The sequence below is a fragment of the Pteronotus mesoamericanus genome, unplaced genomic scaffold (genome assembly GCF_021234165.1).
Source record: "Pteronotus mesoamericanus isolate MK-2021 breed Mesoamerican mustached bat unplaced genomic scaffold, CSHL_Meso_final contig_27, whole genome shotgun sequence".
Classification (NCBI taxonomy): Eukaryota; Metazoa; Chordata; class Mammalia; order Chiroptera; family Mormoopidae; genus Pteronotus; species Pteronotus mesoamericanus.
The window spans coordinates 88,054-1,050,596 of NW_026555115.1; the positions used below are offsets into that span (position 1 = coordinate 88,054).

Here is a 962,543-nt window from a genome sequence, read left to right on the forward strand (position 1 = left end):
CTAGCAAGATTTATTTTCCCTGGTGGGTGGAGCTGATATATTTTGTCAAGGCAAACCCCCACACAACCAAGGAATAAATGCACAGGGTGGAATGATTTGCATAAAATAAGTGTGCTCCACCAATAAACCTCATTTATTTTGTTATATGAGCATGACCTTTTTCACTTCAGTTTGCACTGGACTGCATAGCCTCACCAGCAGCCAATCTACTCTGAGATCAAGGTCATGATTTCACACCTAGGAGCTTTTGACCCCAACCAGACTCACAGGGATAAGGAGACCCCCATTACTGGCACAGTCCAATCAACTGTTAGCATGAGCTTTCTGCTTGCTAATTGGTTCTTAGCCTAGAGTTGACAGACGGGGTGGTTTAAGGAAACCATAAATAAAGGTGGGTTTAAATTTAATCTTGGCTCTGCCAATTTCTTGCTGTGACAATGTGAGCAAAAGCTTTAATGCACCTGAGCCTCAGTTTATGAATCTGTAAAATGAAGAAAAACCATTGACCTCATGGCATTTTGTGAGGATTAATAGAGGCACTATAAGTCATGTCCAGCATAACACTTACTGCAAAGCAGGTGCCTAGTCAAGTGTTTTCTACTTTGTTTTTCTCCTTTCCTTCCTCCTTTCCCCCTCCCTTCTTTTTTCCTCTCCTTCTTCTTTCCTCTTTCTTCGTCACATGTAATCTTCAGTTTGCCTGGGGTTTCTCATCCACATGAGTTACTGATTCTGCAGGATATTGCCACTTTCAGGGTCTGTGATTCGGCTTCTGAAGCCTGAACATCAATGGAAGCCTCTCTGTCAGCCTTCGGCCTCCCTTCTAGTTGTGGGACACTCCCTAGCAGAAATCAAATCATTAGCCCCAGGTTCTTGGGTGTCATCTTTCTACAAAACTTGATCAGATTAGTTCACCCTGAGACTACTTTTGTCATCTTTTGGGTAATTGCCAACAAGCAGAGAAGTTAAGCTTTTACAGTAGCTGCCCAGTAAATACTTGTTAAATTGGGTGCACAATGGCTAAGTTCTAGGAGTTCATGGAGCATGAAATACAGATTCTTAACACCAGGTATTTTGGGAACCATGTTAATCAAATATATCAACAAGCCTGACATCTGGAGAGTCAGCTAGGTGCTGGGTTTAGAGCTTGGGCTCTAAAATCATATAGGCTCTGTGTCTGTCTTGTAACAAATTTCTTTATCTCTCTAAGCTTGAATTTTCCCATCTGTTTATGGGTAAAAGTAAGGTGGTTTTGGAGTAAATGAGAAATATCCTCTGAGGCACTTAGTATGGAGTTGGTCATATAGTAAGAGGAACGAAACAATGGCTAGTTTTGAGATGATCTGGAAAACTCCTATTATAGGCTGAATTATGCCTACCACCCCACAGTTCATGTATTGAAGTCCTAACTCCTTGTACCTCAGAATGTGACTGTATTAAGGTATAGAGTCTTTAAAGAGGTAATTATGGTAAAACAAGGTCATTGGGGTGAGCCCTAGTGCAATATGACTTGTGTCAATAAGAATAAGAGATTAGGACACAAACATGTACAAAAGAGAGACCATGTGAGGACACAGGGAAAAGACAGTTATCTGCAAGCCCGAGAGGGGCCTTGGAAGAAATCAACCCTGCTTAAATCTTCATCTTGGACATCTAGCCTCCAGAATTGTGGGAAAATGAATTTCTGTTGCTTAAGCCACTTAGTCTGAGTACTTTGTTATGGCTGTCCTCGCCGCCAGACTGTTTCCCACCCAACCTGGGATCCTGAGGAGAACCCTGCACTCAGCCTGGGCTCCATTAGTGAGAGTCTGATTGACTTGAACAGATCAAAATTTTTGCTTTGGGCCCCTTATCAACATCTTTAAGCATGTTTGACTGTTTTCTCAGTGATTTGACCGTCTGTCTCGTGGGAGTCTTCTGGCTTGCTGGAAATGGGGACCTCGTTGTTCCATCTGTGTTCTTGCATTCTGACCTAGTGCCTTGCTGACTGAGGTTTGTCACCTGAGCCCTGAGTACTTTTCAGGCTTTGATGGCCCTAGTGCTTCTATGAGGAGTGTGCAGTTCCAACATTTATCTCCCATGATGGGTATAGTTAGTATAGTCGTGCCATGTTACCCATTGGCTAATGAGGAAGCTGAGGCCTGGTCAGGGTCAGTTCCTGAAAAGGGGCACATTAGCCATTCGGTTTGTCTCTCTTTAACACCAAGATCTTCCCATTCTTACACAGAGCCTTCCTGGATCTGACCCTTGATTTTGCTCTGACCTCTGGAACTTACCAGATCATTCTGTTAGATGGCGCTGCATTCCCAGGCTGTAGTTTCTTGCTTTGTGATCATGACCCACCATACGCCCCCACATGGCCCCATATTGATCAGCTATTGTCTAAGGAGTCTCTGTACTATTGAAGCCTATACCTCACTGTGTGGATAAAGGACAGCATAAGCTGACAAGCTCTGTCAGGAAGTTAAAAGAGGATCATAGTGCTATTCCCTTGGACACTGTGAGCTTCTTAAACCTGCCTCTTCCATATAGTCAGATTGCCAGGATATATGCTGAAGCTTTATAAGTGGCAGAGAGGAATTTGCGTCATGAGTTCTAAGAGTTCCTCGGTGGTCTTGATGACTATGCCATGTGTCTTGTATAAGATTGCATTTCCTTATAGACAAAGCATAGTCAGTGTTGTGCATACAAGTGGCTCAGAAGAATAAGGCAAGGAGGTAGGACTTGGGCACTTGAAATAAATCTGGAGGTACAAGAACAGAATAGAGCCAGAGAAATATCTAGGAGTCAGTAGGCAAGTCAGAATGGGGGACCACTTGGGCAGTCCAACATAGGAACAGTGTACCAAAAAGTAGTGTGTGGCCTGGACACATTGTTTTATTGACTGCTGGGAAGTCATTAATTGTTTCTTGCCTCAGTTTTCCTTTTTAAAAAATAATAGTTGGACCAGCTGATCTCTAAATTCTATTCTGTTTCTGTTTTTTCCAGAATGCTAACGTGTTTAATTTAAGTACCGGTGTCAGAGCATGGTAGCAGTTCAGCTCACGAATGTAAGATATCAGCAACATTAAGTATTTGTCATATGAAACCAACTTCTTTTCTAGAAGAAAAACCCTCTTGTGTATGATTTCTGGTATGGCTAGAGCAGATCAAGGCCCAGGTGTAAGGGCTGGTTTTGGAGAACACCTTTGGGAACACAGGTGACTCATGGATACTCATTTCATAGCATTCTAGTTAAACTTGTGAGCTATTGGAACTCACAGTAGGGGGTCAGCAGAGCCTTTCAAACTTTGGCCCTGGATTTAACTTTGTCAAACCATGAATCAAGGCTCTAGGATAATTTTACTGTAGATTATGGTTACACATGGAGCTTTCTGGCACAGAATGACGCAGTGGGGACTGACTATATAAGAAAAAAATTTTTCTGAAGTAGTAACATGAAGTGTGGTCATACAATAAACAATGAGCCACTGGCTTAGGGCAGACCAGTGAGAACCTCCCGGATAATTCTCACTGCCCGTGTTTGCTAGGGAGAGTCTTGTTCTTAAACCACCCTCCTCAATCTCTCAGTGGCTCCAAAATCTAAGGTAGAATGTTAGGCAAAACACAAGCAGGGTGCCACCCAGACCCTCAGCATGGTCTTCCCAGCAGTTTTCAATTTCAACTATGTATTGAATCAGATAGAGTTATGCTGTCTCTCGCAGGACCAGCTATATAATTTGCCAAGCCCAAAGCAAAATGAAAATGTCAGGCCCCTGGTTCAAAAGTGACAAATTTTAAGATTGTGTCAGCATAGCGTTAATTCAGATCCCCTCTGAGCAGGGGCTTTGGGTAGCCATACAGGTTGTGTGTCCATGAACAGGCCCTCATCCTTTCTCCCAATATTCCCCTCTGCCTTCCTGCAGACAAAGCCTATTCACTTAGGATGCTGGTTTTAGTCTCTGAGCTGTTCGACAAATCTGCCCAAGCGACTTGCATACACCATTCTTTCTCTTGTACTATCTTGTTATGAACTACAGGAGATTTTACTGAGGTGAAGAAAACGCCTCAGAATAAATTTGACAATGCTGTCTAGCTCATATATTCCATCGAGAGGCACCCTCAGGATGTCAAGATCCTCCTAGATATTCTGATTCTAAACCAGAGGTTCTTAACGAGGTGTGAAAATCAGGATTACTTGAGATGTTTTTCAATATATATGTTTTAGGGATTCTAAATCTGTAAACTAGTTTACATATGCTTTTGAAAGGTCTTCTCAGCAAAATATTGGTAAAGAACAACTTGAAAGTAATTCCATTTATTTGTTATTTAATATACCTTATCATCATTTTATTTTTGAGACACATATGCATGTATATGTGTTTATGCACCTCCTCCCCCCCGCCCCCACCCCGCATTGAAGCTAGAATCTGTTTAAACTGACATTTGTTTCAGAATGTTTTAAATTGCAGTTTGGCTTGCAAATTTTTTTGTGGTGATGATTATCTATTTTTGACTTGGGGTGAATTTATTTGTGAGTGGATCTAGTGGAGGCCACAAACTAATTATTGCAATCAACCAAGAAAAATAAGGGGAATGAGGAAATGCCACAAGTATTGACAATATTTATTGTAGCATATGGCTAATGTATAAAGAGGTAATAGAACGATGTTTCTCAGGGGATCATTCAAAAGCAAAATTACTGAAATTAACTTTTCAGGCTAACCAAATTATGCATTATAGCCCCTCCTGTAATGCTATACAAAGTCAATGTTTATGAAGAGTAGCATTGGGCACTATAAATCAAGTCTTTCATAAGAACTGTTGTATCTGCAGGGATTTTTTTCCCTTTGTATTTTTGCATTTTAGATGAAGAATTTTCTCAGCAAATTATTAATTACTCCTGCTTGCCTATAGCGTTGAGTTCACTGTAGTTATGTAGGAGTCAATGGTATTCAAACTGCAGCATTTGATGAAGTAATTGGCTGCTTCTGGGGCCTCTTTCAGCTGCCCTGGGCGTGCTTCACATGTAAACGACTGCCAAATGGATTCTTTCGACATTCCAGCCAATTAAAATACATTTAAAGTGCAGCTGGTGGAGAGGCAAGCGGGGCGGTTGTGCGGAGAACTTCAGGGCAGAGAGACAAAAAACAAACTTTGTGGAACCCAGTTCAGGCAGCCCAGCCAGGCCTTTCAGGGGCAATGGAGAAAGTCACAAGAAGCTATCGTTAGCTGCTGTCAAAATCAAAGATGACACTCTGAGCAACACCTTAAAAGACACAAAAGAGGAAAGCGTGTTTGTTAGGGTGTCAGTTTTCTCCCCTTGCCTCTTGAAACTCTGTGTGTTGGCCGGTTGCCCAAAGTGGTGCTGCATACAAATATTGACAGAACACAGCGGTGTTTGTTAAACCCGGCCTGGGGAAGCCAGTGATTAAAACTCTTGAAGGAAGATCTGAAAACCCAGGAATTCTCCTCAGTAGATTAGAACATTGACCGAATGAAAGAGAAAGCACTGAGTGGGCTAAAGTGAAACGCTCACCGTCCCTGTCTGCTATGCCTTTTCGGTAAGGACAGAATTTTCTTTTCTCTTCCTTTTTTTCTTGAATGTTTGTTGGTGTGGAGGAAAGAGTGTCCAACGTGCTAAGCGTTCTGCTCCTGAGCTCTGATGTGCAGAGCTCAGGATTTGCCTGCAATTTTTCTGGAGGATGTGAGGGGATTGCACTGTGTAAGTAGACACAAGCATTACCTAGCACGTGGAGTCTGCCAATGCTTTTCCAGAATTCAGAACAATCCATTTTTAAATGTTTACCTCTGCTGATCTGTCCTGAAGTTTGCTGTCTCTGTCCAGGTGTCCCGAGATTGATAGCAAATAGATTCAGCTTTTGAACCCATAGTAATAATGTAGTACATGCATCTTTAATTTTTATTTTCATTTTAAATGTTATCTGGTTCATTCTGCTGCCAGTCCCACACCTATGCATGGGAAAAGTTTTCCTTCCTCCTAGGTTAATATTCAACCAAACACAAGGATTCTGTTTTACTAAAGCACATCCAAAATGTTTGAAAGTGTCTTGCTCTATCTTGACCTTCATTGGAGAAGTTGCTAAGCGGGGAATTTGTTCTGAATCACTCTTTTCTTATATTTTAAGGAGGCAGCTGCAGTGGTACTATCTCTGTGGTTCTGCAAGCTCAATAAACACCCATCTCTGTGGGTCCTACTCAAATGCCTCTCTGAGAAAGTTCCTGAGAAAGTTGAGTAAGAGTATGGCTGAGCAGAGGCATTGATTTCTACCCATCAGTTTATCGACGAAGACACACAGAATTCCTGATTGTTTCCTATCTTAGCTTGCCATGGTAGGCCCTTTTTGGCTTCAATTTGTTTATTGCAAACAAAGAATCCTGCACATTTCACAGTGAAGGATCACATTGCAGTGTCCTGAGCTCAGTTAAATGCACTTTATTAATCTTTAATGTGCCAGTAGCTCTGAGGCTATGCCAAGCTGAGACTTTCCAAAACTCTTCAAGCTACCTGCTGCCAAGATAAACAGTGGTGGGCCCAGAAGGGATATTTTAAGGAAACTTGCAACAGCAAAGTTTTATCCATTAAGTTTGTCATGAGTCAATGAAAGAAATCTTAAATAAAAAAGATTTCAGAAAGAACTGCTTCAGCTCTATACCCTCTGTGTGAGAGACCTACTGGTGGGAGTCCATCTCCTTACACACACAGAGGTTTATGCTCCGTGTAGGGAAGAGAATAAGGCTTTCTACTGTATGGGTGTTGGGCTGTGTTTATGAAATGGGTGCTGTGTGAATGGAGACATGTGTGAATGCAGAAAGCTTTCCTGCCTGTGGCAGTGTCTGAGCCCAGAGAAAAACAAGGCTACACATGTGGTGGGCTGCTTGTCCAATACAACCATTTCAGGCATTCCAAAAGAGCCAGAGATGGGCGATGGTCACAGAAGTCCATTTGGAGAGAAATATAACTTTGTATAGAAGAAAAATGGGGTGGTGTACCTCAGAACATTGGTCACTGGTGTTGACTTAATGACTTGGAGGATAATGTGGACCTATGTTTGATAGAGCAGATCCTGAAGCATGTAAGGCTGTGACCTCTCAGATTGCTCATCAGACTAACTGAGTGTAAATGGTGTCATGAGCATTCCTTGGGAATGCAGATAGTAGGCAAAAGGACCCTGCCTTAAACACAAGTCCTGTAAACAGAGATTTCATCTGTCGGGGTTGCTATGAGGAGGGCACCGAATTGGAGCTGGGAGGAGCTCCAAGGTCCTTTCTAATTAGAGTCAATGATGCAAAGACTTGGCAAATCCATGCAGGCAATGATGAGAAAGGACCAAGAATGAGGGATAGCCTCAGTTAATTAGGTAGTTTCATTACTTTTAGAGTCAAGCCACTGTCCATCCTGTGGCCTAGAACAAGGGTTGACAACCTATGCAGCACAGGTTAAAATCTGCTCAGTGCATGTTTTTATAAGTGAAGTTTTATTGGAACACATTATTTACATATTGTCTATACCCATTTCTGTGCTACCACAGCAGGTTTGAGTAGTTGCAGCACAGGCCCTATAGCCCCACAAAGCCTGAAGCTTTTACTATCTGGCCCTTTACAGAAAAAACTTGATAAGGAGAACAATATATCTCAAACTCTCTGTGGTGAAGGGGCAGTTTTGTTTTTGGTTTTATTTATTTATTTTTTATGTATGCCTTTATTTATTTATATTTTAGTTTTAATTTTTTATCCTCACCCAAGGACATTTTTTCAGTATTTTTAGAAGGAGAGGAAGAGAGAGAGAAACAGTGACGTGAGAAAGAAACATTGATTGGTTGCATCCTGTATGCGCCTGTATTGAGGATAGAACTCACAACTTAGGTATGTGCCCTGACTAGGAATTGAACCTACAGCCCTTCAGTTATGGGATAATGCTCCAATCAACTTAGCCACACTGGATAGGGCTTGTTTTCGGTTTTTAAAAAAAATGCCCTGTTTTTTATGGACTGATAGTTTTATTAAATATGATAAAAATGTTGTGTGACTGTTGTAGTGATATTAAATTGCCACAAGATTTCTAAGCATTTGCTCTTAAATTTTGTATTTATCTCATCATGGATCCTCCATAAATGGCAAACTCCTGTCAGTCCATGGGCCACACTTTGAGCAGTTGTAGCTCCTGGTTAGTTTTCTAGCCTCATTTTGTGCCATTTGCCCCAGATCTCCAATTATGCTGCTGTTCTTTCTGAGGACTGAGTACAATAAACTTTTTTTCCAAATTTGGGCATGCAACTCATGTTTGCCTGACCTGGAAATCTCTTACTCTAAATCTTTCCCTAGCTCCTCTTTTCCTTTAGGTCTCTGCTTCAATTCACTTTGTCAAAGAGACTTTTTGACCATGCCATCTAGAAAATCTTCCCTCGTCTTACATCACTTTTTCTTTATAGCACTTATTACTGTCAGTACTCATCTTGTTTATTTGTCTATCTTCCTATTTATTATTTGTTTCCCTGTATTGGTATGAATTTAATAAAAGATAATGTAATTTATTTCAGATTGTTTAAGCAGAAAGTGTTTTCACACTGGTTTTGGGTGGCATTATACAATGTTGAAGAAGTAGGGAAGCAGGCAGAATTTCTGAGAAAGTAATCAGAACAAAACAACAGATTACCGCTATACCTCTGTCATTATACAAAGCGAGGATCAGGAAGCTGATACTCCCACTTCTCACTAGCTCCATGATCACACTGCCTCTGTTGTCATTTCCTTGATTGATCAAAATGAGCATCTGTTTTGTGAAATGCATGAGGCTAGAAATGGGATACTGGGAAGACTACCTATAGGTGATAATCTCATTTTTGAAACATACATTGCTTTTCCAAATTGAAACATATATGTAGCTTAAGTTAGCTCAGAGATAAGAGATTATTGGTTACCACCTAATATTATGATTTACTGAGGATTTATTATGAGCCATACACTACATTAATGGCTATATATGCATTAGCTCATTTAATCTGCAAAATATCCCAATGAAGTATGCATTATTTCCATTTATAGAGAGGAAGCAGAGGCTTTGAGTAACAAAGTGACTTCTCCATGTCACAGAGCTGGTAAATGTTGGATCCAGATTCAATCTCATAAATTTCTGAAATCTGTTTGTACCCTTAATCCCTACTTTTAATCATGCATATAATTTATCTTTCTGGCGGTTGTGTTTTCACCTAAGTCTTTCCTCTTTTGTTTTCATCCTAGTGGATGGTTAATCTACTGCATTATCCATTATACTTTGTGCCTTAGCAAGGTGAAATCTAGTCATCAGGTCTGATATAACAGTACAGGTTCCTGGACATCATTGCTGAACAATTGTTCAATAGCATCAAAGAATTTGTGGTCTGTTGATGAGAGTATAGAAGGGCTAGGAGAGAACTATATCTACACTGATTAAGGGTATCAAAAAATTCTTTCAGGATAAAAATCCTAGAGGACAGAATATTTGTTTTATAATGAAAAGATCCTCCAACCTCATGCTATATGTCTGATTAAAAATTTTAAGTTTTTATGTTCCGTTTGCTTGAAATTCCACTTCACATTATCTTTATTAAACACAGCAATGCATGGTAATAATTGTGACATCATTTTATAAGATAAATAAAATAAGTTGAACATTATTTTTACATTAGAAATTTTAAAGAACTCGAAGAAACTTCTGAAGAAAGAAATCCTGGCAAGGCATGGGTTCCCAACAACTGTTACTTAACAGTAATGTATGTGATTATATAAACCACTTCGAGTCCTCATTCTGGTCCCCATAAAAGTGCTAAAGGGGCAGAGAAGAACTTCTGGATGGTGAAGTAAAGACCTTTGGAAATCTCCTCTTCCATAAAACTAGGATAACACTGATGAAAAATAGCTGAAATCAACATTTAAAAAAATTGGATAATTAAGCAAAGCCTTAGAATAATCTAAGGAACATTTTTTCAGGAAAAAACCTGAATATCATAAGAACAATGAGCTTTTTCTTCATTCAACCTCTCCTTTTTCCATTCCACTTTCTGCAACTCTAAGGAAGCATTAAAAACCAACAGTCTTGCCATCATGGTAACTGTAAAAACCAGTAGCCTAGCAACCACTGGAGGGGGCAAAGCCTGTTTGGAGCTCAACAGAGAGCCTCATCTCCCAAGAACTGTCATGATTTGACTTTTCTGGTAGCTTCCTGGTAACTCCCGCATGCAGGTTTCATCTTTACTTGACCCTGTTCAGAACTTACTCAGTGCAAAGAACTTTTCTCCTGGCACTTCTCAAAAACAATCACAGCAATCAACATTGCAGCTGACTGAGGCAGCAATAAAAGATGGGGAAAATAGGATGCTAATCAAAATTAAATTAAAACTGGGAAATGAATTGTCCATTGGGCCTTTGAAAAGCTCATATATTTGTGGAAATGTGCATGGAAAAAGTCATGCATGTGGGCAGAGGTGTGCACGTTCTTAGGAAAGACCTGAGAAGATGGTAATCTTTCACCTGTGGCTGACTTTGAAGCTCTACACTAGCAAGAAATGAAGGTTAAGGAGGAGTAGTAAGCAGCTGGCAAATTGGAGGTGTACCCCATTGTGTACAGAAATCCACTCAGCAAAGGCTGGAATACTTATTGGTTAAAGGCATTTAAAAAAAAAATCTGCCCAGCCATTAGCTGACCACTTAGCTAACCACACATGACAAAAAATATAAATTCTATAGAATAGGATCAAGAAAGTCACTAAACAAATAGCAACAACAATAACAACAAACAAATAATAAACCATGGTAGGGGAGATCTAATTTCCAGACTTAGTGCATTATATTATTTTAAATGTCCATTTTTTTTTTTTGGTCAAGTTATGAGATAGGCCAAGAAGAAAAACATGCCATACACAGGAAAACAAAACATCAGCCAAAAGAAATTAACCTTGAGGAAGCCTAGACATTAGATTTACTAGACAAAGACTTTAAATCAATGCCATAAATATGTTCAAAGAACTAAAGAAAATCATTTTAAAAGGAGTAAAGGAAAGTATGAAAACAATATCTCATCAAAACAAAAATATCAATAAAGAGATAGAAATGTAAAACAAATAGAAATTTTGGACCTGAAAAGTACAATAACAAAAATGAAAAGTTCACTGGTAAGTTTGAATAAGCAGAAGAAAGAATCAGAAAAATTTGAGATAGATCAAATGAAATTATGTAGTCTGAAACAGAAAGAAAAACAGAATGAAGAAAATTAGCAGAACCTCAGAGACTTGTGAGACACCATTAAGTGTATAAATATACATATAGTGAGAGTCTGAGAAAGAGAAGAAAGACAAAGGAGCATACAGAATATTTTTAAAAATATAATGGCTGAAAAATTCACATATTCAATGAAAACCATGAATTTACATATCAAAGAAGCTTAGTGAATTTCAAGTCAGATAAACTCAAAGAGATTTACTCTGAGGCATGTTAAAATCAAATTGTCAAAATAATCAGAGAGAATCTTGAAAGTAGCAAGAGACATGTGCCTTGCTATAATAAAGAAGTCTCACTAATATTAACAGCCAATTTCTAATCAGAAACTATGGAGGCCAAAAATCAGCGAGATGACATATTCAAAGTACTTAAAGAAAAAGACTGTCAAACAAAAATTCTATATCCAGCAAAACTATTCTTTAAAAATGAAGGGAAATTAGGACATTGCCAGGTAAACAAAAGCAGAGAATTCACCACTAACAGACCTTTACTTCCTTAATTTACTAAAGGGAATCCTTCAGGATGTAATAAAAGGGAACTAGACAATAACTTGAATCCACACAAAGAAATAAAGAGCACTGTTTAAAATGTAAAACAGTATATACATATCTTTTGTTTATAACCCCATTTTCCCCTCCTTCCTGATTTAAAAATAAATCTGTAAGACAAAGCCATAAATATAAAACTGTTGATAAATTTGTAATGCATAAAAATATACTGTACATAACCTTCAGAGGACAAAGTAAAGTAGCTATATAGGAGTATATTCATACTATTGAAATAAAGTATGTATTAGTTCAAGTAGATTGTCTAGATGAAATAGACAAATTCTTAGATACAAAATACTGAAAAACTGACTAAAAAACATGGAAAATCTGAATGAACTTATAACAAGTAAGAAGATTGAGTTAGTAATCAACAAACTTATGACAAAGAAAAGCCCAGGCCAGATAGCTACCTGGTGAATTTTATCAAACATTACAAGAAGAATTACCACTAATCCTTCATAAAAACTTCCAAAAATCAAAAGAGAAGGGAGCACTTCCCAACTCAGCTAAATGTGAGACCTAAAACTGTGGCTCAGTGTGAGAGCTAAAACTATAAAACTCCTATAAGAAAACATAGGAGTAAATATTCATGATTTTGGATTAGGTAAAGTTTTCTTAGATGTGACACTGAAAGCACAAGAGAAAAATTAGGTAAATGGGACTTCATTAAAATTAAAAGCTTTTTTGCTTCATAGGACACCATCAAGAGAGTGAAAGACAGCCTGCATAGTGGGAGAATATGAGAAGGCCAGTATTATTGTGATACCAAAACCAGAGAAAGAAACAGAAAAACTACAGACCAATATGTCATATAAATATAGACACTGGTATCCTTAACAAAATACTAGCAAACCAAATTCAATAACACATAAAAAGAAATATTCACCATGACTAAGTGAGGTTTATCCCAGTAATGCAAGACTGGTTATGCATATGAAAAACAATTAATGTATAACAACATGTTAATAGAATAAAAAGTAGACATAATGTGATCATCTGAATGGAGGCATAAAAAGCATTTGACAATATCCAACACATTTTCATGATTAAAAGAAAAAACTCTTGACAAACTAGGAATAGAAGATAACTGCCTCAACCTGATAAAGGGCATCTATTAAAAGTCACAGCTAATTCTCGCCAGAACAATTAAGCAATAAAAAGAAAAAAAGGTACCCAGATTAGAAGAAGAAGTAAAATTATCTTTGTTTGCTGATGACATGATTTTGTATATAGAAAATTCTAAGGAATGCTTTATAAAACATAATTAATAAACTCAGCAAAGTCACAGGACACAAGATTAATATGCAAGAACCAGTTGTATGTCTATGCAATACCACTGAACAATTAAAAATCAAATTAAGAAAAACAATTCAACTTATGATAGCATCAAAAATAATAAAATATTTAGGAAGAAATTTAACAACAGAAGTGCCAAAGTTGTATGCTGAAACTATTAAGTATTGATGAATGAAATTAAAGAAGATATAGCTAAATGGAAAAATATGTACTGGAAGGCTTAATATTGGTAAGATGTTAATATTCCCAAAACTGATCTAGAGATTCAACACAATTGTTATGCAAACAAAAGATGCCTTTTTTCAGGAACTGACAAACTGATACTAAGGTGTATATGGAAATGAAAGTGACCCAGAATAGTCAAAACATTCTTGATAAATAGGGAGGAAATTCTTAACTCACAATTCTTGATTTCCAAACTTACTATAAAGCAAAAATACTACAAACAGTGTGTTACTTGCATAAGACTAGACATATGGATCAATGGAATTAAACTGAGAGTTCAGAAATAAATCCTTCAATTTTTGGTCAATTGATTTTTGACCAGTATGCCAAGACAATTTAATGGGGAGAAAGAATACTTTTCAATAAATGGTGCTGGGACAGGTGAATATCCATATGTAAAGGAATAAAGTTGGAACCCTAACTCACATCTAATGCAGACATTAACTCAAAATGGATCAGAGACCTAAATGTGAGGGCTAAAACTATAAAACTCTTAGAAGAAAACATAGGAGTAAATCTTCATGATTTTGGATTAGGTAAAGATTTCTCAGATATGACACCAAAAGCACAAGAGAAAAATTAGGTAAATGGGACTTCATCAAAATGAAAAGCTTTTGTGCTTCATAAGACACCATAAAGAGAGTCAAAAGACAGCCCACATAATGGAAGAAAAATATTTGCAAATCATGTGTCTAGTAAGGAACTTGTATTCCATACAGTGGAGTAGTGTTCAACCAAAATGTATGAAAAACTCTTACCACTCAACCATAAGACAAACAACTTATTTTAAAAAACGGGCAAAGGATTCAAAGTCATTTCTTCTAATGAGATATACAGAAACACCACTTTGTACCTAGTAGGATGGCTATAATGAAAAAGAGAGCAATAACAAATGTTAACAAGAATGTGGAGAAATTAGGACCCTGATATATTGCTGGTTGGAATGTAAAATGATACAGCCATTTTAGGAAAGATTTGGCTATTCCTCAAAATGTTAAACATAGAGTTCACATATGGCCCAGCAATTCTTCTAGGAATATACCCAAGAAAATCATAAACATGTGTACATACAAAAAACATGTACATGAATGTTCTTAGTAGCATTATGCATAATTATCATGAAGTAGGAAAAAAACAATGTTCTTAAACTGATAAATTAATAAACAAAATACAGTATGTCCATACAATTCAATATTTCAAGTCATATAAAGGAATTAAGTACTGGTGTGCACTATAATATGGATGAACCTTGAAGGCATTACACTAAATGAAAGAAGACAGATACAAAGGGCCACATATGATATCATTCCATTTATGTGAAATGTCCGGAAAAGGCAAATATACAGAGACAGAAAGATAAGTGGTTGCTTGGAAGCTAGGAAAAAAGGAGATTGGAGAGTGACTGGTAATTGATGTGGTGTTTCTTTTTGGATTAATGAAATGTTCTGCAATTAGATAGTTGTGATGATTGTAGAATTCTGAAGATACCAAAAACTACTAAATTGTACTTTTTGAAAAAGATAATTTTATTGTATGTGAATTATACATCAATAAATCTGTTACTTTGAAAATGATAAGGGGAGAAACCAGAGTTATTGGGAACCTCAGAGTTAAGTTAACCTTACCAATTTTTGAATGTGAGGCAAGAGTGCAAACAGAGGTCTGTCTACCACCAGTCAAATATGTTAAATTTGTAAATCAAGCAAACACAGTCTTCAATATGTTCTACTCTCCTGCTTTGACATATATACCTTTGTTTAGGAACAACTTTGTACTACTGGCTATGGGAGGTCAGCAAGGGCTTTAGAAGAACAGTGATATGATCATATTATCATGTGTTAAAGAGCCTGTTAGCAGCCTAGTCAAGGTGTGAGTTGAAGAGAGTCAGAGGGTTGCAGTTAGTAAGCTCTGATGACAGTACTGCCAGGAATTATGGAGGACCCAGACCAGTGTCATGGGTCTGGAGAGCATGTGACAGATACAGCAGACCTTCTAAAAGCTGGATCAGCAGAGGTGGATGTGAAAGGGGAAGGAGGTGAGAAAAGGCAAAGTGACCATCTGACCTTTAGAGCTTTGGTGAATCAGGCTGGTGACATCATTACCTATGAGACAAAAGCAGAAGCAGTTCAATGGGAGTGGAGGAATTGTGAGAGCTGGGGTTTGGATATGTGGGGCTGGGCTGCATGTGGACATCTACTGTGAGTGGTCAGCTAGCATTTAGAAGCACATGCTTGGAGCATAAAATGATTTAGAAGTCATGAGATACATCAGAATCCCAGAGAGTGGAAGATTTCACAAGGGACAAATAAAGACTAAGAACCAAATGGAAAAGAGACACCACGGAGCGGTACCATTAATAATTAGACTAGGAAGTGTTCCTATTAAAAACAAATGACAAGTATAATACCATTTACAAGAAGTTTTCATATTGTCTACTAGAGTCTGAATCACATGGCAAACTTGATGCAATAGGTTAGAAGATGGTAATTAGAATATGGTCCATAACCAATAATAATTGGGAAGAGCAACTAAAATCAGCTCAATCATAGTGGAAAAGCATGTAATTGAACTTTTAATTTACTTATAAATTATACCTTATGTATAAAAATCTGTATAACTAAAAAAATATACCACCAGGGTAGCTTTGCTTGTTAAGATTCCTTTTGTGGGATACCTGTGTTTAAGAGAAGAAACTCAGCCTGTTAATTTTTAATTGCCTTACCTGGATGATGATGTTATTTGCTGTTGCTATAGAATTTCACACCTTGAAAGTACTTCAGAACCATTAATTAGATATTCCTTATCAGCTTTCTGCATTAGACATTCTCAGCATATTTGCATTCTCACTACTCTGATTTGAATTCACTGGGAAAGCACTTACAGCTAACTTGCTCTGTTTTGGTTATGGAAATAGCATTGATTTGAGCTTGGTCTTGCAAGGTTTCTTGTTTGTTTATTTACTGAATGAGGAGAATTTGCAATTTTTCACTGGCTTAAGCTTTAGTCTGAAACACCGTTGTGTACTTTGATTGGCAAACACCAGGGCCATTGCTATTTCCTGTCACGAGGCCTCGTTTCCACAGTCACTGCTCTCACATCATCACCAGAAAGTGGCCCAGCATTTAGGCCTTGTTCTTGTTTCTTGGATTTCACTGAAGTTAGCATTTCTAAGAGACCCAGATACCAGAATAGGTATTTGCACAATAAATGATCGTACTTGGTGGTATATGGGAAGTTGAATGCGTTAAGCAGGTTTTTAATCTTCAGTTTACAGCAGTCGCATATTTTCAGTGAACTATGAAGAAGCTAGGTTTGGACCAAATTTTAAAGGGGATAAAGAATGTTTGCCTCCCCTTTTCAGTTCTACCAAATGTTCTGATCCTCCTCCTTTTTTCCTGGCTCCTAGAGATCCATAGCGGGGTTGACTGTTGCCACCCTCTGTGACTGACATGCCATGCTCTTTAATGTCTTTTCCTGCACTCTGCTGTGATACTCTAAGGTCGGCTATCTCATAATTTGAAGGTGGAAGTACAAATTGGTGTGGCTTTTATGGAAAGCATTTAAGCAATATGTATTAGAGCATTTTAATCTATTCTAATTTAATCTATTTAATAGAAATAATATGTGATATGTACAAATGTCTACTTATAAGACTATTACTATTTTATTTGGTAATGCTAAAATTTGGAAAACAGCAATACATCAATAGAAGAATTGTCAAATAAATTATGCACTAGAGAAAGCTCTTATAAATCAACAAGAAAAAGATTACTATCCCAATAGAAAATGGCTAAAGGAAATGAAATGCAATTTACTAGGAAGAAATATAAATGGACAAGAAGCATTTGAACATATGTTTAATCTCATTAGGAATTAAAAAGATACAAATGAAAATAATGAGTTATTTTACCTTTTCAACAATGATTAAACTATTTCCATTGATGAAGAGGTGGAAGTGAGATAATCTCATTTATTCTTGGTGGGAGTGTAATTGGGACAAATTTGTAGTACGGAGGCAATTTGGGTGAAAAAGAGCGTAATTTTGACTTGACAATGCACTTTTAAGAGTATATCTTAAGAAGTAATTACACGTTTATAAAGAATATGCATAAGATATTTATCACAGTAACACTTATCCTAGTGAAAGCTGAAAGTAATCTAAAGTCCATTGGTAGGTGGTTGTTAAATAAATTACAGTGCGTCTGCACAATGAAAATCCATGTAGTCATTAAAAAATGACACAGGTCGAGTTGCTAGAAATGACAGAGAGTAAGTGGAAAATGTAGTGAAAAATGAGTTTGTTATCCATTAAGTGTTAATAGTGCTTATCTACAATAAACACCTACAACAAGAATTACACTTATAACTCAATTATTTGTAATAAAAACTATTACTTCCGTAACAGGGTACAGCTAGGCCCCCCAAAGGGGATTTGTAATGGGGTCCAGAACTTGGGGTATCTAAGAAAAATATAGAATATTCTCCCCAACCCCCTACTTCCCCGGCGCCCCAAGGCAGGCTGCCATGGGGGATGGGAGATTGGGAGCAGGGCCACTGAGAGTTGCTTTGAATATCAATAAAAGGCCAGCTTCATACCTGACAAGGAGCAGGGCCACGGAGAGTCATTTTGCATGTCAATAACAGCAGGATAGCTTCAAACCTCATATGCAAAGATAGTTATTTTGCATATCAACAAGACTACCAAGGAAGATTTCCTTTACTTTAGTCCAAGCGGTAACTGGGAGGCAGCTCCCTCAGGGAGTCAGAAGTGGGGTTACAGGGGAAGATGAATGCCAGGATTTTTTAAACCCAGGCGCAGTAGCCATACTAGAGGCTTTTGACCATGTAGTTTTGGGAGCGAAGTGGGGGCTCCCTTGACTATGTGGCTTAGGAAGCAGGAAAGCGAGATGTAGCAGCCATGCAGAGCAGTTCCCCTGGTTACAGCACGCGTGCATGAGAGCTCAGAAATGGTTTGCTCCACGCTGCTAGGGAACAATGAGAAGACCGTGTGGGAAGGAAAGGGGAGAAAGGGCTCTTGCTAGTGGGCCATGAGAATGTGCCACGTGGTTCTGAACTGATAACTGGAGGTGGCCGCGATACAGCGGATGGTGCTGGGAACTATGAGAGAGCTGCCTAACTGAGCTCTGGACTTCTGTTCTTTTTCTTCTTAAGGACGGTACCCTGTCTGGCCTGACTGGCCTCACTGGGCAGAGGGGGAGGGAAGGTAGGACTGTATGTGTTGGTGGATGTTTTAAAGGGATTTTCAGATTTAACACTGACATTTAACCATTATTCAAAACCTGTATAACTTGAATAGATAGTTCCTTTCCTTTTCACCAAACTGCCATTGACAGCCATAACTTTAAGGGCGGTGGGCAAAGAACCTAGAACAGAGGGACACCAGGGAAGGGGGGAGCGTTGTTCTGGTAACAGTATCTGGGCCCCCTCCAATGGGTCCTCATTTGGTAACACTTCTACATTCAGAAATATACTAAAAACTAATTTTTAAATAGTTTTAAATACATGTATATTGTGACCAATTCTTCATACTTTTAGAGGTGCCACAGGTCAGGCTGCCACAGTTATACCTACTAATATAAAATTTTTAAAAAAGTATATGTTGTACATACCAGATATATGTTATAAGCCAATTAAAATTTTTTTTGTATGTGGAAACTTCTGTATGAGTGGTCACTGTAGACACTGGTGGGCAGATTTTTAGTTAATTGGGTCTTCTGGAGAGTTAGAGAGACAAGTCATATACACATTTATGAAAATACTTCTGCATATTTAGAAAACAATCTGCAGATGGGTAAACGATAAAAAAAAAAGAGAAACCACTTTATTATACTGTTTGCTTTTACAAAGAGAATTTTTAAAATTTGGTAAGGTATATTTTTTGCCAGTTTATCCAAAGTAATTGAATAAATTAGTACCCCCTGCCCAAGAAAAGTTTACCTTAAGTTGATTTAGTCCTATAAATTAAGTTACCTTCTTAGAATATTGTCTTTGGTTTTACAGTTCTGTGAAGTGTGCAGGGTAAGTGTTTACATTTCACAGATAAAGAGCTTCCAAGAGATTAAATACATTGCTCAAGATCTCAAACTAAAAAATCAAGGAGCTGGTGTCTGAACCAACATTTTTCTGACAATTCAAGTTAGTTCTGGTTATTGCTAGGACTTAAATCTGTGTGTACTAGCTCCCAAACCAGTTGTTTTTCTATACTGTACTATTTTGTTCTTCTCCCAGAAGCTTAACATGCCTAGAATGGAAGCTGATCTGTTTTCTAATAAGGCACCAGTGGGCCTAAAGGAAAGGAGAATTCTAGATAAAGAAATAACTATGGTAAGGCATATGCCAGGGACAGGGGCTGGGAGTGGGAGGAAGGTGGGTAAGGTCTTAAACCCAAATGTCTGCAAAGGCCATACAGGCTACCTAAATAATGGCATCCTGCCAGGAGTGAGAAAAGCAAAACTGACTGCATGGTAAGAAATGGAGCTGTCACAGGCTCGCATTGTGTTAGAGACAGCAGGGTTCGCGAGGATGTGGGTGAAATGGAGCATGGGTTCTGCTGAATGCCTGACGGATGCAGCTGTTATTCAGCACCAGCAATTGTTGCCAAAAAGGAGCTAGTTCTGTGTTTTTATTTTTAAAATTATTTCAAAGAAGCTCTAAATCTGATTTTTTTTTAGGTATAATCTCTCTATTTTAAACGCTAGCACTAATTTAAAAATAATATTTTGTAGGCTAACTAAAATATATCCGAAGGCCATTAAAAACCCTCAAGTTGCTGGTTTGTGATTCCTGAAACATATTTTGTCTAAGGGTTTATTAGGCGTCTGGCAGAGCAGATTCAGTTTCTGATCCCTTGATGTCTTTATCATACCACTGTGATTTTTATGCATTTAGGAAAACATTTTGTTTTCATCTTCTTCACACCTAAAGCAGTTGCACCTACCCTGGTTCTTCCTCACATTTCATCTGAGAGACTGGGAGGAAAGGTTGTGCCTGAGAGGCTATCCCTGAGTGTGCCCCCTGAGCAGTCCGTGTCAATAAACACTGCTGTATGTGAGCACTAAGGAATGGCCGTCCAGGCTTGGGAAGGATGTGCTCTGATTAAGTTCCCTTTCTGACTTTAATTACTGTCTAGACTAGAATTTTTGCAAGACAGTAAATGTATGGGTAGGGGCCTCGTGATACAAATCTCTCAAGTTTTCCTTGTTTAGGAAGAATCCAAACAGAAGGTGCCAAGGAAAGCTCAAAAGATGTATGAGCGAAGGTACAAATCAGCATGTTAAATCTGTAAACTGGATTAAACATTTGACTACTACATTGACCTGAGTGGCAGAGATAGATGTCCTCTTAATTCCACAGGAAGCATCACAGCAAAGGCAAGATGTACCCCTTTCCCCTGCTACACAACACTGTTTAGTCCAGTGAATATTCTGATATACCTTTGGGGGCATCTTGACTTTGGAGATAATTCTCTTTATAATCCATCTTGGGGCTAATTTGTAATATTTAATTATGTAATGTTTTTCTAGCTATAGCACGTTTTTAATCTTTAATGATTTTTTATAGAACATTTAAAAAACACAAAGTATATGGCAGAGGACAAAAAATTATATATATATCAACATCTAGAGACACTGTTTTCTTTTTCTTTTTCTTTTATACTTTTTTATTTTGAAATAATTGTAGAATCATAGAAGATTGCATCAAAGTAGCGATCTTATGTACTCTTCACCCAGTTTATCACTGCGATAACATCTTACAGAGTTATATTGTGCCATATCAAAATCAGGAAATTGACATTGGCACAATCCATAGACCTTGTTCAGATTTCATCAGTTTTACATCCACTCATTTCCATGTGTGTATGTTTCTATTCAATTTAATCATGTGTTAACTTGCATAACTACCACCACGACTCAGAAACAGCAATGTTCCATCAGTACAAAGATATTCCTTGTGTTACCTACTGCGTTATAGGTGTTATAGTCACATCCCATCTCTACACCCTTCCTAACTACTTCCTAACCTCTGGCAATCACTAGTCTATTCCCCAGCTCTGTAATTTTGTTATTTTGAGAATGTTCTGTAAGTGGAATCAGACAGTATGTCATCTTCTGAGATTGTCTTTCTTTTACACAGCATAATGTCTTTGCGATCCATCAAAAGTGTTACCTATATGGATAATATGGATATTGGGGTTCCTCTTAATTGTTGAGGGGTATTACATGGTATGGATGTATCACAGTTTAACCATTCTCCAGTTGAAGGACAGTGGGGCCATTTCCAGTTTTGGGCTATGAATAAACCTGCTATAAACATTTGTGTACAGGTCTTTGAATGTAATTTTTTCTTCCTTTGGGATAAATTCAGTCATTAAAACCTGTAGTAAGCACATGTTTAGTTTTTTAATAAACTGCCATATTCTTTATCTAGAGTGACTGTACTATTTTATGTTCCTACCAGTAAAATGTGAGTGATCCATTTTCTCTTCATCCTCACCAGTATTTGGTGTTATAAATTTTTGGCTTTAATTTAATTTAATTTTTTAATTTTTATTTTTTTAATTTTAAATCCTATTTATTCTATTACAGTTGTCTCATTTTTTTCCCCCTTTGACCTCCTCCACCCATCCCACTACGGCCCCTTCTCCCAGAGTCATTTCCCACTCTGTTGTCCATGTCCATAGGTCACTCATACATGTTCTTTGTTTAGTCTCTTCTCCTCCTTTCCACCACTGTCTTCCTTCCCTATCCTCTCTGGTCACTTTCAGTCTGCTCCATGTTTCCATGCCTGTGGTTCATTTTGTTCATTAGTTTACTTTGTTGAATAGATTCCACTTATAGGTGAGATCATATGGTATTTGTCTTTTACCAAATGGTTTATTTCACTTAGCATAATATTCTTCAGTTCCATCCATGTTGTCGCAAAAGGTAAGAGTTCCTTCTTTCTTTCTTTTATTGTAAAATGCAGATTGATTTCATTTATTTATTTTTTAAATGTCAAAATCCATTATAAAATATTAAAAAATTTAAATCCATTATAAAGTCTTAACAATTAAAACAAAATGACACCAGCACAGAAATAATCAAGTAGATTAATGGAATAAAATGAGCATTCTAGAATCAAACGTATATATCTAACAATGTAATATATGATTAAATTGATATTTCAAATCAATGGGGAAAATAAGTCTTATTCAACAAATAAGGTGCATGGACCACTATTACTTGAGATAAAACAAATATAGAGCCCTATTTCACACATTATACTAAAAATATTCAGGTGAGTTAAACATCAATGTGTAAAATCTAAGGAGTTTTAGGAGAAAATACAAAATAATATTTTTCTTACCTTGAACTATCATATTCAAACCCAGAAGCTATAATGTAAAATATTGATAATATGACTATATTAAACATTTAAGACTATGCAGTAATATTCCTGTGAAAAAAGTTAAAGGACAAGTAATAGAATAGGAAAGTATTTGCAAGACATCTATAAATAGAGTTAATAGTTTTGTTTTTTTTCCTCAGGGAAAAAATTCTACAAACACTTAGTCAAAAAATGGATAAAGAACACCAAAAGGTCATTTAAAGCTGTTTAGAAATAATAGAAATAGGCAAGAAGTATAAAAAATAGGTTTAGTTTCAACAAATAATAAAGTAACAATTAACACCTTATTGTCACCATCAGATTAATAAATATTAAAAATATTGGTAATATCAAGTATTGGTGACTGTGAAAGGAATTGAGTATTCATAGACTCTTCTTCGTCTTCTTAAAACAGTCCCTTTAGTGTATCTTGCAATGCTGATTTGGTGGAAATGTATTCTTTTAGCCTTCTTTTGTCTGGGAAACTCCTTATTTCACCTTCCATTTGAATAGAGAGCCTTGTTGGGTAGAGCAGTCCTGGTTGTAGGCCTTTGCTTTTCATTGCTTGGAGTATTTCTTGTCATTCCCCTCTGGCTTGTAGTGTTTCTGTTGAGAAGTCAGCTGCTAGTCATACTGGGGCTCCCTTATATGTTACTACCTGTTCCTCTTGTGCTGCCTTTAGGATTCTCTCTTTGTCTTTGATATTTGCCATTTTAATTATGATGTGTCTTGGAGTGGGACCCATTGGGTTCCTCTTGAATGGGACCCTCTGTGCTTCCTACTTGTGTGCCTTTTTTTCTCTCCTCCATTTAGGGAAATTTTCCATCATTACTTTTTCAAACAAGTTCTCTATCTCTTCCTCCTCTTCTTCTTCTTCTTCTTCTGGTATCCCTAGTATATGGATATTATTATGTTTCAGGTTGTCCTGCATTTCCCTGAACACCTCTTCATTCTTTTTGAATCTTTTTTCATTTTCTCTCTCTTTCTGGGAGCTTTTCTCTACCTTGTCCTCCAGCTCACTATATTGATCTTCTGTTTCATCTAGCCTGATTTTGATTCCTTCTACTGTGTTTTTCCATTCAGAAACTATATTCTTCATTTCCTCTTGCCTCTTATTAATAGTTTCTATATCCTTTTTCATGCTGATACTTTTTCAGTAAGTTCCTTGTAGTTTCCCTGTAGGTTTTTGTAATTCTAGCTGAGCTCACTGAGCTCATTGAACTTCCTTAGAACCATTGTTTTGAACTCAATATCTGATAGTTGACTTGCCTCTATTTCATTTAGTTTTCTTTCTGGGGATTCCTCCTTTCCCTTTGACTGAGGGATATTTCTTTTTCTTCCCATTATTTGTGAGACTCTTCTTTTTTGCTTCTGCTTCTTAAATTGATCTGTCTTGTTTTCCTGACTTTGTGGTGTAAACCTCTATGGTAGGAGACTGCCCTTTTTTCTTTCTGGATCTGCCTCTGATCATGTTAGTTGTTGGCCCTGTCTGACCTTAGACAGTCTGTTTGAGGCTTCCAGGAATCTACTGTCTGTGGCTGTCTTCTTCAGCTGTTAATCTAGTCACTCAGCAGGCCGTTTAGACACCACAGGGCAGGGCAGAGTCCCTCCTGGGGGCAGGGTTATTGGGCCCTGTCACGCTGCTGGTGCTCATTGGAGTGGTCTGCCTGAGCCAGATGGCTGCTGCTGTGTGGGGAAGGAGTCAGCACCCAGATCTTGCCAGCTACTCTCTCCATTCTCACCCCACAGTCTGTGTCTCCAGTCTCTCCTCTAGTGTCTCTAGACCACTCTGTGCCCCCTTTAACCAGGGGTCTACTATCTGTGGCTGCCACTCTGCACTCAGCAGGCCGGCTTAGAGACACCACAGGGCGAGGCTGAGGCCCTCCTTGGGGCAGAGCTATTGGGTCATCTCACTTTGTTGCCACACAGCAGAGTGGTCTGCCTAAGCAAGATGGCCGCTGCCGCATGGGGGATGAGTCAGCACCAAGATCCCACCGGCTACTCTCTCAGTTCCCTCTCCAAAACCTCCTTTCCCACTCTCTCCTCAGGTGTCTCTAGCCCACTCTGCGCCCGCCTTTGCCGGAGACCAGGGTAAGTGGCTGCAAATAAAAATTTATGTGTTGGCACTTTAAATGGCTCTTTGCATCTCTAGTAGCCAATCTCTTGCAGAAAGAAACACTGCCATTTTTCACAGCTGACTGTTGTCTTATGTGCTTTTTGGGCTCTGATACTGTAGGGTGGAGATCCCCGCTTATGTTTTATACCTCGCTCCTCTCAGGGGGATCCAATTGGCCATTTCAATATCCACCTGGTTCTGCTGCCTGTGGGTGCCCCACCTGCCTTCTCAAGTCTCCACCACACTCCTTACCAGTTAGGTTGTGCTAAAGCTGATTCTTTTGTCTGAGGTTATAAGGCACCTCTCTTGCTATTGTTCTATTTTTTGTTCCAGGTGAATTCTCCACACTGTAGTCATAATTCCAGATTGGTCCTTGGAGGAGGTCAGTGTGACTTCCAGTCACTCCTCCGCCATCTTGATTCTCCTAGAGACACTGTTTTAATGCTAGCCTTTACTCTTCTAATCTTTTTTCTATGTTTTTGTGAAAAACAAAGAGATGAACAACAACAACAAAAAAAAACCCCAAAACAAAGTCTTGAGTTTATACAAAGAATTTGAATATCAATAATTAAATTATCATTATTTTTTAAAGATTTTAATTATTTATTTTTAGAGAGAGGAGAAGTGAGGGAGAGAAATATCAGTGTGTGGTTACCTCTGGAGCATCCCCTACCAAGGACCTGGCCCTCAACCCAGGCATGTGCCCTGACTGGGAATTGAACTGGTGACCCTTTGGTTCACAGGCTGGCACTCAATTCGCTAAGTCACTCAAGCCAGGGGAAGAATAAATTATTTTTGGTAAATTCATTCTATATTAAGTAAATAATGAAAAAACCTGCTGAGAGGTGAGGCCATCCAAAAGTCAGAATTCAGCTTCTAAGAAGAAGAGTTAGCATTTCCTCAACAACATTTTAAATGCATTTTTACTGAAGGGATAATGTCCAAGGAGGACAAAACCATTAGATAGATTGATGACAAGTGAGACACATGTGAACACAACTTACAGCTCTTGTGAGAAATATAGAGGGTTCTTATAAAAGAATGTATCAGGCCAATAGTTTTGGATTGAGAGGAATTCTTGTACTGATCCGGCCTGAAGCACCTTCCATTAATCATTAATCTTCAGTACTTTCTGCCTAATCAGTCAGTCATGATAAATAAAAGCAAGAAAATGTAAAAGATTTTGAGCTGTTACTAAATGCATGTTTTATGCAATGTTCAGATGTATACATTTTATGTATGTACACTATTATTTATACACTCGTTTAATTTTTAGTAACTTTATTGAGATTGTCATTCATATACCATTTGAGATATATAATCCATTGGTTCCTAGTGTATTCACACATTGGCTATCATCACCATGGTATAATTTTAAAACATTTTTTTCATCTTTTCATTTTTTTGCACTGAAAAGAAACCTTCTATCAGTAGTCATTTTCATTCTCCCCAAACATTCCCTGTTTGTTCTGGTATGGAACCTTATCAGATACATGATTTGTAAATGAATTCTCCCATTCTGTGGCTTGTATTTTAACTTTTTGATGGTGTTCTTTGACCCACTAAAGTATTTAATTTTGATTAAGTCCAATTTTACTAGCCCTTCTGGATCAGGGACCCAAACCAAGGTCCTTTGGCCCAGTGTCGTTCATGCCAATAGGATGAGACTGAATTTGGTAAAGTAAAGCTGAAACTTTCTTTTTTGGTCAAAGAATGGAGAGCTCATGTTCTAACAGCACCTTCTTCCTCACTGGGAAAGGAGCCTTATAGGTTATGACATCGAGGGATTAAATTCTTTTAGGCCCATATAGTTATTCTTCTGTTGAACTTGGCCTTTTTGCACATGGTCCTCTTTGTACATCATGGCCCATCAACAGCTTGATTTTTTCACTCAGCACCTTGGTCTTTGGGTTTGTGATGGGGAATCCTCTTCAGTTCCTGTAAGCAAGCATAGCTTATGACATGGTGTGGGTATTGAGTAACATTAGGTTCTTTGGGATGATATTCAGTGACATAATCCATCTATTTTGTCGTTGTTATTGTAGTTGCCTGTGCTTTTTAAAAATCATCTTAAATTTGTTGCTTAACTGAAGGTCATTAAGGTCTACTTCTATGTACTTTCTATGAGTTTTATAGTTACAGCTCTTAAATTTAGGTCTGTAATCTAATTTGAGGTAATCTCTGTATATGGTGTGAGGTAGGTGGGGGTCAACTTTGTTCTTTTACAAGTGGATATCCAGTTGTTTCAGCACTGTTTGTTGAAAAGACTGTTATTTTCCAATTTAGTGTCTGATTTAATTTGCACAAGAGGGAATTATTATCCCTCTTTGCAAGTGAGGAAACTGAGGCTTAAGGAGGTTAAGTGACTTGCCCTAGGCTATGAGGAATTCCAAGGAAGAAGTAGAATTTAATTGGGTTCTAGAGACAGGCAGTGTTCTTTCAATAATACCAAAATGGGTGTTTACTACATGCCAGGTATTGGTAAAACTAACACGCACAAGAGTCCTCATGATTTGATGCCTTTAAATTTCTTTCAACTGAATATACCCTTCTCAAGGAGCTACAGTGTTGAGAGTTTCTGGGCTAGGAAAGATGAATAGTACAGTTTGTATTTTTATTTTCTTAAATCTATTTTTAATTATAGTTGATGTACAATATTAATTTCAGGTGTACAACATAGGGATTAGACATTTATATACCTTATGAAATGATCACCCTGATAAATCTAGTGCCCCTATGACACCACAAATAATTACGTATTACAATTAATGACTACTTCCCCAGGACTATATTTGTAACTGACAATTTGTACTTCTTGATCCCTTCCCCCTTTTCACTCATCCCCCCAAACCCCTTCCATTTGGCAACCATCAATTTGTTCTCAGTATCTATGTTTATTTCTATTTTGTTTATTTTGTTTTTTATATTCTACATACAAGCAAAATGTTTTGGTAGTTGTTTTTCACTGTCTGAGTTATTTTATTTAGCATAGGTTCATCTACGTTGTCACAAAAGGTACGATTTTATTATTTTTTATGGCTGAATAATGTTCTATTGTAGGTATGAACCACGTCTTCTTTATTCGTCTATTGATGGACACTTAGGTTGCTTCCATGTCTTGGCTATTGTAAATGATGCTGCAGTGAACTTGAGGGTGCATTTATCTTTTTAAATTAGTGTTTTAGATTTCTTCAGATAAATACCCAGAAGTCTGACTTGCTGGTTCATACAGTTCTTATTTTTAAAAAACTAATAATTAGTAGAAACAGTAGAATTTCCTAAAAGTAGAATGGCCATAGAAGTCAATATTTTTGGTCAAAGAAACAGAAACCAGATTAAGGACCTGAAGTCAGATGATCAGAGAGTCAGCAGGAGAGTGGAGCACCAGCCAACAGCGTGGAACTAAGGCCATATTGTCCCTGAGTCTTTGCATTGGTAGTTTTAGATGCAGAAACAGGGGAGAACATCTGGCTGGTGAGCTGAGCCTGAGTTGTGTGCCCAGTGCTGTGTGGGCAGGGGGCTGAGGGGCTTTGCATCCAACCATATCACACTTAGCGAGGAATCCTCAAAGATAACAGGGTTATCTTTGGAAATAAAGTGGATGTTAGAAATGCCCACTTCTGGGACAGTACAGAAACCACTCTTCCCTCTGCTATTCTAATTGCTTTCTGTGGGTCAACAAGCCACCAACCAAAACTGTCTCCATCTTATTTTTAGCCCTCTTACTATTTCACATGACTCAATTTCCTGATGAGGTTATAATCTCCTTGTGGTTAGGAACTGTATTTTACATACCACTTGTTGATGATTCCTAGGAAACCCCAATCAATTTCCCCCTAGGGAGCACAATCAATGCTTCATAAACCATGTGTGGGTTCTTTCTAGCCAATTTATAATTTTAAATCTGATTTTCCTTCCAGCCTAAAATGATCCTAAGGACTCTACCCCTACCCTTGGATGCACAGAGAGTGTGTTTATCCCCTTCAACATCAGGCTAATTCAGACGAGGGGCTGAGGGTGGTAGGAGACTGGCTCCTTCTTTCAGGGGAGGAGGCTGGGCCAAGTTCTAGCTTTAGCTTAGACCATGCACTTCTATTAATATTGCCTTTATTTTGAACTTTCCAATGCCTTAAGGCTGTTCTTTTTAAGGCTTCTTCATCCATCAAAGTTCTGTGGAGTTTTGGGGTTTTTTTCTTTTGTTTATCATCAGGGGCCAGAACTGGCTGTCTCTTCTGCTTTACTAAGCCCCAGGGAGATGAGTGGAATCCCCCAGATAGCTGAGCTCTGACTCAGACCTTTGAGGGCCCTCTCCCCTGCCTCTCCCAGCTCCCTTCATCACTTTCCATAGTTTACAAAGCCTTCAGGTCGTGGGACCCATTCACAATAAAAGTATCTGTGGCTGATTTTCAAAGTAACATCAGATTCTTATTTTAATCATATGTGTTCAGGGCGAAGTCTGCTAGGCATGGTAAAAAGCATTAATTTGTTGCTGTGTCATGTCCTACTATAGCTTTTCCTGACCTTGGCTGAAGTGTCTCTTGAATTTCCTGAGAAAGTAGATGTCCACCGTTCATCTTTGGAAGTAACATGCAGTTTTCCTAACAGCCAGGAGACAAGGAGGTCAAGGTGAGGAAAGATGGATAAATGCAGTCATTAATTTGTAAAGCGTTTGCAAAGTTTGCATGTTTAAAGATTATATTTCTCTCAAGCTGCCCTCATTTATCCTGATTGAGTAAAAAAATATATTATATGGGTTTCAGTGGCTTGGACTACCAGTGTTGTTCTGCAGTGGCTGGCTAACATGAATAACATGTTCTTTAGTGGCTGGCTAACAATCCTGCCGTCAGCATTGTTCCTAGTGACTGAGGGGCATTGAGAGGGTGGGGGAGGGGAAGCTAACTGATCAGGGCACACAATGAGCTGTGTCCTAGCGAGACAAAGTTATTTTGTGATGATGGTGGTGGTGATGGGAGAATTGGGTGGGCAAAAACTCTCTCGTTTATTAGGATTTGACTCCAAGGATAAAAAGACATCTCCAATTGTGAAACTTTAAGAAAAATGTGTTTTGTTTTTTGTATTTAGAGTCTAGACTGATGGTGAGGATACCATACTAGATACCTTTTATTTTAGTTTGGACTTTGATTGTTGATCATTCTTTACTCCTTTAAGACAGAGCCTTTCCAATGCCATCTCTGTCCAGAAAGAGACAGAACTCTGAAGCAGGGTAAAGTGTGCAGGGAGGGGTGAGGGTAGAAGTTTATCTTTATGATTCCTCATGACCATGTTAGACTTCTATCCCCTCTGTTGGAAGCTACATTCTAGACACCATGAACCAAGTAACTGTCCTCTGTCCCATTTTTCAAATCTCCTGTGTAAATCCTGATGATAGGATTCAGTTAATACTCACTGAGCACCTGCTATGTGCCACGCACTATTCTGACAACAAATTATAACAATAGCTACTGTAGTAGTGTTTACCATGTGTCAGGTGCTTTGTGTGTCTTACCTCAACAAGAGATGGCTATTTTACAGCTGGGGAATTGAGGCTCAGTGAAGTTGAATTACTTCTCTAAGTTCAATTAACAACAGGTGGTCAAGTCAGGATTTGAATTTAAGATTTGAACTGAGGATTTGAACTCTACAACACATGTGCATTTTATTGACTCCCTTTTAATATGCTCCCCTGTCCTTCTGTTTTTAAGGTGTATGTTGCATTTGAATAGGGAAAGGGGGATACATTAAAACTTTTGAAAATTTATGAGAATAAATATCTAACAGTAAATCTGACAGAGTGGACACAATTCAGCGGCTGAGCAACCCCTTGGGAATGCTGTAATCTCAGAGCCTAGATGAATACCTTTGGTTATGGAGCTCCGGTCTCTATGGCCCCTTCTTTCTGTCCTTGAATGCACAGGCAGAGCCTCTCCAAGCTCTTCTGGCTTCATGTAATGTTCAGAGCCCCATCTGCTCAACTGGGCATCAGAATCATGTTGTCTCCCAAATGCAATCTCTAAATTCCTGCAGCCAACATCCATTGCTACTAAGTTGCAGCAGCTGCTCTTAATTTCAGTTGCTGCACTTCACCCTGTTAGCACATTAAGGATGGGATGCATCTAAGGCCCTTTCTCAGACATTTTGAAATTACCAGGTTCCTTGCTGGTTTTCAGAACAGAGGACAACGTAGGGAAGGCTATACCCTGAGAATCTGTGTCAGTGAGATTCCCACTTAGACGAACTCCCAAATCTATCTCACACCTATGCTGGATGTCAGTGTTTACCTAAGGTAAAGCTGATGGACAGTGATCAGTGGTTGGGTAGAAAGTTCAACCTCTCCTAACTTTACAGGGCTCTGCTTTCTCTTGACGTCCGCATTGCACCCTGGTTCCAGACTAATGATTTCATTTTAACATAAGGCCATATTAGAAAAGAAAAACTAAACCACGAATGAATCTCATTATGGGCATGGTGGCTTGTATCCATTTAATATAATTTTACCTCTAGAAAAAAATACGTACCTGTGTATACCTTGATTAACTACAGTGGGACATTAAAACTAGTTATTTGTGTAGAAACCTGCAAACTAGGAGAATTGAAGGCTGCTCATCTGGATAGCCAAGCCCTTTCATGGTAGAGTGAAATCATGTGGCAGTTTTGAGGATGGTGCTCCATTTGGGAGAATATTTCTTCATAAGGTTGTCATGATCTCACTAGCTCTGGGAGTAAATAATTTCCTTATTTAGAAATGTGAGAGTTCAGCTCAAAAGAGCTGAATGATGAGTGAATGGTTGTCTGTGGCTGCCTGCAGTTGAAGTTGTCAGCTGAAGGAAGCTTTGATTGAACTGGAATGTTAACTCAGTTGAATAGCCAAGCCTCATACTTCTGCTAGGTGACACCTGAGTCTGCTCTAAGACCTCAGTGGAAGGTTATGGCACGTTCAGGATATCAAAAGGAACCTAATTAGGAAACTTGGGTGGTTAGGAAGCTGGAAAATATGGCAGTTGCTTCCTTCACCAGCTTAACTAATGAAACTACTCCTACGACAATTCAGCACCATTGAGGCAGTCCTCACTCATTCCAAAACTATAGAGTACCTAGGTTGTGCCTGGTATCATACTAATCACTGGAATGGTTTTGTCAATATGAAACGGTGACTGTATTCAAAAAATTATAATCAGTGGGACATTAGGAAAAGGCAAGACGTGAGCACATCAGCCCAGAATATACAGAAAGAGGGAGCCTTTTGTGGCATAGGCAGGAAATCCCTGTTCCTGATTGAAGACTGGGAAGAGGTTGGGAATAGGTGCTACTGTTTACCTAAGTCATCTCAGTAATCCTGAGTCTAGCAATTTGAGCGGTTTATTAAACTTGCACATGACAGATCAAAAAGAGTACTAGACTCAGAGGTCAGAAAGCTGCAGGTCTGGTCACCACCAGAACCCATGCCTTACCACCTCCCCGCCTCCCCGCAACATTCAGCTCAGAAAAATGATTAAAATAGTCTGGGCCTTAGTTGCTTGGTCAGTAAAATGGTAGTAATAATAACATTATACTTCCCTGAAGGTGGAGGGCGGTACCACCCAGTCTTCTTAATTTTCTACCAGTGCTCAAGTCTATGATCTTATGATTTCTGCTTTTCTGTGTAGCTGAAAACAACACAAAGACTGATTTATATAGAAGTGTGTTATTTGCTAGACTAACCACAGCATCAGCCCCAGGACATCTGGACAACAAAATCTGGTCCTAGATGTTGCTGAGTTCATTTGAATCAAGTCTTTAAAATGTTATGTAGCTTTAAGAAAAAGATTATTTATAGAAATTTCTGCCCACTAGTTAACCATCGGAATTTGTCGATGAATTAAAGGTGATTTGTAAAAGAATTATCTTTAAAGGACACTTAAAATATATTTAATAAATGAGAGATTCATGTTTATTTTTGAAAAATTTTCTGGTTTGTTTCATAAAAGTGATTGTGGGTTAACAAGTATCTATTGAGTGTCCACTACATATGGAGAAATAAACTGGGCTTTATTGTAGGGGAGCAAGAAGTAGAAAGCATTCTTTTTATTTTTAAGAACCTCAGCATTTATTTGAAATGAGGCATGCATCTGAGAATAATTATAGAGCAGCTTGGTGCAATGTATTGTTTAATATGCTTTGAATTGAATGAACACGTTTCAGTTGTTGTCAGAGTAAAAGGAGAGAATAGAGAAGGAAGGATTATATTTTGAGTCTTGAAGGAGATGATAAAATACTTTTCCAAGGCAGTCTCTAATATTAAAACTTATTTTAAAATCTTAAAACCAGAATTAGACAACTTGCAGCCTGAGGACAGGCTAAAATTGGGAACAGAGATTATATAAGAGAAAGAGAAGAGAAGAACCTTTCCCTCCAAAGCCTAATGTGAACCAGGTACTTTACAGTAATTACTGTGACAATTCCACATGATCAAGTTACATATCAGGAGACTGAGGTTCAGAGAGGCAAGGTAAAATCTTTTCCTACCTAATAAGGGCCAGGGTCAGACATAACCTTAGGTCTTTCTGGATAAACAAATCTCAGTGTGAGTAGTGACAAATGACACAGAGAATTGAATTCAAGTCACTAGTTCATCCTCATACAGCCAACTAAACTGAATGATAAAGTAATAATTAGCTGAGATCACTATATTGTCCTGGGAGCAACAGAAATTCAGATAGGAACCACTCAGGCAGTGGATTCCAAGCCTGGGAGACAACCTGTCTATGATTCTTTTTCCCCCAACAGTTTTTATGAAGTTCTTTTGCCAGAGAAAAATGGCAGAGAAGCTTGAAAGCTATATAAAGCAAATGTGTGATGGTGTTGGCAATGCTCTGAAAGGAGCTACCAAGAATGCATACTACAGGGAGGACTGAAGAACCAATTTCTGGGCGGAATCCATTGCAAATGGAAAGCTTTTAATGGATAAAGTCTGCATCAATAGGTTGCTGCTTTCCATTTAATTGTCATTGTTCACTATTTTATGCATATATCTTCCTGCAAGTGTGTATGTGACTATATTGGGAGGCAATGGAAATTTATGTTTTTGAACTATGTTCTCTTAAGGAGTGAATAGCTATCTGACTAAACACTCAGCACCCTCATCTCTTGCTTTGTGATTATCTTTTGTTATATTTAATACATAACATGGCTCTTTCTTTTAAAATTTGAGAACTTGGTTTTCTCCAGTCTGTCTGTCTTAATTAGGAATTACATGGGTGAATCACAGCCCTATTTTTGTATGTAAAAATAGAACCGAGCTTTTTGTGCTTATCAGGTACCTTTCATAGCTTTTGTAAAAGGGTGAATCACTAAGCCATTCCTGAGTAATCTTGCTGACTTGTCAGATCAAGAGACCATCTCCTTCAGGCTATGTACTTGCATTCAGATTTCTCGTTCTCCTGAATTCTGAAGAGGTCTCCGACAGTTGTTCCTGCCTCTCGGCCATGAACTCTAGGAGTGCGAGTTGCAGAGTTATGGTGAAGGGTGTGTAAATTCATGTGAATCCCAAAGAACTTTACGTGTCCTACTAAGATAGATAGAGAGTAGACTGACAGCTCTTGGGGGTGAGGGAAGATGAGGGAGAAAGAAAAAGGACTTATGGGCACGGACAATAGTGCGCTGACTGCAGGGGCATGGTGCAGGTGGGTGGAGGTGGAAGAGGGCGTAAGGGGGGTAAATGGTAATGGAAAAAATACCATAAAAAAGTATAGAGAAGTATGTAATATATATGTATATGTATGTAAATACATATGTATCTAGTATAATGAATTAGTATATTATATATAATGACCTTTTTAAATGGTCATTATATATAATGGTCACTAAGCGTATACTGAGATTTTTAATTTTTATTTATTTTTTTACCATAACCTGTTGTCTGAATCAGGAAATGCTAAAAACAAAAAATTATCATGTGAAAGGTTATAAAAGTTTTTGAAGTTAAAAAACAACTTTTAGCCCTGGCTGGTGTGGCTCAGTGGATGGCTTGCCAGCCTCTGGTTCTATTCCTAGTCAGAGCTTGTGCCTGGGCTGTGGGCCAGGTCCCTGGTTGGAGGTGTGTGAGAGGCAGCCTATCACACATCAGTGTTTTTCTCCCTCTTTTTCTCTTTCCTTTCCTCTCTCTCTAAAAATATATAAATAAAATATTTTTCTAAAAAAGAATTTTTAGAACCAAAAACGGGATGGTTTTATGCTCTACTTCAATGCAAATCTGTTTAAAGCTCTTATACCATTCATGACCTTACCCAATAAATATGAGTTGACTAAACTTGATTAACTTACATTCCTTTGCCTTCCAAAGCAAAGTAATAAAGGTCTGAAAAAATTAATTTTCCTCAAATGTTTATATATCTCCTTTTTGCCTGTTCTCATTATATCAACTATTAAGAAATATTTTGTAGATCTATTCTCATATTGCCCTCATGCAAAGAAGAATGATTGCTTGTGTTTTATTATTTACTATGTTTGGCTCTTAGTTTTGGATAGAACTTCTTTATCATATTATGGAAAAGCATTCTTCTGTTCTGGCTCACTTTAAATTAGCAGACATTAGAAATAGAATTTGAATTTACAAACATCTTTTTAGTGCATATATATATATATATATGTGCTAAATATATATATATAATATATAAATATATATATTTGAACTTACTGCTTGATTTAGTGTTGTACTAGATTAAATCCTAGCAAACCATTCTTATTCATGATACACTCTTCCTTTTGAAATTGCAAGTCTTGATTTGTTACTCTTTTAAGATTTCATAAGTGAGTTTGCCTGGTAGTTTTCTTTTTTTATTATTTACTAGCTTCATGAAGTTTTGCTATCAGGTTTATGCAAGCTTCACACAATTAATTTGGAAGATGTTCACCTTTTTCTTTGTTTTAGGAACTGTTTCTACAGACAAGGCAGTAAAGACAGTCATTGAGCCCATGGGCTTTGGGAGTATACACAGGCCTTGGTTCAGACCCTGGGTTGTTCACTTGCTGGTCTTATAACCTTAGGTGAGTTATTTAACTTGTCTAAGCATCAGTTTTATCACCTATGAATTTTAACACAAGCACCTATCATACACAGTGCTTGTGAGATTGAAAGAGAACATAGAAACAAAGCCCCTATCACAGCGCTTGGATCATTGTATGCATTAAAGAAACGTGGCTGTTGTTGAAAGAATGATGATACAGATGGCGACGATGGGAGGACATTGCCATCATTGCATGGAGGTTATTTTTTTTTGAAATTAGTTCTGTATAATAATGGAATGGCTTTACAAATTTTGGGGGGGTATTTTTATTAAGTTTTTAAATTTGTCTAGTTTTCCTCTTTTTATTCAGTTTATTTTTTTTCAAAATATATTGTCTCTAGATTATTGAGATCTTCAAAATGATTAGGCCAGGTGTAAGTTATGCATACTTTGTCAGGCATCTATTTCTCTCTCTCTCTCCCCCCTTATATACACACACACACACACATATGTATGTATGTATATATGTTGTACTTGTGTATATATTACATATATAATATAAACATATATGTATTAACATTTTAAGCTTATTTTCAAATTGTTTACATTTCCTGTTTTTAATTTTTTTTACTTCCTATGCTTTTTTTAAGTTTATATTTCTTTTATTCATTATCATTTATTATTCTTTTTCGAATAATGAAATGATTTAAAGATGTTGATATACCTCTGAGTGCAGTTTTTTCACACAGTGTTTCCACTGTCAATCATCATTTTAAATTATTCTGTAATTTTAGTTTTGATATTTTCTTTGATCTAAGAGCTGTTTAAGAGAATAATTATAACTTCTTGAGTTTTTGTTTTGTTTGCTACTATATCATAATTTACTTTCAGTTTTCTCTTAAATGTCAGAGAAAAATGCCTATCTTTTGCTTTGGCACTTGTAATCTTTATTTTGATTTAGTAAATGATCAATTTTGGTAAATATTCCATGAGTGATGGGGAAGGATGTATATATTTTTTGTAGATCATGGAATTTGTAGAATATACAAAAATGCATACACATACACACACACAACAAAAACATATATAATCAGGCATTGCAATTTATATCCCATTAGCATTTTTAAGTCATCTTTTTGCTTCAAGATCAAAAAGAAATATGGTAAAACCTCCTTGTCCTCCTCTTATTTTGATTCTGTAAATGCTTCCTTGTATTTCCAATATTTTCCTTTATATACTTTGATGCTATGTTACCTGCAGTATGAATATCAATGACTATCATATCTTATTAATACTACTATACTATTCAAATACTGAAAAAAGAAACCGCAAAATTTTGAGCATGTACCATGCGGCAGGTATTGAGCTAGGTGTTTTTAGATTAATTTTCTTAATACTTGTAACAACTCTGTAAGACAGATAGGTATATTTATGACTATCCGTAAGGATTCTAGTAGATTGCATTCTTGATTAATAGACACAAAAGTAAAACAATTTTTGTGTTTTACATAATGCTTCTTGCCTTTAGCACTGCTTTTTTTAATGTTAGTATTGTGACTCATGCTTCCTTTTTGTTTCCATTTGCTTTGTATATCTGTCTTTCAATATTTAACCTTTATGTCACTTATCATGGTGTGAACATAAAGTAGATATCCTACAAAAATGTTTGTGGGATGGACAGGCCTTTTAGACTCACTTTGTTTAATGTATATTTATTCTAAGAGGGGTATAATTGGATTTTGTTTTTGATGAGTGTGAGATGCTTATTAGCAGAGTTTAACCTATTTTTAGTTATTGTGCTACTGATAAGTCTGATTTACTTCTGACATTTAGTGTTTTGTGTTTTTTTATGCTTCCCTTAATTTTCTTTTGCTTTTACTGTTGCCATATGGACTGTGAGCTCTTTGATTGAATATACATACAAATTGGTTTGGAGAGTGTACATCTTGTTTTTACCCCACTTTTGATTGACATCTGGCTTGTCCTACAGCTGAGTGCATTCATACTGTTGGCATGATAATTGGAGTTTCCATTGCAGCTGCTTCTTCCCAAGGCTTTCCATTCATATGCCAAATGACAGTAAATTATGTTTGTGGTCATGAATTTCTCATTTTATTTATGATCTCATTTGAAATAACTTATTCTTCTGAAAATCAAACACATTTGTTACATTGCATATTCTTTTCTTCATCTATTGGTTTTGTCCTAACCATGTAATTGTTAAATGATGTTAATGTTATAATGTTAAGTGGTATGGATTGATTATACGTTAAGCACACGCTGCAGAATTATGCAAATTTGGAGGAGAAAGAAGAGGAATACAAAGTAATACCTTGTCCTTATTTTCAAGTTGCTTAAAGTTTATTGGCAGGGGAACTAGATGTATAACCATAAAAAATAAATAACTCAAAAGTTAAAATATAAATAATGTCACTAGCACTACGTATAAATGAAAGTCAAATGAAAAACATATGCAAAATGTGCCAGTATTCAGAGGTCAAAAATATTGCCTAGGGTTGAAACGTTCAGAGCAATCTTCCCTGAGGAGGAAGAAAACCATCTCAAGGTGAGTGAACAGTGTGGACAAAGGTGCGGAGATGGGCATGAACATGGCATGTTCATGAGTTGGCAAGAAAATGACCGTGGTCATATCAGAGATTTTATGGCATCAGAAATTCTTATTAGGGTAAAGGTTTCATTCTACAAATATGTTAAGCACTTAGTACCCAGAAAGCACACAGAGGTCACTTAACCAAAGCTTAGGGGAAGGGGATGGCAGAGAAAGTTTGCATGTAGAAGTGATACCACAGTTGAACCCTAAGAGACAGATAGGAGTTCAACAGGTAAAGGTTTCAGGCAGAGTTGGAGACATTGGGAAGAAGTGTTTTCTAGGTAGAGGGAGCCAAAGATATGAAGACTTACAGGGAGAGAGAGCATGGTGCTTGTAAGAACTTCAACTATTTCCCTGTGTTTGGTACATCGAATATGAATGAGAGAATCAAGTGAAAAGGTTGGAGGGAGAAAAGCTGACCCAGGTCATGATGGCTTTAGGTACCACATGGAGACTTTTGGACTTTATCTATAAGTCTGGGGAGCCTCAGTGATTTTTGAATAGGACAGTGGAGTTCAATGGCAAGTCCATTGTAGATGGGGAGATTGAAGACAGGGAGATTGACTGGGAGATTTTTGGATCGTACACACTTGTTGATGACACAAACTTTTATTTAACTACCAATCCCATAAATGGCCAAATAATTAACAATGATAAAGTTTGTTTCAGTAACAAAACCTCCAAAAGAGAGGGAGACTTGGATGCTTTTCAACAAAATAAATTCCTTAATTCTCAGATGACATGTAAACTGATGTCATTTCTCATTCCATAAAGAAAAAAAAAGGAAAGATGAAACTTGCTATGGTTTGCAGTATTCCAATGGTGACATTCTTCCTCAAAGTAATCTAAAAAAAGGCATTGTGAACAAACTTGTACTTCCTCTGCCAGAAATGCATGCCTGGCCATAATGCAAGCCTTTCATATTTAGCCATTTAGATCATGCTTTCTTCATGAACTTTCATAACATTTATTTACTGTTATAAATGAATGGACCAACCACTGTTGGAAGCCAGGAATCTAGTTCCTGAGCAGTGAGATTTTTCACTATATTATCTCAAATGTATAAAGGTTGTGCTGAAAAAGTATTTCCTGTCAATATTTCAGGGCAATGTGAGAAATGTCACTGGTATCTCAGTTTTGAATTTTTACAGTTTGCCTGCTTTCAAAATATCTTAGCTTCACTCTGCAAAAACTGTGCTCTAGTTATAAATATTTTAACTCCCAAACCCCCACTTTTTAGGGTATGGCAACAACATTTTCCTTCCCCTTCCCTCTGGCTGACTGACTCACACTCTTCTGTGAATTGTTGCAGCAGAAACAACAGGCAGAGACTGCCTAACTCTGAAGACAAGGCTTTCTATCTGTTTATCTGGGCAAAATGGTGAAATATGACTTGGACTTATCTACTAATGAGCGCTAACCAGGAGAGATGTATTGACTGTTAAATGGAGAATGACATTGTGCTACCATAGGTTTTCCATGGACATGGCAGAGCTGATGGATGGTGAGCCTACTCTGGAAGAGTTTGAACTCAAGGTAGCTCTGCTAAGCAGACTGATTTGTTGAAGTCTTGCCACCCCCTCTAGTTTCTACAAGCTGAGGCACAGGGTTCCCTCAGGTTGAGCTGGTTATACTGGACAAACCACAGCCTCCCAGAGCAGGCTCTCGGGCCATGGCCTGAGGGCTGGCTCCTGCCCTGGCAGGAAGCTGTTGTGCTCACGTGCTTGCCCTCCCCATCTCCCACTCAGTTAGTGCCAGGCACAGCGGCAGGAGCAAGAGATAGCCATGAACAGGGCAGTTGCTGGCTGACTCTGGACTTCTCCAGAAACCCTATTTACAGAGTCTCACCAGCCCTTGGCAGACTTTCTGCAATGGGCTAGGATTATAGACTAAATTTGAGGAACACCGCTTTTGGTGGACAGAAAATGCAGAACGAGATGCAGCCGTGAAGGAAGCTACTAGATGATTGAGAAAGGTAAAAATTATATCTCTCTTAAAACAAAATTAGAACTGTATGTATTCTCTCATAAAAGGGCCTTATTGCTTGAAGGGGGAAAAAGAACTTTAATTAGACAGTAGAAGGAAAGAGAATAATTGGAACCTTTTACTATAGAAAGCAGAGAAATATCTTGTTCCTAACATTTGCTGTTCTTACAACTAAAAACAAATCTGTGATTCCATATAAACAGAGATGCATATAATCACAACAGACCTCAAAATACCAGGGAGCCCTCCAAAGAGCAACTATTTGACTTTATAATTTAACTGTGACTTTTAGCTACCTATATCTATGCCTTTTTGCTGAATGGGAATAAAGAGAGAACATGAGAAAAATCCATGTTTCCAAATAGGGCATAGGAGAATGGGGGAGTCATTTCCATAAGAGGTAATAAAAGTATGGTACAGGTTTGGCATGGATTCTTAGCCTAGTCTAGTGCTTGTCTTGTCGTTGTTATTTATTCATAGTTGTGCTTTGACTGCAATTAACATGAGTTTGAGCCATTTAAACACAGACTGATTCTTTAAGAGATGTTTATTTTATTCATTCATTTACTGGAAAAATACTCATGGTCAGAGCTACCATATCAGACCAGAAGTATACACAATGAATATCAGTACAATTCTAGCCTAAAATTTGATATTTGCATAGGGAATCTAGAAAGTAGCATTGTGTGTAGGTATTGTTTGGTATATTAAAAGAGGGGTAAAATGAGTATTTGCTGTGCAGACGTTTGTCTGATTAATTAAAAGAAAGCTACTGTATAGTTCATCTCCCTAGGCCAAGGAAGACATGTTTTTATTTCTAGTTACCTCAGAGCTGTAGACGACTTCAGAACATTCTGGAGGATGTCTCCCTTCCTACCGAACCCCATAGGGGAGGCCTCCTAGGGGCTGTACATCTCCCTAACCTAAAAGAAACTGTTCTCAACCCCTGTGAATTTCCTCCTTTACAAGAATGATATGAACTAACTCTGCTTCCTACCCTCATATGCATTCATTTAAAATATTTATTTAAAAATATTTAAAATAAGGAAGTATATAGAAGAAGAAAGTAAAGACCTCTGTATCACCACTTGGCTCAACAAATAAAACATTACCAATAAAGCTGATGCTCCTGTGTACCCATCCCTACTCTCATTTCACTTCCTCCCAACAGTCAATGATGCAACCACTATATTGAATTTAGATTTGGTAATTTTCATTTCCATATCATTCTTTGTAATAGTACTAAATACTAAATATGTATGCATGCCTAATCCCTATGTCATATTGTTTCCCACATTTTTTTAACATTGTGTAAGTGGTATTATACGGTATGTATTCTTCTGTAACTTGTTTCTCCTTATTTTCCTTCATTATTGTTTTGGTGAGATTCATCCATGATGCGGTTTTCCAGTGTAAGAAATTCCACAATTTACTATATACTTCCCCATTGATGGAGACTTAGTTTGCAACTTTTGTGTCAAGGGTTCATGGCAAGTATTAGCATTATTGCTGGGTGCAAACAGGACTCACAGGCAGGACAGTGGTCAGAGGGGGTCTCTCAGTGTCTTTCCCCGAGGTGTGCTTGAGCTCGAGTGCATTTGAATGCACTGTTGGACAGGTCTTCTGCAGAGAGATTCTACCAGTGAGATGCTCCTACTCTGTTGTTCTCCCTTTATGTGAGTTGACCAGAAGAGCCTCATAGGTCTTGGGGACGGTGAGACTGCTTTGGTATCATACAGTCTGAAGGCAAATTGTGTGCTATTTGCAATTCTTGGGGACAAAACTGCTCACCACCTGGACATTTGGGGGACTGTGGGAAATGAAACCCCGAATCCAGTTAGTTTCTTACCCAGAAATTTAGCGAAAGCTCTTCTTTGATTGTCATTTGTCACTATAAACTAAATTTTTCTTGTTTTTAATAATGTTGCCATGGTCACGTCTCCTTGTATACATGTGCAAGAGCTTTTAAGAGTATGTACCTCAGAGTTGCTGAATTGTAGGAATTATGCATTGTCAGATTTACTGGAGGTTGCCATTTGTTCTTCAAGTAATTGAACCAATTATACTCTAACCAGTAATACATAAGAGTTCTCATTGCTCTACATCCTCTCCAACAAATGATATTGTTCACATTTATTAATTTTTGCTTATTTGTTAGGTGGTATGAGATTGAACCTCAGAGAGGTGTTTTGATTATGATTAAGATTGAGCAGTGTCTTTATGTTTCTTCTTTTGCTTTTTCCTGTCTTTTTCCCATACTTTTTTTCTGTGAATTGCTTATTGTTTTCTTTTTGACTTGTAAATGTCTCATGTTCTGGACATTTACTCTATATGTATCTATATGTTTCAAATAGTTCTACTCTGTGACTGTTTTGTTTGTTATATTTTAAAAAAAGTTGTAATGGTGGCATGACTAATGGACATTTAACATTTGGATGTAATGACATCTATAATTATTTAGACTACTTTCAAAAAGCTTTTTTATTCTTAAGTACTGTGAGTTTTGTTTTAATTAATTTTTACTTTTTTTTTTTAAAGACCATTTTGGTTCTTTAACTAGTTACTCTTCAAGTTCCAAATGCAGGCTAAAGGTAATCCAATAGCTTTCTTCCCTGATGGAAAAAGAAATCTCTTGTAAACTCTTTACTGTACAATATTTTACTTCCATCATGTTTTTGTACTTCCCTAATTTGACACTATTATGTTATCTTTTACTGCTTGATTAGATTTACCTATATATTTAACTATTCCTTTCCTCAACATTCTTTTCAGACATTCTATAGTTATTCCTTTAGTGAAAATCTGTTCATGGAAGCTCGAAAATTTTTGTCAGAAAATATATTTCCTATATCTTCATTCTAGAGTGGGATTTTAATAGGTATGAAGGTGTATGTTGAAGTTAATTTCTTAAGGCCTCTGAGAGATTTGCTATCATTCTAACTTTAATTTGTGAGGGTATTTCTAATAAATAAATGTAGTTTTGAAGTGCTGTTGCTTTGGCTGCTTTTAAGGTCATGTTTGCCTTTTTGTCATTTAGTATTGCTATGGTATATCTAGGTGTGGATTAAAAGATTTTTTTAATTAGAGAGGGACAAGATGGCGGAGGAGTGAATGGAAGTCACACTGACCTCCTCCTAGGACCACTGTGGAATTACAGCTAAATTGTGGAGAAATCACCAGGAACAAACAACTGAACAATAGTGAGAGAGAAGCCTTATTACCTCAGATAGACAGAAGAATCAGCTTTCGCACAACCTGATTGGTAAGGAGTGTGGTGGAGACTGGAGAAGGCTGCCTGGGCATCCACGGGCAAGAGTGCTAGAGGGATATTTAAATGGCCAGTTGGATCCCCCTGAGAAGAGCAGAGTCTGAACCATAAGTGGGGATCCCCAGGCTAGAGCACCAGAGCCCAAAAAATACACAGATAACAGCCAGCTGTGAAAAACATGTGGGTTGCTCTCTCCCAAGATGGGCTGTTGGGGATGCAAAGAGCCATTTAAAGGGCCAATGCATAAATTTTTATTTGCAGCTACTTACCCTGGTCTCTGGCAGAGGTGGGGGCAGAGTAGCCTAGAGATGCTGGAGGAGAGATTGGGGAAGGAGGCTTTGGGGAGAGAATGGAGGGAATAGCTGGTGGGATCCAGGTGCTGACTCATCCCCCATATGGCAGCAGCCATCTTGCTCAAGCAGACCACTCCCCCGAGTGGCATCAGCATGAGAGGACACAATAGCCCTGCCCCCAGGAGGGACTCGGCCCTGGCCCAGTAGTGCTAAAGCCTGACTGCTGAGTGTAGAGTGACTAGATTAACAACTGAACGAGACAGCCACAGACAGTAGTAGATTCCTTTCCTGGAACTCTCGAACAGACTGCCTAAGGTCAGATGGGGTCAACGTCTGGCATGATCAGAGGCAGATCCAGAAAGAAAAAACAGTGGTCAATACTAGAGGCTACTGAGATGAAATCCACTGTGGTCTTTTCCATGATTGGTGATATTTTCTTTACTACATAGCTCTTTAATGTCCATTTTGGGTCCATCGATTTTGTGCAAATTAAGTCATTAGATTTTATACTAATAGTTTATCTCTCTCCTTTCTTATAATAGTATTAATCTCTTTATAGCCTTATTAATACTAGTTCATTTACTGTTGATAGTAGAATTGCAGGGGGGAGTTATTTTTGCTGATGTGGGTTTGATTCCTGGGCTTTGTGGTTTTGTTCTGGCAGCACCTTCACAAAAACAAACAAGACATAGTGAGCAGAGTGACCCTCAGTCAACCAGCTGTAGGGTAGGACTCACCAAAGAATGACCAAGCAACAATCAAAACCCAATAACTTCCAGAGACCCAACATGACATCACAAACATCCAAAGACCAACAAGTTCAGGAGATCAAGAAGACTGCACCACTAGATCTCACAGGTCTCCTATCATAGAAGTTCATACCACAAATTCAGAAAGTCAAGACAGTTCCATGTAAGAAGCAGAAGCAAAAAAGTTCTCACAAATAATAGAAAGACAAAGAAACACCTCCCCCCACCCCAGTCTGAGGGAAAGGAGGAATCCTTAGAAAGAGAAATAAATGAAATAGAGGCCAGTAAACTATCAGATATTGAGTTCAAAACAACAGTTCTAAGGAAGCTCAATGAGTTCAGTGAGCTCGGAGAGAATTACAAAAACCTACAGGGAAACTATGAGGAACATACTGCAAACTATATCAGCATGAAAAAGGACATAGAAACTATCAACAAGAGGCAAGAAGAAATGAAGAATACAATTTCTGAGGAACACAGTAGAAGGAATCAAAAGCAGACTAGATGAAACAGAGGATTGAATCAGTGAGCTGGAGGACAAGGTAGAATAAAACTCCTAGAAAGGGCGAGAAAATGAAAAAAGACACAAAAAGAATGAAGAAGCATTTAGGGAAATGCAAGATAACCTGAAACGTGATGATATCCATATAATAGGGATACCAGAAGGAGGAGGAAAATAGGAGCAAGGGATAGAAAACCTGTTTGAAAGAATAATGATAGAAAACCTCCCTTATTCATAGAGAGAAAAAGTCACACAAGTCCAGGTAGCACAGAGGGTCCCATTCAAGAGGAACCCGATGAGGTCCACTCCAAGACACATCATCATTAAAATAGCAAATATCAAAGACAAACAGAGAATCCTAAAGGCAGCAAGGGAGAAAGAGGTAGTAACATACAAGGGCACCCTAATACGGCTAGCAACTCACTTCTCAACAGAAACACTATAAGCCAGAGGGGAATGGCAAGAAACATTCCAAGGATTAATAAGCAAAGGCCTGCAACCAAGACTGCTCTACCCAGCAAGGCTTTCCATTAACATGGAAGGTGAAATAAGGAGTTTCCCAGACAAAAGAAGGCTAATAGAATACATCTCCACCAAACCAGCACTGCAAGATATGCTAAAGGGACTGTTTTAAGAAGATGAGGAAAAAGGGTGAGAAAGAGAGGAACACAGGTACAAAGGGAAAAAAATGAATAAGTACCTATCTGTAATAACTCTAAATGTAAATGGATTAAACACTTCATCAAAAGAAATAGGGTAGCTGAACAGATTAGAAAACATGACTTGTACTAATGCTGCCTACAACAGACCCACCTCAGAACAGGACCTATATAGACCGAAAGTAAAGGGATGGAAAAAAAAATATTCCAAGCAAATAGACATGAAAAAGAAAAGCCAGGGTAGCAACAGTTATATCTGACAAAATAGATTTCAAAACCGAGGCTATTAAAAGAGTTGTAGAAGGATACTTCAAAATACTCAAAGGAAGAATTCATCAAAAAGACATAAACATCATAAATCTATATGCACCCAAAATAGGTACACCTGAATATATAAGGAAAATCGTGGAGAACTTCAACAAAGATATATACAGGAACACGTTGATGTTAGGCCATTTTAACACTCCACTGTCAACAATAGATAGATCTTCCAAACAAAATATCAACAAATATATTGTGGCACTAAACAACATATTAGGTCAAATGACTTAACTGACATATATAGAACATTTCATCCCAAAGGAGCAAGACATATTCTTTTCAAATTCACATGGAACATTTTCAAAGATAGACCACACGATAGGACACAAAACAAACCTCAATAAATTCAAGAAAATTGAAATCATAACAAGCATTTTCTCAGACCACAAGCCTTGAAACTAGAAACCAACCTCAAGGAAAAAACTCAAAAACATTCAAACTCATGGAGACTGAATAGAATGCTATTAAACAATGAATGGGTCAATAATGAGATCAAAGAAATAAAAAAGTTTCTGGAAACAAATGAAAATGAACACAAAACAGTTCAAAACCTATGAGACACAGCCACCACGGTCCTGAGAGGGAAGTTCGTAGCAATACAGGACTACCTAAACAAGACAGAAACATTTCAAACCAACAACCTAACCCTACATCTTCAAGAACTGGAGAAACAACAATAACTCAGCCCAGAGTGAGTAGAAGGGAGGAAATAATATCAGAGCATAACTGAATGACACAGAGACTAAAAGAACCATTTAAAGGATCAATAAATCAAAGAACTGGTTCTTTGAAAAGGTAAAATCGACAAGTCTTTAAGCATACTCATCAAGAAAAAATGGGAGAGGATCCAAATAATATCAGAAATGAAAACGGAGAAATTATAGCTGATACAATAGAAATTAGTATGAATAATTATATGCCAAGAAATTTGAAAACCTGGGTGAAATGGACAAATTTATAGAAAAATATAACCTTCCAACACTGAATGAAAAAGAAGCAGAAAGCCTGAACAGACCAATAATAGCTGGTGAAATTGAAGCAGTATTCAAAAAAACTCTCAACACACAAAAGCCCTGGACTGGACAATTTCACAGGAGAATTTTACAAAACTCTTAAGAAAGAGCTAACCCCTGTCCTTCTAGACTTTTCCAAAAAATCCAAGAAGAGGGAAGACTCCCAAACTCTTTTTATGAGGCCAACATCATTCTAAATCCAAAACCAGAGAAAGACACAAGTAGCAAAACTACAGGACAATATCGCTGAAGATCATAGATGCTAATCCTTAACAAAATATTGACAAACCACATCCAGCAATACATTAAAAAGATTATCCACCATGATCAAGTGGGATTCATCCCAGGGATGCAGGGATGGTGGAATATTTGCAAATCAATAAACGTAATACATCACATAAACAAAAGGAAAGACAAACATCACACGATCGTATCATTAGATGCTGAAAAAGCATTTGATAAGGTACAACACCCATTTATGATAAAAACACTCAGCAAAGTGGGAGTAAAGGGAGCATATTTCAACATAATAAATGCCATATATGGAAAACCGACAGCTAACATCATACTCAACAGGCAAAAACTAAAAGCTCTCCCAGTGAGATCAGGAACAAGACAAGGTTGTCCGCTTTCACCATTTCTATTCAACATAGTATTGGAAGTCCTAGCCGCAGTGAGCAGATAAGAAAAAGAAGTAAAAGGAATCCAAATTGGGAAGGAGGAAGTAAAACTATCATTGTTTGCAGATGACATAATAGTGTACATAGAAAACCTTATAGACTCCACCAAGAAACTACTCGATCTAATACATGAATTTGGCAAAACAGCGGGATACAAAGTCAATATTCAGAAATCAAAGGCATTTTTGTAGTATACGAACAATGAAATATCAGAATCAGAAGTCAGGAAAAAAATCCCATTTGCTATAGCAACAAGGAAAATAAAGTACCTAGGAATAAACTTAACAAGGAGGTAAAAGACCTCTATTCAGAAAACTGCACAATCCTGGAGAAAGAAATTAAGGAAAACTCAAGTAAATGGAAATATATATCGTGTTCATGGATTGGAAGAATTAACATCATCAAAATGTCCATACTACCCAAAGCAATTTATAGATTCCACCCAATCTCTATTAAAATGCCAATGATGTATTTCACAGATATAGAATAAACATTTCAAAAATTCGTATGGAACCATAAATGACCCCAAAGAGCCGCAGCAATTTCGAGAAAGAATAAAGTAGGAGGGATCACAATACCTGACATCAAACTGTACTACAAGGCCACTGTAATCAAAACAGTCTGGCACTGGCGTAAGAACAGACATGTAGATTAGTGGAACAGAATGGAGACCTCAGAAAGAAACTCAAGTCTCTATGGTTAATTTAATATTTGACAAAGGGGGCAGAAGCATAAAATAGAGTAAAAATAGCCTCTTCAACAAATGGTGTTGGTAGAGCTGGACAGCTACATGCAAAAAATTGAAGTTTGACTACCAACTTACACCATACACAAAAATAAACTCAAGATGGATAAAAGACTAAATTTAAGTCATGACACCATAAAAACTCTAGAGGAGAACATAGGCAGGGAACTCTCAGATATTGCATGCAGCAATTTTTTCACCAATATGTCCCCTAGTGCAAGGGACATAACAAAAAGAATAAAAAAATGGGACTCCATCAAAATAAAAAGCTTCTGCATGACTGAAGAAAACATCAGCAAAATAAAAAGGAAACCAAGCGTATGGGAAAATACATTTTCCAATGATACCTTGGACAAGAGTTTGATCTCTAAAATATGTAAAGAACTCTCATGACTCCACTCCAGGAAGACAAACAATCCAATTAAAAAATGAGCAAAGGACCTGATCAGACACTTCTCCAAGGAGGACATTCAGAGGGCCTAGAGACATATGAAAGGATACTCAGAAGCACAAGCCATCAGAGAGATGCAAATTAAAACCACAATGAGATACCATTTCACACAGGTCAGTATGTCCATCATAAAACAAGTGAACAAACAACAAGTGCTGTTGAGATTGTGGAGAAAAAAGAACCCTAGTACACTGTTGGTGGGAATGCAGACTGGTGCATCCACTGTGGAAAACAGTTTGGAATTTCCTCAAAAAGCTAAAAATGGAACTTCCTTTTGACCCAGCCATTCCACTGCTGGGATTATACCATTAGGATTGCAAAACACCAGTTCAAAAGAACATATGCACCCCGATGTTCATAGCCAAGTGCTGGAAGTGGATCTAAAAACCATGATACATTGCACAATGGAATACTACGCAGCAGAAAGAAGGAAAGAGCTACTACCCTTCATGACAGCATGGATGGAACTGGAGAGCATTAGGCTAAGCAAAATAAGCCAGGGGGTGAAAGACAAATACCATGTGATCTCATCTATGATTGGAACCTAATCAACAAAACAAACAAGCAAGGAAAATATTACCAGCAACATTGGAAAAAAACCCCAAACCAACAGTAAGGGAGAAGGAAGGAGGGGCAATGGGGAGGGAAAAGAAGGCAGAAGGTCAAACCAAGGAACACATATAAAGGACCCATGGACAAAGCCAAAGTGGGGAAGGATTGAGGGTGGGAGATGGGGGTGGATGGGACAAGGGAAAGTGGTGGCAGGAAAATGGAGACAAATGTATTTGAACAACAAAAAAAACTTAAAAAAAGTAAAAGATTTTCTTAATTAAAAAAAAATTCTTTTAAATTTTTGTCCTTCCTGAAACTGAGGGTCATGGTTTTTATCGAGGACTTCTTTTGGTGTAAATATTTTTAAATATTATCTCCTGAAACTCCAATCAGATGCATGCTAACTCTTACTTTATTTACATTTTTTAATAAAACTTCTTATTTTCATCTCATTAGATTCTATTTGTTACAGTGTATAAACTTTTCAAAATGTATCTTCTAGATTATTGATTCTCTTCCATATTCTGTCCAATTTGCTTTTTATTTCATTTATTTTTATTTTTTAACTAAAATTTTTGTTCAAATACATTTGTCTTCACCTTCCCACCTCCACGTTCCCCTGTCCCCCTCCAAGCTCCTTTTTAAACCACCCAATGAATTTTTAATTTCAATAATTATATTTCAATGATTATATTTTAATGTTTGTAAGTTCAATTTGGTTCTCTTTCAAGATTATTTATGTTTTGTTATCCTTTGTAAGTTATGATATATTAAGTCTTAGGGATCTCTTTTTATGTTTTTTATTTCTACTAGCTTCTTTCCTTGTTGTTCTGTTTCCTTATTTTTTTTTCTGCTGTGTATAATGCGCACTGGCATTTTTTGCACATTATAGACGGGATTATTATACCCTTTATTATACCCATGGTATATAATCATTATACTCATGTACACTGCACATACGTATTTTTCCCTTAAAAATTTGAGCAAAAAGTACACATTTTACACGGCAAAATACTGTAATTTTGAGTTGAGTACTTATACTGATTGCTCTTTATCTGTGGGAATCCTGAGAGCTCTGGGTGGGTGTTGATTCCTTTGCATTTGCTTCTGGGAGCTACCAAATGAGGACAATGTTGAGTTAGTCTTTCGGTCTGGTTTTACAATCTCTGTTGTTTGTATAATTTTGAGCCCCAATCTCATATGAAATTGGGCTGTATTGAAAAATTCTTGGTTGTTAGGGAGGGAGGGTATGGTTCATTTAATAGATTGAGGAAATAAAAATATAGGATACCAGCTAAACTTTAAAAAAATAAATAAAATTTTTTTTTAGTATTAAGTATGTCCCATGAAATATTTGTTCTAGATTTTTTCTGGCTAATAGCTAGGGGATGGGGAGGTTTTATTTTCCTAACAAGAGCTAAAGCTGATACAATAAATTTTCATATTATCTTGTTAGTAGGTTTTTTTCCTCCTAACCCACCATTTCATGGAGCATCTCATCTTTCAGAGATCTTGGGTTTTGTGGGCAGCTGAGTTCCAGCTCCCCACCTTGTGGAGACTTTGTGTCCCGTTCCCCCAGTCGTTCTAGATCCCTAGAATGAGAAAATTCCACCAGCATAGTCATTGATTCAGTATTTGCTTTTCTCTCTCGTTTTCTGCTTCCCTTTTTTGTTTGTATGATTGGTTGTCATTTTGTTTTTGTTTTTTATCTCCTAGGAATTTTCCCTCCCTTTCAAGTGAGATGTGCACTTAAAAGGGCTGCTGTGCTGTATCAATTATATTGCTGGGAACAGAAATGCTCCCATACATTCTTTTACCAAATCCTTGCCCCTACCAAGGGTCTAAAATTGCTGTCTGAATATTCTGCCCAGGATGCTTTCTTGCTAAATCCAACTGCCTCTTTTTGGGAGTTGCCTGCTCGGAAGCTCTCATTTCTTGGCACATGTCTTTCGCTCACTGACTTCTGTGACTCCAGTTTCTTCTTATTGTCCTACGTTATGACTGGCCATTGTCAGTCCTCTTTAATGGCTCTCTTTTCTGTTGCTGCTTCTTTGGCATAAACATGACTCTTGGACAGACACATTTTCCTAAGCTAATGTCCTGATCTCCAAACTCTGTAGGCTAGCTTTCATATTGTTTTCTATGTTAATATTTCTTAAACCAGATCTTGTAATCATTCTTGCCCTTGAACATCGTTGATAATTTTTATTGCTAAAATATGTAATCTTAGCATTAAAATTCCTTTATAATATGACTCTTAGCTACCTCTCCAGTTTTCTCAGCTTCTGAACTCTCCACTCACTATGCTACTCTGTACTTCTTGGACCATCATGCTGCCTCACTTCTCTGTCTTTGTTTAAAACACTGGAATATCTGCTGTTCACTGCCTGTATCTTGAAATCATACCCTTCCTTCAAGGGTTAGCTCACATTTCCCCTTGGTAAAGGGTTGGCTCATTCCCACCTCCAGCTGGCTGCTCACTTAGTACTTTATTCATGCTTTTCAGGCAACACATGTGTTTTGTGCTGTCTATCATAGTTATTTTTGTCTCTCTCATTGTATTTCTTGTGTGCAAACTACCTTTTATTACCTTCATTCTGAGCATAATACTGTGCATTTAGTAGACTTCAATGAATGTATTGATTATTTAATTAAGATACTTATCTTCAGTGATCATGAGGACATATTAGATAGGACCTAGAGTACCACACCAGGTTTTATTAAAAAAATGAAGATCAACCTAGAAAAATTGTTAGAGCTGCATAAACAGTGTGTACCTTCATTTTCAATTGGGAAGAATATTTCTCTTAAGCTCCCATATTATTCAGGAATTTCCATTTCTATGTTAGATCTCCTGGCAGACTGATGGTCATATGACTTGGGATTTCTGGATGTCCTCCCAGAAAAAAATCCAGTAACCCCAAATCCCTTTTCCCATCTACTTAAAAATCATCACAGTGCATAAAGCAGCTTATGCCTATTTAGAGCATTTGTTTTAATAGATTGCACTGCTATGTCAACCTCTAAGTATTTGCAATACCTGTGAATCTTGTCCTTCTTTTTTTCTCTCTACATAGGGTTGTCAGATTTGTAAATCAAAGTATAGATCATCAGTTGAATTTGAACTACAAAATACACAATGGTTAATTTTAGTATATGTCCCAATATTGCATGGGGCATTCTTACACTGAAAAAAATCATTATTTATCTGAAATTCAAATTTAACTGGGCATCCTATATTTTGTCTGACAATCCTACATCTGTACAACTTCCAGCTTCTTTCTCCTTATTATCATAATAATCTAAAAAGTATACAGAGGGTTTCTATACTCAGAAATGAAGATTCCAGAGATGTGATTTTCCCTGGAAAACTATCAAACACAGATTTCCTAGCTTACACATGTTCAGTGTGGAGAGGAATGTAACATGGCATCAGGATAATTAATTCTAGAGTGGGGTGGTAAAAAAATAGTAATACTGTGAAACACTGGTCTCAGCTATGGGAGTTTACTAGCATAAATACATTTCTGGTTATTTTTCCAGTACAACTAATCTATTGTGGCAGGCACATCTGGGTGACACATATGCTGTAACTCAGTAAAAATGCCTGGGAGAAAGCATGGGTGTGTGTATGTGTTGAGTTAAGCAGCCCTTTGTTATGAAGGAGTGGAAAGTGGCCATGAACATTGTGTCAAAATGCACATTAATTGATGGACAGTATAATCACTACCTCAGTTAGCACTCGAGGACTCTTTTCATACTAGCAAGCTGTAAATTTAGATGGAAACCCAAGAGATAGAATACAGCCTATAGCTCTGTGTTCCATTACTTCATGTGTGAAGTATTCAGCAAGGAAGAGAGAAGCCTAACAGATAATAGCTGGAGAGGAGCTGCACAGTGATTAAGGTGAGACTTAAGTGGCTGGTAAAAATCTCCACCTAACCACATAAGGAGATAAGAGTTTTTCTTTGAAGGATTAACTATTCTTTGCTCAGTATGAGGCAAGACACTTCTGTGTGTTGAACAACCCTGTGATGTGTCATCTTTAGCCCTAGCCCTAGACAGTGCAGTCTTTTTGTGATTATGTGATTTGGGGCAAAATAGATTTATTTGTGAGCCCAATTAATCATGGTATGTTTATCTTTTAGATGCCTGCTATTCAGTGTCATTGAAAGTAGGTGAGTTTTCTCATCAGACTTACCTGGGTTCAAATCCTGCTCAACTCTGCTTGTTGAATTGTGACATAAACTTTCTGAACCTAAGTTTATTCATCAATAAAATGAAGTTGACACTATCCATCTCTCAGGGTTGGGATATTGGTTAATTGGGTATGTGAGATGCACATTGTTAGGCTCTTGGTGTTTCCTGAAAGGTAGCCTTATCCCTCTCTGTGTGAATGCTTTCTTACATTCTTCTTTTTTGTCTGGGTCTGATATTGGGTATGCTGCCCATCTTTCTGCAATCATATACTTCTTCCTGCTTGCTTTTCTGACTCTTGAGACATCTTAATTTGACGGTACATTGCAGATGAGGAAGAATGCTTGTCTTAGGCTGGGCATGGCAGAACCCTGTCCTTTTCCATGTCAACTCCAGTCTGTTGGCACTGGCTGCCTTTAGTAATGTGTTCAGAAAAGCCGTGATTCAGCCCTGAGTTTGGAGAGAGGCAGTGCCCTGGTTGACTGATGAAGGCTGCCATTTACACAGCAAAGGGAAGCAGTGGTATCTGTGCTGTGCCCTTGATAACTTTCTCCTTGGTCAAGTTATGAAGCAGGCAGTTTTCAGGAGCTTGACTTCTCCTGTCTGTACCCTTTCCTCTGCTTTTTGTGTCACCTTCACCAGGTTCACTAGTATTTACATACTGGCTTTGTGACAAAGAAAATGAAAGATGGACTCATTAGTTTTTGTTAGGATTCAAGGACTTACCAGTCACTTCCTTTTGCAGAGGGTTCTGAAGAAAAAAGGCAAGGTGCTCTGGGCAGGCTTTAGGCTGCCAGGCTTTCCAGATGCAACCTGTGGTCAGTCACTGTATGTTGCTGCTACATAGAAGCCCTAGGCAGGGGGGTACTGGAGGAAAGCAGGTTCTCCTCCAAGCCACCCATCAAGCCCTCTGAACGCTTAACATCCAAAAAAAAAAAAAAAAAAAAAAAGTTCAAAGAATCTGGCTTTAAATAGACGACGTGTAAAAAGAAAAATCTATTCTATCTGGGGGCTGTGTGGATGAAATGATTTCTTAGTTTCCAGGAAAGGCCAAACAACCCAAAATACCTTCCTTGTTTTTTGACTATTACACTCCCACTGATTATAGTGCATTGCTTTAACTTAGACCTCTATTAAAATGTAAGCTTTCTTGGTAATGCCTAGGGGTGGCAGCATGGAACAGTGTAAATGAAAGAGATTATAGAAATGAGTAAAAGAAATGATATCACTGTGAATACAACACAGAGTTTCCAGGGGGAGATGGACAATCTCTGAAATAGCCAGGATAGGACAGAAGAGCTCTGTGGAACTTCAACCTTTCAGACTTCTATACATTATGCTACAGGAAGGCCATTTGCTAAATTTTAAAAAGCTACAATTTATTCTGATTATTATGGTATAAATTTTTTAAAATGGTAGAAAGTATAAAAAAGAAAGGAAAAATTTCTAATAATCCTATAGGAAGCATTGACCCAGTTAGTTCACATTTTGGTGCATGTCCTTCTGGTTTTCCTATCCAGCACAGACATTTACATATTTGCATGTAAACTATTAAGCCAGGCAGCCCTTGTTTGCCCAAGGCTACAAAGTAAAGTCACCTTTTAGTTTTCTTTAAGCTTTGTTTTTAATGTCTAATTATGCTAGCTTGAGTTCTAACAATGTGGTTGCCAGAAAGTGTTCCTCAGCAGCTCTGAGAGTTTTTCAGAAGCTTGGTCTCATATATGCTCAGAAACAGGCTGTCATCTCCTCTGGCCTCCACTTTGTATGCTAATGCTGCATCTGCTGCTTGCTGCCCATTGGCACGAGTGGTTCAGTGATTCCTCTCCTGGTCCTCCCTTGGTGATCCCCCCTCCACCCTTCAGGACAAGACACTGCTTATACCTTGGCCTTTCACTCTAATTCTTAGGACAGCCCTTCCCTAATTTCCCAGTGCAGACCAGAGAACAGGCTATGTTTTTTTTCAGAAGAATTTACTGAAGTTTAGGGGATATAGAAGAGAATATATAATAACACAGAAAATAAAACTGCTTTTAGAAATGCTCATCTGTAAAGCCTAACTGGCCCTAAACTTAAAGGATATGGAATGCACCCCCTACACACACTCCAGTAGGACCCAAGAGTTGCCTCTCTCAGTTTTCATTGACTGCCCCAGTGTTAACCCCTTTTACAGAGTGATTAAAACTAGGAACTTTCATTCCCCTTACAGATTGGAAGGCCCCACCCCACCCAGGGATGGTCTACCTGGCCATGGGGACTGATGATTCCCTCATACTAGTCTTAGAGAACATTTCTCAAAGTCTTAGGTTATTGTTGCATTAAGCCCAACATGGACCTTGATTTCCAGATCTTTTCCCATGTCACTTGGAGAGAAGGTCAAACCTCTCCATCTGTGAGGGGCACCCTCTGCAAAAAAGAAGGCCTGCTCGTAGACACAGCACATCTTTGTAAGAACAGGCAATGATTTGAATATATATGGCCATCTAAGTCCAGGTTTAGAGAAGAAACATCCTCTAAAGGAACTGATCTTTAGAGATGTAATTTTAAAATGCCGGGTTTTGTTTTTTTTAACATTTATTAAACAGAACGTATCAGTCAGCACCTTCTGCATGCAGATTGCTTCAACATATTTACATGTTCATTCTTGCTTTGCACTGCATAATTTCAAGAGACCACACAGGAGCAAGGGAGAGTCTCCCCAAGGATAAAGTGAGATAACACTTGTTAAAACAGCAGCTTTTAAAATAAGTCTTCAGGTCAAATCTCTATCTGTGATACAACACATGCACATTTGTATATTTGAAAATAATACTTTTCATATAATTCTATATTCTGCTTTCTTAATTTAAATTTCCATTGTAAACATTTAAAAAATATCATTAAAATTTCACATCATTGATAAAATTATCAGTGATAAAATATCATTATATTTTGCAAACATGGTTTCTAATGACTTTATCATCTTCAAGTCTGCAGCTGTTATTATGATTAACCATTTTTTCTTCTTGGGCTTTTAGATTGCTTCTGGTTTATTCAAATAAATGTATTAAAGTGAAGATCTTTGGACATATACAGTTGTCCATTTTTCTGGTTACCTCCAGTAATTCAGCTTTTATTAAGGAACCACTTCTAACTTAATGGCTTAAATTAACAAACATTTATTATTTTTCATAATTCTGTGGGTTGACAGAGATTCTGCTTGTCTGGTCTATCTGTGCTCGTCTCATAAATGCTCAGAACAAACTCTTACCTGCTCCGGCCTCCACTGGGTACAAACATGCTGCTGTCCACCAATGTGACCCATTCTATGATTCCTCCCTTGCGGTGGCCAGGTGTTGTAAGATAACACAACGCATGTGTCTGGGACAACTGGGGCAACTGGGATGACTGGGCCTCTCCCCACCTGGTCTCTCATTCTCCAAGAGTCTAGCCCGGGATGATTCACGGTAGCAGAAGGGTCTCTAACAGCAGAAAGGGGAAAGCCCCATCCACAAGTACTCTTTTTCTTTAGTCATATCACATTTTCTCAATCCAGCTGGACAAAGCATGTACCAAGACCAAAGCTTCCAAGGATATTTTCAAAGGGTGGGAAAATGAACCCCACCGCCTGATAAGAGGAGAGGTAAAGTCTCCTGAGCAGGGGCCTGAGTCTTGGGAGGAAGATGGCAGCTGCAACCATTTCTGCACTCAATCTACTGTACCTCCTTTGATTTTCTAGAAGTAGAATGGCTTCCTCAGAAAGTATGAACTTTAAAAGAAAGTTTCTTAGTGTGTATCACCAATTACCCTATAGAAAATTTGTATTGATTTGCATTTTCAACAGCAATCTGTTTTAGTGCCTGTATAAAAATATTCAAGCCAGCATTAAATATTATACATTTTAAAATATGTGAATTATAAATTCTATTTTAATTTGTATTTCTTTGGTCACTCATGGATATTATTTTGAGAAGTGTATTAGCTATTTCTGTTTTCTGTTTTGTGAATTTTTTAATATGCATTTTCCTTGAGTTCCTTGTGTTTTTGTTATTGATTTTTATAAAGGAATAACAATAACCATAAATTTGTGTATAAATATTTTTCCAGCCTTTTGTTTTTAAAGATATCAGATTTTCAAAAGTTTCAAATTTTTATGTAGTCAATATATTTTCCTTTGTGATTTATTTTATTGCTTTTAAGGTAGAAAATTTATTACTATCAAGACAAAAATATTTAATCATCTATGTAGTCTTTGTGTTTTGTTTGATACCCTTTATAAACATTTAACTATTTAACTCATCTGTAATTTATTTTGGCATATGATATTATATAAAGTGATTTTTTCCCAAATAGCTACTTCTCTTCAACTTCATTTAAAATATCTATACCTTTTTTAAAAACTTACTCTGAAAAATTTCAAATATAATCAAAATTAGAGTAAAAATTATCAACTAATTCCAAATCTTATTTATTCTACTTCCCTACTAGTTCCATATTATTTAGAGATGAATCCCAGATATTCTGTTACTTCAATACCTAGCTCTGAAAGAAAAAGATACTTTTTAAAAAAGATTTATTTATTTTTAGAGAAGAGCAGGGAGGGAGAAAGAGAGGGAGAGAAACATTAATGTGTGGTTGCATCTTGCATTCCCCCGGCTGGGGTCCTGGACTGCAACCCAGGCATGTGCCCTACACTGGGAATTGAACTGGCGACCTTTGCTTCACAGGCTGGTGCTCAGTCCACTGAGCCACACCAGCTAGGGCAGATAAAAACACTTTTAACAATAATTTCATTTTCATACTCCAAATATTAATAATTTTTAATACAGACTTTTCACAATAGTGTCATAATTTCTTTATACTTTCAATGGAATCCAAGTAAAGAATTAAACTGCGATTGTTTCTCAATTCTCAGACTGCTAAGTTTCTCCCTCTTTTATTTTCCTTGAAATGTGTTTGTTGAAGAAACTGAATTGTCCTATAAAGTTTTTGATATTCTAGATTTTGCAGATTGAATCCTTCAGTATCGTTTAACAAGTTTGTCTACTCTTGTATTTACTTTAACTTAATAGTTCCATCTAGAAGCTTGATCATATTCAGATTTTACCTCTGAGCAAGACTATTTCCTAGGTGACATTATTATCTATTTCCTTCAGTATACACGTATTATCAGGTGATCTCCCTTTGGAGGACAATAATCATGAATGATTATTGCCTACATCCATTTATTAATTCATTATGGACTTGGGAGTTATATTCTAATTTGATCCTTTCATGCTCATATACTCATAGAATAGTTTCATAAAAAAGGAACTTTCTCACATCTGCTGTCTACCTGTGGTATAATTTATAAAGGAAAATCTTGATTCTTTGCTTTTAACAGTTTTCAAAATGAAGAGTTAGTTCTTTAGCATCTACCAGTGATGACCAATTCGATTCCCCCTTTTTTAGTATTATTATGCACTTGAGTATTTGAACATATTTAAAGTGTTTAATCCATTGTGGTCTTTAATGTTAATGATGCACAAATGCTCAAATTTTTCTCATGTTGGTCAGTAAGAGCTTCACGTTGGTTACCAAATTCTTTTGGCTGGACTTAGAGGTTTTTGGCAACTTCCTTGCTCTCTGGCATGACAGCAGGTTTGACCTTCCATAAATATCTCCTGCCTCACACTGAGGTCATTTTTATCTTAGGAACCCTGGTTCCTTCTGGTAGAAATTGGTATTCGGAAAGCCCGATTTTAGTTCTGGGGGGCTCATTGCTAGTGGGTTGGTCATTGTTTCTAGGCCTTTTTCATTATTCAGAGCTAAGAAATATGTATATTATCTTTAAGATAAAATGTATCATGGATTTAAATAGGTTCTTCAAATTTATATTCAGATCTACCCATATTGATTTTATCCCTGTATTTCTCTTCATAATGCTAAAAATCAATTTGCAGTGATTTTTATACCAATATGCATGCCAATATGCATGCAATAGCTTCTGAATAACCACCAAACTTACCCCGACAGTTGATTACTTCAGAGTTTCAGATTTTTTTAATTGTTTAGTTTAGGGGTGTGTGTGCATGCATGTGTCCGTTCTACTGAGGATGTTCAGTGAAAGTCATTGAGATGTTCCTCCATAATCAATGTATAGATGATGCCACCAACTCAGACACAGCTTACTTTGTTTCATTTGCTTTCAGTTTTTAGGGTTTGCCAATTTTTGGTCAATTTGTGAGGTTTTTTTTTGTTTGTTTGTTTCTAATCTAAAACTCTACTCTTACAGCTGTATCTCATAGTTGGAACATTAAAACGAAAGTGTCACTAAGAGTATAATGTGGCATCTAAAATCATCACATGTGTCCTGAAACATGCCAGAGTTCTGAAGCTTGAATTTATGAAGAGACTTTTAGGGCAGGAAATGGTTCTACTCAAATAGCATCATAATGCTGCAGGGGGACCAAATGAATACTCCGATGACTGTGAGTACTTTTATATGCATGGGAGACATCGTGTAGCAATTGTGTCATAATTATTGCCAACTTGTTTACTGTCGTTTTGAGCTTTTTAATCCTTTCAACTATGTTGCCAAAATTCTAGTGTATGAAATTATTCCCTAAACAAAGCAGAGGGAGAAAGGGATGGGCATTGAGCATTGCTAGTCTGTGGTGGTCTTAGTTGAGGTCTGAAGCTCTGTGGCACATCCCTACTGAGGGTGTACTTGTAGGAGGGACTGAGAAATTCATGGGTAGAAATTCTTCCTATGGGGCACACTCTGGGTCAAAAGTTGGATTATTAACAATCGATCATGGGAGAGGGCTGCTTCAGAAGATTCTTTGACTGCTTTTTCCAAGGATTCATGCAAGACTTGTGAGAAAGAAGAATATGAAACTAAAAGTGGTGTTTTTGTCAAGTTTCTGTTAACACTCCTAAGAACATAGCCAACTCCTGCTTTATAGCTCATGTATAACCACATGCTTTTCTAGATTGCTAAGAGCTCCTGTCCCTTCAGTGAGGGGACTGCTGGGCCATCCTAAAACAGGGAAGAAAATGGAGAGGGAGGCCTCAGAATGGAGCCAGCCCCACGTGGACCAGCAGCAGATATAGAGGATATTTCTCAGTAAACTTTAAGTAATAGCATAGACTCCACTGGAATAGGAAGATGACCTGTATCTAGTGCTATATCACAGTCAAAGGATTGTGTTAGAATAAGTCTCCAATTCTGTTTCATATCCTAGATTGTTCTATTTTCAAGCTAAGTTGAGACACTTCATGTATTGTTTTGAATAATTAAATAGGAGTTAATTATTTTTTTGATGAGAGGTAGAGCAAGGTAAGTACTATTTATCTACTGTTACTGCAACTTTAACTTTAGTCCTGGCTTGGGATGGGCAGAGGGTATACAGTATTCGTGAAGAAAATCCTTCTCAGTAATCATAGTAGTGGACAGCTGTTTCAATCTTTTCCATCACAAAATATTTATGCATTCATTGAATGTTAGAGCCGTAGAAAGCTCTCATGTTGTGAGCTTTCAACCAGGAAAATAATTCTATCAAGGGACAGAGATGTTGCTGGGGGAATGTTTCCTTTGATGGAGGCTCTGACTCTACCATTTTATGATTTCTTTCTATGATTCTGAGGAATTAAGGAGGAAGTTCCTTTAGGAGACTTTGTCTGAATATCTAAGTTTAACTTTTCTTCTGCTCTGAGGATGTTCTACCTTGCCTTTATAAATTGGTTATTCTCACTATTTGCTTTCTTAACACTGTCTATTCTTTAGCATCTATTCTGACATCACTTCTTAGTGCCTGCTACCTCCCAATGCTGCATGCTACGTACTCAATTCAAGTTAAACTGACTGACTGATTGAAAGTAAAACCCTCTTAAGAACAGCATTGTGGAAGGCTGTGCACCCATTTAATCTTTCTTTCTTTTTTTCTTTTTTTAAAATCCTCACCCGAGGATATGTTTATTGAGGATATGCTTATTGATTTTAGAGAGAGAGGAAGGGGTGAAGGGAGGAGGGGGAGAGAGAGAAGATAAACATCGATCAGTTGCATCCTGTACGTGCCCAGCTGGGTATGGAACCCACAACCCAGGTATGTGCCCTGACTGGGAATCAAATCCACATCTTGATTTGTGGGATAACACTCCAACTAATTGAGCCTCCTGGCCAGGGCCATTCAGTCTTTCTTAAAGTTCAGGTAGATAGAGCTAAACTAATTCTTGGCATTCATTTAATCCATTTCCCCCTCCTTTCCACACTACTGTGGCAAGTGTAGGAATGTAACATTTACATCTGTATTTTTCTTAGCAGTTCTTAGTACCAGCATATTAACAAGGAGACAAGGAAGAATGGAGTTCTCCACAGAGAATCTTTATATTGATCATAAAAAGAGCTTAAATCCATAAAAAATAAAATGCCCACTTAATGGCCATTATGTCTTACATTGGTTTATCATTTTGCAGTGTAAAAAGTAGTTTGGTATATATTATTTGGGAGACTAAAAGGATTGATTGATTATGTAATGAAGTATCATGTTTTGAATGTTCTAGTAAAAAAAATACTTAATGTACTCAAGACTGAAGATCATGTAGGGATAAAGAAAGATGTACCCTTCAACCCAGATGCTCTTAGTGGAGTCAGGTTTTTCTTTTTCCTGTGGGAATAAGTCAATTGTGTCATTTGTTGTGAGGCTGAATACAGATATTTTATCCAGTGCTTACCTCTCTTTGTCTTTATACAATAAGATCTTATTTCCATAATTAAGCTTGGGGTGTCTCTCTAGAAGACTTTTTGACATTTTCTGGTTTCAAATTTTCATCTTATCTTCCATATGAATACCAAGGTCATCATTGGTGTTGTTGGCGTTCTCAAAAATATTAAAGTCTATTACATTCTACTAGTGGAAGTCTTCTAAGTATAAGCTATCCATGAAGATAAATTTTACTCTCTTGTCCTTTTGTTTGTGAACAAAATTAATAATGTGTACATGCGATGTAGCAGAACGTTGACATACCTCTCCTGATGTCTAAGAATTTTGGCTGACTTGTCAAAGCTGATATGGATGGGTGGTAGGGGTACCCACATTCTATAGGGTGCAGCCAGACACCTCCACATAGGATGTGCTGCTATAAGTGAACAAGTTAGATCAAAGCCACCATCTTGCTTATTAGTCTCTAAAACAGAAGTTTAGAAATTTAAAAACAAGGATTATTTGAAGGTGTTAATAAAGGAGAGGATGTTTTAGCTTCACTTTAGAGAGAGGTGAGGGGTCTCTAACTGCCTGCAGAAGCCTATATGGTCAGCCTTTTAGTTACCACAGTGCCCTCCCCCTACATTTTCATCTTTGGTAGAATATTTTAAGGAAAATTTCAGACATCATGTCGATTAAGTAGGGGGGTAAGAAGTCTTGCTATATTGTTGAAGATTATGGGGCAGATAAAAAAAATAACAAGAACACTTTAGAAGGGAGAATTCCTTTTGGTCTCTGATTAACAGCCAAGCAAACAAGTGAAAACATAGACCCTCTGGATAATTGGGGGGCCCATGAACCGACCTTCCTAACACACAGTGTAAAAGAAAGCAATAAAGTGAAAGGGTGAATTTCCCCCAAATGATGACCTGCCTGTGCTTGCCTGTGCTTGCCTGTGCTCTGGGTGCCACCTTGAAAGACTCTGGTTGCAGTAACCTGGAGGACAGAGGAAAGGGACAAGAAATGCTTTTGGCAGCTGGCAGAGGTAGAGGGATTCCACAACTCATTTCTGGCAAGTGATCTGATGGATGCATCATGTGTCAACAAAGAACAGAGGGACACTTCACCTCCTGTTCTTGAATGCAATGCCCCTTTTCAGGCGCTTAGATTGTGCTAGTATTTCAAATTTAAATCCAAGGTCATTTCTCTGGGCAGGAGGTCACTCTCACATTTCTAAGAAGAGAAAAGAAAATATACAAAAGGCCCAAAAAGCCCCGAAAACAAAGACTCTGTATTCTCCCCTTCCTATTGAAGCACCTTGTTAACCCCATGGTCTCCTCTGGCCAATACAGATGTATTTTCATGGAAATCTTTTTCAGTGGGAAAGAATTGCTAGAAAAAGAAGCCTTGTTAATATTATTTTTTATTTGAAAATTAATACAAGTCTACTATAGAAAATATAGAAAAGTGAAAAGGAGAAAGATAATCTAAAGTGTCCTGTCACTGGAGAACAACCACAATAAACATCTTTTAATATTTTCTTTAGGTCTATTTTTAAAAGCTGTGGTCCCGGCAGGGTGGCTCAGTTGGTTGGCATGTCATTCTGTATGCTTAAAGGGTGCAGACTTGGTTCCTGGTCAGGGCAAATACCTGGGTTGTGTGTTCGATCCCTGATCAGGGCACATATAGGAGGCAACCAATCGATATTTCTCTCTCTCTCTCTCTCTCTCTCTGCCTCTCTGTCTCTCTGTCTCTGTCTCTCTCTCTCTCTCTCCCCACCCCCATACCTCCCTCCCTGTCCCTCTTCCTTTCCTTCTCCCTTCCTATTTATCTAAAATCAATAATAGAAATATCCTTGAGTGAGGATAATTTTTTTTAATTAAAAACAAAGCTTTGGGGTGTGTTTGTGCACATGTGCACATGTACTTACTAACTTTTAACCACTGGAATAAGCCAGACTGGGGGCCTTCATTTTTTTACTTGAAGAAGAGACTTTCCACTTGAAGAAAAGACTTACTCAGGATATTGAGTTGCCTGGATCTTTTCTCACCCTTCCTGCCCCCTAAGTTTAGCATGACACACTGAGAGGGAAGACAGGGAACTTTCTCTCCTCTGGGCACAGATTGTTATGTTCAGTGGCACGGTGGAGATCAGAGAGGCCTGGACAATAATTGTGAGGGGCTCTTAGAACAATGGTCCTTTAACCTAGAGTTGAGAAATTATCTTCTACAGTCTCCCTCTTCCTCACCTTTTCAGTATATATTCCTAAGACACACACTGCCACCATACAAATACATCTCCAATTCCTCTTCATCTGAATCCAGGTTATTACCTCCTTTGTCTCTTTCATCAGCCCTTTGGACTATTGGATACTTGTAGGATTAACTATAGAAGAAATATGCCTCTTGTAGCCATCAGGCCACAATTATGCACAGAAATAACCCCATTGTGTCTCTCCACATCACATCACGGAGGGAAAAGATAATCTAAGAGCAAGAACCTATATTCAGCATGAGTTCCAGGTAGAAAATTGATGCTACCTATAGCAATGAAGAAGGAGACCCAAGAAAGCTGGGAGGGACAGGAATTTCTCTTAGGATCATTTGCCTCCTATTGAGATTAAATAAGTTTCTGAAGGTTAAAAATTATTTCTCCAGAATGAAGCTCACCCAGGAATTTAAATTAAAATTGCTAAAGGACTGCTCTATTTGGGTGGTACCCTCTTTTCTACTAATGGCGTTATTTATTATTGCTGTTTGTTATGAGTCACTCTTGACACACCCTCTCCAAATATTTGAACTTTATTATTCTGGAGAAATATTTTAAAAATTTGTAATGGAGGTTTATTATGTTTTTACAATGTCATTATTCATTTTCTTGGCAAGGTTTGAGGTGTAAAACCCAGTTCTGGTGGGCCCATGTGATGGAGACGGCCAAACCATCAGAAGGAGGTTACCCTGGACATGAAGTTACAACCCTAGTTGTTCTGAGGGAGGCCAAATCAGGAAGATTGGCCAGAGTCTCATCTTTGCTGACATCCATGGTCCCCAGATAATAGTGGGGGTGGGGAGGACGAGGGAAGAATTGGTTGAGAGAGTGGTTTCTCTAGTTGGTAGTTAATAAGATCCAAAGCCTTCCTGTATGTCACATGTAACTACTCATTTCTTGGAGAAAAAAGTGGCAGAAATTGCTCTTCACCCATTCTGAGCTCATGAGGTACCCTTAAGCTTGTGTGATTGCCTTAATAACAAGACCATGAGAATTTCAAGATGAATAGGGCACAGTTTATTCATTAAACATTTGTCAAGTGCTTTGTATATATACTATCATGGAGATACAGAGATGAATAGCAAATAATTTCTTTCCTCAAAGAGCATCCAATCTAGTGGTAAACACCAATCTAGTGGTAAGGTAATAATAAAAGGGTAATATTTTATTATTAAAATAATGTAAATCCCATGAAGCAGGCTGAAATTAGTGCTATGGTACATAAGGTACCATTGTAGGGAAAATAACATTGTATAATTCTGATGCCTGACACATAAATATCACTTTCTGATAATTGAATGAATGAATGACATAGAGAATATATCTTTAAGGGAATCTTACATTTGGACTGAGTGTTGAAGAGGAGCAGGATTTTTTCAGGAACTGACTGGATAGTTTGTGTGAAAACCCAGGTATGTAAGTACATGAAATGTTAAAAAAGTGCCAATATATTTGATGTGGTTGGTCTGGAAATACAAAGAGGTAGCAGGAGAAGCACATTCCATGAAGGATTTTGAATATGTAAAGAGTCTGAACTTTATTTTCCAGATAGTGGGCTTGGAACAAGAAAGTTACATGATTGAACCTGGGTTTTAGGAAGATAATTCTGAGGGCATTTCAGGAAAAAGAGAAAAGGTGAGGCTGGCAATATTCCATGATCGTACATTTTATGCACCTCTGCGTCTAATTATTGACTCTCACAGGAAGCCTTTGAGGCAGTCTGGTTTGGATATTTATCTCCATTTTACCTAGAAGAGAAGGCACTTGGAGAGGCAGTCAGGCTTGTCCAAGGCAGTGCTCAGGGCAATGCAGGGTTCTCCACGAAGCCTGGGCCCTTAGTGCTAGTCCTGAGGCTGCCAGGGCTCTTTCCTTTCTTTAGCAAGAAAGGGGCTGCAATTCCAGGATCTCTCCCTTATGATTGTGTAAGATATGGGATCTTGATTCAAAATTACTAACACTAAAGAAGTACCAGGATTATAGGGCATTACGTTTTTGATCAAAGGAGCAGTGTTACTACTGCTATTACTATTTTACTTTCATGGATAAAATTTGTTACTGTTGTAGACTCTTCTGCCCTTTAACGTCACTAAACATGCATGTGTTTCTTCTATCCTTGGTAACCAGCCATTTGAACATCTCTCAGCTAGAATTTACTTGTTAATAAAATGTCTTATAGTAAGAGCTATTAATTAATTTGGTGATTAGTCCAATGTACGCTTTAAATAATGAATAGATAGTTAATATATTGATTCCATACACTCCTATAAACCCTTCTTCCCACATAGTAGATGAAGAATATTTGAAAATAGCTGAAGCACATCTTTAGAGAGCAAAGCTGTTTGATCATTAGAAAAGACATGTTGGAGAAATGGGGGGCTATTAATGAGAGCTTCAATAAGAAGAATGATAGAGGTATAGCTTTATTTCAGTAAGTTGTTTCATGTGAATAAAAGCCACTTTTTATGAGTTTCATCAAATATAATAAATAACTTCATCTTACAATAAAATTTTAAATCACATTCACATTAGGTATGCATTGGAGCCACATATTAAAAAAAAAAAAAACTTCCCAAATCACTGAAAGTTGTTATAGAAGCAGGAATTTTCTAACAAGATATGAGTTAATATCCATAAGTGGTTATTGGGTTTCATCAGTATTGAACTGTGATGTTAAAAACTGAAGCCTGTAATTATGAGAGTCATTCAAATGAGTCTCAGACTCACCCAAGAAAATACACATGGTTTCTTTGTGGCTACTTGGGTGAAATAGGAATGTCAGCAGCAATGAGGATTTGGATTGTGCTTTTCTGAGATATCTGCTCTTTCTACACAAGTGCTTAGAAATTTCATTATTTCCTTTAGTAAATGTAAGGTTGAACTTTTAAAATTATGGATGCTTTTCTCCCTGTCATGTTTAAGCTTTGGAAATATTAAAATATCCTAAGGCATCTTCAACTGAATTTTATAATGTACAGTATGATACTCACAGGTGGGCTTCTTCAAAGAGTCTCTATTCCTCAGTTCCTTTCCACCCCCTCTAACCTCCCAGTCTTAATGCAGTGTTATTTCAGCTTGTTTGATTTTCGCAAATAGATATAATTGATTCTTGAGTAAGAGACAACCCTGTCTAACACTGGGGGCGTGGGTGACTGGTTAGACTTTGTGAGGTGGCTGAGTAGTAGACTGGAGATGCGCAGTTTTATCCACCCAGGTGGATACATTCCAGCCATGTCCATTGAGGGGCTCCAATGACTGGCAGTGAGCGTGCGAAGGAAGTGGTGAGTTCACCTCTGTGATCCACAGGTAATTAATAATTTGATTAGATATTTTTCTGCTGAAAGGCTACCTGGAAACAGCTTTTTGGCATTTTTTTCTCAGGTCAGAATTATTAAAATGACAAAGAAGTTGGAAATAATGAGGGCATTGTGTATAATATGGATACTCAATCTAATAAGTTATAAAAGCTATGAAAAAGATTATATATTTCAGGCTCTGTTTTAGAAACAAAGAAAAGGATTAATGATGAACTCAGGTTTCTGGCCATCATTGTCAATCTCTCATAGCCACCTTTTTTATCACCTGATTTCAGTGGTTGAGTACCATTTAGGAAAGGGGACTTCTGGAGACAATCTGAGCTGTGCCTTATGGCTGCTTCCATTTTTTCTCTTTATTCATTACTGGTTATTACCAGGAACAAAACAAAAATTGTATCTCCAAGGTGGTGTCACTCTGGTAGCCTAAAGCTGGGTAGATGGTGAGTACTCTGCAAGCACTTGTGGATTCAGTGTTCTGACAAGCTCCAGGCCCTGCCCAAACCTCACCCTCTCCTGGCTCCTCTCCTCATCCGAACCTGGACTAGGGCAGCGGCTCTCTAGCTTGGTGTGCATCAGAATTACAGGGGCAGCTTGGTAACAACTCGGAGGTCCAGCCCTGTCCTACCTCTACAAGCCCGTGCACTGTACTTTAAATTACTTCTTCCAGGTGATTCTGATACATAGGAGAGTTGAGAACCATTGTTCTGGAGGCTTCCATAGAGACAGTCACCAATTCCACTCTGCATGTGGATCCAAGTCTCTTAGATGGAGGTGTCTATTCAGGAATCTTTCAGATGTACTTATCATTACTAGTTAGAAGGCTGCATGAGCTTCCTCCTTGAATTTACTGGCTAAATCCAAAAGGTGTTTTGAAGGAAAATTATTTCAGGGGCTTGTTTGTAAGTTCTGTGTGATAATTCCTATTTGAGTAAATTAAGAATGTCACTAATCTACAGTCTTCCTAGAACCTTTAATATGCTTATTCTCATTGTGAATTCCCAAGAGATGCTATAATATGGGTTATTTACCAGACTGATTTGGGCATGGGATTATTTTATTCATGGGGCATATTTTAGATTTATGATGTTGCACAGTTCCTTCTTTAGGAAACTGTACTATAAAGGTTTTTTGAAGCTACATTAGAATCTGATTCAAGTTATGTTTGTTCAATATTTGAAAGGCCAACAAGAGGGACTATAGCCTTTTCCATTGCTTATGTGAAAATCAGCATTGTTTGTTTGTTTGTTCTTTTCCTGTAGTTATCTGCTGATACAATGATGGTATATGCAAAGAGATAGTTTGCTTCAGTTTTACTGAGTTTATTCTTTGGTATTTTTAAACATTTTATGATGGTTCTTTGGCTCATGGATCCTCACAGGAGGCCTGGTACTATCTTTTTCTACTTGATTTATCCAGGTCATTGCAGTGCTATAAGATGTGTGCTAAAGTAGCTAGGAATAAAATTTTAAATATGCCCAAAGAGCCAAGATGCATTTGTAACACTTTGTTCTTTTGGGCTTTCTCAGAAATAAGATGTCCATAAAGGAAAAATTGAATCAACCAAAGAAAGCACGGAGCTAGGCAAAGCCCCCAATGCAAATTATTTATATAGAAATATCCTATGTATAACAAGCTTTTATAAATCGATGAGCATAGTTATTTCTTGTGACAGTTTATAAACAGGACTCTATGACTAATTCAGGGACCATAATTTCAGGCTATTCCACCAAAGGTATCACCAAATCCATCTATATCCCCTAGTCCTGCTCATTCTGCCCCTCTTCACCCCACCCCATGTCATCAGCCCTTCCACGAGTGACTCAGAAACTCGTCCAGGAGGTCAGAGACTTGCAAGCTTCAGCTCTCAGGCTGTGAGACTTATTTCAGGATTGAACCTGAGTTTAGTGCTCAGGCCACACAAATGTCTCTACCTCCTCCCCTAGCCTGAGGCTTGCAACCAAGGATTTTCACGCTTACGTGCACAAGGCAGAGGATAAACTCAATTTACAGGGACCAACCAACCTATTTGGGGAGAGCAAAGAGGCCGTTATATGAGATGAGGGGGCAGTGGCTGTGAGAACAGGGCTGAAATACCCAGAGTCCAGCTTCATTGGTTAAGAACACAGTGCTTGTGTGCTAAGAAGCTTAAGGTACCAGATAGAGATTAATACTGCAAACAGCCCTAGGATATAGATAAATCTGTGTTAATTAAAACTGGAAAATGTTCTCTACCTTCCTAGTTTCAGTCTTGAGAAGGAAAGTATTTTTCCCAGAAAGGCATGGAAACAGGGAAGGAGATGATATCTGGAGGTTGGCTCATTTGTTCTCGTCCCCTGACGCATGGTGAGAAAAGAGAAGGGGCCAGCTCTCAGTGTGACTGAGCAGAGCAGAGGGGCTCCTTAGACCTCTAACCACTTCCCCTTCATCTCTGTTGCATAGCTCCACGCAGAAGCGGGACAAAGAAATGCAGAGGTGAGGGCTGACATAGCTCATCCTTTACCAAGTCCGGGCTGAGCCCTGCATGTGTACTGACCGTTTAATGCCTTGTCACTCCTGTGCAGCAGTTCTTGTACTACTTACCCCTCTTACAGAAGGAGAAAACTGCAGGCTGGGGAGGTGGAGCAATGCAACCAAGAGAGCATGAATTCGAACCCAGTTGCTGTCTCTAGAGTCTGTATTTTTTTGTTGCTGCATTGTTGCCTCTCAGTGATAGCTAGTACAGAAAGACTAGGGAAATGAAAGAAAAAAAAATTCTTCCATGCATTCCAATGTTAATTATGTAACATTTGAAAGACTGGCTATCCTTACTTCTTGATAAGGTTTGATCATTTTTGTCATTATCTGTTTTGTGTGTTTGTATCCCTACGTGGACACATTTCACCTGCCTTACCTGCCTTTCCAGGTCACTGCCCTTCTCCCAGAAGGTATTCCCAGACACTGCAATAACCTGGACTGACTGTGGACCTTTAGTAGCTCTTGCCTTTCCCATGATTTATAGTAAAGGCTACACCATGTGGTCTTTCACGGCCTCTCAGAGTCTCTCGGTCAAGGTTACGTAGTTGGTACATGCTGAGGAAAAAGGTGCTACTCGATTGCTTGGGGATCAGAATAAGATGCGGAAAAAGCCAGGCAGTGGATTAAATCTCTTAATTCATCAAGGCCACCAGCCATTTCTATGGGAAAAACACCCCTGGGAGGCTGTGTCGTTCTCAAGTGCACCTCTTGCCTCTCTGATCATTCTTTCTCAGCTAACTCCATGGTTTGTATTTTTTGGCTGCCCAATAAATATAGATGCCCCTTCTCCTTCATTTTCTTCCCCCTGCCAAGGGAAGGAGGTGGTTCCTCTACTTATACAGCTTAAATCATCTCCCACGCATTGCTTGCTTTTCGTCTTAACTAATGAACAAAAGCTCTTCTGCCTGTTACTAGAAATTCTAGACTCAAATTCAACTCCCACCCCTCACCCACCTCCCCTGACAGTCTGCACAGTGCCTCTCAAATATGTGTCCTCCTTTCCATTCTGCCACTGATCTAACACACCCCTCTATGTCCTCTGCAAGGCTGGATAACTTCTCCCCCTTCCTCTAACCCAGGACTGGCACGTAATAGCCAGCAGCCCAAATCTGGCCTAAGGACCATTTTTGTAAGAAATGGTTGATTGGAACAGAGCCACACTCATTTATTTATGTATTTGTTTCTAGCAGCAAAGTTGAGTAGTTGCAAAAGAAAACCTACAGCCTGAAAAGCCTAAAATGGTCACTATCTGTCTCTTTATAGAAAAGTTTTGTAGACCTCTGCTGTAAGTACCTCTGGGAACTGTCCTCCACATGCTACCAGAGACATCTCTGCTCTTAACTTCCCTCCTGAACAGTGCCTGTCTTGCTCTTACCTGAAAAAATAAAAGAAACAAGTGCCCCAGCCTGGCATTCAGGCCCTCATGGGTACCCCTTGGCCATCACAACCTCAACTTCTTCAGCATCCCTATCTGTAGCCCAATCCCCAAACTCACCAGACAGACTCTTGTCATTCATTTCTTCTTTCCTGTGCCCAAATCTCCAAGGCTTGGCTCAAACATCCCCTTCTCTGTCATCTCCACTTGGAAATACCATTCCTAACATTCTCTTTTTGGCAACCTCATTAGCTTTTGTAAGGTACATCCTGACAGTCTATGTGGCATAGATAGTTGTACACACAGGTTCCTCACTGGTCTCCCCCCTTCGCTCTTGCTCCCTTGCAATCTGTTTTCCACAGAGCAGATATATTGATATTTTAAAAACATTATTCATATGACTTTATCCTCCTATTCATTGTTCTTAGAATAAAATCAAACCTACTCCGGGCTCTAGGGTCTGTGATCTGAGCTCTGCCTAGCCTCTTCCCCTCCCACTGGCTACTGCTTATCTCCATACAGGCTACACTTACCTTCTTTCTGTTCCCAAACATATTAAGCTTGTTCCTGTCTTTAGGACTTTTGTATTTGCAAAAAGCATTTTAAAAATCCTTCAAAGTAGGAATTTAAAAAACAAGCAAAACTTGTTTCTTGCTGTATTCCAAGTGCCTAGAACCATGCGCGGAACATTTTTGGTGCCTAATATGTTTGTTAAATGAATGATTGAGTAATTGGATGAGTCTTTCTGGTCCCCGAGCCTGGCAATTGTTGAATAAATACATTTCACAAATCATTCTTTCAAAAGCCAGTAGGTGAGGCCGAGTGGCTGCCTTTTATTTTAAAGGTCTGAGTTTCTTTCTACAAGTACATCTGTAAACCCCAGTCAGGTAGAGGCTGAGTGGTGGGAAGGAAAAATGAAATACATCATTCTCAGGAAGAAGAGCTGCAGTGATTGTTGGAAAGGTGGTATCCAGGTGAAAGGTGACATGGAACCTGATGGGAGAAAACAAGTTTGAAATCAGAGGTGAAAATCAGGAGTGCAACAGGATGCATATGCAGACCAGGTGTGAGAAATCAGCTCAAAATGTGCCTGTAGGAAGGGACTAGAAACTAGAGTCTACTTTCAACTTTGTGCTGCAGGACTGGGAGCCTGACGAAGAGCAAGGCAGCCCATGTGTGAACGAGGCACGCCTCAGTGACCCCTTCAGAATGGAGCCTCCTGTCGCTGTCCCACCGCAGCCTTGGGAGCGTGTGCAGAGCTCCGCTGGTCTGACTGCCGCTGTCGGGGGTTTGTCTGTCAGGAAGGATTCACTTGTAAAGGATTTTTTGTACTGCTTCCTTGGAATGGGGCCTTTTCTCAAATCAAGTGTCAAAGTGCCACACATCAAGAGGGAGGATTGCCAATGATGCCTCCTGTAAGGGGATTTATAACAAAACTTTATTTTCCACCAATTTGCAGACAACTCCTGGACTCCTTGCTTGTAACGTGGTCAGCTCTGCTTCAGTGGGCACGTGAGCACTTCTCAAAGGCGCCCCTATGGCTTATTGTTCAGGGTCTGGCCTTGGAACAAAAAAGGTTTTGTGTGCTTGCTGCAGTGTATGCCAGGACTCAAGTGTTTCTCTATTTCCCTATAGGCCGTTTCTCTCCTTCTCTGTCTCTGTCTCTGTCTCTGTCTCGTTCTCTCTCATTTTGAGCTCTTGTCTTGAGACACTAGAAGAAAAGATCTTCTATTAGGCAAATGCTCATGGACTCAAATCCATTCCATCAGAAGATTCAGGCCACTTGGATATGTAAGAGAACAATTGATTTCCTGAACCAAATTAAGTTTCTGTAAGGTGTGCTATTAAATTATGGAAAATAAAAAACATGCTTACTCTTTTTCAAGTTGGACTTTTGTGTGCTTGCTCAGTGATGTCTTTTGTGATGAGTTTATTCTCCTGAGAACCATGTTTCCAGAAGTAGCCTCAAATGGGTCCCCTAAGAAATCCCTACCTCTTTAGAGGTATGAATAAGCAGAAGGCCATTGTTTAGACTGGATGGTAGGTGAACCTGGGGAGGCTGCATTTCAGCCAGCCAGTGGGTCTGACAGAAGGCGGCTTCTACTCCAACTCTTCACAAAACCTTTTGGCATTTCCTCACCTCACCATGGGGCATGTGACTGATTGGCTTTAAAATCATTGGTAGACATGGATAAGCAGATTGAGTTCTTCCCTAAAGGCACTGGGAAAGCCCCTCTCCCCTCCATATTTCTGATTTCATGCCCTTTGGGGCAGTGGACAGGGTTTCCAGGCAGACACACGTGGAGATGCTGTTGACTCCCAGCGTGCCACCCATGGTCCCAGATGTGGAGGGCAAGAGGGGCCTCTTATGCTTCCCACATTCCCATAGCTACCATTGCCTGCCCTTCCTCTCTCTCCTAGTAGCTTCATCTCATTGTCAGTCATTGCAGTCAAGGCTGGGCCTGCCTGCGGGTCAGTAAAGTCTTGTTTTGTATGCTTCACCCAGTTATTCAATGTGCCTGGCACTCAGGAAGGGCTCTGTGCAATGCTTCTCTTCTGCTGAAAGTCAGTTGGCACTCTGGCTGTCAAGCTAAATTCTCAGATTCCCTACCTTGACGTTGCATTTGGGCATTTCACTCCCCGGTGCTTCCCCATTGTCTGCATCAGTGAGGCAAACACCTGGCAGGAGAGCATGGGAGCCCTCCCCGCTACACCCTGTAGTGGCAGGTGTCAGCAACTGATCCCCACGCTGGGCCTGTGACGGCCTCCAACTCTTCTGACACAGCCTGTCACACATGCCACTTTCAACAGCTTTGAGTCTGCACTTGATATGAAACATCTGCCATCTGTTGTGGCTTGAATTATATCTCCCCCCAAAACACATGTTGAAGTCCTAACCCCAGGTACCTGTGAATGTGACCTTATTTGGAAATAGTGTCTTTGCACATGTCATCGAGTTAAAATGAGGTCATACTGGATTAGTGTGACACTAAGTCAAATGACTGGCGACCTTATAAAGAGAAGGAAATCTGGAGACACACTAACACAGTGAGAGAAATTGGCAGAAAGAGGCAGAAATTGGAGGAATGCAGCTACATAAGCCTAGGAATGTCAAGAATTGCCAGCAAGCAGGAGAAGCTAGAGAGGGCCAAAGAAGGGTTGTTCTTGAAAGCCTTCAGAGGGAACATGGCCCTTCTGACACCTTGATTTTGCACTTCTAGCTTCCAGAACTGTGAGGGAATAAATTTCTGTTTTAAAGCATCCAATTTGTGGTAAGGTGCTGTAGTAGCCCTAGGAAGCTATCTGTGCTTCCTGCATTTCCACTCGAGTCAGAATCTAACACACCTGGCACCTATTTTGGTAGTCCTCACCTCATCCACACTGGGAGAGGCTGTGGGGAGACAGGGGAAATGAGACCCACACTGTGCAGCTTAAAGCAACAGGGCCTATGCTGTTGGGGAGAAAGCTCAATGGATTAATTTCCCGTCCCTCATTGGATTATTGGAGTTGTAAGAGCCATAGGGCTTAGGTCTGGCTGTGAGTCTTGGGGAAAGAGCCACTAGCACTGCTTCAAATTTTACCCTTTGAATTAGAGGAGAAGGAAAGGAACATTCTCAGAGAGGTGTGGTCTTGCCCAGTTCATCAATTTAGGGCACCATACAGGATTTTGGAGGAAAAGTCTTAAATTTTCCAGGAAGAAGATGAAATTTTCTGGGCAATTTAGGAGCATAATTGCCCCATAAAACTGCAGTGTGTTATGGGTTATGTGGCTGATTGAAGGTGGGGAATTTCTGGCATAAAAATAATAAATAATGCTCACATGACACTATGGACCAGACACTATTCAATGTGCTTTGCAAATAACTCATGTAATCCTCACAACATCTCGATAAACTAGGTACTCTAATTATCCTTGTTGCAGAGATGAGGAACCTAGGCACAGAGTTTAATAACTTGCCGGAGGATACCCAGCCTTGTAAATGATAGATATTTAACAAAGTCTGACTTGTGAGTTTGTGTTCTTAGACACAGCACACCTTAATGGCCTTATTTTCCCCAGTTTATCTAGACAGATATTCATACTAATGCTAGTTTTCATGTCATTGGGCCCAGATCTTCCTTGCCCACTGGAATTCTATGCAACTTCAGTGACGTGTGCATTGCTGAGTGGAAAATATAGTGGGCACAGGCTGAGAAGAAGAATAGATATTCATTCTAAAAAAAGAGCCTCCCGGCCTGTCCACTTGGCCATCTTAGAGTTGAAGGACTGACATCAACTGTTCATAATAAAGCAGAGCAGTGCAGATGGGATGAGGCAGGGGAAGGCGGAGATCGTGGCAAGGGCCCAGCTGTCCCCTCTTTCAGGCCAGTGGTTCTTGAACCTGAGTGTCCATCAGAATCGCCTAGAGGGAATGTTAAATCATAGATTGCCGGGTCTACCTGCAGTAGATCTAGGGGCCTGGGCCCAAGAATCTGCATTTTCTCAAGTTTCTGGGTGATGTTGACGCAGTTTTTCTGAGTACTATACTTTGGGAGGCATTATTTTTAACTAATTGCCATTCTCTGCTTTGATGGAAGCTGTGGTCAGCTCCCTAGATAATCATAGAGGCCCTACACTCAGATCTTTGACATAGTTTTTCCTGAGTGGACTATTGGCAACTTGTTTAGGAGAGCAAATTTCATGAAGATGGGGGAATTTAAATGCTTTACAGAGTTGTCTGTCCAAAAGCCTCCATTTCTCCTGCAGCAGAATGAGAGGAAACTGGCTTATGTGTTGCATGAAGGGTAAGTTACACCTCCTGCAGAGAAGGAGGAATTCTCACTTGTCTGAGATCATTTAGATCTAATTCTCTCTCTTCCTCTTTTTAAAAAGATTTCATTTATATTTAGAGAGAGTGGAAGGGAGGGAGAGAGAGAAGGAGAGAAGCATCAGTGTGAGAGAGAAACACTGATTGGTTGCCTCCTGCACTTTTTCTGATGGGGGATAGAATCTGGGTTGCAAAAACATAAACCTACTTTTGCCCTTCCCTGCATTCCCCACATTCAGCTATCATAATTTCCCCAGCCTGACTTTCCTCCCCTTTTCCATCCCAAGGATCAGTTTTACATCCCTGTCAAGCCTTACCTAGGCTGTTGCAGTTGCCCCCAAGTGGTGCCTCTGCCTTCAGTGATGCAATCTCAACTTCGGCCTCTGCACTGCTCTGGAATGATCCATCTAAAATGGGCTGACCAACTAAGGTCCCAGCCAAATCTGGCTGACCGCAGCTAGGAATGATTTGTACATTTTATCTATCTAGCTAGGTATTTATTTTGGGCAGTGGAAAATTTGTTATGCCGATGTTTACTATTTTATTTTTTATTTCTCAATTATTTCAATTAAAGTTGATACACAATATTATATTAATTTCAGATGTATTAGGTTGACCAAAAACTGTTTAGTTTTTCCCATAAAATGAAAGTCATTTTTCATTTTCAACAATAACTTTATTGATTTGAATATTTTGAGTATGTTGGCCATCTCCTGCTATTGGCTGCTAGTGGGTAGAGGCCAGGGGTACTGCTGAACATCTTCCAAAGCATAAGACAGCCCCAGAGCAACGAGTTATTTTGCCAAAATGTCAATAGTACCAAGAAACTTTGCAAACCACTTATGACACGTTCGATCAGTCACAGCACCTTCATATGCTGCATAAATCTTTTTTTTTTTTTTGCATTTCAGTTGTGTGTTTACCTTTCTTCCATCTTCAGTGTTGAAATGGCTGCATAAAGATTCACCATTTGGATAAGTTGGGTTTTTTTTTAATGCATGCTAATAAGACCCCTGTCACAATACCAATTAACCAAATTGTTTTGAATAAAGTTAAAGACAACTAAGCACTACTAGAACCATCATACAGGAAAAACTACACAAATTTTTTGGCCAACCCATTTCAACATACTGATTAAACATTTATGTACTTTACAAAATGATCATTCTGATAAGTCTCGTACTCATCTGTCGTTATATGTAGTTATTACAGTATGATTGACTATATTCCCCATGTTGTTATTTAATCCCTGTTAAAATTCTCTGTTCATTTATTTTGTTCTTTAGATTCCATATAAAAGTGAAATCATATGGTTTTTGTCTTCCTCTGTCTGACTTATTTCACTTAGCATAATACCTGCTAGGTCCTTCCATGCTGTCGCAAATGGCAAGGTATCATTCTTTTTATGGCTGAGTAATATTGCATTGTTTATGTACCAAATGTTCTTTATCCATTTGTCCATCATCGGATACTTGGGGTACTTCCATATCTTGGCTATTATAAATAATGCTGCAATGAACATAAAGGTGCATATATCTTTTCAAATAGTGTTTTGGATTTCTTCAGAAAAATACCCAGATGTGAAATTGCTGGGTCTGTTTTTAGTTCTATTTTTAATTTTTTGAGACTTCATACTGTTTTCCATAGTGGCTGTACCAATTTACACACCCAACAGTGCATGAGAGTTCCTTTTTCTCCATGTCCTTGCCAGCACTTGTTGTTTGTTGATTTATGACAGCCATTCTGACAGGTGTGAGGCGGTATTTCATTGTGTTTTTAATTTGCATTTTCCTGATGATTAGTGATGTTGAGCATTTTTTCGTGTATCTGTTGGGCATCTGTATGTGCTCTTTGTAGAAATATCTGTTCAGATCATCTGCCCATTTTTAAATGTATTTTTTTTTTGGTGTTAAGTTGTATGAATTCCTTGTATATATTTTTGATATTAACCCCTTATGGGATATATCATTGGCAAATATGTTCTCCCATTTAGTAGGATGTTTTTCATTTTGTTTATGGTTTCCTTTTCTGTGCAAAACCTTTTTAGTTTGATGTAGTGCCTTTTGTTTATTTTTTCTTTTGTTTCACTTGTGTAGGGGGACATCAAATAAAATTACTAAGTGTTGTATCAGAGAGTTTACTGTCTATCTTCTCTTCTAGGAGTTTTAAGGTTTCAAGTCTCACATTTAAGTCTTTAATCCATTTTGAGTTTATTTTTTGTACGTGATATAACAAAGTGGTCTAGTTTTATCTTTTCTTTTGCAGGTATCAATCTAGTTTTCCCATCACCACTTATTGAAGAGACTGTCTTTACCACACTTATATTCTTGCCTCCTTTGTCATAGATTAGTTAACCATATAGATGTGGGTTTATGTCTGGGCTTTCTATACTCTTCCATTGATCTATGTGTCAGTTTTTATGCCAGTACTATTGTATTTTGATTACTATAGCCTTGTATAATAGTATAGTTTTATATCAGGTAGTGTGACACTCTGACTTTGTTCTTTCTCAAGATCGATTTGGCTATTTGGAGTCTTTTGTGGATTTTTATAAATTTTAGGATTATTTCTTCCTGTTCTGTGAAAAATGTCATCGGCATTTTTGACAAGGATTGCATTGAATTTGTAGACTGTTTTGCTTAGTATGGACATTTTAACAATATTAATTGTTCTTACACATGAACATAGTATGTACCTCCATTTATTTGTATCTTCATTTTCTTCTTTCAATGTCTTACAGTTTTCCAAGTATAGGTCTTTTACCTCCTTGGTTAAATTTATTCCAAGGTGTTTTATTTTTTTTGATGCAATTATTAATGGAATTGTTTTTTTTAATTTGTTTTTCTGATAGTTCTGTATTGGTATATAAAAATGAAACCAATTTTGAATATTAATTTTGTATCCTGCTATTTTACTGAATTGATATAGTTCCAATTGTTCTTTTGTGGACTTTTAGGGTTCTCAATATATATTATCATGTTGTTTGCAAATAATGACAATTTGACTTACTCATTTCTAATTTGGATGCCTTTCATTTCTTTTTCTTTTCTGATTGCTGTGACTAGGAGTTCTAATGTTGTGTTTAATAAAAGTGGTGAAAGTGAAAGTGAACATCCTCATCTTGTTCCTGATCTTTAAAAAAGAATGCTTTTTGTCATCAACTATGATGTTAGCTTTGGATTTGTCATACGTTCTTTATTTTGTTGGATATGCTTCCTTGTCTTCACTTTGCTGAGAGTTTTTCTCATAAATGGATGTTGCATTTTGTCAAATGCCTTTTCCTGCATCTAATGATATGATCAGGTGATTTTTAGACTTCATTTTGTTTATGTGGTGTATCATGTTAATTGATTTGTTGATATTAACCCAAGTATGTCTCCTGGGAGTAAAGCTCACTTTATCATGGTGTATGACCATTTTAATGTATTGCTAATTTGGTGTGCTAATAGTTTGTATGCTGTGGAGGATTTCTGCATCAATGTTCACTATGGATGGTGGCCTGTAATTTCATCTTATTTTTTTTTTGTAGTGTTGTTTCTGGTTTTAGTGTCAAGATAATACTGGCCTTGTAAAATTAGTTTGGGAGCCTTCCCTCCCCTTCAATTTTTTGAAATCACTTCAGAGGATAGGTATTAATTGTTCTTTGAGGGTTTGATAAAATTCACCTGTGAAGCCATCTGGAGGGCTGTTGTGTTTTGGGCAATTTTTGATTACTATTTCAATTTCAGTAGTAGTTATGGGTTTGTTCATATTTTCTGCTTCTTCTTGATACAGTCTTGAAAGTTTATAAGTTTCCAGGAATTTATCCAGATTGTTCAATTTGTTGACATATAATTGTTTATCCCTTGTATTTCATTGGTGTCTGTTCTTATTTCTCTTCCATTTCTGATTTTATTTATTTGGGCCCTCCTTTTATTCTTGATGAATTTAGCTAAAGGCTTTTTGATTTTGTTTATCTTTTAAAAACTCTTGGTTTTATTGATTTTTTTCTATTGTTTTTGTCTGTTTCATTTAGTTCCACTCCGATCTTCATTATTTCCTTCCTTCTACTCATTTTATGTTTTGTTCTTTTCTTTCTAGTCTCTTTTGGCATGAAGTTGAGATTTTTCTTGTTTCTGGAGGTAGGCCTGTAGTACTCTGAATTTTTCTCTTAGAACTGCTTTGGCTGTTTCCCACAAATTTTTTTTTTTTTTTGGGCGGGGGTGGTCATTGTGTTTTTATTTTTATTTGTCTCAAGGTATCTTTTGATTTGCATCTTGAACTTTTTGTTAACTCATGTGTTGTATAGCAGCATATTACTTAACCCCCCACATGTTTGTGTTTTTCTGTATTCTTTTTGTAATTGATTTCTAGTTTCATATCACTGTGATCAGGGAATATATACTTGATATGATTTCAATCTTTTAAAATTTATGGAGATTTCTTTTGTGGGCTTACATGTGGTCTGTCCTGGAAAAATGTTATATGTACATTTGAAAAGAATGAATATTCTGCTACTTTGGGGTGAAACATTCTAAAAATTTTTATTAAGTCAATTGGGTCTAATGTGTCATTTAAGGACACTGTTTCTTTAATTTTCTGTCCATCAATGTCAACAGGACATTGAACTTCCTTACTATGAATATAATACTGTCAATCTCTCCTTTTATGTCTGTCAATATTTGCTTTATACATTTAGGTGCTCCTACATTGGGTGGGTAGATGTTTACCAGAGTTGTATCTTCTTCCTGGGAAGAGATTTATTGACCTCTTTATCGTTATATAATGTCCTTTTTCATCTCTTGTTACAGCCTTTGTTTAAAGCCTATTTTGTCTGATATGAATCTTGCTCCCCCAGCTTTTTTTGCTTTTATTTTCATGAAATATCTTTTTCCATATATTTATTTTCAGTCTGTGTCTTTGAATCTTAAGTGGATCTCTTTTAGGTAGCATGTGTGTGGGTCTTGTTTTTTTCATCCCTTAGAAACTCTGTCTTTTGATTGGACTCTTTAGTCAATTATATTTAAGATAATTTTTTAAAAAATTTTATTTATTTATTTTTAGAGAGAGGGGAAAGAAAGGAGAAAGAGAGGGAGAGAAACATGTGCAAGATATATTGGTTTCCTCTCACACACCTCCAACTGGGGAACTAGCCCACAACCTAGGCATGTGCCCTGACTGGGAATTGAACCTGTAACCTTACAGTTCACAGGCCAGTGCTCAATCCACTGAGCCACACCAACCAGGACTAAAGTAATTTTTGATAGGTATATAGTAATTGCCATTTTATTAATTGTTTTCTGATTGTTTTGTAGCCCTCAGTTTCTATCTTAATCATGTGCTCTCTTGTATATTGATGACTCTTTATAATGTTATGCTTTGATTTTTTCTTTTTATTTCTTATACATCTCTTATAGATTTTTGGGTTTTGGTTACCCTGTCCTTCACATATATCAAACTATGTTACAGCAGTCTATTTTAAGTCTATTTTAAGTTGATGATTGCTTAAGCTTGAAAACATTCTAAAATCACTTCAATTTTTACTCACCCCCTTCCAGTTTATGTTTTTGTCATTAACTTTTTACTTATTTTGTGTTTGTGTGTACCCTTCAAATTATCATTGTGATTACACATGATCTTCCTACTTTTGTCTTTGTAAATTTGTCCTAGATTTATAATTGTTTGATCCACTGCTTTTATTAATTGTCTTTCTTAGTGAGAATTTTTTCCTTTTTTTTCTTCTTAAAGAACTCTCTCTAATATTTCTTGTAACACTGGTGTAATGGTGATAAACTCTGTTAGCTTTTACTTATCTGGAAGACCTAACACCTTTCCTTCAATCCTAATTGATAACCTTGCTGTATAGAGTGATCTTGATTATATGATGTTGTCTTTCATCTCTTTGAATATATTGTGATATTCCCTCTGACCTGCAAAGTTTGTATTGAAGAATCAGATGACAGTCTTATGGAAGCTTCCTTGTAGGTAACTATGTACATTTTTTTCTTGTTACTTCTAAGATTCCCTCTTTGTTTTTTAACCGTTGACATTTAAATTATGATGTGTCTTAGTGTGGGCCTCTTTGGATTCCTCTTATTTGGGACTCGCTAATTTTCTGGACTTGCATCTTTATTTCCTTTGCTCGATTAGTGAAGTTTTCAGTCATTTTACCTTTAAATCTTCTTTTTCCATCACTCTCCTCCTTCTGGGACCCCTATGTACAAATGTTTGTATGCTTGGTGTTGTCTCAGAGGTACCTTAATGTATCCTCCTTAAAAAATTTCTTTTTCTTTTTGCTGTTCCAATTGGGTGTTTTCTGCTACCTTCTCTTTCAGATTGCTGATTCAGTCTTCAGCTTCAGCTTCATCTACATAGTTTTTGATTCCTTCTAGAATATCCTTCACTGGTTATTGTGTTCTTCATTTTTGATTGGTTCTTTTTTATGTTTTCTATGCCCTTTCTAATGTTTTCTCTTTCTTTGTCAAAGTTCTCTCTGAATTTATCTATTCTCCCAAGTTTATTGTGCATTCTTAAAATCAGTAGTTTGAACTATTTGATACATTGTCTGAACATTGCTTGTCTCCATTTTTTTTCCTTTTTCTGGAGTTTTGTCTTGTTCTTTTATTTGGGACATGTTTTCTTTGTTTTCATTTTGTCTCCTCCTTGCATTTGCTTCTATGTATTAGTTAGACATATGTCTCCCAGTTTTGACAGACTGGCCTTATGTAAGGTGTTTTGTGTGGCCCAGTGGCACAGTCTCCCTGGTCACTTTAGCCTGGTGCTCAAGGGGCATCCCTCATGTGGACTGTGTATACCCTCCTTTTGTCGGTGGTCCTTGATTTGTGCTGGCATGTTAGTGGGTCAGGTTGACCTTAATGGTGACTGGCTATGAGAACTTGCTGCTATAGCAGATGAGCTGTTGGACAGGGGCCAACCCCACAGAAAGGGAGCCAATTTAGGAGGGCTCTGGTGCCAGCTGAACCCATCCTTCAGATATATCTGTTGTGGAGCTAATTAGATGGGGTTCTGGTGCAGCTTGAAGCTGGCAACTTGGCAGGTTGTGTCTGGGGCTTCTTAGAAGGAGGTGTGGTACAGGCTAAGGTCAGCTGCCACTTGTCAAGCTTGGGACCACTTGGCATGAGCTACAGAGTGATCTGTGGTTGGTTGTTGTTTGTGCTGAGCTGAGGCATTTGGGAGAGGCTATGTTGTAAACCATGGTTGGCTGTTACCTGTGCCAGGCTTGGGAGCCTGGCGAGCACTACAATGGGTGTTGAGGCCAGATGCCACTTATACTGGGCTTGTGGCATCTTAACTGGAGCTGTGTCCCAAGCTAAGACTATCTGTTGCTTACGTTGTGCTTGGGACCACCTAATAGGAGTTAGACAACAGTATGGTGATTACCAGAAGGAAAGGGAGGTGGGGGGAGGTAGGATAAGACAAAGGTGGGATAAATGGTGATGGAAGGAGACTTGACTTGGGGTGATGAATACACAATACAATATACAGATGATGTATTATAGAATTGTGTACCTGAAATCTATATAATTTTTATTAACCAATGTCACCCTCAAAAATTCAATAAAAACAAAGCAAGTTGAGACTGTTTCCTGCTTGTTCTGGGCTTGGAGCTGCTTAGCAAGATCTACAAGGTATGTTGAGGCTAGTCACTGCTGTTTTAGGGTTTGTGGACCTTTGAGAGGTTTTGGGAAAGTCCACAGTCTTAACCAAGACAGGACACTCTGGTGGTGGAGCTGCCAAGAGGCTTATTCTGGGTGAGCCAGTTGGGTGGGATGGTTTCTCAGGGAAACTGCAGGGCAAAGTGAATAGTATTAGGCAGGTTAATGGAGGACAAAGATTTGGCACCCACCTTCATGGGGCTGGCTGTGTGGAAGGTTAGGCTCCACAAGGGAACAATGGCACCTGTCAGTGCTTTTCTTTCTAGGGGGAGTTGCTTCAACCCCTGCCCCTCCAGCCCTTGTCCTACGTTAATCAATTTATTTCCTCCCTGAGTGTCCATGATACTTTTCAAGCTTTTGCTCCTGTCCTGGAGGTCAGAGGAAGTAAGTTTGTGAGTGACTGATTTTGTGTGCCAGCTTTTGAAAAGCAGTTTGGCTCCATCTCCCACAGCCCTTTGTCTTTCTCAGGCACAACCCCCTCTGGTTTTTACAGCCAGAAGCTATGGGGGACTCTTCTTCCCAGCACTGGTGCCCCAGTTTGGGGAGCTTGTTGTGGGACTGCGATCCCTCCCTCCTTAGGGGGGACCTCTGCAACTGAGATATCCCTCCCATTTCTTAATCTCCACACCAGAGGTGTAGGATTTGTCCATTCCAGGTCTCTACCCCTCCTACTAATCTCAGTGTGGTTTCTTCTTTATATCCTTAATTACAGGATTCTTTTCAGCTAATTCTCAGGTGGTTCTTAATAATGATTGTTCTATAATTTAGTTGTAATTTTGGTGTGGATGTGAGAGAAGGTGAGTTCAGAGTTTATCCACTCTGCCATCTTAACTGGGAGTATATTTGGTTTGTACATTTTAAATGATTAAAAAAGAAAAGAATAATATTTTGTAATATGTGAAAATTATATGCAACTCAAATTTTACTATCAATAGGTTAAGTTTTAAAGGAACACAGTTACTCTCATGTGTTTACAGAGTGTCTGTGGCTGCAACAGAGACTGTATGGCTTACAAAGACTAAAATGTTTACTACCTAGCCCTTTACATAAAAGGTTTTGTGTCTCACAAAAGTCATTCCTGTGCCTGAAACCCTCTGAGGCACCTCAGAGGCCTCTGGGTAAAGCTCAGGTTCCTTAACATGGCCCATCAAGGCTTCTGTGATCCACCCTCTACCTGCATCTTCAGCCTCACCTCCTTTGATTCCTGGCTTTGCCAACTTAAATGTTATCAAGGACCAGGTTGACAATGTTAGAAACAAACAAGCAACAAGTAAGGCTAAGATAATGGAGTCATGCTGAGGCCAGCGGTGAACTGAAGCATGTGTGACATACTAAAAACATTCAGTAAAATAAAATAAAAGGAAACAATGTCAACCACAGGGCACCGGTTGGTTTGCACCATGACACTTCTTGCCTCTTTGTTTTTGACCTTGCTGCCAGCTAGAAGTGCCTTTCTTTTCAATTTTACTTGTTTGACTCCTGTTCTTTCTTGTGGTCATTTTGCATAGAAAGTTGTGTTAGGTGTCCCTCTGGCATCTGTGACATGTTTACCACAGTGTGAATTCCATTGTCTTGCAGGTATTTATTTACTCATTGGTCTTCATCATGAGAACCTTGGCTCTGTGAGGCCAGGGTTTTGCCTCATTCAACTTTTATGCTTAATGTGTGTTTACAAAATGAATGAGTGAATATGTAGATGAGGAAATGAATAACCTCAGTGACTTAAGCAGTATTCTATCATCCTCATATAATAATGGAGTGATACAACTTTTCTTCTTCATGTCTAAAATAATTATTTTTCATCCAGTTTAAGCTTTATCAGTGTTTCTTTTGAATTGGTCCAGTTTGTTTTGTCTTTACAACACCATGTGAGAAAAGCCTGGTGGGAAGAATTATTGCCACCTTGTAGATGACAAAATAGGGGTAGTGGAATATGCTTTGGGTGGTATCAGGGGAATCGGATAGCTAAAAGTTCATCCCATTTACACAGGACCATGCAGCTCTTTCAACTCATTTGCATCTCACCAAATATGTATTTAGTACCTACTTGATATCAGGTACTAACTATGCTAGTCTCTGAAGATCCAGAAATGAACAAGTTATGGTCTTAGACTCCAGGAGGTCACAGTTTTACTTGGGACACAAGCTTATCCATCCTCTCATGGCAGCAGGCCTGGGCTTTCTGAGAGACGAGATGAGAGGGACCTTGGCAAGCCTGAGTGTGTGAAGTAAAGTGGAGAAGAGGAAGAGAGGATGTGTCACTCAGGTGGGACATCTCTCTCCAGCCCTCAGAAGCCTAGAACCAGACCCTCCCTGTGATGAAGATGGCAATTCAGCACCTAACCATCCAGCAGTCGTGCCCAAGAGTACCACTAGGGAGATAAAAACCTCTCCCGAATTCTGTGCCCAACTGCCCACAGTTCATAGATAGTGTTGCAACTGAATTTTAATCACCCTCATTGGCTCATCAAAGAAGGGGTAGCTCCATATGAAGTGATTGTACTCAGCCCTGAGAGAAATTCTTGAGGAAGAAGAACATATTTACTAATCATGGATTGGAGAAAGTTTGGATGGGAAGAAAGTACAGCCTGTGTACTTCACATGGGTCCTGTCTCTTGGCTGGACTCTTAGGAGAGGTTGTGCTTAGTGTTTGCACACTTCACAGTGGCACAGGGGGAGGTAGCCCAACAATTCACCTAAGATAGTGCTGAGTGGCATCCCAGAGGGCAAACACCTCGAGGCACCCTCAATCCATTAAATGTCATTTACTCCTTAAAACATCTCTGTAAGAAAAGCCCTACCATCTTTATTTCACAGAAGAGAAAACTGAGGCTAGGAAGGATGAAGTAACGGAAAAGATGCAAAGCTGATGACTGTCAGACTGTGTACCAGGACACCCAAATGTGTGTCTGGTTTTCCCAGGTTCTGGCCAAAGGAGAATAATAAAAATAATTCAGGGAGTTCTTTTCAAATAAGTTTTAGCATTCACTTTAAAGGATTGAAATCCATTTTAAGATTTTTGAAATGCACTTTTTGGCATTAAAATAGTCTTGTGGGGGGAGGGCAGGAGGGACTAATGATAATAGAAGATACTATTGGTCCAAAGGTGTATGATGTTGTTTTTTTAAAGTTTTTTCATGAAATTCCACAGTGCAGGATCCTTTCATCTGTATTAAACAACCAACTAGAGTACCTTCTTCCTTTCTGTTTGTGATGATGGCCAGGAAAAGTATACTCACATTGTATACATACATATACACAGGTATATGTTTGTATACATATCTGTGGAATGATGTACAACATCAGTACATTTTAAAGAAGCAATTCTGGTCCTCACTTGTGATTCTGTTTCTGCTTTTTTGAGAGGTAATTTACTTAAAATTGTGGTAGTAATGGCTGTTAATCTTATAATAGAACCACAGTGAACTATTGAAACATCCTCTGGAAAGACAATTTGTGCCCAACTGCCTACAGTTCATAGATGGTGCTGGAGCTGAATTTTAATCAGACCAATTCAGCTGTTTTCTCTTTCAAAGATACTGTATATTTTTTTTGCCCTGGGGCCTGGACTGAGATTAAGGACAAGGCTTCACCCAAATAAGTCCCCATTCAGTCCCTGATGAAGCTGTGTATGCTCGTAAAACTACAACTTAAAATGTGCATTTGCATTTCAGACAAAATGGAAAAATGAACATTTTTCATCAAACCTGAACACATATCTTATACCCATTTCAAACAAATAAATAATTAAACAAAGTTTCCCATTTGTAAAAGATCATGAGAGACAAAGCATATCATGAAGGAAAACTGTAGATAGATGTCTTTTATTAAGTAAACAGATGTTAATCTATATATCCCTGTATTTGTGTATATATGAACACAAATTTTTCACAAACTTCTCAGTGAGAAGTTTGGCCTTTGTGATATCAGATTGTCGTGGTATTCTAATAAGTAGTTCCCAGTGTTATGAGAATGAAGACAAACTCAAAGGCATACATGAAGTCATGAAATTGTTTTCTAGTTTATTGCTAGCAGTTAAAGGGTTTAATAAGGGAATGGAGAAAGAGTCCAAGAGCATGGCAGCAAGAAAAGGATTCAGAAAGGAGAGAGTTGAGTTTGGTGTTGCCTAAACGAACACCTACACACATAAATAACTTCTATTTTGCCTGAGGTTGACCCAGAACTCTCATTTTCTGAGTAGAGCAATATTGTTTGTTACCAGGAAAACCTGCTATGTACAATTGAGAGATTTGCATTTGAAACCATCTAAACATTCATCAGCAAGTAACTTGTTAAATAAATTAGGGTAAATTGGTTCAAGAGAATTGTATGTAGCTCTGACCAGAGTGGTTCAGTTGTCTGGGCATTGCTCTGCAAAGTGAAAGGTAGTGAGTTCAATTCCCAGTCAAGGCACATGCCTGGGTTGTGGGTTTGGTTCCCATTCAGTGTGCTTGAGAGGGGCAACAGATTGATGTTTCTCTCTTACATTGATGTTTCTTTCCCTCTCTTTTTCCCTTCCTTTCCTTCTCTCTAAAAATAAATAAAATCTTAAAAAAAAGAGAATCATATGTAGATAGTATATACTGATAGAAAATTGTACAAGATATATTATCAAATGAAAAATATTTTATAATCACGTATGCATAAAATAATCTTATTTATAATTAGGAGATGAACATATTTATATGCAAATGATTGGCCCTTTTTGGAAGGACATACAAGACACTATGAGCAACAGATAATTATCTTAGAGGACTGATTCATCCTAGGAATTCTTTTTTTTTTCTTTTTGTTTTATCCTCCTCAGTACAGTATGGAAAAAAGGATTATCATAAGCATGCATTACTTTTATGATAAACATTATGGAAAAAATTGAAGACCTGGGCTTGAGTGTCATTTCTGAGACTGGTATGTGACACTGAATTTCTGAGCTTCAGTTTATTTTTCAGGATTGACTAGAGGAACACAGCTATCATGCATGTAAAAGTTCTCTGCAAAGTCTAAAGATGGACCCGGGTATTCATTTTTACCTCTCCTTTTTACAAAATTTTTATTTTTATTTTATTTTTTTAGTGTAGTCCAGGAACCTTCCATTTGAGTGTGATGGAACCAGTTGCCAAAAATCACAGTTGTCGCTAAAATTTTCTCCAAGCTGTTATAGAGGGCCAGAGTTTTCAGATGATACTTTCCCGCCTGCCTCTGACAACTGCCTGGCCTGCAGTGCTCTCCCCTTCTTTGCTGGAAACACGTGGGCCTGTGTTCCCAGTGCACTGGGGGATGCCGGCGTTATCTGGACAGGGCAGGCGAGAGCAGCAGCTCCTCTGGCAACAGATTGGGGCAGCTGTGTTCTGAGACATGTGACTTCATGCAACCTCGGTTGGCAAACACACTGCCTCATGAGGAAGGGAAACCCAGCAATCCAAATACTTTATGAGGCCCCAACTTAGCTTGCACTGTTTATTTGGGCTCTTAGTTCAGTGCTGATCATCGGAATCTAAATAATGATTCATTGCCCCACCTGACACGCAGCCCTACTTTATCTTCCAAGCAGGGTAGGAAGTTCTCTGCAAACTTCCTGTAGGTCCTGGCTTTATTACTGCTTGTCTGCAGGCTGGTCTCAACAAAGGAGTGACACAGATTCAGAGAGGGAGAGAAACTTACATACAGAGCACCCAAATATGTGTCAGGTTTTGCACACATGCACTTAAACATACATGCATACACACATGTTTGCCCACATACACTAAAACACACTACTTTCTACCACATACTGCACACTCATGTATACCTCTCACACTCATATGCACACCCATATACTTACACTGCTCACACAACACATTCACACGCAGCACATACAATTTGCATACAATTGCATGCACACTTCCACGCACTTCCACACATATGTCACTCAAATACAAAATTCACAATGCTAAAAAACATTTATACACATACCATGCACATATTCATGCATATATACCATTCACACACATTTATGCACACTCACCCATTCATATACAGCACGTGCTGTATTCACGACATTCATGACACACACACACACACAGCACACATTCACATGATGTATATGATGTTCATGGCATATGCATCATTAATAAACTCTCAGAAATATGGGAAGACATCGAGAAAACTACTTATTAAAACACTAGAGCCTTCTGCTTCCATGAGTCAAGGGCTTGGCAAAAAGAACATTTTTTCCTCTGGATATCTATGAGGAACGACTGTGAATGATAGTAATGCCTTAGGGGATGGTATTTAAAGACACATGACAACTCACCGAAATGAGAACTCACCAGTTACTCCTCCTTTAGGGTTGTTATTGTCCTTACATTGGGTTTCGTGATTTACTGTAGTTGTTAGGATCATTTTCTGTCTTCCCTACCCAAGCCAATCATGCCAATTTTTACTGTAGATGTTAGAAAGAGGATGCTCAGGATAGAGATGTGGGACAGCTGCCCTGTTAATCAGGTCCAATCAAGCATACACTCCCTGGGAGAATGTCCTGGAGTTGAGGGAGGTGAGGCAGGGCAAGGCTGAGGGATAGTCAACAAAGTAGGGAGGCAGGAAAGGGATCTAAGGTGGGCCACCTGCGGGATGAGTGGCAGCCCAGCCCACTACTGTTCTTCACTGTCCACAGTAAAGCCACTTGGCCCAGTTGCTTCCAGGTGTCAAGGAGAGACCTGATAAAATTTCTTGTACTTGTGAGAATAACATTAGTTTGAGTTATATATACGTCAGTCTTTTCTTTTCCTTCAAGGCCTGATGTTTTTGCATCTCCTTTTCTCTTTGAGGCTGTTAATGCCTGGCACCATTAGGCAGTCAATAGCTACTTATTGAGTGGAAGGATGGCAGTCTTCTTGAAGCAGTGGTCCAGATATTTCTGAACATATAAAGGGGCTTTGGCCATCTGGTGGGCATGACGAAGATTATAATGTGCCTGAGCATTACCTCACTGTCTGAATATCTTTTTCTTCTTTATTTATGTGCACTTCCTTGGTGATCTCATCTAGGCTTTAAATAGTAGTTACATACGGACAACTCCCAAATCTATATCTCCACCCTGAATCTCTCCCCTGAATCCCAGCCTCGTATATCCAGTGGCTTGCTGGACATCTCCAATTAGATGCTTCACAGGCATCCGACCTTAATGTGTTCAGAATGACTACCGATTTCCCCTAGCCACCTGGTTCTCCTGCAGGCTTTCCTTCCTCAGAAAAGGCAACCCCATCTTTCCAGTTCCTCAGGTAAAGTCCTTGGATTTATTCTTGCCTTTTTCATTCCTTTTACACTCCTATTTGCTTCATCAGTGTGTCAGATCTACATTTAAAGTGCACCTCAAATCTAAGCACACCCTCACATTTCTACTGCTGCCCTTCGGGCCAGAGCCATCCCCCAGGTCACTCCCTGGATCACAAAATCCTATCTTGTATCCTGGTGTCCTCCCTTCCTGTCTGCATTTCATCTTTCCCCAGAAGCCCTGGTGTTTTTCCAGAACCACAAGCAGGATCATGTCAGCCTCTGCTCCAAAACCAGTCATGGGTTAGCTTCTTGCTTCAAGTCCAAGCCAGACTTCTCACCTTGTCTATAATGGCTATATGGTCTCCACCCTACCATCCCATCTCATTGTCCCCATTCTTACCCTCATTCCCTCTTCCAAGTCATGCGGCCCCTTGCTTTTTCTCCCCGACACCAAGCGTATTATCATCTCGGGGCCTTTTTCCCACTGATCCCTTTGTCTGGAACATTGTCCCTAAATATTCTTATAGTTTGCTTCCTCACTCCTTTAAGTCTGCTTCAGTGCCCCTGTGCTATACATTTTCTGACCAACCACAAAATCTCCATTCTGCCGTTCCAACTTTTTTCTCTGTAACACCTATCTCTACTTGGCATATTTTGGTTTATATATTTTTTGTCCAATGACTCCTTCTAGAACATAAGCTCTCTGAGAGTAGGGACTTTATGGATTTTGTTCTTGTCTTTACCTCTAGTTCCTGGAACAGTACCTGGTTTTCAGTTGGCTCTCATAAATTTCTGATGGAAGGAAGGAAGGAAGGAAGGAAGGAAGGAAGGAAGGAAGGAAGGAAGGAAGGAAGGAAGGAAGGAAGGAAGGCAAGGAAGGAAGGAAGGAAAAACAAAGGAAAGAAGGGAGAAAAGGAGAAGGGAATCATGAGTTCAATTAGGTTGAACTCAAACACATCAGACTATAGGACTTTTCATTAGAGCAGTATTTCTTTTTAAGATACTGGTCTGGACTCACTAAACTGATTTAACCACCAAAAGGTTATGAGTCATGGTTTGAAAAGTACTGTACTGTACTAGAGAAACTGGAAAGTCTTGCTGGGGAGTAAAGCTTGAAGTGAAGATAAAGTGATCAGTCTGTACACTGTCCTGCAAATTTGTAAAATCAGACTGCTTTCTTTATAAAAGTTTGGCATTTTGGTTAGAATCAGGGAGGAGAAAACAGTTGTCTAGAATGGGTGCTTTGAAGGGTGAGAGGCATGAGTTGGATGCTGATGGCAGGGTGTTTTAAAATCAAGATAACAGGAAGGGAAGATGTAGAAGAGGCAGATGTAGGAAAGTCAGTTAGGGCTAAACTCTTTCCCTATGTTGTCCACATTTCATACTGGCACAAACCTAGTTTTAAACTCTGTCCATCTCTCCTCTGCCACCCTGAGGGCTTTTTCCATCCTTCCCTTCAGGTGAAGACTGTGTGTGCCAATTTCCCCACTCTTCCACCAACCACATCAACCACATGCCTCTCCCAGGATGATGTAATCAGTTCTAGATTTTTCCATTCCAATATACTCTGCAAAGCTGAGAGATGGCTATGTTATACTCAGGCCATCTTTTCAGAAGCAGACCTTTTGGTTGGCCACACGATGATTATTATTTGACATTTTGTCGTCATTATGTGTCAGGCATTGTTCTAACTAACTTATATGAACTCTATATAATGGTGGTGCCAGTTAGTCTCTACATTTTGCAGATGTGAGCATTATTAAGTCAGTTACCCCAGGTTACCTTGCTAGTAAATGGCAGAGGTGAGATTTGAACCCAGTCTGACTGCTGAGTTCTTATGCTTACCCATTCCTTGTTCTTGAAAAATATGATGGCTGAGATTGTAGTGAGATTGGTGCCAACATATTGCTTCCTGAAGGGAAATGAGGAACACTTTAGAGACACAGATGGTAGCCTGATAGAGTAGGGCCAGGGCATACCATTTACCATATATTTACCTGAATTCCAGTTTTGCTAGAAGTACAATTAGTCAAAGCTAAGAGATTGATTTTCCATTTCAAAGATTGTAAACTGGATTCAGACTTTTTTTTTTTTTTTTTTGCTCACTAACTATTTAAAAACTGTAGATCTTAATACCTTTTGCTGGCCATGCACTTTCCAGTTCATCACAGTTCCCCAATTCCCTACTGTATTTTCACTCTGCTCATCTTATGTTACCTGCCTAGTTCCTGAAGACAAGTTGCATGCACATGTGTGATAATCACTGTCTTGAAACAGGATCGAGTGCCAACTAACTTTACTCTAGATCTCTTACCATGATGACATAGCCATCATCTGCTCATATCACCACTCTGAGGATTAGAAGAAGGCAAACAGGACATAGACTAGATAGTAGAATTCATAGAAGAATTCTCATAGTGTTTCATATCTATATGGTTTCCATCTGTTGGAGGAGAACCCATGGGAGAACCAGACCTTGAGGAATAATCTGTTACCTCTTTTTCTGAAATTGACATCATAATATGTGATCCAATAATAAGTGAGTGTGACTGTTGAGGAAAGAAGTCAAAGTGATGGTAAATCACCCACATCCAGCATCAGGTCTGAAGAGTGAGTGAGGGCAAGGAGATAAGCCCCCCCAGCTAAGGACACAGAGGTTCAGGAACTGGCCAGGAATGGAAGTAGAAGGAAAGAAGGTGATTGATAATTCAGTGAGGGTATTAATGGCCCTCCAGTCTTGTAGCACTTGCTGGACATTTTTGAAACATAGGCATTTAAATACCTAGAGAATGTTTAACTTGAATTGGTCATTAATATGTGTTTAATATGGCCCTACTAAGGACCTGAGTTAATTGTAACTGAATGAACTTTTACTATTAAAAACCTCAGTTCTTAATGAACTCCATGCTAAAGATGTTGAGGAGAAAATGCTAGATCTGCTCATTAGCTCTAATATCTGTCCGTATTTAAACCAAGCTCTTACAGGGCCAACAGTGCTTGTTCTCACTTTTTAAAAAAAAGATCAGCGCCATGCCAAGATACTATTTATGCCAAAACACATAAACTTGATGCCAGGGTAAGAAATGGAAGGAACTGGATGAATCTTTTTTTTTTCTAGAAATATTTCAGAATGGAGAAATTAAGAGCACAGACTTTCTACTCTTAACAGATGGTTTGAATTTTGGCTTCAATACTTTCTACCTGTGTGTACAGGGCAGAGTCTTAAAACCTCAGAATCTCAGTTTCCTTATTTGTAAAGTAAGGTTAATAGTTCTTGTAATACATAGAGTTGTTGTCATAAGAATATTAAATCAAATAACATGTAAAATGATTAACACAGGCCTACTACATATTATGCATTCAATAATTCTTATTTTTATTATCATTGCTGCTTGAAATACTTGGAGGAAATCTAGATGGAAGTTGTTTATGACCTATGACAAAAAAATATTTTACATGTTTCTTGCAATAGAACAGTAAACAAAAGTAAGAAACCTGGCTTGCGTTCCTAACTTAGCCACATTGTGTCACACAATGTAAGCGATCAGAAGGAGTGGACAGTAGAATATACAAAACATGGGCTTTGCTTCAGAGAAGCGTGACCTTTATCTGTATTTATTGAGATTGGATAGTCTGGCTGGTGCTTATGGCCTTCTGTTTCCTCTCCTGTAAAATGGAGGTAATTTTTTTCCCCGAGGTTGGTTTAATGAAACACTGTGACCATTCCTAATACATCAGTGGTTTCTATTCAGTCATTTCCAATGCATATCTCTGTGTGTTGACATGACATGTGTATTGTGAATATATTGTGTGCTAACCCATCAATTTAAAAAAATGGAAACTTGCTGTTTATAAGATTTTGTATACTGCTATTTTCACTTTATTTTGTAATTATTATTTAATAACTTGTGCTCAAGAACCTACTTCAAAATGACTGCATTATAATCCATTTTATGGAAGAACTACAGTTTTATTTAATATATATTATTGAAATGTAGATTGTTCCTTTTTTCATTTTTAAAAATATTATTACAGAGAAATTTCTTATATAATAATCATTTTTACCTCCTCTGGACAACTTACCTTTGATTAATTCCAAGAAGTGTAATTACTAAGACAAATGATATGCCAAGTTGCTTCCCTGAAAGGCTGTACCAGTTTACAACTGCTGTTAGCATTGTATGAAAATACTTCTTTCACCATGGCCTCATTAACAGTGGGTCTCATACCAAATTCTGTTCTGCAAGATGAGTTTGTGAAAATTTTTTAGTAGCTAACTGTGGGCATCTTGAACAAATAACAGTATCTCTCTATTCCATCCTCTTACTTGTTAGAGGCTGAGTAAGCCTTAGAGAAGTGTCTTAGGATTTCAGATTTCATACTACGTTGACTGGACCAGGAGACTGGAAATATGCCATTCACTATAACAGAGGGTGAATACAGAGCTATTTCTATGTTGTCTTAATTGAAGGACCATTGGCAACATAGATTTCTATCATCTGTAAGATGAGGACATTTATGCCTGTCCCTTGGAGGGATTTTCAGTAGAGTTGAATGGTGTGTTGATACATCTAGATGTCCAGAGCTGCATACATTACACCAAATCAGCAGCTACTTACTACTATGTGTGTGGAGGTGCATAATTGTGTGGGAGCAGGGAAGTAGCTGGTAAGAACACCTTTGGGGAGAGAGTAGTAGCTGCATGAATTAGATCTAGCTGAAGTATGAGTATCATACTCATGATACTCATGAAGTATCATGAAGTATCATGAAATATGAGATCAAGAACACGCATGCAAGTCCCTCCAGAGCAAACCCCACACTCCTTCAGTTAGATCCTAGCAGGCCCTGCTTCACCAAGAATGGTAGTTCTCAAACTTTTCATGCATCGGAATCAACTCGGGTGGGCATTATTGAACCATTGTCGGGTCTCACCCACAGAGTTGCTGATTCAGTAGTTGGGTTTGGGCCTGCATCTCTGCATTTCTAATAGGCTCTCAGGTAACACTGTTATTGTGGTCCAGCAACCACACTTTAAAAACCAAAGGCCTATATAGGATCCCATTGCAGCATTTTAGTTATCATTAAATTAAACCATCACCTGCACTGGATTTGTGCTTTTATTCACTGGGAGGCCACTGGTACTTGCATATCAGCAACATTAAGCGTCACCAACCAAAAGAAAAAAGAAAAAACCAAAAAAACAAAACAAAACAGTCTTAATTATTTGTCCAGGACATAGTACTGTGTTATTGGAAAATGTAAACACATTGTGTACATCTTTCCTTGATCCATATCTTCATCTGATAAATACATGTAGCCAAATGTATATTTTATGGGCATGCCCAGTATCACAAGAAAGGAATATTTTTCTAGCCAGTGTTAGAATCAGTACTTGCTTTTCTAAATAGAGCTATCAAATTTAACAGTTATTTACAATGAAAAGTGAAATTTTAGCCCCATGTCAGGCAAATGCAGGATCTCACATTTCCAAGGGCATGTCTGTGATAACTCCAGGTTTAAGTGGCCTGGGAAAGATAAGGGGGCATTTCATGATTTCAGAGTGGGGCTCAGCTATGGTCAGTGAGCAGACAGCTATGCTTGGTTCAGCCTCGTTCCAGGAAAATGACTCCAACCTAAACACAATAGCAGTCCAGAAAGCAGGATTATTTAATCACCTGGAAGCTCAGCTTGCCACTACCTCTATTAGAGGAACCTGTCACAGTTGGTTTGCCAAGGACCCAGGGCCAGATGCCTGCCCTGGGAGAATGTATTCCCTCATTGATACCTGGGCCTTGAGACAGCCAATGAGATCCACCAAGCAGGACAGAGGGGCCTAAGTTAGCCAGTGTGTGCCAGCTAAAAGGGTTCACTCTCCACAGGAAGAATCCTGCACAATAGGAAGTGGAAAGGAGAGAGGTGCTGATGTCCAGTTAGATAACAATCTCCAGCCATGACTTCAAGCATGCAGCAGTTTGATGCTATCCACCAGGATCCCAGATGCATCAGAGACGTTTCCTTCCCGAGTTTATATTTTAAATGTTTTAAACTCACATTGAAGAGAGGGAAACAAATGTCCTCATTCAACATAGGTTTATTTTAGCAGCAATAGAGGATTAACCTGTGATGAGGTTTTTCTGTGTGAAACAGTTCTGAAAAAAAGTGTCAGGACTAATGTAGATATTAAGTTCTTCTTGACTTAAATTATGTAAGAAGGATGGGCGATAGGAAAGGGAAAAAGGAAGAAGGTTGGGAAAAAAGGGAAGAAATAGTTTGTTGGTTGAGCTTTTTAATAACAGATTGCAAAAGCTATTAAGTTTGGAGCTATTTATTTCCAAAAGTGTGTGTGTGTGTGTGTGTGTGTGTGTGTGTGTGTGTGTGTGTGTGTGAGAGAGAGAGAGAGAGAGAGAAAGAGAGAGAGAGAAAGGGAGAGAGGGAGACGGAGAGGGAGAAACAGAGAGAGAGAGAAACAGAGAGAAAGAGAAGCTTTATAGTAACTGCACATTCTGGGTGGGTTATGTATTCATATATTTGGACTTATGCCTGAGACATGGTCTCACAAAAGTAATAACTAGTATTTTTGATGGTGTGATTGTGTATTCAGGATGTCAGGATGGAAGTATCACATGCAAAACCAAAGTGCATACAGTGTTCCCTTACCTCTGAGGACCTGCACACTGAATGTTCTAAGGTACCAAGAGGTGATTAAAGCTTGTGGGGAAATGCTTAATCTATCTTAGGAATAAACCATGCTAATTTGTTCCAAGTGAGTAAGATGTTTCCCTGAGCTTTCAAGAGACAGCTGGTATTAGACACCATGATTTATGCTGCACTATAACTCTGTTATGCTGGCTAAGGTAGAGGCAGCAGCCCCCCCAAGTTATTAAAGCTGTTCATTTCTCCTTAGCACCTCATGGTGCACAGGGTTTCCATGGTAAAGGAGAAAATAGTGTTTTCCCTTCTATGCCTGGAAACTGGGGTTCAATTTCTACATCAATCTGAATAATACACCGGGCTCAGAGAAACAGAGGCACAGGAATTTAGATCCTGCCTGACCCAAAGACTTGGAGTTTAAATAATTTGCAGTGTTGGATTTTTAAAAATTTTATTTATCTTTATCTTTTTCCTATTTTCTCCTGCAGAGAAGCAGGAGATAGAATGTGGTTTACATATTCATCTCCCAGAAGCAGCAGTGATCTGGTTATACCCCCTTAGCTGTAACTCACGGGTGAGCAAACAGTTCACAGGGGAAGCCAGGAAACTTTGGCCCCCTGAGTATCAGGGAGGGAGTCCATGGTTTGCCCTGTGCCTTTTCATTGATGTGTTGGCAGTGGGCTCACTGGTCTGTCTAGCTTCTCTACAGCATCACAGTGGGATAAAAGGAAAAGAAAACAATTTCATCTCAATTGTTTGTGCTGACACATAGAGAAGCCAAAAATACTTACAGTGTTCTTTATCCTATTTGCTGGGAATTAAAGGAATTATGTTTTAACAGTAAAACCTTAATGACGGGGAGAGAAAGGTGCATATGTGACAAAGGGGCATTGACAAGGAGGTTTGAAATTGGACCGGGGTATATCTCAGTTTGACACAGGGGATTTCCTTGTCTAGGTAAAAAAGGAACGTTGTCAAAATGTTGATGTAGCTTATTGATGACGGAGGGTAATATTTATTGCCATGGGTGGGATGAAGGCATTAATCTTATCATTTGTTTCCCTTCACATCATATATAGTGGCAGTTTGGTAGGGACTTTGGAGCCAGTTCCTTAATTAAAATCCCAGCTCTGCCTACGCTGCAACTTTGAGCAAGTTACTCAACCTATTTGTGCCTCAGTTTCCTCACTGTAAAACAAAGATCATGGAAGGACCTAACAAAATTATGGTGAAGCTTAGCTGAGCTAAGACAGTTGAAGTGCTGTGAAAGGCATTTGTCACATCCTAAGTGCTATTTGAGTGTTTATTGTCATTTCAGTTAACTCATGTTACTATTTGACCTTCTGTAACTTAATTATCGAAGCTGCTACTCTGCTCTGCTTTTCTATTACCTGCTGGGTTGCCTCTGAACTGGAGCCTAACCTGTGGCTCTCTACATTGTGATTTCTCACCCGACTTAGTGTCCTAGGTACCCAAGAAAACAGATTTTACTGAGGACTCTGGGGAAGCCATACTTACCCTTTTTGTAGTTAAAGTTCTCAAGGTTTGTGGTTATGACGCAAGCTGGTTTCTCTAGAAGCAGAAACTGTATGGAGTCTGTACATTGACTGGGTTAGGATACTGTGAGATGTTGACTGGGGAGAGACACCTGCAGAGGGGAGAAGGTGAGTTGTGGACAGCACACAGGGAGAAGAACAGAGCCTCAGCCAACCCTACGGGCTGCTGTGGACTGCACATGGCCTAACAGAGTGACCTGAATCAACTCAGAATTTCCTGGCCTTTATGTTTCTACTTGGATATGGGCCACTTGGGAAAGGATGAACCCTGGGAGAGGCAAATCCTGGAGGTGCTGGCAGCTGCAGGCTCCATGCTGCTTGAAGAGGGATCTGTGTGGTGTGAGTCCGTGTCCCCCACAGGTCAAGTTCCAGACTAAATGATGAGGTCAGGAAGGCACATCGCAACACCTCTTTGTAAAGTCTTCACCACTTGTCCAGATGTTTTTTACAGGGATGGGTGGGGGAAGACAAGGAGGTTGCTGAAAGAAAGAAGGGTAGCATGGAAAATGAAAACAAAGGAATGGAACAGAGGTTTAGGTTACTGGAGTCAACAGGAAGTAGAAGAAGCCCAGCAGAATCTTCACATGGGCAGGGCCCTTGGAAACAGTTTGAAGGACTTAGAGGACTTGTATAGAAACACACTAATTGTGTGTGTGTGTGTGTGTGTGCGCGCTCGCGTGTGTGTGGTGGGTTTGCCTGGGCTGAGGGGTTTCCCACGATGCTTGACTTTCAGTGCTAAACCTGAGTCCTAGGTGGATTGATACGAAGTGTCTCCCAAGCCGCCTTCTGGAGTCACAGCCAAAGCCATGGAATAAGGGATGGGTGGCAGGTTGGGAAACTATGGGCAGATGTTTTTCTGTGTAGTTAAGAGTGATAGAGAACAGAGACATTATTGATAGTTCCTGCAGTGCTCCACATGTATGTGGCAGCTAATAAATATAGATCAAAAGGAAACTGAACATGAGGGCAATGAATTAGAAGGGGAAATTATTTGAAATAAACTGCTGAGGATGGAAAAAGAATGGTAAAATAGGCCATAAATCTAGGATGCAAACCAGAGCTAAATGCTATAACGCACTGAATATTTAGAATGCCATAGGGCTCAGGCAAGGTCCTGAGCCAGGGTCTTCAGTCCAGAGGTGCTCCTGCGACCCATGTGCCCTACAAAACAACCCTGGGGGCTTCTTTCTGCACATGCCCTCACCTTACCAATTCTGGAACATCCTTTCCTTCTTTCCATCCTTGCCTCTCACCAGGAGGATGATAAGTATTTCAAAGTTAGTGAGAATCACATCTTCATCCAAAACTGGCCCCTGGCATATACCCTGTCATTCTAGAGTGAATGAATCTCCCTGGGGACTGGACATAATTCAGTGCCTGGTATAGAAGTTTGGTGTGGGGGTGGGGAAGTTCCCTGCTTCTGGGAGTGCGTTACTAGAGGTTGTGTAATCCAAGTGGAAGGCCAAAGGGCTTGGTGGAAACTGGTCTTGTCTCTACATTGGAATGAGGGTAAGATCTGTTTACTCTGTTTTGAAAATATGGAATGTATCATGGGAAAGGCTCTGACCAGGTGAAACGTTTCACTAACAGCGACCTCTGGACTTTCTCACCTCATCATATAAGCCATAGTTCACACTCAGTCAACAATTACATTTCCATTGATAAACTGAGCCCCCTGCTAATAAATGAATTCATTTTATCCAAGAAGTTTGTGCATGAAATTAGAAGCACTTTATTGTCAGGTTGCCTTAGTTTTTCTGTTCTAACATGGAATCTCAGTTGCCACTTTTCACCCTTAGACTAATAGCTCCTACATTTTCACTTTATTTTTTATCAGGGGTGAAAATATACTTTTCACTGTATTTTTCCATTGCATTTCCCAATCAGTAGATGCCCAAAGAATATCCTATGAGTATTCATAGAGGCTCAGATTCTAAAATATGCATAGAGTCTGGAATACAGAAGGTGCTTAATGAGGATTTGTTGTTTAAGTTGTAAACTACTCCTTATAATGTTTGGTGGGTGACTCAGTGAATGCCTAAGCAAAATCAATAATAAAATGATAATGATTTAAAACATTAATGCATTGCTATAACCTTCAAGTTCACATAACATTTGTTAGACAATAATATATTATTTCCTCTGGACTCCCAACATATTTTTCACCATTTTTAAGTGATGCCAATTGCATCTTGGAGGAGTAGGCAGGTATGATAATCTACATCTGACATATGGCTTGGAAGAGGGGTGGCTGAAGAAGGAAAAGAAAGGAGAACAAAAGAAGAAAGGCAACCAAGTTTCCGTATCTTAGGCCCAGGTGCCGTGCCTCTCCCCGACCCCACTGCCCATTTAAGTCTGTGACCGGCATCCCAAGTGGGATTAGATCCACCTGTTCTTCCTTACCTTTTAGGCCTCCTGTAACTTTAAGTCTCCCTGTTAATTGGAATAAATTCTTGTTTAATTAAACAGCTTGTATATGCCTAGCACCATGTTGGCACAGAGGAACTACTAAAATATAGAATATGGTCTCTGTGTCAAGATGACTACAGGCTGCTTGGGAGGTAAGAGTTACCTACCAAAAGCAAACGTGAAGACACAAGTCTTTGTTGTGTATAACTAAGTGCTAAAGTGGGTGGTGCAGAAGGTATGGGTCAAAAGGGCTCAGAGGACAGGGGTCACTAAGGGGTGAAGTAGACAGGGAATGAATGATGTCATTTAGTTCAATTCATCTAGCCCTGAATATGACTGTATGTCCTTTCTCTGCTCTTTTTGGCAGGTAGGAAAGGGGTGGAGCGGGTAGTATAGAACCTCACCCACTGATACCACCCCTGAACTGTCTTATGTAATCAAATTCTACCTAAGACTTCATTTCAAAAGTATTCTGTTGCTTTAGTAAAGTAACTTTACTAAAGTAAAGTATAATAAATTAACTTATTATACTAACTATATTTTTCTTTTTATAAAGCAAGGAATTTACAATTTTTATGTTTATTCAAAAGGTATTTAGCCAGCCATATCACTGATTTCTACCTAATAGTTGCATCTCCTGAGATTTACCAATGGGACTCACCTTATTATAATCAGTCAAGATAATAAATTATAACTAATAAATTGAATCATGATTCTTTTTCGTTAATAGAAAGGCTGTATTTTAAAATAATTTCACCACCAGCAGAATCTTAGGTTTAAGTAAGTACAAGGTCTGTGCATAAGGTATCAGCAATGCAATATGAAAAATACAGACATTTATTGAAGAAGATACAAGATTCAAGGAACATTGTACACAGAACAACGATACTTCAGTCCCTTTCAAAGCAGGCACCTTGGGACCTCACACAGTTCTCCCAGTCACCATCAGCTGCCCCATCATATTTTCCTGAATCTCATCGACAGTCTGAAATCTCTTCCCTTTCAAAGGTGATTTTAGTTTTGGAAAAAGCCAGAAGTTGCAGGACACCAAATCTGGGCTGTTGGAGAGCTGAGTCAATTGGGTGATTTGATGTTTCACCAAAAAACTCTGCATGAGACGTGATGCATAAACAGGCATGTTGTCCTGATGAAGCTGCCAGTCACCAGTTTCCCATAGCTGCGGCCTTCTCAATCACCTGAATAGTTTCTGTTGAGGAATGTTCAAGCTTCACCCAAAATTTGATGCAGATTCGTTGCTCTACTTGCTCAGTCATTTTGAATGCAATGGCCACACAGTACACATGATCACTCAACAGGATTTATTGCCCCCACTGGCTAGTACAGCGAAGTCATCATTGTTCACGCATACACATTCTGGTCCACTCTCCTTGGCTGCCAGGTTACACTGATGTCATGCAAACCATTCTCGTTATATTAACAATGGCTGGACATTTTCTGGACAGACCTTGTAGATTATCGTACCTGGAAAAGGCTTAATCTGTCTTAAAGCAATTCTTCTGGATTTATTTAAGGCATAAAGTTTAAAATAGCAGTGACAATAGACTAAGGAGCTCTATTATCTCTAAAGGTCTAGTAGTCCACAGTTGGGTGCCTCAGGTGTTCTGAGTCCTCAGAAATCACAGAGGTTTCTAACACTGAGTTTTTCTGGACCAAGGACCATCTCCACACCATAGTGAGCTCTGCCTGGCAATGTGAGGAAGGTATGGGTGCTTTCTTTTCTCAGAGAAAGGCTTACTGTGTGTCACCCATGCCTTCATGGTGACTGTGAAAGAAGACCCTGGGGCAAAGCCCAAGCTACCAGTCTCCTGGAGCCTCAGCCTTGTTTCCATAGGTGCTCCTTGCAACTGAGCCACAGCTCTCACTCTGTCCTGCCCCTGTATTTCTGCCACTTCTGTCGACTTTCCTCTCTCTTTGATCTATAAGGAAGATTTTTCTGTAGGGCCCTTGAGGACTATATGCCACAAATATAACTAAGGCGTTTCTGTAAAGGCAATCAGAGGGAAAAAAATCTCATTTTGTGTGTGTGTGTGTGTGTGTATTGTGTTACATGCATGTGCACTTGCAAAGGGGGAAAACAGTTTCAACAGACCACTGATCTGCCTTCCCTAAGCATCCCCACTTTTGTCTTTTTAACTTAAGAATCTTTGTCAACATAAAAGTGGGATTGCTGGCGCTGCCTGAGTACTCCCAGGGAGCCCAGGGCTGTGCTGGCCATTTGGCCCAAAGCAGGCAGGCGTTTCAGAGCCTGGGAGTCTGTCTCCCGGGGACCCAGCCCTGATGCCCATTCTCCCCAACCCCCTACCCAGCACCCTAAGAATGTTATCAGCTTTTTTTTTTGTTGCATCCTAGGGGTGTTGTCAGGGCAAGTATGAGGCAGTTGGGAGCAGGGACTATTAAGTGCTGGAGCCCCAGTGTGTTTTAGGAACCCCAGAGAACTGACTGCCATGCCATTTAGGGCAGGCTTTATTGAAGGCCCTAATCACTGGACAATCTGGGTCTCACACACTGGGAAAGTCGGTGGCTATCCCAGTCTCCTTCCTCCCCTCAGTGGTATCACTGATTTTAATGGCCTCTTGGTATCTGGTGGAAATCGAACTCAGGGTCTTTTTATTTAGACAATCATTACAGGCCACAAAATGAGTTGCTTTCTCAGTTTACAGAGAGCCAAGTCCCTTGAGACCTCCCTCAGGCTCTGGTTTCAGGAGGACTCTGTTCTCAGGTTAAAAGGAATGCAACTTGCATCTTGTTTAATGAATTTACATAAATCTCTGAAGTAGCATTGTTGGACCCAGCTTGAAAACTGGACTTTAATGCTGTGCGTTGGAGTTGTGTAAAATCAAAGATAGGGGAAGAATATGGCTCCCCCACCCCTCCCCTTTTCCCACCTCCTCTTGCCCAACCCTTTTTATTTGGGGCAAGCAAAGTAGTTAAAAATGTCAAACTCACAGTATGCACTGTCAACAACACAATGAGGAGGCTGAAATAAAATCCTCCAGCTTCATGGCGATACTTTATACTTACATAGAGCCTTTCATCCAAAGCCTTCCACTGCCTTAGGAACATTAACTCTTGCTGTACCTCCCTGGGCTGGGCCTGGAGCCTGAGCTGGTTGACAAAGCAAATGTATGCGAACATAGTGCTCCATTTCTGGGACAGGTCCCAGGGAAATTTTCATAATCAATAGAATTTACATCTCTTCTTTCACCTCTTTAAACAGACAACTACCATCTCAGTCCCTGCTGCTACGGTTCCTGGTGTCCCAAAGTTGTCAATAACTCAGTAGATAGACTGTCTGCATGTGTGTTGAGAGCACCGGCAAGCAAGCCTCCCTCTCTAGCTTAGGAAAAAAGCATATGTAAGCTTGAAATTTGATATATCATGACATGCATCAAAGCAGCCATTATAGGAGTAATCTGAACTTTGTCAGAGTTCACACTTTATGGTTTACTCTTGTTTTTGTTTGATTTATGTATGGGACTACTGTAACATCTGTGGTGATGAAGGCCTATAAATGTCTTTATCCAACTATATGTTTGGGACCATCAGCGTCTGGGACCCATTTCACCTTTTCCAGGTTGCACTTTGTGCACCAACTTTATGTAAAATGTGGTCTATTGTAGGTAATGATTACCAGGGATTTTCTAATTGATCATGGTGTTTTTTTCTTAAGGAACCTGGACAAAGCTATATGAACTTTATTAATGTCTGGTTGAAGACAAGAGGGTCATATATTCACTTCTATGGTTATAACCAGTACGTCTTCAAATATATCTGCATACCATCTGCATGAGAAGATGTGGGCCACTTTCTAAACATGCAGAGTCTTGGACCCCCTAGAAACCCCACTCTTAAAGCCACGCTAATTTGTTTGAGGAATGCTGAGGTGTTCCTGTGTTACCCCTAAAATCTCTTCTGCTTCCTATTTTTGATCACATTAGCTCTTTCAGGGCAGACTAGCTGGCAACAGGCGTCTCTTTAACCCTAGTAGAACCATTAGCTCCACAAGAAAAAATAGATATCAGAGGAAAAGAATACAAGTCACTAAAGGCTCTCAATGTAAAGAGAAACAGGTGGTAATACTTTTAAATGCCTGCTTTCCAATATTTTCTCCCTCCTGCTATTGAATCTTGCCCATCTCCAAGGGCATGGAGAACTTACTCCACACTGTTCCTCTGAGACTAATTCCTGTGAAGCTGATTCTCGTGGTCTTTGCACCTGTCTTTGAGACGTACAGAACATCCCGTCTAAGAGCTAATCAGAGGGGCTACATTGCAGAAAGGAGCAGAAGTCACACTAGTTTGAGATTGAAGTCCAAAGGTCTGTTGAATACCCCATGCTATATGTCATATATAGGGATCAGAGCTGAGTACTTGAAAGATGTCTATATGCTTCTAATTCCAACTTTCCATTATTTATATTTATAATCCTCAGAGGAATTTAAGTCTCCCCAGGACACTGGAAGATCAGGCAGAACTGAAATGGTAGACCTTCGTCTTACCTGTATGATCACAGTCAAATTACTTACGGAACATAGCTCTCTGGGCCTCAATTTCCTCAGTAGTACAGGGGATGTGATAATAGTATCTAATTCACTGGGTCATTTTAAAGGTAGATTAGATGACATATTTAAAGCAAATAACACATATAAGTGCTTAATAAATGGTAGTAGTTATACTTATTTATCAGGGTAAGAGGGGGAGGTAGAGAAGAAATCAGATACTGGAGGTGGAAACTGTCCCCGTGATGATAGTCTTGATGATAGGTCCCTAGTTAGATCCAATGATCCAGCAAGCACCTGTAAGGAAAGACCTTTGGGCTGTGCTTCATACCTTGCAGATCTGGTCTCTGACTTTAGGGCTTTTCCAGTTTAAAACAGGAAACTCTTCAACACAAAGAATAGAACACAGGACGTTTTAAAAAAATGAACAGATAAATAGACATATATATGCATGTTACAACGCTTCCTGGCAGTCCTTCATTGGTGAGGCCGGCCACATGGTGAGAGGAAATTGCCTGAATGAAGGAGTAGAAGGCGCTGAAAGAGGTGGACCAAGCATCTCAGCAGGTGGCGGTAATTTTGGCTGCGGCATTAATGATCACCTGGTAGAGGTGGGAAAGACATCTCCACCCACCCCACCTCACCTTTCACTTACTTGTTTCTATAAGATGTTGCAAGTTAAATACTTATATTTAACTCTAACTAGGGAAAGTGTGACTTTATGATACCCAAGAGGCATCAAATATGCATTTAAACAGAATCTGGCCTCAGGTTCCTATAATATGTGGATCATAGCAATATAAAAACATGCAGGAGTTACTACACACTAGGAAGTAAGATGAGACCCCAGTATGTTTTCTCTAAAGGACTGAAAATAGTACTTTGAAAACCATATTTTACCTTTGTGGACATTTTCATTCTTTTTCTTGGACTTTTTATTTCCCTAAAAAAATGTAGTATCTTATGCATGGCTTCTAACTGCAAATTTCCACCTGTAGGTTAACTGTATGTAGGTATGTAGGGGAGACTGACCATTGTTTTGTACCATCATTCCAGGCCACTGACTTTCAAAGCCTCAGTTCCTCCTTAATAAAGCTCTGAACACTCTTTGGATTAGAGTTCCCTCCCCCCCCCCCCAGAGGAGTTCCTTAACATTAGACGAGCCATGACAAGGAGCTGACTTCCTGTCCAGTGCTTGCTAGCAACCAGAGAACTGAACCAAAGTGGTTCATGCTTGTCTTACCTTAAAACTCCACTTGTCAAACAGCAATTGCACAAAGGAAAGGTCAACAGTGTATGTTCTGAGCACTTAACTTTAATCATTTTCTAAGGCGGACAGAGCCTAAGAGGTTTTCAAATCAGTCCTCCAATGTAATGGCAAGGGGGTGAGTAGGGCATTCAATCGGAAATGAAAATTCAGTGCCTTGTTCATTCTCCCTCTTCTTTATATCATCTTATCCCCATGTACTGCTGTATCCTAGTGGAAACTCCACAGATATTCATTCAGTCAATAGATCTTTATTGAGCACCTACTACATGTCAGACATTTGTTGAAAGAATAGCTAGGATTCTCCTTGTGGGTTACTATGAAAAATTGTACAATCGTGTACTTTTATTATTATTTTTAATAAAATAAGTCAAACTACACAGAAATACACAGAGTTGAGAGTTCCCCCATTCTACTCCCCAAGGATAACCACTGTTAATAATTTGTGTAATTTCATCATATGCTACGTTCTGTACTGTAATTTGCTTTATTCATTCAACAAGCAACTACCTACTTCTTTGTGTCAGTATATGCAGTTACCTCAACTTTTTCAGCTCCTTCTAAGTTTTATGTAATATAATGTATCACAATTTGTGTAATTTACCTTTTCTCATATTGATGAATATTTAAGTTGTCTCTGTTCTATTGGCTTACAAATAATGCTGCAAGTAACGTTCTTGAGCTTATATCCTCAGGCTCTTTTGTGAGTATATTTGTGGGATCACTCTGGATTAGTGGAAGTTATGGGTCTAAGTGTTGGTACTTATAAAATATTTGGGTACTTCTAATTTGCTTTTCATAAATATTATATTGATTTAAGACCCATTTGTAACTCCAGATATGCACTCTTAACTGATTCCTCCATGAAAGTGGCAGATGTACAGGTCTTGATACTCTTCCAAATTAATAATCAATCACTGCTCTTGAGAAAATAATTTTGGGATAGGCAATGAACCTCCACTGTAGTAAGATGTGAGGTCATTGTTTTCCAAGGGCAGGGAGAGTGCATCTAAATATACACCTCATTCCATGGAATCCACTAACCTTGTTGCTGCCTCCACCCTCTGTGCTCTTCTCTCCACATTGCTGTTTAAGACTCACTATGGCAGGCGATTTGGGTATAAACAAATAACACAACATAATATTTGACCTCAAAGACCTTTCAAATTGAGTTGGGAGACAGACACAGATGGCTAAAAAACAAGATAAAAATACAAGTCAGTATATAAAAAGCAGCAAATATAAATAGTCAGCATCATTATAGAAGTTCAGAGGAAGGAGGAAAACAGTGGACTACAGTGCTGGAGCTTCAGGCAGAGACAGTGTAGATTTTGTGGATTTCTCTAGGTGGGAATTGGGGGTGCATGGGAGATACTATAAAATGCAAGAACCCTGGCCAGTGTGCTCGGTGGGTTGGGCATCATCCCTAAAACCGAATGGTCTTGGGTTCGATTCCTAGTCAGGACACATGCCTGGGCTGTGGGTTTGGTCCCCGTTGGGATGTGTATGAAAGGCAGTGAATCGATGTTTCTCTTTCACATGCATGTTTCTCTCCCTTTCTTTCTCTTTCCCTTCCCATCTCTCTAAAATCGATAAGTATGTCTTCCAGTGAGGATTTAAAAAATGCAAGAGTAAGCTGACAGAGGAAGAGAGATTCCATGAGAGAGTGGAAAATAGGGGCAAAAGTGCCCACTTATAACTTGCTAGTTGGATGTGGTGGGGTTTACAGTAACCCTTGAGATTATTAGATATTTGGCAGGGGTGGGTTTTTTTTTTTTTGTTTTGTTTTGTTTTTTGAGATGCGATGGGGCTGGTACAGGTAAGCCATTAAAATATTGAGAATCTGAAGAAAGCTTCCAGCACTTTTCTCAGGAAACTATCTACCTGCTAGCACATACACACGAAATGTTGTCTATGATTTCAAGGAGCCCTTCCTCCTACCCCAAAGTAAACTTTAGAGCATAACTAAACAGAGTTGTAACCCAGGACGACCCACCTAGAAAAAATGTGAGACAGGTATGTATATCCCCGTAAAAGTTGTTTGGCAACATAATATTTGTATGTGAATGAATCATCAAACTCTGAAGCCGACTGGAAACAGGTGGGTAAACAATGTGATAGGGCTGTGCTGGCATTTCAGATTTCAGACTTTCCCTCCATGTCTTGTTGTCTTCAGTTTATCCAGTGTAAATTACAGGAGGAGATTCAGTGTTGTTCAGGAGAAAGGGTCTAACCTGAGAGAAACCAAGCTCTTGAAAATTGGAATCAATGGAATTATTAATGCATGTACAAGAATCCACTCCAAGGTGCCGCTTTTTGCTGCAGAAAAGATACTCTTGCTCCCCACCCCCTCCTTTTTTTTTTTTTTTTTTTTGACAGTTAATAAAGACTCAACAATAAGCAGCTGCCAGTGATGTCATTTGGGACTTTGTCCACGGAGCTTGTATTTACAAGCTCGGAGCAACCACGGAGCTGCAGCGGAGGGAGCAAGTCTCCGCAAACTTGCTGTGAATTCTCTGCAGGACTTTGCTGCCGCTTTGGATATTCAGGAAAACTGAGTGTGTCCTCTTGGCACAACCTTTTAATGCTTCAAAAATAAACAGAGGATAAAGTCGGGAGGAAAGTTTTAGCTGGAGAGCGTTGTTGCAGTTCCTGTGTCTGTCTCCAGGACTGTGATATGTGTTGACTGAAGCGCTAACTGCAAGTAAGACTGTTGGGATTTTTTAAAAAACTCTTGTAACAGTTTTTGTTATTTATACAGCTTGCTTTCTTTTTAAAGTGAGATAATGATGTTTACGCATTTCTACAGGCTCTCTGGGCTGCCACCACAAATATGCATTTGTTCTGAGTAATTATAGTGCACTGAAGTTGCCTGTTAGGTGTAGAGGACTCCTTGTCTCTGAGAACAGGCACCGGGACAGAGATGATAAGAAGATAGTACTGAGTTCCTAATTATTTGCCTCTGCAAGGAGGTTGGAATTTTTTTTTTTTAAATAAAAAGCAACCAACCATACAAAAATCTATTAGGTTAACCTAAGAATTTTAATAGAAAACTATAAAGACTAATTTTTAATTAACTGTTGTGCTGGAGGGGAAACCCACTTTTTGTCTCTGATCCTTTCTGTGGTTTATAGATTAATATGTTATTCTTGTTTACAATATCTTGTTTCCTCCTGCCTACCCCTCCCCCAAACAGCACCCCGCCCCCGCCCCGCCCCAGCTCATTCATTTTGGGGGAATTTAAAGGATAGAAAAATGTTTTCAAATTTAAACCATTTCTGTATGGATTTTTTTTTCCCCCTTTGACTATCTGGAGAAATATTCACTGTTCTGACTTGTCTTCTGAGTTAGAAACCTGAAATAACATACTACTGAAAAAAGCCAAACTTTGACACATAGCGAGGTCCAGATTTGAGATCCACATCCTCTCTTTCACTTTCCTTCTGACTTTTTAAAACTCCTGAAATATTCTTTGTGGGGTAGGAAGAGTGTGCTCCGTGTGTGCCAGCCTAGATGTGGGCTCTCTCTTATCACGGCTGCACTGGGCCACCTGACCCTTGGGAAGTTCTGCTCAAGAGTCCTGTGAGTGTGTCTATTGCCTGCTTGAAGATATTGGGCTTGCTCTTCAGTGCCTGCAGTTCAGCCCAGTGCGGCCACTGGCAAATCGGGGCTGAGTCCTGCCTTCTAGAACTGTCAGCCACGCTGTGCAGATTGGCAAGAGGTAGCTATTAGCCTGCTGCCTCCTGCATGCGAACCTCATGGGTCACTCCTGGACACCTCGGCTACTCCTCACTTCAGCTGCTGTGTCACCAGCCCAGAAGAGCAGTGACAGCCCTCACTGCCATTCTCTTCTTCTCTGGTCTCAGAGAGTTGTAAGAACCCAGTACCAGAAATATCCAAAAATATATGACTGTTTTCCATGGGGTACTAAGTTGTGCGACTTCCTGTGTGTTTGTCAGCTCCGAATTTTTCCATCAGTACACACTCTGCTTGTGTATGTTTCATGGATTAAAGCTCTGTGCTTTCTGTGAATTTTCATTTAAAATAAGGGATTTGCTGCTAAAGCAGTTTTCAAAATATTACCCAGAGCTTATCCTTTTACAGAAGAAAACCTCAGGCACAAGGAGGGGAAATAATTTGTCCAAAGTCACCCGGCAAGAAGGTGGCAGAGCTACAGCTAGAAACTAAATCCTTATGCTCATGCCGCATGCATTCCATGTTTCAGTTCTCATGGATTATAAAAGAAATAGAGCCCACACGTGGTTCATAGACCTTGTAGGAACAGGGTGGTGTGAAGGTGTGTAGATGAAGGTGGTCTGGCAAAGACAGAACATTTCTGTTTTGTCTTTGGCTCAGAATATGCTTTTTTAACGTCTCTGTTGCTCATTATTTTCACTAGAGAACCGAAGAGAACTGTGATTATTTTACAGTTGGTGGATGAAAGGCAAGCGAGGTGATTCCGGATATTGAAAAGGACAGAGGTATTTTGTTATCAGATACAGGTGGATAGACCTCAGGTGGTTCCCCGCTCTGACATTTTCTGCTTCTGCTTTACTTCTGTATCAAGCTTCTTTTTATTGGTCTCCTTTTGTTTTTCTGACTCCTCTTTGGGGCCCCTCTTGTAGGTAGAACCTTCTTTTCACTTTCTCACTGATTCCTCCACCCCCTTCATTCTCTCACTGCAGCTCTAGACCTCAGAGTCTAACAGTCAACCAAGTCCCACTCACACCCTACATTCCTTTTCTCTGGAATCTGCCTTGCTCCTGATACCCATGTGTGTGGGATGCCCCTGGGGATTCTCCAGGTCTCAGTGATGATTTCTTTCATTGGATCCTCATGGCATCTTGTGCTGACTCTTGCTGTGGGACCTGGAGCTCTTTACCACATAGTTAAATCTCTCTTTCCATTGAAAACAAGGGCTATGTTTTAATAACTCCATATATTCCTGGCACCTGGTATAGAGTATTTGTTCAATGTATAATACGAAATAAACATATGAGTCAATTGTTAATCCTAAATATCCCTTTGCCTGCATCGAACACCCAGGCCTCTGCACTTCTGCTGACAAAAATATCACATAAGTATGCTGAGAGGCTTTAAGCTCTTCTTCGCACTGGTTGAAGGCCCTCCATGCCAGACTCCTCAGCATGCAAACAAGGCTATGCCTGATGCGATGCCTGCCAACTGAGCCTGGCTCATACCTCTCTTCTCCCCCAATTGTCCTTGTACATCTGTTCTGGAGTTTCCTGGTCTGACAGCTCAACAGGGTCTTCCTTGAGGGGTTGCAGGGCAGCATGGCGTAGTGATTGAGGATTTGGTCTAGAACCAGACAGCATTGGCTCGAGTCCTGCCTCCACCACTTGCTGGCTCTGTGATCTTGGTTAATTCACTTACCTGTTTCAAGTTTTCAGTTTTAAAGTGTGGATAATAAGAGTGCCCATTTTATGGGGACCTGATAGAGGATTAAATAAATTATTACAGCTAAAACACTTAGCCCAATACCAGGTATACATTAGTACTAATAAATATTGGCTACTGTCATTACTATTTACCTTGCAGATGCCCATGTCCCAACCCAGACTTAATGAATCAGCATCTACAGGGTGAGATTCAGGAATAGTTAAAAAATTCCACAGATCATTTTGATGGGAATTGCTGGCTTAGCTACCAGAGATGCTTTCTGTAACCTGAAGATGCTGGGCTTCTGTGTTCTTTAGCACAACTATACTTTTATACTCCTGCCTGTGGCATCTCTCTATCCACCCAATTTATCCTCCAGGCCCTTGCCAAATTTGTAATCTCATGCATGGCTCAGTGCCTGGCACAGAATGAGTTCCCAAGAAGTGATGAAAAAAATAGTATGAATGCATGCTTGATAGTCATTGTAAAAGAAAATTTAAACTTTTCTTCCCCTTAATCACTATTGAATGATTGTTGTGTATCAGGCACACTTCTAAGTTCTTTGCATGTAGAATCTCATGATACTCATTTTCCAGACAAAGATACTGAGGTTCAGCAAGGTGAAGTCATATTCAAAGGTCACATGGGTGGTAAGAGGCAGAGGCAAGATTTTAACCATGAGCCCATACTCATGACCTTTCACTGTACTGCTCTCTGGATATTAGAAGGTGATTTTTCTGATGAGCTATGCCCATGTTGGAACTCTGATTTTCTTGCCTTCCCCTGAATAGATTATACTGTCAGAGCAGCAAATCAGATGAACACTTCCAGGTGCCAGCCAGTTGAACTGATGATTCACATTTTTTTAGTCTTTCAGAATTGTCTAAAGCCCATGCCCAGTCCTTTGGTATTTTTGTTTTTCTTTTGATCTCAGATATGAATCCCCTTGCAGGCTAGCCCAAGTTTATGGTTGAACATCAAGATTATTTGCATTCTTGTTATGGGTGTTGGTAGGCTGAGTTCAGCTTGATCAGGAGCTTAACTCAGGGGATTTAAGTTTAAAAAAAAGGGAAATAATGTTGGCCATTTGATTGATCTCTGGAAAGGTTTACCAAGAAAAATGGTAGTATTTTGTGATAGTGGATTTAAATAGAACGGTTGAGGTTCAACACTGGCAAGTTATAGAACTAGATAAACACAGGGTATCCTACAGCCTTATTTTTCTCTACTTCTCTCATTCTACAAAGTTTTGTGCCTTTGGAATTTTGGATTCCAAGTTGTGCTTGCTTTATAGGTGAAATAATAAATCTCTTGGATACATAGAACATTGCCCACAACATTTACTATGCCTCAGTACGTACTTGTCTAATGAAGTGGGTCATGTTGGCTTGGAAGTCTCAATTACACAAGGAACTTCCCAGTAGTTACATAAATTAATCTTGGTATTTTCAGGACAAGAAAACAGGTCACTTCTCTTAGAAATACACTTTCTGGATTAGTGATGCCTTTGAGTAGAATTTTGATGCACTATGGAAACCCAATGGACTGAGTTCAAGAGGAAAGTCCCAGACCCATTTTGGAAAATAAGCTCAAATAATAATATGGCAGATAAATATTATGGTGTTGAAAGAAGGACTGTTAGTTCTGAAATGTGGGAACAAGTGTTACTGTTAAGATGCATGTCTGACAAGCGGCTCCATTAAAGCTTAGTGCTTTAATTGAATTCCAAATTGAATTTTAATTAAATTCCAATTGCATCTGGAAACAGAGCAGTGATCCCAGTCAGCCCGAAAGGTATGTCCCAAATGGTTTCCATCATCAGTGCTAACCTGTTTTTAGAAACTTTAAAAATCCAACAATACGTGTTCAAACTTTAGAAAACCGTATAGTACTAAATGTTTATATAAATATACAATTCTCTATATAAAAATAATTACATACATATATAGATTATTTAGTATACATACTGAATGATAGTACTGAATTTTTGTATATATGCATATATAAATATTGCATATATGTCTTGAAAGTTCAAGTCCCCTGAGCTACTCCTTCTTTCTCATTCCCCGTTCTTCAGGCACTTTTACTACTCTTTTAGCTGCTTTTTCTGTGATATTTCTAAATAATGTTTTATATCTATTTTTAATATCAATTTATTTGTTTGTTTTCTATTATGGTAGACTACAATATATATTTCTTAAACCTCCCACACCCTCCCTGTTCTCCAATGAATTATATCAACCCTGTTGATTAAATGTATTCTTAGTGTCTATTTTTATCATGACTGGAAATGTTTACTGTTGAGTTAAATCATTTATTGCTGATTATATTTTTATCCTGTTAAAAATTTTTTTTCTGAAATTATTTATTGTCTCATTAAAAAAATTTACCTAGCTTTTCAGGAAACTATAGTTAAATTTTCCCAGCCATTTCAATAGCCCTTGACAAATGTGTCAATGATAACTTATTTTTAAAAATATTCTTTTTATACTAATAATTAAATTCTCAAGTCACTATATACTGTTTTATTGTCAGTTGTCAAGCAGAAGAAGTTAATTATTAGTTGTGGTATAACAAAAGCAGCTTAAACGGCCTGCCTTTAATATTTCTTTATTCTGACTATAGTCAATTACTTATATGTGTATAAAGAGACAGAAATGATAAGGTTTATTGTAACTGGTAAATAACATTCATAACTTCGTTTTATGATTCCATGAATACTCAGTATATTTTAATGTAAGAAATATTCTTTGTTTCTGAGTACCTTTGACATCTAGAACAACTTAAAGGAAACCAAATGATATTTAATAAAATGTTATTTTATGAATAGGTAAGTGAATAGCCCATGCAAACTGAAACCTATTTCTTCCCTTTCTAATTTTATTCTCACTTATTCTTTCAGCCTAGATTTGTATAATCAGGAATGTGAGATAGCTTTAGTACTAGGAATAGTTAAAATAGTTTTATTTAATTTGAAAGAGACTGTATTTTTAGAGATTGCCAGTAGAGGGCCTTATTAAACTGAATAAACTCACATACAGACTGCAACAGTTAAGAAGCCATTGTTTGTAAGATACCTGATTAATAGCTGTAAAACTACCAAAGTAATTTTTTAAAGTGCATTGTATTTCTTTCTAGCTGGAGAAATTAGAAGTCTTAGCTTTTCATTTTCATTGTTTTCTTAGGGGAAAATTGGAGAATTCAGACAAATCATTAATAGCCCATCAACTAAACCAGAACTTTGAATACCAAGCCATAAAATCTATACATGACATTTCTTTTGGAGCTGGGCCACTGTCTCAGCCTTTTGGGAAACTAGCATTGGCTGTTGAATACATGAAAGAAAGAAATGTTGTTTCTCCTATCCTAGGAATAGTTTATATCTGCTTCTTTTGAGTGAGCCCTACTCTCAGCAGAAATGGGTTTTCTGTTCTCTGCACCTAGACCAGAATCTTCTCACTTTATGAGGTGCCATCGATTCAGAACCATCACATTCATTGTCCAGTAAAGGAAACAGAGTTGTGGGGAGTTAAGCTGACTTTTCTAAATTCATTCGGTGGCTTAGTGCAGAGCTGTTCTCTTACTACTCACTGGCCTGTTTTCCGCTCCTCCTACACACTAAAATCTCTCTTCCTTAGGAAGTCTCCCCTCCATGTCCCTCCATCCTCTTTGGGACAACTCTTGCTCAGCCTAAATGACCCTTTCTCGGGAAAGCTTTTCCTGCTTGTTATATATCATGTTAGCTTCAGGTACTTGTTTTATAGCACTTATCATTAGTGTGTTAAATATATGGTCATGCATTTGATCAGGAACATCTTCCCCAACTAGGCTATAAGTTCTATGAAGGCAGGGCCTGTGCATCTTGTTTAATATTGTAGCCTCAGCACCTAGAACACTGGCTGGCAGGCACCCAAAAGATATTTGGTAAACAGATGGATATAAGCAAGTTTTCTGACTGTAATTTTGTACTTTTCTCCTCTCCATTTTTACACTTATGAAAACATTCCTTTTAATAACTCAGCTGATGACATTCAATCTTACAACATTCAAAATGTCTGTGCATCAGGACATAAAGGCATGGCATTACTTTTTACCTAACTTTCAAGGAGTGAGTTAGTGCTTATTTATTTCCAGTCATGTATGCATCAATATTCATGGCATTTGTTAAATGAGGGCTCTGTAGGCATGAGAATAAATAAAGAAGAGAATGGAGAAAGATTTTTCTTCTCTTGTTGATAAGGACAAGGGAGTTGAAACAGAAAATCTTTTGTTAATGTGCCCCTTTGTGTTTCCCAGGTTGGGCTAGAGGTTTTCTGGATACCCTTTTCCTGAGAGGCTGCATTATGCACTCGAAAGACCAGAACCTTTGGATTCAGTTAACACAGAGGAACAGAAAACAAATAGCCACAGCTTGTACCCACATGGCCTTTACTGTTGGATTTACCTGGGTTTCCTTCTCTTTTCTGATCTCCATTGATTTTGGTTACTTAACTTCATTGAGCTTGGTTTACTTGTCCATAAAATGTAGTAACATCAAGAATTTCACCTGATGTTTATGAAGTGCTTACAATGTGTCTGGTCCTGCTGTGCTTTCTCTGTATATTATTTCATTTAATTCTTAACATAGCCCTCTGAGACAGACATTACTATTAACCCCATTTTGTAGATGAGAAAACAAAAGTACCAAGAGGTCAGTTAGTTCCAAATTGCACAGTAACACTTTGAACTAGATGTTTAGATTATATTACCTCTTTATAGGATCTTCGTAAGGATTAAATGAGATAAAGTACCTAGAGAGCCAGTACAACAATAGACCCCCATTACATGGTGATCATTACAACCATTATTGGCTTCTTATCCTTGAAGGCATAATGGGCCCTTATAAGTAGGTGATTTCTAAAGGGAGATGAGTGAGTTGGTGACAACACGATATGCCCTGGTCATTGGGATTTGTTTAATCCCCATGCCACATACCAAGAGCCCTATTTACTCAGTATTTTGGCTTATACAAGTGTTTGCAGCCCAAAAGAACTACCGAGGGGACTGCCCATCGCTAACTCCCTCCTGGACTGCGAATGCATTTATTCTGTTCTCACCATATGTGCACATTTTTCACTGCTCAACACATTGCATCTGTTTATGTGATGCCCCTGGCTTTATCATCTCTGCATTTTGTTTGGCAAAACTGCAAAATCCTGTAGTCTTTGGTATGTGTAGAACTGTTTATTTGAAGTACAGTGGAAGCCGGTTATGGAGTAGGGTGGGTATAAGGAATGTCCAGATCTTTTTGGTGGCACCTTCACTTGATATACTTTTTCTGTATCCTTGGACCATCCTCCCTAAGTCCTCCTGCTCACCTCCTCTTCCCCGTCTCTCTCATCCCACTATATTTCTCTTTCCTTATATTTTTCAATCTTCTCTCTCTCCATCTCTCCCTCTATTTTCTTATCCCTTATGCTCTTCTCCTTTACTTTCACTTACCTCCCTCTCATTTCCTCCCCAGGAAGGAGAGTAGAAGAGTGTAATGATGGTCAGTGTTTCTTAATGAAGAGGGTGGTAAAGAAGAAAGGAATCATTTCAGTTTTTCCACCTCTTCATAAATTTATAACGCTGATCCTGTTAAATAACACATCTAAATTATAGGACAAAGTAAGAGAGAAACTGAAGGAGCAAGCAGAATGGTAGAGTGGAGTGGAATCTGGATAGAGAATTGGAAAACCCTGCTTGTAAAATCGTGCCACAAGCCAACTGTAGCACATGGGATCAAGTGGCCCCATCTGCAAAGTGGAGGGGGAAGTCAGGTAGTCCCAAGGCCATTTCTGGCCCAATGGTCCTGTTATTCCTTAACACTGAGTGCCTGTGGTCTGACTTAAAACAAAAAGCAGTCCCACTCCCTCAGGACAGCGGGTGCAGGTCTGGGCTGCATGCATGGGGACTTTTGCAGTGTCTGTGATCTCCAGAAGTCCCGTTTTTCCAAAGTGCCGAAGTGATTCGTCACTGCACAATACTGTGTGTCCTCACAACAGATGTTAAAGAAACACCCTTGAAAGGGTAGTTCTCCAAAGCATTTAATTATAACCCCCACAGAAGATTAACAGATGTTATAATTGTCTTTACTCTTTGATTAAATACTTTCTGCATGAGTAGCTTTCTTAGATTTTCCTTCTCTGTTTCGTATGATCTTTATAAAGAACTGACATGTGTCTTCAATTTTCTAGAGATAGTTCCTCAATGGACTTGGTGAGAATCTTCACAGATTTATAATTTCATTCTCTCTCTTTTCTTTGTATCTATTTCTATCTCTATATACCTATTCCTGTATAAATATCTCTCTCTATATGTATGTAAAATTATATGTAGACACACACACACGCGCGCGCGCACACACACACACAAACCTGGGGTGTGATGGGCTGTGCTTGTATAGGCAGAAATATTGGTTACAAAGGTGGCTGCATGACAGGAATATGAATGTGGCCAAGAAGCTGGTCTCTGTTTTTACTCTTTGTTCATTGGGGTGACTGATGTCCATGAATATTCTAGGGGTGGGGTAGAGGAACTGTGTAAAGTGGGAAAGTAAAATTTAGCAAACTGTGCAGGAACCATGCATACCAGATACCAAGTGTGCAAGTGAATGTGCAAGCAGAGAGAAAAATAACATTAATTTATCCTGCAATATTTGCTCTGGAAAGATAAATTATCAGTCAGAAGCCTTATCAACATCAAAAGCATTATTTTCATTTTATTATTTAGAATGCAGAATTCTTTATTTTCATTGGAGATGTGGTTTGTGTTCTATTACTCATGTATTTCACCTTCTATTTAGCCCATCAGTAAGGATGATGCCATTAACTCTACATGAATAAAAATACTTCTTTCTCATTGTCTCATTGTCCACATTAGTATGTTTCTTCCTTGAGAAAATTATAAGGAAGGATTTTAGACCTTTGGTCAATTTATGGATGATGAAGACAAGAGGAACAGAAGTAAAGAATACTGAATCAGATCTTTTAGAGGGGTCTGCTTAATAAGTCTCCACCTCTCCATATGGAGGCATCTGAAAAGGGTCTATAAATCAGGGCAAAGGTCAGTCTTTAGATCAACTTGAGATTACAAGAGGAAAAGAAAATTTGGTTTCACTGGATAAATTAGCATTACAAATTTAATTATAAAATAAAAAAGGAAGAAAATACTTGGGTTGATTTATCAGAGGCCTCAGGTGAATTTGGTCTTTATCTGCACTTGCTGAGGAAAAGGAAGGGAGAAGAGTATTTCTGAGTTTACTCTGGACACTGTATACCTGGGCTTCTAGAGAATCAAAAGGAAAAATACCTGTCTTAGGGGGCTCACAACATATTGGAGGAAAGGACCCACATGGACATTTAAAAATACTGTGAACCAATCAATGTGATTAATTTCCAAATGAATGACCAGAGCTTTGCCAAATTAAAAGGTTTATAAGTAGATCTTGAACATTCTAGAACCTATATCTATGAGAAATGCCTGAAGAAATTTTATTTATTCTGTTTAGTTAGAGGAGGAAGTGGATTTTAAAACTTTTTTGAAATATAGTATAAATAAGTGCACATAAGCATACAACTTGATAAAATTTTACAACCTGCTCATACCCATATTACCAGCATGCAGCCCAAGAAACAGCAGCAGCACCCCAGAAGACTTCCTCAAGTGCCTTTCAGCCATATTGCCAAGGTCATCCTTATTCTGCCTTCTAGGAGCACAGATCAATCTTGCCCGGTTTTGTACTTTATAAAAACAGAAACACACAATATGTATAAGTTTCTATCATTCAAACTGGTTTAATCTGATTCACTCACATTTCTGTGTTTAGTTGTAGTGTTCATGATCATTTTATAGTAGTCCACTGTGTGACTATATCATAATATATTCTTTCTACTGTTGATAGGCATTTGGATATTTCCAGTTTGGGACCATTACAAATAGTGCTGCTACAAATATTCTAGTACATGACTCTTGGTGAACAAACATACATATATCTGTGGAGAATATGTGTATGTGACTGATGCATCACAGGATATCTAGGAAATACTGCCAAAGAGTTTTCCAAAGTGGTTGTACCAATTTATATTCTCATTAACAATATATGAAGTTAAGGTGGTGTTTTAATTTACTTGAGAGAACACTACTTAACTTTCACTACTACATAAGGATGTAAGTTAAAGAGAAGTAGTGTGTCCTATTATTAGGCAGAACTTATATCATTTGGAAATTCACCGAAAGAAGCTGGGACCCTATGAAATAGTTCCTTGTCCTTGGAAGTGGTCAGACAGTGATGATCTTCATTGGGAAGAAAGGTGAGCTGAAGGATTTCAAGGTCTCTTCCAAGAATAAGCGTCATAAATTTAAATTAACAATCTCTATAGAAACTGAAAGTGAAAGAGGATAAAAGAAGTCACTGCTGTGGACCAGATGGTCAGACAGTATGAGACAAGACATGAATAAACAGGAGTGATTACTCAGGCAATGCTGTCTCTGTGAGTGAGGGCAGAGGCTATTCAAGGAAGGGACACACATATCTGAGCCCGAAGAGGAAGTGGTAGAAGTGAATGTAATCATAAAAAGAGATAATATATTAGAAGATGGAACAAAGAAGGATTAGTTTGCATGCAACCACAAGTTCAGTTTAGAGTGCAAGTGGAACACGGATTGACATACTTCACTTTACTGAATGCTTAGAACCAATTATGAAAACCATAAAGCAAAGCAGAGACATTTGATCTGAACTGTCAGGAGATCAAGAACTGTAAGAAGCCCAGGAAGGTAGCTGCTCTGCAGGGAGATGGCCAGATGATACTCAACAATAAGACAACATTTCTGTGAGACTCTTTGGAGGGTATGTAGTACTTGAACTTATGCTCCTGTATCTTTCACACATATGATCCCTCTGATTTTCAACATAAGTTTATGTTTGCATTCAGTATTCTCACTTTTCCTGGAATACCTCATGGTGCCGCTTCCTGGTTAATATCTCTTATGGGTGCCCTAGTTACCAGTCCATGGTACCTGATATTGACCAAGCATCCCACTGTACACTGTTCCTGCCATTGCCAATTCCCCATGGCATGAGGTTGAGGATGATGGCAAACATATCCTCTACTTCACAGTTATTTGGGATCAAATTTCACTTAACTTTATCTTATTTCTTTTCCTTTATACTGATGTTATATCATTTTATGATTCCTTTGTAAAGACATGAGAAATATCTTGCATGAGCTGGTACTAGGAACTGATCAGAGAGTACTAAGAACTCTGAACATGTTTCCTTTTTATTTCAACTACCAGGAAGCTCAGACCCAAATTTACATCACTTTTTTCTGTTTTTAACTTTATTTATTTATTTTTCTTAAAAATCATGTTTATTATATTACAGTTGTCTTAATTTTTCCCCATTTTCCCTCCTCCACCCATCCCACCCCCACCGCCCGCTCCCACAGTCAATTCCCACTCTGCTGTCCATGTCCATGGGTCATTCATACATGTTCTTTGTCTAGTCCCTTCCCCTTCTTTCCACCATTGTCCTCCTTCCCCATCCCCTATGGTCACTTTCAGTCTGTTCCATGTTTCCTTGCTTGTGGTTTATTTTGTTGATTAGTTTATTTTGTTGAATAGATTACACTTATAGGTGTGATCATATGGTATTTGTCTTTCACCAAGTGGCTTATTTCACTTAGCATAATATTCTCCAGTTCCATCCATGTTGTCAGGAAAGATAGGAATTCCTTCCTTCTTTTTTTTTATAAATGCAGATTGGTTTTATTTATTTATATTTTTTAAATGTCAAAATCCATTATAAAATATTAAAAAAATTAAATCCAGTATAAAGTCTCAGCAATTAAAACAACATGACACCAGCACAGAAATAATAAAGTAGATCAATGAAATAAATTGAGCATTCTAGAATCCAATGTATATCTCGGTCTAACAACATAATATATGATTAAATTGATATTTCAGATCAATGGGGAAAATAAGTCTTATTCAACAAATAAGGTACATGGACCACTATTACTTGAAATAAAACAATATAGGGTCCTATTTCACACATTGTACAAAAAATATTCAGGTGAGCTAAAAATCAATATGTAAAATCAAAAGAGTTTTAGGAGAAAATACAAAATGATATTTTTCTTACCCTGAAGTAAAATCTTCAAACCCAGAAGCTATAAAGTAAAATATTGACAATATGACTATATTAAACATTTAAGACTATGCTGTAATATTCCTGTAAAAAAAGTTAAAGGACAAGTAATAGAATAGGAAAGTATTTGCAACATATCTATAAAAGGGTTAATAGTTTTGTTTGTTTTTAGGAAAATAATTCTGCAAACATTTGATCAAAAAATGGATAAAGAATACCAAAAAGTCATTTAAAGCTTTTTAAAATTAATAGAAATAGACAAGAAATATACAAAACCAGGTTTAGTTTCAACAAATAATCAAGTAACAATTAAAATAACACATCATTGTCACAATCAGATTAATAAGTATTAAAGATATTAGTAATATCAAGTATTGGTGACCGTGAAAGGAACTGGGTATTTATAGACTCTTTTTCTTCATCATCTTAAAGCAGTCCCTTTAGCATATTTTGCAGTACTGGTTTGGTGGAAGTGTATTCTTTCAGCCATCTTTTGTCTGGGAACCTCCTTATTTCACCTTCCATTTTAATTGAGAACCTTGCTGGGTAGAGCAGTCTTGGTTGCACGCCTTTGCTTTTCATTCCTTGGAATATCTCTTGCCATTCCCTTCTGGCTTGCAGTGTTTCTGTTGAGAAGTCAGCTGCTAGCCATACCAGGTCTCCCTTGTATTTTACTACCTGTTCCTCCCATGCTTCCTTTAGGGTTCTCTGTCTTTGATATTTGCCATTTTAATGATGATGTGTCTTGGAGTGGGCCTCATCGGGTTCCTCTTGAATGGGAACCCTCTGTGCTTCCTGGACTTGTGTGACTGTTTTCTCTCCTCAAATGAGGGAAGTTTTCCATCATTACTTTTTCAAACAGGTTTTCTATCCCTTGCTCCTCTTTTTCTCCTTCTGGTATCCCTGTTATATGGATATTATTATGTTTCAGGTTGTCCTGCATTTCCCTCAATGCCTCTTCATTCTTTCTGAGTCTTTTTTAATTTTCTCGCTCTTTCTGGGAGATTTTTTCTACCTTGTCCTCCAGCTCACAGATTTGATCCTCGGCTTCATCTAGCCTGCTTTTGATTCCTTCTCCGGTGTTCTTCAATTCAGCAACTGTGTTCTTCATTTGCTCTTGTCTCTTATTGATAGTTTCTATGTCCTTTTTCATGCTGATATAGTTTGTAGTAAGTTCCTCATAGTTTCCCTGTAGTTTTTGGTAATTCTCTCTGAGCTCACTGAGCTTCTTTAGAACTGTTGTTTTAAACTCAGTATCTGATAGTTTACTTGCCTCTATTTCATTTAGTTTTCTTTCTGGGGATTTTTCCTTTCCCTTCGATTAGGGGTGTTTCTTTGTGTTCCCATTATTTGTGAGACTCTTTTTTTTTGCTTCTGCTTTCTTAAATAGATCTGTGTTGAGTTCCTGACTTTGTGGTGTGTACCTTTATGGTAGGAGACCACTCTTTTTTTTTTTTTTTCTTTCTGGATCTGCCTCTGATGATGTCAGCTTGTTGACCCTGTCTGACCTTAGGCATTCTGTTTGAGACTTCCAGGACTCTACTGTTTGTGACTTTCTCCTTCAGCTGTTAATCTAGTCAGTCTGCTCTCAGCCGTCAGGCTTAGGCACCGCAGGGCAGGGCAGAATCCCTTGTTGGGGCAGGGTTATTGTGTCCCTTCACTGCTGCTGCTGCTGCTCATGGGAGTGGTCTGCCTGAGGAAGATGGGTGCTGCTGTATGGCAGTGGGGTTAGCACCAGGATCTCGCTGGCTACTCTCTCAGTTCCCTTCCCAAAGCCTCCATCTCCATACTCTCCTCAAGCACCTAGACCACTCTGTGCTCCCTTTAGCCAGGGATCTACTATCTGTGACTGCTGCTCTGTACTCAGCAGTTGGGGTTGCACACCACAGCTGTCTCTGCCCATTTCTTAATTGGATTTTTGATATTTTTGGCATTAAGATATATGAGTTCTTTGTAAATTTTTTATATTAACCCTTAATCTGATGCATCATTGGCAAACATCTTCTGTCTTTCAGTAGGTTGTCTTTTCATTTTGTTGATGGTTTCCTTTGCTGTGGAAAAACTTTTAGTTTGATGTAGTTTGTTTATTTTTTCTTTTATTTCTTTTGCCTGAAGAGATGTATCAGAAAAAACATTGCCATAAGAAATGTCCGAGATTTTATTGCCTATGTTTTCTTCTAGTAGTTTTATGGTTTTGAGTCTTACATTTAAGTCTTTAATCCATTTTAAATTTATTTTTGTATATGGTATAAGAAGGTGGTCTAATTTCATTGTTTTTTTTTTTTTTTTGCTTGTATGTGTCCTGTTTTCTCACCATCATTTATTTTATAGGCTCTCTTTACTCCATTGTATATTCTTGCCTACTGTGTTGTAGACTGATTGACCATATAGCTGTGGGTTTATTTCTGGGCTCTCCGTTTTATTCTATTGATCTGTGTATCTGTTTTTTATGCTAGTACTATTCTGTTTTGATTACTGTAGTCTCATAATATAGTTTGATATCAGGTAGTGTGATACCTCTGACTTTTTTCTTCTTTCTCAAAATTGCTTTGTCTACTCGGTCATTTGGGGTTCCATATACATTTTAGGATTTTTTTTTTTTTTTTTAGTTCTGGGAAAAATGCTGTTGCTATTTTCATAGAGATTGCATTTTATCTACAGATTGCTTTTGATAGTATGGACATTTTAATAATGTTATTTTTTTTCTATCCATGAACACGCTTTATGCTTTCATTTATTTTTATCTTCTATTTCTTTCTTCAATACCTTATATTTTTATGAATGCAGGTCTTTTACCTCCTTGTTTAAATTTATTCCTAGGTAATTTATTTTATTTTTTTACTGCAGTTGTAAATAGGATTGTTTAATTAATTTCTTTTCTGATAGTTCTGTATTGATGTATAAAATTGCAACTGATTTTTCTAAATATTAATTTTGTATCCTACTACTGCATTCATTTTTTAGTCCTTGTATTTCTTTGGTAGAATCTTTAGGGCTCTTTCTATGTAGTATTATAACATGTGCAAACAGTGACAGATTGACTTCTTCCTTTCCAATTTGAATGGCTTTATTTTATTTTTTTTCTTGTCTGATTGTTGCAGCTAGGAATTTCAATACTATGTTGAATAAAAGTGGTAAAAGTGGGCATCCTTGTCTTTTTTCTGATCTTGAAGAAGGAGCTTTCAGTTTTTTGTCATTGAATATGATGTTAGCTGTCAGTTTGTCATATATGGGGGTTATTATATTGAGATATGTTCCCTCTAGTTCTACTTTGCAGAGAGTTTTTATCATAAATGAATGCTGGGTTTTGTCAATGCTTTTTTTCTGCATCTACTAATATGATCATATGATTTTCATCTTTCATTTTGTTCATGTAATGTATCACGTTCATTTGTTTAAAGATACTGTACCAACATTGCATCCCAGGAATAAATCCACTTAATCATGGTGTAGAATCTTTTTAATGTATTGCTGAATTTGGTTTGCTGATATTTTATTGAGGATTTTTGCATCAATGTTCATCAGGGATATTGGCCTATATTTTTTTGTTTAATAGTGGGGTTTTTTTTTCCTGGTTTAGGAATCAAGGTGATGCTGGCCTTTTCAAATGAACCTGGGAGCCTTCCCTCCCCTTGAATTTTTTGAAATAGTTTGAGAAAGATAGTTGTTCATTGTTCTTTGAATGTTTGGTAAAATTTGCCTGTGAATCCATCCAGTCTAGAACTGTTGTCTATTTGGGAGTTATTTGATTACTGAATCAATTTCATTGGTAGTAATCTGTTCAGATTTTCTGTTTCTTCTTTATTCAGTCTTGGAAGACTGTATGTGTCTAGGAATTTATCCATTTCTTCCAGATTATTTAATTTGTTGACATATAATTGTATTATATTTTCTTATAATTCTTTGTATTTTTTGTGTCTCTTTCATTTCTGATTTTATTTATTTGGGTCCTGTCTCTTTTTTTTCTAGATGCATTTGATTAAAGCTTTATCAATATTTTTTATCTTTTCAAAGAACCAGTGCTTGGTTTCATTGATTTTTTTGGTACCTTTTTAGACTCTTATCTATTTCTACTCTGATCTTTTTTATTTCTTACATTATACTCATTTTGAACTGTTTATTATTTTTTTCTGGTTTCTTTATGTGTGAAGTTAGTAAACTGTTTACTTGAGGTTTTTCTTGTTGCTTGAGGTAGGCCTTTAATTCTATGAATTTCCCTCTTAGGACCACTTCCCCTGTGTCTCATATATTCTGGGTCATTCTGTTTTTATTTTCAACTTATCTCAGGGTAACTTTTTATTTCTCCCTTGATCTCATTATTAAGTTATTCATTATTTAGTAGCATGTTACTTATACTCTATGTGTTTTTCAGCTTTTTTTTTCTTGTAACTGATTTCTAATTTCACACCATTGTGGTTAAAAAAATGCTTAATATGATTTTAGTCTTCTCAAATTTATTGAGACACATTTCATGTACCAACACATCATCTATCTTGGGAAATGTTCCATGTGCACTTGGAAAGATGTATATTCTATTGCTTTGGGATGAAATACTCTGAAAATATCAATTAAATCTGATCTAGTGCGTTATTTAAGGCTACTGTTTTCTTGTTGATTTTCTGTCTGGGAGATCTATCCATTGATGCCAATAAGTTGTTAAAGTCTACTATTATTGCTATATTACTGTCAATTTTTCCTTTTATGTTTATCAGTATTTGTGTTATATATTTAGATGCTCCTATGTTGGATGCATAAATATTTAAAAGGGTTATATCCTTTTATTGGATTGATCGCTTTATCAAATATTCTTATTTATCTCTTATTATAGGTTTGTTTTAAAGTCTATATAGTCTGATATAAGTATTGCTTCCCCAGCTTTAAAAAAAAATTTAATTTGCATGAAATACCTTTTTGATCTGTATGTATGAGTCTTTCGATGGGTCTTATTTTCTTATTCATCCATCTACTTTTTATCTTTTGATTCAAACATTTAATCGATTTACCTTTAAAATGATTATTGATAGGAACAATGTTATTGCCATTTCATTATTCATATTTATGTTCTTTCTTTTTCTTAAACAAACCCCTTTCACATTTCTTGTAATACTGGTTTGGTGGTGGTGAACTCCTTTAACTTTTACTTGTCTGGGAAACTCTTTATTACTCCACAATTTTAAATAATAGCCCTATGGGGTAGATTAGTCTTGATTGTAGATTCTTGCTTTTCATCACTGAATATTTCATACCAATTTCTTCTGGCCTGCAGAGCTTCTGTTGAGAAACTAGCTAACTGTCTTATCATAGCTCCCTGGCAGGTAACTAACTGCCTTTCTTTTGCTGCTTTTATCTCTTTATCTTTAGCCTTTTCTATTTTAATTAGATGTGTCTTGGTGTGGACCTGTTTGGATTCATCTTGTTTTGGAACTCTATTGCTGTCTGGATTTTTATGTCTATTTTCTTTGCCAGTTAGGGAAGTTTTCAGTCATTATTTCACCAAATAGGTTCTCAATCGCTTGCTCTCTCTCTTCTTCTGATACCCCTATGATGCAAATATTGGTATAATTGATGATGTTCCAGAGGTCCTTTAACTACCCTTGTTTTTTTTCTTTTTCCTTTTTGTTGTTCCAATTGGGTGTTTTCTGCTACTTATCTTTTAAATTGCTGATTCAGTCCTGTGCTTCATGTAATCTGATACGATTCCTTCTAGTGTATTCTTTATTTCAGTTATTTTATTTATTTTTGACTTTTTTATTGTTTCAATATTCATTTTTATGCTTACTGTCTCTTTGTTGGAGTTCCTACTAAGTTTGTTGAGCATCTACAACCAATGTTTTGAACTCTGTATCTGGCCGATTGCTTGCTTCCATATCTTTCAGCTCTTTTTTCTGGAGTTTTATTCTATTCTTTTATTTGGGACATGTTTTTTTCTCTCCTCATTTTGGCTGCATCTCTATGATTGTTTTTATGTAGTAGGTATATCTGCTTTGTCTCCCAGTCTTTGCAAGGTGGACTTATATCATGTGTTTTGTGGCACCCTGTGGTACAATCTCCTTGATCACATGAGCCAGGTGCTTCAGGAATGTCTGTTGTATGGATTGTGTGTGTCCTCCTATTGTAGTTGAGTCTTGATTACTATTGGTGTATTAGTGGGTGGGATTAAACTTTAGGTTGAATGGCTGTGAGGATTGGCCCTGACCACAGTGTACAAGGTGCTATGCAGGGACTGACCCCTGGGAATGGAACTTGCCCCAGTGGTCTCTGGTACCTGCTGAGACCACCCTTTGTGTGTCTCTTTTCATAGAGCTAATCAGGTGGTGTTCTGTGTGGTCTGAAGCTAGTCACTGGGCTGGTTGCTTCTTGGATGTCTTTGGAAGGGCTCCAGGGCAGGCCAAGTTCTGCAACTGCTGTTAACTGGCCTGCAGATACCTGGTAGGAGCTACAAAGCAAATGGTGGTTGGTACCTATCTGTGTTGGAACTGGAGATGGGTGGGAGAGGCCTTGCTGCCAGCCACAGCCCGTTGCCTACAGTAGTGGCCCTAGGGCAAAATGCACAGGGCACCTCAAGGCCTGCCTCTGCTTTCCAGCTGCTCATAATACTCAGCTTCTGAAAGAAACTCAGGCAGTATGCAAATTGGGTGAGACATGGTCTCAGGGAGTTACTAACACAGGGGTGAGTGGGGTTTACCTGGTTAATACACATTCAGAGTTAGCACCAGTGCTGAGCTTGGGTCTATTTGTCAAAAGGCATAGGGCACATTTAGGTTAGCAGCTGCCCGTCTGGGGCCTGTGGACTTGAAAGAGTTTTTTCTTTTTTTTTAACAAAGGTTGCAGTAGGGGCCAAGGCTAGCTTTCTGTCTCCAGAATTGCCTCTGATGGTGTAAGAATTTGGTGGAGCTGTGTCTCAGGGAGTCATCAAGGTGGAGCAAGTGGAGTTCACTGGGCTAAGGCAGATTCAGATTGGACTGTGAGGGAGGAGGGCTCAGCACAGGGACAATGGCAGCTGTCCCAGCAGCCCTTGTCTTGAAGCCACAGAACTCAGTTTCTCCTTGTTTGTTTCTGGAGCCTCCTGAGCCACCTTTTTCCCACTGAGTCCAAGGTGAGTGCCTTTGTGAATCCTGTGTTGGACCTTTAAGAAAATTCCTGGGTTTTCAGCTGCTGGATTTTTGGAATCAGTTGGATGGCTGATTTGAACAACAAGATGTTGTGGGGCTCCCCTTCCCAGCATTGGTGCTCCAGGCTGGGAAGCCTGATATGGGGCTGGACCCGCTTGCTGCTCAGGGGGCACCTCTGCAGCTGAGATATCGGTCCTGATTCTTTACTGCATGTGGGTATGGGCCAGCCCGTTTCATGTGTCCACCTCTCCTGCCAATCTTGACTTGTCTTCTTTATATCCTTAGTTTTAGGACTTCTGTTCAGCCAGTCTCCAGGTGGTTCTCCAGGTGGATTGTTCTATAATGTAGTGTTAATTTTGAAGTGGTCATGGGAGAGGCACACACAGCATTAACCTCCTCTGCTATCTCAACTGGAACAGCTTATTTACAATTTTTCATTCTTTCATCTTTGTGCTTTGTGGAAGACAAGAATTATGTGATAGACTTGAAGATGCTAGCCCCCCGTTGTATATGCCCCTGGTATATAATTCCCTCCCTCTTGAGTGTGGGCAGGGCCTGAGAGTATGATGGATGTCTCTCTTGTGATTAGATAATATTATATAACAAAAGGGGGATTTTACAAGTGTAATTATGGTTCCTAATCAATTGACTTTGAGTTAATTAAAAAAGGAGATTGTCTTGGGTGGTCCTGACTTTATCAGGCAGGTCTCTTAAAAAGAGATTAGAGGTCAGGGAATTAAAGCTTCAGAGATTCTCCTGCTGACCTTGAAAAAGCAACTCACTATGAGTTTTACAGATGCAAGGAAATTTATGCCCCCAACAACCACGTGAGCTCAAAAGAAGACGCCATGATTTCAGCCTTAGGAGGTCCCAGCTAAGCTGTTATAAGATTCCTGACCCAAAGCAACTGTGATATAATAAATGTGAAATCATTTTATGCCACTCAACTTGTACTAATTTATTATACAGCAGTAGATAACTAATACATACATTTCTGCTCATCTCAATTTCAGTTTTATCCTTTTGTTATTATATAGTAGAGATGTAGCTCTTTATTTTTTTGTGATTTAATTAAAATGGAATGGACTAAGGAATATGTTAAATAGTGTCATAAGGCCCCTTACATTCCCTCCAGAGTGACTAGGGTTAGTGCAGTTCCCTCTATAGTATTAGGCTTCCTCCTACATCTGTGTTTTGACTTGCGCCTTCACATCCATTTGGAATGTCCTCTATCCTCATCTCTACCTATCAAAACTCCATGTAAACTTAGAGGCCCAGCTTGAGTTTCACATCCTTCAAAATTCTTGCACTCTGAGTTTTGGAATTTTTATTCCTCTCCACTTCTAAATTCTGACAGCTATGCTTTCCAGGATGAGGATCGACATCATCACAGTCCCTTCAGGAAGGTTTTTAAAAATGCAGATTCTCATCATTCCCTTCCTCTCTGCCTCCCCCAGGAATTCTAGTTCATTGCTGAATGTTTGAAAACCCTTTCAGCATCACTGGGCAGCTAGGTTTGGCAATGGTTTCCCTCTCATTCTTACACAAGTCAGCTCTGTATGTAGTGTTTGGTGCAATTTACTGCCTGTGCTTAAGGCTCTCAAAACTTTAAGCCAAATTTGTAGGTCATCTCTTGCCTGGACAGCATATTGTGCACTTCTTTATTTAATTTTAAACCTGGTTTTATTGCTTTCCTACTTGTATCTTCCCTTTGGCTTTACTTCCTCAATTATTTTATTATTTTGTCTTTGTGTATATTTTTGTAAGTAATCACCAATCTTTGGGGGAAATGAAGTTGGCAATAAATAAAGAGAAAAACAACATACTCTTTCCTAATACTTTAATGTACATGAATCTCATTTCCTTGGCAACAGTAAAACTTTCTAAACCATGGCTCTGACTTACACTTTTTTCATGCCCTTATCATAGCTTATACAATTTGAGCATATAGGAGCAGAGTTCAGAAAACTAAAGACTGTTGCTTGGATGGATAAGAAAAGGTTCTAGCTTTGTACAGTATTTCTTCCTCTTCTTCCCCCTCCCACCCCTCTTTTCCTTACTGGACTGACCTTCATCCCTATCTTTTGAAGCACTGAACAAAGAATTGCTCTTTTATCCTGGACTCAAGTATTAGAGGCTAGCACAATGCATAAATAAGGTTTTAGATCTATTAATAATTGAGATGACCAACTGCTTGATCACACAAGTTAATTAATAAATCTCCATTTTTGAAGTATAATCAATTACTAAGAATATTCTTCATGTCTTTCAGAATGTTTCATCTGCCTGAAATGCTTTTAACTGATGCGTGTGTTTTTTAAACCTCCTGGTTCTGTGAACAGGTGCATTCTAGATGCAGGGCTGGAGGGGACCCCTAAATCATCAGGCACTGCCCTTTCCCCTTCCAAAGCCCATTGAATGTGCTGTATTCAGGATGATAGTCATGCCCTTATGCCAAAGTACACATCTGTGATATCACTTGAAAAGTTATAATGCAAGCCATACTTGGTAAATGGAACATAATTGAGTGGGGCAGCAGGTTCATCATATAGAATTGAAGAATCCTCTAGGGAAGTGCTACAGAGGCAGTCATTGTGGAAAACCTGACAAATTGTACTCCTCTACATACTCCGTTAAGCCATTCTTCTGTTTTGAAATTATATAATCTGCTGGGCAATGAAGTCCCCTGATTCATGCTACTTATCCTTTCTGCAAATTATTTTTACTTAGATTCTTTTTTTTAAATTGTGCTGTTCTTTCTTTTTCCCCACTGTTTTTGTTTTGAATATATTTGTATATAAAGTTCCAGGTGGGCATGACAAGATGCGCTGTGTGTGTGTATGCACCCATATGTGAGTGTGAACATATGTGTATGAGTGCATGCATTTGAGTTGCAGGGCATCTGTTTCTGCTATTCAGTTAGACAAAAACAGATTAGTATTTTATGCACCCTCAGATTTACAAATTAATCAAACTTAGAAAGCACTCTATCAAATCAAAATAATTCCAGGGAGTTTTAATTAGTAGTACTAATCTTTTTTACTGAAGTTAAAAGTATTTTTTGCCTAATTGAGAGGTTTTTGTGCCAGTTTCTCTAATATCATTGGGGTTATACTTAAGCTATTATGAATCTTTTCTAAAGTAAGTATTTGAACAATTGAAGTCTGCTTTCCCTATTGCAGTTTCTAGAAGAATTGAAGTTTCTTCTTTCCCCATGCTTCATCCCATGTTTTCATAAAGCTATAAAATCTCACGTATGACTTGCAAAAGTTTCAGTTTTGTTCCCCAGGTGTGGTAGATGTTAATGAGTGTTAATAGAAGTACTTCACAATGTAGATTCTCAGAGCTGGCATCTAGCCATCACAGGGGTCAGTGCGGCAGCCACTGATGCCACTGGACTTAGAGGCCACCTGTGTGGGACAGCAGAGCCCTCAGACAGCCATGCAACCCACCAAATGCTTCACCGTGATGCTGATCAAGTGAAACAAGAATGTGTATTTTTAGAGTTCATATGTACCTCACAATTTCCATCACTGCCTTCATTTTTTGCCTTGGCCTCCAGCTTATCAAATCTGTGCTTACCATGGGAGGAAGGAAGTCGAGAACTCAGCTTCCTTGATAAAGCAGCCCTGGATGCAGAGCCCCACCCAGGGAACCACCTTACAAATTTGGCAACGTACCTCAATTATCTCTGCATCACCTGCCACACTGATTTCAGAAGATTTTGCCAAGAATAGCTGAAGCAAAAAGTTTAATATTCTGTAACAGATAATGAAGGAAATTGGATGAAGAAAGAGTTGATTGTAGCCTCAAATTCTCCACACCAGCTGCCTTTGGCATTTGGTTCCATGCCTCTCTATATCCTGTTGGGTGGACTCTTTCCCAAGACCTCATCAGGACTTCGCATGAGCCCCTGTTGCCCAGGGACCATAGGAGCTCTGCCTTGCTACGTATCCTTCATCAAACTGTCCAAACTATTGAGAATTGCTCTTAACATGAGATTGTGATTAGCAGATGGAATGAGGGCACAAAGTTCAGGGTTAATGACATAGAGTGACTTGAAAGTGAATTGTTTAGGCAGGGGATACTTTAAGTGAGATGTGAATTTGATTGTGAAGGCTAATTGTTACAACTCTGGGAACTTGTGGGCATTGTCAGTGATTTAGATGAGTAGAAATGTGGATGTTCAAACGTAGACGGGACCTTTAGCTATTTATCCTTAAAAACAGTTCATCTATGTGTGTGCAGCAGAATGCACATTGTGGCATACATTGCAATAGTGATAAATACTTGCATCTAAATGTCCGTCAGTAGAGGAAGAGTCAAAAAATAATGCTCTGTTCACACTATGGTGTCCATGTAGCCATCAAAAGAACAAAGAAGAGGTATTTTTACTCTCATATGGAAAAACCTCTTTCATAATGGGTTGGCCAAAAAGTCCACTTAGTTTTTTATCCATAAAATAAAAGACACATTTTTCATTTTTACCAATAGCTTTATTGATTTGGACATTTCGAGTATGTTGGCTATCTCCTGCATGGCATAATGTTGATTTTTCTCAGTTAGTATCTCAATTTGATTGTTATCAACTTCAACCGGTCTACCTTACCATGGAGCATCATCCAGCAAGAAATCTCTGGCATGAAAACTTTGCTAACTACTTTTGACATGTTTGATCAGTCACAGCACCTTCTCCATACACTGCACAATGTTTTCTTTTCTTTTGCATGTCAGCTGCATTTTTACCTTTCTTGAAATAATAAAGCATAATATGCCAAAAAATGTTGGGTATTTCCTCCCATCTTCAATATTAATATGACAACACAAAAATTCATCAATTTTGATAATTTTTTAAAATGTACTTTGATATGACAACTTTCATAATAAAATCTATATTTCAAATGAAGTTAAAGACATCTAAGCACTACTAGGGTCATATTATGGAAAAAAAACAAATGAAATTTTTGGGCAACACAGTTTGTTGTTAAGTAAAAAAAATATCAAGTTGTCAAAAATAACTCCTGGACATGGACAACAGTGTGGTGATTGCTGGGGACAAGGGAGAGTGGAGGAGGGTGTGGGGGGATAAACGGTGATGGATGGAGACTTGATTTGTGGTGAACACATAGTACAGTGTACAGGTTATGTATTGTGAAATTATGTACCTGAAACCTGTATAAGTTTGTTAACCAGTAACACCCCAATAAATTCAATAAAAAGGAAAAACATGTAGAATAGGGTACCATTTATGTTTCAAAAACCTCTTGTAGTTAAATATGTATATATGTATACAAGTGGCCAGGAAAAGTTCTAGAAATATAACCAATTATTAATAGTTTTTTCCTAGTTAGGAGGATATAATTGGAAGTGCATGAAGAGGAATCTTGTGCTGTTTCCCATATGGATTTCTATGTAATTTCAGCTTTTCACTTTGAGAATATATTCATGTATTATTTTTGAAAAAGATCTACATATGTGTATGTTTATATACATGTATAGTTATTTATGTATATTTTAATAAGAAGCAGATATTCTGAAGGAATATTTCCTGGGGTTATGAGAAAGGGATTTATTTTTTCAAAAAAGTAATCTGAGGTACCAAAGATAATATAAAAGAGGAACAGTGTTTCAGCTTTTCTCTATATGAATTGCCATTTCCAGTTGTGGTAATGTTTAATTTAAGATACCATCAAAGCTATTAAAATACAAATCACTGGTAATTTCTAAGTAGGTGTTAAGCAGTATAAGTTAGTTGCAAAGAAATCCATTGCACAGGATTTTAATTTCATTTCAAATAAGCATAGCTTGTCACAGATACTCAGCCCTGGGGTTAGGGATAACTAGGTGAGTGAACTGTGCCTTCTGTACTTGAGGGTAAACAATCTAGTGGGAAGGACAGGCAGGTAAGCACCTGTCATCATTCATGAGCCCACAGGACATTGGAAGACTGAATAAAGTACTTGGGAGGAGATAAGTCATGAACATACAAAGGAAAAGAAACAAATATTGATGTTTTCAAGGATAGAGTAAATATATTTTCATGAGGGACCATATGAAGCAGATATGGAAGTCTAAGAGAATACAGGAGAAATGAAAATGGGAAAGGGCTGATGTCCTTTTGAGTGTAACAACATTCAAAAGACTAGAGGTGTCAATGAAAGCTCATTTCTGGAAATTAGCAGTGATAATATTGTACTGAAATAATATTACATGTGAAACTTCCAGGGAGCTATAAAAAGGCAATTGTATATGGCTAATTTTAATAGCTAATGTTTGTTGAACACTTACTATGTGCTTGGTACTCTGGTAAGTAGTTCATGTGAGTTATTTAATCCTTATAGCAACCTTATAATATAAATAATATTGTGTTCCTATCTATGGTATCGTAGTGTTGTGATTTACATTTTATAAATAAGAAAAGTTGAGACTCAAATAAACTAACTTACTTATGCAATGTTACAACTCCAGACCTGAATAGCTCCCAAACCCCTAATTTTAATCACTATTCCAATACTGGACCCATAAGTAGACGCCCTTTAGGTTTTGCTTTAGATATACTTGGCAGTTACAGTTTTCAGAGGTTAAGCCCTTCCAGGAAATGACAAGGACATAACAAACAGACTGTAAAAACAGTGATGAGATGAAAATCACAGTGTAAAATATATCCAGGAAATGTGAAGGCTGGCTCCACTGCTAGTCACAGCAGTGTATGTGAGGGAAGAACCGTGAACTGGAGCTGCAGCTCCCAGACATGGTGGAATGTTCTGAAGCTTGTTACCTGAAGACAGTAGTACACAGGTGGCACAACGGGGTGGTGCGGAATGAAAGGGGAGTGGTGGAAGACATTTAACAGCATCTCTTAAAGTGACGACTTTACCTGAAGCAAATGATCCATGGGTGTTCACGAAGTTAAGCAAACATAATGAAAATTTGGAAACCACCTAAATGGTCAATAGTAAAGAATGGCCAAAACATATTATGGCAAATCCAGTCAATGAGATGTTGTGCAGTCCTCAAAAATGATACAGTGGAAGAATACTTAATGGCATTAAATTATGCTTACTAAATAGCTGTAGGTGGAGAATTACGTAGTGTGTATTCCTATTTTTGTAAGTAGTATGTTGTTGTAGACATTTGTCATGTCTGTGGCTGCTTGTCATCTTACAAACAGCTTTTCTATATTTGGGGACAGTCCTACATGATGACCACCTTCTCCCCAACATTGAAGCTAGAACTCAGATTTCCAGCCTCCCTTGCAACTGGGATGCAGGCATATGACTTGTGCTCTACCAACTAGATGTTACTATGTGAAAGAATTCACTGCTGATGTAAGTGAAGTGTGCAGACAAGTCCTGTGCAAAGCTTTCCATTTTATGACATGAGTGATGGCAGGGATATTGAATTTTTATTAGGGCCTGCAGGGGAGAAGCTGGGTTTTGGAGGCAGCAGAATCAGTTTCCTCATCAGCTCAAATCTGCAGTGTGGTTTTGGTGATTGCTCCTGACAGCTGAGCCCTGACCCTAGTTTCCAGTCCTCCCAATCATTTTGTGAGCCACCCAATACTTTTTATAAATAGTCTTCTTTACTTCTGAATCAGTCAGCATTGGTTACAACACATGTTGACACTAACCTTTTGTTACTGCTTTTTCTTATTTTTTACAAATATTCATTCAACAGAAAATCATCAACTACCTACTCTTTGTTGAGTAGTAAGTCAGGTACTAAAAGTAAAGATACTTATGATGCTTTCTTTATCTCTAGTCCACATATTATTTAGTAATGAATGTTTCTTTAAATAATTTTAGCAAGGATTTTTTTCAAGGATACGTAAGGATATTAAGAATTTGAAGGACCATGCTGTAATTAACATATCTTACATAAAGTTTATTTAACATTTTTATTATAAGCATCTTTGAAACAATTTATATTTTTAAGTTAGCTATTTTCTCTGTAACTATGGCTCCCGTATTTGTTCTCATTAAAGGCTATAAAAAATCATGCACTCTACTTCCAATACATATTTCAACGGTTTCTTAATGAGTGCTTGGGGAAGGTAAACATTTGTTAGTAAGTCTAAAAATGTGTAAATTTTGTTCTCATTCTTCAGTTACATTTTAGCTCAATTTGGAATTCTTGATTCACAGTGACTTACCTTCAAAACGTTGAAGACCTTGTTCTCTTGTGCTCAGGCATCTACTTTTCCACTGGCAGTCTAGCTAACTAATAGGCTCATTTGTATGTCTCTTGAAGACAGCTGTAATACATTTTAGGATTTTCTCTTTAGCTTGATTATTTCTATAGTTTTAACATTATAGATGGTGATATGGATTTATTTTATACCATACTTTCATAAAACATATGTTTAGTTTTAAAAATTTTTTAGCCATTATCTCTTAGGATATTTCATCTATGTTTCTCTTTTTTTGGGAATTTCTTAGATGCATTTTAGAGTTTTTAGTTGATATTTCTTATCTCCAATTTCTTTCTATGCTTTATTGATTAGTGCAATTTTTAATCCACTAGTTCCTTTTGTTTCATCTAAACTTTATCTTGGGTATGGCATTTTATTTCAGACCATGATTTTCTTTTCTAGATTTATAATAGATGCTTCTTCACATCCACTTTTTGTGCTGCTTATTTCCTGTTCTTGGATCTCAATTTCTCCTCCTTTTATGAATGCTGTTACATTTTTGTTTTCATTTTTGCTCATTCTTCCCCCCCCACCCCAGTTTTATTAAGTTGTACTTGACAAACAAAAAATGGCGTGTCTTTAAGGTGTAGAATGTGATGTTTTGATCTATGCAGACATTGTGAAATGAGTGTCACAATCAAGCTAGTTAACAAATACATCACCTCATATTGATATGTGTGTGTGTGTATGATGAGAACACTTGAGATAAACTGTCTTAACACATTTCAAATACACAATACAGTATTAACTATAGTCACCATGCTGTACATTAGATCTCCAAAATGTATTCCTCTTTTAACTGAACTTTTGTGCTCTTCAACCAAAGTGTCCCTATTTCACTCACCTCCTAGTCCCTGGGTACTACTATTCTACTCTTTGTTTCTGTGAGCTTGACTTTTTTAGATTCTACATCTAAATGAAATTATGAAATATTTGTCTTTTTGAGTCTAGCTCATTTCACTTTGCATAACCTTCCCTCCAGGTTTATGCCTTTTTTGCAACTGGTGGAATTTCCTTATTTGTTAAAGGCTGAATAATATTCCTCTGTATAGATACATACACACACATACACACACACACAACATTTTTGTTACCAGTTCATTCATCAACATATATGTGGGTTATTTTCATATCTTGGCCATTGCATATAATGCTGCAAGAACATGGAAGCGCAGATATTTTTTTGAGATACTGATTTTATTTTCTTTGCATACATACCCAGAAGTAGAATTGCTGGATCATATAGTTCTATTTTTAATTTTTTGAGGAACTTCCATACTGTTCCCATAATAACTGTACTAATTTATATTCCCACCAACTCAGCATAAAGGTAACCCTTTCTCCACATCCCTGTCAACGCTTACTTTTGTTGTTTTGATAATAGCTATTATAACATTTGTGGGGTGATATTTCAGTGTGGTTTTGATTTACATTTCCCTGATGATTAATCATGTTGAACACTTTTTCACATACCTTTTGGCCATTTGTATGTGTTATTTTGATGTCATTTTTTTGTTGCATTGTTTTTATTTTTCACAGTGAATTCTCTTCATTTTTTAAATTTTGGCTCTCTTTTTAGTATTATTTTTCATGTCCTTTAAATTTTCCATTTCTTCCTGCATGAGGATTTTTTCCCCTTTCTCTCCTCACATTCCTCTTCATTTAAGGGATTTGTGGATACCTCCAGCAAGCTTAGCAGACAGCCAGTCCAGTGACTTGATGCATCTATCCTATAATATAAAATTGGGAACATCTCAGATGAAACTGAGCTAGCCAATAACTTGGCTCAGTTCTGTCTTTGAGACTATCTTTCCTTCTATGGAAGAGATTAGCGTCCTAAACTATATATATAAACTGTAGCCTCAGGTTTAAATTCTGTCGTGGAGACTCCTTCTCTCAAGTAGATTAGTATTTTATATAAGCTGGAGCCTCATGCAGCCCTTAGTTTTCACCAACCTTTTTTCAAGATTGAGGGACACTGTTTCCTGACTATGTTTTCATGAAGAGAGCCTCCTGACTTTTGTCTTCAAACACTCATGGAAAGCTTTTAATACCGAATACCTATTAGGTTTCAAATTCCTTCCCAATTCTGTATGTCTCTAAAACCAGAACTGAGTAGGCCAAGAACCCTAGTACCCCTTCTTTCTCTGCATTCAGTTTCTGCTTCATAGAGATGTTTATCCTATATATCCCAGGGAATTTACATGTGACAGTTATACATTATTCTCAACTATTATTTAAGAGGAAGTTCTTACTGTGACGTCCATTTATCCACGAATGAACAGATTAATCATGGATCCTTAACTGTGCATAAAAATGTGGGTATGTTAAATGTTTGTATTTTTCCAGGTTGTTGAATATTTAACAACTTCTGATCCTCAAAGTTTCCAAGAGCCATTGACCTAATGTGACTCTTTCCATTTGAATGCATTTTATACTTGCCAGGAAAAAAACATAGTAGTGAGAATTTATCTTATTTCTGTTCCAAGACATATAATTACATTTTATACCATCAACATTAGCATAATTTTAAAGGTCAATGGTACACTGGCAGTTTTGGGATGGTTTGAATGCCGTCCCCTTAAAGTAAACTTGAAATTCAGGTTCCTGGTACAATTTTTTTTTTCTTTTGGCAGTCAAATGGAATGCTTCTTTTAATGGAAAAAGAATGCAAATATTTAATCAAAGCAACAGGCTTGAAACGATGAGGGTATTTATTTATCTTTTAGTCTTTTAACTGTTTTCCTGAGGTCATGGGAGTTAAATGCAGTTTGCTTGTTAGATAGGGATGAATGAATTTTCAACAAGTGTAAGCTACTAAGACAGTGCTAGTGTCGTGCATTTGGTAAATGTTCAGTGAGTGCTAGTAAAAGGTGATGGAAGTCTATTGCAATTTATTCTCAGTGATTTAATTGACTAGGTCAGGCATCCAGCTTAACTTCAAATTTTAATGTACTGTATACAACTCTTATGCATCTTTTTATGACTTAATAAAAATAAATTTTAAAGCTAAAACAAAAACATGTTACATAGGACTAAAAAAGAACACAATAAAATATACAGATGACATAATGTAGAATTTTACTATTAAAACCTTTATAATTTTCTTAACCAATGTCACCCCAATACAATCAATAAAAATTAAAAAACAAAAGAACTAAAGTAAAAATGAATTCATCATTTAGAGCAAATTACAAAAACAGTAGAACGAAGTGTGAGTTTTTCATCTTGAAGCTTAAAAAACATACAATGCGATGAACCATCCAAAACTGGAATTAAGAAGACAACACCTGAGAAGATATTTAGCAAATAAAGTGCAAGGCTCATACACCAAAAACTACCAAACATTGTTGAAAGATATTAAAGAAGATTTTAATAAATGGAAAGATACCCCATTTTTATGAGTTGGAAGACTTAGTATTGGTAGGGTAGCAATCCTCCCCAAACAGATCTACAGACTCAATGAAATCCCAGCTGACTTTTTGTAGAAATTATAAGCTGATCATAAAATTCATATGGAAATGAAAGATACTTTTATATGGAAAATAGACAAAACCATTTTGAAAGTGAGAAATGAAGTAAAACTCATACTCTCAATTTCAAAACCTACTACAAAGCTTTGTAATCAAGATAGTGTGGTACTGACATAAGGCCACATACACATAAACATCAAATTAATAAAATTGAGAGTGAAGAAATAAACTCTCACACTATGATCAGTTGACAAGGGTGCCAAGACAACTGTATGGGGGAAGGAATAGACTTTTCAATAAATAGTACTAAGGCAACAGGATACCCATGTGTAAAAGGACAGATATGGACCCCTACCTCACCTCATACACAAGAATTAACTCAAAATGAATCATAGACTTGAGTGTAATAACTAAAATTATAAAACCCCTATATAAGAATCAATCTTCTTTACTTTGGAATAGACAGTTATTTCTTAGATCTGACATGAAAAGCATGATCTACAACAACAAAAATAAATAACTTGGACTTATGTAAAATAAAAAAAAAATCTACATGAAAGGACACAATAATGAAAATGAAAAGATAACCCACAGAATGGGAGAAAATATTTGTAAATAGTAAATCTGGCAAAGGACTTGTGCCTAGAATATATAAAGAACTCTTACAACTGAACAATAAAAAGACAAATCACCAAGAAAAGAGGGGGCAAACATCTGAATAGATGTTTCTTTAAAGAAGATATATAAATAGCCAATAAGCACATGAAAAGATGTTCATTATTTCCATTAGGAAATTGAAGTCAAAATTACAACGAGACATCACTTCACATCTGCTAGCGTGGCTATGATAATACAGATGGACAAAAACAGATGTCGGTAAGGGTGTGGAAAAATTGGAATTCTAATTCATTACTAGTAAGAATGTAAAATGGTATAACTACTTTGGAAAACTGGGAGTTTCTCAAGCTGCTAAACTAAGAGTTTGCACTTGACCCCGCAATTCCATTTTAGGGGTATACCCAAGAGAAATGAAAGCATATGTCCTTATGAAAAATTGTACATGGTGTCCATAGTGAAAGCAATCCAAATGTCTAATAACTGTTAAATTGACAGATAAAATATTGTATTTCATACAATGGAATATTATTCGATTGTAAAAAGGAATGAAGTATTGATACATGCTATAGCATGGATGCTTCTAGAAAACATTTTGCTAAGAAAACAAGTCAGTCACAAAGACTACTCATCATTATTTCATTTATGTAAAATATCCAGAATAAATAATTTTATAGAGACAGACTGTAGAACAGTGGTTGCTTGCAGCTGGGTGGGGGCAGAGCTTGAGGAAGGGCCACTAATGTGCTTGGGGTTTCTTTTTGGAGTGTTGAAAGTGTTTTAAAATTACTGTATGTGGTGGTGATGGTTGTACAATCTTGTTAATTCACTAAAATCCACTGAACTTTAAATGAGTCCGTATTGATATGTGAATTATATCTCAAAAAAATCTATAAGTTAAAAATGACAATGGCTTTAAAACCAAATATTTTAATTCCTTTAACTTGTTTTGTAGTTTTATAGATCACAATATTTTAGGGCAAATAGACCTTAGGGATCAATTAGTTCATTTTCTTTATATGTGATATGAAAAAAGTGATGACTAAAAAAATATAATAATTTGTCTGAAAATACATAAGTAGTTAGTAAAAAACCAGGTATACAAACCTTCCATTTTTTAAATGTATCGAGATTTGTTAAGCCCCACAGAAACCATCTACACAGCTAAATGTGGAATGTAGATGTGGCTGTAATTCAGATTATTTATTAGTGGGAGCTATCAGAATATCCACATGTGCCATTAGTTACTTTTTGTGTGGATGAAACAGAAATACTAAAACTAACAAGGAAGTAAAAACATAAAGACAATCAAAGGTTACAGAAGTATATTCTCACATTCCTTGGAGAATCTATTAAATTAAAGACATACATAAAATTGTTCCTGAAGGAGAGACTTTTTTAAAATCTCTGTGCTTTCATGGCATTCATGAATACCTAAAAATTATTTAGTAATCTAAGTAATATTTTTATTTTAACTGAGAAGAATCTTTATTATTTCAGAATTTATTTTCTAACTTACAATAATTGCTTCTATATATTTGGATTCACATAAAAAAAGGAATAAATTATCTTTAAAAAGAAAGTTTGGATTCGGATTTTCTCTATTTGCCTAGGCATGTGATGGGATATTAAATCATCCCCTGCCATTGCTTTTCTTAGTTTTGAGGGTTAATATTTAAGACTACAGTCTTCTTGAAGTTTTACATTAATTCAAAATTTAAAAAATAATTATCAAACTTTAGAGGAAGAGAGGGATTTATAAGAACTCATGTAGTTAAAATTTGCACATTTGTTGCTAGTAGGTTGCATACTTCTCTGAGATGAATTTTATTTGGCTTCTGAAATGTATTTTTAAAATCTAACATCTTTAAAAATTGATTTTACATAGCTATCAGGATTTCTGCATTTTCTTGAAAAATGAAAGGGTTTGGTAAGATGAGTCTTCATTCCTGCATGGTGGTTTTGGTTGCAGTTGTGTGCCAGGTGCCCTTTGTGGACAGGATGTGTGCTCCCAGGTAGACACGGTTCCTCGGGGTAGCTTCTCTCTCACATCACCTTCCTGACATCTTAGCCCTTTGGGTTTGCAGTTGTGGACTTGGCTCAGTTATATTTTTCCCCCTACTTCCCACATAAAGCATTTCATCAAATGAGTGTGCACCTAGTGAGATAACTCAGAACTCATTATCACTATGACTCCTTCTTTGGTTAAAAGTTTCATAAACCTTGCTGACTATGTAAGAGACTCACCTTGAATTTCCCAAAAGAGAGAATTGAGAAACCTGAAAGTATTTTAAATCTTTAGATAGAAACAATCTTAATTGGTTTTTGAGACAGAAACCTTAGGAATCATAATGGTTTGTGGTTCTACAAAAGATTGCACTACTTAAGTAGTCACATAGTATCTGTGGTACTAGAATTTCATGGGATAAGTAAACAAATTAGGAAAAGAAATTAAAGGGTGCTGAGGGAGTGATACAAAATTTTAGAGTTGAAAAACACTGAAATAGGGGGATGACTAAGGACTTAAAAAGACTAATGCTTGGCTCAGTATTTTCCTGTCACTTGTGGTTCCTTCTGATGGGAAGAACCCTAAATATAAAAAAAGAAAGAAAGAAAGTAGTAATCAAGTCAAAGTAGAGATGCTGCCTTCAATCCAACTGTAGAAGACACTAACTAATCCACCTTAACCAAGCATACCCTTTCCTGTATCCACCAGCATTATTGAGATATAATTGACATGCCACATTTTGTAAGTTTAGGTTGTACAAAATGATTATTGGATACACATATATTTTATGAAATTATTACCCCAATATGGCTAGTTAACACCTCTATCACCTTACATATTTACCATTTTGTGTTTGTGTGATGAGAGCATTTAATATCTACTTTCTCACAACTTTCAACTATATAATGTTATTAACCATAGTCATCATACCATACATTAGATCCCCATAATTTATTGATTTTATAAGTGCAAATTTTAACCTTTGATCAACATCTTCCCATTTCCTCCATCCCCCAGACCACACAACTCTCTCTGTATGAATTCAAACTTTTTTAGATTTCACATATAAGGGGGCTCATAGAGTATTTGTCTTTCTCTGTTTGACTTATTTCACTCAGTATAATTCCCTCAAAGTCCATCCAAGTTGTTTCAAATGGCAAAATTTCTTTCTTTTATATGGCTGAATAATATTCCATTATATATCATCACACAATGAGCACTTAGGTTGTTTCCATGTCTTGGCTATTGTGAATCATGCTGCAATAAACATGGGAGTACAGATATCTCTTTGAGATAGTAATTTCATTATGTTTGGGTATATACCCAGAAGTGGGATTGCTAGATCACATGGTAGAAAAGCCAGCAAAAAACAGGGATTTTAACATTGCTGACATAGATATAAATTGCTACAGTATAACGATTTTGGGAGAGCAATTTGATGTTGCCCGATAAATGGAACATACGCATAACCTATGACCCAGTGAGATCTCTGTCTGAGAAACTTTTTACTGCCTTTATTCAGAAAGATGTATAAACAAGAATGTTCATAGCAGCATTGTATGCAATGTGAGTGGCAAAACATCATCAGAAACAACCAAATATCCATTTTTGGGGAATTGAGTAGATGAACCATCATAACTCTATTGAATAGCAGTCTTAAAATATTTAAAATGAATGAGAACTTATATCAACACAGATAAATCTTGATGCCTAATGTTAAGAGCGGAAAAATGCTGCAACTAAATACAAAAAAAAACCATGATACATACGTGAGCTTAAAAAAATGCACATTAAACAATACTGTCTATTGTTTTTGGTACATACATATATAGTAAAAATATAATTCATGTGTAGCCAGGATGCTTTGCCACTACAGTGGCTAAAGGAGTCATAACTGTGTATATAATGGTTACTTCTTAGACAGAAGAAAGGAGAGGAGGGAGGGAGGGAGGGAGGGAGGAAGAGAGGGAGGGAGGGAGGAAGGGAAAAAAGGAAGGAAGGAGAGAGGGAGGAAAGATTAAACCAAATATGGCAAAAGATTAACTTTGTTAAACATGGGCAGTGGGTACATGAATATTTGTTACTTTATGTACTTTTTCGTATGTTAAATTCTTAGATTAAAAATTCAAAATAACACATATTTTAAATGTTTTTAAAATTTTTTTTATTGTTCCAATATGTTTGTCTCCATTTACCCACCACCACTCTCCCCTGCCCCAACCACCCCCACATTCCCCCCTCAGTTGTTCCTCACCTTGGCTTTGTCCATGGGTCCTTCACACCTGTTCCTTGATCTGACCCTTCCCCTTCCTTTCCCTGCTACCCCACTCCCTCCTTCCCTCTGGTTTCTGTTGGTTTCTTTTTTCTTTCAGTGTTGCTGGTAATATTTTCCTTGCTTGTTTGTTTTGTTGATTAGGTTCCACTTAGAGGTGAGATCATATGGTGTTTCTCTTTCACCCCCTGGCTTATTTCACTTAGCATAATGCTCTCCAGTTCCATCCATGCTGTCACGAAGGGTAGTAGCTCTTTCTTTCTTTCTGCTGAGTAGTATTCCATTGTGTAAATGTACCATAGTTTTTTGATCCACTCATTTACTGATGGGCACTTAGGGTACTTCCAGCACTTGGCTGTTGTAAATTGTGCTGCTATGAACATTGGAGTGCATAGGTTCTTTTGAATTGGTGTTTTGGGATTCTAAGGGTATAATTCCAGCAGTGGAATCATTGGGTCAAAAGGCAGTTCCATTTCTAGCTTTTTGAGGAAATTCCACCCTGCTTTCCACAGTGGCTGCACCAGTCTGCATTCCCACCAACAGTGGGCTAGGGTTCCCTTTGCTCCACAACCTCACCAGCACCCATGGATTTTTGAATAGTGTATGATGGCCATGCTGACTGGTGTGAAGTGGTATCTCATTGTGGTTTTAATTTGCATTTCTCTGATGGCTAGTGATGATGAGCATCCTTTCATATGTCTCTGGGCCCTGTGTATGTCCTCCTTGGAGAAGTGTCTGTTCATATTCTTTGCCCATTTTTTAATTGGATTGTTTGTCTTCCTGGAGTGGAGACGTGTAAGTGCTTTATATATTTTGGAGATCAAACCCCTGTCTGAGGTATAGGGGACTAGGAAAGTATAGACATTTCCTCAATCTAGTAATTGGTATCTACAAACAAACAAAACAATGTTATACTCACTGATGAAAATATATAAGTAATTCCGCTGGAATAAGGAACAAAAGTTTCTACTATCAACTTGTTCTCTTGGCCAATGCATTATGATTAGAGAAAGAAATAAGAAACATAATGATTTTTTTAATTTTCAAAAATAAATTGTCACCACATTTAATTTTATTTTAATTTATTTTTAATTCCCTTTTTATTTTTTATTTTTTAAAATTTTATTTTTAAATCATGTTTATTCACTTAGTGTTGTCTCAATTTTTCCCCCTTTGCCCTCCTCCACCCATCCCTCCTACCACCCGCTCCTCACAGTCAATTCCCACTCTGTTGTCCATGTCCATGGGTCATTCATACATGTTCTTTGTTTAGTCCCTTCTCCTTATTTTCACCCTTGTCCTCCTTCCTTATCCCCTCTGGTCACTTTCAGTCTGCTCCATGTTTCCTTGCTTGTGGTTTTTTTGTTCATTAGTTTATTTTAATGAATAGATTCCACTTATAGGTGAGACCATATGGTATTTCTCTTTTACTGACTGGCTTATTTCCCAAAGCATAATATTCTCCAATTCCATCCATGATGTTGCAAAAGGTAGTTCTTTCTTTCTCTCTCTTTCTCTCTTCCTTCCTTCCTTCCTTTTTATAAATGCAGATTGATTTCATTTATTTATTTTTTAAATGTCAAAATCCATTATAAAATATTAAATAATTTAAATCCATTTTAAATTAAATTTCAGCAATTAAAATGACATGACACCAGCACAGAAATAATAAAGTAGATCAATGAAATAAAATGAGAATTCTAGAAGCAAACATGTATATCTAACAATGTAATATATGATTAAAGAGGGGAAACATATGATTAAATCAATGGGGAAAATAGGCTTATTCAACAAATAAGGTGTATGGACCACTATTACTTGAAATAAAACAAATTTAGAGCCCTATTTCTCACATTATACAAAAAATATTCAGATGAGTTAAAAATCAGTATGTAAAATAAATTTTCGGAGAAAATACAAAATAACATTTTCCTTACCATGAAGTAAAATCTTCAAACCCAGAAGCTGTAAAATAAAATATTGACAATATGACTATATTAGACATTTAAGACTATATAGTAATATACCTATTAAAAAAAGTTAAAGGATAAGTAATAGAATAGGAAAGTATTTGCAACACATCTAAAAATAGGTTAATAGTTTTTTTTCGTTTTTTTTCTGCTCAAAAATTCTACAAACATTTAATTAAAAAAATGGATAAAGAATACCAAAAAGTCATTTAAAGCTCTTAAAATTAATAGAAATAAGCAAGAGATATACAAAAACAGGGTTAGTTACAACAAATAATCAAGTAACAATTAAAATAACACATCACTGTCACAATCAGATTAGTAAGTATTAAAGATACTGGTAATATCAAGTATTGGTGACTGTGAAAGGAACTGGGTATTCATAGAATCTTTTTCTTCATCTTCTTAAAGCAGTCCCTTTAGCATATTTTGCACTGCTGGTTTGGTGGAAGTGTATTCTTTCAGCCATCTTTTGTCTGGGAACCTCCTTATATCACCTTCCATTTTAATTGAGAACCTTGCTGGGTAGAGCAGTCTTGGTTGCACGCCTTTGCTTTTCATTCCTTGGAATATCTCTTGCCATTCCCTTCTGGCTTGCAGTGTTTCTGTTGAGAAGTCAGCTGCTAGCCATACCAGGTCTCCCTTGTATTTTACTACCTGTTCCTCCCATGCTTCCTTTAGGGTTCTCTGTTTGTCTGTGATATTTGCCATTATAATGATGATGTGTCTTGGAGTGGGCCTCATCGGGTTCCTCTTGAATGGGAACCCTCTGTGCTTCCTGGACTTGTGTGACTGTTTTCTCTCCTCAAATGAGGGAAGTTTTCCATCATTACTTTTTCAAACAGGTTTTCTATCCCTTGCTCCTCTTTTTCTCCTTCTGGTATCCCTATTATATGGATATTATTATGTTTCAGGTTGTCCTGCATTTCCCTCAATGCCTCTTCATTCTTTCTGAGTCTTTTTTAATTTTCTCGCTCTTTCTGGGAGATTTTTTCTACCTTGTCCTCCAGCTCACAGATTTGATCCTCGGCTTCATCTAGCCTGCTTTTGATTCCTTCTCCGGTGTTCTTCAATTCAGCAACTGTGTTCTTCATTTGCTCTTGTCTCTTATTGATAGTTTCTATGTCCTTTTTCATGCTGATATAGTTTGTAGTAAGTTCCTCATAGTTTCCCTGTAGTTTTTGTAATTCTCTCTGAGCTCACTGAGCTCATTGAGCTTCCTTAGAACCATTGTTTTGAACTCAGTATCTTATAGTTTATTTGCCTCTATTTCATTTGGTTTTCTTTCTGGGGATTCCTCCTTTCCCTTGGACTGGGGGGTGTTTCCTTTTCTTCCCATTATTTGTGAGACTCTTTTTTTTGCTTCTGCTTCTTAAATTCATCTGTCTTGATTTCCTTTGTGGTGTGAACGTCTGTGGTAGGAGACTGCTGTTTTTTTCTTTCTGGATCTGCCTCTGATGTTGTCAGATATTGACCCAGCGTGACCTTAGGCAGTCTGTCTGAGACTTCTGGGACTCTACTGTTTGTGACTGTCTCCTTCAGCTGTTAATCTAGTCACTCTGCACTCAGTAGACCAGCTTAGAGACACCACAGGGCGGGGCTGAGGCCCTCCTGGGGGCGGGGCTATTGTGTCCTCCCTCCCTACTCCTGCTGAGGGGGAGTGGTCTCTGCCTGAGCAAGATGGCTGCTGCTGTTTGGGGAATGAATCAGCACGGGGATCTCACCGGCTACTTTTTTAATTCTGTCCCTAAAGCATCCTTCCCCAGTCTCTCCTCAGGCATCTCTTGGCCACTCTGCCCCACCTTTGCCGAAACCTGGGGCAAGTGGCTGAAAATAAAAATCTATGCATTGTCCCTTTTAACAGCTCTTTGCATCTCCAGCCGCCTGTCTCTGGCAGAGAGCAACCCTGCCACTTTTTGCAGCTGGCTGTTATCTCTGTACTTTTTCAGCTTTGGTGCTGTAGGCTGGAGATCCCCACTTATGGTTTAGACCCTGCTCTTCACAGGGGGATCCAACTGGCCGTTTCAATATCCATTTGGTTCTGCCATCCATGGGCTCCCTGCCCGCCTTCTGAAGTGTCTACCACACTCCTTACCAGTAAGGTTGCACTAAAGCTGATTCTTTTGTTTTTCTGAGGTTATACGGTTCCTCTCTTGCTATTGTTCTGTTGTTTGTTCCAGGTGATTTCTCCACAATTTAGGTCTAATTTGAGGTTGGTCTTGGGAGGAGGTCAGTGTGACTTCCACTCACTCCTCCGCCATCTTCATTCTCAAGAAATGTAGATGTTGGAAAGGAAAAGCAAAAATGTTGCTATTTCTATTTAGAAAATCCAATAGGATAAAATAAGTATATTTAGTACTAGCAAGAATACTCAGGAAAATGGCTAAATAAAAGTTTGAAGTTTATTAATCAGTAGTTTTTTCCTGCATTATATATAACCAAACAGAAAATGTAATTGAAAAAGTATTTAATCTCAAGAGCATAAAAAACATAAACATGTAGGATTTAAAGAAGATGAGCCCAAGCACTGTTTAATGCAAGTTACAACACTTTACTGAAGGACATGAACAGTGACCCAAATTAATGAAGGGATATTCTACTTAAAATATCTGTTGTCTCATAACAAACCACTTAAATACTTGGTTACTTAAAACAACAGTGACATTTTTTTCTCTTGAGTCTGTGAGTTGGAAATTTGTATAATTCTTCCTTTGGTCTCAGTGGAGATCACTCATATGGCTGTGGTCATTTGAAGGTTTGTGGTCAGCTGAAAGTTTCAAGGTGGCTTTACTCAGTTACCTGACAGTTTGTACAGCTGTTGACTAGGGCACCTTAGTCTTCCTCCTTCAATGAGCTAGACTGGGTTTCTTCACAGCATGCTAGTCTCAGGGTTCCAAGAGAGAAGACAGAAATTTCAAGTTGTCTTAAGGTCTAGCATCATATCTCAATATATCATTTTGCCACATTCTACTGGTCGAGAGAGTCATAAGTCATTACAGATTCAAGGAGTGGAGAAAGGGACAGCACCACTAGACTGGAAGAGCATCAAAGACAAATTTCTAAAGGGAGAGAGAGCATCCCGGGATGGGAGCAATTATAAGTCACATCACTGAACAGGAAGATTCAAGAATATAAAGATGTAAATTCTCTTCTAAATATCTATAAAGTTAAATCTAATGTTATAAAAATCTATATGGTATATTTTGTGGAACTTAATGAGTTGATCCTAAAGTTCATCTGGAAGACGAAACATCATCACAAATAGCCAAGAACAATCCCAAACAGAAAAAGAAGAAGGGGAATTTGACCTGTAAGATATTAAAATTTACTAAAGCTTCATAATTAAAGCAGGATGGTATTAGCACAAAGCTAGACAGATAGATCAGTTTATTTATTTATTTTTTTTTGTTTTTAAGAAAGAGCCAAGGGAAAAAAACCCATAAACATGTTGAACTTTGTTATTTGGGGACATTTCAAATCAGTGGAGGAAAATTTCAATCACAGAATTAATAAATATCCTCTTAAAAATCAAGTTAAATCTATGCTTTGCACAATCACAAAAGTATGTTCATATGGTGCCATAAAAATATTAAGAAAACATAATGGAAAAAGTTCTTTCAATTTATAAAGTATAAAGGAAAGAATTGATGGATTTACTATAAATAGACCAAAACATCCTGTAAAATGATGACCAAAGTGAAGAACCAAGAGATTGGTAGAAAATATTTGAAACAAATTATAACAAGGAATTAATATTTAAAAATGTATTAATGGTTTCCATAAGGCAATAAAAAAGCAACAGGAAAATGGAGAAATAATTTAAGCAGAGAAAAATATTTGAAATGAGCAACATAGATACAAAGATGCCCAACCTCACTAATCATGTAATGTATATCCAAGCAATAAGGTCTTTTTTCCCTTTTTTCATGAATTTGGAAAAGTTTTAATATTGATTCTACCCAGCAATTACTATGGAAAATAGGTAGTCTTATATACTGCCAATATACATTCTTAAAATATTTTGAAGATTATTAAACAACTTCTTTAAAATTAAAAAATATTGCATTGTAATTCTACCTTTAGAAACCTATACTTTACAGAGAAACTTAAGCAAGCAGAAGAGATGCACATACAGTGCTCATGGCAGCAGTGTCTCAAATCAGAAAACAGAAGCACCCATCTAAATGTTTACGTGTCACTTAATAAACAGTTCATTGCTAGCTCATTCTATAGAATAATATGAAGTTATAAAAAATGAATTAGGTCCATATGTATTGAATATTGGGTGAAAAAAATGTAGTCACGGAACAGCAGATGTTTATCCCATTTATATAGAAGGGAAAAATAAATATATATTTACATATTTCTGCATGTGAACAAATCAAAAAACTGTTAAAGTGATTACCTCTGGGGAGAGGAGTGAAAAGGGAGAGTGAAAGTATGCAATTTTCATATTATAATCTATATGAATTTCTACTACTTACATATTTGACAAAGAGAATAAATGCATATATTTTATGTACTTTTTAAAAAAGAATCAGAATAAAAAACATTATTATCTCGTAGATTTTCATCACGTTCTAGGAAGCTTCTTTGGCCATGAAAAGGAAGGTGAAGACTGTGGAAACTCACACCAGAGAAGAAAATATTAAAGAAACTGGGAATATTTAGCTTGAGGAAGATAAAACTTAATTTGCTCCAGGGAACAGAGCTATAGCCAGTGGGTGAGAATTCAAGACAAATTCAAACTTTCTAACAATTCAAGACTCAAATATGAAATGTCCTGCTGTGTAAGGCAATGTGAGCTTCTTTCACAGGTAAAATCAGGTGGGGACAGGGATGCCCCTTGTTGGGTTTATTTTAGAGGCAATGACTATTGGTGAGTAAGGGAAGACCAGTTCTGCAAGACACCATTTACATTTCAGATCTGGGCTTCCAAATGTCCTGAGTAGAGGCTAACATAAGAATTGTTGCTGCATGGCATATCTTGAGAGTTTCCTGCCTTTGTTCTCCTCTAGGACTCTTATGGTGTCATGACTTACTATTTAAGTCTTTTATCCATCTTGAGTTTATTTTTGTGTATGGTGTAAGTTGGTGGTTGAATTTCAATTTTTTGCAGGTAGCTGTCCAGCTCTCCCAACACCATTTGTTGAAGAAACTATTTTTAATCCATTTTATGCTTCTGTCCCCTTTGTCAAATATTAATTGACCAAAGAGACTTGGCTTTATTTTTTGGCTCTCTATTCTGTTCCATTCATCTATGTATCTGTTCTTATGCCAGTACCAGACTGTTTCAATTACTGTGGCCTTGTAAGATAGTTTGATGTCAGGTATTATGATCCCTCCTACTTTGTTATTCTTTCTCAATATTGCTGCAGCTATTTGGGGTCATTTATGTTTCCATATAAATTTTTGAAATGTTTGTTCTATATCTGTGAAATACATCATTGGTATTTTAATAGAGATTGGGCAGAATCTATAAATTGCTTTGGGTAGTATGGACATTTGATTATGTTAATTCTTCCAATCCATGAACTCAGTATATGTGTCCATATATTTGTGTCTTCCTTGATTTCTTTCTTTAGTGTTGTATAGTTTTCTGCAGACAGGTCTTTTACCTCCTTGGTTAAATTTATCCCTAGGTACTTTATTTTTCTTGTTGCTAGAGCAAATGGGTTTTTTCCCCTGATTTCTGCTTCTGATATTTCATTGTTGGTGTACAAAAATGCCTTCAATTTCTGAATATTGACTTAGGATCACACTATTTTGCCAAATTCACTTATTAGATCGAGTAGTTTTTTGGTGGAGCCTGTGGGATTTTCTATGTACACTATCATGTCATCTGCAAACAATGAAAGTTTTACTTCCTCCTTTTCAATTTGGATGGCTTTTATTTCCTTTTCTCCTCTGATCGCTGTGGCTAAGACTTCAAATACTATGTTGAATAGAAGTAATGAAAGTGAACAGCCTTATCTTTTTCCCAATCTTAATGGGAAAGCTTTTAGTTTTTGCCTGTTGAGTATGACGTTGGCTCTAGGTATTTCATATATGTCCTTTATTATATTGAGGTATGCCCCCTTTGATCCCACTTTGCTGAGTGTTTTTATCATAAATGGATGCTGTACCTTATCAACTGCTTTTTCCTCATCTATTGATATGATCATGTGGTTTTTGTCTTTTGTTTATGTGATGTATTACATTTATTGATTTGTGAATATTGAACCATCCTTGCATCCCTGGGATGAATCCCACTTGATCATGGTGGATGACCTTTTTAATATACTGCTGGATGCAGTTTGCCAATATTTTGTTGAGGATTTTAACCTCTATGTTTATCAGCAATATTGGCCATGTAGCAATATTTTCACCGATATGCTCCCTAGAGCAAGGGACATAAAGGAAAGAATATACAAATGGGACTTCATCAAAATAAGAAGCTTCCACATGGCTAAATAAAACATGCAAAATGAAAAGGGAACCAACCATATGGGAAAATATATTTGGCAATGATACCTCGGACAGGGATTTGATCTCCAAAATTTATAAAGAATTCACATGTCTCCACTCCAGGAAGACAAACAATCCAATTAAAAAATGAGCAAAGAATATGAACAGACACTTCTCCAAGGAGGACATACATAGGGCCCAGAGACATATGAAAGGATGCTCATCATCACTAGCCATCAGAGAAATGCAAATTAAAACCACAATGAGATACCACTTCACACCAGTCAGCATGGCCATCATACACTATTCAAAAATCCATGGGTGTGGACGAGGTTGTGGAGCAAAGGGAACCCTAGCCCACTGTTGGTGGGAATGCAGACTGGTGCAGCCACTGTGGAAAGCAGGGTGGAATTTCCTCAAAAAGCTAGAAATGGAACTGCCTTTTGACCCAATGATTCCACTGCTGGAATTATACCCTTAGAATCCCAAAACACCAATTCAAAAGAACCTATGCACTCCAATGTTCATAGCAGCACAATTTACAACAGCCAAGTGCTAGAAGTATCCTAAGTGCCCATCAGTAAAGGAGTGGATCAAAAAACTATGGTACATTTACACAATGGAATACTACTCAGCAGAAAGAAAGAAAGAGCTACTACCCTTCGTGACAGCATGGATGGACTGGAGAGCATTATGCTAAGTGAAATAAGCCAGGGGGTGAAAGAGAAATACCATATGATCTCACCTCTAAGTGGAACCTAATCAACAAAACAAACAAGCAAGGAAAATATCACCAGCAACACTGAAAAAAAACACTGACAGTAATGAGAGGGGAGGAGGGAGAGGGGTAATGAGGAAAAGAAGGGTAAGGTTCAAATCAAGGACTATGTATAAAGGACCCATGGACAAAGCCAAAGTGAGGAAGGGTTGAGAGTGGAGGGGTGGGAGGGGCAGGGGAAAGTGGTGGTGGGAAAGTGGAGACAAATGTATTTGAACAATAAAAACAATTAAAGTAAAAGAATTATTGCACATAATCTAAACTGTGGTTCATCAGTTATCTTAGATTATGTCAAGAGCTAAGTCATCCTAGTGTCCAGCTGGGTGAACAAAGCTTTATGAGAAAGTTCTTGGAATTTCACTCTTACATATAGACTGAGAAGTTCTCTATTTTAAGGTTCAGATCTTTACTATCACAGTACAATCCACAGACCAGAAGCACCCACTTATACAGAACTTCATATTTTATTGAAGACCTGCTGAATCAGAATCTGCACTTTAATGAGATCCTCAAATGATTCCTATTCTTTATTTTATTTTATTTTTTTGCTTACCATAATATTTTCAAGGTCTCTCCATGTTGTTCCAAATGTCAGCATTTCATCTTTTATTGTTGAGTAGCTTTCCATTATATGTTGATATATGTATCACATCTTTATCCAGTCATCTATCAAAGGACACTTTAGTTGTTTCCATGTCTTGGCATTGTGCATAATGCTGCAATGTACATAGGGTTATGTATATCTTTGCAGATAAATATTTCTTTCTTTCTTTTTTTGCATAGCTGACCAAAAGAGGGATTGCTGAGTCATATGGTAACTCTTTTAAATGATAGTTTTGATTGGTAATCTTTGCTGTAGTTTCTTGCGTTTCATAACCTTGAATATTTTGTGCCAATCCCTTGTAGTCTGAAAAGTCTCTGTTGAGGAATCAGCTAACAGTGTTTGGGAGCTCCCTTATAGGTAACTTACTGCCTTTCTCTTGCTGCTTTTAAGATTCTCTTTATCTTTAGCCTTTGTCATTTTAATTATTATGTGTCTTGGTGTGGGCCTCTTTGGGTTCATCTTGTTTGGAACTCTCTGTGCTTCCTGGACTTGTATATCTAGTTCCTTTACCAGTTCAGGAAGTTTTCCATCATTATTTTTTCAAATAGGTTTTCAGTTTCTTGCTGTCTCTTTTCTCCTTCCAGCTCCCCCATAATGCAAATGCTGTTATGCTTGAAGTTGTCCCTGAAGCTCCTTACACTCTCATGTTTTTGGATTCCCCCCCTTTTTTTTTTTCCTTTGGCTGTTCTGATTGGGTATTTTCTGTTTCTTTATATTCTGAGTTGCTGATTTGATTCTAGGCTTCATGTACTCTACTGTTGATTCCCCATAAATTATTCTTCATTTCAATTAGTGTATCCTTCATTTTTGACTGATTCTTTTTTATGGTTTACATGTCCATTTTTCTGATATTGAGGTTATTACTAACTTCTTTGAGCATCCTTATAACCATTGTTTTGAACTCTGTGTCTGGTAGTTTGCTTGCCTTCATTTCATTTAGTTCTTTTCTGGAGACTTCTCCTGTTATTTTATTTGGGACTTGTTTCTTTGTCTCCTCATTTTGGCTGCTTCCCTGTGTTTGTTTCTATGTATTAGGGAGAACTGTTACATCTTCCAGACTAGGTAGAGTGGCCTTGTGTAGTAGGTGTCCTGTAGTGCCCCGTGTTGCAGCCTCCCCATTTACCTAAGCTGACACTCCAAGTGCACTCCGTTTGGGCTGTATGCACTGTACTGTTGTAGTTGAGCCTTGATCACTGTCAGCACATCACATGGAGGGATTGACCCCCAGGCCACTTTGGGGTTATGAAGACTGGCTGCCATTACAGCAGAGGGAGTGCTATGCAGGGCAGGACTCACTTCAGTGGGGCTTTTGGTGCCCACCTAGTTTACCCCTTGAATGCATCACTTGTGGGGATGGTATGGTTGTAATCCAGCATGTCTGAAGCTGTCCGCCAGGTGTATTGGCTCTGGTGCTTCCTGAAAGGTGCAAGGTTAGCCACTGCTTGTGCCATGTACAGGATGACCCAGCATGAGCTACAAAGCAACCTGCAGATGGCTGCTACTTGTGCTGGGCTTGTAGGTGCCCAAGAGAGGCCAAGTTGTGAACCAAGGCCAACTCCTTCTAGTGCTGGGACTGCTTAGCAAGAGGTATGGTTTATGCAGAGGCCAGATGCTGCTTGTTTGAGAGATTTTAGGAAAGTCTGAAACATGAGCCAAAGAGGCCGCTTGTATGGAAAAGCCACTGAAAACAGCTTGGGTGGGCCTGCAAGCTGGGTAGGGCAGGGTCTCAGGGAATCACCAGGGCAGGGTGAACAGTGTCAGCTGTTGATAGAGAGTCAGATATTGGGTCCACCTGCTGGCTCGTGGGCGGAGGGCTCAGCAAAGGAACAATGGCCTCAGCCAGCAGTTTTGAAGCCAGACGATGAAGTTTTTCCCATTATGCCCCTGGCACCTTTCAAGCTGCTGCCCCAGTGCTGGAGCTCAGAGCAAATGAGTCCAAGTAAGTCTGTGCTTGGGCCCTTTAAGGGGAAAACCTGGGACTTGAGAAGCCTTCTGTCTCACTCAGCCACATTCCTTGCTGGTTTTTACAGCCAGAAGTTATGGAGATTTCTATTCCCAGCACTGGAACCCTTGGCTGGGAGTTCAGATGTGGGGCCGGAACCTGTCATCACCCCTCAGGAGGGACCTCTGGAGCTGAGATATCCCTCCTAATTTTTAACCACAACACATGGGTGTGTGACCAGCCTGTTTCACATCTCTGCCATTCCTACCAGTCTTGATGTGGATTCTTCTTTATATCCTTATTTATAGGACTTCTGTTTAGCTAGGTTTCAGGCAGTTCTGAATGATGGTTCTGTAGGTTCTGTAATTCTGATGTGGTTGTGGGAAGTATTGAGTACCATATTTACCAACACCATCATCTTGATCAGAACACCTATTTCACTTTTTAAAGTGATTTTAGCTAACCTCACTCCCCACAAGGGAATAGCACTTTCAGTTTAATTAAACACCTAAGAGAAGATAGCATCTTTGAGACTTTTCTTGTACATTTCATTTTGACAGCTGCTATTACCTAGGGCATGTTTAATATCATAATCTATATTTTATGGTTTATTAATAATTATTTCTGTTGTTTTTATCATATGTTAGTGGGTTTTTAAGGCTTAATCCCTTAATCTTTATTTACTAGGCTTTTGGCTTTTTTTTCTCCCCGTCAGGATTATTTGGAACAGGAGGGTTATGGGAGGAAGTGACTAAAAAGAAGAGTGAATAACCTCTTAAAGTGAAAAAAACTCCCAGGTAGCTGGAAATATTCTAATTATCAACTAAATCTTTAGCAAAAGTGTATTGGCTTTGGATTTATTTTACTGTATTCATTTCTGAATCATTTAGGTATTTTTACTGTGTGCAGAGGCATTTAATGGAAAATAATGAATTCAGCAATGCACAGGGACATTGCAGTTAAACCTTTTGCTAGATCTTCACAAAACATTGCTTTTCATAAACTGTTTTCCTAACAAGTCATGTTGCCTCTCACTGGGATTTGCAGAGTTTAGAGCATACGCTATCCAACTGGCCCCAGATGGAAAATACACTCTTGAAATTGGATGGTTTTTTAAGTGTAGCTCTCTACAGTCTTCTCAAAGGGAAAAAAAACAGCTTGAACAGAATTCATTTAGTAGCATGGCCTATAATTCCCTCTGCATCTCATGTATTTAGATGTTTTTGCTTTTGGCAGTGGAATTTTTCTAATTTAATTAACTCATTAGCGTAAGCAGATGACACAGTGTGAAAATTCTTTTCCCTAGTCACTTATACAAATATTCTTCCAAACCACTGGAGTTATGTGCACAACTTATTTATTTTTAAAAGTTATTTATCTGTTTCATTTCTATACTGACTTCCCTTAAGAGTTTATGGGCAACATGTAGACATTTCATGTAATGAACTAGAAACCTTTCTAAAGTGATAAATGAAGAAGAGGCAGAGGAGGGAACTAAACAGCAGGGAAAATCTTTACAAAGAAAAACTAGGAGAGAAAGAACAGATGGTTGGAGAGGAGCGACCATAGCTGAAATGCTTATCCTGGTCCAAACCCCTGCCATTCCATCTCTTAGTTTTTAGTTCATACGCTGTAAAAATGTAGCAATAATTTGTTTCTGAAAATCAGCTGGAAATACTTCTAATGACAATAAAGTTTACCAGGATTATCTAAATGGAAATTGAATCTCCTTTATGCTAAAATCATTCATTCATTCATTCATTCATTCACTCACTTTTGTTTTTACTTTTTACTATGAATATATAAATCATTAATTACTCTCAGACTTTAAACCTTCTTGAAATTTGAGGATATATATTTCACATCTTCTTTCTTTCATTCTTTCTTCCTTTTCTCTTTCTCCCCTCCTTCTTCTTCTTCCTCTTCTCTCCTCCTTCATTTCTCCTCTTCTCTCCCTTTTCCCTTCCCTTCTCCTCTTCTTCTTTAGAGCCTAACACTTGGTGTGGAACAAAATAAATACCGAATAAATATGACTGAATTCTGATTGAAAATAATTCTGTTGCTTGACATCTAACAGTCATTGAGAATCTACTTCATTATTTTTAAAACAGGCATCCTTTTTCTCCTCAGCAATTTTGTCAAGGCGATTGCTGTTATTATTATCTTAATTTTATCCATAAGGAAACTTAGGCCAAAAGTTAAATTGCTCAAGGTCACTAAAATTGCTCAAAGGTGACAAAACATTTCAGTTGAAGCATTTAATTTAGGATGTCCAGGATGCTGCTACCCAAAATCATAGTGACATGGAGTAGTCAGGCTTGATGGAGCTCAAGCAGCTTCTTTGTGCTATGCTAAGAGAGAAACACAACCCCCAGTTTCTGTAGCAAATAAGTAATTGAGTAAATAGAAAGGGCAGACACTAAGTTTTGCACTTTAAAAAGGTGAATTTTACAGTGTGTGAATTATACCTCAATTTTAAAAAGATTGAAAAGATAAGGGTTTGAAATTGCTGAATTTTGGACATTTTAGAGGTTCCAAGAATTTTCCCTGTCCTCCATTCCTAAGGAACATAGTTCAAACTAATACCAATTTTTTAACTGCTTCAGTTGACCGAAGCTGCATGTTGAACAATAGCCAAGATTTCCATACCCAGACTTTGCTGTATTCCCTAGTTCTCTGTATTGGAGGGGCTGTTTATCTGGAAGGGACCATGGGGCAGTGATTTTAAGGGGTGTGTCCAGCTTTTAAATCATCAATTCTAAGTTACTGCACAGCATCTAGGGTGAGAGGTTTAATACACATGAGCTCATGAAACCACTTTTTAAAACCAGTTTTCATCATTATGCAAAAATTTCCTCTACTTCAAAGAGAAGAGCTGTTGTCACATCCCTGAGACACTGTTCCCAGCCACGAATTTATCTAGCGAAGATGGACACTGCATTTGGGGAGTATGTCAGCATTCAGTCTCCTCAGTCAGTGTCAGGGTGTGGTTAGGATTTAAAAAAATATATTATGGTTGAAAAATCACATAATTTGGTATTTTTCATACTTGTGTCCAGAACGGAGATGGCGGTTTTCTGTTAACTCAGAGTGCATATGCATGTATGCAGGCATGCGCTCACACTCACACTCACACACACACGTGCGCATGTACACGCACATCTTCATCTATTTACCTCATGAATGTATGTATCAGTTACAGGTTATTGAGCCAATGCATCTTCCAAAAGGAAACTTGTGTGCATGTGTTTAGAGCGTAAGGCAAGCCCTCTGCTGTCCTCTATATTGGCGTAACAGGTGGGGATGAAAAGATTTTAATACAAGGCTAACAGGAGTTTCAAACATTCCATTTGGTAGCTATAAGCAAATCTTACAAATTCATAATTTCTATTTTGACCCTTCTGCTATTGACACTTTGAAATGAGAGCAAGGTGCTCACAATGAAGAACAGTGTGGAGAAAGGAGGGAGAGGGATTTGAAAGCATTTGAGTCACAATTTTCTGCCCCTCTCATCCTTGGTATTGGACATGCTTTCCCTCATTCTATAAGTAATGGCCTCATCCTGAGTTTCTAAGATATATGCACATTAATTTCAAATCTTGATTTGATAGTTCTCTTTATTCAACATTAGTTTCTGCACAAAGCAAAAGACCGGCAAGACTGTTAGTGAACCTGAGAGAATGGGGTGGGGGAGGTGCTGGTCCAAATTGTTTGTATCTAACATTTACCTTCTTTGGACTCAGAGTATGCAGATTAAGAACTGTTAATAGTAGCTAAAAAGATAATTGCTGCTGCCAACAGCTGCATTTATTTCCCTTAGCCCTTAAGAAAGGGAAGGAGATCAAGAAAAGGGGCATATTTTCCCCTCACACTGGTGCTCAGTTGGCTGCGTGTTGGAGTCATTCTGGGATCTTAAAGTAGTAACAACTGGGTCCCACTCCTAGTGACCATGACTTATTTGGTCTAGGCATGGGCCTCAGTGGCTCTCCAGGTGACTCTAATATGCAGCAAAGTTTGAGAACCACTGATCTAAGCAGTGGTGGCTAACCTGGACTGCCATCACCATGCTCTGGTGCCTGGGACCCGTCTCCTTAGAGATTACACTGTCTGCAATGGGACCTGCTTGTTGGTATATTAAACAAGCTTCCAGGGGCCTGGAAGGAGCAGCCAGTGTGGGGATCTGCTGAGCTGTCTTGTCAGGGACAGGAAACTCGCTGCCCTTTTGATTTGTCTTTGGCATGTTCAATTCTGAAGTTACTCTTTGTAGAGTTTGTAGATGCCAGCATGGTGGGTGCTGCAGGGGACATGCCAATGAGATTGACACAGGACTCTGCTCTCTGGATGCTACTGAGGCTACAAATGGTCCTATTTTACATTGTTTGTTGCTTAATGAAGCTGACTGAAAAATATGTTGACTCTAGATGTGGAAGGGCTTTTTCATACATGATCTCATTGGAATCTCACAATAACCTGCTGGGAAATGATTAGGAAATGTTGACTCACAGAAGTTAGGGAATGTGCTCAAATTCAAATTTACATGGTAAAGAGGGCCAGGAGCCAAATCTTCCAATGCATTTTGGCTCTACTATGTATCTCCATTTCCTCTGGCACTACTATTAAAATTTCAAAGCAGGGGTGGGAAGTGGGAGAAATGAAGAGGCAGAAATTGAGATTCAGAAAACTATTCCCACAATATGTGTCTGTGTGAGTGCATGTGTGTGTGTGTGAGAGAGAGAGTATGTGTCTGCATGTGTATGACTATTTCATGTGAGGAAATGTGCCTTTGATATTTTGTTTTATTTTTTTTGTAATGACTGTAGTAATCAGTTTATTACACAGATTAATCGTTCTTGAACATACAAGCTCCAGAGGAGCAACTGGGTCTTTAAATATACACAAGTATTTCCATCAAATGAATTTTCACCCTTTTCCAGAGAGACCTAAGCAGTTAAAAACATAAGAAAAATAAGAACTATTAGCTATATTAACTGAGACACCACATACAAACCAAAGAATATGGAAGAGAAAAAGAGGGGTTGAAAGGACAAGGATTAAAGGGTGGGGAGATGTAAGAGGTGGGACGAAGCCCATCACACTTTATGTACTAATAGCTTCAATCCAGTTAAACTTAGACCATAAAATGGTAGGTTTTAATCTGGTTGGTCATAACTTTCACCTAAGACGTAGGTCCTTCAGCATAAATGAATACAGAAACAGCTTCATGTTCTTCGCCTTGCTTTTCATATCTGTTTTGAGTTTAAAAGAATTTCACTTAAAAACCATCTCCTATAAGTCAGTGGAGCTTTTCTTCCCCATCCAAGCATACACCATACCCACCACCCCTCACCTTTCCGTTATCCAAATTTAAGTCAATAGGAAAGCTTTTAGTCTCACACCTAGGTTACGCCTGGAGAACTGCCTTGTCACACACACACTTCTCTGCTAGGAGGCAACGTTGGTACAGAAGTATAGTTATTTCTAGTTTGTTGTTCCAAGTATGTACAACACGCAGAACTGCTGTATCAGGTAAACGTGCACAGGGGAAGATGAGGTGTGGGCTCATAGAAAGCAGTCAAATGGAAATCAAAAGGACTTTCTCTTTCAGAGTTCCCCTATCTTTATTTGTAGATGTTATCCAATAATTTCTTTAATTACATCGCATACTTCTGAGTCCATTCCCGAACTATTCTGTTGTACTTTTCTCTATCTGTTTTTTAGATCCGAGCAATCTCAGGCACTAAGGGATCATCTGGATTAGGATCACACAACAGAGGGACAAGAGTGCTTTTGAAATAGTTAGTGCTGGAGACCACTGTGACTGTAGAATATCAAGACAAATGATGCCATTACTGTTAATATTTGGATGATAAATTCTTGTTGTAAATGCAACTTTAGGTGGTTTGAAGGGGTAATCTGTTGGGAAATAAATTGTCAAGAAAAATACTCCACCCTGATAGGGACTGTCGTTTGACCCCATTATTGTAGCTTGCCAATGGAACATACCGTCTCCAACAGGACCTGCTGAACACTGTGCTGGGGAGTCCCATGCCAGGTCATTCAATTCCTTGTGGATTCTCTTTAGAGCCATCGTGGAAGGCAGGTGGCGGCAGCACCCGGGGTGGGGACGGGGACTGGGAAGGGGTGAGGGGGCGCAAGGCAGCCTGGGTGATCACGGGTCTACCTGGAGAAGATGGAGAACTCGGATGCATGCGTCCGGCGGGATGTATTGAGGGCCGAGGCCCCCTGGGCTCCTGCACCTGCCGCAGCGGTCACCGCATCACCCAGTGGCGGCCCTTTTATGCGCTGCTGCCTTCTGAGCAGCTGCCGCGGCCGCGATAGGGGCCTCCCTGATATTTTATTGATAGGTGTTATTTGGCTATTGGAAATTATACAGTTTGTTAACAAAGCCTAACAAAAAAAATTACTGACATCTTTAGGAGTATTGAAGGATCTATCTACCACTGAAAGGCCATTACTATCTGTGAGGAAAATTAAAGAGAATTTATTAAGACGAGCTCAGATTTCTACAGATACCAAGAAATATTATTTTCATCAGCCAGAGAGAAATGTAAGTGAGGGGAAAGGGCAGATTGGTATCAATGAACGTCAGTCAAAAATAGATGCATAATATCCTGTCTTGCTTCAAGTCTTTGACCATTTTCTGCCCATGTGGGGAGGGAGAGGCTTTCAACCCATCACTCAGTGGCAGATGTGTGTTCTTTATAAACAGAATTGTGAGAAGCTACAGAAAAGACATGAACACAGTGGGTTATGGTACTTCGTAAGTGCAGGCATGGCCTAAGCAATAATTTTTAGGTTGATAATAGTTTTAAAATCATAATAAAATGTTTTCGGTGAGGCTTGGGTATGTCTGTGTTTTTGGCTAAAAAATTAACTTCAGTGTAATAAATGTGTAAGCATTTCTTCACTTTCGGAATGTTATATCACTACCCTGTTCTTTATGTATTCACAAAGACAGTTGTAAACATTCTTTCATTTATTCACTCATGCAAACAACAAATACTCATCCATTGTGTGCCATGTTGGTATGCGTAAGGTGTTATACTATTTAGGAGAACATGGGACATAAACTGTTGTTGCTGCTTTCCAGGAACTTAGCCTTGGAGAACTTTTAAATCCATGCTATTATTTCACAAGGCTCACAAGAAGGAAACCAGGAGTTGGACAAGGAGAGCTGGCTGCATGTCCAAAGGTATCTCTGTGGGGTGTGTATCAATCTTGTCAAGCCTGAAGAGAAAAACTACCCTACATAGTTCAGAGAGGGATTTAATGGATGAAAATTGTTGTGATGCTTTTAGAAGGGTTGAGGGAGCAAAAGGCATAAAGTGGTGGTACTCAAAGCTGAGGAAGCTGTGGCTGCCTTTTCTTTTGCTGAGCTGTTGGGGCATCAGGGAAGTCATTGGAGCCTGTAGTCACCTGCTGTTGATGCAGCTCATCTGCAGCTGGAAGCAGAGTGGCTTCTGCCTTCCTATTGCCTTCTGATCTCTCACTGCCTTGGCTTGACCATTTGACTAAGAAATTTAGATAGGTAGTTTGCACCTCTTGACCTGCAATACAGAGAAGAGTATGGTGGGGGTGGGAGTGGTAAAATCCAACAGTGAGATGACCAGGAGAGAGGGATAGGGTCTGGGAGTAGCCATTGACACCCAGAGTTTTCTCTCAGTAGTTTAGACACACAAATATGATTATTAGTACAGTGAGCTGTGATCACACTTTGAAATCTGACCAGAAGTAACTTTATGGACTGGAACAGATCCCCTGAAAGTCCATATGTTGAAACCCTAACCCACAATATGACTAAATATGGCAGTTGGGACTTCAATAAGGTAATTAAGGTTAAATAAAGTCTCAAGAGTGGGGTTCTCCTTCAGTAGGACTGGTGTCCTTACAAGAAGTGGAAGATACACCAGAGTCATGTATGCAAAGGAAAAGGCCATGTGAGGACACAGAGAGAAGGCAGCCAAGTACAAACTAAGGAGAGATGCCTCATCAGAAACCCTTCAGGCACCTTGATCTTCAATACCCAGCCTCCAGAACTGTGAGAAAATAAATTTCTATGGTTTAAGCCACTTAGTCTGTGGTATTGTATTATGACAGTACAAGCTGACTATTATACTAAGCAAATACCTAATGAATATAAAGAGTCAGATGCCAAATTGCAAATTTGTACTAAAAATGTAAATTTCCAAAAGATTTCCTACTTATATTTGCTGGTCAGCACATTCTTCTATGAGTAAACCTACATAGGAATCAAATAAATGAGAAGATTGCTTAATGACAGTGTTCTCTTAACAAGAGGGTTTGCTGGATGATAAAAATGGCCAGTGTAATACCAAAGTGTCATTGGGATGTGACCTACTCATTTCCACTCTAGACCTGCAGTCCTTGCTGGGTATATGTACATGTGGACATGCTTTTTCCCTGACAGCACTGAAGGTGGAATGCATCAACCTTTCTGACTTTCCCTTTGTGGATCCTTCCCCTTTTCATATCGATATATCCTGGTTCCCACTTTTTTTTTGATCAGGTGGGGGCTGTTGCTTTGATCCTTTTGTGTAACTTTAATCTTTTCCATGATTGTTTTATGATTTAATACACAAATTCTCGGAATGTACCTTTAGCCAGGGCACACTGCTACATTTATTCTGCCTGTTGTCACGGACCCTGTCCTTCTGATTGGTCAATACCTGTGTTGAATCACTTGCTAAATGTTTTGAATGTCAATCTCTGCCTCTATAACTCCACCATAGAGTATAAAAAAGAAATTGACCAGATTAAGCTGTGCAATCAGCCTTTCACATGGCAGAGCAGGCTATTTGAGAACAGCCAAAAGGATTCCTATTCCCAAAATGACAGCCTCATTAGCCTATTGTGGAGCATAAAATCCAGCCACCAGAGTTGCTTCTTAGAGACTTTCATCATATTTACCAGAAGGGGTAACCAACATATGTAATGTTTGAAGCTTGCCTACTATGTGTCAGGCATTGCTTTTTAAATGGACCATCTCATTAATTACCATAACAATCTTACTATGAAGATGGTCTTATTGCTGTCATTTACAGCTGAATCAACTGAAGCTTACTTGGAAATCTCAGTGCCCAAGTAGTCTCTCTAGTAAGCTTCAAATAATTTGTTTAAAGTTATCAGCTACTGAGGAGTAAAGTAGAAAAATCAAACCCTAAGATTAAACTTTGTGTTTAGAACAAACAAGTCTCTTTGACCTACAAGACCCTGTATGCATAGTTGTTGCTTACATCTTGGAACTTTTTCACACATTCTCTCCCTAACTTGTTCTGTTCCGAAGGAACTGGTCCCCTGTTTGGGGACACACAAAACTTTCCCAGCTCCTTCCCAGCAGAAAGACTGGGGTCTTTACCTGACATGCTCTTTACCCATATTTTATCTACATGGCTGGCTCCCACCACTACCACCCTATTTAAAATGTGGAAGGGAATACCTGTCCACATACTTGACACTATTACACCATCAACTGGGGATTATTTCCTCCAGAGCAAGTACCTATCACCATTTGGAGTTGTTTGTTTGTTTGCTTATATATTCTCTATATCCTCCCATTACAGTGTCAGTTTCATGAAGACTTTCTTATAAAAGGCATTGTCATCAGTATCTAAGTACTGAATCCTCCATAGTAGTCATGGAGTAAACACGTGCTATATGTCCAAAGATTATCTGTTGTGATTTATCAAACCCCGAGGCTCTTTGGAATAAGACTTAGGAGGCATGCTTTTTATGGAGGGGGAAATCTCAGTGCCCAAGTAGTCTCTCTAGTTGTATTATGGAGAGTGTTCCTAGCTACCAGTACATACAGTCACTGAAATAAGGAGAGGGCTGCAAAATGGGAGGGAACAGTTGAAAGTGGGAAAGATAAACTCCCAAACAAATTTCAGGTGATTAGTAGTTTTGTCTATAGTAATAGTACAGAGTTATTTTAATTCTGAAAAATGCTTCTGAGAGTTTTTTAATGATTACACTACACTAAAAAGCAAATAAGAACTTACTATATTTAAAGAACTATTCTAGGTGATGATGGTGAATAATAAGTTAAGTCCCCAATGACCTATATGAAACTTGGGAGAGAAAGATGCCAAATGGAGTGACTAGGAAGGCATTGTGAAGAAGATGGGACCTGAGCCAGGCACTGGAGCAAGGGGAGGAATAGAGCAGATGGAAGTGAGAGGTATGATCAAAAGCGTGGTCTCAGGAATGTGCCTAGTGTGTTTGGGATTGTAAAAGACTAGTTGAACATGATGTTGAAAAATGTGGATTTTATCCTGAATTCAGAATAGACTCCTAGGGGTTTCTGAGTGGACTAGTGATGAATTAAAATTAGTGTTTCTGAAAAATGAGAGATGTAGTGACTCAGATGGAGGAGGGAGCCTATGGCTGGAAAAGGGGTCCATCAGTTTCCTACAATTGACCATAATTTGCACAGACTCTGTCTGGGCCACAGCTGTCTCAACTCTCTCCCTGGTGGAGGAAACCAAGAGAAAGTGGCCACATGCTGTGTGTGGGCTGTAAAGTAGAACCTGTAGCATTCCTCTTCAGAGATGGAGCAATTGAGAGAGTTGTGAAAAATATATCTTTACAATTTTATTAAAAACTGATTGGTATGGCATTTTATTAAGTCCAGCTCTTCTAGATCAGCAATACATTGGTTATGTGTATTTTGGGGAGTGTGAGTGTTTCTGTATCTCAAAGGACCTCTGAATCATCAAAGACATTAAGTTATGTCCACTAGGATTTAAGGTTAACTGGTCTGTAATGTTATCTATGTGTAATATAACACATAGTTTATAATTCATTATCTTTAAACTATTTTTATATACATCATTTTGTTTCTGTTGATTGCAGCTGGGAAACAAATTTTAGAGAGGCTCAATGACTTATTCAAGGTCACTTAGCTAATGAGTAGGAAAATGTGGGCTTGAACCTATTTCTTTTACTTTGAGCCTTTTACATCTTGGTGAAAACTGGGAGCTAGTGCTTAATACATATGCTATATCCTTACTAACCAGAATACTTAATAATTTTAGAACAAGTAATCTCAGTGGAGTATAGGGGTTAATTATATCTCATATGGTAGAATGCAATGGGTGTTCAAATACTCATTGATAATAATGATGTCTGTCTTCCACCATTCTTTCTGAATTAACCTGTCCCAAAGGAAATGTATCTAATAATGTTCCTCCAATATGTTTAAATTAAATATCTTTAATTAAATATTGACAATATTGTTCATGCCTCCGTTTTCCCTCATTGGGTTTTGGGCTCAACAATTCTTGGTTACAGAGCATGATTTTGTCAGTTTGCTCTCATGGATTTGCAGACAGCATCTATGTGCACAATAACAGAATGATTCTGGCTGATAGAGGATGGGTGTGGAGCAAGTGTGGCATGAAATGGACTGTTTGCTTTTTTCCGCAGTCTGCTGATTCAACCTGCAAACTAATTTCCCAATACCATGAGCAAAACCTATAAAAACACAGGGGCCTCAAAAAGATGACTCTGACATTTGCAACCTGGAGAGGTTTTTGGAGTTGAGAGAGACCAGTTCCATACTTATTATTTAGGTCTGGGTATTTTTGGCTTCAACACTTGTTTCTGGTTATAAAGTTAAAAACAAGGGTCTAAACACTGTTCACTTGGATAGTGAAAACCATGTTCACTTTTTGCAGTGACCCTGAAAACAGAAGGGGAATTCTTATAAATCACAAAGGAAAATAAATAACTTCACCCATGGAGGGAAAGAGACAGCTTGAGAAAAGGGACTTTGGAAAAAGGCTCTCTCTAGACAGCAGTCTTGTGGTAAGTACTAAATATTCATTTACCACTCTATATGTTTTGGCTTAAAATGCATTATTCTTTGACTGTTATTTCCTGAACTCTGTGCTTTTGAAACCTCTATTCCAGTTACCCCATTAGCAATATCCCCTGGGATTTTGTTTCATTTATTTTTTACAGAATCAAAAGCCAGTAAATTATTGGAATGTTTGTATAGTGTCTTAATAGGCAAATGTCATAATCTGTCAACATTAAATATAATTACATTAATTCCAGCCGAAGTAGACTTTAACCTATACAAAAACACTACTGTACAGCTGATGCCAGATGCCAAGCCTATATATAGTTGTTCCATCACCCATTTATCTTAACTTTTGGGATAAGTTGAACAAGAATTCAACAGAGCTTCAATTATTTAAGAGCAAAGAAACTCTGAGATCTTCCTAGGTATGTATACTAGTTTAATTGTCCATAAGCTTTCTTCTAAATGTTTTAATGCTAATGAGCATCATTCTTAACCACTTGGTTGGTTTTGCTTTTGTGTATGAGAATCTGGTTAGTCCAAGGAAATAGACTAAATCACTGATTTCTGAAGGTTGGTCACTCTTTCATAGTCTCTGAGCTAAGAGGTTCAGGCCACCTCTTCTATTCTATAATGCCTATGAACAAAGCAACAAATCAAATCTAGCAAGTCACTCCTTTCCCTTTTGCTCATGCACTGAAATATAAATTAACTTGATTCCTTTGTTTGCATGTTGTATAGGGATTTGCTTTTTCACCTGTGTACTCTCAGCACCTGGCCCAGACTATGGATCAGAGTAAGGTGTCCAGTAATATATTTGTTGAATTGGTTTATCAATTGCGGTTTTCCAATTCTGCTGCTGTAGATCCTACTCGGACAATGTACAGATTAGCTGTTTACCCCATAAATGCTGAAGTTTCATATCACAAACTATTCACAGGTGCGAGTTTCTGGGGACTGAGAAAAGGATTGCATTAAACTTTTTGGTCAAGTTCTTCTCTTATTAGAAACAACTTGAGTGTCTCTGTAGGCTATGCACTGAGCAGCATTTCTACAGAGAATACTTTAATAGTATTTTAAGTTCCCAATGGTTATGTTCTCTTCTCATCTCTTATGTCTTTCCATCTCCAGGTAGAATGTGCTAAAAATGTATGTGTGTGTGTCTATTCCTTTTGCAACTTCTGAGGAGTCAGGATAAAAAGATGATTTCTCAGCCTTTCTTTTGACAAAGAAAATGCTTCTTACATATCAGCCTGCCATTGGGGTCTGTCTTATGCCCAGGCAGGGAACAGAGATGCCCATATAGCATGATATGAGCAACCCAGGAAAGGTTCTCTTAACCCCCAAATACCAGCCCCTAAAGCCAAAATTCTGCCTTCAGTCCCAAAGAATATACAAAGACCATATCAAAGCAAGCATGCTAACCTATTGTCTTTCAATAATTCATAGTAGCACTCATTAATAAAAGATCCTGGATCACTCCCAATGTCATCCAGATGAGCAGAGTTTTGTTGAGGAAATTGGTAAACAAAAGGACAAAGTACAGAGTGGTGGAATGCAGGGCTGGGTTGGGACTGGTAGGGAAGTGGGATGAGTATGAAGGCACTGGGCACCTGAAAATCAGAGAAAGAGGAAACAGTCTAAATGAAATCCTAGCCCACATTTATATTTTGCTTAGTGATACATTTGACTGTAAGCATAAATCAAAGCCTGTCATATTACTAGTGCTAGCTGGGAGCCCTAAACTAAGTTTGCATTCCCATTGGCATATGGCACTACCCTGAGTCATGTGGGGGCTATAACAATGTGTCTTGATTACAGCATAAAAGAACACTGTGAAACTGAGAACTTGTTGCTTGGCACCACATAAGAAACATAATCCTGTTAAATCTCCCTAAATGATGCTCAGGAGAGTCAATACACTGAAGAAATATCTTTCTTGTTTCCTAGAGGCAAATTAAGTGTTACATCTGCATGTGCATATGAGAGAAATCCTGAAAAAGTCTGTGCTCACCTATGACTATGTGGCCCAGTGTAAGTGGTGCTTATATGTTATTCAGCATCATACCATTAGGCCAGGAGATTATAATTTTTTCCTCTACTTTAGTATTATGTTCTTTCCTCATATAAGATACTGCTGTGACAATGACAGCAAGAGTACTCTTTTTGAGTTGGTTCTTTGAGCAAGAGACCCATTGAAAGTCCCTTGAATGAGGTTTGTTGTGACTATCAGGAAGAAATGAAGGAGGGGGATGAGATCAAAACTGACTGGTCTGTAAAGGATTTGAACCTAAGATGTGGCCCTCCTTTTGGCTCCATGCTGAAATTATACAAATAAATAAGCAAGGAGGACATGGGTAATTCCTCCTTGCTAGATAAGGGTTGCTGGGAAATACAATAAAAGAGATAAGAAACACCTGGTATCATATAACTCATTCTTTATTCCCAAGGCATGTTTATTTTATTTTACTTTGTTCTAGTATAGGTTACTTTTTAAAAATCATAGACTACTAAATTGGGAATGGTTTATCCCGTCCCCTCACTTTGCAGAAGTAGTTAATATTCAGTGAAGTTAGATGCTTTAACTGAGGTTGTATAACAAGGATACAACCAAGAGTAGAACCGAGGTTTCCTACCTGTCACTTTAGTTCTTTGTCTCTCGTTATATGTATAATACCCCTGTAAGAGTAGATGTCCTTTTGGAAAACAGACTAGAGGAAAAAGAAACATTAAAATCTTGTCTTGAAATGCCACTGCTGTAATCATTATGACCCATATTTTTGAGAGTGAGAAGACCCAGAGGTAATTTCCACTTTCAGACTTTACAGGAAATAATTCCTCATAATGGACTGCAAGAATAAGGTACTATTAACTTCATTACACTCCTTATTTTACATAATCAAATCATGAAGTGTCGAGTAGAAATTATAGCTTTCTTGCAACAGCTTTTAAATTTTTAGGCTGGAGGAACCACGGAATAAAGAAACTCATGTTCAGATATTTAAAAAACTTGCAATTGGGGGATGTGAGTTTCTAGTTCTACTCACCATTTTGCTTTCGGGACATGACACAGGGGAGAGTTTGAGTGAGCGAGTCTGAGTGTGTAAATGTATACATGTGTACACTGGTAATGCTGAAGTATTCTTTGATGTTGATGATTTTTTTCCTTGATAAATCACCCTTTTTAAGAAGAAAGTGACAGGTAAGTGAAACTGAAATGAAAAATATGTTTCAATGTGGGAGGTAAAGACCCTGAGAGAAAGACAAGCGACTGCAAGTGTGCCTCTGCCATTAGGAGTGTGCCGGGTAGCTGCATATTGATGGCAAGTGCAGTCTTCTCTCTGGTAACAATGAAAATCACCCCAGAAACTGAGGCCTCTTCTTGACCCAAAGCTGTTTAGCTCACCCCGGGATGCTGTTTGATCAGTGAAAGTGAGCATTACACACTGTGCTTTTTTTTATTTGCAAGAATCATTCCCAGGCTTTATGTTCAGCTATTTGACATGTGTAGCTATGATAGCATTTAACTGATGAGAAGGCTGGGGAGTGAGTTATCTTTTTTACCAGCTTACATTACAATTGCAAACATTTTATTTTAATTTTGGGGAAAATTACTTTTTGCTTTTAAGCACACATGTGAGTAGCAGTTTCTCTTATGAATGATGTATTCCTTTGTGGTATTACCTTTCCTTTGTCCCCACCAAAAGAAAGACAAACATTGGCCATGCTAGAACCTCTGCTATGATAACAGTGCAGTTTTGATGGACTTGTAGGAGCAGGAAAGGTCCCACAAAGGTCCTTCAGTTCATCCTTTACCCTCTTGGTGGTTTACATCCAAATCATTAGGGTAATTAGGCCTTCCATAGTCATGAATTAATTAAGCCAATCAACAAGCACTTTTGAAAATCTGCTTTATATTTAAGATGTTTTAGTAGCTGTGGGATGTGTTGGACAGTTGCCATTTTCTCCTCCAGAACCACGCCATCCTTCTGTACATGACTGCAATCCTGGAGGATGTAGCACATGGATCTTGTCAAAAGTATCTCTGGTTTCCTGGCCTCTGGTTGGATTTGGCCAAGGGGAGGACCTAGCAGGATATCAGAAGTTGGGAGGTGAAAGAAATCAAGGTCATTGTTTCCATGCTCTCTTCCTGCCTGGTCATGGATCACAGTGACTGGGCTCCTCTGCCTATGGCCACAGCCTTTGCTGGGCAACCTCTCACACAACCCTAGCTACGGTGAGAACCACAGCTCTCTCCCCGTGCCCCTTCCAGGCTTCTTGGTACTAATGACTCTTGGGTGTTGCCAACCTGTCTCGTGTCTGTTTGCTTTAGGTCTTCCAGCAGTTTATTGAGTAATTCCTTTACCAAGCTCTCTTCAATTTTTGAGTGAGCCATCGCTTTCCTGCAGGGTACCCCTGACTATTGCAAGGAAACACTCCTCCTCAAAGTATTTATAGTTGATTTGTGGAAGCTGACCTAATGTGCAGGCAAGATAATTTAACATGGAGGAGGTAAATGGTATGAGGCTGACAGTGATAAGACCTGGGATTATTGTGGGAGGTGCTCAGGAGGAACCGTGAAGGAACTGTAGTTAGAGCTGTGTTTTGAAACAATAGAGAGGATTTTGTAAATAAGAATTAGATGGAAGAGAAGAAAGATGAAACCCAAGAATATTTTTCCATATCCCTGGTGACAACTCATTTCATTGCTGAATTATTTTCTCTCCAGGAAAACTTCTTTCATATACCAAATTGTGATGGTTAGTTTTGTAGGTCAACTTGACTGGGTGGCCTAGGGATGCCCAGATAGCAGGTAGAATATTATATCCAGGTGTGTCTGTAAGGGTGTTTCCAGAAGAGAGTATCGTTTGATTGGTAGATTGAGGAATGAAGATGGCCCTCACCCATGTGGGTGGGCATCATCTTATCTGTTGAGGGCCTGAATATAATAGAAAGGCAGAGGATGGGTGAATTTGCTCTCTGCATGAGCTGGCACATCTATATTATCCTGCCCTCATACATTGGTTCTTCTGGTTCTTGGGCCTTTGGACTTGGACTAGGACTTGCACCTTGTTCTTAAAGGGCCTTCACATTTGGACCAGAAATATGCCACCAGCTTTCCGGGGCCTTCAGCTCTCAAGAAAATTATGGGACTTCTCAGCCTTTGTAATCACACAAGCCAGTCTCAAAGCAGGGGTCATCAAAGTCTGTAAAAGGCCAAAGAATAAATATTTTAGGCTTTGCAGGTCAAACGAGCAGACACAACTACTCTGTTGTTGTAGTAGGAAAGCAGCCACAGATAATACATGAATAAATAGGTGTAACTTATGTTCCAATAAAACTTAATTTACAAAGACAAGCAGCATGCTGGATTCTAACAGATACCTGCCCACCGTAGAGTAATGAGAAACTTGAAAGTGCTGGTTCACTTTTCTTGAGTGTTAACTTTCTGAGTAGTGAATTGTTTCCACTTTTAGGACATGCAATGCCCAAGCAGGCAAGGGAACAGGTTTAGGCTCTTAAGCAAAGATGCATGAACCCAAGTGCCAAGAGATTGAACATAGGGAAATAGTTTAGAAAGCTCAAAACTTGCTGAGATTTTTTTTCTAAACACAAAATGGGGGCATTGTGAGTATTGCTCAGTACAGCCAGTGGATTGTGAAAACTAAGAAAATTCTGTCATGCTTCAGGTATGCTTGTAGCCTTCTTTACTTTCTTGGTGCTGCACTTAGACCACCCCTCACTGCAGAGATGCTGTACAGAGCACACACGACCAGCTTGCTAGAGAAGGTTGCTAGCTATCAAATCCCAGCTGCCCTGGACCATTCTATTACATGAAGTCTGGTTTCCTGAGTGCCCCTGACCATTGGGCAAAGGCCAAGTTGTCTGGTGGAAAGTCAGACCTTTGTTGTATGGTATCAGGATTGTTTAAGGTTTCCCAAGTAAGCATCAAGAGGAGGAGGGTCAAGGAATGAGAGGGAGCTTTTTATTCCACATCTCCTTCTCTGCCCCTAACAGAGTTATTATCCCAGCCACTTCCTGATATCCTAAGAAGAACAGAGACCATGACCTAGAGCCAAATGTTGGGAGGTTTGTGGTGTTTGAGGATCAGTTAACGCATCTTTTGGAAAAAAAAAACACAAAAACAAAAAACAAGTGGAGAACAGATCACCTTTAGCCTAGGTGAGCAGCCTTTCCACAGTGGTATGCTGAATCTTTGTTCTCCCTTAAAAGTGGCAAGTGGGAGAGTTAGAAAAGTGTCATATTCTCAAGTGAATATTTACCTGGTGAATCTTCTCACCACCCTTACTAAGTTCATTATGGAAGATCAAGAACATGCTGGAGAAATGTTCTGTCTAGCTGCCTGCCCTCCAGCAGTACAGATCCCTGGGGACTGTGGGTAGATTTGGGGTGATGGGCTGGGAGAAGGCAGGGGAGGCTTGGCCACGTGGGTACAACCCACAATGCCGGGTTGCTAAGAGTCATAATGGGGCTCCAGACAAGTAGGAAGAGACCAGAACCCTACAAGAACAGTGCTGGGAGGGAGCTTGGAGATTTGAGCAACACTGCTGCTGAGGACAGAGTCTGGATGGAGGTCAGGACAGAGGACTAGAAGCAGAATATGTCCAAGCTGTAAGCATAGAATATGTCAACAGTGGGGGCTGGCAGAGTTCAGCATCAAAGCCATTTTAGCAGACAGCTCCGCATGTTCAGGCAGAGAATCAGGTATTGAGTTGAGACCAGAATGGCTTCCTTCCCTTAGTAATAATAGCTGAAATTTATTGAGGTTCTCGCTGTAAAATTTATTGAGGCACTCTGCTCAGTGCTTTAGATAGAAAATGTCACTTAATACTCATGACAACCCTTTAAGGTAGGAACTCGATTCCTATTTTAAAAATGAGAAATATGAAGCTTAACAAGTTAATTAACTTCCTCAAGGCTATAGAACTGGTGAGTGATAGAGTTGGGATTTCAACTCCAGTCTAACTTCAGACTATGTTGCCAATGGATATCTAGCAGCTTGGAGGCAGGAACCCTTTCTATTCCAGCAACAGGGAGCTCCTCACATGGGGCTTCCCCAGCCTCAACAGGGATAGAGGTTTACATGTGCATTATTAGCACAGCTGCCATGGTTCTGCCTGTTGATGAGAGAGGCCAGGCCTGACTTCACAAAGTAATTTCAAAGGAGGTGGGAGGCGGGTGTTTTACAAAGAAGAAAGAAGGTATTGGGTTGGCTAAAAAGTCTGTATGTTTTTTTTCATAAAATAAAAAGACAGTTTTCATTGTCACCAGTAAGTTTATTAATTTGGATATTTTGAGTATGTTAGCTATCTCCTGCATAGTATGATGCTGATCATTCTCAATTACTGTTTCAATATGATTGCTATCAACTTCAGCTAGTCTATCCGACCACAGAGCATTGTCCAGCGAGAAATCTCCGGAATGGAACTTCGCAAACCACTTTGACACATTAGATCAGTCACAGCACTTTGTCCGTGCACTGCACAAATCTTTTTTTGCATTGCAGTTGCATTTTTACCTTTCTTGAAAAAACAAAGTGTAATATGCCAAGAAATCTTATGTATTTTCTTTAATATTAAGATGGCTACATAAGACTGAACCAATTTTGATAATTTTTTTAAAATGCAAGCTGATGTGACAGCTGTGACAATACAATCTAACAAAATTGTTTTTGAATGAAGTTAGACAGCAAAACACTAGTAGAGCCATCTCTTGGGCAACCAAATGTACTTTTTAGCCGACACAATACATGTTGGAACTTGGTCTAGGCCTGAGTTGCGGTCTTGTGTTTTTTCTGATTAACCAGGTCTTGAAACCAACTTCTGTAGACATTCAAGTTTATAATTATAGTGTGTGTGTGTGTGTGTGTGTGTGTGTACACATATATAGTGTAATGTATATATATCACGTATCTATAATTTTATATTTTTATTTGCATGAGGACTGACTGTGGTGTGTATGTGTGCAAGGTGGGATTGTTGACCAGAGTGGGAGTAGAGAAGGAACTGACAAATGATGGGGCACATGCAAATTATAGCTAGATGTCCCCCAGCATGCAATGCAGTTTATAACTTGAGTGATGGTCCTACCAGATGACTGTGCATTCTTTTGGCTGGGCCACTGACTGATGGAGGTCAGTAAGCAGCCAACATCATTCCCCATGAGGAGATTCTCTTCAACTTGCCATCTGTTTGTTCACCACTTGCAACTGGTGCTCCGTCCTCTGACATTGCCCAAAGAAATGTCTGCCTTCATTATGGCGATGGCTTACCCTGAATAACTCTTCCCTTATTTTCTCCCTCTCATCACTGAAAACAAGGCAGAGTGCCGTCATAACTGAACTTCCTAGGTGTTCTTTCCTGAGCTGCCCTAATACGTCTGGTCTTTGTCACTGCACTTACCACTTTATCACATACCTGTCTACTCTAGAGCAGAGTTTATCAGTCAAGGCAATATTGATATTTTGGGCCCTACATTTGTAGGAGGACCGTCCTGTACATTGTAGGATGTTTAGCATCATCCCAGGCCTCTACCTACTGGATGCCGATAGCACCCTCCCCTAGTTGTAACAACCAGAACTGTCACCAGACATTGCCAGGTATGCTCTGAGAAGCAAAAATCAGTCCTGCCTGAACTGACCTGTAACCTCCTAGAGGACATGAGATATGTTATACTCATATTTGTGTTCCTAAAGTCCGACACATAGAAAACACTCAGTGAAATGAATGGACCAGTGAGTGAACTTATGAGTGAGTGAACTTACCAGTGAGTTCATGAGCTCAGTACATAGTAGCAGGTGATACTGGGTATTGAGTGTAGGAGAACTATCTGGAGAAGGCACTGAAGGCCCATTGGGAAGGTTAGAGAGGATAGATGACACCCTGCTTTTCAGTTTTGTCCAAAGATGATTCTAGTATGTATAAAGATTTTTATTTTAGATTATGATATAAAGGGTACTCTCCAAATTGTGCAAAGTACAGCAGGCATCATTAATATAGCATGTTATATGGTTCTCTAGATTATGTGAATAAATGTCTTATCTCCATAGTAAAGTAATAAACATCTCTAGAGCAGAAAGAAAAAGATTTTTATTTTACATCAGAAATTGTTAGCATGGTATGTGGAGTCCCTTAAGTCCCAAGGTGCTTGATAGGGCAAATTTATGAAAAAACTCCAGGGGTTTTGAATTCTCTGAAATAAATTGCATTAGATTTTGTGTGCATATGTGTGTTTTCCTGGGGAGTGAGTCCATAGGTATACTCAGATTCTCATAGGTATCTGTGACTGAAGAATGGTTAGGTAGCTTTACCTGCCCTTAGTCTAGCAAGTGTGGCCCACAGCACCTGCACACAGATGGCTTTCCTTGCCCAAGTCACAGACCAGGATCTCAGTGGCATTTGCTACAGTGACAGCTGTCAGCCTGCCTGAGATGTAGCTCTCTGCACACATGTGGTCTCACGGAATCAAAATAGGAATGAGACATTTCGAATGCCCTTTGCAAATGCTGTTATTGATCAATGATGAAATAATGATTCTATAGCAGAAATAAGTTCAAGTGAGAAGATATGTGCTTGGCATGTTCTATGTTTTCATAGGTCTCAGAGATCTGCTTGTCATTCTCCTGGTGTCTTACCATCATTCAACAATGGGATTCATCAGATCATATAAGTTTCCATGGCAACTGAGTTTCTTGCATCATCCTCTTGCAGTTAAGATGATCCCATGGCAGAATCTCTAGTGCTCTGTCCATAACAAGAAGTAGAGCTTTCACTGATTCCTTAGAAGTTGCTCCTCAAACCCTATAGGCACCTGGGTGTTCTCACTGATAATGTACCTTCTTTTCTTACTAGAGTTCCTAATTGATCAGTACAGGAATTGAGCACTTACAAGGTTTAAAACCTTGTGAAGTGTTAAGAATGAAGACCTAAGTGTGTGCCACGAAATGCAAAGCATGATTTCTGCTTTACAAAACTTCTAAAAATGTGTGGTTACATATTTACAAATCATAGTCCAATAGTACCAGGAGGAACAGAGTGGTGCAAACAACAATGATGGGATTTATAAAAAGGATGTTGCTCTTCTTGCTGTACTGATCAGGGAGGGCTTCCCCAAGGAGGAGAGCTTTCATATCCTTTCTAAGGATAAGTCTTGGGATTTTGGTCCAGACTTAACCTATGGTGTTCCCTGAGTTCCCTGAGGCAGGAATTTACTGAGAAAACCACAGTGTCTTAAAAGAATAGTGTGTTACTCCAAGGTGCCTAGTTTATATGAGGAATTGCTGAGACCCTAAGAAAGCTCCATTGGAACCCTGAATTAATTGCCTTAACTTTTCTCTTGTCCCTTGTAGTCATCCCTCCCTATACTTCTGTTAATACCCTTTTACCCATACTTCCTGGGGCATGGCAGAATTCATCACACAACTAAATCATTTGGGTTCCCTTTCTTCTCATTCAGTTATCAGTGTATGTTATATCAACTATATATATTAGCTATATTTCAGTAGCCTAACTGTCTCACACTAATTTACAAGCCTGTGTTATAGTTCATCATTGTCAATTAATATTTATTAAGCACCACAGGGTTTGTGGCTGTTGATTAGGCACTATTTTCATTACTTTCTGTTGAACTGCCACACGCTATTGCCTGGGCTCAGCTCAGCCAGTATTTAAGATCTTTCTGCTAGTTTTCTCCTTATGTTATAGCCTTCATATTCATCCCGACTTCAGTTAACATTTCACAAGCAAGTCCAGGGTCCATTGTATTAAAATGCTTAACCGAACACCAGATGCACTGCCTCCATTCTGTCCTTTTCATGTTCTAATTCTGTATGTCTCCCCTAACACAAAATCACTTGTCTCAGCTGCTCTCTACAAGACCAGACAGTGGTTCCTCCTGGTTCCTTCACATTCCAGGCAGTTCCAGATGTTTCCTCCTCATAAATTTTAGTTCCTTAACTAGGCTTAATGGGTCATAATTGTCCATTTCCGAAGATGCCTCTGAGGTTTGCCTGCCTTCTGTCTTTCAGCACCTTTCTCGTTCTTAGTTATAAGCAATTGTCTTCAGCTTGGTAGGTTTCCTAATACAATTAATTGATTGACTGCTCTCATGCACATAGATGTGCTAAGGAAATGAAATCATTTGGTTTGGTAAATTCTGGGCTCCATCTGTCAGAGCCAGCAGATAAGTAGGCTTAGGGACTGTTGCTCTTTTGGGAGGCGGAGCTGTTTTCAGAGGCCTGCCATCCCTTGACATGGGAAGGCCATGAAGGCTGGCCGTAATCCAGGGTAGATGGGTGCAAGGCTAAGCAGGAAGTCCTTGAAGGCATCAACTGTACGTGACTGGGACCTGGCTCATGCCATCCTTCCTGCCCTACCAAGTGCAGTCCCAGCTAGGTGGCTGTGGTAGGTAGCTGCTTGGAGGTCTGCTGGGATAACTTTGGAGCTCCACTGGTAGGTCCCTGAGGCAGACTGTCTGACATAATTCCTACTTGGAGTACTTACATAGCAAGGAGGAAAGGAAGGTAGGAGAGGGTCAGATCTACTGTAGTTAGCACGTCTTGCCCTCTAAGCAGGACCTGAATAACTTGCTATAGTTTTGCCTACAAAAGCTACATCAATCATATCATTTCCTTACTGCATCAGTCAAGGTCTTAGAAGAAAACAGATGGCATGCTCAAGCAGGTGATGGAGAAGAGCTTAATAAAGGGCCTCTTACAAGGGGGTGGCAGGATGTAAGGGACTCAGTGAGGTAATAGTGCAGCACCTGGAGGCTACAAGAAATGGGTGTTGTAACCACTTCTGTGCCTGAGGGCAAGGAGACACAGTGGCCACAGAAGCATATGACAATAGGAGAGAGCCATTTGGCAGGAAATGTCCTTCGGTGGAGGGATGCAATTAACCACTGTTGGCTCAGCAGGGAGGGAATAAGGACATAAAATCTCCCACTGTACTCTCTTCCCACTCTCCAAGGGCCCTATGGGCTCCTCGCACTCACCAAACCCAATAGGAAGCCAGAGAGAAAGGAGCCCAGATCAGGGAAGAGAAGGTTGCAGAGTGGATATGTGTGGGTCAACAGACAGTATCCAGCCCATTGATTCTATTACATAGATTCTATATTATACATACACTCTACCTAGCCCCTCTCTTCTCACATTTCTAGAATGAGAAGAAAACACAATCTTAAGTCAGACTGGTTTATTGTCTATATATTATTAGAAATGAGTTCCTATGTGTTTGATTGTTTTGACCAGAACAGTATGCTTCAGCACCTTCACAACACAAGTTCCATGTGGCCAAGGACATGGTGTTCTCTCTGGGGTCCTGACAAAAACACCTAGAGAGGGCTCTGTGTGGTGTGGTGTGGTGGCTGGAGTGTGCTATGGTGCATTGATCGCTACATTAGAACTCCAAGTGTGTAGATTTGAACTTGAGGTGAACCCTTTAGTAGATCTGTGGCCTTCACTGAATTGCTGTGCCCTCAGTAGTGGGGTTGCCATGAGGGTACAGTGAAATAAAGATCAGGAAGTTGTTTTAGACACTGTAGGACTCTATGTAAAGGAAGGGTACTGCTCTTATGGAAGTGACTCTATGTGCTAAGCTTCAACTTACCAGAAATATAGGCAACAGTGGCAACTCTAGGAAGAAACATAAACTCAGAGCCCACTATGCCCAACACACTTGTCTTAAAAGCTTCAGTGGAAATGGATTCCATGGAACATAGTAGAAAGGCCATGGGCTGGCAGGAGAATCAGCCTGAACCAGACTTGAATCCCAGCCTCCCAGTAATGCCTTGCCTGTGTGAGCATGGCCATGTTACTTTCCCTTCTCTGAGCCTCTTTGTTTTCATCTCCATGAAGAGGTGATAATGTCTTACTCCAATGGCTGCTAGGACTGTTAAGGGAAAGGATTCAATTAGCGCACACAGCATCGTGCCTGGCATGGAGTCTTCTCCTCTGCACTGAAAATATGTGGAGCCAGCTGACGTGGTGACTCCAGATGGCCGTTTTCTTTGTTTGCAGATGGAAGGAGACATTCAGAAAAAAAGGGTTTTTTTAGTATTTGGTTTGCAGATATTCGTATATAATGTTTAAAAACTGAATAGCATATCATGATGTTATCATCCAGAAATGTTCAGCAGGTGTTAACTACAGGTTGTATCTGACCAAACCTTTGGATTCCTTTCTTCTTAGTCCAGCTGCTGAGTAGTTGCCTATTAATGAGCTGTACTCCAGACCTTCTTATGTGGAGCGTTATATTTTTCTGGAACTTTGGGCCTACTGCTCTCACCCTTGAAGCCCAGCCAATGTCTATTTATAACAGATGGTTTTATTCCAAAGGCTTCCAGAAGTGCCCAGAGCCTTCCAAGCAAGTGCACAATGACTCCCTGTGCACAGGGCTTGCTGGGTCTCTGCCCCAGGCCCTGTGCCCCTGATAGAATCGGGCTGGAGACTGGGCTGTAGAGCCCTCCTTTGTTTGTCTTATGCCTTCAATTACTTTGAGCTGTGCCAACTTGGAGCAACAGGAGATGAGATTTGGGGAAGGGGCTGGGGATCACTTCCCATGTGACTCTCTCTTTTTTTCGATGGAGGAAAACAGACTCAGAGGGGTCGAAGCAGGAAAGATTTTCCACTACATAAAGAGAATGAAAGAGGAAACAGGGTCCCAGTGGCCTCTTGCCAGGCCCCAGGAATGCGCCAACCCTGGGAACTGGCCCCTGGCCAGACTCCTCAGAGGCTGCTGACTTGGGAAAACTGGCTCTCTGGCTGCTGCCAAGAATACAGACAATAGTCTTTTGGATATTTCACTTTTGAAAGTTAGTCTTTTGTTTTATTATCACCAAAGGTAACATTTATTGGGCACCTACGTATGCATGCCAAAAGATAAAATGCGTGATTGGAAGTCAGTGTAACCTAAACTGAGCAGAAACACCAGGGTCCTTATATAATATTTACAGACTGCCTGTAATTAGGGCCTAATCCTTTGCTTGGGTAAGTTGCTACCTTAGATGTGAGCACAAGTGGTGCTGAACTTCTAGAATTATAATTAGTTTGTGAGTGCTTAAGTAAGCTGTGTTATGTCACCTGAAAGGGCTGGCATAAATGGAACCAGCTTATCCAGTTGTCATTTGGTTGAAAAAGGAGTTAGAATGAAATACAGAGCTAGTATCTTCAGAGGAATGGAGTAGACCAAGATTCAGCCATTGGTTCAGGATGGAGTAGCCCTGATATATATAAACAGTGAATTCTGGAATGTGTCATTTAGTATGAAATGATGATGATGGTGATACTAATCAGTCAGATGTCCTTAAAATATTCCATGTGGTTTTCTTGTTCCCATTTGAATAAGTGCTATTGATGATGAGAATAATAATAATAGCCACTATTAATAATAGCTACTAACATCATAGAATATTTACTATATTCTTGGTGCTGGACTTAAATTTTTTATTTATATTAGCTCATTTAATTTTCATAGCAACTCTACAATGAGGTACTGTAACATTCCCTTTATATAAGGAAACTGAGGCTCAGAATTTAAATAGTTTGTCCAGAATCACATGACTAGCAAACACTGAGGTCTATCTTACCACAAAGCTCATGCTGTTAATGCCTACACCATCCTCATGGATCTTCAGCTCATTTCAAAGCTGAGAGAAGTGTGCCTCTCTGTTCTTTAATCAGTGAAGATTCTAGCTTCCCGTTCCCACTGAGATGGGATTGGTTACTCCTAGGATGCCATCTTCTGTAGAGTTCAGTGCCATGGTTTATCGCGGCTCTTCTCAAAGCAATTAGTTCCCCCTTAGCTTGGAGTCCTCTGTGATTCCCTCATGCACAGAAACCTTCCTTTGCTCTGTGATGAGAGGTCCTATAGGATTCTGAGCAGTGGGGGAATGGGGAAGGTCTCTCTGAAGGAGCACCAGGAAGCAGTGCAGGCCCTCAGCCCCTACAGTTGATGCTTCCATGCCTTGTTTTAAGAAAGTTCTATTTATGAATCCAGATTTATACAAAAGATGCATCGGGGGTTGCTGTCCCTCTTTCCAGAGAGATTCCTCACATGACAAAGGACATAACAAAAGATTTCTTTAAATAGGCTTGAATGCATTTTAAATTGAATTGAATTTTCAGTTCAATTGAGTTAAACATCCAACATCAGACCTTTTTTTTTTCAGTGATGGAAAACAGATCACAGATGATATTTTTTATTGTTGTTGAAGCACTTTCTGCAGGAGCACTGAAAGCCTGGAGGGCTGTCATGGGGAACGGGGAGGGGGAGAAGATTTCACTCAGGGGATGAAGATGAGAGCCACAGCCAGGACTCCCAGGCCTCGGCTCCTCCCTAGAGGTGTCTTCTTCCTATCTCACTATTTTTTTCAATTACAGTTAACATTCATTATTATTTTATATTAGTTTCAGGTATAAAACATAGTGGTTAGACAATTATATAATCTACAAAGTGATCTCCCAGTAATTCTAGTACCCACCTAGTGCCATACATATTTATCACAAACTGTCTTTATTCTCCATAGCTCTGATGAAGATGATCAACAGTGTGCTTTATAATAGAGGGGTATCCTACATGTAATCCAGAGTAACTCACACATCATAACCCTCCCATATATCTTTGAAGGACTTTTCTGGCATGTAAGTCCATAAAAGTTTCCTCATTGCAAATTATGTCCAGTAAACATTTATTTTTTACACATATGATATGTCCCAGTCTTCTGTCTAGAAGAAAAAGAGCAGAAAAGGGGGACATTTACTTAGGTATAGATTATTGGCCATTGGTGACATGCTAGGCACCACACAGATTTATTACATGTATTCTAAATTATCCTTTAGTCAACAAATATTTATTGTGCTTCGTTCTTCACAGAATTCTGTGGTGAAAAAGACAGCTGAGCTCTTTCTTTCATGAAGCTAACATTCAAATAATTCTCACAACAACCTGTGGTGCATGTATCATGATTCCCATTTTAGAGATGGGGAAACTGAGGCTCAGGAGAGTTAAATAACTTGCTCCAAGTCCTATAAGTTGGTAAGAGTTGGTACTGAGTCTCTGCATCAGAACAGTTTGACTAAAAGCCAGTTTCTTGGTTTTTCTATACACATACTATTTCTCACAGTGAATTAAAGATCAAATCTATATTTCTTTTGTCATTTAACATTGTCTGGAAATAAGAAAAAAATGTCTTAAGTGAGAAATTTATCTTTTTCTTAGTAAACTAGGAGCAGGAAGATAGTTCATCCTTTTTCCTGTGTGGTTCCCAGATTCCAATGGAAAATTAGAAAACTAAGAACAGTGATTATTAGTGAAAGCACAGCCATACAAGTCAAATATTTGTATTCAAAGTCCTTTGCCCTGAGAGATGCAGTGGGAGATTACTGCCCCTGTTGATAAGCATGTTGCTGTGGGGCTCCTTAGAAGGGAAATGAAACTGGCTGATAGAAATGTTGTATACTTCTTAGTGTATTAAATACATAAGACTCAGCTCTGCTACTGACTAGCAGTATACCCTCCTCAAATCCTTTGAGCCTCCATTTTCTTCTGGACTTATATAGGATCAAGTGACACAAGAGCAAAAAAAAAGAAAAAATAGAGAGAAAGTTAAAAAGTGTACCCCAGTAACAATGAAAGCTGTGATAATGAGAGTATTAGGATAAGGAATAGAACATGTATACTCCATTGCCTGGTGAAGGGAGGCACTTAACCATATTCCATGAATGGCTGGGTGAAAAAAAAAATAATAACAGTTACGCTATTGAAGTAAAAACCGGTGAAAGAAAAAAAATGAATTATAACAGTCATGCTATTGAAGTAAACACAGTGTTTGTTATTGCTGGTAGCACTGGCTTTGTTCCTTTCATGCATCCCTTTACCACTAACTAAAATTTATTCTAGTAAGTACTGTGAGTGATCCACACACATGCTCTTGATTAAATAAAAAGGTGGCTCTCCCCAGAGAGCTGGAGGTGTTTCTGCCCACTCTCAGTTGCCCAAGCAGCAGGCTTACTCTTCTGGATGGGATCTAAGAACATTACCGATGGCTGCCATTACAAAGACCAGAGGAAAGTGACCACTTTCATTTAAGGCCCTACCTCTGCAGGGAAGCTTAGTATTCATTCATTGCATAATCAAATATCATTGAGCACCTTATGTTCAAGGCACTGTGCTTCTATTAAAATCTCTAAAAATATAGCCCTGACTGGTGTGGTTCAGTGGATTGAGTGCCGGCCTGCAAATCAAAGGGTCACCAGTTTGATTCCCTGTCAGGACACATGCCTGGGTTGCAGGCCAGGTCCCCAGTAGAGGGCACACAAGACGCAACCACACATTGATGTTTCTCTCCCTCTCTTTCTCCCTCCTTTCCCCTCTCTCTAAAAATAAATAAAAAACAAAACTTTAACAAATAAATAAATAAAAACAGCTATTTTTAAAATTCAGTATTTTTTTTCTTTGAATTTTTGCCATGCTTCCTTCAGAGCTCTGGTTATAGCCCCTGTGGGAAGCCACGCAAATGCAAGTCAGAGAAGCCCAAAGCAGGTGTTTGAAGAGCTGCATTCATGAGTGAGTCCCTGTTTTGGCCCTAATTAATATCAAGAGCATAGTGTGGATGGATGGCATAAGGGAAGAGGGCAGAGTACCAAGTCATTCTTGAGACAGGCAGTGACTCTTTGGCCAAAGATAAAGTCTAGGAAAATAAGCAAACGACAATAACAACCAAACACACAAATACCACTACAACTGCACTTCAGTAAGTGGATTCAATTTCTTCTCTGCTTTCTCAGCCCTCAGAAATCAGCCAGCATTTATGTGATATCCCAGAGTGAAAAATGATGTGTAGATGAGGGTTAGTGTAAGGTCAATGAAATTATAGATTGCGACCTAAGCATTGTGTTTCCTGTCTATTTTCAAAACTGGATAAATCCAATACATTTGGGAAAAGGTACATATAAACCAGATGAAGTGATACAGGTGGACCAGATGGAGCCATTGTGGAGTTTTGATTGTTGGGGAAAACCAAAGACCAGGCACCAAAGCAGTAGATGATGCAGTTACCACAAGTATGTGAGGTGAATGGGTACTCAGAAATCTAGGGAGGGTTGATGCTTCCATGAGGCAAAAACTACGTGCAAAGACTTGACTGTTAATGCCACTTCCCTATCAAATTTTGTAGTTAATATTCTTCACACATTTTTCAGATATTCCCAGTAGGACTGGAAAATGATAAGGTGCCATGTGGTGGTATTTCTTAAAACTAATTATCTGAGAGAATTCATGGAAAATTGAATGGACTAAGGTTCACACTTGAATAAGATTCACCATCATCCATGACAATGTACAAATTGGTCTGTTAGAAAAGTTAATACCTTAGCTATTGTTAATAGTAACCAGTTAGATCTGAACATCAGAACTAATCAAGATTTCTGTGTCTATATTCTTTGTATATACACCTAATAAATTGACTAAATAAATGAATAAACACTTTAATCCTTAGCATATAATTAAAATGCTTGCGCTCTCTATTCTTAATCTATAAGTGAAGAAAAATTTCATTAATGAAGTTAAAATTAAATTTGCTGGAATCTCAGTTAAAAACCTGTCTATAGAATCTAAGTTCTAGTACTTGTTTTTAGGTGAACTCTTCTATGTAAATAATTTTTATATTTCAATTACTAAGTTTCTGAGATTGAATCAACAAAGGTTAATTAAGGATTCAACATCTGTAATTTTACTTAGGTAGGTAGTCATTGTAACTACTGTTTTTTGAGTCTGACCAACTCACTTTGATCTCAAGCTTCTATGGGAAAAAATCCTTATAGTCATCATTGCCATGTCCCCAAATATAATGTAGTGCCTAGCACACAGTAGGACTCAGGAAATGCTTGGGGAATGAATTTCTGAGTGCTGTGGGCTCCACAGTTCTGGTCCACACTTTGTCACTAACTGGCTGAGTCACTCTGGACAAATTCTCCTTTCTCTTCTGAGCTCGAGCTTCATCTTTTTGTCTTTGTGATCAGAGGACAGGGCCCAGTGATCGGCCATGTTCCTTGGAGCTCAATGATTTTATGATACCAAGTGCCTAGCAGAGGGTGAGGAATACCAGATAAAGAAAAAATAAGATTCCAGCTATAAATGTGCTCTCGGCGAAAGAGATGGAGTTTCAGTGGCAGAAAAAACAGCAGAACTCCCCTCTGTGCTGTATTTAAGTAAGTGGTAAAAGCGGAACTATCTAATGATAGAATTGCAGGTATCAGTGAGCAAGAAAGAGATCTTACAGGGAAAGAAATCTATGTTATAGGTGTGTCACCATCATAGGAAGCTTCTTACATTGATTCAATCCTGAGGAAAATATGTTAGATGATTTATACTATCTGACAATGAGTTATTTGTTTAGATTCCTTTCAAATGTCTCAAGATAGAGACATTTTTTAAGTCAGTTTGTAATCCCAGTTAAATGTTTGGACTTCCCCCTTTGTCCAAAGCTACCCTGCCAGCTTTACAATCGATTTAAGGATTTTGTTTTGCCAAGAGCCTTGTTGCCTCATTCAGATGTGGCCATTTCAGTTGACATTTTGATATTTGAGGTGAATTGTTGCTGTGTCTGATTTTCAGACCTCCCACTCAGATTGTCTCTCAGAACTCTTCTTTTCCAAAATTCTGCTACAGAAATGCATGTGTCAATGGAGCAGTGTCTCTGATCTGGTAAGAATGCTTGAATTGTAAATGATACTGAAAAGTCTTGTCAAAAGTCACACTGTGTGAACTTCAGAGGGGCTGAATAAATGGTAAAACTCACTGACTTGGAGGATTTGAAATAGATGACATGACTGAGTATTTTTTAAAGAACTGAAGCTCAAGCTTTCTCAGATTTACATTATAGTTGAATTAACAGTGAACATAACTTTTCTTCAGGCTGTTTTGAAAAATAAATAAGTCATCTATGATTGGTATTGCTTTGCAAATATAAAATCAGACATCCAAGATTTTAAAAGCAGTGTGTGTTTCATAAAATTCTGTGTTTTTATTGCGAGGTCACTTAGACTCAGCAGATTTTAGATTGAATAATCAGATATTTTCCAGGTGATCAAGTCCAAACTTACAAAGATTTACAATGTTCTAAAGCCCTGTGGATGATCAGAGAAACTGTTTGAAAAATAGATTTGGGTCAGAAACAAGTTGGGATCCCTTTTTTACCTCTGAAAATTGAGGAATCTGCAAAATAACATGGGTTTTTGTGTCACTTTTAGTTGGCAATAGTCACAGGCTAGTTTTGTGATGTGCCCTCTTATGAAGTGGCAGAAAGATGTGTCCACCTGGCATGTGTTTGATCACATTACCTTTTGAAAATGTGTTTAAGAAATTTCATTTAGCTTTTGCATTTTTAGAACACAGATAACTGAGACAGACAGACTTTGGTGTTTTTCCTTCTCTTGTGATAGCAATGGTTTAACTTGCAAATAAGCTTTACCAGTTAAATATGTATTTCATATCCAGATAATAAAAAACTTTCCTTCCTGACTAAAGGTTTATTCAGTTTACCAACCTGGTAGTGGGTCTCAAACCAGAAATCACTCCATAATCTTTTGGTATAAGCCTTTATGTGACTTTGGCCAATCTGCAAAAGTTACAAACAAAAATATAAAGTCTTTGACATCTGGCCACCCCAATCCAGTAATTGGAACATTACTGATAACTTTCCAGTTAGCCTTGCAGGACAACCTCCTCCCTACACAAAGAAAACAATCTTGGGTTGGCAACCTCTATTAGACTCAAATAATATCGTCAGCCAGAAAGTTCCTTGAATCAAGAGGCTGCCGACCTGGACGTGACTACTGGATTTTAGAAGAAGCTGTTATTCTTGGAGCCATAAAGCAGTTGTATCTGTGGAAGCCGAGGTAATGAACTATCAAAGCTTGTGAAATAATCATGTCAAGCTTCGGCTTATAAGTTGATCACCTCAGAGGAAGAGCACAAACTCCTTCACCTTCTCTAAACCTTGAGGTCAGCACAGCTGAATAAAAGACATATAGTGAAAATTACTTCTTTCTTCTCTTACAGAATGTCTTTGCAGCTTTTCCTTTTCTCTATTATCTTTACTTTTTAAACCACCTCTTACCTCTGTTTCCTTTATTCCTACTCTCAAACATACTCTGCTTAATTGCGTGTAAGTATCCTCTTAGAATCCATGAACTTGTGTGGATGGACCCCAATCAATCCCTGACTCAGAGGCTTGTTTAGCAATTTGTTTGCCACAAATCTGTCACTCTTACCTTACTTTCCAACATATAAAACTCTGAAAACTACCACTCCACAATGGAAGGCACAGCTCTCAAACATTAAGTGATTATAATAACAAGGCAAAATTTATAACATAGGTTGCTTATGGACTTTTTTTTTTTCTTGACAAAAACCTAAAACATTGCCATGAAATTTCAAAGGCTTAGTCCCTGTGAGAAGCTACAAGATCAAAGGAGTGGAGACTTTCAAAGCTAGAAGGAGTCTTAGATATCTGAATAGATATTACACATAAGGACAGCTCTGTGGTGGCATTTACTCATTTTGAACATTTTGGTTTGTGTTACCTGAGGTTCTGTGTATCTCTTTGAGGAATTAGAGATAAAATCCCCTCTGGTTACTTCTCTGTAATTTACTGGAGACAGAAGCCTGCATCTGAGCAGAGTTAGCTCTGCTGTGAACCTCTTGTTTGCCTTCTCACCTGTTGGTCACAGTCATATGTAAAATTTGGAAACACCCAAATTGCCCAAGGAACAAACAGACAAATCTTTTGGAAGCCTAAACAAGCTTCCACAGGGTGCCCCCAAGCTCTGAAACGGCTGCAGCCCTTTTCATGTGGAAAAAGTGTTCTATGCAACAAGGTGGTTAGTGAGCACCACAGAGCGGGTGCCTAGAAGAGTGAAGGCAGGCTGGGCCACTGCCAGCCCTGTGTTACCTTCTAGTAATCTCCCTGCCGGATGCTCTGGCAGGGGTTTGGGTAGGAAATGCTATTTGTGATCACCTTATTCAGCCCATTCATAGCTTCCTAATGCCTGAAATTTGGCATTCTGATCTCTCAGGCAGGAAGCCATAGCGACCCGTTTAATTTCAATGTTCAAAACAGCCTCCTTGTAATTAAGGCTGTATTAAGAAAACAGCCTCTGCCTCATTTTGGCCTGTGCTCAAAGATAATAGGCTGTGTTGTAGTAGAGCTTTTTCTTTTCTCTTAAATCAAATTTTGACAGTGCTTTATCCTTGAATATAGATGAGGCACATCTGATATTTGGAAAATAAATGGGTTGTGTCAAATTTTCAATGCTAATCTTTTAAAATTGGCAATTGCCTTACCTCAGTTATATGTTCTATAACCCTATCAGCCTGTGTAGTGTTCAGTTTCCATGGGAATAAGCTTTGCACATTTATTCAGCACAGAATCTGAATTAGTTCAGGAGGTTGCGGCTACCCCGATATTCAGTGCGAAACAATTCTCCTGATGATTAGAAATATCATCTGTGCTGTTCTGATAGACAAACATTTCCCCGTTTTATTTTTTGTTTTGTTTGTTTTTCAGATGTCTAATATTACTATGCCTATTTTCTGTAAGAAGTAGTTCTTTACAAAGAAAATTGCATTAACATCTTTGAATCCATCATAAGAACCTTGATTTTTCCCTGTTCTCATAAACTGGTCAAATTTTTCCAGACTTGTAATCCTAATAGACACAGACTTGTAATGCTAATACAGTAATTCTCCAGCTGGATACTACATCAAAATCATTTGGAATGCTCATTAAAACACGGATTCCTGGTCTCACCTCCAGAGTTTCTGATTGAACAGGTCTGCGAGGGGCCATGATTTGCATTTCTAACGATTCCCAGGTGATGTTGATGCTGATGGGCTGGGGCCCACACCTTGGAAAAACAAGACTTGTCAATGTAAAGTTGCCACGAAAGGGCCGCGAAATAGTTGCTATGTGCTCAGTGAGCACTGTCCTAAATTTTGTCACGTACGTTTCCTACTATCGTGATTATGTGTAAGTTAGATGCAACATCAACAGGAAAAGACAGTGAGTCCTATAAACAGTGAAGGAAAAAAGAGATGAACATGAGCTGGAGATCTCAAAGTGGACTCTGGATCCACTTTGAGACCAGGAAACATGCACAAAATGTGATTTTCATAAAGCAGGTTATTACAGTCAGAAATTAACAAGTAACCCAGACTAGGGCTCAAGAGATGCCCTCTGTGTCACCTGCAAGGTTTAACTGTTTCCCAGGTGAGCAAGATTTCCACTTCTACTTGGCTTCCTCTTGCTGTAATCAGTCGGGGATTCAACTGAGGTTTAACAAGGTCTGCTTCGTTAAACAGGTAATGTCTGATTGTCTAAACAAAATGTCAAAAAGTTGATCTTGTTTGCCAATATCATCTCCAAATGGATTTAATTAGATATATTTGACTGAAACACTGGTTAAAAATATTTTGTGGACTTGAATTTTGTTGGATTTTGTGCATGTTCCTGATTTAAATAACTCCTGAGTAAGCATATGATCTGTCAAAGCAAGTGTGTTAATTCAATTTAGCACTTGAGACATCTTGACATTATATGAGGCAGGCATAAAATTTGCCTGAGAGTAACCAGCAAGGAAATTTTTTACTGTTTGTTTATTTTAAATGTAATTTTTAGCTGGAAATTCCACCATGGTTTACTATTTTGAATATCCAGATAAGTTAGTGTGTTTATTTCTAGGTGTGACTAATTGAGCCCCTCACCTCCCTACTCCATCCATGCCCGTGCCTCTGGACTGAATCCTTCCACATCATCCTGTTATTCCATAGCTGGGAGGTCTTTCTTTGCACAAATGACTATAGCCCTTCAAAAACAGGCTGTCAAGAAACAGCAGGTGCAATAACTAAACAAGCTGTTTTGTCCTTGGATTTTATAAATCTTGGATGAGTCTGAGTCATAATTGTTCTTGGCAGGTAACAGCTGGTCATCAGCTTATTCTGAATATGTACATCTGTGCACATCTTGCTTGGTCAAGTCCCCACATCAAGTGCACTAAGGGGTGGTGTGTTTCTGGTCTGCACATATCTGGTCCATGAGAGTTAGAAGACCAGGTATCCTATGGCAGAAATCTGCCAAAGATTGTATTTTCATTTTCTCCTTTCAAATATAATAATTGAATATTTGTTCTTTCCTTCCCACAGAGCAGTAGTCTCATCTGGCCTATTTTCTACATACAGTAGGGCATATTTTCTATTCCTTCAGTCTCCCAAGTGACATTATCAGCAAAGTTGACTTTTTTAAATACTTAAGTGGCTACTTTCTGGCATCTGGGAAATCAGCAACCAAATTATTAGCAGGAAGGATGGAAGAACAGATCTGAGAGACAGTGATTAATTCATTTATTCATTTGGTCAGCAACCACAGTGAGCATTAACTGTGTGTTGAGAACTGTGTAGTGTGTGTCTTCTGTGTGTATATGTGCACATAAATGAAACACAGTCTTTAACCTCAGAGAGATATAAGTGAACACATAATTTTTAATTTAGTGTTATGGTTGCTATGGTATAAAGAGAAGGTCATAGGGAAACACAGAGGTGGGTGGTTTAGAGGGCTGCCTAATGGCATGAGGGAATCCTCTTAGAGGTTTAGACTGGATTTAAATCTCCAATAGGCTTAAAAAATAGAAAGAAAGCAGATGACAGATGAAAGGACATTTTGGACAGAACTGTGTAGGAAAAGGCACAGTAGTGGGAGCGAACAAGAGTGCTTTAGGGATGGCAAGAGCGTGGGTAGAGTTGAAAGGCCGCGTATCACCAGAAAAGAGGTTGGATGTGAGGCTGGAGAGGATGAAAGGAGCCAGACCATGAGGGGTCTTGTGTTCTGTGTGGAAGGAATTGGTTTTCTAATACCTTGGCTGGCATACAACCAGGCTTGCCTTTCAGAATCACATCTGAGATGAAGGTATAGAAAATGGACTGAAGGGGTACATGACTTGAGGCATAGAGACTGGTTAGAAAATATTTGTTAGTTTAGGGAAAACCCAAGAAGAAGTTGAACTAAGGCCATGCCAAGAAGATGGCTATTATGAGTGACAGAACTGAGAAATTTTAGTGTGTAAGAAATGAGAATAAGGGAAAAGCCCTAGGCATTGGGTTTTGAGCAAGGTGGAAGGTAGGCCGTAAAAACAAATTTGTTGGCAAGCCTGCCTGGCTTCTGGTCTGGTCAAGATGGACAGTTAATATGCAATGAAGAGCCAGTCTCAAGTTGCAGAGGCAAATGTGTGTCTCTCTAAATGTAAAAAGAAATAAAAAAAGGTCCCTCCATGGGCCTCTTAATCCCCATTCTGCTATGGTCTGCATTGTCTCTGAACAGGAAGTCCAGCCAAAGAATGCATATAGAATAAGCTAAAGGACTACCAACCTATTCTCATAAACCCATCTTTATCTGATGTTAGAATGAATTGTTGGGTAAGTAAGAACAATTTAACCTCTATTTCTTTGCAATATTGCTTCCCAGAAAGTGAGCAGTCTACAGGTGATGGAGCACAGGGGAGCTGGCTGAGTTTAGGTCCTCTCTTCTATCACTTTTCTACCTGACCTTGGTCATATCATCTATTCAGTCTACTCACTTTTCTTTATTTCATTGGCAATACACATTCTAATTTATTTGTCTTCTTTGTATTGTAAGCAAATGGAAAAGTTAGCTATATAAAATAATTTGTGGGAAGTTTTTAACTGTGGAAGTTTTCAACTGTGCGAGAGGATGATGACTAAACACAAACTGCTTTGTAACTACAATATAAAATGCCCTAGAATCCATCAGGAAACCCAAAACCACTATTCTCACTCATTCATTTTTTATTTGTTTGGTTTAATAGTTATTGAGCACCTACTATGTGCCAGGTACCCTTTTCAGTATTTGAGACCCATCTGTAAACAAAACAGATAAAATCCTTGCTCCCATGGCACCACAGGTTTAGTTTATGAAATATTTTAGTAGTGTCCATACTGTCACTGGAATTCATAAGCTTGCCAAAGTCATGGTGAAGATACTGTGATAGTCTTAAATGAGAAACATATGGAGATTGAGGGAGGGAGAGGAGGGAGGGAAAGTGGTGGGGGGAAGGTGGAGACAAATGTATTTGAAAAAATAAATTAATTAGGATAAACATGATTTAAAAATTAAAAAAAAGAAACAAATGAGTCGTAAATAAAAGTTACTTTAAAAAAAAAGAAACATATGGAGATATTTGGGCATTAGCTTATGGTAATTTTTACTTTCAGCTATTTTTTTCTTTTTCCTATCCCCAGTCTAGTTTCTTCCTGCGTTGGCATTCGTGGCTACCTCACTTTTTTAAGTGCTATACATCTGAATCTGTCCACAACACATGGAGGTATATCAGCAAAATGTAAATTTCATCAAGGTCAGAGTATCATTTAGAATTGCAAAATATTGCTGGACTTGTCTGTTAGGGCACAATGACTTTCCCTAGCTATACCCAACCTTGCACTGTCACTTGCTGAGATATTTATTTTACCACCACATCATTGTCTCAGGTAGAGGAACTTAAGCAGAAATTCATAGAAAGCAATTTGTCAGATTGGCCAGTACAGAGACATTAATGACCTTTGCCTTGAAAGGAAACTTATGGGATTCTGATAGTCATGAGCTGAGTCACTGTACCTTACACATTGTCATTCCCTTTGTGACTTCTGTTCTGGGCAGTGGCAAGGCAGCTTCTGATCACTTCTGCTCTTTCAATCCAGGAATTATGGATTTTTAAAGGAATTATGGATTAATGTAACTGGATTTTATATTAAATCAACAAGTGTTAAGAGTCACAGAATCAGAATTTTTAAAGCAGGGATGCTTTCTTTTTTAATGTGTTATCTCATGGATTATATCAATGAGGTTGATGTGAGTATTCCACTTTTATATATGAGGAAATTGAGGCTTAAAAGAGTTAAATGGTTTTTGTTCTTGGTCATATAACTAGTAAGGGACAGAACCTGGAAAGGAGTCTATTGCTGATATTCCAAACCCAGTGGAGTGCATTTTGGAGCATACTATGCTACCTTCAAAGACCATTAATAGGGAACCTATTGCATTATGGGCACTGTGGCATAGAACTGAAAATCAAAGGCATGAACTCCTTTCCACAAGAACTCACAGATCTGCTGGCAGCAACTCTGTGATGGAGTTTCTGAGCACTCCTTTATAATGTGCCCACTTTACAGCCTCACCATGAGGCAGGTTCCTGTGCCATCATCCCATTTTACTGTGGAGGTAGAGAAATTAGTTTACAGCTCCTGAGTGGTGGGCCTAGAATTAGAATTTGCATGTTTCCTGACTCCAACACCCATATTTTTGCCTTTGGCTTCTCCAGACATGATGTGGACATATACGAGATTCCACTCCCAGTAGCTAGTAGAGCAAATGTCATTTGGAGCAGGAGAGACAGAATGAAAGTTGAGTCAGAGAAGAGAGCAGACATTCTGGCCTGGAATAGCTGGGAAGGCTTTACAGAAATCCTTCAGAAAATGGGAGTTTCCAGGGAAAATAATGTAGAGAAGAAATGGAAAAAGAGCCCTCTACTATGAAAAATAAAAAAGCACAAGAAAGATTTATTGTGCTTTGCCATGTATAATACACACCCACATTTTTGGCCCAAACTTTCAGGAAAAAAAAAATCTTTCGTTTTAATTTTTAAATTTTATTTATTTATTTATTTATATTTAGATATGTAGGGTTTTTTTGTATTATAAAGGAATTTTAGCATTTATTTTTGAACATGTTATGGTACAAGAAATTTTATGTAATAAATAATTACAAAACACAAGAACAGATACAAGGTATTCTGGGTACTACCCATGTATAATGTACATTCTTATTTTTCCCTCAAAAATTTGGGCTAAAAAGTATGCATTATACATGGCAAAACACAGTAATCACATTTACAAAGAAACACATTAAATTTTGAAAAGTCCTTATGATCAGACGTAAAAAAATTGCAGACACATATGTGGCAAACAATATGCTCAATTCCTCACCTAACAGGCCCTGCTAGGGGAAGTGACTACATTGTCTTGTTTCCATCTTAGCCTGGCCCGCTTGGCTTTAGCCATATCAGTCACTTTGAGGCCTTGAACTGTGCTCTGATGTCAAAACTAAAGCCCATTAATTCTTCACATCTTGTTAAAACTCTGTCCCTCACTTTACGGAGACCTCTGCTCAATTGCCACTGTCCAAACAGCCTTCCCTGAGGCCTTATCTAAAACAGCTCATGGCAGGCACTCAGGAACCCCATTTCCTGCTATATTTTCATTAAGAGCACCTGACATTAATTGCATGTGTATTTAGGTGTGTATTATGCACCTCATGCCTGTTGGCAAACTTTGCAAGAGCAGCTTTTTAGAACTGTTTCTCTGGTGCTAGAAACAGAGCCTGGCCTATCATAAGTTTCCAATATTTGTTGAATGAACGCATTCATAATGAATATTGAACAAATAGGATAAGAAATCTTGGGTGTATATGAGATGAATTTGAGAATTTCTTATGTTTTCTGTCTCTCACTATCGAATTCTATTCTTTTCCCATTTGCCCAGTTTAATGTTTCCCTGGTTTCTTCTGGTTCTTTGGGAGAGCAAGCAGGCCTACTTTAGACCTCTCTTTGAGGAGCACTCGCTGTTCTTTAACAGGAACCATAAAACAAACTGTAAACTCAGCAAATACAAAGCAAACAGCCAGAACTTGAGTCCGCACAGAAGACTTGGCTAAAAAGAAACATTTCCTTGGAATCAAGCACCAGAAAAACTTGTGGCCAACTGTGTCAGTTCTGTTTTCTTGGGGCTAGCACCCTGCGTCTGACTGGTTTTGTCCAGCGGTATTAAAAATATTGCCTTAATGCTGGATGATGACACATAAGGTGTCTCCTCCCAGTGTCCTCACTTGACTTTCCTTCCGAGAAAACCCTAGTCTCTTTGTCTCCAGACCTTGTTTTCATTATGCTGATGGTGCAGAAAATTCTCGGTGCCATAGGGAGGCTGTTTTGAATTTTTGATGGGACATTTTCCATTTGCCATTCTTCCTCTTTTGCACCTGGCTGCATTTGCTCAGAGATGCTCATAGATTCAATCATAACCTTGGTGATCCTCTTAGACTTCTCTGCACACACCACTGCAGCCATGGGGCAGTTCTTAATTGCTTGCTGAGAAATCTAAAGACAGTGTTGATAAGGATTCATTTATGTTGCTTTCTGGACCCGCTTTGGAATCACCCTCAAGGCTCTAGAGAAACTAACATCACCATAAACTACTCTCCATGGCCCGTTCTTGACCGGGCTAGGGATCTGTGTCCTGGACAGACTCCACTTGGGAAATGGGAGTCAGGGCCACTGCAGCATCTGGGCTGGACCTAGCACCAGGCAGAGGGGGCTTTGTCACGAGTGCTTCTAATTTGGACATTAGGGAAATTGTATGTCAAAAAGGACAAGATTGCCAAGGGGAAGTCCTTGACTACAAGGCCTGACCCCCTATCTCAGACCCCCGGCTTCTATTCTGCCAGCATTCTGAGCCTATTTTTCCTACACTCCTCCACAACTGCCTTCACCTAGAACCCCCTAGAAATCTCCCCTTTGGAGCCTGGCTAGTTTTCTGTGTGAAATTGAAACCATACATTTAAAGAAGTGATCATTACAATTTTCTCCACTTAGATTGAATCTCTGGGTTTCTGGGTGTTACACTTTTCTTGGTAGGTCTTTAGAGGTACCTTTGCTGCCATGTATATTTAAAATTCATGGCTCCATTGTCCAGGGCCTTGGGCATTTGGACAGAATTACTCAGTGCCCAGCAAAAAAAACAAAAAACAAAAAAAACGGCACATGTGTATGGTTTCTTAGGGCTGAGATTTAGGTCATTTGGGATCTACTTTAAAATACAGACTAGTAATTACTTGGGCAAATACATTAAAGGGGTTCAACTAAAAGTTATATAAGATCTCTTGCTGCTTTAAAATTCTGTGAATCTATTTTGCTCTAAGAAAACATGTCAATGTGAGTTAGAAGTAAAAATTACTAGAAAATATAGTTTTATCCTGCTTTCATACAGGAGCTCTCATGAATCCTTCTGGCAGTAAGGTTGTCTATTTGCCCAGTTAGGCCAGGAAAGATCCCCTATGTAATCCATTTGTAAGTTTTATCTTCTAGAATATTAAATAGTTTCTAAGAGTGTTCGTCTCTCACTTAATATGATTTGTTCTTTGGGGGCCTTTTCAGATTATATAACCCCATGTCTACAGGAGAGGCTCACCTGAAAGCTAGGATCCTCACTTCAGATAAGTACATATGCCTGTAGTTTCCAATTATTGTTGGCTGATTTCTCAACATGGTTCAACTGTAGCAGAACCAGGGGAAACATTCTATCTTGTGAGATCACCCAAAGAAAGGGGTGCTATGTCTCTTTTCTTGATGATGGTGAGGTATAAGGGAAACACTTGGCATGTCTAGGCTGGATGTAAAAATTTGTACGTCTTGCTCCAGGGAACTTTAACTACACAACTGGAGTGCCATTTTTAAATATTTAGGTTCACTCACTAAAGTGGCGCACATGGGGGGCTTAAAGACTGCATTTTGCCTGCTTGATAGAGCTTTAATGAATGTGTTATTAGTTGCTACTTTACCATTCCTTGCTAGAATGATTGCTTTTTAAAAAATCAAGGATGATAGGGTGACTCAGGTGGTCAAAGGACCTGGAGGACAAACAAAAAACATTTCTCCATGCTAAGCAAGTAAAAACTCCATGAAAATAATGTTAACAAATAATAGTATATAACGTATGAGTGCTTATTCTGTGTCATATGCTTTAATAACTACCTTTCCTACTCAGAACTGTATTTCTGTCTCCATTTTGGGGAATTAAGAAAAGGCAGCAAAAAATATTACGACATTTCCAGGGGTAATGAATCTGGTACTCAGTGAAGTTGAGAATGCAGGTTTGTCTGACTCCAGTGCCTGCGCTCTTTGATCAGATACTCTCTGTTGTCTGGTCAGGGGCTGTGCATTCTGCCTTACTGACTTTTCAAGCCCTGGGAAGGGACTTTCATGTAGGTGCTGTAGAAGTCAGGAGGGAATTTTGTGTTTGTGAATCTCTGAGAATTGGCTGTCTGGCTGCTGCTTCTATAGCGGTGAGGGGTGAGAACAGCTCTCTCACTATCCCCTTAAGCAGCCCTCCTGGCTTTGGACAAATAGGTGCATGAAGCTGAATACACTTCAGTTTGCCTCATTCAAACCCATTCACGCCCTTCTACAGAGAACTGTAACTTCAATATTTGCAGGGCAAATCCAGTGTTCCTCTCAAATCGTCTCCTGTTCAATAGCCTGCATTCCATGTACATTCATGCAAGGTAACATTGTCAGAATTAGAGGGGAGTTTTAGAGACAGGCTTGCTGTGTTTTCTCCGCTGTCTTCCCATTTTATGAAAGAAGTCTGGAGAGGTTCAGGAGCATGCCCAAGACAGCATGGCTAATTAGCGTCAGAGTTAACAAAAATCTTAGAGTGCCCTTTTCTCGCCACCATATTGCCTCTTAGGGGCAACCTTTTCAAATCCTGTCCTTTCTTTCTTGCCTTCCTGCTTATTTTAAATTTCTCATTGTTTAAAAATATCTCCTCCCTATTCTTTCTAGTCCTCCTAAGTTTTCCTTGTTTTCCCCTTCATTGTGTCTATGATTCTTCCTGTGCTATTTTTGAAGGCACATTGATGTTGAATAATGTCCACTCCTATAGCCAATGCTAGTTTGTATTTTCTTTGTGGTGGGGAGGGAAGTATGAAAGAAATGCGGGCTATGAACAGCTGTTACTGAGTTCTCCAAACAGGAAAGTACTCGGGGCTATTTTTAAGCCATGATTTCAAAGATGCAGGACTGGGCCCTGCCTTTCACCCTGCAGCATGCTGGGCTCCGTTTTCCAGGGTATAGTTCAGAAAAACTGTGGCTATTGTTTCTGCAAGGGCTTACCTTCCCCAAAGAGGCTCCCAGCCAATGACTGCCCTTGTGAAACAGTGTGGAAAGACTGAATTACAGGAAGCAAAATGACTTATTGAATGAACTGGTGTCCATCAATGAGTCTAGTGAATAGATTACTAATGGTTCTTATCAGAACAAAAACAATAAGGAGCTCTTCATCATGCCTGACTCTGTTTAGCAAGATCAAAATCTTGGCTTTTTGCATAATTTCTGAGAGGAAGCAATATTTTTAAATGTTCACTACTCAACCAGTTATAAAATGTAAATTTCTGATAACCTGATGAGGTCAGTGCAGCTGACTGAGCCTGAGTCCTGTTATTCACACGTGAATAACAGCCTATCTATAATCTCTGATTTGGTTTCAGACTGTATGTTCAGGAACTCTTATACTTTAAATTTCAGATAAACATATGAGGATTGCCAATAATGTGCCTCAGATGACTGATGAACAATTGTCATTATTGTTGTGTGGCCACCTTCACATTGATAGTTTGAGTTTCAGTCCCCCCAAAATAATAAAAATAATGATGGTGATGCTACTGCTGATAACAGTCACAATAATGAAAGATTTCAAATGAAACTAAACCAAGAACTAAGGGGTCTTGTCCAAGATTTTTTTTCTTTAAAAATAAACAAGTAAACATGACATAACATTTACCTACTTTGACATCTAGTATAGTCGCCAGCAGCTCAGCTTCTGAGAAAGAATGCAAGGACTTTTATAGGATGATCAGAGACCAGCTATATATAGTCTCTTCTCTACTATACAACCTAGTCTATGTATTCTCTCCCACGTGATCTCTTGTTTTTGGACTTTGTCACTACCAGTGTCTACATAGCAGCCCTTTGATATAGACACAGATGTGTGGTCTGTGTGTGTGCATGTATGTACGTACATGCATGTGCCCACAAATGTATGCATCTTTGCCAATTAGCTACGTGATTTGGACATTTTCCTTTCTGAGATGTCTGGGTGATATCATATATCATCCCACCTGCTTCACAGAGTTGTTGGGTATAGCACAAATAATAACTGACTTCAAGACCTCTTAGAAAGTTACAATTGCTGCTCTAGTATAAAGTAATAGGTTGTTAATGGAGTTTATTAACACCTAATAATGAGCAAATAGGATACCACAGAAGATATTTTCTGTTACTGGTGATAAACTTGAAAGCTATTCATATACTGTTGTGTTGGGGTTCCTTTACAATCAACTCATGCTTGAGAGAAGAGCCAGTTTAATAGTTTATTTTGTGGCAATGACACACTTTTTCTAAGTGAGACTAATGGGCCTAAATTTATGACTAACGTTTTCAATAGTTCCTAGCCAAGTGATAACGCTGACATGGTGGTCACATCTCTTTAGTCTCTAAAGTTTGAAGACCCTGTTGATTTTCTCGGAAGGTTCATATGGTTCTGCAAGCAAATGTGGATGTTTCCTCATAAATATGATCATCCATAAGCTGACAAAATCTAAGAAGATTAATAAATGTAATGCTAATAGGTAAGTCAGTTCATTTGGAGAGCTTTTGGAACGTACCAGCCATCTGCCTTTCTACACTTCAGTGATTTAGAGGGCCAGGTGCACTGTCCTGAAAGACAGGGAGGAAAGATTCCAGCCTAAGTGCTTCCTTTAGATTAAGAAATTACAGGAAACACAATGGTCTGTCTTTTTTCCCTCTACAATAATCATATCAATGTAATTATATATTACTCTTTGTTCATTATTTTTCTTTTTTCCTTACGAGTTTATTTGTAGTCAGGGAGCATGTTTGTCTTATTCCCTATTTTTATGCAGCATGTAGCTCTTAAGTAGCACATTAAATGCCTCCACAAGTGAGTAAAGGAATGATGGAATGATAGACATATACAAATCAAGCCGGGAAAGGTTTGATTTCTTCAATTTGCAGGTGAAGAAGCTGAAACACAGAATATAACTGATTTTATACATCTTGTTAGTGGCCATGTTGGGACTACTATCTAGATTTCTTGACTCAGGTCTACAGTTCTTATGGCATCATGCCTTGTAGGATTATAATCTATCCTTTCACATTATTTTAACTGTAGCTTCTTGATTCTAGGGAATAAATTAGAAAAATGGAAAAAGGCATTTATTTTGTCCCTGCACTGATGATCACAACAGGTCGACCTGATATAGTACCAGTTGATTCTAAGGAAGAATTTACTCATTATCAGGATATTGAAAAACCAGCAGTGAACTCTCCCTACCTTGAATTTCCTAGAAGCAAGCACAACCACATGAAGACGTGGACTAAGCCAGATGGTCTTCAGGTCCTCTCCAGCTTTCTGACTTAATCCTGGTGATTCATCCCGGGTAGAAATATCTTCCCATCCTCCTCCTCGGCCTCCCTTTTAGAGATACATTTCTGGCAGAACAGCAAGTAGAACTACAGCAAGAAAGGGGCAGGAGACTGGTGGGCAAATCTGTCACTTCAAGGTCTTATTAAACTTTTTGAAGGGCTCTTCCAAAATGGAGGATTTGAACAAAATAATGACCAAATGAGTCTCCATTCAGACTTTTATTCCAACATATAAATCCAAAGGAAATTGCTATAATAAAGTTCTAATCATAGGCCCTAAAATTTTAAGTGCTAAAACAACATTTAATGTTCAGACTCTAGACTCTAGCCATGGTTTTTATATTTGGCTGAATATCAGAATAACCAGGGAAACTTTGTCCTACCTGCCAGAGATTCTGCTTCAATGGTTTGAGGGTGGGACTCAAGAATCTTCTTTTTCATTAACAGTGCTGTGGGTGAGTCTAGTGATGGACTATATTTGGAAACTACCCTTCTAGAAAATCTCCAGAAATATTCCAAATGGCAAGTTCTATTTTTGACCTCATAGTTCAAAAGTAAGCCCATTGTTCAAAAGCAAGCCCATTGTTCTGGATTCTATTTTAGGAGGTAACAAGCCCATTTCTTTGTAAAGTATTAACAAAGTTCTCAAAACTTATGTCTCTAGCAAAATGCTGGACTTTTCTTAGCATTATTTCCTTTATAAACCTGACAAAGTGTAAAACACATATGCATAATGAGGGTAGGGGGGATCTTGGTCTTACTTGCAAATTTCTCATTGAGTAGATTTTTATGATCTTGGCATTTGGTCAGCTAGACTTAGACTGCTCCTGTTGGAGAGAATGCTGAGAGCCAAGGAGTTTCACCTTTGTTTCAACAATTCTTTAGTTTATGTAAAACAACTTATGAGATAGACTCACACATCTGGAGAAATCATGATGGTAAGAGACACAACAGATTAAGAATTAACAAGCACCAGATGTACTATAATAATGTAAATTTTTTATTTGCACTTTTAGATGCAGCTTTTAGAAAAATGGCCACTTTTTAAAGCTATACTTATGTATTTGGAGCCACTCAGCCATTATAATGATAGATGATAGGTAGGGAGAAAGAAAGATGAGTGATAGATAGATAGATAGATAGATAGATAGATAGATAAAAGGATGACAGATATACCTGGACATAATATGATTCTAACCCATTTATTTGAAGTGACAATGGAAAGCTGTATAATTTAGTGGATAAACAGTATCTTGGGAAACCAAGGCATGTGAGTTTGAAACTTGCATCTGATTTTCAATTCCTTACCTGGAGAAAGGGAAAACAACTTTTATTTCCTTTCAAGGATTACTCAAGCACAGGAGTGGTCCTTATATGAGAAACAAACAAACAAACAAACAAAGTAATGATTTTAGGGAGGTGGTAGGTGAGTTAATAGAGAAGGTATAAAATCATAGGGATTCTTCATTTTAGATGCCCAGGCAGATATCAAGGAAATGCTAGGTTTTAGCACTTCATCATGCCCGGTGTGGGCTTTGGCAGAAACACCATGAATCACTGCCAGATTACTGTACAGCCCATCCATAATGCAAGTATTCTCAGAGTCATTTAATAACTGTCAGTGTTTCAGAATCTCTTGCCCTTTAGAGCAACAACCACACTGATCCTCAGAAAGATATTTATATTTGCATATGTGCAAACCTTCCCTTTTATTGTCCAGTGGTATACTATGGGTCCACTTGAAATAAAACTGTAAGTCAGTTAGAGTGGTAAGGACATAAATGGATTCTAGCTGATATTAGCGAAGCAATGAAGGCTTTAGAATAGTAGAAGATAGATCAGCATCAGGGTAAAAACTGAATAATCTTACATTGGGAAAGATGGGCAGAGGACAGTTTGGAAATCTCAGCATGAGGAACTGTCTTAACTTGGGCTTGCCCCAAGGCAGATGATAAATCAAGGACTTGGAAAAGACATTCATTTAGGAAATAATTTCAGGGAATGAGTGGAAGAAAAGCAAGAAAGAGTCAGAGAAGAAGGGAAATACCATTTAAAGGTACTTTATTGAAATGGCCACCACTGTGGGCAACTGGTGGTCAATGGTGGTGCTACACTGTCTGGTACCTTCTGAAGAGCAGAATTGTTTACCCAAGGGACTGGAGGGACACCACCAGTCATGGGATAAATACCTCTCACCTCTAGGCTCAGCGTGGCTCAGTGTGCCCTTGTGCAGATGCACTAGCTGCTGCATTAGGAAAGCTCCAGGACAGAATAATGGCAGGACAGTTCCCCACAGGAAAGAGAGCAAACAGGTGCTGTTACCAAAAGATGGAGGAATACTGAATCAAGCCATACCAACAGATGTTTCTTAGGTGAAGTCAGAGGGTGTTTGTTGAGGATGGGGGAGAGAGAGAGAACTTTATTAGGACCTGGCAACTTTCTCATGTTTACCCAGGTTTTCCTTCACACTGTTCCTTCTGCTTGTCTGTTTGTCCAAATCTTAACTTACACAAGGTCCACATCCTCTTCTAAGTCTTTCAGAGTAACTCATCCCTCACCCGTGTGTTCCTTTCTCTAAAGCCTTATCCCAGTGCACTCCCACCCAGCTTAATTTTCAGTTATTTTCTAGGTCTTCAAAGTTTGAGTCAGTTCCTTTCCATGGTGGAGAAACATGAGTTTTAACAATAGCCAGAATCAAGTTATAATTATTATTCCACCACCTATTGGTTGTGCCGTGCTCGCTTGGAAAATCACTCCTTATGCTTTGATTATTTTATCAGTAAAATGGCTGTAATAGTAATTACCTTATACGTTCATAAGGATTACATTCAAGTGAATTGCAAAGGCAACTGAATAAATGTTAGATAAACTTGATAATTATTAGTTCCTCTGCCTTATAAAAATTACCATGCCTTATACTTCTTTTGAATATTTTCCTAAAAACTTGGCTCAGAATTAGTTCTCACTAGGGCACAGGAATACTTGTTGATTATTCATACAAACCCAGCAGTTGAAAACTTTGAGTCGGAGGTGGCAAATTCACTGTGATCAATGGAGCACATTTTATTTATGATATATTTGACCAGTACACATTTATTTTAAGAACTGAATTAAAGTGCAACCACTTAACAACTAGGTATTTCACTTAAAAATGTAAATTGCTGCTTCTCTCGAAATGTTTGGCTCACCTTTCTTCATGGTACAATTAACCAGGCTTATCGCCAGCACCCTACTGTAGACAAGACTCGGGTCCTCCAGTTTGCCACAGTCCACAGCATGCCTTGACAAGATTTCATGCCGAGTCTTCTTTGTACATTTCTCGTACCTCCCCGAACCTTAGGCATTTGTATTTAAGACTCCAGCTTCTTCATAAAGATAAAAAATAAATAAAATAAAAACTTTTAAAAGCATCTTAATTGACTGCTGTAACGGTGATGACACCACTGTCCTGCCTGGTTTCTCTTAAATATTTGCTAGTTTATGTGTCAGCAGTATTTGTTGGGCATACTTGTAAGAGCATCTGCATGAGCCTTGGCGGTTTACAAAGTGCCCTAACAGACTATAATTTTTCTGATCTTCACTGACAGTTCTGCCTATTGAGGTGGCAGGTCAGGTGACATGATTTTCCTTATTTAATGATAAGAAATCAAGCCTCTGAGAGATTAATAGAAAGGCTTCAGATCCCAGTGCTAGGAAATGATAGAGTAACTGATTCCAAATCTAGGTTGTGCTTATATCTTTGAAGAAAATTTTAAAGAAAGAAAATGTCATCCTTAAGGAGTGTATTATTACATACTTTTTTTTTTTTTTTAGAAAAATGCAAGGAAACCTGTTAGGAATATGTATTGGGTATATAAGTAATAATGCAAAAGTAGCTACTGGTATGAGTAAAATGCAGGGGGTTTGCTGGCATGATCAAAGCCAGGTGAGATTCATGGTGATAGACTTGAAAAAGAAAGTTGAGTTTGAAGCCAGATTCTGAAGGTTCCCCCCTACACAGGTTTAAAATATTTTCTCTATATTTTTAAAGTTGTAATGTGAAACTGAATAATGGGAAAGTGTTTATGGAAAACACTGTCATGTGAAAGTTCTGTCAAATTCAGTAATTAAGTGGAAAACATGTAAAAGTTGTGCGTAGGACACTAAAAGCAGCTTAGTCTTCCTAGAGCAGATGGAGCAGAATGTCCAAGCTGAAATAAATCAGCCAAGAAGATTTTAAAAGCGAGAAGATAAGGCTCTCCAATTGCTTGCTAAGGGCAATGGTCATGTCCATTGACTTTCAAACTATTGCTGGAATAGCGGGCTAGTCAGGCTACTAGGCTGGGACACTAGGATGCAAGGCCAGTGCTTCCCTCTCCTTTTTCTCTACTAAGAAAGTAAAATTAGGGTCATATAGCTCAATCATTTTGGAAAAAGTATTTAATTTCTGTCCAGGATAGTTCAGACCAACCTTAAGTTTTCTCCATAAGGGAGAAACCATGAATAAAAATGTGCGCTGTGACAGAGTACTGAAACAATCCAACAAAAGAGGAAGTTCAGGAAGGAAAGGTTGCACAGAGCAAGACTGGGAAGATTCTGTTGTGCTGGCCTCGCAGTCTAAGGTGGCGGACCACGCCTGAATTCTAGCCTGACATCTAGCTCATGATGGGAAAGGGTTCAGAAAGAGGAGAGGTAATTAGAACAGCATCATCAGCAACTACCTTATTGATTTAGGCACTACATATGGGAAGATCCGGGAAATCAGATGTATTTTTATAAGGAAAATATTAATTCATAATATAAAAATCAATGTGCTATATATAAGAACACGAAGGATATTCAGTGCGAATGGGGAAGGCAAACTAAAGATGGATGGCCCTATTTAAACATTTTAAAATATAATTTTATCTGTTAATTTCTTTTTTTTATAATGATTAATATTATAGGATCTAGGAGACAAATGTATGAAGAGTAAATTAAAAGTGTGGTGATTAGCTCCTCTACCAAAACGTGAAGGTGCAAGAGTCAGTGTACAGGGCTATCACTTGCTGCTTGATGACTTATCCACCATTGATAAGGGCTCTGAACTGAAGAAAGTTGTCAGCAGAATCAAATCAGCAACTTTAATTACAGCAGCGTGAGCCTCTCCAATGCAAGTTCGCCCCAGTTAGAATTGATGGACCTTGGTTAATATAAAGCTTTACAGGTTATGAAGTTATATTTTATAAGTGAAGCAAATCACCATTATCTTAAAGTGTTTTTCCCCCATGCTTTAATGCTTAGTAAAAGATAAAAGGGAAACCTGCAACGAATTGTATTTATATTGAAAGAATGAATTGAAGAGGACCATTGACAGTACCTTTTTCTGATTAGAAAAGACCTTTAGGGCTTAAGAAACCTGGCTAAGTTCAATTTTAGCTTTATATTTGACAGCTTTCAAATCATAAATAGGCAAGGGGGCTGGACATCTCCAGGATTAAAAGAAAGTCATGGATAGAAGATAAAGAATTTTCTGGTTTGAGTTCTCTGTCAGGCACAGTACTGAATTTTTTTTTTTTTTTTTTTTTTTTTTGGATTAAGTAGGTGGGAGACAGCTGGCTCTTGGATTGATGCATAAATCTTGCCATTTCTAAATGCTGTGATTAATTGCATGCGTGTGAAAGATTACCTGGAGTTATGATAAGGAAATACTGATGCCTTTAGTCATTGTCATCAATCACACCCATCATTTCTGTCTTGAAAGACAGGCCAAGATAATGCTGCTTGATCCAAATACTTCCAGTGTTTATGTTAGATTACTTGGATCAACATTTTTCTGTACATCTGTTGAAAGCATGGCTGAAATCTAGATGTTTCACTGTGGGAAATCGAAATGGCACTGAGGAAGTCCAAACAAAGAGCAGTTATGACATGTGAGACAGAATACTGTACACCATGTCACGAAAGAAGAACTTACCTTCATTTGTTCATTCAGTCGACCTTCCTCCTTTCTCTCCTTCAACAAATATTTGTTGGGTGCATTACATTCAGAAATTAGAATAAAAGAATTTTACGACCTAGTTTTTGCTCTTGAACTCCCTTCTTGGTCGTGGGAGTAACACTTATGTAATTGAAATAAGTGCTTTGATATAAATTTTAACAAAGTGCCGTCAGAATAGAACAGTACTACTAAGCCTGTGTGTGTGTGTGTGTGTGTAGTATACACATGTGTATGCGCACTGTGTGTATGGTTGGGGGCAGTGCATCAGAAAAGCTGCACTGAGGAACCAATACTGGACTTAGATATGAGAAGATCAAGTTGAAAATTAATGGGCCTTGGGCTAAGTTTAGCCAGTATGTGGTTTCATGGTTAGGATTTTTTTTTTAATCTGTTACCAATATCTAAGAATCTGGAGATTTTGCTTAGATATCTGGAATTCTGGCTTAAAAAAAAAAATTAACAGTTGGCAGTAACCTCAGGAGGATAATAGACAGGAGCTGGGAGGGGCTGCTTCTTTGAACAGAACTCTCTTTATGTTGTCATTTTCTTGTCTTTTGCATTTTTACTACCTACTTTGTCTAGATGTACTTTTGAGTTTGTAACTTTGGACGTGAGGGCTATTGCAACAGCTGTATACAGTGAGGGGCAATTCTGAAAGCAGGCAGGAACTGAGCATAGTCGGCAGTTTCAGCATGGCAGGATAGTAGTTTTTATTGGGTAAGTTTTATACAGTAAATCTGAAAAGTAAACTGAGTCCATATGATAAAATGTGCACCATTAGAAACTTAAATATTGTCTTACAGACTGGTGGTTTCAGTGTAATTCCCAGAGGCTTAGTATCAGCATCACTTGGGAACCTGGTGGAAATGTCAATGGTCTGGCCTCACCATAGACCCACTGAATCAGGGACTCCGGATAAGGGGACCCAAAAAGCTCTGGTTTAACGAGCCCTCCAGCTGCTTCTGATGCATACTATAAGAAATAATAATAATTTTTAAAAAACTAGTAAAATGTTTAATTGTAGGAGATGTGTTTAAGATCACACTGTTGCAGTGGTGAGAAATTGTTACCATAGAAACCACTTTGCAAACAATTATCACTTAAGTAAAAGGTGATAAATGCCTGGATCGAAACAGTGACCCACATGGGAGCCAGTGAGAAAAGCAACCCAAGGTGTGAAAGAGATTTCTGAGGCAGCACTGAGGAGGTCTTGAGACCTATTGTATGTGGAGGAAAAAGAGAGAAGATTTCTAACATAATATAGTTGCTAACCTAGAGTATTGAATGGATGGGGTACCATTACTGAGAATGGCCACCGACAGTTTTTAGGAGAAGTTAGTGTTTAGTATGGGGGGAGATATTTGAAGGTTCATGGTATATTTTTACTGGGTTAAAAAATATATACCTAGGGTCCTAGAGAATATTTTGGAAAGTGAGGCCTTGATTATAAATGAGCTCACCTGGGGGAGAAGAGAAATATGGAAAGATTATTCATGAAACTCAAGAGAACCCCAAATATTATTCATGAAACTCAAGAGAACCCTAAATATTATTCATGAAACTCAAGAGAACCCCAACTATTAAAGGGTAGATGGTAGAAGAGGAGCTTATAAAAGGAATAGAGAAGGAACAATAATCAATCCTTACAGGATAACCAAAGTACTGAAAATCCATGTGCACAAAGATGTTCTTCACAGAATTTTTAATGTGAAAAATAAAAAGTCACAGTAATGTTTGATAGCAACATTATTGATTTAAAAATCTAAAGGAAAATTATACAGACATTAGAAATGATAGTTATAAACCCCATAATAAAACACAGAAAATGCTTGATAGCATTAAAAAAAGAAAAATTTAAAAGTATGCACTATTTCAATTAGAATATGATCACAGACATATAAAATTACATATAAAAGGCTAATTTGGTACATTAAAATGGTGGAAGTAAGAGGGTTAAGAATGTGAAATTGTGGATGACTTTGTCTTTGCTCTCAGAGTTTTATGTTGCTCTATTACAGTTACTTCTAGAAGTTTATTCACTCAATTAAATTTCTGCATCATGAACAGTAGGTTGAAGTAAGTAGGAAACAATAAATAAAATTTTTATTACCAACTACATTTCAAACTAAAGCATAACTTGTGGTCTTGAAAGTTTGAGGCTCAAAACAGTTAACTTTGAAGAGGACATAGACGAGGCTTGCACATCTGCTGACCGTGGCAATGAGAACCCTGATTAGCTGAGGGATAGCAGTTGGCTAGGGGAAAGGGAGGAGGAGGAGAAGGGGTATCTAATCAATAGTATGTTAGGTAAAAAGTTTACATACGAGGAGTTTAGAAAAAATTAGAGAAAGCCACGTTACCTTTATAACTGAAACAGCAGTGGTCCAGATTAAACACGGTCAGAAGTTCATCAAAGGTGGCATCTTTCTGAATGCTTATCCCCTAACAACCAGAGCTTGAGTCTCCCTCTGCCTAGAAACTTTCTGCCTCCATCCCAGGCTTTTTCTCCCCCTGATTTTAGAACCTGGTAATGGCCCTAGGACTGAGTTTCCTGCAATGGCAGACCAAATTGTAAATAACTGGATAACTAGAGAGAAATGCCATTTCTTCTTTCCAGGGATGAGAACTGGCAAGATATAAGGCTGGTTAAGTAGACAGGGGTGTTTTATGGAAGGCTTTTTGCTATCTCATACTTTTCAGGATGAGTCTGGCTAGGGAGCATGGAAAAGTTGGGGAACTTTAAGAAATGTGACTGTCCTAATAGTATGTAGAGTGCTTTGACAAAGGGGAATTGAAAGCCTGAGAATGTGACTGCTTCGAAAAGACCTTTCTGTTGAAAATAAGGCATAAAATAAAAAAAAATACTAATACATATTATTGGTTAGAGGGAATTATATGATTTTATAACTGGATTCTTAGGTAAAACTATGGTAAACTTGAATACACCTAAAAAAGAGATTCCTCAAAAACACTTTGTATTGTGTTGATAACTTTTGGAGGAGAGGATGGCAGATGAAGTGGTATATATGGCTGTTGTTGACAGAATTTCAAAATCAAGGTGATGATACAAGGATAAGTCCTGATACACTGAAATGTGACTGGAAGATGCCACGGGGGGCGGGGGGGTGGCTTTGAAGGTGCACTGAAGTCTACAGGGAAGACAGCCCAGGTGGGGGCCAAGCTTTGCCTGGTGGTTGCTGGCTGTCCAAGCAACTTGGTGAGGAAGGAAGAGCCAAGGTCTGGAGCCAGTGTACCTGAGTCTACATTCTGCGTTAGTCCCCCACATCTCGGTGAGTCTGTTTCTTCACCAATAAAATCATCATTATAATGCCTGCTATTGTAGTAAAGATGAAATGTAATATTGATGAAAAAGTAGTACGCAGAAGTTTATTCACATTTTTCAGTTATTTACCTTGGATTTAACATTAGTACATTTTATATAGATTCTCTTAGACCATTGCTTCTATATCCTTGCTCAGAATAACCTGTTTCTTGAACCTCAAGATATTCCCAGAAGCCCAAGAGGTCTCCTATAAATTGCCAGGTGAGCAGAACAAAGCCTGGTGTGGCCCAGAGCCCTTTGCTGGGGCATTGGGAACACGGGCTCAACAGTGTATTTGCAGTCACTCCACATGACGATGCTGGGCTGAAATCCCCACATGTGATCCAGTGGGATGCTCACTGAAATATATAGTTAACAGGAAGAAGAGATTGGATTATAAATCTTTGGAAGTAAGCCTTCTGAGATAATATCTGATGCAGGAACCTCAAGGGAAACTAAATTCTTTAATCGATTGAAAACCTGCCTCACAAAAGCTTTTAAACATTTAAACACCACCACATAAATCAAGTTAGAAATGTCCCACCAAGGAATAAAAGAGTTCTTGCTATGTAAAATATTAATTTATATTTTCAAGGCAGAACAAACACTTCATTGGGAAGGGCATAGGCAGGAGGTGCTGGAGAGAGTAGAAAAATATAGAATAAACTCATTGTGTTGATCTTCAGTGTCCACTTAAATATCTCAGGTCTTTGGGCATTTTCTCATGCTGAAAAGTGAGGGCCCTTCAATGCTGATAATTGGTATATTTTACTTAAAGTCGTTTTCATGCCTTTGATTCCAAACCTCAGTGTAACTGTTTTCAACTATTTATTGGAAAATGATCTGCAGTTGAACAATTGACTTTATCCTGGGATTTAATAGACCTGTTGGGATATGCCAAGGAATGTTTGAAGTAACACTGGATTTTAAAATGCAGTTGCTCTGCAAAAAAACCGGCTCTTACTGAATCACAAAAGGATAAACATCTACCACATGCCCATTGCTTCATTTGCTGCAATATAGATGCATCAGGAGTAACATTGAAGCCAGGCTGGAAGACTGCTAGAAAGGAAACTATATGATTAGCAAAGCTAAAACCTGATTTGCATCTAAAAAATGTTGTGTGTGCTCATTTATGTGCAAATGTAATGGAAAAAGGCTGTAGGTAAAGTGGCTAAAGCCTAAACAAAATAAACACTTAATTTTCTTTTATTGTACCCTGTGACTATTAATAATATTATGGTACCAAGTCAGAAACATTAAGCCAAGCAGGGGAGCAATAAATGTTCCTAGACCATGTACCGTTGTTGATATTAGGAACTAATCGCTCTAGAGTTCTCATAAAATGCAGATGGAAGTACAAAGGAGATATTCGATGAAGTCAGCAGTGGCATCGAACTGTTCACAGGTGAAACCAATAACTGGAGGGCTAACTCAGCAGGGGCAGGGCTGGGGAAGATATCAAGGAAAGAGTTTTGTAAATCATTGCTTTTTAGCCAGTGTGTACCTGTTGGCATATGGATGTTCTTAAGCTTGTAAGGTTTTTGGTCTTAACTCCAACTGGCAATAAATTTTGCTAATTTGCAAAGCTCCTTATCATTCGTTCATCATCATAACTCACTGAGATGGGGAGATAACTGTTGTTCTTCCCATTTTACAGATGAAGAAGAATTCTGAGTATGGTCACATAACAGAGAGACTCAGAATAAAACCCTAGGCCTGTGATCCCAGCTCTCATGTTCTTTAGATGATCTTCCTTAAATCATCATATACACATACACACACGCATATATACACACACACAAACACACATGGTTATATACATATATCTGTCATGTAAAATGGTATTTGGGACTTTCTGATACTATCTTAAAATGGAAATTCTAAACAATGTTCCTAGTAACAAAATTAAGATACTAAATGTAAATGTTAAAATGTAAAACAAAGTTCCATAGTTTTAAATATATTACAAAGCTGGAAAAAAAAGTAAGGAATTTGCAGAGGTCAAAAATCAAGCAACAACAAGAATTTAGGAGGAAAGTAGGCCCTTGACACTTGAGAGTGTCTGCCAATCCTTTACCTTCCACTCTCATGGCTTTGTGGTGTGATGTGACCTTCAGAGAAAGCCCAGGGCCCAACATGGTGAAACCAAAAAGGGCTGCCGTCTCAGAGCGGTGAAAGCTGGAGATACGTGCACTGCCCAGAAGAGGTCAACAAGAAAACTTACCAATGAGGACTAACGAGAACTTAAACAAATAATTTAGTTAAAAATTGTTTAGGATTGATAGGCAAAAGCAAATGCATTTCTTTCCTGGAAGAATGCAACTTCAACTTGGGCTTCAAAGCCTTACCAAAAATAATTTTCCATAGAACATGAGCTTACAATCAAGATTACAAAATACAAATGGAAATATGGCATGGGAAGTGAAAAACTGAAGAAAAAGTAGACAAAACAATCAGACATATAGAGATTTCGATATTGGCTACATTGGGCACGTTATATTAAATCTTTGTTTCATGTTGTGGTTGAGATGGCTAGCTATCCATAAAATTGATTTTCACCTTTTAAATTGATTTTTTAGGGGGGTACAGAGAGAGAGAGATTTTGTTGTACCACCTATTCATGCATTCATTGGTTGATTCATCTATGTGCCCTGACCAGGGATCGAACCTACAACCTTGGTGCATTGGGATGACACTCCAGCAAACAGCTACCTGGCCAGGGCATGTTTCCCAGTTTCTTTTGCAATCAGGCATGGCCATGCCATTAGATTCTCACAAATAGAATATGAACAGAAGTGATGTTTATTACTGCCCCTTCTTGCCCCTTCACATTTGGTGGGAGCCCAGATTGATGACAACTCAGCTTGAACCATGCACGTGTTGTCAGTGTCCTAGGGAATGGAGGAGCAATGGCTTGAATAGGACCTCGGTGTCTGAACCGCCACATAAAACCTGGGTCCAGGCTAATTTAGCTATTCATACTGAGATCAGGTGAAAGATGTAAGTCCCCTGGTCCTTTAAGTCTCTGTATTGTATTGTTGAAGCCCTAGCTTTACTCTTCCTAATATGTATCTGTTAAAAACAATAATAGAGAAGCTTGAAAATATAAGCAAACCTAAGAAAACTATTAAAAAACCAAGGATTTTGAAAAAATAAAATAGAACTTCTAGAAAAAAAATAATTTCCACTCAATTTTGACAATTCATAAAATACAAGAAATATACAGGGTCCAGCACAAATAATGCCCATTTTTTATTACAAAATATTTTATTATAAAATCTTAAGTATGTAATTCTGTAACACAACAATATCATGCTCAAGCACACCATATGACATTTTAGGTGAAACATTCAAATTACTGTCCATCTCTTGCGAGACATTCATGTACCCTGCCAAATACACTCAAGCAGGTGTTACTTCTGCCAGACCCTGTAGATAAATGGACAAGGTTATCCATATTTCCATCTTTCAAATATAAATAATGTTTATATTTGTAGGCTCTCCCTTCAAATGTGCACAGCATGAAGATTGCTAAAGAGCAAGACTCAAACTCCTGTTACACTCACTCATTGGTCCGCATCCCATCTCCATTTATCCATTTAGCTGCAGTGAAATTTAGTGCTTTGTGTTGCTTGGGCAGAAAGAACATCATTTAGATTTCCTATGGACCATGAGAAGAATCATGCCTCCTTCTTTAAAACTCAATTTGGAAAAACAGAAAATAGAAAAATTTTTACCATATCAAAAGAGGTAGCTTTGTTTTTTCCTAAGAACTACAAATAATGTATTTATTTAGCTTAAATATTGTGGTCTGTATTTTGACTTAATTTTGAAATTTTATTCAGATTAAATATCAGCTCCATTATCAAGGAGGTATTTAAAGTAGAAAATTTCTGTAAGAGATGAGTGTTTTTCCTAAGTGGAAATGCTGTTTTTCTCAAGAATAATATTTAGCTATTATTAATGTGTTTGGGACAGATCTCTGCTAGTAAAAGGAGAAAATAAAATTATATTGTTATAGTTTATGGTTTTTATGTGACAATTCTAGTTAAAAGCTAAATGACTTATTTCATGTTTTTATAATCATTATATCCATCTGCTCTTGTTGAGTGTTATTCTAGTAAATGAGCTATAATTACTCTATTCTAAATATTGTAAATTAAATTTTAATTGTTTATAAAGTTGTAATGTGAAGTATATTGGTGGATATTTCTGAACTCCTTTTGGTACTTAGTAGAATAATATATTTACAGCAAAACCAGTGTTAAAATATATTGCTAAAATAGGTAATACATATAAAATTAAAATATATTGGCTTTTCTCTTACGATTCATTCTGCCATTAGTCCTCAAATCAGGTAGCACTCAGTAGACCTCCAGTAATACAGTATCTTATTAATGGATCTATTTGAACCCTACATGTGATTCAGCGGAGTAACCGAGAGATTTAGAACTTTTGATGAATATCAATGCAGATAGATAGCGAGGAAGAGAACTGTATTGGGTGAGCTAATTTTCCTGTGAGTTTTGGAAAGTTTAAAGCAGAAAGATGTAGTTAGTGGGCTCTTATTTATACATCCAATGGGGACAGAGTACAATCTAAAATCATAAAACTAAGCATTAGACAAAAATGGAAAAATGAAGTGATGTGAGTTTTGTCTTTTCTCCAATTCTGTGTCTTTTTTTCATGTACTTATAAGTGTTTTAAATGAACAAATATATGCTTCTGAACTTGATTTTTGAAGGGAAAGAAATCTTCATTTTATATGGGCCTATGCATGTTTGAGTAGTATTTCATGTAAAAGTGCTTCTTAATGAAAGGGTAAGCTTCACATTCCTGACAATATGTTAGCCACTTATTATTATGTATTTGTATACTTCTCTAGGCCTTTGCGAGGTCAACAACAGGGGTCACCTGGGCCATTCCAGTTTTTGAGGATGCCAGTTTAATAAAGAATGTAGAAATGCCAACCAGTTAGGAAAACTGAAGCGTTTAAACATTTTCCATTGAACAGCTACCTTTAAACTGTTATGTGGTAGTTTTTCAATCCTCACAGTGTGTCTTGCCATCCACAGGTATAATTTTATTTAGTGAAACTATTGGTGAAGGGGAGGCCTGGGCTAAATGGCCATCATTTCCTGCTGTGATAGGCCCCAGAGGAAGCCTACACAAATGTTGTACTCACACAGAGGGACAGATTGTTAGTCCATGAAGCCTCGGGCTTTGCTTAGGCTCACTGCTGAATATGGGAGAAATGCACACATGTATATGGAGTGTGGCCTTGTGAGGAAGCGTTCTAAGAGAACCCAAAGTCAATCAGATACCAAGTGCTATAGCTGCTACTGACCAGGCCTTTTTGTTAGCTCTTCCCACGTGCTTAGCACTAGAGAGGAGAGAACACAGGGCTGCAGACAGTCCATAACAAACCAAAGATATCACCAGGCAGGAAGTGACTCAAGCCTTCCTTAGGGAAAGTTTGTGGTAGTCATAGGAAGCCATTTAAGGATTTTCTAATTTGACATCTATGTTGCAGATGAAACTCTCTGTAGGCCAACCGATAATGTCCTCATCGCAATTTAACAACTTTGATGAGGCGACTGTTTCAGTGGTTGTACGTGTGTTCTCCGATTCCGAGGTTGTTTTTATCAGCCTCCTCTTCAGCCCCTCAATCCCTCCCCTTGCAGTCCTTGTTGTACCCAGGAGTGATCTATCCATAAATTTTCTAAAGGAAAGCAAACAACAACAGCAAAACAGTAACAAAAAGATTGCATTTCCCTTGTTGTGGGCTTATTTTCTCCTGTGGTAGGTTTATGAGAGGTGACACTCAGAATCAGAAGGACTTGGTGTCATACTGTGGACTTGGTGTCACACTGTGGTGTGTGGATAAGGACCAACCAAACCCACCTCCCATTCCATACTTCATTGTGGGGTAGCTGTGATATTGCCACGGCCCCTCCGCTTCTCTGCCCTATCACCTGGTAGATTTTTGCTCCCCTAACAAATGTGACTCTAGCTAGTACCTGTCAGTACCTAGTCCAATGGTAATAATGGGCCCATTCTAAACTTCAAGTTCCTTTAACTCTATTTAGCTTAAACTGGACAAATTTTTGTTGACGCTCCTGAACTCAGAATTTTTAACATAGCCACCAGGCATGGCTGCACCTGTTAGTCAAGCTCATAATGGATTTATTGGCTGCAGTGAGGAGGGGGGAGCAGAGGCCTGATATCAAGGCTGAACCCAGGCAGTGGTGAAAAAGGGGTATGCATGCTCACACACTCATGTAAGCAAGAAAAATGGAGAAAATTCCGTATAATTTTTGTCCTAGCAGAATTATCAGAGATTTCAAGGAATATCATTTTCTTTTTATAACCAATTATTTTGTAGAGCATATAAAAACTGGCAAAAGGAATTTGGATTTACTCATGTACAATAAAAAAGGAAAAACAAGAGAGAAAGAAACTGCCCTTTTAAGAAAGGACTTTTGAATTTCCTTTTTCAAATTACACAAATGGATGCTATTAAGTGGACTTATTGAGTTGCCTTACACTTCTTCCCACTTGGCAACTCATGAATGTTACATTTGATGTGTATTATTGATTGTTCTGAATGAAAGAGTTTCCATAACATTTTGTTCCTTCAGGGTATCTAAAAATAATTACTCTAAAATTTATCCTCTCATCTTAAATATCTTACACTTGTCCTTGAGCCAGCTCTCGGATCCTTAAGAAGCATCCTGTTTTGAAATAAGAAGATTAAGGCAGCATTGCCTCCGCCTTGTACATGGCATAGTGTTTCTGTGAACATCTTTCCCTTCACATCCAATGGGAGAGAATTCTCCCTGGCAGCATTTGATATCTGACCAAGGGAAGGAGTGATTCTTGGAGGTCATATTTTAGCTTTGGCTCTAAAGGCTATAGAAGCCATTATCTTAAAATGATATAAATTCAGTTACAAAATGGAAAGATGATTACATGATTAATGGAGGTTAATAAATATCATTGAAATTTTAGCCTGGGTAAGGCCGTCAGAAACTATTTAATCCAATTTCCCCTGGCTCCAGGCAGGCCAAATGGGAACCACTTTGTAAGATGAAATCTCTCTCCTCCTTATAACTCTTGGAGGAAGTCAAGTCCCCTTTTGTATGAAATATGATGCATCTTTGTCCTGAGTAAGTATGCACTCTTACCTGGGGTTTCTTTGCTACCAGTGTTGCTCATTAGAGATTAATCTCATGGCTGTGGAATAGTTATGAAAGGAACTGGTTGGACAGGGCAGGAATTGAAATACAGTTCCTTGTTACACTAATGATATATCCAACTATTCCAGTTAATTTAGTAAGTATCTGTGTGTCTGCTGAAAGAAATGTGGTTAAATGTGTGGCATTGACACCTACGTTGGCTGGTAAATTTTCCTCTCCTTCAGTTCAAAATATCTAAAAAATATGTACTTCTGTTAAAAAAACAAAAAGGGCTGATCGGAAAAAAAAGGGTTTGCTGTTCTCGCTAATAGAAAAACAACTTACTGATTTTGTGCCAGCAGCCTTTTTCAAATTCACTAATAATAAGGCTATTACATTAATTAGGAATTGTGTACACCTATAAGTAAGAAATCTTAAATATGACTTAATTGTGAAAGGATTTATTCTTCTCCTACAAGACATGAGTTCTAGAAGAGACAATCCAGAGTTGATGTTGGTGACTCCTGGTTGTTATCAGAGACCTAAACTCCTTTTATCTTCTGACCCACTGTTCTAATCATATAGCTTCAATTTTCAAGGTCCTTCAAGGCCAACTCAGGTCACAGGATGGCTGATAGAAAGTCTAAGCAGGAAGGAGAGGACCAGGGGAGGACGCAAGGGCACCTACCAACTGAGTCACCTTTAAAGAATTTTCCTGAAGCCCTTGCATAGCAGCAGTGCTTTCAGCTTATGTCTCAATTGTTACCCCTGTCCTCAAGTGAACCCAGGAAATGTTGTTTTTTAGTCAGGTACATTGCTACTCTTGCAATATTGGGTTTTTGTTAGTGAAGCATAAAACATTAATATGAGATTTATGGTCTGTTATTCTGTAAGGAAAAAATTAATTTGGTTTCTCAAAGTGCAAGGACTTTTTCATTGAGGAAACTTTTTTCCCCCCACAGAGGAGAATGGTGGTAGAAGTGGTGGAAAGGGCATTTGGATATAAAGACATCTTATCTTCTGATCAGAATTTGAGCAAGCAGTCAACTCCATGTAAGAAGAAAATGGAGAAACTGTTTGTACATTGGACCAAATGGAGTTTTATTATCATATAGAATACTCTAGATACAGTAACTTTATTTGCTAGAACTTTCTGAGCAATAGATTACTATGTAGCACCCAATGGTGAAAGTGTAGAATAATGAAATTGGACTAATAATTAAGACATTGGAAAATTTGTCCCATGAAAATAACTAAAGCCACTTGTCAGTGATAAAGCCTAAAAAGAGGAAAGTCATAATTTTAATATTCATAAAGACCTATCAAACAATTGACCTTGAATTTTTTGAGGAATGAAATGGACATGAACTGTACTGGCATGTGTCATTTTAGACTTTACAAAAAATAATCTTAATTATCAAGACTTAAGATACTATAATTATTCCAAGAAAAAAATTATGGAGGCTTTGTCCTTGGACTGTTTCAGTAGAGAATACCCTGTTCTTTTTGGTATTGTTTGAAACAAATCCAGGATTGATTAAAATTTTGTGGCTAGTATTATAGAAAACATTGTTTCATCCAATATTTTAACAAATGATCTTGAGATATTTTTTGAAAACTGACACATAGAATTGGGTTAATTTGATCTGAAAAATGTCTTGATTGTCATATAACTACTGTTAACCCTTTGAGAGCACAATTGGTCTACAGAGCTGGGATTGTCCTCATGGCTCTAGGACCTTCTTTGATTTCTTTGAGTATAGTTGGTCTTCTGACCAGTGAAGTTCAATGGGTGCAAATATCTTGTTATTCATATTTCTCAGAGAAAATATGTTTATGCCTTTCTCTGAACTTGCTAAGAAAGTCCCTTTTGAAAGTTATTATTTGGCTTTTTTACCAGTTCCAAGTAGAAACTTTATTGTATTTACAATCTAAAGGAATCTTCTCTATTCCTGCATTTCAGTCTTGGCTTGTTGAACCAGCAAAGACATTTTGCTATATACTCCCAAGACTGGAAATCTTTTTCTTCATTGTTCTCTGAACTGTGTTGTGTTTAATAAATCTCTTACAGAAGTCTCTACCACAGACACTAAGTATTATATATGGTTAGCATATTGATTCTAAAAAACTAAGCTAGGACTTACAACTCTTTAAAATAATTTAAATGTAAAATTCAACAGTTAACCAGCAATCTGATATATTACAGTGTGCAGTTCGGCTATTGTATGAACAGCTAAGAATTACCCATTCTAGTGCCAAAGATCACTTGTTGCTAATTGTGTTCTCTACAGTTGATATAAAACTTTATGGTTGGGTATAGACTCAGTGCTCAGGGTCTTGTCTCTAGGAAGATTTTTTCCAGTTCAAATGTTTTGTCAGTTTAAAATAAAGAGAATTTTTTTAAAAAGTTTCAATCCATGCTACATGTTTGCTCAGTTCAGATCATTTGGGTAACAATATATGACCATTTGTCTGGGTGTTTTGTCTGTGTGATAGGTAACATCCCAATTGTTTCCATTTTTTATTGATTCCCAGAAGCAAAAGACTACGTTGTGTTGTATAAATAGTCTTCATAATTCTAGGTAAAAAGTTTCAACCTACTAAAAAAAAGTTAAAGAACAAAATCCCTGAGAGTATGTAGGCCCACATAACCAGTTTATCCAGCCTTGAAATTTTGAACCATCTATAGAATGTAGAAATGTTGATACTTAACTAAGTTTCATTGGCATGACAGGTATGATTATTTTCAAAATCTCAGCCCTATCAAAAGCTCTTCAGTTCCTTCAGAAGCTAAGATCTGAAATGCTGAACAGACTATTTTCTTGGGCAGAGAAGTCTTGAATTTGCAAGTATGTTGTTGGATCTGTGATGTTGATAGCCAATGCTGACACAAATGAATGTTCCATAAATATTGCATGGTTAGATATAAGTAATAATAAAACGTCTCTCTCAATGGAATTTAGAGCATTATTATAGGTTTCCAAAGTGTTTCTCCATTTTTTGAAGTCCTGTCCCTGATGACCTAATTCAGGTAATCAACTCTGTATTTATCAATATCTTTAGAATGTTGAGGTGTAATTCTTTATTAAATTCTGATTTCAAGGTAAGTCCGCAGTGGTCTATATATGCTAATCACATACAGGGTGGCTAGTACTATTTAAATTACTATATTATCCAGTGTGCCTACCCTGCCCCCAAAAGCCAAATTCTCTTTTGTTAATGCAGTTTTATAACAGAAATGTGAACATTACTCACTTAATTCTTAGTTTCTAGACATAGGTGTCTAGTAACTTAATTTCTAGTCATATTAAAAATGAACATGTACAGTCCCTATTACTGATTTGAAACTGTAGACTGACATAAAAGAAATTTAATTAATAGAAACTATTGCCATTTTAAGTAATTATTAAAGCAAATTAAAATATATATGAATTCTAATATCTAAGTGACAGGTTTGAAAATAATTACAGGTAGTTCTCAAATTCTACCTCTTTCTGCTATGTCACCTCCTTATTTTCTACTTTATTTTTTACAATTTATCATAAATATATTAATAAATATAAAAATTGTATTTTCTCATTATAAATATATCCATGAAAGTTCAAAGAAAGAAAACTCACCCAACGTTTTAGGTTCTCTGCCTGTTTTCATTCCTCCCTTCCTTCTGTCTGTCAATCTGTCCAATCATTCATTTATTAGATACCATATCACGTATATAATCTTTCATTTTCCTGTTTTCATGAACACTACTTATCCATAGTTTCCAATGGGATTATAAAATTTGGATAAATATTTTTACTGGCCACATTATATTCCATTGAATGAATAGATCTTACTTTTTCAATTTCCAATGGAATCCTCCCTCCCTTTCCTTCTCTACCTTCCCTTCCCTTCCCTTCCCCCCTTCCTTCCTTCCTTCTTGTTATTATAAAAGCAGTAAACATCTTATTCACAAGGATGTGTTCAGATCTGTTAATAATGTCCCTGGAAATTTTATAAGAAATAGAGTTATTTGATCAATGCTGTACAAAATATTTTCTTTACTTTCTTTAAATTAGATGAGTTCTTTTCCCCTATTGAGATTATTGAAGTTCAGTTTAAAACTATTGGTTGGTTTAAGGAAATAGAGGATTCCAGCATTCTTTATCCTGTAGTTCTATAAATATTTTAAAATAGATAGATGACAAATTTATTTTGATAATCTGTTTTCAAGATTTTCTAATTTTCATGATGTTTTCCTAAATGAGGTGATCTGATGACTAGGGAGAATCATCGTAATTAATATAACAGACTACTGTTCTACCTTTAGCGTTTGGTAATGAAGATAATAAAATACTTTAAGTTCTCTAGTTTTTCTATAAAATGGGAACTTTTATTTATTACTGGATAACATATTATGAGATTTTATATCCCTCCTGTTTTGTATGTAAATTAACTTATTCAAGAATGATTTTATTTATATAGCAATTCTAGAACCAGGAGGAAAAACATGAAGGAGAAAGGATTCCTTAAGGAGGTCAGTATCTAGTGACATAAAGAAATATATTCTACTAAACTGTGACGAATTGAAAAAGAGCAACTTCTAATATGAAGGAATGGCAACTCAGAGGGAAGGTACCACCTTTGGCTATTAAAGGTGTGCTTGGGGCTCAAACTCTACAGTTAAGAGCATGTAAAAATGTGCCTTGCTCTGATTACTTTTCTTGCATGTTTCCTATTCTAACTCCTGATACTTCAGTCTTGTTCTGAACAGGTTGATTTCACACTGCTTCCTCTGATAGCCTTTCTATCACATCAACACCCTATATTTTAGGAATTGTTAAATGGACCATTGGTGGCAAGGATTGTATCTAGGCAGGAAATGCATCAGTTGGCTCCCACTTTCTTCTCCCCACCTCTGTGCTACTTAGACACATGATTGTGAGTGAGATTTCCTAGAGAGGTTCGGTGACAAGTTCCTCATTTCATATTATCAGCCAAAGGTCTAATTTATAGCACATGTATTATACACCATCAATGGATTTCCTTCTTGGGCACATATTCCTTTGAGTCTGGGCTTCCCCTTCTCTCATATTCCCCTTCATGTGGACTGCCTACAGAACTCCTGGTTGTTTTCCTAGTCACTCAGTGTCTCCTGGTAGGTTGCATTTCATGCTATGGTTCTTCAAATGTGCCCTTGTCTTGATTGGGAACAGGGATGCCCTTTATGTTACCTGAAGTTGCACAAACAGGAAACAGTTTTTCTTAAGGAGAGGAGGTTGTGTGTGACATGTTGCTGTTTAAGCTCCGCATATCATTGTTTTTGGCCTGTTGCGCATTTTCTTCTCAGTCTTAGCAAATTGAAATATTAATGTAGTGCACTGAGCTGGATACCTGTTTCATTTGCTAGATCACCTGTCCTAAAGAATGCTAAATAGAATCTTTCTTTTCTGTGAAGTTTCCTCTCCTTTCTGTTAGCTCATGCAGTGCACATGTAGCCCCCATTGCTCAGTGGGTGTGTAATAGTGGTGTTTGAAGGCAGACCACCAACAGTTTTATTTTAGAAGGGAAATGTTTGAAGTTCCCAGCTCTCATTGGGGTGGAGGAAACTTGTCCTCAGTGGTACATATTAGTCAAGTACCAATTGGCAAAGTCATATAGGTGCTTTAGCACAGAGGAGTCAAAGTCATAGTTCATTTTCAGGCCCAGGTCTCTGAGATTGTCGGGTTACCTGGCATCAGTCATCACCAGAGATGCAGGTCATCTGGTTGATCGATGCTGGTATGGTCATTCTCTCTGCTCTGATGGAAAGGGAAGGCTTCACTCAAAAATCAATGTGTTCTATGTAAAGAACTCACATGACTCCACACCCAGAAGACAAACAATCCAATTAAAAATGGGCAAAGGACCTGAATAGACACTTCTCCAAGGAGAACATACAGAGGGCCCAGAGATATATGAAAGGATGCTCAGCATTACTAGCCATCAGGGATGTGCAAATTAAAACCACAGTGAGATACCACTCGAGACTGGTCATAATGATCATCATAAATAAGTCAACAAAAAACAAGTGTTGATAAAGATGTAGAGAAAAGGGAACCCTCGTACACCATTGGTGGGAATGCAGACTTGTGCAGCCACTGTGGAAAACAGTGTGGAATTTCCTCAAAAAACTAAAAGTGGAACTGCCTATTGACCCAGCAATTCCACTGCTGGAATTATACCCTAAGAATCCTAAAACACCAATTAAAAAGAACCTATGCAGCCCAATGTTCTTAACAGTATTATTTATAATAGCCAAGTGCTGGAACCAGTCTAAGTGCCCATCAGCAAATGAGTGGATCAAAAAACTGGTACATTTACACAATGGAATACTACACAGCAGAAAGAAAGAAGGAGCTTCTACCCATCATGATGGCATGGGTGGAACTGGAGAGCATTATGCTAAGTGAAATAAGCTAGGCAGGGAAAGACAAATACCATATGATCTTACCTATTAGTGGAACCTAACCAACAAAACAAACAGGTGAGCAAAATAGAACCAAAGACATGGAAATAAAGAAAAAAGTGCCAGTGACCAGAGGGGAGGGAGGAGGGGGATAATAGGGTTAAGAAGGGGAAGGGTTCAAGGAACAAGTATAAAGGACTCATGGACAAGGACAATGATGGGGATAATTCAGTGCAGGAGGGGGTGTGGGAGGGCAGTGGAGAGTGATGGGAAAATGGGGACAACTGTAATTGAAACAACAATAAAAATTTTGTTTAATTAAAAAATAAAAAAAATAATCAATGTGTTCTTAGTGAAGTGGATATGTTTCCTTGGTGGGGGAAAAAAGTGCTGTGCCTTTGAGTGATTATTACATGGCTGTGTGTGGCATCCCAGGACGAAGATCTATTACAAGACAGAGAAGGTATCATGACTCACTTTTCAGCAAAAATTACTTGGCTTTCACAGATGAAGTTGATTTCTGGAAAGGATAGTCATGTCCAACTGGTATATAAGCTTTCTGATATCTGTACATGAATAAGTCCTGGCCCAGTTCATTGAAATTTTGGCCTTTAGTTGTTTTGTAATATGAGATGTGGACAGGGTGAGGTACTGATGAAGAGGACATAATGAGACCCATGATCATAACATCAGAGTAAAGGATAGCCTCAGGGTCATCCTTAAGTATTCCTGACTAGGTTCTACAGACTGCAAGAGTTCCCACTTGCTTTGAGAGCACCCCCATGATATGACATGGTCTATGTAGAGCATATTCATACCGCAGGAAGATTTTATGGTAGAATATTCATATATCGTAGTTAAGGCTAGAATAACTCAAAAGACCAGGAATGAGGAAAGAAGCAAAAATATACAAATTTATACATTCCAGATTCTTCCTGGACATGAATTTTGGGGGAACACTTTTGAACCCAGTACACACAGGTCGAGTAATACAATAATAAATTTTTCTCTATCTTATTTTCTGGCAAAACATACTTTTGGGTTTGGCATGTGAAAACCTTTCTCAAGGTTTCTCATGTTTCCCTCATGGAAAAGACAGAGAAATGTTGTCTGGGTGTTAACACTATGTGATGGATTAGATCTGACTTGAATTATTGCCTCCAAAGGGAGGTGGATGTCAACCAGGTTTTTGTGGCATGCTATACACTTCTTTTTATGGGCCTGCGCTGTTCAAGTCTTTGGTCAATGGTGTGAATAAAGATAAGACTAACCATGCATATCCCATCTGAGGATAGCATGTGGTTGAACTTTTAAAAGTTTTAGCCAAAGGAAGATGTTAAGGATAAAGAAAGATGAAAAAAGGATATTTAATAGAAATAAATGTAAAGCTTGACATGGTTCCAAAATCAAGTGTACAGTTAGAGCATTGGAGAACTGTTGGCTCAGTAACAAGATGTATTTAAATAGTCAACAGGAGTCTCAATATGAAACGCTCCCAAAAAGGTAGTGTGTAAACCAGAGGGTGAATTAATGGAAGGAGAGAGGTTGTCATCTTCCTTTACTTTGGGCTGGCCGTATTATACTGAAAATAATTATGTTCAGTGGAGCTTACCAAATATTAAAAGAAACTTGGTAGACATTTTGGAATGTGCTCAGAGAATGGCCGGAGGAGTAAATGACTCAAGATGGCATTACTTGAGGGACGGATGGAACTTGAAACATTAACCTGAAGAACAGATGGAGAGGATCAGACTGAACAAATAAGCTTTATTTTAGATCTTCAAGGGTTGTTTGCATGTGTGTTTGGAAGAGGGGTTCAAATTCAGCCTGTATTGCCTATTACAAGAGGCCAAATTTGGACGAATCAATGGATGTTTCTGGGAAGTATGTCTTGATACATTCTAACATGCCTTCTTTGGGGAGATGCCTGAGAGATGGTGAGTTCTGAGAACTGTAGCTGTTCAAGCACAGGTGCACAGCCATTTGGCAGAGATATCATGGCAATTCAAACAGTCAGCAGCCTTTAAGTATCCTTATGGCTCTGACTTTTATAACTTCTTTTGAAAGAAAATGTTATAAAACTGTGAGATTTGGATGAGGCATAATGTTGTTAATTATATATTTTAACCTCCTATGGTTTAAATTGATATGGCATGTAAAAAAGGAAAGATGATAAAGTCAAGATGATACTATCTATGATCTAAACTTTGACATGAAATCCAGTTCAGATGGGCCTATAGATCTTGGAAAGGGTGCATTATGGAAGTTGAAGAGTCATACTATCCAAAGCAACTGCTGTGCCTGAGGGAAAACCACTATATTTCCTTCTTCAGAGAATTTTCAAGGTTGGAAAGAACATAAAAGTCCAGTTATTTCAAATTTTAGAAGTATCTGTGTTTAGTATTTCCATCGTCAGGAGAACATATGTTCTCTGTGTGATCTTTAAAATATCATTCACATATTTTGGTAATTTTCCATTTTTCTAACATATCATAAAAATTTTTTAAATATTCTGAATGTAAAATAGATTACTTCCAATCATTTTTGCCTAAGGCACAGTAGCATTGAATCTTGAGGCTAAAGTTGAAGAAAAACGAAATGAAATCCAGTGGCACAAATTTAGTTTCTAATACACATTAAGAGTTAACAGCAGTTTAGGGAACATTCATTGATCCTCTAAAGACTTATAGAGCAGCTACTCTGTGATAGGCAACAGGAGTGTAAAATGTACCAGAAACCCTCCTTGATCTTGCACTTTCATGCAGTAGGGAGTAATCATTTTATGTAGTATAATAAGTGCTCTTCCAGAGGAATATACAAAATGCATGGAAATGTCAAAGATCATCAAATCCACAATAGGGAAAAAAAGGCCCCTGGGAACAGCCTACACCTTTGTTCATGTCTGTATCTAGTGTATGTCTGTGTAAAGATAGCATGTTGTCTGCCTATGTTATTTTACAGAAAGGAGAAATGGCTAAGAAGCATATGGACTAAAAGGTAAAAATTGGCTACAGAAATTTGGGTTTCTCTCTTATCAATAGGCTCTTTCAAAAGGAGGGAAATTCTTTGAAAAAGCTGCCTGTTCAAACATGCACTTAACAAGCAGAGTTAAGTTTGCCACCTTTGGAGAAATCATGAAGCAAACCAAATCAAGTACTTACATGTGCTACTTTTGTTTTAGATTTAACAAGTTTTTCCTCTTGACTGCTCAGGATAAACAATTGGATTACTTGACATGACTCTATACAGAGAGGATTAGTTAAATTTGGGTTTGTTCTTCTCTCAAGTCAATGAAATGCATAAGCTTCTCCATGCCAGCATGGTTCAAAAGTTTGATTTGTGGCAGAGTTTCCAGAAACCTACAAATTGTGCCCCCCTTTCTTTTCCAGAATAAATATCAAACCTCTTATCAGTAAGAATGCTGGCACAAAAAAAAAAAATTTGTTTTCATTTCAGAAGTTAACATAATTGAGATACCATGGAGGAATAAATTAGAAGTTTAAATTTTAAGTATATTGACTTAAGACACGGATCTGCCAACCCATCTCTGCTTTAATCTATTGCTGTGTCTGTTGCTTTATTTTGGCCTATTTATATGTTCAGTAGGTGTTTGATTTAGTCTGATGTGTACTCTCAGCAGTGAGCTTAGGGCTGTATAAGCAAATGGGCCACACATGTGGAAAGACCATTGGCGTTACCATATGTGGAGCCCTGTCTCAGCTGGACACATACTGGCTACTCTTCAGGGCACCAAGATGAGGGCTACAGATAGAGGTTTGCAGTGACACTGCCTTGAGACTGTGACTTTTCCTCCATTTAAAATAAAGAAACAGACTTAAAAATTAGTTATTAAATTAACTTGGAATTTATTATTTTCATTAGACTTTTTACTGAAAAAGGAGTTCAGCAACCTTGTCATTTATCTCTGAATTCTACATGTATCTCAGCAAAAATGCAAATGGAGTTTTCTCTTAGAAGTTGAGCTTCTCTTGAATCTATGACGATATGCTTACAAGCCATTAATGTCATGGTTAAGGGCAGGGCAATGAAGGGACAATAGACAAAATTGGAGTTCGAAATTACACTGTGAGTGTGTCTGTGTTGCAGTTTCTCACCACGGAGCCATGAACTTTACCCACACCCCACGTAGCATCACCAGTTAGCTTTGACAATGACCCTTGCATCATTGCCTGCTTCCCTAACTGATCTTCCACATTTTATGTTATTGAGATTAAGCTTGAAACTCACCCAAGGGTCTTCCCTCATTGACTGCCCTCATTTAGTCTCTCTGTTTCCTCTTCTTTCTCACCCACTAAGTATCTTCATTTCTAAGTTGTGTTTTCTGCCTTCTCTCCTGTCTCTGCTTTTTCTTCCCCCTCATTCTGCATTTGGCCCCCTCCTCCCCTTCACTGTTCACTGCCTCTCCCTGCCCCTCGCCGATCTCCCTTGGTCATCTCACCCTCTCCCCAAGTCCAGCTGTCTTGAAGCCAGGCAGATGCTTCATAGCGATCAAGGGCATAGACTCCGGAGCCAGGATGCCTGGGTCCATCCTCTTCCTTCCTGCCTCTCTCACTTACTAACTGGGTGATCTCAGTGCAAGTTGTTTTAACTTTCTTTGCCTCAGTATCTTCATCATTAAAATAGGTATAATAATACTACCTAACTCAAACAGCTGTGGTGACAATGAAATGAGTTATTACACATAAAGAAAGGGCTTAGAGATGCAATGCCAACTCTTTTTATTTTCCTTCATCCTTCAAAATCCCCAGGCTCCTGAGAGCTTCCCTTCTTTAAAATCACATATATTTGTAATATCCATCGATCTTTAATTGCCCAGCTTGACTTACATAGGACTTACATTTTCTCTCCTTCAACCATCTATAAATTGTTAAACATTTTAGATTTTCCACTTATTATTCTTTTCAACTCTCTGCCTCCCCTCCCACTTATTTTTTTTTTTTTTTTTTTTTTTTTAGATAATCACTATATTAATTTCCTCCTGGCAGAGCTTCCCACCTTGTGTTCTGTAGTTGTGTGGTTCTCATCTCTTTGCAGGTCTGTCTTGCAATAAGACAAGGCTAGTTGCTCTGAAACACAGGCCTCATCATGCCATCTTCATTTGAAACCGCCACCACCACTCCGCTACAAATATTCACATACGAGACACTGAATGATGTGTAAATCCCTTAGCCTAGCAATAAGTTTCTGTACAAGCTATCTTTTTGACTTACTGCTCCTTTGTTGTTTTCTCTAGGGGCTTGATTGTAGCAAGCTGCTTCATTTGCTGTTCCCTAAAATTGTTTAGCGTCCTTTTACTTCTGTGCTTCTGATCACCTAGTTCCCTGTCCTCTTCCTAACTATCCCTTAATCACTCTTCCAGTGCTGTCAAAATCCCATCATCCTCTGGGACCAACAGAATGACAACCCACCCTATTATACCTTCTCAGGTCATTGCAGTAAGAAGTGATTGCTCCTTGGAAGAACCAAATAGCACCTTGGCTTTACTCTCTGAGGAACACTTACTTCTTGCAAACCAAAGGTCTGAGTATTATGTAGTGAAAAGGATTTGGGATTTAAAATCAGAAGATCTGGGATTCTAACTCCAAGGTCTGCCAAAATGATCCTCTATTTAATCATTTATAAAATGGCGATAACATTCATAAGTATATCACAGATTGTTATGAGAATTAAGTCAAATATATATATATATGTATTATATGTATTTTAAAACTAGAATTTCTTTTTAAAACTAGTTTCATTTAAAATCTAGTGGCTTTGCATTTTATTTTTAGTATCTTTGTATCTTCCACAACATGTCATATAATGTTGGCTTTTCAGAACTGGTGATGAATAATTACTTGTGAATTAATCCATAAATTCAGCTTGCAAAACATACTTACTATGAGTTTCTTCTCTTCAAAAACTCACTTCCCATATTAGTTGTGATCAACCTAGACTTGGGAGCTGTTTCAAGGCAGAGAAACGTGAGTGTGATCAAGCTAAATTATCTAACACTCTTGCAACTTTACCTTCTTGTGTAAGGAGAAAAACCTTTTAATAAATTATTTCCTTTTCCAAATTAATCACTCAGTCACAAGAAAATGCTTAGTGGCCTCATGTGAAATTAACAAAATAAGCTAAGAAATTATTTGTTATTGTCATATTGCATCTCTTTTGGCCTCTTGCATCTTTAAAGGTAAACACTGAGCTAAAACTTCTTCACCTGGAGTGCACCACCCATGGGAGAATCATAATGGGAGAAGGTCCAAGAAGTCACCGAGGGGGGAACATTTGGAGAACAGATGGGTGCAAAGGAGCAAGGAGGCCACCACCTGGCTAGGTGTCAGGCCTTGGCTTCAGAGGTGCTGGCAATCAACTCTGACACTCGTTTTGCTTGAGTCAGTAAAGTAGAAAAGCAAAGATCAGAGTGCAAGGAAGGCAAACACAGAACCCTGGCAAATCCCTACAGATAACACCCAGGGATATAGAGAGGCTTCTAATAATCTCCTGATTTTAGATTAGTGTCTTACATCTGTTATCTCACTTTATCCTTTTAACACCCAGCTGGGATAAGGAGGGCAGGGTTCATTGTCCTCTGGTTTGACCAGAAAGAGAGAATTGGACAATGGGTCTCAACTTCCTTCTCTGGTACACTGAGAAAGTATTTTCAAACAAGACCAGGAGAGGGATAATTCTAAAAAAAAACAAAACAAACCTCTGTTTTTGTCTTAAATAGTTATTTACAACTTGGCAAAGTTTATGGGGCCCTGATGCCCTTCTTTAGCAATTGCATGGTACTAAAACCACCCTAAAATGCTGTGACTGCTTCTCTAGAGCATATTACCAAAGCTGGAGTACACCAGTCCTTTGTTCTTCTGGGTCTTCTCTTTCCTCTTCTCAAGGATGGGCCAAAGTGTTAAGAGTCCTGGACATCTAACAGCTTTATTTAAAGGCTTCAAATAGATCAGTCACAAGAATGGGAACATTTGTGGGTTTTATTTTGTTCATTTATTTTTAAATTGAGATATAATTCACATATAACATTATGTTAGTTTCAGGTATACAACATGATTCAATATTTGCATATATTGCAAAATGATTGATTTTTTAATAATTTTTTTCTATTTAACATCTGTCATCATACAGTTATAACTTTTTTTGTTGTGGTGAGAACTTTTAAGATCTATTCTCTTAGTAACTTTCAAACACAATATGAACTATAGTCATCATGCATATCTCCAGGACTTATTTATTTTTATACCTGGAAGTTTGTGTCTTTTGACTCCCTTTACCCATTTTGTCCACTTTGTATCCCCTGCCTCTGGCAACCACCAATCTATTCTCTATCTAAAAGTTGTTTGTTTGTTTATTTGTTTTATTTTAGATTCCACATATAACTGAGAGCATACCATATTTGTCTTTGTCTGATTTATTTCACTTAGCATAATCCCCTCAAGATCCATCCAGGCTGTCCACGAATGGCAAGATTTCCTTTTTTACACATCTTCTTTATTCATTCATCCATCAATGGACATTCAGGTGTTTTCCACTTCTCTGCTATTGTGAATAATGCTTAATTCTCCCTGGTGGGTGCTGGTGGTGCATAAGAATGGGAACATATTGGGGAATGAAGTAGACTAAAAAAATGGTAGGTCGTTTTTAAAAACAATTTTAAACATTTAGAAAATATTTAACGTGAGTTCAAATGTCACAAAATCCTATACTTGCTAAGTTTTTGTGCATTGATCAATAATCTATGTGCAATTAGGAGCAGCCAATTGCCCTGAGCAGGAGTTTTAAAATCATACAAAACATATCAGTGAATTAGCTCACCAGAATCTTGGCTTCTAGCTTCAAAGTGAGCTGTCAATGTATAAGACAGAAAAGTGTCCTGGGGAGCGCCGCGGGGGGCACTCCTGAATTGGAGGGTTACTGTCTGGGGCCAGCGGAGGAGGGAGCAGGGCTCTGAATCCTGCAGAGCCCGTCCCAGGGTTGTCACGGATGGGGGTAATAAACAGAAGTTGTCACAAACACTTCTCTGTTTGCCAGGAGAGGGGACATGACTCTTCCCTCTAGTGAAGAAGGACCAGAGCCCCAGGTCCAAAGATTTTTATTGAGAACCATTAGCACAGGGGTATGGATGCAAAGCTCATCAATCAATGTCAAAGGCTATATTTACAGAAAACAGATAGAGATCATAGATAACAATTGGAGGAACACAAGAGATCTGCCTCGGGTCGCGATCTATGAATAATGTAAATCTCCTTCCCAATATGAGCCACTTATCATAGCTTTTGAGGGAAGAACAATGCACGCTTCGAGGAACTTACTTCTAGGCCTGACTGTCCCCCTGAACCGTCAGATCCAGTTTAGGGCTGTACCTGCCTCTAATATTGTTTCAAGCCTGAGCCAGTGGGCAGGGCAGAGCCACCAAAGGATTAGGAGACTTCTTTCAGATAGAATGAGTACTCCAGCCCTGTCCAAGCCGAGCCGAGGGGTGCAGAACTTTTTGTCCTTTTACCGTGTCCCCCAAGTCTTTGTCTGCTGCCCATACTGGCTGTGTCTGTCAGGTCATCCCTCCTCTTGAGAGATCTTACCCGTCTTTGACTAACTGACCATCACAGGGCCAAGCAAGGGCATGTGAGGGAGGCAGGGACTGCGCCCCTGCCAGGGGGACAGGTTTCGTCTCCTCATTGGCCTGTTTTCCCAAGGCCTCCTTGATTAGCTCCAGCCTTGGGGCCCTTGCGGCTGTTGGCGAGGCTACAGTCCCTGAAACCAGGCTGGATGGTTCCCAACAGAAAAGGTCGCCAGGAAAATGCAAATAGACTCAACAGGTCCATATCCTCATCCTTTCCTTTCCTCTTCTCTTCCAGCAGAGAAAACAGCTTTGAGGTCTGAAAAGGAAAAACAGTTTTGAAGTGAAATGGAAGCAGGAGACTCAGGTGTAAGCTGGGCAGCCACTGATGGGAGCTGCTTAAAGCTTGGGGATCAAAGGAAAGTGTGGCTGTCCAGGGATATGGCCTGGCAGCGGGGCAGCCACCTTGGGGCACATGCTCTGGGCTGTGAGGCAAAGTGGAAATGGCAGCAGCGTGCTTCATGCCAGAGAGGCTGCATCAGCTCAAAGGTCTCAGGACATTCCTTCAATCAGAGTCCAGAAGTGAGCTGTAGGAGACAGAGGGCACAAGGAAGAAGGGATAGTCCCATACAGGAGCATCAGGATACAACCAGAGGGCCCTTGGCAGGGATGAGCAGAATCTCAGTGCTTGGCCATGCCAGATAATCTGAGTGGGAGCTGGGGGATCCTGCAGACCAGCAGTGGCCCTCACTGGAGGAGTACAGTTGTTTGCTTTTGCTAAATTCTGGATCAGAAGAGAGACATCCAAAACAAAGGCCAGCAATGAACCAGGGGCAAGCAGGACCAGGCAGTGACTTGCTCTTCCCCACTTCTTTAAGAGCTTGTGAAGCTCACACTGACCTCAGCCAGGCAGGGCAGGGAGAATCAAAAGAGTATCTTAATGCTGACAGTGACAGTACTCTGAACTGGAATCCCTGAGGAAATTGTCTTAAGACTAGTTTAAGATTTCGTTTGTGCCATCAGACAGGATAGGTAGTGAAAGAAAAGCGGCATACTGACAAATGTGTTTGAAAGTATGCTATTCATATGACTTAAAAAAAAATAACATTTCAAGGCAGCCTCAAATATCTTTATCTTTATTGGAGATGAGTACTCAGAAATTGACATGCAGTTGATGGTAGGGATATTCTGGGAAGAAAACTTCGTGACTGCCTTTTTCTCAAGTGGAAATGCCTTCCAGCCTGCAGACTTTGCCATCGGAGCAGAGATCTGAGATGGACCAACCTGCGGCTGCCCAGCTCCTGGGCTGCACTGGCTGGGAATCGGCACTGCAACCATGCTTTGGCTAGTCTCAGAGAGGCACAAGTCTTCCCTTTCAGTAGTTCAAAAACACATGGCAAGCATGTACTATATGCCTAGCACTTCACTTGGTGCTGGTGGACTGATGGAGGATAATGCATGGTCACAGCACCAGGGAGCAGCTGACCCACAGCCGAGCAGGGCAGTCACTTTAGAATCATTCATTATGAAGCAATACAATAAGAGGCCCACACTCGGCGGGGGGTGGGGGGGCAGGCAGTATGGGGTGGGGGAAGACTTTGGAAGGCTTGATGGTGGAGCCGATGCCTGCTACACAACCTGGCGTAGTGATTTGTGCTTTTCCTGGATAGAAAAGATGGGCTGAGAAAGAGGGACAGTGAGAGAGAGAGAGGGCAAGACTATCCATGCTATATCTGCTCAGCAGAAACTTCAAAAAGCCCAAGTGCATCTGAAGTAACTTTCATGTGAAGGACCAGCAGAGACTCAGCAGATGGTGAGGCCAAAAGATCCATTTTTACAGGATTTGTAGAGCATTTGCCCTTATCTCTCTAAATTATTTTAAAGTTTAAAATCAGCATTTAAACTTTGAAATGCCCATTTTTAATGTTTCCTTTCACTGACTATGGGATGTTACGCTGCAGCCTAGCACTCACCTCTTCATTCCTAGCTGACTTATCTCCTGGCCTCTGTCACCTGAGCAGTGAACCCCTTGCCAGTTGTTCAGATGGGGATGATGCTTTTGTCATGCCATTTTGCGCCCCACAAGGTCTGGCAATAATGCTGCCAAGAGGTGACTTCCTCCAGCCCTGCGTCACAGGGAAACAAACACATCTGTCTTTCCTCTGCTCCCACACAGTTCTCCACATAGCCTACCTACTGTGTGCGAGGCACTCTGTCCAGAATGCTGGGTGATGACAAGAGCTATCAAGTGTGGTCCATGCTCTGAAGATACTTGTAGGCTGGGCAGAGAGACAAGACACACACCCAGGTAATAGAACTAACATTCAAAGCCATAAGGATTTTGAGTGCAGATAAAGTTTTCAGCCACAACGCTGTGGACAGCCTGTGCCGCGGGGTGTGCTGTGTGTTGTGGAATGTTTACTGACACCCCTGTTCTCTATCCATTACACACCAGTAGCATTCTCTCAGTTTTAATAACAAAAATGTTTTTAGAAATTGCCAAATGTCCCCTAGGGGGCAAAAATCATCCCCCATTGAGAAGCGCTGGTACAAACAGTAAGTACATCAGATGTCAGAGGGGGACTGCCAGGGGGTCTGCAATAGTTACAGGGGCAGCGGATCTCAGCGATGGCCCAAAGATGGGGAGGCCTTCGTCAGGACGACAGAGCAGGGGGAATCTTTCTAGGGGAGGGTTCATCCGGTCATAACCCACCCACTTTTTCCATTTGTATAACTCACTCTAGAGACATTAATTCAGCCCAATTACTGTAATTTTTTTTATTTTGTTTACCCTCTACCTCCTCTCTTCCTGCCTGCCTTGACTATTTATGGGACTCTTTTTCTCTCACTGATCAGAGCTCAGGTGTGAGACAATACCTGCCCTTTCAAAACACCAGAATAGGCTCCTTTGTGTCTGATTCCTCTCGCAAGAGCTCCGGTTTCCTTTGACATCTACCCGATGTTCCTGTGGAGAGAGTTATCTTACTCTCTGGTGATCTGCCTTCCTCCACACTCCACTTGGATTCGCCTATGAAATTGCATTTTTTTCTGTGTTCCTTCTGTAGGTCCTTTTTGTTGTTACAGTTCGTTTCATTCTGAAAGCAGTGAGGGCACAGTTCTTATTTTTCCCCAAGTTTGAAATGCATTTGAGTTATATTGGAAGGAAGAAAAAGAATGTTGCCAAGCAGAGTTTTTAAGGCACAGACTGAAAAACAAGATTGATACAGAGAAGACTCTATAAACATATAAATAAAAATCTTGGACATGGTATTAATTTCCCCTGAGTTTGTTTTGGAAATAGCTAAAGCAACGGGACTATCCTCTGAAGATTACACGTGAAAGGAACAGCGACTGGAGAGGGGAAGCAGGCAGGCTGCATCGTGAAGCTGTGTGGAGCGTGATTGGTAGAAGAGGTCCATCTCAAAGATTTTAAACACTAAATAGGTCCCAAATCCAGTTTATTATTTTAATTCATTGATCATCTTGAAGCTGAGCTCACTCTATCCTGTTCCTTTGAATCCCCAAACTATTTTGCCAACTGTAAATTCATTGAGAGGCAACTGTATGGGTAGTTCATACCTAGTCTGTCATGGTGGTGTTTTGTTTCCCAAACTGTGAAGACTTACAGCTGGTTCAGTAATGCACCTTGTGCTGACCTAGCCCAGGTGCTGGAAGAGTCTTAGTTTTTAGATGTTAATGAACTTCACTGGGCAATTTCTTGAAAGTCCAGTTCCATGCCAGACTCCAAGTTCAGGCCTCTCTCCTCAGCCATCTCTTTTGGACATGTCACGTATGGTTCTCCTATCCCTACCGTCTCTAGAGAACACTGCTATTCTGATAAACAATCTCGCAAACTCATATCAGGCTTGGCTTCAGCTCTCTCTTCCAGGTTCAGCTTCATAGCTGGTGATGGCATGTCATAAACTGACTGGGCTTTCAGACTGCAGGTAACAGATACACATGTTGTGACAGAAAAAGGAAAAAAGTTAAACCGAAGCAACTCAGGGAGCGGGGTGTGCAGGCGGTGGATGCTGTCTCAGTATGAATGTTATGTTCTCTTATGTGGGACTTAAAAAGCAAGAATGTATATATTTCCTTCACAGAGCTATAGATCCAGAGTTTTAAAAGACCTTTAAAATTAACCAAGTTCATATGTGTGTCTTAAGTAGGTTCATTGTTAATAAAACTAAAGCCAAATACCTGTCTGTGTCAGGTACTCATGTGTGTGTGTGTGTGTGTGTGTGTGTGTGTGTGTGTGTGTGTGTGTATCGCTCATTTATCTCTCACAATCTTGAGAGGGAAATGCCATTACTGTCCCTTTTTTATAGGTGAGGAAAATGAAGCACAGAGATATTAAGCAATTTGCCCAAATATCACAGCCAAAAGATTTAGAACTGGGTTTGAACTTAGAGAGTCTGTTGCTGGAGTCCATGCTCATAAGCACTACACTTTATTCCCTCTCATATTCTAAAACCTTTCTTATGCCAGTATTTCTTTGCAATAAGGGAATGAGTACAGATTGAGCTTCTACTACATGCACTGCACAGATATTATATAACATCATCACAATATGTATGTTATTCTGTATTATGCCCATTCTACAAATGTGGAAATTTACTCAGGCTCACACAGATGTCAAAAGTCAAAGCTAGAATGAAAATTCCAGAGTCTGTCTCCCAGACATGTACCTCCTCCTAATTGTGTACACACGCATATACCAGCTGCATTTCTAGAAGTACTAATCATGCTTCTACTATGTGTTTGTACTGTGTGAACACTGAAGAATAGGAGGGCTGGTCAGTTTGCCCTTGAACTTAAATCATCACTGTGCAGGTAATATACAAATAGAGATATGAGACAATTAGCAAAACATGTGACATTCTATTGGAATCAAATGCCGGTCTCTAACATATTGAAAAAAAAATACCCCCCGGAAAGTTTACAGAAGGAAGAGTTTTATAAAGGTGACAATTATAGGAACTCTACTCCTGGACAGTCCCAGTTTTGAAACATTTGGACTAATTGTGCTAATTTACTGATCAGATCTCATGTCACAATTATTAGTCCATAAAACATGCTTCTGTGGTTCTTAGTACCGCGGAAATACTTATGGAGGTAGATGGCTTTGAACCTGAGCCACAGTGGCTGGGAAGTGGGCGAGCAGGCTGAGGTGGGTGTGTGACAACCGGGCACTGCATCCACAAAGACAAGGATCGTGGCATACTTGCTAGATTGTCAGGAGAGGGGGCAGATCAGAATGGCATGTCTGGGTTACTGTTTGCAGCATTTGTACGTTTATTTTTCCTCCTTAGATAATTCTCAATATCACACAACTTTCCACTCAGTCCTTGAATTGGCCAAGAACAATGATCCTGCCTGCTCCAGGATCATATGAATTAATGGCATTGAAGTAGGGCTTTGTTCCTGTATATACCTAATACCTAGCCCTTTAAGTGTTGAAGTAGCACTGTTGCATCCTACATCTTTTTCTAGCTTTGTTAATCTTACTTGTCATTTTTTCAAAGAGCAATATATTCAAGTAAAATTATTAATTGAATATGATTCAATCTGGACCCATCTTTAATAAGAAACCATAGAAGGAAATTCAATTAGGCTCACCTTTTCCATTTGAAAAGATCAAGCCTTCCCCTTTCACAGTTAAAATTATGAAAGATTATCTTCTTAGTAGAAGGTTACAAGAAAATTTGGATTCCTGTCAAATATTTAGTGTAATATCACAGGATCGGGATTAATATAGCCTTTCAGCAGCTTGCTCTGAATGTCTGTCGATGCGATCTCTCTTTTGGAAGCTTTTGAATAAAAGGCATTCTATACTCTTGCATGACTCAAAGTACTCAACAGAAATGGCAACAAGATGAAACAGTTTTAGGACAAGTTATCATGCCAGCTGGTCATGAAAATGCAGACACCTCAATCTCACTTTCATAGCTTCGTGTTGGTCTTCTGACTCCTTAGAGAAAATTTAAATTATTGAAGCCAGATTTTAAGTCTATGTGGATATTTTGGGATTGATCTAAAATTGCAAACAGAAGCAGGAGTAAAAAAAAAGAAAAAAGAATAGAATAAAATATGACTAATCACCTTTATTTCATGTAATTATTTCAAATACCCCTAGAGAATATTATTAACAATTACTATTACTCGGAGGGTTAAGATTTACTGCATCTATCTTAAGTTTCAGGCACTTTAAGTGTTTTATTTTCTCAAATCTATGTCTGTTTGACTCCAGAGGCACGGGCTGTAACCCCTCGGCTGCAGTCCCCATACTGTGCAGCTTTTTCACCCCTCGTGGATGGACCTGTTTTGCCAAGGAGGAAATATCTCCTACTATACTTGATGCAGAGTTATCTACAGATCTGTTGGGAATTAGAGTTATGTGTAAATAAGTGGGATGATTTTGTCCTCCCAAGCTTTATGTCGCAGTCTGATGGTATGATTTGTTACAAGTATAATAATAAAAGCATGTATTTTTGCAAAGTTTTCCATGTTGTTTCAATGAGTTCTGCCTCAAAGCACTGTTCAAACAGAAACCCTAGTGTCCCAGGGTATTCCCACTAAAAAGGTAAATATTTGTAATAGGCATACTGAAGTCATATTCCCAACACTGGCAAGAGCATTCATTTCTTTTAATGCCATGATGCCAGCAGCTGGCACCCACCAACACCTGTGGCTCACACCGAAATTTGAGTCTTGGGTTGGTGTTTTCTTTTCCACTAACGGGTTCTAGTGAACAAGCAAGGTGTGGACTTCGGTCTCTGCATTGCAGAATAAAAATCAACACTGGCTCCTTTAGCAACTCAAGTTACAAAGATCCCAGGCGAGAAGTGGCTTGGAATCTCTGCAGTCACAGCATTCTAGACCAGTACATTCACAAAGTATTTTTAAATGCAGGCAAATCCTTTCTTCAAGTGAAATGTTATTGCTAAGTCCAGCGAGTAAAAAAGATAAAATAATGAAGACTACTGTTTATTCAGGGCTTTCTCTGTGACAGGCACCATGCTAAACTCCCTGCATACTTTTCCTCATTTAATTCTCAAAAGGACTATCTGAGGTAGGCAGATTAATGTTCTCCATTATAAAGCTAGCTTCAAGAGTTTAAATAATTTTGCAGAGTCACGTGTCCTTCTTGTGGAGGAACACAGTTCAATGCAGGTGGATGCTCTCACATCAGAGCTTGAATTCTTGGCTATGAAAATCAGACCTGCCCTCGTGAGAGAGGACAGACCCCAGAGGACACACAGAAGTACAAAAAGTGATATTAGGCTGAGAGAGGACTTCAGTTTACTCTCTAAAATCACATTTTAAAGGACTGGATAGGTACCTAATTGTTTCTTTGTTAAGTTTAAAAAAAATTAACCAGACATTTTTTTACCAGCTTTATTGAGATGTAAATTGTATATAAATTGTATGTATTTATGGTATACAATGTGGTGTCCTGATGTACGTATGCATTGTAAAAGATTACCACAATCAAGCTAATTAACTTACCCATCACCTCACATAGTTATCATTTTTGCATATGTAGTAAGGGCATATAAAATCTACTCTGTTATTAAATTTCAAATATACAATGTGTATTATTACCTATAGTCATCATGCTATACATTAGGCATCTAGTACTTATTCATTAATGCATAACTAAAATTTTTTACCCTTCGACCAACATTTCTCCATTTCCTCTACCTCCAGTCCCTGGCAACCACCATTCCACTCTCTGTTTCTGTGAGTTTGATTTTTTTTAAATTCCACACATAAGTGAGATCATGTAGTTAATATTTGTTTTTCTGTGTCTGGCTTATTTCACTTAGCATAATGTCCTCCAGTATCACCCATGATGTCACAAATAACAGGATTTCCTTCTTTTTTAAGGCTGAATTACATTCCATTGTATGTGTATAGATAGCACATTTTCTTATTCATCGATCGAGGGGCACTTAGGCTGATTCAATATCTTGGCTATTGTGAATAATGCTTCCATGATCATGGGAGTACAGATAATATCTTTAAGTTACAATTTTGCTTAATTTTTTTAGAAAAGAATTTCTTAAAGTTTGCTTCTGAAGATAAGATAGTTTACCAGTTACATACTTCATTCTTTCTTTCATTTTTTGAGCATATAAATGTGGACTAAGTTTTAAGAACTGCATTAGTCATTGAGATTACAGTAAAAAATGTGACTGTTTTTGGTCTCATCATATCTCAGGTGAAGTGACTATCAATTTATCATCCATGTCAGGATATCCTTGGAAATAAGAGGGGGGCACAATTAATAATTAAAAGGGGACAATAGGCCTAAGCCATGAGTGTCATGAGAGAACCAGCTCGTAGAAGAGTGGGGAGTCCTTATACTTTTGATGTTTTATAAATACACTATGGAGCTAGGCACAGGCTGTACCGCACACAGAGGAAGTGGTGCCTGAGCAAGTTAGGACAGAACAGATTTCTTAGAAAGTGATGCTGAAGCTGAGTCTTTAAGGATGTGTAGACATTTACCAGCTGAAGAGTTGGTATGGGCACATGGAGCACAGAAGAGGTCAAGAACGCAGGTATGAAATGGCAGGTTGCGGGTGGGGAGCCAGCAGTGGCTAAAGCAAAAGATGTGAGGAAGAGAGTGTCACAACATGCAGAAAGTCAGGAGAAGTGAAGGAATTTGGGTTTCAATTTCTAGATGATGGGCAGTCACTGAAAGAATTTAAGCACAGTGGAGTGGTGAACATTATGGAGAGAGCAGCCTGGTGCTTCTTCAAGGGTGGCCATAGAGGGCCAAAGCTAGAGCCAGGAAGCTGGGCAAGGGGAGTGATGCTCAAGTCTGATTGCATGAAAGTAACTTGGAGAGCTTTAAAAATACCAGTGCCTGGGCCCCACCCCAAGCTGAATAAAACCACATTTCTAGGAGTGGATTCAGGAACTGGTCACCTTTTCAACTCAGTGTGGCTGTAATGTGCAAGCAGAACTTAGGATCCCTGAGTTAGACGAATGCTGGTTGAAAAGAGAAAAGAGAGGGTGATTTTGGGGTATACAATGGTAGGGTGTAGGAGATGGATTTGAAAAAAATTGGAAGGTAAATATACCTACAGCAAGAATTGGAGGAGGGTGGAGGAATACAGGTGAGCTGTTGAGGATGTGGTAGTATGGGTAGTAAATTGTGCCTGCACCTAAAGTAACAAATTCTTGAAGAGTAGCTGTTTTACACAAGAATACAAAGAGTTAAATTTTGGTAATATAGAATTTGTGAGGTGTCTCAAAGACAGCCAAGGAAAGCATGCAAAGTCACAAGAGCAGGGGGCCAATATGGAACCCCTGTATAGCAGATGAGAGAAGAAGACACCTTGAAGCAGACAGAAAAAGAATACAGATGACAAAGTGACTCTCCCAGCCTTCACTGTCCAGTATGGTAGCCACTAGCTACCTGTCGATATTTAAAATAAAACTCATTCTTTGGCAGATTTGATTAATGGAAAAGGCCCTGCTTATTTCAGCTAAAATCTTTGTAGGCCAGTACCTTCTCTAACTTGATTATATTTGTTCATTTAATCACTCACTCATTCTCTCACTAGTACACTTACCCTCTCTCTTACCCCATTTCTGCCAAGGGGGAACCTGGTAATGCCACACCCAGAATAGGGTGAGCACTGCAGAGGCTGACTGTGCTCCAGCTTAGGAAAGCCAATCTGTCTCCATTTCAATGCTTTGAGATGTGTGTCTAGTCCTCTTTTATCTTGTGGTATCTGTGAAAAAAAAAACAAAAAACAAAAACGTTGCTCTCTTTTACCCTATAAATGAAAACTGCATTTTAGTGGTGAGTGATGTGACTACTAAATACATGGATTTAAAAAAAAAAAATTTAAATGACTCTGAGATTTTCCAGGATAAGAAGTGGTTACAGATATGTTGTTTCAGATGTCTTAGAAATTAAATAAGTCTAATCAGCTCTTGAGCATTTTTATTAGTAAATCTGTGTCATTTGAAAACCTTTCTCTGAAACTTTCCCAGCCACCCTCTAACCCCAACTTGAATAAAAAAGTAATTAGAGGTGAGCTCAGAATCTCCACTTCATCTGGACCCATCCCAGATGGTGTTATAGTCATGGCTCTATCACTATAGCATAGAAGGGCAGGCTGGGGCTATGCTAAGAAAATAGTACTTGTATTAATTCAGAGTCTTTTGGATTTCTGTTAAGACTCTTACTTGTCTTTTATCTAATACCATTTATTGCTCTCATTATTCATTCTGATGATACATACTGGTGCACATACAGTGCATCTTGGAATTGATTCTGAAAGTTGCCTCTCAGTTCTGTGTTAATTAAATTGTCATGCTTTGAAGATACAAGGAAATGCTGTCCTTTAAAGAAATCCTGGCAGAAAATCCTTTAGAGTCAACCATCCATTCAACAATTGTTTACTGATCACCTACTATGTGCTGAAGTGATGTTGGGTGCTGGATAATACAGTTATTTAAATTATATTTTTGGGATGTTCATAATCTCATGTAAGAAAATAAATGATGCTATAGCCAGGCACTGTTGTGGAATGTTTTTAGGTATTTAACTCAGTTCATCTTCACACCAACACTATGAGGTAGGTGCTGTTGTTATCAACCCCATTTTGCAGATGGAGAAACTGAGGAGTATGGAATTTAAGGACACGTCCCATATCATATACTCAATAAAGGCAGATTTGGGATTCAACCGATGCTATCTAACTCAGCCTGTGGTTTAACCACTGTGCTTACTTCCTTTCCCTTATTCAGCTTTGATCTCCATTGGGAGACAAAAAGAACATTCCCCTTGAAATTCCTGTATTTATAGAATGTGGTTTATCTGTGGTTGACATTTAACTCTTTGTATCTTAATGATTCTTGAAAAGGAATATTTTTAAGATACATACACTTTCTCTTCCTATCAAGCAGAGCCCAGCCAAATAGAAATGAAGGAAGAGGTAAATATTCAGTTCTCTGTGCATACCTTAGGCTAGCTTTGAGAATGTTTGACCTCTTAAATCCAAAATATTTTTATAGATATTCTTGGAATCTTTCATTCCAAATATTTAAGCAATCAGTATCTAGAACAATGAGAGAATGCTTTGTTTTAAGGTCATACAAATACTTACACAATAATACTATCCTTTGCTGGGCCACAAAAACCATATTCTACCTTGGGCCCTATTAGGAGTTTCCCGGATTGCCTGCCCATCCACAAATGTCCCTGCTACCCAAACCAAACATCTTTGAGCCCTAGGAACATAAAGAAGTTAAATAGACTAGAATCCCCAAAGCACTTACAGAGCAATTTTATTAAGACTTGGGTTTCTGGGATAGTTTTATTTTATCACTCAGCTATTACCTTGAATCTGCCATTCACTCAAAGGTTTTTGTTGGCCTGAATTCAATTCTCTACCTTCTGGGCTATGAGTGTTTTGTTGAGCACCTCTCCACTCAGACAGGTAACAGGATTTGGTGACAACTTTCAATCGTATTACTACTGAAACTTTTCTAAGTTTTGGATTTCTTTGTGTAGGCTAAGCCCTGACTATGACTTGTTTAGGCTGTTAGTTATGGCCCTACAGCTGGCCTGGCTCTGCAAAATAGCTCACTAATTTTTCCAGAGTGAAAACCTCTAGAGGTGTTCATCAACATCGACACACACATAAATAATCTAGATGACCTTCTGGGAGCTCCTGGTCTATCACAGAAATCCATTTAGTAAAGCTATTCCTTGGCCAATAGAAGTACAGGTATGCTCTGTTATTCAAAAGTAGAGCATTTCTGTGAAACATTTTCTAAGTCAAAATGGCATAAAGCAAAGAAGCAATTGCCATCGATTTACGTGTTTTATTTTGTTCACTATGACTGAAACAATTACATCCAGTTTTATCCTAAACATAATTCCCCTATGAGCCCCTAGGCATTTCTGGTACCTTAGAATGTATCTTGCTAAAGGATTCACAAAATAAATCGAGGTAAAGCCCAGATGCTCAGAGACACAGTTCAAATATGGTGCTCATTGTTGCTGAGATGCTGAGTGTGAATCCTGGGGAAGGAGCTTGGTGGGACCCTCTGGCTGCCGGGGTGCACATTGTGCTCTAATGGGGACCGCAAAACAAACGCTGAGTGCTATTTTCTCATCTTTTTCTGTAAAAGCAAGAGTCTTTGGATTTCTTTTCACTTAGCTGAAACAGGTGTGATGTAGGTCTTTCATAAAAGCAAAGTAGCGTAACATGAACTTCAGAAAAGCAGGGGAATACCCGCATCACCCAAACTCTAGCTTTCACAGCTCCTGTTAGCACTATTGAGAAAGTAAAAGGAATCAAACCAGCAAAGAAGTCATGGGACCAAAGATTCTTTAAGCACCTGAGAAAGGCTCCCATACACAGGGTGGTGGTGACCATGGCTGCTTACTCCTTGATAGATGCACAAAACAGAAAATACAAATAGCTAAATAAACAGAAAAATATTCGATTTGCCAAATTGATGACATTTAAATTACAACAAAATATTAGAGAGGATTCCATTCTACTTTAAGTTATTCACTCTTTAAAAACATTTTAATAGCTGATCTGCATGGGCAAGTGATGAAACGTTATTCCATATTTTACTTGTGATATTATGCATCTCTGGGGTATTTGGCACTATAATTTAATGTTCTCATTATTTAACCCATTAATTCTCCTTTTGGGAACTCAAAATATGGAGAAATCATGTGCATAAAGTTATTCATCACAACGTTTACAATTCTGTAATAGAAGTAACTTGAATGCCTAGCAATGTATGAATGGTTACAAAAATTATAGTAGCCCCATTTTACAGATGCATAAAGTGGAGAGACTTTCATTGTATGATCTATTTAACATAAATATTTGTTGTATTTTTATGTGCCAGACATCCTTCCAGGTTCTGGGGCTACACTGGTGATCAAAATAATTACCATCTGCTACGAAGGTCATAAAGCTTATAGTCAACAGGGGAGTTAGATACTAGTGAAATTAACATGCCAGCTTCCTGGGCAGGTGTTTAGGGGGCCAGGTTTTTTTTTTGTTTTGTTTTGTTTTAATTTTTATTTTTTTAAATTTATTTTTTCAAATACATTTGTCTCTGCCTAACCCCCACCACTTTCCCTTGCCCCCTCCCTCTCTCCTTCCCTCCCTCCCTCAACTCTTCCCCTTTGGTTTTGTCCATGAGTCCTTGCTATATGTTCCTTGACTTTCCCCTTCCCTTCCTTTTCCCCGCCCCCCCCCTCCCTTCTTCTCTCTTGTCTCTGTTGATTTCTTTTCCTTTCAGTGTTGCTGGTCTTATTTTCCTTGCATCTTTGTATTGTTGGTTAGGTTCCACTTATAGGTGAGATCATATGGTATTTGTCTTTCGCCTAGGGGGCCATTTTGACTGGTTAAACATTTGCCTTAAACCTGCTACTTGACAGACTTGTATATGGAACTGACTGAGTGGACAGAGTAGATTACTTTGATGATGTGTCTATCTGTGGCTAATAGCAATACTAAGCAATGGGAATATTCGAGCATCATGTAGGAAAGGAGGTGTGGAACTCTTAAAGCACTCAAGCATTCAGTGTTAGTAGGAGATCTGAAACCCTGTGTTTTAAAGCTGAGCTGAGTCTTCTGTTGACCTAACTAAATGTTTAGGGTAACAGTGTTTCTGCTGGTCTTGTGTATGTTTTTGTTTTTAATCCTGTGTACTAGAAACAGACTATGAATAATGAATGAGTAATTTTTATTGTATCCTGTGAAACTATAATGATGCTAAGCATGATACAGATAATGTGGTAGTATTAGTCATGCAATTTGACTGTAAATTGTGATGTTCCCTCTTTAAAATTTAATGAGCTCTAGCTGTGACAAAGGGCAGCATTAGGCACTTAAAGAAAATTCACTTTTCAACCTAATTTGCAGGTATTGAAGCAAAGCTTAACAAGTGATGTAATGATAGACTCGTGATTTGGGGATTTGTTTGGCAAATGTCTCTATTTCAGAGGGTAAAAAATTTTCATTTCTTCTAAACAGGATCCTCTCTCATATGGATGATTTTATAAAGTTACAAATCACTAACAACTCTTGGGTTCTTGGGTTGTGTTTTTCTAATTTTTATTTTTACATAAATGGATTTGATTCTTCTCATTTGTGTTACTTGTTTCTTGTTTTAGTGATAAAGGAAATTGGTATTTTCCCCCTCACTTTCTTCTTTATTAGCACCACCTTCACCCCTCTCCACTCCATTTGATATCACTGTCATGAAGAGAGAGCACTTGCTTCTGGGGTTTAGATATCATTGCTATGATATCTAAAATATATCTATATAAAATATATAAATTTTTATCATATAAAATAAAATAATTCTTTCATATATACCAACTTACAAACCTTGGTCTGGTATCAAAAAGCCCACTCACTAACCAGGTCACCTGGTTTTCCATGCCAGAGAGCTCAACTGATCTTTTAAACAACTTCAGGATGTTTTCCCCGAGAATAAGTCAGTGAGACAAAATGGCCACATCAAGCAGCAGCCTTGATAAAACACAAGTCAGTTTGTAGCTCCATACCAGGAGAGCACCCCTTTACCCCCGTCTGCTTGGAATACTCTATAATCTGTATGCTCTCCCCATAGTTCATCGGGCTCCATATTTTCCTTACCCCTTCCAAGTCTAGCTGCAAAGTTAAGTTTATGATTATGAAATAAAAATTAAACAACAAAAAGAAGCAGCTTTGAGGGTTTCCAAGCAGTGTACCTTGGAAATGGGAATGGATCTCTACCTCCTATTCTGGCTCTGAGAGGTTGAGGTGAGGACTGGGTGGGTGGAAATGTCACATCAACATACAGTGATTAATTCTATGCTGGAAGTAGGTGACACATCTGAAAACAAGTGGAAACCACCAGTTTAACCATAGGAAGCATGAGAGTGGGACTGACCAACTTGGCAAAAAAAAGCAAGGTTGATATTTACCTTCTGGGGAATTATTTCAATATTGTGAAGTTCTCCCGAATGCAGTACTAGTTTCATATGAGTCTTGTTGGAAGCACTTGGGCATTGAGGAAGAACAATTCCTACTCTCCCTCAAAATAAAAAAAAAGAGAGAAGAATTTTGACATTTTTATTTTAATTTTCTTTTCTGTTATTATATGGTATAAATAAACACTACTTTTTTATGTTTATCTTATTTTCAGTTGCCTTAATATAGTCTCTGATTTTTAAAAAGATTTTTTTATGATTCTTGAATGTTCTAAATATACATAATTCACTGTGTAAGTTTTTTTTATATATTATTTTCTAATATTTTTATCATGTATTTCATTTTCACATCTTATTACATCTGCTAATTACTCTAAAAAAGGTTGAAACGTAGAGCAATGATGGAGGACATCCTTATTTTATTGTCATATAAAGTCATATGACTTTAATATGAATGTTTTATATGGTTTCTGGTAAATACTTTTCATGCTTAGAAAGCTTCTTTTCTTTTCTTTTTTTTAATTTTTAATTTTTTAATTTATTTTTTTCAAATGCATTTGTCTCTGCCTACCCCCCACCACTTTCCCTTGCCCCCTCCCTCCTTCCCTCCCTCAGCTCTTCCCCTTTGGTTTTGTCCATGAGTCCTTGCTATATGTTCCTTGACTTTCCCCTTCCCTTCCTTTTCCCCCGCCCCCCCCCCCCCTTCTTCTCTCTTGTCTCTGTTGATTTCTTTTCCTTTCAGTGTTGCTGGTCTTATTTTCCTTGCATCTTTGTATTGTTGGTTAGGTTCCACATATAGGTGAGATCATATGATATTTGTCTTTCGCCCCCTGGAGAAAGCTTCTTTTGATGCTTATTTTACTTAAAGTCCAGAGTTCTTACAAAATGATAGTAAATTATTTTTGCACCTAATATAATCACATATTTTCTTTAATTTGTTAATATAAGTTAAACTGCAATATTGATTCGTCTGCAATATTGATTCACCCTTACATAACTAAAATAAATATACTTGGTTATAGTTTATTCTATTATGAGGTGGAATAAAATGTGCTAACATTCTATTTAAAATGTAATTTTATAAATGAATTAGAATTTCTTTTTCTATGCTAGGTTCATCAGACTTTAGTACTAGGTTATGTGGCTTACTAAAGTTAACTGTAAAACTTTTATTTTTCTTTTCTCTGGAACAATTTAAATTATATAAGAATTATCTATTACTTAAAATTTAGAAAAATTCAGCTGTAATACAATATTTACTAATTTTAAAACAATACATCTCTAGCAGTGATGCTTATTTTATTTTTTTTACTCTTATACTTCCTGTATTACTTTTAGTCATTTGTATTTTGCTTGAAAAGTACTCTGTTCCTAATGCAATGTCAGTGAGTTGCTCATTGTTTTTTCATTTTTCAAATTATTTTATTATTCATCCATGTTTTATTTCTTAGTTTTTGTGTTGTGTGCTTTTATCTTTTTTCTTAATCAGGGTGCTAGAGGCTGCTCATTTTGTCTTCTTAAATGACCAGCTTTCCATTTAATTCATGCTGTAAATAGAGGATGTAAACAGTTCCCAGTACTCCACATCCAGCTTCCACTGTGATAACATCTTAACATTAGTGTGATACATTAGTCATAATTAATGATACATTAGTTTGTTTGCTTGCCTTTTTGTTTTGCTGTTGTCCCTCCATCCAGAACATCTTCCCTGAGGTTTTCACAGGGCTTTCTCTTCTTCATTATGAAAATCTCAGCCCCAACGCCTAGGGAGAACTTTGCCGAGCTCTTTTCCCGACCACCCTCCCATCCCGGGCATCCTATTGCACCACTGTATTTTATGTTCTTTATAACTTGTATCACTATCTAAAATTATCCATTTATTTATTTTTGAATTTCAAGTGGACTTCATTTGCTAGAACAGTTTTAGATCTACAGGAAAAAGGAGACGATAGTACGGAGTTCTCATGTACTCCACAGCCAGCTTCCTCTGTGATGACATTTTAACATTAGTGTGATACATTAGTCATAATCAATGATACATTAGTATTCACTGAAGATCATACTTTGTTTAAATTTCTTAGTTTTACCTAATTAATGTTCTTTTCTCTTCCAAGATCACATCCAGAATGCCACATTTCCATTTAGTTTTTACGTCTCTTTAGGTTCCTCTTGGCCACCACAGTTTCTCAATCTTTCCTTATTTTTGATGACAGTTATGAGGGGTACTGGTCAGTTAATTTGTAAAATGCCCCTGTATTGACAGTTGTTTGATTTTTTTCCCTTCATGATTACACTGGGGTTATGGGTATTTGGGAGAAAGACCACCAAGGTAAAAGGTGCCATTTTTATCACATGATAACAAGGCTATGTCCCTGTTGATATTGGTCTTAATCACTTGTCTGTGGTACTGTTAGGTTTCTCCACAGCAGGTTACTATTTTCCCCTCTCTTTTGATATTGTACATGTACTTAAAGAGTAAGGAATTTTCTCCTTCCTTCTCCTTAAGCGTGGAATATCTACATAAATTACTTACGCATTAATTTTTTATTCATCTATTATTAGTTATCATTCACTGTTATATTCACTGAATATAGAAGAATAGCAAAAAATAAACAACAACAGAAAACAACTCCTGGTTGCTGTTCAATAAATGTTTATTGAATCAATTAATGCATAAATTGATTACAAGCTATTTATTTTAGTTTTTTATATCCTCTTTTCATATTTTTCCTAAGTTCTTTAATTTCTTCAAATATTTACTTCATTTATTTTACTTTTTTAAAAATAAAAATATTAAGGCTATATATTTTCTTCTGAGTTAAGCTGCATCCCAGTTTTGATATGAAATATTCTCAGTTGTACTTATTCTAAATAACTGGTACTTCGTAATTTTATTACATTTCTGATTTTTGGTTCAGTTAGAAGATGTCATTTAATATAAAGGCACTTAGATTTTTGTGGGGGATTTTTTTAAACATTTCTTCATTCACTTCAAGTATTTTTAGTGGTCACATACATTATCAGTTTCTGTAAATTTACATCCTATGGTCATTAAAAGAAGACTAATGTATTTTCTGTTCATAGCATAAAAATTATCCACTTATACATGCACAAATGCAAACTTTGTTTTCAATCTCCTTCTGACTCTCCATTGGAAATACGTTGAATATTAGTTACAAATTTGTATTTGCCATTGCAGTGTGCGTCTTCTGTTTCAGGAAAGAAAGCTCTTTAAGCTTTATATTATTGGAATTCACTATATAGTACTGTCAACCATTTACATTTTACTTTAACTTTTCTTCACTCTTTTTTTTTTTTTTGCCTTCTTTTTCCTTTTTGCTACAGGTTATTAGTTTCCACTACCCTCTAGTCCTGAAATGCTCTCTTCTATAAAACTGCTTTCCCCCTTATTATCTGGTACAGTCTGTATGCTGACAGTTTTCTAGATTATTTTACAAGGACGAATGAAATACATGCTGTTTTGTAACTTGCTTTGCCCCAGTCTATTGTATCCAAATACCAACTTCATCTCCACATAGGTCTCTATAAGACCCAGCAAATCTCTCGTTCTGAAGAAACTTGCTCTCCTGCCCACTGGTACTTCAGTTGTAAACCTAAAATTCAGGAGTCATCCCAGGCGTGATCCCCTGCTCAGCGGCTTGCTGGGGGTGGAGGGTGGTAACCGCCTTGGGCGCAGAAGGGATCCCGGCACTTTCATTCTGGCCCCGCCCTGTGAAGTGGATCGCTGCCTCCTGCAGGCTTCCTTGTAGGAAACCCTTTGAATCATTAGCCTTATTGACTGTGAAGTAAAAAATTCCCAAGGGCCTAGGAAGCAGAAATTACAATGCCTTTCATTTTTCTTGGACAAAATTCTTTGAACTGCAGGAATGTTTTTATTTGTATGACGCTATTAAGTGTTTTTATAGAGGTTTATTCCTTTTTACCCCAGGCTTAAATAAATTTTAAAACAGGCCTTATCAAACTGTCACATGCTTAGCACCAACAGAAATTTTCTAGAAATGCAAGTTCTGATTCAGCAGGTCAGTGGCGGGTCAGGTTTGAACATGTCTAACATGCTCCAGTGCTGTCAATATGCCTAGTCCTTTGGCCCACACATTGAGTAGCAAGGCTATAAAGTCCTAGATTATTTTTAAATTTTGTTTTTGGATTTAGTTTTTGAACCCCTCAAAAAAACAATCTCCACAGTCGATGGACACATTTTGTTTTTTGCAACAAAGTTTTCATCCATCTTGAAATGCATATTATTTAATAGGCCTGGCTACAAATGATGTTTATTTCAAAAATCAACTGAATTCTTAAGAATGAGAGTTTGTTGGCCTAGACAAGTGCAAAATAACTTATCATATAATATGAAGTCATTTCCCAAGATGTTCTAACATGATCTGAGTAATAGCAAGTTGCCTGACCAACCCATGGTCTGTCTGCCCAGGGCTATACTGGATTTAGCGTTGAAAGTCATTGTTCTTAGGACACCCCAGCTTGGGGCAAACTGGGACAGTTAGAAGCATTAGAAAGACTCTTCTGTGACCTTGGACATAGCCTTTGCTCCCAAAGTGACTGTTTTAAAAGGCACAGTACTCCTTGACACACATGAATGTACCTTCAACAACTAGTCACTTCTCCTTAATTACTTTTCATAACTGGTAGGTAGGACAGGCTCAGACCCTCACCCAGGAGAGAAGTGCCTTGCCACAGGTGACATGACATGGGCTGAGGCGTCAGTTTCGTTATCTATGCTCTTTCTTCGTGATGAATAGTACACAGTGCCACTTGCTTTCTAAAACAGAATATTTATTAACTTGGCTTTTGGGCAATTAGTTTTGCTTTGGAACTTCTGTTTAAGAGGACTTGTTTTAAAAAAAAAGTCAACTTGTGTTTTGAAAAGCTGGGTACACAAATGATAGATCAGGATATATTTTAAATATTCTATCTTTTGAAACTGAAGTTCTTTATAAAGAAGTTTACATCTGGAAATATTAATCACATTTGCTCATTATTTTCGATGGAATGTTGGTTATCTTACCACTCAGAACATTAATGATACTATTTGAAAAACTTTACCTCTCGTTTGCTAAAATTTACTAACATTGCTTTTAAAAACAAATGAGGGTCACATAGCATCTCTTCCTTCTAGCAGGATTGCAAGATAAATGACACAAATCCATTCTAATTGAATCCAGAAATCCCTGGGCATTTAGCAATTAGTGCTAACAATTGTTCCATTAATAATGTATAATATTCCTAATGCCAAATATGTTATGTGTTATTAAGCAAATGGTTCTGAAAAAGTCTGGATTTAAAAAAGAACAAGCTTGAGTGTGGTAAAACTTGAGTTCAGTTTTGTGATGACTCGACATGCAATGCAGATTTATTAAAGACTGAAATCGACCAGGCTTCCAGGATGTGCCAGAAGCGTTTGAAGCTGTGTTCTGCTTATGATCCCTGACTGACTAAAAAAAAAATCTTCAGTCACAATCAAGCAGTATTCATTAGATATCAGTCACCAGCTTCAGTTGGAATGGTGGCAGTGTCAGTATTTGTCAAAACTCTAAATACCTTACAGTAAAATATTGCAACAGACTGTAAGTTTTCCCCTTGGAAACACTGGGGGAGTGTCCATGTAACTGGAAAATTGCCTGAGAAACTGACTAATAGAGCTGCTTCCATGCAGAGATGCTCTGGAGCTTGTAACATATCCCAAATCAGATGTTCTGAGATCCCCAGTCTGTGTTTTGCAATTCAAATAATCCTGCACTTTCCTCCAAAGCCTCTTAGGCTCCCCTCTGGTGGGGGTTCTTTGAATGTTCTCAGGTAAATGGTGGACTTTGTTCTCTGTAGCACAAAGCTGAAGTAAGTTTTGGTAGACAAGGGATTGCATGGGTGTATTTCAGAGCCGTGCTTTGAAAAAATCCCAAGGTAAGTAGCTTCTGAGGCTTCTGATCACAGATGGAGTAAAAGACTACAGTTCAGTATCGCCCAGGGGCTCTGCAAGTCTGTTTATATTACTTAAAAGAGTCATCAGCTGTTCATTAAGTGTCAGGAAATCTCTTGATGATAAAGTCATGGAAAGATCAGAAGGGAAGATAGAAGATCCCTGATTACCTGTGGCCAAGCCATTTTTCCCCAGATTAATTCTTTTGATAGGGAGGAATGTTATTCTGTTACTTGAATTCTTCTTTCTCTGGTCTTGAAAATGGGTCCCAGTTAACTGTCTTTACTCACTAGATTTATCTGCTGTTTCAGAATCTGAGGACTCACCCCTGTTTGAAATGCCAGGAATTACAGGCTCCAGTCAGCTTTCCCTCTTGAGACAACTTTGTTTAAATATTCTGTCTGAGAAACAGCTAATGATACAACTCATCAAGGAAAAAAAAAAAAAAATGAGAGCCCTGAGTGGGTGGTGCAGTTAGTTGGAATGTTGACCCATGCATCAAAATGTTGCAGATTCAAACCTCAGTGGGGGCGCATGACGCGGGGTGGGGGGAGGGTGGGCGGGACCAATCAATGTTTCTCTCTCTCTCAAATCAATAAAAAAACGTATCCTTGGGTGAGGATCTCAAAAACAAGAGAGAGAAATGGCTGCCCTCTTTGGCTTAATAGTCTGTTCTTTGCCTGTGACCCTTATGTAAGCAATGCTGTAGAATGTAGAGCTCTCTGTGTTGAATCTAAGCTCATTGAGGACAGAGCCCATGTATTCATTTTTCTTGTGTCTTCCCAGACCTAGTTTGGCCCATTAGAGATGACTGTCATTACCTTTGGGAATTTCTTGTCCATTCACTCCATCTCTGGGCCACCGGCCTTGTATGGAAGACTTCCCTGCACGCTGGCTGTGCTCTAGCATCATAGCTCATACCACAGTGTCTGCCTCCTCCACTAGACTCAAGGGATCAGATTTTTCATTTCTATATCTCCAGTGCCAAATGCAGTACACATTCAACACATGTTGAAAGAAATGAATGAATGGAAGGCACTCAATAAAGGTTAGTTGAGTTGAATTGAATAGAGCAGGCACACCCTCCGGCTACCGATAGGGTGGGATTTAGTGCAGGTGATGTAATGTAACTTGACAGGGTAGTTAAATATTGACAGGCAGGAGGAAGCATACAGGCACTGTTCAGAAAGAGGAAAGGGAGGTCTGACTGTGGCTGTCAGATCAGAGAGCTGAGGCTGTAAGGGACCAACCTGAGTGGCTGCAGTGGTCCTGATGACCCAGCAAGGTCACTCGTTGGTTCACTTGGCTTCTGCTTCAGTAGAGATCAGGACTGGAGCCTGGCTGGGAAGATAATGGATTGTGATGTGAGTAAATGCAGACTCTGAGCCTGTGGCTTGGAGATGCCTGGCATCCCAGACACTCTCTGCTGGCTGCCCATTTATAAATAGCTTGGGCCGATCCTCATTTAAGACAAGGAGCGTGAGATCTATTTGAATCTGTCTCCTCTCTCCCCACCTTACTACTCTCTCAAAAGATTTGTGCTTTAATATAACCTCTTAAAGTGATTGGGGTTGGATTCTGGTGCATGCATTTTGAATGCTTACTTGAGAGATTTGTCCATATGATTCATTTATAAGTGCTCTGATGCTAACGATTAAAGACATGCATAGCAATAGAATTAGCATGCCATAAATATGTTCAATGCTACCTCGATACTGCTTTATATGTGCAGGGGTGGGGTGGGGAGGGAGCAGCACATTAGGCAATCTTTTTAGCTCTAATATTGAATGAAGGAGCAAGCAGAGGTGAGCTCAAGGAGAATATTGGGCAAGTGAGAAAGTGCCAACAGAGAGCAGACCGAGAAATGATTTAGCAGGTCTAGCTCTGCATTTGCAAAGGACACATGTCACCTTGAGAAACAAAAAGGCCCCGTTTGACTTTAGAAAGATTGTTTAATCATCTAGCATGTCTCAGGTTAGTTTTTAAGAAAGCTAGTGTGTTGCTCAAAATTCAGTAGTCACATGCAGCGATAATAAAAACAAGGCAAATAGTCTCAAGTTCCCTTACTTAAATTTTAGAGAAGGAGAAAATAATGGGTGACTGACGTGGGTTCAACTCTCAGCTTAGCAGTATCTAGTTAAGGAAGCCTGTAAGCCTCTATTTGTTCATCTGTGAAATGGGCAGAATGATACCCACTGGCATGTTGCTGTGAGGCTTGAATAAAATTACATATATACAAGGTTTGCCCGGAAAAAGTTCAGCCATTGTTTATATAACAAGAACAGTTTGCATGATATTGGTGTAACCTGGCAGCCAAGGAGAGTGGACTATAATGTGCATGCATAAACAATGATGACTTCGCTTTACTGGTCAGTGGGGTCAGTAGACACCGTTGAGTGAGCATGTGTACCATGTGGTTGTCGCATTCAAAATGACTGAGCGAGCAGACCAAAAAACCTGCATCAAATTTTGCATTAAACTTAAACATTTGCATTGAACTGAACATTCCTCTGCAGAAACTATTCAGATAATTCAGAAGGCCTCAACTATGGGCACCTTGTGATAGGCAGGTTCATCACGACAATGTGCCCACTCATGCATCATGTCTTCTGCAGAGTTTTTTGATGAAACATAAAATCACCCAGGTGACTCAGTCCCCCTACAGCTCAGATTTGGCACCCTGCGACTTCTGGCTTTTCCCCCAAAATAAAATCACCTTTTAAAGGGAAGAGATTTCAGAACATTGATGAGATTCAGGAAAATATGACAGGACAGCTGAAGACCACTGGGAGAACTGTGTGAGGTCCCAAGGTGCCTACTTTGAGGGTGACTGAGGCATCATTGTCCTATGTACAATGTTTATTGTATCTTTTTCAATTAATATCTCTATTTTTCATATTACATGGCTGGATACCTTCTGTATAGACTATATATATATTCATATATATGTTCATATTTATTCATATATATTCTCTCTGGAATCTGCCTGGCCAGAGAAGATCCCTCCAAGTAATTGTTCCCTTCTTCACAATTTCAAAAGGCTTATTCTGTTTTTTATCTCTTTAAACAAGATTTATTGAGATATAGTTCACAAATCATATCCACTCATTTAAAGTATACTATCTATTCATAGGGTTTTTTTTTTTTTTTTTTTTTGGATATTCATATAGTTGTACAACCATTACCACAATCAGTTTGGGAACATTTTCATTATCACAAAAATAAACCTCATACCCATTAATGGTGATACCCCATTTCTTCCCAATGACCCGAGTCCTAGGCAACACTGATCTGCTTTCTGTCTCTATGGATTTTGCCTAACCTGGATTTTTCATATAAATAGAATTATACAATATGTTATCTTTTTGACTGGCTTTTCACCATAATATTGTCAAGGTTCATGCATGCTGTAGTATATATCAATACTTCATATTTTAAAATTATCAAATAATGTTCTACTATATGAATATAAAACATTTTATTTATCCATTCATTAGTTAATTAAAATTTAGGTTGTTTCTACTTTTGGGCTGTTATGAAAAATACTACTGTAAAATTCACATACAAGTTTTTATGCAGTCAAACGTGTCCATCTTATTTTTTTTAATATAATTCTAAAACTAGATTCTTTTACCCTATATTTCTGAGAGTTATGAGAAATGACATTAGGAAATGGGGGAGGATTCACCTTTGACTCAGCAGAAATGGAAGAAAATGACAAAATGGTCAGCATTCTCTTTCAGAATATTGTGATACAACTGGTGGGTCTTTGGCAATGTGTAAAGCCTTATGCAAAAGTAGATAAAATAAGCTGAACTCCTGCAGTAGCTTATGTGAGTTCATGAATGTCTTGATTTTCATACACATTGTCACTGTAGGATTAAGTGTGTGCCATGCATGAATGTAAACATTTTATTTTTATTACTCTTTGCAGAAATAATCATGAATGGTTTTACTGATTAGGAAAATAGAAGTAGCATATGGCAGGGAAGGAATACAAAGTCAAAATCAAATAGCTCAGGAAAATGAGATAACTTGATGGAATGGATGGTTAAGTTAAGCAACTGTGCGAGCATGGTGATTCATTCTTAGTCTCCTATAGCCCATTGTCATGGAGACATTAGGGAATGACGATGACTATGGCAAACTAGAGAGTACAGTCGTGCTGCTTAATGACAGGGACGAGTTCTTAGAAACTCATTGTTAGGTAATTTTGTCATTGTACAAACATCATAGAGTACACTTAACACAAACCTAGATGGTATAGCCTACTACAAACCTAGGCTGTATGGTGTACCGCCATTGTATATGCAGTCCATTATTGAACAGATGTCATTTTGTGACCTTTGACAGTACATGTTCCATCTAAAAGGGGCAGAAAAATGCTGGAACTCCAGCTAACTGTAGCCATATAGGTACATGAACTCATCTGACAATGTCTTCTAATTTTTCAAGGCAATTAATTTTGATGTAAAAAATCCTCTTTGTGGGCCAAATGCAATCAAGTGGAGTATATCATATTACCTAATAAGCACAACATTTTGGGGCCAATTCCAGTGTTCCTGTACTAATTGTATTATTCTTAGTTTGTTCCTGTTTTTTGGACCCTCTATTTTCTCTTTGGAAAATAAGAGGGTTTGAATAAATGTGCTCAGTTGACCTTTTGCCTCTAATGTTCTAGACTTGCAGAAGGACTGCTCTGTTCAGGGTTCTGTCTCTCAAAGCAGTGAAATGAATGCATTATGGGCAGAAAGAAGCACAGTGTTCCAACTGATGACAACCTTAAAGGTCAAGGGGTGCGCTAAATGCTGTCCCCTGCCATGCCTCTCGTAATGCTTGTGACAAAAATCTCTGCTTTTGGCCGAAAATGTCCCTTGTCTTACCTTCATTTTGAAGAATATTTTCTCTGTAGATAGAATTCTAGGTGGGCAAGTGTTGTGTTTTCTTTCTTTCACTGTGACTAAATATTTCCTCAGCCTAAAGCCAATCTAGGGGTAAAAAAAATCTATTACTTTATTACTATGCTAAAACATATTTATTTATTTGTATATTTTTATGTATTTAAAACTTACCTATTATAGGTTCCCAAAGCAATGGAATTCCCTAGTTCTGATATGTGAAATACATTTGAAACGCTGCCCTGTGCCACCCAGTTGTGCCTGGTGTTGAGCTGCAGGCCTGGGAAAGGTGAGAATGAAGTAGCAGCCTAGAGGCCAGACTGAATTCTCGGTTTGTCCTTCTGATACTCCTTTTTTCTTACACAGAGGTTGTTATGGGAATAAGTCATTAAAACAATACTAAGAGGGCCATGTATTTTTCTATTTAAGAGTAGCCCTAAGGTCTGAACAGTCTAATTACTACATACTTGGGATCAGTGTGCTTTTCGTTGCTTTCATAATTTGTTCCTCTAAGCAATCCTGTGAGGTAGGGCAGCGCTATTGTCCCTGTAAGACAGTTAAGGAGATTAAGGTTCAGTGCTTGTTGGAATCTCAGAGTCGATTAGGAGCACAACGGAAATCAGGATGCTTATCACCCAAGATGCTTGTCAGTCACTTGGCCCCAAAGACAATAACGATTTCCACTAAGCAAGGTCTAAGAAACCTGCATAGCAACTTCTAATACTATCCTCCAAGAAAATGTCAGTGGTAAGAGCAGTTGGTAAAGGCCAAAATCCTGTTGTACATAATTATTTCAGTGGAATGGGCCTTAAAGTTTCTTCCTATCTATCCCCTGCATTCAGGGGATAATTCAGGGGATAATGGGAAATTTGTCTTAACTCTTGACAGAAAAATCTTAAAGAAATATATTCCCCCATCACCAATTTTAGTGTTTAGCAGCCCTCATTGTTTGATCATTTTTTCCTTTACAAATAAAAAAAAAAATTCTCACATTGCAGTTTACATTCGTTTCCTCCTACTCCTTTTCTTCTCACTCAAAATGTTGAACAGCTGGCCACACTCATGACATAATAGCGGCTCTACCCTTACGGCCCTCTAGATCCACTCCACCTCCAGCCTTCTCTTCTCCAGGCAAAATCATACCAGGGCCATTTAGCCTTTGCTCCCAGGTCCTATTTTAGCATCCTTTGATCTACATTGTGGTTTTCCTCCAAATCCTCCTCAGAAGCCCAGGGGGACAATAGCTCCATCTTGTAAAAACTGCACGGAGGCCTCTTGAATGAGAGGTCACAAGGCCTGGGGCTCCTATCCCACCCCTTGGGATCAGCATATTTCCCACATTGCATGCTGCCCTGCTAGCTCTCTGCTGGGAAAGACACCTGCCACCATTCAGCCGGTTTGCCCCTCATAAAATCAGCCTGGGAATATGAGTTAGAGGTTGGTTACATGCTGTGACATCTTTGGGAGTCCTGCAGGCTCACCTTGTGAGAGAGAAGTAAATGCCTTCAGGGGAAGGGCAATGATGGGGGGGGGGCGGGGGGTTAATGGGAAATTGCCATTTGGGGTCGCCACAAATCACGAGATGCTGGAGGAGCTGACTCTTCTGGATCCTCTGGGGCTGATCTGAGTAAAGTGCCAACTGTCGGGGGCCAATAATTGGAAAAACCAGATGAGCCCAATGAAAGAGAATGTGCTCCTCAAAGAAACCAAAACCAAAACCAAAAAAAAAAAAAAAAGGAAACCCAATATGTTCTTATTTAAAATATATTTTCTGGGGCAAAAAGAAAGATATTTTATTATTCATAATAAAACATAAGAAAAAAATGTTTTTTTTAATTTTAAGCAATGCTATTAAAGCAGGGTATCTGGAAACCTTTTACTGAAACTTTTATTTCTCACTCTAATTCTTAGCATTGCCCCACCCTTACGTAGATGCAAGTAAAACAAAATGTTTGGCAGGGAAAGGAGTTTTGTAAAATAAAAAGATGCTGCACTTGGATACCTCTTTTTCTTAAACTTGAGAAGTGCTTGTTGCTTTAGAACTACAGCTTTCTCCAGGATAAACTTATTTGATCCAGGGCACGTTTCTCACACCAAGCTTAGAATGGTGAGTCTGGGTCGACTCAAAATTCTCATGAGTGATCAAAACAGAAAATCAGCCTGTAGAAATCCTGTAGGATGTGGCTATTTCAATATAATACCAAACTAACTTTTTTTGGAGAATGCCAAAACAGATTACTTTCAATGACAAGTTGGGCATGAGCCCTTTTCCTGGAACTGCCGTCAGCAGTAGAGGGGAACCGACATCTCTCGGGCGGCTGGGGCGTTCTCAGGAAGTCTGTGGTTTCCATTTGCTAGGATGCTTCTGAGCGAGACAGCACAGAGGATGGCTTCTGTTCTCTTCTAAAGCTGCCAGATTTTCAGAAATCCTGAGGCTTTTCGCAAATGTGAAAATGTTGCAGAGCGTATGTTTTTTTCCTCTATAGTCTGATAAGTGATTTCTAATAACCAAATACAAAGGGCATCTCTACGAGCCTGTGTGGGAAATTTCTCATGTCTTAGAGTTTAAAAACAAAACACATACACTTGCTAAGAAAGGACGACTAGAATGGCATTTCTACGAGTTTCATTCTATGAAAGAAGGCACCTCATCTATCTTCTTCCCCACTGGACTCAGGGCCCCCAAAAGACCCTGGAGGATATTCTGCAGATATTTGTTTAATGCCTAATAACCTGCCACATTATGAAGAGGTAGGGGAGACCTGAGGTTTATCAACACTAAACAGAGACCTGAAATCTCTTAGTAGCAGAGAGAACTGGCACTAAATGACAAATAGAAATATTTTACTCAATGTGACTGCTGGTCTAACTCACTTGTTCTCAAAGTCAAACCAAGTTGCTTATAATTTATGACTCACAATGAAGTTTTACTTTTGCTCAGATAAACTCATCTTTGGGAATTAAAACCATATTGATCAATGTCTAGAACTATTTGATCAATACATAGCTGTATCTACATATCCATTCAGAATAATGCATAATTTCAAAAATGGAAAGAGAAAATAGTTGTTTTTTTTTCCAAAAGCCTCAGAAAGAGAGATTTTGTGTACAGAGAGAGGATGTGTGGTTGCTCAAAAATATTTGAATAACAAAAATACCATTTGGAGGTGGAGCTCTATTTTAGGCATTAGAATTTTATCTTAATTAAGGAAGCTGCAAATTATTTGCACGTTCTGCTGCCCAGTGGTCAATGGAACCCTGGTGACCAAACACACTTGTTCAAAGTAAGAGCCAAAGGCTCTTTGACCTTTCGATGCATTGTCTGAGGGAGTGATGGTCAGCTGGCTCCACAGTGAGCTGGGCCTGCAGCTGCTCCGCCAGCTGGCTGTCACACATATGCAGAAGAAAACTTGGAGGGACTCATGGCCTCACCAGATGCTTTATAGCAGAGTCCAGCTGATGCCCCACAGAGTGCAAACCAATTCCATGTTTCATATAAAATGTTTTCATTTGGATGTCATAGCCTACATTTTCAATCCAGCGCAGTAAGCACTTCACATTTATAATTTAGCGTTCCAAGTGCACAAGCTATGGTCAGATCAGCAGCCACAGGCAACAGACAAATCACAGACTGCAGGTATATTGTAAGGGATTTCAGGTATACAATCTCTTTGGCTGTGTGTGACATAGAGCAAATGGCAACATTAATAACCCACTTCTGTCACTAGGAACTGAGGCAGTATCAGCAGAGACTATAGGGTTGAATCAACCTCTATAACCAAACTAAATAAATCCAAGAACATAGGGGCAGAATCAGCTTGGACTGTGTATTTACTGATTTGGAAAATGGCTAAGCATAAAGGGAGCATATTGGGGGTCAAAGTTTAACACCAGGGAGGAATGAGAGAATCCTATGTGAATCCTTGACACAGCAGGCCACTGGAGGGACCATTAGCCAGGACCTACCTCTGCCCCTGAGTTATAAATGCACTTTAACTCTCCTGAGAAGTTAACTCATGTGTTAAAGAAAATATAAAAGAATCATGCCTTCTGCCTGTTGTTAGTTTGAGTGCTGTAATATTCCACCCCTAAGAGACTCCTTATGGGGGAAATCTTGTTTTCATAGCTAACTCTGTTACCATCATAATATTCTATGATGACCACATTACCATCATAATATTCTAACCAGGAAACACTGCAAGGTCTGAGCATGATGTGCATGGTGAGGAGATGGTGCTGGCAAGGATGGACCATATACTGAGCAGACTAAGGATTGTACGATGTATTTTTTTTAATCCTCACTCGAGGATGTTTTGTTGATTTTAGAGAGAGTTTAGAGAGAGAGGAAAGGGTGGGTGGGCGAGGAGGGAGAGAGAGAGAGGGAGACATTGATTGCTTACCTCCTGTACTCGCTCCAACCAGGGATTGAACCTGTAACCTAGGTGTGTCTGACTAGGGATCGAACCCACAACCTTTTGGTGTACAGGATGATGCTCTACCCAATTTAGCCACCTAGCCAGGGCTGAAGCATCTCTTAATAAACACAAAGATGAACCTAAGTTTGTTAGTCAATTTCATGCCTTTTTCTTTTTCTTCCTTCCTTCCCTCCCTCACTTCCCCTTCCCCTCCCCTTCCCCTTCCCCTCCCCTTCCCCTTCCCTTCCCTTCTTTCCAGCAAGTAATGATCTCAATTCATCCTCCCTGTCTTTCCCTCATTGGCTTTTTGCCCTTTGCTCTTTAGCAATAATGGGAACATTGCATTGCCTTTGGGATAAATTATTGCACTTGAGCAATTTACCATGTAGAAACCAAAGGGAACATATTTTAAATGTGGAAAATGTTCTAAGTTCAGAAAACCAAAAAATCTTAATTTGGAATGACATCTTGTGTTTAAGTCATAGAGTAGACATATATGGAGAGTTCCAGTTAAACCATGTGTCTGGATAATTTTTATTTTGGTAAATTGGTTTTTACCTAATTCCTCTTTCATAAATAATTTCAAAGCTTTTGGGACTTTAAGAACTCACTATATTTTATATGGCTCCTGAGTTATGACAGAAATTTCTATAGCATGACATTAAGTATGCCATTGATTTTTCTTGGAACCCATCCTAAGTGGTTCTGTGACTACAGAAGAATACTATAATGGTACCTATTATGTGCACAGCCCCAAGGGGATCAGGGCAGTGAGGTGTCCTTTTGTTCCCATTCATGATGCAGTGTTAAAATCCAGACAAATTGTGCAAACTCAGATGACCTCCTGGATGACCCAGCCCTTAACCCCATCACTCTCTGGAAGACTGGGAAAATCTGTTGTCCATTGGGACCAGACGAGCATCATAAATAAACAAAGCAGGATACAGGAAGAATGGGGCAATGTGAAGATTTTAATACCTGACTTGAGGAATCAAATGTTATTCTTATTTCCCTGATTGCTATGATGGGATAACATGTTACTGTGGGAACATGGTAGGATTCTGGAGTTGCCAGATCTAGCTTTTCAAGAACAGCTGGAAAATAGGGTTTTTATAGGAAATCTTATGATTTGTAAAGGTTAGTTCATTTTCTAAAACTTTTTGTCTTATGATAATTATAGATTTATATGCAGTTGTGAGAAATAATACAGAGAATGATTCCATACACCCTTTTCTCTGTTCCCCCAATGGTAACATCTTATATAACTAGTGTATCATGACCAGGAAACGGACAATTTGTTGCCCTTATTGGCTCATTCTTTCTAAATTCTGTACATAACAACCGAAGCACATTTGAAGAATAGAGTTAACTTGTCTTACTACTTCTATGTACAACCTCTGTGAATTACAATCTTGCTAGACTTAGGGGACTAGCCCATGACCCTGGGTCCCCATCACTGAAGTGAGAAAAGCTGTCTAGACTTTGCTAGAAGATGGACCTCTCCCAACTCTTCCTTCCTAAATGCTTTTCTAATCTAGTCTGAATCACGTACCCTCCCTGCCTGTAGTGTGTGCCCTGCTTGGACTGTGCTGAGACACTTGCACTGTCCATGCCTATTGTGCATCCTGCATGCTGGCCTCAGCCTCCCCTCAAACTTGATGAGCTCTGCATGTGTCCCTTAGGCAGGCCTCTTGCTGCAGGCTCCAGCCTCAGATGTGCTCTCTGGACTCACAGGTATCTCATATTTGTTTGCTTCAAATTCCTTTCCACCTCCTCTTCTTCTGCCTTCCCACTGAAGGCAAACACTTCAAGGTGGTGGATACCTAATGCATTTATTTGTTTGTTCTGGGATTTTGAAACCTCAAATATTTACTTAAGTAAAGTGAGTTATAACTTGGGGATTACAGTTATTTTTGGTTCTCTAACATCTATCATAAAATGCCAGTTTTATTCTGTAAATGGCTTTAAGATCTCTATGATAGTGGAAAAATGTCAATAAATTCTTAGAGTCTTAAGGGTAGAAATATGCCTCTAAATATTCTTATATTTTATAATTAATGAAGGAAGAATAGTCTTCACTTTTCTCCAGTTAATGGACTGTTTCTTGATTATCTCAATGACGAAGGTGCTTTTTCCAACCAAGTGTAGGAATAATTCCCATGACACGATGTAGTAATTCCTGATCATCATGACAGAAAGTGGGAAGTGGCATTGCTGGAGAAGGCTTGCTAACTGGAAATCGGAACTTACTGAGTGCCAAGGTCAAGGTCAGAATAAGGGATTCAGAATCAGGAGGACATGTCAGGGAAGAAAAGAGTGGAGAGAGCCTAATACCCATACTAGCACATGGTGACCATTATGACCAATTATCACTCAATTTATGGAGGAAACTGAACCTCACAGAAGTTAAATCTATGCCTTTCACACTGTAATATATAAGGAAATAACAGGGATTATGAAAACCATACAATGAATTGGGCCATGAATTTCATGCTCATCAGCTGTCCTTTCTGCTGAACAGGCTTGAACAGTTTGAGGGGGAAATTTCCCCATTACCTGTGCATTGATTATCTTAACTGATGCATATTCTGGCCCAGTGGAGCCAACAAGCAGCTGTAAATATGAAATGATGGCTATATAGTCTACCTATTCTGTTTTAAACTTCACATGAAGAGGCAAATGAAGATGAAAATGAGGCATGGGAGTTGTTACTGTTACCTTGTGGACATTGTCACATATCAAAGCAACCTTGAGTTCTTGCTTTCCTGGGTCAATGATTGACTTTTATAATGGAAAAAAGAGGCGTTTACTTCATTATATCACCTCTAGTACCATTTTTTAAATGTAATCTTTATTGTATCTTTTCTATTACCATTTAGTCCCTTTAGCCCCTCCTGGCCCCGATCACCGCACTGTTGTCCATGTCCATGAATCCTTTTTCCTTTTTGCTAAATCCCTCCCCCTATTGCCCCTACTAGCTATTATCTGCTCCTAGTACCATTTTAATTAGTTATTAGTCCTGTTATGAGGACATTTCTTAAATAAGCTCTCATCTTATTCTAGTTATTATGTCTAAGGGCTTTTTGATGATTTTGATAAAAAGTCTACTTTTATATATTCTCAGATCTTTCATAGCGAAGTCTGGGTAAATGCCTTTATTAGAAAGTCATCTCTTACAGGTTTTCTCACAAACATGCATTTTTTTCACCCTTTTGGAATCCTGGGCTCCTTTGAACCTGATGAAAACTACACTTTTTTTTCTAGAAGAGCAAACACACACACACAGGGGCCTTGCTTCTCAGAGCTTACACACATCACTCCATCTGTGGATGCTGGTCAGGGGCTCAGACTGAGAAACCCCACCCAACTTGTAAGCTTCTCCATGACAAGGTCCACGACTGGTCTGAACTTGTATCTCTGTTGTCTGGTTCACTGGCTGGCTAGGATGATAATGTCAGAGAATGAATGATTTCTATAGGACTGGTAAAGTAAGAAATGTGTTTGAGCACTTGTAGTTATTGTGACGGAGGGGTTGTGTTTATGACAGCGTGTTAAGACATTCCAGGTGTGACAAGATACCCAGGACCTCTGTCAGCTGCCCAGCAGGAGGAACATGGGGAACATCGTGTCTGAGTCTGAGTCTGACTTTAGCACAGTGTCAGTACCCTCTGGTCCCTGACACCTAGCCTATTCTGACTCCTTCCCTGGTATTTCCTGTGCTTGCCTTGGGGCCAAGAACCCTGGATATTCTGGCTTGGACCATCAAAGCTACCTTCTTATACATCTTCTTTTTATTTCATGATTTTTGCTAAACTGGATTCCGTAGTCAAAATGTTGTAGCAGGAAGGCTCTAACCCCAGGTATGGAAGCCTGGATATTTTGGGGCTGGGGGTTGGAGGCTGGTGAAGCAAGGAGAGCACTCTCTGTGTTACAATATCTATAATTTACTTCTAAATATTTTAGACCAGTGTGATTTTAAGTATATGCTAGCTGGCTTAAATTTCCACTTTAGGGACAATCAGATTATCTAAATGAGAGTCCCCGCTGTAAGAGTGGTCAGTCACACTGCAGGGGTGGCTGCCACTGGGTTTCAACCAGCTCTGTACCTGTTAATACCTGAGGTTTCATGAATGGCAGAAATTGTTTTTGTTTATGAAATTAGTGAATTCTAACTAGCTTAATGAGTGTTAGAAATGGTCTCATCGGTGAAATTCAAGGAATGAGATATGTGATATATATGGGTTAGTCACATATAGATGTAGAGACATTCACCACTGAGGCATGAACAGGGTAGCAAAACCTGTAGCTTGCTCCTTCAGCAATGGCTCTGAAGTGTTTTGCCCGAGCCTTGTCATAAAGAGTTTTAGTTGCCTAGTGCCTGCTAAAAGGACAAAAACATCCTACCACGGATGTCTGTCTCTAGGAAAGCTTTCATGAAATGTAGTGAGGAGAGCACTAAATGGACAGAGATATGGGATTTCCTTGAGCTTGCACAGTAGGTTCTAACAACAATTTTTGTCTGCTTGCTAATACATGTTTATTTATTAAATGTGTACATATGTGTAGGAATGTCTGATCTGAGACTTGCTTTTATTTTAACTAAGTAACAAGGTCAAAATTCTTTGGTATATGTTGTTATCTACCCAAAGAAACCTCAGTGTTTTGTGTGACCAAATTGGCTGACGGCAGTTCATAGTACTACAGAGAATTTGTTTTCAAGAGAGATTTCATATATTAGCTTCTACCATGGTAACAACCCAGAAAAATGCAGTGCCTGCAATAAGCAGCATTGATTTCTCCGTGGTGGCTCTCAGGGTCAGCTGTGGCTCCGCTGGGTCCCTTCCACGTTTGGCTAGGCTTGAGTCCAGGCTGCAGGATGGGGTTGGGCCTGCTCTCCCTTCTCATCTCAGAGTCCAGACTCAAGTACCATCCATATCCACTGTTCAAGGACATGCTGTTCTCATTGTGGAGATAGGAGCACAAGAGGGGCACGCAGAAAGGCTCTGCTTGGAATTGCCACCCTGTGGCTTTCCCCATGTTGCAGTGGTTAAGGCCAGTTCGGTGGCAAATCCTAAAGTTAGTAGAGGTAGGAGGTGCTTTCTACTTCTCCTAATAGCAGGAGTGGGGGAAAAAATGAGAATTATGAACAGATAATACAATGTATCACCCTCAAGTATGTGTTAATTACTATACATTTGCAGAATGTGGAAGGCATAGACCTTGGCCTTAGGGAGTTTAAGTCTCAGAGCAGAGAAATTATTTCTGTTTCTGAGAGTATATAGATTTACTTTGGAACATCATTCAGATGGAGTTAAAACAATGCACACACACTGCACACAAAAAGGACACAAAATGTCTAGAAATCCACTATAAGAGTAGTCATGGTGGCCATACTCATTGTTCCATTTTAGCATCAGCTGCGTTCCACATATCTAGGCTGGAGGAGAGACCAAGGGTTCTATGCCTCTCTTCTTTGTAGTCACACCACCAGTTGGATGTTTTGTCCCCACTCACCGGTACTAGAAGGCCAGATCCAGGTCCCATTTCTTTAATGGGCTTTGCAATTCTAGGCAAACCATTTAAACTTTTAGGGCCCTCATATTTTCTCACTTACAAAATGGGACCTATAGACTAGACCATGAAGTCTCTGACCCCAAAATGATAGGTATGATGTGTCTTTGGGTTACCTTTGGCCTAGGTCCCCTCCCATTATGGTGCCTAATTGTGAAATTCTTCTTCTTCTCTTAATGCTGACTAATCTGGACCCCCTTAACACTTTTCCTTCTCCAGCATGAACTATAAAGTCAGTCCCACTTGTATATGTATACTGTAAGTTTTTTTATTTATAATCCAACACCAGGCTTATTCTATATTGCTATATGATTTGAAGTTTAAGAAACTTTAGCTGTAATGTTTTCTGTGTTCTGCACCATCGGATATGGCACTTATTTTTATCTTTGCTTAGGGTAGTCACAGTGTGACTCAGATTTCTAAACGGCCCTGGCTTGGGAGCTTGAGGGAAGCTCATTCAAGGCATTGGACTCTTCTAAACAAGCCCTGGGCTCAGCTTGTGAAGTGGATAGCTCAGTTGCCTCACCACAGGAAGGGGTGCAGGAAATGTATTTTTTTGCCTACCCCATGTCAACTTTCCCCCACCCCTCCCAACCCCACAGCGCTACCCAACCATGTTAGCTTTCTTCCCAGACTTGCTAAATTGTTTTGAATGCTGTAGTAAATGGATTATTCTTAAATGGAAGCCTGGGCAAATCTGGTTTGAGCTGGAAACCACTCAAGGATTTAAAAAGAACCAACTGGGAGGAACTAGGATTAGTTTGTTTTCTCTGTTTTCATGGTGTGCAGACAAGCCCAAAAGGAAAACAGCAGTTATAATGAATGCAAACACTTGTGTTTCTAAGAAAACTTGAAAAATCTATGCTGATCAACACCTGAACAGTAGAACCGCCTTCCTTGCATGCTAAGGCAAAATTCCTGGGGCCCTTATTTCATCCTTAATACCTAGCAGATAAGCATTCCTCATCACAGGACTCTGCCTCCTGTACTTTTAGATGTTTTGGCAAAACAGACAGGGCCGGAGTCAAGTAAGAACAGGTGGTGCAGAGTCACTTTTTTTCTCATTCGAGGGAATGTTTTCTACGTCATCTTCATGTTGGACCGGAGACATGGAGAAGCTCAAAAGAGTTGTGTGAGAGGTTGGATTCATGTTACAAAGAGTGCTAAGGCAGAAAGGGTTCCCCCCACCCTCCATAGGAGAGAGAGGAGTTTGAGTTTGATAAGAACAATGAAAATGCCCTGGAAGGAAGGGCCAGGTAGAGCTGGATGTGGACTTGGCTCCTTTGCTTTGAGGTTAGAGGGCTAACCTGTGGTCTGGGTCAGTGTCCTGGGAATGAAGCCAGGAAGTCTGTATCTGCCCGGGTCCCTGAGTGAACTGAATTTACTCAGCAGAAAGCTCTATATGCATTCCTACCATAAATGGATTCCTAACTTTGATCTTTTATTAACTTAATTAACCATTAAACTTTTCTTCATGAAACTCATTTTCCTAACAGTTTTTCAGTTCCTGTCTCTCTCTTCTCCCTCCCTTCCTCCCTATCTTCCTTCATTTTTTATTGAGTTGTTTTTTGCTTGTTTTTTTTTTTTTAACAAATTGGTAACATATCAAGAGGGTATGAGGCAGGCCCAGTTTTGGGCAAAACTGTGAAATGGGGAAGGTGACTTTAAAGCACTTGCACTTCCTTTCTTTTCCTCCTATGTTTAATTTGTGTCACTTCTCATCTATAGGAGTCCAGTCCCTTCATGAAGAATTCTACTTTTCCAAAGTGACCCCTTCCCCCACTAACCCACTTCTGCATATCTTTTCTCTAGAAGCTCTCCCCTGGATTCAGCAAAATGTCCCCCTCCTCCTGCTTTTTAAAGGGCAGGTCAACTTAGAGGGAAATTGTCTTTATTCATTTGAGAGATTAAAAAAAAATAACAATCTGTATCCTTATCAAGGTAAAACTGCTTAAAATCCCCTCTTCCCTCAATTGTTCAGTACTGCTGCTGGTTCGAGATGCTGCTATTCATCTGTTGATGGCAGATGGAGACGGATGACAGGCTGGAGCTTTGTAGAGAGCGCTTTTGAAAAGGGGAGAATCTTCAAATTGGGAATTTTATAAATCTGTAAATTATTTCCCCCCAAGATAGGATACTATCAAAGCATGGCCTATGTTATCTATTTTGACAAGAAAGGACATCTTATGAAAACAATTGCCATTAATTACTTTATTAATGCAACGCATATGTATGAGCACCTACTATCTTGGTTTCTGTCGTAAATACTGGGGCTATAATGTTAAAGAAGAGGGAGAATCCTCTGCTCAAGCGGGAGACAGCAGCAGCATAGGAACACCTGAAGGAGGGGAATGCTGGGAAGGAAGTTAAACAAAGGGATGAGATGAGGCTGGACCAGTAGGAAGCTGGTGATTTGTACGGTGAGGCCAGTTGAAGACCCACAGGATAATGAAGACAATAAATATACTATTATAATAAGGAGCTAAGCCTTCAAAAACTTGGGGAGGTACAATCTAGACAAAGGGGACAGTAAGTGCAAAGGCCCTGATGTAGGAATGAGCTTGGCATGGCTGAGAAACATAGAGGTCAGTGCAGCTGGAGTATAAAAAACATGGGTATTTGTAGGAGATGAAGTAAGAAACATAGGAGGGGTCAGGTAGGTCCCCTCCTTGTAGGTCATGCTAGAGAGTTTGAATCTAGTTCTAGCTAAAGTAGGGAGCTTGAGGATGGGGAGTGAGCCCCTAAATAACCTCATTTGCATAATCTGATTGATTAAATGCTGGTGCAGAACTGACAGAAGATGAACAAGTTGAAAGTCAGGTCTGTAATCTGGGAGCAAAAATGATACTTGAAGAGAGGAAGGCAGGGGGTCATCTGCTATTACTACCATTTCATAAAAGAAAGGATCTATTACTATTTCAGAAATAAAAGGAAAAATCATTTGCAAAAAAGAGTGATTGACACACTTCCCCAACATAACATAAGCATATGGGGGTGTGGATTTTATGCTTTTAAAATTAAAACTATAATAAAGTTTTATTTCATGATACTGCTTTGCAGGCAATTGTGCTTTTGATACACATTGCTCAATTTGGGGCTCCATTTCAATTATTCCATAGGACAGGCAGCTTGGATGTTCATGTTCCTCCCAGTTATGGTGAAAATGTAGTTTCAATTAAGTATGTTGACAACTGAAAGCCAAACTCTCAATCAGTCAACTCAGAGTATTAGGGGGAAGGTGAGGGAAGCTGAGTCATAACAGCTGTGATATCTGACCTTGGAGAAAGCAGGTTGCCAGCCACCTGGGTGCAGAGCAGGGCACAGAGACCCATCCCAGGGGACAGCAGACCTAGCTCTGACTGGGAAAGCTCATGTCCTCACTGCCTGGCCTTGCTGCAGGCCAGCGGTGGCAGCCCAGTGACTCAACACATCACTTAAGCATTTTCAATTGCTGCACCCTCTGAAAGGTGACATAAAGGTGAATTGAAGATGCAGGCCCTCTTTGTTTTCTTTTACTCAAAAGGGATTTGGGGGCTGGTGGAAGAGGGGTGAAAGAGTACTTAGAGCATTACAGGGGACATGCCCAGAGTGGGAACCTTCTTCAGGGCAGCATTTTGCAAAGTGGGTGGCAGGAAGGGCCACAAGGACAAAAGCAGTTTGCATCAAGCACTGTTAACTAATGTCAGCCCAGAGTTTTTCCAATGACATCAATATATGGACTTTCCTAAAAATCTAATACCTTTCACCTGGAGGTGAAATGCAGTCATTTTGAACCAAGAGTCTTGTGTTAAATGCTAGACATTCAGATTTTTAAAAACTCAATAAAACATTGGTGGCTAGACTAAATACTTTCAGTAACACATACAAGAAATAACTTACAACACCATGTGGTCATACATATCTGCAGCAGGCCATTCACTTTACTCTTACGAGGTGCTGGCTAAAGTAAATTTAATTAAATCAATTTCTGTATTTTTAATAATGTGGAAATGCCGATTGTCACTAATAATCAGTGACGCATGGCATTTTAATTATCCATTAATTATTTCCTTTATAGGACAGATGCCTTAATCCTAATGAATTTAGTTTTACATTATTTGTTTTATAAATGAATTTTTACAGACCCACTTTATTAACAATGACCTAGGACTTTGTTAGCTGTCTGAAGCAGAATCAACAAATCACATTAGCACCTGATTTTTGTTGTAAATCTCTTTTTTTCTTTCTTTCTTTCTTTCTTTCTTTCTTTCTTTCTTTCTTTCTTTCTTTCTTTCTTTCTTTCTTTCTTTCTTTCTTAAAGCTATTCAAAGATAATTGGGCTTGGAAATCTTTCTGAATTGGGGCAAGAAACTTAGCTCTGGTCTGTTACTTTCACAACTAAAATAATTTTTCTGTTCCTTAAAATTCACTGGAAATTCTTAGTGAAATGTGACCAGGTGAAAAAATAAGGATAGTGCTACCAAAGAGCTTTGTCTTACATTGGGGATTGCTATTATGTCATTGTTGTATGTAACATCCAGCTCTTCTCTCAGCTTGCAAGTGCCCTATCTCTGCAGCCTAACAGGAAATACGTTACCAAAGCCAGCAGCCCAACCCAAGTCCCCACTTCTCATCTAAGCTCCTTTCTCATTTCTTCCCACATCTGGATGGCCAGGTACTTGGGGCCTAGTTCTCACGAGGCCTTTCTCAATGGGCCTGCCTTCAGTATCTTCAGTAGGCTTGAAGCATCCAGGGCCAGTCTTGGACGAAACTGCAAACGCAATTATCTTTCAGCACCTGTGGCCTCTTAAACATGCGAGGTTTCTGCTCTTTTTCATTATCTATCCATCAAAAGTAACCTTCTGGATTGAATCCTAACTCAAATGCTCACATATTATTATTTTCAAAGACAAAATTTTGAAGCATCTCTGGTGCAACGGTAGGGACTACAATAGAGGCTGGCAGGATGGCGCCTCCAGAAGGGCATAAAGGGTTCACAGTCTCATGCCTTGAGCTGACTCGAGAGACCAGGGAAGGCAGACTGGAAAAGGCACGCACAGTTAGATGAATGCAGATGGTGCAAGAGAAGGCTGCCAGAAGAGAGAAGCTTGGGGAGAGAGGTAAGAGAGAGGCCCTCCTTTCCAAGCTAAGGGGCTTAGTGACTTGGCTGAAGGGGCACTGGAAGCTAATGAAAATGAAAGGGAAGGAGGAGGTTCTTATAAGAGCCCATGTGAAACCCTGACTTAAAAACCAGGATGAAGGGAATACGCCACTTACCATAGTTCTGTATTCTCAAAGCAATGCTGATCCAGCCTCTCAGAGCTGCTCTATATCCTCTTTGAGAGAAATGCCCACTGTTACCTCACAGCTTGGCATGACTGATGTCTCACCACTCCTTAACTTCACAACTTCACTCCATAACTTCAATTATAACTCACCAATAAAATTTGCCTATTCTCCTATCTGCCTGTCTTAGTCTCCATCCTCAGTTCTCCTCCTTCTGGCCTTTGTCTTCCAGTGAAACGTCTGCAACTTATTTCTGACCTGGACCTACACTCGGCTCAAATTTCAAATTCCTTTGGTTTACCTTAAGTTTCTCTTACCAAGTGCTGCATTTACAGAGGGAAGTGCCTCTCTTCCTGTTAAGGCAGCCATATCAGCAGACTTCAATATTAGTTCACAATATGCCAAAGGCTCGAATGTGCCTGGACCAACCAGGTAGGAAGTCTTTCTTCTCAAACATACCATGCCAAGTCTGACACCTTCCAGATCTTCTGGATCACAGATTCGTCTGGGGCGTTTGTGTTTTATTTGGAGACAAATGAATTCAACTTTAATAGTTACAGGTTGTGAATTAGTGAACATGATAGGATAGATAGTTTTGAGTTTTTTGGTTTTTATTTGCTCTATTTGTGATATAGATTATTTGGGAACTATATCTGTACATTCAATTTTATTTTAGGTTCCTTGGGAACATGGTCCTATATGTTAATATTAGAACTGTCATTTTCCTTATTTAAAAAAAGTGATAAAGTCTTAGTGCGGAAAGAATGAGTACACGTTCAATAACAATTGATTATATACTGTTATATAACCATCTGCCAGCATTGCTCTAAATGATACCAGGATCACACATCATGTAAATTCCCAGAGTGAATCGTTGTATATTTTTACAGAATTGAGGTTAAACGGCAGCTAGATACCCTGATTCTATCACTTCACCTTATTTCGTAATTATTTCATGTGATTAAAATATACAGGGGTGGGAAAAAGTAGGTTTGTAGTTGTTTGTATGGAAAAATATGATGGAAGAATAAATTCTGTGTTTCAGGTACTCACAACTGTAAACTTCCTTTTGCCCACTCCTGTATCCATAGACATTACTTTTCACAGCCGAAGAATATGATGTAATATATGTAGCCAATTGTTCTCCATGGACTTTTAAATGTCTTCTACATTTGAACAGAGCTGCTTTTCAGCTACAGCTGCTAATCGTATTGTCAAAGGAGGCATTCTTAACCTTAAAATAAATACTGTATTTTGCCATGTATAATGTACACCCACATTTTTGTGCACATTATACATGGGGTTATTATACCCATTATTACACCCATGTCACATAATCATTATAGCCATGTATAATGCACATCCTTATTTTTCCCTCAAAAATTTGAGCAAAAAAGTGCTCATTATACATGGCAGAATATGGTAATAGCATTGTTATTGGTTCTGCAACCCAAAACTAATTTTAAATGTATATTTTAAATATATATGCAGAAATCTACCAAGATTTCTCAAATTTCATTAGTCATATTTATAATTTGTGAACATGTTTTGTAGATTTCATCAATATATATTAAGTTTATGTTAGTTATTTTGAGTTTAACTTTTTACAAACTACATTATGACTCAGAATCACTAGATAATTCACTGAAGTTAAGATATCTCCAAAAATCCCATGAATTATACTCTGAATTTATAGATAATTTAGAAACTAGACAATGTGTTTACATACTTATCCCCATAGTAGAGTAAATGTACCTTGATAGAGCATATGATCTTTCTGTGCATAGAACAATGCCTAACACATACTAGAAATTCAATAGATCTTTTGGGATTGAAGTATGCTACCAAAAGCATGGACATCATTATTTGTTATGCTTTTTACTGGCTTCATTCAGCTCTTATCTTACAAAATATATCTTGTGGTATATTAAACTAGAATTGTGATCTTTTATGGGTTATAGATTTCATTCAATTGTTGTGGTAACTAACAACATTAAACGATGAAGTAGAAAACTGTTTCAACAGTACTGTCATTTAAAACTATTCTGTGACTGTTTTCATTTGGCTTTTAGCTTTACCTTGGCTTCTGAATGCTTTACTACAATATACGAGTTTTTCATGTTAGAGATTATATTGGCAAAAAATCAGCATTACATATGAGACACAACTTTAATGAAAAGCAAGTAAAAATCACAAAAATAAATGGATACCATTTAATCATTGTATTCTTTCCTAAGACTTCTGTAACAAATGAACATGAACTGAATGGTTTAAAACAACAAAAGTTTTTCTCTCACAATTCTGGAAGCTAGACATTTGAAATAAGACAGGCTGTTCTCCCTAGGAAGGCTCCAGGTGCGAATCCCCCATGCCTCTTCCTGCCTCTGTTGGCTTCCAGGCATTTCTTGGCTTGTGGCTGCATCACTCCAATCTCTGCTCCATCTCCACAAAGTCTTTTTCACTGTTCTCTTCTCCATGTATCTGTCCTTTTATAAGTGACTCTTATAAAGACACTTGCCATTGTATTTTGGGCCTACCAGATAATACGGGTTTGCCTCTTCTGGAGATTCTTAACTTAAAAGAATTCATAAAGACCCCCTTTTCAAATAAGATCATAGGCTCCAGGGGTTAGGATATGGGCATACCTTATAGGGGACCAAAATTCAACCCACTATAATCATTGACTGATAACACTGAACTTCAGATATTTCTCCACTGACAACCGGAAGCTGAATTTTGAGGGACTGAAAATTTCATTCTTCATTAATACCAAACTATAGTATATGTAAATCTGCACAGGAAAAGGATGAATAAGTGCAGAATGGAAAAGGGTGGTGGAGTGGGAGGTGAGGGGTTGGTTGGATACTCAGAACCCAAAGTAATTTTAAAATATTCAAGAATGCTGGGTAAGGAAGATGGAGATTAAAAATGGAAAGACTTTTGTTTGCCAAAAATATGTTTTTGCAGACATATAGTATTACAGACCTGCTTTATGTATTTATGTAGCAATTTAATAGGAGCCAAAAATGTGGTCAATATCAATGGAACTTTTCTGTTTTAAATTGGCATGACTTTATGTGTAAACTGACCAGTTTTCACAGTTACTTAAGTGTATTTAAATTGGGAGAACTGCTGAGACCCCTAAATCCCCCTTTTAAAATTAATTTTGATACACAAAAGTCTATCTGTACTGTGCCATGTGGGCAGAAATGGAGCCCATACCATTAGTTGAAAATGTGATGAATGAATCAATCTAGTTCTCTTACATGTATTTCTAAATATTATTGAAGGTTTCACACTGTCCCTTTTAATAGTCTGCAAAAAGTGTACTTATTGAAGGGGATTTCTCTACAGTGGAAACATTACGGGGGGAGGGGGCGGATTAAAAACTTCATATAAAATCCTGAAGTCGGCTTTTCCAATGTGAATTCTAGCCTATCAGTAGGTGCCAAATCCTAAGAAGAGAGCTCTTCTCTTTCTGCCACAACTGCCCTCCACCCCAGCTCTGCAATGATAGCTGGCTTTTTAGCGTTAAGGTCAATGACTCCTTCTTCACCTGCGCGGTAAACACCCTGGGACAAATCTGGCCGCACAACCCTCCATAACCCAATTTCCTCCTTCTTCCCACAGACACTTCCCCTTGCCCTAGTCCAGCCACCTCCTTAGCTTTTCTCCTCCTCTGCCTGGTGTTCCTGTCACTTTTGTTACAAAGATGGTTACAAGCCTTCCTGAGGCTAGTCCAAACAGAGTGAAGATGTTTCATTGCACCGCTCCAAGGCTCCCTCTAAAAAGCAGCCCGCCTGGCAGGCCTTGAACCTGGGACCCATGAAGCCCACAGTGAGCTGGGAGGCAGTCAGTCTCTGTGTTCATACTTCTCTGATTTTCTGTATCTGTTTATTTGTCTCTACATGGCTACTCCTTTCTCAAATTTTCTTTTTCTTTTCCAATACTCTCTGAGAATAGGCCTCTGCAGCTTAATCCTAATTGATGTGACTTTTAACACCATTCATTATCTGTGATGCTAGTTTGCAGCCCAACTGCTCGTTGTAAATTTTCACCCACATTCTCATACTCTCTGCTTCCTAATGCTTTTGATTGGCTGACTTTGAGTCAGGTTTTCAGAACTTGTTTAATCACATCCATCATGTGGTGCTCTGACCCTCTCCTGCTACAGGGGTTTTCATATCTGGGTTGCCTCCCTCTACTCTGCTTTCCACATACCTGCATCCACTGGGCTTTGCCTCCAATCATTCCAAACAGTTTCTTCAATGACATCAACGTTGATGCATCGGACAATTTTTCCACCCCTGAAAATTTATTCTTGCCTTTTTTCGTAACTCTCCAACTAAGAACATGCATATATTTAAAATGAACATGCTTTCTATTTTCTGTGTGCATTAAATTTTTCAAAATGTGGTTCAGAGTGATTCCATTGACTGGGCTTATTGGTTTGATTGTTATTTTGTATTGAGACAACTTGGATAATTCAATAAAATACTCTCCTTTTGTGTTATTAAAATGCACCATCTGGAGGCCTTTATCATACATCAGTGTGCCAGATTTCTACCAAAGATGACCTTACATTAGGGTTTCCCATCTTCAGAGTTTCTTCTTGATGAGTTTGAGTTTCTCTTCTACAAGAGTCAACTGTGACATGAGTAAAGAAGACACAGTCATCAATTTCCTGGGGATCAGCTTTCTGTTCTGAGGTAGGAAACAGAGGGTTGAACATTTACCAGAGAGAAATGCGTACTTTAGTTCCTCCGTCTCTCTGGTAGCAGCACCAAATGCTGGCAGAATCTCCACCAACCCAGAGTCCCTCCTTATTACTAAAATTTTTCTCCATGAGCTGACACTGACAGGGAGGCTGACCCTGATATAGGACATTTCTGAAGATTCTCCCCAAGCAACCACTCAGATAACTGATGTTCACACTGATCAAAGTGGCCATCCTAAACAAATCAACAAACAGTAAGTGCTGGGGAGGCTGTGGAGAAGAGGGAAGCCTAGTACACTGTTGGTGGGAATACAGACTGGTGCAGCCACTGTGGAAAACAGTTTGGAATTTCCTCAAAAAACAAAAATGGAACTGCCTTTTGACCTGGCAGTTCCACTGCTGGGATGATACCCTAAGAATCCTGAAACACTAATTCAAAAGAACCTATGCACCCCAATGTTCATAGCAGCACAGTTTACAATAGCCAAGTGTTGGAAGCAACCTAAGTGCCCATCAAAATGAGTGGATCAAAAAACTATGGTACATTTACGCAATGGAATACCATGCAGCAGAAAGAAAAAAGGAGCTCCTACCCTTCAAGACAACATGGATGGAAGTAGAGAGCATTATGCTAAGTGAAATAAGCCAGGCAGTGAAAGACAAATACCATATGATCTCACCTATAACTGGAACCTAATCAACAAAATAAATAAGCAAGCAAAATATAACCAGAGACATTGAAATAAAAAACAAACTGACAATAACCAGAGGGGAGGGGGATAATGGGGGGAAAAGGGAAAGGGTCATCAAGGAACATGTATAAAGGAGCCATGGACAAAGCCAAAGAGGGGTAGGATTGAGGGTGGGAGGTGGGGGTGGGTGGGGGGGGGGAAACTGGTGGCAGGAAAATGGAGACAACTGTACTTGAACAACAATAAAAATTAAAGAAGAACAATAACAGTAAAACAAAAATATCCAAATTTCAAAAAAAGAAAAAAATAAATTACACAGAGCGCACTTCCTTAGGTTTAGATCTCCTTGCCTGAGAATCTCCTGAGAATCACATGTTAGAATTACCAGCAGCAAGGACAGTTATAGGAGAACAAGACTTAAAGTCATCTGCTAGAGAAGTGTAATCAATATGAAATCTGCAGCATTATATTAAGGCACTTGTGTAGTCTACAACCTGCTTGATATTACTCAGCAGCCCAGAGCACTTTATTACTTAATTCCCAAAATACATTAGTATTTTTTCTGTGAGCAGATTTTGAGACTCAGGATAGAAGAGACAACAAAATACCCCAGTAAGTAGACAGTGGACATCAAGGTTAGAGAGAAAGAACAGCCTGGGAACAAAGGTACCCCTCACAGTTGCACTAACTTCCAATTGAATTACATAGAGAAGGTAGTTAACCAAAAGTGTAACTTTGCAAAATATTTTCAGATATCATTGAATATGCTGGTCTTTCATGTTAAGAGCTTTCAATCAAATGATCAGACAGACTTATTATGAAAAAAGATAAGAATCGTTTTAGATTGCTTTCTATAGAGTTGGGTAACCAGCTATAAACAAGAAAGCTTTTTTAAAAATTATGGGAAGAAAGGGTGTTTAGAGTCTCAGAGGTGAACAAAGATATCTGAGAGATTTTTTTTGAATGATTTTTAAGAGGTTTTATTTTTTTGCAACAGAGGAATAAGGAAACAAGTTTGATTTTGTTGGGTTATATTTATTCGTAGACTGGTCTCATCTGACATGTATTATTTCTAGTTGAGCGCAAATAGTTATTGTGATCTGTAATGTGCTAGGTTTTGTCATTACTTCTTTATAGAAGTTGCTTCCCCTATTTAGTCTTCATACCATTCATGCATGATAGAGATTTCCTCTCCATCTCACGTAGAAGGGAAGCTCAGAGCACATATGGTAGAGCTGAATTTCAATCTAAGCCCATCTAATTCTTTCCCTTTATAGCTGCTGCTCCATAGACTCAGCTGAATAATAATAGTGGTAAAGTTACTATTGTGCATTATTGATTGATGGGTATCCCCTAAAAATTCATATTATTTAAAAGAATTTCTATGTATTTCTTTTATTAAATTGAAGTTTAACTCCCAGTGCTTCAGAATGTGACCTTGTGTAGAGGAAGAGTCTTTACACAGGTAATCAATTTAAAGTGAGGTCATTAGGATGGGCCCAATCAAATATGAGTGGTATCCTTATGAAAAGGGGGAATTCAGACACACAAGGAGATCACCATATGAAGACAAAGGCAAAGATGGGGTGATGTGTTTACCAGCCAAGAATGCCAAGATGCCAGCACACTGCTAGTAGCTAGAGGAGAAGCCTAGAATAGAGTTTCTCTCACAGCCCTCAGAAGGAACCAGTGCTGCTGAGATCTTAATCTTTGGACTTCTAGCCTCAGGAACTGTGAGAAAGCAAATGTCTATTGTTTAAATCATTGAGTTTGAGGTAAGTACGCTCTTAGCGCTGACCTAGCAAACTGATAAACTGTGTGTCTTAACTCAAATGGACAGAAGCCAAGCGTAAGTACCCGAATCCTATGGTGGATGTCTTAATATGATGTGAGAAGCACATGGGGAACACTGTGGATTTTATGAAAGGAAGGATCAGCATGGGATAAGCAACACCTATTTGGTGAAAACTAGCCAGTGTCTGCTTGGCTGGGAGAGCTGAGCGGGGATAAATGGGATAAAATTTGACAAGGCCTTGCAACCACGTTGTTCATTTAGCTGGAGTTTTATTTTATGCTTACTAATTTTGTTTCTACCTTTTATTGGAATGCGCAAAGTTCATTGAACTTCACGTACCTTGACTAAACCCCAAGCAGAATTTTATGACATTCTTTAGCTTGCCAACTTTGCTGGCTGGAACTGTTGTACTTTACATGTCCTGGTGGTTCAGTCATTCCTCCATGATATTCTCACAGACAACATATGGAAATGTTGAAAGAGAAAGAAAATATGAGGGGGAAGGGGAAACAGTGAGACTTATGAAAATGCTGTGTTGGGTAGGGGGATAAATTATCTTCGTTATATATGCAACAGTTTGGGTCTTGAGGAGAATGGGTTTGTGGATAAAAATAAGAAAATTTTCTAGAAAACTAACAGAAACTACTACACAATGATATGATAATTCTAAGACTCTCCTGAAAATATTTATACATACAATTTAAATAATTAATAGAAGGGCAGTCTCTCTCCTGTATGTTAACCAGAAGGCCAAAAGGTAGCCAATACCATTCAACGTAAGAGAGGTACTTGGTCTTAACCTGTTCTGACCCAAACAAGCCTTAGATACTTTGTTTTCAAGCAAATATTGAGCCTTAGCCGTTACATGTGAGGAGAATAGCCTTCCTCATAGTGCTGAAGAGTGTTCCTGTGAATGGGAGTTTATGGGCAGCCTTGAGATTTTTCTTTCTTATATGGACAGTGCTGTGAGGATAGAAACAGGCAGGCTCTGGTAGGCATGCTCCTCATGCCTCCCAGCCTGTGTTCTCAAATTAACCTTTTCATGTGTTAGTCTGAACTGGGTGTTTCTTGAGGAAGATATGCTTTTCCTATTGAGACTAATGTGTTACATAAGTTATTAACTGATTTCTCATAGATAATAACAATGGTAACAACAATAACAGTAACAATAGCAGTGAACATGTAGTAAGTGTTTATTATTGGCAGGTATACTTCTTAGTATTATCTCATTTAATATTTCAAAGAGAATGGTGGAAATGATCTCTTATCTTATTTAAAGACCAAGTAAATAAATCTGTCTTTTAATTATTTCTGTTCACTGAGGTTGGTCAGACCTTGGGTTAGGCATTTTCACATGACTTAAAGCTTTGATTCTGTCTCCCTGGGCCTGCTTTGGGACCAAGGAATTATAATTTGTTTGGTCTGCTCTCTCCTCTTGCCTTTCTGGTGACTTTCTTTAATGAATTGAGTTGCCTTTCCCCTTATATAACCTAATTTTGTTATTTTGTTATTTGTTTTTTGAGGCTCATCCTCCAAAATGGCACCTGGGGTTTTTGTGAAGAATCCTCATTACTTATTTATTGATTTCATCTGAATAATGTTAATCATTTTCAAAGCCCATACTGCAGTGTTCTAGTATCTCTTGTTCCTTTTGCCACCAAAAACTTTTTAGGGTCAACACTGTAATCTGAACTTTAGTTTTTAAATCGTTATAGAGCATATATTCTTGTTGGTTTCCAGCTCCCTCATCTTGCAGCCTCCATACTCACCTCCTTCATCTGAATATGCAAATCCTCTCTTAGTTCTTGTCTTATATGCCCTGTCTCCTCAGAGAGTTTTCCTTGACCCCTACGTGTGAGCTGGAGGACATGTTAGATGTTCTCATGCACTTGGCCTACCGTTGCCCAATCTCACTATTTGTAATTGCCTGAACACCTACTATAAAGAATTCAAAGGCAAAGACTGGATTTAGTTAATAGAGCCTAATACAGTATTTGACTCCTAAAAGTTAATCCAGAATATTGGTTGAAAGTGAATGAATGTCTCTATCCTCACATTTACCGCATCATGTGATTGCTTATGAGAATCTCCTGTGATCCAGAGAGCATCTCTGTAAAGGCAGGGCTCTTTCTAACTTGCCTTTGTGTCTGAGTGTCCAGCCCATGCAATGTTCACAAATGGGAGGAGAGGGAAGGAATAAGCAAATGGGGACCAAGATTCATGATCAGACTCTCTTATGTCATCTTCCATCATGTTTCTTGGAAGCCTATGCTCAAAGGAAAGAGAAACTCAGGTACCTGGTTTGCTCCTTGATTCCTTCTTACCACTAATGACCTTTGGACAAAACCTTATACTTTTCCTTCCCAATGTTTGTAGCACCAAGGTTCTTAGTAGTCTTTTGTTTTACTCATAGATAGGAAGATGACTTAAAGAAGAAAAGATCCCCATGGTGGGAAGAGTAACTAAAGTTGCTGTTTAAGAATTTCTGCTTGTTTTAGAGGCTGGGTTATACAGGATTCCTGAAACAGGTGGTAGAACTATTTTTTTTTTTTATAGTATTGAAAACTGCTAGCTTTATATATCAATCTTTGATGCTGCACTTACTCAATATGAAAGATGAGTATAATTTATGTGTGGTTATAAACAACAACAGCTCTCTAGATATTCCAGATCCATTTTATAGAGTTTGAACATGCTTGGTTTTTGTTTGTAATTAAAACTGCAAGAATTTTTTATTAACTACTGCTCACACTTCAGTGGTTCTCTGAATATTTCTAGGGCCTCTGGTGATGACTGCTAGGCGCATACAGATGAATGTGAAATAATGTGCATATATAAGCACATTTTTGGTAACTGAAAGCTTTTGTGAGCTCAACTAAATTTCAAACAACTTAGATTGAAAGAGACGGAACCAGCAAGTTCTCAAAATGCTACTGGATATAGGATATTGATGAGGTCAAACTGAGTTTATTTCTCGATAGCTTGGTTGTTTCCACGCAAATCTCTAATAAAATAAGCATAATGTATAATTCCTCCCTTAGAAAGCTCTGTTCACTCTTTCATGTCTTTGGTATACCATCCAAATGTCTAGTTTCCGAAAAGAGCTAGTTGATTTGAATGTGGGACTGTCAGTCAGTCAATAGCTCTTGATTCAGCAGACCAGCCTTGTTATTGATCTTTATTGAGGTGACTCTAGACTCAGGTCTCTGCTGAGAACTTTTCTGAAAAACAATCAAATTAAGAGAAGCTGCAGGGTCAGTTTTAGGCTCTGTTTCTTCTATGGGTGTTATTTTACATCAGTCATATGATTTAATAGTATACACAATTCCTTCATGTTCTTGGAAGTTATAGCAAGCTAGATCCTCCTGATGATGGATTAAATTGTCTTGTTTGTATTTGAGTGTCATTAGACTTTGGGGTACATGTTAAGAGTTCAGAAGAAAAGAAACTATTTCTGGACTTTGATAAGTGAACAAAAAGCTAAAATAAGTTTATTGCATTTTAAGCTTCTTAGGTGGAGGCAGCATTTTATACATTCTATCAGTAGCTATTGAGTACTTGAGATGTACCAGCCACTGTGCTAGGTTCTGAAAATATAAAGAAAATCCCCCAATAACAATACAATCATAGCCACTGTCTTTAGGGAGTTCATCATCTAATTGGGAAAACAGAAACAAAGACAAATAATTATACTTGTTTTTAGTGTTATACTATTTAAGATATCCACTTAGTGTAACTGTGATACAATTAATCAGAGAGTGTGTATGGGTGAGATTTTCAGACAGAGATGACTGAGTAAAGTCATGGGGTGGGGGTGAGAAAGACCCTAGGTGACAAATGGAAGTTGCAGTAGCCTTGATCATGGGTTAGCAATTCATTCTAGTTGAGACTGGAGAGTTACATAGGGTGGGATCATGGAGAGCATTGAATGTTAGATTGAAGACCTGAAATTTTACTTGTAAGCATAGGAAAACCAGTGAGTTAATTTTTCTTTTTCACAGTTTATTCCAGTGATTCTGCCAAAGATGGGTTTGTAGTTGGCAAAATAGAGGGAGACTAGTCAGCAACCTTATGAGGGCAGAATTCAGGCACTGGGCACTGGCTGTGTGAATGGATACAATGTTTTAGAGACAACAACCACAAATTTTTATTATGGGGGGTGGGAGTGTCAGAGACAGGGATGAGAAACAAGAATCCCAGGATTGAAACTTGGGTGACCAGATAATGATGGGGCCAAGAAGAGGAATAGGTTCAGTGGGAAGTCAAAACAAATTGACTTGTCCAAGGGTCACTTAAATCAACATTTCCAATATGTAGTTAAATAAGCTGGTCTGAATATCAGGGTAGATGTCTGGACTAAATATTTAGACTTGGGAGCTCTTAGGAAGTAGACGGTAGTTGGCACTATGATAGACGTAGAGAGCTCTCTGGGGAAAAGAACATGGAGGCTGAGAATGGAAATACTCAGAGCATCAACATAAAAGGATATACCTATATATCTTGACATTCTTGGGGCCCAACACAATTCTTGGTGCTTGTGAATTTTCAATAAATATAATTTCATAAATTATCCACATATAAATTTTGAATGCGTGAATAAAAGTTAAAAGGTACAATTAGGTAACCAGATTTTAAGGCAGTAGTTCTCACCCTGAGTATACAGTGGAGTCACTGAAGGTCATTTACAAAATTATCAGCAACCAAACTCCCCTCTCCAGAGATCTGACTTAATCGTTCTGAGGTGGGACGTAGACATACACACATGCATGTGTATGTATGTTTTTAAGTCTAAAAGTGACTCCAATGTACAGCCAAGGCTAAAAACTATTCTGGAGGAAATAAAAGTCATCTGGGAAGGGTAATTTGGAGGTGGAAGCCCTGGGTGGGGAAATGGGACAGGAACCAAGAGAAAACCAAGAAATGTGTTGCTTCAGGAGAAAGGTAAAATCAGAAGAGAGCATATTGTGTAAGGAACCAAACAAAGATCTTGGCCTAAGAAAGAATTAGATGGAGGGGGATGGATTAAAAGGAGGAACAAGTATGCAAATGGGTCCACGTTCTTCTAGGCATAGAGTCATATGTATGTAGCTTTTTGTCTTCTCTGGTGTACACCTAATAGTTACATTAAACTGGAAAGTCAAGGAGCTAGACATCACTGACTAGTGGTCGGAACATTCCCAGGGGCCAAAATAGTCTCCAATTGTAAAATAGAAGCTACTGGAAGCAGTCCTCCCCATCTTGTGGCCTGAAGGGTACCAAGCATAGACTTGTCCTGGGAGGTATGTGTACATGGATATTGACAACAGTGGGCCTGGTTGCCAGGAATTGCCCACAGGACATACACTAATTTCTTTGCCTATTTTTACTGATAAGCAAATATCACCCTTTGTATGTTACCTCTCATTCTTAGTTGTGGGTATATGCGGGGGTTAAGCTTGAAGGCTGCTTTGGTGTTGAGGATTTGACTAAGATGCTTCAAGTATTGAACAGAAGGAAACTGTTCAAATCAAGATATTACTCAGGTGACTTGGAAGCCATGCTGTTGGATTATAAGGCTTTCAGGTTCAGGATTCTGTTGTTGAAGAAATAAACCCTTAGATGGTCACTCTGAACGAGCAAGGTCATTTTGTGTGAAAAGGATTTAGTTTATTACTTAACATTGAAGTTCTCTGCCAAATGAGAGAGAGAGAATGGACATGTGCCCATGGGAGCGGGGAGAGAGCCTGCACCCACATGAATGTATGAGCAAGCACTGGGCCGTACATTCTAATTGCTTAACTCTCTTGAAAACTCTTTGATCCAGTCAACTGGGGCATACCTCAGAAGTACGTGGATCATTTAGAATAGTTAATTTTCAGCTTTGGGTGTTTGCAACTGCTTCAAGACTATGATATAGAGCAGGAGAACCTTGTATTCTCTGTTGTCCTTCATGCTGAGCCTCTAATAAATACCAGAGCATTAGCAATTGCCCTCTAGTATGTTCTGTTGTTGCTGGTCCTCTGGTTAATCATTGTCCCATGTCTGGGACTAACTTAAGTGACTACGTATTTGGCATTTCTGCCTCAAGGCAAGGCTGGGTGGAAGTATCAGCCTGAGATAACAAGAAGTAAGGCATCATGGTAGTAGTCACATCTGAACCCAGAGGAATGACTTGGTTTAGATCTTAGGATATACACTGCTCCCAAGAATAGATCATTTTGCAGAAATATACTGGTGACCTTTATGAATGAATGTTAGCACTAAGGAGCTACTTTACCTGAAAAATGCTAGATGCATCACTCTTTTTTATGCCTGGAAGCTGTGAATGATTATACTAGTTTCTTCATGAGCAGTGGCATAAGCTTAAACACCAAACCTTCATTTTTTATTCATTCATTTATACAATATTTACTGGGTGTCTGCTGTGTGTCAGCTTTTGGTTAGCCACTGAGGATAAAATGGTGAGCTAAAAATGACATGGACCTGTTCTCATCGAGTCTGCAGACTAGCAAGAACAGGGTGGTGGGTGTGGAGAAAATTATTGATCAGATAATTCCCTAATGAACATGTAATAATAAACTCATGCAAGCTCTCTTAAGGAAACAAATACTTATCCATGAGAGTATATCACAGAGCAGTCCCCTGTGCTGGGGAATCTGAAAAGGCTTCTGAAGAGTGGGAAACTGCAAGAAGACCAGCCCACTGGCATGAACAGACCTTTGGGAGAGTTAAGGGGATATGAATGGGGTCAGATCAAGTAGGGACTTGAAGGCCATGTTAAACCTATAAGAAGGTAATGGATGGTTTTAAGTGGGTGCAAGTGCCATTGTCAGAATTGTGATTTGAAAAAAGTCACTCTGGCTACTGTGTAGTGAACAGATAGGGGAGAGGGGCATAATGAATGTGAGAACTCAGTTAATAAGTTATTACAGAAGTCTAGGCAAGAGATGGCAGTATTTAAGGTTAGCACAGTAATGGGAAGATATAGAAAATTGGATAATTCCCAAAATATTTAGGGATAAAGTTGATGGTGATGTTAACTGAATTTGAGATTGAGGAAGAGGGAGGAATCAGGGATGCCGCTTAAGTCTTAGCCCTACATAACTGTATGGATAGTGATTTTATTGACAGAGAACTACTAAACGAGGTGAGGTTATATTTAATTGTGTTATTCCTTTGGGATAGATGTACAATGAAAATCATGAGTTTAGTTTTTAGTGTGTTAAGTTTGAGTATATTTGGGAGATCCAAGAACAGATATTTTGCAAGTATATAGCCTCAAAGCCAACCTGTGGAATTCCTTTCTGATACCCTTCTGTACAAGGCTTTTAGCAGTATCTGTGTAGCACCTCCTGGAGGGAATTTTTCATTTTGTAGCTTATCTCTACCTGATGGCTGGCTATAGCCTTGTATCATGGAACATGGTCCACCATTACATGAGTTTTTTTTTTTTTTTTTTTTTTTTTTAACGTAGAAGTAGCAGATGATGTGGTTCTCTGTCTCCAAATCTATGTGCATATCTGTACCCACTAGTGGCTTCTGTGGCTTTAGGACCTATTTGGTACAGTGGGAGAAATCCTGATTGGAATGATTCCCAGTTGACCTCTATAATAACTAGTTGTGTGCTTTGGCAGTCCTGATTTCTCTAGATCAGTATTTCCCCCTGTGTAAGAGAAACAGTTGAAGTCAATAAGATCTTTTGTGTCTCTAAAGTCCAGTAATTCTAATCTATAACCTTTTTTCTCCACTAATCAAATAGTTAGGGGAATGAGATAAATGTGTTTCTAGATATAGGGAGTAACATTTGTCCATTTCATAATCACTTACGTTAAGTTTGCTCACCCAATATGGCCTTAAATCACCAATGTTTTATTTATCATCTATTAATCAGGTTATCTATCATTTTAAAGCAATTTTTAGATAGAGATTGAGACACATTTCTATTTAAATGCTGACTTTAATCCATGGGCCATGGACAGCTATGGTGCTCTGTTGAAGTGGGTTCTGGTGCCACATCTTGGCTGGGAGGAGAATAGGTCATAACTATGATGATGTCTGTCATTGGTACAGGATGGGGAGTGTTAGCACCATAAGTACATGCCTTGCATTCCAGGCCTGATATTTGGTATGTTTGCCCTGCCTGTGTATGAACACTACCTGGTGGTTCAAACAATTGAAGGATTATACCTTCCAAAACTTGTTCTGGAGCTGAAAATTTCCACTGTCTTTCATTGTTGAGTTCTAATGTCATTCCCAACAATTTGATGGGATAATAGGAGAAAGATAACTATATGTTTAGTTCATTTTGCTTACTGGTTAATGCTGCTTAGCACTTCCTGCAGAAAATATAAAACATCTACATTTCTGTTTTTAAAAGGATGATCTAATTGGGATAAATTTATCTGTGGATGTTGAGAATCATGCAGGAACTCACGGTTAGTCATCTAAACTAGTGCTTCTCAACTTCAATGTGCAATCATATCAGCTGGGGATCTTGTTAAAATACAGATTCTAAGATTCTAGTCCCAGACATTGTGATTCAGTAGGTCTAGGTGAGTCCCAAGATTCTGACAAGCTGCTTGTTTGGGACCACATGCATGTAGAATAGCAAATGTCTGAACAGCACTAATAGTTGTACTCAAACAAAGATGGGTGTAGATAAATAAGAAGAGCCAAATGTTTGGTAGTTAGCCATACGCTAAAACTGCTTACTTTAGACAAATAATAATGCTTTATAAATTCTCTGTATGTATTTATTTTTATATGATTCTCTTGTTTTTCTTAAGCGTAGAATGCAGGGAACAAATAGTAGTTGATTGAGGTCTTCAGTTAACTGCATTCCAGACTATTAAAGTTTTATTGAGTTTCTAGAACACTCAGTATATGCCTCAAAATGTAGTTACTTCATTTAACTTTCTATTTTATATTTTAATTGTTTTGTTTAACTATACAAACAGTGCTTGCTCACTGTTAGAAACTCTGACAATGCAGAAATGCATAAAATAAAAAGTGAAATCATATTCTTTCCCAAATCCTATCCCATGGATTTAATAACATTATTAAATAGTTTGAACAGCTTGGGGTGACCATTTAGACTTTTTCCTGTGCTTGTGTAAATCTGGGCTGTCTGTGTGTTTATATACACAATCAAATAAATAATGTAGAGAGAAAAAAACAAATAAATGCCTATTTTCCTTTCTAAAAGGGGCAAGTAGATTTTAGATCCCACAGGGTGAGATTCAAAGGGGCCCTAAGTGAAGATTTTTCTCTCTTCTCTCATATGTCTGCAGTTTGCTTTTTGACACTTAAAATACAACATTTTAAGCATCTTTGCAAATATATATATATATATGTATATATATATATATATTTGGCATACTATATATACAAATACTCACACACACACTATATATAGTATATTTACTATATACACTATAATAAACAAATACTACAGAGAGTGTATACATATAGTATTTGCCATATAGTGTATGTATATATACTATATATACTGTGTGTATATATATGCTATATAGAGAGAGTATATATATATAGAGAGAGAGTGTATCTATCTATCTATCTATCTAATATTTGCTTGCCAATGTTTTAATTGTGGTAGGCTGGTTCCCTTCATCTGACTATAAATCCCAATTTTTATTGTTTTATATCTCACAAAATATGTAGGGATGGGTATGAAATCCCTGGTAAGTACATTTTACTACATTTTGAAGTATCCTGACATCACAGTGGTTGATTTTCTCAGATCTTGGTTGTAATATTAATACTTATTCATCCAGTTAATAGGTGTTTATTGAGCACTTACTACTATGTGCCAAGCAATGAGTAACTACCTGTCCCAAATCCTAGGGATACAGCAGCGAATGAATGAGAAGACCATGGTCACTGCCCACATCCAGCTGACCATCTGGTTTTACTTCAGAAAGATGAGACTTGGTATTTGGTAGGTTTTAAAAGAGAAAAGAAACTGCTGGTAACTTCTCCCTCTTTATTTGACACAAAAGGATGTGACTGTCACTAGCCCTGAGATTTCTTCCCCAGCGTTGGCCAGATTCCAGATTGGTGAAATTCTTTGGGAGGTCACACGCAGGGTGGGGCAGTCCAGAAAATAATTCTCTCTTTGGGAAAGCTTCGAAGGACATGCAAGGGCAAGACTAAGAAGCTGTTGTTATTTCAAACCAAGAGAGATACATGTGCACGTTGGGATTTACAGGAAAAATGGCGAGCTTTATTAACTTATTTGTTAGGGTAATGAAGTGTGAAATAATGTTGGGTTGTGGCTTTTTTGTGTTTTTTTTTTGACCAATGCAAAAGTGGAATAATGAATTCATGCTGCAAATTCCACTAATGTTATATGTAAATCCTATTTTGCATTAGGCACCATTGGTGCATTATGCAAATAGAGTTTTCTCATTGTACAAAGACTACCATTATTGACGAGGCAGCTCTTAATAGAATGGTTACATTTATCTGGATATTGAGAGCACCAGGATTTATTCTTCTGTGGCATAAGTTACTTTATTATCAGGATTTCTTATAAAGCTCATTTATTGAAATAATTAGAAACCAATTGCTCACATCCGCATTGGTAGGATAAGCTTCTTAACAAATCACCACTCCACAATCATTCCAGATTGGGCTTCTAGAAAAATACCCTTACCAAACTTATCAGGAAGCATGAAGACTATATAGGTTTTAAACTTAATACTTGATAATCTTCTGACAACATTTGAACAGAACTTAATGAGCTCAGGCTCTCTGCAATTAGGATGCTCTGAACAGGGTGAGAAGAGATGGAGAGAGGTTTATTCTTTTCAATTAATTCCCTAGGTGGCCTAAGCTGCTTTTCCCCTGATAACCTCTCCTGCCTGTGGGCTTCACCCTGTGCTGGGACCACAAGGCCTGGGAAGGAAAGTCAGGCAGGTTAACAACACCTGCTGCTCCTCAGTCCCACACCTCATGCCTATGATTTACATGCTTTGAAGGGAAGTCAGGCAATTGGATGCACAAACTGGCAGATGGGAGCTAAGAAGTTGGATTCTGATTCTCCAAACTGGTTATTCTGTGAAAATTTGAGAGCTTACATAATTCAGATTGTTTCATATTTATAATTTATCTAAAGAGCAGAAAAACCTCTGAGAATATCATGTTAAGGTTACCACTAGATTTCTTCAATGCACTGACACGTCTGCCTTCCCTTATCTCTTTGGTTAAGTTCAGATTTTTCTAAAGTTTAGCCATGTGGGCATAATCTTCACAATTTTCCATATCCTAGTAAGACTTGTGCTATAATTTTTTTACTGATATTTTATCTTCATATCAATTTTTTAACTTAGCATAACCATAAGTAATAATATTAATAAAATCATAAGGTTAGTTTTATTATAAAACAATTGTAATAGGTTAGCTTTATTTTATTTTAATATAAACAAAAATAAAGACATAGCTATTAAGGTAAAAATATATTTTTCTATGAACTGCATGCAGTCATTCCATAAAACCCCAGTGGTTCACGTATCACACCTTAAGAAACCCTGCTTTTGTCCATGCTCGGTCTCCCTGCAATTGCCGATGTTTGGAGCTTGTAAAAGCAGCCCCTGGCCCTGGCTGGTTATCCTGCTCTCTTCCCAGGTCAGAGCTTTCATTGCTTCATGGCCCCAAGGCTGCTTGAGGCCCACTCCTTGACTGGCTCCATCATAAACCTGGTCCATCTCTCACCTCCCTCTTCTCAGGACCTAGCCTCTGTCTTTCATGTCACGAACTCTTTGGAACACTGTGACTGCTGACTTTCCTCTAAACCTCAGTCTGCTTTGCACAGGCAGGTGGTCTGGATTATTTCCAGGTAAATAAGTGGGCACTGGATGCCTGGTCAGGCAGAAATCAAAGTTACTGCTTATACCCACTTTTAAACTTCTCTTTGCTCTACCTCAGAGCTCTTCATGTGAAATGCTTTTTGTTGAGTGTTTCCTCCTTGCTTTTCTCCAAGCTTTGATCCAGGTGAGGGATGGTAATAGGAATAATTTATTCCTTTGTACTCGCTTAGTGAATTTTAAATAGTGTAGTTGGTGGCAAAATTCTTGGCAGCAAGAATTTAATAAGATTATTGCAACATTTTTACTGTACTTATTTCAGCTTGTATGCTTCTCAGAATCCATTGATACACTTAATAATTTAAAACTTTGGCTAATCCAAATAATTTATATTTGGCTTTGGAATTAATAGGAATGGTGGATTTTGTGGCATATTTTCTGTTTTGAATACATATTAAATATTTTGTCAGTGTAAAACAGCTAAAATAAAGGTTAATAAAGACACATGGGTTTCCGGTGGATGGCCATAGTTGAATGAGAGAGCCCAGTGTATAAAAATACATTTTGGTGGCTCAAAAAACAGGACAAGGCACTCACCTGTAGGACTTTTTTTTAAATTTGTTAGATTTCTCTGATAACTTTTATTCAGGAAACTTCTGAACATTATGTTTTATATCCCAGGCAGTTCTGCCCATGCTATTAGATGAAGCAATCTCCAAAATTGGTGTCAGGTCTTTCTGCAGAGGTATGTGTGTTTGTCCAAAGGGAATCTGAGATTTTTCCAGGGGTGGGGCATATCAGGGACACCTTTGCCTTTGTTCCATATGGGTATCCCCAGCAATGTCTCATGCTGCTGCAGACCAGCTCTTAACAATTGTGCTATTCTGCCTTGCATATTTGTAGCCCCAGAGGGATCAAGATGAGAAATGACAAGAGACGACATTAGAAAGACACATAGGCCTAAATGCTTTGGACTTGATTCCGTAGACAGTGGGAAGCCACTGGAAGGTTTTAAGCAGGAGAGTGCAGTGATCAAATCTGTGTTTCAGAAAGATCATGTCAGTTGCATTTTGGAGGGTAATTGAATGGAGGGATGAAACAGGCAAACTAATTAAAGTCTTTGCAAGGGTTTCAGGAGGCTTGATCAAAAGAGAAGTTTAATGACAGTGACCATGAAAGTGGAAAGAAGGGGATATACAGGGTTTGGCACAAATAACACTCCCTTTTTGTTACAAATCTTTTTTTTTTTTTAATAAATCAGGTTTACTCCATTACAGTTGTCTCAGTTTTTACCCTTTTACCCACCTCCACCCATCCCACCCCGCCCCCCGCTCCCACAGTGAATCCCCACTCTGTTGTCCATGTCCATGGGTCATTCATACATGTTCTTTGTCTAGTCCCTTCCCCTTCTTTCCACCATTGTCCTCCTTCCCCATCCCCTCTGGTCACTTTCAGTCTGCTCCATGTTTCCATGCCTATGGTTTATTTTGTTCATTAGTTTATTTTGTTGAATAGATTCCAATTATAGGTGAGATCATGTGGTATTTGTCTTTCATCAACTGGCTTATTTCACTTAGCTTAATATTCTCCAGTTCCATCCATGTTGTCTCAAAAGGTAGGAGTTTCATCTCTTTCTTTCTTTCTTAAATGCAGATTGATTTTATTTATTTTTAAATGTCAAAGTTAACTATAAAATATTAAAAATTTTTTAAACCATTATAAAGTCTCAGCAATTAAAACAACATGACACCTGCACAGAAATAATCAATTAGGTCAATAAAATATAATGAGCATTCTAGAGACAAATGTATATATCTGTCTGTCTAACAATGTAATATATGATTAAGTTGATATTTCAAATCAATGGGTAAAATAAGGCTTATTCAACAAATAAGGTGCATGGACCACTATGACTTGAAATAAAACAAATATATAACCCTATTTCACACATTATACAAGAAATATTCAGGTGAGTTAAAAATCAATATGTAGAATCTAAGGAGTTTTAGAAGCAAATAGAACTAATATTTTTTCATGACCTGAAGTAAAATATTCAAACCCAGAAACTATAAAGTAAATATTGACAATATGACTATATTAAACATTTAACCATATAGTAATACACATATAAAAAAAGTTAAAACACAAGGAATAGGATAGAAGAGTATTTACAACACATCCAAAACATAGTTAACATATTTTTTTTTGTTTGGTTATTTTTTTTTAGGGAAAGAAGTTCTACAAACCTTTAATCAATAAATGGATAAAGAATACCAAAAAGTCATTTAAAGCTTTTTTTTAAAAAAAAATAGAAATAGGGAAGAAATATACTAAAACAGGTTCAGTTTCAATACATAGTAAAGGAACAATTAAAATAACATCATTGTCCAGTCAGAGAGATGAGTATTAAAAACATTGGTAATATCAAGTATTGGCAAATCTGAAAGAAACTAGGTATTCATAGAAACTTTTTCTGCATCTTAAAGTAGCCCCTTTAACATATTTTGCAGTGCTGGTTTAGTAGAGGTGTATTCTTTTAGCCTTCTTTTGTCTGGAAAACTCCTTATTTTGCTTTCCATTTTAAATGAGAGCCTTGCTAGGTAGAGCAGTCTTGGTTGCAGGCCTTTGCTTTTCATGACTTGGAATATTTCTTGCCATTCCTTTCTGGCTTGCAGTGTTTCTGTTGAGAAGTCAGATGCTAGCCTTATCGGGGCTCCTTTATATGTTACTACCTCTTTTTCCCTTGCTTGCTTTAGGATTCTCTATTTACCTTTGATATTTGCATTTTAATGATGATGTGTCTTGGAGTGGGCCTCATTGGGTTCCTCTTGAATGGGACCCTCTGTGCTTCCTGGACTTGTATGACTTTTCCTCTCCTCCAATGAAGGAAGTTTTCCATCATTACCTTTTCAAACATGTTCTCTATCCCTTCTTCATCCTCTTCTCCTTCTGGTATCTCTATTATATGGATATTATTATGTTTCAGGTTGCCCTGCATTTCTCTAAATGTCCCTTCATTCTTTTTGAGTCTTTTTTCGTTTTCTCGCTCTTTCTGGGAGCTTTTTTCTACATTGTCCTCTAGCTCGCTGATTCGGTCCTCAGCTTCATCTAGACTGCTTTTGATTCCTTCTACTGTGAATTTCTTCAATTCAGAAATTGTATTCTTCTTTTCCTCTTGTGTCTTATTGATAGTTTCTATGTCCTTTTTTATGTTGATATAGTTTGCAGTTAAGTTCCTCATAGCTTTCCTGTAATTTTTGGTAATTCTCTCTGAGCTCACTGTGCTCATTGAGCTTCCTTAGAACCATTGTTTGGAGCTCAGTTTCTGATAGTTTACTTGCCTCTATTTCATTTAGTTCTCTTTTTGGGGATTCCTCCTTTCCTTTTGAGTAGGGCATATTTCTTTGTCTTCGCATTATTTGTGAGACTCTTCTCTTTTGCTTCTGATTCTTAAGTTGATCTGTCTTGATTTCCTGACTTTGTGGTGTGAACTTATATGGTTGGAGACCACTGTTTTTACTTTCTGGATCTGCCTGTGATGATGTCAGATGTTGTCCTTGTCTGCCCTTAGGCAGTCTGTTTGAGACTTCCAGGACTCTACTGTCTGTGGCTGTCTCCTTCAGCTGTTAATCTATTCATTCTGCACTCAGCAGGACACCTTAGACAATTGAGAGTGGGGTGAAGTTCCTACTGAGGGCAGGGTTATTGGGTCCTCTCATGCTGCTGCCGTATGAGGGAGGAGTCTGCACTGAGATCCTGCTGTCTGCTCTCTCCATTCTCTCCCAAAGCCTCCGTCCCCAGTCTCTCCTCACTTGTCGCCAGACCTCTCTGCGCCCCCTTTAACCAGGAATGTACTGTCTATGGCTGCCACTCTGCACTCAGCCAGCATCTTGGACAGCACAGGGTGGGGTGGAATCCCACCTGGGGGTGGGGCTATTGGGTCCTTTGATGCTTGTGCTGCTCAGGGTGAGTGGTCTCTGCCTAAGCAAGGTGGCTGCTGCCGCATGGGGGATGAGTCAGCACCGAGATTCTGCCGGCTACTCTCTCAGTTCTCTCCCCAAAGACCCCTTCCCCAGTGTCTCCTGAGGCGTCCCTAGCCCACTCTGCCCCACCTTTGCCAGAGACCAGGGTAAGTGGCTGCAAATAAAAATTTATGCGTTGGCCCTTTAAACAGTTCTTTGCGTCTCCAGCTGCCTGTCTCTGGCAGAGAGCAGCCCTGCCGCTTTTCACATCTGGCTGTTTTCTGTGTACTTTTTGGGCTCTGGTGCTGTGGGCTAGAGATCCCCACTTTTGGGTTAGACCCTGCTCTTCTCAGGGGGATCCAAATGGCCATTTCAATATCCCTCTGGTGCTGCCACGTGTGGGCGCCCCATCTGCCTTCTCAAGCCTCTACTGCACTCCTTAACCAGTCAGGTTGTGCTAAAACTGATTCTTCTGTCTCTGAAGTTACAAGGCTCCCTTCTCACTATTATTCAGTTGTTTGTTCCAGGTGATTTCTCCATCATTTAGTTGTAATTCCAGGTTGGTCCTGGGAGGAGGTCAGTGTGACTTCCACTCACTCCTCCGCCATCTTGATTCCCACAAAATCTTTTATTACAAAATCATAAGCATGTGATTCTGCAGCATAACAATATCACGCTCAAGCACATCATATGACATTTTAGGTGAAATGTTGAAATTAAAACTATAAATTATTACAACCATATTATTACCCTAACAACCACACTCAAACAGGCATTACTTCTCCTAGACTCTGTATTTCAAGTGTATTTAGAATGTAGGCCCAAGAGAACTTGGTGGCATAGGACTCCAGCAAATGGTAAGAAGGGGGAGTTGAGGATAATGCCCCAATTCCTGGTTTGTGTCAGTGGGTGACTAGGAATGCTACATCTCACATGATTTTAGTCAGGTGTGAACACACTGAACTGCAGACGTCAGTTACCATTTATTGGAATTTGCTCCCAATTTCTAATACCATCACCTTTATAAGTAATTTATTTTTGTTAGGTTTAATTAGATGTGCTCAAGCTATCAGCTGTCATGTATTGAAAATAATTCCTCATTTCTGATACTGACCTCTTTATAAATTAATTAATTCACTTTTTAATTTATCAAATGTTTGTTGGGTATTTATTGGTAGTATGTGCAGACGTGCACTGAGAGCAAAGCTCTGACCCGTCTTCTCATCCCTTTTGTACCTGTGCCTGATCCCATTGCCCACCCCTTCTGGGCAGGGGTCAGCACACCTCCCTGAAGTCCTAACCAGGCCTTCGGTCCTGGAGAGCCAACTTCCCTGGCTTGGTCTTAATGGGCCACATTCTGAAGCACCGTCTTTCCTGCTTGCATTAGTCTTTTAGACATTAGACCCATTTATCCTTTTTAAAACTTCCCGTGTTTGTCTACATGCCTACTTTTTAAAATACTGGCTTTCAGGTTATTATCCATTTCTTTTTCAGATATTTAAATATATGCCAGATTAATTTCATTTGGCTCATTTCACAGTTCAGGCCACCCTGGCCTACTTTTGTCTCCCTAAAATATTACCAATACCCTAGAAGAATACCAGTGTAATATCATGGAACAAGAAAAAATTAAGATCTAAAATGCCAAAGAGAGCATAAGTTTATGGGAGTAGTATGTTTTTGAATGAATATCTATTACTTCAAATGATAGTGAAAATTAGAAAAAGTTTCCATTTAGGGATTTTTGCTGTTGTTGGATAAGCACTACTTCTCTACCTGCTGGAGAACTGTGGCGGTACAACCACCCCTCTCCCTAATTTTAGGAAGAGTGTAGATGAGTGAAGAAAGCCAGTCAGAGAAAGACATACACCATATGATTTTACTTATATGTGGAAATAATGAATAAAATAAATAAACAAAAGAGAAAAGGATTCATAGATACAAAGAATAGACAGACAGCTGTCAGAGGGGAAGGGCTTTGGAGGGAGGACTGGTTGAAAATGATGAAGGGATTAAGATGTACAAAGTGATAGTTGCAGAATAGCCTCAAAGATGTAGCTTACAGCATAGGCAATGTACTTAATAATATTGAGATAAATAGATAGCAGACCAGGTGAGCATTTGAAGCAGCAGGGGGACCACTTTATAAAGTACATGATTTTCTAACCACTTTGCTGTGCATCTGAAACTAACACAGAATAATACTGAATTCAAATTATAATTTAAAAATTTTAAACGTTATTCTGTAATTATAAAAAAAAGAAAAAGAAAAAAAAGGATGGCATAGGGCTGGAGAATGAATGAGTCTAGGACTCACTTGCACCTAGGAGGATTTGAAATCTAGTTGGAGTGCCCATTGACTGTGGGGCCTGTCCTTAGTGGAATTCCAGGACCCCTCTGCATATTTCTGAGCAGGGAAAATGTGGTTAATTTGGCCTGAGTCAGAAAGCCTGTGAGTATTTTCCTGAGGCTGATTACTTCTCCAGTTCTGTGGCCCATATTGTAATGTACTTTGGAGATGCTTTTTTCCCCCTAAAGACCAACAGCACAGAGAAAAGTAGATTTCATGCTTATTTTGTGATTTGTTTGCCACCTGATGTTAGCTGGAGATTGCATGGAGGTGGGGGGAAGAGAAGGGATATAGAAGAAGAAAAGAAATTCTCACCTATTGGAAGGCAACTAGTGTATGCTTGGTTAAGAAATGTTTGGAAGCATTGAAAGGTGATGAGGAGAGTTAATTCAGGTAGAAGGGACCCCAGAAAGGTGGGTTGGTGCAAGCATTGTAGGATCAACTTTCGATGATTTAGTATATTGTTAAGAAGGAAATTTCTTCCTGAAATAGATGTGACAGCATAGCTGGATCTAAGCAGAAGAGGCTTGTCCTCCCTACATCTAAGGAGAAGAGGAAGCTGCCATGCTGGAGGTTTCAGATCTAAGGCAAAGAGATTCTGTCCTTTTCAGCCCTTCCTAGTGTTACTGGGGGGACCTGAGTCAGGGGCTCCCCTCCTCAGTTCTTGCCTCACTTGCAAGAAAGAATTCAAGTGAGAGACAACATGTATAGTAGAAATGAAATAGCAAGTTTATTTATGAAATACATTTAAGCAAAAAGTCTTCAAGGGGGCACTCAGCTAATCTGAATGCCCAACTATTTGGTGTTCAGGGATTATATACTCTAGCCAGCTTCTAGTACCCCTCTACTCCCCCTTCTAGACTTTGGGATTAGTATATAGTTACAAAGTCTTTCTTAGCTAGTAAAGGCTTTCTGTCTTAGTTAGTGAAATTGCTGCAGAGGCTCCCTTTCCGAGCACAGAGACTTCCTTGCCCAGCACAGAGTATCAAGGACTCCCCTCCTCCTGTGCTATCTTTGCTTGTGATGTTTGGATGGCCCGAAGTCTTATCGGACTGGGCTCAGGACTGCTAAATTAATGGGTGAGACATGTGTCCCTCCGCCTTCCCGCCTTGATTTACTACCTATCCTGCCCACTAGCAACAGTGGGCCCCACTGGATAGAATATCCCAGATAATCCATCAGCCTGGGTTAGGTTATGCCCTCAAGTCATTCTCAGTACTGTTTGAAGGGAGGACTTGCTAAAGGGAGGTTACCCAGGCGAGGGGAATAGTGGATATTAAGGTCGAAGTCCCAGGAAATATTCCCTTTTCTTGTGAAAGGAAGTGCACAGTGATGGACACCAGGGAATCTTCTCCCTGCCTCTCACAGGATGCAGTCAGAAAAGCAGCAAACCTGCTTCAAACCGTCTTTATTCCAGACCCATGCTTAGAATCTCATATATGCTGCTCAGTGAGATTTTTAAAGGAGAGATGTGGGAATGGGAAGAAGGGTTTCTGAAAGAAAGGAGGAGAAAGTTCAGCCAACACCATTGAGGTGTTGGTATTGCCCTTGCTGCTAACAAAGGCTCTAAATCCGGTTGCCTGGGGTTTTTGACAGTGATGTAGTTTGGAGGATGATTGTCAGAGATCTTTGTAAGCCTCTTGCACAAGCCAGACCTTGTAAGATCAGAGAAGCCAGCCATTCAGGTCCACATACATTGACATTCAGAATTCTTTGCAGGGACGGTAAACCCAGAGAAACACTGGGCACTGGCCCTGTCCTCAGGGATCCCTGAACTTTCGCTTCCTTTACAAAAAAAAATGAAACACAAAAACAAAATAAACTCTTTTTAATTTTAATCAGAAGAAAACTCATTTGGTCCATCTTGTAAGGACACTTGAAATATATTTGCCAATAAAGACAACCGACATTCTGCATTACTTTTATTAGCATTTATTGTATGCTAAATTTACTCCTGGGCCATCAGTTGTTGTTTCTACAGTTTCTTCTGGGATATCTTTTTCTTCTGTGCAACCTCCTCTCCTGGTTTAGGAACAATCTGCTCTTTTTCAGTGAGGACCGTCTCAGTGTAGCAGGGAAGGCTCACGTATGGGCTATTCTGCCCATGAACTCTGTAGGTTCCGTGCCGCATCTTGAGAGCTTTGTTCACCTAGATGTGCTCAGTGACCAGAGAATCTACATTTAAATCCTGAAATTCAGCATTACTCCCTGCATTTCTAAGCATGTGCAGCAAAAATTCAGCACTCATTTTGGGTCCCTGGCCTCTGTTTGGCTGGGCCTCACCTACGAACTCCACCATTGTAATGACCAAATGACACACATTGCTTCTGTAGAGTGACATCCTTCAGGCACTTGGCGGTGGCTTTTTGGATATATGCATACTCTTGATGGCCTGGACAGTTTCATGAGTATTCTTAAAAGTGAACGCAAATATTTGAACCTCTTGATTTGCATGATTTTGTGGGGTTTTCTGAGTCAAGTGAATAGCAAGCCATTTTCAGAGGTCACCTCCAGTTGCTTACAGGAAGAAATGAATTTTCACTTTCATATAAGAAACAAAGGCCCGGTTAGTTGTAGTAATTTCTTTAAACTAATAATTTGTCATGTACAGTACTCCCTTCTATAAACAAATCTTTTTCATTTTGCTTTTAATGGTGGCATGACATTTGCTAACCACTGAGATCACAGGAAGTGTGGAGCAATAAACTGTGTGTGTTGGTGGTATTTTGGGGAGGAGGAAGAGTGACATAGAGTAGAAATACAAGACAATTTCTATTAGTAAATTTGAGTTTTGTTGTCTGGAAACAATAAGTTTGCTTAATTATTTGCTATAGCATCTCACTATTTACTTCTTTTATTTTCTCAAGGCCAATTGTTATGTTTGAAAAGGGGGAAGCTATTTAATAATTAATATGCATCTTTTAGTTTATTTTTTCTATGAAGTAAATACAATAATTTTCCATATAACCTTTGAACCTAAATGTAATGTACCTCTCCCCTCATGCTGGTGCTCTCAAGGGCATTTGTATATATGTGTATGTATGCGATCATCTATCTTTAGTCCTCTGTATGACTTAATCCCTACAATAAGAGAGTGTTGGTGGCATGGCTAAATATACTACTGTAATTTGTTACTCCTAAAATAATTTTTTTTGAAAATTAAGAAATAGAAAATTAAAAACATATTTTTCTTCCAAGGAGATGAAGAAATTTCTTATGAAACCCACGTAGAGTTGATAGGGGTCCTCACTTTGTCATCTATGTCCTCTCAGCCTGTCTGCACTCATCTTTATTAGATAAAATCATATTTTGCTTAGAAAGCTAATCTGGCTCACACAAGTCTCTGCCCAAGGCAGGGCCAGTACTACCTCAGATTGTAACACAGGCCAGGCCTGGGGTCCATTCACCCACTCCCTATCTTTTCTGTATATTGTTTGACCCTTGACGGTATCCCTTCATCTTCTGGTGTCTGGCACCTGTAGTCCCTTTCTGCCATGTTTTTTCCAACAATGAAAGGACTGGATATGTGCTTTTAAATTCATATAGAAGCATAAAATCACAATGGAATACTAATAATATTTAACATCAGTGAGTATTTATCATGCATCCAGCCTTTTGACAAATATGTACATTAAATCATCTCAACAATCCTATATTTTAGATAATATTTTATAAATTCTATTTTATAGGTAAAGAAATTGAGACTTGAAAAGGTTATATAACATAACTCAAATCACACGAATCAAACAGGAGAATTAGGACGGGAACCCAAAAGAATCGGATTCAGAAACTTTCTTTTCAACTTACACTGTATTATAAATAACAGATAAGTCTTAAAAGAATTCTGGGAAATGTAACATATTAAGATAGCAAATACTAAGTCAATTGTATGTTTGAGGAGAGATTGGCTCTCAGTCTTTATTGATTCAGAGGTTGAAGCAGATGTGCATGAGAACATATATTATTTTTATAGTAACATAGAGAATGTACAAACTTTATATAGCAGATTGTATATAAAAGAACTCACTCTTCCATTCAGATCTGAAGAAATATTTATTGAGTGCTTACTGTGTGCCAGCCTCTATGTATGTTATCTGCTAATATTATACAAAGGCTTGTTTCTAACTTCTGAAGCAAATATCCTTGCAGGCAATCTCCATGCTCCTTAGTGCCATTCGAAAACCATAAGTTATGTTATTTCACGTTGCATTAAGGAGCACATGGCATTCGTTTTCATGGAAATCTAACTAAGCACAGATGTCTGATTGTGCCTCCTCGCCTAGGGATTTAACTACAAAACACAAGCAACTTTTTTTTTTTTTATCTCCCACATACTTTAATTATACGCTTGAGTATTGAAGTGCTCTTTAAATGATGGTTTAAAAGAATCATAATGGCAAGAAGTAGGTCTGATTTCTAATCCATGACTGATGGTATATTGCCCACCTATTTGTTGATGCAAAACCAGCAGACTTCTCTTGTGCAGGGCCAGGAGATTAGGCTGATTAGAGAGGCAACCCCTTCTATTTTGAACACCACATAGATGTTTTCAGATCCTGCTTCTTGTTTTCTACCTGAGACTATATCGAGAAGCAAAAGATTGATACCTTACCAGTCTGGCTACTGAGAATTTGTGCCTTCCTATAGTCTCTATTGGGTAAGGAGACATATTATAAGACTTGGCAAATTCACTTGAATGAATCTCACTTGTTACTTTCAGGTCAATAAGCATGTTTAAGCATTCTAGGACCTGCAACACCCCCATGACTTCTAAGCAGGGCTCTTGCTGGAGAAGAATTAACCAAAAGAAATATAATCCTTTAAGTCTTACATAGGACATGTTTGCATTAAAAAAATAAAAAATAAAGAAGAACAAAACTAAAGAATAAATCCATTCTGATGATCAGGATTGTTTTTTTAAATGCTTAACATACATTAGCCAAACTTTTTAAACTGACTTCATTAACTTCTTGAAATTGCATACACATTAATAGGATTTTTATTATTAATTCTTCCAATTTGTTTATACTAGGTTCTAAAAGGGGTCTTATTATTTCTTGAGTCTAGCTCTGCATTGATGAGACTCATTAAGCATAATGGAATCTGGCAATTTATCACCCAGATTAAAAGCCCTTTACATGTAACCTCCATTTACCCTTTATATTTAGAAGCACCTCCTTGGCATCAATCAAGGACTCAGTGTAATTTCCCAGTTTTCTCAGTAACAGAATCTCTACATTGTTAGACATGTCCTTCCTTTCCTGTACTGCTCTACCTCCTACCCACATTGATATGCATACAGAATTTTTTTATTCGAGTGAAGTAAAAAGTATACAAAGTTAAACTGTTTGGATAAATGTAATCTTGCCTTTTCTATCATTTCTTTCCCGAACACTTTCTGGTCATATTTCTCCACTTGAGCCTTGTTCTTTAGGGAACTATCAGAACTCAATGCCCTTTACAAATGCTAAACGTCTCTTTCTTGTTATGAATGGAACATTAGCCACCTAAGGTCTCTGTCTTCCCCCATCGTGACTAATGGGATTGTAATTTCATCAAGGTCTCTGATGACATCAAAAACCATACCAGTGAAACCCTAAGTGGATTTGGATGTCACCTGATCTCCAGGATGAAATTCAAAGCACTGTCTATTTAAAGGTTCAGAGGCAGTAGGGTCCCAGCTAGAGCGCCACTGAACCAACGGAGGTGTCCCTGATGGGGCAGACTGGATGAAGATAATAAATCATTTCTTTAAAACAAAACAAAATAAAAAAAACCCAAAACAACCTACAACACTTCAAACAAAATATAGAGAGCCTAAGCAAATACAGGGAAGACACAACTACTTGAATTGTAGTCTATCCTTTACTTTTAATAACCTCTCCTTTCTCTTTTACAAACAAAAGAAACCATTTAAAAGCTAAATAAGCTATATAAGATCCTATTCCAACATGTAAACAAGTGCTAGTGACCTAGTGTTCGTATTTTGAGGATTTTTACATGTGTTTTTAACCGTTGTTTCCCTTTAACTGGGATTGACTTGTCTGTCTGCCGCTTTTCCGGCCTTGCCCTGAGTGTGAGCGCCGCGTGAAATGAGAGTGGCATGGTTTAAGCTTCAGAACAGAGGCAAACTCTGTTGCATGTTGAAAGTTTGAACCTGGCCCAGTGGCCTCAGTGTTCAAATCAAAGTTTAATGTCTCAGAGCTAGTTATAGTATAATTTTAATGAACATAAGCACAAAATGTTTTTCTTGTTCTTCACTAAGGACCCTTCGCTAAGAACTCTTCATAAGTGACCCTTCTGAGATAGTATCTCTTAAGCCATCTGCCCCTGCCAAGAGATCACTGTGTTCAGAGACAGTTTTTGAAACCTTGGGATTTTTGTGACTCAGCCTTTCACTTCCATCCCTAATTTTGATCCTTTGTCAATTTCTCTGGCCCGTCCTCACTTCTATCCCAGGCCTCTTGGACTCCAGTCTCCCCAGGGTGAAAGCCCCCTGCACTCTGCTGGAAGATGCATACCAGCTAAGTGTTTTCCGTCACAGGACAGCTTAATGAAAGTTGTCCATGGCTCTCATTTTTTCCCACATCAAATCCAAATCCAAACCACTGTTCCCTTGGCTTTTGAAGCCTTTCATGATCTGGCCCCACTCCACCAGTCCCATTCCCCCAACTCCCCAGCACATACAACATCTTATCTCTACTGTGAATCATTGGTCATGCTGTCTGGAAATGTCCTCGTATAAATGTCCTCCCTGACCTTAGTCTTTTCAAAGTGTATCCATATTTTACCCATGAAGGCTTCCCTGGTGCTGCTAAATCTTATCTTCTACTCCTCTAAATTCGTAGGGATTTGTGATTTGTGTGGTGAAGCTCTATATTTCATTCTCTTTTATTTGAGATTTATATGGGCCCCTCACCACTTCCAAAACGATTTGCAGCATCACTTAAGTAGATAGCATCTCGTAATGTTTGATCACTGCTTCCTACCTATGTTTCTTATCTCCTCTACCTAGTCATTAGCTCTTTCAAGACGGGGACCATACCTCGTGCTTCACTTTGAAATGTAGCATGGAAAGATAGAGAAGACACAGGGCTAGGAACTAGATGACCTGAATCCAAATGTAATTTTGCTACAAATTGACAATGTGACTTTAGGCAAATTCCTTGAACCTGAAGTGACAAATTTATATAAAAATTGCTGTGAATTGCATTTTTTCACCAAAAGAAAAGAGGGTTTTTTAAAAATCCTGTTCATGAAAATAATACTTTCTCATCATAAAAAAATCAAGTAATAGAAGACCACTTAAAAAAGAAATTAAAAATTACCTGAATTTACACTATCCTCAGGTAAACACTATTAACATTTTGGTATTTATTATTTCACATGGATAATTTTCTTTTCTTTTCCTTTTTTTTTTTTAATCCTTACCCAAGGGCATTTTAATTTGCTTTTTTAGAAAAGGGAGAAGGGAAAGAGAGAAGGAAGAGAGAGAAACATCAATGCGAGAGAAGCATCGATTGGTTGCATTCCTATGCACCTAGACCTGGGATTGGCACCAGGACAGGGATTATTTGCATCCAGACCAGGGGTAATATTGGCAACCTAGGCATGTGCCCCGACCAAGACTCAAAACTGTAACCCTTCGGTTGTAGAACAACACTTCAACCACTGGACCGTGCCAGCCAGGGCCACATAGATATTTTTTTTTTTAATTCATGCGCACACATGGGTAAGAGATTTCTCTATCTACCTATCTATCCATTTACCTGCCTACTCATGGGAAAAATATTTATTTCTTGGCAGTGTTTCCCTCTTAACAATACAAGGTAGACACACTTTCAGTTCACCAAATTACTATGGTATTATATGGACATTAAAGAATATATAGTCCCTCATATAAACATATTTTAGAGAATGATATAGGAATAGGTATATATACTGACTGCTGAAATGGGTTTATAATTTTCAATTTATTATCTTTGATGAGACATTTCTACCTTTGTACAGATTCTGACCTTTTAATCTTTGCCTTTCTAATTGAATGTTTGCTTACGGGGTTCAGTTCAGTGGGCATCCGGCTGAAGCCACCACCTTCAGCTCCTCATGAACTCCATCCAGCACTGGCTCCATCACGCAGGTGCACAGTCCCTTAGACACAATCCCACTATCAGAAAAATCTCTGAAAGTCAAATGTTACTTTTGTTTGTTTTTTAAAGGTTTGATCCAACTCAGCTGACAAAAAAATGCAGTTTGGTGTGAGGCAACTTATAGTTTGTATTTAATGCATTTGGTGTAAACATATGTTTCATTTTACACACGTTAATGCATTTGACTATGAGTTGCAGCCCCAAGTCCTTGTTGGGAATAATACATAGTATAGAATATATATGTTCTCTAGTAAATGAAACTATTCTGAATTTCAAAATGCACCTGGTACAAAAAGTTTCAAGTAGAAGATTGTAGTCTTGTCTTATATTTGAGATCTATAATCCCTGTAATTAAAATTCACACTTTGTTTTTCCTGGTTTGCTCTCATTTGGGGCGGGGCGGGGGGAGCGGGCTCGAGGGAGGTGGTAGAGAATGTGCATGTGCGCCAGGATCGCGTGTTATTACAGCAGTAATTTTTAAACTTGTTTTTCTTTTTGGACTTCAGAAAATGTCTTCAAATAAAATCTCATCAAAGCGGAGATAAAGGTCAAGACTCTCTTTGGAGGGGAGCCCAGGGCTGAGGTCTGCCGGGCCCCTCCTCCACTCCCCTGGGGGTCCCCTCTGCTCTGGTCTGGTGAAAAGAGCTGTTAAGTGGACAGTTTCTCAGGCCCAAGATACCAAGGAGGGCAGGGCTGCTACCCAGACCACAGTGACCTGGAACACTGACCGGCAGGGAGTGCCACCTTCCCATGGGTGGGAAGGGCTTTGTGGTTGATGTTTCTGCTGTTGTTTTGTTCTGATTTTCTTTATTAGTCAGATGAATTAAGAGCTCACATTTAGCACACAAGAAGGATTGTAAGGAGGTTCCATGGAAGCCAGGTTGTTTTAAGGTTGAACATAAGGGAGGTGAAGACTGCTTGACTTAAAATTTATTAACCAATCTATATTTGGGGCATTTATATCATTTTTGTGATAAGTAAAGCCTTGGTGAACATAAATGCACTTACATTTTTGTCTATTTGTATTACCAGGCTCTTATGATAAATTTTGAGAGAAGTGTTGTATATGCACCTTAAAACTTTTGTACATAGTACCCTCCACAAAGATCGTTCCAATTTATACCCCATGTAATCCTTAAATTCTCACCAAAACCAGATTTTTAAGACATTAAATCAGTAATAAGTCTTTAACTATGTTTTCTTAATATTTTTTAGTTTCTAACACATGATAATTTTTAAGTGTCAAATGAATTTAATAAACACTGGAAAAGAATGTTTCATCAAAACATGTTTAGTTGTGAGGTATTTAAAATCTTTATTTAAGATTTAAATGACCAATGTTTTAAAAAATTCTCTAATAAATTTTTTACTTTATCTTTTTTACTCTTTTACTATTGATAAGTGATTTATAAAGAAATGTTCTCAGAAAGGAAATTGTTACTTACAATGGTTATCAAAAATTGCAAAATTAGCCCTGGAAGGTGTGGCTTAGTTGATTAGAGCATTGCTCTATAGACCAAAAGGTCGTGGGTTCGATTCCCCATCAGGTCACATACCCAAGTTGTGGGTTTAATCCCCAGTCAGGGCACATACTAGAAGGCAGCCTAGCAATGTCTCTCTCTGACATCAATGTTTCTCTCTTCTCTCTCTCTCTAATGTAAAAATGTCCCCAGGTGAGGATAGGGAAAAAAAATGCAAAACTAAACTATCAACAAAAATTTGTCCATTAAACTACTTCTGTGGGGTTTTGTTCTTAAGGTGAACCAGTCTTTTTCCTTGTATTGATTTATTATGTGTTTTAAATGTACACTATCAGGAAAGTGTCTTTCAGTGATATAATAAGAGCATAGTGTTGAATAAGGCATTTTCTGTAGAAATATTAATGACTAACATCTTACAAGAGCATTTTAGTGCCAGCAAGATTCACCTCTGCTACTTTAATTATTAAAGGCTTTTTTCCCCTCACAATGACTGAATTATATAGTGAACACATCTGAAATTGAATGAAGCTGTAGTTTTCAGACAGTATAAATCTAACAAGAAAAATGAGAGAAAAATGTTGAAATCCAGGAAAAGTTTAGAAATCAGATTAATAAATAAAAAGGGAGTCTCTTTATGGCCTCCATAAATATGTGTGTGTGAGTAGCGTGATGGATCTTCAAAGTGTTCACAGCCAGGTCTTTTTGTGTACAGTTGCAGTTTTGAAGTTGTCTACATGCTGAATAAGATGTTAGAAAATAAACTCCTGTTGCCTTCATGGAACTTACATCTTTCAATCTAAATACACAGTCCATAGATACATAGATATAGATATATTAACAGATATAGTCTCTGTTGCATCATATATATACATATAAATCAAGTCGTTGTACATATATATTCTTTTTCTATGTGGTAGCATTCTGGAAAAATCCTTCTTCTAGTGCTCATCATCCAGGAAGCCTGGTTCATAAGTAGGTCAGGCCATCAGGGGATATTCTGGCACATAGTAGGTACCAAATGAGTATTTGGAGCATGGCCCAAGCTGGCCTTATCTTTTGGTGTTCAGAAACATACACATTTAGAGTCTATTTCTGGCAGTCAACATGTAGTTGAGATACAACATCAGCTAACCGAGGTACAAAGAGGATTAAGTAGTAAACCCAAGTGCTCATAGCCAAGTGTTTGTTCCAATAATCTAGCTATTACTGAGAAAGGTAGAATTGATGCTACTTTTACTTGTGGGTCTCAAAAGTTTCTTATTTGGAACTATCATGAGATTTTGTGTGTGTCTGTGTTAGTGACAAAGCTATGTGTTAGCTTGCAGAGACTGTAGTCTGTTAAAACAAATAAGACATATTGACCCTGAGAAGCCCTGATATGTGCATGGAGGACACAGCATCATTTTGTATTGTTCTTGCCCAAACACAAAGCCTAAGTCTAGTCATGGGGAAAAGTCAGACAAGCCCAAATTGAGAGACATTTAACAAAATAACTAATCAATATTGTTTCTAAAATGTAAAGAACACGAAAGACAGGAAAAGACTGAGAAACTGTTACTCATTGGAGACTAAGGAGAGATGACAATTAAAGGCAAAGTGGGCTCCTAGATAGAGTCAAGGCACAGAAAAAGTGCATTAGTGGAAAAACTGGTAAAATTTGAGTAAGAGCTTTAGAATTACACTAATGTGAATTTTCTGATTCTTACCATTGTGCTGTATTTTTATATGTTAGCATTAGGGGAAGCTGGGTGAAGATATAATGATATTTTGTAATATTTTGCAATGCTAAGTCTAAAATTTGTTGGAAAAATAAGTTTTCAAAAGCATTTTTCATAGGAACTGCTGTTAGCTTCCTTCAGACACTTCAAACAGTTAATATTTAATTATTCTTACAAGAGTTTACATTTACCTTTAATAAAATTAAGCTTGTTAATGTCAGTCAGTTGCTCCAGCATCTGACAGGTAGGAGATTAGAGTCAGGATGACAAAGTGTTCATGTCAGGTCTGTCAGTTATCGTATGTGTGACCTTGGGACGTTACTTAGCTTTTCTGAGCCTAATTTTCTCACCTATGAATATGGGATGACAATGATGATGATGATGATACCAGCACTTCATGAAACAGATGAGAGGATCAAATGAAATAACATTTGTAAGTACTTAGCACAATGGCTAGGACATAGTAAGTACTTCAAGAATAGTAGTTGTTGCTCCTGATATTATTATCTAAATTTCTTTACCTTTACTCAGCAGTAAAGTGTAAATAATGTCCAGGTCTGTTACAAGGAAGAAACAAGCTATTATATCTAAAACACAATGTGTCCCTGGCACATAGTCACTGCTAAATAAGGTGTAGTTACAACTCTCATCCATCTATCCATCCTTCCATCTATCCATACCTCCATCTAAAAGTCTGCCCAGTATTTTTAGAGAAAGAGAGAGAGAGAGAGATACCTTTGTGAGAGGAACATTGATTGGTTGCCTCTCATTCACGCCCTGACTAGGAATTGAACCCACAACCTTTTGATGTATGGGATGATGCTCCAACTAACTGAGCAACCTGGCCAGGGCACTACCCAGTATTTTTTAGCGTCTCTCATGTATTGGAAATTGGCATGTCTTTACTGTGAAAAGCACTGCTCCTAATTAGAACAGGCAGAGTGATCATAATAAGATATGCCTTCTGTGTGGATAGCACATTGCAATGCAGAAAGAGCTTTCCTATACATTATTTTATTAGATGCCTTCTGAAGCATTTGTTGTAGTTACCAATTTATATTAATGAAGATGATGAAAACGAGTATCAGAGAGGTTATAATACATCCTAGCTATGTGACTAGTGAGAGGTTGACAAACTTTTTCTGAAAAGGGCCAAGCAGTAAATGTTTCAGCTTTGTGGACTATGTGGTCTTTGTCACAGATGTTCAACTCTGCCACTGAGGCAGACAGCAGCCCTACACAACAGGTAAACAAATACATGTGACTGTGTCCCAAAAAACCCAGATTTACAAAACCAGACAGCGGGCCAGATTTGTGGACCCCTGATCTAGTCAGTGCAAAGCAGTTTCTGACCCCAAATAACAGGCATTTTATGTTTCTGTGATGCATCATTTCAGCACCATTGCCAGGCAGAGAACACACATGGACGGAACCAAGGTGGGGAGGGACTAAGGGTGGGAGGTGGGGGTGGGAGAGGCAGGGGCAGGGGAAAGTGGTGGTGGGTAAATGGCGACAAATGTATTTGAACAATAAAAATTTTAAAAAAAGAGAGAACACTACAGTGTATCTCTATAATTTTACTTAACCAAAATGATCATCTAGTCCCCATTTCTATATCCTGCTTCCTGACCATCAAGAAATATTTTATTAAACACTCAGCAGAACTCCAGATTCACTTTCCCTGTCAGTTTCATTACCTTTTTCCAAGAAGATAGGTATAGGAGTTGTTTTTTTTTTTTTTGGAGCCCCAGTAACTCCTAGTGACAATTGATTTCTTTTGTCATGTAGCCTTTTAACATACTGCATTCTTGAAATGTTGCGGGGTTTGTGTGTATGTGTGTGTGGGGAGGGGGCGGTGATAATCAACCTAAAAATTGATTTATAGCTTCTAAATGAAGGTTTTTTAAATTAAAAAAAATCTGAAATGTTTTTTAAAAAAAATAAATATATCATCCTGCTTTTAATATGGGCCCTCTCTGACTCATTACGATTCCCCAAAGATTGTCGACAATACTTCCATAAGGCCCTTCTTAGGTCCTTTTATTATTGCTGAGTGTAATTTATTGTTGGACTTGGATTTATGCAAAGCAGCTGGCTGATCTCCCTTGGATCTCTTTACCTACCTTAGATTTCATGTTTTCCTTTTCTTTTCAACTTGGAGATCATATGCATTGATAGCAAAGGTGGAAGCAACATAGGAACTGATGATTCTGCTCATATTAGCATTATGCATCTGCATCAAGCGATAAGTCCGTCCCATCCTTGTCCTCCTCTGGCTCTCAACACAGTCAACCTAACACTCTTTGTAGATCTAACCAGGTTTTGTAAGCCATGACTAACCCTGGGCTTTTTGAAACTGTTTTTATAGGTTTTTATCTTTCTTCTTTGATTATTTGTCCTTCCTTCCACACATCCCAATGCTTACTATTCTTTTATATTTACAGAACCAAAATAAATTTACGAATTGAAAACTATAAACACTATAAAATTTAAAAAAATACAGCATGAATTTACTATGAGAGAGAGTACTGTTTTGCTGAAACATTTGCTAGACTTGTGAGTTGAATGTGATTTTCTGTGGCCTTTTCTAGGAGTAGTAGGTTCCCTCGAGTTTGGCTGCTCTTTAGCCTTCTAATGGATAACGACTGAATTGTCTCTTCAGTTCTCATTCTATGAGCTACTCAATGTTTATTTTATTGTGTGAGTGTATTAGTTTTGCCACACATTACTTGTGGCAGGGATATGTCATTTATTCATTAAGTTCTATCTCTGTTCTTTTATTACTAGCTTTTAACAAGAACATTATGATCAAAAGTACAAAGAAGGCACTGGGCCACATGCCAGTATTTGTTCAGAAGTTGTATATAAATACATTTAGGATATACCTAATATTCATTTTTATATCACTGAAATGACATAAAAAGTCTAAAAGTATTTTTTGAGATCTTGTGGATCCATAAAAAATATGAATTTGTATACTGAGAAAATCCTTGAATCTATTCTTACAGCTCTGCTTAAGGAATATTGACGGAAACATCCTAACTCTTGACTTTTTCTAAATATCCAGCTCTTTAGTCCCCAAATTATACTCCTGTATTACACTTATTATGTGTGAGATGGTTATGAATCCTCCCTCTGAGCTGGTATTTTTTCCTTTAATGAGAAGGCTGTCAGCCACTTACTGGTTCCAGTTCCTCGCAACTCTCTTTTGATTTGCCATGATCTTCCACTCACCAGCCTTTTGAAACTTGTTTTATTTTTCATTCATGTCCATATATAAGCTTTTTCCTTTTTTCCTCCATGAACAATCTTTTGTTATTTCTGTAATCATCTCTCCCTTTTAACAGTTGGGGCATGGAGAACAATTCCCCAAGATTCACTGCCTGCTGTGGTGCTTGTCAGACACTTACTGGCATGTCTGGTATGGACAATTCTCAGACCCTGGGAAGAAGGCACTTCCTTGCATTACCATCAGAACAATGAAAAGAATGCCCTGCTGTTCAGGCTTACCTGGTACTTGATTGAATTGGAGCCCTTTGTCAGTCTACCTAAAATTCCTGTGAGTGCCCTGACAGGCAAACTTCCTCTTTGCTATGCCTGTTTATTAAGGCTTCCTTTTTATACTTCCTTTATTTAGCCTGGGAGTAGACATTTTCATTATGTCTCTTCTCTTTCTCCATCTCCTTCTTTTCTGTTCTTTTTCCTCTTACCCTCAATCTTTTATGGGTTACTCACCACCCTGATTAATACAAAAATACCAATGCTACTTTTCAAAGAAACGCACAAACCAGCTGTGATCTCCCTGTTCTAAAGAAACTCCCTTGGTCCCTCCAGCTCTATTCACCTTCCCTCTCTTCTCTATCCTTTTGTCTCTGTTCCAAGTGGATATTTCTCTGGGCACCCATGGTGTCAAATCGTCCTGGGTTAAAACCTTGCTCTCTTTCCAGGATTAGTTGTTTGGGAAACTGTTAACTTGGTTGTGTTTTGGCCAAAGTGTTGCTTACAGATTGTTTCCACAATTGGTCGGCTTTAAATTGGAAATTTCACTCCTCTCACTTCTGTATTTAACCCCTGGTTGTCACTCTCCTGGTGGCCAACAGCTAAATTCATCAACATTCTCTTCCACTTAGAAATGTTTCTCTCTCAAAATCAATCACAATCCTAAAGTCACCTTTGCTAATTGGGGGACCAAAAGAGAGATCCATGTGAGTTGTCTAATGATAATAAATGCCATATATCAGGAATTTCCCCATCTTAACCTGAGAGTGAAGAGGTCAGGCAAAAAAGATAAAATTATGACTATGTTGTGTGGTGTGAAGTTTGCCTTCTGTTGTTTAGCTCACAGTCGTTAGTCTGAATTGCCTTTGACTAAAGTCTAATAATCAATTTTACCTATAGGTCTCACTTCCAAATAGTTTTTGCTAAGTAGAAGGGCAAATAAGTGATTTTTAATTAGGTTATTCTATTGCCCTTAATTCTGCACAGCTGTTTAATACATTCTCCAAAATTACATTTTCTAAGTAATGAGATAATCCAAATATATATAGAATTCCTTTGGGGTCATTTTCTAAAAGGTGCGAGCAAGAGTTCAGCTGGTATTCAAAAAGCACTGTATCAGAAGTTCTTTCTAAATCATGAGAAGTTGACCTGACTGCACTGAAATGCTTCATCTTCTTGGTGAATTTAATGCTTTTTGAGTCATGCTATTCATAAAATAACTTTTGCTTGTAGATATTCAGCTCTATGTACTTGGTTATAATCCCAGAGAAAATAAGGGGTAAAATAGATTCCTGAGTCATTAATATGAAGAATTATCTTAAACACAATAGATTCTCCTCATGTCAAATCACACAGAATCTCCATAGCAACTTCACATAATTATGCATAAGATTTCAGTGTAGTAACAAAACTAATCCCAGAAGAAATTGCAAAGAATAGTGATATAGGGTGAGACAGATATGTGGGTAGGAGGCACACAGGAAAATTGAAGGGGGACATGTCTAAGATGTGAAAAATTCACAAAGGACAAAAAAGATTGCCTGCTTTGTGCTTTGGAGAGTACTATTTAAGTCATGGTATTGTCTGGAAATTGGAGACTGAGGGCTTTAATATCCGCTGATAATACCACCCGCTAGAACCACTATTGATAAAGGAATGCCAGCATTTCTATTATATTTCTTCTGAGTTTATAATAATTATAAGAAAGTTTCTCCAGGCAATATGTTGGCATACTAGCTTGAAATAGAGAAATGATTTTATAATTATTTTTGAATTCATAAAACTGGCTCAAGCTATTAAATTTAAAAAGAAAATAAAAAGCCATAGAAGCACTCAAGATATGAAAATAACATCAAGTTCAGTTACCATGAAAAATAACTGAGATGCCCCAACACAAACATTTCTTGCAGTTTAAAACAGATTATTTTTCGCAAATGTTAACATATAAAGCTAACTCATGCTTGGGTATTTTTTCCAGCTGAGTTCCCAACATAAAGTTATGTACTTACAGTAAAATAACTATATTTGGATATTTGGAGTCTACAGTAGGATATAGACATGTGACTGGTTAATTTCAATGTAACATAGTAAATACTGTGATATGCTCATGTTTATGTTGAACTATATAGCAGATGGTGAGTAACCAAACATTTCCTAGAGGAGACTTGATGTGTACTAAAGGGAGGAAGTGTCAACAAGGTTCAGAAAGCTGAAGACAGCATTCCAGACAAAGGGAATGAAATAAGCAAAGGTACAAGAGGTGTGAACTAATGCACTGTGTATAGCGAGATAATCACTATCTCTTTACTTATTTACTTACTTATTTATTTTTATTTAATTTATTTATTTTTTCAAATACATTCGCCTCTGCCTTCCCCCCACCGCTTTCCCCTGGCCCCCTCTCCCCTCTCCCTCCCTCAATCTTCCCCCACTTTGGTTTTGTCCATGAGTCCCTGCTATATGTTCCTTGACTTGCCCCTTCCCTTCCTTTCCCCCCGCCCACCCCTCCCTCCTTCCTTCTTGTTTCTGTTGGTTTCTTTTTTCTTTCAGTGTTGCTGGTCTTATTTTCCTTGCATCTTTGTTTTGTTGGTTAGGTACTGCTTATCGGTGAGATCATGTGGTATTTGTCTTTCACCCCCTGGCTTATTTTGCTTAGCATAATGCTTTCTAGTTCCATCCATGCTGTCCCAAAGTGTAGTAGTTCTTTCTTTCTTTCTGCTGCGTAGTATTCCATTGTGTAAATGTACCATAGTTTTTTGATCCAGTCATCTACTGATGGGCATTTAGGTTGATTCCAACACTTGGCTATTGTAAATTGTGCTGCTGTGAATGTTGGGGTGCATAGGTTCTTTTGAATTGGCATTTTGGAGTTTTTAGGGTATACTCCCATCAGGGGAATGCCTTTTGAGGCAGTTCCATTTTCAGCTTTTTGAGGAAATTCCACACTGCTTTCCACAATGGCTGCACCAGTCTGCATTCCCACCAACAGTGGACTAGGGTTCCCTTTTCTCCACAGCCTCGCCAGGACCCGTTGTTTGTTAATCTGTTTATGATGGCCATTCTGACTGGTGTGATGTGGTATCTTATAGTGGTTTTGATCTGCATTTCTCTGATGACTAGTGATGCCGAGCATCCTTTCAAATGTCTCTGGGCCGTCTGTATCTATTCCTTGGAAAAGCGTCTGCCCAGGTCCTTTGCCCATTTTTTAATTGGATCATTTATCTTATTGGAGTGGAGCCATGTAAGTTCTTTACATATTTTGGAGGTCAAACCTCTATCTGATGTATCATTAGCAAATATATTTTCCCATATGGTTGGCTCGCTTTTCATTTTGCTGTTTTTCTTTGGCCATGCATAATCTTCTTATTTTGATGAGGTCCCACTTGTTTATTCTTTCCTTTATGTCCCTTGCTTTAGGAGACATATCAGTGAAAAAAATGCTGTGTGGGATATCTGAGCATTTCCTGCCAATATTCTCCTCTAGGACTTTTATGGTATTGTGACTTATATTTAAGTCTTTTATCCATCTTGAGTTTGTTTTTGTGTATGGTGTCAGCTGATGATCAAATTTCCATTTTTTGCATGTAGCCGTCCAGCTCTCCCAACACCATTTGTTGAAGAGACTATTATTGCTCCATTTTATGATTCTGCCCCCTTTGTCAAATATTAGTTGCCCTTATAGACCTGGACTTACTTCTGGGCTTTCTATTCTGTTCCACTGGTCTATGGGTCTGTTCTTGTATCAGTACCAGATAGTTTTGAGTATAGTGGCTTTGTAATATAGTTTGATGTCCAGTATTATGATCCCTCCTACTTTGTTTTTCTTTCTCAAAATTGCTGTGGCTATTCAGGGTCATTTATGGTCCCATATAAATTTTTGAAATGTCTGTTCTATTTCTGTGAAATACGTCATTGGTATTTTAATAGGGATTGCGTTGAATCTATAAATTGCTTTGGATAGTACGGACATTTTGATGATATTAATTCTTCCAATCCATGAACATGGTATATGTTTTTACTTATTTGTGTCTTCCTTAATTTCTTTCTTCAATGTTGTATAGTTTTCTGCGTACAGGTCTTTTACCTCCTTGGTTAAATTTATTCCTAGGTACTTTATTTTTCTTGTTGCTATATCGAATGGTATTTTTTTTTCTGATTTCTTCCTCTTCTATTTCATTGTTGGTGTACAAAAATGCCTTTGATTTCTGAATATTGACTTTGTATCCCGCTCTTTTGCCAAATTCACTTGTTAGGTTGAGTAGTTTTTTGGTGGAGTCTACAGGGTTTTCTATGTATACTATCATGTCATCTGCAAACAATGATAGTTTTACTTCCTCCTTTCCTATTTGGATGCCTTCTATTTCTTTTTCTTGTCTGACCATTGTGGCTAGGACTTCCAATACTATATTGAAGAGAAGTGGTGAAAACGGACATCCTTGTCGTGTTCTCGATCTTAGTGGGACAGCTTTCAGTTTTTGCCCGTTGAGTATGATGTTGGCTGTAGGTTTTTCATATATGGCCTTTATTACATTGAGGAATGCCCCATTTATTCCCGTTTTGCTGAGTGTTTTTATCATAAATGGGTGCTGTACCTTATCGAATGCTTTTTCTACAAATATGGAATGCTTCACGAATTTGCGTGTCATCCTTGCACAGGGGCCATGCTAATCTTCTCTGTATTGCTCCAATTTTTGGTATATGTGCTGCCGAAGTGAGCATTCACTATCTCTTTAGTGTAACTTAGAGCCTAAGGCAAAGAGAGGAGGGAAATGGGGTTGAATCTGTGGAAAGGAGACAGTTCAGGTCAGACTTGTTTTGCCAAGCAAGTGAACAAGATAAGTTACTCATAGAGTAATGGAAACTACTGAAGTACTGAAGTGTTTAAAGCAAGATAGCAACATAACCAGGTTTGCATTTTAGATTGATACCCTTACTTCATTTTGGAGAGTGGAATTAGCAGGGAAAGATTAAAATCACGGAGACTGCTGAAGAGATCATTTTGAAGCACAAACCTTTCCAGTGACCCATCATCCCCTTTGTCACAAATACCAATTACAATCCCCATGCAAGCCCACCTGTACCGTCTCTAACCATGAGAATTTTTATGTAACTTCATTATTTTGAGGGTGACCTTAGCTATGTCCTCTTAACATTAAGAGGTTAATTAAATTTGTTTAATTGTATATTATGGAGACTAGTCTTACTTTAAGGACAGATTTAGCCCACTTCTTTGCTTTCAGGAAGAACTTATAAGGGATTATGGGCACATAAAAATTTGCTCTATTTTAAAGGCTACAAGAGGATATGTATTTTCATTCTAGTCTTTCTGTGTGTGTATATGTATGTGTATCACCCAACTGATAGGGATAATGTTGGGTGACTAGAGTTTTGAAAGAATAGACAAGAAATAGGACAATACTCAGGATTGGAAAAGCATGCATTTATTAAGTTTGACCCATTCATCCAACCAACATTGTGGAAGGTATACTAAGTGGCATGGGCTGTTCTAAGTAAGAATGAAGCAGTGATTGCAAAACAGACATGGGACTTGACATTGTGGAAATTATAATCTAGCCGGATGGCCAACCTTAATCAAATAAAATATCTGCCTTTAAACAGTTAGTGCACATTTATCTCAGTGCCTTTTATCCAAGTCTTGCTTTTCAAGTAGATCAAGAATCTCAGTTCCTTGGCTTTTTTCAGCTGCCCACCAGTTGTCTTTGTATTGTATGAGAAGGCATGTTGACAATGAACATAGCTCCCTGATTCTTTGGAAAACAGCTTAATGGCACCCCCTCCTTGCTGTTATAATGCTCCTATTATCTTGGTATTTTAATTTAAAAAAGTATAATAGACTGCAATGTCAATCATAAAAATTTGGGTATTTCTCAATAAATATCAGTATTTAGTTTTGACTCCTGGATGGACAGCTTTCTATTTTGGGGGTTGTAGGGCTTCCTCCAAATTTCAGCTTAAGTAACTAAATTCGCAAATGTGCAATAATGTCATGATTAGGTGGTATAGCCCTAAGATATCATCACTTACATCCTGTCCTTTAGTTCTTGTTCAGCTGTGTGATCCTTTAACTCTAGGGAGTTAGATTCATTGGCCAGAAAATCGGAGTTCAGTCTTCAGCATTCATGCCCTTGAACTCTGGCAGCTCCAGGCAAGGACAGTGAAGCTGCAGGGCAAGTGGTGGAAATGGTGATTAAAATGCTTTACTTTGCTCCTTCCTTAAATAGTCTGTATTTATCTTGCATTGTTAACTCTGCTCTGATAGGAACAAAATACACACTTTTTTTTTCATAGTTGTTCCACAGCCCCAAGAGAGGTGGTTAATAAAAATAAAAGGCAAAAGAATGAAATGGAATTTTAGACATAAGAACATCACTCCTTCAAATGTGAAAAGCAGAATCATGACTTTTTCTAAAAAACTTTTACTCAAAGATCAAACTCAAAGAAGATAGTTGTGGGGGAAGAAAAGGAAGAAAAGGCAAACATGTGACTTGAAGTGATTATATCCTATGCACAATGTTTGTGGAAGCCCCCCCTCTTTGCTGGGTCTAAGGTTTCTTTTGCAGTTCAGTATCTGGGATGAAGTAACTTTTCCCAAGAATGTGGGTATAGAGAAAAAGGATTGAAGATGAGTTAAGATCAGAAGAAAAAGAAAAGGTTTGATAAGTAATCACAATAGAATAAAATCTTTTAACTCAAAATAAAACTCAGAGTACACATCCCAAATCTGTGCTAGCTTTGAAGAAAGAAAATATTTGCAGCTATATGTGAACATCTTAAAAACAAAAATTCAAGGCAAGATATACCTCTTGCTTTGTGTGATATTAACACTTCATATTTTGAGAAGTTCTGTCTGTTAGTATAAATCATAATAAGATTATTTGTCAGTTGATATATGCAGAACTTTTTATTCAAATCTCAGTACATTTTATTTGCATATAAAATGGCACATTTATACTCAACAATAACTAGCCCTGAAGGAGTGATATTTAATAGGAGAATACAATTATCCCAGTCAAGCCATAAACATTTTCTTTAGGGCAGTGGCCACAGTTTAAGATGGCCTTATAATCATTCATGTAAAGTACCAACCTATTACCAAACTGAGCTAGAAAAGAATTTAAGCTGCAAAAATATTGTGATTTCATGTAAATAAGATATGTTTTCACTTATCCACCATTTTAGGAGTTATAAACATAAAGGTCAATGAACTATGAAACTTTTATTCTTGATTCCATATGAAGGTTCTAAACAATTATTTTAAGTACAAATGCTTAATTTGTAAAAAAAAAAAAAAGGTAAATATTTTATTCTACACCATGTTAACCACCCAGAATTATTTTTCAGCTAAGGTGATGACATTATACAGAAATGAGTTAGAATAAATCTAGTTAATAATTTGGGACATTTAAAGCAGCCTCTTCAGGATGTCTTGTTGTATGCCCTACATACATTGATTGACACTCTTTGTCCAAGCATTATTTTCTAGGATTTTTGGGACTTGTTTCCCAGATAGTTATAATATCAATATTTTAAAAATCATATATGATCTTGCCCACAAACTAGAAAACAGTTCAAATTAACTTATTTTATCTATCCTAATTTTGGAAGAGGTATTCTGTTAGAAATTTGAAGGCTTGGGCTGTCAAATTGCTTCTATCATTAATAAGCTGGGTGACAATTCATTTATCTTCTATTGAACTTTCTTATCACTTGGTTGATGGATCAGGCCAACTACTAAGAGTGGATCAGCCAGCACTGCTGGAGACTGTGTTCTATAACCCAACCCGGTATGCCATGGTAAGAACAAGCAAGTGTGCAGGCAAGGATCAAAAAGAGAACTGAGGTCTCCCTCCGAGGTGGAGAAGGTGGCTGAACAAGTAATGAAGGAGCCTGAAGTGAGTGGTATGTACTGAGCCCAAGAAAGAATTGACAGGTCAGAGAAATATGAGAACAGTCATAGCGAATGCCCTAATTTGCCCTGACTGGCCTACCTTTTAGACAGAACTGTGCTCCTAAGGCTAGGGAAGGGATTGATATGGGAAACCTAGACCAGAGGGTCTGTAAAGTGCTTTTTACCATTAAAAACTGTATAAATGTCTTCTTTCTTAGGATATTAGGTAATAATCCTGTTTGTTCCTTCCACAACTGCTTCATGTCTTTTTGGTGACAGTAATGCATAATTCAGGCTTCAGATTTGCAAGCTGATTTTATAAGGACTCAATACTAATGCTCTTGGATTTTTTAAAAATTGAAGTTCACTTCCCTTGAGTTATGAATAATTGCATTCTAACTGAGAATTCAATGTGCTCTGCTGAGTCCGTGTTTGTTTAAATACGACCCAAAATTTCTTTCAAGGCCTGTCCAGCCAGAGTCTTGGCCCAGTCTCTAGCTTCTAGCAAGACAAGCTTCTTTGTTTGGCAAAAGCTGTGCAGTCACAAGACAGGCAGCCGGCCTTAAATATTTCTTTTTTGGCTTTTATTTTGCCAACATCTGGACAATGGATCCTGAGCCAGTTTCTCAACATATGTTCTTCTGGAAATTTCGTTCAAATTGACAATGGGAAATTAATTTGGTTATTGCATAACCTACCTCATTTTGGCCCCAAACCAGTGAGATTTCTGGCCATAGTCTTCTGCAGTGGACATCTATCTCCCTGAGTTCAGGCAGTCCACATAAATCACTGGCCGGACCACCTGATCAGACCACTGTCTGAATGGGAACTCAAGTTCTCATCATATGCACACAGAGCACCTACCCGCAGCTTTCTGCACCTGGCAACTCACCCAAAGTGGGGAGGCTGGTGTTGCCACTACGAACGTACCACCCACGGCATGTGCTTAGGTATGCCTCGCTAACCCTCCTCCCTTCCCGGGCCTCTGCTCCGCACATTCTGGACACGGGTTTGGTGCTGTAGTCTGTGTCTCATAACTTATGCCAAATTGTGAATGGGTAGCTCTTGCCCTGTGAGCAATGGTGCCTCATTCACTCATTTATTCATTTATTTATCTACTCATTCATTTGTGTATTCTTTCAAGATAGGTTTATTAAGCACTTGATACATACTTGTCAGATACAGTGTTAGATGTTAGGGAGACAGCAGGGACCAAACAAACAAAAACTCCTACCCTTGAGGAGCTTCCAGTCTCATGGGGAAGAAAGAGTGTAAAGAAAATAAGCAAAATGTATAGAAGGTGATAAGCGCTGTGGGTAAACAGAAGCAGAGAGAGGGTACAGGTTGCTGAGGTTGCGGTCTTATGTAGGACGGCAGGGAGCACTCTCCTTTGAGGGAAGATGTGAGGGAGGAGATGAGCCAGAACGAATTCAGAGAGGAGGCAGGTTGCAGGCGCTGTCCCCACGGCAGAAGCCGTATTGTGCTGTACTCCATGGGTGCGGGAGGCCTTGGAGGAGTTTGACCAGAACAGTGACCTGAAATGACTTACATTTAAATGGCATCATTCTGGCTGCTCTAAATAAAGCACAGGGCAGAAGCAGGGAGACCCTTGCAGAGGCTGATGCAGTAATCCAGGTGGGTCAGGGTGGCGGTTGTGGACATGGTGGAGGCAGTAAGATTCTGAATGCATTTTGAAGAGAAAGCAGACAAGCTTTCCCAAAGGATGTGATGTGTGGTAGAGTGAAAGGAAAGAGTCAACCAGGTAACCCAGATGTGGCCTGGCTCACAGCAGGGATCATATTGCTTACTTGAGATGAGGAGACAGAGGCAGAGCAGGTGATGGGGAGGCAGTGCCGCGGGAAGAGCAGTAAGTGTTCACTGCATGTCTTTTATGAAACAAGGAAATCCCTCTTAGACCCAGGGAAAATGATACATTTGAAGTAACTCTAGCCAAATGCTAAGATACAATACCTGAATGTTAAACACTGTATATTTCTCATTGAACCCTCACAAGAATTATATCAGGTGGACAACTTTATTAATTATTATTATAAGTAATTATAAATTTAATTATGTTATTGTCCTATAACTATAATTATCATTATAGGGTAGATGACTTTACCATTATTTTTACTGTAATATATTAATTATATATTACTACTACTATTTACAGATGAAAATAAATTAAGGGTCAAAGAAGTTAAATTGCTGGTATAAAGTTCCACAGTGTAGGGGTACCAAGTTTTAAACTCGGGTCTGTCTCACTCCAAAGCTGAGTTTTTAAATGACAAATTGAGCCACATGGGTGGGTAGCAACCTACAAAGGTTATACAGTAATTTTTGCCTTTGCATTTTCCTGAAGCCATTAACCACTTCGCTTTTGTTGCTTTTGAACCTGTCAGCTGAGCTGTTATCCATTCAGTTCACAGCTATGAAGTAATTGTCTCCTGTGTAGCAAGTTCCATGCTGCTCTGTCGATATGATGCGGTACACAGAGAAATATGGCCCAACCTTCTTACAGCTCATTTTTTATTTATAGAAACAAATATAAAGTTACAACTGTGATAAGCAGTTCAAAGGAGAGGTCCAGGGTGTAGTGAGGCCATTTAATACAGGAATGTGACCTAGTCTGGGGAAGGAGTGATGATTTAGCTGAGCTAAGACAAGCAGGAGCTAACTAGGCGAAGGGGGATGAGGAGGGGGTATAGTCCAGACAGCAAAAATGTGGGCCTGCATTTCTCACGATCAAGAGCATACAAATTGCAGTACTAGGTGCAAGTTAGGGGTGGCCTCAGTGGCTGTGGGGGATGTTTGGGGTTATAGGAAGTAATGATATTGACATAGGATTCCTGCATTATTGTCCTTCTTAGCTTCAAGAATTACTCCCATTCAAAACATGATATGCAGATGGTGTATTTTATCACACTAGATAGCTGGGTAAAATAAATGGAAAGAGATTTTTAGTGTTGGAATGATTTCTAAACAATATTATCCAGATAAAAATTTATATAATAGCCCCCTGGTTACTAAATGGTAATATTTTAAAAGTCTTCTGTTTGAAACTTGGAATGGATTTTTCTTTCAGCTTTACTGAGGTATAATTGGCAAATTAAAATTACATATATTTGGTTTTTGTGTGTGTATGAGTAGCTTAGGACCTACCCTCTTAGCACATTTTAAGGAAATTCTGTGATTTGCGACAAAATGGATGAATCTGGAGGACATTCTGCTATGTGGAATAAACCATACACGGACGGACAAATACGGCATGATCTCCCTTACACACAGAATCTAAAACAGTCAAATCTCACACCCTGAGCAAACTTCCCCAGGATTTCCCAATATCCCAGCCGCCTTCCATTACTTCACTTCCTTTATACCCAGCAGTGACCTTTTGCTCTACTCCCATGTAACACCCTGAACCACCTTCAAAATCACGGTGCAATCATCCTACTCCAGACCACAACCTTCTCTCTTTCCAGATGACTTTGGCAAGTAGCCTCAATTTTGTCGAAGCCTGGGGTGCTTTGGTTCATCACTGCCTTTCCTGCCCCTTGTCCAATTTAACTCCTTTAAAACTAAATCCATATCACCTAGCACATTGCATCAGAATTTCTTGGGGTGGGCCCCGATGTTAGTATTTTTCTCCCTGGTGATTATGATTGTAGCCAGGGTTGGGAACCATTGCTTCATCTTCTGAACATCAGAACACCCAGCTCTTTAGTTAAGCTGATAGGGAAGAAATGTCTTTTAGATTGTAATGAATATGGATTGGAAAAGGATCTTTCTGGAAATGGAGTATGTCGCCTCACTAGCTGTAACTTAAGGAACACAGAGAGCTTCACAGAGGGTATGTTTGCTTATAAGAGGTTGCTTCCTTCCCAGGGGCTTCTTAAAGGCTGAGTCTCCATCATTATTCTCTGAGTCGGTGGTTCTTAAACAATGCCCCAGTGGCATAATCACTAAGATCATCAATTTGTATCTTCATTCTCAACATCTCTCCTGAGCTGCAGACTTTGTATTTTCTGCTTCCTCCATGACCTCTCCACTTGGGTGTCTAAAATGACTAAAACTGAACTCCTGGGCACCCATTCTTGCCTCAGTGTTCTCCGTCTCAGCTAATAGCTAAGTACCATTACCACGTAGTAGCTAAGCCCATTTTTCACATACTAGCTAAAGCGAACTAACAGGAGTTCTGGAGATTGCCCCTGATCCCTCGCTTGCCCTGGTTTATGCAATACATAAATGACTTCCGGTAGGTCTACCTGTCAATGATATTCCAAACTGAGCATTTTTCCTCACCTCCACCTCTACGACTCCACTCCAAGTTACTTTTACCTCTTACGTAGATTACTACACCACTCTAATTGGTCATCCTGTCTTCTCCTTTGCACAGCGTCCTTGCTGCAGTGCAGTGTTTCCTCTGCACAGCAGCCAGATTGATTCTTTAAAAATATAAATCAGGCCATATCACTGCCCAGTTCACAACTCTGCCTTGACTCCCCCATCTCCCACGTGTATTGATAGTGTAAATTCCTCACAGTGCCAGCAAGGCCGTACGTGACTTAGCCCTTGCCTGCCTCTCCTCGCACAGGGGCTTTCCTGTTCCTCGGACATACAGGGTATTCCTTGCATTGGAGCCTCTGTGCTCACTGTTTCTCCCTGCTACCTCCAACTCTTACTTCATGATTTTATGGCTTCTTTTCTCTTCATTCAAGCCTCTGCTCAAATGTCAAAGGCTTACTCAGATCATCTGCCTAAAAGATCCACCATTCCCTGCAGCGTCTGGCCCCTTAATGCACTTTGCTTCTTTATTTCACGTACAGGCATGAGTTGGGCTTGGCTTGTACTGATCTACTGAGCCAGTTGTACACATCACATCATCACACTGATTGTGACATCACATTGGTAGTTTGAATCATCCAGGGTGGGAGTGTTCACACTCTGGCAAAATCTACAAATTAACCACCCCCTCCCCCAAATTTGTTAAACATTGGCACTGCTGCTCCTGATGGCAGGAATTCAGTTTATATACTTGTATATTTTTGGTCTGACTCGCTCAGTAGAATTTAAGCTTCATGAGCACAGGGACTTTGTATGACTTTTGCATATGATCATATCCTGTTTGTGGCAGTACCCCAACATTGTTGGCATTCGGGCACTGTTTCCTGGATGAATGGATGGATAAGCGAAAGTCAGATCTTGGTGGCGTCATCCCAATTTTTAGAAGTAACATTTTTCAAAAGGTGGAATTTATTATATTTCCCCCCTTATATTTTTCATACACTACTGGCTTCTACAATTTTCCTCTGCTCTGAGCATAGGTAGCACAGAGTTTTTTTTCCCCCTCTTTTTCTCTCCTTCTTTCTTTCCTTTTTTCTTCTTTATCCATGTGGTTTCTTTTGAAGGTTTATCATATTTATCATTTTCCGTTAACAAAATGTTTCTTTTGTTCATGTATCTATTTAAATTAAACATATTAATATTTTTAATATTCTACAGAGTAGCCATAAAGTCTAGGGATCCAGGCAAATATACATAGTGAATAGTATATTGATACATTACACTGCATGATGTGTTTGATGACACAATATAAGTTTAATGTGTTGTCCCTTGTGAGTAGTACCTAGCTCAAAGTAACGAGTGCAGTCATTAACACAGCATGTCCATCAATCCCCACATCTGCATCCGTGATGCATTGCATTGGAGGATTTGTGTCTCTGATTTTCACTGAATAAAAATGTTCACCTTTATTCTTCCTGAGAAGATGGAAACATGGGAGTTTAGATCTGGTGACCCAGGAGTCCACTTTGCAGGGTCACTGCCTGCCATCTAGTTTTGGAGATCATCTTCTCACCTGTCTTTCACAGCTCTTACATGAGATGCTGTGCCATCCTGTGGGAAGCAGCCCAGTGACCTTCCCCTCGCCTGTCCGGTGTGGGCACTAATTAATCAGAACATGGTGAAATCTGTCTAAAAGTCCCCTGGGTTTATAGATTTTGAGGCCACCTGAACAAAGCACACAGTGACCTCTGAGTGCTTTTGTCTTAGAGCACATTAGAGAAACCTTTTCCTAAAAGAGCCCACTTAGAGATGCAGGAGCTAAATAATTCCACCCGGTGCATCTCAGTGCAGCCTGGGATGGAATGGGGGAGGCATTGCTGAGTGAGAGTCACAAAGCTGCTAGGGACTTTTCAAGGACAAAATACCTTTGAAAACAGCATAGCAGCATAAGGCCAGATGAGAGTGGTCATACAAACTGTCCAGAGCTCTTTGGGTCTCACGCCACAGCTGATTCTTGATGGGACGAGGATAATCTATATGGAAAACAGGACTTGAGAGGCAGATTTGGCTCTTGTCTCCTTCCGATTGGCCAGAAGCACATTCTACTCCATATGTGTCCCAAAGGGCAGCGTTTATCACAGTGTGGTCCATGCATCATCTGCATAAGCTCCTCTGTGATACAAGCTATAATGGAGGTGCCTGGGTCCCAACCTAATCCTATTCCATTGAATTCTCAGTAAATATGAGTTTTCTTTACTTCTCTATTCCCTTTCCTTGAAGCCCTAAAGAATGTTTAGGCTCATCTTTTATTGTTCCATTCATCTGTCTTTGCCTCCAATGATTAGGTTGAATCTAATGAAATTGCCAAGATCTGGCCATGTTTAAGTGGCAAAAATGATAAATTAATGGTCCTAAATAATGCTACATTCCAGGCCTGTCTCAGGTGCTGGAAATGCAAAGGCAAAAACAACAACGCAAACAGTCCTTGACCTCAAGACGTTCAGAGTGTGAGTGGAGACACACCCAGGTAAAGAGAGAGAGAGCTGCATGATTATGTGTGGTCAGTGCTATGTTACCTAATAGTTCTTAAGTTTTAAAGGACATTTGAACACTGGCATTGTGAAATATAGATAAGTTTAAAATTATTTAGATAAATTCTCAGATGACAGATTGATTACAGGTTATTAGGAAAGTTAGCATGGTACTCATTAAGCTTGATTTAAAGAAGAAATATATGGTAGAGCGATGATTTTCAAGGGTGAATATCTAAGGATGAGGAGCATAAGAATATCCACATCACCTGAGGGTCTCTGGTTAATTACATATTTCTCTCCTCACAACAGCATCTGCTATATTACTCCAAGAAAGAGGTCGCATCTCCCCACTCCCCTTAGAAGCACTGCCTGAAGGAGTAATCGTTAGTAGGGGGAGTAAGTCATAACCTTCAGGGGTAAGGATACAGGGGAAAAAAAAAAGAGAGAGAACTACTGCTCACTTCCAGAGTGATAAGTCAGATATAGGTGCTAGGTCTGACTAAGTTGGTCATAGCTCATGTTGTTATGTTTAGACATTTTTATAGCTATGTATAGATTCTAATAAATGGTTCTTTATGGGATAAATGAGTGTGGTTGTAGGATGTAACAAGGAGTAGATTTGATTCAATGGACTCAGTAATTTCATTCAGAAGTGGATATTGGTTAAGGAAACTGACAGTAACGACATGGGGTAGCATCTAAATAAAACAATTTTTCAATGCTCCTTGGGAAGTCTAGAAACAGTGATGCCCCTGAGGGTATGAGCTGTCTACTGAGATAGGGAAGAAAATAGGAGTGTGGTAGACATGAGAAATGGAATGCTTAGGGGCTAGAATGCCTTCTCTTTTTCCAAATATACTTTTAAGATCCAGATTAATATCATTCTTCTACAAAGAAATCCCTGTGTACTCTAGCAGTAGGAAGTATCACCATCTCTGAACTCTTACTGCCTTTTATTTTATGTCATTCAAGTTATGTTGATTAAGGCCCATTATTATGGTCATTCTTTACATCTTTCTTGGCTTCATCAACTAGATTGTAAAGAACTTTGAGGGCAGGTATTATATCTTACTTGTCTTTTCTTTCTCCAGATTTTGTTCAAAGATATCCAGAGCTATTTTTGTAAGTGAAAACAGTTGGAGTATATAAATTACATAGGATCCAAATTAATGCATAATGAAGTTACATTTTAATAAATATTTATGAATTGTAGAAAGCAGAGAGAAGAGAAAGAAAAGAGAAAGGCTGAGATTCCTCGTGTTGAAAATGCCATGAGCTTTTTTTTTGGGGGGGGGCGGTGGGGGGCAGAACTTTAGCCAGAGGAAAGGATTTTGAGGGGAAATGAGTTCCTTGAACATCCTTTAAGGTGAAGGAAATAAGAGTAGTTTTTTTTTTTTATTCTAGTGATAGCTAAAGTCTATTATCATCAATTTAAAGAAAAAGGCATTTACCTCAAAGCTATTGAAAAAAATGTTAGTCAATTTCAGAGGGTTGTGAATAACTTGCTTCATTGTAAAATGATGCAATGCTCCATGCTTGCCTTTGGCTTCATGAAAAGCCAGTCTTTGTGTATGTCAACTGGTATAATTAAAAAAAAAATAATTTGCTGACCAGATAGTATGTATTTTGGGAAGTTCGGGAAAGACAAAATGTGCAGCACATGGGGGTGGGCATCGGCTTTCTAGCTCCAGAAAGCTAAAATAACCAGATGGTTGTCAAAAGTGGGCACTGTATTTGCTTCTGAAACTAAATGTTTAAAACCAAAGACCATGCAAAGCCTTCTAGAACTATAGCCAATATATACTCACACTCTTTTAATTAATTTGTTTTCTATAAAATGTATGGTCTACTTACAGGATGGGACAGAAAAGGCAAATACCAGTGAAAGGCAGTTTAAAAAAAATGAGATTAGTATTTTAAATAACCAGCTACTCCCAAATTACTAATTACAAACTGAAGAATCACCTTGTCAAAGACGGCCTATCTTTTTTCACTCTCCTTCCAGATTTCTTCATTATTTTCCCCCATCGGTATCAAGCAGAAGGCTCTCTCTGTTTTAGTAGCAATAAATTACTGGCTGCCATGGAGCATATTAGGAAGATTGGTTAAAATATGGCTACTCCATCTCTGTTCCTAGCAGCCCCACCCACTTTTTCAATTAGCTCCTCTTCACATATATAAAGATGCTTAAATGTCAAAAGTGTAGAGTTCAGGCCTTCAAAAACCAAAGAAACCCACTGTTTATATGCTTTATTAAAAATAGCTCAGGGGCATGGATACATACAGCCCAGGGGACCTGTTTTATAGAACTTTTTTTTTTAGTGACTTAACCTTGTGTTCTTTTTAAAGATCAAAAGAGAAAAAGTTCCATAAACTTTTCATTATTTCTTTCTTCTGGCATATTCATTAAAAAAATTATGCAGCTTAAGGTTTCTCTCTGTTGCTAAAGAGGCTTGAGGGAAGAGAGAGAAAGAAGATGAGTTGTTAAATTTTCAAGAATTTATATTATATTGGTGACTTCGAATTTTTCCCTGCATGTAACCATAGCAGGATCATATATAGAAAGGGGAAGTGACCTTGTATTTTACAGAAGCAGATATGTCATAACACCTTCTCTTGGAAAGAAGGACTACTTGGCTAACGTAAAACAGAATTCTTGGGTTCTCATCTCCATGGTACCACTAACCACGTAACAGATCTTGTGCTTCTGCAAATCCGTTATACCTCAGCTTTCTTATGTATGAAATAGGACCTGATAATCATCGTATTACCGTTGCTGGAATGCCCTAAGAATGAAAAGAATTGATCAGTGACTGTGCAATAGGATTTAATCTCTTAGAATTAGAGCTGCACTGTAACACTGTCCGGGTTGCTCGTGTGTGAATCTAGGCTTTCTCAGGCTGTGGATGCTCATGTAGGTTTCTCTATGTTAATAAGTTGGAATGCAATGATAGTCCATGTGTGTACATTTTCTCCCCAGAAGAATCCTCTTCTCATCAGTAAGATCCAGCATGTTTTTATAGGACTCTCACATCTTTGAACATTTATTGGTATCCTTAAAGAAAAACATGTTGCTATCACTTTCTGCAGAACTTCACTGCCTCACACCATTAAATTCAATGCCTGTGATAACAAATTGCCATATTTTTCTTAACCAAATTATTACATTTAGAAATTTAATTTAAACAAATAAAAATGCAATAAAGCTGTGTAATTTAGTTTTTCCTTCTATCATGCTCTTTAAATATTCGGAGAATCTACTATTAGCTAATATTAAAATCCAGACTTCTTGAGAATCTGACTCAAGCCTATATACTTGAAGTAACAAAACATGTTTAAACATCTGAGTGTAGCACATATAAGAGTGTTTGTTTATAGTCTAAAGAATAAGTTAATAACTTTGAGGGTGAAATTGTTTAAAACACATGCATCCTCCACTATAGCATGAGATTCATCATAAGAATGGTTCATCCTATGCAAGGAGGTTGATGATTGCTACAATGACTATATTTGTTTGCTAGGGCTACCGTAACAAAGGATCACAGACTGAGTGACTCAAACAGTAGAAATGTGTGTGCTCCTGGTCCTGGAGGCTAGAAATCTGGGATGAAGTTATTGGCAGGTTTGGTTTCTTCTGAGGCATTCCTCCTAGGCTTTGAGATGGTGGCCTTTTTTCTGACTGTGTATTCATATGGTTGTATCTCTGTGTGTACACCGATTCCTCTCCCTGTCTGTGTCCTGATCTCTTCTTAAAAGGACAATCACCAATCACATGGATTAGGGACTATGCTAATAATCCCATTTTAACCTAAGTACCTCTTTCAAGGCCTGTCTCCAGATATAATCCCATTCTGAGTTACTGGGGATTAGTGCTCATTTTGGTGGGATACAGTTCACCCTAAAACAATGAGGATAATTCTTTCTTCCTAAGTCTGATTCGAACCCATTCCTGTAACAGAGACATTTAGCAGGGCATTAATGCAGAAGTCAGTTTATTAACTATTCCTTCCATAAACATTCATCTTAAATGAAATTACCCTGAAATTGGACCATCAAAGACATAAGAAATGTCAAGCCAATGAAGACTTGAAAGCCACAGAAGTTCAGATGAATTTCAAAAAGTACAGCTAAACAATGGTAGAGCTAGGTTCAAAACCAGGCATGCTAACTCAATAGGCCATGTGGAAAATAAAAACTGTTCAGCATATTGACACATTTGTCAGTCATAGTCTTTACAATAATAAAATAAAGAAGTTGGGGGTGGGGTGGAGAAGGGTCAGAAAGCACAGCTGAAAAGAGAACGGACTTCTACTGCAGACAGGAGTTTGTTGATTTATGACAGAAGCCTCTCAGGAATCCGACGATTTTAGTTGTTTGGGTATTTATCATAACCATGTTGTTTTTGTCTCTCCACTAGAATCATAGGGGCAAAGCTGGGTGACATTATTTAATGCGCGCCTGCTGTGTTCCTGGAGCAGTGGAAGAAGGGAGGGATGCACCTCAGCACGCCAGGCGCCTGCTGCCTGTCACTTTTGGAGGGGGAATCCATCTTACCAGCCATTTCTGTAGCAAAGGAGAAGTTGTTACCTACAAAGTAGAACCTTTCTTTCTACAAATAAGCTATTTGAAGGCCAGAGTAATGGAGAATTTACTCAGATCTTTCCGTTTATTCTTACCTAATCTGGAATTAGGATGACTATTTTGTCACACTTAGTGGTCCTCCCTTTCTTTTCAACTCACTAACTCCATTAATATATATGAAACTATTATTTGTGTCTTTGTTTCTAATACATCTTCTGTGTTTTCATACATTTTCTCTACAATTTACCACAGTTAGTGTAAAACCCCCGGTGAGGTTACTCACTTTGATTTGAAGCTTTATCAAGACACTTGTGCCAAAGGGCAAAAATCATCAGGAAGCACAATCCTGCATTAAAACACATTCACTTAAACTGTTTGCACTTGTTGGGGGGTGCAGTTGAAGAAATGAATAAACTGTGGCCTTCTGAACCAGCAGACCTGTGTTTGATTCCCAACGCGGCCACTGTTTGAAAGTGTACAAATTACATTCCTTTGAGTTTGTTTCCTTATCTGTAGGAATGATAATAACAATAACTACCAAGGCAGACAACTGTAAGGAATAGAGAAAATATGTTTTATTGAGTTTAATGCCAGCAACACCTTTGACTTCAGTAAAATGGTACCTCTCTCTTTCCTGTTTTTCTCTTGAAGCACTAAGAAACAATGGCTTTCTTAGGAGTTAGAAGGTATGATTTCCTAAACTTCTGTACTGGTCCAAAGCCTACACTTCTTTGTCCTTGGAATATCAGATACTTTAGCCTGTAAAACTGAGAAGTTTCCACCTACTTCAGTGCTGACATATAATAATCAGCAATGTCTTTTTCAAGAGCAAAATTCCTTGAGAAACACCAAATACTATATATTTTCAAACATAAAGCTTGACCAGCCATTTATTTTGCTTTAAGAAATTTATACCCTAATTTTTATAATCTAATTAGCATATACAATGAATTTTTGGAACTGAAATAGAACATAAAATATCAGTTCTAATTACTTCACCTAGCAAAGTAATTCTTAAAGATGGCAAGAATTTTCATAAGTCAATTAATTTAGTAGTAATGTTACATATGAATAATTATTTAAACTCAGCTTTTCACAGGCCTTTTTACAACAACACAAGAATATGCAAGAATAAAGATATGTATGCACAATCAATATATCATTAGGCTAAAAATTTTACTTAACTTTTTTATGGCTCCTTATTCTATGTATTTTTATAGAATGAATGACAGATTTAATGAAGGAGATTTACAGTACAGGTAAAATATATACAGGATTAAGAGGTTTTGTGCAATTGCATTCCTTTGGCTACATACCCAGGCCCCAAACTGATTTCTTGCTCTATTTCTACTTAAATTATAATATTCACAGCCTTTGCTTGCATATGTTTGTACAACTAAAGGGAAGGGAAGAGGTATACGCATCCCAGCTAAAGCACCAAGGAAGAATTACAGTTTACCCTTGAGCTGTGCAGGGGTGAGGGGTGCCAACCTCCTGCATAGTCAAAAATCCATGTATAATTTTTGACTCCCCCAAAACTTAACTACTAATAACATACTGTTGATTGGAAACCTTATTGATAATATAAATAGTCAATTAACACATTTTTATGTTATATATATTGTACACTGTACTATTACAATAAAGCTAGAGAAAAGAAAATGTTATTAAGAAAATGAAAATGAAGAGAAACGCATATACAATATTTATTGAACAAAAGCCATGTATTAGTGGGCCCACGTAGTTCAAACTTGTGTTGTTCAAGGGTTAACTGTACTAGCAATCAAGGAACTAGGTTTTGGGTTACAATTCTGTTGTGAAAGATAGAAGTTTGTTTGTCTGATGTAAAATATTTTGCTTTGATTCAGCGTCATAGAGGAAGGAATAACATATATCACAGCGATTATAGCTCAGAAAGCAGATTGCCTGCATTTGTATCCCAGCTCCACCACGACATTCCATAGACAACCTTGGAAAGTCAGGCAAGTTACTTTTCCCCTTTGTGCCTAGGTTAGAGTATTAGTAAAATGGGGGCGACAGTGCTCCGACATCGTTGGGCCATGTGTAACTTAGGGAAGAAACCTTATATAAAACAGTTAGCACGTTGCATGTCACATAATTACGACTCAGCAAATGTTTTTTCATTATTAAAGGAGATCTTGAACTACCACAAACAAATGAATATGTGCTTGGATTTCTATACGTTTCACAGCAGAGACCCAGCGCAGTCAGAGTTTAAAAGAGCTGACCCCTCTTACCAAGATGAAACATCTAACATTAATGAGCTGTTATCTGCATTAGTGTGAGAGGCACCCTAATTCAGGAATTTTGCTAATCACTTTCTAGCAAGTTACCTGGTGCTCCATACTTTTATTAGCCTGCACTATTTCACCTTTAAGACATGGAGCAGCCCTCTTGAAGGGAACAGTTAAACATGGGGAACAGCTATAAATGGGGTGCAGCTTGATAACAAAGCCAAATCTACATACATTCAATTGAAGTAAATTCTTTTCATGGGCACATATGAAGAAATGGTAAAAGACAGTGTAGAGTGATCAGAGGAGCAAGGATCTGGGAGCCAGACAGTCATGGGATTGAATCTCCGTTCCACCACTCACTGCCTGCATGATCTTAGGTTATTCAACTTCTGTAAGCAATCCCTTAACAAATAGGATAATAATATCTATTATTAGTAGTAGTATAAAAAATAGATAATATCTGTCTATTATTACTTGCTGGGAAGATTCAATAAAATAAAATTAGGAACATAAGGTGCCTGAGCTGGCATCTGTCACATGGTGTGCCCTCTCTGACAAATCCTTTTAACCATGACCACCATGATGATGGCACCGTGCTGTGCCAGCGCAGTGCTCAAGAGGATGGCTGGCCCTTACAGAGTCAGCTTTTCGAGTATTAATTCATATGACCCTCTAAAAATCCATGTGGATTAGGAATCATCATCAATATTAGCCCCATTTTACAGATGAAGAAACTGAGGGACAGAGTGGCTGAGGGCCTTGCCCAAGGTCAAATCACCTGAGATCTGTAGAACAAGGCTTCCCACTTAAGCTGGGTGACTCCAGCATGGACACTCACACTGAGAAATTTCCCTCTCAAGGGACTGGGAACTGGCTTCCCTCCCCTGCCTCTCCTTTGGATGGTAAATTGTATCCCTTCTTCGAGCACTTATTGCTCTCTTGTACCAGATTCACATATGCATGTGCCTGCCTCGGGAAACTGCAAGGTCTTCTTCCCTTGTGTCTCCATCACTTTCAGTTCCTCAAGGTACCCAATGCAGTCCCCACACTAGGTAGGTGAGCAACACATAGCATAAAAAATGAGGCAAGGAAGATGTGAGAAGTTTTCTAGGCAGGACATTCTTGCTTGCATGGTGTTTTGCAATAGTCTGATTAACTCTCAGCACTTTTTCAGATATAGTTACGGAAAGTGCTGACAGAACAGTGCTAGATTGCCACCACTCCCAACTCTCCTACTAATTCAATGGTGTTAAAAAGGTGAGTGTATGACTAATAGGGATCGTAGTTGTAGAAATGAATGGCCATTGAGTATTTCTGTGTGACTTCACTTCCACACTCTATTTGTTGAATTCCTCAAGGCCGTGGCTCTTCCTAGTCATGAGAGGGAGGGGAGAACATTAATGTCCATTGGTAATACATTAAGTGCTGCGTGGGCCTCAAATTCAGGCTAAGTGACTCCATGGCCTGTGGTCTTCCAATGCACCACTTGCTCACTAATGGCCTCTTTACACTCCAGGACTTAGGTTTTATCTTAAAAAGAAGAGAGTAACTGGATCCCCATATAATCATCTCCTGGATTTGTTTTGTTTTGTTTAGAATAATTCTGAAATGAATTGTTTCAGAGTTGTTCTAGACTACCTATAACCTAAAAGCTCTTGCGGCTGCTAGCCAAGAGAAATAGAAATTGCACTGGGAGATTTAATTTGTACAGGCTTTGTGTTCATTCTGTCAGTTAACATTCTGGGAAAATTCAGAGACCCAATGGCAAATTTTAGTCTCATAATTACTCTGAAAAGAACTGGCAAGGAGTCCCATTGTTGGATAATAGCAACTCTGTTCTTTGTTGTTGTTGTTTTTTTTTTTTAACTAGAATTTGCTCTTTAAAGAGAAGCTTTCAGAAAAGTGGTGTCAGGTGGTAACGTCTGTAGTGATGGACGTACAGACGAGATGCTGGGCCCACAGCTCTTGCATCTAACTCTGCATTAGGTATTGAGGTGCTGTCTAACTGAGCATGTCACTTACCCTCCCACATCTGGTCACCCATCGGTGAAGTGAGGGAAAGGCCGCAGCTCTCCCACAAAAGTAAAGCGAATAGCAGGGTGAAGGAAGCACTTAAAATTTTTACTTTGAAATCCTAGAGGCCAAGGGGTGATGTATAGATACAAATTTATGTTTACTTTATTACTAACCCCAAAGTTCTTTAAAAATTTTTTCAATTACATGAAACATTTTTATAAAATGTTTGTCAGAACTGCAAGCATTCCACTAATTATCTCTTTATATAATGACCGTATGATTATTGCCCCAGGTTTGTATTCTAAAAGTTGGGTACCTGTATAAGAAGCTAGACAGACACTGGTCACTGAACTGCCTCCACAAAAAGTACTGAAATTTGTTTCTTAGGATGAAATGAGAAGATGGTCTTGAGTATTGATTTTTTTCTTCTAAAAATGGTGTATTAAACCTGATTCTGGTTAACTGGGTATGTCAGGTCATTGGATTCCGGTTAACAGAGGCTTGCTGGATCTATTTAGAATGGAGTGTTTAGGTTGGTGCTTGATAGTGTTTGCAAGGTGGTTTCTTTAGCACAGAGAGGCAAAAGTGCATTAAAAAGTAACTCCCGAGGAAATGTTATATTGAACATGTATTGTCAGGGCACTTGACTCTCCAGCTTAGACACAATTAAGACTTCCCCATTAGATGCGAAGCTCAGCTCTGAATTTTTCCTGAGGGCACAATTTTCTCTATCACTTAGAGTCTCCTTTGTTGACTGTTCAGAGAAGGTGAAATTAAACGGGAGTTGACACATATGTGTCACACACATGAGCTAACAAAGCTGCCTGGGAAAGAAAGAGATGTAATTCCTGACAGTTGTGTAAATAGCATCCACTCCCACCAGTTAGGAAGCCATCAGGGAAACAAGCAGCCCAACCTCCGCTCCCGGGTCACTGTTCTCAAACCAAGGGAGCAGGAGAGGAAGTGTGTTATCTTTCCCAGTCATTGCTTGTCATCTTTGTGTGGGAATGTGGCGTGCACATTCCCTTGTGGGACAGATCACAGTTACTGAAAGGACACCCTTGTCTGGCAGTTCTCCGTACCCTTCATGGGCACCGTGTGTGACATCCACATGCAGCCCAGCTGCTGTTACTGAAGTTTAACCACTGAAAACCAATCCTGGGTTGGCTGTTTATGCACTTAAATGGAAAAGCAGCACCCAAGTTGTCCTCGAGATTTAGTGAGGACACAATAATTGCTTTCCTTTCAACGGCAGGTGATGCATTTGCCTCTGTGGAGTATGACACGCTGTTGCTCTCAGTCATAACAGGAGCAACGGGAGAGCAACTCAGGAGGAAATAGAAAATGTCAAAGAGCTCAGGTTGGAAATTGCATTTTGCAGATGCCATTAAGCTCTGTCAGGAAAGAAGATGAAAATGCTAATTGGCAGATTTAGTTATGTTTTATTTTCTGTGAGTTGCTGAGTAAGTCATCAGATGATGCTGTTTAATCATTAATATAAAACTTCAGAGAAATCCTTCAATTGTTTGCTATTCATCTTTTATCCCCTCCACAAAGGTGTCTTAAACTGCAACACACTGCCAGCAAGAAAAGGAGAGAGAATATAAATATTTTTATCCAGCACAAGAACGGATAAAAGTTAATCTGCACAGTGCAAGAATATTAATTATAGTGTAAAAAATTCTGTGCGGTCAAGGGCAATTAGGATATCTTTTCTATTTTACCTGATACTACACACATGTACACATGTATATGCATGTACTTATGTATACATATCCACCTAGAGTTTCTTTCTCTGTTTTATTAATAATTATAATAAAAGTACATACCACATAGGGGGTTGTATGTGTGTGTGCATCAAATAAGTTAATATATGTGCATGATGCAGAGTATATGCTCAATATTTTTATCTGTCATTAGTACTACATGATACATTAAGTTATACATTAGTATGAAGTTATAATTAAGAGGTTTGCAATCTATTTTTTCTTCTTGTTAGTAGATATATTATACCATAAACATGTACTTTTAAAAGGCTACACACAATGCATCTTTTTTAAAAAGTAATTATTGGTCTATTTAGTAAAGAGAAAAAAACCCTTGTCCCTTCTCAAATTCCCTTCAAAACTGGAAAATAACACCCAGTATGACGATCTCTGTCTTTTTGCATAGCATCTTAGCTGCTGCCCTCTCAGATTGAAGGTTTCTGTTTAGGGATAATTGGAGAAACTTTAAACAACACAGATTCCTCAGACTGTCCCAGATCCACCACCAGAAGACCAGAAATCCATATTCTAATACTCCCCAGGAATTTTATAAAGCTGGACAGAGCAGTGGATCGGGCGCCCACTCCCTTCCTGCACACTTGGGGTCCCGTGGGGGGTGTCTGTGTAAGTTTGCTAGGCTGCCACAACAACGTACCAACAGCCATTGACTAGGTGGCGTAAAGGACAGAAATTTATTTTCTCATAGTTCTGGAGGCTACAAGTTCAGGTGAAGGTGCTGTCAGTGTTGGTTTCATTCCAAGGCTCCTGCCTTGGCTTGCAGGGGGCCATCCTTCCCTGCTTTCTCCACATGGCCTTTCCTCTGTGCCTTTCTGTCCCAATTTCATCTTCTTATAAGGACATTAGTCATTTTGGATTAGGTCCCACCCAAAGACATTATTGAATATTAGTTACCTCTTCAAAGGCCATATCTTCAGTTACATTTACATTCTGAGGCAGTGGGGGTTAGGACTTAAACATGAGTTTGTGGTGGGGAAAAATAATTCAGGCCATAACAGGGTTCTCTGCTTTCTTGTGTGTATCCAAAATTCTGGAACATTCAGGAGTTACAAAATGCACACAGTCTATCTCAGCATTAGCTTTGATGAATAAATTAATTAATAGAGTAACCATTTAATGTGTCATTGTCAAATGTTTTCCCTTGCATCTAACCTGAATTTTGACAGTTTGGGTGGGTTTTTGTTATGTCCACTGTTCAACCTGCCCTCCCTTCCATTTCTCTCCAAACGCCTTGCCCACCTCTCACCTTTGCCTTTTCTTAGACTTATTCCCTTTTTCTCTTCTTTAAGGTTTGGCTATTTTTTAATTAAAACTGATGGTGTCTTTAGTAGGTAAATTCTGCCTAGAGCTCCTCTGCTTATATCTGTATTATTTTTTTCTTTATTAAGGCCACTTGGAAACTGTGAAGTATTTGAGGCATACCTGATACTCCCTCTTCTTTTTACATGCTATCCCCAGCCCCTCCTCCTTTACCCACTGGTCACTTGGCTATCCCATGCTTGCTTCTTGTCCGTCCCCAGCTGTGGACAGAGAAGCAGGAGTAACTAACTAACGAGGAGAGACAGGAAGGCAGAAGCAACCCTGATGGCTCTCTCAGTGTAGCCCCTGTCTTGGAACAGCTCAGGTGTTCCCCTTCTTATTCTTCTTCAACATTTGGTGAAAAACTTGATGCTACCTTCTGAAATTTTAATGGAAAAAGTTTAATAGCTGATATATGTGGGTAAAGGAAACAGTTAAAGGGAACTCTAAAATGCGTCCTTCAAATGATTCCTTTTTATTGTCTTGCTTTTTCTTTATAAGTTCATAGTAACTACAGGGCATTTCTACATAAATGGTATATTTAATCATTTGTCCTATGATTATGGACACCCTAGGGGAATAAAATTCTAATATTATGATTGCTGTAAGTTTTTTTTTCCTTGAAAGTTCCCAGCATTTAATGATATTTCAGTATTGCTCCTCTAAATTTGAAATGCAAGTTCATTTTAAATTAAACATAAGGCATGCATCTCATCTACCCTTCAGATAAAATGTATATATTTTTTTCCATTTGCAGATGAATCTGTAGACCTCACTGGGTGGGTAGGTTGCTTTTGCTCCTCGTTATCAACACATCATAACTGGGTTCACAGAGTCTGATTTTTCCCCCATGTTTCTATTATGTGTTCATTATTTAATGCTCTTAAATATGTAACAGTTTGGCTATCAAAATAGGTCAACTACTGCCCAGGCCATGGAGACTCCAGGAGCTGTATCTGGTGTTATTGGGGGGAAGTCCCAAAAGTCTAAATTCAGGTTTGATTAAAAAAACTGACATTAGCCTTACTCAAATTCATAAGAGTTTTAATAGCAGAAATTTACATAGCGGGGCAAAGCAGCTGCTCTTGGTGGTGGCTGGCCTGGAAAAATCCATCCTCCTTCAGGACAGGATCCCTTTTTATAGGGGATTAATAGTAAAACCATATATATTGCATTTGTAAGTTAATAGATAACATCAGGCAGTTATCACACTCTATACATTCATTAAACTCCTTCCTGGGGGTGTTCTGGGTTTTTGGTAGTCAGCCTAGCCTGAGCCTACAGGGGGTTAAACAGAGTCCAACATTTCCCAGATGCCTTTGCTGCAGGAGCCATGTTGCATCTACAGTGAGTTTCCCTACAGGTGGCAAGAGAAGTCAGAAAGTGTTAATAACTTTCAGCTTCTAGCTCTGTCTCTGTCCTGAGTCTCAATTCTTTCTGTTAAAATATGTTGAATTTTAAATGTCTTGACTCTTCTAAGAGCTTCATTGCTCTGTTTAAAACAAGACTGATAAAAATCCCAATCTATGCTAAGCTTCTATATACTGGGCTACCTACATTTCCCCAAGTCTCCATTCTCTATTTCCCACCCAAAACTCTTTTAATGAGAGCAATGTTCAGTGAATTTCCAGACTGAGTATAAGATTTCCAGTTTGCAAGATCCTCTATAAATCAACATGGAAAGATTACCATAGTCTGCTCTACAGTGAGAGGCAACATAATGGAATGGAATAGAAGGAATGGAACTTTGGAGGTAGAGGGACATGGTTTAAAATCTTGGTTCTGCCATCTAAATAACTGGAGCCGAAATGGGATACCTGAAGAGTAGACTGATGACCACTCACTGAGCTCTGAGGATGTGAATGGTACCTGGCCTACATCACAATTTCTCAACCTCATCACCATTGATATTTTAGGCTCTATAATTATGGGACAGTCCTGAACATTGCACATGTCCAGCAACTTCCCTGCTTCTACCCATTAGCTTCCAGTACACATCCTCTCCTCTCACAGGTATGACAACCAAAAATGTCTCAGCAGTACAAAGTTGCTTGACAGTGAGGAGACCAGCCTACATGTTCACATTAGACTTCACAGGAGAAGCCCTTTGGGTATGAATGTCCCATTATTCTTATGAAGAATGCAAGGATAAGGAAGGAAAAAACTATTAAGGACCTTTGAAAGGCTTTATAAATTTTAGGCACTGTGTTAAATATATTTATAAGCTTTTAAGAGATATAGAAAAATCTTAACAAACTCTGTTTTCTCTGACTCTAGAGATGAAAGGTTTACCATTTCTATCTAATTTTTCCTATTACTAACTGTTTTGGAATTTTTGAGTCCTCAAAAAATACCCTTTTGAGTATTTACTGAGATCAATCAGTATATTAGGTCTACAACCTGCAGAACAATCAGATCAAGAATTTACATTTTCTGGAGAACCAAGATGGTGGAGGAGTGAGTGGAAGTCACACTGACCTCCTCCCAGGACCAGCCTGGAATTACAACTAAATTGTGGAGAAATCGCCTGGAACAAACAACTGAACAATAGTGAAAGAAGGGCCTTATAACCTCAGACAGACAGAAAAATCAGCTTCAGCACAACCTAACTGATAAGAAGTGCGGTATAGACTAGAGGAGGCAAGAGGGGTGCCCATAGGCAGCAGAACTGGAAGGATATTGAAATGGCCAGTTGGATCCCCCTGAGAAGAGTGGGCTCTAAACCATAAGCAGGGATCGCCAGCCTAGAACATCAGAGCCCAAAAAGTACACAGATAACAGCCAGCTGTGGAAAGCAGCAGGGTTGCTCTCTGCCAGAGAAAGGCAGCTGAAGACACAAAGAGTCCTTTAAAGGGCCAATGCATAGATTTTTATTTGCAGCCACTTACCCTGTGCTCTGGTGAAGGTAAGGGCAGAGTGGGCTGGAGACACTTGAGGAGAGACTGGGGATGGAGGCTTTGGGGAGAGAACGAGAGAGTGGCCACCAGGATCCCAGTGCTGACTACTCCCCCATGAGGCAGCAACCATCTTGCTCAGGAAGACCACTCCCATGAGCAGCAGCAGCGTGAGAGAACCCAATAATTCCATCCCCAGGAGGGACTCTGCCCTGCCCTGTGGTGTCTCTAAACCAGCCTGCTGAATGCAGAGGGACTAGATTAATAGCTGAAGGAGGCAACCACAGACAGTAGATTCCTGGAAGTCTCGAACAGACTGCCTAAGGTCAGACAGGGTCAACATCTGACATCATCAGAGGCAGATCCAGAGAGGAAAGAACAAACAAACAAACAAACAAACAAAAAAACAGCGATCTCCTGCCATAGAAGTTCATACCACAAAGTCAGGAAATCAAGAAAGATCAATTTAAGAAGCAGAAGCAAAAGAGAAGAACCCTGCAAATAATGGGAAGACAAAGAAATACCTCCCACTCAAAGGGAAAGGAGGAGTCCCCAGGCAGAGAACTAAATGAACTAGAGGCAGGTAAACTATCAGATACTGAGTACAAAAAAACAGTTCTAAGGAAGCTCAATGAGCTCAGAGAGAACTACAAAAAACTACATGGAAACTATGAGGAACTTACTGCAAACTATGTCAGCATGAAAAAGGACATATCAACTATGAATAAGACAAAAGAGGAAATGAAGGATACAATTTCTGAATTGAAGAAAACAGTAGAAGAAATCAAAAGCAGGCTAGATGAAGGAGAGGATCAAATCAGCGAGCTGGAGGACAAAGTAGATAAAAGCTCCCAGAAAGATCAAGAAAATGAAAAAAGATGCAAGAAGAATGAAGAGCATTGAGGGAAATGCAAGACAACCTGAAATGTAATAATATCCATGTGATAGGGATACCAGAAGGAGAAAAAGATGAGCAAGGGATAGGGAACCTGTTTGAAAAAGTAATAATGGAAAACTTCCCTCATTGGAGGAGAGAAAAAGTCACACAAGTCCAGGAAGCATAGAGGGTCCCATTCAAGAGGAACCCAATGAGGCCCACTCCAAGACACATCATCATTAAAATGGCAAATATCAAAGACAAAGAGAGAATCCTAGAGGAAGCTAGGGAGAAAGAGGTAGTAACTTATAAGGGAGCCCCAATATGGCTAGCAGCTGACTTCTCAACAGAAACGCTACAAGCCAGAAGGGAGTGGCAAGAAATATTCCAAGTCATGAAAAGCAAAGGCCTGCAACCAAGACTGCTCTACCCAGCAAAGCTCTCAATTAAAATGGAAGGGGAAACAAGGAAGTTCCCTGACAAAAGAAGGCTAAAAGAATACACCTCTACCAAACCAGCACTACAAAATATGCTAAAGAGACTGCCTTAAGAAGATAAAGAAATAGAGTCTATGAATACCCAGTTCCTTTCACAGTCACCAATACTTGATAATTACCAATATTTTTAATACTTATTAATGTGATTGTGATAATACTGTGTTATTGTTACTTGATTATTTGTTTAAACCTGTTTTTGTATATTTCTTGCCTATTTCTATTATTTTTAAAAAGCTTTAAATGACTTTTTGGTATTCTTTATCCATTTTTTGATTAAAGGTTTGTAGAATTTTTTCTCTAAAAGCAAACAAAAAACCTATTAACCCTGTTTTGGATGTGTTGCAAATACTTTCCTATTCTATTACTTATCCTTTAACTTTTTTTATAGGTATATTACTATATAGTCTTAAATGTTTAATATAGTCATATTGTCAATATTTTACTTTATAGCCTCTGGGTTTGAAGATTTTACTTTAATGTAAGAAAAATATCATTTTGAATTTTCTCCTAAAACTCCTTAGATTTTACACATTGATTTTTAACTCACCTGAATATTTCCTATATAATGTGTGAAATAAGGCTCTATATTTGTTTTATTTCAAGTAATAGTGGTCCATGCACCTTATTTGTTGAATAAGCCTTATTTTCCCCATTGATTTGAAATATCAATTTAATCATATATTACTTTGTTAGACAGATATATACATTTGTTTCTAGAATGCTCATTTTATTTCTTTGGTCTACTTGATTATTTCTGTATTGGTGTCATGTTGTTTTAATTGCTGAGACTTTATAATGGATATAAATTTTTTAATATTTTATAATGGATCTTGACATTTAAAAAAAGTAAATAAATAGAATCAATCTGCATTTATAAAAAAGAAAGAAAGAAAGAAGGATCTCCTACCTTTTGCAACATCATGGATGGAACGGGAGAATATTATGCCAAGTGAAATAAGCCAGTCAGTAAAAGAGAAATACCATATTCTCTAAGTGGAATATATTCAACAAAATAAACTAACGAACAAAATAAACCACAGGCAAGGAAACATGGAGCAGACTGAAAGCGACCAGAAGGGATGGGGAAGGAGGACAATGGTGGAAAGAAGGGGAAGGGACTAGACAAAGAACATGTATGAATGACCCATGGACATGGACAACAGATGGGAATTGACTGTGGGAGAGGGGGGCGGGGTGGGATGGGTGGAGGATACAAAGGGGGAAAAATTGAGACAACTGAAATAGAATAAACATGATTTAAAAAAAGAAAAAAGAATTTACATTTTCTCTTGGAAACACTAAGACCATTAAACAGCAATGCCACTTGGTTGTGGCTATTAACATCTTTTGGCCTAGATGGGATTTAAATGCTTCTGAGGTCCTTTCTCATTTAACAATATAGAGGAAAGGTAATACAAACAAACAAACAAAAAACCCAAGAAACAATTGCAAATGCTAAAGATTCAGCATTGGGCAGAGAGCTTTTGGAAGGGGAAAAGAAATAGCCCAAGTAGGAGCACTAGTGTGTTTCCATCTGCTAAAGACCAAATCCAGGCAGGGTAAGAGCTAGCAGCTGAGGGCACAGCCTGACACTTTTAAATTCCATTCCCCAGTTTTCCCCTGTTTGCCTGCCATTAAGTATCAACTGGGTTGCCTGATAAATTCCCGTGTCTTTTTCCTGGAAGTTTTGATCTATAAAGTTTGAGGCTGTACCGAGAAATGGGTAATTTTAAGAAGCTCCAATAGTGAACTTTATGATCAAATATGATTAGGAAAGAGAGGGTCTAAACCCTTGCTACCCAGAATGTGACTCACAGGCCGCTAGCAGGAAGTGGGAGTGTGTGAGGATCAGATTCTGAGTCCATAGGTCTGGGGTGGTACCAAAGACTACATTTCTAACCAGCGCTCAGGAGATGCTGATACTTCAGGTTTGGGCACTCAGTGACTTTGGGTAGGAGGAGTGAGGAATGGGTGACTCACCATTAAATCCCACACTGTGGGTGATGCCATGGTTCTCACAGACAGGTTATCATGCATGAGGTAGAGGTCTGTGCAGGTGGGGGGGGGGGGGTTGGAGAATGATAGAATCCTTCATTATTAATACCATAATGTCGAATTCTAGTTTTCTGCAAAGTATTTCAAATGAAGAGCTGGAAAATGCCTCCGAGGGAAGGTAGAACTGTTTTCTGCTATTTCCGGACTCTGGCTATCATTGTTCCCATCTGATCAGTTGTGGCAGACTTTGTTGCTCTTCATTTGAGGGTATCCTAAGTAGCTGCTCTACCAGAAATGCTGAGCCATTCATCCTTCACCCTCCAGAACAAGTGAAGAAAGAGAGCTAATTGTATTTCTTTATTATGTAAAGATTACATTTCTTTATTGATTGTAAGTGCTGGGAGGCAGCATAATTACTCTGTCCATAGTGACATCCTTTGGATGGTTTTACCTTCACTGACTATAGCGCATCAGCATCAGCAGCTTTTTATTGATAAAAATCAGGTGAGAGTGAACATTACACGTATATTGAAGAAGGGGAAGGTAGCCAAAAGGCACCACGTGGTGGGCCCAGGTGGTGGTGATGGCTGTAACAAGCACTGAAACTGCTACCTCAAGGCTAACAGAGAAGAGAAGATGCCCTTACATTAGTTCCAGCTAAAACTCATTGCCTGTGTCTGGGTTCAGGGCCCACCCTTGAACCAGTTGACATCCCCAGAAGTGAGAGATTGCTCCTGATTGCCTTGCATTCAGGTTACAGCCTCCACCCTAAGAGTGGGGATAGAGAACCACAGGTAGAGGAGGAGTGAGTCCCCAGAGAAGGGGGCTTCCTGCTGTCCAGAATCACACATGCCCACTGCCTGCATCCGCCAGTAACTGTGAGCAATGCAATGACCCTTGAACCAATCAGTATAGAGTGACGCTATGGACTAGGGATGCAAGAGTTTAGGGAAGGCAGGGATAAAGTAATAAAAATGAAAGATAGTACATGAAAATGCCTCGGGAAACATCATCTCAGAGGTTGTGTGTTCAGAATGAAAGCCAGTTTCTGTCAGAAGAGCACCTTACTGTCAGGCCAATGTCGACACTCAGGTGATGCATCCTTTGCAAGCTGATGTAGTCTGATTTTCATAGTGTTTGAATCCATCATTCTCTAAAGGTTAGAGGACACGCTTTAGAGACACAAAGTCCTGGTTCCAATCTCTCTAGCTGTGCCTAGCTGGGAAAATGGCTTAACATGTTAGAGCTGTAGTTTCTCATTTATACAGTTACAATAACAGTGCCTTCTCCCTCCCTTCCAGATAGTTGTAAAGATTATATGGGGCAGTGATGAAGGGGACCCTGCCTATTTTTATCATCATTATATCCAGTAGCTCCTTGCGCTACATGTAGCAGATACTCAACCAAGCTTGTTGAGTGAATAAATACATGAATTCTAAAAGCGCTTGTCATACAGCATGTGCTTTAAAATATGTATTTCCTTTTTTTCTTCCTTGATTACAACTGATGCTCATGTGTACTATAACAATTTTGCTTTTACTAAAATCAGGCCTCCTTTGTGAAGTCCAGGTGAAATCTTTGAGGAAATCCTAGGAATTTCTCTTTGTGCCTTGGTTTCAGAAGCTCGTCTCCAGTCTGCACAGTGAGGAAGTTACAGTGCAGCTGAGAGTTTCCAGACATCTTTCTGCCAGTTTGGTCTAACTCAGCAGCTGTGAAACAGATCTTTCCTACCCTGACAAAATTCTTTAAAATATTTTTTGTTTAATTCAAAGTAAATACTTTTAAACAATTTTCTCAGTGAGTCAGTTTTGTGGTTACAAATAAGCTCAGAGAAGCTTAGGTGTCATTCAGGCCTCTCCACCGCCAAAGTGGGGCGCTTTCATTCCCTATGCCACACAGACAGGGAAGTGATGTTTGCCTAGGAGGCCCGTTTGCTCCTCGCCCACTTCTGGTCTGTACTGGGACAGGTAACTTAAACTAAATGCAGTTCAGACCTCTGCTTGAAGGTTGTAGCTTGGAAACCTAATGGGGTCAAAGGATATATATGAGGTCAGTGATTTTTAGAACTCAAACCTGGAATCATTATTTCTGTCTGGAGCTCAGAATCTCACACACCTAAGATGACTTTATGCCACTTCCAGAGGAGTTTATGGGAGTTGGGGCATAATTTTAAATTGTTGATGTCATGCTCTGGGTAGGACAAAAAGGCTTGGTTTTTGTAGAAATGTATTATTATTATTTAAAAACATGTGTCCAAAGGGCCTCTGCCCTTTAAAATGTGATTTGGTCTCATACCGTTAAGTTTAATTTCAGATTCCCTAGATGATTGTGCTGGTTTTGTGCATTTTAGCAGCTATGACAAAAATGTGAGAAGTGACATACAATACAAGCACTATGTTTCAGTGATTCATGCATCTGATGTTTACTGAGTTTTCTCTTTGTGCTGGATACTATCTTGATAATTTTACATTCTTTTTCTGATTTATTTTTACTGTATTCACATGATCATTAAAATGGAGTTAAAGAGAATTGTCAAATACCTATAAATTATATAAATTGTTATCTCATTTACTGAATCATTTTTCCTACTTTTATCCAAACCAGGAACTATTTGAAAACATAGTTGCAGTAAACATTCAACAGATGTTTGTTGATTGAATGGATAGAACGATTGGTAGATAGATAGATAAGTGAATACTTATTTTACATCTGGCATAGATGTAAAAATATTAATTAAATCTTTCTGTTAGTGGCAGTGAGAATGGAAGCATGTGTTAGACCAGTGGGGTCAGACCGAGTCTCAGTACTTGAATTCTGGCTATGAAAGAATTTAGAGTCAAGACTCTAACTATAAGAGGAAGTTTATTTAGAAAGTCACAGAGTGAGGAAAAGTGAGCTATAGAAGAAAATAGGCTCAAAAAACAAGTTACAGAGGCAAAAGGAGGGCCTTGGAGCTTAGGAGAGTCAAGGAAAATGCGCCTGGGAAAGATGGTTGAGGAAAAGCATGGGTGTGCATCATAGAGAGCTAGGTCCTCTGCCTTGAGGGTATCATGAGGGTATTTATCTGGAGGTCACAGGAGATAATCCCAATAGAATATTCATCAGCTTTCTGGGTGTGTCTTTTCACTGATTGGTTGGTACCAGGACGGGGGGTCACTAGTCACTGCAGCTGGTTCTGATGTTAGCCATGGTATCGCTTGTCTGGTTCTGCTGCTTTTCTGGGCCTGTAACTGAAACACAGCTGAGTCCTAGGTGTTGTCCCTGAGAGTTTTAATGCCTAAGGGAGTGGTCTTGCAGGGGCCCTAATGGGGATCACATGGGGCTACTCTTCTACCCCTTGTTCCTCCTCTAAAAGGGTTTACTACATGAGCAACAATATACCCAGGGAGAAAAGATCGGGGGAGGGTCCGAACCACATGATCAGTGATGTGCTAGGGGAAGAAAGGTTACCCTGGGGGCAAGGTCCTTATTTTCCCAGTTTTGCCTGTTGCCAGGCACCTGGTGTTTTTCCCCACTATGACCTTCTGTACTTGGCTTATTGTCCTTGCTCTGCTCTTGTCTGTCTAACTGCCTATGACATTCCTACACTCAGAATCATAGAGGTCTTAGAGCCTAGATCTAAGGTTTAGTCCAGTGGTTCTCAAAGTCTGGTTCCTAGACCAATAGCGCCTCTGTCACTTGGGAGCTTGTTCAAACTGCAGTTTCTCAGGTCTGCTCAATCAGAAACTCTGGATGTGGGGCCCAGCAATCCATGTTTTAGCAAGCCCTCTAGGTGATTCTGGTGCTCACTCAAGTTTGCTAACCACTGATCTAGCCCCACAGCCTCATTTTATAAATTACAAAATGGAGACTCAGAGGAGCCAAGGTCCATATAGCTGGTATACGCCCTAGGGCCTGATGCTGGCACAGAGTGTCATTTGTACAGTGATACTAAAATAACTGTTGATTTAACTGTGGGTGTTTTTACAGATTAGAAGGACTATGCCTATAAATCAAATCCATTGACTTTCTGCTAAGCAAACCTCATATATATATAAAATGCGCTGTACAAAAAATGATGAAGGGCTATACTCACTTGACCAAATTGATTCTATTTAATGCATAAAAATTAGATATGCACAAATTATTTACAGAAACAACTTTCGGGTAAACTAACCCACATTGAAAATTTAGCTAATTAAGTTTCATATTGGGCTAAGACAAGACATAGTTAATATTGAAAAGGTAATATAGTTAAATTGGAGTGAATTAAATAGCTGCTGCTTTGGAATTGAAACTTAATCTGGTTGCTGTCCTGCTTTTGTTTTGTTTTGTTTTGTTTTGTTTTTTGAAGTAAGAAAGAGTGGAAAAGCTTTAAAGACATAAAGACATTTTATGTGGCTAGGGAATGTTATATTGTCAAGTTTGGCATGAAGCAAGAAGGTAGGTGACTGAGCTATTGAAACCAAAGAAGTCAGGTGCTCTTAAGGGCCAGCCCCAGTGGGAACCTAGATGTATCCATGCATCAACACTAGGCACACATGGTCCTTTCATTATTCATTCAACTCTTATTTTTACAAAATATCTCTATCATGTCTGTCTTATCAAACCTGTCCAAGAGATAAATGCAGCTTTCAAATAATAGTTTCCTCCTAGCTTTAGTACAGTTTTGGCTTCCTCTTTTTACAAAAAAAAAGCTACTAAAATCCACTTCTGTGGTTATATACTTAATACTAATATGGCTAAGTACTTGACTACTCTAGATTCTATAGCAACAGGATTATGCCCGGTACTTTGTGATCCTCTGATAAAAGACAATGTCAAAGTTCAAAAGTACAACTTTCATTTCTAATAGGAGATAGTGAAGTATATTTTAAGTAGTAAAGATGGGACCTCAGTAATGAATCAGCATGGATTAAATGTAAACCAGATATTTAAGTCTAACTTAGTTGAAGGGTTGGTTCCACTGAAGGGTAGTGTGCAGTAATAGACCTCACAGTACAGTAGCTAGGGTGAGGGCATGGCTGGGATGCTAACAGATTTATCTATGGCTCTGACCTGGGGGGAGAGTCCTCTGAGAATGAGTCCTTAGAAAGAGTGTGAGCCCTTGTTTCCAGAGCAGTCCACCTGGGATTAAATGAGACCTAGCTCAGTGATTGGGTTTATTGGAAGCATGAACTTCCTTAGTGGATGGTGGATGAGCAAAACCATCTCCTGGAGTTAGAGCTGGTCAGTAGCACTAAAGTTTAGGGCTGAGCCCAATCCCAAGGATAAATTTGGAGCATTTTTATAGAGAAACTGAAGCCCAGGGATGAGGTATGGACAAATAAGCTAGGAGTAATAGGGGGTAGAGTGACCCACTCACCCATGGCTTCCCTAGGGTTAGCACTGAAAGTTTCATGCCCTGAGAAATCTCTCATTCCTGAGCAAACAGACTGGGCTATATAGCTCAAGTGGCCAGGAGGTATTTGGAGCCCAATTCCCATATTTCCTAATAAGGATAGCAGACACAGAACTTTGCTAACAAAGAGGAGATCCAGAGCCCTCCTAAGTGTGTGTGGGGGGGCTTACAGAGTGAGTCAGGGAGGGCCAACACACTAGAAGTCCAAATTCTCTCCAGAATTCTCTTCCAGGGGCAGGCAGGAATTGAACAGTAATTAGATCTCAGAGATATTAAAAAAAATAGAAGTTTGGCTTTGTTTTTCTTATAAATAATAAATGATAGCACAGAGTCCTTCCAGAATAAGCTAAAAGACACCTCATCTGATCAATGATGGCTGAGACAACTTAGAGGCAAAAGCAGAGGCGCCATGGCTTCTACTTCTCATGGTATTTTGCATCCATACATGTGCTGCCCACAGAGTCAGCAGAAATCTCCACCTCTTTGGGATTGGTTTTGTTTGACCTGAATGAATAACAATACTGGAGGCCAGAATTAGATTCACCTGCAACTTACCCGCAATTTGCAGCCTTTTAGTCATAAAAAAGAGTCTACTTCTCATGTTAACGATCCTTATTCTTGAGTGTGATTTGTTGCTATAGCAAATTTAATTTTACATGCAAAACATGACTACTATGTGTCATTTGCATACTCAGAACAAATTCCCAAAAATATTTGCATAAATTTCCTGATGTTCTCTTTGACTCAACAACCTCATCATAGTAAATTGCCTTTCTAAATTGATTTAACACATCTGCCTTGTTGAAGTGCAGCTGATTTTCATCAAAAATAAGAATTAAGATAGTTAAATTTTTACCCAGTGGTAAGTGAACTCTCTGACTTGCTACCCAAAATATGTATTTGTGAAAATGGAGTTCCTGTCTTGCATGATTGTCCCATAACAGACTCTTCAGATCCAGTCCATTCATTGAAGGGTTTTAGCCACTTAACACTTTTTAGAGGGAATACTTTAAAAAACATTTTTTTAAAGTAACAGCGCAGGTGCACCTGCTATATACTTATCAAGAGTACTGATCTCATGCTGATTTTTAAAATGGCACCTTCATCATTAGCACAAATGTCAGCTTCACAGCAGTGCATCTATTGCTGGGTTTGCATTGAGATATTTTTAAAAATGTGATACTGTATAAGTTAGATATTCAAAAAAACCTTTATTGTTATTCAATACTGAAGGAAACTCAAGAAACTATGGATTTAAGTGATTAGTTGATCTTAAATTTGGGGAGGGTACGTGTGGATAAAGAGTGAATATAATAATTTATTGATCATTTGTGGGACTGGTTCTCATAGGCAAGTGGGATTAGAATCCCTTGAAGGACTTGCTAAAAACACATTGCTGGGTCCCACCTATAGAGTTTCTGATTCAGTGGATGTGGGGAAAGCCTGAGGGTTTTCATTTTTAACAACTTTGCAGGTGATGCTAATGCCGCTGGTCAGGAGACCACACTGGGAGAAACATTGAATTAGATTCTAATTACTAGAAGAATGTGCTTTTGTGAAGTAGGTATTTAGCTGGAGCTAAAGGACCATTTTGGCCAGACCTGGCAAAGCCAAGAGGAGAGGGCCAGGAGGTGCTTCGGTGATGGGCAATGATGAGTTGCTGGGTTATATTCTTCAGGGATGAACTGGCACAGAGACAGGAGCTGTGGGCACAAGATCCCTCTCTAAATTAAAAGTCACAATGAGTTTACAATATTTCTCTCCAGATTTCCCAACAGGAGCATTAATGTCTCCTGAACCCACATACTTAATTTGTCTTGCCCTTTGAGAGAGAAAAAACTTCTTTTCTCCTGAATCAGAGAAACTCTCCACTGTCAGGGAAAAAAGTTTTCTAATTATCTTTCCAACAAGAGAATAGTACTGTCTCTTTCAGGCTGTATCAGCCTCGACATTATCACCAATAAAAGTACTTCTTAATCAGGAGTGCTAATCATTTATACCACAAGACATTTGGGGCACTTTGGAGGAGAATCTCAAATTTCTTTACATTTAACAAACTATAGCACTGAGGATGGAAGGTGCCAGGAAATAGATTGTATTTAATCCAGGCTCTTTGTTGAGAAAAATGAAAAAGGTTACTACTGATTTTTTTTTTTCATTAGGGCATCTTGTACTTCATAAATCCTGTCTCTCCATCTTCTAAAATTATGCTAAAGTTGTTCTTGTATGATTGGTAGTCAATGTTGTAGGCATGCATTTCCTGGAAGCTGTTTATCCTAATATTAGAAAATCAACTATAGTGTAGACTCAGGCTCTTTGTAGGCAAAGTTGAAGGAGAAAGTTATTGTGTAATTTCAGAGGAGTGAGTATTTTCCTACTGCTCTCCTTTTCCACTTTCCCCCTTGGCAGAGCTAAGACTGCAAACTAGAAAGAGGGGGCTGAAAATAGTAGGCAGCCCTCAATGCAGTCTCTTTCTTTTCAGAAGGCAAGGGCCATTGCTGAAAGAGTGTCCTCACTCTTACCCTCCTACCTTCTAGTTCCTACTTGGCTTCTTCCTGATCATATATAAAGCTCTGAAAATGAAAAGTGTCAGCCAAGCGTGTCCTGCTTTGACCCCATGCCCACTATATCGTAACGTTCTTGCTATAGGGAACCATATTGAAATACTAATTATCCAGTCCTCAAGGAGCTCAGTTTTGTTCTGCAGAGTTGGCCTCTTCCTGGACGATGTAGGGTAAGCTCAAGTGTCTTCAGCACTAGGGTTGTCACAGCTGGAGAAATGGCCTAGGGCTCTCCACATTACACTAGAAGGCCTCCATAATGACAGCTCTGACTGAGAAGATTCCACCGAACCGGCCCAGTGTCTGCTGCAGAGGCTCCAGTGAAGTCCAGCTCAGCTTTACTGCTTTTAGGCACCCACACAGAGTCCAGTCCCCAAGCCCTACCCCAGGCTCATGGCCCTGCCTCCCCAGGATGTAATTAATCTTCAGTAAAGGATAGTTCTTTATTATTCTGACTCATGAAGTAATAATCCATTATTCCATGTTCCTTGCTCTTTAGTGTGTGTGGGGAGGGGTATGGACACAGAATACTGTATTTTAAATTAATCACACAGGCTGTTGCCCAAGGAAACTCTCTCACCCTTTCTGTGTTCCACCTGAGCTTGGCATCGCTCTAGCTTGGCCCTTTATCTTCATGGCAGTTTTCTCTTAGGAATGTTTCAGGCTGTGGTTTTGTAGCATTTGCCAATAACATTTTAACTGCTTTTTGACTCCCAGAAATCTTTGTAATTACTAGTCCGCTTTCATATTTTGCAAACACTATATAGACCTATTTTCTGTGTGTGCGTGCACACATATACCCTGCAGAATATTACATTTGAGCAGATTGCTCAGAGAAGACAGCGTATCTCTTCAGGGCCTCCATTCCTTATCTTCTGAGATGTGTGTCAGGGGACACCTGTGGTCTTCAGTAGCACATCACTTGGTGTTAATATGGACCCAGATTTAGGGGTAAAGCTTGATGATCAGTGGTGGTAATTTGTATGTTCTGCCTTTTTTGGTTTTAGAAAATGCCAGTGTTTCTCTCTCCATCAAAACAAGTCTGAGTGTTTGAATACTTAATTAAAACAATAGCCTGCAGCCACATGAAAGTGAGAAAAACTCATTGGATTTACTACTTACCTTTCCTCATTTTTATGATGAAAATATAGACATACCTGTGATCTGATCCTGAGTACCGCCTATCCTCCCCACTTCCTTCCCTTTACCCCTGCACCGCCCAGAGTCAATAGAGTGGAAGTCTTTGAAAGACCTCACTCCAGGAGAAATGCTTTTTCCTTTAGTGAGATTTATGCACAGTGCCTGCAAGTGAAAGATGCAGTCTAATCCTCAACATACTCAAATCCTTGAGTCCACAAATGCTTTCAGGCTCAGAAAATAAAATCCAAACAAGGTTTATGTGTTAATGCATACTTGCATAATCTCCTCACCCAGTAGAAAGTAGACCATTCCTTGAGGGAAGCCCCTGACTAAAGATGAGTATGAAAACAAAAAATATTTTAAAATAATTTTACAGCCCTCCTATGGGGCCAAGAGCTCTTTCCTATGATAGGCAGTCTGAGTTTTCCCAGGAGAGTTCTTGGCTCCAACATGGGTAGAACCTTCTTCTTTTCTTCTGAAACATCTTTATATCCACAGTCTTGTTCCCTAATACTATGGGAATGTCAACAGACCCTAAGGCCCTGACTCTGCTCAGTGGAGTAGGTATTGTGGGTGGTTCAGAGAAAGGTTTGCTTTGTTGATTGATTTTGGGTGGTTGGTTAGTTTTGTTTTGTTGACCTAATAGGTCCTCAGAAATGGCAGAAAATTCCATTTAAGAGACCATTCTCCAAAGGTGCTGCAGGGAGAACTAGCAATATCTTCTTCCATAGTTCTTGTTGAAATTAGATCTCTGGGCCCAACCTGACTCCCAGACTTAACTGAATTTCTGAGCTGAGGCCCAGAGTCTGCCATTTTTCAAGTGGTTCAGTAGCATCTCAGGAATACTAAACTTTAAGAATCACATGATATTTTCTATGAAGTTTGTTTATATATTCTCCCGACCCCTGGCACCAGATTTTCTCTTCAGTCTCCCCAGTGAGAACTCCAGAAAGCTCACTCCCCCAAAACAGCATTTGGGAGGCCACAGAGGACCTCTATAATAGTAAATGTGGTGGTCAATTTGGGGCCTGCCTTACTTGATCTTTGATTGTAACTAGCACTCCCTTTTTCTTGAAACACTTTGTTCTAGAATACTCATGTCCATTGCTTTCTCATTGGCTTCTCCTTCATTTATTGGCTTATTCTTCTCCTCCCAACTTCCAATTACTGGGTCCTTTTCTCTGCAATATCATTCCTTCCTCAGATGATATCTCATTATAGTCCCATGGTTCTAAATACTACCCATATACACTATGGGATCTCAGATTTCTGTATGGCAGGTCTGCTGCCTCAAGACAAATGTCCTCATCAACATCTCCTCTCCCATATGCAATAGGCATCTCAAACTTAACTGCCTAAAGGAGAACAATTTATTCAACACCCCTTGCACAAACATACTTCTGGTCTTCCCCTGTCAGTAAATGTTACATTATCCGATTGTTTAGACCAAAAACCAAATATTATATTTGATTCTTTCCCTGTTTCTCATTCTCACATTCAATCCATCAGTAAATTTTGTCTCATCGACCTTCAGGTCATGTCTTGACTCCAATAACTTATTATTCTTCCTGTGATGTCTCAGGTTCAAGTGACTGTCACCTTGGTCCAAGAGCCTCCGGCTGGTCTCCCAGCCTGTGTTACTACTTTTGCTCCCCGACGTGTATTCCTGCAGTTACCATTAGCCAGTGGGGTCATTTGCAAACTTAAGTGAGATAGTTTCACTCCTCAAATCAAATCCCACTGAGATTGCTCCCTACTTCATTGAGAACAAAAGACAAAGTACTAACAAGGGCTGTGAGACCCTGATGCTCTCTATCTGTCTCCTCCCCATGCCTCCTGTCTGTGCTCTAGCCACACTGGCCTCAGGGTGTTCCTGGAACTTGTTGACACACTCTTACCTTTATATCTTACCTCATTAGTGATAAGGCTGAGGCAGTGATTTGTTCTTCTCTCAGCCTAGGATGGGCCTCTCAAGATAGTTGCCTGGTTTAATTCCCTTATGTCTATTAGATCTTTCCTCAAATGTTTTCTCTTCCTACACCGGTCTCTGTTAACCCACTTCTCTACTTCTGTTCTTTCTTTCACCTTCTCTCCCCTTCTCTCTTTAATTTTTCCACATAATGCTTTCACTTATTTTGTCTCTCCTCCACAAAAAAATATAACTTTCATGAAACTAGAGACTTTTGTATGTATTGTTATGGTTGGCCGCCCCAGCCTAGAGAGTGCCTGACCTTAATGGACACTCAGAATATTTGTTGAATAATTGAATTTGGCATTATCTACATTGGTCTTCCTAATTTCTAAGAGAGGACAACGAGTGGCAGTGGAGCTAAACAGTGAACTAATCCCTGTTGCCATAGCCAGTGATTCTCAGAGACTGGGCTGCAGACCAGTGGCATTGGAAACACCCAAAAGCTTGTTAGAGATGCAGATCCTTGGGCTCCATCCTGCACCGACTGAATCAGAAATGCTGGGGTTGAGGCCCAACAGTCTGGTTCCACCAGTTCTCCAGGTGGTTCAGATGAACGAATGAGAATCATTACTATGAGTAAACAAATCTTATTCTCCCTAGTGATGCTTCAACCCAGTTCAAGTGTACTAGTCTCTTAAAATGCTTCAAGATTCTAACTGTGGATAACATTGATGCTGACTTGACTTTGGCACCTATTTATGGGTCCTGTGCTGGGTGTTAGAACTGCAGAGAGTTTATATCTGGGCCTTTTCAGGAAAAGCAAGGAGCCTGGCTTCACTGGAGCCAGAGGATAGTGTTGGGGGAGTAATAGGAGATCCAGCTAGAAGATAACTGGCCAGATTTTGAAGGGCATTGATAATGGTAGGCTCAGGGGGCCATGACACACTGTAATGAGTGAAATTGGCATTTTGTGATCCAATATTTAAGTAGAAGGAATCATGTAAAAAGTACGGTACATTGCTGTGATGAATTCATCAGTAAATTTCTGCCGTGATACTGGAATTTGTAATAGTCCTTGACCTTTCTGTGGCCAAACTCTTCTTAAAGTAGCTGGTGACCTAATTAAGACATTTGATTATAAAGGCTCTGTCAGTGCCTCCATCAAAGCAAGAATCAAAGATAAAATGAGGACTCTGCTAACCATGCCATTTTTATTTTTATGGTGGCTGATCTCTGTCAGTATACACACACACACACACACACACACACTCCTGCCATACTGACAAATGATATGTTACTGACTTGCAGAACCAGAACTTAAGGATAGATTGATTTTTCATATCTACATCAAGAAAAAAATCTTAAAATAAGTCAAATTATTTTTTTCACCTAAATGAATTCCTTCATTTGCTAAATATCCCCACTTGTACAATAATCATTTCTCTTTTTCACTTAAAACCAAGTAAAACTCATATGTCTTTCCCTCAGAGAATATCTAGGTATCAGTAATAACATCTTTGTCAAATTTGATAAAAATCACAAGATGTTGTATTAGGATTCATTCCACTTCTTTGTAGAATAGAGTGCTGAATATGAGACTACAATTTAACTTCTGTCCTTGGCCTTGCTGAACGAGGTGAATCAAAACCAAACCAAAGCCATCATTAATATAATGAGACCTTGATGTAACCTGGCAGCCAAAGAGAGTAGACTGGAATGTGCAAGAATAAGCAATGACAACTTCACTCTACTAGTCAGTGGGGGGTGGTAGACACCATTGAATGAGCATGTGTACTGTGTGGCTGTCACATTCAAAATGACTGAGTGGGTAGAGTGACGAATCTGCATCAAATTTTGCAGTAAGTTTGAATATTTCCCCATGGAAACTATTTGGATGATTCAGAAGGCTTTCAGAGATGATGCAATAAGTACAGTGCAAATAAAAATGTGGCACAAATACTTCAAAAATAGTTGAGAATCCATTGGAAGTGATCTACATTCAGGAGGGCCAGCAACCAGCAGAACACCTGAGAATGTTGAACATATGTGGGTTGCAATCAACAAGATCAGCTACTGTCAGTGTGAGAACTAGAAGCTGATCTGGGGATTCCAAAAACTGTCTGAGATTTTGATACAGGCTGTTGGCATGAAATGTGTTGTGGCAAAATTCGTTCCACAGCTTCTGCTACCAGAGAGGAAGGAACATCATGCTGCAGTTGCCAATGACTTGATTCAAACTGCTACCGATAAGCCAGATTTCCTCAAGAAGGTCATAACTGGAGATGAACCATGAGTCTACAGCTATGATCCAGAAACAAAGGCTCAGTTATCCAATGGAAGTCACCTTGTTCTCCATGCCTAAAGAAGTCATGGCAAAATTGCAGCAAGATCATGTCCATGTTAACTGTGCTTTTTGATTGGGAAGGTGTTGTCCATCATAACTATGCCCCTCGAGGCCACATAGTTAATAAGGAGTAACTACCTCAATGTTCTTCATCATTTGTGAGATGTATGATGAAAATGGCCACAGCTATAGGCAACTGGTGATTGGCAGCTTCATCATGACATCATTCCCACTCATGCATCTCTTCTCGTGCAGAGTATTTTGGCAAAACATCAAATCACCCAGGTGACTCAGCCTCCCTATGGCCCAGATTTGGTGCCCTGTGACTTCTGGCTTTTCCCAAAACTAAAATTACCTTTGAAGGGGAAGAGATTTCAGAATGTTGATGAGATTCAGGAAAATATGACAGGGCAGCTGATGGTGATTACAATAAAGGATTTGCAGAGCATTTTTAAAATAACTTTTTATTTGAGATTTCTATTGTTATTCTATTACAAATGTCCCAGTTCCCCGCCCCCGCCTACTTTGCTCTCCTCTGCCCATCCCACCCCCATTCCCAAAGTCAATTCCCACACTGTTGTCCATGTCCACAGGTCATTCATACATATTCTTTAGTTTCTTCCCCTTCTTTCCACCTTATCCCCTACTCCCCTTGCCTCTGGTCACTGTCAATCTGTTCCATGTTTCCATGCCTGTGGTTCTATTTTGTTCATTAGATTCCTTTTATAGGTGAGATCATATTTTGAATAGTGATGATGGAAGAGATGATGGGAGAAATGTGAGGGGTCCCAAAGTGCCTACTTTGAAGGGGACTGAGGCATCATTGTCCTATGTAGAATGTTTCTTATGTCTTGTATATCCTTTAATAAATGTCTCTATTTTTCATAACACATGGATGGACACTCTCTGGCCAGACCTTGTAGATTATACAGTTAGTATGATTTTTGAAGTTTATTCCAGACTCTATTTTATGGCTTTGTAAATAGCCAGATCTCCCTAAGTGAGGGTGATTCATTCTGCCTCTGGTCTCCATCTTACCAGTATAGAATCTACTATGAGTCAGTTCACTATGGGCAGGTTCTCTGCTTTACTCTGGTTTGAGGCAGTAGAAGATGTGCCAGACTGATTGTCTTAAGGGTGTCATTGTTTGATCAGGAGCAAATCATTTAACAGTAATATGAGCCTTAGTTCTCTAAATTGAAATGTTGACCATTTATTGTGTTATTTACGGTACAGGCCAAGCTGCAGTAACAAAGAGACCCCGAAAGTACAGTGTTTTAAATAAGATACAGACTTATTACTTTTACATGTAAGATGCCAAAGTGAAAGATTAGGGCAGGTGGATACCTGCTTTTTAAGATCAGTGAGTTTCACCATCCAATAGGTACCTCTGTCTCTGGGCCCAAGGTTGTTACCATACCCAGCTAGTAGAAGAGTGTATAATGGGCAAGAAGCTTGCTTTTAGGTTGGAGATACCTTGGATATTGCATGGACCAGTGTTGCTCTTATCTATGGTTTGAACTCAGTCACATGTTCATACGTAGCTTGCTGAAAACTATAATCTCTAGTTCAGGAATCATGTGTCCAGCAGAAACTGTCTTTTTCTGATAAATAAAGGAAAATATATGATGGAGGACAATTTAGTAGTTTCTAATTCACATGTTTTGTGATATAAAGTTCTGCTAAACTGTACTAATGGTTTGATTGGCATTGATTGCATTGCTTGATACCAAATAGTAGGGAATAAACCTTTTCATTTCTGTGATTACTACTATATATTTATATCTCACTGGTAATTGATATTAATGTAATTTTCATCCATGACAGAAGTTACAGAGATGTTTTCTCTGTAACATGGTTATGACTTTATGCATTGTGCTCATCTTTGACAAACCCATGTGACCTACATGGCATAGATGAGAAATGTACCTAAATCTTCCTCAGGATTATGAGATCAAAAGAATACTTTGATTTTGCAAAGATTGTCAATAGGTTATCTTTGAGATGTCATTTCTGGTTTGTACTCATCGAATAAAAGTGGATGTATAATAATTTTGGAAAACTGTCTAAAGTGTCTATGACCCTTATAACTTTTTCAACTAAAAAGTAGTTCTGGAAGATCAGGCTTGATAGTTTTATAATTTCAGATTCTCTTGTTATAAGACTGATTACATCCAGCTAATGAACTAATTAATCCTTCATGTATTTAACATACCTTTATTGATACTTGCAATGTTCTAAGTGTTCTGTTAGGTGTAGAAGGATACAAAAAATGAAATAAGATGCTTTAAAGAGTTGTGTCACATCTAAAGGGACTTGTTTGGTACGTAGTCGGATACACAGGGTTGAACCTCAAGAGGAGGATCTAGCATGGAGATAAATACTTGGAAGTCTCTGGATATTTGATAATTGTTGAAGCCCTAGAAGTCTATTGGATTTTCAAGTAGAAAAAGAAAGAGCACCTGGAGGAGAAACTTCCTCTTGATACACAGTGGCTGGAAAGAGGAAGGAGGAGGAAGGAAATAGGCAAAGGTCTCAGTGATAGAAGGAGGCAGGAAACACTTCCAGAGATTATCAGGGAGGGAGTGAGCATAATTTAAAACATCAAGTTCTGCAGGAACTGGGCATGAAATAAGGAACAAGCAATATCCTAGCCTTGTGGAGGTCTTTGGCAGCTGTAATGGAGCAGTTTCACTGAAGAGTTTGCAGTGGAAGTCAAGTTGACTTGTTTCAAGAGTGATTAGGAAATATGGCTAATGGAGAGATAATAGCATTGGGATCAATCTGGTTAAGGCTGTTGTTCCTGAACTGATTTGTTTGTTGTGTTTATCGTGCCTCATTGGAAGAATTAATGTTGGAACGTATGCCAGCCAAGAATGAGTCACCTGTCTATTACCATTGTGTGTAATCTCAAAAGTGAGTGCTTTAGATTTTGACATTGATGGTGCAGATGTATCTTCTTGTTAACATGATAAAATAATTTTGGAGGGAACCATCACTTATTATGTAGTAATTTCCTAATTGTGGAAATTCCTATAGGTAGTGATAGTTCTGTTGATTTGAAGAACTGACCTCCTGGCCTCCTGTGCTTCTTTGCCCAAAGGTGAATTGGAAACCTGCGTTAGTGACAAGAGCCCTGACAGCATTTAACAGGCTCTGCCAAGAATTACACTGACCACAACATGAAGATTATTTGGAGGGAATTTGGATCTCTGCCAGTTTTGATTTAGTATTACATATTAAACTACTTAAGACAACTGATAGATGAAATCCTAACATCATTTGAATTAATTTTTAATGGACTTTGCTCCGAACTGCCCCATATTAGACAATAGGAAGTTCACATTAAATGGGCTTATGTGACACAGGTATGCAATGTTCAGTACTCCTTTAAACTTCTAAATGCTTTGATTGTTTCACTCTAATTGCCTTGAAACATGCATTAAAGAAGTGAAAGGCAAATTTCCTGAAACAAAGTTCCAAGATGATTCTAATTTACATAAGTTTTAGCCAAGGAACAGATGTCTTTTTAATGCTGTACCTTTGTGAAAAACTTTAAATTTTTCACAAAGGTACATATATATGTCTTAGTGTAGTTTGATGTTCCTCCTCATTTCTAACTTGGGTGAAATGCTTTTAGCACAACACTGACAAGGTCAATGTAAAAAAAATAGGACTGTATTGTTTGAAACACCAGCTTAGCTTTAGAATAATATAAAGCAGACTGTTTCATTGTGGTATTTTAGATCTTGCTGTCTAAAATGTAATTATAATAAAATTGTTGTGGCTAGTATTTTCTAGGGCTGTATGTTTCTAAATAATCACTTTTTAAATTTGTATAGTGAGCATATAGTATTTTAAAGTTATAGAAAGAGAAAAGTATACAGAAGAAATTAAATTACCCTATAATACTACCATATACCGTTGACTTTATTTTCTTTTAACATTTATATATATTTTCAAAATTGTGATAAACAGGAATGTGCAGTTTTACATCCTGCTTTCATGTAACATTGTACTCTGCTTTCCATTTCATTATACATTCTTTACCAATTTAAAGAATTATCTATTTCTCCAGATGGGTAAAGCATGTTTTATTTTAATCATACCTCAATTTTTTGAAGGTAAGAATACCCAATTTTTTCATATCATCATAAATTTTTAAATTTGATTGTTTACTCAGGAGGATTCCTAGACATGGTATTTTTGGATCAAAGGTGCATGGATATTTTAAATGTCATGATATAAATTACCAAATTATTTCCCCAAATGTAACATATGTAGGCAAAACCCACACTTTTACTTAACTTTTTATTATCAAGTAATAAACAAAAAATAATTTTTGTCTCTATGTACAAATAGATTTTTGTATTTTCCTGCTTCCTGCTTCTTCCTCCTCCCTTTGTCCACCACAAAAACATAGAATGTATATCCATATTTTTCTTTTGGGACTTTTATGTTTGTTTAATTTTATAATCATATCTTGTATCTTTAGACATAACATTTGCTTACATTCTTTTGAATCTTTTTATTGTGAATTTCATATTTTTTGGATTCATCACTCCGCATATTATGTATGTACATACACACACTTGCACACATATTACACTCATATACATATCCGGCATATATTTTATTCATCTCTTGGGTATTTGGTATATATGTGTATATATACATACTTTTAAGTTTAAAATACACACACATAAACATATATAATTTTTAGTTTTTAATTAAAGTAGATGCTTTATATTCTGAATTTATGAATGCCTAGGAAGGGCTTTTTGTTGCACTGTGATATAGCAGCTACTTGATTAGTGATACTTATGAATTAAAACTCAAAGATCTGTCTCCACCAGAATAACTGGTAATGAAAAGGACTAAAAATATCAACTAATAATGAAGATGTGGATCAACCGGAACTCTTATACATTGCTGGTGAGCATGCAAATTGGTATAATCATTTTAGAAACTTTTTGGCAGTATCTACTAAACCTAAATATTCAATTTTACTCCAAGAATATTCACCCAACAGAAATGAATGCATATATCTGTCAAAAAATGCAAACAACATATCAACATATGTAAACAATGTTTATAGTTCTTTGTTTTATTGTAACAAAAAATGGAAACAATACAAATGTTCAAGGACAGTAGAATGAATAAAAAACTGTAATGGAACCATTTTTAAGAAAAGACTGAAAAGTCTGCCTACGTAACTCATTTCGATGGACATCTGGAGCGGCCAGAATCTATGGAGCCAACCTTTTTTTAGCTCCTTAGTAGGAAACCCCTTTTTGACTGTTTGGATACTTGCAGTGTTTTTGCCTTATGATTGTTATTCAGCTCTTATGCCAGTGATTGTATGGATAGTTTTCCTTAAACTCTACCTGGAATGTGCTTAACCCCTTTAATGTGCATAATTAAGTTTTTTTTTTTCTCTTTCTTTCTTTTTCTTCTATTTAGAAATGTTGCTTTAATTAACCCTTTATTGTTTATATTCTAAACCTTGTCAAATACTCAAAAGTTATAATTGGTAGTCAAACCTACATTTTCTGCCTAATATCAATTATGTTTCTATTCATTTTCATCTTTATCCTTAATTAGGTTCTTTGCCCTACACAGGACTGTGTATGTGTTTTCATTCTCAGTTGTACTATTATTATCTCATATGGGTTTTGTGATAAGAAAAACAAGTAGAATAGAATGTTCACCACATTAATAACTATACTTCAGAAGGGTCTTAGTGCTGAGTGACTTGGGAAGTACATGCTAGACAAGGCAAGTTTTGGTAAACTGATAGTTTTCGTAACTAATGTGTTGTACAGAGCGAACATTGACACCAAGGAAAATGGGGGTATAGTTATGTTTTTCTTCTAGGTTACAGCAGTTTTAGGCTTCACTAACTGAATAATATATATGTTAACTGAATCATACCATAGAAGTGGCAGACGGTTTGCTGAGTATTTAATTACCTGGCCTGGGTTTGAGAATTTGGTTTGTTTCCAGATAACATTGAAAAGTAGACTTCATCAGTGCGGCAAGATTTAGTGCCAACATACAAAATCCATTGCTCGCTCCTCTTTGAAGCTCCATTTCATGGTGGGAAGACACTAGCCACAGTAAAATCACAATGTAGGGATCAACAGTTTTCAATTCTGCTATTGCAGTCTATATTTCTTTGAAATTCTTAGCTCACTCACTCCCTTATTTTATCTTTTCAGCTTACCCTGTTGTTTTATAAAATTTAATTCTGCTGTCTTTTTTTAAAGCAATATTTTATTTATTTACTTTTAGAGAGCGGAGAAGGGAGGGAGAAAGAGAGGGAGAGACACATCAATGTGTGGTTGCCTCTGGCATGCTCCCAGTTGGGGTTCTGGCCTGCATCCCAGGCGTGTGCCCTCCTTGGGAACCTAGCCAGCAGTCCTTTGGTTCAGAGGCTGACACTCAATCCACTGAGCCACACCAGCCAGGGCTAATTCTGCTGTCTTTTTACCTCAGCATTTGTTTAATCTTTCTGCACATGTTAGAGAGACCAGGTCTTTCTGGACCCTACTGAACATGTTAAGGCTCTGTCTAAAACGCATTCACATTTTTCTTGATAATTCGCTTTCAGAATGACACCCTCTTCTGTGATTGAAGGTGATGTTCTCTTTCTCTTATGCCCCAGTACTTCTTCCTGGGTACCATGCTGTATGTGTTTAATTTACTCATTCTGAAATGATTCATGCAGGCCTTGGGATCACCAATAGACAGTGTAGATTTCACTTTTTGTTCACCAGCTTTTGCAGAAATCTTTTCTCCAAGTTCCAATATCCAGTATCTTTCAGGTGATTTGGGAGCTTTGTTACACTAAGGTGGAATCTGGCCACACCCTTTCTTCCTGCCTGTGCCTTTCATATAGTGGGCTATTAGAGTCCTTGTAAAATAAGAAGCATCAGTATTGTGCTTTACACCCCAGTTCTTGCTATAGGTGCAGTAGCTATAACATTGTACTTGCGGTGAAGACAGTTCCACTGTACTGCTGCCATCACCCTGCATTGCTTTCTTGGAGTTAACCTCTATATAGATGGATAAAATTGGTTCCCAATAGATAATTCTATTTAGTTTTTACAGAATGGTAGGGATTTCTCTATAGTTAACAAAATTATCTAATTCAGGAGCCAGATGATAAATTTATGAGAGCACTGATGAAGTTCTCTAGGTAGGGAGAGGAGGGTGTAGGGGGGAATAAATGGTGATGGACAGAGACTTGGCTTGGGGTGGTGGACACATAATGCAGTATTCAGATGGTGTGCTGTAGATTTGTGCCCCTGAGATCTGTGTAATTTTGTTAACCAGTGTCACCCCGATAAATTCAATAGGAAGGAAAAAATAGTTCTCTTGGTAAAAAAAAGAAAAGAAAAGAAAAAAGATTTCATTTAACCAGAAGCACATATAAACAGAATATCTTTTTTTCCTCTCAATCCACTTCAGTTGTGGGGAGAGATGGAGGGAATGGGGAGAAGGAGAAGGAGAGAAAGAGAGAGAGAAAATTTGGTGAGAGGCTGGTGAGGTATAGACAATACCCAAATAAGTACCCAACTAAAATATACTGGACATGAGAACTAAGATTGCTATAGAGAAAAGTAAAGATAAAACAAAGATAAAAAGAAGAGGATAATTCCTAATTCTTGTTTCCCATTGTTACATGGTTTAGGGCTTGTCATCATAGTTATTTTTATGGAATATTGGGTGAAGCTACTTTAAATGCAAACAGCTGGTATTGTTTGAGGTAGCTTTTAAACCAGAATCCAAGTATACTTATATTTAATGGTTCAAAAAATATTATTACTATTAATCTCTGGTGTGTGAAATATTATAAAAAAGGCTATGCTCACTGCTTGGCAGATACTATGATATATGCTTACTTAAGCTATTTTATTTAATCCCCACAACACCTCTGTAAATTGAGTATTATTTACCCTTCTGAAGATAAAGAAAATAAGGCTTAGAATGATTAAATAACTTGCCTAAGGGAGCATAACTAGCAAATACCCAAACTAGGATTTGAACTGAAATTTCTTTGATCCAAAGATCATATTTGTAATCACTACACCTTTCATGTTCAAGCTCTGACTGAGCTGAGCATAATGAACAAATTAACAAATCGATTGGTTTTAATCCAAACTGTTTTCCAGAGCTTGCACATAATTTGTCCTCTGCCTACCTCTCCAACTTCATTTTAGACTACCTACCTTGGGCTGTCTGCTGCCAGCCCCACTGGCTTCCTTTCTGTTCCCTAAGTACCACATTTGAAGACCTCTGCATGTGCTGTTTCCGGAGGTGGCAGTGTTTTCCTTCCTCTCCCTCTTTTTTCTACATGCTTGCCTTCTCCTTCTCTTCCAGGTCCTAGATCACATATCTGCTCAGTCTTCTGACCACTTTGTATAAACAAGCTGCCCCTCCTCGCTGTCACCTATCATTTCCTTTGTAGTAACCGATCTGAAATCAATTTGTTCACTTACTCGTTATGTCTCTCTCTGCAGACTGTAAGCTCTTTGGGAGCAGGAGCCTTCTGCTCTTGGTTATTACTGTATTTACTAAAGTTATACATCAAGTACCATTCTAACAGGTGTGGAAAAGGCAACTGAATGAAAAATGGATGAATGGCTTTGAAATGTATATATTTGTTTCTAATTAGGAACAGTGCCTTTAAAAGTTTTTCAATGAAATGTATTTGAAAATGTCTTCGATAATTTTGAGTAGTATTCTAAATCATGTTTTAACTTTGACCAGGATACTTAACACAATAACAAACTATTACAACTTCCTGCAGAAACGGATTTTTACTTTGGTTGTGACATGCCCAGTCGTCTTGTATAAATAACCTGAAAATGTATATTATTTAATAAGAATAAGGCTCTTTTCCTAATTATCTGCAATAGAATGATAGTGTTATATAATCACAACATTTTTTTTTAGCTAGATAAGGACTTAGTATACTCTATAGTTGAACTAAAATAAAGTAAAAAAATAAGAAGCCTTCTCAAAAGCTACACAGGTTGGTTCAGGCCCAGAAACATGGGACAGGACCCTTCCCATCATATTACTGTTTTTTTCACTTGCCCTCTCCCACACCATTATAGTGAATATTCCCATAGGTGCAATAGATCATGTATAGCATTAAATGAAAATAAATAAATCTGTATTTCAGAAAGAAAAATATGAGTATTAATCAAAGTTCCCAGGTTATCTCAAATCTATAAGAAATGAAACAAACTTTCACAGGCACCTTAAAACTGGAATCATTGCACACAATTCTGTCTAAGGCAGCTATAACAGAGACACAGGCGTGCAGGCTAGATCTCCAAATAGAAGGGAAAAGAAGTATCAGGTTCAGCATGAAAAAAATCATCAAGCTTTATACATTGTATTTTGTTCCACAGTTAGCAATCAAAGGAATGAAGAACAAAGGAATTCTTCATTCTCCAGAAACATTCCTTGAAAATTTGGTTTCATTTACGAACATAAATTTACATGCATGTCCAAAATACAAGATATACCTTGCCTTCATGTCTTCTTAGAAGCCAAAGATTTATTTTCTAAGAGTCAAAGAAAACAAAAGCAAACTACATTGTCTTGTTTCCATAAAGAGATGAAGGAAAATGGACATGTGTTTCATCAAGGGAAATAATATGTCCAGTAAATGTGGGCAGTGAATATATAAAGCATTCTAAGAAGTTCAAAAATAGTGTTTTTTCTAGGAAGTGACTCTTGTAAGACTAATGTAATAAAGACCTGTATTATCTATCTTATTAATCTTCTAAGGTCAGCAGCAACATAGGCTCACATATTTATATTACAAAATACAGACCCCAGTGTAGATGACTATGAAATTTAGCTTTTTTCCTATGAAGAGAATTTTTATGCTGACTCTGTAGAACTTCAGTTCTTTTCAGTGCTTTGTTTATAGAATGATCACAGGCTATAAAGCAAATAGTATTCATCCCCAAATAACTATGCACATAAGTCATTGACACATCAACTCCTAGAGTCAAAGGGATTATCTTGTCAAAAATCTTCCTTGTAGAGATAAAGCTTGTCTCAGAATTCTGGTAACCATTGTAATGAGGATTTATTTGTCTTTGTATGTCTATGTGTGCAGGAATACATGGACTCCAATAAATACATTGAGCATCTGCTCACCCAACTTGAGGAGAAACACAGAAGTCTCTGGAGGTGAGTTAAATCCATGTCCTCACTAACAGCCTCTACAGCTTTGATCTTGATCATGGAGGCAGGGAATTAGAAAATGGCTTCTTGTTCCATTTGGTGCTAAAGCATCCTTGGAAACAAAAATCACCAGAGGCTACCTTGAGAATTTTATTTCTTTAATCAAAATAAAGCAGCCATGCCAAAAGTTGTCTTTGAGTCAAGGATCTGCTCAGAGCTGGAAGGATGGTAGAAACTGTGACACATGCTGGTCAAGGTCAATGAATTAATTTACCCAAGACCACATGGCAACCTTATATTGTAGAAAACTGGAACCCAAATTCTCTGATCCTTGCCTGCTTGAAGATTATTTAAGTTTTTCTGTAATTAAAAAGATAAGACACTTCTGCTTAAATTTTCTGCTTTTCTTCATATTAAATAAGAACATTTTAAGAATGCTGTTGAATAGGTCTCCAATGTTTTTTTTTTTTTCAGTTTGTTTGTTCTGGGTTTTTGGGTTTTTTTTTCTATATGGTAGGTTCTGAGTCTCAGTAAGGAAAGATATATGAGAATATTTGTGTAGGTAAGTTGGAAAAAGATTAGTATCATAGAAGTCATATTTTCAAGTTATTTATTCCCTGGGGCCTCTTGGTAAGTGAGACTAGCTAACAATGGTTGTAATATTATTATATAGCTCTTTAGGGTCCATGTAGTCATGCTCTTCATAGGTGATGCTGTGGAATTTGAATTCCTTTTTCTAAATTCCTACAGCTCTTGTTGTCTGGGATGAATATACTAGTCCTCATTTATATGATGCCTCACATTGCACTGGAAGTGTTTCACATAATTAGCTTTGTCTCCCAAAGGTCAATATCCCCCTAACGTCCTTTATTTCTTATCTCTTCAAGGCAGGGAGCAGACCACACTCTCTGTTCACAGAGATGGCAAGTAAACATTTGCTAACCCCACGGCTCTTTTCCCCAACCTCATCCAAATCCATCACCATTGATACCATGCTTGGCTGTTTGCCTCTTCTTTACATACCCTGTAACAAATCCTAAAAACTTTGAAATTCGTCTTCCTGAGAAATTCTAGTTTTTGGGTAAAGTGCTTGATACTTTCATTTGTCCTTCTCTTATATTACCACATTTTGCTGTGTATAATGCGCACCCATGTTTTTGTGCACATTATACACGGGATTATTACACCCATGGTATGTAATCATTATACCCATGTATAATGCACATCCTTATTTTTCCCTCAATAATTTGGGCAAATATTTGTGCATTATACATGGCAAAATATGAGTAATTTTCCTACTAGAGAACAAATCTGTGGTTGTGATAATAGGCAGCATTCTATTTCTATATACAAGAACAATTGTTGGTAGGATACAAAAGAAGCATGTAATTTTTGTCTGCTAGCCACAAACAGGCACGCCAGTTAATTTTATATAACTTGATGCAATATTTATTAGATTTGTTTTTGAGAGCTATAACCTGGTGTTGATATAATTTTCTTTTGTCAACCAATGTATTGTATTAATAAAACCAACAATAATAATGTATTTATAGTTATGTGCCTTTTAAATTATATTTTCCATAGACCTACAAAGTATTTTTAAAAAGTTATTTAACTGAGTTGTAACATTGTCGTTCAACTACTTGAATATTTTATTATCTTCCAAGAGAAAAATACACAAAAATGATGAATACCATCTGACAAAAGAAACTTAGAGTTTAATTTGGTCAGTAAGTGTGTCTTATACACATCATTGAGAAGGAGTAATGGTTTCATGGGTCTTTGAGCCAAATACCTGCATGGAAATAATATTTTTCTGCTTTCTCAGGGTAGCTTATAAAAACCTTTTGGTCTTCTCCAATATGATTGAGTTAAAATCCCATTTCAGGCACAGAATTAAACTAACAAAAAGTAAGAGCTCAGAATTTTGTGTGCAATCACTTCCATTATCCTTCAGAAATGGAATTATTGCTGGTAAAGAACCATAGCCTTATATATAGTGTCAGTGGATCTAATAAAACTACATTTGAATAACAATAAAGGGCAATAATGACACTTGAATAGTCAGAATAACTACCAGTAAGAAAATGGAAATGGGTAGTATTGAAAAGAAAATGAAACCAGTAATAGCAGATTTATATACTATTTATTGAATCATGAAATTATACTTGATTATATTTTGCAAACAGATCTTGACTGACTTAAAGTAATAGGCTTTATGATGATTATTATAGTGTCATAACTGCAACTGTAGCTGAATTGTTTTTGGTGAAGAATATGTTAAGTGACAGTGAGCAGTGTGGAAAATTCTTTCTGGTTGCAATTAAATTTTTTAAATGTTTTCTTGAGTTAGAGTAGAATCTGTGATGTCCAGAGGATCATGAGAATAGCATGTGATGTACACAAGCACAACTGGATTGTCTGAATTTAAACAACTGTTCCCATAACTCAATATAAAAGCTTTTTTCTGACTTTATTATGCCTTTGATTTGTAACTGGTGCAATCTCCATGAATGGGGCTACTTGTTATTACTCTTGATACTAACTGATGGCCTTCTACTTATACTTAGAAGAAAGGATAAATTCTGAATACTTAGTTCTTCCAACAATAATAGTGGTCATCGTTAATTTATGGCCACAATATTTTAGGATTGATGAAAATTGTGGTAGACACATTCGCTGTTACTGACACTTGCTGAATGATGAAAGAATTGGATAAATGGTACAAGATTGGGTACAAGGATTAAAAGTCTTTCCTTATATTTGTGGAGGGGGCTACTTGTCTTTAATAGTTTTTAGTCATTTCTTATAGCATAACCAACTGTTGTGACACAAATATATTGTTGTAATCATACTCTCAAGGTAACCAGTGTTTATGAGGTCCTTTTAAGTGTTCTACTGAAATAGACCTACTATCTATCTCTGGATTTTCAAATTGCTAAGGAATTTATGAAGTCCAAAGATAGCTGTTTAGCAATGAGTAGCCATTTATCTCAACTGTTTTCTTTTTTACACTGACAGAAAATATGTATGAAGTAATATGAATAATGGGGTGGAGTCAAAATCTAGAACTTAGTCTAGGACTTGCGTACAAGTCTGGGTGTGCTTAATGTGCTCCGCATCTCCCTGCTTGATGATGAAAGGAAACACACCAATGCCCCTTGTTTACCAGTTGATGTTGAAATGTGATAATATATTTCTGCATGTTTATTTGTTTTAATGTAGAAAATGAAGATTAGAAGAAGGCTTATTTGCACTTAATGATTTTTATATCATCTATTACTATTTATGATTTGACTAACTATACCTGTGATTAACAAAGATTGTAATGAAACAATTGCTGAGACTGTCTTTCTCCTACACTTGATAGCCTAAAATTAAGAGTTTAGAACACACACAAACATTTGGAAAATACAAATCTATTTCATGAATATTTATTGTGTTAATCACTTTTTCATGTCACATATATGAAATCATGTATAGCAATGGAAACAGCATAATACTATAGAAATGCTAAGAGGACTAACCTAGAGGTTTTTGAGACTTGGACTCCTGCCCTGGCTCGCCAAACTCACTGTTAAAAGAACAACTGAGACTGAGTTTCCTTATCTATAAAAGAGAAGGTATCAATATAGTTAGTAATTAAGATTACGAAGCACAACGATTATATAAAACATGCTGTCTAAAGTAGTATTACATTTATATAACATGTCAGACATGTATAATCTCATTTTTCCATAATACTTAAATGCTACATTATGATTCACCTGTATGAAACCAATATCATAGAAATCTTCAAGAGAGTGAGTAGAAAAGACTAATATAACAGAAATACCTAACAATTTGCCAGCAATGCAACTGGATAGTGTCATAGTGTTCATTTTAGAATTTCCTAGCTCAAATTGGAGACAGTGTTAGACAGTGTTGCCTGTAAATAAACAAAGTAGGTCTTCATGGCCAAAATTAAGTGACAAGATTTGGTCAATGTAAAGAGCCCCTTGCCCGCCCATGGACACCAGATCACTGAAGGCCCCTCTGAACAAGCTCTATTTGGGCTGGGCTTTCACAATTAAGGCACTATTGCCATTGGGACCAGCTCATTCCTTATATGGGGGCAGGAGAATGGGGTTGTTCTGTCCATTGTAAGATGTTTAGCATAATCCCTAGCTTCAACCCACAACATGCTTCCACATCCCCTCATTGTGACAACCAAAAAACACAAATCCACAGACACTTTCCACATGTTCCTTAGGGATCAGAATCACCTTTTCTCCCCATTGAGAACCAGTGATCTAAGTCAGCATCCCCAGCCTTTTTGGCACCAGGGACTGGTTTCGTGGAAGACAATTTTTCCACTGACTGGAGTAGTGGAGAGGGGAGACAGGAGGCAGAGCTCAGGCCAGGGACAGGGGTGGGAGACAGGCAGCAGAACTCAGGAGGTGATGGGAAAGTGTCCATGGACGGGAGTAGGGAGGCTGGGGCCCCCTGACCTAAATCATTGACACAAGTGTTTTCCTAAGCACATGCCAAGAAATACGAATACCCTAGGTCACTGTTCTAGGTGTTTTAAGAAAAATAAAGGTCAAATTTGAAATATACTAGGTAAAACCAAGTTTTAAAAATGTTTTAATTGCAGAAATTTCAGAGCCAGTTATATTACTAATGTGCTATACACATTAAATACAGGATATAAAGTATAATTTTGGCTTCTTAAAAAAATTGAATCATATCTCTTTTGAAGCATCTGCTCTAAGGTTCAAGAAACATTTTGGGAAATGGTGATCTATCCAGTTTGATAACCAAATATAAACTTGGCTTGCACCCCCTGCTTCCCCCTACTTCACTGGTACCGGGGGGTGGGTGACTTAGTGAAAGAATAGTTAGTACTGTGAGGAGTCTGAGTTGTGCTTACAAGAGGGGAGTAGGTGTCTGGAGGACCCAATCCCAAGCTCTTTACCATTTTCTTGAGTGGTAGCCCAAGCCTCAATATGAAAGTCCAAGAATCTGAAGAACTATTAATTACAAGCTATGTTTGCCCAAGTGAAGCACTTAACTCCTATTTCCCCAGAAAGAGAAATGATGATTTCTCCTTGGTCTACACGACCAAGGGGAAGAAAACACTTGATTGAAAAGCATGTATAGATCCCTGGTCAGAATAATATTCCCTAAGGTCTATCACTTTCAACAATAAAATAATGATTTTAATGTATCCAAAATTCTTAAAAATAAGACTTTTGCTTTGTGGCTTATATGTGATTATTCTTCTAAGGAGAGGGAAAAAAGGGCAAAAACTTTGTTTTGATTTTCATCATGATTTAAAATGTTGTTTATCTAAGTAGAGTGAACATTGAAATAAAATGATCTACATTCCAAATACTGATCCATGTACTCCATAATTTTTATATGTTTTTATATTTTGGGGGTGTAAATAATTGGCACCACTGCCTACAGTTCATTTCGGTTCTAATCTTAATTTCTATAAAATGTGAGTGATATTAAAATTGTTTCCTGAGAGGCTACGTGCTATTCTATTCCTCAGAAAAGAAAATTCTTTGCTAATGTGTTATCTAAAAATTGCCTTGCTGTTATAAAAGAGAGATAAGAAAAAGCACATATGCTCCAAGAAAAGTCAAGCCCAGAACCTCCTGGAGATTTACCTTTTAAGGCATCTTGGGTGTCAGAATTGTATGATCTAGGCATCTTCACAATTAGCATTTCCCTATCCTCATGGGGTTAATTTATGTAAACTATGGAGTTGCCAAGTATTAAACAGGTTGCCTTTGCTGTAATCATGGACTTCCACTGGGAGATCTTAATGGGCAACAAGTAAAATTGCTCTGCATGAATTCTTAATGGTGGATACCACATAAAATAAGAATAGTGATTTGTTTTTTAAACCCTTTCAAGAGAAAAGAGTCTATCTCTGGGGGACAGAATGTACAGCAAACAAAGAGAGAGCCCAGTGCTTTGCAATAGCAATAAAAGCTCTGAAAGCAAAACCTCATGCTATGCCAACTCACTAATAGCACATGGTTTTCTAGCTCTGCATCCATTTCACTATGCTGAGGTCAAAGGAGGCCAGGGTGAGCAAGCTTTACATTATCTTCCCCTCCTCTCATCCACTGGCTGGACTTCTAAATCATAGCTATATTCGTGGGCATGTGTAAGCACAGGGGCAACCCTGGCAACCCATCAATGTCACTTCTCAATTACCCACCAGGGGTTGTTTCAGAGCTGCAGCCAGTCCTAGACCCCTGCCAAGATAAGAGTCTTGCCTCTAAGTCATGCCCTCTGCCCAGCACAAGGCAGCATAAATCAGGGCTCTGGAAATTGGGTATTGCACATGCTTCAATGGTTATGTCATCCCTGGGCAGCGGTGGGGAGGGTTGAGCTGTTTCCCAAAGGATACTTATTATAGACTGATGGTGCTGCTTTATAGGAGCAAAGCATCACTGAGGCTTCTTCGCATATCTTTGACAAGCCCCTGATGAAAAAACATCACTGTCTCTAAGGTGACTTGTTCAGCAATAGAAGGGGCTTGTAGCGCTAAGTCCAGAAAGATATCTGAATTGACTGGACCAGAAGATCACCCAAGTTTATATTTTACCTTATACTTTGGGAGTGATCAACATTATAGTTTATTTACATGTCCTTTCTGATATGCTTGTTTATCTACTTAGGTGTTTCCTAGTGTTTGAAACCAGGACTTTCGGGCAAGGAGACACCAAAAATTCCAGACTGAAACTCTGCAGTCATTTTATATACATGATTTCCTGTTCCTTACCAAATCTGTCCATGCTAATTCAGCAGAGAACATATACTTAGATCCTAACCTAATAAATGTATAAAATAGACTATTTTAAATCATGTGAGTTGTATTTCATCTTCTTCACCCCAAATCTTGTTTTCAAAAAAATGAACATACATTTATCTGTTAAACATTGTTTTTGGAAATTGTCCTTGAAAAGTCCAAAAGTTTCCCCAAGAAGTTAATGCTTTAATCTGAGTAGGAGCAGCTCTGGTGGACTGAGGGTGATTGAAGAATCAGTTATTGAATAAATTGAATTTGAACTGCCTTTAAGGTGTTTAGTATATATACATAAGATGATGAGAAATTCAGGTCTAGAGCTCTTTGCAGTTCATATATAAACCACAGTATAGATAGAAGCATTAGATTAAGCTACAAAGATATAAAATTGCCCTCTACTGTAACCGGGGAAATATCCCAACTTTAAAGATGGATTTACTGTGGCCCAGGGAGGCTTGAACTGAATAATGTTGTACAAATAGGTCCATAGATGATTTGAAAGTCATTCTACTTGTAGTTTAAACAGGTTTATGTTCTTCAAGAAACACTCTCAAAGTACCAAAAATATTTCAACATCAATAGGATTTGGGGGTCATGCAGAGAAACTTACCACTATTTAATCTGAAAACATTTGGCTTGAAATATGTTTGTTATTTTTAGATCCATGCTTATCTTAATATGACGGCCAGAAACCTAATGTGATTTATTTATCTGAAATTAAAATAAAGAGCCTCAAGCAAAAGGCGTTTTGCAGATTTATTTGCGGTAATAAAGATCACAAATATTCCCTACTAAGTTGAAAGAAGGAAAACTCCAGCAGACAACCATATAAATGACCCGCTCAACAGAGATGCATGTGTTCAAACTGAAGTGCACCCACAGTAGGAATGACTAAGTGCCTTTTTTTTTTTCTGGAATGAGGAATGAAATGGTTTATTTACCATGGCCTTCTATTTGATTTTAATTTTAATGGAAAAAACCTCCACTAACTTGTTAGAGCATTAGAATATTTGTGATTTTCTTTTAAGGGCTTGATTGTTAGGATTTAACTCTACGTATCTCTATATGAGTAACTCTGGAGTTCAAAGAAGTGATTTTTTTTCCTCACCCCCTCCTTTTTTTTTTTTTTTTTTTTTTTTTTTTTAAGCTTTCTGTATTCAGAGGCCTGGGGTAAATTCTAGTCCCCACTTTCACCCCCACCTCAACTCTGGAGAGAGGTATTTGGGTCTCTGGAAAGAAGAAATACAAAATGGAATTTTTTCCTCTCAGAGGCTTTAATTATGGCACATCATATGTACTTTTGTACTATAAACTAGGCCTTGTAAATAATCCCACAAAGAATCAAAGAACCAGGAATAGGTTGGTGAAACTGTAAAGTAGTTGGTAGAAAGCACATGTTAGATATTTCAGGGCAGAGAAAACTTCTAAGAATGTGAACATCGTTGCAGGGTTGGTTGAGGTTGGCAACCTGTGGCTGGTTCCATGGCCCAGAAACCCTCATGAATTTGCTTTACTGGAATCTGGCTTACTTGCTGTCCAGAGTGTGCACCCTACTGAACGCTCACTGATTCAGGATTATATGTGTACTCCCTATGGAGATAATCGTAGATTTTTCACCAGATGTGAAAGTCTGCACTGGGGAGAAAGTAAAAGCCACTGTAGCTCTTAACTTGGCACTGCTCTGTTAACCAGCTTTTACTAGTCAGTCACTCTGCACTGCTATGTTAACTAGCTTTTACTTGCCAGTCTACTCACTTAGACTCTGGGGATGCTCTGGTTCATGCCTTCTCATTCCTCCTCAGTTATGAGGACAACACTTCAGCAAAATACTCCCAGCACATACCTAACAGTGGTTCTATACTTACCCTTAATCCCAGCCTGTCTTATTTTCTAATTATCTCATGAGTGTCAGCCTTGTATCCTACAGGTCAAAGACCTGTAGGACCAGCTCTTCTCATTCCTCATTGTTCTCATTGTGCTTAAAATTAGACATAAATCTTCATAATAGAACTTTGCTTATCTTGAAATAGAGACAATTGGGAGTATGCTTTAGTCATCTTTGTACCTAAGAGACTTGTCCCAGTGGTATGTAAATGCTTAATGAGATTCACAGTTTCAAGAAAATTACCTTAGGAAGCTAAAGATGGCACATTTGATAAAAATGTGAACGTGCTGTTAGTAATATGTAAAGTCACGACGAAAGCTTGCCTCACTAGACTTGTTTATGTTACTTTCAAAATTCAGTGATAAAGAAGTTTTAGGACATGTCATGTTTGCACAATGGATCAGTGTGCATCACAGGAAAGCCTCTTACCAATAACAAAAATAGTCAAGTGTGGATCTCTGCCTCCAATTTTACTGTACTTATCTACCAATTGTTTCTCGAGCTGCAAACAACCTTATCAATAGAAGCAATGAAAGGATATCTCATAAGCCTGACTTGTGTGGTTCAGTTGGTTGGGTGTCATCCCACAGAGCAAAAGGCCCTCGGATCAATTCCAGGTCAGGACACAGGCCTGGGTTGTAGGTTCAGTCCCCAGTTCAGGAACATGCAAGAGGCAACCAATTGATGTTTCTCTCTCACACCGATGTTTCTCTCTCTTTCTCCCTCCCTTTCCCTCTCTCTAAAAATAAATAAACTCTCTTTTTAAAAAGGAATGTCTTATAATTTTGAAAGAAAAGAATTAAGAAGAGCCTGTGGTAAGTGAAAATTAAAAAATAAATAATCCATGATAAAAATCAAGGTCTGAAATAGTACATGTTTCTTCCCAACCTTGGATAAAATAAGTTAAAGAAAAGTAACTTATTTTGTTACTTTTAACATAGATTGTGTTACTTTTAAAAACAGATTCAGGGCTTAATCTGAAAGATGAGCAGGAACTTACAGAGAAGAATTTTGGCTAGATATACACTTGAAGTTAGAGGGGAGTTCAAAGTAAATAACAATGACATATGCTGCCAAATGGAGAGCAAGTTTTCAAACGATTAGTGGCATGGGAGACAATGTGGGGAAATAGAGTAAAAAGGTATAAAAAGAGAACAACCAGCAACTAAAAGTAAACCATCATTTTGTTAGCTAAGTGCTTTAGATAACCTAATTACAAAAATGGGTACTACCAAAAATGGGTATCTCCTAAAACACTACTGATAACCATTCTAGTCCAGGTGGGCTGGTATTTTTTGGCATACCAGTATAGAGTCTCTGTTCTGATTGTTTGCTGACTGTGTTGTACTGTTGCTAAGTTTTAAAAATATTCCTAGTCTGTCCTCTGCAATGTGGAGTTCAGGTCCTGATTCTGCCACTGACTGTGTAGTCCTGGGAAAGTCATTTAGGCCCTTCTGACCTTCATTTCCCATTGGTAATGAGACAGTGTTGAAGTAAGTGCTTTCAGCAGTCCTTTCTTTAGAGTTAACAGTCTCTCTAATTCTTACTAACCATCTTGGTGGGACAGTTAAAAGACTGGGTGATGAAGCCAGAAGAGAAGTGATAGATACATAGAATTACCAAGATTTGGAAGTGACAGTTTCCCTTCTTGAAAGAAGTGAAACTAGTTTTCTTTAAGCTGTAACCCTTGGGTTGTGTCTTGGCACTGAAGCCTCCAGAGGTAATAAAACAGCATGCTGGCAGCTCTGGGGCACCAGTGCAGGCTTAGAGTTTGTGACCACTTTCGAAAGGTTTCCCAGGAAATTGTTCTGTTGAATAATGTTTAAGTTTCCACAGAAGCTATAAGCACAGCATGGTGCAAAAAATCGAAACAAAACAAAACAAAAACAAACAAACAAAAAAAATGTCAAGTGCACAATATTAAAAAAAAAAAAAAGCAGCTCTGGGGTTATGGTCCCTATTAACGGAAATTGAATTGTCTTATGATGTTTCTTTAGTATACCCTGGAGATTCATGGACTCAGTGGCTAATTAAAAGTCCAAATGTGTATTTACCTGGATTTATTCATTTTTCTTGTCTAATTGATTTTCCTGTATCTCTGCTCTGGAAATAAAGATATGAATGGAGTCAGTTACAGAAGGCCACTCTAAAAGAGAGATTCTTCAGATCAGACACAAAATTTAGGATTTCGGTCTTTGGGACCATTTGTCATCAAGATGATATAATTGAAAATGTACCAAAAGTTGCATCTGTCCAATAATACCTCTCCCCCTGGTCTGCCTAGAATTCTCAGGCTTGAAATAAAGGAAATTGGGTGCCCAGGAAGTCACCTGTGACATCTGTACTTGCCACCTGAGGAGAGTCCTGGCATTACTCTCTTAGCATCTTGTAGTGTCTTACCAAAGATTAGTTTACAAATTAGATACCTGTGGAAATCTGAGTCCTGGAAAGTTTCTAGCAAAGGCAAGCAAGTTTAGAGTGGAATAAAGGAAGTCTATTAGAAATGTTACAGTACAAATATAAATATTTCTATCCCTAGCCACACAGATGCCTACCAAACTTGATTTTTTTTTTTAATTTATTACTCATTATTCCTACAAACACACTCTCTTGTTGTCCAGGTCTCCATTCCAGAGAGGAAAAGCCTAGGTACTCCTAATGTACAACTCCTTAACCGGATTCCTCAGCCCACGTGGGTTACATTCTGCTCACTCCTCTCCCCTCTGAACTTGAGACTATATTACACGTGTACACGTAGTAATTTACGTCATGTGAAACTCCAAAATTATTTCATGGACCTTAAGTTTGACTCTACAAATATTGTCAGCACCTGGCGTTCTATATAAAATATTGATAAGCACAGGGTTTAACATAATAGATATTCGGCTAACATATTGACTGATTTTTCCTGAATAGTTCTATGTGGTACTCTTGCTGGTAACACTGTATCAAGGGTATTTATTTCATTTGGACAATAGGGAGTGTCCAGGCAGCCAGTGACCAAAATGGAATGAACTGAAGAATGCTAAGTTAAAAATGATGAAAATAATTGGAGATGTTTAGTTTGACAAACAAAAATTAGAAATAGACCTGATACCTGTTTTTAAAAAGCAGTGAGCAGGGAAGCATTAGCAGCATCCTGGGGTAAACCAGTTGTCTAGATTAGAACCTGAGAGATGGCAACTCAGCACTAGAAAGGAATATATACTGCCCTCTCACATGGAGAAGGATGTTTTGAGATGGTGATCTCTGTACCACTGCAAATGTCAAAGCAAAATCTGTGTGACCCTCTTTCAGATATCATGTAGAATGGATTGTTACAGCAGACAGGAAGAATCCAGATGCCCCTCATGCCGGATGCCTCATCATTTGGCTTTCACCCTCTGGCCCTGATGCTGCTTTACTTTTAATGCCCATTTCTTCTTTTGTGTACCATCCCTTTTAAATAAATACAGACAGTTTGGCAATTTTGTTCTTAGTCTTCACTTTTTTAACAGAAGCAATGCAGGTTCTTCCATTGTTCCTAATACAACTATTCCTCAGACTCCGCTTAATAGTGGCCACCTACTAGACTTTTTCTAGTTCATCAGTTTTCCTTTTTTCATGCGAGGTTCTACTATAAACATAATATATTTTACTATGACCAGATTGCAAGTTCAGTTTCAGTCATCCTTTGAGAGGGGTTGTTATTCTAACTTTATGGTTTTTCCCCTAGTGATACTAATTGTTAATAACCTTTAGGCAAAATACCTAAAATTCCAACATTGCATCATTCATACCTACTTACTCTCTTGTGGACTCAAAGAATATAAATAATTATTTTTTAAAAAAGCAAGGAGTATTTTAAATATAGAATATCTGTTCTCTTTTTTTGCAATGCTTCTGTATTCTCTGATTTTAAAAAAATTGCCTTATCCTCTTTCACATCTTCTTTTTTCCAATACCAAGGCTTTGTTTATGGTTAAGAGGTCAGAGCAGAATTAATAATTATAAGTAAATTAGATCATTCCTTACTGTGGTAGAGCTTTTATTGGACAACTACTCTGGCCTTCAGAAGGAAGGATGGAGTGAGCTTCGGATTATCACTGAAATGAACAATTGCTAATTTAAAATTTAAAATATAAAAGTTAAGGAATGTTAGGAAGGATTAATGTTAGAAAGAAGAAACAGATTGTAAGAAAATATTTACCTATAGAACAGCCAAAGTGATGGCATTATTGGATGTTCTGCCGAAGAGAGAGATTAAAGCTGGGTATTGTAGATGTTCGTCATGATTCATATTTAGATGTTTCCACTTTCAGCTGTATTATGACAGTGGTCTATACATTTTACAGAAGAAGATACCACCTTTTAACCATATATTATGCTAAGAGTTTCAGATCTTTTCTTTTGAAAATAAATCCACTCTTCCTTCTTTGTGGTCCCTCCCCCAACCTATACCACTGAGTGATTTATTTGGGGGAACATTTACTACATTAGCAGGCAAGTTTATTTTTTTGGCTTGATGCTAACCCATTGTTATAGAAGTTCCATTTCCAGGTAGTTTTAAAGTAGAATCGTTATCTTCCTCTTCATAATTTTAAAGTTACATTTGAAAATCACTATCAACTTTCACTTTCAACTTTTGATAACAGCTGAAAAATGACTATGTGAAGTTTGCATTTATCTTTGTCATATTGGTGAAGGTCTTGCAATAAATACATTGTAGGTTATTTTTCCTGTCAAATGCTGCTAGACATTGTGGTAAATTAATTATCTGGGAATGTTGTCAGATGGCTGTCCAGATACTGTCACAGAGAAGACATGAGCTGAGATCTGGCGAAAGGCAAAAGCTGATTCACTTGTCAGCAGGAAGCATTCTGCAGGGTCAGGTAGGGTGGCTCAGGAAGATTGCTTTGGAAACCAGAGAGGTATATATGATGGTGGACTTCTGACATTTCTGAGCCTATGAGATCTTTTGTTCTCAAGGAATATCCGGTTCTATTCACAGTCTATAGTGGGTTGGAAATGGGAGTGCTATAAATATAGGGATAGTATAGGCCATTCTATCATGCAGTGAGAAGAGATTTTTGAACTGCTGTATGGCTGTTTGCATATGTTTATGGGAAAACCACAAAAAGGTCAGAGGGTCAGGATGTCTGGAAGGATGTCCTGCTTCTCATTTGAGCAAACTGAAGAATAAAGTGTGGATTAATCCTTCTAAAAACTTTCTCAAGGGATTTTCCAAGAATTGATTTTTCATGTGTAGTTAGAACGTGGAAGTATCCCTTATGCTTCTGTTTGGGAAAAAGAAAATTTAGATTCCATTGTCTGGGGAAAAAGAAAATGTAAATATTATTGCCTGGATTAATATAGAGTCAGAAATTGATTCCTTGAACATCCACCTTCTATTCACAAACCCAGCAGTCTAACAGTTTTTCGTGGCATCAAAATGCAGCATCTGGAGACTGTCACACATGGATGCAATAATTGTCATGGAGCATCATGGCCCTGGGCCATCTCTGCCTTGGAAGAGCTGGCAAAGCAGGGCCTCTTTGATGTTATGACTTCAAACATTCATAACATGACCCAAACATAGCATTTTTTCTTATTAACAGTGATGAGCCTGTCATTAATTTATATAAACCATTTACTATCTATTTGTATTTCTAACTTCTGCCTCTTCTTGTTGGGTAATAAGTTCCATAAACATAATCCCTACTTTGTTGAATAGCATTTTCTTTTATTTGGCCTAAACACACACAGGCTTTGAGTAGTGACCTCTTCAATTAGACATTTTAGGTTTCAATGAGTAAATCCTTGTTTACTCAAATTTTTATAAGCTTATAGATGCAAGTTATTTGCATCTGATACAGAACACTCATAGAGTAGCTCTGGACTCATTTTGGTTTTTTTTCTTTTATTTTTATTTAAAATTTTAACAAATGTTTTTTCTTCCATCCCTTCATCCTTTCCCCTTTGGCAACCATCCCCTTTGGCTTGTTCTCTGTATCTGTGAGTCTATTTCTATTTAGTTTGTTTATTCCTTTGGTTTTTCTTTTGTTTGTTTTTTTAAAATTCCACATGTAAGTGAAATCATACAGTATTTGATCTTCTCTGTCTGACTTATTATTAGCACAATATCCTCTAGTTCCTTCTATGTTGTTGCAAATGACAAGATGTCATTTGTTTTTTATTGCTGAGTAATATTTCGTTGTATATATATTCTACATCTTCTTTATCCACTCTTTTGGTAAATACCTTTATGGTTGGTCCCATATCTTGGCTATTGTAAATAATGTTGCAATGAACATAGAGGTGCATATATATTTTTGAATTAGTGATTTTGTTTTCTTTGAATAAATGCCCATACATAGAATTGCTAGGTTGTATAGTAGTTCTATTTTTAATTATTTGAGGAAACTCCATACTGTTTTCTGTAGTGTCTGCCCCAGTGTACAATCCCACCAACAGTACTTGAGAGTTCTATTTCCTCTATATCCGCACCAAAACTTGTTTGATTTATTGATGATAGTCATTCTGACAGGTATGAGGGGGTATCTTATTGTGGTTTTACTTTGCATTGCTCTGATGATTAGTGATGTTGAACATCTTTTCATATGTTTGCTGGCCATCTGTATGTCCTCTTCGTAGAAATGTCTATTCATGTCTTCTGTCCATTTTTTAATTGGGTTGATTGTTTTCATTTAAGTTGTATGAGTTCTTTATATATTTTCGATATTAACCTCTTATAGAATATGTCATTTGCAAATATCTTCTCCCATTCAATAGGTTGTCTTTTTTGTTTTATTGATGATTTCCTTCACTGTGCAAAAACTTTTTAGTTTGATATAGCCCCATTCATTTATTTTTCTTTCATCGCCCTTGCCTGCAGAGACACACCCAAAGAGATATTGCTTAGACCAATGCCAAAGAGTTTGGTGTTTATGTTTTTGTCTGGAAATTTGATGGTGTCAGGTCTTAACATTTAAGTCTTTAATATGTTTTGATTTTATTTGTGTGCACAGTGTAAGGAAATAATCCTGTTTCATTTATCTGCATGTATCTGTCCAGTTTTCCCAGCATCACTTATTGAAGACGCTGTCTTTGCCCCACTCTTGCCATCTTTGTCATAGATTAGCTGGCTATATAAGTGACGATTTATTTCTGGGATCTCTGTTCTATTACATTGATCTGTAGATCTGTTTTTGTGCCACTACCATACCAGCTTGATTGTTTTAGCTTTGTAGTATAGCCAAAGAAATCTTGAGAAAGAACAAATTGGGAAGTATCGTGCTCCCTGATTCCCAAATAGAGCCTTTTATCTTTTAAAGCAACATGTACATTCATGATTAAGATAAAGGTTCTAGTCTTGAGTCTGCCACTCTGTAACCCTGGGTAAGTCATTTGTACACTTGACCCTTTACCTGTAAAGGAAAAATTTGGGCTGAAATTTTTTTCAGCTCTAATGATTTTTTGAATCTGTGACTATCTAGGAATATATAGACAGTGGAACTTACATGGGGAGATTCTGGAATTAAATTGTTAATTTAAATTATAATATTTGGAAATAATTAATATTTTGGAGGGGATATAACAAGGTGTTTTATAAATATAGACAAATTTTGGAATGAGACCTTCTAAAGTGTGCTGCTAAATTATTTGTGGGTTGAAACAAACATAAAGCTTCTTTTTCTTAACGCCTATTTATTTCTTTTTTAATTTAAATAGTTTATTATTTATGCTATTACAGTTGTCCCAATTTTCCCCTCTTCACCCCCTTTCCCCAGTCAATCCCCCACTCCCACGGTCAATCCCCAAATCTTTGTCCGCGGGTGCTGCATACATGTTCTTTGTCTATTCCCTTTACCTTTTTTCAGCAAGTGCCTACCTCCCCCTCTCCCCTCTTACAGCTGTCAGTCTGTTCCATGTTTCTATGCCTCTGGTTTTATTTTGCTTGTTAGTTTACTTTTTTCATTAGATTCCATTTATAAGTAAGATCATATGGTATTTGTCATTCACCAACTGACTTACTTCACTTAGCCTAATAGTCTCTAGTTTCATCCATGCTGCCACAAAAGGTAAGACTTCCTCCTTTTTTACTGCTGCGTAGTACTCCAATGTGTAAACATACCATTGTTCTTTGATCCACTCACTAAGTGACGGGCACTTCCATCACTTGGGCAAGTTTAGGTTGCTTCCAGCACTTGGTTATTGTAAATTGTGCTGCTATGAACAATCAGGTGCATAGGTTCTTTTGAATTGGTGTTTTGGGATTCTTAGGGTATAATCTCAGCAGTAGGATCATTGGGTCAAAAGACAGTTCCATTTTTAGCTTTCTGAGGAAATTCCAAACTGTTTTCCACAGTGGCTGCACCAGTCTGCATTCCCACCTACAGTGTAATAGGGTTCCCTTTTCTCCACAACCTTGCCACAACCTGTTGTTTGTTGATTTGTTTATGATTGCCACTCTGACTGGTGGGAAGAGTTATCTCATTGTGGTTTTAATTTGCATTTCTCTGATGGCTAGTGATGTCAAACATTTTTTCCTATGTCTATGGGCCCTCTGTATGTCCTCCTTGGAGAAGTGTCTATTCAGCTGCTTTGCCCATTTTCTGATAAGGCTTATTTCTTCTCTATCTTCTCCAAAAGGCATTCCTTTATTCTCCACTGAAAATGGAGCTCTCAATCTTCTCTATGCCCATAAAATTTGGCGTGTGTATACAGTACAGAACTTATTTCATTCTGACTTATATTATAGGTGAGTTCACAGCTTCTCTGTCTTTCTTGTTAACAAGTGAGCTCCTGGAAAAGGAAATCATGCCTGCTTATCTCTTCATCTGGTGCCCAACAATCCAGAATTGATTGAGTGGGTATGGCTGTCTGTGTGGTCATGTGTGATCATGGATGGTCATGGGTAGATGGTCACGGATTCAGAACACTTACACTGGTGCCAGTGCTGAGACAACAGAAGCTCTGACAGGAGTGAACAATGTCATCAGACCACCCCTGTGTCTCTATGGATCCTGGACTCTGGGTCGTGGTTCAGTTTTTCTTTATTATTATTCCTCATCTTTCATTTTTGCCTTTGCCCTTTCCAGTGGAAGTCTTCTACTTTAATATTGAGCCCGATGGAAGCCTTTAAAGCCAAATATTAGGAGGGATATTGCATTACCCAAATGTACACAATATGTACTACCCCTACCCAAAACCTTCCACTCACTGTGTCTATATGTTCATACCCTAAATCCATCCTCTGACCTCCGTATTTCATAAGACCTATTATCAATTTTTGTGTCTTTATTTCCGTGGTCCTCCATCTTCTGTTAAACTAAATTATTACCACACTAATGGCTTGTGTTCTGTCTCCTGGATCAATATTACCTAGAAGAAATTCCTGTCATTTTGATCTCTTTCATTTGGTCATAGACATTTACTCAAGAATATTTTTCATCAATATCCCTCCTGGGCCCACCTCAGCGTTCCCCAAGACTGTCCTCTTCTCTGTTGCTATCTTTAAAAGCAGTGTGGCAAATACAAAGCTATAAATGACACAGTGGTAATACTTTACTATGTGCCAGTACTTTTCTGAGCACTTCACAAGTATTAACTCATTTAATCCTTATATTTCCATGAGATTTAACATTTAAAAAATTATTTTACAGTTGAGGAAAGGGAAGCACAATTAACTAGTCTGGCCAAGGGTTTGGTCCTCAATCTTTATTCTCAACATTTAGTGAGTTGCAAATAAATATTTCCAGCTCTATCCCTTGTAGGCACATGATAAGATCGCAATTCCTGATCCCTTATGGTTGGGAGGGGTCATGTGACTTATTCGGACGGATAACCTGTGAGCGAAAATGACGTTCAAGTTAAAGCATTTAATTGTGGATGTACAACCCTCCAATATGCTCTTTTGCCCTGGCATAATAACCAGCAGTGCTGAAGATAATGATTTATCTAAAGCTAGCGTCACAGAATGAATAACGTGAGCAGAAGCCCCTGACAACACGTAGTGTGAGGAAGACAAAAGCCTCTATGGAAAACCACATATATCTAAGGGTGGTCTATTACCATAGTAGAACCTATCCTATCCCTGCTCCACATACAGGCCAAAACAGTATAAAGGCAGAGCAGATTCTCTGTGGTACCTAGAATATATCTCCTAAAAATTAATAATTGATTATGGTACTACCTTATTTTAATTTGTTAAGTACCAATTTTAGCTTTAGTTTTTTTTTCCTTTATTTTATCCCCAGTATATCTCCAAAATATGTCTCAAAATTCTAATACTTTTATAAGAAACTCTGAAGCCTGTTTTTCTTAATATTGCTTTAAATTTACTATAATTGCCCAAATAGTATCTTTACAACTTAAAGATATTACAGGATGTTCTAGAAATGTGACACATGTTATATGCCTAATTCATAAAAATAGATTTAAAAAATCCATGTTTACAATTTGAGGAAATAAAATAATTTTGAATGCTCAGAGGCTAAGTTGAAACTATGTAAGTAACTATAGTTTTCTTTGTAAAGAAAGTTATAGCAGATACCCATTCATTAGGAGCACTGTACTTAATTATCTAGAAATAATCTTAGCTGTAGTTATTGCTGGCTATAAAAAGTTAATTTAGATTTAATTTTTAAAAGTTAATTAGCTAAAATGACTCTTATTCTAATTATTAAAGAGAGAATGTCTCTGACACTCCACAGGAGTGTATGAGCTGTAGAACAACTTGTATCAGAAACTTTAGGGCTCATTAAAATTTATAACATTATTTAATTACCACAGTTACTTTAAAGTGCCACTCAAAATTATAATCGTTAGTAGTTTTTACAAATATAGTTATTCATGTTTATAATAGCTTCCAAGAGGGCAATATTTTCTCAAGTGGAGTTAGCGAACTTTTTCTGTTAAGGGCCAGATAGTAAATATTTTTGACTTGACTGGGTGTATCCTCACAGTTACTGTCACAATTACTCAACCATGTAGTTAGAGCTCAAAAGCAGCCACAGACAATCCACAAATGATGCAGTGTCCATGTTCTGATAAAATTGTATTTGGTAAAATAGGTAAGATTTTGCATTTGAGTGCTAATTTCTGATTTAGAATGAGTTTAAAAAAATCTTTCTTGTATTGTTTTGCAACACCCTATACACCAACTCCTAAATAAATAAAGATTGTGGCCCATCATAAATTGCATTTTGTGTCTCCACATCCTTCTAAGGCATCCTTTAGAGCTGCTCTGCTAAGCCCTGAGCACTAAAAGCTCCACCAGGCTGGTGGCTGGAGTGCTGTAAAGGGGATGAGGAAACCTTGCCAACAACTCTGAGTTGTCTCTATGAATCCCTTGTGTAGCCCTAAATATTATATAAACTCAATTCCTCCATATATACAGCAAGCAGGTATAGTGTCACTAGGTCCCTTTCAGCAACCATATTCTTTCTATAATTCTATTATTAGAAACATTAAAAATTCAAACCTGTAAATTATCAAGGAAAAATTATAAGTATTAATAGATCCTTCTAGAAGGATTTCAGCACCTAGTGATAAAGATGTGACTTTATTAACGTTTTCTTTGAGTTCCTAAAAATAATGTTTACATTGATAACTTTAGTAGGACTAAATTCCATAGGTTGTTGGAAAACCCTAGAGGCTATCCCCATGTTATGGTAGATGATACATAAAGAATTTTCTAAATTCAAGTTTAGTTTAACTATATCTTACCTTCACCTCTTTGTAACTATTTCAGGTATGTGGAGGTTGATCTGAGACCTGATTTTGACAGGCTTGGGCAAAGTTAAAATAAGCATGTGTGTCCTTGAGGGGGCTTTTCTCCCTTCAGTGCATTTAAGTTGTTACTTTGCTTATAGATGCCCAAATATAAAGGGGGTATTCTGATAAAAGTAACATATTGGCTAATGGAAATATATACACATACATTATATACAGGATTGGGCAAAAGTAGGTATACAGTTGTGAGTACTTGAAACAGGTTTATTCTTGTATTATTATTTATTAATTATTGTATTATTTTCCATACGAACAGCTGCAGACCTACTTTTACCCCACCCTGTACATAGACAGTTGACCTTTGAATAATGCTTGGGTTAGAAGTGCTAACCCCACACACATTCAAAAATCTGCATATAACTTTTGACTCCTCCAAAACTTAGTTGTTTCACAGTATCCTTGAGTGATTGGTTCTAAGACTACCCACAAATACCAAAATCTGAGGATGCTCAAATTCCCTGTATAAAATTGCATAGATTGGTCTTTTGCATCCATGGACTCCCAACTGCAGATCAAAAATAGTACAGAAAAAAGATGTGATATGTATATATAATGGAATATCACTCAGCCATAAAAAAGAATGAAATCTTACCATTTGGCACAACATGGATGGACTGAGAGGGTATTATGTTCAGTGAAGTAAGTCAGACAGAGAAAGACAAATGCCGTGTTATTTCATGTATATGCACCTGGAATTTAAAGATAAACAACACAGAAACAGACTCATAGATACAGAAAACAAACTGATGGTTGCCAGATGGCAGAGGGTTTGAGGGGCTAGGTAAAAACAGATGAAGGGATTAAGAAGTACAAATTGGAAGTTATAAAATCATCATGGGGATGTAAAGTACAGCACTGGGAATATCGTCAATATTGTAATAACTATGTGTGGTGTCAGGGGGATGCGAGACTTAATTGGGGGCATCACATCACAAATTACATAAACATCTAACCACTACACTGTGCACCTGAAGCCATTATAAAATAATATGGAATGTTGAAATATAAAAAAGGTAAAAAATAGTATAGGTATTTACTGAAGAAACTACATATAATTTCAAACCTGTGTTGTTCAAGGGTCAGCCGTATGTGCACAAATTAATGTATTTATGTGTATATACATACGTAAAAGATCATACTAACATCTATAATATATACACACTCATATCAGGAGACAGTCTAAAGACAGAATATGAATACAAACAAAATATTCAGAAGATAACGTTGTTAAATATTGAGGTTGTGAAACTTTTTCAGCTTAAGGACTACATAGACTTCTGATTTTAAAAACCTGGCGCAATATCTGATGTAATAGCTGCTTTAATGAATGATTGTTGGATGAATAACTACATTAATGAAAGGACATTAATCTTTAAGTTTCAAAAATGGAATGGTTGATAGAGCATGGGTGTGTATTTATTGTTTCGTTACCAAGCTCTAGAAGAATAACCAGGTACTGCTTCAGTGTGTTCCATGTATAAATTTCATTAATGATGATAATGCTATCACAGAACAAGAACAATGGTCTGCTAAGTTGTGATTGAAAAAGTGTTGAAACGTCCCTTGAAATCTTGCTCTAAGTTGCTGAGCTGAATTCAGCCTTGGGCCCTCTCCACAGAGGTTTAGTGATTGAAGAAAACAAATTTCTTTAACAAAGGCAGGCTGTGATAGAACAGAAACAGTAAGAACCATGAAAAAAGTATAGTAGACAACGATCTGGAATAAATTCAAAATTAATAAGCCATATGCATTAGATAAGAGAGTTTTATTCCAAAATGAAATTTTTTAATAACAAAATGATTGTGTAGCCCTAATAATTTTCAAATTATCAACCACTTATTCAGCGCTACTAGGTAGAAAATAGTGCAGAAACTGCCAAATGAAGGATTACAAAATTGAATGGTTTATAATCAATCCACCCCCAAAACATATGGCAAATCATAAAACAAGGATAAAATAGAATATATGGAGAAAAAGGATTAGCCAGAAACATTTTAAGCTGCAATTTATAATTGCAAACAATGCAGCAGTGAATAACCATATACCTAGTATTTTTGTATTGTTGGAAGTGTACTTTCAGGGTAAATTTCAACTTGAGAATATTCTGTCAAATTGGAAATGCACATGGAATTCTGTTAGATGTTGCCAAATTTTCCTCCAGGAAAAGTGCACCAAGGTATACTTCCACCAGCAACGCATCAATGTGAGGCTGTGTGACAGTTTCATCAGTCTAATGTGTCCTTAAATGTGTACATTTTCTCCAGTCTGATAAATGAGAAATGGTATCTCAGTGTTTAATTTGTATTTTTCTAGTTATAAGTAAGCTTGAACATCTTTTCAGGTGTTCAGAGGCCTCTTTTATATTCTTTTGTACATTGTCCATGACTTTTGCCCATTTTCAATTAAAATTTTGGCGTTTTTCCTGATTTTAAGAGTTCTTTGTATATTAGGAATATTAACCCTTATTTGTGATGTATTACAAATATTTTCTCCAAGCTTGTCAGTAGTCTTTTAATTTTTTTGTGTTTATTTGTTTTGCTCTTTGTGGTCAGCATAGTAATTAATTCCCCCTAATACGTCCATTGCCTAATTCCCCAAACCTGTAAATATATTTACCTTACATGGCAAAAAGTACTTCATAGATGTGATTAAGTTAAGGACCCTCAGATGGAGAGAGCATTCTGCATCATTCAGTTGGGCGCAACTTTATCACAAGTGTCCTTAAAGCTAATAGTTGTTCCTAGCTGTGGTGAGAGGGAAATGCAACTCTGGTAAATCAGAGAGCGGCCATGCTGCTGGCTTTAAAGATGGCAGAAAGGCCATGAGCCAAGGAATGTAGGAACGTTCAAGAACACAGAAAGGCAAGAGACCATTCTCCTCTCTATATAATCTCTGAAAGTAATGCAGCCCTCCTGACATCTTGATTTTAGACACTAGGCCAGTGTGAATTCTGAGCTATGATTTATAAGGTGGTAACATTTGGAGTTTGAATCATTGTTACATAACCCAGGTTGTAAAGGAATTCGCCTGTGTTTTTTCCCTTATATTTGTATGATCTCATTTTTTACATTTAGATTTCTAATGTATTTGGAGTTTATGCTTGTGTATGGTTTTTGAGGTATGGGTATAGTGCTCTTTTTGGTCAAAAGACCAGACAGTTGTTTCAACATTATTTAGTAAAATACTCCATCATTGACCCAGTGATTTGAGGCACCTTCTTTATCGTACAATGTATTTCCATATGTACTTGGGCCTGTTTCTGGACTTTGTGACCTGTCCCTGCCTGTTTATTCATGCACCAGGTACCACACTGTTTTTATTATGGGGACCTTGGTAGCAGGTTTGGAATTATTTTTCCCTTTGCAGGTTTTCTTTCTCAGTGTTTTCCTGACTATTCTTGCAAGATTTTTAATATAAACTTTAGTATTAACTCACTTAGCTCAAAAAAACACAAAAAAACAAAACCCTCTTCTTGGCATTTTAATTTAAATTGTGCTAATTTTATATAATAACTTAGAGAAAACTAACATCTTGATGTTGAATCGTCTGTTGAGAACAGTGAATGACATTTTTTCAAGTCTATTTTTGTGACTTTCGGGAGTTTTAAAGTTGGTTTTATACAATTCATCCTATGATTTTTCCTAAGGACTTAATCTTCTTTGGTAAATGAGATTTTCTATAATGGTATAACTTTAACACATTATTATTAGTGTGTATGAAGGTGATTGGATTCTGTATATTAATTTTTACTGAATCTGAATTTTTATTGATTGAATTAATTTTATCCTTGATTCACATAATTTTTTAGGCATACGATCACATCATCAGCAAATATAGTTTTTACTTTTCCAACTCTTAAAATTACACTTGATTCATCTTGCATAATTTCACTGAATACCATATACTGTCGAATAGGTAGTGGAGATAGTGGGTATATTTGCCTTATTCCTGATTTTACTAAAAATGCCTCAAATATTTCTCTATTGAGATACTGGTGTTAGGAGGGAGAGAGAGAGAGAGATTTATCATAATAAGAAAATATGCATCAATTTCTATCTTCTTGAGCTTTCACCAGGGAGGGTGTTACATTTCGTCAGACCTCTTTAAATCATGCAATTTTTATCATTAGATTTATCAATGTGGTATATTATATTAATAAACTAATTAATATTCAGCTTTTGCTCATGGATTTTTTTTTAATGTGGTATTGCATTGCTTTGCTCTCATTTAGTATTTTTGCATATATATATATATATATATATATATATATATATATATAGTGGCATTGGTCTATATATATATATTTTTTTTTAGTTATTAGGTTAAGTTTTTTTCCTTAATTCCCATTGCTATAACAAAATACCATAAAATCAATGGCTTAGCAACAACAGAAATTTATTTCTCACTGTTTCAGACGCTGAAAATTGGGGATCAGGGTGCCAGCATGGTGAGGCTCTGGCGAAGGCCCTCCTCCCCCCTGCAGACTGCTCACTGTGTGTTCATATGGTGGAGAGCAGAGGGAGGAAGCAAGTTCTCTCATGGCTCTTAAAACGGCACTAATCTCATTAATGAAGGCTCACCCTCATGGATTTGTCTAATCCCAATTACCTTCCAAAGGCCCCCCCATTCTTATACAGTCACTTTTTAGAATAGGGTTTCAACATATGGATTTGCTGTGTATGAAAACATTCATTCCATAACAACTTTCAGTGTTATCCTTGCTTCATAAAATAATTAGAAAAGTTTTCTTAATTTTTTCATGTTCTAGAAAAACATGAAATATCAGGATGGTTTCATCCTGGGGATTTATTTGTTAGAATTCTTGTGAAACTATATGGGCCTATAATTTTTTTGGTGGGATAATATATTAATTACTTTCTCTATTTCTTTTTGAAAAGTTGCTCTGATTTAGCTTTCTCTCCATAATAGAGCCAATTGTGATAAATATCTTTTCCAAAGAATTATTCCATTTTATCTGTTTTCAAATTTACTTGCATAGAGATGAGATCTATAAGGTAGCCTCCTATTTTTTTTTCCTGTTTCAGTGGTATTTCTTATTTGTCATTTCTTATCTTGTATATTTCTTATATATCTTTTCGCCTTCCACCTTTTCTTTTGTTTTTTTTTTTTAATCAAGTTATGTATTCATCCATTTAAAAGAAACAAGCTGGCTTTTGATATCTTAACTAGGTTTATTGCTTTTCCATTATCTACTTAATTACAGTTTGCTCTATTTTTGTTCCTTGCTTTGTGATTTCTTTGCTTACTTTTCCATTTTCAGCCTTATAGGTGAGAATTAAGTTTCTTTATACTCTAATTTTTATTGTCAAATGTGCTGAGGGCTATTTATATTTTGTGACTACTGCCAGTTAAACGCATCCAGTTATTTTCATTATTTTTTTACAAGCTGTTAAATTTTAATTTGAATTCTTTTTTTCATTCTAATTTATAAGATGGAGAGCTTTCTCATTTTTAACTTTGTTGATAACTTATTGTTTGATTGCACTGTTATCAGCAAGTGCTTATATTATTTCTCCTTTATAGAACTTACTGATGTTTATTTTGAGGCATACTATATAATGAATTTTTGTATTATTCTGGGTGTGTGTGTATAAGAGTGAGACTTTTCCTTGAGCACATGTATAGATAGGGGCTGCTGCGTCTTAGAGTTATGAGCACCTTCAACTTTACTACATAGGCCCAAATTGTTCCCACCTGAAATATGTAAGAATTCCAGTTTACATGCATCCTCACCAATGCATACTGTAATCAAAATGGTTATTTTTCCTATTATGATAGGTATGAAGTAGTATGTCATTGTAGTTTTAATTTGTATGTCCCCAGCAATAAGATTGCACACATTAATAGTTATTACCATTTAATTTTCTTCTTCTGTGAACTACTTATTTATATACTTTTCATTTTTATAAAAATTTCCTACTCATTTGCAATTCTTTATAAATTTTGAATAGTGATTTTTATTAGGTTATGTTTGAAAAGGATTCTTCTTGCCTGTGACTTGAAGTTTTATTTTCTTTAGGGTAAATTTTTTTTCTTGCAGAGATTCAAAAATGAAATGTAGTGAAATACTTCAATATACTTCCCAGCCTGATGATATAAAAGTGTTCTCCAAAGCTTTCTTCAAAAGTTGAATAGATTTGCTTTTCACATTCAGTGGGTTTTTTAAAGACTTTATTCTTTAAGAGCAGTTTTAGGTTTATAAGAAAATTGAGAGGAAGGTAGAGAGATTTCCCATATACTCATTGCCTCCACAAATTCATAGCCACCCTAATTAACAACATCGTTTATCAGAGTAGTACATTTTTACCAAGGATAAACCTACATTGACACATTATACTCACCCAAAGTTCATAGTTTACCTCCAGGTTTACTCTTGGTGTTGAATTTTCTATGGGTTTGGACAGATTTATAATGACATATCTATCATTATAACACATGAGGAGTATTTTCACTGCCCTAAAAATTCTTTGTGCTCTGTCTATTCATCTCTTCCTTGGCCCCAACCCCTGAGAACCACAGATATTTTTATTGTCTCCATAGTTTTGCCTTTTTCAAAATGTCATATAGTTGGAATTGTATATAGTATGTAGCCTTCTCAAATTGGCTTCTTCCACTTAGTAATATGTGTTTATGGTTCCTACATGCCTTCTCATGTCTTGATATTTCACTTCTTTTTAATGCTGAATAATATTTCATTGTCTGAATGTACCATAGTTCATCTATCCATTCATCTACTGGAGGACATCTTTGTTACTTTCAAATTTTGGCGATTATGAACAAAGTTGCTATAAACATCTGATGCAGGTTTAAAATACATATTGTTTAATCCTCACTGGGGATATGTTTATTGACTGGAGAGAGAAAGAGAGAGGGAGGGAGGAGAGAGAAAAATCGACATGAGAGAGAAACATCAAATGGGTGTCTCCTGTATGCATCCCAACAGAGGTCTGAAATGGCAGCCTAAGTATGTGCCCTGACTGGGAATTGAACCCACAACCTTTTGGTGTATGGTATGATACTCCAACCAATGGAGCCACCCAGCCAGGGCTTATGCAGGTATTTATGCAGACATAAATTCTTAACTTCTTTGGGTAAATACCAAAGAACACAATTGCTGGATGTCATGGTAAGAGTATATTTAGTTTTGTAAGAAACTGCAAAACTGTCTTTTGAAATGGCTCTACCATTTTGCATCCCCAGCAATGTATGAGAGGTTCTGTTGCTTCACATCCTCACCAGTATTTGGTGTTGTCACTAGATTTTGGCCATCGTAACAAGTATATAGTGGAATCTCATTATTGTTTTAATTTGCATTTCCTTTATGACATGATATGTACTATCTTTTCATGTGCTTATTTGCCATTTGTATATCTTCTTCTGTGAGGTGTCTTTTAAGGTTGTTGGTCCATTTCTAATCAGGTTGTTTTCTTATTGTTAAATTTTAAGAGTCATTATATACTTAAATAATAGGTTTTTATTATGAGATGTGTCGTTTGCCTTTTTTTTCACAGCCTATGGCTTTTTTATAAGAATATATGAGAATAAGCCAAAAAAATCTCATTCTCTTGATTTTATATTTCACAGAGCAGAAGTTTTAATTTTAATGAAGTCCAGATCATCAATTATTCCTTTCATGGATTATATCTTCAGCATTTTATCAAAAAAGACATCACTATATCCAACGGAATATAGGTTTTCTTATAAATTATTATCTAAGGGTTTTATAATTTTGTATTTTACATTTAGGACCATGGTTTATTTTGAGTTACTTTTTGTGAAGAATATAAAGTCTGTGACTACATTTATTTATTTTTTGCATGTGGGTGTCCAGTTGTTCAAACACCATTTGTTGAAGAGACTATCTTTGCTCCATTATACTGCCTTTGCTCATTTGTCAAATCTCAGTTTACTATATTTACGGCAGTCTATTTCTAGTCTTTCTATTCTGTTCCATTGATTTGTTTGTCTGTTCTTTTGTCAACACCACACTGTCTTGCTTACTGTAGATTTATAATAAGGCTTGTAATTGGGTAATGCCATGCATTTAGTTTGTTATCCAAGTTTATTTTTTGGGAGTGATCTTAAGTAAGGTTCTAATTATTTCTTTATTCAGATAGAAAGTTTACCTGATGCTGTCGTTTCAATAGTCTGTCCTTCAACCACTAATTAATAATGTCATTTCTGTGATTACCTCTATTTCTTACATCTGGGTCTATTTCTAGTCTCACTTTCTATCCCATTGATACAATGACCCATCTCACTTACTTGTTTAATTACCTACTTTTATAGTGTCTGATGCTTTTTTTGAATATTAGTGGAATCACCCTTCTTAAAGATTAGTTGGTTATTTTTAGCCTTTTTCTGTTTTATAAGAATTTGAAGGTCATTTTACAGAATAAGTCTGCACCCACATGCAAAAAAAAAAAAATTGAGAGTGATTGGAAGGATGGAAACAAGAAAAGGGCTGGCCACTCTCCCACAGGTGGCAGATAATGTTCTAGAGGAATTATCTCAGCTGCAGAGTTGTACCTCCTGAGAAGTGCTGGGTCTTAGTCCCAAACCAGGCTCCCCAGCCCACTGCACCTGAGTCGGGAAGAGGCATGACATCTGGCTGTGAAAATCAGCAGGGTTTATGTCCCTCAGGAAGAGATAGGTGTCCACTAGAGACACAAGCTTCCTGAAAAATGGACAGTGCACAAAATCTCATTCACAGCCACTCCCCCTGGGCTCTGGTGGAGAGAGGAAGGGTGGAGAAGACTAAAGTTGAATGAGGAGAGTCTGGGGTTTGTGGCTCTGGAGAGAGAGCTGAAGAAAGAGCTTCCAGGATCCCTGTACTGAGTCACCCTCCCATACTGCCAATGCCATCTTTCTTGGGTGGACCACTCCCCTCCTATGGCATCAGACTGGGGAATACAATAGCCCCACATTCTGGACTCTTTCTTGCCCCACCCTGCAGAGCTTACAACCTGCTAAGGAGTCAGCTGCTTTGGCGGGGGTGCAGAGGTCTAAGCAGAATCAGGGGGCGTCAAGGACTGACTTGTATGGCTTTGGGACAGGGACCATTCCCCCACTTTCCCATGGACCTGACTGGTGCTTTTCCTTTAAGGGAGATCTGCTAGAATGACCCTCTGGGCTTCTGGCTGACCCACCCTCTAGGGCCTGGTGGCTCCACCAGCCAGACTTCTGGTGGCTCTGCCCTGCCAAAGTCTGGGCAGAATCTGAGACAGACTGAGTGGTGTAGGTCTGGGGCTGGGGCCATATTTTCCTTGCACACCCCATTGGAGTAGAGTCCTTCCTTCACAGGGCCAAATCTTGGTCTATTTGGGCCTGATAAACTATGCTGGCCTCATGCTGATGATTCCCTGAGACTCCACCCAAACATAAACATTTGAAAGTACCCAGATGGTGGCAGCTTGACTTGGTATACCTGGGGACATTTGCTCAGTGGCCTCAGATCCAGAACTGGCACCAGGTTTGAACCTGTATCAGTCTAGTGAACACCACTTGCCCCTCCCTACCTGGTGACTCGCTGAGAACCTATCTCACGCAACTTGAGTATAGCAACAGGCTCTTCCAATAACGAAGCCTAATTAATGGGCAGCTGACAGTTGGAAGCAGGTGGATCTTAGAGTGCCTTAGGACTCTTGACAACCTGCCCTAAGGCCCAGTGCTGGTAAAAGCCAGCCATGGTGTACAGCTTGGTCCTTCTTATGTACATGCCATAAACAGTAGATCTTTTGTAACTCAAAAGAGGTTGTCCAAGGCCAGACATAGGCAGCATCCAACATTAGTATGCACCAGAATCCCTCCAAAGAGTGCTGGAAACAATACACCCAGTGGCCAGTTTCAGAAAACAACAGAGCAGAATCTAATAAGCGTCACAAGTCGCATATCCAAAGCAAGGTCTCAACAGGCAGCAGGCCTGCTGAGGCAAATTCTACTTCTGGTGGTCAGCACCTTTAGAGCAGCTCATATACTTTGGTTAGGGTATAGTCTCACAGTCAGGTAGCCTGAGGGTTGATCCAGTACACATATAAGCACATAACAATCAAGACTCAGTTACAAGAGGAGGGCATTCCTGCAACATCCAGCTCAGGTGATCAAGGAGACTGTACCACTGGGTCCCATAGGACACCTGCTACATAAGGCCACCCCACGAAAACTGGGAGTCATAGCAGATCTAATACATAGAAAGAACACAAAGAGGCAGCCAAACTGGGAGACAAAGAAACATGTCCCAAATGAAAGAATAGGAGAAATCTCCACAAAAAGAGATAAATGAATAGAGGTAAGCAATTTATCAGATATAGAGTTCAAAGCAGTGGTTTTAGGGATGCTTAACAACACAAAAAAGGACATAGAAACCATAAAAAAGGACCAGTCAGAAATGAAGAATACAATATCTAAAATGAAGAATACGCTGGAAGGAATAAACAATAGGTCAGATGAAGCAGAGTATTGAATCAGTGATTTGGAAGACAAGGTAGAAGAAAACACCCAAGCAGAGCAGCATAAAGGAAAAAGATTTTAAAAAATGAGGATAGTTTAAGGGACTTTTGGAACAACATGAAGCATAACAACATCCACATCTTAGAGGTACCAGAAGGAGAAGAGAGAACAAGGGACTGAGAACTTATTTGAAGAAATAATAGCTAAAAATGCCCCTAACCTGCTGAAGAAAAAATATATACAAGTCCAGGAAGTGCAGAGAGTCCCCAAAAAGATGAATCCAAAGAGGTCCACACCAAGTCACACCATAATTAAAATGGCAAAGGTTAAAGAAAGAGAGAATTTTTAAAGCTGCAAGAGAAAGACAGGTAGTTACCTATAAGGGAGCTTCTATAAGACTGTGACCTGATTTTTAAATGAACATTTCAGGCTGGAAAGAATTGGCATGAAATACTCAAAGTGATGAAAAGCAAGGATGTACAAATAAGACTATTCTATCCAGCAAGGCTATCATTTAAATTAAAGAGGGGTGCTCTGGCTGATGTGGCTCAATGAATTGAGCACCGGCCTGTGAACCAAAGGGTCGCCAGTTTGATTCCCAGTGTAGGGCATATGCCTGGGTTGCAGGCCTGGTCCCCAGTAGGGGGTGTGCAAGATGCAACCACACATTGATGTTTCTCTCCCTCTCTTTCTCCTTTCATTCCCCTCTCTAAAAATAAACAAATAAAATCTAAAAAAAAGAAAGAAAAAAAAAACTTCTTAAAAATAAATTAATTAAAGAAGAATTAAAGAGCTTCCCAGATAAGAAAAAGTTAAAGGAGTTTGTTACAACCAAACCTGTATTACAAGAAATGTTAAAGGACCTCTTGAATAAGAATAAGAATAAAGAATAAGAATAGGAGGAAGAAGAGGAGGGGGAAAACAAGGAGGAAGATAAAGAAGGAGAAGAAGGCAATGACAGAGAAATGTAGATTTAAAAAATGGTAGTATATTCCTACCTATCAGTAACCATTTTGAATGTCAATTGCTTAAATGCTCCAATCAAAAGACACAGCGAAGCTGAATGTGTAAGAAAACAAGACCTATATATGTGCTCTCTAGTAGAGACCCACCTGAGAAAGAAAGATACACATAGACCAAAAGTAAAGAGATAAAAGGATATTTTATACACACAAAAATGAAAAAAAGCTGAGGTAGCAATACTTGTATCTGGAAAAATAGACTTTAAAACAAACACTATAGGAGGAGACAAAGAAGGACACTGTAATGATAAATGGAGCGACCCAACAAAAAGATATAACCCTTGTAAACATTTATACACTTAACATAGGAGCAACTAAATAGGTAAAACAAATCTTGATGGACATAAACGGAGAGAATGACAGTAATACAGTCCTAGTAGGGGATTTTAACACCCTATTTACATTAATGGAAATATCTTCCAGACAGAAAAGCAATAAAGGAACATGGCCTTACATGACAGACTATATCAGTTGGGTTTAACTGATATCTTCAGAGTATTCCATCTGAGAGAATCAGAGTATGCATTTTATTCTAGAGTACTTGGAACATTTTCTAGAATAGACTATGTATTAGGACAAAAACAAGTATCAATAAATTTTAAAAGGTTCATATCATGTCAAGCATCTTTTCTGACTATAATGGTGTGAGACTAGAAATCAATCACAAGAAAAAAATTGAAAAACACACAAAGACATTGAGGCTAAATAACTTGTTACTAAACAAGGAATGAGTTAACAATGAGATAAATGAAGAAATAAAAAAATACCTGAAACAAATGAAAATGAGCACATAACAACTCTGAATTCGTGGGACACAGTGAAAGCTATCCTAACAGGGAAATTCTTATTACTGACATACGTCAAGTAACAAGAAAAAATCTCAAATAACAATCTAACTTTACACTTAAAGGAACTAGAAAAAAAGACAACAAAACCCAAAATGAGTAGAAAAAAGAAGATAATAAATATCAGAGCAGAAATAAATAAAATTGAGTCTAAAAAAACAATATAAACATCAATGAAACCAAGAGCTGGTTCTTTGGAAAGATAAACAAGATTGGCAAACCATTATTCAGACTCATCAAGAAAAAGAGAGAGAACTCAAATAATAAAATCAGAAATGAAACAGGAAAAGTTAAAACTTACACCAAAGAAATAAAGAGGATTATGACAAAATATTATGAACAAACTATATGCTAACAAATTGGACAATCTAGATAAAATAGGTGAATTCATAGAAACATACAGTGTTCCAAAACTGAATCAGGAAGAATCAGAGAATCTCAACAAAGATTATAAGTAGTAAAACTGATGCAGCAAGAAAAAAAAAAGCCTCCCAGCAAACAAAAGTCCTAGACTGGATTGTTTCACATGTCAATTTTACTTAACATTTAAAGAAGAACAAACCCCTATCCTTCTCAAACTAGTCCAAAAATATTCAAGGAGAGGGAAAACCCCCAAACTCATTTATGAGGCCAGCATGATCCTAATTCCAAAATCAGAAAAATATACTACAAAGAAAGAAAATTATAGGTCAATATCCATGATGAACATAGATGCTAAATCCTGAACAATTCATTAGCATTTCAGATCCAGCAATACATTAAAAAGATCATATGCCATAGTCCTGGCCTGTGTGGCTCAGCTGGTTAGAGTGTCACCCCATGGAACAAAATGTCACATGTTCAATTCCCAGTCAGGGCATGTACTCAGGTTGCAGGTTCAATCCTCCATTGGGGCTCATATGAGAAAGCAAACAACACATTCTCTCTCACATGGATGTTTCTCTCCCTTCCTCTCTCTCTCTAAAAACAATGAAAAAAATGTACTTGGGCGAGGATGAAAAAAAATTTTAAAAAGGATCATGCACAATGATCAAGTGGGATTTATTTCAGGGATGCAAATTTGGTACAGTATTCACAAATCAATCAACATGATACAACACAAACAAAATGAAGGATAAGAACCACATGGTCATATTCATATCAATAGATGCAGAAAAGCATTTAATAAAATCCTGTACACACTTATGATTAAAAAAAAAAACTCTCAGTAAAGTAGGAAGAGAGGGCACATACCTCAATGTAATTAAGATCCTATATAACAAAACCACTACAAGTATTTCCCTTAAGATTGAGAATAAGACAGGGATGTCTACTTTCACCACTCTTATCAAACATAGTAGTGGAAGCCCTATATTTGGAAAATTATTAGACACTGAAGAAAGGAATTGAAGAAGATACAAATTAATGAAAGCATATACTGTGTTCATAGATAGGAAGAATTAACATCATTAAAATGTCCATGCTACCCAAAGTAATCCATAGATTCAACACAATTCCTACCAAGATATATATGGTCTATTTCACAGAACTAAAATAAATATTCCGAAAATTTATATGGAACCACAAAAGACTCCAAATAGCCACAGCAACCTGAGAAAGAACAAAGTTGGAGGAATCATGCTGATATTAAACTATACTGCAAGACTGTGATTACCAAACAGCATGGTACTGGCATAAAAATAGACATATAAATCAGTGGAGCAGAATAAAGAGCCCAGAAATAAGCCCACACATTTGTAGTCAATATTTGACAAAGCATGCAAAGACATACAATGGGGTAAATATAGTATTTAATAAGTGGCATTGGGAATAATGGGTGGATATGTGCAAAAAAATAAAATTAGACCACCTTCTTACTCTAACACAAGAATAAGCTCAAAATGGATTAAAGATTTAAATGTGAGACTCCAAACTGTAAAAATCTTAGAAGAAAACATAGGCAAGTAAGACCTCAGATATTGCTCATAAAATTATTTATCTGATCTATCTCCTCAGGCAAGGGAAACAAATGAAAAAAACAAACAAATGGGACTATATCAAGCAAAAAAGATTTTAACAGCGAAGGAAAAAATCAACAAAATAAAAGGAAAATACAATCCACTGAGTGGGAGAACATATTTGGCAATGATAAATCTAACAAGGAGTCACTATCCAAAATTTATAATGAACTTATACAACTCAACACCAAAAAAAAAAAAAAAGTTCCGATTAAAAATTGGGCAAAGGACCTGAATAGGCACTTATCCAAAGAAGCATTAGACACATGAAAAAATGCTCAATGTCACTAATCATCATAAAAATGCAAATTAAAACCACAATGAGATATTATGTCACACAAGTCAGAATGGCTACCATTGATAAGTCAATAAACTAGTGTTGGTGAGGAGGGGAGAAAAGGGAACCCTAGTTCACCGTTGGCGGGAATGCAGATTGATGCAGCCACTGTGGAAAGTAATATAGAGTTATCCAAAAAATTAAAAATGGAACTACTTTATCACCCAGCAATTCTACTTCTGGAAATATATCTTAAGAAACCCAAAATACTAATTTGAAAAAATATATGCACCCCATGCTCATTGCAGCATTATTTTCAATAACCAAGATTTGGAAGCAACCCAAGTGCTCATCAATTAGATGAGTGAATAAAAAGCTGTGGTACATTTACACAATGGAATACTACTCAGCCATTAAAAGAAGGAAATCTTACCCTTTATGATAAAATGGGTGGACCTGGATAACATACGCTGTGTGAAATATGCTAGTCAGGGAAAGACAAGTATTATACTATATGATGTCACTCATGCAGAATCTAATGAACAAAATAAATTAGTAAAATTGAAACAGACTCATAGAGACAGAGTACAGACTGACAGCTGTCAGAGGGGAGAGTTGCAAGGCTAGGTGAAGGAATTAAATCCCCATTCACACAAAAGAGAGCCAAACCTCACAGGCACAGAAAACAGCACAGTGATTATCAGAAGTAAAGAGAGTATGGGGGAGGTAGAAGAGCATGTAGGCAGCATAAATGGTGGCGGGAGGAGACTTGACTCAAGGTGGTAAACACACAATAAAATATACAGGTGGTTTACTATAGAATTGTACACTTGAAACCTATAATTTTATTAACAAATGTTACCTTAATAAATTCAGTTAAAAAATTAAAAAAAGAATTAGAAGATTAGCTGCTGAGGTTCAGTGTATAAACTTGTTTGATTTTGAGTGATAATGTTTCACACTTAAAGATGAAGAAATTCCATCTTTTAATTTATTACATAATGTTTTTCTAATTACTTAGTTTTCTTTTTATTTATTCCTATGTACTTTCTAAATTTTTTGATTATACTATTTTAAATTGGGTTTTCTAAAAAATATTATACTTCTAATACGAGTATATTTCCAATGATTTTCTAATAATGCTATGTACACTATTTGGTTTGTTATGCTGCTCTTTTACCTAATAAACATGCTGCTATGTAAATATACCTGATGATTTACTCTAAGTTCTTCACAATTTTCTATGGAAATAATGATTTTTACTATAAATAATGGCTTTCTTCATTCCTTTCTTGTTCTCATACCATTTGTTTCTTTTCTTTATGTTGTTGTTTTAAGATCCTACAGGAAATGTTGAACAGAAGTGGTCAAAGAGGCATCATTGCCTACAGGAAAATGTAAAGGAAATGTGCTTCAATTTCACATGCGTGTTATAGATTTTTTGGTACACACCCTTCATCAACTCAAGAGACTTCCCTTCTATTCTTAGTTTGTGAAAGATTTTTGCTGCTGTTGTTTTTCTATTGATGAGTAAATGTAATATGTTATTAAAAATTTTAACATCTATTGAAATCATCTTTTTTAATATTCTAAAGTTTTTTTCTTTGTAAGTGAATAGATTTTTCTAGGGCCAAATCATTTTGGCATTACAGAATAAACCATATTTGGTCATGCCACATTATAATTACCATTATTATCATTAATATTATTTTTCATATTGATAGATTCAATTTTATTTAGGGTTTTTGAGCTTTTAGTCATTTTTCTTCTCATTAGGATCTATGTTTACTTAGTACTGAGGTCATTCTAGATGAGTCATAAAAGTCCTCTTCCTCTTCCTCCTTGTTCTCTTCACGCTCTCTCCATTTTCTCCATTATATCTCAATAAAGACACTAACACAATCTGTGCCTACTGGTTGCACATGTAATACATTTATTTGTCAACTACTGAGTTGACCTATTGAATTGTTTAAGGACCTGTGGATTCTTGAGTGAGTTTTATTAAACTGTTTTTTTTTTAATTTAAGGACATTGATCATTTTACCTATGTTTTAAAATTTATTGTCATAAGCTTATTCATGGTTAAATTGGTATGTAATTTTAAATCTCTTTGTATCCTTAGTTTTACAGTCTTTATTCTTGAGCTTAGCAGTCTGTCTCCTCTGTTTATTGTTGATCTAAGCAGATATTGTTTTATTGGTCCTTTATTAATTCTTTGTGTTGTATTTTATTAAACTTTGTTTTTATCTTTATTGTCTCTTTTATTCTGTTTGTTTTTATTCTTTTTCTATCCTCTATGGTTGGACACTTTGCCCATTAATATTCCATTTTTCTTAACTTACTGAATATGCACTAGATTTATTAATTTATTTCAGTGTAGTTCTTTATTTCCTTCTATTTTATGAGTTTTGATACATAGTGTTTTAATTTTAAGACATCAAATTCTATTTTTTTCTAATAATTCTTTAATAATTATTTTTCCATGGGCTTTAAAAGTGTTCATTTTTTCATTTTTTAAGAAAAATTGAAATATATAGAAAAATTATAAGACCAAAGCAATAAAACATTATTCTCTCTACAACTTAACATCGACAGACATTAACATTTTTGTTTCATATATATTCTTTCCAAAGTGAGCAGCAAACACCATGATACTTCAATCCTAAATGCTTTAGTATATATGTTTTAAAAATGAGAACCACATCTTTTTATAACCATAATATTATATTTACCCTTAACAAAATTAATACAAATTCTCATACCTTTCTTAATATTCTCTAATTGTTTCCAAAATGCCTTTTATAATTGTATTTTGGGCCAAAATCCAACCATAATAGTTTTATTTTGTTATGTTTTGTTTCTTTCAATCTATTTTAATCCCTCTACTTTCTTTCATCCATAGACATTGACTTTTAGAAGAGTTCCAGAACATCTAGTTCTGCATAAGGTTCATTGTTTTCTTTGGGCGTCATTGATCTTCTATCTTCCATACTTCGAGTAAGCTGGAATTCATGTCAAAGGTCTTGCTTAGATTATAATAAAACATTTTTTTTAAGAAGACTGCAGTAGCCATGTTTGATGGGGGTGAGGGGTACCACATCCTGCAGAGCGTTCCCCCGAAGGGTTGCCGCAGATGGAGGAAAATAAAATAAGTCGTTCCAGACAGTTTCCATCTGCCAGGAAAAGAAGGTGGCAATTCCCTCTAGTGGAGAGTGCCCCAAGCCCCTCTCTTGAAGTGCTTTTATTGAGAACCATATGCAATATGCACAGGAGTATACAGAATGCATGCAAAGCTCATCAATCAATGTCAAAAGGTGATGTTTATAGAAAACAGATAGAGATCATAGATAACAATGGAAGGAACACAGAGATATGCCTCAGGTCAGGGTCTGGTAGACAGGGTGGCACCCATTTAACCCTGAAACCTGGGAAACTGATCTCATCCTATGCTCAGACACCAAACATCAGTACTCATTAACTCAAGGGCATTCTTAGCAAAGTAAGTTTCATAGGATTTATTGCATTCCTTATCCAGGCATACCGCCTGATCCAGATCAGGGCTGTACCCGCCTCTAGTATTGTTTCAAATCTGAGCCAGGCGGGTGGAGCAGAGCAGCCAGGACATAAGGAGACTTCTTTCAGGTAGAATGAGGAGTCTGGCCATATCAAAGCTGAGGGGTGGGTTTTTTTTGCCCCTTCTCTGTGTCCCCCAAGTTCTTCCCTGATGACCCCTATGCAATTGTGCCTGTCTTAGTCTGTCCTTGCCATCAAAGGGTCTTACCCATCACTGATTAGCCAGCCATCCTCTGGGGCCAAGCAGGGTGATGTGAGGGAAGCAGGGGCTGCGCCCCTGCCAAGGGGAGAGGTTTTGTCTCCTCTGTGGCTTATTTTCCCAAGGCCTCCTTGGTCAGCTCCAGCCTTGGGGGCCTTCTCGCCTGTTGGTGAAGCTACAGTCCCTGAAACCAGTGGGACAGTTTCCAACAGATGTTATACACTTCTCATGAAGCATAATATAATGAGGAATTAGTCACATGACCTCTTCCTTGTATAATATAAGATTTCTCCTTTGTAATTAGAAATAATCAAGAGGTGATATTTGGTACTGTATGATTATCCTATTTCCCAGCAATCTTTTACCTAATGGCTTTAGTATTTATTGGTAATCTTGACTTGGATCTGTTATTTCATTTGGGATTATGAACTGGTACTATTACTGAGGTAAGCGTCCTCTTCTTAAATGGGTAAACACTATAATTCTCCAACCAAAAAAAAATTCTTTAGTTTTTTAAAAATCTTTGTTTTCAGGGTTAATTTATATGCAGAAAATTTACCAGTTTTTATGTGTACAAGTTGATGAGTTTGACAACATATATACAGTCTGTGACCACCACCACAGTTGTGATATAGAATATTTCCCGCATGCCAAGTACTTCTTTTGTGCTTCCTGTAGTCCATCCCCTCCTTATCTCTGGCCCCAAACAACTGATCTGCCTCTTTTCTCTAGAGTTTTTAGAACCAAAAGGAATCAAAGGAAAACCAGCCACAAAGTATGTTATTCTTTCACTTAGCATGGTGCCCTTGAGATTCATGCATGTTGTTACATTTATCAATAGTTGATTCCTTATTATTGCTGAGTAGTTTTTTGTGGTATGGATGGATATATCACAGTTTGTTTTTCTATTTACAAATTGATAGAAATTTGGGATATTTCCAGTTTGGGGATTTTTATAAATAACACTGCTATAAACGCTTGTGTGCAAGTCTTGGTATCAATACATTTTTTACTTCTCTTGAGTAGATATCCAGGAGTGCAGTTACTGGATGGTCTTTTAAGTGCATTTTAACTAGATGATAAATGGCCACTTAGTTTTCCAAATTTTCTGTGTCATTCAGCATTCCCATCACCTATGTAAGAGAATTTAAGTTACTCTACATCATTTTCAATGCTTCCTGTTGTTTAGTCTTTGGAACATAGTTGCAGCATAAGGCATTTAATCCTGTTATCATTCATTATCTGATTAGTACACACTGAATGCCTATCATGTGCCTGATCCTTACCTAGGTGCTGGGACACCCTCCGTATTATATTGTAAACAGACAATAGATAATTTATCCAATAACTGATAAACTCTATCATAGCTTTCCTATATGTCCTTTTGGTTTTCTATCATATCAGGAAACTATGACTAGCAAGTCATTCCCTTCTTCTGGATATGCCTCCTCTACTAGGTTCCTAGGGGAGCCCACTCCCCTGGTTTGCCTTCTCTTTTATTGGCTGCCGCTCAGGGTTCATCTTCTTGGCTTTTTACAGTTTGAATGCCTTTCAGCATTCAATCCTCAAACATTTTTCTTTTTCCTAACTATCCTCACAGCCTTAATGACCTACCCCATCTGATGGATTTAATTTAGCAATATATACATTCATCACCTCCAAAATTTACATCTCCACCCTGGACTGGTACCCTGAACACGATAATTGAATATATATTTGACTGCGTACTTAACATCTCATTTTGGTTGGTAAACGTCAGTGATAACAATAACAAACCCCAACACAAACACAACTAACACAGCCTCACCACCACACATATTTATACAGTGCTTAAGTCAGGGACTATTATAAGAGCTTTACATAAATTAACTATTTTTAAAATGTAACTTAATAGGCATCCCAATCTTAAGCCATCCAAAACTGAACTGTTGTTTCTTCCACCAAAATTTATTCTCCCTATTTAGACTTCTTCATTTTAATTAATGGTATCTCCATCCTTTTGACTGCTAAGGCTCAAGTAATTCTTTAATCTTTCCTTTTTTTTCCAAACCCCCTGTTCTGAGCAAATTTTATTGACTCTAAATTCAGAACAATCCTAAACGGCCACATGTTCGCATTATCCTTCTTGTTATGACCCTGTCCGTGCCATGTCTTCTCATGTAGATTCCTGCATTAGCCTAAGAACCGATCTACCCCCTTCCTCCTTTTTTGCCTGTAATTAATTCACAACATTGTAGCCAAAATGACGCATTAAACAAAAGTCAGATCATAAAACTCCTCTGGTCACAACCTTCTGTGTCTGTGTCCTCCCATATTTTTCAGAGTGAAAAACAAAGCCCTTAAGTTGTCCTGTTCAGTCCTACCCAATGATCTGTCCTCTAGGCCTGCGCCCATTAACTTCTCCCCTCACTGAGTTCTGTCCCTTCTGCCTCACTGCTGTTCCTGTACCTCACCAGGCATATCTAAGTAGTTGTCCTTGACTTATATTTACTTACTGGGGAAAATAACACTTGAATCTCAATTTATCTCACCCATCAAGTCACACTTGTATATGATTTTAATCCTCAACTGTCAATGAAAACTTCACACTATCAGTATTCATGGAGTGCTCATAGGGCTGTTATAAGCACCACTGGGCTATAAAATAAGTGAAAAACACAGTTTCTGCCTAGATAAGTGGGTGCTTAATGTGGCTTGGCCACATTTCTCAGCTACAGCATTAAGCAAAATAATGATTCGAATAGAGTTTTAAATTAAACTCTACTCAATTTCTGTAGTAAAGTATACCTCTCATACTTATCTGAATAAATGGCTTACAAATTTTCCTCTTCAGCTTAAACTGGTGATGTGTTTACCCAACAAATTATTTCCCTGACAAATATGTATTGTGTCATTCAGGGTAACTGAACATTCCCCAACACTTGAGAAAAATGTAAAAAACCAGGAATAATTCAATGGGTTGTATTCTTTATGCTTTAAGATTTGTTTATGTATATCTAGGACTACTGTTATTTTCATTATTTAAAAAGAAATTTGACATAATCCATATAAGCCTATCACCAGTAGAAACACATGTGTTTATACTAAAATGCTGTATTAAAATAGGTCAAAGTATACAATTGAAAGGAGCACACTATTTCACCTGCAGAATAAACTATTTTAGCTTAAAAAGTATCAGTTTTTGAATTATTTTCTAATAGCATTGCTTTTAAAGAAGTATTTTCATGAGAAAATGGAAAAACATTATGATGATTCTTTTTTTTAAAGTTATATTTTATTGATTATATTATTACAGTTGTACCAATTTTTCCCCCTTTGCCCCCCTCTGCCTGGAAAATGAAGCTAAACTGAGTTTAGCATTTTCTTAGCCAAAACAGATTTTCATTTTGTCTCCCAAATGCCAACAGGAGGCAAAGGGCCTGGCTTCCTTTCCAATTATAAGCCTCTCCTCCCTCCCTAAGCTTTATTCCCAAATGTACTTAGGAACCAACTTCTGACTCTGAAGGACTGTTAGATCAGGCTCTTACCAGCCAATTACAATGATTTGGATATCTATGCCAGTCTCCAGGTCAGCCTGATGATAAGATTAGAGGACCTGCTTGTTTGGTTCATTAGCAGAAATTCGTTCCACTCAGACTCAGCAATGGGTGGTTTGGGGTGGTGGGGGTGTAGGGTATGCCAGGGGCCCGCCAGAATGGATTGGTTTTCTTACTAGGAAATGGGAAATCACTATTTCCTCTTTGAGATCCCCATTTCCCCCTTTCAATTCCTCTGCTGGGGCAGGCAGCAGAAGCCTCTGGGCCCCCCTCTCCCCTCTCCGGGCATGAGGTCCTTGTCCCTTCTTCGTCCCCTTGCCCCTTCGCCCCCTCCTCTCTCCTCCTCCCTGCACCCACCGGCTTCCCCAACTCGGGCTCCAGGAGATTTGTCAGAACCATTCGGTTGAGACTGATTACGATTGCAGCAGATGGGCTGTATTTGACAGCCCGATCCTAAGCAGCTTCTGATGGGGTGGCGGGGAGGGGTGGGGGTGCGGTGGCGGCGGAGGGGCGGGGAGGGGAAGAAGGTGGGGGGGGCGGGAATCTATGGGCCGAGCCTCCTAGTATGAGCACACCAGCGCAGCCTGGCCAGGCGCTCCTGGGCAGCTGTTTAACACGCGCCTCCAGGAGGAAAGTGGCACACAGCCCCGAGGGGCTCCCAGAACGCCAGTGAAACGTCCCATTGCCTAGAGGGCGTGGAGACACCCAGAGGCAGGCGCAGGGGGGACTAGTGGAACACAAAGCGGAAGAAAGCGAGGGAGCGTGGTGTCCTGGCTACCCTGAGCTGTGGGCTGGCTGTGGAGCGCGCGTGACCCAGGCTACCTCTGCGCGCTCCGGGCATGGCAAGTTTGCCAACTCCGAGCTCTGCGGCCAGCGCCTTGCTGTCCCCGAAGTGACAGCACTGCAGGCTCTGCCCCTAGTGGGGCGGCGCCCACCCAGCCCCCGACCCACTGCAAAATGCTCCAGCAAAGGCCAGGTAAGGAGACGTCAGTCCGCTCCCCTTCCAGGCGCGACCCCAGCGAAAGGCTGCCGGAGTCTCTCCCGGTCTCTTTGCTCCCACTAATCCCTGCTGTCTCCCAGCTTCTGTTACTCCCTCTGTGGTATCATCGGTCCATCTCTGCCCTCTACCGCCCTCCCTCACTGTTGCCCTTCTTTTCCACCTTAACCAACAGCAGGGGGAGAAGTTCGGAAGCTGGAGCTAGGTTATGGGCGTGCTTCCTGAGCGCCAGGGCAACTGGACACCCGAGGCTGGAGGGCGGGTAGGAGCTGGGTGGGTATGTATGTGTGCTTTCATCTACCTTCCCGGCCCTATGCAGTTTCTGCCCAGCACAACACACGCACCCTTCTTTGCACCTGTGGGGCTTCCCTTTTGTGCTGAAATTCAATATGAAAACACCCACACGTGGAGACACAATTCTATGTTGGCATCCTTCAGAGACTCCTGAAGGGTGCGGGTGTGGAAGGGTGGCAGGCAGTGGGCGGATCTTGAGTACCCCGACCCTCTCAAACACTGAACTAGCGCCTCTCCTACCCTTTGGCCTTGGCTCCAGCAGACCAAGGTGCTTCCAAGAGCCCCGGGAGGCTGCTGTGCTTGGGATGGACTTACTGTGCCACCAGAAGCCCCTCCCCCACCCCCAGGGACCAGCGGCCTGGACCACTGCCTGGCCTGGCCCCAGCAACCTGTGTCCACCTCCACCTGTCAATGTAGCCACCTACCCCTCTCCCACCCTCATCAGCAGTAGTCCCTGACCTTGTCTACCCAACAGCTCAGGTCCTCCAGCTCTGGCTACCCCTCCCTTGCTGCTGCTGCTCCATCTCCCCAGGAGCTATGAGCATGTGCCCTGTTGCTACTGGCAACTGCCTCTGCAGAAAGCTCAGCCCCCAAAGTAGCTTAATGCTGATTGATGGGCAGAAATACAATATTTTCTGGAGCTTAGCGGGGGCTGGCACAGGGGTCCTCCCTGCTGCTGGAGCCCTTTAGCTCTTTAGACTAAAGGGTAGTTGGCAGTCTTTCTTCCCTCCTAGGCCCCACCCCACCACACCCCTTAGTAAAAAGGGGTCTTTAGGATAGCCTCACCACCTAGGGTTAAATTCAGTGCCAGCATTAGCTTTCCAAGTAACCGGCAGGCAGCCGGCTGCTCCAGAGTATCCCTTCCTATTCTCAGGCTTCTACTGAGTCAGATAAATGAGGCCCCCTTTCCTGGACACTGTCATCTCTTTTCTGTTTTCATTCCCCACCTCCTCACATACCCCTTCCTACACATAGGTACTTAAAATGGACCAACTCTTTTAATGATCAGAACTATTCCAGCAAATGCTCAGAAAGCATTTAAAAAATAATAATTCATTTCATATCAATACTTCTTTCTCAGCTTCTCTCCTCCCCAGGAGAGTCTGCCATTTCCACCACTAGAAAGACCTGGTTGAGGAATAAGCCCGCACTTGGAATGCTCAGTGCTGACACAGCCTTTGCTGATTCTCTGTATTTTCATTTTATCCCCCTCAAACTCATTGCCCTTCCTTTTTCAGTGATGGCAGCCTCTTCCTTTAGGCCATCTGAACTAATACAAATTTTCTGGACTAATAGAAATTCCTCCCCTAACCTGTATCCCTTTCCTCCCTCCTCAATAATGACTACAGAGGGCCAGATTTCATAATTAAAGAAGTTATCTTCAGGAGGACTTTTTGTTCTACAGCGTTTTTTCTCTACAGCACCCCCACATCTTTGGCAGAGTTTTTTCATTATCTAAATTGCCATACATAGCTCTGTTTTGCCTGTTGGCATTAATTTGAAAAACCACGTGATGTTTTAAAGTCATTTATTCATCCCAGCAAAACTTTGAGAGGCTCTGCTGTGTTGGGTACCAGATGTAGGCCTGGAATGAAGCAAAGGCAAAGCCCAAATGGCTATGAACATTTTAAAGCCTACATACTACCGGTTTGGGGTTATTGCTGTGATAGTTAATATTATAACAGCACACTACATTTGATCAGGACTTTACAGTTTACAAAAGGCTTTCATAGGTATTATCTCCTTTAATCTCAGCAGCAGGAAATTTAAGTGGCAAGGATTCCACCAAAAGGCCAGTAATGCTCATCAATCATGTTTAACCAAAAAGAAAAAGAATCTTGCAAATCATCCCAATAGCTGATAGAGATTTAAAATACAGAATAAACAATTCAGAAGATGCTTAAGAAACTTACATACAGGAATGTAGCCTGGAGAAGATAAGTGAAATGCATGTAACCTGCACATTACTAGGAAGACATCATAGGAAGAAGCTTCATCCTGAGACTGTGGTCCCCCAGTGAATGGTTGGCTGCTGGATGTGGAGACTTTCCAGCGTTCTGGACTTTTGCCTTATGCTAAGATCTAAAATGGGATGAAGTGTTAGCACAAAGTTGCTGGGAGACTAGAAAATTAAGCAAAATGAGTAGGCAATGAAGTTACTTTCTTCAGCTACAAGACATTCTTGAGATATTTGTAAGTTTCTAATATACATTTGCCTTAGAAATGGAGCAGTTTTCTGTACTTGAAACATAAAAAAATGAGTTTGTGTACTTTGTCTGAGCCATATAAAGACAATGAAGATTTGGGTCATTTTTTACCCATTACTTTGAAAACTGGTGATATCGCAGGTGGATAAATGGCAGTTTCTCTGTTTTACTATTTTCATTCTTTTACCACTTAATGACAAGGATGTGTTTTGTGAAATGGGTCCTTAGGTGATTTTGGGATTGTGCAAACATCACAGAATGAGTGCAGTTACACAAAACTGATGCCTGCTACTGTACTTGTATGTTCTATTCTTTCATACAACTGGCAGTGCGGCAGGTTTGTTTGCACCAGCATCACCACAGATACCTTAGTAATGCCTTGAGCTACAATGCTACTACTGCTACCACGTCAACAGGTGACAGGAGTTTTTCAGCTCCTTTATGTTCTTATGAGACCACCATCCTATATGCAGTCTGTCATTGACACATACATTGTCATATGGCATATGACCGTGTAGAGAAAATGTACAGGAGGTATTCCTGTAGATCTGTCCATTTTCTCAGCTCCTTGAACACGGAGGGTGGCTGTTTTCCACTTCTCAGCTGTGAATATCTATCATGACTTTCTTCCAAAAATGATATCTAGAATGCCGGGGGATACTTATAAAATTTGGTTGGCATTTCACACATCATGCTAATGCTCTCGTTTATCATTTAGAAAAGTTTATTCAAAAAAGTTTTGCAAGCAGAGTGGTATATCCTGTGGAGATTATTGTGGTTGAGAGGTAGTCTCTTGGTGTGTCTAGGTAACAGACAAACCAAGATGTTAATCACAGGTTAAGGTCTGTTATTAGGAAAGGATAAAGATACCCAAAGAAGCTTTTTATTGTTTAGTACCATTAGGATTTGTAGGAACATTTAAGGTGTGTAGTTTTCTTGTATGTATGTGTGGAGAATTTCTTACTCATGGCTATCACAGCTGTCTCTCAGTACCCACAGGAGATGGGTCCCAGGACCCCACAAGATACCAAAGTCCACCTATGCTCAAGTTTCTTATGTAAAATGGCATGGTTCTGCATATAATCTATACACATTTCCCTGTATATTTTGTCAATCACAACAGGAATCCCCAATTTGGGGTGCAGTGAAGAAGGAAACTTTATTCAGTGCAAACAGCTCAATTATGATACAGCGAAACTTCGAGAACAGCACAATAGTGTTACATCTCAAATATGAAGCAGCACAGCATGGTTTTGAAATGGCCCTGAGGAGAGGTGGCCCTGGTTCAAGGCCCCCCTCCTCCTGCTAGGCAGTTTTGGTTTGCTCTGGTCTGCTCTACCTGCTCCGGTCCAGTTCATGCCGTTCTTCCCTGTGCCAGTCTGCTCCAGGGAAAGGCAGCTTTAGGTGGAAAGGGAAAGTGTGTTCTCTGAGCCAGAGGGGAGCTGATTTATGTAAGCAGAAGTCTCTGCCCATGTTCCCTGATTAGTCCATCTTTATGCAAATGAGGACTCCAGATCATTTCAGTTTGATTAGTTCAGAAGGCACTGTCCTGATTGGTCAGAGTGGAGCTGCTTTGATTGGTTGGTGATGACATGACGGTGATATAGCTGTACAGCTCCCGTTGGATGGAGAAAGCCTTAGTTCTATTGGCTGAAATAGGGTTCCAGGAACTCCTTTATAAAGGCTGGTTCAGATGGTAGGAGCATAGTGCAGGAAGGAGGCAGCATAGCACAAGGTCCTCCCTGAAGGGTAGTTTGAGTGAGGGGCCCCTTATAAAAATGGCTACAAGGCTCTGTTTTTTAAAAATTTTAGTCTAGTTAGCCACCAGCAGTCCTTCTCGGTAGGAGGACTTTGAATCATCTCTAGATTACTGACATACCTAATGCAATGTAAATGCTATGGAAATAGTTATATCATTTAGAGAATAATGACAAGAAAAACATTTCTATACATTTTTGTATAAACGCAAGCATTGTAGGCCTAACTACATAATACTTAGCCATTACAGTACATAGCATATGTCAACAGCAGTGTAACTTTCTTTGAATACTTGTCATCTGCGATTAGTAGAACCTGTGAATGGAAGGTTGAGTGTATTCTGTATTCTGTATATTATTGTCATTCTTTTTTTTCCAAATACATTTGTCTCTGCCTAACCCCCACCACTGAAAATCAGTGTTTGTGTGGCGGGGCGGGGGGAGGGAGTTATATTGGACCTAGCGGGCTCTCCTCTGGCAGGGGACTCCATCACCCTCTGCTGGGTCACCAGAGGTTTTCAAATGAAGTTTAGAGAGAGGTGCAGTTTATTCCAACTATAGACACACTTTTCTGATTTTTCTATTTCACATGGGAAACTTGAGTGGGGAAAAATTGTGGGTACTTCGGTAATGGCTAGTGTCACCTGATTCAAGGATGTCAGTCTTTTCTATGACTCTCTTAGCTAAGGCTCCATTATTTGTGCATTCATTCAATGAATATTTGTTGAGAGGAATTTTTAGAGAATAGGCTTTGTACTCCAAGCCTCCTTGCTTTCTCTCCAGAACTGTGCCATTTGATACTTAGCCAATAGGCATGTCCCTTTCAAATACTTGATAGTTCTGTCCTTTGAGGTTCCTGTAGGTGGAGTGTAAAGGAGCAGAAGAGAATGGTTGAGAGGCTTTCTGGCTGCAGTGGAGTAGTACGGTATCGCTGCTGAGGGCTTCCTAAAATTTGTACTTTTCCACCTTTTTCCCAGTGAAATCCATTTTCACACATCCCTTTCAGCTTAGACTTCTCATACAGTAGGTGGTAATGGAGTAAGTAAACAGTCCCTGTGAATTTGTTGGTCATCTCAGAGAGCATAGCTGTTTCATATTATTTGAAATGAACGTAACCTACAGAATGCTTTAAGGGGGATACCAGAACCTAGATTTTTAGGTAGGAGGCGGGATGTCCAAACTTTTGGCATCTCTGGGTCACACTAGAAGAGAAAGAATTGTCTTGGGCCACCTATTAAATACATTGTGACATTTATGCTGTGCTGGAAGATGCTGTAAATAGGTAACAGCACTTGCTGCTGTTGGTGAGACTCTGGCTTCTAAATGGTCTATGAAGTCACAATGTTACCAAACCTTCAGGTTTCATAGCAAGTGAACCTGCTAAAACTTCCGTCTGGCTGGTGTGACTCAGTGGATTGAGTGTTGGCCTGTAAACCCAAGAGTCCCTGATTCAATTCCCAGTGTAGTGCATGTGCCTGGGTTGGGCCAGGTCCCCAGTAGGGGGCAAGTGACAGGCAACCACACAATGACAATGATATTTTGTTCCCTCTCTTTCTCCCTTCCTTCCCCTCTCTAAAAATAAATAAATATATAAGTACATAAATAAGTAAGTAAATAAATAAGTTCAAAGTCAGGAGTGTTGTAGAGCTGAGCTCTAATCCTGATACTATCATTTACTATTGATTTTATTTGGGACAATGTTATTAATTTCTCTAACATCAATTTCCTTATCTATAAAATAGAAAAAATACTGTATATGTTAATAAGTTGTTAAGAGTAAAATCTGATATATATCAAGGGCTTAATGCACAAGATTAGCATTTGCTGTATGCTATGGTATCTTAGTGTTATTTTCATATTTGTTGGCAACTAATAAGACTGCCTTTTTCACATTCACCTCTCTTTGAACTGTCTCTTAGCACCCCCAGAAAACAATTATTATGAGAAAGTTATAGGTTAGCAATTGCAGCTGCTTTCAGAAGGAGCACTTGCCTTCCACAAGTATGATAGAAAATAATGATCTTCCTCCCTGTACCTCTTTGAGGTACAAATAGTTTTGTCCACAAAATAAACCTAGAGAGCTTCATTAGTTAATATTAAATTCATCAAATGCCTTTGAGAAGCACTGTGCTGGGCGCAAGGGATGCAGAGATGAAAAACAGTTCTCATTCTCAGCTTTCAAGCTAGAAGAGAGGAGGGATTGACATGATAAGAAAAATAATAATAAGAGCATAATAATCATCATTATAATAAAGACACTTGTCACTTACCAAGCCCCGGTGTGTATTAGACACATCCTTTATTAAAACAGCAGTCTTGATACCTGAGGCAGATGTCATTTTCTCCATTACAGAGATATTATATAATAAGATGAAGTTAAGATTTATAGTGGTGTTACTAACAAAATACTGTGGATTGCAAAGGAGTGAGTTATCTTTATCGATAAGCCTACCTCAGGTGGTTTTTGCAGTGCTTAGAATGAATTGTTTGGAAATGTTGAATGTGATTTATTTAATAACTACATTATCCCTAGTTTTATTTGGGTTCAACAATCTCTTGATCCCTGACATTCTGCTCACAACATTATAGAAATGAAGAAAGGAAAGACGGGGCTTTGTTCACCAGCCAGCAAAGGATTTATTTTCTACCCTTTCTCAGCTCTTTGTTCATTTCCATTGCAAAGTCTCCAGGGATAATTTCTTACTTGCTCCCTGTGGAAAGTTCTTCCTCAGTCTAAATACCACATTATCATAATAACTTCTCTTATTTATTTGTTTGTTTCTTTGCATGTGACTTAGGCTACCAAATTTTTCTCTAATTTAGTTCATATCAAGTTTTATGTACACACGTGTGCATGTGTCAAATATAAGTGTGGCATTGTGAAACAACATCGATTATTTCAGCTTATAGGCACCTTAGTCAAATTTGATTCACAACACACATTTCACCTGGTACAAATTCAGATCAACTTGACTTCCCCCAGACTCTTCCTCGTTTTTCTTTCTTTTCTTTTCTTTCATTTTCTTTCTTTCTTTTTTTTATACCTAAATACATTAATATTCTAATATTATGGTGCAGTTTTCCCTACCTCCTCCCAAGTGACATATGTCCAAACTCAGCTATCACTCTTCCTTTTTTTCTACTATAATTGTATAAGATGGGCTGTATTCTTAAATTTCTGGAGTGGTGCTTTTATCTTTTGCCTGAACCACTGTAACATGAAAGGGGATTCACAAATGCTGGCTACTAAAATATTTTGTGCATATGAATTTTATATTTCATAATGATATTTTTAAAGGAAACATGTTTAACTCAAGAAGGATTAGATTGATTTTTACAACCATCCACTGTGTTTAAAGGAATTGCTGCGCCAAAAACTTCCAGCCAAACATGGAATTTCTATGCATAACCAGAAGACCTCCTTTCCTGTCTTATTTCATTTACTGGTTCATTCATTAATTGTCTCTAATTAAGATTATTAAGTGCCTACCATGTGCCAGGAAATACATTAGATTTAGAATGACTGTGACCAGTGTCCATTATTCTAATACTAAACATTTAGCAACAGAAAGTAATTAGTTCTTAAAAGAAATACATAAACAAACGAACCATACAAATTTGACACTGCATGCTTCTGCCCACTCCCTGCTTATGGCAGCTTTTGGGTATTACTTATTTTAGGTTATCTCATTCTCATTACATTAAGATACTATTTTAAACTGTACTTTCTTTTCTCTAACACTTTCAGAAACGTAGGAGCTTTGGTTCTGCTCTCAGAGTTTATCCTGTTTTCCCCTGAGACATTTCCAGCTGTTTTGTTGCTCAATGCCTAGTAGGTATTCAATAAACATTTGTTGAATAGCAGGCAGGAAGGAAAAAAGAAGTCAGGATATTTAGGAACTTACTGTATTAGGAATTCGGAAATCATCTGATTCAGGATTGAACACACCCACCAAAAGGTCTCTCCTTTTACTTTTCTTCCTGAAAATTATCATGTCTTCCCTAGTTCGGATTAGGGAATGTGTCCTCTTTTGCACTAGACAATCCATTTTAGGGTTTGATATACATGGCCTTGTGTCCATGGTTTCTCCATAGACATTTCAGCACTGGTGATTATTTTATAAAAGTTTGGAATCCTGTGCTTCTTTGTGGACATCCCTCACCCCCTTTGCTGAATTATGATTACTCTGGGGATTTTATTCTGCCTCAACATGATCTCCCTCTGCCACTTCCTACACTGACACACTTGGAGAAATCCACCTTATTTTCATGAAAAGATATCATTTGTTTAACACTTGCACTGCACAAGACCTTATCTCAGATTTTGTGAATTCATAGTAAACTGTTATCAAGTGTAATTAGTTATAACTTATTTATAAAATTAGTGATAAAATACAAATGCCTTTAAGGAGTTTACAATTGATGTGGAAAAAAAGGACGCAGACCTGTAAGTCCAAAAACACTTAGTGTGGAGCTGGTGAAGTAGAAAAAGGAAATCAGTGTAACAGGTTGGAAGATGAAGTGAACATGAGGGCCAGTGTGGTTGAGAGAGGCCCCCCAGGGGGAAGGAGAACGTGAGTTGACCGCAGTTGGACTTGGACATGAGGAAAGAGAGGGGAAGAGATCTAGCCAAGAGAGAGCTGGTGCTCAGGCCCTGAGGTGGGCACTTGAGCAGCCCTAGAAGAGGAGTGGGGACTAAAAATGGGGAGGTTATGGGGACCCATTAATATGGGTCAGCTCACGCACACTGAACAACCTGGACTTTATCCCTTGAGCTAGTATTTCCCAAGACTTCTCTCCTTGGAAGAGTAGTTCTGCTGAGTGTTGTGGGTGTGTTAGTCAAAACAAGTTCCCATGGTTGAAAAGAAAAGCTGAGAGAAAATTTTAAAAACAGTTCTGTCCTGAAAAAAGTTCTCAGAAATTTAATATGCTGATCTGCATTGTTAACCTCTAAAACTCTCTCCAAATATTTTTGATCACTGAATGCATTTTTTATTGGAGTATCTTGGGAGAGTAGTTTCCTGTGGTGCCTATTTTGGAAAATGCTTTTGGAGGCCATTGCTGATTTTGATTCAGAGGAACTTGAACCTGAAAATGGTGCATGATGGGATCTAAGAAGGGAGGAGACTGGCTCAGTGTACAGCAGGGCATGATAAAGGCCTGGATTGGGGCAGCTGAGAATGGAAAAGAAAGGATAGCTTTCATGAGTTTTTACGGTATATGAACCCCACTTTTCTTAATGATCAGTTAAAGAGGGTTGCCAAGATGGGAGAATCAAGAGTGGCTCTAAACTTCTGGATTCTTTCGCAATTGCAGCTTTTACAAACTCTCTACAAATTTGTGAACTTCTGTATCTTCTACCTGCCAGTCAAAAGCAATGATGTACTGTAAGTGTACCCCAAACTTGAGACAGCATTGTCTTTGAAGGCACACACCATTTTGGGGGTTCTCCATTGTCAAAATATTTCCTTAGTAGAGATATACTAAAACATTGCCCCAGTATTTCCAGCCACATGTCTGGTGTCATGTTGACGTAAAAGAATCTGTGCAGTCATTGGAGCTCCCTGCACTGGGCTGTGGCCTTTATATGCCAAGGGAGCGCCTGCCACACACAGAAGAAAGAGATTCTGCACCTGCTGTTGGGAACCTGGGTCTTTGTCTCGCTAAAGGCACTTTTGTTGGTTTCCCTCATCATGGGGAACTTTATTAAAAATGACAGTGAGCACAGTATAAAAGTCACACAGATTTTGCAGCCAACTCCCTTGAGTTTATTCATCCCTAGAGATGCCCAGGATTTCAGCATATGATGTTGAGTTCAATCATTTGTCTGTTTGGTCTCCAGGGACTGGACTATAGGTCTGTTCACAGTCTTCAGTCTGTTTAATCTAGGTACAGGAAGTTATGTATCTGGCTTTTGGTTTTATCATGAGATCACACAGAATAATGATTTTCCTTTTCCTATGATTATTTTATTTTTCTGAAAAATGTTCTCAATACCTCTTTATAAAATAGGCAGTGATATAAACCAACAGTATGAAATGAAAAGCTTTGCTGCTTTTAATCTAGAATTGTTCATCAGTTATCAGTTAATTACAATAAACTTCCCAGTTTTCATACATATTTATGGATATATATGCATTTAGCTGCTTAATTAATAACTCATTTATTTTTTTAAATTTATTTTTTTCCATTCCTATTCCTATTGTACCTCTGTTCATGTATTTGGGAGTTTACAAATGATTCAAAGTAGTAGTGGTCATTAGTGTAAATATTTCCGAATGTTTTCCTTTCTGGTTTGGAATTCCATAAAGTATCTTAATTCTTTTGAGTCTCCAGATATATTGTTTATTTGCACTTCCAATGGCCTTGAGACCCCTGAGTTACATTTCAATGTGCTTCTTACTTGATAGATCTCTGCCCATTGGTCTCTGCCCATTGATCTCTTATTGTTAAATTAACTGTGTTAATGTAGACATACCAGTGTCCTTGAGCATGTTGACTACTTCAGGCTATAGAAGTTTATGTCAATGCCTGAATTCTTCATTTGGATGTCTGTGTTGGCTAAATTTACTATATAATTGCAAGATTCCTCTTTTCCTTTAGTGACTAGTGATTGTGTATGCTTCACAAGTCTGTTACAGACTGATGGCTGTTCAGGAGAATGTGTCCAGCCTAGTTGTCCAGCTATCATCGTTGTTTGGTTGGTTGTGGTTAAATGGCCTTCTGTTGCTACATAAACCTAGGAGAGGAACCAAGGAGGAGGAGGGATGCAGAGTGAGAGGGCACAGCTTAGAAGAAAAAACCTGTCCAGCACAGGGGTCAGAAAACGGTTCCTAGTGTGCCGCACTTAAACAGGAACATTTGCTTTGTTTTAAACTAGAGAACATGTTTTTCTTCCATTTCATTAACTGTAGAATGATCATCAATGAATGTGAAATAATGATATGTCATCTACATATATGTTCACTTACATTTTCTAATTTGTGTTACAATACACTCAAGATTTTCATATTTATCATTCTTTTATAAAATCACAATTGAATATGCTTTTGAGAATGTTTACCTTGACTTTTACATATGGACTTGAGTATTTTTCAGAGTCTCATACATATTACTTGATAAAAAAGCAAACATGAACAATATATTATTAATCTTCATAATAATAAAACAACTGTAACAGCATTTTAGGAAGGCTGAAACAAAGGCATACCAAATCAGCCATAATCACTCTACGGTAGTTATTTTCTGGGCACAGCTTTTCCTAATGGAGTTCTTAATTGTAATGTAGGGTTTAACTGGCTTCCTAGTCACAGTTTCAGTTTTTATATGACTAATTTAAGACAAGTAGGTGAAATTCCCCTTTTGTTCAGTGAACTTAGGAGAGTGTCCTATAAGTATAACCATGCACGCGTATTATACATATTATATATCAGTACAAAGATGAGGATCAACACCCAGAACCTAAGTCACTTAATGAAAAATTAGATAGATCAGATTATAGTTTTAACTTGGTTTATTTAAAACTTATTATTATGGTGTTAAACAAATTGTTTTATTAGTCTTAATTTATCTGTTGTTCCTTCCACTATGAAGTAGAAATCACAATGTTTGGTTTATTGTATTTCCCTCTTTTTTCTCACTGTAATACACGTAGGTGTATCCTGTATGCCCATTTTATAGATAAAGAAACTGAAAGTGAGAGTTTAAATGACCACTCCAATGGCACAATGCTTGATTAGGCAGAAATAGACTTCTAACCCAGGGCTTCTGCATCTGAGACACTGGCTCCCCATCTCGGTTCCAGTCTGGGGATGAAACGGAGAGGGGATGGGGACGACAGGTAGGAATGGCAAGGAAGTGTAGTGAGTGGAGGTGTTGAAAAAAAGAATGAAGTAATGGTGAGGCGTGGACTCCCAGAATGCTTCCTAATTCTGCCACTTTCACTTTGTGAATTCTAGCCTTCAACTTCACCGTTCTATAGCTTTCTTTTTTTTGGCGGGGGGGCAGGATATACTGTCTATTCCCTGGAATAGGGAAGAAGAATAAATGCCTTAACACTTTTCAGGCTTGCCATCACTCTTAAGTGAAATAAATTACTTAAGGGGTCCAGCGGAGTAGTTGATTGTCAAGACATGGTAATTCTTTTTTCCTCTTCCCTATATTTCTTAAAAAATTGGCTTTCTCAGGCCCAGAGCTGAGTGTGGATTATGCTTTGAAGGGCATGGAGCACTGTCTGTGAGCCTTGTGTCCTCAGGAGCGGGGAAAGGGGAGGGGCGCTCGCCAGGTTTCCCACCAGGAATTCTGTGGTGGTTGCTCACTTCACAGAGAGGCACCATGGGAAATGTGGGCCTCTTTCCCCTGGAATATAGACCTAGTTATTCTGCGAGAGGGCTGGTGATGCAAATGAACCCCACTGTCCAGAATGCAGCCAACCAGGTGCACCACCACCTCCTTGAGGAGAATGGCGCTTGCTGTTGTAAAAGCCTGCAGCAGAATATTATTCTGGACATTGGGATGAATTCCTCTGGCAGCATGTTAGTCCCAAGTGTAAACTGATAGGCATCATGCACCAGTACTTCAGGCATCTTCCAGCCCCTCTTTTTGGCTTGTGTAGAAAGAGAAGCTTTCTCCATTCATGTTTGGGGATGCTTCTGGGCACCCTGACTCTGGTTGAGCCCATTCCCACAAGGACGCAGGGGAATGTTAGTGTGTCTTCCTTTGCCTCCATCAATGTCAGGGCTGAAGGAATGTGTTCTTGGAGTTCAAAAGTGACTGCTTCATGGGTATGCTCACAGATCTCTGGTGTTATCACAGATATCTGGTGTGATCAGGTGGCATCTGGCAGTACTGAGAGGGACCCAGCTTCGGCCAGTGACAGGATGTCTGTGAGTTGTGATGTTGTTGGGAGGTTGTGCTTTTGTGTGTCTGTGACTAGATCAGAACCCTGTGGTGAGAACGGAAGCTTAAAGAATCTCCTTTTTTTCATCCACTTCTAGGTAAGGTTATATCAAAACCCAAACGAGCAGATGCATGTATTTCTTCATTTTAAAGACCTGGAAAAAGTGATTTTATAACTTTAATGCTAGGGTCTTTCCCCTCATTGCTGATAAAGATCTCTCCTGTTGGAAACCCAGCTTGTGTTCTGTTGTTTGTTTAATCAGATGTGGGGATTAGATTGTCATCATCTTCTGAATAATGACACTTCAGGTATTAGGAGGACATGATTAACTCACTGCACCTACCATCCTCCTACATTCTGCAGTTCCAATTTTGAACTCAAGGTCTGTGAAATAATTTTTTCCTAAAGAAATTAAAATAATATTTTAGTGGGTTATGGCCAAGGCCAAACACGAGGAGGCTTCCTTATAGTTTCAGGGTCTAAGACTTCCATTTCAGAGAACCACTCACATCAACCAAATGGGGTTGGTTATTCATGAGGCATAAATACACATTTTATCATATTTGGTCTTTATTGCTATGGAATAAACTTTTAAAAATAAATATTACAAGTTCTTATTTCTTTATATACACTGATTTTATTTGAATTTGATAAACTTTATATCTAAAATCTTGTTGGGTAGCAAACTTCTGCTTTAGGTTAAAGTTAGGTATAGTGCCTTGAATAGTAATAATGAATAATTTTGAGTGCTTTTACATTTTTTTTTTTTACATCTGCTTTGTGTTGTTTAATGTGTTTAGTGTTATTGTCTCCCTTAAAACCCCTGTGCCTGGCAAAGTCACCACATGAGGACCAGCACATTTATGCAAGGCCTGACCTGTCCCAAGAAGGTCTAACTTGTCCTTGAGGGCGCTCAGTGGCAGTTATGGAATCTTGGTCAAAATATATACATTTGTCTGTTTTCTGTTCCACTGCTCTGACTGTGACTTGCAGCAGATATTTTCTTTCAAGGCTAATAAAAATAAATCTGAGAGAATTTGTTTTCACTGTGGGCTCTTTTCCACTGAGGAATTAGCAGGCAGCGAGATGCCCAGGAGAGCAGAGGCTGCCTAAGAAGCAGATGGCCTCATCCTCTGCCCCGCCTCGAGGTCTCAGGAGGCACGCCTGGCACGGTCTCGTAGCATCCCGTACATGTGCCATGTGCCCAGATTCATATTTGCTCTGAGACTCTGAACTCAGCCAAGGAAAACATCACGTCCATCCCTGTAGTGGATGCCAAGGGGGAGAACGAGGGCTCAGCCACCCAGGGTTTCCCCTAGGAGTGAAATGTGAAGTGGGTCATCACGCTCTGCCTGTCCCCACTTGCTTGGGGCCTGGGCTGCTCAGCAGCTGGCCCGCCAGCAGGCCAGGTTCCATGGGGCTTGGCCACCTTGGGGCTGTCCTGGCAGTGCCTGTCCTTCACTCTCCAAGGCATGTTTCTCTCCGCTGGTCTGCTTCATCGAGGCACTGCTCGGTGGGGATTAGATTTCTTCTCTAATCAGCTCAATGAGAGAAGAGTTGTTTCTAATAAAGATTTATCACATAGCAGTGGATTAGTATATACTCTGCCTCCCAAACATTTGCACGTTTCATCAGTACCTCAAAGCTCAAACCCATTGTTTTTCCTTATGCTGGGGAGCCCATTCCCTGCTGTTGTCTCTGGTGCCTGATGTTTCAGGTATCCTGTCATTTCTCTGTTTAAAACTTCTCCCCTTAGACTGAAGTAAAACAAAACAAAACAAACACATTATTTGCTGTGGCCTAGGAGTTGGCCCTGATTGGACCTGCTTCTCCTCTGACTTCTTTTTTGCACAACGTCTTTCTCTGCTTGCGAAGCACAGTGTTGGCTGCTGGTGTCCTTTCTCCAGGCTAACCCGGTCATCTCCCTGGTATTAGCTTAAGCCTCTACCTCCACAGACTAGGTCTCAGCCCTCTACCTGCCACACAAATGCTTCCATGGACATTGTCATAGTCAGCTCTGGCTGCCATCACAAACGTCAGGGTGGTGGTTTAAAAAATGGACATTTACTTCTCATAATTCTGGAAACTAAAAGTCTAAAATGAAGGTGCCAGCCATTTCCATGTCTGGTGAGATATCTCTGCCTGACTTGCAGACTGTTGACTTCTCTCCATGTCTTCTCTCATGTCTCTTTTTATAAGGGTCCTAATTCCATTCCTGAGGGCTCCACCCCCATATCTTCATTACCTCCCAAAAGTGCCACTTCCACATACCTTCCCAGGGGATAAGAAGTTTAACATACAGACTGTCAAGAAAGGGGAGGTGATACACACAAACATTCTTTCCATAGGAGGCATCATATGCCTCCATTGAGACTCTCATAAAATTGGCTGTTTATTTATTTGAAGTCAGATGGTCAGCTTCATATATGTAGACGGTGGCTGTGCTGTTCTTTAACTATTAGTCAGTGCCAAAGCTGGCCCGTAGGAGGTGCTCGGCAAACATTTACTAGGAAGAAGCAAGCCAGCGAAGGAAGAAGGATGCTGGGATTGGGTTCAACTGGGAATAGCAGTGCCCAGAACAATCTGGGAGAGCGTATTTGATTCCTATTGCTGGTATCACATATTACCATAACTTCAGTGGCTTACAACAACACAAATGTATTATCCTACCGTTCTGGAGGTCAGCAGTCTGAAGTGGGTTTTACAGTCTTGTTGGCAGGTCTGCATTCCTTCTCGAGGCTCTTGAGAAAAATTCATTCCCTTGCCTTTTCCAGCTCCTAGAGGCCACCTGCCTTCCTTGGCTCATGTGTCACTTCCAGCAATTGGATCATTCTGTCCTCTGCTTCCATTGTCACATCTGTCCCTCTGACACTGACCATCCTTGCCTCCCTCTTACAGGAACCCTTAAAATAAAACTGGAATCACCCAGAGAGCCCAGGTCATCCCCCCATCTCAAGACCTTAATTTAATCACACCTTTCCGCCTTTTTGCCGTGTAAGACAATATTTTCACAGGCTTCAGGGACTAGGCTATGGACATATTAATGGTGATGCGGGGGCATTGTCTGACCTATCACAGAGAGTTTTTGAGACAGAGAGATGCTGTCAGACAGCACACCTCTAAATCAGAGTCAGGGGAGTCAGGAGTGCGCTCTAAGCTGGGGCATAGTGACCGCCAGAAAAGCCATGAAAAATAAAATAAGGGACACACTGAAAATAGTTTAAACTGTTCTGGGGCTAAAGTAAGAGAAATGAGCCAGCAGGGCCTTTAAATGTGGGCTTCATATAGCAGGGTTTATGCCAGGCTAAAGGCTCACTGACAGCATTGCTTCCAGAGAGCAAGGCACAGCAGGCTGGATGCAGAGCCAGGGCTCAGCCAGGGTCTGCTGACGGCCGACAGAGTTCAGCTCCACAGCAAGGCTAGAGGGCTGATTTGAGTGACCCCCAGAGTGTGCACAGGGTCCTCTGCTTGCATGCAGTTCAGCTCCATTCATCCATATAACCTCACTGACTGATGAGGATACTTTCAAGTTATAGTCCAGCCCAGACAAGGTACCTTGAGACTTGACTCCCTCCGGAAATCCGTGGAGGATCCTTGGCCAGCCTGCGGTTGCCCAGAATGTATCTCCCCACTTTGGGGAGGTGACAACCACTGTGCCCTCTCAGGCATGAAGTGGAGAAGGGTCCGACCACCAGGGCTTGGACTAGGGTTGGCAAGAGAGGTTTCTGGGGCACTGCATTTAAGGAAGCATCACTTTCTAAGCTTGCTAAGCCCTTCATCCCTTCCTTAGGACCTTTGTGTAACTGCTACATTTGCAGGTGGGTGATATAATTCCTTCCTCATTTCTGTGTATTCCAAATAAATCTAGCTACATTAATATTTTCTGCACCAGAGTTACGAGAATGAGGACTTTAGATGTATTAATTTTTGTAGCGGAGCCATGTGATTACTGGCAGAGGTACAGGGTTTGATGGAAGGATGTGGTGTATCTTCATGTGCAGGATTCAAAAATAAAAGAAATAGTTTAATAATGACTACTTTATTTGTTTCCTACTGCCACTGTAGCAACTTACTGGCAACTTGTAGTGACTTAAAACAATACAAATGTGTTATCCTACCATTTCGGAGGCCAGAGTCCTAAAATTAGGTTGTTGGCAGGGCTGTATTTTTTCTGGAGTCTCTGAGAGAGAATCCACTCCTTCCTTCCCAGCTTCTAGGGCTGCCCCTGTTCCTCAGATTGTGGCCCTTCCAGCAATGGGATCACTGATTGCTGCTGCCATCGTCACGTCTAGTTCTGTGACCCCAACTCTTGTGTATCCCTTTCATAAGGACACTTGTCATTACATGGAGTCCACCCAAATAGTTCAGGATAGTCTCTTTTTAGCTTAATCACACCTGCAAAAGCCCCTTGGCCATGTAAATTAATAAGTTCACACATTTGGTGACCAGAATGTAGGCATCTTTTTTTTGGGGGGTGGGGGTCATTATTTTGCCACTCACAACTATGTAAATGGGGATAAAAAGCCATCAGGGATGTGACACGAATTGTGGGCTTGGGAAGGGGAATGACAACAGGGACATCCGTAGCTCAGGGTGAATGGATTTAGAGGCATCTTCCTTGACAGAATCTGAGGAAGGGTAAAAACGAGAAAGTAAGATACAGAGAAACATGTGAAGGTAGTGCCAACCGAAAACTCAGTAGTGAGGAGATCATTTCTTTGTGAACTGAAAATTTATAAATTAGAAACTAGGAAGGAAGAAATGGGTCTCCTCAAGGACCAGCACTGGATTTGTTGACCTGGTGGAAGACTGATCAGAAACAGTAAGGGATTCAGTGCACGCTGTCTGCTGTGTCAGTCTGAGCAAACCTATAAACTAGTCACATGTGTATAGAAGAGGATTTTAAAGCTGAAGTGCAGCTCTACGTGATCCAGTCTTGCCCCTACTTTTTATAAATTAGAAATCTAACACCTACAATGTTCAAATGGGTTAACCAAAGGCACATGGCAAGTTAGTGTCAGAATTCAGACTAGAAGCCAGGGCTCTTGACTCCAATACTGCTTTTTTCCAGTCTACCAGAGTTCCTCTCTGAAATTACCTCACGGGGTACTGTCCCATATACTGTCCAGTGTCTGATGTAGAGGGAGGGCATGAGAGAGGAGCATGGGGTGAGCGCATGTACCCACTGTCCTCATGCGGAAACCGCAGGTGGCCTTTGGTTTGATGGACCCCTGGGTGGTTTTATTTGAGGAAGAGCTAGACAAGAGGAAACATTCTCTGAGGAGCTTGTGGCAGGAGGGGGAGCATGCATAGCCCCTGTTTGGTTGGGCGGAGATTTAGGAATAGGTAATCCTGAACAAAAACGATGCATGTAAACTCATCGACTTAGTCACTGTAGCATTATAATTCCACCATTCTCTAAAAATGACTATAATGAAGTCATAGGAGATCATGTGACTGGCTGATATGAAAGCAGCTGCACCATGACAAGTTCAATACTGTTTCCCTTTTTTTAGCATGGCCCATTTTTTCCCCTGACAGTAAGAGAATAGTTTATCCGGAGTATTCATGGTGTTTTGGGGGATGAATTCCTAAACTGCTTTGAACACTTCCTCAGTAATGTGGTGGGCCAATTAGTAAGGAATCAACACGTGGCCTTACTGGCAGAGAAACCAGTGATACCCTGGCAGGATGTGAAAATCTTCAATTCCCTTTTCCTAATATAGTAACATATTTTAAACTATTTTAGAGTAATTCTGGAATAAGTAACATGAGCCAAACACGACTTTAGTAGCCTCAGCAGAAAATAGAATGTGAGGAGGGGAAAAAAAATTACACAAATATGGGTATGGGCAGATCTGTGTAGAAGAGGAAGTGAATATACAGTTGAGATATTCCAAGCCTGCCTACTTCCAGGTCACCAGGTTTCAGAATGAATGTTCTTCTCCACTCCCATGCAAACTTCTATAAAGAAAACATATATTCATATATTTAAGTAGGTCTTGAACTCTTCACGAGCGTTGTCTCACAATAAAACCTCTGTGTAGCTGATTGAAATGCTTCTCTGCACAAGACCTTGGGTTCCTAGTGAGTTTTCTTTTCAATATAAAGTGATGGGGGTGGGCTCATGGATAGAGGCTGCTTGAGGAATTTTAATCTAATGCTATAAAACTTGAAAGGGTTGGGAAATTTTTATGCTATCCTAATTAAATGCTGCAAAATTTTAAGAGGCAGGAAATTAACATAGAACAAAATTGCTCAAAAAATAGAGCAATTTTATTCTATGTTAATATTATGTAAAAATTATTTTTAACATTTGTCACAATTTTTAATGTCAATGTCATTAATGGCACTATCATAAAATAGCCATTAGACTCACCGAAACTAGATTTGTATAGTGAAAATGATATAGAAACGTAGCAATCAAGATCATTTAAAGAGAAGACAACTCCCAGTTATGTCCCAAATTGCCAGTTATTTGGCCCTTCTCAAGCTGGACTATGCATACTGCATGTTTCCAAATGAAACACAGTTTAAAAAGATGAAGCAACATTACTTGCAATAGTACGTGATTTAAATGGTTCTATTTGCAGTGTTGCCACATTTGCTAGATAGATCAAGTGGGAAGAACTGGATATAGGAAATGGTCATATTCCAGCCTCACATCATGTTGTTGAAAGTATTGAGGAGCCCCTGCAATGCAGTACTTTCAGGAAGAGTAAGTGACCCGAAGCCTTCAGCAGAAACTGGGAGAGTCTAACTCTATACTCTAGGCTTTTACTCTAGATTCAATTCAGACTCAACAGCACCTGGCTGCTCATTCATTTACTGTGTATCTCTTCATCATTTATTGATCTTTGATACACACTCAGGCCTGTCCTTGTCCAAATACATTCTACAGGACTCTACTTCTAGAGACTGTTTTTACGACATTTTTGACTGCAAATCACAATAAGAAATACATTTTAAATTTTACTTCAGCGCACATATATGGTTGGCTCTTCAACAATGTGGGTGTTAGGGGCTCCAACCCTGGCAGGGTCTAAAATCTACATGCAACTTTTGACTCCCCCAAAACTGCTAGTAGCATGCTCTTGATTGGGAAGCCTTGCCAATAACATATGGAGTCTATTAACACATATTTTGTATGTTTCATGTATTATATACTGTATTCTTATGGTAAAGTCATCTAGAGAAAGGAAAATGTTATTAAGAAAATCATTAGGAAGGGAAAATACATTTACAGTATTGTACGTATTTATTGAAAAAAAAGTGTGTGTAAGTGGACCTGCACAGTTCAAGCCTGTGCTGTTCAAGGGTCAGCTCTACATGTAAATACACACATATACACACACTATGAAAACGAAAGTTTTATGAAACAATGCCATAGCCCAAAATGAACTGAAGGAAAACTTGATGAGTCAACCATCACATATATTCCTCACGTTACCTTCCTCCATGTTTGGTTGCAGTGATCCTGGTTGCAGGATGCATTGAATATGTACATTCTTACCAAGGATCTTTGTAGTGCACTGTGGTGTTTTTTAGCCCATCCTATTCTTAAGGAACATTGATTGCAGCAAAATGATTGCAGAAAATTAGTTGCAGTAAAATGATTTCACTCCTCACTAATATATATTATCACAACCCACAATTTGGAAAAGAATTTAGAAAATTACACTTCATGTAGTTGAATGAATAAATATTATTTTAACAAGCCATTATTCCAGTTTTCTACTAGAATACAACGTGATATTCAGTGTTTTCTTGGCCAGTGGCTCCTCTTCACCTACCTCACCTCAAATGTTTAGTGTCTTTGCCATTCATTTCCCCAGCATTCTCCCCGCCTGGAATCATTCTCATTGCTCTCTTTGGACTGTGAGTTCAATGCTGCACTAGTCTGTCTCCACTCCACGCTCACACCCACCTCCTCCATGAGGACTTCCATGAGGACTGATGATTTTAGTCCTCGACCACCATTCTTCCTCAATCCCTACCCCCACCCCGCACAGCAGTTGGAAAATTTTGGTCCCAGCAATGTAATCATTTAATATCTGCTATCATTCTCTCCTTTTTTTTCTTTGATAAAATTAAATTTTAGTTTCCCTTCTTCTCTAAGTTATAAACTCCTGGAGAGCAGGGGAGATTTTGCTGTTTATAAATTTTTCCATCATTCCTAAAACATGGGCCACAAGTTTAGGGACTTGCTGAATATGTGCTGATCGAAACTAGTTGTCAGGCGTTTATCCTCTACATGCCCTGACTTCAAAAATGATGTTTGTTAAAAATGCTTCTTTGAAAAATGTTTTTGAAAACCTTTTATTGAAGTGCATCATACATATAGAAAATGTACAAATCAAAAGTGTTAGTGAATTGATTTTTTTAAAAAGTGAAAATACCCATATCACTAGTTAAAGATCCCAACAGTCTACCTTATACCTGGTTTTGGTTATGAGTAAATATTATCCTGATTTCTATAAGCAGAAATTGCCTTTTTCATATTTGAACTTTATAAGTAAAGTTGTTTAATATTTACTTTTTGTTTATTCTGACATCTCTCACTCAATGTAGTATTTATGTTTGCCTTTATATAGAAAATAGTTTTAAGTTGATTATTCCAGTTATTATGCAGTATTCTGTTAACAGCACACATCACAATTTATTTATACAGTCAACTATTGATGACCATTTGGGTATTTCCTGGTTTGGGGCTTTCCTAGAATGTTGCTATGAACACTTCTATACATATTTTTAAAGAACATTTTTACATATTTCTGATTATATACCTAAGAATGGAATTGTTGCTGCTAGAGCATATATATGTTCAGCTATAGTAGATACTGTCAAACAGTTTACCAAAATGGTAGTACCAATTTACACTCCTACCAGGAACATGGAGAGCTCTGGGTTCTTCACATCTCTGCCAACCTACACTTGGCATTTCCCTTTTCCCTTCATCTTAGCCACTCTAGTGGGTAGCGGCAGTGCTGAATTTTGTGTTTATTTCCCTGATAACCAATGGAGTGGAGCCCTTTTTCATGTGTTCATTTACCATTCAGATATTTTCTTCTGTGTTCACATTGTGTGCCCATTTTTACAATGGGTTAATTTATTTTTTCTTTTTAATTTGTAGTAGTTCTTTATATATTATGTACTCAAATCCCAGATTGGATATAAGTACTGCATATATATTTTCCCACCCTGAGATTTACTCTTTCTTTTCTACAATGCATCTTTTGAAGAAGAGAAGTTCTTAATATACTAAAGCTGATTTATCAGTTTTCCCCTTTATGCTTAGTACTTTCTATGTCATCTTTAAGAAACCTTTGCCTATACCAAATTTTAAAGATGTATGTTTATATGCGTTTTATATAGATGCTTTGTTGTTTTGCCTTTTATATTATAGTCCTTCAGGAATCGATTTTGGTTTTTGTTTTTAGTAAAGGATCAAGAGTCACTTTCCTCCCTATGGGTATTCAACAGGCCCCAAATCGTATAGTGAAAAGACTATTTCCCCCAAATACTTTCCCTTGTTATCTTTGTCACATAGAGGGTAACTCTGTGTGGGTCTCTTTCTGACTCTGTTTTGTTCCATGGGTCTATCTGCTTATGTTTTTTCTTCAAACACAGTCTTCATTCTCTAACTTTATAATAGTTCTTACTGTAATGTAAGTCCTCTAGCCTTGTTTTTATTTAAGATCATCTTGGACAAGCAAAGGCTCACAAGAAAGAGGGCTCATGGGCACGGGCAATGGAGGGGGATTGACTATGGGAGTAGGGGGATGGGGCCGCAGAAGCAATGGGGAGAAGGGCAGGACCACTGTAACTGAACAGCAATAAAAGTTAATTAATTAATTAAGAAAAGGTCATCTGGTATATCATAGCCTTTAATATTTAAGTGTCATACTAACTGTGTACAAAATAGGATTCTACAAATAGGCTATGAATACATTTTATGAGTGCGATTGAAGGTTAAAGAGGAAGATGATGTTGAAAAAAATCAATGGGAGAAATTCACATGTTATAAGTTATAGTTATTCTATTTCAATTTTTTTAAATTTCAAAATTAGGATTGTTGGTAAGAGAAGGTCATATACAGAGAAATAAATTCTGAGATGATTTGACTGAGGAAAATACGAGGCAATAAAGATGAATTAAAGTGATATTTAGAGTAAGAAAACGAGCACAAAGAATACCTACCTTTATCAAGTTGTGTACCAAAATACAAATTAAAATATACTTAAGGATCTACAATGGTAAACCTGAAAAAATTAGAGTGAATATCTCTAGAAATAGATTTCTGAGAGTTCCACTTGGAATAATGATTAAAATCTATGTAGATAAAAATGTCAGACCATAGACTTGTTTTAATTTTTATCTTGTTTACTGTTTTCCTCCTGAGAGAGCCTCAAAAGAAAAATCTTAAATAGAGCAAAAGTCTAGGCCCTGAGTTACCACTTATAACCCATATGGTATCTGTACAGCCACAGAAAAGAAAATATGTGGGCCGATGACATTACAAGTGATGGGAATTTACATACATTCTTACTTCAGGGAAGAGAAAAAGAGCAATGTAAAGAAGCAAGCATTATATTTCTCGGAGCATATCAAGCAGATTTAACAAATGTTTACTCCTTGTTGTTAGGGTATTATGGCTCCTTGCAGCCTTATTTAGAAATGCCTTTGTGGGTTTTCTAATTTAAATCCATGGTATCAATCAAATATGATAGCTTCCACTTGTAAATACCTGAGCTAAAGTGAGAGAGGGCGTAGATAAGTTGAAAGTGTTGAAAAATGAAGCCTCCAACCATGGAATTGTGAGGGTAAGAAATAGCTTTATTTTATATGTTTTGCAGGGAAGAGGACCAAATGCCCTTTAAAAGATAGTTTCCACAGCTCCTGGGTTGAATCAGAAGCAAATGCTGTCACAGCATTTTTCCCTCCCTACCTTCACCGTTTTATGGTAGCTACTGAGGCAAGTGTTTTTCAGGAGCCAAGTTATTCCAAAGATGAAATGCTATGAAATGCTTCAATCTAATGTCTGTTAGAAGCAGACTTGCTTTGTTCTGAGAATCTCATCACAAAACCCAGATTTGACTAGAGCTGCCTTTCTGTTCAAAAACAATTTGTAGGAAAGGTTCTCTCCAGGTACAACTCTATTGAGCAGTTCACGACCAACTGCAATTATGCTTTGTGATTTTCAAAATGGAGGCTGCACTTAAATTATAAAATAATTCAGGCTATACTATTCCTTTTTTAAAAGATGAGTATGAAGAACGATTTATCTAAGGACCCCGCAAGTGATGGCTTTTGACTTTTCATTATAATAAAGACCCCCCCTAAACAATATGTGCTTAAAATGTAATGCAAACATTGTGACATAACTCTTTTATTTTGGGACACAAACTATACATGGAGTTATATCATATGACCCTAATTTTTTAGTCACCTAACAGTTGTGCCCATGCTGCTCTGATTTTTCGTACAGAGTACTCTATCCTATCAGCCTCCTGTGAAAACCTCTTTCTCAGTAATAACCTGCAAGGTATAACAGGAGAAGGAATAGACATTCACTTTTGCTTTAATGTTTACATGTCTCTCAATTTAAAATTGTGCTATTTTTAAAGGTTTTGATTGTTTTTCAAGAATGTTTTTCCGATCATTTATATATTTTTTTTAAAGCAAATAGATCAAAACTGAGTTCTAAGAAGCGTCCGGCTGACACTGCATGCAGCAGCTGTATTATTTCCACGAGTGTACCGAGGTCTGCATTGGAATGGTTAACCATGGCATCTCCATTAGCCATCCAATCGAGCCCCCACCTCCCGCCACCCTTGTAAACCCACAGCCCAATTCAGAAGTGTGAGCTGGCTCAGCAAATATAGCTTCAAGACGAATTCCCTGCTTCCTCATTCCAACCAGTTTCCTCCTTTAAAGCCCTTCTAGAAATTCTAGAATCACCACTGTTTGTTTCAGGATGTCACTGCCATGCCGGAGCCCATTTCTTATGTTCAAAGCACATTTGCTTTTTTGGACACAAAGCCATCTCCCTTTCTTTATAGTAGACTGTGATTTCAGGAACAAGTTAGAGTTGACTTTTCTGAATACACTATTGGTTGTTTTTATTGTTTACAGAAAACAGCATATTTACCAAGTCAATTCTGACAGCATAGGTTATTTTCAGAAATTGGATAACTCAAAACAGAGGTGAAGCTCTGTGTATTTTTAATGTCCAAAATGTCACTATAACCCATTTCACTCATCTCATTCTGGAGCTCAGTTATCTAGGAACACGCCTGGGGAAGGCCAATTGGACAAAACCACATTCCTGGGATATCTGAAAGAAGGAGGGTGATTGGCCCCCTGCAGATAAGGGGGAGGAACAGAGAGCTGTGTGGCAGGGGAGATAAAAGTAGGAGAGGAGAAAGGATCACTATAGGCAGGCATATCTCATGTCTCTGGGAACTTCTGTTGGAAATGAAGGCCAGTCCCAGGATATGACTTGTATCCATTGCTGAGTACTAAATAAGTGCCTGTATTTATAAATACAAATTATATTTTAAACATGATGTAAATAAATCTTCAGGGGAAGATCCAAAAGTCAGACTTCGGGCCTGGAAATCACCAGTGATTTTGATAATGTTTGCAAAACACTTTGAGCTCCTCAGCTGTAGTATGAAATGTTAATGTATATCTACATGAAATTTTTTATTTATTGCTTCTGAGTAGCACCACTATTTATGAAATAAAACCCAAAAGATGGAGGGGGAGAGAGTTCTTTGACATTTGAAAGCAAACAATTTCTGGAATGATGTTCCAGAAAATATCAATAGTTGTTTATGAGCACAGCGTGGGAATGTTGCACAAAAGCAAAGCACAGAAACTTCACTAAACCCTTTAACTTGCTCTCCAACAGCCAGTTTTCTTTGCCTGCTAGTTCCAGACTTGAAACAGAAAGTGAAGCCTGTGTTGAGGATTGCATTCTACAATGAGGAAATGGTAAAGTAAGAAAGCTTAGAAACTCATGATTATTTCTGGATATACCAACATCTTAGCAGCCAATAATGCTGGGAGGGTGGATGGAAGGGAGCAGAAGATAGTCAAATGCTTTTTATCTGAAATCAGATTAATCTTCTATCCTGAATGAAAATAGAAGCCAACAGCAGCCATCCAGTGCGTGCTTTGTAAATCACATTATTAGGGATTGCTCGAAGCATTCACCTAGTATTTTACATGGAGGTGTTTGGCGGGACTGCCATATGCTGGCTTGGGCTGGAGCCAGGGGAGCGCACAGGACAGGAAGGCTTTTGCATTCCAGCCGTTTACTCCTGCCTGGCAAAAGAAGCACTTTTTGTAAGTGGCCAAGTTATTTGTACACAATGGGAAGCTGAAATTTCATTTCCACATGAAATTAGTGAATAATGGCTTTCAAGACTCACTGAATAAGCATGCCCAAAACACAGTCAGCATTCTAAGTCTGTCTACATGACGCCAGCCATCTGGATGAAACTAAATCAGTTATGTAGCTACTTTGGCGGTGTCAGATGTGAGGCACGGGGAGGGCAAAGTGTATGAATGTTGTAGCAAAGCTTTTGCTTGTTGCCAGCATTTGGTGTGGTCAAGGTTTTTCATATCCACAATTCCATGTCACTTTACGGGCTGGATTTACTAAGCCACAGATGCAGATGCCTTGTTATCTAATTGTAATGTGTCTGCTGTGTATCTGTTTAATGTGTTTACTGCTTCTATTTTACTATTGTATTACTTTTTTATCTATTCAAAATATGCCTACACATTAATTTTGGAGTTTAGCATCCAAGAGCATAGATTTTCTATCTGCATGACTTAGTTCATAACCACAGAGTGTACAACTCTAGAACTAATACTTTTGATGATAGTGAAATGTGTACTTTCTCCAAATGATAGTAAGATCTCCTTTTCTGCCCAGTTCAAGATTTGTTGTTAAAATATGATTTGAGGAAATTTGATTTCATTTTTGGTATAGTGTGATTTGAAAAAAAAAATAAGGCCAACATTATCGACTTTCAGATAATAAGATATTGTTAGGTTGTCTGTGTATAATGATTAGTTAAAACATGGAAAACAAATGGGAGAAGCAGATGGAAAATCCCTAGGTGAGTGTGAACATTTGTTCTAAAAAAATAGAACAAGTGCTAGCAAAGAGTATGATCATTTTCTTTCAATTATACCTGATTTTGATTCTTAAAAAAATGTTGGCAAATAGTTTCAGCTTTATTTATCTTGCTTTAGTTTTCTTCAAAAAATGCTTTGGAACTTCACATATGAATAGGGTATTAATGAAAAGTAGTTGAGTTTAAAGGTAATGGGCTATAAAATAATTCCTTGGTTTTTTGAGAATTTTGGGGGCATAGGAAAAATCAGAATCTAGCTGGTACAATAAGATCCCTTGATTATCATATAGTCTGGTTCTATAATAGTAAAGGTTAATTGTAGATGGGAAGAAATGATGTACAAATGGGCTTCCTTAATTGCTAGAATTCTGTGGGATAGTATTTCAGAGAATGTATTATTCTAAATGTGCATCATGAAGAGAACTATTTGTTTCATGCTTCTGTAAATTTGTTGATTCATATACTACTCTAAATAAATGGGCCATCAGCTGGAGTTTTACTATCCTTTGCAACTTGAGCTATACACTGAAAATGTATTAGTTATAGTGGGATTTAGCTTGTAACTTTATAGTGTGAGCTATACATATTAATTAATTTTGAGACAGCTGCTCATTAAAAATTCTGAACATAGTAAGTGAACATATTTTGGAAGATGCTAGCACATGATGTATTAAATGGATTATGATAAGTACATTTGGTTGATTTTATTGGCAGGTATAAAAAATTCATACTTATTGGAATCCAGCATGATTGACTATAAAATGGTATTTTAATACTAGTTTTTACATTATTGATTTTAGGTATAGCATAAGGACCTAATAAAGGAATTGGGCTTGGTTATTACCCCAAAGTAGAAGATATATTCTACACACTTATAGATCTGGAAGGGGATTCCTCTTTTATCAATTTTTCTTGCTTTGTAATGAGGAAACAAACCAGAGAGGCTGTGATTTACCTGGAATCATAGCTGCATGGAAGAAGAACCAAAACCAATGAGCCAAGTCTCTGATGCTCTTCTCCCAGCCCTACCTGTTATCAAGCAGGACTTTACAGAGCCTTGTCTAGGGAAGGAAGAGATAAGGTGAAAATTTACCACAGAAATTTGGAAATGAGAAAGAATGTTTTGCTTTGGAGGATACTCAGTAGGGGCTGCTTGCTTTTTATTTTCCTTTAAATTTTAATATATTGATTTTAGAGAAAGAAAGGAAGGGAGACAAAGACAGGGAGAGAGAGAGAGGGAGAAAGAGAGAGACAGAGAGAAACATCAATTTGTTGTTCCACTTATTTATGCATTCATTGGTTGATTCTTGTATGGGCCCTGGCCAGAGATAGAACTTGTAACTTTGTTGTATCCGGACCACACTCTGACTAACTGAGCTACCAGGCCAGGGTAAGCTTTGTTTTAAATCTATCATGGAAGTGAATTAGTGTTTTTTGGAAATTACATCAATGCAGTTTATATTTGAATTCTTGATCCACTTTGCTTTCTCCTTCGGGTCATCTTTGATGCCATGATTCAGTTCTTTTGTCATGTGACATACACCCAGAATCCTTACAGATGTCTGAGCCTCCACCTTCTTTATGGTTGCCATCAGCGTCTCCCTAGTACCTAGAGTGGGGGCACTAAGCAGGTATAGGGCTCTAAGGAAAGACACCTGATTAGAATGGGCTGTCAAGGTCACCTGAAACACAGCCCCATTGGTCAGAGCAGTCAGAGAGGAGCCTCATGCTCCCCAGCAAGGCCTCTCAGCCCTTGGCTCTCCACAGCCATTTAACATAAGGGACCTCTTTGGCAATGACCATTGGGTGGATGAGTTCTTGCAACTAATCCTGTTTCTCTCCAGTAACCTCAAACAGACGAACTATTCAGATCCTAAGCCTGGAAAAGAATATACAATCACATACATATTGTAGTAAAAGCAGAGGGAAATGAGGAAGAGATAAAATAGGTGCTAATAATATTAAGAATCTCTTCTTAAAGGGAACCTAAAGTGAGTAAACTTTCCATCACTTGACCAAGCCAACTAACCTCAAAATAATGGAAACCATGTTCTCTCTTTCACATGAAGGACCAGGACCAGTTTTCATTGTCAAGAGTTGGGGGCTCTCTCCTTCCAATGCCTCTACCAGCCAGAAACACTGCAGGCAGGAACCAGTACCTGCATCTCCTTGCGAACTTGCTTACTTTTGCTTAGCTTTGGTTTGGACGGCAAAAGTGACTGACAGTGAAGGTGAGAGGTGCTGCTTCAAACTCGTCTGAGTTAGTCCCTCCCACCCTGATGGAATTGCAGCTGCATTATTTTGTAATATTCCTGTTAACTGGAGCTGAGCGGATAAAGTGGTTTCTGGAGAGGCCTTACTTTAATGTGGCAACAGGCTCCCTTTCAATTATTTTGAAAGCACCAGTCTCATTTCAGTAACATTTTTCTTCCTTTGAAGTTACATCTTCAATTGTATTTACCACCTTGGAATGCATTTGTTGACAAGTCTGTCTCACCTACTAGTTGGTGAGCTTCAGAGAGGCTGTTCTGTGTTGTGTTCTGGGAATTTCTGATGGCTGGCCCAGAGCAGAACTCAGTAAATATGTATGGAATTAATATACACTGAATGGATAGATAAATAAGTTGTATGTAAATAGATGCTTTCAAAATCTTGAAAAGCTTTTTAAAAAAGTATTCTTAATATAGTGTTCAAAAACTTTAGCCTCCATAATATCATATTATCATTCTTTTATCCATCTAATATTTTTAGTAAAATACCTGCCTAAGCCCTGGCTGGTGTGGCTCAGTTGGTTGGAGCATCAACCTGGGGCTAAGTGTTGTGGGACTCGTCCCACAGTTCAGGCACATATGGGAGGCAACTGATTGATGGTTCGCTCTCTCTTTAAAAGGAATGAAAATAAAATTTCCTCCAGTGTGGAGGATAGATAGATAGATAGACAGACAGACAGACAGACAGACAGATAAAAATATGTGCCTAGGCTCTAGATTCTGAGTTAGTGAAATATGAATTGAAGTGGTCTTATCTCTGCCATGAAAGGGTTACTTTGTTACCCTTTTAAACACATGATTTGTCTCTGTTTAGGAATATCATAATATTCTATAACTAATTAAGGTACACCTTTTTTTATTTTTCTAAGAAATACCTTTTGTTTCCTAAAGTATATTCCCTAAATTCATGGAATAAGGAGCCTCTCTTGTTGGCTAGTTTCTGCTCTTACATGTGCTTTAGATTGCAACCCTGCATTTGTTACTAACAGGGCCACTTTGTAATTAAAACCTATAGTGGTAATAGTCTTGTCACTAACATGCTCAAGTTTGAATTGCCATTCTAATTGGATTTCTTTGAGGGTTTATGCATAAAAGACTGATTTTCTAATTAGAAGAGTTGATAGCATACCTTCTGACTATATTAGCCTGACCTGGGACTTGGATGCCTTTTGATTAATTATACATATCTTATATTCCTCATGTCTAATAAATTGACTTTAGTGATACATTTAAATGCAATTTAATTTTTATATTCTCTTCCATGAAATATAGTAAATCTGAGCTTGATATTTTCAATTGTATTATTGTAGTCACCTAAGAGGATGCTGGCTTAGGTAGGTACAATTCCTTGAGGACCTACTTGTCCTGGTCACTTGACCAAATTGTTAACCTACATTTTCTAAGACGTAAAATCAACTGGTGGAGCAGGTACTGTTGATTCTCATAATTCATGGTAGTTACATTCTATAAAGTTGCTGCAAATACGGAATTAGTGAACACTGAGCCATCCCTCCTAGGAGAAATACACAGATTCCTGTGAGCCTCCGATCATAACATCTTCCTCAAGTGGTCATAACCTTCATGTGTGTCCTATGTGTGTTTTTCTTTAAAGACACCTAGTTTAATATATACTGTTGATTTATTAACCTTGAACTCATGGCAAATAGCACTGCAACTCATACCTGAATGAAGCTTATCTAATACAGGCATTTTATCTGTAAGCGATATCACAGCCTTTTCATGCTTATGACAGACTTTGCCAGACATGAGCAATGTGTTAAAGTGTACACGACGGTCAGGATCGGAATTACAGATCCTGAAGCTAGTTTATTCTTCTTGGAGGATCAGTGCTAGAGAGAGCTAGACTGGCCATTTTTCCAAACAGATCCATTAGAGTCCAGAAAACTAATAGTCTTGTGGTTTGAACAGAGTTGTGAACTAATACATTTTATTTAATGACGGAGTTTTAATGAGAAGTAAAATTAAAAGCACCTAGAAGCGGGTTCATATTGTTCTTGTTGCTGATTTGCTCCATTCTGTGAATGCCTTGAAATTCCCCCATGCACTTCAGTTTATCGAAGGGTCCGATCTCATTGCCATCATACCTTGAACATTGAACTTCAGGTGACCGCCAGCCTTGAATTTCCCTTCATAAGACCCCCACCTTTTATGACATTCTGAGCTCCTCCAACCTGGACCTGTACCCACACACTATGAGAGTATGTTTCTCTGAACTATGTGCCTCAATATCCTTCTTTGAACTCTAGTACCTGCCATACCTTGGGGCACAGTCCATTCGCAAGCTCTAGCCTTGTTGTCTGGCCCTTCTTACTACAGATCCATTGCTGGCATCATTCTTAGTTTGATCATATTTCAAAAGCAGAGTAAAGTTCCACTAAAAGCCAAAAACTAATTAGGTTCCACAAAAATTTCTTCTGTAGTAAGTGGTTAGGAGGACTGTAGTGCCATGACTTAGAAGCTTTGATCTGTGAAAAGGAGAGATTTGTTAGGATTCAATAAAAGAATACACGCAGGAGCATGTAGGACAGTAACTGCCACATACTAATGGCTCCATAAGCACTAGCTAATTGTATTATGCATTTTTTTTACTCTTTCCAAAATCTAGAAAATTACTAACTTAGTCTTTGCAATATCTGATCAGATTGCACTTAGTATATAAAATTATTGACATTTAAATATAGTTATGTGTACATATTATATGTATAAAGTGATGAACAGGACCCATCCATATTCAATAGATTGTTTATAAATTTGGACCTGTGAAAATATGCACTCTATTTTGATTTCTTATTTCAATATAATTCAATGTGCTATATTAGCAAATAATATTAACATGGGAATGCTGGCCAGGATATGGAAATCACTTCACTTACAAGGCTGAAAACAACTTATACTTCCAAGAAATGCATGCTGGTAGGATCATCAACCAAACTAGTATTTTACAAGTTTTAGCTTTTGTAGGTCATAGGCCATTGTATATGTGTGTACTTTGCAAAACCCTGTGTCTTCTATATTGGCTTATATGTAATAGATGAATTAATATAATGTTGAGTGAAGAATTATAAGGAGTTGTATTGTCAGCCTTTCCTCTGTTTCTCTCTAAACTTTCTTCTTTTCTTTAATGTTTTTCTCCCCGTTAGTACCTACTGCCACTGGCTGATTTTTACAGCACTGCAGGTTTTCCCAGGGTGCAACAGTTATCCATTTTTGGACACACATAACAGAAAAGCTGGTCCGTTGAATAGATTCAGTGTGGCTCCTTCTGCAAGTGCTTATCTTGTTCACTAGTTGCTTTGTAATTGTTATTACTTTGAAAAAGGATTTCTTTTTCATCTCTACAATCAGATTATATAGAAGGAGACTTTTTCCTATTGAGGTATATTCTTATCAGGATGTTTTTCTTCCATTTTATAAATACTGGTATTATTAAACATAGGATGAAGCTCTCTTGCAGTCAGTGCCAAAGGAAACAATACAATAGGCATGTGCAGTAGGGGGTTAGCTAGATAGAGCAGCTATCTTGTTTTTCTTGCTTGCCCTTAATCAATGTGCATATTCTTTTAAAACTTTCTTATCCCTCTTTTGTGAGCACTGTTTGTGAATTTCCTTCCTTTCTTCCTTTTCTTTTTTGTGACAGTGTTTCTGTTTCTTTAATTTATCGAAGTGTTTCATACAACAGTCTTATTGTATTGTACTAGAGACATTCTCCATGTGCAAGAGAGTCTGTTCATTGCTGGGTTTGCTTTTCTTTTGCACTAGCTAGGACACTGCTGGTTATTTTGACCTTGATCTTACAAATGTGTTTCAGCTCTGGACTTTGTCTATCAGTAGTTTTTTCTAATGGATTGAGCCCTTCTTCAAAGCAGATATATTGTCCTGCTTTAATGGAATCCCCCATCTATGACAATCTATTTTTATTGTGACTTTTAACAATTGTACCTTTCTTATATGGGTGCCTACAGAATCCATTTTTCTTTTTTTGTTTTCTCTTTTGTCTTTTATATATGAGAACTTAGCCAAGGAGCAAATTAAAAACACAAACCTTTTGTGATCAGGAATGTTTTCAGCTACAAATCTCAATTTTATCACTATATACTAAAAAAACACACTCTTTCTTTACCTATTGAGTTAAAGAGAAGATGATTTTGCTAGAAGCCACACAAAGCTTTAGGGAATGCCTTTCTTCTGGGCTTGGGAAAATAGCTAGCATAAAAAGAAAGGAAACAAACCCCTTAGCAATTTACACATTCCATTTGTTTTTGTGTGAAATTTATTTATCTCCAGTATATTTCTTTTAGAGAAGCAGATTTAGAAATCATTAAAATAATAAGTGCTAGAAATAACATTTGGTTTTATTTGCCATTAACACAGTAAAAAGCAGCTATAGCTATCTTCAGTATTTTTATTTTCTGAAAATTGAGCCTGTATGTTACTTGTTTCAGTTTTCTCTTGGATGTGATAGCCATTCTAATCATCATTTAAAAGAAAATAGCTAGTGAGTTATTTATATAGTAATAGCCAACTAAAGATTTTTGATATAATGAATAACTGTTGCTGCTTTATATCTTACTTTTGCTAAGCCCTAATGCTGACTCATTCCTACCTACCTGATTCACTGTGTGAGCTTACTAAAACGGGGCTCTGATCTTGTATCTTTCTCAGAAACCTCTTTGGTTCTTGTGAATAGGTCAGATAAAACCCAGAAAGATGTTCAGTGGCATAGAGTGAATAAATTTGTTGATTGGGAATTGAACGTGTTTTTCAGTCTATCCAAATGTATTCACATTTCCAAATGTTTTTTCTTTTAAATGCAACCAGCCCTGGAAATAACACTAGCTTGACTCCCGTGGACAATGGCTCTGTTTTATTGGGTTTTGCTCTTCAACTGACTGCTTTTGTCATTGCTATTCAGCCTCTTTGATCCTCCATTTCCTCCTCTCTAAAATGAGAGTGGTGTTGTCAAAGATCACTTTTGGAACCTCACTTTAGTACTTTGTGATTTCTAAAATGAATTAGAAGGAGCCCATAGTGTCTTTTTCTTGGGCATAAGAAGTGTCAATATCTGCTTGTTAAACACCTAGAGTGGTCATTAGAAGTGTCCCTTCAAAGAAAGTTGTGTAGAGCATTAATTAGCAAGAGGTTCCCCATCAAATTTTGCACATTAACAAATAAAGCTGATCAAAATTCATGAAATTAAGAAACTTAGCAAAATGATATAATTATTCACCCTTTGAAGCAAAGAAAGAGCAGCTATTATCTCACTAAAATTGTGTTCGTCAGGTGGGAAAGCTGTTATTCAACTCTGCTTCCAAAAAGATAGCTGAGAGGAATGGAGGAGGAATATCACCGTGGCTAACATAACTGACTCCCTACGTTTTGTAGAAGGAAAATGGTCTGGAGCCTTTGGGTCAGTGATATTAAATCCCTGAATTGTCAACAAGTAGATGAAATTACTGTGTTGATAAAGGAGCACTGAAGAGAAGAGAAGGTTGCAAAAAGCCCAGAGTGCAACCAGTTTAACATTAGAACTGAGCTGAAAGGATCCAAGAACCAGAAAAGCATTTGATTTGATTAGTATTGGGGGTGTTTTCTTTAGCAGTCTTTTCTCTACTTGTATTTTTTTTTCAGATGAGTATCTGGCTTTCTAATACTTATGCCACTTATAGGTAAAAATAACTCTAAGAACTAAACATTACTGCAGAGCGTATCATGTGCCAGCCACCACTCCACATGCTTTATAAAAATAACTCATTTAATTCCTGCAACAACAGTGGAAAAGGATAGGCTATTGAGTCATAGAGAATATATGAGTCAAGAGGGGCAGTTACGTCGTAGTAACAAGCAGCCCCTGAATACTAGTGAGTTATATCAATAATGGCATATTTCTTACACCACTAGTTGTCTGAGGTATCTGCTGCTCTATTTCAAATTGTCCTCACTCTAGGACCCAGGCCAGTCTTTTTCTCCAACATTGATAGTCATAGTGAGAGAAGAGAATATGGAAAACCTTGCCCTGACTCTTCAAGTTTCTGCCCAGAGGTTACACATGTTTTTCCACTCACATTTCATTGGCCAAAGCAAATCCTATGCCAAGTATCAAACCTAGTATCAATGGAGTGGGGAAATAAAATATACCCACAAAAGGGGCAGTGCATATTCCTAAATAATGATACAGAGGGTAAGTAACTTTCTCTAGGTCAATGAGCTGGTAACTGGAAGAACTGGGATTTGGAACCATGAAGTCTGGCTCCACAGTCTAATTTACTAACCATTACTCTATTCTGCCTCTTCAACTATGTGACTCCCAAGGGGAATTTAAATGGGTTTTGCGAGCTCCTTACGAAATTCTCGTAGAATCTTTAGTGTCCATATTTATGAACAACTGCATGCAATGTAAAAAATACAGTCCCAACTAGAATCACATGGAAAATATAGCACTAAGGTTAAGAACGGGGACTTTGGAGCCAAGCATGTCTATGCCCAAATCCTGACATCTTCGCTTACTAATCCTGAGAACTTGGAGAAGAAATGTAATCTCTCCATGCCTTACTTTCATTATCTGTAAAATGAGAATAATAACAGTGACTACCTCATGGTTAAAGCGAGGGTTCAACAAGTAAACTATCAACTATAAAGCACTTGGAATATAATCACTATATGAGTATTTAGTTTAGCTATTATTACTCTTATTCTCTTTTATCTTAAATGTAACTAAAATTTGTTCAAAGACTACTGCTCACCACTTCCATCATCACCTTCTGTCGGGGATGGTGGGTATAAATCATCTTTCAGAAAGCGGCTATTTTATTGTCTCGGAACCACTCACTGTCTTTCCCTTGCCTCATTTTAAGATACAAAAGATGCCTTCGTGGGTTTTTTGTTGTTGTTTATTTTTCTCTCTCATTGTGTCAATAAAACAAATGATAATTATAAATGCTTAGGTTTATTTACATATAAACAGAAAGTTTACAGTAACCTATTTTGACAGAATTAATTTGCCCAGCTGTTGTACTGTTATTATTCTCCAAAAACATCTGCTATTGTTCAAAACGCAGCAGCAGTTGCTTTCCTGTTTTCTAAAATACTTTTACCTCTGTTGGGAGTATTCTAGATGGTCATATACTTGACCATCTAGATGGTCATTTTCCTTCCCATTAGGGTCTTACCTGGCATAATATAAATTATTTCACAGATTGGCTTCCATTCATTTCTTATCTCTTAGACAATAGGCTCTGTTTTCTTATCAGTGTCTTTCTTCCCTTTTCCCCCTTAAGTTCTCTATTGTTGACCTTTTTGTTGGTGGTGCTTTTTAGCTACTGGTCAGCTCAGATACTGATCAAATACTCGTGTGTGTGTGTGTGTGTGTGTGTGTGTGTGTGTGTGTGTGTGTGAACACAAATAAAATTGCTTACAAAGAACATAGGGAGGTATGAGTTTCTTTTATATTCTCTAGATTTTCTAAACTGGCATTCCTTTAACAGATGTCCATGTCTTTTGAAATCTTACTGCTGGTATTTTTGAATAGTCTTGCTGGTAATGGTTTGACTGATAGGAAATAGGGGAGCAAGATACTTCCTGATTTGTTTGTGTCTCCTGAGAATGTACTCTCTAGTTCTAATATTATACATATTGTGTGAGCATGTATACAAAGTTTCATAATTGATAATATTTCTAGGAGTATGTTCAATATAAATTAAGTCATGCTGACAGTGGAAACACTAAGACAATATACAGAAAGCAGTATATTGACCACAGGCTAGTTATATATTCTAGAAGGAAGAAATGAGGAATGTGCTCAATATAAATTTTAAGTCACAACGATAGTGGAGGGGTCAAGAAAATATGAAGAAAGCAAGATATAGGCTCAATTCTAGCCAAGTATTTTAACAGGAAATAACTCAAATTGAGTTAGTCCAGTAGAAATGAATGCAGAAATTTTTGAGTTAAAAAAAATCTGGTTGTATATCAGATCCAAGTAAAGATTAATTGGGAAATATATAGAAAGCATTATATATATTTGCATTTCATATGTGTGTGTATATATGTGTGTGTGTGTGTATGTTTGTGTGTGTGTGTGTATATATATATCTATCTATATATATAGATATAGATATATATATATGAAATGCAAATTATCAAACTACATGGCAGACACTAACGGTTGTTTAGTTTACTTTTCTGAGAACAGTCCCCAGCCCACAACAGGGAGGAGAATATCTAACAGTGTGCTACATGACCCTGACCCCCAGGCCAAAGCTGATCAATCCAGAGTGCGTGCCTCACCTGAGCTCTGCCAATCAAAATCTTTATTCTACGGAATTTAAAATGTGAGACTGATGGGGAAGGAAAAGCAGGAGTCCCTAGTCCGGAGCGGGGCATCATGCTAGCATCTAGTGAAAAAGAAGATGAATTCTTCCTGCTGAGGCCCCAGAGGTGTCCTGGTTCCTGTCCTTCCCAGGGTTTGGTGCTTCAGTTGCTCCTGAAATATCATAAACTGTTTAATAAAATTCCTCATCTTTCTTATTTTAGCTGGAGTTTGTTTCAGTTTCTTGCAACCAGGAAAAACCAAACTCCTACAATTCATAGAGAAAGATTAGAAAAGAATCTAATCAGGTTACAAAACTCAATAGTGAAAACAATTCCAAGAAGAAAGTAGGTGAGCTCAGTTCTGATAGGAAATGGATTCATCAAAGTGAATCGACAAATGATCAAAACATCAAAAATTACTCTTTCAAATGCTGTAGGGAAAGTTATTAGGTTGAGTGGTTTATAAAAATCAGAAACTGTATTGTGCTTCTAAAACTTGATAATCATTCAGTTTAGTAGAGCCCTGAGTTAATGGGGTCCTGGTTATGAGTTCTGTCCCCAGACAGATCAGTTCTCGGACCACAATCACTGAGCTCCTTCTCTTGTGCAAGTGACCACTACACATCCCTGTAATGAGGGTGGCAGCCACAGTAAGTGTATTTGCAAACTGTCCCCGCTTTGGAAAACCAACTAAGTCAATATTCTTGTAACAGAGTTACCAAGTCCGGCCTTCTCTCACACTTACCGCCAGTGTAGTCTTCGTAAAAAGAATATGAAGATGAATATGGAAGTACTAAAAATGTCTTTCTTGCTAAGATAATGGTGTCTGTGGAGTTTTAGATATGAAGTATGCCATCTTATCATATAATCTTGAACTCTCCTGAGAAATGGAATGTAAAAGATGTGAGTTCCTTAGATTAAAAAATAACTGCAATAAATAGTTTATAGTTCTGCAGTCATAAATTCCTGTGTTTGGCTTCTGACTTTTAATGGGTCTTACCTTGTGTGAAATGTGACTGCAATTTCCTCTATAAAGACTTCCTTGAGAAGTAAACACTCCTTCTGCTGAAAATATATTACACTCTGCTTAGGGCACCCATTATATTTTACCTAGGTATGTGTATATTTTTATATAAAGATGGATTACATTCAAATATATATAGTTGATAGACTTTATATTAAAATATAAGCATATCTGAATGTGTTAGTTTCCTAGGGCTGCTGTAACAAAGTACCATGAAATGGGTGTCTTAAACAACAGAAATTTATCGCCTCATGGTTCTGGAGGCTAGAAGTCTAATATCAAGGTGTTGACAATGTTCCTTCCTCTGGAGGATTGTGAGCGTATGTCTGTTCCGTGCCTGTCCCCTAGCTCTTCATTGTTTGCTGCCAATCTCCAGTGCCCTTGGCTTATGGAAGCATCGCCATGTTCCCTGCCTTCATTGTTACATGGTGCTCTCCCTTTGTGTATCTGTCCTCATATTTATCCGCCCCCTTTTTTAAGGAGTCTAGTCCGAAAGGAATAGGGCTCAGTCTAATGACCTCATTTTAACTTCATATCTCTGTAAAGACCCTATATCCAAATGAGATCACATTCTGAGGTTCCGGGCCTTAGAACTTCAGCATGGATATCAGGGGTGCATAATGCAACCAATTATGCTGTGTGTAGACACATTTATCTGTTTTCTGAGAAAGCATGCTCTGTGGCTACAGGGATTAAGCCTTAGTCATCATTGTGTCTTCCACAGAACCTAGCAAAGTACCTCCAACATTGCAGGGAGTACATTTGTGAAATGAGTTGACGGCGTTGCCAATCTATCCTAAAAGCTAGCTTTTTGCTGAGCAGAATTTACCCTGTGTGTGTGGCTTATTCTACAAATGAAGGAAGGAACTTTTATAGTATAAACTATGCTGTATTACAGTCCACTTTTAACTTCTTCTTTTAGGAACTCATAAGCCTTACTTTTCTGAACCTAGACAGATGGTTTAAATCAACTCAAAGAGGCTGTCTTGGGACCTTCATGAAAATAGAGACAGAATGAGATTTCAAGGCCATTGATAACTGAGAACCATGAAACTAAATTAATTGTCACATAAGGGCTCTTGTCACACACACCCACAGGTGTGTAATGCTCTTTAGAAGATGGTTCCCCTGTGTCTTCCTAAGAATTCCCCTTCCATATGAAACTACATATAGCCCACTACTTTTGAATGTTATCAGAACTGATGGGATAAAATAAAATATTATTAGTTAAGTCATGTTGTTTTCCAAATTTCTGTATTGCCAGAAATAAAGTAGACCTTTGTGAGCCTTTTTTAGTGGGATTTTAATATTAAGAGAGTAAATATGGGGGCAGTGCATAAAAAAAGTTTCTTAGAAAACATGGAAACCTAAGGAACCCTGATTCAGAAATCTCCATTTTTCAGAAGTGAAAATTAAATTTAAGAAATTAAGTGATTCTTCAATGATTCATAAAAAGTATATCTCAAGAAAATCTTTTTTGAAGTCCTTGAACTGACTTTACACTCAAGGAAAAAGTTATTGAAAGAGTTAGGAATAGAAATTTCTGTATTAAAGTTCAAGGAGTTTTTTGCTCTAATATGTATTTCAGAAACATTAGGTATGAGAGTTCCTGCGTTTTGCTGTGCCTCAGACAAAGAGAAGAGGAGAAGAAAATGGGGTTGCTTTAGTTCTATACAGTGTTAGCTAAATTAGGAGAACCTGCATTTATCAGAGATGTTGTGATGAAAGCATGTATTATTTCAGTGAAAGCTAACAGTTCCAAGAAGAAATAAAAAGAGAATACCCAGAAAGACAAGGTCATTTCTTCACTGGTGCATTTATTTACTAGCATGTACTTCTGAAATGTTCAGAAAGCTACGTGCGTGACAGTAGTACTAGGGATTGCAGATAACTTGTGTGGTTTTATCAGCACACTAAGTGTTGTAGAACACTTTGTTAACTTGTGGGGCATGGGACTAACCGCGAAGGCTAAATAGGTGGAGACAGCTTGTGATGTTGCCTCAAGTCGCTAAGGCCATCTTTGCCCTGAAGCATAAACTTTCATTCACTGAGGATATGTTTGTGCCTTGGACACCCACAGACCATAAAGTCCCAGCCCTCTGGGGCTTAGAGCTCAGTAGCGGAGAGAAGTAGGTAAGCAGGCAATTGTGATATAGCGGATGGCACAAGTGACTGTGTGGATGAATCAATGAATCACTAAATGCCAGTGTGGTTGCCAGCTGCGACTCCAGTGTTGAGAGTGGAAGGCCATTCAGTATAGAACAATTTTGAGAATATTTGCATGGGCATAACATTTAGAGAACTTTTAGAAAATACTATAGAAATGTAGAAAATTAGAACAAAATTAAAAAGCTTCAGACAGTTCAGTAAGAACAAGCATGTGGATAAAAGACTTTGAGAAAAGCAAACAACTAAAGTCAGGGTATGTGTTTGTTTGTACTAATGATCTCTGTATTCCAACACACCAAATTCTTTTTAAAATCTCTAAGAGTGTGTGTGTGTGTGTGTGTGTGTGTGTGTGTGTGTGTGTGTAGGGAGTTTGTTAATCAGCACAGCACAACTTTATGCAACTATCACTCACTCCCAGAGCAAGTGGGGCATGCATGTTGGCCCTTTTGAGTCCTGTTGTCTCTTAGTTATTGTTGCACAAAATCGTGTAGAGGTTACCAATTTGGAACGCACTCTCAACCTACTGACTTGTATGCCTTGCGGCTGTGAAGAGATTCCCTAAAGTATATAATAAAATGGCAGTTTTTGGTGTTTCAAGATTTTGGGGCCAACACTGAAATTAGGTATTGGAATAAGTATATGAAGAGTTCCTTTCATCTGGGTTGTAGCTCTAAAGTTCCACTGAAATACCCTCTCACCCTGAATATCTGAGTGGATGAGTAATTAAATAATCTGCTTTGGAAAGGCTAATTAATTTAGCCATTACTCAGGGACTGCTGCCACCGGTCTCCCCATCTGCCCACTTGACAGGCACACCTGGCACTCGGCATTGTCCTGCCTCTGTGGTGGGCCACTCCCCAGGATGCCTCTGTGTGCAGAGAATGGTCCCCGGCCTCCGGGGGAGCAGACCTGCTCTCCTCACACATGCACACCAGGTCACCACTGTGTTCTGATTCTTGGGGCCCACTCAGAAAGGGGGAAGGCTCATGATTTATTGAAACTTTTCCCAAGATTAGAGTGCGATTCTCTGCCCCAGGCTATAAACGAGAATAATCATTTATTATTTTCCTCTGAGGCATTTGGTGAGATCTTTGCAAGGAAAAAATATGGAGGGTGTTAACTGAAACAAAGCCTATGCCGGAATACATGTTTGTATTGGGGGTTTCATTAGTACTTTTCTTCTACTCTGCCAGAAATGCTGGTTCATAGTATTTGGGATTCAAGGTGAAAAGTTATATCAGTGGTTTCCTACTGGTGGGCATTACAATGGTCATGATGTGTCTCATCCTCGGAGACCCTGATTGTTTTTTGCCTTATTTGCGATTTCTTCTCTAACAGCGGAGGCACTGATAACAGGTGATGGTAAATACAGATGCACAAGTTCTAACAATTGAGATTTTAACTAAATATATATTTATTGCTATTTTTCAAATTTGAAAAAAAAATATGTATAGTTATATCTAAACTTAAGAGCCATGGCATGATGGGCAGGTTTTCCTGCCTGTTTGAGCCTCAGTTTCCTCATGGAGGGTAGGTATCACCGTACATCAACAGTACTTATACTGTGGACCAGGGGTTCTGTGAGTGTTTTTTGGAGATATATAAATCAAACTACTTTTATCAGAATACTAAGACATTATTTGCTTTTTTCACTTTCATTCTCTTCTAGGCATCCAGCGGTTTGCTAGAAGCTATTCAACATGTGACATTGCAATGTACTAAATATAGAAACAGATATGATAACCCAGATGTTGTTTTTGTTAGCCAGACACTAAAGACATTTGCAAAAGTATAAAACTGTGCCACTCTTTCTACTAATTTTTGTTTTGGAATCTATGTTGCATGTATTTCATAATTATGTATTAATTATGTTAACCTGTAATGAGATTATTGTTGTAACTTCAAATACATCAAGATATATTTTAAAGTCTCAGTTATAATAAGTCTTCAGCTATAGTTGAATATAGCAAACACCAATGGATATAACCCATATAAACAAAAGCATGTTGGAGTTTTCAGTGTTGTTGGTTTTTTTTTTTCAGAGTGTAAAGAGATTCTGAATCCAAAAAGTTTGAGAATCATTGTTGTCTGTATATCATAGAGTTGATTATAATATATATCTTCCTCATGGGATTGTTCGAGGTTTAAATATTTCATGTAAAGTATTTGTAATAATGCTCAACCTAGTAACTATTCAATAAGTATTAGCCATTACTATATTTTTAAGTTGTGATATGATGTATTGCAATAGAAAGGGCTGAAGAAGTCAGTAGAGTATCTCCGAAAAAAGTTACCTGGATAAAAGTATGCCCCAAAAGTTGTAGAAGTTATAACTGGACTGAAATCCAATACCATCACATTCAAGAGACTTAAAGAATTTAGGGACTCACACAGTCAAAACATGTAGTAGAGATTATTTACAATTAAAATATTTGTGGGGTCAGATCTGTTTTGCTATATGACCTTTTGCTAAAAAGCATGAAGTTTAAAAAATGAACTGTCTTACAAATAACAGAATGTGCTTCCCATTTAAAGGAAGTTAATTTTTAAATAAAATCACTATGTAATATTCATTTTGAGCCCCAGTTTTAGTTCAGCTCCGCATAGCCAGAGCCCATGTTGTATGGCTTGCATCTATGACACTGACATGCGTGGGTGTGCTTGCCGTCTACTAGACCGTGAGCTCTGAGCTGGGAAACGTTTTATTTGTCTTTATTTCCCAGTATCTAGAACTGGGCCAGGCCTAGAGTAAACTCGCATTAAGTATTTGCTGAATTAATTAAAGTTTTCATCATCATTGGATTATATAGACACAGTTAGCAGGATATTATGGATAAATTCAAATATGTATTACCTATATATGTATGAAATATGTATGTATAGAATACATGAAATAACAGAGTTTTAAATATTTTAGAATGTAGAAGCTTAACCTAACAGCCAAAACTAACCAAGTCACAATTTTGGGCATTATTATAGGATTCTCTAATACCACGGTATATTTGTTACAGTAAAGGAAATTGAGTTTGAGTTCATAAGAAGCCAAGGACATTTTTTAAAATATATATGAGCATATTATACTTTATTTTTCTAGAAAAGTGAAGTAGAAGTTGCACAGATTAGTCGGCAGTTTCACCAAGACCCACAGAATATTTGTTATAGTGACAGCTTGCTTGATGTGCCTTTAGAGCTACACCATTCAAGTTATACTATTAGTGTAGAGTAGTCTGGGGCAATGGGACTTAGAAAGCATAGAAATAATTCTTCACACTTATCCTCAGTGCTTGTGCTGCTCTTCCTTCAGGGCATCCTCTGGGGGCGGACCATCTGCCTGGTGGAGAGCAGGACTGCACAGTGGTTTTATTCTCACCCATTCAAGATGGGTGCTGGCTTTCTTTAGCGGTAATAGAACATAGATTTGTCTCCAGACAGGCCTGCCTTGCACACTCATGCAACAGATGGCTCTGCAGTGCCCTTAAGTTTCAGGTCTCCACACATCACAAACTGAATATATTTCCTCTTTGCAAGCTGCTTTGTCTTGGGGAACGTTTTTCTAAACATGCAAACATTTCAGGTCTTCTCTGGATTTCACAAATACCAACATCCTGTTGGCTTCATTGAGGACAATCTTTCCCATGGGCTTAACTTGCAGATCTATCAGTGGTATTCTAAAGATCCGTGGTTCACATTGTTTGGGTCTGTATTAAAGAAATGTAGAAACCTGGGACTAATTCACCATTTGTGTATAAAATTAAATAAGTAGCTCTGTTTTATTTTTCTTGGAGAGAAAACTTCTCTTTGATTTTAACTGAAAGAGAAGTAGATATTATGGTCTCCTTTGTTTCACGGTATGTATATTCTTTATATCCTTCTTTTATTCCTATTCTGTAAATAAGCGTCCATAGTTCTCGATAAAATATCCCCGGACATTTGTTTTGCAGTCATGAAGTCAGTACCCTCTTCATAATGAGCCACTGGCTTTGCTATAAACCCAAAACAAAACAGTGATGCATTGCAAAAGCACAGTTGTCAGTTTCTAGCAGATGAGCTACGGCCTTCAAATAGGAGCAAGAGTGTATGTGTATGTGAGTGTGTTTAATTTTCCTTGGGTTGCATGCAACTCAAGGATTCTTTATTTTTTACACAAAGCTGTTTTTAAGAACCCTAGATTTGCATGAAAAAGATGCTGGTCCCAGTTGGTTTCACACATATATTGGAGCCATAGAGGTTTGAAAATATAGTTTGCTAAGAGACTACTAAACCATAGGCAAATGAGATTACTGTTAAAAAAAAAACAAAACAGACAGACCCATTTATTTTTAATACTCAAAGTTGATCATTTCAGTGCAGAAATGTTAACATCCAGAAATCTAGAAAATTTTATCAACTCCATCACTTCCTTAATTTTAATAAAAAATATAGTCATGGAAAAAAAATATAATTCCACTGACAAAAACTCCTACTGACATAAAATGGACATACATGGAATTTCAAGGACTTGAAAAATTTGAGAGATAGAAAGTATTGAACCTCAAAAAAAGAATGCTTTTTTTTTGTTTTTGTTTTTTAGCCTTGAAACCTGCTTTTCAAAGGAAATATTTTAGAAGCCTAGTACATAAAATAGCTCAAGACTGGGGTGCCCTTGCTGTAGTGGGACTTAGCTGACACTGCTCTTGCCGCCCACTCCATGGAAGGCCCCGTGCTGTTGGAGCCCTCAGGAGGTCTTTACTCCGTGACATTATATGCATTACATTTCCTGAATAAATGGTTTAAAACAATGACAGAGTATAGTCCCAAAGAGACACTTGTATTTGCTATTCTTACAAATTTTGCTCCTTCACCACCTAACTAGTTTGAATCAAATAACTGGACTTAAGCAATTTTCTACCTTGTAAATGAGGAGGACTACGTTGTATAGTGAGGATTGGGGAAAGTCTTTTTTGTGACCCAGTCTACCCTGAGATTTTCTGTGTTTACATCACACATTTCCACCTGACTGAAATTAGGCAAATCTCTGTTCACCTGGTGATAGGTCAGGTCAAAGCTACAGTTGATGTTTCTAGTTTCTTCATATTTTACTTTCTATTCCTCCAAATCAAATGGCTAACATGTTGCCACTTTAGAGAGGATCCTTTATGTTGGTTCATCCATTCACACTCTCTTTTTTGAATGCCAAAAAAATATGATGTGTGGGTACATCACAAAATTGCATGATTTAATAATGGCTAAAACCATTGAAGTTTTCTTGAACCGAATAAGATTTGACAAGCACCCGGACCTCATGATAATACCTAATAGTGTTATAAAGGCAATCTCTTTTAAGATTAAAATAGTGATGTTTCTAACCTTTAAACTATATTAGGACCCATCATTTAGAAGAGTGATAGTGCTAACATTAGTCTCTTACTGTTTCTAGAAAGGTCTTCTTTATGCTTAACTGCTTTGCAAAGAATTAACGTGCTGTTAGCATATATATTAAATATTTCTCTGGAGATCCAGCAATCAGGAATGATGATTCCAACAAAATTTCCAGAACATTCTTTCATTTCTAGTTCTATATCTTCTGGGCAAAGTTCTCAAAGTGTGGTCCTGTGGTCTGGGTGCTCCCGAGACACTTTGAAGGAATCTACAACATCAAAGCTATTTTTGTAATAACGTTAAGTGTTATTTCCCTTTTTTACTCACCTTCTTACATGAGAGTAGAGTGGAGTTTCCTACAAACTACGTGATATGCTATCTCAAGGGGTTGAATGAAGAAGCAGATAGGAGAATCCATTTGTCCTCTTTTAAGCCAGATGTTAAAAATATTTGCAACATTTTAAAGCAGTATCTCTCTTCTCATGATTTTATTTATTTTATTTTTTTGAATATAGGCTTGCTTTTTCATAAAGATGTTTTATTTGTGTTAACATGGGTTTGTTACTATTTTTAATGAATTAATAAATAAAGGTTTTAAAGCTATCTGCTTTCATTTACATGTGGTAAATGTCAATAGATATAACCCATGTAAACTTAAGCTCTTTTGGGACCTCAGTAACTTCTCAGAGTACAGAGGGGTCTTCTGACTCAAATGTCTGACAACTGCTATTCTACTACCTCCTCATTTAACGTCCTTATATAGAGATTCATTTTGTTGAAGCTTAGTTACTATTTATGGGGTAGCCAATGGAAGCTGTGACTTTCAAAATTTTAAATGTATGTAAACAAGCTTTTATGGCCACCAGAACCAGAAGGTGCTCTATGGGAATCATTTTGTGTGTAAGCATATGTGTTGTATAACATGTCGGTGCAAAACAGTGGTATTGTTAAAATTTTATTATACTAGGCAATTAATATTAGATTGTGTGACTGATTTCCTCATTCAACAAATCACAAACATTTTGTTCCTACTGAATGGCCCTTACTAGGTGTTTATAGAGATGAACTAAATATAATCTCAACATTCAAACAAGCAGTTGTTACAGGGAGGTATTAACTACACCACAACTGACCCTGTGCAAAAGTACACCAATCAGCATTCTTTTGCCTGCCACTCTTGTGGCTGAGGAGAAATTTATGGGCTTATTTAAAGGAAAACATACTGGTTAAATGATTGATGCAAAATATAAGACTGTATAATATAGTTTAAATTAGAAGTTAAATGGGTCTGTATTCACTCTACGAAGGAAACTGTGGGGCAGATGAGTTTGGGTATTGTTATATTAATATCTTAATTATGATCATTGGCAGCATAGTAGCTTCTGGGGTTTTGCTTATTTACTTAGGTGGTGGCAACAAAGACATGTTCACTTCATGGTCACTCATCAAGCAGTGACCTTATGATTTCATAATTTCTATGTATATTTTGCATTTTAATGAAAAAATACAAAAGTTAAAAATCCTAAATTTAAAATATCACCATACCGTGTTGAACTGCTTACAGTATGTACTTCAAGGTATTTATCTGAAGGCTCCTTGATGCTTCTAGTTAGTTCTTATTTTTCTGCTATCTATCAAAGCTTATAATTAGGTTCTTCTTTTCAGGGCCATGATGGTGGATCACTTGGTGCTGAGTTTTCAGTTTGTAAATAATCTGTCGAGTTTTCTAACCCTGCTCCTCATCTCTAGCTCTCTCATCCCTCACCTGTATCTCTGTCTCTCAATGTATCATCATAGCATTTTTAGTAAAAATAAAAGGCAGTGATCCAACAAGTTTCAAAATACACATATTTTTGAAAAATTTTTAATCAAAGTAGCACATGTACATGGTTTGGAAATCAAATGTAGTGATAATATTTATAAAATGTTCATCCCTTCCTCCCTACCTCCACATCTTTGCCCTGCAAACCACTTTCCATTTTTTAGCTCTATCTTCTAGATTTTTCATCCTTGTATCTACAAAACATATTTGTACTTTTATTTTTAGATTTATCAATTTTGGACATTATAAATTGTCTTCCTATTATAAAAGATAAAGACTTAGTGCTCCTATACCACCTATCTCTCTATACTTCCCCTTCTCTCTAATTTTTTTATTGTTAAAAATTAATTAGTTAATTAATTATAATAATAATAAAGTGACATAAATAGTATTCATAACTGAGTCTAGTAGAGTTCTAGGATTGCATTTCTTGAATGACTTTGCTCTTTCCACAAGTTAATAATTTCTATTGGGTTAGATTTTCACATTCCAGTCCCTGAATCTTAAGAGACTTTCCCCCTGAAACTCAAAAAGTCCTCTCAATATTTACAAACACATAGATTAATTTATTTTGATCCACTGTTTTTTCTGGGAGTCATCCATTGGAGACCCTCCATCCTCTTGCTGAAAACGGGTTTGGTTCCTCTAGATTCCTGCATACCTGTTTATCCTGGGCCATCTTTAAAAAATTTTTTTTTCTCCTCTTCTCTATAGGATTTTTTCTTTCTTGCTCCTTATGTCTTTCTCTTTATTTAGTTGGGTGAAGGTATACATCCCAGTGAGAAAGAATTTATAGATTAATTTGGCATGTCAATGGGAGGGGTTTACCCCCAGGGGCTGATTGGCTGCAAAGACTGGCTGTGACCACTGTGGAGAATCAGCTGTGCCAGGGCCTGTCCCACACAGCAGGACTTACTTCAGCAGGGCTCTAGTTTACATTGAGTGTGGCCCTTGAGTGTGTCACCTGCAGAGGTGGCTCTGGGGCTTCCCAGGAAGTGCACGCCAAGGTCAGCTGCCACCTCTCTTCTACCTGGGGCCGCCCAGCATGAACTACAAAACGATTTGCAGACAGCTGCTACTTGTGCTGGGCTTGGAGGTGCCCAAGAGAGGCCAAGCTGTGAACCAAGACTAGCTGCCACTAGTGCTGGGCTTGGAGCCATTTAGTGAGGAGTATGGGGCATGCCAAGGCCAGATGCTGCTTGTTTAAGTGATTTTAGGAAAGTCTGAAGTATGAGCCAAGACAGCTGTTGGTATAAAAAGCCACTGGAAACAGCTTAGGTGGGCCTGCAAGCTGGGTGAGGCAGGGTATAGGGAATAAGCAGGGTGGGGCAAACAGTGGTAGCCAGGTTGATGGAGACTCAAATATGGCACCTCTGTCAGGGGGGAGCATGCAGCAAAGGAACAGTAGCCTCTGCCAGCATTTCTGTCTGGGAGAGAGCTGCCCCTCCAGTCCTGGCCCTGATGCCAGACAATTAAGTTCTTCCCTGTACAACCCCAGTCCCTTTTAAAGCTGCTGCCCCAGTGCTGGAGCTCAGAGGGAGTAAGTCAGTCTGCGCACAGGCCCTTTAAGAGGAACGCGTAGGAATCCAGCAGCCCTCTGTCTCTCTCAGCCACACATCCCACTGGTTTTTACAGCTAAAAGTTATGGGGACTTCTCTTCCCTGCATTGGAGCACTGGGCTGGTAGTTCTGACGTGGAGCTGGGTATCCTTGATCCTCAGGAGGCACCTCTGTAGCTGAGATATCCCTTCAATTTTTAACCACCACATGTGGGGTGTGGGGCCAACCCATTTTGCATCTCCACCCCTCCTCTCAGTCTCTATGTGGCTTCTTCTTCATATTCTTAGTTATATGACTTCTGTTCAACTAGATCTTAGGCAGTTCTGAATGACAGGTCTGTAGTTTAGTTGTAGTTTTGATGTGGTTGTGGGAGGATGCAGGTGTCGTATTCACCTACGCTGCCATCTTGACCGAGCACGTGCCTTCTTGGCTGTCATCGGCAGAGGCCTGTGCAGTTAAGAGGGGAGAGGCCCTCTCACTGTCAGGGAACTGAGTTGCTTCTTGGCTGTTTGCAGGTAGCTGATCCTGTGTAGAGGGAAGGCTGAGGGATGAAGTATCTTTTAAATAGTTTCACATCTTCTTAGCAGGAGAGACATTTCAGGGAAAATCCTTGCTAAAACTAAGATTTAAGGATGGCTGGAAGAGTTTACCTACCATTATTTCGTTTAGCTACCATTCAAAGGATAATTGAATAGCTGTCTAAAATGCAGATATCTATCACTTTTAAAAAATATCCTTAAAACCTTGGTGAATAGTAGCTTTTTTGGATGTGAAATCAGAATTACAATGATAAAAGATAGCCAATAACCCCCATTATAAAATAAATAATCTGATTTTTAATTCTACATATTTCCTAGACCCTGAAAAATGATATGTAAAATTTTTATTTAGTCTTTGAAGTAAAGGAAACCTAATTTTGATCCCAATATACTATCTACCAGCTGGGGGCTCGGCTTGTTACTTAGCCTTTCTGAGCCCCTATTTTTATATCTATAAAATGGGGATAATAAAACCTATTATTTTTGGGCTCCTGTAAGATCAGGTAAAAGGCCCAGCACAATGCCTGTTACGTTGCAAGCCTGCAAATGTTTTTCTCTTACCATTTCAAGAATAATACAGTTATGTTTTCTTTGCTTTTTAAAGTTCAGTATCAACATAGAGCAACAAAGAAATAAAAATAGTTAAAATATATATGAGCAAAGTTGATACAGGAAAGACACAGAAAATTCATTTACAAATGATATACATGAATGAATTTAAAGTAAAGCTTTCATTCAACATTCAACATTTATTTGGCTATTTTAAAATCCAAGGCAAAAAATAAAATCACTTCCATGACACTCAATGAAAACAATGCACTGATGACCATTCACTTTAAATATTTATAGAAAGTTTAGCAGAGGAAGTGAGCTAAACCAAGGAAGGAGTTCCTCTGGAGACCTCAAAAGAATGTTTCCGAGCCATGCCCGTGCCCCTCTGCCCCAAGAAAATGGCCAAGTAATCATGCTCTTTTGTTTCTCCAGGGAGAAGCTGGCTGTGGCCCGACTGCAGCGAGAAGTTGCCCAAAGAAGAAGTGAGGGGGCCATGGTAAGTCCGGGCTGCTCTGGCCTGGTTCTGAACCTCCCTTCCAAAGGTGTCTGGCTTGAAAGGCATTTTTCTCATTAAGGATAAATAAGGAAAATATTTGCTTGCAGCAAACTGAATGCTGTATCTGCAGATAATGTGTTTATAATGTAGTATAGACAGCTCGGCCATTTGCAGAAAGAGAAGAGAGAGAGATTGATTAAGAAAGATAACTATTTGGGCTCAGAAGAAGATGTTCAAATGTTCAAAGGGTAATAGGCTTTATTTTATTAAGGTCTACTGGATGCCCAGGCATCAAGCTGGGAGCACAATATCCATAAATGAGCAATCTTAGATTTTCAGATAAAGACAGTTCAGCATAAGTCAAGCTTCTCAGCTCTTCCAACCTGAAAAACAAACAATGTAAAAGAACACTAAGATGTTGGCTACTGTCATTGTCTTAATCCTTTTCCTGCTCTTGACTATCTGCAGTGCATATCTCCCTATCCTCTTCAGCATGTGCCATTTAAAAAATCTTGTTTTGAATTGTACTCAAAATCAATATGGTTGTTTTGGTCCATTTCAACTTCATTTTATAGTCTGTGTTTGCCTAAGTGTCTGCCTGGGTGTTACTCTAACATCAGAGATGACTGTCTGGGGACTCGGGGAATGAACATGTGTGGATTAACTGCTGCTACTGCTACCTCTGGAAAAAAATATATCATGCCAGACTTTTTCCCCACTTATGACAAACCAACAGCCCATGTGCAATTTTTCAGCAAAAGAATTAGCTTTTTGAAAAAGAAAAGTGATGCATTTTTAGATTGTGAAGGCTGCTTCCATTTGATTTTTTGAGAGTTAAATGATTATCTGGCCACTGAAAAGAGAAAGAAATTGTAGAAATATGCTGGTGTCACACTTCCCCGAGCAGGGAAAGCAAAAGGCTGGAGGAAGAAGCTGAATGTTGCATGGGTCCTGCAAGGTCACGGCCCTTGCGCATGCTAAAATACTTAGATGATCACAGTGTTTGCTCTGCTGGTGATCTTAATGCACAGAGAATCTTGAATGTTCAAATAATACAAAGCAACTGCTCATACGCATTTTTGGGCAATGAATTGGAAATAAGCTGGAGAAAATGAAGGCTTAGTCAAATGGTGAAATAAAAATTTTCAATCTGGAATTTTACTGCATTGTAGAATGTTTAGGGCTAGGTGACTCCTCAGTGTTTCAGTCTTTTGTTTAGGGTTAGTCCCTGTTCATCGGCAATGTTCCAGCTGACTGTGAGGAAGTAACTTAACTTTTCTAGGTCTCAGTTTCTGTATTTTTAAATGAGGAGGTTGGAATTATATGATTCCATTAGCTTAGTGTATCATTCTACTGAACATTGGCTCATATAAACTTTTTATGATCAGGAGAAGCTCTTTCTGGTAATAACTGAATGTTACTTAAGCTCCTAAAAAGAACAGGCCTCTAAAGAATGTATTTTTCTTACTCTGACAGTGAATGGGTCTGAGAAGAAATCATCATAGACAAATAACTCTCTTGTATCTACAAAACAAAACCCTCTTTTAAAACATTATTGAAGTAATTATTCAGTGCAGAAAATACCCAGAAAACACAAATAAAAAGATGACTCTGGTTGCTCAAAAAATAATGTTGGAAAGTTTCCAGTGTTTTATTACACTTACTTTAATGATGATAATGAAAAAATCATATTTATGTATTGATTGATTTAGCAAATATTTATTGAGCACCCACTATGTGCCCAGTACCATTCTAGGCATTGGAGAAACATCAGAGGAAAAAAAACATGCAAAATTCTGAGCGCCTGCATTCTAGTAGTTGTGGAAACAGACATTCGCTGTGATTAGGTGTGTTAGATGATGAGAAAGTAAGATCTGAGAAAGTAAGATCAAGGAGGACAGATTGGGAATTCTAGGGGATCGGTATTTTGAATGGGGTGTTTATAGTATTATATCACTGAAAAGTTAGCACTTGAGCAAAAATTGAGGAGGGTGAAGGAGTGAACATGGTGGTATCTGGAGGAGGAACGTTCTAGGCAGAGAGATGAGCAAGTGCAAAGGCCTGAGTGCCTGAAAAACATTGAAGACAGAATGGCTGGAGGACAGTAGGGGGCGGGGTATGAAGGATAGAAGATGAAGTCAGAGAAGTGATCAGGGGCAGAGAGGAAGTCATCAAGGGCCCCAGGGATCTCTGGCTCATGGGCTGAGTGACTGGAGTCACTGGAAGGCTTTGAGTGAGGCAGTGATATGACCTGATGTACTACTATTCATTTTACTCTTGTTTCCCACATTCCATAATTCATCACATTTCAATACTTAGAGACACCATAACCCCTGATTTTCATTAACATCCTTTATTTTGTTTTTTTCTTCTTCTTTTTCAGTATTTTTTTCTATTCCCTTGCCTAGTCAACCGCCCCTCTGCGTTTTCTATTTAATTATATGCTTCAGCTTTTCTGCTCCTAGGATTCATTTATTTCTGAAGTCCTGGTGCTTTCATTTGACAGCTCCTTAATTTGGGCAGTTCTATTAATCCTCTAAGTTTAATTCTTGCTGTTATAAACCCAGAAATTTTGTCCTGTCTGTAGCAGAAATTGAGAGGAGTTCATCACAACCAAATCACCTTATGTTTTAAAAGACTACTATTTATAGCATTCTATATTTTTATCTACATGAAAAGAAAAATGGTGTGCAAAAAATTATTCAAGAAATATTTTCAAAAAAGCTATATATTTGATGCAGCTATTTATTTTTAAAGTCATTGAACCTGTTATAATCAATGAATCTGTTATAATCAAAGTCTTTAATACAAAGCATGCCCTTATTAAACTTTGACTTTATGTAATAAATCTCTTTTACTTATAAGTTTTAAGAATAGAACCCAAGGTACCATTTTTGGGATATTTGTTTTATTTTTAACATATTTTTTTATTTTAGAATAATTTTAGACTCACAGTAAAATTGCACACCTGCATACCCTCTAACCATTTTTGTAGCGTTAACATCTTAACATATTCATGTTGTAATTATCAAAACGAAGAGATTATTAACATTGGTGTGTTACTATTAACTAAACTCCAGGTTTTATTAGAATTTCACCAGGTTTTCTAATGTTCCTTTTTCTTTTTTTTCTAAGAAAAGATTTTTAAAAAAATATATTTATTTATTTATTTTTAGAGAGAAGGGATGGGAAGGAGAAAGAGATGTGTGTGTGTGTGGCTGCATCTCGCACACCCCCTACTGGGGACCTGGCCAGCAACCCAGGCATGTGCCCTGACTGGGAATTGAACCGGCAACCCTTTAGTTTACAGGCTGGCACTCAATCCGCTGAGCCACACGAGGCAGGGCAATAATGTCCCTTTTTCTGATCTACGATTCAATCCAATGTACTACACTGCATGTAAAGAGATTCCTGTTTAATGGCTAGTTGACACATATGTGGGAGGAAGAAAAACTGAGCTTGAGAGTGAGGCAGGTCTGGATTCAAAGTCCAGCTCTACCAATTGTTAGTTGTGTGACCTTGGACATGTTATTTCACTGGTTTTTATCAATTTTGCATGTTCTATTTTTCTGTTAACTCAAGTCTTTGCGAATGCTTTCTTTCAATATATTAAGTGTTTCATATTTGTTTCCTTTGTTCTCAACTATGTACAGGAAAAACACCAATGGATAGTTCTAGGGAGGGGAAAGGGCTTAATTATATTCATTTACTTAATTTTTTAATGAAGCAAATATCATAAGATGTCCTAAAAATCTGTTAAATCTGGGTGGAGTTAAGTGATAGTGATATTTCTAAACACTTTCTGAATTTTAAAGATATTTCATCTTAACAATCTTAAATAAACTTAAATAAAAATGTTGCAACTAAAAAAAAGCTGTAATATCATCAGAAGAGAAAATAGGAGAAATTAGAAGAAAATATTAAGTTACCCAGAGGAATGTATTAGAAAATTTGTTATTTTTATGATTTGGACATAGTGAAGGCATGTTTCAGCATGACACCAGGGTCATAAACTGTGAAGGGAAAAGATGGAGATTAGACATGGTAAAAAGCATTTACTTCTGGTCAGAGGAAGGTTACATAAAAACTTAATAAATTATACACTCCATTTTTATTTTATTTATTTATTATTTTTTAAAATCCTCACCCAAGGATATATTCACTGATTCCAGAGAGAAAGGGAGAGGGAGAGAGGGAGGAAGAGGGAGAGAGAGAAATATTGATGTGAGAAAGAAACACTGATCAGTTGCCTCTCTCATGCACTCCAACCAGGGACTGAACCCAAAACCCAGGCAATGTGGCCTGACCAGGAATCAAACCGACAGACTTTCTTTCAGTTTATAGGACAATGCTCCAATTAACTGAGCCGTTCCCACTTGTAAATTGTAACAGATACAACAGATATAAAGAAAGAATATTCTAGGAGTTTTCAGAGACATCCTCAGAATAATGCTGTGAATTATATACCCGAGATTGATCTTAAACTATGTTTGAAAAGTTAGATCAATCTACACCCTCTTAGTTTTTCTTTAGGATTCTTCCAAGGAGAAATGGTATTCCTGTTGAGAGTATATTCCCCGCACCAGTTAACACTGGCTAACCCTAGGGCTCGTGACAGTAAGATTTAAACTAAGTGTCCATTTTCCTTTTATTCCAAGTCAGAAATTGGATGGTATTCTACTAGGAATCTTGGAAACTATGCTAAATTTGTTCCACTTTTAACAAGGCAGACATTTTAAAGACTGCTTAAAGCACGAAGAGTCTTATAGTCTTTCCGTGGCTGACAGGGCTTTGTTTGCACCCATGTTTTGTGTTTGAAAAGGGGGTGGGAGGAATAGGATATCGTCTGCATGGCACTTCCCATTCTTGTACTTTAAAAAGCGAAAGTGAAATTGATATACAGTTAAATGCATTATATCTTAATTGTCCAATTTGATAAGTTTAGATAGATGTATTGACTGGTGAAACCAACACCTCAATTGAAGTGTAGAAAAATTTTATTACCACAGGAAGTTCCTTCTTAACTCTTCTTAGTCACACCTTTCCACTCCTGCATAGCAACCATTGATATACCTTATATAATTCATGTATTAGATTTGTCTGTTCTTGAATTTTTTTATAAATGTATGCATTGAATATATAATATAGTATGAGATCTTTTTCGTGTTTGGCTTCTTTCCTTTAACATAATGTTTCTGAGATTCATAATATATTGTGGGTTTTTTTATAGCCAAATAATAATTCATTTTATGAATATATCACAATCTGTTCATCCAGTTTCCTTTTGACAGATTGTTGGGTTGTTTCCAATTTGATCTATTATAAATAAGGCAACGATGAAATCTTTCTCAAATTCTTTTTGTGGACATATCAATTTATTAGATATATGACTTGCAAATTATTCATCCCATTGTGCAGGTTTTCTTTTTACTTTCTTGATGGTGCCCTTAAAACAAAAGTGTTTAATTTTGAAGAACTCAAAATTATATATTTTTTTCTCATATCTTTTGGTGTCATACTGAAAAAAGCTTTGATTCACCCAAGGCCACACAGATTTTCCTCTAAGAGTTTTCTTGTTCTAGCTCTTACTTTGAGGTCCACGGTACATTTTGAGTTATTGTTTGTGTGTTTGAGGAAGGTGTCCAATTTCATTCTTTTGCGTGTGGCTATCGAGCTGTCCTAGCACCGTTTGTTGAAAAGACTGCCCTTTCCCCCACTGAGTTGCCACGGCACTGTTATTGAAATCTTTTGACATGAATGTGAAAGTTTGTTATTGGACTTTCAGTTCCATCCTGCTGTCCTCAACATCTGTCCCGTTGCCTGGTGGGGAGAGGTTGGCTGGGGGAAGGCTGATTTCTACTGGGTAGAGCTGGAAGTCTAGACCTCCCAGCTGGTCCACTTGTTGTGGGGGTCACAGAGCTGATTACCCCCTGACAAGGGTGAGAGTCCTGGCTCCCTGTCTGGCCTTCTCTGACACCCACTTATGGGTGTTTTGGGGTACCTCATTATAGTGTCACAGGAATGGAAATATAAACTAGAAATTCCCAAGAATGGAAGTGGAAAGCTCAAATATAGACTGCTCTTTCATAAACTTGTAATATGAAAGCCCCCAAATATTGAGTGATAGCTAGAAGGAGGTATGGGAACAAAGGAGGTTCTTTTGTATGTGTTTGTTTGTTTGTTTGTTTTCTAAATGGCTGACACAGTGCCTGTTTACATTCTGAGAACATCTGCATGGTTGAAGAGGGCAAAGGGAGGCTGAGGGAGGCTGCACAGGTTTGGGAAGTTCATTCTGAATCCCCAATTCCTCTCATTCCTCTTCAGAGTGTAGTGATGGTGGTAAGGATGGGAACAGAATAGGGAATGTGATTAAATGGGAACAGTCTTTGACACACAGTGTTCCTTTCTTTTTCTTTCTTTGCTTGCCATCTCAATGAACTCTGCAGGGCCTGAATCATTATTTGCCTAACCAAATGCTATGATTGTGGATGGATGGAAAACACACGCAGTATTGTATTATACATAGAGTGACCTCCTGTGTCACTAAAATGCTAAGAGTGGTATCGATTGCATTATTTCCAAACTGAAATCATCTGCAACCTGGATTATTTAGCTTAAACCCACAGTAACTTTTGTGATGTCATCTTTATAGGGGGACTTTTTATTTTCGTATTTTCAAAATGCTGGTCTTTTAACACCTTGGGGTGAGGTATTGAATGTAACAACAACGTTTTCAGCTTACAGGGGAATTAAGGAGAGAATATTACTTATGTAGGCTTAAATGCATTTGCTTCTCACATGTAGGTCAGACCCCTGTGATTGGGGAAGGGAAGAGGGGTCTAGAGAGGCTGGACAAAGAAAATACCGCAGCAGGCTATTCCTTACAGACTGTAAATCTACATTGAAACTAGGTTTTTAAAATCAATTTTTTTCAAAAAATGATTTTTTCATGTACATGCACTCATGATTTTCATAATGATGTAGATATTACTGTGACAAATGATATACAAAATTATTTAAAAGTGAACCCATGGTTATTTTCCTTGACCAGGTGTTTTCTAATCAAAGAATGCAAAAGAAACAAAACTACTATCCCATGGAAATGCTTAAGGTTAGAAATAATTGTTAGGCAATTTTAAAATTGTATCAAAAAAACACAAAGGCTGTGTTTAACTGAAGGAATATGAGTACCATTCTAGCCAAAGAACACAAGTGTAAACCTTAAAGCAAGTGTATTTAATAAAAGGCACTAGCAATTTCAAAGGTCCTTAAAGTAATGTTTGGTGCATTTTTAAAAAAGAAAGTGGTTCCATCTGTTACTTTTTATTTATAACAAAAGGGGAAAAAAAGGAGATCATTTTGATCAATGTCCTTTTAATTCTTAGGCTTGGAGTAAAATAAATCACAGCATTATGGCAATTCATTTATAGAGGTTAAAGTGATATGTTGTGGATTTTCATGGTAACATGAGTTTCACTTGCTGAGCGCCTGGGACTTTGATTTGCCACGTTACCTGCTGTGGTTTAAGTGATGCAAAATAATTATTGGGCCTTCCTTGTCATAGAGGCCTACTCCACACCTGCACCCTTTTGTTGGGAGCCCTACAGGGATGCTGGATTTGAGGTCTCCACTGAATAGGCGTCCTCCCTGTGTAGAACTCCTACACCAGATTGATTTATGGATGTATCAAGGTCTTTGTTAGCATGTAAACCCCTAATTAATTTAAAGCCCTCTGTTGAGAAATTAAACTCCTAGTTAAGATTTTTAACAGACTCAGATGGTGCTAATAATGGGAAGCAAGTCCTACTAATGGATTTACCATGCTCACTGGCATCCGTATTTCACAATGAGGGCTGGTGTATGGAGCTTGGGTTGTGCCCCCAAATAAAGGATGGGCTGTCAGGAAATCATTCCGTTGTTGCCCCTAACCCAATTAGGCTTATCATTTGAGTTCTAGCTCCCCATCTGTAAGGGAGAGAGGGAGGGACAGACAGAGGCAGACACGAGCAGAAGAGACAAAATAGGGGAAAGAGAAAAACATGTTTGGATTACATAACGCTTCAATCAGATGTTTCTCTTCAACTAGTAACTCCAAATTTCTACTAGAAATTAATTCTCTGGAATTAGCCTTGGTCTAGGTCAAAGTAGGAAAATCAAAACAATTCTCAGAATGTTGTGAGAATAAATGGATAAGAGGTCTTAAATCACCACCATAAAAATTCTGTCTTTAAGTTATTGTGAACAGCAATGAATTCTAAATGGATTAGGTCTCTAAATGTAACAGATGACATGATTTACGTACTTGAAGAAAACAGATGAATTTTTCTTTAACCTTGGTGATGGAAAGGCTGTATAACTGTGACTCAAGCTCCAGATGCAATGGAAGCCTTATACATTTCACATGAAAATTCAACAATCTTGCATGACCAAAAATACTATAAACAAAGTCAAATGACAACTGACATTCTGGGGCACAATATTAGCAACATACATCACAACAAAGGGCTAATATACCAAACATCTAAGAATCTTTAAAACCGAGAGTCAAAAGACCAGAAATTCAATAGAAAAACATGGAAAAGGGACATGCATATGTAACTGACATAAATATGACCCATGGGCATTTGAAAAATATGTTCAAGCTCAGTCATAATAAGAGAAATGCAAAATGAAACAATACTGAGCTCTCATTTCTCGCCTCTCATAAAGTAAAAACTAGATAATAATTACAACACATTCTGTTGGTGAGGTTGTGGGAAACACGCTTGTACATTGAAAATTGGTGCAATCCTTCTGAAGGAAAATTTGGTAATAGCTAACAAAATTACATATGCACTTACCTTTAATTAGCAATCCTAATTCCAGAGGTCTGTTCTTATGATACACCTGCAACAATATAAAAGTACACATGCACAAAGTTGATTCATTTCAGCCTTTTTTGTGTGATTGCAAAATACTGGAAATAACCAAATTGTCCACATATGGGAGTAGGTTGAATAACCTATAGTGCAACTGTTGGGGGCAGGGCAGAGATCTCTATAGATTGATGTGGAGTGATTTCTAGGACATTTTTGTATAGCTGTGACCCCTCGTGTCATATTAATGTTTCACATATCCTCTGTATACCCCAAGATAAACACATAATTAAAACCAATCAGGATGTAAGGGGAACCCTAAATGGAATAAAAACAGTAACACATTAACCTAACTATATTATAGATTATTAATAAAGTGAAGTGGGTGATGAAAATAACCTGAGTAACTGTAAAACAATGAATTTGATTGAGAACTATAAGGTGAAAGACAGAGAATTGTACATAAATGTTGTAATCTAGTAGCTAAAATGATTCTCACAAGGGTATGTGCTGGAAATTCTGAAACTACTTTGCTTACTAGAATTCAACAAATAATTATATTGTAAATAATTGTAAGTAAGGAAAAGGATAATGCTGAAACAAACCCTGTGGTGTTTAGTATCAGAGGTTATCAGTAAAAATTCATGGTTATGCATATGTGTATGTATCTTTTTTACCTATACACGCATTTTGTACTCTCAACTCACACATGGAGATACATACACACACCGATGAATTATACAGAAGTGTAGAGATAGGTATATGCATATGTTACTGTATATACAAATATTTCCTAGCTCTGTCCACTGAAAGGGCTTAAAGCAGTAGCATGCCAGAAATAGTGATGCTCCTAGAGCCCTGATCTTGGCTTCTAAACACTATTCCCTAACAAAATGTACTGAGGTCTTTGAAGAAGAGATCGATTCCAGAGCTGGAGTGGGAAAATAGAAAATGAACTTGAAGTAGTTTTTCATGTCAGAAAGTGAGGAAGTGTCCCGAGATAGAAGGGATTTTCTTAAAAGAACACAGTGTCCAACCTGAAGGAGCTCTTAATGACCAAAGTTTGAACAGTCTGAGCAACAAAATAATGTAAATAACCTCAGATTGAATTTTCAGCTATAAAATAAATCATATTTCCATGAGTCCACATTGATGGATGCTAAAAACCAGTGGGCAGAAATTTGAGGAAAAATAGAATTTTCAGTCTGTAAGTATATCATCCAAGATATATATTAAATACAAAGGGAAGACAGCAACTCTATAGTAGAGAAAGCTGGTAGATACCACATCAACCAACTGATAAAGATAAATATCCACCAGTATTAAGATACAGAGGCATCATGAACCTCTTGATATGGTACTCTGAGAAGAACACATTCTGTGTATGTGTGCGTGTGGTATACTTGCCTAAAAATATATAACCTTATTACAGTAACGAAAAAAATATCCAAGAAACTCAAATTGAGGGGCATCTATAAAATAATCAACCAGTACTCTTTATGATTTTTAAGGTTATCAAAGTTGATGAAAGACTTGTAAACTGGAAGGGATCCTAAAGAGGATCCTGCAAAAGGAAAAGGATATCAGTAGAAAAGCTGATGAAATTCAAATAAGCTCTCTTCAATTTAGTTAATGATATTATACCAGTGTTAATTACATGCATGCATTTTTTATCACTGAAAAATATGTACTGCATATTTTCCTATCTTCATTCCAGTCTCTTTATTCCTTTTACTGGTTTCCAAATTTCTGGTAAATCTATCATATGTAGATATGAATGATGCTTGAGATTTCCATATTCATTTCCTTCCTTCCAGCTCCCCCCAGAGTTGCAATATGTGTCCTTATAAGAAAGAACAGAAAATATGGCATCTATCCAAGTTATCTTTGGAAATTTTCCACTGCAACTTCCTGTCATCCCCAAATCTAGAATTTACCTTATCTTCACTGAGGGTGGAAGGGAGGTGTTCTTAGAGACCAAACAAAATATCACGTGGGTCTTCCCTGGTTGCCTCTGGCAAGAGGACTCAGCCTTCTGCCCTCTTGAACTTGAACCTTCTGCATGAAACTGCAATACATTGCTCCGAACACTAGAACTCTTATATAAAGACATGATAAATCTTGTTGTAACCTTCAGCAAGTGGCAGGATTTGTGATCCAGAAGCACTGGGATCATTAGGGAGTGAATGTAATTTAGCAATCAATGAAGTATTAAAAGACAAAACGTGGTGGTTTAAATGGGCTCTTCTGTTTGGAGTGTTATGATTATTTTTTGTTTTATTTTGTTTTGTGTTTAACCATTTCTTAGGCTTCTGTAGTGCTCAACAAATTAGGATTTATTTAGGAAGTGGCTCATCTATGCATCATCAATATATCATTTTGTTTTACTGTTGAAATTCATATACATATAGATATTTGCTACCACTTTTATGGTTATCTATATTTTTGGATTAATTATAAAAAATTATATAGTTGGGGCTCAAGTCTTTATTTTTAATAAACAAAATGCACTTTCTCAAAATGTCCCTTTATAAGACTTACTTGTAGATATGTGATGAGAGATACTTTAAATATTGTAGGTTTGACCTCATCAAAAGTTAAGATGTCAAATAGGCATTTTGGCATGTTACTTGCTTGGTCTAAGAAGAATGCTATTAAAGGTACTGCTTTTCAAAGCAGTATTTAGTTTTTCCCTCAGCCCCTACATCCATGTATACCTTTGTAGGAATGACTTCTTTTTAAGAGAACCGAGGATAAAAAGATTTTTTTGTTGTTATTTAAGGGAAACTTAGTTATTTTAACCCCAGATGTCGTCTTTAAGAATTCCTTTGTTAGTGTCCCGTTTTTCTCTATTCCAAAGCAAGACTTCGCCCCCTTTCTCGTTAGTGTACTTCAAATGAGCACTAGCATCAGAATACAAGAACCATGGTGGGCATGCCATTTCTGCTTCATTTGTTAGGGCTATTGTGTTGACAAATATTTCTGGAGCTGGAAGAGAGAGAGAGGCTCAGTCCCTGCTCTCCGTCTCAGAGAATTTTATTATTGATTCAGACTTTCTACCAGAAGAGGGAGCCACATTCATTTAAAATCCAAGTTCAGCCCTTTTCTCAGCTTGTTGCAGATGGAATGGCTGTGGCCTGGCGCTCTCAGCAGGAGGGACCCAGGCCTCGCCTTTGTGGTGGGAGGGGACTGCCTCCGTGACCAGCACCAGAAGTTGAAGGCATGGGGGTGCTTTCAGTCCTATAGTGAGTAGATGTGTTCTTATGCTTTTCTCTATTAAAACAGCAACAAAACAAATAAAAAAATTTTAAGTGTGTATCTCCAAAGCCCACATTTCATCTCAGTTGGGGGATCACATATCTGTTGGATTAAAAGGATTGGATCTTTAATTAAATATGTAATAACCTACTTTTCCTTATCATTCCACAAAAACAACTGTCTCTTCTTTTGTGGGGTTGATATCACAGCATGAAAAATAGGTTGTAGCCTTTATATTATAATTTGACAGATGACTTCAAAAATATCCTGCATCCACATTCTCTCCTTATCTCTCTACCCTCCTGCTCAAGTGTTTAAAATTAAAGTGCGAAAAATTAATTCATCTGGAGTATTATATTTTGCTTGAAAGAGTCTTAACATTATAAATATTTTCTGCCTGGTAATATATTAACCTATCAAGAGCCATTTAACAGTACATACTAGATTAGTTTATTAAATGTAGGAAACTTGTCATCTTAGTGATTAAAGTAGGAGTTCATTATGTGGTTTTTATTTTTATTTTACTTTTTGCTAAGAACACATGAGATCTGTTGACTACAGACAGTGTTGTACAGCAGATCTTTAGAGCTTCTTTGTCTTACTTACCAAGACTGTCCTACTGATTAGTAACTCGCCATTCTAACCCCAACCCCCAGCCCCTGGAAACTACCAATTTATTCTTTGATTCTCTGAATTTGACTGTTTTTTTAAACATTTTAATTGAATTTATTAGCATGGCATTGATTAATAAAATTACATAGATTTCAAATATACAATTCTATAATACATTATCTGTGTATTGTATTGTGTTCACAACCCAAAGTCAAGTCTCCTTCTGTCACCATTATATTCCCTTTACCGTCTTCTACCTCCCCCCACCCTTTTTGCCTCTTTTTTTCCCTTTATCCCTTCACATTTTTCACCCAACCCGCAAACCCCCTCCCATCTGACACCTATCAGTCTGTCCTCTGTATCTATGAGTCTTATTTCTATTTTGTTTGTTCATTTACTTTGTTCATTAGATTCTACATACAAGTGAAATCATATGATATTCGTCTTTTTCTGACTGGCTTATTTCACTTAGCATAATGCTCTCCATGTCCATCCATGCTGTCACAAAGGGTAAGATTTCCTTCTTTTTTATGGCCAAGTAGTATTCCATTGTGTAAATGTACCACAGCTTTTTTATCTGTTCATCTACTGATGGACACACTTGAGCTACTTCCAAATCTTGGCTATTGTAAATAATGCTGCAGTAAACATAGGGGCACATATATTCTTTCAAATTCATATTTTGGGGGTTTTGTATATATTCCCAGAAGTGGAATCACTGAGTCATAGGTAGTTCTATTTTTAATTTTTTGAGGTAATGCCATATTGTTTTCCACAATGGCTGTACCAATCTACATTCTCACCAACAAAGCGTGAGGGTTCCCTTTTCTCCACATTTTTGCCAATGCTTGTTGTTTGTTGGTTTATTGATGATAGCCATTCTGACTATCATCAATAAACAGCAGTGAGGTGATATATCATTGTGGTTTTAATTTGCATTTCTCTGATGATTAGTGACATTGAGCATCTGTTCATATGTCTAGTGTTCATTTGTGCATCCTTTGGAGAAGTGTCTATTCAGGTCCTTTGCCCAATTTGTAATTGGATTTTTTGGTTTTTTGGTTGTTGAGTAAGTTCTTTATGAATTTTGGTTGTTAACCCCTTATCAGATATATCATTGCTGAATATGCTCTCCCATTAATGGGTTGTTTTTCCATTTTGTTGATGGTTTTCATTGCTGTACGAAAGCCTTTTAGTTTCATGTAGTCCCATTTATTTATTTTTTGTTTGTTTCTCTTGCCCTAGGAGATATATCAGAAAAATATTGCTACAAGAAATGTCCGAGATTTTACTGCCTATGATTTCTTCTAAGAATTTTATGGTTTCAAGACTTATCTTTAAGTCTTTAATCCATTTTTAATTTATTCTTGTGTATGGTGTAAGAAGATGGTCTACGTTCATTTTTTTTTGCACGTATCTGTCCATTTTTCCAACGTCCTTAATGAGTAGACTGTTTTTACCTCATTCTATATTCTTACCTCCTTTGTCAAATATTAATTGATTATAAAGGTGTGGATTTATTTCTGAACTTTCTAGTCTATTCCATTGATATGTATGTCCTTTTCATGACAGTACCATGCTGTTTTGATTACTATGGCCTTTAATATATTTTGATATCAGGTAGAATGATTCCTCCAACTTTGTTCTTCTTTCTCAAGATTGCTGAAGCTATTTGGGAAGATTCCATGAATTTGACTATTTCAGATAACCCATAAGTGGAATCATGCAGTGTTACTTTTTCTGTGTCTGGCTTACTTCATTTAGCCTAATGTCTTTTTATCCATATTGTAGTTCCTTCTTTTTTAAGGCTGAATAATGTTCCATTGTATGTATATGCATCATATTCCAGGATTTCTTTATCCATAGTTGGGCATTTATGATCTTTCTACATTTAGAATATTGTGAATAGTGCTAGAATGAACATGGCAGTACTAATGTAATGGTCATGGATAGAGGTTATTTCTATGTTGAGAAGTATCTTGGTGCCAAAATGAAAGCATATCTCAACAAAGACGATATAAAAAGAAAGTTTAGAAAGGAAGAGATGAATACGGTTTTCTTCAGATTATTCATCCCATGCACAATTGCCCTGAATGGAGTCTTATTAATAGCCTTTAAACAATAGGCCATGCACATTCCCATTGTTACCAGGACATGGATAGAATGTTTCACTACTTTAGGGCATCGGATATTTCTTCTCCATTTTCCCACCTATTACAATAATATGAACATAGTGTTAAATTGGAAAGTCATAAATGTTGGGAAGCCACTGGGCAGACTTCCTTGTTGTAGTCATTTCAGAGTTCTTTGAGAGCCTACAGTGATAGCAACCACAATATACTGTGGATAATGATGACAGGAGCTAATATTTGTGGAGCATTTTTTCTGCGCAGGTTCTACACAAATGCTTTACCACAACCCATGGAGGTGGCTATTATTATTAATACACTACTTGCCCAAATCCCACAGCTAGTAAAATGCAGAGCTGGTGTTTGAACTCCACCTGACCCCAAAATCCGAGTTTTCAAATATATGCCTTCTATTTTTACAAGAGCCCCCAAAGGCAATGAAATGATACCTTTCCCCCAATATTTCCCTTTTAAAATACTTGTGTTCTTCCAGCTATTTTAAAGAGAATCACTTTTGCATGAATTACTAAGACTTACATAAAATACAGTATTAAGCGCATACTAAAATTATTTAAAAATAATTCACCCAAGGGAAAACATTTTCTAAAAGTTAGTGTCTGGTTACTGCAAGTTCCTTATGCTGCAAGTTGGGAAAATAGTGCATCTTTTGCCATCTATTGGTATCTTTATTGTTTTACAAACAACTGTAAGTTGCACAGTGATACCTTCTGTTTGATGACCTCTTTAATGTCTTACTGTGGCGACCACATTAGGTATTTGCTATTACCTCTACACTCGACCAGGTCCATTTCATATCAGATTAGTTTCCCAACTGCACAAACACAGTTCTATATGCAAACTGGAAGCAAATGGATTTCCACTGCTCTAGGTAGCACTCTCGCAGGGAGCTGGCCTGGTGTGCAAGCAGGTGTGTCACACATGGACACTAATAACTTTGAGTGGAAACCACTTCATTGTAAAAGTGTCAGGTTCAGCAGTCCTGATAAACTTTCATCAGAACTCCGTGTAGGCAGCAAGCACATTCTGGATGCTTGCAGCAGCAGTCATAAGTTAATATTGTCACCAAAAAAAGCTGTGTATATTTGCTGATAAAAGATGGCAAAAGCACTCTGCAAGTGGAAGGGCTAGATGGCAAACCATCTACTTATTATGTCAGTAATGCTCCACAATCCCTTTGTTGTGAGCCTCCTTGAAAGGCAAACAGATGTGCTCTTTCATTTGGCAGTTGGACCTAATTGGGAAAGAAAAGATTTCTGTCTTGATGAGCAGGAGTGAGATTAACTGTAGCACATCTTGGAGGTTTCAAGATCTTGGAGGTGGTGGAATTCTAGAAAAAGAACAGCAGTCAGAGTATTTGATATGTCACTCTTCCATTTACTGCAGTGAATGTAAGCATTTCAAGATCAGAGTAGTTAGACAAGATTGCTGAGTTGTTTGGAAGTCTTTGTCCTGACTTTATGATATTCACTGTGTGTACCTGCTGCTACTGACAACTGCTGATATGTCTTTCTTGTGTAGTCACCCTGACACTGGGATGCTGTGTCCAGGGCAGGAACCTACATTTTACAAGGATTGATGAAAAATGGGGAGAAGAATGACTAATATTGCCCCTTAGTGCCAGGGTTGCCAGGAGAGAGGGGCCGCCTTTCCATTTGCTGGGCTGCATTTCGAGACAGAGACACTGTCCATAGTGCAGAGAGGAGGTACTGGGGCGTGGAAAACCCTTGGAATACACGTTGAGGTATCCACTTTAATTTGAGTGGTAGAGTCAGTTTCTTTGCTATGAAAACTGCACCATTGACATAAACAACAAATGTGATTTTACGAAAATGCAAAAAAATTACTCATAGTGAACATCAAACATAGATAGTAAAAATATATACATTATATCTTTTTTTCCTGACGTAAGTCAAAAAAGAGAAAACTGTTTTTAGTCATAGCTTCTATTCTAAAGTTCCTCCTTGGAATGGATGAGTTTATAGAAAACTGAACTCAGTGACTCTCTAGTGACTCAAAAAAGGAAGTGAGCCTTGCTAAAAGTCCAACAGGAGAGTCAGAGGAAGGGGGCCAGGTACTGGGGAGGACCCTTCTGATGACTCCACACTACAATCGATCTCTTTCATTGAGCCATTGCCCAGATAATGCCTTTGGTTTGAGGAGGGCCTGTAATAGAAGGGACCCCACAAATGGTGCAGATTTCTCTGTCAACAATGTACAGGAATTAATCCATTTGGAAAAAATGTGTTGGGGTCTTTTCACATGGTAATAAGGTACTATTCCGAACAAAGTAGATTGAGACAAAACCTGTGGTCAAGAAACTTTATCAATTGAAATTTATTCTTGATCCAAGACAGTAGTGAAGTAGGTGGAAGCTACGCTAACCTCTACCCAGGACCAAACTGGAATTACAACTAAATTGTAGAGCAATCATCCTGAATAACCAACTAGAGAGAAGCCTTATATTCAAGGAAATATGGAAGAAACCACTTCACCATAACGAGACTGGTAGGGAATGTAGAGGGGGTGCGAGAGCTGGCTGGACTCCCACAGGCAGCAACTGATGTTCTGGAGGGATATTTCAGTGGCCTGGGGATTCCACCTGAGAAGTCTGGGGTCTAAACCCCAAGCTGGGCTCTGCAGCCTAGAGCACAAGAACCGGGAAAGGAACCCAAATAATATCTGGCTGTAAAAAGCAGTGGAGTTTCTGTCCTCCAGGGAGAGACAGCTAGAAATCTAGAGAGACTCTTAAAGGACCAAAACAGTATTTCATTTGCAGCCACTTATCTTGGCTCTGACAGAGGGAGGGAAGAGTGGACTCTCTAAGGAGAGACTGGGTTGGTGGCTCTGGAGAAAGAGAAAAAGGGTCAGCTGCCAGGATCCCTGTGCCCTGAGTCACTCTCCATACTACAGAAGTCATCTTTCTCATGGAGATTACTCCCCTGCATGCATGAACGACCTGGGGATAAGCAATAACTGGTGTACCCATCTGGCAACACACATGGTTATTACAATATTGACTATATTCCCTATGCTGTACTTTACATCCCCACTGACCATTTTTATAATTGTCAATTTGTACTTAATCATTTTCACCTTTTTTACTCATTCCCCAACCCTCTTCCATATGGCAACCATCAATTTATTCTCTGTATTCATTAATTTGTTTCTGTTTTGTTTGTTCATTTATTTTGCTTTTTAGAGTCCACATAAAAGTAAAATCATACGGTTTTTGTCTTTCTCTATCTGACTGACTTAATTTAGTAAAATGCCCTCTAGGTCTACCCATATTGTCACACAGAAAGATTTCATTCTTTGTTTATAGCTGAGTAGTATTCTATCATAAATGCATAACATATTTATGTTATCCAGTTGTCTATAGTTGGACACATATGTTGCTTCCATAAATTGGCTGTTGTAAATTAGTCTGTGATGAACATAGGCATCCATATACCTTTTCAAATTAGTGTTTTAGATTTCTTCAAATAAATATCCAGAAGTAGAAGGGCTAGGTGATATGATAATTCTATTATTAATTTTTTGAGGAACTTCCATACTTTTTTCCAGAGTGGCTGTACCAATTTGCATTCCCACCAACAGTTCATGAGGATTCCCCTTTCTCCACATCCTTGCCAGCACTTGTTGTTTGTTGATTTATTGATGGTAGGCATTATACAGGTGTGAGCTGATATCTCATTGTGGTTTTAATTTGCATTTCTCTGATTATTAGTGATATTGAGCATCTTTTCATATGTCTATTGTCCATCTGTCTGTCCTCTTCGAAGTGTCTATTCTAATCTTCTACCCATTTTTCAATCAAATTGTTTTTGGTGTTAAGTTGTATGACTTCTTTATATATTTTGACATTAACTCCTTATCAGGTATATCATTTGTAAATATCTTCTCCTATTTATTAGCTTGTCTTTTCATTTTTTGATAGTTTCCTTTGTTGTGCAAATATTTTTTAGTTAGATGTAGCTCCAATTTTTCATTTTGTTTTTTGTTTTCCTTGCCTTGGGAGACATATCCAAAAATATATTGCTAAAAGTGATGTTACAGGGTTTACTGCCTGTGTTTTCTTCTAGGAGTTTTATAGTTTCAGGTCTTAAAATTTAAGTCTTTCATCTATTTAGAGTTTATTTTTGTATATGATGTAAGAAAGTGGTCTAGTTTCATTTTAAGAGAAATGGCTCTGAAAGGGCTTAGGCACTGATTTGTCTGCCCCAGGGCCCCGCTAGAGGCAGCATGTGGCACTCAGGCTTTAAGTAAAGGAGGCTCACCTGCTTTTATTAAAGCCTTTCCCTGAAGGGCAGACATCTAATTTAGCAAACACTTCTAGGAGCCTGCTGGAACACACCAGAATGGAGACTGGTGGGTGCCATCTTTGTACTGTCCCTTGACCATGTTTGAGAGCAGCAGTATCTCCTAGAAGGAAGCTTTTGTGTGCATCTCGATCCTTGATTTTTGCAGCTGTTTCCCAGGAGGTACCTCTTGATCATGTGGCTCAGAAGACCATGGTAGTTCTTATTCAAATGGGACTGTAATAATTGGTATCACCCAGAAAGGATTTCATACTCTTCTCTGGTGTCCCAATTTTTGCAGTTGCTGCCAGGGAACACTTCTAAATCTCCTGGTTCTGCTGGCCATTGAAAATTACATTCTTGGGCCCCATAGGGCCTGTAACAACTAAGGAAGGGCTTTTCAACAGCTACCAACACCAGGGCACAACAAACAACAGACCCAGGAGCTAGGTCATTCTGTGAAAGAAGTATATTAACTAACCATCATGGCTGTGACCTGAGGGTAAGACTTCTTATTTAACACTAAAAATACATGTATATCTAAGGGCTGACTCTAACCCTTTCTAGAGACCTGGGGTGGGAGGCTGGCACTAACATAATAGTCACCTTTTGCTGTGCTCCAGAGCTCCAGTGTCCCTGGAGGGGAGTTTTATATGTGTCTGCTGCCCAGGTTTTTATGTTTGGTATCCTGGTTTCTATGGCTGCCATCCAGGGAATGTCCCTGGATAGCCTGGCTTTGGTGACCAAGGGGGATTGAATTCCTGGGTCTCACAGGACTCTGGCAACTAGACAGATGATTCTTGGAAAGTTGCCATCCTCAGGGCTGTTCACAGACAGAACACTGAGGTACATCCCCCAAGTCTTTCTGTAAAGGAGGCTTCTTTGTCCTGGAACTTCAGCCTGAGGAGTAGGCTTCAGATTTGGTCCACATGTCGAGGCCTAAAGAGTTGCTCTCAAGGAACTTATAGTGTCGACTGTATCTTGGTACTCACTCTCTGACTTGCTCTACTCACCAGTATCTCCCCACAAAAGAGTTTATATAGTTGTCTAGAGGCCCAATTTTGTGACAGCTGCCCAGGGGTCACCTACAGATCCCCTGGCTCTGGTTCCAATAATAATGGAACTTATGATTGTAGTCTCACAAGACTGTATATACTTGCACAATTTTACAAGCTGATGCTTCCAGTCAGCCTGTATGTAGGTGCTGAGATCCTTCCCTTTGCACACTGACAGGTCCTCAACTCCTGAGAGCTGTTGTAAACATAATAGGCTGCTTAGGAAAACATGAAAGTTTGAGAGACAACCAAGACCTGGGGTAGAGTTACCGTATTTGCCATGTAAAATGCACAGTATTTTGCCCAAGTTTTTGAGGGAAAAATAAGGATGGGCATTATACATGGGTATAATGATTATAAAACATGGGTATAATAATACAGTGTATAATACACACAAAAATGCGGGTGTGCATTAATCATGGCAAAATACAGTAGACAAGAAGGTTGATGTCTTAAACATGGCCACTCCTTCAAGACTGTGAGAAGTGGTACATTATTTTATGTAATGCATAGAAAACAAACAGAAATTCAAGCAAAATTAAAAAGCAAAGGAAAATATTTTAAATAAAATAACAAGATAAAAAACCTCAGTAAAAAACCTTTATGAAACAGAGATAAGTGATTTACCTCATAAAGAGTTTAAATGATCATAAACATGCTCACTGAACTGGGGAGAAGAATTGATAACAAAATGAGAACTTCAACAAAGATGTGAAAAATATAAGAAAGCACTAAATTGAAGTCACAGTGTTGAAGAGTAAAATAAATGAACTGAAAAATATATTAGCAAAGATTCAACAGGAAACTACATAAAGCAGAAGAAAAGATCAGTCAACTTGAAAACAGAACATTGGAAATCTCCCAATCAAAGGAATAAAAAGGGGAAAAAAAATGAAAAAATGTCAAGGGAGCTTAAAGGAATTTGGGGACAACATAAATGGACCAACGTGTACACTATGGAGCCCCCAGAAGGAGGACAGGGCAAAGAAGGCAGAAATCTTATTTTCAGAAATACTGACTGAAAACTTCCCTAACCTGGGAAGATATCCGAATCCAAGAAGCCCAGAGATTACAAAGATGATGAGCCCAAAGAGACCCAAACCAAGACACACTGTAATTAAAATGTCAATAGTTAAAGACAAGAAGAGAATCTTGAAAGCAACAGAGAAAAACAACTTGTTACTTATAAGGAAACCCCCATAAGATCGTCAGCAGATTTTTTTAGCAAAAATTTTGAAAGCCAGAAAGGTGTGATAGGATATATCAAAAGTGTTAAAAGAAAAAAGAAAAGAGCAACTTTCAACCAAGAATACTCTATCCAGCTACATTATTATTAAAAAGTGAGTCATAAAATATTTCCAGACAAATAAAAGCTAAAGTAGTTTATCAGCACTAAACCAACCTTACAATAAATGTTAAAGGAACTTCTTTAAGCTGAAAAGAAAGGGTGCCTATTAGTAGCAAGAACACATGAAAGAAGAAACTTCACTGCAAATGTAAACATATACTAAAAGGAGTGGATTAATCACGTATAAAGCTAGTATGAAAGTTAAAAGATGAAAGTAGTAAAAATAACTATGATTATAATAATTAGTTAAGGGCAACATAAGATAAAAAGATGTAAAATGTGACATTAAAAACATAAAAAGTGCTGGGTAAGTAAAAATATTGAAGTATAGAATGGGATAAAACTTAAGTTATTATCAACTTAAAATAGAATGTTATTTATATAAGTTGTTATAGGTAAGCCTAATGGTAACTACAAAGCACTAATCTATAATAAATACAGAAAAGATAAAAAGGGATATAAGCATACAACTAAAGAAAGTCATCAAACCACAAAGAAATAAAGAGAAGGAGACAGAAGCAGAACTACAAAAAGAGCTGAGAAAAAATTAACAAAATTGGAATAAGCATATATCTACAACAATTATTTTAAATCAAAACGGACTAATTTTTTCAATCAAAAGTCATGGAGTGGCTGAATGGGTTAAAAAAAACAGGATCCATTTATATGCTGCCTATAAAAAACTTAGATATAAGGACACACACAGACTGAAAATGAAGAGTTGGAAAAAGTTATTCCATGCAAATGGAAACCAAAAGAAAACTGGAGTAGCTATACTTAGTATCAGTCAAAATAAACTTTAAAACAAATACTGTAATAAGAGACAAAGAAGGACATTACATGAGGAATAAGAGCATCAATCCAACAAGAGGATTTAATATCTGTAAACAGTTACATGCCCAATATAGGAGAACCTAAATATATAAAGCAAATATTAACAACCCTAAGGGAAAAAGAGACAGTAATAAAATAATAGGAGACTTTAATACTCCATCATTATGGGGTATAACAGTATATATTATGTCAACCTTAAATGGTACATTAGAACAGATGGACTTACCAGAAACCTGCAAACTATTTTATCCAAATGCAACAGAATGCATGTTCTCAAATGTCCATCGAATATTTTTCAAGGTGGGTCATATGTTAGGCCACAAAATAAGTCAATAAACTTAAAAGGACTGAAGTCATATCAAGTATTCTCTCCCACCACAGTAGTATGAGACTAGACATTAATTACATGAAATAAACTAGAAAATGCATGAATATCTGGAGATTACATGCTACTGAACAACCAGTGTGTTAAATAAAAAATCAAGAGAGAAATTGAAAAATACCTTTAGACAAATGAAAATGGACGTACAACATACCAAAACTTCTGACATGCAACAAAAAGAGTTCTAAGAGGTAAGTTTCTAGCAAAATGCCTAACCCCAGAAACAAGAAGCGTCTCAAATAGACAACATACTTTACTCCTTAAGGAACTGGAAAAAGAAGAATAAACGAAGACCAAAGTTAGTAGAATAAAGGAAATAAAGATAAGAGCAGAAATAATGAAATAAAGTTCTAAAAGACAGTAGAAAAGATCAATGAAATCAAGAGCTGGTTCCTCGAATCATAAACAAAATTGACAAATGTTTAGTTAGATTGATTAAGAAAAAAGAGAGAGAGGACTCAAATAAATAAAATCAGAAATAAAAATGGACACTTTACAACTGATGTCACAGAAATACAAAGGTTCATAAGAGATTACTGTGAACAATTATATGCCAACAAATTGGACAACACAGAAGAAACAGAAAAACTCTTAGAAACATACACCCTACCAAGAATGAATTATGATGAAATAGATCTGAACAGACTGTTTATTAGTAAGGAGACTGAATCAGTAATCAAAAATCTTCCAACAAACAAAATTCCAAGATCAGATAGCTTCATTGGTGAATTCTACCAAACCTTCAGAGAATTAATACACATCCTTCTCAAACTCTTCCAGAAAACAGAAGAGGGAATTCTCCCAAAGTTATTTTATGAAGCCTGCATTACTGTGATATCAAAATAGACAGAGATGCCACAAGAGAACAAAATTATAGGCTAATATCCCTTATGTAAAAATCCTAAACAAAATATTACCAAACTGAATTCAACAATACATTAAATGGATCATACACCATGATCAAGTAGAACTTAGTCCAGGGAAACAAGCATGGTTCGTCATCCACAAGTCAATGTGATACATCAAATTAACAAAATGAGGGACAAATATTATATTACAACTTCAATAGATGTAGAAAAATCATTTGACAAAATTGAACCTCCATTTATGATAGAAGTCTCAACAAAGTGGATATAGAAAGAATGTACTAATCATAATAAAAACCATATTTGACAAGCCCCCAGCTAACATAGTCAACATTGAAAAGCTGAAATCTTTTTCTCTAAGATCAGTCACTAAACGAGGGTACCCATTCTCATCACTTTTATTCAGCATCATGTTGGAAGTCCTAGCAGAGCAATTAGGCAAGAAAAAAGGCCATCTAAATGGGAAGGAATTAGGTAAAACTATCACTGTTTCACATAATAATATACATAGAAAAACCATAAAGACTCCATCAAAAAACTGTTAAAATTGATAAACAAATTGGATAAAGTTGCAGGATACAAAATCAGTACCCCGAAATCTATTGTTTCTATACACTAATAATGAAATGTCAGAAAGAGAAATTAAAAAACAATCCCATTTACAATTACATCAAAAAGGATAAAATGCCTAAGAATATATTTAACCAAGAAATGGAAAGCCCTGCATGTTGAAAACCACAAGACATTAATGAAAGAAACTGAAGAAGACACAAATAAATGGAAAGACATTTCGTGCTCACAAATTGAAAGAATTAATATTGTTAAAGCTTCCGTACTATCTAAAGCAATCTACAGATTCAGTGCAATCCCTATCAAGATTTTAATGACATTTTTCACAGAACTAGAACAATCCTAAAATTTGTATGGAACCACAAAAGACCCCGAATAACCAAAGCTGTCTTGAGAAAGAAGAATAAAGCCAGAAGCATCATGTACCCTGATTTCAAGCCATATTACAAAACTACAGTTATCAAAACAGTATGGTATTGGCATAAAAACTGATACATAGATTATTGGACTAGAATAGAGATTCCAGAAATAAACCCATGTGTATATAGACAAATAATTTATGAGAATGGAGCCAAGAATATACAATGGGAAAAGGACAGCCTTTTCAATACATGGTGCTGGGAAAGTTGGACAGCAACATGCTAAAGAATTATGCTTGAGCACTATTTTACATCATACACAAAAGTTAACCTAAAATGGATTAGAAACTTGTATGTAATACCTAAAACCACAAAACTCCTAGAAGAAAATAGGCAGTAAGCTCCTTGATATAGGTCTTGTTGGAAGAAATGGATGATTTTTTTTTAAAGTTTAAATGAATTGAATAATTCATAATTTAAAAAAAATTAAAAATAGAATTTTCAACCTGTAGAGGTCATGTGAGCTAATATTATTTTACAAACAAAGAAATTGAGGCCAAAAATTACTGGACTTACACAAGGTAACATGGCTAGTTGATGCCAAAAATGGAACTAGGAGCTAAACCCTTTTCAGTATGCTTTGGTCCTGGGTAGCATGGTGCAGAACAGCTGATTTGGAATCAGGAGACCACAGTGCATTACCTCCCTTCAGTATCCCTTAACCTCTTAAAGCTTAACTCCAAGCAGATCCCTTAATGTCTAAAAATTTATTTTCTCATCTATAAAATAACAAGGCTTTCTGTCCTACCTTACCCATCAGGGTGGGAGGGTCAAATATAGTAATATGATTTATGAACCTTAAAGAACTCTACAAATATAAGCTTTGATTATTGTTGCAACATTCACAATTAAGTAGTTTAGATATGACCCACACAGGGATTTCTCTTAAAAATGGCAAAAATATGATTAATTCTAGTGATTTACCTTAGAGCATTCAATGATGGGTAGATCATTGCACTGCTTTAACCACCTCAGTGATATTCAGATTGATGAGTCTATCAGGTTATGTGACAGCTTTTTTCAGGTTATTAACTGTAATCCCAATCCTGAGCATTGTAAGTTAAAATTTGTATCATCACAATAAAATTTTGAATATTTTCATACAACTCTATTGTGTTTATATAAGTGGATTTCAGAGAGAGGCCAGAGTTGGAGGGATTTCTTTACTGACCACAACCTGTTTACTTCAATATCCAAAAGGTGCTAGAGCCAGAGCAAAGTATTTGAGCTAAAATTTTGTATTTGCTCATAATTCAGGTTAGTGGTGCTTAATTCAGAGACAGTCCAGGTAATCTTGTCATATATAATATGGTCTGGTGATCATAAACCATCTCAAAGATGAAATATGTATGGTTGACTGCCAGAGACTATAGAAAGGAAAAACATATTTTAAATTACAAGCAGGAGAAATGTCAACCTCCTCAAACCAGATTTCAAGTTTTGAAGTCTTTTTGTTAGATATTGTTCAGCTCTTTATGCATATGATGAATTTTGAAGAGATTTGAAACTATGTTGAAATGAAAGACATTTTATGGCTTGGATAATAAGAGCTATTCTTGAAACTTACATATTTTAAATATAAAACTGATTAAGATGAAACATTCTTCATTATCCTATTGTACATATATGTGTTTAAATTTAAGATGGGGTCGGGGGGAGCAGCCTAGGGCAATAATAAAAAAGACAGGGGAAATTAAGTAAAGAAAGACCTTCACTTTAGCACTATTTGAAAGGACAAAAAATTGTAAGTAAAATGAATAACTGAAAACCATGAAAGTAATTAAATAAGATATGGTACAGTAGCACCCCCTTATCCACTGTTTTGCTTTCCATAGTTTCAGTTACCTGTAGTCAGTTGTGGTTCAAAAATATTAAGTGGAAAATTCTAGAAATAAACAACTTACAGGTTCTAAATTGTGTGCTGTTCTGAATGGCATGATGAAGCCTTGCGCCATCCTGCTTTTTCTTGCCTGGGACGTGAATCATCCCTTTGTCTAGCATATCTGCACTATATACTCTACCTGCCCACTAGTCACTTAGTGATGTCTAGGTTATCAGATCAACTGTCGAGGTATTGCATTGCTTGTGTTCAAGGAAGGTGAACGTCTCATTCACCTCACCACGTAGGCATTTTATCATCTCATATTATCATAAGAAGAATGGTGAGTACACCGCAATAAGGTATTTTGAAAGAAAGTAAAAGAGAGAGACCGCATTTATATAACTTTTATTACAGTATATTTTATAATTGTTTTATTATTATTTATTGTTATGAGTCTCTTACTGTGCCTAGTTTATAAATTAAACATTATCCCAAGTCCATATATATAGGAAAATAACAATGTACAGGTTTCAGCACTGTGTGTGTGATTTCAGGTATCCTTTGGGGATCTTAGAATTCCCCCACAGATAAGGGGTGATTGCTGTATAGCCAATCTATGGAATACCATGCAACCATTTAAATTTTTAGGAGGACCATGTGGCAATATGAAAAAAAATTATTAATGATATAATGTTAAACAAGATACAAAATTGTATATATATTATGACACATCTCTGTAAAGTGTGAACCAGGTAAAATGGCTATACTACATTAAAATAAACTTTATTAAGTAAAGGTTTTATTGGTTTCTTTTCAAATTTCAGAGTTTCTTATTCCTGCAATGTTCCTCTCCCAGTTCTTTGCATGACTTACTCTTCTTCATCCTTGTACTCTTGGTGCAGATGTTGCCTCCCCAGACTGACTTTCCCTGTTGCACGCGCCCCATTGCTTCCACCGGTGCCCCACTTGGTACTGCGAGAGCATGTCCCTCCATTTGTCTGGCATCTCTGGAGAACAGAGACCATGTCTGCTTCATTCCTACTGTTTGTGCAGCACTAAACACAGCACCCACCACAGAGTAGACACTTGAATATTTGTTGACATATAAATAGTAATGTGATTAACCAAAAATAATACAATTTTTTGACAGAAACTGATCTGAAACAACAAGGACTAAATCAGAGCCCAGTTTAGTAATTTTTGTAATGAAAAATCATCCTTTCGTGAGAAAAAAAGACTTAGGATTCCCACCCTAGCTTTGTCTCTTCAGGCACCAAGGTAGCTAAGGAGCTGATTAATAATCAGAACGTGATGGGGGAGAGGGAAATTTGGTGCCAGGGAAGGCAGGTGGTCTTGAAGGTATGACCTCTGGATCTTGGTGACACCAGAGGAGCATTTTTGTTTTACGTCCTAAAGCTTAGACCCAACAGGACCCAGTGTTTCTCTGTTGTCAGCCTGGACTCCTGCCCATTCTGTCTCCCGAGGTCTTTTTTCCTGCAGTTTGTTTCTGCTGAGAGTCAATCCAGTTCTCTCCGTTTCTCTCTCAAGGCATGCAACTGTAGTTCATTCATGTTTACTGCTATATACACTGCATGGGTGAACCACATCTTATCTATTCTACTACTGATTTGGGCTGTGCTGTTCCTACAAATAATACTAAATACGAATCTTTCTTTCTTTTAGATTTTTACTTATTTATTTATTTATTTAGAGAGAGGGGAAAGGGAAGAAGAGAGGGAGAGAAGCATCAATGTGTGGTTGCCTCTCGCGCGCCCCCTACCAGGGGGCTGGCCTCTAACCCAGGCATGTGCCCTGACTGGGAATCAAACCAGCGACTCTTTGGTTCGCAGGCCAGCACTCAATCCACTGAGCCACACCAGCCGGGGCTCTTGTAAGAGTTTCTTGAAAGCACTCCATCGCTGGGTCATGGACCTTTAGCATCTTGAATGCTACCATATACTGCAAATTGTTTTTCGAGGACCTCCTTGAAAAGCAATTTGCAGTCTCACCAAGAGTGTATGAGAGTTACTGCTGCTCTACATCAGAGTTTATCACTCTTCATACTGACATTTTGGGCCAGATAATTTTTTGTTGGAGCTGGGGTTGGCGCTATGTGTGGATGGTAGAATGTTTAACGACACTCCTAGCCCTTACCTACCAGATGCCCGTTGCACCCTTCCCCCAGTGTGACAACCAAAAATGTCTCCAGGTCTGATCAAATGTCCCCTGAGGGAGGGGAGGCAAAACCAACCTCTTTTGAGAATTACTGTTCCGTATCTTTGCCAACATTTTCTGTTACTGAGTTTCACATCATTCCTGTTAACACCACAAATTCGGGCACATTGCTACAGACAGATTATGTCTCAGAAGAGGAATGTCTTCAGGCTTCCAAACACAGCTCATTGCTTGATGTTCACATGTTTTTCCATAAATATAATTGTCTTCTAAAACAAGTTATTTCATTTCCAATATTAAAGGCTATCCTGATAAACCAATCCACATTCTTTAAATTTTAATTAGGGCAGATCCACTAAAAGAGGGGATTCCAAGCAGACCAGTGGGTAGAGATTTAGAAACCTGGGCAAGCTGGACCTGACTGTGGTCATTTAAATAGAATGGGAGCCTGTAAGCCAACCGGAGGACTGCAGGAATGGGTACTTGATTTGCCATAGGAATGGAAATAGACAGGATGAGGAGCAGTGTCTTGCCCAGCCAGTCACCAACACCTGTACCCGATGGTTTATACATTTGTGTTATAAGGTACAATAGGATACATAATCATGAATTTAATTTGCTTAGTGCCCTGTTATTATTTTATTGAATTTAGCAAAGACAAGGAAAATGAAGTAAATAAACAACATCACCATGTCCCACACCTAGAAAAAGGATAAACCTGAATTCAATCTCAGCTTTTGCTCCAGAGCCCAACATTTTACTTTGTACTGTCCTCTCTCCTCCTGGGCTCCTGAGCTGTATCTGAAAATGGAAAACAAAGCAGCAGTTTGGAGGAAGAGCTTTTTGTTTTGCACCCTAGTTGTTTTTGTGAGTAGGCCACTGCAGATTGTTGAAAGGCATTAATTTATCCATCATTAAAAAAAATATTTACCTACCTCCAGGGGAGCTTTTCTATGATTTGCATTCTCATAACATGGATGGATCTGTGCACACAGAACCATTTGAAATTGAGTGCTTGCCTTTGGGTTTGGAATTATTTTCTCATGTTTGCTGGGCCTAACTTCCTTTATATTGTCTGTTTTCTTAAGCATTGCTAGATTTAAAATAGGTGTTCAGTTTACGCTTGTTTTGTTCATTTGCAGTATGCCCTTATTTAAGATACCTAAGTTTTGAGAATCTAAACTTAAAAAACAGTTAAATTACTCTGTCTAGATACAAAAGAAAAAGGATTTTTAAAACCAGTTTACAGGGTTCTTTGACTTGGAATTCATCTAATACAACTAGTAATTGACAGAGAAACTAAAAGTTAAAGTGTTAAGGTAACTGAGAAATGACAAACAATAAAAATTCCTTTGAAATGAGAATAGAAGCCAGTGGGAAAACAACAACAAAATTAAAACCAAAGGGGAAGAGCTGAGGGAGGGAAGGTGGGAGGGGGCAAGGGAAAGAGGTGGGGGGAAGGCAGAGACAAATGTATTTAAAAAGTAAATAAATTAATAAAAAAAAATTAAACTTTATTCCTAACCAAAGCTTTTCAAGAACATGTAACTAAAAAATCATCTCCACATCTCTGAATTATAAAATTCCTTGGGCAGAAGCTATACATTTTAGAATCCAGTGCCAAATGATTTTTATTGTGAAGTTTTACTGCAGCAAAAATATAAAGCTAGCCTGACTTAGTGTTGACCTACAAGTACTACTGGTTAAAAGATTTAGCAGTAAGGTTTTCCACAATATCTGAGACATTTTTGCAAGTTAAATATCTGTTGCCATCTTTCTGTGGGCCGCAGTTATTGCCTGTGGTGTGTCTGGAACCCAAGAAGGCTCAGGTTCCAATGATGTCAGGCAGCGCAGAGCTGCTGATAAATGAGGACCTGGGCTCAGTGCCCTCCTGCCTCTACCAGTGGCGGCGGTCCCCTCCAAGTGTGAGGAGCCGCTGTGATCCGAGGCACCAGTGTGGATGGGTGCATGGGTCTCCAGGATCAGTCACCGTGGGCAGAAGCAGAAAAACTGAGATGCTGGGATGTGGTCATCTGGCTGAAAGCCCTTTTATCCCAAAGCTTAAACTTCCATGTTTTTTAAAACATATACGGTAGAGAATTTCAGGACAATTTTCACCTCTGTTGAGATGTAACATAATACCTGAGTTTCCTTGGGCAGTTTCCTTTTATACTTCACCTTTTATAAAAGCGAAAATATCACCCTCATCCTCTTGTGCCATCTTTATGTCACTGAACCTTCACAATAATGCATTTTCTTACGCGGGAAACAATAACATATGACTGTTTGGGGGATCCTACTCCTGGAAAGCACTTGGTTTACAAACAGTTATTTTAACTGCAGAGAGTAATTTAAGAGGAGTCACAAGTGCTTTGAAAGCTCTCAATTTCCTGGCCTGTCTTTTAAAAGACTATTTGTTGTGAAGACATAAAGACTTGAATGGAATATTTCTTACATTAAAAAAAAAGTATTGCAGCAAGTAAGTCAATTCAATGTTTCCTTAAGAGTAAAAATGAGGCATCCAGCATGTGGAGGTTGATCAGAGTAATAGGTCATGGTCCCAAAGGTGTTCAAAGAAGAATTTAGGGCTTGTGTATATCACTTTGATTTTTTTCCCCTCTCACAGTAACTCTCTGTATTTACAGCAATAAATAAATGTTCTACTCCTTTTTCCAAAACAAATATGATGCTGCAGCTTCAAGCATTGTATGTATATTTCTACCTTCCATAGAACAATCCCTTTTCAACTTAAGAAGCCATAACTCTTGTAAATGCGGGTATAGTACTTTTTTAAATTCAAGATATTTTTCCATGAAGATTAATGTCTAGCACCGTGCTTCATGTAAATTTTAAATGCAATAATTAAATGACTTCTTACCAAAACAAAAAACAAAAACAAAAACAAAAAACAAAACAAAACAAAACAAAAAACGCTCAGCCAGCATTCCCCCTTGGCTGTGACAGAAATTATCTAAAACTTCAAAAAGTATTTATTCTTGGCCTTTTGCCTATTTATGTAGAACATCCTTTCTAAGGGGGTTAGTGGTATGATTATGAGAAACATATGTTTTTGAAAATGTTGAATGCCAAATTACAGGTTCTGTATATAAACTCTGCAAGAAGGCACAGAAGAAGAACAAATAGGTTCAAAGGAAAAAATCATGTCAAGTCTCTTGAGTACAAACCTATATTTTGAAGGTTTTCCGAAAATTAAGACAAATGTGAACTTTTCATCCTGGCGATACACCTTGGTGCATATAGGAGATGTCTTTGGGTGTAGTTCTGGGGTCCTAAATATCTCATATCCTGCTGACATTTAAAAAATTCTGTGAACCTTCCTTAGACAAACCTGAGTTTTTGGGGTGAACATACTTCTCAAAACTTGACTTTCACTTGAGAATTTCTAAGCCTTAATTTTTAAAATGGTTTGTCTTTAAATTTTCAGCTGAGGGATATGCTAGTTGCCAGGGAGATCACAGTGCTTTGCTCAGTAGTGTGCTGACATGTAGTGTTAACATGTAATCCTGACATCAGGACGCTAGGTGGTGCTTTTTCAGCTTTGGTTGGTATCTCAGAGCATCAATAGTAGAGGTACATGTAGTATTTTCCCATCAAAGTGGTTGATTCACCAGGACCCATAAGCTTGAATTAAAAATGGGGCTCAAAGTGTATTTCTATGGGACGAAGTCTAAATTTAGCTTTGAACTCACAACTATTAGCTGTGAAGTGTTTGAATACCTTTTTAGATGGACTAATTTTCGGTGAGCACATATTGGGTTCATGCTAAGCATAGAACATGACTTTAGGTGCAAGATAATTAGATGAGTCATGGGTCTTGGCTGCAATCTCAGAGGATGTCGATGCAGTGGTTATGAAGCAATTTATCAACAAACATAAGACAGTTCATTACTAATATAATATGTGAAGCAGAATAGCCTCCCTAGAAATTGATTATCATATAAAGTTTTCCTAATGGAGAAAACTCTGGGACTGAGCCTTGATAATGTGTATAGGAAGTTCTAAGAGAGGGAAGACGCAGTAAGTAGGAAGAAAGGTGAATAAATTGCATACTTAAAAGGCCCAGTTTGGACACATTGGAAGATATATTATTGGTGGAGATATGTTATTGGGCTTTTAGTGCTGGTCAGAGTTGTTATTTAATACATATAATTTTTAAGCCTTATTTTAGCCATTGTAATGGCTTGGATTATACCCCCCACCACATTCATATGTTGAAGTCCTAACCTCCAGTACTTCAGAATGCAACTTTATTTGAAAATAGAGTCAGTGAAGTATCATTGGTTAAGGCAAATTCCTAATGCAGGAGGGTGAACCCCTGATGCAATGACTAGAGTCCTTATAAAAAGGGAGAATGCCCTTTGAAGATTGGAGTTATGCTGCCACATGGTCAAGGGCTACCAGAAGGTGGGAGAGGGGCCTGGAACAGAAGCTTTCCTGGTGATTTCAGAGGGGTTGTGGCCCTGCTGGCACCTTGATTTCAGACTGCAGCCTCCTCAACTGTGGGAGAATAAATTCATGTTGTCCTAAGTCATGTGTTTTGTGGTCCTTGGTTACAGCAGCCCTGGCAAACTAATGCAGCAGCCACGGAATCTTTGTTTACATGCAGTCCTTTCCAAACGTGTAATATGGAGAGCTTATCAATGTGGGGGTGCTGTGACTGAAGGAGGGATGGGCAGAGGGGTTCAGGCACCCCATCGCAGGCCTGAGCAGCTTTCTTTCCCTTTGCTCCCCATTCCCACTTTGGCCTATGGCGAACCCTAAAAACAAGTTTCAAACCACCGTTCCGTTCATAAGCTTTACTTTCCATGCTAACCAACAATGTTTGCCCCTCCAGTTGTGCTGTTTTTTCACAGTCACCTCCATTTGCTCCTGCTCCCCCTGCCAGGTTGTTTCACTTTTTAAAAATTCTTACTTCTTTATCTAGTGTTTTCTTTATTAAATTCATTTAAATTCTATTTCCGGTGTAAAGTGTTTGGTGAATTCTATAAGCCTCATTGACTTTTCTCTCTGCATCCTTTCAAAACTAACAGGACCGTGTCAGTGGTTCTCACCAGACTCCATGTCTTCTACTTAATTATGCAATGTGTTGCTTTATAGAGTCGTATTACCCTCCATGGAGATCACTCACAGGGTCTTTGTAAAGGTTTCCTATTGCTGCCATAACAAATTCCATAAAGCAGCTGAAAGCAAGACATAAATATTTTCGGCTGGTTCTGTAAGTCAGAAGTCTGGGTTGGCTTGACTGGTTTCTCTGCCTCTCATCTCACAAGGCGGAAATCAAGGTGTTGCTCAGCTGGGCTCTTGTTGGGAGGCTCTGGGAAGAATCCACTTCCAAGCATATTCAAGTAGATGGCAAGGATCTTGTTCTTGGCAGTTGTGGGACTGAGGGCCTCAATTTCCCTCAACTGTGGGCTACCCTTAGCTCCTCAAGGCCTCCTAGTACGTCCATCCTAGTACGTGGGCCTCTGTGTCTCAGAGGCAGCAGCAACAGTATGTTGAATCCTTCTCTCTCTGAAAAGTACTCTGCTGTCTCCTTCTGCCACATCTCTCTGCCCGTAGCTGGAGAAATTCTCTGCTAGGGGTTTATGGGACTATGTTAACCCCACCCTTATAAGCCAGGACAGTCTTTCTACTTTGAAGTCTGTAACCTTAATTACACCTGCAAAATTTCTTTTGCCTAATTCACAGGTTCCAGGGTGCAGACCATTATTTAGTCTTCCAAAGTCTTTAAGAGCCAAAGTCATGAGTTACATTTGTTCTTTCTTCCCTCTCCCCTTTACCCCTATCACTCCTGTCTAGAACAGCAGTAAGCCCTCCATACCTTCAGTTATTATTCAATTAATATTGAATGATTGATAATCAGCAAGGCACCATTTTGTTTTGTTAAACCAAGGACTAATGATCTAAATTTTATTTGGGAAGATTGTTTTGTTGATGGAATATAAAATAGATTGATAACATAAAATATTGAAGCTATATAGATTGGCAAGTGGTAGAGCCCTTTAGAAATGAGGTAATAAATTATGTAACTATGGGTGTGTTGTAGAAATGGAGACTAGAGCAGTGCCATTCTTCTGAGATGTGGACAAGACACCTGGATGAGACTGTTAGAGTATGTGGCTGCTTATTTATGTATCTGGCACAGAATATCAATGATATTTTTGAATGAGCAAATGAATGAATATAGAGCAATGAATTTTCTTAACTCACAATTCGAAGTGAGTTCAAAAGCTAAAACTTTTATTCTGAAGATTGAAGTATGTGTTGCTATTCATATTATTAAAATTAAGTGGGGGAAAATTTATAATCATTTTGGATTTTCCTTAACAGCCTAGAAAAAACTTACCTGCAGGCAGCAGTTCATTTTCTCTAAATTTGTCCGCATTACCTGTTTCTATAGCTGCATGCAATATCCTGAGATCAAAGAACAAAATTATAGTAAATATACTTAGCACGTGCCTCAAATAGGTTTCAATGAAAACCTCCCTAACCAAGAGAAAACAGAGAGATGGAATATTTTAAATTTCCTAAAGGATAATTGTATGATTTCTGCTTAGCTTTATAGAGAGAGAGCAATACTCATCTCTCTGGCTCCCTCCTTCATTTAGATGCATATCCACCTTTTAATTGAATTACATAAAATGTTTTATGTCATATAGCAACCACATTACTACCCCTCAGTGAGTTAAAAAAATTACCGAGTATACTTTCAGTTATGATTCATGTAACTGAATCATTTATCAGATGAAAATACTTTAATTCATTGGATTACATGGATTTTTTTTTAAAAAATCAAAGTTAATTGAAAAGGCATTTTCATTAATAGGACATTTTTAGTAGTGTTATTTACAACTGCTCCATCAATAACATGAATCCTATATTTGTCTTCTATGAATTTTTCTCTTTTATATACTATCCCAGTATTGCTCAAAGTGAGAGCCATCACAAGTATAAAACCATTAGCATTTAACACCTCAAGTGCTCATTCGTGTAAGATTCCTGAGCCACATCCATATATATCTTCTGTGTTATATTCTCTGGGAATAGATTTTTGAGAAAACTCCTTAAAACAATAACAACTACAAATATCCCCAAACAAAAGTGTGAAAATCATAAGTCAAAGTACACAGTATAGTTGCTCTTTCTACAGCAAACACTCAATAAAAATGGCTCTATTTTTGAAATCCTTAAACCCTGTGCAAATGGGAGCCCTTTATCCTATGTGTTATTATTGTCCCAAAGTAGGAGCACAGTAAGTACTGGTTTGTTAGAGGCATACCTTTCCATAGACAATGGGTATACACATTGAAGAAGGATGAGCTGAATGCCATTATTGCGCTATGACAATAACTATGCTTGAAGTTTGATGGATACAAGAATGTAAGACACCATTGGGCAGACCTACAACCTAATTTGAGAAATGAGACATACATACACTTAATAGCAGTGAAATTGGGAAATTCCAGACGTAAGGTGTAGGAAATTACTATTCAAAGTATTTGAGGCAATGAAAATCATACTAGGTTTTCATAGTGGCAGGGACAAGACTGAAGCTAGGTTCTGATAAATTCATATGAAAAGGACTAGCAAAAATGGTTTCAAGCAAGCAGTCAGAGTTGGAGATATTCATAATGTGTCCAACGTACAGGTAAAAACCATCTGGAGTGGAAAGTTAAATTAAAAGAAGTGGTAAGAATTGATTTCAGAAATTAGCTTTGGACCAGCTTGTGAAAAATCTTACATGTAAAAACTAAGAGATGTGGATTATATTAGTTGGATAGTAAGACGCTGTCACTTATGGAGAAAGTCATAATCAGAAATTTAAGATGTAAAATTGATTCAAAGAATGGGAGATTGGAAGCAAAGAAACAAGTTAGAAGACTAATACAACAATGTGTATAATCATGAAGCAGAGTTGTGGAAATGGGAATGGAGAAGAAGGGGTAGATAGAAGTATTATTGTAGAAGAATTAATACCCAACGTGTTAGCAGTGAATCTTTGCTTTTTAGAGCAAAGTGTTAGAGAAAGAAATTGGGATTTGGAGTCTGGAAACAACGTCTATGAAAGGCATATATAATCTATAAGGTTCCATATAAACTATAATTTATTAATTTCTTCAACACATACTTTTGGCTACCCGGAAATGCCTGGTACGTACTGTGTTAGGCCCTGGAGATGCAGCCAAACACAAAGAAGACATACTGTCTGCTAAAGGGCTCCCAGAATTGCAAAGAACCCAAAAACTGAACCAACAATTATAAGAAATCAGAAGGGTCAAGTCAAGGAACATGTATAAAGGACCCATGGACAAAGCCAAAGTGGGGGAGGACTGAGGGTGAGGAGTGGAGGTGAGTAGGACAGGGGAAGGTGGTGGTGGGAAAATGGAGACAAATGTATTTGAACAATAAAAAAATAATTTAAAAAAGAAAAAAAGAAAATTAGAAAAAAAGAAATCAGAAACTGGTGATGAGCGTACAAGTCTGAGTGCCTGAGGAAGGAAGCAGTGCTATTAATCTCAGTAGAGAGTGTAGCAGGAGTGGCAGGCTTAGAAAAAATGAAGGAAAGTTGACTTTTCCACTCAGTGATTGTAAGATACTTTGTATCATTTGGGATGCCAACAGGAAATAGATGATACATTTGAAATAGAATAATTTAAGGAAGTTTCATTACATGGGGACTGTTTACAAAAGTGTGGAAATAGGGACACTACAAGAGACAATGCAGACAAGGTTCTCCAGAGACCTAGAGCTAACAGGAAGTGTCTGTCTGTCTATCTATCTATTAATCTATCTATCTATCTGTCCATCTATCTAGAGATTTATTTTAAGGAATTGACTGACGTGATTGCAGCACATAAGCAAATCCAAAACCTGCAGCATAGACAGGCAGGCATGCTGGAGACCCAGGAAATAGTTGCAGCTCGAGTCCAAAGGTGGTGGGTGCACTGGCAGAATAACTTTTTCTTCTGGGAAGGTCAGTCTTTTTCTGTTGAGGCCTTCAACGGATTGGATGAGGCCCACCCACATTATGGAGCGTAAACTGCTTTACTGAAAGTCTACTGACTTAAATATTAATCTCATCTAAAAAATACCTTCGCCACAACATATAGAATAATGTTTGACCAAATATCTGGACACTGTGTCCTACCCAAATTGTCACAAAATTAATTATCACATTCCTGCAAGAGCCCATCACTTTGAGAGGAACAGTGACTTTTGGTGGAAGAACTTTAGTAGCTTAGAAGTAACCTTTCAGGGAAGGAACTGTGAAAGTGGTTCTCAAAGTGGAGCTCTGACCAGCAACAACAGCCTCACCCAGGAACTTTTAGAAATGCATATTCTCATACCCTCACCCCAGACCCTGCTGAATCAGAAATGCTAGGAGTGGGACACAGCCATCTGTGTGTTGATAAGTCCTCCCCTGTGTGATTCTGATGCAATCAAAACACAAACTGTTGAGTTGAGTAAATAAATACACTTCCCTCCCAGCTTTCTCCCTCTGGTCTCTTGCGAGGACTCCTCCTGGGCCAGACCTGACAGAATTCAGAGGGCACAAAACCCGTTAATGAAGGCCAGATAAATTACCCTCCCAGGGTGGAGATCAGTTTGCAAAAAGGGTAGAAGATAAATCAGGAAAGGCAAATAGAGAATATCCTGCCCCTGCAGTAAGGGACCTGCAGACTCCTAAGTCCCTCACAGATAAGTAATAGTTCAGAGTTTAGAGGAGTTGGAATTGCCAAAGCAGAAACATTAAGAAGAAAGAAAAGTAGGTCAGGTGTAGATTGTAAACCTCATACACATGTTTACATGTTGGGAATGCCCCGTGATTTTTCTTCTAGAGTCACCTTTTATCTTGGTTTCTCACTGGTGAATTGAATTTGCTTTTTACCTGAAAGTCAGAATCCTTAATTTCTCTAACAGAACACTGTTTCTGACTCTACATGTCTGACTTAGAAAGTATGAGCACCTTTCTCTAATTCACAACACACAGGCTATCTATCTGTCCTTGTGGTGTTCATCAGAGAAGTCAGCCATGAATTGATTGTGGTCCAGAGTTTATCAAAGTCTTGCTTGAGACATCTGGTCTTTGAGAGAGTGTCCAATGGACAAGTGATTCCATTGTGACTTTTGAGGGTCATTGCAATGGTAAGTTATACACATACTCAGACTGCTGGATATCTAGCTCATATTACTTCAGACTGTCATAGAAATTTCTATGTTAACATTTAATGTGATACATTTAGTTTCTGTGTGTAATAATAATAATAATAATAATAATAATAATAATACAAGAGCTTCTCTATGCCAGTCATTTGTTCAGTAAAATCTTATTAAATGCCTACTCTCCACCAGTGCTCAGCACCAGAGGTAGAAAAATAATTATTACATGGTCCTTGCCCTCAAGGTGTTCATAGTCTAGCAAATGAAATAGAAACATAAAGTTACAATATAATAGGACAGCAGATGATTCAAAGACAGAAGAGGTGTAAAGAAAACTTCATGGAGAAGGAACTATTTAAAGTGGCCTCAGAAAGTGAATGGTTCTTTGCCAAGTTGACAAGGTGATGTGGATTTGTTGGAAGAGAAGCTATCCCGGGACCTGGAGAAAGAACAAAAATGGGAAGACACGGAGATGAGCCAGGAGCAGAGCAGGCACTAGAGGGAGGCGCTGGATGGGGAGTGGAATTGACAAGACCAAATTACCGAGGCTTTATGTTGTGTGCCTAGGAGTCTGAACTCGATCCTGAAGGTAGAGGGAGACATTAAGGGTTTAGGAGCCCCAGATTAATCTGATTGGATTTTAGTAAAGCAGGTTTGATATTTTAAAGCTATCAAACCAGTTTATTTTTTGACTTTTAAAAAATCAATAGTCTTTACTTTTAAAAACAGTTGTAGTTTACAGAAAAATTGAGCAAAAATGCAGTTCCCTTATTACCCTTCCCCCATATACTCCACAGCTTTTTCTATTAACCTCTTGTATTAGTGTGGTACATATGTTACCAGGGGTGAACCAATATTACCACATTATCATGGACTAAAATCCATTGTTTACATGCCAGTTTGCTCTTTGTGTTGTACAGTTCTATGGGCTTTGACAAATATATCAATCATTACAGAATCATAGAGTGCATAGTTTCACTGTCCTAAAAATCCTATGTGACACTTAGTTATTCATACCTCGACCACTGAACCCCTGGTAACCACTGTTAGTTCTACTGTTTCTATAGGTTTTTCTTTCCCAGAATGTTACATAGTTGGAATTACACATATAGTTTGTAGCCTTTTCCAATTGGTATTTTTACTTGGTAGTATGCACTTAAAGTTCCTTTTATGTCTTTTCATAGCCTGATAGTTCATATATTTTAATCCCAAATAACATTTCATTATATAATTGTATTAGTCTGTTTATCAATTCATTTATGGAAGGTCATCTTGGTTGCTTCCAAGTTTTTGAAATTATGAATAAGAATGAAATAAACATTCATGTGCAAGTTTTGTGTGGATAAATGTTTTCAACTCATTTGGATAACTACCCACAATCATGGTTGCTGGGTTATATGGGAAGACTATGTTTAGCGTTGTGAGACACTGCCAAAGTGTCTTTCGAATGGGCTATACCGTCTTGCGTTCTCACCAGAAATGTCAGATACTTCCTGTTGTTTCACATCCTCACCATCATTTGGTGGTGTTTGCGTTTTCAATTTAGCCATTCTAAAAGGTATGCAGGATCATCTTAGTGCTCTTAATTTTCCCTGTTCCCTAATGAATATGATGCTGAGCATCTTTTGATATGTTTATTTGCCATCTATATATCTTTGGTGAGGTGTCTGTTTGGATGTTGTTAATTGGATTGTTTTTTATTGTTGAATTTTAAGAGTTCTTTGAATATTTTGGTTACCAGTCCTTTATCAGATATGTATTTTGCAAAGATTTGTCTTTTCATTCTCTAAACACTATTTCACAGAACATGTATTAATTTGAGTAAAGTTCAGATTATAAATTTTTCCTTCATGGGTCATGCTTTCTTTGTTATATATAAATCACCTATATTTTCTCCTATTTTTCAACTTTTTATTGAACTATAATTTGCATACATAAAAGTGCACATATTGGTAAAGCTCACTGAATTTTCACGAATGGGACCTGTGAATGAGTACCCAAACTAACAGATAGACTATTACCAAATGTTCAGCCATCAATTTGAAAGGAATGTTAATATAAAACAGTTACTTGAGGCTTTGAACAGCAGAAGCACAAAGTAAAAGGATTTAAAATTACAGTTCTACTTAAAAAGGGGTGTTACTGACTAGATTTTAATTATCTTCCGGACAGGAATCTTGTCTCAATTCTGAATCGAATTGGCAATGCCTATTGAGTGCCTGGCATGGAGTCAACAATTACTGAATAGTCAATGAATGAATGAATTAATGCAAGTGGTGTGATGTATTAGGGTTAAGAAAACAAATCATTGCTATGGAGAAGATAGTCAGGGAACCAATGATGGAGAAGAAATTTGGGGCTATTATAGACCAAAAGTTAGATAAAAACCATCAGTCAGTTATTATTTGTTAATTACATGTTACGTGTATTTCAACAAGCAAACGAGTGTCTCGGTAGAGAAGGGCTGTTGGTATAGGGGGCATAGTACTGGGGTAGGAGAGTGGGAGGCAGCATAGAACACTGGGATTTAGTAACATCAATCAGTGGTTCTTTGCCTGAGCCTGACATTGACCTAACACTTATTTTATTTGGTTTTACATTGGATTTTGATAATCATTTTTAAAGGGCATTGACATGAAAATGTCAAAGGAAATTGACAAGATGATCAAAAACTAGTGGCAAGCCACACAAATGTATCATATTTTATACCAGTCATACGTGTGAAGATGTCTATTATTAGAAGACTATTTTTCTTGGAATGAAGCATTTTGTGAAGAGTTGGAAAACAAATTGTTTCTTAGATTTGTAGAAGTCCAATTAAGACAAAGAATTGAACTAAGACACAAAATATTTTGATCAAACATAAGTAAAAATGTCTTTATTTCCAGGATGATGATCTGCTGAAGAGGGAAACTGTTTTTGTTTTTTTTTTCTCAGAGCCTATCAAGAAATAGGGAGACAGTGATCAGTTGTGATCATTTGGAACACATCCCTTCTTGTTAACAGAAACAGTCTCTATGGTCCCCAAATGCCATTTTTTACTTTAAGAAAAGACAAAAGTAATGTGAAAATTAAACCTTAACATGTGAAATGCACAAGTTGAACTGAGGACATGCTGACGTTTAATTAAATAGCAAACTTTTAAAGAGCCTAATGGAGGAGCTTAAAGGATGTCTGTAACATTTGTATTAGCACGGCAATGTGAAGACTTGGAATATTCTGCCTTTCAGATTGGTTTTCAGTCAATAAAAGTTGATAGATACAGTGCAAATGACTTCCACATCACCCATAACCCTAGAAGCCATTAGCATTTGCTGCCAACTGAGGCTTCTCTGCAAACTCCAGAACACCACTTTCAGAGGCAAATTCTATCACTCTGATGGCACTTTCTAGTTTTATTTGATCTTGAAAAACATTTCATTATGTTTAATTTGGGGAAATGAGATTTCTTTAATTACCATCAGTGGTAGCTATTAGAAGCTCAATTACATTTGCAAATTCATTTTTAAAAGCTTTATGGTTTTTCAGATAAAAAATTTAAAGTTCTAACTGCACCCATTAAAAGTTACTGTTCTTCCCTTTGGTGCCTATACTTCCAAAAGAGAAGAAATGCTTTAATAGTTCAAAATAAATACTCCTCGAAGCTGAGGATTAGTCTAAATAGGACTTAGAATTACTCATTTGAATAAATTAGATATTTCATTAAATGAATTGGCTCATCAGATATGTTTACAGATTCCCTTCCTTTGGGCTGTTACATACACTAGGCTCTACACAGTGTGAAAGGCCAGCATGTGCCAGTGGGGGGGCAGGCCACTTACTAGCTGGGAACACAGATGTTCCTCATCGGTGTGCATGCCCGGCCCTTGTTTTAGTCCTAACGTGATTTACGTATGGCCACTACCATGTCTCCATGAAGGATTGTAAGAGGGGTTCTACATAACCACCGATCTACTGGTCTCTTGAATACTATCAGTGGTTTTAGAAGTGACTCCAATTTCATGTGCTTGGGAGCTTCTCGTTCATATAATTAAACAGTTATTGCCAGTAAGATAACTTCTCCCAGTCTGGGTATTGCCCTTGTTCTCAGTCACAGTGGCATTAATAGTTTATTTTTCCCCTTAGAGTTTATAAATAAATAAAATAATTTGTGTATTGAAGTCTAGAAAATATTGACACCTGTAGTGAAGGGCCCATAATACGGCATTGGCCTTCTCACTCATCAGAATGTATTTCATTTGTAGCATCTAGAAGAGCACCTGTGTGGAACAGATATTTAGTACCAGTAGGTGCTGGTGGGTGTGATTTGTTGGACTCTACTTAAGTGAGAAGCAGCCATTTGCTCTGTGGCTACAACCAGACCACTGTTTGCCCTTTCACTTGGTGGCAATTGTGAGCTAAGGCATAGTTTGCTATTTCGGAACAAGAAATAGAAAGCGTCTTCTGCGAAACCTCGGGGTTGGTTCATTGAATTGCTTCACTATAATGAAAAACTATTTCTGTTGGCAGGAAATATCAGCTGTGCTAATAAAAATTATAAATGCCTTTGTTGTTGTTTGTCACGGATAAACACATGCAAGTTTTAAATGATTTAAAATTATTGTTCCTTGAATTCTTTTCTGCTAATAAATACGAAGGTGAGAAAATGCCATAACTTATTTCCAGTGTGTGCATTTGAAGGGCTTGGTTTTTGTGTATTGTATTTGGAAGGGTTTAGTTTTATTCTTCTCAATTTGCTTTAGCTTTTACTTAGACCATTAAATACTTATCAATGGAAATTTGGGTTAGAAGCTTTAGGAATTTGGTGTTTTAGTGGATTAGTGTTGAAGGGAGAGTTACTCATGGCTCATGTTGGTGGAAGGGTACTCATGCCTCACACCCACCATGGATTCCTACTGGAAGTTTATAAAGATATAAATAAGACAAGTAATTAAATTAAATTATGATGAGCAAATAATTGAAAGACAAGTGTTTATAAAAGCCAGGGCACTCACAGCTTTGAGTGGGAAAATAAAAGTCCCACATAAAAACATCCCTTGCATTAGGGGTCTAAAAGTGCAACAACTTCTTTAAAAAATAAAGTAATAATGCCATATAAAATTATCATAGAACAGTAGTCTCCTGAAACACAAAGTCATCATGGTTTACATTTTGTATCACCATTTCATCCATCCATTGCTCTTTAATAATCTTGTCACCAGAAAAGATGTAAAAATGAACATGAATATATGGTTGCAACGGTTTGAAACAATAATAAAGGACAGAGGCATATTAATTGTTATTCTCAGAAAGCTTACGATTCAATAGCTGTCTAATTTAATAAAGTCTTGTTACAGTGGAATGATTCAGCTGTAAGGAACTTGCAAAATTGTAATACGCACTGGTGTCAATGTGAACTTTTTTAATTCTTGGGGGCGGTGGTTTTTCATGCTCTCTGCTCTCGGGAAAGCTGAAATGTGCTGCAGAGTTGTTTGTCAATGCCTGGGTTTACTTTCATAAAAAAGTATTGATTAGAGTGTAAAAAACATTTAGTTTAACAACAATCAATGAATAACAGACAAAAGGACATTTGAAGTTTTGAAGTCTTTAAAATATGAACTAAATGCTCAATCTAGAGAGTTAAATTATTGGTAAAAGAGGCCTGACCAAAGGGCTATTACAAATTCCAGAGTACCAGTTTATTCTTATTCTTTTAAGTCAATGAAGATGCTGTGAATAAGATCTTAATTATTGGTTATAGAGGAAAGTTAAAACTTACTTAGCACTTAGTAAATATAAAACTTTTGGTAGATGGAGATAGGGTTTTTCTGTTACAACCTATAATCCACACACTGAAGGATCTTACTCTACACTTTGAGTTGTTTGATTTTAATGAGTGGTTAGACTTAACATTTTATTTAAGCATCTGAGAATATATGATAGAAAAACATTTAAAGGTATCATTTCCTGTCAATATTAAATCTCAGAGGCTCTTGGAGTATTAAAGAAAAACAAAATGTTTGTATAATTAAATAATCATTTACTCTATACATATGTTATGCCTAATATTCAAAATTATCTAATGTTGAGATTAGTCTGACATGAAGTAGGCCCTTTGTAAATTGGTGTTCAATTAAAGTAACTTGAATAATCTCTAACACTAAACACTGCTTGCAGCCAATGACTATAAATTCTATCCATTGCTAGTTGAGACATTGGCTAATGGCTCAGCACCAAATGGTAAAATGCATTTCCATGTATAACACAAATGGTGGCTTTATACAGAGATACAATCACATGAGGATAGAGTAAAAGATTTGTTCCTAACATACTGACAAGCACAAATATTACATGATTTCCAGAATTGCTGCCCAGCTCATCTTTTCTGGAAAGTGCAAACTTAATCTTTTGATTGTTGACAGTGACTACAATTTCATTATATTTGGGGAAAGGTGTATCAGATTGAATTTGTTTTTCAATAATAATAAGACAGTTTCCCAACCTCATGGCTTCTGGGGAGTTTATGAATCTGGGATAAAAGAAATAGCACCTCCTGAAAGAATAAATAATTAACATTGATTCTGTTTCATGAGATGTTAACTGGTAATCCAAATTAAGGATTCACAGACTATGGCTGAGCTTCCCTGCTTCCCCATTTGTTCTTGCAAATAGTTTTACTGACATACATACACACCCATTTGTTAATGTATCGTCTACACCAACTTTCATGCTGTAAGAGCAGAGCTCAGTATTTGCAGCAGGGACTGTATGGCGCATAAAGCCGAAAGTAGTTCCCATCCAGTGGCATACGGAGAAGTTTGCCACCCGCTGCCCTAGACAGTCACAATTTGCTAGCTGATTGTTTGATATGCAATTATAATAATATTCTTTTTTTTAATTGAATTTATTGGGATGACTTTGGTTGATAAAGTTATATAGGTTTCAGGGGTACAATTCCATAATATACCATCTGTATATTATTGTATGTTCACCCACCCCAAATGAAGTCTCTTCCATCACCATTTATGCTCCCTTAACTCTCTCCTACATCCCCTCATCCCCTTCCTCTCCAGTAAACTAAGAAAACAGAAACACTCATAGATACAGAGAACAGACTGATAGCTGCCAGAGGGACGGGGGTAGCAGGGCTGGGTAAAAAAGGTGAAGGGATTAAACATAAATAAAAATAAAAACCTCATAGACAGACAACAATATGGTGATTGTCACTATAATATACTTAATGGCAAAGACCATCTCTTTTCTAAAGAATCTCTGTTAAATCTCTTTTACATCTCACAATTTCTAACAGGCCATGAGCAGGGAGAGGCTTAGTGACAGCTGGTTCACTGATTGAAGTAAAAGTTTACTAGACTAGGAAAGATACTCCTTTGTACTTAAAGGGGGGGACAGCCAAGGTCTATGATGCTGAAATCAGGCTCTGCTCTTTGTTTCTAATGGCTTTAACTTCATAATATTAAAAAAATTGCTTTGGAGTCCTGGCTAGTGTGGCTCAGTTGGTTGGACATCATCCCACAAGGCAAAACATCGCTGGTTCAATTCCTGGTCAGGGCAAATTCCTGGGTTGCAGGTTCAAGGATGCAAGAGGCAACCGATTGATGTTTCTCTCCCTCTCATTTTCTTTACCTTCCCCTCTCTCTAAAAATAAATAAATAAAATCTTTGAACAAAATTGCTTTGGAAATAGTGCCAACTGTCTAGTGTTGTTGTGAGGACTAAGTGGGTACTACATAAAAAATGAATAAAACACCATCAGAATTTATCATCAATATCATTCTTATTTTTGATATGGGATTATTTCTTATTTTTTCTTTCTATTTTATTCTCACTCACTTGACTTGTTTTGGAATTGCTTTTGTAACTTCTTCATGTCTAGGCAGGTGCATTTTAAAGGTATGTACATGTTTCTTTGTCCTGTATGTCAGAGGGCTGCTGGCACTGGCCGTGGTTCAGATTTAATGTCAGTGGCTAAAATCTTGAGTAGATGGATCCTTTTTACATAAAAAAGTTAAATAAAGCCCCAGACTCCCTGTGTTACCATAGTTGTGCTTTTATTTATTCAATAACTGCTTATAAATAATGTTCAGTGTACGAACCCTTTGTAATTTGTGGGCCATGTGTAGTTCCTCCTGGTCTAAGAGGTGGGAGCTGCTGCTCTGGCCATTCGGATGTGAGGACTCAGCATGCCTATGTGATGGCACACGTTTTACTTGACGATAGTAGTTAATGGTAGCTAAATCTCATTAGCTGGAGCCCTTTTCTTTGTACATGCTGAAGCTGATTCACTGGTCAACAATTCTGGGAGTCCTAGCCTATATAAAAATAAACACTTTTGGAGTGATGCATCCATGTTTATACCTGCAGAAGTGAAGGGACAACATTTCATATTGCATTCAAGGCTGGGTGAACACCTTGGGTTTTAACATTGCTGCTTTCTGAAAAAGGGAGGCAAAATTTTCTAGGAGAGCTTTTAAAGACACTAATGTAATGATTAAAATGTTTTATGATCTTGCTAATTGCCTTTCCATCATCATTAATTTAATTTTGTGCTTATATATAAGAGTTTATATTGCACAGGAAAGTAATTTATAAATGTATGCAAAAGTTTTAGATATAAATCCTACTGGCCTAAAAGCAAAATTCCACCAAGTTATTCAAAATCTGCTCTTCTCTCAACTATCTGGGAAAGGCCACTTTAAAGAGGAGGTTTTACATCGGCACAGCCATAAAGATTGAGGGTGGGCCAGGTCACCCTGGACACTTAACACCTTTTAGGATCTCAGTTGTACCTAGTGATCAAAAGTACCTTTCCAAGCATGAAGACTTTCACTTTTCTTTGATTATAAGACCTATAGAAAGGGAAGGATACTAATGCATCAATGTGGAGGTCTAGCTGAACAGCTTAGTTGTGTTCATGCAGGTCTAACTAAACCATCCAGGAGAGACTGCTTTCAAGCAAGAGAAAACTGAACAGTCAGCCAGGAGTGGAAACGGGGGCGAAGACAGGAGATTACAGTAAGGGCACTTGAGAATACAATTTCTGATGCTCACATTTTTAGGTTGCACACAATAGAGCTATAGTCATGACCTAGGAGTTTCTATTGTGAGCTTTTCTATACCCAGCCATGTGTCAGACAGACATTCTATTACTGGTAACAGTAGTCTACAGTGGCCTGTTTTTCATGACTATTATTTGTACCACATGGGGCCATGTTTTCTATCTACTTTCTCTCATGAATATCAAAACTCAGCAAATGAGATTATCTGTCATAATCTTCCTTATTTATGTGATTAACCAAGAGTTAAGTGCACTTGAAGTACAGATTGTCCTTTAAGAATATACATTTTCCTCTAGTGCAGGTTAACTGTGCTCACTCAGCACATGTATAGGTCTTTAATGATTTTCTCATAAAAATGATATTTCTGTTTAACCTGACATCCCTGAAATATTATAAACTCTAATTATTCAATATGTAATATTTTCAATTTCTTCTATCTTTGATAATTGTATGAAATGAACTATTAAAGCATTGAACCAAAACTTGTAGTTAGTTCCACATTGATCTTTTAAATATTATTGCTGACCTTTTAATAGAATGATAGAATGAGAAAGTTTGCATATGTTAACAAGGGTAAGGCAAACTGCTAAATATCACATTGTTTTAAAATTTTTAATATAGTTTAGTATATAAGATAGTGAAGGCTGGCTATATAAAAACCACTCCAGATGTTTGGAAAGACTTTTCAACAATGAAATTGGAAGTATGAACACATTCTAGTGCTTTTTTCAAATGAATAAGAAGTATCTGTGAGAAATTAGTATTACTTGTGTCCCAGAAGCCATTTGTCTGGCAGATCTGAAAAGAAAGCTCAAGTAAGTAGTACTTGTATAGCCTATTGTTGATATTGTAATTATTCTCCTGTTTTAGAGGGGTGAATAATTATCATAGCAAATATTCTAATTTCCTATATACATAATTATACCCATTCACCAAGGAAAGGCAGGAATATAAGGATTCAATCACATAAAAGGACGGATTCTTCTTCTGAATAGGTTTTTCCTCCTACAGTTCTGTAAAATGTAGAGTGATTAAAAAGAATAATAAAATGTGCTATCCTAAAAAAACAGAATTATAAATGCTTTTTGAAGGAAGCTACTGTAAATTCTGTAAAAAAAAGATGTTTTTGTCTTTAATAGTTAAGGAGTGAAAATGAGTAGTCAGATAAGAGTTTTGAAAATGAAGTCTAGGATTACAATCTCTGGGCTGTTGGAAGAGAGCATCAATGAGACCAAAGGCAATGGTAGAAGAAGACAATGACAAACAGGATGAAATGTATCTGTGGGTTTTTTAAACCAAAGAAAATCTCATCCCATTATCCTTAGAGTGATGGGAAGACTGACGCTGTAGCTGGTACAAACTTTGCAAACCTAGAGCTGGCTGCCAATTACCAAAAAGAAGTAGTCGGAGGTCAAGAAGATTCAGTTTAACTCATCAAGAATGTATTGAACATTCTGGAACGCTCAGCAATATGCTAGTGTTCTATGGGATTTCATTACCAAGCACAAGACCCAATCTCTGCCAAAGGAGAAGCATGCTCTTTGAAGAGATAGGGGATAATAATTATATATGAAATGCTTAGCAAGAGATATAGCATAATTTTTCAAAAACGAAGTCGAATATTAGGAGCATCAGTGTATGTGGAGAAAGCAGAGCAAGTGTTAACCTTTATGGTAAATACAGCTGAAATTCAAGATTAGAACCTAAAAGAGAGAATAAAAGATTTTAGAATCCTTTACAGTAAGGAGCAAGGAGAAGAAATACAGTGACTCGAAGCTGGAACTGGAAACTGAATCTGCTGGGGAAATCCACTGATTCTCCAGTGGTTATCTTAGGGGAAAGAAGGACAGGAACGAAGTGTGACGGTGAAATGGGGACTAAGTGAATCTAGGTCGCCCTAAAGCACATAGATTGGTTCAGGGCAGAGAACTAGAAGAAAAAACCCTTAAAAACACTGAAACCTTCTTTCTCCCTTGTATAAAATATATACTGAATCCACAGAAGAGAAAAGAGTATTTAAGACTTCAATCAAGTAGGGAGGTACTTAATAAAATTGACTTCTGAGAGCACCCAAAGGAATGGATTAATAGCTACTGTTGTTGTGATCAATGAACATGACAACAGAGAAAGATCTGTGACCTGGGGAGAGGGAGTCATTGACTTCTTATAAAAGGACCCACTGGTGGGTAATTGAAACTGTTTTCTAAGTAAAGTTGAGAATTGAGCATTTTGACCAAATCAGCTCCAGGAAATGACTGGGGTAAAGGAAAGTGTGTGCCTGAATTAGGCAGGCAACTCTGGATACCAAGCCTATTGCTCGCTTGGTTCTTTACTCAATGTCTTGCTTTCCCTGGTCAGTGATCCCAAAGCATCAGACACTCAAACATTTGGGAGGAAATGTTTTTCTGAAAAGATTATCACAGTTAGAAAGTTAGTGAGATGGCACATCCAGTAGAAAGGCCTTTTCCAACCCAAGGAACATTACTATTGAATGACAGTAATAAAAAAGCAGTCACTACTGTCCCTGTTCTGGTAGTCTTTCACTCTGGAGTCCACCCTGAGGAAGAATGATCTTGTTCAAACATCATTTAGAATCTGTCATTCTCCTCAAGATAGTACTACTGAGACCTGCAACTGTTTGGGAACCAAACCAAAACCAATGCCTGTAGGGTCTATGTTTCACCACCTCTCTTCCCAGTTGTATAATGTTACCATTTTAACATCATCTTGCCTATCTTATACTAGCAGAGAAAAACATGCCCTTAGCCTCTCAAATCCATAACTTCATCCACTTAATTATCCATATAGGAATGTCAGTCACTTTTGTTGTTATCAAATGAAATCTTTACTATAACTAACCCCCAATATCTGTATACCCCCATCTTATAGATGTCACATTTCACCTCATTATACTCTTCATATCATTAGTAATTATATTTTTCTTGCTGTTGAGGGGAGGAAAAATTCTCCTCTACCCTCTTTGGGTCTCTGACTGGGCCTAAGGATTAAACTGATGTAAGACAGATTAGCTGGAGAATAGCATACAAATTTTACTGAATTTTTACATGAACACATGAGCCTTCACAAGAGAATGAAGACCTGAAGAAGTGACCAGAACAGAAAGCTTTTATAGCTTTAGACAAAGAAACAATCAATTTGTGAAGAATAGACAAAACTTAGGGGTTTGGGTTAGGGGTAGCAGGTGACAAAGAAGTAACTAGGAAGATAAAGTTTAGTTTAACAAGGTTTGTTTGTACAGATTTCTCAGCCTCAAATTCTCTGTCTCTGGTGAAAAGAATGTCTTCCTTCTTCCTGTGTATAGGGAGGGCACATCTCACCCAAGGATTTTATGACCTGCTTCAGGGAAAAGGATCAAGGGTGGGGGACATCACAGTGACCTCCCTCCCTCTGTTGTTTTTTCAAACTCCTTCAGTTTAAGATACTCTATATGCCAAGGTGCCCTATTTTGGAGTAATATGTTACCCCATCACTGTGATTGTGGCTAATTTCATGGATGCATAGCATGTGAGAGTTGAAATGGACCATAACATTTTAGAAGGAGGTCCAAAGCGGGTAACAGTATTTCCTAAAGTTGCATAGCAAGTTAATGGGAGGACCAAAATGATAATGATAGTGGTGAGGTAGCACCAGAATGTTACCCGCCATTGGCCTTCAGTTCAGCAGTCTTAGTATTTGCATTCTGGCTAAGAAAAAATTCAGAGCCAAGACTCAAATACAAACATAAGTTTCTTTAGAAAGTCATGGGGGTTGAAGAAGTGAGCCATGGCAGTGAGCCAGCTGGGCTGCATGAGCTCTGGAAACAAGTTACAGTGGCAACAATGGTGGGGAGGCTTGAAGCTTAGGGAAGAGAAAGCAAAGGTACATGCCTTGAGGGAAGAAAAAGGGAAGGGAAGGCATGGGTAAGCTCCATAAAGAGAGCCAAGCTCAGGCCTCAGTCCCAAGGGCTTTTAAGGGGATTTTGAGGGAGGTTCCAGGGGCAAATTTCAATAGAATATTTATCAGGGTTCCAGGTATATTTTTTCAGGGTTGTGGTCGCCACTGGTTGGTTGGTGCCTGGGCCGCGGGGTCTTTAGTCACTGCAGCTGGTCCTGATATCAGCCATGATGTCATCCTGCCTGGGTTCACTGCTTTTCTGGGCCTGGAGCTAAAACACAACTGAGACCTAGATGTTGTCTCTAGTATGACCAAAACTGTCTCTGTTGTCAACAAACCCAAGGCTTTGTTTCTAAGATAACTTGCTGATATGAACCTCATTGTTCCAAGGGCTTGCAACTAAAGGCAGTGGTTATGCAAGGGCTTGTATGGGAATCATATGAGGCTATTCTCTGACCCCCTTGTTCCTCCTCTAAGGGGGTCTACCACATGACTAGTGATATGCTAGGGAAGAAAAGGTCACCCTGGGGGCAAGGTCCCACTCTACAATAGCCTGTTGCTGGCAACCATGGCTATGTGCCCTGGTGACCTTCCCATACTTTGTCCACTGTCCTTGCTCTGCTCACTTCTGTCTAACTGCCCACTGCAATAATAACTCAGGGTGCTAATCTCATACTTTCTTCACCTAAGGAATCATGATGGTGAAAATCAAGATTCTTAAAGTGATGAAAAATGTGGGAACTGGATCAATATATAACTTTTTGTCCTTTTTTTTTAGCTGTATAATTAAAAAAACCTCATTACCTTATATTGTGAATGCAATATTATTATTTTCTTCTTCACTTGTAACCTTAGTTGAAAATAATAAAGATCGCTGGCTATAAGCAAAAGACAGCTTAATTTTCTCTTTGTAGGATACTACATTTTTTAATAATTTCTTTCAACATTCTTTATAGTCTTTTTCAATCTTGACATGCCAAGTCTTCATTTTACCATGTTTTTCTGTACAACCCATCCTGAAAATAATCCACCCATTAAGCTCACTTTTGTATTCTTTTGCTAAGTCATAAATATATACATAATTTATGCCTAAGAAAATGAAATTGTGTGGAGGGATTCACCTGTGGCATTTCTCTGTTGAAGTTCCAGTGTAGCAGTCGAGTACTGAGGACATTTTTAAGATCCTCCTGTCTTCTTTACCCTTGAAATTTCTATCTCCCTCCCCTTCCCTGTCCTTTATTTCTCTCACTCACCTTTTCCTCCCTCTCTCACTTTATTTTTTTAACCAAGCTCTGTATCTTTTTCATTTTTTTTTTTTTTTGTTAGAATAAAAGCTTTGTCTGTCTTGGGTGATGTTATCAGCACTGTGGATGTATATTGGGCAGCTTCTTTCCTAGCATCTCAAAATCTGATTCTGATTCTTCTGTTACAGCCAACAATACGGGCTTTAAAAAAATCAATTCTTAAGTTCCTTATCTGTTTCTCTGCTTCTAGGATAACTGGATCTTTCATAAGTAATGGGAATATTGAATTCAGGGAGCCTTACAGGGAAAATATATTGCAATTTGTGTGAAAAGCAAAAATGCGACTGCAATTAGGTGCAATAGCTAATGCTTAATTTAGACCCATTTTACATTGGCTTGAATAGAAATTGGTTAACATAGAGGTTTTTCCATTAAAAACAACAGTTTAATTTTGTTGCTTGTGTGTGTCTGGTTTATGGACTACTGAAGAAAAGAAATCGCTTGTCTATTTTAGATTCTCAGTAGGCAGTAAGAGAATTAGAATGGTTATTCTCGGTCTCTGTGTAACCTTAAATGTTGCAGTATATATTGGATATTGATGGGTAAACACATGGTGATATGTGTGACTGTCTAGACACAAATTAATAAGCCGATCTTGAAGTTTTGAATTGATTATTGAGACTTAATGCTCTGCTTTATATTTGTGTCATTGAATCATAAGTACTTGTATTTTCCAAGGTCTGTTTAACTTGAAATTCCTATTACACAGTACTTAGCTTTTTTTTTTTTTTTTTTGGCCAGATTTAACATTTCTTTCTTCTTTATTTTTTTTTGTTTATGCTATTACAAATGTCCTCGTATCTCCTGCCCTTGCCCTCCTCCCCCGTCCTTTCCCCTTTTCCCTCTCTCCATCACCACACTGTTGTATGTGCCTGTGGCTTCTGCATATATGTGCTTTGGCTAATGAGTTCATTTTTTTAAATCAATACCCAGGAATATCGTTTAATCTCCATGGCCTTCTGTAATGACCTCTTTTCTTTTCTCACCATCTTTTAGATCCTTCTTTTTTTATCCAAGGGTGTTAATATTTTTCCCATGATTTATTGATCATAAGATATTATTCTATAAGTATATTATACCATTTCAGGGAAACTTTTGAAACAGAAACATATATCTTTCTCTATATTATTATGTATCTCTTAAAGCATTAAGTCAGCACAGATTGCCTCATGTCACTCACTAAGCAGGACTCGTGTGGAGTGTTGGGAATGTGTGTGGGGACTGCTCTCTTGTTATGGTGCATGTTTCTCCAAACCAGACCATACATGCTGGCACTAAAATTTCCACAGCAGGAAAATTCCCCCATTTTCCAAAGTTCTTTGAATCTTCTGTAACTAAGTTCGCCAGTATTATCACCCACTGATATGACTAGAATCACAAAATATAATTAGACCTGGGGTAGAGGTATTTACTGACTTTCTGTATTTGAAATCATGTTAATATCTTAATGTTAGCCCCCGAAGTTTTTTTAAAATTGGCTTTAGAGAGAGGATGGGTTGGGAGAGAAAGAGAGAGAGAAAGGAGAGACAGAGACACTGATTTGTTGCTCCACTTATTTATGCACTCATTGGTTGATTCTGGCATGTGCCCTGACTGGGGATTTAACCCTCACCCTTGGTATATTGGGATGATGCTCTAACTAACTGAGCTTCCCAACCAGGGCTAACCCCTTACAGTTTTGGCACACCACAGACTAAGCCATCTATTCAAAACCATACTAGGTGGTAGGATTTAACAATAATATCTTTTATAGAAGTCTAAACACAAGATTGTATGAATTTTAGAGGGCATCTGTGATTGTTAGTCTCTCAGGTCTTATGTTAAAATATAATCCAAAATCTATTTCTCCTCAGTATTAAAATTTGATCTACTTAAGAAAACATTTTGAGCTTTTTAAGTATATATATTTAAATATTATAATATTTACTTAACATAGACTGATCATTAAAAACTAAAATATTGGGGTGGTCAAAAAGTTCAATTGTTTTTTTTTCTCCATAAGATGGCTCTAGTAGCACTTAGTTGTCTTTAACTTCATTTGAAACAATTTTGTTAGATTGTAGTGTGACAGCTGTCATATCAGGGTGCAATTAAAAAAGAACATCAAAGTTGGTGAAATTTTGTGTAGCCATTTTAATATTGAAGATGGAAGGAAATAAGCTACATATTTGGCATACTGTGCTTTCTTATTTCAAGAAAGGTAAAAATGGAACTGAAATGCAAAAAAATAAAGATTTGTGAAGTGCATGGCGAAGGTGCTGTGACTGATTGAAAGCTCAAAAATGGTGTGTGAAGTTTTGTGCTGAAGACTTCTTGCTGGATGATGTTCCATAGTCCAGCAGACCTGTTGAAGTTGATAGAGATCAAATTGAGACATTAATTGAGGATAATCAATGTTATATCACATGGGAGATAGCCAAAATTCTCAAAATACCCAAATCAAGTGTTGAAAATTGTTTGCTTTGATTTGGGGATCCACATAAGTTAAACAAACAAACAAACAAACCAAAAACCTTCTTGACCATGTTTCTGCATGCAATGCTCTACTTAAATATTCTTTTTAGAAATATTCTGTTTTTAAAACAAATTGTGATAGGTGATGAAAAATGGATACTTTAAAGTAATGTGGAATGGAAGAGATCATGGGGCAAGTGAAATGAACCACCACCAACTACATCAAAGGCCAGTCTTCACCCAAAGAAGGTGATGTTTTGTACATGTGGGATTGGGAGTCCTCTGTCATGAGCTCCTTCCAGAACATGAAACAATTAATTCCAACAAGTACTGCTTCCAATTAGACCAACTGAAAGCAGCACTCGATGAAAAGCATCGGGAATTAGTCAACAGAAAACGCATCATCTTCCATAAGGATAACACAGGGCCACATGTTTCTTTGATGACCAAGCAAAAACTGTGACAGCTTGGCTGAGAAGTTCTTATTCCTCCACCATATTCACCAGATATTGTGCCTTCAGATCTTCATTTATTTCAGTCTTTGCAAAATTGTCTTGATGGAAAAAAAAAATGACAGTTCCCTAGAAGAATGCAAAAGGCTCCTGGAAGATTTCTTTGCTCAAAAAGATAAAAAAATTTGGGAAGATGGAATTATGAAGGTCTCTGAAAGGTGGTAGAAAGGTAGTGGAACAAATGGTGAGTATATCATTTAGTAAAGTTATTGGTGAAATGAAAACTGTGTCTTTTATTTTTACTTGCTTAAACCTAACAAACATTTTGGCCAACCCAATATGTATAGAATTTATCAAAAGTAGCTAAACTATATTAAACAATATAAGCTACATAATTCCAGTTAGCCATATCTTATTTTTATATGGGACTTTCAAGTTTTTACACTGCTTTACCATACATTATTTTGGTCGTTCCTCACAGTGATACTATGAAATTGTTTTGGGCAATTTTATTCTCCCTGATACACAGAAGAAACTAGCCTAAACAGTTACTTTAAGTTAAGTGGCTTGTCCAAAACCATTTGGTTAGCAGTCTAGATTGGAGTCTAATTTAGAAGCTGGGAGTATTTGCCATTTCCTCTTTAAATATTTTCCCAATCTGTTATTTAGCTTCTTAATTCAATTCTTTCAGTTGATCTTTGCAAAATCTTTATTGGATCCTATCATTCACTTGATTAAACCTTGGTAATGATTTATTGTTTGACTCTGGATACAATCCCACATCCTTAATGTGGCTTTAATGGTGCCCATGGCCTCGCTTTTGTACTCTCATCTTTGTCATATCTCCCATCCCCTTGCTCGCCAGGCTTCCAGCACACTGGTCTCTTTGTTCTTCACACATGTGAGTAAAAACTTCCTGCTCGCTATTCACCTCGCCTGGAGTGCTGGGCCCTTCTCTTCATCTGGTAACTCCTAATCACCATAGAGGTCTCAGTTTCAACGTTAATTTCTCAGAGATACCTTCACATAACCCACCAAATAGAATCAGTTCCTCTTGGTGTCATCTCTGAGCAAACCCTTAATTACCTATCAGCTTATACTGATATATTTATCTCTGTGAGTTTGTTTAATTCCTGCCCTCTCCCCTTATGTGTAGATCTACTGCAATCAGAAACCATGTCTATTTGGCTCATTGCTGGTCTCCTTCTCTGGTCTAGTTTCTGGCATGTAGTCGCTGTTCAGTAAACAATTGTGGTCTGAGCAAAAGAATAAATGCATGTGGGTGTATACATAGCTCTGTTGCTAAGCAGAACTTTCTATTAAATTAGAAAATAATGTCAAGCCAGTAGATTTTTTCTCTATTTCCTGGGAACAGATGGATAGAAGTGGCTTTTTGATACTCGAAACAATTTAAGCAATTGGAAAATTGTCAGGAGAGGGTTTAGAAAAGATCGAATGGATTACCTAGGGAGACTGTCGAGTCTCCTCTGGAGGTTTAACCAGGGAGTAATAATTAAATTTAAGGAAGTTTAAGGTATATATGAAGGCTGTGAGATATAGAGAAGCTCTTTTGGGATATCAAAAACTTGGACTTAATATACCTTCCTTTTGCTTTTATGTTTGGTTCTTTGTCAAAGGCCCAACTCTTTGCTTATGCCCCAGTCGGGAAAGGACCTTAGAATTCTAGGCTCCCTTCAGATTTCTTTGTCTCCAGCGTGATGTATAGTCAGCTCTGCTGTAACATGATATACCTGTTCCTAAAGATCACTGCTCAGGGCTTGTAAGTAAGTGAAATTTTTCAGTGACACATTAAAAAAAGATAGGAATCTGGTAAAAAGGGCAATTAAGTTTTATATGTGTTAGATGACTAAGAAATGCCGAAGTAATATGTTAAATATGGCACTTTACCCTGAAAGAGGCATGTAGTTTACTTGTAGAAGTGTCCATTGGCAGCTTAAGTTACTGGGAAGCAGCAGAAGGAAAATTGTAATGGGAGGATAAAGTGTACTTCCATCTGCAGATGGCGGTAGCTCATCCCATTCAGGGAGGACTGAGAGCGCTGGTGGGTCTCTGAGGTGTGTGTGATTTGTGTGTTTCTGTGCTAGGTTCAGAGGGATGCAGTTTTCTGTGTTGACTCATGTTTCTCGTGAATAAAATAGGGCACAAGCAAATGTGAGATTACTGTGTCATGCTCAGATTTCCCCTGATATAGTAACTGCATTGGAATAAATTTGCACCTTTAAAATAAAAGTTATAACTGAACTGATCATAGTAAGAAAACAAAAAGTTTTTAGAGTCTGGAAAACTGGGCTCTGGTTCTGAGGACTAGATATAGTAATGATGGTGAGAATATTTTGCAAACTGTAATGTGCTCTTTGAATTAAAAATTTTCGTACAGAACTTATGTCAGAGTTAGAGACAGAAGCTATGGAAGAACAGAGGGTTCAAAGTTCACCCACTTGAAGTCAGTTTTTGTTGAGAAAAATATGCAAACTTTCTTTTGAGTGAGAGTAAGTGAAGTCTATGTCACTAAGGGGAAGGGAGAGAAGGAAGCTGGCAAACTTTCCTGTGAGCATGTGTTTAATGTCACTTCTTAGACTCAGCCCTGGGGCCAGTGTTTGTGTCCCTGAGGTGGCAATTTAGGTGCGATGACAAGAAAATCCTAGGAGGAGAAATGGAAGAGGTGATCTTGTTAAATGAAACTGAGAGAAATACAAATACGAGGCCCAATGAGTTTTGAAAAATAATCTTAGAGCTCTCTTATGATAACTTATTAAAACCAGCCCAGCCCATAGATGTTGCTGGAAAGAGTGATGTTGCCACAGAAATTTGGTAACCCAGATTTCATGACAATGTCTTTACTTACTGCTCTTCTTACTAGTGGCACTATGTAAATAACACCCAACCATTCTCCATCTCTCAAGCCCCTTTAGTCTCCCTGCTGGAAAAGATGCAGAGCAAACCTACGGGAGCAAATCAAAATTGTTTTGAGGATAAGCTAGTATATGCCCAGGATAGAGCTAACAACAAAAAAGAAAAACGTCTGGCCAATCCATTGATACATTCTTCTTGCTACTGTTAGCCATATTTTATAATTTAAGTAAGATATTTTTTTCCAGATTTAGAAAGTAGGTGTGGCTTGTCGAGCTTTAATGGTTTAACTGAAATATATACCATTTGAAGAAAATATATTTTAGTAAATAATTTTTTCCTTCATTATTCTTAGAATTCCCTGGAACTTTTTCTGTATTGTAAGGGTATCATCTATTCATACTTGAAAAGGCGTTAACAACTTGACAGGAAGATTATCCATATGAAAAACCTCCTGTATGAGATCTTGGGGGTTCTTCAATATAATAATGAGTGAATCTATAACATTCTTTACTTTTGAGTGAAGGAGTAATGCCATTTTCTCTGTAAAACTTCACATCCTTCATAGGATATACTTCTAAACATACACCATTTTTTATTGCCTGTTTCTGGAAGCAAAACGCAATCTTCCAAATTCTATAATACAGGAGATTTACTCATGTTCCTTTTAGTCCAATGAGTCTATACAGAGAGTAATGTTGATTATGTATGATAATGAGTGAAGAGTTTATATTTTAATTTATTTTTATTTTGGTTAAGTATACATAAATATAAAATTTGCCATTTTAATTCTTTCTACAGGGCTTTGATGTTAATTAGTACATTCCCCTTCCATTGCCATGTTTTTCCTCCTTTCCAAAGCTGCTGGAAAATGACAGAATATGGATTTGATTTTGATTTAACTTTTTCTAATTCCAGTAGAAGTAACAGATTGTGGGAGTCAAATATGGACCATTGAAAAGTTAAGGACATAGAAGTTAAAACCCTTACTTAGCAAAAGGCCAGCTCCATAATCAATAAGCAGATATTTCTAGTGCTACTATGCATTGGGTAATATGTTAAATAAAAAATACATATGCATAGTTGATGTAGTTCTAACCTCAAGCAACTGTTCATCCAGTTGGAGAATTACAGTAAATATTTATGAAAAATAATAATAGAAAAAATAAATGAGGACCTAATGGGTGTTACAAATTGTAAATGCCATTGAAACTCAGGAATGGGAAAGAACAATGAAGTGATAAGCAAAAGATTCTAGAAGAGATGGCTTAAGCAGGAGAAAAAGCATAGTCAAAGGTGCAGCGGCAAGGGTGTGTGTTTCAGTATTTTTAGAATATCTTCATTTCCAGATTATGACCAAGTGTGTTTTTCATGGTCGTCAGGAGAACCTTTTCCACGTGAGTTAGAGCTGGAGAAAATCCATCTTTGTTAGTACTTCCTGTGAATATACCCCATCCAACGGATACTCTTTCATCCTGGGTAATCCATGGTACAAAGTCACAGTGTCTAATATATTTAAAGACTGAGGTCTCTACTTCCCTTCTTTTCCTTTAAGAATTTAGGTCCCTCATAATCAGGCATTGAGTCTTTGGTTTTCATCAAAGAATATATATTCTATATGCAAAGTGCTTAATTTAGTAACAACAATAACAGCATAACATGCAAAAAAAAAAGCAGTAACAACAACAAAACAAAAACAACATTAGCATGGTTGAGTCCATAGTGTCAGGAGGATCTGATCTTCTGTGCTTTTTACCAGTTTTAGGCATTGATTTTTGCTGAACAATCTATACTGGGTCATCCAGTCCATCTTTTAATTTTTGATGCGCATTTATGAGATGAGCTAGTTTTCTGGGAATATAAATACAGTGGGTGGTTCAGCCTAGTTTTATCTGTGAAAATCTAATTAGACAAAATAAAAACATTCTTCAACCTTATTCTCATGAGTTCCATGGTCTAATAAACTTGAAATTCTTTTCCCTTCTATAAAACACAGTAATGTTCCTTTTAAAGCATATACCAGAGATTGAAGAAATGAAATAATTCTGAACAGGCACTAATGATCTGAGTCATTATTACTTGAATTATTATACATTTGATAGTATTATTGGATCATAGATCTTCATATCTGCACAGGAAGCCACCTGGTTTAGTGGAAATTATTTAAGCATTAGAGTCAAATCAGCCAGGATTGAAAACCTGTTATCTTCTGGTTTTTATGACAAATTACTTAGATGTCTTTAATCCTTGTCTATAATAAGAGATTAATGATAGAACCTACTTCCTGGTGTTTTTAACAAGGACAAAATTAATTAATGTACATATAGAATCCAAATTAGCACTTTGTAACCGACAGCTATTATTAATTATTTTTGTCATAATATTTAAGAAACACCTTCTTAAAAGTCATTTCCTCTGTTCCTTTTATAGCATGAGAAGCTGATACATGAATTGGAAGAGGAGAGACACCTACGTCTTCAGAGTGAGAAGCGGTTGCAGGAAGTAACACTGGAGTCTGAACGCAACCGAATTCAGATGCGTGGACTGCAGCAGCAATTCTCCAGGTATGGTTATGAGCTCAGTTTCTTGCTTCAGAAGGTGCATGTCTCCCTGCACTGATCACACTTTTCCATGAATTTCCATTGTGCAAGCTTCTGTTGAATCTGATTGGCTAATTTCCCAAGAGTTTCAACCTTGTCTTCTGTCCAAGCCATCTTCCTGCAGTTGGACCTTCATTTGCCTCTGAAACTTCATTTGCACCTCACATAGCCTTGGCTTTATTGAACCTGGTTGTCTTTTCTTCCCTAATAGCTTTCCAAAGGGTCTTACAGCAAGATTTGGTGGCTTTGTGGTCTGTTGGCACATCCTATGAAAGGCCAGTCAGGAGGATGAAATTTTTCTGGTCATCATAATCCTATTTTTAAGGTGGCGAGAGAGTGTAAATCTGATCATCCAGTAAGTTCTTACTCATAACTTAGAATAAACATTAAGAAGTAGTTAAAAAAAATCAATGAGCTCCTTTCCTTTAAAAAGATACAACTTGAATTCGAAAGAGGATTCTGAAAAAGTAGCTCTCCTTAGATTTAATTCCGTCACAGTCAGAATCTTTTAGTCTTCAATTATAGTTAATGTAGGGCCAGGTAAAGGTTCCACTTGTTATTTAAAATCTATTCAGTTCTGTGGATTAAACATGAACGTGTGCAATTACAGTCCTAGGACCAGACCTGGGCATCCTGTGAGGGACAGTTTATTTTCACTTCTGTTTTTCACTTCATCATTTATAAAATCAGGAAAACATTTTTTGTTTTTTCTTCTTCTGAGGTTCTCCCAGGCAGAATCAATTTTGAGGAGTTACCCTAAATTTTTTTACAAGCAAACTGTGCAGATCTTACCTTTAATTTACCATTGGGATTAGGGTATTATCCACCAGTGATTCCAATCGGTGTGCCTCAATAATTTAAAAAATATTCAGTACCTGATTATCTATTTAGTCAGGGGCACTGACCTCTTTTCCATTAGATTATTAAATTTAAAAAAAAAAAAAAGGACAACAGCCAACACAATAACAGCTATCCACTGTGAATGAATCCAAATTAGACCTATTTTTTTGGTCAGATCAGTAAAAATATACATATTTTTTGGTGTGCTGCAGAATTTTTGTAATTAGTTTATATGTACCATGTGATGAAAAAGGTTAAAAATTGCTGTGATCGGTGATGGATAATATAGCTTCCTCATTATGAGGCTTTTATAATAATTCTTAATTTTCAGATGTGTTGTGAAAAGAGTACATAGTTGGACCTTTAGATGATTCATCTCATTGTGGCTAATACCACAAATGTGTACAACATTGGCTTAGAGGCTTCTTGGAGGGACAGGGTAAAAAAGATGGATGACTTCTCTGAGTTCAATCATAATTTAACACCCTGTTCCGTTCTTCAAGCCCATGATAATACACAGATGCTATAGAAATGCACTAATCAATATTTTAACAAGTTCATGTCCCACTGCTCACAGGCTATTACTTACACAATCTTATGTTCAATTTTTCATTTGGTTTGATGGCAACTCTCACCTCATAACTCCCAACTTGAACTAATAGATCCCCACTCCAAAGCAACTTTAAAACAAGCACGGCTTTGTAATACTTGCCATTTTAATAATATAAGAAAGGAGGAGGCAAATCTTGCTACCCTTGTACTGCCTAATTAAGACATCTCTATATTCAAGCTATTGATTTTCAGGGTATGGGGCATATGGAACAGCAAGTTATTTTTATATGATTCCAGGTCATCTGCTATAAATGAAATGACAACCCCATAGAGATTTGAGTTGCACAAAAGCTAAGTCTTCATCACAGGCTGAAAGAGAAGATAATTATATGTAAAACAGTGGTGGTTTTACATATGGCTTTTGTGAAGATTTGTTTGCCCCCAGTATGTTTTCTTATGTAAAACTTCACTGAAACTGCAAAGTTCAAGTCTAATTATAGCCAGATAACTAAGGTAAATGAGCAAAAGATAGGGAAAAAACACATATAACGGATAACATTATTATGAAATAATTTAACTAGGCCCACTCAAAAATTTTCTGATTGCCTTTTACATTTTAAACTTTGATTTGTAAGATATTTCTAGTTATGGTAATTTAAACAATTCTGTTACCATAATTTAAGTCTTGTAAAATTCTCAGTATGACAGAGCATGCTTGTAGCACATTACCATTGACATGGGCAGTATCTAAATGCTCACATAAATAATTTATATAATCTAAATTATTGTATTGAATTAAAAAGTTTTATGTTCATGATATTCTCTCCCTTTCTCCTGGATTGAGGACTTTATTTTATAGATGATGATATCTGACATGTGGACTTTGAGATTTGGACATTTTTTGAGTATTGTTCATCAGATGAGGTTACTTTTTAAAATAATGTTAATAACTTAGCTTTTCAAAGGCTGTGAAGTGGCTTATGATGTACAAGGCTATTTTTCAATAAGGCTGATAAAATAAAAACAGAAAATAAATACCACAAAAGAGGAATGTGGCATGGGTTCATACTTATGTACCCCAACATGTGTTTTGAGAATGAGTATTTAATTTAGCTTTAAGATTCCTGGCAGAACAGATAAAAGGGAAAACAAGAGGATATGTAATTCCTATCTCATAGACAAATACAACTACTCCCTAAAGACAAATGCATAATCTCTGGTCATAAATTAATAACAAAATGCATCATACAGGCCCCTTTAGAGATGGCATTGAACGATATAATAGACAATATTCCAAGATGGTGCAAATTAGGATTAATTCTTAGAAGTGGTACTACTTCTGCTATGTCACTTATATCTACAAAGTTAAGCAGCCTCTGAATTTCACATTAAATGAATTAAGAGTGCTGGGTCCATGCCTGTGTGATAACAAACAAGGTGAATTCCAGTGCTCAAGATTCTCAAGTCAAGCACTATACTGCAAGTTCATGGGAACATCTAAATAGATAATGTGTTTTAATACCTCTTTTATGACCCTGCAACACAGAGGCCTGAGATGCTGAAGCCTAGGCTGAGTTGGGTGAAGTATTTTTCTGGTATGTTTGATGGCACTGCAGCCATGGGAGTATCCAAACAATAGTTAAGAAGATTCTCAGTCTCAGACTCAGGGATGAGGTAAGATATTGGAGGAGAATTGAATACTTAAGTGAGGGGTTGGGACAATTAGGTGTGTGTGGGCATTAGAGTTCAGCTGTCAGATTTTGGAAAATTAGTCTGAGGTTTGATTTTATGCAGTTTCAACTAGGTGATGGGCCTGTTGGCCTAAAGGCAAGTTTGAACATTTTTGATCATCTGTGGCAATGAGTAATGGGATCACTTAGATGATAAAAATCTATAAAAATGTTTGAATGAATAGTTCTCTTTTATGTCACCATCAAACATTCACCCATAATCTCTTATGCCCTCCTGATCTTTGATTAGGATATAATGATCAGGGTGGTCCAAAATTTGGAGGCGGGGGAGAAGATGGACCAGTGGTTACATAATCAGTTCTCAGCTCATAAGTCAGAAATTGCCTGCACTGAGGGAGATGAAGGCAGCCATCAAAAACATGATTGATCTATTTACATTCTTTAATGTAAACACAGAGAAGAAGAAAATGTACTTTCAAAATAAGCCTTCTCTATAGATGAAGGAATGCTTCAATAAGGTGGTACTTAGAGGCAGGTGGTGGTATTGTTAGGGCTGACCCTTCTTTGTATTATTATTTGTTGATATAAATCAAAGATGCTTTCTGGGAGTCATAATGCTAGTTTAACCCATTGTCTATGTGGTATACATGGCTGAGCATGTTTTATATGGGATTAGATTTGTGACCCCCTATAATTCTACTGTGCCCACCCTCCCTTTAACAGTTTGTTTGAACTGTGATTGTCCAGCTAGCTAAGGTTAATGTTGTGCACTGAGGCTACGGCACTGTTCCCTCCTATGTGAAGATAATTAGTGTTTGAAACCCCCACTTCATTATTCTACCCTGAATAAAGGAAGTGTTTGTGCATCAGTTAGATTCAACTGTAGAAACACTTCCAAAGAATACTGTACAGTACCTTGAGGTGGAAAAACAATGATTTTTAAAACAAAACAGACTTGTCAAGAAATAAGCAACTCTGCAGTGTACTGATTTCATGCAAACCATGCATGATTTGTACATCTATTGGAGTTGGTTCCTTTGGAAACAATCTAATCAATGTGTAGGTTATTATAAGGTCCTGTTCTTAACAGCCAGTGAACCACTTTTACTGGTTGTACAGTAAGATAGTACACAATATGTATCCTCAAAAGATGTGCAACCCAGCCCTGACTGGTGTGGCTCAGTAGGTTGAGCATCGTCCCACAGAACGAAAGGTCACCAGTTCAGTTCCTGGTCAGGAAACATGCCTGGGTTGTGGTTGTGGTCCCCAGTCAGGGTGCATGCCAGAGACAACAGATCTTTCTCTCTCACATCGATGTTTCTCTCCCTCTCTTTCTTCCTCTCTTCCCCTCTCTCCAAAATCAATCAATTAATAAATCAATAAAATAATTTTAAAAATGTACATCCCAGATACAGAAGCCTAATGTACACCTATGAACAAAATAACACATTTATAAATTAGCTGCAAACGAAGGAAAAGTTTATACAGATTCAGGAATGCCAGACTTCATTTTGTAATGGACATATTATCATGTGAATGCATGATTCAAGCCAGATAAACTTAATAATTGCATAGATCACAATAATAATACATGTATGTATAGTGTGACAGCTCTATTCTGCAATATGTTTCAAGCTTTAAATTAGAATCAATCAACCTGGTAGAGCCACCACCAGGGAGATATATTTTGTAAACTATTTGCAGCTAGCAAACCCTTTTATACCCAAAGCATCATCAGGGATCAATTAGTATTTCTCTGTAGCCTTGAAATGTTGTGTGTGTGTGTGTGTGTGTGTGTGTATTTAAACCATGGAGTATAAATTTAAGTAAAAGGAACAATTAAGCTGTGTCACCCATAATTGACTAAAAATCACCCAAATGGAGCCCAACTTTTCACTCTCAACCTCCAGGATTTCTCCGCACCTGTTTTGACCTTCTCTTCCTGCATTGTTTTCCACTGCCTTTTAGCTATTGCTTTGCTTGCTATAATGGGGTTTTCTCCCATCACAGTTGAATGATATGCTTAAGTGAAGTCCACTGCATGCTGAACATCTAGGAGAGGGAAATGGAGATAATTTTACTGCTTAACTTGTTCACTGGTTGCTGTTCACATTAGCAGCTCTCAGAGGCTTTATGGAATCCTAGGGTTTATTTTCTTCTGCCCATTTGGAAGCTGTAGGCAACTGGCATAGAAGTATGTGTTGAAGAGGATAATATGCCCTTAAATGTTCTACTCATGTGTTCCCTCTTGCCTCCTTATCTGTCTAGTACATTAAAAGAACATTTCCCCTACATCATTAGAAGGAGTAAAACATAACAAGATAAGAAAAGCTGTCAATTGACCTTTGGACAATCAACAGGACAGAGCTCTGCTGCCCCCTTCTATATTTGTTCCTATTTCAGACTGTTCTTCAACTTCAACTTCTCCCAGACGCTGGCTTCCTGAGTGCCTCGTTCCTCCTGATGAGTTTAGAGGGCAATTTTCTTTTGATTTGGAGTGGCTATTCCCACACTGTCAGCAAAATTTCTGGCTGAGACTTCATAAAAATGAGGGCCTCTCCTCTACTCCTCTGAGTACACCTACCAGCTATTCAAAATGACAAAGAGACATCGGTTAAATGATAAATTTTCTTCAAATTACAATGGATGGAAGAAGAGATTTTAAATGACATCTTTTAAAATGTTTGATTAACATAATATGGATCATGTTTGGATGTCAGAATTTTATATCTTAGTGATCTAGTGTGCAAACTCTCTCTTGAGCAATGCAGATGGAAGTTAAACCAACTATACAGAGGACGGAAAGAAAGAAGGCCACCTTCAGCTCCCTGAACAACTGTTAACTTAATGCTGAACATTCCTTCATCTCTTTGTATTTCTGTTTCTACATGAGACATGATGACACTACTGCAAGTTTCTTCTCAAATTCTTACCAGAGCTACTTGTTGTTGAGTAGACAGCAAAAGTTATTGCATATTATTCATTGCTGGTCAAGAAAACAATACGAACAGAGTAAAGTTCCAATATCATTTTAAAGAGCACTTTCCTAGTAAGTGGGTTTTCTAGGAGCTGACTGCAGTCCCACTTCCAACTAGCTTAATAACTTTGGTTAAGTAATTGGATCTTTCTGGACCTCCAGTTGCTCATTTGTGAAATGATGAAGTTGACTTGCATTATAGTGTTGCAGTGCTTTCTATGTTTTTTAAAAGACAGTGTTTTAGAACTGAAATGCATTTCTTGGGTGAAGTTGTAATTGCAGTGTTATAAACAGGACTTCTTAAGGTTCTAACAAGCAGACTTCTGCGTTGAGGGCTTCCTGCCCACATTGTCATCGCAGTGAAGCTGTGTGAGACTGGGCTTTCATCAGGTCTGTTTTGGTTATCTGACACTGGAGAAGTTGAGATTAGAAAACTGCCAAGGCAGGATGAAATATTTTTGTTGAGGGCAGCCAAAATTGAATACTGAGGAACTTGACTGGCAAAAGGAAGCTAAGAGTCTCTGCGGTAGACGTAACCATTATTGCTCTTGGCTCTGAGGTTGTCTGCTTTAGAATTTATTTGAACTGGTTTGGGGAAAAGCCTGATGAGAGAGAACTTTATGACAACCAGAATTGTCTTCACTTCTATACAATTTCTCTGAAGAAATAGGCATCAGTAAAAACACTAGTGATTTAGTCTCTCCTCTATACATTTTTACATCATCTATTGTAATCCTTAATGTGTTACTATACCCACCCCCAACACACTTGTTTTCTTTTTAAGAAATAGATGCAGAATGTTGAAGAATATATTTTTTCTTCATCGGAAACTAACTTTTTTATTACTCTCAATAACAAATGCTTTTTGGGTCAGATTTACAGAAAATCCATTTTTAGGTTTATAGTTTGATTAGTTTTGACAGGCAGATATCATCATGTAATCAAGATATAGAATATGCCACGCCCCTGAAGCACCCCCTCATTTCTCTTCCCATACTCCCAGGCCCTGGCACGGACTGCTCTGATTTCTCCCCCTATATATTTTACCTTTGCTTTTTCAAGAAAGTCTTATATTTGAAGTTATAAAGCATTTAACTTTTTTGTGTCTGACTTTTTTTAAAATTTAGTATGTCTTTTGAAATCCATTCTTATGTTGCATGTATCAGTATTGTTTAGTGATACTCTGTTGTATAGAAGTACCACCATTTATTTACCCATTCAACTGCTGATGAGTTTCCTCCAATTTTTAGTTAGTATAAAAGTCCTACAAACATGCAACTTCTGTGCATAGGTCTTAATGTTATTTTCATTTCTGTGGGACAGATAACTAGGAATGAGATTACTGAGTCGTATAGTAAGCATATGATTATAAGAAACTGCCAAACTGTTTTGCAGGGTAGCTGTACCATTTTGCTTTCCCACTATCAATGTATAAAGAATTCTAGCTTCTCCACATTGACAAAGCCTTCTGGGGGGAAAAAGATACAGAAAACTTACACAAAACAAATGTTTGGCTCAATGAATTAATCTAAGGTGAACATTCTTGTGACCAACATCAAGTCAGCACCTAGAATCTCCTTCTGGTGTCTCCTCAGAATCTCAACCTTCAACTCTTCCCAATAAGAAACTATTTTCCTGACTTTATAGCAGTAACCAACCTGGTTTTTAATAGTTTTATCATTTAACATGCATCCCCTGACATTTTGTCTTGCCTGTTTGCCATAAAACTGACTATATCTTTTAAGTTTCCTTTAATCAATATGTACCCTCCATCGATTAGTTCTTCAGATTTATTTGTTGAAGAACCTAGAGCATTTGACAAATAGAGTTTCTCACAGCCTACATTTGTTGATTACTTTTTTTAGGGCAATTCAACATGTTCCTCTCTTCTCCATATATCCCATGAATTGGTAACTATTTTCATGCATTGCTCATAACAATGATTTAAATAAAGAGTTAGGACTTCCATTCAAGATGGAAGAGTAGGTTAACACAGCTCACCTCCTCAGCCAACCACATCAAAATTACAACTAAAATATAGAACAATCATCAGAAATCAAGTTGAATGGAAGTCAGAAAACTATGGAATTAAAGAAACAACATCCATCCAGATGCAGAACGGGCTGGTCCCATACCCATGTGTGTAGATAAAAATCATGAGGGATATCTCAAGAGTGAAGAGTCCCAACCCACACCAGACCCCAAATCCAGGGTTCTATTGCCAGGAAGATAAGTCCCATATATTCTGGCTGCAAAAACCAGTGGGGATTGATTCAGTGGAAGAGACTGTTGCAGCTCTAAGCAGTTCCTCTTAAAGAACCCACACGTGGACTTGCTCAGACTCACTCTCTCTGAGCTCCAGCCCCAGGGTAGCCGCTTGAAAGGCACCAGTGACATACAGGGAGGAACTGAAGTATCTGGCATTAGGGCAAGAGCTGGGGGATAGCTTTCGCCCAGATGGAAAGGAAGGCAGAGGACATTGTCCCTTTTCAGAATCCTCTCCCCACAGAACCACAGAGCTGGCAGGTGGGTACCATATCTGAGATTCCATCAACCTGGCTAACACTGTTTGCCCTGCCCTAGAGATCCCATGAGGCTCTGTCCCACCCAACTTTTGGGCCCACTCAAGATGTTACAATGGCTTTTCCATATGAATGGTTGGTCTTGGCTCATGCTTTGCAACCTTTTAAACCCTCTCAAACAGGCAACAGTGAGCCTCAGTGAGCCCCCTGCCCCCATACCTCTTGCTCAGTGGTCCCAGGCCTAACATTAGCAGCAGCCAGTCTTGGTTCATAGCTTGGCTTCTATTGGGAACCTCCAAGCCCAGACCAAGTAGCATCTATCATGCAGGGTGGCCTCAGGCAGAACACAGCTGGGAGCTGACCTTGGCCTACAGCACTTGGGGAACTCCAGAGCCTATGCACCTAGTAGACTGCTATAGACCACATTGGAGCACCACCACCCTGCCCCTGAACAACTTATCCTGCATAGAAGACAGAGGTTGGTGATTAGTGGTCACAGCCAATTCTTGTGGCTGACTGGCCAGGATAAATCTCTCCAATTGACCTACCAACAATAATCAAGGCTCAACTGTAAGAGGAGGGTGTATTCAGCCCACATGAAGAACACACCTTGAGTACTCAACTTGGGTGATAGGGAAGGCTGTGCCACTGGACCCTGCAGGACAGTTACTACATTAGGCCACAATACCAAGCCAGAGAGATGTAGCAGCTCTACCTAATACATAGAAATAAACACAAGGAGGCTACCAAAATGAGGAGAAAAAGAAACATGGTCCAAATGAAAGAACAGATCAAAATTCCAGGAAAAACCTACATAAAATAGAGATAAGCAATCTATAAGATGCAGAGTTCAAAACACTTAGTGAGGACCACAAGAGCATAAAAAAGGTCCAGGCAGAAATGAAGAACAATTGAAATAAAGAACAATTTACAGAGAAACTCAGTAGAGTGGATGAAGCTAAAGATCAAATCAATGATTTGGAATATAAGGAAGTAAAAAATAACCCATCAGAACAACAAGAAAAAAGAATCCAAAAAAATGAGGATAGCATCAGGAGCCTCAGGGACAATATCAAGTACTCCAACTCTAGCATCATGGGAATGTCAGAAGGAGAATAGAAAGAGCAAGAAATTGGAAATCTATATGAAAAAATAATGAAAGAAAACTCCCCTAATATGGTGAAGGAAATAGACATTCAAGTCCAGGAAGCACAGAGAATCCCAAACAAGATGTATACAAAGAGGCCTACCTTAAGACACATCATAATTAAAATGTTAAAAGTCAAAGATAGAGAATCTTAAAAGCAGCAAAATGAAGGCAGTTAGTTACCTACAGGGGACTTCCCATAAGACTGTCAGCAGAGTTCTCAAAAGAAACTTTGCAAGCTACAAGGGATAGGCAAGAAATATTCAAAGTCATGAAAAGCAAAGACCTATAGCCAAGATTGCTCTACCCAGCAAAGCTATCATTTAGAATCAAAGGGCAGATTAAGAGCGTCTTAGACAAGAAAAAACTGAAGTTCATCATTACCAAACCATTATTATATGAAATGTTAAAGGGATTTATTTAAGAAAAAGATCAAAACTATGAACAATGAAATGACAATATATACATATCTATCAACAGCTAAACCTAAAAAAGAAACTAAGCAAACAAGAACAGAAACAGAATCATGGATATAGAGAGCATTTCAATATTTGCCAAATGGGAGGGGTTATGGAGGAATGGGTGAAGAAGTAAGGGGATTAAGAAGTTCAAATTGTTAGTTACAGAATAGCCATGGGAATGTAAAGTACAACATAGGAAATGAAGTAGCCCAGGAATGCATATGCATGACCCATGCACATGGACAATGCTGTGAAGATTGCCTGAGGGAGTGGGGGTTATTGGATGGATGGGGCAAAGGGGAAAAAAATGACACAACTATAATAGTGTAAGCAATAAAATATAATGTATAAATAAATAACTAAATAAAGTTCAAGTTTGCTGTTGGATATCCAAGGGGCAGAGAACTTTTCTCATATTCCCCTAATCCATCTAATACCACTACAAATGATCTTGCCACTATAGGCAGTCAATATATATTTTGTTGGTTGAAGAAAGAAATAAAGAGATAAGGGAAGGAAGGAAGAAAGGAAGGAAGGAAGGAAGGTAAAGGGAAGGAAAAGAAGGGAGGGAGAAAGAAAGAGTGAAAAGAAAGATGCAGCCAGCGTTGTACTATGAAATATTAGGTTACACATATGAAATAATTTTAAAGATAGTGTGTTTATGATAGAAATTTGCTTCTGAGAGAGGTTGCAGAATGGCCATTTCTGGGGATCTTTAAAGTTTTGATAATAGTCATCATTCTTAGAGTTATAAACCATGATGGCCTAGGAGGGTGAAGACCCAATTTCCTATTTCTGGGCTTCTATGGCAGAGTACTCAGCTATAAAAGATAAGTTGCCTGTTTCAGAATATTCTTTGCAGAATTCCTATCTGCAAGGCACTAAATGGAATTTGGTGCATTGAAAATTTACTTCCCTTAGGGTAAAGTTGACTTTCAGAGAGTGTTTTATGACCCTCAGATAACATTTTACCAGTCTGTCTATGGTTGGAGTCTCAGTAGTAAAGACTGTTTTCTGATTACCTTTTTGGTCTATGAGCAGTGCATTTAATGAATGATATTCCTGCAGAGAGTATCTTTTGAGTGCTGATTGTAAACACTTGGAACTGTTGTTGGGAATCTTTTGTTTAATTTGTGAAAAATCAGTTAAGAGGTCCTTGTTATAAAAGTCTACATGTGTTACTAACAAACAGCCTCAAGCTTTTAAGAATGTTTTCACAGAATAAAGTAGGGAATTAGTGATACTGAAGCTATGGGATTTTGACAAAAGAAATCTGTTGTAGTTTTAATTAAATTATGTTTCAGAGTTCTTTTCACATTTGTCCTGACAAAATATTTCCTTCGTAGTAGCAGCAAGTGGTAAATTTTCTCAAAATACAAATAAGAGATTGTTTTTACATAGTTCTTATAACATTTCAAACTGTTAGGTTTTATAATAAGCATTTTTATTAATATTAGCATGGCCCCGCAAATGATGTTTTACTCTTATTTTTCAAAGTTTCCAAAACCATTCTCTACATTATTTCATTCAACTCTCACTATAACCTTATGCATGTTAGGAAGGGCATATTGTAATATCATAATTGGCCAGAGGAATAAATGAAATTATATCAAATTAAATCAGAAACTTAGTAACCACCATTTTCTCATTTTAAAATTCATAAGGAAGGTCCAATCGTTGTATCTCTAGTACCTCTTTTTTTTTGGTACCTCTTTTATGGTCTCTACTTTCTCGGTATATTTTTGTACTGCATTGTCCATTGGGCTGGACTAATGATTAAATTAGCATTTGAATACACTCAGACTGCTATCAAATTATAGTTACATTTATTACATGGACTATTTAGTCATTGAATTTAGCTAAGAAGACCCAGCTTTTTGCATTGCAGTTGGCTTGGACAATATGTATTTAGCTAACAAAACCCCGTTCCATATTATCCTTTCCACCTGATGCCTTTTCTAACATCCCATTTTCTCCACTTGGTTACTATAAACACTTTTACCACATAATTATATATTTTCTTGCTGTTGGTTTGGATCTTAATATGATGTATTTTCCTCTGTACTATACTGTAAACTTCTTATGGCTCAAGACTGACATATAGCAGGTGCTCAGTAAATGTTGTAATAAATGAATAAAGTAATATTTCCAATGGACCACGTTGTTCTTTTAAACTATCATTTATCAAGCCCTCACTGTAGCTGGCATTTGGCCATCCTGATACATCAAAGATACCTAAATAATTTTCAAATTTCTAATTATTTTTCATTTTATTCAATTTATTTTTTTAATTTAGATAATATTGTTGCATTAAGAGTAAGATTTCGTAGACACTATTGAGAACAAAGCATGACTTTTTTTAAATGAGAAAATTGGTTTGACTGTGCTAAGCAAGGTGGATAGCACAAAATACTCCATGTTTCCTGTCCCTAACGATGTTATGGTAAAGATAGAATCACAACTTAACAACAACAGCAACAATAAAAAACTAACTTAGATGAAATCAAATCTTTACTGCAAGAAAGGTAGAAAAAAGTGACCTAAGAAAAACTCTGCAGGCAAGAAAGGGATTCACTGGAGATAAGTATTGAAGTTTTACGTAGCTGAGGATTTAATAGAGAACTGAAGGAAGAACATTTTAGGTAAAGAGAACGGAAAACAAAGACAGGCCCAAAGGTATGTTTTTTGAGCTTAGTTCCTCTGAGGCCCTTATCTAAGCCTGTGGGCCATTTGAATCAGGCCTTTGTCATCCCCTTGCATCCTGGATAGTGAAAGACTCTCTGGCCCAGCTTTGCAGTGCTGATCTTATAAATATCCCAATCACACAAATCAGTCCTACTTTGAACCCTTTTTCTGAAGCCAGGCAGCCACCTTTGATATCAGGAACATTTTAAGATTTGAATTCTATTCCCTGAGCAATTCGCATTATTGTCAAGAGAGTCTCCAGTGAAGGAGTAATATATTTACTATACTTCCAATATGCATGACACATATAAAAGCTTGTAAGTCTATTGCCTTTTTAGAAACAATTACCAAAGACCCTACAGGTCTTTGTGATATATTTGAATGACTTCAAGATTCTAACGACCCAGACTTTCTAAGCAGTCTATCTTGAATAGAGAAATGAGAAGGAGAGAGTAAGGCTGTAGTTACCGCCTCAATACACCTAAAGCCCAGTTTAGCAAGGACGAGGCCCATGGAGGTTACAATGACAGTAACCATCCATCATTTAATAAAACTTGGAGAAGTAAAAGACTAAGTCTAAATGAACATGCAGAGAACTCTTATATGCGAACAGCAAAATTGCACACTTGATATTTCTATGATATCCCTTTAAACATAAGGTATATGAGATGCATATGTGCAATTCATTTATTTTTCTTAACATTGAAGGAGAACTTACCATGTGCCAGGTAATGTTCTAGGCACAGGGGATGGCAGTGAAGCAAAAATTTCCCTTCCTCATGGAGGGACCATAATACTACATGTAATTTAATTCTTATAATAACATTCTATGAAAGATGTTCATATTATCTGTCTTTTACAGATGAGGAAACTGAGGCTTATGGGTTAAATAATGTACCCTTCATCATATAATTTGAATATATTATAGCCCGGTTTTCAATTAAGACAGTCTGGCTCTTAACCATTACTCTATATCATTTCCTATTCTGTTACCTATAAAACAGCAAGTGAGCTAATATTTATTGACTTTGTCCCAGTTAAGTTTTGAGGTTCTTTTACTGTGTAACCTCATTGCTTACAGTTCTGTAAGGAAGGGCTAGTATCACTATTTTATAGATAAGAAAAATAAGGCCTAGAGAGGTTAAATAATTTGTAAAAGATCACACAGCTTCTAAATGACCGATCCAGGATTCAACTTAGGTCTATCTTTCCCTTAAGTTTTATACTCTTTCTATTGTATACTACAACAATTAATAAGATGTTAAGCTCATCAAAAATTCAGTATTTGCTTCAGTGAAATCTTTATATTTAGCACAGTAAATATAGTCAATGTTTTGGATATATAGATATAGATAGATAGATAGATAGATAGATATAAAAACACACACTGAAGTTTTTCTTCCAATGTCTTTGAGAATCTATGCATATCTATTGATTATTGGGATATGTCCTACGTGAAAAGTTTCTCTGTTATTTTGTATAAGACCTAAAATGTCTTGAAATATAGGCATATATTTTCAACCCAACTTACTCTAAAACTTAAAAACCCTATAATAATTAAAGTATATTGCATCCTTTTCCAGATTTACTTGGTTAATGAACCTTTAGCAATTTAAGAAATTCATCTTTAGTTAAATTTGAAATGAATGCTAGATATAAATATGGTGATTTATGGAGTCCAACGTTCTTTCCACTATACTACTTCTCAAAATATACTCATCTAGGTTTCTTCCTTATTTTTAAGACTTCAGTAAACATTTTCTTCTTTTTTTATACAAATGTAATGATCAAATCAACAGAAGAAAGAAAAAATGTACCAGGTAGAGAAATGTGGATATATACTGTGCAATATTTTATCTAAGAAGGAGGTGGTATTAGTTACATATGTGTATGTGCATATATAAACAAATAAATGGTATTTGGAATGATAAAGTAACACTTAAAAGTTAACTATAGATAGAAAGAGAGAAGCATGGGGCAAGAATAGAAGCTAGATTTCTCTGAATAAACTGTTTTTTGAGGATTTGACTTTAGAAATATGTGAATATATCATTGAAATAAAACATCTGATTTAAAAATTACCAAAGATTGGAAGCACAATAAAACAAGTCCGTCTACCTGCAAATTTAGTTGATGACAAAACTGCACAGAGAAAAATTATTTGAAATACTTCAAGACATGGAAGTGTATACATTCATAGTAGAATATAGTAAGGATAAAAATAAAAACACATTATGTTGTACACCTAAAACTAATACCATGTTATATATCGAATAAATAAATTCAATTATCTGAAATAAAGAAACACACAAAAAAGTAATTGTTTTCAGTAATCATATTTTTGGAGCTAGTTTTAGTATTGCTATTCTCAGACTCATTAAAAGAACTCACGATGCAATTCAAAAAGGCTTCTTCCAGTCAAAAATATCTCAATTTTTGCATTAGTAAGAATAAAAACAAGTGTATTAAAATGTATCAGCTATGTTTAAATCCTTTTGTTCATGACACAAAACAAGCCCAACGCAACCTTTAGAGGGCGCTAGGGAACCAACTCATTTTCAGAACTGATAAAGGAAAAGAATGAAGCATTTCTCCTGTCTTTCCTTTAAGAATTGTAACTAAATTGCTATAGGGGATTGTGGGCAGGAGGGTTCCTCTTTATAGAATATTTCAGTTAATTAATGAAGAAAGAATAATATAATTACAATATATTTTGAAACTCCTAATGAAATAATGGATCTAGTCAGTGATCATCATTGCTAACATCACAGCAACAGTTATCCATTCTGTATCTACTGATGGAAACACCCACTTACCACCTATGAAGCCTTATTGCCAAAAAAATGAACCTTTAGTTCTAATGACCAATTTACAGAAAACATTATGAGAATAGCTTGGGCAAAATCTGAACTATGGGTAGTTCTATAGAACAAACAACCTGGTTTCTTCAACAAATAAACTGCCAGGAAGGAAAAAAAGGATGGGGAGAATATGTACAGATTAAGAATATCAAGAGACATAATATGGGCTGTATTTAGATCCTGATTGGAACAAACAGTGAGAAGAAAACAAATGATATGTTGGAAGATACGTACTTGTTGGAAGATTTGTATACTTCCTGAACATGTAATAATAGTTCATGGTTTTAGTTGTGGTAATATATGATTACATTTTTTTTAAATCCATATATTCTAAATACAAACACTAACATAAGTATGAGATTTGTTTTAAATAATCTGGAAAAGGAGTCAATATGACACCGTATTGGCTGCGAGTTGGTTATAATTAAGCTGTGTGATGGGCCCATGAGCGTTTCTTATACTATAATCTCTAATTTTGTATATGTTTGTAATTTTTCATACATAAAATTAGAAGGAGAGTACCTCAGGAACATGCTGTTTCATGTTGTGGTTTATTAGCTGTAATGTTAGCATTGCTAAAGAAATTGACAGAACTGAATACAATTATTTTCCCATCTGTAAGCCTATAATTTTCTAAAATTAATTCAGGTGTAGCCCCAGTCCTAACATTTACAGGGCCTTGAGCAACAGTACAAGTGGTGCACCATGTCCCACATGTCTAAACATATAAAAGTCATAAATAAAGTTAGCAAAATACCAAATAACATATGTTCTACTTCCTTACTTTGACGACTATTCCTTCATCACATCCTGGAAGATCAAATTTGAGTTTAAAGTCCTCAGATTCTTTGCTGTTTTGTGGTGGCTCCTGATGGTACCAGGACAACCAGTTCCTAATGACCAGCCTGCAGCCCAATTCTCTGGTCAGCTTCCTTTCTCCTCCTGCCCCAAACCCCATACTCCCGTCCCATGATAGGCCTTGGGGTCCTGTACAGACACTCCAGGTTTCATGTCTACACCCTGTTCACACCATCTGTCTGCTGCCACTCCTTGGGCCCCATCAGGCTCACACAGAAGCCTTTGCAGGTCTAGGAAGCAGGCTCAGGGCCATTGGGAAGGAAGTTCCTAGGCCACAAGTACCTAGGGTATCAGGAGGCAGAAGGCAGGCAGATTCTTCATGGACACATCCTCTTGACCCTGAGGAGTCCTCACTTTCCCTGGGTGGAAAAGGATGGTTATAGGAAGGTCAGAGCAGAGAAAACAGTTTTGTTTCGATGGAAATCATGGCAGAGAGGTATGAGAAAGTGGTGGTCACAGTGGTGTTTATAGAACAGTGCTTCTACCTGTGCAAATTCCACACGGCTGTCATGGAGACTCTGGTCCACACTGATTAAACGGAAATGAACTTACCTTTCTCACTGGTTGAGTCATACATGTGTTCTATCTCCCCTAAACTCTGTGGATCTTAGACTCCTTGTGTATGCCCTGGTCTGGGAATAGAGTTGGTATCCAGTAAGTATTTGCTCGTTGACACATTGTATGCACAGTGGCAGTGATTAGGTGGCCCAGGCCTCAGTGAGATCTGGCTCAGTATGACTACATGGACAGACGATTCTAGAGCGGCAAAATGCTTTTACAGTGCTCTTTGTCTGCAGCAATATTTACAAGTTCACTTATACTTCAACTGGTCAGAGTATAGAATGTGTGGGAGCTTGTCTCTCTCACTCTCACTTAGTGTGTGCTGTGGACTAAATTGTGTCCCCTCCCCACCAAATTTACTTTTGGAAGCCCTAACCCCAGTGTGACTGTATTTAGTCACAGGGTCTTTGGGAGAAAATTAAGGTTAAATGAGGTCATAAGTGTGGGCCTATAATCCAATAGGACTGGTACCCTTATAAAAAGAGGAAAAGACACCAGAGCTCCTTCTTACTCTATGTACACACAGAGGAAAGACCGTTGTGTGACCACACCAGGAGAAGGTGCCCTCCATGACTGGTCAGAGGGGCAGAGACATGGAACTGGCTGGGCCTGAACCCACAGGTGGCAGATAAAATTTGGAGGGATATTTAAGGAGTAAAGTGTCCCAGCCCCACACCAGGCCCCTAAGCCCAGGGTTTCATTTTCAGGAAGAGAAGTCACCATAACTTCTGCCTACAAAAAGCAGGGACTGAGGTGGTGGAACACAGAAGCTGCTAGATTCCCTGATATTTTCTCTTAAAGGACCAGTGCACAGATTTACTCAGACTCCTTCCCTCTGAGCTCCAGCACAGGCACAGCAGATTGAAAGGCATCAGAGACATACAGGGAGGACCTGAATTGTCCAGCATCAGGGTAAGAGCTGGGACACAGTTTTCTCCCAGACAGAAGTGCTGGCAGAGGCCACTCTTCCTTTTCTGCGCCCTCCTCCCACAGGGTCACAGAGCTGGCAGATGAGCACTTATCTGAAATTCCATCAACACTGTTTGCCCCACCCTGGTGATTCCCTGAAGCCCTGGCCTACCCAGATTTCTGGCTCACCCAAGATGTTAACCATTCCTTTTCTAACAAATGGCTTCTCTTAGCTGATGCTTCAGATTTTCCTAAATTCTCTTAAACAGGCAGCACCTGGCTTAAGCAAGTCTGGCCACCCCATATCTGTCACGGACTTGCCACAGGTGTGGCACTAGCAGCAGCCAGCCTTGCTTCACAGCTTAGCCTTGCCTGGGCACCTCCAAGCCCAGGACAAGTAGCGGCCATCTGCAATAGCTTTGTACCTTAGGCTGTGTGAACCCAGACAGAACACAGGCAGTGGCTGGCCTTGGATGTGCCAATAGCAATCAAGGCTCAACTACAATAGGAGGGTGTACACAGCCTACAGAGTGATCCCACCTTGAGAACACAACTTGGGTAACAGGGGAAGCTGTGCCACTGGATCCTACAGGACACTTACGATATTTGGCCACTCTACCAAACCTGGGGCATGTAGCAGCTCTACATGTTGCATAAAAACAAACACAGGGAGGCTGCCAAAATGAGAAGACAAACAAACATGACCCAAATGAAAGAATAGAACAAAACTCCAGAAAAAGAACTAAACAAAATGGAGATAAGCAATCTATCAGATGCAAAGTTTAAAACACTGATTATAAGAATACTCAGTGAACATAATGAGAACTTCAACAGCATAAAAAAGGTATGGAGACAATAAAAAAGAACAAATCATAAATGAAGGACACACTGATTAAAATAAAGAACAATTTACATTGAATCAACAGTAGAGTGGATGAAGCCAAGAATCAAATTAGCAATTTGGCATATAAGAAAGAAAAAGCCGCCCAATCAGAGCAGCAAGAAGTAAAAAGAATCCAAAAAAAATGAGGATGGTGTAAGAAGCCTCTGGGCCAATTTCAAGTGTACCAATATTTACATCATGGGGGTACTGGAAGGAGAAGAGAAAGAGCAAGTATTTGGAAACTGATTTGAAAAAATGACAGAAAACTTCCCTAATTTGGTGAAGGAAATAGACATATAAGTCCAGGAAGCACAGAGAATCCCAAACAAGATAAACCCAGAGAGGCCCACTGCAAAACAAATCATAATTAAAATGCCAAAAGTTGAAGACAAAGAGAGAATTTTAAAAGCAGCAAGAGAAAAGCAGTTAGTTACCTATAAGAGAGCCCCTATAATACTGTCAGATGATTTCTCAAAAAGAAACTCGCAAGCTAGAAGGTATTGGCAAGAAATATTCAAAGTGATGAAAAGCAAGGATCTACAACCAAGATTACTCTACCCAGCAAAGCTATCATTTAGAATTGAAGGAGAGAGAAAGAGCTTTCCAGACAAGAAAAAGCTAAAGGATTATATCATCAACAAACCAAATTATATGAAATGTTAAAGGGACTGATTTAAGAATAAGATCAAAAGTATGAACAATAAAATGGCAATAAATGCATATCTATCAATAATTGAATCTAAAAACAAAATAAACAAGCATAACAGAAACAGAATCATGAATGTTTTGATGGTTGTCATATGGAAAGAGGGGTCAGGAGGATTTGTGGAAAAGGTTGAGATTAAGAGGTACAAATTGGTAATTACAGGATAGGCATAGGAATGTAAAGTATAGCATAGGAAATAGAGTAGCCAAAGAACACATATGCATGACCCTTGGACGTGGACAATGGTGTGAGGATTGTCTGAGGGGGTGGAGGGAGGCGCTGGGTTGAGGGGGACAAAGCAGGGGCGTGGGATGGGAATGGAGACAAATATAATCACATGATCAATAAAATGCAATTAAAAAGAAAACAAGAAGGCAGTCATCTATAAACCAGGAAGAGAGTCCTCACCAGACTGACCCTGATATTACCCTTTGGCCTTGGGCTTCTGACCTCCAGAGCTATGATGAAATAAAATTCTGTTGTTTAAGCCCCCGTCTGTGTGAAGTGTTGTGGCATCCCGGGCAGACTGATAGCGTGTGAGTGCAGGGGGCAGAGTTGTTACCTGCCTTCTTATTTTATATGTGGCACAATTCCTTGGGGTCACAAAATCAGAAGCCATGGCTTATGGTAATTTCCAGCATGTCACTTCACCTCCTTTACTGTTCAAGAAAACGGCAGGAAATATATGAGTGTGGCTGGTAGGATTGTCAAAAAAGATACCGACTATCTTCTCTCCATAACAGATAAACATGCTACGTTGTTAAAATGCCCAAATAGTTCCCTCGTAGTTGATAAAAACCTCCCTTTCCTAAGCCTTCCCCCTCTCAGCGCCCTCTGCGCTAGTACTTCTCGAGGGCTCTGATCGCCCCACCACCCAGCGCCTGGGACAGTGGAAACCCCTCAGGCCAGAGTCCTTTCTGGTAGGTCAGTGCTCCTGCCCTACTAATTACTCCCACCCACTTTAAAAATAAACCTCTGAGGCTTATTTCACTTAGGATAATGTTCTCAGGATCAATCCATGTTGTTACAAATGGCAGTATTTCATCTATTCTTATGGCTGGGGAATACTACCCAGTGGTAGTATTCCATTGTATACATGTACCAAATTTAATAAAATTTAAAAAAAATGACCTGATTTAGTTTTTTAAAGTAAGCCATTTGCAAACTTCAGTACTATATTAGTAACAAATAACTAGAAGTGCTTTGCTACTGGCTATGAGTCACAATGCCACCACTGAGAACTGTTATAGGAGCCTAAAAAGAAAGTTAAGTCTATGAATGAAACCATTTACTCATGTAAGAGGCTGGCTCAAGAACTTCTCCGAGGAAATGAGAAGGGGGTTGAGGGATGATAGTAAATTCCAGTCACTGCCAGGCTGGCAGATGATGAGGACTGGTTTTTCTGGTTCTTTGATTGCATTATTTCTTCTGTTCTGAAGCCTCCTTGTATCAAGTCCAAGGAAATGAGTAATTTGTGTCAGCTAGGAGCAATATCAGAGCACTAGAATATTATATTTACTTGAATGACCATGTTTCTACATGTTGTGGCAGCGCAATATAATAATTGAATTTATATTGATGATATTTTTTCTTCTAAGCTTCATTTTTAGGACTTTCCCTAATATATTTGCATGAAAATGTTTGAATCCTTGATTTTATTGTGTTTTTTTTCTCCTTCAGGAAAACTTAATTCCATTGAGAATGCCTATTGGACCCAAATCCTGTTAAATACTTTTAATCCTCTTACATACTTGAGTTCAAAAGAATGCTTCACTTGAAAAAGGCCTTCAAATGTATCTAACTTGGAATTATAGTAGCTATTTTTTGCAGCATGGACATGCTTAAATGGAACCTACGTTTTTTTAAGTCCCTACAAATATCGTAAAAATTTTTTTCAAAAATAGAGCTACCTTATAAATTTACTACCTTCTAATATTCTGCTTTCTATATCCTTGGGCAGTAACTATTTAATACTTACGTTTACATTTGCAAGCACACAGGAGATAATGATTCTCATAATTTTCTACAGAAAACATAACTGATTTAGTGGTCAAGGGTTGCTGATTCCTGGATTTATTACTGAAGATAATTTACAATATTTTAGGGGTTTTGTAGCATATGTTAATATTTCCAAATTGCTTTGTAAAATATCATTTTTATAATTTTGCAGCACACATCACCTCATCTTAGTTTAAAGGTCTGACTTTATAGCTCTTAGAAGCATTACAGCAAAGAAAACATTCTCTGCATTCTATAAAGCACTTTATCACAAGATGCTCAGGGAGCTTACATTGTTTACATTAATGTTTGTGTAATTTGAGGCCTTATGATAACATGATCAGGGACTTTGTATCCCATCTCAAGAAGGGCTTAGTGGAATTGCTTCTTTTATAAATCAGTGCAAAAGTGAAGGGTTGGACTTTACCGAGATGTGGAAGAAGACAAAGGAGAATAAAGAGAGACTTGATAAAAATTATAAGGCATGACATTAATTTCTTTCAAATATCAAAGATTCTTTAATAAGGAAGTGTTAATGGAGGTGATTGTAGTGAGAGTGGAAACCTCCCATTTTCATTCACTCACTCATTCGTTCATTCAAGATGATCGAACAACTCCAGTGTGCTGGTGACCTTGCTTCATCTGAGGTCAGGAAGAAGAGCTGAGGAGAGGTAGGGGCATGGTTCTCAGTTTCTCCTGGGGCTCCCTTGGGAGGCTGTTATTGAAAAGGGAGGTGTTAACCTAGAGTGCTGGCATGTAAACACAGGTACTATCTCCTGGCATTCCTCTCTCTCTTCCTCAGTGCTGCTTGGCCCCTAATCAGAATACTCATTGTCGTAAAGGATATTCCTCAGTGTCTCCTGAGCACAGTATTCAGGCTTCTCTGGTTAGGACAGACACAGAGGGTAATTATGCATACTACCTAGTTAATAATAAATCAAATTTATAGATCCCAGAAAACAGGAAACTCAGATGGTCTTCAAGTTAAATTAGTGGAATTATTAAATACTTATCATTTTCTTTAAAGAGTCAATAAATGAAGGGAAAGAAACTTGAATTACAGCATGAGGGATTTAGGCTAGAAGTAATATAATTATGTCCTAATAGCAAAGGTGGTTAAATAGTAGAGAGACTATTGGAAAGAGGCTCATTTTTTCTTTAAATGGCAAAGTGGTAAAATCTTATTTTGCCTATGGCCAGGGAGATGGACTAGATAATGTTTAAAGGTTATTTCCTACCTTAGAAGCACATGCCTTCTAGATGGGCAGAAATAAGATGGTGAAATGATTTCCAACAAAATCATTTAGATGAGGCCCTAATTTCTTTTTTTAAAGGTCTATTTCCCTTCCTAGACTTGAGCCTACCAAGAGCAAGGGCTCTATTGGCTCTATTTGTCTATACCTATATCCAGGGAACATAGTGGATGCTCTGTCAACGTCTGCCTGGAGGTGCTCATCAAGGACGCACTTTCACGACTGATGGGGCTGTGAGGTTGCCAAGGGAATTTTCTCTACTCCATGCAGACAGGCCACTATTTTACAAAGCTCTAAATATGAAAAGCCAGTAACTGTACATGTTAGATCAACTAACATTAGATTAACACGTTACTTACATTTTTCTGCAGTTTTATCACCGATCTCCTTTAAATTATGAACTCTTCTGCTGCTTTTGACCTAGAATTCAAATGCTCAAAATGTAATTTATACTATGCCCTACAACTTTGCCGTAATACAGCTCTAATGCCAAGCAAATACGTGGATGCTTGGTTTGACTTGCAGCCACAGTCATGACCCCTAATACTGGTTGGAGCCCTTTTAGGCTGTCAACTTAAGTGATGACAAGGAAGTTGTGGGAACTGGCTGTGGTCCCTTCTGACCTGTGGGACTTGGCAGAGTGGGGTGTAGAGGGGTTGCTGTGTGTTTACCTGGAGGTAGCAAGAGCCTTTATATGATCCCTCTGGCCCCATGTTTTAGAAGCTCTGGTAGTTTAAAAGTGACCTTTTCACATTACACTATTTTGGATTCAGACAGAAGTGGAGTAGGCTAAAAATTGCTCCCATATAAAATCACATTCATAAAAAGATTGACATTTGAAAAGAAAGACATGAGACAATGTCATAGACTGGAAAACCCACCAGGCTGGTGTCTGCTTTGCTTTCAGCCCCATAAATAAGATGCTGAATGACCTTGAGCAATTTCCTTAATTTCCCGTGGCCTCAGTTTCCTCATTTCTAACATAAATTCTTGGATTCTTTCTCACTGTAACATTTAATGAGTCAATAAAATTTTTCAAACTTCCAAAGCAGCTGTTCTTATGATTTTGTTCCCTCTTTCAATAGTCTAGTGTGATCATATTTTTTAAAACTGCTATTTTTACAGTCACACAAGTTTTGTCTCACCACTTCCCAACGGCATTTAAGAAAAAGAAGAAACTCATTATTTAGAAATGACTGAACTCAAATATAACTATTCACATGTTTTCTGAAACAGGGTAACCTTTGTTCGGCATGTGTATGGGGGAGAAGAAAGCATTTATGTCCTCTCTGAAGAGTAGGTAGCACTAACTCCTGAGCAGATGCCTAATAGCTGTGCCTCAAATAACTGCCCACTCAGCAGACATTCCTGATCCCAATGTCTCCAAAAGATATGTTTCAGTGGCCCCTTTTTCTTGACAGTTCCTAAAAAAGTTATCCCCAGGTATAACCCTCGCTATGCTTTCCTTTTCCAATACAGTCAGCTTCCTGTGTTTTTTTTCTCCTTTCTTAATAGGGAAGACAGCTGCCAAAAGGAAAAGAATAAAGTTTCAGGATGGTGGGGAGGTGAGAAGATCATATATCGTCATATTTTGCGTTGAATGAACAGGATTTATTTTATTTCCATGTCTTTTAAAGCTTAGTATAGTAAACATCTTGAGAGGAAAAAAGCATGCGTGTGCGCGCACACACACTTTTACATAAGCAGGAAGTTTAAATATAGCAAGAACGGAGACATTTTTTAAAAGCAGTTGTTTATATAGATCTTCCCTTCAGACTCTCTGCCCATTTGCTGCTGTGCCTGTTGGGGCATGTGATAGATACCATTTGGGATTTACTGGATTTAACCATGGAAACCAGCATGTCCTCTTAGAGTTTGGGGCACTATGGGTCAGTGAGGTGGAATTCTCACTGGGCTGGTTTTGTGCCTGGGTCATTTGAATGAAGAGCTTGCTAATTCAAGTACAATGGATAGAGCAGACAGAGTGCAGTTTTGAGAGGCAGAGGAATGGTGAGGCAGAGAGTTGAAAGGAGTAGATTAAGGAAATGCTCCCAGAGTGATAAAATCAGAGGGATAGATTTAAGTGACATTTTTATTTTATCCCCTTACAGATGGGAACAACTATGATTTCACAAATTAAAAACAGGGGAACGATACTAATTATGTCCATGTGTGTACTGTGCCTATAAACCAGCAAGTAAATAAAAAAGTAATGTCCCTTAGCAAATCTAGTGTGAAATGATTCTAAGCATCTTTGTATAGTGGTTGAAGGTTAAATATAAAGGATAAGTTCTATGAGAATATATATGTTTATGTACAATTTTAAATGAGGAAATAAATATTTTTAGTGTGATTGGTAGGAAGAGTCTAAAGATATCTATAAAAAGATAGAGGACTAAAGGTATAGAGCAGAAAATTCAAGATGACCCAGTGTGATTTTCCTTGAAAATGAGGAGAGACAAAGTAGCATCATATGTCCACAAGACAGAAGAGAATTCTCCCAGAGGAGGAGGCCTGCTAGTCAGAGAGAGAGAGAGAAAGAGAGAGATAGGGAGAGAGAGAGAGAGAGAGAGAGAGAGAAAACCATATGGCAGGAAGTCTATGAGATCATTAACAGCTTTTCTCTTTAGCCTTCATGACAGAGGTTAATAGTCACAGGATGCTAATATAGTAATAGTTAATGAGCATGTGGATGAGCTCCCACCTGGAACAAGCAGGTTATGACACCCTTCAATAATGGAATGTATTAAAATCATTGAGGTTTGATGAAATTTACTAAAGAGTCCTAAAGGAAACAGCTGAAGGAACACCACAGTGAGTGAAATGATCTTTGAGTATGTAGGGAGGTTGTGTGTGGATGAAAAAGGGTAAGTTGGTTATTGCATAAGAAGACAAATGTATAAGAGGCCACAGAAAGGGGCAGATTACAACAGCAATATAAAGAATCATGGGCTCATGTCCTCAAGGGAATCAGTAAGACCAAAAGTAGAAATGAGATCTCAATGGAAAGCATGTCAGTCTTACTCCACCTTCTGCAAACCCCTGACATTGATGTCAGTCAGTTTCACTTACAGTTTTGCACACTCAGGATTCCGAAACCTGTACCTTGGACTGGCTTAATAAATTTGGTTGCTTAGAAGGAAATGATCAACTTCAAATTTAGAGGCTATGAGCTAAGCTCCTTTATCAACCATTGGACTGCTGGTATCACCGGTAACATCTCCAGTTTCCTGATCAGTGATGGGAGACATACTCAAGGATATGCAATTAAGCATTTGGCAGAACTTAAATTTCAGTAGGTAGAAGTGCTGGTGGGTTTGCAGCCATATCTCTTTGGTGTTGTGTTCAGTGTCCAACCAGAGGTGGCATGGCAGCTGGGTGATTTCTCTGTGTTAGTAAGATGATATGATACCTCTGACTTTTTTCTTAGATTTGTAGTTTTCTTTGTTAATTTGTTTCAGATAAAGAAGGTAGGAAAAGTTTATCCACTTGGGAGGATCAATGCTTAACCAGAATTACTGAAAGATTGTTCTTAAGGTCACAGTCACAGGCAGTTAAAACAAAGGCAGAGGGTATGATCAAAGATAGAAGTCACATCAGTCATTTGTGTATTATCAAAAGGAAAGTACCAGGACTCCCTAAGTGGCTCTTTACCCTTGTTTTGTGTACATTTGGATAATTCTATTGGATACACTAGTTTGTGAGACATTGTAGAGATGAGGAGGTATCAGAAACAACAATAACAACTAATGTAATAATGCAAATAATAATGTAAATATCCATTACATGCCTAGCATCCAGCATGTGGTAAAGGTGCTTACTCTTCTTTAAGTCTCACATTAACTAGAAAACTTGGCACTATTATAACTCTCATTTTTAAATAAGAATGCTTCAACTTAACCATGCTAAGTGACCTGTCCAACATTTTACCTTGAGCAAGTGGCTTGGAACCCAGGCAGTTTAAAATAAATTCAGAGCCTTCACGGTTAACCACTACCCTATACATGTTTTAGTAAATAGTATTCAAAAAGTAGACATTAAAAAATAGTGACAAATGAAGGTAGAACTTTTTTTTAAAGATTTTATTTATTTATTTTTAGAGAGGGGAAGAGAAGGAGAAAGAGAAGGAGAAAGAGAAAAATATCAAAGTGTGGTTGCATTTTGCACGCCCCCTGCTGGGGACCTGGCCTGCAACCCAGGCATGTGCCCTCCACTGGGAATCAAACCTGTGACCCTTTGGTTCACAGGCCCACGCTCAATCCACTGAGCCACACCAGTTAGGGCTTAAGGTAGAACTTTTTAAGATGACAATAACTTATATTGTTCATTCATGTGGAAATGTGATAGAAGGAAAACATAATGGCCAACAAATACGTAAAAATATGTAATGAAATTGCTCAGGGGAAAGCTATCAATCATTCTCACTGGGGAAAATGAAAAGAAAGGAGCTTTTTAGCACTATAGAAATAGAGTGAAGTAGCAGACATGACTCATAGGTGATAAAATATTACAGCTGAAAGGAACATCCTCAGATCCAATCCCATCATTTTTCAAATGGGGAAATTGAGGTACAAAGAGGAAAGATGACATTTCCAAAGTCACTGATTGAATTCACTGCAATGCTGGGACCTGAATGCAGTGTTCCAATAGCTCAATCCCAAATTTGTGCCATTTCGGTCTTATCAATATTAGTGTAAAAGACACAAGAGACCAGTATATTTGTGTATGTGTGTGTGTGGGGGGGGAGTGTTTACATGCTTGTCTGACCTATCAATTAAAAATGACCCAACTAGCAATACCAGAGCCAAAGGTATGTTCATGGAAGCAGTAGAAGATGGGAGTTAAATGTGGTAGAAGATGTATTAAAGCAAAATACAGGGCGAACTTGGATTTTGAAATCAAGATCCTGAGGGAAGAACTGAGTAAATTTTCTTAGACAAATATTTGTGGAAAATTAATAAAATAAAACAGCTTCATATTTCTTCTTTTCCTTCCCTTATCCTTTGTTTTATGTCATTTCCCAGAGCTAAGAAGTCTATTAAAGATAGAAAACAACAACAACAACAAAAAGTGAGAAAAAGTCAGTTTAGCATGATTTATTCCTAATAACTTCAGACTTTCTCCTGCAATCATTGCATTCTTAGCTAAGATTTTACAAAATCCTTAAAGTCACTTTATAAAAAAAATATTTTGCCCCAGAAACTCCTTTTTCTCCCAGTTTTCAGAATCAAGGTATGCTCTGAGGTGCCTGGATTATATGTCATTGAGGATATCAGTGACTGATTCGAATGCCACATGATGGATTCAGCTGCAGGACATTGTATTTTTTGTCACATTCTGCAATCCAGTGCCCCTGGGACATCTAGACTTCTTTTACAGTCTTCCTACTTATCCAACATATACTTCTCTGTGAGATTTGAAGCCTCCATGAAACAATCTTCCATGTATAGCCAGAAGTATCCACACGCCTCAGAGCTTGCTTTTAGTATTTATTTTTCTTGAATTTAAAACAAAAATGTTATTTTTGTAAATTGCCATTTATTTGCAATATCCATATGTCTGGAAGCATTATTAAGAATACAAACATCAATAAAATATAAAAAATGGTCACTTTAATTTTACATATCTATACTGGGAAAATTGTTGTAAAGAGGCATTTGAGATAAAACTTTTATTTTTCTAAACCACAGCAGAGAGTTCATTTGAACTGCTTAAATAGAAAGTATTACACCTAATTTGACCAAAAAAGAAATAACATTTCAGAATATAATTTACATGAAGTTTAAAATAAACAAGAAGGCTTTTCGCAAGCTTTGGCAAGTTGACTTATAAACATAAGAATTTCCTATCCTGTTGCTACAGTTGTTGCTTTTTAATTGGAGTGCCCCCAGTTCAGGAATGTTTGGGGGCCTGAAATGTAAATGACCTCAGTAGCAGCGCACTGTCAGCCTGGATTCTGGACCCGCTACCTGGGCTCCGTCCTAGTTCTGTTTTGTACTAGTTATACATCCTTAGACAAGTTTCTTTAGCTCTGTGAACCTCAGTTTTGCTATTTGTAAAATGGAAAAACTACATATGGTTTGGAGGGACTAAACAACATACTGTATATAAAGTGGTTCAGAGTAACAAGAGCTCAGTCACATTAAATAGTTAATATGTAATTATCAGATGATTAATAACCAGTAGTTAACATTAAAGTGAGCATTCGTACCACCTAGTAGATCAAGCGGTAGACTGTGTGTCACTCTATGACTCCCTTTTGGGAGTTTATTACTAGGAGCAGGAGTGGTTACTTGAAATGTTTATTTAAGGTGGATTCTTAGCAGAAGATTATTGACATATGCCCATGTTTCCTGAGGAGTAACTCCCCATGCACCCATTCGCCCCATCTTAGACATTCCCAGTGCACTCGGAGGAGGAGCAGAGGAGTTCCTCAAGGCAGAACCCCGAGGGTCCATGTTCTAAGCCAGTGTGGGGTCCCTGTGGGCATTGTCACCGCACTGAAGTCCCCACAGACAATAGATAAAAGAAGAGCTGTATTCTCAAATGACCTTATTTACAAATGCAGGCAGTAGTACAGATTTTGCTTGCAGACCTTAGTGGGCCCACCCCTGCTCCCGGGAATTATGCAAGAAAAGAGAGGTGGACTAACAGAAAAGGTGAGATCATTCATTAGAAGTCTGAAGATCAGCTTTGGTAAGCCTGATCAATTGAAAAGGGCCTCATGAGAATATACTCTCTATCTAATCCTTTGCTAGGCATTGTTGGAAATATAAAAATAAAGCTATTTGACCCATAGTGTGTGTTTTTGGAGATTACAATTGACTTGTGACAAATTTAGCAGAGACCAGTAGCTGGTAAGTGGCAGTGACCCTAATGGTACATGCTCAGATTTTTGTCTATTATATACATGTTGAGTTTTTGATAAAATTGAGACAGGGTTTCTAACCACAGTGATAAATGCTGGAGGAAATAAACTAGCTTTATTCTGAAAAGTTCAAAATGTTTCCTCAGTATTATTATGAACCGGAAAACCAAATGAGAAAAAATACTGAATTCATGTGCAGAAAACAAATCCCAGAGAGATCACTGGGTAAATTAGAGACCAATTCAAAATTTGAACCCATGACTGCTTTCATACCAATTCAAAGCTATTCTCCCCTTATATGCTTATTCTCTTTAATAAAATTTGCAATTTTCCGTTACTTACAAAATTACTCTTGGGGTCAAGAATAGCTAGTTCTAAGAACCACAATATCTTGTACAATATTGTACTTGTCTTAGGAACTAATATTCAATAATACTAAAGCACTAGGAAAAATCACTTTCCATAAATGCTTGTTTAAAGCCCATTTTCAGGTACTCGATTACTGGGACACTGCCAAGTCTGGGTGTGATGAATTGCTACAAAGTTTTTTCTGAAAGATGTTGCTAGAACTTTGAGAACTAAGCATCTTCCACAGACAGTTAAATACTCACTTATACTTTTATTCATCATAATTTCTTAAAAAGTTATCAAAGAGCTTGACAATTGAATAACATCTGCTCCTCTGAAATGTAATACATATTTTAGCTTACCATAAATATATAGTCCAAATTGCATGAATTATCTTAAAGGAATCAATATGAAGATTTTATATAGCCAAGTATTCTTAATTATGTGGCTATATTATTCAAATAAAATGAGGGTATTAAACATGTCACTTGCTATTATTTATTAAAGGTGAATTGTTCAGCTATGTGTTTTTCAAATTTTAATATTTGTTCATTAATTAAGTTGACCTTTTAAGGAATATTTGTGGATTTAACTCAGTAGCCATTAGCAATATATTCAATTGCGAAGTTTTCTTGAAACATAAATCTAAAATTGTGGGAAAATGTCAACACTTTAGAGTAAGTGGCTAATCATTTTAATTCTCTTGGTATTCACTGCAGTATCATTAATCATGATAGAGTCATTTGATCCTAATATGGATGCAATATCTAATTCTGCAGAGATTCAGCTGTAATTTAGTAACAATTACTGTCCACTTATTATAAAGTGATGCCAAAAACCCTAATGCAATTATTTTAATGCATTTTGGTCACATTATACAATAGCATTCAAGTTTGCAGATGTTGCAAAAACTTTAGATTGATGTGGCTGATTAAAAACACATTACATTGGAAATTTTTTTACTTGATGTGTTTCTGCTGGTATTTCATAAGGTGCTCCTCATTCAATTTTTGGAATAGTTCTAATTTGCTTCAGTGTTTTTCTTGGATATATTTTTTTCCCCTGCGTATTTGCTTTGGCGAAAGCAAATTGTTTTATTTTCTAAGTAGATGCTACTTTTGTAAAGAATAGAAAAACCGCCAAAAGGCCAATGCCTTTTCAGGTGACTTGCCCGAATGGAGGTTTTGCTGAGACAAGCGAGTCAGCTGCCTCCCTGGAATACAGGGTTCACTAAGATATAGAAAATACATGTGTTACTAATCAGTAATCTCCAACAATTTTAGTTCTGGCAAGTCTCCTGACAGATTATGCTAGATGCTGCATGTTTCACAGCTTGTGTTATCCTATCTTTGTATTATAGAGCACTGCCAGGCAGTACCAACAGTGTGGGCTCATGATTCTGCCCTGCTTCTGTGGGGTCAGACACGTGTGACCACACTGTGAAGTAGGAGTCTGTTATTGTTACATCATTTATGTCTCTGGCCTTCTCTATCTTCAGAAGCAGCTCCCATACTATAGTAACAGGTCACCAAATGTTCAGGGAACTCCCAATTTCCCTTCTTCTTCTTTTCTGTCCTTCTTCTGTTCACAGGGAAGGGTCTGATAATCAAGTGAGAGAGGTGGAATGTGGCCAAGTCTCCAGTTAAATTTGTGTTACTACAGAAGGTGCATAGAACTCCTTGGAGGACGAGTACCATCTGCTATGCATAAGTATTAATGCTATGAACACTCTGCGTCTCTGCCTTAGACAAATGTATGTTAAGATACTTCTTAATAAATGTGTTCTAAATATTATTTATTCAACCTCCTAATTATCATGATAGTGGCACATGGATAGTAACAGTGTTATCCATGGTGTTTTCATTCATTGTCATTTAGTATCAATAAATTTGTATCACGTCTTAGACTGGTGCAGTTTTCCAGTACTTACTTTATTCCAGTTTCATTCCCAGCACCTAGATGAGGTTTACTCATGGAACATTAGCTTGACTTAATATTAATTTAGCTATTCTACAAATAGGAAGCTATATCTATGTTAAAATAATCCCCTACAATAGAATATTTAAAAGTAAAATCAAAATGCCTTGTGGGTTATCAGAAATTTTACATTAGGTTTGCCAACGCTTCTTTAGTTTTAGGTTGGTTCATATTAGACTTGCTGCATCTTGTCCTGGATAACCATTTTTATTATACTACATTTCCTAAAAATATATACAGTAAGGGATTAGGATAGTATTATACACTGATAGTAGAAACATAAATTAGTAGCCACTCTAGCGGGTAATGTTGTAGCATCTGTTAGAATTTGGACTCTGCACATCCTATGACCAAACAATTCTACTGCTAGCATTCACCCTAGGGTGACACCCCCACCATGTTCACAAGGGGCACATGAAGAGGTATGTGCGGCAGCTTTGTTTGCCTGATGGGACCTCATGAAATTGCTGATATTTGACCAATTTGGACTCGTTGACATGGCAACTTGATAGGTTCAATTGGATAATTGAAAAACACAAAAATGTTCATTAGTAGAAGAAAGAATAAACTGTAATGTTCATAATTTACGTATTTATGATGTGCCTAGTATAATATTATCTATTGTTTCATAATAAACTACCCCAAAGCTCAGTGGCTTAAACGATAGCAATTTAGTATTTCTCACATTTCTTTGGGCTGCATGGGCTTGGCTGAGTCATTCTTCTGCTCTGCATGGTTTCACCTGAGATCACCTGAAGTTTGGTTTGGGACTGGATGGGTCTCAATCTCTTTTCCCTCTTCTCTCTCTTTCTCGCTCTCCCCTGCCCCTCTCTTCTCCTTTCTCCCCCTCTGTTTTCTTCCTACTCCCTTCTCCTGCCCCTCCTCACTCCTCCGTCCCCCCTCCTCCCCGCCCCACAGGGTCTCTCTTCGTTCAGTAGTTTCCTTTGAGACCTTTACGCATGCTGCTTGGATCCCGAAAGGGCAAAAGCAGAAGCTCTAAGGCCTTTCAAAACCTGAACTCACAAGTTCTATAATACCGTTTTTACCAGATTTTATTTGTTAAAACCCATCACAAGGCCAGCCTAAGTTTGTACAGTGATGGAACCAATTGTTGGTAGCGATCTTTGGAAATTGTTTATTACATATCCTATGGAAAATGGTGGAACAGATGAATTAATTTGCATAGATTTATAAGGCATACTCTTGAATAACAACAAAATGCAGAATAATGTGTGGTGTTAGTTTTCTATTGCTGTGGAACCAGTTAACCACACACTTAATGACCTAAAACAACTCCTATTTATTATCTCACACATCTGTAGGTCCGAAGTCTGAGTGGAATTACCTGGGTTCTCTGTTTAGTGTCTCACAGGCTGAAATCAAGGTGTCAGCCAGGCTGGGTTTTTCCGTGGAAGCTCAGGAAAAGAATCTGCTTCCAAGCTCATTCAAGTTGTTGGCAGAATTCAGCTCCTTTGAGTTATAAGATTTAAGTCCTACTTCCTTGCTGGCTGCCAGTGGGGGCCACTCAGCTTCTAGAAGCCACCAGCAGTTTTTGGTGCCTTTCACTTGCAAAGCCACCAAAGAAGCATCAAACTCTTTTAATACTTTAAATCTCTCGGACTTCTCTTATCTTACTACTTAGAGACAACTCTCATAATGCTCTTAAAGGGCATATGTAATTAAATTAGGCCTACTTGAATACTCTCTTTTGATTAGCTTAAAATCAACTCATTAGCAACTTTAATTATATTTACAAAATTTCTTTTACCACATAACATAATCAGGGTATGGTATTTCATATTCATAGTTTTGGGGAAGAGTCAGGGAATTTTAGGGGAACATTTCAGTGTTCTACTTCCTATATACATAAACACATAGATAGCTCCCAAGGCGATACCAAAGGCATATAAATATACATAGAAAAGTACCTAAAAAACTAAATACATATACATAGAATGTTTACTACATTAACTAAAGTAGTTACCTCTGGAGAGTAGACCCAAAATTTGAAAGGTGGTATTTATCCTTAATAGGAATGTGTTCATTCCTTAACACAGAAATTTTGTTCCTGCATTAATATAATTAGAAAGCAAAATAATGTGTTAAAATAGAATTCGAGGGGTCAAGCACTCCATTTCCCTGACTCTCTATAGAGCTGTGCATGCACCAGGGCGCAGGGGCGCCCCCTATGTCTCACCGCACTGTCTTCTGCGTGACTGCCTGAGGGTTCACCTGCCACCATTGTGCCAGTCAGTGTAATTCATCGCAGCCTTGTCCAGGGCCAGTATTCAGCCATTGGCGCCTTTCTAGCCACATAGACGTCATAATATTAAAATCTCCCACATTGGTTTGCAAACAGCCACTGCCCAAGCTCTGTAAGTGTCCTGCAACCAACTAGAGTGTCCTCACACCCCTAAAACTTGGAGCCCCAGGACATTCAGACCTCCTGCAAGCCAGCAAGTGAGTGTCTACCCCCTGATATGGCATAGCCCCCAGGACTGCCCCAGCGTTCAGGCCAGTGTCCTTTCTTTCTCCTTGGACAGTGTGTTCTCCTACGCTCACTGATTGTTCTGTATTGTGAGCATTAACTCTTTGCCTAGTCTCAGTTTTAGAAATATAAATTTATAAGGTAGCACCTTTCACAGGCATCTCTCCTTTCTCCTCTATCAAATGGTAAATGAACAGAAACCAAAACTAATTTTTTGCAAACCATGGCAGTAATTGGTACGTGTTCTGCCTTCTGTGACTAGCTGTATCTGAAACCACTACAGAGATATTTATGTGTTTTCTCCTTTACCATTTAGAAAGAAGAAAGCTAACACTGTGTTTCCATTAGAAATAAGTCTCTGCATTAGTGAGGAGAGGTTGAACACATCATTAGGTGTCATGATGTTTGCTTATAAAAACCTCAGAGAGAGAAGTGTTTGTTTCCCTGCTTCCACACTAAGTGGCATAATGTTTTATTGACTTGGAGCTTCACTCAGAAATCATTGCTGGATGTCAAGCCTCCTAAATAGCCAACTCGGGCAAGTTCAGGCAACCATAAGTGGTGTGCAGGCATTGCTATTCCAAAATGGAATGATATTTGCATTGAAAAATAACCCATGGAATCATAATCCTGAGTAATTTAAGGAAGATAAGATCCTCCGTACACAAAATAAAAGCGTTTAGTTTGTCAGGACTATAGAGGCAACATAGTTAGGTGGTGTTGTTTTTTTTTAATTGAATGAAATGATGACTTATTTTTAGCCTTCACTAAAGCCAGTATTATGATAGTAATAGCTGATATTTGTACAACAGTTACCATGTTTCAGGTACTCTGCTAAGCATGTAACCTGCAACAACAACTTGATGAGGATGGGGTTACTATTACTTCCATTTGAAAGAGCTCTTAAGTAAATTGACCAAAGTCATGTAACTAGAAAGGGACAGGAACTGCAACAAAAATCCAAAAACCAGTTGGACACCTGAGCCTTCCTATGAAGTACTGTCTTGCTCAGATCACACTAGTTTGCAGTCTCCTCCTAGAGATGAGCTCCTAAATTCCCATAATTCTGCATTTGCCATCTCATTAGCCAATGGCTGGTACCAATTTATAGACATGATGTTACTGAAGTAAAATCAAATGAGAGGACTCATTATAAGAAATATGGGCTAAAATGTAATATATGCCAGTGATTTACTGGCTCTGTTAGTTTCCTTAAAAGAACAGAAATTCATTCTCTCATAGTTTTGGAGTCTAGAAGCCTGACATCAAGGTGGCAGCAGGGTCTTGTTCCCTCTAAAGGTTTGAGGGAAGAATTCTTCGTTGTTTTTTTTATAGCTTCTGGTGGCTGCCAGCAATCTTTCAGTTGCGGCCACATCACTCCCATCTCTGCCTCCACAGCCACACTGGCTCCTCCTCTTCTTTGTGTCTCTCCTCTTGTAGTCTCTTAAATCTCTCTTTGCCTGTCTCTTATAAGGATATTTGTCATTGGATTTAAGGCCCACCTAAAACTCCAGGATTATTTACTCATATCAAGGCCCTAATCACAGCTTAAAAGCCTCTTTTTTTTTTTTTCAAATAAGATAACATTCACAGGTTCTAGGGATGTGACTTAGGTATATTTTCAGGGGTCATTTTTCACCCTATCATGCCTGGATGGCTGATAGAAAGGTGTGTGGAAGATTCAGGCTATAGGAGAAAACAAGAAGGTATAAGATTTTGGCTCTTCCAAAAATCATTCCACAAAGCTATGGTCTTAATTAGGAAAGTACTTCCCATTAAGTGATATTTTTAAAATAGTTGGAGCCTTTTTTTATTTCCATTATCATAGGTGTGCTATTGGGTTTTAATTTATAGGAGCCAGAATAGCCAGATGTCCTTCAGCATGCAACAAAGAGGCCCAAGGAAAGAGTTGTCCCTGGTTTTCCTGGACATTCATGTATCCACAAGTAAATGTCTAGAACCTAACTCCATCTTACATATACACACAACATAAATTTTGTATAGTGTTAATATAGACTGGTTTCCCCCCTCCCGGCCCCCCCCCCCCCCCCCAAATGCACCTATTTTGTAAACTATAGATACTTTATTAAGACTTTAACAACAGTTTTTCACCATTTCGGTAAACTGCTTCACCAAAAGGATCATCACTTGTACCATCCCAGTTACCAGTTTTGTTTTCAACCATGAATCTACATTTGCAGTTGCCACATACAAATATGTAATAGAGGAGATGAGACACTCTGATTAAGATGCAAAATCAAACATTATTAAATTAGTGGAGACAGGAGAAGCTCAATAGACCTCTTTTAATTTTATTATTAAAGCTTGTTTTAAAAAAATTTATATCTTTACTATAATGTGTATGTATGTGTGTATGTATATATAGTGTGTGTATGTATATATGTATATGTACATTAAAATTAGGCACATACATATGTGTATATGTACATATATACATACACATACTATATATACACATATACCTAAAAAACTGTAATTTATTTATAAAAAATTGTGTATTTATTCTTACATGTTTAAACTCAGGCACCTTCACAGTACTACCCATTCGATGCAATGCACCTATCAAGATGTTTTTTCCACTGCTCAAAAGTTTTTCAACTCATTGATTTTGATGCCTTTTAGTGCTTCTGCCAGTTTTTGTTTCACCTCTTCCACATCAGCAAACTGTTTCCCTGTGATGATGTTTTTCATTCGGGGAAACAAAAGAAAAGTCACTCCAGGTAAGATCAGGTGAATAAGAAGGATAGGGCATTGAGGTCATGCCATTTTCGGTTAAAAACTGCTGAACACTCAGTGCCACGTGGGCAGGTGCACTCAAAAATCAGCTGTCACAAAGTGGGCAAATGAGTTGAAAGAGTCTCAAAAAAAATTCCCTGAAGCCAAATGCAACCTCTCACAACAACACCAGCTAGTACGCTAATACAGATGGGTTCCTAGAATACTCACCTAGAGGGGGAAATCTGTTCTACAAGGGGCCTTCCCTCCAGAAGACAGATAATTCTGGGGTTTGGGGTATACACACACACACATACACACACAAATAATTTTGGTAGCCCCCCATAAGAAACCTTTAGCATGGAAATTACTTACAAATTATTATTTTGGTTTTTCTGTATTTTGTGTCTTATTCTTTCCCAAGGGGTCACCGCACAATGATTTTCAGCTTCTTGAATTACTCTTTCACTTTCACATTCATTCTTTATTTCCCATGGCCTATTCAAGAGTGTGTTGTCCAAAGTGTTTCAAGTACTGAAAATGGAATGTACACCTCAGCAGGTGGTGGGATTTTAGGATCAGAGATGTTGTCCATGGTGTTTATCACAACCCTACTGCACATCATAACTTGAGAGAAAATGTTGACTCTTATAAGTAAAACTCCGGTCATTTCTGAGAATATCATACTCTCTCATGTCTCCATTTTGACAACCTATAATTTGTCCCAGCATGCCCTTTCTAATTAAGGGTGGTTTTTTCTTTTTCTTATAATATATACAAATAAGTCTGATCTATTATTATTTATATAAACTTTACTTTTTATTTTAGTGTCAACTTCTACCTCTGTTCTTATATATTCTTATACTTCTATAGAATGATAAAAGTTATTTTACTTCTTTTAAATCTAAAATTATCTATTATAATTGTAGTTTCAAATTTCTGTATTCCAGTATAACCCTTTTAATACATATTATTTTATTACAAATAGCTTCCCATTTATTTCTCCTTTGTGTTACAGTTTAGGCATCATATTGATTGTTTTTTCTTGAAATAATATAGTGCGTAAGTTGTATTATCTGTTAATTTCATTTCAGGATAGTAAAGGGAGTATTGCATGACATTTGTTATAAAATGAAAAGTATTGCATCTAATAGGGTTGAAAACCATTACCATAAATAATATGACAGAGTTTAGAATGGGAGAACACATATCTGTTAAGCAAAGGCAGAAGCAGCAATCGTGCTCTCTCTCTGCATGGCAAGAGGAGGAGGCATGGTCAGGAAGGAAAGGAGAGAATTAGGGGAGGGAAGGGAGAGCTTGCCCAGACAGGATGAGGGGTGAGAGACCTCAGCTTCATTTGAAAAGAAGATGTGTGAGAGGCCTTGGGCAGAAAAATCACTCTTATTTCATGTTTGAGGGTCCAGTGAGGCTGGAAAGTAGGAGAATAAAGACTAAACGCTGAAGTCCATAGACATGCCCATAAGGCTTCTGCAAAACTGTGAATGAGGTATGCCTTATCAGGAGGTCACACTGAGTTAATGTCCCCATGACTCAAAGGCAGTGATATCACTTCTATAAAGGCACAGAAGAAGGTGATGCGGGATCTAACAACAGGCTTTGTTCAGGTTGTATGCTAACTATAAAGCATGAGCTATAATTACCTTCATTTCAGCCTGTGACCTTGGCAATCTAAGAACCAACGGCCTAATGCTTGCTTAGCCGATCAAAGCAAAAATAATCTACAACTAATCTTTAAATTGGGAAATAAAAGTAAGCAAACAGCAGGATTTTCATACAAACAACTGAAGTGAACTGGTCTTTTGATAGCAAGATGGAAATTAAGAGGAGGTATGTTTAAGAGAGCTCATGGTGAGGAGAAATAGAACCTTTGAAATATGTATCCTAATTTATGAGCATATATTTACTGTTTGTTAAATTTAGTGGTCTCTCTCCCACTACAATGACAGCACCATGGGGGAAAAGGACCATGTCTGTTTTATTAAAAATATGTGCAAGCGCCATAGTGCCAGAACAGAGTAGTTGCTCAAAAAATTCTTCATTGGCAGGGGAATAAAGGAATGGCTTGACTAGGAGCTTTTGAACATCTACATTAAACATCTGTATATTACCGTTCCAGCTTTTAATGACCTTGTGCTGCTGTAAGAATTATTAATATGAAAAATAATGAGATTAGTTCCAGTTGCATGGTATTTTCATTGGAAAATGTTTCAGAGCTAGTAGCAGCAGAGATGTGCATCAAGCCCCACTATCAAAATAAATGGGTTGCACACTCTGAGGAATAAACATTTGGGGGAAATAGCCAAGAAAATGTTTCTTGTAGCAGAGCCTTTATCCCTTTAGAATACAGATTAGATAATTAAGAAGCAATGTTTCATCCACTTATCAGTGTTTGCATACAGTGAAGTCTATTAATTGAGCGAGTATGGAGAACACTGATACACCATCTCACTCCATTGGGATTATTTCTCTGTCTTTTTCAGTGAATTCTGCCTTGAATTCTAAGGACTGATGGGAAAGAGATACAGTAACTTTTTTTAGACTGTTCTTTCTGGTCTTTGCCTTGCTTTATCACTGGATTTGTAGATTTCACCAATAACTTGGTTTACTTGTAGAGGTGGTGGGGGTGGGGAGGCACATGTTAGGTCTGAACTAATTTGCAAGAGTAAATGAAAGTAAAGAGGTAAGAAAGTTCAAGTAACCTCTCTTGCTATCAAAAGGAAAACCAAATGGAACTGGGTACCAGATAAGATAGCAGTTTGTTCATTCAGACTTTTAATTAAACTCAGATTAATAGATCTCAAGATGAGGTAGTTTAACAAATTATGTGGCTGAGAATTCTCATTGGTTCCACCTCTTCAACTCCTTACTCTTGAAAAGTCATTTTATATATTTTTTAAAACATTCAAGTGATGTCAACATGATAATATTATTACTTGGTAAAAAAAATTCCCATATTGTTGATGAATCATGGAAACACAAGATGTTCGCCTCTAGAATCAGCATTCAATTCTTTCTCCCAGTGCTCCCTAACCCTTCCACAAATCCAGTATCCTTTTTAGTAATTACTGCCTAGGCCAGCACCTACATGAAAAGTTGATTATCGTATTCCTACACCCTTATAAAATCTATGTGATCTCTCTGAGTGTTGTTTTTGAGAAAAATTAAGCAAAATGATGCAAATAATGGATCTCCCATTGTTATCATGTGTTAGCTCACTTGACTTGAAAATGAAAATGGAATAGATCTGGATATCACATAAAAATAGGAGTTTGGCCCTGGCTGGTGTGGCTCAGTTGGTTGGAGTGTTGTCCAGCAACTGAAGGGTCCTGGGTTTGATTCCCAGTCTGGGCACATCCTTAGTTTGATCCCCAGTGCGGGTATGCATGATCCCTACGTGGGGTGAGTACAGGAGGCAACCAATCAATTTTTCTCTCTCCCATCCATGTGTCTCTTTCCCCCTTCCTCTCTCCCTCTTTCTCTAAAAGCAACAACAACAATAAAAGAGGAATTTGTTAAAATAATCCTTCCATTAGAATGAAATTATCTCAAACTCTGACAGTTTCTCTTGTCCACAACTGTATGCTGAGGGAGTGGCAGCCCCTGGCATGGGGCTCAGGTGTCAGAGTGGCCAAAGAGAACTTCAGTAGACCTTCTAGTTTGTCTCCTACCTCTTGGAGATGAAGACTGTGAGCCAGAGCTATGAAGTGATCTAAAGTCAATGGGAGTGACAATTCTGTAATAGAAACCAAGAGAAGAAGGTTTTGGTAACAGGTATTAATTATTCAGTCTCTTGGGAGTTTGCATGTTTCCTGGTTGGCTCTTAATTATATAGAATGCAACCAAGTATATGCTGGGGACTCTTATTACCAGTAGAGTACCACTCCAGGCTTTGTTTCCCCTCCCTCATCTTCTTTTCTGCAGGGAAGATGATGACATCGCTTATGCTTGTCATTTGGAGTTTATTCAGTTTATTCTAGTCTTCCCTTTGCTGTGCTGTGGGGGTCCTGCCCCTGGAGGGAAGACCTGCAGTTAGTTGTCCAGGGACCTGGCAGAATATCTAAACCCATGATGAGTGTTAGCGCTTCTGTCTACCCAAAGGCCTGACACGTGCCCCTAATAGCTTCATCAGTAGCAGGGGTCTTATTTGATTCTGCATTTACCTGGCATGTCACTTCCATTTGATTCCAAGACTAGACAAGAAAGAATGGGTGGTTTTTCTTTTATGCCACCCAAAACTCTAGCAGTCTGAAAAAAAATGTTAATCTCCTCCAAATCAATCCTGTTATGAAGAGGTAAGCACTGTTAGAAATCTCATGTATTTTCTTTCATTGTTATTTTTGTGTGTGTGAGTTAGCGTGTGTGGTTACGTATTTGATTCAATGTTAAAAAATTGTAATCTTGCTGATGATGAAGTTTCTCTTCCTGCTTTTTTTAATGTTTTATCCGTTTCCTCCTGTTTTTTTCTTTCTGCTTTTTTAAAATTTAGAATATGTACCAAAAAGTGTAAAGACGAGCTAGATGGTTACTACTTTGCATTTCTCTGTTCCATGTTGCATCATCTCTCACTGTTGCTGAAAATAGTGGTTGCCTGATTCTCTCCAAGAGCTTCACATGCTTTGGAGACTTCTCAACACTGCTCTTATTATAAAAGTCCTCTGAAGTACGTATTGTCAGGAGCCCCAGCGTACACTGTTGTGTTATTATCCTGATCCAGAGACTAGCGAACCACAGCCCCTGGCTGAATCCCCCTCCCCATCTCCTTTCCCTCCTCTGTTTTTGTGTGATCAACAAGCTAAGAATGACTTCTACATTTTTAAGAAGTGTTTTAAAAAGTAAGAATATGCAAAGGAGACCTAAATGGCCTTAAGAAGCTTAATATATTTAATATCTGGCCGTTACAGAAAAACTTTGTCAGTTTCTGGTAAGATTATATTTAAATTTGTTATGAATATGCAACTCTATTTCCCCACTTTAGAAGGAGGTACACTATATCCATGAGAAAAATGATTTGAAATCTGTGAGAAGAATATGTAAATAATGCTTCAGAGCATCATGTAAGCGGGTGAGGCACTATGTGTGGATGCCCAGTGATGCTGGGATCATGGATGGCAGGTGTAGGTCTCTTGAGAAAGGTGGCTTTCAGGGGGTGGAAACTTTATTAGTTGGTATATTTATTTCAGTTGAAGGACAGGGGTGAGATCAAATTTTTGGAACCACAGCGCAGAGACAGACACCATGTGGATGTGTTTAAGGCTGGTAAAGCAAGAAAAGTGACTCAAAGCCTAGTGAAGACACGTTGCTAAACCTTTTGTTGTGGTATTTTGTATATTATTGAAATCAACCCCACAAAGTATGTGTTATTTGTATTTTACAAATGAGGAAATCAAGATTCTATGGTTTCAAAAACCTCCTCTAGATTATATAGTAAATAGAATCCAGATTTGAAAACAGGTCTGTTTGACTCTAAATAGCCATGATATTTGTCTCCACCATGTACATATGTTTTATGTATTTATACACATTTCTATGATGTTGTTACACAAAATGGTGATGGCAGATTCCAAGGTAAAACTGTCAAGCATTCATTCATTCTGGATGCATTGAATTCTCTTTAATGTGACATTCAAGGCTCTTCCTGGGCGTGTATCTACTTCCCTGGTCACTTTCTTCTCCCCTCACTTTTTTTCTTACCAGACACCATGGATGACATCCTGGTTCCCAAATGCACCTGTTTGTCAAGCTTCCTGCATTATTGAACACAGCCATCTGCCATGGAGGCCCTCCTAGTTTCTCTGTTTACAAACTTCTATTCTTCTTTCAAACACCACCTCGTATATCACATCCTCTTAGAAGCCATCATTCCTCTTGGAAATTACACAAGATCCTCTGAACTTGTTAGAATTGTTCTTTTATATATCTTGAATAGTCAGAAAAAAAGTACAGTTGCCTTTCTTTTTCAGCTGACTGTGAATCCTTAAGCACCAAGATGAAAGATGAGTATATGTCTCTAGCACAAATCCTGACATAGTGACATCCTCTTAGCTTTCAGTGACTCAGTGAATAAAAGAAAGAACAAACAAACGGATGGACAAGGGAGGGAGAGAGGGAGGAAGGGAGGGAAGGAGGGGGTGAGGGAGGGAGAGAGAGAGGGAGAAAGGGAGGGAGGGAGGGAGGGAAGGAGGGAGGAATTGCTTTCCCAGTCAGGTACACTGTGTGTATGTTGTACTCCCTGCAGAACTTAGTCTATCCTTTGGCCTACGGCACCTGCCACACTGATAACTTCCTGTGTGGTAAGGTGCTGTGATCCATGCCAATCCATTGCTCTAGACTAACGTTAACAAACACTTTGGGACCAGTCCTAGGTCCTCTAGGGTCTCAGTACAAGGACCCACACTGAATATGATTTTATCTCAGCATCCTATGTTTACCAAATGTTAATTTTGGTCATATAAGTAATGTTTTGGTACATCCGTCCTCGATCCCCAGCATATCCATGAAGACTGTAATTCCATTGCTCTCTGTGGGCTGCATAGGTCTGTGCTGGGCAAGCCCCTCAGTGGGCCTAATCTTTAAGGTGGACAAGTAGCCTGCAAATGGTTACTAATCCAATTCTCTCTCTCTCCCAGAACACCTAAGACACTTTTAGCTTGGTGTCTGTGTGGTAAATTTTATGTATCAGCCTGACTGGGCTAAGGGATGCCCACCCAAATAGCTGGCAAAACACTATTTCTGACTTTCTGTAAGGGTGTTTCAGGGAGATATTAGCATTTGAATTAGTAGACTTAGTAAGGAAAATCCATCCCTCTTCCCCAGTGTGTGAAGGCATCATCCAGTCCATTGAGGGCCCAGTAGAACAAAAAAGTGGAGGCAGAGTAAATTTGCTCCCTCTTCTTGATCTAGGAGGCCTGTATTTTCCTTTCCATGGTCATCACGCCTTTATACTCCAGGACTTACACAAGCAGCCCCTTCTCCTCACTCAGGCCTCGGGACCCAGATTAAATTACAACGCTGGCTTCCCTAGTTGTCCAGTTTGCAGACAGAAAGCAGATGATGGGACTACTTGGACTCCATAGCTCTATGAGCCAATTCTGTCATTAATAAGCTCTTATATATACTCTATTGATTTTATTATTTCTCTGAAGAACTGATGCAGTATGGATTTTTTTGCCTAATATTGCAAATGACCATAAAAACAAGGTCCTTATAATCCTCTCATAGGAAGATCTCAGTAACCATTAGTTATTAGAACATTGTTGGCTGGGTTTTTCTTGCAACATTTACAGAAAGGGTCACTGAGGCACAGCAACTCAAAGGGTGTTCTGAAGCAGAGTACCCAAGATGCTCTATTTTCCCAACCACGCAGTCACTTTGACATCAGTCCTGATCTTATCTGCCTTCCTCAGCCCCTGGGGAGGCGAAGTGGCCACAGGGCAGGGTGCAGCATTTGCATGATAATTCAGTGCAGCCCAGCCCCTATAAATATTGCATTGTTTTAAATTTTCATAAACTATAATCTATAATGGCTCCCAAAGCACCAACTATTTTCTTTCCACTACATATCATGCATTTTTAACTGTCTGTAATTACACAATTAAGCAGTAGGCCATTGGGGCTCACAGGTCATTAGCTCAAAATGTTTCCACTTCTCTAACCGGGCACGAGGGGCAGTTCTTGCCTGAGGGGGATGGTGGGTCTGGTCATCTAGGTGCCTGGAGAGGGGAGCCCCCACTCTCAACCTGGAGTTTCTCAAAAGAGTGGAGCTCCTCACTGAACTTGAACATGGCAGAAGACTGTAAGAAAGACTGAAATCCAGCACCAGCCCAAGATGGAGGGGGGAGGTGTTCGAGGCCAGGAAGAAATAGAGAAAATTAATATCTCTTCTCCATCCCCATCATTCCTAACGAATGAATGTATTTTAGTGAAAAATTCACCACTTTGGATGGGGAGAGGATGAAGAGGGTAAACTGGGTCAAATTCAAGGTGACAGAGGAGACTAGACTGCATGTGTTGAGCACACAATAGAGGACATAGGCATTGTATGATAAAAGTTGTGCCCCTGAAATTTATGCAGTGTTATCAACCATTATTACCTCAGTAAGTTTAATTTTATTATTTTTTAAAGATGTATCTATCTATCTATCTATCTATCTACTTATTTATTTTTAGAGAAGGGAAGGAGAAAGAGAAGGAGAGAAACATCAATGTGCGGTTGCATCTCGCGCACCCCCTACTGGGGGCCTGGCCTGCAACCTATGCCTGTGCCCTGCACTGGGATTCGAACCAGTGACCCTTTGGTTCATAGGCCAGTGCTCAGTCCACTGAGCCACACCAGCTAGGGCAATATGTTTAATTTTAAGAAGTACCAAACTGTGCCTCTTTGGCATACTCAGTATGCTTTGACTTTTTAACTTTTTCCATGAGGAAACTTTAGTCTTGTCTCTTTCTGTTGCTCCTGTGATTCAAACCTGCATGAATGTACATTATTTTAGCACATCACATAGGTCAGGTGTGTGTCAATGCAAAGATAACAGACTGAAACAATCATATAACCTTGAATGATCTGTGAGAATAACACCTACAGAATTTTATATTGGGATCAACAATTCTGTGGTGGCATTTTTGATACATTTATTTCCTTCATTTAAAACTGCTGTGAGATCTTCTCTCTAAAATGTTTCTCCTACACATCACATTTTCCTAAAAACTCATTGACTTCCCCCTATGTATTCACATACAAAGCATTTAGAAAGAATATATTTAATGTCATGTTTACCTCTGCTTACCCAAGGCATGTAAGAATGTGCTCTGCTGTAAAGGTATGTTGAGTAATAATAATCATACTATAAATATATTTTTCTTTGCAAGTTTTTAAAAAGCATTTTAAATCTTAAAATTTATAAGCAGCAAAAATAAAGACATTACTTTTATAATAGTACATGTGTTAGCTGGATGAAAGGGATGAGACAATAAGCAGATACTGTACTTTTTGGCAGATTTAGAAAAATATTAAATAGGGAGCTTTGAAAAATATTAAGTGATAGAGATCACTTTGCTGTCCTTTTGTGTTTTTGTGTATTTTACTTGGGTTCTAATTTTTCCTAGTCTTTTTTTTCTCTGTTTCATTGTAGTTTTTGTATCTGTATTCAGATTTTGGGGGAAACAAACTGCCAAATAGAAGGGGAAGTAGGATGAGAATTAAATATTGTGAGCTATAGGGAGAGATTTTGCAATAAAAATTTCCTTTATAAATGGATACTTTGCTTGAGTAAAAGATGTATTCAGGTGTTCCTTGAAATAAACAATGAATGCCTTGGAAATACATGGCTCTATTTTACTTTTTCACCCTATCATGAAACACCTTCAATGCCCGGTCCACCTGCATTCTGGTTGGGGTCCTGCTGGGTGGCTCTGTTCTGTGCCGCTCTACCTCCTGCTTCTGCTGATGGGCCTGATCGCAGAGCCGTCTGCCTTTTCTTCTTTCACTGCCTACGCTCCTCTTTTCATTTAAGGCCTAATTCAGTTACTGTCAATCCCACCTCTTCCCTCCCTCCTCTGAAACCCTTCAGTACTTACACTCTTCATTCCAGCACTGCCTCCCAATGCTGGAATGCCTTTTTGATTCTAATTATTGCATGTCAATTTGCTTTGTGTCCACCATTACGGTTTAAGTTCCTTGAGAGTAGGCCGCATACCCCACAGTGTTCATTAAAAGCTTGCTAGCTGAGCTTTTATTGGTGTGTCACTAGGTTAATTTTCTTAAAAAAACACCCTCAAATGCTCTTTAGAGATTTAAAGAAGAGCTTAACACTTTCTGTAACAGTTCAGATAGTAAGTTTTGGGGGGCTTTGCAGACCCAGTGATCTTCTCTGCAACTACTCAGCTCGGACATTGCAGCACAAAACTAGCTGTAGACAACAGATACACCAGTGGGTGTGGCTGGGTTCCAATAATATTCTATTTACAATGCAGGCAGCAGGTGAGGTTTTTCCAAGCCCTTATCTAAAATTTAGGAAAACCTGTCTTATCGAGAGCACCTTATTTAACCTCAGAGTAACTGACGGGACAGTTATATGGGGCATGCACCCCATTCACCAGTTCAAAGAAAGAATAGCATCTCTGAGTTTCCTTGACACATTCCCAAAACATTCTCAGTAATGTTTTGATACTTACTCAGAATATGATAATTTTCTTTTGTTTAAAAATAATATTTATTCTGGAACCCTCACACAGTGCTCTCAGGAGTATACATTGGTCCAACGTTTCTGGAAGCACTTTAATATTATATACCCTAAAGATATTACTAGTCTTCTATCTGCCAATTCCCTGTTGGAAAATATGCTGAAAAAATCATTCTTTTATTCAATATATGATTACCGAGGGCCTACCATATGCCAGGCACTGGGCTAGGTGTTGGGTCATTATGGCAGTGAGCAGAAACTGACCTACAGCATGTCAATTACAACGTTGTTCATCACAAAGAAAGTCAGTAACAAATCTCAGGTAACAGTTAAACTCTGGTATACCTATATGATGGAATATTTTGCAACTATTAAAAATCAGATTGTAGAAAAATTTCAATTGCATGGAAAGATATTCAAATGTAACATTAAGTGAGCCCTGGCTGTGGCTCAGTGGATTGAGTGCCAGCCTGGCCTGCAAACCTAATGGTCGCCAGTTTGATACCAGTCAGGGCACAAGCCTGGGTTGTGGGCTCAGGTTCCGAGTAGGGGGTGTGCGAAAGGCAAATATTCATGTTTCCCTCTCTTTCTCCCTCTCTTCCCCTCTCTCTAAAAATAAATAAATAAAATTTAAACAATATATTAAGTGAAAAAGTAGATTAAAATGTATAGAAGTTTTCTTCAAAACTTAAAAATGTACAGATATGCCTAGACAAAATAACATCATAATGGTAGTCACCATATATTAATAATGACTTTCTTTTCGGTGAAATTCCTGAAGATCTTTCCTTTTGCACCTGTATTTCATATTTTTTTTCTAAAATAACGATGTGTCATTTATGTGAAAACAAAAAGAAAACTAAGCGATTGTTTTTTTTAATTAAGCAAAATTCCTAACAATAAAGGGCATGTCCCCAACAAAAACAAGTTGAGGGTCACTTTTTGCTGGGCAAAAATAGAGAATTTTATTCCAGTCAAATGGTTGCTGAGTTACCTATAAGATTATAAATGTTGATCTTTATGCACACTCGAATATTAAAATCTTTCTCTCTCAACCAGGATATCGTATAGAATTGAATATTTTCTGTTCGATTTTACCTTACTAAGGGTTACCCAGAAAATCCTTTGTTTCCAATCTTCTCCGTCTCCAAGTCCCCTTTGCTGCTCTGGCACATCCAGTCTTGTGAATATAATTGAATCTCCCTTTGATGACTCATGTGCTGCAGGACCTTAGGGCTGTAATGCTGACCATCAATTATCATTGTGTAGGACAAAAGATATAGATGTGGAAGATACAGAATATTGAACTGAGTCTGAAATGATTCCAGGATAGCCTCTGGAAATTGCTTTGCAGAATAAATTCCTGATGTCAGTGAGTTTTTGTTGTGTCTTTTCTCTTCTAAAAGCTCGCTTAGTTCAAGAAAAGAAAAAAGAAATATCTGGTGATTTGAAACCTAGGGCCTGGTTTCTCTAGATTTTTAGTCCATTATCTCCCACCTCTTTTTTAAATCTCATAGAAAATATGATAAGCTTGCTGTTTCTATTCTGCCATCTCTTCGTCTTTCCATGAGCACTGGGTATTTATCTAATGTTGACTAGACCGGGATTGTCTCTTGAAGCCAAGATGCCCAAAACATCCCTTAGTGCTCCATCAGCCCAAATCCTTACCTGACAGAAGTCAGGTTGAAGTGAACAAACAGCAAATGTGGTTTGGGTGGAAGAGAAGTCGTAAAAAGGCAGTCCGTGATCCAAATGGGATCTAAATTTTACATCTGTGTTCAAGAGGGATATTGTTCCATAGTTTTTCTGGTTTTGGTCTGAGAGTAACGAGTGAGGAGTGAGTGGATGAGACGCCTCCCGCACGACCTTTGTCTTTGTGAGGGTTTCCTGCTTTTCTGACTGACTGTCACACTGCTAGGAGCTTCTTCAGCTCTCAGTATGGCCAGCTGTACCTCAGCCCCCTCCTCGCCAACCCAGGAGTAGACAGGTCCTGAGAGAATTACCCCACCCACCTGGCTCTGACAAGAACCATAAACTGTAGGTTCCAGAGTACAGAGTAATGAATCTTGAGCTTACATTGAGACTCCCACTTCCCTGCTGGTGTGTAGCAGCTGGAATTACAGATGTGCTGAGGCACTCACTCCCCTCGGCCTTCAGGGCACTCAGGTGGATTCACCTCCTGCCCAAGTATCCTCTTCTATTTATACCTGTGTAGATTGCTTATATTTTCAGTTCCTAGATGCGTTGGGACTTGGAAAGTTGGGAAGCACTGATCACATTTCCCAAAAGAAGATCCAAGAACAGTTCCTGATGCAAGATAAACTATCTGACCAAGACTAGGATCAAGTACATTTAGGGATCCGTGCTCAGGACAGGACTCTCATTTTACAGTTAAAGAACCTGAGTGGAAGATTCCAACAGTTAGTTGGTGACAGAGCTGGGACCAGCCAACATGTTGGTCTCTCACCCAGTATTTTGGTCTTCCCTTTTCTGCACAGCAGCTATAGAGACTTGGATGAACAATGGGAGTTTTTTGGACATAAAAGCATCATACAGTTGGTATGATGGAAAATGCATTGTCCTGGGAGTCAGGGGACCCGGGTTTGTGTTCTGTTTGGAATTCTTGAACAAGTCACTGTATTCTGGTTTTCATTCTACATGTGATGCAGATGAAGAAATTGAGAAGTCTTCTAGAATGTGCCAAAGCTTGTCTAAAGTAGCAGAAGCTAAAGGAAATAACTTGTACAAGTTTTAATAGCTGGTTAGTGGTAAAACTCAGCCTCCAACAGAGCTTTCTTTCCTCCAGTGTTGCCTCTCCTGGTCTTTTCTAAACCACTGCATTTCAAAGGACACAATTACATTAAGAGAAAACATTTTGTCCCATCATCAGGGCTTGTTTTTATGTTGGCAGGAAACAAAATGCTAACAGCAGTTAAGTAGTGAAAAGGTTTTTTTTCCCCCCCTAGCTTTTACCAGAAAAAGATTCTTTCTAAAGAGTTGCCACTTGAAATGTGTGAAGTTGTGAAATGACCTTTCATCTCTGCTTACAACCAAGCTTCCTTAACAGGATCAGCGAGAAAAATCCTCCCATGGAGCAGTGAGGGTCAGCCTGAAAACACATGTCTTTCTGTTTCTCCTTTTCTGGTCCAGCAAGGGGAAGAAACATTTATCATTAATTCAAATTGGATTTAGTCCAGACATGTAAATCATGAAACCCTAAAATAGGATGGTTCTATAATTTTGGGAAATGGAGTGTCTGTTAGTACATATTCAAACAGCTGTGTTTGTAAAACCTGTTGCATCATGCCGCCTTTAGAAGCAATGCAAATACAGCTCTAGTTCTATAAATATGTAGATGGGATCCACTCCTCTCTCTGTATTTTTCTTGTTAAATTTTACTGACTGGAACTGCTTTTCTAAAATAAAATCCCCCAAACGGCTAATACCAAATTTGTGACTAGTTGTCTAAATAACTAGACTATTTCTCTATCTGATAGTTGTTCTTTCCTTTCTTCTTACTAATTGAATCGCTATAGTGTTGAAGATGATGAGTGCAGCTTTTAAAAACTTTACTTTTTACCTTCCTTTGCAGAAAGAGGTAGTCAGTGGGATGTCAGATGGAATTTGTTCATGAAACTTACTATAAGGCTCTTTAACAGGACTTACTAGGACTACACCCCTTTTGCTTTCTTCACTTTCCTTGCTTCTCCTGCTTCCTTTTATGTGGAACTGATGGCTCTACTATGAGGAGCCACTCATCCTATGACCATCATTGACCTTGAGGGTAGAAGCAATAGACACTAAGGATGACAGAGCGGGCCACTAGGTAGCGTAAGTCTGAAACACTGATAATATTGTGTACCCACTATCACCCAGGTAGTTCAGGTAACATGAGGCTGCTCACCTCTGGTTTTCCTTAGATGAGTGCAAATTAATCTTCATTTGTGCAAACCACTGTTAATTTGACTCTGTTACAAGTACCTGAAGAGTCTTCTTATTTGAGACAGTAGTCATGTAAATAGAGTTGCATTATTAAGCTTTGAATTTACAATTAACTTTTTCCTTTTCAACTGTGTAGGGCTGATCATTGGGTGGTTGTCAAATATGTTATTTAGAAAGCTCATGCTTTGGATTATACAGTATATAGAATACATAGAAGTAAAATAATTATGCAAAACACTACGTAGGTTTTAAAAATTAATTTCTGTAAAGTTACATGCATAAAGTATAGTGTTATGCACAGTTTTATGGTATTGTTAAATACATAAACACCAGCACAATTGGGATGCAGAAAATTTCTTTCACCCCAGAGAAGTTTCCTTATGCTATCCTTTTGTAGTCGCTTGGTTTTATAGGTCTTTTTTTTTATTCTATTGTCCTTCATTGATCTTTATATTTATCCCAATGCTAATATCACACTTTCTTGTTTACAGTAGCATTATACGAATTATTAAGATCAGGAAACCTGAACTTTTAAATGTTCATTTAGGGAAAAAAACTTCTATTGGCTATTGTGATTTAGGGGAAAAAACGTGTTGGCTATTATGATTCCTTTTCCTCTCTATAAAGTGATTTTTTAAAAATCATGTTTAGTCTATTACAGTTGTCCCAATTTTTCCCCCTTTGCCCTCCTCCACCCATCCCCCCCCACCTCTCTTCACACTCAATTCCCACTCTTGTCCATGTCCGTGGGTCATTCATACATGTTCTTTGTCTAGTTCTTTCCTCTTCTTTCCACAATTGTCCTCCTTCCCCATCCCCTCTGGTCTCTTTCAGTCTGCTCCATGTTTCCATGCCTGTGGTTTATTTTGTTCGGTAGTTTATTTTTGTTGAAGAGATTCCACTTGTAGGTGAGATCATGTGGTATTTGTCTTTCACTGACTGGCTTATTTCACTTACCATAATATTCTCCAGTTCCATCCGTGTTGTCACAAAAGGTAGGAGTCCCTTTCTTTCTTTCTTTCTTTCTTTTTTTAAATGCAGATTTATTTATTTATTTATTTTTTTAAATGTCAAAATCCATTATTAAATATTAAAAAAATTAAATCCTTTATAAAGCCTCAGCAATTAAAACCACATGACATCATCACAGAAATAATCAAGTAGATCAATGAAATAAAATGAGCATTCTAGAAACAAATGTATATATCTAACAATGTAATATATGATTAAATTGTTATTTCAGATCAATGGGGAAAATAAGGCTTATTCAACAAATAAGGTGCATAGACCACTATTACTTGAAATAAAACAAATACAGAGCCCTGTTTCACACATTATACAAAATATATTCAAGTGAGTTATCAATATATGAAATCTAAAGAGTTTTAGGAGAAAATACAAAATAATATTTTTCTTACCCTGAAGTAAAATTTTCAAACCCAGAAGCTATAAAGTAAAATATTGACAATATGACTATATTAAACAATTAAGACTATGCAGTAATATACACATAAAAAAGTTAAAGGACAAGTGATAGAATAGGAAAGTATTTGCCACACATCTAAAAAGGGGTTAATAGTTTTGCTTTATTTTTTTTAGAGAAAAAATTCTACAAATATTTAACCAAAACGTGGATAAAGAATACCAAAAAAGTCATTTAAGCTTTTTAAAAATAATAGAAATGGGCAATAAATAATCAAAAACAGGTTTAGTTTCAACAAATAATCAAGTAACAGTTAAAATAACACATCCTTGTCACAGAGTACTAAGTATTAAAAATATTGGTAATATCAAGTATTGGTGACTGTGAAAGGAACTGGGTATTCATAGACTCTTTTTCTTCATCTTAAAGCAGTCCCTTTAGCATATTTTACAATACTGGTTTGGTGGAGGTCTAGTCTTTCAGACTTCTTTTGTCTGAGAAACTCCTTATTTTGCCTTCCATTTGAATTGAGAGCCTTGCTGTGTAGAGGAGTCTTGGTTGCAGGCCTTTGCTTTTCATGACTTGGAATATTTCTTGCCATTCCCTTCTGGCTTATAGGTTTCTGTTGAGAAGTCCCCTGCTAGCCATATCGGGGCTCCCTTGTATGTTACTACCTGTTTCTCCCTTGCTGCCTTTAGGATTCTCTGTTTGTCTTTGCTATTTGCCATTTTAATTATGATGTGTCTTAGATTGTGCCTCATTGGGTTCCTCTTGAATGGGACCCTCTGTGCTTCCTAGACTTGTGTGACTGTTTTCTCTCCTCAAATGAGGGAAATTTTCCATCATTACTTTTTCGAACAGGTTTTCTTTCCCTTCCTCCTCTTCTTCTCCTTCTATATTAATATAATATATTAACCTATAATGGTTTCCCTATTATACAGATATTATTATGTTTCAGGCTATCCTGCATTTCCCACAATGTCTTTTCATTCATTTTTGAGTCTTTTTTCATTTTCTTCCTCTTTCTGGGAGCTTTTTTCTATCTTATCCTCCAGCTGGCTGATTCAGTCTTCTGCTTCATCAAGCCTGCTTTTGATTCCTTCTATTGCGTTCATCATTCAGGTCAGAAATGGTATTTTTTCATTTCCTCCTGTGTCTTATTGATAATTTTTATGTCCTTTTTCATGCTGACATAGTTTGTAGTAAGTTCCTCCTGGTTTCTCTGTAGTTTTTGGTAATTCTCTCTGAGCTCACTGAGCTCATTGAGCTTCCTTAGAACCATTGTTTTGAACTCAATATCTGATAGTTGACTTGCCTGTATTTTATTTAGTTCTCTTTGTGTGGATTCCTCCTTTCCCTTCAACCGAGGGGTGTTTCTTTCTCTTCCCATTATTTGTGAGACTCTTCTTTTTTGTTTCTGCTTCTTAAATTGATCTGTCTTGATTTCCTGACTGCTGTTTTTTTCTTTCTGGATCTGCCTCTGGTGATGTCAGAAGTTGACTCTGTCTGACCTTAGGCAGTCTCTTCGAGAGTTCCAGGAATCTACTGTCTGTGGCTGTCTCCTTCAGTTGTTAATATAGTCACTCTTCTCTCAGCAGTCAGGCTTAGGCATCACAGGACAGGGCAGAGTCCCTCCTAGGGGCAGGGTTATTTTTTCCTCTCATGCTGCTGCTGCTCAGGGGAGTGGTCTGCCTGAGGAAGATGGCTGCTACCATATGGGAGATGAGCCAGCACTGGGATCATACTGGCTACTTTCTCAGTTCTTTCCCCAAAGCTTCCTTCCCCAGTCTCTCCTCAGATGTCTCTAGCCCATTCTGCTCCTGCCTTTGCCAGAGCCCAGGGTAAGTGGCTGCAAGTGAAAATTTATGTGTTGGCCCTTTAAATAGCTCTTTGCATCTCCAGTCACCTGTCTCTGGCAGAGAGCAACCCTGCTGCTTTTTGTAGCTAGCTGTTATCTGTGTATGTTTTGGGCTCTAGTGCTGTAGGATAGAGATCCCCCCTTATCGGGGGTAGTCTCAGAGGCATCCAACTGGCCGTTTCAATATCCTTCTGGTGCTGCCACACGTGGGTGCCCTACCTGCCTTCTCAAGCCTCTACTGCACTCCTTAACCAGTCAGGTTGTGCTGAAGCTGATTCTTCTGTGTGTCCAAGGTTATAAGGCTCCTCTCTCGCTATTGTTCAGTTGTTTGTTCCAGGTGATCTCTCCACAATTTAGTTGTAATTTCAGATTGGTCCTGGGATGAGGTCAGTGTGACTTCCATTTACTCTTCTGCCATCTTGATTTTTTTTTCTATAAAGTGGTTTTTATACATTGATCTTGTATCTGCAACTTTGCACTTATAGTCTAGGGAAGATTTTTTTTCCCCCCAATAGATCCTTTGGGATTTTTTACGTAGACAATCAGGTTATTTAAATAGAGGCAATTATGTTTTTCCTTTTCTCAATCTGAATACTTTCAATTTTTTTTTTTGTCTTATTTCTTTGGCTAAGACTTCTAGTATGCTGTTAAATAGGAGTGTTGAGTGCAGAAATTCTTCCTTATTCCTAATCTTAGGAGGAAAGCATTCAGTATTATACCATTAATTGATGTTAGCTTAGGTGCTATTTTTTTGGCAGTTTTCTTCAATTCTTAATTTACTGATAATTTTTATAATGAATATTAATTTCTTTTCAACTATCTTTGCTTGCATTTGTTAAAATGGTCATATAAGGAACATATATGAAGAACCCATGGACAAAGTCAAATTGGGGAAGGATTGGGTGGTGGGGGGCGGAGGAAAGTAGTGGCGGGTAAATGAAGACAAATGTATTTGAACAATAAAAATAAATTTAAAAAAATGGTCATATGTTTCTCTATTTTTAGTCTGTTAATATGGTGAATTACTTTGATTTTTTATTGTGGAATCAATGTTGTATTCCTATGATGGACTTCACTTGGTTGATATATATTATCCTTTTTATATATTACTAGAATATGTTTGCTAATATTTTGCTGAGAATGTTTATATCTATGTTTGAGAGTGCAATGTTCTACAGGTTTGTTTTCTGTGTTTGTCTTGTTTTGGTTCTGGTGGTAATGCTGATCTCGTTAAATGAGTTAGACAATGTTTTTTCTTCTGTTTTAGGAAAGGCAGACTTAATATTAATTTCTTCCTTAAGTGTATAATTCGCTGGTGAAACCATCTCAATTAAGTGCCTTTTTTTCAGAATAGTTATACTACAAATTTAATTTTTAATAGAGATGACCATTTGGTTTGTCTATTTCTCTTTGAGTGAACTTCAGTAGTTTGTCATTTAAATAATTGGTTTATTTCATCAAAATTTTTGAAATTGTTGGTGTAGAGTTGTTTATAGTATTCCTTTATAATTATTTTAATGTTTATTAGATCTAGAGGGATATTCCCTCTTTTGCTATTGATATTTTAAAATAGTATCTTCTTTTGTATCCTGGTCAGTTAAGACTGAGAAGGTTAATCAATTTAATTGAACTTTTCAGAAACCATTTTCTGGTTACATTGTTTTTCCCTGTTTTTCTCTTTTTAATATTACTGATTTCTGCTCCTAATTATTTAATTCCTTCAGCCTGCTTTAGGTTTAGTTGGCTCTTTTTCTTCTTCTTGTTTTTCTGCTTTCTTATGTTCAAATCTTAGACGATTGATTTCAGAACATTCTTCTTACATTCTTCTTTTCCCTTATAAGCATGTAATGCCATAAAATCCTATCTAGGGACATTTATAACTCCATCCTACAAATTTCAATATGTTGTATTTTCAATTTTAGTTAATATAAAATATTTTTTATGTTCTTTGTGACATGCTCTTTGACCCATTACTTACAAGTGTGTTGTTTAATTAGCAATTATATGAAAATTTCCAGATGATTTTCTGTGATTGATTTTACTTTAATTTTATCAACATCAAAAAACATATCTTTTGTCATTTAAATTTTTGTAAATTAGTTAAGGATTGTTTTATGACCAAGAATATGTGTTATCATAGTGACTGGTCCATTTGTAATGTATATTCTACCTTTGTTGGTAAACATTTTCTATTAATGGCAATTATTCCCAGTTGGTCAGTAATATAGTTTAGGTCTTCTATATCTTAGTGATTTTTTAAATTTAATCTTTATTGTATTTTTTCCACTACCATTTAGTCCCTTTATACCTCCCTGCCCCCCAGCAATTACCACACTGATGTCCATGTCCATGAGTCCTTTTCCTTTTTTCTTAATCCCTTCACCCTTAACCTGCCCCTCATTTAGCTGTCATCCTACCCTCCAATTATGTCTGTTAGTTCAGTTTCTTCATTAGATTACACATATGAGTGAAATCATATGGTATTTTTTTTCTCTGACTGGCTTATTTCATTTAGCATAATGTTCTCTATACTGTTGCAAAGGGTAAAATTTTCTTCTTTTTTTATAGCTGAGTCGTATTCCATTGTGTAAATACCCCATTGTTGTTTTATGCATTCATCTATGGAATGGACACTTGGGCTGCTTCTATATCTTGGTGATTGTAAATACTGCTGCAGTGAATATGGGGGTGCTTATGTTCTTTTGCATTAATGTTTTGGGTCCCTGTGGATATATTCCTAGAAGTGGGATTTCTGGGTCAAAAGGCAGATCCATTTTTTAATTTTTTGAGGTATCTCCATACTGCTTTCCACGGTGACTACCCCAGTCTTCATTCCTACCAACAGTGCAAAAGGCCTTTCTCCACATCCTTGCCAGCACTTGTTGTCTGTTGATTTATTAATGATAGTCATTCTGACAGGTGTGAGAAATATCTCATTCTGGTTTTAATTTGCATTTCTTTGATGATTAGTGATGTTGAGCATCTCTTCATATGTCTATTGGCCATCTGTATGTCCTGTTTAGAGAAGTGTCTATTCAGGTCCTTTACCCATTTTTTAATTGGATTGTTTGTTCTTTTGGTGTTGAGTTTTGTAACTTCTTAATAAATTTTGGATGTTAACCCCTTATCAGATATATCAGTGAATATGTTCTCCCATTCTGTGTGTTGTCCTTTTTATTTTGTTGATGACTTCCTTTCTGTGCAAAAACTTTTTAATTTGATGAATCCCATTTGTTTCTTTTTTCTTTTATTTTCCCTTGCCTAGGGAGATATATCTGATAAAATATTGCTACAAGCAATGTCTGAGATTGTGCTGCCTATGTTTTCTTCTACAATTTGTTATGGTTTTGGGTCCAACAGTTAAGTCTTTAATCCATTTTAAGATTATTATTCTGGTGTGTGGTGTACAAAGGTGGTCTGGATTCATTTTTCTGCACATATTTGTCCAGTCTTCATAACACCATTTATTAAATAAACTATCTTAAACCCATTGTATGTGCTTGCTTTCTCTGTCAATTATTAACTGACTATCAAAGTGTAGGTTTATTTCTGGGCTGTCTATTCTGTTCCATTGATCTATGTGTCTGTTTTTATGCTATTACCATGCTCTTTTGATAACTTATGATACAATTTGGTAGTAAGTAGCATGATTCCTCCAACTTTGTTTTTCTTTCTCAGGGTTGCTATTGCTATGCGAGACCTTTTCTGGTTCCGTGTAAGTTTTTGAAATATTTGTTCTAGTTCTGTGAAAATATGCCATTGGTATCTGGATAGAAATTACATTGAATATATTGATTGTTTTGGGTAGTCTGGACATTTTAATGATGTTGTTTCTTCCTATCCAAGAACACAGTGTGTGCTTCCACTTATTTGTATCTTCTGTTTCTTTATTGTCTTATAACATTTCTAAGAACAGGCCTTTTACATCTTTGGTTAGGTTTATTTCTAGGTATTTTATTCTTTTTGAAGCAATTGTGAATGGGATTGTTTCTTAATTTCCCTTTCTGTTAGTTCATTATTGGCATATAAAAATGCAATGTATTTCTGGATATTAATTTTGTGTCCTGCTACTTTGCTGAATTCATTTACCATTTCTGGTTGTTTCTTGGTGGAATCTTTGAGGTTCTCTTTGTACAGTATCATGTCATCTGTAAATAAAGACAGTTTTACTTCTTCCTTTCCAATTTGGATGCCTTTTATTTCTTCTTGTCTGATTGCTGTGGCTAGAACTTCCAGTGCTGTGTTAAATAAGGGAGGTGAAAGCAGACATTCTTGTCTTATTCCCAATATTAAGAGAAGTGCTTGTAGTTTTTGTCCCATAGAGTGTGATGCTGGAGTAGATTTGCCATATATGGCCTTTATTATATTTAGGCATGTTCTTTCTAACCCCACTTTGCTGAGAGTTTTTATCATAAATGGGTGCTAGATTTTGTTAAATGTTTTTTCTCTATCTATTGATTTGATCATGTGTTTTTTATCCTTTCTTTATATGGTGAATCACATTTATTGATTTGTGAATGATGTACCAACCTTGCATTCCTGCAATAAACCCCACCTGATCATGTGTATGATCTTTCTGATGCATTGCTATATTCAGTTTGCTAAGATTTTGTTGAGAATTTTAGCAGCTGTGTTCATCAGTGATATTGGCCTATAGTTTTCTTTCTTTTTAGTGTCTTTATACAGTTTTAGAAGTAGGATAATGATGGCCTCATACAATGAGTTTGGAAACCTTCTATCCTCTTGAATTTTATAAAATAGTTCGAGAAGAGGTGTCGGTTCTTCTTGAAATGTTTGGTAAAATTCCCCTGTGAAGCCATCTGGTCCAAGGCTTTTGTTTGTTGGGATTTTTTTGATTACTGCTTCAGTTACACTAGATGTAATCTGTCTATTCATATTTTCTGATTCTTCCTGATTTAGTTTTGTAAGATTGTATGTTTCTAGGAATTTGTCCATTTCATCCAGGTTGTCCAGTTCCTTGGCATATACTTGCTCATAATATTATCTTAGAATCCTTTGTATTTCTTTGGTGTCATTTGTTATTTCTTCTCTTTCATTTCTGATTTTTATTTATCTGGGTCCTTTCTCTTTTCTTCTTAATGAGTCTGGTTAAAGGTTTGTCAATCTTGTTTATTTTTTTAAAGAACCAGCTCTTAGATTCATTGATCTTTTTTATATTGTGTTTTTGGACTCTATTTTGTTTATTTTTGCTCCGATCTTTATTATTTCCTTCCTTCTACTCTGTTTGTTGTTCTTTTTCTAGTTCCTTAAAGTGTAGATTGGTTTTTTTTTACTTTTCTATCTTTCTTTCTTTCTTTCTTTCTTTCTTTCTTTCTTTCTTTCTTTCTTTCTTTCCTTCTTTCCTTCCTTTCTTCCTTCCTTCCTTCCTTCCTTCTTTCTTTCTTTCTTTCTTTCTTTCTTTCTTTCTTTCTTTCTTTCTTTCTTTCTTTCTTTCTTTCTTTCTCTCTCTCTCTCTCTCTCCTTCCTTCCTTCCTTCCTTCCTTCCTTCCTTCCTTCCTTCCTTCCTTCCTTCTAGGTAGGCCTGTAATGCTGTGAATTTCTCTATCAGATTGCTTTCCCAGTGTCCTACAGATTTTGGATTGCTGTGTCCTCATTTTCTTTTTTTTCAAGGTATCTGTTGACTTCATCCTTGATCTTGTCGTTGACCCATTTATCATTTAATAACATGCTGTTTAGCTTCCATGACTTTGCATGTTTTTCAGGGTTCTTCTTGTGATTGAATTCTAGTTTCATAGCACTGTGGTCAGAGAATGTGCTTGATATGATTTCAGTCTTCTTAAATTCATTGAGACTGGCTTTGTGTCCTAAAATGTGGTCTATCCTAGAAAATTTTCCATGTGCACTTGAAAAGAATATATATGCTGTTTTGGGGTGAAATGCTCTGAAGATATCAATTAAATCCATTTCATCTAGTGTGTCATTTAAGACCGTTGTCTCCTTGTTGATTTTCTGTTTGGAAGGTCTATCCATTAAAATCAATGGGGTGTTAAAATTCCTGACTATGACTGTATTTCTGTCGATTTCTCCCTTTATGTCCTTCAAAATTTACTTTGCATATTTAGGTGCTTATACGTTGTGTAAATGTTTACTACTAGGGTTATATCCTCTTGTTGTTTTTTTCCCTTTATCATTATGCAGTGTCCTTCTTTGTCTTTTACTATAGCCTTGCTTTTAAAGTCTATTTTGTCAGATATAAATACTGCTATCCCACCTTTTTATTCCTTTCCATTTGCATGAAATACCTTTTTCTATCCCTTTACTTTTAGTCTGTATGTATCTTTCAATATGAGGTGTGTCTCTTCAAGGCACAATATATATGGGTTTTGTTTTCTTATCCATTCAGCCACCCTATGTCTCTTGGTTGGAGCATTTATGCCATTTACATTTAAGGTGATTCGTATTTATTTCCATTTTATTGTTAGAATATTTTCTTTTATTATTTTTTTCTTTCTCCTTTTCTTCTTCTTGAAGCAAGCCCTTTAACATCTGTTGCAGTACTGGTTGGTACTGCAGGTAAAGGAGTTAACAAACTCCTTTAGCTTTTTCTTGTCTAGGAAGCTTTTTATGTCTTTGATTTTAAATGATAGCTTTGCTGGGTAAAGTAGCCTTGGTTGGAAGTCCTTGCCTTTCATCACATTAAATATTTCATGCCACTCCCTTCTAGCCTGCAATGTTTCTGTTGAGTAATCCGATGACAGGTCTAATTGATTTTCCCTTGTATGTAACCACCTGATTTTTCTCTTGCAGTGTTTACAATTCTCTCCTTGTCTTTAAAGCTTGTCATTTTAATTATGATGTGTCTCAGTGTAGGCTTCTTTAGGTCCAACTTGTTTGGGGCTCTCTGAGCTTTGGAATTGTATGTCATTTTTCTTTACCAGATGAGGGATATTTTCAGGCATTATTTCTTCAAATAGGTTCTTGATCTCTTGCTTACTCTTTCTCCTTCTGGTAATCCCATGATGTGGATATTGTTATACGTCATGTTGTCTAAAATATTTCTTAGGCTGTCCTCATGTTTTTAAAATTCATTTTTCTTTTTGCTGCTCTGCCTGGGTGTTTCTTTTCTTTTTTCTTTCTTGTCTTCCAAATCATTGGTTTGATTCTCTGTTTCATTTAACCTACTATTTATTCCTTCCAGTGTACTATTTATTTTTGATATTGCATTCTTTATTTCTGGTCCTTTTTATGGTTTCTATATCTTTTTTCATGCTATTGAGAATCCTTATAATCATTACTCTAAATTCTCTATCTGATAAATTACTGGCCTCCATTTCATCTAGTTCTTCTTCTGGAGGATTCTCTTGTTCTTTCATTTGGTGTCTGTTTCTTTGTTTTCCCATCTTGGCTGCTGCTTTCTATTTTTTCTACCTTAGATGTTAAAATAATCAACATTATAGCCTTAAGCTGTAACAAGGAGCCTGTCTTCAGCACCGCTGGTGGGGCAGAGACATTCCTGTGGGTGGCACTATTGCTTCCCCTCAGGCTGATGGCAGTTGGAGAGGAGTGCTCTGTCTGAGAAAGATGGCCCCTGCTGCAGTGTGGAGAGTAACTCAGCACAGGGATCTTGGAGGCTGTTCCTTCAGTTCTTTCCCCAGAGCCACCAGCCCCAGACTCTCCTCATGTGTCTCTAGTCCACTCTGTCCTCCCTCTGCTGGAGCCAGTGTAAGTGACTGCAAAGGAAATTTTGTACATTGGCCCTTTAAGGGGCTATCTGTGTCCCCAGCCATCTCTCCCTGGCAGACAGAAACCCCACTGCTTTTCACAGATGGATGTTATCTGGGTTCCTTTCCCAGCTCGGGTGGTATAGGCTGGGGATCCTAGCTTGGGGTTTAGACCCCAAATTTCCCTGGGCACACCCCCTCGCTGCTTAAATACCGCTCCTGAACATTAGCTGTTGCCCATAGGAGGCCAGCCAGCCCTCTCATGCCATTTCTGCACTCCCTACCAGCCTTGTTGTGGTGAAGTTGTTTCTTCTGTCTGTCTTTGGTTATAAGGCTTCTCTTCAGCAGGTGTTCAGTTGGTTATTCAGGATGCTTTCTCTACAATTTAGTTGTAATTCCACATTGGTTCTGGAAGTAGGTTAGTGTAGCTTCCACTTAATCCTCTGCCATCTTGTATCTACCCTTAGTGATTTTATGTTTACTTGTTACCATTATTTAATATTCCTCTTTATCTCTGGTAATTTTCCTTGTTCAGAAATCTATACTGTATGATATTAAGCTTTGGCCAACTTTCTTGTGATTAGTGTTTACCCAGTACATCTTTATTCATACTTTTAGCTTCCTATATCATTAATATTAAAGTGAGTTCAGGTAACCAACTTAAAATTATATATTGTTTTTGCTATCTAAACTGACAGTCTTTATCTTTTATTACTGTGTTTAGACTATTTATTTTCATGTAATTACTGATATGTTTGGATTTAGGTCTTCCATTTTATTATTAATTTATTGTTCCCTATTTTTTGCTCTCTTTCCCCTTTATGCATTCCTTGGCATTATTCAAATTTTTAAATGTATCTTTTGTTTTTAAAATATGTTCCTGTGTAGGTTTTGTAGTGATTGCTCTGAGGATCACAATATGCATACTTATTTTTTGTATTCTAATTAGAGTTACTATTTTACCTCTTTAAATGGAACACAGAAGTTTTCAACCACGTAGGTCCCTTTGCCTTCCCCAATGTGTTACATGTACCTTCACTGATAACACATACTCATATTATATTTTTTTCAACAGTCATGTGTATTTATAAAAACTTAAAAACAGAAGAATAATATATTTGCCCAGATAGTTACCATTACTGCATTTTTTCCTTCATTCCTAAAATTAGAATTTCGTTCTGGCATCATTCCCCTTTTTCCTAAAGAAATGCTGCTCAAAAATTCCCATAGTTTTTCTTTATTTTAGACTGTATTTTATTTTAACATCACTCCTGAAGGAATGTTTTCATTATATATTGAATTCAGAGTTATCAGGGGTTTTTTTAGCACTTCAAAAATACTATTTCTATATCTTCTGACCTCTGTGGTTTCTGATTAGAAATCTGCATTATTCAAATAGTTAGATTATTAAAATATGTAATGTGTTGTTTTTTCCTGTCTACTTTCAAGTTCTTTATCTTTGTTTTTTAGTAATTTGATTATGATACATCTATATATATGTTGCCTATTTATTTACTTAGATTTACTGTATGCTGTTCACTGAGCCTAAACCTGTCAATTTATGTCTTTTTTTTCAAAATTTGGGAAGATTTCAGCCATTATTTTTTCAAATAGGTGTGAGATACACACACACACACACACACACACACACACACACACACCACACATATATATATATATATATATATAGTTGTTGTTGTTGTTCCACTCTCTTTTTTTATGATTTCAGTGACATTTGCTTATTGTTCCTCAGGTCTCTGAGACTGTATTTTTTTGTTCCCTGTTATTTAGATTAGATACTTTCTATTAATCTATCTTAAAGTTAACTGATTCCTTCTTCCACTATCTGTATTCTTCTATTGTGCATATAGAGTGAATTTTAAATTTTATTATATTTTTAATTTCTGTTTCATTATTTAATTTATTTATTCAGTAAGAAACTCATTTTTCCCTTTGTTTCAAGAGTGTTTACCCTGGCTGATGTGGCTCAGTGGATTGAGTGCTGGCCTGCAAACCAAAGGGTCCCTGGTTCAATTCCCAGTCAGGGCACATGACTGGGTTGTAGGCCAGGTCCCCAGTTGGTGGCACATGAGAGGCAACCAACATTGATGTTTCTCTCCCTTGTTCTCTTTCCTTTCTCCTCTCTCCAGAAATAAATAAATAGAAATCTTTTTTGAAAAAAAGAGCATTTGTTATTAACACATGTATTGTGATTATAAGAGCTGATTTAAGTTCTTTGCTGATAATCTAATATCTGACGAGATCGGGTGTGTTCAGGGTGGTATGGCTGTAGACTGATAATCCAATATCTGTATCATCTCTGAAATATTTTTTCCCCCAATAAAATTTAAGTTTTCTTATATTTAGTTACATCCTGGGCATTTTCATTATTATGTTTTGAAACTTTGTATTGTGAAAAAATCCTCTGATAACTGTTGATTCTTTTGGTTTTAGCAAGCAAGTTGTCACCCATCTGGGACTTGGACCATAATCTACATCCTAGTTTAGTTCTCAAAGATCTTGTTATGCTACTTCAGGCCAGTTATAAATATGTGTATCTAATGGGTGAGCAAAGGACTTTATACCAGGATTAGGGGATTCCATTTTCCAGTTTCATAATCTCTGTGATTTCCTTTGTGCTTTCCAGCTCTCAGGGAGTCCTTTTTCCTGTTTCTGGCTATAAAGTTGAGTTTTATCCTACCTGCACTATTGCATGCTTTCTACAAATGGGTCAGCCTGTCTTACAAAGTGGGAAGAGAAGAAAGAGAAAATAATGGGGATTCTCCTCCCCCTCTTCTGATCACAGAGATCCTCTTTCCCAGTTCCTCAGGTCATAGAGAAAGACTCTCTCAGAGTTTTAGATGTCTTACTGCTTGCTGGACTGCATCCTCAACACCAAGGATGCACTCAGGAGACTTAAACAAAAGAACAAAAAAAGTAAAGATACACTCTGGTGCACAAAGACACACCTTTTTTGTCCTCTGGCCAAAAATTGATAATTTCTCTTGGATATTTTCCTGTTCATTTCCACTCTACTCTATTCTTTGGGATTTGGGCTCTCTTCAAGTCTCAGCCAGGAAATATATTAGAAGGAACAAAGAAACCAGAAACACATTGCCTTATGAGTGATTCTTTGATTTCTCTTTCCAATCCACCTAATTTTAACTTTCCAGAGTTCTCAAATACATGCCATATAATTCTGTTCAGGGTATTTCATTGTATGTAATTAGTGAGATAAACAGAGTGTGCTTGCTGCATCTTGGTTAGATTGTATGTCCTGACTGAGTTTTTAAGTAAACATTTTGAGGTTTCTCTTCATACTCTTCTTGTCCATTTTTATAATGATTTATAAAATGCCATAGATAGATGGTCATTGAACATGATTTGATATTAATTTTCTAAAGCCTATTCAATTTTTTTCACACGCAAAATTTGTATTCGAAACACAATTGTTATATTGGCTTGTTATTGGAGTGTTTTTAACCTTAAGCTGCTTGTGGACAGGGTCATGGTTTATTTGGGATAACAGTTATCTACTAGAACATTTTTAGCACAAGTTGTTCAGTAAGTATTTGCCAGTGAATTAAAAATTTCATTTAATGTACTATAATTAAGAACCCAATAACTTAGAATGACTATCATGTTAGAATTCTTGAAAAACAAAACTCTATTTTAAAAGTAACTATAATAATTGACATCATGTTTTGAAATTATAATTGCCCAATTTATTTTATTGAACTTAAAACTTCAATTAAAAACTTGACTAGGTTGTGGGCCTGTGAGCAAGTGAAAAATCATACACCTGTTTCACTGGGAGTGATTTGAGCAAACATCCATTCTCTCCCACTGGATGTGCATATCGGCCTGGCAGGGAACACCTATCAAAGAATGAGCACACCTAGAAGAAGGCGTTCTTCAAACTTGAGCATGCATCAGAATCACCTGGAGGAATTGTTTACAGATTGCTAGGCCCTCCCCTGCAGTTTCTGATCCAGTAGTTCTGGGTTGGGGTGCAATTATTCGCACTTCTGACACATTCCCAGATTATGCTGATGCTGCTGGTCCAGGGACCACACTTTGAGAATAATTGTTCTAAAGATGATACATAATTGGCACATTTCCCTTAGTGAAACCAGGCTGATAATTCACACCAAACCTTTTTGTGTGAATTATTATTCTAGATACTGATATACTTTTAAAATAAGTTTCTTATTAAATTTGTAATATGTCATTTTCACGTGGAAGGTAGACTTAGGAAAAGGCATGAACTATGGATTCAAATAGATGAGTCAAATCCTGATTCCTGCTTTTACCAGTGAGGGTTTTTTTGAGTCTTTACTGACTTCTCTGAGTCTTTTATTCCTCATATGTCTCAATTGTAAGATGGAAATAATGGTGTATGCATTTTGTAGGGTTGTCCTAGGGATTAAATGAAGGAACATATTAGTCCAGTAAATGTGTAATCCTTGTAAATGCTTGGCAGTGGGCTACACCCTAGAGATGGAATGTGTATTCTCAAGTTGCCTATAGTTATGCACATAATAGGAGGACGTAGAGAGATAGGAATGCAGGGACACCTATTCTAATCTGGAGAGACCAGAAAACGCTTCCTGAAAAAGGTGAGACACTGAGCAGGAAGAACTAGGAAAGGCAAGGAGAGAGAAGCCTCAGGGAAATTAAAAGAGTCCAAAAAAATAGAAGTACACAGCAAACACTAGAAACAAGAAAGAACACAAGGCATTGTAAGCAAACGCACAATGAACATTTACTATGCTCTTCAATAGTATTCACTCATTTAATACATAAAACACCCTATGGCCAGCTTGAGAATCCTATGGGTGGTATCTGAAGCAGGCAATTGACTCTGAGCCTCTGATTTTATCCTTTGTGCTATTTTGTCTTTATTCAGGAGGCTCTCAGGAATGTTAATTCTTTATCTTTCTCTTCCTTTCAAAGCATATGGTATCCTGGAATATACTGGTATTTTTTTCTGAATTTCAAAACCCAACTAGTTTTTCTTTTAGGTCATTGGCAAGAGGATTGGACTCAATTTTCTGTCTAAGAATACTGAGAGTAAGAGACGTTCCATGGTGCTCTGTTCAGAGCACCTTCCAAAACCAGAGTACTGCTTAGCCTCGTAAATCACCTCTGGCTTCTGTTAAGTGAAATTTCACTGGCAAGGGTGATATACAGACCAACAGTTTCTTCAATGGACATGCCACCAATCCTGGAACATGGGACCTCTGCCATTCTATTGTAGGTCTTTTTCTCTTACTTTTACTGTGTCTATTTTAACCTGATAGTATCTTCTTTTCCTGAAATTTAAACACTTTAACTTGTCAGTTGCTTCTGGCCAATATGATTGGTCGACAGTTAAAACAACCTAGAACTGAATAGTTGCGTTCTTTTGCTTCTTTAGTTTCATTTTTGGTCTTTCTTATGCTTAAAAGCTATTTTCTTGGTTTGCCCTAAAGTAATTTATGGATGTGTAATCAACTCTTCTAGAATTATAATTAGCTAGGGTAACCATTCATGTACACTTAAACCACTAAATTGTTAAGATTAATAAATATTTCTGAGATTGGATACTCACATAATTTCTATAAAAGCAAACATTTTCAAAATAAAATACATAACATCTTTTATGACATAATCTGCCCCTTACATACACAGTAAGTCCTCACTTAATGTTTTCAGTAGGTTCTGTGACTTTAAGCGAAATGACCTATAATGAAACCAATATACCATAAGCTAATTGATAGAAACAAGAGTTAAGTTCCTGTGGCATCTCATCAACATTGTGACAAAATGACATGAAACAACATTACGTGAGGACTTGCTGTACAAGAGGATGCACACACACCCACCCCTCCAGTATACCTGCTGTCTGTATGTACAGTTGACCCTTGGACAAGGTAGGAATTAGGGACACTGACCCTTGCACAGTCAATAATCCCCAAAATTTACTACTAATTGCCTTTTGTTGAATGGAAGCCTTACCAACAAATATTTTGTATATTATATGTGTTATATGCAATATTCTTACAATTAAGTAAGCTGGAGAGAAGAAAATGTGATTAAGAAAATCATAAAGAAGAGAGAAATATATTTATAGTAATGTATGTATTTATTGGGAAAATTTCACATATAAGTAGACCCATATAGTTCAAACTCATGTTGTTAAAGTGTCAACTGTATATGAATTAGAAGGTTATTATGTAACTTTTTATTTGGTTTATTATACCAAGGTCTCCAATAGCAGTGACTAGAAGAAGGCCCATTCATTCCTTAAGGAAGGCAGCATTTATCTGAATTTAGGATGGGGGCAGGTGGTGAACATATCTGACTCCCTGGATTTGGGTAAGAAGCTGATCCTCTGCAGGAAATGGGAAATAAGCAGTTAGTCCTTAGATAGCCTGGAAGGATGCCACAGGACAAATTTCCTTGCACTTCTTTTCTTGGATGCAGACAGATTGGCATGTAGGTGCTTTTCCTGGGGAGTGGGTGTTAAGATTATCCTCTTGTAACCACCACTCCCTAACAATGGATTCAGAGCTGGGATGAGAGGGATCTGCTGGCATGGTGGACAAGACATATCTCAGTAGCCCTATCATAACATTTTAATTTACTCTCTGGTTTCTATTCATTATCGTTACATAGTAATACTCTTCACTGCCTCGAGTGTTCTAATTGTATTTTTCATTAAGGAGACAGTGTTCTCATATCATGTTTTCCAAAAGGAAAATCATAAACTCATACTCAAATGATACTTACCTTATTCATTAACAAATGCCATTTGTGAATATCAATCTCAGAATTTGCCAAGTGGGTTCAACTCTAGTTCTAATAATCACCACATATGCAAGGTGATATGCATTGCAAAGGGCCTTCTGTCCAAATATGCCTTCCCATACACCTGCCTTGGCTCTTGCAATTTTCATCATGAATCACCACATTGGAATACGCACAGTTAATGGTATGTATTGAACAGCAAATACTAGATTCTGAATGTAATATATATCTGTTGAATTAATCAATGAATTTATAAATATTCATCAAGTGATTTCTGTAATTATAAAGCACTGGGTTTTTTTTTCCATCCCATTATTCTGCTAATCAATTACATGTTATAAATTATCAGCATTTTTTCTGCCCTCATTCATGTAGTCACTTTCAAACAACTACCTTGTAAATTATTGTTATTTTACTCAACCATAGCAACCCCTCTCTCTAGTAGGGCAGGGAGGGAATTGTAGGCTTTATTGTGATACAATCTTTTTTTTTTCATTTTTTGCTATGTTTTAATAGGAATTAAAAGATTGACGAATGAAACCAGTAGCTGTCTATAACTGGAATGGGTGACACATTAAGTAACAGCAGTCATCAATGTGTCAATTTTTATGATTTCCTTGATTGCTGAATAGGGATAAGGTCCTTGGGGGAATGAGATAAATGATTTTGATTGGAAATGGGAGCAAAAAATCTGGAGCATGGGATGTTGCCCACATCAGCATGTTATCTCTTATAGTAATGATGTCTGAGCATCCGAGGAACAAACACGATTTGAGATCTGAAAGAGGTTCAAAATGCCCCCCAAAAAGAAAAGATTTAGGGAAGGGGCTTAGGAAGATAATAAAATAACAACAATGATAACACAATTTTATTTCCCAGTGTGTTATGTTTGTAAGTTATTTTTGGTTTAAGCTGGAAGGGATCATTTGAAAGATCTCAAGGCATTTAATTTTCAGCCTCTTTATCGAATCCTGAATACCTCACTGAGTAATGTTAGCCCCCCAAATCTATGTTGCTCACTCCTTGGTCTGCAAATTTATGACATAGTATTACAGTTTACATTTATATCCAATTGAGTAAGCAAAGAAGAGCTATAATCCAGAATCATAGAATTCCTGATTTCAGACATGAATATAAATGGTTGAAGATTGCCTTGTTTAACATGTAGATTCATCCCTAACTGGCTTTTTGGGGTTAATTCATGGCACATCATTTTGCTAGTTACAAATCTCTTAACTGAACCCTAAGGAAGGAGTCTTTTCTGGTTATATACATTCCAAAATCTTTGTTCATGAAGTTAGTTTCCGATGTCTTAGGGATAATAGATGAATTCTGGATGTGCAAGCAGACCTAGTGTTATGGTGCCGACTCCACTGAGTGGCCCTCTGTTTCAATCCTTACCCAAACATCAGTGGCTTGAATGGGATCAGATATTTCCTTAAGGAATGGTTTTATCTTTCTCTAATTTTGTTCTTGGTCCATCAGACCCAGAATTTGAGTTATTGCTCTGAGAGCCCAAATATTGATCGAGGAACCTATCTATGGAATGGTGTCTAGAAAGAGCTTGGTAAATTTTCCTGGCATCCTGAAATTGAGCACAAGCACATTGCTCATTGCCATCCACTTGCCTTTCTTCATGCCTCCAGCAGTACAAGTATATTCAGACTATGGCCCTCTCATTACTATTTCTGGGACTAGGGCAATGCAGATGATGTAAAACAATTAATTATTCAAAGATCATGAGGGTTTATATTTTATCAAGATGATTTCTGTGTGGATTTAAGGGGAAGCCAGGAGGACCTATGCAGCTCTGTCCTGCTGGTACCCAAGCTTTGGACCTGGGATTTCTGAGTGAGCCCTTGGCCCTGGTGTGCCCACAAAGATTCAGCTAGCCCTAAATCCACCTTTACCATTAGGCTTGTACCTTAGTTGTCTGCTGAGCACCTTGAGTGGCTGTTGTGATGCACTGTGCACACCCTTCCCCTTCAGGTCTCCCTCCTCTTTCCTCCAGCTACTAAGAGTGGGGATGGGCAATAGTTCTTTACTGAATCCTTCTCTGGAAACCTCTATCACATAAAGAAAGACGTTTGTCCTGAGTTCATGATTTTTCTTAGGGTATAAAAGCCTGGTTGCATTCCTCCAATTGGTGGCCATTCTGTGGATCCATTCTGTGGATCCATTCTAGCTCCAGAGCACCTCTTACCCAATCAGTCCTATAGTTGAGCAGTCCCCTTCAGGAGATTTCCTCCATGTTAATTTCTGTATCCAAGCCTGTTTTTCAGGGAGGCCCTCTGCAACAGCTCCTCAATGAAAGTTCTTGTTCATGAACCATCATGTTGTCCTATAGTGCAGCCTGACCTGCTTAGGCCCTCACAACCCATCAGACCCTACTCTATCTCTCTGGCTGAAACTTGTGCTTACACTCCCAGCTGCTGGGAGGCATTCTACTTTCAATGGGAATGTTAATGGGTATGTCACCTCCCACTTGACTCTGAGTGTCCCTGGTGAGTGGATCTCTCACCCTCTGTTCTGGGTTCCTTCCGACACCAGCATCTGCTGGAAGCAGGCTAGTATTGCCAGCTTCTTTCAACACTGCGCAGTCTACTTCTGGCTCCCCCTGCTAAGGCCAGCTCTAAAACTCATCATTTGTGTCCACTCCCAATTTTTCATGATCCTGGACTCCTCTTGTTCTTCTCTGAGAGGCTATATTCCAGAAAACCTCTTGAATAGTCACTGCAAAAATGACATTTGATCTTCCATTCTACTCAAATTTGAGTTATCTGTTCCCTCAGGGTCTTAGAAAAATACTTGAATGGGGTTTAAAATTAAAACTTGCTACTGTTACAACAACATTGAGGTAATCTCTCTGGAAAAATCTAGATTCCATTAGAGCTCTTGGGAGCAAGGAGAGAACCTCTATGACAAAGTTTAGCTCTGATTTTAATATTTTCTTTTCATCACTCATCCTCCTCTTTCCTACCCAAACCATTGCAAAATTTTTTGCAGACTGGTTATTCTAATATTTCTGAGGCCAGAATAAAAATAAAACAGAATTTTACATGTGAGAAGGTGGTCAACATTTGCTTTTAATAACATGGGAAATGAATTTGCTCTTATTTCGCATAATGGAACACATAGCCCTCAGCATTCTGTGTTTGCAACGTTTTTCATTTACGATTGTGTGTGTAAGTGAATGTGTGAGTAAGTGAGAGAGGAAGGATGGAAGACAGAGAGACAGAGAATGCATATAGGCTTGAATGACTGCCTTAGAAACAAATGTAATTTCTCTACTTTGATGGATTCTTGTTCATGAGTTACATTGGAAATATCTAGCTTATGGTTTTGATTTATCCAGATAACTTCGTTTATAGTTTTGTTGAAGGATTTGAATTTAATTGTAGATTTGTAAGAAACATCTAAAGTGTAAAAAATAAGACAGTTTTCTATATCATAAGAAAAAAGAACACATTGAACAAAAAAGAAATATCATGATAAGGCAGTTCCAGTTGCAAGTTCTCCCAACAGGAATCATACTTTTTAAATAGCTTCTGCAGTTTAATAATTAAGCCTTCAGTTTGTCTTTCACAGCATCGGTGTACTAAAGCTCCAGATTTTTCTTGCTTTATTCCTACTAAATTTTCCAGTCATCAGTTATGCTTCCTTCAGGTCTACTTATTTTAATGAGCCACATGTGAGAAATACATACATATACAAATGTGTGTACAGATACATGTGTACACATGCGCATGCATGCACACACACACACTTCAGATTTTTATTTGAACATTTGACATTAAGGGTGAGTAGAGCTCATGGTTCACATCAAGATGAATGGAAAAGAATCCAAACAGCATCTACGTGAATTATAGATTATATCGGTATAAACAATTGTCTACTAACCATTCATTATCTCATACGTAATCTCACATTGTCTCCAGAACACAAGGGAAACACTGAACGGTACTCTCGTGCAGCGTCAGGGAGCCTGGCCTCTCAGTGACCTGGCTGAGGTCACGGCCACCTGGTGTACTTGGACAGGTGTCCTGAAGCCCCGCTGGTAGCCCTTCCACCATACTGTCCTCCCTCCGAATTACATTTTTATATCCCTCCGTATGGCAAACTAACTTACAAGGGAGAAAAATGTCTACTAGAGAATAAAAGACAGAAATGACTTTTTCACAGCTGTTTTTACCATTTGAGGGTTTTTTTTTTCCTTAATTGTAAGTATGGCTGTTAGAGTATAGATTTATGTTTCCTTTTCTCATACCCTGGTGCCTGGAGATTAGAGAACATTCTTCTTATAACTTTTCAGCAATCAACGCTTTAAACAAAAGGAAAAGGCTAAATGACTTTGTTCAAGGTCCTGATGACTTTAACTCACTTTGGCTGTTGCTGCTCAGTAAAAATATTGCTTCCAAAGCCTCTTGGAGCGCCCTGACTTTAGTCACATGCTAAGGAGGCTTTTTTTGTGAGCCTATCTGCAGATAGACTGATCCATTTACTTTAATGAATTTTTCAATTCTAGCAGAATTTGAAATTTAAAAAAAATGCTATGGATGTGGCTACTAAACAGTTATGCTCAGAGAGATGATTAGAAGGCAAACTGTCTTTTCTAAACAATATGGAGTTTATATTATAATCCTAATTGTTGGCATTTTTCCTCCTAGCATGTAAGTACCCCTTATGCAAAGCATATCTATCCAGAGCAGTGATGGACAGTAAAATTTACTTTTATGTGAGCAGTAATCTAAAGCATCCTTATTTACCAAGCTTTCTTTGGCTCTTTGCAACATTTGTAATAGTTCTCTGAGTTTATCTTTTTTTTTTTTTTTTGAAATGGTTGTGCTGCAGTAAAAGAAAAACTCTTCAACAGTTTTTCTTAATCTGTTTTTTTCAGTTGTATAATTATAGAGAAGTGGCATTATCAGCTTAGAAGCAAATTTGTTTTTTAGTTCAGTATTCTTTCTGGCACATATGTGATATTTATATTGTTAGGAGACCCTGTTAGAAAGATTTCTTCTCATAGGGAAGACTGTAATGAAACTAAGCACCGCACTTAGAATATCAGCATACTTAAAGCTTCATCTTCCAGTTGTAATCACTTTTGTTTGTGGGGGGGAAGAGCTTTGCAAGCAACTTGATAAAGCATTGCAAATTTGTTGACATCCAGTCTGTTTCCCTGATGACATTTTATGTATAGTTTTATAGCTAGCAGTGAAAATCCGTGCTAAGACAAAGACTACATGAAGTAGGTAGCAACTCTTCATGTCAACATCTTCTCCTCCCTGTCTTTCTTCCCCATCCCTTTTAGGAGAGAGATGGAATAGGAATCTTGAGTCACTGAGGCTGAGTCAGATTTGGTGGCATCCGGTGCCTAGGAAGGGATTTTCAATAACCATCAAGAGTTCCTGAGGGAGTCAGGAGTTGGTTGGGTATTTCTAATTCCCATTCTTGTTGTCTGTCACATAGGAGATTTTAAGGGTTTTTTCACTGATTCTCAAATGTCAGCGGTTTCCCCCTCACAAAATTTATGTTAGTAGTTTAAATTTTCCAACTTTTAAACAAATTGAAAACATATCTCGGGCAGAGAATCAAGAGTTGGTAGCAACTCCCTTTGTCAGCTTATATTGGATATGAAGAGAGCAAAGAGTAGAGAGGAAGTTAAGCTGCTGAGGCCTCCCTGGGTCTAAGGAGAGATGCGAGTTAAAGTGCTGACAAGAGCCGCAGATTATGACCGTGCCCCCCAGAACAAAGAGGCCCACAAGGGGCAGGAAAAAAGTTGCTATCGGTTTTCCTTTGTGCTAGTTCCAGAGCTCCTCAGATCTTCATCGCATAAAAGCTTTAGAGGAAACTCATATTCAGTTATCAGAAATTGCTTCCCCTTGATTTACGATCTGGTCAGGCTCTTTGGTAAACCATGCGAACCCTTCCTCTCTGAAAAAGAAAAACTGCAGATGGATCAGGCACATACAAATGCATGTTGGCAGCACAGAGATGACTTTGAACAGCTCTGAGATAATAAATTGAGTTTCCTGCCAATGCCAGCTAAATAAATACATTTGTTGTAAATGATCTGACAATAGAATTATTGATTATAAATCCAAAGTTGGACACTTGGAATCACATCTCCATTTCATTCCTAAGGAAGGGAAGTGACTCTTAGTCCATTCTATAGGGGCAACTTAGCAACATCCCTTGGCAACTCAGCTTCCTCCTGCTGTGATTAATTAATCTGGAGTCACTCTGAGGTCTCTCTTAGGGGGATTGCATTAACCTTGCTTTGCTTGTCTGGAATAATATATACAGCTAGTGTTTTTCACAGGAGCTGGGTTTTGCTTGCCTGTTCTAATGTTTTCTACTTTGAAGTAGGAAGAAGAAAGCACCCAGGAGAGTGGACCAATTACAATGTGTCTAGCATAGTCAAATTCTCACTCCATTATTTAGGCATACATATACTGATAATATGGTCTGGTTATATTTTCTTCTATGCTAGTCAAAGTATGGGTGCTTTTTGTTTTTAACTGAATATTCCTTGGTTTTATAAAGATTTCTGTGTAAACCTTGTAAGCAATTGAACTATAAAGATTGATTTATGAAGAAAATTATTTAACAGAACATTTTAGTTAATCAACTTTGCAGAACATTAATCTCAGCAGAAATAAAATTAAATGTGAACTACCTTTAAAATATATTTTTAAATCTATAGACCTGCTATTAAATTTACCTCAAGCCATCCAACAGATCACATACCTAAGTACCTCTGCAAAGAGGAGGAGAATGATTCATGAATTTCTCCTACCTAAAATAATTTGCTTTGTTTTTCACAATTATGGAGTAGCTCCTTTGAAGGACGTAGAAGATTTTATCTCCTCAAGATAATGCTGAATCTTCATATTTCAAGTTGTACTTTTATCTCTGGTACTTCAGTTATAGTCATTGCACTATTCTCTTAAAAATACTGTTCAATATCTTTACTGCAAATCTGCGTAATATACTTAACCGACCTGCTGTATATTGCCAGAGAGCATTGACTCATTTCTCATCTAACAGGAGATATGGGGCCAGGCCTCATACAGTGATACATTAACTTTTTCTTTGGTCTCTTTTTTTCCTTTTTAACTAGAGCTCAAAATAATACCAAGTGTATATAATTGGCCTTTTTGTCTTTTTCACGGAGATGGAAGCTGAACATTCAGTTTATTTTTAAAGGTTTTGCCCTAGCCAATAAAATTCTTTACAAAAGCATCGTACCTAGGGTTCATTTATTGAACGCTTGGCTTGTTCCAATTTTAGGATTATTTACATTTTATCTTTAGTACTCATCAGAAGAAGTTCAAAAACTGAAACGCAACAAGATTTGAATATTCCATGGCAGGTATGAGTCAAGGTATATTATTCGTATGAACTTAACCAAAGAATCAGTGGGCATGATACACTGGTCTGTCAGTTTTTAATGATACCTGATATTTGGGGGACAGAGAATGGTATTTAGGTGATGAGGGGTTTATCTCTGTTTAAAACAGAACAGCCCTATGTGGCCCAGCAGCTACCAGCTGCTAGCAGTAAAGGCACAGTCCTATAAGGGAAGAGACACTTGGATTAATTATGAGTCTGATTTCTTTCTTCCTCTGAGAACCCATCTCTTTTTTTCTCCTTTATTTTCATATTCCCCAACAAATCAAAGATGAGATTTGGACGTTACAGCAGACAATGTGCTTTTATAATTCTGTCTTCTATTACTGAAAATCCAAATTCAGGTCCTATCTCTGCTTTTCATACTGGTTTCATGACTAGGGCAGGACAATTCGCTTCTCTGGCACACAGTGTTGTTAATTGTGAAGTAGAGATAAAAATCTCTCTTAAGCAGGGTATCAGGAATAAATGAGATAATACATATGAATGCTTCCAGTACAAGGCCTGGCATAGAGTCCAAATGCAGTGGTCAGATCTGAATTTAATCTAAAACTTAATTTCTTAACTGTCTATTAATGAAACAAAACTTTTTAAAAATGAACAATATTCTTGACCATTTTAACATTTATGGGCATAGAAACTAGTTTTGATTTTTTCCTTTTCAGTGGTTGTTACAGGTGCAGTTTCTCTATTTAGTTGTAATTTCCCAGGCAAGGATGCAGGCAGCCTCCCTCATTTTCTCAGAATCAGTTAGTCATCAGGCTTATGAGCAGCCTTTGAATCCAACAAGGAGGGCAGAGAGAAGCCTGGGGGACGAAACTGTGGGGGGGAAAGGATGGCACAAAAGAAATTATAAGCTATTCATAGGCTGCCCTGTGTGCTGCCTCCTAATAAATCTTCAGTTCTCCACAAAGGGAAGAGTGATGTCTCTTTATTCTCGAGTACATCTCGGCAAAGCTTATATTCCTTACCACCGTGCGCACGTTTATCTTCATAGGTGTGAAGAAAGGAAAATTGGCCAATGTTTGAATTCTCCATTCAATTTCTCTACTTTAGACTCTGATGGCTTTTAAATAAAAGTGGGAGCAGGATTATAGTTGGCAGCAGAGTGGACTTTAGGGACAGCTAGAAAATGGGAGCGAAGATAGCCTCTTATATTTTGATCAATCTAGTCCACAAAAATGTATACATGATCAAGCAGCCATAAAATATATTGACTGTGAACAATTCTCCTTGGGTGGTGTTTATAGTTGGTGATATCTGGAATTTTGAATAAGCTGATTTTTTTTTGCATTATAATAACCTGTCATGACAGGTATATTTTCTTTAAGTTAATTGTTTTGCTCTAATGCAACAATTTTTGACTTTTTCATTTCATGGCACACATAAACTAATTACTAAATTCATGCAGCACAACAAAAAATATGGGGTTTTTTGCCAATCTGATAAAAAGGTATAATTTTGATTGACTTACAAAATAATAATAATAATAATAATTACCTAGCCTTTTGCTCCAAAGTGACTTTAAAAAAAAATCAGGTGCCTATACTTGTATATAAGGAATTCTGGTACCAATAATTAACCAACCAAATACAGTGTTATTATGCAATGTGACCAATAAGGGGCAAGTCTATTATATGATGTTTATGTTTATGGTTTAAGACAGAGCATTCACACTGGATGTCTGCGTTTTGTTGTTTTTTTTTTTAATGTGACAATCTAAGGGAAAAGAGGTGAGTGCCCTGGTTAAATAGTCAGACATCGCATGTTTTAAATTTTCTTGCCGCATACCGGTTGAAAATTGCTGCTCTACAGCATCTTGTCGTGATAGGTGTATTCCATAGTGCTTTTCCTTATGAAACCTACTCTTTCCCATAGGACCTCCCATGAAAGTTTAATTTTTCCCCCAGTTCACACCTACCACCTGCACTTTTATGTGTGATATTCCTCATAATGAAAGAAAAGACCTTGTCATATATACAAGCTATTATAATTATATCACAACTTTGATTTTTAAAATTTATGCTATTAAGTGTAATTCCTTATCTTAACTAGCCTTAAATTTGCCTCTTGGGACGATTTTCTTTTCCCCATTGAAATCTTAGAAGGTACCAATGTGCTTTGTTAAGCATTTATTTGAACTTAATTTTGGCATCTTATTCTGTGCCCTGGGAGGGTAGGGTTCTCTGGCACATACCTGGGAGGGTACTTGTCCATAGTCCTGATACTCACCAAATTACGTCAGCTGATTTGGTTCGTGAGAGGATATTCCCATTTTTGTTCATTGTTTTATAATACTTAAGAAACTGCACATCTATTTGAACAAAGAAAAACAACCATTCCTGAAATTCTTCAACTTTGGAGCCACAGAGTTCTAAATACAATTAGAAAAAAAATTTAAACAAAATTGCCTGAAAGAAAAGCCTTCTTCAAAAAGATATGCTGTTGTCAAATGTGAACACTTCACCTTGAGTCTGTAAGAAAATCCCAGGGAAAGATTTCTTGCTTACCATACGTTGTTTACATTTTATATGCTTGTTGACTTAAAGAATCAAAGAAGTCCACATAGCCTTTAACTACTATGGTGATATTCAACATAATTCCTACACAGAATATTTAGCATTTCATATATAGTTGTCACAACCATTCATTGAAAATGAAAAGCCACATAGATAGACTTTAATGTTTAGCATTTAAGAGAAGAAATCAGGTATTTTTTCCCCCAGCCTTTAATTATTTCAGAAGAAATGTTAAAGCCTATCAATAAGTATTACTGGATGACTATTATATTCTATTCTGGGTGCAATGGTGAGTTATAAGAGAATATGGAATCGCATAATGGGACAATTTGAAATCAATATATGATGGGTTTTAATGAAGGACTAAGTCGCTCCATTGGGAATAGTGAGTATTGGATTTCAGGAAAGGGACAGTGTCTTTGAGGACATTTCCATGGAGAGGCCAGGATTGAGCTGGTCTTTGAGGGAAAGAGAGGTTCTGGATGGGCATTGAAAAGCAAATGTGTATTTCAGATGGAGATCACAGAAAAAATGATACAGATAGGAAAATCCACATCAGATAGATGATTCATTCTTCTAGATAGAGGTTAATTTTGGAGGTTCGAGAGTAATCTGGTCAACTGGTAAAAATAGGAAAATAAGGAGATAAGGGACAGATTGAGGGATGAGCAGAGGTATTAGTATTAGTATGTATATATTGCATAATAGTTTTTTAATAACCGTTATAGGTAATCTTAAGAAGAAAGCATTTACTGTTCCCATAATTAAAGCTCATGGTAGAATAAACAGCCTCCAAGAGAAGCAGGCAAACCTCAGGAGCATGCGGGTCAGATGAAAAATTCAGAGGTCTCACCAAAAGGACCAATTGTACTTTTGAATTCCTCACCAAAAGGAGTTAAGTTTTTCTGCAGCTCTGTATTTGGCTAGTGTAATGAGACCTGGAGAGAGAGTAGCTGGTGTATAGGCTAAATGGTGCAGTAAGTGTCATTTCATCCTCTGTGTGTGTATCTCAGAGATTAAATTGACTACAGCCGTTATGTCTGCTTTGTTTATTTTGACATTAATACTTTGTATTTGAATTGATATAAACTGGCATCTTTATTTTATAATGTTTCAATAATATGATATCTTGTAGTGTACCATCCCCTGGCCTTTTCAATATGGCTGACCTACTCCATTCTGTGCCTTGAGATAAAATAAACTGCTTCAAGCTATTTGCTGTTATTTAAAAATAGAACAAATCACCTGTTTTTCACTCTCTCCATAACATTTGATATCTGTTTTCCACTTTTTTGGTTGGGTGACTCATTCAGTTTCCCTTTCTGGCTGATTGGACTACAAGTCCCCCTTCACCCTTGGATCAGTATATGCCCTGAGGTTAATATCTACCCTGGAGTCTTAAATGAGAACCACCTTCCTTTAATTTGGTACTTTGTGATAGCACCGCTCCTTGCTCCCATCTCCTCACTAATTCTCTGATTTATCGTGATGGACTCCAATAAAAACATGATTTCCAAAATAGACTTTCAGGGGTAGGTCTGTAGGGATGATTGAAAGGCCTCATAGAAAAATGTGTAAATGTAAGATTTTAGTGGAGATGTTTTGTAGGCACTTTCCATCAGGTTTTTAATTCTGTGTGATGAAATGCAAATGCCTGCCTGCTTACAGACAAAAGCCTTAATAAATGCAAGTGCAGTGCCTTGTGATTTTGCTGAATGGTGAATCATGGTGGCCCAGTGGACACCTCATTGCTGAGGGGATCCCAAGCTGGATTTGTCAGGAGTGGGAGTATGTCATTCTACCTTATAAAGAATAGTTTACTTTTGAATTTTGAATTTCCTCTCTGAACTATTTTATATCTCTGGCCTAACTAAAAACATTTTAAACTCTCCCTATCACCAATGTATTGAAGTTCAAAAAAGTTTAAAACTCAGATCCATTGGCCTGTTTGTGGCTTCACTGTATCCATCTCCCCTGGGACTTTGGCCAACTCGATGCTATGTAAACACTGGGTAGCACAACTAGTGTTCACACTATGGTATTGCTTCTAGTGCATATTCTCACAGCCACCATCTGGCATGTTCCAATTGTAACAAGGCCCCACATAAGTGTCTCTCTTTACACTAGGGTTTCTCCCAACATCTCAGCCAGCAGTAAGCTCCTTCTATCTCTCATAGCCATTATGACTTTCTGTTGCCCTTAGCATATTTTACTTTTGTTCTATGGTTATTTCTGTATATGTTCTCTCCTCTCTGGGGCAGGAGATGTAACATATTGTATTCCAAATAGTTTATTGAACAAAGTATGATCTCAGTCAATATTTAGGGAAGGAATAATTGCATTCTGAGTAAACATTTTGGAACAAAGCATTTTAGAATTAGTGTAAAATTAAATTCCACCTGCGTTTTCTTGCAAGCTCAGATAGTTTTAGCCTTAAATTTTGTGCTTGTCTCTGACTTGCCTTTGTCATCTCCCTTTATTCTGATAAAGACCGCAGGATCATGATATGTGTGCTAGCTCGATCTGTTATATACTTTATCTATCTATTTACCCTACATGGAGTCCTTGAATTTGAATTTCTAATGGCAATTAACATGAAATTTTGAGGTTAAATGATACATATATATGTATTCATACATAAAATTGCAAGCTATATATTTTATAGAATACTCTCACAGTATTTGCTTTTGTGGTTTAAATGGATTATTTTACACATATGAGAAGGAGGAGTTAAAGGATTTATAGTATAGCATGGTAAAGAAGTATTTCCTTAGTAACTCAATCCAAAGTTAGACAAAGACGCCAGGAACTTGAACTTGCTTTGAAATCTTAGTCTGTAAGCAAATTAGATTTGAAAAACTAAAATGGAAATCTGCCAAAGTGAGTAGAACTCGTAAGGGAAACAGGTTGTTAGACTGGTGCTGATTTGCATGGACATGAACAGTACAGAAAGATTTAGAGAGTAAAGAAAGTTAACCTTTGATTTTTTTTTAAAAGGTCACTTTGCAAATTTATCTAATTAAAATTTTATTTCTATGGTCAAGCTACATTTTAGCCAAAAAATTGTTTTATTGTCAAATCAAGTCTGAAAGAGTTATGAGCAGGATAGTTGGCAAGTTGGTAGCAAGCACCATCCTAGAACATGAGTGATTATTTGCCACTTGACCAAAGCATTTGATTTCCTTGAGGCTCTTGGGTAACTAGACTAGGGATGGCAAACTTCCAGTCAGGAGTCAAGTTCTTCTCTAAGCAGATGACATCTCTTTTTTCAGGACAGCATTACTTTTGTCATGAAAACTATAGCCCAGGAAGGAATGGATTTTTAGACTTGGTCACTCTGGGATAAAATGTCTCTTGAGATTGGAGGAGAGAAAGAGCTGTGAAGGATGGTTTCCCAGTTGATCAATTGAAGGCAGCAGACAGTGGGTTTCTCATTATGCAAATTATAGCTCAGGTGGAACTAAAACTTACCTCCAGGATAACTGTTTTTCTCCCTTTCCCTTTTTCTCTTTTTTCTACAATCTCTCACTCTCCATCCCAGGGATTATGCCAAAACATCATCAGTATTCTCATAATTTTGATTACACTATTTCTCCCTGATGTTCTGTTTAATCACTGCATTCTTGCAATTTTTCTTTCACTTTTTTAAAATAATTTTTAATTGTTATTCTATTACAGTTGTCCAAATGTTTCACCCTTTTTCCTCCGCCACCAATTGCACCCTCCTTCTCCCACAGTCAGTCCCCACCCTGTTGTCTGTGTCTGTGGGTCATTCATACATGTTCTTATCTAGTCCTTTCCCTTCTTTCCACCATTATTCGCTGCCCCCTTCCCCTCTGGTCACTTTCAGTCTGTTCCATATTTCCATGTCTGTGATTCTATTTTGTTCTTTAGTTTATTTTGTTCATTAGGTTCCTCTTATAGGTAAGCTCATACAGTATTTGTCTTAGGAATAGAACAGATTTTTTTTCCTTGAGGTAAAATGTAAATGGTTTTTACAGCAAAGCCCCCATTTTTCACTTCCCTTTGCCCATTCTCTGACTTCACCTTAACATCCCTTTCTAAAAGGTGGAAAACCTCTGACTGGTGAACCTGGAAACTTAACTTGCACAATGAATGAAAATCCATAGTAAATACAGGGTCCAGCACAAATAATGCCCCTTTTTATTACAAAGTCTTTTATTACAAAATCATAAGGCATGTAATTCTGTAACATAACAGTATCACACTCAAGGGCACCATATGACAATTTAGGTGAAATATTCAAATTTAAACTATACATTATTACACCCATATTATTACCCTACCAACCACCCTCAAGCATGCATTACTTCTTCCAGACCCTGTATTTTGTCACAGATATTCTAAGAGAATGTGCTCTTTTGCACAGAGAAAGACAGTTTTATATTTACAGCTCCAGTTTTCTTGGCACCTGGTGGGCCTTTAGTAAAGACTTGTTAAAAAAAGAAATACATTTGTGAGCTTGGGTATTTCATTTAATTTTCTAGACTGCACCTTTCGCATCTACAAAATGAAGGTATTGAATCAGGTCAATAAATGATATTTATTCTCTCATATGTTCATCCATATAGCATTCTGCAAATATATACTGAAAGCCAACCATTTTTCGTCCTCATGCTCAAAATGCTTTTGATGGTAGCTTAGGGGAGATATTTTTAAATACTTTAAAGCACAATTAAATCACCTTAGGAGTGACAGATGGGTTTATTCTTTTATATATTCACAGTGCATTATAAAATAATGATGAAAGTTTTGTCATGGGCTTTGCTGAACACATCCAGTCTCTTTTAATGCTTTGAATGCTCAGGGTAGGGACTTGCTGCAGACCTGGTTCAGGGATGTGGTGGGTGGTAGCACAGCATGCCCTTCATGAGTCCCAGGATCTGCAGAGCCCAGCACCTGTCCATCCATGTCAGTGGGGCCGAAGATGAATTTTGACCAATTCATCCTCGGGGCTACTCCAGCTGCTTTCCTTTCACCTTCTTCACTAACTACCTTTTAACTAAAGGTTTCATTTGGTAGAAGTAATTCCTTAAGACCTTTGTCATCACTCACCAACTCTCTGATAAATGTAAGAAATTTATTTTTTATTGTGGTGAAGCCAGTCTATAAAAAGCAAGGTCATTAGGGCTGCTTAATTAAAGAAAAAGAGTTTAATTAATTAAAGAATAAGTTTAACCCCAGATCATCTGTAGTCTCAGAGGACCATATAGAGGGAATAATTAGGAAGCTGGCTTTTATTTCTCTACTCAAAGTCTCAAGTCAGTCTTTTTTCAATAGCAAAGTGGAAAACAACTGATCTTGAGCAACCCAGACACTTGATAAGATTAACTAAGGGGAAAAAAACCATTAATCTTACTACTTTACCTTTAGTGCATTAAAGAATTCAAATTCCCAAGGTTCACTAAATTTTAATGACTCCAGTAGCATTTTCATCTGAAAATATCAAAGAATTTCACAAATGTGTGCAGTCACACATAGACTTCAAAGCAAGATCTTTTATTCCTTTTTACTTTTGGTGATAAAATGGAGACAAAGAAAGGTTAACAAATATTTTCAACTGTCGAAGGCTGTTTGGTAATAAATGAAGAATATAGGCGACCTTTTGTTTAGTTAATCACTCAAATAGTTAGTCAACATTTTACACACCTGGTGTAAACCAGTTCCCCTGAGAATGTATGTATGCTTCTTCAGGGACATATTTTAATATAAAAATGTAGAAAAATATCCCTGGACTAATGTTTCAGAAAATAATAGCAGCATAGATAATGTGCTCTGAATTACAATTTTGTGTATTATATTCTAGGCTGAATTGAGCAAATGGAGAAAATTTTGTTTTTCCTTCTCCAAACAGATTTAATACAATGTGTGTTATTATCTTTGCATGGCTTTCATTTTACAAATAGGACAGATTACTTTATATTAGCCCATGGAATGCATATTTCAAATGGTGCAAAGGTTGTTCATTTACTTATTTTCTTTACTAAAATAAACTCCCTCACATAGAACCATCTCTCTTTTGCTCTCACCAGGATACCATTCTTATTCCTCCCTTTTCCAATAAAGTTGCTTTCTCCCAGTGCTGTCTGTAACCTTTCCCCTTTCTGCCCACAGAATCTTTTACACACAGTCAATTAATCCATTTCTATCGAGCTCGTTTTGTAACCAGGACTATGCCAAGTGCTGAGGGAATCCTCGAGAAGAATGATACCCAGTCTCCCCCTCAAGTGGCTCACACACCAAATGAGGAGCTGTAAAGAATATTGGAGAAGCCGTAAGAAACCAATCAGGTGCTGAGTTATAAATTACCATTAAGAGCAATGGGCAGTCAGATGGGAAAGGTCAGCACTGCAGCTGATGGCCATCCCTCCTCAGCTCAATGGAATGCATGGTCTGCCTTTTCTCATTGGATCTTAGCACGTCAGACTGAGTTGACAGGTACCTATTTATGAATATTAGTTTCGTTTCTATTCTGTTGGAACTTCTTGAAGCCAGTTTCATATCTGTGCACCTTTTGTCATTAGCACTAGTTCAGGCGTTGGGTATCTGTCAGTGTTCATGGATAAGGTTTCCTTGAGTGAAACATTGAAAGATGACCCAGGATTCAGGTTGACTGATCAAGGCATCTTGGAGCCCTGTGACCACAAGCACAAGGCTTAGTGATGGAGCTGAGTGAGATGAGGATCTCCAACAGGGAAGCGAAAGTCCAGGCCATGGTGTATTATGTCAGTTTATTCCAAATGAAAGGAAAACAATCCAGTTAGTCTTTCCTCCACTTACACCCCATAACCACTTACCACTTAGTTGCATTCTGTAGAACCTGCCTATGCTCAAAATCTGTTAAAACCACAGTGAGATACCTCTACACACCAGTCAGAATGGCCATGATAAACAAATCAACAAACAGCAAGTACTGATGAGGTTGTGGAGAAAAGGGAACCCTAGTGCGCCGTTGGTGGGAATGCAGCCTGGTGCAGCCACTGTGGAAAACAGTTTGTAATTTCCTCAAAAAGCTAAAAATGGAACTGCCTTTTGACCTGGCAATTCCACTGCTGGGATTATACCCTAAGAATCCCAAAACACCAATTCAGAAGAACCTATGCACCCCAATGTTCATAGCAGCACAGTTTATGATAGCCAAGTGTTAGAAGCAACCTAAGTGCCCATCAGTAAATGAGTGGATCAAAACACTATGGTACATTTACACAGTGAAATACTACACAGAAGAAACAACAAAGGAGTCCTTTGCAACAGCGCAGATGGAACTTGAGAGTATTATGCTAAGTGAAATAAGCCAATTGGTCAAATACAAATACCATATGATCTTACCAATAAGCGGAACTTAATCTATAAAACAAACATGCAAGCAAAGTAGAAACAGAGAAAGGAAAATAAAGTGGGGAATGTGGAGGGGGACAATGGGTGAAAGAAGGGGAATAGTTGAGGAACACGTGTAAAGGACACACGGACAAAAACAACGGGGTGGGGAGGATTGAATGTGGAAGATGGGGGGAGGGGAGGGAGGGGAGAGTGACGGGGGCGGGGAGATGAGGACAACTGTAATTGAATAACAATTAATAAAAGAAAAAGAAAAAAGGAATGGAAAAAAATCTATTGGTTGCTGTAGCAACAAGCTGAAACAATGCATCTTAAAATCATCTCTTGAATGTAAAAGCCCTTGGTAAAGGTAATAATAATTATTATACTTACTTTCCATTTCTAACCATGTATCTGTTCATAGTGCCAAAATTTCAATAGCAGATGAAAACAGTTCTGATAATATGTGACAAGATGAATGTTATATTACCAGGTGGGATTTTAATTCGCCTAATAAATATGTTCATTCAGGAGTCCTCACAGTGTTCAGAGAATTTGTCATATAAGACATTTTATTAATCCTGCACATTAGCAACATGTGGCCTTCGTATAATGCATGCAGCCTTCCTTCACTTGTTATTATAACTCTCATAATTAAAGAAAACAATGATGATGGATTCTGAAAACTTTAGTTTTTTGGCTGTAATGTATTCAGACATCAATTACTATAATGTAAGAGCAGTGGACTAGGTAACTGAAGGTCATTCCTTTGCTTCGGCCTTTCCGACACTATGTATTGCATACCTTCTTTATGTCAGGCACAGTTACTTCTCAAAACCCTGTGAGGTGTCTGTTCATGTTTGGATTTTATTAAGGGGAAAGACTCAGAGAGGACAGAAAACGTACCCCAGCTTACAGCTGAGTCAGGAACCCCCAGGTGTAATCCAGCATTCTTTTCACTGCTCCACCACAGGGGACTTTCATTAGAATCATGTTGCTTGTGCCAGGTTTTAGGTTCACCTTCCCTTGACTTACTCTGAGCCCCACATCCCCATCCCCATCAGGCGCTGTGACTGAGGAAAGGGTGCAAATCACAGTCTTTTTTATCATTAACTATATTGAGGTAACAGTGGCTAATAACATTATATAAATGTCACATGTAAAACTTATAATTTAGTATCCGTCTATTCTATTGTGTGGGAACCACCAAAAGTCTAGTTTCCTTCCATCGCCTTATTTCTGACCTCCCTTTGCACAATTTGCTTTCCCTTCACCCTCCATCCAGTCTAGTAACCACCATTCTGTTGTCTGTATCTATGCATTTGTTTTGTTAGTTTGCTTTTTTACTTTTTTTGTTCTATATTCTAGGTATGAGTGAAATCATATAGTTTTTGTCTTTGTCCATCTTACTTACTTCACTTAGCATAATACCCTCAAGATCCAACCATGTTGTCAAAAATGGCAGTATTTCTTTTTAATGGCTGGAGGCAAATCACATAATCTTCTAGCAAAAGAGACTTGAACCTGAATCATCAGTTTTACAAATAAGTATTTTAAAATGCATGCATTTTGTGAGGATCTTTCTGTTTACTCTCCAGTGCGCATGCAGGACAAATTTCTGGCCTTTTTTTTAATGTGGGAGTTCATTTATATTACGCAGCTTTCAGCTCATTTTTCAAAAGCTGTAACAAGCCTTGCCAGTGCTGCTGACTTCAAATGAGTGTGATTACTGGTTAATCAGAATGGTTAGTGTGAGTGAATGGATGTTGTAATGTGAATAATTATAAATGCTTCCTCCTTGGTCCCCTTGCAAACAAGCTGGCTCAGGCAGCTTAATGAGGTTTCCCTGAAGTGTTTACAAATTTTAAATAATTAAAATTAAATTGAATTGAAGTCCTTTGTAATTATAACTGCAATTACATCATTATCATGCAGACAATTGAAAGCGGATGGGATAGATGAGTTCTTTCATATTTAAAGTCAAAATAATTATTTTGAAAAATGATACCAGATTTTTTTTAAGTTTCTCATTTCAGTTAGCCATAGAAACAGAGAGGGGTATAAGGGGACTAAATGGTAATGGAAAAAAAAAAAACAATAAAAAATAATTTTAAAAAATAGAAAAAATAAAGCTGGTTTTAAAAAGAAAATTTGTAATCCAGGACAACTTTTTTCATTGTTTTTTCAAACCTATGCAAATTAGAGTCACTTCGTAGGGAAGTTTATAAGGATCACCGTCAATCATGGCAACCTAATGAATATTAAGAGTGCGTTGTTCATAAGGCAATGGTGTTGGCATGAGCAGGGACTACATTTCATGGGAATAGGGTGTAGAAAGCTGCTGAGACTGTTTATAGAGAGATTTTTGAAAATTGCCTAACACAGCACTGTTTATAATTTGGTCCTTAATAAAACAACAACAACAACAACAACAAAAACTTTGGATTGTTGAAAACAAAGCATACCCATCAAGTTCACACTGCAGGCATGAAATTAGCCTGGAAGATGAGAGCAGGGTACAATTTGCAATCATCATGGCCAGCTGAAGCAGTCAGAAACAAAGGTAATTGAATTTACTGGGGATAAGTGCAGACTATTGCACTTTAAGTGTATTTCTGTGGCCAAAGAGGGGAACAAGGGCAAACTACTCTGAAATTTTTCTTTGGCCTGAATTATTTTGATAAGTCAGCTTATCAATTTCCTTGTGTTAGCAGCAGTGTGGCTCTCAGTTCTTGACTTCATGCAGGATACAGTACAAGTCCAGGTGATTTTTGTATCATTATGTGAGGACAATTTCTCATTGTTTTTAGAGAGAGAGAGAGGAAGGGAGAGAGAAGGCAGGGGGGAGAGAGAGAGAGAATATAATTGATTGGATGCCTCCCATATGTACCTCAACTGGGGACTGAATGCTCAGCCTAGGTATGTGCTCTGACCAGAGATCAAACCCACAACCTTTCAGTTGATAGGACAATACTCCAACTAACTCACACTGGCCAGGGGAAGCCCAGGTGATTTTGAGAGTATGTTTGTTAAAGCTGGGTACAGTGAAACAAAGGTAACGCTTAAGACAGAAGAGACAAGATCATGGCAACAGGAGTGAGCCTCGGTGGAGCTGCCTTGGCCCTTTGGAAATGTGAGGAAGAGTCAAGCATAGGTGTGGCTGCCTTGGCCCTTTGCAAAGGAGGTCACAGAGGAAGAAGTGAGACAGCTGGGCCACAGGGACTCAGGAAACAAGTTACAGAGGCAAAAGGAGGGCCCATGAAGAAAAAAGGCAAATATATGTGCCTTAGAAAAGAAGGGGAAAGCATGTGTATGTTCTGGAAAGAGAGTGCACACCGAGTCCTTTGTCTTAAGAGTTTTTGTCTGTTTCCTAAAGGCAGGGATTCTAGGGGATGTTCCAGGGGAAGCCCTCAATAGAATATTTATCATCTGTCCAGGCATGTCCTTTAATATGCTGATTATGTTGCCAAATATGGACCTGATTGGGGTGGGCCCAGACACTGTTACTGGAACAGTGTCCCCCTCTCTCCCGGGGTCCCTCTGTTCTAGGTTCTCTACCCACCGCCCTTAGAAATTATGGCTCTCAGTGGCAGAGTTTGATGAAAAGGAAAGGAACTATTTATTCAAACGTTATTCAGGTTTTGAATAATAGCTAAATGTCATCATTAAACCTTAAAATCCCTTTAAAGTACCCACCAACACGTGTGGTCCTGCCTTTCCCCCTTTGCCCAGTCAGGCCAGTCAGGGGTACCAACCTTCAGAAGAAAACGGAGTCCAGAGCTTGGCTAGGCAGGCCTCTCACTGTTCCCAACACCATCAGCTGTTTCGCTGCGATCTCCAGTTCTTAATCCAAACTCATGAGGCACCTTCTTACGGCCCACTAGCAAGAGCCCTTTCTCCCCTTTCCTTGCCAAGTGGTCTTCACACTGTTCCCCCTTGGTGTGAAGACTACCATCTCTGAGCTCTCCTGCACGGACACTATAAAGGCGGTGGCGGGGGCGGGGTGTGGGGTGGCTGCTTCCTAGTCAACAGACCCAAGGATTTGTTCCTAAGATTACCTGATGTAGATATGAACCTCATTGTCCTGAGGTCTTACTGCTTAAGGGAGAGGTTCTGCAATGGAGAAGGAGGTAGGCAAGTCAGGATACTGGATGGGGCCCGTCTGAAATAGCTGCCTGTCTCAGTTTCCCCATTCCACTTGCCAACACATTTTCTTAGCTTTTTACTAACCTGTCTCACTTGGATCATGGAAATGGAGTCAACAGGATAAGCGCATACAAAGATGCTAGGTGACAGCAACAACCAAATGAGTGATGTATTCTCCCAACTTTTCATCTGTCCTCCCCTCTGGAGAAAACTCATGCTGATATTTCCATTTCCAGAAATCCTTTCTTATTTTTTTTTTATGAAATCAAATAGTTTGCAAATCTTTGTCAGCTGCCCTATATTGTTTTTAAATGATTTCTAAGGGGCTAGGTGGTTTCTCTCTCCCGAGTAAAATGTAAAACTTCATTGGAGGGTCTCTATTTCTGAAGTATTCATTTGTTGTAAGAATTAAAATTTTTCTAAAAGAATGTAAATCTTTAGAAAATTACTTAATAAAATATACTTGATTTTTTTCATTTAGCTACTTAAAAATATTCAATAACATTTTGGTTCAAATTTGCATAAAGAATAATATAATAAACATCTCCTCAATACCCAGATGAAGAAGCAGAATATTAGTTGTAGTCTCTGAATTTCTCCTTGATCCAATTCTCCTTCCAATCTTAGCATTAAACTAATCTTAAATTCAGTGTCTGTTAATCCAATTAATTTTTTTTCACTTTTACTACTTATTTATGGGCCATATGAGGATAGTCCTGTGAAGATAATTGGTGCATACCCATTAAGTATAAAAAAAATTAAACAAATTAAAGGGAGTTTACCAGTTAATGGAAATGATGACAATATGTAAAGTTCTCTCTACGTTAATTTATAAATTTAACACTACTCCAATAAAATATCAACAAGCTTCTAATGGATAGATATAAATAAATATAGATGTGTATATGTGCTTGTGTTATTGCTCACACGTATGTTTATTTCCTAGCTATGTGTGCTGGAAAGACCTAGAAACAATGATACCCAGAAAACAATGAGCAAACCTAAAGCCTATATCTTGGGTTCTCCCTACCATTTTCCAATAAAGAGAATCAGGAATCCTTGGAAAAAATGGTTGATTACAGATTTGAGGCAGAGGAAATACAAAATGAGTCTAAAATATTATATCTTGTGGTGACAGAAAGTAAAGAAGTGTTTAAAAACCGATGGACCACATTGATAGCAACAGGATCCAAGTTGAACAAGCTCTTAGTGGTAAATTTGGAGGAGTAAATAAGTGACAATATAAACTACAGCGCATAGAATAAAATAAATATCCATGAATCTATATAACTGATGTAAACAATTGAACAGATACATAAGAGGTCTTTGGACTAAGATCAACATAGTATAGTTCTTATCACTTTTTTTCTTTCATAAAACTTTATGAAAGTGATAACGTACTGTGTGTATTCTGCAACTTTCCTATTTTTGATTGAATATTTTGTTTGTGCAGTTTATCTATGTTGATAATATACTTATTTTTCTGCTGTGTAGTATGCTGTTATATGGAAAAGCTACAATTATTTATATTATTTTTGTGGCTCTTATCAAAAGTGCTGCTGTGAATTTTCCTGAGCACATGTGCAAGAACTTCTCCGGCAGTATAGGTAGGAGTGAAATTGCTCAGGTGTTTAGCCTGCTCATTCTCCATGTTCCTAGAGCTTGCCAAACTTCTGTCCAGAATGGTGACATTAATTTGCACTCCTACTGGGAATACTTTAAATTCCCAGAGCTCCACGTTCTGCCAGGCTCTGACTTTGCCAGACTTAATTTTTTTTTTTTTTTAGTTAACCTTATGTTTGTGCAATAATAGCCATTGTGGTTTTAATTTGAATTTACCCATTACTAATGGAACTGAGCATGTTTTCACACATTTATGGTTCACTTATATAAAGTTCTTCTTTCATGAGGTCCCTGTTTATGTGCTTTGCTTAAATTTCTGTTGTGTCTTCTTCTCATTGATGTATGGGATACCAGTCCTTTCCTTACTGTATACATTGTGAATATTTTCTTTTACTTTGTGGCCTTTTCAAATTTTGATTTATGTCTTTTGATGCACAGAATATTTTAATGCAGGTGTATTTATTAGACTTTTTTTCATTATTTTTACTTCTGGGGTCCTGTTTGAGGAATGTTTTCTACCCTGGATTCATGAAGGTGTTATCCTATACTCTAAATGCTAATCTTTATATGTGGTATGAGGTAATGTCTAATTATGGATAAATGATTTTTCAGTACCATTTATTGAGTAGCCTATCTTCTTCTTATTGGTTTGCAGTGACAGTTCTGTCGAATACTAAGCTTTCATGTATGTGGGGCTGTTTCTGGGACCTCTCCTCTATAGCTTTGGAATCCTTAATGAGATTTCGTAATCCATTTGGATAGGAGCTATATCTGTATGTATAATTTCAAGCATACTAATGTAGGAATCGGCCTATCTTCCAGCCAATCAAGAAAACTATCATGGAATTCCAAGTTTTGTGCTCAACATTGACCTGGGAATAATTCAAGGATGTATACAGACAAATAAAGTATGGGATAATGTCTTTGCCCTCAAAAATTGATAAGAGAAGTAAGGAATGCCATTTTTGTTTTGTTTTATTTTGTTTTTAACCCATTCTGAGCTATGCATCATGTGAGAAGCTGTAGGTAGTTAATAATCTTTCTGAGTATACAATGTTATTTCTTGTGCAACAACTAGATAATACTTTCAGACAATCTTTATTTGTTTTAAATTGTACTTTTTTAGTCTGTAAATGCTAGAAAAGTTCAAGGAAAGATTTGACACACTATGCAATTTATTCATTCATAAAGAAACTACAGTTGATTATGGAATGAACATGAGTATAAATATTCAACACTAATTAAAATTGAGCCTTTTTAAACTTGTCTAGTCTGTTTCTCTGCCAAGAGTTAAATTAGTTCCATGGCAAACTTCTTCACAGACTAATATGTGGCATAAAATGTTAAACCCAAAACAGAAACATTATCTGGGTTCTCGAGTATTCTTTTTCCAAACCCGATGGACCTCAAGTAGGAAACCCCATCCATGAGAAGACCAGCCTTTCCACATAGTTACCATGGAAACCAATCCCCGTGCCTCCTGATGCCCACTGCATGAGACAGATCCCCATCACTGAATTCCTGAAGGTCTGTCTTTGATGTAGGAGTATTGTGCCTCTCACTTCTAACATTTGTCTTCCTCAATTGATGTTATATTTAATTACATAACTCAGTGGTACTAGAGAATGTATTTGGGGTTTGTTTTAATGAAGTATGGTGATACATGCAGACACAGGAATGAATGTCGTGAAAGAAAACCTTTTTATACTCACAGGTCCTTAGAAAGAGGAGCCATGGTGTTTTGTGCAGGGGCCACATGAGGAAGCTCATAGCTTAGTTAGGAGAAAAAAGAGGAGAGAGGAAAACATGGGCAGGAGATTTTACTGTGAAAACCTCTGGAAAGGTGAGGCACAGTAAGTAGGTTTAGAAATGACAGCAAGCTGTGCTGTAGGAGCTGTGTATTTGCCTGGTACCTGACCCCGGGTGCTTAAGGCAAAGGAACATTGCTTCCTGGAGTGTCAAAATCAGCAGAAACGGGAGGTTGTTAGGAGTGTGGAATGTGTTTTGGTTGGTTTGCATCTGAAAGTCATGCTTACTCAGAAGGGTGGTAGTTTGCTATGTACACCCATTGGACACCCTGAGGGGGCAGTCTCTCCTCAGCAAGGATTCAGATGCCAGAGCAACAAGAATACGTAAAATTAAGAAAAGAATAGTTCATGCAAGTGACTATGATCTTACTTTGCCTTAATGTGAGAGTTCACACCCCCCCCCCCCGAAAAGTTAACCTTAGACCTATCAGATAAAATTCTTTGGAATATTTTGACATAATTGATTTTTTTTTAAATTATCAGTTTTATCTATATAAAATCAAGGGTTTCTCCAATATAAAAAATAATGATATAAAGATGCATTTGATATACTAGGCCACCCTAATATAAATGCTGTCTTTTTATTTATCTATGGAATTGCAATTAAATTAAATAATAACTATAAAGAGTTATCTCAGCATAGCTAAATCTGTAAAACTCTTTAATTAATACAAATCCTTAATTATGGGGAAATAAGAAAAGGCACAGGTATGTGTGCACCCACACAGCATCCAGGCCAGTTCCCAGGGTAGCTATACTCTTCCTATTATAACTCAAAATTTTAGTATGCAATATAAAAATAATTTTAAAATAAATATAAGTTTGTGAGGGTCAATGATCATCAGAGATATTTTACAGGACAATTGTATATACTTCATTTTTCACTAAAAAAATCTTTGGTTTCGTGTGGAAGCTATTTTAGTGTCAGTTCACATCTCTTTCACAAGAACATCTCAAGTCAGTTATCGTGTGGGCTCAGAAAGAACCGCACCACCCTTCTTATTACCTCCTCCCACCCCGACACCCACATTCCATTATACAGCCGTGGCCACTGAGTGATGCACCAAGCAGTTACTAAATGTTCACTCTATTTGCCGGATGTGGAACTAGCTGCTTTCTGTACCTTACAATTTTACTGTCTCAGGGCTGTTGAATACACATGAAAACTTGAAAATCAGTGGGAAAACACCTTGCTATAAACTTAGATTTTACAGTTATATTTTGTAATAAAAACTAAACCAAATATTTGCATAATAAAAATTGACTGGATTCAATTATCAAGATGATCTTTTGATCAAATTGTCAAGCATGTCATAAAAACAGAGGCAAATCAATGGAGTATATGATATTCTTTGTTGGGTTTGTCATTCACAGAATTTAAACTGCAATGAGAATAATGCTAAATGAGAAATTTTGTTAGGAAAAAAATTCTTATAAAAACCTAAATATCCTCCTTTATTTTACAAAGAATGCACATTAGGGTATTATTTATTTCTCTCTTATGAGGCTGAGAATGTTCTATTTAGAAGAGTCAATGTTAGCAGTTTTCATCAATACAGAGCAAAGGATTTATATATGGTCATTGCTGAGTACATTGGTCAAATGTTGAGCAAGTTGGTTCTTGTCTAAAGTGTATATTTTGTGTCATGTAATTTTATAGGACGTCATTTAGCAAATGAAACACGGCAACGTTTTCTCAAATGAAACTATTAAACCTCAACTCAGATAAGAAGGACAATTTCAGTTCATGTACTTCAGAATAATGACCATATCAGTGCTTTATACATTTATTTTTATATATCTTTCTTGTATAAATCTATCATTTCAAATATATGTCTCTTGAACATGTGTAGATAGTAGGAAAAATTTTCTGATAAGAATATTCTCAAAGTTCATGTAATTAATGAAAACCACTTGTGAAATTTCTGCTATTAACACTATCATCATCAGAATTTTAAGTGAAATAGTCATTGTCTGTTCTCATTTTCATTAATAGGCAATTATTCATTCCCATTAGAGGGCTGGCTTTATGATTTGTTAGCCTATTACATTATAGAGAAAAGTAATGATTTTGTGAGAGTTGTCTTGCTGAACCCTCAGCACTCCTTACATCGTTTGCCTTTTCTCTCCCCAACTTTGGTTCCAAAGCAACTCAGAGAGAGGTTAAAAGCATCTTTTCAAAATTTCACAGTCAGCACATGTGGAATGTGCATTTGCACTCCATTAAAGAATCTGGTATGCAAATATCCTTTCGGGAATTTACAAAATCATCACTATTCCTAGGATGTCACTTTTGCATAAGTTAACATTTGTCATTGTACTCAGGCCATTCTGAACCTCTTATCTATTCTAAATTGGAATGAATAGCCCAAAAGTTATCTAGGAGAAAATTCAATAGCGTTTAATTAATTTTGTATGGCCTGGAGAAAGCGAAATTTCATGTAACTAGTAATGTTGTCTGTGTAGCATGTGTCTGCAAAGTAGACCAGTCCAACTATTCAAAGCCTCTGATTTCAAATGTATATCTAAATCCATTCCCTTTTATAAAGAAACTTGTTTTTTGTTGAGGTCTGGTTACACCTAGATACCGAAGATAAGATGCCCCTCCATGTTAACCTTCATTATTTTTCAAAAGTTGGCAATATCCTGGATACATTTTTATTTTTCCTCGCTTTTTTAGAAGACACTTTCTTTCTAGAACCAAACTGGTAGACTTATATATATTATTAGAACACACATGTGAACTTCACTGTATTAGAACCATATAGTGAAGTATGTAATTATTCTGATATTAAAAAGAAGATACAGACTTTCCATTTAATTTAATTCATTGAAATTTTATTTTAAACCAACCTTGTTGATGGTAATGTCCTAAGGATGGACATACAAAGATGAAAAATGCCAGGCCTTTGCTTCCAAAAGATGCAGTCCAGTGGAGTAGCTGACATTCACAAATACATGCATCATTGTGTATGGTGTAAGAAATATTTGAGGAGAATTATAAATTTACGAGAACAAGGTGTTACTTCTAGTTGTAGAAGAATCAGAAAAGTTATAGGCTGGCCCTTACCACGTAAGTTTTTATTAGATAAAAATGGAAGGTTGAGGATGTGTATTCACATTTGACTACAGCTATTATAGCACACTTTCATTAATTCTCAGTTCTATTCATTAAAGTATGCTAGATGTGCTTCTGAATGGATAAAGAGATTTAAATATTTATCCTCTCTAAACATTTTAAATGTGAATTCTGAGTAAAGGGGATAAAGGATTTAAAACAGTGCTTGGAGGGAGTAAAAGCAAATAAAGGACCTTCCAAATTAAGGACATGTTTAAAATAAATTAAAATATCTTTAAAACCCCTGACCTAATATGTATGATCGACAACTTCAGTTTATGTACATTAATATGTAATAGTGTCCTATTATGAATAGGTTTTCTAAATAATTCTTGTTACGTTTTAACAGTCACCAATCTCAGGGCAGCATTTTTTCCAGGTGTGCTTCCTTTACCTCCTGCAGCAGAATGACTTGGAAGGTATTTATTTAATCAGAATCAGAAGCCCTTGCGTCTGCTTTTTACAATGTCCTGCCCCAGGTAGAATCTCTGTTTGCCAAATTTCAATACCATTGTTTCAGATTATGTAAGCCATTCAGAAAAGTAGTAGAATTGTATTTCTTTCCAAATGTACCTTAAGACACAGGTTCGTGGACAGACAGACCTCTTCTCTTTTATTTACATTTAGAATTTTACTGATGTGTTTTATTTTTTTCTTAAGGCCTATTCATTAAATATTGAGTAAATTTTCTAGAAATCATTAAATAGTTTAAAAATTTTTAAAAAAAAAATCAGAACAAAGTTGTCCTAGGAACAGTTTTTCATCATGACCACTCTCTTTAAGGAGTATAAGCACTGAATTCTCTCCTGGTCTTCCTCTGCCAGTGTTTACATTTCACTGATGGCTGCCTGGTACCAGGGAATAAGCCAACATCAGCCTCTCTGGTAGCTGTGCCTGGCTCTGGGCTCAGTGCTTCATGGTCCAGACCTGGCCTTGGACAGACTACTACTCTATTCCTACAGTGTTATAATCTCAAGTGAAAGTTTAGTGTGTTTACATATAGATGGTGGGACAATGTGTTCTTAATCTCATAGTATCTCAACCCCTAGATCAAGGCTAACCCTTGCTGTACAATTGCATGTGCAGAATTGTAGTCAAATTTAGTTGTGAACAATCATAAGGCATTTGGACTGTTGCCTCCAGTGTAAGATCAGGCCTTCTGATCTTAGAAGAGTGCAGGAGCCTCTGGTCTCCTAAAGCTGGAGTGCACCACCCTCCTGGTGGAGCTGTGTTCATCATTCATCATCTTGGGATCTCTCCAAAACTGGTACTGTTGGGATTTTTATGGAAAATTCCTCATGTAGGTGTGATTAATATTTAACTCAATTTTTAGCCCCTCTTCCATCTCTGGAGGCAGAACTGATTATTTTAAGCTTCTAATCATGACTTGCTCCTTCTGGTGACCAGCCCCCTCCCAGAAGCAACCCAGAGTTGCCCTATTGAAACAAGAGATGCTCCTAGTGCTCTTATCACTTAAGAATCAACAAGGGATTTAGGAGCTCAATCAGGAAGTGAGGGCAGAGACCCACATGTATAAGGTCTGTCTCCCAAAAGTTCAACCATTGTTACTATAATGAGAATGATTTGCATGACAGCAGTGGAACCTGGCAGCCAAGGAGAGTGGACTGGAATGTGCATGTGTGACAATGATGATTTTGCTGTACTAATCAGTAGGGGTGGTAGATGCCATTGAGTGAGCATGTGTACTGTGTGGCCATCACATTCAAAATGACTGAGCAAGTAGAGCAATGAATCTGCATCAGATTTTGCGTTAAGCTTGAACATTCATCTGTGAAACTATTTGGATGATTCAGAAGGCCTCAGCTATGGGAAACTGGTGATTGGCAGCTACATGACAACAACGCACTACTTATGCATCACATCTTGTGATGCATAATGTCTATTTTTCCATAGCACATGGCTGGATACTTTCTGGACAGGCCTCTGTGAGTATATTCTGTTATCTCACACTTCATATGGAAGCTAAGGCTCTTGAGAGAAAGACCTTGTCCTGAATTACCTGAGTGAGCCCTGAATGCAATCTCAGGTGTCCCTATAAGAGAGACACACAAAGAAGACAGGGGAACCTGGAGGAGGTGAGGAACAAATTCTTCTTTAGAATTAAGTGCTGACATCTGGCCTCCAGAACTATACACAGTTAAATTTCTATTATTTTAATTTACTTAAAGTGAGAAACTCATGCACTGCCCAATTTTTTCACTTTCTGACTGGCCAAGACACTGACCAAATGCCCGCCATTCTCTGAGGCCAGCCATCCACGGAACGGACTTGGCCCTGTTGCTGATTGTGGAGACAGGCCGTTCTCAGCCGTGGCGCGCTGGGTGGGTAGCTTTATTGAGAGGATCATTTGGATGCTGCTGTGGTGACTCTGTGCCATAAAAATGGCCAAGTCCAAATGTAAAAGCAAAGTTTTGGGTTTCTGGGGTTGGGATGGGGAATAAAAGAATCGTGTACCTGATATCCTTAACTCCTCATCTATCCCCAGAGCTCACCTTATCCCTGAGTGTCTGCTGCACTTGTAATTTTATAATTGAAATAAGTGATGTTTGTAGTAGCTCAGTTTTTTATATCTTACCAAGATTTCCACATCTTAACCTGGCTTCATCCAAATGGCCAGGGAGAACGTTTTGTACTTCCCTGGTTACCTGCCTGCCTAGTGGGTCAGAGATGAAGCTGGCAGCCTGGGGACTCGGGCAGCCCACAGATCCCCTCCCCTATTTTAAAATATGAAGTTATCTATAAGATCTGGCTTTCCGCCTTGTCTTGGGCATTGGAGGATCTCCTGACACAGGATGAAGTCTGCAGAGCAGGCCTGATCAGGTGGAGATGGAGGTGGACTTCTCCCCAGGCCACCCCCTCAATTTATGTTGCTGGCCCGACCCCTGCAGGCATTGAGTGTGAGACCCTGGAGGGTGAATCTAGAGTCCGGGTGCTCACCCGTTATCCTAAGAACAGCCCCCACCCACAGCACTCCGTTATTAGCCCTCCCTCTGTAATCCCCAAGGTTATTACCATCTCAAAGTCAATGATCTGATTCTGTGACTTGATGAGAATATTTCTCAGTGATCAAAGTTTGTGTTTTCTTCCCTGAAATCTAATGAATACCAGAGAACGTATTTCTGCACCTGTGTACCAGGGAACACATTTCTGCATGTGTGTGCAGGGAGCACATTTCTGTGTGCGTGTACCAGGGGATACGTTTCTGCATGCGTATACAGGGAACGCATTTCAGAAGCACACACAGGGATTTGGCTCACAGCTTCTGCAGGGACCTGTTTGTATTGACAGCTGCATAACTAAGAGGATTTTCTTGGTTTTGAGTGGCCAGTCTCACCAGGGCCTAAGGGATATTTTCTTTGCTAACAGGGTTACCCGTATAACTAAAAAATCCTTTTTAACATTTCTTCTTGTCCAATGGGTTTCCAAAGTCGATTATGTCTCATTTGAAAAAGGAAAACAAATGGAAACGGTCAGTGTTTACACTGCCAGACCTTCCTTTCTCTCTCACATCCCCTTGAGCAGCCAGATGTGCCATGGGGACAATTACTAGCCTGTACTGTTAGACAGGGTAAGCAAGCGCCACTCATTTCAAGGTCCCGAGAAGCTATTTATTTTTGAAATCCATATAGTAGATACTCAGTAAATAGTGACTGATTTAGTCTTACTAGTGTCAGGTCATACCACACTAGGTAGCATTTCTACTTTTAGATGTGGACCATTTTTGAAAAACCTGTCCTAAAGACTGACTGTGTTATCCCAAAATTCTATATTGAAATATAATCCCCAATATGATGGTATTTAGAGGTGGAGCCTTTGATGGTGATTAGGTTGGGGGCGAGGGGGAGTCCCTCATGAATGGAAATACTGCTCTTATAAAAAATGCCCTAGAGAGCTCTGTGCACCCTTCAGCCACATGGTACACAGCGAAAAGGTGGCCGTCTGTGAACCAGAAAGCTGGTCCTCACTAGACTCCACATCTGTTGGTGCCTTGGTCTTGGTATTCAGTTTTCATGACTATGACAAATAAAGGTTTGTTATTTATAGGTCCCCAGTCTATGGTATTTTGTTATAGCAGCCTGGACTGAAACAACCTATGAAAGCTAGAATAGATCCACGGTTATGCTATTATCCAGTGATAGCATCTCTGAATAAACCCCTCCCTTCTCCCCACACAACTAAGTAAGTGTTACTCTGGTTCACACAGACCTGGGTTTGAATTCTTGTTCCACTACATTGTAACTGGTCTGGGGAAAGTTACTTTACCCCTGTAACCTTTATGTGATAGTCTTCAAATAGTGACAGTAATATCCACTTCAGAAAAGTTGTGGCAAATGAAAGTGTCATAATGCATGAAACATACATAGCACAGTGTCTAACTTAAAACACCCATCAGTGTTATTGCTATAGTTAATGCTAAAACTGCTGATATGACTATAAAATGTATATAAAATTCACTTATGTGGTGAGCTCAACTTGCTAGAGCAAAGCTGGGAGCATAAAAAGGAATCAAAAGGTTCCTGTGGTAGTTAAAACAAATGTCTCAAGACGCATATACTAAATTGCACTATTTTTTGGTGAGTTCTGTGCTTCTCACTGATAATTAGTTTATTTCTATTTTAGATACATTGTTATCCAACTTGGTTATAAAGTCTCTAAGTAGCAATCCAGTAAGGAAAAATATTGCATGGATATAAATAATTGTCACAGGCAAGTATGGTAATAACAATCTCACACAACAAATTAGAAAGGAGGCAGGAAAATTATATATGCTCAGCAATTGGTAGTTCTAGTGACTGTTCTAAATGGTCCTGGAAAACTTAAATTATGTTGAGATAATACCAATAAAACTTAAATGTGTGTGATTTATTTTAGGAAAACATTTATGGAAAGATTTTTTTAAGTTCGATTAAATATATAATTGAAGTTAAAAGAAAAATTCATTTGTTTAGAATTGAAATTCAATGTAACGCTATGTATATAGTGTTTTATAAACAAATACAGAGCTATAAATTTTGATTAAGCAATTAGACAAATATTAAGTTACTATTTTTAAATAATTTATAGTATCATATATAAATTGTAATTTAGCACATAACACTCATTTTTGGAAAAGACCTTTGGTTTAAGCAAATAAAAAAATCCCTCTGAATCACAAAAATTTCAAACTGAAAGGAATTGAAGAGTTTTAATTTAGACTCTCTTCCAACACAAGAGTCCCCTGTACAAGCTCCCAGGATAGCTGCAGGGACATTAAGCAATTTAGAGACTGGGTACTAGAGCTAAACTGTGTGACCTTGAGCTGGTCACTTCACTGATCTATCTCATTTGCTTCATCTAATTTAAAGGATTGGCGGTAATAATGACAGTTACTGATAGAGATTATAATCTTGAAAATTACATGAGTTAACACATATGAAGCATTGGAACAGCGTTTAGAATATAAGTGGTAGTAAGTTGTTGTGTTTAATGACTAATAATCTCTAACCCTCTAAATTAGGCGTTGCACTGAGTAAAAAAGAAACTCAAAGGTGTTTGTTACATGGTTCATGGGTGCTACATGCTGGGTGACATGCGTGAACTGATCTGAGTAGAACTATCAGATCTCATTGCTTGTGATAGCTTTGCTGTCAAAAATCATTTTTATGGAGACCACCAGCTCAAGGGAGAGGTAGGCATAGGGAATCAGCACCATTACTTGAAAGGAGGGCTGCGTCGGCCTGCCTGCCGTTGAAAGTTTTGCCCTCCCAGATGCGTTACATTCAAGGAAGTGACTCCTACCCCCGTACAACAGCATGATTCACTGCTATGTGTTAGGGTGCATGGGAGGGAACTGCCCTGGTAGGTACCGCGGTGAGGCAAGCGCGGGGGCGGGGTGGGGGGGAGGGGGGAATAGGGCGGGGCAGAAGAGAGAGGGTTGAGTCCGACGTGATCCCTAGAGGCCTGGCTAGCTCCCTGGGTTGGGACCTAGCTAAAACTGTTTGTCAAAGGAGCAGTGTATCTCAAATGTGCACAATGGACTGCAGATATGAGGATTTAGTCTATAGAAAATTAGGATCAAAAAATATACAGAAGAGGTGTTGGCAGCAGGAGTGTGGACCCAGCACGGAGGGCAATTCCCCGGGAGCCTCTGCAGACTGGCCTCCTCAACGTCTGTTCAGACTCTGAGACTAGCCTGGGCCTAATAGCAAAATCTAATGAAGCAAGTTGGAATGCCTTTAAAGAAAGCCGCATCTTTTTCTTCCCAAGAAGTCCTCCTAGTCTTTTCAGGATAATAGCAAAACATCCTTTAGGTTGAAAGGCAGTAAGTTTTCTGAAACCTTAAACTCTTTGTCATTGTGACCACTTTTGAAATGTCTCCTCTTTCTCTAAGGCCAGGGAAGTTTCTGGAAAGTGAGCCTATAATGGCCCTTATTGTATTCTGTAAAATAAGAAATAAAATGAAATGAAATAAGTATATGTAGTTGGCTGTGACTTTTGAAGGCTGTTTTGAGAAAAATGTACTGTTATCACTAGGCAGGCTCACAATGACCACCATCCCTGGATGAACTTGGGTCTTGTCTGGCTCCAATGGAAATGCCTCTAATACCTGTGCTAGAAAATTCTGTTTCACTCGTCTGAGGCTATAGTTACACAGAAAGTTCTGCATTTACTCTTTCTGGTCGAATCTTTCTCCAAGCCTGCCCCTTACTTACATTTAGTGGAATGCTAATGCCATAATTAACAAAGTGTCAGGTTGAACTTTAAAACTCACTTCTCCCTACAGCACACGGTTGTGTCTATTGACCATATATCACACCTTTCACAGACACTGAACCACTCAAATATTAGCAGTAACGCCTTGTTCGCCACCCCTGTTCATATTCTTTCTACCATAGAGTCAGGTTTCATTGAATGACATGATCTTAGCTTTCTGGTCCTGGAAGCATGCAAAGTAGAAATCTTTGTCTTCTCAAAAAGTCATAATTAACCTTGAAATGGAGAAAAGGGAAATAAATATAGATCATGTAGATTATGTGCTGGCTGATCAATAGCTTTATGTTGTAGATATCAGCCAGCACTTCACCATCTTTGGAGATATAGGCTCTAAGAACCATTTTGCCCAATGTACGAAAAAGTTTAAGATATTTGCTTGTTTTTAAACCTTCTTGCCACATTACCATTCAACCACAAAAGACAGTGGGAGGAGAAAGTTGGAGAAAATTGGATGGTAATAAGGATAGTAAAGTAAAGAGAGAAAGCTCATTTTCTATGTCCCTTTCTCTAGGGAGGTAATTTGACTAATTTCCTCTGGTATTATCATCCTTTGTGAAGCACCTAAAAGCATAATCAGAAACACCAGCCAAGTATAAGTCTTGGTATCTTTTCAGGCCCATCATCATATTTTGTGTGGCACGTAGTCCAATGCATTCTAACTTCAGGAAGACGTGTGCTCACTGGATCTCTTTATAACATGTATGTGGGGCTACACATATACACTAAACCACTGTACCAGGTAGATGGGGAATGAGTGTCAAAATACAAGGAAACATCATGAAATATTCCCTGAAAAATTAACAAAAATATTATTCATGATCAGTGATATATGAGGAGGAGACTGAGAAAATAGGTTTCTTTATGAATGCAAGCAAGAAAGCCACTCAGTTTTTTTTCTGTATTTTCAAATACCACATAATGATAGGATGATTATTTGGTAAATCATGTCACTTATTTTCTTCCACAGCTGTTGTTTTCAATATAGGGAAATTATAATTGTTTCAGATAAATATATAACTTTCTTCCAGATTTAGTGTACAATATACAAGTAAATGAGGTTTTTAGCATCTTTAAAAAATGTGTTGTTTATTCTTAGTAAAGATAAGTTAACTCTAAATTCTCAGAATTAAATAAAATGCCTTAGTTTATATTTGCTTATTAAGGTGTATTATTTTATTGCCTAATGTGCACTATATTTTTAAATAACTATGAAGAATAAATAGAACTTCCCTTTGAATTATTTTATTTTGATACCTTTTTAAGGCCTAGTGGTTAATCCTTAGGTTATATTTTACCAAAACATTTATCTAGAGAAAGTTTTTTTTATATGACTTATTTCAAAAATGTACAATAAGTGAAGACATTCATTAATTTCTTTTTTATTTTAAAGAGCCCTTCCAACTTACAAGGAAAGAGCTCGTACTAAATATGCAAAATTAATCCCAAATATACATTGAAGAGCTATGAAGTACTTGTACTATACCTGCAAAATTAATCCCCTCTCCTGAAAAAGTATGCACCAAAGAGATATAAAGTACAAGCAATTCTATTTAGGTCATAGATCTTTATACTCTAAGATTAGGTATCCTTCATGCTGTCATATAGTTTGCAGCCATGTCAGTGAGAATCAATCAATACCTACATTTATGTCTCAAATATAAAGGGTGCGCCTTGGATAAATCAAAGACAGCTGGTCCCAGGTATAAGATTTGCATTGGAAAGAAGTTCCTCATTGATTATAAAGAAATGGTAGGTTTGCAACCAAGCCTTACCTAAAGAAAAAACAAAGAGAGGAGGGAACAAGATGAAGAAATGTAAATAAAATAGAATATAAAGAAAAACCTATGAGAAAAAATACTCCCAAGTCTAGGAGAAAATATGAAAAAAGTTCTGGCAAGAGTTAATAAGGAGTTAATAAAGGAGAACTTTATAGCTCTCCTTGTTTGAAAGGAGAGGATATGTTTTACCACTTGACCCTTATACTAGTTTTGTATTTCCCTGTAACAAATTGACCCCAAACTGTACCCTAAAACAACAGGCACATTTATTTCCTCACCGTTTCTGTGAGTCTGGAATCTGGGCTCTGCTTAGCTGCATCCCCTGCTGCAGGGCCTCGGCCCCTCACAGGCAGCACTGAGTGTGTCTGCTGGGGCTGTAGTCCCACTCAGGGCTTGCTTAGCTTCCAAGCTCCTCTGTTGTTGATAGGATTCACCATGGAGGCTGGCCATTGGCAGCTCTCCGTTCCTTGCCATATGGGCTCCTCCAACGTTGCAACCTGCTTTATCAAAGCATCCAAGCAGAGAAAGCAATACACAGAGTTTGTTAGTCATGTGGAAGTCACCAACTTTTAAGGTAATCACAGAAGTGGCATCCCGTCAAATTGGCTGTATTTTTTTGGTTAAAAGCAAGTCACTAAGCCTAGCCTATCCTCCAGGGAAATATACATCATACTTATATAAATATGGGGAATCAGGGATCATTGGGGTTCATCTCAGAAACATGCACAGCACTGCCCCTTATCTTGGGCAAGAACTCAAATTTTCACAACAGCAAATATACACATGGATTAATGGTTGTGTGTGTGCATATACACACACACATACACATGTACAAGTGTGTAGATGCATATATACATATATGCAGTTAACGCTCGAAAAACATGGGTTAACTGGGTTTAACATGGGTTTAAAGTGCATAGGTCAACTTATATGTGAATTTTTTTTCAATAAATGCTATAAATGCATTTTCTCTTCCTTATGCTTTTCTTAATAACATTTTCTTTTCTCTAGCTTACTTTACTGTAAGAATACAGTATACAATACATATAACATACAAAATACATGTTGGTCAACTGTCATATCAGTAAAGCTTCTAGTCAACAGCAGGGTATTAGTAGTTAAATTTGGGGGGAGCCAAAGTTCCATGCAGGTTCTTGACTGTGAAGGGAGGCGGCGCGCATGGCCCCAGCGGGTTTTGGTTGTCCCTGCTTTCACTGTCCTCCTGCTGCCGCGAGTCTCTGCACTGCTGGCCAGAGCCTCCCCTTTTCTTCTCTGTCACCTGCTGCAGAGGAGGGAAAATGATTCCCTCTGCCTTTCTGAATTCTTAGTTAAGACTCCTGTAATACCAGACAGATTAACAAGAAAAAAAGTGAACAGAAGTTTATTAATATGTAAATCTCATGCCTGCATGGGAGATACTTAAGAAAAATGAGTAACTCAAAGATGTAGCTTTAGAATTCAGGATTAAATATCATCTTAGTAGGGAAAGGGGAGGAGGGAAGTAGGCCTCTCAGGGCAGGGTAAATTTGTTTTAGGGACGGTGAATGGACCCTTAGGAGAGTAGATGGGAAGTATGATAGTTTCTGATAGAGTTTGCCTGGCTGTGGTGTTGACCTCTCGTCTCTTCTGTAATCAAAGTCAATCTCCCCTGGTTGTTGGAACTCCTGGGTGGAGGGGATTTTGTGACAATGGAGTTCTTTTTGGAAGATCTGTCTTTAGGCAGGACATGATACCCTAAAATATGACTATAGGAGTTCAGGGCATGCTATCCTAAAGTATGCTATTTCTTTTTAAGACAGAATTTTGCTTGAATTACTATGGCTGAACATTTGTTCTCTTGCTATCTCTGAATATGCACAAAGACCAAATTGGAATGTCTTTCAAGGGCTTTGTGATTGTCCTGGCCCCCTGAGCAAAGGAAACTATGTGTTTATTGAACACATAGCAACAAGAGCACTTGTGTGATGTTCTGAGTGCTTTCAAGCCTTTAAACTCAGGTCATTATTAGGTAGGATGGGTAGTAAACCAAGGCAGGGAGAAGGAGGGAGACATGTCTCACCCGCTAACTCAACAGTCCTGAGCCTGGTCTGATAAGATGGCCAGGTATTCCGAACATCACAGGAAATGCCACAATAGCCCCGGAGGAAGGGAGTCCTTGAAGTTCTCTATGTATCATATCCACTCTCTGGAAAAGGACACCTTTGAAACTGCATTCATCCCAAGATCTGGAAGGAGGAAGGAAGGAAGAAGTCCACAGTGCTAAAAGAAAAAGCCCATAAAATAACTTTGGTTAATTGCCTGTCTCTGGTCACTATCTGTTTTACAAGGGGGTCCACAGTACTCAAAGAAAGAGCCCATAAATAACTTTGGGTAACTGCCTCAACTTTAATTAACTACCTCCTGTCACTTATCTGTTTTACAGAATGATCAAATGTGGCCTGGGGCAAGATAAGAATTCAGGGAAACAGACCCCTACACAGGCCTACGTTTAGGGCGTCATATCCCCCAGGGAACGCTGGCACACTTTTACCCACCAATCAGTATGTAGCTCCCTCACTCCATCCTGCCATCTAGTCCTCAGGACAAAGGACCTGAGGGCTCGCCTTGCCTTGCCTTTGCCTATGCCTTTCTCTCCCACCTTGGCAAGGCCTGTTTTCTTCCATGAGAACGTATCACTAATAAACTCCACCTATATACTAATCAGCTTGCTGATCTTTAATTCTTTACCATGTTGGCAAAAAGAACTGTATTTTCCCACAACATCATCCTCACTCCTGTAAGATGTGATAAGTACACTTACTCCTGTTTTAGGGGTGAGGACACAGAGGCACAGTGATTTTATACCTGGTAGAAGCAGAACCTAGGCTTTCTGCAACCAGTGCCATTTCTCACTATGGCCTCTTTATCGTGATCCTTATGCAAATAAGGCACTATCTCTTGGGGAAGATAACTCTTTAACACCCAACATGCAAATATTCAGATGATCCTTGAATATACATGTATATACATGTACACACCACACACACACACACACACACACACATACACACACACACACTCAAGGGAAGACCCAGAAAAACCCGAAATAATCTTCTGGAGGTCAGGCCCCTTGTAATACAGGCTTCCCCCGCTAGGTGAGTGTTCTAGGAACCCATCTGTACCAGTGCACCAGCTGGTGTTGTGAGAGGCTGTGTTTGGTTTCAGTGAAACTTTTTTGAAGACTTAATACATTTGCCCATTTCAAGAGGGGTGATTTTCAAGTGCATCTGCCCACACTGTGCTGAGTATTCAGCAGTTTTTAACCAAAAATGGCTCCCCATACTCCCTATGCACTTGATCTCGCCCCGAGTGACTTCGTTTTGCTTCCTCAGATGAAGAAAGTTCTCAAAGGGAAACATTTTGCCAATGTGGAAGAGGTGAAACAAAAAAACAACAGAAGCACTGAAGGGATCAAAATTGACAGGCTCAAAAACTGTTTTTGAGCAGTGGAAAAATGTCTTGATAGATGGATTGCATAAAATGGAGAGTACTTGGAAGGTGACTGAGATTATACATGTAAGAGTAAATACACAATTTTTAATAAATAAATTCCATTTTGGGGTTCTCCCAAAATTCAGTATATTCAATAAATTATTGAATTCAATAAATTATTGAAAACATTGACGTGACATTGGTTAACAAAACAAAAACAGGGCATTGTGCCCCCAAGACCTCCACTCTCTTCTGTGTGGTCTCCTAAGACAACCTGATTGGGGGCGCTCTCTGCGAAGGGCCCCGTGTTCTCCCAGGTAACACGGGGAGGATGACAAGTTAGATGGCCACGTTCTGTCTGGGCTGGGTTATAGGCGGGATGCACACCGGGGACAATTGTAGAAAACAGCAGAAGACGAAAAGTTGCCAGGATGAAAATGTCAACCAGACCAGAGAGGTCAAGGAGAATTTCCTGGGGATGCATGGACTCAAGTCAGAGGACTTAAAAAGGTTTGAAAAGACTGTCCACCTTTCCCTTTCTTGCTGTCCATTAAGAATTTTGATTTGCTGTTCTTTTATTTGTTTTTAGCCATGTGGTATGACCCCTAGAAATTAAGTGGCAAGTGGAAAGTGGTACCCACCGTCAGGAACAAAGTTGGAATAATTTTTGTTATAAAGCCGTATTCTGAGGTCGCCCGTCTGGTTCCTGGGCAGGGCCTGGGCCCGGGTTGCGAGCCAGATCTGCAGTCGGGGGCGTGTGAGAGGCAACCGATCAAGGTTTCTCTTGCACATCAGTGTGTCTCTCCCTCTCTTTTTCCCTCCCTTCCTCTCTCTCTAAAAATAAATTAAAAAAATTTAAAAAACCTATGTTCTGGGACCTCCACTTCGGTCCATAGAGATTTCTTCAGTTACTGCTTTCATGTATGGAAGGGAGTAGGGGGACTTGCTTTACAAAAATATTCTGGGGCATAAGAATTTGTCAGTGGAGTGAGTCTACTGTCTAGTTAAATGGGGAATATTTAAAGTATTAGAAGAGATTTTGCTTCAGAATCTGCAGGCAAGGCTCTGTTCATTTCTAATTGGGTACCTTCAGCTATGTTTCCATTCAAAAATAAGGGAGAATTATGGTGATTAGAATAATGGTAATCATGGCATATTTCACATTTTGAAGTTTGAATTATTCTCCTGAATTAAATTATAAAATAAAAGGCTGTATTTGTGCACAGCCCTCTGGTTCTACATTTAAAAAGAAAAGGTATATTGCACTTCCAAACCCTGATCCTGCTTTGGCTTTAGGAATTTCCATAATGAATCAGAATACCCAGGAGTTTCCCAAAGAATGTGGATTGCCAGAAGAATGCATAAGTGCCTGAAGGTGTCCAGAATTAATTGAATGGAAAAGGGTTGCCTTCGGAAAACATGGGAAGGAAAAAAAATAATATAAATAGGTTTTGACATGAGATATTAGCAGATGGTTTTATATAGGCATGGCAATATTGTCTTAGCACTTTGTTAATAAAAAATTTACAGACATTGTTTATATTATGTTTGTCAGGAAATGATCATATAAATAAAAATAGAACATTGTGTGGAAAGAATATAAATATTGAACACATTTCATGCTGCATATCAATCAATTAAGAAAAGAATCATTTCCTTGTCTTTTGCTGTTATTCAATACAAATTTATGAAATGTAGAAGGCATTATACATTTGTTATGTCATTCTATTACATGTTAAAAGGTGTTTTCATTTGAGTTGCAACTCATAAATGTTGCATTGTCTTATCTCCTAGTTTTCCCTCCAAGTACATTTCCGAGTTAGGCGAGCAGATGTCTTCTCTGTGAATCTGATCACGTTGGATATGGCCATTAGCTCTGTTCTATTGGCCAGACTCAGCCGTTCTTTCCTGAACCTTTCAGACACAAACTTAAGAAATGTAATAAAATTCTTCCTTACACTGAATGTTGTTAACAACGTGTCCAGACTTGGAAAACCTACTCTTGTTTTATTATGATTCATTTTGGATAGCAGTTAGACCATACTTTCTTCTATAGCATTAATACTACTTAATTAAGGTTCCAAAACACCCATTTCTTTGTTTTATTTTATATTTAGACAAAGAACATAACAAATCAGGGAAAGGCTGCTAAATTATTTCTCAATACAGAAGGCCTGTAGAGATTTGTTTTCATCAGATTTTGGAGAAATGCGCCATCTGTTTAGTTAAAGCGCTTCTATTACCAAAGCAAGTAAAAATAGAACCTGCTTTATTTTCATCAGCTTTTTGTACCCATGTGACTGTTGTCAAAATGGTTTGGCTAGAAATAAATGACAAAGATTTATTTAAGGGTCTTAGGATTTGCAAATTGAAAACACTACCAGGTAGTACCCAAAGCATTTTGAAGGAGGAAGAAAAGTTTCAGAGTTTTTTAAAGATTATTTATGTATTTATTTTAGAGAAAGGAGAAGGGAGGGAGAAAGAGAGGGAAAGAAACATCAAAGTGTGGTTGCCTCTTGTGTATCCCCTACGGGGGTCCTGGCCCGCAACCCAGGCATGTGCCCTGACTGGGAATCGAACTGGTGACTCTGGTTTGCAGGCTGGCACTCAATCCATTGAGCTACACCAGCCACGCAGAGTTTTTATAGTGGAAAGCGCACATTAGAGAAAAGTCTGCCCTACCTTGTTAGCCTGCAGATCGGCTAAAGATGGCAGCCTCCCAGATGTCTGGTGTTCTGGATAATGAAACATTCTCTCTAAGCATGACAACTGGTTATATGTAAAAGATATGTACATCTCTAGCACATGAGCATTTTTTTTAAGTTCCTCGGAGATTTATATATGGAAGTTAGGTACATCTAGGCACTGACATGCAAATGAAAAGTTCAAAGGTTTAAGTTCCTAAGCTAGTTAAAGCCAGAAAAAATCATTTGCTCATGCCTTAGCCTATTTGATATTAACAAGTTAGTAGTTTAAACATAGTAACTCCATTTTACTTCTTTATTCTCTTCCTCACTGTATTTCCAACTTTCCAAAATTTATTATAAATCAGCAGACTTTGACCCTTTAACTTCTTAAACACCAAGCTCTCTTTTGTGCTTGGGCCTGGGCATTGGAGTAATTGGCATTGATCTGGCCACTCAACAAGTAGCTCTGAGCTTATCTGGTTCTCCTGGTTGGCATGAGGCCACTGCTTTTAATTTCACCCGAGTTTTCTTAAAATCAAGAGCAGACTTTGCTCTCATCCTTTTCCCCTCCTTTTTCATTTCTATTTCCTTTCTCTCTCCTAACTCTCTCCCCTACTTCCTTTGTTTATCCCTGTCCCTCAGCCAAACCAAATACTCTAGGGTCTCAAATATTCCAGGATGTCTTGTGCCATTGTACATGTTGTTTCATCCTTCTGAGCATGCTTTCCTCAAGTTTTTCTATTGGCTAGTACTCACTTACCTTTCTGAGCTTCCCCTCAACAGTGTCAGTTATTTAAACCTTTCTCTGTGGAGTACCTCCCTTGACCACTGCCAGGTAGCCCACCTCTCTGCTCTCAGCACCTTTAGATTCTGGTCTGTAACATGTGCCATCATCTGCATTGACACACGTGTTCAATACTACACCAATCAATAGTAAGTTTCTTTTGAATAGAGCCTGGGCCTTTTATCTTAGTGTTCTTTTCACCCAGAAACAGTGTTTAGATGAATGGATGGATGGATGGATGGATGGATGGATGGATGGATGGATGGATTGTGTGTTTAGCTAGAAATAAGGTGTCTGTTTCTTGGTTCCAGAAATGAAGAACATTAGATAGGCTCACTGCCCTGTTGGAGTTCTACAATTTAATTAGGAAATGTAAACATGTATATGGAGCTATGAAAACAGGCAGCATACACTAAATCCAACCAAAGGGGAGGGGAGATAGGCTGAAGAAGAGTACAGTGAGCAGATCAAGCCCCAGTGGTCAAGGAAGCTTTTGAGGATGAGGTCTCCTTTCAGTTCTTCCGTGAGTTCTGTTTCTCTTCATCTTCTTTATGATATTATCAGGAGGGGCCAAGGGATGAGGAATCTGAAAGACCCCAGGAGAAAAAGCTGTATTTTTTATGTGTCAAATGTAGCAACTCTAGAATAAATCTTTACTTCAAAATCTTCCACCATTTATTAGTAATATGACCGTGGGCAAGTTACTTAGCCACTTGAAGCAGTGGTTTCTATTGTATATCTATCAAATAGTGACTAAATCTAAGTTGTTATAAGGAAAAAAAATGAAAGAGAGAGAGGTAATCTACATACTGTTCTTACCATGATGGCTGGTAGTACATAGTAAGTGCTCAATAAATATTTGCCATTATTATTGTTGTCATTATTAAAGCCCTTTACCATGAGGCATATCTACATTTTTAAGGTTATTTGTTCATTGTACCTTATTATATAAAGCAAACCTTGTTGTGAAAAATAACTGCAACAAAAATCTTTCTTAATATCTTTATTAGTTTGAACTATATAAAACTTATTTTTATAGATCAAAATGGTCAAATATCAATCTTACATAGTTCGACTTAATATATATGTACATCCCCATTTAGAATCTTATATTTTGTTTATAAATCAGAAAGTTTTGAAATGAAAACATTATACTTGAGAAAGTTTGTGATCTCACGATCTGCTAATTCGAGCAATAGTCTATAAGACGGTGGTTTGGCAAAGAAATTGGGGCCATTCACTGGAGCACATCATGAAATATCGAACAGGTAAGGCTTAAAATGTGAAAAGACTTCAGTACCTAGATCTCAGTGAGGTTAGGTTGTAGTTTAAATCGCAAACACGATGAATGAACTCAGCCCCATATTTTCCTGCTTTTCACAATTTGCCAAACCCAAACCTTGGGCCCAGCATGGAGAGTACACCTCAGTAAAAGGTGTGTGTCACCCATGGTGTGCCAGGGGGCAACAACACTGTTAAGATGTAACACAGAAAACAGGATGAGCTGTGTAGGTTAGGTACAGAATACTGCAGGAATCCATTTGGAAATGGGGATTTTCAGTGGCGTTTGATCTGATTCTTAAAGGTTTGAAGCGCTTCACTTGGGGGGTGGAGGGGAGTCACATTCTATTAGATGGGAAAATAATGAGAGGTAGGTTTAAAGGCAAGAAAGCAAGGGGGATATTGCAAGAATGAATTCGAAGTAGCCATGATTGACTGATATGGTGTGAGAAGGAAGATAGGTAAATAAAGCCATAAGAAGAAGGAGGTATTTTAAATACCTGGTTACATGGTTCACCCTTTGTCCTATGTCAGTCAGGATGGGTCTATGTAAGGTTTTTAACTAAATTATTGAAATGATAAGAATTACTATTAAAGAAGATTGACCTGATGACAGGTTAGGATAGTACAGTGACTAATTAGTTAGGGCAACTAGTTAGTAGGAAGGCTTTCAGAGCAGTTCAGTGTTAAGTAATGGAACCTGATCTAGGTAGGGATATTGGCCAAGGAAACAGCAAGAGAGTGAAAGGGAAGAAAAAGGCAGTGCTTAGGAAGGGGTGAGACTTTGGTAGGAAGGAGGGACCGGGTGAGAAAAAGAGTTTCAGACCTTCCATCCCGAGTGAGTGGGGGTGGTGGTGTCAGTATCAATCAGGAAAACGGAGACGCATCAAATACTTGCAGTACAGTGGGATTTAATCCAGGGAGGTAAATGGCTGCAAAACGAAGAGTTCAAGGAACAAAAGTCAGGGGCCTCTACCAGATGTCAAGTTCAAGCTGAGCTGCGGGGCAGAGCTAGGGGACTGTTAGTGCTGCTGGAGGTGGAGGAGCAGTGGAACTGCTGCCAGGGTTACAGCAGCCCTCGGCCCGAGGGCTGGTGGCCGGCAAGGGACTACACAGGCCAGCCCACCGAGGCTAACCCAACACTGCGGGACCCCACACGGCCTCTGCCGCTGTGGGCAGAGGAGGCAAACCTGCTTCTTTCAGCCTTAAAAATATTGTGAGTACACCTCATTAGCAGAACCTGAAAGCCAACAAACCTGAAAGCTGGAGTCTGAGAAGAGGAAGTTCCCAAGGATTCCTGATGCTGAGCCACCAGGAAGGTTGCCAAGAGCCAGCACATGGTACCAGGCCCGGTAGGGGAGACAGGAGAGGGCAGAGAGTACAGGGATGAAGTCATGACTGGTGACGGCAAGTACACTCAGTGTGAGGCTCTGGCAGGGCCTCAAATGGAACATGTCCAGGAAGTTATTGGATTTAGAGGGGTGCAAATTGAAAAGGAAGAAGGGGAACAAAGAAAGGTTTCACCAGGATAAAGTTGATAGTAACTGGTTTGACATCTGATAAATAAGGAGCTCAGAGAGAGAGAGAGAGAGAGAGAGAGAGAGAGAGAGAGAGAGAGATTAATAATAGCTGGAGAAAAAGCAGGATGAAGGCAAAGGTCTAGAAGAGACAGGAGAGGATAAGTCCAGGAGTCCAGTAATATCGATGGCAGACAAGGCTTAGGAGCTTCCATGTGTGTAGATTATATAATTGGCATTGCCACTGAGATGATCATGGATGTTGAATTCCCTTGGAGGATACGGTGTCAAAGCAAGGACAACAGCAAAGCATTTCACAGAGTCATAATCAGCCAATATGTCCAAGTATAAAATCTAGGAATAAGCACCACCAAAACACTATAGTCAATGTGGATACATATATATTCTTCTGAATTGATGGGATCCCTGCCTCAAAGAGCTACACTTATTAACTGCCATGTGATAATGACAACTTCCTGTGGCAGGCTGTAGTTGCTGACCATTCTCACCGATAAGAAGAACATTAACATTTGATTTACTCAAATTCACTAATCAATCTCTTGGTTGTGGAAAAAACAGACATATTATTTTAGAGCTCCTATTACAGCCTAACAAGAGAGATAATTAAGTCCCCGGGGACCCATGTTCCAACCAGTTACTGCAGAAAGGGCACTATCCCTCTCCTTCTCGATCTTGGGAAGTCTCTGCACTTTGCAATTAAATGTGCTCTTCTTCATTTGGGGGAGGCAGGGATGAGTGGAAGAAAATCAAGTGAGCTGCTTATTACTTGTTTTTTTGACATTTGTGTAGTGTAGGTCTATAGTCTACCAATATTACAATAAAACCACATGGATCAAAGGAAACAAAACATCTGCATAGTTTCTCCTATTTATATGTGGAAGGGGGGACTTCCACATAACAGGAACCTCTGACAAATTAAACTGAAAATCCCAAAGCAATACAGTTTTAAGATTGAAAATAGTTAATGTTGTACTGGCCAGTTGGCCCAGTTGGACGGAGCATCATCCCGTTCCACACACCAAAAGGTTGTGGATTCAATCCCTGGTCAGGGCACACAACTAGGTTGCAGGTTTGATCCCTGGTTGCGGTGGGTACAGGAAGCAGCTGATCGATGTTTCTCTCTCACAGCAGTGTTTCCTTCTCACAACGACATTTCTTCCTTTCTCTCTCACTCCCCCTCTCTCCCTCTCTCAAATCAATGAACATAACCTCAGGTGAGAATTTAAAAAAATAGTCTAGGTTGTATATATGTGTGGTGTCATATTTTCTAGCAGTTTAATCAATGTAGCATATTATGAGTCATTTACATTTTAAAAACTCTATCATTTGATTTTGAGTGTTTATTAATGCTTAGTTTCTGTTGTTTTTCTTTTACAATAAAGCTGAAAACTGCTTTTCTCTGATACTTTTACTTATCAAAGAAAATTTATTTTTTAAAGTTATTTTTAAAGTGTAGACTCTTTGCCCTTCTCCCTCAGGTACCCTCATTTCTTTATTTTTGTAATATTGACAATTCAAGTATAAATGGGTGCTATTTGGCCTAAAGTTACCATAATTCCAACATCTATTTCATTGGGCAAGAATGTGCAATAAAAGTGCTGTATGAAAGTTTATATTCCATAAGGAATACTTGACAATCGGCTCTTATTTAATGTCAACCTTGTGGTTGGGGAATTTTGCAGTTATTGCTACTAGTTTTATCAGAGTAGTTCTTTCTTAGTAGTAGATATTCTAATGCAGTTATTATTTATTTTCTCATGGACATCCAAGGTCAAGGAGGCCACATTCTAAATACCAGAGAAAATCCAGATATCCCAAATCACTGGGAATAAATGCACATGTACAGGGAACATTATGGGCAAGTGCTCCAAATATGACTATTACCTATGGATGGGGGAGCATTACCTAGAGGTCCCAGTCAATATTGTTTGAAATGTAGTTAATAAACAATGAACATAGCTTTAAATGTATGTAATTTAATTGTAAGAGCCTTTAACTGGTTTGGCTAACAATGATTTAAAATGCTTTTCACTTGATTAAAATGCCAGCACCTATAGGAAACTAAAATGGAATGCTTTTACTTACAATGACATATAGACGAGAATGCACTGAAGGCATATTTCTCATTAAGAAAACTCACAATAAGCAATTTTAAAGTGAGAAACAAAATCATTAGTTATGTTTGGAACCCCCTTTTTCCATCAAGCTAAGTCCTACTCATTTCCAAAACTTCAGCTCATGTCAACACTTTCAAAGAGTGTCTGTTAGCCTCTTAGATCTTTTCTCCTAGTACTGGTGACGCCTTAGAGTAATTGTTGGTCTTCCTGTCTCTCCCACTTGGAAGTTTTTCTTTATTTAAGTTGCTGGTTATAGCACAGAGCACTCAGTAGGTGTTGAATACATGATTGTCAAATAAAGGAACAGACCAGTAAGTGAGGGTATAGATGAATGAGCTGATAACTGAAGGGACAGTTGTCTTACAGAAAGTGTTACTGTTTTTAAATCCTCAGCAGATGATATGTTTATTGGTTTTATTTTTTTAAAGATTTCATTTATTTATTTTTAGAGAGATGGGAAAGGAGCGAGAAAGAGAGGAAGGGAAACATTGATATACAAGAGAAACATGGATCGGTTGCCTCTCGTGCCTCCAGCTGGGGACCCGGTCCGCACCCCAGGCATGTGCCCTGGCTGGAAATAGAACCAGTGTCCCTTTGGTTTGCAGGCCAGCACTCAATCCACTGAGCCACACCAGCCAGGGCTGTGTATTGGTTTAAGAGACAAACATTGATGTGAGAAAGAAATATCAGTCAGTGCCTCCTAAAAGCATCCTGATTGGAATTAGAACCCATAGCCTAGGTATGTGCCCTGACCAGGCATCGAACACACAACCATTTGCTGTATTGGCAGTGGTCCGCAACTTTTTGGCACCAGGGACCAGTTTTGTGAAGGACAACTTAAATTTTCCATGGACCGGGGCAGGGTGAAGGCTTTGCAGCCCGCCACCAGATGCAGCTTAATTGTCACTTGCCACTCACTGATAGGGTTTTGATATGAGTCTGCAAGCAACTGATTTATTATGGTCTCTGTGTAGTCAAACCTCTCTGCTAACAATCTATACTAGCAGCCGCTCCCCATCACTAGCATCACTGCCTCAGCTCCACCTCAGAGCATCACAGATTAGATTCTCATAAGGAGACTGCAGCCTAGATTCCCTCACATGTGCAATTCACAGTAGGGTTTGCTCCCCTAAGACAATCTAACGAGGCTGCTGATTTGACAGGAGGCAGAGCTCAGGTGGCAATGCAAGCAATGGGGAGTGGCTGTAAATACAGATGAGGCTTTGCTCGCCCACCCACTGCTCACCTTCTGTGGGCCTGTTTTCTAACAGGCCATAGACCAGTAACAATCCATGGCCCAGGGTTTGGGGATCCCTGGTTTATGGGACAAGATGATGCTCCAACCAACTGAGCCACCTGGCCAGGGCTAGAAAGTGTTACTTTTAAATTTCCCACTACTGGAATTAAAATTAGATTCATTAAAATATGCTCTTCTTTTTTTTTTTCAACATTGAATATGCCCCAGATACAGCAAATTAATATTGAACTTCACAAATTTGGGAAGTTCCATCCACCCAGGATAAATTGATACCTACTGTGTGATCTGGGTAACATAAAAATGCCTGAGATACACACTGGGTCCTCTAATAAGCTTATAAAATATTTGTAGAACTAAAGCACTTCTACTAGAGATTATTTTTATAATAGTTAACATAGCTAAGTAATATATAAGTGTGTATTTTAGGAGGACATGAGAATACAAACAAGATTCTCATAGGTTAATGTGCAAGAATATGCTTACAGGGAGGCAGTGGCGGTGAGGCAGCAGCAGCGGTAGCAGTGGAGCAGGCAGTCCCACATTCACCTGTGAAAGAAAAACTGACTGGGAGGAACACTTGGGGAACAAGCGAGCCCAACCCCAGGCCGGACCACGCGCAGCCCAGCGTTCCATCACCAGGAAGTAAAGCCTCAAGACTTCTGGTTGTAAAAACCAGTAGGAGTTGTGGTAGCAGAAGAAACTGCAGATCTCTCAGTAGATTCTGTTTAAAAGGTCCCCATGGTCCTAGAACATACACAAACACACCCATTCTGGGAACCACTGCTAGAGCAACAGCTAGAGGGGCACCAGAGGCATAGAGAAAGTGGGTGAAGTGACTGGAAACTGGGTGAAGGCCAAGCAAGCGGCTTTGTTCCCTCTCTGATCCCTCCCCAACATACATGGATACAAAGTGGTGAAGCAGGTTGCCCAGCCCTGGCAAATACTTAAGGCCCCACCCCTTAAAACACAACAGGTCTACCTAATAACCCAGAAACAAACATAAGGAGTCTGCCAAATTGAGGAGACAAATAAACATGACCCAAATGAAAGAACATATCAAAATTCCAGAAAAAGAACTAAGCAAAATGGAGATAGCCAACCTATCAGATACAGAGTTCAGAACATTGGATAAAGGTGTTCAGATAACTCATTGAGTATTGTAAATGCGTAAAGGAAGAATCGAAGGCTATACTAAGTGAAATAAAGAAAAATCCACAGGGAAACACAGTGAAGGGAAGGAAGCCAGGGTTCAAATCAATGATTTGGAACATAAGGAAGAAATAAACAGTCAACCAGTACAGAATGAAGAAAAAAGAATTCAAAAAAAGTGAGGAGATAACAAGAAGACTCTGGGACATCTCCAAAAGTGCCAACATCCGAATCATAGGGGTGCCAGAAGGAAAAAAGGAAGAGTAAGAAATTGAAAATTTATTTGAACAAATAATGAAAGAAAACTTCCTTAATTTAGCAAAGGAAATAAACATACAAATCCAGGAAGCACAGAGAGTCCCACACCAGTTGGACCCAAAGAGGACCACATGACAACACATCATAATGAAAAGGCCAAAGGTTAAAGTCAAAGAGAGAATATTAAAAGCAGCAAGAGGAAAAAAGAGAGTTACCTACAAAGAAGTTCCCATAAGACTATCAGCTGATTTCTCAAAAGAAACTTTGCAGGTAAGAAGGGACTGGCAAGAAGTATTCAAAGTCATGAAAAGCAAGGGCCTACAACCTAGATTACTCTATCCAGCAAAGCTATCACTTAGAATGGAAGGGCAGATAAAATGCCTCCCAGACAAGGTAAAGCTAAAAAAGTTCATCATCACCAAGCCCTTAAAATATGAAATGTTAAAGGGACTTATTTTAAAAATAGAAGAAGATCAAAACCATGAATAGTAAAATGATAACAAAGTCACAACTATCAACAACTGATTCTAAAAAGCAAAAACAAACTAAGCAAACTAGAATAGGAAGGAATCATAGATATGGAGATCACATAGAGGGTTATCAGTGGGTGGGGGAAGGGGGAGAATGGGGTGGGAGAAAAGGCACAGGGATTAAGAAGCACAATTGGTAGGTACAAAATAGACAATGCAATGTTATAGGAGTAGTATAGGAAATGGAGAAGCCAAAGAAGTTAAATGAATGACCCATGGGCATAAACTAAAGGGAAGATTGCTGGAGGGGAGAGGGGTACTGGCCAAAGGGGGCCTAAGGAGAAAATTGGGACAACTCTAATAGCATAATCAATAAAATATACTAAATTTTTTTTAAAAAAAGAATATGCTTATAAAAAACACAGATTCCTGGCCTCCTTCCCAGAGATTCTGATTCACGAGGTCTCAGGTACATGTGGGAAATCTGAACTTCACTGTGAACCCTCAGTGATTTCCTGCAAGTGTTCTAGGAAAACACCTGTCAGTGGACAAAGGAGAGACTCCTATGGGCCAGAGTTATCAGGAAAGCAGGAGATGGGACTTGGACTGAAAACTGAAGGATGCATGATATTTGGACAAGCAAGGAGGAAAGGGAAGGAACCTCCTTTTTCTTTGGGTGAGTGGAAGAAATATCTCTATCCAAATACCAGATGATCATGGTGGCTGACAAAATACATTTTCATGATACCCCAGAGTAAGGCATGCTACACAGATGCTTCCTTTTTACTTTTCGCTTTAAAAAAAAAATCCTCACCTGAGGACATGCTTATTGATTTGAGAGGGAGAGAGAGAGAGAGAAACATTGATGTGAGAGAGAAACATCAATTGATTGACTCCTGTACACACTTTGACCCAGAATGAAACCTGCAACCTAGGTGTGTGCCCTGATGGAAAATCAAACCCGCAGACTTTTGGTGTACAGGATGATGCTCCATCCAACTGAACAACTTGGCTAGAGCTCATTTTTGCTTTTAATCTCACACAGAAGCATATTTTAAATGGACTTATTTTTTAACCTATTTTTTACCTATTTTTAGTTTTACCCATTAAATATTGATGTTATACATTTCAAGTTTCTAAAACTTATGCACGCCTGTTATTGCCATACCTTGAGTCATGATGATATTTTTAAACATTCACTATTGGGTAACAAGAAGTGAAACATTAAATGTGTCCTTCCAGTAACACTGCTGAGAAACCATGTCTTAAACTTTCCTTGCCAATGAAACTTGCAAGGTTACAAAAGTTTTATGGATATACAAGCTTTTCCATGTTTATAGACATTTGCTATAAAATAGGCTACATCAAAAACATGTCTAATAACTGTCATGCTGAAGGCTTGATAGCGTGTTCTTCAAAGCAAAGCAGACTTTGAAGGTGTTTATTTGAAGATTCCTTGATCACAGAGAACACATTCATGGACAATTCAGAGAGCTCAAAGTGAATAATTACATAAACTGGCAATCAATTTGCCATCTGTGAAAGAAAGGTGACAATCAATATCTAGCTGGGAGGTGAGACAAGATTCTCAATGACAGCTTAGACACCCAGCGGAGATAGATAAGTGACACTCAATGGAAAAAGGCTGACAAGACCGGCACTTGCTTGACTTCCTTGAGTTTTGGTGCTCAGTCACCCAGAGATAACTGTGTGGTCAGACAGGCACGGCAGGTCACCACTGAGAGGGGGTCGCATAGGTCCTCATTCTGACAGCACAGATCTGGAAGGCATTGTATTAGCGCCAATGTCTCTTTTCTTCTTGCTAGGTGCTCAGAAGACTAAATTTACCAGCTACCCTAGCACTTAGTTGGGCCACATGACTAGTTCTGGCCAATGGCCTTTAAACCGAAGTGACAATTCAGACTGAGGCAGTGAAAATCTTTACAAAATTCCGAAATTCCCCAGTCTTTTTTTCTAGCCAGTGTGAAAGGCCTCACACTGGAGTGGGGTGGGTACAACCTGAATACTTCAGTTATTTCATTGACAGGAAGATCATCATAATTATAATCCAACCAAGGCAATTTTGGGAGTGAAAAGAGTGCTATTAATAATCATGGCAGGACAATACACATAAACTGGACTTTCCTAGGCAACCAGGACAGAACCCCCATACCCATGGAGAACAATATACAGCTGAGGCGTGCAGTTATTTTTTAAGTCACTGTGATATTGGCGTTCCTTTACACCTCAGTGTAGCCTACCCTGTCATGACTAATAGAGTAGGTTATCCTCCCAACTTGTTATCTGAAGATTGGAGAAAGGCATACTTAACTTCTCTGTACTTTCAGAGAAAAGCCAAAGGAGGTGGTGCCATCATAAAGTGTTAATTTGATTGGCTGATGCTCCCAAGGAGCCTATTTCCTGCCCTGCTCACATCACCACCAAAAGATCTGCAATTCCAAGGACATGACTTCTGAAACAACTACCTTTAAAGCCATAATAAAAAAAGTGCCATCTTATATAACATTTTATTTTCTATATCATCACATCCTTATAACACCTTTTCGGTACATAGAATTGGCATGATACACAGAAACTGAGGCTTAAAAAGTGTAAGTGACTTGTCCTAAGCTATGTAGCTGCTAAGAATGTCACCACCCTGACCCATCTGAGCCTCTCTAGGGAGTACAGGGGACGGAGACATACTGAGAGAATTGTGGCCAGAGTTGAGGCCGGGAGAGGATTTAGTAACGCCACTTTTCTGGATGAGCTATGGTCTGCAATATATCCTTGCTGAAGAGAAGCCACTCTGAAATATTGTGGATCAAATGACACAGGGAGCATGTGGGTTAAGGAGCGGATCTTATTCCCTGTTGGCACAGATGAGGCTAAAGAGTCTAGTTTTGTGGATTCTTGATGCATTTCTTTGTCACTATTGTACCTCCTTCTTTAGAAAATTGAACAATACAGTTTCATTCTGAATATGATCAATTAGATATTTTGCCCTTTTCCTATGCCCACCCCCCTCCCCCCACACACACAGATAGTGACAGGTTAACACCAGCTACTTGCTGTGCTATCTTGGACATTATTCAGACCTGTGTGACTATTGGTTTGACCTCTGACTTTGACCATTAAGCTTTAATGATTAAGCACTTGTCAAGTCCAAAAAATAAAATAAAATCTTTAAGATTTGGCAAATGAGAATCTAATTCAAAATGAGTTTGCCAATGAGAATCAAGTGTATTTTATTTAATTCTTAATTTTCTGAAAGCATGACAGAATAGAATGTGGTCTGTTTGGTTATAGAAGATTATAACCATCTTCTATGATGCGTTATAACCACCATGATGAGGAGCAAGTTACAACCGTGGAGAAAATATATAACTTATCTGAAACATGGTGAATCTCATTTTGAGTACCTAACATCATTACCTTGCTATAGTTTCAACAGAACAGCCTCTAATTAAAATTTAATGTGCATTCTTATGATATATTAAAATACTTACTTTTATTTTTTATCAATGGTAGCCAATAGAAATAAATATTTAGGGCCAATAATAAATTGAGCTATCTGCAAAGTTTCCCCAACCTTTGATACGAGCTATGAAGATCTATTCCCGAAATAATACATTTATATGAAAAGTAGTTGTCTTGGCAATTTGAGGTTCTTTCTGAGCAGTATTAGACTCAAGAAACATTTGTGCTTCAGACTATGCAAGAAAATAAAATTTAAAAAAAGAACTGAAGCTGGTTTTATTTGTGGAAATTTGTTTTTTTGGAAGAAGTCCCCCAGATCACGTTACAAGGATAGATTTAGAAGTTAAGTAGACGAGCTCAGGAGACTAAATATGGGTGATTACATTAGCTTTTAACTATTTTGTATTAATAAAATTAATAATCATATTAATTAATAACAATGGCATTCATTAAAAACCTGAGGGAGGTAACCCATTTTGTGGACATCTCATAGGTTCTTGGCATATAGTGCCAACCTCACCTTCAGAGTGTTAACCAGGATAGTGAAAGCGAGGGAGGTGTACCTCTCCTTCCCGGCAGTCACTTGCACACTTGGAATTTTCTTTCTCACTCTCCCCATACAAATGAATCCATAAATGAAATTTTGTTTTATGTCATTGTTGAGCAAAAGACACACGATTTGCTTGTTAACATTCAGGGGATTCCCTTCAACTCTGTGGAAAGTGGGCTTTGTCAGAGTGCACCTTTGGTCCCCGGGCCACTCCATCTGCCTCTGTCTGTGCAGCGAGCTCCCCATGCAGGATCAGCACAGCGTGCCTCTGGGAAAATTTATGTCACTTTCTCCTCATATATGGATGGCCCTGGAGTGAATATAATGCAATAATTCAAATTGGTCTAGCACCTTTCGATCTGTTTATGAATGGTGTGGCATCCCCCTGAGTGAATTAGAGCCCCGTAGTTTCTGGGCAATGGTATTATTCTTGCAAAATTTGTGCTGAATTAAAAATATATATCATCTAGGAAAGAAATAAGAAATTCCAGCCCTTCGACATTTATCCAGAGTGACTTTCAGTTTCAGTGCAGTTTTCAGTTATCTTCACTGTAGATTTACTGTTCCTAACTAGTGCAGCCAGGATCAGCAGCGATTGGGTGAAGAACAGCAAAGTCACAGCTGGCCTGGGGATTGTCCCTGCTCACATGCTTGGATGTGCTAGCTTCTAAGTGAGCAAACTCTCATTTCCTAAGAAAACAAGTTGGTGCAGTTGGGCAGAACCCAGTTCTAAACCAGCAAAGTTTCCACATGAAAAGTTTTCTCTTGGAATTGAAAACTCTGTCAGCTTTCTTTTCACTTGCAAACTTGAGGAAAGCTTTGCACCACAATTAAGATGGGGAGGCAGGATGGATTGTTGAGGGAAGCAATGGAGAGGACACTAGGAAAAATAAATTTAAGGGCAAATGATATGGGAATATGGGAGGCTCTATCATTTAAGACAATTCTCCTCTCCTCTCTCCCCCAGCAGTAGAGCAGTGGGCTATCTTGACAGAGATTAGTCTGCCAGGAGTCTGGTGGTGGTAGAGAGTATCCAAGCTAGACATTGAATCTAGAACCCTGGCCCCACTAGGGCACCGTTCTAACCATCTAAGTTAATTAGCTGCAGATGAAGCATGTGTACTATATATTTAATGTGACAAAAAAGAGCTAGGGAGTTGTTTCTGAAAGATATTTGGTTTGTTTGACTAATGACTGGGAGCCCTGCATCATAGCCTCTTGTGTCACAGCTCAAGAATTAGCCCTTAAGAGCTGAGAGTGTTAAGAAAGCACACAGGAAGGGAGGGCTTCTCCCTGAGGGAAAGAAGAGCTCAAGTCTTGGCTAGTTTTTCCTGTGGCATTTGGGTGCAGTGGCAAGTGCCCTGAGGGCAGGGGATATTTTTCCAAGAATAACTGGTATTAAACGCTTCAACAGGTATTTATTTGGGCTCTAGGTTACAAGGAAAGCTACACTAAAGATGACAGATGTCAAAATATATCACTGTGTGTGAACCTATTTTGGGTTTAAGAGAAACCTAATCTGAGAGAAAAGATTAATTGAAGTACAAAACATTTGCAAGTAATAGTCCATTGGTCAAGATGTTGGCAAATAATAACAATATGACAGAAAATGTCGATATATAGCTAAGTAAACACTAACATGTAGTTTCAATGTTTGCTTGGATGCCGTTGTGGCATAGGATAAAAAGATTGTGCATTTTGGAGTCAAATATTGGTTCTGATATAACTCATGCCATTATAAAAAATATGACTTTGAATGAGTTCCTTATTTCTCATGGATACTCAGTTTCTTCATTTTTAATGAATAAGTGAATGCATGGATACATATGTAAATAAAAAATAAAAATGCAAATCATAGTACTCACTCTGTGAACTTGGAACGATTAAATCAGGCAGTTCTTGCCATAGAGTGGTTGTAACAAAGTAATATGTAAATATGTATGTATATTTAAAATCTATGTGATTTTCCATTTTATCATTATGAATACTAGAGTTTTTCCTCTAGTTTTCCCTAGGAATTCAAAGAGAATGAATGAAGAAATATTCAACTTCTGTTACAAAGGGTTAAATAAAACAAGGCCTTGAGAGCATGCTTTTGTTCTAAATTAAGATTACCCAGATTCCTTCATTCTCCCTCCTTTAATATATGAAAGGCTAAGCAAGTCTATATGACCCAAAGCATAGTATTTTCCTAGTGTGTAGGAAAAATAGTTCAGTTCACCATCATAAATGACATTGATGAGCTTAGCCAAGAGACTGGAGTTGGAAAGAAGCCAGTCATGATACGTGAGAAGAAACAAGAAGGCACCACTTTTCCAGTGCTGGAGATAGCTAGAAGAAGAACAGATGGACGGAAACGGAAGAGTGAAGCTCTTACTTTAGATGGTGGATCACATGGAGGATAGATGGGTCCTTACAAATCTGCTTTTCATTTAAGATTCTAGCAAAAGGCCAAGACTTTGTATATATGTCATCACATTACACGTGGTATAGCCATGTCCACTTGGTGGCCCACTATCCTTATGCATAAAGGAGACCCTGGGTTTTATTTGCCAGGCTGCCTTCAGCTTTTGTGTGGTTTAGAAGCTGACTGGCGAGCCAGTGGGCCTACTTTGGGGTCTACTGTGACACAGCAAGGATACCCGTACAGGAGCATCTGGGGACAGACTGGCCGATTAGCATGCTTGGTAGAAGTGGCACCTGAGATTCAGGGCACTGAAGCCAGCAGTGGCTCAGGTGAAGATTAGTCGGAGTGCTAGACATTCCACTAAGCTCTGACCAAGCAGAGCAGACTGGGAACAGCCTCAGGACCTTCAGATGTAAAACCAGAAGGGCTAGCAGCAAACCTTGGGACAAGGGACTGCTGTCCAGATATAAAATAACATCATACCCAAGTGTCTCTACTCTACAAAGATCCACCCAACCAGATCTCCATATGCCTAGGAACCATCTATGGATGAGAAGCAGTCTACTACTCTTCTACTGAGAGGCTAAACATTTTTATCCAAGAAATAAATATTTGGTCTACATAAAAAAACTTGGTAATCAATTTGTTATAAAAAATTTAAAGTTGAACAAATTTTACACTGAACACCATATAGCGAACGACTAGATTCTACAACTCATATTTACTATTCTTTCTCTACTACCTATCCAGCCATCTAGCAGTCTCTCTCATCATCTATACATTTAATTTGTGATGCATTTCAAAATTGCAGGCATTAATACAGTTCATCCCAAATTGTGTATATCCTTGAGCATGTATATCATTAACTAAAGTTCCAAATTGGTTTATAGCTTTTAAAATTAAATTCACAAACAATGAAATACATAAATCTTAAATATATATCACTGAATGAATTCCAACAAACGCATCTACCTGTGCAATCCAAACTCCTATGGAAATATGGAACATTACCATCTCCCTGGGAGTTCCTTATGTCCTTTCCCAGACAGTCTCTACCCAACCTCTACTGCCCCCAGGCAATAACTATTCTTAAACTTTCCATCACAGATTAATTTTACTTGTACCAAAATTACATATAAATAGAATCATAATATTTATTATTTTGTGTATGGCCTCTTTTACTTAATCTAATGTTTTTGATTTTTTCCATGCTGTTGCATACATTGCTTATTCCTTTTGATGGCTGTATAGTATTCCAACATAGGAAATATATCAGCTGTTTATTCTCTTGTTAATGGACATCTGTTCCTCAATGGATTTTAAAATCCATTTAAAAATCCAGTATTTGGAACAAAAGTTAATGTTAGTTAGCATGTAGGGATCAAGAAAAAGATGAGTTTGGTTATATAAAAAAATAAATCAATAATTTACCTGACACAGTTTACCTGACAATATAGTTGTATTATGCTTAAATTTTTTAACCTTACTAACAGACATCCAATGAAAGAGAGTATTTTATTGTAACTACTTTTCTTTTCCCCGCAGATATAGGAACTGTGCTTGTCCTCATTATGGCTGTTGACCTAGCCTGATGGGTAGCGTCTGCATAGGTGTTCATGTCATGCCATGATTTCATAGGGAGGAGGCTCAAAGTGGAGAGTCACTACCTTACTCAATCCCATCTGCCTTCTTTTTATTTTAAACCCTGTCCCTTTCTTTCTGTCCCTAAAATGAAGTTCACTCATGGTGGTACCCTCGCTTAAATTGACCTACTTACTGAAATTGAGAAGTTTGGGAGTCAACAGCGAGGCACAAGGAAAAACAATTTGCAAATCAGAGCAGCAGCCCTTGACAAACATTCCAGTAATAGGTGGATAAAGAAAATATGGCTTGTCCTTTCAGAGTGTATGGTTCTGAAACCTCTCATGAAAAAAATGTGCGGGAATATTGAGCAATTTCATCGTTAATTTTATTAGCAATTTATGTGATTAATCAGCAGATGTCATCTAAAAATATTTCTTAAAAATATGACTCAGTTCAGCTTTCAGCTGAAAGAGACCACTCATTACCAGTTTGAGTTGAGGAGAGTGGCTTCTTGTTTTGTGTTTATTTTGTTCTACTTCTGTAAAAAATGAAGTTATGCTAAATTGAGTCATATTTTCTGATGATTTCCTAGGTTTCATTAAGCAAAATAAATGGCTAAATCTGTGGAGGAAGGAAGAATGTGGAAAAGCCCACATTCCTCTCCATGTTATTAGGACAAACAGCTCCTAATAGAGCCTGGGATCATTTTTTCTAATAGTACCTTCATTATTGAGTAAGTTAAGTTTTTCAGGGCCCAAATCATAGCCTCCAATTTTAATGAAATCTAAGCCCTGGTCAAATAACCCAAATCATGGAGTGTCATCCCATACACTGAAAGGTTGCGAGTTTGATCCCCAGGTCAGGGCATGTGTGGGAGGTAGCTGATCGATGTCTCTCTCTCTCTCTCTTTCTATCTCTCTTCCCCTTTCTCTCTAAAAATCAATGAATGTCCTCGGGTGAGTATAAAAAAGGAAGGAAGGAAGGAAGGAAAGAAGGAAGGAAGGAAGGAAGGAAGGAAGAAAGGAAAGAAGGAAGGAAGGAAGGAAGGAAGGAAGGAAGGAAGGAAGGAAGGAAGGAAGGAAGGAAGGACGGAAGGAAGGAAAGAACAAGGAATCAAGGAATCTGATATCATCAGGCCCTGATTAGGTGGTTTCCTGCCCTGAAAGGATTCTGGAAACCACTATCTTTTAACATTTTCTTCCAGAAAGATCTTCCTTTGGTGACTAGGGAGACCCTCTCTGGGAGACACTGGATACATTCCAATGACAAGTACCCCAGTGGTCTGTACTTCAAAAGGAGTGCTTGACAAATGTGGACCCCAGGGAGAGAATTTTGGTGGAAAGCCTCAGTAATTCTGCTCTTGAAAGGCTTCGAGTTTTTAAATTTAATGTCCAATTTCTCTGACTTCAAGTTAGTGCACTTTTTATACAAAAACTATGTTTGGGGTTCATTTTGCTTACCCCAAATAAAATACTATAAGAAGAATTTAAGAGTTAAATGATATATACCTTAAAACATGGGATCTATTTTTTATAAAATAAAATAGCTATATTTAGATCTGTGTTGCCTGAAATATGCTGTTAGAATATGAATTTGGTCTATATTTTCTGACTTGTGCAGGTCTTAACTTTCTAAAAATAGTTTATTTAATATGTGTTGGAAATTATATTTCACTAAGTGTAATTTTGGCCCATGTATTTTTAGTTGTAACATCTACTTTCCCAGAATTTAGGGGAAGAAAGGATTTAGACTCAAGTTGGACAATAGGAAAAAAAAAGAACTGGAAGGCATTATTTAAGATTAGTGTTTAATGATAAATGGCACTGATCAGCAACTTAAAACAAAACAGAAAAATCCCTCTGTCCATGCCTGACCTGGAGAAAGGAATTGACTGATTTTTAGTCACATTTGGGAAACAGATGGTAGAATTATTCTGTGTGCATATTGGGAATGCAAACCATATAGCTCAGCTATCAAAATAATAAAATGAAGTAAAATGTCATGGGGCAGCCAGACGACAATGGATGATGCTTCACAGTCTTTGGTTTTCTGGAAAATAAATAGAGAAGTTTGCTAAATGAGAATTTTGTTTTAAAATGCTGTCATCAGGGAATAAATAATTGTATAGTTTCATCGGGTTTGAAGTATTTTCTCTTTGACCAGATTCATAGAGGTTATGAAAAGATGAGACAACTTAATTTTCTACCAAGTGCTGGGATCAATCCTTGTAACTCTGTTCCAAGCTGTAGCTTGAAAATGTAATTGGTTTTAATAGTAATTAATTTAATTAATCACAGTGATACTGTGAATATGGGCTGCTTGAGATTCTGTTTTAACAATTTTCTTTTCACTCCCACTTTTTTCTAAAATACAAAGCCAGGAAAAATTGGGGAAAGGTGAATAGATACTCTTTTTTCTTTTTGATCCAGCAATTTGTGCATAGAACTTTTAATTATACAGAAGAGATAATTCAGCGAGATATGCATGGTCACAGAATTGTATTTTAACTGATTTTTTTTTAAAGGCAAGATTTTAATTTTAACTGAGTCCTAACTGTGGGCCACTTTTATGCCAAATGTTTATAAATTAATGAAACAAGGATTGAAATAAGGAAGAACTCTAGCCCCTGTGCTAGGGTGGGAAGAAAATAGACTAATATTTAGACAACCAAAGGTTAGTCCCTGATGTGTCATACACGAGCTGAGAGAAATTGGGCACCGTTCCTTTACTTCTCTTGTTTCTGATAGATGTAACATACATTAAGGAAAATCCACTACCCCTCAAGAGATTGTTTCTGTTTATATACAATGGCACAGAGTATTAGAAATTGGCTCTGATCAGTTTTGACTTTAGAATTTGTGATGTTTATATACCAATTTTTCCAGATAAACTTAGTTTGTCTTTTCCACCAGATACTAAGCTCTCCTCAGGTCAGAAATAATATTGTTGCCTTCTTGGGCTCAGTATCCAATAAGTGTTCATCAAGATAACTCCTAACTAAGAGTTAAGACTCTTCATTTAAAATTATTTCCCTCCATGTAAATAAGGCCTCAGGGAAAGAGGCTACTACTATTTTTACAGTCAGTAAAAATGGTTTAATTCTAATTCCCTATTCAACTAACCATGATCCTGTAAGTAAGCCATTTAACCTTTCTATTGCCTCAGCTTTCTCATCTACCACATAGATATAATAATATTTTTAAAGTACATCATAATGATGAACAGATGAGAGAATTCTTTGACAAGTTAAAAGTACTATTTAATTTTGAGATACTATTATTAATAACAAGAGATTTGTGAAAATGTAGGAAACAGATTTTGCTTTCCTGGCTGGACACATGAAAAAGTGGTTTATATAAATGTACGGTCACATATCATTCTCTGAGCACTCATAATTGGTGTCTACCATCTTACTGAAATCCTGAATGGGTCCTGTACTATCTTCTTAGAAGGCAGAATATCCCCAATTATAGTCCTGGTTTGGAGTAGACTAGGTCATCTGCACTTTCCTCTCTCTCCTGCTAAGCAGTGATATGACATACCAGACAGGTTGGCATTTTGAATTATACTACCTTTGTGACTGCAATGGCCTTACCACTTCAAGGAATTCGTGGGCCTCCTAGAGTCCTTAATTTGTCATCCTAGAAGCCCTGAGCAAGAGAAAGATCACTCTGCTTTCTGCTTTAAACTAGTATCATGCTGAGACACCAAAATACATGCTTCAGGATGGGACTGGAAGAGACGACCAACTCCAGTTCTGGGCAAAAGAGCACTGTGTTCAGTGCAATAGTGCAAGTGTTCTGCTGTCAGAATTCTGGTCCCTGAACCCTCATGGACAAGGCCAAGGACAAGGTCATTCAAACAGTTTGCAAACACAGTCTGAGTACACATGGGGAATGCCTGACAAAGAGTAAGTACTTAATGCTTTTTAAAATAAATTAATGAAAGTTTCATATAATAATAGATACCAAATACTACTTCATGAATAATTGAGGGGGACACATAAGAAAATATGACATGGTTCTATACCAGATATCTTAATTTACTTCATAAGACAAGACGGCGTATGAAATGTTTGAGCATTTGAAGTGGGGCATTTTTAAGTGATAGAATGAATGATTTAAATGGGCATTCAACCTTTTGATGTCTTTGGGCCACACTGAAAGAAGAAGAGTTGTCTTGGGACACACATTAAATACATTGCAACACATAATCACACAAAAAAATCTCATGTTATAAGTAAATTTACAGTTTTATGTTGGGCTGCACTCATAGTCATACTGAGTGCAGGTTGAACACCTCTGATAAGGCTATGAGAATTCAAAGATGAGCTGAGGAGGTTTCTTAGGAAGTAAAACTTGAGATGGATTTTGAAAGATGGATGGAATTTGAGAATATAAAAGGGTGTTGGAATTCCAAGCAGTGGTAATAGTACGAGACAATGTCTAGAAATGGAAATAGGTATGTTTGTTTCACTCTTACTTTTGGGCAATGCGCAGATGGGACCGGGCATTGGTGATTGAAAACAAAATAGGATTATAACATACCTTATCTGTCATAACAACAGAAATACTCATAAATGTGTACTAAGATGTATGCATAAAAATATTTATGATTTGAAATAGCAAAATTTTTGAAGTAATTTAAATTCTGCCCATAGAGAAATGGTTAAATAATTTATGGTGCAGTCACATCATGAATACCGGGAAGTAGCTGAGAAGAATAAAGTAGACCTTTGAGTGCCGACGTAGATCACCATGGAATGGTATATTAATAGTGAAAATGCATTTATGTAATATTTGTCAACTTTGAAAATTGACTTTAAAAAATCAAAGTGGTACTTCAGGGTGATTAATGTGGTAACATTGTATCAAATTAAAAGGGAGCAATTGAAAATGAAGAGAGTATTGGGAGATGTTTGCATGAGTACTAACAACAGGAGGCCAGAGATAGGGACCTGAGTGGTAAGGAGAAGAAGAGAACCTGGGGACATTCTAAAGAATAATTTTAAAGGCCTTCATGACAGATTCTTGATATAAGGGACAAAGGCAAGAGAAGAGAAAGGAGATTTTTTCAGATTTAAGCTTAGGAAATAGACTGGTATTAATAGGAAACCTTCTCTGAAGAATTTATTTATTTATCTATCTATCTATTTATTTATTTATTTTGTTTTTCAGGATGGAAGAAACAGTACGAAATCTATTGCAGACTCAAGGATCTCCAGACCAGAAAAAAGAAGAAACTGTTAATATAATGGTCTATCAGGTACACATGTTGCTTACTCTTGACTGGGCACAGTGTGTTTTTCTCATATTTCTCTAGCTCTGTCCTCCCTAGCTCAGACATAAGCGAACAAGTATGGGCCAGACCCCAGTGCTGGGAGCCATACAATTACCTCTGTTTGAGAAATCATGTACGCATTTAACTCATTCATTTATGTTGAACTCCTACTGTGAAACAGATGGTAAATTTGGTTGTAGGAAGATATAAAAAATAAGTTTGCAGTGGTCAGGGCTATAAGAGAGGTAGCTACAGCATTCCCTGGGAACACAGGACAGGGAGTGACTTATCCTGTCTGGGAAGTTAAGGACTACTTCCCAGGGAGGGATGACATTTAAGGTGGGCCTGAGGGATAGAGAACAAAAGGACGGACACTGGAGGCAGAGGGGAAGCCTGGATGAAGGTGCAGTGCTGTGCATTTGCATGTTGGGCTCATGGAGAATAAGAAGCTCAAGGCGACCAAATGACGGCCTTGTAAGAGAAGTTTGACCCTGACACTGAGGGCGCACAGGAGAGCTGGCTGAGGTCATGCCTATATACGGGGCTTGTGGGTGTGGCCTTGCACCTTGTCCATGTGGAATTTAAAGAGATCCAAAGAGAGTAAGTGGTCAATGCAGCAACAAGTTCTCACCTTCCAATTGCCCTTAGTATGTGGGTCTTTGACACTAGCTAAGGGGCCAGGCTGGAAAGCAGGACATCTAATCTGAGTATGACCCAAGTTAGCCAAACAGATGAGAAGGCTCTGGCAGGTGAGAAGAGAAATACAGCAGAGAGAGCGCAGGTCCTCTTTATTGATAAACGGAGGACTTTTGTTGAAAATCACTTAAAAATCACAAATAGAGACCCACTATCCATTGCACAACTATACACAGAGAACTAAAAAAAATCTGAGGAAGGCAAGGAAATGGGCCAAAATTTGAGGCAATCCCTGGGCAGCACTTGGTGTTTGCTGGCTAGAAAAGGAGTGGGTTTGGGAGACAAGTGTAGGAACCCAGGTGGTAAAGATGATTTCACACCAGCTTCCCTGAATTCATGGGCTCAGGGCTCTGTACCTTACTTATTACGAGAAAGATTGGGAAGACTCTGATCATAAAAGTCACAGTATCATACAAAGTTAAGAAATCTAGGCAGGGTTAGCTTTAAGGAATCTATGTCCTCAATAGTTGGCCTTTGAAATATATCCAGGACTACTGGGACAATGGGACAGCTGTTCTCCCTCTCCAATGACTACAGTGCAGGGCGTTACTTGGCTGCCTCAGAGGAGATTCAGATTAATGCCATGAAGACAACTGAAAAAAAAATCACTAAAATCCATTTCTTACAAAGATATTCTACTTCAGAAGGTGAGGTGGTCTTTACACAGGGAATGCACCGTGCACCTTTCCTGCTGTGTGGTCACCTAGAGTTAGGATAAGAATTTAAGTCCTCCTAGCCCTGAGTCTTTCCTAGGTCTTACACCTGTTTGCGTAAAAAATTGAGGTATGAATAAATAAGGGAAGAGGGGAGAGGAAGCTTGATTCTGCAGTAAGTGGTTCCATGTGGCCTAAAAGAGTGATATGAATTTCAGTCGTAGGATTCTGAAACACTGGTCCTGTGTTCCCCCTCCCCAGTCACAGCAGGCCTGAATTAGAACTGAAGAACTCAGTATCACTCTGCTCTTTCCAAACTCCTCCTTGCTGCGCATCCAGGCTCTTGTTTTCTTTTGATCATTCTTTCCTAATCTCTCCATCACTTATTAGCTAAATCTGTGGTGTGGACATTGAACATCATCATCAGAATTTATTTTATGAAACTGGAAGCCACTTAGAAAATCAAGTGCACTTTAAAAAATGTGTTTTAAAACTATTCCCTGTCTGTAACTCAATCCATTACATTTGGGAACTCAGTGCTTCCCTCTAGGGAGAAGTCAGTAAATCATTTGAATTAATACTACATGGAAGAGATTTTTCAGTCATTGCTCTAACTGGCCTCAGGCTCACTATGCAGACAATAGGAGATAGGCAGGGGTTCCATGGACCCATAAGGTCATTTGCACATTCAACAGATATTTACTGAGCTTGAAGTATATACCAGGTACAACCTTGTTCCCTGGGGATTCAAGATGAGAATGGAGGGAAGGGAAAGAGAAATCTTGCTTGGCAGCATGGAGGCCCAGGGAGGTCCCTGTCATGTCACAAATCCTGGTATTTTACATATGGCTAATAGTTGCAAAATAGGTTTGTAAAAGATGGACGTGGTGATACTGGGGGAGCACATAGTTGACACCTTCCTGAAGTCAAATTTGTGGTTCAAACAAGAGGTCAGAGATTTATTGCTTCTTAATGTGGGCTGTTATTAACAGACCTGACTCATATTTTCCAACAGCAAGTTGTCCTCTGACAGCAGCCAGAGGTCCATGAAAAACTTCAGCCCATGGGTAAGCAGGAGTTGCTTTCATTTTCCACTGTAGAAGTGTTTGCTCTGAGGCTTTTATCATTGAGTTAATATAATACCAACAGAGTAAGAGCTTTCTGTGTTCCAGGCCTGCTTTGCTTGCATTAAAGGGTAGTCTTATTTTGTTCAAGTGGTGTGTTCCTAAAGATCTCTCATAACTTGTTACTGGTATAATTTATAACTTGCTTAATTCAATATGGATTCTCTCCAAGGCGGTGCAGTGTTTCTGTTCAGCAGCTGAAGCCGACCACCATGTGGCGGTTGGTGGTTTACAGTTTACCAGTTTGGTCGTTGTGCAGTTCTTGACTCTTTTTCTTAATTTTGAGAATTTATATGATTTCAAGGTTTCTATATGAAGTAACATTAATAACATTTCTACGTGGCCATGATTTCAAATTTACCTAGTTCAGACTCCCAGCGAATGCGACTAGCTTATAGGTCATTCAGTCCCCACAGTAACTTGAAGCAGGAGGTACTGTCACTGCCCTCATCTGACAGATGTGCACGTGGGCTCAGAGAGGCACGTACCTGCCCACGGACACCCAGCCGGGAAGGAACCTAGGGCGGTCTGGTCTTAGTCTATCTGTTTACCCCACAGCCTCAGTGTTTCATGCTGAACAATTAAGTGGTGGGGCCCAAGTTACCCACTGACTATTACCTAAATTGGGACTTTAATGTAAGCCTTTCCTCTTTCTATCTAAAGTTCTCTATATCCATTGATTCATTTGTTTGCTCATTTACTAATTCAAATGACAGTTCTTCATTTATTTTTTTATATTAAATGTAGTGGTTTTCTTTTGGTTCTGTAGCAAACTTAGTGACTTAAAACCACGTGAAGTTATTCTCTTACAATAACTCTGGAGGTCAAAAGTCTAAAATCACGATGCTGGCATTCTTTCTGCAGGCCTCAGGACGGGACCATGTCCTTGCCTCCTCCGGATTCTAGCATTCCTTGGCTTGTGTTCCTTTCCTCCATCTTCAGGGTACATGACTCCAAACTCTGATTCCACTGTCATATGCCTTTTTTTCCTGAGCTTGACCCTCTTCCTTTCTTTTATAAGGACTCTTATACATTACATTAGACCCATCCAAATAATCCAGGGTAATCTCTCCATCTCAAGATCTTCAATTTCATAACATCTGCAAAGTCCTTTTTGCCATTTAAGGTAACATTTACAGATTTCAGGGATTGGGATGTAGATATTTGGGAGGGTGGGGACATTATTCTGTCCAGCACACTAAGTAACACATTATTCTAAGCAGGCTGCCGGTACCTAGCAGACATCAAGCTAAGTGCTAGACATAACAACAATGGCTGGCCAACAGGGGCTTTTTCCTGGAAAGCTCAGTCTATGGGATGCTGGACAGAGGGGAAGAAAGGCAAGTAATCAAATATATGCAACAATGTGGCAGATGTCCAAATAGCAGCTTGCACAACGTTCTGGGAACATAAAGGACGATGCCACCAAACCTCCTGCACTGTTCTCTCTGGAGACTCTGCTTTCTGTCTCAAACTTATTTTTAATAATCCATTCATACCTAGTGCTGAGAACAATCTCATTTCATTAGGGGGAAATAAAGGACCTCCAAAGATCATCTACTGAGGAGCCTAAATAAGGAGAAGCAGCTTTAGTGTGCCTCTGCCTTTTTTTCTTTCTCCGGGTAATCCTCTCTAGGTGTTTGGGGATTTCTTATGTGCTGTGTCACATATTCTTGTCACCCAGATCACCCTTTTATTTAGTCAACTAAGTTAGAAAACATTAGGAAAAGAATTCTAATTAGACATGAAAGGGGGCAATTAAACACAAACAAATTGGAGCAGTTGGTGTGAGAGGAGCATCATTCCTTCGGCTTCACCTAGGACAGTATTCCAACACAGGCAGCCTAAGTTACCAAGGATCCTGACACTAATAGAGGGTTACCCCCTTCCAGTCCTCTTGTGTCCGTAGCTTCCCTCTGTGCTTCTTTGTTGTAGCTGATACACTTCCTCTTATCTCTGCTCTTCTCTCTAAGGCATGAAGTGAACCCACATTAGCCAACTCATTTGGAAAGAAAAAAATGGGTGGACAAATGGAAACACTAACAAGGGGGAAAAAGACTTGCATGTGGGTGCAGCTTCTGCCACTAACAAGACCTAGGACGTCAGATAGTCGAAGAAACTCCCTGTTTCCCTTAGTTTTCATATTTGTAAAAGATGAGGTTTGGCCTAGATCAGGGATCACAAACACAAATACTTAGTTGCCAAATAAGAGTGGGCCGGGTATGAGAAAAATTAAGTGCCTTGTGAGGTTTGCATTCTATTTTTCTACTTTTGATAAGAAAACGGGTACAAAGAGAGGTTTTTTGTTTTGTTTTTAATAAAAATACAAAACTCTTTCTTATACAATAGCAACTCATACCTGATTTAATGCCAAAGGACAGTAGGGAGTAGTGGAGATTGTGGCAGAGTAGAGAGCCACTATCAGGCCTGAAGGCAGCTGCCACAGCCCAGCTGCAGCCGAGTCAGAGGACCGAAACTGTGCACAGGTAGCCACATGGTTCAGAAGATGAAGTTCAGATTTTATGGGCAGTTTCTTAGTCTGTAAATAAGGCTTATTATTTTTTTATACATGGATCAAATAAACCAAGTGTAAAACTAAGGGCAACCCTCAGAAGAGAGAGATGATTTCTATGGTTTCTTCTTTTTCTCAGAACTCAGGAATTGTGCTGTTTTTTGCCACCCTATGAGGCTTCGTCACACGAAGTGTGAAATGAGTACATGTGCTTGTAGCACTGTGCCCATCACTAGCCAACACTTGCTCAGTACCTACCATGTGCCGGTCACATTCTAATCATTTTACAAGTGTAGGCTCATTGTTTTTTCACAAGAACCCTTTGAAATAGGTACTAGGATTTTCCTCATTTTACAGAAGAAGAAACAGGCACAGGGAGGTAAAATTGTGCAAAGTTATTCATTTCCAGTGTTAGGTCACTTGAGCTCCTTTGCGCCCTCTTAGGAGGCTGAATAGGTTGCCATGAAAACTGAGTGCAGAAACTTTGTCAAGAGCTGCAGTGAGCCCCTGTCCCAGGAGGGAACACAGGGAGGGAGGTAAACACTCAGCAGTGTTGCAGTGGTGGCCAGGCTCACCTCTCTCAGCCACTTTACCTTGTCCCGCCTTTGTGGCGGGCCCTGCCTGGCTGTGAGCCCAGCTCCATTATTTTGAATGAGGGTCTATGCTGTCATTGATGACTTAGCCTGTGTTTAAAGCACTATAGTATGTTACCCAAGTTATTTCCACTTGAAGTGATCTAATTGAAAATCAAAATGACTTATTTCTTAAATAATACCTTAAAAGTATTCTCAGATGTGATTAAGCAGCTGATATTTGTGGAAAGGGAACCTTTCTAGTTATCTTAAAATCTGTCAATCATCTGTATACCCAGTACCTTTTATGCACAACTAAGCACCTGACATAGCCTGAGGCCTTCCTCACTGAAGCCCAAGGCCTGCCTGGCAGAGATGCTACTTACCTCACAAATGATAATTCTTATCAGGGGTAGGAAATATTTGAATTTAAATTTCACCTCCTTCTTCCCCAGTAATAACATAAATATTACCGGGGAATATTTAGGCAAATTCAAAATTTTAAGTGCACGAGAAAGAAAAGTTAAGGTTGGGCAATTGTATTAAACAATCCCTTACAAAAGATACCTAAGAAAGCTCTTTTAAATAGCAACATTCCTAGTATATTTAAAGTGTGAATTTTCCAAGCTTCTAACACAGTAGCTTTTTTTCACAAACATATGTAAATGGAGGGCAAAGCTGACGTTCTGCATTTCTCTAGTTTCCAGGAGCTGCCAGTTTCCTGGTGGAGTATCAGAACCACCTGAGGGAACCTTAGCAAATTCAGCTGCCTGGGGACCTCCTTAAAGCTTCTGACTTAAATGGTCTGTTTTGTTTTGTCATTTCCAAGTTTGATGAGTCATCCTCACTTCTGAGGTCTGTGCATTGGCAACTAGTGAGGTACTTCAGTACCCATTCAGTCACCATCAGTATACCCTCATTTTGCAAAGGAGCAAATGGCATTCAAGTTCACAGACCAATTCTCAGTCCAGGGCAGAACTGAATATGCATCTATACTGCACCTGTATTGATTTCTTTTACATACGATACTGGTTTAAATAAGTGCTCTGGCAGTTAATCAGCCAAGAGAACCGAACTCTTTTGAAGTCTTTGGAGAACTTGACTGTAATTTATACAAGTTATTCAGTAAAGTGCTTCATTTTTCTTTTTGTACCTAAATAAAATAAGGTAAATAATTGCAAATACATGGATCAGCAGTCAGTACATTCAATAAATGCACACCAGCTGGAAAAAAATAATCTAAAAGTCTGCTGTCTGTTGAGAGAGTAGCTAAGTCTTTGCACAGGTATTTATAAAATTATAATGCACAATAGGATATGAAAGATGTTACTCAGTGCTGTCATTTATGTATGTGGCCTGTAATCTCAGGAAATCTCAAGTGCCTTTGATTCTGCTTTAATATATTTGGCCTTTTCTTTGAATTGCTATGAACTTTGAATAGCTGCTGAGGTGGGTAATTGTAATAAAGTGAGTATTTTTATTGTGTGTTAAGTTTTAAAGGGTTGAGAATGTTCCTTCAGGAGACAGTTTTCTTCGTTCCTCTTTTTGGTCTTTTCTTTTTTTAGGTAACATCCTCCATTCATATAAATTTAGATGAAGAAAGCAGGATTTCTCAAAGCCAAAGTGCATTATGAGATCCAGTATAAGCAAAAATATTGTCCTACATAAAATATTTCTCTTCTCTTTGAAATTATTCGAGAATAATTTCAAAGATGAAATTATCATTTTATACCCTACATCAAATTTATTATTTTTTTATACTCTACATGAAAATAGCTCTTTAAAATTCCAGAAGTTTCCTAAAAAAGTCTCATTTGGGAGCACCTGTTTGTTAGCACATCTGAATAAGGAGAACATTCACCTCTGTAATTCCAACATTGTATTAAATGAAATGAACAGAGAAATTTTAAATACTATCACTAAGAATTTAAATAGTTACATACTTCTTGGGCATTTACAATTTTTGGTTTAATGGGTTCTGATTCTACTTTCTCATTCTCAATTTCTGCTTAAATTCTCTGCTCAGACATGAATGTTTTTCTTGTTAGATCCTTTGACCCTGAACTGAACTCTTACCTAGTAAAAGCAGAATATAACCTCTCTGTTAAAACAAATGTAACCTATGAATAAAATGATGCCCTGGAAAAGCACCTCTTCATATAGGTGAGCTGGTTTTTGCTAGTGAATGTGAACCACTCTCCTCAGCTCATCTCGCAGAGGGCCAGACCTTGTTTCAGAGTACTCACATAGTATCTCCGTTTGTGAGGTTCTGTGGAGGAAATCCAGAAGATGTTGCTTTTTATTAAATGTGTGGCTTGGGCAAATACTTAAGGCACTTCAGACCATTAGCCAGTCATCTCAGTTATTTTTTCCTCTTAGGAAACAAATAAATTTGAACAAAGAAAAATCACGATGATATCAATCCTTGCACTTTGATCCTATTTTCTCACCTAAGGCTACAGAACTATAATTTTCTTTAGTTTAGGTCTTGTCTTAGCAATGCTTTATGAAATAGAGATAAAATAGTCTGTGGGGAAAAATGTATCATTTTCCTGAGATCTCTCCTATACAGTAACCTTTCAGCTATATTATCCTTATTGATTTTTGTCTGCACAGAGAGTCCAGCATGGCAATGAAGAGGAATCACCAGGTGTGGGGTGAGAAAAAAATGGTCATGCCAGGGGTCTGCTGTCTGCATTTAAGTCATGGCAGGATTCAGGTGTTAATGGGGCTGACAGGCATGCCTGAGGAGCTGGTCGCAGAGCCCTTGCAAGTCCTTAGAGGCTTGTCCCTGAGCCCTGTACAGTAGATGCCGCACTTGGGAAAAGTGGCACTCTGCACAGAAGGATCTTCTCCAGGACTCAAATGTAAGACAGAGATCAGACAGTGGTCGGGTTCTCAGCCTACTTGCACCCCAACCCAGAACAATTGCCGAGAATCTCCAGCAGCTGAGATTGTGCCTTGGCATGTTTAAAAATGTCCCCAGGTGATGCTAATCCATCACTAGCATTGTGAGTCAGTCAACACCATGATCATGAAGATCTTTTCCAGCTAGCTCAAACCTGTGAGAAAAAGTGCAGAAGATTCTCAAGGACGTTTGACTATAGTGTGTAGGCGAATGTACTTCAGTGGAAATTCAATGGTGGTTTTCCATCCCACTAATACTTTTGTCTAGAAAGGATGGGTTATCTAATCTTAGGTCATTTAAGGCTGTGCCAGCTCTATCAATATCCAGAGGTGGAGAATCTGCAGCCTGTGCACTGGGCTTTTAAGCTCCTCAGGCTCTGAAAGGATGAAGAGAGTGAAGAAGTTCATTGAACATATTTCCTCTGTCGGTCTGCCAGTCATTCATTCAAATACAAATGCAGATGGTGCTCTGTGTTTCTTCTTTTTCCTGTGAAAGAGTTCATTTAGGTTGATAATGGGAAGAAACACCTTGAAGAGAAGAAAGTTGTAGACCATTGGAGGGAAGGCCATGAGCTCCCAGCAGCTCCTCCCTTTGTCAGGGACAGTAAGGAAGGGAAGTAAGCAAGCGCAAGTGCAGGAAGGGAATGGAAGCAAGCGCAAGTTCCAGGGTCACACAGACCTTGAAGTAGAGTCCAGTTTTCTCTCTCAATTAGTTTTGTCACCTTGGGAAACTTAATCAGTCTGAGCCTCACTTTTCTCTTCTCCATAATGTAAGGCTAACTGGAAAGGCTGCTGTCTTTGAAGTACTTCCCCAGACATGATTGCATCTAACAACTGGAGACAGTGTATAATGTGCATAGCACATGTTGAGTAGCCAGTGGACAGTAGCTGTGACATATTATTACACATCTAGCCCTACTTATCTACTCATCTGTGTTCTCTTCACACAAAATCTTCCTCTCATCCTGTCCCACTCTAACCACCCTAGCAGCTAGCACCATGGAAACTTCTAAAAATATAAAAGTTTCAGAATTGGAGGAAATGGCAAAACTATGAGAAATGTGGACATTTCAGGAGTGCTAACCCCAGGGGCAGGGTCCTAGACAGGACTGGCCTTCTGGGTGTTATCTTCTCCCACTGCACAATCATGCCTTCCCCAGACCTTATGTACCCATCTTTTTTTCATTTAGATATGCTTCTCTAAAATTCCAAATATGAAATGTATCATTCCATGTAAGAAATAATCAAGAAAGCAAATACAGCAGGTCCTTGAGGAACATTTTGCTCAGTGTTGTTTTGTTAAAACTTTGTTGAGAAAAGAAGTAAATCAGCCCTGACTTGTGTCAGGATTGAGCGCCGGCCTGCGAACCAAAGGGTCGCCAATTCGATTCCCAGTCAGGGCACAAGCCTGGGTTGCAGGCCAGGTCCCCAGTAGGGGGTGCTTGAGAGGCAATCACACATTGATGTTTCTCTCCCTCTCTTTCTCCTTCCCTTCCTCTCTCTCTAAAAATAAATAAATGAAATCGTTTAAAAAAGAAAAGTAAATCAATCCCTGGCTGGGGCCACTGTCTATATGGAGTTCACATGTCCTTCTGTTGTCTGTGTGGGTTTTCTCTGGAGACTCTGGTTTTCTCCCACATCCTTAAACTGTGCATGTGAGGTGAACCAGCGTGTCAGCGTTGTCCCAGTCTGAGTGTGGGGGTGTGTCTGGCTCTGTGGTGGAAGGGTGTCCAGTCTAGGGTAGGTCTCTGCCTTGTGCCCTGAGCTGCTGGGAGAGACTCCAGTCACCTGCGACCCTGAACTGAAATAAGCAGGATGGAAAATAATTTTCTTGCTTGTTTTTACTTATCGGTCTTAAATGTATATAAAACTCACTTTTATCTTAATGTTTAGTATTAGAATTGTTTTAGGTCTTCATTTAGATGTTTATTGATGTTTCTGTGACCAAGAGTATGCCATAGGAATTTAACTCTTGTTTAGATTAATTAGCCTATGATAAAGTTGGTTTCATTATAGGTTATTTCACTTAAAGTCACAGATTCCAAGAATCAATCCATGAAGTGAGGACTTACTGTATGTACTTAAAGAGAAGGTCATTCACATGTTAGTATAAACCATAAACTCATCTCAGAAACTGGAATTTAGAAAATGTGATTTGGAGGGAAAGAAGACAAGAAAATAGTTTTTTAAGTAATTTAGGGGGTTATAATACTTTGTGTTGAATAAGTAAGTCTGGATGAGACTTTACCTTGGACAAGGGTACCAGGGAAGAGGTGTTTAGAAGTAGCATTGGGATAGAGAAGTGAATGCCAGGAAATGCAACTTAAAAATTACAACCATCTTTTCTATGGTTTGCTAAGTGCCACATGCATCCAAAAGGAGAGAGAAACCACTGCCCCTCCTTGGCCTCCCACCTTACACTCAGGACCCAGACTTCAGGGTGGTATGGTCATAGTAACTCTTGACGGCTTGTTATGCGATCTCAGTGCCCTTTACTTCATGCGTTCTGTGGAGTGTACCATATGTCAACGTGACAAGTTCAAAGGTACTTTTGCAAGCCCATTGAACTGGGGTCTCATAAATAGATTATTTTCTGCCCTTTTTTTTGTTTGTTTAAATGAATAAGCAAAGATTGATTGTCACTTATAATGATTTCACTGTTTTGTAAACATAACAAAATATATGTTTTTCCAAATGTGTTCTCTTTGGTAGGTTTGTCACTCCTTCCCCCAATAAATTTTGTTTCTACACTAAGTTAATAAATTAACATGGTAAATTCATTTCCCCTCATTAAGGCCAAGCCTATAGCTTAGTCTGAATTAGGAACCCTCTACTGTAATTATAAGTGGTGATCTGTAAGCAATTTCATTTTAAGTATTCTTTTTTTATTTCATTCACAAAATGACTTGTAAATATATCCTTAAGATATGAGTTGGGCTATATTTCTCTTTTCACTATATTTATTTTTTTTTCTAATCCTTATATTATTGTATTCTTTCTTCTTTTTGACTTTTTATCTTCTACCTGAGCATTGCATAATCACCATTGGAGAAGTGATAGTGAGAATTGTCACAATAATACTTAATATGTGTTTTACAGCTTACACTCTTGCAACATCATCTCATTTGATCCTTACATTAACCTTTCAAAACAGGAAGGGAAGAAAGTGCCACTTCACGTTACAGGTGAAGAAACTGGGTTTCACAGAAGCAGCTGGTTTTACGGGCATCATGCAGTGTCAGGTTACAGTGGCCTTGGTCTTTAGATTCTCAGTGCCTTGTGTTTTAGAGGTAGCATTAATTCCATTCTCTACCCATGGTTATCAAATCTGGCTATGCCTTGGAATCATCTGGAGAGTTTTTAAAAAGTAGTGATGTCCTGGTTCCACCCCAGGGATTCTGATTTATTGGTCTGGGGTGTAGCCTAGTCTTGAGGATTTTAAGAATCTCTACAGGTCAATTCCAATGTGCAGCCTTGTTTGAGAACCACTACACTACAAGGTATTAGACTGAGCTGTATTTTTTTTTCTTACTCGTTCTGCTAAAGCTCCCTGTAGGACCTCTGGTTTTCATTAACATACCACCAGCATTTCTCCCAGAGTAGCCAACCTGGTATCTTTGTTTAGAAGGCACACTGAACTTCTGGGGAAGAAAGGAGTTTAGTTAGATCTTGAAAGATGGTAAAATTCACACAAATGGAAAGGTCCTTTGATTCTATGGTTTCTCTAGTGAGACAGCAGAGGAGTATGGGCATTCCACTGAGGTACAGCAAAGGATTATGGGTACTCAGGTGAGAGGAATCAGAAGATTATGGGTAAACTTAAAGCTTTTAGAGGTCAGCAACCTGGGTTCACATCCTGAGTGAGCCATGAAATGGTTGTGGACTTACCTTACCTCTCAGGGCCTGGAGGCTTCACTCCCAGCCATTTTCAGTCCATGGGTTACTGGTGAGCTCATTGCTGAAGAGGCATTTACGGGTCAGCAGGCAGACCAAGGCTGTCGGGAGAACATGAAGGCATGGGACAGGTCTGTTAGTGAGTCACTCAGGAAAATGGCTGGAGCACAGGGGACCGTGGTTCAGAGACCCCCGACAGGATGGACAGAGAACTAGGGAAGGCATATGAGAAAACGCAAGTTGTTGAGGAAAACCCTGCTGGTAGGAAGGCCCAGCTGGAAATGGAAAATCATTGCAGTTGCATAAACAGGAGGAGAACTTGGACACGAAGAACACAAGACAAGATCCTCAGTTCACCCTAATTAGTGTTGCCTGTTAAGAGCTGTGCTTGAGGCCTATTTTCCTTTTTAAAAATTTGAAACATTATCAAGTTTTAGAAAGTTACCTAAGTCTTTTTTAAATTTATTATTATTTTTAGATATTATTTAGTTTTTAAATTTATTTTTTATGTTATTACAGTTGTCCCAATGATGCCCTCTTTGCCCCCCTCCATCTAGCCTCCCCTCACTCTCTCAGGCCATCACCACGCCATTGTCCGTGCCCATAGGCCACACACATACGTCACCGTCCCCACCACCCCCTTTTCTCTTACACCTATCAGTCTATCCCATGTTTCTATGGCTCTGATTTTATTTTGCTTGTTAGTTTATTTTGTTCATTAGATTCCACTTATAAGTGAGATGATACAGTATTTGTTTTCCACTGACTGTCTTATTTCACTTAGCATAATAGACATCCATGCTGTCACAAAAGGTAAGGATTCCTTCCTTTTTACTGCTGCATAGTATTCCATTGTATAAATGCATGATAGATTTTTAAAAAAATTTGTTTAGTATTCAGATACATTTGTCTCCATTTTCCTGCCATCACTTTCCCTGCCCCACCCACCCCCACGTCCCACCTTCAATCCTTCCCCACTTTGGGTTTGTCATGGGCCCTTCATACCTGTTCCATGATCTGACCCTTCCTCTTCCTTTCCCCATTACCCACCTCTCTATTTCCTTCTTGTTACTGTCAGTTTCTTTTTTCTTTCAATGTTGCTGGTTATATTTTTCTTGCTTGTTTTGTTGGTTAGGTTCCCCTTGTAGGTGAGATCATATGGTATCTGTCTTTCAACCCCTGACTTATTTTGCTTAGCATAATGCTCTCCAGTTCCATCCATGCTGTCCCGAAGGGTAGTAGCTCTTTCTTTCTTTCTGCTGCGTAGTATTCAATTGTATAAATGTACCATAATTCTTTGATCCACTCATTTCCTGATGGGCACTTAGGTTGCTTCCAACACTTGGCTATTATAAATTGTGCTGCTATGAACATTGGGGTGCACAGGTTCTTTTGAATTGGTGTTTCGGGATTCTTATGATATAACCCTAGCAGTGGAATTGCTGGGTCAAAAGGCACTTCCATTTTTAGCTTTTTGAGGAAATTACAAACTGTTTTCCACAGAGGCTGTACCAGTCTTCATTCCCACCAACAGTGTACTAAGGTTCCCTTTTCTCCACAACCTCACCAGCACTTGTTGTTTGTTGATTTGTTTAAGATGACTATTCTCACTGATGTGAAGTGGTATCTCATTGTGGTTTTAATTTGCATCTCTCTGATGGCTAGTGATGCTGAGCATCCTTTCATATGTCTCTGGGCCTTGTATATGTCCTCCTTGGAAAAGTGTCTGTTCAGGTCTTTTGCCCATTTTTTAATTGAATTATATGTTTTCCTGGAGTGGAGTCGTGTGAGTTCTTTATATATTTTGGAGATCAAGCCCTTGTCCAAGGTATCATTGGCAAATATATTTTCCCCATACGGTTGGTTCCCTTCTCATTTTGCTGATGTTTTCTTTAGCTATGCAGAAGCTTCTTATTTTGATGAAGTCCCATTTATTTATTCTTTCCTTTAAGTCCCTTGTTCTAGGGGACATATCAGTAATTCATCTGACCCAACTAAGTCTTCACGTTTGATGTACTGAAAGCCAAGCCCTGGAAATACAGTATAAATGTGGCAGAGAGGATATGGGCAACCAGGCTCCATAGCTGATCCTCACAATGAACTCCTTGAACCTCTCTCAAAGCCTTTCACTTGGAGCCGAGTTTCCAGAGTGTCCTGAACCATAATTGCTTCTGTTCCTCTACCAGTGTCTGGGATATTTGGGGGCATCCAAAGTCAGCTGAGCTTAGAGACGGTGAAAACCGAGCAGGATCCTTACTGCGTAACAAGAATTACAGCCAGGGTGCTTCAGTGCTAGTTTTTTTTGTGGTGGGAAGTCTACAAAGTGGACATCAGGTATCTTGGACCCCAGGGCTAATTGGACAGGGTCAGGTAATCTCATAATTTATTAGGGTAGTCAAGAGCATAGGCCATGTTTACCAGCTGCTTATTGTAGTGTTGCTGTGTACAGGTGGCCAGCCTCTGTTATCCATGATTGTCTGAGGGAAGATTTAGTGTGACATGTGAAGGTCAGTCACTGTGTCAAGGTAAAGAGGGATGGTTAGCAAGTCCTAGATGCTCAGAAGGAGAAAAGTCACCTCCAATATCCAGCCACCTCATTTTGCAGGTGAGGGAACAATGTCACAGAAACCCATGGGGTTTTACCAAGGCTGCACTGACCTTGAATGGCAGACCTGGAAGGAGAAACCAGTTCTGTAGCTAGTTTTACATTCCTCCTCTTCCTGTGGCAACAGAAGGTTGCTTAGCACAAAGATGACTCATGGTGGGATCTAGATGACTATTTGGTGGAGTTAGTTGAAAGACCTCTTGGACAGACTTTTGTCTCAGGAGTCACAACTTGCCCAATTCATTATTCTTTAAATGCACAGAGATTTTGCATGAGAAAAATGATTATTCAGGGTTTCGATACACATTTATATTGCTATATATATATATATTCTGACTACTCTAATTATCTTTAGGATCATGCTTATTTTGGATAATTTATCTGAATCTCCTTCCCTCTCCTGCCAAGGTGAATCCCTTGGCAGGGTCACAGGTGTCTTCGCCAAACGCTCCTCACCTCTCTGCCCCCACTGTGGCCATCAGTGGCTTGTAAGAATGTATATCCCACTTGATGACAACGAATCACCTCCAGTGATCGCTTCCTGCCGCTTTCAGGGGATAAGAATACAAAGAACAGTTTTAATGTCAAAAATCACACCAGGATACTATTGCTGGCAAAATGTCTTTGATAAAATTCTCAGACAATGACTAGAGAGAACAGGTATTATGTAAATTGCACTAGGAAAAAAAGTCCTATTCTTGCTTTAAGCTCCATTTAGGTGCAAATAGGTGAGGCTTTTCTCTGTTCTGACATGAGTCCCCAGGAGAATTAACTAGGTGATCCATCTCTGACTTTCAAAAGTACAACTAATGTACCTCATTAGAGCTCTTCTTTTAGGTAACGCCAGGAAGGCAGAAGGTGTGAGGAATGCAGCACCTTGATTAGGAGTGGGTCTGTGAGTCTCCAGAAATTTCCAAGGTATCTTAGGATAGACACCTTTATGGCTTAAAAAGTCATGCATTCATGTGAGAGATGCATGTAGTGGCATGTCAGTTAAAGGAGAAGCATGAAAAATCTCATTTTCTAGGAGGGAAAATCAATTTAATAGTGCTTTTATCTCTTATGCAAATATTCTATCAATTCATTGCTTTATGTTTCTGATAGCAAAATACTTGCCTAAATATAGTTTTCTGTTGAAGGTGCTTAAGAATAAGGAGTTCAGCTTTAAGCTTCCTTCAGGGTCATTAGAGGTAAAGGAAGATAATATCATCACCCCTCATTCAGCGTCATCACATTCAACAACACTAGATGTTTGCTGAGTGCCTTCTGTATTGTGCAGAGTATGGTAATGAGGATGTGACATATAAAACATTATTCTTGCCCCTGAGGGCCTTACTTTGGAATTGGGACCTGGGGAACTTCATCCAATGCCTGCTTACTGAATTTGGAATGACAAGTTGTCTTCTTTATATGAACTTTATTTTTATTATTATTATTGTTATTATTATTACATTTGAACACTTAAAGAGCTGTTTCTTAGCAGAGGCAATTTTCTGCCAATTCAATTCAGTTTAAAAAACTCAGAATATAAGTATAAATATTTCTCTGCCAGCAGTTGTATACAGACACTCACACACACACACACACACACACACACACTCTATTGACAGTAGCATATATTATATAGTATAAAACCTGGCTGTATAATATCTGTATACTAATATATACAGTAGTATATATTAACATAGTATAATATCTGACTATATAGTATAATATCTGTGTCTATAGTATTGACCATATTTTATGGAAAAAAAATGTTTGATACATTAGTCACCTAAAAATGTATATTTATGAGGATAGTGAAATAGACAATTTTAAATTGTTTATATTTACTTTAAAATAAAATTCTGCCCAGGAATCTCAGATATATGGCTATTGTCGGTGTATAAAAGATGTCAGTAAATATACCCACCCACCTACTAGTAACTAGTCAATGACTGAATCATTGTTTCACTCGGGATGGCCACCCCGCAGTCTACGAACTCAGCTTCCCTCTGGAGGTGCTTGAGCTTCTCTGACCTGTGAGTGCTTTCAGAAAATGGCACTGGGAAGAAGTGGAAAGGAGAGAGAGAGATTGCATTTGAATGCAAGTTTTGACCTTAAATTATGGGTTATTTTTAATGACCTCCATGTGTTTGCATGTGACCATTAACCAGCGGAAGTTTTTACATAATGACTGTCTTGCTGTTTTTGGTTTCTTTCTGTTCAGGTTGTACTCAGACAGCCATCCAAGGGCTGCAAAGACATAACTTCTGTTGCTCGTCTTCTTAAATGTCCAATCACCTAGATCATACTTGTATTGAAAATTACAGCTCACTTTTCACACCATTCTATTCCACAGTAGAGTTTCCCTTTGTGTAAAGTGCCTTTAGAATTGAACTTTTTTTTAAGGATATAAATGTTGCTGATAGATGGAACAGGCAATAAAAGCATCATCTAAAAATTTATTAATGTAACTTCACAGAGATGTTCAATATGGAAGATAGTCTGCAATATTGAGGAGTTTTTGAGTGAAGAATAATAGGGAGTAGATGTGAATTGATATGTGTATGGTTGTGAGTTCATATTAGAGACATAAAGAAAACACTTTGTTCTTTTATCCATCATATACATTTAATCTTGGGGATTTTGCTGTGAACTGAGTTTACTTTGTAAGTCAAATCCAGGGATGAAAAAGAAGAGTTTTATATGTTTTGCCTGGCAGTAGTAATCTTAAACTGTGAACAAATTGGGATGTTTTTTTAAAATCCTGTGATTTATCTGACACTATTTTCCCCCTTTAAAATTTAGTATGCTAGTGCTGAACAAAAGCTGCTAGCGATCCTTGGGAATGTTTTTATGGTATTTTTCGAAGTGCTATCTAAAGTGACAATATATTCTGTGCACCCTCCCCACCACCAGCAAACAAATGAGTAAATAAATCACAGAAGCTGACGGCACCGGGGCTTCCTGGGGTGGCCGTCAGCCAGACAGCTGGCCTCTGCATTTCCATTTAGATCGTAACATGGCGTGTGTTTATATTTTGAACTAATTGATCATCCTTAACTATGGAAGTGGTAGTGGTTGGTTAAACCCATTCTGCTAGTAGTCATCTGAGACCAGACCTGACATATGTGATAGAATCATCCACTTGCTGGAGGAATGGTCTGGGAGCCTTGGGACAGATGCTGCCAGCAACATGGTTCACCGTTGAATAGAGATTGCAGCTCCTCAGATAGCATTTGCAGTAAGGATAGGTCTGTAGGTGCCTGGGAAAGTCTGAAAGAGGTAACTGAGCTTGTGGAAAAAGTATGACATTTGAAATCAGAGCTGAATTTACATTTTGGTTCTGCTACTTACTGTTAAACAGGTCTCTTAATAACCCATCAGAGCTTGTTTTCTTTTTCTTTTTCTTAAAATATGGTAGACATACAATATTATATTAGTTTCAGGTGTACGACACGGTGATTTGATATATGCCCTATGATGTGGTCACCATAAGTCTAGTAACCATGTGTCACTCTATAAAGTTATATTATTGACTGTATTCTCTGTGTTGTATGTTACATCCCCATGACTCATGTTCTATGACTGAACAAAGCATGTTATCTTGTCTGTAAAGGGAGTATAAAATATTCACCCCTTATCGCTGTTGCTGTAAGTATATAAATGGTGTGTATGAGGTTGTTTAGTAACTCACAGGTGTTATATAAATATTAGATGCTATTTATTAATTTTTGTATTCTTCAAAAATCAACCTTTCATGCTACCACCACCACCCGTCTCTGCCTTATGTGATCACTCCTAAATTATAGCTTTTTATATTTTTACTATAAATTAATAGTTGGAATTAACACATGAGTAAATGTTCAAAATGAAAAAAAGATCTGTTCTAATTTCTAAAACTGACTAACTTTCCAAAGTTGGATGTCTCTACATATTGCTACGATTTCATTTTGCCATCTTCAAGTTAGAAACTACATTGGTTTTTTTTTTAATTTATGTATTTGTTTTTTTCTTCCTTTTTTTGAGCAGTGGTTAGAGATAAAGGCAATCTCTAATAGAAAATGAATGAATGAGCTTGGACAAAACATAACTATTATTATCATCAGCATACATCCAGTGTCTCCACATGTAGGCTTTGTGTTTGCCTTCAGAGTTAAAAATGATAAAAATAAAGAAATGAGTGAATTTTCTGTATGTTCCTAAATCCTTGCAACCGGGAAATACTTGGAATTATTCCTCCCATAAGCAAACGCCTTCAGAGAGGATTCATGCTGGGCATGACTTCCTGTGTTAGGAGTACTTTTTTTCAGTAAATTCTTGCTCATTCATTGTGGATCACCAGGCTTTTCTTCTTACAAGCAAAAAAATGGAATGTGCTCAATGTAAAAGTTAAATTAGGTGACTTCTATTAGAGGGCCCCAGAAAAGTACACAGCAAAAAGAGGGAAGGATTTTTTTTCAAGTAAAAAAGAATGAGAGAGGAGAGAGAAAGAGAGAGATTAGGCAACATGTCTTCTTGGCAGATTGAACTTTCATGTCATTCTGCATTATATCTCTGAACTTCAGCAGTGTTTTAAATGCATATCCTTCAAAATTGAGCTTTCACAGATGATCAAAATTGTGTAAATTTGAGTTAGTCTCTTTCTGTGCATTTTATTTACAAATAAAGAAACTGAGGAACAAAGAATTCATATGACTTGACTAAAATCACACAGCCAGTTAATGGCAGAGCTAGAAATGGAATGTAGATTTCTTCTACTTATTCTAAAACTTGATAAAACTGGGCCAATGTTCCCACCTAGATAAGAATATACTTATCCCCTCGGATTCGAATGGTTCATGGTGAGATGGAATTTTACGGACCTCAAGAAACAGATGACATTTTTCTTTACCCTATCAAATGGAGCGCCAGTGTATGTCCACATGTGACATGCACTATCTTTCCCCTCTGTCCTAATTTGGGGTTCTTCAGTTTTCCTTACAATCTTGTGTTCAGATCTGGCGTCACACCCCCAGTGATGAGGTGCAAGACAGCAGGGCCACCATGTTGAGGTCAAGCCTTAGCAGTTACAACCAGGCAACCACACATACACCCAGTGGGGTAAGAATGGTTAAGTTCCTTTTACTACTTTTCTTCCTGCAATCGTGAGCCCATTATGAAAACTAACTACCACTTTCCTACCTCATTTAAGATACAGATGGACCGATTTCTCCTTATCTTTTACAAAAACAAGGGGCAAGCCAGCATTGTTTTTAAATTTGGAAGGCTTTCCAAGCATGAAAATTTTCCTCCCATGTTGCACACATAGAACCTCTCTCTTCAAACCATAGCGCCCTTTGCTGTAGAAGCAATTTAAAGTAGTTAGAAACTGTTAATGCCATCTGCCTCCATGAAAAGGCACAACCATAACCTGGTAGGCATTGAGCTCTCAGAACTTAGAAAGTTTCCAAGGGTCTCTCACCACGCTAAAGTAGAATACTTTCTATTGTGTATATCAGCATCTGACTTCTGTTACTGAAGTAGTATTTAGCAAGCTGGGATATGTCCCAGCTGCTTGGCTCCCAACTGCAGGCCCAGTATACTATTAATAGCCACCCCTCTTTACTCTCCAGTGGGTATTGGTTTGAATGATTAATAATTATATGCTCATTTATTTATTTATTATAAATATTAAATCAACCTCAAACACCTATCTGAGGTGAAAGTGATTCATGCTCTGTGTTGCGGCTTCTTTGTCCAGAGGCTCTTAAACTTCGACATGGGCTAGTATTACCTGGATTCCTCTGTAAACTTAAATAGTCCTGGCTTTACTCTTAGATATTGTGATTCATTAGGGCCAGAGTTGGCCTAGGTATTTGAATTTTAAACAAGCAACACATCTCTCCTCCCTCACCCCCATCAACTCAGAAGCCAGTGGCTATTGGCCCAGTCTCTGAACAACAATGACCTAAGGAAATGTTAGTTATTTGTCATTGTTGCAGGAACTGCGTACTAAAGAATGAAAAATACAAGATGATATACATTAAGAGGCCTCATTTTGTGAGCTTGTCATAGTTTAGTCACCTCCTGCTTCAACTCTACTTCACTCTGTACTGGAGAGCTATTTCAGAACTCAAATCCTACATCTTACCAACACACACACACACACACACACACACACACACACACACACACACATTCCCCATGTGCATGTGTGCACATGAAAAGAGTGGATGGCTTCCCATTTCCATTAAGATAAAGGCAAAATTCCTTGACTTGTGGCTGGCCCCATCAGCCCACCGAGTGTCATTTCTTTTCCTAGCTACACAGACCTTCTTTAAGACTTTTTAAATTGCCCTCCCTTCTTTCCACCTCATGGTCTTTTCCTGGTTTACTTTCATGATGTTAACTGTGGACACTGGCTTTCCTGACTTCTCTTTTGTATCCTTGTATTATTGATTCTTGAAGCACCCGGAAACTCTTCTTCCCAGCATATATCACAATGCTATTTTATGCTTGGCTCATGACGATTTGACTACCTGTCCCCTTCCACAACACTGAGCTCCATGAGAACAGGAGCCACATGTGTTTCTATTCACATTTGTACCCGTGGCATCTTCCATCTAGCACAGTAAATATTTACTGAGCTTCTCAGTAAATATTTGTTAGATGGATGGGTTGATTATTTAATTATGAAGTCAGGTGACCTCATGAAACCTTCCCTGAACCCCACTGTGTGCTGGGCTAAGGGAAGCTGGTGATCAGAAGATGAATAAGACACATTTTGGGGAAGGGCATTTTGATTATTTCCCTCTCAAATGTTTTTGACTGAACAGCAGCCAGCCATCAGTGGAGAGTTCCGTTGCCTGCACTTTGGACTAACTGAGCTCCCTGGACTGTCATCTGTCTGAGTTGAACAGATGCAACCCAGAGCTCTGTCTTGATTGATATTATTTTACATAGGCCTGATGATGCTGACTATTTGAGAACAAAAAATGAGGGCTCTGCAAAACGTGAATCATTGCCCTGGTCCACTTAGAGAAACTTATAGCCATGAGGATTGCTCTATGTTCTGACAAGGCCAAGTTTGATTTAAACCCTTGGATGCTAACTGAGCTCCTAAATCTTGAGCTTCCACATACCAGCTGGTATTTGTTGAGGTAAACAAGCTTATGGTCTCAACCATATATGAAATATGTGGGGAGCGAAAGTTGTTTGTGTGGTGGTCTCACTTTTATAGAATTCACTGCTGATGCAAGTCTGTAAAGAACTGAAACATGAAAACAGGTCACCTCTGGTATGAACTTATTCTCTTCATAGCTTGGCAATTTCAGGAGTAGACTTGGCTTATTTTTCTTGTTTTTTTCTTGGGTTTATAGGAGGATATATTTTATTTAAGACCATTTTTCTGACCTCTGTTTTGCTTTCTCTCTTTCTATCAAATATATATATAAATAACAGGTGATTAATTAGCAAAGGGACTAAAGTTTCTAATTTTAAAATAATCTAGGTTATTTATTATTAATCTAGGATAGGATACATATACTTGATTTTTAAAAATAGTGTCATGTTTGTATGAGTTTAATCTAAGTTGAACAGCTATCCTTTCTGAAACTGAAAACAGTGATCTGTCAGTGGGGTATAACCCTATTTCCAGCTGTCTCTTCCACCACTTTCTTAATTTTCTCTTTTGTTCATCTGCTTACTTAAAATATACTTTTTACATTTCCCCTCTTGCTCATTATTAAATTATAGTCTAACACTCTCATTGGTAAGTGATGAAGGAGACAAGGGCTAAGAAAAGGACAAGACAGAGGACTCAACCTTTTGGATTGATTTCAGAGCCTTTTAGAATGTGAGACACCAGGAAGTATGCTTTTAGGTCAATGAGCAGTCTGAGCCCAGATATGGCTTTCTTTCCTGGGTAATGTGACATCAGAGCAGTCACCCGCCTCCTGTCCCCCTGCAGTGGACATCAGCAGTGCTCTGCCCGCACCTGAGAACCATCCAGAGTGCCCCCGTGACTCTGAGCTCTCATGTTTGTGTCAGAGGCCCTCTTATGTGAGAAGCCTGTGAAGCCTCACTGCCTATGACAGGCTAGAAGTGCCAGGAAATGCACAACCCAAAATCTGCCATTGATTCTCAGTGATTAGTGCCTAATCACCCCAACCCCCTCACCTCTGGAATGGGATGATTCTGAGTCTTATGTTTTACCCTATTTCCCTGAGTTTTCATGGATATAGCTTCAGTTACTAAGTAGTATGCCCAGTAATGGCTCCCTCCCTTCCCTGATGCACTCCCCTGCTGGTATTTCCTGCAGTTCCCAATGAACTACATGTACTCAAATCCTCGTTCTGTAAGAACACAAGCTAGATGCTAACTAATGATCCAGAAATACAAACTGGGAAATTAAGCGGCAGGGAACCACAATTGACAAACCTTGACTTTTCCATCAACGCCCTTTGTCTTCTACCTTCTCTGCTTTGGAGATCCCCTCTTCATCCACCCCACCTTCGCCGCCATCTTCAGGGCTCCCTCTTCTCTGTAGTTCTTCAAACAATTTGGTTTCTTGTAACTTGAAAACAGGTTTCCATTTGTCTCTGCAATGCCCTTCACTCACAGTCCTTTATATCCCATTTCCTGCCTCGCCTAATTTTCAAATAAGCATCTTAAAAAATCGCCTCAATTTTCTCTTTCTTCACTTTTTGCTTAACCACTGACAAAGTGGTTACCACCGTTACACTTTAGTCAAACAGCTCTCAAGTCCCCACCAACCGCCTTCTTATTACAAAATGTAGAGGTCCCTTTTCTCTTCTCTTGTCACCTCTGTTACCATTGAGCATATCGACAGCATTCTCTTCCTGAAAATTGTCTTGGGTAATTGAATTCTTAGAACTTTAGCAGTGGAAGGGACAGTGATTCCAACCCTTTCATTTTACATCGGGGTGAAACTGAAGGTACAAAAGGTCCAATGATTTGCCTAGCAAAGTGCAAAAGTATAAAGGCAGGACTTTGAATCCAGGGCTTCTGACCTACTAATCCAGTATGGAAACTGCTTTCTTTTGTAAGTCCTTATCCAAAACTTCCCAAGTATTTCTAATTTTATCCCTGCCTGTATGAGTGTCTCCCAGCTGGTCTCTTATCTCCTCACCACCACAGCTCATCCTCCATTGCAGCAGTCAGGATGATATTTCTGAAATCTAAATCGGAACCTATCACTCCTCCACGTATCTCCATTGCTTCTTTCTTGCCCTTAAAATAAAATCCAAACTGCTTTCTGTACCTTGCAAGACACTCCATGGTCCAGGTTTCTTGTTGATCGCATTTCCTATTATTCACACTATAAGTCCATCACATAGACTATTCTCAACTGGCCTGCGTGGTAAGTTTATAGCCTTGCCACTGGGAGTTTACTTTACTGTTGCTTCTTTTGGTAATGCTTTTCCCCAGACCATTGCTCAACTGCTTCCTTCATATCAGCTGGTCTCAGCTCAGATGGCCACCTCCTCCAACAGCCCTACACTGAAGTCACCATATCTAATATTGTCCTAAATATACCACTGTCCATCCCATTATGATGTTTGATGTTACCAAGGGCATTTACCATTAGCTACAATTACATAACTTATTTAGGGCTTGTTATGTTTCCCACCATTCAAATATATGCTCATGCAACTTTACTGTATCTCCAGCATATAGAACAGTGAATTGCCAATGGCTGGAGCTCAATAAACATTTGTAGGATGAACAAATGAATGGATAAGTCATGTCTGAATTTTTCTTTTTCATATCCAGGAATCCTTTCTCTCTTTTACTCTTCAATCCTATTCCTCAACTACTATCTCAAAAAAGTTTTCTGTACTATAATCTAACTGGTTTCCTCATAAACCAATAAGAGCAAAACATATTTCTGACCGAGAATCTTTCTTCCAGTTTTCTCTTTGACCAAAAATCCCACACTTTGCCTCTCTAACTATTCAAGTTGCATCACTCTGTCAAAGCATAAGTCATGTTCCATTTTCATGAAATCACATCTCACAGCCCTCATTGATCACCCTTATTCAAATTATATAAAATAAATTTTATGTTTTATGCAATCTAAATACTCATACATAATCTATTTTATCTTGAATTATTTCCAGTCGTTCCATATAATAATATTTAAGCTTTGGGTCTAGACACTTTAGATGTATATGTGTCCGTATGGCTATGTTCAGTTGATTCTCATTATGTGCAGATTCTGTATTTGTGAACTCACCTACCCCCTAAATTTATTATTGGTCCCGAAAATCAGCACTTGCAGTGTTTTCATGCACGTCCACAGAATGATGAAAACTTTGTCACCTGGCATGCTCATCCCCAGCTGAGGTCAAACAAGTCAACACTCTGTCTCTGGTTTCACTGTCACACTGTAAATTAGTATCCTTTCTGTGCTCTATTTAGAGCCACATTTTTTACATTTTATGCTTTTTGTTAGTGATTTCACTGTTTAAATGGCCCCTAAACATAGTATAGAAGTGCTGTCTCATGTTCCTAAGTGCATGAAAGCTGTGATGTGCCTTATGGGAAAATGGGTGTTAGGTAAACTCTGTTCAGGCATGAGGTGCTGTTAGCAATCAGTTTAATGTTAATGAATCAACAGTATGTATTACATAAAGATTCTTTAAATAGAAACACTCATAAAACAAGATTATATATTGATTTGTGATGAAAATGTTGTGACCAGAGGCCTACAGGAACCAAATCCTATATTTCCCCTAGGATCAATGATTCAGTTTTCACTAATACAGGGCTCATAACAAGTTTATAGAACATAATTACAGTGAATAATGAGAATTGACTGTATATGTGTATATATTATATATTTTGGCATTTGCCTTATTAGGCATGTGGGAGACAAAGAAACCAAAAGTTATTGAAATTCAATGGTTTGCACAAGATTATTTGCCAAGCTGGTAAATGGTAGATCTAAAATCTTGACTGCCATATTCCAAAGTCTTTGACTGTTCACTAACTATACGAGCGACTTTTCTTTGTTTAATTACCTGCAGAACCTGACTATTACAGGGTATGTGTGTGTGTATATGGGTAGCTACTTGTATATGTGTGTATGCATATATGGAATTGACTGAAAGAATAATGGAAAGCCATAATTGATTTTTAAACAGTTTGCTTTACAATCCCAATTTAAGGTTTAATTATAGTAATCCCAAATCTTAAGAAAAAGTAGGAAAACCTTTTCATTTCAAAGTTGAGTTCGTAAATCTACAGATTTTATATTCCTTGTTATGGAAATGAAAGTCTCACAAGCAACCAAACCTTAAAGAATCAAAGCTGTAAACGTACTGTCATGACTTGGATTTTTTTTCTGGCCTGCAGATCTTCACCTCAAACCTCCCCGACATTTATCTGAGTCAAACTCACACATGCTATGGAGGTGAACACACCTACACATTGTGTGTGATTAGACAGGCCACCTGCCGCCTTCCTAATCAATTGTGTGCTTATACAGAGAGATTACAGGAGAAATTATATCTTGAAATCCACACAAAACAGATTAACACAGGACAAGATACTATGTGGTCTTCAGATATATGTATATATCTGCACATATACATATATGTACATACACATGAAGATATTTTTATATACCTCATAATTTATTCTCAAAAAATAAGTTAAATATTGTTGAAACCTCCAAAGGACTTTTATGAGCAGTTTTAAAACCTGTTTTTCTTCCTCTTGTGCTATTCTTCTCTAAGTAGACAGTAAAAGTTTCTGGAGGTTAAGAATTGTATCTTCTGTACTTCTGTATTTGCAAATGATCTTAGTGTAGTGATAAATATTTTTAAAAACTCTGATTATTGATAATCCAATCTATGATTGACAACCAGCTGTTCTAAGACAATGGTTTCTGCAACACTGTGGTTGGAATTAGTGTAATGGAGTCACCTGGTTCTGTAGCATCAGGGTCTGGATGTCCATACAAAATAAATGACATTTTTTTCATAAGATATTCTCTTGACATTTCCTTTTTCCCTTGAAAACAAAAGCCCCTCATGAGACTCAAATTTTAACACTTCTTAACATCCACAAAGCTGCCAGAGACAGGGTTGAGTGAGGTGCTTCCAATAAGGAGGTAAGACAAGATAACAGTATTTTATGTCTGCCTCAAGGCTGCACTACAAATCCTGAAATGCTAGAAAAGGTACAAGGGGTTCTTAAGGGGTGTGTCATTACTGAGCCAAAGGAACTAATTGGGTTCAGCTTAGAATTCTAAATTCTAAGAATTCACTTAACTCACTATCATGTCAATATTTCTTGAACATTTCCCTTAAATTATTTCAATGGATTTATGCCCAATGGCTTTAATGATTCTTTTTTGAGGAGCTAAGCTATTCACAAATCAAGGCATAAAGGTTGATTTATTTCTGCCCAATTTAAAGCACAGCTGGATTTTATGGTGCAGATGAGAATGGATTAATCACAGGACTCTACCCAAGGCTTTGTTGGCTAGGTCACTTCTCCAACTGGGCAGAAGATGTGTGTATTCAGAGGTGGTGACCCAATGGCTTTGTTCTGACAGGAATTGTTAAAAATTATCTACTGTGTTTACTAATATAAGCACCACTCATAATTTGTTTAGCAAAATCTCTACCTCAGCCCCAGAAAGAATGCAAAAGCAATAAGGAGATTCCAAAATTTTCATCTGTAGTCTCTTGCTTATTTTTCAGTGGAGATTATTGCAAACAATAATTCTTTCTTGTTTCAGGAAAAGCAGTCAGAGGATGAGAGAAAACACAAAGAATCTTTGGAAGATCTTCACATGGTGGTGGACGAAGATGCAAGGAGTGAAAGCAGCAGTGCAGATGAGGGGAAAGAAAAGACCAAATTGCTGTTACAAAGGTTGAAAGCTCTAGAGGTAAGAAATAAAGCCATTTTTATACATTTAAAGAAAAAAATAAGTGTTCCACTTCTTTTATTGGCATTGGTTTTGAGTGAGTATAAATCTTCCTTTCTCAATTCTCAGTTCCCCACCCTAATAGGTTCTAGTCTCCCCCATTGTGCTCAAAGGCTCTCAACCAAGTGACTGTGAGTGTATTGCCGTAGCCAGAGAACGTCAAACAATAATTCACTTTAAATTCAGTTGAGCCCTCAGACTGGACCAGTTCCCCTAAAATTGCAAGTTTCTTGAAAGAAGGGGCTGTTTGATATTTCAATTTGTTTACTCAATACCTAGTATAATGAATGAATAAGTGAATTAAGAGATAACTGTAAAAATGTTAAATTTTAGTCAGAACCATTATTTAAAAGAAAAAAAAAATCTGTGCTGAAGTTCACCTTGTAAATCATGAAAGTAGATATGAAGTTTGGCTATAAACAGTACTTCAGAGAGGTTTTTGGGCCATAACAGTCCTCCAAGACACTGAAACCTCTGATATATTACTTAATGGCATTTGATGTCACTTTAAGTGTTAATTCCTGAATGTGTATAGCAGTCCTCAAAGAACATTCCAGGTGTTAGTTCTTGATTGAGACTTCAAATGCTGAGAGTTTCAGCAAAGATGCCTTTTCTATGAGTGGGCTTAAATCCTTTCAGTAAATTTTCTGTTAGCATGCAGAACTGAGGCACAATTACTTTTAAGCAAGGACAATGAGTGGTCCATCTCTTCTTAAACTAGGTACAAGGGGTCTTCATTCAGAACCTCTAAAAATGTAGTTCTCCATTCAGGTCTAAAGAATCCCGAAAACTTCAGCAGAGTTAAAGAAATCAGATTGGAGACATCTTGTTTTCTATGGTTGGTTCCTGAAATCTTGCCTTGAATCCACCGTGTGATCTATAGTGGGCATACCCTTTTTACTCTAATTTCCTCAGCAAGAGTAAACAAATTTGTTAAAATTGTGGGCTTTGGAACCAAATTCCCAGGGTTTGATTTAAATTCTAGTTGTACTACTTTCTAGTTAGTTTTGAAACTATGGGCAAATTAACTAGGCTCTCCAGGCCTTTGTTTCTTCAACAGCAGAAAATGAGGCTAATAGTAACTTACCTTTCAGAGAAGTCATGAGGACTCAGTAAGTTAATACTTGTGCGGCAGTGTCTAGCACATGTGCTCTTCTACCCACTTCCTCCAAGGCGCCTGCCATTCCTTAAGTCGTTTTTTCCGTATGTATCTCATTACAGTAATCAACACAACAACTCAATGAAAAAAAAAAATCAGACAAGATCAAGCGTGTTCAGGGTGGTTATTTTGCATTTTCTCCTAAAACTCCTTAGATTTTACATATTGATTTTTAACTCACCTGAATATTTTTTGTATAATGCATGAAATAGGGCTCTATATTTGCTTTATTTCAAGTAATAGTGGTCCATGCACCTTATTTGTTGAATGAGGCTTGTTTTCTCCATTCATTTGAAATATCAATGTAATAATATATTACATGGTTAGACAGATATAGTCATTTGTTTCTACAATGCTCATTTTATTTCATTGGTCTACTTGGAAAAGAAAAGAAAAAAATCAACGACTATATTCACAAGTGACTGAAGGTAGAGAGGTTAAGCAAGTGGTATACACATGGGCAAAAGAGAGGGCAGCTCCTCTTGTGCAAATGGCTAGGAATCCCTCCTTTCTCCCCAAAGTTTCTCACTTTTTTTTCATTTTTTTAAGATTGTCACTGTGAAAACTGTGAAAGCCTTCTCAAGAAACACTGAGGTTTCTATCTGAGAGTTTTGGGAAACTCGTATCTTTGTCTTCAGGAGGAATTAACTGGCTTTAACTCAATAGGAATGAGTGAATATTACAAGTTCTTACTTCCTGAGAACCATGTATTTACATTGTTAGTTTGACTTATGATTAGAGTAAAAAATGCTTTTAGTTTACCTAATTGTCACTGATAAACCTTTGTGAAGAACATTTTATTTAATCAAGTCAAGAGGTATTTTAAAAATATATATTTCTTATTAGCTCCCACTAGTTTCTTTTTTAAAATTATATTTTATTGACTATGCTATTACAGTTGTCCTGATTTTTCCCCCCTTCCCCCTTCACCCAGTACTTCCAACTCCCTCAGGCAATCCCCCCACCATTGTTCACGTCCATGGGTCACTCATATAAGTACTTTGGCTACTCCATATCCTACACTGTACTTTACATCCCTGTGGCTCTTCTGTAACTGCTTATTTGTACTTCTTAATCACCTCACCTCTTCACCCATTCTTCCCCACCCACCTCCCACATGACAACCATTAAAACGTTCTCCGTATCCATGATTCTGTCTCTTTTCTTCTTTTTTGCTTAGTTTCTTTTTTAGATTCAGTTGTTGATAGATATGTATTTTTGTGCCATTTTACAATTCATAGTTTTGACCTTTTTCTTAAATAAGTCCCTTTAGCATTTCATGTAATAGTGGTTTCGTGATGATAAACTCCTTTAGTTTTTTCTTATCTGGGGAGCTCTTTATCTGCCCTTCAATTCTAAATGATATCTTTGCTGGGTAAAGCAGTCTTGGCTATGGGTCTCTGCTTTTCATGACCTTGAATATTTCTCATCAATCCCTTCTAGCCTGCAAAGTTTCTTTTGAGAAGTAAGCTGATAGTCTTATGGGAATTCCCCTGCAGGTAACTAACTTCTTTTCTTTTGTCTTTTTTAAGATTATCCCTTTATATTTAACCTCCAGAATTTTAACTTAATTATGATGTGCCTTGGAGTGGGCCTCTTAACATGCATCTTGTTTGGGACTCTCTGTGCTTCCTGGACTTGTGTGTCTATTTCCTTCACCAAATTAGGGAAGTTTTCTAGCACTATATTTTTTTCAAATAGATTTCCAAATTCTTGCTCTTTCTCTTCTCCTTCTGGTACCCCTATGATGTGAATGTTGGACCTCTTGAAGATGTCCCAGAGACTTCTTATACTATCCTCAATTTATTGGGTTCTTTTTTCTTCTTGTCTTTCTGACTGGTTGTTTTTTGCTACCTTATTTCCAATTTGTCGATTTGATTCCAGCTTCATCAACCCTACTGTGTTTCCTTGTAAATTGTTCTTTACCTCAATTAATGTATCCTTCATTTCTGACTGGGTCCTTTTATGCTGTTGAAGTCCTTACTAAGTTCCTTGAATATCCTTATAAACGGTGTTTTGAATTCTGCATCTGACAGATTGCCTATCTCCATTTTGTTTAGCTCTGTTTCTGGTGTTTTGATTTGTTCTTTCATTTGGGCCATGTGTCTTTGTTGTTCTCTCAGTCTGGCAGCCTCCTTGTGTTTATTTCTATGTATTAGGTAGAGCTGCTTTGACTCTGTGTCTTGGCAGTGTGGCTTAGTGTAGCAGGTGTCTTCTAGGTTCTAGTGGCACAGCCTCCCCTCTCACTCAAGCTGGAAGCCATTCAGGTGGGGTATGTATACCTTCCTCTTGTAGGTGAGTCTCGGGTACTGCTCACAGATCAATGGGAGGGATCTACCCAGGCCAATTAGCTGCAAAGACATGCTGTGACCACTGACCACAAAACCCTGCCCTCCATGGAGGATCAACTGTGCAGGGACAGGGTGTTGGTGTTCTGACATGGTCTATAGTTGTCCACTGGGTGCACTGGCCCTGGGGTTTCGCAGGTGATCCAGGCCAAGGTCAGCCCCCACCTGTGTTCTTCCCAGGGCACCCTGCCTGAGCTGTAAAGCAATCTGAGATGGCTGCTATGTGTGTTGGGCTTGGAGATTCCCAGGCAAAGCAAAACTGTGAATCTAGGCTGGCTGCTGCTAGTGCTGGGCCTGTGGCTCACTGATGCCAGCTTTTGCTTTTTTGGTAGGATTTAGGAAGTTGTGAAGCATGAGCCACGACCAGCCATTCATATGGAAAAGCAGCTTGGGTGGGCCTGTAAGTTGGATGGGGCAGAGTCTCTGGGGATCTCCAAGGCATGTCAAACAGTGTTAGCCAGGTTGATGGAGTCTCAGATATGGCACCAGCTTGCCATTCCATGGGGTGAGAGTTTAGAAAAGGGACACTGGCCTCTGTTCTCATTGATGCCAGATACTTCAGATTCTCCCTGTATACCACTGGTGCTTTTCAAGCTGCTCCCATGGTGCTGGATATCTGAAGGAGTGAATCTGAGTAGGTGAGTCTCTGTATGGGTTCTTTAAGAGGAACTGCTTGGGGCTTCAGTAGTTTCTTCCATCAACTCAATCCCTGCTGGTTTTTACAGCCAGAAGTTGTGGGGACTTATGTTCCTGGCACAGGAACTCTGGGCTTGGGGGCCTGGTGTGAACCTGGGACTCCTTGCACCTTATATATCACTACTAAATTTTTATCCAGCACACATGGGTGTGGGACCAGCCCGTTCGCATCTGCACCCCTCCGGCCAGCCTGGATGGATGTGGTTTCTTTAATTCCATAGTTGTCAGACTTCCATTCAACTTGATTTTATAGTTGTCAAACTTCCATTCAACTTGACTTCTGATGGTTCTGAGTGATGGTTGTTCTATATTTTAGTTGTAATTTTGATGTGGTTGTGCAAAGAGGCGAGCTATGTCTGCCTACACTGCTATCTTGACCAGAAATCAAAATATCTTTGGCAGTAATTTTTCTTAAGCCCTTACTGAGTGAAAGAGAAACAGAGGTTTATTTTATTTTATTTTTAACTTTCACAGGGATCTCGCTACTTCAGGTAACCACACTTATACATGGTGTTAGTTGGATGCAGTAGATGATATTGCTACATGCCATTAAGCCTCACCATTTTAATTCACAAAAATATTTTATTTTCTAAATTACTTTTTTCTAGTCAGAGTGTTACTACTTGTTTTCTAAACTTCTTTGCTCAATATTGAGTTTACTTTTTCCTTGCCCCCAAATATCTTACTATTGTCTACTTGAACAGATAATAAAGAGATCTTCATTAAATGTGTCTTACATGTATATACGCACATATATAGTCATGCTTATATATATGTCTTATCCAATTTTCACATGATTTCATATGTTTCCTAATTTACTTAATTGTATTTTATTTTTAAATTCTTACTATTTGTGCTTTCTGTATAATCATTTGCATAAATTAGCAATTATTGTGGGAAAATAGAAGGTACATTCAGAGCCAGTCAGAACTCCACAGAGATTTATGTTCTTCTAAAAAAGGCTGTTCTGGAAGATTTCAGGGCATTAAATATAATTCTTCAAAATTACTTTGGCAGATTTTGATGTTGTACAGTAAGATTTCAGGAAACCAAAAAAATATATTCATTGGTGTATTTTTGAAACAGCCATATTTGTGCACTCTGACTTCTTGGCCCCTGGCTGTAGGAGGCACAGAGGAACAGTCTTCAGAGTGATGAGAAGCAGCCCTCCTTGATTCCTCTCCACAAACAGGTCCCTAGAAGGTGTGGAAAAGCAGAGGGGATGCAGAGTTGACTTCTGATAACACTATATTCTTGATTCACATCATGAGAAACTATTTTCCCATATTACTCAGTGTTTCTTAAAACAGGATTTAATAACTATGTAGAAATTAATCAAATGGATGGTGAGCACCATTTGTTTAACCCCTTCTCTTGACTACTAAGGTTGTTGAGAATTTTTTGTTATTATGATGTAGTGGTAAGCATTTGTGTCCATAAAGCTTTATGTACAAATATTTAAATGGAATATTTTAAATGCAGTCTTTAAAAAAAAAAGTTATGCAGGTAGACAGTTAGATTTTTTTTTATATATATCCAGTTAAGCATCCCAGGAATATCTCAGATGAGGGCAGTACAGTTAGGGTAATAGAACCCCAATCAGCCCTAAGGAGCAGCCATTCCTGCTCAATGTATAAGAGAATGATAGGAGGATCCATGGGCTGCTGAAACTATTCCAAAGATCTACATTCTTGAGAAAACTTTGCAATTCAGGCAATCTTGCTATTTTGTCAAGGTACTGTGATCACTTTTTCAGTCACAAGTCAAGGATGTCCTATTCAGACCGTCTTGAACAAAACAAAGAATGGTCATGTAATTAGAAACAGAAGTGTAACCGTGGATGAAGTCATGGATTAATGCAAGGGTTCAGACCACATCAGAGTTTTTCCTGTCATGCACCTTTTCTCTCTTCTAGTTGGTTTCATTCTTAAACAGGCTCTCTCTATACATTGACAAAGTTGCCAACCAGGAGCTTCCAAGCTTGTATCCACTGATCTGCTCTGCTGTGCAAAGGTTGAATCTCTTTTATCATAGTTCCATCCAAACTCCTTGACTGCAAAGAGGGATGTCATGGGCATAAGCTTACATCTTGGCCATTGTAGGGTGGAGCATCATCACTGACAGTCCCATCAATGCCGTGATTTGGCAAAGTTATTGGGTTTTAGTTATTTAAATGTCAGAATTGCTTGAATACCACTCACAAAGGTAGGTTGCTACTTAGATATTATCTCTCTTTTTTTTCTCCTGTGGTCTCCCCTTCCCTTCTTCCTTGCCTTCCACTCCCCTTCTTTCCCTTCCCTCCCCTTCCCTTCCCAGAAGATGGGGGACTTTTGTCTCAAAGTCTACCTCAGCATCTCAGGCAGTCAGAGGTTTTAATAAGGAGGGAGAGAGAAAGCAGAACAAAGAGATTGAGGGGAGGGGATTGAAAAGTTCTCTGCATGCAGATTAGCACAGTCCATTCCAACAAGGACCTCCAGACTGGTCCAGCAATGGGGTTTTTGTCATCCTGATTTCACAGCCTCCTGGTTTTATGATTCAAGGTCAGCAAATCTTCCAGAGCTGGGATGCCTGAAGGTTAGAGCCTGAAATTAGTACAAGCATGCTGTTTATCTACAAGCTACATATTAGTCAGAGTCAGTGTTTACATAAACAATATCAAAAGAATGGTGTAGTGGGTTATAACCCCCCACTGATACATTTCTCCCCTCCCCTCCTCTCCCCTCCCCTCCCGCTCCCCTCCCCTCTTCTCTTCTCTTCTCTTCTTCTCTTCTCCCTTCCCTCCTCTGCCCTCCCCCTTTCCCCACTCTTTTCCTTCTCTCTTCTTGGCTGTCACTAAACCTGGGCTCCTGCTAAATGCTAGAGTTACAAAGATCTGTAGAGCATCTCTCTGCCTTTGAGACACATTTTTGGAGGGAAGGCAAACATATACTAATTTATATAATAAATATAATACACATTAACATTTTTAAAAATTAAAAATATATGTACAAGGGTCAATAAAGTACCAAATAGAGTACCTAAATGGACTTTGTTTGGAAGAGACAAGAAGATAAGAAGATGCCATTTGAACTAAGTCTTGAGATAGGCAGTGAGAGCGAAGGCAGAGGATAGAAGCAGAAAAGCTTAAAACAGACTCAAGGAGCCATCAGGACATGGGTCAGCCAGGAGCCTGGGGTATATATGCCAAAAATTAAATGGAAAGCCAGCCTCTCCTATAAGTGCAAGTGCATGAGCTACACATCTATCCAACACTTAGACATTAAGAGCTAATAGTGTTTGTTTTTGAAACTGATGGAGTGTCTAATCAAACCTCTAACTTCTTTAGTGATGGTCTTAGCTAACACCCTTTGGATGTCCACGGTGTCCTGGAGCTGAAGCTCCTCCCAGTGCTTCTACCCTTCTTTACAGCATAAAGTAACGTGGCCAAATAAACACACCAAGGGGCGGTGCAAAAAAACCCTGAGCCATGGAGAGAATATGGCTTGAAATCTTAGACTCCTATTGAATTCAGAAGAAATTCCTTTGGAGTGTAGAAAAAAATATATGTATGCTATAAATTGAAGTCATACCAATCTCCAGAAACCTTTGATCAGAGCTTGTTGTCTTTCTGCCTGTCTCTTCACTATTGATGTGAGGGAACTGAACTTGTCTGCGATTTGCGTTTCCCAACAGTCATAAGCAGCGGGGGATTCCTCTCACCTTGGGTTTTGTTAGCGTCTACAACCTGTAAAACAGCAGCAGCCTTTCAGCCTTCCAACTCCTGGAAACTTGTTCAATCAAGACATAGCCTTTTATCAGTTATGACCAACCGCTGAGGGTAGAGGAAAACGCTCCGTGTGAGGCCATAGTCTGAAGGGTTAGGGGACCGGTGACTGCTCTGCTGGGACCAGGTTTGCATGGAACTTGTTAGCAACACCTCATGTGTCAGAAAAAGCCAATATGTCAAGAATTAATTTGCATAAATATGTTCCTTTGCCTGGATTTGATTTGTGTGGGAACTTGTAAGAAAACCCCAGATCTTAGAGAAGGCCAATGCATCAAGGTCTAATCTCCATAAATACTCTTAGAGCGATCAAAGAAGAAAAATGAGCCATGGGGCCAACATTAATTGTGCCCAGAGATAATTAGAACAAAGTACTGTTAATTGTCTGTTGGTTTAATGTTATGTAGCTGCGGCCTTGCTTTTTCTTTTTTATCACAGGGAGTATAAATTTTGATGTCAGAAACTGAAAGCTGGCTGGCTTGATTAATTAAAAGACCTCAGTTTGCTTAGTTACAGCTAATTAGGCATTTTAATTCCTACTCTACAAAGTATGATTAAGCCTAGTATGTCATGAATATAAGTGGGAAACAAAACCTCAGATCTCGGCATTTTTTTGCATAGTGGTTATCTGAGTAGTTCTAGATGTGATACTTCTACGTAACTTACCAAAGTGTCATGAATGACAATGACAAGTTATGACTCAGAAAGCACTATGATTGATGAGCAGTCCCAGTTACAGAACTCCAGCATTCTACAAACTCTAATAGCTTGTCAGGAGAAAATGTTACACAACCTTGGAAAAGAAAAAAATATATAGTGACTCCAGGTTGGGGTCCAGAAAAATGCCCTTGTGAAACAGATACTGCCTTTACCTGCTGAGTCACCCTAATATTATGGTAATAAGTCCATGAAGTACTGGAAGAAATTAACTTACTCTGACTTCTGCTGGCAGCCTTTTGAGGGTGAACGAATCCATTTAGGATTCAAATCATCCCCAACCCTGAGGCCTCACTACTTAGGAAGTGGGAAGTACACAGTTTTACTTTATAACCAGAGCAGTGTGACCGAAGTACTAGAATGAATCAGAGATTTTAAGATTTGGATGTGGGAAGAGAGGTTACAAATACAAGCTGCCATGGGCATAAGAATATCTACAATATTAGCTTTGGTAATTACTCCTATTTCAGAACCATCTAAAATATGTCTTTGCCTTTTTGTGTGAATTTAACTTTCTAAATGTAAATGTTCTTGGCACGCTGAATGGCATTTCTGGTTTTCTAATCAGTTACAGTGCACAAAGGGCAGGCTCAACCTCTCTTTCAAAGTTCAGTGTTTGCAAGTATGTAACTACTGTCGTGGGGCAGGGCTCTTCTAGAATGCAAGTGTCCACTGCTTTTAAAAAAGGTACAGCTTATAAAATGTGCCTATTTTTGTTTTGAAAGGACAGTATTTCAACATAGCAAAGAAAAAAAGAACTACTTTTAAAATTACAATAAGGAATATTATCTGTGTGGAAATTTTGGATTTTTTTTCTCAAGGCAGAGGATTTTCCTTCAATTTTGTCAAATCTACAGGAGCTTTCTTAGAAATGTGAAAAACACCTTTTCCTGTGACATAGTTATTGTTTTTTGCTTTGTATGTGCCTAGGGCCAAAGTCAAATTGGTTTTGGTAATCTCATAAAATACCAAGAAGATCATAAATTTATTCAGAGGAATCTGCCTCCCGAACATGTAGTGATTTGGGGAAGTAGCTCTGTAGGGAAATTCCAGCTTAAAAAGAGAAGCAATGACAGGCCAACAGCATGTGATGGACAAATAGTGCTAAATCCATATGATAAAACAGGTTCCTCAGAAATTCAAATAACCAAAAATCTCCTTGCAGCCTACTTCTGTTAGAGACAAATAAGAAAACATGGAGGGCTCTGGCCAGGTGGCTCAGTTGGCTGGCACATCGTCCTGTGCACTGAAAGGTTGAGGGTTTGATCCCCAGTCAGGGCGCATACGAGAGGCAAACAATAGATGTTTTCTGTCTCTCTCACTCACTCCCCCTTTCTCTGAAATCAATGACAACATATCCGTGGGTGAGGATTTAAAAAGAGAAGAAGAAAAAAAGCAGATTTTCTTCCCTCAAAGCAGTAAGTGGGTATTTGCTGAGATGAATGTCAGTTCCTGAGCACAGACCTCATTTATGGCGTTGTCTACTCCTCAGTGTCCAAAAACTGATTCTGAGGGTCCACTGTAAAAATGTAAGAGCTTCATTGTTCATCAGGAAAAACAATCTAAACCAAGCTCATTATCAACTAATTATTACAATAGATTAATAAGTATATATTGACTATAGTGCTGATATTATAACAATAATATAATATAACAACTTCTTGATGCCAGCCAGATGTAAATTAGGTAAATTCACTGGTAATCCATTTTGGGGAAAAGTATAAAAACATACTTATCTAATAACCTTATGTGGTTCTTGAACAGCTGAGCTCACAATTTCAAAAAAGAACTCTTTCAAAAATATTTTTAGTAAGGTACATTCTAGGAGTAAATGTGTAGTGAATAGATTAGAGTTTAGTCTGTTTAAAAATTAATTTTTTATCCCACATTCACCCATTATAAAATGACAGTGGTCCAAGCACTAGAAAGGAGTAAGCTCTCTGTGCTTCTTCCTCTCCTGCTGCCCTGGTGCCCTCACATTCTCCTTCACTTACTCACGGGCAGGCACACACAGGCTGCAGGGGCGTCTGAGAGGGGGGAGCGCACAGATGACTTGAGGACCAAGACATTTTGCTTCCAGACTTCTGGGCTGTTTTCTTCATCACTGATCCTCTTCGCTGATTGGCTCACCAGCTTCTTTGCCTCTTGTCATCACTAGGCAGATGGGTAGAGGAGGGGTCTCTTGTCTCTCTTCTCACCATGTTTCTTTTTTCCTATTTCTCTGGAGTCTTGTTGATTTTGAGTTGGGATATGAGGCCTTTTCAGTCCATTTGCATTTCCCTTTCCTTCCACATAACCAATTGCTGTATGGAATGGAATCAGCTAGTCACCTTGTATTAATCTCTGAGTGTTTGGGGCTCTGGGCTTGATTTATTTGTGCCTAGGAATTACTATCCACTTGCTAAAATGGAGGTTTGGGAGGGAGCAGAAGGAGTAAAATGTTGTACCAGGGTCTGCGGTCATTTCAAGAACCGGGGCTTCCAAGAGGCCGGTTCCAGTTGGCCAACATTTGTCACTGTGATGGCGCCTTTCATCTTTGACTTGGCCTGAAGGGGTTGGAGGATGGGTCTCTTCTCACACCACCTCTTTTTCGAGGGTGTCCAGAAAGCCTGACACCATTTATTACTCCACTTCTTCAACTCAAATTTGGTCCCCAAACCTTTACTCCGAACGGCTAATTTTTGTTTTCCCCAGCTGCTGATCAGTGAGACTGTCAGCTGCCGCTGGTTCTCTGCCCGCCCGCCCGTGCCCTCTGCTGCTGGATGCTGGGCCTCAGGGGAATTCTTACAGCAACTCTCCTGCTCTCTCAGCAGGCAACAGCCCCTTTTAACTTCTCTCTACAGTTCTTTGGGTGCCTGCTTCCAGCTGCTCCTGCACATAACCGGCTGAGATGAATCATGTTGCAATGTGCTGCAAACCCGCATACAGACAAAGTAGTCCCCCAGACAAGACATTCATTAAGGGGCCCACTCCTCTCTGGAAGTCTCACTTCCATTGTTGCATCAGGAACAGTACAGGGAAAGTGTTCGTAGAAAATAAGAAATGAAGGGGAATCTGTTTTGGCCACATAGCAATAACTAAGTTGTTATTACAGCCTACCATCACCTAAGTCTGCCAGCTGACACTTGTCACTGTTCCCTCCCTTTCGCGTTGATTAAGGAGGCACCTATCAGGATGCCAAGGAATTGGACAAAGACTTTGGAAGCTCCCCTGCCTCTCAGGTCAGGGTGATTTCAGTTTTGGTAGTGAGTTTGCGTATCTCTTCCCTGGGGCTAATTTCATAGCAGAAAGTATATACTAATCCTTTTTCCTGGGGAACAAGCAGTGGTTCTCACAAGACTGCACTGGCAACCTGGGGCAGGTGATAATTGAAACCTGTGAAGGAATGGATTTTATATATCCTCCAAAATGTGATTTTGTCATTTCCTCATTTTCTTTATCTGGGGTGTAATTTCCAAAGAAACCCAGTGTCCTGTCATCCCTCTTAAGAGTGTGGGCTTCTGGAGAGCCAGGACAGGGAGTTACAGTTTCATCTTGAATTCCTACTGGACAGAGCTCACTGGATCGAATTGTAGCCTTTGTTCACATCTCCCAGGTGGCAGACTCTGTGTATTAACACAAAGGTTTAAAACAAGAACGGAGCCCTGCTGAAGTGACGGCAAAGCAAGACACAATAGTCACAGAACTCATCTGGTTTCTATTCTTCAGCTGGAGGGAACTATGCTCTATCTGCGGAGGAAATCATTTTGTTATAAAATTACACTTTATTATTAATACTGATAAACCAAGAAATGACAAAGCCCAGGACAGATTCACCTATTTTGCATCATTTCCAATTTTAATTTATTCTGCTATCAGTATACAAATGAGCATATCTTATTTTTAAATCAGCACTGCTGTGCAATGCCATTTAATGACTTTTAAGCAAAATAACAGACCCATAGTTTGTCTTTTTTACTTTTTTCAACACCCAGGATAAGAACTTTTCAAACAAATGCCAACTTAATCACTTGAAAGTTTATAATTCTTATAGTTCTCCTATTTGATGTATATGTCATAGCATATTTAATTTGCCTTTATTTAAAGATTGTCACATTAAGCATATAACAAATAAGAAACCACTAAAACCAATTCTGATCCTCTGGATAAAAGTAGCATGCCCTGTGAGACTGAATTGCTTATTGTATGTGTAGGAAACACCTGTTAATTTACTTCATCCATTTTGATCAAATCTTTATAACTCTCACTTTTCAAAAATAAATCTTGTGATGATTTGGCCTCATATATAAACTTCTGAAGGTGATAAAGCATTCATGAAGTGAAGCTCACTTTCTACAATTTTCGTTTACCAGTTGACTTTTCAATACAGAGAAATTAGAGAAGAAACGTTTTGCGGAGGTGGGAAGCAGTGATTGCTTAGCCAGCGGCTGCAGAAAGATGGCTATTTGAGAGCAGTTGTACCCCGCAGGGTCATTATAAATTCCAAATACCCACAAAACATTGTGATTACTCATTATCACTGAATTAAATCTGGGCGCCTACCCTGAAGACAGCTTTGGAAATGGTGTCAGTTGCCTCTTTTCCTCCAGACGCCTTAGAAGGTCACGCGCCTGAGCTCTCTGCCAGCTCTTTTAGCAGAAGCAGACCTGGAAATTGATTATCAAACAACCTGATAGATGATCACCCCCCTGTCCTTCCCTTCCAACTATGACATCATCAGTAACTGACCATTTCACTCATTTCCTCATTTTTAGCTCCCTTCCCCCCACTCGAATAGTCATATTAAAATACAAATATCTTGGGACAACAAGCACATAAATATGAATTTCCTGATAAAGGCAACTTACCTTTACCTATCAGCCATAGAAGTAAAGAGATTGTATCCTTTTTGGTTCTGGACTTTTCTGGACTTTGAAATGTTTCCAATGCTGAGGCAGCATGGTAGAAATGAGCAGAGTTGAACTCTTTAGTTCTGGTTTCAAATTCAGCTCCTATCACTAACCTTGGAGAGGTTCATCAACATTCTGAGCCTCAGTTCCCCCTCTATGCAGTGGGAGTAATAATACATATGCCAGTGAATTAGATGAAAAAGTAATATTGTTTAATGTTAGCATAGGGTGTGGCACAGTAAGAGACACTTCTTTTTTTCTTTTAAACTCGAATAGCAGAAACTTAAAGGTTATTCCCTGTAGGTAAGACTTAAGCAATTCTTTTCACCGAGGTTGTAGGAAAAGTGACCTATTATGAATATTAAAACCCTAGGAGTTTTGCTGTCTTCATATCTCGTGGAGCATCCAGATTATGGGCTATTACCTCCATCTACCCCCAAGTGCTTAAAGATCCTTCTCCTGCTCCTTAGGGGATTTTATTGCTGCTGCTGATTGCCCAGTTCTTTTGTCCTACATGTTCAACTGCTTTGTCTTTCTTCCAGTTTAAAGAGTTGGCTTTGGCCCTGGCTGGTGTGGCTCACTGAATTGAGTGCCAGCTTGTGAGCCAAAGGGTCGCCGGTTCAATTCCCAGTCAGAGCACATGCCTGGGTTGTGGGCCAGGTCTCTAGTAGGGGGTGCACGAGAGGCAACCACACATTGATTGTTTCTCTCCCTCCCTCTCTCTCTAAAAATAAATAAATAAAATCTTTTTTTAAAAAAGGAGTTGGCTTCATGTCATCTCCCCCTCCTCCTCCTTCCCCTGCTCCCACAGGAGGGACAAATCACCCCCTACTGTTCCGTGCATTAAGTGGGACTGTGGGAAGGCTTGTCAGTTAGCCTCTTTGTCAGGGCTCTGATTTTCTCAGAGGCGTGCAGAGCACAACATTCCAGCGTTTCCTCTCTACATGCATATTGACATCCACTCAGCGAAGATGCTTTACATGTAACTTACAGTGCAGTTTCTGTCATAATCTAATCTTAGTTGCTAATATATGAAAGATTCTTATTTCATCAGTGGTTATGCTTTAGGGGAAGATGAAGAAATGGGATGGCTTATCAGTGAACAGCTGCTCCTTTGGGCACGTCTAGAGTAAGTCACTAGGATGCTGTGCTTTGGCACTATAAAATTCAATTCAGAGCCTTCCCTATTTTATCTTATTTGTCCAATTTTATCAAGATATAATTGATGTACAGCATTGTATAAGTTCAAGGTGTACTGCATAATGATTTGACTTACATATATATGTGTATATATATAGATATATATATAGATATATAGATATATCTTGAAGTGATTACCACAATAAATTTAGTCACCATCCATCATCTCATAGAGAGAGATACAAAAGAAAAAGGAATGCATCTTTTTCTTGTGATGAGAACTCTTAGGATCTCCCTATTCTCTTTCGTATATAAGTGTAGCAATGTTAACTATATTCATCATATTATACAATACATCCCCAGGATATATTTATCTTACAACTGGAAGTTTGTAACTTTTGACTATGTTGATCCAATTCCCCTTATCAATGGTAACCACAAATCTGATCTCTTTTTCTCTGAGTTTGGTTTGGTTTTGTTTTTTGTTGTGCATGTAAATGAGATCATATTGTATTTGTCTCTGTTATTTCACTTAGCACGATGCCCCCAAGGTCCGTCCGTGTTGTTGCAAATGGCTGACTTATACTGCCCCCTTCTATTGTAAAGTTTGAGAACCACTTACTTTGACTACATGGATGGGTATTGTCAAATTGTTACAAAGTAGCAAGGCATCATACCTGAAGATCAGCAGTCTTTGAATTATATTCTCATCTTTAAAATGATGCAGCTTAGCCAGGTTTTGCTGAACTCTTTACTTGCTCTTTCTCAGGAGTACCCATCCTTACTGACGGACAGAAAGCACTTTGTTCTTTCAGGCAGAGGTAGGAAGACGCCGAGGAATTTGTGTACACTTGCTTACTTTGGCCTGGTGCACTTCGCTAGTAAATGCAGCAGGACTCCATAAAAGTCTGATTTTGCTTGATGTAGCAGAATGTCTGACTGTTCACATCATCTATTGAAAATTAAGGTCGATTGGTTTCCATAATGAATTATTTTAATCAAGCTTTTGTCCAGATTAACATGGACAAAATAACTTTATGTATCCTTTTTAAAGTATCCTTTTTAAAGTTAAAGGAAATAACTTTATACTGTTATTTCCCATCCACCTTTAAAACGTTATTATCTTTATGTCCAGAATGTTCAGAGCTAACATAGTCCTGAATTTCAGAAAATGTGGGCTCATGTTTTTAATCAGAGATACAAAATAAATACCAACATGCAAAATGCACCAAAATGCAAAACATTTTAAAAATTTAAATAAGTGATTTTTAAACTGTGGACCAATAGCATCAGCATTACCTGGGAACTTGTTAGAAATGGAAAGGCTCAGGCAGTACCTCAGACCCACGAGATCAGAAACTCTGGGGAGTGTGGGCAGTGACTGCTTGTTTAACAAGATCTCCAGGTAATGCTGATGCAAGTTGAAGTTTGAGATGTTGAACGACCTCTAATACAAATGTTTTCAGGTTTAATATTTATTGAAAAGTCTAAATTCAGATGGAATAAAGATGACTAAGCATTTTTAGTCTCTGCTTTATCAGCTAATATTTGTTTATTGAAACCTATTTTTAAACACCATAGATATTCAGATTGCCAAATGTGGGTGAGCACATCTAAGGTAGATTGTTCCCAAAATTAGTAGGGGATTATAACACATCCGTTTGAAATAAATCAAGTAATTATAACTGTTTGATTTGGTATTTGCCCCTTTAGTTAGAATCTTGTAGGATGTTCAAGTATGTTTGCCCAAAGGAGGAAGACGATAATGGATTACAACAGTGGTCAATGATCACAGACAATTTAGATGACCAGATACAGAACTGCAATGGTTTAGTCAATAATCATTTGTTTAATCAGAAATATCTGTGTATACTTTGCTGGGTAATTGCAAAAACATGAGTCAGGGGTTTTTTTGGTTGCAAGTAACAGCAACAAAAAGTTCAAATTAGTTTAAGGAGATAACAGAATTCACTGACTCATGTAAATGAAAAGTCCAGTGATAGGTATTAAGTCTCAGGCATTGCTGGGTCCAAGTTTCAGACAGTATCACTGGGAATCATCTCACTATATTCTCAGCTGTGCTACTTTTTGGGTTATTTCATTCTCAGGAACTGTCAAATGGTAGTAATAAGTATCATCTGCAACAGTAGGTCTCTGTGGTACGAGTCTAGCAACCCCAGGGAGTGGAGTGCCATTCCAGCTACGGTCCCAGCGTTTACTCACATTGGAGAAGTTTAGAGCCCATTGGACTACTGTGGATTGCCCAGCATTGGCCATTGCATAACTATGACCCCTGGGAGGTAGGGGCAGATCTACCCAAAACTGTACGGACCGTGAATGAATAAGGAGTGATGGACCAGACGTCAGAGCAAGATGCCAGAGGATGGTAGAATGGGAGTAGGCAGGTAATAACAGCAGAAATGTTGCTCTCATAGGCAATTCAGAAAGGTTATTTCCCTCAGTATATTCTCTAATAGATGTACTTGTTTTTAGGCCAGGAAGAGTCACCTGATTTGGGGGGAAGGAGTGCTAGAGTAGATATTAGCAAGCTTGTTTGTGAGGGTGTGCTGTGCTCCTGATTTGGGGAGCTGTACCAAATTTTACTGGCTTTCAGATCTGACAACTGGGTTTTTGTTATTTTGTTTTTGCCCTCATTAGCAATTGAAGAGTCAAGTTGGAGTAGGAGAAAATATTTTAAAAGTTTAATTTATATATGAATTTAAGTGATATTACAGTTTGTTTACCTTCATTATTAATGTACTTAGTACAAAAGTAAGTACATTATAAGTACATTGTACCTTGTTATGTAATTATAAACATGGACATGGACGACAGTATGGTGATTGTGGGGGAGGGTGGAGGTGGAAGACGCTAGAGGGAGGATAAATGACAACAGAACAATACTATAAAAATAAACTGTTAAAAATAAAAATAAATATGCCTTGGCTGGTGTGGCTCAGTGGGTTGAGTGCCAGACTGCGAAGCAAGGGCTCACTGGTTCTGTTCCCAGGCAGGGCATATGCATGAGTGGCGGGCCAGCTCCCCAGTAGGGGGCGTGGGAGAGGCAACCGCACGTTAATGTTTCTCTCCTTTCCCCCCCCCCTTTCCCTCTAAAAGTAAATAAAGTCTTTCAAAAAAATAAAAATAAATTAATTAATTAAACTAATTAATTAAAAATCACTCAATTTTAGCTGTTCTCTTCCCTCATGGTGTGTTTTGCTGATGCTATTTTTTTTCCTGTACATTTTTCTTAATCATAATCATGTGGCATAATTACAGACTCAGATCCTTGAAGAAGAATATATAAAGCTTTACTACCTATTTTTCAAGATTTACCATTTAATCATAAGAATCTGCCATAATCATACATTCTTTTTATAACTGCCATTTTAATGGTTGAATAATATCCTGTCAATGGTATGGCATCACATTACTCTGTTGTTAAACGTTCACATTGTGCTGATTTTCCAGTTACTTTGTTTCTACATCACCTTCTGTTCCTAGAAGATGAGATTTAGCCAGCATTTACAGATCATAAATCCAAGTATATCTATTGGATATGTTTTAAGTACAAACAGCTCATGAAAGTCCAGTAGTGCAGCAATGGTCAAATACTTTCAGAGTCCTAAGGGTGACTGGGATATAGGCTCTGTCTTTGAGCCTGTCTCTTGTCTCAATCCCCATTTGATTTCTTCCCATAAGCAAACCCTATGAGATTAGGCCTAGCACATTAGGTGCATAGTAAGTAAAAATGGGCCAGTAAAGCCCTTATAAAAATAGAACTCTTTCATGTCGACGATCAATGGGGGAGATGCAGGGGATAAGTGAGCAGTCAAGAAACTAAAGAAAATCTGAAGAGATTTCCCTGCCCCTGCCCCTCCCCCTTGTATTATCTTCCCTTCCATTAATGAAGGAAGCACGTCTATGAAGGAAAGAAGGCTGGTCTCAGTCTACAGAGATTGCTGATGTTGTTGAGATTTTTAATTTCCTTATCAAAGTTTAATTCATAAATGGCAGTTCTGTTACTTATGTGTGAATGAGACTCCGTAAAATTTTCAATAAATTGTACTATAATAGTGGTTCTTATCTACTTTGTAGAATGACTAGCCCAGGCTTCTAATTATGGTGGACTGTCCTCTCAGTTGTGCTAATTTATAATGTCAAGATGTGTTTGGGTTTAATACATTTAGCTGTGGGGAGAAGAATTAGGATCAAAAGTTAAATGTTTAAGTGTTTTTTAAAGGTCATTTTTCCACATTGTCACTATTAAACAAATGAGGAAGCTTGTAAAAATGTGTCCCTTATTGTATTTCCTCCCTCATTGGAGGACATGATGATTTGATTATTTGAAATGTAAAAATAAAGGAGAATATACACATGAATGTAATTCCCCTGCCTCACACTCTAGTTTTACTGAAAACCTCTTAAAAATGAACTTTCAAAAATGTAAATACTACAGCTATATTCAGATGATGTGAGAGGGTGTAAGGGCAAGGTGAGATCCTACAACCAACTTGTATCAATTCTGTTCATCTTTGCCCTCAGACACTTTTATCAGTGAAAGTCACTTCTTCCCCTCCCTACTCCCTCCCTTTCCTCTCACTTCCCTCCCTTTTCCCACCACCTCCCTTTTCCCCCTTCCCTTCCCACTACTTTTTTCTAGTAATGATGTTTTAATTTATTACTATTCTCTTGGCTGTAGGAGGAACTCATAAGAAGCAGATACAAAAGAAGCATTTGGTATTCCCCTCAGCAATCTTTGAAAGAGAGAGCTATTTGCCTCTGGCGGGGGGAAAAAAAGAGCCATGTTGTAGCACTGAACCTTTAACCAGGCAGGCAGGGTTCTCAGAAATTTCCTGGTCTTACACGGAGGAAGAGAAAGTCTCACTGTGAAATCACTTGCCTAATTAGGAGCCCATCAGGTATAGAGAGTACATCTCTGCTGACTTAATCCTGAGCTCATTCTCTCTTCATGGGTCATGGATTACTTTGAAAACATAAGGAAAGCCCTGGATTCTCTTAGGGGAAAGTGCATTTATGTGTATACTTGTGTATTTGTCAAATAATTTTACAGGATCCCAGAACTCCTTAAGTCTATTTGTAAGTCCCAGATACCTTGGGAAAGAATCCCTGAGTAGTCCCATATGTCTTTGTGTTCCGTGGTTGCCTCCGGTTCCTGAAATGTCCAATCTTAGTCAATTCCCCATGGCTGAGAGGTCAGGCGAGGGGAGCTATTTGTGGATAAACAGGGCTTCCCTAACATACCTTAAATTATGCCGCCTTGGCAACTACCTACATAGACCTATGGTTGAGCTTTCTGGTATTGGAGAAGGAAATGCTTTTTGAAATGTTTAGTATATAGTTCACTTACTGAAAAGAGAAGGGTTGTAAAGCTCAGGTGATGAAATAGCCTATTCCAGTTTATGTTGAACATAGCAAGGAATCAAGGGTCTTCCCAACATGTAACGTGCCAATAGGTCTGCTCTTTGTATCAGCAAATATGGGAAAGCATTGGAGTTTGTGCAGGGGCCAACTTGGTTGACTAATTCTCTCAAATCTGACATTCTCTCTCTCTCTTTCTCCTTTGGGAGTATTTAATTTGGAGATTCATAATAGATGCCAACCCCGAATCTTTTGGTGGAAACCAAATTGTTTACGTTCCACTCTAGCTGTTCAGCACAAATTGAATAATTCAGACCACCATTGATTTTTGCAAAGATTCTCAACAGTCTGGCACATTGCGGTCAGAAAGGGAGATTTCTCTCCCCAAACTTTAGTCCTCTTGGCTCTCGAGCAACAAACACAATCAGTTTTTGGTGTCCCCAGTGCCTAATTTCTAACATACTGATTCTGTTTTATAAACAAATGAACATAGTCTTAAGATAAAGGTTTTCATATTTGGGAAATAAAACAGTAAAGACTTCGTATTATGAATACCTCTAGCAGATTTGGTCAGCCATCCATGTGTATTCCCTCAGTCCCCTTTGCCATGTGCCTGTATGCTCTTAACAGCCAGCAGCTGTGCCCATATTTTCCAGTTTACAAGTAAAACCATTTGCACCTCCACTGGGGGAAGCCCTTGAACACTGAAGGGTGGGAGGACTTTCAGGGCTTGACCTCAAGTTATCCCCCTATGGACTATGTCTAATAGTACACCCATGCTTGTCCTCCTTCGTTGATTATTCCCACTTCTCTACTCACCTACTGGTTTCTCCTAAGAACTCTTCCTAGTAAATCACTTTCACGCAAACCTGCATGCCATTATCTGCTTTGGGGGAACCCAACATAGGTAATGTCCTTTTAAATTATAGAATTGGTACATTTGTATTTTAGTAAAAGAAAATAGAAATTATAGTTAAGTCAAAGAAAAATACTTCAGAACAAGCAGAAAGAGAAATTAAGAAAATAATGCCATGTATAATTGCATCAAAAAAAGAGAAGTAACTAGAAGTAAATTTAAGCAATAAGATAAAAGACCTGTACTCAGAAAATTATAAGCATTGAAGAAGACACAAAAAATGGAAGCATATACTGTGCTCATGGATAGGAAGAATTAACTTCCTTAAAATGCCCATACTACCCAAAGCAATCCATAGATTTAATGCAATCCTTATGAAAATACCAATGGTGTTTTTCACAGAACTAGAACAAATAATCCAAAAATGTATATAGAACAACAAAAGACCCTGAATAGTCACAGTAACCTTGAGAAAGAAGAACAAAGTTGTAGATATCATGCCACCTGACACCAAACTGTACTACAAAGCTATTGTAATCAAAACAGCATGGTACTGCCACAAAAACAGACACATAGATAAATGGAACATAGAAGAGAGCCCAGAAATAAACCTATGCCTACATGGTCAATTAATATATGACAAAGAATGCAATAATGTACAATGGAGTAAAGACAATATATTCGGTAAATTGTGTTGGGAAAATTGGACAGATATATGCAAAAAAATGAAACTAGACCACCTTCATATATAAGAATAAACTCAAAGTGGATTAAAGACTTAAATGTAAGATCCAAATAAGTCCAAATGTAAAACCGTGTAAGTCCTAGAAGAAAACATAGGCAGTAAACTCTCTGACATTTATCTTAGCAATTTTTTTTCTGTTATACCTCCTCAGCCAAGGAAAACAAAAGAAAAAAATGTAAATGAGACTATGTCAAATTAAAAAGTTTTTGCATTGAAAAGAAAACCATCAACAAAATGAAAAGATAATCTAGTGAATGGGAGAAGATATGTATCAATGATACATCTGATAAGGGATTAATATTCAATATTTATGAAGAACCCATACAACTTAGAACCGATAGAAAACAAACAATCCAATTCAAAAATATGCAGAGAACCTAAATAGATACTCTCCCAATGAGGACATACAGATCGCCAAGAGATATATGCAAATATGCTCAATATCACTAATCATCAGATAAATTCCAATAAAAAACACGATAAGATATCACCTCACATATGTCAGAATAGCTACCATCAACAAACAACAATGATTGGAAGGATATGGAGAAAAGAGAACCCTTGTAACCTGTTGGTGGGAATGCAATTTGGAGAATGGTATGGAAGTTCCACAAAAAATGAGAGAGGGTTTGGGAGAATGGGTGAAAAGGTGAAGGGATTAAGTACAAATTGGTAGTTACAGATTAGCCATGGGGATGTAAAGTACAGTATAGGAAATGGAGTAGCCAAAAACTCATATGCATGACTAATGAACATAAACAGTGGTAGGGGAATTACCTGAGGGAGTGTGGGGTGCTCAGTAGAGGGGAGGCAAAGGGGAATACTTTGGGACAACTGTAATAACATAATAAAATACAGTTTAAAAAATAAAATAAATAGAACTACTCAGCAATTTCACTTCTGGGTATATATCCAACAAAACCCAAGACGGTAATTCAAAAAGATACGTGCACTCCTATGTTCACTGCATTATTATTTACAATAGCCAAGATATTTGGAGCAGCACAAATGCCCATCAGTAGGCTATTGAATAAAGAAGAGGTGGTACATACATACAATGGAATATTACTCGGCCATAAAAAATGATGCAGTCTTAACATTTGCAACAACATGGATGGAAATACAGGGTATTATGCTAAGTGAAATAAGTCAGATAGAGAAATACAAATGCCATATGATTTCACTTACATGTGGAGCCTAAAGAACAAAATAAATGAACAAACAAAAACAGAAGCAGAGCAATAGATACAGAGAACAAACTGATGGTTGCCAGATAAGAGGGTATACTGGTGTGCTGAGTGTAAAAACAGAAGGGATTAAGAAGTACAAGTTGGTAGTCACAAAATAGTCATTATGCTGCAAATATAGTGTAGGAAATACACTTAATACTATTGTAGTAACTAAATATATATGGTGACAAATTATCAGGGGGATCACTTCATAAATTATGTAGTTGTCCAGCTACCATGGTGTACTCCTTAAACTAGTATGTAATAATATTAAATGCCACCTGTAATTTAAAAACAAAATTTGGGAAAAAAGTAAAAAAAATACCCCAGATCCTACCACCCAGAGTTAGTGAGTAGAAACATATTGGCGTATATCTTTTTTCCCCTGTATGTATATATTTTAATATTTTAAAACGGGGATGCCATCAAAACAGTGCTTCTTTCATTTATCTTCCCCCAAGTCTGAAGCGGTTTCTTGGTATCCCCTTATGTAATACTCATCAACTGCAGGGCGCCACTCTCCGTTAGTGATGGAGAAAGAGATGACATTGAAATGACTATGTAACCCACCACCTTGCTGTAGCCACATAGAGTGGGGGACCTTAATTGTGGGGATGTGTCTAGCATGGGGGTGTGACCAGTCAAGTAAACCACCCAAAAGAAAACATTAATAACTCACTTTACGGTATTTTACTTAATCAGTGAATGTACTGTAATAACTTCCTGCTATTCTGCATTTTGGTGGGGGGGGTTTAAAATAAATGTCTTTCTAAAAAATTATATAAAACATATTCCCAAAATGATTGAAGGGGGTTTAACTTACTCTTCTGTGTGAATTCTTAGTCCTGATTAATGGTCAGGCATTAGCCTTTACCAAATGTCTCAAGAGGGAAACCTCGCAGACCATTTTTCACTCTTTTCTCCCTCATGGAGTGTCACACTAACTGATGTGTATTCTGTTGCTGACATAGACTTTTAACTTGTCCTCTCATCTCTATTTTCCTTGCCAACATGCAAATGAGGGCCTTGATTATAACTTTTTCAGATTACTGTAACAGCCGTCTGTACTTAGTTTTTTTTCTTCTGGTCCAAATGCCATCTGCCACCAGCGTTAGCATTACAAAAGGATCACTACACCGACCTGCCTTTGACTTCACCTTTCACCTTTCCTCTCCTGAGATATGCTTGCTCCTGAATACACTGCATTTTTACACTTGTTTGCTTTTGCTCCTGTAATTTTCTGACTCTAGAAAGTTACATCTCCAAACTTTCATTTCTACTATTCACTTGTCAAAATCATATTCCTTTTTCAGAAATCAGCTCTGATACCAGAGTTCCTGTTATAATTATAAAAATTAGAATGCAGTTGCCCTAGTCTGGTGACTCACTTAGTTGGAGCATCATCTTGTACACCAACAAGTTGCTGGTTCGACTCCTGGTCAGGGCACGTACCTAGGTTGTTGGTTCAATCCTCAGTCAGGGCATGTATGGGAGGCAACCAATCAATGTTTCCCTCACATATTGATGTCTCTCTCTCTCTCTCTCTCTCACTCTCTCTCTCTCTTTTTCTCTAAAAAAAAAATCTTCAGGTGAGGATATAGATAGATAGATAGATAGATAGATAGATAGATAGATAGAATGCATTCAGCTGCAAGTAATGGAAAACTAAGTTCAAGCTGTTGTACATTTGAGAGGAGTCCAGAAATAAGTTGGGCTTCTGCCCCAACTTGATGAAGGCTCAGGCTCCATATTTCTGTCTAATTTTATTGTGTTTGCTCTTTTCATGTGTTACATCATTCTAAGTTGGCTTCCTTCAATGTGGATAAATGTTTGTAGTAGATCTAAGCTTTATATCCACTCAATGTATCACCCAAAATATTTTTCACAGGAGTCCCTGAAAATTATAAAACCATCTTTTACAAAAGTTTCCAGGGAGCTTCCACCTCCTAGACCTAAAATCAATTATACACTCTTTCCTGACCTTCCCTGTGGCCAGAGAAAAGCCATATATGAACTGGTTTATTCCTGGGGTATGTTAACCAATCACTATGCCAAGAGGGATGATGCAACCCTAATTAGATAACACAAATTAGGGTGCCTAGCCCTGAAAAGTGGATGTTATAACGGCCATATATTTACAAACAAGAGATGAAATGGATATTGTGTAGACAGCCACAGAGTTCTCCATACTAGAATAGATTATAGATGGCCTTACAGATAGCTTAGTATGTTATATATCTTCTGTGATTCTTTGTGGGTCTTAGAAATGGTCACCCTCGTCTGATACCAAAGAGGTCTTTAATAAATGTCCAATTGAAGTACATGCTTTAACAAATGAGGTAAAATAAATTGATTTAAAGATCTGTAGAGTTCATTTCTCTACCTTTCATTTGTAGAGTTCAGTTTTAGTTTGAGGTCATTGTTTAACTTTTTAAAGAACAACTTTTCCATGTAGTGATTTTTTTCCGTACTTAATTATCCATGACTTTACATAGTTTCTGCATGCCATCACCAGAGGAAACTAAGAGTTAGCTCTATGTGTGTCTCTTTTCTGTTATAATGTAGATGTTGGTACCAAGAACAAGATTTGTGACTTGGCCAACTAGTTATTAAGTTATAATAACTTGTCTAATTCAATAATTAAGATTAGAGCAAATCTCAGAATACTATATTTGAAATAGCAATTTCAAAGAATTCAAAAGTAACCTATTGTAGAGAAGAGAGCAGGCTCCACTGAACAAAAACACCTTTTTCCTTCTAAAATGCTAAGTGAATAGACAATTTGCTGATATTTTCGACAATTTATCCTACTCTTTGGGGATTGTACAATGTATGTCTCCAGTTAAATTAGAGCTATTGCTTAGCTCTTTTATTATTGTTTCTCCTCTGAAATACTTAGGATTCAAAACTCCGTAGCTTCTAGGTACAATCATCAAAATGAGGTTGGACTCTACATATATATGTAAATCCTCAATACTGTCTGTCTGCCTGTCTTTAAATTATGGTGCCAAAAAAAGCAACTCATACATTTTGATCATATCTAAGTTACTTATTTTGGGTTGAAGAATTTTAATTGGGATCATGCTCATACTGAAGGCTTTTTTTCCATTGCCTTTTGCGATGATTCAAATGAATGAATGCTATTACCCTTTTTTAGGAGCTACTAAAGGCAGTTATCAATTTCAGAGAAACACAATGTTTGATAATTGTTACACATATTTGGAAAAACCTCCATTTAGATCCCTATATCAAATCTGGATTTTGAGAGTAAACTAACAGGATCTATTTAACCCTGTTTCCCCTTCACTGAGCACTTCCCATATGTCAGACTCCATGCTAAGAATAAATCGATGAATGAGACACAGTTTCCCCCCTCAATCACACTCTAATGGGAGAGAGAGAGAGAAATGTACACTACAGTTACAGAGCAGTACAGGGGCATGTGTAATAACAGAAGTGTAGCAAAGTGAAGAAGTAGGGGTGATTCAGCTACTGGTTGAGGGGTAGAATTACAAGATAACTGGGGAAGATTTTCTTGAAGTGGGATACTGAACTACGCCTGATAACCTTTAATCTTGTCTCCATCCCTTTCAATACCCCATCAAAGTGCCCCTAGAAGTAAGCTAAAAGGGAATTACGGTAACTTCCCAGGCATGTGTTACATGATCTTCTCTTTTACTGTGTGTTCTGTAAGCAGTGGGTTCTAAGACATGTACCAGGAGTGTCATAACACATGCATGATAGCATATACCTTTCCCCTTCTTAGAAAAGGAAACTCCTTCCTGACACAGGCTTAGACATAAAAAAAAAAAAAAAAAACTGGCACAGCTGTGACTCCTATGATGTTCATCTTCTGTTTAGCTATTGCTACCTTTCCAAGTGCAGTGTCACCTTAATCTTTCTATACCAATAATACCATTTTACTTTATACCCATTAGCTTGGTACAGGTTTGACCAACTTCTTAAGGTCATTGATTTGCGCTCTGCCCTGTAAAAGTGGTCAGCTCCTACTCTTCTTGGCCCAATTACCCATTTTTTTAAATTTCTTTTATACCCTGTATTATTTTCCTCTCTCTAAATTGATACCTGCCTCTTGGTTTTCTAACCAAGTCTTGGAAAAACTTTTGCTAAAAGATGGTGAAAGCAAAAATCAAAAAAAGGAGGAAGTGACACTCCTGATCAGAAACTTTTAGAATACTTACCAAAGATCTACATGTGTAAGAATAGCAAAACAAACAACAACAAAAATTAGGCAGCAGGTCTAACGAGAATAAAGCTGTGGCATATAAAACTGTCCTTTTGATTTAAAGATGTATTTCATGGGAACAGTTACAATTGTAAAATAAGTTGAATAAAATTAAAGTATATGAATAACCGTGGAGCTCACCAAAACTTGTGTGTCCAGTGTGTGCACAGAGAACCCAGGAAGGAATTAAAAGGAAATTATAAGAATTCCATAGCTCGATAACCCCATAAAGTTTTTCCTGTAGAGTGAATATGCACTATTATTTTACAAATATCTTCCGATGTTTTTATGATTAATAAAATCAACTCCACTTAAAAGCATTACCAAATGTAGCATGACTTTCTATTATAGTTTTTGTCAACCAACTTATAGTGAAAGTATAACATTTCTTATGTGGATATTTACAATTCTGTGCATGTGTGGGATTTATAGGGTCCTCGTATATGAAAAGAATAAAAATCACTAATATAGTGACAGGGAGTTACAGAGGAATTTTTACTTTGGTGATGCTGGAAAGAAAATGCAAGGAAGTCAAATACACAATCGCAGGTTTTATTACCTGATTTTATTAGAGACAGCAGCTTTCCTTCAAAGACCTTATATATCATTCTCAGAACTTTAACGCTATAGAATTGTGAATTTTTTAAAGCTGGGAGAGAACATTGAGATCATTTTACAAATAAGGACATGTTTTAGCATGACGTGTCCAGACTACACAGCCAGTTAGTGGTGAAATGAGGACCAGAACTGAAGTTTCCTGGTGCACTATCATGGACTAGTTCTCCATTCTGAAATACTGCTAAAAGGTGAGGTAATCAAAGGATGAAGATGATTAGATAGAGGTTGCTTTGAAGCCATGGAATGGTATGTAAGAGCACATAGTTCATAGATTCTCGAGCTAGAATGACTGAGTTTAAATTCTTGACTTTTCCACTTACTAGCAAGTTATTTAATCTCTGTGTCTCAAAACAGAGGAAGATGAAATAATAGCACCTGTCTTGTAGGGTTGTTGGTAGAGTAAAATGAGTCTCAGCATTGGTAACCTACATACAGTATGGGTTATACATGTGTTATCTTCCTATTATCATTATCTTCATTATGTGTCACATCTAAATTCCTAAACCATGTCTATAGCTTCTGTGGGGCTCTTTGATTTTTCTCCATAGATGTGTAGGATATACCAGTCAGGTGACTGGCGATAACTTCGTCAGTGTCATCATGGTCAAAACAGTGACCATACCAGAGAAACAGAACCAGGGGATTTGTCACAGGGCGTGGCGTATGCAGTTGTGGGGCTGGTTAAGCAGTCTCTTCAGGGCTGTCTCTGAATCTGATGCGGAGCTTGAAGTGCACAGGGCAGGCAGAAAGGGAGATCACAAGAAGGCTGATGTCCACAAGCATGAGCTGAAACCCTGTAACAATGAACTGAAACTTGCATCCTTGTTTCTGACTTTGGTTTCAAGGGTATCCAGCAAGGCCCCTTTGTCACAGGGCTAATTAAACAGCTCTGGATCAGGAGAAACCAGAAGAAAGTAGAGCAATTACTTTATGCCAACAAGGTAAATCAGCAGATCAGCAACAATGTGTGTGAGCTACAAAATGGCACTGCTCCATTTCCACTCTCCAAACCTCACAAGAATCTTTTTTGTGGCTCTGAAATGTACAACAAAGGGGATTATGGGAAATGTGATTTAGCATAGCCAGGCTGACACACGTCAAAGCCATCACAGTCACCAATAGTAGGAAAAAGAAGTGGAGCAGAAGAGAGGACAAAATGAGGGAAATCAAAAGGAAATGAGATACACATTGACCTTGTTTCACAACTATGTTTAAGATCATGGGCAAAGTTCCACAAACCTCTATGTATTCCTACTCCCAGGCCCTGGAGAACTGGGCCTAGCTAACTAAAGGAGACATCTTTGGGTTTACTCATTAGTAGATACTCTCTCCCCAATATAATACTTAAAATTATTCTCATAAGCTTAATAAATTCAATGTATTTTATTTTCTTAAAATGTGTTCCCCAAATACTTTCTAGATATGGCAACAAACTACATATTGTATTTTATCTTGTACGTTTTTATTGGTTCAGTTAACACGAATCAAATAAAACCAATCACATCTGCATGGAGAGCCAAGAATTCTCTAATTTAATTATAAATTTTGAAAATATTCTACATCACACAGCCATTGGTTAGAAACAACAGAAGTGTTTTGCATGTTTTCCCTTCTTTGCTTCACTTATATAGTGAATATAGTGAATATAGATTCACTCTATATCTATAGTTCCCTAATTTCAATTTCATTTGAAGAGCTTTGAAAACCATATGCATCAGTTACCTACTGCAGTATAATAAACTACCTCCAAACTTTTAATGACTTAAAACAACCACCATTTTATTTGCTCATGATTCTGTAGGCCAACAATTTGGCGTTGATGGTTTTTATGCTGTTCTCTCTGAGGATCCCTCATGCAGCTACAGTCACCCGGCAGCTCTCTAAGAGGACCTCAGTGACACATCAGGTGGTTGGTGTCAGCTGTCAGCTGTCAGCTGTCTGGGCTACAGGGCCTCAGCTGAGATGCATCACATCTGCCCCAAGAGTCCTTTCGTTCTTCAGAAGGGTAGACCGGGCTTCTTTCCACGGTGATACAGGAGAGTGAGAGCAGAAGCTGCAAGGCCTACGGAGTCAAGAGTTGGAACTCCCATGACTTGACTTCCTTTATACTTTATTAGTTAAAGAGGGTCAAAACAATATCCTAAATTCAAATGGTTGGAAATAGATACCACACCATGATGGGAGGGATGGCAAAGTCATTGCAAAGGATATGCATATAGAGATGGGAAAATAAATTGTGGCCATTTTTTGTCATTACTATATCTTCCAGCCAGGTAATCATTGGTATATTTTTTAAGATGATAATTTCCCCCAATTTGATTTCCCATTTGAGTATTTTCTTTTTAAAAAAATTAACAATCCCTTTTATTTGATGATGTTTGTGTCAAAAATAGCATATTATATTTTTTAAAATGTAATTCTCCAGTTAGATAAGGGTCCAATTGCTAGAATATGTCAACTTTATCTCAGATATTGATATTTATACCTAACCCTAATAATTTGTGTCTATATGTTCCTCTGCATCCCTCTACCTCCCCCCACCCACCATGCCATTTGGCAATTTAGGAAATCCCATTTAATTTACTTCAGCAGTTATGTTCATATATTTATACAAGTCTAACAGAGGAAAGGGAAATTCCTCTGGTAACTCCATTGTCTTCCTGAACTTTAAAAGAAGATGAGACTTTAATGAGGTTTAGATGTTCACATGACTACTTTGTTCTTCCCTGTGCCCACTTGAGTTTTTCAGCAAATAGTAAATAATTACAAAGCACCTTACAAGATAGGTATATGTATCATAGCTATTACTTATCTTGTGGTTTATCTCAAATAATAGGCGGAGTTTTTCAAAGTTTAGCAAATTCTCAAACCATGAATTGGCTAAGGAAAACTCATCAATTGCTAGATAATATACATTAGTATAGTTGCAAAAAAATGTGGTCATTCAGCAAGCATTTTATTTTAATTTGACACATATAATATTCACCATGTGCTAGGCATCATTGTAAGAGCTTCATGAATAATTCACCTAATCTTCACAATAACCCTGTAAATTAGAGAGCATTATCACAACCATTTTACAGATGAAGGTACTGAGGCACAGAGAGGTTAAGTAATTTCCTTAAGGTTAGTTGGCTAATAAATTATGAAGCTGAAGTTGGATCCCTAGGCAGCCTGACCTCTTAACCAGTACCCCACGTTGCTTCCCACTACTTTCAAAAACCAGGCTCAAAGCACCTCAGATGGCATATGGAGAAGTGTAAAGGAAGGATAAGAAATTTTACTTGGAGGGATAAATATATTTTTCACATGTGAACCCGGAAAACAATTGTACATCAACATACAGGACTGCCTCTTTGCCTCTTCTCCATGAGAAAGAGGAAAGGCAATGCAATAGACACACTTGTCCTAGTGAGCCCCTGTGGCTTCCTCCATAGTGATGAAATCCACCTCTTTGGTTAAAGCAAATTAGGTGCTATCATGAAGAAAGCATAACTCCTGGTAGTCAGGAAATCGCAACATTATAACTTTTTATTCCCTACTTGTCTGCTTCACTGTTGGTAGTCACTTTCTTAACTGTAACACATGACCTTTACACTAGAATTAACTACCCACCCAAAGAAGCGCACACCTACTATATCTAAGACAGCCAGTATCTGTGGGGGTAGGAGAAGCAAAAAATAGAATCCTCAATCTTGAGGTGCCATCTTACCTCTATCTTTTTAAGATTAAATCTCCATTTTTCTCTATAGCTTTTTAAAATTGATTTTTTAGAGTGAGAGAGAGGAAGGGAGAGATGGAGAAAGAGAGAGAGAGAGACATAAATTTGTTGTTCCACTTATTTGCATGTGCCGCGACAGGCAATCAAACCCACAACTTTGGCGTACTAGGATGACACCAACTGAGTACCAGGCCAGGGCCTCTCCGTAGCTTTTTTAAAAAATCTGTACTATCTGACATTCTTAATTCTGTAATGAAAATATTTCAGAAAGGTTTTTTTTATATTAATTCTTCAATTCTGGTTAGACCTCTCTAGTTTCCATGTAATTTAAAGTGATTTGACATGGATTTTCTTGCCTCTTAAGTTACTCTGGTTAACACTCAAGTAATCACTAAGCTTAGCCAAATAAAATCCCTAAAGTTCACATAAGGCTTTGAGGTTAGTTGTCATTTAAACCTTTTATAGTTTGAATCCATGCCAAGGGATCAACCTGGGCTAGCTGTTAAAGGTTGTCTTTCACAAGTATGCCTGTTCATATTTTATCAGTCTATGTTGATTAGAGGAAACTTTATGTAATTTTAAAAGAATTAAAAATACTTAGGATTTAAAATGCTGCACTTAAAGTGTGACTCATTGAATAACACATGCAACACAAAAGGAGAGGACTTTCAGCAACATTTTACGCTTTCTTAATCTTTTGATTTGGGGCCTTTTATTTTATTTTTGGGGGAGGCCTTTAAATATTTATTATTTATAAGTCATCCTCACTTCTGGCTGGACTGTTGCAACAAAACCTCCATCTACAATAGAGTCTTTTTGCAATCGTGAAACTATTTTAAAGGCCTAGGGTATAGCACAAGAAAAACAAGTTTAAGTTTATTTTTGATGGCTACTGCAGTTATGAAAAGAAATACCTTTTTCCTTGGTGGAATGATGGCTTTTTTCTGCTCACAGAAAGTCTCTTGCTGAGCATGGCATTTTCAGGGCAGAAAAAGCCCCAACTCACAAATAGCAGCTGAGGTGTGCATAGGTTGCCTGTCCAGAGAAGCATCCTGAGCACTTGATCCTCTGCAGACCCAGTGATACAGCAAGCGTTATTCATCCGCTGGTTGTAAGACCAACTGCTTAGTTTCCCTCCTTTGACTCCTCAGTCACTTCTCACCCAGGCTGACCAGGCTAACATCCAGCTTTCAGTCTCTCAGACCCCATCCAGCTCCTGTTGGCAGAGGAAGGACTGATACATTTTTATGTTCACAAAAGGTCCTTTTTTACTATTGGAATTTTCCCTTCTAATTTTCCGTTTCTCAACAATCCTTTCTTATTTTTTATTACAATTTTTGTTACCATAACTCCATTAGCTTTCTCTACCAAATAAGATTTATAAAATTATTGTTATATTTTCTAACAGTTCCTTTAAAGATTTGACCTTAAAACAAAACAGAAATGTTATTTTATTGCCATAGTGTATTTGGTATCCCATTTGTGGTGTGTGCTCTTTCTCCCTTTTTCAGTTCTTAGGTGTTTCGCTCTCTTCAAAGAGCCTATTGAGTGATGATCCATTTTGTCCAAATTAGAAAAAAAAGAAAACATTCCTAGTCTGTGTTCCTGCAAAATTGACACCATTAAAAATGTTGTTCAATTAAGTGAGAAATGGAGTATAAATAAGGCAATGAAAATTTCATATGTCGTTAAATCAGTGATTTGCCCTGTTCATGACCTGGCCAAGCAGGCTGTTTTGAAATCTGGAGCCTCTCAGAGTGAGGTGTAACACAATTAATTGATCCCAGCTATGTGAGACACAGAACACTTATTTCCTTCATTGATTTATCTCCAGTCTTTATCTACCTTATCCCATTTAGCTGATCAATTAATTTCTGAAATAAGTCATGAGTATGGGTTGAAAATAACGCAGGGGATCATATTTCCTCAGCAGCAGCAGTGATAGCGTGCAATGTGCGTATGAGGACCAACAGGCATTTGTTCTCACTGCAGCCACGGAGTTTTCTGAATGAGAATCTGGTTTAAGGAGTACATTACTATAAGCACCTCGAAGGCAAGGACTGTGGCTTCCTTATTTCACTCTATAGCACTATCACCTGGTGCAGGACATGGCAAAAAGGAGATGCTCAGAGGTGTTTGTTAACTATATGAAGAAAATGCAAGTGTAATGGTTTTAGTAGCAAAGTAGTTTGAACTGATGGATAAGCATCTTCAGCCCCCACATCTGAAATTCTGATTTATTCCATTGAAAGGCCAGACTGTGAAATACACAGATCCATGGACCAGCAGCCAAAAAACTGGTGATGGCAGAGAAGAATGAGAACTGGTGTCAGACATATACATTTAAATGCCAGCTCTCCTTCTGACTATGTCACTTTTGATATCCTACAAATACTCTACATTCATTTTTTTCCCTATTTGAAAAGTTGGGACATTAATACCCACTTTATGGGGCTCTTTTGAGGATTAAGTGACATAATCATGTCATACAAATGCACAAAGGTGTGAAACAGCATGCATGTTTGGAAAACTATACATAGTCTATTTATCTGCAGTGCAGAGTACCCATGGGAGAAATGTGGGAGATGAAACTAAAGAGAGAAGGAGGAAGCAGGTCATCAAGAGCCTTGGGTGCCAAGTTAATGTGTTTGAACTTTATCCTAAAACCTTTGGGATGTCATTAAAGTATTTTAAGCAAGGAAGGGGAATTCTGAGATCAGATTTGCATTTTATTATAGCAGCTCCGACAGAGCAACACTGGATTAGAAAATGCTGGCTCTTAACCTTTTCAGCTTCTCCAAATCTCTTCTTGCACCTACTATCTAGTTTCACAGAACTGCATACACAGAATGGGCCTTGGTCTCTTGGCCTATGGGCTTTTGAATGTACAATTCCCTCTTCCTAGAACATGTTTTTTCTCCTTAGTGTATTATTAGGAAAAACTCTTAGCTACAAATGGAAGGAAATGCAAATGAAACTGTCTTGAGTCATTAGGGCAATGCATTTGCTCAGAAGTAACTCCCTATGCAGCTGTATTCATGAACCCAAAAAATTAGAATCAGGGTTCATTTTCTGTTCATCTCTCCACATTCTTGCCAACACTTATTTTCTGTTTTTTGATAGTGTCATTCTAATGGGTATGAGGTAATATCTCATTGTGTTTGGACTTCCATTTCCCTAATGAGTAGTGATGTGGAGCATCTTTTCATCTGTTTGTTAGTCCTTAGAAAAATGCCTATGCAAATGTTTTGCCCATGTTTTAGTAAAGCTATTTTTATTGTGGAGATATATGAGTTCTTTATATATTCTGGATATTAACTCCTTATCAACATGATTAGCAAATATTTTCACATTGATTTTTTTAAAAGATTTTATTTATTTATTTATTTCTAAAGAGAGGGGAAGGGAGGAAAAGAGAGGGGGAGAGAAACATCAGTGTCTGTTTGCCTCTTGCAGGCCCCCAACTGGGAACCTGGCCTGCAACCCAGGCATGTGATCTGACTGGGAATTGAACCATTAACTCTTTGGTTCGCAGGCCAGCACCCAGTCCACTAAGCCACACCAGTCAGAGCTCACATTGATTTTTTTAAAAGACTTTCTTAATTTCTGGTCCTGACTTTTCCCCTTCCCCCACTCTATCCCACCCCCCGTTTTCAAGAGGACCTGTAAAATAATGGGAGGTCCTTTTTTATGTGCCTAACTTTTTGTATAATCAGCCCATTGACAAGACCCAATACATGGTCAAGGAAAGAAAATATTTAAGAATGGTTATAGTTTGCAAAAAAAAAAATGTCATAGGCACCTTCTCTGAAGTGTACATGTTGTTACTTTTATCTAGAAAAAAAGGAAGCCTCAGAAAGGGTAGGTAACCTGCCTTAGGTAACAGAGCTAAGAAGTGGTAAAACTAAACTAAATTATCTGATATCAGAACTTGCATCAATGCATTGCATGAAGTTTCCTTCATGACTTAGCATCAGGAATTTGATTAAAAAGAAAAAAAATCAGTAAAAAGCCTATTATGGTAATGGGGAGAAGGAGACTCTAGTGGGACCTGGTAGATCACTTAGCTGGGCACAGCTCAGTATGTAGTCAATAGCCAAGGAAGAGTACAGATGCTGATTGGATTTTATCATTTTTTTTCTTGGTTTAGAAATCTAGGTAAATGCAAAGCTTTGGAGAAGAACCAAAAATAAGTCAATGTTGTTATTTTATAACATTGCCATTATCATTATTGATGTTATAATGTCATCACCATTATACTTATCAGTGTTACATTTTAATTGGAGGGTAAACGATCCAATAAATGTGTTCAACTATTAATATTTAACTATGGGCTATGAAAAAACCAATATTATATTATGAAATGTATACTCAATATACCATGGCAGGCCTAAAACCAATGTAGGAAAAAATCTCTGGCAGGAGAGAAACCAATGAAATCTCCAAGACACAGGTCAAGGGTAGATCTTTTATGGGAATGCTTAAATATCTGATATCTTCAGTGAAGGAAAATAAAATGAAATTGCTTTGAGTACTACCTTTCAGAAATAAAGTAGCCTTTCCTTGTGACTGAAACATCAGGAGGAAAAAGGCACAAGTCCCTTCCAAGCTCCTCGCAATGTTGGTATGTAATATATTAAAGGAACCTGATTGATAGTGATGAGTTATTAAGGAGAAATTGAAAGATTCTCTTCCCAAGGGTTTTTACATACAAAATTTAAGGAACCCTTTAAAGTCCATTAGTTTAAAAGGTAAACTTATTAAATCTTTCATGATAAAATAGATATATCTGATTTTATGGTAAAATTAAAAAGGTATGGATGGCATTTTAAGAATTAGTATAATACACTTCTTGGCTGTCCTTACAGCCAATGGTAGCTAGTGTTAATGTGATGATTTAAGGATGATTTAAATTGGTTGTTCTGCAGAGGGGGAGGAAGACCTACGGAAAAACTAATTTATGAAATGATGTAAGTGGGATTTAGAGTAAAGTGATAAAGTGATTGAAGGGAAGTCTTAGGTTTGTTGCCCAAAGACACATTAAAAGGAATCGGAGTTATGGCCTGTGTTTCCGATGGCCTCATTAAAGAGCCCTTGGGGGCCGGATACTTAAAGCCGTGGGCCGCAAGTGGACACAAGCACCCCTGCAAAGCTGATACCCCTTACCTGGAGCCAATCAAGTTGAAGGATGCTAATTAATATTCTGCTCTGTACTTACCTAGTACAGTATATGTTTTTTCCTCAGGTCAGTCAGCAAATGAAAATAATCATAGAATTATGAATTTAGAGCAGAAAAGATGTCTTTGCTAAAACATAATCAAGTTTGTATAGCAACTGAGCAAACCATCCCAATAAATTAAAGGGCAAGCCACGAGGCCCTTCATGACAGTTAAAGGGCTCTGTGGCCTAAGCCTGCGAACTATCATTTTAATGCCCTTTTCTTTTTCTTTTTTTTTAATTTCATGTATTTATTTTTACAGATAGGGAAAGGAGGGAGAAAGAGCGGGAGAGACACACCAGTGTGTGGCTGCCTCTTGCAGGCCCCCTACTGGTCTGCAACCCAGACATGTGCTCTGACCCAACTGAACTGATGGATGACCCTTTGGTTCGCAGGCCAGTGCTCGATCCACTGAGCCACACCAACCAGGGCTAATGCCTTTTTCTATATATGAGCAAATGTAATTATAACAAATTATTTATAAACAGCAAGAGGTGTGTATCTTTGAGTTAGCAAAAGGTATATATTAAAATAAGAAAAAAGAGCTCTTTGCTAAATATCTTAAAATCCTCTTAAGCATGAAGGCCACTGAAAGTCTTTTTTGTTGTTGTTGGGAAAAAAAGTGACTAGTGAGTAACAAAGGGCAGATTACTAATCTCAGAAAGGCCACTATAAATGGAAGAGAGATTGTGCATTTTTTGAACTTGGACAAGTCACTGCATATTTTTCTACCTCTGTTTTCTCATTTATAAAATAGAGATGATAAGAATTCCTATCTCATAGGATTATTGTGAGAATTCAATAATGTGTGTAATTTTCTTAGAATAGTAGCTGACACAGAGACACACGGAAATCATTCCATAAACTTTAGGTGTCATGTTACTGAGTCTGCTCCAGTCTCACTATTACATAGATCTTGCATTAGAGAATCAAGACCTAAGATGGAATATTTCACCTTGATTACCCCAGAAAGGAGAGAGCATATTAACCTATACCCAGACTACAAATTAATGTTATCCCATCCCCTCTAAAACAGTAAAAGATGAATTAAGATACAGATCATACCCTTGAGAAAATTGTAAGTCCACTGAAAAACAGTTATGATGGTTCTGAATGTTATCTAGAAGCTGAATTTCAGACGTAGCGCCACATAGATACTGTACTTTTGTCCTAAGTCAATTTACTTTCAACTTTTACATAAACTTTAATTTTATAAATACTGAAAGTCCATTAATAGAAAAATTGAAAACTATAGAATTTTAATATCCTTTTATACAATTACCCAGGCATAATCATTCTTATCAGCATCTGGACTTCCAAGTCATTCTTTCCTATGGATATTCCTATTTTGGTAGGAATATATATATGTATTCTCACACACACACAAACACACACACTATTTTGAAACAATTTTTTAATCATGTGGACTATTTCCACGTTATGATGTGTGTTTTGCACTATCACTTGAATGGTTGTATAGTGACCCACTTGTAACAGTGGGGGCGGCTCCACCAGCCCCATGTGTAAACAGGGTACTATGAGCCCCAGTTACTCATCCAGTCACCGCCATCTTTCACTCTCACAAGTGGCCAAGGTTGGCCATACCATCCATGGTCCCCCATGCGCAGCGAGGTTCTTAGCCCCAGGCGAGATATACCAGGCCCTGCTGGTCACCCCGCTTTTCCTTCAGCCACAGAATTTCTCATCTTTGGTTAATGATAAAAAATTTACAATAGCCAAGTGTTGGAAGCAACCTAAATGCCCATCAGTAAATGATTGGATCAAAAAATTATGGTACATTTACACCATGGAATACTACGCAGCAGAAAGAAAAAAAGAACTATTACACTTCGCGAGAGCATGGATGGAACTCGAGAGCATTATGCTAAGCGAAATAAGCCAGGGGGCGAAAGACAAATACCATATGATCTCACCTATAAGTGGAACCTAACCAACAATACAAAGATGCAAGGAAAATGAGACCAGCAACACTGAAAGGAAAAGAAACCAACAGAGACAAGAGGGAAGGGGCGGCGGGGAAGGAAGGGAAAGGGCAAGTCAAGGAACATGTAACAAGGACTCATGGACAAAACCAAAGTGGGGAATAGCTGGGGGGGGGAGGGGACAAGGGAAAGTGGTGGGGGGAAGGCAGAGACAAATTTATTTGGAAAAATAAATTAATTATAAAAAAATAAAATAGTCAAATACAAAAAAAAAAGAGGGCAGGCCCTACAGACATGAATATTTCTCTTATTTGGTGACAATTCTTCTGAGCTTTTGCCTCTGCTCAGTGAGAACTAGATGTTCTTGGGGTAACAGTGTAACTGAATGTGGTGAGTCTCTGCAATACATGAAAATATACACATTTAGTCTTTGAGTAATAACCCATCTTGCATTATATGGATGTGTGGTAAGTCACTTACCTAATCCCCTATTTTGGAGCATTTTATTTGTCCCCAGATTTACCGTATTATAAATATAACCCCTAAATCTTCCTAACTCATCTGCCTGTGGGTTCAGACTGGGTTACATTAAGAACTCAAATGTTGCTTGCTCTTCTCTATCTTCTCTCATCCCAGCTGATACAGAAGCTCAGCTCACTCTTCCCCACCTGAAACTGCTGCCCAGTTATTCCAGAAATTCCCAGGAAGTTCATGAAAACATGTTTTTCCACTCTGTAATTGGCCCTAACCACACACAGCTCTAAATTGAAGGCAGCTTAGGGATGGAGCCTTTTCAGCTACCACTACTCCAAGACCTGCCACGGGGACCTTGGTGTCCCATGCACTAGGCTGTCTTCTGGGGTCCAGTGTTTTAACTTCTCATCTTTAGAGTTGTGATGTGCCTTATTCTAAATATTTTGTTTCTATTGTTTTGCGTATAAATAAACTGGCCCCAAAGTGGCCTTCTGGTGACTGGCGCAGCAGTTCTCCAATCCTGTTTGCAGACAGCCCCCTCCATGTCAGACTCGCGCCCCTTTCTCCGTGGGAGTCACCCCCGGTCAGCCTGGGAAACACCCACCCTGCCCTCCTCTCCTCTTCTCTTCTGATAAAACTGCAGCATCCCACTTCTCACCTTTCAGACTCCCATTTCCAGGAATATAAACAGGCAAAGAATATAAACAGGGCAGCAGACGATCAGACGGCCGATCCCCACTGAGGCTCATCAACACGCAGAATGCCGCTGCAGGCACTCGTCCACCTAAATCTTTGATGCACATCTCTAATTGTCATTTCATTTCTGTCCTTAGGTTAATTTTCTGAAATGGAAGATAGGCGATAGGCATTTTTGGCCATAGCTTTATTTGATGCCAGCATCTTTCATTGTCACTGGGGTCTCTCAGGAAAGGATTTTTTCTGATGATTGTTCTGGGACGTCACAACACGGCAGTGTTGCGCCAATAGTGAAGGCACAGACCATATGCATGCCTGGGAGTGCACTTCCTCCTGGGATAGACCTTTTATCCAACAGCCTCCGATAACCTTCACATGTCAGTGATCCTTCAGAATCGTAACACTATCATTTTTTTGTTGTTGAAATAAAATTTAGAGATGGTGAAATGCAGAGATCTTAAAGCTCTGAATAACTTTAAGGATCACAGAATCCATGTTCTGCAGTAAGATCACATCGTGTTCTCTCTAAAAAATACGGCCTTCCTGCCCCACGCCAAGTATTTAAGTTTCAGAAATTCTTTAAAGAAGTAGGGATGTGTATTTTTGGTGGTGGAGAGATTGTTTTTAAGCTTGTAGTTTATTCTGATTCTATTCCCTTCAATTTATGGACACTCAGGAATAATGAAAAGACACAAGTGAAGTTACATCTGCTTATTAGTGACATTAACTCTGGCACTCAGCTCTCCTGACCACCAGTGCAGGGCATTTCAGCAGCTCACCCAGGAACCCAGCAGCTCAACAGGGGAGGAAATTTAGTTAAATCTTCAGTGAGCATTTCTGGCCTTACATGAAAAGAGTTGCTGACATGCCTGATAACTATTATGACTTCATGTTTTGTTATTTTAAAACAAAAAGTAATAATTAGAGAGCTAGACCTAACTTAGGTAAAATGTGGTGGATGGTGCTCTGGAATTATATTTTAAAGGTAGTGTTATCCCACGAGATTAGTTGTGAGCGTGGCCGAAGGGAAAGCAGCCACGTCAGGACTTGTGAACTTCTACCTGAGAGAGGAGATTGATTCCAGCTCCCCAGATCTTCTCTCCCATCTTTCTGATATTTTACAATTCATTATTTTTTCTCTAAAATTTTATGTAATAAAAGACTACATAATGAGTTACATTAACAGAAAATTGTTCCTGTTTTGAAGCATGTGGAAAGGTTTTGTATTAATTTTTTTAAAAAGACATCTCTGTGCCTTTTTTTCCTGCATGAAAATTAGGCTTTTTAAGTTTTATTAAAAAGCCTTTTTAACAAATATGATTCAGCCTCCTGGATTTTAAGAAACACAATAGGCAGCCAGTATTCACACAGATGTGCTATTTGAAAGGAATTTGGCTTACTACTGTTATTCAGTGCTGCGTTTTTATGTGTAGGGATTGATGTATGCCAAGAAAAAGATAATTAAGGCTCTCATGCTTATTATTCAAGGTATATTAAACTGATTTGAGTTTCAACTATATGTTGACTTTAAGAATCTTAAAAGGATCCCTTGGGAAATATTACCAACTTGGCCCATTGTGCTAAATGAAGAAGCCGATTCATTTTCATAAATAAATCTGAATTCCATTATTTTTCAAAATTACTTGTAGATTGAAGAGAGGATAACTATGCTAACAGAGGATAGAGAGAATGGAAAATTATGATGAGAATTTTCTCTATGTAGTCAATACCAGCCCTGTTCTTTGTGGGTATTTTCAAACATAGAAATATTAAAGGTCAAAGGTTTATTTATTCAAACATTTGTTCAACAAATGTGTATTAAAAGCTTATGATGTACAAGGTACTGTCTGAGACATATTGGTGGGGTACAAAGCCATAGGACTCAGTTGAGAACCCCAATAAGCCACAAAAATGGCCATTCACAGCTGTAATGCTTAAAACCAGCCTTGTGGGAGAAACACTGCTTTGCAAATAGTAATGGAAACTTAAATGACAACTAACATTTATTGAGAGGTAACTGTAGCAGACATGTTCTAAGCACTTTCACCTTTTGTTTACTCTTCACAAAACCTTATTAGTAGCTGCACTTATTGCCTCCAGTTGACAGGTGAGGACACTGAGACACAGGAAGGTTAAACATCTTGCCGCAGATCACACAGCTAATACTTAGTGTCAGAAACCAGGCAATCTGGCTCCAGAACCTACTCTCTTACCACAGTGTAACCTGAATATAGTCATATCTGTGTCAATGGTATTTCATCAATTAAAGCCTCTTCTTTTTTTGTAAATTTGTAAGCTTGGTCCCCATGATTACCACATAGTATTTCTGTGTAGACTCTGTTATGTAGGCCCCTGGCACATAGAGGGTCATCCGTGTGAATCAGAGCCGCCCCCATTGATGATTCAGGTGTCATCTCCAGGGCATAGCCCAGCTCCAGGTGGAAATTCTGGGGAAAAAATACAGTGATTTACTTAAAACTGGATATTTTCTAATATTCTTTAAGGATAAAAGTCAAGTTTGAAAGTGAACTAGAAACTTGTGAAGTGGCACTCAGAAATCAGTTGTATATATAGATGGAGGTGCAAGTAGACATAGTTTGCCTCCTCGCACAACCAAAAGAAGGACAACAACAAATTTAAAAACAAACAAAAACAAAACCAGAACTGCCAGAAAATCAAACTGTATGGAAGTCTGACAACCAAGGAGTTAAAGAAGAAACATTCATCCAGACCGGTAGGAGGGCGGAGACAGGCAGCCGGGGTGGAGAGGACGGGCTGCATGGCTGCGGCTAGAGAACCAGGCAGGTGAGGCTGTGGCTGGTGGACTGAGCAGTCCCACATTTACGTGCAGATAAATGGGGAGGAACAGCTGGGGAGCGAGACAGACCATGCAACCCAGGGTTTCAGGGCAGGGAAAAGAAAGCCTCAAAAACTCTGGCTGTAAAAATCTGTGGGGCGTGCAGCAGTGGGAGAAACTCCCAGACTCACAGGAGAGTTTGTTGGAGAGACCCACAGGGTCCTAGAATGTACCCAAACCCACCAACCCAGGAATCAGCACTAGAAGGGCCCAATTTGCTTGTGGATAGTGGGGGAAGTAACTGAAAGCCAACCGAGAGCTGAGCAAATGACATTGCCCCCTCTCTGACCCCTCTGCCACATACAGCGTCACAACGCAGTGACCAGGGTTGCTCCGCCCTGGTGAATACCTAAGGCTCTGTCCCTTCCAATGTAACAGGCACACTGAGACAAGGAAATATGGCCCAAATGAAAGAACAGATCAAAGCTCCAAAAACAGAACTAAGAGATGAAGAAAGAGCCAACCTATCAGATGCACAGTTCAAAACACTGGTAATCAGAATGCCCGCAGAAATGGGTGAGTATGGTCACAAAACAGAGGAAAAAGTGAAGGCTATGCAAAGTGAAATAGAGAAAAATATACAGAGAATCAACAGTAAAGGGACGGAAACTGGGACTCAAATCAACGACTTGGAGCAGAAGGAAGAGAGAAACATTAAACCAGAACAGAATGAAGAAACAAAAATTTTAAAAAAAAAAATTGAGGAGACGCTTAGTAACCTCTGGGACAACTTTAAACATTCTAACATCTGAATCATAGTGGTGCCAGAAGGAGAGGAGGAAGATCAAGAAATTGAAAACTGATTTGAACAAATAATGAAGGAGAACTTTCCCAATCTGGCCAAGGAAATAGATTTCTAGGAGATCCAGGAAGCTCAAGGAGTCCCAAAGAAGCTGGACCCAAGGAAGCACACACCAAGCTACATCATAATTGCATTACTCATGATTAAAGATAAGGAGAGAATCTTAAATGCAGCAAGAGAAAAGGAGAGAGTTACCTACAAAGGAGTTCCCATATGCCTACAAGCTGATTTCTCAAAAGAAACCTTGCAGAAAAAAAAGGGGTTGGAAAGAAGTATTACAAGTCATGAAAGTCAAAGACCTACATCCAAGATGACTCTATCCAGCAACGCTATCATTTAGAATGGAAGGGCAGATAAAGTGCTTCCCTGAGGGGGTAAAGTTAAAGGAGTTCATCATCACCAAGCCCTTCTTATATGAAATGTTAGAGGAACTTATCTAAGAAAAAGGAGAAAATCAAAAACTATGAATAGTAAAATGACAGCAAACTCACAACTATGAATGACTGAACCTAAAAAACAACAACAACAGCAAAAAATAAGCAAACAACTAGAACAGGAACAGAATCGCAGAAGAGGAGATCAGAGGGGAGGTGAAAGGGGAAAGTGGGGGGAAAGGTACAGGGAATAAGAAGCATAAATAGTAAGTACAAAATAGACAGGGGGAGATTACGAATAGTACAGGAAATGGATAAGCCAAAGAACTTATATGTATGACCCATGGACATGAACTAAGTGGGGAGGAGGGTGCAGGATGGAGGGGAATAAAGGGGAGAAAAAAAGTGAGACAACTGTAATAGCATAATCAGTGAAATATTAAAAATAAATAAGATAAAAGAAATCAATAGCACACAGTTGCACAGCACACATGAGGAGGAATGAGAGATAAGACTAAAGCCAGAGTGTGCAGGTAGAGGATGATTGATCTCATCCAATTTGAAAGGAACCATCAGTAGAAGCAGTGATGTGGAATTTCAGCTTCCTGAGTGCCTACTCGAAGTTTCAGGCTGCCAAAAGCAGTGTATCTGATAAATTCTTGACTTGCCCTAGAAGTAGTTTCTCCTCTCTGAAGCCAGAGAAAACAATTCAGCAATTCAGAGGATTCTTATTCTTTTTTTTTTTAAACTAAATATTTCTGTTTATTTTTCCAGAACTTCTCTTTCCTTTTTTTCATTTTTTTTTAATTTACTTTTTAAATACATTTGTCTTTGCCTCCCCCCCACCTCTTTCCCTTGCCCCCTCCCTCCTTCCCTCCCTCAGCTCTTCCCCTTTGGTTTTGTCCATACGTCCTTGCTATTTGTTCCTTGACTTTCCCCTTCCCTTCCCTTTCCCTGCTCCCGCTTCCCTCTTGTCTCTGTTGATTTCTTTTCCTTACAGTGTTGCTGGTCATATTTTCCTTGCATCTTTGCATTGTTGGTTAGGTTCCGCTTATAGGTGAGATCATATGGTATTTGTCTTTTGCCCCCTGGCTTATTTCGCTTAGCATGATGCTCTCCAGTTCCATCCATGCTGTCGCGAAGTTTGGTGGTTCTTTTTTTCTTTCTGCTGCGTAGTATTCCATTGTGTATATGTACCATCACTTTTTGATCCAATCATCTACTGATGGGCATTTAGGTTGCTTCCAACACTTGGCTATTGTAAATTGTGCTGCTATGAACATTGGGGTGCATAGGTTCTTTCGTATTGGCGTTTTGGTGTTCTCAGGGTATAGTCCCAGCAGGGGAATCACTGGATCAAAAGGCAGTTCCATTTTCAGCTTTCTGAGGAAATTCCACACTGCTTTCCATAGTGGCTGCACCAGTCTGCATTCCCACCAACAGTGGACTAGGGTTCCCTTTTCTCCACAGCCTCGCCAGCACCTGTTGTTTGTGGATATGTTTATGATGGCCATTCTGACCAGTGTGAGGTGGTACCTCATGGTGGTTTTGATCTGCATTTCTCTGATGGCTAGTGATGCTGAGCATCCTTTCAAATGTCTCTGGGCCCTCTGTATCTCCTCCTTAGAAAAGCATCTGCCCAGGTCCTTTGCCCATTTTTTGATTGGATCGTTTGTCTTCTTGGAGTGGAGTCGAGTGAGTTCTTTATATATCTTGGAGATCAAACCTCTATCTGATGTATCATTAGCAAATATATTTTCCCAAATGGTTGGCTCCCTTTTCATTTTGCTGATGTTTTCTTTCGCCGTGCAGAAGCTTCTTATTTTGATAAGGTCCCACTTGTTTATTCTTTCCTTTATGTCCCTTCCTTTAGGAGACATATCAGTGAAAAAATTGCTGCATGGGATATCTGAGAGTTTCCTGCCAATGTTCTCCTCTAGGACTTTGATGGTATTGCGACTTATATTTAAGTCTTTTATCCATCTTGAGTTTATTTTTGTGTATGGTGTCAGCTGATGATCCAAATTCAATTTTTTGCATGTAGCTGTCCAGCTCTCCCAACACCATTTGTTGAAGAGGCTGTTGTTGCTCCATTTTATGCTTCTGCCCCCTTTGTCAAATATTAGATGTCCGTAGAGACCTGGGCTTATATCTGGGCTTTCTATTCTGTTCCACTGGTCTATGGGTCTGTTCTTGTGCCAGTACCAGATTGTTTTGAGTATGGTGGCTTTGTAGTAGAGTTTGATGTCCGGTATTGTGATCCCTCCTACTTTGTGTTTCTTTCTCAAAATTGCTGCGGCTATTTGGGGTCGTTTATGGTTCCATATAAATTTTTGAAATGTCTGTTCTATTTCTGTGAAATACGTCATTGGTATCTTAATAGGGATTGCGTTGAATCTATAAATTGCTTTGGGTAGTATGGACATTTTGAGGATATTAATTCTTCCAATCCATGAGCACGGTATATGCTTCCATTTATTTGTGTCTTCCTTAATTTCTTTTTTCAATGTTGTATAGTTTTCTGCATACAGGTCTTTTGTGTCTTTGGTTAAATTTACAGAGGCTTCTTATTCTGAACATCGGGAAGGATCTGATTCATGGTTTGGAAGGGAAGGAGAATGTAAGTAAGCAAATCAACATCAAAGGGACACTAGAAAGCAGGGCAGTAGTTAGATAATTACACCCCACCTTGTCTTTAAGAAATAAGATATCAGAATGGTCACTGCAAACATAACTGTAGAGTCATGGGCACAATCGGATAAAGAGCACAGTCCACCAAGGACTGAAGGGTCTAAAAATGGAATGTGGATACTGTGAAAAAACTCTGATTGCATGTCTGGTCTAAAGATTTGGAATAAGCTCTTTGTTTGAACTCATTGTCTTCCTCTTCTACTCGGGCTTGACTGAAATGCAGTTACATTCCAGACCTGGGCACAAAATCCACTCTAGTCTCCCTATTGCTTGAAAGTCACAGATTTGGTATCCCTGTACACCTCTTGGCTAAAATGGTGTAAAGATTGTTTTTTGCTAAGGATTTGAGTTACCTGAATTTAGAGCTGTCATGGTCAGAAAGCACTTGTTACATCTTGAGCTCAAATATGGTGAGTGACCTTTCCTAAAAGACAGGGTGCCACAGAAGGAAAGTTTGGTGGACTGCAGGCAGAAGAGTCCCTTGGTGGACCTGCAGGAGGTCGCCAGACCTGCCTATTTCCGTCACTACCACATAGTTACCTCAGGCCACCACCTGACTTCGGACAGAAGGACTTGAGCGTTAAGCCTCAGCTGAATAGGTAACTATGTGAACTCTTTCCTAACCTGGCTGTTTTACCAGTTACCCTACATAGCTCAGATTGGTACAAGTTTCCAGGAATAGCCCTGACTCACCGGCTCATCCGGGTCATGCCTCTCACCACCAGCAAGAAGCAGTGACCGGCCAGCTCTCGGCAGCCAGAGAGTTCACAGGAGCCAGCGAGAAATGGAACAGGCATGTGTAATATTACTCCCAGGGCGTAATAAGTCTTTCTGCTTTTTGTACTGTAGAGCTACTTCTCCATTATCACTTAATGATGGGAACCAGGGCCTTTCTATTCCTACAGGGTCGACTTAGCAAGGCAAAAGTCAACCTGCCCATGCATATGCGAGGTGCTTGCAGACAGATGAAGCATTTGCTTTTGCAACACGTGCACACATGCTAATAACAGTAGGGCAAAAGGGAAGGTCACAGCAAGATATTTAAATATAATATTACCACACCGGGTGTTCAGTGATAAAACCAGGTTTTTAAAGGATATGGACATTCACATGAAGGAGGGACTGTTAAAAAATACAAGAGGTGCAACTTTAAAAAAATAGCATCATTGAATATAAGAGTTAATAATGGACAAAATTTACCACAAAGTTACAATGTCAACCAAATGTACCTATTGAAAAGGAATTGCATTATAGCCCAGGGTTAATATTCTCACTGCTAGTATCAGGAACATCTGAGTTTGAATAGTGACTGCACATCTTCCTGATTCTGTGTCTAGGGCCAGTTTTTTGACCACTCTAATTGTAAGCTTTCCCATCTGTAAAATGGGAACAATAACAGCACTTCCATCATTGGTTTATTGTGAATATTGAAAAGGAATTGCATTATAGCCCAGGGTTAATATTCTCACTGCTAGTATCAGGAACATCTGAGTTTGAATAGTGACTGCACATCTTCCTGATTCTGTGTCTAGGGCCAGTTTTTTGACCACTCTAATTGTAAGCTTTCCCATCTGTAAAATGGGAACAATAACAGCACTTCCATCATTGGTTTATTGTGAATATTAAATGAGACACTTCATATAAAGCATTTAACAAGACCTAGCATATTGGGTGACAGCTTTTTAAAAGCCTGCTGCAATTGTTTTTCTAAGGAAAAGAATCATATGTGACTCCTCAACCACCTGGACATTTTTGTAGCTTCATGAAAACAGCGGTATTTGCAGCAGCAGGAGCTGTAAATGGTAGGGCTAGTCACTTCCTGTTTTTCTGTCTGTTGTCTCTGTAAAGCGCCCCTCACATAGGGAAGGATGGAGTAGTTATCCCAAGGAGGGGATTGAAGCCCAAGCTTCATGAGAAGCTAGATGAGTCATCATCCCCAGCTCAGATAAATTACACTCCATGTACTGGATATTATTTTGAAACCACTGTTGATAATCTCCAAGGAAATGGCATATAGGAGATAAGCCAAAGGATCAGCAATGGAAAAAATATAGTCTTCATTTTTATAAATGGGAAAAAAGTTCTGAAAACCATCATATGGGAAGCTCAAGATTGGTGCCTGGGAAATTTTGGGAAGAAACAGACAATAAAGACACAATCACTGAGTATAGCATGAACTCACTAAAAATAAGATATTTTCTTTTTTTTTTTAATAGGTTAAAAATCCAACTATTGATCATGAAAACTGCTATAACTTTGTGGCATCAGGATTTCAACAAGGCATCTATTTTCTTAACCCATGATAATGTTTAGAGAAGATTTTAAAAAATGTGTGTTGGCTGATCCCTCAGTTGGATCCATACATAATGAGCTGCCCCATTATACTCAGATATGGCCAAATAATGACTAATTAGCTTAGAGAAGTTTTCCAGAGTTATGCCATAAAGGTCCATATTTAGAACTAGATCACCCATCGTTTTGTATCAATGACATGAAAATTAGGAATCAGGCTTTTCAAGCTGTACAAGGTAAGAAGGGAACATAATCGATTTTGTCAGAATTCTAAATATCCCTAAGATATCTTAATATTCTGAAATAGTGGGCTCCAATAAACAAGATAAAACTTAACAGTAATAAATGTTAGGTCCTGCATTTTTGGCTTAAAAATCAAATCATGAGGCTTAAAAAACAATTAGTAGAAACTTGGGAGAGTGGGTGAAGGAAACCTTAGTACAAGTCAAGAGTGTACTAAAAGCTAAGTCAGAGGATGCTCAATAAAATGATAATGTTCTTTCCAAAGACTCCAATTAGCCCTGCCACACTGTGCCCCATTCAGACCACATCTTAAAAGGTTTGGCTCTTGATTGTCTCATTTTAAGAAAGAAACTGACAGGCTGGAGTGCCTATTTTTTTTAAAAAAAGCAAACAAATTGGTGAGGAATTAAAAAACCATGTTATAGAAAAAGATGGTAAGAACACCTCAATTTGGGAAAATAAAGAGTCAAGAAGATATATTATGGGTCTGCAAATATTTTGAAAAATCTTTCTTATGGAAGTACATATAGATATACTTAATATAGGTCTTACGTCAAAAAAAGTTAATAAGTAAAGGTTATAGGGATGAAAATCTATTATAAGAAAAGAATATATAACAATTAGAGGTGTCCAGGTATAGGATGAACTGTTTATTGGAGCTAACAAGCTTTCATGCATAAAAGCATGGATCAAATAAACTGTTGAGTATGAGGCCTTATAAAGAGCGATTACCTTAAATGGGATGCTCATCCAGATGGCTCTAGAATGTGTTTTCCAGGAGGAAGAGGCTTTTTGTGTGGCAGTCATACTGTTTCTTACTTAATGCCAATGATAGCTTCAGGCATGTACAATTGGAAGTATCTTTTTCCTCTTACAGAGAAGATAATGTGAACATGAGTCTCTAACAGCACTTCATCTTTATAGCAAAATAATAAATAACAAATGTTGGAGGTGATGTGGAGGAAAGAGAACCCTCATACACTTTTGGTGCAAATATAAATTGTTGCAGTACTAAACAGAATAGAGATTCATCAAAAAATTAAGAATAGAACTACCATCTGATCCAACTATTCCACTTCTGGGTGTTTATCCAGTAAATATGAACGAACTAATTTGAAAAGATATATGCACCTCTATGTTTATTGCATCATTGTTTATAATGGTCAAGATACGAAACATGGGGAGGGGAGTATACATTCACCCTCAGAAACACCTAATTTTGAATAGGTGATAAATTATTAGAGTTCATGATAAACGAAAGGTTTTTCAGCACTTAGGTATTTGTATTTCTTTCTACATATTCTAAATTTTCTGTCACTATTTTTAGATACAAATTAATGTTTATACCTATGGCTATATTAATAAAAAGAGTTAACCTAGATAAGCACATAATACTAGGCAATATACTGAGTTCTTTAAAAAAATATATTATTTAATCTTCTTGAGATGTCTAGGAAATAGGTGCTGTTATTATCTCAATTTTACAGGTTCTGTAACTTGCATAATATTTAAAACTTAAAAAAAATAAAATAAAATAAAATAAAATAAAACTTGCTCAAACTGGTGGTAAAGGACAGCTGAGATTCAACTGACATGAGCCCCATACTATGAACTACACTACAATGGTATGGATTCATAGACAAAGTATTTAGTGCAGCCCAGTGGTTAAAAGTAAGTGGTGCTTTTGAATCAAAAGAATCCAGACTCAAAACCTAGCCCTCATTCTAAGATCTTAAGTAAATTACTTAGCCTCATTAAACATCACCCTCCTCTTCTGTAAAGTGTGTGGGAGGGGGTGTTAATAGTACCAACACATAGGATCGCTTTGAATATTAAATGAGATGATGCATGCACAATGTTTAGCAAATTATTTAGCAAGGTTATTTAATGAGGCACATAGTAAATTCACAGTGAGGTTAGCCCTTGATGTTATTAAGAAGTGTGTATTATGCACTGTTTACTTACCTATGACTGTAGAAAGCTTATCTATTTGGATTTTGCAGTTCTACTCTAGGTAATTCTGTTTACCAAAATGTGAGATATCATGTTAGGAAGAGGCTAAGTTTTTATATTTCTATAGTCAGATATGAGTATTAAAAAAAACAAGTTTTTGTCAGTGAGGAATAATGGTTCAAAAAATAATTGAGAAACATTCAGTGTATAACTGTAATACAGGTCATAAAATATTTTTAAAGAAAACTATAAAACTTATAGAGAGAAATAAAGAATTTAATGAAGAGATATACCATGTTCCTGGATGAGAAGGCCAAATATTGCAAAGCTAATATTTCTTCCCAGAATAATTTAAAGGTTGAGGTAAATTTTAAAACAAATGATAATGAGCCCTGATCAGTGGGGCTCGGTTAGTTGGACCGTCATCCCATAAATAAAATGTTGCAAGTTCAATTCCCAGTCAGGGCACATACCTAGGCTGTGGGTTTGATCCCCAGGCTATGCATGTACAGGAGGCAACCAATCTCTGTTTTTCTCTCACATGGTTATTTCTCTCCTTTTCTCTCTCCCTTCCTCTCTTTCTATAAAACAGTGGGGGAAAAAAGTCCGTGGCTGAGCATAAAAAGAAAAAATGAAATAAAAACCAACTGGATTAAAGGAGAGGAATGGGGAGGACATAATAAAATAGTTCCATAAATTCTGTAGAAAAAAGACTGACAAGAAATATTTGAAAACAAGAGAAATAACAAGTGATGGCCTGCCCTATCAGACCTTAAAATGGCATGAACTTCCAGTAATTAAAGTGACATCATTATAGTTCTAGCTCAGTAGATGAAATATAAACATATAGTGGACCTTAATATATTTAAGATTTTATCACTTATAAAAGGGATATCACATATCAAGAAGAAAACAAAAGGTTCATTTTGTATATGTTCTGCCCCAATTTTATTGCTATTTGGGAAGAAAATAAGATGCTTACCTGACAGTATAACATAATATAAATCTCGTATGGATTAAAGAGATAAATGTATTCCCCCAAAAGGGAATTGAGACATTATTAAACCTGAAGAAAATAAAACCAACTATGTACTTACTCTCTCATGGAAAAAATACTTTCTAATTATAAAATCAATGAAGGAAATCACAGAAGAAGAAGATTTGTTTGACTTCATAAAAGTTATAAACATGAAAATATCACAAACAAGATTTAAAAAGAGGAAATAGAAAACAGAGCTAAAATAATCCTTACTATTTCCAATATATGAAGATTTATTATAAAGTCATAGTGGAAACATTGTGACAGGACCCTTGACAAAGGACATGAAGAGACAGTTCACAGAACAGAGAGTATCATTAGCTAGTAAGCCCACAAAAACAATTGAGTCTCATGTGTAATCAAAGAAATAAAACACGAAATAACAAAAGAGGATGCTTTGCCTACAAAATTGGCAAAATGTTCGGAGGGTCTCAGTCATTGTCGGAGTAGGGGCAGCGACACTCACGTGGGCCCCTGAGAAGTGGGGTTTGGCGCGGCCTGTCCAGAAGGCACAGGGGCACCAGGGATCCCTGCACACACTGCAGGCCCTGCCCCAGGCATTGAACTTCCAGGGCTCCATCCCCATGCAATGGCCCATGATTTAAAGTGAGGTTTTTGTTGAAGCACAGTCCTGCAGCATTATTTTAATAGCAAAAGTGAGAAATGGTTAAAAACTTTGTAATATATCTCCATAATAAACTCTTGTGCATCCATTAGATGTTATCAAATAATTTTAATGGTGTGGGGAATAATCCACTCTATTTTAAATGAAAGTGAAAATTATCATCTAATAAATGAACTGTAATGTACAACATATATCTGTTATACCTCTGGAAAATGACCCTATAATGTTTATGGTGGCAATCTGTGGGTTGGGTAATTTTGAGCAACTTTTAAAATTTTCTTCAAATTTTTGTGTGTTTTTTACATTCTCCCAATAGACTCTTATTAATTTTGAATCTATAAAAATAAGAATTTTATTTCTCCTGAGTAGCATTCCTTACTTACCTTATTTGTTTCTTACTCCCCAAACCCCAAAGAGTAGACATTGTTTGCTCATAGAACATAGATATTCCATCTGTACCTGTTCCCTCTCCATCAGATGAAAATGATAGATGTCTAAAATATTTAACTACAGGGATATTGTGAGAACAAATTCAGATAAAAATGAAAACATGATTTGGAAGAAAAAAACGTAATAAAAAACAATGAGTTGAAGTCTGTCAACATCTATTTCTCAAGCCAACACATTAAAGAATTTTCAATGACTATCAGGCATGGGCCTGTGCCTCAGATTAAATAATAATGCCTATAATGTATTAATAAAATTTAAAAATGTATGTTGATATATATACCTCTAGAATAGTGGTATCCCAGGGAATTTTCTATAGGGTTGGAAATGTTCTCTATCTCTGCTGCATGATAAGGTAGTCATTTAGCCAAACAAGGCTGTTGAGCATTTGAAATGTGACTGGTGTGACGGAGGAACTGAATTTTTTATTTAAATTAATTTAAATATAAATAGCCACAGTTGGCAAATGACTACAGCTCTATAATGTAGCATTACTGTGAATCAGGCATTCTCTTTGTACTTTTCATATACTCTCTGATTTGAACCTCATGACAACCTGTGATCCAGGTATTATTTATACCACCATTTATAGATGAGGATTCTGAGAGATAAAGAGGCTGAATGACTTGTTCAGGGTGCATGCCAATAAATTATGGAACTAGGATTCACATCTTCTTAGGCAAATGCCAGAGCCACCCCTCCATCCATGCTCCTTATTGCCACCCGCATATAATGCAAAGCCTGGCTCCCTGCAGTCACATACAGGTAGAGTGACAAACTGCAATGGAAGCCAGAGGAAATTATAGGATGAGCCAGATGAAGACTTTGTTCCTCTTAGGTGAATCCTCTTTGCATCTAATGTGTTGTGATCTGCTCACATGATGAATTCTCCATATATGTCCATCAACCATGAAAGCAATTGATATCGATAAGAAATCAGGAAGGGGTCTCAAGGCTGCATGTTGGTTAAGTCATTGACTTTCTCTTGAACCAAACCCTTCACACCAAAAATATCTTATAGCCAAGGTTCCAAACTGCACAGAGGTGAAGGAAAATTTGCTGAGTACATTTGAAATATTTGGGCAGCTTTTAATGTACTCTGCAAGATGCGACAAATGAGTGTCTGTGTAAATCAATAAACCTTTCTGCGAAGGGACTAATGGTTTGATGTGAATAGCAAGGCAACACACATGGAGATCAGTACTCTTGTTTCCTGCCAGTGTTTTTAAAGTTCACTATCATAACTCTGTTCCTCTTGACCTTTATCAGTGATGCCTAGCAGAAATTCGTGTTGCTAGTTGAGTTCTAACTGGACGTCTCGCCTATCAACCCTTGTTCACTTTTCCTTCAGTGCCTGATAAATACCTCCTTTCCATCTTCCCGTCTCTTAGATTGCTCATTTTTTAACTGTCATGATTGTTTTTGGAATAATAATGGACTTTATGAGATTTGAGAATACTTCATTCTAGATACAAATTTTTTTTACTTGAAAGTTGTAAAATCAGGTTTATTATCATTGTGATGCATAATAATTGCTTTTGTGCATGAATGTTAAGAAAGTCACTATGCAGAGAATGCTGTGAAGCTAATAGCTCAAATACTAATAGAAAATGAGAACCTTTGGCTTTGAAAAGCAAAATGCTTGTCACCCGGAAGTATGAAAAAGTCTTATTTTTGCTCTCAAACATAAGAAGATGATGTAACATCATTATGGCTGAAAACCCTCTAACATTTGCAAAATGCAGCCAGCCCCTTTCAAACTCCTGACATATCCTAACATGCAATTAATGCACAGAGCAACTCTGCTCTTTGCTCTTTAAAGTAGTTCTTACGATAGCTCTGTCTTGATAGTCCTCAAAAGCTATTTTAAAAATACAGTAATTCTGGGAGAGCTTAAAAAATACAAAGAGGCTGGCTTTTTATGAGGAATTTAAAATATTTTTTCTATAGCCAGTGTATTATACTGACACAATTTTGTATTTTATTTCACATCTTTACTTAGTGCATCTCCACCCAGAGGTGAAACATTTAAGTGGAATTGCATTGTGATTTTATATTTTGCTAATTAATATCCAAATGTGGGACTCGACCTATGTAAATAGAACTTAACCTTAATGAGAACAGTATTCCCTGGAGCTAAAAAGACAGTTCCAAGAGAGTGAAGTGTTAACTCCCATCACACTAGAGCAATTGTCTGATTAATTATGACGCTGTGAACTTAGTCATGTTTTCGAGATGGTTTTCCCTCCAGAGCAGTTGACTAGATTATTGTGCTCTGGCTGCTGTGGGACAAGTGGGACCCAGCAGGTGTGACTTAAGCTTGGAGCTGTCTCAGCCTGTCACCACTTACTTGATCAAAGGGAGCATGCTCTGTGAAAGTGTTTGTTCAAGTAAATCAGTCACAGATTCTACCAACTTGAGGATAAAATTAACATTTATTTACTATCCAGTGTGTCAGAGCAAGTGATCCAAATGATCAGGGTAATGGGTAGAAGGGCAGACAGCGAAAACTAGAGATCTCATTTTCTCATCTGTAAAATAGAGACTAGATGTGATGAAGCTGAGATCCCCTTCAGCTCTGGTATTCTTGTGCCTGATAGCAAAAGGTGAATTACAATGGCTGGGTAGATGGTCATTATTTTGCATCTTGGGATGCAGTTCCTTTTCTTTATCTATAAAATTACATGGCTAGACTTGATATTTCAATCCCTTCTAACTCTTAAAGGACATAAAATTTATACACAGAGTAGCAAGTGCCATGCACACAAGCATAGGTGTGATGTTATTCATTCATATGTATAAATATGTGTGCATATACACACATAGATGTGAGTATATATGTGCATCCCTTCCAGAAGACATCTGGCAAAGTCTAAATTTTGGCATCCAAACTGGGTGAGTGTCATGCTACTGATAGATACATGGTGGGAGGAGTCCATGGATGCTGCTGAACATTCTGTGATGCTCAGGACAGCCCCTCAAAACAAAGGATTACCTGACCCAAAATGTCAATAGTGCTGCGGTTGAGAGACCCTAGTGTGTGTGTACAGGTAGGTGTATGTCTGTGTGCCTGTGTGTTTTGGTTCAGGTGTTTTTCAGTTGTCATCTTCTTGATTTATTCAGTTTGCTCCAAGGGTATGATCAGTAGTAATTGTGATCACAAACATTGTTTTAATTAACTCACAAGCTTGGGGAGTAAAACCTGAAAAAACGAAAATATATTATACCAGGTGCAAAGAAAGTACTCCTGGAGTTCAGTGACATGATAGCAAACAGAAATAATATAAATGCCATAAGTGTTTACATGTAGACCAGTACTTGTAACCTGTTTATTTCTGGACAACCGGGGTCCCTGTTGCAAGAGCTTCATATATCACTGCTGATTACCTTTGACATGAAATAAGACTCCTTTTACAAAACTCTTCCGAGACCTTACTCTTGCTGTACTTGAGTGGTTTCTATTCCTACGGGAGTGACATATGCTATGTACACACACACACACACACACACACACACACACAGATAAATACATACATACTCTTCCCTTATATAGAATAGTTCTTTGCATATAGTTTATTCCAACCTGATCAGAAAGGCATTATTTTCCTAGCCATCTGTTGAGACATAGAAATAAGCTTTGTTGTGTATAGCCCAACATTCTATTCACATTTGTCTTAATGAGACTTCCTCCTGGTTTGGTTACCCTTCTCTCTGCTTAACAGATTGCATCAAAGTCTGGTTTAGGGAAACGAGGCCAGGCAGGCCCTGTGAGTTCTGGCGGAAGTTGGGTGACCCTTTCATGGACTCAAATGGAACAAATGAGCACCGTATGTTCCAAATTGTGAGAAGAGAACAGTTATAACAAAAGTTAAAGTATGATCCTCTTCATCATCTCTTTAGAATCTTGATTTTATGATTATTTATTCTGGATAATTACTATATACATTTTTTAAAATCCGGGATTTTATATCTGGAAAAGATTTGGAGATAATCTGGTCTAGTAAGATAAGGAGAAAAAAATAAAGCCCATAGAGGTTAAGTGGCTTGATCAATGTCACACAGTAAGTACATGTCAGAGTGTGAAAACATGTATTCCTGCCTGGTTTCTCTGCCACATCAAACTAAAACTAAAAAGTCAGGTCCCGTGATATCACACCATGCTGAAACTATCTCTGTGAGACATCATCTAGGTATAAAATACCTCCTTAGTAGCATCCCTGGGTAAGTATACAGTGTGCACAATGACTCAATATTATCTTGGTAAAATGATGTGTAATTCACATAGAAAAAATTCTAATAAAATTGGCAGCTGCCAGCTTCTCAACCTACCTGTCTATTGTACCTCAGCTGAGCTGTAAACTGAGGTGTTTACTCTTCTTTTATACAGATGACAGTAAAGAATATTTCAGTTCCCCTCATCTCTTATCACTGCAGGGTCCTAACTGCTTAAAAATATCTCCAGCTCTCATCCTCTCTCCCACACAAAACAACCCAGGAAATTTTAAAAGCTAGAATGAAAGGAATTATGGTGGTGTACAAATTGTTGGCTTTCCTCATCTTCCACAGTTTTCAAAGCAAATCCTGCTGCCTGCCCATTCTCTAAAGGGAAATGGAAAATCACCCACCCCCTTTTAGCTCTTAGAGTTGCAAACAAGGAATGTGGTTTATAGAGGGGGGTTCAGTTTAGCATTTATTTCACTATAGCAAAACAATTGAAAGTTCAGGGTGGTAAGGAGTTTACTGCAGTGGTCTAGAGGACTTTTGATTCAGTTAGGTCTGTGTGACATGGAAGAGAGCCATGAAATCTCCCCAGACCTCAGGTTGCTTATCTGCAAAGTGGGGAGAACAGCAGTCTCTCCGTAGTGCTGCTGTATTTACATGGGGTAAAGTGTATCAAGTGTTGAGCACAGAGCCTGGCATACAGTTTTCATCAATAGTGGAACCTCAGTTCTTGAACTTAATTCATCCTGGGAAACTGTTTGAGCAGCAGTTTGTTCAAAAACTGAATCTCCTTTGTTTGTTGCTGGAGGGACTGATCATAGAGGTGTTAGCATGAAAGGGTTGTCATGCAGAGGACCCAGACCTGAAGCTTTCTTCGACGACCGAGACATTTTTTCCATGAACACCTTGGTTGATAACCAAATTTTTCAAGAACCAAGCCATTTGAGAACTGAGGTTTGACTGTTCCTGTTAAATTTCATTGGCATCGTCATCATTTCCCATAGCACCTTTGCTTTCTCCGTCCCAGCTGCAGCAATCACTCTACCCCTGGCTTCTGTTTTAAATCAGACCCATGTGTACAACTCCTGGATCGATCTCTTCCTGTTGTTATTCTCACATCTCAAATATAAAAAAGTGAACTAATTAATTCTTCAAAACTGAATATTTTGAAAACTACCAGAGGTCCAACAGTAACCCCTCTCTCATGGCAAGATCTCATTTAGATTTATCTACCGCAGTGGAAGTGTTAGGACACCAGATGGGAGAAGTCAGATGAGGGGGTTTCTTGTGTCCTTGTAGTTTCAGCTAAAGGCAAGAGCGAAAACTAAATTATGCGTAGACACTACTACATGAGCCTTATCTCGCTCCATCCTTGCAGAAAGGCTGGAGTCTTGGAGTGTCCAGGTCTTGTGAGCTGCTTGCGCCCACTCAGGTCTGAGACAGATGGCAATGGACGCCGAGCTGGAGGCAGCCGTCCACTGACTCCCACTGTCCACCTCCTCCACCAACGGGACAGGCAGTTGTCCTGAGCGGAAAGGCCAGAGGTTATGCTTGATAAGAAGTTTAATCACAATCTGTCTAAACATAATACCATTTTCCTTGTGAATTCTTAAGCGAAGGGACAGTATAGTGCACCATGGAATCACTGAACAAAAGGATCTCGTGAAAACATGCGAACTGGGAAAAAGAGGAGGGGTCAGTGCCTGGCTGTCGTACTTTGCTTAAGAATGAGTTATACATTTGTTGTAGTTTTATCTCCTCCACAGGAAGGGAAAAAATCATTACATGACAAAACGATAGACTTTTTTCCTAAAAAGTCTCCCATCAAACTATGTATCTCACTTTGCTCTCCATTTCTTTTAATTGAAGACTTTATCATGTCCCAGAGACCCAGAATATAAGCCCTCAAGTCATCGGTGCCCAGCTCTCCTTCTCGTCTAGGTACTGGGTAGGAGCTGATGAACCTGTTCTGAGTTCTCTCTGAAGTATATGTCTCTCTTCCCCTTTGATGCCACTGCTTTATAACAGGGGAAGGTTGCCCTGGACAGGAACACTGCCGTCTCGTGTTTTCTGAACTCCCCATTTTCCTTGCGACCCGTCTTTGTCACTGGTGTGAGGGTTTTTTACTTAAAATACACATTTGGTCATGGTCATGTTTTTTCATGGCAACATCTGGCTCCTTCCACTTCTCTGTCCTTTTCCCTAATGAGTGTCACCTGCTCTCTGCCCACTGCCCCTGTTACAGTAGAGCTGAGCTGCCCAAGGACACTGAAGCCCTACCAGAACTCCCTTGCTTTCAAGCCCTGCTAAGTACTCTATTATTTATTTGTGTGTGTGCATGTGTATGTGTGTGTATGTGTGTTTGAAATGTGTCTTCAGACAAATGTATAAAAATGTATATTTACAGCTTAAAAATTGTAATGCAAAAAATTAAATAATTGTTACTAGGTCAACAAATGAAATATTGGCAGGAGCCCAGACCACCACTGCCCCCACCACTTTGGGCCCCTCTCTTAACTCAGCTTCCTTTCTCCCCACTAGAGATAATAACTAACCTGACTTCTGTGATAAATGTTTCCTTGCTTTAGAGAAATAGTTTTACCTTCTCTGTATATATTTCTAACCATATAATTTAATGTTTTCAGTTTTTGAACGTTGTATATGGAATCATGTTGGGAAATCTCAATGTGTGTGTGTATGTGTATTTGTTTAAATATATGCATATATCCTGCTTCTTTTACTCAGTGCTATCACTGCAAGGTTTAGTCATGTACAGATAGCTCTATCCCACTTTGCTGTACTTCTATACAGTATTCCATTATGTGAGTTTACCAAAAATGACCCATTGTACTGTTCATCTTCATTTGGATTGTTTCCATCTGAAGCTGTGAAAACAAAGCTCTACGGATGCATGTCTAAAGCTGTCCTGGTATATATATATGTTCACAGGGTGTCTATTGTGGATGTACTTAGAAATGGCACAGCTGAGTCAGAGATATGAGAATCTTTTCATTTAAGGTTAAGGCAGGCTGTTTTAAAAATGAGTGTATTAATTTGCACCACCATCAGTGGTCGGTGATAGTTCCTATTGCTCCAAGTGCTTGCTAACACTTGCTATGCAAAATTTTTCTATTTGTGCTGATCTGGTGAGTGTGTGATGATATATTTTTGGAGCTTTAACTTACATTTTTAAGTGATTTTCTCTTTGGAGTAAAGTGATTCCTGGAGCACACATGTCTGTGCTTATTTTCTTCCTGTGTTTGTTTCTCGGGTCCTGTATAGTTCAGAGGTCCGACATTCCTATCCCTGAAGGAAGTCCCAGCCGATTCCCCAACCCAAATTGTCTGCCTTCCGGTAGAGTGGGGACAAACACCTGGGCTCTTAGACATTTCTCAGGCTATCTTTGTTTATATTTTGTTCCTCACAATATTTAATAAATAAAGATTGTGTATATGAAGAATATGTCCCTGTAACATAAAGGGTTTAACCTAACAGAGTCCGTTTATTTTCTTTACCTACAAAATGGAGTTAACACTATCTATCCCACAGTATAGGAGTCTTCAATTAAATGAGGTATTAAGGTTAATATATTAATATGATGTTCTGCAAATCAATCAAGTTTTGTATAGTTCAACTTCTAAAATAACTAATAGTTAATGTCACAAATATTCTAAACTCAACAAATAATCCAATTCTTTCACATTTCTCAGTGCTGTAAAATTTCTGTGTGATTCTTTCAGAATCATGAAATTTACTCTAGTCCCCCTTATTTCTTGAAAGTCATAGTTTCGCAGGTAAAAGGTTGTTTTCGTTAAGAATTTTAGAGTACCTGAAGTTTTGGGGCTCTGTCATGATTTGGAAAACACTTGTTACATCTTTAGTTCAAGTGTGGAAATGTATAAATTGCTGAGGTATTCAAATTTAATAGAAGTACGTCAACAGTACTATTAAATATTGGGAATAATAAAATGCTCCTGCCCATCTTTAAAAATACTCACTCGTCAGACACACAAATCTTCACATAAGTCTCACTCCAAAACACCATCTTGTACAGGCCAAATAGATTCCTTTTCAGTTAGAGGCAGAAGGGGGCAGGAGGTGGTAGAGTAGTGGAGAAAGGAGTTGTAGGGGAGGGGTGGCCATGTTAACCCACTTTAGCAAGTGTAGAGACAAAGGCAGCAACCTCATTCATGAAGGAGAAAGTGTGTGTACTAATAGCTTTATGGTGCTTTATGCTTGAGTTTCCAAAACCAGCTTGTATAAACAGACCTTAGGAAGAGAGTAGAGTTGGGAATGGCATCCAAGCTGAGGACTGATAGTCCCCACTGGATCAAGTCAACCTCTGGATGAAATTCAAAGCAGAATACAATCACTAAATCCTTTGTAGTAGCAGATATAAATGGGCGTTTACACCATTTGAGAGCTACTCTCATGCTCTTTGATAGATAGGAGCATCGGTGTGTGGAAGCCAGCACACACCAGCTTCTGAGAGACAGTTGTTACTTTTGCAAGAATTTTGTGAGCCTGTCATTAAACATGGTGATTAGTATTAATTAAATTATATCGACTTACCTTTAATTAAAGACAAAGGTAACACACATGCAAAACTCATCACTTCCTAATTATAACATCTTGCTCTTCTCTAAGCCCTTCATCCTACTCTGTGGGAACACTCTGGTGGTGGGCTGCTGCACCTCCCTTCTCCATCCTGTGTGGTAGCTGGAAATCAGTCACAATGGGAGCATTTACACCATGGAAACTGGAGAAGGACCATGCAGGAAACATTTGCCAGCGTGCTCTTGGAGAGGAGGTGGTTGTTTTGAGGAGGTGAGAATGTGATCTGGCTACAGGGAGGCTGGTGTGGGCATCCCTTCTTTTAGGCCCACATGCCACTGCTTCCACCTGTGGGTGCTCAGGCTGACTTTGTCATTCTCACTCCGTGTCAGTCTGCTTGGATTTTTCATTACTGTTTATAACACTGGGGCGGAGGGATGGAACCAGTAGCTGTGACAATTTTCCAAACTGTCAGACCAATGGCCTTTGGAAGTGGTCAAGGTTTGCAAAATAAGTTTGATTAAATCAGGAAACAGAATCTTGGAAGTGTTCATCTCCCTAAACCACTTAGGTTTCTTTTTATAATTCTAGTTGCAGTCCACATCCCTGCAATGCAAGAATTGTATATGGGAAGGGTCAGAATTACAAATGACCTGGGAGCCTTCTGTGTTCTAGGGACAGGCAGGATATGGGAAAATAACAGTGCAGACCTTCAAGGAGCAAAGAGGGTGGTGGGTGCTCTAACCAAGGGGCAGACAGGTGCTATGAAGCTTAAGGCCAGGCCCTTGGGTTAGTGGCATCTGCAAATCAGATAGGAGACTATTGCATGTATGCAGTTTGAGAAAAACTGTGAGTAACACATTGTTCCTTTTAGCTACCCTATGACATGGAGGAGATTATCATAATGAAGGTCTTGTGGGCTTTACCAGGAGGCTTAGTTGGTGATCATTTTAAATGTGATTTCAAGGTGAAATGCAGGGCCCTATCGCAGATCATTCTGCACCCCTACCACCGCCCCTACCACCCTGCACCTTTCATACTACTATAATGCTGCAAGTAAAGATTCACTCCGTAATCCTCTCGTAAAATGCCAATCCTCTCGGTCCTTTAGTTATCAACTTGAATCTCAGTGTGACTGAAGGGATGCTCTCTGAGAAGCAGGGTTTCCTACAGGGAAAGGGCAGTTGATAAATGGGCAGCTGGAAGAGAGAGTAAGGAGAGAAATGAGGGGAAACGGTAGAAATAGAAACATGCAGGTGGAAGGAACCAGCGCCTGAAGCTAATCTTTGTGTGAGGTTGTTTAAAATACCCAGTTCTGAGGGCCCAGGTTACACTTCTCTTGGGGAGGTTTCAGCTTTCAGATAGGAGTTGTTTTTCAGAGAACAAAAGGAAAATGACATTGATCGAATCCTGTAACGGGTCAGGCTCTGTTAGATGCGTTTTTACATTCATCTCACTCACCCCGAGAGAGTCATGGGTATTTATTACCTTTCCTGTTTACCAAGGAGGACACGGGCTCAAAGAGTCCAAGTGATTTGCCTGAGGTAATGGTAGGCAAGAGGCAGCACCAAGATCAAAATAAACACTTACCTGACTTCAAAGACCAGACCTCCTTCCATTATAAAAAATAAAAATGAAAAGAAAATTAAAAAGGCACACTGTGGCCTCCAGTAGAACTCATCCTTTACTCCTAGGATGACATGCCTTTCTTACCACTCCTACAACCCACTAACTCCATACATATTAGAGATTTCTTTCCTATATCTCCCCAGAGGCAAAAAAAAAAAAAATTATTGAGCTTTCTTTCCTGTTTATATTGTAAAGGCATTACGTTTTGTTATTTTCCAGCTGTAATTCAACACTGAATAATGTTTTTCGAAACCACACACATTTTTTTCTGTTCTACACACACACACACACACACACACACACACACCCGCCCCCCCCATTGAAGAAAAGAGGCAGACTTGTAAACAGAATAAGAGAAATCAACATACAAAGTTATATGTTTTTATCAGTCTGAAGGGAAAGTCTTTATGATAGATACTCTACTGAAATATGCGGATAATGGCACTGTGGAAGCAGAGAGCAGGCACCTACTGCTCCACAAAAGATTCGGTAAGGCTTTCTGGTAGAGATGGCAAGAATGCTGACTGCTTCCAAGTCCAGGGAAACAGTAAGAAACTCCCAAACATTTCAAAGGAGATGATGCCTGGGCACTGCAGGGGGTGACAACGGCCTTCATTCTGAAGCTGATCCATCTGAAACACAGGTTCTCAAGGTGTGTTCCCCAGACCAGCAGCATCAGCATCACCTGGGAACTACTTCGAAATCCTGCCCTAGAGACACGAACTCAAAGTCAGATAGTGCCCAATAATCTGAGACCTAGCAAGCATACTAAGTAATCAGACGCTTACTCGAATTGGCAAACCACTGTTCATAAGCCAAATCCAAGGATTCGAATTCGGGAAGTACACGGAGGTTTCACTGTGAAGTGTTTTCTAGTGAGCTCTTCAAAAATGAACCTATGGATAGGTCCTGTATCAGATCTCATTGCATGGGATCCTGAACTTCTTGACACCAGGTTGCCATTTAATTTGGGTTGAGGTTTTCATGCCTTGTGCTGGGCCTGGACTTAGTGGGCATTCATAAGTTTTGTTGATTGCAAGAGCAAGGACATTTTAAAAGTGTGTCTGTGCATGTATGGGCACACATGTGCCCATGTTTATTCCTGTGGTGGATAAGCAAAACTATAAACTATTTCCTGAAATTTTCTAGGATGACAGAATTTGTCTACAAGATGCATAGCAGCCCTAGACATTGCCTGGGTATGGAGACTGTAGCTCCTAACTATAGACAGTGAGAAATACCCCTTAGCTAACTGTTCCCCACAAAGCCACCTCAGTGACCAGACGTGATAAGATGAATGATCCAGAAACCCCATATGTTTTATTTGACGATGATAAAGGGAAGGAGACTCAATATGTAGATTCTGTTTTTAGTGTCTTTTGGACTCAGGCTTTCTGTCACTCTCCTAGATTAAAACATCCACACTCAGGTGGCATGCTTGATGGTGCACTTAGCCCCTCCCATGATTCTTCCCCTGTGTAATGATTTTAGACAGCTTTCAAAACAGAATAGACTGCCATGCAATTAGGGATATTTGGGAGATCCCTGTGCTTTGCTTTGAAGGCTGGATCTAATGTTCCATGGCTCATAGTTAAAAGTTGTTAAGATAGCACTGTAATTGATAAATGAGCTTTTTAAATAGAGTACCACAGGACTCTGTCTGATTCAGAGTGGCAATTACAAGGAACTACACTTTGGGGCCAAAGCATGATTTTAGAGAAATACCTTTTTCTTAACTTTCTTCTGACCTGTCTTTGCTGTGCTGAAGGATTTTCAGCAAGCTGGGGAGATGTCACTCTGAGAAAGACCAGCAATAATCATAGCAATGCAACGTTTTTGTTACTGTAAATGGGGCATCCTTCTTTTTCTCTCTTTTTTTTCCTTCAGAGGACATCCTCCTCTTTCCACCTTCTTTTTTCCTCATACCACTCTACCCCTGCTCAATTTCTACTATGTTTGTTTGTACATTTGTTTGGTTTTTTTCACCATTCTTCACCCAAGATTTTCTCTACAGTGCGTGTTGACTTCTGTCTGGCATTATTCACTTTCTGGCATGGCTGGATAATTTATTTCTTGATAGTGATAAAAGAAAGATGTCATTGCATTGGTATTTTTATTCAAAGGTATATCATTTTCATTCATTTTAATGAGCATTTTTGTTGTTGTTTTTAATGTCTATTGGGTAGGCTTAATCAAAGGTCAAGATCATCTCTTCAAAGAATATCTTTCCTACTTCACCTAAAATTAGTTGACTTTTTCTCTGATCCTGTTGCACTGTAGCTTCTGATGTGAGAAATTAATTTATTTCTTCTACTAGCTGTTTCCTCCTTTGTGGTAGCTTCTGTATATCTATATTCTAATTCATCCCCTAAATGTGTCTGTTCTAGTTATTTATTGCTCTGTAACCAACAACTCTAAAACTTTGAAGTTTAAAAGGACTTTTATTTTTCTTATAGTTCTGTGGGTCAGAAACTTAGAAAGGACGCAGTGAGATGGTTCATCTCCAGGTCTTGTGGTGTCAGCTGAAGCTGGAAGAGCCATTTCCAAGGTGGCTTCTTTACTGATATGTCTGGCCTCTTGGTGCCCCATGGCCTGTCTCTCCCCATAGACATCTGGCCCTCCAGGGCCTATCCACATGGCTTGGGCTTTACACCACACAAGATACCATACTTCTTATAATGCAGTTCAAGACTCCAAGAGCTAGTGTTCTGAGATGCCAAGGTAGAATCTGTAAAACTCATGGTCTAGCCTTGGAAGGCTCAAAAATGGCACTTTAGCCACATCTTATTGGTCAAGCAAGTCAGTAAATCCGGCCGAGATTCAAGGAGATACATCATAGAGCATTTGTAACCACCTTTAATCTACCACTATGACAATTCAAGTGATGAGTGCAGTTTAACGTTTATAACTCAGTCTCCCCTATTTCCCAGTATAGAAGCAGAAACATTAAATACTCTGCCGGTTGTCGAAATGTACCAGATGATGAATATTGGTTTTTTGCTTGGAAACTATAGATACCATGTTAATAAATCAAATTAGTATTGACATATGCCAAGAGTAATAATTGTTTATCACTTATTTAATTTCTTATCTATAAGATGTTATTTAAAAAAGGATACATCAGAATTTATCCACATGTATGTATATAACTACCACTAAGAGGATATAGGTAAAAGTGCCTTATATACTACTTACACACTCTCATTGAAATTAGGTAAATATAAATACCAAAGTTAGCTTCAGCATTCACCCAAAACTATAGTCAAAATGCATCCAATTTAATCTTTTGAATTCTTTTGTAAAAGGGCATATAATATATGATTCCTATGTCAAAGGACCTACAGTTTAGCTGGAGAAGACTAATAATGTTCATAAAACTATTAACATCAATTGAAGGCATTATAATTGTTAAAGTATATGACACTTTCTTATGATGGAGTTCAAACTAGTCAACATAGGAGGAATAGTGGAATTTAAAACTTACCATTTGGTTTCTAAACAAGAAAAAGCTAAAGGAGTTCATGACCTCCAAACCAGTATTACAAGAGATGTTGATGTAATTTCATTAAGAAGAAAAAGAAAAAAGATAAAACTATGAATAATACAATGGTAATAACCATATTCTTATCAATAATTACTTTAAATATTCCAACTGAAAGACATAAGTTAGCTGAATGGATAAGAAAAGCAAAACCATACATATGCTGCCTACAAGAGACCCACTTCAGGTCAAAAAACACCAGATTGAAAGTTAAGGGATGGAAAAAGATACTTCATGTGAACAAACAAACAAAAAAGCTGATGTAGCAATACTTATATCAGACAAAGTAGACTTTAAAATGAAGTCTATAACAAGAGACAAAGAAGGACCCAACAATTCCACTTCTGGATATTTATCCAAAGAAACCTAAATCACTAATTTGAAAAGGTATATGCATTCCTATGTTCATTGCAGCATTATTTACAAAGCCAAGATATGGAAACAACCTAAGTATCCATTGATAGACAAACGGATAAAGAAGAGGTGGTACACATGTACAATGGAATGTTACTCAGAGCGAAATCTTGTCATGTGCCACAACATGGATTGACCTAGAAGGTATTCGCTAAGTGAAATAAGTCAGAAAAAGACAAATACCATATGATTTCACATACATATGGAATCTAGAAAACAAAATAAATGAGAAAACAAAACAGAATCAAACTCATAGAGAACATTTTGATGGTTGCCAGATGGGAGTGGTGTTGGGTGCAAGAAGGGAAGGAATTACAAGGTACAAATTACCAGTTATAAGAAAAGTCATGGGGATGCAATGTACAGTACAGGGAATATAGTCAATAATATTGCAGTAAGTGTGTATGATATCAGATTGGTACTAAACTTACTGGGATGATTTACTTAGTAGTAAATAATATAAATGTCAAATTACTATGTTGTACACCTGAAACTAATATAATAGTGTATGTAGGTAAAAATAAAAATATATTTAAAATTAAAAATAAAAATGACTATTTGGTAATCACTATTGTAATAATAGTTTTAGGCAAAAAATTATCAATGGATACTAAATAAATAAAAGCATGAATATTCAGATATTTAAACAATCTCAAAAACTTGTGTATTTATATAGTTTTGAAGTAACTTCCTAGATCTTTACTGATTACAAAGGGAAATTAATAACTTTTTAGTGGAGAAATCTGACAGATCCTAACCTAACCAACTGATCAAATTTAACATACTAGTAGTAATAGGATAAATTGGTATCACATGCCTCATGATATGATGTACTGAGAAGGATGTTATTGCTATAGTATTCTTGCCAAAAATAGCTAATTTCATCACAAAGAAACATCAAACAAACTCAACTGAAAGGAAATTCTACAAAATATCTGACCTGGACTCTTGAAAAAATGTTAAGGTCATGAAAGACAAAAGAACTATTCCGTATTACAGGAGACCAAAGAGAAATGGCAGCTAAATGCAGCTCTGGGGATCTACATTGGATCCTGCACTAGATAAGAACATTAGAACAATAACTGGTGAAATGTGAACAAGGTCTGCAGAGACTAGGTATTGAATCATAGTTAATTTCTTGTATTTGATAACTGTATATTGGTTATGCAAGAAAATGTATTTTGTTTCGAAAATACACTTCACAATATTAAGGGGCAAAGGGGCATTGTGTCTACACCTTACTTACAAATGTTTTGATTTTTGTAAAATATCTCTGGTTATAGATAGGTATAAAACCATCGATAAAGCAAGTGTGATAAAAAAATTACATCACCTTTGGGGAGTCAGAGTGAAAGGAGTTGGGGACTTCTTTGTAATGTCTTCATACTTTTTGTACCTCTGAAATTACTCTTTAAAATTTAAGTATATGCCCCCATTTAAGTATTTTAGGTTCAGAGCTGAGCCAGACCACAAAAAATTAGTAGGATATAGAAAAGCTAACGGGGAAGTGGAGCATATTCCAGGCTAGCGCAGCAGACCCAGTTGCGAGAACTGGGCCTTCCTGAGAGAACGGGGCTGGGCCTGACTTGAGAGATGGCGTGTGCTATCAAGCAGCAAAAATGTCAGTTTGGACAGATAAGTGGGGACGGAGTATGAGCTGAAAAATGTACAATGGAGTTATTTTATGCAGAAGGAACTTTTATGTGTAGAACTATTTTACCTTTGCTCTCTGAAAAAGGATATTGTGTTAGTCTGCTCAGACTGCTATAAGAAAATTCTACAGACTAGGTGGCTTATAGACAACAGAAATTTATTCCCCCAGTTCTGTGGCCTGGACAGTCCAAGGTCAACGTGTCGGTATGGTTGAGCTCTGGTAAGGGCCCTCTTCCTGGTTAATGGCCACCGCCTTCTTCCGGAGGCCCCAAATGGTGGAAGGTAGCTAACTGGTTCTCAGAGCTGCTTTTCAAGGACACTTATCCCATTCCTAAGGGCCCAACCCTATGACCTATGCACCTCCCAAAGGTGCTTTCTGTCCCTTCAGGCATTAGCATTTCAACATATGAATTGGGGGGAGGGAACACAAACATTCAAACATAGAAGATGTATGAAACCATTTCATAATATGAAGAGCTTTTTAGAAATAATAAGCACTTAGAGAATTAATATATCACTGGAACAGCAGTTCAGAAGCATCTGTCTATTCAATCAGTTGTAAGCTCTGGCTAGCATATCTGCAGAACAAGACCTCTGCGTAACATAGTTCCTTTTAAATACATATGAATTAATTCATTAAAGCATAACAATATGGATTTGCCCTATTAGACTCTTCAATTTTATAAAGACACTTGAGGACTTTAGAGATGAAATCAGAAACATGTTTAGATCCCTAAATTTGGAGTCATGAGGAAAGCCCACAGAGCAGGAAATCCTCTAAATCGTGAAATCAGTCTAGCAAAAGTTCTTGATTGTTGGGGCATAAAAAGCAGAACACAAAGATCCACTGTTCTGTTCACTTGAATGCTCTAATTACATCCTCTGGGTATATGGATTTAATAACATACTTATTTAAAGTGGAAAAGACCTGGGCTGTCATTTCTGTAATTCTCTGTAGTGACACCTACATTTTCTCTTTTCCTTTCTGCCTTATCCTTTCCCATCCCTGCCATACAAATATTCATGGTTTCTTTAAATCACATTTAATTAAGGAGTTTCTTTCCTTGCTCTTTTCCCTCTGTTGTCTCATGTCAGTAGCAAGTTAATCCTGAATTTCTAATAAATGCAAATGCATTAAAGAAAATTATGAGTTCAAGATTCTTTTAACTTCACCGGCATAATTGTTAATATCTCCATTTTCTCCTGGGATATATAGGATAATATCAATTAAATTGGTCTCTGTAACTGAATGCATTAACCATAAATGTGACTATTGTGTCTTCACTAGCACCCTTTAGGTATTTAATTTACTTGCCTGTAATAGATTGTCAGAGCTGTAAATGTGGGGCAAGCAATGTAAACGGTGTAATGATGGTAATTATCCAAACAGATCGAAGGTAGTGTTATTGCAATGTGATATTGTGGGTAGGAGCAAGATATAGACAACCCATATAAAGTCCCATTTCAGCTTTATTTCCTTACCCATTTTTTCCATGACATTTAAAGTGGAAACAATGTAAACTAGCATTGCGTTCCTTTCCTTTATCTCTCCCCATTATCCTCTGTGTCATTGCCTTACTAAAACCAGCAGACTTTGCAAAAGCTAAATTTCTCCTTAAGAAGCAGTGGATTTATGGAAGCAAAATTCCAGTATTTTCCCTGCATATCATGGTATCCATATGCGTGAACCAGAAGTCACTTTCTAGATTGGTGAGTTTGTTCCTTTCATATATTAGCTAAAGAACTGTAAACCCTGCAAGGTTGAATGACTTGTTGAAGGTTACGCAACCTGGTATTGCCATGTAAACTTCAATGGAACAGAACTGGAACCTGGAACCAGCCTTCCCACGTGGGCTGAGTAAGGCAATGAGAGGTTATACCAGCTGCAAGTACAGAAGAGGTTCAATGTGACTGGCTGAAGCAATCCTGGAGGGAGACAACAACAAGTCAGAAAGCCTTTCAGTTTAGTTTGGGTGTGGAGTAGAGAAGAAGCAGGCTATGCATAACCCATACTTTAAAGGTTCAAACAGACAATCAGGGTGAGGGTAGAAGGATCAGATTGTGTGGCAGACGTCCGTCCATAATAGAATCTCCTTAGGGACAGGAATGTTGGGGATATTGCTGAAACAGGGATTTGAGCCCAGAGAGAGGAGGTCAAAGCCAAGGATTAGAACTGAAACCTGAAGAAGAAACAGAGTCTGAATCCTGGGACTCAGACTCTGAACAAGGTCAAGAGGATCGAATGGCAAGGGATCTTCCAGATTTTCCCTCCGCATTTTACCTCAATTCTTGTGCCCCATCCCAGTTCAATCACTTCACCTGAGTTGCGTCGCTAAGTAACAAACTAGCAAATCGGCCTAAATCTGAAACTTATAATACATCTTCAAAAAATAAAAATAAAACATTCAAATCATGAGGAACACAAACAACACCACACATAACCCACGCCATCTCCGTTACCAGAAAACAGAACACTAGAACTTCAGATTCCTGTCAGTGGAAAGATAAATTGCCAAATACCCACAGAACTGTGGCTTTAAGTTTGTGTGCCTTAGGAGGGTGGCAGCAGAGGGTATGAGGAAAGACTCCCAGGATGCGAAGGTCCCACAGCACATGCTCAGTACCGACCACAGATGGAGACTGCTGGCTCCCAGTGTGGCTTTGGGCAGGGCCTGCAAGTGTGTGGGGCCCGAGGTGGCTGTGTCAGAGAGGCAGTGTTTCTGGGGAGAAGGAAGCAAAGAGAAAAGGGAGGTGCCATTTGGAAACATAGTTGTGAAGGGGAAAAGGAAGACGGAAAATATTAAGATGCTATAGAAATAAAAGGAAAGTATAAGTATCCTCCCCAGTCGTCATCCATTAAAGAGGCTAAAACAAGGATATGGGGCCTACTGAAATTATAGTACATGACCATGATATGCTCTGATAAAGTAGAAAGAATGCAACTGGAGAGTGAGTGGAAAAAGAGAGAGGGAAAAGTTGATTGTTGCATATGTCATAGGAGAGAGTCAAGGGACATGATTTTAACTAGATAGTAACAAATAAAGTAAGACAAAAAAAAAATAATGAACAGTGTTAAAGAACCTGCAAGATGTGGATGTGTGTAGGGTAGAGAGGGTGGAGGGGTTACCTCACTGAGTGTACCTTTTAGTATCGTAGTGATTTTTGCAATCATTCTGATGTTTTTCCATGTTCAAAAAATGAAATGCAATGAACAAGAAGAGATTAAATTTGAATACTATCAGAAACAAATAAAGGGAACTGAATTCCAAATGAACAGTATAACCACACTAACGTTGGGAGAATACTAATCTAGTAACTTTTAAACACAGTATTTTTGCTATATACCTGCATTCTAAAAAAGAAAAAGGTTGTGAATTCTTCTTAATACTACATTTTATAGTGTTAAAATTTTATATCCAGTTTAGGATTGAAGAAATGAGTTTGATATTGGCAGCCCATGCTCTAGGAAAAAATAAATAGGAAAAGAGCAAAAAGAACTCTTTGTCCTATGGAGATGGAGAGGATGTGTGTGTGTGTGTGTGTGTGTGTGTGTGTGTGTGTGTGTGTGCATGTAGGAAGGAAGGGAGAGAGGGACAGAGGGATTCTTCCATTGAAAGGGACTAGAGGCAATGACTCCTCCATAGCAACTGGCACACATTAACTTCAAAATCTTAGTTTCCAAATGTCATACCCAAAGAAAAAGGAAGCAGTTTCCTTGAGGAAATAGTCAATTTTAGGGGTGGGACAGGGAAAAAGCAAATGAACCTGAAACATTTCTGTATGCCAAAAAAGGAAGAAAGTAGTTTTTAGATTATGGAAGCAGGTCAAAAGGACACAGCATAAAGGGTCCACCTTCCCAAAGCTAGGACAGTTTGATCATCAAAACTAACACTAAAAACAGTAATTTATAGCCCTTTCAATAATATAAAAATCCATGTATTCTAACTGATAATTGGGAAGAACACTCAAAAATATAGAGAAATGGTAGAAATCATCACTTGCAAACAGATTAATCACTGATTCAGGGAAGACTCATTGATGGTTTCTAAAATAAATAGATGAAGGTTTGATAAGGAATAAGATATTTTCATCATCTCAAGTAGTGGAGAAATTTGGTAGGTCCCACCTTAACCAAGTGATTAAAGTTAACTTGTCCAATAAATAGGACACAGGAACATCGTATGATTCTGATGTGATGCACTGAGAAGGACCCAGCATCACTTCTGTGCTATTCCTGCCAGGTGTGCATGAGGAAAGTTGAAACAAATCCAAATTAAGGAACATTCCAGAAAATAAGTGGCCTCTACTTTGTGAAAAAAGGAGGGATGGAGGGAAAGAAGGAGGGAGGGAGTGAAGGAAGGGAGTGGGGAGTGAGAGAGGGAGGGAGGAAGGAAGGAAGAGAAAGGTTAGTCAACAAACAGCATGAAACACAAAACAACTATTCCAGTTTAAAGGATCCTGGATGAAGGGCCAATAGATGCAATGCAGGATCCTAGATAGGAATCTGGAATGACATTATGGGGACAGTGGATGAAACTGGAATAAGGACTGTAGGTTAGGTTATGGTATTGTATTAATGTTATATTCCCTGAATTCAAAAACTAACCTGTGGTTTTAAAGAGAATATCTTTATTATTAGGAAATACACAGAAGTATTTAAGTATAAAGAGCAGCATGTCTGCAACTTACCCTCAGGTTGCAGGGAAAAAAAACTGAAAGAGAAAGAGAATGATATAGAAAATGTAACAAAATGTTAACAATTGATGAATCTGAGAAAAGGGTGGCAGTTCATACTACTCTTGAAAATCATCTGTAAGTTTGAAATTATATCCAAATGAATTTGTTAAATAACTGAAGGGAAGAAACTATAAAGGAAAATGTTGATCTATGTACCACCTAAAAAGTATACCATAATTTTGAAAGAACTGTTTCAGAGCTCTATGCTGTCCCCACACCCACACAAAGGTCAAGGAGGGTTGTAGGGAAGGGGCTGGCAGAGCCGTTTTTGCTTCAGGGAGTGAGGGGTTGCAGCCATGAGAAGGGTTAACTTGCACAGCTCAGAATTCAGGCAGAAGTAGACTCAGGTCACCAGATGCAGAGGGCAGTTCTTATGCTACCATGTCATGTTCCTCCTACAATCTGCTATGCTTATTCTAATTACTTTTTTCCCTGATTATTCCATGTAGAAACCTACTGACCATATTCAACTTAGTATCTTATAGAAATTAATATAGCATTCGGATACCCACATGATACCCACGTAGCTCTGAGGAGCAGAGAAGCAGTAATTCTAAAACAAGAGAGATGAGGAGAAAGACTCTTAAGTATAATTTAATTCTCAAATTCCTCATTATAGTCTTACGTTCAAAAGTCATTGATTCACCAGAAATGCACTATATTCAGTTTGCACTTGGAGGTCTGCTTTTGTGACTTTATCTGAGATCCTTTTCTATGGCCTAAACAAATATTGGATTGTAAAGCCGTGACAGGTATTAATGAAGTGGATTGAAGCATTTCTTATATTTATATTTTCATAGTATGAAATAAACAGTGTAATCTTTTTATAAAACACTCTCACATCAGGCCATGATTTGATTCCCTACCTGTTCAGAATATCAAGTTTCACATTTCTTTAAATGGTAATGTATTTTTGTGAAGCAAGATGGTAAGACAGAAGTCATCCTGGAGATATTTATAATAGTACTTAGAGCAGACTTGTCAAAGGCTCTTCTCAAAGGTTGTTTTGGATCCTGAGGAGGTATATTTAGTAACTGTATTGAATATGTTGTCACATAATACAACATTTCATTGATTTATTTGTATTATTTTTGTATCTTCCTGCAGGCAGAGAATTCAGCATTGGCTTTGGAAAATGAAAGTCAAAGGGAACAGTATGAGAGGTGCCTCGATGAGGTAGGTGGAATGGAGAGCCCCTTCACGAGCGGCCGCACTGTTTAGAATTTCCTTAGATGTGAATATATGTTCATCACCAGGCTCCACAGGACAGGAGCGTTTTGTTCTCCAAAGCAAGGTTGTGAACAGGTGCACATTGAGAAGGAAGGTCACTCTCTCTCTCCCTAGTCCATTACACAGGCTTCTGTAACTTCCTTTCGGTTAGTGCTTAATGTTCTTGGGGCACGGTTGGGGTAGGCTTCACTGTGTGATGAATTCCTCTGTCCAGCAGGCATGGCCTCCTTGCCTGTGAGTGCAGCCACGCCAGGGCATGCTGAGTCTCGTTTGCGACAGGATGCCATTTCTGAAAAAACTAAACCTGACAGGGTGGGTGGGGTGATGTGCACAGTTGTCAGCCAGAAGGAAAAATCAGTATGTTGGCAATAAGCCAGAAAGAGAAAGGGAAGAGAGGAAGAAAATTTGAGCAGAGTGGGAGAAGACGGGGCCCACACATGAGTAAACTTGAGAAATATTATTCGATGATAATAAAGAGATAAAGGCAACGATGGTGGGTGTTTCAGAACTCCTGAGAGGTGTGGGGAAAACTCTCCCCTCAACCGTTCCCCACTCACCCTCGTCAGGGAGTGTGCTATCAGCCTGGATGGGATGGTCCAGCCGGGACTGGCTGTTCATCTCATTGACAAGCTCTCATCTGACACTTTGTTGGTGATTGGAGTTATGAATTTAATGGGGTGACGTTTTTAGTTGTCTGCCCAGGAGTCTAAGACTTGTACATATTCTTCTAGTAGATTCAGTTTGAGAGTTGTTACAATATAACTGACACACACTTTAAGAAAATAAGAAAACTACGTTTAATTGCCTTACCAGTGGAAACTATCTTCAGTCTTTTTTTCCTCACTAAGAATTGAGAAAACCTATTCCAACAAACTCCTCTTGATCTTTCTTACCTCTCTCCTTCCCCTGACAGTGCCCCCCGCCAGTGTCCCATCAGGTGACGGGTTGCACAGGCTGAGATCCCAGTTCTGACACAACCACCATCACCGTATACCTCCCTTCAAACTGGAGATGGCCTCCCTCCTCAGAGTTCCAGTTGTGTTGGGCATTTTCCTGCACCAGTGATTCTTGAAAGGGCATCCCTGGGCCAGCAGCATTGACCTCTCTTGGGAACTTGTTAGAAATGCAAATTCTCAGGCCCCACCCCAGACCTATATAATTAGAGACCCTGGGAGTGGGCCCAGCAGGTGATCTGTGCGTCAGCAAGCCCTCCAGGTGATGCTGAAACACCCCTGAGATTTGAGAGCCTCTGTCCTCCTGGAACAGACCACTTTGCATTATACTTACTATATGTGGTGAAGAACCCTCAATTTGTCCCCAGAAAAAATTTTAACTGTGCAATATTTAATATTTCAATTGTTTAATATGTCTAGCCATATATATCAGTTACTCAAAATGGTATCTGCATTTCTTTCTGCCCTGTCCAGACTTTAAAAGGCTCAACAGTTTTTACAATGTCCAAAGTTAAAGTAGCTGACATGAAATGGAAAATGATGACTCAGAGTCTAGTGAGACCAGCCTGGCACTTCCCACCCCTGCTCCCCAGGTTCTTGGTCCAATCAGAGTTTAGAGCAAGAAAGACCAAATAGATCCAAGAATATTTAAAGGAACAAATACTGCCTGTGAATCAAATGTATTGATCATCAAAGTTTTACTTTAACCTCATGCATAGAAATTTCCAATGAGACTTAATCTGTATTTAGAATTCAAATTTATATGAATCTCATCACAGTAATGTCTTATTACTTATTACTTGTCACAATTCTCCTACAAGTCACCCCCCCATCAATCAAAACGCTCACAGCATTTCTTTAAAAAAAATTGTATTCTATTTTCCTCATGTTTCCTATGCCTTCATTCTGAAGATTTCATCCGAATTATGTTGGGCGGAACATAAATTTTTGCCCACAAAATCATTTCATATGAAGTTTCCACTGAAGACAGAATTTTCTAGATGGAGTGTCCCTTTGTTCTTAATTGCAAACATTAACGGCTGCCAAAAAGGTAATTCACAACAAAGAAGCACTTTTGAGCAATACAAATGTTTTGTATTCATGAATACTGACTCCTGATTGCACGTGCCAGTTGTTTTGTAATATTGCATGAGAGTAGACAATCTGTTTCCATGCGTTGTAAGAGAATACTCTCAAAGTGATACTTGAATGTAGTAATAATGCCAACTGGAAATTCTTTTCAAGGTTTTTTATACTAATTAGACAAACTAACAAGGTAAGTTCTTGTGTAAGTTATTTCCTTGCTAGTAGGTTTCAGAAAACATACACAGATGGATAAAATATAAATTTAAAATATTCTCCAGTCCCTTTTGAACTGCTTATTATTTTCTGGGAAATGAAGAACATTGAGAATTTGGGGTAAACACTTGATAGTCAGAAATTCCCTCTGTGTGTTCTAATGAAAGGGTATGTTTGTTCAGAAGGAAAAAGCCCCACATCCATGATACTCACAAACACACGCACATGCTTGCTAGGCAGGTACATGCACACAAATGCACACACAGGAGCATGCACATGCTTCACCACTTCATCATCACCTCTACTGCTACTTAGTTCCTCATCACCTTGGCTTGCCTCACAAAGGCAAAACCAAGGACTGATCTTGATTTTCCTTGGGGGAATCAGATTTTAATGTTAAAAATCCAATGTCTTTGTCTAGCTCTTTGACAGACAAATTTACTGGCAAGCACTGAACTGGTGTTTATTTTCAGTATTGCTTTGACCAGTTCCTTTAGGACCAATTCATTCTCATGTAAAATGTCATGACACATATGAAATAAGTAAAATAGCTTCTCCTTCAAGCTGCTGCCTCTCATTTAGGTGGATTCAGTTGCATCCTATAAATCTTTATTGGGAGTCAACCTCACCCAGACCTTAGGAACTCAAGGTGCCTCCAGGCTAGCAGAAGTGAGGGGGATGGATAATCACAGAGGAATGATGTGAAGGGAACTCACAGGGGGAATGGGGTGCATTGGGAACTTAGAGAACACACAGCACAGTCACCAAAGGATGGGAGGAGCAGTGGGTGGGTGGGCAGGTGGTGGAGGGCAGAGCTGAAAGGGATCTTTAGCAGAAGAAGCTGGAAGTTTGAGTTCTAGAAGAGCATGTGGCTCTTGCCCTTACTTGCCCATTGGGCCTCCCTGTGGAGATTTAAAAATACTGCCACCGGGGCCTCACCTCAGGGACTGATCTGATCCTGGCCTAGGGATCAGCCTGAAAGTTAGAGCTTTTATAGAACCCTGGGGGTTATAATCTTTCAGCCACAATTAGAACCACAACCCTTAAGATCTTTGAATGCTGTGCCCAAGAGAGCATTTTTAGAAAGTTTTCATGCATGAAAGCTTCATTAAACTTGAATGATAGCAGAACAACAGAGCCACGTGGAAACTGTGGGTTATTTACCATTCCTCAACCATGTCTGAGTAAGCAAACATAAACGCCATCTCAGTGTTTCTCAAAGTGCATTTCTGGGTCCCTTCAGTGTCAGGACGATGTGTGGCAATTGCTACAAGTACAGATTCTCAGACCTCACTCAGCCCTTCTTAAGCAGAAGGAGGGGTGAGAGAATTGACAATGTTACCCAACTTCTCAGGGGAGGCTTTTGCACAGAGAAGTTGGAGAACCCGCCTCCCTTCACACCATCCGAGTTGGCCAGGGTTCTGTACCATCAGTGAGGAAGCCGTATGGAGTTATTCCTGACTTCTCTATTCTCTACACTTCAGAGCACAAGGCCAGGGGAAACCAGACCTTTGGATGTAGTTCAGAAAAAGAGAAAAGCATTAGAATTTCTTTTAAACCAACGCTAAAAAAAGGCAGAAGTAAGTTGCTAAGAATAGTTGTTAACTTCTCTGATTCCTATCCCATATGTGACACCAAGACTGGATTGTGGGGCATTATCAAAACATTTTCATTGCCTGTCCCACATCTGGGCACTGTGTCATCTTTAAAATCAATGTCTTGATAGATGTAAATGGAAGATGATCCTGCTTATGGCTCTCACATGTGTCAAGTGTTCATTTCATGAAAGGATCATGACAACAACAGGTGATCTATTGTACTTCTTGTGCCTGCCCCATACTCTAACCACCATGAGGCAGCACCTGTGTTCCAGGCACCGTAATTTCTCTGAGACCCAGCACAACTCTTGGCTCATACTTGTTACTTATGCATATTTGTTGAATAGCTAAATGAATGAACCAGCTGCAAATTAATTTCCAAATTAGTTTTCACTAGAGTATAACACCTATGTTTAAATGAGTTTCTCCTACTCATAGTATTTTACATAATTTTTACATGGTAAAAAAATAATATAGGTGCTTACTGATTAATATTTACACATTCATATCACACACATGCACACACACTTCATTTCTTTATAAATAAAACCCCTTATTCTCAAACCATTCTTTCTTAACTGCTTACGTGAAAATGCATTTTATTCTCTGAAGTTTGAGTGACTTAATGTAGATTTAACATTTATGGGGTGACTACTTTATATCAGGTACTGTCTGAGGCAGTTTCTTTGGTCATATCTTTCATCTCGTGCATGTTTCACACCTTAGAGTTTGCCCGTCCTATCCTGTACATACCAGTATAATCAACATCAACACCGGCACTATTTGAACCAGAAGCTTCCTAGTGATTCTGCCCAATGCTCCTGAGGATAACAAGCCAAGCTAAAAAGCATAGAAATCTTCTCCAAAGCACATTTTCCAGAACTTGTCTGCTTTTTCAACCAATTGTTAAATTACCTTGCTGGCTTGGCCCTTGCTTTGCATGATAAAATAACACATGGAAGCATGAAAGTGAGACCACCAGGCCTGGAGGAGAGAACTGTCAAATCACAAGGACTTTGAATTCCTGTCTCCTCCCAAACCCCCAGCCCTGGGCTGTCTTCTGGAAGTGGTGAGAATTGGCTCCTTCTCTGAATAAACTCCCAGATGGAACTTCTCATTCAGCTTCTGGGGCTGTTTTGCAATAAAACGAATGACAACTCCACAGCCTTGATTCCTCCTCCCCCTGCCCACCCTTTTCAGGGGAACGCTAGGAGGAATCATGAACTCTGGGAGCCCGAGAGGGAAGAACAAAGCCCTGTGCGTTTGCCAGCCAGGTGTTAGATGAGTGGGCTTGTCTGAAAATTCTTACTGAGAGGAAAGAAGGCATGTACCTGGGGCCTCTCCTTGGCATCTCTGCTCACCTACTGCTCTGCTGGGCTCCTAGGGCAAAGCAAAGCTAGGGGGTCTCCACAGAGAGCCTTAGGAGATGGTAAAACAAGCCAGGGGCTTCAGGACTGCCAGCTTTGCTCAGTGTGTCTCAATTCCCTCTGGCCCAGGCCAGCTGCTATTTTTCCTTTCTTTGGAGAAGAAAGCTGTCAGGTGACACTGAAAGTTAATTGTTCTCATTAGCTGAGCTTCCTGAGTGTGTGATTATTTGCAACCCAAGTATTAAAGGAATAATCTTCTGATGAGGACAGGGGCTCATTTCAGGGATCATTGTGTGACCTATTAGAGGTTGCACGCTTCAAACAACTGTTCTGTTGATGCATCATGGAAGCTTAGCAGTTAAAAGTAGTAGCAAAACTCAGGCACTGTTTTTATAGATAGTTCCCAAGAAAGCACTTGTACAGCCTGGCTGCTGTTTGGTAAAGAGCCTGTGAGTCCTTCTGGGTAATAAAACTCCATGTCAGTAGGTAAAGAAATAATGCATTTGTGTATCTTTGTTCAATTTTCAGGTAGAGCAAACAGTTGTCCAAAGTACATGCCAGAAGGAACTGTGTCAGAGATAGAGTCTATTAAGCCTGTAGGGCCACATACTTGATTGCAAAGACAACGTATTTACCCCTGAGGGCTGTTACAGTTAGGATATCCATTTATGTCTCCTGCTAAATCATGCAGAGAGCTATTTTATGTGACCACTGTTCCACAGACTGGTTTAAGTGAAGGACCAATTTAGTGGAAGAAAAGAAAATATTGATATTGGGCAGTTTTATGAGAATGTAAATCAAATCCAAGGTTTGAGATCCGAAAGAATTAAATTATTGACAGTATGAATTAACTTTGGTACATTGTTCCTCATCCAAGCTGCAAGAATAGTTCAATTCTTCTATGCTTTTTTAATTTGGCAAGAATAAAATAGATGATATTATATATAGTTTGACTTTAAATTCTCAGTTACTTACAAATTGGAATGAATGTTTAAAAACTGACTTTCAAGATTATGTTATTGGTCCGTTTATGTGGGCTGCATAACATTTATCACCATTGTGATCATACATAAATAAAAGGATAAAGGAAAAAGAAAAAGTACCAGTTAAGGAAAATGTGGTTTATTTTGACCTATCAAAGCTCTTAGGTATACTTCTTTAACTTGTTCTGGGGGGGAAAAAAAAAGCAAACTAAGAATACTTTTTCTTCAAAACTATACTTTTAATGAAAGGCTTTTCTGTTTTATTTAATGTCAAAAATACATATTTGGAAAGGATTCTGACAGAAAAAAAATGCCTCTCATGCACTCATGCATATGACTCAATGAATCAATTATAGGTAATTTGATTCTAGTGATTTACTGCTTGTGGTGGGAATGCCTCCTAACCTCAAGTTGATGATAGCCTATATTTTAATATTCCATGAGACTTACTGTTAGCATGCTGTTGTTAAGGATGTGCTATTTTGTCAATAATGAGTCTAAAAACTAGCTCTGTGAAAACATTCTTACTATAATCTGTTCCACTATCCTAGATAGGAATATAAGCACACATAGTTTAGCATAACCGAAAATAAATTTGTTATCAAGAGAAAAAGAAGATTAAAGTGTATCACTTTGCCTCTAGTTGAATGTGAGAATTATCAAGGTGATTACATGCTTATCACATTATGTTATAATTGTGTTCTTGCCAACTTCCTACCAGCTATGCTCTTTCTGAAACCAAGGAGCACATCTAGCTATCTAGTGTTGCACATGCTCTATAAATTTATATTGAAGAAATGAAGGATGAAATGAATGAACAGAAGTACCTAATATCTAGGATATTTAAATATTTTGACTGATCTTTAATGCTGTCAGTTTCAGTTATCACACTAAATGTTTATGTATTAACTGAAAAATATCACGTAATTTACCTGTCCACTTTAATTTTATCAATAGTAGCCATATTGGGTACAAAGCTTCAAGGTTATGGTGAAATTTAGTAAGTGATTTTTTGTTTTTGAAATCTGCAGGTCAAAAAGAAATCTTAGTAAATACAGATATAGAAATTATGAGTAGTTATCTAGAAAAATGCCAAATCCTTGAAAATGTCAGGACCAGAGACGTTTCATTGGTTTTACATGTGGCCCTGAGCTGGAATTGTGTCACATGGCCACTTCTAAGCCAGTCGTCGTAAGCCCCATGCATTATCAAGACTGGGCTTATTCTATTTTTCTACCCAACTATATTTAATATGTGACTTCCATTGTCAGGGTGGCTGCTAAAGCTCCAGCTATCACTTTCATATCCCAGACAGGAAAAGGAGGAAAAAGGGTGAGGCCCCTTCTTCTTAAGAGATTTTCTATAAGCCCAAGAAAATGGTCTTCTTATAAATTATTGGCCAGAAGTTTGTCACAGAGAGACAATTACAATAGGAGCTGGGAAATGTAGTTTGATGTGCCCAGTCAAAAAATAAGGGTTTGTTAGTTAAGAGGAAGGGGAAAATGGATGCTGGAATAAATAACTACCACGGTCAAATAAAAGGCATCAGTGAGACACGGGGGAGGAAAGTAGAACACACAGGAAAAAATGAGTTGTCCCTATTCTCCACCATTCAACCTATTTCTACTGCAAGTAATTTTATGCAGTGAAATAGTCCCACAGAAAAAGAATAGAAAGGAGAGGCAAAGGACAATGTAAATCAGCAAAGTGTGGAAACTGTGTACAGATAATTAAGATTGTGTTTTGTACTATATCATTTTTTAGCCTTCTTGGAGTAATTTATATATGAATGGATATTATTTTTCCAAATATGGAAATGCTGAAGTCAAGGTATGGATGATCTTTTCAGATTAACTGTCTTAATTAGCAACAAGGTCACCTTTGTAAAAAACAAAATATTACCTAGAAGGATACGCTTATTATGAAAAGAATCAGACCTCTTAGAAATAGAGGAAAGAGGCAAATGAGGAGCTAATTAGCAACAGTAAGCTGTGGGAAACTTATTGGTAAATTAGAGTCCATATGTGTAAAGTCATTATTATAATGACAATTCTTTTCTTTATTTTTTAAAGGTAGCCAACCAAGTTGTTCAAGCTCTACTCACGCAAAAGGTAGGTCACTTTCTGGCTTTATGGTTTTCAAAGTACCTATGTGAATAGTTTGGAACTCATATTGTCAAACTAGGAAATTGTGATTGATAGCTGCAATACTTTTCTATTTATTCATTTAGGTTAAAATTGTGTGTATTTTAGATGGTGTATGAAGTAATATCAATGACCAATAGAAACCTAAAATTTAAACTCTTGGTAAAGTAATAGAAAGCCTTTGAAGATAAGAGATTTCCATGTGCCCAGATGTGTACTAAACCCATCATTTTTACTTAGTAAATGTAAACATTGAATAGCTTGGGAGATCCCTCCAATTCCTATAAAATGAATAGCTTATTATAGACAGCGTTAACAGAAGCCACAATTTTAGCAAGAGATCTTTGAGGTTATGAAAGTTATTTGATTTCTCCGGGCCTTAGCTACTCTTCCGTAAAATGGGGATAACAATGCCTACCTCCCAGAACTGCTGTGGTCCTTCTGTGAAAGGAAGCATTTAGAGCAGTTCTTGTAGTGGTGGTGAATATAAAATAAAGGGCAGTATTATTGTATACTTGAAAGTTGCTGACAGTAGATCTTATTCTTACCACACACACGCGCGCCACCCACACACACACACAGGCTTAATTATGTGAGGTGATGGATGTGTTGTCTTGATATTGGTAATTATTCCACAGTGTAATGTATGTCAAATCATCACATTATACATTTTAAATACATACAATTATGTTTGTCAATTATCCCTTAATCAAGTTTGGGTGAAACTTCTGCTTCTTTGTTGTCTTCCTATTCTGACTTCAGACCATATAATATCATGTGACTGGATCAGAGTTGGTAAATACAGGTAATTGTCCACATTCAGCTGGTGAATTTTATTGTCCTTTTCCCATCTCTTTCCATAGTGTTTCTCAGAGGCTAAATTCCAGGTCTTTCACATTCTGTTTATTTTATCATTTCTCTGTGAGATGGAGACTTCCTCTGTAATAGGTAATCTTAAATCATGTGGCTTATTCAAGGAGGATGTGGCTAATGAGAGCAAAAATAACTTACAACATTTTGTTTTTTAGTTGAAAGTAATTTTATAAGGGGTTGACCACTTCTCCTGGATTTACTTAAATAAATATTATTTTAAATTTGCACTATAGAGGCATAATGATACTATTTTTGTTAGCCTTTCCCAACTACTTCTGTCAAAATATCATGCTTCCTGCTGTAAATGATTTTAACCACTTCAGGTTTTATATTAACATCATATAATGTAATGAGATGTGAGTATGCTTATGTAAAGTTAGAATTAGTTTCCATTTTGAGTAACAAAAATCCAAAATAATTGTGGCTTACGTAAGCTAAAAATGTAATTTATTTCTCACACCTAAATCTGCAGGTAAATAGTATAGGACTGGTATGGTGACATTGCTCCATAAAGTCCATGGAGTCCCTGCCATCTGCGGTTTCTATCTTGTTATTTGGTGAGATATGACCTCCATTTCCAAGGTTACTTCATGATCCACTATGACTGCTCTAGCTCCAGTCATCACAACCACATTCCAGCCAGCAGGAAGGAAAAAAAAGCTGAAGAAAATGAAATGAGTAAAAGGAACACACTAGCTGTCTTTTAAAAGGGACTTTTTCAAAAGCTTTCATAGCTCCCTACTTACATCTCCTTGAACAGACCTTAGTCACAGAGCCACGTATAAGGAAGCTGGTAATAAAGTCTTTATTCTGGGTATGTGCCCAACTGAAAATGTATTGACATAGTATTGTGGAAGAAGGGCAAAAAGAGATGTTGAAAAACAACTTACACTTTCTGTCACAACATATTTGAATGCCTTTTCTTTTTCAAATGCTTTAATTTCTCAGCAGCTTCTCTCCTACTGGAAACTCTATGCTCATTTAATTGCAAATCTAAGGACTGAGGGAAGCACTGTTGCAGCTATACGCATAACTTTTGAAAGGCGTCTCATGCCTGTCTTTTTAAATGGTGCCTCAGGAAAGAGACAAGAAAACTGTCTGGTACAATATAAAGGAAAATGGGACTCTTCAGGTCAGCCACAAAAAATAGCTACACAAAACCAAGTAAGAACTGGTAAACAGATAAATCCACCTCAGTATAGTTACACAGTGAGACGCAGAAGGACGTGTTACTGTGAGATAGCAGACCTCAGGGGCACGATCAGGCAGGACGAGATGCCAGGGCCCTCCAGGAGTCCGCAAGAATCATGTTCTGCAGACACGTGTGCTTCCCAGTTTGTATAGGGACCGTAAAATTGCTGCAGCAATGACTGAAACTTCTTTAATTAAGAGCACAATATTAGAAATAAAATGTCTCCAAAATGCAGATGAAAAAACTAATTCTGAAGAGAATGTCCTTCTTAAAGAGGCATAGAGTAAAAACAGAAAGCTTAAGTGATTTATCCAAGTCGCAAGAATAATAATTGATGTGAAATTAGAGACATAACTATTCAATTTTAGAATATATCATTTGTTAAGACACAAAGGCAAATCTGTTGTGGTTTCATCTCTTCTCTGAGCAACCAAAAAATCAGTTTTCATGGCATACTCTGAATCGGCCCAGATAAGCATCCTAAAGTAGCAGAATGTACTTCTTTTCACAGGAATAATAAAAAAAAATTATTTCCACGAACTTACCGGTTTCTGTTAAGTGTTCGTATATTGCACTAGTCAGCTAATTCAATTTATCTTAAAACTCTGTGGATTCCCTTAAGAGAGTAGCCTGGACCTCCTTTAGACCCATAATGCTAAAGTGACAATATTGAACCCAGCTCACATCCATTTATGACTCCAAATCACAGGTTCAAGTTGACAAGTGCAAGAAAAATTAGTAATCAAGCTAAACTCATATGTTTGTCTGAAATACATTTTATCTTTATTAAGTTGATGACGTTCACTAAAAATGTAACTCTCCTAGGTTCGTGTGTGTGTGTGTGTGTGTGTGTGTGTGTGTGTGTGTGTGTGTTTACCATTAACACCAAACTTGGAGCAAAAGCATTTTCCCCTGCAGCTATTTTTCTGTACATCAACAACCTCAGCCTTAGCTACATGTTCTTTAGGGTGACCAAATAGTTATATGGTGTTTTTTTCCTTCCAACATAGAATAATGCTCCTCTATATTGAGTCTGGCAATACAGCCATTCAGAGAGAAGCTGAACACAATTTTGTAGCTCGAAACTGAAAGAACTTCTAACTCCTACATGTTTCTCATGTAGAAAGGGGGCTCAGACCATCTGGGTCCACTTGTCTAGCAATGGTGTGTGTAGGATCTGGTTCCTGGAAGAGGGTCTGTTTATACAGGGCTTGACAAAAAATAGGTTTATAGTTGAATACATGAAACACAGTGTTTTCCTGTTTCATAATATTGTATTGTTTTCCACACCAACAACTGTAAACCTACTTTTGCTCACCACTGTATTTACTGTGCACTTACAAGGAGTCATACCCCCAGTCCAGCACTTTAAATGCACTGAGTCATTTTGTTTTCACTGCAGCCCTGTGAGATACGACTAAGAAAACAATTTGCCCACGGTTCTATTTGTCAGAAGTAGCAAAGCCTATCCTTTCACCTAAAGTAACTGCACTCAAATTCCATGCTCTTGTCCTCTGCACCATCCAGCCTAATGATCCCTTTCAATCACTTTTTGTTTGTCCCACTGTAGTTCAGCAAGCAGAGGAGATGTTAGGAAATTAACAGATTGATTGAAATCCAATCATTAGTTATGATTGCAGGAAATAAAACAAAAGAGCAAAGTAGCCAATACATTTCTTAGAACTTCTGGAAACTGCCAGAACTGACTAGCAAGAACATTCAGGATTTGCCATCTATGGAGTCAGAACTGACTCTATAAATTTGGAGTCAGGCTTTCTTAACATCAATCTTAATTTGGACCATAGAATTTCACAATTTCCAGGGACTTTAGAGATCATTTAATCCTGAGACTGTCAAGTAGTCTAGTAATGGGTTCAGTGTACACTTATTACATGAACTGTTTAGCCATCATCCAGGCTTAAACTGTTTTAATCCAAATGTCTTTAGGATGAAGCTCATCCTATTCAGTTTGCCACAAAACTCAACACTTCCCACTGATGAGAGCTGGCCTGATTTCGTCACACATTTAGTGGCCTGCCTAGCCTTTTAATGGCATTTGACGTTGAGGTCCTTGGTTAGTCTACCATGCAGCCAGCCTTTTCCAGAAATGGCTTTTCCTCTTACAGAAGTCTTAGAATCCTTGAAAGAGAAAGGAATGTACCAATGACAGCCACTTAGAAGAGAGAGGCTGGTGGGAGTGGTGTCCATTAAGTTTCAGGAAGTGATTAAGGTGACATTTCACAAGCTACCTCATGAAGCTGCTGGGACAGTCCTCCTCCCAAAAGCCTGGTTTTATGCAGGAGCTCAGTCTACAGATGAGGAAACTGAGGCCCAACCAGCATAAGTTATTCCTTCAAGGTCGTGTGGGCCCAGAGTGCAGGCTCCTTACCTCCCAATCTGATGTATTACCATGATAAACACTGCATCTGGAATATCTACACAATGGTAGTATCCTTTTTATACGAAAAATTGGATTTAAATAGTTTTCAACAATGTTCTAATGATGTCAGTAAATATCCTGCTTCTAAGCAATCAGCATTTTCTCTAATTTACTTTGGCAGGGATTCAAGTAATGGTTTTGCTCTAAGTGCATGAAGTAACTGTACTCCACAAGTACTGAATAGCAGGGAATCCAGGGCAGGTGAAACTTCCAATGTGTGGATGGTCCAGGGAAGTTAGGATTTGAGATTATGAAGATTTACAGAGCCCTTTTTGATCAGTGTCTGGCATTGCCCGGTATACTTTTGCCCTCACACTCAGCTGTGGTTCCTTATTCTCAGTATCCAAATGCTAGTGACATACCGATTGCTAGGAAAACAGGTCTAGCTATTTTCTTGAACCCAAAGGCCATTATACTTTCTTACATGGGATGAAATTAAGTCAAATGTTTGGCATTATTTTCCACTGATAAAATTATGTATTATGTCTTTTTTTTTTTTTTTTTTTTACATTTCAGAAAACACAACTCTATATTTTCAATGGGAGCCTCCACTTGAGGCCCTCGACATGCCAGGAGTCATAGAAAAAGGAGGGCTGTGGGAGAGGACAGATAGTCCAGCGCCCGCTGTCAGCCACAATACCAGACAATAGCATCTAAATAGAGGAGAGTTATTTTATTTCTAGAGCTTTACTTGGGAGGAATACTCTCACTCGTGCCCCTGTCACTGATAGGGTCAGCCCAGTAGCTCTTGTACCAGCCTTCAACACGTCATACGCTCCTTAATGTCAGCTCCCACTGTGGACACAGATGAAGCAAAGACAGCCAGCTGCCACTCTGCCCAGGTCTCACTGTAGTAGTCAGAGAAATTGTTCTTTCTCTTTCTCTCTTTCCACCTCTGTGGTCCAGTTCTGATTATATATGTGCACGTGGGCACACATACATGGTTTTGGTTATAGTTTCCTGTGAAGCTGATTGGCATCAGCTACTCTCTACAGCATGGTGGAAGAGAACAAGGATATTTAAAAGAACAACACAAGCAATTCTTCTATGTCTATGATTTTTCAGTCCAGCTCAAGTCTGTCTGTCAGTTGATTGTAAGACCAGTGTCACATTCCTAAAGCTTCCACTTCCCCTCTGCCCTGTGCTGGTTTAGTTGAGCCAAGGGTGACAGGCAGTCCTCTAGGTCAATAAGCTATGTCCCTGCTAATGAACTTTTACCACCTCTAGTAATGGCCATTGAAATTGGCACTTATATAAAACTCTCTATAGTGTATATTGATTTTTTTTCTTCCTTCTTTTTATTTTTTACTCTTCTGAAGAACTCTTTTCAAGTTATTCTCAGTTTTGCTGCTGGAAATTGCTAGTGGTATTCCTTACATGTCTCTTTTCTCCTTGCGAATCCACACTCATTTGCTCCTGTTCCCATATCTTCACCTGCAAATGAGAATAAGTGTTTTTTTTCCCACCCAACTGGTACTATTAATATTTATTTACCTCAAAGTCAAGTTTTATTAATTACTTAATTAGCAGTAGTAAAAACGATTAGTGTTTGGGAGCTGGACGTGTTATATACATGCTAATTACAAACATTAGCACTAATGAGACACAGACAGAGGTTGAATTCTAAACGAAGAAAATAAATTTAGCTTTTTCATTTGAACCGTCCCTAGGCACCCAAAATGGCCTCTGTCAAACGGCGTGTGTGCTCCTGTGCACGTGCGCTCACACTCCCGACGCTGCCCTTAATGTCCACTGCCCTCCTCCTAGATCTTGCACCCAGGAGCCTCAGGAGCCTCCTTCTGAATGTGACATTTCTTTTCTCCACTTGGCGATCCGTTGAAAACATTCCATGTGTTAGGTTCACCCATTTAACTAAAAAGGTGAAGAGAGTGGAAGCTGTGCAGTGAGCCACACCTTGGCCTGTTTCCTTGTCTCCTCCCCCTTAACTCCCTATAAACACAACAAATAAGCGTGGATCTGATGTGACTCCTCAGACAGAGCCTCAGAAGCTGTTTCTCTCCAGATTTGAGCTTAGATTGACACAAGTTTATGGAATGGGCCCACTCATGTTTGTGGCCCCTGTCTAGGCCCTGGGGGTCAGAACTGTTAGCTGGTGCTCTCTCTTGCTTACAGAGCATTAAGTAAAGCCTGTAGCTGCCCTGTGTCAGAATACTTAGATGGACAAAGTAGAAGCGTTGAGAAACTTTAGCTCTCTTTATGATACCATCACTAGAGAATAGAATTCATCATCATCATTCCCTTTAACAAAGTAATCGTAGACCTTAAAGTTTATTAAGGTCCTATTATATGTGATGCAGTGCTACAGGATAGAATAAGAGTGTAAAAATAATATGCTTGTGCTGTTGTTTATGTGCATATCTTCTTATGCTTGCTTTTTGAGGAATGTGCCATCTAATGGGCAAGATAAGTCTAGACTATAAAACAGAAAATGAATTCAAAGTGGCATAAGCTAAATATCATATAAAAGGCATGGAGGGCTCACTGGAGTTCTGAAAAGAGAGTAGTCTTTGAGGGATACCAGATAAAAGTGTCGGAGAGGAGCTAGATAAAATTAGAATTGGATGTCAATCAGAGAGCCAGACTTGAACCAAGAAAGAGGTGGATGACATGGGAAAGTGATTGTGGCAGAGGAACGAGGGCGGTGGGAATGCGGGAGCTTTGGAGAATGACAAGCAGGCCTATGTTCTTTGCCTGGTGAGAGCAGAAGCCTTTTTTTAAAAATCATGAAATGATAAAAGGTAAAATTCAAAATATAGAAAGGAGTCAGCTTTTGATGAACATTAAATTGGGGAGTTATTCTAGTCTTTATTGAACCCTATCAAAGAAGGTGTGTAGATATTTACATACTGTAAGTATCTTTATTGCAAGCCAGTTTGGAAGGCCATTCCTTGGTGGGGTTCCAGAGAATCCTAATGCTCTGTGTGTCAGCTGCCCTCATGAAAGCTGGGGAACGTCTCTATGGTGTTTGGACTATTCAGGAGAACTGTGCCCAAAGGATGACAGGGTACAGTTACTGTACTGCTCCAGTATGAAGACCAAAATGCCCCAAAAGATTTAGAGATCCGGTAGTTCAGAAGGCTGAGCAAGTTTCACTTTTAAAGGCTTCACTCCTGCTAAATGCCTCACTGACTCTATTAGCCATGGTGCTGAGAATTTCAACTCTTTCTGCAAATGACAAGGAAAGGCTCCATCAAAACTGATAGTTTCTTTAGTTCATCAAATCTCTATTCACTGCAAAAATATTATTGTCCTTGTGGTTTGTGCTTTGTGATTGCTTTTATGAAGACAATGAAAACGCAAAATATATAGGTAGAAACTTAAATTGACTTTATATCACTAAGATTTACCATCTTCAAAAATAGCAGGCTAGATTAATGCATTTCTGATTTCAACGTGCTTGAGGGGAAAAAAAAAGAAAGAAAGAAAGAAAGGTCTTTCCTGCACACAATAATTTTGTGAGACAATGAGCTGTGGAAGAAAACAATGTGTGTGATTTATTTCTGGGGGCTCTGAAGAACAGAAATATTATTTTTTTACTTATATGTCTGAAATACCAGATAAAATACGTTTATAATATGCTAAGGTATCTTTAAGTTATAGATTTTTTTCTTTCACTGTGTTTGTTGTAGGATCTAAGGGAGGAGTGCGTAAAGTTGAAAACAAGAGTGTTTGATTTGGAACAACAGAATCGAACGTTAAGTATTCTATTCCAACAGCGGCTCAGACCAACTTCTGATCTGCTTCTGCAGGTATGTGGTTTTGTGGAAAACAGTCTTTGCCACTGAAATGCTATTGACAAGAAGTTACTTAAGTTAAAAAATTATGAATATCTCCGTGGACAAGGCATATTATATCAGGACCTTTATTCTTTCCCTGCTCAAGGGATGTCATTAAAATTGAACATCTCCAAAATTTCTGCCTTTTTAAAGCTGCATTTAGATTATAGAAATATGCCTCAACAAATAATAAATAGCAAAAGAGACAATCAAAAGGTGTCTGCTAGTAAACTAAGCAAAATCATGGAATGAAGTCAGGAAATAATTGAATACTTGGAGGACTAGAATTAGTAATTTTTTATTCCATAATAAGAAAGGAAAAGTTTGTGTAATTCCTGGGGTTTGTTTTTCTCCTCTCTCTCCCCCTGCCCCCATTCCTCCTCATAGCACAGTACTTTCTATGATCTGCTCAGTGTTTTACAGGATTTCTTCGTCTAAATGCTTCCACCGAATTCTTTCTTTACTTGCCTTTATAGCATGCAAAGTCACAAAGTCATAGAAAGTCAAACTATCAGCTGATCCTGACTAAGTTCTCAAGAATATATCCATCTGCAGGAAAACACATGAATTAGCAAAGGGGGTTGGATGGCTGATCTTTGCTGTTTTCTATGTTTTAAAATCCTATCAATGTGCATATTTGCTCCAACAAGTTTTGCTCAGAGCATCCAGAGGCTCAGCTTGCAAAGGGTATATGAGGTTTCACAGGGGCAATGTACCATTAATTAAAGAGAATAACCCCCAGCTGCCTGGAATAATTGATTGAGAAAAAGGGAAAAGACTGAGGTATCCTCTAAACAACGCTGCTCACCAATGTAGCCTCTAGCCGCTGGCACTATTGAAATTGAAAATTAGGTCAAACTAAAATGAAGTTCCTTTGTCTAAGTAGGAACAAGTGTTGAAAAGCCACATACAGTAGGCGTCTGTTGTATTAGACAGTGTATATATAGAACATTTCCATCATCTTAGAAAGTTCTACACCACAGCATTTTTCCAGGTAGTTGAGATAATGTTGCTAACTTATCCACTGAACTTTGGCATAAACATCTTTCCCTGAATCCTCAGAGAAATAATGAAAAATTGCAGTTCATTTCAGAGAAAGAAAGATGTTTGGTAAAGCTGAACATCAAAATGTAATCCCTCAAAATTAAAATAAAACAGCTCTCTGAATTGTAAAATAGATCTCATCTCTTAAGTTAATTTCCTCTCTACTTTATCTGTTAGAGCATAATTCATAATTTATGACTCAAAAATTGTGTGGAAAAAAAATCTTCTATCTCTATTCTGTTTCCTAGTCCCAGCCCCAATAAATGTTGGTCATAGAGAATCTTGCATCTATAAAAGTTGTATTTATTTTCCTCTCTAATATCAAGATCAATATTATAATTTTAACAGCTGTTGCATGTTCATGCATTTTTCTGTTTTCCCTGTTTTAACTTGAGGCTTTTCTGGAACAATGTTTAAGGATCTGTGTACTCTCTGTTTATGAATGATGATGATTTGTTTCCACAGTAAAGATATGTGCCATAGATACTTAAGCTTTTTCATTGGCCATCACAAATTTCTTAAATCAATATCCAAATGGCAGGGAATGGTGTATATGCTCACAATAGAACTCACTGTTTATTAATAGGATGTGTTCAGCCAACACACACCCAAGAGCGATTTTAGTGTAAATAGTACTTGAAAAGGATAGGCTGCTAATAGCTCTGTGAAGGAGAGTGATAGAAAGTGTGATGCCTACCCTCTCACACCTTACAGCTCACAATTAGACAAGTTACTGGCTTTTCAGGTGGTCTGTCTATTATTTGACTCATGCTTTTTCACTTCCTGGTGGCACAAATACATCTGGAGTATTGGCTAAAGGAAAAGTAGTCTGAGCTTGTTGTGCATCTATGGCAATTCTATAATCGCTTGTCAAATGGAATAATGAGTAAATTACATAAATTCATTCTGCAAATCGGGGAGTTATTCTGCATACACCTGAGAGAATGTTATGCCTCCATCTCTTCTTCTGAACTTCCATCTAATGTGGATGTTTTGGAACTGGGCAGCCATGTCAGATCAACCCAGTCTGTTTGAGGGTGTGGCTGGCGGATGTCGCAAATCCACCTCGGTGCCTGGTCCCAAATATTATAGAATGTATAGCTTCTGCCCATGCACTGGAGAGTCAGGACAGGGGTTGCCAAGTAGTTTTCTGCAAATCTTAGGGAACTGCCTTAGTTATCCTCTGCTGAATACAGCCTGATGGTTCTCCATAATATAAAGTGGCTACCTACAGAGAAATATAGAAAGGCAACTATTGAACCAACCCATTGCGTTTTTTAGTAGATACACTGTAAATAGTGGGAAAGAAAATAGTTTATAAGAAACAGTCAATTCTTTGTCCCTCAAAAATAGAAAATAAAAGATTACATGGGTATTATTAAGCAACTTCTTGTTTAGGAAAAACATAAAAGGAATAGTTCTAGGATTAGTTGACAGATTCTGGGAAACTTACAAAGGTAATCAACCAGTTCAATGATGGGAAAGAAAAAAAACCTAACTTGAATATTAAAATCTTAAGAATGGCAATAAATTTCTCTATTGATTCCAATTTCCAGGATGATATCTCTGGGACTCTGTGTAGTCACAAATAAGATTAAGATGGCCCTCTATATGAAAATCAGCAACTTGATCTGAATTCTAAAGAATTGAGAAACCAGAATTGCAAATGGAATCTAAAAGTAATGGTCTTAATGGAAACGGGGTCTCTAACTAAACTTATTACAACTACTGGCCAGATTAACCGATGCTCACTGTTTCCTCTTATAAAGCATATATTAAACACTCAATTTACTGAACATGGGCAACTAACAGATAATAAGAGATAATACATAGAGCAGACGACAGTTCTATACTAAGTATGCTTACTTCTCTTACAAGTTGATTTGAATGCTCACTATGAATGAACTGTGTTTGTAACTCAGTATGCTTATGCCAATAGTACATATCAGGGCAATTATGTAATTATAACTGCTATATAAACCAATGATATATGGTGAAAAATAATTGTTTCTATAAAATAAGGTTGAGGGCTTCGAAAGCATCTAGAAAGGCAAGTCACTAAAAAGAATGTTTATGATCAAATAAAATATAGGTGTCTAACTAAAAAATTTATAGGAAGCAGGGAATTGTGTAAAGTTTGGAGACATTCTGCATGCAAATTGCTTCTTAAGTGCCTTGAAATTCTTGTCCCGCTGTTAAGAAAAACAAAAACTAGAAATCATACACAATGCATAAAACATTTATGTATTGATGCCAGAAAACAAACAAACAAACATTGGAGAACACTAATATTAGTATCCCTAAGCAAAGAAACTTATTTGGCCCTACCTAAAATGTTATTTAACAAATACATTGTGCTTATCATGTATCAGGTGCTACTCTATAATCTATACAGCGTTCACCAATTTAATCTCCATTACAATCCTAGAGTAGAAACTATCACATTTTGCAAGTGGGGATACAGACACAAAGAGGCTAAGTCACTAGCTGGTAACTGACAGGGCGGGGATTGGAGTCCACAGTAAGACTTGAGTTCCTTCCTTTTACCTCCTTTCTCCGTGCCCTCTGCATGAAACACAAATGGACATGAGGGACATTCTTCCAGTTCCTACTCTGACACTTTGATTAACTGGCACACCCGTGATTGAGTCGTGGGTCAGAGGGCTTCTGCAGTGCAATAGTAATAAGGAGCCTACCATTTTCACGCCTTTCTGAAAGGCTCTTGATTTGTGGCATCCAAGAATTTCCCCTCTCCTGCTTTTCTGTTGTTTTGGATACCTGTGTTATCATCTTGAAAGGACATCAGTCTCATATTTTCTGCCTAATGCAGTTTTTTCCTTTTTATCTGATATTTCAAAGATTCCCAGTACCCATATCCTTAGGCCAAGATAAAAAGAAAAGAATGTTATAATTTAGATTATTCACACAGTTGAAAATCTTGACAGCTTAGAACCAAAGTGTAAAAATTTGCTGTCACTTCTTAGAGTGCTGACTTTTTGCTAGTGCTTTTTTTTTGTTGTTGTTGTTATTTTAGATGAGCTGAGAGGATTTTAGAATTCTACGTGGGCTTCTGATATTTTTCCCCTACATTAAATCTCTATTTTCAGAGTATAAATCTATTCAAGAGTCTTATTTGGTAGGACACCACATTAGACTCTCACTTGTCCACCTGTTCACAAGCATGAACCCTGTTTTCTGAGAAACCACCCAATGCTGTTGCCCCCCCCCAGGAGCCTTCCGCCGCCAGGGTGGTTCTCCCTTCATGTCTGTGCTGGAGCTCCTCTCGCATTGACGACCGAAGCCACACAATGCAAGCAGCTCATGGTCCAGTATGGAATCGTAATCTTCATCTCTTATAGTGGATATCATGCAGTGTGACCCCAGTCACTAGGGGTTTCATGTTAACTTTAGTAGTAATCTCCATGAAGGCAAGAATTTTGTGAATGGGACATTTTACCCCTCCACAGATATAATCCCTGTTCATGATACATACTCAGCATGTTGTTGGGTTAATACTTACATATATGCATTTTTAACTTAATTTTGTGTGTTGTGTGTGTATATTTCCTTTCCTCTGTTTATCTGTTTGATTTTGTATGCAACAATCTCATTGCCCTTATGCTTTTTCTTCCAGTTTTATTGAGATATAATTGACATGTAACACTGTGTCTATTTAAGATAGAAAACACAATGATTTGATATCTGTATACATTGCAAAATAATCACCACAGTAAGTCTAGTGAAGTCTAAACTAACATAGTAAGTTTAGCACCTTGCAGAGTTGCTATTTTTTTCTTGTGACGAGAACTTTAAGATCTACTCTTCTAGCAGATTTCAAATATACAACACAATATTGTTAGCTATAGTTGCCATGATTTCCAGAACTAATTTATCTTAAAAATGGAAATTTGTACCTATAATCCACTTGGTCAGTTTCCCTGGCCCCCCTACCATCATACCTTTGGCAACTATAAACCTATTCTCTGCTTCTATGAGTTTGATTTTCATTCTACATAAAGGAGATGATATAATATTTGCCTTTCTCTGTCTGACTTACTCTACTTAGCATTAGTATATATTACAATGTCTTTTATCCATTCACCCATTTATGGACACTTACATTGTTCCTATGTCTTGGCTATTATAAATAATGCTGCAATAAATATGGAGGTACAGGTGTCTGTTCTTTGAGATAGCCATGACACATTTCCTTCATCTATGTGCCCAGCAGTGGAATTACTGGGTCATAGATACTGGTAGTTCTATTTTTAGTTCTGCTTAGTTCTATTTTTTTAGGAATCTCCATACTATTTTCCACAGAGGCTGCGCCAATTTATTGTACATTCCTACCAACAATGCATGAACATTCTCTTCTCTGCATATCCACACCAACACTTGTATCTATTTTTATTGACTTTATTGGGGCGATATTGGCTAATAAAATTATATAGGTTCGAAGGGTGCAATTCTACATCACCTCTACATTGTATTGTGTGATTACCACCACAAGCCGAGTCTCCTCCTTTCACCATTTATCCCCTCTTTCCCCTCTCCTACCTCTCCCACCCTCCTTCCCCTCCAGTAATCACCGTAGTATTGTCTATGAATTTTTTTGACTTAATCCCTTCACCTTTTTCACCCAGTTCCCCTACCTCCACCCCTCTGACCACTGACTGTCTGTTCTCTGTATCTATGAGTCTGTTTCCATTTTGCACATTAGATTCCACGTGTAAGTGAAATCACATGATACTTGTCTTTCTCTGATTGGCTTATTTCACTTAGCATAATACTCTCCAGGTCTATTTATGTTTTCCCAAAAAGTAAGATTTCCTTCTTTTTTGTGACCAAAGAGTATTTCATTGTGCAAATGTACCACAGCTTTTTTATCTACTCATCTGCCGATGAGCACTTAGGCTGCTTCCAAATGATGGCCATTCTAACAGGTGTGAGGTGATATCTCATTGTGGTTTGCATTTGAATTTCCTTGATGATTAATGACGTTCAGCATCTTTTCATATGTGTATTGGCCATCTGTGTATGTCTTCTTTGGAGGAATGTCTATTCAGGTCATTTGCTCATTTTTTAATCTGATTGTTTTTTAATGTTGAGTTGCATAAGTTTCTTATTTTTTGTGGGTGGGGGGAGGTATTAATACTTATTAGATGTGTGGTTTGCAAACATTTTCTTCCATTCAGTAGGTTGCCTTTTATTTTGTTGATGGTTGGTTCCCCTTGCTGTGCAGAAGCTTTTCCATCTTTTGTAATCCTTTTGGTTTATTTTGTATTATGTTGCTTATGCTTTAGGTATCATATTCAAGAAATTATTGCCAAAATCCATCTCAAGGAGTTCTTTTCCCTCTTTTCTTCTAGGAGTTTTATGTTTTAAGATCTTATATTTAAGTCTTTAATCCATTTTGAGTTACTTCTTGTGACTGGTAGAAAATAGTGGTTTAGTTTCATTCTTTTGCATGTAAATATACAATTTTCCCAGTACCATTTATTGAAGAGATTCTCTTTTCTCCATTGAGTAGTTTAGTCAAATGTTAATTAGCCATACATATTTGGGTTTATTTCTATACTGCTGATTCTGTTTCATTGGGCAATGTGTCTGGTTTTAAGCCACTGCCACACTGTTCTGTTTACTTTAGCCTTGTAATATACTTTGAAATCAAGACATATGATGCCTCTAGCTTTGTCTTTTCTCAGGATCACTCTGACTATTTAGAGTCTTTTGTTCTTTTAAACAAATTTTAAGATTTCTTTAAAATTTCTACAAAAAATGTATTGGAATCTTGATAAAGATTTAATTGAATCTATGGATTGATTTAGGTAACATTGACATTTTAACAACATAAATTTTTTAATCCATGAACATTGGGTCATCTTCAGTTTCTTTCATCAGTGTATGACAGTTTTCAATGTAGAAATCTTTTACCTCATTGGTTAGATTTATTCAAAGTATGTTAGTATTTTTTATGCTATTGTAAATGGGGTGATTTTATTTTTTAAGTATATTTTATTGATTATGCTATTACAATTGTACCATTATTTTCTCCCCTTTATTCTCCTCTGTCCTGCCCACCCCCCTCACCAGCATTCTCCCCCACCTCCAGTTCAAGGAGGGGCAATTCACATCACTGTGTTGGGGTGTTCTATGTGGGGGAGGGGTCAGAAAGGGAACAATGTCACTTGCTCAGTTCTTGGCTGTCTTTCAGTCATTTTCCTCACTACCCACAAGCAAACTGGGCCCTTCTGGTGCTGATTTCTAGGAGAGTGGGTTTGTGTACATTCTAGGACTCTGTGAGTCTGTCCAACAAACTCCTGTGAGGCTGGGAGTTTCTCCTGCCGTTGCAACTCCCACAGATTTTTACAGCCAGAGGTTTTCTTTTCCTGTGCTTTTCTTTTCCTAGATTGCATGGTCTGCCTCACTCCCCAGTTGTTTCTCCTGGTTTATCTGCACATAAATATGGGGCTGCCTGGTCTGCCAGCCACCCGCTTGCCCTCCCTGTACTCCAGCCATCACCTTGCTGCGCATCCTCTCCACCCCAGCTGCCCACCTCTGCCACTCTTACTAGTCTGGATGAATGTTTCTTCTTTAACTCCTTGGTTGTCGGACTTCCATACGGTTCAATTTTCTGGCAGTTATCATTGTTTTTTTGTTTTTAAATTTGTTGTCCTACTTTTGTTTGTGTGAGGTGGCAAAGTGTATCTACCTACAGCTCCATCTTGGCCAGAAGTCCCTATTTTATTTCTTTTTCAGTTGTCAATGTATGGAAATGCTACTGATTTCTTTATGTTGATTTTGTATCCTGCAGCTATACTGAAATCATAATTAGATCTAATTCTAATAGTTTTTGGTGAAGCATTAAGGATTTCTATATTTATTAAATTACATTATCTGCAAATAGAGACATCTTTACTGCTTTCTTTTAAATTTTGATTCTATTTATTTCTTTTTCTTGCCTTAATTGTTCTAGCTAGCACTTTTAGTGCTATGTTGAATAGCAATGGTGAGAGTGGACACCCTTGTCTTGTTCCTGATCTTAGAGAAAAAGCTTTCATTCTTTTACCATTGAGTAATGAAGTTCACTGTGAGCTTATTATATAGAGCCTTCATTATGTTGAGGTATAATTCTTCTATACATAATTTTTGAGAGTTTTATCATAAATAAGTGTTGAATTTTGTGAAATGCTTTTCTACATCTTTTGAGATTATATGATTCTTATCTGTTACTCTGTTATTCTGATGTATCACATTTTTTGATTTGTGAATGTTAAGCCATCCTTGAATATCAGGGATGAATTCCAATTGATCGTGGTGTGTGAGCCTTTTTAATGTCCTGTCAAAGTCAGCATGCTAGTAATTTGTTTAAAACTTTTGCATCTGTATTCATCAGAGATACTGTTCTTTTCTTGGAGTGTCTGTATCTGACTGTCATCAAAGTGATGCTGGCCTCATATAATGAATTTGGAAGTACTCCTTCCTATTCAAATTTTTGGAAGATTCCTTAGCATTAATTTTTATTTAAATCTTTAGTAAAATTCGCCAGTGAGACTACCTGGTCTTGGGCTTTTATTGTTGTTGGAAGGCTTAATATCGCTACTTCAATTTCCTTACTTGTTACTTGTCTGTTCAGATTTTCTATTTCATTATGATTCAGTTTTGGGAGAGTGCATGTTTCTAAGAATTTTTCCATTTCTTCTAGCTAGTCCAGTTTGTTGGCATGTAATTGTTCATAGTAGTCTCTTATGATCTTTGCATTTCTATGGTTAGCAGTTGTTGTGTCTCCTCTTTCATTTATAATTTCTATTTATTTGTGTCCTCTCTGTTATTTCCTTTGTTATTCTAACTAAAGTTTGTCAGTTTTGTTTATCTTTTCAAAGAACCAATTCTTAGTTTTGTTAATTCTTCTATTTTCTTGTGAAGTATTTTATTAATTCATGTTTTAATTTTTATTATTTCTTTCCTTTTGCTAACTTTGGTCTTCATTTGTTCTTTTTATTCTAGACTCAAGGTGTAAAGTTAATTTATTTATTTAACATATTTCTTTTTTCTTGTTTTTAAAGATTTTATTTATTTATTTTTGGAGAGAAGGGATGGGTGGGAGAAAGAAAGGAAGAGAAACATTGATGTGAGAGGGAAACATCGATTGGTTGCCTCCTATACACATACCAGGCACAAACCAAACTCACCACCCAGACATGTGCCCTTACCAGAAATCCAACTGGTGACCTTTCACTTTTCAGGTTGATTCCCAACAAACTGAGCCATTGTGTTGTTTTCTGATTATGTTGTAGGTCCTTTGTTCTTTGCCTCTTATCTTGCAGCCTTCTTTTGTGATCTGATCATACTTTGTAGCAGTATGTTTTACTTGTTTATCATAATCATTTGTGTAACTGCTACAAGTTTTTCTTTTGTGGTTACTATGAGGCTTGCATCTTATGTTTTTAACTTCCTATTTTAAGATAACAACTTTACTTTAATATTATATACAAACTTCACATTTTTTGTCTCCTCTGTCTCATTTTAGGTTATTGGTATTATAGTTTTTGTGAAATAGTAATATTGCAAAATTTTATAAAATTATATATTCTAAAATTTTATAAAATTATGTATTTTTAAAAATTGCACGTTTTATATTGCATATTGAACAATATATTATAGTCATTTTTAATAATTAAAAAATTAAACTAGAATTGTAAGGGTACCATGCACCACCATCTCAATAGTAGAGAATCTGATTTGATTATGTATTTACCATTACCAGTGAGTTTTATATGTACATTTCCAGTATTCTTGGTTGTGCATTTAATTAAAACTTTAAAAAGTCTTCTGGACTTTACATGTTTGCTCAGCAAAAACAATTCTTCACCATATGTATATTATTTCTTTTGATTGTGTTCATATGTCCCATAGGCTTAACTTCTTAACTCTTTCTCATTTTTTTTTACCTTTTTTTTTCCTTTGCTCTAATGACCAAATAATCGCGAATGACTTATCTTCTAATTTACTGACTCATTCTTCTGCTTGGTTGAGTCTGCTGCTGAAGTTCTATATAGAATCCTTCAGTTCAGCCATGTTATTCTTCAGTCTAGGATTTTGGTTTGGTTTTTGGGTGGTTTTTGCTTTTTTGTTCATGTTGGATTTTTAATTTTATTTAGTTGTCTGTTTATGTTTTCTTGTACAGTTCTAAACTTCTTTAAGAGGATTATTCAGATTTCTTGGCCAGACAGTTCTCTATTTCTTTAGGGTCAATCATTAGAGCTTAATTAGTTTCTTTGATAGTGTCATGTTTACCTGATTCTTCATGATCCTTGATACTTTATATTATTATCTGCACATTCAAGTAAGCAGTCCCTTCCTCCAAGTTTACATAATCTCTTCAACAGAGGCAGTTCTCCTCCAGTCAGTTCAGCCTGAGGTTCTGGACTAGTTACCTGGGAGCATCCTTAGGCAAGTGGAACTTGCTATACGGTCTCTTTTGGGGCAAGGCCACTGCCTGAGATCTGAGTTTTAGGGTGCCACTGGTTGGGAACAGTTGGATAGTACCGCTGGCTTGGTTCCTTGCCCAAGCACAGCTGCGGGATAGGCTCCAAAGTTGCCTAGATTCACTGGTCAGTCTTCCTAGCCAGGTGCCACACTCAGCAGTTGGGCGGGCCTGTAAATTTGCTTCCCTCTCAGGGCAGGGCCATAGAAAAGGCTCCACAGCTAGGACAGCTCATTGCCTGGGGAACAGAGTCAGGCAGAACTGCCCACTGAGCATTATGGTCAGAGAGGAAGATAGGACCATTGACTCAACTCCACAAATGGGTAGGGCCACTGGCTGGGTTCTTTGCTTGGGCATTTCCACAAGGGCAGCTGTATATTGAGCCACACAGCCTCCTGGGTACTCTGGTTATGCTTCCTGGTCAGGAGGGATAGAGCTATGCTAACCACTAGATAGGGCCATATCCTGTTTCCCTACCCTGCTGGTACAACAGAGCAGTCTCTAAGGCCAGAACTACTTGCTGGCTAGGGACCTGAATCAGGCAGAACTGTGCATTAGGTTGCCTGGCCAGTATGACCATCAACTGGGCTCTGTAGATGGACAGAGCTTCTGACTAGGCTCTCTGTTCAAGAGTAGCTACATGCTACACAGCTTTCTGTATAATCAGATTAGGTTTCCTGGTCAGGCAAGGCAAAGCACTATATTCAACAGTAGGCAGATCTATAGATTTGTCTCCCTGCCCATGAAGGATGGCAAAACATGCTCCAAAGCCAACACAGCTCATTATTTGGGGACCCAAATTAGGCAGAGGTGAGCATCCAGTAACCTGACCAGATGGAGTCACCAGCTTGGCTCTGTAGATGAGTAAACTTATTGGCTGGAATCTATACTCGGTGTACACCCTCACATGTATACATGCACGTGTGTATACCCATGCATACATGCTTAGCTGCTGGAAGGAGAAACTTGGTCTCTGAACATCCAGGTGCCAGTTGCTGTAAGTCCTGCACCCCTTCTCTGCCCAATGTGATCGCCAGTAGCAAGCCCCACAGAGTCTCCCTGCAGTCCCCACGGGACAAAACTCGGGGGGACGAGACCCACGTGGACCTCTACAATGCTAGAGAAGCCGGATGTCTACCTGGAGCTCTTTTTCTCCACTAGAGAAACATATGCCCCATGGGCCCTCTCAGTGTGGCTCTGTGCCATCATGAGGCAGGGGCGATGGGGTCAGCATGTTGCTGTTGTTTTTACCTTTCTAATGTAGTTAATGTAGCCCTCCATGGTCTCTGCGATCCAAGAAGTTACTTCGGCCTGAACCTGCATTCTGGGGTTTTCACAGTCGTGTCTTGTTTGTGGAGAGTTGCCAGTTAGTCTTTTCTTTAAGGGTAACTGAAATTGGAAATGACCTATGCCATCCTCTTAATGACAGCACCATTAAGGGGAATATTTCTTACTGCAATAAGCTTGTAATCTTCATTTAAAGACCACGCCTTTTTCTGTCCATTTATTTATATTTTTGTATCAATCCTCTGTACCTATGCACTCAAGTCATATTTTTATGCCTTTTATTTATTTCTGAAAAGCAGATCTTAGGTATTTATACTCTTTGCTACCTTCAAACTTGCCATTTTATAATCAACAAGCCACACAGAATTACCTAGAACTGAACAATCGACCAACCAACGTAAAGGCATCTTCTTAAGGGTATTTACTTAGATAAATTGGAAAATATCAACCGTATTAAACATTTTATAATGTATATATTTTGTTCCCTGGCTGGTGTGACTCACTGAATTGAGTGCTGCCCTGAGAACCAAAGGGTCACCGGTTCAATTCCCAGTCAGGGCACATGCCTGGGTTATGGGCCAGGTCCCCAGTAGGGGGCATGCAAGAGGCCACCACACATTGATGTTTCTCTACCTCTCTTTCTCCCTCCCTTCCCCTCTCTCTAAAAATAAGTAAATGAAATCTTCTTTTAAATGTATATATTTTGCTTTTTAAAAAGTCTACACCTCTGCCTTTGTTGTATTTTCAAACTATATACAGCTGGAGTGAGATGAGCTGTAAAGAAAAAGGAATCATTAAGGGGCGTTGGAACCTATGGTGAACAATAAGGGAAGAGTGGGTGAGTGAGTGAAGGACTGGGTAAAATGATGGAGGCTTTTATTCATGATCGATCAGTCCTTCCCTTGAGCCGCAAGCTAAGAAGTCAAGAGAAGAGGCAACAAAATCCACCCAAGTTTAGAGCAGCTACCTGATTTCCCACATCGCTAGGATGTGAGTTTCTGAGACTGATAAGCTAAGCTCTTGGGCTGCTTCTGTGCCAGCCATGGAAGTGGCCTGCAGCCATGCCCTGAAGACCTGGGATCTAATTTAAAGACCCACAGAGCAACAGGAGGGGCAGTCCAGTTGTGTGGAGTAACGGCAGGCGGCGTCCCCACCGACAGTGACTGTCATCCTGCACAATCAGATGACTGCAGTGGCTTCGTGGTGGCATCTGGCAGACATGGAGACATATGGGGAATGCACAGCAGGGATTCTGTCTCCTGCAATAAGCACCAGGAAGACATTAAGTTGTCGGAGTACAGGAAGGAGCCTCTCTGAGAGCGGAAGGGACATTTTGAAAGAAAACAAGACTCCTGCAGGGCAGGCCTTTCACTGATGAGATGCCCTCCATGAGGCTGCGTTGGGATCAAGTGAGAGCAGCAGAAAAGTGAAGGAATCTTCAGGGTAATAGCAAGTCATGACTTTCCCCTCTCCACAATGCATCCAGGACCCCCCATAGGCTTGCTTCACCTTCAGCAGCCTCGTTTTTATTTATTTCTTTGCCCTTGATACAAAGTCTTTGCTCTACCCAAGCACTGTGCATGCCCTGGGTTTTCCTTCAACTGTTCCATTTTTTATGTCGTTTCTCTGTTCAGAATGGGACTCCACTCCCACCGTCCCACCCCTGCCGCTGTTCTTCATTCAGGTAACACATTGGGAGCACCCAAAGCACCTGAGTGCTGGGGATCCAGTGGTAAAATGCATTTCCTCAGAAGCTGTGATCTACAAGTACCCTGGAGAACAGAGGGATGTGCACAGGAGATGCTCTAGGGGCGGGGTAGGGGCGGGGTCAACTATGTTGCCTCAGGGGATTGGAAAAGGGATAACAGAGGAGTTAATGCCTCAGTGTGAGTCTAGAGGAATTAGTAGGATTTTGTTAAGTGGGCGAGGGAGAGTATAAATGCAAGTCAGAAGAAATAACCTGTGCAAAGAGGCAACAGCATGAGGAAGTATCTCTCCTCCTTCCAGCCCTATTTCTAAATTCATATGCCTTGAAAGTTCTCCTGGAATAAAAACAGCTCCATCCTCAATCTCCTACATAAATCTTGCTCACTAAGTCTCAGTCCCTACTGATATGTTTCTTTGTAAATATGCTTCAGTTCTTTTTTCATGCATGTTTCTTCTTCCCTCCCAAAGGGTTACCGAACAAAAGGACCCGTGAGGGGAGGTGCTCAGATGCTGTTACCGAAACAACGACACCCTCCTTCCCTTCCCCACCCTCCTTCCCTTCCCCGGGACCCCTCAGTTATGGGTCCTTTGCCCGCCGCCCTTTAAATTATGGCTCTGAATGGCAGAGTTTGGTGAAAAGGAAAAGGAACTATTTATTCAAAAGTTATACAGGTTTGATTAATGTCTAAATGTTGCCCTTAAACCTCAAAATCCCTTCAAAACAACCACCAGCACACACACCGTCCTGCGTTCCCCCCTTTGCCCAGTCAGGCCAGTCAGGCCAGTCAGGGTACCGTGCTTCAGAAGAAAAGGAACAGAAGTCTGGGGCTCGGCCAGGCAGGCCTCTCGCGGGTCTCAGCACCATCCACTGCATCGCCACGATCTCCAGCTCTTAATCCATAACCATGTGGCACCTTCTCTCATGGCCCACGAGCAAGAGTCCTTTCTCCCCTCTTTCCTCCCGTGTGTTCTTCACACCATTCCCCAGAGTCTGTGTCCCTTTGTCTCTCCTGCAGGCCCCTGTGTCTCCTCCCTCTCTCCCAGTTACATTGTATATAGCCTTTGAAACCTTCCTGATTAGCTTTGGTGATATGCAAAATAACCGTCTTTGCATATGAGGAATGAAGCTATCCTGTTATTGACATGCAAAATGACTCTCACTGGCCCTGCTCAAGGCTCCCATCCCCCATGGCAGCCTTCCTTGGTGTGGGGAGAATATATTTTTCTTGGACACCCCAATCTCTGGACCCCATTACAAATACCCTTTGTCGGGGGGCCCTGGCTGTGCTCCGTTACAAAAGCAATTAAGGAGTGTTTTCTTTTTCTTCTTTTTTTCTGTTTTCTTTGCAAGACCTAGGCTTACCAGTCCATGCATTAAATGTACAGTTATGTTGTGCTTCCCATCAGCATTACTATAATAAGTGGTCTGTTTTAAGGAAGCCAGGTTATGATTCCTCTGTACTTGCTTGTGTTGGCTTTTATATTCATAGGGACAAGGGCCTTGCTTCCTTATTGACCTTTGAATCTTCCAATACATAAACTGAACAAAAATGAGCCTTAATAAATGTTGAGTGAATTAATGATTGAGTGAACTTCTGGGATGAGTAGAAGATCTGGCCAACAGAGGACGTGAAAAGAAATGGCTTTGCAAAAGAAGTGACCTCAAGGGAGGGAGAAGAAAAGAGACTGAGAGCAATCCTTAGGCTCTCAAAAGCCTAAGGTGTACACAAGAAGGTAGACTTTGAAATACTCTTTAGGTAAGTCAAGAAGGCCAAAGGAGCTTATCTGTCCTTGTAAATGAATTCTATTTTCTTTTTAAAAATATAATATTTATTATACTTTTTTCCCATTACCAGTTAGTCCCCTTCTACCCCCTCCCTCAACAATCGCCACACTGTTGTCCTTGTCCATGAGTCCTTTTCCCTTTTTGCTCAGTCCCTCCATCCCCTAACGTCCCCTCCCCCATGACCAGCTGTCATCCTGCTCTCTATCTATGAGTCTGTCTCTGTTTTGCTTGTTAGTTTAGTTTGTTCATTAGATTCCACATATGAGTGAAATCATATGGTATTTGTCTTTCTCTGACTGGTTTATGTCACTTAGTGTAATGTTCTCCAGGTCCATTGATACTGTTGCAAAGGGTTAAATTTTCTTCTTTTTTACAGCAGAGTAGTATTCCTTTGGGTAAATGTCCCATAGTTGTTTTACCCACCCATCTATTTTGTTTCTTTCTTTAGGTTTTCTTATATCTCTTCCTGTTGCCAGTCAGACCTCAAATATGAGTTCCTCCTTGGAATTGTTTGTTCCCTGTAGCTGTAGAGAATTGTGTTACAAGTTGCAGATACCCATTAGCTGAGGGACTGACACTTCCATATTGTTTCATGGCTGTAAGTTTTTATCCCTCCCATCCCAACCTCCTACCCAAATTCTAAGTTACTTAATGGAAGATGACACATAGGTTCCTGTTCTTTGTATCCTTCTAAAACTAGATATATCCAGAATAAGTTCTAATTGCTTTGGGAGTGAAAAAGAAACATGTATGAAAAAAGAACTGTAGCATACTAACAAAGTAACGTATTAATACAGGCTGAGACCTGGTAGCAAGATGTATGTCCAAGATTGAAGAGGGGGCTGTTTTCATTCCAAGAGAACTTTCATGAGTACATAAACCATCCTCCCACCTGAAACAATGAAAAGTCTCATGCACTAAGGTCAACATTGCACACTGAATGCCGTAAAGGGCTGAGCCAGATGCAGGACTAAGCAAAAGAGGCTCCTCCTCTGCTGCCAGTGCCACCAATCGTGGACACATGGAAATGCTGGCGAGGTGTTGCCATTCCTTTAGGTATTTTACAAAACTGGAAATGCAGACTTTTTGGTGTAATCTCTCAATTTTTAAAGGTTGGCACCTGACTCAACTATTTTATAACACCGCGGAAGCCCAGTAAAATATCTGTGGGTCAAATCTGGCCTGTAACTGGCTTTCCTGTCTTTGCTCTAGTGATGGTGCATTTGAATTTAAAATACGGTACACATTCTCAGAACACCTGCGCACCAGCCTTCACAGCTGTATTCGTAGTATAGCCAGAATATGTCGCTGAAGTCATTATTTTAACAATTCTTTGAGCACCTACTGAGGAGACAGAGGTTATCATGTAATAGGGAGACAGATAACATGAACTAACAATTGTGCAGTAGTGTAGTAAATAAAACAGAAATATTTACCAGCAGAGGTTCTCAGAGGAAAGAGGGATTAATACTATGTCAGGTGTCAGGGAAGCTTTTTAGAGGTAGTAACAGCTAAACCAGACTTTGAAAGATAAACAGGAGTTTTTAGGGTAACAGGTTTCTAAAGAGCAACTTGTGGACTAAATTCAGGACCAAGCTTAACGCTAGGATTTATATTTAGATCAATTCCAGGTTCTGGCTTTAATCACAGTTACAAAATTATAAAATTGTCTTAATCTGATTTGATCTTGTTTGGCCTTCCCGGTTCCTTTCAACAACGTCAGATTAACTCGCTGAGCTCTGTGGAAAAACGAAAACCTCTGAAACAAAAACCCTGAGGAGTGCCACGCTAGTTGAATTCTCTGTCGCTGTGACCTTCAACAGCCATTCTATGTAGGTCTTTATCTGAGGAAGAATCTAGTTAAGCTGCATTAAGAAAACTGCTGAAAAATGGACAGCCTAAATCTAAGATTTGTTTTAAGGATTTTGACATTAAACGGAGGTTCAAAACCCAAACATAAATCAATATATTGAAATAGACTAAGTGATTGAAATGTAAATTCAGGGAATGCACCTTTAAAGCATGCAACATTCGGGCTGAATATTTTTTTCATATTTCAAACACAGAAGAAAACTTGATCATCTTGGATTTAGTAAATTTCATGCAGCAACTACTTATCATAGTAACCTTAAAAGCTCCCCCAGTAAAAATTGTTATTAGGTATTACATTTTCATGAATTCTGGATAAACGTAGGGATTTGGAGATGCAGGGGACAGACGGCGCTCAGGAGGGAATGAAGATATTTCCCGGGGGGTTTCCTTATGCAGATCGGAGCATTAATTTCTTAGCACTTGAAGTTGTGGAATATCCACGGCCATCATTGGATGTCACACCAGGGAATTCTTATTCCGAGCGCAAAAAAGATTAAGTAACCCACATTCTGTCGTGAAAGACCAGCGTTTCCAGGAGTGAAAAACAATTTGGCTTTGTTCTGTTACCTCTCTTGCCCTGAGGGGCACTTGTCTGAGATCTGCCTGCCAGACTGGGGGCCCCTTCCTGGCCCTGGGCAGTGATTCGCAATCTGCTGCCGCTACAGGGAGACTCCTGAACAATGTTTGACCTAACAGGATCGCTGGAGAAGAATACTGTTAAGAATACCGTCTCTGCTACACGGGTGAGGGAAGTAGGGGAGAGAGTGGGGTGTACACCAAGGAAGTACCTAGAAGGATCTGGAATCTCAGCCGAACCCACCCAGACCAGACTGAGACTCCGTGAGGGAGGAACCTCACACAGGTCTACAGCTCAGTGCAGCTTGGACTGGTCAGACCCCGGACCCCAGTGGGGGCGGCTTTAGTTGTGCTTGCCCTGCTGCCATCGCTCAGACATGTGCTTGCACCACGTTCACGGTCACTCCCAACCAGGTCAGAGGGGCGGACGTGGATGTTCCCCAGGGCAAGATGTTCCCATATCCTGATGCACTGATACATAGTTTGGGTACCTGGCTGCCCCAGAACAGTTGGTACTGGCTTCAAGGGCAAAAAGACACACCCCCACACGCACTGACCACCTCCTCTACACACCCCCCACACCCACCCACACTCACACACACACACTCACACACATATACACACATGCACACACATACAGACCCAAGTCTAATTTTTAAAAATTCTGATGGAAATCTTCAGACAAGAAACATGTCAGGGCACCTTGGTAAGGTTGGAAAACCAAAGCAATGTCACCAAGTGTCCTGTTCATAAAGCCACCTTCATACAATCAAGTTGTAGCAGCCTTTAAAGCATTTGTATCTGCTTAACAGGGTCCATTTCTGTCAGTCACTACTTGGTATCTCAAAATCAAGACTAAAATAACACCCTTTTTTCCTGCAAAATCTGAGAAGTCATACCATATCCCTGCGTGGGTCCCACTGGAATGAGGGACATTGCTCTGTATGTCACAGACCCTGTTCTGAAGATGGAGTCATTGCTGGCTCACTGGGAACACAAGACAGGACACACAAACAGCCAGTGCCTTCTGGTATATGCTGTGGTTGATAAATCTCTACCCTGTCGTACCTCCCAGGGAAGAGGATAGAAAGAGCAGGAGAGAACTTACCTATAAAACAACACAAAATGAAGGAGCAGTATAGGAGGTTTCGTTACAGCCATGCAGTTGTCACCTGAGGATGTCCTGTGTTGGGGCTGCAAGATGTATTTCTAAAACTGTAGGTTAAAGACCAGCCATGGTTAAAACTAGGCTTTTCCAAAGAGATGTCCGTAGTTACATTAGTAATAAAGCTTAGAGGTCATACCTCATTAGCAGACAGACCTCATCTCACTGAATCTTTATTGTAAGCCCAGAGTATCATTGTGTTTTTACAAATAAGGAAGTGAAATTTTTCGAGACTAGTGCTTTTTTTAAGCAAGGGTTCTTCTCCTAGTCCCGAGACCAATGGGTCCAAAATACCCACTGCCTGCTCAGGGCCTCACCTTCAACTGTCATACTCATTCCTCTGTCAGGGCTGCACAAGGAAAGGATGTTGCAGTAGCTTTCAGCACACCAGACAATGAAAAGGCACTTAACAGTCTGTTTGGACTTGGCAATGTGCTATACTTCGTACAAATCAAGTTAAATACATTTGGGTGGTGTCCTAACACCATCGTGAGGATAACCGATATTTCCCTGAATAAGGACAATGAATCTAATAACCTAGTAACATGATCAAATCACTTTCCCTAGAACACGTTTATGCCAAGAAATAATAATGTCAGAATATTTTGAGATCATGTAGTCCGTCCACCTTGTTATCTGATGCTCAGATCGATCCATGCCTGGTGCAGTGTCACCATCTGTTTAGAGCAGACGAGAACCCAGGAGTCCTGATTCCCAGCATTGCGCCTTTTCCACCATGCTGTCAGGTAATAAATGTGAAATTTACCTGAGTTAAGGAAGAGGGGTGAGACATGGTTCTGCAGTCTAATGGGCAGCTTTGAGAAATGGTTTAGGTGGAGTGGTCCAACTGGAAACATCCAACTTCAAGGAGGCAAGTTTGAGAAAACTGCGAGGCAGGAGGGGAAGATAAACCGCAGTGTGGGGTAGCAGAAAGACTGCGAAGGCCCAAGCTGTCTTGGGTTCATGTCCCTACTTTACCACAGTTTGTTTGGATGACCTTGGGCAGGTTCCTGAAATTCCTAGAACCTTAACTTTCCATTTGGACAAAAGGAAACATGTCTAAAATACCTTACACATTGACTGTCGGAAACTGAACAAATGCTGCAATGCATTCCTTTCTCTTCCTACGGTTAGGCGCCTGTATCTGGCTGACAGGGGACAGGGAAGGGCAAAAGTGATCTGTTTCTCAGAAAGAATATTCTTTATAAAAATGGTCTGAGAAAATGAGGTATTAGGCCCCAAATAGACTATATTAAATCAGCTTCTCTTCACTATTGACTTTTTTTTATTATTTTTGGATTTTTCTGGGAATTTGTACCTCTAGGGATTCTCTGGGGATATTTAGCTCTGAGAAGATGCTTGTAGGCTTTTAGTTCAATGACTCAGAGTGCATGATGGAGCCAGAACACGTGTATGAGATACGCTAGCATTGGATGAGTTAGAAACACCCTGAGTTAAGCAGTCTCCCTAATCCGGTGGTCAACTTTGAAGGTGGAGGGGGGGGTAGCTGGATCGCAGAATCCTTTGAGAAGCAGAGCAAGACAGTAGGGTCTCTTCCCACATACAGAAAAAAAACTTCTTATAACCTCAACATGTTCAGTAACTCTATGAAGCCTTTCTATCTTAATTTCTTAATTAAGAAATGAATCCTAATGTAAGAATTCAAGAAGGGGCTGAAAAGAAGTATTCAAAGTCATGAAAGACAAGGACCTAAATCCAAGATTACTCTATCCAGCAAACATATTATTTAAAATGGAAGGGCAGATAAAGTACTTCCCAGAGAAGGTCAAGTTAAAGGAGTTCATCGTCACCAAACCCTTATTATATGAAACATTAAAGGGACTTATCTAAGAAAGAGATGAAGATCAGAACAACTCACAACTATCAACAAATGACCCTAAAAATACCAAAACACAAAAACAAACTAAGCAAACAACTAGAACAGGAACAGAATCACAGAAATGGAAATCAGAGGGGAGGGGGAGAGGGGAGAATGGGGGAACAGGTACAGGGAGTAAGAAGCATAATAAGAGGTACATAATAAGAAGCACAAAATAGACAGGGGGAGGTTAAGAATAGTATAGGAAATGGGGAAGCCAGAGAATTTATATGTACAACATGTGGACATGAACTAAGGGAGGGGGCAATGCCGGTGGGATGGAGGGTGCAGGGCAGAAGGGAATAAAGGGGAGAAAAAAATGGGACAACTGTAATAGCATAATCAATAAAATATATATTAAAAAATTCATCCATGATAATCACATAACTTCCCTTTTATCTTTTATTCATTCACTCATATCAGACACTTTCGATTTTATATCCTTCTTTCCTTAGACCTGTTTTGAAGCCCTTACCTTTGAATGCTAGATCCCTGAATATCCACCTTAATAAGTTAAAAGTATAAGTACCTCTAAAAGAGAAAATTGTTTTCAGCTTTTCCTTTTTATGATTGTTCTTTCCACCCAAATACTAAATATTGAATCGGAGAGAAAAAAGAATTGGATCGTGTCATAGGAATAATATTGCATAATAGGTGTATTTCAAGGCAATTTTAATGTTTGAGGAAAATCAGAATTTCAAAATGGAACGTGTTGTGCATTTTTTTGATATGAGATGCATACAGATATTTTCCAATAAGTCTTGCTCATTTTTCATTGTTACCTTTGATGTTGTTCAAGACAGGCATTGAGATCCCTGAATTAACATAAAGATCTCACAGTAATTCAACTGCAAAATACCATTACCTTTAATGCTGCAGCAGAATTTGCCCTAAAAACAAGGAAAGCTGAAATGAGAGAATCTGCAAGCCAGTGTCTCCAATGCAAAACAACCTTCTCATCACAAAGTTATGTCCATTGCAAAAAGAAAAAGTAACTCACTGCATTAATTCCATATCAAAATGGAACATTTGAGATGTTCCTGTGTGCCCTTTGTGCAGCTGGATAGATTAGCACAATTGATTGTTCACTGAGCTTCCAGACTGATTATTTTAGTAGCTTAAATTTTGCTGCTATTCTCTGACCAGACTGCTGAAACACTGAGGCTCCACACAACAAATTATTCATTTGTGACTCCTCAAAAGCAATTTCCTGATATATCTTAGTCCTCGCCCTAATTACAAGGAACTGTTAGACCTGTTCTAACAATGGCTTTTTGACCTGTTTCTGGACAATGTTTGCATTATTGATCATCCACCTCAGAAAGATACCCTTGTTCTCTTTCCCAGTCAATTCAGCATAATCCCCAGCTCCCCAGCCCCAGGCAACCACTGATCGATCTGCTTTCTGTCACTATGGATTAGTCTTGCCTTTTCAAGAGTTTAATATAAATGGAATCATATAATACATACTCTTTTGTGTCTGCTTATTTCGCTTAGCATGTGTTTGATATTCATCCATGTAACTGTTTGTTTATGAAGTTTTCCCACAAGAACTTTTGTTTTTTTGATTAGTGATGAGATGTCATGAGTTATTCCTCAAAGGCATTCACAGAAAATGTTCAGTAAGTTATTGGCCAGCTTTTTGCTAGTAGATGCGCTTGTGTTTCAGTTAATAGTTAAAAATGTTCCCAGGACTTGTGGTTATACAGCACTGCCAAATGGGAGGATATGTGTGTACTTTTAACTGGATTCTAAGGAACATAGATAAATAAATAGAAAAGTTAGAACAAGAGCTCTGGAGTTAAACGTACCTGGATTTCGATTCATTTTTTTGCTACTCTCTATTTTTGTGATTGGACAAGTAATTTCATCTCTAAAGTTCTGGTATCTCCTCTGTGAAAGGAGAAAAAAAAACAGCATTTACCTCTTGGTTGTTGTATGTGTATGTTTTAGAGTTAAGTGAGTCAACATGTGTAAAGTACATAGTACCATGTATTAAATTGCCAATAACAGCCACTTAATTATATCACTCCTCTGTTAATTTTTTTTTTGCCCCATTTTTTAATACTTCATTGCTTCTCTTACAACACTTAATGCACTTTTGTGTTTAATAACTTTTCATTGGCTTTCATTTTCAAACATTTCGATAATTGCCTTCAGCTACTTTGGATCCACTTGTATACTGTTGCAGTATAAATATGACAATTTTCTCCTCTTTTAAAAGAGTATAGTTAAAAACCAACAGTATTTGCATGGCATCGGAACTTTTACATTTCTCATACATTCATAAAATACTATACAAATTCCATGGAATACCAAAATAGATAAAGCTGTGTGGAGAAGCACGTACAATTTGTAAAAGAGGTGCAGTTAAGCCACTGTTATGCCTGTTACGTTTAAAATCATAATAACAATTATAACAGCTAATGCAATTCTGCGAGGGCTACATTGTATGACCTTAGACAAATCACATACATTCTTTAGGTCTCAGTAGATAAAATGAGGGATTTGGCAAAGAACCAGGAATCTTTTCTGTGATAGCTTGGTTTTTGCCGGTCAGAGGATGGGGGAGGGGTGGAAAGCCCTGAAGGCTGAGTTGGTGTGAAATAATGCAAAGGAGAGTTTTACCCTGTGTACCAGGGATTGAAGCCCAATTCTGAAACTTTAACTCTAAATTTACTATATTGAATTAAATGTTTATCACTGGAAAATAAGATTGTCATCAGCAGAAATAAAATTTTGAAGAGTTTTTGAAAAATTGAAAGTTAATTAGGTAGACTGACATTAGAACAACAACAACAACAACAACAAAAGCCAGCAAGTTTCATTATATCAGTAACAATCAACTGGGAAATGTAACTGAGAAAAATTCCATTCATAACATAAATAAAAACTATGAATTACCTCACAAGAAACCTAATAAAATACATGTAAGATCTAAATGAATGAAACAGAAAATTTTAATAAAAAAAAAGAAGAAATTAGTAGGTGGAACTATATTGTATATACATGAAAAGAGAAACATCAATGTTATAAAAATATTGATTCTCCTAGAGTTGATCTAAAATTTAATGCATTTTCAATAAAAATCCTACAGAATTTTTATGGAACTAAACAAGCTGATTATAAAATACACCTGAGAAGATGAAAATGATGTGAAATAGCCAAGGGAGCTTTGAAAGTTAAGAGCTCCAGAGAAGTCTCAGGTCGAAAAATTATCCTATGATGCTTCAGATTATACTAAAAAGCTGTAGTAATTAGAACAGTGGTAATTTGAACCAAGAAGAGATGTAAATTAGTTGATGAAGACAAGTCCAAAAACAGGCCTAGTGTTAAATGGAAATTTGTTTTATGACAAAAATGGTAATGGGGAATAATGAACTATACATAAATAATTGGAGGTTTTTTATGACAATTCATTTGAAAATAAAAATAGTAATTAGAGCCCTACTTCACCATAAAGAAATAAATTATACATGGATTAGTATCATAAAGGTACAAAAACTATATAACACTGAAGAAAATACAAAAGACAATTTTTTTAAATCTCAGTATATTTGATGCTTTCTCAAACAAGGCATAAAACCAAACATCTAAAGGAAAGGATTGTTACATTTGATTACCTCAAGATTTTAAAAAATATCTTGGTCGTATAGCCCATAGACATAGGCAAAGGTAAGTAACAGACTGAAACACTTTGACATATGTAAGAATAAAGGATTCAAATCTAAAGTATATAAATAATTCCTATGAATTACAGTTATGAATTTGTTAAAAAGTTAGAAGAAATGGAGAAGGAAGACAAAGAGTGGAAATAGGTAATTGCTAGGAGAGGAAACACAAACAGCTAAGAGACTTGTGAAAAGATGCTCACCTCACTACTAATCAGAAGTTAAAACACAAGATACCTGTTTTCAACCAAAACATTGGCAAAAATAATGTGATAATATTAAGCGCTCTCAAAGATAGAGCTTGCTACATGCAAAATACCGTTATTTCAGGCAATGAATGTCATAGATACTCTGTAGTGCATGAAGAAAAGTATAAAAGCATCGTAGAGAGAAACAAATACTCTCATGTTCTGTTGTTAAAAATATAAGCCTCATGCATTGCTGATAAGATTATAAGTAAGTAAAGCAACTCTCGGATGACAATTTAGTGATAAAAACATCTACCCTTGACTTAGCAAGTCCACGTATCCATATTTACTCTAAAGAAATCTTTGCTCACATGCATAGGGTGACACGTAAAAAGTTGTGCACTGTTTCACTAATTTGTAGAAACAACCTAAATGCTCATCAAAAAAGTATGTAATACCCGTGCTATACAATATTATGCAACAGCTTACGAGAATCAAGTTAACTTATATTTACTGATCTAGAAAGATCTCTAAATATACTGAGAACATGAACCTGCAAAACTATACAGATAATATGACATTATTTATAATAAACACACACAAATGTATATACGCATATATAATGGAGACTGCTTGCCATACTGGTAGGGAAGAGAATAGGATGAGGGATGGCCAAGTGACACTTTATCTCTTGGTAGAGTTTGGGTTTTTTACAGTGAGAATTTATTCATGTATTACTTATGTAGTTGAAAATGCATTGCTTAAAATAAAGGAATGACCCATAGACATGGACAATAGTGTGGGTGTTGACTGTGGGTGGGGGGGTGGGCTGGGTGGAAGGAGGCAAAGGGGGAAATTACGACTACTGTAATAGCATAAACAATACAATATTTAAATTAAAAAAATAAAATAAAGGTAAATAAAGAAGATAATCATACCAATTACTAGTAAGAAAATGTTATAAATATTGAAAATAATATGTGGACATACCATATGCACTCACATACATTTATAGTGTTAGGCTTCTGAGACTGTGTAATATACATTGTCCTATACAAATAACATCACTTTTTATTAAAAAAAGTCCTTTATTACACAATCATAAGCATGTAATTCTGTCATATAACAATCACACTCAAGCATACTGTATGACATTTTAGGTGAGATATTCACATTCAAGCATACTGTATGACATTTTAGGTGAGATATTCAAATTACAACTATAAATTATTACACCCATATTATTACCCTACTAACCACACTTAAGCAAGCAGTAATTCTGCCAGACCTTGTGATTCATAGGGACTCTTGAAACAACAGCCACTTACTACAGCAAGCATTCTGTTAGTCTGCCTTCTCAAATGCTAAGTTGTCTGTCCTGAATAGAACCTTGCGGTGGGAAGTAGTGAAGGAAAGAAGTAAACATGTTTCAGAGGTCTCATAGAACCGGGAGAGGACAAAAACGGAAGGGAGAGGTAGAGGTATTTTTAAGGTCTTAATTTATGAGATTAGGTTAAGGAAATGCAGAGATAAAAGAAACGTTGTGTCTCAGCGAGGAAAAGAGTTGTTACCAAGTTTTCTCAAAATGTGAGGGAGACAGCTGTAAAAGACAAGGTGAAATAATAACACTAGAACATTTAAGTTAACAAGAGGGAAAATGAAATTAACAGTACTTTAAGCCAATAAAAATATTCAATTGGAAAGAGAGGAAAGAAGAATATATCATAAGACATCTAAAGTAAGAAAGAAGAAAAGAAATTAAGTGTATCAACATAACATCTACAATGTATACAAAGCAGAAGGGAAATAGAGTCAAATAGTGCTCTAAAACTGAGCTAGAGATTTTTGGCTTCAGTTACATAATAACACTCAATGGTAAGCTGTTTAATAAAAAAAATTGTAATGATAAAGGAAGGGGCAAATAAATGAATGGGTAAAGACCCCTGAACACTGCAAACATAAAGGCAACAAGCATGGATGAATTATAATAAAGGTATAATTTTTAAGGTGAAAAGCCTTAAACAGATAATGACGGATATTAGGTAATTAAAAAAATTACAAGTCACGAGTAAAAATGTAATAGTCATAAAATTATATGCATCATTTGCCACAGAAAGTGACCCCAGAACACAAAGTCATGGATTCTTTCAGAATTGAGCAGCTGTGACAGACAAAATAATAGGTGTGATAAAGAAACAAAAACATAATCAATAATCTTGATTTAATAGCTACATACAAAACTCTACATTGTTTCAGTAAGGCATATCCATTATTTTCATACATCTACAGAACATTTGGAAAAATCACTTATGCCTTAGCCACACAGAAAACCTCAATGAAATAAAACATGTGAGAATTTTACAGGCTGATTCTCTGAATCTAAGCTAATAAAAGTATAAGTAAGTAATTAAAAAGTGATCAAAATATGTTGGAAATTATAAAATATACTCCTAGACAACAGTTGGATCAAAGAGGATAGAAAATGTGGCATTATAAACTATCTGTGAAGCTCTGTAAAGAATATACTTTGTACCAAAATCTATGAGACATGGCAAAAGGAGAAATTTTTTATGCAATGTAGAAAAAATAGAAATTGGATATTTTGAAATGTCTGTCATAATTAGAAAATAAAAATAATAAAGTGACTTGTCATTTTAAGAAATCAGGAAAAGGACAGCAAAATAAACCAAAGGACATTACAAAGCAGAAATAACTAACAATAAAAGCTTAAATTAATGAAAAGAAGACATGTATGTGCAATTTAGTTTGTATATTTTCAAGTATTTTTAATTACCAATAAAAATTGTTAAACTTCTCATTTGACCAAATAAGGAAAGAAAAGAGGAATGCTGAACTATTTTAAAATGAGAAGTCAAAGATATAAGAGAAAATAATACTTTACAAGAAAATAATCAAGTTTGCAGCAACAAATTTGAAGTAAAGTATTGCCTAGCAAAATATACACTGATAAATAAAGGGTACAGAAGAAGAGATTGGAAAGATGATTAAAGATCTATCATTGAAAAAGATCCCAGGAGCAGATGGGCTTAAAGCTGAGCTTCATCTCAACTTTTAAAAAGCCTGTAATACCAACATTACTTAAATCCTTTCAGACCACATGAAAGTTAAAATCATCATAACTCTAATATCCAAATCAGGTAAAGATAGTACACTGATGAAAACTACAGAGAAATATAATTTATGAATTTAGATGTACACATTGTAAAGGAAATATTAGCAAACAATGAAGAATTGTCTTTAAAACTACTCAATAACCAAATGAGTTAATTCCAGAAATGCCAGCATGCTTCACTATCAGTAAATATGTCAACATAATGCATATAGCAACCCCAACAAGTTAAAGTAGAAAGACCGTATGGCTAAGACAAAATATACTGAAAGTGTGTTTGAAGAGATAAATACCCATTCCCAATAAAAATTCTAAGTAAAATGAAATAGATGGGAACAAATTAAATATAATAGAGAATACATAACAATTATAAAAAACATCAAATATTATGTTGGCAAATGAAAAACACAGATATCATTTCAAAAATCTGGAAATAAACAATAATGCCTGATATCAACATTATTATCCTATGTTGTATTGAAGATTCCTGTAAATGGAGTAAGACATGAAAATAAATGGTAGGTATACATTTTAAAAAGGTAAAACTACAAATATCTCTTACACTAATTTTATAAGTACATGCTTAGAAAATCACCTTTGATTAGAAAAACTAGCATAAAATTGGTAAACTTGTATAATTGAAGGTAAATGTGATAAACATTAATAGCTCTTGCCTATTTTTATAATAATCATCTAGAAATAGAAAGACAAAATGAATCCCTTTATAGAAGAATTAAGACTATAATATATTTAGGAATAAATTTTAAAGGAAATGTCCAGATCCACATAATAAAAATTCAAACTAAAAAAAAAAATGGATTTGGGTTAAGTTATTTCCTCATGGTTTTGAAAGAATGAATGCCTGATAAGAAAAAATTTAATAAAAGTGTGAAAAGGAAGAAAAGTCAGGCAACCTGTTTTACTAGATACCAGAATATACTATAAAGGTACTGTGATTAAAATCAATATAGGAATACACAAACAGACCAAGGGAACAAAATACAAAATTCAGAAATAGATCGTAGTGTATATGAAAATTTAATATATGATAAAGTCAGCATTGCAATTCTATGGCTAAGGAGTGGGTTATTTGAAAAATAATACTTATACTGTTAACTATGTATCTGGATAAATAAGTATATAGAAAATAGTTATAATTGGTTATCTTATGCCATACAAATAAACAAACTCTGGATAAATTAAAAGATGTACATGTAAAGGAAATGATAGATATTACAAAATAATATGAGGTACCACTTCTATAGTCAAGTAAAGAAAACTTGATAGATATTGGCATAGGAATAGACAGACCAGGGGAACACAATACAAGATTCAAAAACAGATCTAAGTATACATGAAAAATTTAAAAATATATGAAAGTCTAAAAAGAAAGGTGAACGTATTTGATTCTATAAAAATAAAAAAAAAACTTTGGTTAAGAATATTAAGAATGAACGTAGACAAAGAATAGATTCAGAAAAAGTATTTGTGATGCAGAATATAAATATTTACAAAAATGTTTATAGTTACAAAAATTTTTATGTTTACAAATGAATATTTCATATTTACAAAATATACAAAGAGTTCTTACAAATTGAAACGAAGTAGACATATAAGACACTAGATAATTGAGCAAATGTTTGGGAAGACAGTTAATAGAAGTACAAATTCAAATGGTCAATAAACATTTTAAAAGGTGCTCAAAGTCATTAGTATTCAGGGAAATTAAAATTTAGGTAATACTTATATATTTTTAAAATCCAATTTATTATAAATAGTTAAGGAGAAAAATGATACTGATTGCTGTTATAAATCCCATGGAGCGGGTACTTCCCTGTATGTGAAGTTGTGAAGTGTTAATACTTTTTGGAAGGCTAGGAAGCAGTATCAATTAAAATTAAAAAGACTTCTTTTCAACTAACATTCCTAATCGCAGGACTCAATGCCATTGAAGCAAGTTACCAGTCTGTTTTCTGAGTTTGTTTGTTTTTTTTTTAGATTCCACTTATGCATGAGGTCACATAGTACTTGTCTTTATCTGACTTACTTGATTTTAGCATAATGCCCTCCAGGTCCATTCACATTGTTGGAAATAGCAGTATTTCCTTCTTTGTATGTCTAAATAACATTCCATTGCATGTGTACACCAAATTTTCTTTACCCAGTCGTCTATTAAAGTATACTTAATATTTTCATGTCTTGGCTATTGTAAATAATGCTGCAAAGAACATGGGATTTTAAATATGTCTTCCAGAAAACAATTTGATTTCCTTCAAATGTATGTGCAGAAGTAGAATTCCTGGATCATATGATAGTTCTGAATTTTTAATTTTTTGAGAAATCTCCATACTGTTTTCCATAGTGGCCGTACCAATTTCATTCTCACTAACAGTGCCCAGGATTCACTTTTCTTCACATCTTCCACAGCACTTCTTGTGTGAGGTGATGTTTAATTGTGGTTTCAATTCATATTTTCCTATTGAATAGTGATATTGAATAACTTTTCATATATCTGTTGGCCATTTGTATGTCTATTCAGTTCCTTTAATCAGATTTTTTTTCTCTGTTATTGAGTTGTATGAGTTCCTTGTATATGCTGGATATTAACCGTTTATCACATAACCCTTTCTTCCATTTAGTGAGTTGCCTTTTCATTTTGTCGATGCTACCCTTTGCTGTGTGTATATTTTTAGAATTGTGTCTGATATACAGTAAGTACCTTATAAGTCATGATTGTAATTATTATTCCAAAAACTGGATCCAAGTATCAGGGAGCAACCTGAGGGTAGAATATAGGCTTGAGAGGTGGAGAAGGATGGGATAAGAGACTTCTGTTTTTGTTTTAATTATAAACCGTTAAGTAATACTTGACTTTGAGCCTTTTATGTGACTTAGATAAAATAAAATTCATTGACATGAAATTAACTGACAGCTAAAGAATCAAAGATGAACTATGAGAATAGGACTATGATGACTGTAATACCTATTTGAGTGAAAATTAAAATGAAAAATTAATCAGTTCATTAAAGGCAGGGAAGAGAAAAAAATAACAGATCTTCTCAACAAAGAAAGAAATTTAAACAAGCTGATGTAGGAGAAAAGAGTAAAACTGCTGAGGATTTTAGCATCTATGCTCATCGGAGATATTGACCTATAATTTTCTTTCTTTCTTGTGTTTTTATCTGGTTTTAGAATTAGGATAATGCTGTCCTCATAAAATAGTTTGGGAGCCTTCCTTCTCCTTGAATTTTGTGAAATAGTTTGGGAAGCTGAGATGTTAGTTCTTCTCCGGATGTTTGGCAAAATTCCCTCGTGAAGCCATCTGGTCCAGGGCTTTTGCTTGTTGAGAGTTTTTGATTACTGCTTCAGTTTCACTAGGTGTGATCTGTCTATTCAGATCTGATTCCTCCTGATTTAGTTTTGGAAGATTGTATGTTTCTAGGAATTTGTCTATTTCATCCAGGTTGTCCAGTTTGTTGGCATATAGTTGTTTAAAATATTTTTGTTTACAATCCTATATATTTCTTTTGTGAGAGTTGTTATTTCTCCTCTTTCATTTCTGATTTTATTTGTTTGGATTCTTTCTTCTTTTTTCTTGATGAGTCTGGTTAAAGGTTTGTCAACCTTATTTATCTTTTCAAAGAACCAGCTCTTGGGTTCATTGATCTTTTGTACTGTTTTTTTAGACTCTATTTCATTTATTTCTGCTCTAATCTTTATTATTTTCTTCCTTCTGCTCACTTTGGGCTTTGCTTGTTGTTCTTTTTCAAGTTCCTTTAAGTGTGAAGTTAGATTGTTTATTTCAGCTTTTTCTTGTTTTTTGAGATAGGCCTGTAATGCTCTGAATTTCCCTCTTAGGATTGTTTTCTCAGTGTCTCACAGATTTTGGATTGTTGTGTCCTCATTTCCATTTGTTTCAAGGTATCTTTTGCTTTTTTCCTTGATCTCATTGTTGACCCATTCATTGTTTAATAATGTATTATTTAGCTTCCACATCTTTCCATGTTCTTCTGGTAACTGATTTCTAGTTTCATAGAGTTGTGGTCATAGAAGGTGCTTGATATGCAAACCAAATACAGCAATGCATCAAAAAGATCATACACCATGATCAAGTGGGATTTACTCTGGGAATGCAAGGTTGGTATACCATTCACAAATCAGTAAATGTGATCCACCACATAAACAAAATGAAGGATAAAAACCACATGATCATATCAATAGATGTAGAAAAAGCATTTGGTAAAATCCAGCACTGATTTATGATAAAAACTCTCAGGAAAGTGGGAATAGGGAGATCATATCTAAACATAACAAAGGCTATATGTGGCAAACCCACTGCCAGCATCCAACAGTGGGCAAAAACTACAAGCATTCCCCTTAAGATCAGGAACAAGGCAGGAATGTTTACTGTCACCTCTCTTACTCAACATAATACTGGAGTCCTAGCCACAGAAATCAGACAAGAAGAAGAAATAAAAGGCTTCCAAATTGAAAAGCAAGTAGTAAAATTGTCTTTATTTGCAGATGACATGAGAGCCATCTGTAATGTACAATGCAGATGTACATTGAGAACCTCAAAGATTCCACTAAGAAACTACTAGAACTGATAAATGAATTCAGCAAAGTAGTAGGATACAAAACTAATATCCAGAAACCAGTTGCATTTTTATATGCCAAAAACAAACTAACAGGGAAATCAAGAGAATAATCCCATTCATGACTACTACAAAAGGAATAAAATACCTAGGAATAAAACTAACCAAGGATGTAAAAGACCTGTACTTGGGAAATTATAAGACACTGAAGAAAGAAATTGAAGGAGATACAAAGAAGTGGAAGCACATACTGTGTTCATGGATAGGAAGACTTAACATCTTTAAAATGTCCACACTACACAAAGCAATCTATAGATTCAACACAACTCCTACCAAGATTCCAATGACATATCTCACAGAACTAAAACAAATATTTCAAAAATTTATGTGGAAGCACAAAAGGCTCCACATAGCAACAGTGATCCTGAGAAAGAACAAAGTTAGAGGAATCATGCTACCTAATATCAAACTATAGTATAAGCCTATAGTAATCAAAACATCATGGGACTGGCATTGAAAAAAAAAGACACATAGATCAACTGAACAGAATAGAGAGCCCAGAAATAAACCCACACCTTTATAATCAATTAATATTCAACAGAGGAAGCAAGCACATACAATAGGCCAAAGATAGTTTATTCAATAAATGGTGTTAGGAAAATTGGACAGATGAGTGACCACCATCATATACCACACACAAGAATAAATTCAAAATGGATCAAAGACTTAAATATTACACCTGAAACCATAAAAATCATAGGAAGAAAAATAGGCAGCAAAATCTCAGACATTGCTCAGAGCAATATTTATCAGCTATGTCTCCCCAGGCAAGGGAAATGAAAGAAAAAATATACAAATGAGACTACATTAAACTAAGAAGTTTTTGTGCAGCAAAGGAAATCATCAACAAAATAAAAAGACAACCCTCAGAATGGGAGAACATATTTGCTGATACATCTGATAAGGGGTTAATATCCAAAATTTATAAAGAACTTACAAAACTCAACAGCAAAAGAACAACCCAATTAAAAAGTGGGCAAAGGACCTAAATAGACACTCGTCCAAAGAAAACATACAGATGGCCAGTAGACATATGAAAAGATGTTCAACATCACTAATCATCAGAGAAATGCAAATTAACACCACAATAAGATTTCATCTCAGACCTGTCAGAATGCCTGTCATCAGTCAATCAACAAAAAAGAACTGCTTATGAGGATGTGGAGAAAAGGGAACTGTTTTGCAATGTTGGCGGGAATGCAAATTGGCGCAGCCACTGTGGAAAGCAGTATGGAGATACCCCCCCAAATTAAAAATGTACCTGCCTTTTGACCCAGCAAACCCACTTCTGGAAATATATCTGAAGGAACCCAAAACACTAATTTGAAAGAACATAAGCAACCCAATATTTACTGCAGCATCATTTACAATCACCAAGATATGGAAGCAGCCTAAGTATCCATCATTAGATGAGTGGATAAAACAACAGTGGAACATTTACACAATGAAATACTACTTAGCTGTAAAGAAGAAGAAAATTTTACCCTTTGACACTGTATGGATGGATGTGGAAAACATTGTGCTGAGTGAAATAAGTCAGTCAGAGAAAGATAAATATCATATAATTTCACTCATACATGGAATCTAATGAACAAACTGAACTAACAAGGAAAATAGAGACAGATTCATAGATAGAGAGCAAGATGACAGGTACTTAGGGAGGGGAGGGGAGGAAAGGGAGTGTAGAGATTGAGCAAAAAGGACAAAGAACTCATGAACATGGACAACAGTGTGGTGATTTCGGGGGGGGTGGTGTATAAGGGAACTAAAAGGTACTGTAAAAAATTACAATGAAGGAGACTTCTAGCCAAGGTGGAGGTATAGGTAGACATGCTTTGCTTCCTTGCACAACCAAAGGACAACAACAAATTTAAAAACAAAAAAATAACAAGAACTGCCAAGAAATTGAACTGTATGAAAGTCTGACAACCAAGGAGTTAAGGAAGAAACATTCATCCAGACTGGTAGGAGGGGTGTAGATGGGAGCCAGGGTAGAGAGGATGTGTGGCAAGGCAGCAGACCAAGTGGGCAAGGTGGTGGCTGGTGGACTGGGTGGTCACACATCTGCATACAGAAAAGCCAGAACAACTGGAGAGCAAGAGAGACCACGCAACCCAGGGTTCCAGCACAAGAAACTAAAGCCTCAAAACCTCTGGCTGTAAAAATCTGTGGGTGTTGTGGTGGCAGGAGAAACTCCCGGCCTCACAGGAGAGTTTGTTGGACAGACCCACAGTGTCCTAGAACTTACACAAACCCACCCATTCAAGAGTCAGCACCAAAAGGGCCCTATTTGCTTGTGGGTAGTGGGGGAAGTGACTGAAAGGGTGCGAGAGGCAAGCGAGTGGCATTGTTCCCTCTCAGACCCCTCCCCCACATACAGCACCACTAACACAGCAAAGCCTCTTATCCCAGCCTGCCAAGTACCCAAGGTTCTGCCCCTTAAAAGGTAACACAAATGCCAAGACAAAGAAATATGGCCCAAATGAAAGAACAGAACAAAATCTCAAAAAAAGGACTAAGCAAGGAGGAGATGGCCAACCTATCAGATGCAGAGTTCAAAACACTGGTAATCAGGATGCTCACAGAAATGGTTAAGTATGGACACAAAACAGAGGAAAAAATGAAGGCTATGCAAAATGAAATAAGGAAAAATAAACAAGGAACCAACAATGAAGGGAAAGAAACCATGACTCAAATCAACGATTTGGAACAGAAGGAAGAAATAACCATTCGATAAGAACAGAATGAAGAAACAAGAATTCAGAAAAATGAGGAGACAATTAGGAACCTCTGGGACAACTTTAAATGTTCCAACATCTGAGTCATGGGGTGCCAGGAGGAGAAGAGGAAGAGCAAGAAATTGAAAACTTTGAAAAAACAATGAAGGAGAATTTCCCCAATCTTGAAGGAACTAGACATGAAAGTCCAGAAAGCTCAAAGAGTCTCAAAGAAGTTGGACCCAAGGAAACACCCACAAAGACACATCATAATTAAATTACCCAATATTAAAAATAAGGAGAGAACCTTAAAAGCAGCAAGAGAAATGGAGGGAGTTACCTACAAAAGAGTTTCCATAAGACTGTCAACTGAGTTCTCAAAAGAAACCTTTCAGGCAAGAAAGGGATGGAAAGAAGTATTCGAAGTTATGAAAGGCAAGGACCTATATCCAAGATGACTCTATCCAGCAAAGCTATCATTTAGAATGGAAGGGCAGATGCAGTGCTTCCCAGATAAGGCAAAGTTAAAGGGGGTTATAATCACCAAGCCCTTATTATGTGAAATGTTAAAGGGACTTATATAAGAAAAAGAAGATCAAAACTGTGAACAGTAAAATGACAACAAACTCACAACTATCAACAACTGATCCTAAAAAAACAAAAAGAAAAACACACTAAGCAAATAACTGGAACTGGAATGGAATCAAAGAAATGGAGATCACATGGAGGGTTATCAGTGGGGAGCAGGTGGGGGAGAAGAGGGGAAAAGGTACACGGAACAATAAGCATAATTGATAGGTACAAAATAGACAGAGGGAAGTTAAGAATAGTATAGGAAATGGAGAACCCAGAGAACTTGTATGTACAACCCATGGACATGAACTAAGGGGAGGGGGAATGGTAATGGAAGGTGGGATGCAGGGCAGAAGGGAAAAAGGGGAGAAAAAATGGGACAACTGTAATAGCACAATCAATAAAATATACTTAAAAACAAATGAAAAATGTAAAAATGCAAATAAATGATACTAGAAGTTAGAAAATGGTGTGAACTAAAGATAAGGAGAGTTTTATACCAGTGAAATTGAATGCACAATGTTCTAAGGAAGATAAAAGGGGAAAATCATTTCAGGAGAAGGTAGGAAAACTTAGCCAGCCAGTGACCACACAGCAGAAGCTGAAAGGGGCAAAGCTTCCTCTACCCTTAAACAAAGCAGCGGACAGTATCACAGGAATATACTACCGTGCCTTTTCAACACAGACTGTTTTATCGTTATTTAACTATTTCACATGGAAAGTTTTCCAACTCATTTTAGAAGGTTAGGATAACCCAGACACTGACACTTGACAAGAAAAGCCCACATGAACACAAAGGATAAGTCTCTAATTTATGAAACACTTAAAAATATCTAAATCTGTAAAACACTGTATGGATCCTTGTCTTTTATTCCAAATTGGTCCTTCCCTATGAAACTCTTTCTGTGAACAAAAAAACTCTCACCAAAGCAAGGTGGCATGGCTCCAGTGCTAACCACAGATAAGACTTCAGTAACTGCCCAGGTTTTCTTTGCTAGGAAAGAAAAGCCAGAAGGAACAACTGGAGAGCAAGTTCCTGGGAGGTAAAAGAGGTATGACCTTCTTAGACCTGTGTCTGATGGAATGAAGTCCACAGCGAAGCTGAACTTAGGTCTTTGTCTGGCTTTCAAGTCTAGTTTGCTGCTACTATGAGCAATGTTCTTTTTCTCCCTTCCTCCAACACCAGCTTCCCTCAAGTGGCCCTTACAGTGATGGCAAGCAATTACAGTCTTGGAAATACATGTTCATAGCCTAATGAACATATAGATAAAAGATTTGTATTTCTATATCCGTGGGAGAGGGGATGAGAGTAAACCAGCTCCCTTAATCCATAGAACTTTATATCACGTTCCAAAAGTTTAAAAATGACCGAAAAGAAAAACAAAACAAAATGGCCTGATGTTTGCTCCCTTGAACAATCACCATGAAACCTTTAGACTTTTATGTCCTTTTTCTCTTTTGTTCTTATCAAATTCTGCAGGTCCCTGTGTTTCAAATATATATTTGACTTTTTTCAAATGTACGTTTTCTTTCTTTCAAATTTAAACACATGGGTGTAAATAGCCTACCCCCTTCTGTACATCACAGAGCAATTACGAGGACAGGTGAGACTTGGTGGGAGAGGGTGTCCTGAGCACACTCAGTGTTAAAGAAACCCTTGTAATTCCAATGCCTAAAGGAATTGGGACGTGAAGTTTCCAGCCCCTAGCTTAGGAGCACTCCCTCTTTCTTCAATGCATTCCTGATAAAGGTCAATGTATTGTTCTTTTAAAAAAATCCAATGATACATTAAAATTTATTACTCAGCAAAATTTATTCCAGTGATACAAAGAAGTACATATAAATGGATCCCATTAATGTAACCCTCTACGTTAAAAAATAAAGGAAAAATTCATATGATCATCCCAATGGCTATGAAGAATTATACTTCATTAACTAGTTAAAAAGAAGAAAAACCTTAGTGAGCTGGAATATGCTTGATAATAGTTATCTATTAGAATCCTACAGCAAGTATCATTTTTAATTTGAAATGTCAAAGCATTTAAATTAAAATAAAAATACAATAAAAATAAAAATATATTTAATGTATATTAAATATATTAAAACATGTGTATTTTAATTTACTGGTCAATTAAAAAAGAAGAAGTGTCATATACACTGGAAAGACACATAGCTGTCATTATTTCTGAATAATTTGATCAGTGAAGTCCAAGGATATTACTAGAAAAACTTTCTAAACATTAAGAAAATTCTCTAATATGTAATATAAAAGTACAAAAAACTATACCATTTCTACATACCAGTAATAACTAGAAAATTAATAGGAGAAATTCACTAATAATAATAATACCATAAAATACCTATAAATAAGTCCCTTTGATAGCCTTATAAATCATATGTGAAGCAAACTATAAAATTGTAATGGACAGTAAGAGACATATACAGAAAGTTACACTTTTCTGTGGGTGGGATGACTCTACAACGTAAAGATAACAATATTAATTTCCCCAGTTGATAGAAATTAAATCAAATATTATTAGTGTTTATTCCAGGAGGACTAGTGAGGCATGGGAGGCAGGTTAAGTATGGCTAGTTTGAATAATTCAGTAGACTCTGGTTTCACTTTTCACAGTTTCAACTCCTCATGGTCAAACGTGGTTTGAAAATATTAAGTGGAAAATTCTGTAAATAAACAAATCACAATTTTTAAGATGCTTGCCTTTTTGAGTAGTAAGATGAGATCTTGTGTTGTTGAGTGTGGGCTGTGAATCAATCCCTTGTCGAGTATCCACGCTGTATTTGTTCCTTGCCTTCAGTTATTCAGTAGCTGCCTTGGTTATCGAGTCAGCTGTGGTGGCACTGCAGGGCTTGTGTTCCGGTCCCCCTACAACACATCACGAGGCCCGCCTACACTGTTCACTTCACTTCATCTCAGCACGCAGACGGTTAGTCGTCTCACTTCATCACAAAAAGGGTGAGTGCAGTACAGTAAAACATTTTGAGAGACACCACATTCATATAACTTTTATTAGAGTATATTATGATCCTATTTTATTATCAGTTATTGTTGGTCATCTCTTACTGTGCCTAATTAGTAAATTAAACTTTATCATAGGTATCTCTATATAGGAGAAAACATGACTATATATACACCAATCCATATATATATACACATACACCAATCCATAGATATATAGATACACATTTATATATATACACACACACCCCAATCCATTTATATATGATAGTACCAATCTCTCTCTCTCTCTCTATACACACACACACACACACACACACACATATATCTACACTATATATATATATATCTCCACTGGTATCCACTGGGAGTCTTGGATACTCCCACCAATGGGGTAACTATGTCTAGGAAATGGCTAACACTTAGAGAAGTAGTCTCTCCATGGCCAGCAAGGCCCCAAATGTCAAAACATCAGAGTTACATAAAACAAAACAAAACAAAAAGCATGGTTAATGTATTATGTGTTTGGAAATTACATCAGAAATGTTCTAGAAATACGCACACCAAATATAAACAGTGGTTACTTCCAGGAAAAAGGCTAGAACTGGTAGGGGTGGGAAGAGAGGATTTTGTAAGAAAGATTTTCAGTTTTACTCCATATACTTCCACATTATTTCAAGTTTTATAAGAATATATGCATATATATTTTTAAAAATTAAAAGGACTTGTGGACATGGACAACAGTGTGGTGATTACTGGGGGAAGGGGGATGTAAGGGGCTAAATGGTAATGGGAAAGATATACATAAAAAAGATCATATATTAAAAAAATTAAAAGATCATTGAATGCCACTGATTCTCTTTATATTTTCTTGAAACTTACTGTGCTTTATTCTTCTAACACTGAACAACTTGAGGAAGTGATCGATCAGATGATAATGTGTACTCTTGTCTGTCCCAATGAGAGAAAAGTTGCTTTGCATTATTTTCACTTCTGCTGGAAGCAACAATAAAGATATTCAGGTACTCAGAAGACTGGTAGAATAAACTCATCTATGCTATTATCCCTGTGGTATGATTTGGAGAGTGACTCATTCCCCCAAAATACCTCTTTTGTTGTTGGCTGCAGAGCCCACACTCCAGCCTGGTCCTTTGTTCCTTGGATGGAGATGCTCTTTATTCTCCTGGGTTCCTGATAGCACTGCCATGGGGGAAATTGCAAGCCATTATCTGCCCTTAGCACCTGAGCATAATTACCAGCAGCACCAATAAGCCAATTGAGACTCCCCATGTCCTCCCATCATCCCTTCACAAAGCAAACAAACAAACAAAAACCCAAACTGGGCATCCCACTTACAAGAACTTTCTCTTACTTGTTTTCACTTCTGTGCACCTTGTTGAAGATAATTTTTAAAACTTGGAAAGGAGTTGAAAAGGGTCCTGTGGGAATGGATTTTCTAATACATCTTTGGTGGAGGAATGAAGGAAGATGAAGAAAAGTAAGACTCAGACATTAGAAAGGCTTTTCTGCTTCTGGTAGGAGAAAAGAATGGAGCCTCATTTGTGGAAGAGGAGCAGGATGCCTGCATTTTACCTATAGTATCTTTGGGCTGAAATCTGAAAATTTGGCCTGAGCACTAGAGAGAGTTAATAAATGTCACCTATGTGTATATTAACAGCTATGGAGCAGACCTAATGATAAACAAGTATACTACTGAAATTAGACAATGGAGAGATTTGGAGTTTATCCCTACGTTGTTCTCCGTGTGGGGGCCGTGTCCCAGCGCCTCGGCGTCACTTGGCAGCTTGTTAGGAATGCAGATTCTCAGTTCCCCTCAGACCTACTCAGTCAGAGAGCGGGGGTGGGGCCCAGCAATGTGGGTTTTATGAAACCCTCCAGGTGATTCCCATGCACACTACAGTTTGAGAATTCCTACTCTAGATCAGGGGTCAGAAAACCGCTTTTCTCTAAAGAGACAGATAATAAATATTTTAGTCTTTGAAGGCTGTAAGGTATCTGTCTGAACTACTCTGGCATTGTAGGCCAGAGTAGCTGTATGTAATGTAAATGAATGAGTGTGGCTGTTCCTTTAATATTGTATTTATAAAAACAGGGATTTTGTCCATAGGCTGCAGATTATAAACTCCTGTTCTTAATAATAACACATACTTCTTATTTACCTCTTGTGGGGCTGGTGTAATGGTTTGTATATGTTATCTCATTTATTTCCCCCAATACACCATCAAGCATTGACAATGAAATGAGAATTCCAGTTGGCAAACCAGAATCCAAGCCTTATTTTACTGCAAGGACCATGATGATTACTTTGATGTTAAATAAATGGAAACTAATTGCATTATACCTGTTATTACTGACATTAGACAATATTGGTAATAATATTATTATTAGAAGTGAAATGTAGCCAACATTTTCTTCACTTGGTAAGCTGACTTTGTTATTGTTTTAATAAGAATATAAAGGAGTATCCATAAATGCTTTTCCCTGGTTACCTGTTACCTCAGTCTCCCATCCCCATTTTTTGGGGTTAAGATGTGAAGTCTCTCAGCCAAGCTGAGATGACACCTCAGGACTGGAATCCAAAGGGAGAGGATAGACTATCTTACAGGGCATTCCCCTGACCAGGCCTGCCCAATCTCAGAATGGGGCTCTGGGAAGACATCGAGAATATTGGGCACCTAAGGCAAGTCTTGTAGGGAAGGTTGGACAGGAAAACGTCAACAGGAAACACCAATTTCTCAGTCTTGTCTTGCACTGAACAAGCACGGTTGCCTGTGGAAAGAAGTCTGCAGGAGAGGCCATCAGCTGTGCAAGATGGTTGCCTTCTGCGACTGGCTCATGTGCATACTGTGTGCTGTGGGATGAGTCAGGGTAATAGTGACTATTTATTGTGCACTTCCTATGCTCCACACAGCCTTTAAATACTTTACCTTCAGCATCTCCTTTTATTACCATGAGAAAATCTCTATTTTACAAATGATAAATAAGATAACAGCTGGCAGACACCACGGCTTGGATTTGAACTTGAGTCTGACTTCAAAGCTAATGTTTCAACTAATATAGTGTTTTCCCTGTGAACTAAAAACAGGTGCAAGGTAAATCTTGGACCATGTGAGGGCTTTGTAAAACCTAAATGACAGCTCCATCAAATCTCAGAAACAAAGCTGAAGTGTATTTAAACTTATTTCCCAAGAGGCCCCTTTTCAAAAACAAGAATCAGCTGAGCCACATGAGTCAGGGTTTGTTTGTTTTAAAGATTTTATTTATGTATTTTTAGAGAGAAGGAAAGGGAGGGAGAAAGAGAGGAAAAGAAACATTGATGTGTGAGGGAAACATCAATAGGTTGCCTCTTGTATGCCCCCAACAAGGGACTTGGCCTGGAACCCACACATATGCGCTGACCAGGAATTGAACCAGCAACCTTTTGACCTGTGGGACGATGCCCATAGACAACAATGTAGTGATTGCTGGGGAGAGGGGATATTAAGGGACTAAATAGTAATGGAAAAATAATAAAATAAAAAAATAAAATAAAATAAAAATAAAATACTTCAAAGTCATAAGTCAACACAGACATAGAAAATCCTACAAACTATTTAGTCTAATCCTAACTGCTTCTCATTGAATCGTTCTTCTCAGCACAGAGGTTAAGAGTACACACACTGGAGCTGAGCTGCCTAGGTTTTTACCTGGAGAAAGTTACTTTATGTTTCTCTGCCTGTTTCTTCTTCTGTAAAATGGGACTAAGAACCATGCCTACATCATAGGGAAGTTGTGAATATTAAAATGACACATCAGGACCTGGATCAGGCCTGATACACAGTAGCCGCACAGTTTACTGTGGCAATTGTAATTATTTTTACATGACTCTACCACCACACTCCGTCCCCAGCTCAATGGCATACATCATGTTATTTATTTCATACTCTATGCTCTCTTGTGCTTGTGCATGAAGATCGGTCTCTAGTGTAGCAGCACCTCTGGGAGTACCTGGAGTGTCCATTTGCCCCCAAATACAAGTACTTTCTTTTTCTTGGCCTCTGCTCTTGCCTTGACAGTCCTAGATTGCTCAGCACCCACTGCATGATAGATGCTTACCAAGGGTTCGTTGAACTAAGCTGATCTGGATTCAGCTCTCAGCTACTAAGGGAACTCTCATTTTCTTTACTTTATCCCTTGGCGCTTTTACTCTTGTTTCCACCTGCCTGATCTCAGATTTGTCATTGCTTTTGGGCTCCAGGCTTTCATTACTGTGCTCTGAAAGAGCAGGAGTTCTGAACAGGGGGGTACTGTACCTTGGAAAGGGGGTAGTTGGGGCATATAGTTGGTTGACACAATGTTTGGGAAGCACTACTGACGTTTCATGGACAGGAGACAAGGAGGCCAGACCCTTGCACCTCACTGCCTCATAGGGGCCACCAGACCTTCCAGGGTGCTCACGATTGTCTGAGCAGAGGTCTAAGTCCATTTTGCATAGAAACTCGAAGTATTTTTGGCATGGTTTTAACAGAAACTGAATTTTCTCAGAATTATTCAAGAGAAGAATTGAACTTAGTTTTATTTATAATTTCACCAAGAACTGTTTACTGTTTCAGAAAGGCACAGCATTGATTGCAACGGCATTCATTGTGTCTGAGTCACCAGCACAAGAAACCTGTAAGAGTCCAGATTTATGGCCGTTGCAGCGGCAGCGATTCCACTGTACAAGCATATGACCACTTCCTTATGTCCTGTAGGGGAGTACGCCTGAGCTTTTGCATATCAAAAAGCGTATTGTTCAGTTATAAATTATACATATTTTCCCTTTCATGTACGTTTGTCTATTTTTGACAGTCATATATTTGTTACAGTGTCAATATACGAAGCAAACTCAGCAAAGGGAGAAGGTGTTCAGGGTGAAGCCTGGAGGAGGCCTGCCACGAGCCTTCAACACTCTCCTGAGTCACACAGCACACGCTTAATTCCCCAGCAATGGGCTGTGATAGCAGGTGTGAAATATGTCTGCCAGAGAAGCTCATTAAAGCCTCAGTGCCCGGCGCATTTATGAAGGGCTGGCCATGTAGGTATATTTTGCCTAGGACGTAGCAAAATTCTAGACTCCGAAGAGGGCAGCTATTCAACATAAACCACATCATTTATATGCACACTTTAGGCACAGTGAGCTGCTGGGATCTGTTAGATCTAGGGGAACCCTCTGAAATCCAGATTACAGTTTAGGACCCACCTTTTAAGCAGGCCTGTCTGAAAGTCTGCTTAACTGATCTAAGCTGTCTTATTCGTTTGTCGTTGTTGTTGTTGTTGTTGTTGTTGTTGTTGTTATTGGTCTCATGAGCCCCAAATCAAATTTTGAAGCAGATATGAAGACTTTAAAAACAATATGTATAACTTCTTTCCACTACCAATAGTCTGTTAATGAAGGGCTAGCAAGCAGAACATTTCTTCTCCTGTACTATTCACAAACCAAGAATGGCCAATTTTTCTCACTTTTTTTTTTTAAAATCTGTAAACTGTTTTACCTGGGCATAGTATATAATCAATAAATGGCAATTGCCTCTGCTATTCTTAAAATTCTATTACTACTCACTCCTGTAGCAAATCCAAACTTTAATTTTTCTTTTAAACCTAAAAATCTCATTAACTTATTATGGTACAAACATGATTTTGACTTGAGAAGCAAGTGTCATTCCAAGATTATAGCAAAGCACAAAGCATGTAATACAAATAAAAGTATCTTCTGGTGGCATCAGGTCACCTCTGATAGCCCCCTGGTTGACACCATGCTGTGGAATAAAATAATAGCCCCAGCAGGCCCTTCCTGAATATAATATGCATAAACAACAGGTGTGCTGGTTAATTGTTTTCTCACATGGAGCATATTTCACACCCCATAACTTCCAAATGAAATACCAAAAAAATACATAAAATTAAATGATTTCAAGATGTAAAGGGTTTATGTTTTATGGTACAGTGGGAATCTGCTGAAACCTTTAAAAGGAACTATAATTGTTATTAGGAATGTTCCATAAATATGTAACATTTATTTTTGCTTTAAAAATTGACATTTGAAATGAAGGTGACAAACACAATGCGTGCGCACGCACATGAGAGCCACACACACATTAAGGGAGAGTAAGAGATCCGTACTTGTATTTCACAAAAACAAGAGATTAGGTGTCTCACACCTCCTTTTCAATGAGCATTTGAAAGTTCCACAGAAGTGTAGCATTAAGTGACAATGGTCTTTTGTTCTTCCATTGCTATTTTCAAACCAGCCTTTGACCTTTGCAAGGGAGAACTAGAGCATGACTGCCTAGAAGGGACTGAATCAGCAGTTAAACTGGTAGCCACCCTCTTTGCTGCACCCCTCCCGCCATGCATTTCAGGTCAGATGAATCTAACTCAAGTTATGTTAAGTGATTTTAACACATAAGTATGTTGTGTAAGATTCTGTGTTGCCATCTGTTGTGAAGTCAACCATTTGCTGGCATAAATCTATATGGCTTACCTCTCCCATCCTATTATAAGACCAGGGACAGTAGTTACACGCAAGCAACAGTGAAACTTGAAACAGCTAGTTAAGCAATCCTCCTCCATTGTAATGAATTCTACTTATGTTCCCTTTCCTCTCCCATATGATTTGCCCTCTGCTATGGTGGTTTGATACTAGTAGCTTTGGGGTCCTTATGGAAAAGTCCTGTTGCGACTGAATGAATTTCTATCGACTTTGCTGAGGATGTGAAATACCATATTTAGAGATAAAATCAGATATGTAACTGAAGAAGCCATTAATGCTTTAACTCTTAGTCACCTCCTCGCCCTGCTGTTTCTGTCTTCTTTTTAAGGGCAGGCTCAGCAATGCAGGTATGTAAGCTATGTCATTAATTAGGGTTCTCATAAACTATGCCATCCCTTATTATCATGCATTAAATTTCAGTGGATGGTCATCCTGGAAGTTTGTATTAAAAAATTTCATTGCTACCTTTAGCATATTATGTTTTATTAGCCACTCACCTATGTAGAGACACAGGAGAGAATGATAATTTGTCTGTGTCTGTGGATAGTGGAAGGACAACTATAGCATTATGAATTAAAGTCCACTTAACTGCATTTGTAGTAGAGAAAGTTGGCTTCAGAATATCATCCCTCTGAAATCAATATTGGTTCAGATATCTCTAATGCACTGGCATGCCTGAGACTACTTTTGCCTTTCAAATTTGTTCCTTCTGGCTGACATTTCAAGTTGACTCATTGAGTCCATTGAAATAGGCTGGGTTATGCCATGGTAACAAAAAACTACGAAGTGTCTGTGGCTACAAACGTAAAGATTTACTTCTTAGTCATGTTACATGACTCTTATGGATCAACCGGGGAGCTTGGCACACTTAGACACTCAGGAGACATGACCGATGGAGCAGCCACCACCTCAAACACTGCTGTATGCCAGGCCAGGAAGAAGAGAGTTTTGGAAGATCTCATATCACTATTAAAAATGCTCTGGTCTGGAGCATTCCACTCATAATTCATTGGACATAACTACGGACATGGCCCTACTCAACCACGAAGGGGCCAGGAAGCACAGCAGACATGTTCCCAGAAGGTCAGAGAATTAGACATATTTGACAAGCAGCACTCATGACCGCCATGCTCAATAAATACCCTTCTCCTTTCTTTCTCTACTTCAGAAACTAGAAAGCGATCTCTGCTCTTTCCCAGCTGCTCTTTCTCTTAGGAGAATCCACATGGTCCTGGGTCGGGCCTGTGAGACCTAAATGAAAATCTGCTCTGAAGATTTATGGAAAAGCTTTTGCTTTCCTGATAAAGGGGGTCAGACACAGCTATGGTGTTCTTCATTCACACTTACCCTTTTTTTCTCTCTGAAGGTGGGGACAATGCCAGGATATGTAGCAGCCATCTTGGCATGAGCTTCCCCTACCAAAAAAAAAAAAAAGTGGCAGAGTAGAGCAAAAAGAGCAAGTGGTTTCTTGATGATATGAATGAACTGCTATGCCAACCTTGGACTGCTTACTTCTGGACATCTTGCTATACGAGAAATATAAATGCCTATAAGCTTAAGACACTATAAGTCAGATTTTCTCAGTTTTGTTTGTTTGTATTTTGTGGGGGGTATTTTGCAGCTGAATATAATTTTGAACTTTATGAGGAAAGCATCCCATTTAGAAGGTTGTGTTACCCACAATCATCCAAATAATATTAAAATATAGTTAGGAGATTTCTAACACAGGACCCTGTTTTAGACTACTTTTGTCAATTGGTCCTTTTGGCTGGCATTTTATATTAACTCACTTTATCAGTCAGGATAGACTAGATTATGATGCAGTAACGAACACCCCCCAAAATCTCAGTAACTGACCTCTGGACTTCTTGCCGGGTAAGAAAACAAGTCCCTCTATGTTTAAGACCCTGGAGGTCAATTTTTCTATTTCATAGGTATTGCAACCCACTAATATAGACTTGCTTTTTCTTAAATTTAAAAGACTGTGTTACCTGCAATCAGTGAATATGTTTAGGTTTTCTTATGAAGAACTATATAAAGAAATGACACCATATAATACTTTGTTAAGAGCTCCTGGTGTATTTCTCAAGGTCAGCTCCATCCATCTGAAAGAAAAAAAAGAAAAAGGAGCTGCTGAAAATGTATTTTATAGCATTTTTCTTTCTCTTCCCTCTTTCCAAATTGAAGAACTTTCAAAAAAAACTTTAATTAAAAAATAAAGCTTCCATTCTAATATTTTAAAAAGTTCTGTTTTCATGTCTTTTTGGTTTAACCAGAGATACTTACCAAAGAAAATCTGTTAAAAATAAAATGAAAGAAAGCAAGAGAATAAACTGCAGTTCTGGAAACTTTCTAAAAGCCTTGAAACAAGCTGTGAGAATCCTTGCCTCTCCTGAGAATTTTATAGAATATGCTGAAGTCTCTCAAAACACAAAACATCTTGTAGAACAGAAACTATAGCTTGTTCACCATTAACCTTGCCAATTTCATGTTCTGTCATGTGAATGAATGGATGTTTCCATGCTTGAGAATTCAGGACCTTGAACATCCAAACTGAAGTAGGGAGCAAAAAATTGTCTATATTTCTTTCTCTTTTCTTCCACCTTCCTTCCCTTCCCTACTCTTTAAATTTTTAACAGGTTATATGAATGACTTCAATAACAACAACAAAAATCTAATGAGAGCCTCTTCAAAAGTACTGCTGGATCCCTCACTTGTCACCATCCTCTCTTCCCAGAATCACAGCACTTTGCTTTGTGATGATTTATTGATCTGTAAGAACTTTATTGATCATTGTCTCTTTGCCTCCTAACAGGCAAAAGGTGAGAATTAGATAATAGTATTAATTTTCCAGACATCTGCACATGTGTTAATGGCCTTTTGAAGTTTGAAAATAACTTCTCTATATGCCCAACACAATCTAGACCATTAAGGTCTAGATGGCAACAATACATAATAACCATAGCAACAGAGCTCATCTTGGCAATGAAGAGAAAGCTCACTTATTTTAGTGGGGATACAAATCAATGTGAGTTCCTTGCTCAACCAGGGCCAGTGCCTCCAGGTTCTGGAGATAAACACAGGACTCAAGAGGGATAAAATCTACCCATCATTGTTCACGTGTGGAAAGTCAGAACCATGAGAGAAGGTCCCCATGTCACGTGCAACATGAGACAGAAGGTAGGGGAGCAGTGAGGTGATTGGGAGCCATAAACTTTTTAGCTATGGTGCATATTTTAACATCAGAGAAGCCTATGGTCCCCTTCTCATAATAACACTTTTGAATGCATAAAGGATACAGGACTATAAAGAAAATTAATTAGATTAAAGTATAATTACTATAATATTTAAAATATATATGAACAAGAATGCATGCCCTTCATTTCTAATGCATGAAACAACAAGCTCAAATGGCAGTGCTCAGTTTTTAAGTAGTGATTCCAATACATAATATTTAGAGATATTTTCAACAACTGCAATGTGACATGAAGATTTTGTGATTTCTGTTGGTGATAAAGTCAACAGTTTAAACCACTGTAGTTTGATACCTACATTAATAGCTGACTAAAATGCTAAATTTTAGTTCAAGTTTAGTGAAACTAAAGATTCATTTTCTTCCTCCAAGTTCACAACTGCTCTGGATTTTATCCATGGACCCCTAGTGTCTCATGTTAAGAAGCCATAAGAATCTGGTTTTTTCCATCTTCTAAAAATACTAAGTCTGTGTAGATAGGGCAATTATTTGTATTATTTTTCCCATGCAGAATTTAATATTAGGCTTTGGAATGTATTTGGATGACTATGTTTCATATTTGATGCCACCCTTGACCATTTCTTAGTAGAGTGTGTACCCTGAGTTGGGTTGTCTGGAGTGGAGATGGGTCCCCTGGAAATACCCATGATGCTTTTTATCTTGGACCTCTGATCACTAATAACCACATGTGGGGCTAGAAGCACCCTGAAAAGTTTGTTTCCCTCTCTTTATACAAAGCTACCTGCCCATGTGTTGGGACTCTACCAGATACAATGACATTATCACTTGCTTTACCCAACAAGGCAAGATCACCATGGAGATGGTACCTGCTTTATAATCTCACATCTGAAACTCTAAAAAAAGGAAGGACAAATGATTTCAAAGAGTACTGTGTACATTTTCCTTAGGATTCAATGCTTGTTCTCCCACAGAACATAGTTTTAAGGGACAGTAAATTCAAATCAATCTCTGTATGAAAGTAATCATCAGGTTATTTCTTAAAATTTATGAAAAGTAAGATTTAAAACCAGGAGAATTTTTTTCTTTCTAGTAGCATACCAGAGGAACTGGTTTAGCTTGTCCCATTAATAGTGATAAAGCAGCATTTCATAGCACCAGCCTGTGTGATAAAATAACTATGGCAGCTGTGAGAAAGAATCTAATATGGGAATTGATCTGCAGATTCCAATTCTGTAAAAGCCAACCTTAATCAGCATAAATGCCAATAGTGAGATTGTATTAAGAACTGCCTAATTCCTTGAGATGATTCTGGGGTCTAGTGACAGATTCAAGAAGTAAATGTGAAAAGGAGCTTAAGATTCTCAAAATCACTCCATTCACCAGCTGCAGACTACATGATACTTTGGTAGCACATGACAAAGTCTATCTTGATCTAGGGTCAAATTAATTAGAAAGAGATTGTTAAAGGATTTTCCTAATGTAAGACATGTGCTACTAATACCACATGGTACACTGTAATAACAGTTGTTATTGTAGTTATAGTTATACTTTACAGTTAGAGCATGGGGCAGGAGAAACTCGTGCTCTTACTGATTTGCGTCCTTGGGAGGCCATGTCTACACAGGGCAGGGTAGAGGAAATTGTCTATTCTTAGAGACTTGTCAGGAAATGTTATAGCGGATAGAATTCTGAAGTCATCATTTGCAATTTTATACACATTTACCAGTTGTCTCTCTGCCCAAGGTTTTCATTAAGAACCTGTTCTCAACTCTGTTTCATGTTAGGGACCATGGAGAGCAACAGAACAAGTGTCAGCAAGTGAATTAGGGTCAGGAAAATGGGAGTATTAAGACATACAGAGATGCTAAAGAGGACAGGGATGTCAGGTGGGTGGACACAGAAAGAAGAACGTGCGTGTGAGACTCAGCTCTGCACACTTCCACCTGGGACCATCTCGTTGCCTGCCTAAGGGATTCCTGTCCTGTCTAGGAATCCCTATGTCCTGTCTAGTCTGAAGCTCCCTCTAGGGTGTGGGTGGCTCTCCTATGGGGACAGGAAAGGAAATGGGAAACAGGCAGGGGCTTAGAAAAAGCTGCTCCTAACTTTCTGATTATAAAGCAACTATAACTCAGAATTGATGAAACTGACTTTCCAGGAAATGGTTACCCCCTTTTCCCTTGCCATTTGTATTTTTCTCCTTCAACTGGTTGACACTTTATGGAGTTTGGAGGCTTGTGTTACAAATTGTCATCACCACCTATGTGCTACCAAAGTGGTGGTTCTTCAGTGGAGGTGACTGTTGTTGGGAAGCTGTTTCAGGACTTATTTTTGGTGCCAGTGGCAGGCCTTTCTTTCTCTCTGTCACTATTTGAGGATAGACAAGGGGGGAAATCTTGCTACTCTGTTCTTAAAGAATTATGTTAAAACTCAAAATTTCATTCTTACCCCAGTAAGCTTAGTACAGGCAACCTAACTAGATCCTTGTTTGATTATGGTGTGTCTTTCAGAATCTAATGATTGTCAGATGAGGTAGAAACCTGTGCAGCACCCAGGTCTTAGAAGGACCTGAGTTTCATTTAATGCTGTTCTGTCACCATCTTGAAATTCTTAATATCTTTTTCTACAAACAGCCCCCTGTATGGGGCCCCACGAATTGTGTCGCTGTCCTGAAGACAGACACATTTATTGAGCATTTGGCATCTCCCAAGCAGCTTAATGAATTGAAACTCATTCACAACCTTGTAAGTTCAGGGGTTCCTTCTCTTGGACATCACATCTTCAATAAGCTCCTTAGAGCTAATACTGTTATCATCATCTATAAAGGAAACTAAGATGCAAAAGATGAAGTAACTTACCCCAAGTCACACAAAGCCAGAAACTGAACCCAAGCAGGACAAACCTGGGGCCACGCGCCCTACTGCCTCCTTGGTCATGGACGTTACAAATAGTGAGGGTTTTTAATTGTGCAGCTGAAACCAGGATTTATCCTGAGTGTTTAAAAGCTGGTTTTGTAGTTACTCTCTGCTTTAAATACTATGTCAGCTAATCGAAGGTTTGGGCCCACTGGATTCCAGTTAATTGAGGTGTTGCAGCAATGCACTGAAGATGGCCATGGCCCATGGACCTGGACTTCACTCTAGTGCAGATTGATGACAAGCTCACCTAGACAACATCATCTGTGTTTCAGCTATTGGCTTTCTGAATAAGTGATGCATATTTTACATAATGACTGCATGTTAATGTACTGAAGTTCAAAGGTATTGTACTTCATTAGTTTTTTAAAACGATTTTATTTATTTATTTTTAGAGAGGGTAAGGGAGGAAGAATAGAGGGAGAGAAACATCAATGTGTGGCTGCCTCTCATGTGCTCCCTACTGGGGACCTGGCCTGCAACCCAGGCATGTACCTTAGATTGGGAATCGAACTGGCGACCCTTTGGTTCACAGGCCGGCACTCAGTCCACTGACCAACACCAGCCACGGCCATATTTCATTAGTTTTTGATCAATAGAAAAGTATTTATGGAAAGAAATTTACCATCCTACATAAAACAGCTGAACCGAACATACAGATTTAAATGTGATAAACATTTTGAAACCCCTGGAATTATTAACATGGGGTATTTCAGAAGAAATATTTATTGTAGTCTTCAACTCACAGTCTAAGAAAAAAACTTTTGTATTTCAAATCAGCTGATCGCTAATGAGTATTCAAAGCAGACCCTTACCTTTACAGAAAGCGTCCATAGTTTCTAAAATGAGTCTTTTCTCAGTAATGTTCATTTCTTCATAGTAGTTATTTATAGATCCCTGACCAGTTCCTTTGAAAAATAAGAACTTATTTTTGATATTCTGTGAAGTTGAAAATGCTGCACACCGTATGCAATGAAAGGAAAGCTCAAAGAAAGATTACTTTGCATCTTTTAAGAAAGTTTCTGTGGAAGCAGTTTATGAAAATTAATAAATCTTTACAGATTTGAGAAGACAGAATAATTTTAGGATTATGGTAACTGGAGACTGTCTCAGAAGAAAATAGAGAGATTATGTTATTTGTATTTATGCATCAAATATCCATTTAATACTTCACAATTTCCACCCTAGGAGATTAGGGATTTCTTTTTCCACTTTCCTTTTTGGTGCCTGGTTCATATTGTTTACTGAACATGCTTGATTAGAACAAAGTGTTATGTGCCTGTGGAGTCTGAAGCAAAAACAGTGGAAATGTCATGTCATGTCTTGTGGAGGATATGCCTTTCTACTGAATTTTCAGATGCACTTGTAACTCTCTAATCTTTCATACAAATATTTGTACTATCATATCCACATACTTTTCTCTTGGATGTTACACTGAGTCTTTAACTCACTGGAGGATTTGCTGGGAAAACTAAGGAGCAATTTTGACTTGAAAGTCTGGCTTTTCTCTCTTAGTCTTTTTTTTCAACAGCTTCTCCTAATATGTCTGAAAAAAACAATAAAATTGAAATTTAAATATGAAATATATTCAGCAAACTAATAGAAAAATAAAAATAAATCCACTTGACTTGATAAATCCTATGTAATAGCTGGAAACTGCCATTTGCCAAGAAATGATTAAGTGTAGTGAAATGTATTTTACTGCTAATCCTTTAAAGTCTGTTTTACATATTACCTTTCCACTGCTAATACTGAACAATATTGTAAGCTAGTAATTTTATGTCCTATATTTCAAGTTGCTATTAGGAAGCCACACAAATAACAATTCTCAACTCTTGTTTATAGTACCATGAGGCATTTCTTTCCATGGGGTAAAGTTACAGGGGATTTAAAAAACTGCTCTGGGGATAAAGCTACAGGGGAAGCGTGATGGCCGTCCGCAGCAACAAAGGCTAAAAAGCAAACTGAAGTAAGAAGTCTGAAACCCTGATAATGCACAACCTAGTACTGACTATCAAGGGAGGTGAGACTATCAGCCTTCATTAAAGTTAGCCATAAATTGCCAGAAATTTAGCAATTTAGCCAGAAATTGCATTTACATAGTATGTCTTCAAAATGGTGTAAAATGAACTTGACTCCAGCAACTTGTCCTATGAGAGCCAGGACATCAGGGCATCGGGCTGCCAAATGCAGATGAGTGTACGTCACTGAAGTGATTTACATCAATAACACTGATGTAGTTTTTAGCCCAGCCCTGACACGGGGAAGTTTTGTGAGAGTGAATCTTGTAGCTGGTTAAGGTCCCAGAGGTTACATAATTTCCCAAACTCTAAATTTCATTCATTTTCTTCTTTTAATAATGAAAGAAGGCACCTGTCTTATCAATAATTTTATGTGCAATTTTGGGGTTCTCCAAAACACTGACAAGACATTCCTCCTACCTTAGAAATTATCTATTAGTGTTAAGTAAGAATCGTTTGATTTTAATGTCTCCTCATTGTAGTTGCAAGACCAGAGCAGGGCCCAGGTCTCGTTTCCTGCACAAGCTGGATAGTGCGTGGAACCACCTGGCACCATAAGAGTCACTCTCTGTCTCCAAGAGTAGCAATTAGAGATCTCTGGAGTGCTGTTGGCCATGATTTGCACAGTTCTAGCATGCAACATAAGTGAGGATCTTAGATTAAACCCCTGCCACTCGTTTCAGGAAGAAGCATGACAAGAAGGCATAGGAACTGGGGGTGTGTCCACAGCATCTACTACAGTCCTTCTGAGGGATCCTTCTAGTCTTTTCTTCCAGACCTTTTTTTTTGTTGACATAGGTAAGGGTAATGGAGTCCCACAACCAGTTTCAGCATTGGGGAAAAAAATGTGGTTGGGCAAATGAGTAAGGGGAAAAGATGTATTTTGGGGAGATTTTTTTGCATTTCAGTTGTGTTTTTATCTCCCTTGAAATAATAAAGCATAATATGCTGAAAATGTTGCTGCTTTTCTTCCATCTTCAGTATTAAAATGGCTACACAAAAATTTACTAATTTTGATTTTTTTAAATGCACGCTGATATGACAGATGTCATAATACCATCTAACAAACTTTTTTCAAATGAAGTTAAAGACAACTAAGTGCTACAAGAGCCATCTTACAGAAAAAATCAAACGAACATTTTGCCCAACACAATATTTGCACAAAACTGTTACCATCTCTCTCACCTCCAGACCTGTGCACAGTTTCTGCCCAAAAAAGTTTCTCCCATTTTTTTTTCTGTCTTATCCCCTTTACCTAAGTGGTTATTTTTTGTTTTTAAATCTTATCTCAGCTATTGCTTTGCAAGAAAAGTCCTCCCCGAGCCCTCTGCTGAGGCTTCCATGGTACACAACATTGAGGGCGCTTGGCGGCTTGTCCTCTACGAGCACCTTGGTGCCAGGAACTGTGCTTTTTCATTACCATACCCTAAGTAAAACAACACAGTGCTGAAAACATCGCAAGGGGTAGCCCCGAAGTCTATATCCAGCCTCAAATCCCTGACATGAACAATTCCTTAACTCCTCATGTTTTTCAGTTTTCTTATTTTGAAAACTGAGGTCATAATAGTTTCTATCTTGTTAAGTGATTATAAGGATTAAATAAGAAAAAAATAATATAAGCACTTTGCACATCACCAGCATATATTGAGCATTCAATAAATGTTTGCTGTTTTTCTCCTTAGTTTTATTTCTCAGTTAGATTGATCCAAATTTATATGCAAAATTATGTTTCCCTGGAAAGAATGTAGAGATCTAAGAAGAAATAACAACATCACCAATACTAGAAATATTACAAATTCAAATAATAATAATGATAATGATGAAAGTAAGCTTTTGAATAAATGAATGAATTATGTTTGAGTATAATAAGAAAAGATATTGTAGTTAGAAGTATTTTTCAATCCTATGTATTTCATCTTGTCTAACTAATTTATATTCTTATTTTAACAAATTGTTTGTAACGCACTATCGTTACCCAGAATTAATTATAGAATTAAGTATATGAACTCTGTAGTCAGACTGCTTGGGATTTAAATATTATTTATGTGATCTTAGGCAAGATTTTTAACTCTGTAGGTCAGGTTTTTTCTCCTGTCAAATGAGGATAATTATAGTCCTCATTGGGGATCATGATAGGATTTCAAAGGATAATATATGTGAAACACATATTTGGTACTAAAAAGAGCTCAATTATCAATTATCTGCCTTTAATAAAGGATTTGAGCTGGAAAATCACCAAAGCGACATAGTTCACTGGTGGGAGAAACCCAAATAATGGGCATTAGCACTTGCGCAGAAATAAGCGGCTCAGCTTCAAAAGAGACCACTGAGGGCATCAGTTCCCCTCCTGCAGGGCAAAAGCAAGTGCAATGTGGTAGAAGGAGTTTGAACCTAGAAGGACGGGAGATCTGAGAATCCTGGCTCTCCCATTTATTGGAATATAAACCTGTGACACTGGAAGCCTTTCTTAGTTTTGGTTATGTTGAGGTCTTCATTTCAAAAAATTAAGATAATAGCTTCCACACAACTTAAGGATTCATGAGATAAGATTAGAGAAGGGACTGTACAAACTTTCTCCTTTTCCACAGGGCAGAAGGGATTTCATTTCTCCCAAATATATGGTACCTTTGACCCCAGTGACCACTGATGCAATTTCTAATAGTCTGGTAAAAAACAAAGGCCAAGTTGGGTTTTTTTTCCCCCTTAATCCCTTTATTTCCATGAAATCAGCAGTGAAAAAAAATAGTTTCCCTACATGTAAAAAGCAAAAAGCTTCAGAAATCCAGGGGACATTTGAAAAATAAAGCTTGATTAATAACTTAAAATGCTGTGTAGATAATTTTACAAAACAGCAGGACAATGAGAAAGCACTTATTAAAGTACCTGTTAAAGTAATTAGTCATAAAAATGGAAATTTCAAGGCACTTCTGTATCTCTTGGATCCCAGAGGGGGCTGAGGCTGTGCCGAATCACTTCCTCTCTCAGATCAGAGTCAAAAGGAGACAAAAGGAGGCTTCAGAGAGGCAGGATCCACAGGCAAGCAAGTGGGAATCCCTCCAGGGCACTGGCTCCAACTGCCGCAGGCTGAGTGACCTGCCCTGGAACCCCTAACCCTGCGCCCATCCCCGGCACAGTTGCTTTGCTACTATGTATTGAATCTTTCTGACTATTTCTGATTGTGTGTGTGTAAAGAAACGAAGATATTTGGGAGCTTGAGAGTGAGAGCTAAGCCCCTGTTGTCTGCACAGAATATTATCTTATTCATATTTAACTGTATTACTACATTGACCCCCAATCCTATCCCTGCTTTTGCTTCCACATCACCTTTATTTTATACTAAGATCTCTTTGCATATTCTGCCTTAAAAATTCTTGGTTTTTTTTCCTCCCCTCCTCTGTGTGCTTAGGCTCCTCGTTGATATTGGCTCCACTAATTACCTTCCTTGAGTCTATTCATAGTTCATAGAGCTCTGTATATAGTAGATGCTTCATAAATGCTTCTCGTACTAATTAGAATGGTGTCTCCTGAGGGCAAGGTCCGCCGTTTGCACCCTAATCCATCTTCCCACTGGTTCTTGCCCTGCAGATCCGCAGGGCAGTGTTAATGGAGTCTCGGGAGACAGAGCAGATTTGAGATACTCCATTTCTCAGCCTGAGCTGCAGAGGTCCCAAATAATACTTCCTAGTCACCAAACCAAATGCTGCTCCCTTAGGCAGCCACCGAATAATCAGGTTGTCATGGTAGCAGAGACCCTTGAAAAAAGTTTTGAATATAGCTGCGGAGTAATTGTTTCAAAAGCATTTTATAACCTTGGATTCAGAGAAGTAGAAAAGAGGATGTAGAACCATGTCATTTGCAGAGGCACCATCCAGAGCGAAGCAGAATCCACTCGGGGCACCTAAAGATTGATATGCAAGGCAAGCCTACACGTCGTCAGGGAAAATAATCATTGCAGCAAGCACTTCTGTGGATGGCAAAAAAGGAAGAAAAATTAGCCATAAAAATTTCAGACTCTGAAGTGAGATCAAATCTTGATGGACATTTTTTAACGGGCCTCTCGGAGAGCATTCGAAAGGCATACTCTGTGTTGCATCAGCAAAATGACTGAATGCAGGTATTATGTTTTATCTTTGCATCCCAAAATGGAAATAATGGCATAATTAATTAAACATCAGCTTTTATCCAAAAAGATTTTTTTCCTGGGCTCAAATTTTTGTAAATTTTAGAAATGACCATGTAATACTCAGTTATGCAATATGCAGTCATATAATATTCAGTTTTATAATAAATTCTTAATGGCACAGAATGAAACCTGTGAAATGTGAACCAAGGGTCTGCCACAATATCTCCTGATGGGTTTTGAAAAGGCTAATGAAAAAAATTACATTTCTGTGTATAGCAAAAAGTAAGTAAAAGCATAAGGCTAGTAGTGTGTGAATAGCTAAAATTTGGAGTTTGGGATGATCATTTGGTGAGTAAACCTTCCAAAGAAAAATTATCTGAATCAGACTCAGCTATTTTGGAGATTTCCTTGAACCTTCTTTTAAGCCTTAGAACACCTACGAAAATTGCCTTATTACCGAACAGAAGGAACAAGGCTAATTCACCTGGTTATGTCTAATTCAGAGCCATATGTAGAACAAGTCTCTTAAACATGTATTAAATCCACCAGAAATGTTCTCTACCCCTGTAACAGAGGATCCAAAAAGTTGAAATCACAGGAAATCACATGCAGTTAGCAATATCAAAGGAGGCTCAGAGGATTTCTTAATAGCCCACTCTAGACTTGCCTACTGTGTGACGTTAAAGGGGATGAAACACAGGGCGCAGGGCCAGCCTGGGGCTGAGCAGAGGCAGCAGAAGTAGGGCTCTAGGAAGCCTTCTGGAAGCTGTGAATTGAGAGAAGCTCTCCAAGTTACACACAGAGATTTGCAAACAAAGCTAAAGCTCAAGAAGCAGTAAATTCTTTATCCAAAAACTCCACCAAGTATCCAGACCACCAGATTTGTGAGGGAGGCTGATCCCTAAACAAGGCGAAGTCCCAGTGAGCAACCAGCCATTCCAGCGGGACCGACAGCACTCAAATGGGGAGCAGGCAGGAGCGGGTGAGGACTGTGCATGAGCAGCAAATGACCCGGGAGGCTACCAGGAGTCCATCTCTAGGGGCGAGTGCTGAATAGTTAAAGACACCAGTGGTGAGTGGGCAGGATCCAGAAAATTCCTCTACTCCTCTAAATAGCCCATCATGAACTTTTGAGAATAGAAAAATACTTTCTAATGGGTGGAGTGTATAGAATTGACAGAAATGTGGTTGGAAAGAAGATTCAGCACCAGATCGTGTGACAATAACACACTTTCTCACTTCATAAATGAACAGGAATTCAAGAATTGTGCACATAAGAGCCATCCTTTTTAACCGAGAGACCTTTTCCACAAGGGGAAAAAAGCAGCTCTGGGGAATATAAAACAGGACCGAAACCAAGGTAGCTTCAGGGTGCCAATCCCATAGTATCCACAAAGGATTCCATCAAGGGGATTGAAGCAGATGAAATTAAAACCACCAATTCACACCCACTTTCTGTTGCTGAATCTAAATTACTTTTGTTGGTAGAGTCCATTAATCAGATGCATGCCATATTCGCTCTCACGACTTCCCTTCTGTATAGATATTTGGCTTTTAATAGAGGGGGAAATAATTACATGCATGATTATGGTTTTAGATTAATTCTCTCGCCAAATCTGAGTGAAGAGAAGGAAGCAATGGTTAAATGATCCATTTGGGTTTCCCTTTTTACATCTTAAACTGAGTCAATGACTTCTGAAATCCTGACGTAAAAAAATTCACACATTCCTTCTCAGACTTTAGGAAGAAGATACAAAAAGCTGCTCATCACCTATTTTACTTGATTTTTCCAGCCTAGTTCTCCACTCTGCCCAAATTTCTCAGATAAAGCTCTGCTTTCTACCATCACCTTGTGCCACTAAACAAGGACTCAGTGTCTTCCTGGCCTTAACACTCAAGGCCTTAAAATTAAGACATCATCTGATCAGATGCACTGAGCATCTGAAGACCTGCAGCAGCATGAGTGAGGAGAGAAGCAGGAAGTGGACAGCTCGGCCTCTAGCCCTGCTCTCAAAGGCCCGAGAGCCCCTTCGTCTCTGGATCCGCTGCCAACATTGGCTGGAGAGAGGCAGCATCAGTGTCCACCACTCTGCAGGGCCACCCGCTCTGCCTCCTTCCAGATAAAGGACAGTCTGTCCTGCGTGCAGTCTGACAAGGGGGCCGTTTCTCTGCCTTGACTTACAGATTATAAACTATGCAGAGAACCTGAAGCCGACTGACGGAGTATTGGGTCATCCACCCAATATTACTGACCCAGTGTGTGGTTCTGGCACTGGCTGCCCTGGCATTGCCAGGTATGCAAAGCTGAGTTTTGTATTTTATACTGTCAAGAGGTGTATGTTCTGCCTATGGATTGCAATGCACCTTAGCTCATCACACAAATCCCCCGACTCATGGCCCTGCATATTGACAGAACATAGACCTTTTCCTCTGCAGCTGAAAGTCCTCAGTGTGAGACGTCACCTTTGTCTGCTAATATAAACATTACTTACAGATGTGTGAATATGTGTGTGAATGTATTGTATATATAATGTGTATGCATGTATGTGAATACAGGTATCCCCTGCTTTCCAAAATTTGCTTTACACCACCTCGCGTTAACCAAAGACGTGTGTTAACACCTGTTTTTGTTAACCAAAAGAAATCCGAAGAAGCTTTTTGCTTTTACAGAAAAAGATGAAAAGTGAAAATAGCATTCAGCATTTGTTTTGCACAGGCCATTGTACCAGCAGTGCTCACCCCAGCAGGGAGTGGCCCCGCCAAGCTCCTTCCCCTGGAACCACACTCAGCATCTCAGCATCAAGCACCGTAGCTTTGTACAGTGTCTGTGAGCATCTGGGCTGTATTTCGATTTATTTTGTTTGTCTGTTAGGAAGATGTGTCCTAAGATGTCAGGTAAGCCTAAGAGGGCCCATTAGGATGTTGCACTCGGCATAGAACAGGACATAATGAACGTTTTGATAGTGGTGAACAAAATAAGAACATTGTGTGTGTGTGTTGAATGTTGGTTCTGGGAATTCTCTTAACATGTAAGCTAAAGGTAATTGCTTCTTCACTCTGTATCATTTTGACATACAGAAGTTTCATAGGAACATTTTACTTTTTAATAGAAGGGAAAACCGGTATGTATGTGTATTGATTGAGTCACTAACCTGTATGCTACAGAGTGCTTATCTCAGAGAAGGGCTAGATCAGCCAGGTTAATATTAGCCATGATAGCCAACAAACGCCCAAATGAATCATGGGTCACATCTAGTGTAAGTTTATTTCTTCTTTATGGAAAGTCCAGAAGAAGTTATTATCTCTGATCCCCAGGTGACTCTATTTCAGTTTGCAATTCAGGCACCTAAACTCCTTCCACCTCAAGGCGCCATCTTTAACATGTGGCTCTTCAGGTTGCTATGCTGAGCTGGCTGCATCAAACTGGTGGAAAGGGAAAGGGCGTGGAACACTGCATGCTGGAGATATTCATGGGACAGGACATGACAGGAAATATCACTTCTGCACACATTCCATTGACTAGAGCTTATCATGTCACAGGGCCACATGTACCTGCAAAGGGGGCTGGGAAATTCAGTCTAGATGAGTTCCCAGAGAAGGGGGAATAGGTTCCATGACAACTAGCCAGTCCCTGCCACAGGAACAAAGCAGAAATATAGGGCTTGGCCTGCATTTTCATAGAGCTGAAAACTCTTAGGAAAACACACTCTATGTGCAGGACCAATTCAGCAATTGTTCACTTCAGATAAAGGGCCAAAATGAGGGGGCAGGGGAGAAGGGGGACGTCAACCAGCTGGGTGAGGAATCCACTGTGGGCTGGAGGTAATGCACAACCTTGCAAGTGGGTAGGAGTGTAGTCCTGAATATGGACAAGGTTTAAACTGGCTGGAAAGATAAAAGCATCAGCTGGGAAGTGAAAGGGGCCCCTTCCAGAAACAATGAAACTTGTCTAGCAGGAAAGTAGGCATAGACTGTTTATCTTCAAAGGAAGCATTTGAGCTAAAAGACCTCACTGACCTCCGGTTTGGAAATGTGTGGTTAGGAGTATCTATGACTAAGAGGAAGTGGAATCTCTGTTACTGAGATAGGGTAAGAGATAATGTGAGGTCAATTGCAAACCTATACTGAATAATATTTCTACCTCTCATGTCTAAAACATTAAAAATTCATGTCTAAATCCAGGATTTATCCAGATTTTAAGGTTAAAGATTTCAAGTTTGAAGTATTTCAGGTGAGAGATTTTATGATAGATACTAACAGTAAACAAGAACTATAGGTAAGTATGTGATACTGAGTTTGTTCTCTAAGTAGGTGGGCTTTTTTAAGAAGTCATGGTATCCTCTTGTCACTTATACTTTCTGATAACTTTTAAAACTTTATAAAAGTATGATTGGAATACAATATTTTATATAGTTTCAGGTGTACAACATAGTCATTCAACATTTATATTCCTTACAATGTGATCACAACAATAAGTCTAGTAACCATCTGCCACCATAGAAAGTTATTATAATATTTTTGACTATATTCCCTGTGACGTACTTGTAACTAGAAATTTGTATCTCATATTCCTCTTTACCTTTTTTACTCATCACCCCATACTCCTCCACTCTGGCAACCATTAGTTTGTTCTCTGTATCCATGAGTCTGTTTTTTTCTCTTTTTTTTTTATTCCACATGAAAGTGAGATCATACAGTATTCTTCTTTCACTGTCTGACTTCTTTCACTTAGCCCTCTACCCTCTAGGTCTATCCATGTTGTCACAAATGGCAAGATTTCATTCTTTTTTATAACTAATATTCCATTATATATATAAACCTCATCTTTTTTATTCATGTATTTATCAATAGACACCTACGTTGCTTTCATATCTTGCTATTGTAAATAATGCCACAATAAAACAGGGTACATATATCTTTTTGATTTAGTATTTTCTTTTACTTGAGATAAATATTCTGAAGCGAAATTGTTTGGTCATATGGTAGTTCTATTTTTAATTTTTTGAGGAACTGCCACCCTGTTTTCCACAGTGGCTGCACCAATTTGCAATCCTACTAATAGTACGCAAGGGATCCCTTTTCTCCACATCCTTACCAACATTTGTTATTTGTTGATTTTTGAAGATAGCCAATCTTACAGGAGGTGGTATCTCATTGTAGTTTTAATTTGCATTTCCCTGATAATCAGTTATGTTGAGCATCTTCTCATGTCTGCTGGGCATTTGTATGTCTTCTTTGGAAAAGTGTTTATTCAGGTCCTTTATCTAATTTTTAATCATATTGTTTGTGGGGTTTTTTTGCTGTTGAGTTGTATGAGTTTCTTATATATTTTGGATATCCATTATTGAACGTCTCTTCCATTTTGTTTTGTTGATGGCTTCCTTTGCTGTGCAGAAGATTTTCAATTTAATGTAGTTTCATTTGTTTATTTTTGCTTTTGTTTCTCTTGCCCAAGGAGACATATTCTGAAAGATATTGTTTTGGTTGCATTTCCCATATATACATTCTACCTCCTTGTCACTGAGATTCAAACTAAGCACAGATAACATCACAGTACCAGTTTGAGAAGGGATGTGCTTGCTCTCTTGCCCTTATACTCCCTCTCTGGTTTTCTCTCTCTGCCTATGAGAAAATGTTTATTACAATATTATATATACATATATAGATGCGAAAAGATAAGCCTTTCATTAAAGTTCTTATTATAAGAAGTGTACCATCTATGAGCTTGTGCGCTTGGTGGTTATTTAAGGGAAGTTGCATGAAAGAATGCTATTTACCTACCATTTTCTTGCCTACCGCCTTAACACAGAAGTAGATTTGTTTTTTGTGTCAATTTTTATTTGCTTTACCTATAGGGAAACTATAACAACAAATAATTCATTTGTACCTTAGCTTTTGAGGAATTACCTACCACCAACTCTCAGAAGTAACAATTAATTGGTATATGGTTGTGTGAATTTGAACATATTATCTTATTTGTTATCCTATCAATGGCAATACCTATGCCTACCTGTGAGGTAGGTTTAGTAGCCACATCTACTTCTCTATTACAGGTGAGGAATCTGAGACAGAGATGTGCAATTACATTCCCAATATCTGGTAGAACCTGTGCCTTAGACAGGGCATGAACTCCGCTCTCCTGACCCCTTGCCCTAGGATCTGCCCCCTTTCCAACCAGACCTTTCCTATATCAACTGAGGAAACTGACCATTTGGATAAAAACTGATGAAATGTAACATCATTTAGGAGGATGGGTTTATACATACATATATTCATGCAGAAAGCAAAAGGATGACATCATATATCTGATAAGAATGAAATGTAATGATGAACTGAATGAGAAGTCAGAAAGCTAATCTATAAGAACTCTTCCCCCAGATCACATGATATACCACTCAAATTCATTATTTTTTGTTGGATGTCACTTCCCATAACTTCTTGGACTGTTTGCATGTTGATAAATGTATTCTTAGGTTTCAGAACATTATAATTCTTTTGGCACTTCCCCAATCTTTCGAACCTACCTGTTGGTAGAAAAAATATAGGGACATCATTTCTTTATAGACTACAATAAGCACCAGTTGGGTGATTACTGACTATTATCCATTGTGACAGGCCCTGGGAATTCAACAACCTTTGCCCCAGGAAAACTCAGATTGTAGAGGGAGCTTGAAGTAAAGATTATGGAAACAGGGCAGAAAAAAACATCCTGGTTCTAGTTACATATTGATGTCTTAGCTTTATTGGAGAAATTAGATTTTTCAAAATGACAGGCATCCAATTTAGGATTTACACCCTTTTGGTGAAATAAATTCCACACAGACTGGAAGACACAAGACTGTAGGTCTGAAGCAAGTGGTGATGTGAAGCTGCTCCGATGGGGAGAACTGATCTATAGCTGAAAAAATGCCTTCGCTCCTGTGGAAGGAGGTGGTATAGGCCCAGCACAGCGCTCATCCTTTAGGGGGCTTGAAATAAACTTTTGTTGATTGGCCAGCTGATCGACTAACCAACTCCACAGGGGCTCTCACAAGTTCAGCGTGAGGGGAGTCAAGTGGGGAACAGAGCGAATGTGCCTCATTTTAGCAAGGTTCACTGTCCCTGCTGACAGCGAGGCAGATCTGCTGGGACAAAGGGCACCCTGAACTCTGAGATGATTCTAGTGTTAATTAGTGGCAGGGAATCTCAGGCAGTTCCAGGATCAACATTAATGTGCAGCAAGGTCTTCCCAGGGAAGGGAAGGAAAGGAAGAGGGACACTTTTCGGAGACATGGGAGGCTTGCCTCTGCCACATTATTTACTTACTCAATTCTATTTTTTTTTACTGTTTCAAGTACAAAAGTTGTAACTAAGAGAAACCAAGCTACAAGTACGATTTTTAAAATGTCATCAGCCCAGCAGAAACATGAGACATAAATCACAAGTTTTATTGTATTTGCAATTAAACAGATCAAATGTAATGTCCACAGAAAAACCTCAGCAATTAGTATAAAGATTAATATAGTGAAATGTCCCTGGTTTAGCAGGCCTCCCAAGCAAAGCTGAAATAAAGAATTAAGTATATTATCAAATAGTGTATGCATATTAATGCCCAAAATCTAAGTCCCCAAATCCCTGATGCAATTATTTTCCATTCACATTAATTGTTCCTAACAGGTGACATTAATGACTTTGAGTTAAAATATGTCCAAGGGAAGATTTTACAAGATCAATGCTGTTCAGAAATAAGGTCACTTTTATAATTATTTGCTCAGATTTTAACCACTGCTCAGCATAATAAGGTTAACATGGTGATTGTTTTTTCATGTGAATATCAAAAGTTAATTTTCACTCTAGCCAGTCAGTACATTGGGGTATTCACGGTTTTCTTACTACTTATTTCCCAACTACTACTTATTTTTTTCCTATGGCTTATTTTTTATCATAGACTGACAGACTGTGAAAGTGTGATTATTGTTTATAAGCTGTAATTTGCACATGCATGTATATAGAACACTGATAAACTAGAATAAACTTTTTTTGAGTCAGGATATGTATTATCCAATCTAGAAATGTCAACTCTTTTGAGATTTACTTGTCCAAGCCAGGATTTTGAAACGAACAATTAAATCATTATGATTCAATGTTTCTGCTTGTTTGTACCTAGAAACTTCACTCTCGCATCTTAGATCTGTCATCCGGAGATTTGCTCTCTGAGGTGGAAAGAAGCCAAAGTCTGATACAGTCGCGAACTGATGTTGAGATGCATGTGAGTTTCCTGTTGCTTTCAGAACGATTGTTTAGGTTGTTATTTCCCTTCCATCAAATATGATGTCACAAGTGAACCATAGAGTGCACCCTCAAAACACTGTCAGACATAAAATGCTTTCTTTTCTTGTGTTCTCTGAAATTCAGTATCATGTCCCCCAGCTGATAGAGTGAACAAAAAGTGTCTCTCTTGGCAAAAATATCATAAATCTTGGCTTTGTCCCTGGGATACCTTTTTGGGTATTGATTACATTTCAGAGTCTCTGAGAAATGGTCAAGGAGCTTTTTATTAAAACCCATGTTCCATATTAGTCGTCCTACTTTTATGATATATTACGTATGAACTTTTAAAAATTCATGGGCTATACATTTTTTTTCTTTAGCTAGGGTTAGCTTTGTGCTTATATGGCAAAACTTTAACCAGCATTAACTATCATTGACATAAAAAAGTTACTTGAAAAACACCAGAGCCAAATAAATATATAATGAAAAATGTTAAGTTTAAAACAATGATAGATGAACATTGTGGATAACTGGCTTTTTATTTTACTGTACAATTTTATAAGTGTAGCTAGGGTATTCAATTTCAAAGGTAAATATTCTCAAGTTAGATTGGAATGAAATTTTAGTGGAATTCTGTCACTTTAAATATTTATGAATACCTTAATGGCATCCAATCTATAATACAGCTTTAAGGTCAGGAATATTTTAAGTGTGTAGTTTTTATCCAAGAAATTCTTACCTTCATTCTCTGTCTCTTTTTTTAACTAAAATTATGAATTTTGTATTATCTTTTTCATAGTTAGAATGTTAAAGCATACAAATGATTCAAGATAATCTAAAATATACTTTAAATAATGCAAATGGGGTATATTTTGCCAAGTAAATCAAAATAAGATAATGTTAGAGTGGAAGCAAACATATATTTTTTTAAAAAGAATAATTTTAATGATAATCATTATTTATTACTAATTACAACAGTTCTCAGTCGGGTGCTTGGTGGTCTGCATATGTCCAGGAGTTCTGCTGTTGTTAAGGGCCTTACTATATAGCGTAGTGACTAGGATGTGGGTCTGACATCAGAATCTTATATTGGCTGGGTGACCTTAGATATTAACTCCCTAATGCCCCAACTGAAAATGAGCATAATGATGTTTCTCTTATATTTCTGAATGTTGTGGAAATGGACTTAACATAACACCTGCTAACAATATTGGCAATACTAAGATCTCTGCTGCTTTAGCCCTCTTCTGTTCTTTGTAAATATGTGGCACTGAGCCACAGCCACAGAAAAACATGACAAACATGGAGAATGATGACTGATAAAGGCACCTACTAGCATGTCTGTCCAGCAGCTCACATCAGTGACCCCTGGGAACAAAATGCACCCACTGTTGGCTATTGCTCATCATGGTTCCTACATGCGAGTCATCAGACAATGACGACATATCAAGAAGTATCACACAGGGTCTTTTTGGGAGGCTGTAAACTTTTGATTTAAAGAGTGAAGACACACATATATAAAAACATTTTTAATAGTAGTAGCAGCAACTAAAACTAACTAACCATTGCTCTATGCTAGGGGCTGTTCAAATTTAAGAATAATCATATGTGGTAGGTATTTGCATTATCTCCATTTACCATGAAAGAATCTGAGGCCTGGATGGGTTAAATAATTTTCCCAGAGTCAAAATTAGCAAGTGGAATAGCCAGGATTTAAGTAAAATAAATGCCCTTGGAGTTCAAGCACTCAATCACAGAACAGTTATTCAGTGGAGTAGACAATCCTATATGATAATTGTGTGCTGATGAAGAAAGAGACTACAGGAAAAAGAGCTCATTTTGCAGCCATGATGCCAAATTCTGGGTCCCTTATTACCTTCAAACATTGATTGTCTAAGGTGGAAGAATGATGGGAGAATTTCCCAGGTGGGAGGACTAGCCCCTTTCTCCTCTCTGCAAGGAATTACCTTGTAATCACCCCAACACACAGACACACAGACATACACACACACACACACACTCCCTCCCTCCCTCCCTCCCTCCCCATTCCCCTAGTCTCTGAGCAGGCTCAGGTCACCCCTTTGCTCCTGCCTCAGCTCAGGTCAGACTGTGAGATGACACAACATGCTGCCACAAAATTCACATAAAAGGTAAATCCTCTTATAGCTTCTCCTGGGGCCTTTCTACAGAGGGCACAGGTCCTGAACCCGCAGCACTGAAGCACCTGTGACTTTGATCAAAATACATCTCAGCTCCCACCTTAAAATTACTGAATCTGCATTAAACAAGATCCTGAATGATTCGTGTTCACATTAAAGTGTGAAAAACCAGTGTTAGAGGACACCTCTCTGCGTAACCAGTCCTGATTCCATCTGCCTCCGTGACATCGGTGGGCTTTTTCCACCTTTCTGAATTATCTTCTATCACATCTGGCCATCTCAAGGTCAAGGTCAAGGGAGGGCAGCAGTTTCTTTCTCCTCCAGCTTATGTTCAGAGTTCTAATTTCCTGTCATCTTAACCAGCATCTGTACCGTAGGTACACGCATGGGCATCACCTGGGCAAAGGTGCTTACTTGTAACAAGAGGCCTGGTAGTGGAGTTAAGTTGTTAAATTAAGTATAATTTTGAGAGATATAGTGGGAAGGGATAGGTAGGAAAGACAGGAAATATATATAAGCTTCAGGATCTTGGGAAAAGATAGAATATAAACTGTAACCGAAAGCCTTGCAGAGTTTAAGAAGGGGCCACTGGAGAAGTTTAGGTCCGGATGTCCTCGCAGTGCACAGACACAGTCTCTCTCTCTCTCTGGATAGTAGGCAAACCTGTCAGAGCAAAGTCAGTCCTAAGTAAAACCACCACCCTGCTCAGTCAAACAACCAAATATGAGAGAACAGAATGGAGAAAATAGAAAGCACACAAGTAGGAGTAGAGAGTGATATGATATTTCTGAGAGTTTGTTCGGGGTGTGTTTCACATGTACATTGTGGCTGCAGCCTAAAGGCCAGGTGTTCCTGTGCAATAGGACCATTGCTCCCAGGCATCTGTCGATTTACAAATAGGAATGCCCCTTAAGTTATGTCCAGCAATGAAACAGTCGTGAATCAATAGGTATCATTAAGAGCTCAATTTAAAGACAAAATTTTACCTTTTAATGATATTTAGAGTCCAATTTCAAGGGGAAAAACAGAGTAGTAATTTTGGGGGGCATTTTTAAGATCACTTAAAGAGACTGTTATGCAGCAAAAATGATGTATCGATAGAAAGGCACATGGCTAACACTGGAAATCTAACATTACTAATAATTATGGATATTGATTAGGCAGCAAATTAAACATGCCCTTTGTACTTACATAGGGGTTTTATATTGACCACAAGTACTCTCAGGACAGCATTACCTTTTCTCCCCAAGCTGGTGTTTAGTCACCGTCAGTTGGAATTGTATTTGGAGAACACTGATAAGTACACAGGTACGAAAGACACCCATAAAGTGTGAATAGGTTGCATAAGTAAGTGGCTTTGCCATTCTGCAAGTGACACAAAGACAGATGGTTCCCCATCAAAGAGTTTCTGAGACAAAGCTTTGTTTAGATAGGAGACTGGAATTAGACAGTAATGGAGAGATTCCATTCCTATGGTTGGGATGCTAAATTATTTTAGCCGGTCCAGTTGTGTTGCTCCATCTGTTACGTTAGGAGTCTATAAAGTGGCTGTCAAGAAGTATTGGGATGTTTACAACTTTGTCACCCATGCCTTTTGCAGACCCTCGAGAGTTTGAACCACCTGGATCTGCATGGGATCCAGATCTATTTGATAAGACAGTCTTTACCATTTGGACAGCCAACTGACATGAGAAGTCCCATTATATTTTACAATAGAACCTCCTTGGTCCTGAGGCTGGTGTTTCGCTGCACATGGCTTCCTGGAAGGTGGTACAGAAATGCTCCAGGCACTTGATTTCTGACTTAGAATGACGCGTCAGAGCCATAAGGAACCATGGGGTAATCTGGTAGAACTGCTCCACTCTACAAAGGAAAACATTAAAGATCATGGAAGTTACTTGCTCACAGTCTTGTATCTAATGGTAGTATGTATCCAGGATGCTAGACTCCCAAGCTAGTGATCATACTCTTCAACTCCAGCCAAAGATGCTACTGTTTTTGCTTCCTTTCACAACATTAGAGTCATGTTTTGATATTAATCTGATCCTTTCACCACTGTGACTGGATAAAATTAGAAACTACCATTGTGATACTTCTCCCTAGTGAAGATGGTAGCTCCCACCGATTAAGCACCCACTTAGTCCAGATAGTGTGCTATATGCTTGCCATCTAGAACCCCATGTGGTCCCTGCAATAACCTTATAAGGTAGGCAGTATTATCATGATTCACTTTTTAAAAGAAAAAATGTAGCTCCAAGAGATTAACTTGTTCTATTCACTTATACTTCATTATGAGGTTGCGTTGATATTTACTTCCCCTAAGCAAAGCCCTAGCTTACATGTTTCCTTTGTTCTCAGGAATGCCGGTTGAACACAAAACCAGGAACCCCTGCTCTGAAATGCCCTGGCCTGGGGGTTGTCACCCCTGCTCATCTCTGCCCACACAATAGCTGCAGCAGCAGTGAACTGTCTCTGTCGAGCACCTGCAGCGAGTACTCCAGCGGCTCCTCCTACACGTGGCATGATGGGAAGAACCTCAGGAAAGGGGTAAGGCCTCCTTTCAAGGCGCTTCAGCATTTGAGTGAACCAGAAAAGAATTTTCAGTAGGAAGGTGGAAGGTGGGAGGCTCTTAAGACATTTCAGACATACTCAGGGGTTTTATATGTGGAGATTTGATAGGGTCCTGGCTCAGAATGGCCAGGGAGCACCAGCACATCTGTCATATCTCACAGAGGAAAGTCCCAATTCTTAGGGACTCAGCAAAGTAGACCCAGTCCTGCAAAGACTTTAAATTTATATTGTTTAAGGAAGCTTTACAGTTCTTACTGTTTACCAGGTACTCATTTAGTATTAACTCATGTAATATATATAGTTTGATTGTGAATATAATTATTAACTTACACATTAATAAATATATGTCCAATGCCTCTTTTTTAGTGCACAAGTGTTTTTTTCTGGTACCATTTTGTTTAGAAATAGAAAACAAGGCTGCATTAAATGCATTAGCCTGCCCTACAAGGAGCATTCTGGCCTAATTAATGAGTAATTAACATGGGCCACACAGCTGTGTTAGCACTTCATAAGGATAAACTCATTTAATGTGCAAGGTAGCTTATTAAAGAGGGCCTCCTAGTTCCCCAATTTTATAGATGAGGAAACTGGGATGCTGAAAAATTAAGGAACTAGCCCAAAATCTCATGGCCAGTAAGTGACAGACCTGGGCAGTTGATTTCAGAACCATCGCTCTTAACCATTTGGCTATACTGACCTTGTTGAATCAGCCTAAAACTTGAAGAAATCGTTCCAATTGTTGAGATGCACTTGTTCCCACTAAGATCAAGAATATCCTTTTTAAAAAATGTGTAGAACTGTTGTCCAGTCAAGAAACAGAAATGGACGATGGACATTAAATTCAGGCCTCTGCCTTAGCAGCATCTTTAAGCCAACTGTTCCCATCACAAATTTCTTCCAACTTTTCCACAAAGAATGAACCTGCCTGTGGGAAATACCAGCTCCACTCCATGGTCTTTCCTACAGGGATTCCTATTTTTTTATTTGAAGTTTCAAAGTTGTTCCAAACTTCTCTCAAGTTATTGAATACCATAACCAGCTATGGAAAACTGACTGAGGAATGTGGCTCATCTCCCCAGGCAGACCCTGGGCCCGGGGGCGCTGGTGCCGCTGGCCCTGGGAGGAATTGAACCACAGCATGGGAAGGCGCTGCAGAGGCAGGAAGGAGGCACGTGGGCAGAGGCTGAGCACATCAGATCAGCCTTTCTCAAGCTCTTGCAGGGCACTTTTGCCTGTGTTCTCTTCTTTAACGTGATGTGACTATAGAGATCACGGAAATTCTTAGAAACCCAAGCTGTGGCAGTCCTCTCGCTGGTCAATCTGTAATGCCCAAACTCACAAATAGGATTTCTTCTGATTTTCAAAGGGGTTTTTAATGGTACAGGGAAGAGGAGGGGCAGGGGAAGCATTGCCAAATAGCGTCTATCCACAGCAACTATGGCCCTGAAGAATCTTCTAAAGAAACTATATAATTTGAAAAAATACAGATAACAAAACACAAATAAAGAATATACTATATTGTTGATAGCAAGAGTAATATTTATGAAAATGTCTTAGATATAAATAAATGTTCACAGCTTACTAAAAAGCTGAGAATCCAGTATAAGTCTCTGACACATTTCCACCCTCTGCTTTTGAGCACGTGGTTGGCATCGAGAGTTACAGCACAGGGGTCAGCTGGCGTGGAGAGGCCAAGGGGAACTGCACTCTTCGTCAAGATAGGTATAGAGTGCACATTTGAAACCTCCAGGTTCATTCATTGAAATTCTTCACTATTAATGATATAGTCTTAAAAAAAAGCATTAGGGCAGTGCCCACACTCACATTTTACCAATTTTCCTGAGTGCTGGTTATTGATTAAACCAGCACTCCACTGAAGAGAAGTATGGTGATAACCTATGATCTCTCTTATGACGTTGGCTAATGTAGAGGGAAAAACACAAACTGAGCTTGACCTTAGGAGTGTGCCATCAAGAGTAAGTTCTGCAGGCTCTAGAGCCACACCGTCTGGGTTCAAATCCCCACATGGCCACTTTGGAACTCAGTCATTGAAAGAACCCAGGAAACAAGAGTTAAAAGCTTTGTACCAGCTCTTCCTTACCTGTGTGATTTCCAACAGACTGATCTTGCTGAATCTCAGTTTTCTCCCTAGAAAATAGGAGGTTAATCTCTCCTTCTTGATGTTGTTCTGAAAATTAAGTCAAAATACTGTGTAAGTAACTAGTACAAAGCAGAGATTTAGTCGATGTCAGTTCCCTCCTGCCTTCCATTTGTTGTTTACAGCACTATGAAAAAATATGAATATCTGTGTGGAATGCAGTATTTTTTATTTGTCGTTTCTTGGCCACTTCTCCAAAACCAACCCTAGTATTCGTGGAAGTATAAAGGACAAAAAATTGAGTTTTATAAGTTAGTAGGTGAATCATTACTATGGGTTCTAACAGCAAATGCCCCGCTGCTATATGTGTAGCTGTATCTCACAGGTGTTCACTGTCTGGAAAAACCATGAAGTCCCATGACATTCTATCAGATGTTAGAATGCAAGGGGCCATGAAGACATGGGCTAACTTACCTTTCCATTTATCCTCTCTACCTCTGGTACACACTGAGGCCACACTGTCTTTGGTTATTCCATAAATGTACCTTAAACTTACCTTCTCGGTGTGGGTCTTTGACATAGTATTTTTTCTAACTGGAAATGATTCCCCCTACTTTTAAACTAAGGCAAAACTAGACATCTTGCAAGGGCTAGGTAGGTTTAAAAAACAACACTCCATTTCCTTTTATGGTTTTCATGGTTTTTCCACACAGAAGTATGGTCTCCCTTTGAATTTCTGGAGTACCTGCAGCATTTGCGCTTCTTATTTGTGCCCTTGGCTTTCCGTTATTTTTGCTCAAGTACTCTCCTCTGCTAGGTGCATTTGTCTTTTTGTTTTATTTTGTTTTATTTTTTATCCTCACCTGAGGACATTTTTTTCATTGCTTTTAGAGAGAGAGGAAGGGAGAGAAACATTGCTGTGAGAGGGAAGCAACAATTGGTTGTCTCCCATATGCACCCAGACCAGAGAGCTTACGCACCTGGATCGAGGATCAAACCCACAACCTAGGCATATGCCCCACCCAGGAATCGAACACACAATCTTTCAGTTACAGAATGACATTCCAACCAACTGAGTCACACTGATCAGGGGGGTGCATGCTTCTTGAGGGCAGGTCCTTGTTCTCTACTCCTTTAAATCATATACTACTTAGTGCAGGACCTGGCAAAATAGAGATGTGCTATATTGTTAAGAAATGAATTTGTGTTAATTAATATATGCATTTATTGTGAATATTTATGAACCACTAGGACAAATTAGGTTCAATGATGGACTTTTTCTGTTATAAATTTGTGATCCACCTGACTCTATCATTTCTGATATCTACTTTTCTTTCCTAGCCATCATCACAAAACTGGGATAAAAGGCTAAGTATTGATTCTTCACTCCCAAGTGGCTTTGCTAGTCCTACAGATGAACTACCTCCAACTCGTATCAAGGAAAGCCACATTTTGGAAGGACTAAGAAAGCTACAGAAGCGGAGAGTATTACTTGAGCCTCCATCAGTGATAACCAAATGGGGTTATAAAGATTGCATGAATTCAAATGAAGGAATATATTCTCCAGGAATTAAGAGTAGCAGCCTCCAGGAGTGTCCCCCCTGCAAACCAACGGACATGGAGGGCCCCTGCAAGGAACCCCACAAGGTGTTTGTGTATGACACAGATTCTCATGATGATGCTGATGAGGACTCTTCCTCCTTGGCATTGAATCAAGCCTTTCCAAACCAGTCCTGCAGGCTGCATGGTTGTAAATTAACCCATAGTGTTTCTGACAGTCTATTTGGCTGGGAGCTGAATGGAAAACGCTTTTCAGAAGGCACATCCTCGGTTTACCCCAGAGAAAGGCCTGAACAGCTGAGCACTTGTGCCAGCAGCTGTCCTTTGGAGAGGAAGCTGTGCCCAATTGCGCAGGCGCCTCAGGTGCAGAGGGAGAGGGGTCCTCACAGCCAGGGCCACAGCAATCTCCAGCTTTCAGACACTGATGACAATGAAACCCTTGATGAGTTGCATATAGACAGCAGCGATGAGAAAAGCCCTTCAGACTTGTCATTGACTGCTGACACCGACAAGTCTACGGAGGACCTGGACACCCTCATGGGACTTGGAAAATCTCAACTGGGGTCTCCTAATGAGGAGAAAAAACAAATGCCCATCCACTTAGAGAGTAGGCCAAAGACATTTAGTTTCATAAAGCAGCAAAGGGTTGTCAAAAGGACTTCTTCAGAAGAATGTGTTACTGTAATATTTGATGCTGAAGATGGTGAACCCATTGAATTCAGCTCTCACCAGACGGGTGTTGTCACTGTTACCAGAAATGAAATTTCCATCAATCAGGGCCCAAGCGTACCCAAGGCAGAACACACTGAACCTTTACCTCAGGGAATTGCTCACTCACAGCCAGGGGCTGCTGCCAGAGACTACACTTGTATAAGGAGACCTGAAGAGGAACCTGAGAAAAACATTCCAAAGGACGGTGCAGATAATCTCGCTGAGGCACCCACTGATTCTTTCAGCCCCAGGACAGTAACACAAAATACTCAGAAACAGAAATTGGCCAAACCAACACATAATATGTCATGCCAGAGTAATTATAGATCTTTGATATCCATGGGTATCTATGAGAAGCAAAGTCTGACAAAAATACCTGCCAGGGGCAAGGCTTCACCTCAAAAATCAAAAATAATGGAGCCTGAAGTCTCCACTAGAGGCCCCTCGTCTGGCCCTGTGACTCTTGAAAACTCACCAGCCTTGGCTCCTGGGAAACTCTCCCGGTTCAAGAGGACTGAAGGCCCAGGGCACCTCTGGGACGTACAGCCAGACTCACACATTCCAAAACACAGCTCTCGAACGCCTGGCAGGAGGGGTGCGGTCCAGTGCTCCAAGAGTCAGCTTTCAGCATCACAGTTGCTGTCAAGGCCCCTCATTGAGCCTGGTGACGATGGGGAACCCCTCAAGGGGGAGAGACACTGTGACCCTAGGCCAGAGGCAAGAGTGAAATCGCCTTCTCCCCCACCCCCTCCAGGCCGGTCAATCTCCCTGCTCCTCAGGCCCAGTTATGACTATTTGCCACCACCTTCATCTGCCAAGCCTGAAACCAGCATTGCTGATGAAACAGCAAGGACTGCATTCAAACCACTCCCTCCAAAAGGATCCTCTGCTCCTATTATTTCTTCTAATCAGACAGAAGTGCAGGGGAAGAAACCTTCTGTGGCCTTCAAAAAGCCCATCTTGACTCACCCCCTGCCCTCCACAGAAACAGTGATTCAAACCAGATGCTCTGCTCATACCCCCTCTAGCTCTCTTGTTATGATGGCCCCAGGGCCTCCAAAGGTCTCTCCAAAGAGAGGTGTCCCCAAAGCCCCACCTCATCAAACCCTTGGGACCACACAAACAGACACAGGGTTACAGATTTCCAAGAATAGTCCTTCAGCCCATGAACCTCTGGACATATCATCCTCCAAAAGTCTGTCTCCAAGAAGAAAAGGACAATTGAGTGACAGTGTCCCCACATCACACAAGCCTTCCTTCTTAGGGGTAAACGAGTCACTATCATCTCAGGTTAACAGTCCCTCGCCATCCTCTAAAAGCCATAATGCCCCACACGGCTGTCAGAACACTCATGAGAAAAGTTTGAAAACTCGCCTCCCAGTTGGGCTCAAAGTTCTCATGAAGTCTCCCCAGTTGCTCAGGAAAAGTTCCACAGTGCCAGGGAAACATGAAAAAGACAGTCTCAATGAAGCCTCTAAAAGTTCGGCAGCTGCGAGCAAGTCAAAGCCAGAACATTCCGGGAGTCCAACGAGCCTTGAGGCCACAGTAGATGAAAGACCTGTGACTCCTCTGGGTTTACAAGCACAAGACAGTTTGACCGAAGGGCTTCCCCTGGAAGCAACAATACCAGAGTCATTGGAAAATCACATCCCTGGGGCTGACGGAAAGGATGGAATAGAAAACAGGTCTGTAAAAAGATCTCTTTCCTCCAACAAGCCGCATCTAAAACCAGCTTTAGGCATGAACGGAGCTAAAGCCCGCAGCCAGAATTTCAGTGCTCACTCAGGTGAGAAGCCCACCACGCCCCCCATGGAAGGGCCAGGCAAAGTCCGAACTCAGATTATTACCAACACTGCAGAGAGAGGCAATTCTCTGACCCGGCAGAGCTCCTCCACGGATGGCTCTCCCAGCAAGACCCTTTCGGCCCCCATGTCTGACAGCCTTCCCAGTGCTGCGAGGGCCTTGGGCCATGCCCCCTCGAGGCAGGGCTCCCTGGGGAGCACAGGTAGCTCTAGCAGCTGGCACGGAAGCCCTAGCAAGCTGCCTTTGAGGATTCCTCCAAAATCTGAAGGGCTCCTCACGCCGCCTGGACCTGAAGACCAGCAAGCCTATGTCCAGAGAGGATGCCCCAGTGTGGCTGCACCTGCAGAACCAGAAAGGGACCTCTGCAGGTGCCCACCCGCCCCAACAGACTGCCTCCGAGGCCTGCAGAGCCCAGGAAGGACAGAGTGCTCAGGCAGTTTTGAAACAAGCAGGACCCCCAAGCTAGAAACTTCTGGAATCTATCCAAATACTTCTATAGCCAGGGCTAATACTGTGAGCCCAGAAGCCCCCCTCTCACCCACAATCGAAGAAAAGGTCATGTTGTGCATTCAAGAGAATGTGGAAAAGGGCCAAGTGCAAACAAAGTCCACATCTGTGGAAGCGAAGCCAAGGCCTGGGCCTTCTTTCGCCAGCTGGTTTGGTTTTCGGAGGAGTCGACTTCCCGCTCTCAGTAGCAGGAAAATGGACGTCTCCAAAACCAAAGTGGAAAAGAAAGATGCAAAGGCCTTGGGCTTTGGAAATAAGCAGTTAAAATCAGAGAGAAAAAAAGAGAAAAAGAAGCCTGAGCTCCAGTGTGAGGTAGAAAATGAGCTTAACAGGGATACAGAGCTGGCAGATCCTATCAATGGGAGTTTACAAAGCAAAAATAATCTGAAAACACCACAGGACATTTACGACCAAATGAAGTTTGAACCGAGAAATAGACTTAGTCCTGTTCCATGTTCAACAAAAGATACCTTTATGACAGAACTTCTGAACAGGTAACGCATGGGCAAGGAGGGTGGTGATGTTGAGGGGTGGCACCTACCCACAAGGAGAGTTGTTTGCTTCCAGAACATTAAATGCCAGCCAAGCATGGTTTTCATAAAAGCGGAAATGGATGATAGCAGTCTTTTATACATTAGACAAAATTTGAACAATGAAATAAAAGTTAGCAATAAAATAATAATTTAGTCCATGTTACTTTGTTAACCAAACCAATGGTCTTTGAAATTAAAGAATGGTAAGTTTTATCAAGGCTGAAAGAAATTCAGCCTATACTAGGACCTATGAATGTACCCACGTGGCATGAAATGGAAGCAAATTAAATGTACATTCTAAAGTATGCCAATCTCATTGATTGTACCAAGCAAATGTGTATTTAGAAACTTCCAGAGGAAATTACCTTTCCTGCTGATCTTAAGCCAAAAATGTAGTCAATCACTTTTCATTGTTTTTTACTGCCCCCAACCCCCATCTCACAAGCAGTCATAAAATAAAAATAAAAGATTATTTTATCAAATCTAAATGGACACACTACTGGAATATCAGATTAATATTTGATCAAGGCCATTGAGAAACACTATCACTCAAAGAGTTAAAGACAAACAGCTATGTGGAGGTTACTTTCAGCATTAAAGGATTGGAAAGAATAGAGTGATTGAAGAAGAGCAATGTAATTTATCAGAGGAACCACTTTCTACCTGCAGAGTTGATAAGAGAGCAGCTCAACAGACAGAAAGTGGATCAAATAATGTTTCCTGCAGGAGTGTGTTAAAGGGCAGCTCCCAGGGCTCCTGTCTCACCAGCAGCTCTATCAGCGCTCAAGGAAACCACAAGAAAAACATCAGAACCAAAGCCGACATGGAAATACCGAAAGGGTCCCTGGTAAGTGCTCCACCTTTCTGGTTATCAGCTGTTACGTTCTCTGACAGGCTGGCCTGGGTTCTTTCCTCTCCTTGCTGATGAAAAGATACGGGCAAGACATTATGGGGTAGAGAAAGTTAAAGCGAGAGGAAAACAGAAGGAAAGCTCGGTGACAACTGTAACCGAGAGATGGCAGCTGGATGGCAAGCAGACCTGGCCCCCGCCGGTGATGCTGCTTTTTTAGCTCTCTCTTCAGAAGGACAGTGTAATCACAGTGCAGGCAAATGAGGCTGCTTGCGTCATCTGGGGATTATACCCTGGTGCTGGGACTCTGTTTTGATGATTATTTCCATCATTTCCAGAAACACAAAAAGAAGTGAACATCATTGTAAAAAATAAAAGTGCTATACTCTTTAAGAGTATTTTGATGATTTGATTTAAGTAGTTTTTTTTTATTTTTCTGGAAGTCATATGTACCAGTTCACCCTACTCAAGTGGAAGGTGTTAAGACTAAGAAATTCTTTCTGGAACTTGACTCCCTAGCCTTTAGTTTTTTAATTGAGAGTTCTAGAACAAACTGGGTAATTAACTTTTTAAAAGGAGGGGAAGAGGAAGAATGGGTGAAAAGGTATAAGGAGTAAGAAACCTAATTGGTAGGCACAAAATAGACAGGGGAGGTTAAGAATAGTGTAGGAAATGGAGAAGCCGAAGAACTTATATGTATGACCCATGGTCATGAACTGAGGCGGGGGGAAGAATGCTGAAGGGACGGGGGGTGCAGGGCAGAGGGGAATAAAGGGGAGGAAAAAAATGGGACAACTGTAATAGCATAATCAAAATATACTTAAGAAAATAAAAGAGCATTTTTATATTTTCCCAGGGTGTACTAGTTTCAAATAATATTTTTGTTTTAAAATTACCTTAAACAGCACTTATTCTCTTTATATTCTTTCTGTTCTTACATAATTGATTTGGTGATGTTCAATGTTTCTTTCTGTAAGCTTTAAAGCAGTTAAACAAAAAAAAAATTTCTTCACAGAATTACTGACTAATCCATATATTTTTATACTCTTATAAAAGAGATTGTAAAATATAATGCATGCTATCATTTTCTTAAGGAAAACTTAAAATATGAAGTACTGGCACATTTTTTTTCTACGGTAGTTAAAAAATAAACGAGGTTTTACAAGTAATCATGATTGGTATTAGTAGTTACTAATTACTAATTTAATGGCTTCTTGATGTTTAGTGTTCCTTAGAGTTTCACAGACATACTGTAATTTGAGACAAATGCATATTTAATTTTTTTCAAATAGCTTTTGACTCTAAAGAGATATAGGGCCTTTAAAAAAAAACTCTGGAATCGTGTTCACTATGTTCTTTGCAAGTTTTTTTTTTTAAATTTTCCCCTATTTTACTCTTGATTTCCACTGGTATCGCCTCTTTGAAAATGTAGATGTCCCCTGCATTATAAAACCACAAATTACAAGCATGGCGAAGGCTGCCCTTGTGTCACTGTAAGGAAACAAGGAGAATGTACTACACGTGGAAATGTGCAATATGCCAGAAATTCAGTCCAACTGATCTAAAACTGATCGCCTGGCAGAGCCCTTATCAGACACACTCAATTTAACTACGCCCATTTAATATGGTTCTGACAGCAGAGAGTATATCTTCACTGTACAGAGTCCCTAAAAAAAAAAACAAAAGACCCTCTGTTTTCCTTTTACAATTTTATTTTTGCTTTCTCATTGTTTCCTAATGCTAAAGCAATTTGCCACCTTGTCCTCTCTCCTCCACAGCCTTTCACAATGTACTGAGAGGTGTCCTTTGGTCCTTCCAGAACAGCTACAGGAAACAGTCTTATTATTTTCTGTGAAGTACAGAGATTCCCTAAATACCCCATGTATACATAATCAGTAGGGGTATGCTAATTTCTCTAGTTAGCTGCAAGACAAAATTAGTCATGCTGGGAAGACTTCCCATACAGAAGAATGCTATTAACCTGGATAGTTGACCAGCTAGGCAATTTTTAATGTAAAATGCAATGTTTTTCACTTCATCTCCATAATCATCAGTGTGGTTTGAACTCAAAGTACTAATTGCAGAAAGGACATTGCCACAGTCTCCACTGGGACTAGTACACAAATAGCAGTGAAAAACCTATTTATTATATGTCATCAACCTATAGAGGAAGGAGGTTAGAGGCAAAATCAGATGTATTCTAATATCATGGCACATTGATGTGAATACCCATGAACCTTTTAAAATTCAGAGTTTAAAGGAATTTTCCCCCACTAAGGCTCAAGGTAAAGTTGCTCTCTGCTTATTTTACAGTGTGTTGCAAAGAATTCTTCTGATAGTAGTTATTTGGGATGGAAACAATAGCTGCCCATAATGCACTACATATCACACTTTTTTCCTGAATAAAACCAACGTTATAAACCTTGTAACTTAATATACCACTATCCCTGCCTTTTACAAACTAAGGCTATATTTAGCTATGAGAGCCCTAAGGCATTATCATTATTTTAAACAACAGTGATAATAGTAGAAGGATTATTTACATACATATTACAATTTCATGTATGTAGCAGACCTCCATTTAGTTCAGTAGTAACTACATGTCCATTCCCAGGACTGCTAGGTACATTCGAACATGTGTAAAACTCCCATTAATGCTTTGCTGAATTAAATCTTTTTCTCCTTTCAACACCTTAATTGAAGGCTTATGCCCCCATTTATGCCATTATTTACAGGCCACTTAACTCTAATTTTGTGTAATTTAGACATGGGCCATGTTACTTTGTGCTTTTATTTAAATTATATGAAATCATTATAAGAGGAAAAAGCATCCCCAGAAAAGATAACTCAGAAAGAAATGTACTCTGCTTGCTACATGTTGTACATTCTTCCTTCCTGTAGATTTAAATAATTTTCTAAAATGAGAAGTCTCAAGGAAAGAGAGCTCCAGCCTCCTATCTATCACTGGACAAAATAAAAACCATTAATAAAATTAATGAGATCATATACTTCATCATGCAGTGGAAAGAGATGACCATTTTAATGAGTATTTTAATTTAAATTATGGATATTCTCTTCACCTACTGTCATATGGTCTGAAAAAAATCACATATGCTAATAAAGAAAGCATCAAGTATTATCCCATTAAAATGGTCCATTTTGTGCTATTTTATCAATGATGATAAAATAGCACAAAACAGTACAATAATTACACAACTTATCACCTTATTAAGTTCTGCAAAATGTTATAATTTCAACATTCTTAATTGAACAATCCTGTTCTCAATGCTATTTTGATGGTAATAAGAAGCATGCATATTTTGTTCTCCTCCTGAAAAACTTTTCTAAATGACTAACTTTTCTAAAGTCATTGCCTTCCAGGAGTTCTGCCTCCAGCGATCACTTCCTCCCTCAGGTTCACTCTGTGTTTTTCCTTTTCAATGAGCTTTAACTTCCAAATGGGAAAGCATTAGGGTTAGGATGATTCAGAGAAGAAATATATTCAGAATTCCAAATGAAGTGTATCCCCAAGTATTGGGTGTAATTCTGAAAGTATGTATGTATATTGGTCAGTGGTGAACTATTTTCTCCTTTTTTCCTTCTGTGTCCTTTGCAAGCTCATTCCTCCTTGTCTTTTCTAATGAGAGGGATTAACAAAATATAAGGGGTACAATGACATTTAATAGTTACCTCTTACAGACTTATATTCAGTATAGTTCTTAAATACAACTGAGCTCAAAAGGTGGACAAGAGTCGAAAATGCACTGGGAAGTGCATTTGGGAAGGTGCCCAAAATACTAACAACAAACTTAAACCAAAAACAGCCCACAGCTATTGCCTGTGAACCACCTGCTACTTCTTACCATAAGGGACATTACTGATTTATATCTGTTCCCGGTAGAGCAGTGGCTGAGAAAATCTGAATCTCTAACCCCTGTTCTTTTCCGAGGCAAACATCCTGGTTTTGTGACCACTCCCATCTTTGAAACGCCTTGCCTTGTGAAGATGGTTCCACTTGTGTCTATCTTTGGCAAATTTTAAATCTTGAGTGGGCAGCCCGTTACCCCAGGAAGCTTCCCACCACCTCTCAGCACTCAAGCACTGTGTGATCAAGAATGAAAATTAATGTTAATTTCAGCCTATGAAAAATGTAATTAGCAAGAGAAGTCTGCTGCCAGCATAAATTATGCCCCTTATTGCCATAGGCAAATGGATTTTTTAATTACTCACCACTTTGACTAGAAATCTATTTGTACAGTTAGAGTCAACAGGTAGGCCATTCTAAGACACCCCTCCATTTTACATTCTGTTGCTAATTCTTCATCCATTTTCCTCAAATTGAAAATTCCCCCTCATGGGCCATCTGCTCCTCATGGGCTGTTAGCTCAGGAGAGCTGCAAGAATTAAAGGCCTTGTCTACAAGTCCAGTTTCTCTGATAAATTCCCAGAGACTACATTTAACATTTGCTGTTAAGCACAGAAAGCCCTAGAAAGGTTCTGACAAGGAGCTGACAGGTAGGACTGCATGGTGGCTTTTGTTTTCTTTCTTAAATATCATACTTGGGAAAAGGTGATGGGTACATCTCACAGAAAGGTAAGTAGGAAAGGGAAGCAAGGCAGTTATACACATTCATACACACACGCGCAACATTACACACAGCGAAAATCACTGCTACTCTTAAATAAAAGTATGGTTTATGTGTACTTGGAATACAGCCTAAACAGCTAACTGCCAGACACTAAGAAAAATGTAGTAATTCTTGTGATAGCCTAGAAAGGATGACTATGGCAACATGGTTCACTCTGAAAATTAAATTACAGCAATGAGTAGGGATAAGGAGCGCCCACTCTAAAAGTGAAACCCTTTGTACCCTTGAACAGATCACTAACCCTCTCTGAGCCTCTTTTCTTTTTTTAACCTGTATAATGAGGAACTTGTTCTAAATATTAGACCCTTTAGAGTTTCATAGGCTGCTGGAGATGAATCAACCACATTCTAGCAGGTAGGTCAGCAGGGCACCCCTTTACATTTAAAATGGGTCAGTGTAGAAAAACCTAAAGGAAATGCTATCTTCCATAACAGGTAGAGGAAAATAGAGAACATATTGCCATTGTGGGCTGATCATATAAGCAAATTCCCTTGATGTTTCTATAAATGAAGATAAAAGGTGGTTGTTGGGTTGCTAACGGAAAATGAGGTATTTGGGGAATGTCCCCTTCCATGGGTCTTTTGGTATCCTTGTCACAAAGAGATCACTGAGCTCTGTGGACTGTGGAAGGCAAACCAGAACATGTTAGGCTCCCAAAGGCTCATGGTACTTTTCCTCTCTGCAATCCATCAGTGTGCACTGTTAGAAGCAGAGCTTGCTGAGGAAGGCTTTTACCCCCATTTCCTAACTTTCTTCCCCTGAAGATGCTAACAGTCAGGGAAGTACCTGAAGAGCAGACAGCTGATAGGGAAGTAATGAACCATGGCCTCTCGATATTCAACCTCTAAGAATCTCTTCTTGTGGGTAGCCATCCACATACTCTCCTGAGTTTGCCATCTTCTGGCTCTGAGCAGGTACAGATTAATCACCAATTATAATCTAATATTAGAACTGCAGTAATAAAATGTAAATAATTGTTCTTATTCCATTAAATATGAACATATTAGGTAAAAAGTAAACAGCTAAATTCAGCTCAAGGTCAGTATGCTACCATATGACTTTCTACATTATGAATATAAAATAAGGGTTTCTTGGCATTCAACTGGAGCCCCTGAGCAAATCTACTGGCAACCACAACCTGTAATGTTCCTGCCTGAACAGAACCCTCATTGCACAGCTCACCTTTTTATTATTGGCTTCCCAAGTGACTGGCAGGGATGTATTTTTAAAAAGCTATTTTGGGTCACTCTGCCAAGGACCCCAGGCTTGATACTGAGGCCAAATCTACGCTGTCATACTCAAACAGAAATCTGAGAATAACGAAGTACACCCAAATAAACACAAATCTCAGGACAGCTTTGCTGTGTTTGAACCTCCATCCCATCACTTGTATAATTACTCATCTTTTCTGTTTTCCATGGTCCTTATCTCCAAAATGGATCTAACAGTAGCACCTACCTCCTTGTGTTGTTGTGAGGACTGTGAAATCATGGGTGTGAATATCGTAGTCGGCACCTAGTACATAACATACAGTAGTATGCTGTTTTTATCATTATTGATACTCTTGATAGTATTATTGTTACTGGTGCTACTAGATGGGGAAGGCAGACCTAGGATTTAGTTCCTGTGTTGCCACTTAAAATATGTTTAAGGAAACTCGCTGGACCTCAGAATTCTCATTTGTAAAAATACTGTAATGTTATTAGAGTCTCTCTAGAGTTCCATTTGATTTTATACGATTCAGCATCTGAATATTCCAACTGAAATATAAGGGAAATTCTTTTGACCTGAAAACTCTAGATAAGTGTGTCACTGCTCTAATTCAGTGAGCACACATCTTAGTCACTTCATGTTTCATTGTAGAAAGAACAAAAAATATCATATCATTTTCTTAGAGAATTATAGTGTAGGAAATGGTCAGGTTATCTAAGTGTATTCTTTACTCTTATTAAAATTTGTAGTGGAAGTCACTGACTCTGGAGGAATTATATTTTCTTAGACTTTAATTTTTTTTCTTTACAGCTCTCTGTTTCTGACCTTGTTAAATATTAAAAACCTAAGCTGTTGCTGTTATCTCCAAAATCTTATGTAGAATTAGGTTCCCTGTAAGTCCTCATTTTTAGAGCTAGGTTTATATTTTGGCAAATATGCTTTTATAATTAAAACTTGTAATAAAGCCAAGTGATAGAATGGGGAAAAGTGGAATGAAGAAAAAATATATATATATTATATATATATTTTATATATCTATCTACACACACACAGAAAATATATTTTCTTCATTTTATGTGTGTGTGCGTGTATGTGTGTGTAGATAGATATAGATATAGATTATGGGAAATATATATATATATTTTCTTTTACACACACACACACACATTATAGAATCTGCCATTATTCTGAGGATGGCAAAAGATCTATTTAACATAATAAAAAAGAACTTACAGTAATTTTTTGTTGCTGCAGATAAAAAAGGCAAATGAAAACCTGCAAGAGGATGAAGATACAGTTGTAGATTCTGCATTTCAGAGCCACATCATAGGTAAGAATTCATATCCTGATACATCTTTAGCTGAGATATTTTCTACATAAGACCTTCTTTCAGACACAGTGTATTCCTACAGACCATGTCTTATGCCTCCCACTATCAAGATTGGGTCTTAACTTCTCACACGTGGTTACCTTTATCTTCTTAGACATTGGAAGCTACTATAAAATAAGTGGGTTAAAGCAGAGCCTATAAAGAACCATAGGTGTTTGGAAAGGAATTGCAAAGCTAACTGATGAGAAGTGAGTACTTGTCAATATAACATGAGGATGATATTGAGTATAAATAATAGTTCTGTGAGGAGAAAATCAGCTTTGAATTGATCCAGTTTCTCTAGTATTGTTTGAAGAAGCACCTTGTACAACTACTCTTTGTTAGAAATGTGGATTATGGTGGTGACTTTCTTCAACTGAATGTTTTTAATTGGATAATTTTTATGCCAAAGAACCAAAGAGATGAAGTGCATATGGCTTGCCAAAAGTCTTCAACTCCTTCCTTTATTATTTCTGTTAGAAGCCTGTTTATAGATAGTCCTGTCTCTGAAATAAGTTTGACTTGTCAGCTATTTCTTAAAATTATGCATAGCCCTAGCTTGGAGGAGCTCAGGTTCCCAACCAAAGGGGCTTTGCTCACTTGTTTTCATCAGCAGGGAAGTGACTGGTGTTGGAGTAGCTGTCCGTAACTGTGACCCTCGCCAGGAGATGGAAAAGGTGATGATTTTGAACGCTCTGGGCCACCTCGCACACTTGCAGAATTAGTTCTTCCTTGGGCTCTATAAAAGGCTATGAATGTAAGCGTGCTGATTATTTAGCTTTATGAAACACACCAAGGCACAATGGACTTATTTCTTTGAATAATATTTGGGTGTGGTAGATAGTCTTGAATCCCATGTTCTAGGATGTGGCAGCCCCATAGATTTCTGGTTTCTGGTATAATCAGTATCCACTGCTCTTGCCTTTACATGGGAGGACCATCAGCTGGCAATCCTCAGTGTCTCACTGTTCTTAGCACCGCATTGCTACACTTTGCAGCTGATTTTCTAGGATACCTCCAAGTCTTCTGCAAATCATAATTTACAGTTTACCTCAGAGAGTTATTATTCCCCAAAGCTTAATGAGACTGGCACACCATTATTATTCTTTTCATTTGTAATTGTGAAAACAAAAGTCTTGACAAACAGCTGAATGAGTGTAGTCCAAATAAAAAGACATCCTTTATTATGGGTGTCAATGTAAAATGCTTAAATTGGTATCAGTTCTGCATAGTTAGCTAATAAGCAAGTTAAATGTTGTTTAACAGCCTTCAAACATGACACTGTGGAAAGCCCCCACTGGGTCATCATTTTTCCATAATGAGGTGTTCTTGGGCCTGTAAGACAACTCTGTAAACCTAAAGGCTGACTTTTCTTCAAGAGAACTAGGTATTTTTTAGTAGACTAGCAATTTTTTTGATCTGTGCTGATAGCCGGTACCTACATGTAACTATTTCAGTTTCAAATTAAATTAACTTAAACTACGTAAAATTAAAATATTATTTTTTTAATCGCACTATCTACTTTTCAAGTGTTCAATGGCCATGTATTCAATATCATCTATATGAACAATTCCATCATCAAATAAAGTTCTTTTGGAAAGCGCTGCTTTAGATTACTCTCCCGGAAGGAGATTTCGGCCATGTTTCTGACGGATAGCTGGCTTGGGCTTCATGTAAGTGTAGACTCATCTCAAACTCGTAGAGAACTATGTGAATAAGCTGCTAATGGCTGCAAGTAACAACAAAAACAAAACTAACTAGCCATTATTAAAGTAATAAAATCATTTAATCATCTTGTTTAATTAAGAGTCTGGGAGGAAGGCAACAAGAGGTATAGCCGCTTGACAATGTTCTTAAAAGCCCTGGACTTTTTGTCCTCATGCTTGTTGCTTCTGATGGCAAATTGATTCCTGCCATTCCAGGGATCCCATCCACATTCAAAGCACAAAGTATAAGGAAGAGTATAAACTCCCAGAGTCCTCCCCGCCGTAGGCTCCACCTTACATGTGACTGGTGAGAACCGGATTGTAAGGCCAATCCTAGCTGCAAAAGATAGTGGGAAAGTATGTTGCTTCCTAGACAGTGTGGCATGAGGTAGTCGGAAGAACGATATTGAGAATGTTTCCTGGGTTAACAAATCAATAAGATCACCACAAACATTTTAAAAATTTCATCCATTTCAAGACTGACCGATATTCCACATGTCAAGTGGTTATCTTTATTCCACAAGAAGGACTGAGAATATACTTTTTGGCACTCTGATAATCCCAATGTTCTTTATTTTGTCTAGACTAAGTGTTGCCACATGTACTCACAATACTTTAACTATAGAATATTTCCAATCATAGCAACTAAGCAAATCTCAATATGTTATTTTAATCAAGTATCAGCTAGTGTCTTTGACAAAGAAGAACAATCAGGAAACGTATGAATCTGAATGTTAGCATTTCTGTCATTTAAAAATAATCATGTTAGTTTATTTTTTTCTTTTTTTTTATTTATTTTTTCAAATACATTTGTCTCTGCCTTCCCCCCACCATTTTCCTTTCCTCCCTCTCCCCCCCTCCCTCAATCCTTCCCCTTTGGTTTTTTCCATGAGTCCTTGCTATATGTTCCTTGACTTTCCCCTCCCCTTTCTTTTCCTCCACACCGCCCCCCTCCTTCCCTCTTGTCTCTGTTGGTTTCTTTTCCTTTCAGTGTTGCTGGTTTTATTGTCCTTGCATCTTTGTATTGTTGGTTAGGTTCCACTTATAAGTGAGATCATATGGTATTTGTCTTTTGCCCCCTGGCTTATTTCGCTTAGCATAATGCTCTCCAGTTCCATCCATGCTGTCGCTAAGTGTAGTAGTTGTTTTTTTCTTTCTGCTGCATAGTATTCCATTGTGTAAATGTACCATAACTTTTTGATCCAATCATCTACCGATGGGCATTTAGGATGTTTCCAACACTTGGCTATTGTAAATTGTGCTGCTATGAACATTGGGGTGCATAGATTCTTTTGAATTGGTGTTTTGGGATTCTTAGGGTATAGTCCCAGCAGAGGAATCATTGGATCAAAAGGCAGTTCCATTTTCAGCTTTTTGAGGAAATTCCACACTGCTTTCCACAATGGCTGCACCAGTCTGCATCCCCACCAACAGTGGACTAGTGTTCCCTTCTCTCCACAGCCTCGCCAGCACCTGTTGTTTGTTGATCTGTTTATGATGGCCATTCTGACAGGTGAGAGATGGTACCTCATTGTGGTTTTGATTTGCATTTCTCTGATGGCTAGTGATGCCAAGCATCCTTTCATATGTCTCTGGGTTCTCTGTATCTCTTCCTTGGAAAAGTATCTGCCCAGATCCTTTGCCCATTTTTTGATTGGATTGTTTGTCTTCTTGGAGTGGAGTCGAGTGAGCTCTTTATATATTTTGGAGATCAAACCTCTGTCTGATGTATCATTAGCAAATATATTTTCCCATACAGTTGGCTCCCTTCTCATTTTGCTGATGTTTTCTTTAGCCGTGCAGAAGCTTCTTATTTTGGTGAGGTCCCACTTGTTTATTCTTTCCTTTAGGTCCCTTGTTTTAGGAGACATATCAGTGAAAAAATTGCTGCATGGGATATCTGAGAATTTCCTGCCAATGTTCTCCTCTAGGACTTTGATGGTGTTGTGACTTATATTTAAGTCTTTTATCCATCTTGAGTTTATTTTTGTGTATGGTGTCAGCTGATGATCCAATTTCAATTTTTTGCATGTAGCCATCCAGGTCTCCCAATACCATTTGTTGAAGAGGCTATTATTGCTCCATTTTATGCTTCTGCCCCCTTTGTCAAATATTAGTTGCCCATAGAGACCTGGGCTTATTTCTGGGCTTTCTATTCTGTTCCACTGGTCTATGAGACTGTTCTTGTGCCCGTACCAAACTGTTCTGAGTGTTGTGGCTTTGTAGAATAGTTTGATGTCCGGTATTGCAATCCCTCCTACTTTGTTTTTCATTCTCAAAATTGCTGTGGCTATTAGGGGTCGTTTATGGTTCTGTATAAATTTTTGAAATGTCTGTTCTATTTCTGTGAAATACGTCATTGGTATTTTAATAGGGATTGCATTGAATCTATAAATTGCTTTGGGTAGTATGGACATTTTGATGATATTAATTCTTCCAATCCATGAGCACGGTATATGCTTTTACTTATTTGTGTCTTCCTTAATTTCTTTCTTCAATGTTGTATAGTTTTCTTTTACCTCCTTGGTTAAACTTATTCCTAGGTACTTTATTTTTCTTGTTGCTATATTGAATGGTATTTTTTTTCTGATTTCTTCTTCTTCTATTGCATTGCTGGTGTACAAAAATGCCTTTGATTTCTGAATATTGACTATGTATCCTGCTGTTTTGCCAAATTCACTTATTAGGTTGAGTAGTTTTTTGATAGAGTCTACAGGGTTTTCTATGTATACTATCATGTCATCTGCAAACAATGAGTTTTACTTCCTCCTTTCCTATTTGAATGCCTTTTATTTCTTTTTCTTGTCTGACCGCTGTGGTTAGGACTTCCAATACGATGTTGAATAGAAGTGGTGAAAGCGGATATCCTTGTCGTGTTCCTGATCTTAGTGGGAAAGCTTTTAGTTTTTGCCCGTTGAGTATGATGTTGGCTGTAGGTTTTTCATATATGGCCTTTATTACGTTGAGGAATGCCCCATTTATTCCCATTTTGCTGAGTGTTTTGATCATAAATGGGTGCTGTACCTTATCGAATGCTTTTTCTGTGTATATCGAGATGATCATGTGGTTTTTGTCTTTTCTTTTATTTATGTGATGTATTACATTTTTTGACTTGTGTATATTGAACCATCCCTGCATCCCTGGGATGAATCCCACTTGATCATGGTGGATAATCTTTTTAATGTATTGCTGGATGCGGTCTGCCAATATTTTGTTGAGGATTTTAGCATCTATGTTCATCAGCGAAATTGGCCTGTAGTTTTCTTTCTTTGTAGGGTCTTTATCTGGTTTTGGGATCAGGGTGATGCTGGCCTCATAGAAAGAGTCTGGGAGTCTTCCCTCCTCTTGGACTTTTTGGAATAGTCTGAGAAGGACAGGGGTCAGCTCTTCCTTAAATGTTTTGTAAAATTCTCCTCTGAAACCGTCCGGCCCTGGGCTTTTGTGTGCCGGGAGTTTCTTGATTACTGCTTCAATTTCCCCAGCTGTTACCGGTCTGTTCAAGCTTTCTGTTTCTTCCTCCTTCAGTGTTGGAAGATTATACTTTTCTAGAAATTTGTCCATTTCATTGAGGTTTTCATATTTCTTGGCATATAATTGTTCATAGTAGTTTCTGACAATCCTTTGTATTTCTGTGGTATCACTTGTTATTTCTTCTCTTTCAATTCTGATTTTATTTCTTTGGGTCCTCTCCCTTTTTTCCTTGATGCATCTGCTTAAAGGCTTGTCAATTTTATTTACCTTTTCAAACAACCAGCTTCTGGATTGGTTGATCCTCTGAATTGTTTTTTTTGTCTCTTTGTCATTCAGTTCTGCTCTAATCTTGACTATTTCCTTCCTTCTACTTGCACTGGGATTTATTTGTTGTTGTGTCTCCAGTTCTTGAAGTTGTAGTGTTAGGTCTTTTATTTGAAATGTTCCTATCTTTTTTAGGCAAGCCTGTATTGCTATGAACTTCCCTCTCAGGACCGCCTTTGCTGTGTCCCATAGGTTTTGGACTGTTGTTTGTTCATTTTCATTTGTTTCCAGAAATTTTTTGATTTCTTCTCTTATCTTGTTATTGATCCATTCTTTGTTTAATAGTCTACTGTTCAGTCTCCATGAGGTTGCAAGTTTTTGAAGTTTCTCTTTGAGGTTGATTTCCAGTTTCAATCCCTTGTGGTCCGAGAAAAAGTTTGGTATTATTTCAATTTTCCTGAATTTGCTGAGGTTTGCCTTGTGTCCTATCATGTGTTCTATCTTTGAAAAACTGCCATGAGCATTTGAGAAGAATGTGTATTTCTCTTCTTTGGGAGGTAAGGTTCTATATATGTCAGTTAAGTCTTTTTGATTCAGTGCATCATTCAGCTCCACAATATCCTTATTGATGTTTTGTTTGGAAGATCTGTCCATTTTTGACAGTGGAGTGTTGAAATCCCGTACTATCAGTGTGTTGCTGTCTATATCTTTTTTGAAGTCGTCCAAGAATTTCCTTATATACTTGGGGGCTCCTATATTGGGAGCATATAAGTTTACAATGTTGATGTCTTCTTGATAGATACTTCCTTTAAATATTACAAAGTGCCCCTCTGGATCTCTTTTTATGGCCTTTGTTTTGAAATCTATTTTGTCTAATACAAGTATGGCAACCCTGGCCTTTTTCTCTTGCCCATTTGCTTGGAATATTTTTTTCCATCCCTTTACTCTCAATCTGTGTGGTCTTTGTCTCTGAGGTGGGTCTCTTGTAGGCAGCATATGTATGGGTCATGTTTTCTTATCCATTCAGCTACCCTGTGTCTTTTGATTGGGGCATTTAGTCCATTTACATTGAGAGTTATTACTGATAGAAACCAATTCATTTTTTCTCTTTGTACCTGTGTTTTTCTCTTTCTCACTCTTTTCCTTCATCTTCTTAAACCAGTCCCTTTTGCATATCTTGTAGTGCTGGTTATGGTAGAGATGTATTCTTTTAGTCTTCTTTTGCCTGGGAAACTCCTTATTTCCCCTTCTATTTTAATTGAGAGCCTTGCTGGGTAGAGCGGCCTTGGTTGTAGGCCCTTGCTTTTCATGACTTGGAATATTTGTTGCCATTCCCTTCTGGCTTATAGTGTTTCTGTTGAGAAGTCAGCTCCTAGGCATATAGGGACCCCCTTGTATGTTACTTTCTCCTTCTCCCTTGCTGCCTTGAGGATTCTCTCTTTGTCTTTGATAGTTGCCATTTTAATGATGATGTGTCTTGGAGTGGGCCTCCTTGGGTCCCTCTTGAGTGGGGCTCTCTGTGCCTCCTGGATCCATGAGACCTTTTCTCTCCTCAAATTGGGGAAATTTTCCATCATTACTTTTTCAAACAGGTTATCTATCCCTTGCTCCTCTTCTTCTCCTTCTGGTATCCCTATTATACGGATATTATTGCGTTTCAGGTTGTCCTGCATTTCCCTAAATGCCTCTTCATTCTTTTTGAGTCTTTTTTCCATTTCATGTTCTTTCTGGGAGCTTCTTTCTACCATATCCTCCATCTCACTGATTCGATCCTTGGTTTCATCCAGCCTGCTTTTGATTCCTTCTACTGCGTTCTTCAATTCAGAAATGGTATTCTTCATATCCTCTTGTGTCTTCTTGATAGTTTCTATGTCCTTTTCTAGGTTGGTATAGTTTGCTGTAAGATCCTAATAGTTTCTCTGCAGTTTCTCATAGTTCTCTTTGAGCTGGCTGAGCTCATTGAGCTTCCTTAGAGCCATTGCTTTGAATTCAATATCTGATAGTTACCCTGCCTCTATTTCATTTAGCTCTCTCTGTGAGAATTCCCCTTTTCCACTCATTTGGGGGGAACTTCTATTTCTTCTCATTTTTGTGAGAGTTAATTAATTAATTAATTAATTAATTTTTGCTTCTGCTTCAATTGATCCGTCTAGATTTCCTAACTTTGTGGATTAAATTTCTATGGTAGTAGGCGGGTCTTTTTATTTATTTATTTATTTATTTATTTATTTTTTCCTTTAGTTTTCTTTCTGGGCCTGCCTCTGACAATGTCAGTTTTTAACCCTCTATGACCTTGGGTCATTTGTTTGAGCCTTCCAGGAGTCTATTGTCTGTGTCTGACTCCTGCTTTAGGCAGCTCGGTGACCCCTTTGGCCAGGGATCCACTATTTCTGTGGATCGCTCTGCACTCTCATGCAGGCTCCTTAAGCACGCTCCCCAGCCAGGCAGGATCCCCGGCTGCCTGGGCGCGTTCGCTTGCACCAGCCCAGGGGCGCTTATTCGCCTGACCTCGCGCACTCGTCTGGCATACGGGCACCCTGGCACTGGTCAGTTTAAGGTCTTCTATTGTGTGCTTTCCCCACTTTTGGCTCTTTGGGGGCATCACCTGCCTGTGGAAAATGGAGACTATGGAAATAGGAGAAAGTCAGCTCCAGGACTCTCTGGTTAATCCCCTCTTCAGTCTCTCCTTCAGGGTCCCTGGGCAGCTCTGTGACCCCTTGGCCTGGGATCCACTACTTCTGCAGACCGCTCTGTACTCGCGGGCACACACGCGCCAGTTCACGCCTGCCCTCCCCGATCGGTGCACTCCCTTGCAGGTGCTGTGGGCACCAACCTGCGGGAGCCTTCGCCAGCCCGCGTGGTCGCGGGTCCTCACACGCACTCGCCAACCCTCCTCCATCACTCAGCGCATGTGTGTGTGTGGGCACGCCTGCACTAGGTTGTTTTGGGCTGTCTATTGTGTGCTTTTCAGCTTTTGGCTCTTTGGGGGCATGGCCTTCCCATGCACAATGGAGACTACACAAGGGGGAGGGAGTCAGGACTGCCCTGTTCCTCCTCCCGTTCTTTCCCCAATACCTCTGTCTCCAGTCTCTCCTCAAGGCTCTCTATGCAGCTGTGTGACCCCTTTGGCCAGGGATTCTCTACTTCTTCCAGCCCGTCTGCACTTAGCGCCCCAGCTCACACCGCACAAGCTGTGTGTGGAGCGCACAAAAGGCCAGGTAATTGAGGGGCATTGAAATGGCCAGTTGGATCCCCCTGAGAAAACAGGGTCTGAACCATAAACAGGGATCTCTAGACTACAGCAGTTAAAACCAGGAAAACACACAGACAAAACACAACCCCAAAAAGCTTAGGGGCGCTCTCTGCCAGAGACAGGCAGCTGGGGATGCAAAGAGACATTTAAAGGGCCAAGGCAAAAATTTGCAGTGGCAGCCACCCTCCTTGATCTCTGGGTAGAGGCGGCAGCAGAGTGGGCTGGTGCCTGGGAAAAGACTGGTGAGGAAAACTTTGTGAAGAGAACTGAGACAGTGGCTGGCAGAGGCCCAGTGATAACTCACCTCCCACTCTGCAGCTACCATCTCGCTCAGGCATAAGGGAATCAATTACCTGGTGCCCGTGGGTGCCCAGCTCACCCTCTTGAGCCTCCACCGCACTTGTCACCCATTGGGATGTGTGAGAGTTGAATACACTGTCTTTCCGCAGCTCCAAGGCTCCTCTACCTCTATCGTTCCATTGTTTTCCAGGTGATTTCTCTGCTATTTAGTCGCAATTCCAGTTTGGTCTTGGGAGGAGGGCAGCGTGACTCCCATTTACTCCTCTGCCATCTTCGAATCCTAAAAATAATCATGTTAATTTAGTAAAAATTTTATTTGTTGATTACAAGACAAGATATTGTTAATTAAACCTGTTTTACATTGAAATTCAAGATTCAAAAATTAAATAAAATAATGAGTTTTTCTTTAAAATTGCCCTAATAAATGTCAGAATTCCATGTTAATAAACAACAAGCAAATGACTAGCCTAGTTTAATAGAAGTATTAATACAAATGGTCGCAACCACCATACTTCTAACCGATCATTTTTGTTAGTTAACTAGTGTAACAGATTCACCCCATATATTATGCCAATTATAAATAGAACTAAATGATCAGTAGGAATTCAGACAACATTGTCTCATATTAAAAACATAGGCTAGTGGTAGCTTCCAAAATAATCCCCTAAGAGTATCTGGAAATTCCTGTAAAGAGGAGGAAATATCTTTAGAAGAGTTTGAGGAAGAAGCCAAGCTGAAGTGAGGGATATCCAAGAAAACAAGGGTGCATGGTAGACTCATCAGCTAAAAGATGCATGTTACTTTTCCTAAAGCTAAAAAAGTTACAAAAAGTAATCTGTCCAATAGCCCTGTAGACAAATGTCCCAGTATCCCATGGCTGAATGAAACCTATTTACTCTCCCTCACTGGCTGGGTGTGTTCCTACTTTATTTGGGTGGAACCCTCACGGTTCCTATGGCCAGAGGAGAGCAGGACAAAGGACTGGGTCTAGTCCTGAGGTTCCACCTGCCTTTGATATGAAGTTGTCTGGCGCTCTCCCCCTTACCCTAAGAATTGCCTCCGAGGGACCTTTCTGGTTTTCTCCTTTCCTCCCCAGGTGGCCTTCACCAGTGGCTGATGTATTATGCAGAAGGATAACAAGCGCTCAATAAATATCCCCCTTTGACTTTCATTATGGACTAATACCAGTTTTTTCCCCTGGGAAAAATTGTTATTTTCCCAGGATGTTTTATCTTATTATCTTGTCTTTCCCTAGACTTTAGCTAGCTAATATGTTTAACTAACTCATGCCAGTGGAATAATGGATTAAACAGGTACTTTTTCATGTTACATATTTGCATTGTAGCAAGGAATCCAGAAAAGTTTTACCTCTAGTTAAGAGGAACTCTTGGGAGCTAACATTTCAGGCATTCAGATCACACAAGTTTGAGCAAATTATAGGGTGAAGTAGAAAGGCAATGAACAGCACAAGAAGCAGTGTCAGGAGTAAAAGGTACTTGTCACATAACCCTACTTTTGAGAAATGGCCTGCCTGAACACCTAGAAGCAAGGTGAAGCTAAGCTGCGCCAAACAGAGGAGATTTGGATCACAGGTACAGGGGCCATTTGTCTCTGTAACACACAGGCCTTGTTCTTGTAACCTTCTATCATCCAACCATTAAGCATCTAATCCATGGTAATAATGTGCCCATTCTGGAGTTTGGTAGAGACAGAAGGGATAAAAGAGTCATATGACATGTAAGCTATTATTGTCAAGGAAACTATACACTGGATTCCAGTGAAGGTCAGCAAAAGCAGCAGTTTCTTCACTCAGAAGAAGGAAGGAAGGCCTGCACTGATATCAGATGCCTGTGGCTGTGCTTCTTCAGGGGAAAAAGGAAGGTCTCACAGACTCTTGAATCATGGACCTCGGTTACATGGAAAACAAGAAGTGGGACCTAGGTGCTCCTTTCATCTGAACAGAAGGAACTCCAGAGCTATTCTATTACATTAAAGCCCTAACACAACATAGCCAACAGTCATAATCCACATACGGACTATACAGTTTGAATTATCCAGACCGAAGTTGTTTTTAAATTCAAGAATAGGTTTCCCTGACTATTCATATCAGTAGCATTAGGTTCAGATTGGAGTGAAATAAACTCCCAATGACGGTGGTTTAAATAAGAATAGGAATTCTTGCTCTCACATGGGACAGTCCACAAGGAGGTGGTCCAGGCTGATTGGACAGTGCCACGCTTTTCATATTTTGTCCCTCTGCCTCCTATGCCTTTCGTTCCCAAGGTCACTTCATGGTTCAAGATGGCTATTGAGAAAACTCCCTTGATGTTCACTTTCCAATCAGCAGGAAAGAAGAAGGGCTGAGGAAAGATGTGTTTCATCCCTTTAAGAACACTTCCCAGCAGTGGACCCACCCCTTCTGCTAACAGATCATTAGCCAGTACTTGGTCACATAGGATGGGAAACATTATTCCAGGCAAGAAGCCACAAATCTGGTAACATAAAATGGAAGCTCTTTTAACCCTGGAGGGAAGGGAGAGTAGATGTTAGCAGACATGTAGCAATCTCAGCCTGCTGCCCGCACAAACAAACAAATTTTCACTTTCATTTAAGAAAGCCATAGGAAAGTAAACCTGGAACATTGTTGGGAAAGATATAATTAATTTCAACGCTTTATGCTTATTTCCTGTTTTGCATAATCCAAACTACTATTCACTGCTCTCTATTCATAGTTAACCATGAGTAACTTTTTGAGAACATGTATTGAACTTGGATTAGTGTACCACCACCATGTTTATGAATAAATATATAATTGATCACCCACCAAGTTCAGAGGTTCACATAACTCTATGGAATAAAATGCATCTAGAATTTTTATTTCTTGAAAAGTAAAACAAATAGGATAGTAGGTTTTTAGCACTGTAGCTGTCAATCAATCACAATCCTTCATAATTAGCTGTCTTATTTCAAGAATATTACTAATTTTCACAACTGTGAACATTTAAAACAAAGTTTAGAAATTTAACATCCCAGGAATGACATTCATATTTAAAATTAAATTAAAGCATATCTCAGGAAGTTGATTGGACTTTCACAGCTTTTTGAGTAGAAGGATATTTGAATGAAGTGTCACATTTTGAATGGTGTTCTGACATATTTTGGCTTAATTGTAAGCTATTAGTGATCAAAACACAATGTGAGTGGGAAGTACAAATGCTCTCAATAACAACTTGCATAGATAATGTTTTGTCGACTACTAATAGACTGGCACCAAACTGAAAACTACTTAAATAATAATAGCTATTAATGAGGAATCAGACGGAGTGGTATTATATAGTTTGGATCTCATATTAATACTTCCCAGGACTATGATTTCTGCATTTCCCAGCACACAAAGTGACATCTAAGAGGTACAATAGAGTAATAGGTTGGACAAGGAAACTTCCACCATGGTTGTACTACCATTAAAAATTACAAGTGACGGACTCCAAAGGGAAAGCTTTGCATCTTGTCAGCCTGAAAAAATATATAAATTCTGCCTGTCAGGAAGATAGACCCATGCAAACAGCATCATATGGTTCCTTCTGACCAAGGACTGGAAATAGTTACATATCAACTTGATACGTATCCATTGAGTATCTACTATGTACCAAGCCCTGTGCTTGGAACCTTACCTGCCATCTTCTTTGTTTCTCATTCCTTTGTGGCTGGTTCCTGTTTTTGCCATCTGTCAACATGCTCCTTATGTGAGCTTTTCTCTAACTACCAGACATAATCATGAGAACAGGCTTTCATGCAGTTTCTGTATTTTGTGAGTATACTGAATTCTAGTCTATGACTTTTCTTCTTCTAATTTTTCATCAGAGATAGAAAATAGTAGACTTAAAGAGTTAAAAGTATGACTTTTTTTATCCCTATGAAATATTTGCTCTTATAGATTACACCAGAGAACTGAGTTCTATTTAGTTCAACAAGACTATATTGCTTGCCTTCTACAAACCACACCCCGTGTTAGAGGCTAGGGATACAGAGATGCATAAGACACACTCTGTGAACATCTATCAAGGAGACAGAGGAGTGAACTGATAATTGTAACACAATATGATCACAGATAAGAAAGAAGTGTACTCTGCATACATATGAGTGCACAGAGCAGGGCATGGATCCCAGCTTTCACGAAGCTGGAAACATTGGTTTTCATCTGTAAGGAAAAGAAAGGAGTGAGAAAGTAATATATTGAAGTTTAAGAGCATTTACCATTTATACCAATGGTTCCTGAACTTTGCTGCACATCGGAATCACCTGGGAATCCTCTAAAAACGCTGGTGCCCAGGTCCTACCCCATAACAATTAAGTCACAGGGTCTAAGGATGAAAGCCAGGAATTCATACTTTTCTAAAGATCCCCACAGTTGATTCCAGTGTTGGGCAACGTGTAAGAACCACTGCCTTAAGGGGTAGGATTCATCAGCGAACAGGGAAGGGATGTCTTTCCACTTGAGGGGAACAGCAGGAGCCGAGGCCCGGGAGTAAGAGCGTGGCACGCTGTAGAGGAGGCAAGTCAGTGAGAGAGGAGCGCAGCGAGAGCAGTGGGTAGGTTTGGAGGACGAGGTAGGCAGCGCTGGTTTTGGAGAATGGAAATGGATCATGGAACTGGGTCATGGAAGCCTTGAAAGCCAAGTTAGATGTTTGAACTCTTTTCTACAGAGAATAAATAGACTATGGAGATTTTTAAAGGAAGACCAACACGAGAAGAAGTGGCCATCCAATCACTATGTTGATCACATCTCAACTTTTAAAATAAAAACAGACTTTCATTTTCTTTCTTTCTGAGCCTTAGACCAAACAAATATGGTAGTCACCACGCTTTCCCATCAGTGGTGTGCTGTGTTAGAGTCATGTTCTTATGTTAAAGGATGGATAAACAGGTTCTATAAGGGCCCCAAAGGGCTCCGTGCCCTAACAGATTCCTCCTGGCGGCTATGAGGTTGTTTCTGATATTATGCCCATTGATAACTCCTGTGGGTGAGGGTCTTCGTCTCTTGTGTAATTCAGACGGCCTCTGGGAATTGTACAGGTTGTGTGTCACTGACTGACAGCATCAGAGCATTTCTCAGGGTAGTACTAGCAAGGCCCCCCAGGAAGGAGTCATGAACTGGGTACATTCTCCTGCCAGGGATCTGAGAAGCCCAAAAAAGAGTGTTTAAATGTTTACAAAAGCTAAGGGTGGCGTCCTGCAGACAGGAGCTCAGCTGCCAGGAGCAGAGGCTAACACGAACCCTAGGGGTGGCGTGAGTTACAGGTGCTGGGGGAGAAAAGGCCCACCGCACAGGTAATGGGTGGACTCCTTGGACACAAAAGTTTTGTTTGTTTTTCCCAAGGCCTTTTGCTCCAAATGCAAGGTTGGGGAGTCTCAAATAGCTGTACAAAGACCTCTTTTTGTACTGTCCCCTCCATTTTGCAAAAAGCAATGAATTCATTTTAAGTACAAGAATGTATGTGTGACTTATGGCATAGCAAGGAAGAAGTGGTGTTCAAAACAAAGTTGAGCAGCAGAGTTCCTCAGCCCCTGAAGCAGAAAGCTGCCCGATGTGACAGAAAATTTCAAAAGAAGTAAGACAGTGATAAATGTTATACTAGTATCTACTCTTTAAGAGCTTTCTCCATGCTGAGCACTAGCCAAAGCATTTTATGTGCGTTGCCTTGTTTTATCCTCACACCAACCACGTGATTTAGGAACTAGGGTCACCCTTTACCGATGAGGAAATGGATGCCCTCAATGGGGTGAGTATGGAGTGCAGCCAGCATTCAAACCCAGCATAGTCTACAGCAGTGAAATAAAATGAACACCCAAGAATGCTAAATTTTGGTCACTTTTTTGGTCCCCAAGGATCCCTCTAGTGATTGCTTGGCCAAGGATTTAAAACTCAAGCCCTGAGTCAGTGGGCGAGAAGAACTGGACTTGCTGAGCACGTGCGCACGTTGTATGAGCGGTGGCAGTTCTGGGGAGTGAATAGAACATGACCCGCCCCAGGGGAGCGACCGCTTGTCAGTCCGAGGGGCCTCCGCAGGAGAAGGCCGGCACTGTGCAGCCTCGTCTGTTCATTTCTCACCAGGGGCCAGCAATTTAGACTTTTTTTTAATGTGACGTAGGATACATTTTAAATGTGAGCTCCATTTTAAAAAGTAAATCTTCAGAGACTTCCTTTTATCTGGCAATATTTCAAGCGAGAATTTAAAAATCCTTTCACAGAATAGCACCTCTAAAAGTATAGAATATAATATAAAAATATACATATTTTCTTAAATGCGTGGTTGAGCTATAATTCACCAGAGGCTAGGCATAGCATGAAAGCTTGAATCCAGAGGGGAGAGAGTGATATAGTCAGGATGTACCCAAGGGGTACATGGTAGCGACCTGAGCTGCGGTGACCAACTCTTCCAGTTTACCCAGGACTTTCTTGGCTTTAGCACCAAAATCCCACATCCCGAGAAATCCTTCAGAGTGGGAGGAACTCGGACAGCTGGTCACCTCACCTGGACCCTAGTGCTAAGGAACTCAACTGTTGACACAGTAAAAGCCCAGGGCCTGAGCATAGTGAGATCAAGAACACCCCTTCCTCACTCAGCATAAAGCTGGACTCGTCAGAGCGATGGCCACAGACCCACTCCGCGGCGGGAGCCTCAGGGGGATAACCTCTTGACTCAGCGTCAATTCAGTTTTGTTCCAGCTGGGAAAAAAGAAAAAAACATGTCTTTTCTGAAGATTCTGAATCATAAGCTCACACTCAGGTGGATCATGGACTTAACTCACTCTCTCTGTGTGGCCCCTGAGTCCCCCAGCCTGAATTTTTTAACGGTCTGAGTTATGCTTTTAAATATGTTAAAGAAGAAACTAGAAGAAATGTACGAAACAAGAATGGCAAAATATTAATATTTTTAAAACTGGGCAGTAAGTATATGAGGACACATTACACTGCCTGAAAATATTTGAAACTTATCTTAATAAAGTTTTTTTTAAAAAATGTAGATTCAGGTTGACAGCACTCCCAGGAATCTGGCAAAACTCGACTCGAATCCTCTCTTGAGTTTCCCACTCTCCATTTACATGCAGATAAAATTCCAAGGAAAATTAACTCACAACAGAAAAATCACTAAGAACACAAGGGGAAAAATGACTTCTTACGAGAACATGAAAAAAAAAAAGCTATGGAATTAGTCCTGCAAAGACTACAGAATTGGTAATTACCCAATAAAGAATATAAAATTAAAATATTTAATGTATTTAAGTAAACAAAAATGGAAATGAAAGTTTACAAAGGTACAAAAATGAGCAATCAATTTTTTAAAAAAATGATACAACAGAACTTCAAAACAATGAAAAGAATTAGTGAACTAGGAGGTAGACTTGAAACATTATGCAAGATGTGTCATAGAGAACCAAGGATGTGGGTAACATGAGCAAAAGGTCACAATACACTAGGTAAAAGGTGATAAAATCCACATGCATTTAAGTGTAGTTCCCCAAAGACAGAATAGAATGAATGGGGAAAACAAAGTATTTAAAAAGTTAATGACTAAGAATTTTGAATTGAAGAAAGTTACCAGCCCTCAGATTCAGGGAGCCAAATTAATTCTAATCAAGATAAACAGACTGAAATCTATGCTTAACGATAGTCATTTTAGTATACCTAAAAATGGGATTGCTAGATTGTGTGATAGTTCTATTTTGAAATAAAATCACCATATTGAAGAGATATATGCACTCCCATGTTCATCATGGCATTATTCATGATAGCTTAGACAGGGAAACATCCTCAGTGTCTGTCAACAGATAAACAAGGAAATATATTGTGTTATATGTGTATAAACACATGGCCGTACGTGCACAGGGCTGCACAGACACCCATACACACACTTATATTATTATTCAGCCTTTTAAAGAAGAAAATCCTGCCACCTGCAACAATATGAATAAACCTGGAGGACATTATGATAACTGAAATAATTCAGACACAGAGAGACAAATCATGATCTTACTTGTTTGGGAATCTAAAAACGTCCAACTTATAGAAACAGAATAGAGGAGTGATTACGAGGGGCTGAGGTTCGGGGTAAAGAGGAGCTGGTCAAAGAGTACAGACTTTCAGTTAGAAGATGAATAAGTTCTGGAGACCTAATGTACATCATGGTGTACATTATTAACTATATTAACTATAAAGTACATTAACTATAGTTAATAATAATGTATTCTGTATTTGAAATTTACTGAGAGTAGATCTTAGCATTCTCATCACACACCCAAAAAGTAACTTTGAGGTAATGGATATGTTAATTAGATTCATTGTGGTAATCATTTCACAATGTATAGAATATAGCTATAAAAAAACACATTGTATGCCACATATACCATTCTATTAGTCATACCTCGATAAAGCTGAGGAAAGAAAAGAAACGTACATACACACAGGCACGTCATGGTGAAAATGCAGCACACCAAAAATAAAGGAAAGATACTAAAATAAATCAAAGAGATAATACAGATTATGAGGACAAAATCACTGAGCCAATACACTTCTCAGAACATATCCCCATTGTTAAAGCACATATTTTTTTTCCCTCTACGTCAGACAGAAAAAAAAAATAGTATCAAACGAAGGTCAGATATACAAGGAGAAATGATGAGTAGAGAAAATGGTAAACATTTTATATATATAAATAAATATACTTTATAATGTATATTATACATATACATCAAAATAGAAATAAGTCCTACACATTAATAGAACTGAAAATAAGTTGGAATTTGTGATAAGAATTACAGCATTATAATGTTCTTATATTGTTGAAAATTAATATATTAGTTTGGTAAGTGATATATGCATGTTAAAATTTCTATGGTAACTAAAAGTAGGTAGAAATTCAATACAACATTTTTAAACTAGTAGAAAAACTAGGGGGAAAATGATATGATGAGGAAACTCAATCCAAAAGAAAACATGAAAAATACAAGAAATATATTAAAAAGCACAAGAAGGAAACATAAAATAAAATGATTGAAATAAATTGAATAAATGAGAATTTACAATCAATGTAAATAGTTTAAAATCTCTAGTTAAAAGGCAAAGAATATCAAGCAGCTATAGCTGTTTAGATTTCACAAACCTAAACCTAAGTACACAGGAAATTGGGAGGTAAAAGGACAGAAAAATAAATGCCACAAAAATGTTAAAGAAACTTCATATAGCTATATTAAAAACAGAGTGGACATATTCTAAGCAAGATTGTTTTTTCTTTTTAAGCTGCAACAATTAGAGTCATAACATCAATATAGTGAGTTAAGGTCAGCATTTGTTTGTTTTGTTTTTATTTATCTTAAAGAAATAGTGTAATACATCACAAGTAGTAAAAATAATAGTAAAAATAAGTAGTAAAACATGACATTTTGATAACATTTGTATAGTTACACATTCAGAGGTATACTGGTTTATGATATAAAAATGTAGTACTTTGTATAGTAGTCAAAAATGTTTGAAAGGCATGTCCCTAGGAAAACCCATGGCAAGCGTGTCAGGGAATATATGCCACAGCAGTCCTAGCTACATTGTCATAATAGCAAAAATGGAAAGTATGGGGGACTCTGGCCCACAAAGTCTCCCTATTCGCTGCAGATGGAAGAATGAGTCGTTTCAGACACCGTTTGCCTGTTAAGGAAAGGGGAAGGCAATTCCCTCTAATGAGGAATGTCCCGAGCCCCTGTGATCAATGGCTTTTACTGAGAGGGTTGTAAGCGGGGGACAGGTAGCAGGAATGTATAGGTAATCTAATTATATCAGTAACTTAAGCTTACAGAGAATGGGTGATGTTTAAAGAAGACAATGGCAGGAACACACCGAATTGCCTGGGTCTGAGATGAGCAAACATTATCGCGCCAGGTGGGATTTGGGTCAGAGTCCAGGAATTTTGTAAATTTCTTTCTCAGCCTTGAGCTGGTTAACTGATACAAGATTAACAGCTTGAGGGGGAAACAAAGCCTGCTTCAAGGGGTGTAATTTACTTCTAGGTCTTATCCTCCCATCCACCGCCCCGGGGGCCCTCGGAGCTATTATCAGATCCTGCCTATCAACTGCATTACCAGTGTTCCGGCCAGGTCTTAGGGGTCCTCTCCCAGGCCCCAGCTTGCATTGGACTACAGTCCCCAGGACCACTCAACGTGGCCCCCCTACAGAAAAGCACTCAAATGTCTGTCATCAGTAGAAAGGATAAAAATTTTGAAATATTTATATGTGGAATACTATGCAGCAGTGAATTAATGAACTCCAGCTGCATGTACTGTCAAAGATTCATCACCAAAACAATGTTGATTGAAAAGAGAGAGTTACCTACAAAGGAGTTCCCATAAGACTATCAGCTGACTTCTCAAAAGAAACCTTGTAGTCAAAAAGGGGCTGGAAAGAAGTATTCAAAGTCATGAAAGGCAGAGACCTACATCCAAGATGATTCTATCTAGCAAAGCTGTCCTTTAGAATGGAGGGGCAGATAAAGTGCTTCCCAGGTAAGGTCAAGTTAAAGGAGTTCATCATCATTAAGCCTTTATGATATGAAATGTTAAAAGGACTGGACTAAGAAAAAGAAGAAGATCAAAACTAGGAACATTAAAGTGGCAATGAATTCACAACTATCAACAACTGAACCTAAAAAAAAGAACCCCAAACAAACAAAAACCAAACTAAGCAAACAACTAGAACAGGAACAGAATCACTGAAATGGCGATCACATGGAGGGTTATCAGAGGGGAGGAGGAGGGGGGAGAACAGAAAAAAAGGTACAGAGAATAAGAAGCATAAATGGTAGGTACAAAATAGACTGGGCAGGGGGGGTTAAGAATAGTATAGGAAATGAAGAAACCAAAGAACTTATATGTATGACCCATGGACATGAACTGAGGAGGGGGAATACTGGTGGGAGGAGGGATGCAGGGAGGAGGGGAATAAAGGGAAGAAAAAAATGGGACAACTGTAATAGCATATTCTATAAAACATACTTAAGAAAAGAGGCAATTATAATAAAATAATTACAGTATAGTTCTAGTTTTGTAATCAGCAACACTAAACAGTAGTGTGGTAAGACTAAACAAACAAACAATAAAATCCAGCGAGTTAATGAGTGGCCTGAAATTCAACAATGAAGGGTGTGATCAGAGAGCGGTGCAAGAGTGGCTTAAAAACAGAGTTGTTAAGGTGAATTGTGGGTATTCTTTTATAAGGATGATTTAAATATAACTATCTGTTATATACACTCCTGTATTTGTAGTGTATTTCACAATTACTTTAAAAACATGAAAGTTAAAGTACCAGCCGAAACAAAACACATCTGTAGGTTGAGTCAGCCCTCACTTTGCCTTCGGGACCCGTGCTGTACATCCCCACCCTGGACCCACCTGTGACCTGCTCATTAGCATCTCCAGAAGAGAGGTCGGCCAGGAGAAGAGACCGTGGGAGGCGGGTGGTAAGAAAGGGACACAGCCCTGACTGCCAACAAAAAGTCACTCGTCATCCGTTCTGAAGTGCATCACGTGTCAGAGGTTGTGGGCAACTCTTGAATTTTAATCTCCTTTTCTTCCCTGTTATTTACCACAGATAATTCAAGGTTTCAACACATTATACATAGACACAACTGTGTGTGTGCCTTAGTGCTGTTAAAGCCAGCAGTTCTTATTGTGCCTGAAGATAATAAAAAATTAGTGACTGAGAAGCAGCAGTGATTTAAAAAGAAAAAAAAGCCACATAATCAAGCTTGGAAGGCATTCTCCCTACAGTAAGAACTCAATCATATATACTTACTGGCAAAAAATAAGCCTCAATTAAAGTGAGCTGCACACTCAGTCCCTGGGGATGTCCAATGATGTGTCCATTAAGTGGCACATTTGAGTAAATGCCTGAGCTTGAGGCAGGTGTAAAGTGCTAGGATGATAGATCGGCTGAGGGCTATGACAAATCACGGAGATGAAAATTGAGTTGTGTAATGAAATATGCAACTGAGAAAAAGGAGGAGATGAAATCTTGGGAACAGGTGCTTTTGACTTGAACGAACCCTTATTCAACAGGCATGCCGGAACCAAAGTGGATATAGATGCAGAGAAAGGAAGACATCTCGGTAAACTTGTAACAACATGCAGTTGATCTGGGCACTTTGTAATGAGTCACGGGCTTGCAACCAGAGCTTAACTGCTTCAAAAAAGAAACCCTCATTGTTGGAAATGGTAGTGCCAGGGAAAATAACTTATCAATGTCAGTCTTAATTTCTTTCATCAGCCCATTGATAGAATTTGAGAAGTCATTTAGCAATCTTCTTATCAGCGGTACAGTGCCTACTCCACTCATTTTGCCCATTATCAGATAACAGGATGGTGTTTGCTTTATCTTTGCTTTGCCACCCCGGTGCAGCTAAAAGCTTTTCAAGAAGGGGAAAGAACAAGCTGAAAGGTGACCAGGTTCTGAAACATTGTCACAGCCAAGCCAGGAGCATTGAATCAATTTCCAATATGTTTTTTATGTAGCTAAAACCTGTGCTCTGGAGATGTTACTGTTTGATTATAAAAGTGAGAGAAATTTGAAGAGAGACTTTCATGCCACAGTGATAAACAGTCTCTGCCTGTAACTCGATTGTGTCAATTCCCAAACCGAGGGGAAATATGCTTTAAGGTGACTTTCTGCCCATTTGAAACTCAGCCATGTGTTCTGTCTTCAGAGCCCATTTGAAAGGAATCCTGTGTGTATAAGAACACGCTTGGAGTGGGCACCAGCTGCCCTGCCTCTGAGTGAGTGGACTGCATTTCCAAAGGTGTTATTTCCCCATGATACTGACCCAGTCATCAAAAATGTTTCCCTGATGTCTAAATGTATTTGTGTATAATTCTGCTTTAAAATACGTCTCTTTTTAAACTCATCATTTAACAAATAAAAGCATTTCTCATATGCTGGGTTACAATTGAATCCAATTTTAAAAAAAGAAAAGTGGTAAGAGGAGGTCGTGTGCTGAGGAAATGAAGGGGGGCGGGGGGCAAAGTCCAGTTGGGATTTGGTGGCTTAGTGCAAAAGGCTTCATGTCTCTGTGGCCTCAGTCATCAGATGGAGGGCTTCTCCTAGTTATTCTCCGATGTATTTTCTGGCCCAAACTTCTATTGCTCTTTGAGGGAGTGGGGTTATACCTGAGCTTTAAAATACCTGTGCCTGTCAAGTTCCCATTTCCCATGAATCTGTGGGAAAATGGGGTTCAGTCATAGGATCTGAGTAAAGTAGACAAATTGAAAAGGTTATCCGGTGATTTCTGGGCAGGACTTAGACCTCATTGATGACAGCAGAGTCACCGTGCGTTTGCCTGGAGTCTCGCATCGCGGACTGTGCTCCCGTCCATCCACACGGCGGAGGCTCCTGTGCAGTCACACGGGCCTACACTCCACTTCCCCCTTTGCCCTCTAACCAGTGCTGCGATCCTGAGGAATTTCTTGAACTTCTCTTGGCCTCCATTCCCTCATCTGCCAAATGGAGATAATAGCAATACCGACTTTGTAGTATTGTTGCGATCATTGAGTTTTTTGCACACTAGTGGTTGACACTGTGCCGGGTGCTAGCAAGAACTGTTGTTGGTTTTCATTCTTGTTGTTGTTAGTATTATTAAGAAGAAAGGTATGGATATAGTATAGGTAGCGATGGATATTGTCTTTCTCTTTTTTTTTTAAGTTGTACTCACAGCAATGAGTTATTACCATGAAAGAACAGAAAGCAGACCCAGCAAAGGGATGGCACAAGGCCACAGTCAGGAGGTAACCAGGCCTAGGCTTCCAAAGGTCCTTTCCCAGTGGAGTCACACAGGAGGTGCTACATACCCCAGCATCAAGTGAAATGTTAACTACCTGAGCTCACTGGAGACTCAGATCCCAGGGTTTTTCCTGGGCGCTGGTCACACAGCTGCTCTCTGCCTAGCACAGTGAAAATCCCCGTTCCCAGAAGGAGAGCCTAAACCACATTGTTAGAATGGCGGGAACCATCTGAAATCTAAGTTCCTGTGTTGCTAGGAAAGGGCCAGCCTTGCAAGCAGGACCTTTTGGGGGTAAGCATTCTCCAGCTCGCGCTGATAATTCTTTCACCACAGCCCGCTGCCTTGGCCCTGTCCCAACCATCTTTACAGTAAAATTGTTATCAGCAGGACCCCACACAGCAGGGTGAAACCAATGTGCAGTGTTAACTTCAGGTATTGTCTTTAGGGGTTTCAGCTAAGTTAAAGCTGACCTGAACGCTCTCCTCGGGCTGAGGCAGAGTCATTGTAGTCGCTGATCGGTACCCAGACAAGAAGAACAGCCCCATGGACAGTCCATGGAACTTCTGGAAACAGAGCGCACTGTCATTAAGGAACTCCACACACATTCATTAGTCAGAGAGAACAGCCAACAGGCCCTCAGTGGGGCCTCGCAGGAGGCGCTTCCAGCCTTGGGGCTCCCAGGCACACCTGAAATAATAGTTCAGGTTAGCCCTTGTTCTCAGAGGCACGGCAGTCAGTTCCAAACAGCTCTCCTTGTCCACGATATCAGTTCGTCCATGCGAAGGAGTGGGTGACATCTGTCAGTGCTCTGTGTGGAAAGTCCAGGAGCTGGGCCACCTTCAAGGTCTCATAGTCGGTGCTGTCAGGTATGATCAGAGGTTCAGCGGTCAAATCCAAGGCGTCACTGCAGCTTGGAAAGGTAGCATGGGGAGATTTCATGCAGGAAGGGGGAAGCTTCCAGGGACAGTTCCTAAAAACAAAGACCATGCATTCCCTCCACACCTCACCCCCGTGCCTCCCAGGTACAAGGGATCTGTTTTCTGCCATTGGTACAAAATCAGTGTGTTCCATTCAGAAAACATTACATGTTTTTTTTTCTAGAAATTCTCACCCCGATTTTTTGTTTGGAAGGGTTGCATGCAGGAGGAATAAGAGTTTTTGCAGGAAAAAAAGTTTTCTTGTGCAACTTAATCAGAAAGACATACCATGTTCAGAAATTGGACAGGATAAAATCTTGAATTTTAAAACATTTTCAGAATGGGTTTATATAACCTCATACCCCATTTGTACTTAGTATTCATCCAGTGAGCAGCCTAAAAAAAACCAAACCACAAGCTTTTCTGAGGACAGCTATATTTAACAATTAAACTGCCCCTAATGTTTGTTCCAGAAGGAAGGCGAGAGAATCCCTTGTTGTGAACTGCAACTAATCTAGATGTCATCTTTCTGAATGATGAGGAAAGTGAGGCTTCATGTCCATGATCCACAGTAATGAGGTGACAGCAATTAAACTGAAGACTAACATGCCTTAAGGATGAATGGGCTTGGACTTAGGAGTCCTTAGCCATAGGTTTCACACGGAAAGAAAGGACTAAGATGACCCATTTCCCAGGCAGTTCTCAAGTATTGCATCCCCCACACACTGCAAATGGACCGGACCCACGGCTGCCAATCATGGGTAGGGTTTCACCTGAACCTACCAACAGCCTGCTGCCTTCCAGCCTCTCCCTCCCAGACTGTCCTTATGCACTGCTGTTATACCCACTTTATAAATTCCAGTTGGTAAGAAAGGACTTGTGCAAAAACCCTATAGGATTTACACAAATAAGGCTTGAGTCTCTTTCCTTTTCTGGTTCTCAAACCTCAAGGCGCAGCCATGAACCAAGTTCACTCACTTGCTAAATGTTTATTGGACACTGGCTCCATCGCAGGTATTGTGCTGGACCCTAGGGATGATGGTGCCAATTGGTAATACGTGGGCCTTGGATATGATGAGGTGAGCTGATTCTGAACCAGAATCCTTATTTACATCTTATTCTTAAACTTCAGTTGAAGATTCAATCACCCTAATATTTTACCTCATTACTGGACTCTACAGAAAGGTCAATTTCCCTAATCTGTTATTTAAAAATTTGGTTAGACATTGTTTTAAAAACTTGATGACTGTAGATAATCCTGTCTTTGTAAATAATCAATAACTTACATGCCTTAGTAGGTCCTAAATTATGTGAACTTACTCTTCTTGACATGTTGGCAAAGACTAATAATTGCTTTAAAACAGATGGCACGCAGAACTGTTGTTTAAATACCAACCCAGCTGCTGTTTATTGCATCACCTCTCCAGGGAAGTATTTGCATATCGGGTTCACCTGGGCACTTGGTCTGTGATGTAGAGAAGTTGGGAAGCTTGGTTGGGTATTAGTTGCTAATAAAGCCTCTTAGATTTTACAATATGGTATGATAGAGATATAGTATAACCATGACTTTATTTTTGGTGACTACTAACACCACATGCATTACTGTTTACTTTAATAAAACAGTCAGATGGCTTTTGTTAATTCTTTACTCTGTTTTTCAGGATTATAAAGACCTTGGAAATAGTCTAGTTTGGGGTATCCAAGAAGTAGACCCTGTGAAAAGGATTTAAGGGCAAGTCAATTATCAGAAAGTACAGGAAAGACCAATAGGAAAAGTCAGGCAGGGAAGGAAACCAGCGAATGAGAGGCATGTTATCATGCCAGCTGCCACCTGCACTGACAACAGAATTTGCACAGCCCAAGGCAAAATAAAGTGCAGGGCCTTAGTTCAAGTATGAAGAATTTCAAGATGGTGACAGCAGAGCACAAGGCTCTGGGCAACTGCACGGGTCATGCATACCTGGTGCTGGGCCAGGCTCTCGCTGTGGGTGACTCTGCTTAATCTCAGAAAAACTCTAGAATATAGAACTTCACGCCTCAGAGTGTTCCCACCTGAGGGAGGAAAGGAGCTGGGTATTAATCACCACCTCCCATTATTGATTAGTAGTTATTGATAGCTGCTGCTTCTTCAAAGAAAAATTATTTTTGGCAGGTAAAGAGATGCACTTACTGACAGTTGGAAGTCCTGCACAGGCACACTCAAGTTCTCAGTTAATACCAACAATAAGTTCTTGGAAACTGACATTAAGTGAAATTACCACTTACTTTTAAATTTTATATTTTTAAACCAACTTTACCATAGGCTAATTGATACAAAGAAGAGTTAATTTCCTACAGCATATTTCTGGTCGTAAAAACCTCACCAAATTTGTAAATAAAGACTGAAAACACTTCTAATATTAAAGATTGAAATAATACGAACTATTCATGCATTTAAAAAAGAGTCAGAAAAACAAGCAAGATTATTATTGTCCAAACAGCTTATTCCAGTTCACAGCCATGAGCGGCCCAGAGCTTTCCCTAGTAGCTCAGGGGCACAAGGCAAGAACCCACATTGGGCAGGACACCTTTCCATCACAGGCCACTCGGCATTCCCATACTCACTCAGGCTGGGACAAATTAGACACTCCTGTTAACCTGTCTCTGGGATGTGGGAGGAAACCAAGTCCCAAGAGAAAACCCACACAGACAAGAGGAGAATAAGCAAACTTCACACAGAGAGTGGCCCTGGCTGGGAACAGAGATTTTTTCCTAATTAACATAATGAAAGAATGTTGAATGAAATGATGTTATCCAAGAACCTGCCATAGTAAGTCCCCAAGAAGGTGGGCAACCGTGTCCAGCATGCTATGCAAATACCATAGAATGCCCTGGCATCCCAAGCCAGTGCCAGTATCTCGAAAAAAGAGCTACAGTGTTGAAAGGGATACCTACTGATGTTCTCCTCTTTAAAAATAATATCACCTTAAACCCTTTGTTTTCTAATCTGCTTCTTAGTCAACTCTTTAATACCCAAGACATCCATCAATTTCTACATGTGAAAGTTCCACCATACTCTTTTTAAAATCTGAAAAACCCTGAACTCCTGAGTTCTTAAAATGCAGGCGTGTTTGTTTTCTAAATATTATGATCCCAGACAGACTATTTCTCCAGTGCCTGATTTGCCTCATCTGGGAAGAGAACTTTAAAAAAAATTGTTTTGAGTCTATTTCCATAAGATCTGAGGGGAAAGCAGTTTAAGAAAAATAGTATTTCATTCCTAAGTAAGAGCAATGTCCCTGAAAGCTTTGGGTGGGGTGTTAACAAAACGGTTTTCATGAGCTCATCCTAAATAGGCCATCCTGCGTGTGATTATTTGAAGGGGGTATAAAAATTGTTTTAATTAGAAAATGCTCATGTATTTTGGCTCTCTAATCATTACTCTGTGCCAACTTGACTAGGCCATAGGGTGCCCACATATTTGATCAAACTTCTTTCCGGATGTTGTTCTGTGAGGGTGTTTGTAGATAAGATTAACATTTAAATCAACAGACAGAGTAAAGCAAACTGTCCTCCTAAATGTACTGGGCTTCCTGCAGTCAGTTGAAGACCCAAATAGAACAAAAAGGCTGGCCTCTCCGAAGTAAGAGAGAATTCTTCCTGCCTGACTGCCTTTGAGCTGTGATGTCAGTTTTTTTCCTGCCTTTTGATTAGAACTGAAATGTTGACTCTTCCTGGGTCTTGAGCCTACTGACCTTCAGACTGGAGCTACACCATCGGTTCTGGTGCCCGGGCCTTCAGATTTAGACTGGACTAAACCATGGGCTCCCCTGTGTCTCCAGCTCGCCAACTCACACTGAAGATCCTGGGACTTGCCAGCCTCCATCACTACATGAGCCAGTTCCATACACACACACACACACACACACACACACACACACACACCCACACACCCCCCCACACACACCCCCACACACACACCCCGCCATTGGTCCTGCTTCTCTGTAGAACTCTGACAAATGCAAGTACATAAATTGATTTTAACGGAATGATTAGAATATCAGCTGGTAAGAAGTTGAATTGCTGTCATCTGTCCAGGTGACTAAAGATGTCAGTTTACATCATCCAGGCAAAGGAAAACTGAATGAGAAAACTTACCCTATAAAATGAGCAAGGGGCAGAAGAGACTGCAGATGCCACAATTCAAATATCAGACAGCCTGCATCATCACCATTTATGCAAAACAGTGGAGCTGGCAGCCCTAACGAAACTCCAGTTACTAAAAGCCTTTCCATTTAGCAGTCCAGTTTCACGCAAATAAACAAAGCCAGACATTTTTACTTCAACTGAATCTGAACTAAAGCTCATTCATATGCCTGTAGGAAGGGAACTCCTCATTGGGGTGCGTGCCTTTGCCAATGTCCCCCCTTCTCCCCAGAGCAGGGCCTGGGCCCAAGGAGAGTGCCCGAGGCCCCTGGAAGTCTGTATGCCTGCATGTGGCATATTTATCCATTCCACAGTAATGGATCCTGAGTAGAGAGAATTTGTGTTTTAGAGAAAGGCTCCACCAAGGGCAAAAATGAGAACTTAGATGTTCATGAGAAGTCCCTGTGAAATCGATGGAAGTTACTTTCTGTGTAGATAATTGTACTGCCTGGCCAGAATCATGAACAACAGTTGGTGCACTGTGCAATCTGTATGTTGCTATGCTCTGCAAGAGCTGCCGGGGAACCCAGGTCAAATAGCCTCCTTCCTCTCAAACCAGCATGTCTGGAATTCCACAATGGATTGGATGCTGTGCTGAATTTGTGCCAGGTCTTTATTTACAGGGAGAATTTATGCAGAATGTTGCAATGAAACTACCAGACAGAAGGACAATCCACTATGCATGGCGTAAGAAATTACCATTGTTCATGACCCCCTATATGAGAAAGCAATACCTCAGACTCACATACACATACCTGCGTCTGCTTATTAATTGTACAGGGATCATTGAATCCAGATAGATTCTTCATCAAGCATGTGAACGCTTTCAGGTGGAGTGAAGTGTCCCAGGATGATGGAGGCACTGGAGTAGGAGCAGACAGAAGCTGTAGGACATGTATCTTGCTTCTCAATAAACCATACCCATTAGTGAGCTGGTATTTACTAGGATAGTAAACTCCATTTCTAGGGTGATATTCTGCAAGCATAAGGAATAGAAACTAGGAAGAATTTTTTAGAAACATATGGGCTGAGCTGCACTGTTAGATTGAAGTTTTCCCTTCCCCTCCACATTTAAGCAGATTTAGCTGTAAGATACCTTTGAAGCTTCAGCACGTGCTATTCTGCTCTAATCCTCAGGACCCCACAGAGAGACCCACTCAGCCTCTGCCTCATTCTCTTCCATCTGCTGCATCCCTTACTCTTTCCCAGTCAGCTGGGGAGTGGGAGGACCCCAGGGGGTTGCTAAGTGTTCTGTGAGCTTGTCAGAAACATTTTCCGCCTTTATATGCTGAAGTTCTCTCAGTTGCCTTTGGCTTCCTTCTTAATCCCACCTTTAGCAGTGCTATCTGTTGTGACTTTCTACTTCCCCAGAAATCCTGTTTACAAGCAAAATCTCCACGCTTAGCTCTCAATATTTCCAGTTTGGCCTCTAAGGTTATGATTCTATTCAGTTTCCTCTTCTCCTCTTCTCCTCATGCTCCTTCTCCACCTCCTCCTTTTCTTCCCCTCCTCCTCACCATGGTTACTTTCCTATTAAGATCATTCCCTTATGTTCTAACTTTAATCCTTATTTGAGAAATCCCCCCATTACTGTACTTTCAATTCTTCACATTTAAAAAATGAGAGTTTTCTTTGATACCTCTTTCATCTCTTTCTTCTTGTCTTCAGGAGATACATATTTTCTAAAGAATCAGTAGCACGTTCTATATTATTCAACATGCAATGATAGTATCTTTCTTTTGGCAGGCCAAGTTATGACAGTTCCCCTAGATGATACTAACATGTATTCTTGGTAAAATCTTTTTGAATTTTTAATACATTGTCCTTGGGTCAAAATGGTTACAGCTTCTCATGAGATTTTCTGTCAAGTCCTGTTTACTTTTTCTGAACCAAAGGAAGACCAATAATAATAATAATAATAATAATAATAATAATAATAATAAATAATAAGATTCAAACTTAAAATCAGGGCGAGAGGTGCTAAACAGCACCCATGCAGCCTGGAATGAGTATACCTGTTGCAGTTACAGTTTTGTCCCTATTAATTAAGCAAATCTTTGCTTTGGTTTCTGTATCTATAAACCAGATATACTGATCTCTGCCTTTCCAAACTCAGTGTATGATTGTTGGGAAAATCAAAGGAGGAGAAGTTTATGGCAGCATATTTTAAATACAAGATGAGCCCAAAGGGCAAAGGATTCCATAAAACTGGCATGTGGGGCTTTGTTAGCTACTAAAGCCACAATCATCTGCCAGCCAGTTTTCTATTTCCATTCCTGTTGGATCACTAATTGAAACAGTGCTTTGTATGGCTAAGCAAGTATTTGAGTGTTTTTTCCATGTCATTTCTCTTACTTATCTTTTAAGGGGAAAGATGCTACCAGTGACACTCTTGCTTTAAAAGCCCAAAGGCCAGGACCTTTTCATTAGGTCCATTACGGAGAATGAACACAGGTGGGTGAGAGCCAGGAGGCCTGGGGCACTGGTTGATAGTGTGTTAATGGTAGACATGGAAAAAGAATTTGAAAAGTACAGCCTTTTTGAGGATGAGATTATTTTAGAAAGTGAGATTGAAGAGGAAAAGGAGAAGAAAGCCTATATCACACTAAATAGGTTTCAAGGTACATCAGACTATGCATTTATTTTAAATGATAGCTGTAAAACCTCATTAGAAAAGAAATGCTGGAAAAAAAGCCTCCTGACTTGGTTATAAGTGCCTCACTGGAGTCCATGTAGAGTGGTTATTGAATTAGAAAAAATGATGATAAATACTAGAGGAGAGAACCTAGAAGACAAATATATTCTCAGCAACATTTTGGAATTTGGTGTAAAGAGGGAGAGTAAGGTAAGGTCATAGGATATAATTGCCAATAGTAGGAAGAGGTCAGTGAATGGCGTTCCGCAGTGGCATAGATTGATCCAGAAAAGCTTGTGACCTCACCTGGCTAATTTTTAGGGTACAGGGTGGTTGGACGTATACAGAGTATCACATAGAGTTGGCTGCGCTTTCCCTCTAGACTTAGGAGTGTGCAGCTGAGTGCGTATGGAGCCACTACAGCCAACTCTTACCGAAATGAAGATAAAGCTGAGACACAGAATGGGCACAGCCACGAGAACTGCAGGGAAACAAATGAAGAGGCTCCAAATTAAGGTAGCCCTAAACTCCCTTTACTTCTGCAGTGAGTTAGTACAATTCCTTACCATTTAATGTGTCACTTTCTACCAGAAACATCCACACTGATTTAGAATGCTTGGTAAATTGAATGCAAAGACAATCCTGAAATCACAAGGCTGTCAATTTTGTGGTTTGTGTAGGCCTTGGTCCACATTCTGGCTTTCCGACTTGTGGCTATGTGACCATGGGCAATTTTATTAACCTCCTTAAACCACAGTTTCTGCATATGTAAAATGTGTCCATTGCAAATATAATGAGCTGATGCAAGTAAAGCATTTGCCCAATACTTAGCAATCAGCAAATGTTATGCTGCAGAAATGTGAGATATGATGGAGGTGAAATGCATTTATATAGAGCTTGTCTAGGCTGCTTGTAGAGTCATGATTTCATACTCTGAGACATACAGGTAGGGAATCTAGAGGTTTGTGTACCTCCGAACCCCAAGCGAGAGAAGTGCTGGGCTACAGAGTCCCTGGCCGGCTCTCTGATAGGATGGATTCCCAATCCTATAGGGAGGCAGGTTGATAAATAGAGAGAGCCTGAGCTTTGGAGTTAGACTTGGCAATCTGTTAAATCACAGTCTTTACTTCTCAAAGCTTTACTTTCCTCCTCTGACAAGTGAGGATAATAGCAGCTACTTTCCAAGACTGTTGAAAGGATGAAGAATACAAAATCTGGAATTGAGCCATAGCCCTAGTTTTTCTCCCTGGTGACCCCTGAAGACCCAATATCATTTGCCAATATCATTTTCAGATATCTCTATGGATTATTCACAGTTTTACCTGGAGCAAGCCCCATTCTTCTGTTCAGTCATGTTCAACCAGAATTGCATTTTGGATTTCCGTAAAGTATTACTGGCAAATAGGGTATATAACATTTAGAATCAGGTATATTGAGGTAAGATTTACATACAAAAAAATTTATCCATGCTAAGTGTACAGTTCAGTGAGTTTTGATTAATGTACACAGTGGGTAACCATGACCACAATCAAGTTAGAGAACATTTTCATCACCCCAAAGTGTTCCCTCATGCCTCTTTACATTGAATACTCTTCCAGTACTGCTCTTCCCAGATAACCACTGATCTGCTTTCTATCACTATAGTTTTGCATTTTCTAGAATTTCATGTAAATGGAGTCAATTATATATAGTATGTAGTAGTTGGGGTCCGGCCTCTTTTAATTAGCTTAATGCTTTTGAGAAGCATCCATGTGGTTATGTGTATCTGTAGTTGTGTGTGTGTGTTTTTTTTTAATTGCTGATTAGTATTTCATTTTATGGCAGTATCATGACTTGCTTATCTATTCACTAGCTGAATGGGCATTTTGGTTTTTTCCACTTTGGGCTATTTTGCATAAAGCTGCTATAAACATCTGTATATGGGTTTGGGCAAGAGAGTTATTACTGGGTCAAATAATGAGTATGTATTTAACTTCACAAGAAACTGCCAAACTGTTTTCCAAAACAGTTTTATTATTCTGTACTCCTGTAAACAATGTATGAGAGCTTCACCTAATCCACATCTTCACCCACATTCAGTATTGCTCTTTTAAATTTTGGACATTTTTATGGAGTGTAGCAGTATCTCATTGTGGTTTCAATTTGCATACCTCTAGTAACCGATGATGCTGAGTACCTTTTCCTGTGTTTATTGGCCATCAATATGTCTTCTTTGATGACATATGCATTTAAGTTTTTTTGCTCAATTTTTGTATGGATTTTCTTGTATTCTTATTTTTGCATTATTTTTATTCTGGATCCAAATCCCTTATTATATACATTTTGCTATTTTATTCCAGCTTGTTACTTGTTGTTTAATTTTCTTTACAGTGTCTTTGAAGAGAAAGTTTTTTTAATTCTAATTAAGTATAATTTATCATATTTTTCTTTGGAGCTCTATTTAAGAAACTGCAGCCCTGACTGTTGTGGCTCAGTTGATTGGGTGTTGTCCTGCAAACCGAAAGGTCACCAGTTCAATTCCTGAGCAGGGCACATGCCTGGGTTGCAGGTTTGGTTCCTGGTTGGGGCATGTATGAGAGGCAACTGACTGATGTTTCTCTTTCTCTCTTTCTCCCTCCATCTCCCCTCTCTAAAAATAAATAAACTAAATCTTGAAAATAAAAAAGAAATTGCTGCTAACCCAAGGTTATTGAGGTATTTTTCTCTCTTCTAAAACTTCAATGATTTTAGCTCTTACATTTGGTCTATGCATTAATTTTTGTATACTGGAATAATTTTTTGTGAGGAAATAGGTGAGGTACATTATTCTTTCTATGAAGAACGTATTTAAAATAGATTTCTTATAGAAAGCATGTAATTGGGTTTTGCTTTATTTTATCAAACCTAACAATCTCAGCCCACTAATTGGCATATTTAGGCCATTTACACTTAATGTGATTATCTAAGTGGTTAGGTGTAAATATACCATCTTACCATGTATTTTCTACTTGTTCCATCTTTTATTTATATTTTTGCTTCTTTTTCTACCTTATTTTGAGTGGAGTATTTTTTTATGATTCCACTTTATCTCCACTTGCAAATTATTAGCTATACCACTTAGTTATTAATTTCATTTTTAAATGTAATTTAATTACATCTTTAGCAAGTCTCTCTTAAATAATATATTATGTAATGCTGTCATATAACCCCTCCCACCCTTTATGCTATTCTTATACATTTTATTTCTACATATCTTAGAAACCTTGCAATGTTACTATGTTTGCTTCAGTCAATTATCTTTTAAAAAGATTAAAAAATAATAAAAATATTTTTATGTAGGCCACATACTTACCACTTTTGGTTTTCTTCACTTTTTTTTTGTATATATCCAGATTCTCATATTCATTTTTCACCCGCCTATGAAACTTCCCTTAATATTTCTTACACTAAAAATCCTCTGGCAATGAATTAGCTTAGCTTTTGTTTGTTTAAATTTTTTTTATTTTTAAACTAATTGAAAAGTTAATTAGTTGAAATTAATTTTTACAAGGTTGACAGGTTTGTTTTCCTCTCAGCTTCATAGTGATTGCTATAACCTCATGTTTTTTACCTCATGCATGTGCAGGTATTTGCATAGCCAAAGACTGTAGGGAAGCCTCTGCTATTATCTTTTGCTTTGAATACAGTGCACTGAAAATTATAGCTCGTTTAACACCCTTTCCACTCCCCTCCACACCCATATACATACACACTTCTCTATATTTATCTCTTCATTTCAGTAGGACCTCCACACTTGGTTCATGTTCATTCTCTCTGTGTTTCAGTCTGGAAGCCACCACTAGACAGTTGGCTGGAAAGATTGTAAAGCTCACCTCATTTGTTTTCCTTGATTCAGAGATCCAGTTCCATGCTGCCTTTTGTCCAATATCTGAAAACAGTGTTTAACGGTGTATGTGTATTTCTATTATAATTAATTCTTAATGGATAGCAGCAAATATCTCTATATCTTCTTTATTATCTTCCTGTAGAGACAATCATGGAATATTGGTGAGTGGAGAGTGGCAGGTAAAATTGAAAGATAGGTTCATATCAACTTCGGCTTCTTCACCCTCATTTCAACTACAGTCACATAAAAGAGAAACAAATGATGCTTGAATATTCACTTAAAATAGATTAGCTTATAATAATTAAAATCCTGAACCAAGCAAGTATGGCTTGATCAAATGAATACTGGGAAAAAAAGAGAAGTTTATCAATATGAAGACTTGAGCTTCCTTCCTGCATATAACTTGAAAAATCATTAATACCAGTTAAATACAGAAACAAATGGGGGGAAACATCTATGAACTTTAAATTGTTATCTTTCTAGAGACTTGTACAGCATTTTTAATACATTTTTACCTGCTGCCAAATTGATAGGTCTGAATCTCATTGTATTTCTCTGTTTTTATATGCTTCTTACCAAATAATGCTGGTTTGAATATTTTCCTGCAGCACCTTACCCCCAATTTATTTCTTTCCCCCCTTCCCTCACTTGCCTTATGAAAGCAATTGCAATCCAGGCATGTGAAACAGAGAGTAGAAACTGTTGTTTATATAATTCAGCAAACCGGATATACAGTAACAGAAATTTAGAGGGACACAGTTACCCATAATAGCCATCTGTGCCTATCACATTCACCAGATAATTGTTCATCTTTTTACTTCATTTTGGCAAGACACATAGAGATGGAGTGAATTCATGAGAAAGGGGAGGTCATTGAACAGATATAAGAATATCTGTTTTGGGATAGATACGTAGTATCTTCTATAAAGGGAATTTGGTCAAGAAGTAATCATCAGCTTTGTGGGAAGTTGTGCTCTCATTGTCAAGGACTTTGACCCAGAAGTGATGATTCCTAAAACAGGATACAGGAATCTGAGATCCAAGTTTGTTCCGAGATCAACTGACCAATTCAAACAAGTGCTGGCCTGGTCGTTAAACCATAGTTGTCACATTAGACTACTCTTGCATATCACAATAAATAAAGCATCCAAGTCTGGCCACTGTTTAACAAGAAAAGCTGCATAGCAAGACATGAAGGAGTTATGTGAAAATCTCAAGATTTTTTTCATTCTGAAGGGATAAGAGATTAGAGATAATTATTAAAATTTATCTAATCAAGAAGAGTTTGGAGGTTGCATAACAAATTTTAGAATATTAGATCATGTGCCATTTCTAGAATCTTAGAAGAGGTTATTTCAGCATCAGTGATGGAGAAGAGCACATCGTATAGCAAACTTAAAGAATTTTTTCTTGGGGGTTGTCAGCTGAATTTGTAAATAAGTTTGAGGAGGATTTCTATAAATTCATGATCTTCATAAGCATTTGGAAAACATTTCTAACCTTTTCCAGTTATTACCTGGAGTAATACCCCACCACAATATTTTTTGTGATGTTACTATCAGATGCGGAGTATTGGCTCATGGGATACCGATACAGCCTGAGATGGCGCGTGTTTTATGTTCACTTCTAGAACTTGTTCTTCATTTTTATGGCCTGATTCTTTAATTTTCTGTCATGTTAATTTGCTACATTTTTCTTATATGCATTCCTCATAGATCAGTGTACCCAACCCCAAATATCCCAGTCTTCCTTTATATCAAAGAGACCACAGGGATTGGAAAACAAATTTACATCCTTCTATACACTTTTCAAACCTCAGAAGCTTAAATCCAGTTTGAACTTAGAGGGTTCTCATGCATTCCAAAACAATCAGATTGAATTTATGCTTCCAGAAGGTCATCTTAATGCCACAGCCAAAAGTTACCCGACAGTTGTGGATAAATAGCCAATACAGTTATTTTTTTACTATGTTGACCAAACCAGGGGGTAAACTTAAAATGAATAAGCTACATTTAATTGATGTGGCTTTGGCAACAGGCTTAGTTTTTTTTAGGATGTTTCAGCCATGCAGATAAAGAGAAGGATGTGCAAATAAAGAGATCTGTTCTCCCATCTGTAGTTTTGTTTCTGTTGCCAATATAACACATAGCTTAAAGATGTTGAGGAAACTGGAGAGAATCATACAAAGACTTATTTACATGACCTCTTGCATTATGGGAAAGCATGCCAGTGAATAATACAGTCTGAAGATGAAATACCCATAAGGCTCCTTCTGGATGGTGAATTGTATTGGGACCTCACTGAATGTTTGATTGAAATTTTTCTAGATGTGATCAAATGTAAACCCAAAGTAAAAAGAGTGGGTTTTATTTTTAAATATATTTTATTGATTATGCTATTACAGTTGTCCCAATTTTCCCCCTTTGCCCCCTATACCTGCTACGCCCATTACCTCCAGCAGTCCTCCTCTTAGTTCATGTCAATGGGTCATGCATATAAGCTCTTTGACTACTCCTTTTCCTATACTGTTCTTAATATCTCCCTGTGTATTTTGTACCTACCAATTTGTTCTTCTTAACCCTTCCACAATTATCCCCATTCTCCCCCTACCCCCTACCAACTGATAACCCTACAAATGATCTTCATATCTATGATTCTGTTCCTGTTCTGCTTGTTTGCTTAGTTTGTTTTTTAGATTCAATTGTTGATAGTTCTAAACTTATTGCCATTTAAATGTTCATAGTTTTGATCTTTTTATTTTTCTTATATAATCCCCTTTAACATTTCATATAATAATGGCTTAGTGATGATAAACTCCTTTAGCTTTACCTTGTCTGGGAAACAATTTATCTCCCCTTCCATTCTAAATGATAGCTTTGCTGGATAGAGTAATCTTGGTTGTAGGTTCTTGCATTTCATCACTTTGAATACTTCTTGCCAGTTCCTTCTGCCTTTAAAGTTTCTTTTGAGAAATCAGCTGACAAGTTTATGGGAACTCCTTTATAGGTAAACTATCTGCTTCTCTTTTGCTGCTTTTAAGGTTCTCCCTTTATCTTTAACCTTTGTCATTTTAATTATGATGTGTTGTGGTGTTTTGCATCCATCTTGTTTGGGACCCTCTGCTTCCTGGGCTTGTATGTCTATTCCTTTCACCAAATTAGGGAAGTAATTTTTTAATTGTTTTTTTCAAATAAGTTTTCAATTTTTTGCTGTTCCTCCTCTCCATCTTGCTCTCCAATGATTCAGGTATTGGTATGTTTGAAGATGTCCCAGAGGCTCCTTAGGCTATCCTCTTTTTTTTTTTTTATTCTTTTTTCTTCTTGCTGTCCTAATTTAATGATTTTTTTCCTTATTTTCCAAATCATTGATTTAATTCTCAGCTTCATCCCCTCCACTGTTAGTTCCCTGTAGGTTTTTCTTTATTTCACTTAACATAGCTTTCATTTCTGCCTGGGCCTTTTTAATGCTGTTGAAGTATCCATTGAGTTCCATCAGCATCCTGATAACCACTGTTTTGAACTCTGCATCTGATCATTTGCTTATGTCCAGTTATTTTTCTGTAGTTTTGTTCTGTTCTTTCATTTGGGCCATATTTCTTTTTCTCTTCTTTTTTGGCCACCTCCCTGTGTTTGTTTCTGTGTATTAGGTAGAGCTGCTTTGACTCCCCTCGTAGTGTGGCCTAATGTAGAAAAGCACACCTGTAAATTATATAGGGCAGAACCTTAGGTAATTGCCAGGGCAGGGGTAACCTGTGTAACCACGCTGTGGCTCTGTGTGGGGGAGGGCTTGGAGAGGTGACAATGCCACTGCCTGGCCTCTGGAGTTTTGTCTGGGAAGAAGCTGTCTCCTGGTACTTGCGCTGTTTCCAGTCACTTCAGTTTCTGCCCTTATGCCACTGGTGCCCTTCCAGCTTTTGCCTTGGTGCTGAATCCCAGAGGGGGTGAGTCTCTGTAAGTCCTAAGTCCATTGGGGGCCCTTTAAGAGAATTCTCCCGAGAATCCTGCAGTTTCTTCTGCCACCCCAAGCCCCACTAGTTTTTACAGGTAGAAATTATGGAGACTTATCATCCTGGCACTACCACCTTGAGCTATGTGGTCTGGTCTGAGGCTAGGACACCTCACTCCCAATGTAGCCCTCCCGATTTTTATCCACTACATGGGATGTGGGACTACCCATTCTGTGTCTTCGTGCATCGCCATGCCACTCCACATCTCCGTGGCTCTCCATGCCTCTCCACCCCTCTGCGCCTCTCCGTGTCTCCGCCCTTCCTACCTATCCAGATGAATGTGGCTTGTTTAAATCCTTGGTTGCCGGACTTTCATATAGCTTGATTTTATGACAATTCTAGGTGATATTTGTTTGGTAGTCTTTTGCTGTACTTGTGCAAAGAGTCAAGGCCTGTTTACTTTGTTTCCATCTTGACTGCGAGTCAAGAGTTTGGGTTTTTAATTTGTTTTATTTGCCTAGGATTTATGCGTATTGAGAGGAAAAACCTGATTATTAGAGGGTTTTTTTCGTTTGTTTGTTTGAATCTGTAAGAGGAGGTAGACAGATCGTTGTGCAGAAGCAAGTATAACCTTTTAGGATAAATATGCTGTATCTTCGCTAACTGAAAATAATGGCTCACTAATTTCGGCTGTTCTCTGAAAATACAATAAGTCTGTGAATAAAAGAGCATCAGTAAATGTAATATATTTAGGTTTTTAAAAAAAGCCTGTTTGGATGCCAATTCCCAAATGGATTTCTTGAGAAAATGGACTCCCTCCCTCCTTTTTATTCATGAGGCTACTTGAAACCAACTCCAACTACCCAGCTTCATATTCATAATTGGCCATTAATAATTGTAATCAACTAAACCCCAAGGAAATGGTTGTCAAAAGGTAATTGATTAGGAAATAGCCAGGGTAGTTGTATAGTAAAATGTCCCCAGACACTGTGGTGGGTCAGTAACAACAGAAAAATGTTTGGTTTGCCTCAGATTCCATAGCAGTGTGTGTATTCTGAGCTCATAGGGGCCCTCTTTTCTCCCTGACAGCCACTTATGGAAATCTACTGAGCACCTGTTTGTAGTGAGCACTGTGCCAGGTTTATTGCAAATGAGCTATGATTATATGAGATTAGAATAGTTTTTAAAAATCCCTCATTGTCTCACAGCTAGCAGGAGCCAAGAAGGTCTTCAAGCCTAGTCTTTCCAACCCTGAAGCCTATTATCTTTTAACTTCATTTTTCTGAATATTCAGAGGAATTTAGAACTCAAGCTAGATTTTCCTAAGCCTATTCTATATATAATCTCTTTGGTCAGATACATTAATAACACCAAGAATTTTGATTTACAAATTCAGGGGATTAAAGATTTGTGAGCTAGGATCTGCAAGAAAAACTTGAGATACTTTAATCTGTAGAAGAAAGGTTTGAGAAAAAATTAGTTGGTGGTATTTTCCAAACACTCAAAATCATTGCTAATTCAGAGCCCACTAACTTGGACATACATTAACAGAAAGTGTTAGAACTGGACTTTCTCTTTGCTGCTATTTTTAAAGGTAATATTCCTGTGCAATGGAAGAGTATAAAACAAGTTTGGAAGATGCCCCGACAACCCGGTTAAGAGAATGCGTTATTTTATGTAAATAAATATAGGAAGTTACTGAGTGAGTAATCTCATCCCCTCACGGCAAATGTCTCCCATGAACGTGACTCTGTGAGAACTTAGCTCTTATACTGTTATGGGTGCTGATGTTCAAAGGGATGCCAGCACTCAGCATGGCCTCTAGAATCCCTGAGGATAAGGGCCAGGGTAGTGATGCCACACTGGCTTTTGCTAGACCTGGGACCTTCTGACCCAGTGATGCTCTGGGGGATGGGGAGCGGGGCTGGAGGGTGCTGAAGCAGTATTCCACGGCCTAGCTTTCATCTTGGTCACTGACCCTTGCTCTAAGGGCTTAAATGTATTAAGAAATCAATCTTTAAAATATTCAATAATTCTGAATGCTCTTATCCCTCTGGCTATCTGAATTAATAAAGTCTGGCTGTACGTGAAAAAGAGCTACACAGAAGAAGGAAGTCAGCTGTTTTCTTTGGTTGCTGGAGTCAGAACAAAAAGCAGCAGATAGGGGTTTCAAAAGGAAAGGTTCATATTCAATTTAATTTCAGGAAGAACTTTCTAAAGATTAGAGCTGTTCTTTATCCATCCATTCTTTCATTATATTCAGTTAGCATGGACTATGTGTCAGGTGCTGTGCTGAGTACTGGTGATAGAGAAGAGATCAGATGCTCTATCAGCCTCTAATTATTATCAGCTTTGTCAGCATATAATTACCTACGGTGGAATAAGGGTAATATAGAACCAGGAATTGGCTTATATGGGAATATTGAGGAGATAAATAAAATTCATTCTGCACCTAGGATGCTTACAGTCTAATAACACCGATTTTGAGAATTATTGCCATTTTTCTGAATAACAGTTATGTATCCGGTGGAAGCAGCATGCTGTTTATTATGTGCTTTGCATCTAGTCCTCAAAACACCCCTGTGATGCTTTTATGATAACCGTTGATGAAAGTTATTTGATCTAATTTTCAGATGAGGAAACTAAAGCCATGTGCTGAGGCTCCTTATTCAAGGAGTATAAGGGGGAATGGTCATTGGTGAGCTGAGTGGGGATTTTAGATCATGCAGCCTAAGCTAACACTTGAAAAATTCCCAGTGGAAATGTTTCTCCAAAATGTCTTCCCTGCCACCACCACACAGAACCTCACCCTTCTAGGCTGCCCACACCCAGGCTGCACGTCTCCCTCTGAGGCACAATAACATCCTTCAAAGCTCTGGTGCCAGACAGTATTCTTAACCCAGGCACCTTCATCAGACTTCCCAAAAAAAGGAGGGCATAGAAATTACCATATCAGCTGCTAAGAGACTAAAAAGGCTCCATCTCCTTGGTAATATATTCGAGGTGTGAGTAAACAAGATCCTGACTCCACCCTGTAAGTGAGAGAGTCCCTACCATTCTGCTGCTCACATGCCGTGAACGGACCCAGGTGTGCTGAGATGTTGAGGCTTCAGCTCTCAGGTGGCCAGCGATCCTGGGACAGCTGGTGTTTTCCTCAGCAAGCCATATATTTTCTGTGTGTGCCATGGCTTTAAAAGGACTAGAGCCCTGGCTAGGTGGCTTAGGTGGCTCAGATTGCTGGAGTATAGCATCGTCTGGTACACCAAATATGTTGTAGATATGGTCTGGGCACATATCTAGGTTGCAGGTTTCATCCCTGGTCATGGCAGGTAATGTTGGCAACCAATTGATGTTTCTCACATCTCTCTCTGTCTCTCTCAAATCAATAAACATACCCTCACGTGAGGATTTTAAAAAAGGACTAGGAAGCTCTGCTGTAAATTATCTCATGAAATATCTGGGGCTCGTTGGTGACCAGTGAAAGAACCAACCTTGGGAGATAGAAAGAAAGCAAATAGGACAATGAGAAATAGGTGGGAGGGCCAACTAGGGTCACAAATGTAATTGGCGACCTTGGAGCAATAAAACCTTCTGGTCTGTCCAGCGACCCCAACCCTTGAACTCATTAGCAAGGTCCTGTTGGCAGCTGTTCTCTCAGCCAAAAATATGAAGAACTTGTCAAGATCAAGACTGAGGCAACTCATTTGAGATGCAAGGCTGGGCTGCCCCTTTGAACTTTGTTCCTATAGCAGCCATTTAATTATTTCGTGAGATCTTATACTTCTCTGAGGAAAAAACTGGCTTTGGAAGTACAATATCTAACCCTTTTTCAGGTTACAATATTTTTATGAACTGTGAGAAACTTACAGTACCTGAAAGAAACTACATAAAGAAGGTGTCAGCATTTTCAATACAAGCTCCATTTCCAAAGGTTTATGCACTCTGGAGAAATTTGCTTGAGGCTGAGACTTGGCATATAGTGCCTGAGTCCCTGACTGTCCACACCTCATTTCATAGGTGTTTACAGATGAGTCCTTCAAATTCAGTACATTTGGCATCTGTAATTTTTAGAAATAAAAATGGCTTTAATAGCAGGCAGTTTCTGAATTTAATGTCAGTGCACACAATTCTTCGAGAATCAGAGAAGTCGGGAATATCAAAAGTCCTATTTCATAGATTCTGGTATGACAAGAGTATGAAGATACCAGAAAACATTGGTGTCCTCAGAAGGACACCAGACTTGGACTGACTTAATCACTTTTCCTTCCCCAGATCCCTTCTTGCCGTATTTCCTGCCTTGAATGGTAGGCCCCGCCACCATACGTGGGTTTTGGTGTTTAGGGCCTTTCTTCAGAAAATCACTGACAAGACAGCCAAAAATCTTACTTTGTTTTTTGAGTCTCCATTTTAGGGGACTGGATGAAGTGCTCTCTGAGTAATAAAATACTTGGTGGGGGAGAGAGTTCTTAGAGAAACTCAGAAAAACATTCCCCCAAGAGGTGAAGTAAATTCCCGGAAGACCTTGGCATGAGCTCTGCAGATAGGATCTGAGAGGGCAGGGGAGAGCATTACTAGGCGATCGTGGTCCTCAGGAACCACGAAGATGAGGATGCGTAGACACCCTGTGTTTGGCAGCAGCTACCTAGATGCTGGGAATGTCAACAGTAGACACCAACTCAGGACAGGGAACTTGGGAACCAGCTAGAATCCCCTGGCCTGCACCGATTTCAGAGGAGAAGTTGGGCACCGTGCCAGGAGCAGGTGGCCATTCTCTGAGCCTTCTGCTCACAAGGCTTCCTCAGTGGCTATTAACTTAGTGGGCTCCACTTCTGGATTTACCTGTGCTTTTACGGGAATCAGTGTAGCTTCATGGTTAAGCACATCATCAAATCTAAGAGCTTTACTCACAGCTCAAAACATTGGGCAAGTTATTTAACCTTTTGGAGCTGTGATTCCTTGTTTGTGAATGGTGGTGCTAGCTCTTACCTTTAGAGTTGTGAAGATAAAGACAGATACACAGAATGCAGTGAACTCCTGGTGGCTGTAGTAAGCAGCCAAACGTGATGATCTTTCTTCACAAAACGAAAAGAGTCCCCAGCATCCTTCCATGATGAGGACTCTTTGGTCCCGGGGTAGGCAATACCAAAGGTGCTGGGAGGAAATTACTATGGCAGGCAGCCTGGCACATTTGTGGGACTGACACATCTCAGCTCTTACATCCCATGAATCTTTCATTCCCATCCTCAAAGGCTGATTCAGTTCTGATGAAGATCCATTTCTGTGTGAAGCTAAAATAGTTCAGACATTTAGAATTGCCCAAGTACAACATGTGAACATGCTAAATCTGAGTGTTGTATATCTAGGCTAAAATGAAGTAAGGACACTGAATTCTGACTGGCAGGGTCTTCCTTTTCAAACTCCTCTGGCAACACTTCCCCATGCAAACAGCTGATCATTTCTCAAAAGGCCATTCTGTAACAATTAAGTCTCCTTAATTGAGGAGAAAATGAATAGAGGAGGTAATGCATCATCTGTAAAGCTGGTCGAGAGTAAAGTTGACCAGGTGGAGGCCCTGAAATGAATGGGCCTAAACCTTAGCCCTTGTGATCCTGAGAAAGATCTCAGACTCTACCCACATGATTCAGGGCTCCACAGTCCCTGACCAGTCTCGGGTGCAACATCACATGAGACAGTTAAATGGCACCCTACTAAAGACAGGCTCTCTGTATCTCCCTACTAAATATCCCTTTTGGAGAATGAAGACTCTCTTTTGACAGGGGCTCATCTTCTGGGCTTCCAAAACCAAGCACCAAACTTACTAGAACCTGTAAATCCCAACTCTGTGCCTTCCCCTTTTACTTTTACTTTACTATTAGGAAATTCACAGAATTCTACTACTCAGAGCAAAGAGGTTTCAAGGTGGGGGGGAGGATGCACAAATTCTGGAGTTCAGATACTAACTGCTGAGCATCAAATGCAATTGTCTAAGAAAGATACTGAAGGACAAACTTTCTGCCTATCAGATATCTACTAATGCCTAAGTATACTGAGTATTTTGTATATTCACCATTCATTATTTTATTCTTTCAGCAATGCTAGGTATTCTAAATTTTAGAGATTTGGTGGCAAGCATATTTTATACTCACAGCAACTCTGTAAGAAACCTGAGATCTCGAGAGGTGAAGGATCTCATGTAAGCCTTCCCTCAGTTTCCAGCAGAAACCATACTCCCAGCCACAGTCCCATAAAGCACCGGAGAAATGTTAACTGTTGAGTCTCCTGATACAAAGATTACGTTGTATTCTGTTACCTTCCCACCATGCCTAACACAGTGCTGAGTTATGCTTCTTACCTAGTCCTAAACTTGTAAGATACTGATGTAAACTTTACTAAGGATGTTTCTTTCTAAGATTATCATATAAACAGGAGTTTTGTAGTATGTCAACCAGATCTTAGAAGCTGTCTCATTGGCTTGGATAAACCACACCACCATTTCAGAGATTAAATATACAATATTTTTTTCAGATAATGCATTTCTGAAGATGAGATATAATTAGCAGGATGTGTCACACACCTATGGTGAAATCAACATAATTTGTTTAAGTAAATAGTGGGATCCCTGGGAATGACAAGAAATTAGAAAGATACTGATGAGTTTTGTCATTGCATAAAGTATGAGTGAAAGACAGGAAGTGCCTCTGTAGTCTTCTCAGTAAGACTTCAAATGGCAATTGGGATAAATGAAGTCCATATGATAAGTGATACTGCCATGGGTAAAGTAACTTTGGGGATGACCCTTATAGTATATGAGCTACTTGTCCTCACAGTTAAATTGAGAGGCCATAGACTTAATTAACAGTAGAATGGATGATAAATCATATAAGGGGGATGTACAATTACCTTTGTTAGGACATCACTTCAATTTGTTATTATGCTCATTACTCTTATTTCAGTTAATAAATTTTACTTAATTGGTTGAAGTCATATGATTCCCAATTGAAATAAGGGTTATCAAAAGTAATTTTTGGTCTCTAATGACTATTCTTTTTCTATTATAACTCTAGAGAACCATTAGGGTATATGTACATATGCCTCTTGTTGCCAGTAACAGCTGGCTTTCTTACCTTCTATTATGTGAAGGGAATATTTTCATGTTCAATTAAATGTCTGTTTCATGCCACTCACCAGAAATTTACGACACCATTAATACTGCATCTTTCTTCTAGGTGCCCCCTTTCCTCCAGATCAGATCCAAATGCCCAAAATCCTTTTATCCTTTTATGTGAGCCACCTCTAATCCCCACTATGTTACTCTGTCTAGAATCAAACTGCCAGATGAGGACCCTGGACAGTGGGATCGGAACCTTCCCGCTACCAGACTCGGGAGCTCGCTCAACAGGACGGTACATATGCCAGTCAGACTCCCCAGAGGACACTGAGCCCATCCTGTGTCTCCAGCCAGCCCTTTGTGCAACACCTTCCATCCGAGCCCAGACCCTTGAAAGGAAAGTGCCTTCCTCCACCGACAGCCAGGGCTCTGCAGACAACGCCATTGTTCATTCCACATCCGACCCCATCATGGCTGCCAGGGCAGTGCGACCTCTTCAGAGTCGCCTCCCCAAACCAGCCTCTGCAGGTAAGATGCCTATTACCTTCCGAATTATATTGCTTTTCTACCAAAATAATGCACTTGCTGACAGTGCAAAACAGGCAGCAGAAATGGTTTCCACCAGAAACCCAGGGAGTGACCTCTGCCCAATGGAAAAGTGGATGCATGAAAATCCCTGCATGTCCTCAACCAAAAAGTGAAAAGACAAGCATTAAACATTATCCGCTCTTTGCATTATATTAAGGAGTGTACTACATATAAAGGAAATAAGCATGTAGATACAGGTTTATGGATATATAAATTGAGTAAGAAAAAAACCACACAACATACACATGGGCTTTTGTCATTTCAAACTTAATTCTGAATATAGACCAATGGAGGCACAGCATAAATTTAACTGAAATGTTGTTTTCCTTCCAAGCAGACACATATGTCTTCTGACATAATCCTATCCTGTTCAAATATATTTATATGTTGAATGATAAAAGAACTTATTTGGATACATCAGCAGTATATTGTGCACTAACTGCAATAGGATGGAGCAAGCCTTCCCACCAAGAAGGACCATCTTTGGTTACCATCAGTTGAAACAAGCTTTCATTATTAAAGACAGGACCAGGCTAAGGGTCTAAGTTTTTTTATTGTCCCCTCGAGATTAAAAATACTTATTGCTGCTCAAGATGACACTCTAATTTTTAACTGGTATGGCCAATGTTACATTTATGACAAACACAGGCATATGAAATAGAATTCTACAGATTTTCATTTATTATTTGATGATGAGAAAAGAGCCAAAGTAGAAATTATATTATAGGCTTTTGAAAAATTAGAAAAGAAGACTTTTAATTAAACATCTTTGAATAAATGTGATTGGCTGAGGTCTTCCTTCATACTGTAATACTAACCACCATGAATGTTTCATCACAAACTTCTGCTCATTTCAAGCAAAGGCTATGTATTAAAAAGCTGGAATGCATATTATTTTTGAAATAAATGTATTGTTAATTAATGGCACAGCCTCCAGATATTCAGGAATGAAATCTTAGTTATAGATTATGTGCTTCATGCCTGAATAGTCACATGTGTGACCTCAATTCAGCAGCGGGCTGCCGAGTAGACGCCATGATTAAACACTGTCATTATAACAAATTGAATAGAAACTGCAGGCCTTGAATTGCTGTATAAGAAGGGGATAGGAAGGAGATTGTTCTGATCTTGCTGCAATATTCACAGCACCAGTTTGTGTCTTAATTAAATTGCCATGAAGAGTTGTAAAAAAGTAGTATATGGCAGAGCATGAGATCAACATGATGCCGGATACTTTTGTATCACCGGTCCTGGCACTTCCTGTCCACCCAGTGATATTGTCACTGTGGTTCAGAGGCACAGCCAGATTTCCAAGGCTTCTCTCTTTTCTGTGGCCATTGGTTACTCATTCTAAAAAATAAGGAATGGAGGACTGGCTGAACCAAAAGGAAAGTGGTTTAGAGCAGTCACTTTCTACTTAATGTATGAACTTGAATTGGTTTTTCTCTTATCCCCATATCAAAAATGGTAGTAACTGTACATATCTCAGCGTCGATGAAAATACACCTATGTACTTTGCTTCTGCTCGCAAGCAAAACAGCGTAAACAGGCTATCTCAGCATGCCCTGTTAATTACCATTGACGATGGAGGGTAATAACAGCCTCTCCTTTCTGTCATGAGAAGGAATACACTCTGCAGGCTATCTTACTTGTATAGGTAATGCAAGAACTTTCTTTAATTGTTCTCTGTTAATTACATCCTTTCTCCTGAAAATGTGATCCATGGGCCAACATCATCAGCATCATCTGGGAACTTGTCAGAAATGCAGAATCTCAGACCCACCCCAAACCTACTGAATCAGAATCTGCAATTTAACAAAAACTCAGCTGACCATACATGCAAATCAAAGCTAGACAAGTATGACCCCGCAGGATTTTTAAGGACTTCTGAGCAAATTTCCTAACCTTAACATTTAAAATGATCTTCAAAGATATTCTAGGAAAATAAGGGTTCCCTGCTCAAACATGTTGGGGACAGTCTGCAAATTTAAATCACTTTTTGGAAGTTATGACAGTCCCTATTAGCACAATGAAGGCTCTGAGAAGTGCTCCAGAAAGGAAATCTGTTAATTATTTGATGAATAACACTATTTGAGAACTAGTCAATGTTTCCCAGTTTGCCCATTGAACCTTTCATTAACATGAAAAGCTTATCAACATTTTATGTAAGGGTGGTCCAAGGACAGTTGGCCTTTCGGTCTCCAAGGTGGACATCCTCTCCAGATGCACAGAGTTATGCAGACATATCTGTTACCACATACTAGCAGGGTGCAGAATGTTGGGAAATGCAGCTTTCACCACATTTGGATCTTTTTATTATTTCTGAATATCTTCCCTATTGCCTTCCCTGAATTTACATAGAGCTGAAGAAAGTTGACTGTAATTTCATTTACATTTCCTCGTTTAGGAAAAATCAATTCCCAAAAGGAGAATGAAGCAGAGGCAAGGCCTCAGACTTGCTCATCATTTGAATATGCTGAAAACACCATGGCCAAGGAGCTCCTTCCAGACTGGAGGGCTGAAGACCCCCCTGGAGACACCCAGGTGAGGGGGAGGCCAACAGGAGGGCAGACTCCACCTGTTGGTTCTGATTGCGCAAAGTGAACTCCTTAAATATTTTTGTGATAGATGTAATCTTAAGTCAAATCTGTTGGTGGTTTAGTAACTAAAAACCTAGGCCCAAGGCTCACTCTTAGTCCTGAATTATTAAGTAACACCATGTGTTCTGGAGCAGAATTCAAAGTGCTTTCAGGGATCGGCACCCGGATTCTTCATATATGGATGTGCTGCCCTGATTAGATGTTGTGGAAGAGGCATTTACTCTCCTGAGCCATAAAAGTACCATTTAGAATGATTGGATGGTATTTTTTTCATTATCTCCTCAGTGACCTTAACCTTTACCTTGTTCCCATGAGACAGGTAAAGCAGGTATAATTGGACTCCTTTTAGAGATGAATAAACTAAGGCCTAGGGTGGTCTAATAACTTCCCAGGAACAGTAAGACCTGCACTTCTTTAATCTCTGTCATTTCTGCTATTGGTTCCTCATCCACCCTGAGAAGGCGCACGCAGGCCCCTTCCTATGTGACTGGGCTTAGGGAGAAGCTCATGGCTCAGGGACTCCTTGATCATCCCTCTGGTTACTTGGTATTTCCTTCTCTACCCCCTCCCATTTACCAATTTCAGCTAATTATCTGGGCCACATCCAGCCTGTTCACTATGTCTCAACTTGTCCTGGGGCTGGCCTTCTTTGGGGTCTTTGGTGGTACCCAGCAGTGAGAGGGTGGGAGGAAGGATGTAAGGACCAAGTGCCAGGGCTTCGCAGCCCTTCCATGACCCTTTCTGCTCTGTTTCCTTGGTTTTCCCAATCCCAACATTAGGGAGGAAACTCTAAAAGAGATCCAGAGTTGGTTGGAGAAACAGTTTAGAAACAACACATGGTAACAGTGGTGAAGAGGTTTGGGCAATTCCAAGAAAGAGAGAGTTGCTCAGTGATGTCCCCTAGAAATGTGATGGCGGGGCACTCCTCCCACAACATCTGCATCCTCTGAACACAAACTTCTCTGGGGGCCCCTTCCTCATCCTCTTCCACCAGCTCTGTCCATTAGGAATCCTGCCCTGTCTTGTAAGAATCACCACCGCAGCTTGGGACTTAGAACTCTGCCTCATTGACTGCCAGGGAAGGAAAGCTTACAGCACGAGTTAGCTTTATATTTCCAGTACCTAGCACAGTACTTGGTTCTACTCGTGTTTGTTGAACAGAGGGACGAAAAAAATGCATCTCCTCATACCCATAAAGTGTTACTGGAGTCCCACAGGAACTTTAGGCATGGGGCTTCTTTGGAACCATAGCCCATAGACTTGTCATCTTTAATGGGCATCACCCTTGCTAGACTACTGGTATCTCCTATGTTGAGCCTGGTACCCCCAGAACCTAGTACATGGCTTGGCACAGAGTAGATACTCAATAAGCAGCTGTTAAATGGATGGATGAGTAGTAAATGAATGAAGGAATAAAGGACATTAATAAGTGCTTGAATTTATAACCGCAGCTGAGAGAGCTCACATCCTGACATGTGTTTTTATAATTTCCAACCAAATGACACTCTCCCAAAGAGACTTTAGAGACCCATCCCATACATCTGTGCCTGAACTCTCTGGGGTAGATGGGGAATAAGAGGCTCTGACAAGGAAGTCTGCAAACACCCTGATTCTATACACAGGAGCACTGTCCTAGGTCCACTATTCTGCCTGGGAAAACTGCCCATAGAGTGTCCACTGCCCCCACAGCTCCTGAACGTGGCATGATCACAACCCCAGTTCCACCTTGGAGGGTCAGGCTGTGTGTGCATGTGAGCAAAAGGGGAGACTGAGTCCCTGCGTCTGACCTCTGTCAGGAGACTTTGAGGATTATGTCAGATTAGCAGTTGTGTACTTTCCTAAAGGCCCCTACCCTTTCAGAGGCTGGAGGAAAATGATAAATTAAGCAAACATTTATTCTTTTGTTCCCAAGGTTGATTTTTTTCTCATACACTTTGATACTTGAAGCCAACGATGAGATCAGTTAAATAAATAAGCCATTATGGTTGGAACAGCAACTCTAATAGGCACTTGAGAAAAATAAGACCCCATAAAGAAGTGTACAAAATGCAGAGCAGGTAATGTGGGGACTTTCCTATGCCTGGGACAATGGCCGTGTGGTCACTGGCTTCATTAGCGCAGGCCTGCTTCTGCAGCTGCGGTAATGAGTAGACTGTGCCAGCTCCGCAGACAGACAGGCGAGCAGAGTTGTGCTTGGGGGTGGGGCAGCGGGAATGGCATTCTGTGCACACAGCATCAGCCAAGTAGGAACTGTTTCATGTCCTCGCAGCATTTTCTGCCCCAGTTTGGTTTGCGTGAATAACCTTAACAGTCTCATATTACTCATTTAGGACAAGGTACCCAGAATGTGTTCATACTCTGCCAGCGGTGGCAGTGATAGTGACAGTGACCGGACTATGGAAATAATGGTTTTGGAGCTGGAAGGGGCGAGTTAGTGAAAGCAATGAAGAGCGCCACCCCAGGTAATGCACGGCGAACACATGGGACGTTCGGGCTCCTCTGTCTGGGGAGCCGCTGAGTATGCCTTTCACTGAGCTCTGCCTCCCCCTCCTCCCCTTGATTTTACATCTTAGCTCTGTGTTGCTCCTGAGATCTAATTTTCTGGCACGTACAGAAGATTGTCTGTGCACATCAATTTGTTTCCTGGTATAATCTTCATGACATTGCAGTGCAGTCTGTAAGGATATTTCCAAATCTGGCATCTCCCACAAAGTCTCCAACTGAGTTATCTCAGTCATGAAGGAATGACTATAAAGATAAGTTTGTACTTAATTACATCCTTTGGCAAGTTAAATCATCCTGTGAGCCCTGGATAGAATTTCTAGGCTCTTTGCTCACATCATGCTGTGTGGCTCTGGACCTGTTAGCTGTGACATTATGAGCAGGTCTGATTATGAGGCTGAAACTCCCTCATGCTATTTCTATCAGAATTGGAATTGGCAGTAGAAAAATCTTCATCCCAAGGCATTTAAAAACGTGTGTATTCAGATGGCATTTCCTTACAGATACAAGAGGACAGATGTACCCCTAACACGAGATGTGACCTGGGTCTGTTTTTCTTCTCATCTTTTCTGAATTTTTAGAAATATCTTAATGATGCAATGAAGAATTATTCTTTTGGTACTAATCAACTTTTTTCCTCAAATACTACTTTAGCAATTATATGATGAAACCATGACTTAAAAAATAAATAAATACAAGAGTAATATGTTCCTTTAGGGGAAAATGCAGCCTAGGAGCCTTGTGTGTTTCCAGTTCTCCAAGAGTCCTGGCATTTGTGCCGTGTGGTGCCAAGAGTGGCGTGTATGAACAGCCATTGCCCGGGGCCTCCATTCTGCTCCTCACCTCCTGCTGGTTCCCAAGAAGTAGGACCAATGGTTGGATGCTGCCAAGGCCTACCAGCATGAGAGTGGCAAACATCTGTGGCATTTTAGTTAGGTGGTTGTCCCGTTAGCTCTCTGTGGTTCATCAGCGTCCCTCTGATTGTGACAGATGAAGGGGAAAGGGAGTTCATCATCATGAGGCCTGCCCCGTGAAGGTGCCCAGGGCCTCACCAGCTCCTAGTCCCAGCTCTTCCCTTGAACTGTCATGAGTCCACAGTGAATAACCTCGCCTCGCTGACCCTCCACTGCTCCATCCAAGAGTGATGTCCAGGGCTCCTTCCAGTTCTCAAATCCCATTTATTTATTGAACAAATATTCACTGAGAGCCTTCTCTAGGCAAACTTTCTAGCAGTGAGTAAACGGACAAAAATCCCTGCCAGATAGTAAAAAAAAAACAAACAAACCACATACAATAAACTAGAAAATGTATCTAGTTTGTTGAAAGGAGATCAGTGCTGTGGACAAGAAGAGTAAAGCAGGGTGCAGGAAGCGAGGGCGAGACTGCTGGATGTGGAGAAGGGAGAGGGAGAAGTGAAAACCTATATGGAGCTGCCTGAACAAGCCTCACTGGGAAGATGATGTTTGAGAAGAGAGTGGAAGGAGGGGTGGGAGTAAGCCAGGAGGCTACCTGGGGAAGCGCATTCTCGGCAGAAGGAGCAGCCAGAACAGAAGCCTTGAGGAGGAGCAGCAGGCAGCCAGCATAGCTATGGCAGAGAGCAAGCTGGAAGCCTGGGAGATGAGGTCGCATAGGTAAAAGGGGCCAGAGAGGGGAAGGCCTTGCTCGCCATTCTGAGGACTTTGCTTCTTCTCTGAGAGACATCAATGGGAGCCTTGGGACAACTTTGAGAGCAATGTTTCAAAAGGAGCACTTTGGCTGCCCCTTTTTAAAGCCTGAAGTAGCAAGATCAGCTAACAGCTATTACGACATCCAGGCAAGAGATGTTCACAGCTGGGACCAGGCAGCCACGGTGAAGGGAGTGGGCAGCACTGGCTGGCAGAGCCCCGCGGTGACGGCTGTGTTCGGCGTCTGCACTGCCCAGTGCCGTAGCCACTCGCCACGCGGACCGTGGGCACTGGAAATGTGCCTCGTGACAATAAGGAACTGAATTTTTAAATTTAATTTTGGCTGTAATTTTCCTAAGAGCCATGCCTTCTTGCTCTATTTTAAATTTTTTTATTAACTTCAATTTAAATATTAATAGCCACACGTGGCTTGCATAACACGAGGAGTGAGAATGGTCTGATTTCAGATCTAATTAAAAATACAACATAATTTACTGATAGATTGTAGGTGGGGTGGAAGAAAAAGCAGAGTCCACGATGGCTTCACAGTTTGGGTGCACGGCGGGAGAGCATCTGCTGCCTGAAAAGGAGAAGGCTGAGGCCGGGGCCTGGAGAGGCAGGTGGGTAGTTAATTTTGGACACGCTGAGTTTGAGGTGCTTGTTAAGCAAGTGGACGTGTTGAGTAGGTGGCGGGCTGTCTGGAGTTCAGCAGATCAGGCCCAGTCTTGAAATGTAAATTTGAGTGTCAGCAATGTAGATGGCATTTAAGGTCCTTGGTCCTGATGGGATCACGAGGGGAGAGAGTGTTGATGAAGAGGACACATCATCCTCCCAAATGTAGAGGTCGAGGAAAAAAGGAACAGCCAGCAAAGGAGACTAAGCAGGAACAAGTGGTGAGGGAGGAAGAGAACAGGGTGGGTGGTGTCTTAGAAACCAAGTGAAGAAAGACGTAAGAAAAGAATTCATGACTCCAAATGTGGCTGTTACTAGAAGAGTAACACTTCCCATATTCGGTGGTCCTGTTTCTCCCTCTGGCAGTGAGGTTCAGTGGGGAGTGGGTAGAAAGAAGTGATAGAGGGAAAGAAAGATGGCCTACAGGCAGTTTGAAAACACCCTGAGAAAGGAAACAGGATTAAGACAAACTGTCTGACTCAGAATGAGGGAGTACCAGAGCACAAGAGAACTTAACTTCAGGGTTCATGATTTTACCATTGCTTTGTTCAGATGAGTTGTGCAGAGCAATAGGAATAAATATTAGATGATGGCTACAGATCCAGGGGAGCAGTGAACTTGCTCAGCTTGCTCCTTTATCTTTTTCCCCCCTATCTTCTGCAAAATGAAGTGAGCCTCAGCCTCAGCCTCCGTTTCCTCTCTGTACTCACTTTGCTCATCCTATTTGTGCAAACCCCTATTTCAAAGGAGTGAGCCTCTTTCATTCTATTGCTTTAGAGACTGGGCAACTGGTGCTTTTTGGGATAAGATGTTGAGGTCTAGGCAGAGTAACCCTGGAGCCTGCCTTTAAGAGTGGATTTGCCGTCAGAGCTCTGTCATCTGCACGCAATGCACCTGACCCAGCTGAGTGCTTCTCAGCCTTGGTTGATGACCCTGCTTCCAGGAAGGAAAAACTGCGTGCAGACAGCTGGCATTGTTTTGGGTGCCTGCTGGTTTCAAACAAGTCCTAGGAAGAAACATTTAAGGTAGATGCAGCACCATTAACTTTTTAGATCTTGGCAAAGTTGATCTGGAAAGAAAATAGAAACAATCGGGAGTGAAACCACTACAAGGAGTGAGTGCCTTGGGTGTGCAGTAGTCACAGTTTTGCCCTGCTTTCACCGCGTGTGTCTGTGAATGTGAGCTTGCCCCCCACCCCATTCCTGCTTTAAGTAACAAGATTTCATAATAGAGGTCCCAACCTGCAGGATGGAATTTGCCAGCAGATCTCAAAGTCTTACTGGACTCTCTCCAAAATAGTTGCTCTTTCTCCAACATGCACTCTCCGCCCGGTTCCCGGAAATTTCCCTCAGATGGAGGAGGGCACTTGACAAGGGCAGTCTGTCCTCCAGGGCTTCTAGGAAATGCACACTCAGGGACCTCAGTTATCACCCTGTCCCCTTCCCACTGTCTCTGCCCATTGGCTGCCTAGTCATTAGCCACTCACCCTGCCTCACAGCATGGCTGGGGGGCCCTCCCTTTAAAACACAATGTCCTGCGACTCCTTATTTCCTGACTTCTTGTGCCTACTCACTTCTTCGAATCACACCGAGTGCGGCAAAAGAAACTTGCTTTCCAAAACCCTGCCTCTGGGCTCATAAATCACTAAAGTAAATATACATCTTTTATTTCAAGGCTGGTTTCTTTAACTTCAATTTGAAATATGTACCAAAAGTCTAGGCTGTTAGCTCAGAGTCAGCAGTGGGAGCAGGATCTAGGAGCTGGGTAGGTGGCCCAGTGGGTCAGGTTGCAGAGCAGTTTCGTGGCTTGTCTCCACAGAGCTACCCATAGTAATTTCCCAAGCTGGCCAACAAATATTCCTGCTCCTTTCTTGCAGACAGGGCCTCAGAGAAGGCATGGCCAAGGGACAGAGGGGGAGAGAATGGGGAGAAAGAGAACAACCTAGAGGCAGAGTGCAGGGTCGGGGCAGATCCAGGGGAATTGCAGCGGTGAGGTTCCAATCTCTCGATGGAGGGAAGGAGGGAGGGGAGTCTCACCCCTAGCTGACCTTGCTGGACCTGGCTGATAAAAACATAGCCTTTAGCCAAGGCTTCTTCCCTAGGCTTCTCATTCATCCACTGGGCTGCCCACCACCATGACTGACCCTGCCAGGTACCTCTAGGGCAAAGATCCAAACTGAAACCTCTCTTTCCCTCTCTAGAAATCTCTGCCTCTCAGGTTCTCTGTCTTAACTGGTGGGCTCATCATTCTTTTAGGAATGTAGTCCTCCCCCCACCCTCTTTGTCCATAGGTTTTGCATCTGAAGATTCAACCAACTCTGAATCAAAAATATTATTTTCGATCAGGAATCTGCAGATGCAGAGGGAAGACTGTCTGTGTTGCCTCTGCCATGGTATATAGGGGACCCAAGCACCTGTGGACTTTGGTATCTGCAGGGGGCTCCTGGAACCAATCTCCTGCAGATACTGAGGGGCAGCTGTACAAGCTATGAAACTAGGGCTGTTCCTTGGCTCTTTCTTCCCACCTGGGTATCCCAGGGTCCTTCGGGCTTCCCTCCAGAGACTCCTGACACCTGCCCCCTCTCTCGTTCTTCTACCATGGTACCTTCATGTGGCCCCCACAGCCCCATGCCCCGTTTTCTCCCCTGCTCCAGTCCACCCACAGTCAGTCCCGTCCATGCTGCCACCAAAGTGTAAAATCTCATCAGCTCCCTTGCTTAACACTCTTTAGGGATTCTCCATTATCCACAGACAAAATCCAATCTCCCCCTCTTGCAAAATTCACAAGCCTTTCTGATTTCATCTTTTTTCATTTCCTGTCTTGACTTTATGCATCATCAAAATGCTCTCTGTGTTCTGAACATGTGATGCTGTTAGGGGCTTCTGTGCCTTTCCTTTTGTGGTCTGTTTTCCTGGAATGGCTTTCAGAACAACACTCTTCTTTTCTACACTTCAAGGACCTTCTACTTAGTCTTTAAGGTTTAGTTCATTTTACCTCTCCCAGGAAGCCTTCCCAGATGCTCCTACATCAGCTACACCTAATTATTTTCCTTGTGTCTTCCTCTATGCTATATTTAATTCTGGCACTTGGCACTTGAGACTATACTTATTTCTTTGCATCTTCAGCTCTCTCATTAGTGCCGAGATTGCTTCTCATTCATATTCTGCACTTGGCGCAGGGTCTAGCACACCAGAGGTGTTTAATAAATGTTAAACAATATTATAAATGTTGAATAAAAATGCATCTAACTCACAGGACTGGTGTAGGCCTTGGATTGTTCCCTGTGAACACATCCATCATCCATCCAGGCCTTTCATCGTCCACAGAGAAAAAGACCCAGAAGAGCTACCTAGGGAGAGAAATTGGATAAGGACATTTTACCTTTTCTGAAGGCTATGCTACAGAACGGAAGAAATCCATTTCTCCAATTTTTCTCAAGAAAGTGAAATTTTAGGTTACTCTTCAATGATTATTTTTCATGGGGGCTGGTGAAGGTGTATCAGAATTTCGTGTTGTTTCTTGTAAATAGCCCCATGCTCCCTGGCTTGATTTTCATAATTTCTTTCCCAATTTGGGAATTATTGTCACAAAGTCACTCTTATTGATGAAAATGTATTACACCCTTCCAATCTGAAAGAAACAAAGGGTCACCGTGCTCTTCTCATATTTCATCTTTGAAAATCTCCAAGTTGAACTGGTTAGTTGATAAACAAGATTGGCAAAAAGAATAAAAACAAGGAAGAAAGTTGATGTCTAAATTAGTTTATTTTGGTTTGTTCATCTCTTACTCTGTACCCAGGCCAGTGGATGGAGAATACTGGGGTTGGAGGCAGGTCAGGGACATGCCCTGCTCCTTGGATGCTTCTAATCAGACATAAGACTTGAAGGACCATCTGAGAGAGGAGATGACCTAGCACCTAAACAGTTGCATCCTATTGTCTAAGGCCATACTGTTGGCTCCTCAGGGTGAGGAATAAGAATTCCGCACTCTTTCTGGTTTCAAAAATTTACTGCACATTAAAGCCCACTGGGGTGTCTATGTTGCCGCACTGCAGAGCTCACCTTCAGCAGCAGCCTCGTCCTCCTCATGCCCCTTGCCTTCAAAATGCACCTATCAGGTCAGACAAACAAAGCTTTGAAACCAGCCCCATGAAGATGCTCATCTAATCAAGCCCCAATTTCCTGAACAAAGAAGCACATTTTCTTCTTTCAAAGGTGATTACATCCAACAAATTACAAAGAGCCAGGGCAATTGATTTAAAAACAATTGGTTTTGCAGTAATTAGAAAAACACAAGGAAATGATGACTATGGAACAATATTAAAAGGGATGCTGAGGGATAAGGGCTCCAGTTCCTGGTTAATTCTTCAACTCAAACACTTAGAGATTCACAACTAATTATGCAGAGATGATGGATTTTGAATTTTGAAAACGCAGCCCCCCTGCCTTCACAAGGCCAAGGATTTTAGCTATTAATAGAACACTCCGATTTTGCTGTGTGATAGAGAATTCACACAAAGTTGCATCTATTTCAGAGCATTCATCTGGCACATGACTTAAAGATGACAAATCTCTGTAATGTGCAAAAGCAGCATTGGGTTAAACTAAATCCAAACTTATTATAATCGCTCCCAGTTTCCCCAGAGAAATCTATTGTTTAAAGTGGACACTATAGAGAAGAGTTATCTTTAGTCCTTCCTGGAACTTCTCTCTTATTAGGTCATTTAAAAGATGTGCTTTATTTTTGACAAGTTCATCCCAACTCGAGGAGAATGGACACATGCAATGAGACACAAGGGATTTGTCTCCCAGGATTAAACCTTCCTGGATGACAACTAGAAAGTACTGACCATGACAAGCAGGCTGCTCCAAGACCCTTCTCGAAACCAGGGTCTCAAATTTCTCTGTCACTTTGTATCCACCGTCAGAAAGCCCACAGTCCTTTCACCTATTCAGACTGGATTTCCCCCATGCTGACGTTTGGGGTTTTTAGTGGGGACAAGTGTCATACACAATAACAAAACAAAACAAACACCCAACTTGCTGCTCAAAATCATGTGGTCAGAAGCTACCCATTAGAAAGAACCCACTGTGCCCACAGACAGACTTGAAAAGGAAGGCTCTGATGTGACCTGCATCTAATTATTTAAGCTGCATATTGCAAGGGCCTTTTAAGGTAAAGAAAGCAAATGTCAGGATGGACAGAATGAGCTAACCCTCCTGTCGAAAGAGCAGTGTGCCGCGGCAAGGCCATTGCTCAATTAAATTGGACTGCAGGGTACCGAGAGAGGGAGGACAAGTCTCAGGACCCTAATGAGACATTTTAGAGGAGAGAAAGCCCCCGCGCCTGGAGTTTGTCAGTCTTTATGGATATTCTCCCTCCCTACCTCCACTATTTCTCATCTCAGCACCCCCAGGGCTATCCAACTCAAATTCAAATGTGGTGGAGCCTGAAACGTTTAAACTGGAGCTTGCAACGTAGAATTTCAGAGTAGAGAGCAGGCCTCTGGTTGTCCTTTAGTACTTGGGGGGAGCAGATGATACCTGATGCCATGCAAATTAGCAATCTGTGGCTGCCAGGGCTGCGAAGGCCAGGCAAGGGATCTAAAATGAAATAAATGAGCAATGAATTAGATGAAATTTCATTTGTGCAAATGTGAGTGTCCCTCGGCCTCAGGGAGGGGCAGCAGAAACAGGTGCAACTTGGCCACCCAGGCAGCTCCACAAGCTGGGAGGAGGGTGACATTTTTGTAGAGGTCGCCCATACTCCAAGTAACCCTTCCGGTGTTCACACTGCATCAGCTCGTCCAGTGGCTCTCAAACAGGATGACTGTGTCCCCCTCAGAGGGACACCTGGCAGTGGCCGAAGGCGTTTTGAGGTGGCACAGCTCTGAGGTGGGGAGAACGGCTACCCATGTGCAGAGCCCGGCGACGCTGTGAAACATCCTGTAATGCACAGGGCAGCCCCCGGTAACGGTGTCACCCTACACAAAATGTCTGTAGCGCCCCAAAGAAGTCCAGAGAACATTAACCTTTAGGCATCAGAAATGTTTGTAGGGAAGGACAAGCTTTCAATATTTGTCACAAATTGTGGTAACAGGCAAATGCCTTGTCTACCCAGCAGGCGCCCCAGGCCTGGCCCAGCAACTTACTTGGATGCTTCCTCTGAGGGGCTTTGAAAGGGAAGTCCGTGCTCCCATTTGGGCCTTTCACACTTGGCTGCTGATCCTGTTCCCGGTGCCTGTGTCAGGGAGCGAGGGAGACCCCGACTGTCTGAAGTGGCGAGACGGAGCACAGGTTATTTGAGGCTGCTACACCTTAAGTATCTGATTAGTATTTTATTTCTGTCTCTCTTGGAGAACATGTGCCCTGAGGAGGTAGAAATCCTTCACAGATATGAAAGTAACCTGGGGACAGTTAACGCTCACACTATGGAAATATCATATTCTTTTTATCTGTCGTTGAAATTTAGGCTCTAGTGAAGTAGGAAAATTACAATTAGGTGAAACATGAAGAAAAGAACATAGTCCACAGGTGTTTGGTTTTCCTTGGGGACCTTAGAGTTTCACAGTTAACTAAAAAGTACATAGTGACATTTGGAAAGGGTCCCTTGCCAGAACTCTTCCCACTGAATGGTTAAGAGCAGGAACATTAACATCAATCTAAGGAATAAAAACGCTGTGGTCAGTAGAAGGAGCTCCATAAGAGAAATGGGGTAATTCAGGGGGAAAAAAGGGCTCAGCATTCAGGAAAAGTCTTTCTAGAAGTAATTACAGTGTGGAACACAAGAATGCCAAGTGCAAATCTTTGAAGTGTTAGGAGGACAGGAGGTGGATATATTCTAATTATTTAGAGTGCTTTGTTCTCAAATTTCAAGGATAAAGATAGAGATCCTATCTAACAATCTCTCATTCCAACTGCCCCTCTTCAACCAGCCAAAAACCTAGAAACAGACACATATACATTACAGCCAATCAGATGAGCTCAGGAAAAACAACAACAACAGGGTTTCTTCCTAACCAACAATCAGGAGTTTTGCCAAGAAAAATGTCAAGCATCCTGCAGTGGATCACACAACTGGCCTCTCTCCATGTGCCTTTTGGAACCTAGGAACCCAAAGCCATGGCCATTTGGCTAGATGTTTTGGGCATGCCCATAACTGGGAGTTAGGACACCTGGGTCCTAGCTCTGGCTTTGCGAATAGCCTTGTGACCCCACTTCCTGAGCCTCAGTTCCATCTGCCACACAGTTACCACTTTGCCTTCCTCTTGTGGAGTAGCTCAGATATTACTGATGTGATAAGGCTTCCAACCTGCAGAGTGCCAAATAAATATAAGTAGTAGTATGCTCAATGGGCTGAGAGAGAGGACAATTCCTGGAATTTAAAGTTGAGGGGGGGAGGGGCTCACAGGGACCTTGCAAATTGTGGTCCAAAATAAAGTGAAGCTAAAGTGCCTCATAAGTTAGCCAGGATTATACAATTTCATTAAGGGAAATAGCATATTCTTTTTATCTGTTGTTAAATAGAATCAAAGTGAGAAAGAACAGATTTATATTTCCTGAAACAAGCCTAGCAGTGTTTTTCTTCCTTATTATTTATTTTCACAATAAGTTGCAAAATCCCAAGCTGTCATTCAGCATCATTTTCAGATTCAGTTACATGGGAACCAGAATTAGGGTGGGGTTAGGTCATGTGAGGATAAGTCCCATTTTTAAATCGACCATTTAAAAATAGAAATTTTACTGTAAATGAATAAATCAGCTCACTGCATAAGGAATTTAGTTAGAACAGGAGACCACATGCTTCCCATGATATTGGCCAAGCGGGTTCTCAACCCTGTGCAGGCAGAGAAGGTTAGTGGCTGGCTCCCAGGCCCCCCCCCCGCCACAATCAGCTTGCTTATGTTTATGAACCCCCAGAAGCATCCTGAAGAGAGTTTTCTTCCACTCTCATCTTTTTCACTTTTTAAAAAAACTTTCTTCCCCTTTTATCTTGGTTTCTTTGGTCCCTCCTTAGTTATATAACATGTCCTATTGACCCTTTTCATCCTGATGTGTACCCCTCCCCCCAGAAATATTCAAGTATCTTCCTAAGTTTGATTAGGATTCCATGAGAGGAAAGTCTAAAGGATCGAACCAAAGCAATGCCGACATTGTTTATCGCTCCACAGAGCCCATGAAATCTTTGAGATGTGCAGAAGGACTCAAATAACCAATCTGAAGTAAGCATGTATCTTCTTAGCCAAAATTTACTTAATGATCTTTAGCAAATATCTCCCGGCCTGTGTCAAGATAGATTTCTTCCAGATCCTCCAGACCCGACCTTCTATCACTGTGAACAAATTCTGTAGTGACTTGGGTGGCAAGCTTTATGCATCAGTATTCAGCAGCCTCTGCTGTTTGAAGGGGTTTTCAGAATTTTCTCAGGTATCATATAAAATTTGACATTATTGTTTGGATCACAGAAGTCTCTCTCCTGTCTTTGTGCCCTTAGCCCTGTATACATAGGTTAACCATTTTTATTGCTTTCTGATCCATCCTTCTAATCTTTCTTTGTGCAAACCAAATGAATGCAAATAAATATTTCATATACAAAAAGAAGAATACTACATACATTGTTCTGCAGCTTGTTTTGTTTTCTTCCACCTAGCAATATATCCTGGAGATCATTTCGTGTCAATAAGTAAAAGTCTTCCTTGTTCTTTTTCACAGCTACATTGTGTGGCTGTGCCATTATTAATCAAACTAATCCTCCATGGAATAAATGCCCAGAATCTGGAGTGTTGAGTCAGATAGTGGGTGTATTTTCAGAGCAGTTGTACTGCCTTCACATCCACCTACAGTGATGGGCATGTCTGGTTCCCCAAAGCTTCACCAACAAATTTAAGGTCACACTTTTGTGTTCTGACAGTCTTAACATAAGCGAAATGATTTTCCAGTGTGGTTTGAATTTGATTTCTCTTATTAAGAGTGAGGTTGTTTAAATCTGTTTAAATGTCATTTGTATTTCTTGGTCTGTGAATCATTTGTTAGTGCCTTTTACCCATTTTTTTTATTGGGTTGTTAGTTTTTTTCATCTCAATTTCTAAAAGTTTTAAAAAAAATTAGGAAGATTATTCCTTTGTTTTTGGTAAAACTGTAAATGTTGTTTCCAGTTTTTCATTTGCTTTTGATGGCACTTGTGATGTTTTCTGTAGGGTAGAAGATTTTGTTTTCATATGGTCAAAGTCATCAATCTTTTGTACTATGACAAGCCCTTCCCCAGAGTTACAACAAAAAGTTATAAAAATAAAAATAAAAAAACCCAAAAAAACCAGTGCATGCTTCTTCTAGTATCTATACAGTTTGAGTTTTTGTCCTCAAATATGGATTCAACTTTTTATTTATTTCACTATCAAGTTGTCCCAAGTCAGTTTTATTTTAGAGAGATGGAAGATCCATCAGTTTTCATTGATTTGTTTGTTTGTTTGTTTTTATGGCCAGCTGTGAAGGAAACAGTTTGTAACTGGATAAAAGGAAAAGATCTGAGTTTCTTCCATTACAATGATTTGACTGCCTAGCCTGAGTCTTTTATATCCACATTCTGGGGTTTGCTGTCACTCATTCACCGTTAGGCATAATTAATGGAAAATGATCATAGAAGCCATGTCCAGGTACAGAAATGCCCTTTGTTTCCAAGGACCTTCTGGGAGATCTGGGGAGTGTGCTTTCCTGTTACTGATTGACTTTTGGAGGACTTGGGTTGCAGGCCGGAAGGTGTGCAAGGAATAAAAGCTAAGTGTGCAAGAGAAGGATCTCAGGCCATGTAGGCAGAGTAGAACCTCCTTTGGCCACTTACTATGAGTCAGCTCAGTCAGTATTTGTTACAGACTCATCATCATAGATCATCACTAAGTTACATGCTATGGGAAATAGAAAGGAAACATGAGACTGTCCTGCCCAAAGAGAGCTTATAGGCTACTTGAGATGAGAAGAAATCAAAAATTTTAAAAGCACCTAACACTACCAGCAGCATATAAATAAGTTTCCAAAAGTATGGTACAGAGACACCCCGACCCTTACTAGTGCCTGTTTATCCTCTCTCATAATCCCTTCCCTGTGACTTTCCATCATAGATAAATTAAGGCTTTTTCCCCCATTTCCCATTTCAAATGAGCTAGAGCATTTCAAAGTCAGAACGCTAGGGTTATAGGGGCTTATGTCCCTCCTCTGTGATGCCATAGGACCCTAGTCATATTATGACCACCAAATTCTTGTTATTCTTGTCTGCCTTCCCTGCTTGTTTTTGTTTTTTTTTTATTTTTAATTCATTTTTAAAGAATTATATATTTATTTATTTTTAAGGAGAGGGGAATGGAGTGAGAAAGATGGGGAGAGGAATATTGATGTGTGAGAGAAATATCAGTCAATTGCCTCGAACACACCCCCAACCCTGGACCAGGGCTGTAACCCAGACATGTGCCCTGACCAAGAATCGAACAGGTGACCTTTTGCTTTGCGGGATGCTGCTCAACCAACTAAGCCACATCGGCCAGGGCTTGTTTTTGTTTTTTAATGGCAAGAATTGTGACCTCTACACTGAATCTGTAGCACATAGCAAGGGCCTACTGAATGTTTATTGAAGAGAATGAATGATCTCTGAATGAACTGCCTGTGACTCTGAGATAGAGTGCCAACAGGGAGCCTGGCAAAAGGAATGAAGTGGCCTGGAAGTCAGGGGCTTCTGGGGTGAGCCTTGAAGAATCACATTTGAGTGGGCGTAAAGGAGAAGAGCATTTCTTCTAGGGACAATTCAGTGAATCGGGGAATAGAGAGAGGGTCAGAGGAGGGCGGTGACTTGCAGTGACTGCCAGTCTTCCCCCACAGGCAGTTAGCAGAACAGAAGATCACATGGTTGAATGACAGTAACATATAATATAAAGGTGGTGCCAACTGGCAGTGGTTGTGATCTATGAGTGGGTGTGCCATGAGTTTGAGAGGTGAGCAGAGGACCAGCACAGAACACAGATGATAACAGGCTTTGATTTGCAGTCACTGCTCCCAGAATCTGCCCTTAAACTTGAATCTGTCCTATGTCTTCTGTTGAAAATAACAGCCCTGGACAGGTGGCTCAGTTAGTTGGAGGGTTGTCCCATCCACCAGAAGGTTGTGTGTTCCATTCCTGGTCAAAGCTAGGTTACAGGTTTGATCCCCGGCTGGGGTGTGTATAGGAGGCAGCTGATCGATGGTTCTCTCTCGTGCTGATGTACAACAAACCAACAAACAACCTGCCTCTTCCCCTTCCTGCTCCTTTTGCTCATTTTTTAATAACCTAAAGCTTTTGTGTTGGAAGAAAATTTAGAAATTATCTTGTCTACTTTCCCTTTCACGGGAATGAAAGCTCCATGAGGGCAGGTATTTTCATTTATTTGGTTGGTGCCATGGTCTCAGAATTCCTGGCACTCAATGTTTATTTGCTAAATGAATGAATGAGTGAATGAATGAATGAAGTCCCCTTATTCTATTCTTATTCAGCCTCTGCTTGGACTTCCCCATGGGTAGTCAGGAGATTAGCCACATTACAAATCAGGTTATTCCATAGAAAAGAACTCTGTTTAAAAAAAATTTTTTTTTTTAATTGAGGGAAAGGAAAGCAGGGTATGTCTGCCGTTTGGATTGCAGAGTGATACATAACTCGGGAAAATATAGTATTGATGGATTATGGATAAATACTACACTTGGCAAACACTCAGAACAGCATGCAGTCCAAAATTCTCTTTGATATATTACTCAGCATTTGCTGAGATAGTGTATGAAAGAATGAATGCATAAATGAATGAATGAATGGGTCAACCGGCTGTACTGGGAAATGTTCATGAAGGCGTTAGAGCCAGAAAAACTTGAATTAATATCCATAATGTGTAGAATATCTGAACTCCTCTGAGCTTCAGCTTCTCATCCATCAAATGAGAATAATAACACCTAATTGCAGTATTTTAATGAGACAGTGTGTGCAACATGCCTTTTTGAAAGGTGCCCTTCCAATGCTGGCTATTACTATTATTAATTAATTTACCCAGAAAGGCTCAATGAGCTGTATCAGTGGTATAGAGCAGTGACGGAGCCTGGGATGTTTCTTTCCTCGTACCGAAATTATAGTAATGGGAGGATTTCAGAGAGAAGAGGACAGCCCACAGTGCTACAGGGGATCCTTATCCTAGGAACAACCAGACTCACCGTGTCTTCTGTTTAGTGTTGAACAATACTCTCATGTTTCTGGACATTTAAGCAGCACAAAACCTGAGTGTTGGTTTTATTCACTGTTACCTCTCGAGTGCCTAGAACAGTGCTGGGCACACAGGAGGCACCTAATATTCGTCAGGTGAGTGAAAGGCATTGGTCCTGAAATAAGTCATTCTCTTCACTAAAATACCAGCTGCACTTTCAGAGCAAAGCATAAATGAAGTACCTTTATCATTGGTCCTGAAATAAGTCATTCTCTTCACTAAAATACCAGCTGCACTTTCAGAGCAAAGCATAAATTGCCAGTACCTTTATCAAAAGTGAAAAAACGGTAAAAAAAGTTTTTTAAGAAATTATCATTTCAGCGCTATTAAATGTTTCTTTAGTTCTCCTTGGGGTGCAAAGTTCACACACAAAATATAGTTACATTATAAATGTTGTCAGTATAATACCAGTTGGATCATAAGATGAAGGAAATTATGGGCTAAAACTGCGCTTTAAGTTCTGCATTTGAAGAAGAAAAAGGAAAATGAGTTTAATTCCTTGGTCCCAAAGCAAGGTGATATTTAGCTTGAATAATATTCCTGGATTTACAACTCACTATGTCAAATTATACTTTTTCTTCCTTCTTTAAATTCACTGCTAAAATGTGCTGTGCTGTAGAGCATTATTTTTAAAAAGAAACTTGATAGTGACTTTAAGTCTCAGAACACTTGTTTTTAGAGTTACATTTAAAGGCAAGGTTAATATGAGATATTATGAAAAGGATGTATGATTCTAAAAAAAAAATCTCCAATCAATGTGAGCTTGAAGTGGTAATGATAGACATTCGTGTCTTGTCGCTAGTTTTTAAAGGGGATACTGCCACTGTTTCTCCATTTAGGATGATGATATTTGTTGTAACAGTTTTGTCTGTTTTCATTTTTTGGTAGATTAATTGTATTAGGTTAGAGATATTCTCTATTAATCCTAGTTAACTAAAATTTTTTTTTATGTATTCAGTTTGAATTTTATCAAAGAGTATACATACATCTAATGGGATGATCACATGGCTTTTCCTTTTAATCTCCCAATGCAGTAAAAGATAATTATATATTTTAAAAATTAAACCAGATTTACATCTTTGGGATAAACCTAATTTAGCTATAATATAGCACATTTTGTATATATTGGGAAATTTATTTAGCTAATATTTTGCTTAAGATTCCTACACTTACATCTATTTATTAGGCCATTTAATTATTGTACTTATTAACCCATATATTAAATGGGTCAAAATGGTTCAGTGGTGTTATTTTCTTGTGCTTTCTTTATATTGTACTTTCTTGTACTTTGCTATCAAAGTAACACTGGTCTTATAAAACGGGCGGATAATATCTTCTCTTTTACTGTTTTAAAAACAAGTTGTATAAATTAGAATGATCTAGTCTTTGAATTTGTGAGAAAACATTTGTAAATATGTTTGGACCTGGTGTTTTCTCTTTGTGGGAAGGTTATTAATGACTGCTTAAATTTCATTAATAATTATAAAACCTTTTATGTTTTTAATTTTTATCTTCTGTCAGTTCTGATAAATTATATAAATTTTTATGAGGGTCTGCTCTTTTTGTCTGTTTTCATGTTTATTGGCATAAGCCAGATGATTGAGTTTGCTTGTTATCTTTTTAGTTTCTACTACATATGTAGTTACATCCAGTTTTTATTGATAATATTAGTTCTTTAATCTTTATTTTTATTTAAATCAGTCTTGCATGTGGTTTGTCAATTTATAAGTTTTTTCCAAGAACCAATTTTAACTTTGCTGAAACTCTTGTTTTTAACTCCAATTTTATTGGTTTCTGTTGTTATTTTTATGGTCTCTTTCTTCCACCTTTATTTGGTTATTTTTCTCTCATTCTTCTTCTAACTATTTCACAAGGACACTTAGATTGTTTATGTATTATGTTTCTATGCTTCTTTTCTCTTTCTTTTTTTGTGATTAGTATTTTTGTTCTTCGGGGTATTTTTAAGTGTTTTATTTCTTACTTTATGCCACTGTTTCTCTCTTTAGTATTTTTGTTCTTTGGGGTATTTTTAAGTGTTTTATTTCTTACTTTATGCCACTGTTTCTCTCTTTTGATTTACATGTTATGGGTACATATATAAAACCCAAAATAATTTATAGAAAAATTTCTAGGGAAAAATATGAAAATTTTGCAATGTAACTAGATTAAGATTAATATTTAAAAGTTTATTGCATTTCTACATAAGAGTAAAAAATTAGAACTATAACTCTTAAAAATTACTTTTGACTTGAGGGAAGAAAAAAGGTGTTTAAACCAGATACAAAAAAAGCGTTATCTATCTATCTATCTATCTATCTATCTATCTATCTATCTATCTATTGGTAGGTCAAATAATGTAAGAACCGAAAATTAACTTCTGGAGTAACCTGGAGACCATAGAGATCTGGATTGGAGGCACAGAAGTAAAATGATATAGGTTGGCCATCTGATTAGGGAGAGCTCAAGGAAGAGTGAAAAGTGCCCTGACTGGTTTGGCTCAGTTGATTGGACATCATCCTGCAAACCAAAAGGTGGCTGGTTCACTTCCCAGTCAGGGTACATGCCTGAGTTGCAGGTCAGGGCATGTGTAAGAGACAACCAATTGATGTCTCTCTTTCACATCGATGTTTCTCACCTTTTCTTTCTCCCTCCCTTCCCCTCCCTCTAGAATTAATAAAGTAATTTTTAAAAAATAGGAAGAAAGGAATGAAAGATGGTAAGACTATATAAATCTTTCAAGCCTTCTTGCTATAAAGGGATGTAGATAAATGGGGTCACTGGAGAGGTTTGTTTGTTTGTTTGTTTTAAGATAGGAGAAATTACCACACATTGTATGCTGATGGAAATAATCTAGCAAGGTGGGAGAAAAACTGATGATGTGAAAGATGTGTACAAGTGAGGGAGCTGTCCTGAAACAGGAACATGACATTCATCCATAGTGACTAGAGGGTGGTCACTATGAGGAGAATTGATGAGGAAATGCTGTTAGAAATGGATGGGGCCTGTGAAAATCCTCTTCTGATTGCTTCTGTTTTCTCAGAAAAACAGAAAGCAAGGTCATAAGCTGAGTAAGGAGTGCAGAAATTTTGAAGAAAGAGGAGAAAGTGTGAAATCATCTAGGAGAGATGGAGCAGGAATGGACTAGAGAAATTTAGTGGGATTGCCAACCTGAAGTTGGTAATTGTAGATTAAATGAGTCCAGTGCACAGGGTTGTATGTTAATCAGCATCCATAGTCAGCAACATGAATGAAAAATAGGCAGAGAGGTGGACTTCACAAAGTTAGGTTTTTTTGGATAATGCAACAAAACAAGGAGTGATAGGACTGAGGATGTTTGGAATGAAGTGATTACAGTGATGAACCGTGGAGACTAAGCTGAATAAGAGTGGAAACATGAACATGAAGGATATGAAGAACCATAAAAAAAATGAGTAATCTCAATGGATGGTGGATTCCAATCAAAGGATTATTGAGTTAAAGTATTAGAGGGAGTAAGCTGGTAAACCAGGAGACAGGGAAATTTGAAATTGAGCTTCTGGAGGAGTTATAGTTGGTGGTGGTGGGAGTGAGTGGGGTAAGATCTGTGGAAGAGATCATAGCCAGGCATTTAAAGGATCATCTAGATGGACATTGACATTATCAAGAAGTATATTGGGGAATGTGGTGTTAAGTCCACAAGCTAAAATCTACAAGGAATTAGAGACAATGGCCAGGAGATACAGATCATTCTAACAAGGGTGGGAAGTAGATGGCAATAAGATAACACTCAATCTGGGGAAAATAAGGACGGGAAGGAGGATACCTAGGCCCCCTGCAGGTTACTGATACAAAGGGTGTGGGAGAGAAAATGGCCACCACTGGAGAGGGCTCCCTGAGAAGCCGTTCGCACAGGACAGTCAGATTGCAGTTAGAACTAAGTGAAGTTCACATTCCAAAGAGACATTAGGGATATACAAGAGGTTTTTCTATTCATTGACCTTGAGTTTCAAGAGCAAAGCAGCAGGGAGTAGGAAATAGATTCTATAAGCGGGCCGTTATACAGACCCAAATGAAGATGAGAGTCAATGGAATGATGAATGGTCCCAGAGCCTACATTTCTTGCGGACTACTGATATAATCACATATGGGGCCTAGTGAGATTAATCCTTAGATCTCAAGGAAAATGACAATGGCAAGACTATAGATATTAAAGGGGATCCAGGAGGATGGGGGAGTCCTTTGAGAAGCCTGTAGATTTGGGAGCCCCCTCTTCAATTCTGACAGTGATGATATGGAATTCCAGGGTGGGGCATTCTTCTGTGAAGTAACTTCTGTACTAAGCTTCCCATTTCTTTCCTGCTAATGGTGACATGGAGGCCAGTGGGAAAGTGGCCTTGTCTGGAGTATCCAGAGCTCCAGAAGAAGAATCAGAAAACAAAGAAGAGATGGTATTGCCACTTACAAGGGAAAACTTCTTGGAAAAATAGACATAGGCTCTAGATGACTCAGTACAGAGTAGACGTGACTGAAAGGATTTAATTTTTCTTCTGAGTGTTCACAGGGTGAAAGGACAGTTGGCTCCAGTTTCCGCCCTTGTATCATTTTGAATGTAGACTAACATTAGGTTAGATTCCAAAACACAATGACTCAGATCAAGACAGAAACATTTTTTTCTCCCAAATATTGTCCAGAGATAGAAGGATGATCCCTGGCTGGCATTGTTTCATAAGGGCGTCCAGGTACTCATGTTCTTTTTATTTGCTACTTGATTAGCTACTGAGATATAATTTTCATCCTCACAGCCCAAACTGACTCACCAGCACCCCCATCCATACTTCAGCCCTCCAGAGGGGAGAAAGAGGATATAGCGGACAGAGCTCTCCATTTTATAGATATGACCTAGAAAACACACTTCACTCAGGTCCTGTTGGTCAGCACTTAGTCATGTGGTCATACCTACATGCAAGAACACCTGTAAAATGTGGGAGACCAAGAATCCAGTCAAACATCAGAGGGTTCAAATTAAATGGAAGACTAGGATATTAGATACTGAGTGACAACTTTTTCACAGATATGAACACATATCAATAAAGAGTGACTTTAAATAATAATCTTTATATTTTTTTTACTAGTACATCATAACTTAGATCTTGAAATGAGTGCCAAGGAATTATACATGTTTGGCAGGAATGCTGAATTGTTTTTTGAAAGTGCTATTAAAGATTTAAGAGCTGAACTTTGAAAAAATAAATAAATATAGAATTTTATAACTGGAAAGGATCTTAATCATATAGCTTATTCCCTCATGTTTTATTTTGTCAGTTCCTTCTTTGCATTTTATTTTTCTTGGTATCCCTAAAACCTATCACACTGTTTATACAAAATGAGTACTCAGAAAATGTTTGTTGAATGAATGAATGAATATGTGACCCAATCAGTTGTTTAATCTTTCATGTCTCTTCATTTTAGTTGGCTGAGGAGGGAAACACAGCCTATTGTTCAGTATGGTGTCTATGTTTCCCAAAGGGAAGCACATCCTCATCCCCTGGGATGAATGTGGCTTTTGGAATCAGCCCATGTCATTCAGAAGCAAATCTCGTGAATCCAGGCAATAGTACAATTTTTGGTCAAAACAAAATGTGATCATGAAGTAATAAGGCTGATAAACTGATTTTGAAAACAATTTCAAAAGAAAAAACATCCAAAATGAATTATTAGAATAAACTAATATAGGCTAAGGTGACTATATTGAAAAACAACAGGGTTTCTTTGGATATAAGTATTTGAGCACATCAATTATTTAAACAGCTGTTTTACAACTTCATGGGAAATTAATAATTATGAATATCATTTATCCTCAAATGGTAACAGATTCTGATTATAAATCCTAGAAATCCCCCTATAACTCAGAGCTTTCTACCCCAAGGTTCTTAGACCCATACTGATTGAAGGACGTAATGGAGGGGCTTCGAGAATCACAGCTCAGTGCAATGAAACGTAAGGGCACGGAGGATACAGTTCAGTGGATGGTGATGGTGTTTGGGAGATATGATAAAAAAAAACCCAGAAAATACCAAAACCTAGAAATCAATAAGTATTCTGTAAATGGTGTGAACAGACTGCAATTTCCCCAGATTGTGTGAGCCTTGGGGACTCTTTGGATTCAGTCCAAACTCTTAGGGGAAGATAATTATACCTCCAGAGCTCTTTTGCCACTCAAGGTTGACCTGTTTATGGCGTGTTAGTCTTGCTCCTCCACCTCTTTCCCTGAGGCCAGAATCACCTACAGTGTTTTCCCCTTGCCTGGGAAGGGAGAGAAGAAGCTGGAATTCTTTTAATTTCTAGATTCTTTTAATCATTGGCATCTTTGAGTGGCGCCCGTGAGCAGCTGTTGTTCCGCACTGCCCATCATAAACCCTGCCAGGGTGACACTGGCGGTGGGGTCCTTGGAGAATGTGTTACCTCCGCTCCAACTGACGCCTCTCCGTATACTATTTTTTGTATGGCACAGAAATGTTGTTAATGATTACCTACCTGATCTCAATGGGAGTAAATTTATTTCCTAAAATGGAAGAGCACATTCTTCTATTCCCTGTGACTGTTAAGTTCTGTGCAGTTCATTTAATTGGAGAATATTCAAGGTCATTTGTTAAAAAATCTGACCGATGTAGCCATTGTGAATCACACCGCAGCACAAAGTACAGTCATCGCCATGTCACTTGTCATCATATATTCTTCATTCCTTTTGCTTTCTAAATGGAAATGCAGGTTAGGTTCAAGATTCCTACCAGTTGCCTCTGGAAAAACCAGTGCTGTCCTCTAACCTCACCATTTTTATCTTTGGGATAAAAGAAAGGTGCTTTGAATCTAGTCAAATTATGGAAGGAACAAGTCATAGAAAAAGGTGGCATTTTTCTCCCTAAAGACAACACTATTTGTGACTCTCTCCCTGTATCAGCTCCTCGAGAACAGAAACTGAATCTTAATCCCTATGCCCATCACCTAGCTCAGTGTCTGGCATAATGTCAGGGACTTGCTGAATGTTTGTCCAGCACTTTTCAGGTAAGCTCATAGCACCTCTTATTCCTGAACTGTAGCTCAGAAGAAGGAAAGGGGCCCTCGCAGCAGCTGATGGGACAGTTTGGTTTTTCAATTGATGAGCTCTGAGAGCCTAGCTGAGACCATCTTCTCTGGGTCTTAAGATTTTTCATCTGGAAAGACATCAGATCAGACATTTACAAACCTTTTTTAGTCATAAGAAAAACTTTTTTTTTGCAAGAAAAATATTACAGAGACCCAAAACATAAAACAGACAAAAACACAAAATTTTGTAATGTAAATATAAAACTTTACAAAATGATCTCACCTATACGTGGAAACTAATCAAGAAAACAAACAAGCAAGCAGTATACAACCAGAGACATGGAAGTAAAGAATAAACTGACAGTAAACAGATGGGATGGGGGAGGGGGTAACGGGGGAAAGAGGGGGAAGGGTCATCAAGGGACATGTATAAAGGACCCATGGACAAAGACAACGGGGGCGAGGGGAGGATTGAATGTGGAAGGTAGGGGTGGGTAGGGTGGAGGAGAGTAATGGAGGAAAAATGGGTATGACTGTAACTGAACAACAATAATGAAAAAAGAAATTCCAGTACAAAAAAAAAAAGGTGAATAATAAAGTTAGGGTCCTAATACAAAAAGAAAAAAACCTTTACAAAATGTTTGTAATGTAAAGCTGTTTCATTTTTTTGTTTGTTTGATCATTTTTTATTGATGTTAAAGAACAGTTGTCTCCATTTTTCTGCCACCAATTTCCCCTGTCCCACTGAAAATATTGCTGCATGGATATCCAAGAGTTTGCTGCCTATCTTCTCCTCTAAGATGTTTGTGGTGCTGCGACTTACATTTAAGTCTTATCCATCCTCAGTTTATTGTTGTGCATGGTTTAAGTTGGTGGTTGAGTTTCTTTTTTTTCTTTTTTTTTTTTTTTTTTTTGCATGTAGCTCTCCAGCTATCCCAACACTGTTTGTTTAAGAGGCTACTTTTACTCCATTTTATGCATCTGCCCTCTTTGTTGAATATTAATTGACCATAGAGACAGGAGTTTTATTCTGTTCCATTGATCTGTGTGTCAGTTCTTATGCCAGTACCAGACTGTTTTGATTATAGTGGCCTTGTAATATAGCTTGTATTGTGACCCCTCCTACTTTGTTCTTCTTTCTCAAAATTGCTGTAGCTATTCAGGGTCAGTTATAGTTCCATATAAATTTTTGAAATGTTTGTTCTATATCTGTAAAATGTATCTGGTAGTTTAATAGGAACTGCTTTGAATCTATAAATTGCTTTGGGTAATATGGACACTTTGATGATATTAATTCTTCCAATCCATCAACACAGTATATACTTCCATTTATTTGTGTCTTCCTTAATTTCTTTCTTCACTGTTATATAGTTTCCTGCCTACAGGCATTTTACTTCCTTGGTTAAGTTTATTCCTAATTACTTTATTTTTCTTGTTGCTATAGGAAAGGGGATTTTTTTCCTGATTTCTGATTCTGATATTTCACTGTTGGTATACAAAAATGCCTTTGATTTCTGAATATTGACTTTGTATCCCTCTGTTTTGCCAAATTCACTTATTAGGTCAAGTATTTTTCTGGTGGAGTCCCTAGAGGTTTCCATGTACACTATCATGTCACCTGCAAACAATGACAGTTTACTTCCTCCTTTCCAATTTGGATGTCTTTTTTTCTTTTTCTTGTCTGATCGTTGTGGCTAGAGCTTCCAATACTATGTTGAATAGAAGTGGTGGAAGTGGATGTCCTTATCTTGCTCCTGATCTTGGTGAGAAAGCTTTTAGTTTTTGCCCATTGAGTATGATGTTGGCTGTAAGTTTTTCATATGTGGCCTTCATTATGTTGAGATATGCACCTTTTACTCTCACTTTGCTGAGTGTTTTTATCATAAATGGGTGCTTACCAAATGCTTTTTCCACATCTATTGATAGGATCATGTGATTTTTGTCTTTCCTTTTGTTTATGTGATGTATTACATTTATTGACTTGCGAATATTGCACCATCCTTGCATCCCTGGGATGAATCCCACTTAATCATGGTGGGTGATCTTTTTAATGTATTGCTGGATGCGGTGTGCCAGTATTTTGTTGAGGATTTTGGCATCTGTGTTCATCAGCAATACTGGCCTGTAGTTTTCTTTCCTTGTTGTATCTTTATCTGGTTTTGGGATTAGGATGATGCTGGCCTCATAAAAAAGAGTTTGGAAGTCTTCCTTTTTCTTGGATATTTTGGAATAGTCTGAGAAAGACAGGGGTTAGCTCTTCCTTAAATGTAAAACTGTTTTTTAAAACTGCAGGTTTGATGGGCACTGATGGCAATCATTATAGTATAGTATAGTATAGTATAGTATAGTATAGTATTTCAGAGGTAATCTTACAAGAGGTTTCTCAGCCCTTGGTAGACTTTAGAATCCTCTGATACAGTTATCATATTTAACAAATAAAAATACAGAACATCTAGTTAGGCTAGAATTTTAGACCACCAACAAAATTATTATTTAATATTTACCTAGATATCCAAGTTTACCAGGTGTCCTATGTGTTATCTGGCAGTGCTACCTAAGGAGCTTTAAACCAACTAAGTGCTAGACCAATTAAATTAAAATTCTTTGTTGGACGTTCCCACTAGAGTGTTTTGAAAAGCCCTTTGAGAGATTCAAATATGCAGCCATGTGGGAGATCCGATACCAGTCTCTGAAAAGTACTGTTTGAATAATGAATCATCTGTAAAACTACTTTCATTCGAAAACTGAGTGGTTCTAAGCAGATCATAATTTGTGATGTTGGAATTTTTAAAATAGTTCACATCAGGAGAAAGACAATATCTTATCACCTGGCCCCCGCAGGGAGAAGGGTTAGTATTACTGTATTATGTCCAGAAGATCCATAATCTCCACCTACACTTTTGGCACTTATAACCCAGATTTATATAACTGCCTCCTATGTCCTACAAAGAGAGTGCAAAGTGGAGAAGTGGGCTACCCCTGCCACTCTGCTGAGGGAGAAGGCCCGGGTTCTCTTTCCAGCTTTGTTATCTCTTGGCTCTCTGCTTAAATCTCTTCTTCTGTATAATGGGCGTAATAACAGAAAGAGAATAGTTGTTATTTCTTAACTTCTAAAAGGCAATGGACCAAGTCCTTTGTAATATTATGGCTAATCTTTACAGCTGTGGTTCTCAAACTTGAGTGCATATCAAAATCTCATGAAGGCTTGTTAATATACAGGTTTCTGGACCCCACCCCCAAAATTTCTGGTTCACGGGTCTGGAATGGGATCTGAGAATTTGCATGTCTAACTAGTTCCCAGGTGTGGTCTGGGGGTTGTACATTGAGAAGTGTTGCTTTCCAGCTACTCCATAGTATAGCCCATCCTAAATATAATAAAACTGAACCTTAGAAAAATCTAATGACTTGCCACACAGTCCATATTCACATCCAGGTCTGCCTTGTATGTCTGCCTCCTGGACTCTAAAGAGTTATTTTGAAGACTAAAATGGGCTGTATAATTTTTTTAGGCTATTTTGATTTTTTTAAAAGATAAATATACATTTTAAAAGATAAAATGACAGAACAAATTTGTTTTTTTTTTTTAAGGAAAAGATGAGCAGGTGTCTTTGTATGATGAAGTTCTAAAACGTGTGAACTCCAAAAACCCATCAGATTGGTTGATCAAACGCTACCACACAACTGAGCTATGGTTGGAAACTCTTTAGACCTGTGGAATTGTACTGCTTGCTGGTTCATGAAGATAGGGTCTGCATAGCCCATTAGCATATTCTTACCAGTAAAAGGCTCAGGAGGAGAAACAAGCTCCTGCAACACTGGGTTTGAAATCCAGGGTAATGAAAAACACAAACTGACACTTTACTCATGAAAGTTTGAAGTCACTGTTCATATTTTTCTCATTTTAACAAGCAGGCAGAAAAGTAAATCTATACAGCTATGATTAGTCTGTTTTAAAGAAGGAAAAGTGAAAGTTTGATAGGAAAGAAAATGTTTTCCCTAACAACTAATTTGACAACCAAAAAGACCCTTCCTTTCTCCTGTTGACTTGGAAACAACCATTTCTCTTTATTTCAGGAATTCTTTTACTTTCCCAGGGGTTTCAACTTATATTTAAATGAAAAGTCACTTCCTAAAAGTCAGTTTTCTACAGTCTGCAAAATAGACCCACTATATCAAAATGAGAAACATCATTGCATATACATTTAGCTTTTTTCAGGACATGGATAAAAATACGGTACCTTAAGCTGACCCGTGGAAGCCTCTAGAAAGGTCACAGAGGCTCAACAGAAAACAATGATGTGATTTCATTTTTCTCCTTCTGTTAGTGTTCACAGCCTTGCTTTCATTTCTTAAGAAACCTACAAGTTTTGCGAACAGAAAATGTAATCTAAATGGCATCCTCTCAGAGGATTCAGCACTCCTAATGACAAAGAATGACACAGAGAATTTGGGCAATTTATAAGTTACAGCTCTGAAATTTAAATACACAGAATATCCAAAGTGTGTTGTAAATTCAAGTGGCACTTGTCACAGTGCTCAGTGTGAATTGGCCTGTATGCATCCTCAGAGCACATCATGGCAGACAACCCCAAATACAAACTCCTCTGGGGTGACTGCTCTTTAAGAGACCTTTGTTAAAAGCTGGGGACATGAGACCATCAGCCTCCCTGGGTTCTATCTCATCTTGTCCTGTTTTAACTACTCTAGTGTGTCCTCACTTAAGATAGTGGATGTGATCATCCTGAAGAGTGGCAAATTGTGAGTTCAGTAGAATTTCTCCTTTGTTTTCATTTCCTCTCCTTTAATTCTGAGAGCTTTTAAAATCTGTCTTCATTCATGGCCAGTAAATGTAGATAATTATACTTTCTGCTAAGGATCCTGATAAACAAAATATGAGCTCTGGAATCAGAAAGCCCTTTTTGTCCTTACAGAAACTCCTTAACTTTACTAAACCTTAGTTTTCTCACCTTTATAATGGGCATAAGAGAGTCTACCTCCCTTAAGTTGTGGGAATTTCAAGGAGACGATGTGTGTGCGGCCTCTATCACAGTGCCTTGAACACAGGAACTATTCAATAAGTGGTAGTATGATCATTATTTCCATAAGGACCAGTTAGCTTTTAATAAGGATAATAGCATTAACTGCTTACACCAATTGGGACATTCCAGTACTAGCAAGCCTTTTGTAGGTGTGAGCTTCTAGTCACAAGAGCAGCTAGACTTTATAAAATGCATCAAACAATGAGTAGAGAAATCTATTCTCACTACTGAAAATTAGAAGCTGTGAAATCTGCCCTTCTGTGAGGTTGCGACAGCCTCATACATACACAAAAAGCCAATGCATTTGACTTGCTTGGACAGTGTCTATGTAAATAGATATTTGCTACTTTAAAATAAATGTATGCACCATCACAGTTGCTGCAAACTAATTACACTGAGTGCTGGGTTCTTTAAAACAAACCAGGATTTATAAGCTTTGGGTTGAGTAAGGCCAAAATATTCACAAGGAAGTTAACTGCTGTTGTAGGTGGTATTTTGAAGCACATGTAATCTTCAATAGAAAAAGAAATGTAACAAAGCCAGGAAGAAGCATATCAATCTCTGGAATGAGATGCTTTTAAAGATTTTTAGCATTAAAAGCAATGAAAAACAACTGATCAACAGGAAAGACGTACAACTATATGGTGGGTAAAAGGTTAGAAGAATCAAATGGGGAAAATGCAGATTTTCCTGACAGTGGCCAAGCTGGAGGTAACAGGGATGAAAAAAGTATCCTCATATCCTGTTTCAAATACAGGCACAATTTTTCATTATAAGGCTGCAAGTCTCTATGGCTTCCTTTTTTTAAAAAAGGCATTCCCACCTAACGCACCAAAGATCATTGTAAGAAACCAATATAGTCTTAAGACTGGCACATTTCCTCTTGAACAAGGCACTTCCATTGAGAATTTGTCATGAGTTGGCATTTGTTTAGGGCTTAACTAAGGTCACAAGGTGGGAGTAATGACGAGGAATCAAGCAAAAAATAAAAGGTATGTTCAGGATCAAAAGGTCACTCCTCTCAGAAGGATGCGCTGACATTTCCTTCTTGTAGACTATTTTCCCATCACTAAACAGGCACATGTCACTCTCGACAGACCTCCGAAGGCAGAGGTGCTGCTGTTCATTCTGAAGTGTTTTGCTCCTTACCAAGAAAATAACAATTGGCCTTTCCATTCCAAGAAGAGACTTCTTCTTTCAACACAAGCAAAACTGGCTTCACAACTTTGTTGAGGACCATGCTGGAGAAGGGGAGATGACACCTGAGCTTGTCCTTTGCTCAGATTTTTGGAATAGCCTATTTATCTTTCATGGCACAAATGGGACTCCGTAAACAAGACAATTTATATTTTACTTGATTTTAGGAAAAGCTTTTTAAGGAGTTGTTCATACTCTATTTATTATGCCAGATGGCCCCTCAAGTTGGCATAAGTTTAACAGCCTATAAGTCACTTATTTGGTTATCATCCCTAAGCGAGTGAAAGAAGCTAAGCCATTGATATTCAAAGCCCACCAAGAGTATTCCCCTGGCACATTGTTGTGGAGAGAAATTCTAGCTGGGAGAAGAATCCTGGGCTTAAATCCAGCATTTTCAAATTTTAACAGAGAATTGAATTTGAATTTATTTGTAAAAAGAAAAAGACCTTGGGGCTAAAACTTTAGAATAGTTTTGGGAAAGTACACATTTTCAAGGAAATGCTGTTTACATTTTCCCATCACTCACGGAGTGAGCTAACAAGAGGAACGGTGTAACTACGCATTTCGGCCAGCACACAAATGTGTGCATCAGAAGTGTCCCATGAAATGTTGCATTACATTCATTCCCCAATACTCCAAATATAATTTCATTGTCTTTCTGATTATTTTTCCTTTTCAAATGAAGCATTTTAAAATATTGTACAGAATTAATGTAATCATAGTTTCATTTTTTCAGGTAGTACCTAATTAAGTTTTTATCTTCAACATCCCATTTTTTAAGCTAATAAAGAAAAAAAGCCAGGAAAAAAAATTGACTTCTTTCTATCCAAGAGCTTAAACACGTCATAAACATCTATCTGTAAAACCTTGAATTTTAGCATCTGAAAATGGCTCCTGTTGCTGATGGGTGTTCTAGGGTGTCCTTGTGTTAACCTCCTAACGTTGCCATAAAGTAGTGAAGTACCATAAGCCAGGGGGCTTAAACAAACAAATGTGTTCTTTGAGTTCTGGAAGCTAGAGTCTAACAACAGTCTGACAGCAGTGTGTCACCAGGGCTGCGCATGCTCCGCAGTCCCTGGCGTTCCTTGGCTCGCAGCTGCACGCCAACCTGTGTGTCCTCACATGGCTGCCTTCCCTCTGTGTGCCTGTGTCCTCTCACGGCTTACTCCTCTGTGCATGTTATCTCCCTTCACATCTCCTTCCTCTGTGCTTATCTGTCTCTATACCTCTTCTCCTCTTATAAGGACATCAGTCTTGTAGGATTGAGGACATACCCTATTCTCGTATGGCACATCTTGACTTTTATCTTAATTATATCTGCAAACACCTTTTTCCAAAAAAGTCACATTCACAGGTGTCAAGGGCTAGGACTTCAACATATCTTTTCAGGGGACACAATTCAGCCCACAAGAGCACCCAAAGCCAAAAAACTGGAGATGATAGGAAAGAGGAATTAATAAGACTTTTGACTTCAGTAGGAAGAAATCAGCTTTGACCTACTGACTTCCTAGGACTTTCTGATAGCATATCCCTTTGACAAGTGGTCATTCCTAACTACAGTTCCTGGCCAAAAGGAGTGGTTGGTGGACCAATAACCCTAGACATCTCAGATGTATTTTTCTACCTTATATAATTAAAACAAGAAAACCAAAGGACTTTATTCACAAACTATCTAGTTCCCTTTAACACATGCAAATTTGAAAGTATTTTCACATCTCTTACAGTGCATTAGCTGTAGGTACTGAGGAGCAGTGCCTGGGAATTAGGGATGGCAGGGACGTGCACTGGGGAAGAAGAAAATCGTGGGACTTTTCTCCCTGATCACAGTCTACTCATTAGCTCAGCTCGTGTCAAAACTACCAAGAAATGCCCTGGTTTTCTGCAGGTTTCCATTGTGAACAGGTATATTGACTTAACTTGAAAAGTGTTTAGATGTTTGTTCTTGTTCTAATAATACAACTAATTATTTTCTGTCACTTGTTTTTCACAGTGTGATACAGGTTCATAACTTATTGTTCATTGATTCAAGAATATTTATAGAGTTCTATTTAATAGGCAACATTCTAGGTATTAAGGGTAAAGCAAGTTTTAAAAAAGGATAAAGTCCTGCCTTAAGGGATTTCATGCTTTAGTAGAGAAGACAGATAATAAAAAAACAAAATATAATTTCATGTATCAATAGTAGTATGTTATTAAAAAATCAAGCAAGATAGCTGCATAGGAAATAACAAGGGTACTGCTTCAGAGAGGGTGATTGGATGAGGTCTCTGAAGAGGGGACATTTGAAGAGGTTTAAATGAAGTGAAACTCTGAAACGTGCCTGTTTGAAGGAGGAACATATTGGCAGAGAGTACAGCAAATGTAAAGACCCTGAAATAGGAGCATGGCTGGTGTGTCCCCAGACCATTATGGCTGGAGTGGGGATACAAAGAGGAAGAAAATCAGGGTGAAGGAGGATCCAGGAACCAATCACATAGGACCCTAGAGGCTGTGGCAGTAACCTTAGGTTTCATTCTCCACAAATAGAAATCACTGGAGGATTTTGAACAGGGGAATGACATGACATGATTTATAGTTTCAAAGGAATGCTGCGGGTGCTGTGTGGAGAATAGGCTGTCAAGGGCAAGAGTGGAAGTGCCAAGACCACTTAGGAAACCACTGCAGTCATCCAGGCAAAAGAGGATGGCATCTTGGTCTAACACAGTAGCAGAAAACATGGTGGAGAATGACTGGACTTAGGGTATGTTTTAAAGGTACAGCAGACAATTTGAAAATTGTATTGGTCAGGGTCTAGCATGGAATGGAAACCATTCTAGGTGTGTCTATGGAAGAAATTTAATACAGGAAACCACTTACCCAGATAATGGAATAGGTGATAAACTAAACAGGGGACAGGCAATCCAGAGATTAGCAAGAAGTAACAGTCATTCCCTAGGACAGAGGGACAATAGCAGAAGGTGGCATTAAACCCAGAAGCTGGGCCATCTACTGGGTGCTAGAACCAGGGGAAGGAGGGCCTACCTGGCAGGAGACAGAGCTGTGGAAGAGAAGCAGCAGCTGCCAGCCTCCGACAGCTCACGGAGAAGGGAGGAAATGCTTTATTTCACTCACTCCTCTTGCCATTGCCTTCCATTGGCTGAACCTCCCCAGAAGCCAGAGAAAGAGGAAGGCTGAGAAATGCAGTTCCTTATGATGCAGAGCAAAGCAGGAAAGAGGAGAGGAATAGATGAGAACAAACAGGCAATTTATCAGAAGACAGGTAGACATGGAGTATGAGAGAAACAGAGAAGTCAAAGATAAAACTTCAAGTGTCATATATAAGGTATAAATATGCATATGTCAGCCACATATACTAAGAGATATACCTACCCCATTAACACCTGATATATATGTATATACTTAATATATGAGGTCTGTCCAGAAAAGTCCAGTCATTGGTAATATAATGAGACCGGTTTGCCCAACATCAAGGTAACCTGGAAACCAAGGAGAGTGGACTGGAATGCGCATGTATGAACAATGACAACTTCACCATACTAGTCAGTGGGGGCCCTAGACACCATTGAGTGATCATGTGTACTGTGTGCCCGTCGCATTCAAAAAGACTGAGTGAGTAGATAGATCAATGACTTTGCATCAAATTTTGTGTTAAGCTTGAACATTCCTATGTGGAAACTATTCAGATGATTCAGAAGGCCTCAGCTATGGGTAACTGGTGATTGGCAGCTTCATCATGACAATACGACAGTTCATTCATCACAACTAATCCAGAGATTTTTGGCAAAACAGCAAATCACCCAGGTAACTCAGCCCCCATTACAGCCCGGATATAGTGCCCTGTGACTTCTGGCTTTTCCCAAAACTAAAATCATCTTTGAAAGGGAACAGATTTCAAACCATCAGTGAAACTCAGGATAATATGATGGGGCAGCTGATAGCAATTGGGAGAACTCTGTGAGGTCTCAAAGTGCCTACTTTGAAGGGGACTGAGGTGTCATTGTGCTCTGCACAATGTTTCTTTTATCTTAGTCAATAAATGTCTCTATTTCTCATAGTACATGGCTGTATACTTTCCGGACAGGCCTCATACATTTAACACACATGCACATGTATTAAGCAGGAATGCCAAATGATCCTTGTCTCAAATGCTGAGAGTATTCAGTGAGTAGAGGTGGCCTGAATTACTGTATTAAAAGGGATTCTGAGGCTGCATCTATGTTCAGGGGAGGTAGATTCCGGAGACTGCCAAGCAGTCTCTGCTATGTTCGTGGGAAGAGGCAGCTGCCACATGAGCACCGGGTATTAGCCACGTCTGCACTGAAGCAATGCCCCCACACTGAGGAGGCAGGTGAGCAAGCCCTCACCTGGAGTACTTCATAAAGGGATCTCGGGTGTGCGCTTGTTCCTTTAAAGATAATTGTAGAAGCCTATCATTGATCCCTATAGAAAGAAGCAGCCATGATTAAGCTGAAGTTTATACAAAACAGGTATTCCCCTTCCCCCTCTTCTCCCAGGGATTTGAAGAGAACACAACCTTGTGTCCTTTTGGCTCAGTGGGTTATCCATTACACTAGTGCACACTAGTGAGTACACATGGCAACTCACACAGGGTCGGTTCCTTTGTCCCTGTCATCTCTCTGTAGATGAATCTGGGCAGTTTCTCTTGGAGCCAGCTCTTAGAGTTGACTGTCTATTACGAGGTTAATCTGGAGTGAATATTGTGTTTACCCAGATGTAATATGGCTTTTCCCTCTAATTACAAAACCGTGCCCTTCCAATTATTTCCCTGCCTGCTCTGGAGTCAACACCTGCTGGTGACCAGCCCCTCCGCAGCCAAGGCTAAGGTAGACAGCTGGATGTTCTGTACCTCAGGCAAGTTTTCCATTTGAGTGGCAAATTCAAATAGGTTTTGCCTAGTAAATTCAAGGATCTCTTTGGAAAGAGGAAAGAGGTTTTTGAAATGAAGTCAAGTGCTCCTCCACCCTAGCGCCTCACCATGGGTTCTTCCTGTCTGCCCCCCCCCCCCGGGGAACGGGGGTTGGTAGCTCTGCTTCCAACATGGTCGTCACCCCCGTTTGTCTTCCCGTGACTCTTACCTATGGTGAAACCTGTTCCATCTTCCCAGAGTGAGAATTTGAGGGCAGGGAGGGGGTATCTTTAATACTCTGTGCATATCTCAGGTGAATATAAATTCTTGGTTTAACTAATTCAGGTAACAAATATATGTAATTATTACCTCAAAATGGAAATCTTTTAATTTTTTTTGTTTTTATCTCCAGGGGAATAACAAGTTATTTTATTATTCAAATGGGGCTCACTTCTTGCTGTTTTCAATACAATTCTTAATAAATATGTAAATTTTTAAATTAATTTACAGCATACATTGGGAAGCATGATTTTGGAAATGACAAAAATTCAATGGATTGTAAAATTATCCCCCTTACAATCATCAGTCATAGTGAACCGAATATACCAACCTCTTGTAATTTCATAATTTTTTCTTCAGCTTATCTTCTGTTAGGTACTCACTTAAAATGGATTATAAAACAATATATTTCTTAGGCCATAATTCATTCACAGATTAATTAGATTTCAGTTACCATCCCATCACCGTATAGGACAGGAGCCAATGGTGTTTTGTAGTCCTTCAGAATAGCAGGAGAGAAACCCTGATTGTTACTCCCAGCTGACTGAAGCTACCAGCACTAATCACTAATCACATTCAGACCCCATAAAGTGTAACATCCTTCTCCATAATTCTTTTCTAGCTGGCTCACAGCAAAAGATCTTTATTCGCCCTGACCAAGAGAGCAAAATGTAACTAAACATTTTTGTGGCAAGTGATTCAACTTTTTTTTTTTTTGGCCTTGCTTGAAATGGCATTTCTGTACCAGCCCCTGAGCATCAGAAGGGCATGTGCTGGGGAGGGCGGGTTGCCTATGAGTGTGTATTCGTGATTGTGTGTGAGTGCGTGTGGAGAGGTGACGTGCAATTGTGTGTGTATGTGTGGGGGTGGGTGTGAGTGTGTGTGGAGCTGTGTATGTGTGATTGTGTGTGTGAGTTGGGGTTTGTGTTAGTGAGTGTGTATATGAGTGTGTATGCGTATTTGTGGGATCGTGTATGAGAATATATGTGTGATTGTGTGTGTGTGTGAGTGTGTGAGTATAGGTGTCCATGGTTAGCAGGCCTGGACTTAAATATCTTTTTACAGAGATTCCTTTATGAAGTTTAGTAGCCATTTTAGAAGCAGCCTTTGGATTACTGTTATGATTTTAAATAATTCTTGGATAGCACCCAACAGGCCTATTTAAGAGACAGTTTGTCAGGAACTTCTTTAACAATGACTTCAGGAAAAGTATTTTTTCCAGTCACTGAAGAGAACTCTAGACACACATGGCAGAGAAACCATAGGCACTGAATCCAGCAAAGAGAAACTCCAGCCCACTCACATTTAACTAACTGAAGCTCTGGATTTTCACAGAGTTGAAGAAAAGATAAGTATCCTCCCCCTACCCCTTCCACACTCACTACCACAGCTGGTGCCAATTCTGATGGGTGTGGAACTACTACCCAGTATATCAGCCTGTTTCCGCCACATCCCATTTCTCCGCGGTGCACCCCAGGATTCAGCCTAAGCCAGACATCGACAGAGGCCACCCTGGAGTTTCACTGTGTCCTGTGCCTGGGAATGCAGTCCCTTCAGGCCTCAAAAATTTATTTTATTTTTTAGGCGTACCCAATATTCCTTAAATTCATCTGAGTATTCTCAAACCTTCATTCTTCATTTTGTGCACAATGAGGATTATTTTTCCTTCACATAAAACTAGTTGGATGTTTAAAAAGCCTCACTAACATATTTGATCTTCTCATTTCTAGATGATATAATCCCCACTTATTTCGTGTGTCTGAAACTCTCACCTTGGTTTATGGCAATAGAAATGCTCCTTTAAAGTTGTATGTTAATTTTTTTTTGAAAATCTAAATCTATTTTCCTGTTTACTTATTGGGGAAATTATTATCTCCACTTTCTAAATAAAGGAAACTTAAATGTCTTCTGGGTGATAGACCAAGGCTTCGTAAGAGATTCCTCGGGAAATAGATGAATAGTCCCTACCAGACAGTACAGCATCTTGTCCTTGGAACTCAATCACTTTCAAAGACAGGAAAGGGTGTTAGAGATGTGAAATATAAGCAAAAGTATAGGGAAAAAAAAGATAGCCAGTAAATAAGAAATATAATTAACATATTTCCTTCATTCCACTAACCTTCATGGACCCTCCATGTGTCAGGCATGTTCTGGGCACAAGGATCGCAAAGATAAATAGGGCGATAGTCACCACATAGGAGGCTGAGCCATGGAAGCCTATATTAGAGCAAAGGCTTGCCGGTGCCAGGGGAGCAGTCTGCTCTGGGAAGATGGGAGGACAAAAGGGGCCGTGGTCAACGCTCCTGACCAGAAAAAGGTTCGTAAGAGATTTCTCTCCACCTGAGTCTGCAGAGATGAATGGGCGTTGGCCAGCCTCAAAGCAGGGGGCAGACATCCTAGAGAGAGGAAGAAAAGGGAGCCAGAATGCAGAAGCACTAACTCCTTATCTGGGCTCAAAATTCAGCCTGTTGCCATCCTTAGTGGGCTGACCAAATAAAGTGCTTGATATCTATCTGTATGTTCCTGACTTGGCCTCACGGTGTTGCTGAGCAGTTTCAATTTTATCTCGAAGGCCCTGGGTCATTTGTGTCCTGATGACTTTTGAGATGATTGCTTTTTTTACCCTTGCTCTTACATTGCCCGGATGTCACCTAGCTAAGCCTAATGATTCCCGAGCCTGCCTGACAAAAGAGAACTTTCCTTTCTCTCCACCCCATTCTCCTTCCCCATTCCATAGAGGACCCTATCTCTTTGAACTGTCTTTCCATTTCATCACTGGCTTTTCATTTCAACACAGAAAAAATGCTAACTACTGGATCTGCTGTTCCTAGATATCAACCTAAATACAATGTGTTAAAAGTAAAACCCTATAGAAGGCAATGGCATGCTAGTCAAAGACAAGTGCACTGTAAGCCTGTAGAAATTCACAGAATCTTCATTGTGAATCTGGTTTGGATTATTTCTTATCTTACATATGAATAAGTTCAGAAGTCCTTATTGAAGAAAGTCCCCATTTAAAACCAACTTTGGTAAGTTGTACCCCCGCCCCCCAAAAATATCCTGAAGTGTGTGGTTTTCTGATGATGCATCAAAGGGAAATAGACAGGGCCTTCCCCACCCATTCCAGCCAAGGAAAGGATAGAAAATCTGTATATAATCAAAATAAAAGCATCTTCCATTTACCTACTTCGTTGAGGTTATAGCAGGCCAGACAGTGACTCCAAGTGTTGGGTGTGAGTATACAGACATTAGAAAGTAAAATTTCTGTCACCTGCTATTCCTAATGCTTAAAGAGTGGCTTTTGAAGTTTTGCTTTTTTGTTTTATTTTAGGTTGTTTTTTGTTTGTTTGTTTTTGTTTTGAGAGGAGGGGTAAGGACTTTAGAAGCATTGCTGGGTGTTTAATGTCTGATCAGAATGCACTTACCCCAGGGTAGGCAGCTTGTAGAATCATTACCATCTTGCCAGAACCTCAGGCAGCCTGCTGTTTGACTATCACTAGGTTTGGGTAGGATGTAATACAGAGGAACCACAAATTAATACAGATGGGTTTTGTTTGGCCCACATGTTTGTTTTTAAAATAAACATTGGGAGATTTCATGTAAGGTTTCCAGATTTCCATTCCTCTTGAAAAATCAGACATCTAGCAACACTGGGCTCGCATCCTCACAGGATAAAACTCCACTGGCACGTAGGCAGGAGGGGCAGTGGCTGGGAGCGGGACCTCTGCAGCCGGGCTCCTGGCTCTGAAGCTGGCTCTGCCTGCTCCTCACAGCCGTGGGACCTTGGGCAAGATACTTAGCTCCTTGTACCTTCCTTTCCTCATGTATTAAATGGAGTAACTAATAGTACCTGCCTTACAGAGTTCCGTCCAAACTTTAGGGCAATAACAAGGGCTACATAGGTATTTGTTAAATATGCAGTAGCTGCCACTTTAAGTGATATGAGTGCGTTTGAACTCACCACAGCAGCCACTACCCACTCATACCATTCATGTGTTATATTTGTGCTTATGTCAGACTGTTCCCTGGTTCTAACCAGGCCATCATCAGCTATCTCTGGGGAAAAGGAGGAGTTTCAACAAAGGTAAGAAGGAGTCTAAAGTGTAGTAATGGGAATGATCTTGCACCTACTTCAGAAGTTCAAGTCTGTGTCTTCGGCTGTCCACAGACACTAAGTACAGGAGCCATAAAAGGATGGAGAGACAGATTACTTTTGTCCTGAAAAGCCGGCCCTGGGCACCTCCAATGTGCTTGAATCATAATCGTGGGAAAATCACTATTTCAACTGCAGCTCTCTACCTACTTTCTAGGACCTTGCTTCTATGGGGAGAACAAGAGGAAAGTTGTTTCCATTCCCTGAGAATCTGCTGCGTTGTATGAAGGTAGAGGGAGGTGGGAGAGGACAGGGGTATTCATTATGGTTAATCTCAGCTCCCAGACCTAGTAAATCAGAACTATGTTTTTCTAGATTGTTGGAAGATGACATTAACCAGAGCTTCCTTTCCTTTAGTTGCTCACAAGTCAAGAGATTTAAAATGTGCTTTGCCTGTCATCAGCAAAACATTCATTTGCAACATTACTGGATGAAGGGCTTAGGTGTCTCCCCAAGGTCCCTCCAAGGAGGCTGCCCCAGGTGTCCTGTTGAATGGGGCAGCTGGTCACACATAAACACATGCAGCTCCATTTCACTTGGAGCATGCTGCTGTCCATCTTGGGTGAACATACTGATGTTTTATCTCTGTAACATTTTCCTTGAGGCAGGAGAAAGAGTCCCTCTCATTATTTATCTTGAGTGTTTGATAGGCCTCCTTTGAGAAGGTCATTGTCTCTGAAATGGAAAAATAATCATGGGATTTCTGGAAAAGCTGGCAAAAGAGAAAAATGATTCATTATTTCAGAATTATTTTGCCCTCAGTCCCCAAAATGGATGAAGGCTTCTAACAATATGTAAGAGGGAGCAAGGCTTAACTTTAAAGGGAAAAGAAGTTCAAACTTTACATCTTTATCTTCACTGTAATTTATATAACAAGGGTCAAGGAGGTCTATCTGTTACCCAGTTGTCTTCTGATTGTTATTGTACTAGTCCATTGGCAAAGAAGGCCCGTCTGCCTCTCCTTCCCTTCTCATCCATTCAGGATAATGAGCTTGAGAGAATTTGGGGTTCTATTCAAGCAGCATGCCCTCCATCTGGTTCCTTTTGGAATGTCTGAATAGACGGCATATTCATCCATACAGATTCATCCTGAACCCACATGTTCTTGTCATGTCGCACAAAACCATGCCTCTTCACAGCACAATATATTTTACTGTTGGGGGGTGGGTTATGGGGGTAACTGTGTAGCTGCTATGGATGGTATTGTGAAGTAAGCCAAAAGGCAGCTTATAATACAGCTAGTGCATCCATGTCTTGTACTGAGACACCTATTATGTTGGGTTATTTTTGCAATACAGTTTGTTTGGCATTAGTGCAAGCCAGATATCCAGAATTAGGCAGCTTGACTGATAAAGATACTGAATTTTAAAATAAAAACAAGAGGCTGAACAATCAATATGACCTTGGCCAGTCACAAGCCAAATAGCTTAGGAAATAATGTAAAGACCTTGTGAACTATTTTGCCTAACAGAGAGGTTTTAAATAATATTTTATGAAAACCAAAAGCACACATCCCCTGGACCTTCTTTGCAAATTAGATCTGAAGGGAAAGACCCTGACTTACACATTCACTATTGATTTTGTTGATCCATACTTAATTCACAGAGCAATCGTGTTGTGTTTACACAGTTATGTTGGGCAGACATTCTTCACTTGGAGCTAGGCACCTTTCACTTTTACATTAATTTAAAAATTAAATTGTTCTGTGCATGTGAGACAAAAATGAAGCTTATTTTTATTGTAGCAGATGGTTGACTCAAACCTCATAAAATGGCATTCAGTCAGCCTAGGCAGTTCATGAAGAGAACACCTTTTATAATGCAAAAGTCAGTTTGCCGACTGAGCATATTACAGATGGCAAAGAGGATGAAGAGCATCTGCGTGCTGCCTGGTACTGGAATTCTGTCGTAAGACCCCTATCATTTGGCCTCCCTACAGTTCAATTCCTCCATTTGATATGTCCAGTGCTATTTAGGGGTTTATCACCTGAAATAGTTAGTCTTGTTGCCACCCTTCATTAATGTCATATAAACACTCATACCACCACATTTCTCCCATCTTAAGGAGATAGGAATCTGAATTTGAGCAAATTGCCTCGGACTGTCTCAGGCCAGGAGAGGCAACTCTTGCTGGCTACAGGAAGCATTTCCGAAAAAGGTAGAGCCGATGTCTGTACCATCTATCGCGGGCCTGCTGTTTTCAATAACACTCTACCCCTGAGAAGCTTACTGCCTTGGCGCTTGCTCTTGGATTTCCAGGAAGTAATGACAGCTGCTGACTCACCCACTGCTGGTCAAGTCCACCTGAAGGTGCAGCAGAAAGCCCCTCCGATGACTCAGGGCAGAGCTGCCCAACCAGGATGGTCATAAGATATGTGTCCACATGTCTCTCTTCTTGGTGAAGAGAGAAAAATTGCCTCTGCCAAAGTAAACAACAGTCAGACATCCATCAATCCAAAGGCTGTGCTAGTTCTTGACGGTAACCTGGAATCCCAGAGACCATACATTGTTAGTATATCTAGGGGCTAGAACGCAGCTATGCCACTGCAAGGCAGGTGAAATTCTGAAATGATGTTATTTTATCTGTCTCTTCATCATGGAAAAGCAGACATTACAGAAAACCCAGTCAAGTCTGTGAGCTCCAGAGAAAATGACATAGTAAAAATAGATCTAATAGTGACTACATGTATTGATATGCAGTGTGTATCAACTCTAAGGGACAAAAGACAGTGTCAGAATTAGAGAAAACGTAGAATAAAATCTACTCTGTGGCCTCAAGAAGTGTGTTATTTAATCGAGAAGTGAGACATTGATGATAAAAAAGACAAAAAACAAAAAACAAGTAAGAGCCTATATAATAGAATGGATGTAAGTTCAGGGTCAATTGGATAATTTGGCTATGTAGGCTAGGAATTCACAGAGAGAAATATCCCTGTGAATAAGCTATTATAGAAACAGAATGAGCAGATCTGGATAACTAAACTAAGGGGTAAAAAAAGGAACAAGTTATAAAACCTCATTACTATTGATAACAATATGGATTATAGAAAAGAGAAGAAATCCCAACATCAGCATGTTGAATTTTGGAAATAACTAGGCCCAGAAAGGTTAAGAAAGGGGTATGTAAATAATAAGTAGTTGACCTATGAAAACATTTGCCCAAATTATGTTACACATTAAAATGGAAAAAGATCAAAAGAAGCTAAGTGAGTTTAGGGAGTGATTTCAAAAATATGATGGGGCTAAATTGGCACATCCACAACTTTGAGTTTAACAGGATATTTATGTTCTAGATGCCATTATCAGGCCAAACAGAAGGACAGACTATTCTAACTCAGTTCTCGGGGATCCATGTCCTAATATATCTAAAGCTTTGTTCTATATTGATATCATGTTAAAGAATCTTAAATATGTACATTCCATGTGAACGGTAACTTTGTCTCATAGACTATTTTATCTCCAGTGTCTAGAATGCTATCTAGTACATAGTAAGTCTCAATAAATATCTGTTGAATGAATGAATGAATGAATGATATGGCAGGAACAGCATAATCCCTATTTACATACTCATTAAAATCTGGGTACAGAGTTGAAATAATGTTGTTCATTGTCATATTGTGAAAGAGCAAGGGATGGAATCCAGAATGAAAGTAGATTCCCATTCACATTTTCCCAGGTAGCACATCCTGCCATTCACTCTATAACCCCTTGGAGTAACAAGGAATAAGAGCATCTTACAATTGCCACTATAAACTACAATGCAAGACAATATAAAGTTTAATGTTTCTAACTGTTTAGAACAGTTCCCACCAAGTGTTCTCTTTAGTACAAAAATCATGAATTGGTGCTGATTCTGAGTTGTTGTAGCTCTCAGGATTCAATATGTCTAATATCCTTGGGAAATAACTTTATCCAAAGCAAAGACTGATTGGCCC

General features: G+C 38.5%; 1 protein-coding gene, 1 non-coding gene and 1 pseudogene across 3 annotated transcripts; 1 reads left to right on the forward strand and 2 right to left on the reverse strand.

Moving 5' to 3' along the window:
- Positions 1 to 164,636: 164,636 nt before the first annotated feature.
- Positions 164,637 to 165,170, reverse strand: LOC129071714 (ubiquitin-conjugating enzyme E2 D2-like; annotated as a pseudogene).
- Positions 165,171 to 170,854: 5,684 nt separating this feature from the next.
- Positions 170,855 to 921,343, forward strand: NCKAP5 (NCK associated protein 5). Of its 2 annotated transcripts, XM_054574978.1 has the most exons (17): positions 170,855 to 170,923; positions 374,404 to 374,477; positions 469,219 to 469,282; positions 530,569 to 530,702; positions 664,684 to 664,771; positions 692,486 to 692,635; positions 767,694 to 767,762; positions 776,089 to 776,127; positions 784,316 to 784,435; positions 850,125 to 850,226; positions 854,746 to 854,934; positions 858,398 to 862,131; positions 862,840 to 863,017; positions 870,136 to 870,211; positions 915,934 to 916,248; positions 918,716 to 918,852; positions 921,239 to 921,343. In XM_054574978.1, exons 1-17 carry the CDS (start codon positions 170,855 to 170,857, stop codon positions 921,341 to 921,343), a joined length of 5,643 nt encoding a protein of 1,880 aa, XP_054430953.1. The 2 variants fall into 2 exon arrangements, with proteins under 2 accessions (XP_054430953.1, XP_054430954.1); XM_054574979.1 differs by lacking the exons at positions 858,398 to 862,131; positions 862,840 to 863,017.
- LOC129071869 (U6 spliceosomal RNA) lies at positions 322,606 to 322,713 on the reverse strand. The gene has a single exon (XR_008529295.1). It is a non-coding gene; the product is annotated as a U6 spliceosomal RNA (small nuclear RNA).
- Positions 921,344 to 962,543: the final 41,200 nt, after the last annotated feature.

Coding starts and splice junctions, on each gene's coding strand:
- NCKAP5 (XM_054574978.1), top strand. CDS start 170,855: ATGGAGGGAAAGAGACAGCTTGAGAAAAGGGACTTTGGAAAAAGGCTC. Junction 692,636..767,693: donor AAAGGTTGAAAGCTCTAGAG/GTAAGAAATAAA, acceptor ATCTTCCTGCAG/GCAGAGAATTCAGCATTGGC. Junction 862,132..862,839: donor ATGACAGAACTTCTGAACAG/GTAACGCATGGG, acceptor TTCTACCTGCAG/AGTTGATAAGAGAGCAGCTC.